The sequence below is a fragment of the Mirounga angustirostris genome, unplaced genomic scaffold, assembly GCF_029215605.1.
Source record: "Mirounga angustirostris isolate CCGP_5_RB_7025 unplaced genomic scaffold, mMirAng1.0.hap1 SCAF_1, whole genome shotgun sequence".
Lineage (NCBI taxonomy): Eukaryota > Metazoa > Chordata > Mammalia > Carnivora > Phocidae > Mirounga > Mirounga angustirostris.
Genome location: NW_026991709.1, coordinates 119,421,970 through 120,539,728, shown reverse-complemented (window position 1 = coordinate 120,539,728; position 1,117,759 = coordinate 119,421,970). Strand labels below are relative to the sequence as shown.

The 1,117,759-nt window shown below is 44.4% G+C and overlaps 4 protein-coding genes, 1 long non-coding RNA gene and 1 pseudogene across 6 annotated transcripts in view; 4 read left to right on the top strand and 2 right to left on the bottom strand.

Annotated features, from left to right (window-relative positions):
- The first annotated feature begins 202,007 nt into the window (after positions 1-202,007).
- Positions 202,008-810,047, top strand: CLSTN2 (calsyntenin 2). Its single transcript, XM_045903664.3, has 17 exons — positions 202,008-202,324; positions 434,397-434,519; positions 662,383-662,578; positions 663,205-663,413; positions 670,106-670,255; positions 692,834-693,019; positions 703,819-704,067; positions 708,528-708,649; positions 752,647-752,809; positions 766,771-766,937; positions 783,186-783,334; positions 785,167-785,384; positions 795,922-796,092; positions 796,519-796,664; positions 796,775-796,898; positions 797,599-797,783; positions 799,549-810,047. The coding sequence occupies exons 1-17, from the start codon at positions 202,210-202,212 to the stop codon at positions 799,744-799,746; spliced, it is 2,871 nt and encodes a 956-aa protein (XP_045759620.1). The 5' UTR covers positions 202,008-202,209; the 3' UTR covers positions 799,747-810,047.
- Positions 766,805-848,653, bottom strand: LOC129045387 (uncharacterized). Its single transcript, XR_010410310.1, has 4 exons — positions 848,493-848,653; positions 839,852-839,935; positions 812,029-812,220; positions 766,805-766,882 (listed from the first exon to the last, which is right to left on the bottom strand). It is a non-coding gene; the product is annotated as an uncharacterized LOC129045387 (long non-coding RNA).
- Positions 848,654-892,462: 43,809 nt separating this feature from the next.
- Positions 892,463-917,512, top strand: TRIM42 (tripartite motif containing 42). Its single transcript, XM_045863715.2, has 5 exons — positions 892,463-892,803; positions 896,509-897,206; positions 901,474-902,297; positions 905,199-905,423; positions 917,426-917,512. Exons 1-5 carry the CDS (start codon positions 892,463-892,465, stop codon positions 917,510-917,512), a joined length of 2,175 nt encoding a protein of 724 aa, XP_045719671.2.
- A 98,350-nt stretch (positions 917,513-1,015,862) lies between these two features.
- On the top strand, positions 1,015,863-1,015,985 carry LOC123834918 (U4 spliceosomal RNA; annotated as a pseudogene).
- A 56,207-nt stretch (positions 1,015,986-1,072,192) lies between these two features.
- LOC123842478 (centromere protein H) lies at positions 1,072,193-1,073,258 on the bottom strand. Its single transcript, XM_045871790.3, has one exon. It carries the CDS (start codon positions 1,073,243-1,073,245, stop codon positions 1,072,502-1,072,504), a length of 744 nt encoding a protein of 247 aa, XP_045727746.1. The 5' UTR covers positions 1,073,246-1,073,258; the 3' UTR covers positions 1,072,193-1,072,501.
- Positions 1,073,259-1,109,112: 35,854 nt separating this feature from the next.
- Positions 1,109,113-1,117,759, top strand: part of SLC25A36 (solute carrier family 25 member 36) — a 38,284-nt gene continuing 29,637 nt past the window's right edge. Inside the window, exon 1 of one of the 2 annotated variants that reach the window (XM_064587106.1) lies at positions 1,109,113-1,109,426. In XM_064587106.1, the coding sequence (XP_064443176.1) occupies positions 1,109,386-1,109,426 (41 nt within the window). In that variant the 5' untranslated portion in view covers positions 1,109,113-1,109,385. The remainder of the gene's footprint in view (positions 1,109,427-1,117,759) is intronic. The other variant, XM_045903663.3, reaches the window with a different exon arrangement.

Below are 1,117,759 nucleotides of genomic sequence, written 5' to 3'. Positions count from 1 at the left end.
CAGCCTGATGTTGCTGGTGCTTTGGGGAAGGCAGGAGAGGGGTCCTCGTCTGGAGAGGGTTAAAGCGGCTTAGGGAGAGGAGCAGGGTACGGTGGGACTGAGCTGAGATCTCTCAAGGGGATTGATAACTGGGCCAAGAGGAGGGTTTGGAATAAGAAGCCAGGGGCAACCCCTAGAAAAATGACATCCCCTTTTCTCAGAGGTTCCTTGAAATCTCAGGGAGGAGGATTTGGATACCTGTTTTTCTAAGATTGAGGTTTGAGTTATACATAGATATTTTATTTTATTTTTTTAAGATTTTATTTATTTATTTGACAGAGATAGAGAAAGAAAGAGAGCACACAGCAGGGGGAGTGGGAGAGGGAGAAGCAGGCTCCCTGCCCAGCAGGGAACCTGATGCAGGGCTTGATCCCAGGACCCTGTGATCATGACCTGAGCCGAAGGCAGATGCTTAACCCACTGAGCCACGCAGGTGCCCATATACATAGATTTTTTTTTTTTTAAGATTTTATTTATTTATTTATTTGAGACAGAGAGAGAGACAGAGAGCATGAGAGGGAGGAGGGTCAGAGGGAGAAGCAGACTCCCCGCCGAGCAGGGAGCCCGATGCGGGACTCGATCCCGGGACTCCAGGATCATGACCTGAGCCGAAGGCAGTCGCTTAACCAACTGAGCCACCCAGACGCCCTACATAGATATTTTAAAAATTCTGTTAATTGGTATGTATTAAATACCAAATATAGTCAAATACCACGATGGCTTTATATTGATAAATACATATCTAACCTAGTCGAAATACTGTCCACATACTGTATATCCCACTTTTTCTCATAAGCATTATATTTCAGACATTCTCCCACATCATTAAAAACTCTCCGTAATCATCAGTTTCTGGCATTTACTTTTCAACAGCCATTGTGTGGCTCTCCCTCTGCTGACCCTCCCTGGACCTCCTCCAGGCGCCTCCCGCCCACCAGCTTTGTTTTACGGATTCTTCTCAGCGGAGCTAGAGGAGGGGCCTCTGACACGGTCCCTGTTGGGCTCAATTATGGAAAACATGGCCTGAGTCACGAGATGAGTGATTGCTGTGTCCCTCCCGCCTGTTACAGGAGCCATCACGAAGATGCTTCCAGAGTGCAGGCCCAATTTTGTTATTTGCCATTGTGGTTAATGAAAAGATGAAATTGGAGCCTATGAGCATAACATGTAGGCAGCACCATAATTAGCCCTTTGGAAGGTGAAAGATCCACTTTAAATAAAAGAAAATAGTTTTACTCCCACAATGAAATGGCTGCAATTTTCCAGCTAATGCAGAACCTGCAGTATTTCTGTAATTATATCCCCTAGGTCTTCTATTCACTGTAATCTCTCCCTTTCTTTTTCTCTCTTTTTCCTCTCACTTTCTTTTTTACTCCTAAGTAAATTCCATTTGGTAGAAAGAAGGCTAAATATTATTTGCAAACAGGAGGAAAAAGCTCTTACCCACATGATGAATGCATTTTATTTTGGAAGGGAAGAAATAAAAGGCCAAATAATTAAGTCCTGATCCTGGCAGAGTCGTGCTTTCCTCAAATTCAGCCAAACCTACACAGGTGACCCCTGGCCTTGTTTCTTCATGAAAGGACAGACGCCCTGAGGAGGAAAGGTAGTTTCCTGGCAGGGGTGGGTGACTGAGAGCCACAGCAAACCACAGGGAGGAGGAGGCCGCCGAGAGAGTGGGGCCAGACAGCCCGGGCTCTGCCCCAGACCACACCTCCAGACCATCACCTTGCCTCTCCGTGCCTCACTTTTCTTACCGGTGAAATGGCTAAAGCACCCTGCCTTGCAGCCCGTCGCCAGCATAGGAAAGTGCCCAGCACAGTGCCCGAATCCTGGTCAGGGCTCAACAACACTCATTACTCCTTTTACCCTGTGGCCATTGACTGAACGAACCTTTAACACAGACCCAGAGCACCTGAGCCGAGGATGACTCCCTAGCTACAGAAGACTTACGGCTCCAGGAGTCTAGAAGATGGCCAGAGTGAAAAGCTTTTGATTTTCTCAAAGCAGCACATTGAGGAGCTTTGCAGCAAACAATCTTGCAAGACAGGTGCTGTTTCTCTGTTTTACACTGCAGGAGACAGAGATTCAGCAACTCGCCCGAGGCCACGCATCTTGTAAGTGGCAGAGCCAAGACTTACACCCTGTTCTAGCTGATGCTGGAGCCTCCGCTCATTTCTCTGCTCCTTTGCTCCCTGGTTCCACTGTGTACTAATTTTTCATCTGCAAGGTGGCCATGTTGCTTGTTGAAGTGGTCAAGTGCATGGCCTTTTGTTATCAGACAGGCCTGAACTCAAGCTCCAGACCTCCCATCTCCCAGCTGTGTGACTTTGGGCAAGGAACCTAACATCCCTGGGCTCCATCTGAGACATGAGGACCTGGATGGAACCTATCTCATAGATGCTGTGGACATAAAAGCAGAGCAAGCGTGCGCTATGGCTGGCATCTTGTAAGCATCTAGTAAAATAATAGCTTTAATGACAGATCTCCTCCTATGCTGTCGGGAAGTTTCCTTGAGGTCACAAACACAAGACTTTCTGACTTGGGAAGCCTAGATCCACATCGGCCCAAATGTCGTTCCACCAACCATGGCCCTCCTGGTAATCATGGCCCTTGTGACTAGGTATGAGAAAACCATCCCCACACCTCTTGAGGCTCTGGGCTCTGAATCATCCCCAGACCTGAGGGGGCAGTTACCACATGAAAATGTTTGCATGAGGCTCAGCAGCGAGTGCAGAAGCTTAAGTAGCAATCCCCTTCCTGATTAGTTTCACTGCTGAGCCTAGTCAAACCGAGTCCGTTCCCTCAACACAGGCAGCACGGAGACCTGGCAGGGGCAGCGGGGGTGGGGCTGGGGGGAGCGCCTGATCTGTGATTAAAAATTCACTGCAGATCATCAGCCAACAAATTGTGCCCTTCTGGAAGACTAAAAATTGACTGCAGTGTCAATTTACTGCCCCAGCCTGGGAATCTGTGCCCTGGTCTGGGGATAGAGAGATCAGTGTCATTACCAGCCCCGAGAGTCAGGTGGTAGTGGAGGTCAGACCAGGCAGGGCTGGAAAGGTGGTAGGCAGATCTATGGGGGCCAGGGTTCCTTCCTTCCCACAAATATTTTTTTTTAAGTCTTTATTTAAATTCCATTAGTTAAAAATAGAGTGTAATACTAGTTTCAGGTATACAACACAGCGGCCCAACACCTCCATTCAATACCCGGTGTTCATCACAACAAGGGTACTCCTTCATCTCTACCACCTATTTCAGCTATGCCCCCACTCACCTCCCCGCTGGTAACCATCAGTTCCACAAATAATTCTCGAGTCCCAGCTGAGCCACGTTGTGGTCTAGGCTCTGAACTAGAGAATGAATCTGAGCCGGTCTGGACCCAAGGGGTACAGAGAAGTTAAAGGACAATGACGCTCATTAGTCAGCCGTGATAAAAGTAAGCACAGGTGCCATGGGAGCCCAGAGGGGACCTCAGCCTTGGTGGTGGTGGTGGCGGCGGCAGAGGAGATGTCCAGGAGAACCTTCCAGAACAAATGACATCTGAGCTGAGCTGTGAGGAGTGTTGGATAAACAGAGGTGGAATTTAGAAGAGCCTAGGCAATGGCCCACTGACACTTGGGGCATCCAAATAATTTGGCATGAGTGGAAGGAGAAGTGGCACACAGGGAGGGCAAGAATGGAAAAGGTGAAGTCAAAGAAGCTGGCTAGGGCTGGCCATGAAGCATCCTAGAAGCCAGCCCGCAGTGAGAGGAATGAGTCAGGCCCGTGGCCTGATGGCCTTAAATCCTGATTCTGCTGTTTTGCAGCTGTGGAGCTGTGGGCCAGTTTCTCATGCTCAAGGCTCAGTTTCTCATCTACATAAGTGGGAATTCTAACATCTACCTCATGGGGTAAATCTTTTTTTTTTTTTTTTTTTTTTTAGACACTTTCTTTTTCCCAAGCTTGAGGATTGGGGAGAATGTGGGACAGGAAAACAAGCAGGCCAGTGTCTGGCCAGGGACGCTTTCCTCTCTGGGAGAATCATCTATTGCCAAGCCCTTCGAAACTCACAGTGTAGCTGGAACCACAGAACCCGTAGTCCGCCAGTCTAGCGTCTCCGTTGGGGTGTGAGGTTGGGGGGGCCCCTCTGTGTTTGTACAGCTTGGAGGCAATCACAGTCCTCAGCCAACCTGCTGTGTGGGCCACTTGGTTGGGGCCCTTGCCTTAGGAAGAACGGATGTTTCCAGGCTGAATGAATGTTTACGGGTTTTATTTATATCCTCTTACCGGAACAAAAGTTCTCCAAAGGGGCGAACAGGGTGCCCTGAAGCACTCAGCAGGCCCTGGCATGGAGCGCCGTAGGCGCTGGTTGCCTCCCAGCAATGCCTGCCCCACTGAGTACTGGGGAAAGCCCTAGACCACAGGTCCGGGAGCTTATCCTGGGAAGCAGATCTTCCCATTGCCCTCCAGTGTGCTACTCCCATCTGCCCCCAGGGAAGATGGCAGGCTTGGCCAAACATGCAGGGGTTTGCTCCATCTTCTCTGAAGGGCTCCCTTCCTCACTCAGGGTAGCACGGTGCCATCTTGTCATAGTGCCGAGGCCTGGGGCAGACAGGTGGTGGGATAGGGGCCTCCTACAGCCACCGGAGGGGGGCCACCTCATGTAGCTATGGCTTCTGATGTGCTGACGGCCATCTTTGCTCTCATGCTTCCAACCGCTTCAGCTCCTCTTCAGGAAGCCCATCCCAAACTCTCCTGGCCTCCTTCTCACTTTTCATAGTACTGTTAACAGCAGCACCTGCGATGGGACTTTGTCTCCTCTAGAAGCAATATCTCCAAACTGAAGCTATATCAGCACATGCTCCCTGTCCCAGACCTGGGCCCTCCATCGCCCCTCCATAGCCACCTCCGGAGGTGACTGCTCATCTGCATGGTGGCAGGATGCCTTGAGGAGGTGCTTACGGGCTCACGCAGCGGGCAATCCCTCGCCTCCAAGCCCGCTCTGCACCACTGGGCAGTACTCGCCTTTCCATTCAGTTTGGATTGTGGGAGGGAACGATCATGCTCTGTATTTATATGTATTTTTTTTTAAATTTTTTTTTTTTAAGATTTTATTTATTTATTTGAGAGTGAGAGAGAACAGAGTGAGAGCACAAGCAGGCGGGAGGGACAGAAGGAGAGGGAGAAGCAGACTCTCCGCTGAGCCGGAAGCTTGATGTGGGGCTTGATCCCAGGCAGACGCTGAAGGCAGACGCTTAATGCCTGAGCCACCCAGGCGCCCCTCTGTATTTATATTTTATTATTCCCTTAAGGTCGATCACAATGCTGAGCACCTACTAGGGACTGAATGAGGGAATTCATGGCAAGAAAAGATCAAAAGTCTTAAGTCATTAAGGATACAATCATACATTGCATTCCTACTCCCTGGTTAGATGCACAGAATGTGGCACTGGCTGCCTGTGTTCTGAGCCCAGATCCACCACTGGCTGTGTGACCTTCAGCAAGTTGTTAACCTCTCTGTGCCTCAGTTTCCACACCTGTAATTTTGAGATAGTTACATGATTTTGGATTGAGTATGTTAATAGGTACAAACACAACAGAGACTGCATTTTGGTAAGTGCTACATAAGTTTTTGTTGCTATTATAGCTAAAAATATTGGTTGTTCATTCTCCAGCTTGACTATTCTGGAAAAGAATAATAAAAGGAAAACACTAGCTGGATCCTGTTCATTCAAGAGGCTTTGAGGTCCAGGCAAGTGGTTTTGAGGGTTTTTTAACAACTTCGCTGATTAAAGAAAAAGAGAATTGATCCGCGGGCCAAACTTTTTCCATCTTGACCAATGTGCAGATTTGATTGTGATCGTGGCTAAAATTGCAAGCTCTGGGGGCCCCAGGAAGCACTGGTGATCCCTAGTCCCCGACCCTGGGCCCACACTAATTTGCCTGCCCGCATTCAAGTCAGCAAAATGGAACAAGTCAAAGCAATCAGGACGGTAGAGAAAATCAGAAACATTTTTCCTCCCCTGTGCCTAACAGAAGAGTAGGGTCCCTTAATAGAATAAATAAATTTAGTCGTCCATTACTTTAGGACAACCACTAAAATGAAAAAGTTGACCTTACATCCCCAAGCAAGGGAAACTCCATTGACAAATTCAAGTTACAACAGGAAGGCAGTCTTGACATCTGATGCTGTGGCTGGAAATGTTAAGTAAATGGACAAGTTTATGAAACAATATGCCAGCTATCAAATCACATCCTCAGTTTCTACAAAAGACTGAAAGAGATATTTCCCACGTATCTGCGTTTTCCTCATTCTCAAATACTATTTCATGGCTGGGCAGAGGGAATTGGACCTTTTTCTGCTGGAGGGCACTTCTATTCCAGCCAGTCGTCTGTTTCTGCTACAAAAATAGCCAAGATCATTGCGATGGGTTAAGAACAGTTTTGGAATAAGTTCTTCCCCACCCCCTTTTAAATTCATGGCATTCATGCCATGCCAAACCTGCTCAGCAGATGAGCCCAGACATAGAGACGGTCCTTCCCAGGAGAGCACCCTGCAGGACTGTGTACCCAGTTAATCACAAAATTATGCACCATTTGTGCTGTTTGAAGTGCTGCTCAAATTCATAAATCCAAACCAATAAAGGCAAGGTGGAAATTCTTTAGGAGGGAGTAGGGATTTTCCTTCCAGTACAGAGAAGTTAAGACATACGCATTCGCTTATACCTGTTTCTCCAGCCAACACATCTCAGCCCAATTTCCAACTGGGTAGCTCCGCAGCCTTAATGAGCTGTAAGGGTGTTCATTTTTGTTAATTTTGCAGCCGACAATTTCTTCACTGGTTTAAGCGGCCTGCAGACTGTGATTTGTTAGTTCTCATTAGAAGGGAAAAGGTATAGTCCAGCACTCCGCGCTGTCATAAATCACATTTTCAGGTGGCTTTAGCATGCTAGAACATTTCTGAGCACGGGGCCTGACATGAATAATCCCAAGGATGTGGCTCTGTGCTGGGCAGCAGCTCTTGAAGCCTGTCTACATTCCCATCTGTGATTCACTGAACATTCGTGCTGAGGCACAGACAAAGGTGAATTAGTTCCAGGCAAAAATGCATCGATGCTCTATTGAATAGTCAATTATTAAACACATAATGGAATCCGTGGTTAGCAAGGCGTGCTGAAGATGTGCCATGTTTGCACAATTTCTAGCAGAAAAGGAAGGCTGGCTGGTAGCTTTTGAAAAATGAAACAATTCAGTGGTATTTAAGGCCAACTTGGAAACACACCACTTTCCTTAGAGGTGAGTGTGAGCTTTCTGTTCATTATTCACACTTAATTCCATTTCTCTTCTTAATTAGATCTCATGGAAGTCAACTCTTAAAACTCACCAGTCAACAATCCTGGAGGGGACGAATAAGGTAGGTTGTCCAAAGTGGTACACCATCCAACGATCTTCACATTCTGGGTTTGTTTGGGGCTTTTACTCAGCTTATGTGTAAATATGGATGTGTGTGTTCTGAAATTCATAGGGTTTCAAGCAAAATAGTGCATCATGCAGTGCGCCTTTGTGCAGCTTGCCTCTCCCTGGGCTCAAATGCTCAAACGGATGCAAAGCACCATCTAGGAGGCATTCTCTCCAATCTCAGCTGGCTTCCACACTGCCTCAGGCTACCCTGGAATGTGAGAGGACATTCAGTATTTGGGATTCAGAAGGTTGTCCTTTAGCCTGAACTGGATTATGAAGGACAAGTTCTGGTATAGGCGTTTCCTTTAACGCTGTCAGGAGTCAGCGGATGCAAGTAGCTCTAGGTTTGCTATGACCTATGTGTCTTTGAACAAAACACTTGCCCTCTCTGGTTTTACCCATCTGTTAAATGGGTGGGATGATTTCAAAAAAATCTTTGGTTGCTCATATACACATTAAGAATCGGATGCCAAGGTTTGGATGCATGTATGGTCTATTGAATAGTCTTACTTGGGGTAGAAATGAGATGATTTCATTTTTCTCTAATATTGTCCTCAACTGTGATATGTTGACTCTTTTCGTCCTTAGCAACATCTTGGGCAGATTCTACCACTTTTCTGTCACTTTGAGTTATTAGAAATTGAATTTCAATCTGAAACTCCATTTACATCTCCTCTCTTCCGCTATGTAGACTTCAAGCACGTGTTAGGGTCTGAATGTTTGTGTCCCCCCGGAAGTCATGTGTTGAAATCCTAACCCCCAAAGGTGATGGTATTAGTAGGTGGGGTCTTTGGGAGTTTGCTGAAGTTATGAGGGTGGAACCCTCATGAATGGAATTAGTCCCTTATAAGATGCCCCAAGGATCTCCCTCGCCCCTTCAGTCACATGAGGATACAATGGGCCATCTGTAACCCAGAAGAGGACCCTCACCGGACCATGCTGGCACCATGATCTCAGACTGCCAGCCTCCAGAACCGAGAGAAATAAATGTCTGTTGTATCTAAGTCACCTGGTCTCATTGCAGCCCGATGGACTAAGATACCATGACTGTGGGGACTTGTAGAAGGGAAGGGGGTATGGTTTGCTCTCCTGCCTGGCACGTGAGAGTTGGGGGTATGGAGTTTGCCTTTCAGACACCTGCTGGCCTCCACCCCTTGGGTCCAGGGCTGGAGGCAAGGAGGAGAAAAGGAGAGAGAGAAAGTCTTCCCTCACCCCTGATAATTGGTCGGTGGAGGGAGGGAGGTGCTTCTGGCCTCACTGAGGTTTGGGGCAGGACTGATTCTGGATGGATATCTGCAGGCTAATATGGTGGTCCCCACATCAATGGTATACACAGGCTTTGGGGGCAGCATTCAGCTGAAGACTTCTCCAGAAAGGGAAAAAACATTACATTACATTATTTTCCTTTATTTCATCCATAGTCCATGTTCATCCCTTTCTGAGTGGGACAAGGATCACAGTCTCACTTGGGCCATTGGTCACCAGGACGACCCCTGGCTTCTTCAGGCTACCACACTGTGGTAACAAATAAATCCCCAAATCTCAGTGGCTTAGAGCAACAAGAGTTTATTTCTCACTTAGGTCAAGTCTGATATGGGTCAGCAAGGACTAGCCTCCACCTGGTGACTTGGGGTCCCAGACTCCCTCCATCTGGGATGCTGCCACCCTAACACATGTCTTCCAAGATCTTCATGGCAGAGAAAGAGAGGAATGGAGCAGGTCTCTTTCTGAGTCAACCTTGGATGCTCTGGGCTTTAACTTCTTTAATGAATGCTGCATTTCTTCTTTACAGGTACTCTAGACATTTGTCATGTGCAAGGGATATTTCTATCTCCACAATAGATTATTGTAATGTACTTGCCCAATAATGTTACAGTGAGTTAGGACCAGACTTGTCTGAGCCACACTAGATCTGATAATGACACTGTGCATTTATATAGCTCTTTTATTTTTCCAGGAGCTTTCAGATTTATCATGTCAGTTCACTCCTTCAACATCTTTCTGAGGACTGAAGGCCTGCTTCTTCCCTGCACTGTCCAGCTGGAGAAGCCAGGTTCAGCAAGGTTCTGGGCCTTGCTTGTGCCCCACAGGTGTGGCTGACCCATCCAATGGTCCAGTGACACCATGAAGTTGGGGTGACAACAGGTAGATGGGACCCTCATGTCCCTTGGACCTTCCTTGGACCTTCCTCTCTGTCCTTTCACCCACCTCCTGTTCAGGCTGCTCTTCACCACCTGTCTGGAACCTGACTTTCCATGTTCACTGTAACCACCCTGGGTCTTTCAGGGACCTGAGTGTCCAACTTAATAATGTAGTAATAATCTAGTCAAGTCCCACTGATTACTTGATGATTGCATCCTAAGCAGGGCATACAAAATTTGAGGTGGAGTGAATGTATCCTTCCTTGAAATTTCCAGAAGAGAAGTTTTTTAGGCTCTTGAAAATGTGTTAGAACTGTAAAATGTAAGAAACTTGGCATTTTAAATTGTGAAATACAAATCACAGCTCTGTTTCGTATGAGACAATATAAATTGCCATTTTTGAAACAAAAGAAATAAAAACAGAGCCTTTGAGTTAAATAGGGTAGTTTGCACACATGCATTTATCCCTACTGCCTCCTGAGATATTGAGAAAAAAGCAGAAAAAGGAATAAAAATGGTGTAAATTTGCCAAGACAAAGAGATTAGGAGTAAAGAAGACAGTGGACAGGTGAGATCAAGGAATTTGGGAAGATGGGAGGCTGGTGGTGAGGTAGCTGAGTGCATGTGTCCATAGCCAGGATGCTTGTCAGAGTTCAGGGAGGGAAGGCCCAGTTATCTCTCAACACAAGAGGAAGACTCAAGATAGGTAGACAGAATACAAGTCCATGTAAGGAGCAGGCAGACCCCCAGACCTCCTTTTCTTTGGTTGGCTATGGGAGATGGCTCAGAAGAAACTACCAGGGAGGCCCTGAATTCAGGACATCTGACAGAGCAGAGGGGGCACTGGGGATGGCACTGAACACAGAGGATTCAAGACACAGTCTGTAATTGGTTGGGGAGAGTCCAGCCTCCTTCCTTTGCTCAGCTCCCATAAGCATGCTGACTGCCAAGCTTATAGCACCCATACAGAAATCAGTAAAAGTATTGCAGAATGGAGAACAACAAAAGTAGCAATAGGACAGAAAATAAAGAAAGAAAAGGAAAGGAAAGGAGAAGAAAATTATAGACTCACTCAATCTACAAGGTCTAAAGCTAACAGATAGGAGTTCCAGAAAGGAAAAACAGAGAAGATTGGTGGGGGGAAATTATCAAAGACATAATAAAAGTACATTTCCCAGACTGAAGGACTTGCATTTCAGAGAGAAAGGGCTTGTCACATACCCAGCACAGTGGATGAAAAATGACCTGTGCCAAGGCCAGAGTCCTAGAGATGAAGCAAAGATCCTAAAATCTTTTGGGGTGGGGGGAGGGAGGGAGACAGAATGCATCACACAAAAATAAGTATGACTCAAAATGGTATCAGAACTCTTAGCAGCAACCCAGGATGCTGGCAGATAAGGAGCAATCCTCCAAAATCCTTAGGACAAATGTTTTCCAGTCTAGAATTCTCTGTGTGGCCAAACTGTCAAGGATGGAACAATGACCTCTCATGCACCCATTTTTTAGAACGGAGTGCTCTACAAAAATGACGGAGTAACAAAACAAACCAAAACAAGAACCATGGGATCCAGGAGACAGAGGAGCCAACACAGAGAGGTGAAGGGGATTTGCAAGCTAGTGACAAAGGATGTCCCCGGTGACAGATGCGCAGCAACTCTAGAGAGAAGCTTTGCAGACCGGTGCAGGAGGATGGGGGGATCCAGGAAAGATACTACCAGGAAAAAAAGTAGAGATTACCTCATATACTTAACTGAGAATTGTTTTACAACTGAGTCAGTGTGTAGCATGAATTAGTGATTGATGCCCAGAAAACAAGCAAACAAAAGGGTAAGGCAATTTCCACTTCACAAAAAATGAAGAAGTGTACAAGAAAATACATGTAATTATAATATGCTATTTGTCTCAGTCATGAACAATATTTATGTGGTTCTAGAAATATACACACTATAGTAATTCATCCACAAATCATGACGTGATTCACTCAGGAGGATGGGGAGGAAAGGTGGTGGGATGGCAGGGGGCGAGGGAGGGGGTGAGGGAGGGGTGAGAGAGAGCGGGAGAGGGCTCAGTTCTCACCCTTCATAGTAGGAGTTGGTGGATGTTCCCTAAAACAGATCAGGGACTGGCCTTATGAGTGGCTTAGCAAGAGGAAGACGAATACCAGAGAAAACATGCAGAAGAGTTGGAATTATTCTTCCTCTGAGGAGCAGGACTGGGGTATGAAGTATGAAGGATAGTGAGGGAGTCAGAGAGGGGCAGATCCAGGTTTTACAGTACCTGAAACTCACACAATTTGGGGGCCCCCTAAGAAAAATAATTGCAAATAGAAAATTAGGAGTGAAGATTTAGGAGGGGTGTGTCAAAATGAGGGTCTCTGAAGATGAAGCATCAATCATGGCTTCAAGATGCAGCCGCCTCTTCAGAGGTCAGGAGATACTATTAATCACTGTAAACTTTAGGTCATTATTTGTTGCTTGATATCATGTATGTGTGTTATTTTATATACATTTTTATAAAAAGGGAAACAATGAACACATTGCTAAAAACCCAACTGATGATGTCACTTGAGTGAAACCATTTTTACTTGGCTTTACATAGTGCTGTTGGGACTGAACTGATCTATGCCCATTCATGCTTGCTCAGCTCTTTGCATTGCTTGGTGCACGAAGTCCTTCCTCTTCCATTTCAGAAGTTTTAAAGTGAAATTAAAAAAAAATGTATTTATGTATTTGAGAAAGAGGAAGACAGAGTGAGCGTGCAAGCGGAAGGAGGGTCAGAGGGAGAGGGAGACAGAAAATCCTCAAGCAGACTCCCCACTGAGCACAGAGCCCAATGCTGGGCTCAATTTCAGGACCCTGATATCATGACCTGAGCAGAAATCAAGAGTTGAATGCTTAACTGACTGAGCCACCCAGGCGCCCCAACATGAATTTTCTTACAAAGCATTGTGCTTGCTTGTTTAGCCAAGAGCCCTAGCCCTACTATGTTGAAACAAAATTTGTCCCCCTTCTGTCACCTGCCTTGTACCCAAGGTTCAGGTGTGCAAGGCTCCTTGACACGAGGACAACTCTCCTTAGCCCTAACAGCTGTCACCTCTGTCGGGCTAATTCCCCTGAGGAACAGAAATCCTTGTTCGAGGTGAAAGCTCAATTCGTACCTCAGATGCTCTGTTTCAGTTGGCAGGGTCAGATCAGAAGTCAGGGGAGCAGGCAGGAAGGAGGCATCAGATGGCTGAAAATATGGGTGGGACAGAGACTCCCCCTGACCACTCTTGCTAGCTCCTTTCCAATAACTTGCCCAAAGTCATCCAAAAAGAAGGCCGTCATGCTATAAAAATTGTTCAGTTGTATTTGATATTTCAAAATGTTTTAGCCACATTCAACAGCCATGCATTGAACATCAGCTGTATACAGTGCACCCTGCAAGGCTCTGTGCTGGAGGGACCCCAAAATAAGAACTCAGGGGCCCCCACATGAACAATACCTGGCCTACCCCTTAGAGAGTCTGTGACCCAAGACCCAGGCTTGCCCAGTGCAGCTCAGCTTTGAGGTTGCCCTCCACCTTCCAATATCCATAGGACCCTTGCTGTGGGTCAGACTCTGTTCTCAGAGCAGGGGGGTCACATGCAGAGAGAAAAGATGCAGTTTCTGACCTCTGGGCGGTCACTGTCTTGTCCTTGCTAAGTTGTCCCTGCTTCTGAGAAAGCTACAGTCCAAAGGTGAACATAAAGCACCCCTGGTTAAATCTGGAGCTGGGTGAAACGGAATTCAGAGAAGTTGAATGAAGTGCCTGTAACAGAGGAATTTCTTGTAGACAAGGGTTTTGTCCTTTCTCTTTGACCAAGATTTATGAAATTTACAAATGAAGAAAAAATATCAAGTACCGAGGTATTACGAGCATTACTGATCAAATAAACTTGAACGTGTAAGTCGCTGTAGTTTCCCCTGCTCCTGGGGTAGGTATTGACTGTGTCCTGAGCCAGGGATGCCTGAATGAATGACTTCTGTTAAATCATTCAGAGCCAGCCTGGGGTCCTTCTTCCAGGAAGCCTTCCAGGACTTCCAGGTTGAGCCAAGCTCTCCCACTGTGCCCCCAAACCTCTTAGGAGACCCTCTATAAAAGCACGGATCACCTCTTTCCCCACCAGACTGTGATTAACGAAGGTCAGGGGATGGTTGGAATACTGGGGTGTCCAGTCCAGAACTTGGCACATGGTAGATGCTCAGAGGATGCTTCTTATACCGAACAGGGCACAGTCTAGTCCCCTGCTCTTGCATACATAACTGACCTCCTTCAAACTGGCTGGTGACTCCCTGAGGGTGAGGGACTAGGCAGGTGGGTGGAGGATGGAGTGGGGTATAGAATCTCCTCCCAGGTGTGAGTCATTTCCAATTTTGCTGCCTCTAGACCAAGTTGGGCCTCTGTCCCACAGGCAGGTGCTGCTTCTCCTTGCTCTAAGATTGGTTTCCCACTTTGCTTGAAGGGCTGTAAGAAAGATGGCCAGCACTGACCCCCCTCACATGTCTGGCGAGAAATGGGCATTCAGAAACTCTGGTTTGCAGGATTGAAGCCTACACTTGTCTTCCTAACAGTTCATGTCTGTCCCTTTGGCTGTCTGATGATCTGTTGTTTTCCAACCAAACTTTGGAATAATGTGAAAAATGTGATAAAATTTGGGGCATGGGAGTCAAACACGTTTTAAAATGTATATTTCTAGATTTGATGGATTAAACTATTTACTAATCCTAACAGAACTGAAAGTCAAGTCTATTTAATAGACAAAGGGTTAAAATTGAAGTAGGTGAATAACCTAATTTAAAAAATGAGGCAAAAAGGGCAAAAAGAATCTGAATAGACAGTTTCCCAAAGAAAATACACAAATGGCCAATAAACACACGAAAAGAGATGTTCAACGTAATTAGTCTTTAGGAAAATGCAAATCAAAACCACATTGAGATATCACTTCCCATCCACTAGGAGAGCTGTAATCACAAACGCAGATAAATGTTGGCAAGGATGTGGAGAAGCTGGAACTCTCCTATATCACTGCTAAAAATATAAACTTCTATGGCCCCTTTGGAAACAGTCTGGCAGTTCCTCAAAATGTTAAACAGAGTTACCGTATGACCGGCAATTCCACTCCTAAGTATATACCCAAGGCAAATGAAAACACGTCGCTACGATGACTTGCATCCAAAGGTTCACAGCAGCATTATTCATAACAGCCCCAAAGTGGAAACAACCCAAGTGTTCATCAGCTGATGAATGGGTACAGAACATGTGGTATATCCATATGATGGCATGTTATTTGGCCATATCTGGGAAAGAAGTACTGAGAGATGCTATCACATGGAACATCATGCTAAGTGAAAGAAGACAGTCACCAAAGATCACATGCCGTATGATTTCATTTGCATGACACATCCGAAGTAGACAAATTTATAGAGACAGAAAGTAGATTAGTGGTTGCCTAGGGCTGGGAAAGGGGAGATAATGAGTGACTGCTCGTGGGTCTAGAGTGTCTTTCTGGAGTGATTGTGATGATGGTTGCACAGCTCCATGAATATGCTAAAAACCACTGAACTGTACACTTTAAGTGGGTGAATGGTATGGCATGTAAATTGTATCTCAATAAAACTGTCATAAAAAAATACGAACATGGCATCTCTCTGCAGTCTGCCCTGATTCCACAGCTTCCCTGCCACTGAATTCACACAGGGGCTTCTCCCCAGCACAGGCTCGTCTGCTGCCCAGACTCATGTCAGGTGCTAGGCTAGTCTCTCCCACCTTACTGTGAGTTCTTTGAGGGTAAATTTGGTGTCTTCTGCTTTGATTCTCACGTCGAAGTAAACATCGTGCTGAGCACCAGGAAGTTCACTTGTTGATTGATGGGTAAATATTGATAAATTGATGAATGTCTCTTAAAATGCAAAGAGGGAAAAGAGACAATCCCCCACATCTGTCATTATCAACAGGTGGTGCCTGTGTGGGGGGGGTGGGGTGGGGGGTGGGTGCCGTGGGGGGACACACATGCTGGAGCAAAGAACAGAATGTTTGGGTGTTGAGTGGGAGCTGTTCCCACTTCTGCAGACCTTCTAAAGCGGATGGGCCGGTGGGTGGGGAAGATGAAGGCAGTAAGGAATGGAGGGGCCTGAGTTTCCATTTGAGCTCAGCTGATAACCTGGCCTGCAGCTTAGATTCTGGGACTCAGCTGCCTACCTTTGGAAGAAAGGGCTGGAGGTTAAATCCCAAAGATGCCTTACAGCCTGCATACTATGTGACCAAATCTAGGGGAAATATCCTGACTGGGGTCTGGAATATTAGCTCTGCCATGGGCTTGCAAAGATTCAAATCCCTCTCTCTCTCGGGGCTATCATTTTCCGATATGTACTAATTTGGGTTGGGCTCTGGGGGCTCTCTGTCTTCTCCCAGAAAGGTGCTTCCAGATGGGAGCACACCCAGACAGAGACCTTGGGCCCTAGTCCGCTGGTGGCCACATTGACTTGAATCAAAGATGTTCCTTTCCGTTCCCTGATCCCAACTTGGCTTTTCACTTTCCCTCTGGCCAAAAGAAAACAAGATAGAGCGGTGTGATTAGAGCAAACCAAGAAGGAGGGGGAGGAGGAAGAAGAGGAAGATGAGGAGAAGGGGAGGAGAAAGGAGAGGAAGACTCAGTGGGCGGGGGCTGCAGAGGGGTGGAGCAGAGGGTCTGGAATTGGCAGCAACATTTGGCAAGGGGTAGCGGGAGGGTCAGGGGCAAGAGTAGGCATAAAATTGTGGGCATCAGTCGCCATCCTTGGAGCCCCTTTGGGTGGACGCCACGGCAGCATCCGCCCTGGGATGCCGGCTGGCAGGACATCCGTGTCTTTCTCCCCAGAATGACGCATCTTCGCACCTGCCTGGCGCGGTCTTTGTTGCACTGATGGCACCTGACTCCGCTGGGGTGTCTCTCCTAGTGATTCCACGGTGAGAGCAATCGCTACCAATTGGCAGTATGAGGTACCGCAATTCCTTACCATATTCTCATGAGGCAATTATCATGACCCCTACTTCCCAGATGGCGAACCAGAGTGTACCAAGATTAAGGCACCTGTGAAAGCCCCACAGAATCCAGGGGCAGCTGCCTTCACAGACCCAGCTCCTTCCACCCCTGACGCTGCGCCTCAGTGGCCGGGCTGGGCTCTTCCCTCTCTGCACAGGCCCTCCTCCCCGCCAAGCCCACTGCCTGTGGACAAGGTTCTTGGCCGATATTCGCCGACATTTTAAGGTTTGACCTGGACTTGATCCTGAAGAGACAAGGCTCCAAAAAAGAAGAGCCCTTGGGTGTGTTCCCGAGGGGTCTCATTCACGGGTCCCAGCAGAGCGGTGGGCAGTGCGGGAGGATCGGCCTCTCATCTGGCTGATCCCACCTCCAGCTCTGGGGAGTAAGTGTCAGCTGTAGGATGGAGACATGTAGGGCTTGCGTGTCAAACCGATACCATATTCCCAAAGGGTCCTCTCGAGCCAGTGTCCCTGCTGCCCCTGGGCGCAGCCCCCGACAGTCACTGGCCATTCAGCTGGAGCTGGGTCAGATTTCACACATGCTGACTCTCTGTGGCTACATTCTCCGCTACCCATAATGGAGTCTGTCAAAGTGCTTGTTACAACTATTTTTAACAAGTCCCATTTAGCATTGAAGTGATGCCAGAAATGCAGCTTATAAAGAAAGACGACAAATGATCACTTCCTCTTCCAATTCTGTCCGAGGCCTGAAGCTGGAAGACTTAACTGCAGAGTCTATTCTTAGATGTTCAAGACAAAAGTTTCTTTATTATTTTTTTAAAAATGCCCATCAACATGACGTGTCATTAGCACTCTTCGGGAGTCAACGGATAGTATGTGAGCCAATGAGGTAGATTATGATCAACAGAAGAATTGTCATTATGGAGATAAAAGCGGAGTGTTATGCGGATATATATGTATGGAGAGAGATGAAAGCCGAGCTCTAGCTGAACGCCACCTACCAGCAGCGTTTCTGGGGCAGCGATGGTGTGCTGGAGAAGACCCACTGCTGGTGTGTCATGAAGACCCTCGATCACAGTGGCAGACGCTTCTGTAGTACTAACACTGTGCCAAATACTATTCTAAGTAGTACTCGACACATTTATGTCATTTGATCCTTATAATCACACCGGTAGGTGGGAGACCAGTATCATTTTACAGATAAGGAAACGGAGGCTCAGAGAGGTTAAGTAACTTGCACAAGTCACACAGGTAGCATGCGATAGAGCTGGGATTCAAGACTCAGGCAGCCCGCCTTCAAAGTGTGCTCTTAACCTTTCACAGACTGTCTCTCAGATGCTCAGATGCATTGTGGAGGGTCATGCTGGCAGGGTCAGGGAGGTTCTTTGGAGGTGGTGGATGGAACCAGGTTTGGCACCGGAAAGGGGTATCCTGGGCCTCCTCTGACTGTTCCCCCATTTGTGCCCCACTGTGCGGTGTGCTCTCTCTTACTATTTTGCTGAACACACTGAGTTCCCAGTCCTTGTGGCTGGTCTCCCCCTTGCCATTTCTCCCCCTCACTAGCTCCGTGAGAGCAGAAGCTCCGCCTTGGTCTTCTCTGTGCCCCTCGCCCCCAGCCCACAGTCTGGCCCAGGGATGCTCAGTGAACTTAGGTTGAATGGAGTTGTTGATGAGAGGCAGAGAGGAGTGGAGAGGGCAGCTCAGGGTGGGTATATGAACACAATTATGGAAGTGGGAATGAACAGGGGGTCTGCAGAGGGTCTGGAGGGAGCAGAGGGTCCACGGGGAGTCTAGGTCAGAGAGGAAGATTGTGGAGGGAGGACCTTGAATGCAAGGGAGGAATAAAATCCAGCAAAGGTAGAGCCAGTCTTGGGCAAGTGGACTTCAGGCAGGAACAGTCTGGGAAATGTAAACTGATCTTGAGGCCATGGGGAAACACTGGAGGTGTCTAGCCATGGACTATCTAATTCAGACAAGAGCCCTGTGGAGATTTCTGATACCTGTGAGTGGGAGGCTCAGAGTAGAAATCAGAGAAATCAGCAAAATCAGAACAAGCCCTAAGTCAATTAAAAGCAAAAATGGACGGAAACTTGCCCAACTAGGAACAGGTGATGCCTCCAAGGGGTTTTGGGAAGCACTTGCCACAGTGGCCCCCAACCAGCCTTCTGCCCTCCCTGCTGATGCCTTGGGGAGGAGGCTAGGTGTTCTGGTCAAAGTCACCAGTTGACCATATCCTGTTGGAGCCCATCAGCCCCTCACGCTGTTCCTCATCACAGTCATCCTTCCCATCACACCGGCTGAGCCAACAACCCTTCATAGTTTCCCCAGGGCTGCAGCTTCAGACAAATTTTCCTCTCGTGCAAGGGACCCAGCTCTTTTATCCCACTCCATCATGCTGGAGTGGGAAAAAAGAATTGTTCACCCTCAGCAAAATCGATGCAAATGCCAACTCTGATTTGAAAACAGCCCCGTCATTGGGAAGCTGAGTTTCTCTCTTATAAGCTCCTCTTGAGTTCCCAAGGGAAGTCGAGTAATCATTTATAAGAATAATAAAATCATTTTCCTGACCTGACAGTGTCTGCTCTCCAGCATGCTCAGCTGTGAAGCAGGCGCTGATCCCCAGGACTCTGTTTTGCTAACAGACCCTTTCCTTTAAGCACTGGGGTCTTGCGGCACTGGATGCCCACTGCACACCCCAGCTAGTAGCTTCCAGGCAGAAGGGAGGGCCCCTTGTAGACTGTACACACACTATTCCCTCCTCTTCCATCTTTGCTAGGGTGTTCTCACCTAATCCAGACTGGCCCTGCCTCTCCTCTCCTGGGAGTGCCTCTGCCCACCCCCCACCCCCACTAGTAAGAGTAACAGTAACTATTAGTTACAAAGCACTTGCTTTGTTCTAAGAGCTTTCTGGACAGTGACACATTTTAACACTCACAACAACTTTGTGGGAATACTATTTTTATCTGTGTTTAGGGATAAAGACAATAAGACACAGATCATGAGCACAGTGAGTCCAGCTCCAGGACAAAAACCAGGTAGGCGTCTGAGCCTTCCTGCTTTCTCCTGTCCAGCTCTCTGCAGCATCACCAGCATCTTGTCTGATACAAAAGAGGTAGTGGGGAGGCCATTGTGGTTTCTAGGGAGAAGGTGGTTGTAACAACGTCCAGGGTTGAAAGACTATCCTGCTGGTGGAATGAAATGATCCGTGCAACTGCTGATTAAAGACCCCATATGTGTCCTCATTGTCACATCCCTTTAGGACTTTAAAGTACACGACAGTACTATCGAACACAGAATTGATATAGAAACAGTTGTGGCTCATGTTCACCGAGCCCCTGCTACTTACCGGGTGCTGTGCATGGACACCATCTAACTGTTTGTTCAAATGATCTTTTGATGTAGGTACGGCTAGCATTTCCATTTTACACTGAAGAGGCTGAGGCCGAGTCCTGTGAAGTCACTTGCTCAAGGTCAAATCCATTAAGTGGCAGAGCCAGGGTTAGAAACTGGACAGTTTACTCTAGGGCCATCCCTAGCAAGTTGGTTCTTGTGCTCCTGTGCTTTCCCTCCAGGGGGCTTCCCTTTCTCCTCCTCAGTTAGGACCTCAGCTCCTGAGGTGGAGCTCCTTATGCCCTTGGGTTCAATCCTCACCATCGCCACCTATCCACACAAGGCCCCCCTCCAGGTCTGTTTGTTTGTTTACTTCTTAGCTGTTTATTTCCTCTCCCATCTGATCTCCAACCCCCCACCCCCCAAGCCCCTAAAAGTTCTTACTGTAATGAGCTTTATGTAAAAATTTAAATATGCATGTCTCCTTGTCAAATGTCTGGAGTTGTCTTGTGCATACTTGGCTTTTAATTTAATTAAAGGGTACTGTGGTGTAAAGCCCATTCTGGTTCTGACTCTGCCCATTCAAATGCATGCTTTTAAGATCTATCCATATTGATTTATGTGCATCTAGTCCACAGCCTCTCACTGTTGCTTGGTATTTTATTCTCCAGCACATTTTGCTTAATTTATCCCTCCAGTGATGGACCCCCAAGTTTAAGTTCCTGCTACTAGAAATAATAATGCTGTTGACAAACATCCTTATACTGGTTCTCTTATTAGATCTGTGGAAAATCTCTGGGTTGTATAAATGGGAGTGGAATTGCCAGATCATAGGACATAAATACCCGTAATTTTACTAAATTCTGTTAAATTGCTTTCCAAAACAGCTGTTCCAACTTAGAACTCCCAACAAGCAGTGCACAAGTATTCCCAACTCCTCATGTCCTCACCTGAACTATGAATTACCCACTTTTCCAGTTTCTGCTACTGCGAGGCCTGCAAAGCACTGTGTCATTCATAATTTAGTTTGCATATCTGTGATTACTAGGGAATAGGAGCATCACCTCATTATTCATTTTCTGTGAATTGCCTATTCATATTCTTGCTCCTCTAAAAATATCGGGTTTCCTGTCTTTTTTCTTGATAACTTGGAGTTCCTGGTAGAGTCTAGCGTAGATAGTAACCCATTATTCATATTAGATGTTGTAATACCTTCTTCCAGTCTGTCATTGATCTGTCAGCTCTGGCAGTGGTGCTCTTGTTAAACCCCACGACTACCAAGTTGTGATAGCTACCTATTTTTGTCCTTTTAGCCCTTATGGTTTGTGCTTTTGGGTATTTGATTATAGATATTCAACAACATTTTCTTCTATGAGGTTTATAATTTTACTTTCCCGGCTTACGTGTTTATTCTGTCCGGAATCTTTTGACATAAAGCGGCCATGTAGTATTCTCTGCCTCCTTAAGACCAGCCAGTTTCCTAACACCACTGACTAAACAATCTTTCCTTTCTCTCATTGTCTGTGGTTCCACCTAGATTGTCTATAAAGTTCCCATACATACATGGGAGCTGCCCCTTGGCACAGAGTGCCCCTTCTGATGTAGACCGGTGTTTCTTTGTCCTGTCCAGGCAGTTCAGGAGGGATCTGCACACTGGCAGGTGCCATGCTCAGCAAAGACTGCTCTCAGATGGGGTTGCTGAGCTCTAGACCATTGTAATACACACAACAGGATGTTAGTAAGGACCTGGGGTGGCCTCAGCCTCTAGCTCAAACCTGGCTGCAAGGGAGCAGACTATATTGTATATATGAGTATGTTCAGAGCCACACTTGGGTCACAATGGCCTGAGTTTGAAGCCCAGCTGCACCACCTATGAGCTGGGTGAACTTGGGCAAATCACTTCATTTCTCTGGATCTTAGTTAAATCACCTACAAATGAGGGGCTAAGAAGCGCTCACAGGGCTATCAAGAAGATCAAATGAAGTACTTTGCACATTCCTTGGCACATGGCAAGTGCTTAATAAATGATAGACACCTGGGTGCCAAAAGAAAAAGCTTCATAGAAAAGGTGATACTTGAAAGATGAATAGATGTTTGGGAGGCTGCTGTGTAGGCAGGGCTTCCGGGCAGGAGGGAGCAGTAGAACAAAGGCCCTGAGGCATGAAATAGCCTGACATTTCAGGAAACTGTAAGTGGTTTGCTTTGGCTGGAGCAGAGTGGAGGGGAGAGGACTGACACGCGTTGTCTGTGGCATACACATAGACAGTTAATTATGGAAGGTCTTAGGTGGTTGTCTAATTGCTTTGCATGTGAGTCTGTCATCTGGTGAAGATAGCTCTTGCCACGGGTTGGAGGCTCCTGTCTGGTGCTCTGCTTAGCAGCAGGATCAGTCTGGACATCCTTGACAAGGACTGCCTCTTCAGATCCTGGGCTTAGCCATCAGCAAAGTGAGTCATGGCTGGGAGGCTTTGGAAGTCTTGGTCTGGGGTCATCCCCTGAATGCTTGACTGTGAGGGACTCCAGCCCCCCCCTGGCCAGAGCCCCCTGCTGCTTCTCTGCAGGCTGGAGGTGGGTTGCAGTTTGGGGTACCCTTTCACCCCATACCTCTTCAGCCACTGCCTGCCATTTAGTCCCAAAGCCAATGCCACTCATTTTTGTGTTCTATAACAGCATCACATTTCCATGACCAATTTCTGTGTCAGGACTTGGAAAGTGTGCATGTCCTCAAATAGGAGGTTTACTGTAAAAATTAGACTTTCCACCATTGTGGGGGAGCTGGAAGTGAAAGTCTGTGTTATGAGCTAAATTATGTTCCCCAAATTTATACATTGAAATCCTAACCCCTAGTACCTCAGAATATGACTGTATCTGGAAATAGTCTTTAAAGAGGTGATTCAAGTTAAATAAGGTCACTAGAGTGGGCTCTAACCCAATATGACCAGTGTCCTTATAAGAAGAGGAGATTAGGTAAGAGACACACAGAAGGAAGAGTGTATGAAGACAAAGAGGGGAGCCAAGGAAAGAGACTTCAGAAGACAGCAGCCCCGCCAACACATTGATCTGAGACTTCCAGTCTCTAGAACTGTGAGAAAATAAATTTCTCAGTCACAGAGCCTGTGGTACTTTGTTACAGTAGCTTAAGTAAACTAATACAGTCTGGAAGGGGAAGTTGGAGGATCATAAAGAGTCACCATCTATCCTCTGGAAGCCCTGATGTGGATAGGAAAGTCAGAGCGTGCAGGGAAAACCTGAGACTCCAGTCAGGTCCCACTGCTGACGTGGAAATGTGAAGGGGACACTCACGGAGAGGTCTATGGACAGCTCTTTCATCTGTAGCTGCCACCTCTGTGGTTACCAAGAATCTAGTGGTGAGCCTGGGGTCACTCTTGGTGATTAGGGCTAGAATGGGGAAGAAGAGCTAGGCACAGAGTTCGTGAGGAACAAGTTGGAACCCATCAGGCACCTCTGTGTCATCTGTCACCTTCTCTGACCTCAGAAACCTTTAAGAGAGAAATGGTTACTGTTTCACTTCTACTTCCCAAATCTCGTGCAAGTTCCACTTTTAGCCAACTTGAACTTGGAACCATAGAGAGGAGATTCTGGGAAACATAGCTTCCAACTTGACCTAATCAACAAAAGAATAGTACATTTGATTGCACTATACAGATGCTCTAGAAAACAAAGAAAAGGAATCTGAGATCTAACAGGCTGTGTTAAGTACCACAAACTATAACCTTCATCATAGGAACATTAAAGGCTCCTAGAAGTCTTGCTGAAAAGAAACCCATTTAATTTTGATCAAGCATTCTCTGGCCACTCAACCTTCTTTCTCCTGAGCATAGCAACTATCGACGACAGCCTGTGTGCACTGGATGAATGGATGTTGGGCAGTTAACCACCCTCCTGCTCAATCCCTTTCTAGGCCGTGCCCACCTCCCAGATAGCAGTTTCTTCCTCAGATGGCCCTTCTGCCCAAGGGTCCTCCTTGGCCTCCTCTTGCCAGTTCCTGTCCTGCTGCTGGGGCCACACAACATTCACCCGTATCGAGTCCAGCAGGCCCCCAGCCATGGTCGGCATGGTGAATGAGACGGGGCTGAGCAATACTAACCTTGAGTCCAGAAGGAGGTCAGGTGGATCATATGTGTGGACGGTCGCTGAAAGAACTTGACCGGTGGGTTTCTGGCTGCCCAGTATTCAACACAGTCTGTCCCTAAAAATGGTATTTGTGACAGATTCACTTTTTGAACTGATTAGAGCAGATTTCTTGCTAGTCCCATAACAGCATCCTGCTCACTCCCTTGCAGGGCAAGATGCTTCCTTAAGTGGGAGAGGGTGGCAATGGTTTGCAGTGGAGTCAGGAACGGACTCCCATGTGGCCTAGGGAAGTCCCTGGGAATGCGGCCCACATGTGGCTCTTACCATGTGGACCCAAGTGCAGACAACATGAAGACCAGCTGTTTTAGAAAAATGATAGGGATTATCATTTGAATAACACTTTAAACAATCAAACAGATGTTTCCAAATATATTGCCTTGGGGTTCAGGTGATTGTGATGTTTACACTTTGTCCTCCCAGGTCCCGTGGATCTGAACATACCCATTCTCCAATGCCAGAGGTGTCGCAAACGCCGCCGCCAGCCAGCCAGAGAGGAGAGCAGAGGTCAGCTTCCCGCTGCATGTGGATGCCCCTCCTTTCTTTGTCTATTCAAACATTCACTGAGGACTTTAAAACTAAGTTTTACCGAAACCCAATCACATTTAGGGATTGGAGAAATGAAAACAAAAAGACAGACATATTTCTGACAAGACTGCAGCAACTGGTTAGCTTGACAGGGCTTTAAATAGCTGTTATTGGGGTCGAGCTAAAGAGTCTAAAAAGAGCACATTCCTGCTCTCCCTCCGTACCCCACTCCCAGGGGTCAGTGGGTGGAAGGTGCTAGAATTACACCTCCAGTGTTTTTAAGGACAAGGAGGGAATTCAGAAGCTCTAGGGTAGAACAAAAGCAGAGGCCTATGTTCAGTTGGGCATAGTTCACAAATCTAGCTTTCTCCAGATAACAACAGTCCTGAGAATTCCTGAGGGACAAGATTCCCTGGAGGGGGCCCAGAGATGGAAATAGATGCATTTATTTTAAGTGACTTGTAACTCTGGATGGGAAGGCCTCCTCTTCTCCACCCTCCAAGTCTGTGTAAATTAGGGCTCGGAAGACAGTAGTGTTTGCGGTGATTTTCCACACTCTTTGGGAAAACTACTCCGTGGGTGAAATTCCCAGTCTTTCCCTGAGGAACCAGTCATCAGAAAGAGCCCGTGTGTGTGTGTGTGTGCGGGGGGGGGGGGGGGGGGGTGAGCGGGTGTGTTGGGCACAGGCAGGGGTGTTGGGCACGGGGCGGGAGGGAGAGATGCCAAGCGGTCAGCAGGGCTCACAGCCTTCCCTCGGCCTCCTGGGGCTCCTGCCCAGACGCTGATCAGGACATCTGTGATGGCCACCCCAGGGGCTCCAGGGAAGAGATGGAAAAGGAGGACATTGTGGAAGCTAGCTTACTAGCACCAAATACCCTCCCTGAGGCCCGTTCAGGCTGGAGCATAGACACCTGCCAAGCGGCCCCATTTTCCAAAGAACCAGCAGAGGGAGCTTCGAGTAGAAGCCAACCGCCTCCAAGGGCCTCAGATGGGAGCATTAGCAATTCTAATTTCCATCTGTTTCTCTCCGGCTTCCACACCTCACAAGTAACAAAGGACTCCTCCTGGCAGTTGTAGGTGGATTTGCGTTCCGCAGCTGAGGGGAGGTGCGGTCCCGCTGGGCGGCGCGCTTCCCACGGAGCGCGGCTTAACCGCGCAGGTGTTGCCCCCTCTCCACGTGCGTGCGTGTCCTGCGCCCAAGCCCCCGCGGAGCAAGCCGCGTGCTGCCGCCACCAGACCCCGAGGGACAGGGTGGCCTCTCAAGAAGGCAATTCCAGGTAGACACGTTTTTCAGAACCAATGTGAACAGAGCCAGGTGGGAAAGGCTCCGCCCTTCTTGGGAGGGATGACAGTTTCGTTCACTGGAAGGACTTTCTGCTCAGTCAGGATGGGTCGGCCGCATGGGGAGAAGCTTGGGAAAACTTTATGAGAGAAGTTTCATTTTATTTTACTATTACTTTTTTCTTTTTATTTGAGATATAATATAAATATAAAATGCATGGAATGCACAAATCTTAAATGCACAGCTTGATGGTTTTTTACCTTTGTGGACGTCCATGTAACAGCATCCAGAGCAAGATATTAAACATTTCTAGCATCCAAGAAGGTTCCTTTGTACCATTTCCCATTAGTACCTACCCTTCAAAGATAATGACTATTTTGAGTTTGTCACCATTGCTAAATTCTCCCAGCTGTTGCATGCATGCAGTATGTTTACTTTTGTGTCTGGATTTACTTTAACCCAGTATGATATCTGTGTGATTTGTCCATGTTGTGTTCGCCACCAGTAATTCATTCTTTCCTAATGCCGGGTAGCATTCCATTGCATGAATATACCACAATCTGTTGATCTGTTCTTCCAATGATGGACACTCTGGTTGTTATCAGTTTTGACTATTATAAATCAAGCTGCTATGAACATACATTCTGGTACAAGTCTTTGTGTGGACATATGCAATCATTTCTGTTGGGTATATGTTGAGAAACGGAATTGCTGGTTATAGGGTAGGGTTTATGCTTAGCTTTAGTCAATATTGCCGAACAGTTTTGTAAAGTGTTGAACCAATTTATACTCCTGCCAGCAGTGAGGGGAATTATACTGGAAAGCTTTTAAACCAAGATTGTCATGGCCACGCCTCTAATCTGACTCTCCAGTGTTTTTCTGGCTCTCCTGCAGGCTCCACTTAGGCCAACACCCTGCCCTAGTCATGACTAGGATCATGGATCGGGAGCTAACTAACTGGGACTTAGGAGTACAGTGAGCTCAAGGCTGGAGTTGGTCCTTGTCAGTGTTAGGGATCAGTGTGTGGCCAAGAAGAGAACAAATCCATCTTCTGATCCAGGCACCAAACCAGCCTTTTTGTGACACTTGGTGCTCTTCATTCGCTGTGATGTTGGTGACTGGGATGCTGGTGGCTGTGGGTACCACTTACTCAGGCCCTAGCATGGGCCACTGTCTCTTCCAGTCCTCATGATAATCTGGTGTGGGGGATAGCATTATCCATGCTTAAAAACTGAGGAAACCAAAGTTCAGCAAGGATAGACAGCCTACCCCAGGTACTCAATAGGTGGAGCAGCTGGGGTTCATACCCTCATATAAAACTCCTGCTTTTCTTTCCTTTTGTCAAGTTACTGATTCTTTGAAAATATGCATTGGGCACAGATTTAAAAGGATACAAATAGGAAACAGAAAGAGTAAGCCATCCTTCTACCTCCTTCTTCTCTCCCAGAGCCAACCGCCATTACCAGCTCCTTGGGTGTCCTTCCAGAGATTGTGTATTTATAAACATAGACAGGTATATTATTCATCCCCCACACACTGTCCTGCAGCTTGCTTTTTTAATTAAACAAAATATGTTGGGGAGCTTTTCATTTAGGTATACACAGTGGTGCCTTTTCCACAGCTGTACTATAAATTAATCATTCCTCTTTTGATGGACCGTTAGGTTATTTCCAATAATTTGCTATTATAAACAATGTTGCCTCAAATATCCCTGTATCTGTGCCACTTTGCACACGTGCAAATGTATCTGTATGATAAATGTCTGGAAGTGAGATTTCTAGGTCAAGAATGTGCACATCTGAAGTTCTAAATATTTCCAGCCTGCCCTCCATTAAGCAAAACCAGCACAACAACCCCAGATAATCTAGGAGACATCGGATCTCAGAGAATTGAAATACTCACCATCATCCCAATCTGCAGGCTTGGTACATGGTGTTTGTTGAATGTATGAAGGAAAGAACCACTCCCCTTGGCCAGGCATTGGGAGGGGTTGCTGGGGCAGCTACCAGCCCTCCAGCACCATGGCTATTCCTTCACTTCTCTCTGATGGTTTTGCCCTTGTGGGGTTGTCTCCCAGATCAGGTAGGAAAAAGACAACTAGAAAAGATAACTTTAATCAGGCTCTCTGAAGAATGCAGAAGTTCCTGGTGCTTTTTCTACTCTTCACTCAACCTTCTTAAATTCTCCCAAATCAGGAACAGGATTAGTCTCAAAGCTAGGGTTAAGAGGGAACCCTGAGAGAGAAGCTGCCTGTGGATAAGAATGAACTGAGCCACTCTTGGTGGGATCTCAGGCACTGTGTCAGATCAATGGCAGAGATGCACAGGGTGTGGGGCTTCTTAGTGCCCCTCAGACCTCATCTAGAGATGGCTGTCCATACACGGGCTCAACAGGTCTTAGCCTCCATCCTGAGCATCTCCCTAAATAGCAGGCTGCAGGGGGAGGAAATACTTCCTTTTCCAGGACAAAAGGCGCCTGTCAACCAGCCTTCATTTACATTTTGTCGACTTATTAAAGTGAGATCCAAATGTTTCATTGCTCTCAATTACACTTATTAATGGAAGCTAAAAGCTTCTGAGGGTGAAGCTTATTGGAACATATGGTCAACCTTCCATTCTGAGAGCCTGGGGCTGAGGAGCACAGGGAGGCTAGAGGCTGGGATTTTAATAACCATTGGGTTTTTTCTGATCCTCCTTTCCCAAAATAATTAAATAAAAAGAGCTCACCTTCTTAATTTATGAGGAAGGATTGGACGATTTAAATCAGAAGAAAATCAAGAATAAGCGAGGAGATCTACTCAAATAATATTTAATAATATCTGTGGACATAGAATTCAGAGTTATTTCTCAGACTTTGCCTAATTTCTCAATGGTTTTAATACTTGGCTAGAGAAAGATTGTGAATATTGGGCTCCATAAAAAACTCCATTAGGGTCTCATTCACAGATGAACAAACTGAGTCTCAGAAAGTGAACATGTCCAGAGGAAGAGCTCGAACTGTAAGAAATAAAGAGAGCACTCTCTCTTTACTGATGGGTTGGGGTCATCAGGGAAGCTTTTTGGGAGGAGGTGGGTTTGGGTTGTGATTTGAAGGATGCATAGAATTTGGTCACATGAAGAACAGGGAGAAGGTACCGAGGTGGGGGACATTGATTGAGCAAACATGCAGAAACAAGGCCAGGTAAGATGTGCTGTGTAGACAGTGAACATGACAGTTTGGTTTGATTTTTTTTTTTAAATTTTTTTAAAAGATTTTATTTATTTATTCATGAGAGACAGAGAGAGAGACAGAGGCAGAGGGAGAAGCAGGCTCCCCGTGGAGCAGGGAGCCCGATGCGGGACTCGATCCCAGGACCCTGGGATCATGACCTGAGCCGAAGGCAGATGCTTAACCGACTGAGCCACCCAGGCGTCCCGACAGTTTGGTTTTAAAGAAAGGTTCACGTAGGGTGGTGGGAAATGAAGTTATAAGTGGAGGTTAGGACTTTGGAGGAGATGGCTCTATGTTTGCGTTTTATTTTGAGTGATCTTTTGGGGGCTAGCACCTAGGGGGTAGTCAAACAGATGATCTGGTCATTCAGCAAAGTCATTCATCTTGGATCTGACTCAGCAAATATTCACATAGTACGTGCCAGGCACTGAGGCTGGCGCTGAAGACACAAACAGGAAAGTGCCAGTCGCTGGCCATGAGGAGCTCACAGTGGCACGAGGGAGTTTTGGTCCAAGGCGGGAGCCAAGGAAGAGTAATTAGAAGGAAGTCACAGGTGTGAGATGTGGGCGTTCGTCAGGATCTTTGTGGTGGTGATGGTAAGGAACACAGATGAGGAAGGCTTTTGAACAAGGGGCTAGAGGCCAGGGGGATGATGGGATTTTGATGATGAGGTGGGGGCTAATGTTTACTGAATGCTCCCTAATAACCCTGAGAGCAGGGTTTCTCAACCTGAGCACTGCTGACAGGGCTGGATATTTCCTCGTTGTGGAAACTGTTCTGTGCCCTGCTGGATGTTTAACAGCGTCCCTGGCCTCTACCTACTAAAAGCCAATAGCACTTCCCACAATTTGTGACAATCAAAAGTGTCTCCAGACACTGTCAAATATCCCCCATGGGCAAAAAATCACTCCCAGTTGAGAACCTTTGCTCTTTGAGGTAGGTATGTTATAATCCCCACTTTGCAAGTGAGGAAATTGAGTCTCAGGGAAGTTAAATGACTTCCCCAGGATCCCTTAGCTAGGAAGTATAGCAAACAGGTTTTGAATCCTAGCAGTCTGGCTGTGAAGCTTGTCTCTTTACCATGGTGAGGCTGGATGAGTGGGGGAAGTAGAACTGATTCCAGCTAGGATGCGAGGAGAAGTGGCTGCTGAGCTTGCTGCCTCCCAGAAGCCATTCCCTGTTAGTGCACTTGGATGGGGCTGGATAGCAGGGCAGGCACAGCCCAGCACGTAAGGAAGTGGCAACTGGTCAACCAGAATTCTCCCAAGCCAGTAACCCTGAACATTAAGGAGTCAAAGAAAGAAACATTTATCATTCCATAAAGCTAGGCTCCCAGGCTCCAGGGTATCTGTTACTGATATGTTGCAATATTTCAGAAGTGATTACCCAGCCTGCTTTGGATTAAAATGCATTTTGTGGTTAAAAAGTTGATAGGAAAAAAAAATCTAAATCTGGAGATGATGTTTGCTTCTCCCCAAATCTAATTCGGGCCTCGCACTGGCACTATAAAATCTATTGATCTGTCAGCTCATCTCACATTGAAATAATGTAAAGTAAATTTATAAACTCAAACATCTGGTAAATCAATTAAAAACACATTGCTTCTCGGAGTACCTTCCCTGCCTCTTCCAGCCCATTCCATGCTGTTTCTTAGCATTCATTTATTTATTTGACAAATGTGATGTTGTGAATTTAATAGCATTAAGTTTGGAGCTAGAGGTATGTAGACAAGATACAGTTTCTGCCCTCAAGGGGATCACAGTCTATTGATCAGTGTGGGGCAAGCATGTGCATGAGAGCAGGGGCATAAGACATTGCAGGTGGTGGACACAGCAGGTGCCCAAGCTGGAGGCAGGACAGAGCTACAGTTTTAGAGGAATTGCTTATCAGTTAGGATGGCTGCAAGGCAGAGGGTAGGTAAGAACACAGCATGCATTCCAGGCAAGCTGCACCCCACCTGGTCCTCATTCCTTTCCTTTCTGGCTTTTGTTTCTGTGTTGTGGGCCCCCAGTCTACCTTCCAATACTTTGCCGCCTTTCAAATATCAAGTCCCCCGTCCACAGAGCCTTCCTTAGTACTGTTCTCCGCCCCCTCTCAGATTCCTCACGGCTCCCAGGGTCCACACCCTCCTTTTGGTAATAATCTAATTTTTATCAATAGATTGAGGTGCTTTGGGGGCAGGAGTTCTGTCTGACAATTCTCTGGTTTCCCCACAGACATTTAGGAACGGCTGTACTCAGCAGACTTTCTATTATTTATGTCTTCTGGAATTTCAAAACATCAACTTGAAGAGCTGGTGTTGCTCATTCCAGGTGAATTTGACTGAACTCTCACCTGTGGGCATTCTGGCTTGTAGGGTATCACCGGATAGATATCACATGCTCCTGGGTTTCTTCCCATTTCTTCCGTTGGTCCTTCTTGGTCTTCCATGACACCTTTCCTGCTTCCATATGGCCAGGTATCCCCAGGGTTGTAGCCTTGGATCTGTGGTCTGTTCACTGTCTGTTTGCTGCCTGGCCAAGTTCCTATCCCACGGCTTTAACTACCACTCACTTGCTGAAAACTCTCAGTCCAGCTGAGAGCTATCTGCATCCCAGACCTGTCTCCACCAGGACTGCTCCTGCACCCAAGACTTCCAAACTTACCAAATGCAAAATAAAATTTGTCATCCTCACCACCCCAAATCCCCATGCCTGCTCCTCCTTCTGTCTTCTACAGCCTGCTCAACGGCACCAGGGTCAATTCAAGACGCCAATCCAGGGATCTAGGTAACATAGAAATCCTTTTCCTTTCCCAGTCTTACCAGACACAGACCCAGCAGGGTCTCCCATCAAATTACTTCTGGAAACTGCCCCTTCCTTTCCATCTCTCTTCACTATTAGTTTAGAATTCATTCTCTCCTCCTGAGATACTTGCCCTTGATGGCTCGTCCTGTCTCAATGGGAGTCCCACTGTCTTTCTGAAAACCAAGACTGATCTTTTCCATTCTTCTATTTAAATTCTTCAGGCAAACTTTAGGGATGATATTTAAAGCCTTCAGTTGAAAGCTCCTAACCTCACTCCTGCCATTCTTTACATTGAATTACTAGATGGTGGAGACCAGGGAATGCAGGGGCTCCATAGCGTTTGTTGAATGAATAAACGTATTTTGATTCTCTTGGATGTGATGTGAGTGTGTATTTAGCTTGGGGGCGGATAACATAATCGCCCACCCAGCATCAACTCAGGGCCTGTTGTCCAGATTAACAGGGTCTGACCTGAGACCTCGCTGCATGTTCTGACATGTCACTATCTGTCCCAGAGAAAGCGAATTTCCTGTCCTGCCATTAGGTCATTGTCCAATGTCCTGCCTTATCACTCAGGATATGTCAGGGATGAGTGTTCTTCAAAGGAGAGCTGGCCTCCTTTTTATTAACCGGCTTGGCTGATTCCATAAAAAGAGGACTTAGAGCTTTACTCTATAGTATTTGGGAGAGAATCAGAAACCTAAGAGATTTTTATTTGGTAGGAATAAATCTATCTAACCTGGCAATGCTTATCTTATGTGTTAATGCTTTTGTGATACAAAAGTGCTTTCTCATGCAGTATCTCGTTTTTATTGTTGATCTTTGCGAGGTTAGAATGGCAGGTATTACTATCTGGGGGGCAGAACTGGGATTTGGACTTGGATTCAGTGGACTGCCAGTCCAGTGCTCATTAGACTAGGGCCACGGTGTTCTCTTTGGGAAAAACAGCCCACCTTTGTGACACTACAGTTTCCAAAGTGGTCTTGTGTATACATATCTTTCTAGTTTATTTTATTTAGGGAAAATCTTTCACTTTCTGCCTTTATCCTCTTGATGTAGTCCTCATTTTCGGCGCTGGTAAGATAATTGAATAAGATAAGGGCTGGAGTTTTCTTTCTGTTGAAGCATTTGTACTGCATTCTTAAAAGTTAATTAAAGAAATAGATCTCATGTGCTTTTTTACCACAATAAAAAAAATTTCTTATCTGAGTACTTTAAGGCATCCTTGCCGTATGTGGGCACCAAAAAGCCATCACCACCCAGAGAACCAAGACAGGGGACCCTGCTGGCTGTAGAAGACAGCCCTGCATTCCAAATGAGGAGAGCAAGCTCTCCTGAAGAGAAGAACTGCAGGGCCGGCTGCACTGGTGGTGGGCTATCTGGCCCCGTGGGGCCTGGGTCCACAGGGCTGGGAAGCATGGGTGTCACCGTGCGATGCTAAGGGAAGCACTGCTCGGTACACAGGGCCGAGGAGGACACCAGAGGGGCTGCTCAGCACATCCGGGTTCCCTTTCTCTGTCTTCCAGCTCTGCTGAGCAAACTCGCACTCTTCAAAACTCAGCTCTACTGTCATCTCCTCTGGGAAGTCATCTCTCCTCCCTCAACTCAGAGTGAGTTCTTCCTGGCTGGGTGATCCCATAGCACTTTTTGATTCTGTCTTTCAGGGAGAGGCAGTGTGGCGTCAGGTCCAAACCTTGGACTCTGCAACCGCGCTGCTGGGTTCAAATCCGGATTCTACCCCTCGCTAGCCATGTGACCTTGGGTGAGTTATTTCACCTCTTTAGTTTATGAAATGGAGATGATGATGATGATGATGGTACCACCTATCACACAGAGCCACTGCAATGAACAACACATTTGAGTGCCCTGTGACCACCATCATTATGATTGGCATAGTTTGGCCACAATTAGAACTACTTAGGTGAGTCCACCTCACTGAGCATATAATCGATTTAAGTAGGTATTTGTTGAATTCCAGACTTTACATAATAGGTGCTCAATAGGCCTTTGTTGAGTCGTTTATTGAATTGAAGTTAATCAAGACTAATACAGGAAAAACAGTATTGAATTGGCCAACCCGTCAATGAAAATTTTCTTAAGTGCTGACCAAGGGACTGGCCCACATGAAGATTTGTAGGCCTTAGTATATAGTATAAAACGCAGTACTCTCCGTCATATCTTATCGGTGTTTACTCTAATGACAATAAATTCCTTACAGGACCAAACTCAGTCTAGCACAGAGCAGGATACTTCACAGACATTTAAACAAATCTGTAGTGAATTAAATTTTCTTTGAGTTTATTTATTTTTTTAAAGATTTTATTTATTTGAGAGAGAGAGAGCGAGTAAGAGAGAGAGCATGAGCAGGGGGAGGGGCAGAGGGAGAGAGAGAAGCAGAGTCCCCATCCAGGACCCTGAGATCATGACCGGAGCTGAAGGTCGACGCTTACCCAACTGAGCCTCCCAGGTCCTCCAAATTTTTTTTGAGTTTAAACTAAAAGGATTAGTTTATTAAAAACAATGGAATCACCCAAACGCTTTCAGGAAACAGTTCCCAAGGCAAATGGTGATAGTCCCATCATGTTATGTGACATTCACTGAGCAGCATAGAAATTATTGGTATCTTAAAAACTGGTGTCTCCTTTGATTTTTTTTTTTTAAGATTGATTTATTTATTTGAGAGAGAGACAGAGACAGAGAACAGAGAGCGAGCAGGAGGAGAGGCAGAGGGAGAGGGGGACAAGCAGACTCCCTGCTGAGTGGGGAGCTCAACGCAGGACTCGATCCCAGGACCCTGAGATCACAACTTCAGCAGGCATCAGGAGTCAGACCCATAACCGACTGAGCCACCCAGGCGTCCTCCCTTTGATTTTAAAAAACTTTTTATTTTGAAATAATTATAGATTCACAGAAAGTTGTGAAGATAATATAAAGACGTCTCATGTCCCCTTCACTCAGTTTCCCCCAATGTTTACAATTTTTATGTCACCGTGGTACAATATAGAAACCAATCAAATTACATTGGTACTATGTGTGTGTGTGTAGTTCTCCTTCTGAACTGTGACGTTGTTTGAACCAAGAAAGCAGGGGGAAAAGATTCAGTGGAGACAGCCCAAAGACCCCTGAGTAGGCATTGACCTGAGTAGGCATTGACCCCACAGCCCCTGGAGTGGGGGTGTCTCAGCCCTCCGCATCCTCTAGAGGCCCTATAGGAGATGTAAGGAGCTTACAGGTCATCCAGGCTCCCCACCACCAGCTAGGCAGAAGTGCGGGTGTGGAGAAGGGACATTTCAGACCTGGAGATTTGTGTGCTGGTTTTTCTAAACCCTGTCTCAGTTTGCTTTTCCCTCAGCTCAGAGACTAACCGTGTCCCAGGACATAATTCTTCAATAGACCCCCAGTCCTCGGCTGGGCTTGGTGCCTTCTGCTAGGCTCACAAACACCGAGTTCCGAGGGCCCGATCCACATTTATGAGAAGGAGCCACGGAAGAGCCAAGTGTGGCTGAGACACCCACAACTCGCCCTGTTTACGAAGCCACAGATAACCCGCTTCCCGAGGTGTCGGCGATGGTATTTTATAGGGGTTTAGAACACCTCATAAAGGACTTTTATTTAGCATGCTTAATTTTAAATAGATCCTTAAATTGTAGGGCATCTAAATGCCAGTGTTCTTTAAATATTTATATACCCTCTCTGAGGAGAAAAACGACAGAAATGGCCCAAACCAGGGGAAAGCCCAGGCTGCCATCCCCAGCTGCTTCAAGGGGAAAGGTTTGGGAATGATGGGAGGGAGCTTTCTCTCTTTTTAGTGAGGCTTGGAGAGAGACGTGGCATTTAAGAGCTCTCTGGCATCCGGGTGCTGAGATTGTGGAAGAGAAACCGCATCCTGCAAATAACATGCCCCCCTCCCCAAATATGTCATAAATCATCACCTAAGCAGAGCACCGTGCCAGGCACATAGTATATGTTTGACCAATGTTAACTCCCATCACAATGGTATTATTATTATTATTTTATTAAAAACACGTATTGAGCACTTACTATGTGCTGGGCACTCTTGCAAGACTTTACAAGTCTTAAATCATTTGATCATGAGGGGCGCCTGGGTGGCTCAGTCGGTTAAGCGACTGCCTTCGGCTCAGGTCATGATCCTGGAGTCCCTGCATCGAGTCCCGCATCGCGCTCCCTGCTCAGCAGGGGGTCTGCTTCTCCCTCTGCCCCTCCCCCCTCTCATGTGCTCTCTCTCTCTCATTCTCTCTCTCTCAAGTAAATAAATAAAATCTTTAAAAAAAAATCATTTGATCATGAGAATAACCCTATGAAATGGGATCTTTATAATTTTTTAAAAGATTTTATTTATTTATTTGAGAGAGAGAGAAAGGGAGAGTAAGAGGGTGGGGACAGGGGCAGAGGGGGAAGGAGAGGGACAAGCAGACTCTGTGCTGAGCACAGAGCCTGACGTGGCGCTCGATCCCACGACCCTGAGATCAGGATCTGAGCTGCAACCAAGAGTTAGATGCTTAACCGACTGCTCCATCCAGGTGCCCCAGGATCTTTATCATCTTACGAACAGAGGTGAAGGTACAGAGGGGTTAACGGAGTGGCTCAAGGCCACACAACGAGGCGAGTGGCAGAGTTGGGCCTCAAACCCAAGCACTCTGACTCCAGAGACTCCGCTCTAAACCACTGGTCTGTGCCGTCTCTGCTGTTAGGTTTGCTGCCTCTGGGATCACTGAGTATCAGTGGTCCGTAAGCACTGCTGGGTCTAGACTTGAACATGCACCAGTATTACCTGGAGGGCTTGTTGTAATACAGATTGCTGCCCCCACCCTAGAGTTTCTGATCTAGTGGGTCTGGGGTGACCTCAGAATGTCATTTCTGATAAGTTCCCAGGTGATGCCAATGGTGCTTGTCTGGGGACCTTACCTCGAGCACTCTGGGGATAGAGCAAAGGCCAGGCTCGTCCTCTCTTGTATCTAGCACAAGGTGGGCTCTAACAGTCCTTCTCCTCCCGTTGCCTGTTCATGGCTTCCCAGATTTCACCTCCTCCTGGTGTTTGCTCTGATAACCTGTTTCTCCCATTCTTCTTTTCTTGACCCTGAAGAGAGCCTATGGTTGGTGACCCTCCATCCAGCCTCACGGGTGTAGTCACACAGGGCCCTCTGTTTAGAAGGTCCCACACTAGGGGTTTAATGCTCTGTGACTGCTGTTTTGAAATTCATAATAATCTATCTCTGAACTTGTGTTTTGTAAGTGAAGTCCGAGGGGACAATGGACTTTGGCCCATTTTCTCATCCATACATTCATGTATTCATTCATTGAATGAATTTTCCTGAACAGGGATGAGACTTAAGAATAGGGGATAGGGGGATGATAAGAAAATCCCCTCCTCCAGAAGCTTATACTACAATGGGGAGGGGTAGGGACACAGGCAACTAGGCTATGGGACAGTGAGCCGGAAGCACAGAGTTTTGTGGGGAGGGGCATTTGACCGTATGCGAGTTATCTTCAGAGAAATGGGGAAGCACTTGCTTGGACCAGGTGCACTCAGTCAGGCTTTCCTGGCCCCTGGGGGTTACTCCATAGTTTCTCTTGCTTTTGCCAGTGAGCAGATGAAGGATGGGAAGGAACACCGTCAGGAAGTTGTTTTCCTGTGCCATGTTAGAAGAGTACTCAGCAAAGTTAAGGAGGAGGGCCCCAGTAGAAGAAAGTCCAGGGAGGTTGGCTTCCAGGGGAAGGAGCTGGATGAGGCCCAGACAGAGAAGGCTTCTCTCACGTGAAGGCAAAGAGCATTCAGGTAGGCACCGATGAGAGAGGCAGTACTCTGCCCGGGGCTCTGTGTTCTCTGAAAGTCACTCCCTAAGGATTAACATTTAAATATGGTGTTTGCAGCCGGGAGGGGGGCCCCTGACAGCCACCTGTGGCTCAGTCACATGGCCACACCTGACTGCAGGAGAGAGGGATACATGGTGTCGCATGTGCTCAGAGCAACTGCCAGCCAGCCTCTGCCAGGGGCCCCACATATCACATGAGATCAGCACCACGGTAGTGCAGGAGAGCGGTCCATGGGAAACTTGGGAGGCTTTTGAGTAGAAAGCCGGGAAAGTCAACAAGCACATCTGGTGTCGTGATGGCCAGAGAGGGATGTGCGGCTCTGGGAAGGATGTTTTAGTTTCTGCCACCCTTTGCCTGCACTAAGGCTTCGGCTGTCTTTGTCACCCACTAATTACCTCATTTAGAAATGCTGTAGTGGCCACCTACAGGTGTGCCCGTGCTCCTCAGGAGTGCGGGGATGCTGCCGAGCTGTGCACATCCAGTGCTCTGTTCTGAGTCTGCTTGGGCGGCTGTGGGGAGGGAGAGGGGAGGCTTCTGGCAGAGTCAACAGGGGTCAGGAGAGAGCTTGGAAAAGAGGGGAAGCAGGAACGGAGTCCTGAGTGATTAGAGCCCAGGCTTGAAATACTTGAGTTTTAAGAGCATAGAGTTTGTGGTCAAAGAGATCTCAGGCCCAAATCCTAGCTCTGCCACTTAGCCGTGTGACCCTGGACAGGTTACTCAACTTCTCTAAGCCTCAAGTTCCTCCTCTGTAGAATGGGTCCAATAAACCATACTTTGTAGTAGTATAATAATAGTTCTCCTTACATGGTAGCTTATGCTAGGACTTAGATGTGGGCAGAGCAGGAAAGGCACCACCGCTGTGTGAAAAGCCAGAATGTGGGTGAGCAAGGCCATGGCCAGCACTTCAAGATGGCTATCATATTAGCAGTGTCATATTAGTTTCAGGTGTACAGTATAATGATTCAACAATTCTATACATGACTTAGTGCTCATCACGGTAAGTGTACTCTTAATCCTCATCACCTATTTCACCCATCTCACCGCCCCCCCCCAGTTCCCTTCTGGGAACCATCAGTTTGTTCTCTGTAGTTAGGAGTCTGTTTTTCCATTTGTCTCTTTTTGTCTTTGTTCATTTGTCTTGTTTCTTAAATTCCACATATGAGTGAAATCATACAGTATTTGTCTTTCTCTGACTTACTTCACTTAGCATAATACACTCTAGGTCCATCCATATTGTCATAAGTGGCAAGATTTCATTCTTTTCATGACTGAGTAATATTCCATTATATATATACACCACATCTTCTTTATCCATTCATCTATCAATGGCCAGTTGGGTTGCTTCCATATCTAGGCCATTGCAAATAATGCTGCAAAATACATAAGGGTGAATATATCTTTTTGGATTAGTGTTTTTGTTTTCTTTGGGTGAATACCCAGTAGTGGAATGACTGGATCAGATGGTATTTCTATTTTTAGTTTTTGGAGGAATCTTCTTACCATTTTCCACAGTGGCTGCACCAATTTACATTCCCACCAACAGTGCATGAGGGTTCTCTTCTCTCCACATCCTTGCCAACATTTGTTATTTCTTGTATTTTTTGATTTTAGCCATTCTGACAGAGGACCTGAATAGATATTTTTCCAAAGAAGACCTATAGATGGCCAACAGACACATGAAAAGATGCTCAACATCACTCATCATCAGGGAAATGCAAATCAGAACCACAGTGAGCTATTATCTGACACCTGTCAGAATGGGTCTTGGAAGGTTTTGAAGCAAAGGTGCGGCAGAGTCCCATGAAGCACTGCTGCTTGCACGGCCTGAAAGGCCCCGAAAGACACTTCCTTTGGGGGCCTGGGTTCTGGCAACTGGAGTTGTAGAGAGAGGTTGAAAGGAAGGGAAGTGCTGCACCTTGTCCTCCCTGCCACTGTTGACCTGTCATGCCCATTCTCTGGGTAGATGAGGCGGTTGCTCAGCACTTCCCTGGAAGGGCAGATGGTGTCATAGCATTGGTATCTACATGAGGAAAAGCCTCTACTGGAGCCGTGTAGAAGGGAGCCAAGAGCTGGCACAGAGAGAGAAATCAAGCCCAGTTCACTAGTTACACCAACTTCAAAACAAACAGAAGATATGGGCTGTGCAAACGGCGTGGGGAAATATCAACATGCATAAACAGGAAGGCATAGGAGGCATATGTTGGCCGCTCGCCACCCACATAGCTTCCGCAGAAGCTGGCTGTTCATCCAGAGCCGTCTGATAATGACTGGCAGGGAAGCATACATACAGATTGGAGATGAGCAGACACATCGACTCCGCAGTGACCGCTGTCACTGTGGCCTGTCTCTGCTGTCTGTACCACCTTGGACAGCGGTGCACATGGCGGGCAGTCTCTTGCTCAGGCAGGTAGGATGACCCATCCTGGGGGAATCCTTGGGCTCTTCTTTTGGCAATCTTAGGGTCACGCCAGTGCAGACCCTGCCATCGGAAGCGCTGGGTTTAGGAGTTAGTTCTGCCCCTCACTGGAAGGGTAACCTCAGGCAGTTCAGTGGACCTTTCTGACCTGATTTCCCTTAACTGTAAACGGAAATAACAATGCCCACCCTACAAGTGAGCCACTCATTCTTTCAGCAAATACTTCCTAAGCACTTACTCTAGCTGAGACCATGTTCTGGAACCGAGAGATGGGGGATAAATAAGAAAGGCCCACAAGGAACTCCCAGTCTAGCAGGAAAGGCAGCCCCCCAGATAGATGTTCATGCATAGGGCTTTCTGGCAGCCAGCAGTGGGCATCTAACCCAGCTTGAGAGGCTATGAAAGAAGCTTCCTAGAGGGCCTCCACTTCTGTGTGAAGCAGGGCACAAAAGCTGAGAGCAGGGTGTGTGAGGAGTGGTAGGAACTTAAGGAAGATGGGAAGGGTGTGAAATAGTCGATGAGGAGAATATGGGAAACAGTCAACCAGGGATGGCCAAAATGGTGGCCGAGAGGCTCACTGGGACAATTGAAGGAAGAAGCTGTGTGAATGGAAGCAAGTGATAAACAGCTAAGAGCAATGGTGCTGTCAGTTGTGTTGGAACTTACTAGTATTTTTCCATATGGAACCTCCACTTGGCATACTCATTGGCTAAAGTGGCCTCCCTGCTCTGTGTCCCCTGAAGCCTCCATGTGTATTCCTGCCCTGTCCATTTGCTCACACACCCTGCCCCCTCTCTCCATTCAGATAAAGCCAACCTATCCTCCAAGGCTCTTCTCTGGGCTGACTTCCTCCAGGAAGCCGTCCGGGAGCCACGGTTGCTCTCTTTGCTATGTGAGTGTACCTTCCCTTCTGTCTGAGGCTGCAACAGCCCTGGCTGTCAAGGCCTCTCACTTGGCTGACTTCATACTCCCTTGGGTCTCTCTCAGGCAGCGTCCTGACTCCAGAGTTGCACTCAGAGACCTAGCTGAGAAGAACTGACGGGAGGGTCTGCCCTCAGAGAGCCAAGTGATATGGTGGGAGACAGATCATCTCAAGGGTTGTCATGTCTGTGTAATAAAGATTCTTCAGGTCCCACAGGAGCAGGGACCACTTCTTGTCCATCTCTGCATCCCAGATCCCAGCACACTCAAGGAACTCTGCTTCCTCCTTCCCTCTTTTCCTTTTGATTCCCTAAGACTTTGCTGAGCACAGACACTGTGTGAGGACCAGACATTACAGAGTTGAAAAACATCATCCCCCAAACGGTATAGTCTTAGCTTCTCTACTTCCTGGCATATCATAGTCACTTCCTAAATACTTGTCAACCTGAATTGAGGTTTCTGCTGAGAAGAAACTTCTGGCTCTCTGAGGTTGAGTCCCTGACGCCTCTTCATTTCCACCATCACTTGGTTCACAGAAACCACTGAGCTTCTACTCCATGCTCTGCGGTCTTCTGCCCTCGGGGATGAGTGACCAGTGGGGAGATGGAGCAAGGGCCCCAGAACCTGATAGAGTCAAGCTCTGGGGTATTTTCCCAAAGTACAGAGGCTTCTGGAATGCCTGAATGCTCTGTCAGGACTACATTTCTTACTCTTCATGCTCTAATCTGCAGGGTATGGGACTAGTGACAGTCTGGGGAACTGAGGGTGGATGGGTTTGCTGAATGACTTCATGCTATTTGAGGAAGAAGAAAGCAGGAAGGTTTACAACAGGGGGTCTGATAGGGAGCAGCAGAGACCTAACCCCCCACAGCAGCATGCAGGAGTGAGGACCTGTTTTCCTATGAGAAGGATATACCCAAACACCCCAAGGACAAAGGGAGCCAGGTGGGAGGGGTGTCTCGGTCACTGGCAGCATGCTGGGATTATTTTGCTATCCTTCCAGGCAGGTGCCCATATGTTGCAGAGAGGAAGTTACACTTGGAAAAGTGAGGGGACCAGTGAGTGGTGGAGCTGGGGTGCAGCCTGGGTCTGCCTCAGTCTCTTTCCTGGGCTCTTCAAGACCAGCAGCAAGTCAGAAAGGATTTAAAGCATTATTAGAATCCACATTATTAGAATCCATTAAAGAATCAGATTCTGTTCATTATACTTTTGCCACCTAAGTGTTCAGCACTGAGCATAATGGGGGGCAGATGGAGTGGGGACCAGGTCAGAAGGAGAGGAAGGCCCAGGCAAGCCATCCGGGCCACCTGCCACAGACCCAGCCACATGAGGGAGGGCCTGTGGGCCATGCTGAGGCAGGCAGACTATCCTGAGGGCAGCGGGCCTGTTGAAGGGGTCTCAGGAAGGGCAGGCGGCGAATATGACAGTTTTAGGAGGACCTGTAGATGGGAGCAGTGGCAGGGCTGGAGGCTGTGAGATCTGTCAGGACGCTGTTCTGGGGAGGGTCTTTGCTGGGTGCTGTGGGCAAACAGGAAAGTCTTGGTGTTGCCCTCACAGAGCTGGGGGAGCAGACCTGTGCAATATCCCTGACAGATGTTCTAATACCGCAGCTGAGATAGGCCCGGGGAGGGGGAGTAAGAAACCTCAGAGGAGAGTGGGTGGGGAGGCTTCCTGAAGGAGCGGGCATTCACACTGCGCACTGAAGGATGGAGGAGGCCCTGACAGGTCCGTACAGGTAAGACGAAGCAGGCCAGGATAATGCAGGAAAGGGCAAGGCCTAGAGCATAAGATCTGGCTAAAATTGGCAAGGTTTTCTCTGGCCAGAGGAGAGCAGAAGGACATGAACTGGAGCGGGGTCTGGGGCCTGCTGAGGAGTCTGGGCACCACTATGTGACAACTGAGAGCCTCAGAAGGGCTCTGACTCCTCGGGGGGTGTTGTGGGAGGGCGGCTGACAGAGGGCAGCAGGGTAGGGCCCTGGGTCTGACAAACGGAATGTGGTAACAGCCTCAACATCAGTAGCAGCTGTGAGCGCGAGTGGGGTGCAGGACACAGGGGAGAGGCTTGCTAGCCCACGTCGGGGGCTGCCTTCCAGGGGCTGGGCCCACGGAGGTTATGCAGTTATGGCTGGAGATGCCAGCCGAAGCAGAGAGAGCAGACGATACACACCCTGGCTTCTCTCGTCCCCCTGCCTTCCTCACTGGCTGAGCCAGGAGCTTGGGAAATGCAGCCCTGATGGGTCAGAGGAGTAGGGGAAGAGCCAGCGTGGACCCCCACCCCCCCAGTCCAAGGCTGGCCACATGACAGACCCTCCACGGATATCCTGGTTCTTGGGCTCTGGTCCTCCTGTGCCATCCCGGAGTCCATGGAGTCCTGGCCTCAGCAGCCTGGTGGTAGCAGAGCACATGCGGGCGGGGTGGGTGACCCCTCCTGGGATATAACGATCAATGAGGCCTGCCCGTGGGCTCCTTCCACCTTCCACCACCTCTGGGCTCCTCATTGCCCACACCTCTCACTCCCTTTCTGCCCAGTCGGCATTTCCCTGCCTCTTCACAGTAATCACCATTGACGGCTATCGACTGGTGGTGACCGGCTGAAATCTGAAGGTGCATGAGTGGGCAATTTCCTCATGTTCTTGCTGTGCTGCCCCAGATGCAACAAAGTGAGGTGCTTATCTCTCATCCACCTCTTGTCCAAGCCTAGAGCTCCCTCGCTTCCCATTTCTTTTCCTAAAGAGGGCTTCTTTGATGTTCAGGTAAAGACACCACCTCCTCCGGAAAGGCTTCCCTGACTGCTCTAGCCTGCAGTGGCATCTTCTCCTCGCTGAAGTCTGGCAGCATGTGTGATCAGCAACAACCCTTTAATGCCAGGACTAGGCTCTCTTAAGGCAGAGGTTCCCAAACTTAGTGTGCATCACATTCCCAGGAGGGCTTGTTGAACCACAGACTCCTGGGTCCCACCCTGGTGTCTCTGATTCAGTAGGTCCCAGATGGGGCTGGAGAATTTGCATTTCTGACAAGTGTCCCCCACGCTGCTGACGCTGTTGGTCTAAAGTGATAATCACTGCCCAGTGGGCTCTTGCCATTTCCTTAGTGACCCAGGAGGAGCCTGTGGGGACAGGGGACCCTAAATATCACGAGGGCACTGACCTACTGCTCTTCAGCTGCTTAATAAGTCATCGGTCATAGAGTAACTAAGAAAGATTTCCTTTTTCCCTGAGTGTGGCAGGGGCAGGGAAGAGAGAGAGTTTGAGGTTATTGGGCCGAATTTTATGATGCTGTAAAATCTTGAAACTTACCACATATAATGTCTCTTTCTTCTTCTGTTAAATGAGTTAATACGTGAAGTGTTTAGAATAACGTCTGCAACACGTGAAGCGCTACAGAAAAGCTTGTTATTATCATTATTGGGGTGTGTGTGTGTGTGTGTGTGTGTGTGTGTGTGTAGGGGAATGTCACTGGAATTCTGCTTGAGGTACAATCTCTGTACCAGAACACAGTGGTGACAGCAGGGGCTGCCTCAGCTTTGGACTAATTACGATTTTCTCTGTTCCTGGGGTGAAATATGGCCAAATGTCACAGCACCTACCTTCTGAGGGGTGGATTATGGATGAGTTTTATTTTCTTCTTTATACTTCTCTGCACTTCCCTAATTTTCTACTGCAAACATGTATTATCACCATTATAAGCAGAAAAATGTAATTTACAAAACGTGGAGTATCTCCAATACAACAGTACACAAGACTCAAGTTCTATCACTTCACCACCAGCATGAATACTATACAGTTTTATCTGGGGCCAGGGGGCTACTAATCATTCATTCTTTCTTTCATTTATTTATTCATTCACTTGAAATATCGATTGGGTATTCAGCATGTGTTACTCCCGTTCTAGGATTCGAAGATACAAAGGCAGTAGAACAAGCAGTTAAGAGTATGGCTTTGCATCAGGAAGACCTGGTGTCTAACCCTAGTTCTGCCACCTGCTGGCTGGGTAACTGGACAATTTACTTGCCTTCTGTATCTCAGTGTCCTCTTCTGTAAATGGGGACCATAATGCTAGCTTCCTTACAGGTATCTGTGAGGATGAACTGTGGGAAAACCCATGCATGTAGCCAGCAGTTGCTGAATGCAGGCTGCTATAACCGGGGTCCTTGCTCTGAGAGCTGGTTTCTGTCATGGTGTTGTAGTCACATCGAGGATCCAAGGACACCCACATGGATGGCTTTCTCCACTCCCAAAATGCTTAGTTTGGTGGGGATTATTACCCTTATCTTTGAGGTGGGGGACTTTATTTATTTATTTATTTATTAAAGATTTTATTTATTTATTTTTTAGAGAGCGAGTGAGAGAGAAACAGCATGAGAGGGAGGAGGGTCAGAGGGAGAAGCAGACTCCCCGCAGAGCAGAGAGCCCGATGCGGGACTCGATCCCAGGACTCCAGGATCATGACCTGAGCCGAAGGCAGATGCTTAACCATCTGAGCCACCCAGGCGCCCTTGAGGTGGGGGACTTTAAAGTATAGAGGACGAAGGGGGTGACTCAGAGTGCCACACAAGCCCCTAAATTCCTGGCCTGATGGGACCCGAGCATCACATCACTGGGCATGTAGCGTGACACACTATGGCAAACTTTCTCAGCTGATGGCTTTGTTTTTTGCTTTGCATCAAGGAGCTAAGTGAGTTTGGCTACCTTTCATGCAAATCTCTAGCTCCAACATCCACTAAACTAAGGGAGACATTCCTTTCCAAGGAGTGAAAGCCAGAAGAGTGATTCTAACTTAGTCCACATCGGGGGGCATCCCACACCTGCCACTGCAGACATGAGGCCTCATGGTACCGGATTGTGTTGAGCGGCAACAAGACCCCTTAGGAGCTGAAAGCTGCCACCTGCAACTAAGTATTCTTATCTCACGAACACAATGAGGCTTAAAACACTAATGAAAACATCTTTCAACATTAATAATAAGATTAGAAGAAATTGGGCAGCAATGGCATGCTGATGAAAAAGTGGGTGCCTTGGGAATGTGAGAACCAATGGATTGCACGCAGAAGGCTGCCTAGCTTCATGCAGGTGTATGCCATTTTAGAGAGAGAGGGTGGTGTCACTTCTCCAAGGGAGAGACCTCGTGTGTCCATCAAAGGCCATCAGGGCCCTTCCCGAAGAGGAGCCAGCATAGGTAGGTGGAAAACCAACTTCTATGCAAGGGAGGTGAGAGGTACAGTCTGTGGTCCCAGCTCCAGCACCAACCAGCTCTGTGGCCTGGGATGTCACTTATGCCTGAGACTCAGCATTCTTATCTGTAAAGTAAGAATAATAATGGCATCATCACAGATATGTTGGGAATCTGAAATTACAGAGTATGTACAGAAGTTGCTTGAGACCAAGGGGGAGCCATATAAATGGCAGTTTTATAATAAACAAAAATTTGGTGAAGCTTCATTTTTGGTGGTATCAGGGGCTAAAGTCTCCCAGAAATGAAGATTTTCAGTTAGGTGGCACTTATGTGGGTTTTGTGATTTATTCTTTTATTGAGAAGGCTCTTTTCACAATCTCTTCCACGCCTCTGCCTTCTTAGACACTGCCTACTGCTTGTTGCTCTTTGTTTGTTTGCTTCTCTTCATTATGAGGCTGTCAGCTGTGTTTTTTTTCTTTTATTTTTCATTATGGAAAATTTCAAACATATACCAAGTAGAAAACATAACATAATGAACTCTCATTTGTCCCTCATCCAGCTTCAATAATTACCAATTCATAGCTAGTTTTTTTTCCCCTCTATACTCTCTACCCACTTCCTTCCCCTCCACTCCAGGCAATTTTAGAGTGAATTCCAGCTATTGTATCATTTCATCACTAAATGTTTCAGGTTATACCCCTGTACGATAAGGACTAAAAAAATCATAGCCACAATACCATTATCACATTACAAAACTTAGCAATAAGTCCTTAATTTCATCAAATAACCAACACGTGCTCTAATTTCCCTGGATGATTCATACATTTTTAAATAGTTTGAATAATGATATAAATAATGTCCATCCATTGTGATGGGTGGGTAGAACTCTTAAGTCTCTTTTGGTCTACAGGTTCTCCTGTATTTTGGTCCCTTACAGTTGATTTATTGGAGACGCTGGTCTGGATCATTTGTCCTGGAAAGTTTATCAAGCTTTGGATTTTGTGGATTGTATTCTTGTGCATAGTTTAACAAGTTCCTCTGTTGCCTGGATTTCCTGTAAAGTGGTAGTTAGATCTAGAGGCTTGACTATAGTCAGGTTCAGTTTGTATGACCCCCTTCAGAGGTGGTGCTGTGTACTTCCATCAGGAGTCAGGGTGCCCGGCTGTCCAGCAGATAGTGATGCTTGTTGTCTATATTTGTTAATTTGTGGGCGGTGGCAAAACATTGCTACACCAATTCTATCATTCCATCTTTGTTTATTAGCTGGAAATGTCTATAAATAGATCCTTCTCTTCATCAACTCTACAGTTACCCTGAGGGTTAGTTCATTTAGGAAAAGCAAGATAAATGCTTGATTGTTTCCTCTTCTCTTCACCAATTTTTAAGATAATTAGTTGGTTCCTTTGTGCATTCCAATGATGACTAAATCATTTATTTTTGATTTTTATGAACTCATGGATTGAAACCTATTTGAAGTCTATTAATCTATTCCAATTTTTGTCATTATTGAAACTCAAATTTTCTCCCCTCTGCCCAGTGCAAACCTCTTTAAGTTTGCTCCTGAGTCCTTCTGATGTGATCCTAGAAGACTTTGAGAGTTTCCTTGTTTAAGTATGACAAGATGTCCTAGACCCACCCTATGTAATTCCTGCCAGAGCTTTTTTTAAAAAATTAAATTAAAATTTTTTTCTTTTTTTTATTATTAACATATAATGTATTATTTGTTTCAGGGGTACAGGTCTGTGATTCATCTGTCTTACACCATTCACAGTGCTCACCATTGCACATACCCTCCCCAATGTCCATCACCCAGCCACTCCATCCCTCACATCCCCCACCACTCCAGCAACCCTCAGTTTGTTTCCTGAGATTAAAAGTCTCTTATGATTTGTCTCCCTCTCTGGTTTCTTCTCATTTCATTTTTTCCTCTTTTTCCCTATGATCCTCTGCCTTGTTTCTCAAATTCCACATATCAGTGAGATCATATGATAATTGCCTTTCTCTGATTGACTTATTTCACTTAGCACAATACCCTCTAGTTCCATCCATGTCGTTGCAATTGGTAAGATTTCATTTTTTGATGGCTGCATAATATTCCATTGTGTTTGTATGTGTGTGTATGTGTGTGTGTATATGTGTGTGTATATATATACACACACACACACACACACATATATACCACATCTTCTTTATCCATTAATCTGTCGATGGACATCTTGGCTCTTTCCATAGTTTGGCTACTGTGGACATTGCTGCTATAAACACTGGGGTGCACGTATCCCTTTGGATCCCTACATTTGTACCTTTGGGGTAAATACCCAGTCGTGCAATTGCTGGGTCGTATGGTAGCTCTATTTTCAACTTTTTGAGGAAACTCCATACAGTTTTCCAGAGTGGCTGCCCCAGCTTGCATTCCCACCAACAGTGTAGGAGGTTCCCCTTTCTCCACATCCTCTCCAACATCTGTCATTTCCCGACTTGTTAATTTTAGCCATTGTGACTGGTGTGAGGTGGTATCTCATTGAGGTTTTGATTGGATTTCTCTGATGCTGAGTGATGTTGAGCACTTTTTCACGTGTCTGTCTGTCAGAGCTTTTAATCAAACATTTCTACAAGAATGCTTGGCTTCTTTTAGTGGGAAATGGGCATGAGGAGTGCTTCATGTTGCTGGTTTAGTCCTTGTTTTTAGGGCTTTGTAGTGGACAATAAGAAAAAAAAATGTGTGTGTGTGTGTGTGTGTGTGTAAGATGAAGTATACTGCAAGTTAATATTACTGCTACCAATTCAGATTTAGGACCCTTGGAGCTCTATAGTCAGGAATGGGTCTGGTCTTTCTGGTAGGTATTAGAACTGCTGAGCCTCCAGTACATTTGTTGCACAATCAAAATTAGTTGAATCAACTTGCTTCAAAGTGTTTTAGACCATTTTGCAATGATCAGAATAGTCACTGTGACAATAATTTGCCTTAAATACATCCATGGCATTTGTTCTCTTGGGCGGGCAATGACATTGGTATCTGAAAAATCATTATTTTGCTATTAGAATATCTTTTGGAAGACTTGTCTTTTCTGGGGAACATGCAGGCTTAAGGATAAAAAAACATCATATAGCAGGATTCATCTTAATGAAAGTTTGTTTTGTAAACCAGGAAGGGGCTCATTGATTTTCTTCCTTAAGATTATTTGATTGATTGATCGATTCATCCATTCATGTATTCACAATTTATGGAACAGTTTTTGTGTGTGTGTATCTACTACATCCAAATGCCATGTTAGAAATTGGAACTGAGGGAGTTTGCCTTCCTCCTGTGAGCCCATGGGCCTCTTTCCTCATTTTCCTGGAATATTCCTATACGACCTGTCCATTCTTGATCCCAGATGTTGATTTCTCCTTCCTAAAGAGCACGTTGAAACCCAGGCAGGGGGTAAGGACTGGCTCGTGTCTGCAAACACTTATTCAGATGTAAGGAGAACACCCTTACATCTGGATGCTTTCAGACATGTGCCTTCAGTCATGTACCTTCAGTTCATCCTGCTGAAAGCACCTGTTTATTTCTCATAGTTAAATCTTGAATGAACTCAGGTCAAAAAGATCAGGTCTTCATAAAAGACTTAGGTATTTTTTTTTTAAATGAAAGCTTTTATTGGTTAAGCATTAATAATGTAGTTGTTTGTGGCATGTAAATAATTGGCCCTTTTCTAAATATAAACCCTTCTCCGTTTTCTCACAGCTGACAGGGTCTTCGATTCTGGGCCACAGTTGGCCTTGTCATCTGCAGAACCAACTCTTTTTTTTAACAAAATATAAATGGGTTAGGCATAGTACTGAGCTAGGGAAACTGAAGGACTCCATAAAAAGCTGCCTTCTTGCTAGGACCTGCACCCCCACTTGACACATGCCTCATAATGCAAATAGTGTGTGTCCTCCCTTGAAGGGACAAGAGGTTCATGATTTCTTTAGAATAGAGAACATCTAAGGAAGCACCAGGTGAGAATGACCGGACAGAGCCATCATCTGTGTATTCCAGACCACTGGCATTAGACCTCTTGATTCCCTGGCTTTAAGGAATAACCCCTGGGCCCTTGTCTTTGTTCTAACCGGTTCCTGGATGCTGAGAGGACACCTACACCAGACTGTCATCCTCAGTAAAAACCTCCAGACCCTGAAGAAAGATGGAACTCTTTCTCCTTTCCTTTCTGAGTCTCCCAGACACTCTGCACCTGCACTTGGTCTATCCCTTCAACAACTCTGCTTTCACCTCCTGCTGGCTCACATTTGATTTCCATCCTGTGCAGAGCCAGATACCCTCTTGGCTGGTCTTGTGGGATCCCCTCTGGGCTACCAGCATCAGTAGGGCCATTATAATGCTGTAGTCTTTGCTTAAAACAATTGGCTTTTAAAGGCGGTTACAAATTACTCTCCATACACTTACAGCCTGCATTATTGAACCGCCTCTTGGAGTTACTATGAGCATGTGGCCAAGGAGGGAACATGAAGACCAGCAGGAGGCAATGCCCAGCGGGAGGGGGAAAGGCAGGACCTCACAGGCATGCCCTCACACACACATTCACATGGATACTCACACATGCACACAGATGCACTCACATAACACATGCTCATGTGCGTGCACACACATTCACATACTTCACACACATTCACACACTTGTACACACGCATACATGCACACACATGCATGCTCCTATGTACAGTCTGCTCATACATGTATACACAGACATGCACACTCACACATCTACCCACTCACACACTCATGCACACTCATACACAATCATAAAACACACACTTATATACACGCATACACACTCCCACCCAGGTTCAGGTAAACACATACTCTTAGGCCATTTTTCATCATTATGGAAGTTCAAAGTGGTCATTTAATATGGAAGCTGCTCCATTTTCCCAGGGCTATCCTCTCCACTGTGTTCAGAAATGAGACATCTGGATGGAAAGTCACCTATTGCCACTAACTCTGTCCTGAGCATCTGACTGGGCAGCAAGCTCTCTATGGTAAACCCAAGGGCCTGGTTTTTACAGCAGACTCTAGCCCCAGAACCAATGTCTGAATCAACGGGGCATAGTCTCTGCTCCCCAGCTGGGGAGAATGAGGTAGAAGAAAGAGGGGCTGGGATTTGCCCCAGGTCATCCAGTGAGGTTACAGGTGGCTGAGCACAGCCTAGAAGCTGGCTCCTCCAAAAGCTTGGCCAGTCCAGCTGTGAGCTGATGTGACTTGCTTGACACTCCCAGGAAAAGATGCTTGTTTTTGGTTTCTAAACATTCTCTGCCATTAATGAATCCTTTAATCAAACTCATTTGTTGTATTTTTCATTATCTAAAATGACCCCTGGAATAAGGCCCCCCTACACTGTTCAGGGAAAGGAGCTGTATATTTTGCATCTCATTTATCAAACTTTTATGAAGTAGCAATTATGTGCATGCTTCACGAGCCAGGCACACTCTGAAATTGCTAGGAATGTAATTTTTCTGAGCATTATTTCATCGCTGCCTCTCCAAGTGACAGAAAACAAAGCTGATCATACAAGGGAGACTCTGCCTTCAGAGAGGAAATTAAAGAACCGCTTGGCTAACACACATCTTCTCCCTGGAAGACCAGATTTACACTGAGGTTTTGGCTAGATGGAAGGGATCTAGAAGTCAGTCCTCACAGCCTGGGAGGGACCCCTTCCCTGTGTCAAGTCACACCACACAGAGCCGTCCTGCGCCAGCCATCCCTCACTTGGCATCTTTTTTCAGCCTCCCTCTCCTGGGCTATGAAGGAGCCAGAGATAGGAAGTTTTATTAAGAATCATTGTGCATTTCTTTGAGTACCGCGGGGGGGCCCTGTGTCAGGCCCCTGCCGACTACTGGGCACTGTTAACCCATTTCCCTTCCTTTCTTCCCAGCGGCAACTGTCAGTGTGTGGTCCCCCTACCAGCAGCCTCAGCATTCCCTGGGAACTCTTCGAAGTGCAAATGCCCAGGCCTCAGCCCAGACACCCTGGATGAAACTCGGCTGGGGGGGGGGGAGGGGCGCCCACAGTGATCTGTGTTTAACAAGCCCTCCAGGTGCTTCTGATGTTTGCTCAGGTTTGAACACCACTGCTCCAGAAAAGAGGGGGGAAGAGACATATATGTCAGCCTAACAAGCATTTTCAGAGCTGGCCTCAGTGATGGAGAAAAAAAGTGCTGTGAGCAGCTACGGCCTACCCAGGCAGGGGGCAAAGAACTGACCGGCTGAACCATGCTGCAGCAGCAGCTGGGGGCAGTGACAGGGTGGGGCAATAGAGGGTCCCTTGGCCTCTTGCTATAAGGCCCCCCCCCCCCCCCCCCCCCCCGACAGCCCTGCCTGACCCAGCGGCTCTCGAACTTTGTCACATGTAGGCATCACCTGAGGACCTTTGAAACTACTGATGCCTGACTCCCATCTCCAGACGTTCTGACTTAATTGATATGCGGTGTGTCCTGAGCAATGGGAGTTTTAAAACTCCCCAAGTGATTCTAATGTGCAGCAAAGCTTGGGAGCCGGTCGTTTAACCTGTTAGGCACCCCCGGAGCCCTGACGGTGGAATTTCCGGCCGTGGGGAAAGGGGATGGGGAGGGCATTTAGCGGTCTTTCTGCTGCCTCTCTGATTACAACGTTTAGGAGGTCCTTTGTTCTGCCTCCGTAAAAAGCTGGTGCTGGTGGTCAGTGTTACCTAAAACAAATGCACAACGTATATAAAGAGGAGGTTCCAGACAAACCATGACTCTTCCGAGGCAGAAAGCATGCTCACCTCGTTCCTTTGGCTGTGGGAGTGCGAAGCCCAGGCTGGCCAGGGCCCGTGGCACCCCTCTGATGACACGATTGCTACAGTGTCCTCAGGTGTCCCCAGTTACTTCTTGTTCCTTGCCAGCCATCCCGGGTGGCGGGTGGTATCTTGAGAAGAACGAAGGCTTTGGGGCCCCGCTGGAGTAGGCGCCCTCCCTGTTGCTCCGCTTCCTCAAGCTCAGGACCGCTCACTGCGGGGATGATAAAGTCCTCCCGCGTGTCTGTTGTGGGGATGCGGATGACGTCTGACTACATCAGTGGGACACCTCCACACCTGTGTGCCGCCCTCTGGCTCTCAGACGGGGCCTCCCTGAGAAGTGAATCCTCACCAGACCTGACCGCACACTGGAAACACCTAAGGAGTTACAATGCTCACGCCTGATCCCTGTCCCGCAGGTTCTGATCTAATTGGCCTGGTGTGGTGTGGCCTGTCCTGGATTTTTTAAATCTCCCTAGGTATTTTCACTGTGTGTCAATGTGAGGCATCGCTGGTTTGCCAGAGTAAAGAATGACCTCCCCTGGTGTGCTCCATGATGTCTGATTAAGGACCTGCGGTGGAGGACCCAGTCCAGAGGAGCATGCAAGGGCAAGTTTTGGGCTCTGAAGTAAGCCAGAAGGACAGGTGTTTGGGGGGGGCCCACTGCACCCCCACCCTAACCCTAGAGGCAGTGGCTTCCTCTGTCTTCCCAGAAGGCCAGCCTCGGCTGAGGCCTGTGAGGCTGGTCCGATGCTTGAACCCCTGCCCACGCTCACGGTCCCCAGCTGCCGCGGATTGATCTTTCTGGCAGCCTGAGCGGCGGCCGGCGCACCTACTGCTCCAGGGGGCGGGAGGTGCGCATACCTCTGCGTCCACTGGCGTCCCGGGGCCTTGCTGAATCTCCTCCTCCTAGCTGCCCATCCTCGCCGCACCCTGGGGAGAGAGGCACTGCTCCCTTTGTTTCTCCTTTGCGAACTTAGCCGCGATGCTTCGTTTCTGGTTTTAGAAAAACAGAGTTAGTTTAGGCCAAAGGATCCAAAGCCACAGAGTGACATGCGGAGGACAGTGCTCTAAATGTCCCCCAGTAGGAAGACCGACTTGGATTAGGCCAGCACCGTGGGATGCCACAGGTACCTTGTGCGGGTGGGTGGGTGGGGTGGTCTAAGGCAGCTTAAAATGAGAACAAACCATTGTTAAGAAGCTTGGGGAAAATTTCCAGTCCTGGGAGTTAGATATGCCGCAGGTGTCAAGTTTTCATGTGACCCCGGCACAGAGAGAGCATTTTACCAAGTTATTCTGAGCTAAATTTGCCGGTTCTCTCTCACTCACTATGTTCCCAGCATCACCACAGATCGGCCCAAACCACCCTTCTGTTATGACAGGGATGTAGAGGAGGGAACGTCATGGGGGGCTGGATACATTACCTTGCTTTAGACTGAAGATTTCAGGCTCAAAAGTGGGACAACAGCCTTTGACATTCCAAAGAGGTCATGTCTAAAGGCCTTGGTGCCCACAAGCCAAACATCCACAGATGAGCCAGAAGGTGAGTACCAGATGTCTCGTTCATCCCCGTGTGCCCAGAACGCAGGCTAGGGCCCGGCCCACAGTAGATACTCAGTGAACATTTGTGAGGAACGGTGGAGGGTGCGCTAGCCACATATGAACAATAGCGCAATGGCAAGGCCATTTGGCCAAACAACTGTAGTTGGTGTCTACCTGTGCCAGGCACCGGGCTAAAGCAGTGAACAAAAACAGATCATATCCATGCCTTCAGGCAGCTTACAGCCTGGAGGGGAAGGCGGGCGGTAGGCAGATCATTACACAAGTGCAGTTTTTCAGGGTGGGAATCTAGTCTGATTTGGGGGGGTATTAGGGAAGGCCCCCCGAAGACATGACCTTTGAAATGAAATATGAAGTGAGGATTAACCGGGTTGAGAGTGGGGTCAGAGCTCTCCTTGTGGAAGGAGCAGCTTCTGTGAGGGCCCTGAGGTGGGAAGAAGCAGGGCTCTGGTCAGTTCCTTATGGGGGAGCACAGACAGTGGAGGAGCAGGGAGAGATGCATTTGGAAGGTGGGGGCTATACCTTGAACAGTCTTGAAGGCCAGAGACTAGGAGTTTGGTTTTTACCACAGAAACCACTGTCAGCCAGTTCTGTCGCCGAAGGAGTTCTGTGCAGGGCTAGACTGCTTGCTCTCACTGTAATCTCTCACTCACCCTGTGCAGGAGGCCTGAGAGTTGATTTGTAAAAGGGCCCCTGCTCTCAGATGATTCTCCTGTATTCTCAAGTTTTGGGACCCATGACTTAATGTGACTTGCTAATTGAGCGGAGTTAATTCTACTTAGGCGCCACCAAGGGACTATCAAAGAATCATGGGACACCCATCTCCTGGTAGGTGGGGGCACATAACCTCTGGGACAGAGCCCAGGGCAGTTCTGGAGAGAATGGGGCCCCCGGAGCCATCAGCAGCCCACACTCACTGCGGCTGGGGGATGGGCTCAGCCTCCTACCTCCTGGAGCTAATTCAACTCCGGTGACCGAGCCAGATATGGTTGTTTTACCTTTCATACTCCATATCCCTCTCTTCTCAGAAAAAAGAGGACCTCCCTCTGTGGAACCACACTCACCACTCAGGGTGGTACTGGGACAGAGCTTTCACCCCACAGGGAGGTTCCTTCTTGGTTTCTGAGAACTGCTCTGGGACTGCTCAGGATCTGGGTTTCTGCTAAGGAAGAATTCCAGCTGACACAGGAAAGAGATTCTCCCAGAGGAATCTGGGGATCCAAGCACATGATACATACTTGGGAGGCCCCAGTGCATCCACCCAAGGCCCAGGAAAGACCAGGCTTGGGAGGCTGGGCTTTGGGCTCTAGTTTTAGTCCTTTGTTAAGCCCTTGGGTGGGAACTAGGTGGCTAGATGTGCTGTGACCATTTCCTCTCTTGTTGATGGACAATGATGGCAGTTTTCATTTTGGGTGCCATTTTGGGGACCATTTTGGGTTGATGGGCTGTACTCTCTTTGGAACAGTGCATTTCTGGGCTTAGTTAAAAAGAGAATCATGGTTGATTAGAGGTGCTGCCATGGCTGAGGGAGAGGCTCATGTCTAATAATTATTTCCTTGGTTGGGTGGTTTTGAAGATCTCTTCCAGCTCAGACCTATGGAGAACCTCCATGAAACTTTCCCTGACTTGGCCAAAACACATTCTCCTTCCCTTTTATATTTTAGCTCATGAAGTTTGTTTGCTTGTGTTTCTTATTCAGGCCCATTGGCAGGTACAAAATACTGCCTAATGATAGTTTTGACTTTATTTGGATATATAATTGGACTTCACCATGATTGTGTAATTTTCTTATTTAACCATTTGACTCTTTAAGTAGATTATAGCTCCTGGAGGGCAAGTTCTCTGGTTGCCCTACATTCCCTAGCTGGCTTTCTACACAGATGGTCTTTAATACAGGCCTTGTTGAAAAGGATGTGGAAAGGCCTCTTTGATTTCATTTAGTTTTATCTGACGGTGGTTAATTGTGAAGCACTTGGCACCCAATTGGTTCTGGCCTGCAAATTTAATTTATAATTTTGATAATTATGATGGATGCTGTTGGTGCCCTGCTGAGATCCCCTTCACCAGGCAAGTATACCCCAAGTGTTGTGTGTATTGGCTGCTCATGGTTCATAGCCACTGTTTTCCAGAGAACTGCCTTCAGCTGAAAGGGAACCACCCTGTTCAGGAGGTTACACCAGGGACTGTCTATTAAAGATTGACTCTGATTTAGAGGATGGGTATACAAAATGCTGTGCCCCTTGACTCTAGGAGGAACTGACTTTCTGTTTCAATCTGTGCTTCAGAGGTCCCCATGAGATCAGACTGAGACTACAATGTGCTCAGCTCTTCCCCTGCTCTGCATGCTTCCCTCACTCCCCTTTCCTGAGTGCATACCCCCAATACAGGCCCTCTCTCCAGCTCTGTTTCTAGGGAGCATGCTCCAAGACAACAGTGATGTTTGCATTTTATTCTCATTTGACTCTTAATTTCATCCATCAGAGAAGAAAAAAAAAAAAAAAAAGCTCTATTCAGCCTCCTATGTTGCTAGTTCTGGGCTAGGATCTGTGGAAGATTTAATGAGAAAGAAGGCCTGTCAACCCACATATGAACCTTTCTAGCAAAATCTCATTTTAGACATCTTATCCCAGGGTCTCCCTTAATTCTGGAGATGACCCAGGAAGTTCAGTATTTCTACATCTTCCAGCCTGACCCTTCCAGGCAGCCTCTTCCATGTAGAACTAGCCCCTAAGTTCTTTGTCAACCTTAGGTTACCATAGTTATTTCCCCAAACACGGTCACTGTGTGTATTTTCTGAGTTACAAATTAGGACTCATGGTAAAAATAGAGCAGAACATGTCCCCAGTTTAAAGCTGCAGCACCAGAAAGATTATGGGGGTGTAGAATCCCTCCACCCAGGAGACTATGCAGGTGGCTGCTGGCCTGTCCAAGCTTTACAGCCCTAGAGGGCCCTCACTGCCTAAGGCCTACTGATGGGGTGGGTACTGCAATGTGCGGGCTGCGCGGGTCAGGGAAGCCAGGGACGTGGAACAGGGTAAGTATCCGGAGAGCCTGTGTCTCTGGAGGGGGCTTGCAGAGCTTGGCCACCGACTTCTTATCATGCTGTGATATGAGGTCTCTACATGGAAACTTCAGAATCTGGGAAAACCTCACATCCTATTAATTAGACCACCTGTACCAGCCTCTCCAAGGCCTGGGATGGCTTAGAAGGTACAGGCAGGAATGGACAGAGCTGTGGAGAGCCCCTAACTCAACTCAGGACCATGGCCCTAGAAGTAGCCTAAGAAGAGGGAGAGGACTAGTGAAGGAGAGAAGATTGGCAGCTTGGGGCATGTGGAAGACCAATGGGCTCACAGAGATCTGGGCCCAAATCCCAGCTCTGACCCCTACCAGCTATGTAAACTTTGACAACTCACATAAACCTTCAGTTTTCTATCATAAGATGGGGTCATATCTACCCTGCAGATAAGAATCTGTGTTTTTGTATGAAAGATGCCTGATGTATGGTAAGTTCTCAATAGACATCCAGGCCTCCATTTCTGGGTCAAACTTTCTAAGCTGGTTTTGTCTGCAGCCATGCCCCTCCTAGTCTGGCCCCTTACACTGCAAACAAAATGCTTGATTTCTGAATGGCAAGACTACGAGGATTCCTCCATCATGGGCTGGAGGTTGAGGCCCCAACTTACAGAGAAAGGTGCTTGTTTTGATGTCTCTGAAGCCTGTTCAGCCCACGCGGCACAACATTGTGGGGTTTGCGTTGCTGACAGTCCTGAGATTCCCTGCGCATTTCCCCCGAGTCGGCCCAGGAGAAGAACACCATGGCGGGATGTGGACAGAATTCAGCTCCACTCTCCTGCCCCGAGGTCTGCAGCAGCTGCTCTCCAATTAAGTATCTGGTTTGGATAAGGCCACTGACCCTCAGTTTACCCAAGTGGATCCACATCCTCAGGAATGCTGTGGATTTCACATGGGTCTCACATGGCTTCCCTTGAGGCTTTGGGGTTTAGAGACTTTCTATGATCACAGGCCAGCAGCACTAGGTATTGGGGGTGGCCATGTCCTCAGAGTCCCAAAGCTGGAAGGGCACACAGCATTTGCCCATAAGTTGCACTATGGCAGTCTGTAGGTGATGCTTCCTAATCTGAGAGTGGGTTACCCTCTGGAAGATTGTCATGACTTTGCTCTCTCCAACATAGTTCACACTCAGTTCCTAGAGGTTCTTCTCCCTGGTCTGAGGTGCCCCACATCAAGGGTCAGAAAACTTAGCCCATGGGCCAAATGTGGCCCACCACCTGTTTTTGTAAATAAAGTTTTATTAGAACACAGCCATGCCCATTTGTTTACATCTTGTCTATGACTGCTTTCATGCTATGACAGCAGAGCAGAGTAGTTGCAACAGGTACCATATGGCTGTGAAACCTAAAATATTTACAGTCTAGCTCTTTACAGAAAAAGTTTGCCTACCTCTTCCCTATGCCATCTAGGCAGACTGAGTACAAGGCCATGCACTGGGATAAAGGGAGGAAGAGATTGGATCAGAGCTTCCTTTCTGACAAGAGGCCCCCTCTCCTGGGAAGTATTTTTTTTTTAAATTTTATTTATTTGAGAATGCGTGTGTGTGAGAGAGAGGGCATGCACAAGAGAGAACAAGAGAGCATAAGCAGGGGGAGTGGGAGAGGGAGAGGGAGAAGCAGACTCCCCACTGAGCAAGGAGCCCGATGTGGGACTTGATCTCAGGACCCTGGGAAGGTAGCTGAAGGCTACCTGAAGGCTGACCTGAGCTGAAGGCAGATGCTTAACAGACTAAGCCACCCAGGTGCCCCTCTCCTGGGAAGTATTATAAACATCTGGCAAAGGGACATCTTAGGCTGCATAATGCAGGTTGTCCAAGGCATGTCCTGTAAGATGCCCCCAGATAGAGGGTTTAGAAATCAGGAATTTTTTTAAAGCCAATTTTATTATTATTTATTATTTGAGAGAGAGAGGGAGGGAGAGAACGAGCAGGAGGGGCAGAGGGAGAGGGAGAGAGAATCTCAAGCAGACTCCATGCTGAGTGTGGAGCCCGACCCAGGGCTCAATCTCAGGACCCTGAGGTCATGACCTGAGCTGAAACTGAGTTGGACACTCAACCAACTCTACCATCCAGGTGCCCCAGAAATGAAGGATGTTTGAGAAGCACATTCCTTAACCTCCTCTTGAAGAGTCACAACATATATCAGCATACTAAAGGCTCTGAGAAGTCCTGTGGGTAACCAACCCATTTACTTTGTTTAACAATGTTTTTCTAATGGAAATCAATCACAGAATTTTTTTTTTTTTTTTACAAGTGTACCCCAACCATAGCCCTCAAAATTTAGAAACAGATTTGAAAAATAATGGTCTAAGAGAAAAAGTCAATTTCATAGATTTTAGAAATTACTTGTTAACCTCCTGTACTCTCACCTGGTTCTAGAAGAGGGCAGAAAGACCACTGGTACAGCCTCTTCCTACACAAAACCACCTTTGTGGGTATTGAAGAGTCTGGGGTGCCAAGAGTTCTTTCCTTCTCTTGGAGACTTCTGGAAGTTAGGGAGGGACCTCAACACCAGCATTGTGGATGGTGAGGTGGGATGGCAGAGAGAGGTCTCTGCATCTGACGTCCTTCCTGCTCCTCTTCTCCTCATGGAGAAGCATGGGTATCTTGAAGGCAGGCAGCCCCACTGGGGAAAGTGCTAGAGGGTGGCTTAAGCTGAGCATGTGCCCAGCCCTTCTTGCCAGTCTCCCCCATCTCATACGTTGGCAGGAGTGACTGGGGACTGGAGGAAGGATACACACCTCTAAGTGGTGCTTCTGGCTGGGGTTTGGGGCTGGACATGCCTATTTTGGGCCAAAGATACAAAGAGTGCCTGAACAAAAGGACCATCTGGGGGGAGGGGGGAGGAAGATTGGTAAGCTGTCACAACACTCTTTCCTGGCTGCCAAACACTGATGTGTGATGCTGTCCCAGAGGTCTTTTAAGATCGTGAGTCAGCAAAGGAGAAGCCAGACAGAGCCGCAAGACAGACAGTCAAGGTGGGAAAGTGACAGAACATATCGCAACCTTTAAACAAGGGCCAGAGAAGGAATTCTGGTTCAGTTCACCCCTGTAGGTTCAGGCCTTGTCTCTCAGAAGATTAGATATAAGGTACAGGTTATGCAATGGAAAACAAGCAAATCTGCAAAGCAGAATTAAACCCACTGAGAAAATGAGCAGAACACCTAGTCATTAAAAAAAACAAGTCATTAAAAAAAATCTGAATGAGGGCGCCTGGGTGGCTCAGTCGGTTAAGTGACTGCCTTCGGCTCAGGTCATGATCCTGGAGTCCCAGGATCGAGTCCCGCATCGGGCTCCCTGCTCGGCGGGGAGTCTGCTTCTCCCTCTGACCCTCCTCCCTCTCATGCTCTCTGTCTCTCATTCTCTCTCTCTCAAATAAATAAATAAATAAAATCTTAAAAAAAAAAAAAGAAAATCAGATGCAGTTTTGAAAAACTAGGTATTGAGGGGCGCCTGGGTGGCTCAGTCGTTAAGCGTCTGTGCCTTCCGCTCAGGTCATGATCCTGGAGTCCCTGGATCGAGTCCCGCATCGGGCTCCCTGCTCGGCAGGGAGTCTGCTTCTCCCTCTGACCCTCCCCCCTCTCATGTGCTCTCTCTCATTCTCTCTCTCTCAAATAAATAAATAAAATCTTTAAAAAAAAATCCGAATGAAGCAGCAATGAATATCCATTTTATCTGGATCAGAGTAACAAGACTTTTAGAGAGGAGATGAATGATGGCAAGGCTGCAGAAGGTTGGCCCCGTCCCATGCCGCTGAAGGGGATAAACTTCGCGGCTACATTTCTGTGTGCTGCGAGAGCCTTCAGAATGTTGCTACCTTTTGACCAGATGGTTTCATTTCTAGAAATCTGTCTAAGGGAATGATCAGAAGTGGAGAAGAGAAAGCTTTATGAACAAAGATGTTCACACAATACAATTTATAGTGTCAGAATATCGGAAGCCTTCTAAATGTTCAAGAACAGGGCAAGGGTTAAGCAGATGGACACTTGCATGCGATAGAATATTTTACAGACTATAAAAATGATGGCTATAAAGATTTTTTTTTTTGAAGATTTTATTTATTTGACAGAGACACCGTGAGAGAGGGAACACAAGCAGGGGGAGTGGGAGAGGGGGAAGCAGGCTCCCTGCTGAGCAGGGAGCCTGATGCGGGGCTCGATCCCAGGACCCTGGGATCATGACCTGAGCCAAACAGACACTTAACGACTGAGCCACCCAGGTGCCCCTACAAAGATGTTTTGAATGACATGAATTGTTTCGATATAGTACTAAATGAAAAGAGCAAAACTGCAGGGAAGTCTCTTAACCATCTACGTAGGTATAACATGGTGGCTAAAAATAAGAAGAATATGTATTTATGAATGGCAGGACTGTGAGTAATTTTCAGTTTTTAAATCTATTTTCCAGGTTTTCTACAATGGATTATAGATTATGTGTCTAACCAGACTATCAGAGCAAATCCTTTAGCAGTGCTGAGATGGGGGAGAATGCTGGCCCGGAGTCATCGGAAGACCCCCCCGGAAAGAGCGCCGAGTTGAGAAGGGTGCTGTGTAAAATGACCAGTGTTCCTGCATGAGGTAGGCCAGGCCGTTCTTGCTGTCCCACTGGACAGCCGGGGAGCCCGAGAGCCACGGGTCATGCTTGCTCAAGGTCACTCGCCGGCATTAGTAGTCAGGATGCGAGCCCATGTCCCCATTCCAGGCACGTGGCTATTTCATTAGGCCCAGCTGCCTGGTGACAGGCGGAGCCCATGGGCAGCTGCTGGCCTCTCTCGGCCCCCAGCCTCTGATTGTTTATCTGGAGTGGCTCGGTAGGAGCCCGCCTGGGACGCGTGCCCCTGGCCGTGCTGCGTTGCTCATGCGCAGCTCCCCGTATGTCTGGGCCCTGGCTGCTCGGCCTCGCGGGGGGCCCTGGGCGGAGCTGGCCACATTGGGGAATGCACCGAGATGAAACCGCCCCGAACGGGGGAGCACAGAACAGGTAATGTATGTTCCCGACAGCAGTGTGTCATGCTGGGGGTGACTCTGTCGGCCCTGGGGTGCTTTCCGAAAGCAGCTATTTGTTTGAGCAACACTTGATCAGAACATGCATTCTGGATCTTTTTTTTTTTTGCAAGGTTTTCTGGGGAAAGCTGTAGTAGAGGTGGTTGCCAGGAAGCTGAGTGTGTTGTAAAACAGCCCCCGGAAGAAGAGTGGGCGACTTGGTGTGAAAAATAGGAACTCTGGTGGCAGACAGACTTGGGTCTGAGCTCTGCCACAGCCATCTCCCAACTGAGGTGCCTTGAGAGTCACTGAATCTTTCTGAGCCTCCATTTTCCTCCTTTGTCAAATGGGCATGATGATAGCAACCGCACAGAGAATTAATATGATAAGGATGCTCCATAAATGTACTGCTGTGACTAATGACAATGATGACTTTATTTGAAAAAAACAAACCAAAACCTCAGTACTTACTTTTAAATATAACCAGGTAATATTTGATTTAATTCTAAGCATGTAACTGAACAGTGCGATGTGGAACACGGAGGCACAGTTTGGATCAGTTGGAGCTGTCTGTCCGGAGACTGTAGGAAGGACGAGCACATTGCGGTGGCTTTGAGGAGGACAGCATTGCTAAGTGGGGGGCAGTGTAAACCCCAAGGCAGACCACTGCAGGCCCCAAAGTTCTGCTGACATTGAAAGAATTCTAAAGAACTATATAAAGAACTATAAAGAACTCAAACTCTGAGTTTGGCTTGGGTTGGGTCTTTGCTGCGGGATGGAGGCAGATACCCCTCACTCTGCCCATGGGCCACCTTCCCATCATGTGTCTGTGCTCATGTCATGCCCACCCTGAAGTGGCTTCTTGACCTCTCTGAGTCCCATTATCCTTCCAGATCTGTTCTTCCCGCTCCTACCCCTGCTTCTCCACCCAGGAGTCACCAAGTGGGTCAACATGGCTTCCTCCTCTCTCTGCCACTCTCACAGTACCTCTGTGTGAGGGGCTGGGCAGAGTAGTGGGACAATCAGTGGTACCAAACAGAACCAGACCATCTGCCACATATCCGTTCTGTGGCCAAGGGCAGGGTATACAACTGCTCTGAACATCAGTTTTATTTTATTTTTTTCTGAATTTATTTTTAATATTTATTTATTATATATATATACATAATATGTATATATATCTAGAGAGAGAGAGGGAGGGAGGGAGAGAGAGAACAAGCAGGAGGCAGGGGCAGAGGGAGAGGGAGAAGCAGACTCTCCACTGAGCAGGGAGCCTGATGCGGGACCCTGGGACCATGACCTGAGCCGAAGGCAGACGCTTCACCGACTGAGCCACCCAGGCACCCTGAGCATCAGTTTTATTATACGAAAATGTGAATCATAATTACAGTTATCAACTGCTAAGCACTTATGTGCTAGGCACAGTGCAAAGTGCTGTGCAGACATTATTTCCCCAAGTCTCTGTGCATATCAAGTAGGCAGTGGTGTGCTGGTAGACATTTAACAACTGACTCTCTAGAAAGAGTAAGCCTTGATGTGTGGTTTGCCAATGTCTGTGGTGTAAACATTTTCATCATGGTTAATTTCAACCTGCCAACTTGACATCACTGGTTGCAGAGCTGGGGAGAATGGTGCACGATCGACCCCCACAAACCACGAGAGCTGGTATCCGGCATACCTCGGGAGGGAGGTGCCGTCATCCCTGTTTGGTGGGTGAGGAGACTGAGCCTCAGAGGCTTACGTGAACTGCCTGAGCTCCCCCAGGTGGTGACTGTAACCCAGACTGTCTACCTCCACGGTCTGTGTTCCTTCTGCTTCACTCCACTATGGCACTGTTACAGGGATCACCTATAATGTGACATGTTGCCTGGCACACAGTAGGTGCTTAAAACCGATGGCTGCCGAAATCATTGATAACGTCATGAGCTGGTTTTCCAGGCCTCCTCAGCGGCTGGGTGTGAGCACTCTGGAAGAACTGGGGTGGAGGGCTCCCCGGCTATTCCTTCAGCTCTACTTCCCGCCTGCCGGCAGGTTCTGCCACAACCTGTTTCCCCGGTGAGAACACTGAAAAATACCTTCGCAGTGAAATAATGATCCCCTTAGCTGCCATAGGGCAGTTTGCCATTTTACATTTTTAGCCCAAAGTTTCATAAACACATTCAAGATGACCCATTCCCCAAAGAAAAGAAACTTGGTCAACAGTCCTGCTGGTCACTGTGGGGTTGGAGAGGAAGAGAGATGGTGGTCATCCGCCAGTGACAGAAGCTTCTCAGGAATCTGTGTGATCACCCTTGGTCATTTAAAGAAAATCTGTCCCTAACCAAAGTGTATGTGTGCACACACACACACACACACAGCCAGACTTCCAGATACCAGAGGGTCAGGAGTGCTGATCTCACTATCAAGAAGGGTTATTAATAGAGACTGAGGATTCCTTTGAGTATCACCAAGGGAAATATGGAGGAAACCATACGTTTCCTCATAGGGAGGTGTAGATGGCGGGGGCAGGGGGCACAGCTTCCTTCAGGGTCTGGAGGTAGGATTTTCCCCACAGGAGCAACTTCCTTCCAGAGATCAGTCTCTGGGCACATGGCTCTGAGTCGGGGCACCTAAGCAATGGCAAGAACAATGAAAATCAACATACCAGGTACCTGGCGAATCATCCATTTTAATCCTCTTTACAGCACAGCGACACAGGGGCTACATAACATCCTTCTTTCACGGCTGAGCAGCCTGAGGTTTAGGGAGGTAAACAATCTGCTCCAGGTCAGACACTCAGTTAAGGACTTTACAAGTACAATGTCTCATTTGATTCACCCAGCCCATCATGTAGTTAGTGCTATTGGTTTTCCATTTGATAAAAATGGGGGCTCAGAGAGGTTACGTAAACCATTGAGTCACAGAGCTAATAGTGATGGAGTGAATAGGTATCCAGGTGCCTTTGATTCTGGAGTCTGTGTGCATATTAACTAGCTGGTTGTCTCCCCTGGAAAACCTGAGATTGCTGACCTCCCCCAGGTCCTGGCCTCCAGCCTGCCTTCAGGTCTAGGGCTGCAGCCCAGCATTCAGCCTGTGCATGGCCTCTGGGGGAGAAATGTGTCCTTACTTCTGAATGTTAAACCCTCAAAGGCCTTCTCATGGCCTACAGGTGCTGCACAGGTCCCATCTTTCTCTGTCCCATACCATGCCAAGTGGACAAGACCCATCCCTTCCTCGTTGGGAGTATCATGCCTGCTGGCTAGAGGAAGGCAGTGTATTTCCTCCACCTCTGACCCCTTCACTTAGTCAACCTTGTTTTGTGCTAAGCCTACAACAATCAATTCTCTGCCACCCCATCCCTGACCTTAGCCCGTGCCCAGGACTTTGGGTAATTGGGAAAATGGGTGGTGCTTTCCCAGGGAGAAGGGCCCTTCTCTTCTCATCTCACTGCCCCGGGTCAGGCTCCATTACTTCTCACCCAGGACTGGCTGTGTCATTTGCAAGACCCAGGGCAAAATGAAGATGCAGGACCTCTTGTTCAACAATCACTAAGAATTTCCAGATAGTGACACCCAGGCGTGGTCCTTTCTAAGCATGGGGCCCATGTGATTGTGGCCAGCCCAGCCCTGGACTATGGCAGCTGCCGGCTGACTGGCCTCCCTGCCTCCCCTCTCTTGCCCCATCTTCAAACCATTCTCCACACTGCAGCCACAGTGACTGTCCCTGATTGTACCTGTGTGGGGGTAGTGCACTGATTCACACCTCTAAGGAGTGAAAGCCTAGGTGAACATGGCAGATGCTCCAGAACTCTTCCCTCTAGACCCTATCTCTTAGCCTCAGCACTATTGACATGTTGGGTCAGATAATTCTTTGTTGTGGGAGGTTGTTCTATGTAAGATTGTAAGATACTTAGCAACATCTAAGTATCTAGATATTTGGCTTCTACTTTCTAAAGGACAGTAGCAGCCCACATCATCTCCCTTGCACATCATGAGACAATTATAACTGTCTCCAGACACAGCCGAATGTCTGGTGTGGAATGGGGGTGCACATCATCGCCAGGGAGCATGCTGCTGTAGACCCAGAGAAACCGAGTGGGGCGGAGCCCCTGGGAGGCAAGGGTGGCATGTGAGGAGGGGGCCATGCACCACTTTGCCCTAGAGGTCACCCTTCACGCAGGGTTTGGCTCTAGGGGGTCTTTGTTGGGGGTGTGGTTGTCTTTCCTGACATCTCCCTCTACCTCTTCCCTGATACCACATCCAGGTAAAACATCAGGTTTGGATCCCTAAAACTTTTTTTTTAAAACTCTCAACTTTCAGCTTATATCATTCTTTGGGTATTTTAAAGGATTTTAGAGATTGCTCAGACGAGGCCAATCACCTGTGTTATAGGTGAGGAAACCAAGTCCGGGGGGGAAGGGGCACAGTGATTTTTTCCAAATGGTGGACATCCGATGCTTTTGCTGGCTTTCCCATCCCCCTTGTATAAGTTAGCATTGCTGTGATTTTCTCTGAGGAACCACTTTCTCTGAGGAACCAAATTCTCATGCCGGGTGGTGGACTTGAGTGGACCCTCTCTTCCTGCTTTGGGGGTTATCACATGACTGCAAGCTGGCCAATCAGAGTTAGTCCTGGAATTTGTGCTGAGTTTCTTGGGAGTGAGGCCCCACTTACCTTCCAGAGTTGCTGAGCGGGTAGGAGGGAAGCCTGGAGTTCTTGAGGTGGGGGGGCACTGGTTCAGGGAGAGCGAGTGAAAGTGGGCACCTGGAGGAAGGCAGAGCTGAGAGACGTCCTGCAGGCCTCGGTTGACTCCTGAGTCCGGTCGGATCTGCAAGCAGATGTACCACGACACTTTGCAGTTTTTTGAGCCCATACACTCCTTTTTGTACTTCAGCCAGCGGAGTTGGGTTCCTGACACTTGTATCCAAATGGATTGTGACATACCTGGGGTGGTTAGCTCAGGGCTTATTTACAGCAAGATGCTGCTCGTAAAGGCTTGTGAAAAAGCTTTGATGGGGTTGATTTTGTTGGTGATGGCCCCAGGAATCAGCCCCTGCCCCTGGCAAGGGTCACAGTGAGACAGCGCTCTGGTGGCACGTACTTACCACGCTGCTGTGAGGTTTCTTTACTCCTTGTTAATGCATTCGTAGGGAACATCTACCCAGAGACACAGCAAGGAGCAGGCCTCATAAATCTTTTAGACTGACATGAAAGAAAGGCTTTGATTTTTCCAAATCGAGGGTAGCTTCTCTGTTTTAAAAATATTTATCTTTTAAGCATCTTCAGGCCTAGAGTTCATCAAGTGAATCTTCCTTTTAGCCATTAAAGCGGGCTGTTGAAAGCAGCCGGAATGGAGACCTATTTCTCTTTCATTTTGCTACCCATGACTCCAGCTTTTACAATTGGTCCCTTTGTGGCAAGCCTAGACTGTTCTGGCCAGCGCTCCAGATTTTGCATGATCTTGTCTGGTCCTGGGGCAGCTCCCATCCAGTGGCGGAGACAAAGAGTAAATAGGAAATTGAACTACTGGGGGCTGAATGTGCCATAGAGGGAAGCATGGTGGCTGTGTGAGCACAGTGGCAGGGTGCCCAGTCCAGCGTAGGCATCAAGAAAGCCTTCCTGGCCGAGGTGACAGTTTACTTGAACCATGGAGGATGACCGGGATTAGGTAGCTGGAAAAGAGGAAGGCGCATTCCAGGCAAAAGAACTGAATGTGTGGGTCTGGTGGGGGTGGCTAAGGAGAGCTGTGTTTATTCAGCCCCTTACTGAAAATGCCCTGTGTCCAGCACTTTTAGAGCCCAAGGACATCTGTGTCTTTGAAATGAAGCAAGCAGGCGTCATAGACTCAGCTCCTGGTCCAGAAATAGTAGGGCACAGTCTTAAATCTGATGGGGGCGGGTGTGCAGGCAAAACGGACAGGTGACAGCTGGAGGTACAAGCAGGTGATTCATTTGTTACCACTGCCAGCCCGCGTTCGTCACTGTTTACTGTAAGCTAGGATCCCCTAGCTGGGCCAGGAAGGGGGTGGGGGGACACAGAGACACTGCCTTCGAGGAATTCACAAGCCAGCTGAGTGAACAGATAATACCAACACCGTGTGAGGACTTGGAGGTGCTGACAACATGTCGTGACTTCTCTGTGGTAGAGATAGCACAAGGCGCTTGGGAGTCCCAGAGAGGGCAGCCCAATCTGCCTGGAGAAGTCTGAGAGGGCTTCCTGGATGAGGTAGCATCAAGTAGAGGCCTGAAAGACAAAGAGGGGTTAACCAGTCAAAGAAGAGTGCCCGGGGAGAAACTTACCAGGTGGAGGGGGTGTGGAGGGTAAAATCCTGGAGGGGAGAGAAAAATTGTCCCTTCAGGAAATTGAAAATGGCTCCATATAGCAGGAGGGCAGGTTTCTGGGGGGAGGCGTGGCACATAGGCTGGGATGGATGGTGAAGGACAGTGTGGGGCAGAGGTGGGGAGAAGGATTGAGAAATGTTACACAGGGAGAATCCGTAGGACTAGATGTGGGAGCGAAAGCTAAGCCAGAGTCTAGTGCTTGGTAATAAGGAGGGAATGTAGGAGGAACAGGTTTAGGGAAGAGTGGGCAAATTCCATTTTACCATGTTGGGCTGAGATGTTGTGGGATATCCCACACTGACCGCTGGAACTGTGGGTGGGAGGGCTGGGGGTGGAGAGACAGGTATGTGAGTCATTGACAGGCAGTGGAAATTGAAGCCAGGTGTCAGCTATGTTCATGGGGTAGAGGATGGGGGAAGGAGAGGTAGAGGATGAGAGCACCACTGGACTGGAAGCAGATCTGGGCAATAACAAGAGGTAAACTCTGGCCAAAGAGGAGCAACCAGAGAGGAGAGAGGGGAAGGAACCAGGAGCAGGCACAGAGGGCCAAGGAGGGAGTCGTCTCTAGTGTCCACAACCACAGAGAAAGGGGGTGTGAGGCCTGGGCTAGATAGCATACCTCTGCTCAACGGACAGGCTAGCACTTGGGGTCTTAAGAGTCTGTGTCAGGTCTAGAGAGTACCTGGGTCATAGCATGGGGCTAGGTCCCATGGTGGGAGCTAGTTTCTAGAATATTCACAAAAATAGGTGGCTAGCTTATTTGGAGGTGAGTCACTGAATGACCTAGTGGGAGGATAGGGAGTGGTTTTTGGGGGGGGGCAGTCCGTTGCTTTTTCCTTTCTATTCTTCTTCTATTCTACATCGTGGCCTCCTGGCTCTCTCTCTACATTCATTCATTCATTCATTTATTCATTCATTCATCAGTTTCCTTCATTCATTCATTGGCTAATGCTTAGAGAGGGCTTAGAACAGTACTCGGTACATAGTAAGAGCTCAATAAGTGGTAGCTTTAAAAAAAAAAGTCTGGTCATTTTGATTTGTTGATTGTGGCAGACCACAATGAGGTGATCCCCAGTGAGTCATTCCCTTGTATAACCCCTGCTCTTGGGTGCAGGTGGAACTTTTGCCTTGCTTCCAACCAGTGTAATATGGAAAAGTGATGGGATATCTTTTCCTTGATTAGGTTACATTATATAGCAAACTTGATGGGATTAACTCCTGTGGTTGCATCATGTTATATGAGACTCCTTAGCCCAATGAGAGAGAGAGAGAGAGATAGCAAGAAGGAGAGTGAGAAGGGTGGGGGGAGAGATAGTGAGTCTCCTGCTGGTCGTGAAATGGGAGCTGCTCTCACGTGCGTATCTAACATGGCAGGGACATGCGAGCAGCTCATCCTAGGATCTGAGGTCCTCAGTCTGACAATGGCAGGCACTGAATTCTGCACAACCATGCGAGCTTGGTAGAGGACCCCAGCTCCTGGCAGGAACACAGCCTGATGGATGCCTTGATTGCAGTCTTGTGAGACTCTGAGCAGAGCATCCTTTGCAAGCCGTGCCCAGACTCCCGACCACAGAAACTGGGAGGTAATAAATGTGTGTTCTTTTAAAGTTGCTCCGGTAGTAATTTGTTGAGGGAGCAACAGAAAACGAATACATTGATATTCACTCGGTTAACAAACGATTATGAAGCGAGCACCAAGTGGCACGGTATTAGTTGCATGGGGCATGCGTGGAGTAGACACGTAAGACATAGTGCCATCTTCAGGGGCTCTCAGTGAGCTCCTGAAGCACTGGGCTCCCAAAGCAAGAGTTTGCCTGTCAGCAGGCGATGAGGGCATGAGGGAAGGCTTCTAGGCAAAGGCAACAGCTTGTGGCAAGGCCCATAGGCCTGAAGGGGCTGGAACATTCTGGCTGGTGAACACTTTAATGGGGGAAAACTTGCGACCTGGAGCAGAGCTAAGTGGGCAACATGTCTCCTATGGCCTTGACAGTCACACCGGAGAAGCTGCAGAGGAATTCTGGGTGGGGGAATGACTGTGGGGAGCGGTTGGTGGGGCGAGGGCAGGCACTCTCGTCTTTGCCGTCCGTGCAAGCCCAGCACGGCGCTGGTGTGCTTTTCCTGGGACGTCAGCTGTCATGTCCACAGCCTCCTTAGAGCCCACTGGGCAGGATGTGGCTGCGGTCAGCTCGAGGCTGGAGTACTACCTGTCAGGGTTCTTGGAGAGCACCCCATGGATGGTCCCTCTTCCCAGAGCTATGGCTACAGCCAAGGTATTCTGGGGTTTCAGACCTTTCTCAGTTGCTGGCGAAAATGCGTCTGCTCTGTGCCACATATAGGAGGGAAGAGATGGTGCAAAGAAATCTAGAGGAGGTGGTGCTGGCTCCTCACTCCAGCAGCAGAGACACCATGAGACCTCTCCCTGTTTCTCTCATCAGCGAGATACGGGTTTCCCTGTAGGCATCGAGTCTAACTTCTGAACTAAGCCTTTCTTCTCCACCCAGAGCCTCTCTGCGAAGAAGAATCACCGGCACTGAGTCTGGACTGCACGACACTGATTTCTCTTGCAAGGAAGCACTTTACTTCTTGCCAGGACAGGGATGTAGCTGAGGCAGTGTCTTATGGGCATTTAGTGCAAGGAGGTGAGTGTGGGCTCCGCACCCGGGTCGGCGGCCTTTCTCCCACCTCCCCTCGCAGGCAGTGTGCCTGGCCGTGTCTGCTGGATCAGGGCACCCTCGGGATGCGAGCAGGAGCCCCTTGTCTTGCCAGCCCCGAGACCGAGACCGAGACCGAGACCGAGACCGACGGGCACTTGTTACTTTTGTTCGGCGGTCCCTGTACTGTGAGACTGGCGTCGCCTCCCCGTCTCAGCACAAGCCTTGGGAATCACACACTCGGTGGCAGCTGTGTTGCTGTAGATGTGACAGTAAATATCCAGAAAATTGAGTGCTTTCTGGTCCTCAATTTAAGAAGTCATTTGCTGGATGGTGCTAACTAAGAACAGTCATTAAACTTGAGAAAACACCCTTCTGCCTCACTCCTTAATTAAGTGGAAGAGAGAAACAAAACCCGGGCTTCGGGAAGCCCCAGGCTCTGAGTGGAAGTGCCCGCAAGGAAGGAGGAGAGGCGACTTGGTCTGGTTGCCACTTCTCTTACACCTGTGGCTGGGCTCGGGCGCGATGGGCATGCATCTTCAGAGATCTGAATCCTGCATCGTCTCCTGGCCGGAAGCAAGGCGCAGGAAAGGCCCGGGTGGCAGTCAGGAAAGGCCCGAAGAGCTAACTGCCATGCACCGAACTGTGTCCCCTCCCAATTCATGTTGCAGTCCTAACCCATGATGTGACTGTATTTGGAGATGGGGCCTTTAACGAGGTAATTAAGGTTAACTGAAGTCATGAGGGTGAGGCCCTAATTTCATAGGACCCGTGTCCTTTTAAGGAGAGGAAGAGAAACCAGGATGTGTGTTGGACACAGAGAAGTGTGCCATCTACCAGCCAAGGCGAGAGGCCTCAGGAGAAACCAAGCCTGCTGACACCTTGACCTTGGACTTGCCAGCTTCCGGAACTGTGAGAAAATAAATTTCAGCGGTTTAAGCACCCCGTCTGTGATATTTTGTTATGGCAGCTGGAGCTGACTGACACAGAGACCATCCCCTGAGATCGAAGCCGGCAGGAGGGCAAAGTTTAGAGGGTCAGGTAGGCCTCGGAGGCCAAGGCCAGTGAGGCCCCCTCACTCTATCGCTTTCCCAACAGGATGGTGATAAAGACAAAGGTCCCAGGGGTGGGGATTTTGCCAGGATGGGCATAAGCTTTGGGGCTTTGGTTTGTGTGAGGTGCTCTCCTTCTCTCAGGCTTTCCCTCATTTGCAGTATGTCCTCTTTTTGGAACTGCCTTCACTGGGCACTCTTCTCTGGTTTGGCTCATGGGGTCAGGGAAGCCCAGAGTCCCCTCCACTCAGGAGGACATGCCTCTCCTGGCTTCCTTGTGAAAAGCCCAGGATGAACCCACTCAGGTGTCAGTTATGCGGGGAGCCCTGGGTACCTCCCGTCCCCCTTGGAGGGGCTCCTGTGATTCTTCCTGATGCCCAGCCCATCCTGTCCCTGAAACACATGATAGCTTTGATATTTGGATATATTCTGTTTGCAGAAAGTGTACTATTCCCATAGTTTGATAAGATCAGCATTCTGTTTTAAGTTGTATTGTGTGAAAAATTGTTGGGCAATAATCTGTGGACCAATGAACACGACACATCAGGTGTGAAGTCTTTATCAGTGAGTTTTGTGCTTCTTGAAAATATGCTTTTGGTAATAAAATGTAACTTTTCAAAGAGTCAAAACAATAGGTATGTATTTGTTGATAAAGTGTTCCATTTAGTCTGCATCTTACTTTAAATAGCTCAGCCAAACTATCTGAGAGAGTGAGTAAACATGATGAAACTATGTGGCAAAAATATTTTGATTATAGACGAGGGAATATCAGTCTTGCTAACACTGTTTGCCTTATTTTCTTTAGGACTAAAATTTTCTGAGTAAAACGAGAGAAAAGAGAACAGGTAAAAACCTTCAGAAGTAGTACAGAGTAAATGTGGGTGATGTTAATTGTCGATAAACATCCAAACCAGGTATACATATATTTTGAAAGTGACATATTTTTTATTAGGCATTTCAGGTATTTTTGTGGAACCATCTGGCATCTTGAGTCGTGTTCTCAGCATTCACAGCTTTACTTCTGAACACTTTGCCCTGACCTATTTCTCCCACCTGCTGTGTTCTGCTTCCCCATACCCTTGGCTGTGACCTGGCAGCTCATTCTCCTTTTTCTGTCCCTTCCTTCCCTGGCTCTGAAGGTGGGTCCTTGGGAGAGCAGACCTAGCTGTCTGGAGCTGACCACACTGTCTCTGGTGGCCTTGGATAAGCACCCCACTCCTGGTGGTAGGAACCTCCTATTATTCAGTGGCCTCCTGATGCGCAGACAGAAATTCAACCGGAAGTTATATAAATAAAATCAAGTTTCCCTGTGCTTATCGGTTATGGTTTGGTTTTCCCCATGTTTAGGGAGTTTGTTTGGGATGGACTGCCTTAAAGTACAGGCCATGTGTCCTCTGTAAAAGTCTGGGGGGCCCCAGGGCACACCTCAGAGCAGTACGCAGACTGCTTCATAGCAGCCAAAAGGAAGTACAGAGCGAGGCCCCGGAATGGCCAGCCAAGGACACACAGCGTGTCTATTGATGCACTGTCGGTCCAGAAAGCAAACATAGGTTCTCAACATGCACCCTGAAATCAAACATCCCATGTGCAGGTCTTCCCAGGTACACAGTGACTTGTGAGTTAGCCACCTCACCCACCGGCGACTTCATGTAGCATGCTCCTGGGTGCATAACAGCAGGGGTCTCATTACTTACAGATCACGGACAGTCACAAGCCACACAGGGCCAAAGCTAGTGAGAAATGAGACGGTGACCCTGGACATGGTATAGCACCTCTTCTCAAATGGTACAGTTTCCAGACCCAGATGAGGTTGTCCTGTTCCCAGGAATCCTTCCCTGCCTTCTTGGCTGATGGTCCTCAGGGCTCCTTGCCCTGTCACTCCCTGTGTCCCTTCCCTGTGCTGTGTCTTGTCCAGAGTGATCATTCTGTGGTGTTCTAGCAGTTTACTGAGCTGTGCTGGCGGTCCCCCATGAGTTGGCATGTCCGTGCCAGGACCTTCCCTTTGCACAACTTCAGGGGATTCTGTTCACGCAGAATACAATGTGGGGAGAAGAAAAGAATGAGAAAAGCCATGTGCAATGTGGCTTATGCAATGAGGTAGCCCAGGCCCTTGAGGTAGAACATCTCACTTCCTGAATGCTATGCACAATATTGAAATCTACTCCAGTGGTGGTGCTCTTGTGTGGCTGGCTGAAACACTTTAGTATCTATCCATCAGCAAAATCTAAATGAAACTAGACAAGCACAATCTTCAAATGGACTCCAGGGTGAGGATGGTGCCCATTCAGAGGCCTCGAAGCCTGGGCCTGCAGTACTCTGTTCTTCTCCTGGGCCCTGGCTGGCTGTGGCTGCCTGGGACCCTGCTGACCAGGTCAGCTGCCCTCCCAAAACAGGCAGACTTGGATTGGGACAACCTGTAGGAGAGCCACCTAGTGTGCTAAAGACTGTCCATCCACACAAACGGGGACTCATTTCCTCCGCCAGAGGTTCTATGACTGGAAAACAGTCTTTGGGGAGAGGGTGTAGATGACTGGAAAACAGTCTTTGGGGAGAGGGTGTAGATCCCCGGGACTGGGATTGTTCTCTCAACAGCCACCGTTTTGGAGGAAACCATGAGCCCCTGCTTAGAACATAAGATCTGGGAGAGGATTCTTTCCCCCCAGAATCCTAAAAATTATAGATGAATCTGATCCACCAGCACTGGTCTTAAAATCTACGTCTGCCCTCAGGAGAGACTTGTGGGTCTGGGAAGAGGCCCCTGCTCCTGTCCCCCACTTGCTCCCAGAAAAGCTAACTGGGACATTCCCTTTATTAGGAGCTATATTCATTTCCTGTGACTGCTGTAATAAATTGTCACCAACTGGGTGGCGTAAAACCAGAATTTATCCTCTCACAGTGCTGGGGGCCAAAAGTCTGAAATCACGCCGCAGGGCCTTGCTTCCTTGGAAGGCCTGAGATGAGAATCCTTCCTTGCCTCTCCTGGCTTTTGGTGGCCCAGACGTTCCTTGTCTTGTGGCCACATCCTCCAATCTCCACCTCCTCTTCTGTGTCTCTCTTATAAGAATGCATGTGATTGAATTTAGGGTCCACCAGATGATCCAGGATAATCCCCTCTCTCAAGAGCCTTAGCTTAATTCCATCTTTTGCCGAATAAGGTAATATTAACGGGTTTCAGGGATTACAACGCAGGCATATCTTTTTGGGGTCCACCATTCAACCCACTACAGGGTGTTATCTATGGGAAGGGTGTGTATTTTATCAAGCTCTCCATGAGTGAGCACAAGTCCTGGCATATAGGGAGTAGTTGTTGGACACTCATAGAAATGATGACTGCAATGCGCACGTGGCGTGGCCACGGATCTGAGGAGGCATCGGCGGCTGGAAGGAGGATGGCGTGAGTTTCGCTCCTCTCCCTGTCTTTGACAGAGCAGCCTCCTTTCCCAGTGACCGGTTATGAGATGAAACATGGCCGAGTCTCTCAGAAGCATGTCTGAGCAGGGAAGCCGTCTTCCATCCCAGAAGTCATAAATATTTGGGGGGCAAAATCAGTTTCTGCGGCAGCTATGGAGGGACTTTAAGTGAGTTCGATTCTTATTCTGGCCCAATCAAGACGTGTTGAGATGCGATGGTCCTGCTTGTCTTCCCAGCAGGGTGATGGCTGGACTTGGATGCAAGCCAACCACCTGTGACCACCTCAGGGGGACTGAAGCCTCCCAGGACACGGGGCTTGATCTCTGGCCATGGGGCTCCTGGGATGGCGATAGCAACTGCTGGCCCTCTAGCCTCTGGCAGCAATGGCTGTCGGGGAGGAATGAGATAGACATAACCAGGAAAGCTGGGGCGGTGGTGGGCTTCCCTTTGGTACTCCGGGAGTGGCTGGCACCTGAGGAAAAATGAGTAGAATCAGAAGTGAGATAAGCATGGCCTGAAAACCGAGGCCACTTGGGAGAAGTTGACGGGCATGACAATTCCTGCATGGCACAGAAGATAGAGTGTGAGCCCCTTCCCTTGGCTACACTGGGTGTCTTTGCTGCACACAGCAGCTGACATGGTTGGGAACGTTAATTCAGGCTCTCTCCCTCTTGGCCGTATGGAGCTGCTACTTGGAATCTATAGTCATCTCCCCAGATTTGCTGTGTGACTGCCTGAGCCCTGAGCAGGAAGCGGGATGAAAGCCCCTCTGCCTTAGTTTCCCCTTGGCCTCTGCATAATTCTGCCCCTCCTGGAGGGGTAGGGCTCAGAACAGGCCTCTCTCTATCTGCTTCTACTTGTTTCCCTTTCTCTTATTCACTAAAGGTGGGATTCCTACTGCTGGTTCCTATTTAAAGTGATTTTCCTGGGGCGCCTGGGTGGCTCAGTCAGTTAAGCTCCCCCCTTTAGCTCAGGTCACGATCCCAGGATCCTGGGATCGAGACTCGCATCAGGCTCCCTGATCAGCGGGAAGCCTGTTCTCCCTCTGCCACTCCCCCTGCTTGTTCTCTCTCTCTGTCAAATAAATAAATAAAATAAAATAAAAAATAAAGTGATTTTCCCACATGCCATTTCTGCTCCCTCCTTTTCTGCCACCATAACGGCTGGCTGGATGCTGACGAGCACCGTTCATGCAGAAGAGGGTAAAAAGCACATCACTTTAACATTTTTAAACATTAACCCTGTTTTTTCTTATTTTATCTACAAGAATGTGTGATTGCATGCTTTGCATAGAATTGTGTCAATGATACGTTCTTTCCCTGAGGAACTCACGGAAGGAAGGAAGGAAGGAAGGAAGGAAGGGAGGGAGGGAGGGAGGGAGGGAGGGAGGAAGGAGGAAAGAAGGTAAGAAAGAATTTTAACTTAAAAAAGTTAAAAAAAACAAACATGTAAGGAAAACCGACAGTAAGAGCTAACCATTCCAATCAGGAAGGAGAGCAGAGCTCTGGAGAACTCTTCTCGGTTCTCTGGGGCACAGAATCTCCAGCATGGAATGGAGCTTAGGGTTAAGAATTAAAAAAGATGGTGGTTTCAGTGTCTGTTTGCAATGTAGAGGTACAATAATCAAAACAGTTTATTGGGGTTTCCTTGACATTCCATTGTCAAGGGGACTCATTTGCCTCCTTTATTAGAAGCATATTGCCAATGTATGTGTAGTAATGCACCCGTCTTTCCTTGCAAAGATTCCAGTTCAGCCTGCATCTTCCTGTGGCTTAAAGCTTGAAATTTCACTTAAGCTAATAAATGCCTGACCTTCCCAAGGGAAGCATAAACAGAATCTTTTTTGGTGGGGGAGGGGAGTGTAAACAAAGTCTTGACTTCCAAGTATAATGAGCATTCATGCCGGAGACATGTCAACCTTGACTATTAGATCCTTATGGCACACCACATTAGCTGGTTTGCAGTTAATTCAGCCAGTTACAGATTCTTCACAGGCAAGGGTTTAACTTTGAATCTGATACTATATCCATCTCATGCAGTTTCAAGATGGTTCAGTGATTTCACTACCTTTAAAGTTGCACACAATTTGATTGATAACTCACAGCTCAAATGTTTCCAAAAGGAAAAAAAAAAAGCCATTTCACAAATCAATTTCCCCAACTGTTCAATTTTTTTTTTTGTCATGAGTTCTCAATTTAACCACTGGAACTAGATCATTAAAAAAAAAAAATCTATTCTCAAACCATAACATCTGAGAGACTAAGCATACTCCTGAAACATAAATGTCAAAATGGTCTTTTAATGCTTCTAATTATTGCCATTTATTTTAATGAGTTTTTCTGATCAAGAGCAATGTATGTACATTGTGGAAAAAAGTTAGCCATAAAAAGCATAACAGTGAAAATCCGTTTGAATTCACTGATAACATATCCACAATTAAGCATTTTGGCAGGCATCCGTCAGGCTTTTTTTGCCCTGTTAGGTTGAACCGCATGAAATTGCCAGTATTCAATCATTGTTGGTTTACAGAGTGGCAGTTCCATATGGTGGTACCCAATACAGATATATGCATACAAAGTTCTACATTTATTTCAAAACATGATTATTTTTGCCTAATATGTCTAAAACAATTCTCTATGTTTAAAAACAAATTTTATAGTAAAAGTTTTTCCTGCATTTTATTAAACGAGTCTCTATTTATTTTTAAAGATTTTATTTATTTATTTGACACAGAGAGAGACAGCGAGAGAGGGAACACAAGCAGGGGGAGTGAGAGAGGGAGAAGCAGGCTTCCCACAGGGCAGGGAGCCCGATGCGGGGCTCGATCCCAAAACCCTGGGATCATGACCTAAGCCGAAGGCAGACGTTTAACGGCTGAGCCACCCAGGCGCCCCTCTAATTTATTTAATTAGCTTCCTGTTAGTGAATATTTGTTACTCCCTCCCCCACCCCCCCACTTGTAAAATGTGCTATTTTAAATAAGACTACAATAAACAGTCTTGTTCCTGCCTAATTGCTTTCTAAGAACAACGTTTTAGAATTCTGGGTCAACAGGCTTGAATGTTTTAAATAATATCGACGGTGCAGACCAGAAAGAGGTGGGTGTGGGGTCTTGGAAAGAGCATTAGATAGGGCTTTCCACATGACTGGGTTTGAAACCTGCCTCATTTGATAGGCTAACCTGATTTTATCCTTTGGTAAATGGTGTTATATTGATTTTTAAAGAGTTGATATAAAGGCTAAATAAGATGTCTTATATCAAGTGTCTTATATCCCAATCTCCAGAAGAAGCTCTCAAGAGGTCGCTCCATTCATACTAAGGCTAATTGCCATAGACCCCGGCAATGTTTTGTCCAGAGGAATGTAACCTTTAATGATGGGACATCCGACATGATGGAGGCCAGTAGGAGGCCTAATACCTTTTCCACTTCCTTCTCATTTTTAACTTCTCTTCCTCTCCTCCCAATTCCCAAATCCAGTGTTTTCCCTCTCTGCTTGAATTCTTGGGAGGCTAAGCCTTTTTACGAAATGCCCCAGCTCCCTCATGAGAAGAAGGAGGCAAGAAACAGTTCAATGTAGGATGCACAGCACAGGGATGCATAGAACAAAATCCCAACTCACCTGCCCTGAAGCTTTGCAATCTCAGGCTGGAGAATTGACTGTTTTGTGCTCAGTGTTCCTCTTCGTGAAGCAGGAATAACAATAATGTCCCTAGATGACCAGGAGAAGTTAGCACAGGTAACTCACTTAGAACAGTACCTGGCACGTGGGATCCAATAAATGTCAATCATTTCCACTCCTCCCTCATCAGAAAGCAAGCTCTGGAAGAGCAGAGATTTTGACTGTCCTGCTCACGGCCAATTCCCCGGTGCCTACAACAGTGCCTGGCATGCCGCAGGCCCTCGGCCAGTATTTGTGGGATAAATGAGCGGTTCTCTGAACTCCTTCATTGCCAGAGCATGGCCGTGGATGCTGTTGGTGCCACATTGTTGTTGTTGTTTTTCACTTGTGACAGAGCCATTCTAGAGTGTGCTCCTAACTTCTTTTTCTGTGGAAGAAAATGTAGTTTCTCAGGCATCCATATTTAATGTGACTTTAGCTGTAGGAGCACGTTCTTTTAGTGCATATGGAGTCCCTCCTGTGTCTGCATGGTCTGACAGGCACTTGCTCTATGCAACAAGTATTTATGGATCTGATCCCGGTGCAATGGGCTAGGCATTTCACCCATCGCATCACATAGGAGGGCCATCTCCAGTTAACAGGTGCCTGGCTTTGAGCAGAATAGACACACACATACACATACTGCCCACATCCCTTGCCTCAGCTAGGGCCCCAGCATTTCTTCCCCTAAGCCACTCCCTTGTCACTCTCTATTTCCTCACTGTGCTTAATTTTTTTCATCTCATTGTTATTACCTGATGTTTATTTGTGTACTGACTGTTTTTTCTTTCCACTGGTATGTAAACTCCATGAGAACAAGGACTTTTGTTCATTGCTAATCTCCAGGGTCTAGGTACTCAATAGATCCTTGAGTAAATGAATGAATGAATAAGAGTAATAAAAAAGTGACCATTTATTCACTATTTTCAGTGTGCCAGGCACAGTGTTAGATGCTTTGGCATATTTTCATTTTCTCATTTCATCGTCATTGTGGAGCTTTTATCAAACAAACCTGAAAAAATATAGGTAATAATAATCCTATCTTGTACCTGGGGATGTGTTTCATAAGCCGTGGGGATCCACCAAAGCATTTTGCACAAAGCAGTGATAAGCTCATTTCAGAAAAAAGCAACCCAGGGTTCTGGGCAGGAGCACTGTGGCCAAGCCATCACCATTCTCTGGACACAAAGGGTGAGATCCCAAACTAGAACTGAGAAGACAGGATAGGCACAGGAGACATTCTAAAGTGAGATGAATATGATTTAGAAATACAGGTTTTAGAAGACATGTTTCTATGAGGTAAAAAGAGGTCTGATTGAAGCAGAAACAGGAACCCAGGAGAAAATCTTACTTGAGCTTGATTAGAGGTAGGTTGAGTTTACAGGGTCTAAGGGACATCCAGGTAGACAGGGGGAGAACATAGAGGAACATAGGCTCTGAAATTTGAGGAAGTGGGGGAGGCTGCAGATAAGGTTTGGGGGTTATCTGGGTATCTTGGTCAGACCTAAGTGCTCAGGGGTAATTAGGAATGGGGAACAGGAGAGGTAAGTGGGAGAGATCAGTTCAACTAGACAGCGGTGGTTCTGTCATCATGATCTGGAATGTGGGCTTCAAGTCTGGGCCATTGAGGGTTAGAAACAACACCTCTCTGGGTGCTGTGTGTTTATGTGTTGGGGAAGATGACAGCAATGGCCAAGGGGACCCAGGCCATGGGCGTATGGAGAGGGAGCCACCAGAGGGAGTAATAAGAAGCGCTTTCCTTTCAGATCCATCCTCTAGATGTATGAACACCTACATTGAATAACCTTCCTCTGAGCATTGTGTGGGCTACACTGCGTGGGCATGTGGCCTTGGTGTTGCTGGATCTTTTGGATTTATAGGGGTATCTGGAAATCTGGATATTAAAGTAAAAAAAATTATTGAAAAAAATTATTGGCACTACAGGCAAGAGAAAACATGTCTGTAGACCTAACTCGGCCCTTGGGCCACCAGTTTGTAACCTCCACAAAGACTCCTTGGGGTACATTTTGTGGCAAGTAGCTCAATAACTTTCTGCAAGATTAGATATTCCCCCAGACTAGTTTCGCTGACTCAGAGGAGTTTTGGGGTCGTTCTTGCTGGGATCCCCAGGGGTTGCCTATGCTGGCTGCCTCTGATTTCAGAGACCATATTCAATTTTATTCATTCAACCAATATTTATTGAGCTGAGCTCAGCATTGGAGATACAATGGTAAATAGGACAAACATGACAAACACGCTTTTAGGAATACAGAGTGTACCAGAAGGCGTGTACAACAGACACCTGATCCCATTAATAAATATAATTAAGTGACACATGCTAGAAATGAAAAGCAAAAGGCTCGAGAGAAGAGTATTATAATGAGGGTCAGATTTAATCTGGGGAGAATGGTCAGAGAAAGTACCAGGAGAGCCAGGTGATGAGCAAGAACCTTCTGGGCTGGGGATCAGCGTGTCCAGGGCTGCATGGGGATGAACAATTTGATGAAGAGCTAGTGATGTCTAGGAGGCTGGGAAGCCTGGGAAGAGAGCAGGAGAGAAAATGACTGAGTCGGTCCCCCTGTGCCTTGTGGAGTGAGGTGGAATTTCAGCAGGGAGAGACCTGATCCATGTGTCTCAACAGGCACTGTGATGCTGTGGCAGAAACAAGAGTGAATGAAGGGGAGACAGTGACAGTGGCCCACATGAGAGAAGATAGAGGACAGGACTAAGGTGGGGGCATGGAGAAGGAGAGAAGTAGTCAGAATATATATTTGGAGGTACAGCAAGTTGGATGCAATGATTACTATATTTTCATTAAATATTACTGCTTGGGATAAGCCAAGAATTGCTTACTGCTGCTGGCAGCAAAATCCCTGGTTAGACTGGATCTGAGTGGAGGATGATAATTTGCTCTTCATTTCTCAAGTGCTGTGTGGATCACTACTTTTTCCTGAGAGGAGCCCTTTAGCCCCTGTGCACCCACAAACCTCACCACATGTGGGCTCAGTGTCTACAGACTAACATTTACCTTCTGAATTTGGTTTTAACTAAGTGGTTTCCAAACATTTTACCCCTGCTACCCATGAGCTGAGTCTTGGGTGTGGGACACACACCAGAGATTTTTCCGCTCATGCCTCCCAGGAGAGTAGTCATAGTCATTAGTTCATTAAATGCCTGGCACTGTTCTACATGCTCAACATATGGTTGACTGATTTAATCAGGCTGTTATCCCCATTTTGCTGATGAGAAGACTGAGGTACAGAGAGGTTAATAACTTGCTCTAGGTTGTACGTGTAGTAGATGTCAGCACTGGTTACTGAACCCAGGCAGCCTGGGCCAAAAATCCACAAACTTAGGCCCTATTCTACATGTGTGAGCAACACAGTGGTCTTCAGATGGTGGGGTGTTGTGAGTACACTTCATTCTGTGTTGTTGTGAAAGACTCATGAAGTGACTTTGCCTTCATCATCCCTGTCAGACCACCCAGTAATGCTGCCAGAGGGCATTTGTCCTGCACATGCCCACATTGGTGTCTGCATGGTTAGTCCTTCTCCAGCCCATGGTGCTCTGCCTTACCCCCTGCGGAAAGAGGCAAGGTGGTATTGAGGCTCCTGCAGGGGGTGCTGCTGATTAGACCAGGGATCAGCCCTTGATCCAGGAGGGATCTGTTTATAGGGTGTCAAGAGCCCAAAAGTGGCCAGCAATGAAGGGCTGGCCCATCAAGGGGGATGATCTGAGCTAGCTCATCAGCAAGTTCTCTGTAGGACTTTGCCTAGAGGATACAAATGCAATTGGCCCATAGCTAACAAGAGGTCATTAGGGAAGACATGCAGAATCTAGTGAGGACGATGGGCAAGATGGCACACCACTTCCAGGCCTGAGTTTCCCTTCCCATACATTCCCTGTGAACAGCAATGCATTTTTCTGATAAGGAGGTTTCTCAGAAGGCTATAAATGCCTGAGGAGGCATTTTCCTGATAAGGAGGCTCTAGGGCAACTGGGCTGCCCACACCACTGACAGAGAATGGCCAGCTGTTCTCAATTTGCATTTCCAGGAAGCTGGTGCAAGTGAAACCCCAGACTTCCTGGCAGAAGAAATCTGGTTCCCTAATTACAGACTCCTGTGACAGAAAGGCTTGTGTTTTGTTATTCCACTAGAGTGGGGGGGTTGGTTGGGGTGGATGGCCCAACTCCTCAAGCTCCCCCAATGTATCATTCCAGCGGCAGCATGTGTTTGACAGAGGCTGTATCTTTGTCATTGCTTTGCATCCTCTTTCAGATTCTTATGAGATGCAACCTTCTGCAAGTCGGTGTAGAATAGCGTTTTCTAACGTGTTCTATGGAACTCTAATCTTATGACATTCCCCCTTTCCATTCTTTCCTTTTTTTTCCCAAGTAGGCTCTGTACGCAGCGTGGAGCCCAATGTGGGGCTCGAACTCATGAGCCGGAGATCAAGACCTGAGCTGAGATCAAGAGTACGATGCTTAACCAACTGAGCCACCCAGGCACCCTTCCCCTTTCCATTCTTAACCTCCCCCTCCCCCTAAGTGTTCCAAGTGTAAATGACTTTGGGAGGTGCTGCCTGCTTCTTTGCTTAGAGACTCACAGAGCACATTAGTGTGTTACATAGCTCTCAGAATTCTGTAACAAGGAAACTTCTTCAACATTGCCTTTCCTAAGTTTTCCCAAATGAAATTGACCCCCCTAAAACTTTTTTTTTTCATATGATAGCTACTAATAACCCACAGAACCAGGATTCTGTGGAATAGACTTCAGAAAATTTTACTCTAAGATATCTCAGGCATAATTATTCAGCATGCAACAGACCACTGGCTGCTAATTCTGTCTCAGGCCTTGTGTGTGCCAGGCACTGGGGCCACTAAAACTTCAGGCTCAGGCTCTGTTCCTAGGGACCTCAGCTGGGTGAGGGAGACAAGAAGGAAGAACACAGAGAGGGGTTCCCCAGGCCGTCCTGAGGCAATGAAGTCTCCCTGGAAGAGGGCACACTTGAGATGAGTGTCCAGGAACAAGGAGTATTGCACCGGACAGAGGCCCAAGGCCTGCAGTAGCCATATCAACACAGAGTCAATAATTAATACAGATTGTTCCAGAATGGACTGAGCACAATTCTTGATGTAGTAAATGCTTAACCATCACTTTCTAGTTAATGGGGAAAAACTATAGATTTTGGTTTTCAGCAAAAGCACCTTTAATGATTAAGCTATAGACATTTTTCAGGCTCATTTCTTTTGTAATTGAGAAATCGGCAATTTGGAAGAGCCATCTTGGACCCCTACACAAAACTTACTGACCTCTTTCTAACTTCACTGGAGCATGTGGAGCTGATGTTGTCAAGGGCCAGTTTAGATAAGACTGGGCTGAGGACCTGACACAAACATGTCAGTCTACCTTTGCTGAAAGTGAGTAGATGGAGGGAGAGGTTTGTGCTTTCTGGACAATCATTAATAAGCCACTTAGAAACCATATCAATTCACTCTGTAGAGAACCATTTTTTTCCAAGGGCAGCAGAATGTAGTATTTCTGATACCTACTCTGCACCTAGCACTGTACTAGATATTTTCATACAAGTTATCTAATTTAATTCTCTTAATGATCCTATGGGGGTAGGAAGATGTTATGTTCATTTTAGTTATGAAAAAAATTGTGGCTTAGAAAGTTAAAGTGATTGGCCAAGGGTGTGGCTAGGACTCAGATTGAGGAATGTTTGAGAGAAGATCCAGGTGCCCATCACATTGTATTATAGTGTCTTTTTGTAAGGTGGGTAAGTGAGGTAGACAAAGAGAAGCCTGTGACCCACACTTTCCTTGAGATGTAGACCAGGTGCACCTGGCCAACCATCCTGTATCCTGGGAAGCCAGAGCCTAGACTCCAGTTTCTCACCCCCTCCCGACTATCTACTTATGACAAAGGATAATTTGTCCTTTTCCCTCCTATACTTCTTGCACTCTGTGGGTAAACTTTCCCTTGATCTGTGAGGTGATTCCTTCTGCAAGTATACTTCACCATCAAAAAACCATCAACACCAACTGTGGTTGATTGGCTGCTTTATTGGCATTTAGTGGAGAATGCAGAAAATATTAGGGTACTTTCTTCAGCTCTTTTTTCATTTGCCATGTCTTGGATGTGAGTGGTATACCTTTATATTTAGCATGCTATTAAGGCTAATTATCCATCTGAATCAAAGGAGATCGTTCAAACTAAATGGGACATGATTAAGTGCAGCAGAGTCTGATTTTCTAGTAAGATGGGGCTCCAAAGAAACCTAAATGTAGAACTGGGATTTCCATCGACTGGGGAGATGAAGGCACAGCCCTCACATGGATGGAGGGTTGGAGGGCATGAAGTTGGAGTCTTCTGCTGCATCTCTCCTTGAGGTGAACGGCCCAGAGTCAAGTGCTGTCCTTGGTGCTGAAAAGTTTTTTTCCACAATGATGAGGGAGGGCTCAGAAAACCACGTCATGGGCTAGCACCTTGGAAAAGTTTTTTTGTTTTTGTTTTTGTTTTTTTTTCTCTTATAAAGTCACAGGCTCCCTCTGGAAAAAGAAATTAACTCAGTTCTTCCTGATCTGACTGCATTATTCCAACACTCATCAGCACAGTTGAATATCTGAAACCAGGAGGCCCTTGTTGAGTCTGGGGCTCCATGGTACATCTCCCCATCATAAACTGCCTTCATACTTCCAATATGGAGCCACAAGCTCCAGGAAGCATAACCCAGGTTAGAAGGCACAGACTCTTGGATATGAATACTGGTTTAATGTTTTCTGATTTGTGTTTAGATGCAGAATATTTTATTGAAAATCTTAAGTAGATAACTGAGATGGGCAATAGATTATAATTCCCTGCTTTTTTGAAGTAGGGGAGAAGTCTGAAACTGCAGCCACATAGTCCTACCCCTAGGAATCTCCTTAAGAGTCTATGTGGATTCCCAATGGATTGATGGTACAAGCCTGAAAACCAGTAATTTTAGTCCAATCTTTTCCTGGCTCTTAACTGCTTGTTTAATTTTTTTTCCCATTTGAAACTAAGTGCAGAGCACCTCCTTCAGGAAGCTTTCCCTCATTTGTACTCTGAGCTAGGGGTTGTGCTCCTTTAGCCCTGTACTCCCTATTATCACTACACTGACCACTCTGTTGGGTAATTGTATGTCTCTTCTACTGGACACAGAGGTTCTTGAGGGCCAGGATCATGTGCTTGGGAACATGGTAGGTATACAAGGAATACTAATAGGTTGATGTTTAATGAGCCTCCCACTCAAGGCAAAGCAGGAACTCATCTATAGCATTTTCAAGAAATAATTTCACGGACTCTGCTTCCACATCTCCAGGGATAGGGAAATCACTCCAAACTGAGGTATCCTTTTCCATATTAAGATTCTTGTGATAGTAAAATCTTCCTTTTAATTTTGAGCCAAAACTTGTCTCCCCATAGCTGCTACTTTCTAGGGCTGTATAGAATGAGCTGGTGTCATTCCTATTTCACAATAGGACCTTCAAGTACTTGAGGAGAGAAATTACATTCCTCATTTCTGGGCTAACCTCCATCTATTCCTCATGGGACATTATTTTGAGTCCTTTTGCCTGTTTGTTGTTTGCTTCTGCACACAAAAAGTTTGTGTATATCTTCCTAAAATCTGGAGTTGGATTTTGAAAGTTGTATGTGAATAAGCCTCTCACACTTATTGCTCTTAGCTTGTTAAATTATTCTTTAGTGTCATCCCATTGTTCCAGTTTAGCATCTCTCCTAGGTTTGCTCCTCTGTACTTTTAGGGTCCTTCTCTGTCTCATATTGGAAAACTTTTAAACTCAAAGGTAAGGAGATGTCCCACAGCCCTTTACTTCTTTTAGCAGAGTGACTGTTGGTGTAAAGCCAGTATTTCTTTTATATAGGTCACCTTGACTTTGAAATAAAAAAGCAGTATCTATGGGGGCAGGGAGATTGTCTGTTTTGTTCACTGCTGTTTCCCCAGTATATGGGAGAATGCTGGGCATATCCTAGGTGCTCAGTAAATATTTGTTGAATAATTGAAACATGAAACATGAATGCTGGCATTTCCTGGACCCAAACACAATGGAGATGATGCCAGAACCCATGTCTGAAGAATCAATTGACTATCACCCTTACAATTCATACTTCAGTATGCAAAGTAAGATTCTCTCCCACCTCTTGCTTATGTCTGCAAGGTGGGAAGGTACCTGGGACAGGATTGATTTATTTCCAGTAAATGGTGCCTAACAACACAGGAAAGCCAAATGGAGCCTAATGATAGGAAACAGAATGAGTAGAAATGTTGATAAAAATACCAAGGATAGTTTATATTTTGGGGGTCCTTACTATGTGCTTAGCACTTCACATGTATTTTCTCACTTGAATTCTCACAGTATCGCTATTATTTTAGAAAGACAACATAATTCACAAGTCCACTGTCTATCCATGGCATAGATCCCCTCAAGGCCTGCCAAGCTATGAGTTTCCTGACTCTGGCCTTGGCTGAGTTATTCTGTGTCTATGTACAGAACTGACCTTAGGGAAGATCCATCTGCCTGAGACAAAGAAGATGAGAACAGGGGCAACTGGGGAAAACGAGATCTACTGAGAAGCTGTTCTTATTCCTGGAATTGGGAATGATATGGTAACATGGCAACATGAGAATAAAGAAAAAAATGTTTGTGTGTGTGTGTACATACATATATTTAATAATAAATACAAGCATGTTTTCTTAAAGCTAGTTTTAGATAAATTGGAATCTGATGCTTTGAAAGCCAGGATTGTCTTCTTCTTTTTTTAAAAAGCATGATTGAGGTATAATTTAATACAGTTAAATCCACCCTTTTTAAGTGTACAGCTCAGTGAATTTCAACAAATGTATGCAGTCATAAACACCACTATAATCAATATATAGAACAAATCCATCTTCCCACAAAGGTCCTGTGTGTGTCTCTTTACATCCAATCTCCTCCTACTACTTCCATTTCTGGAAACTGCTGATCTTACATTTGTCCCTATAATTTTGTCTTTTTCAGAATGCCATATAAATTGAATCATACAGTATGGAGCCTTTTGTGCTTGACTTCTTTAAGTTAGCATAATGCATTTCAGATTCATCCATGTTGCTGCATGTACCAGTAGTTTGTTTCTTTTTTCCTGCCTCTTCTATTTTCTGGAAGAGATTATGTAATTGATATTATTTCTTCCTAAAATGTTTGGTAGAATTCTCCAGTGAAGCCATCTGAGCCAGAAAGGTATATTTTGAAGAACAGGAACTTGTTGGCTATTTTGGATACTTGGACATTGGGTGCAGGGATCACTTTCCCCTTTCTTCCCTCTCCAGAGAGGGATTGACATTCCATATATCCCAGGAAGACCCTCTAGCTGCTGCTGGGTAGGTTGCAGATCAGAATGTACAGGGTGGGGGCGGAGAGGGAGGGAAGAAACTGGTGGCAGGAATGAAATGTCAAAGTAATGGCAGTCAGGGCTTTCAGAGCAGAGCCCAGGAGATAGCAAAACAACATGCTTCACACCTCCTCACAGCCTGTTTATTCAGGAGAAAATCACATCATCAAGGTCACATTGTAGTTTGTTTGCTATTTCTATACTCCCTAGAAAGAGAGAAAAAGCAAGCTTCAGAAAGAAGCTCTTTCTCAGGAGATTTCCAGCCTTGTGTCCAGACCAGAGTGGTTTGGATGAGCTTTAGATAAATATCTGATTGCTTTTATGGGCTTGGTGAGGCAAACTTCTAGATGCTTTGAAGTATTCCTGATGCTACTAAAAATTATTAGTATTTAACACTCTGGGGTCTTCCCAATGGGGACAGTATCGATTTGATCATCCCTGGGCTCATGTCTTAAGGTCAAATCTCTGTGGCTGCTCTCAGACAAGTTTGCTGAGACTTCGGCCCCAAAAGTCCTTCTCCAGCTAAAGCTTGACAGGACATGGATTGTGAAGGGATGCCCTACTTGAGTGCTCACAACAACACACACTGTTGGTATAAGATGTGGCCATTTCTGATGTTCTGATTACAGTGCACTGCTACAGAAGGCATGGACTTTTAAAACATCAACAAGGAGGGTGCTAGACATAGACAAAGGCAGCCCACTAAGGAAAGGGGTACAGAGGGGATTTGGGTGCCAGGACCAAATAGCCTTAGGAAGTTCTCCATGGAGCTCGGCCTCACCTTGTGTCTTATCCTCATCCCTCACTTCAGCTCCCCACATTCCTCCTCCTGCCATTAGCACCCCATCCACTCCACCTTTCCAGCTCTTCAGTAGTTTTCTGGGTTTTTTTTGGGGGGGGCAGCATCACTTCCAATAAGCTGCTTCCCTAACATTTATTGAGCAACCCCCATTTGTTTGATCCATGCTCAGTTAGGAGTCCCATCTTTGTGCTCCCATAGCGTCATCAAGTGATAGATAAGGGGTGACCCACGCTTCCTGGCCAGCACTTGTCTGGCTGATAGGTAAGCTATTAATAATTAAAAACCAATAAAAACTTCACACCTGTTAGGATGGCTGTTATAAAACAAAACAAAACAAAGCAGAATAAAATACGCATTGATGGAGATTGGATAAATTAGGACCCTTCTGCATTGCTGATGGGGGATAGAGAAGGGTGTGTCTGCTGTGAAACATGGTATGACAGTTCCTCAGAAAATTAAACATAGAATTACCATACAATCCAGCATTTCCCTTCTGGGTATTGACTTGAACGCAGGGACTTGAAGAGATATTGTGCACCCATATTCATAGCAGCATTTTCACAATAGCCAAAAGGTGGAAGCTACCCATCATCAACTGATGAATGCAAAAATGTAGCATATAATGAAATATTATTCAGCTTTTTAAAGGAAAGAAATTCTGACACAGGCCACAACACAGATGAGCCTTTTTAAAGACGTTATGCTAAGTGGAAGAAGTCAGTCGCAAAATGACAAATATTGGATGATTCCACTTATATGAGGCACTTAGAGCAGCCAAATTCATAGAGACAGGAAGTAGAATGGTTGCCAGGCGCTGGGGGGCAAGGCTAATGGGGAGTTCGTGTTTAGTGGGAAGAGTTTCAGCTGGGGAAGATGAAAACATTCTGGAGACAGATGGTGGTGAAGGCTGTACAACATGAATGTACTTAATGCCACTTCAAAATGGTCAACATGGTCAGTTTCATGTTGTGTATAGTTTACCACACACACACACACACACACAAATAAATGCAATACATTCAATCGTCTTTCCTCCTCAACAAAAGACAGAGTAAAGGCAGAGTCACCAAGCTGCTTCTAGACGCTTATTGGGAGAATACATGAGATAAGCTCTATATCAGTTCTTTAACTATCAAGTGCTGTCCAAATATAAGGAAATAATATAATTTCCTGGAGGGCAGGGGGTATGTATTAGGATGTTTTGTGTTGCAGTTAATAGAAAATTCAACATAAGCTGATTTGGAAAATAGTGGGGATTTCCTGGGTTACTTAAGTAAAAATGTCCAGTGGTAAATGTAATTCATCAGGGCCCTGACTTGTATTTCTATATATTTTTCTATCCTGCCATTCACTGGGTGTTGCCTTCACCATCTTCCAGGTTACCCTCATGTAGCAAAATGACAGTTTTCTGAGAAACATTGTCTCCTATGTACGTGCTGAGGGAAGCAGAGAAAAGAGACAGAGAAACAGTACTCTTGGACTCTTGCTAGATTTCCATTCCTGGTAATAGACTTTCTGGTCTCCAGCTGCATTCTTATCCTTAAGTGCTGAGAGCCAACTCACACCCTTAAAGTAAGTTCTTTTTTTTTTTTTTTTTTTGAGATTTTATTTTTTTTAAGTAACCTCTATACCCAACGTGCGGCTCAAACTTACAACCCCGAGATCAAGAGTCACATGCACTACTGACTGAGCCAGCCGGGTGTCCCATAAATTCTCTTTTTCTGTTTAATCCAGACTCAGCCAGTTTCTGTAACTTGGAACCAAATAGTCCTAACAAACATGGTGGAACTCCTTCTTTATTTTATACCTTGCTTTCCTTCCCCCCACTTTTTTTTTTGTTCCCCCAGTCCTTTCTGTTTAGGCTTCTGAGTGAGTTATCTCTGCTAAAGGAACTAGGCTGTGGAGCCATACTAAGCTGAGAATTCCTCACCAACCCTGCCCCAGCATTAAACTGGCTCATTGTCCTACAACCAAACTTGTGTGTGTTGACTTATCTCCTCAGAGCCTTCCAGGCCTCTTTTGTAAAAGTGCCCCTGCTAAGCACAGCCAACTGTCCCTCTGATACCTTTAAGGGGAGCGTATTTTAGGATCAGGGTGTGGCCCTTACTAACCATGGCTCCCTAAATTTATGGTAAATCCAGGTATTGAGTCAGCCACTTCTTGCCTCCTCCTAGGGCCCAGCATGGAGTCAATGCTTACAGATGGATCTAGAGGGAGATTGATTGATGACGAAGAAACAGCGTTACATTTCTGATTTCTCACCAGCAACTGCCTTCCTTTACAAAATAGATCCCTTGGCATGATAAGAAGTTATATTAGTTTAAAGTAATTGCTTACGCTATTCAAATTGCTCTGCTTAATTGCTTCTAAAAGTGAATAGAACTCAAGAAGGGAAGAACTGTAAAGGCTGAGTCTGTTGTCCAGCTGGATCCTCTTACAAGCAGCTATGAGTGGCTTCTAGTTTAAAGGAAGCTGGATGATTAACTAGAGCTGCATCTAGTTTCCATTAGGTCCCAAGGGTAATGGAAAAAGGAAAGTATCTGTTCTGAACAAAACAACGTTAGGTTGCTTAGTCTCTTGTTAAATCAAACTGTAGACCTCGTTGGGGACTGCCCTCCCTCAGAAAACAAAACAAAACAAGATTCTGTTTATGTTTTGCCCATGCTGCTGTCATTCAGTTATTTCTTTGTATTTTCCCAGAGCTGGAATCTAGGGGGAATCTGGTCCTCATGAATGTGCTCACTCTATCATCTATCTATCTATCTATCATCTATCTATCTATCATCTATCATCTATCTATCATCTATCATCTATCTATCTATCTATCTATCTATCTATTTATCATCTATCCATCCATCTATCTATCATCTGTCATCTATCTTTTTCATGTTTATTAAATTGAAGTGAATTAAGCACTTCCATTAAGCAGGTAAAGTATGGAGCTCTTTAGAAGGGGATAGGCATGCAATTAGGGAAAGAGCCTGATGAAGTTTTGTGTGCTGAGCCCAAGGACTCTTGATCTCAAGATGTGATAAAGTGGAGGGAGGTGTCTAGGAATATATGAAAAAATAATAATTGGCTTCTTTGAATTGGAAAGAGAGAGCTGAGGCAGACAGAAGACCTCCCAGAAGTCAGCCTTCATGAGTTTTCAATGCAGTTATCTTGGAAGGATATTAAGAAAATAGGTGGTGGTGATAGAGGGAGAGGGGGCAGGGAAAGTTATGGGGGAAATAATGTTTTTGTGAAGCATTAGGATAGAGAAGAGCAATTTGGAGGCTTTTCTGTACAGTCTGAAAAACAGCTTGTATTTTCTGTGCAAAATGATCAAAGACAAGATTCAGGAGGGAAAAGCCTCAACCAGCCTAATCTTCAGCAAGGACTCTGGCTGATAATAAAACTTAACCATGGTTGGAAATGGCTGAGGTGTCAGCCTGAGTCTTCTTCATCAAAGGTACCACACAGATGTTCATTAGAAGCAGATAGATAACCATCTGATGGACATGGTCACACGCTTTCCTACTTAGAGAGGAAGTGGACAGGAGGGTCGCTGGCCAGACCAGTGTCCACTTCAGCTGATGAGGTGGCCAGAGAGTGCCTGTAGCCATACACAGAGGTTCCAGGAAGCTGTAACTTAGGCTGGGCCTAACAACATGAGGGCTTGGATGGGCATGCCCCCACAAAGCCTCCTAGAGCATGAAAGACAGTGTTATGGGGCCCAGGGTTTTGTGGGTTGAGCAGGTAAGGTATGGAGCTTAGATCTCTCCTCTATCTGAATCAGCTAGCCACCCCCGAATAAGAACTATTTCCTGAAAAAACAGGATTTCAGCTTTGAGTGTAAGCCTTGGTTTCTGTCATCTGTCATATCAAGGTCGTCAAGTGCCTACCTCATGAAGTTGATGTGAAGAATAAATGCAACAACCTAAGGCCTTAGCACATGCTTGGCACATATAATACTGTTGGTATTGATGTTAGTATAAGTATTTAATATATTCCCCAGGACACTCCCTATCACTCAGGAGAATAGCACACGTTCTAGATCTTTCAAATAGAGACATTTAACAAAGGGAATTGGTCATGCACATCGTGGAAGAGCTGAGAAACCAAACCATGGGACAGTGAGGAACCCCAGAGTTTAGCGGCAACAGGAAGCTGCTATCAGTTCCAGTGCTGTGGTCTGTTTCTGGAATATTTTATTCCCCCCCAATTTTATCTATTTATCTAATCCTACATGAATATCATGCTGTTTTAATTACTTAGCTTTAGAGTATGTTATAACATATGGCAGAAAATGTTCCCTCTCCCTTCTTTTCCTTCCTCTTTTTCTTAACATTTTTCTTGGTTCTTCTTGCATATTTTCTTTTCTGGGATAAACTTGGAATCTGCTCATCAAATTCCAAAAAGAAATTTATTGGACTTTCGATTGGACTATATTGAAAAGCTAATTAATTTAAAGAGAATTTTTATCTTTGCAATAGTGAATCTTTTTATGTAACAACATGGGCTATCTCTCCATTTATTCAATTCTTTCTTATGTCCCTCGGTGAGACATTTATGGCTTTATTCAAGCAAGTCTTGCACATTTCTTGTTAGATTTATTCCTACATTTATTATAGTTTTTGTTGGGGACATGAATAAGGTATTTCCTCCCATGACATTTTGTAATTGGCTATTGCTGATGTGGAGAAAGATCCTGTTTATTGTATGCTTTTGTACCAATCACCTCCTCAAACTCACTTGGTTTTAATGGCTCTTTAGTGCAGTGCACTATCCTGGGTTTTCTAGGTAAGGAATCAGATAGTCTCCCCACCACATTTAAGCTGTTCTTCCTTCTATGCCTTAATTCCCCACATGTGCTCTATAATTTATCTCATTGCCTTTATATCCTGTCTTGAATTATAGTAATGTCTGTGTATTTTTATTGCCTATAGTAGATTGTCTGAGAGTAGAAATTGTCTTATTTATCGTTACACCATCTCTCCCCATTCCCCCAAGATCTTAGCATATTACTTGGCTTAAAGTGTATAGTATATGATCAATAAATATTTCTATAACAGTTAGGCAAGCCTTGTAGTGTAGTTAATTATGCATATTAAATTCAGATTAGATTGTGTGTTAAATTAACAGTTTGTTTTAACCAACCATATCCTAACCTGACTTCCTTGTGCCCTGAAGATTTTTCCCCAGTTCAGGCACTAAATTGCAATCACATTGCCCTGGGGTGGGAGGGCCTCAGAGTACAACAGAGAACAAAGATGTCAAATTCTTGGCTTTGGAATGAAAAATTCAAGACCAGACAAAAAGGCAAGCTTTGTGGTTCAATGGAATTTCATTTCCCTTCGTACTCAGCCCAACACACACACACACACACACACACACAAACACACACACATCCTAAGACTAGAAAAAGATTGTGAAAAGAGGGAAGGCAGGGAACAGCGAAGCCTCACGAAGTCAGCAGAAAGAGCCTGCTGCCTGGAACTCCATCTGAGCAGGGCCATCAAGGACCCCAGGGAAGATGTCAGTCTTGCTGTGCACGAGCAGAGGACACTGCCCCCGCTAAGGAGCTGTGTTCGTTGTCCTTTAAGAGGCAGCCCAAGAAGATCACCCCTTGGTGTTAGTCAGCCGGTCACTGCTGAGGAGCTAACAGGAATGATGCCCTCCTGGGCCCTGAGGCTTGGCTACATCTCCAGCCTATCCTTCCCATGCCAACACTCTGCTCTCCATGGGCTAGGACACTCCTAAGCTCCCGGGGACCACAGGGGGCCTTGACTCCTAGAGCAGGGGCAGTGACCTAGAAACAAAGCCCTCCTCATCTGCATCCACCCAGCCCTTTGCAGGGGAGCCTAGAAGAAACCTGCTCCCTGTCTCCCACTTGGTGGAGACATGGGGAAACAATCCCCTGTTTACAATTCATCTTTTGAGGGCAGAGATTGGCTAAGTTGATGGTGACACCTCCTCTGTACCTGCCCTCCACCCCCAAGGCCTGGCAAAGGGCCTGGTGCAGGAAGGATATTCAGTAGCCATCTGCTAGGTGAAGGTGTGCACCTCAGCCCAGGGCTGCTCCAGGATGCAGGTGGAGGGGTAGCTTAGAGCAGTGGGAGCAGAGAAGGCCCCTTCCTCCCATCTCAGACCCTATAAGGGGAATCCCTCCTATAAGGTACCAGTCGGGTGATAAAGCAGCTGGCTGTCCGTGGCCAGGGCCTTCCTGGGAGCCTGCTGTGCTAATGGTTCCAGAACCTCAGTCTACCTAGCTCTTCAGCCCCGTGGAGGACTTAGCTACAGGGCACTGGGCCTGGGGGGAGGGGATGGGGTGCAGCTCTGTGTTGTCTGGGGAATTGAAATGGGTGCCATCAGGATGCTGACCCACAGCCCTAAATAAACAATTTAGAAAACCAGAGAATGTCTAAACTGGGAGGGTATCAGAGGTGCGAAATGCATCTTCATTCTTGTACTGCTGGGGCACCATGAGGGGTAGGCCTGTGGTCCCGCAGACAGAGTCACCTCCACACCCGCCCCCCGCCCCGCCACACACACACATTAAGTCCTTAACTCTGCTGGGATCACAAAGCAGCCTTAACTGCCTGTCTCCTCCCAATCCATTGTAGTTTTGTGTTTCTATCCACGGTACTGCTCCTTGCCAATTTCAGAGACACACCAGAGCAGGCTCATCTTGCCTTCTCTCCTGGAACCCGTAGCATGCGGGCTGGTGGGCAGTCCACAGATGTTTGTTGAGTGAATGTATGAATGCCACTAAATTCATATATTGAATATAGGAACTGCTGAGTCAAAATAGGGGGCTGAAAGGTAAAACAGAGCCACTCTCCCTCTCCCCACCTGTCCCCTGACAACTGCACGCCCCAAAGTAATCCAGGTAGCCTCTCAAAGCTTCTTCTGAGAAATGGGAGGAATCATGGGTGCTGTAGAGGCCCCGTGGATCATGCAGCGCAGAGCTCCGGGAGCTCTTTCCACGGTGCCGGTGCTCTCTTCCTTCTGCAAATGCGTGTGGCTCCAGTGTTAGTGTCCTGGGGCTAGCCTACCAAGCGCTGCAGACTGGGCTGCAGAAACAGCAGACGCTGGTTCTCTCACGGTTCAGGAGGCCCGACGTCTGAAGGCTAGCTGTCAGGAGGGCTGCTCCCTCTGGAGGTTCTGAGGCATAAGCCTTCCTGGCCTCTCTTGGTCTCTGGTGGTCACCGGCAAACCTGAGCCTTCCTTGGCTTATGGATGCATCCGTGCAATCTCTGCCTGTCTGCACATCAGCTTCTTTCCTGCTTCTCTGTGGTCATTTCCTCTCTCTTACAAAGACACTCTCATTGGATTCAGAGCCACCCTAATCCAGTGTGCTCTCCTCTTGATCCTTACTTTGATTATACCTGCAAAGACCCTATTTTCAAATAAGGTCACATTCTGAGGTTCCAGGTAGACATAGATTTTAGGGGACGCCATTCAATCCACTGGGAATCTGTAATTCCTTTGCCCAGATTAGGTTCTCTGTTCCAGTGCATCCAGGCACTTACCTTCTAGTCACAACCGGGTTTGTGAGTGACAGTCCCCAAATCTTGCAAAGGAGCAGGAGGGGACAGAGATAGATGACTGTTTCTGAGGATCTGCATGTGCCCTGTGCCCTCAAGGCCCTGTAGAGCCCGATTTTATGTAATTCTCCTACCAGCCTCTAGGAGATATTGCTCTCATCTTCCTAAAGAGAAAAACACAGGCTTGGAGGAATGAAAGGGCATTTGAGATTCTAAAAGACACACCAGGGTTCGAGCCCAGGTCTGTCTGACCTGAAGCCCATGTCTTTCTATTCCACCCATTATACATGAGTGACCACTGGACGCTCAGGATACAGCAAAGAAAAAGGCTCCGTAACACGGACCTCACATTCTGTGGAGGAGACAAGCAGTGAATATGCAGGGCAATATTAGGAAGCTGTAAGTGCTCTGACGACTGCAAACCAGGGTCATGTGACAGGGGCCGAGGACAAGAAGCTTTCAGCAAAGACTTTTCTGGGGAGAGACACCTAAACTGAGACTCAGTGTCAAGAAGCAGCTAGCCAGGGGCACAGCCCAGGCAGGGAAAATGGGAAGTGGAAATAAACTTAGGAAGTTAGGAAAAGAGAAAAAAAATCCAGAGGGATTGGGATCAGGGGGGAGGGTGAATCAGAGGAGGCAGAGGTCAGATTAAGGGAGGCCTTGTAAGTAGGATAAAGATCTTGCATTTTCTTTGAGGCTGTTGCTTTGGGATCTTGCATTTTCTTTGAGGCCTTGAGAAGGACTGCCTGAGGGTTGGGGTGTAATGTGCTCTCATGGGTGTTTTTAAGAATCTTTCACACTCTTCTGTAGAGAACTGATTGTAGCAGGCCAAGTAGGGAGCCAGAGAATGGCTAGGAGGCTATAGCAAGAGCCCAGGTGAGAGAAAGCGGGGCCCGGGGGCAGGATGGAGGCTGTGCAGATGCCCAGAAGAGGATGGAGAGAGGGAGTCTGGGGGCAGAGCCGGGTTGGGTGACGGGTTAGATATACACTGTGATTTGAAGGAGGAAGCGTGGGTGGCTCCTCTGTTTTGACTTGAGCAACCGGGTAGAAGGAGGTGCCCTTTTACCAAGAAGAGGCGTCTGATGAAGGCGAGAATTTCACTGTGGGGGGGGCCACAGTGGGGATGGGGAGCTATCCCACAGGCACCCCCCTCCCTAGTCCTTCGTGCCCCTGGCAACACTGCAAGACACCAGCTGCTGTCCACTTTCTAGTATACATCGGACCCTCACGCAGTTTTCCTTTCTGTCAGCTACCTGGGACTGGAGTGGGGAACCCAAGGTGGTACTGGATGGATGGTGAAGGGAGGGGAAATCTGGGCCCGGCCTCGCTCTGGAAAGCAGCTTGGGAGGGCAGGGACACTTCTGAGGGAAGTTGAAGGCGGGCACTGGGGCCTTTGGGAACAGGAAAGCCGCAGGATGGAAGAGACGGGCCCAGAACCTCTCGGAAACCGAGATGGAGAAGAGCAAACGGCACCAACTTGCCGGTGGCAGGAGTGGCAGCCTGAGCAGCGGGGTCCAAACCTGGGAGGAGTGGGAGCAGACCGCAGGTGGGGCCCAGAGGCAAGAACGAACACCGGGACCAGTAGCCAGGCAAGGTGCCCTCTCAGTGTGGTGCTGGCCCGTGGCTTGGGGGAGGCGCGGTGCTTCAGTGAGCCACTGGAAACCACGCGTCCTGGGGACAGGATCTGATTAGCGGAGGAACACCAAGATGGCCACGCTGGGAACCAGCTTGCATGAGACTCTTCCTCCTTCCCACCTTCCGCAGTTCCTGAGGGATTTCAAGTTTTAACTGGTCCTGAAAATGGTAAGCTAGAAGATGAAACTCTAGCTTCGGTGTATCGGGTGTCAGCCAGCCGCGGGGAAGGTATTATCCCCCACACATCAAGCTCCTACACACCTCTCAGCTCACACCCTGCGTGCGAGCTGCCAGCCTCCCTCTCCACTTGTGAACAGGCCTGCTCATCTCTTTACCCGTCAGGATAGTCTATTAGTCCAAACATTTCCCTTCCCAAACACACATGTTCTGTATCAGGGGGCTGTGTAGACATTAAGTTTAAATGTAAATATTTAAAAATTGTTATTTATTTGTACTTATTCCCAAAAGGGATGTAAGGCAGCTGATGCATGAATTAGGGCCATTAAGACAAAGATTTTCAAAAGAGCTCGCTGAAAGTACATACAAAAAGGAAAGAGGAAATTGCAGCAGGAAATCAGAATAAGCAGTAGTGATCTCTAAATTTAGCTGAAAGCTCCCGGCATCCCTAGGAAAAAGGGAAGCACGCTTGTTTGTCGAGCTCCCTGCACCCGAACAAGGTGAGCTGCGCGGAAGTAAACGTCTGGGGCAAGCAGTGTGCCATCTAGGAGGGGCAAGTGCCTTCGCGACGCACGGTGCTCTAAGATCCAGGTGTGACATTGGACGAGGCATTACCTTCTTTGAGCATGAGGTTTCTTATCTGTCAAATAAAGGCAATTATTGTAAAGCAGGGTGCCTGCTAGGCGCTCTTCCTGTCCCTGGCTCACAGTTCTAGGAGGAAACGTGTCATGGGGACCTTATATAAGAGCCAGTGGGTAACGCAAGAGACACTGCCATCTGGTCACATCCGCCTCCACTCTGGCCCGATGGCCCAGTCAGCTGATGGAAGAACACTCCTCCCAGAGGAAAAGAAAAACACCCCTGGGCCTGCGAAGTGGGGGCAGAGAAGGGCTCTCTGCCCGGGGTTGCTGTCTCAGGGCCCCAGGGCTGGGAAGTGGGCTAACTCTGTCTGCATGCAGCGTGTCTGGGAGTGAGAAGCTGCCGAAGGGGCCTCCGCTCCTTAGAAAGCCCAGACACGACTGCACACCTCTGAGGCCTGCCAAGCATCTCTGTCCCATGTTCTGCAGAATCCTGCTCCCTCTGGTACCTCCGCTGTGAGACCAGCATCCTCAGGGGACCCCTCTCCCATCCCCTGTTTCATAACAGGCCCTCAGGACAGAAACCCAATTGCAAAATTGTTTCTGCCCACTCTCCTCTCATTAGACTGGCCCTCCCTTCTGCCCCTGTCGAGGGCCTGCGCTCTGCTAGGGACACCAAGAAAAGGAACAGAGAAACAAGTCCTCCATGAGGGAACAGCAGTAACAAAAATAATGACGGCAGCCAACATTTACTGAAGGTTCACGGTGTGCGAAACACTTTATAAGGACTGGCTCGCTTAGTCCTCAGGACAAGTCAAGCCATTTCCACTATACATGAAGGGAAATTGAGGCTCAGAAAAGTCCAACAAATTGCCCAGGGTCACTCAGCTGGTGCATGGTGGGGAAGAGAGTCAATTCATGAGCCTAAAGTCTTAACCACTTCTCTTAACCTTGTATTACTGGCTACTCCAGGCTTTTCCTACTGGGGACATTTCATTGCAAAAGAGCTCCTCATTTTAGTCAGAAGAGATGCAGCAATGGTGAGATTAGCTATTAGGGGAAGAGGTATTTTGAGTTAATTGACTACCTTCCTAAGTCCCACATCATGGGTATTCAGCCCCTCTGTATTTGGTTCCTCATCTATAAAAACAGGAACAGTAATACATAGAGATTTCAGGGGTTGTTGTGAGGTTTAAATGAGTTACCATGAGTAAAATGCTTAGAACAGTGCTGGGACAGGGTAGGTACTGTGTGAATACGACCATTTTCATAGTCGCTCTGGTCAGGGCAGGGACTTCCTGTATTCTGCCACATCTGAGGATGGCCCTCCTAGGGGGAACAGGCAGGTTCCCAGGGGAAGGACAATGGCAGCTCCCATCCACACTCCCCTGCCCGGCCTCCTCTAGGCAAACAAACCTTCGTGGCCGGAGGGAGGGGCCCAGGAGCTCTGGCCAAGCAGGGTGAGATGGCTCCTCCCCGCCAGGCCACTTCCGGTGTTCCTCAGCGTCTGGGGACCCAGGCCCTTTGGGGTGCCCATACTGGGCCAAGCTGGATGTTATTTCCTATAGCAAGAGGGGAGAAGGATTCTCTGGCATTCCTTGCATCTGAAGGGAAAGGTCAGGTCATTCACAGAGCTGACTGTTAGGTGTCGCCTCTTTTGTGCCTGAGTCCTGTCTCCTCTCATCATTGCATTCTTGGTTGGATGTTTTGGTACCTGTGGACAGGGCATGGGATGAGGAAATGTGAGGAAGGGAGAATCTGCCCTTGGGGTAGTAGCATGGCCTCCCAACCCCCTCATAGCTCTGGGGCTATGGCTCCCTGCAGCTCAAGCTGGGCTCCCACCCAAGTCTGGCCCCTCTGGGATAGTCTCTTGGCAAACCCCTACATTCATGCACATCTACAACCCCATCGCCTGCTTCTGGGGGTAGCCGTTGGGCATCCGACTCCCGCTGTGCACACAGCCCCGGGCATCACAGCGCACGGAGGACACTCAGGAGGTTGGGGCTGCTGTGGCCATCAACACCCCTCCTCCTGGAGAGGTGGAGCTGTCCTCACAGATTTGCACCATCCCAGGAAACTAAGAAAATGTGGGGGCATTCGGTGGGTACAGATTCAAACCTGTCATAATTTCCAGATAGTCCTCATTAACCTAATTAGTAAGATCCGGTGGGTTCCCCCCACCCCCTCCCCGGCTCAGAGTGCCAGCCCTTTACCTGTATTATCCTTCAATTCAGGAAATGCTTTCTGAGTACCCACCACACGCCGAGCTCTGCTAGGGCCTGGGGTACGGAGGGCAATCAGAGAGGCGCAGACCCTGCCTTTTGAGCCCCTGAGGAGTGAGGTCCAGAGGGGAGACACAAGTACCACCAGTGGAGACAGACGTGAGAGGCGGGGAGGGCAGTGCCACGTGCAAGGCTCGGCACGGTGACCCGTGCGTGAGCTTCAGGCTGGTGCCGACTGAGAGTCAAGTCCAAGCTCTGCCTTTGTAGCTGTGCGGTCTCGGTGACCGAGGTGACCTCTCTAAGCCCCAGGCCTCACTTGTAGATGAGCGCTAATGTCACGTGCGCCGAAACACCGTCATGAGAAGGACGGGAGCCAAGGTAGGCGTATCAGCTGACTCACACATCGCACCGTACATTGTCAGGGCGCACGCATTCAGCTGCTGCTGCGGCGGCTGTTATTATTAATTATTATTACTGCTATTGAAGTCAGCTCGGAGTAAGGAGGACCCTTTCCGTTGGCAGATGGTCAGGGAAGATTGCACAGAAGAGGTGAGATCGTTGCAGAGATTTGAAGGGTGAAAAGATGTCCACCAGGCCATCATCGGGGAGAAGGGCATGGCGGGCACTGAGATGAACATGGGCCCGCAGCACGCGGGGAGGCTCGGTGTGATGCTGTGTGCGCCCACTCTCGCCTGGCTGACCGGCCTGGCTTGTGGAACGGGACTGGGGAAACAGCTTCCTGCCCCGCCTCTGATAGGCAATGCCGACACCCACCCAGTCCCATGCCGCCTCCAGCGCAGGTGGGCCGATGGGCCACTCTCCTGGTGACTTTCCTGTTCCATCGGCTGCTCTAACAGGCCAGCCTGGATGCCCCCCTTGCAGCCAGCGTGGGGACAGCTAATTGGCAGTGAGGCATCGCAGAGGGCCCGGCATCCTGGCCCCTGCTGTCCCTGACGCCGTGGCAGATGGCCTGCCTTCTCCAGCCGCTCAGAGACGCCCCCTCGCAATTACCACTCCACAGCTGCCATGCGCGAAGGTTAGCTTGGTGCTTCAGATGTGTGCCTGGAAGATTATGTAACCCGCTGGCAGGAGAAAGCCGCCACACTTGGTGAGTTTAGCAAGATTAAATGTGTCAACAGTCGGCTTTGACTATGAAATAATGCAAATATCTTCTTAGTTTCATTTGAATAAAAAAAGTCAAGATCGGTTCATGGTCTGTCTAAAATGCTATAGTTTGAGAATGTGTTTAACTCATTCATTTATTCCACAAATGAACATTAAGTGCTCATTTTGTTCCAGACAAATGTGATACATCGAGAATCAGACATAATTAAAGATTCCTGCCTTCTAGGAGTTTACACTCTAGTAGGGTGAGACAGACAATAAATAATAAACACAATGATTACATGCATTACCTACTATGAAAGAAGCTGGAAAATGTCATGGAAGAAATTAAGAAATAAAGCAGAGGAAAAGACATCAGGGGCTCAGGGAAGGGGGACAAAATTGCACAATAAGTAGGGCAGTCAGACATGTTTCCAGTGAGAAAGTAGATTTGATATAGATTGTGTTTAGGTACATTTTCACTGTCCTGGTTGACTGGTGTTTGGTACGTAGGTCTGGGTGGTCTTGAGACATCTTCCCCAGTTGTCATGGGCAATCTCCCTGGGGAGGGCTGGAGAAGCACATCCTCCCCACAGAAGGTGACCAGCTGTCCTGGGTTGTCTGGGATGGAGGGGTTCCCAGGACATGGGAGCTTCAGAGCTAAAACCTAGGAAGTCCCAGGGAATGGGGGCAAATGGTCACGCCATCCCCATACCAGTACCTCAGTAGACTCTTACTTCCACCCCAGCCCCAGTGAACCATCAGCCTCGCCACACAGAGTATACTGGCTGTCCAAGTTTCCAGCCTTGTCTTACTCATCTTTAAGATTCCCTAGGGCCTAGTTACAAATGTTTCTTATATTAAGCCTACTATTCATTTGATAGATAAACTAGAACTAAGAGAGGTTCAGGATTTCATAAAGATTAAACAGCAGAAGAGTTTTCTCCCCCCATGATTTTCAGCCCACCTTGGGCCCAGAGGAAGAGGAAATAAGCACCCATTTTCAGTGTGCTTTGAAAGTCTCCAGGGAAATTTTACTTGCAGATGTTGTGGAATTGAAAACATTTGCCTCAAATGAGGTTTGAATGTTCCCCAAAGATTCCCATTGTTGAGGCTCCTCTGGAGTCCCAGACGTTCAGGGGCAGATTGACTTCAGAGCTCCCCCAAGAGAGTGATTGCCATGTTCAGCTGAGTGCTCCTGGCGCTGAGCAGAGGGCCTGGCCTCTGGTAGGATGTTAGCCCATACCTTATACTTTACTTTAGAATGTTATCATTCTTTCCATCACCCAGGCACTTCAAACTCATCTTGTTTTGGAACCCAACTCAGCAATCCCCATCTTCCCCACCCCTAAGCAAGCTCCTTCTCCCAAGCTCCCAATTCAGTGAATGGTCACCATCCTCTGATGAGCCACACCACAGAAGCCTGGCTGGTCTTCTCCCACTCATGCCCACGGCCCATGCATCACTCAGCCTTACCTTTCTATTGCCTCCCAGGCCAGCCCTGCCCTCATCCCCATGGCCACTGCCTGAGTCCCAGCCACCATCGTCTGGCCCTTGGGTGCAGCAAAGCCTTCTTACTGGCATCCCTATGTCCTCTAAGAACCTTCTTCAACACCAACAGACTCACTTGATTCTGTCTCACTTTCTTCCTTTAAAGGCCTCCAATGGTTTTCCAGTATTGATTGGATCAAGTCCAAGCTCCTTAGCATGGCATACTGCGCCCTTCAGAATCTGGTCTTGTTACCTGTCTGGCCTCAATCCAGCCCCATTTCCTCCTGCTCAATGCTCTGGTTGGACTCAGTAACCTGAAATTCCTTAGGAGATTTTGCCACACCGTTTTTACTCATGCCACTCACTCATTTTCTATCTTATTTCAAGACTCAGCTGACGTCACCCCACAGGAGACTTGTCCTGACCTTTCTAGTTAGAACTGTGTGCTGTGCTACCAACTGTCTGCTGATAGTCAATGTCCTCCCTGGCTTTCTAGGCTTGTCCTTGTATCACAGAGGCTGGAAGTCTCAAAACTACATTACCCAGATTCCCTTGCCAGCAGAATTCCAGTTTAAATTCTCCAAAGGACAGGCTTGTGCATGAGATGTGGACGTCAAGAGAAAAGGAGAAGGGCGCCTGGGTGGCTCAGTTGGTTAAGCGACTGCCTTCGGCTCGGGTCATGATCCTGGAGTCCCGGGATCGAGTCCCGCATCGGGCTCCTTGCTCAGCGAGGAGTCTGCTTCTCCCTCTGACCCTCCCCACCTCATGCTTTCTCTCTCTCTCAAATAAATAAATAAAATCTTAAAAAAAAAAAAAAGAGAAAAGGAGAAGTCATCATTTACTTCCAGGAATGGCAGCAAGTCTCATGGGCAGATGGCAGATTTTGGTAGCTCTTTCACTGCCTTGTTTTCCTGAGAGGAGGCATTGGTTTTCCCCTGTCATTATGTCCCCAGATCTCCCATCAGTTTGACAAGTATTGAATCTCTTGCAATAAATCCCTGCCTCTTGAAATATGGAGAATGGTTTCTATTTCCCTGATACTTGTGTTCCCTACTTTCTCAAGTGAAATTGGTCTTCACATATCCCGCACCTAGTCCAGTGTCTGGCGCTTAAGTATTAAATATTATTGTCACTAAGTTAAATTGAGTCATAAGAAGAAAGGAGAACACCATGGGTCATTTTACTCCCCAAGGCCACTCCATGAGGCATGCCTTTTTGCTCATCTCATTACGTCTCTTTCTTTCCACACTCTCTCTCTGCATTTGCAATGCCAGACTGTGTATTGAATGAGATGCAATGAAAAGTGGAGTAAGACCATCATGGGTTTGAATCCCCCATTTATTACTCATCATCTGTGTGATCTTGAATGAGTTCTTACCTTCTCTGAGCCTCAATTTTCCAATCTGCATAGTGAGAATAATTATGCTTTCTAGAGTACTTGTGAGAATAGATACTCAGTAAACATGAATTCCTCTTCTCTTCTAAGGTAGAAGAGACATGGACTTTTGGAGATGAAAGTGGCCTTAAAGATTATTTGTAACCTCATCCCCTTGTTTGACAGAAGAGGAAACCAAGGCCCAGAAAGGGAAAGTGGTAGAGAATTACAAGGTCATGAGGTGGGGGAGCCAGGACTGAGATGAACTCTTCTGACTCCACATGCAATCCACTTTTCTACTTTAGGTATAGATAACAATGAGGATGAAGACAAAAATTAAGTTTTATGATTGCCAGAAGGACAGGGACAGACCTTTCCTCAGTCGAGGTCCCCGAATAAAGAAAATATAGAGCAACATGCCCTTTTTCCTCAGATGTCCTGTGACATGCATGATTAAGCACTTACTGTGTGGCTACTGAGATTTGGAGGTTGTTTGTTACTACAACATAACCTAGCCTACTCTGAGCAATTGCAGGTTGTGAGCTGCGTGGGAATTCTTGGCATTTGGCAGATGTCGGATACAGCAACTTAGACCAAAGCCACCGCTGGTATTACAAACTGAAGTCAGTATGAGATGCCCGGGACTCTAACTTACCAGAAACATCCATGCTCCCTATGGGAAGTGAGAACTAGAGAGTGAGGTAGGACTTTGTATTTTCTGATTGTCAGGGCCAGGCCTTAATGGAAGGTGCAGGCTCTCCTGTCTCAGATGGTGGTATTTGGAGTGTCCCATGAAGCTGCATCCAGGACCAAGAAAGACACTTGTGAGTCAGCCTCACATCCGTGGGTTTGGTTCACAGGCTCCTGGAGCCATCTCCTCTCTGATGCTCTCAAGCTGGCTTTTGACTGTTCTTTGCATGAGGTCTGAACATCCTGGTGGATTCAGACACCTGAAATGTGGGGTTTTCCTTAGAGAAGTAGAGGATTTTAATCCATGAGTGGACAAAGAGGATGAGGATTCTGACTATACAAGGCATATGCCATTTTCCTGGATTGAGGTGCCAAAAAATTAATAAGTGGAATTATTATAGTAAACCCTATGCCTAAGAAAGGAATTAAAAGCTTTAGCTAGAAAGAGTTTGTCCTAAAAATAATTGGGGAATCCCTGCTTGAAGACCAGGGTGGGTTAAAGAAAGTTTGCATAAATTTGAGCAGGGAAAATGAGAACAGGACTGGGAGAATGAGTCTTGCATATGAAGGCAAACTTCAAGGCAGGATACTTACCATGAGTGGGAAAAGGAGCCTGGCATGGGGGTTAGGGTTGGAAGCCAAGCTGGGGAGGGGGGCAGGTGGGAGAGTCATGGCTGAGCCACGTCCAGGTTAGAGGTTGGATTGGTCTCCTCCTGAGTGTGAGGCCCAGGAGGGCAGGGACTTGGTCCTGTTTGCCAGTGTATCCCTGCATCCAGGACAGTTCCTAGCACATAGTAGGTCCTCCACAGATATTCGCTGGGTGAATGACTATTGAGAAGGTACATCCTGGTCTTCTGCTTCTCAAAGGTGAAGTGACAAAAATAGGCAGGCTCTGTCTGCATAATGAATACTTTTGCCTCTAACTTGGCCTTCTCTCTTGCCGTGTGAGAAGAAGGCTAGGACCAGGAGAAGGCTAGGACCACAAATGTCTGGGCCTGAAAAACAAAGAAATAGGAAAATAAAAGAAAGCACAAGACCCAGCAAACAATGCTAGGCCTATACATGGTAGAGAAGGAAAGAGGTGAACTGAAGAGGCAGGTGAACATTTTAAAACTTAGCCTGAAAGGAGTGAGGGAATGCCAGAGAAGATGGAACACCAGAGGGCTATCCCACAACCACAGGAGAGGGGGCGGTGGGAAGGGAGCCTGGAAGGCGAGGAGAGGCGAGATCTGGGAAGGAGCCTGCGGCACGAAGAGCTGGTCTTCTCCAGCAGCAGCTTGGGCTTCTGGTGTTCCGGCAGCTGAGTCATAAACCAAGGAGAAGCAAAATGCCCTCAGAGACAGGACTCACGAGGCCTGTACAGGAGGCAGAAGCGGCAGCGAATGCGGGGCAGGGAGGGAATACCCAGGACGCAGTGACAGTGGCAGAGAAGAGGGGGAGTGTGAGAAAGCAGAACCATGCGCGCTGGGCTTGGGCAGAGAGGGTCCTCCTCGCAGGAGGGAAGGGGCAGGTCTGGCCGCAGGGGTGCCTGGAACAGAAGGCTCTAAGGGGGCAGTGGGAATGAAGAGGTTTTAGAAATACTGTATGGGTTGGATGTGGCTGAGATGGAATCTCAGGTAAGCCCTGGAGGCAGGGTCCGCCCTGTGGCAAATGCTGGTCTCACTGGCAATTCTAGAGAGTCTGAGACCCAGACTATTTTCTTTCTATGTGTCACATTTGTTTTCTCCATCTCCTTTCCCCCAGATGTCATCAAGCATCTGCTACATCCCATGGCTGGCAGCAGAAACACGGGTTCTGAGAACAGCACGTTACTGGCTAAATTTGGTGGGTGCGGGGCTGGGCTGTGATATTCTTGTGTGCCCTATTGACTTTAAAAGTTTTTGAAAAGCGGGACACATGAGCGATTTGGGATTGGATAAATCTGACCTCCTCTTGGCTCTGGGAGCCACACCCATTCCGGGTAGACAAGGCGGGGAGCAGCTGCTCCCGGGGGGAGACACTCAGGCTCTGTCTGGGGGAGCTCTGTGAGAAGATTCAAATTGGGGATTTGGGGGTGGGGAGGCTTTCATTTCTTTGGATTTTAATTTGCAAAGGAAACGTAACGGCAGTCTTGAATTTTGATTTCTCTTCCAGAATTTAATAATGGAGAGGGCTCCAGAGAGCTCAAGTTCAGGGTATTTTTAAGTTGCTGGTATGGTGCTCCTTGGGGTATTTTTACCTATCATGTGGTGTTTGTGGTATGGCTTCCTCTCCTGAGCTATATTGGACAGTGTGGCTTGAAATTTGAGAAGGGAAATATAATCGGGGTGAATTTTTGCCGAGGGTACAATGGGGACTTGGAATGATTTTACTTAATACCCTGTTCTGACCATTTCAGAGGCTTCTGGGGTAACAGCTGAGCTGCCCATCCCAAGGCCCCTGGGTAGTGATGAGCAGCATGGCCGGAAGTTGTGAGGACACAGCTCTTCTGCCCTGTTCCTGGGCTGACCACAGGCTTGGCTGTTTGGCCTCTTTGGACCAGTGGGCAGACTCTGGCTCGCGTTAGGGCAGAACACTAATCCCGCCTACCTCCTGTTTCCACAGGGAAGAGGCTTCCTCCCTGCCGTCTGCTAACTCAGTTGTCTCAAGGACAGTAGAGTTGCTAATATTCAGAAGGCCATGTGTTGACCAGGAATAGGCGTGTTAAAGGTACTGGTCACAGACAACAAGCTAACCCATAAGGTGCCTCTGTGCCTTTGAAAATGATGCCCCATCTGGGCAGGCAAGGTCTGACAGGAACAGGTGGGTGAGTAGATGACATGTTCGTGCAAGGACAAATGTGCCCCCTTGGTGAATGGAGCTGGGGCTAGACTGCCCTCCCACTTGCCCCCTCGAGGAGTGCATTTGTGCAATGCACAATCTGTACAGCCATACGCAGCTGCCCTGAGTACCCTTTCCTGTTCTTGCATCGGCCAACTCCCAGTCCCCAGGGGCATTCCCATTTGAGAGTCTCCACTCGGTAGGGACCACTGCTTCTGGAGGCCCAGCTCAGACCGCTATTCTCTGTTCAGCTTCTCAGAGCATGTGGTCTTCAAGTCACACGGGGGTAGTGAAGAAAAGCATCCTCTTTGGCCCAGCTTGTCCAGGGGCTCTTGGGTCTTACCCATGAATAAAACATCTGCAGGTCCCTTCCTGGATACATCTCTTGTGATGTTCTCTGTCTGCCAAAGCCCCAGTGGGCAGGAGAAGCCAGAGGAAGAACAGATCATCCTTCACTTTAATCCCCAGCAATAATAACTAACAATATTTGTCCCTTGTGTAATTTCAACAGTGGGGTCTTGTGGTGTTCAAAAGCCTTTTTTTAAAAAGGTAGTTTCATACTGTGGCCTCTGTCAGGAATGAATGATGTATAAACCCACACTTGGATCCATTAGAGGAATCACTTTTGCCTCTCCCAGAGCCCTATCACTGCCTGGGCTGTGAAATCCTATTTGTATAATAGGGAACACAGTGAGCCTCATTAAGACAGAACTCTACAAGAGAGATGTGGAAGTGGAAGAAGACAGGGGTAATTAAAGTAGAATTTTAACCAGAAAGTTACTCCAACAGTCAGGCCAAGCCTGCTCACGTATGACATGATCTAGAGAGTTCTTTAATTAAGGACTTTGTGAGGTGGACAGAAAAATGAACGTGACTGAGCCCTGCCCACACACAGAGAAGAAATAAATACTCTTGTCATGGTTCTATACATAAACTTTAAGATTCGTGGTGAGGTCCCAACCACCATTTCCAAGTCCTGCGGGAATTGAGGAGAACCTGGGCACCAGCTGGAACTCCTCCTCCCCTGGCCTCTCCTGTTCACGACCGTGGGGCCCTCCAGAGCTGCCTGTTCTGCTCCAGGCAGCCAGTGGCCAGTCCGTGGTCTGTGTTGATGCAAGTCTTCCACGTTCATTATAAGCCCAGCCTCTGACGAGGCTCCGCAGTCCTCCCTGGAGCTCTGCCTGATCAGCTGTCGGTCTAATTTGGGAATGGCCGCTGAGGCTGCGGCTTCTGCCTCCCTCTAACCTGAGTGCCGGGAGGCTAGGGTTGCTAAGGACTGGGAGGCTTCTGGGATAGCTCCTCCGGGAGAGTTCCAGGCAGGCAGGGGAGTGTTGGTCACCCTACCGATTGCCCTTCATTCTAGCATCTGGGTTCTCTGCACCCCGATGAGAATTCCTTGCTTGCTCGAATCCCACGCCTTTTCCCCTCCTCACCTTCCCCAAGCGGCCAGCAGCCGAGGCCTGACCCTGCTGCATAACACGCTTGCCTTGGAATAGTGACTGTGAGCTTGGGTGATCATAGGTAATGAAACTGAACTTTTCCCTGTGTGTTCAGAGTCTATGGAGACAGAGAGCCTCCCCGACACAGGTGTTCCTATAGTCTGCAGGGTCCTGCCTGAAAGGCTGATTCAGGTGTGCCTAGGGTCTTACATTAGCATCCAGCCGCATCAGGGGCCCAATTAGAAGTCAGTGGTTTTGCTGTGTTTCTCTGGGTTAAAATAGCATCTCTCCTGCTTCTTTGCAAAACTGGCATTTCTCTCTGTTTCATATTTATTCCAGGCCAAACATTCTGAGATTGGTCTGGAGTTGTATTACTTTCCTCAGTTTCTCTTGTTTCTATGGTGCTCACATGGCCAACTACCAAATCCCTAGGCTGTTTGGTTATCTTTTGTGGGGGAGGGGGAGGGGGGTTAGGAGAGTCTGATCTGTTGCCACGGTGCCTAAGGCATGTAGAACCTTCCAGCGGTAAGCAACCATGTAACTTGATGAGGTGGCGAAATGCAATTTATAGGATCTGCCAGGAGTCACGTGGCAAATCCGTGCACATGGGTTTGGCGGGGTGGGTATTGTGCTGATACCATCAACTCCGGGGCAGAGGTAATCTGTTTGCAATTCCAAGCTCATTATTTCTTTATTTGCATTCAGTATCGAAAAGCCATTCATGAGAAACACATTTTTAGAGCATCATTACTATAAAATTTGTTAAACTGAGTGTAAACATTTTATCAGCAATATGTTCTGGCGGGTTTTTTCTCCCCCCTCCCCCTTTTTTCTTTTTTGCTTTTTAACTGAAACATTATTTCACAGCTGCCTGGTTCCCATGCTGGGTCACAAGTTAATAACATCTGTACCTTGGAATGAACTTGGGCTGTTGCAGGCTGTCTTGTGAATTAGGCCACAGTGAGTTTTTCATTCCTACAGCTGCGGCAGGAAGCAGTGCATCATCGTTATGAAGCTTTCTTTTTTGCTTTATCTTGTACCGTCAAGAGTAATCAGAGGATCAGGAGGGCCTGTGCTCTTTGGAAGGAGATTTCAGGCACGCAAACATTTGGTTTACTGGTCTCCGGGGGGGCCCTGGTGCTCCCCACGCGAGGAGTTTGCTTGGCATAAACGTTACGCAGACAGCAGAGACGCTCTTGAAAAGAGAGCCCTTTCAAACAGATGTTTGGCAACATCATCCTAGAGTTGAAATGGCTTTGACCCTTGCCCCGTTCTGATATACCTTTTTTTTTTAAGGTTAGGTGTAAAGTTTAGAATTCAAAGTTGTGTTTGTCTCTTCCCGGGCATGTTGTCTGCTAGTGGGGTGCAGAGCACCACCACAGGAACGGGGGCAAAGTGTGCTCTGAGCCATCACGTTATTGCCATGGAAGGGGGAGATAATCACCAGCTTTGTGGAGCCATCAGATTCACCTGAGTGTGAATCCTGGCAGCATCTGGCTGTGTGACCTTAGGCAAGTTACTCGGCCTATCAGCTTCATTTTCCCCCTCTTCCAAGGTGGAGGTAATAATGCTCAGCTTAGAGGCTCACTGCCTCTTAGACGGAAAGGATGGCCATGTACAAACTTCAGCAGTGGTTACTTGCTAGGATTGTTCCTGGATCGGCTGTTTTCTAAAGCCGCCGTCTCTGAGGACACTGTGGGTGTGCTGTAGGGATCAGTGTGTGCGGGGGCTGTAAGAGCAGGAGCACCGGGACCATGGAAGATTCGCTACCTGACGAGAGCAGCCTCAGCTGTTGCAGTCTGTGCACCAACCACAAAAGAGTATTAGCTGCTCCTTCTGTTTGTACGATCATTCCAAGTGAACTTTCTACACACACATCCCTCACTCCAGTCCTGTGGATAGGACAGATCTGACTACCCACATAGGCTTTAAGGGAAAGGATCACTTCAGGGAGGAGCGCACACTTTTATAGATCATTTGGAAAGAAAGCATTTGCGGGCAGATAACAGCTTTACCCTTTGCCTGCAGTTTGAAGAAGGGCCCTTGGGGATTCTGTTCCTTATACTCACGACCTTCATGGGGTTTGGAAACAAACACTGGAGTTTATGCTGGTCTTGAGTTGGTGTGAAGTGGTGTGGGGCTCCAGAGGCTCTGGGATTGGCTGCATTTACCAGCCCTCCATGGAGACTGGCCTCTCCCTAGGGACCCATGTGGGTGGGCAAACAACTACAGTTGGGTTCGGGGCACACTGCATCTTTTAAAAACATGCTGAGCTCCTGTTCTCAGGACGCTGCTTGCAATGCCATCTCCCAGCCACCAACATACCGATAATGCATCAGTTGTTGTGCAAAGTGCCAGGGGAATGTGATCCCTGCCAACAAAGACTTTGTAATTTGGTGGGGGGAGGTATGTATGTAAATATTTAATTACCATGCAGCATGATAATGTTCTATAAAGGGCATGTTATGTTAGGAGAGGGATCTAAAAAGGTCCCTAGAGAACCTGTTGGAAGACAAGGTTTCTGAAAACTGGTGGGAATATGCTAAGTGAAAGAGAGTAAAGGCGTTTTGAAGGGGAAACGGCATATGCAAATTTCAGCAGGATGTGAAAACATGGTACGTTTGAATACTATAGTTGAAGGACAAGTGCTCCCTGGGGTTTGGAGTGGTGAAGTAGCAAGTAGCAAGGTATATAACTGTAGAGGAAAGTAAAGGTCAGGTAATGCATAGCCTAGAGCCATGCAAAAGTAGCTTGTTTATTCTGAAGACCATAGGGGAGTTACTGAATGATGTTTTGAGGAGGAATAAGATGATCGGATTTATAATAGAGAAAGTTCATTCCATGGTATGGAGTGTGGTTGCAGGTGGGAGGTGATGTTGGCCTTAATTAGGGAAATGACAGTGAGTAATGGATAGTGAAGCATACATGTATTAATAAGCTGAGGAAGATAAAGTAATCAAAAATCAGATCTAGGTTTCTAGACTAAGCTACTGAGAGGTTAATACTACAGGAGTCCCATTTTGCTTGTGTTTTGTTTGTTTCGATTATAATTCTCTGGTAAAATGATCTATGTTTTTATATTGAACATAATTATTTTAATGTGCCTATCTGATAACTCCAATATCTGGATCACCTGTGGGCCTATATATTGACCCTCTTTTTTTCTTGGGTCTCATAATTTGGTCTTATTTCCTGGTATGCCTGGTAAATTTTTTGTCGAATTCTGGACATTGTATTTAAACAGTTTTTGAGACTTCAGATGAGTACTTTCTCCAGAGAGAAATAAGTCTTTTCTTCCTCTTGTTTTGTTTTGAAACTGTAATGGGAAAAAAAAAATATATATGTCTATGTCCAAGCTCAAGAAAATGTGTGTTTGATGTATCATTGGGTCAAGGGTTGGGTCTGCATTTGATAGAGCCAGCAAACAGGATGAATATAAGCAAAGATACACATGGTCACAGAGTGAAAAACGGGTGCCTGGCATGGTTGAGTTTCAGTTTCTTTGTCACTCAGCAGCATCTTAGGGATCCCACAGGATGGTTGCAGAGTTCCCTCCAACACATCTACTTCCTGTGGTCTGTGGTGCTTCTTCCTCAAATTTCTCATTACGCTCATACCTATGGATCGACTATTTGGGCGTCTCCAGAAGTGCCTCCCAGTCCACGTTGGGTATCATACGTACCATAATGTTGGGGTTGAACCCCACAGGGTTGATGCAGAGACCTGGAGGTATGGCGGGGCAGGGGGAACCCATAGGGTTTCACCTCCCACACATGGGAGTTTAGCAGGTTGTGGCAACTTGCTCTCTCCAGGCTGGAACTGGAAAGGGAATAAGTCTTCTTCTTGTAAGCAGATGGGATATGCAAAATCACCTTGATTCAGTAGAGGCTCTTCTGTTTCTGGTTTCCCCTGACTTCTAAGAAATAGCTTTTCTGGGGTCTCAAGTGAACCTCTGGGTGTTTACCAGGGCCTTACTCATGGCAAGCACCAAACTCCAATTGGCTTTCTAGCATTGTGAGGCTAAGCATGCCATCCTTAGATTTTTACTGTCTTGGCAGCTTCTTCCACTTGGTTCTTGGTGTCTTATCCAACATATAGCTTGGAAATCATAAAATGACTCGAGTGAATGTCAGCTTCACCTCTCTGTGGTTCCTTTTACTTTAGGATATTGGACCTCGAGTCTTGGTTTCTTTGTAGCTTGAACTCTATTTTTTGCCTATCAAGCCCAGTGAAAGTGCGTTAAGCTCTAGACCACTGCTTTTTTTTTTTCTGCCTCTGTGTTCCATGCCAGGAATTGATCATTGACTCAAGCAGAAAAGACTATGTTGAATGCAGTGCTTACCACAAAGCATTTCCTCTTTTCAGATATATATATATATTTTTAGATTATAATTCTCTGGTAAAATGATCTATATTTTTATATATTTTCTTTTTTTCAGAGATACTTTGGTTATTCCCTGATATTCTTGGATTATGAGCCATCTCTTACAGTTTTTCTTAGCCATGGAGTTAGTCTGATACAAACTACCCCATCTTATCTGGGAGTATAAGTCTGGATTTAAATATATTTCTTAACTGTGTATAATCATAAGCTAAATCAAGATTCTATGTTAATAGGCTTATATAAACAAAAACCAAAACAAATAAATTTAAATCAATTTAACAAGTTTGGTTAACAAATTTAATCAATTTAAAAATCATTAAAATTATTATTACTTTAATATGACAAATGATGGATTATGATGTGTGACTACCTCCTAATATGTCAGGTTTTTAACTGTGCTTTGTGATAATTCAATTCTCCGATCTCTTTGCTCTAGTCCAACAATGAGATAACTTAAACTCCAATTTATACCATGTGCTATGACATTATTTGGCCTTCCCTTTGCATAAACATTACATTTATGTAATGTATGTTCCTTTCTTTCTGGCTCTGAGCACTTCCAATAGTGTTTTTTGGCACCAACAATTATAGAATTGAACACAAACATAGCCTCTGAAATGACATGGTAGTCCTTGCATTTGGGTGGTCATCTTGATATTTCAAGATGTACTTATGTTAATGTTCTTAGATGATCACTGAAATAGACACAAATTTTAAAAATTATCTTTATTGAGACTTTGAAGACTCTATGAATATGACAGTGGACTCCAGTTAATGAAACAGCTCAAGCATGGGCCTCAAATCTCTTAGCCCGTTCTCAGACTTTCAGACCCATAGGTGAGAAAGGCATCAGGCCCAAGAACTCCTCCCTGAGATCCCAGGATCCCTTGCAAGCCATCTACACTCAAGGAAACCTTATCCATCCCCACTCCTTGGCCAGCACCAGTTGCTCTTCCTCATTAATAAGGAGCAGGTGGCTGAGGTAGTGAGTTTCTCTTCCTGAGAACCTGGGAGACAGGAATCCCCAGTGAGACAGGTGCAGCCTCTGTCTCAAGCTAGTATTTGCCTTCTTTTAGTACGTGTCTGCTTGTGTTAAGCACAAATAGGTGTGTATCGTGTGTGTGTGAGAGAGGGAGAAAAACAGAGTGTGATGGGCTGAAGTTCTTCAAAATTCATATGTTGAAGTCCCAATCCTCAGTACCTCAGGCTATTACTGTATTTGGAGTCATATAAAGTCACAGGGCCTTTATATGTTCATAGCAGCAATGTCCACAATAGCCAAACTGTGGAAAGAGCCGAGATGCCCTTCAACAGATGAATGGATAAAGAAGATGTGGTCCATATATACAATGGAATATTACTCAGCCATCAGAAAGGATGAATACCCAACTTTTACATCAACATGGATGGGACTGGAGGAGATTATGCTAAGTGAACTAAGTCAAGCAGAGAAAGTCAATTATCATATGGTTTCACTTATTTGTGGAACATAAGGAAGAGCATGGAGGACATTAGGAGAAGGAAGGGGAAAATGAAGGGGGGGAAATCGGAGGGAGAGATGAACCATGAGAGACTATGAACTCTGAGAAACAAACTGAGGGTTTTAGAAGGGAGGGGGATGGGGGGATGGGTTAGCCTGGTGATGGGTATTAAGGAGGGCATGTACTGCATGGAGCACTGGGTGTTATATGAAAGCAATGAATCGTGGATCACCACATCAAAAACTAATGATGTATTGTGTGGTGACTAATATAATAAAATAAAATTTAGGGCACCTGGGTGGCTCAGTCATTAAGCGTCTGCCTTCGGCTCAGGTCATGATCCCAGGGTCCTGGGATCGAGTCCCACATCGGGCTCCCTGCTCAGCAGGAAGCCTGCTTCTCGCTCTCCCACTCCCCCTGCTTGTGTTCCTGCTCTCGCTATCTCTCTCTCTGTCAAATAAATAAATAAAATCTTTAAAAAAAAATTTAAAAAAAGTCACAGGGCCTTTAAACAAGTAATTAAATTAAAATGAGGTCATTAGGGTGGGCTGTAACCCAATATGACTAGTTTAAGAGTTTATAAGAGTTTATGACCTTGTAAGAAGAGATTACGACATAGACACACATGGAAGGAAGACTATGTAAAGACACAAAGAGGGGACAGTCATCTACAAGGCAAGGGGAGAAGCCTCAGAAGAAATAACCCCACTGACACCTTGACCTTAGACTGCTAGCCTCCAGAGCTGTGAGAAAATAAATTTCTGTTGTTTAAGCCACCCAGTCAGTGGTATTTTGTGATCGCAGCCCTAACAATGAAGAGAAAGATGAGAAAGGGGCAAGGGAGAGGGAAATAAAATGAAAGAGGAGAGAGACATGGTCATGGTGGCCAATGGGCATGGTGGGCAGAGCTCAAGGCTGAGGGTACATCCTAGGCTGGCTACTCCCCATTCAGTAAGGGTCTGTGCTGTCAGAGAAGACAAGACACTGCCTAGAGAGTAAGGATTTTATTCTGGGATCTGTTACACAAGAGCAGCAAGAAGCAGCAGGCAACTTTGCTGTACCTTGGCCCATGGTCCCCCTTCTGGGCCTGGCTGACCATGGGATTGAATAGACAGGAGGGAGAAGCCACAAACCCATAACCAAGAGCAGGAAGGAGCAGGGAGAGACCAAGAAGCTAGAGGAAACAGATTTGACCTAGATCTAGGTGACATTTTTAAAATCTTTTTATTTTTCTATTTCACCCATCCTCCTACCCACTTCCCCTCAGGCAACCAACAGTTACTTCTCCATATTTAAGAGTCTGTTTGTTTTGTTTTTTAGATTCCACATATAAGTGAACTCATGCTATTTGTCTTTCTCTGTCTTAACATAATACCCTCTTGGTCTAACCATGTTGTTGCAAATGCAAGACCTCATCCTTTTTTGTGGCTGAGTAATCTTCCACTTCCATGTCATATTGGTTTATCCATTCATCTCTCAGTGGACACTTGGGTTGCTTCCATAATTTGGCCATTATGAATAATGCAGCATGGGTACCTGGGTGGCTTAGTCAGTTAAGCATTGGACCCTTGATTTTGGCTCAGGTCATGATCTCAGCCTCCTGAGATTGAGTCCCACTTCAGGATCAGTGCTCAGCACTCAGTCTGCTTGAGGTTCTGCCTCTCTGCTCTCCCCACCCCCACTCATGCTCTTTCTCTCTCTCTCAAAAAAAAAAATCATAACATACATGCACATATAAGCAAATTTCCCATGAGGTGGCCATCATTGGAGGGTAGTGGAAAAATATTGGACTTAGAGTCAAAGAGACTTGAATTTAAATTCCAGCTCTGCAACTGACTTGTGTAAACCTTGGGTGAGGTGCTTAACCTCTGAACTGGTGTTTTTGATTTTGTAAAATGGAGATGCTGACATCTGTTTCACATGTTATTAGAGAATTAAATGAGGAAAATATGTGGAAAGGGGCTTAGCCTAGTGTCTAGAACATAGTAGGAACTTAGCAGATGTTACTTTTCTCCTTTGAGCGGGAACAAAGCCTTTCTTTCCACTATCAAAGTGCAGAGTCCTTACTGTTTAGCAGCCACCATGTACCACAGTGGAATATTGATTATTTTGAATCGAAGCTATTTGGGAACCAGTGAATGCAAGGATACTCAGACCCTCCTCTCTCCCCCTGAGAGCTGGAAACCAGTCTCCCATATGAAAAATAACCTCCCTGTACTGAAAAAGGAAAAGACATCCTTATCACCAGAGAGGAACTTTAAAGCCAAGAAAGCTATAGAAACAAACCTTGTTATTGTCTTACTGATCTGCTACCTTAGCCTAAATTCCTCTTAGAATTCCTTACTAAAGTTCCCAAACATCTGTTTTTCTTATCATGTAAATTCCTCACAAAATTATTATCTGTCTACAAAGTATACAAACTGCCTGCCTTAGTCATTTCTTTGGGTGTCAGTTTCATTACTGAGCCTCTGTGCACTATCATAAAACTTTATCTTCTCGTCCTGTTAACCTGTCCCATGTAAATTTAATTCTAAGTCCAGCTGGAAGACCTTGAAGGGTAGAGGAAGAATTCTCCCTCTCCCGCACTACTTTAAAGTGTAAATAAAAGGCGTGCAAATGTGTGGCGCGTCAGGGTGGAATACCAGAGTGAGTGGAAGCGGGGGCGGGTGGGCGCGGGAAGCAGGTGAGGACTGAGGAGGAAAGAGGAGTGTGCGGAGAGCAAGGAGATGGACTTCATCATCAGAACAGCCTGGAAGGGGTATGAAAGGAGACCCTTTTATACTCCTGCAGAAATGCCACAGGGTGGGTATTCTTTGAAGTGAGTGGAGAGAGCTGAGGTGAGCCAGGTGTCAGCACCCGGCAGAGGAAGGGGAAAGGGCTGGTTGAGGAGCTGAGTTGCGCTCCAGCTGGAAAGGGTCCGGCAGGGAGAGGGGCATCATCTGGAAGAACAGGTGGCACTCTTCGCATGGTTTCTGAGACCTGACCACCAAGCGAAACGCTCCAGCCAAGGGAGACAGAGGCTCTCTAAGAAAGCCTGGGAGAGAGACTGGGCAAAGTCTCTGTCTTAATTACTGTTTCTCAGCAGAGAACAGTAACTGTAAAAATTAACCTAAGGGAAAACCCTATGCGGGCAAAACCACCCAAGGCTTGACCGTCATAATGTTTTCAGTGTAAAAAGCAAATAGTATGGTATGAGAGACTGGTGTACATTTATTATCTTCTTCCAATGCCTTCTTTTACGTTAGAGAGGCCAAAAGAGATAAAGCCACCCGAACGAGGCCACAGGTTGTTGATTCTCAGGTGGGAAAAACCCCAGGTTGTCAACGTGAGGATCTCGACTATGCGCCTCCAAGGGTGGGGGTGGGCTTCTGGTGAATGCGTGTCAGTGGGGCGTTCCCGTTCGGCTGTCGGAAGGGGAAGGAGACCTGGCATTGTGATCAGCTGGAACCACTTCTAGTATGTGCTCGTGGGGGTGGTAAGTGAAAGATAAAACGGGAGAATGCTTTTAATTTTATTATTTGTGTGTCTGCCCCCATATCTCGCCTAGGGCCAGGAGCTTGCTCAGCGGACTGTGCGTGCTTGCTGAAGAAACAATGAGGATGGGGTGGGCAGTGGCGGGGGGCCGCGGGGCAGAAAAGGAGCTGTCACGAAAATAGTGCTGACTATGGGCCACGTTTTCCCTCCGAGTTTTCCACATACTAACTCATTTAATTCTCCGTTATCCTTCTGAGGTAGGGTGATGATTATCATACCCATTTAAAAAATGAGAAAACAAGTTCAGGAAAGGTGAGGAATCTGTCTAAACTCTAGGATTGCCAGTAAAATATAGCATGTCCAGTTAAGTTGGAATTTCACATAAACATGAGCAATTTTTTTAGTAAGTTATGTCCTAAATATTGCATGAGAATATTTATACTAAAAAGTGTTTATCTAAAGTTCCAATTTAACTGGCTGTACTGTATTTTTATTTGCTGAATCTGGCAACCATACTGAAGTGCCACCATCAGTAAGTGGCAGAGCAAGGATGAAAATCAAGTCTTTACTCTTAGCAATCACACTATGAATTTTAAATGCGCCAAGTGTTTTTTGGGAAACAGCTTTGACGGCTTAATTTTTTCCCTGTTTCGAGGTCTGTTCAGGTTTTCTAATTTTTGAGTCGGTTTTGGTAATTTCTGTTTTCTTGGAAAATCCTGCATTACATTTAGATTTTCAAAGTAGTTGTCATAGTGTGTTGTCTTAATTTTGAAATCTTCTAGTGTTTGTAATTTTATCTCTTGTTATTCTCGAGGCATTTACTATTTTTTCTCTTGTCAAAGGCATAGCCTTTCCATTGTTTACACTTTTTCTCAAGAACAAACTTCATTATTTATGACCATGATTTTCTTTTGTTCTATATTTCAATAATTTCTGGTTTTTTAAAGTTACTTCTATCTCATTTAGTATTACTCTATACTCCTTCCATTTTCTTGGATTAGAGGTTTAGTTCATTATTTGAAATCTTTCTTGTTTTCTAACACTTAACCTGATGGTTACACATTTTCTACTAGATATCACTATTTGGCTGATTCCCATAAGGTTTTAATATGTAATCATGTTACTTTTTTTAATTAGAATTCTAGTTTTGATTTTTTTAAATTCACAGATGACTTAGAACTAAGAGGTTTCAAAATTTTCAAGTGGATTTTTTATGTGTTTACTTTTTATAGACTAAATTTTTCTTGACATTTTCTAATTTCACTGTATGATTTCTATTTGTTTGAAAAAATAGCTGATATTTTCCTTGTGCCCTAATCAAAGTTTTAAGGGTGCTGGAAAAGAATGTACATTTTCTATTTGAGTATGAAATTTTGTGTGTATATGTGTATTAAGTCAAGTTTGTTAATTATTATTCCAGCCCTCTATAATTTTATTTCATATTTATCTACTAGATCCTATAAATTCTGAGAGAAGTATATTAAGATTTCTTAATATGATTGTGAATTTGCCTATTTGCATTTCTAGAAGTTATTGCTTTATATATTTTAAAGTTATATTATAGGTTCATTAAAGATTTTTGGCTTTTCAAATATTGTGGATTTTACCTTTTATCATTACAAAATATATTGTTTTACAATATTTTTAGCTTCAAAATCCACTTTATATGATATAAACAAATACTGCCTTCCCAGTTTTCTATTTGTTTGCACTTATCATCCCTCTTTTTAGCCTTTCTCCATTGTTCTTAGATATATACATAAATATAAATTGGAGTTTGCTTTTCACCCAATCTTGGGGTCTTTGCTGTTTCTTAAAAACAGCTTTATTGAAGTATAATTGAATACAATAAATGGTACATATTTAAAGTGTGCAATTATACACCCATGAAATAATCACAACAATGATTGTTTTTAATGACTGCCTAAGGATTTTTTATCATTTTTAGTAGGGATAATTAAATACAATGGCTATAATTGAAATAAAGGACATATTTGGCCTTTTAAAATCTTATTTTGTGCTTTTAGTACTCTTATGTATTCTTTGTTCCTGTTTTCTTCCTTAACCAATTTTTACTGCATTGATAGACTTTTATTTTTAGTTATTGTTTTGGCCTCTGATGATTTGGAAGCTTTTCTAGATGTTTCTATTTCAGTGGGTAGGTATCTTTTGAAGAGTATATTCAAGTCTGTATTTCTCTATCAATATATTACACGTCCCAATTTCCCAAGAGGAGACTTTTTAGTATGGTTTTTATCCAGTTCAGTTCCAGCCACATACCCCACACAAAAATGAAGCTGTTAAGTTACTTCTCCATTCCTTCTGTCCCTCTCCCACCAACTCCTGGGTTTTGTTGGAATTCTTTGGAGTTCTGATTCCTCTTTTATTTTTTATTTTTGTAACTTTTAATTCCTTATATTGTAGCTGGCAGTCCCCTTCCACTCATCTATTCTGATTTAGCCATAACTGTCACTTGCTCAGTCCTCCCAATTGCTGTCCCCATGCTGTTGTCCTGTCCCTTGCTTGTTGATGCTTCTTGCACTGGACTCACTGTTCCTTCCCCACTCCAGTCATCATTCTGAGGGCTTCATCACCCATGCTGGTGACCCAGCCCACATTCTCTGAGTCCACACCCTCTTCTCCTCTGGTGGAGTTTTCTCGATGTCCCTTCAGTCTCTCACTCAGGCACCCATGCCCAGACTGTGTCGCCAACAATAAATGGCCTCCATCAGCTGTTGTGATGTCATCCCTCCCTTGCCCTAGTTCTCCTGCTCCGCTGCTCTCCAGTCTGACCTCACCACTCTTTCTTCTCCACAACCGTCTCATGCCCTCCTCTCCCTGCTCATCCAGCTTGGATTCCATGATCCAGCCCTATAGCTTCCTTGCAAATCCTTTTAACTCTCTTGCCTTCTCACACTCCCTCCTTGTGGGGAATTGAATATTGACTCCTTCCCCAAGGTTTGCTTGGAGTCTATAAATGTGAACTTATTTAGGAAAACAGATCTCTGCAGATATAATTAGGTTGAGGAACTCAAGATGAGATTGTCCTGGATGAGGATGGGCCCTAAATCCAATGACAAGTGCTTAGAAGAGAGGACAAGGGGAAACAGACACAGAAACCCAGAGAGAAGATAGAGGCAGAGATGAATGCTATTTCTATAAGCCAAGGATTGCCAACAGCCACCAGCAACTAGAAGAGAGGCATAGAGCGAATTTCTCCAGAGCCTCCAAGAAGGATCCAATCTGCTGGCTTGTTGATTTCAGACTTCTGGCCGCTGGAACTGTGAGAGTAAAGCTCTGTTGTTTTAAGCCACCAATTTGTTACAGCAGCCCTAGGAAACTAATACATACCTGCTTACGTACTTGACTGGAAAAGCCCTGAACTATTTAAAACCAACTACCTGCTTATTCTCCACTTATACCCCAGCAACCACACATTACTGGGAAAAACCCCACTAAGATTCTGGGAGCCTGCCCTAGCCAGACTTTTCTCCTACTTCAATGGCATGACTTCTGTCAGCATCGCTGGCTCCTCCTCACCAACCAGCAATGCCACGAGTCCTGGAGCTCTGCCTTGTCTTCTCTACCAATGCTCTCCCCTAAGAGATCCCAATCACAGGCTTCAGGAACATGTATATGCTCACACTTATTGTTCTTTCCTCAACCTTAACTTATTGTTTGAAACTCTGGATTCATATACCTAATATCTTCCTTGAATGCCTAATAGACATCTCAGATTTAACAGTAATGAATGAAATTGTCCACATTTCAGTAAAGTACCTCAAATTCATGAGTCATCCTTTCTTCTACTTTCTCACATATCCCATATCCAAAACATCAGCTCTACCTCCAAAATTTCTCCAAATGCAATCACTTCATAGCCTCTCATTTTCTAAAGCTCCACTCTGAGCCACAATGATCTTTTCTAAGACTCATTAGGAACCCTGCCCCTAGATTCCAGAATATAAATCTGATTGTGTCTCTTCTCCAGCCCTTCCCATTACACTGGGAGAGAAACTCAAACTCTGTACTATGGTCCCACAAGACTTTGCCTATCTTTGGCTGTCAGGGTGGGCTAATTGCTGTTAACAGATTTATTTACCCAATGCTCAACAACGGCTCAAACAGTGTAGTTTTTTTGTTTCTTGCTAACATACCAGCTTGGTGACCAGGTTTGTGAAGTTCTTCAACACCAACCATTCAGAGATACAGGTTGCCATCATCTTCAACATGTGGCTCTCTCAAAGTCACCCTTGGGGCCATTTCCATTCTAACTAGCTGGAAGGGGAAATGAGGAGGGAGGAATACATATAGGTGGTTTTTAGGGGGCAGAACTGAGTATCACTTCTGTTCACATTGTTCTGGATGGAATTCATGGCCTCACCCCATTTCCAGGTAGGCTGGGAAGGTGGTCTAGCCACATGCCAGGGAATAAGAGGAAAAACCTGGTTTCAGTGAGTTGGTGACCATCTCTGCCTCAGTGCCTCCTCTTGCCCAAGTTCCCCATGCCCAGCCATAGTGGTTTTCTTTCTGCATGAGGGGACACTCCATGCTTCTTTCCTTCTCAGAGACTGTATCTTCTGCTCAGAGTATTCTTCTCTAAGTAGGCAAGGTTGCCTCCTCCTTACAGTCGGTTCTCAAATCAAACATTGTCCCCAACTCTGCCTGATACTATATGTGCTTTTGCAATGCAAAAACGTGTATCTTTTTCAACTCAGAGTTTTTTTTTTTTTTCCATGCAGAACGTGCCCTCTTTAATACCCATCACCAGGCTAACCCATCCTCTCACCACCCCCACCTCTCTAGAGCCCTCAGTTTGTTTTTCAGAGTCCATCATCTCTCATGGTTTATCTCCCCCTCCGATTCCCCCTTCACTCTTCCCCTCCTGCTATCTTCTTCTTCTTTTATTTTTTAACATATAATGTATTATTTGTTTCAGAGGTACAGATCTGTGATTCAACAGTCTTGCACAATTCACAGCGCTCACCATAGCACATACCCTCCCCAATGTCCATCACCCAGCCACCCCATGCCTCCCACCCCCCACCACTCCAGCAACCCTGTTTGTTTCCTGAGATTAAGAATTCCTCATATCAGTGAGGTCATATGATACATGTCTTTCTCTGATTGACTTATTTTGCTCAGCATAATACCCTCCAGTTCCATCCATGTCATTGCAAATGGCAAGATTTCATTCCTTTTGATGGCTGCATAATACTCCATTGTGTGTGTGTGTGTGTGTGTGTGTATACACACAAATCTTTATCCATTCATCTGTCGATGGACATCTTGGCTCTTTCCACAGTTTGGCTATTGTGGACATTGCTGCTATAAACATCAGGGTGCACATACCCCTTCGGATCCCTACATTTGTATCTTTGGGGTAAATACCCATAGTGTGATTGCTGGGTCATAGGGTAGCTCTATTTTCAACTTTTTGAGGCACCTCCATACTGTTTTCCAGAGTGGCTGCACCAGCTTGCATTCCCACCAACAGTGTAGGAGGGTTCCCCTTTCTCCACATCCCTGCCAACATCTGTCATTTCCTGACTTGTTAATTTTAGCCATTCTGACTGGCGTGAGGTGGTATCTCATTGAGGTTTTGATTTGGATTTCCCTGATGCCGAGCGATGCTGAGCACTTTTTCATGTGGCTGTTGGCTGTTTGGATGTCTTCTTTGGAAAAATGTCTGTTCATGTCTTCTGCCCATTTCTTGATTGGATCATTTGTTCGTTGGGTGTTGAGTTTAAGAAGTTCTTTATAGATTTTGGATACTAGCCCTTTATCTGATATGTCATTTGCAAATATCTTCTCCCATTCTGTCGGTAGTCTTTTGGTTTTGTTGACTGTTTCTTTTGCTGTGCAAAAGCTTTTTATCTTGATGAGGTCCCAATAGTTCATTTTTGCCCTTGCTTCCCTTGCCTTTGGCGATGTTTCTAGGAAGAAGTTGCTGCGGCTGAGGTCGAAGAGGTTGCTGCCTGTGTTCTCCTTTAGGATTTTGATGGACTCCTGTCTCACATTGAGGTCTTTCAACCATTTGGAGTCTATTTTTGTGTGTGGTGTAAGAAAATGGTGCAGTTTCATTCTTCTGCATGTGGCTGTCCAATTTTCCCAGCACCATTTGTTGAAGAGACTGTCTTTTTTCCATTGGACATTCTTTCCTGCTTTGTCAAAGATTAGTTGACCGTAGAGTGGAGGGTCCATTTCTGGGCTCTCTCTTCTGTTCCATTGATCTATGTGTCTGTTTTTGTGCCAGTACCATACTGTCTTGATGATGACAGCTTTGTAATAGAGCTTGAAGTCCGGAATTGTGATGCCGCCAGCTTTGCTTTTCTTTTTCAACATTCCTCTGGCTATTTGGGGTCTTTTCTGGTTCCATACAAATTTTAGGATTATTTGTTCCATTTCTTTGAAAAAAGTGGATGGTATTTTGATAGGGATTGCATTAAATGTGTAGATTGCTCTAGGTATCATAGACATCTTCACAATATTTGTTCTTCCAATCCAAGAGCATGGAACGTTTGTCCATTTCTTTGTGTCTTCCTCAATTTCTTTCATGAGTATTTTATAGTTTTCTGAGGACAGATCCTTTGCCTCTTTCGTTAGATTTATTCCTAGGTATCTTATGGTTTTGGGTGCAGTTGTAAATGGGATCGACTCCTTAATTTCTCTTTCTTCTATCTTGTTGTTGGTGTATAGGAATGCCACTGATTTCTGTGCTTTGATTTTATATCCTGCCACTTTACTGAATTCCTGCATGAGTTCTAGCAGTTTTGAGGTGGAGTCTTTGGGGTTTTCCACATAAAGTATCATATCATCTGTAAAGAGTGAGAGTTTGACTTCTTCTTTGCCAATTTGGATGCCTTTGATTTCTTTTTGTTGTCTGATTGCTGTGGCTAGGACTTCTAGTACTATGTTGAATAGCAGTGGTGATAGTGGACATCCCTGCCGTGTTCCTGACCTTAGGGGGAAAGCTCTCAGTTTTTCTCCATTGAGAATGATATTCACTCTGGGTTTTTCATAGATGGCTTTTATGATATTGAGGTATGTACCCTCTATCCCTATACTCTGAAGAGTTTTGATCAAGAAAGAATGCTGTACTTTGTCAAATGCTTTTTCTGCCTCTATTGAGAGGATCCTATGGTTCTTGTTCTTTCTTTTATTAATGTATTATATCATATTGATTGATTTGCAGATGTTGAACCAACCTTGCAGCCCAGGAATAAATCCCACTTGGTCAAGGTGAATAATCCTTTTACTGTACTGTTGTATCCTATTGGCTAGTATTTTGGTGGGATTTTTGCATCCATGTTCATCAAGGATATTGGTCTGTAATTCTCCTTTTTGATGGGGTCTTTGTCTGGTTTGGGGATTAAGGTAATGGTGGCCTCATAGAACGAGTTGGGAGGTTTTCCTTCCATTTCTATTTTTTGGAACAGTTTCAGAAGACTAGGTATTAATTCTTCTTGAAATGTTTGGTAGAATTCCCCTGGGAAGCCATCTGGCCCTGGGCTCTTGTTTGCTGGGAGATTTTTGATGACTGCTTCAATTTCCTTAGTGGTTATAGGTCTGTTCAAGTTTTCTATTTCTTCCTGGTTCAGTTTTGGTAGTTGATACATCTCTAGGAATGCATCCATTTCTTCCAGATTATCTAATTTGCTGGCATAGAGTTACTCATAATATGTTCTTATAACTGTTTGTATTTCTTTGGTGTTGGTTGTGATCTCTCCTCTTTCATTCATGATTTTATTTATTTGGGTCGCTTCTCTTTTCTTTTTGTAAGTCTGGCCAGGGGTTTATCAATCTTATTAATTCTTTCAAAGAACCAGCTCCTAGTTTCATTGATCTGTTCTACTGTTGTTTTGGTTTCTATTTCATTGATTTCTGCTCTGATCTTTATTATTTTTCTTCTCCTGCTGGGTTTAGGCTTTATTTGTTGTTCTTTCTTCAGGTCCTTTAGGTGTAGGGTTAGGTTGTGTATTTGAGACCTTTCTTGTTTCTTGAGAAAGGCTTGTGTTGCTATATACTTTCCTCTTAGGACTGCCTTTGCTGCATCCCAAAGATTTTGAACAGTGTGTTTTCATTTTCATTTGTTTCCATGAATTTTTTTAATTCTTCTTTAATTTCCTGGTTGACCCATTCATTCTTTAGTAGGATGCTCTTTAGCCTCCATGTATTTGAGTTCTTTCCGACTTTCCTCTTGTGATTGAGTTCTAGTTTCAAAGCATTGTGGTCCAAAAATATGCCGGGAATGATCCCAGTCTTTTGGTACCAGTTAAGACCTGATTTGTGAGCTAGGATGTGATCTATTCTGGAGAATGTTCCATGGGCACTAGAGAAGAATGTGTATTCTGTTGCTTTGGGATGGAATGTTCTGAATATATCTGTGAAGTCCATTTGGTCCAGTGTGTCATTTAAAGTCTTCATTTCCTTGTCGATCTTTTGCTTAGATGATATGTCCATTTCAGTGAGGGGGGTGTTAAAGTCCCCCACTATTATTGTATTGTTGTTGATGTGTTTCTTTGCTTTTGTTATTAATTGGCTTATATAATTGGCTGCGCCCATGTTAGGGGCATAGATTTTACAATTGTTAGGTCTTCTTGATGGATGGACCCTTTAAGTGTGATATAGTGTCCTTCCTCATCTCTTATTACAGTCTTTGGTTTAAAATCTAATTTGTCTGATATAAGGTTTGCCACCCCAGCTTTCTTTTGGTGTCCATTAGCATGGTAAGTGGTTTTCCACCCCTTCACTTTCAATCTGGGGGTGTCTTTGGGTCTAAAATGAGTCTCTTGCAGCCAGCATATCAGTGGGTGTTGTTTTTTTATCCAATCTGATAGCCTGTGTCTTTTGATTGGGGTATTTAGCCCATTTACATTCAGGGTAACTATTGAAAGATAGGAATTTAGTGCCATTGTATTGGCTGTAAGGTGACTGTTACTGTATATTGTCTGTGTTCCTTTCTGGTCTATGTTACTTTTAGGCTCTCTCTTTGCTTAGAGGACCCCTTTCAATATTTCTTGTAGGGCTGGTTTTGTGTTTCCGAATTCTTTTAGTTTTTGTTTGTCCTGGAAGCTTTTTATCTCTCCTTCTATTTTCAATGACAGTCTAGCTAGATATAGTATTCTTGGCTGCATATTTTTCTCATTTAGTGCTCTGAATATACTATGCCAGTCCTTTCTGGCCTTCCAGGTCTCTGTGGATAGGTCTTTTGCCAATCTAATGTTTGTACCCTTGTAGGTTACAGATCTCTTGTCCTGAGCTGCTTTCAGGATTTTCTCTTTGTCTCTGAGACTTGTAAGTTTTACTATTAGATGTTGGGGTGTTGACCTATTTTTATTGATTTTGAGAGGGGTTCTCTGTGCCTCCTGGATTTTGATGCCTGTTTCCTTCCCCAAATTAGGGAAGTTCTCTGCTATAATTTGCTGCAATATACCTTCTCCCCCTCTCTGTCTTTCTTCTGGGATCCCTATTATTCTAATATTGTTTCATCTTATGGTGTCACTTATCTCTCGAATTCTGCCCTCCTGATCCAGGAGTTGTTTATCTCTCTTTTTCTCAGCTTCTTTATTTTCCATCATTTGGTCTTCTACATTACTAATTCTCTCTTCTGCCTCATTTATCCTAGCAGTTAGAGTCCCCATTTTTGATTGCACCTCATTAATAGCCTTTTTTATTTCGACTTGGTTAGATTTTAGTTGTTTTATTTCTCTAGAAAGGGTTTCTCTAATAACTTCCATGCTTTTTTCAAGCCCAGGTAGTATCTTACAATCATCATTCTGAACTCTAGTTCTGACTCCTTACTAATGTCCGTATTGATTAGGTCCCTGGCAGTCGATACTGCCTCTTGTTCTTTTTGTTGAGGTGATTTTTTCTGTCTTGTCATTTTGTCAAGAGGAGAATAGATGAATGAGAGAACAAAATGCTAACACGGTAACAACGTCCCTAGAAAATATACACTAAACAAATCAGAAAATACCTGAAACCAGGTGAAAAGAAAGGGAAAGAGAGAAAAAAAAAGAAAAAGAAAAAGAAAAAGATATAAACAAACAAAAACAAAACAAAAACAGAATATGATCAAATATGATCAGGATGGTGCATAGATCAGTGCCACACACTAGATTTGGGGCGTATTTTGGTCTGTTAGAAGAAAGTGCCTCCCAAAATTTCAAAGAAAGAAAAACTTATATATGTACAAAAATAAGGGTTAATATGATGAAGGGATGGAATATGACTGTAAAGATGAAAACTATAAAAGATTTTATAAAAGGAACTGATAAGAAGTTGGTTGAAAAAAGAAAGAAGAGGATTTAAAAAAAAAGGGGGGAGAGAATGTGATCAGGCAGGAGACTAGAACAAAGCCATACACTAGAGATTTAGGGTATATTTTGGTCTGTTAGAAGAAACTGTATCTCAAAATTTTAAAGAGAGAACAACTTATATATATATATACCAAAAATAAGGGTAACTACTATGAAGGGATAGAATATGAGTCTAAAAATGAAAAACAAAAAAGATTTTTTTTAAAAAGGGATAAGATGTTGGTTGAAAAAGGGAAAAAGAAAAATTCAAAAAAAAAAAAAAGACAGTTAAAAAAAATTAACTTTGAAAGACTACAGAATCATGGTAAAAAAGCCATGGATTCTATGTGCAATATTCCCCTAGCGCTGGAGTTCTGCCGTTCTCATTGATCGGTAAACTTGGCCTTGGCTGGTGGTTCTTGCTGATCTTCTGGGGGAGGGACCTGTTGCTGTGGTTTCCAAATGTCTCTGCTGGAGGCAGAATTGCCCCGCCCTTGCCCCCTCCGGGCTAAGTCATCTGCTCGGGTTTGCTCTCCGGGGCTTTTGTTCCCTGCGAGCTTTCTGTACAGCTTTGGAGGCGGAGAGTGAAAATGGCGGCCTCCCAATCTCCGCCCCAGAGGAGCCGAGAACTTGGGGCCCCGCTCGTCAGTGAGCCCCCAGAGAAAAGCCACCACTCCCGTCTCCCCAGTCTCCGGCCGCATTCTGTGCTCACCCGGCCTGTGACTGCGCGTTTCTATCTCTGGCACCCGACCCCGGGTGGAGTCTCCAAACCCAGCAGATCCCCGCAGTGCGCTCCCGCGCGGCTCCTCCCGGGGGAGGAAGGTGAGTCTCCCCGGATCTGCCGCTTGTTGGGTCCCTGCTGGAGGAGCAGGGGCCCGACTGTGCCGCGGATCGCGGTTTATGGCGACCCCGAGCTGAGAGCCCGCGCCTGGGCTTCGCCTCTGCAGCCGGCTTCCCTGCTCCGTTACCTGGGAGCTCTGCCACACTCAGGCACCCCCGGTCTTTCTGTGACCCCGAGGGTCCTGAGACCACATTGTCCCGGGGGGTTCCACCCCCCGCTTAACCACCAGAGTGACGTCCCTTGGCGGAGCAGACTTTTAAAAGTTCCGATTTTCTGCTCCGCGGCTCTATCACTTGCTAGAAGCGGCCGACGGAGGCCCCCTCCCCCACCATCTATCCTCCCGAATATCGCCTCGGATTCACTTCTCCGCACGTCCTACCTTCCAGAAAGTGGTCGCTTTTCTGATGAGAGAGTTGTTGCTCTTCTTTTCTTCGATCTCCTGTTGAGTTCATAGGTGTTCAGAATGGTTTGATCCCTACCCAGCTGAATTCCTGGGACCAGACGAAATCCAGGACTCCTACTCCTCCGCCATCTTGCTCCGCCCCCCCTCAACTCAGAGTTTTTTCCATTTTTATATTTTCACTTCTCCTAGGTCTGTTCAGTACCACCCCCTGCAATTCTGCATTTTGCATCTTAGGTCTCCTGGGTCTATTCTCCACGTCTTTTGTTCTCTTCACCTTTTTTTCTTTGTATTTTTTACTCTTCCATAGTAAGATAGTTCTTTGACTTGATGTCTTAGATTATGAGTTCCGTTTTCAGTAGAATTCTATTTTTTAGTTCTGCAACTGCATTTTTCAATTTAGATTTTTAAACAATTTACTCAAGCTTTTTAAAATTCTCTAATTGCATAGCTTTATGCAGTTCTGTGAATTTTATTTAATTTTTCTTCTGTTTCTTTTAGTAAAGCTTCCTTCATAGGAAGAGGTCTGGCTCTTTGCTTGGTCTTGCTGTATGCTCCATTTCTTGACTTGAACTCAACCATTCCATGCCCAGCCTGTGGGTCTGGCTTCCTCTAGCACATGCTCACATCAGGCTGAGGGTCTCAGACAGCAGACGTTTGGAGGACTGGAGGGCAAGAAGCAGGAGGAAATGAAGGGCTATGTTTTTCTCTCCATGCTGCTAACAGCAAGTGGGTGGCAGCACAGCTGTCTCTGTGCCTTGGGGAGCTCACAGCTCATTGTCTTGGGCCTGCTTTTGCTGCTGGGTGGTCAGATGTCTGCACTTCAGATGTTGCCAGAAAGGACTCCTCCTGCCTTGTCACTGGGGCCCACATCCTCCAGGTGACAGAAGCACATCCCACTGCTCACTGCTGTCCAATCCCCTTGGAACCTGACACCTCAGACATGTGTCACAGCTCTTTAAGATTCAGCATCAGGACTACTCCTGTCTTCATCATCAGTTTTGCTTTCTTGTTGAGCTACTGCTATGGAGAATTTGGTGATAGAGGGCAAATATGGGATAGAAATGTGGGGTTAGGCTGCCATCTTCTCAGATTTCCCTCTTGGCCCTTGTCCAATGTGTACCTTAAATCGTCCTCCTTTCCCTTGGCTGATGAACTCAGGTGTGGGCCAAGAACTGGTTAAGAACAAGGACTCTAAGGAACCATCACTTTGTTCCCCAGGGAGGTGGAGGAGATAAAGAGGTTAGGGCCAGAAATGGAAGGGGGAAAGATGGGCAACATCTATTGTCTTCCCTTTAGAGGCACTATGGTCAGATGGGTGTGAGATCTCCTGTTCATTTGACCTTATCCCAGTAGCAACCAGAAGCAAACTGGGGCAGGAACAGACCAGTTGCTTGGGCTTCTGGTACAGAACTCAAACCAGTGGGATAGGAGGGCTCCCAGATGATTCCCACTCTCTAGTCCACTCCCTTGCCCCGGTGGGGGAGTAGTTGGGAAGCAGCATTTTTCTGAAGTGAATTTTCCTGGAGTGGTCACTCTATTCTGCTTGGAGGACTTTAGCAGGTACATGTGGGAAGTAAGTTGGCCAGAGATTTGGGATGCAAATCTTGGCCATCTCTCTTCTTAAGAAAAGTAACAAGCATAGCTTTCTGATTGCTGAATAGGATTGAGAAATGTAATATATTTGGAAAGCAGGTTAGAGTTCATCTGGGAGGAATAAATCGATTCTTCTTTAGTGTTTATACGTCTTTAAGGCTTTGACAGTCTATATAGTTTATCAGAGAAGAAGGGTAATGCTTCTTTCTAAACCACACTGGTAAAAATCAAAAGTCAAGGGACCACATTTGTAATTGAAGCTGAAGCAAACATAGATGATTCCCAAGACCTACCATCTCGGGTCCTGCTGCTATCCCTGTTCTAACTAAATCAGCTGTTTAGCTGTCTCCTGTGTGCCTGGATATGTGCTACATGCTGAGGATACTGAGAAGTATAAGACAAGATTCCTGTCCTCCAGAATTTCCCATATTGGAAACACGATATGGATTGGGGCAAAGCAAGAAAATACAAAGCAAACAAAGTAAGTGGGATAATAAAGGCAAGTGTGGGATCTTAGAGGAGAGGAGACCCAACGTCGCCTGGGGCAGGGGTCAGGAAGGTTTCCATAGACATACTCGGAGCCACATGGGGAAGCCAACTGTTTACCTTTGGACTGCAGAAGCCTGTGATATTAAGCACAGGTAAGAAAATAATCCAGCTCAAGAGAATCTGAACCACCTCCCCACAATTTTACTCTCAGCCCCAGCACAGAGGCACCAGGTAGGTCTGGTCAGTATTTAAATCCTAGAAACCTGTGGCTGGGGCCATACACCTACACAGGTGACCAGGAGTAGTGAGCCAGAAGACAAAGGATAGAGCATAAAAAGCCGAGTGCATCTAGCAGCTTAGAGGGCAGGAGCAGGCCAGAAATGGCAGACAGAGACTTGATTTCAGCTCCAAGGATTTGAAGAGGAGCAGGTTGGAGCGGAGGCAGGAGTGTCTGCAATGACAACTGTCATGAAGCTGATAAGCCACACTTGCAATGCATGTAGTAAGGTTGCCGGGAAATGACTGGGACCACAAACAAAGAGAGGCTTGAGGTGAATGGTAGTTCCATCCAAGACTCCAAAGGATGGAGTGAGAGTCTCATGTAACAAACACTTTCCAAGTGTCATTTTTTAAAAATTCCTTAAACTTATAAAAACTTCCTGAAAGACCCTATATATTCTTGAGTTTTCAATAACAATTCCCAAATTTGAGAAAATGTTCTCACCTTTTGGAGTTCTTTTGCTAGTGTTCTGGAGTCACTATCAACAGGTAAGAATCAATAAGCATAGGTTTTCTCTTCTTCTTCCTCCTCCTCCTCCTAATGACTTTATTGAAATATAATTTGCATACAATAAACTACATATATTTAAGGTGTAAAATTTGATGAGTCTCACCATGTGTACACACTCATGAAAACAGCACCACAATCAACCTCAGAAGTTTTATCATACTGTTTTATAATCCCGCCATCCTGCCCCCCATCTCCAAGCAACCACCGGTCTACTGTCTCTCTTTACATGTTAGTTTACATTTATTAGAGTTTTATGTAAGTGCAGTCATATAGTATGAGCTCTTTTTTTGGTCTGACTTTTTTCACTCAGCAAAACTATTTTGAGATTCTTCCATGTTGCGTGTGTCAATAGTAATTCTATTTTAATGCTCAATAGTATTCCATTGTATGGATATACCACAATTTGTTGTCTATTCACCAGAGAATGGGCATTTGGCTCATTTCTAGTTTGGGGCTATTACAAATAAAGCTAGAATGAATATTCAAGTACAAGTCTTTGTATGAACACATATTTTCTTCTCTCTTGGGTAAATACCTAGGTAATGCTTCTTTCTAAACCACACTGGTAAAAATCGAAAGTCAAGGGACCACATTTGTAATTGAAGCTGAAGAAAATTCAATTTTACTTACTATCAGCAGTGTTCCTTGCCAACTAGTTCCTTGCCAACTCTTTGCATAGTGAATATTTTGAATTTTAGCCCTTTTAATGGGTGCAATAGTATTTCATTGTGTTTTTAATGTGCATCTCTTCAATATAAAAAAAAGATGTTGAGTTCCTCTTCATGTATTTTTAGCCATTTATAGATCTTCTTTGGTAAAGTGCCTGCTAAAGTCTTTTGTCCATTGTTAAAATTGTTTTTTTTTTCTTATTGAATTTTGAGAATTCTTTGTTACAGATTTTTTTAAATTTTTTTTTGTAGTTTTTAATTTTATTATGTTATGTTAGTCACCATACAATACATCATTAGTTTTTGATGTAGTGATCCACGATCCATTGTTTTTGTATAACACCCAGTGCTCCATGCAGTACATGCCCTCCTTAATACCCATCACCGGACTAACCAATCCCCCCTCCTCCCTCCCCTCTAAAACCCTGTTTGTTTCTCAGAGTCCATAGTCTCTCATGGTTCATCTCTCCCGCCGATTCCCCCCCCCCTTCATTTTTCCCTTCCTTCTCCTAATGTCCTCCATGCTATTCCTTATGTTCCACAAATAAGTGAAACCATATGATAATTGACTTTCTCTGCTTGACTTAGTTCACTTAGCATAATCTCCTCCAGTCCCATCCATGTTGATGTAAAAGTTGGGTATTCATCCTTTCTGATGGCTGAGTAATATTCCATTGTATATATGGACCACATCTTCTTTATCCATTCATCTGTTGAAGGGCATCTCGGCTCTTTCCACAGTTTGGCTATTGTGGACATTGCTGCTATGAACATTGGGGTGCATATGGCCCTTCTTTTCACTACATCTGTGTCTTTGGGGTAAATACCCAGGAGTGCAATTGCTGGGTCATAGGGTAGCTCTATTTTCAAATTTTTGAGGAACCTTCACACTGTTTTTCAAAGTGGCTGTACCAACTTGCATTCCCACCAACAGTGTAAGAGGGTTCCCCTTTCTCCACAACCTCTCCAACATTTGTTGTTTCTTTCCCTGTCCATTTTTGCCATTCTAACTGGTGTGAGGTGGTATCTCAGTGTGGTTTTGATTTGGATTTCCCTGATGGCTAATGATGATGAACATTTTTTCATATGTCTGTTAGCCATTTGTATGTCTTCTTCAGAGAAGTGTCTGTTCATGTCTTCTGCCCACTTTTTGACTTGATTATTTGTTTTTTGGGTGTTGAGTTTGAGAAGTTCTTTATAGATCTTGGATACCAGCCCTTTATCTGTAGTGTCATTTGCAAATATCTTCTCCCATTCTGTGGGTTGCCTCTTTGTTTTGTTGACTGTTTCCTTTGCTGTGCAGAAGCTTTTTATCTTGATGAAGTCCCAAAAGTTCATTTTTGCTTTTGTTTCACTAGCTTTTGGAGATGTATCTTGAAAGAAGTTGCTGTGGCTGATGTCAAAGAGGTTACTGCCTATGTTCTCCTCTAGGATCTTGATGGATTCCTGTCTCACATTGAGGTCTTTCATCCACTTTGAGTTTATCTTTGTGAATGGTGTTAGAGAACGGTCGAGTTTCATTCTTCTGCATGTGGCTGTCCAATTTTCCCAGCACCATTAATGGAAGAGACTGTCTTTTTTCCATTGCATGTTTTTTCCTGCTTTGTCAAAGATTATTTGACCATAGAGTTGAGGGTCCATATCTGGGCTCTCTATTCTGTTCCATTGATCTATGTGTCTGTTTTTGAGCACTGCTTTGTAATATAGCTTGAAATCGGGCAACGTGATGCCCCCAGCTTTGTTTTTCTTTTTCAACATTTCCTTGGCGATTCGGGGTCTTTTCTGATTCCATACAAATTTTAGGATTGTTTGTTCCAGCACTTTGAAAAATGTCATTGGAATTTTGATTGGGATGGCATTGAAGGTATAGATTGCTCTGGGTAGCATAGACATTTTAACAATGTTTATTCTTCCAATCCATGAGCATGGAATATTTTTCCATCTTTTTGTGTCTCCTTCAATTTCTTTCATAAGTGTTTTGTAGTTCCTAGAGTATAGATCCTTTACCTCTTTGGTTAGGTTTATTCCGAGGTATCTTATGGTTTTTGGTGCTATTGTAAATGGAAGCATTTCTCTAATTTCTCTTTCTACAGGTGCGTTGTTAGTGTATAAGAAAGCAACTGATTTCTGTGCATTGATTTTGTATCCTGCCACATTACTGAATTGCTGGATGAGTTCTAGTAATTGGGGGGTGGAGTCTTTTGGGTTTTCCACATCAAGTATCATGTCGTCTGCGAAAAGAGAGAGTTTGACTTCTTTGCCAATTTGAATACCTTTTATTTCTTTTTGTTGTCTGATTGCTGTTGCTAGGACTTCTAGTACTATGTTGAACAACAGTGGTGAGAGTGAGCACCCTTGACGTGCTCCTGATCTTAAGGGAAAGGCTCTCAGCTTTTCCCCAGTGAGGATGATATTTGCTGTGGGTTTTTCATAGATGGATTTTATGAGCTTGAGGAATGTTCCCTCTATCCCTATACTCTGGAGAGTTTTAATCAGGAAAGGATGTTGTATTTTGTCAAATGCTTTTTCTGCATCAATTGAGAGGACCATATGGTTCTTCTCCCTCCTCTTATTAATGTGTTCTATCACATTGATTGATTTGCGAATGTTGAACCACCCTTGCATCCCGGGGATAAATCCCACTTGGTCGTGGTGGATGATCCTTTTAATGTATTGTTGGATCCTATTAGCTAGGATTTTGTTGAGGATTTTGGAATCCATATTCATCAGGGATATCAGTCTGAAATTCTCCTTTTTTGATGGGGTCTTTGCCTGGTTTGGGGATTAAGGTAATGCTGGCCTCATAGAATGAGTTTGGAAGTTTTCCATCTGTTTCTATTTTTTGAAACAGCTTCAGTAGAATAGGTATTATTTCTTCTTTGAATGTTTGGTAGAATTCCCCAGGGAATCCATCAGGCCCTGGACTCTTGTTTTTTGGGAGGTTTTTGATCACTGCTTCAATCTCGTTACTGGTTATTGGCCTATTCAGGTTGTCAATTTCTTCCTGTTTCAGTCTTGGCAGCTTATAGGTTTCCAGGAAGGCCTCCATTTCATCCAGATTGCTCAGTTTATTGGCATATAGTTGTTGACAATAATTTCTAATAATTGTTTCTATTTCCTTGGTGTTAGTCGTGATCTCTCCCCTTTCATTCATAATTTTATTAATTTGGGTCCTTTCTCTCTTCTTTTGGATAAGTCTGGCCAGTGGTTTATTGATCCTATTAATTCTTTCAAAGAACCAACTTCTAGTTTCGTTGATCTGATCTACTGTGTTTCTGGTTTCTAATTCATTGATCTCTGCTCTAATTTTAATTATTTCTCTTCTAATGCATGGCTTAGGCATCGTTTGTTGCTTTTTCTCTAGTTCTTTAAGGTGTAGAGTTAGTTGGTGAATTCAGGATTTTTCTATTTTTTTGACTGAGGCTTGGATGGCTATGTATTTCCCCCTTAGGACTGCCTTTGCAGTATCCCAAAGGTTTTGGACCGATGTATTTTTGTTCTCATTGATTTCCATGAATTGTTTAAGTTCTTCTTTGCTTTCTTGGTTGACCCAAACATTCTTGAGCAGAGTGGTCTTTAGCTTCCAAGTGTTTGAATTTCTGCCAAATTTTTTCTTGTGATTGAGTTCCAGTTTTAGAGCATTGTGGTCTGAGAATATACAGGGAATAATCTCAATCTTTTGGTATCGGTTGAGACCTGATTTGTGACCCAGTATATGGTCTATTCTGGAGAAAGTTCCATGTGCGCTCGAGAAGAATGAGTATTCTGTTGTTTTAGGGTAGAATGTTCTGTAAATATCTATGAGGTCCATCTGGTCCAATGTATCATTCAAAGCTCTTGTTTCCTTGTTGATTTTCTGCTTAGATGATCTGTCCATTGCTGAGAGTGGAGTATTGAGGTCTCCTACAATTAACATATTGTTATCAATATAACTATTTTGGTTAACAGTTGGCTTATGTAGATGGCTGCTCCCATGTTGGGGGCATAGATATTTACAATTGTTAGATCTTCTTGTTGGATAGACCCTTTAAGAATGATATAGTGTCCTTCTGTGTCTCTTATTACAGAGTTTAGTTTAAAATCTAATTTGTCTGATATAAGAATTGCTACCTCGGCTTTCTTTTGAGGTCCGCTGGCATGGAAGATAGATCTCCATCCCTTCACTTTCAGTCTGGATGTATCTTTAGGTTCAAAATGAGTCTCTTGTAGACAGCATATGGATGGGTCCTGTCTTTTTATCCAATCTGCAGCCCTCTGCCGTTTTATGGGAGTGTTTAAGCCATTCACGTTGAGAGTAATTATTGAAAGATATGAATTAATTGTCATCATGTTGCCTGTGAAGACGTTGTTTTTATAGATTACCCCTGTAAATTTCTGTTGTATATCACTCTTGGGGGTCTTTGTCCTTTTATAGAACCCCCCTTAATATTTCTTGCAGGGCTGTCTTAGTGGTCACATATTCTTTTTTTTTTTTTTTTAAAGATTTTATTTATTCATTTATTTGAGAGAGAGAGAGAGAGAGAGAGCGAGCACGAGAGGGGGGAGGGTCAGAGGGAGAAGCAGACTCCCTGCCGAGCAGGGAGCCCGATGCGGGACTCGATCCCAGGACTCCAGGATCACGACCTGAGCCAAAGGCAGTCGCTTAACCGACTGAGCCACCCAGGCGCCCCAGTGGTCACATATTCTTTTACCTTCTGCTGGTTGTGGAAGCTCTGCATCTCTCCATCCATTCTAAATGAAAGCCTTGCTGGATAAAGTATTCTTGGCTGCATGTTCTTCTCATTTAGTACCCTGAATATGTCTTGCCAGGCCTTTCTGGCTTGCCAGGTCTCTGTGGATAGGTCTGACGTTATTCTGATGTTCTTCCCTCTTTACGTAAGGAATCTCTTCCCCCTAACTGCCCTTAAGATGGTTTCCTTGGTTCTAAGATTTGCAAGTTTTACTATTACATGCTGGAGTGTTGGTCTGTTTTCCTTGATCTTAGGAGGGGTCCTCTCTGCCTCTAGGACTCGAATGTTTGTTTCATTCCCCAGATTAGGGAAGTTCTCAGCTATGATTTGCTCAAATACATCTTCTAGCCCTCTCTCTCTCTCTCCACTCCCTCCAGGATTCCAATGATTCTGACATTGGAACGCCTCATGGTGTCACTTATTTCTCTGATTCTATTTTCATGGATTCTGAGTTGTTTTTCCCTGGCCTCCTCTTTTCCCTATTTATCTATTATACTGTCTTCCAGATCGCTTAGTCTCTCTTCTGTCTCAGTTACCCTAGCTGTTAGATTATCTAGATTGGATTGGATCTCATTGATAGCATTTTTAAGTTCTGCCAATTCACCTTTTATTTCTGCCCTTAGAGACTCTATGTTGCCATTAATTGATTTCTCCATTCTAGCCATTGTCTTCACAATTGCTAGTCTGAATTCCATCTCCGACATCTTGGTTATATCTGCATCCATTTGTAAATCTGCAGCATAAGTCATAATCTCTGAGTCTTTTCTGTTTGGGGGGCTCCTCCTCCTAGTCATTCTGTTGATGGGTGTTTGAGGGAATGTATAGAGTCCAAATTATTGACCAGAACCCAAGCAAGATGCACCTGTTTTCTTGGGACCTTAGGGTTGCTGGCCTCTTGTTTTCCCAGCCTGTCTTCTGCAGGAGGGGCCTGCCGCGCTGTTACTCAGGCAACCCTGTTTGGGCAGAGTTGCCCTGTGCCCCTGTGGAGGGGGATGGGCTCAGCGGGAATCAGTCTTTGGGGCTTTTGTTCTCTGGTGCCTTTCCCTGGTGGCTTTCCGCGTCTCTTCCGCCAGTCAGAGCAGAAGAGACCTCAGTCTGTTCTTCAGTGAGCTCTCCAGGCCACACTGTCTCCGTCTCTGTCCGTGCTGCTATAAACTGCAGCGTCCTGGGTTGTGCGCCCCTCCGCAGCGCTCCCAGTCCTGCCTCCGGTCGGGGCACATCTCTGCCCTTTGTGCTTCTAAAACCGCCAGGCGCTCCCAGTTCCTGCGGCGCACGACTCGGCCACTTGGGCTTTCCACCCCCGGGGGTTGCAGTTCACCGGCGCGACCCCGGCGCACTGGGTTTCCGTCTTGGAGGCTGCAGTTCACGTGTGCGCAACCGTCGCTCTGGTTTCTGTCAGGGGGGCTGCGGTTCGCGTGTGCATGACCCCGCCGGTCTGGTTTTCCACCCCGGGGGCTGCCTTAAAGTCCTTTCCCGAAGCTACCGGTCTGCGAGTCTGTGCCCCGTCCGCAGCTCCCGAGGCTGTCACTCACCGGCGGTGTAGGATCCCCGTCCAGGCACCCTCCCACTGCCATTTATCCTCCGATATCAGCCCACAGAATCACGGCTCTCCGCTTCGTACCTCAAAACCAACTGCCTGCGATATTGTGTTTGTAGAGATCCAGATCTTCTTACATCTCAGGCTGGTTTCGTGGGTGCTCAGAGTGGTCTGGTGGATATCCAGCTCAATTCCGGGGACCAGTTGAAATAGGGTCCCCTACACCTCCGCCATCTTTCCCCCAATTTTTTTTTTTAAATCAAATACATGGTTTGCAAATATTTTCTCCCAGTCTTTGGCTTGTCTTTTCACTTTCTTATCTGTGTCAGCAGAAGATTTTAATCTTGATGAACCCCAATTTGTTAACTTTTTTCTTGAATGATCTGTGGTTTTGATGTCATATCTAAGAAATATTTGCTTAACCCAAGGCACAAGTGGTATTTTAAGGAGTTTTGGTGTGCAAGCCTATCCCAAATTAGAACTCAAATACATTATTCAGGAAAAATCCCAAGTCTCTGCGTTACTCTTACTTTCTCTGAAACAGCTGCATTCTCTTGAGACTTGCTTCATAGTCTGTATCAGCCTTTGGAGCTCTCACCCAGAATTATTGCCTCCCAGAGGCTCTGTTCGATTCCATGTTATCAAGGGAAAATATTCTCTCATGAGGACTAGAATAGATGCCTTCCTGGGCACTGATCCTTGCCTTGCTCTGCTACCCACTCATTCTCATGCCTATGACCCCAATCAGTAAGGAAATACATCTTAGAGAAGGGGGTGTGTTAAGGTCCGATGTGCTGTGCCTAGGATTTCCTGGCATGTGCCCCAGGCCCTGCTTAGGCCTCTGCAAAATGGACAATGTCCACAGAAAGGGAAACAGGAACCACCATTACTGAATACATACTCTGAGTCAGCTTATGGAGTCCTTGCTGTGACCTGTGAAGAGAAACATTACTGACCCTACTTCAGAGCAAGGATGTAGGCTCAGAGATGTGACATGACCTGTCCAACTTACCCAGAAAGTAAGTGGCAGATTTGGGCTAGAACTTGTGTTACTCTACCAGAAAGCTCCTTGGGGCACATGAAGTTGCTTCAAGGAGTGGTAACCAGTTTGCACTTGATACATTCAAAGGGAGGGATACCCTCAGGGCAGGCCTCTGTTTCCTATGGCTGTGGCTATGGTCTCTGATTGGGGCCACAGGGCCCATGGAAAGATCACTCGCTGCCATCATCCTTCAGAGTAGCCCAGTACACTGGGAAGAGGCTGGGCTTTGGAGTCAGAGAACTAAGTTTAACCCCAGTCTCCCAATTCATTGGCTGTGTGATCTTGAGTTAGCTTGTTAATGTCTCTGAGCCTCAGTCTTCTTGTCAGTTAGAAATAAGGAAATTTGATATATAAATTCCTGCTGCTTGGAGCAATGGCTGATGCAAAGCTGCCTTGCCCTGAAAGAGAGGTGCATGGATGCAGACATGAGAAGGCCCAGGCCAAGGTGACCTCTGCTGTCTGACTGTTTGGAAATACCCAAAACATCACTATTGGAGAGGGACTGTGAGCAACTAGTATGTGTTTTGGTTCTGGATAGAAGTTGAGTTCAGAGACAGAGGTTACAAAAGTAAACCTTCCTACTCAAGGTGAGCCTGCAAAAAAAAAAAAAAAATCCAAGACCCAAGAGAAAATCTAGTGCTAAAAAAGATTGACAATTGAGAGCTGAATCCACAACAGATGAAATAAAAATGCTGGTGTGAAAATTACTTTTAAAAAAGTATATTTAGGATCCTCAAAGGATAAAGAAATGGCATCTATTAACAAAATAGAAATTGATGAAATTAAATAGGCAAAATGAAACAGGACTGGTGGATATGAAAGAAAATCATTTGAAATCTTGTTGATATAAACAAATGGAACATGAAAATAAAAATTTTAATGGAACCCATTTCAGATTGAAAGCTGAAGAAACTGGAAGGTAGTAGACCTGAATTCATTTGAAATGCAGCATAAAAGGAATAAAATAAAAAATCAGTTGAGACATGAAGAGACTTTGAAGTATGTTAGATTAAAAAAAAAGAATAAAGGAAATAGTGGCATAATTAATTATGCATCTTCAAAAATAGAAGAGGAAAGCATAAGTATAGATCTTCCTGAACTTGGATTAGGCAATAATTTCTTACATGGCACCAAGAGCATAAGCAACAAAAGAAAAAATAAATTGAAAATCATCAAACTTAAAAAACTTTGTGCTGCAAAGATACACCAAGAGTGTGAAAAGACAACAGACAGAAGGGGAAAATTTTTGCCAATTCTATATCAGATAAGGGACTGTATCTAGAACATATAAAGAATTTCTATAACTCAATAATCAAAAGATAAATAACCTAATTTAAAATGGGCAAAGGCTCTGAATAGACATGTGTCCAAAGAAGATCTACAAATGACCAAAAGCACATAAAAAAGATGCTCAATAACATTAGCCATCAGGGAGATGCAAATCAAAACCACAATGAGATACCACTTCATACCCACTGGACTGGCTAGAATAAAAAAGCCAGACAGCAAATGTGAGAACGTGGAGAAATTGATGCTCTTACATACTGTTAGTGGGAATACAAAATGGTGCAGCCACTTTGGAAAATAGTCTAGCAGTACCTCAACAGTTTAAATATATAAATTCTGTTCCTAAGAATTTAGGAATTCTGTTCCAAGAAAAAAGCATATGTTCCCACAATAACTTGTACCTGGAGGTTATAAAAACATTATCCATAATGGACCCAAAGTGGAAACAATCCAAATGTTCATTAACTGATCACTGGTAAATAAAATGTGGTATATCCACACAATGGAATATTATTTAGCAATAAAAAGGAATGAAGCATTGATACATGTTATAGCATCAGTGAAACTTGGAAGTATTATGCTTAGTGAAAGAAAGCCAGTCACAAAGACTACATAATGTGTGATTCCATTTATAAGAAATGTTAAGGTCAAAAAAATCCATGGAGATAGACAGGAGATTAGGGTTGCCTCAGGCTGGGAGAGAGGTGTCCAGGGAACCCTGATGAATGACTGCTACTAGATATGGGTTTCTGTTTGTGGTGATGAAATGTTCTAAAATTGATTGGGGTGATGGTTGCACAACTCTGTGAATATATTATACATCATGGAATTATACACTTTGTGTGAATTACATGAATTCTATCTCAATAAATCTTTTTTATTAAAATAATATAAAGGTGGTGTGCCTGAGTGTCTTAGTCAGTTAAGCATCTAACTTCCTCTCAGGTCATGATCTTGGGGTCCTGGGATCGTGCCCCATTTCAGGCTCCCTGCTCAGTGGGGAGTCTCTTTCTCCCACTGCTTCTCCCCCTGTTTGTGTGCTATCTCTCTCTTTCAAATAAATAAATAAAATCTTAAAAAAAAAAAAGAATTTAAAGGTAAATGGAAATAGAGTAAAATAAAATAGTCCATAGCTTTCAAATCATCTAAGGGGTAAAAGTAAAGAATAAAGAAAACTTTATGAATTTAACTGAAGTCAAGAAAGGAAATTAAAAGAAACAAAGAAGCAAGCAAAAAAATGTACCTAATAATAAATAAGTCTAAATATATCAGCATTCAAAAGTTTAAAATCACCTACCAAAAGTAGAGATCACTGATTAATTACAAATAATAAAAATCAAGCTTTTTGTTGTTCATTAAAGATGTTCCTTTTTTAAATTATGTTATGTTAATCACCATACATTACATCATTAGTTTTTGATGTAGTGTTCCATGATTCATTGCATATAACACCCAGTGCTCCATTCAATACGTGCCCTCTTTAATACCCATGACCAGGCTAACCCATCCCCCCAGCCCTCTCCCCTCTAGAACCCTCAGTTTGTTTCTCAGAGTCCATAGTCTCCCATGGTTCATCTCCCTGTCCGATTTTCTACCCTTCATTTTTCCCTTCCTACTATTTTCTTTTTTTAACATATAATGTATTATTTGTTTCAGAGGTACAGGTCTGTGATTCATCAGTCTTACACAATTCATAGCGCTTACCATAGCACATACCCTCCCCAATGTCCATCACCCAGCCACCCCCATCCCTCCAACCCCCCACCTCTCCAGCAACCCTCAGTTTGTTTCCTGAGATTAAGAATTCCTCATTTCAGTGAGGTCATATGATACATGTCTTTCTCTGATTGACTTATTTTGCTCAGCATAATACCCTCCAGTTTCATCCATGTCATTGCAAATGGCAAGATTTCATTCCTTTTGATGGCTGCATAATATTCCAGTGTGTGTGTGTGTGTGTGTGTGTGTGTGTGTGTGTACCACATCTTCTTTATCCATTCATCTGTCGATGGACATCTTGGCTCTTTCCACAGTTTGGCTATTGTGGACATTGCTGCTATAAACATCAGGGTGCACGTACCCCTTCGGATCCCTACATTTGTATCTTTGGGGTAATACCCAGTAGTGCGATTGCTGGATCATAGGGTAGCTCTATTTTCAACTTTTTGAGGAACCTCCATACTGTTTTCCAGAGTGGCTGTGCCAGCTTGCATTCCCACCAACACTGTAGGAGAGTTCCCCTTTCTCCGCATCCCCGCCAACATCTGTCATTTCCTGACTTGTTAATTTTAGCCATTCTGACTGGTGTGAGGTGGTATCTCACTGTGGTTTTGATTTGGATTTCCCTGATGCTGAGCGATGCTGAGCACTTTTTCATGTGGCTGTTGGCTGTTTGGATGTCTTCTTTGGAAAAATGTCTGTTCATGTCTTCTGCCCATTTCTTGATTGGATCATTTGTTCGTTGGGTGTTGAGTTTAAGAAGTTCTTTATAGATTTTGGATACTAGCCCTTTATCTGATATGTCATTTGCAAATATCTTCTCCCATTCTGTCGGTAGTCTTTTGGTTTTGTTGACTGTTTCTTTTGCTGTGCAAAAGCTTTTTATCTTGATGAGGTCCCAATAGTTCATTTTTGCCCTTGCTTCCCTTGCCTTTGGCGATGTTTCTAGGAAGAAGTTGCTGCGGCTGAGGTCGAAGAGGTTGCTGCCTGTGTTCTCCTTTAGGATTTTGATGGACTCCTGTCTCACACTGAGGTCTTTCAACCATTTGGAGTCTATTTTTGTGTGTGGTGTAAGGAAATGGTGCAGTTTCATTCTTCTGCATGTGGCTGTCCAATTTTCCCAACACCATTTGTTGAAGAGACTGTCTTTTTTCCATTGGACATTCTTTCCTGCTTTGTCAAAGATTAGTTGACCGTAGAGTTGAGCGTCCATTTCTGGGCTCCCTATTCTGTTCCATTGATCTATGTGTCTGTTTTTGTGCCAGTACCATACTGTCTTGATGATGACAGCTTTGTAATAGAGCTTGAAGTCCGGAATTGTGATGCCGCCAGCTTTGCTTTTCTTTTTCAACATTCCTCTGGCTATTTGGGGTCTTTTCTGGTTCCATACAAATTTTAGGATTATTTGTTCCATTTCTTTGAAAAAAGTGGATGGTATTTTGATAGGGATTGCATTAAATGTGTAGATTGCTCTAGGTATCATAGACATCTTCACAATATTTGTTCTTCCAATCCAAGAGCATGGAACGTTTGTCCATTTCTTTGTGTCTTCCTCAATTTCTTTCATGAGTATTTTATAGTTTTCTGAGGACAGATCCTTTGCCTCTTTCGTTAGATTTATTCCTAGGTATCTTATGGTTTTGGGTGCAATTGTAAATGGGATCGACTCCTTAATTTCTCTTTCTTCTATCTTGTTGTTGGTGTATAGGAATGCCACTGATTTCTCTGCATTGATTTTATATCCTGCCACTTTACTGAATTCCTGCATGAGTTCTAGCAGTTTTGGGGTGGAGTCTTTGGGGTTTTCCACATAAAATATCATATTATCTGTAAAGAGTGAGAGTTTGACTTCTTCTTTGCCAATTTGGATGCCTTTTATTTCTTTTTGTTGTCTGATTGCTGTGGCCAGGACTTCTAGTACTATGTTGAATAGCAGTGGTGATAGTGGACATCCCTGCCGTGTTCCTGACCTTAGGGGGAAAGCTCTCAGTTTTTCCCCATTGAGAATGATATTCACTCTGGGTTTTTCATAGATGGCTTTTATGATATTGAGGTATGTACCCTCTATCCCTATACTCTGAAGAGTTTTGATCAAGAAAGAATGCTGTACTTTGTCAAATGCTTTTTCTGCCTCTATTGAGAGGATCCTATGGTTCTTGTTCTTTCTTTTATTAATGTATTATATCATATTGATTGATTTGCAGATGTTGAACCAACCTTGCAGCCCAGGAATAAATCCCACTTGGTCAAAGTGAATAATCCTTTTAATGTACTGTTGTATCCTATTGGCTAGTATTTTGGTGGGAATTTTTGCATCCATGTTCATCAAGTATATTGGTCTGTAATTCTCCTTTTTGAGGGGGTCTTTGTCTGGTTTGGGGATCAAGGTAATGGTGGCCTCATAGAACGAGTTGGGAGGTTTTCCTTCCATTTCTATTTTTTGGAACAGTTTCAGAAGACTAGGTATTAATTCTTCTTTGAATGTTTGGTAGAATTCCCCTGGGAAGCCATCTGGCCCTGGGCTCTTGTTTGCTGGGAGATTTTTGATGACTGCTTCAATTTCCTTAGTGGTTATAGGTCTGTTCAAGTTTTCTATTTCTTCCTGGTTCAGTTTTGGAAGTTGATACATCTCTAGGAATGCATCCATTTCTTCCAGATTATCTAATTTGCTGGCATAGAGTTACTCATAATATGTTCTTATAACTGTTTGTATTTCTTTGGTGTTTGTTGTGATCTCTCCTCTTTCATTCGTGATTTTATTTATTTGGGTCGCTTCTCTTTTCTTTTTGTAAGTCTGGCCAGGGGTTTATCAATCTTATTAATTCTTTCAAAGAACCAGCTCCTAGTTTCATTGATCTGTTCTACTGTTGTTTTGGTTTCTATATCATTGATTTGTGCTCTGATCTTTATTATTTTTCTTCTCCTGCTGGGTTTAGGCTTTATTTGCTGTTCTTTCTTCAGGTCCTTTAGGTGTAGGGTTAGGTTGTGTATTTGAGACCTTTCTTGTTTCTTGAGAAAGGCTTGGATTGCTATATACTTTCCTCTTAGGACTGCCTTTGCTGCATCCCAAAAATTTTGGACAGTTGTGTTTTCATTTTCATTTGTTTCCATGAATTTTTTAAATTCTTCCTTAATTTCCTGGTTGACCCATTCATTCTTTAGTAGGATTGTCTTTAGCCTCCATGTATTTGAGTTCTTTCTGACTTTCCTCTTGTGACTGAGTTCTAGTTTCAAAGCATTGTGGTCCAAAAATATGCTGGGAATAATCCCAGTCTTTTGGTACCAGTTAAGACCTGATTTGTGACCTAGGATGTGATCTATTCTGGAGAATGTTCCATGGGCACTAGAGAAGAATGTGTATTCTGTTGCTTTGGGATGGAATGTTCTGAATATATCTGTGAAGTCCATTTGGTCCAGTGTGTCATTTAAAGTCTTTATTTCCTTGTTGATCTTTTGCTTAGATGATCTGTCCATTTCAGTGAGGGGGGTGTTAAAGTCCCCCACTATTATTGTATTGTTGTCGATGTGTTTCTTTGCTTTTGTTATTAATTGGCTTATATAAGTGGCTGCTCTCGTGTTAGGGGCATAGATATTTACAATTGTTAGATCTTCTTGATGGATAGACCCTTTAAGTGTGATATAGTGTCCTTCCTCATCTCTTATTACAGTCTTTGGTTTAAAATCTAATTTGTCTGATATAAGGTTTGCCACCCCAGCTTTCTTTGGTGTCCATTAGCATGGTAAATGGTTTTCACCCCCTCACTTCCAATCTGGGGGTGTCTTTGGGCCTAAAATGAGTCTCTTGCAGACAGCATATTGATGGGTCTTGTTTTTTTAATCCAATCTGATACCCTTTGTCTTTTGATTCGGGCATTTAGCCCATTTACATTCAGGGTAACTATTGAAAGATATGAATTTAGTGCCATTGTATTGCCTGTAAGGTGACTGTTACTGTATATTGTCTGTGTTCCTTTCTGGCCTATGTTACTTTTAGGCTCTCTCTTTGCTTAGAGGACCCCTTTCAATATTTCTTGTAGGGCTGGTTTTGTGTTTGCAAATTCCTTTAGTTTTTGTTTGTCCTGGAAGCTTTTTATCTCTCCTTCTATTTTCAATGACAGTCTAGCTGGATATAGTATTCTTGGCTGCATATTGTTCTCATTTAGTGCTCTGAATATATCATGCCAGTCCTTTCTGGCCTTCCAGGTCTCTGTGGATAGGTCTTTTGCCAATCTAATGTTTGTACCCTTGTAGGTTACAGATATCTTGTCCTGAGCTGCTTTCAGGATTTTCTCTTTGTCTCTGAGACTCATAAGTTTTACTATTAGATGTCAGGGTGTTGACCTATTTTTATTTATTTTGAGGGGAATTCTCTGTGCTTCTTGGATTTTGATGCCTGTTTCCTTCCCCAAATTAGGGAAGTTCTTTGTTATTATTTGCTCCAATATACCTTTTGCCCCTCTCTCTCTTTATTCTTCTTCTGGGATCCCAATTATTCTAATTTGTTTCATCTTATTGTATCACTTATCTCTTGAGGGTCCTGAGACCACATTGTCCTGCGAGGGTTCCACCCCCCCTGCTTAGCCACTGGAGCGACGTCCGTCAGCGGAGTGACTTCTAAAAGTTCTGATTTTGTGCTCTGCCGCTGCTCTATCACTTGCCAGAAGCGGCTTATGGAGGCCCCCTCCCCCACCGTCTATCTTCCCGAATATTGCCTCAGATTCACTTCTCTGCACGTCCTACCTTCCAGAAAGTGGTCACTTTTCTGTTCAGAGAGTTGTTGCTGTTCTTTTCTTCAATCTCCTGTTGAGTTTGTAGGTGTTCAGAATGGTTTGATCCCTATCTAGCTGAATTCCTGGGACCAGAAGAAATTTAGGTCTCCTACTCCTCCGCCATCTTGCTCCTCCTCCCATTAAAGAGATTCTTAATACAAAGTCAGAATATTTGTAAATAAAGAGATTGGGCAAGATATACCTACAAGTACAAATCAAAAGAAAGAAATTAATGTGGAGTTTTCAATGTAAGAGAAAACTCAATAACAGAAGAAATATTATTAGGAATAAAAAGTCCTACATATTGATTACATATTCCAGTAATAAAATGTAACAATCATGAACATATAAGCCATGATATATCCATACCATGGAATACATAATAGCAATGAAAATGTATGAACTAGATCTTAAATGTATGAACATTGATAATCTAAAAAGTGCATTACTGAATGAAAAAGCAAGATATATCTCAAAATATAAAGAATGGCACTTTTATGTCAGTTCTAGAACATAGAACAATGTATACTGTATGTAAATAAATATGTGGTCCATGATTTTATAATTTTATGACGTTTTGGATAAATGCTTGAATCCAATCCCTGCTCCTTTAATACAGGAATTTCAGGGATTAAAGAAAGTGGTCCTCCCCTGAACAACCAAATCTCAGTTTCTACAATTTTCACCATAACTTAATTAAATCTATATTCAGATTCAAATTGCAGAATGCCTACAACATCCCTGGTCTGCTGTTCTGTGCTAGGCATAGGGAAGTTGAATGAGATCCAGTACCTGCCGTGAGGGACCTCCTAACTGTCAGGGCTGAAGGAAAGGTGAACAATATGATATGACAGAGAGAATGATGGGAGAAATCCAAGGAAGCACATCTATTTTCTCTGTGGGCTCAGGTAAGGCTTTCTGGAGGAGATGCCTCCTGCACAGTCTTTAAGGATGAGTATAGCTCTCCAGGTGAAGGTGGTGGGTGAGGTTGGCATGAAAAGCATGCCCAGAGCAGCATGGGGTATGTGTACCTACATGGTTTGGTCCTACTGGTTTGGGTACAAAGTGCAAGGTGCAGGTAGCAGGGGCTGGTGGGGGTCTAGCCAGAGAGGTGGGTAGGGACGGATCATCAAAGACCATGTAGGCATGCCAAAGAACTTGGCCTGAACCTGGGGGTAAAAGGAGACCAGTGCAGGGTTTTTAAGCAGGACAGGGGCACTGCCAGACTTGGGGTTTGGAGACCTCACTCAGAGGTATTGGACCAGAGACAGGAGATGACTTTGAGTGATGGGGAAGATCTGAAATAGAACCTGAGGTTGGAGAAATAGGTAAACTTGATAAGGTTTAGTGACATTGGCATGAGAACAGGAGAAATCTGGAAATACAACCAGGTTGGGACTTGGGTGATTGCTAGGGGGTCATTAGTAGTGTTTAGAGGTGGGTAGATGGGATAAGACAATCCTGAGTACATTTTCTGATGCTTACAGTCCTGAAGGTTCTGAGGAGTTCAGTCAAATCCTCTCATTTTCATGACTGCTGGTCATGAATTTATGGAGGTCAATGACAAATAGCAGGGGGGAGAAGTGATTTGTAAATTATTTCAGCTTGTGCCTTTTTGATATTTCCTTGTAATAATTATCTTCAGTTTGTATTATCTATGACAAGGAACACTGACACAAGGATTGCAGTCTGAAATTAAGCATCACTGAATTGTATTGAAATCAGAGGATTGCTAACGTGTATTCTTCCTGACATTTTAGCAGTATCAAATCTGATTTTGTCACATTTACAAGGTACTGTGAGCCGGGATCCAGAGGCGGTGTGTTATCATCGCCTAACATAGTGTTCCTTAATTATCAGCACTCTCACGCTTCCTGCATAGCAGATTGGAATCGCTAGAAATAGCACAAACTTGAAAATTAGAGTTTTTCTCTTAAATTATCAGGATGCTATATTTATAGTTTTCATGGGATGGGTGTCTTAACAAAGGTAAACTAATTTCACACTCAAAGGTGAAATTCTTTCTCTCCTCTCTTACAGTGTGATTCCCCCCTTCTCTAGGGTCTATTTTTTCAGTTTCTCAAAATTTCCATACCATGAATAATTCTCTCCATTGTCCCCTCCCCAATGGGATGTTTCTGCACTTGGCTTGCCCTTGTGATAACTCACTATGTGGGCAAGGAGCCCATGATAGAATGGAAGATTTTGCTTTTCTTTATACAGTTATTCACTAGCCTGTGACATTAGCAACACTTGATCACATGAACTGCAACAATTTTTAAACTTCAACAGAAGTGGAAATGCCTTGTCTAGGTCACTGAGCTCAAAATTACATATAAACTATTGCCTATCAGCTGGCTGTTGAGTGGGAGAGGAAAATAAGGAAGAAAATTAAACAAGGTATAATGGATGGATGGAATTCTAGGTGGTCCCTGATCCAGAAGTGAAGTATATGGGATCAATATTTGGAGGTTCTCTCCCCATCTGGGTCTTCAGCCTTCCTCTGTACACATGTTATCCTGCATCACAGGCACATGGTATCTTCAGGGGAGCCCCATGCAGGCCCATCTCCCTAACGTGGATCCCTGCTCCAGAATCCCTTCCCCACCATATCAAACCTGCCTCCTTACATTTTGATTGATACCACTCATCTTAAGAAGAAAGCAACCTTGGGCTCCTGGGTAGTTCAGTTCGTTAAACATCTTATTTTTGATTTTGGCTCAGATCATGATCTTGGGCTTGTGTGATTGAGCCCCACATGGAGCCCCACGTCAGGCTCTGCACTGGGCATGGAGCCTGTTTAAGATTCTCTCTCTCCCTCTCCTTCTGTCCCCCGCCCACCACACATGTGCTCTTTCTCTCTCTCTCTCATAAGAAGAAGAAGGAGGAGGAGGAGAAGAAGGGGAAAGAGGAAAGAGGGGAAGAAGAGGAGGAAGAAGGAGGAGGAGGAGAAAGAGAAGAAGGGGAGGAGGAGGGGGGGAGAGGAAGAAGAAAGCAACCTTTTAGAACTAATCTATTACAAATGTCTGGCATCTAGCACCCTAGTGATTCTCAAGTTATGGGCATTTTTCAGAAATATGAAGAGGTGAAGTGAGGAATTTCAAGTCCTGGGAAAAGTAAGGTATTCTGGGGGCTTGGAGGCCTTCTTAATGCTACAGAAGCTTTCAGCTAAGCTGTCTGTGCACAAGGCCAGCCTGGGGAGAATGCATAGCCTGCACAGTCAGCATCACTCACGTTGCACTCACATGTTATACTTTTGCTGTAAGCTTCACTGTGAATGATAGGCTCTTTCTGGCAAAGACATTGTAAACTTGAGGGAAGGGATTATAGTTAATACATCTTTGTTTTTGCAACGTTGTAGCTCTGCACAGTGCCTGACTCTTGTGGGTGTTTGATAAGTAGATGCTGATAATAGAAAGAGCAAGAAAGAGAGAAAGACAGAGACAGAATGACAGAAACAGAACAGGAAGTCTTCAACATGGGAAGGTAAAGGAATGTTAAAATAGAACATTGCTGAGAAGGAAGCACAAGAGACTAAAAGGAAACATAAGAAAAAGTAAAGTATAAAACACAAGAGAAAATTAGAATTCTAGGTTCTTAGGATTATGGCTGGAAGAGACCTTGGGCAGGGGAGTGGTGCTGAAATCTTCTCCCTTCCAAAGCAGGTTTCTGCTTTGGGCTCTTGGGAGTCTTTGTCTAGTATCATTAAGAACTCAGCAAGGCTGCATGCTCAGACAGGGTATCTCTGAAGCTGGTGGACATTATAGGTGTTGGTTACTGGCCCGTGGTGTAAGGGTTTCTACATGGGGAATCACAGCTCTGAAGAGAGACTGTGGTGAGCATTGACTGTTTTTGCCACCTAGCATCATGACCTAGCATTATGAATTGGGGTACAATTCACTTCTGGAGGACCAGCCATCTCTGCATTCAGACTTGTGTGTCCCATGGCCACTGTGAGTGATATAGGGGTGGGGATATGACCCAATCCCAATTCCAGACAATAAAACCTAGCACTTCTGGGGCTGTTGAGAAAGAAGCCTGGCTCCAACCCATCATAAACATAAGAAGTGATGTCTAACAATTTCCGGCATGGAGGAGCAAAGAGATCAGTAAATTCTCTTCTCAAAATACAATTAAGAAATGGAAAAAAATGGTCAAAACAACAATTTCAGAGGTCTGGAAATTGACCAGAGGCAAACAACATATTGCAAAATGCTTATTCATGCAAAACTCCCTGAGCTTCAGGTAAGAACAGTGGGACTCTATGACACTGTTGCCTGTTGGCACTGTTCTTGTTCCTCATTTCCCTCATTTTAAACTTGGTTGCGCAAGTGGTTCAACCAGGGTGGGGTACAGCATATGTAAAGGCTTTGTATTCAAAATATATAAAGAAGTTTTACAACTCAATAATAAGATAACAACAATTTAAAAGCAGGTAAAATATCTGAGTAGATATCTCACCAAAGGAGATATATGAATGGCTCATAGGCACATGAAAAGGTGCTCGATATCATTAATTATTTGGGAAATGCAATTTCAAACCACAATGGGATATCATTACACTCAGTAGGATGGCTCTAATCAAAATGACAAAGTCAGGTGCTGGCAATGATATGGAGAAAGAGAAACCCTGTACATTGCTGGTGGAAAATAGATTGGTACAACCACTTTGGAAAAGTTTGGCACCTAAAAAAAAAGTTAAGCATAAGCACCATATGACTTTGCAATTCCACTCCTAGATATCTACCCAAGAGAAATAAAAATCCATGTCCACACAAAGACTTGTACACAAATTTTCATAGTAGCATGATTTATAACAGCCTAAAGTAAAATCAGTCTAAATGTACATCAACTGAGAAATGGATAAACAAAATGTAGTGTATCCATACAATGCAATAGTATTTAGCAATAAAAAGGATCAAACTACTGATAGACACTGCAACAAGGATGAACACTGAGAACCATCTAAGTGAAAGAAGCCAGACACAAAAGACTGTATGTTACATGATTCCATTTATATAAAATGTCCTAAGAAGGAAAACCTAAAGCACAAAGCAGATCAGTGGTTGCCTGGAGTTGGGGTAGTAGCCGGAATTGATTACAAACAAGCATGAGGAAACTTTTTGGAGTGAGGAAAAAGTTTTAGAATTGGATTATGGTGAGGTGATGGTTGCACAACAATATAAATTCACTAAAAATCATCCAACTGTACAGTTCCAATGGATGAATTTTATAGTTGAACATTATACCTCAATAAATCTGTAAAAAAAAATGCTGTCTAGCTTCACTAGTGGGCAGCAACATACAAATTAAAGGATCTAAGAAATAACATCTGTCACCTATCAGATGGCAAAAATATTAAAGAATTAAATTATATATCACTGGTAAACATGCATGGAAAAAGTCAGAATAATGTTTTAGCTTTTTTAAAAAGAAATAGGGAAATGTAATCCCACACGTAGAACTTAATACCATAGGAATAAAGAAAGATACAGCATTTAAGTATATATTTTATATATATTTAAGTATATATTTTAAAGTGTTTTAAAGGGTTTTGTTGCAGCATGATATTTAGCAGCAAAATTAAAAAACAAAACCTAGAAATAAAATGATGGCCTATCAGTGTGGAATGAATAAACCACAATGAATCCATTCTGTGGCTGTAGAGTTCAGTTACAGTCGATTGGAGGAGAAAGTGAGTTGATACGGAGGATCGGGTAGGTGCGCAGTCCTTGGCAGGGCTGGAGGAGTGGGGTCTACGTTGAGTCTGCAGGAGTGACTCTCAGGACACCAGCATAGAACTGGCCCACCATGGTTGTTGCTCTCTTTGCACAAACAAAGCAACAATGGTGGATTGCATTATTCTCAGCTATTTGCTCCCCTTCTTTGCAAGAGGATTATGCTTCACCCTGTTAACATTAAGCTTGGCCACGTGACTTGCTTTGACCAATGAAACACCAGTGGGAGGGATGTGTGCCAGTTCCAAATAAAAGCTTTAATTGCCTTTGCATGGTTCCACCATCTCTCTTTTTACTCTGTCACAATGGCACGTCCTAGATGGGTTCTCCTAGGTCAGCCTGGATCCTAGAATAAAGATGACACAGGGGTAGAGTTAAATCAAACCTACAGCCAGTGCACAACATCAGGGAGAAATCACCCTTCGTTGTTAGCTACTAAGAATTTTTTATTTATTTATTTTTTAAGCAGCATAATCTAGTAAAAGCTGACTAATATAGCTAGACATTCAGGAAGCTCCATCTCCAATTGTTAGAATCAAGATACACTGCAGCAGTCGTCTAACAGCAAAATAACTGCCCTGACTCTTGCAATCTGTGAAGCTAGGCACCGGTCCCTGCGATGTCTAGGACAGATCCCATGTCTCACCCTCCATGACTGTGTTAAGAGAAGAAGCCAAAGCAAAATTCTTCCAGACTTCTGACTTCCAAATCTCTCTCAGGTGCCTGTTTGGTAGAAACTCAGACAAATGAGGAATTGCATGTCTAGGAGGGGCAGGAGATACAGTCTTTAGCATGCAGTAAGACATACTAAGAGGATTAGGACACAGTTGAGTGCACGCACCTGCAATTTCTGATGCTCGTATCATGAACTATCATTCAGGTTTTAAAAGGGTGAGTTAACCCTGATCACTTAGGTTGTGGTCTCCAAATGGCATTTCATACTAACTGGAGGCTATCAAACACTAATGGGGCTTGTCAAGAGAATACAGGAGCTAGTCATAGGGGCTCCCATTGGCTAAAGTTGGGAAAACCTGAGTAATTTTAAAAATTGCAAAAGATAAAAATGCATCAAATATATGAAAATGAGTTTTAATGATACTAAAACAATGTTAATGAAGTGATAGATTTAGGCAGTTAACTTCCCATATCACAGGGTGAAAGGCTTTTGGGAAACTTTACAAAGGATGGGTAGGCTGACAACAGGCAAACCACCAATCCATTTCGTTACCACTCACAGCAAAACAGCTACATGTAATGCAACAGGAAGCTGAACGAATTGAGTCTAAATGTCATCAGATCTCTAGATCTAACTTCCATTTTACAGGAAATATACAGGATAGGAGAACATGTTAATTGCTACTTTGAGGATATGGTTACCTTAATTCAGAATGTGGCAAGTTCTACTGAGCAAATGACCAGGTTTTTTTCACCAAAAAATTTGGCCTGTGTTTTTTTTGGGGGGGGGGGGTTCCTTTTTTTAAATTTTAAGTTCAATTAATTAACAATATAGTGTATTATTAGTTCCAGAGGTAGAGTTCAGTGATTCATCAGTTGCATACAACACCCAGTGCTCATTCCATCACGTGCCCTCCTTCATGCCCACCACCCAGTTACCCCATCCTCCCCCCACTTCCCCTCCAGTAAGACTCAGTTTCTTTCCTATGCTTAAGAAGTCTCTTATGGTTTGTCTTCCTCTCTGGTTTCATCTTGTTTTATTCTTCCCAGGTTTTTTTTTTTTTTTTTTTTTTTTTTTTTTTTTTTTACTAACCAGTATTGTTCTTTGATTTAAAAGGAGAGAAGAGGAAACTTATGAATTAAGTGACATGAGAGAAGTATCAATAAAATGTCACTTGACGAGTTTCTTTAGAACCTGATTAAATAAACCAAGGACAAAAAGAGACTTTTTTTTAGACACTAAGGAAAATTTGAACACAGAATATTAGATGATATTAACCAATTACTCATTTTGTAAGATGTAATAGGTATTGTGGTTATTTTTTTTTTTAAAGATTTTATTTATTCATTTGGGACACAAAGATAGAGAGAGAGAGCATGAGCAGGGGGAGAGGCAGAGGGAGAGGGAGAAGCAGGCTCCCTGCTGAGCCAGGAGCCCCGGGCTTGATACCAGGACCCTGGGATCATGACCTAAGCTGAAGGCAGACGCTTAACCATCTGAGCTACCTAGGCACCCCGGTATTGTGGTTATTTTAAAAATCCTCATCTGTTAAAAATATATGGTAAATGAATTATTTATAGGTAAAATGCAATGATATCTGAAATTTGCTGTAAAATACTGCACTAGAAAGCAAGGAAAGGGGGAAAAAAGAAGGGAGGAGAGGGAGAGGAAGGTAGAGAGGGAGAAAAGGAAGGAAGGAAGGAAAGAAAAGAGGAAGGGGAGGTACGTTCATTTTTTAAATTGGGTATATTCATTTTTCACTGTTGCTGTAACAAATTAACACAAACTTAGTAGCCCAAAAAACCCCTCGCATCTATGACCTTATAGTTCTGCAGGTTAGCCATCTGACCTGCTTCTCAAGGGGCTAACGTCAGGGTGTCAGCAGGGCTGTGTTCCCTTCTGGAGGCTCTAGAGAAGAATCCATTTTCTTGTCGTTTCCAGCTTCTAGAAACCCTGATTCATGGCCCTCTTTATTTTCAAAGCCATCAAGGTTGCATTTCTCTGGTCATTCTTCCACAGTTACATGTCCTCTAACTACAGTCAAGCAAGAGTCTCCAATTTTAAGGACTCACATGATTAGGTTGGGCCCACCTAGATAATCCAGGATAATCTACTCATCTCAGTGCATTTAACATAATCATATCTGCAAAGTCCCTTTTGCTTTGTAAGGTAACATATTCTTAGAGGATAGAATGTGAACATCTGTGGGGGGCTATTATGATGCCTAGCACAGGAAGGATTAATGAAACAAGATTGGCAAAATGTAAATATTGGTAACTGTTGAAGCTAGATGATGGATATGTGAGTTCATTATACTTTTCTCACTTCTTTTGTGTATGTATGAAAATTTCTGTAATAAAAACCTACAGAGAATAAATTAGGTATATTACAGCTGACTACAGAGTATTTACATGATGAATTATAAAGTGGGAAAAGCAAACTTCAGAGGAGTATAACATAATCCTAGTTTTATAAAATAATGACTAAAATTCTATATATTTGTCCTTCTTCTCTCTCTCATTTACCCAGCTATGATTAAATGAACCTGGAAAAAGCTAAGACAGGATGTTTAGATAAGTTGTTAATATATTGGTTATATAAGATGTGTGCATTAGAGTAGGGGAGAGGTAAGCAAAATTCAAAGAGTTCAAAAAAAGCAGTCATTGGATTTAAAGAGCAAATACGTAAGGCCACTTATGAAAATTTTATGTGTGAAAATGTATGGGTATATGTATATTATCTATATGTCTGCATCTAGAGATACATGAGTCGGTGGTCACCTAAATCTAGTTATCTCAGGGTAGAAGGTATTTTGGGTGATTTTCATTTCTCTTACACTTTTATGTATTGTTTGAAAATATTTTACACTACACACATATTCTGAAAAATCATGGGAGATACAGTAAAGAGATTTTAATTGTGGAAAATAAAAGAAATGTGAATGAGTGTTCTTAAAAATCCTAGTGTCAGGGGCTTACCCTCCATCCCGTTCCTTTCATCTCTCCCACCTCCTCAACAGAAGTGGCCCTGACATTCTAAACAGTATCAACAATGAAGATGATCCCATGTGGTTTAGCAGGAGGAAAAAGTATGACACCCCCAAGCATTGGACTTTGTTAGAAAATATACACAATGAAAGACAGGTATTAAATTTTTTTAAGCAACCACTAAAATAATAGAAACAGATATTACAACCATCAAACAAGGATAAAACAGGGAGGGGGTGAAGAGGGGTAAAATGTAATCAAACCAGGGGGAAAAACCAAGTTCAGAAGAGAGAAAAAATTGACAGGAAAAACATGCTAAAAAATAAAAAAACATATTACTCATCTAGGTGTAAATTTTTTCAACTAACCCATTAAATACAGCTACTATCATGTTGACTAAAAATCAAAACAAAGTTTTAAGATCCATTTGTTTGCTGCTCGTTAGGAGTGACAAATAAAATTAATATAGAAAAGTTAAAAATAAAGGATGGAAAGGGTGTATCAGGCAGATGCTAGCCCAAAGAGAGCTGCTCTTTGAGACAAAATGGATTTTAAGGTGAAAAGCATTAAGACGCTGCATGATTAATGGTGTCATTCATCAAGATATAATTATGACCTTACACTCCTAATAACATGGCCTAAAAATAGGTAGGATTATAAGGAGAAATGGACAATCCCCAGTCTTAGGAGGAGGTGTTAATATGGAGTTGTTACACACTGATGGATAGAGCAGACAAGAATTAGTCAGGGGCTCTTGGGCTCATGCGTCCTGTGCAGAGAGGCACGCTGCTATAGACTGAAGGTTTGTGTCCCCCTCAAATTCATATATTGAAACCTAATCCCCAGTGTGAGGATATTTGGAGGTGGGGCCTTTGGGAGGTAATTAGGTCATGAGGGTGAAGTCCTCCTGATGGGATTAGTGCCTTTAGAAGAGACTCCAGAGAGCTCCCTCATCCTTCCCACCAAGTGAGGACACAGAATTTGTTGGACTTCTCAGTCTTGGGAACTGTGAGAAATAAATGTGTGGTGTTTGAGCTGCCCTGTCCATGGTATTTTTGTTGCAGCAGCCTGAGTGGACTAAGACATACAGAAGTGGGAGTGGGGAGGGAAGAGAGAGGTTTGGGGGTCATGAAGCCCATTTCTGGTTGCCCCCAGGGATACCTCAGTGAAGATCATATGAACCTCACATTTTATCTTTGCCATGTGCTCATTCCAGTTGCATTTCTGGAAGAATCTGTCACCTCGCAGTCTAGGAAGGTCAGCCAAGTCTTTAAGGCCAAGTCCAAGCCAATCCTGATACTGGAATACAAATTGAAAAACATTATTTGCCAACCAGATACATTCTTTCAAGTATATATAAGTTTGGATCAGGGACAGATGAAGGAATGTTTCACTCTGAAAGTGAAGGATTGAAAAAAACAGTATTAACATGAATGATGTTTACAATGTGTTGTTAACATTCCTTGTGAGTGAAACTCAAATGCTAGAGTGATTACTCACTCTACAAACAGGTTTCTCGCTTTGCAAATGGTTTGCCACAGGGCACCTTTGAGTAATGAGCTCCTTAGTGCATTCTGCACAGGGCTCCTGTTCCCAAGGTGCAGCCAGCAGCAGCTCTGGGGCCCAGAATCCTCCAGAGAAAAGCACTCTTAATTGTGTGCCCTTCGATTTTTGCAGAAAGGAACAGTTTCCTGCAGCTAGGTATAGAACCACAGCCTTGGGGTAGGCGTTGTCCTAGGCTTCATACTCTAGGTGGCGCTAGGGAGCCAGGGGCCACTGGTGCTCCACAGTTCCCATCCCTGAATTAGTCGGTTACAGGGTTGTAAGGCCATGCAGTAATGAAACTGGAGAGGGTTATGGTTATGATGCCAGCTTTGGTGAGAAGTACCAGGCCAAGGGGACAGAGGGTTTAGAGTCCACTGTGGGCAAAACACTCCTAAAAAAGATGTTAGACCGTCACAAAAATGGAAAATCAGGCACATTTTAATGAAGTTCAAATTAAGTGGATAATACAGGCTCACTGTGGAAAAATATGAAGATATGGACAAGCAAAAGAAATAAATATCTCTTAATTCTCCACCCAGAGATCGGTAATTGCAATTAACATTTTGGTATTTTCATTTGAACTTTTTAAAAATGAGTATGTATCTATATAAATATGTGTGGTTTCTTTAGAAAAGTAGACCCACACAAATGTGATACTCACCTAACCGCAAATATTTCTTGCCATATATGTATAATGACATATATATATGAGGGAAATATTATACTTTGTTTCATCCATCTCCTGATGTTGCACATTAAATGTGTCTCCATTTTTACCTATTGCATTAAGTGTACTCGTACACCCATCTTTGAACACTTCTCTGTTTGCTTAGGATAAATCCCCAGAAGTATAACATTCAGGTAAAAGGGACTGCACATTTGCCAAATCACCACGTGAGGAGATTTCTCAGTTGGTTCTCTCTCCACCAAATATGAGAACATCCAACATCATTTCACCAACCCTGTACCTCAACATTTATCTTTCCAGTTACCTGTATTTGTTTAAGTTTGCATTTATTCCGTAGCTGGTGAGACTGTGATTTCTGAGCATAGGCTTGTTTGTTTTCACATGCTGCCTTGCACCTCTGCCATCAACATGAGCACATATCCACACATATGACAGACACATGGAGGAGAGGCAAATCACTCCAGTTGTGTAGCAGAGGCCAGCCTGGGTTAGCAAACAGCCAGGCGGTTGCCAGAAATATGAGGAAACCCAGACAAGATAAACACATACCTGGTCCCAGACATGTGAGCAATGAACACCTATGTCTATGAATACTGAGGGTTTTTTTATTGTTTCTTGTGCAGCATCGTAAAAACTGTTATTGAAGATGGCTACTGCAGGTGAATTGGGATGTGTGTATGTGAGGGGTGCAGTTCCCAGAAGAAGGATGGCTGGGCTGGTAGCACAGGTAGCAAAAGCAATAGATGCCCATTATGCTGATACATTAAGGACTTACATCTCATCTTTAGCTATTGACATTTTAGATGCAGAACCTGAAGAGGGCAATGCTTAACTCAAAGGGATGAATCCATGGGGATGGCATTCAGATGGTGCCAGAGGGAGAGTAGCTCAGTCTCCTTTTGCAGGCTAAAATGGGTTTTGTGGCCAGGTCAGAGTTATTCCAGTGCTCCTAAGAACATCATTTGGTGGGGGGTGAAAATGAATAGTGGATATGATTTTAGCAGAAGGGCAATAAATCGAGAAAAGTTTTTTCTCTCCTCCCACCAAGGAGTCTCTCCTCTTAATGGTCTCTCGATGGTGTGTCTTAGGAGAGACCTACAGGAAGTGGCATTTTTAGGGAAGCTGATTGCCAAGTTCAGCCCTAAGAGCTAGATTCTGAGAGCTAGCTGGGATTAACAAGAGACATAATTACAATCCAGGGGGAAATCTCTTATTTGAGTTGTGTATGTGATGTTACATTTCCATGGCACTTTACCCCCTTATTTATTTCTCAATTACATGGTACGTTTCTTGGAGGAAATGGGATAAAATTGTAGCAAGGGACATTTATGCCTATAACAAGGATTGATTTCATATTGTGATGATCATCAGACTTGGAAAGGGGATTTTGTGGGGCAGTTGTGAAATTTCTGCCCCATGAGGCTCGTAAGAACAGAGTCAAGCTTTGGCTGATCTGGGGGTGGAGGAACTGGTTGGTCAATTTGGTTGTCATCTCTTCTGGAAACAGAAATAGAAAGATCAGAGAAACTAATACCCTAACATCTCCATGCCTGCTGTTTCCTCCTCCTGCCCCAACTTTGTTCAGCCCCATCAGGTTCTGGGATTTCTTCTCTCTGCCCCACACACTGCTTCCTAGCAAAGGGCCACTTTTGATCTCTGATGTTGCTTCCATTTGTACCATATTCCCTTCCCCAAGTTCTGTTTGAGAGCCATGGGTGGGGCCACTGTGGAAGGAACATGGGTTCTGGGCTTAGACATCCAAACAGTCACTCATATACATTGCATGAAGGCTCACTCTTGGTCAGGGATTATACAGAGCCCATGATTCAGAGCAGTATCCACCCTCATTCTAATGTGGAAGACAAAAATAAACCAACAAATGAAAATATAGGTAATATGCTATCAGGTAGGGATAAGTGGTAGAAACAAAGCAGAGTAAAGCATTAAAAATGATGAGTAGAAGGTGGTGCATTACAGCTAAGATGGGCAAGGAAGGCTTTTCTTGGCAGGTCACAGGAGCAGAGACCTGAGTGAAGTGATAAATAGGCCAAGTGGAAATGTGGGGAAGCTAGTGCCAGGTCCTGCGGTTGGAGTATCCTGGGAGTGTTTAAGAAATAGCAAGGAGGTCAAAGTGGCAGATGGAGAGTGATCAGCTGTGAGACTGGAAAGCTGGGAGGGGGGCCAGGCCATCCGGGGACATGTAGAGATTTTGGATTTATTCTGAATGATGTGGGATGGACAGCTTTGAAGGGTTTTGAGCTGGGAAGTGACATGATCCGACTCACATTTCTGCAGAGCTGCTTTGGCTGCTGTGGGTAGTTAGAGGGGCATGCAGGGGGTGGGGGGATGGGGAGGCCAGTGAGGAGGCAGTGGCCACCGTCCAGATGAGCGACCATGTGTGCTTGGGCCAAGGCAGTAGCTGGTGAATGATGACTCACTTTGATTCTGAGTCTGAATTCTGGCACGGCTTCTTACAAATTGTGACCTTGGACAAGTTGTTTAGCTTCTCTGAACTTCAATTTCTTCTAAGAAAATCAAGGATGAGGACACTTCCTTTTTGCAATCACTCAGTTCACTGCAGGCCCTTCAGTAACCTAGTAATTCTCCCTTCTAGACATTGTCCTTCTCCCCCCTGAGAAGGAATTCCTACAACAAGTGTTAAGCCTCAAGCCTCAGGTGCAGAGGGTTGAGTTAGTGCTCTTCATCGGTGTGTAGTTCCCCCCGCCCCATTGTTTTATTTACTTCTCCATTCACTGCTCCCAGCCTCCTTCCCCCATGACCAATCATTCTAATGTTCAATGTGCATCCTTTTGCAAAGGCCTAGTGGTGCTCTGTGTGTGTTTTAAATGAACTTAAATAGTATTGTGTCATACATTTCATTATCTTTCTTGTTTTACTAAACTCTGTGTTTTCCAGATCCATCCTTGCTGCCATGCACCTAATTTGACTCATTGCTACCAACTGCTGACTAGTACCTATGCTGTGATGTGTATCCACTACAATTTACTTAGCCACTCTTCCAACCCCCTGCAACCTGAAACAACTCAACAGCCTCACACTTGTGTCTCTTGGACTGTGGGAGAATTTCCCAGGATATAGACCCAAGGAGCAGGGTGGCTGGGTCATTAGGTTTTTACATATCTAGTTTGACTGAGTACTCACCAAACCTTTCCAGAATGGTAGACCACTCCCACCAGCCACACATGGAAATTTGCATACCCCACATCCCCTCCAGCACTTGGCATTATCCAGTTTTCCAATTTCACCAGTCTGATAAGTATAAAGAGATGGCACTTTGTTAATTAGAATTTCCCTGATTACTAATGAGTTTGAGCATCTCTTCACATGCTTATTAGCCTTTTGAGTTTCTCTTTCTATAAATTGCTAAATCATATCCTTTGAACATTTTTAATTTGGGGTTGCTGTCTATATTCCTTTCAATTCACAGGAGTTTCTTGTATATTCTAAATAATGTATTCCTTGTTGATATTAAATGCCACAAATATGTTTTTTTCATTCTTTCATCTATTAACTCTAAAGTCTCTTTCATTCAATTGGAAAATACTTAAATTTGGTATGTTCAGATCCATCTAACTTTTGCCATGTGGTTTGTGCACTTGAGGTATTGTTTAGGAATTGCTTTCCTCCTATGTCACAACAATATTCTATGTTTTATTTTAATTATTTTAGATGTTTATCTTACACATTTAGATCTTTTAGCCATTTGGAGTAAAGTGACATTAGGTAGAAATCCAGCTTTATTTTTCTCGTGTTCCAGTTTTTCAACGCTGTTACTAAACAATACTTTTTTTTTTTTAATTTATGGTGTTATTTTACCAAATGAAAGGTATGATAATGGGTCTCCCTTGGCTCTCTATTCTGTTCTATTGGTCTATTATCTGTTTGTAGAACACTACCAGACTGTTTTTATTACCAGGGCTTCATAATATATTTTATTATCTGCTACAGCAAGTTTCTTTTCATTACTCTTCTTTTCAAAGGTTGTCCTAATTAACTATAGATTTTTATTCTCCCATAGAAATTATTGAGGTATAAATTGTATATATCAAAAGTTATATATAATTTTCAAAATTTATTTAACTGAATACTTAAGATATTTCCATGTTTGTTAGGTGTAAAATTATATCTCAAAAATGTATATGGAAGAATAAATATCCAGAATTAAGCTAAAACAACCTTAAGATACAGAATATTGTAGCACCCCCGAAACTTTTCTTGTGCCCTCTGCCAATCCCACCCCCTACCATGGTTGTTTCAGAACTTCACAGAAGTGGAGGTAGTCCATATTCTTTTAAATATTGATTCTTTACAAAATAGATATACTGCAGATGTGGTATGAAAAAGAGTTACAGAATCTAGGGTAAGTCATTCTATACCCCAGGAAAGGCATGGTCTTTCTCTTAGGCTGCTTGTGGGTGGGGAGGGCTAAATCAGTCTAACCTTTGGTAGAACTGAGTTGGGGGCTTCCCTGCACCTGTAATTTGATTCAGTTACCACTGGCTTCGGATATCGTGAGGGTGGAATCAAGACCTCCCCTTTAGGAGGAATGGGGATCTGGGGACCCGGGACCCTGAATATCTCTATTCTTTTCAGCCCAACTGCCAACTTTCTGTGCCGTGGGAGCTCTCCACTGTGTGGAATTCACTTGGTCTCCATCCTCAGCCTGTCTTTGTGTCTCGGGAGACCTCTCTCTGTCCTCTTGCCCTGCTCCAGTTTTCAGAGGGCCGCTGCGATGAACCTGGTGAGGCTCAGGTGCTTCCACAGGGTTTAGCCCTTCTGCCCTGTCCCCAGCAGACGGCAGCCACTGCCTGGGAGGCTCAGAGTTCCTCAGACAGAATTCCTTCATGTCTCTCACTTCCAGGACAAGTAGGAAGTTTATAAAGTTCCTTTAAACTCCATTTGGAAAATTGATTGTGATTGTTTTGAATTTAGACTAATGTGGGGAGAATTGATATTCCTGTAATATTAAGTGGTCCCATTCATGACCTTGGAATTTATTCATTTATTCAAGTCATAGATACATGTATTTGTATTTATTAAAATTTTTTAAAGATTTGTTTATTTATTTGGGAGAGAGAGAGGGAAAGAGAGCATGAGCAGGAGGGGGGAGGAACAGAGGGAGAGGGAGAGAGAGAATCCCAAGCAGACTCCCTGCTGAACACAGAGCCAGACATGGGTCTCAATCTCATGACCCTGAGATCATGACCCGAGCCGAAACCAAAAGTCAGACACTTAACTGACTGAGCCACCCAGGCACCCCTGTATTTGTCAGAATTTTAAATTTTACTCACTGTAGGGTTTTTCTTATTCCTATATATTTTATGGGTTTTGTTGCTATTGTGAATTATAGCTTTTAAAAAATATTTGGTAATTGGTTATTACCAATTATATTGGCTAATTGGTATAAAAAAGGTGATACTGATTTTCTGAGGTTGCCCTTAAATCCAGCAATTTTGCCAAGCTCTCTTATTCTGTTTGATTCTGCTGGTGTTTCTAGTTAGATGTTTATGATATTTCCTAATAGTGAGCATTTTATCTGTTTTTCAAAGTCTTTTACTTCCTTGTCCTTTCCACTGGCTATGACCTTAGTGCTCTGTTGACCAGTAGCATACAATCATTTTTATGGTGCTTGACACTTCCTGGCCCTGCTTCGTGCCTTCCTGGCCACAGCTGAATTGAACTAGAAATTAACACCTGACCCAAGCTGGGCCAATCAGATTCCTCTCCCCCAGGAATTTGGAATTGGAATTCTTTTTTTTTTTTTAAAGATTTTATTTATTTATTTGACAGAGAGAGAGAGATAGCGAGAGCAGGAACACAAGCAGGGGGAGTGGGAGAGCGAGAAGCAGGCTCTGCGTGGAGCAGGGAGCCCGATGTGGGGCTCGATCCCAGGACCCTGGGATCATGACCTGAGCCGAAGGCAGACGCGTAACGACTGAGCCACCCAGGCGCCCTGGAATTGGAATTCTGAGTTGGTGGTCAGGTCTGTCTCTGTTAGGCAGGTGAAGTGGAAGGTGTAAAAGTGGGATTGGAACAGCCACGTTTCATCATGTGTACACAGAAGCAGGGAGAGGAGGAAACAAGCACGTCAAAGGAAGCAGTGTAGGAGACAGTGCAGGCAGACAGACGGACAGAGGCAGATGAAAGCACACAGATACTTCTAACAAATGAGGAGAGAAAAGCAGAGAAATAATCGTGAAGATGCGAGACACAGGGAAAGGCACAGGCCCACACACATAGCCACACATTCAGAATAAGAAAGACAGAAGCACAGACACAAATACAGATAGACATGGAGAAAAATGCAGAGACAGATATAACAGACACAGAGAAGGAGAGACAGACAGTGCTCACTGGGCTTACCTGTGCCCTCAGGTTTGGTGAGATTCCTCAGAATCCTCCTAACAAATCCCACGTGACTTAAGCTCACCTGAGGGGCTTCTCCCTGACATTAAATGCATAATTCAGCCCACAGCTCCCCTCCACACTCTAGTTTTGCACAAATCTGACTGTACCTTGGAAGTTCAAAGACAGGACAAACCTAACCCTTCTAGATTGGAACTCTTGCTTGTTCCTTCTGGAACACGACACCGTACCCCTTCCTGTGTTCCTAGAAATGTAGGAGCTACCTTTGAGTCTTCCCTTTCACTCAGCCCCTACAGCCAACCAGCACTTTTTCCAGTTAGCTGTGTCTCTGAGCCATCCACATTTGTCCATCTCCTGGAGGTGGGATCTAGCCACTGTCCTCTCTCACCTGGATTACTGTAGCAGCCTCCAAACTGGGCTTCCTGCTTTCACTTTTGCCTTCCCCCATCCATTCTTCACACAGCTGCCGGAAGGTTCTTCTTAACATTTATTTATTTATTTTTAAAGATTTCATTTATTTATTAGAGAGAGCACCAGAGAGAGCAGAGAGCACAGCACGGAGGTGCAGAGAGTGGGGGAGAGCAGAGGGGCAGAGGGAGAGGGAGAAGCAGACTCCCTGCTGAGCAGGGAGCCTGATGCAGGGCTTGATCCCAGGACCCCGAGATCATGACCTGAGCCGAAGGCAGACACTTAACTGATAGAGCCACCCAGGTCCTCTTCCTCTTAACATTTATATTGTCTGATAATATACCCCTGCTTACCACCCTTTAACAGCTTCCCATTTCACTTTGCACAAAACCCAGCTCCTACCATGGCTTAAAAGGCCAACATGACCTGCTTCTGCCCCTCTCTATTCTCACCTCAGGTGGCCCTCCCTCGGTCACTGGGCTCCACCTCAACACATAAACGCACATTGAGCTCAGGGCCTTTGCACATGCTGGGCTCTGCCTGAATGGTACTTTCTATGGCCAGTCTCTTATCACTTAGTTCTCACCTTAAGTGTCACCTCCTCAGGGAGAATGGAGAGACAACTTATTAGTTCAAGACCATCTAAAGTAGACCCTTCCCGTTTCTTCTATAGCTGGTACCTCAGTGGCTTCCTTTGCAGCCCTTATGTGCCTTTGCCTTTACTGGTATGTGTCCATCTTGGACATTAAGGAGGTTCTTATTTATTGAAGACTCCAGAATGTCTCTATAGGAATGGGTTAATGGGCTTCTGTCTGGTGCACAAGGGCCACTTGAAGCTGTAGTTTTCCATCCTTTTACAAAGGATTGAGGAAACACCAATTGTCCATATCAACAATTGTCGGGGAAGGGGCCACTGGAAGATTAAGGAAAACCTCAGCAATTAGCCAGTGTCTGCATATGCTAAGTACTCAGGAAGAGTTCATTGGAATTATTTCATTGATGGAATGTCACATTTGTGGTCTGGATCCCTGCTTGCCCTTCAATGCTCCGAGCTCACGGCTCTGTGTATTGTATTTCCCTTCCTACTGTGGTCCTCTGTCCATTGCTTTGAGAAGTTCTGGAGGAAGAGGGAGCTGGTTGAATTGGTATGAATTGAAAAGGGCCTTATGAAGAGATGTGAGATAAAGATGAGGAGAGGTCATTGTAAATAGTAAAACAAATCTGGGCAAGATAGAGAGAAGAGGACTGGTGTGAGATCTACTGTGCCTGCAGTAGGAGGTAGGAGAAAGAATGGAAAGGACTCAAGGTCATATTTTGGGGAGGGCACATGATGTAATGAGCACTGGGTATTACATACGATTGATGAACCACTGACCTCTTCCTCTGAAATGAATAATATATGTTAATTAATTGAATTTAAATAAAAATAAATGAATAAAAATAAGAGCCTCAAGAGTTCAAGTACTGGAGACTGTGGGAACACAGAGACGACCCCTTACACCTAAAGGTATCAGGGAGGACTTCCTGGAAGAAGCCAACTGAATTAAATTTGAAAGTGATGGGCAAGTTTGTTTCTGGCAACCCATCTTAAGCTGCCTTTGTGGTCTTCTGACCCCACCTACTCTCCCCTACCAGGCCTGAAGAGGTGACTGAAGTTTGGATGCTTCTCCTGAAGACCATTTACATAGACCAAAAATGCCCCAGTGACATTTACACACATTCTTAACCCTTCTACACTTTATTTGCTAAAGAACAGCGTTATGTCCTCCTTTATTTCTGGTGCTAATTTAGACTTTGAGAAATTGAATTTGAGGAAGGTGAGGGACTGCCAGATGCAGGGTGACAGTTGGTCAGGATCAGCATTTGCTGCTTTCTATATTCAACATCTTAATGTGGCTGGCAAAAATCCGTGCTGCCCAGCCTGCGCCTGGTGCACTAGTCTCTTTGGGTCATAGAAAAACTCTATAATATTCATTTTTCGGAAATCAAAGTTTTCCCTTCAGGTAACACATCAAGATTTACAGTACCTTGGACAAAATTAGACATTAGATTAGGAATTCAATGCATGACAATCTATCTTCCTTCCAGAGAGATATTGTTGCACAAATCAGAAAATCATAGCTTGGCTGTATAATCAACAACATTTCATTCCAGAAAGCATATTAGAGCTGGAGTGATAAGGCCTATTGAAGCTGCGGATGACATTTCCTGAGGTTTCTGAACAGCTATGCTTTTCTAGTGGCTCTTCCAATACATTTGCGGATTTTCAAGTCATCTCCATTTCCTTGTAACCAGAGCTGAGATAGCCAAGGTCGTAGGTTCATTTCAACAAGGGACAGTTTCCTTCACTGTCTACAGCTCTATTTTCCATCTCTAAACATGCACCAGTGAATCTATTCCATGTTAAAAAACACAAAAAAACAAAAATAATCCCATTAACCCCACATCTCATTCTTGCTCCCATCTTATTTTTCAAATCCTTTACAGCCAAGCACCAGCAATAATACATGTGCTATTCACCATAATTACCATTTATTGCATACCAACTATTTGTCAAACACATAGTTTTACCTGATTTCACTTAATCACAACAACCCCATAAGATCATGATTAATACCCCAATGTCTAGGTGAAAAAATGGGGTTTCAGAGAGGTGGAGAGGGTTGTCCAAGGTGCAGCAGCCAGGAAATTGTGCTGCAGGGAGGAGATTTTCCACCTCTTCCTGCTCCCGCTCATGCTTCATCCCACAGCAGCCCAGCTTCTTCCTCCATGGAGCCACTGCAGTAGCTCTTCCTGTGGCCATCAGTGACATGGCTAAATCCCATGGAAAGCATCCCTGCCTTACCTTGGCTGACCTCTCTGCAGCATTTGCCATGGGCATCTTCCCTCAGCCTCCAACCTGTGACACAGCAGTCCTAAGGGATGATCAGGACTCATCACATCAGGCCCTCTGTCACTGTGGACCTCAGTCACTGGGTCTCTTTCCTCATCCACACACTCTGTCAGCTCTGTGTGGCCCAGGATTCCCTTTGGCCATCCCCCTCTACACTTCCCTTGTGCCCCTGGAATGCAGAGCCCTCTTCTCTGAAGGATCCCTCCACCTGACTGCTCTCACTGACACCTGATTTCCCCCTAAGGACATGGCTTCCTCAGCAGCCTTCTCAAGTGGAGGCTTTTTTCCTTCAGAGCCAAGACTTAAGCTTGATGTCCTCTTTGTTCTTATTCTATTTCTTGATGATCATTTCTCCCTTCTTCCTTGACAGTCTTCCATCCTCTTTGATTTGCATCTCCTCAGATGAGATGCCATGTAGCCTCTTTTGTTGCAATTATATGCTGTCCTCTTACTCTGTCTTCTTCAGGTATCAATCTTCAAAGATTTTTATTCCTGGCTCACTGTATTCTGTCCTCCACTATTGCCATCATTTTTGGTGGTTTGGGCATTCCTGGAATAAGGCCCCCAACTTTTTGACCTCTCAGTTGCTGAACTGCCCACCGCTGGTGATATTTTTGTCCATTCCACCTCAGTACCCCCTCCCAGGGGCACACCAATGACCTTTTCATTAGCAATGACTAAACCCTCAAAGTCTTCACTTGGAGCATAGCAAACTGGCCACTGCCAGCTTCTGATCTGCATCCCGTGCTGTCTTCACTCAATTCACTCTCGCAATTCTTGGACTCCCTGGGGCTCTAACATTGAGCCCTGCCACATTTTCACTACCCATCAGCCCTACTTCCCTTATTTTCAAATGTGTATTTCATTACTATTTGCTCTTGAACACACCCTTGCTTTTCTTTTGTTTCATTGCACTTTCCTGGAAAAACCCAATTCCCGTGGTTAAAGCCAGCTTTCCGTCCATTCTACGTGTGCAACTAAGCAGGTAAACATGGCTGGAGGAACACATCAGGTCTCACTTTAAATTTACCATCGCAGATCCCGAGTGGGTTCCCGGATCTAAATAATGTTCCACACCTTCCCTCTTTTCTCAAGCCTCCAGCATCTCCTTACTGTCAGCTTGTAATTGTGCAATTCCTTCCCTGAGAAAAGAGAAGAAAATCATGCAATTCTCTCTCCCACCAGAATGCCCATCAATCTTTCACCTCCAAATGCTCTGCCTTTCCCTCTGTGACAATGGGTGCACTCCTCCCATTCCTATCTGAAGCCAACTGTCCCACCTGCAGTCTGGGTTTTCTCCCAGGGTGCCCTGCTCTCTCCTTTTTATAATATGAAAATGCAGTTTTACTCACCAGCTCCTAGAGGGAAAAACCTCATGATCAAAACTCCTGGAAAAACGCATTTTTAGTCCTTTGACCTTCTTGGAAATTTTTCCAGTTTCTTGATATTTTAGGTGTCCAGTTAATTGGATGCAGCACACATAGACTTATGAGTGTGCCTGAGAATTCACTCTTTTGATATTTGTGATGAGGCTGTGAGATTATATGGTCTCTGAGATTCTTTTCTAGTCCTAAAATGCCAGTGAGGGCTCTCTGGTGAGTTGGGCTATCTGGGGCCAGGGTGTCACGCACCAGGATGGAAGGGCTGAAGATGCTGGGGGATTCTGAGAACCCCCTACCTGGTCTAAAATAGCTGAGCAAAAATGGACTTACTTTCTACTTTTCCATCCAGTTGTTTAGAAACCATGTAGACATTGTCTAAAAAGAAAGTTATTAAACTATTTACTTTGGGGAATGACATAACTGTATCATATTCATTTTCTACCTCAGCTTCGTAGAATAATGGAGAAGGCAAGCTACAACAATTAAATGGTGCCACTCCCCAAAGGCCGCTTGCTCCAGTTTATAATCATGTTCCTTCCGCACGATAGCAAACGATCCTTCCTACAGTGGCTTCCCCCTTGATGCGTTAATGAGTCCTCATGCTTAGAAACCGATGCTACTGCAGGCCTCGCTGACTCTTTGGAGGAGGCAAGGGTTGAGCAGTTGTCTGGCATCTAGATGAAGCTCATGATGGGGAAGCAAACTTAGTCATGGGTTTTCAGAGAAATTAACTTGTCTATTCTGGGTGCTTACTCCATGCTGGGTCTCTGTGTAATGAGTCTGCAAAAATAAAAGGGAGGGAAGATGAAAGGCTTTGGGGATAGAGGAAAAGAGGCACAGCACGTGCAGCAGTCTGATATGAGAAAGGATAGCACCAGAGATTGCATGAATATGCGTTTCTCTGAGGAGAGGCAGTGGGTGTGGAAAGGGAGGAGGGTGGAGAAGTGGAAGTAGGGACCACACATGAAGGCCTTGCAGGAGGTAGGGAATTCTCCAGTGTTAAGAGCCCTGTCATTTCTGAATTTCTAGGACAAACTAGTACTTGGCAATATTTGGGGCCAAGATATTGCCTAATAGAATGGATGGGCTGCAGATCCTGAAGGGTTCTGAGACCATCTCTACTTGTTCTAAAATATCCAGGTAGCTGATTACACTTGTTTTTTTTTTTTTTTCTGTTTAGTCATTTGAAAATCATGTCAATACTGTATGAGCAGAAAGTTATCAAACCACCATGCTGAAGAGATTTGCTTGAATCTCGAAGGCAGTGGGGAGCCATTGAAGATTAAGCCAGGAAGAAACATGGTGCTTTATGGAGTCCTTTAGAAAGAGCAGAGAGAAGGAGGAAGCATTTGAGGGCAGAGGCAGGAGGTGAGAGCACCAGGGAAGAAGTTGTTTTCATGGCGCCAGGATCATCTGCCAGAGAAGATGAGTCATGATGAAGAGTCAGGATGCCTTGTTGCTGCAAACAGCCACAGCTGGGACCCTTGCAGCCTGGCAGAGGGCAAGGCACACTGCAGGAGTCCTGACAGGAGCAGGCTTACTTGCTGCTCGGGTGCTGTCTGTCCAGCCACCCGCTTCAGCCCCATCACCATGGTCACCTGCCCTTCTTCCTACTGCCCCACCTCTGGCCCTTTGAGCCAGCCCAACCCAACTTGCCTCAGACCCAAGTTCCTTACCCTCCTGTCCCAACCTGCCCTTCTCCTGCTTACTCTACTTTGGATGCTGGCGCCACCAGCTTCCCAAGTTAGAAGCTTCCCCAGTTAGAAGCCTGGCCTGGATTTCTCCCTCCACAGTTTACATCCAACAAAACCTCTGAGTTTGGCCAATTTTACTTCCTAAATCTTTCTAGACTCTACAGCCCTCAGTCTAGCCCCCCATTATCCCTGGCCTGGATTACTGCCAAGGATTCCTAGTTCTTTGGTCTTCCTAGGCTCTCTCTCTGTTGGGAGCTAGTCAATAATGCCAGAGGGACCCTTCTGGAATGCAGATCCCTCTCCTGACTCCCTACTCTCCCCACCCCCAATCCTAGGAGAGCATCCAAGCCATTCAGTGTCTCCTATAAAGCTCCAGTCCCTGCCCAGCTCTTCCACCCTCTGCTCTGTGTGGAATGTTCCTGCAACACTGGGCGAATTATCTTTTCTCTCCAAACACTGCCTTGCTTGCTTACGGCCTTCCTACTTTTGCTCATGCCGGGTCCCCTCTCTGAGATGTTCTTCTGATCCCCCATATTCCTCTACACCAAGTTAGTTGCTATGCTCCTTCTAAGGCAAATTAGGAATCCAACCCTCCAAGGAGCCTCACCCATCCCCAGGCTGGGCGAGGGGCACCTCATGTCCGAACAGCCTCTTGGCTCCCTTTCTCAGAGCACTTGCCACCTGTGCTATGACCGCTGTCTCCTCACTCATCTCCTTCTACGTTCCCGCAGGATGGTGACTCTGCTGGGTTTAGTTCCGTGAGGCCCGGTACACAGGCCAGACACCATCTTAGGAGGCACTTAACTTATATGCGTTGGAGAAATGAATGAAATGACAGGCAACATGTACCGAATGCTTCCCGTCTGCCTGCCTTTGTGCTGGAATGATCTCATCGGCCCCCACGTCACCCCTGTCAGGGAGGTATTATTACTATCATCCCCTTTATGGGTGAAGAAATGGAGCTTTCGAAGTTTAAGTGTCAGAGCCAGAATCTAATCCCAAGCATATCTACTGTGGAGCTTGCGTTCTTTGTCACAAATGAAGTCCCCCACTACCACAATGAGGAGGGCTGGGACACCAAGGCCATTATCACTGTGGAGCAAGTGCCCTCTGGAAATAAAACACAGGTGAGAGTACAGGCTCAGGGGCTTCCCTGCATTGCCTTCAATACCGCATAACCGATGGCATTTGTGGGTCTCCGTCTCTTACTCCTGGGCTACCAGCCTGACTCCTCCGCAGCTCACATCCAGCCATGACTCACCTCGCCTGCACCCTCTGCCTCCGGATGGCGGTTTTGAATTGGCCTCTCCTTCCATGTTGCCCCCCCTTGAAGGGCCTCTGATGTAACTTGCCATGGGCAGACTCTGGGTGAATACCCTGGAAACAGACTCTACAGGCTGATGTGTCCCAAATTCCAACCCAGCTGAGGCCAGGGAGCATCTCCCTGCAGCCTCGTTCATCTTTCTCTCTGGCTGGAGCCCTCAGTCTGTCCCTTCTCCGTTTCTTATCCTGTGCATTGCTTAGTCTAGCTTGGGCTTTGGGCACAGCCAGGAGCTTGATAAACACTTGCTGAATTCAATTGAAAACCATCCTGGAAGCAGAGACCCGTGATTTGCTGCCCAGCCTGCTGAGGAATGTTCCAGTCATTCCCAGAATGGGTTTTTGTGTAAGAAGTCCACTGGCTCAGCCTCCCAGCAGCCAGGTAGGAGAAACTCCTCGTGAGACCCAGAAGATTAACCTACAAGAAAAATCATCATAATACCTTTATTGTTCCTACTGAAGCCATTTTCACTATTGGTACTCTATTAAGAGGCAACATTGAGTCATGTTTATTTCTACATCAGTGAATCGAATCTCAGTTTTTTATAAGGCTTGCATATCCTGGAAAAAAATTGTGTGTGTGTGTATGTGTGCATGGTGAATATTTTAAGGCTAATGGGATTAACTTTTGGGGGAGCTCAAAATTCTTTGGGAGTTTGTGTATATAAGTCTAAGGCTCTGCAATATCAAGATGGGATTCTTTCTTTGACATCCGATCAATGGTCATCTTACTACTTTCTGTAACAGACATTTATACTGCAGAATCTTTAAATTTCTTTTGAAAAGCAACAACCTTCCAACAAGAGGAAAGATTTACATGTCATCTTTAGCTTCATTTGGAGTGACCTGCTTTTGCTATAACCTCTCTGTTAGGAAGAGGAAGAGGCCAGCTGCCTATACTCCCGATTTGTATATTTCCATTTGTTTCTAAGCTGCCAAATGGCATGGAGAATGCACTGGTCACAGGCCGGGCAGGGCTCCACAGTTGGGAGGGCGGAGATCCTAGAGCTTGGCAAAGAGTACTCTGCCAGACCAAGCCAGGAGGCGTCAGTGGCCTGCAAAGCACATCACAGTCTGAGGACAGAGGCACAGAGTGGATTCCAAACTGCCTACCACCAAGGGCTTGGGTGGAAATGGCCAAATCAGACACTTCCTCCAGCATGGCCAACATCTAACCAGTTTAATTTGGAAATCTCTGTCCAAGCCACAGGAGCACAGCTTGTCCATAACTCCCTTATCTTTTTTTGTTACCATTTTTTTCAGGATATGTGCCCTATTCTATGAGAGCTATCAGACCATGTTCCATGGGTCAGAACCATCACATTCATCTTTTTTCAGAAGTCCATTTTCATTTTCCTCAATGGCAGCCCCAGTTTTATTTTTAGTAGACATGAACATTCTGTGGCTCTTTCAAGTGCATTTCTCACCCATGGAGGCGTGTTTTCCTCTCTAGTCTTTGGGTAGGTGTGAGATTTGGAGTTTTCTCATCAGCTGTAGAGGTGATGTGGAAGGAAGGGTCTTGGCATGGGTTAAATCAAGGGGCCTCATGGACTTTCTCAACACTCACTCCATTCTACTCCCCTCTCTTCACCTCAACACGGCCAGGAGAACCTTCCGCCTTCCCCCGACTGATCTGATCTTGCCTGTGCCAACGTCCCAGGCAGAAATAAACCCAGTGTTTAAGCAGAACTGCAATGACATGTCTCAAAACAGTGTGCCACTTTGGATATTTCCAGATGCATAAGAGCAGTCATTTTCCTAAAACCCCACTTTGTAATTGGATGAGTTGGAGAGGCAGTGCTTGCAGGAATAATTTGGAGCTGGAATCTCAGTGCCTTGCTGTTACTTCTTGGGTTGGAAACCTGAAAGGAGATCTAGGATCTGCAGACAGGGAGTCACATCTGATATGCCTTTGTTTCTGCTGTGATGGCAGCAATATACCTTCAAATAGCATGTGGCTGCTCTCCTTGGTATTTTAAGAAGCTGTCTGTCTTGGGCTCTAGTTAATCATTATTTCCCCACAATGTAATTAAAACTGGCAGGTAAAGATGATCTCCTTTTTCATAGCCTTGATTACACATCGAGCCTGATTCCAGGACATCAGCCCTGGGAGTCTGGAATCTTGGAGCCTGGAAGGGAAGTTGCTCTTCTGAGTCACCTTCTGCTGCAAAAGACCCTGGCCCTGGGTTTCATAACTGAGTTGTCTGTCTGTTGTTGCCTCTAAAACCTCTTTTGGGGGCTCAGCTTGCTCTCTGTTCTTCTGGAAGTCCTGTCTACGCCTGAGGTCCCTCCCCTTCCATGAACTAGTAACAGCAACCAGCGCACAGCTGTGAAAACAGAGCAGCAGGGTCTGCTGGACTTGGGCATCTCTCCCTCAGAAATTCACAAGGCAGAGACTAAATCGGGAACATGCCCATACTTGCTCCCTGACCCGAGAGTGACAAATTAGGCCTCAGAGGAAGGTTGGCTTCTTAGACCATTCTCACCCTGTGTCTCCACCAGGCACCCCATGTCCTGTGGAGTCACTGACAGTTGTCTCAGAAACCCTTTGAGGTATATTTGGAAAAGAGATTTTACAAGCCCCCATCTGTCCTGTTTTGTGATCGCCCACTGTGCAACTTACTCCAACATTGTCCTCCTGCTTCCTGGGGAAATGTGGTCTCCTCGTGAGAAACAGAATCCCTCTGCCACCCTGCGCTGGCCCGAAGTCAGCTGCCCAGGCAAAGTGGGGACCTGCTGATTCCCTGAATGAAACCGAAGGGACCTGTCATGTGGGCAGTGGGCAGAGATGCTGGGAGGGAGCGGCGGGAGGGAGCTGGGCTCGGCAGCCCTGATTCCTGTCTTCCCTTGCACAGCCTTTCCTGGGAGACTCCTGGCAAGTCAAGGCTGCCTTACCACAGGGCCTCGGGCAGTGCCACTCCCCTTCTGAATCCTGGTGACTTGCAGCTCTTGGCTTATTTCCCTGTGGGCAGCAGTTGGGAACGGGCAGGAATATTTAACCCAGACTCCACTGTAAGGGCCTGGATAACGCTAGGGAAATAAACACGTGATAGCTGGCAGCACAGTCCATCCGGTGCACTCTGGGAGGCCCCCTGGACCACCTCCCTTAGCCACTGGCCATCTCCAGGCTCCTCCAGCCTCCTTCCAAGATACAACATCTTGTCCGATGACCATCTGCTTCCATGAGTGATGCCCTTCACTCCCTTTCTCAGGTTTCCTGGCCCCCACCCTCATTATCAAAATCTAACACGAGTTTCCCAGGCTCTTCTGTGTACGCTGAGGAGCAGTGGTGGGAGTGGGGATGGGGGGATGAGATCAGCATGTTTCCTTCCAGAAGTAACCAGCAACCAGTAGAGGTAAGTAGAAGTGGTAAGATTCAGGTTATCTTCTTTTTTTTTTTCTTTTCTTTTTTATTATTATGTTATGTTAATCACCATACATTACATCATTAGTTTTTGATGTAGTGTTCCATGATTCATTGTTTGCATCAGGTTATCTTCAAATCTCTTCTCCCTTCCCTCCTCGCTGGCCAGACTTTCTCACTCCAACCTCCTTGGGTGCGTGTTGGCTAGAAAACTGAGGATCCTATTAAAAGCAATTCATTTTCACAGGAGATGTAACATACTTAATCATCAGCAATGCTCTAATGCCCTACCCTCTTCTATCATCATCTCTTCCTGCCTCCCCGTCATCCGTCATGATGTGAGATCCTTGTGGGGAAGTTCTGGGGGTCTTTTCTTTTTTTAGCGTCTATTGCCTAAAATACAAGGGATACTCTTGCCTACAAGAGCTCTCTGCAAACATTGCATGAGGAGTCCTGACCAGCAAGGGATGTTTTGTGATGGTCTTGCTGGAAACTGTAGCCTGAGATGGAGACAAGTTTAGGCCACAGTGTTTAACAATTAAATTTTAATAACTTACATTGTAGACCCCGTAGCAACTAATTAATAAAAATTTATTGAGTGCCAACTGTGTGGTCTGTGCTAGAAGCTTTGGATAAAGATAATAATACTTGGTTCCTGCCTTCCAGAGGCTTACAGCTCCACAGGGAAGCCCCTCCTGGTTTTTGTCATCATCATTTCTGTGCTTTACTTTATAGTTTTACCATATACGAATCCATCCTTAAGAAACATAATTTCTTTTTGCCTAGGTTTGAGATTTTATATGAAAGGAATAATACCCTACCTAGCCAGTCTTTTGTGTCTGGCTTCTCTGGCTCAACATTATGTTTTGGGGATGTATCCATGGTTTTGTTTTTGAGTGTGTAGCGATAGTGTGTTCATTTTCGTTGCTTTATTGTATTCCATGGAGTGAAGATATCACAATTTATTTGTCCCTTCTTTTGTGGATTGACATTTGGGCTGTTTGCAGGTGGGAGCCATCACAAACAGTGTGGCAATAAGCAGTCTTGTCCATGTGTGCACTTTCTCCAAGGTAAGTATCTACAGTAGCACTTTGGGGTCCCTGGATGTGTATCTTCAATTTGACTATGTAACAGTTTGTCAAAGAATTGTAGCACCTTCCGCCCCCATCAATAGGATAAGATAGTTCCCATCGCTCCAGGTTGTCATTAATGTTTGATAAGAGCAGACTTTTAGTTTTGGATAATCTGGTGGCTGTAATTCTCATTATAAATTAGGAAGAGTCTACATACATTCGGGATACTAGACCTTAGGTGAGTTACATGTATCATAAATATCTTCTCCCAGTTGTGGCTCCTATTTTCACCCTTTTTATGATACTAGATGAATACATATTTTTAATTTAATGTAATCACATTTATTAATTTTTTATTTTATGGTTAATATTTCATATATATATTATGGTTAGTATTTCATATATATATATATATATATATACACCCATGTGTGTGTGTGTGTGTGTGTGTGTATGTTAAACTCCTCTACCACTAGGTCATGAAGATAGTCCCCTATATTATCTTCTAAACACTTTATAGTTTTGCCTTTCTTGTAGGTTTTTTAATGCACTCAGAATTGGTGTAAGGTAGGGATAGGATTTCATTGGTTTTTCCTTATGCATATCTAATTGTCCCAGCACAATTCATCAAAAAGATATTGTGTCCTCATTGGTAGCCAATATCTCTTTATCCATATATGTGTGGGTATGTTTCCTTACACTCTATTCTAGTTCACTGGGCTGTTTGTCTCTGAGAAAATAGCACTTTATCTTAATTACTATAGCATTATAATAATTCTTGATATAAGGTAAGACAAAATCTACCACCTTGTTCTGCAAGAGTGTCTTGGTTTTTATTGGCACTTTATACTTATGAATGTATTTTAGATCAGGTTATAAAGTCCCACCAAATAAACAGATAAATAGCCCTTTTTGGATTCTTACTGGGTTTGCATTGAATTGATAGAACATTTTTTAGAGAGAAATGACATCATTAATATAAAAATACTTTCAGACTCATAACTTGGTATCTCTAATCATTTATTTCAGTCTATTTAATGTCTCTTGATGTTTTATAATGTTCTCTATAGAGGTCTCTTATTATAATTATTCCTAGTTATTTTTTAATGGTTGGTTTTTTAAATATTTTTAATTATCCTGGCTGATATACAGAAAGGCAAAGTATTTTCGCATAATATTTTGTATTCAAAATCTTGCTAAAGGCTCTTATTGACTCTAATGAATTTTCTATAGATTTTTTTACTTCCACATTCAGTCATATAATCTGCAAACAATAATTGTTTGTTTCCTTTCCCCCCAATCTTTATACCTTCTTCTTCTTTCTTTATTTTTTAAAATTATGCTTACTAAGTCCTCCAGTGCAAAACTGAACAAAAGAAGTGAGAATAGCATCTTTGCCTTATTATCCATTTATTAACAGAGGGAAAGCTTTCAGCTTTACAATTACATATGACATTTAACACACAAGATTAATACATGTATTAATATATCATGTATAGTATATATTACATAGATAGATATGTATACAGATTACATGTATTCATTTGATAAGGATGTGGAAGTTTCCGCCATAGTTTTTATACTCACAGTTTTCTGAGACTTTTTAAAAAACCATGAATATATATTGAATTTTAAAAACACCTTTCTGCATCTTTTAAATTAGCATCCCACTTATTTCTTTAAATATGTTAATGTGGTGAATTACATTACTCTCTTTTCTTACATTACTCTCTTTTCTAAAATTAAATGAACCTTGCATTTCTGAAATTAAGCACCAATTTTTAATATTCTGTTAGGTCAGCTTGATTATTTTTTTTTTTTTTCGGGAGGAGGGGAATATTTGCATCTGAGTTCACAGTGGGTTTGTCCTGTAATTTTCTTTGTTCTATGCTGTCTTTGTCAGATTTGGTTATCAAGATTATGTACACTCACAAAATGACTTTAGAGTCATTCTTGCTTTTTTATAATTTAGAAAATTTTATGTAAGATTGGAATTATCACTTCCTTAAAAGTTTATTAAAACATTAGCCTAGTGTTTTTTATGAGAGATGATTTAAATTACTGGATCACTTCCTATATTGTTTGAGTTAATATTCTTTTTTTTAAGATTTTATTTATTTATTTGAGAGAGACAGAGAGAGCACAAGCAGGGAGAAATGGCAGGCAGAGGGAGAAGCAGACTCCCTGCTAAGCAGGGAGCAGGATGTGGGACTTGATCCCAGGACTCTGGGATCATGACCTGATCCCAGACACTTAACGGATTGAGCCACCCAGGTGCCCCTGAGTTAATATTCTTAATAGTGTTTTTATTATATTTCTATTGTATATAATGTTTATATTGTTAATTTGTATTTAAATTATTTTGAAAATTTTCAAACTATCTGGAAGTTTCAAGACTATCTCAATGAACATTCATATACCTTCCACCTAGATCCACTAATTGTTAACATTTTGCCACATTTGTATTCTCCTTCCTTGAACTCTCTTTCCCTCCCCTCTTCCTCTGTCCCAATCACACACACAGACACATGCAAAACTATAGATACACATACATTTTTTTTCTGGGTCACTTAAGAGTTAGCTGTAGGATACAGTATGACACCTGTAAATATTTCACTAGGTAGTGTTTTTCTACTACCACTCACAGGTAGTTTGACATTGATATTATTCTGTTATCTAATATTCAATAACATTCATATTTCCCTTAATGTTCCAGTAGTATCATTTATAGGTTTAAAATTTTTTTAATTGACCTAGGCTCCAAGAAAATAATCACATGTTGCACTTTCCATTTCTCTTTAGTTTCCTTCTCACTAGAATGATTCCCAAGCTTTTTAAAAGTATCTTTCAGAACGTTGACATTTTGAAGATAATTTTCAGCTTTTTAGGAATTTATTTCATCAGTTTTAAAATTTATCAGCATAAATTATTTAGAATATCCTCTTATCTTTTTAATGTCTGTAGCACATTAATTTTGTCCTCCTTCTCATTCTTAATATTGTTTATGTTTAATATTGCTTATGCTTTCTCTCTTTTTTTCTGCATTAATTGTTTCAGAGTTTTGCCTATTTCAATCATATTCTTTAAAGCACCAATTCTGGCTTTATTGTTCCTCTTTTCATCGTTTGCTTTCCATTTAATTGTTTTCTCTTTTTATCTTTATTGTTCCTTTTGTTTTGCTTGATTTGGAAGTTATTTTAATGTCCTTGGTTTAGCTCATTAAATGTGAATAATTTCATTTTCTAAGATAACCACTAAGGATATAACTTCCCTCTAAGTGCTGCTTTGGCTGTGCCCGGAATGTCCCCTATTCAATACTTTTGCTTGCTTTTGTAATTCTGGTATGTTTTCTTCTTTGATTTAGGAGTGTTTTCGTTGTGTCTTCAAGCTTCCAAACATAAAAAGTTTAAAGCTATTTGTCTTATTTTCTTAAAAAAATTTTTTAAAGATTATTTATTTATTTATTTGACAGAAAGATAGAAGCACAAGTAGGCAGAGAGGCAGGCAAGAGAGGGAGAGGCAGGCTCCCCGCTGAGCAAGGAACCCGATGCGGGGCTCCATCCCAGGACCCCGGGATCATGACCTTAGCCGAAGGCAGATTCTTTTTTTTTTTTTTTTTTTTTTATTTATTTATTTGAGAGAGAGAATGAGAGAGAGAGAGAGAGAGCACACGAGAGGGGGGAAGGTCAGAGGGAGAAGCAGACTCCCCACTGAGCAGGGAGCCCGATGCGGAACTCGATCCCGGGACTCCAGGATCATGACCTGAGCTGAAGGCAGTCGCTCAACCAACTGAGCCACCCAGGCGCCCCCAAAGGCAGATTCTTAACTGACTGAACCACCCAGATGCCCCAAAGCTATTTGTCTTATTATATTTTTGTTTTTGTTTTATAACTTGTGTTGTAGACAGAGAAAACAGTGCATAGGTCAGTCTTTTCATTGAACTGAGACGGGCAGTACTGACTACTACAAATGGTTTCTGTGTGTTTGGAAAGAATACATATTCTCCATTGGTTGGGTGTGATGTGCTATAATGTCCTCTTTATTCACCTTAATAATTTTGCTCTATATTTTCTACACCTTTACTCAGTTTTTACCTCCTTAATGTCTAAAAGAAGTTACTGAAAGAAATCTGATAAAGTTCCCTCCTACGAATGGTACACATTTCTATTTTTCCCTTAGTTCTTTCAACATTTTACCTTATGTATTTTGAGGCTCTGTTATTAAGAAACTAGAAGTTTAGAACTGTTTTATCTTCTTTGTGAACTGAATATTTGATGTTGATGTAGTGAACCTTTTTACCTTAAATCCTGCTTTGGCGGATGTTAATAGAAATACTGTTCTTTTGGCTAGTGTTTGCTTCATCTATCTTTACACATCCTTTGAATTTCATCTTACTGAGTCCTTATGTTTCAGGCAATATGTTTCATTACATCTCTTGAAATCAACATATAGTGGGATTTATTTTCTAATCAGGCAATCCTTGTCTTTTAACTGAAGAGTTATTAACTGAAGAGTTTACATTTTTAAAAAGTTGTATTTATGTCTGAGTGCTAATTATGTACTTTCTATTCGTCCCACTGTTTCTGTTTCTGTTCCCCCTTACTCTTGTCTTCTTTGGATTGATTGAGTTGCTTTTGCTAGTATTGTTTTTCTTCTAATTTTATCTTTTTCAGTATATGTGCTCGGCAGTCACATCTTCTGTGTTTACTCTTTCAGTGCTTACGCTGCTATTTCAGCATGCACACTTAACAAATTATGACAACTTCTAATGACCCTTCTACCTGCCTTTTGTCCCACACGGCTGGCCTGCAACCCCCAACCCCACTTGCCTGGAGAAGTGCACGCCTCCCATAGACAGGGGCCTTTCTGGTTGGTTGCAACTTCTCTAGCACCTCCCAAATTCCAAGGCTTGCTGCCCATCTGATTGCGGCCTCTAGTGGTGCCCCAGAGGGCCGATTCCAGCAGGTCCTCCCAGCCCTGCACCTCAGTGAATTCTCTGCTGTCCAGTGAGCCAAGCTTTGCCTTTTGCAGTGATGTTTGGATCTCAGTTCTGAGGGAAGTGTGGAGGACTCTAACCCACCCAAGACCTAGTGGTTGTTTCTTATATCTGTCATTCTTGTATTATTTATAAACCTCTTTCACTCTCACTAGCTAATTACACATTACTCCAGTCGCTATTAATAATTCTTTATATTAAATTTTCTGTGTTCAAATCACTGTGATGTTTCTAATTTCCTGACAGGACTCTGACTAATATATTCTCTACAATATATATGCTCTTATGGTCCAATATTTAAATTCCATCCTCTTTCCTTCATAATTGGCATTGTTCTTGTTATTTTACACTGTGAACATTTGTTACGTTTACACAGGTATTTATCGATAGCCTTGCTCCCCATTTGGATGAGTTTCCTATTGCTGCCATTAACAATTTGCTACAAACTTAGTAGCTTAAACAACACAGATTTATGCTGCCATCTCTCCAACCTCCTCTTCTTCCTCCTTATTCCACATTTAAGGACGACTGTGATTACACTGGGTCCACTCCAATAATCTGGGACATTTTCTTTATTTTAAGGTTAGCTGAATGGCAACCTGAATTCCACCTGCAAACATAATTCTCCTTTGCCATGTTAGGTAATATATTCACAGATCCCAAGGATCAGGATGTGGACTTCTTTAGGGGCATTGTTCTGACGACCATACCACACCATTTCTTCTTGCAACTCTGAGTTTCCATCTGGGATTATTTCCCTATTCCTTTATAATTTCTGTTAATTAGAGTAATTTTGGTGATAAGATTTTCTTTTTCTTTTTTGGGGAGGGTTTGAAAATGGCTTTATGTCATTTTCTTTCTTGAAAGACATTTTTGCTGGGCATAGAACTATAGCTTGACATTTCTTTTCTTTCAGCATTTTGTGCTCTGGCTCCCACTGTTGCTATAGAAAAGTCATCATCAAACTGCTCCTTGTCGGCTTGCTTTTGAGATCTCTTTTTCTACAGTGTTCTCAGGTTTCACTTTGATGTATCTTGATGTGGATTTCTAAAAATATTTACCCATCTTTTAATTTATTAGGATTTCTGTACCAGAGACTTGGCAACTCTCAGCAATTCTGGAATATTTTCAGAAGTTATCTATGTTTACAATATCTCTTCCTTTTTTTCTCTTTTGTCTTCTGGAATTCCAATTATATTTGATTCTCCCTCTATCTTCCCTATACTTTGACTTTTCTTTTATATATATGTGTATATACACATATATATATTTAAAGATTTTATTTATTTATTTGACAGAGAGAGACACAGCGCGCGAGAGAGCAGAAGCAGGGGGAGTGGGAAAGGGAGAAGCAGGCTCCCCTCCAGAGCAGGGAGTCCTATGCAGGGCTCAATCCCAGGACCCTGTGACCATGACCTGAGCCAAAGGCAGACGCTTAACAACTGAGCCACCCAGGTGCCCCTCTTTTATATTTTTTAAATATCATCATCTCTCTGGCCTGTATTTTGAGTAATTATCGGGATCCATTTTGCAGTTTGCAATTTCTCTCTGCAGCTACATATATTTGTGGATTCATTTGCCCATTAATTTGTCCACTTTTGTCTTTCATATCTAAAGATGTATTCTATCCCTTCTATCCTGTTGGTATTTCCAAACTTCTCTTTTATTTCTTTAGGTCTATTAGACATACTTATTTAGATTTTTGTGTCTCTAAATGCCAGTGTCTGACGTCTGTGTGTATCTGTTTCTGCTATGTGTTGTTTGTTTCTGCTGGGTTGAAATCATGTATGTGCATGTAGTTGAGGTTGTGCTATTTGTTCTACTCCCAACTTTACCTGTCGTGATTCTTGGAGGCTTATGTTAAGTTTTGCACCTCAGTGTGTACATTTGTTTCTGCCACCTACAGGTGCTACCACCTTAGGACTTTAATTTCAACTTCCTGCTTGATTTTTTTTTTTTTTGAATGCGCAGATAACATATTTCATCTATGCAGGGTTAAATTTAGACAACAAGTGTCCTTGCTATCCTTTTCCATGTGGTCAGTTTTATTCCCCATTCTCTCTTGTAGTAAAGGTGTGACCTCCTAGACTGGAACATAGACTTTAGGTTCTGAGCGTCATATGCTAGACAGACATTAAAGGTGAGACTCAGGTCTACAGGGCTGGCAAAATCACTTAGGGCAAAGCCAGCTCTGTTGCTCACATATTTTCCAGGAGTTCTGGTTTCAATTCATTTTAGATTTTGTAGAATCCTTATTTTTGCAGCAGCCCAGCAATGTATTTAAAACTCTTCTGTTTTGCCCATTACTTTATTTTTTTAAAAAGATTTTATTTATTTGACAAAGAAAGAGAAAGCCAGAGAGGGAACACAAGCAGGGGGAGCAGGAGAGGGAGAAGCAGGCCTCCCACAGAGCAGGGATCCCGACACAGGGCTCGATCCCAGGACCCTGGGATCATGACCTGAGCCGAAGGCATACACTTAATGACTGAGCCACCCAGGCATCCCTACCCATTACTTTAATATCTAATTTATTATGCTGTTAAAAATGGAATCTTTAAATTTTTTTTAAAGATTTTATTTATTTACTTGACAGAGAGAGAGACAGAGCACAAGCAGGAGGGAGCGGTAGGCAGAGGGAGAAGCAGGCTCCCCGCTGAGCAAGAAGCCCGATGCGGGGCTCCATCCCAGGACCCTGGGATCATGACCTGAGCCAAAGTCAGATGCTTCACCAACTGAGCCACCCAGGCGCCCCTGGAAACTTTCAATTTTTATTTTGTTTATCTTCATGTATTTTGGTTTTCCCATTTGCTACAAGTTTTACTTAATTTAATTGCTATGTAATATCCTATTGCATGAATATATCATAATTGATGAACTCATCTTCTGTTGAAGATATTTATATTTTTCTATTTTCATAATTATGAAAGATGCTGCAGTGAACATTTATATACATGTTTTCATGTGTGTATATACATACATAAACATATATATATTTAAAATGTATTTTAAATATATAACCAACAGATATGGCTATGGGTGGAATTGTGTCCCTGCCCAAGAAGTCCTCCTAACTCCCAGTTCTTAGAATGTGAGCTTATTTGGAAATAGAGTGCTTGCAGGTACAATTAGGTCAGTTATGATGAGGGCATCCCGGAGTAGAGTAGGCTCCTAATCCAATAGGAGATGAAGATGGCCATGTGAAGATGCAGAGACACAGGGAGAAGTCCATGCAAAGTCAGTGGTGACATTAGAGTTTGCTGCCACAAGGCAAAGAACATTCCAGGCTACCAGAAACCCGGAGGGGCAAGGGAGGATCTTCCCCTAGAAGCTTCAGAGAGAGAGCATGGTCCTACTGACATCTCAATTTCTGACTTCTAGCCTCCAGAATTCTGAGAGAATAAATTCTGTTGTTTGAAGCCTTCCAGTTGGTGGCATTTTCTTACAGCAGCCCTAGGAAACTACATTAGATTGTGGAAAATACATGTATATTCAGTTTATTCAGTTTTCCATAGCTTCTACCTAATGCTTTCTAAAGTAGTTGTACCAATTATATTCCCACCTTCAGTATGAATCTTCCCATTGCTCTTCATTCTCACCAGTGTATGGTATTGTTAGACTTTTAAAACATTTTTAATTTTGATATGTGTGAAACAATACCTCTTCTGGTCTGTTCAGGTTGCTATAATAAAATACCACAAATGGGGCGGCTTACAAACAACAAGAGTTTATTTCTCACAGTTCTGGAGGCTGGCAGTCTGAGATCAGGGCGATAGCACCTTCCAGTGAGGGTCTTCTGGGCTGCTGTCTCCTCCTATTTTCATATGCCAAAAGGGGTTCCGGAGCTCCCTGAGGAGTGGGTTCTCTTATAAGGGCACTAATCCCAGGATTCATGACCCAGTCACCCCCCCAAAGGCCCCACCTCCAAATACCATCACCTTAGGGATTAGGTTTCAACATATGACTACCGGAGAGATACAAACATTCAGACCTGGGAAGTATCTTTTTATTGTTTTAAATTTCTATTTCCCTGCTGACTTATGATATTGAGCATTTTGTGTGTGTGTGTGTGTGTGTTTTATTCTTATGTTAATCCCCATACATTACATCATTAGTTTTAGATGAAGTGTTCCATGATTCATTGTTTGTGCATAACACCCAGGGCTCCATGCAGAATGTGCCCTCCTCAATACCTACCACCAGGCTAACCCATCCTCCCACCCCCCTCCCCTCTAGAACCCTGTTTGTTTTTCAGAGTCCATCGTCTCTCATGGTTCATCTACCCCTCCGATTTCCCCTGCTTCATTCTTCCCCTCCCGCTACCTTCTTCTTCTTCTTTTTTTTTTCTTAACATATATTGCATTATTTGTTTCAGAGGTACAGATTTGAGATTCAACAGTCTTGCACAATTCACAGCACTTACCAGAGCACATACCCTCCCCAGTGTCTATCACCCAGTCACCCCATCCCTCCCACCCCACCCCCCACTCCAACAACACTCAGTTTGTTTCCTGCAATTAAGAATTCCTCATATCAGTGAGATCATATGATACATGTCTTTCTCTGTTTGACTTATTTCCCTCAACATAATACCCTCCAGTTCCATCCACGTCGTTGCAAATGGCAAGATCTCATTCCTTTTGATGGCTGCATAATATTCCATTGTATATATATACCACCTCTTCTTTATCCATTCATCTGTCGATGGACATCTTGGCTCTTTCCACAGTTTGGCTATTGTGGACATTGCTGCCTAAACCCCTTTGGATCCCTACTTTTGTATCTTTGGGGTAAATACCCAGTAGTGCAATTGCTGGATCATATGGTAGCTCTATTTTCAACTTTTTGAGGAACCTCCATACAGTTTTCCAGAGTGGCTGTGCCAGCTTGCATTCCCACCAACAGTGTAGGAGGGTTCCCCTTTCTCCTCATCCCCGCCAACATCTGTTGTTTCCTGACTTGTTAATTTTAGCCATTCTGACTGGTGTGAGGTGGTATCTCATTGAGGTTTTGATTTGGATTTCCCTGATGCTGAGCGATATTGAGCACTTTTTCATGTGTCTGTTGGCCATTTGGACGTCTTCTTTGGAAAAATGTCTGTTCATGTCTTCTGCCCATTTCTTGATTGGATTCTTTGTTCTTTGGGTGTTTTTTGTGTGTGTTTATTTGCCTTTCAGATTTAGTTTTCTACGAATTGCCAGTTTATAAATTTCCCCTAGTTTCTTAATTGCATAGTTTATTCTTACTGATTTGTAGGAATTTTTCATATATTCTGGTACCAGTCCTTTGTTAGTTATAGGGTTGCAAATATCAATTTTCCTGTATGGTTTCACATTTCACTTTATTTATGGTGTCTTCTAATGAACAAAAGTTCTTAATTTTAATGTACTGAATATATCAATACTTTCTTCATGATTTGTGCTTTTTGTTTTGCATTTAAGAGATTTTTTTTTCCTTACTTGCAAACCATAACAAATATTCCAAAATTTCTTCTAAAATTTGTGATTTTGCATTTTTCAGATGAAGACTTTGTTCCATCTGGAGTTCTTTTATTACCATTGACAGAGTGTCCGTCCTTTCCTTCACTGACTTCTAAGCACATGTTAAGTTTTTACACGTGTATTCATCTATTTCCTGGCTCTCTACTCTGTCCCATTTCTTTGTTTGTCTGTTGCTTCTGCAACATCACGCAGTCCCAGGTACTATCACTGTACATCGTGTAACTTTTTGTGTTGCATGCTCCACTCAAAAGTCTTCAGACTTGTTTCTTTTCCAAGATGTGTATTAAATACGATTTTTTCTAAATACGTTAGCTTCATTCTGTGTTATTCTGTGGTATTTTCACTATCGTTCAGTTCTAAATTTTTTTAAAATTTAAAATTTTATTTTCTCTTTGAGCTACTAGCCATTTAGAAGTTTTCCCCTCAATTTCCAAATATGTGAGCATTTTAGAACATTTCTTGTTATTGTGTTTTAGCATAATGGTGATAAAAAAATGTCTACATGGTGTAGACACCTTACTATTTGTTGACACTTGCTTTGTAAATATACAATTTGTGTTTGAAAATAAAAATATCTACTTTAATTGTTCATTGCTGGGTTTAAATTGGCCCATTAGAGAAGAATTGCCCATCGTTGTATTTTTCAGATGTTCTCTATTCTTACTAAATTTTACAGGCTTGACCTACAAATTACAAAATGAAGCATCTTTTATTGTGATTGTGAATTCATGAATCTTGTAATTCTGTAAATTTTTGCTTTATATATTTTGAGGTTATGTTATTAAGTATGAAGAAGATTAGAACTATTATTTCTTCCTGGCGAATTTAACATTTTATATTTATTCAATGACCCTCATTGTTTTTAGTAAAACTTCTTTATACACACATATGAATATGAATACACACACTGTGACTTTCAACTTTTCTCTGTACTTATATTTTAGGTGTTCCACTTGTAAACAACTTATGACAGCATTTAAAAAATATCTAATTTTGAATCTCCATTATTAATAGGTAAGTTTATTCCTTTCATATTTAGTAATGATATATTTGTGTTTATTATATCAATTTATTTTGTTCTAATAAATATGCCTTTCCTATGCATATTCTTTATTCCTTTACCATCATTTATCGACTTGAGTTTTCTTCCATTCCCTCCTTTTTTCTAATAATTTGAAAGTTATTTGTTCTATATCTAATCTTTAACTGCTTACCGTTAAAATTTAAACAAGAACACTTGGTGAGCAGTCTAAATGTCATCCATATCTCCATTCTATTTCAGAACAATACATGGAGCCTGGAATATTTTAATTCTGATCTCTCCATTCTAGTCTATGTTATTTTTGCCCAGTGTTTTCTTGCGATTTTTGTTTGTATGCCACGCAAATTACTCATCATTTTAGCTAATGTTCTCATTTTCTGATTTAAATCTTGTTTAGATCTATCCACATGTTCTTTATTGTTCTCTATTCCTCCTTTTATCTTAGAGTTTTCTTCCACGAGGGCCTGCTAGAAAACTAGCACTGGGTGTCTGAAAGTGTCCTTATTTCATATTTGCTCCTGAATAACAGTTCAGATATTTAAAGCATTTATTAATTATGGACATGTATTAAGCACTTTGGAGATACAGGCATCGGATCAGTTTCTAGGAAGAGTTTAAAAGAAGCCCTAATCTCCGTTTGTAAAGAACAGAATTTCATATCCATGTATATGAATTGTGTTCTATAAATCCTCAGAATCCTTAATCATTGTTTGTGTAGTTGCTCTCTGAGAACCCTTTGTCCCTCTCTCCTTTTCTTCTAAGTCGTTGTAGTATTAAATCAACCTTTAGACTAATTTTAGGGAAATGTATTTAGTTTGGATTTTAATAGTCTGATTTAAGAGTACTCATCTTCAAACTCTAAATCCAAAAAATAGCTTAATTTTTTTTTACAGTGAAGTCAGTTTCCGGTATTCAGTCGCTCATGGACTAAAGCAGGAACGGAGCCCCACTTTGCCATTTCAACAAGGTTCTGGTTTTTCATGTCCTTCAATTCTTCCGCTGGCGAATACCTACCATTTATCATGGGCCATCCACACAACACTGTTTTTTGACATTTCCAGGTGTTGTAGAACATTGGGTGAAGGTGATATAATATATCCTGTCCCCTTTGGACACATGATTCACTACACATAACCATGCTAACTTGGAAAAAATTTCTTAAATATTGAGAAACCGAAAAACATAAAACTTTAAAATTACTTCGGTGGGATGATTTCCTTGGTCAGTCGAGGTGGTCAGCTGTCAGCCTCAGACCGGAAGCCTCTGAAGGGGGAGCAGGCATGGGTAGACTCTTTCTCTGGGTTGGGAAAGCAACGAAATGCTGTCCTGTCACTTCTCTATCACAGGGACCTCTCCACTGGGATGTTTTGTGTGGAAGGCATTTCCTGACTCCTAGTTCAGTCTGCTCTAGGTATTGTAAGCAACTGGCATTTGATTACTTATTAACCCCCCATTATGTAAGTGGACATGGTGTAGAGAAAGAGCTCTGGACCAGGACTCAAGACAGCTAGAACCCAGCCCAGGCTGTGTGACCTCAGGCCAGGGGAGTGACCTCTCTTCACTTCCATTTCTTCATGTATAAAGTGAAAACAGTGTCTGCACTACCAACCCCTCAGGATACTCTCTTATTTTTTACCACCACCCCGCCATTAAGAATAGTTTGGATTTTCTAGAAAAATGCTCAAGCTACATGAAAATATCAGTTCTATATTTTCTATAAGAAGAGTGTACATTTCAGTGGTTTTGCAATACATTGGTGAAATAGTCAGAAAAGAGTGATGCAGAAAAAATCACTCTGTTCAGGGAAGGTAAACCACTTATTCATTCAATAACAATCCAGTACCCATGTGCCAGGCACATGGGGCTCTCCTCTCCTAAAATCTATATTCTATTGGGAAGAGACAGGAAAAAAAATGAACAAGTAAATTCATAAGAAAATATCTGGAGAGGTGACATTTAAGATGAGACCTGAATGTCATGTGATGTTCAGAGGGAAGTACCATCTCAGGAAAAGGTACAGCCTCATGGCAGAGAAGAGCTTGTCATGTTCAAAAGAGCAAAGTCCAATGGACAGGGAGAGAGTGGTCTGAGAAGCAAGCAGGAACAGATCAAATTGGGCTTGGTGAGTTAGCCTAAAATGGCTTTTTTAAAATTTCAAATATGATGGAGAGCCTCTAGAGGACTTTAGAATAAATGTGTGCTGGGGAGTTAGGAGAGACAGATACTGGAGGTAGGACTGAGTGGGCTACATGGGGAAGGGGAGGGAGGCTGGGGGTAGTTGTGTTCCTTTCCTAGGGCTGCCACAACATAGTGCCACAGACTGAATGGCTTAAACAACCTATTTTCTCACAATTCTGGAAGCTAGAGTCTGCGATCAAGATGTTGGCAAGGTTGGCTTCTTCTGAGGCCTGTCCTCTTGGCTTGTAGATGGCTGTCTTCTCCCTGGGTCCTCACTCTGTTACGTGGGTGGACAAATCTCTTTTTCTTTCTTTCTTTCAAGATTTTATTTATTTATTTGACACAGAGAGAGAGAGAGAGAGCACAAATAGGCAGAGTGGCAGGCAGAGGGAGAGGGAGAAGCAGGTTCCCCGCCGAGCAGGGAGCCTGATGCAGGGCTTGATCCCAGGACCCTGGGATCATGACCTGAGTTGAAGGCACACACTTAACAGAGGCTTAACTGACTGAGCCACCCAGGTGCTCCCAAATTTTCTTTTCTGATAAGGACACCAGTCATATTGGACTAGGGCCCATCCTAGGGACCTCATTTTACATTAACTGCCTCTTTAAAGACCCTCTCTATAGATGCAGTCACATTCTGAGGTGCTGGGAGTTAGGACTTCGACATAGGAATTTGGAGGGGTGGGGTTTAATTCAACCCACGGCAGTAGAGGATGTAGTGTGGGCAAATGTGTGGGAGGCAGGATTGGCATTGAGCTTTCTGACAGACAGTGAAGACAGCAGTCAGAAGCATAGTAATGGAAGTTGGGTTATCAATGGAGATGAAAGCCAGGCTGGTAAGAATCTTGACCTCCTGCTATAGGTCTTACGGAGCTTTGGAGGATCCCTGAGTAGTGGGGCAGAGCTGAGTGTCGACAGCTAAGCAGCTGGTTGTGTGAACACCAGGTAGGAGAGGGTGGGCACAGTGGAAAACTCAAGGCAGGGGACTCAAGTCAGGCCCTTAGAAACAGAAAAAGGAAAGAAAGTAGGAAGGAACATCCTGGGGAAGACCCATCAGGGATGATTGAGGCAGCAGGGTGACAGGATTCTATCCTGGGAAAGTATGAAAGCTTACTGAAAGGCAAAGGCTGCTGGGTAAAACTTGCACTGGTTTACAGTCAGGGTGACTCAGGACAGACCACCTGGTCTCTATCCAAACCCAGCACCTAGAGCCATGATGGCAGCTGGACAGATTGGCTCATTTGGCTGGACAAAATATAACTTCAGAGGCAGACTGACCTCAGTTTGAATCCCAACCCCTTCATTTGCAGCAGTATGTGGTGGTTAATTTTATGTGTCAACTTGACTGGACCACGAGGTATTCTGGGTGTTCCTGTAAGGGTGTTTCTGGATGAGATTAACATTTGAATCAGTAGACTGAATAAGGCAGATGGCCTTCCTAATGTGGGTGGCCCTCTTCCAATCAATTTAAGGCCTGAATAAAACAAAAAGCCTGACCCTCCCAGAGTAAGAGAGGGTTCCTCTTGCCTGACTGCCTTTCAACTGGGACACTTGTTTTTTCCTGCTTTTGGACTTGAACTAAAATATCGGCTCTTCCTGGGTCTCAAGGCTGTCAGCTTTTGGACTGAAACTACACCATTGTTTCTCTTGGTCCCCAGGCTCTTAGACTAGGACTAGAACTACACCATTGACTCTTCTGGGTATCTGGGACCTAGATCTTGGGACTTAACGGCCTCCATAATTGCATGAGCCAATTCCTTATAATAAGTCAATCTCTTTCTCTCCACATTTATCATCTATCTATCTATCTATCTATCTAATCATTTTTCTATCAGATATAGATATATAGATACTTGTATCTTTCTCTCTATCCCATTGGTTCCATTTCTCTGGTGAGCCCTGACTAATACACAGTATAACTTAATTTCTTTCAACCTTAGTTTCCCTGAGTGTCTGATGGGAGGAATAAATCACCTTCCCGAGCTGTGGGATGACTAAATGAGGGGATGTATATAATGTCTGGCTCATAGTAGGTGCTCAATAAATGGTAGGTTCCTTCCTGTCCCCTTTAGTGGAACAAAGCCCAGAAATGGCAGAACAGGTAGATGTAGATACTCATAGCACATCTGAACTGCTCTGGCACTGCGTGTGGGCTGATGCTTTCCTTGGCACTGTTGGCCAAGGTGCTGGTGGGGCTTGAGCTGGTGTGGTTCCATGTGTGTCCACAGATGTCCACATTTTGCCTGCATGGAAAACACCAAATACTGTACTAAGGATCAGGAAAAAGGCCACCAACAATCCATGTGGCCCTGGGTGAGTTTCTACTCTCACTATGGATGGCTTTGTTTACTGTATCTTTACCATCTGGCAGGGAAAACATTCAGCTCTTTACAATTCATTTAACCATGATTGTGTAAGACTGTTGAATCACAGACCTGTACCTCTGAAACTAATACATTATATGTTAAAAAAAAAAAAAAAGAAGATCATAGGAAGGGAAAAATGAAGGGGGGGGGAATTGGAGGGGGAGACGAACTATGAGAGACTATGGACTCTGAAAAACAAACTGAGGGTTCTAGAGGGGAGGGGGGTGGGAGGATGGGTTAGCCTGGTGATGGGTATTAAAGAGGGCATGTACTGAATGGAGCACTGGGTGTTACACGCAAACAATGAATCATGGAACACTACATCAAAAACTAATGATGTAATGTATGGTGATAAACATAATAAAATGAAAATAATAATAATAAAAAAAATAACCTCGGTTACATTAGTCCCAGGTTGTAGCTGAGGAAACTGAGGTCCAAACAGAGTAAGTAGCTTTCTTGAGTCATACATGGTTAGCAAATGGTAGAGCTGGGTTTGGAATCTGGCTTTGTATGATTCTGGAAGTCACTCTCTTCGCACTAAGCTCTACTGGTTCCTCTTCTTGGCCTCCACAAGTCTCCACATTTGAGCTACAAAATGGGACTAATCACACATGACTTACCTCAGCATACTTTCCAGTCCCCTGTCTGTGTTGTAAGGAACAAATGAAAATAAGTATGTTCCAGTTACTCCTGATGCATTATAAACCACCCCAAAACTTAGTGGCATAAACAACCGTTTTATTGCACTCATGGATTTTGTGGGTCAGGGATTTGGGCAGGGCATAGTGGAAATGGCTTTACTCTATTCCATGATGTCTGAGGCTTCAGCTGAGAAGATCCAAATAGCTGGAGGGGAGTCAGCAGCTAAGCAATGAAATTATCTGAAGGTTCCAGGATGACTCAAATGTTGGACTCAGCCGGGGCTGTCAGCACACCTGCATGTGGCCTTCTTATGTGGCCTGAGATCCACACAATACGGCAGCCCCAGGGTAGTTGGACTTTGTCCCTGGTGGCTCCAGGCTCTAAAAGTAAGCATCCTAGTGAGAAAGGCAGATGCTGCATTGCCTTTATGGTCTAGTCTGGGAAGTCACATAGCATCACTTCTGCTGAATTCTGTGGGAAGAAGCAGTCACAAGTCTGCTCAGATTCAAGGGCAGGGGAAATAGATTCTGTCCCTCAATGGGAGAAGTGTCATTGGATTTTATGGCTGTTTTTTTTTTTTTTTTTTTTTTTAAACCACCACAGGGTATACAAGTCCAAGGGAAGTATAGGAGAGTATACTGGAATAATTCCTTGCTATAATCAATGGCATATTTGTTTTTAGTCAGGGCGCTCTGCCTTGCCAAGCATAAAACACTCATGTCTAAATAGTGTTGAACATGAACTGGATTTGGTCACGAACAGGCCTGTCTTGCTTTTTCCTGAAGAGAAATGCCTAAACTTTAAAAAGCTCCTTTGGCAGCAGCAGTGTCTGCACTAACAATAAAACATCTGAGAGATGTTGGAAATTCTGTAACCTGTCCAATTGCTTGCGGGTCATGAAGACCTGGCTTTGCCTGCCAGGATGGGGGAGGGAAACAGTAAAGGGCTCCAGTTCTTTAAGGATCAGATTTTCAACCTTTCTTTTAAAGTTAAGTACTTTTAATTGAACGAAATTAAAAACAGAAAGCCTCTGTTTAATTTTCTTTTCAGAAACAGGTTTCCATAAGCTGCTATGATTTATTTATTTTCTTCATTTACCAAGTTTAAATTATTCAGGGGCTGTGTTTTGGTGCTTAATTAGGCAAAGCATTAATGACCCTGGTGAAAATGAGAGGGTTTGGCTGTGCTTATGTCAGGCCTGTTCCTGTTAGATTCTATTCTATTCTATTAAAAACTATTGACCCAAATAAATTGTCTGAGATTCATCACTGCACCACCAGGTGGGACCCTGGGCTTGGGGCGTAAAGTGACCAAGGACTTACATCATCCTGCTCACCATTTTTTGAGCCTGGTTCTTTAAAGGAACATGCACCAATTGCAAGTCAGAAATAAAGGGTAGTGCCTCAACAAATTCAGAGACTTGTATTCATATTGCATTTATTACTCAGAGGTGATGGTGGATAAAGATGGAAAAAAAAATCAAATTGCAAAAGTACCTTTTCTCATATGAAACTATTTTTCACTGCTTACTTTTTCTACATGCCTTTCTCAAAACAATGATGTGTGGGAGAAAGATGGAATTTGGAATTAGGCAGACACGAATTCATATTCAACATAATCATGTGAATGTAGATAATTTACTCAAACTTTCTAAGCCAGTAATCTGGTTATAATAAAATAGGGGAAAAGAATACCTGCTGTTGTAAGGATTAAATGAAGTATGGAATGTCAAACCCCCACTGCAAAGCCTGGCGCCATGTGACACATTAACTGTTGGGTGGCTTTACCCACTCTGCATCTGCAGTGGCCCAGCAGTGCTCCACACAGATGATGTGGACTTGAACTTCTTGTGGCCTGAGTATTTCCAAGGCTGAACTTAACTCACTTTCATCCCCTCAGCCAGGTTGGTGCCTTTCTCCCAAGCGAAACAGAGTTATGAGTGGCATTTCAGAGACTTGGGAAATAGGGAGAAGAGGGGACATTTTATATTTATTGGACATTGACTATGTGCCAGGCAACATACTGAATATTTCACATACATTTTCTCATTTGCTTCTTGTAATGACCTTATGAAGTAGGTGTAACACTTCTTAATCAACCTCCCACCCCCTGCCCCAAACATAGCAGCTTAATACAACAACCATTTATTATGTTTTATGAGTCAACTGGGCAGCTCTGATGTGGGCCAGGCATGGCTGATCTTGCTGGGCTTGCTCATGTAACTGTGGTCAGCTGGTGGGTAAATTGTTGCTGACCAGCTTGGGCTGGTCTTGGCTGGTTGGACAGCTCAGCTCTGCTCCATATGGTCTCTCACCCTCCTGGGGCTTACCCTGGGCTTGTTCTTATGATGGTGGCAGGGGTCCAAGAAAGGAAAAGGAAACATGCATGTGACTCTCCTACTTGCCAAAGCAAGTCATATGGCCAAGCTCTAAGTTGGGGTAGGACAGCATATCCAAAGGGAATGGATTTAGGGAGACATGAACAAATGGGGGCCACTAGTGAACTTCATCTCCCTCAAAAGGCACTGTTATTAGCCCCGTTTGTAGAGGAGATGGAGGCTGGTAATACTGTGCCTCTTGGTCACTGGTCTGCTCCCTGTATCTCTCTGTTGTGTTCTTTCTTGGTCATCTACTACATGGGGTGGGGATGTTTTCCAATCAGCTGTATTTCCTCTTCTTTCTCATTATTTAGTCTGCATTTGAAATCTCATGTAAAATTTTTGGGACTAACCAATGGGTCCTAATGAAACACTGTAGAATGATATCAAGGGACAGTGCAGGTAAGTCATTAAAGTAAGTCTAATGGTTAGAGAAAATGAAGGAGAGGCAAATATGTAACTTGATGGAATGTAAATGGAAGAAAATGAGACAAATTTATATTTCTTCAGTATTTGCTGATTTCCTTGATTTTGCCTGGGTCAGCTTTCCCTTCTCCTTGCCATCCTTTCTAGATCTGGATACTGAGTCTGAAAAAGGCAAGATTCTGGCATTGGCCTAGGGCATTTATTAGCTCTTTGATCTTGGGCAAGGAAGTTACCTAACTTGCCTGGAGCCTCTATTTCCTCATGTGTGAAATGAGAATAATAGCACTGATGTTGGTTGTGTAGGTTAAAGGAGACCTGCAGGTGAAGAGCCCTGCCTGGTCTGAGCCTGTCTGTGGCCACTGTGATTCACTGCTGCCCCTCCCCCCTTTGCCAAGCACCTCTTGGTGCCTGGAAACGCGGAAGAGTTGGCCTTCCCAACTGCTGTGGCTCTGGGTGAGCTGCCAGGGTGGTGCAGAAGGGCTGAGCAGCATGAGGGCTGTTAATGGATTTTATGGCTTTGTTGAGCACCCCAAACAACAGTTATTAATTATAGGCTGCTGTTTCGACACTGTTGCAATATATACATTTTGTTAATTGATTTGTATAGGCTCAGATCTAGCAACATAAAGAATGTGCAGGACCATAACACTTACAACCGCCCTCTCTCGCTTCTCAGATGGGAAACAAAGGCTTTGAGGAGAGGACAGACAACTCTTTTTGGCCATTGGACCTTTAATGTCTAGTCCAGTGCCCAGTGGCAGGGTAATACAACCTGTCTAGGTCCTCAGTAAATGTGTTGAATCAATGAATAAATAAAATAGAGAAATATAGAAACAAAAGTTATTTATTCCTTATGAACCCTGAATTGCGTGTGATATTGGCACTGCAGATATGCAAATATGGTCAAGGACTTATTCTGAGCCATTAGTTAATGTTGAGTACTTTTATGAACCTTGCGTGGCTTTGGGGCGGTGGGGGGTCGACAAGAGGTGCGTGGCCCCTACTCTCAGGGAAGTGACAATTACTCAATGGCATGAAATGTTACAAAGCATGACGTCAGGTGGCCTGGGCTTAGATATGTGGAGTGACAACAGAAAGGTGGTAACTTCTTGCCTAGGTACCATACTGCAGGGAAGTTTATGTCCCCACTGCTGGCCCAGAACCCCAAATTTGCTTTTCGGATCTGGTCCATCAGCCTCTGAGAGCAGCGGCTGCAGCTGCACCTGCCTCTCCAAGATGGTGCGGAGTCTGGCCATTGCCCTCCAGGTCCACGGAGATTTACCCTGCCTGGCAAGTCCAGAGCAGCGCTCGCGTTCTCCAGCTCTCGCGTGTGCCTGGCGCCCTCCCCAGACCAGGCGGCACAGAGCGTCCGTCCAGACGCCCGGCCAAGGGCAGGACCCGCAGCACGCCCGCCCGGCCCTCCGCACCGATGTCAGCTCCAAGGGCGTGGCAGGGCAGGGTCCCCTGTGCCGCAGCAGACGACGCGCAGGCCCCAGGTGACCACTTTCTGAGGGGCCCCGCCGTCTCCTGAGGCAGTTATTTGGGGAGCCGGAGCCGGAGCCGGGGCGCGGGCGGGAGGGCTCGCCGCAGCGGCCCGCCGCGGTCCTACCGGAGCCGAGTCCTGCCTGGAGCACGAGCGCCCGGGAGCGTGAGGACGCTGGAGGAAAGTTGGGGGTCGGGGCCGCGGAGCCGGGAGCGCGGAAGCAGGGCCGGTGTCCGCGTCTCATGAATATGCAGGAGCCACCTCCCTCCCCCCGTGACGTCACGGGCCGTCCCGGGGTGAGCGCCGGAGCCGCTCCGGGTCCGCGCCAGTGAGCGCGGCTGCTGGCGGCGAGCGAGCGAGCGAGCGGCGCGGCGGCGGGCAGCGGAGGCCGAGCGCGGCGGCATCCGAAGCGCACCCAGCAGGCAAAGCGAGGCAGCCGCGGCCCGGCGGGCACCCGCAGGCGAGAGCCGGCGCGGGCAGCAGGCGGCGGCGGCAGCTGGTTGGCGGCGGCGAGGATGCTGACCGGGAGGCTGTGCTGGGTGCCGCTCCTGCTGGCGCTGGGCATGGGGAGCGGCAGCGGCGGCGGCGGCGGCGGGGGCAGCCGGCGGCGCCGCCTCCTCGCGGCTAAAGGTGGGTGCTGGGGAAGTTTCCTCCTCTCCAAAGAGGGAGGCAGGGCGGGCTTACGGGTGCAAGCGCGGGGACCCGGGCTCACGCTAGAAATGCACGCCCTCCCTTGCCGCAGCTCCCGGCCTCTGTGCGCTCGGGATCCCCGAAGTGAGCGCCCTGCGCCCCGGACCTGAAAGGCTCCACCTGCAGACGCCGGCCCTACCCTGGGCGGGGTCCAGGGACGCAGGAGAAGGGGAGGTCTGCGGAAGTCTGGACAACTTTGGGGGCTGTGTGTGGCGGGGTGGGAGCGTAGTGAGGGCGTCGCGGGCCCCAGCCCGGGGACCGCTTGAGCTGGGCTCGGGCGCCGGGTAGAAGAGACAGTTGTCTGCTCCTGCCCTGAGGGAGGGAATCGGCGGCGGTGCCTTCAAAGGACGGAGCAGAGCGCTTCTCCGGCTCGGAGGTGGATGGAAACTTGTAGGCTCCAGGGAAGCTCCCCCGCCCCCGCCCCGGCTCGCCTCAGGCTCCCCCAGGGCGGCTGTGGCTCCCCTGGGAACGCGCGCCCTCCCGGTGGGCCGCGGAGTCCGGAGAAGTGTGGGATGTGACGCCCCCCAGCTCCCCGCCGCCTCTCCGACTCCGCTGGGGCCCACCTGGCGCCCTTCCCCCGCCCACCCGGTGCGGTGGGAGATGCTGACTTCCCCGCTGCTCCCTCCCAGAAGGCTGCAAGGTCCTGGTGAACGCCCGGCGCTGTAAGGAGACAGTAGGCTGGCGGGCAGCGTACTTTGACAGCTGTCTGGGTGCGAGGGGAGGGCGCTGGGGTAGGGGCGACCGGAGGGCGGATCTGAAAGAGAAGGTCACGTGCAGGACGGTGCGGGGAGGGGCGAGGGAGGAGCAGAGAGGGAGCCGGGTGAGGGTGGGCGCTGGGGAGGCAGTAGCAGATCTCGGCTGGAGCGCCCAGCTTAGTGATAACTTGTTGATTCTTTGCGCTGTTGACGAGCAGGGTATGCGCTTGGTTTAGGAGCTGTGGCCAAATCTGCCACGTAACGAGGAGGGGGGAACGTGATCGCTGGAATCTTGTCTGACCATCATCAGGGGCCGGAGGGGTTTGCACCTGTAGATAAACAGGTTCCCTATTAGAGGCAACCTGATTTTGCAAGCTGGCTTTGAATTATAGCTTACCAGTGGCTCAGGGAAGGAATGTATACCAGGTTTAATTACTCTTGGAGGGTGAGGAGAGTAGATAGTTTGCCTCCTTTGGATCTCAGGGATTCTTCTCCCACAACTTGTGAATGATAAATTTGAGCAAAGAATAGGAGAGTTTCTGCTTATTCTCTAACCTTACATTGTTGTTGACATGATTTTGAAACTATTTCATAAGCAGACATCCTGTTTCTTTTCAACAATTCAGCCCCCCCCCCCTTCTTGAGAAGCAGTTTCTTTTTTGAGAAGACAAGGAAAAACTCATTATGAAAATATTTTAAAGTGTGGTAAAGGAGTCGCTGATACGAGGGATCATTCTGAGAGACTGTTGTTTTGGTAAAAACAAGAATTAAAAACAATGAACTTCCAAACCTTTTGCCGTCCTTCCCCTGTAGAGACACTTTGTTTAAATAGGCAAATGACATGTTTTTGAAGATTTTTAATCACTTTGTAGCAAAATAAATGGTATATCTATAAGCAGATGTCTGCAAACAGGGGAGCTCACAGCAAGTGAGGAAAAGAGAAAAGCTTGTTTGGGTAGAGGACCTGGTGTGCTTATGCATTGCAGGGTTCTCAGGTCAGAATAGAAAGCTTTGCAGAGATAAGAGAGAAAGATGAAAAAGAAAAAAATCCAGGATCCCAGTGATTCATATGTATATGTACAATTATGTGCATTTTAGTCAACACTTTTCATCTTCCTCACTTAGTATATACTCATTTTGTGGTGAAAACAAGCCATTTGTCTTTCCAATGTAAAAAAGTTGATTGGCCCTAGAGGGGTGAGAGTTGTCTAGCGAATCCCCCTTCTTCCTTTTTTCCCCTTCCAACCACTGGGGGGCTGCAAAGAGCGCTGTTAGCTGCATTAAAAAAAAAAAAAGAAATGTGTAATAGTTGATCAAAACAGAGACATTTATAATGACAGTTTAGTCGGTATTTACAGAACTGACTTTCCTTATTACGATGCAGTTGCATTTTACATTCCCAAATCTCACATCATCTCTGAAGAACATGAGCAATAGTAAGGGTATGCTTCTTCCTGCCACTGCCTTTGCCGTTTCTAAGGTTCGTATCATGATTACTCCTGTCACTGAAAAAGAGAAAAGTCAGGGCGACATGTGAAGAAGATTGAACAAAAAATAGCTTTCTTCCTGCATACAATTCTGCACTCACGTGTAGAAGAAAATTGGGAATGTGGCTTCAGGCTGCCCGTCAGAGTTGAACACGCCCCCTGGACAACTGCGTGGAAAACATACCTCCGCAACTTTGGGCTCCTGTACGACGACGTTGTGGCTGTGGGGCATGGCTCGTCTTGCCTTTGTATTCCTTGCTTCTTGCTGCAGGGAATTGAGCCTCTAATTCCATACAACTGTTTGGGGTTTTCACAGAATCAATGAACTCTTAGTGCAAACATATTCCCAATTTCTGAAATAATCCAGTGGCCAGGCAGTTATTATAACAACTTCCCTTTACTTTTCTCTATCTTGGCTATTTAAAAAAGATGAACACTTCTTGGATTCCTTGAAAAGACCAGATTCCCTTCATCCTGAATCACCTCTGGTTACCAGGCCAGGATGTGCTCATGGATCCTGTGGACCATGTCTTCAGGCTAGAAGGTCACCTTCCTCAGCCTAATCCCTTCTGTTACTCATCCCCTGGTCAGGCTTGCACAGGGCCTCCCCTAGGAACCTTTCCCCATGGGTCTCCCAGGCTGGGCACCCCCAGAACACTGTGGCTCCCCCTTTGGTGTGCCTGTGCCCCTTGTCTTGCCCCGGCACTGCTCTGTGAGCCTTGAGGGCTGGAATCTCACCTTGACTTTCCCTGCCTCCCTAGGGCCAAGTGGCTGCCTGGTATTCAGGTGTAAGCTGAGCAGTCAGTGGTGATGGGCTTAGTGATTCTACCTGTTTGCAGTCACAGTGCTCTTGTTTCTTGACGTAGATGTTTGAGATGTTTTCTCCTCTCCTCTATAAAATAAAATTTGGACTTAGAGAAACCCGGGTTCTAATCCTGGTCCTACTGCTTCCTGGCTAGATTATCTTGGGTAAATTAGCTAAGCTTTTTGAGCCTCAGTTTCCTTATCTATAAAATAGGGATACAAAAAATCTACCTTGCAAAGCGGTTGTCAGGAGAGGGTTTAGAAATCATTTAGCCCTCTTCATGGCATGCAAATGGCACTAAATACATAGTGACGGTAATTATTGGTTTCATAAACACTGGGCTCTAGGGTTTGAGATTTGGTGAAATCCCCTTTTCTGACCTCTTGGCAATTCAGTAGCTTTGTTCATATCTTCTCGCAGCCCAAGCTCTGTTCTCTCTTTGTCTCTTTCTTTGTATGTGCATGTGTGGAGAAACACCATGTATAAATGGAAGTCCACATTCACACACATTTGGCTTGAACTGTGAAAACATTTACTACTTTCACTAGTCTACGGACGCCTTTGAGACCAGGACCCCCTTCCCATTCATTCAGAATCCCTGGCACTTAGTGCAGGGCCAGCCCAGAGTAAGGACTCAGCAATGTGTGCTGTATAAGTAAATAAACATGTCTCCGTGGGCCAGCTCTGGGAGGTGCGGGGCTTCTGGTCTCTGGAGGAAGAGCATCTGTGGTTGATTTGGGCTGTTAGGAGAGGTCCCTGCCAGTTAGCACTTTCGTCTCAGCCCTGCTGTTCCGGGAAGCAGAGAAGCATTTTTGTTTTGCTTAAGACAACCTCTCTGATGATGCCTGTTTACATGGAAGGGGGTAACCCAAGGTTTGATAACGAAATGGCAGCTCGAAACAGATGATTTTTATTATTTGTTGTCTGGCCCACCACTAACTGGACCCTGTGGAAATGTTTCCATTGGTGTGGTAAGTTTGAGATGGTCCAGGAGAGGACTGAATTGGGAGAAGGCTGCTGAGCTCAAGACGTGTACTGAGTAGGACAGATGATTGCCATCTTAACCAGGTGGGGCTGCTGTAACGAAAATACCGGGGCCTGAATGGCTTACAAGCAATCGCAATTTATTTCGAACATCTGGAGGCTGGTAGTCTGCGATCAAGGTGCCGGGGGTTGGGTTCTGGTAAGAGCCTCTTCCAAATTGCAGACTCCTGACTTCTCATTGTACCCACACAGGGTAGAGAACAGAGAGAAGAAGCAGGCTTTCTCCTGACTTTTATTTATAAGAGTACTAATCCCATTGATGAGAGCTCCACCACCATGACCCCCTCTTTCCCCAGTCACCTCCCAAAGACCCCGCCTCCTCATGCCATTACTTTGGGGTTAGGGTTTCAAGGTATGAATCTTGCAGGGACACAAACATTCATCTATAACAGTCATGCTATGGACTTTGGGGGAGCATCAGGCAGAAGGCAGGGGTGGGCACAGTTCAGAGAAGGATGCCTTCGGTGGGAGGCCAACTCAAACATGTACTGGGCCCTGTTCTTTAGCCTTATCAGCCAGTAGCTACTTCTCAGTCTTCTGTTATTCTCTGTGAAGGGAACAAAAAGATAAAGCAAGTTCCAGATATCAAAGAGCTCACACTCTGTCTAGGGCAAACATCACACATGACATGAACTACTGGAGAACTTCATAGCTGACGGGAAAAGGGTAGATTGTGCACTACAGACCTCAGAAAAATCTTGGAGGAAAGGAAGAAATTGGCAAGGATGGGAGAAGTCAGGAAAGATTTACAGAGAAAATGAAAGGGGTCTTGATGGGTGAGTAGGCACTCGGTAAGCAGATAGGAGGGGGGCAGGACAGTGAATGCAGGATGGTAAGAATGCACATGATTGGCATACAGGCAGGAGTGAAGAGGGAGCTCAGCCATGGCCAAATACATTTCTTTTTTTCCCCCTTTTTTTAAGGGGGGAGGGGCAAAGGGAGAGGGAGAGAGAGAGAGAGAGAGAGAATCCCAAGCAGGATCCACACCCAGCACAGAGCCTGACACGGGGCTTGATCTCAGGACCCCGAGATCATGACCTGAGCCGAAATCAAGAGTCAGATGCTTAACCAACTGAGCCACCCAAGTGCCCCATTTTTTTTTGTTTTTGTTTTTTTTAGAGAGAGGGAGAATACATTTCTGTATACAGATTACAGAGCTAATAAAATAGTGAATGTTTATTGAATGCACACTATGTGCCAGGCACTTCTTTCAGCATTTCCCATGTGTCAGTTGATTTGGTCTTAACCCCAACTCTATGGTGAAGGTAGAATTGCTGTCCCATCTTTACAGAGGAGAAAACTGAGGCCCAGAGAAGTGAAGTAACTTGCCCAAGGTCTCACTGCTTAGAGATTATAGAACTGAGATTTGAACCCAGAACAGTGTGGTAGACATGGATTTCACATCACCTGGGCTTACCTACCAGAGGGATGTGATGTCTGCTCTGGGAAGGGTCTGAGTAAGGTCAGAGAGGCTCTTACTCTGTCTGAGCCTCACTGTCTGAGAACATTTGGGTTTCACTACAAAATTGCTGAAAGAGTCCGTTTCTCTGCAAGCCTCATTCTCTGATTCACTTCGGCATGAGGAGTAAACATGGCTTCTGTCTTCTGGTCCAGGCCGCTTGAAGACTTCCTCACTTCCTGTCATGCTTGGCCTCACACAGAGAAGACAGCTGTCTGCATTTCGTGGTCTGAGATGTGCTTGCAGGGGTCTCCTGCACCAGAAAGGGCTCCCTAGCTGGTCTTTCATTTGGGTTAAGGATGGCTCCCTTCTGAATCCTTTGTTAAGCAGGCAGGGTGAATAAAGGCTACCATGAACACTTCCAAATATATTAGATATACTCGAAGGCTGGCCGCTGGGGACAATGAAGAGGGGATGCTGAAAAGTGAGTGTGGCAAGGGTGGGAGGAGATGGTATAGACGGAGTAGCAGGTACCTGACTACTCATAAGGCTGCCTTTTCTTATGTCATGGCATGATTATATATGTCAATTGCTCTTTTCACAAATACCCATTTTATAGATTGGTAAAGGAACCCCATAGGGCCTGCAGCAACAGAGACAGAAATCAGACCAAGGGGTCTTACTGCTTGTAGGTGGTTGTAATCCAGCACCAGAGAGCCAGGTGATGTCTTGGACGATGTCACCCAAAGCCCACTTCTGCCTCTTCTTAGTGGTTTTCTAATCCTTGGAACAATCACTTACCCTTATAGATCCTCAGGACCTTGCCTGTCCCCAGCTCAGTGCCCTCTGCTTATATCAGTTCTCCTAGGGTCATCTCTAGCCCTGACCAATTTTTCTAGCTCATCTTGAGGCTTGCTTAATGTCTGCCTCCTCTAGGGTGCTCTGGGGTACCACCAGCCCCATGTATGCCCAACCTCTTCTCTCCCTCCAGAAACCTGCTGTTATTCTGTCTGTGGCTGCCTTTTGGGTGAAGGGTCCTCCTGTGCACTCACCTAAGTCAGAGTCCCAGGACTCCTCCAGCATGCGTCTCTCTCCCCAATCACACCCTGTCCTTTATCATATCCAGTTGATTCTACCCATTACTATCTAGAACCTTCCCCAGTCTCTCCATGCCCCTGCTACTGCCTTATTCAGCAGGGCTTACAACGAAAGTGCTAAATTTTAATTTTGACCTCCTCCTCACTCCTCCCTCACACTGCTGCCAGGATGGGTAGCACCAACTCCAGTCCCACCAGGCCTCCAAGAAATTCCATCCCAGTCATCATGAATCCATCCTTCACCATCCATGCTAGGGGCTGGCAGGGCCCCAGGGTTTTGAGAATAGCTTCACACTCTTGGAATGGCTTCAAGTTTCTGTCTGTCACAGGCTACCCCTTGTGATGCCCACTGTCCGAACAGCATGGCCCCTCTATGTCCCCGGCTCTCTACTTACACAGGCAACAGAGTCTTTGCTACCACTGGGACTCTAGTACTGGAAGTCCAATTCCTATATTACATTTTATAGTCACTGCCCTGGGGTGGGAAGGGGTGCTGTGGGGAAAAGAGAGGGAGTAGGACACCAGTTCTTGTCCTAGAGGAAACCAGCCCTTCTCCCACCTTCTGCCTCGCCCATCCCTACCATAATCCCTTCTAGCAGCTCAGATAGTCCTAGAACACCGGCTAGGACAGGAAATGTCCGCAGAGGACTTCTGCCTGCACTCTTACAACCCAAGCCTCCTGTGAAGTGGGGATGCATGGCGGCATTCTGAGAACAGGGAGCCTCACCCCTGATGGTAGTTTCTCTCAAGATAGTTCCAAACTCTGCAGCCATCCATAAGAGTTGATGGTTTTCCCTTCACTTCTCATCAGGCCGCCTCTCTTCTCAAAGAACTTTCCAGCAATTTCCAGACAGCAAATATGATCATTTACCAAGAGCTGACTATGTTCGAGGCACTGCTCTGAGTGCTTTATAGGTATTAATACTCATAGCCTTCCAGCCACTCAACCAGATGTGTGCTCTTATCATCCCCATTTTAAAGGTGAGAAAACGAAGGCTGGGAAGGTTAAGCTACTTACCCAGTTCACCCAGCTAGTAAAACAGTAGAGCTGGGATTTGAATCCACCAAGTCTAGTTTCAGAGTCTGTCCTCTCCTCCACCATGTCAGTGATTCTCAACCCTGAGTGCACAGCAGAACCAGCTGGGACAGTTGTAAAATAGCAGTGATGCCTGGCACCCACCCCCGGAGACTCTGCAGCAATTGCTCTAGGCTAGGACCTGGGACTTCCTTTAAAGCTCTCATGTCTTGCCTTGTCTTTCTTTTCTTAAATTTTGTTTGTTTGTTTGTTTATTTAAGAGCGAGAATGAGAGCAGGGGGGATCGGCAGGCAGAGGGAGAGAAGCAGACTCTTCACTGAGCAGGGACCCCATGCAGGGCTCAGATCCCAGGACCCCGGGATCATGACCTGAGTGGACGGCAGACTCTTAACCGACTGAGCCACCCAGGTGCCCCAAAGCTCTTGAAGTTCTCGGGTATTTCTGATGCCCAGCCAAATCTGAGAAGCACTCCCACTGGCTACTAACAGTTCGCCAAGGAACACTTTGTTTCTTTACATGGTTGTAAGGCTGCTTCTGGGTGGGGGCCTTGTTCCTCTATATTTTACCACTTCTAATTTCCCCCCTCCAAGTGCCTGTTGCCTTCCTGCTCCCCAGGCAGATTGTGAACCCCTCTAGGGGGAAGAACCCCGGACTGGATGCCCTCACACATTTTTAGAAGCAACAAGAGTGGCGTTTATAGCCGTTTTCAGTGTGAATTCCAGTGGCATCTGCTGGACTGGATGCCCTCACACATTTTGGTGTGGCTAATGTTCTCCTGACTCATCTGTAGAGTGAAGTGTTTTCAACTTTTACAAAGTGAATGCTGTTAATTGGGAGGGAGGGAAGGAGGAAGGAAAGAAGGAAGGAAGGATAGAGGAAAGGAGGGAAGGAAGGAAGGATGGATAGAGGGAGGGAAGGAAGGAGGGAAGGAAGGAGTGAAGGAGAGAAGGAAGGAGGGAAGAAGGAAGGAAGGAGCGAAGGAAGGAAGGAGGGAGGGGTGTAGGCAGGAGGAAAGGAAGGAAGGAAAAAAGGAAGGAAGGAAAGAAGGAAAGAAGGAAGGGTGGGTCTTAAAATCCCATGAACTGCAAACAGTACTTCCTTTCATTCCCCAGCGTTTCTGTGCATTTCGAGTGATGGCTTGTCTTTTACTCCCTCCCAGACAGGGTCTGGAGGGAAGAAGCTGGGGCAGTTTACAGCAAAGAGATGTGTGCCAAGAAATCCTGGCAGAGCAAAATGAGCTGAAATTCTAGGACTGTGTGGGCTTAAACTGCCCTTGCGTGTGGCCTAGAGGACTGGAGTAAGTGATTTTCTAACTCCAGAGGCAGGGAGAAGAATCTCCCACACTCCAAACCTGTTCTACCCTCTATTTCCTGTCTAACCATTAGTGATTCGTTCCTTTGGATTAACATTGCCCATGGTAGGTTTGGAACCATGAGCTACAGCTACAGAAGAGAGACCCCACATGAAAGGTTAAACCCCATTTCCATTTCCCTGTTACTCCTGTTTCTTCTCCCATTTTGTGACTTCTATCACTTTGCATGTCCACAATGTCTGTTGTAGTATATAGTTAAACAAATCTGCAGTCTTCAAGCCAGTCTGACAACAGTCAGTATGGACTTGTGACCTGGACCCACTGATCAGTGTGGAGCTGGGGGGCAAACTGTTCATCTTTCTGGGGTTGGCTTTGTGCCACCTCCCTCCTCTACCCATGGATGTTCTGAGGATCCACCTGGAAGTGGCTCTAAATGCCTTTTGAAAGGATAAAGGGCCTACAAAAAGAAGGTGATCAGATTTAAGAAATTTGTTGGAGACTTTGGGACTCAACTCCCCCAAACAAAATCCTGTATCCTTTTCTTTTTCTTAGGCCTTACCTATTTTGTTTTGTTTTGTTTTGTTTTAAAGATTTTATTTATTTATTTGAGAGAGAGAATGAGAGAGAGAGAGCACATGAGAGGGGGGAGGGTCAGAGGCAGAAGCAGGCTCCCTGCTGAGCAGGGAGCCCGATGCGGGACTCGATCCCGGGACTCCAGGATCATGACCTGAGCCGAAGGCAGTCGCTTAACCAACTGAGCCACCCAGGCGCCCAGGCCTTACCTATTTATCTATTTAGTTAAGTATATTTTCAGGAGAAGTTTGAATTTAGTGTTAAGTCTCTTCCCGGCTCTTTGATGTACAGCTTGCACGTGTCACACAGCTGGTGGTCACCATGGTTACCCACGAATGCAGCAGTTGCAGGTCCATAAATTTTCAGGGAAGAACCAGTCAAAACTGTTAGTATTATGTCAAGTTGATGTGTCATTTTCCAATTTGCATGGATAACTGCATTGCAGCAAATTAATTAAAGCAGATAAATGTTAATCTAATGCATGTCTCCTTTTAATTAATGAAATATAGCCATTATAGGGGTGTGTGATTTATTGTTTTAATTTATAAAATGCTGAATTCTCCTATAAAGTTATAGTAATAGGAGAAGCTGACCCATATATAGCATTAGGAAAAATAATCACATTTCTATAAATTAATCACTCTCTAAAAGGATATAGTTCATTAACACCATGAACTGAAAGTGTTAGATGTAAATTAGATTAACCTTTTTAGTGACACTTCCATTTATATTGCGTATTCTCTTCAAACTCAAAGCACTTTACATATATTAATTCAATTAACCCTCCCCAGACCCTTGTTAAGTAAGTACATATATCAAAGTTGGAAGGGAGGAGAAACGAAACCCTTCAAAGACATTGAAGTCCTGGTCTTCGGATGCATTATTTATGATTTCCTCTGCAGCAGTACGGTTTATCCTGGACTTAGGTAGCTTGAGAACATGCATAGGTATTCAGGCTCACTCTCTCGGCTGCCAGGAAACACTTAGCATGTCCCTCTATCCCTGAAGCCAGAGATGCTTCTGCCTGAAGCTCAGGCCAAACGCTCTAAGGACACTTCTGCCTTATTGCATAAAATGTACCCCAGTGGCCCTGGGTTTGGCGGCGAACAGGGCATTGCCAAGTGAGTGTGGGTGACAAGACCTTAGTACCTGCTCAGGCATCCAGAGGGTCACCTTCCCTTGGGCTGGCTGCTGCCCCGCCTTTAACCCCCTCCTCTTGATCATCTAGAAACTGAGGATGGGCCAGTGAACAAGATTTTAGGATGTGAATGGGAGAAGAAACACATCTTGGTTATTTACAAAGTTAGATAGAAATGTACTGGTTAAGAGGGGAGATGGAGCTGGGCTGGAGGTGGGTGACCTGCTAGGTGTGAGACAGGTTAGGTGGCTGCTCATCAGCACCTCTGGGGCTGATGATGCTGGGGGCCATTGCCAGAGTGTATCTTCTTCTGGGATAAGTAATGTGAATTAACTTTCCCATCAGTGAAATAGCTTAGTCATAAGCTCCGTCTTTAATCTATAGCATTGAACAGTGCACATTTGGGAGAACATCCTCTGTCACTGCACTGATGAGAATTTTGTTGTGACTATTGGCTGCTGCAGGTCTAACACTCTCCCCACCACACTCTTCTGTGTCACTCTGTGGATCCTGTGCATTCCCGTCAGCATTCTCTTAAACCCTAGATCGTAGAAGTCCTATGTATGTAAATCATGCTTTCTTTTCCAAACAGGTCATTAAAGGCACTTTGATATGATATCAGATACATGGGTCTGTAGAGTCAAGGATGAAGTTTTAAGTAGGAAAAGCTTTGTCATCAGTTAAAACGGGACGGCCCCACGGGATGAGGCCCATGGAGTTCTCCCACCATGGCTAGGGAAGCAGGCGAGCAGGAAGAGGGGTAGATTTCTGGATGTGCTGAGATTTCTAGGCTGTGCATGTAGTCCACAAAAAATGAGCAAATGGGAATCTCTCCAAAGTCAGAACATTTACTTCTGGATCTATGGATATACTGGTTTGTACCGAGCATTAAAGCTTTGGCACTGTGCACAGGGAAACCCCACCGACCTTCCCCATCCAGACCCAGACCCCCAGAACTTCTGAGGCTGGCATTGGGAAGAAAAGCTCCTTGGTGGGGGGTGGGGCAGATGGGAGCTGTGAAGCAGGGATGGGGCAGGTGGCTAACAGCTCTGGTTCTGACCCTGGCATCTCCCTTCTAGGGGCAGAGGTTTTTTTCTGTGATTAATGCTGCCACTCCCTGCATAGGCTGGGGTAGGGACCCAGAGTGGAGAGAGATACCCTCTTCCTGGAACTCTGGCTTAAGTGGGAACATTTCCTTTTATTCCCACATCAAAGCTAGAGCTTGGACCCAACAGGGTTTTACTAAAGTCTGAGGATCCATAACAGGGAAATACACTGAAAGGATTATAAATCTAGACCACTGGTTTTCATCCGTGTCAGAATCTGTGGCCCCTTTTTACAAAAAATATTTTGTGATGCCCCCATTATTATCCTGAAATGGAATTTACTGATATTATTAAATTATGTATACAACCCAAGAGATGCCTGGACACCTGCAACACTCTCACTCACTCACAAATTCCCAGGTCTGGGCCCCTGGGTGGCTCAGTTGGTTAAGCGTCTGCCTTCCGCTCAGGTCATGATCCTGGGGTCCTGAGATTGAGCCCTGCATCGGGCTCCCTGCTCAGCGGCGAGTCTGCTTCTCCCTCTCCCTCTGCCCCTCCTCCCTGCTCGTTCTCTCTCTCTCTCAAATAAATCAATAAAATGTTAAAAAAACAAAACAAATTCCCAGTTCTAGGAGATACCAAAGATGGATCCCATATGTGCTTGCAGGCTGAAATTGCCTTATGGGGTAGATAATTTCTGGAACTATAGCCTGGGTGCCTTTCGGGGGAAAAAAGGAAAATGCCACCTGGACAACTGAAAGAAGTTGTCACATTTCACAGGAAGATCTTCTCAGGAATAAGAATTTCCAGTGAAGCATGTTGGAAGACCTCATAAAGCCCATAAACCATGTGCTGGAACATTATTTAGACCAAAGAGAGGACTGCTACTTTGCCTAGTTAAGTATAGAGATATCCCCTGGTCTTTCCCCTTTCCTGCTTCTCTACTCCATAAACACCAAGAGCAAGTTGGAGGGGAGGGGGCGGACTACACTTGGCCCCTCCATCAGAGACTTGGGAATGCCTTGCCTTTGTAGGGGGGCAGGGAGAATAGATCTTTGGATCAGATAGGAGATTGATGTTAAAAATGACCTGGATTGAGCCTTAGTAATTGAAAGGGAATGAAAAGTTATGGAATTGGGCTGGAGTATCTTTGAGCCAGTTTCCACCCCGTGGTAAAGAGGACGTTGACATAGCATAGTAGGGGCCAAAAATCACATCATTTTTTGTTTATAACCCAATGGATTAAACTCCAACAAACAGGATAGAGTACTTACTATGGTCAGTACTAATTTTTCAGAGTTAAAACACTGGTCTCTTAGATGGAAAATTCTTCCTTAGTGTTCTAATTGATTATGTAGAATGAGGGTTTTTATTGTGTTTTGTTTTTAATCCCTAGGTGTCTTGTTCTTCTCCCTTTCTTCACATAAGCTTGAGGTGTTACAAAGAGAGAGGCTGCATTGCCAAAGAGAGCGTCAGTAACTTTGAGATGAAAATGCATTTTAATATTTTGATTTAATAGGAAATGGTATATCCCCTTAATAAGTAGTTCAGTGACATTTGGTAGTTGTGTAATATTTGACTTGGAGTGGAGTTTATAAAAATTTCAGCCCAACAATAACTTCAGGGCACTAAGGGATGTATGTATTTCTGAAATGAGAAGACCTGGTTGACATTCTGATTCTAAAATCAACATCATCTCTTATGCATCACCATATTTTCAATTATAATGGACTATAAGCTGTGAATTTAAAAGCAGCTTCCCTGCGAGCTCCCGCACAGACCCAGCTTATGTGGAATAAAGAGAAGAGCCTGGGTGGGAGGGAGAATTCTCACGCCCACTCTTCCAACTTAACTTACTAAAATGCTTCCTTCTCTGAGACGGCTTTGGTAGCCCCCCACTCCGCCACCCATCCTGGCCCCCTGACACACACACACTGGTTCCTTGGGGATTTTTTTGAAAGTGGAATCTCCTCTAACTTCATGGGGAATTTACATACCGATTTCCCTGAAATGATTGAACTTGGGAAAGGTAAAATCATGGCAGGAAAAGCCTGAGGTTGTGTGAAATATACCTCTGACAGCCAGACAAAAGTATTTCTCACAGAAAGCTTGGGGAGTAAAACAGGTGTCTAGGGCATGGTGTTCTGTTATCTCTCTGGCATTTCAAGATAGATTCAGATCTTCCCTACCTGGTAGTTTCCCATTTCAGCCTCCTCTCATTCTCCAAGGAAAAAAAAATGCCCTACAGGGATTATATCCAGGTCCAGGTATGGTGGTCTTTGGCAGCAGTTAGGGTCAGGGGTTACACTTAGGCAGTCCTAGGGTACAGTGGTTTTGTGGAGTACTGGTTTTGTTTTGTTTTGTTTTGTTTTGCCAGGAGGCTCAGAAGCAGACCTCCCTATGCCAGAAGGTGGTCACAAAACCAGGTCTGTGATGGCCCCCCAGTCTACCCATAGCCAGCCTAGGATGAGGAAGGGCCAGCTCTTTTCCCCATCCATCCCATTCAGCAGGGCTAGAGGAATAGAAGAGCTACTGAGTTAGGTGGAACCTGCTACCAGTGGCTTGGAATCAGGGGCTTCCTCCCCAGAGGGGCTGTGTACTCCCGGCTGGAGCTTATGGTAGGTCTTGACCCCCTCTTCAGCATGCATTGTTATTGGACTCAATGCCATGCAAGTTGGATGGAGACTAGACAGTAGTCATGGGGCGGGGAGGGGATTTAGGTGGTCATGGATGGTGACTGTAACTGACACCAGCAGTGCCCTGCCCACATTCCCTCTGCTCCTGCCATTTTCATGCATTCAGGCCCTACTTCCAGCACCAGGGGCCCTTTGCCTGTGGCTCTCTCTGGCCACGAGAACTGTCTCTGCCTGTGTGTGTGCCAGGTCAGAAGACCAGGGAATTAACAACCCCAGGAATTAACAACCTCAACCAATGACTGACAGGAGTTGGTGGGTCAGTACCCCAGCACCTTTGTCTCTCTGGTGAGAGAACATCTGCAGCCTGGCACACAGTCCCCCCGAGGTCCCCTGAGGCCTGGGCTCCACGCACCCCCAGTGGCGACTTGCTCCCACCCTTTGTTCCTGAGTCTTTCCTGACATCATCTCCCAGATACACCACCTGCCCCCCAATCCTTGCCTCAGGCAGGGCCTGCTTCTGAGGGGCCTCAAACTGATAGAGGGAGTGAACAAGAGAAGGTATTTTATAGGGAGTGTGTGCTGTGCTCTCTCCGGGCTCTTCCTCCATACCATCCCCTGGGGTAAGTCTTATACTTCAGGATCTGGGCGCTGGGGTTCCTTGGCACATCCGGTCAGGCTTGCTTGGCAGCTCTGCGGTCTCAGAGGGATATTTGGAACTCTGCTTCGCCCCAGCTGGCGTCTCCCTTCACTGCACATGGAGTGCTCGTGTGCGGCACTTAGGCATTCCTTCACACGCACTGGGGTAGAAGGCCTCCCTGCAGCAGATGCCCTGGCAGGGCCCTGCAGCCAGGGCTGGCAGCTGGTATGCTGCGCCCAGGACTCTCAAGGCTCCTGGAGGGCGGGGTGGCCCCAGCTTCTTCCCCAAGATCAGGACTCAGGTACCTCCTGAGGTACCTTAAGTTGAATCAGACTGAGTGCCCGCAGCCCACAATCATTCACGCGTCTGGGGGAACATCTGGCCTGATTGCAGCCAGATTTCTCGAGTGTCTATTTTCGGCATTCTCCCAGAACACCTATAAGTGAATTTGCAAAGCAGTTTTACCTCTGTCTGAGGCACTTCCTTCGCCGATGTAGAATAGCCCGCGGAACGAAAGATCTCTCCCCTGCACCCACCCCCGCTTGCCCACTGGTCTGAATTACTGTGGTCATTCTGTTATTTCAGTTAAGGCGCTAAAGAATCTGACTGCTACAGATTCTACCTTTCTCTGAGAGACTTACTGCACTGGGCCACTGTCAGCGGAATAGTCTGATGTGAATTAGTTCTTCAGCTTAGCCTCAGTCACATGGCCCAGCTCACGTGGATGGGATTTAGTATTTTTTATGTTTTTGACAACCAGATGACTTTATTTCAGAGGTGAGTGTTATCAGCATATAAAATATATGTAAATAGGCCATTTCAGGTGCTGAATACAACCTCTAATTTATTTAAAAAGTTCTCTTAATTCTGGGTGGCTGACTGATGTGCGGTGTATAAATAGTATATGGATCCTGACTTGGTGTATTGGTCCTGATTATACCACTTAGAAGCTATGTGATCTGGGCGCCTGGGTGGCTCAGTTGGTTAAGCGACTGCCTTCGGCTCAGGTCATGATCCTGGAGTCCCTGGATCGAGTCCCGCATCGGGCTCCCTGCTCGGCAGGGAGTCTGCTTTGCCCTCTGACCCTATCCCCTCTCATGTGTTCTCATCTCATTCTCTCTCTCTCAAATAAATAAATAAATAAATAAATAATCTTTTAAAAAAAAAGCTATGTGATCTTGGAAAGGTTGCTTCACTTCTCTGGAGTGTCAGATTTCTCCTCTCTAAGATGGGTATGTTAAGTCCTATTTCAAGACGCTGTTATAAAGATAAAGTGAGCGCAAGGACATAAAACACCTGGCATACAAGAGTCTGGTGTTCTGGTTATCTAACGCTACCCAGCAAACTACCCCACAGCTTACTGATGGAAAGCAACCATCTTATTATGCTCATAGATCCCATGGCTCGGGAATTTAGATAAAGGGGAGGGAGGGAAGGAGGATAGCTTGCTTCTGTTCCATGGTGTCTGTGGCCTTAAATGACTAGGAATTGGTTAGGATCACCTGGAGGTTTCTTTATTCACACAGCAGGTGTCTGAGCTGGGCCTACTCAAGGCCTGAGCTCAGTTGGGGCTACTGATCAGAGCCTGCACGTGGCCTCCTCCCTGCACGAGGAGGGGCAGTCCTACCTCTCATGGTAGCTCAGGGGTCCAGTGCACAAAGTGGAAGCTGCAAGGCTCTTGTGGGTCCAGCCGGTCCCTCTCCTGAGTCATCTAAAAACAGGCCCTTCTCACCTCAGGTGTGACTCTTACTAGATGATTCTAACTTGGTTCTGTTTGTCTCTGACCTTGGCCTTAGCCAGACTGGTCATGACTCTCCCATGGCCCACAAGAGAAAGGATGGAGGATGTTTATTTCCTATGCAGCAGGCCAGGGCACACCCTACGTGGGGGGCAGCATGCATGGTGAGAACTCTGAAGGACAGACAGGTCCCTATAGGAGGTTGGACAGGCGGCCAAAGGGAAGTGTGGGGGTAACGGTCTAAGACTTTGAGGATGGTTATCCCTGTCCTAGAGACTTTACACACGTCAGCTCACATCATCCTCTCAGGAGCTATGTGAGGTGAGTCCCGTAACTTCCCCATTTTATAGGAAGAAGCTGAGTCTCTGGGTAAGCTTTAGTAAGTCCATAAGTACTGGCATTGGGACTTAAAGCCAGATCTGTCTGACTTCAGAGCCTATGCCCTTAATATCACTGTGGTGTGCAGTCTCCCCTTGGTGATACGTCTTTATATTTTATCCTCTATTTATTGTGCATTAATCATTTTCCCTGACCCCATTCTATACTCATTGAGGGCAACAGTGTGTCTTTTCCTCTTATATTCCCCTCCTGTGCACATGGGAGACCCTCAGAAAATAACACCGGGGCTTGGCAAAGAGGCCACCATCCCCTTTCAGGGCCCCAGCGAAATGATTGTCTTGTTAGCCATACCAGCTGGGCTCCGGTGGGTTGAGAGCAGGGAAGGCATTGTTGCTTATATCCTAGTCTCCAAAGGAAATTTCGTTCTAGTTTATTGTTGAAGTATGGGTTTTGAAATTGAAATACAGAAGGTCTACTAAAGGGATGTTCCATTTGGAATGGGCTCTCTCGCTCTTTTTTTTTTTTTTTTCCTGTTTTCAGGTTAAAAGCAATAACCATGAAGCAAACAGAAAGAAAATCCTCCAAAGAATATTGTGAATGGCTCTGACAGGTTAAAGCTGCTGGATAAATGTGGAATTTACATGACAAAATCCTGAGCACAATGCTGATTGTCATTCACAGTAATAGCATTCCCCAAAAAGCTAAAAATCTTAATTAAAAAGAAAGACCACATAATTTATATTTGCTGGTTAAGTGTCCTTTTGCCTGAGGAACTACTCAGACTATACTGTTGCTCTCCCCGAATTTAACTTCACCAAGGCTGGGGCTGCTTCGTGTCCTGAGCCCTTATTCCTACCTCCTCTTCCTGGGTTTGGCAGGCTGCCTGGAGCATAGGAGGCTTCGGGAATGATCCAAAAGATGATCCTCTGCCCTCAAGAAGATGTAAGTTTTAGTGGGGAAACTAACTAGCTGACAGATTAAAATATTAAATGGTGATTCTGGACAGGAGGGCAACACGAGCCTTGAGTGAGGCTGGAGAATGGGGGCTGGTGGAGTTGAGGGAAGGGGATACCTGCCCTGAGCAGGAGCAGGGGGAGGGCGGCCTGCCAGCCACACCTGACACTTAAGAGCTGTTTCACCCTCTAGGCAGCACCACTTCCTTTCCCTGTGGGACTGCCTCTCCTCCCTACCCGCAACCTCATCCCAGATCTCTACTGGTGGAGAGAGACCAAGTCTCCTCATCTGGGACTTTTTCTATGAAGTTTCACCTTTCTCCTCCCACAATTGTGCCATGATTTTAGCCTGTACATACCTCAAATAGAGTTCATGCAATCCTTTTTATTTTAAATTTGAAAAGCTGAGTTTACCTACCAGATAGTGAGGTCTGTAGAGAAGCAGAGCTTATGCCTGAATTCATCCCTGTTTCCCAGCCTTATAACTAACTGTTGATTGAGTAAGTAAACAAAGGAATGAATGGATGTTGATTCAGTCAGATGCCTTGTAGACTCTGGAGAAGGGATATGATGTCAGCGAAAGTCCCAAGGTCAGGAGAGAGCATGTGCCATGTTGGATACATGCTGAGACCAGCCTGTTTGCCATGGGCTTCCATCTGAGGCATGGGAAGAACAGGCCTCCCTTTCTAATGTTGGGCCCTGCAGCCCTGAGCTAAGGGGGCTGGGCCAGCACAGGAAATGTTCTCAGGCATTCATGGTCTCAGAAATACCATGGGAGCCCATGTGTCAGGCTCATCTGATTCTTTTTTCCTGCTGAGTTATTGCCTGTGAGAAGTCACTATCTACCCATCAGCGGGGGACCCCATGTTTGATGTTGATCCACACTGTGGATGCAGCCAAGGCCATACAGAGACAGGGCTCAGCCAGGGCACCAAGGCTGCTTGCCCTCCTTCCCAAAGGGAGCCTGGGGCCAACTCTCACTCAGAAGGCTGGCCAGAGAAAATACTGTTCCAGCCTGATTGAATACATTGTTGTCCTAGGACGGAGTATGGCCACCAGCACCCTCACCCCATAGTCATGTCTCCTAGGATCTTGGGGGTGCAGTACTGCCAATGAAGACCAAGAATATAGCTGGCCCACTCTTGGAAGGGCTTAATGGTCACATGGTGTAGGTGCCCCGCCTCTAGCACGTGTCCAAGAGGTGTGGGAGTAAATGATGTGTGCTCATTTCTTCTGAGCTTTATCTTTCTGCTGTTCATATTTCTCCTTCCTCTGCCTCCATAATTACTTTTCTCCTTTGGCACCAGCCTGCATTTCTATACAAAAGACTGAAATCCATCACAGCATGTGATGGGGCCCAGGGAATAAAATAATAAATTTGATTTTTGCCCAGGGAGGCATGATGAACCTGGAAGACACAGCTGGCCATGCTGTACTTGGTGGGCTGAGGGAACAAGCACTGGGGAACGGAGATGCATTAGGAACCTACACAGAAACACTCCTGGCAGCCTGTGCTCCTTCCAAGGGGTTGGTGTATGTCTCTGTAGAGTCAAGACTGGACAACAGTCTCATGCAAAGGAAGCCCAACGTGTCTAGGAAAAGAGGTACTCTGTGAAGTATTGTGCATCATGTCTCCATAGGTATACCATATTCGTTAATTCTAGGATCATCTTTTTTTCAAATGTTAACATCTCTAAAATCAGGACGAGTCTTACAATCAATGTCCTAAATGTCATGAAATGTGATAAATGGTAGTGTCATTCATTGGCCTGTTTGCTGTCTGATCTCTTCCTGCTCTTCTGTTGCTCCACTCTGTGTGGCAGGGAACTACATTCTCCAGCTGCCTTGCCAATTGCCTCTGGCTAGGTACAACCAATGGGAGGCACTGGTGGAATACTGGGGAGGGTGGAAAAGGGAGAAGCCAAAGTATTTCTCCCTCTCTTTCTCTGCCTGGGGTGTTCTCTTTGCTGCCACACATCTGTCCTTGCTAATTCCCCTCCTGCAGGGAAGACATGGCAGGGTTTCAGGTTCTGCTATGTGGCCCCACCTCTTGGGCTCTGGTGATCCTTCACCTTTCATTTGTCCCTCCATCCCTGGATGGTACTGGCTTCCTGTCTTGCCGCTTGCTGTTTAGCTTCCCTATACTATATCACTTGGATAAGTGACTCTTTGCATTAAACTTCCTCTCCTTGAAGTACCTAGAGTAGTTACTGTTTTCCTTGTTAGATCTTGATTAACACAGAGATACATCATTATAAGATCAAACACTGAGGAGCCATTACTTCTCTTCCCCAGATCCTCATAATCTGGTCAAGTTAAGGTTACCAACAGTCCCTTTGATGCCAATCTCAGAAGACTCTTTGAGGTCTGTAGCACTTGACAGTGTAGCTATCCCCTTTTGTTGAATCTCCCTTTTCCCTGTTTCCTGGGGCATCCACCTCTTCTTTCTCTTTGCTTCTTGAATTTCCTCAGTCTTCTTTTTCCAGACGCCTCTTCGGTAACACCCTTGAATGTTGGGTTCTGCAGATTCCCAGGATTCCTCTGCCCTTCTTTTCACTCCACCTGCTCACACCCACAGCTTTAAATACAAGCTTTCTGCAGGATGGGGCTATATCCCAAGCTTTAGACACAAAATTCTGCTATCCTTGGGTTGTCTTATAGATCTACCAAATTCAAAATGTCCTTGGCTGAACTCCCCTTCTCCATCCCCAACCCTATACCAGCTCATTCTGCTGTATTCACTGTCTCAAGAAATGGAGCCTCATCCATCCTGAGATCCAGACTAGAAACATCAGAAGGTCATCTGGGACTTTTCTCTCTACCTCCCAAATCCAGCTGGTTTCCAAACTGTATACCCAATGGTGTGTATAAATATTTAACAATCAGCTCTCTGCAGTGGGGGAAAAGCCCTCGGATTCATGGCACTTGCCTTTTTTTTTTTTTTTTTTTTTTTTTAGTGTAGATATTCCCATCATGGCTGTGATTTCAAGCTACCAGTGTGCTATCACTGAACATGGGCTTGGGAACGGATGTGTGCAGTCAGTTCTTGTGAGCTGGTATGCGCCTGCTCGACTTACCCCTGCACTATTGCCATTCTTTTATTCCATCTTCTCTGGCTCCGTCTTATCTAGACCCCTGTTGAGATGCCTCCTTGCTGCCTTTTCAGTCTCTCTCATTCCTAGGCATCCTTCCCAGGACCTGAGCACATCAGCCTCTAACTGAGAAGCTTTGGGAGTTTCCCATTGCTTAGGAGAATACCAGAGACAGAGTCTTCTTGGCCTTGATTCTGGAGGATGTGGCCTCACACTGGGCTTGAGTCACTAAGGGGCTGACTCTCTTGATGTTTTTCTTCTGTGCCCTTCATCACTTTAACTGTTTTAAGTATGCAACCATATATTTGCTTGGTGGGCTGTGCATTGATGACCATGAAAGAAGCCAGAGGATGATTCAACTTTGCACCTGGGGGCTGGGAATGGGGCTAGAACTCTTTGAGATAAGGGGACAGGTCTCCTCAACGTGTCAGTCATTCTGGGCTGCTGCAAAGACTCTCATGAAACAAATTATAGTTTAGAGGGCCACATCTTTGGGAAATTATTAAATAGGTCATGAAAAACTGAAGATTCTCTTGGATATGTGTTATGTTAGAGAAAACAGATTCAAATGCAAGCTGTTCCTCTGCCTAATTGCTAACCCTTTCTTCTAGAAATAACAATTTACCAAATGCCTCCTTGGGTTGGGCCTGGAGATACAGAGATGAGGAGGACATAGCTGAAGCTCACAGGCTAGTGAGTGACTGTGGAGTCCCAGTACTTCTGTCTGTTGTTCATATAGGAAAGTCAGGGAAAGACTTCTGAAATTAGCCTCAGCCAGTTAGTGCTTTTACCTCATCTTCCTCTTTATGCATGGACCCAAAGTGCTATCAACCCTACCACCCACTTCCTAGTGCTCTTGTTTTATTGGGGTTTTGATTGAAATAGATGACTCTGAAAAGCTGTGTATAAGAACTTAATATAGCATTATTATTAATTTGTGTCACCATTGTATTGTGTGTGTGTATGTGTGCACGCATGCACACACATCCTCACCTCTTTCCTAGATATTATGGCAAGGTGGGGTGGGGTGACAGGGGAAGTGTAAATGAAGGGGAAGATCCCACCTCTGCCTCTCAAGGGGCTCACACTCAAAATATGGATTCAAATGGAGTTTCAACAAATTGTAGAATAAAATTAGGTGACAACATATGGTGCATACCAGTTGGTTCTCTAGGTGGTCTAAAAGTAGAGAAAGAAACATGGATTCGAATTATAGAGTGGCAACTTGCAGTGAAGACATTTCTACATTTTCACAGATGCAAGGATTAGAGAAATGCAATCTGGTTCTTGTCCTTACTGCAGGGTTTGCTTTTTCAAGGAACAAGAAAGACTAGAGGGTTTCCTTGAATATTGTTTATTTTATTTATTTTATAATTAAAAAAATACATTCTCATTGTAGAAACTTAAGGAAATACATAAAAAGTAACAAGTTTAAAAATTTGCATTAAAAGATTAAAAATTACCCATATTCCCCATCACTCAGAGATAATCCTAAAAATATTTCAGAGATTTTTCTATGCATATTTTTACATAATTTAGTTCATACCATATATACAATTTATGTCTTGCTTTTTTCACTTAACATTATCACATAAGTATTTTTCCAGGTTATTAAAAACTCCTTATATGCATTGCCTTTAATGGCTACATAATATTTCAGTGTGTGAGCATACCCTAATTTATTTGAGCAGTCATTTTGTCAGTTATATTAGTGGTTTCCATTTTTTTATTATAAATAATCTTGCAGTGAAAATTTTGTGTCTTTTTATGTCTTGGGATACAGTTCTAGAAAAAGTTTCAAAGGATAAGGACATCTAAGGTTCCTGGAATGTTTTGCCAAACTGCTTTCTAAGAGGGATCCATTGGTTTATATTCCTATTTATATCCCTCTATTTCTCTATCCTTTACTATTATTTTTAACAGGTATAATTAATATACAATAAACTGCACATATTTAAGTACAATTTGGTAAATTTTGATACGCATATATACCCATGAACCCATCATCACCACCAAGATAATCAATACTCATCATTATCCCAAGATCATGGGAGTTACCACCTTGCAACATTTCCTCATGCCCCTTTATACTCCCTCCCCACAACCACTGTTCTGCTTTCTGTCACTGTAGGTTAGTTGGTATTTTCTAGAATATATGTAAATAGAATTATACAATATGTACTCTTCTTTTTGTCTGGCTTCTTTACTCAGCATAATTATTTTGAGATTCATCTGTTGTAGCATATATTAATCATTCCTTCCTTTTTATTACTGAATAGTATTCCATTGTGTAGATGAACCACAATTAGTTTATCCATTCAGCTGATGGACATCTGGGTTGTTTCCAAATAAAGCTGCTGTGAACATTCATTTACAAGTCTTTAGTGAACATATGCTTTAATTTCTCTTGGGCAAATACCTAGGAATGGAATGGATGAATCATATGGTACTTGCATGTTTAACTAACTAGCATCTTTTGTTAGTAATAATTATCTCCTAGGATAAAACAAGTGCATTATCATGATAATAATAGTAATTATTATTTAAGTGATTTTAACTGGCTCATTGGACATTGCACTGGTTCCCTGATCAAAGATGAGGTGGGGGAGGAGTAGGAATGAGGAGGGGGACAGAGACCTCCTTCCTGCCCCACTTTTAGGTATTCAGCAGAGAGTGAGCAAGGGGGATGGTCTGTGCATACTTTCTACAACCCCTGCTCCCCACACTGGGTCTATAGCCCAAGCTCTGCTCTTGATACCTCTAGACTCTTCTGCATTTTCCTCAGAACAGACTCAGGTCCTTCTGGTCTCTGATTGGAGTATCCTGCTTGGGTTCAACTTCCTTTCTCTTTACAGTACGTTGTGATGACGTGACCTAATCCTCCTCTGCCAGTCACGTCACCCCCTTCATCTTGTCTACACCCTGTAGCCTTCCTAGTTTGAAGAGTAGGGGTGGAGGGGGAAGGTAAGGAACTCCATGAAGGAAGCCTTAAGCTTCCTGCTTGCGGTCCTTGGCATGAAGAGACCTTTAATAAAGAAATGTTGAACAAATGAATGCAAAAATTTATATAATAAGGCAACAACTAAGCATCATCAGCAGTTAGAGGAGGGAGTGATCAAACCTGCCTGCCTTGGGCAGTTGGAGAAGGCCTCCTGAAGTGTATGGCACTCTGTAAGAAAACAGTACAAGATTTGTGTGGCTCAGAGGACAGCAACAGAAGGAGGGAACTGCATTTCTTGTTCCAGAAACACTCTATACACCGTAACATTGCACAGTCCCAGTAAACATGTGGGCTGGATTATCATCTCCACTTTTCTAATGAGGTAATGAGACAGAGAGTTTGGGAAGTCTGCCCAAGCTCTCAGTGAATAGGGAGTGAGCTGACAGAGTACACACCATCTTTGAAGGACCAGGATAGGCCTTGACATGACGAGAAAAAGGGTGAGATCATGTTTGTCCTCTGAGTGGTGTGAGGTACCTGCTCTCTATCCATTGATCCTGGAAACATGAGCCCCTGTGCTCTGCAGAAGAATGTGCTGTGGCTGAAAGGGCCCGAACCTCCTTTTCTGCTCTTCTTCCTGGGAGCACATTCTGTGGCAAGATGTGGGCTGGGACCATTCCCTCTGCCCACTGAAGCTGCCCGAGGATGTCCAGCTCACACATAGCCTACACTGGGGCCCTGGACCCCGGCATCTTGGGGGTGATTTAGGAGTCAGGAAGACAGGTGGAGAATGGTATTGTCCCTGTGCCAGTCTTCATTTTTTTCTGTGTCTTACCGGAGTCACTCACCATGTTGATCTTAGAGACAAGTTTCTGATATATCTGATAAGGTCTTTGTTTGAATTCTATGAATTGTTTTGTGTTTGTTTCTTTGTATGGGAATTGCAGTCCTATCCAGAAGGCCTTTGCTTCCTGGCTTCATGTTCTGTCCTGTGAGTAGGACAATGGTTGTGGTCTGTGTGTCTCTCAGTACAGCTTGACAAGGAACTCTTCCTAGGCAGTGTTGTACACAGTATTGGGCTGGGTGGTGGAGCAGGGCCTTGCCCTTGAGAAGCCCGTCTGGGTGGTCCAGTGCCGAGCATAGTACCCAGCATAGCTGGCAGGTGCTTGGCAGATACAGGAGTGAAGAGCCTTGCAGGCTGGTGTGCACACCACCACCTGCACAGGCCTGGGAGCTGTTGCTCACACTCTCTACACTAACACACCTAAGGGCAAAGATTCCCTAGCTTTCTCAGCTCACCGCACCCTTTGGCTCTTGGTAAATTTTTTGCAGTACCCCTAGGCCAAAAAAAAAAAAAAACCTCACAGTTGTGCTTATTAAATAGATTAATTCTTGGGGCACCTGGGTAGCTCAGTTGGTTAAGTGTCTGCCTTCGGCTCAGGTCATGATCTCGGGGTCCTGGGATCGAGCCACACGTCGGGCTCTCTGCTCAGTGGGGAGTCTGCTTCTCCCTCTCCCTTCATGCTCTCTCTCTCTCCCCCAAATAAATAAATGAAATCTTTAAAAATAAATAAATAAATAGATTGATTCTCAACATTTAATAAGTATTTCTGCCCTAACAACTTGGTATGTATAGGGAACTGAACAGATCATGGAATCACATTGGACACTGCCATACTCATGTCTTGTTCCACATTGATTCTCGCATTGTACTTGCCTTTTATCATAGCAACCCTGCAATCCAAGGGTCTTGAAGATATAGCATGATGGAAAGAATGCAGAGATCTAATGTTGAAACTGAACTACCTGGAACTAGTTGTCTGTATGGTGTCTGACAGATGTCATCATTATTTCCCTTGAAACTCTCAAGATCCAGTGGCATCTCTGGGAGTTTGCTGGGGCTCCCCATGCTGCCTCAACTCGCAGCTTGGGAACAATGGCCCTTGTGTCACTGTCCTCCTTCTGATCACCTCAGTGTTTGTCTGGTGCTGACAGTGTCCTCTGTTTCAGGGATAGAGCCCTGTAGAAAGTGCTCACAAGGGTCTCCTAGTCTAGGGGGAGAACAATCACAATATAATCCAGCCTTGGCCATGCTGGAGGTCAGGGCAGGTGTTATATGAATGACATGTGATTCACTGCATCTAAGAGAGTGCGTGGTGGGATAAGGCAGATGCAGGGTATGCTGCCAGCACGTGTTCTAATCCAGCCTGAGAACCAGAGAATGCTTTGGGTGGAGGTGACACTGGAGCTTGTCCTCAAATTTATGACCTGGAGGAGGAGGGGAGACTGAGTTCAGGGATGAAGGTGCCGCCATGCCTCAGCACCCAGTATGGGGCCAACCCACCCAGGAGGAGCCAGGGGAGGCTTGCGGTTGGGTGGAACCTGCATTTCGGGGCCTGGGCTGCCTTCTGAAGAGGGAGGGAGTCAGGCTCGTGCACTGAAGGGCTGAGTCCGGCATCTTTTCCCCCAGAACCTGCCGGCAGTGCAGCCCCAAATCTTTCCTGTGATGACTTTTCTTTTTCTTCATTTTTCTTTCAACAAAAGTGAAATATATTTTCCCAGTGCTATAAACTGCGTTTTTCAGGAGGTTTATTTGCATCTCCCAGCCTCGTATCCTGGGCCCATTGCAGGTGCTTCTTTCTCAGATTGGGGCACGACCTGCCTTGTCCTACAGAACAGTGAGTTGACATATACCATCTAGTGTTCCTCCCAGGCACCCCTATTCATTTGATGGCAGGCTTGAGATGACACCACCACAGTTGATATTTTATACTTTGTGAGTTGTCTTCAGTGATTTAATCCCATGTGTTTATGATTTTAGTGCCACCCTCTCTTGGTCTCCAGAAAGTTGACACGGTGGCTTTTGGTGAAGAAAATGCTTTTCTGCAATTCTGTTCAAAGGCTGTTTAAAGAATGAATGAACGTCTCTATCATTTGCCCAAGCCTGGTTGTGGGCACTGGTTCTGCAGGCGGGGATTGGCATTGACTGATCCTTTGACAACAGAGCTGTCTGAACCGACCTCTCGACTTTTGTATATCAGATACTATTTCTCACAAATTTTGCAGTGGCCTGGAAGGGAGGCAGAGGGGTAGGAAGGGAGCATTTGGACTTATGAGCAAGCCATGTGCTGCTCTGGGCAGAGGCCAGGCTGATCTGTCTCTACTCTTTTTTTTTTTTTAATTTTATTTTATTATGTAATGTTAGTCACCATACAATACATCACTAGTTTTTGATGTAGTGATCCACGATTCATTGTTTGCATATAACACCCAGTGCTCCATGCAGTACGTGCCCTCCTTAATACCCATCACCAGGCTAACCCATCCCCCCATCCCCCTCCCCTCTAGAACCCTCAGTTTGTTTTTCAGAGTCCATAGTGTCTCATGGTTCATCTCTCCCTCCGAATTCCCCCCCTTCATTTTTCCCTTCCTTCTCCTAATGTCCTCCATGCTCTTCCTTATGTTCCACAAATAAGTGAAACCATATGATAATTGACTTTCTCTGCTTGACTTATTTCACTTGGCATAATCTCCTCCAGTCCCATCCATGTTGACGTAAAAGTTGGGTATTCATCCTTTCTGATGGCTGAGTAATCCATTGTATATATGGACCACATCTTCTTTATCCATTCATCTGTTGAAGGGCATCTCGGCTCTTTCCACAGTTTGGCTATTGTGGATATTGATGCTATGAACACTGGGATGTATATGGCCCTTCTTTTCACTACATCTGTGTCTTTGGGGTAAATACCCAGTAGTGAAATTGCTGGGTCATAGGGTAGCTCTATTTTTAATTTTTTGAGGCACCTCCACACTGTTTTCCAAAGTGGCTGTAGCAACTTGCATTCCCACCAACAGTGTAAGAGGGTTCCCCTTTCTCCACAACCTCTCCAACATTTGTTGTTTCTTGCCTTGTCAATTTTTGCCATTCTAACTGGTGTAAGGTAGTTATCTCAATGTGGTTTTGATTTGAATTTCCCTGATGGCTACTGATGTTGAACATTTTTTCATGTGTCTGTTAGCCATTTGTATGTCTTCTTTGGAGAAGTGTCTATTCATGTCTTCTGCCCATTTTTTGACTTGATTATTTGTTTTTTGGGTGTTGAGTTTGAGAAGTTCTTTATAGATCTTGGATACCAGCCCTTTATTTGCAAATATCTTCTCCCATTCTGTGGGTTGCCTCTTTGTTTTGTTGACTGTTTCCTTTGCTGTGCAGAAGCTTTTTATCTTGATGAAGTCCCAAAAGTTCATTTTTGCTTTTGTTTCACTAGCCTTTGGAGACGTATCTTGAAAGAAGTTGCTGTGGCCGATGTCAAAGAGGTTGCTGCCTATGTTCTCCTCTAGGATTTTGATGGATTCCTGTCTCACATTGAGGTTTTTCATCCATTTTGAGTTTATCTTTGTGTATGGTCTTAAAGAATGGTCGAGTTTCATTCTTCTGCATGTGGCTGTCCAATTTTCCCAGCACCATTTGTGGAAAAGACTGTCTTTTTTCCATTGCATATTTTTTCCTGGTTTGTTGAAGATTATTTGACCATAGAGTTGAGGGTCCATATCTGGGCTCTCTATTCTGTTTCATTGGTCTATATGTCTGTTTTTGTGCCAGTACCGTGCTGTCTTGGTGATCACTGCTTTGTAATATAGCTTCAAATCAGGCAACATGATGCCCCCAGCTTTGTTTTTCTTTTTCAACATTTCCTTGGCGATTCGGGGTCTTTTCTGATTCCATACAAATTCTAGGATTGTTTGTTCCAGCACTTTGAAAAATGTCATTGGAATTTTGATTGGGACGGCATTGAAGGTATAGATTGCTCTGGGTAGCATGGACATTTTAACAATATTTATTCTTCCGATCCATGAGCACGGAATGTTTTTTGATCTTGTTGTGTCTTCTTCAGTTTCTTTCATAAGTGTTCTGTAGTTCCTAGAGTATAGATCCTTTACCTCTTTGGTTATGTTTATTCTGAAGTATCTTATGATCTGTCTCTACTCTTAAGCTCTCCCTGGTGTGGAGTGGGAAAGACATCCTCCATGCCTGAAGCTTGGGCTTCTGGGTGGTGGTGTTGGAGCCTCTGCTCTGAGGGAGAAGGTAGGCAGGTAAATGGCAGATGCTCCACCCACATGTGAGGTAGAGTGACCAGCTCTGTTAAATGTCAAGAGACAGAGAGGCAAACCCATCCTTTCTCAGGGTGCCAACTTCAGGTCTGGCCCAGCCCTGTTGAGAATCAGGTAAGGCACCATAGCCTAGCTTTCTTCCATTTTAGGACCCATCCCTCCCTCTTGTAGGAGCCCAGAGCCCTCACATATTCTCTTGTGTTCTCCAGCATCCCCCTGCATCCATCTGCATCCTCATGAAGCTTCAATATGCCCCAGCTATATTCTGAGGCTTCTCATTCACACACTACCTGTAAATCCCATGCCCTTCCTCTCCTGCTTCTCTTTCAAGATCAACTGCCCTGACAACCTATTGGACAGTGGTTTGATGATTGACCTATTGAAGTAGCACTGTCTGTTTACCCCTGGAGTGTGCTGGCACTTCATCAGTACTGGCCCATGGAGGACAGGAAGGTGCTGGAAGAACTGGGGCCAGGGTCAAGAGAATGGATCGGCTAGTTGAAGGGGTACCCTGGGCTCCGACTTGCTGACAAATGACAAAGAAGACCTGGGCTCTACAGGGCCAGTGTTACTATCCACGTAAGTCTTAGCTGTGGGTGGGGAATGACATTGAATACCAGTCTCAAAACCCCACCTGGGGAGAGGCAGCACCCCTCTACCCAGTCCATAGCTTCTGCTACCTCCCACAGTCTACAACCCATCATCCACTCTGCAGCCAGAGACATCAACCTCAAACCCAGATCTCACTGTGCCACTCTTTTGTTTAAATCTCTTCAGTCACTCCAGTTGTATTAAGGATAGAATCAAAGCTCCTTAACTTGTGTCTATGATCCTTTATGATCTAGCCCCCATTGACACTCGACCCTGTGGTTGTTAGTCATTCCCACACATATACCATGATAGCTGTTATCCCTGCTTTTGCTAATGCTATTTCCTCTGCCTGGGATGACCATTCATTTCCTCTCTTCCTCCCACTCAAATTGCCTGCTAATTCCTATTCATCTTTTCAGACTCATCAGGCCAGGCCTCTCCCTCTCCAGGAAGCCCTCCTAGGGTGCTGCTAGATGGGGTTGGAACTTCTTCTCTGAGCTTGCAGAGCACTGTGCTATCCCTGGGAGCACGCACCACACTGCAATCTCATGGTTTATATATTAATTTGTCTCCCTCACTAGAGCACAAGATAGTTGATGTCAACCATTGCAACCTCATAGGTACATATGTGTGCATTGATGGACTGAATGAATGAAGGGAAGGTGCTTAGAAGTAGGCCTGTGGTTGAATCATTTTTTGGGTCTGTTTGTGTGAAGTGGCAGGCCCTAAGCCAGAGGCTGGGGGATTGAGGAAAAGAGTCACTACTATTAAGAGTGAGGCAGTGGTCAGCACCTCATCCTGCAGCCAGGATCTTAGGCTGTCACTACTGGGAAACCAAAGTGTAAATCAGGAGAGGAAAATGTGTAGGGGCATAAATGGGTGTCAACGTATTGAGGGTGGAGGAAGCCTGTAGCTCATGAAGGCTCCGCCTGAAAAATTGCCACCATCACTGGTGAAAGATCTTGTTGGGGTCGGCCCCCACACCAGTGCTCCTGAACACTTGCCCTTGATCCTGGAAGAAGTCAGGGACTGACTTGGAAGCCACAGGGATGATGGATGAATGGGGTGGATTTCAGGAGTAGTGGAATAAGGGCTACTTTTGAGGGATCTTGTGAGTAGAAGGCCTCCTGCCATTTCTCTGCCTTCTCCTACCATTGGTCCAACAGCAACCTGCAGGATGGCCTTGTCTTTTAAGTAGTGCTCATTAGGATGTGATTAATTCAGTTGTCTATGGGCATCAAGGTCAGATAAGGTGCCAGCAGTAGGCACTGTCATCTTCCATCTGTACCTCAATAACACCAGGCTTCTGAGGAAGGACCACCAGATAATGGTCATGGCAGTCATCCATGTTTGCCCTTCAGAAACAAGCCAAGGGAATTTGGCATGTGGGACTCAAGGTGGCTGCAGGAAAAAAATCCTATACATTCCCTGGGAGTCTAAACTGTGCTTTCTCTCTTTCTCTTTTTTTTAATTTTAATTTTTATTATGTTCAGTTAGCCACTGTATAGTACATTATTAGTTTTTGATGTAGTGTTCAGTGATTCATTAGTTGCGTATAACACCCAGTGCTCATCACAACACATGCCCTCCTTAATACCCATCACCCGGCTACCCCATCCCCCCACCCCCCTCCTCTCTGAAACCCTCAGTTTGTTTCCTGGGGTCCATAGTCTCTCACTGTTCATCTCCCTCTCTCATTCCTCCCCCTTCAGATTTCCCTCCCTTCCCCTATGGTCCTCTGTGCTATTATTTATGTTCCACATCTTGAGGATGTTAAAAATAGAGTTACCCTATGACCCAGCAATTGCACTACTAGGTATTCACCCCAAAGATACAGATGTAATGAGAAGAAGGGGCACATGCACCCCAATATTTATAGCAGCAATGTCCACAGTAGCCAAACTGTGGAAAGAGCCGAGATGCCCTTCAACAGATGAATGGATAAGGAAGATGTGGTACATATATACAATGGGATATTATTCAGCCATCAGAAAGGATGAATACCCACCATTTGCATCAACATGGATGGAACTGGAGGGGATTATACTAAGTGAAATAAGTCAATCAGAGAAAGACAATTATCATATAGTTTCACTCATATGTGGAACATAAGCAATAGTTTCCCAACAAACCAGAATTATTGCCTGTTACTGCATGCATGTTATCATGAGTAAATCTCCATATGAATGGAGATGTGTAAAAACATGGGGCTGTGTCATCATTTTAAATAGCCATTTGCCGTAACTTCAAAACATTCAAAACAATTGGAATACTTTATTCTTAGGAAACTGGGAGTTCTCATTTTTCATGAAAAAAATAAATTAGCATGTTGGTGGGAATGCAAGCTGTTTTCCAGAGTAGCTGTACCAGCTTGCATTCCTACCAACAGTGTAAGAGAGTTCCTCTTTCTCCACATCCTTGCTTTTTCTGCATGATTTTGTTTTCAAGACTATGGGTACCTCTGTCTTCCCTCTTGCTTTAAGAAGGGCTGTTTTGTTATCAAAAGTGGTTGCTAATTTATTTTTTTCATGTTGTGAAGATAAAATAAGGATGTGTGTATGTATATAAAATACACATGTATACATACACATTAACACACACATATATCTGTGTAGCAGCAGACAAATATTTGGCATAATAAAAATACCTAATAATTGGTTATTTGGGTTTAGAATAGGTTGACAACCCCAAATGGGCCTCTCTAGTTGAATGGCAGGTATGCCTTCTTGAATATGTGAAGCTTTTAGAGAATTTAGCACATGGGAGCCACAGGGACCGGGCCCCTTGGAACTATGGAATGCTAGTTAATGGGATTCTATGGATAATTCAGAATTAGTCTTCAAACCTGTTCTCCTATGTAGTCCCTTTTGTGTGTTTTAAGTTTCAAGAACTAGACTAGATTGAAGACTCTTGTCATAAACATTATGACTCTCATGACCACCATCTTCCAAGAACTCCAGTAACTAATTTCTTTTCTCTTAAGAGGAAGACATAAGGTAACTTTTTTTACAACTTTTTGTGCTGGTTAGTTTGGATCTTGGAGTATTCCAGAAACACTCACTATGTAGAATATATTGCTGCATAAAATAAGGGGAAGATGTAAAAAGAAATTAAATATATTTTAAGAAACTCAAATGAAAAATTATTGACATTTTAATTCAAATTCATGTTGGTAAGTCTGTTCTCCAGCAGCAGCAAAAGACATAAACTCTTTTAATTTGTTCATAACTTTGAGCTATAAAAGATATCGTTATTAACATTTTTTTCTCATATGGTAGCATAGCCTTCAAGTTTAAGAGCTTGGAAAAGTAAAGAGACCATGCAGAGTATTAATAACATCATGAAATTGTGTAGGGCTTTGTATATAATGCTTTTTACCCCTCTGGACATGTTCACATGTATTCTCTCATTTGAGGTCCCCAGCCTGCCTATGAGATGGGCAGGGAGGGTTTTGTTATTCCCATTCATCAGAGCTGAATATTAAGGCATGGAGAGTTAAGTGACATGCTCAAGGTCACTTAATTAGTAAAGGACAGGGCTGCTGACAAAAGCAAGGCCAGTTTCTGCCAAGTCTAGTCCATTCTGCTGTCTGATGGCTCTTACTCCTTCCAATCTTACTGCCCTACCCTGGGTCAATTATTAATTCTTGGGAAGGTTCCATTCTCCTCCTAGGTGAGCTCCCATCCTAATCCATCTCATCTCAATTATTTTCTTGTTCTTAGTAGTCCTTGAGTGCCTCCCCTGAGCACAGCACATGACTCTAACTAGAACATATCCAAAATCGCATCATTGCCATTTGGAGAGTCTTTAGGAGCTTCCCGTTGCCGACCACGTAAATCATCACTTCCTCCCCTCACCCACCCGTCTTTCTACCCTGTCTCCACCGACTCTCTGGGCGTCCTCAAAGCCCCACCTAACTGAGTGACTTTCTTCACTTGGGTCCTGCCTGCTCTCCTGCCTCGCTGCTTTGCTTATTGCCGTAAACTCCGCCTGAAACAGCTCCCACCACTATGCCATAGATCTGTGCCTCTGGGCCCCTTTCAGATGAGACTTTCCCAAAGAAACTAACATCCTTTTGCCCCAAATTCAAGGATCTCTGCTCCCTTGAACGCTATTGCCCTTTGGACCCACATCATGGCATTGATTGGCTCTGCCCTGTGACACTATAGACTGGCCTTGCTCCTCTTATTAGAGTCTGTGGATGCCTTGAAGGCAGGGAGCCAGACCCATACAGGGTCAAGCCACTCTATTCCCGTACTACCTGCCGTGGGAACTCCAGCCAGTCATTACGCCATGGCTGAAATCGCCTCTGGGACTTACAAATATGATACGTGCATCCCCCTCTCAGAGATCTTGCTGTAATTTGGGCTGGGGTATGATCTGGGCATTAGAATTTTTAAAAGCTGCTTGGTTGATTCTGATGAGCAACACAGTTTGAGAGTCACTGATTTAACCTGCTTGAGTAAGTAGGCTGGAACGTACTCTCAGATAAAACACTGTCTACCAGAATTCCTGGCACTATATGAGATGCATAAAATATCTGGTGGGCTGTGCTCTCCATATGCTGCCCATAGGTGGGGGCTATCATAAGTATGATTCAATGTTGTAGCCTCCACAATTCCTAACACAAGGTCCTGAACAGAGTAGGTACTCAAAGCCTAGTTCTCAAATATGAAACATAGGTAAAGTATGTGCTTTTGTGACAGAAGTGTGACCTATCAATAACTCTGGTAAGCATTTTGATGACAGTGGCTACTGCAAGTGGTCTATAAAGCCCTTTGTGTTGTTCATCCTGACCACGGCTGCAGGGGGCCTTGGTGGCCCTCCGCCCCCCATGGGTGTATGCAGCATGTCCACCTGAGGCCGCCTCATGCAGCCCCACCCTGGGGGGAGCTGACTAGGTGCTGACACTGTTGTTTTCAAGGGGAACTGTGGCCTCTTTCTTTGCCAAGTCATGATAGGCCTGTGGCTGCGAGAGGACACACATTTTAGAAATAGCTCTGGAACATAATGATGGGATTCGGCTTCTGGAAAAGCTAAAGGAATGATGATGAGACCCATTGTCTGCCTGCCCTTTGCCCGTGTCAGATGTTCCACACAACGTTATGGGGGGCTGATGGTCTTTGTAAAAACTTGGGTAGGCAATGCTGCCTTTAATGATGAATTTTTGCCTTGAGGAAATCAATCAAAGGGAAGATTATGGCTTAGAATTATCAGGCTCTCTTCTTGGTATTCATTTGTTTTTCTCAGGACCAAATAGCTATTAGTAGTCCTTCCTGATGTCAGAGAAAAGAAATGACCATTGAAGATTTGGGATCTTTGTGCTGTTAAATGAAATGCTTATGGAAAAAATAGTACCTCTGATTATGAAGGGTATTGAAGAGCTTCGGTGCTCTGCAGGGCTGGAGAGAAATGGGAGGAGAGGCCTCATAAAAGAGTAGTCAATTATTTTAAAGATGAGTTGGCATCTTTTAATTCCTCCCCAGATAATGAAATATCTATTTGAACCTGAGGCTGTTGTATCATTTCTGGTATATCCAACAAAATTTATTCAACAATCATTTGTTGAGTACTTCCCTGTGCCAGGCCCTGGGCTAGGGGCTGGAGATACACAGAGCAATGAGCCACAGTCACCGTCCATGGAGAGGTCTGTGTCTGCTGGAGAGAGGTGGAGAGTGGAGAGCAGTATAGACTTCTTGGAGGAGGTGTGGCTAGGTCAGGCTTGAAGGAAGTGGAGGGGTTACCCAGGAGGGAAGAGCTGTGAATCAGGGTAAGGGGTCTAAGTCCCCATGAGCTGGGCTTACCCAGGGATGCAGCCCTGCCTTCCTCAGCCAGTGCCCTGGATTCTCAGCCTACACGTGGTTGCGGAGTGCAGACCAGGCTCACACCATGGGTGGTTAAAGGGTTGGGCACAACGAAGCTTTCTTGGTTGGCAGGCAGTGGAGTCAGGAGCACAGGAGACACAGACACTAGCCCTGGCTCTGCCTCATGCCTGTATATGACATCAGCCGGTGAGGCCCGGTGCCGTCATGCCTGTATATGACATCAGCCGGTGAGGCCCGGTGCCACCATCTGCCCAATGTAGCCACTGGTAGTCTCTGAATGCCCGACCACAGGCGCTAAGGGAGTCAGGGAGGCTGCATCTGCAGAGGCTTCCTGGAGGAAGGGGCTTGATGGGGCCCTGGGACATGTAGGTTTCCTAGTTTGGGGGGTCCTTTGTTCTTTCAGGCCTCCTATGAGCATTTCAGTCCTCTGCCCTTCCCCCAGGCTGCAGGCAGGGGCTGCTTGTCAAAGGAAGTAATGGTGTCATTATGAGCATCTCTCAGAGGATTTGAGTTCTTGGTAAGTTCTATGTCTGGAGGAGAGCAAAAACATGGGCTGTGGATCCCCAGGGCAGGTTGCGCATTAAGCACTGTCCCTGCTGACAGCACCACCCAGCTCCTTCTCAGGCTCTTGCTTTCTCCTCAAAAAAATGAGGGTGATGCTGGTTACTCACAGGCTTGTGAGGATTCCATGACACCCTCTCTGAAAGCCCTCAGCAGAAGCCACAGTCCGTGGCCGGCACTGAGTAAACCGTGGTCACTTCTCAGTGAGGGGTGTGGGTGACGAAGGAGGGGGGGGAGGGTACAGTGAGGGGTGTGGGTGACAAAGGAGGGGGAGGGTACAGGGAGGGGTGTGGGCGACGAAGGGGGGGAGGGTACAGGGAGGGGTGTGGGTGACAAAGGAGGGGGGGAGGGTACAGGGAGGGGTGTGGGCGACGAAGGAGGGGGGGAGGGTACAGGGAGGGGTGTGGGCGACGAAGGGGGGGAGGGTACAGGGAGGGGTGTGGGTGACGAAGGAGGGGGGGAGGGTACAAGGAGGGGTGTGGGTGACAAAGGGGGAGAGAGGGTACGGTGAGGGGTGTGGGCGACGAAGGAGGGGGGGTACGGTGAGGGGTGTGGGCGACGAAGGAGGGGGGAGGGTACGGTGAGGGGTGTGGGCAACGAAGGAGGGGGGGAGGGTACGGTGAGGGGTGTGGGCGACGAAGGAGGGGGGTAGGGTACGGTGAGGGGTGTGGGCGACGAAGGAGGGGGGGAGGGTACTGGTGGCACGTGGCACTGCCTGGGTCCAGGATGAAGAGTGTGAGGATCAGAGAGCCAGGCTTTCTCCTGCCGGGGCCCACACTTAGCCACCAGCAGTGCTTGTCAAATGAATGACTGGATGGCTCGATGAATGAATGAATGAAAAAAACCCCAAACTGCCACTCTGGTATTTTTGGCTAGGAATTTTGTCTGAGCATCTGTCTTTATTGTTAGGAATTAATTGCTCCTTTAGCCTACCTTGAAAGTAAGAAGGATTCCTGCGGAGTTTTGCATAACCAGTGAGATATCAGGAGTCAGGTTCTCAGTGAGGCTGCTGAGGGAGGGAACCTGCTCTTGTTTGGTGCTCACTGTGAGCTGGGCACTGAGCGCTTTCCTGATGTCCACCTGGGGCAAGGCCTTGACGCCAGGGACCCGTAATCCAGAGGGCTGCAGCCCTGAAGTGGGCTCTGGCAGGAGCCATCCCCACACCTCTGCTAAGTTTCCTTCATCACTGAGGGGACACATCTCTGTGACTGGCCTGGACTGAAGCACGTGGCTGAGCATTGAGTTCCAGCCACAGCCGTATCAGCAGTTGGCCCAGATTAGTGACCTGGACTTAGAAACTCAGCTGAGGACTGGAGGACTCATGTCTCAGATGATGGCTTCCAGAGGTGGAGGGCGGGGCGGGGGGTTTGTCTGACCTAAAGGCATGACATTGGGAAAAATGGGGTGGGAGGGGGAAGGACTTATCCTCAGGAACCAAGGGACTGTCAGCTGGTCTGGAACACCTGAGATTGGGCTGTGGGGCAGAGGGAAGCTGGGAACTTGGGGTCTGAATGTGCCTGGCATTTGTAAAAACAGCATTTTCAGGAAGCTGACATGGCCCATTTGGGCAGGTTTCTGGGAAGGGACTGGGGGGGACTGTGGTTATGTCATGAGGAAGAATTTAGCATGGAATTTGTGAAGTCTGATGCTGAGATTGGGGTGGACCGCTGAATTATTCATGACAACCCTGTCTTTGTTCTTCTTTTCCCAAGTGGCCAGTTTTGTAGATCTTTCCAAACCCAGGGTACTGTAAGCCTGACAGAAAGAAATTTGATGTAAACATTTGGAGAAACCTTGCTATGACAGGGTAAAGCTGCAGGTGTGGGGCCTCAGGGTGACACCATCTGTCCTGTGAAAACCAGTTTAGGAATGGGAGCCATGGGGCAAGGACTAAAATCCCTGGTCCTCTGGACTCAACCAAGACAGCTTCAGCTATGAGACTGTCCCCCTGCAGTTCTGCCCATGTCTAGATCAGGCCTCAGCTACGTTGTCAGCTGCCCTGCTCTGAGGAAAGTGATACCCCAGGCCAAATTACCCTGCTCCTCCCGCTTCCCCAGAGATCACTGTGGGATCTCCCCCAGAGTCTTGCAAAGGGAAGATGGGGTGTCCATGGAAGAACAGCAACATCCATTAGGGAGCTGCACTGGCTGAATTTACACTCGTGCTAAATGTGTTCCAGCATATGTTGCACTGAGTAAATTGAAATTGGGCAGAAAGGTTTTTAACCAATTTATCAGTCCAAGTTAAACCCCTGTTAAGAGGTAGAAATGAGCTCGTATGGGGTTAATAGCCATAGGAAAACAACATACAATAATACTCTTCTCTTTCCAGATTATGTATAAAATCAATTGCTGGTTCCCTGCTAACGAGCCCAATGTCTTGTGCTGTAGTGTATTCCAGGAAACCAGGCCTGAGTGGTGTTGGCGTGTTGGCAGCCCTCTGGCCTGTACAGAGGTCTTGGATATTTAGAGAGATGAGCTGAGGAGGGCGTGGGCTGGTTGCATGGGTTCAGCTGGGTGGTAATTGTACCGCCTAAGAGTGGGGCTCTGAGGAGAAGTTGGGGCGCTCCTTTGCCTTGAGCATTGGCAGGGCATGGCTCCTGCTTGGTCTCATTTAATCCCTGGGACACTGTCTCTCTGCAGAGCTGGAAGCTGGAACTCTGAGGGAGGAAGTGTCTCCTGAAATGCCTCTCAGTTGGTCAGAGAGAGCTCAGAGTGGTATCCTCACCTCTGGTTCTAGCTGTGAGAGCCATAGCTTCTTGGCTTCCTAACTGAGGATGGGGTGGGGGGCAGGCACAGCTTCAAGAGCTAGTGTAGGAGCTGTAGGAGCAGGCAGAAGGCTGAAGAGTCTTTCCTAGGCAGCACCTCGGGCAAAGGGGGACTCAGAGAGAGCCTAGTGAGGTCCCTTGGGTGCTGGGATGGGGCTGCAGGAAGGCTGCTGGGCTTATTATGCTGGATTGTGCCCTCCTTCAGGGCAGACCCTGTCTGTCATGGGCCCACTGGCTCCCAACAGCATGGACTGAGTGCTTGTTAAGTGTTAATGAATGAATGAATGATACTGTTATCCCTAGCATTAATTGTAAATATGAAATAGGACCATGGATAGAGGCCAACTTAATCAGGACTGAGGGACTGATGGAGGCCTGATAAAATAAGCTTCAGAAGATCTTGGTTCTAAGAAAGGACTCTTAGACACGTGTGCTGAGGAGGGAAAGCCACAGGCTTCTGGAAACACAGTTCCACAAAGACGGGAACTGGGTCCTGGTCAGCATCCACGCCAGGTTGGGACACAGTGGGGCTCAGTGTGTGTGTGTGTGTGTGTGTGTGTGTGTGTGTGTGTGTTCAGTGAACGGATGAATGAGTGGGCCATTTCCCCATCATCTGTCTACACGGAATGCATCCTGAGATGATGGCTCAGAATGGCCCCAACATCATGTGTGCAGACTCTTCTCCTTGGGCTCTAGGAGTCCGGCGGAATCAGGGGCACAGTCCTTTCAACAGCAGCTACATCACGGGAGCTGCCATATTGAGCACTTACAGCATGTCAGCGCTTGTCGATGGCTTCCGTGACGATTGGGAGGCGGATACTAGGAGGCAGAGACTGAGGCTTGGGGGTAGCACTGAGCTGACTTTTCCGTGGTGGGAGTTCCAGTGAAAAGGCTGAAGAACACAGCTAACTAAATTGCTATGACCCCTGTGTGTAAGTCATTGATGCTTCAGAAACTACCCACGACTGTCACCAAATGCTTCTACAGAAGAGTCATAGCCAGCTGACCAGCCTGGAAATGTTGAGAAGAGCCTGTTCTGCTACCCGGGGTCAGGAATCTCTCGTGTGACTGCGCCCTTGGCTCCTGGACCCTGATCCCCTTGTCTGGGACCACCCAGGGATTAAGGCTCAGCCAAGATGGGCAGAGCCATCTACTTTTACCACAAGTCTGAATATTAAGGCAGAAATTACTAGCATCTGCCACTTAAGGGAGCAGCTGCTGTGCTTAAGGCCCTGTGCCAGGTGCTGCACATGTGGAATCTCACAGAATCCTTAAAACAAGGCAGGAAGTACGTACTGCTCTTCTCTGTGTGCAGATGAAGGAAACTGAGGCTCAGGGGGCTTAAACAACTTGTCCAAGGCCTCCCAGCCAATAATGATAAAGCCAGGTTTCAAATTTCAAATGGAGTCTGCCTGAGCCCCAAGTCCTGCCTTTTCCACCCACCCCCACCCCAGTGTGCCAAGTGCAGTGATGTGATGGATTTACCCAGCGGGCAGATGGCTGGGTCAGAAGATAGAACAACGGTCCTGGGTCCTGGCTCAGCATGTACCTGTCTTGGACAAGTCATCTTACCTCTCCAAGCTGCTTCTTCCACATCTGTAATAGAAGGGTGCTAAATATGGTAAGGGTTGATGCCTCTGGGGGTGTTCATGTACTGCTGTGTATGTACTGATGTGAGTATATGTACGTGTGTGTGTGTGCATGCACACACATGTATGCACTGGCAAGTTCCAGACCCCCAATCCTCCTCGGCAATCATACTTTCTAGAAAGAAAATATGCAGTTGGCTCCTTTGGAGAGACCTCCAATAATGAAGTGCCTGCCCCCTCCATCTGCCTCCTCTTCCTGTTCCAGCCGGTTGCCACCTGGGGCCCAGCCCTGGGATGGACCAGCAGCCACTTGCAAATAAGAATCAGTGGGCGGGAAAAGAGATAACCTCAAACCTTTCTGGGCCTGCCCGGCAGGCAGCAATAACATTTGATTTGTAGGTGAGGATGAGAGTCAGTATTATTCTGCTATTTTCCCAAATCTTCCTGGCTCCGTATCTGATCTCTCATGCCCACCACATCTGTTCACCAAAGGCTTGGGCAATGCCTCAGAGCCCCGTGGGCAAGCCAACTGAAGGCGTGCACAGGGCAAGAGACAGATTGACCAGAAAGGGCCACTGAGAATACCAGCTCATGGTGGGGAGACCTCCACGAGCGGGGATGGTCTTGCCAAGCACCCAGGGGCCCCGCCTCCCCAAGACCTCCTGAGGCTCACTAGCCTGCCTCTCTCTTCTCTTGTTCCTTCCACAGTCACAGACTGGTCTTGAGTAAAATGACAGCACTGACCATGAACAGTATCAACTAGTGTGGATTTTAATACCTTTTTCCCCTCACTTGAGCATCTGAGGAGCCTGATAGATTAAGTATTCTGGTGTCAGGATTGCCGGGTTCCTGTTGGCATCATTCTGATTTGCACACTTCGTAAAATTTGAGGGACCCTCTTTCCTTGTCCTGACATTTTACCAGGTCTGTTTGGTCTGCAGGGTAAGTGCAATGCCTCAGACCAAGCAGTCTGGGCCCTGCAGAAAAGCCACTGCATGACGTGGAGCAGACCTGTCGTTGCTTCTGTGGACTGGCCGGGGCAGAGGTCAGTCACATTATTTTTTATTCTTCACCTGCTGAGAAAAATACAGCTTTGGAATTGAGGTTATTTACCCATGCTTTCTGCTCAGCATGTTCTTAATATTTCTCTTGCTGGCCTATTTCTGTGACACGTGGTGACATGGGAGGGCATTTAGGTATTTCTCATTTTGGCAGTGAGAGGGGGCTGGTTCTGAGGAAGGTTCCCCCCTCAAACAGTGGTGTCAGCTTCTGGGGAACGCTTTGTTGAGTTCAAACACCAGAGAAAAGGCTTGTGCAAGCTTGAGGGAGGACCAAAAGGGACATTTTGTCTTAGCAGAACTAGGAAGCAGAGAATAGCCAAAGATCCTTTGAGCTCATCTGTTCAATGGTTTGAAACACTTGAGTTCAACAAAAGCAAGGACCCGCTGTTGTCAGGCGCTACCCTAGGCCTTTTTTAACCTTACTGGTTCTATAACTCTCTTTTCATGGGATAGTTATAAATTTGTTTTTGAAATATTGCTCTGGGGATAATAGCTCCTTTCTGCCTAAAAACTCTCTGATATGTGAGTGCCCGGGGTAGAGAGAGTTGGAGAGAATGACTGTATAAACATAAGGTTTACAGGTTTAGATTCTGTTTAGTTACTTATATTGTTTCTGCACAGAAAGTACACCGAGGACAAGAAAGACAGAAATCAAGATAGTTTTTAAATTTTGAAAACACAAAACATGGTAGAGAAAAAAGGAAAGTGACTAAGGCATTTGTGTGACTTAGCTGGGAGTGACATTTCTGTAATCATAGCCAGGTCAACACTGCATATTGGGCTAACCAGAGTGTAAATAGCTAACTATTGGGAGGACTGGGGGTGAGGGGTGAGGGGTGTGTGTGTGTGTGTTTATGCATGGGTGTATGCATGCATGCCTGTGTGAAGGTGTGTATATGTGCATGTACGTGTATGTGTGTGTTATGTGTGCATAGGTGTGTGTGTGTGTATGTGTGCTTAGATGTATGGAGGGGAGAGAGAACAAGAGCTAAATCCTTATCTTCCAAAGTGGAAAGTCAATAATAGATGATGCTAGAGGTGAAAAATGAGGCAGCAGCATAAACCTGTTTATGTAGAGATACAGAGGTAAATAATGAAAGAACCATCTAATACAGTTAAAAGCAGTTGCCTCTAGGAAGTGGGAAATGGGGTACAGGGAGGATTCAGGATAACTGCTATTTTTTGTAACAAGCCCTGTAGAACTATCTGACTCTTCTAACTAGGTATATGTAGAACTTTGATAAAAAGTAACCACAAATTTTAAAGGAAGGATAATATTAAAAAGTGGCTGTATAAAACTGAGTGCATCCCCCTGCTCCTGCCCCAGGATGTCTATGCCCACTTTGGAGGCCCCGCCAAAGCTGTGAGTGCTTGACCGCTGACTCTGAGGCCCGAACGGCAGTGGCCTCTGATCTGTAACAGTGGACCAGGGCTGCAGGCCATTCTGCGCTGACTGCCAGTTTCCTGCGTCCTCTGTGGGCTTCATTTAGCAATGACTCCTGCCCAGCATAGCAGAGCCCCTGAGATCTGTCACCTGTTCACTGAGGGTGTCCAGGGTGGATGTGGAACAGTTCTCTTGTCATTTGCCATTTACATTTCCTTGCTCATGAAACTCAAAGTAACTTTAGTCCATTTCTTTCTCATCATGCAAGTAGCTGAAAACCACGTTCCTGTAGGGAGCTCCAGAGGGTGCTTCTTGCTTGCTTCTGTGAGGAACACTTTAATTTTTGAAAATTAAAATTCATTTTTGCTCTGCTTTCTACTGCTCACTGTCATTGCTATCATCATCGTCAACATCGGCCAGTATTTATTTCCCAGACTGAGCTCTTGGCTTCTTCCTCTCCAGCTCATCCTTCCTCTCCCCCAGTGACCCTCATTTCAGTTAGGGGCAATCCCATTCCCTGACTTGTTTAAGCCACCTTATAGTCATCTTTGATGCTTGTCTGTTTTTCTCACTCCATTTCTCATCCATCAGGAAATCCTGTGAGTTCCGCTTTGAAAATGCATCCATTGGTGGGAATGCAAGCTGGTGTAGCCACTCTGGAGAACAGTACCGTAGTTCCTCAAAAAGCTAAAAATAGAACTACCCAATGATCCAGCAATTGCACTGCTGGGTATTTACCCAAAGGATACAAAAATACACATTCGAAGGAGTACATCCACCCTGATATTCATGGCAGCTTTATCTATCTATTATCTATTCCAAACTATGGAAAGAGCCCAAATGTCCATTGATGGATGGATAAAGAAGATGTGGTATGTGTGTGTGTGTGTGTCTATGTGTGTGTGTGTGTGTGTATAAAATACTGTGGATATAAACAATGGAATACTACTCAGCCATCAAAAAGAATGAAATCTTGCCATCTGCAATGACATGGATGGAGCTAGAGTGTATTATGCTAAGGGAAGTAAGTCAGTCAGAGAAAGACAGATGCCATGATTTCCCTCATGTGGAATTTAAGAAACAAAACAAATGAACATTTGGGAGGGGGAAAAAGAGAGAGAGATGGAAGCAAATCATGAGAGACTCTTAACTATGGAGAACAAATGGAGAGTGATGTAATGGAGGGAGGTGGATGGGGGATAGGCTAGATGGGGGATGCGTATTTAGGAGGGCACTGGTTATGATAAGCACTGGGTGTTATATATAAGTGATGAATCACTGGATTCTGCTCCTGAAACCAATATTGAACTGTCTGTCAACTAAGTCGAATTTAAATTTAAAAAAAGATGAAGATGCATCCATAGTCCATTTCTCTCCCCAGACAGTCCCCATCCTACCCAGCCACTGTCATCTCTCACCTGGATGACTGTAGTAGTCTCCTGATGGTTTCCCTGCTCCCACCTGGGCTCTACAGTCTGGAAAAGCAAATCTTAAACTCTAATGCCTTCCAGGGGATCCTGGAGTAGAATGTAGTCTTCACAACGATTGGCCTGGTTCTACATGATCTGCCCACCTGTCCGGCCTCATTTCCCATCGTTGCGGCCCCAGCTTCTCTGCTGCAGCCACACTGCCCTTCTTGCACTTCCTTGACCACTGCTCCTGCCTCAGGGCCTTTGTACTTGCTGTTCCCTGCTAGACTCTTCTCCCAGATAGCCACATGTCTTGCTCCTTCATTTCTTATAGGTCACTACTTAAATATAAGGTCATCAGAAAAACCTTTTATGACTATCCTAGGTAAATTGGTTACCTCTCTTCCCCTTCTGCTTTATATTTCTTCATAGCATCTGACATTTCTACACTATATTACACATGTGTTTATTTATCTTCCCCTTTAGACTATAATCTCCACAAGAACATTTGTCGTTTTGATCCCCTGATATATCAACAGCCCCAGAACAGTGCCATCACATTGTAGGCACTTGGTAGATATTGTTGAATGTCCCAGTGAATTAATTCTGCTTCTACGCACTTCTGGCCCCTACAGAGACATTGGACATGTGCCTGCATCCGATTTGTCACACCCATGGAGAGTTCTGTGACCACAGGGAGTAGCCCATATTGACTTCCAGCAGGAATTGTGGAGGTAGCATACCACCTGCTTTCTTAGTTCCCTCTTATAACTCTTGCCTGGAAGGCTGGAATGAATGGTGTGTGGCATGGGGGGTGGGGCAGAGAATGAAGCCGAGAATTCCCTACAGTTAGGAAACTTTCATGCGTATGTTTGGGCAGATCAACGTGACCTCTGTCTATGGGTCACCTGCACACATTTGAGTTTACTAATGTATCTCAGTGGTATCATCTCTTTCTCTCAGCCTTTTGGAAAATGTCATTCTTTCAACTGACTTTTTGAGAAGATTTGGCAGTGTGCATGGGGAGTGATACAGCCTCCACTCCCAGATTGCCCTCTGTGAAAATGTAGTGATATTTAACAAATATTTTTGAGCATCTGCTGTGTTCTTAGCTCTGTACTAGGCAATAGAGTACAGATGGAACATTAGCCCCGGAGTTTAGGACTCTTCTCAGGGGCAAGAGTGACCCACGGCAAAGAGCGTACATCTTTGTGGGCATTGGTGCCCTTTGAAAGGATAGGCCTCCTGTGTCACTTTTGTCTTTGCCCATGCTTCAAGATAGCTATGCCAAGCTTCCATTACTTGGCCTTTCTTCTTCGACAAATGGAATAGCAGGCATTAATTAAATGTCAATGACTATTCCTGCCAGCTCAATTTTCTGGCTCTATCTAATTAGAATTAAATGGTGAGAGAGGTTAGGCAGACTAAATCAAAGGAACAGAAAGAGTTCAGGCTTCCAAACTGTGTCCTTGCATTGCTAAATCAATTTCAATTAGTTGCATAAAGCTGTCTGGCTGCCGTGTGAAGCAAGATGGTTGCCTTTTCCAAAAGCATCTTTGTTCTTCCCACTACCTTGACTTGGGGCCACCTCATGGCTCTGAGAGCGCCTGCCTCTCTTGGGCTCATGATGTATGATACACAAATGGAAAGGCGAAGTTCCAGGAAGAGACTCACAAGTGGAAGACGCAATTCTTTTTCCAAGGTTGCCCTGCCCTGGCTCCTCCCTCTCTTGCTGGTCAGTATCTACCGTCAGTATTCAAACATGGCTGGTAGGAGAGTCATAATTTGTGCATTCCCTTCCTTCTATTGGCAGAGCAAGGAAGAGTAAGCCTAAGAGATGAGGAACTTGCTAATTTAACCAATAATAATTTATTTGCTTTTTAGGAGAAGCCAAGTGCACTGTGGACAGCCTACACAACCAAATTAAGTGTTCATCAGCAAATTAAAATATACTACTAATTTCTTGTCTGTGTGTTTGTTTCCAGTTGAATTTTTGTTTTCTCAGGTATTATGGTATTATTAATTTATTTTTAGATTACAGGTGAAAAAATGAACTTACCATATGCTTCAAATATACTTTAAAGAAGTCTTTTGGTATTAATTTTTAATATGTTTATACTTGTGAATGATAGTATATCATATTAAAATGTTTACTTTTTTTTTTAGTTATAAAATTCTCATGGGTTCCTAAGCGAATGTAACACCCTTGGTATTAACATGCTTCTGTGGGGGCTTAATTTCTGCTGATAATTGTTGATGGTTAGAAATGTTGGGTCTTTGACAATGCTTGGAGAGGCTTTTTTATTTGGCATATGCAATTTATAAACTTCCAGAGATCTATGAAAGCTTGCACCAGGGTAAAGGCTTGCCAACTCCGCCCCACCACTAGGTGGCAGGATTCAGAACCTAACCTGTTGGTGAACAGAGGTCCAGTCATAGTTTCACTGTGTTGCTACTAAAAATCCTCCTGGGAAGATTCATGGCTAAAGTCTAAAACCAGCTTTTGTTGCATTCTGAGAAGAAGAAATGTGTATACACAGGCACAAGAGCAATCATTAAGGACTTGATAAAAGTTAATAGGAACTAGATATAACTAAATAATATTAAGGTAAGTTGACTAATGTTGATATTGGGCAGATTCCAGATAATGGTTCAAAGAAGAATATGTATCTTGATGTCTGTGCACCAGGATTCCATAAGGAACAAAACTCCAAAGCAGTTTTTGATAGTTTAGAAACAAAACCAACAAATAAAAACCTCAGAGATTAGTTCTTTCCTATGTAACCTCTGTCTCTAATTGAATATTTTTTTCCCCTCAAGTTACTGGCGGGATTTGGGCTTGGTGTTGGCATGTTCTGTCTGCATGCTTTGGTCAGTGAAACTTGATTATGTGTGTGTTACTCACCTTTCATAAGCAGCCACTCATGTGGAAATCTGTTTACAGAAAGGGTGGACTAGGAACAAAAAGACAGGAAGGATGGTTTTTATCTTATTTAATATAATCTAACTGCATTAAAATCTTAATTAGAAAAGAAATTTTAAGCTGTGGGTCTCATCTGGAGAAATATGCCTGAAAGCACTCCTAAGAAAGAAACTAGCTGTTTTCTTAATTCACTATCATAACTTGGTCTACATATTCCCTCCAAGGCTTTGAAGTAATCCCCTACTTTAACCTTACAGCCATGAGAATCCACATGCCACTATATTATGAACTTCAGTGATAGGAGGCATTATTGCATATTACTAAGACTGTTATCCACTGGATTTCTAAAAGCATAGAATTTTAGGTGTAGAGCCTATTTTTATTAAATCTTTAAATTCCTGGGTGATTTAAATTTCTTGGAGAATCAAGAGGTCACATTTTCCCCCACTGCATTATAGTATTAAACTGTATAATTACTTAATATGTAATATTTAATGTATTTTAAAAGTCAACCTCCAGGTTATTTAGGAGATACTATGTATTTTGTTTTGTTTTGTGTAAAGTGCTTTGCACTTTAAATGGGAGCTTACCCAATCAGTGGCATGTTATTAATTTTGCATATTTGTAGTAACATGAAATTAAAATCCAGCAGTCTGATGCTTCTAAAATAATGAATACATAAGGCAGTATTATTTCTTAATCATTTGTAATTTGATTCAATCTCCCCAAATGTTCTCCTTTCATTACATTTCTCTTTTTCTCTCTTGGTTGTCTCTTAGAACCAAAAGTAAAATTTAGTGGAGTCAGTCCATAAATTGATCCATGTCTTTAATGAGCTGAGCAATGGGTTATTTATCACAATAGCATGGCCGAGATACTTCTCATGGGTGTTGAGTTGGGGAGAGGGGGAACTTGTGAGGAAACATCTTTGAGGATGCAGTGGGGACCAGTGGTTACAGACACCCATTGCGTGGGAACTGAGGAGACTGATAAATTCTACTCTTAGCCAAGAACCCAGGTTCTTACTCCAGGAACTGTTCTCCAGGATGACCCATGGCCATGGAGGACACAGGTGGCCAGTGTCCCTCATGAATAAGAGTGGTGTCATCAGAGATGTTGCTCCAAGAGAGTAAAGCATCATCCACTAGCAAGAGATGCATCTGGGCGCTTGCTTGGCTCCCATTCTCCCTCTATCCCATTCCTGGTGTCTGTCCTCACCATGGACAGTGTTCTCCGTTCATTGCCTGCTCCAGTGAGCCCTTTTCCACGCATCCATTCCTGGACCTCTCAACAGCATTTAACATAGATGGCCACCTCTTCCTTGACACCACCTTCTCTTTGCCCCTGGGGCACCAGACTCTCTATTCCTCCTCCCTCCCAAATCACTCCATCCTAATCACCTTTCCTCTTTCCACCTCCTCTTTCACGTGGTTTCCTTGGGCTCTGTTTAAGGTTCTCAGCTCTCCTTGTACCACTCCCTCTGTGATCCCATCCAGCCCTGGGATGAGTTTCAGGATGAGATGTCTTAAATACCATCACTGCATGAAAGTTTCCAAAAGCTGCACCTCTAACCCCAGGCTCATATCTCCAAGTCTCTGATATTTCCACTTGGGTCCCAGCTGCATATCTCAAAGTTCAAAACACAACTCTGTTCTCCTGCTCTCTATCCTCAATCTGTGGCAAGTCTTTTCCTTCATATTTGCAGCACATACTTACTTCAGCCAAAAAACTTCTCTTTGCCTATGTTATGTACAAACCAGCAACAATGTCCTCAGCTTTGTCTCCAAAGTGTGTCCCAGGTCTACCCACGTCCCTCCATCTCCCACTGCCACAATCAAGTATGGGTCACTGTTTGTCACTGTTGCCTGCATCACCTGCTACCTGCTCTCCTGCTTCTGCTTCCTTTACCTTCTCAACAATTCATTCTCTATAGGCAACTCTCCACTGAACAGAATTTTTCTACGACATATAAGATCATATCACATCCCTGCTTGAAGCCCTCCAGTGGCTGTTCTCTGTTCTCTGCCTGAAATCCAAACTCAGCTGTGATGTGCGAGGCTCACAAGAGCAGAGTGGACTGGACTAAGCCTAGCACTGAGACCACTGAGGAGCTGACCATCTCTATCTAAGTAAGGAATAAGAAGAGAATGCTGCAAATGAAATGTAACAGAAATAGAGCTCTTTGAACTTTGTTCCTTGTAAAACCTCATAGGTATTCCTCCCAGCTTTACATCAGTCAACATTTGATAAACAGGCCTTTTGGGTTGTTCTCTAGATAGAGATGTCCATGGCTGTGTACATCCTGAGACTCTAACATTGTTTCCAAAGGGGTGTGTGTGTGTGTGTGTGTGTGTGTATGTATGTTTATGGGTTTGTGTTCTTATGTGCATTTTTTTTTTTTTCTGGAGAATCTATTGCTTTCATTAGCTTCTCAAAGAGGTCTGTAGCTGCCACTAAAAATAGCTTATTTAAATGCAGTACTTTATATACCATATCTTCTTTATCTAGTCATCAATCGATGTCTTGGCTGTTGTAAATAATGCTGCAATAAACATAGGGGTGCATGTATCTCTTTGAATTAGTGTTTTTGTGTTCTTTGGGTAAATACCCAGTATTTTTAACTATTTGAGGGACCTCCATACTGTGTTCCCCACAGTGGCTGCACCGGTTTTGCATTCCCACCAACAGTGCACAAGGGTTCCTTTTTCTCCACATCCTTGCCAACACCTGTTGTTTCTTGTGTTGTTGATTTTAGCCATTCTGACAGGTATACATATACAATGGGATATGATTCAGCCATAAAAAAATGAAATCTTGCTACTTAGCATATATATTTCTAAGTGAAATAAATCAGTCAGAGAAAGACAAATGCCATATGATTTCACTCATGTGTGGAATTTAAGAAACAAAATGAGAAAGAAAAAAGAGAGAAACAAATCAAGAAACAGACTCTTAATTATAGAGAACAAAGTGATGGTTAAAAGAAGAGAGGTGGGCAGGGAGATGGGTGAAATAAGTGATGGGCGTTGAGGAGGGCATGTATTGTGTTGAGCACCAGGCGTTGTATGCAAGTGTTGAATCGCTATATTGTACACCTGAAACTAATGTTACACTGTGTGTTAACTGGAATGAAAATAAACCCTTAAAAAATAAAATAAATACAGTGCTTTCGGGATAAAGCAGAGGAAAGAAGGTAACAGAGCTTGGTTGCCCTGAGATTCCTTTGAGGTCTGTGTGGAAGGCCTGGCTGCGACGAGGTCCTGTTGGTGTTATCCAGACTGCAGCACTGTGCAGTGGGACTGCCTGAGGTGACAGGAGTGTTCGGTGTCCGTGCCACCGGGGATGGTAGCTACTAACAACGTGTATACTTGAAATGTAGTCAGTGCGGCTGAGGAACTGAATTTTTAAACTTTAGCTAATTTTAATTAATTTCCGTGGAAATGGCTACACATAGCCGGGGTCCACTGCACTGGACAGTGCAGACTCCAGCCTCACTGTCTGCGTGTAGTAGGGATTAATTATTCCAGATGCCGTGAAGCTCATCAGAGCTTTCCAGGCTCCGCCACATCTCTCCTCTCGTGTCATCCTAACCCTGGGAGGGAGATTGAGCTTGTTTTCCTCTACAGTATTACTGAGGAAACGGGCATTTGTGCATGATTTGTCTGGGCTTCTAGGAGTAGAACTGAATTTTTAGAGACTAAATTCTAGAATGTATTGAAAATTTTAAAGTAAGTTATTACATGTGCATAAAGGTTTTGTTGGGAATCATTACTGTAATTAATAATGATAACAGCTACCTTTTATTGCATGTCTTCATTGCATGCTTCTGTGGTCCTTGGTATTGTGCTCTGTTACCCATTACTTCTCTTCCCATCCTTTGAGGGAGTATGACCCAGTCCCAGAGAGGCTCAGGAACTTGCTCTCTGTAAGTGACACTGCTGGGCATCCACCCTTCAGTTATCTGCTCTCCTGAAGGCAGCCCCTAGCCCTAGCTCCCTTCCATTTGATGTAGGGTCCAGCATACTGTGGGGATGGAGTCTGCTCAGTCCACCCCTGCAGCCCCCCTCTGAGGAGCACATTCAGCTTTCTGTCATGTCTCATAGTAGAGACTTTCTCTGGCTTCCCCTGCCCCTCAGCCCAGACTGTTCAGAGCCTAACTGGAATTTTCTCTGTTGCTCTGGGTGGGTCTCCACTGGTCCTACTTTTCTTTATGGATTGTGTATTCCTGTATTGCTCATCATGCTTATCTCTGCTGTTAGTGGCTGGTCAGTGTTGACGGGCTCTTGCCTGGCTGTAAGGAGAAGCATGGCTCTCAGGATCCGCACAGCTCTGGCACCAGAACATGGAGCTCCAGAGAGCTGCATTTGTCAGCAGCACCCACTGCACACTCTAGGGTTGGTTGTGGCCTGGTGTGACTGGGCCATATTTGAAAGGTGGCAGAAGTACCTGAGAAACAGGTTTCACATGAGGGCTGGGTATTCATAAGGAAAGAAGCATCAGTGACTGTTCTTATACACCCTCCTTGACTTAACGATGTATCGTACCTCTCTGTTATCTAGCTTGATGCTGTTTAGAAGATTTCTCCTTGGCATAGCTGTACTAGGAAGAGAAGGCACCCTTGTTGATTTTAGTCCCTCCATCTCTTGGAAAGTCAAGTATTTTTAATAATCTAATTAAAGCACACTGAAAGTATAACTGCCTTTTCCTTATACCATTATACCATTTGAAAAGATGCTAAGCAATGATCATGCCCAGTCCTGAGCCATTACAAACCGCTGGTGGCAGGGTGCTTTGGTAGGATGTATAAACTGGCCTTAAAATGTTGATACCCCTGCATTCAGTAATTAAAGTCATAGAAATTTACCCTAGGGAAGGATATGAGAGAGGGGCAAAAACATTTACATAGCAATTGTGGCATTGTCTATAATAGGAAACACGGGTATCAAATGGAACCACTAAAAACAGGCAACACAGTAGCTGGCTGAGTTCATCTATCCCAGATTTCAGCCTGACTTTCAGTATACTCCCACCTTTCCCACCATTCAGGACCTTGGCCAAAGGTTGTCTGTCATTATGTCGTTTTTTTAGAGCTTATATTTTGCAGGTAAGAGAGATAGTAAATAGAAAAGGAAAAGCACGTTCTTAAAGCTGTTTTTCTGCAGACCAACAAACAGCACAGGGATGCTGTTGCTGGCAGTGGAATTTATCCCCCTCAGGTCATAGAGGGTTTCCAGGTCTCCTACCTCCAGCACCCTTGATCCTCCTGGTGATCCTGTTGAGGTGCCAAGAATATGAAAAATCAAATTGTGCAACTTGAGGGCAGCAGGTGAGTCACCAAACTCCTGGTGAGTTCAGCCTGTGAACTGCAGGCAAAGAAGCTGCTTTTGATTTTGTTCTTGGAAAACTGTACCGCCTGTGGAACAGCTGCAGTGTTACTCTGAACTCCAGAACGGTGAGGAGGAGGGAAGAAGTTCTCCCTAGGGGTGAGGATAGTCCGTTGGAATTCTCAGAACCAGAAAATGGGCCGGATTCCTGTGTAGTATTGGAAGGCCAGTGCTAGATACCACCCAGCCTTTCTAGTTGCATTAACATTGTACAACGGGCATTTTTTCTGAAGACATCTTACTGGGAATGCTACTTGGGGGACCTAGGGACATTTGCTGAGCTGGGATGGAGCTGATGCAGCTCCTGCCCTCACCACCCTGTTTTCCTTTTCGGGGAAGCACTGACTTACAGCCACTGCAGGGGTGGCGAACATTTCCTTCACCTTGTTGAGCCCAATCAGACTTACCCTTTAAATTTCATGGATTAAACACAAATTACAAAGAAACCAGAAAAAAGTAAAGATGAGCAAATCATGACATCCTCACAAAGATAGGCAACCTTCAGCTTGGTGGAATTTTAAAGTATTGAGAGCAAAGCCCTAGCATAATGAAGAGAACATCCAAATATGGCGACTCCTTGGTCCCTACTCCACAGTGTCTGTGGAGTGTCAGTCAAACTGTTAATTTCCACTTACCAAATGTTTATTAAGCATCTCCTGTGTGCTGGTTGCTTTGCTAGGTAGTGAGATACAAGACTGAATAAGATGTAGTTCTGGCCCTCAAGGAATTCATGGTCTTCCTGGGGAGGCTAAGAAGTAAATAGACATCTGGGAGCTGTGGGAGCACTGGGGAGGGCACCTAATTTGGCCTGTGTGGTTAGGCAGGCTTTCTGAAAAGGCAAGGAGATACTCTTTTAGGGACAAGGGATGGGGAGGATATCCAAGCAAAGAAAGTTGCAAGAAGCCATCAGAGAGCATGGTGGGGCTTGAGTATTGGGGGGATAAGTATTGTCCCTGTGCAAATAAAAGTCCATTGCTGCTTGGTGGGGATGGGTTTGCCTGGATTTGAAAATTTTTATATAAATAAATTCTATCAGGAGTCTAGGGCTTGCAACACAGATGGATTTGCTTGGTAATTACTTAGTCATCCCTGGTAAGCTTAAGGACAGAATGTGATAGACACATGCCATCTTGTGTATCTAATATGGAGAGGAGAGGAGTCCAGTCACACTCCCTCCTCAGCAGGTACAGGGAAAGCTCTCTACTTCTCATCTGCTTTACAATTTGAGGAGCACTGGACTTCTTGTGTTATTTAGTCCACTTTCAAAGTAGCCTTTGGGGGGAGTGCCAATAGCCAGCCCAGGTCACTTGGGTGAAAATGGGAAGGTTGGGTCCAGGACTTTTATGAGGTTTCAGATCTGATTTGTAACCCCTATCAGCACCTTGCTCCTGTGGCCATCTTGGCCTCAGACCTGGTGTGGGTCTAGCAGCTCCTTCCTAGCCACTGGGACCCCACCTTCCCATGGCAGGGACTGGATGTCCCTTTCCTGTAGCTCATCAGAGACTCATGCTTCCTTTTCCACTCACTTTTCTCCCATGCTCTGGGGCTGCACTTTTCCTCTCCCTCTGTCTTACAGAGGGTTTTCACTCCTATATGGGTTTTTGCTCTCCACCTGCAGAGAGAAGCTGCCCTCTACATGTGACTTGTGCTCCTTACCTCCACATGGCCTGTCACAGGGCTCCCCCATGGTCCATCCCTCTGAGCCTGTCTTTGCTGTGTCTGCCCTCATTTCCCTGTGCCTAAAGTAGGGGCTGCCTTCTCCTGGGGCTTGGGCTCTCAGAAACTGCATAGGTGAGCAAGTCTGGAATCTACCTAGGCCTGCCATTTTTTTTTTTTTTACCTCTGCAAAGGAGATGTGAGAATGATTTGGGATAATATATTCAGCAGTTCTGCACTGACCCTTACTGAATCTGGGGTGTCGACAAATGGCAGGCTCCTTCTCTCTACCTTGTGATCAGCAAACCTCCTACAAAATACTACCATAAGGCTTCTCCCACCCACCCTGCAGGTCCATGGTACTCCCCAATTTCCTCCCCTCTGGAAGATCCTTGCCAGCAACAGTGTAGTCCATGTGCAGTTGAATGAGCAGATTTGAAAAGTGTGATATAAAAGTTTTAAGACTGTCCCTTTATGCACAATTTTGGAAATAATTTGATCCTCCCATTTTTTTCCTTACAAATTGCATTATTTCAAAGCCAGATGGCTGAACTATAAACTGCACTCACCCTTGAACTGGTAAACAGAAATACCCCATTCTTTGTTCCCATCTTGGGAATCCTTTTGTGGCTTGCATGCATTGGCAGGCTGTGAGTCATTTTGGTAACTGTTGTGCTGTTATTTTAACATTCGATGTTATTATCATTGGAGTCCTCTTTTTATACCCTATAGGGGTAGAAATGTCACTCAAGTGCTCATTAAGAAGCATTATTAGTCCTGAAAATTATACCTGAATGTCAGTAAGTTTGGTCCAGAAGGTAGACCTGATAAAGTACCATGAAGGAGGCCAGACCAGTGCCGTGATATGCTATACTGTAATGCAGGTATGAGTGCTCCATGGAATATTAGGGCCAAGTCTGAGAAAATAAAAAGCAGTTTTAAAATAAAATATGGGAAAGTATTTGTAGATTTATGGGCTCCTGGGGTTCATCCCCTTTACTTTGTACTTATCCCTAGGTCTGGAAATGTACCTGTTTTAAATTGTCTGATACCTTCAGAAATACATCCTTTGCTTAAAATGCAATTGTCCTGCATGATTAAAGAGGGCATCATCTATAATGTAAAAGTTGTTTCTTACTTTTCACTGCCAAGTTCGTAGTCTATCAACAAAACTAAATGCTTAATAAAGAGGAGAAACCTCACTATAGGGAGGTCCAAGGTGGCAGCCCCACCAGTTTGTTAAATAGGTAGATGCTCTGGAAGGTGCCAGACAGGACGCCGTTGGAATTTTCGCTGTGGTTTAGCTCACAAGTTTCTCCCAAATGTACCATGACTACCATTGTTGGTATGCAAGATAACTTTAAATCAGTAGAGATAAACCATTTTTATGTTAATAGCTATGTTTTTATTTTAATATTGTCTTAAAGCATAGCTAGCATATCAAACTCATGATATAAAGTTTTCTTTTTAAAATAAAATTATTTAAATGAACAAAATGGGCCTATTTAAAGAAACACTGTAAGTAAATAATGGTACAGGTAGCACATGGCTATAGCAGAAATTGTGAGAGTATTATTCAAGTGATGAAATGTTGGGAAATGTTGGTTTTAGCTTATTTAGGTAAATATGGGTGTCAGGTTGATGGAAATCCTGGCAAGCACGTATTGTTCTTTTGGGGCAATATATCGCATAATTGGATGTAGTGCTGTTTTATATGTGGCTAATTTCAGAAGCTAAAACAACCATATCTATTAAATGCTCTTTTATTTGATTAATAAAGATGCTGGATTGTTTTAGGATTGAATAAATATAAAATGCTAATTGGGTATAAAATCCTTATTTATGTGATCATGCACATTGCCATAAAACTATAAGACAGTTATTACTGTTTAATATTGCTTTAATTAGAAGTGCTCTTCTAAAAGTTGGAAGACAATAAGCCTCTCCCCATAACAGCTCCCGAGGAACCAAAGTGATGTCACAATGAGATCAGAAGTCAAAGTGGAACAGGGAGATTTTCTTTTTTCCAAGAAGGCATAGGTTGATGTTAAGTTGTACTTTTGAAAGCCAGTGTTTAAATAGGCTGCCTCAGAGTTGTCGAATTTAATTTGATATTTATTTAATGTCTACTATGTATTGTGCTCTATTAGGTCCTTAGGGAGGTGGTGATGTTTATATGAGCCAGGACCATTTTAGGAGCAAGTAGTAGAAAACCTGACTCCAACTGGCTCAAATAAACTAACCAAGAATTTATAGGTTCACACAATGAAAAGTCTAGGTGTGGACTTCAGGCATGGATGAATCCAGGTGCTCAATCAGTATTATCCATCTCTCAGCTCTGCTTTCTTCTTTACTCTCTGAGGTTCTCTCCATGTAATAGCCCCTAACAACTGGAGGCCAGCATCCACTGGTTTCAGGTCTAACAGAAAGCTTTACAGTAACTTTGACATAGTTCTCAGAACTGAGACTCGTTGGCCAGGGTGCTTGCTTGTTCTGTTCCCTGGGGTGAGGATGGGATCACCTATGTGGACTGAGGGTAGAGGTAAGGTCCTTCCGGTACTGGCAACCAGAAGAATGGGAACGGACAATAAATGTTCTGTCTTCAAGGGGCTCATTGGCAATTGAGGAGAACATGCACTTGAGCAAGTCTTTGAACAAAAGGGCAAGTGTGGAGATAGCATTTTTAGGAAGAGGGTCAGAATGTACAAAGCCATGGAGGTACGAGTGGGGATGAAGCATTTGGAAAACTAAATATCAGGAATTTCTGGTGCAGTGACTCTCAAGGATGGAAAAGGGTGTGATGTAATCATATCAGAATCTCCGGGAGGGCGCCTGGGTGGCTCAGTTGGTTAAGTGACTGCCTTCGGCTCAGGTCATGATCCCGGAGTCCTGGGATCGAGTCCCGTATCGGGCTCCCTGCTCAGCAGGGAGCCTGCTTCTCCCTCTGACCCTCCTCCCTCTCATGTGCTCTCTGTCTCTCTCATTCTCTCTGTCTCAAATAAATAAATAAAATCTTTAAAAAAAAATGTTTAAAAAAAAAAAAAAAGAATCTCCTGGAAATTAAAAGAAGGTATCTTGCTATTTGACAGCTCCCTACTCTTACCCTCTAAGAAGGGGTGGGAGCGGGAGTGGTGGGCACAGAGCCTCGACTGGAGGCTCAGAATCAGCCTGTACAAAGCTCAGAGGAGAGGGCTCCCCAGAATCGTAGCTCTCCTACAGCAGTGCCAGTCTCTTGTACTCTTGTTTCCTTAGGCAAAATAGAGAGCCCTAGCCAACAAGCGCTTATTGAGCACCTATTATGTTCCTGGCTTACTAATCAAATCAGAGCTTTGCTGCCCCTTATCTGCGGCACCACCAAGTATGGAGCACCTCGTGGGTGCCCAAGAGCCTATGAGGTACCATGGGAGAATCAATCAAGAGAAACTGGGGCAAGGAGATGCATGGGAGCTGCCAGGAGCTCTGGAGAGGAGGAGGGGGCTCTTGTGAGACAGAAAACTGGGGAGTATGAGGGCTGGAGAGTTGAAGGCTGCTCTCCTCCATACTGCCTTGTCTCTTCTTCTCTGTTTCCCTCCTCTGTTCCTCTGCTTCCCTGCAGGAGCCCAGGCTACACTTGAGAGATGAAGTTCAGAGGCACACTAGCATCCATCAGGGCTTAAGACCACATGTGGTCTAGAAAAGACCTGTGTTCCTCCTCTCCCTCTTCCCCAGTTGCTGTCTCAGCCTGCTCACATACCCTTTGAGGTGCTCTCTCTTGTATCCTGTGGTGGTGGACAGGGAGTTAATAATTTCATGTTCTCTTCTTGCTGTTCTGCCTCTTGTCCCAACCCCACTTTCAGTTCCCCTGTAAAGGAGGAGGGATGCTGGGTCAGTGCCTGAGATCTTCATTGGGCCGTGCAGTTCGTTCTTGGTGTGTGTGTGTGTGGAGGGCACTGGTGAGAGGCTGGGGCACAGGCCTTCTTTATCTCTCATGCTCCAGGCAGCTGTGGTCTAGTCCCTCCTTCTTTGCCAAGCGTACCACTTGTGGGTAATTTAGGCCGAACCCTCCTTCTGGGCCTGAAGGTCTCTCTTTCTCTTTCTGCCTGCGGAGGTTCTGGAACACATTGGTCCCAGGATTCAGATCCATGTGGCCTGTATCTGACATCCCAATTCAGCCAGCATCCCAGCCTGTGTACTGAGGGACACTCAGGGCTCTTTGTTTCCCATTACCACTGCTTCTTCCCCCTGGACCCTGCAAGGAAAAGGAGGGGGTGAGCAATGCCAGCCTGGCTAGCCCTGGGTCTGTGGACAGTTAGCAAATGGCCACCAAAACCTCACCTTAACCCCCACACGCCCTCTCCAGAAGAGCCTTTTGCCCAAAGGCTATGTTTCCACCTCTTCCACACCCCCAAAAGAAACTCATAAACTGTTTCTGCATATTCTTCTTGAGTGTTAATTCATTAACACTGATTAGTTTTTTAATACAAATACCCGAAAGAGTGGACCAAAGTGTAGGCTTTGTGGATCAAGCATGTTTTGGTTTAAATCCTGACTTTGCCACAAATCATTATGTGATTTGGGGCCAACGTAAGTTTGAGTTTGCTCATCTGTCAAATAGGGATAAAAGTGCTGACCTGGTGGGGTTAGGAGGAATCAACGAAAGTATATGGCAAGCAAATGGTAAAAGCAGGCTGCTGCATCGGTGAGTCCCATGACTGGTATGATGAATCTGTAGAAGTAGGGCCAGTCCCTGTGAGCTGCTTGCTGCCCCTGATGCTTGTTGTTGCACAACCCACAGGATTCCCATGGTGGGATCTTCACAGGGATCCAGGGGAGGTCTCCCAGTGGAGGGCTGACTTAGCCTCAGCTCAGTCCCCAAGGATAATGGCTTATCTGCTCTTTGTACCTAATGGTGTTGGTGGGGAAGAGAGCACAGCTTACTCACAGAGGTCCTCAGGCAGACCTTGCACTTTTCTGTCATGCCTGAACCAGTCCAGGTCTTGGGTTTGGGCATTGTGTCTCCCTGGACAGAAGTGAGTTTGTCTCTAAGAACTTTCAGCTTGTCTACCCCCAGTCCCATCTTTGGGTTGGCTTAGAAACTGCCAGTGACCTTTCCTTGTGTTTCTATAATGTTTCATTCCTTTCTTTATGCTTTGATGTCCATATCACTTAGCCCTTATACAACCTTGGTAGGTATTGTACTATTTGGCAGGTGAGGAAACTGATGTCCTAACATTAGATTTCCTGATTTCTCATCTCATGCTTACTCCATTGCTCTGAGCCCCATCTGGCATTCTGTCTTTATTACTCCTACATGGAAACGATTGTTCATGACCTCTTACTCCTTTTATTATTCTGCCCTGGTTGAGATCCTGGGCTGCAAGCAACCGTTCCAGAATGTGCAGTGTCCTTGAGAGGACTACCTCTCTTTGCCCTCTGCCTTCCCCTCGCTCACCACTCCCTCTGGCCTCTGCTCCTATTCAGTGCTTGTATGATATGAACACCAGCGCATCCTTTCTGTGCATATTTTCTGAGCCTCTTGGATTGTAGAAATTGATTGGGCAATCAACAGCAGTTAGTGAGGATATACTCTGTCTCACACACTGCTGGGCAGTGAAGATGATGTAAGAATTGAGAGATGTTTCCCTTGCCACTATGGTTTATAAGGAAGGGATGGTTCCCTTTTTATTATTTCTACCCCCCCCCACCTTCTCTTCCTTAGAATGTTGATGCTCTTCTTAAATGACTCAGTTCTCAAGCTCAAAAGACTTTGGCTTTGAACCAAAAGAAAACCATGCATTACTGATGTCTTGGCCTTCATCTGTCTGACATTTGCTGGCTGCCTGTTGTGAGCTGTGGCTCTGACTTTGGGGAGTCTTGGGGGCATTTGGAGAGCTGGAGACTGGTGATATCAGCCATGCCCCTGGGTCTTCTTTGGCATCCATCTTTCCAGGCTGAGGTCCTGCTTGTGGTGAGCATCCAGGGATACCTTAGAGGAATCACATTTCCTTCCTGAGCTCTGAACATCCAATTTTCCCTCAGGGACCCAAAATGACCCAGTCACCCATGAACAGAGATATTTCTTTGGGAAATTGGTTTCCATTTCCAGCCTCCACACCTCACAGAATAGCATATTTCCCACATGTCAAGTTAAATATGCTGTTGTCTATCCTCCTTTTCTCTTCCACTCAGGAACCAAGCAGGCAGGGGCTTGTACTCAGGGCTTTGTCAACCAGGGAGTCACGTGGCAGTTTTATGGACTCTGTATCCTACTCCAGCAGCTGACTTTTCTCCTCTCTTGCCTGTGGTCCCTTGAATTCTCCTTCTCTGCCTTGCCTGCAGTTCTGGACATCTTAATTGGTCCTCTCTGTACAGAATTCACCCACTTCTGGACATGCTTCCTGTCAAGTGACTATGCGGAGAGCTGTGTGGAGAAGTTGGAAGTCTTAGTGGGTCCAGTGTTGATGTCTGTCATGGTCATGAGTAAGAAATGTTGTAGAGTTAAGATGGCTGCATCTTAACTACTGATGTTCAGGGGTAAAGAGGTCATGGAGAATCTTTGGCTCATGTTACTAGTCTACAGCAGTGTAGACTTTTTATAGATGATGGTGTTTTGGCAGTCACCAATATTCAATTGCACCTGTATTCCGGGTTTTAAAAAATTGGACCTCAGGTATACCAAATTGGATTAATCATAGTTCTTTTTATGACCCATATTAGCATTGGTCATCTTTTATTTATTGACATAATAAATACTTGTGAACACAACACAAATCAAAAATTGTATATGATCAATCACTTAGTTCTACCCATGTGCTCCTCCCTCTTTCCACCATCTGCCTCCCTTACCCCACAGAGGTGATCATGATTCTGAATGATTCTGAAGGTAGGTTGTGATTATTATTCCCTTGTTTATTTTTTTAAAAAGTTGTTTTTTTATAACACATAATACCTAAACCCTAATTGTCCAGTTTCACTTGTATTGAGCTTAATAAAAAAGCATCTTACTGGATATCTTCTAAGATAAAAGGACTTCTTTTTTCCGTCAACTTTGTGATGTTACTGTGTGTATCTGTATAATATTCCAGTGCGTGAATTTGTCCATTAGGCTATCGATGGGCTTTTGGGTTGGTGACTGCCCAAATTTACAAGATGATGTCAAATTGCTTTTCAAAATACTTGTATCATTTTACACTGTTATTGGCAATGTATAAAATATCCACATTAAACCACATTCTTTTGGACATTGAATATTAACAGACTTAGTATTTTTCCAATTGAATGAAGGTACAGTGAAATCTCATGATCTTGATTTTCCTGTTTCCTCATTGCTATTAAGGCGTAGTATTTCTTCATGTTATTGGCTATAAGTGTTTTCACTTCTATGAAAATGTCTGGTGGTGTCTGTTGCTTATTTTTCTACTGGGCTTTTTGTATTTTTCTTATTTTTTGTGGGTACTTTTTATAGATTCTTGATATTGGTCATTTATTTCACACATATCTTCTCTGGGTTGTAGCTTTACCTTTCTCTTTCCTTGAGTCATCCTTTGATGAATAAAAGTTTTTAATTTTAATGAAATCAAATGTATACATTTTTTCTTTTGTTGCTAGAAATTCCTAAATCTTGTTTAAGAAATCTTTTCCTATGCCAGGGTCAGAAAGATAGACACACACGGAGTTGATTTTTGTGAATGATGAGTTAGAGATCCAATTTCAATTTTTACACATGGAGAACCACATTTTCCAGCTCCATGGATTGAATTATCTCCACTTTCCCCTGTGGTGATCATGCTGTGCCTTTCATATATTAAAGTTCCAGATATGTGAGGATCTCTTCCTGGACTCTTTATTCTGGTTTGTTGGTCATTTTTTCCTAGTCATATTCCAACACCTTTCTGTTTTAATTATTATACCTTTATATTTAGTCTTTGTATCTGGTAAGGTAAGTTACTTTATTCTTCTTCAGAAGTAATATGGCTGTGCTTTGTTTCTCTTCAATATACATTTATAACCAGCTTGTCAAGCTGATTAAAAAAGCTTGTTATTTTGAATGGAGTTGCATCAAATTTATAGGTCAATATGGAGAACACTGACATTTTTCTAAATATTAAAACTTCCTTTTCATGAATGTGGTATATCCCTCCATGAGGAAGAGGCTTGAAATTTATAGTTTTATTAAGACCCTGGAATTAAAAAGCACATATTTAGAACACAGTGCCACCTTCTTCCTTCTTACCAGTTGGAAGTTTGTACAGTCTTATAGTAGGAAAAAAAACCAACAACATTAATAGACATCTGTGCTGGTCATAAATTTTCTTTCCTGGATCCAGGGGATTATGAGAATTCAGATGAAGTCATGTCCATAGAGGGTCTAGTGCAATGATTGGTCCAGGGGGATACATCAGTAATCAGAATCAGCACATGATGTAGGGAAACAAGTCTTACTGAGCTTAGGAATCAGACAGACCTGGCTTTATTATATCCTTGCATCTGCCACCCAAGAGGCCTGGGGTAGGGACTGCACATCTCCTAACCTCAGTTTCCTCTATTTAAGTTGGGGATAATAGTATCTACAACACAGAGCTTCTGAGAAGGTTCTGTCAAGTGTGCAGTTCAGTGTTTGGTGCTTGGTATAAGGTGGGAGCTCAGTGAAGAGTGGTTACCTTCCCTGAACTGAGGCCAGGCCAGGACACTGACCAACTCCCTTCAGCTTCAGGGCCTGCACAGGCCCTTCTCATCAGAGTCCTGCCACCTGCCCTGGTCTGGCCCAGAGTTGTCTCAGAAGCTGACAACCCTACTTCCTCAGCTGACTTTTTGACTTATATTCTAGTCATACACAGAGGTTACACAAGATCTAAATAGGTTTCTGGAAAGCTTGAGGCCAAATTTAAAATGAGATTACCTCTGACAGGAAGAGCAGGAGCTCCAGACTCAGCTTTCCTCTTCTGCCTGGACCTTGTGATTTTTTTTTTTTTTTTAATATTCTGAATCCTCCAGTGACCCAATTATGTTTACCTGTCCCCATGGCCTGGCCTGCTTGGGTTCCTAACACTACTGTGCCAGCCCTTTGGAAAGGAGCTGTCTCCAGACATTAGCCACTTGGGGCAGTCTCTATGGTGACGACCCGGGGTGCACTGAAGTGTTCTGATCCAGATTTCAGGGAACCATGAGAATGGGGAATAAATCCTGCATCCCGTACCTACCTGCCTCGGGCCCCATGGCAGGTGTTCCTCCACCTGTGCAGCTCTCTAAGGTGGAATCAGAGCCTTGATTGGGGCCCCTGTGGTTAGCTGCTTGGTCAGAGAAGGATAGCTGCTCTGGGAGCCTCAAATCGATCTTAGATATGCCTGACAAGAATGGGACCCTAACACTAAGTTACATCCAAGTAATCTCTGATGTCCTAGCTTACAACCCTAAACCAAATCAGAGACACATACATTTGTTATTTACTTAGATTAAATACATGAAAAAGCACAACAAGAAAACTAGATGCTCCTAAGTTTCGCTCTCTGTGTGAATTATATATATATGGAACATTTTAAATTCCACATCGTCCTGTTTTTCTGAGATCTCTGTTGTCACACAAAAGCAAGCCAGAGACAGCATGTTTAATGAGTGTTGACAATGTGTTGATTACTGTGGTGGCCATTTTATATAATTATGTCTTTTAAGCTTCACGGCAGCACTGTGGGTAGTGATGGTTAACAACATAACCACGTTGTAGAGGAGAAACTGAGCTCCAGACATCACTGTTTGGATTCAATTAGGCCAAGTATAGGAGTTCCTAACCTATAGTGGCACTCAACAGATAATACCCATTTCTGGTTGATGAAGAACCTTGTTAGTTGGGTGGCCTTGAGGAAGATATTTAATTAGAATTTATCTTAGAAGGTGGTTGTGGTAGATGAGTTAATATACATGTGAAATGTTAAGACCTGGAACATAGTATGCTCTCATTAAGTATTAGCTATGCATGAAAAAATACATAGTAGGTCATAATCAATAATTAATATGATTGTGAATAATATTACTGAATATTGGAATTATTGCCTTGTTTTATCCATGTGTTGATCCATAAAATAGGGGTTGTCCAAATGAAGAGGGTTAGATAGGAGAAATAACAGTGTCAAGGCCCAGATGAGCATTGTTCCTACCTTAGTCTGTAGATTGTCCCATCTCAGTAGTCATCCCCGGATAATGGCAGTGTGAAGCATCTCTAAGAACTGAGCTATTTTTGTGTGATCTCTGGGTACTGGCAGAGGATGGTGCTTGCTCTGATAGACCAGCCCAGGATTTACATCTTGTGCTTCCCTGGCCTACACTATCTCTCTTTTCTCCAGTTTCCTATCCTGTGCCATCTCTCATCTTACTTGGGAGATAAGAAAAGCCACTCCATGAGTCTGCATCCTATTTTTCCATTTCCCACATTAACCAAGGGCTTATGAGCCTAGAAGTCTAGTACTAGGGGTTTTATTCCAGGATTCTGCAGTTGTTGGCATGTGTCTTGATCCTGGGGTAGAGATCATTGGGAGAAGCACATACACAGATAATTTTTCAAAATATCTTGCCTCATTTAAAAAAAAAAAAAAGCCTCCAGTGTTGGCTTATTTGTTCCCATTGTACATGCAGAAACTGAAGCTCAGAGGAGGTAGGCCACCTACCAGGCATGCCATTTACTCAACCAGTAAGTGATCCAGTAAGTAACCCCAGAGGAAGGTAAGATTCAACCCAGGTCTGTCTGAAGTCAAAACACAGTACAATTTTAATTACATGTATGTTAGACCATTTGGCTGTTTCCCACATAATCTCTTGTGCTATTCTCTCTTTCTCCCCCATTCTTTTTTCTCTTTGTACACTAATGTGGTTGTTTTACAAATCTTGTTGTCTAGTTTGTCCAGTTTGCTGTCCTGATGAATTCTTACTTTAATACATTGCATATTTCAATTCTAAAATGCCCTTTTAAACTCCTTCTTACATGTTCCAGTTTCTGTTGCAATTCTCCATCTTATCATCCATTTTCCTCATTTTGTCTTCTGTTTTCAACATGTTAATCACAGTTATTTTAAAGTCCTTGTCTGCTAACTCAAATATCTGGATAATCTGTGGGTCTGTTTCTATGATCTTTCTTCCCTTGATTATTGGTCAAATTTTTTTTACTTCTTCATGCATATGTCTAGTAATTTTTTATTGTATTCTGGTTATTAATTATAGAGGCTTTGATATTTTCTATCAGAGGGAGCTCCCCGCCCCTTTTTATTTCTGTTAGGTACATTGGGTGAGAAAATGATGACCTCACCCCAATGAAACCTACACATTCACATATTACATACCAACCAGTGCTCAGTGCTTCTTTGAGGTTTCCATAGTCAGGCAGTCTTTCTCCTTGCAAGGATGAAGCTGCAGTTTCTCTTATACCAATTAATTAAACAAGTACCTTCATTAACATGCAGTCCTCTTGTTTAGTCACAGAATTAAAGCAAAAGAGAGAGAGAGAGTCAATCAGTTGGAAGGTGGCTTTCTTAACTTAAGCGGATGACTAATCTGACCTTGGTTTCCATTTATGACAGGTGCCATCTGGAGAGCCCTTCAGGGGAGGTGCAGACATTCATGAGATGGGATGTGGGAAAACTTGGTAAATCCACCTCTGGCCATCTGGATCCCAACAGGGAAACTCCATAGAGCAATCACCACTAAGAGCCACTCACAGGGGCAGTAGGAAGGATGAAGCATTGGAAATATTTAGGAGGTCTTTCTTTAAAGACCTTCTCTGATGCTGGGGCTCTCTCAGAGACCTAGTTTTCTGTCTTCATGGCCTTCCAGTAATTCACTAGCATAATGAAGCTCTTCATCTGGGAGTGAATCCTTGGGGAAGATGTCTGAATTGGAAAAACAAACTTATAGTCAGGAAGATTTCATTTCTAACCTCTTCAAACAATACAAGTAAAACTGAATGTGAAGGGCTCCTTGTACTAATTTGGTTGTAGTCTTTGGCCAGTTCATAAAAGATTGATTGGATTTATTTGTTGGGGGCTCCCTGGGTTTTTTGAGTGCTGAGCAAGTTATAGAAATCTAAAACAAACTCCTCTCCATCCTAAAGCAGGTACTGTTGTTCAGTTCTCCACAATATGGCCATATAATATATCCATTGGTCCACTGGAATCAAAGTTTATGATTCATAAATAAGTACCATTATATCTGGTAGCCTTCATCTCCTATGGCCATTTGGAGAAGGCTAGAAAAGAGAGAATGGTGGCCAGTGGCTAGCCCTGGAATATCACTACAACTGGGAAAGGTAGAGCTTAAGCTTTTCTGGGAATCCAAGGACAAAGGAGCTAAGCACTACAGACATTGCCTTGGGGGTGGGAGGATTTCTTGGTAGGGTATTTCTGAGAACAGTGTCCCATTATTTCTTGGCCATCAGAGTGACCTCCAGTGCCTTCATGTCAGGCATGGTCTTGGTCTTAAACCACATGCATGGGTTGATTTGCATCCCCCTCCTCACTCCAGATTTTCCCAGCCTGTATTGTGACTGTTGCTTACCTGTTCACAGTACATCCTGTCTGTGCTCACCCTATGATGACCTTGGGCTTCCTCTTTGTCACTGGTGTTAATCTAGCCTCTGGCTACATTTCCCCTGGCTACGTAAAATAGTCCTACCGGGCTCCTAGATTTTTTCTCACCCTCTGCCCACCAGGATGCGCACACAGAGCCCCACCTGCATTTCTTTGTGTCTCCTTTTGGTCCTTGTAAGCCTTCTGACTGATAGCCTAATATGTGCTCACACCTGAGCTGAGTGAAGTGAGAGTAAGTGAAACAAAATTCCTGCTGTTGAGCAGCTATATTCCACCTGAGGAGACAAAATTTTCTCAATGCTTAATACGGAACTGTATTGGATTATGTGCTAAATGGTGTGGTGCTAATTAGTGCTAGAGAAAATCCTATGAGAGAAAAGTTAATGTAGTTTTAAGTGGGAGGAAAAGTAGATCTTGACCTGGGGTGTGTGTCCTGACCTACTTCTGGACTTTGGCCAGTGTCATCACCAACTGGCAAAGTGTCTGGCAAGCAACAATGACAAAAGAAATGAAAATGGAGTTGTAGAGGTGCCAATCCACACATACCAGAATGGTGATAACTCATAGTCTCTAATGTTGACAGCTTAGCCTGAACAATAGTGCATATTTGATCTGGTCTAGAGTTAACAATATCTAAGTTCATTCATGCTACTGCTAATATTAGCAAAATTATGGTTCTGGAGCCAGAGTTGATATATTGATATTCACTATAGCATACACATTCTTGAAAAAACAGCTCCTACTTAAATCCACATTGAGGTTTCATGGTTTCTTAGTGGGGTTTCCATGGATCCCTGGGTGTTAATGAGGATGTGGTATTCATAGGCACATAAAGAATGCTGACCAATGGCTTTACATCAAATTAGGCATTTTTCATGTGAGATATTTTGTTTTATTCCTTCTGAAAAATTTAAATTGCAAGAAAAATACTTTTGGCCACAGATTTCATAATAATCTTCCTCCCACAAATCTAAAATAATCTTATGAAAAATTCAAAGCCTGGTTTTTAAAATCCCTACCCGGCTTTCTTCAGTACATGAATCCTTTAGCAAGGGAAGCCTTTCCTTAGTCCTTACACAAATGTCCACAGAAGTGGTTGGTCTGCACGCCCCCCTCCAAATCTCTCTGAACCTCTGTGGGCAGCATGAGATCTACTCGTAATCTCCCTGGCTGGCTGTGGAGTGTTTCCTCATGCTTCCCTATGCCACCTCTCCCTTACATCAGAGGCACAGTCGGTCGGTGTTTTCTAATGAAGTGTGGTCCACTCCACTGCCTCCTGAATTTGTGTCTCTACCACCTCTTATCGGCTGTGGGACACTTCCTATGCTGTTTTCTTTCTGTGCCTCAGTTTCCCCAATTATCAAATAGGTACATTCTCAACTCTACTGATGAGACTGTTGTGAGACTTCTATATAACTTTTTTAAGTGCAGTGTCTGGTGGATTATTTATACTCAACTAGTAGCAGTCTCAAGGGACTAGAGTGAAGTGAATGAGACATAAAACAAAACCCCTCAGAAATAAAGATAAGTAATATTTTAATGCAGTATTTTAGAAAATCAACATTAATGTAAACACTCATGATGACAAATGTCAACATTTTAAATAAATATAAGATCAGTGTTCCTAGTTTTCCCTTTTGGCTCCAGTATGGCTTGGCACGGCAGTGGTGGTGATGTGTAAGTGCATGTCCAGGCTTGTTCCTTACCTTTTGCTCCTATTTGGCCCACCAGGAAGTCCCACTGGCTCTGTCACCCACTAGGGATCTGAAAATTAGATGGAACAGGATGGGGGACGGTCCATCTTGCTGGGGTGGTTTCACCAAGCTATGGGCTTGAGGAAGACATAGTGTTCAGAAAGCCATGGGCCTGTGTCCTAGAATATGCAGGCTTGAGTAGAGGCTGAATAATGAAGAGTGTAAGCCTAGGCTGGGGTCTGATTAGGTGGGTGTAGAAACAGGACCCAGGGTATCAGGAGAGGTGGGCGTGCTGGCAGCTGGTGTGGTTAGGACAGCATGAGTGGTGACATGGGAGCTGCTGGCCAGGGCTGTGTTCTAATGGGGCAATCTTTCCCCTTCCCCCACCCCACCCCACCCCATTCCATTTCATCCCAGTTGCTTTTTTTTGTTTGTTTGTTTTATGATCTCACTGATTTGAGGAATTCTTAATCCCAATTGCTTTTTGAGTTTATGGTGATTCAGTTCAAGGAGTGCAGTTGAGTTTCCTCACACATGAACTTAATTCCTTTGTTCATTTGTGCTACCAGCAATTCGAAAAGCAGAGAAAGAGAACAGTTGAAATAGTGCTGGGAATTCCATCCACCACTCCACTCTGAGTGGGTAAACCCCACACTGAGCATGTGTGGGGGCAGTGGGAGGCTTGGCCTGGCTGAAGTTCCTATGTGCCACTGCAGTGTGAAATCTTGTGATGCCCAGTGTGTCCTTATGTTTGTGTACTTGTGTGTGCCTGTGTGAGACTGTGCACCTGCTAACTCTGTGTGAGCTGGATAACCGGTCGTTTCCTCTGGCTTTCAACAGAAGAACCAGTAACCTTGTCTAGTAGTGGAGAGAAGATGCTGGCTGATTCCATGTACCTTCTGGACAATTTAAGGGATTTCTTAGAGGTAACTTTGACTATCTATGATTTTCACAGCATGTGCTGACTTAGAACCTACCCTTTGGATGAGATACAATTTTGTTACTTTATACATTCATCAACTCACTCATTTAACTGCCAATAGGTACTGAGTAAGGACTCTTGGTCTGATACTGTGCCAGCCACAAGGATGCCAAGCCTAGTAGGATATGGTCCCAGCTTCAGGAGCTCACGTTCCAGTAGAGAATGACTACATTTAAACAGCTGGTTCCAGCATAGGGGGAGTGGTGTTGAGGGCATGTGTGTGTGCGGAGGGGGTGGATGACCTCTCTTCTTTCTCAGGTTCTTGAGTTTATCCCATAAATGTTCCGTGCTTCTTCTTCAAGGTAGCAGCTGTGAGCTGTCCAGCTGTCCCCAGAAGCTATAGTTTAGATCTCTGCAGTGTCTGGTGTGATCATGCCCTTGGCATCCTTTTCCCTTTGGCCAGTCCTCTAAGGCTCAGCTCCCCTCCCCGCTTCTGCAGTATGCCTCTCCTGATTTCTGCAGCCTCCCGTGAACTCCTTCCATGCCATGCTGATTGAGGAAGGGCAGCCTGGTGGGTGGGGGAACCCCAAGAAAGTGGGAGCTGCACTGCTTGTGTGGGGCCTGGGAGGCCATGTAAGATATAGGCAGATGTTCTTGTAGTTTATGGGGGTCTCCAGGGCCCAGAGCCCACCATTTGGCCAGCTCTCTGTAGCACCTGTGGTCTGCCTTCTTCAGATCTGCCAGGATCTGAGGCAATGCTTTGCCTCCATCAGGGCTTCCAGAGTTTCAAAGTTAACAGAATTGTCCTAATGATATGAACAATCAGAGATTACAATTTGGCTGCAAAAGGACATCAGAGAGTCGGTAGTGTTATTTGCCCGGCACTTGCTTTTAGTGATGGTGACAATGTAGCTGTCTGCCATGCTGCCCAGCCACTGGCTTGGTTGTTGAAGGCCACGTTCTCTATTAGGCTGAAACATCTGGGAGAAATGTGGACGATGCAGTCAGTCACCCCAGAAATTGATCCAAATGGCATTTATCTTGCAGATTTTCCCAAATATTTAGATGTTTGGCATACATAGACTTTTTTTTTATGTGAATTTTTTGGCTTCATACAAGCATAAGCCTTGTTGACTTCATTTTTGCATCAATGTATTTTTCTCTAATATTTAACTAATGTGCTGTGTTACAGATAGCTGAATAAATATGAGATATGGAATGGACTTGTGCTAAACAGTTTTTGGCTGTGATGTTGAAGAAAGGTTTGTCTTTCTCCAATATTTATGGGAGAATATTTTCTTATCCATTATACTTATCTAGCCATGCTATTTCAGTTCTTTCTTAAGGTCCTATTTCCTAATTATAAGTCTTAAGATTTAAAACTGACTTTGGTGAGTCATTGTTTGCTTTGGAAAGATTTCTTATTTATTCCTTTTTATTGTGCAAATAATTCATGTGCATTTTACAAAAAATTAGATAGTTCAGATAAGCAGATATAGAAAACAATTTAAAATCACCAATAATCCCATCACTGAGAAATAATGACCTCAAACATTTTGTTTGGTGTTTATCTGTTCAGATATATTTACTTGCCATTCATTCAGCAAATATTTATTGAATTCCTATTTTGTACTCAATACATGGAATTATCCTATATATATTCTTTGAGACCTGCTTATTTCTCCTAGACGTGTACATCTTTCCAAGTCAATAAATGTGTGTTTACATTGTCTTTTTAAATGTTTTTTAGTTGCAAGGGCATATTGACATATTTTGTTCTTGTTAAATTTCAATTATAGGTTTCTGTTATTATAAACATTGTTGCCACAAAGGTCCTTATAAATATTTCTTTGCATGCTTGTCTGATTAGTTTGGAAAGTTTTTCATATACATTTACATCCAAATTAAAAAAGAAGGTTAGAATCCAGTTCAGTTATATCCCCATTCCCCAAATGCAGCAATATTCATGAGTCACTGGTAATGAAATCACTGTGTCAGCAGTGGGTTTTCACCTATGCCGTTGCCCAGACTTGCTTCATGAGGTTTGCTTTTGATTGTCCTTCAGTTTCAGTTAAACCTGAGAAAGTCTTTCCTGACTCTCCATCAGACTAGATTGGAGTATTATTGCTGCCCTCCCCACCCCACCCAGCCTCCGCTAGAGTCTGTACCTGTCCTGTCTCGTTAAGATCACCGCAGACAGGCATCTTGATTATTATGCTCACCACTGTCTTTCCAACCAGTTAGCATGGTGCTTGGCTCACAACTATTTGTCGAATGAGGAAAAGTAACTGTCTATTGTTGTCTTATGCTTTTCTTTGATTTTCACTATCTTTTGGGAGATTTCTTTTTTTTTTTTTTATGTTAGTCACCATACAGTACATCTTTAGTTTTTGATGTAGTGTTCAATGATTCATTATTTGCATATAACACCCAGTGCTCATTACAGCACATGCCCTCCTTAATACCCATCACCTGGCTACCCCATCTTCCCACCTCCTCCCCTCTGAAACCCTCAGATTGTTTCCTGAGGTCCATAGTCCCCCACCCCCCTGCTTCATTTTTCTCTTCCTTCCCCTAATGTCCTCCGTGCTATTCCTTATGTTCCACATATGAGTGAAACCATATGGTAATTGTCTTTCTCTGCCTGACTTATTTCACTTAGCATAATCCCCTCCAGTTCCATCCATGTTGATGCAAATGGTGGGTATTCATCCTTTCTGATGGCTGAGTAATATTCCATTGTATATTTGGACCACATCTTCTTTATCCATTCATCTGTTGAAGGGCATCTCGGCTCCTTCCACAGTTTGGCTATTGTGGACATTGCTGCTATGAACATTGTCCCTTCTTTTCACTACATCTGTATCTTTGGGATAAATACCTAGTAGGCAATATAGATTTCTGTGCCCAGGTAGGAGGCCTTGGTTTTACCCTTTGGTTGGTGTAGAGACTCTGTTGTTACTAAGATGAGAAAATACTGACTCACAAACATGAAAATTCTAGAAGTGGTACTGGCTTCAGGCATGGCTGGATCTGTGTGTGCAATGATATTCCCAAAAATTCATATTTGCATTTTGGAGGTTGGCTTTCCTGAAAGCTGAACTCATTCTTTGGCAGGCGTTCCTTTGGGGAGGGTGATGACCCCTTAGTTGTTCCAGGGTTGCATCTTGGTCTTTCCTGAGAATTCCATCAGACATCCCAGGGAGGATTCTGAGTGGCCTGACCGGAGTCACAGGTCCTCCCCTGAACTTTCTATTGTACCCAAGGAAAGGGAGTCCTCTGGGCCCCTGGGTCTCATAGGAAACCAGAAGGAAAGAGAGGAAACAAAGTTGATTGTTACTGTCATCCACGGCACTCTAAAATTGTGAGATCTTTAGTGTGCCTCTTGGAGCCTTGCTTTGTTGTTGATGCTGTTGATGTAGAAAATTAGAAAAGTCATGCTGGCTTTATTGTGGGGTCCCAGTGAAGTGATGGCTATGAAAGCGCTATGGCAATTATAACACAATTTGAAAAAAGGTCTTTTCAAATTCTAGATTTGGATATACTTTTGACTTTATTCCCCAGATGTAACTGAGGGGCCTGTATGTTCCAGAGGTTACAGAGGGTGTCAGCTAGGGGGCTGGGGTCTGAGCTCTGTGGGTGAAGTCAAGTCCCCTCCACCACCTGCCAAGCAGCATCTCCTTTCAGTTAAAGCTTGAGCAGACCCTGTTGGACAGACCCAGGGACCCCACCCCAGCAGCTCTGGGCTTGAACCATGGTGCTCCTAACCCGGCAGCTTGTTTCTAGGAACCTATAATCCTCTGGTTGAAGGAATGGCTGTGGGTCTGTTAGCACTCCTCCGCTGGTGTTTTGGTGGGTACCTGGCTTTAGGAAGGGGTCTTACCATAGCTGAGGAGCTAGCAGCAGAGTTCAGGGGGAGAGGCTATCCCTTGCTTCAGGACATGCCTGTTAGCAACCTTGACTTGCAGACCACCAGCTCCTGCAACCCATTTCTCTTTACCTCAAACCACTGATCTGCTCACTCTTTGCACTGCTGAATCTCTCTGAACCTTGGAATCCATTCTCTATAAAACTATCCCAAATGAGTACTTTAAAATGAGATAGTACATGGATGCCACCTGGCCCAGGGCTTAGTATATACTGTTAAGTTTACCCAGTGCTCATTATCTCCCTGGCTGGTCCTTTTGATGACTCCCCACAGAGCTGTTTGGTTCTGGATGATGTGCCAGAATAGAACGCTGGTCCTTCCTCAACCTCTGGGCCGCTGGGACCCCTTCCCCTGGCTGCTGCCACCCTCATGGCAGAGTTTCAGGGTCACGCAGGAGGAATGAGCGTCCAGGGAGTAGGATCTAAGTGCTGAGCTCAGGGTTGGGCGAACAGGGAGTGTGTATGGCTGTAGGGTGGTGGTGGTTGTGAGGGAGAGGACCCCAGCTCTGGGGTGCAGAACGGCCCTAGTCAGGAGCGTGAGGCCAGGGAGGTCTCTGGGAAACCTGAGGGCCATTGTGGAAACTCCGGGGAGAACGCTTTGCGAGGTGTGCCAGAAACACTGCAAGAAGGCAAAGAGAACAGACAGGAGACTTGAGGCTGTGCACTGACAGGTGCACAGGGTGAAGCCTAGCCTGGGTGCTCCCGCAGTGAGTGTGTGGCTGGCTCCTGCTCTCTCTCCCGTGTGCCCTGAAGAGCCCTGCAGAGTAGATGCTCAAGAGGCAAGCACCTGCTAAAGCAAGGATGAGAGGAGGGAGGCAGGAAGAGAGAGAACAGGGAACAATTGAATAAGAAGGTCTGTGAGCAATGGGAGGGAGTGGAGAGAGGAGAAATAAGAGTGAACTCAGTGTGTCAGTGAGGATGTTTCCACCGCAAGCACGGAAAATACGATACACACACCTGTTTGCCTCTCAGGACAAGCTGGCCACAGGCAGGCAGGCTGCCCAGAGCTTGAGTGCAACTCAGCAATGCCCCCCCCCGGTGCTGGGCATTTTCTTCCTCCCTTACTCTTACCCCTCAGCACCTCCCCATCCACTCAGTGTTGGGGGAGGTAGGGGGAGGGGCAGCTGAGAGCAGGAGGGGTGACCAGCTGCATGGGGCAGGGCGGTGGGGTGGGGGGCACCTTTTCAGGAAGGCAGAGCTTTCTCAGACACCCCAGCGGACTTCTGTTCCTAGCTCACTGGACAGAACCATTTCACCTGACCATACTGCTGGCTGCAGAAAAGAAGAGTCATTAGCTTTTGTAGCCTGTGCAGGGAGGGGGGTCAGAAGGGTTGGAGGAGGCTGTGGGGTGAGCGACAGCAAGTTCTGTTGACCCCATGGGGTTAAGCCTGGGTGACTGAGGGGCTGCAGCTGAATTCACCCAGGAGGGAGATGAGGAGGCCGGAGGGACTTTAGAGGGAAATGGACGATCCTGAAATTCCCGGGTGCACCTAAGTAGCAAGAGCAACAAAGCTGGCTCTGGAGATGCAGCCTGGCCGTGGGCTGGGGGTCCATGCGGAGGCGGCCATGGCACCCGCGGGGTGGGTATGGCCACAGAGGAAAGAGTGCTGCCCTCGTGCAGGCGGCAGGAGGGAGAGGGGCCCAGGGCTGCCAGAGCAGCGCAGCATGGTAGAGGCCGAGGGAGGAGAGCCTGTCCAGTGACTGGATGGGGCTAGCAGCCCAGGAGTGCACTACTGGGAAGAGTGGGGGGCCAGTAGGAAAACCACGTGAGTTTGGGCAAAAGGTTTCAGAGAACACCTAGTTGGGAACTAAGCCATGGCATTCAGGTGGGGGACAGCAGTAGAAGGGGTGCAGCTCTGGGAAGGCCTGGGGCTGAGGGCAGGGTCTGCAGGCTGTGCGGTCCAGGGCGCAGCCCCCGGGGGGCTGCTGAGGTGGTGGGGCGAGGCAGCCGGCTCTGGCTTTGAAGGAGAGCCTAGTTACCTCTCCCAGTGCTTTGTTGTGGCTCACAAGGATCTGGAGGGTGTCGCTGGGAGTGTGGGAATAGAGAGAAGTGCATGGGAATGTGTGGGTGATATGGAAACAAGACGGTTTGGGTGCCAAATATTGAAATATCTTTTTTTCTGAGGCTTTTGCAACCCAAATATATAAACTGCATATATGAACCCACCAGGGTACATTACAGACAATCTGAAGCTTAGATCTAAAGTTTTAATTTAAGGAAATTTAATTGCAAAACACTAAAAATAATCAGAAACATAAATAGCAGAGCAAGCCTGTCATAATTGCCAAACTCAAAACCGTAACTGAAAAGAGTATAAGATGCTGTAGAAAATGTACCAGTTGAAAAAATAAGCAGACTCTTCCAGATGTCACCAGCCTGTGCTAGAGGTAGGGGGCGGGGTCCGCACGTACCTTCAATGCCTACATCACCATAGTCCGCCTCTTTCCAGCTGCCTGGCCGGAGTTCAGTGCCATGCCATGTCTTCTTCCCCAAGTATTTCTGCAGCAACCTTGGGGAAGGCTGACATTTATACTGGCCAGTGCTGGTCACCTTTTGCTCCCTCTGCCGCCCTCGCGGACCAAGCCAGGGCTCTACCTTTTTGCTGAATAGAGAACTGCATCCTTCTCTCTGCTCTCGTGTACCTTGGTACCATTTCCCCATTCCACAGCTAAGAGAGCCTCAGGTGCTCTCCTGAAGCACCAGTCATTGTGAGGGGCTGGGGCTGGGACCAGGACAGTTTGCTTGGGGTGAGGTCATGGTTCGACTTGGTAAACTGACCCAGGAAGGCCATCCTTGAAGAGGGACCTGCTCAGGTGAGGACCTGGTGGCTCTTTGGCGATCTAGGAGTAGGGAGGTAGTGTTGGCGGCCTATGATGGCAGGGAGGGAGGCAGTTTTAAATCGGAGCTTGGGATGGTCTCAGTGAGAAGGTGATGTTGAACAGAGATGGGAAGGAGGCGAGGGAGTGAGCCGTGTGGCTGTGAGGAGGAGAAGAGTGCCCAGCTAACGGAACAGCCAGTGTAAAAGTCCTCAGTAGGGCACGTGCCTGGCGTATCTGTGTGTGAGGGCTGGAGGAGAGTGAAGGATGGGGGAGGAGAGGAGGTGAGGTCAGAGGTGTCCTGGTGGTTGGAGATGGGCTCATGCACGGCCTTGCTGCCATTGTAAGGACTTTGGATTTTATGGAGTGAGAGGAGGGTCCTTGCAGGAGTTTGAGCAGAGGACCTGACTTAGTAAATTAGGACTTCGGCTGCTCTGTGTCAAGAACTGTGAAGGGTCTGCTTCCAGGCTAACAGGTTCTCCTGCCCCGGTTGTACAGATGCTGGCCAACGTGAGACTCCTGGTCAGAGATAAGGGGCTTTCTTACTCAAGGTCGACTGTGCAGCTTGAGCTTCCTGTTCACATCCACCCCCCTGCTCACCAGGCCCCAGATGGGTGATTTGGAGCAGTCCAGGTGGACGCCCTGCGCACAGAGGGCCTGTCACAGCGGAGGAACCTCTGATCTTATGAGGGCTATTAGAACACCTGCCCCAAATTGTCCTAGAATAAGACAATATCTTTTCTATCCTGTTCAGGAAGCAGTCTGCTTTCTGTCCAAGAAGGAGACACTGTATCTTCCAGGGATGTTTGTATATAAACGTCCTTGAAACCATCGTCTAGGGCAAACTTGTCACAAGACATGCAGAAATGCTATAAAGAGTCCCCTCTCGCCCCGCGCCAACTTCAGGAGGACAGTAGACTGGGGCGAGGCAGGAAAGCAGGGGGTCCCATCAGGAGATTGTTGCAGTGACGTGAGAAATGTGAAGAAGCTCAGACCAGGGTCGTAGCAGCAGAGGTGTTAGAAAATAAAAGCCAAATTCTGGGTGTGAATTGCAGGTGACATCAACAGGATTTCCTGAGAGATGGCATGGGAGTGTAAGAAAGGAAAGGGGCAAGGCCTCCAAGGTTTCGGTTGAGCAATGGAAGCATGCAATTGCTGTCAGCTGAGCTGGGGAACACGGTGGGAGGAACACGTTTGGTTGGAAAGAGCAGAAGTTCTGGGCATGATGGCTCAGAAAGCCCAGGCTGGGGAAGCTGTGGCCAGGGCCCATGGATCAGACCTGTGTGCCCAAAGCCGTGGCTCTCATGATTGCAGAAACACTTGTTTTGGGGAGGAGGGAAGGTGCCAGGCAGAAGATGCTCTCAGCCGCGGCTCCACCTTTCCAGCCACGTGTCCTCTGCTGCCATTGGGTTGACTCTCCCTTTCAGTTCCCTATCTGACACCTGCAGGGCTGTGCCTGGAGGTGTAGAGCAGGGCACCATGCCAGCCTAGAAGGGCACAGTGTCTGGTGAAGGTGTGCTGAGGATGTGGGGGGCCTGGGGACTTGGGCCGTTATCCAGGTGCAGTAGTGGGGAGGGATCCCTAGACAGGTAAGGGCATGTGTGGTTTGGAGGGAGGTTGGTTCTTTTAAGAGCTTCAGGGTCTAGAGACTCCTCTCTGCAAGTGGGTTCTCATCTGGCAATCAGGTGCACATGCATGGAAACATGCCCTCTACCCCCCCCCACCCCCAGCTCCCAGACATATGCATAGAATTGTGCATACAGTGGAGGCCCATACTGGCTTGAGGCACTAAGAGGGGGCAACAGTGGGGAGTGGTGCCCCATTAGTCCCTGGACTTTAGCAGGAAGTGACTCCTTCCCAGGATGAGGCAGAGGAGGTGGCATTCCAGAGGCAACAAAATGGGGAGGAGACCAGGAATGTGATTTTCTTCTGTCTTTGAGCCTCCCGCATTGGGCAAAGCCTGGCTCTAGGTCTGACCTGGGCCTTCTCTTGTACCTGCAAGTGATACGGACAAGCGCTCTGCTGTGGGCGTCCATGCCAGGGCCTGGAGCTGCTTTATTGCCTCATCCTGGAATATTTATGAGCACGGGGTCTGTACCAGAGATTGTTCTCCTAAATGACTCTGACTGCGGAGGGAGATGCTCATTTTGGTGCCTCTGCCGACCGACCAGAGTATAGTCTGGTTTTGTTTTTGTGTTTCTTCTTTTTTTTAAATTTTTAAATTATTTTTTAAAGATTTTATTTATTTATTTGACAGAGAGAGAGATAGCGAGAGCAGGAACACAAGCAGGGGGAGTGGGAGAGGGAGAAGCAGGCTTCCTGCCGATCAGGGAGCCCGATGCGGGACTCGATCCTACGACCCTGGGATCATGACTTGAGCCGAAGGCAGATGCTTAACGACTGAGCCACCCAGGCGCCCCTTTGTGTTTCTTCTTTAAGAAAGGATGAGATGGAGCGGTTTGGATTTTTGAGGCTGAGTAATGGATCTACAATTATGAAGTATAACTTCAGGACACCCCTTTTCTCCACATTTTTAAAGAAAAAAAGTTGTTTTTTCGTTCCTTATATCTGGTTGTATCTGTTGGATGATTGGCTGCAGTTGCTGCAGATGTGCGTCTAGAAAACGCTTTGATTCTGGCACTTCCATGCATGTGCACCTGATTGCCAGATGAGAACCCACTTGCAGCTGTGCCGTGATGCTTCTCTAAATCAGCCCTCAGGTCTGAGTGGGACACTTTTTGCCGTAACTCGGGAAACAGCAGTATTTATGGCTGTCTTTGCTCCAAGACTCTCCCCTGTGAGGGGTTGGCTGTAATAAGAAACTTGTACAGAAGCTGGGGAGTATTTGATCTGGGTGATTTAAAGGACTGCCTTTCCCTAGGGCTGCTCTATGGGACGGTGTGAAGCCCTGGATCTTTGGGAGGAGCTGTGGGCCCAGAGAATTAGTGTGCTTTGCTGACTCTCTGGGGAAGAATGCGGGGGGGTGGGTGGAAGCAAGAAGGTAGTCTTTGGGTTGGCTCAGGTGAAGGCTGAGCTCCCCACTCACTGCCTGCGTGGCCTTGAGCAGGCCACTCCTGTCGGTGTCTGGTGCTCTTCCTCTGAAGAATACGCCCCAGTGTGTGTGTGTGTGTGTGTGAACAGTGCCACTTCCAAGTTGGGGAGGGGTCTTAAGGGTCAGTCCCTTCATCATTCTCATTCGTCTGTCCCACATGACTCTAGGTAAGGAGACCACCTAGGAGGGAAGTGCTGCTGGCTCTGGAGACAGAGCATCAGGATAGGTCTCCCTGGCCCCACCCAGCCCCTTGCCTCTGCATTGCTGCCCTTGAAGGGACTCCTGCCCCGACCGTGCATGCAGGGCCTGGCACTGGATAGGTGTGGGCTCTGCTGACATCATATGGGACCCTCAGCGTTTATGTTCTTTCATGTTACTCATATTTTAAACGCTTGCTGAATTGGCGTGCAGCGTGCCTCACCTTCCCAGTTAAAGGATTATTACGTGTCTGAAAGCTTGAGTCTGTCTGGGCCTCTCTCTCCTCACCGCTACGTGAGAGGCTCTGAGCAGATGATCCTGGGGGTCTCTCCAGCTCTGAAGGTCTGGGTTCCTCTGCACAGAAACACTCAGGGGCCCTTGTCCTGGTCATGCAAGAGGGGGATAAGCTTTGCTCACTTCCCAGAGCCTCAACCCTCTCATTATAGAAAAGAGATGGTGTGATGGTTAGTTATATGTCAACTTGTTGGGGCCACAGGACTCAAATATTTGGTCAGACATTATTCTGAATGTTTCTGTGAGGATGTTTTTGGATAAGATTAACATTTAAATCCGTGGACTTTGAGTAAAGCAGATGGCTTTCCATAATGTGGGTGGGCCTTATCTAATCAGCTAAAGGCCCCGCTAGAACAAAGACTGAGCTCCCTTGAGCAAGAAAGAATTCTCCCAGCAGATGGCTTTGGTACTGGAACTGTAGCATCAGCACTTCTCTGGTCTTCAGCCTCCAGATTTTGGGCTTGCCAAACTCCATGATTGCATGAGTCAATTCCTTAAAATCTCCACCCCCCCACCCCGCTGTTGGTTCCTCTGGTTCTGTTTCAGAGCAACCCAATTTTTTCATTTCTCTGGGGAGCCCTGACTAATACATAGTTGGGTCTTCTTACGAAATATTTGTTAGCCTCTCTCCCAGGTAAAGCAGTTTGAGCCTTATCCTGATTTGGGTGGGAGTCACTGATGAGTTTAAAGTGGAAGAAGGACACGATTGGCTCTATATTTTAGAAAGATGCTGGGGAGGGTCAGACAGTGGGTGGGGAGCCTGGCGGTAGGGGAACCAGTGTATTTATCCAGGTGGGAAATGATGAATTTGATGGCAGAAATGGGATGGAAAGGGGTCTGGAGTGGGCAGATATTTAGGCAGAGGAACCTAATAGGAATCAGGACCCCTTGCATGAGGGATGAAGGAGAGAGTCAGGGTGAGTCTCCTTCCTGGCCCGGGTACCCTGGGGATGCTGAGTGCCTTGCTTGGTATGCCCAGGCCTTCACCCAGGAGCCCAAGACAAAGAGCAGGTTGATAATGCCAAGAGGGAACATTCAGTACCTGTCACCAGGACTCGGCAAAGGTGGTCAACACCGTCTGGTACCAGCCAAGAAAAACAAACAAAAAAAAGCCTCTGAGAAGATCCTACACAAAGGAAGAGGCGCATTGCTTGTGCTAAAGGGAGCTGGGGGAGGGTTGTCCGTGTGTGTGTGTGCACATACTCGTGCATACTCAGGTAGAGCCGTCATGCATGTACGCACGTGCCCGTAGGAATAATTGAATCTCTATAAACCCACCATCCGGTATCTCATTTCAGCTTGACAGACCCGCACCCTCCACCCCCATGACAGCTTTATTGGGCATTGACAGAGGAGGAGAGGGAGGGCCACCTGCCTGCAGAAAGGCTCAGTGTGCCCCGAGGGAGAGAGGCAGCGGTTCTGGCCCCAAGTGTTCCCACTGGGTGCACTGTGGGCCCCATCTCAAGATGGCATGCCCAAGGCCAGACAGGCTCTGGGCTCTCTGGTGTGACTGGCAACAGCCTCCCTCCTCGCCCTGGCTGACTGGCCTCCAAGGCAGGACTCTGACACCAGGGTTATAAATGCATCTGTCTGGGTGCATTATCTAAATTGTTATGTATCACCCTGGGTAATGGCAAAAGTAAAAACTGCTGTTAGCTCAGTGAATAAATCCTTGGTGTTGATCAATCATTGCATGGCATAGACTCTTTTAATAGGCACAATTTACACGGAGGCTTGGCAGACTGCTCTGGCTTCTAATTGCAGATGGAAAACGGATGCCGATCTCTGCTGTGCCGTAAAAATGTAAACTATAAATGACTTAAATGCTCATGTGCTCCCTTCCCCACCCAGCACTCATTTTCACCTCGTGTTCAGATACAAATTGGAGAAAAAACTACTCTCCGGCGAGATAATAACTTTTATGATGTGGGGCTCCATGCTTCTCCCACCTGAGGCCCCACATGCTGCCTGGAGCCATGGTCTCCCCAGGTCTCAGTCCTTGCGGGGGAAGCATCGTAGTTAGCTCTGCAGACAATCCCCAGGCTCTTAAGTGCCATGATGTTATTACAAACTCTTAAGTACTCTGAGTTACTGCCCCTGTAGGCTGAAGGGATGGGAGGCTTTCAGAAGAGCTTAGTTCCAGCATGGAGCCCTGGGAAAAAGTGGATCCTAAGGGGCAGCCGTGTGCCACTGATGATGGGCTGAAAACGGGAACACAGGTGCCTCAGTGTTACGGGTTACCTGCAGGCTTGCCGGGAGCCAGGCTCTCTTTACGTGTAGCTCTCCGACACTAGCAAGCCCCGTTCTGTTAGAAAATTGCCGTGCCTAGGGCTAGAGCCTTGGTGTGTGCCTGATACTCTAATATGGCCTGGGTGGGCTGAGTGTGCGAAGGTGTCCCTGGATGTTGGGGCTGGTTTTTAATTCCTGCTCTAGGAGCACTCAGGAAGTATGTGTGACCACTTTGGGATGAATTGGGGTACTAGGAAGTCTCCTCTCTTCAGGGCCCCCAAAGTTTTACTCGCCCACCCGCCACTATATTTGATATCCCGCCCAAGGCACTTCTTTGGGATTTACATCTAGAAGACCCTCATTAATGTCCAGGTAAGAGAGCTCCCTGTGAGCCCTTCTCCTTTATCAATGCATTAGTTCAGACTAAAGTGTGGAGCGCTGAAGGTTAAACATGAGGCTGTGCCATCCAGCACGTTCACTTCCGGGGCGAGAGGCACAGAGACCAGAGAGGGGGTGCTCCTCACCCAGCCGTGCAGCGGGAAGAGCTGGGAGCTGGGCACAGACCCCTCTGTAAAAGAAGATAAATGCTGGTGTGCTTGCAGAATATTAGATGACTTTATTATGAACATGATGCCTGGCTGGCCCCATGGGAACTAGGTCTTGGACCTTTATAGCCCGGCTCAGAAGTGGACCTTCTGACAAGACACATGAGGAGAGGCCCCTTCTCCCCATTTGGGCCTCTCCGAGGCCTGGTGCCCTCCAGACCCCACCGGGACACCTGCAGCTTAGGGAAGTGCTGAGTAGGGGAGGCAAGCAATGCAGGATCGGGAGGGGAAGACCTCAGCCTTCCACAGTGACCTCTGCCAGTCGGTGGGAGACGTGAGTCTGGGAGGGCCCTACCTGACCTGTCGGTCACTCCATCCTGGCTGCTGGATACCAGTGCTCACCCAAGATAAATGGGTCAGGGAGCAGACATGGAGTTTCGCAGATCTCAGCCCCAGGGAAGGGAAGCCAGGCCGTGGGTGGCAAGAGGAGAGACTGTCCTGCAGGGCGGAGCTACCTTCCAGGAGGCCTTACGGAGGGTTGCTGGTGCTGCTGTCCAGGTGAATGACGCTGGTGGCATGAGTCAGGGAGGGGGCCTAGGAAATCAGCCCCCATGAGGAACTCCAGGCTGTGCCAGGTGTCACTGGAAGAAGTGCACAATCTCAGAAGGGGTCTCCCCCGAAGAACCAATAGTTTGTGAGAAGAATTCCTGGTGTGGTTGTGAAAATATCGTCTCTTTTATTAATAAGAAAAATTTATTGGATGCCTACCATGTGCCAGCTCCGCTAGGCATTGGGGATACACCAGTGACTATGATAGAGCCCCCCTGGCCCCTTTGGGGTAACCGAATGGTGGGGGAGACAAGGAGTAAACAAACCCCACAAAAGCGATTTGATTAGCCCCATGGCACACACCATGACGGAGAAGGCCAGGGTCTCATTATTTGTGAGTCTTCTATTTCTTCCACAGTTATGGCCACAGCGGGAGTGAGAAGGTGGTGAGGACACTGGGGAGACCCCCGACACTTGTGAATGAGGGTCCAGAGCAAGGCTCAAAAGAGGCTGCTGCCCTCCCACCTGAGAACTGGGCAGGCTCCTGTCCTCACCTCCTTGGATTGGGACCCCTTTCTGAAATGCAAACGCATTGAAGAGAGCAGGTGGAAATTCTTCAGACTGAGGGAACCTGGCATTGTTTTCCTTGAATCTTAAAGAATAATTGCCATTTGACCCTGGACCGGCCCTTGCTTTTCCGAGACTGTGCCCCATTTGTAACAGGATTGTGGACGGGGTGACCCTCTGAGGGTGGAGCTGACCTGTGTCCGTGACACTCTGGGCCTTTGCCTCCCCTTTGTGGGGAGCACCTAATGCCCCCATTCCCTCAGCAGGTTCCCGGTCTGGCCCCTAGCACCTCTGCACAAGGAGTCTACAGGGGACAACTGCCCTGTGCCTGGTGTCCTGGCCCTGTCTCCACGGGGCAGGGACAGAGCCTGCTGGTATAGCTTTCAGGGCCATGAGCTGATTCTGTGGCCCCAGGAGGTGCTGGAGCTGGGTGCCAGGGCACCTTTGCGGCAGCCAGGGGCCCCAGGGGAGCTCTGAGCAGACTCCGTGTTTATCAGGTGGCTTTGCCTGGACACTATGTGTCTCTTCCACCTCCTCCACCCCACTGCTCTCAGGTACTGCGCTTCTTGCCAGGAGTCTGGTCCCAAGGAAAAGGAACTTGGGCTGGAAGCTCTTGGCCTCCACCTGGCACAAAACCTGGAGTTCTGGGCCCTGCCTGCTCCAAGCCTCAGGGCAGCTCTCCTGCAGGACATGAAACCCTCAGCCTCTTGAGCCAGGTTGCCTGGGTTTGAAGTCCAGCTCTGCTCACGGTATAGTACAGCCGATCTGGGTCTCAGTTTACTCACCTACAAGATAGGGATAATGATGCCTCGTTTGTAGAAGGGAAGGAATCAGTGAGGGAGTGTATGGGATGCCCTTACCGCACTTCCTGATGCCACATTTGCACCCGTCAAATGCCGGCAGCTTGGTGGTTATTGACTAATAAGACCTTGTAAAGTCTGAGCACGGAGGTAGGAATGCTGCACAATGTGGACATCGCATGGTAAGGGAGCCTTCCTGCCTGCACTGCCTGCCTTGTGATCTGTCCCTCCCACTGTGGGCGGCCTGGGAACGGTGCTGTCCTCCCCCAGGGAGACCTGGACGGAGCCTCAGGCAGGACCCACTTCCACTGGGTGTCCTCTGTCCTGGGAGGCGAGGGTTTCTTTTCCTGGAGATCACTGATGGTGTCAGATGCATTTTAAGCCCGCTGGGCAGCCGTAGCCTGGCTCCAGTGGAGGGCTGGTCACCGACAGATGCTCCGTGGCTGGACCTGAGTCTGGGTAGCACACAGCTGGCTATGACAGCGTCTCATCAGTGCAGGGCTCTCCCTTTTGAGTCTCACGGTGTCCTGCAGGTGAAGGAGCCCCACATTGTGGACATAGAGTGGTAAAGACCAAATCTTAGCTCTGTAGCCTCAAGACAGAAACTTGGGTTTTCTGAGCCTCAGTTTTGTCATCTATAAAATGGGAATGATGACCCTCATCTTGCAGGATTGTTTTAAGACATAAGACACTGCAAGTAATGGAGCACTGGGTGTTATACGTGAACAATGAATCCTGGAACACTACATCAAAAACTAATGATGTAATGTATGATGATTAACATAACATAATAATAATTAAAAAAAAGACACTGCAGGTGAAGCACCTGGCAGGTGTTTGCTTCTCAATAAATAGTAGCTGCTGCTATTTTTGTTAAATAAATATACCCAGGGCCAGGGATTTGCCCGTTCAGAGTAAACCTTAGTGATCATGTACAAAATCGTTTGAACTAGGGCGCCTGGGTGGCTCAGTTGGTTGGGCGACTGCCTTCGGCTCAGGTCGTGATCCTGGAGTCCCGGGATCGAGTCCCGCGTCGGGCTCCCTGCTCAGCGGGGAGTCTGCTTCTCCCTCTGACCCTCCCCCGCTCATGTGCTCTCTCTCTCTCTCTCTCTCATTCTCGCTCTCTCAAATGAATAAATAAAAAAATAAAATCTTAAAAAAAAATCGTTTGAACTAGACTAAGAATTGTGGAACTGGAAGGAGACACTTGGCAGAGGAGAAATGAAGGCCCAGGGAGGGCTGTTACTTTGTCCAGGGTCTCCCTGGCCAGGAGCCCTGCCAGGATCTGTTCTCAGATCCTTTCCCTTCAGCTCCTCTGTGTGTGTTTGTAAGCAGGAGCTTTAAAAGTGACCACAGTGTTGTTTTTCCAGCAGTTTTGTTTCCATTTACTGTCTTCGGTTCATTAGAAATTTTTTTCAGCCAAATTCGTTCATGGGTATACTGACCCCAACCAAAGATGTGTGCGTCTAGTGGTGGGCCTTCAGACACACCCACAGAAATGAAGGGCCCACAGAAAGGTGCTTTACTTCCTTCCAGGGGTTCACTCTGTAGGAGTGGAGGTGGGGAGGCTCTGTGAGAGGCTCCTGACCTGCTGCTTGCCCAGCTTGTTCAGCAAGTTACTCATCCTGTCTGAGCCTCAGGGTGAGATGAAAACAAACAAACAGCTTGACCATTTAGGGTTTCCGTTATTGTTAATATTCCAGATGGCTATTTCTAATCTCCCTCTGCCTCCCGATGGATGTTCTTGTTGGGGGGTTGATACATGACAAGGAGGGCATTAATTTGTCCTTCGTGAGCAAAATAAGGGAGGAGAAGAGAAAGATAAGGGAGCTAGCGGCCGATGAGATGTCCAAGGAAGTTTTCAAAGCTATTTTCAGTGTGATGTATGATGTAGCCCTCTCTGAAATCTTTAGTAATATCTGTCTTGTTGGGTGGACTCCACGAGGTGGTTCGCTCTATCAGAATAGGGCTGGGCACAGAAGCGGCTCCTGGGACCAGGAGCGGAAGTGATGTTTGGCTGGGCTGGGCACTTGCTCCTGGGAATGGAGGAAGTACCAGGCATGGAGTTAGGGAGATGAGATCCGGGACTGTGGCTGCCACTCACTGCCAGTGACGAAGGCGATGCTCCCCTCCCTGCAGGTGCCCAGTCTTGCTGGTCCTAGCGATGGAAGTGACTGCAGACCCACCTCCTCTTCAGCATCTCTGTTCCCCCAGCATCCCCCGGTGGGGTGGGAGGAGATTAAGTTCCTAACCCCACTGGCAGAGTATTGATGAGTTCTCTTGGATGAATTCAAGCCTCAGCCCTTCAGTATTCTTGACATGAGGATATATCGCTATGGAAAATATTGGAGTTGGGAACTATTAAAGTGTTTTCTGAAGCCAGGCTGTGGACTGCAGATTTATAGGGAAGGGTTTTGTTAGGGGGGAAAGTGCCGAGAGCATAAAAGCCGACCATACCCAATATCTTTCCCAGACAGAAATGATATTTCAGTAGGTAAAATAAATAGTATATGGAAGGGCTTGCAAATACATCACTGTGCCCTTTATGTACTGTGTGGGGTGTGTGTGTGCTGAATGTGTCCCAAGGCTCAGAAAGCAGAAGAAACTAAATGGACAAAAAAATTTGCCTTTCCATAAAGGGCCATCTTTTCTCTGCTTCCTCTCTCTGTCACAGAATGCTGTGGAATTTGAGGAATGGAACTGCCACTTGTTTCTTGTTGGATTGGTCACAGGGACAGGAGGGTGGTGGCTGGAGTCTACACCTCAGAAGTTCTGGCTCCCCAGGGCCCTCAGCACCCCCCCCCCCCTGCAAGATGACACTCCAGGGCTGGGTGGGCTGACTATGAGACCTTCTCCACCCCTGAGGCCCTCCCTTCTCCATTAGCTCACTGTTCCTAGTCAGGAGGTCTGCGATCCAAGAGCTGGCTCCTTGTTTTACAGATGGGCACAAGGGGCCCATGGACAGCAGGTGAGGAACCCCCTCCCCAATCTCAGAGGCTTCCCCACTTGACACTGCCCGTGCCCCGGGCACCACCTTCTCTGGGTTGAGAGCCCAGATTCCTGAGCCAGAGGCATGAGAGTGACCATAGGAGCTCCATGCCACAGCCACGGTGGTGGGGTGCTAGCTTTCCCGCACTGAATGGAGCCCCAGGGATTACTGCTGATGGAGTCACAGATGAGACTCGGGGCTGGTGCTGAGGCTTGCCCTTCAGCTCTGTCTGTCAGTAGAACTTTGAAAACGAGTAGTTGGTTCTTGTGATGTCAGCCTAGGGACTGCATCACAGCCAAACTGACCAGCAGGCCAAGTGGAGGGATAGGACAATCAGCTTTGCCTTAGACTCAGTAGTGGGTCAGCCAGTGTCCCTCTCAATTCATGTTCACCTGGACTTTGGCAGGTGGCCTTATTTGGAAATAGGGTCTTTGCAAATGTCACTGGTTAAGGTGAGGTCACACTGGATTAAAGTGGGACCTAAATCCAGCTACTGGTATCTTTATAAGAAGAGGAGAGAGCACATAAGGATACAGGGAAGAAGACCAGCTAGAGGCAGAGGCAGCCCCAAACCAAGGCATGCCAGGCACCCCCAGAGGTGTGAGGACGCAAAGAAGGATCCTTCCCTAATGCCTTCAGAGGGAACGTGGTGCTGATGCCTGGAATTTGGACTTGTGATCTCCCACGCAGTGAGGGAAGACATTTCTGTTGTATTAAGCCTCCCACTATGCGGTGGTAAGCCACGTCACTTGTGGTTCTGCTGGAATATAAACAGGTAGAGAGGGGCTGGTTCTGGGTCTCCCTCTTTGAGGAGGGCAGATGGAGTGTGGGGGTTTAGCCAAGAGGGTAGAGTTTGAGAAAATGAGAATGTTCTAAACTGGGTTTTCTGTCTTGGAAGCTGTGTTAGGCTTCTTCATGGAAACAGAACCAATAGGAATATATAAATGAAAGGATTTGTTTTGAGGAATTGGCTCATGTAATTATGGAGGATGAATGAGAAGTCCTATGGTCTGCTGTCTGCAAGCTGGAGCCCCAGGAGAGCTGGTGGTGTGACTGAGTCTGAGTTTGAAGGCCTGAGAACCAGGAGCTCCGAGAGCAGGAGAAGATCCTTGTCCCAGCTCAAGCATTCAGGCCAGAAATGAGGAATTCCTCCTTCCTTTGTCTTTTTGGTCTTTCCAGGCCCTTAACAGACTGGACGATGCTCACTTGCATTGGTGAGGGAAACTGCTTTAGTCAGTTCACCAGTTCAGGGCTGATTTCATCCGGAAACTTCCTCACAGATACATTTTGAAGTGATGTTTTGCCAGCTATCTGGACACCCTGTGGCCCAGTCAAGTTGACACATAAGATTGACCATCACAGAAGCTATGGTTAAGAAGGGTATAACTCCTGCAAAGTGAATGGTGGAACTTCTGTGGTACACTGACGAGTGTGAGATAGGTCGCTCAGAACCCCCAGGCCTTCCTTCTGGAATTGTGTGATATGTGCCATGGATCACTTCCACATTCATGCTGTGTTTTGTTTTAAAATTGTTTCCATTTACTCTTTTCACAGCCCCCGTCCCAAACTCTCATAGGATCCATAGCATTCTCATTCTGAGACTCCAGTAATTCTCTCAGGCTTTCTAGAAGTTTCTTTTGGTCTGTTTGGTGGGAAAGGGGGAATGGTCTGGAATAAAGGGAGGAAGGAAACATTGATTTTTTTGAAGAGAAATGAATTCTCTCCTTTGTTGGTTTTTTTTTTCTTACATTTTTACATTTTAAGGATGGCAAAAATGTGAGTTTCTTCACTAAAAGTCTGGTATACATATGGTATGTATTCACAGTTAGATTTAGGTCTGTAAAGGATGCTGGGGCAACAGAAGAACCGATTAGGATATCTGGCTCACGTGTGTAAGGCCTATGCTCCACATGTTGGTTTTTAACTTTATTGTTTGAAATTTGAAGTCATTCTCATAGAAACACTGACAAGCCTTCAGAACACTCTTCTTAGAACTACTTAACTCAATGAATTAAGAACTTGATAGGGAATCTAGGCTTGGGGAATGTCTGTATGTAAGAAATACACAATACAAAACACAGAGATGAGAAAAGCTATATTGCAGGTATCTAAATAGTATAAATTGTAAAATTAAATTTTCTCCAAAGCGCTGGAATTTGGAGTATTTTCATTTGTTGGTTGGGATTATTATTCTCCAATCCTTCTAGGATTCTTTCTTATTTCTGTTCCCCAGCTGATCCCTCTGTATCATCTGACTAGTGTAACATGGAGATCTTCAAAGACCCAAGTTAGAAAGAGCATGAATTTCAGGGGTGCCTGGGTGGCGCAGTGAGTTAAGTGTCCAACTCTTGGTTTTGGCTCAGGTCATGATCTCAGGGTTGTGAGATCAAGCCCTGCGTCAGGCTTCGCACTGAATGTGGAGCCTGCTTAAGATTCTTTCTCTCTCTCCCTCTCCCTCGGCCCCCCTGCACGGCTCACATGTGCTCTCTCTCTAAAAAACAAAAGAGAAAAGAAACAGCATGAATTTCAAAGTTGCCGGAATACAGCAGATGCCCCATTGAGTTCCCAAAGGCTGAGTGCAGAGAAGCCAAAGCTATTTCCGAGAGGTCACAGCTTCAGCGGGTTCTCTTCGCATTTCATCTTGGCTCCATATTTTATGTTTTCTGTTCAGGGATAAAACACACTTCCAACACTACATCTGGCAGCACCAACAATTGTCAGGACTTGTGTACTGGCAAAAGCAACAGAGCTGGGGGCAGAGGCAGGACCACAGAGGAGAAGTCACCATTTCCTGTCTGGAGGGCTTGCTGAGTATCAGGCACCATCCCAGCTGCTTTACCCTGTGTCACAGACTCCACTCATGAGACAGGTCATGTTATACCCATTACAGAGATGGAAGTGAAAAGTCAGGTTAACTTCCGCAATGTTGCACCTCTGGTGTCCTCAGAACCCCTGCTCTTCCTTCCTTCCCTGATAGTGACTCTCTCAAACTGGATGTATGCTACGCTGCATCATCAGGAACCTGGAGGGGGACAGAAGGTGGGAGTTGCAGTTCACCCTTACAGCCTCTACTTCCTTCTCATGAGCCCAGGAGGCGGACTCTCACCATATAGGTGGAAGACTCAGAGCACATTGGGCCAAAGGGACTGTGGAGAACCTGTCACCCGCATGATCCCATCGAAGAAACAACCTTAGCGTGGGCAGGCCACAGGGCTAATCAGCTACCTGACATGCAGGGTTTTTCCACACCCCTCTTCAGTCCTTTAACAAGAAAAATGATTCCATCATCCTACTGGAGATAATTTAACTGAAATCAGAACTCCTTAATACACTTTTGGAATTGTTAATTAAAAAATACATGCCCAACAACATTTTTACTAAGTACCCCAAATGGGAGATACATTGTATCTTCTGCCTTGAATTCCCTTTGGTGGGACACATTAAAGCCGGAGAAACAGTGTAACTATAGGCTCTGCAACATCAATTAGGCTGAGGGAAAGAGGAGCCCCAGGCAAATGGGTGAGTTTTCTTCCCCTTTTCATGTCGGGTCTTGTGTTGGGGGAACATCAGCTTTGACACTGCCTCTTCTTGCTTTTATTTCTCTTGGAAAATCTCAACAGTGCCATGTCAAAAGGCTAGGACACCCTGCTGAACGATCTCAGTGGACATGCTAATGTTTTTTAAGGGCCTCAAATAAATCTAGTTAAAAGGCTGGCATTCCTAGGAAGTGAATGTGAGTCATGTTTGCTTCTGTTTGGTTATGCTATAAATCAAACTAGATTTTACATGTGGCACGTAAAGAGAAGACATTCTTGGACCGTGAAGATATGAAGTGCCTTGTTCGGTCATGCCTGGTTCTTTGTTAATGAGGAGCAACATACAGTTCTCAAGAGTGTGTGTGTGTGTGTTTGCATGTGCACGCTTGCGCGTGTGCATGCCACGTGTGGGGATAGCCACCATATCCCTGAGGTGGCTGTGGTGTTGGCTGCCTATGTCATGGTGGCCACTTGGAAGGGTCCTTGGGAGGCATCTCTCACTACCTGAACTTTTGCTGTCCAGATTTGTATTAATAATTTAGATAAACATTTTGAGGTAGGGCAGGTATCCTTTGCCATCCAAACTCTTAATGCTTTGCTCCTCAACTTTTAGGAACTAAACAGATTCAGATAATTAAGTGTCCTTCTATGTCTGGGAGAAGCATCCAAATTCTTTCCATCCAATTGTATAGGTTTGAATATCAAGGGATATTTGTAGTCTCTTTTTCTGGGCATTTCTGGACAACAAGGACAATATACATGAGTGGAATTTGGTGTAATGGAGAGGAGACAGAAGCTCTTTGTAAGAGATGGGTCTCCACTGCTACAGCTCCATGGGATGGTGCCTCCAAAGCTGGCCCTGGGAAGAAAGCAGGTGGCTGGCAGCTTGTACGATTTGAGATGTGCCAGGGAAAATTCCTATGTCTTCGAGTAACTCTGTGCTAAGCCTGAACTAATCTGTCCAAAGTCACATGGTTAGTAAGAGGCAAAGCTAGGATTCAAACCAGGCGGCCTGACTCTAGGATCTGTGCCCTCAGCCACTGCACAGTTGACTGGTGACCTTGGGCAAGTCCCTCCTCTTTCTGGACCTCAGAGCCCCTCTGTAAAATGGGGGTGGGGGATAGACTCCAGGATTTCCTTACCTCTCACAGTCCTGGTACTCTGTGGCACTAGGAACAGTTGACATGCTGTTCTCTACCCAGAGCGATCCCAAGTTGGGGTAAGAGCAACACTTTGACCTCCTTCTTCTCCGGTACCCCAGACAAAAGGAAGACAAAAGGATGATGCTGCCCCTTGACATATTGCATAGGACTTGTCATGAAAATTATGTCTGTGCAAAATGAAAAAGCTTGCTGGGGAGAACAGGCCCATAAATTTACTCACAGGGAAAAATTAATTTGTTAAAAATATATTTCACATGTAGCCTTTTTATGAGTCTGCCAAAAATTTATTATTCTTCTGCTTTATCTTTGCTCCTATCAAGCCTGGTTTCTAGGGCCAGTAAATACCATTGCTGGGTTTTCCAAAGCTGGTACAGGGTTGCAGAGGTGTGTGCACACCTTCCTGCCTCCCCCAGCGGGGCACTGGGCATGATGCAGGGTCTGCAGTGGCCCAGGCACCGGGGAATCTGGCTTCCAGTCCTGCACCCGCCATTTGCCATCTGTGTGACCTTGGGCAAGTCACTTGGTCTCACTGCCCCTCAAGTTCCCCATTTATGAAATGGCATTTGAGGATAACACGATACTCCTCTGGGAGTATCCACCTGCTTTCTTCCCAGGGCTGTAGGGATGGGAGAGGCAGCCTGGCCCTTGGATTAGAGTAAGGACATTGGAGTCAGATGGGTCCAGTTATCAGCCAATAAGCCAGCATGAGTCCCTTCACCTCTCTGAGCCTTGGTTTCCTTATTTGTAAAATGGGAATAATGACCCCTACTTTAGAGAGTTGTTTCAATATTAAAAAGAAATAGGAGGCCCGGCACATAGTAGATAGTATATAAAAATTGAAATATGCTCTGGGACATGTCTTAAAAGAATGCTGGTTCTGCACAGACCTCCTGCGTAGACCAAAGGGACAGAGCGTGGTGGCAGGGTCAACATAACTACAGGCAGGAATCAGTTGCTGTGCCCCCAGAGACAATAGCTTCACAATGATAGTCAGAACATATTTATTGAACACCTACCTTATGCCGGGGGCTGGGCCTTAGAGAAGAGCCTTCCTCTTCTGCTGTACTTTCCCTAGAATGCCAGACATGACATTTTTTTTTTCTCCCATTCTAATGGTGCATTTATCTAAGCGTCCCCTGCAGAGGCCATTAGCATATTTTTAAAGTGCATGCAGAACACCTAATAATTTAGTTGGAGAGCAGAGAAATAAATACAAATACCACTCATTCTGCGGGCCTCCTTCATTCAGTACAGATGATACTAAGGAAACGGGCAGCCATCAGTTTCATAAACAAATTAGTGGACGGAAAGGATGAGAAGCAGAATATTCTTTAGGGTTCCTGGGCTCTCAGGTGATCCAGGAAATATCTGAAATGGTGTTGTATGTCTGTGCAAAATTACCTTTTTTTGTGTGCAAGTGTGAATAACTGAGTAAGATGGTGGGTTTTACTGGGGAGAAAGTCCATAGCACTCTTCATATTCATAAAGGGCTGAAGCTCAAAGATTACAGCCCATTAATCTACTGAGTTATTATTATTTTTAGATAGGAGGAGATTGAAATAAATCGCTGTATCATAATATATGGAAGAAAACACCTTTCATTAGCCTTTAACAGCTTGAAAGGGTGCAAACTTTCAAACCTTCACTGATGAACGTTTTCAATTAATAGTGAGTAAATTTGCATTTTGTGAATGTGATAAAATGTGTATGACTCTGTATTAGAAACGGTTCCCAGCTCTGACAGAATGTACAACGCCAGAGCATGGGGGTTAATGCTGGCAATCCCGAGTCAACTCTCTGTTTGTTTTAGACATAGCTCTGCAGTGCATAGAAATTAATAAGTAATTTTCTTAGTGACAGCCTGAGGCAGCTGAATGAATCCTTAAATCCAAGTGTATGCAGTGTGGAAAGGAGAAAATGATTTTTATAGAGAGTGTCTATAGCAGTGGGGGGGGGGGATGGTGCTATAGGGAAGCATCTAATGGAAATTCTCATATTTTAGTCATTAACCTAGAACAGGGATGTCATCATTCTGTCAGAGAAAGAGGGAATAAAAATCCCAGAGGCCACAGGAGTCTCAAATGCCAAATCAGAATCAAAGTTTGAAATGGGGCTTGTCCGTGCCACAGAGGTACTCTGTGCTGTTCCTGGAAGTGATCGTCATCCTGCCATAAGGCACTGCACGTGAGTAACATGCCTAAAAATGCTGGGCCTGGCCCCAGAGGGCTTGCAGGCTTTGGGGAGACTGCCCTGCTGTGCCCTCATTCATCAGAGCATCTTCTTCAGCTGGAAATCCAGCCTCTGGAGTTCCAAGAGAGTGAGGAACATGGAGGAAGAGCATTGGTGGTGGTGGGGGTGGGGTGGAGATTGATATCCATTGATAGCAATCAACTTTTCCCCTCCAACCTCTTCATTCAATCATTCATTCATTGTAGAGGTAGAGACTCTAAGTCAGATAAGACCTAGATCCAAGTGCACTTTTCTCATCCATGAAGTGGGAACTGTAATGCCTACCCTTCAGGGTAGCTCTTAGGCATATTACTGATGCAAAGCCCAGGGTATAAAATGTGTGCACAATAGAAGTTAGAACGGAAGGACTTAGCCCGTTCTAGGCGAGATGCAATCTATCCACAGGCACAGCTCCTTCCTGCCTGGGCTTTGCCATTCCATTCTTGACCCTCTTCTGCCCCTAGTGGTCTTCATAGGAATTCTCAGGAGCCTACCCTTAACCTGGTTGAGGGATGATTGACACACCAAGGACATTGTTTCTGCCTAATCATACATATTGAAACTTTACTGAAATAAACATTTTCCTTGTGGAGTTTTAAATTCTGGTGAGAGTCCCAGCCACATGCCTGTGTCAGCTAACAAACTTTCCCTGAATCTCTGCATCCTTAGGAGTTCTGATCAGTCCCAAGACTGTAAGAGGGCTTGGAGATCCTAGTGGTACCTTGTCAAGGGAATGACTATGTATGTAGTGGTGGCTCATGCGTTGCAATGTCTTTCTCCATGGTGCTGTAAGCTTTTTGTAAAGTGTATAGGGCAATAGGAAATGAGCGATGCAATTGTCTCCTAGATGATCTTCCCCACCCCGGCCCTGCTGTCCATTCCCACCACTGGCCAGGTGAGCATGGAAAGGCAACAGAGCAGTGTGGCAAGAGGGTGGACTTTGGAGTCAGCTCTACATCTTTTTTTGGTTTTTTTTAAGATTTTATTTATTTGAGAGAAAGAGAGAGTGAGAGAGAGCACGAGAGCAGGGTGAGGGGCAGAGGGAGAAGCAGACTCTCCACTGAATACGGAGCCTGAAGAGGGGCTCAATCCCAGGACTCCAGGATCATGACCTGAGCCGAAGGCAGATGCTTAATGGACTGAGCTACCCAGGCACCCCTCAGCTCTACACCTTACTAGCCGTGGGAACTGGTGTCTTATTTGATCTCCTTCTGCCCTCATCACTCCACCTTGGTTAATAATAGTGCCTGCCTCTTAGGGCTGTCATGCAGATTAAGTGAGGGAATCCTGGTAAACCCAGGACAGCACCTGATTCACAGAAGTGCTAGGTGATGTTGACACTTACTCCTATTTTGTCAGTCATCTGCCTATAACACTTCATTGACTAAGACTAAAGTTTTTAAAAATTGTTTTTATTAAGAGTTTATTTTAATTCCAGTGCAGTTAACATATGGTGTTATATTAGTTTCAGGTGTACAGTATAGTGATTCATCAATTCTATACATGACTCAGTGCTTGTCATAAGTATACTCTTAATCCCCGTCACTTACTTCCCCCATCTTCCCACCCGTCTCCCCTCTGATAACCATCAGTTTATTCTCTATAGTTAAGGGTCTGGTTTTTGGCTTGTCTCATTTTTTTTCCTTCCTTTGTTTTGTTTATCAAATTCCACATACGATATTTACCTTTCTCTGGCTGACTTATTTCATTAAGCATTATACTGTCTAGCTCCATCCATGTTGTTGCAATTAGCAAGATCTCAGTCTTTTTCATGGCTGAATTATATATATATATGCCACTTTTTTTTTATCCATCCATCTATGGTGGACACTTGAGCTGCTTCTGTAATTTGGCTATTGTATTCCGTAATTTTGGCTATTTGCTGCAATAAACATAGGGGTGCATGTATCCCTTTGACTTGGTGGTTTTATATTTTTTGGAAGACTGTGAGTTTTAACATGGCCTTTGAGTCCCAGCCTTAATTATTCTCTGCCTGCCTCTCCAGCCTCATCCTAAGCTCCTCACCTGGGGTCCAGTCCCATTTGTTTCCTTTTTGTCCCTGGAAAATACTCCCCAAGGACAGCTCTTTTCTGCCTGGTGCATTTGCTTCCCAACTCACCTCCTTGCGGCATGGGTGATATGTGCTACTTTTAGGACTTTCACATCTCAGGTGGAAGAGGTCTTTTCTGAGCATCAGCACGGGGCCAGGCCCGCTGTCATAGCTTTACAAAATATCCTGTTCTTTTGCTTCATGGCTTTTTCACTGCTTGTAATTATACACTTGCGTCTTCATGTGATTAAAACCCGTCTCTCCCAGTAAACTGTGAGCTCTTCGAGGGCAGGGACAGTGTTTATTGCTTGTCATTTTTTCCCAGCACCTGGCCTAACTAGATGCTGGCTCATATATGGTAGATGAGTGGTTGAACACTTACCTTCTGAAGCACCAGCAATCATGTACATTGTATTTATGTTTTGTTTCACTTTTTACAACTGTTTCCATTCTATTATCTAAAACATTTACAACCCAGCCCCAGATCCATAGAGTGATTTATGCTGCTTTTAATGAGGACCAGCTCTGAGACAGCTTGCTCAAGCCTAGAGGAACCCCATGACCTCACCAAGTGTTTGACCTGGAGAATCCGATGGCACTGTACATCTATACTTTTTCTTGTTGATACTTTTATTTGAAGTAAGTGAGAAATAGTGATATCCTGGGGCACTATCTCATAATATAGATATGTAGGTAAAAAGCCCCAAATCTGGGCACAACTCAAGACATTTGGACATTTCTGGATTTGCACTTTAAGATTCTACTTTCCTTCCCAATGGTGCATGAAGTGAACATAGTGTCAGCATCCATATCACAACATCACGTCGAATGCTCTTTTCACCCCCATTATCCTTACCACATCAGTGAGGACACCAGGTCTATTTTTATAGGAGGCTGTGCAGCAGATAAAATTCAAGACATTCTGTCATTCATCAGAATGTTTCCAGCGTTTAGGGTGTTGCCATTAATTTTAACCTGCATTTTAAATTATATTGATTTAGGGATGGGGCATATTTAGTCTAATTCTTGAATGCTGTGTACACTGTTAGTTATAACAAGCAAAATTTTTTTTTACTAAAACATGATTAAAGAAGTGCAAAATACAGAATGAAAATATTACATAATCCCTACACCTTGAGATAATTACAGCTTGCATTTTGGAGTGTATGTAATTTTAGTCTTTTTTTCTTGTGTTATATGTACAACTATATTTATATACCAATTTGGAATCATACAGTAAATGTAATTTTGTAGCATTTTTTCTGAGAATGAATAATCAAGAACACAACTTAATATTCTTAATTATTATTTTCAAACTATAGAAAAACTTTTGAACCCAGAAAATTTCGAACATCTGTAGCAAGAAGCACAACACTTATAAACTTTTATGTACGTGTCACCCAGGTTCAGCCCTATTGGTTCATCTGCCACTTTCTTGCCTGCCACAGACGTATTTTGAAACAACTCTCCACCATCATATCATTTCCTCCATAAACTTGTGAGCCTGGATCTCTAGAAGATAAGGGCATAGTTTATTAAATACACATCCACCTGTCATTATCTCTCCTAAAAATTAGTAGTAATTCCTTATTATCATAAACATTTAGTCACTGTTTGTAAGCCCCATTGGCTTATAAAAGATTTTTTTTTTACAGATTTATTTATTTGAGAGAGTGAGAATGAAAGAGAGAGAGTACATGAGAGGGGGGAGGGTCAGAGGGAGAAATAGGCTCCTCGCCGAGCAGGGAGCCTGATGTGGGACTCAATCCCAGGACTCCGGGATCATGACCTGAGCTGAAGGCAGTCACTTAACCAACTGAGCCACCCAGGCACCCTAAAAGATTTTTATAGTTTGTTCAAATCAGGTTCCAAATAAAGTCCATAAATTGCAATCGGCTAATATGTCTCTTAAGCATCTTTTAATTTAAAAGTATCCCTTTGACACATAAACACACACACACACACACACATGCACACACAGAGACACACTTTTTCTTTCTTGCAATTGATGTTAATTTGTTCTGCAGTGTTTCTCACAATCTGAAATTGCATCCTGGTGGTGTTCTTATAACAGATTCCTCTCTGCTTGGTATTTCCTGTAAATCGACAGCTAGCTCTGGCACTTTGCCAGGTTCTGCTCTGAAGTTTTGGCAAGATGACTTCATGTGTCGTATAGCATATTTCCATGATAGTATGTAATGTCTGATTGTCTTTACTTTTTTGATGCTGGTAGTCAGTAGTGCTTATTGCCTAATAAATTATTGGTGCCTGTGGAATAGTGATATTCTAATTTTATCATTCTTTCTGCACTTATTAGCTGCAATACTTCTATTAAGATAAACTCCCCTTCATTAACTATTTAGTTAGCAGTTTTCAAAATAAGGAGTTGTTCCTTAATCTACCTTACTCAAAGGAAACTAATGCATGTTTTGTGTTCTTCAAATGCATAGATTTAAATATATTTGATGTGCTTCAATCCATTTTAATTAATATTATTAATGCTCAAATTGTCCCATCTTTGGTCAGTGGAAGGTTCTTCAGGATGGCACCTGTGTTCTCTGAGACACAATTTCATAGTCTTTGATGACATCCTTGCTTTCTGTCATGGCAAGATATTCTAGGCTAACCTTGTTCATCTTCTGTCCCAGCCCTAGAATTAGCCATTTTCCTAAGGAATCTCTATTTCTTTTATCGGAAAATGTTTTTTTTTTTTTTTTTTTTTTTTTTTTTTTTTTTTAGATATAGGGCTGCTCATTGCTACTGGGTTCTTCACTGTTTCTAGTCTTTTCATTAGACAAAGACCGGGAAAATGTATTTGGTTAAACTATATGAAGTTGTCATGTTATTGGTTAAAGTGATCCAATATTGACAATTTCACATGGTTTAATCTATTTTTAAGAGTAAACACATTGAGCTCAAACTGATATATCCCAATGAGATTGCTCTTACCTAATTTTGTCAATCCTGATAGTCTGAGCCACTTAAACTTAGTTACCTGGTGGGGCTATTTCCTACTCATTGCTCTTCTTCTCTCAAGGGTATTCATTCATTCATTCGTTCATTCACTCATTCCTTGGTTGTATAATGGATGCAAGTCCATCACTTGTCCACACCATAATTTATTTAACCCATTTACTTTTCTTGGATATTTTGATTCTAGTTTTCCTTACTGTGAATGTGGCTATGGTGAACATACTTTTTTTAAAATTTATTTTTATTCTTTTAATTATTTGAGAGAGAGAGAGAGCGTGCATGAGTGGGGGTGGAGGGTAGAGGGAGAGGGAAAGAGAATCTCAAGCAGGCTCCCCACCCAGCATGGAGCCTGACACAGGACTCAATCTCATGACCCTGAGATCCCAACGTGAGTTGAAATAAAGAGCCAGACTCTTAACCGACTGAGCTACCCAAGTGCCCCTGTAGTGAACGTACTTGAATATGAATCTTTGTTGTGAATTTCTGATTATTTTCTTAAGATAAATTTCTAAACTATGGAATTTCTGGGTCACGGGGTAGAGAGACCTCTTAAGGATTTTGGTACATTTTGCCAAATTACTTTTCTCTCCTGCTTCCATGACTGTTCATGCTTAGATTTTTGATCTAATTCTCTAGTTCTTGTCACATGGATGTTTCTAGTTTGTACTTCCATCTTTTGCATATTGATACCTGTGTTATTAATACTACTACTAATAAGGAACATGCTGAACTATTTGTAAATAAATTAGAGTTTTTATTTTAAAACCATGCATGACATTTTCATAGCTAATTCAGATTTAGGGCCTACCTTAAAAACTCTGTTGAGTTCCTTCTTCACAACAATGCCCTGATGTCTCTCCATTGCCAGCAGGTAGTTTGTGTGGCTGAGACAACTTAAGGGCTGGATTCTAAGCTCGGGGAGAAAGTTCTGTTTCATGTGTGTAGATGTATGTTTTGTGTGTGTGTACACATATGTAAAGTAAATGCATATGTATTATAAAGTATTTAAACACAAATAAACAGATGAATTAATATCAACTTGATTAAAAGACCAGGAACAACAACTCACTAAGTATCAAAAATGTTGAACTATGCCTACATTATTTTGAGTTAGATAAACTGGAACTTTCCTTCCCTTATTTTAAGCTGTTTGAAGAAATCAAAGCTACAATATTAAATATCATTTTGTACAATAAAATTCATTGTTCATCTCCTGTAAGCCAGACATGGTACTAGATGAGCTTCCATGGCTGACAACATGGCTTGCAATGTTGCTGATGCTACAGGTTTTGAACTCACCTGGTCTGAGCCTCCCCTGTCTTGCACATCAACCATTGCTTATAGCAGGGCCTTCCTTCCCACATCCGCTTTAGTGTCTTCCCTAAGCAGTGCCCTCTGCACACAGCGGAGGCAGCCTTCCCCCTGGACAGACTGCACTACTCAATCCTTGTGCTCTCTAGCTCCTCTTTGCCATTGCTCACAGACACACATCACAGAAGTCTTCATCAACACTTTTGGGGTGCTAATGTGCAAACAAAGGAACAGTCTGAACCTTTTGAAGGAGCCAGACCACTCCTTTGCATAGATTAAATGTGGTTAAATTATTTAACAGAGCTCTTACAACGTGTGCTATATACCGGAGCAGATTTCCACCCCAGTATCATTCTTGTGTTGTTTCTTGCTTGGAAGGTGGAGGAATAAGACCAGTGACTAATGTCCCCACATGTGCACCTGTTAGTATTCCTCACCAAGCAACCTGATCCTGTCACATTCAGATTCTGCCAGTGGTCTGATGTTTTATTCAGCGCTGGTGGCTTGTCCCACTGGTGAAAAGGAAGTTCGAATAGTCAAGCAATTTGAAGAGATTAAAGAAAATGGAACACTTCTTTAGAAATGTGCTTTTACTTCTATTTAGTTTGAACCCAGTGGCAAGAGAAAAAGAATAAAGTCTTGCCTTGGAGGCTATTGATAATGCAGTGCGAGTGACAGTCCCAATGAAGGGGAGAGAGTATTTTTTACGATTACAAGGTGGAGTGTGCTGGATCTGGCTGTTAGGCAGGCCCAGCTGTGAATCAGTCATGTCTGGTTTGATGGGTGGATGAGGGAAGAAAATGGGGCTTTGACATCCAACTCTTGTTGCTGGTGGCAGTGATAAATGGAGGAAATAAGCACCCTCCAAATCAGGCAGTCTGAGTTGAGAAGAGGCCCCATAATAAACCTTGGAGATACCTTCCACTGGAGTTTCTGTGAGTTCTCCATGCAGTATATTACCCCTGCCATTAATCACGTTAAATCCGGGGAGCTGGGGAGACATAACTGCTCATTTTTATCATCTTGAGATGTACAAGCTGTGATCGTGACTTTAATTAACTGACTTGAAACAAGTTTATTTAGAGTCGCTTCCCAACTGTCTATGAGGTTCGCTTGGCCACGTACAGCCAGCTTATGGTTGAGATGGCCATCTTCTCCACATAGTCGTTTGGTTCAGTCAGCAAGAGAGGCTTCGAGGCAGGTTCTGATCTCTCCACGTCCAGAAAGTCAGGAGCCAACAAGGAACTCAATTCCACCTTAGAAAGGTCTTTGCTGAAGAGAGTCCCAGAAGAAATACAGTCCTCCTTTTATGGAGAGGAGTGGGTGGTGGGGAGGAGAGCTGGGAAACTGGGCCTTGACAGAGGTGCTATCACTCGGGGGCCTGTAGCTCTTCATGCCCCTGTCTGTCTCTCTAAATCCCTTCAACACTTACATTCGGCACGACCTTCTTGTCTGTCTGTCTCTCCACTGTGTCTGCAGCATCCCTGGCCAGAGCTTATGCACACTGCGTGAGAGAAATCTCTGCTAGGGTGCAGTGAGGGGGCTAAGCTGACCTCAGTGATGATCCCTTTCTCCTGCTCCATCCATCCCCCCAGCCCAGAGTCTTCCTTCCCTCCCTCCCTTCCTCCCTCCCTCCCTCCCTCCCTCCCTCCCTCCCTCCCTCCCTCCCTCCCTTTCTTCCTTCCTGCCTGCCTGCCTTCCTTCCTTCCTTCCTTCCTTCCTTCCTTCCTTCCTTCCTTCCTTCCTTCCTTCCTCCTTCCTCGGCTTTATTGAAATAGAATTCACATGCCATACAATTCACCTATTTTGAAGAGTGTGATTCAGTGATTTTTAATATATTCACAGAATTGTGCCACAATTTGTACAATCAATTTTAGAACATTTTAGAATTTTTAGAACATTTAGAATATCGCTAAAACCCATACACATTAGCAGTCAATTCACAGTTAAGTTCATTTGATTCATTATGCATTTGAAACCAAAAAGAAACCCTGTACCCATTAGTAGTCACCCCCTGTTTCCCCAGCCCCCACCTCCCTCTGAGCCTCTGGCAGTCACTAATCTACTTTCCATCTCTGTGGATTTGCTTATTCTGGTCATTTCATAAAAATGGAATCCTACCTACTGTGGCCTTTTGTGACTGTTTCTTTCACTTAGCAGAATGTTGTGAAGGCTCACCTGTGCAGGAACATATATCAGTGCTCCGTTCCTTCGTTGCCATGTAACATGCTGTATGGAAATGTCATATTTTATTTATCCCTCAATGCCTTGATGGATGCTAGCCCTGATTCTTAATGATGGCTGTTACCTCCTCCAGGAGGCCTTTCCTGGCTTACTTTCTCTGTTTGCCACTCAAATATCACACTGTGTGGGCAGGGACATACCTTTCATTTCTCCATTCTTGCAACTTGGCTACTGGCTGAGCATGGGGTTGCCCCCCCGCCCCCCCGGCCGCCTTAGCTGGCCCTTCTTGGTGAGTTTTTCCCATTTACATACCGTCTATGTTATTGCTTATGGTGAAAGACTTATAAAGTAAAGGTTCAGGTAAGAATATTTAGTAAACACCCATGTTGCTTCTAATCCAGATCGCTAAGGTAGTGTTGGGTTTCCTTCAAGTAGCTTCCTTGCTCTTTAAAAAAAAAAGAAATTTAATAATTTTAATAATTTATATTCCTTTTGAAGATCAATCTTAGTCATGTGCCTTTCTCTCCCTTTCCTCTTGACCATCCATAGGAAACGCTATCCTTCTAGTCCATTTTGTCTATCGATATGAATGCATATGTGTAGTCATGAAAAGCATTATTGGTAGTATTTGGGGTATATTTTAAGTTTCCCATAAATGATACCACAAAATATATATATGGCTCTGCAATATTCTTTTCATTCAGCTATATGTCTTGACTATCTATCCATGTTGATACATAGACCTAGTTCATGCCTTCTAGCTGCCACATAAATTCCACCTGCGCTATTTACATAATATTTTCTTTAAACTAACTTCTTATGTAAATTAATTTAAGAAGGAAACTTTGTCAGCCCTATAAATGAGAAATAATTATTACTTGCCTTAAATAATGATGCAAGGAAATAAAGAAATGCATGGTTATTAAAATTAGAGTACAAAGCATAAAAAATTGACCAGAAAGATATTGTTCCCATGGTGACTGAGAGGAGAAAGGAGGAGGAGGGAATATGGCGCAGGAATGTGATCTAAAGGGACATAAACGTATCTGAGATATTGTCTTTACTTATTTAAATGGAAGGCTGATATTTCTTGCCTTAAATATTGATATAAGGAAATCTAAAAACTACCTAACTGTTAAAATTCAGACAGTACTCTGCAGTGTAACTCCTACTGTCTATTTGTGCAGCACGGTTGCATATGGAACATACTCTGGGAAATACGGCTGAGTTCATAGTTAAATGTCTGAATGAATGCAAGATTGAATGCTCCGCAGTAGAATTTCAGGCATCCTGCCAGCATCCTGGTGGTGAGCCAGGGCCAGATTGAAGGCTTTCCTCAAGTCCTGCCTGCACACAGGATGGCCTCAGAGTTGGCTAGTGTCCTGCCAGCAGTAACCCAGTGTAGCGCTTAACCAGGGGCCAGCAGTGCTTACGTGTTTACTATATGAATTTACTTCTCACAACTGCCCTGCTGGATAGTGCTCTTGTTATCATCCCCATTTGACATGTCAGGAAACTGAGCAAAGACAGGTGACGCAGATTGTCTAGGGCCACACCACTCGTGAGTAGAAGAGCTGACTGTGAGCGTGGGCTTGGTGACTTCAGGCTCTAGGATTTTGCCCTCTGCCCCATCGAGTCTCTCTCCATCACCCGGTGGGGCTGTGCAGAGCCCCTCCACTGGCCATCCACCATGAGCAGGTGTTCCTGGGTTAAAGGCCCCAGAGCAGACTGCATGTCCACTCCTGCTGAGGCCGTAGCCCTCCCACTGCCTCAGTGGGCCACCTCCGGCCTCACCACACCTAGTGGGAAAGGCCAGACTCAGATCCTGCCCATGACGGCAGCTCACCCACACTGTCTCCGGGTCTCCAGGCTGTTTCACCATGTCTGTCCCCTCCTGGTTTGACCAGTGGTGCTTAGCCAGCCAGCACTACTCAGCCCCCTATTCCCCCCCACCATGTGCTGGTCCTCGTATGCTGGCCCCATCTCTTGGGGTGCACCTGCAGCCAGGAGCTGGAGTTCCAGCCAGAGCGGCAATCAAAGGGATCTGGCAGCATGGGGATCAGGGAGTTCCTTCTGTTGTATGCACAGAAAGCATCTCCAGGGAGGACAGTGGCCAGCGGGCCTACAGAGGGCCAGTTCTGCAAAGGAATAAAGAAGAATAAAATGCCTTCAGCTCTCACCGCCTCCGGGTTGCCTTTGACTGACTTCTTTGTCTTCTTGAAGGCCGTTGTCAAGGAATTTAACAGTGAAATCAAGAAAACCATCTTTTAAGGCAAGTTTTCTCATCCCAGGTGCATGAAATCAATGTATGATAAACAGTTTTAGCCTCCGTTCTTAAACCACCAATTATAATCTCCAGATTAGAAATATTATTTCCAGAATGAGGGACCAGAAACAGCCGTTTATTAAGTGCTTGTTAGGGGCTACAGATTGTACTTTGCTCTCTTATTTCATCTCCTCAGCCTCTCTGAGGGGGCTGTTAGCGCTCTTCCGGGGAGGCCACTGAGTGGGGGGGGGGCAGGCGAGGAGTCCAGGGTATGGAGTTAGGGGGTTCAGGTGCCAGGTTGACTGCATCGCTTTCAGAGAAGCCCATAGGCTCCCAGTGGCTGGACAGGAACTTAGAGTCACGGGAGGGAGAGGTGGGCTGTGCCCCAGCACAAAGCCTCGAGACAGTGGTGACCCCAGTGACCACTTGAAAGGTGACCGCCCGCTCCAGCTGCCTCGCTTGGCATTCTCCAGGCTTAGTGACCCCCACTTGTGTGGTATCGTGTACCTCATCTTGTACTAAATCTGTCAGGGTCAGCTGGTGGGAGGGAGCATGCAGAATCAAGCTGGCAGCACTATGATTTCTTGGTGAAAGGTGGTATAGTTCCGCGGGAAGGAACACAGGCAGAAGAAGTGAGCAGACGCGGGGGATACAATTGGGCCTTGATGAAGGGTCTGCAGTATTCCCCTTGTGCTCCTCCAGACTCTTCGCCCCCTGGTCTGTGGTTGGCTCTGTGCCCCGGAGGGCTGTCTGCATAGACTCCTTGCTCTCTTGCTTCTGGCTGAGTCTGACCAAAGGGGAGTTCCTGGGTTAGGCACCTGGGGAAGGTGATTCTTAACTTTCTCAGTCCTTGAAGTCCCCATCAGTGAAATGGGTACAATAGCCATCCATGCCAGTTTGGAGGACTAAATGAGGTGCTCTGGAGGAACTGTTAGTGCGGTGCCTGGCACCCAGTAAATGCTCAACCTGTCCTTGCTGTTTTCTCAGCCTTACACTAGATGACCTTGGACGGGGCTGTGCAGCTCTTTGAGTCTGTTTCTCACCTGTGAACGGATGCTAGCATCTCACCAGGCCTGCTGCGTGGGTTGAGCAGGATTCAGAGGCCCACTCGGAAGGATTAACTAAAGAGAGTTTAAGGAGGAAACTATTGACTAGGCTGAACCATATAAAATTGTTAGTCATCTGGCCATTTTTGACCTACAAACAGTAGTTTCATGTGGTTCAAAAGTATGGGCAGTGTAGGGACACCAAGTAAAGGGATAGTGAAGAAACTAGGCTAGCAATGTGAAAGTCTCTAGCACCCCCAGGCTAAGGGGAAGGTGTGAGAGCAGTTACCAGGGGCAGTCACTGGGGCTGTGGGAGAGGAGCTGCACTGCAGGAGCTGTGACCCTCTGTAGAAGAGTGGGAGGACCACCCGGGGACCAACACAGAGAGAGCCGGGGAAGGATCACCCCAGCCCGTCACTACTCTGCCCCTCACTTTCTTGCTGGTGCCTCCCTTTCGTCAAACCCAACCAGACAAGAGAGCAAGGGAGCTTGGATGAAGCAGCCCCTAGATGTCAGCCTCCTGCATGAGAGAGAGAGAGAGAGAGAGAGAGAGAGAATGGGGGGGAATGGGTCTGCAGGGGCAAGAAGGGAATCACCAGCTCCTGTATTCCTGGGGTCCGGCACTGGGTCTGGTGCTGGTGGTTGCTTCCTTGTCATCCTTATTATTGTTGGGGGTGGAAGGCCAAGTCAGGATGGATAGGGGTGCAAAGGTAGAGTAACATCAAAGACAGAAACAGCATAATAAAGGAGGCTTGGGAGGCTGTCCTGAATGCCACACAGCCTCCAGAGTTCCCAGGCTGGGGCCTGACACGGGCCACCACTCCTTGGCCCCCCGCCTTCCCTCTGGCTCTCCTTCAGCTCCAAGGAAACAGGAAACTCAGCTTCCAATGCCCATTCAAAGCCCACGTCAGGCTGGTGGTGTGAACAGCTTCAAGGTCTTTGGTAGAACTGGAGTTTCAGTGGTAAATTGCTCCAGGGAGAGGCGTAAGGAGAAGCCATCAATCTTGTGGCATGTGCAATTTGCACACGTTTGCGAACCTTCAGGACTTTTTCGGAGGAATGAAAAACAATCTGAGCTGGATGAAGTATCACAAACTTTTACGAGGCCCCGTTAAAATCCAGGTTGGAAACCCTTCCTGCCTTCGGTCGGTTCTTGATCCATGCTTGGCACAGCCACTGTGTGTCTTCCTGACCAGCTCTCCTGTCACTCACCACAGCCACCTGCCTGCTTGCTGGGCCCTACCCGGTAGGCAGGGGGAGAGGCAGGAGCACTAGGGCTGTCTGCTGCCTGCAAAGGGCCACGAGGACGGCTTGTTCATACCCATGCTTCTCCATCTGTGATTTTAGTCCAGGCTCTCCACTCCCTGCCAGGACTGTGTGATCATCTCCAGAGTACCGTGCTTCTCCTCCTGGCTGTACCTGGAAAGCTTCAGAAAAGTACTGGGGCCTGCGTCTCACCTCATTTACATCTGAGATGGGGATGCCATTGATCTGGAGTATGGTCTGGGTTCTAGGCTTGTTGTAGAACCTCCCCAGGTGACTCTAGTGTGCACCCATGCTGATGGGCCATTTGTTCAGAGTCCCCCTAGACGGCTTGAAAACACAGATGACTGAGCGCCACCCCCGGATTTGCTGATAGTTCTGCAGTGGGGCTTGAGAATTTGCGTTTCTCTTGAGTTCCTGGGCAGTGCTCACGCTGCTTGTTTGGGGACCACACTCAAGAATCATTGGCTTAAGATGTCCATCGACAGATGAATGGATAAAGAAGATGTGGTATATATATACAATGGAATATTATGCAGCCATCAAAAGGAATGAGATCTTGCCATTTGCAACGACGTGGATGGAACTGGAGGGTATTATGTTGAGCGAAATAGGTCAAAAAGAGAAAGACATGTATCATATGACCTCACTGATATGAGGAATTCTTAATCGCAGGAAACAAACTGAGTGTTGTTGGAGTGGGGGGTGGGGTGGGAGGGATGGGGTGACTGGGTGATAGACACTGGGGAGGGTATGTGCTCTGGTAAGCGCTGTGAATTGTGCAAGACTGTTGAATCTCAGATCTCTACCTCTGAAACAAATAATGCAATATATGTTAAGAAAAAAAAAGAAGAAGGTAGCAGGAGGGGAAGAATGAAGCAGGGGAAATCGGAGGGGTAGACGAACCATGAGAGACGATGGACTCTGAAAAACAAACTGAGGGTTCTAGAGGGGAGGGGGCTGGGAGGATGGGTTGGCCTGGTGGTGGGTATTGAGGAGGGCACGTTCTGCATGGAGCACTGGGTGTTATGCACAAACAATGAATCATGGAACACTACATCTAAAACTAATGATGTAATGTATGAGGATTAACATAAGAATAAAAAAAATAAAATAAAATAAAGAATCATTGGCTTAGTGGAAACTGAGGCTCAGAGAGTTGAAATGACTTGCTTGAGGTCAAATGCCCCTCAGTGGATGGAGAATTAAGTCTTTATCGTTCTCCAGGCCTGGCTCGGTGAGCCTGTTTAGAGGGCCGATATTTTCTTCAAATGTTTCTGGTATCAAATTATCACAGGGTCCAGATCGGTGCTCTCTATTCTGCTTGAATAGAGAATTCAAGTTCTCTATTCCTTGCTGTGGCTCATCTACCGATAAATGTTCTTTGCCATTGTCATACCTTTGCCCATTTTACAAAAATCTACTTCAAGAAACCTACAACATCCTAAGCTTGATTTTTCTTTCTTTTTTTTTTTTTTCTGTGTATTCCTCTAGCTTCACGGTCCTTAACCTAAAGTCGGCCTTCCTTCATATGCATCTGCAACTTATCAGCTTTCCACTCCATTATCGGTTTATTCTTATAGACCTGTGTTTGTCAGATAATAAGAATTCCTGAGAGGATGGGGGAAGGGAAGTACTTGTTTAAAATACTTCTTTCTAGCCAGATGTATCTCCCACTGTCACGAAGTGGGTTTAGAAACACACTGTAAGGCACTCACTGGCCTCTCTGAGCTTCCCTTTAGAAGTGTAGTCCTTCCCGTCTCCCTCATGGAAAATCCTTGGCATAGGCTCTGGAGCCCAACAAACCTGGATTCCAAGCCCCGCTTCTCAGTTCATAAGCTGTGTGGCCTTGGGCATGTTACCTAACCTCTCCAAGCCCACTTTCCTTCTCTGACAGCTCCACTTCTATACAATGAGGACTTGGGGAAGACTAAATAGCACACCTTGGGTGTGGGCACAGCACATAGTTTCTCCCTCCCCTGCGCAGGGCAGAAGCCGGCTGTGTGGTAGGGGCAGACACAGCTGCCATCAAGAAAGCACAGCCAACCGTGGACCTGCCTTCTCATAGGTGGGACTAGAAATCAGGACTTCCATTGCATCCCGTTGGACCCCTGTCACTCCTGGGTGCAGGGAGGACACGGGGCCTGAGCATAAGCAGCTCCCCACCCAAGAGGCCAGCCCTCACAGTCTGTAGCCCCGCTATGCCCCTGCTGTCCTCTGGACTCTGGGCAGGAGGTAATTTCACGCCACTGGCTCTCTGCACCCTGGTGATGGATGTGTGTAAATGACCTTGGCCCCTCCAGCCACCATCGACACACATGATGATGTAATTGAATTTGTATACACCGTAAGTTTTATTAGAGGAAAGCAATCTAGTTCCAATTCTGATTCTCTGGAGTTACTGGATTGTATCTGAGGATAAACTCTCTGGTCAGCTGGGCAGGGACAGAGATCAGGGCCACGGCAACTCTCTCACTAGATTTCATTGGGCATGATAAACAAATGTGTGCAGCAAGTCCCAAGAGTGCCAGATGCCTCCAGCATGGTGGTGAGACTTAAGGGGAGGGATGTGTGCAGAGACCAGTGCTGGGGCGGCTCAAAACAGGAGCTCAGCCGAGAGGAGTCGCTTTGTCTTTCATGTTTCACTCTCTGCCTTCTGTCTCCCCCACTGACCACCTCCCTCCTTTGTCTTCCATGCCTTCCTCCACGGTCTGCTTCCAGTTCTGCCCCTCTGAGCTGTGAGGCTTTGGAAAACAACTAGCTCACCTGCATGAGCTTTAGTTTCTTCATCTGTGAAATGGAATCAGTAATACCTATTTCAGAGGTTGTAGGGAGGGAGTGAGGTGATTACTGTAAAGTGCTGGGCACATAGTAGGGACCCAGTGCCTGCAAGGAACATTTCCTTTGCTTAACCCCCCTCTCCCCCAGCCTCAGGTGATTGGATGCCTTGTCTGTAAGATGCGTATCTACTAATTGCCTGTGAGAGAGGCTCAGGCCCAGTGCTCCTGGGTTACCGTGGTCAGTCCTAGGGCAGCTGCAGTCGGCTAGGAAATTCCAGCACTCACAGATGCTTCTCTCATGGGACAAGGTCGTGAGTGATCACGGACAAGGGACTGGTGGTGACCAACCATACCACAGAGCTCATGGGAAGGAGGGGTCCTTGGAGACCCATATAGTCAGGGGAGGCTCCCTGAAGGAGGTGAAGGTGAGCCTGCCCTCCAGGTTGGGCCAGATGTGGGGAGGATGCGCACAGCACAGAGGCCAGACACTATCGAGTGCCTTCCCTATGCCAAAAACCTTATGAGGTCATTTTATATAGTCCTTACCTTCACCCAAGAAATAGGCAGGCTTTCCCTCCTTGACAGTTGCTGAAACATCGGTGGTAATGAGAGGGTAGGTGATCTCACCCCAACAGGCTGGGTAAGGAATATAAGATGTGTAAATCCAAGGGCACGTGGCCAGTAAGTAGTGGGAGTGACTTTCTGACCTGGGTCTGTCCGAGCCCACGGACTCTGCTGGTGTCACCTCTCATGCCACTTATACACCCGCCTGCCCCCTGTGTCCGCCAGAGGTCCTTAGCTGGTAGCCAGGCGAGGAGACAAAAGCCCCACCTATTGCTGAATAGAGTGTAGGTGGATCTGTCTGTAGGGGAGAGTCTGACTTGTGTGCATGTGTTTGTATGTGTGTGTTTTCTTCACGGACAAATTTATTAGCAGAGGTCGATTCACTGAGAGCTCCCCTGTGCAATTAAGTGTTTGTTGGCTATGGTTAACTGCCTCTGAAGGATGGCCCTGATTGGGGCGGGAAGGAGGAAGGCATAAAGCCAATGTGGTAAGAGGTATTGCTCCTATCCCACCCCAGGGGCAAAGGCCGCTCTTCCTCATGTGGGTAGTAGGGACTTGTTCACCCCAAATTTCATTTCCGCCCAAGTTCTTAGAAACACAGCTATTTCCGGAACACACCGGGGCAATGCCTATAGTTTTATGCACTGTTGTTTCTGAACTTGACAGAAAAAGTGGCTTTGATTTTGTTGAAGGTTTTCTGTTTTATTAATGTCGGGTTTTCCCTCCAGAAAGGAAGGCAGCTCAGTGATGTGTAAAGCCTCCATTTTCATCTTTTTTCCCTCAGAATTTCATTTCACTTCATTACCTGCTGCTTCCTATCTAAGGCTTTCCAGAGATGGATGGCAGTGTCCAGAAACCATTTTCTTATTCCTCTTATCTTGCTTGCTTCAACCCTGTCTTGGAGGGGCCTGCCTCTCCCTTGAGGAGGCCCTGGAGTTTCACCTGATTTTGAGCCACCATCACAAAGCAAACAAGTTCTATTTATCTTTCCAGAAGGCAGCATTTAAGGAGGTCTTTGGAGGTAGCATAGGGCATGTGTTCTGGAGAAAAACCTTGGTGGAGGAAGAAGAGCGTAAGTGTCAGGATCACATCGCTGTGTTTAAATCCCAGTTTTGCCACTGACCAGCAGTGAGACCCCAGACTGGTTAACCAGCCTCCTTGAGCCATGATTTCTGCACATACAGCAAGGAAATAACAATGCTTTGCTTCAGGGTTGTGGTGGAGGTTAAAAGAGGGATAAAACTGAAGCATTCAGCACAATGCCTAGCATATTGTAGTTGCTCAGTAAATGATTCCTTTTTTCTTCTGTCTCCCTGAACAAGAAAACAAAACGTGCTCTGTTTAGTGCTAATCTTAGAACAGTGGTGATGAGTAGGAGGAAACATCTCATCTTCCGTGCCCAGTTAACTATTCTCCCAGTCCGCTCAGTGTCTAGAGTTGTCCTTGGCACAATTAGGCGTAAAAGAAAAAGGAAGCTGGGCCCCAGCTCAAAGGAGCTGAGTAGGGATATAAATGATGAGGTGAGTGAAGTGGCTGGGGTGCCCCTCATGCTGGCCCCAGCAAGAGCAGATGTGCGCAGTGGGGTCTGGGAAGAGGCTGAACTTGAGCGTGCCAATGGCTTTGGGTTGAATTTGGCTAGGGAGAGAGAGAGTCTAGAATGGAGGGGGCAGTTTGGGAGGCCAGGCCACATTTGGGAAGTTATGTCCAGGAGGAGAAGCATGCAGAGTGGACACTGGAGTGAGCTATGTGGATTCTCAAGTTAGGAAGTGGTATGGGAACATTTGGTGGTATAGACAGTGCCTGGTACACACATGGGCTCAATAAGTAATTGCTGACTGCTAGCTGGATGATGACTGGTTGGATGACCAAGACTCAGTTCAAGCATCACCTCCTCCAAGAAGCCTTCCTTAACTCTCCTGCCAACCTGTCTGCTGTGCCTTCAGGGCACTGTCTGTGTCAGAGGCTCTGCCCCACTGCGTTAGCCTTGTCTGTCTCTGATCTGTCATCCCCACCGGACTCCAGTCTTTCTGAGGACAGACTATGCTCTGTATCCTGAGCCTGGCTCATGGAGCTCATAGGTTAGGTCAGGGCCCACAGACATGGATTAAAAGAACAGGGAGCAGCTCCTGGATGGGAACTGAGCAAGAGAGGAGGGAGGATGTTTGCAAAACTCAGAGGCCCTTCAGGGCTACAAATCAGACTGTTTATTGCAGTGTAATTATGGGCACCTGCAGCTATGGACCAAACCCAAATAAGTCAAGAATAGATCATATTTGAGGACATTCAGGGTATTTAGTTACAAACTGTTTGGAAAAAAATGTGAACTATTTTGTAGCACTGAACAGTGCTGGATTCCTAAAACTGCCTTGGAAATGGTTTAGTGAATGCTGTCACTTTATGGGCATTGAAAGCCTGACACCAATGCCCAAGATCACTTGGCTTAAGCTCAGAGGGCATGGTGGGGAAGGGCCCAGGCTTCTGACTCCTGAATTCTCCTTGCTAGGACCCCTGTCTCATGGCAGAGCCTCTTCCTGGAATAAGAGATGTCTCATGCCTTCCCTTCTCTGCAGCTTCAGTAGCAATTTCTTGAGGACACACTGGCCTGTTATTCTCCATACCAGGCACTGCATGTGGATTATCTCATGTAATCCTCATAGTCCATGAGGCAAGTATCATTATCCCCATTTCACAGATGGAGAAATCGAGCAATGCCTTCTACCATCCCAGGCCACTTAGCAGTGACCAGTGGAGCTGAGATTTGAACCTAGTGCTCCTGATGCCTGAGTTTATGCTTTTCTAGCAGTGTCATGTTGAAAAGAATGACTCAGAACAGCACACATGCAGCAGTCACTGATGGGAACATTTATAATAGCAAATGTGTTGTGGCTGAGCAGACCACGCTAGAAAGAAATGGGTGCTTTTCATGGCTGTCTCTCTGCTCTCCTTGGCTTTTCCTGCCAGTAGCAATGTCTTTTCTTCCCAGATCCCTTTGGTCACTGATGTCACCAAACTGAATTTCTTAGTGTGGAAATGTTACATTCAGGAATTGATTTTCCTGCATAATATTTCTTGAAAAGTTAATCGTCTCATTAGTCATGTTTGCATTCTGTTTTTAATTGCATCTTCGAGAGCAAATGTATTCATTTTTCTCCTATGTTATAGTTCTCACTTTAACAACCTCTTAACAAAGCAGAGAGAAGATCAGAGCACATGAAGAGTACCTGGTTTTCTTAAAATATGCCACCTCCCAAAAATGTAGGGCCCAATTATCACTGTAGCTATAAGCTAATTATCAGATGTAAAATGTGGATCACAACTAATTATCAGGATCTGACCTTATTTCTAAGTCATAGATTCCCATAAACTAGGTTACCATTACTAACAAAATTGAGATTGAAGTAGGAATTCCAACACTGCAGTAATGGGTGGGTATGAAATGTTTATATTTCTAACAAATGGCAAAGGCAAGAGATAATTTTTCTAGGCTTATGTCTGGTGAAATTTTCCATAAGTCCAGCTTCTGCAAGGCCTTATTAGTGGGGCCCAGATGATGAAAGTCCTTTTCATTAGCATCCAGAATCTTCTTTGTTTTTTGTTTTTGTTTTTTTCAAAAACTGAACACTGTATGCCTACTGTTCACAGAGCTCTACGCTAGATGAAGTGAAAGATCGTGAGAAAGCTAAGCCCTTGAGGGGCCCAGTGGGATAGGTAGAAATGAAATGTAGTCCCAAATTCCTGGCAGGGGAGCACCGAAGTCCCATGTGGGGAGCTCTGGATGAAAGCATCAAGGAAAGCTCTCATCTGGCCTAGTAATGTTGGGACTCAGCTTTGGTGGATCACTAGGATTTATTAGATGGGAATGAATGTGCAGGAGGCATTATGGATAGAGAACATGGCATGAACAGATGCTGAGAGGGGGATGGAAAGACACATGGTGCGTTTAAGGAATTAAAAAACGGAATAAGATCTGTGTGTCTATAGCAGAGGTCTTCATGGTGATGTAAGTTGGGACAGTGTGCTAACTTTGGGGAGAGCTTGCACATGCTGCTTTCCTGGGGAAGGATAACTTTTGTTGGCTTCTCAAAAAAGCCAGTGATTCCACAAACATTTTAGACCCACTGGCCTGGAGGACAGCTTTTGTGAACTGAACACTGGTGAACCGAGGGAGAAACGTGGAAATACATGCCAGGACAGACTACAGGGGGCCTTACAAGCCAAGGTTATATAACTAGATATTATTTGGGACTCAGCTAGGGCGGACTGCCGGGCAGAGTAGAGATATGAGAGGCTAGATAGGAGCTGGGCAGGGGCTGGAAGAGGGAGGGGGGCGCAGAGGGAGGCTGCTGTGCTTCCAGAAGGACAGGATGAGGACCTGGGCCAAGGGAGGGGGAGAGAGTAGAAAGTAGAGCTGGAGAAGGTTGGCGAAACTATGGAGGGAAAGGTGAAAGGGTTTGAGAGAAACCGGACAAAGACATGTGGCAGCAGAGTGTGTGAGCTCTGTCACCAGATGGCCAGTTCAAATCCAGCTTCACGGCCTCCCGCCTGATCACCCTGGGTAACTCTTGCCTTCTAGTGCCTCGGTTTCCTTGACTGTAATACCAGCTCCTCCCTCAGAGTTTTGTCGGGAAGGGGCAAGTGAGCAAAGTTCCGAGTACCTGCACTAGCCCATGATTAGTGCCCAAGGAGTGTCAGGTCTTATTTCCAGGAGACTGGCAGCTCCACGAGGGCGGGGCTGTGGTGTTGCATGCACAGCCAGCTCCCCAGGGCCTGGGGCTGTGCTTGGAATACAGCAGGAGCTCAATAAGGGTGTGTTCACTGCTGAATTGGATGACTCAGCGTGGTGTGGCAGGGAACTGGGACCCAGGCATGCTCTTGGTGGAGGGAAGTGTGCTCATGAGCAGGGGACCCAGTAAGAGCTACTTGGGGACCCAGGGAGGTCCCAGGGGACCACAAAGCCCTGCCCAGGCTGCCTCCTCAGGCCTCCGTGTTGTGCCCTTATGCCCTCAACATCATGTCTAGTCCTCATGGTGGCCTCCTCTGAGAATGGCAGGATGGGTATGATTATCCCATTTTCAGGTGAGGGACTGAAGTTGGGGCAGTGAAGAAACTGACCTGTTGATGAAGTTCACTTGCAAGTGGCTGAGGTGGGCCTGGTCTTTGGGCCTGTGTCTTCCCCTTCCCATGCTGCTTCCATGGGTCCTTGATCTGTGATCTCCCAAATTGCCGTGGAAGCAATTAGTTTAATAAGAAAGCAGAATGTCCAAAGACAGTATTTTAAACAGAAGTTAGGGACTCTAAGTAACGTATAAATTCACATAGGAAGAATGTTTGCTTGGTAATGAGGTTAAGAAGAACATCGTCACAGACAGCTTTCAGGAGGACCTGACATCATACCCTAGCCATGTCCCTGATCAGCTCTGCAGTCTTTGACAAACTGCTTAGTCTCTGGGTTTCAGTTTCCTCATCTGTAAGATGAGGATGATGAGCCCTCTTCGTGGGCTGTCAGGAGAATTAAGTAGCATGTTTATAAATAGCTCAGCAAGAGTCCTAGCATAAAAAAAGTTCAATAAAGGGTTGTTATCATTTATTTTTGCATTATTATGCCTTATTTGTGCTGATAGCCTGGTCCCAAGGGGATATTGTTGTGATGGTGGAAAGGCTAGTCCTCCACATACAGGAGAGTAAACTTGGCATGAGATCAGGTGTGACAATCCTGGGGGGGTGGAGGGGGTTGTGCAAGGATGGTGGAGCATGGATCAGAGGAGGAAGGTCTCCCAAGATTATTAGCAAGGCTGCCCCACTGCCATCTTGCAAAATTGACAAGGAACTGCCTCAGTACAGTCCCCAAATTCCTCTTATGAATGAACATGCCCTGCAAGGGCAAGGGCTGCCTCAGCTTTTCCAGACCTGTGGGAGCCCTGGGCGTGCAGGGGGGTCTCATCTCTACCCCTTCCTGGCTGACTGAGCCACTGGAGCCTCGCAATGGCAAGGCCAGAGGGGGTGACTAGTGTAATGAGTCCTAATGCATGCCTAGCCCAGCAGAGATGCTGCATGTCTGGCTGCTTGAGTAAGACTGTTGGTGTCTGGGCACATCCCCAAGGGCCTTCCTTATGTGGGATTTGGAGTAACAAAGCCTGTGGTTGAGCCGGGTACCTGGTGTAGATCAGTGGTGGGCAACACAGGGAAACATTTGGGCTTCAAAGACAAAAATACTGAGCTCTGGGTTTGAGGTTCATGGGTGTGCCACTTGACATTTTCTGAGTATCTCTTAGGGCCAGGTCTGCACCAAGCCAAAGGAATGTGGAAAAGGATGAATCATGATCCCTGCCCTCAGTGAATTTCTGGCCTGGAGAGCATGGCAGAGAAGTGGACAGACTGTGACCGGACACTGGATCAGTGCTCTGGCAGAGGGAAACCCTGAGCAGAGGAGAAGAGGAGACACCCCTCCCTCGGCTTGGGGACCAAGAAGCAAGATACCTCGGTGGTTCTCCTCAAAGACTAACCTCGATTCACATGGAAATAGTAACGTCGATCATTTCCTCAACTTGAACTTTCCTGGATCAAATTCTGTCTTGCCACCAATGTGGTAGATAAACCTTCAAAGGAGAGGAATTAAAGGCAGGCAGCTAAATGCATGTGAATGGACATGTGAATGGACATGTGAATGGACATATGAATGGACAGTTTCCTTTATCTGGAGCAGTACTCAGCTGCTAACACAGGTCCACAAATCCGTTCAGCCCCCATGCTCTATAATGACGTGAAAGAAGAGAAAGGCTCAATCAAAGAGCCCAGCACTGCAGAGACTCAATTTGTCCATCTTTTATCTGATGGTCCTGACTTTCCAGATGGAGGATCTTCCAATTGCCCTGAGGGTTCCACAGCTGTGGATTGTGCAAAGGAACCTGGCTTACACTCCTGCCACCAGCCCAGCTTCTCTCCAGGTCTGGAGCAGGTGTTCTCCTAGAGCTGGAGGCCAAAATCCCTTGCACCACTCTCCTGGGCTGGAACCCCCTCCAAGAATACTCTTTCTACTTTTCCTTTCCTATCAGAACATTTGCCAGGCTATAAGACAAGAAGACCAGAAGTCCTCCTCCCCAGAAATCCCATCCATACTGTTACAGCCTACTGGGACATGAACACAGAATGCACCAGGGAGTTGGGCCAGGGTGGGCCATGCTCTTTCTTGCCACAGTGCCTTTGCATGTGCTGTTCTCTCAGCCTAGAACTCCTTTGGCTTCTACACTTCTTCAAGACTTGCCAAAGTGCCTTAGAAGCCTGTGTTTGCCCCCCCATAACATTGATCACACAGTAGTATTAAAATGGTTGTTGATACAGCAGCCTCCCTTATAGACTGAGAGTTCCTGCCTGCTAACAGTCCCCAAGCTATAGGAATTGCTACCTGATTATTATTATTGTTGTTGTTATTGTTATTATTAAATAGTGGTGGTGATAAAGAAGTGTAGAGAAAGAATTCCAAGTGAGGGCTCAGCATGAGTGAAATGAGTCAGGCATTCAGGGAAGGCCAGGAGAATGGTGGGTGTGTGCTGGGAGTCCCAGGCACCCAGTTTGCAAAATGCTGGGTGGCAATGATGTCAGTCTTCCCTAAACAAGTGAATGTCCCTCTCCTGAGAAGCGCCTTATCTCTGTTTCCAAGTTATTGATCTCAGCAAGTGTCAGGTAGCAGGGAAAAGGACCGAATTAGAGGCTTCCTGTCCTATAGGCAAATAAGAACCCTTGTGAGGGACTATATTATCTCCCTGAACTGCTCAGATACAATTATAAAGAACACAAGTACGTGATGTGGGTTTTAACTATACAGACAAATCAAGCCCCACCACCCTCTCATGTGGCCACTGAAAGATCATTTAATCTATGACTTGGTTCCATGTGAGCAGACTTCAGGAAAACAAATAATAAATATTTGTAATTGCTGCTCAGAAGGCCTCCCTGGCTGAGCAGGTAGGGCTGCAGACTGCAGGCTGGCTTTCCATTTTCCTTGCCCCCCCCGACCTCCCCGCCGACTGAGCCACACTCCTGTTCCCAGAGCTGTCCCAAGTCTGAGCTGTGGCATATAACTGACCTGTGCACTCACTGCCTGCAGCCTCCTGTTCCCCACTGTCTGTAAGATCATCACATGCTGGTAGGGTTGGAAGATTTAGGCTCTGGTCCTGACTCTTCTGTGTGATCTTGTGTGGCTCACTTCTCCTCTCTGGGCCTACTTCCTTATCCTTGACCATGGTTCTTCAACATGTTTTTGTACCTTGGAGCTCTGTAGCAGTCTGGTAAAGCTTTTGAACTCCTTCTCAGAAGAATGTTTTTTTAATCAGTAAAATAAAATACATTCGACTATAAAGGAAACTAATTATATAGAAATAGTTATCAAACTATTTATATACATGTACTTATTTATTAACACGTTGACAATCTAGTTGTGGGTAGAAGTAGTGATGCATATAAATTCTGAAATAGAGGTACACATAATTGATATTTTGAGATGTCAGTGATAACTGTGATGTGCCACCCAAACACCTGTGATTTCGATTAGTCACAAAGTCCCAAGTCCTAGGCCCACAGCTTACTGTGGTCTGTGGCCTACGTGCATAATGAAGGAAATTCTGAATTGCTGTGAGATTAGTGAGGATAAAGATACAAGTGTTTCCTAGCCAAATTTTAGGAACCCCCTGCATTCTATCCATGAATCCCCATAGTGAACCCCTGGACTAGATGGGCTCTTCCAGCTCTGGCACTTTACTGTGTCTGACTCTGCAAGAGTCAGAGGCCACCATCCTCCAGCTTGAGCCCCAAGCAAAAGGGTGAAAGGAGTAAGGGAACTTTCCCAACCCCATGTGTATTGAGCACCTGCCATGTGCTGGGCAACCGCCCTAAATTTTTCAAATGCACTATAGTCCCCAGGTCTGGGTAAAGTCACTTCTCATCTTAGGAAAGGAGTTTGGAAATAAGTCATGTAAAGATTTTATTTTTAAGTAATCTCTACACCCAACATGGGGCTCGAACTCACAACCCCGAGATCAAGAGTCACATTCCACCGACTGAGGCAGCCAGATGCCCTGAAAATGAGTCATGTAAAAGGTAAATATACAGAGACACCTGGGTGGCTCAGTCCATTAAGCATCTGCCTTTGGCTCAGGCATGATCTCAGGGTCCTGGGATTGAGTCCTACATTGGGGTCCTTGCTCAGCAGGGAGCCTGCTTCTCCCTCTGCCTTCTGCTCCCCATGCTTGTGCACTCTCTCTCTTTTTCTGACAAATAAATAAGTAAAATCTTAAATAAAAGGTAAATATATAAATAGAGATTCAAAACCCTGGCAGAACTCTACAGGTCCATCTTTAACAGTTCCCCCAGAAGTCTGCTCTGAAATAGGCATTTCTCAATCATCACCAAGTCCTTCTGCAATATCTTGTCACTCTTGTAGGAAGTACCGCCCTTCTATATCAATCCTGACCTGGAGTAAGTTCCTTTATCTCTTGAGCCTTGGTTTCTTTATCTGTGAAGGCGGCTGATAACTACTTCATAGGATTAAACAACACAATTATGGAGTAGTACATCTGAAGTGGTGTAGACACTGGTCCCATCTGGACAATGTAGCTGTGCCCTCTGGGTGCGACTCTTCCAGCTGGACAGCTTGTGTTACAAAGACCCTCCAGGGCCTTATCTCCTGATGCTCTGGACCTGGTCTGAAAGATGGAGCACTAACCATTTGCCACCTTACACCCTGTGCAGGGAAGGAGCTGTGAGCAAGGAGCAGAGCGCTCTGGTTGCTGCCCTTCAGCATGACGTGGCGGGGGACCTATGTGCCATGTGATAGGCCTTGCCCCTAGCTGCTGAAACTCCTCACTTCCCTCCCTAGCCCCAGAAAGGCCACTGACAGTTGTACATTCCATTTGCTGAATAAGCATCTTGGGGGGCTGTCTACTTATGCAAAAGGTTTTGAATCTCATTTTTCCTTTTCTGATTTCATTGGTAATAACCTCTGAAGCTTTAGGCTGGTTGCTTAACTTTGCCATGCTTCAGGTTCTTCCTCTCTGAAAAGTGGAGTAAGAATGTCTTCCCTGCCTGTGGAGAATCATGTTGTAGCACTTACAATGAAAATCAAAGCAAAATAAAACCTAATCACATGGAAAGAAAAAATGAAGCTTTTTTAAATAGCTTTTGGATACAAATGAAAATCAAAACAACAATTACAAGCTATTAATAGAACAACACTATACACCAAAACTTATGGAATGTGACCAAAGCTGTACTTAGAAGCAAATCCATAGCCTTAAATGCTTCATGATCAATGAGAAAGAATGAAAATAAATAAAACATTCAACTTAAGCAGTTAAAGAGAAATCTGTGGAAATTAGGAAGCAATAAACCATAAACATGGTAGAAATTAATGTATGAGAAAATAGAAAAACGTTAGAATTTATAAGTGAATCTAAAAGCTGATTCTTTGAAGAAACCGATAAAATGGACATGCTCTTCTTAGATATAATCAAGAAAATAAGAGAGAAAGCACAAATACGCAAGATTAAAGATGAGAAAGTATCACCATGGATATGGAATAGATTAAATCAAATTACAAGAGAATAATACAACTCTAAGCTAAGCTATCTAAGCTAAGCTCTTGGAAAGTCTCTGAGATGTACCACATTCAGGAAAAATGTATATTGGATTTGACTGAAAAAGTTAACTTGGTTAACAGTATATTCATTAACATTAAACATTATTCATTAAACATTATTTTAAATTACTTCCATGGCTGTTAGCCAAGTTAACTTTTTCAGTCAAATCCAATATACATTTTTCTGAATATATATATGTGTGTGTGTGCGTGTGTGTATGTGTGTGTATATGTATACACATACACATATATATACACAAATACATATATATAAAGTTTCAGAGGAGCCTCCAAACAGACCTAGGCAGGGTTTTACTGGAGCAGCTGAGTGGATGAGGCAAGACACTGAGCAGCCAAAGTGGAAGGCATGGGGGGATCAGAATGAAACCATGTGGCCAGGGTCGAGGGTAGGTGTGTGGGAGGTGAGGGCAGGTGAGGGGGGCCTGGGACAGATTGCACCTGGAGATCAATCCCCAGTGTACTTTTGAGACTCAGGTCTGGCCACCTGGGTCCTGCCTTTCTCTATCTTCATGGTCCTCCAGGCAGATAGCCCCTCACCACCTACTCACCCCCAAGTTTCATGACTGTCGGGGAAAGGGTTTTGGAAATCTGGAGCACTTGTACAAATGCAAATTTAACAGTCATTTATGGGAAAGGAATGCCCTTGTCATGGTCAAGAAATGGATTCCTACAAAGCTATTGTGTTGATAACTTCAAGACTTCAGGTGCCTCCTATATGCTTGAATGTGTTCCCTGGAGAGGGGATGTCACAAGGGCTGGGGCAGAGGGAGATGCAAATCTGCCTTTCTTTTTGGGTCATCATCTAGCCTTCACTGGCCTCTCAGGCTCTCCATAGAATCTCTCTGGAACCAGGAGACCAGAGGCGTTGGGATTTAAAGGGCCCAATCCCCCGGGATCATTAAATGCACCACCATTCATCTAAATGATGCTGTTGGCAAATGTGGCCTTGGGAGTGTGGGGCACCAGACCCAATGAGAGACAGAAAGCTGTATGGGAATATTTGATCTTAATTGGCTACTTTTACTATCCTATGGAAGGATTAATCTTGTATGCTCTCTTCAGCTGTGCTGTAGAGAAGGGAACAAATAGTTACCAAGGTCTCATGATTTGCCATCCATTTTATATTCACTATCCCATATAATGCTCACCATCACCAACTGATATGGAGTCATTATTATGCCCATTCAACAGAATGGGTAACCGAAGAAATTAAAGAACTTATAATGGTCTCTTGGCTAGAAAGTGGCAGGGATGTGATTTATACCTTGAATTTAAGGTCCTTGATTTTTCCACTCCACCATCCTGCAATTTTCCAGGTAGGCACAAGTCCAGAAAGAATATTTTCTGAAATGTTCCATCCTGTCCTCTGTGGCACCCGTCTGGGAGCCCAGAAGCAGCCTGTCTGTTTTGGGGAACAGATGTGAGCTGGAGAAGCAGTCTCTCACTTTCTACTTCTAGAGGGAGGCTACACAGTCCCTCTCCTGGTGTTTTTCCAAGACTCTCTCTCCAATCTTCCTCTGATGCCTGAAATTCTGTTTGCAGGCATCAAACTTGTTCCATAATGAGAGAAAAGGCCAAGGGAAGAAACGGCCCTGTGAAGGAAGACAAATGGCTGTATATTAACGCTAAAGTGGGGCTGATTTCTAGGCAATGCTCTCCTGGAAGAAATTTTAGACAGGAAGATGATTCGGGCTGAAGGGACCAAACCTCTTATGTAGGAATGTTTTTATCAGAAGGGAATAGGTGCAAACAGGAGAGGCTGGTGATTGACAAGACAGACTCTTCCCATTTTTAACTCTGCCACCTTGGGAGAAAAAACCCTGTACTTAGGCTCCTGGAATTTAGTTAAGCCAGAGGTGTAATATGTTGTCAGTTTCCACTCATCTGTGATCACTATGACCTCCAGATCACCTTCCACTGTGCCACCTTCATTGCCCTTCACCCACAAACACTCACAGATACTTAGCAGTCAGAAAATGATGGAGAGGAGGTAGGCTGTGCATCGCTGTTCTTTCTCCTTCCGTGCTGATCACCCTGGACCAGTTGGCAGCAGCCCTCCTATCACTCACATTTCTGTGGCAAGGAGTTTGGTAATTTATCATCCGTGTATTTTAATCAGAGCGATAGATGCCTGGAGTGCATTTCATCAATCTTGAGGGAGGAGAAGTTTGACCCCCAGTGCTTCCTGCACCCCCCAGTCTGTGTGACTCCATGATGGATTACACAAGGTAATGTGGGGTAATGGGAAGGTGCCTCACCAGCTCACAGAGCGATGTGGTAGTGTTACATAGCCTCACCGGCCCTTAGCCTCCTCGTCTCTACACCAGGGACACTGCCTCCTTGGAGGGCCATCCATGCACTGGCACATGGTTGGGGCAGAACGGTTTTGGGTTCCTTTCCTCTTTCAGTTCTTGTTTTGAGAACAGTTACTGCTGTTTTTCTCTGCAGCCATCACGTTCTTGTCCAGCTATCCCGCTCTGTTGTTGGGGCAATGCACAGCCTTCATCCGCTTCAAGCTGGTCTCTGCGGTCCTATGTCCACACTGCTGCTTCAGCCTCAAGAGGGAACCACCATACTGAGAACCTACTTTGTACCAAGTGTGTTACATAAATGATCTTATGTAAACCTCCAGGTAGTCCAGGAAAGTAGGCATTGTGCCCATTTTAGAGGGAAAGGATGGAGGCTCGGAAAGGTGAAATGATTTCCCAGTGATCACACGTAGTCAAGAGGGATGAAAATTCGAGTGTAAATTTGAGTATGCCTGACGATTAGATGCCTGGATTGCAGGGGCTGTCACTCCCTCCGATCCCAAGGGCTCCCCTTTGGTGGCCGTTTGAGGAAGGGCACTTTCCTGGGAGAAACGGGGCTGCTTCTGTTGTTGGTGTCTGTGCCTCACTGGCTTCAGGTAATGGAAATCCTGGAATACTTGAAATAACCAGTCTCCTCACTTCATCCTGCTGCCTCCCTAAAAACAATAAAAAATAGCGACACACATTCGGATGCCTCTTTCGTGTTGACATGAAGGCTCTTCCCTTTTGGCAGAAGAGGTGTCTCTACAGTCTTGACACTATGTGCATGAGGCTTGTTTGATTCTATTCCAAGCTCTGGGCTGGCACTGCGGACATGGTTCTATTGCTCTAGGACTCCCACGCTCGTGGCAGTGGCAGACCCATATTCAGATGCTCCTCAGGAGGTGATTTCAAGGGAGGCAAAGGTCAGGTTCAGAGGAGGGCCACCCCTGCAGTTATGCAGAAGGCAGGGTTTGTTCTGGTCATATGTTTCTGTGGGCACCCATTGCCGCCAGGTAAAGTGTAGCAATGAAGTTGGGTGGAAAGGGCCTGGGGCAGGGCCACCTGCTTTTGAATACCATCCCTACCTCTTACAAGCTCCAGGAATCTGGACAATTCACTTAACTGCTCTTGGCCTCAGAATCTTTATTCGTAAGTAGACTCAAGGAACGCTTTCAGAGTGAAGGCCTAGATAAACTGACACTGGGGGTTCTTAGCACATTGCCTGGCACATGATAGACTACCCCAAGGCTCTATATGGACTGTTTACCTCTAGTTTATGCCTTTACCTTCTTCCCATCCAGAGAGACTTGAAGGTTCCCTGAGTACTTGGATTTTATATGCACTTGATAGTAATATGCATTGTTTCTCTTTCCACTGAAGAACTATACATGTTTGTTGAATCGAAGTCTACCTTGTGACAGTCTGCTTCCTGAGAAGCATTAGCTGGGGCATGACCTTTTTGAATCATCTTGATGGGATGACTAATTTCTGATCGACGACCAGTTGCTATTGGGATGTCCGGTTCCTGATGGAATGGCCAGTGTCTGAAGATATGGCCAATTCTTAATGTGATATCTAGTTGATAGGAGGTCATTTCCTGGTGGGAGGCCTAATTTCTGCTTCAAGAAAGGGCAACTATCATTTATTAAATGTCTATTATGGACCTTCCCTGGAATAGGGAATGTACGAATTATATGGGATTTAAAGCATTCTCTGAAACCAGCACATAGATGGCAAAGAGTGAACAGCCTGTCTTCTAATGTCATATTGCCTGGTTTAAATTTCATTGTTGCTACTTCAAGCATGTGACTTAAACACTGTATGTCTCTGTGATGATAATAGAATCTCCATCATAGGGTTTGGGGGAGGAATTGTCTCTTGCCACATAGTTCAATAACATTTAGCTGCCTTTATTTTTGTCCATATCTTGTAGACAGGGAGACCGGAGCTTGGGAAGTTACAATGAGGGAGTCTTCCTCTTCCAAGAGGAAAACTCAAATTTAAATCTCGCCTGAGATCAAGTTCTGAATCTCAGAATTGTCCTATATTCATTTTCAGTTCAAGCCAGCTTTTGCAATGTGAGGAAATAAGCCTCCCACTCAAGGGGAGTGATGCCCATGGGGCCGTCCTGGGTACAGCATGACACTGAGACCAGGCTAATGGCAGGGCCACAGTGGACCTCTCCTAAGTATAAGTATAGACCTCTCCTAAGTCTAAGCATAGACTGGTAAGACCCCCACAGAAAGCAGACCCCACTGGTGGGGAAGGGTAGAGTTCAGGGTCTCCATAGGTTTCATGTGCAGAAACTGAGCTTGACTGATGCCAGTTGGCTGTATGAGAAATGAGTTATGACCATCCATTGCTATAAGAGTGACCCTCAGCTCTTATGCATTATCTCTTTTGCTCCCTTTAGCCATGCTAAGGAGGTATAAGAAATATACCAGAAGAAAGCTGAGGTCAGAGAAGTTCACATCTTGCTTTATAGCACATGTCAGCAAAGGCAAGATTTGAACTTGGGTTTGTTGGACCCTTTCTCCTGTGCTCTCCTTGCACCCATACTGCCTTTCTCCATGAAGGTAGGACTACAGGACCATCAGAGGGCCAGGAGAGGGTTCTGGCAGGAGATGAAAGAGCTGTTCGCAGTAGACGGTCTATGATCCCAGTAAGCAGTTAGGTAGATCAAAGCTCCATAGGGAAGAGGAGAAATTGAGCATGGTATAGAGAGTCTATGATAAGAGGATACCTCAGCCTGAAAGTGCAGGAAAGCTGGATGAGGGCAAGATTGATGACCACAGGCCTTCTGGGATGCTTGGGCTCTCAGCCCACATGGACAACAGCGGGAAGGTACTCCATAAACCTGGCTATCACTGCTATTCTCAAATAACCGGGTCAGGTCAGTGGCTCTCACTCTCTCTGGCCCCGCAGTCAGTATGTTCCTGGTCACCTATATTTGGATCCTGCTTCAATGCCAAAACCCTGGCCTTCACCCACCTTAAGTCAGGGGATTGCATATTTGTGGTAGGGGATTGAGTGAGTAGTGATCTTGAGACTCTGCAGAAAGCTATAGACTCTTCCTAGGAAAATATACTTCCTCATAAATGTTACATACAGTTTCAGAGGGTATCTAGGTCCCATGGGATTTCTCTATCAATCCCAGGAAAGTCTATAGATTTGCTTATAAGTTTTGCATTAAACTAGTAGGTTGTACTGGTGGTTGAACAGGAGTAAATGGGAACAAACAGTTTCATGTGCAGTAATAAATAAACATAAAAATAGATAAAATACCTCATACAAAATAAGAAATGCGCAGTAGTTATGTGGAAAACTTCAGAATCTTATGGAGAAGCAACAATGTAGCTGTGAATATATTCTTGGATGCTAAGAGTCAACATTTAAAAATGTAAATTCTCCCACTATTAATCATTAGATTCTAAGCAATCTTTTTTTTTTTTTAAGATTTTATTTGTTTATTTGTAAGAGAGAGAGAGAGCACACGAGCACACGAGCACAAGCAGGGGGAGTGGCAGAGGGAGAGAGATAGGGAGAAACAGACTCTCCACTGAGCAGGGAGCCTGTCCTGGGACTCGATCCCAGGCCCCTGGGATCATGACCCAAGCTGAAGGCAGACGCTTACTCGACTGAGCCACCTGGATGCCCTAGATTCCAAGTAATCCTAACTGATAAGACTTAGTTGTTTAGGTAGGGGAACTTTCAAAAATGATACTAGGGTTCATTCAGAACAGATGCTGGCAAACTATGACTCATCCAAATCCAGCCTACTGCTGTTTTTGTAAATAAAATTTTATTGGGATACAGTCATACTCATTTGTTTACACATGACCTGTGACTGTTTTCCAGCTACAAAGGCAGAGTTGAGTAGTTACTATAGAGACTGTGCTACCCACAAAAAGCCTAAAATAATTACTGTCTCTTTAAGAAAAAGATTGCAGGCTTCTGACCCAGAAAATTAAACACATGGAAATATCTATGAAAACACAAGAAAAGGTTGATATGGGCAGACTAGCCTTACCAAATTTCAAAAGGTTTCATAAATACATACTATTTAAATTAGATTGGTATTGGCATAAAAAGAGAAAATTGTTCGGTACAGCAGAGGGTGCAGAAATAAGTCCAAATATTGGGAGAATTTACCTCTAGTTTATGATAGGATGACATTTCAGATCGGCAGGAGAAGATGAACTATTCAATAATCTGTGTTGATATCTAGAAAGAAGAAAAAAATCTCAATTCTATCTTCATGTCTTACATGAAGGAAATTCTAGATGAATACAATATTAAATGATGATCAATGGAATCCTGAAAAGGCTACAAGGAAACAAAAACTACAAAGGAAAGAAGGATCATGTGTTTTACTTAAAAACTGTTTTTAAAGCCTACCCAGTAAATTTACTATAGTGAAGCCAGAAGGCACGTGAGAAACAAGACAAAGTAACCTTGTCCTGGAAGACAGAGCTTGAATGCAAAAGGAGCCAACAAATCAATGAGAAAATAATAAAACAACCTAATAGAAAATCAGCAAAGAGCATCAACAGGCAGTTCAGACATACACAATAAAGAAATGAAAAATAGCAAATAAACATATGGAAAAATGCTCATTCTTCTGTTGATTAAAGAAGTGTAAATTAAAACAACTCTGATATATCTTAATTTACCTGTCAGATTAGCAGATTGGCAAAGAGATGAAAAGTGTCAAGGGTGTGTGGAAACACATTTGCATACATAGTTTGGAAGGAGTAATTGCAGTCTCGTCAGAGGGCAATTTGACTGCATGTATGAACACTGTAAATGCACCTACACTTTGGCCTGGCATTGCCATGCTTAGAAGATTATCTTACGGGTATGCTCAAACACACAAAAATACTTGGAAGAGGAGATTAATTGCACATTGTTTGTATTAGTAAAATAACAGGAAATGACCTAAAAACCCATCATTAGGGTTTCATTGTGTCAGTGTTTCGCAAACCTGAGTAATGTACTGATCCAGTTAAGGGAAAAAGAAATTCTCAGAAACCCTTTCTGTTGAATTTAATTATTTTTATTATGATGTTTCTCCAAAATATGGAACTATTGAACTAAGTACCAACCTCATAGGTTGATAGTTCTTATAATTCTATAAATCAAAATCCAATGTATAAATTACATGCAAGTACAAAATCAATAAAATTCAAGTTAACAATATTAAGTTTATAAGATGTGCGGTATATTCTGCTGAAACTGAAGTGTGGATGTTAACAGTGGAGTTGTATAGACATGGATTCAATTTTATATACAAAATCTGCACTTTCAGTTCAGTACCTAATGAAAGGAAGCTCTGCTTACGTAAATGGGCTTTAAAAACTATATTAATACATTTAAACTTTGCCTGTTTGTCCAGGCTATTTGGATCCATGATTAATAAAACCCTTCAAATGCTGTCATTGATAATCTCACAAAGCTATCCAGTTTCTTTGAAGATAAAGTTAGCATCGTGGCTTATTGAAATGTGAACTAAATAGTGTTTAATCTAATTATCATGGGACCTGAGGGCAGAAACATTCTTTCTGGGGTATTTACTTCCATGCTTGTTGCTAGTGAGTTGAGTGAGGCACACTATCCGGACACAGGCTCAGGCTGCTGTGGAGGGTATTGCTCGAGCTCTGTTTTTGCCTATCCTACCTGGAGGACTCAATGTCCCCCCTCACTTGTCTCCTTTCAGATTACTCTGAAGTCTTTGTTTCCGTGGTACGTGATGTGGTGGGTCTTCACTTGCAGTGGCCCTGCTGGTAAACACAGATGACTGTGCAGCAACTTGGGATGGTTCTTGCTAAAAGGTAGTCATCCGCACGATCCAAAACACGGCTTTTATTCGCTTCCTCGGGAGATATCAGCAGAATGAAAATGCAGAATCCGCGAAGTCTGAGTGGGCTACCAGGCTCGCTGTAAGGTGGTGAAATTTGAGAGAGAAGGCAGGGTGGGGGGTGGGAGGAGAAGGTACTCCCAACTCCAAAGTCACAGTCACAGGATAGGTTTCCTGGGTAGGCTTGTAGTGTGTGTGCGGACAATGTGCCTGAGCTTGGGAACAGGACCATGTGGGTTCAGGTCTGGGCTTGGCCACCGACTCACCAGCTGACTGGTCTGGGGCTTGCAGGCTGGTGAATGCCAGAGCTGGCTCTGTGGGCAGTTTGGGCCTCAGCTCAGTGCCACTCCCCTCCTTCTGCCAGGCCTAATGGACCCCTGCTCCTCATTCATGATGCCACCAGGCCCCCTGCCAGTCAGCGTCGCCTGGGCAGTGGTCAGAGGCAGTAGAGGGATGGGGGAGAGGTGCACCAGGGCTCTCCTTAAAGATCGGGATGACGCAGCTCTGGGCTGTTAAGTAGATGTTGGCAGAGAGCATTTAAGCATTTAAAATCCTTACATCAGATGTTTTCATGCACTTCTCTGCTGAGAAGCGCAAAGGGTGCTTTAACTGTGGTTATTTACAGCCCAAAGAAAGTGGCTGGCAGTTCGAGGGAAGCCAAGGGTTTTATTTCTCACTCCTGTTTTCCATTTCTGTGATTTATGGTCCTTAGGCCTGGAGGAACTCGCCTGAAAAGCTCTGAACTCAGTCCACTCCTGCCCTACCCCCTGTGGAAAGCAGGCCCTGTCTCTGGAGGCTCGGGAAGGCATAGGGGGTGTGTCCTTGCCAGAGGAAGCCCAGATGCTGGTCCTGCTGCCCAGGGGTGGCTGGTGAGTCAGGCTGTCCTCCTCTGTTTCTGGCCCTGGGAACACCAGCCCCAAAGCTCTCGGCATGAAAACTGACGTCAAAGCTACCATCTGCCATTTGACCTCTGATTTTCCTTAGGTAAAAATATTTATTTTCCAAAAATTGCCACTTCTGCTCAGGGCTATTATTATCCATTTTTGTCTTGATTCTTTGGCACTTGAGTATCTGAGGGGTATTTTCTCACCTTGCCTACCCCCTGCCCATGGTGGTATCAGACAGAAGGCCCAGTCTGGGGTAGACATCGGCCTGGGTATTGACCAAAGGTGCCTGTCCCTACTGGGCAGTTCCTCAACAGCCTGGGTGGGAATGGTTGTGTTCTTGGCACATAGGAGGCATTTCATAAATGGCTGCTGAGGGAATGGAGGAGTGAGGGATCCCCGGTTTTCTGGGCCTAGCTGCAAAAATGCAGTTCTGCTTCCCTGCCCAAATTGGTACCTTAAACTATGTTCATAGAGGTGTAATAATAATAATATTCATAGTAATACTCAAGGTAACTGGGCATACACTTTGTACCAATCTCTTCTAACGCACACGACCACCTTGTAAAGGAGGTACTCATATGACTTCCATCTTACAGATGAGGAAATTGAGGCACAGAGGGGTTAAGCAATTTGCACCCAGTCACAAAGCTAGTTAGTTGCAGAGATAGGATGCAAGTTCCATTTGACACCCTACCCTGCACTTACGGCCACTATAAGATGCAATCTTCTTTCAGGTCATCTGAGTCCCTGTGGATAGTAAGAGCTCTCATGGAAGGAGCCCACAGGGTCTTCCTTCTAACCCCACTAGAGTAGCTTCCCTAGCTTCCCTAGTCCAGGAATTCTTTCTGCTCTGCATCTCCTGCCTGGAACACTCACCTGCCCAAATCTCTTTCTGATACTTTTCATGGACGCATGTCTCCCCCCTCATTTTCATCTTCCTGGAGCAGAGGATGAGGCTTCAACTCTGGGAACCCCAATCATGTCCTGCCCGCCACACAAGAAGTTTATCATTTTTTTAAAAAGATTTTATTATTTATTTATTTTAGAGAGAGAGAGAGCATGAATGGGAGAAGAGAAGAGGGGGAGGGAAAGGGAGAGAATCTCCAGCAGACTCCCTGCTGAGCGTGGAACTTTATGCAGGCTCGATCTCACGACCCTGAGATCGGGACCTGAGCCAAAACCAAAAGTCAGATGCTTAACTGACTGAGCCACCCAGGTGCCCTGAGAAGTTTACCATTTTTATTAGCCTTTTCAAAGAACCTACTATTGGCTTTCTTGACCTTCCCTAAATTATGCTTATTATTTCATTAGTGGCTCCTTTAATCTTTATCTTTGGGTTTATTTTACTCTTCTTTTTCCAGTTCAGAGAGATGGATGTTTTAGCTCATTAATGTTTGTTCTTTCCTTACACGAGGCTCTATGTTTTCCTCTAAATTCTGCTTTAGCTGCATCCTGCAGGTTTTGATGTATCTGTTTTTTATATCCTCGAATTCAGAATATTTTCTGCTTGTATGATGACTTCTTTTTTGACCAGGGATTATTCAGAAGTGTGTTTCTTGACTTCTAAACACATGGGGGGATTTCTGTGGTTTATCCTTTGGTGGTTGATTTCTCCTTAAGTACTGATACTCTGACATCAGAGACAGGCCCCCGTTGACCACTGTTGACCCTGTGGCAGGAACAGACCCATCACCGCTGCTCCCTCTGTACTCTCTGCTTAGGCAGTGTCTGTTTCTCCATTGCACAGATGAAGGAATTGAAGTTAAAGACTTTGCCCAATGTCACACAGCTTGTGTGCTAGGGTTGTGGGCATAGAGAGAGGATGGGGGTCCAGTCCAACCCAGCTCCCCCGGTGCGGAAGCTCGGCTCTGCTCCCTCCCGCTCTCCATTTCACGGTCACTAGGGGATGTGAACAAGGGAGCTGTGGTGTCAGCGGAGGAACGGGGGGTCCATACCACCACCACTCACCCAGCACCAATTCCTGCTGCCCTGCAGTCACCCCTTCACTTCCTGCCTTGTACCCATTTTCACTAATGAAACTACCCTCTCCAGACTGCCTGGGTGTGTTTGGAAAACACACTCAGGCTCTGGTCACTGGCTTTCTTCGCTTCAGCCACCCACCGCAAGGAGCAATGTCCTACAGTCAGGGTGGCAAAAACGACTTATAAAAATGCAAAAATAGCTTGAAGGAATGGCCTGCCTCAGGATGTGAGTGACATGTCATTTGAGCAGCCAATGGATGTGAGCGCTAGCCTCCCACACTCCGCTCGCTTGACGGGCAGACCTGTTGGCAAGTGTCTCCTTTATGATCCCCATCATAAAACAAGCCCATCTGGGTGGTTCATCCTTAGCAAATATTAAGGAGAAAAATGAGGACTCTGGTCATTATTTGGCACACAGGTTTTCATTATTGTGTTGTCCCCCAGCATGTTTTTCTCTGCCCACTTGGAGGTAATCTCTTTGCTGTCAAATTACTCAAGTCAGCCGGAGAGAGAATTTGCTCCAGCACATGTCCTTTCCAGAGATCATCAATAAATAATAAATAAACTAGAGAGTTTCTAGAACTTTCTGTTTTATAATGAGGTCATTTGAGCTTGAAGTAGTGAGAGGATAAGCCCTTTAAGGAGAAATGGAGAGAGGATATTGGTCCAGAGATTCTGAGTGTTAGGGACCTAACCTGCCAGGTGTCAGTTCTTTAAGAGGCTTTACCTTGGTGGAGTTTGCTGAATCCACAACTGGCTGAGGGCTGGGGCAGGCTTGGGGCAGGTTATCCCAGCTGCAGGACTGTCGCCAGGGAAGATGGCCCCGATTGCCATGGAACCTTCACTCCCTTGATGGGAGCTAGGCAGCCAGTTTAGTTTGTGGTGTTTGTTCAGAGTGTATATGGAGTGGGAAGGACTGTTCATTTTTTAATTAAAATAATAAGAAAAAATATTTTTCTTATACAAAATCATGTTCATCCTGGATAACCCTCCTACAATTTCAGCATTTGTGGATAATCACTTTAACTTTCTTTTTTTTTTAAAGATTTTATTTATTTATTTGACAGAGACACAGCGAGAGAGGGAACACAAGCAGAGGGAGAGGGAGAGGGAGAAGCAGGCTTCCTGCAGAGCAGGGAGCCCGACGCGGGGCTCGATCCCAGGAACCAGGACCTGAGCCGAAGGCAGACGCTGAACGACTGAGCCACCCAGGCGCCCCCACTTTAACTTTCTTAAGTACATTTTTTAAGACTTTTCTCTAGGAAAAATATATTTGTACAAAATGGATCTTACCAAGTACATTTTCTTTTGAATCTTACATTTTCAAGTCACTATGTAGTGGAGACATATTTCTTTATTAGTACATATTCTGGTATAGTATGTTAATGACTGCATTGTATTTCACTGTATGAATGTACCATAATTTATTTAACCAATACTGAATTGTTGGGCTTTTTCTCTCTCTTTTTCCTTTCTGCTGTAAACAGTGCTGCGATAAACAACCTTAGAGCTAATTTGATATGTACATCCCTACTCTTTATAACCTTAAGATAAATCCCTACCTAGAATAATTGTTAGGTCAAATGGCAGGCCTTCTTTTCAATGCTTTTGATCTGCAATGCCTAAGAGCATTCCAGTAGATCTGAACCTGTCATGCTCTCACTCACATAGTCTAAATGGGAAGGGTCTCTATGTTCTCTATTCCTAATATATGACATAACAGACAAAGTGGATGAATCTTCCCAGGGCTTGTGGTTATGCACGTCCAGAGCACAGCTTCCCCATTGCACCTAATACTCTAAACTGAACTCATTCACTTACTCTTCTGTCTCTCCAGCTGTACTAGAAGCTATATGAGACGAAGAATTCTTTTTTTTTTTTTTTAAGACTTTATTTATTTATTTGACAGAGAGAGAGAGGGGGAACACAAGCAGGGGGAGTGGGAGAGGGAGAAGCAGGCTTCCCGTGGAGCAGGGAGCCCGATGCGGGGCTCGATCCCAGGACCCTGGGATCACGACTTGAGTTGAAGCAGACGCTTAACGACTGTGCCATCCAGGTGCCCCTGAGACGAAGAATTCTTATTTATCTTTATAACTCCAATGCCTGGTGCATAGTAGGAGCTCATTCATTCATGCAATAAATATTTATTGATGGCTAACTATATGCTGGGCACTCTTCTAGGCACTAGGGATACCTCTGTGAGCATCCCTGCTCTCATGGAGCTTGCGTGGAAGTGCACTTGTGTGATCAATGACTGCCCTCCCCCCCCCCCCCAAGCAGTGGCTTCTCCACCCTTCAAGGCCCAGCTTCTTTCTGAAAACGTCCCTGATCCCCCTGGGCCACACTGTGCTGCCTGTGAACTCAACAGCAGTGAATGCCTGCATGATTTATTTGGCACTTAGCCTATGCAGTGTGAATTGTTTTCTGTATTTTTATAGCTCTCTCTGGCCCCCCCAGCTTGACCGAGGACACCTTGAAGGGGGAGAACACCATGAAAATGGAAACCACGGTTTTTGCAACCGTGAGTTCACAGTTCCAAATGCTGCCTTACACAGAGCTGGCTTACAGGATGATGCTCTGCACATCCAGTGAGACCCAGCTAGGCACCATGCTTTGGAGCTCCAGGTTACCTGTCTTCTCTACTCTGCCTCCCCAGCATTTGATGCTCAAGTTGCATTTCCCACCTTGAACTCACAAGGACAACTACCTCCAAGATGAGTGGAAAAGGCCAAATTCAATGAAAAGGAAAGCACAGAAAACTTATTAGAAGCAAACTTAAGCAAAAGATGTATCTAATCAACTACACATAATGATCATGAAACTGAAGTTCTCTTAGACAGCCATGGGGAGAGCAGGAGAAGGGCTTGCCCTGCCTAGCTGGTGAGGCTTTCCTGTAAAACCCCATCGTGCTGTAGTGGGAGGGGTTTGTTGGCCTCCCCTTCATTTAGAGGAGAGGGAAAAAGCCCACTCAGTTCTCATGGTTTGAAAATACTCAACCCCAAAATACTCTTCTGTCCACTGCCACAAAGCCCTTTCTTCTTGTCCTTTCACCCCATATCAAATGCCTACCTAGCTGTAGCTGCCAGCATTTGGAGTGGCTGACTTGCTCCTCTGCTGGGATGTAACTGTTGGATGATTTACATGTGGACTCTCCTAGAATCCAATCCAGATTTGATTGTGATTATTAAAGTTTGCAGCTCCATCTCAGGGAAAGTGGTTGGAACTGGAGGGAAATGAACTAACTCTGAGAAGTTGCTAGAATTGGTGGAGAAATTCCCCTGCAATGGAGCAACTGAGAACTTGAATGTTGGGTAACAGGGCGAAGAGGAAGGAGGGACAATGGAAGGAGGAACGTAGGGATTACTGTGTTCACTAGTGGCATTTGGGGACTCCTTCCAGCCCACTTTATGTCCGTCTTCTGGACTCACAAGACACCCTCCTCCATCCTCCTGCAGATCAGTATCAGGAGGGGCTTGCAGCAGGGGCTTGCACCCCCTGGTGATCAGCTCTAACCTTTAACTTTGCTCCTGTGTTTGGTTTATCTCCTCAACAAGGTGGTAAGCACAGAGACTCTGAACTAGTTTTTGCTGGTTGGTTGATTAAAGAATTGGTCATTAGAATCTGGAGTTACCCAACGCACAGTGTCCGTCTCTTGGTTTAGGGGAGATGGTTGGGGCAGAACTGACCCATAGTTTTGCCAACATGGAACCGAAGTGTGATACAATATACGGCTGGTAGCACTAGAAAATTAAAGGTGACTTTTCAATCAGGATTGCAAGCTGACTGCAGCCTATCTGAGGAGCTCCATGTAATGTGTATATTGTCTCCAATAGGGGGACTTGATGACTGATAGGTGAGAAACTGCACCACAGCCTGGAATTATTATGCTCACTCACAAAAGAGGGCGAGTGACAGCACCGTGATCTATTAATGCTGTCTGTGGGGTTAATGGGAAGCTCTCCTGCTGCTAGTGGTCTATAAAGCCAGCGAAGAAGAGGGAAATGGTGTGGGGGAAAAAATCAATAGTATTAGTGGAGTCATGGTAATAAATGCAATCGTTTATTTCTGGGATGGTTTTTATGGAACTGGTTATGAACTTGATACTTCTTTTTAGTTTATAGGTTGGAGAGAATGGAAATTTGGGGGAAAATCTCTAACTTTCTGTTAGAGTCAATTAAAGCTTGTTTTCATAGCCTTTAAACAGGTAAACTGAGAAACGAATGTATATGCAGACGGAGGAAGTCAGGGAATACTGGAGATAGAGTATGATCTTTAATGTCAGAAAGACCTGTTTTTTGAATCCTGGTTCTGCTTGTTATTAGCTGCATTACCATTGGCTACTTTCCTCATCTGTATAACAGGATAAGTATATCTCCCTAGCCAGGTTGATTATAAGGCTGAAATAGCATCATGCATATTTGTAAAGGCATCCAACACAGCACCTACTAGGCAACAGCTACTCATCAAATCATGGCTATGGTTTGCTGATGCCATCACCATCCTGGTATTTCATACTTCATTACAGTCACCAGTTCAATGGCCTCTGGACCATAGGCCCAGAAAGACTTGAATGGTGTATGTGACTTTCTGAATCTATTGATTCACAATAATTACAAAAGTTTAAGGAGTGAGCTCAGACCTCTAAGAGATCTAGAAAGTCCCTTCAAAACATAACAGTAAGCCCTGGAAATACCTAAGCAGAGGTAGAATGTTCATATAACATGGGCAGTGTAGAAAAGCTTATTGGGATGGATGGAAAGAGAAATAAGAGTTTACATATAGATTGTTTTTTTAAAAATAAAGTTTGAGGGGCACCTGGGTGGCTCAGTCAGTTAAGTGTCCAACTCTTGATTTCGGCTCAGGTCATCATCTCAGGGTCCTGAAATCAAGCCCTGGGTTAGGCTCTGGGCTCAGGGGGGAATCAGCTGGAGATTCTCTCTCCCTCTACACCTCCCCCGCGTGCACTCATTCTCTCATATGCACTCTCTCTTTCCCCCCCTCTAAAAAAAATAATAAATCTTTAAAAAATGAAGTTTGAATAGTTATTTTTTAAAAGCTGGTAAAAATTCTAAGGAAAAATATATGGGTTTTCATGTTTAGCTTTTTAAATGATCCAGTGCATATAAGTTTGAGTATTCTTGATTATTTGAGTTGGTTTTATTATTATTATTATTATTATTTAAGAGAGAAAGAGCAGAGTGAGAGAGAGAGAGTGCACAAGTGGGAATGAGAGGCAGAGGAAGAGAGACAAGCAGACTCCCTACTGACCTGAGCCAAGGCAGCTGCTTAACTGACTGAGCCACCCAGATGCCCAGTATTCTTGATTCTTTGGCAGGGAGGAATTAACATATACTTACTATGGCAGACATGTTTATATACATTCTTTTCACAATTCAGTGATATGAGGCATGTTATCCACATCTTACAGATGGGGAGATTAAGAACAAAATATTTAATGTAGACTCAAGTTGCAGAGCTGTATGAGGCTGGGGTTCACATTCCAGTCTCTTGGTCTTCTTGCTGCCTTATGGAAGAGAGGATATTGGTACCTGGGAAATCTTCCTTAAGACTTCTTCCCTTCCCAGGCCCAATGAGAACCCTTCCTTTGGCTCTGACAGCAGTTGGGTCTTCTGCCATCACCCCACTTAACTCACTGTATGTTGCTTGTCTGTTCACTAGTCTTTATCTCCAGAATGAACTCCCCAATTGCAAAAACTATGTGCTCATCATCTCTGGACCTCCAGGACCTTCCTGGGGCAGCTGGTACATATTGGGTGCCTGGGCAACATTGAATGAATGTTGGAAGACAGCAACCAGGTGTCCAGCTCTCAACCCTTTTCCTTGAGCCACAGTGGGTCTTAACTTTATTTATGCAGTGTCCTGTCTGGGCTCATGTTCATCCCAACTCAACCTTCCTTTCCTCATCCATGGGTCTTTTTTCATTGAGACTAATGCTCTTCCAGCCTATGTCTCCTTTGACTTCCTAGGATCCTCAGCTTCTCTGACCTAACCCCAGCTTCCTTCTGGATGTTTCCACTCTGTCTATGGTGCTGCCTCCTTCACAGGCTTCTACAACCCCATGGGCTTTTTGGCTGTGGCTGCTCATTCCCCACCCATGAAGTCTCCAGGAAGCCACCACTCCAGATGCCCTAAAATCAGTGCTGTCCTACAGAGGCTAGGTGATATCCATGGCCTGCCACAAGAATAAGATGGGTGCAGTTATGCCACAGGATAAGGGCAATGATGTGATGGGGGAGATTTCAACCCACTTCACCACTTCTCAGCTATAGGACACCTAACTCTCTGAGCCTCTTTTTCTTCATCTGTGCAATAAGGTCAAAGATCCCTATCAGGTAGTAAGTTTACAAAGCAGAACTTTGATTCCGACACTGTGAGAATGCTGGAAGTTCTATGTGTGCAAATGAGTCTCCAGGTTGGATAAGGGCTAGCTGACCTCCCACATCCTCAACTCTACAGCACGCACAGTGATCTAAGGGTAGCACAAACACACAATTTCTTTATGGAAAATGGGCCTCCAAAAGAAAGGAAGAAGCTTCTGTTGATGACAGAATGGAACAAAAGGTGAAGATGTAGGAGAAAGTGATGGCTCTCTGCAAGAAAAGAGACATTCAGTGGAGGACATTTTGTACTAAAGTGGCATTTGTCAGTTTGGGTTTTTTCTCCATTAGGGCAAATCCCTCATGGCTGTCAAGACACTACTAAAAATGAACAATGGAAAAAGATAGAAAATATAAAAGTGTTGAAAGTATTGGGAAGTTTCATTTGTTTCTTTGTTTGGAAAGATTCTGTTCTTAACGCGAAGGTTGATGTTTCTTGTTACGCACATTTGTCGTATTCTGCGTGAAAAGTTAAACACTTGAAACAGATAAAGATTACCTGCCAATGCTTTCCCCATGAATCAGATTGAAAATGCAAGCTGTGACATGAGGCAGAGGCATTTATTTTATTTATTAGGGAATCAGGAAAGGAAATTGCTGGGTTCCTGCAGCCCCAGGCACTGGTAGGTCACATCAGTGAATTCCTCACCCCTTTCCCCTGCCTCCACCTGCACTCATGGCCTTCCCTTCCCTTCCCTCTTCCCAGCTGTGCCCCAATATCATGCCACCCTACTTCCTTTAGAAGTACTTCTGAAATCTTTAGAAAGGGAGACTACAAGAATCTGTTTGGGGGAAGGGATTGAATTTTGTTCATTTTGATCTGCTGGATGTAGCCATCTTTCTGCTCTGGAGATCAGAGAGAGTTAGGGGTTAAATTATTAAGCTCTGTTGCTTGATAGCTGTTTGGCTTTCAGCAACTTGCTAAATCCCTCTGGATTTAGCTTACTTATTTATTTTTATTTTTTTATATGGAATGCAGATATAACTACCTGTTGTCTGATTCATTTAACTAACCCCCTCCATTGCTCACCGCCCTCCACCTGCCTGGAGTTAGTGTCTGGGCAGGGCATTTCTCACCAACTATTTGGAGACCACAAGCCTATTAGGAGTGCTGCAATGACTAGAACAGCTTAACTGGAGCAGCAGGTGGAGGCCAAGTACTGCTCCAGACTCCCAGCAGGTGGGCACTCACTGAGCACTGTTTTGTGCCTCAGGGTAGGAGAGTAAGCAGGAATGTAATCCTGTCTGCTCTTCCCTGCCTAAGAGGCATCTGTGTGCAGCACACAGCCATGGCTAATAACAAGAATGAGAATATTGGTATCCATGTGTCCTGAGCTCAGCAATCTTTTTTGAGAATTTTTTTTCCCTTCTATCTTTTAAAAAAAATTTTATGTAGTAAACTTTGATTCTCTGCCTCCATTCGGTAAGCATCAAAGGTGGAGTCTTGGTACTTATATTTTTGATGTGAAACATAAATCAGAGATCAGTGGGAGACATTCTTCATTGCCTTTAGAAGGCTCTTACTAAAGAGAAGTAATACGTTCTCTTGATCTGGGATGTAGACTTTTCATGATGCTGTGTATATCCCCAGAGGACTAGGAGGTCAAATCCCAATGAGTCAGCATAACTGGTGTGCTCTCTGCCTTTTCTTGTGGCAAAGTGAGTACATGTGCATCTTATATCTTCCCTCCTGAGAGGCGCCAACATGTGCTTGCAGCATCACTCTCCTGTCCTGGTGACTAAAAGACAGAGAGGTATATATATATGGGGCCAAGAGTGAGGATATGATCATATTAAATAAATAAGCAGCACAATGTCCTTTCCTACCACCTAAGGAAGTGGCTAGAGTACTGGACAGAGAATGGAAGGATGGGATTCCTATTCAGTGAAGCCCTTAACAAGCTATGTGAGTTCTGGCAAGTTCTTTAATCTCTGTGGGCTGTCACTAATGTGAAGAGTAGGGGTGTATATGGATAAATATGCATTCATATGTATTCCAGCTGCCTGACAAAATCTAATTTCCTACAGTAGCTGAGAGGCTGCCAGCATCTGTCTGAAAGCAAGGCCACAGACAACTGCAGTTGAACGTGCTGCTGTTTTATGGTTATTTCATCCAATTCGCGGGTTCAAGGAGACCATATTTGAGGGTTGTCTGATATACTACACAGTACAAGGCACACTGATGTAGGATACAGCCTATTGCTAAACTTGAGCAAATCCTGAAACAAAAATTCTAGGGAATTTAGGGAAGCCTGAAGGGAGTCCTTCCATCAGATACTGGAATCTCCTCTCCAATATCTGCAACAAGCATTTTCCACCCCTCCTTACCCACCTTCAGTGACAGGGAATGTGGGACCCTCCTAAGGAAGGCCAGTCACTTTTTGAACTAGGACTTACGCAACCTGTGCGTGTGTGTGTGTGTGTATAAGTGTATGTACTTGCATGTAGTTGTGTATATGTGAGTGTGGTAATTCATGAAATTTGTTTCCAGTGTGTGTGATTGAATCTCCTACCATCTACCTCTCCAACATTTCCAAAGAGAAATAGGATTCTTCTAGGATTGTCAGATATTTTGAATTCTTGCAGCCTCCTTCAACTGGTACAGTTAATTGAGGGTTGATGTTGTTTGCAATTGTTATGCATTATTCATCCAGGGTCTCTGTGGACACCTCATTTCCTGACTTAGGAAAGAAATCAACAAACAGATGGGTGTCATTGCTGTTGCATTGTTGCACTGAAAGAAAAATGGTGGGTTGGAGCATTTTGTTCCTGTGTTTGCACAAGGAGCCTTTTCTTGCCAGCAACTTAAAAGGCTCGGTATCTCCCAGGGAGTTTTTTTGACCAGCACTAGATCTATTTACTTTCCTCATTATGTATATGTAGGTAGGGCTCTTGTATAAGACAATATCCAATACCTAAGGACATTGTTCAGAGTCTTATCTTCCTGGGACCATCTTCATTCAGAAGTGGGGAGGGGCCAGTTGGGCTATGGACACCTTTTGTGAGAATCCAAGTCCTCTGAGTGCAACTTACTCTGTCCAGAGGGTTGACACATTAATGGTCTGTGGCTAGGTGCTAGGATCTGTATGGTGAGCTTCCGGTGTTACTTTGATATAATTGACTCTCAGCATCCCAGCCAGGGTTCTGCTTTCTCTTGTGCTCCTCCCTCCATTGCAGCCCTCAGGATCTCACACAAGCCTGGGTAGGTACAGGCTCAATAAAACTATGTTTAGAGACTAAAAACTTGACCCCTGAAGACTCCCTAGGATTTATAGCCTCAGCAGAGGTTTTGAACTAGGTTCTTCTGTGTGACTCAGTTGTGTACTTGCCAGATCTTGTGCTTTAGGCCTTTGTGCAAGTCCTTGACCAATCACGTTATGTAGAACCAGCTAAAGTATGGATCATTTGTGGTAATTCCTGGAGATCTCCTCAGATAAGCATTGACCCATTAGTGAGATGTATGACATTTTTGTATGTGTCAACCAATCACACATCTATCTTGGGGCTTTTCCCTACATAGTTTATAAGAATATCATAATAGAATTTGCTTATTATCTTATGGCCATTTGAATATGTCATGCCAATGGCAGGAATGGCAAAGGAATTTCCTCTGGTGTGATAATGCCCACAACTTAGGTCCAGTTCCCTGAAGTACTATCTTGAGAAGAATGTTTAGGCTGTATCTCTGTTCAGTGGCAGTGAATGCTGGAATTGATTAGCAACGTCTGCTGCTGTGGGAATGCAATAGCAGAGTGGAGGTGTGTATGCTCGGTCTAGTGTAATTCATGGAACAGAGACTCTAGGGCTGCGTTTCTTCAGTTTACATCCTTGCTCTGATACTTCCTATAGTTGGTGTGACCTTAGGCAAATTACTTAAGACCTCTGTGCCTTAGTATCTTCATCTGTAAATTGAAGATATTGATAGTACCAACCTCATAGGGCTTCCCCATGGATTGAACCACTTAATATGTGTAAAGAGCTTAGAATGATTCATGGCACATAGTAAGTACATAAGTACTTGCTATGATTGTAATTATTAATGCATACGTTTGACTTTCAATATAATGAAGGAGTTAAGATTAACCTGGCGTGTTTGTCATTAATAAGTCCATTTTGTGTCCTCAGGATTACCACTTTCTTTTCTAAGGGCTTATAAACTGTCTTTTTAAGATGTTTCCTATGATTTTCCTGGGCATCATTGTGTATCTTACGACATGTATTTTTAAATCTGTGCTTTCTCATTTCTTGAAAATTAAGATTTTTGCCATTGCCTAATCTTTAGGCACTGCTCTCATTTGCTGTTAGTACATAGGTGTCTTTGGCAGATCCCAGTGACATATCAGTTGCCATTGTGCATCACACACAGTTCTAAGAACCTCTTATTCATTGTCTCATTTACTCCTCACAACAGCCTTTTCAGGTTGGCACTGTAGTCATCCTCATTTTATCAATAAGAACCCTTAAATAAACATTTAAATATCTCTAAGATGTGGAGAACTTAAGTGTCTTATTTGAGATTATTCAGCTGGCAGATGGTAGAGTCTGAATTCAAACCTAGTTGCTCACAAGAAAGATAGTTTGAAGACCTTTTGTCCTGTGGAGGAGATCTTAAAAATGGGGGGAAGAGGATCATGGCTGATATCTGAGGCAGGATTTTGGAGCTGGAGTAGAGTTCTGAATCAGGAACCAGTGTCATTTAAGACCAAGCACACAGGAGTTGTGATGTGCCTATTTTGCCTTTGTTGAGTTTAAGTGAAGAAGGTAGAAAGAAGATCCTGAAATTAGATTAAATTTGCCCAATAAGTCAAGGAAAAGGTCATTGAAATTAGGATAGAGTCCAGGAGTATGGTTAAGGATTAGGCTCATGAGCCAATTAAAGTTTAAAAATATGAGTTGCAGCCATGCTGCTTATTGAATTTATATTTTTAAGGTCCTAGGAAAATTTTTAATAGCCACTGCCTATTTTGCTGTCATCCTGCATTGGAGGACTCCATTTTTCTCTGTGGACATGTCCACGCTTCTACCTATCCAAGTCTTCATCCATTCAGTCACCCATGAGCTAGGTTGTCATATTGTGGATAGAAAAGTGAATAAGATAGACCCCCGTTTTTTTGGAATGTACTTTCAAAGTTAAGCAGAGGAAACAAAAATTAAACAAACCTACATAGTTAAGTTGAGGCTTATATAGAGATCATCATTAGGTTCTGTGGAGTCCCCGAAAGGGACACCTAACTCATCTAGAGATGAGAGAGGAATGTTACTGAAAGCTTCTCACAAGAGGTAAGTTTTGAGTTAAGTGGCTAAGGTAAGTCATTTGTAGCATGGGAAGGAGTTCAAGAAGGCAACATGTGTCAAGTAGGGAGATATGGTAATGTTTGGAACATTTTGCAAACTTTGAAACATTGGCATGATTAAAGTATAAACTGTAAGGGTTAGACTCAGGCCATATCCCTATGGTCTCACTGTTCAGGTTAAAGAGTCCAGATTTTAAGGAGATTGGAACCATTGATCTCTGTGGGCTGGATGGAAGCCTAAAGGCAGGAGAGTTTGGTATCTCACCAGCCCTTCATTATGTTGTGACATTTCTGACACATCTGATTCTTTTGTGGCCCATTATATTTTCCTCCTAAGAAAACCAGATGCAAACACAATCACTTGGTTAAAATAAGATTTAGAACATTTTTATCACAGAAGAGATGGTGCTATCATAAAAGTCTGTCCCACAGGCAACATTTTCTATTAAGAGTGGAAGATTTAACAGATGTCCATTATCTGAGAATGGGATTTGTTCTGATAATGGCCAATGAGTTCCAGACACAGTTTATAATCCAGAGTCTCCTTTATTCTTGCACAGAACACATATATCAAGGTTGACTTTTATGTGACACCTGGACATGCCATAACTTGTTGGGGGAGACATTTTTCTGAAAGTCTTATATTTTTAATCTAGAATACAGCTGAGCCACAATCTTTCACCCCCACCTCATTTCACGTTTATGTCCACCAAGTCTACACTGACATTCAAGGTCATTTGAGCTGACCTTCATAGAATTATAACTGCAGGAAAACAAAGGAAGCCAGCTCTCCATGGCAGCTGTTACATGGCCCCCTCCTATCACTTCCCCTAACCCCAGATGCTTCCACCCCAATGGTTCTGAGGTGCCTGGGAGACTTTCAACACCAGGGTGGCTTGACCTGTCACAATGGATGTGGTAATGTCATGCATCATCCCTGGGTCTCTCCCTGGACTCTCTGGGAGAGGCCTTCACAGCTTGCAGTAGAATATCTGAGGCAAAACTTACAAATCAGATTTCATTGGTGCTTGCTCCATTTTCCTATTTGTTCAGTCTCTTTAGGTTTTCCTGGAGACCTGTCAGCTTAGAGGCTACTCATGTACAACACAGCCCGAACTCATAAGTCGTTGTGCCCTGCTCTCTACTCACCCTCTCACCTCATGTTCTCCTTTCCCATACCTCTTGGGATTCTTACTCAGGGCTTGTTTTCCTATGTGTGGCCTTGTGTCACCTTTCAGAAATCAAACTTGGTCCTTCTCTTCTTTTTGGGTTGACCCCTGGCCTCCCTTCTTGGCCAAGGTTGAAATTGAAATTTGACCTTGGATTATGTGGTCTTTGAGTGCCCTGGTTTAAACACTTGGGTGGCTCCCCTCAGTGCAGACCCTTCAGTCTATACCCCAACCCTCACTTTTTCAGGAGGGCACTGGTCCCAGGACAGTCCTTCAGATGTGCCCAGTGGAGAAATGATTGTGTTAGTTCAATAGGCTGTCAACACCCAGAACACTGAAAGAGAATTAAAGCCTTGCATTTTCAAGTCTACTCCATTTGGTGGCCTTCCTTTTTAGCTTCTTAAAATGATAAATCTGCTCCATCCAGGATCGATGGGGGGAAAAATAAAGGCATTATCAATGGATGGACAAATGCAGGTCAAGGGCTTTTTGGTGTCTGGCATAGTGTCAGGTGATATGGGGGAATAATGAGATGAAGTTATGACACCTTTGCTCTGGGAACTTAAATCTTATTAGGAACACAGCACTAACACATGGAACATAATTAGGGAACAGCCACAAAAGTCTTCCTGGAGGAGGTGAAGCCGAACATGATCCTTGAAGGATAGGGCAGGCTTAGTCTCAAGAGAGAGGTAAAGTTTCTGAAGGAGGAAATTAAGGCTCAGAGGTAGGCTGGACATAATATGAAAGACAGGAAAGGAGGAGGGAGGTGTAGAGGATGCTGGTTAGGGAGGTGAAACAGAGCTTTGTGGGAGAAAGTGGGAGACCCCCAAATGCCAGGTTGGAAAATGTGAGCCTGACCCAGACAACAGTGGGGAGCATTGAAGTCATGCAGGTCAAGTGACCTGGTGGAAGAATCTTGAGCAGCACTGGGCTTCTCCTGATGTGGAATGAGCAGAGCAGTGCTCTGTCACCAGCTGTGTTGCCTTGGGCAAATTTTTGATCCAGAGTCATTCCCTGTTTCTTGATTTTAAGGGTGGGCTGATGACAATGACCTCCTAAGGGTGTTGTGGCGATTGCTGTGAACACCAAGCACGGCATGTTCCCCAAAAGATAGTCAGTGCTCAATAAATGCTTGGTCCCGACAGCGTGGGGTAGACTGTGTACAGAGCAGCTCAGGGGAGGACAAGACAGACCCAGGGCACTGCAATGCCAGGTTGAAGACCACGCCTTGGTGACGAGAACTGAACGGAAGCTCTTTAGCTTTAAGAAAAATAGTGCAGAATCTGGAGACAAAAAGAAATCTACTTCCCAGCTGTACCGCTCAGATTGTTGGCTTCCAAGGAGCTCTGCTCGTGAACAGGTTTTCACACGTTTCACCCACTGGTTAGTGTCAGCCCCAGCTCTGTTTGGGAGAAGGAATTTCTAGTAAACCTCTGAGCCTGGGTGACATGTATCAGTCAGAGAACCAGAGAACATTTCATTACCAAAATCTGTTTCCAGTTTGAAGACATTTTGAAAATGTTTATGGTGACTTGCTGCACTTCTGTATGAAATCATTTTCCTAAATCACTCAGTGAATGAACACATTTCTTTCTTTTTTTTATTGTTGAAATGTAAGGAGCCTGGGCCATCCATGACTCCAGGCCTTGTGTGGTTCCCCTGAGCCAAGGGCAAAGCCTCAGAAACAAACACAAAAGGAAATATATCCCATTAAGGTTTCTGTTGATGATGTGCTTAAAAGTTATATTGTGTTTTAAAGTTTTGTTATGAATGGGAACAATAGCCCCCTGTGTTCACCTTTATTGCCTCATCACACAATAATGCAATTTCCATTTGCTTTGTCTGATTTCTTCAGTTCTTTTTGGTATACGGTCCCAAGACAATGCTCAGCCTATAGTAGGTGCTCAGTAAATGTTTATTGAATAAACAAGGATACAGTTATTCAAGCCTGGCTGTGCCTGAAAATCACCCAGGGGACTTTTTTAAAAATTAATTTTTTAAAAAAGATTTATTCATTTATTTGAGAGAGAGAGGGGAGGGGTGGAGGGGGAGGCGCAAGAGGGGAGGGGCAGAGGGAGAGAATCTTCAAGCAGACTCCCCTGATTGAAGTGAGGAGTGCGGAGCCAGACATGGGGTTTGATCCCACAGCACATGAGATCATGACCTAAGCCCAAACCAAGAGTAAGACCTTCAACCAAACGAGCCACCCAGGCACCCCACCCAGGGGACTTTTAAAGAGAGCATGTCCTGGGGCACCTGGGTGGCTCAGTTGGTTAAGAGACTGCCTTCGGCTCAGGTCATGATCCTGGAGTCCCGGGATCGAGTCCCGCATCGGGCTCCCTGCTCGGCAGGGAGCCTGCTTCTCCCTCTGACCCTTCCCCCTCTCATGTGCTCTCTGTCTCTCTCATTCTCTCTGTCTCAAATAAATAAATAAAATCTTTAAAAAAAAAAAAAAAAGAAAGAAAAAGAAAAGAGAGCATGTCCTGGGCTTCCTTCCTGCACCCTGGATCAGCTATTCCCTCAAAGTCTGTCCGTGGAAGTTGCTGTGAGAATGATTCAGAATATCCATCATGGATGACACTTTGAGTCTCCTGGGAGTGCCATGTGTGCCCCTCAAACCTCCTGGCTCTATTTGGAAATGTCCAGGCCTGGGATATGGTCCCGCTGTTCAATTCACTGAGCAATCTTTCCATAATTGTCTCCTGGGAGCGTGCTTTTGGACAAGCCAGCCAGTCCTGCTGGGAGAAAGTGCACCTCGATAAGAGGACAAGGATGACAGTGATGCCGTGCTCTGGGTCCTCGGCGTGGACTAGCCATCAGGTCCTGGCAAGAAGCTGGTGTTCACTTAGCATTGCTTCGTGTTTACAAACGTGGTTCCTTTCCTCCTGGCAGGAGTTTAGAGGGAAGTGTTATTGTTTTATTATGGGAAATGGACAGGACGAGGGTCGTGCCCAAGGTTGGAGAGTTGGGAGGCAGGACAGGCGCCCCACTGAGGATATCTGACTCTAGGGCTCTGCTCCCAGGTACTGCAGTATGCTCCAGGCTGGCGGGGTTGGGAGACTGAGATAAAGCCACTTTGCAGAGAACAGTGGGCTGGGAGTCAAGGCGACCTATGTCTGATTCCTTCCTCTGTGGCTTCAGGCAAGTTAATTACAACATGAGGGGGCTGCACTAACAATGGAAATTCTGCTTGCTTGAGCTCACTCAGTTTTTACCACCCTTGAGCATAGGAGAAGGGACTGAGCAGCAGAGAAGATAATCCTGAGAGAGCCCCACCCCTTCCCTCCACAGTGGGTCTCCTACCATCCTTGGGGAGAGGTGAGGTAGGTGCTACCTGGGGTGGATGCTCCTCCTGGCAATGGGTCCTCCTCTTTAAGCAAGCTGGCTAGGGGGCCAAGGAGCAGGGATGAGGGGTGGGTGGGCCCCGCTCTGCTCTTCTGGGGGCCACCAGATCCATCCCTCCTTCCCCACGTTGTGTGGGCATCATGTGGGCTCCTGGGAGGATTTAAGCCCTTCACGACCCTGGGTGTTCAGATGGGAGCTACAGAGCTGTAAAAAAACTGAAAGGAAAGAGAGAGAGTCACAGTTTTGAGGCCGATTTTGCTACCTGTCTAGCCCAGCACAGCCCAGGTGAGGGGGGCAGGGGCATTGCCCCCCTGTGGTTGTTCTGTGAACCATTATTTCACAGATATTAATACTTAAGGCTAAGTAAAAACCAGATTTTACTTAAAGTCAAGTAAGTGATAGTCAAAGTAATAAATAATGGCACCAGGTCACCCAGCTAGGAGGTGGCCCAACTACATGCCACACCCACCTTGGCCTGAAGGTGTGCTCCTTGCCTTCCCACTCCCCTCTTCTCAGTTTCTTCTTTTCATTTGTGCTCCACTGCCCTCCCCATCCTTTCCCTCCTCTCTTCTCATCCTTAAACAATGGAGTCCAGTTGCCCTCACATCCCCTCTGGGTTGTGCACATTTCACATTCTGGGGTGTTGAGTTTCAGCGTCCCCCAAGGCCAATGAGCGAGGGTTGGCAACGTGAGGGGTGGGCTCTGCCCCAGCATCTGCAGGGGGCAAAGCCTGGCATAGACCTGATCATCTGAAAGATGAGGTGGGAAGAAACCATGGTGATTTTCACTCTAACCCTCCCCTCGAGAAGTATTTCTGAATGAGCAGCGTGCAAAGTGATTTTGAGTGGCACAGGGTGAACATGGGTGATTTATTTCATTGTGTATTAGAATACATACAATTAGCATGTCAAACCTATTATTTCTCATGTAAGTGACAATATCTGAAGACAAGGGTAACTCAGTAAAGTGGGTTTATTTGAAGTAAATAATAATAAGTAAATAAAGTACAGATAGTATCCACATATGGCAAGAACCAGAGGAGGGAATGTTGGAGTGACCCAAATGTTGGAAACACTGCCCCGAGGGATCTGCAGTAAAGGATCTCATGCCCAGAGGATGCAGTTCCTTCTGAAGCCAGACTGTTTTTCCATGGGAGAAATTCAAACTCTTTTTATTAGCAGAGCTTCTGAATCCAGTGGGGAGCATGGCAGAGGACCTTTTCTAGGGTCACAGGGTCAGGATCCAGTGGGGAGGGGGGCGGAGGACCTTGTCTAGGGTCACAGACTCAGGATCCAGTGGGGAAGGGGGACAGAGGACCTTGACTAGGGTCACAGTCTCAGGATCCAGTGGGGAGGGGGGCAGAGGACTTTGACTAGGGTCACAGACCCAGGATCCAGTGGGGCAAGGGGCGGAGGAACTTGTCTAGGGTCACAGACTCAGGATCCAGTAGGGAGGGGGGCGGAGGACTTTGATTAGAGTCACAGACTCCGGATCCAGTGGGGAAGGGGGTCAGAGGACCTTGTCTAGGGTCACAGACTCAGGAAGAGGCAGAGCCAAGCGTCAAACCTGCCTCTGTCTGACTTCAGAACCCTGCCCTTTCTCTTACTTTCCTAGAGGAACTGTAAAGTCTCTTCAAATCTATGAAATCTATGACTTGAATTACGGGTATTTTAATTTCTCTCCATGCCCTTTGAAAAATAAAACTGACCTTATACTTTCCCGGGGCTGGCTGGTGCCTTAACTCTCACCAGCATTTTAATTAGCATCAATTCCATGTATTCAAGGAAATGAGTTTTTATTTCAAATGGTACAGGAGCCTCTGTAGGGAAGAAAGGAAAAACATATTAGCAAATGAAATGTTCAACGCTCAAAACTCTTTCTAATTTACAAATGCAACACCATAAGTACCTAAATTAAGCCGTTGGAGTGCTGTGCAATATTAATGCTATATCCTTCAGTCTGTGGCAGGAATGGCAGACACACGCTGGAGAAAAGCAGAAAACAGCCCCCCTCCCATGTCTGTGCCCCCAAGTTATACTGTCAGGAAGCTCCTTTTGAGTATGGAAATTGGCAGTATTGTGAAGTCTGGTGAACACATGGTCTTCTCCTTATGGCAGGTTTCATTTGCCGCAAACTAACTTTGCGTAAGTGATCTTCTCTAACACGTCAGTGATTCTGCTGAGGCTGGGACCTGTGGGATTATTAGTGCCTTTCTGAGGTCTTGAAGTAACTGCAATTAAGACCAAGACCAATTATAGAAATTTAAGCAGATTTCATTGACTGCATGATGTCCCCATATTATGGGAGGCAGGAGATATCCTCAACCCCACCAGAGACTTTCACGAAGATCTTATGGGCTAAATTTCTTTATCCCTTTCTGATTGGTCCTGTCCCCCTCCCAACACCACACACACCATAGCTGCTCATCTATTAAGGATATCTGGGGTAAGGAGCAAAAATGATGGAGAGAATATTAATGGAATAGCTTAACTTGCAGCATCACCCTTTGTTCTGAAAGTTCTGCATGAATTATCACCACGTGGGGAGGATGATCTCTGAAACTGTCTTGTCAAGTGGTCATGTCCCTTCTTTGGGTACCCCAGGTTGCTTGACCCTATCCCTTGATGCCCTCAAGCCAAACATCAAAAGTGAAAAATCACTTAGGTCTTTCATGTCTTGCTAACAGGGGGAATGTGTGTAGATTTTTTTTTTTAAAGATTTTATTTATTTATTTGACAGAGAGAGACACAGCGAGAGAGGGAACACAAGCAGGGCGAGGGGAGAGGGAGAAGCAGGCTTCCCACCGAGCAGGGAGCCCGACGTGGGGCTCAATCCCAGGACACTGGGATCATGACCTGAGCCGAAGGCAGACGCTTAACGACTGAGCCACCCAGGCGCCCCATGTGTGGATGTTTAATACAGGAAGCCCAGTACCACTAGAAGACTGGTGGAACCAGTGGGCTATTTACAGCTATCCCATGCCAGAAATGTCAGCTAATGGAGAGCAAGTCACATGCATCTTCTGCCTCACACAAAAATTAGCAGTAGGCTTTGGCATGGTTATTAATATTATTCCACTTCAACTGCAACCACTCCCACTTCTCATAAAGTGTGCAGAGATTTTGTCTGATGTCCTGATTGTGGTTGTTGATCATGCTGCACTAAAAATTTTGCCCAAAATGGGAAAGGAAGAGTGAGTGGCTGAAAGAGAACACCTGGGGGCTTGGGCAATGTCAGTGACCGGTGACAAACGTCTGTGTCTCTTTAGTGCCCTGTGTTTTCCAAGGCCAGTGACAGCCACTCCAAACCCTGTAATTAGCTATAGGACTTGGCAGTAATTGAGCTGCAAGCTGGCACCCACGCTGTTGGTGAGTGGGTTGCTGTTTATTTGTCTACGCAGTGCTCTTGTGGCTAATGGTTGTGCAGTTGTGTGGAGCTGCTCTCCTAGGAGATAAAGCACAACGGGTAGATGAGGAAATTTAAGGACACTGGATGACAATTTAGTCAACTTCTTGGAAAAACAAACGCATCTTTCCCAGAGAACAGATTCTAAAGGAAAGTAACTTGATTTTACCAGATGATTTCAAAGTCCAGTTTCAGAGTTCTCAGACTGCATCATCTTTACTCCTGCCTTCCTGCCCCTGAAATCTCATTTTCCCTCCAGTGTCCAGGGGTTTCATGATGTCCCCAGTTCCCCAAACAGTTCAGGGCATAACTAATTCTTCTTCCAACTCCTACCTTTTCGCCTCTCAAGCCAGTGCTGTCTAATGGAAATCATGTTCTGCTTAGAAGCTTCCCTGCTTTCCCAGTGGAAGGTTTCAGATAGTCCAGTTGACATTAACGGCTCATAGTACATTACATGTCACAAGAGCATTTGTGGTGCACCAGAGAATGTCATAGCCGGAAGGATTGAAGCTCTGATGGCAGGCTGTGGCACTCGTGATAGGGTGCTGGGAGAGAATCTTGGGCAGGAGTACTTTGTCTGTTGAATGGCTCCTTCTTGTGATAGTTGAGTGTGAGGAAGTCTTCCAAGTCTTGACTCAAGACCATATCAGCTAGGGTCTTTAGCTGGCCATGTGCTTTAGTGCAGGTGGAGATCCATCAGAGCCTCCTTTGACAATGCTCAGAGGTGCATATGGCCTATGTGGGAAGCTGGGCAGTGGACCCAGGCTCTTGATTCACAGTCAGTCTTGTTTCCTCTCCCAGGGGATCTGTGGTCTCTTCGCCTGGACTAGCTGGCTGTATTATGGGGAAAACCAGAAAAGAAGGGGCAGTTCTCATTCTCATGGACATGGTGTTCTGTTTGGAGAGACATGGAGTGACAGTGGCAGTAGGCAGGGGTAAATACAGTCATCATCTGGGGGCAAGAGACTGGAACTCGAGCCCTTGCTCTGCCATTAACCCTGAGTAGGCTAGTCCCTGGTTAAACTTGGGTAGTCCAACTTCATTCTCTGAGCCTCGGCTTCTTGATCTGTAAGATGGGAGGTTGTACCAGCTGAGCTCTCTGACTCCTTCCAGCCCCAATATTGGGTATAATATTATAGGATTATCACCTCAAATGAGTAGACACTTTGAGGACCTATAATGTGCCAAGAACTTGAAATGTATTTTTCTGATATAATAACAACTATGTTATTACCTGCACTTTATACATGAAGATACTGAGCCTCAGAGGGTTTGGGTTGCCCTATGCAGGATTACAAAGTAGAAACACTGGGGATGTGGCTCGGGCTTGCCTGTCTCCAGACCCAGCAGTCCTTTCCTTTCACCACTCCACCTTCAAACTGGAGAGCTATACCAACCATCTGGTTTGCACTTTCTGTTCTTCTCCTTAGGGATTTCTTTGCCTAGCCTTATGTGGGGGCTCCATTTCTCTTTTGATAACCATCATCATCATAATAATCAAAGCGGCTAATATTCTTCAGTCCTTACTCTGTGCCCTTGAGCAGCTTACAATCAAGTTGAGGAGATAAGGCATGCTAATGTGAAACATTTAGGTAAAACCACACAAATTATCCAAATAGATACATAGTTGCACATGTGCTTTCAAATTCTACAAAAGAAATAGAAGGGGTGGGCCGAGAGCCCACATGTACCCCCTCCTCCCAACTATCTTCAGCTTTAGTGCAATTATAGGGCTGAAAAGCACTGGTATTAAAGTCCACAGATGGGACCCATTGAATAATGTGTTGTAGTTGTACATTTTCATTGTCACAGGTGTTGGAAGTTTTCAGGAAGTGATTTAAAATCAGGAGATAAAGAATGTAATTATTTTCCCAAAATGCAAATGGGCAGCTTTGATTACATTGGATGTGAGTCCTCCTATTTTTGTTCTCCATCTAAATAAAATACAATGAAACTTTATTTCCTGCTATTCCTCTCAGAGAAATGAATTTCCTAAATGCTTAGCACAATGCAATGATATAAGACATTGGGCAGAATATTCCAAAACAGCTTTGGGAAGATAATATAAGTGGAATAAATTTGCCTATTCAGCTTAAAGGCCAATAATGGTGAGAGTGCAGATGAAGAAGGAGACACCAATGAGAGACTATTCTGTGCAAGTGCGAGAGCCAAGCCGAGGTTTCTAGAACCCCACGAAGCAAGCTATATTGTCTTGCAGCTTGTTGGATGCCTCCTTCCGCAAACTACCATTGTTTTTACAACTGCACTGGGCCTTCCACAATCCAAGTTGATATTTCCTACCAACTTCCTCAAAGATGGTACAATCTGCGAAGTTAGAATAAGCCTTTTCCACACCATTAAATTTTAACATTTCACATTTCCAAGTATTTGGCTACTAACACAGCATTACTTTTAATGAGAAATCTCAAAGCTGATTTCTCACCAGCTGTCATTGTTAAATTGCTTGACGTTAAATCCTTCAGCAAGACTGAGGGAGAGGGAGAAACAGCTATAAAGTGACATTAATGACTTAATCAAAATATGTTTGTTTGGAAATGTATAGACACTGCATATTTACTATTTTGAAGGCAGTAAAAATTTTTTTTTCCTGGAGATTTTATTCATTCCCCTGGCTTTGGAGGCAATTACTGAATACTCAAAAATATGCAATCCTCCCTGAATGTAGTTCACTGTTTCACAATAGACAAGAACTTCCCCTGTTGTCCTCCCATCTGGCTTCCAAACATCTTATTCCTTGGCTCTGTATTACTGAGCTATAGACTCTGTGTTCTTAAAAGTATTATTATTATTATTATTATTATTATTATTATTATTATTATTATTATTATTTTATGCAAAAGCATTAGGAGTTTGAGTGCCAGCCCAGGAGCAGGGGAAGAGTAAAATGCACTGGACTGCCATGGCAAACAAACAAAAAAAAGAGCACACACTTCCCAAGTGAGGGGCGTGCCAAGTGCCACAGTCCAGAGAAGGACACAAGAATCTGCTGATCCACACACGACCTAGACAATCTTATCCAATAGCAACTTTTTCTCTTGGGTCAGATTTAATGAACAAAAGGGTGAAAGGGTGGCCACCAGCTTTTAAGGAGCTCTCCAGGAAGTCTCTCTGTATTAGTTTTACTGGGGCTGCTGTAACAAATTACTGTGAACTTGGTAGCTTAAAACAATAGAATTTATTCTCCTACAGCTTAGAGGCTAGAAGCCTGAAATCAAAGTGTCAGTAGGGCTGAGGTCCCTCTGAAGGCTCTAAGGAGCAATCCTATTTTGCCTCTTTTAGTTTATGGTGCCTCCAAGTGTTCCTTGTCTTGTGGCTGTGTCACTCTAATCTCTGCCTACGTCTTCATCTGGCCTTCTCCTCTTCTCTGTGTATGTGCCCTTGGTGTGTCTTCAATAAGGACACTTGTCATTGGATTTAGGGCCCACCTGGATAATCCAGGCTGTCTCATCTCTAGATCATTAATTCAGTTACATCTTCAAAGAGACTTTTTCCAAATGAGGTCACATTCAAAGGGTCCTGGATGGGGATATATCTTTGAGGATCACTCTATCCAACCCACTGCACCCACCAAACTGCTGCTTCCACCTCATTGACAAGAGCTGAGTCCCGCAGCCATCCCTCTCGGCAAGGGAGAAGGAGAGATGCAAGTTTTTAGCGGGATGCATTTCTCCCATGAAATTTTTCTCAATGTAATGCAGGTTCACTTAGAGCTGGTGGAGAAGATTAAATCCATCTACCAACCCTAAAGAAAATGGCATTTGCAGATTAAGGGGTAAGATGAACACAGGAGCCAAAGGTGGATTTAGGAGACTGGGTCAGTTGCTGTTGGCCAAGCTCTGGGTCACCTTGTAAGGAGACTGTAAGGTCTCTTGCAGAGACCTGTCTAAAGGCTGGCAGTGTTGGATTTTTTTCTTTTCTTCCTTTCCTTTCCTCCTGGGAGGTGATACAAAGTGTTTTCCTTCCTGTCTCCCATAGAAACACATGCTTGCATATACATGCTGAATACCTCTTTCTAGAATCCCATCCACATCACAAGCCTCTGTAAATCACATTTTTTTTCCTAACTGTGCAACTTTCATGAACTCGTTTTTGGAAAATCCTAGCTCTCTTTTTTTGTCCAGAGGTCTCCTCTCATCCTTTGCTGTGAACTCATTTCCCTTCTTGACTTGGCATGGGGCCTTTTTCTGTTATTTCTCTCCACCCTTCACGTGATGTGGAGGTGGTTCCTCCCTTAGCTATCTGTGGACTGTACCAAGGTATTAAAATTACCATCTGTGACCCTAAGGCAATGCACCGCATTCTGCACTTATTAACTTCAGGCAGTGATCAAGGTCGACACCTCATTCTTAAGCAAAAGAAAATGATTTAAAATGTTGCTTTCGGTATTCACTTTTAAACTCTAAAGCTAGAAGGGAAAAACTGGAAATTATAAGATTCTCTTAAATTCTCTTTAAGACATGACCTTGTGATAGGAAAATACAAATTTGCAGTTACTGAAGGTTTTCCCTTCCTTCTCTTTCTTAAATATACTTCGGTTTACCCAGCCTCCCACACAGCCCAGTATGCCACTAAGGTTCCAGACTGAGTGTGGGGGGACACACACATTCTTCTCTGTGGGCAGCTAATAATTTCATGCATATGCATAGCGGAGGTGGGTTGTGAGGCTCACATTCTGTCTAACAAGATGTGAGAGGCATTGTTGGCCATCAGGTGTCCATAGAGTGGTGAGTTGTCTCACAACTACCATAAACCCCAAAGTGACGCTTTCTGATGGCATGTGTGATTATGATTTCCCTTCTGCTCTTATCTTATCTCCCTGATGCTCCTAGAGAGAATGCCAAGACAGTCTTTACTGTAGCTTTGGTGATGCCCCTTGTGGTCAGGATGTATCACTGCAGGTCCTTTTGGATGGCAAAGGGAAAGGCAAGGTTATATAGGAACCTGTTAGGAAGAGAGCAGCAGATGTGCAGGGGTGTAACCTGGGTTTTACTCCTGATGCTTGGGACTATCAGTCACATGTCCTTTAACTACTATGTAGGTTTTTCATTTGTAAAATGGGGTGACTGGGGAGCCTGGGTGGCTTAGTTGGTTAAGCATCCAACTCTTGGTTTTGGGTCAGGTCATGATCTCAGGGTCATGAGATTGAGCTCTGCATTGGGCTCTGTGCTCAGCAGAGTCTGCTTGAGATTCTGTCTCTCTCTGCCCCTCTCCCTTTCTCTCTCTCAAATAAATAAATATGATGGCTAATATCTACTTCAGTATTAAGATTTTTATAAGGATTGGGGTGCCTGGGTGGCTCAGTTGGTTAAGCAGCTGCCTTCGGCTCAGGTCATGATCCTGGGGTCCTGGGATCGAGCCCCTTGTCAGGCTCCCTGCTCAGCAGTGAGTCTGCTTCTCTCTGTCCCTTCCCCTGCTCGTGCTCACTCTCTGTCTCTCTGAAATAACTAAATAAAATTAAAAAAAAAATTTGATAAGGATCAAATGAGGCTGTGTTCCTGGTATATAGTAAGTACTCATTAGTTCGGTGTGAATTTCTGTCTCCTGCCCTCCCCAGTGGATGCATTGCTTCATGCTGGCTACAGACTAAGCTTGGTTGACATTTTATCAGTCAGTCACCAAACAGTAGTAGTAATACTAGCATTAATATGGGTCATCACTGCATCTGCTAAGCTACTGCAGTGTATTGCCAGTGTATGTGTGCTCTCTCCTAGCGGATAGTTTAGGGATTCAGGCTAGTTCTATCTAACAGTTGTGCCATCTGGAAGATGTGGCCAAGGAAGGGGACAGAATGATAGAAAAAGTGCACCTGCTTTTAACTGCATTGGCCCATACGTGACACTACTCTGTTCTACTAATAGTCCACTGGTCAGAACTAGTTAGTGCAGCTCTAACCCCATTGTGAGGGAGGATGGGACATGTAGGAGAGTACATGAATACTTGGTAAACCTGGATGGTCTCTGCCATACTCTGGGTCTACAATGTCCTTAATATCCAGAGTCCCCAGCTTCCTGTTATTTTCCCTGAGGTCTTCTTAGTTCAAATTCTTAATGAGAGAAACTACTTTTCCAATTCCTCATTTCAAGCCAGAACACACATGTCATGCAGAGGTTGCTGGCTAGTCAGTGGGCTTCCTATAGACAGCTGCCCACCCTTGGGACAATCATTCGTGACTAGGGGGGTCACAGTCATCTGGTCTGCTGCCTCCTTGGTAGGGACTGTTTTAGGAACATGTTCTCTAAGAAGGAGATAGAGATGGAGCCTGCATTACTAAACAGAGGTTATACCAAGGAGCCTAGCCTGATCTTCTAGGGATCATCTAGGACCAATGGTCCATGATTTGGGGACAAGAAGCCTTTTATGTTCAGGCATCATTTCAGGCAACCCAAGCCTTCCATAGTTGTTGCTCTTTTTGTAGGTCCTCACTTTAAGCCAGACCAGTCTCTGTAATGACTAAGCAGCCTTCTTTTTTCAGGCCCTTGGAAAGGCAGGGCAGTGGGCAGATAGAGACACATATGGGGGTGTGTGATTTTGCCTCTGAGTCTAAGTAGAAACTTTAAAAATCTTACTGTGGGTTGCCTAGCAAGTTTGCTTGTAAGCAAGAGGTAATTTCCTCGTATAGACAACAAGAATTCAATTGGAAGCCATTGACTTCCCATGCCCCACATAACTCCTTTGTTATTTCATGTTCTTAATGATACTGCTACTAAAAGTTGGGGAACAGTAACCTAACCTCAGCCACCCAAATGGTGGTGGAAGTGCCTCGGAGAGAGAACTCTGTGGTATTCGGAACGGCATGTGCAATAAACCAAGAATTAATGTGCAGAATAGTTACAAAATGAGCAGTAGTTGAAAGAGCATTGGAGTCAAGTTGGGGTCCAATACTTAGGTCCAAAACTTACTGTGTGATAAATTGATCTTTCTGGCCCTCAGTTTCCTCACCTGTCAAATAGGGACATTAATACCTCTTTTTGTTGGGAACATTTCAAATAAAACATGACAATCATGTAGTTCATTCTCTAGAAGAGAATAGCTACTCAATTAAAGTTGGCAGCTAGCATTATTATTTCCTAGTCCTTTGAAGGCAGACCTCTCTGGGCCTGACCATGCTCACAGTGCCCAGGCATCTGTTTAGGTTAGTCTGTGGGGTTCCAGCAGCTGGATGGGACACCTGGAGATACCTCCTTTGAAAAAGATCCTAGTCTGTGCCTTTGGCCAAACCAGGGATTGCTATCTTCTGCATGGCCTTCGTACTGTCTTCTGCACCCTCTACTGCAGAACTGAATGAAGGATGCACAACTGTCCCTACTATGAGTGGAGAAGAGGCAGCCACACCCTCCACAGGGAGCTTTCAGAGGAGATAGGAAGCCTCCATCTACAATTTTTTCTCAACCTCCATACCAGCCATAGCGCTTCCAATTCCATTGTCATAGGCCACAGCCGGTGGCATCGTTTAGAGATTATGCATTTATCTTTCCATCAGCAGCATGGGTAGGTTTTTTCAGGGTCCTTTTGAAGGAAGAGTGTTCTGTGATCTCAGAATTTGAGTCACAATATATCAAATTAAGTCTAAGCCAGATAGTATGCTCAGCCATATCTAGGTTGTCAGAAATAAAATACAAAGTGATTTTCCAAGGGAGATGTATTATTTTCCATGGCCTTGCTGGAGTCCTAGAGGATCATATCCAATGTGACAGGCATTTATAGAGCACCTACTGTGTATTCAGTCCCAGTTGGGCTCTCCAGGAGTTTTTGGACTAGTTGGGGAGAGAGGATAAACCCATGAAGAAAGGACTCAAAAATACCAAGGTCATGCAACGGTAGAGAACAATACCTGGCAGTAACTAAATAAACTGCGGGATTCTGATTTCCAGAGAACTGGGATGTGATTGATGGAGAAGGTAGAGGGAGCTGCGAAAGTTGACTAGAACTTTATCTTCTCCTTGTTCTTATCAGGGAACAAGGAGATGCTTGTTCACATTAAAGGCTGGTAAATTTAGCCGAATGGAAGGAATTGTACTGCTTTAATCAGAATATTACCAACTTGTACAGTTCACTATCATGTGGTCAGTAAGGATACCTTTCCCCCATGCTGACTCCTACAGTGATAAGGGTCAAACGGCACCTTTCAAAGGATGATCTGGATTCTTTCAAAGACAGTCCCTCCCACCTGCCCTCTTCTTCATGGAGCAGTAGGCTAGGGGCACTAGAGAAAGGGATGTGTACCCCCCACACTTGAAGATCATTGTTCTTCTCCTAGTGAGAACTGCCAGTAGAAGAAATTTCTTTCTGTTCCTAGCCTAAATATCAGAGAACACCTAGGATTCTTTCTTTGTTGCCAACTAAGCAATGCCCAGCTGAGAGGAAGTGTGATAGAGTTCTTTGGGCTGACTTACATTTGACAATGATGCAAAATGTAATACTTCTAGCTCATTCCAACTACTCATTGATTTACCCGAGAAAGAGTAGCCGTTCATATTGAGAAAAAGCCTGAATCCAGGTAGGATAAAAAGAGAAACTGTTGCTGCAACAGAAGACAAAACGGGAAACCTGAATTTCTGGTGGTAACAAGGAAGGAATCTTATTCCAGGACAAGGACTTGAGGTGGCTTAGAAAGAAGTGTTCTGTTCAAGTCTCGAGGTATTTCCAGGTTTCGGTTAGGCAGTGACTAATAGCAGTTAAGATAAGTACCAAGTTTATCCAGAGGTTTATTTCTTTAAATTCCTCCTTTTAAGATGTATTATCTTTACATACTCTGTTTTTAAAATTGAATTGTAGCTGACACACAATGTTCTATTAATTTCAGGTGTACAACATAGTGATTCAACAACTGTATACTTTATGCTATGCTCACTACAAGTGAAGCTACCATCTGCCATCATACATTATTACAGTATCCTTGACTATATTCCCTATGCTCTACCTTTTATTCCCATGACTTATTTATTCTGTAACTGGAAGTCTGTATCTGCTATTCCCCTTCACCTATTTTGCCCATCCCACACCACTCTCCCCTCTGACAACCAGCTGTTTGTTCTCTGTATTTATGGGTCTGTTTTTGCTTTTTGTTTATTAGTTTATTTACTTTTTTTTTGTTTTTTAGATTCCACATATAAGTGAAATTATATGGTATTTGTCTTTCTCTCTCTGACTTATTTCACTTAGCATAATACTCTCTAGGTCCATCCATGTTGTGGCAAATGGCAAGATCTCATTCTTTTTTATGGCTGAGTAGTATTCCTCTGTGTGTGTGTGTGTGTGTGTGTGTGTATCATATCTTCTTTATCCATCACTATGAATGGACACTTAGGTTGCTTCCATATTTTGGCTGTTGTAAATACTGCTGCAATAAACATAGGGGTACATATATCTTTGTGAATTGGTGTTTTTGTTTTCTTTCGGTAAATATCCAGTAATGGAATTACTGGATCACATGGTAGTTCTATTTTTAATTTTTTGAGGAACCTCCATATTTCCATAGTGCTGCAGCAATTGACATTTCCACCATCAGTGTACAAGAGTTCCTTTTTCTCCACATCCTCACGAACACTTGTTATTTCTTGTCTTTTTGATTCTAGCTATTCTGACAGGTATAAGCTAATATCTCACTGTGGTTTTGCATTGCCTTGATGATTAGTGATGTTGAGCATCTTTTCATGTGTCTGTTGGTCATCTGTGTGTCTTGTTTGGAAAACAGATCTTCTCCCCATTTTTAATCAGATTATTTGTGTTTTGGGTGTTGAGTTCTATAAATTCTTTTTTTTTTAAATTTTTTTATTGTTATGTTAATCCCCATACATTACATCATTAGTTTTAGATGTAGTGTTCCATGATTCATTGTTTGTGCATAATACCCACTGCTCCATGCAGAATGTGCCCTCTTTAATGCCCATCACCAGGCTAACCCATCCTCCCGGCCTCCCCTCTAGAACCCTCAGTTTGTTTTTCAGAGTCCATCGTCTCTCATGGTTCATCTCCCCCTCCGATTTCTCCCCCTTCATTCTTCCCCTCCTGCTATCTTCTTCTTTTATTTTTTTCTTAACATATATTGCATTATTTGTTTCAGAGGTACAGATCTGAGATTCAACAGTCTTGTACAATTCACAGCACTTACCAGAGCACATACCCTCCCCAGTGTCTATGACCCAGTCACCCCATCCCTCTTACCCCCCACCACTCCAGCAACCCTCAGTTTGTTTCCTGAGATTAAGAATTCCTCATATCAGTGAGGTCATATGATACATGTCTTTCTCTGTTTGACTTATTTCGCTCAGCATAATACCCTCCTGTTCCATCCACGTCATTGCAAATGGCAAGATCTCATTCCTTTTGATGGCTGAATAATATTCCATTGCATATATATATATATATATATACCACATCTTCTTTATCCATTCATCTGTCAATGGACATCTTGGCTCTTTCCACAGTTTGGCTATTGTGGACATTGCTGCTATAAACATCGGGGTGCACATACCCTTTCGGATCCCTACTTTTGTATCTTTGGGGTAAATACCCAGTAGTGCAATTGCTGGATTGTATGGTAGCTCTATCTTCAACTTTTTGAGGAACCTCCATACTGTTTTCCAGAGTGGCTGCACCAGCTTGCATTCCCACCAACAGTGTAGGAGGGTTCCCCTTTCTCCGCATCCCCGCCAACATCTGTCATTTCCTGACTTGTTAATTTTAGCCATTCTGACTGGTGTGAGGTGGTATCTCATTGAGGTTTTGATTTGGATTTCCCTGATGCTGAGCGATGTTGAGCACTTTTTCATGTGTCTGTTGGCCATTTGGATGTCTTCTTTGGAAAAAATGTCTGTTCATATCTTCTGCCCATTTCTTGATTGGATTCTTTGTTCTTTGGGTGTTGAGTTTGATAAGTTCTTTATAGATTTTGGATACTAGCCCTTTATCTGATATGTCATTTGCAAATATCTTCTCCCATTCTGTCGCTTGTCTTTTGGTTTTGTTGACTGTTTCTTTTGCTTTGCAAAAGGTTTTTATCTTGATGAAGTCCCAATAGTTCATTTTTGCCCTTGCTTCCCTTGCCTTTGGCGATGTTTCTAGGAAGAAGTTGCTGCGGCTGAGGTCGAAGAGGTTGATGCCTGTGTTCTCCTTTAGGATATTGATGGACTCCTGTCTCACATTGAGGTCGCTCAACCATTTGGAGTCTATTTTTGTGTGTGGTGTAAGGAAATGGTCCAGTTTCATTCTTCTGCATGTGGCTGTCCAATTTTCCCAACACCATTTGTTGAAGAGACTGTCTTTTTTCCATTGGACAATCTTTCCTGCTTTGTCAAAGATTAGTTGACCATACAGTTGAGGGTCCATTTCTGGGCTCTCTATTCTGTTCCATTTATCTGTGTGTCTGTTTTTGTGCCAGTACCATACTGTCTTGATGATGACAGTTTTGTAATAGAGCTGGAAGTCTGGAATTGTGATGCCGCCAGCTTTGCTTTTCTTTTCAACATTCCTCTGGCTATTCGGGGTCTTTTCTGGTTCCATACAAATTTTAGGATTGTTTGTTCCATTTCTTTGAAAAAAGTGGATGGTATTTTGATGGGGATTGCATTGAATGTGTAGATTGCTCTAGGTAGCATTGACATCTTCACAATATTTGTTCTTCCAATCCATGAGCATGGAACGTTTTTCCATTTCTTTGTGTCTTCCTCAGTTTCTTTCATGAGTATTTTATAGTTTTCTGAGTACAGATCCTTTGCCTCTTTGGTTAGATTTATTCCTAGGTATCTTATGGTTTTGGGTGCAATTGTAAATGGGATCAACTCTTAATTTCTCTTTCTTCTGTCTTGTTGTTGGTGTGTAGGAATGCCACTGACTTCTGTGCATTGATTTTATATCCTGCCACTTTACTGAATTCCTGTATGAGTTCTAGCAGTTTTGCGGTGGAGTCTTTGGGGTTTTCCACATAAAGTATCATATCATCTGTAAAGAGTGAGAGTTTGACTTCTTCTTTGCCGATTTGGGTGCCTTTTATTTCTTTTTGTTGTCTGATTGCTGTGGCTAGGACTTCTAATACTATGTTGAATAGCAGTTGTGATAGCGGACATCCCTGCCGTGTTCCTGACCTTAGGGGGAAAGCTCTCAGTTTTTCCCCATTGAGAATGATATTCGCTGTAGGTTTTTCATAGATGGCTTTTATGATATTGAGGTATGTACCCTCTATGCCTATACTCTGAAGAGTTTTGATCAAGAAAGGCTGCTGTACTTTGTGAAATGCTTTTTCTGCATCTATTGAGAGGATCATATGATTCTTGTTCTTTCTTTTGTTAATGTATTGTATCACGTTGATTGATTTGCGGTTGTTGAACCAACCTTGCAGTCCAGGGATAAATCCCACTTGGTTGTGGTGAATAATCATTTTAATGTACTGTTGGATCATATTGGCTAGTATTTTGGTGAGAATTTTTGCATCCACATTCATCAGGGATATTGGTCTGTAATTCTCCTTTTTGATGGGGTCTTTGTCTGGTTTTGGGATCAAGGTAATGGTGGCCTCATAAAATGAGTTTGGAAGTTTTCCTTCCATTTCTATTTTTTGGAACAGTTTCAGAAGAATAGGTATTAATTCTTCTTTAAATGTTTGGTAGAATTCCCCTGGGAAGCCATCTGGCCCTGGGCTTTTGTTTCTTGGGAGATTTTTGATGACTGCTTCAATTTCCTTAGTGATTATAGGTCTGTTCAGGTTTTCTATTTCTTCCTGGTTCAGTTTTGGTAGTTGATACATCTCTAGGAATGCATCCATTTCTTCCAGGTTATCTAATTTGCTGGCATAGAGTTGCTCATAATATGTTCTTATAATTGTTTGTATTTCTTTGGTGTTGGTTGTGATCTCTCCTCTTTCATTCATGATTTTGTTGATTTGGGTCATTTGTCTTTTCTTTTTGATAAGTGTGGCCAGGGGTTTATCAATCTTGTTAATTCTTTCAAAGAACCAGCTCCTAGTTTCATTGATCTGTTTTGCTGTTCTTTTAGTTTCTATTTCATTGATTTCTGCTCTGATCTTTATTATTTCTCTTCTCCTGCTGGGTTTAGGCTTTATTTGCTGTTCTCTCTCCAGCTCCTTTAGGTGTAGGGTTAGGTTGTGTATTTGAGACCTTTCTTGTTTCTTGAGAAAGTCTTGGATTGCTATATACTTTCCTCTTAGGACTGCCTTTGCTGCATCCCAAAGATTTTGAATAGTTGTGTTTTCATTTTCATTTGCTTCCATGAATTTTTTTTAATTCTTCTTTAATTTCCTGGTTGACCCATTCATTCTTTAGTAGGATGCTGTTTAGCCTCCATGTATTTGAGTTCTTTCTGACTTTCCTCTTGTGATTGAGTTCTAGTTTCAAAGCATTGTGGTCTGAAAATAGGCAGGGAATGATCCCAACCTTTTGGTACCGGTTGAGACCTGATTTATGACCTAGGATGTGATCGATTCTGGAGAATGTTCCATGGGCACTAGAGAAGAATGTGTATTCCGTTGCTTTGGGATGGAATGTTCTGAATAGGTTTGTGAAGTCCATTTGGTCCAGTGTGTCATTTAAAGTCTTTATTTCCTTGTTGATCTTTTGCTTAGATGATCTGTCCATTTCAGTGAGGGGGGGTGTTAAAGTCCCCCACTATTATTGTATTGTTGTCAATGTGTTTCTTTGCTTTTGTTATTAATTGCCTTATATAATTGGCTGCTCCCATGTTAGGGGCATAGATATTTACAATTGTTAGATCTTTTTGTTGGGCAGACCCTTTAAGTAGGATATAGTGTCCTTCCTCATCTCTTATTACAGTCTTTGGTTTAAAATCTAATTTGTCTGATATAAGGATTGCCACCCCAGCTTTCTTTTGGTGTCCATTAGCATGGTAAATGGTTTTCCACCCCCTCACTTTCAATCTGGGGGTGTCTTTGGGTCTAAAATGAGTCTCTTGCAGACAGCATATTGATGGGTCTTGTTTTTTAATCCAATCTGATAGCCTGTGTCTTTTGATTGGGGCATTTAGCCCATTTACATTCAGGGTAACTATTGAAAGATAGGAATTTAGTGCCATTGTATTGCCTGTAAGGTGACTGTTACTCTATATTGTCTGTGTTCCTTTCTGGTCTATGTTGCTTTTAGGCTCTCTCTTTGCTTAGAGGACCCCTTTCAAGATTTCTTGTAGGGCTGGTTTCATGTTTGCAAATTCCTTTAGTTTTTGTTTGTCCTGGAAGCTTTTTATCTCTCCTTCTATTTTCAGTGAGAGCCTAGCTGGGTATAGTATTCTTGGTTGCATATTTTTCTCATTTAGTGCTCCGAATATATCCTGCCAGTCCTTTCTGGCCTGCCAGGTCTCTGTGGATAGGTCTGTTGCCAATCTAATGTTTCTACCATTGTAGGTTACATATCTCTTCTCCCGAGCTGCTTTCAGGATTTTCTCTTTGTCTCTGAGACTCGTAAGTTTTACTATTAGATGTCGGGGTGTTGACCTATTTTTATTGATTTTGAGAGGTGTTCTCTGTGCTTCCTGGATTTTGATGCCTGTTTCCTTCCCCAAATTAGGGAAGTTCTCTGCTATAATTTGCTCCATTATACCTTCTGGCCCTCTCTCTCTTTCTTCTTCTTCTGGGATCCCAATTATTCTAATGTTGTTTCGTCTTATGGTATCGCTTATCTCTTGAATTCTGCCCTCGTGATCCAGTAGTTGTTTATCTCTTTTTTTCTCAGCTTCTTTATTTTCCATCATTTGGTGTTCTATATCACTGATTCTCTCTTCTGCCTCATTTATCCTAGCAGTTAGTGCCCCCATATTTGATTGCACCTCATTAATAGCCTTTTTTATTTCGACTTGGTTAGATTTTAGTTCTTTTACTTCTCCAGAAAGGGTTTCTCCAATAACTTCCATGCTTTATTCAAGCCCAGCTAGTATCTTTAAAGTGACGATTCTGAACTCTAGATCTGACATCGTACTAATGTCCGTATTGAGTAGGTCCCTGGCAGTCGGTGCTACTTCTTGTTCTTTTTGTTGAGGTGATTTTTTCCATCTTGTCATTTTGTCCAGAGGAGAATAGATGAATGAGAGAACAAAGTGTTAACAGGGTAACAACGTCCCCAGAAAATATACTCTAAACAAATCAGAAAATACCTGAAGCAGTGGGAAAAGAAAGGGAAAGAGAGAAAAAGAAAAAGAAAAAAAAAAAGAAAAAGAAAAAGATAAAGATAAAAACAAACAAAAACAGAACAAAACAGAACAAAACAAAAACAGAATGTGATCAAATATGATCAGGCAGGTATATAGATCAGTGCCACACACTAGATTTTGGGCGTATTTTGCTCTGTTAGAAGAAAGTGCCTCCCAAAATTTTAAAGAAAGAAAAACTTATATATGTACAAAAATAAGGGTTGATATGATGAAGGGATGGAATATGACTGTAAAGATGGAAATTATAAAAAATTTTATAAAAGGAATTAATAAGAAGCTGTTTGAAAAAAGAAAGAAGAGGATTTTAAAAAAAAAAAGAAAAAAAAGGGAGAGAATGTGATCAGACAGGGGAGTAGAAAAAAACCATACACTAGAGATTTAGGGTATATTTTGATCTGTTAGAAGAAACTATCTCAAAATTTTAAAGAGAGAACAACTTATATATATATGCCAAAAATACAGGTAAGTACTATGAAGGGATAGAATATGACTCTAAAAATGAAAAATAAAAATGTTTTTTTAAAAAGAGAATGATAAGATGTTGGTTGAAAAAGGGAAAAAGAAAAATTTAAAAAAAAAGACAGTTAAAAAATTAACTTTGAAAGACTACAGAATCTTGGTAAAAAAGCCATGGATTCTATGTGCAATATTCCCCTAGTGCTGGAGTTCTGCGGTTCTCATTGATGGGTAAACTTGGTCTTGGCTGGCTGTTCTCGCTGATCTGGGGGCGGAGCCTGTTGCTGTGGTTCCCAAATGTCTTTGCCGGAGGCAGAATTGCCCCGCCCTTGCGCGGTCGGGGCTAAGTAATCTGCTCGGGTTTGCTCTCTGGAGCTTTTGTTCCCTGAAAGCTTTCCCTACAGCTTTGGAGGCGGAGAGTGAAAATGGCGGCCTCCCAATCTCTGCCCCGGAGGAGCCGAGAACTCGGGGCCCGCTCCTCAGTGAGCCTCCAGAGAAAAGCAGTCAATCACTCCCATCTCCCCGGTCTCCGGCCGCACTCCGTGCTCACCCGGCCTGTGACTGCGCGTTTCTATCTCTGGCACCCGACCCCGGGTGGAGTCTCCAAACCCAGCAGATCCCTGCGGTGCACTCCCGCGCGGCTCCTCCCGGGGGAGGAAGGTGAGTCTCCCCGGATCTGCCGCTTGTTGGGTCCCTGCTGGAGGAGCAGGGGCCCGGCTGTGCCGCGGATCACGGTTTAGGGCCACCCCGAGCTGAGAGCCCGCGCCTGGGCTCTGTCTCTGCAGCCGGCTTCCCCGCTCCGATACCTGGGAGCTCTGCTGCACTCAGGCACCCCCGGTCTTTCTGTGACCCCGAGGGTCCTGAGACCACACTGTCCCGGAGGGTTCCACCCCCCGCTTAGCCACCAGAGTGATGTCCCTCAGTGGAGCAGACTTTTAAAAGTTCTGATTTTGTGCTCCACGGCTCTATCACTTGCCAGAAGTGGCCGACGGAGGCCCCTCCCCCGCCGTCTATCCTCCCGAATATCGCCTCGGATTCACTTCTCTGCACGTCCTACCTTCCAGAAAGTGGTCGCTTTTCTGTTCAGAGAGTTGTTGCTATTCTTTTCTTCGATCTCCTGTTGAGTTTGTAGGTGTTCAGAATGGTTTGATCCGTATCCAGCTGAATTCCTGAGACCAGACAAAATCCAAGTCTCCTACTCCTCTGCCATCTTGCTCCGCCCCTATAAATTCTTTATATATTTTTATATTAACCCCTATCAAATGTATCATTTGCAAATATCTTCTCCTGTTCAGTAGGTTGCCTTTTCATTTTGTTGATGGTTTCCTTTTTGTGCAAGAGCTTTTTATTTTGGTGTAGTCCCAGTAGTTTATTTTTGCTTTTGTTTCCCTTGCCTAAGGAGACATATCTAGAAGAATGTTGCTGAGGCTGATGTCAAAGAAATTACTGCCTGTGTTTTCTTCTAGGAGTTTTATGGTTTCATGTCTCACATTTAGGTCTTTAATCTATTTTGAGTTTATTTGAATACTCTGCTCTCTTTGACTTGAACTGTTTTTTTTTTTTTTTAAGATTTTATTTATTTATTTGAGAGGGAGAGAATGAGAGACAGAGAGCACGAGAGGGAAGAGGGCAGAGGGAGAAGCAGACCCCTTGCCGAGCAGGGAGCCCGATGTGGGACTCGATCCTGGGACTCCAGGATCATGACCTGAGCCGAAGGCTGTCGCTTAACCAACTGAGCTGCCCAGGCACCCTGACTTGAACTGTTTTATGAAAGTTATTGACAAAGTGCATTCATGTGCCTGTTAATAACTATGCCATGACAGACCTGGTGGAACCGCAGGCTTTTATCAAGGCTAATGCCCTGAGTACAAACATAGTTCCTGGAATGAAGACATCATATTCTAAGACAGCCCCAAATGCTCAAGCCAAACATTTAAAGGGCTAGCACCCAACACACATTTTGGTAATTTTACTAATAACTGGTAACTGCATAATAAGCTCTGTTCCTTCCCTTCTAGCTGTGTGGTCCCCCATGGAAGGATAGAATGCATGCATTTCTCCTAAGCTACTCAGCTTTCGTATCTTCTTCCCTTTTCAGCACAGTGTAAAGTTTGTTGGCCAACTCGTGGCATCTACATCAGGCTGATTTCTTAGTCGTCCTTGGACAAACTTTACTGAGTATCTAATCTGTGTTAGGCTCCTTCTACAATGCAAGTGTATCACCCAGGAATGTGAAGCAGTATGGGATGCACTTTCCTTGGACCCTCAGGCACCCTGGGCTTCAGCTTGCTGAAGACTGAGCTATAGCAGGCCTCATAGACCCCTGGCAGTGCACCTTTTGTGTCCTGGGACAAGCGCGTGCTTTCCCCTTGTTCCCTGGTATCTGTACCACTCTCAGAGAGGGCTGCTGTGGGTCAGTTTGCTGCCTTGTAGCACATAGGGCTCCCTTTGAGCAGAGGTCATGTTCAGTGACATAAGAATTGGCAATTCTTGGGTCTAATCTCCTTCAGTGCAAAATCACCCCCTGCTCATCTGTGGGGACCACAGTGGAGAGCCTGATTTTACCTGTAGAGGACCTACAGAGCATGGCTACTTCTTTGGGAAAGACCAGCGGGGGTCTCCTCTTCCTTTTCAGATAGCCATGTATATGGCAGGCATTTGAGGTTACCTCATGGTATCAGATCTGATCTTTAAAGTTCCTACTTGTTCTACTTCCTTTATATACATTCCCACCCTGAGAAACACACCTTCCAGACAGATTCTCTGAGTAATAAGTGACCAGGCCCATTTCTGCCCTGGAGAGAGGTTCCCCCAGATGACTAGCATTGTCTTTAACATGTGCTTTCTCCTGAGAGCCAATCCTAGGAATTTTCCCCAGAGCCTGCTAGAATTCTCCAAGAAAGAGGCAGATTTGATCAAGAAGGGCTTTCTTCCCATTGGCAAAGTAAGCCCAGAATTATGTCCGAGTCCTTAGCCTGGACCCTGCAGACCAGAAGCCCACTGCCTGTCATCACAGAGGATAGCCTTCCTGACACATGGGCCAGAGCGGGAGTCCTACCCTCAGTTCTCCTAGCGTCCCATGTTCCTCCCTGTCCCCCTGCAGGAGCACTACTCAAAGCATCAGTTTCTGCCTGGAATTCTAGACACTGTTTCCTTCCAGAAAACAAGGGCCCTCATTAGGATGGCCTACAAAGAGATGGGAGGGTCAGTTAAGTCTTCCAAACCACCCTACCACAGTGGACAGCATGCAAGGCCCTTGTTCTTTACACATATATTTTTTAAATTTTATTATGTTATGTTAGTCACCATACTTTTACACATATTTATACATAAGAAAGGAAGCTTCCAAAATGAATCTTCATAAAATGCAAGATAGGAAAATTTCATGGTAGATTTTTTAAAAACTCTGTTATGAAAAATGGAATTAGAAATTATGAAAGCATGTTAATTTTGTCTTATGTTTAACAAAAATGGTATTATAATTGCACCTATGTGCTACTCATCCTAAATCGAGTTTTGAATATTTCCCCCCGACACTATAGTTAAGCAGCAGGGGGGGACATTTGAGTGGGAACTCACTTTCTAAATGATCTTCAATTAATGACAACTTTTCCTTTTTTACACAACCTCACAGTTGGGGGCATTGATAAAGATTCTCTTTAAGAGGATTACCCATCCATATGAATTCTTTTGCTGAGGCTGAGATAGCTGGAAAAAGGCTGACAAGAACAGACTAGATATCCCCCTACATCAGAATTTCTGCAATGACCACAGAGAATTTCCACATTGATATGGTTCTTGGTGATGGCAGCCACTGGGGAGCTCCCATGTCCTGTCCTGCCCTGGCTCCCCAAGGGTAGCCTGTCTTTAGGGCTCTTTATATTTCCCCCCACTTCTCAGGTTCTTTTTTTTCCCCCAAATGTTTTCACCTATTTATCTATTTATTTAAATTCAATTAATTAACATATAGTGTATTAGTTTCAGAGGAAGCATTCAGTGATTCATCAGTTGCATATAACAACTTCTCAGATTCTTCCTCACCACTATCCCCTAACAAAAGGAGGTGTCTCTTTCCCTGGATCCACCTCTTGCCAGCTCTCACCAAGTTGTCCTCATTCTTACAGGAGCACTCCTAATGTCCCTGTTGCTCATTTCCATACAAAACAGCTTCAGGGAGGAGTCTTGCAGGGGGTAGGTTTTCAGGGGAGAGGTTCCCTGCCTTTCCACCCTCACCCCCACCCCACCCCCACCCCCCAGTGTGAGTGCAGGCTCACCTGGTCCTTTACTCATGGGACTGTTGGATCAGACATCTGCCTATTCATCTCTCAAGGGTGACAGTATGATTCTGAGAAAATCTGTATGTAATCCTTGTGGCACAAGGAAACTTCCCTGCTTGGATCGCTGGTCGGTGGCTCCCCCTTCAGATGGTGTCTTTGAAGTCCACAGGCATTTGCAAGGTTTGGTTCCTTACCCCTCAGCCTTGGATATGAACCCAAGGAAGGGTACAGGAGCCAGGGTACCCTCTAAGGCTGCTCCCTTTGTTACCCCAAGGGGAAATGGATTCATCATTCTATTTGGGATTAATGAAATGATTTTAGTCTCCTCGATCTAATTTTCTCAAGACTACAGAGACATTGGTAGCTGAGAAAATGGAGACTAAAAAAGTTAAGGCAACACAGCCAGACAGTGGCAATACAGGACCTCCAGCTGAGCCGAGTACATTGTTCTTAACCACATCACTGTGCCGGAGCAGTGAAGAGTTAATAAGGGACCCCGTCACGAAAGAGCGGCCTGTGGTATTTCAGACAGTCCGTGTCCCTCTCCAGTTAGCAGAAAATACAGAAATGAACTTTTCAGACAGGATTGTCTTCTGAAATTTTAATATCAACTCTCCTAGTAATTATGCAAATGCAGGTAGAACCACCATATCAACAAGTCTGGGAGCTGACACTAGCCATTTCAAACATTCAGTCATAACTTGCATGGGGAAATTGGAGCAGTTTGGCACAAAATTTGCTTGCTCTTTAAAGTATTAAACCTCAGTACTTGATATTGTATGATGTGCAACTACTTAGAAATCCTATAGTTGCCCAAGCTATAGAGAAAGTTCTTCAGGGATTTCTGGATCCCGTGGAAGATGGGCAGCCTGCCAGTGGGGCTGAGTCCACCCCTCTCTGCCTCCCTGCAGCCTCTCTTTTCCAGGCGCTTCTCTCTCCTGTCAACCCAATGCTGTCCCTGTAGCTAGGAGTCCCATCTCTTCTTGCAAGGAGCATTCATCTGAATCACTCATTATTGTTCCCTCTTTGGACATACTCCCTTTAGAAGTTGATCCCAGAGAGGGAAGCTCTTCCCCAGAGGGAAAGGAAGAGACCAGCATTTGTTGCAACCCTGCTAGGTGCCAGGCACTGGGAGAGCTCTGTTTCTACCCTCTTGTCCTAGGGACAGCTCTATGAGCTGGGTGTCATGACCCCATATTAAAGGGGGGAAATTGTGCCTCAGAGAGGTTAACTAACTTGCTTAAGCCAGGCAGCTATGAAGTGGTAAAGCTTAGATTTGAATAGAAGAGACAGGGCTCTGTGGTTTGTGCTAAGGGAGTTAGTTCTGGGCATGTGGATCTTTCACGAGTCTCAGCATGTTGCGCAGAGAAATGCGTCCTTTCTCTTCCTTGCTCAAACAGAGCAGGAGAGGGCCACTTGCACAGTTGCACTTACCCTAGTCTGAGGCTTCTGGCCTCAGGACAGCTGTCCCTGCTTTCCCAGAAGTCCACGTGGTGCTGGGGAGGATCCCATTCCCTGGCAGGGCGCTGGCACTTATGGTGTCTCTTACTGCTCCCTGGGAAAATCTGGGACTTGTGCTTGGGGGAAGCCTTAGCTCAACCTGTGCCCTCAGGAGCCTTGATTGCCTCTAACTGGAGAGGTGCTTATGCCTGACTGGGGGTGGATAATTGGCTCAGGCTTAGGTAGAAGTGGGTGGAGAGTGTCTTCCTGTTGGCTCTGGAGGCCAATGATGGATATGGTGGAGGCATGATCCTTTTGTGAAAAGACCACTCCTTGGTCTTTTCAAGACTATTGAGTTTAGGAAGTCCCCATGGTGTCTGTGTTCTATTAAAGCCCAGGGCTCTGCACAGCTTGTCAGAAGAGCTTGGAGAATTCTGTGGGCATTAGGGAGCCCCCAGTGTTGGTGGAGAGGGTTCCAGCAGAAGAATTTCAAGGTGGCAAGGAGACAGGACCAAATGGTCCACCTAGAGCAAAAGTGATTGTGAGGGCTTAGATTTTGTGTGGCCTAGTTTGTGGGCCACGTTCCATTCCTGGCTTTGCAGTCAACACCCAAGTGACCTAGGGAAGTTGTGCTCCTCTCTGGGGCTTGTTTTCCTCAGCAATAATTAAAAGAAACTTGTTGGGGCACCTGGGTGGCTCAGTCGGTTAAGCGTCTGCCTTCAGCTCAAGTCATGATCTCAGGGTCCTGGAACTGAGCCCTGCATCGGGCTGCCTGCGGAGCAGGGAGTCTGCTTCTCCTCTCTCTCTCTCTCAAATAAATAAATAAAATCTTAAAAAAAAAAAAAAAGGAACTTGTTAAAGTCTCTCCAGATTTCCTCCAGTTCAACCATTTGATCATGGACATCCCTCTAACCCTGTTGTCATGTTAACCCTCAGCAGCCTTCCCAGAACCATGGTTCTCAATGCGTGTACCAACTTTATACCAGGTTTTGCTAAAATATTTGTTTTAAAGGGCTGGCAATTTCAAGCCACTATCACCACTCATCTTAAAGTCTGCAAATACTGGAATAATTCCACCTTAGTATTCAAGGTTTTACCTTGAATCTCTTAATCCTTTTATTGTGAGGAGCATGCTACTTAGATGGTTCCATGCTTTCTTGAATTCCAAATGGACCTTAAGATGATCAACATCTTCCTTAAGGAACTTCCCTCTCCCAAACTGTTAATGCAGGGAATTTAAAAGATAGGGGAATGGGCCACATTGCAAGAGAAACTTCAGAGTGTATTTGCATGGTAATATTTTGGCAGTAAGCAAAGAGGGAAATGCAAACATGAAATACCATGGGCATCATGTTATTGAGTTAAGAAATTTATTTCTATACTTCCATGGAGAGGATGGAACTTTAATTCTAAGGTCAGGACTTTTCACTTTTCTGTTCCTTCAAATTTTATTTGTTCCTTATTATTAAAAAAAAAGTTTTATTTGTTCTTTATTATTAGAGTAAATAAGGATGCTAATTATAGATGTTCTAAAATAATTCCCTTGGAGGATTCTTCCAGGTTCACTGACCTCAGTCACTTGGGGAGTAAGGGCTCAGCTTTCTGACTCACAGACCTGAGTTCACTCTGCTGCCCCTCAACCTCTGGGATGACTCTGAGCTGCCCACTTGGGAGCCCTGCCTTTGGAGGGCTGGGTGATGGCTTCTCCTCCCTCTCCCCTTATGGCCCCCAGACCAGGATGAGACTTGTAGGATCCAAGGAAAGAAAAGCAGGCTAGTTGGACAGAGCCATTGTCTAGTTTCTGATTGTGCTCCAGAAGGATCCGGGCTCCTCTACCCCTTCTCCTATTGTTCTCAAGGTAGGAGGCTGCATATTCAAGGCTTAGGGTGTATCACTCCATGCTTCCCACCTCATGTGCTTGCATTCTTTGGTCACTATTCTGAGAAGCAACAGTGATTCTGTTGCATAGTCTGAAGTAGTCCTGTGCTCAGGGATGACGTTTCTCCTTATGCTTTATATGTTCCCCTTGTCCCCACAGACAAGGCCCCTGTCCTGTTGTGTGTATCTGTTCTTCTTGCCTTGCCCTGTCCATCTGAGTTTCATTGTTTATCTCCTCTGGCTGGATCCCCCAGTCCGTGGTCAAGAGCTCATAGATGTGGGTTCAGAAAGACCCCATCTTTGTTAGCCAAGTCAGAGGGGTGATCTCTCCAGGAGAAATGTGAGTCACCAGGGCAGGCCCCCTGAGATTTCTTGCTTTGAGAAAAACTCTGAAGTCTGTGGTAGAGGAGCAGGGTCCCTGCTTAGGTCCGATCCAGGATGTCTCCCCTTAGCAAAGTGCTCTCATCTCCACATAGGAGACTCCCTCTTCCCTCCAAGAGGGCCTCCTTCTTATCTGGGGCCCAGCTCTCTTTCTTCCCACCCCCACCTCCTGATTCATTGGCACATCAATTTACAATCCCTTCCTTAGCATCTATATTCTGCACGTTCCCGGGACCTCCAAGGGGAGAAAAATGGCCCAACCCATCAAGCAGTCGAAGTATAGTGGAAAGACGAGGTGCGTGTGTTGGGCCAGCTAGACAGCATCATCATCACCATTTATGGAGAACCCACTCTGCACAGTAGCCACTGTGCTAAGGGCTTTGCATGCACCATCCCGCCTAATCCTTAGAACATCCTTGAAAGGTAAGCTCACTCTACAGATAGGAAATCAAGGGGGAGAGAGTACGAGGGACTTGCCCAAGGCCACACAGCTCCTAGGCTGCAAAACTGGGCTTTAACCCAAAGTCTGACCCCAAGGCCTATGTTCTGAACCCCCACTCCACCCCTCTCCTGACACAAAAGTGTATGCAAAGCATGGAGGTGGAGATGCCAGGTGTCCCTGGCATAGCTCAGCTCCAAACCCCAGAGAGAGACATGAAAGGGAGTCTTTATTTTATGGAATCCAAGGTCTTCCTTCCAAACAGAATCTGCTTTCATTTCCTGCTTTAGAGGAAGAGAAAGAGCCATCTTGATGGAATTTTCCCTTCTGTTCTGTGAGGGGTGGCAAAGAAAAGAGAAAGCCCTCCTTAACGACTTGTCTTCTGAGCGGTTTCAGGAACACCCTTATTTTCGAAGCTTAGTTTGCTTTTGAAATCCCAGAAGTGAGGGTGGAGGGAAGAACAACAAATATTAGAAGTGTGTTTTTAACTACACTCCAAATAATTGCTTTCCCCCTAAATTTCCCTGCACCACATACACATTTTTAAAACCTTCAGTAAGGAGGGAGCTTATCATTCACAGGAGCTCATCATCCTGGGGAAATCTCAGAGAGTGAGTGGTGGGGATGCAGGCAGCCACATACTGTATATTATGCGCGATGCCATACGGTCCCTCATAAACTCAGCATATGGGAAAGTTATTTATCTCTCTGTCAATTATGGATGAGCCCGAGGCTGTAGTCACTCTCACCTCTGGCTTCTCATGGATGCGTTCAGTCCAGGGGAGGTGTTGGGTTTTAACCACAGGCAGACGAACTTACCACGTGTCTAACCCAGCAAGCGCTGGAGAGTCAGAGAGCACAGTCTGCCCTTTAGAGCTCTAGGCGCATTTTGCGTATGGATGCTATGGAAAGGCATATTTGAACATTTCTCTCTGCTTTGTAAACATGCCTTTGGAGACAGAGCAAGAGAAGAGCACACCATAAAAATCCCTTTGTGGCTGCTTTCCATTTAACCAAACTGAAGTATGAGTGCTTATTACCGAAAATGGCTCATCCTCTGTTTGTGGTAATTTTCTGGAGAGGCCCTGAGATGCTAAATGCATCCTTCTGATGGCTGCCTGCGTATTCTGCTGGAGCCAGCTCTGCCAGCTGGTGGGAACTGATTGATAAATATTCTGGAATTTCTAGAGCCAATTTTTAAGCCATTGGTGGCTTGAAATTGGCCAGGGTTGGGGTTTTTGCACCATGGAAATCGGCAAGAACTGCAGATCAAGATTTTTGCCTATTTTTCTGGAGGGCCTATTGGCTAGCACACCACTGTGCCCAGTGGACATCAAATGCAGAGCATCCAGCAGCACATCAGGCTACTTTCCTCAAAGGTCTGGGTGACCCTCTGAACCCTGGCACAGACCCCAGCTCTCTTCCTCAGTGCTGCTGGCCCTTAGGTGCCTACAACAGCTGCAGGATGGAGCTGCTTCCAGATCTTTACCTCCAGGGCTTCCCGCACTGCCCTCACCTGAGTTCCCATCTCTGCGTGCCCTCCCAGTGCCTGAGAGATGCTTTTCCCTCTCCTTTGCTCCCTTGGCCCAGCCATATTCCTCTCTGCCCCTTTTCTGGCCCTGTTTCTGCACCTTTCACACTGGTGGGAGATGGAGCTGGGGGGAGGGGTGGGTTTCGAGTTTTAGTCACATGATTCCATTAGCCTCAGATTAAAAGTTTTCAAAGGTTCCTGGGAAGCATCTTCTTTACCTTCATAATATGCCTCCAAGTTAGGTTGGGTATGATCATTCCTACAAGTAAACACAGTAAGACGGAGCAGTTTGGATGGGGAGATTATGCAGAATTATGAAACTAATGGATGGTAGAGCAAAAAGCATAGATTGAGCAAAAAGCTTAATTTTAAACAACAAAGTGAATGAAATGAAGGCACATGTGTGCGCCCCACATAAATCAGTGGCACGAAATATGGGGAGTTCTTTACAACCACGGGGAAGGTACCAGCTGCATGGCGTAACTGAGGTAGGTCAGGCCGGTGAATCTGGGATGCTCTGGGGATCTGTGGTAACTTACAGCTGCCTCTGAGCAGACATGGAGAGTTAGGTCCTTCTAAATCTCCTTGCTGGCCTTAGGGGAAGGTCCAGAATCCTTGCTTCTGCCTCTGAGGCCTCCAAACACCTCCTCTCCTGCAGAGTTCATGTTACTTTCATGTGCCTAGGATTCTGTCCCAGTGGCACTGCCTCAGTGGGCCATGACCCTCATCACATAGCTTCCTGTCTTTTCTCTGTCTTCCGGTCATGCCCATCTCTAGCCTGTAAGCTCTTGGCGACCAGGTTTGCTTGAGACTAGCCTCTGAAGCTGCATCCTCCAGCTCAAGCTTCTCAATACATTCGTGTTGGGAGAATGCACGGATGGTCTTAGACACAGGGATAAAAACGCCCCCAATCAGATCCATCTGATTTCCCCGGCAGAACTTGTGCATTCAAGTGGGTGCTTTCCTTCAAAGGGCCACCGCACCTGTTCCAGGCGTGTGGGCCACTGGATTCTAAGGCTCTTGGAGGCAGGATGTAATACTTCTGTCATTTCTGTTCCTGGTGCCTGGCACACAGGAGGTGTGTCACTCACATATTTGTGGGATGCACCAAAATAACGAATAACAAATGAATCGGTATTGTTTTCACCCTCCGGGCTACACAACCGCCATTACCCCTCATTAACATGGTTGACATCCTCCAATGTCTGATGCCAGCTTTTCTAGGCGTCACCACTGCTCACCCTCTCGGTGATAGCAGCTGTGGTCTCCCCTCCCTCCTGCCTGATGTGAGTTCCAACTTGACTTTTCCAGACCCACTCCCGGTCCTAGGTACTATCTGTTTTCCTTCTTTATAACAAGGCCTTTGGTTCGGCCAACGCTTCATCATTTCCAGTATGCTCTCTGATGGATTAGATCAGTTGTTCTCTGAAGGGCAGAGGCACCAGCCCATTTTACCATTGAGGAAACTGAGGCTCTAAAAAGTTGCAAGGCTTATTCCAAATCACAGGCTTGAGCAAGTGAGAGGTGGATCTGGAAACTGCACCTCCTTCCTCGGTTCCTAAACCCATTTATGTTCTCTCTGCAATTCTGTCTTTGCCTTCCCAATTATAGGACACCGTAGTGGGGTGCATGACATTTCCTTAAAACATACATAGCTTTTTTTCTGTCTGTGTTTACACTGTTCAAAGGTATAAAATCATAAAACTCTGGGCAGTGTCATTCTTGCTTGCGGATGGGGTCACATATTTCCTGGACCCTCACCCCTTCTGCTTGCCAGGGCTGGAAAGAGACCTCATTCTTCATGCCCACTGGCACAGGGGCTGAGCAGGGAGATGTGGACAAAAGGTCGTTTGCAAAGGGCAGGCAGCAAAAAAATCCCTACTTCTGATTAGATTTTTCTTCCCAAACCAGCTTGTCCCCTTCTGATCTCTGCACCTCACTGGGCAGGGCAGCCTGGGCCAGAAGCTTTTGTGTTTGAGATTCTTCTCAAGTGAAAGCACCAGAGCCGTATCCTCACTGGTCACCGAGGTATCATGTCCCAAGAAATGGGTTGAAACATTCAGGATGTCTTTCCCAGGGAACAGTCCCCGTTCTGTTGTTCTCATTGAACAGCCACTTGTCAGAGGCTCTCATTCTTTAGGAAATCAAGAGTAGCTTCAGATGTTTGATCAGAAACCCTCTGGGCAGCAGAGCTTTGCCCAAGTGACTGCAGAGCAGGCTCAGTTGTTCGGCTGAGAAACTCTGGGAGCAGCGCACTTCCAGAATTGTTTCCGTGGGAAATGTAAACCTGGTGTCTCTGCATGAGGCAGAAGCCTGCGTTCTGCTCTCTGGGCCGGAGTGGCTTCTGGTGCAGTGGCCTGGGTGTCAGGTGCATTGGGCTTCCGGCCGGGGACTTGTGCTTTCTGGCCCCTCTCGGACTAACTGTTCCGCAGAAGAAGGAGCAGCCGCTGCGGGGAAACCTAGCATTTCCCAGCCACAGTCACACGCCCGCCGCTCCGCTTCCCCATTGGCATAGCCCCTGCTCTATTTTTGACTTAACATTTTTCTCCAGTTAAATTTATTGTAAGAGGAAACTTTATATGTCGACCATGAGTGGAAAACTAATATCACTTGCTGTAAATCTGTGAAAGTAAATGCGGTGAAATCAGAGCAATTATTAAATTCCAGGCAGACATTATTGCCTGCAGGAGGAGGCTGTGAGTATGAGGCGGCTCAAAGCCAGAGAGAGGGGGGCCAGGTTGAGAGACATACTGGGCTTCTCCCTATAGGAATCTCAGGGGTTTGATCATGAATCGAAAGAAGCTGGCTTTTCCCCTGTGAGGAGGGAGTTTGTGCCCAGGTAGCTCCTGGCTGTGGCTGAACTGTTCTAGGTACTCCCACACCACCCACTTAATACCCACTGGCAAAGTGCACTGAGTATTTTTATCAGGTTGTCCAGCTCCGGTGTCCACAATCTACCATCTTGCCCCCTTTGAAACCCGGGTGCTGTTTGCATTTGGGCAATCTTGTAGCATTGCTTCTGTATTCCTGATGCCTTTTCTTGCTCCAGCTCCAGCTCCACATGGGCAGGGGAGCAGTTAGTTAGGGTGGCTCTGAGTACACCGTGCTGTTCTGTGCCTGCATCCTTCTCAGCCCTCGGAGCCCTACTCGGGGCTCCCCAGTCCCAGTCCCTTGGTGAGTGTTCCTCTGCTCGCTGCATGATGAAGATGACCCCTGTTCGGTCTGCCTCTTCTGTCCTGCATTGTGCATTACACATGGTGGCCTCTGCAGACTATGATCCCTTCAAAGGCGGGGATGTGCCTTACGCAGCCCAGTGCCCCCCAGTGCACCAGGGCGCCGTCCAGCACAGGGCCAAGGGCACAGGCTCTAAAATCAGAACCTGGGGTTGTGCATGCTTACTGCACGTCCGGACCTCCGGAAGCCTGCTTTCCCCCCCTGTGAGGCCGAGCTGTACGGCCACCTGGGTAATGGCAAGGATGTCACGCAGCAGAGCAGGCAGATCCCTTGGCCCAGAGGCGGCCCGTGCCTGCCCCCCAGGACTGCTAGTTCCCCTGGAAGGGAGCTGAGGAAAGAGGTGGGTCTCTGGTCAGGGTAGGGAGGGGCAGGAGAGATCAGGTTTCTGTAAAAAACACTTATCACTGCTTCTTTCAGTGGAAATCTTATAACCCACTGTGTGGGTCCAGTGCTTTTAGCTTCTCAAAGAACTTCAATGGCCATAAATTTATAGAATTAGCAGAGCAACTCCAGGACACGAAGGAAAGGTGTAGTGGTGCCCATTTATAAATAGGAAAATCGGGGACGTGAAGTGAGTTGCCTAAAGTCATGGAGAGCTCAGAGCACTCAGGCCTAGGACTCAGGTCTCCTAACTGGGTTCCATATACCTTGCATTTGGTCCCTTTGCCTCTAGGGAACCTCATTATTGGGATGCCTTGCTGCTAATTGCCTCCCTCTTAGGCCAGATCATGGATCAAATTGTGTCCCTTCAAATTCGTATGTTGAAGTTCTAAACCTCAGCACCGGAGAATTTGACGGTATTTAGAAACAGGGTCTTTAAATTGTAAATAAGGTAAAACGAGCTCATATGGGTGAGCCCTAATCCAGTATGACTTGCGTCCTTATCAGAAGAGGAGATTAGGACAAAGACAGAAGGACAACCAAGTGAGGACACAGCAAAAAGGTGGCCATCTGCAAGCCAAGAAGACAAGCCTCAGGAGAAACCAGATCTGCCAACACCTTGATCCTGCACTTACTTCTAGCCTCCAGCACTGTGAAAAAATAAATTTCTGTTATTTAAGCCACCTAGTCTGTGGCATTTTGTTATGGCAACCCGAGCTGACTAATATATTAAAAGACGAAAGAAAAAAAGAAAAAGGCTATGTGGACCAGGAGCATGAGGGGAACACTTCCCAATCCCAGAGCAGAGCAATGATTCATCATTTGGCCTCATCACTGCTGGGACTCCCTGACGTATGTCAAAGCTGAATGCACTGGAGGACCTGGGTGATGCTGAGGCTGGGGAGGGAAACCTCGAGTTTTCTCTCATCACCAACAGTGGTTATGGATGTGATTCTGTGTGGTGCAGCCTGGGCCCTCTCTTGGAAGTTGGGGTCAGTTGGTGAGCCTCAGAATGAGTTCTGCCGGGAAGTTTGCACTGGGAGCACATGGTTCCATGTCAGATGCACTTGGGTTTGAAGTAAGACACTGGGCGAGTTACTTACCCACCCCAAGGCTCAGTTTTCTCATCGTTAGAATATGGACAGTGTGTTCTCTCCAAAGGCAGGAATGTATGTGTCATGTCTGGACTAGACAAGAGGCTCTGTAAGTGGTGGTTGCAGTGGTTACCACCACTTCATTGGTGAACAGTTCCTCTGGTGTTGTCCTCGCACTCCCAGGACACAGGGAGAGCAGGAGTGGTGGGGCTGAAGGTGGAGAAGCAGCCCCAGAGGTCAAAACCTAGCAGAGCAGACAGGTGGGAGCCAAGGAGGGCACAAGGGACAGGGAGAGAGAGGACCTAGCTCCACATCATTATGGGGCCTGGAAGGGATGAAGTGTTCGCTCAGGAAGTGGGAGGTGAGGGTGCCACACTCACGTTTCTTCCCTTGCCCACTGCCTGCTTCTCTGAACTGCTTTCTCCTGGTTTAGGAGCAGAAAGGACACAATAGGACTCCATGGCCCTGACTCGGCAGAATCCCGGAGTCACGTCAACCCAGGGTCAATCAGAAATTGGTAATGAGCACTTTTGTGTGTGCTCAGCCTAGCACTAGACACTGAGGAGTGGGAGGAACGAGAGGCCTTAGTCCCTCCTGTGACCCCGGTGTGGCTGGTGAGATGTCCAGACAAGACACAATTAAGCAAAGTGATGGGCATAAGCCAGCCTGCACATGGTAAATGTTTAGTTCGTGTAAGCTGTGAGTTAGAAGACAGTTAATTGTGGGCATGCGTGGGCAGCAGGGCATCCTATGTCTCAGAGGGAGTGCGACTTTCAGGTCCTCGGCTGCCACATGGGTGGTTGGTGGACGCTCCTTGAGCCTCCATTTCCTCTCACATGAAATGGGTACCCTTCAGGGCTTCCTCCCTGGGCTTTGAAGCATTCGCAGTGGAGAGCTATTCACCTTCGGGGTTGGAGGACCTCTGTGTGGAGGACCGTCCCGTGCACTGCAGGTCCCTGGGTATCCCTGTGCCCTGGCCACTGACCTGGCAGCCAAGTATACATATGTTGCCAATGTCCCTGAAGTGTTGCAGAATTACCCAGCAGTTGAAAATCGAGATAAAGCACTGTATCAGTCTGGGCCCCCCTGGTAAACAGATAACACACTCAACTGAGGTAGTTTGAGGTGAGTTTAATAAAAGGATGATTTTCAAATGTGTGGGCAGAGCTAGGGGAGCCACAAGAAATAGTACAGTTCCCAAGGGCTAGTAACAGCAAGGAATTCCCCCGCGGCTGGAAGTGACACGGGGTGGTGGAGGGGTTGCCAGGCAGAGGGCTCTGGAAGGAAAGCGACATTCAGTGGATGGATACAGCCAACCCAGAGTGCCCCGCAGGGAGAGAGCCAGGGCAGTAAGACTCCAGCTTCCCTTGGATTTCCTGATGGCCGAACCCAGCCAGAAGTCAGAGGCAAGGGAGCCTGCGGATACAGGCCGGACAGGCTGGCCTCCTGCGGCCCAGAGTGGGAGGAGAAGGGCAGAGAGGCCAGGTGACAGTCAGCGCACTCATCACAGTGTCTGACACACAGTGTGGACTCAACAAATATGAAGTCCTCCCCTCTGGGCAGAAAACCTTGCAGGGTTTCCAAGCAAAGGGAGGCCACAAGAGCAGGTGTGGCCGGGGTGGGCCTCAAGTCACAGAGCAAAGTCATGAGGTGCTGGGACCACCCCTCCAAATCCCAAATCCTCAGTGCCCTTCTCAGCTCTGCCCGAGTGCAAATAGAAGGCTTATAAGGGGGGACGTGCTATAGTTGCGGAGAGGGCGCATGGCTCACCTTGGACGCTGCTCGGTGAGTAACAGCACAGGCTGGTCACAGGGGCTGTCTCCCGCGGGGAGTGCCCAGCTCTGCAGATCGCCCTGGAAGAGCAGGGCCTGGGCACTCGGCCAGACTCACGACGGTGGGCAAGCTTGGGAAAGCTGCGGCTTGCTCTGACCTTCCTGAGGAAACCAGTTCTCACCATGTCTGAACTGGTAGGAAAATACTGAAGCCTGCTGTTTGGAGTTGACACCAGTAATAGCTTGAGGAAGCTTGGGAAAGCTACTGTAGTGGGGCGGAGGGGGTGGGGGTGGGGGGGCGGGTTGTAATTATGTTTCTGTTCCAGTCGGGAGCACAGTGATGCCAAGCATGACGCATCCCCCACCCCCCCCACCCCCAATGCCCCGTGGTTCTCTGTCCCGCGGTTCTGCCACTGGACATTTCTCATGCTGCTCTCAGAAGATCCCAGAGGTTTGACCACAGTTCCAACTTCCATGGGTGCCCACCAGCTTCCAGTGCATGCTTTGCAGCCAGAGGATGCCTCTCCCTGCTGCATGAGCTTGTCAATGCATCTTTAACAATATGAATCTATTAGCTGTGCAGGGTTGGCATTTATGAGGAGGCAAGCCTGGATGGCACCTCTTAACTTCAAAGCCAGCAAAATGCAGTGGATGGATGTGAGAAGAGCATTCGGTATACAACAGAAGCTAAATGGCAAGGAGTGGCAGTAACTGCTAATGGAATCACGTTAGCTGAATCATGGACTCCTGATTCACAATATAACTATTTTATTAGATAATAAAGAATGTCTTTACTCCCAAGAAATGGATTCTTTGAAAATTCCCATGAAGAAACCTCTTGAGCACTCTGCTGTGTACCACATTAGCTCCCCTAATGGGCTGGAAACATGGATGTAATGGTGCAGGGAGAGGGTGTGCCACTCAGGGTCATGTGGAAACAGCGTCTGAGGCAGTGGGCATGCGCACTCCCCAGAGGGCACCTGAGGGACGGGCATGCCTGCCAGTCCCCTTGGTCTCCTAGAGCAGGCGTCTGCAAACTTTTTCTGTAAAGAGTCAGATAGTTCAGGCTTTGCAGGCCATATAGTCTGTCACATATTCTTGTTGATTCTTTTTCCTGCAGCTGGAGCTCTTCCTCATCCTCCTCCGCTTCCTCCTCTTCCTCTTCTTTTTCCTTTTCTTCTTTTGTAACCCTTTAAAAAATACAAAATCCATTCTTAGCTTCCGGGCTGTACAAAACCAGGCCACTGGCTGGGTGTGGCCCTTGGGCGGTTTGCCCCCGCTTTTGTCGTGGGCGATGGAGAGCTGGTCATTTCATGAGCCTCTCAGAGGGGGGACACAGCACTGAAGGGGCCCCACTTGGAAGTGAGTCACTCAGGCAGCACGTCTCCACTGAGCACCTGATGCACGCCAGGCACTGTTCTAGGACATGTGGGCTGGTCAGTGATTAAAGTAAACAGGGGTGGCTGTCCTTGTGAATCTTACATTCTAGTGGGAAGGGACAAGCAGTTAAAAAACATAGTAAAAAAACCCCAAAACCTAGTAAATAACAAGTAGGAGGGTGATAAATGCTAAGAAGGACGTAAATAGAACAGCAGGAACTGCTGGAGAAGGGTGGATGGGGAAAGGAGGAGTCTGGTCTACCTTGTTTCAAAGCCTAGCTTGACTAATTTTGGCCATGTGACCTTGGATGATTTGATTAACCTCTCCGGGTCTCAGTTGTCTTTACTATAAAATGAGGATAATCTTCAAGGGCAGTTTTGGAAGTAGATGAATGTGTGAAGTAAAGGGCCACAAGAGGAGACTTTAACAAATAGTAGCAGGGACCACCCGCAGCATGCTATATGTAGTTTTGGCAGTCAGAGTGGTAGAGGTATTAGTAGTACCTACAGCACCCAAGTTAAGCTCCCAGATCACCCCCCATTTGTGTCAAGGCTGCTACACTATCACATATGGTTGGAGGGCTCAGGAAGTCATCAAATTCAATGTCCCCATTTCACCAGCAAAGAAACTGAACCCCTAGAGAGCTGGGCTTGCTTACGGTTGCACAGTGAGCCTTAGAGCTCCTCCTGCTCCTGGCACTGGCCCATCAGACCACTTCACTCCTATGCTAATAACTTCTCTTCCACTTTGCCCCCCACCAAGTAGGGCCCCCAAGAGGCATAGCCCTCACCCAAGTACTAGTCCTGGCCCTGACATGTGCCCACAATAGAACCTTGGCCAAGTTACTTGGTTTCTCTGTGCTTCAGTTTCTTTACCTATAAAATGGGGATAATAATCTAATCTCATGTGATTAGGGTGAGGTTGAAATATGTTAATATTTGTAACACAGTGAAAGCAATTCTTAGAGCATGGTAAGTTAAACAAAATAAGTGCTATAGAGAAAATAAATAAATGAGGAAGAGAGTCAGCACGAGTGGGTTTTTGTTTCAGCTAAGGTGGTCAGGGAAGGCCTGTCTAAGGACATAGCATTGGGGCTAAAATCTGAATGCTGAATGCTGAGATACCAACTCTGAAAAGATAGGGGACTAGCATCCCAGGCAGGGCAATACACCTTGCAAAGATCCCGGATGGAAACTCATTTGGTGTATTAAAAAACAGAAGCCTAAGTGACTGCTAAGCATTTGGGGATGGGTGGGCAATGAGCTGGAGAAGAAAGCCAGGGCTGTCAGGGAGGGCATCCTAATAGCTGATTTTTACTTAATGTCACCATACAAAGGCACAGGATTGTTAGCAGACTGCTGTGGAGGGGCAGAGCTCTAGTGGGTAGTGGTGAAGGCAGAGAAAGCAGATGTTCTCCACTGAGGTAGCCCAGGCAAGGGATGGTAGTGACTTGCACGAGGGTGAAAGCAGTAGGAGGTGGAGGTGGTGAGACATGGATGAATTTGTGGAAAATTTTGAAGGTCGAGCCACAGGCTAACGAATGAGATGCGCAGGCAGTGTGAAGAGAGGAGTTAAGGATGACTCTCCAGTGTTTGGTCTGATCAGCCAAGTGCATAGTGGTGCCAGTAACCAGGATGAGGCTGACTGGGCAAGGAGCAGGTTTGGGGAGGCATCGGGGGTCTAGTTCTGAGTGCTGAGGTGCCCCTGAGACACCAAGCAGAGATGTGGGAAGAGGTGGCAGTTTAATATTCAAGTCTGGGGATGAAATGGTGGCATCATCAGCATATAGGAGGCATTTGAAGTTCAGTGCAGGATGAGAACATGCAGGAAGTGAGTGCATATAGAGAAAAGGGCCAAAGACAGAACCTTTGGCCAACGCAGAGTCTAGGAGAGGGTAATCAGCCAAGGAGATAGGGGCCATGGACTAGGAGGAAGCCCAAGGGAATGTGGAGACATAGAAGCGTAGAGAGACAGTGTTTTAAGAAAGCCAGTGTGATCCTATCAGAGGTGAGGCCTGAGAACTGACTCTTGGGTTGAGCAGGGCTAAGGTGATTGATGACCATGGTGGGAACACTCTCAATGGAGCAGTGGAGAGAGAGCCCAGTTGGAGTGGGTTGAGGAAGGATAGGGAGGGAGGACATGAGAACCATGGGTGTTGTCAACTCTTTTGAGAAAGGTTGCAGTGAACAGGAACATGGAAATGGGGCAGTGGCTAAAGGGGAAGTAGAATTGTAGGGTAAGGAGTGTTAAGTGTAGGTAGAGTCAGTGTTGAGTGTTACATGTGAGAACAGAGTTGATGGTTCAGGAGACAGAGAGAAATTGCAGGAGCAAAGGCCTTAAGTGGGCAAGAGGGATGTATCTAGGGCCCAAGGACGGGGTCAGCCTTAGGTGTAGGGGGTGTTCTACTGTAATTGAAGGGAAGGCAGAGTATGTAAGAACAGATGCCAATAAGTCAGAGAATTTAGGGATGGGGATATGAGGTCGTTCTTGGTTTCATCTCTTTTCTTTATGAAATAAGAGGTGAAATTACCAGCTGAGAGTGAGGAGGAGGAGGGAGTGTTGGAACTTTAAGTAGAGAGAAGGTGTGAAATTCTCAGATGTGGAGTGAGACGGTGAATTTGCTGGAGGAATATCAGCGCACTGCCTGCAGTGCTGAGCACCCACTGGAGAGCTGGGTCATACGTATGGACTGAGCCCGGTCGGCACCATCTACCTGGTGTTCTCCAGACACATTCACATGGGTGCAGGACCTAAGAAGGGGGTCACTTGTGTTAAACTGGGGTTGGAGTAAAGTCTGAAGAGAAGGAAGGAGGGAGAGACATGGCTGGTAAGCAGATTTGCAAGAAAGGGTGGTCTGGAGAATGCACTCTAAGCAGAATGAGGATGGAAATGGAGACACAGAGACATGGTTGACAGCAACAGAGTGGCAGGGCCAGTGGAGTGGAGAATTGTTAGTGCATTTACACTAGAGTGATGAGCAGAAGGGTGGGAGGTGATCGTCAGGAATAGGTGATTGAAACAGAAATTTCATCATTGGTTCAGTGATTGGTGATGATATATGGCCTCAAGGGTAGGTGCCCAACATAAGAGGAGAGAAAATATTGGGTTTAGGAAGTCAAGGAACTGAGAGGCCATAGTTATGGAGGGGCCATTCCCATGGATGTTGGGGTCCTCCCACATGGAGACAGGGAGGCGGTGTGAAGGCATCAGTGAATGGCAAGAACCGGGAAGTTGGCAGATGACAACAGACCTGTCCTTCAGAAGACCTGAAGTTTTTCAATGAAGAAGGTAGGGACAGGGTTTGAAGGGGCAATGGGGGTCCATCAGGGCAGCTGCTCACCTCCAGACTCTGGGCTGTGAAAAAATTGCCTCTACTACTAGAAAGGTCTATACTAAGTGCCCAGAGGGTACTTAGGTGGAGGAACTATCCAGCACTGAGCCCTGACTATGGGATCCAAGTGAGTTTGGTTTTGATATTCTCTAAGTGGTACAGGGCCAGGAGATAGGTTTGAAGATCAGGGAGGGACACTGGGTAGCATAAGGGGAAGCACAGGTTAGTGCTCTCCATCTACTTGCTTTTCCTCCAAACCTCTTGCCCATTTTTCTTTTCTAATTACCTGGGCCTTTAAGACTTATGGGTCATCCTTTCGAACTTCATTCATTCATGTATTCTTGCATGCATTCATTTAAACGCCCACTAAGAGCCTGGGCTGTGCTGGAGACACAGAGATGGTCATACCTAGACCCTGCCCAACACTGTGGGCCCCTGATACTGTGTGCAGATGTATAAGTGGGCTGGTATCCATCAGGAGGTACAAGTACCATGTTCCCATCAAAGGTTAAAACAATGAAATTAGCAAATTACTGAATTTAAAAAAATTTAGAGGTTAATTCAAGGTTATCATTATAATGTGACTCCCTCACTTTCATACCAGGATGCATTCTTGAGTGGGGGAGAAAGGGGTCATGTTAAGGCCAGCGCGGTGGGCTATGTGGGAGTACCCCACAGCATTATCTTAACCCTGGAAGACAGTAATAACCTGGGGACAACCTGCTAGGGTTTAGATCCCAGATCCACTTCTTATTTGACCTGGAGTAAATTGCTTAACCTCTACATCCTCATCATAAAATGGGAATAATAACACTCTTAATGATAGAATTGTCATGAGGATTAATTGAGGTATAATGCTTATAAAATTCTTAGTCCAGTACACAGGAAGGTCTCAGTACATTCTAGGTTTAATTATTATTCCTAGCATGCTACAGTCTATATTCTGGGCTAAGTGTATTGCAGTGCAGCATGTTGAAAACCCCTGGTCTGATGGCATGGGCAGTGCACAACCAGGTGGCTATAATGCACACAGCTGAGTGGAGGCACAGTGCTTAGAGCCAAGTGCTATGGAAGTAGGGATGAGCGGATTGCCAGAAATCATGGCTCTCAGACCCTTCCTGAGTCCAATTTCCTAGTCTTGGATGGAAAGAGCCAGATTAACCTCAAGGGCTTGAGGAGACAAGAGCACAGTAAGAACAGGACTGGCATCGTGGGGTGGTTGTGAGTACTGAATGAGTTAATGTTTGTAAAGCAAGTAGGCTAATGCTGGGCACAGAGTATATATGAGTTGCTGTTGTTTTTCTCTTCTGTCCTTTATAGGCTTCTAGAATCTTTGTGTTTCATCCCAGATCCTGGCGATACCACATGGACTTGTAAATCCAAGTGACATCCCCATTTAAATCATCATCCTCATAGTGAAGGGTTTAGAATTGACTGTGTCTTGGAATTAGGAAACAAATGCTCACATCACAATAGGATTCTCTGCTTTAATAAATAATGGATTCATTGCAGGGGTTCCTAACCTGTGGTTTATGGACCAATCGCCTGAAAATTTATGCAAGTATTTGTGAACACATGCACTTACATATTTTTCTAGGGTGAAGGTCTACGGGTTTCATCAGATTTCCTGGGAGATCTTTGTCCCCCAGATAGATTAGGAAGCACTGAGTTCTCCCAATTAACATAGAATTCCATTTGCAAAAAAAGATCAATTTAAATACATTTGCCATAAGTCCAGCTCTTGGGTGAGTGAAGAGATACTCAGTCGGGCAGGTCCTACCCGCTGTGGGCCTGACTCTGCTCTGTGGTCGATACCGTAGAATGAAACAATACATGAAATATGGTTTCTGCTCTCAGAGATGGTATCAGACAAGCATCCTGGAAGGAAACAGATGGCACCTTCAAATTAGGTAGTTGGAAGCAAGGTTAATAAAGAGGTTATTTACAGAAGCGTGGGCAGGGCGTTGTGAGCGATGAGAGAGAGTGTGGCACCGTAGTCTAGATGTAGTGGGTAGGCATGGCGACCACCCTCAGGCCTGAAGGGGAGGGACTCATTAGGGAGCCTGAAGACAAAGCTTGGTAGGGAAGGTCTCCTGACAGGAGCCATGACCTTCCTTTTAGTGGAGGGACAGAGCCATGTTGCAGTGACCTCAGGAGGGAAGCCTGGGGCAGTAAATACCCCAACCTCTACCCCTCCTTCCTTCAGTCCCCACCGCTGAGCCCCAACACAAGAGGGCAGGCCAGGGAGCCAATTGAGGGGTCCATATGACCTCAGGGCACAGAGCTGGGCAGAAAAGGGAAGGTTCACCGAGAGGAGCACATGAAGATGTCTAGCTCCATGACCTGAGGAAGGGGATTGAGCTGAGGGGACCATGTGAGAGTAACACATGAGGTCATCAGAAGTGCAGACGTGATGCATAATTAAATTCTCAGCAGGAAGAGTAGATAGTGAGGAGGTTTGAGAGCATGAAGTCATCACATTTTAGGGTATGTGAACTCCAGTATATCTGAAAACTTATAGTCCTGGAAACTGAGTGGCCATCTCAGTTTCTCCTGGCAGTGGCAAAGAGCTGACCCCAATTTGGGAGTTGAGTCAGTGTTAAATTGATTCCTACCACTTAAAAAAAAAAAAACAAAACCGTTTTTGAACTAATTAGAGGCTCATAAGTAGTTGTAAAAAGAGCACAGAGAGATTCTATCTACTCCTCCTCCAGCCTCCACCATGGTGACATCTTATTTGAGTATAGTACCTTATCAAAACCAGATTCCTACCACCTTATAGAATGTAACTTGTGCCATTGTCATTGCGTGAGGGTCACATTTGGTGAGGGTGTTTATTCAGAGGCACCCACTTTGTAGACCAAAGGCCTATAAACACCTCTCCTTGCCACTCCCTTGGCAGCCCAGTGGCACTTCTGGGAGACTTGGTGATGCCAGCATATAGTAGTTTTCAACCCCTTAGAAAGCTGTGTGCCCTTGGTTAAATGTCTCAACCTCTCTGATCCCTGGTGTCCTCATTTGGAAAATAATACCTACCTCATGAGGTTGTCGTAAGAATAAAGACAGGGCGCCTGGGTGGCTCAGTTGGTTGAGCGACTGCCTTCGGCTCAGGTCATGATCCTGGAGTCCCTGGATCGAGTCCCGCATCGGGCTCCCTGCTCGGCAGGGAGTCTGCTTCTCCCTCTGACCCTCTTCCCTCTCATGCTCTCTGTATCTCATTCTCTCTGTCTCAAATAAATAAATAAAATCTTAAAAAAAAAAAAAAAGAATAAAGACAGACAAAGCACGCGGAACATCTGACACATTCTAAGGTACTGCTTATACATAGCCACCATTGTCTGCGTATCTGCAGAAGTACTACTAGCAAGGATTCTGGGGTCAGTGGACCTGAGTTCAAACCCAGGGTTTGTTTCATTTCGTTTTGTTTTTTACTAATTAGCTGTGCTGTCTTGGCATTCTTAGTGTATCTTTCTTGGTCTTAGTTTTCCCATTCTTGAAATGAAGATTATACCCACCCCATGGGGAAGTGGTGAAGAGTCAAGGAGACGGAGCGTGTATGATATCTGGTACACAGTAAGTGTTCAGTAATTAATGGTCTCGTTATTGGATGGTAGGTGGGAACTGTAGCTTCCTTCTCTATCTTCAGCATCTGGCAGGCATTGGCTTGGTCAGTTGTTGACAAGTGAGAGAATGTATGAGTGACTGCATCTTGAGTGGGTTGGTGTTCTTGAACCCCTAATCAGCCACCCCATCTGCTGGGCCTGGTGTGTTGAAACTTGGTGCCATTCTGAAGGCTCCCTCTTGGAGCCCCATTCATCAGCCCTGACTTCTGCATGCCGGCAGAGCGAGGGATGCATCGCCCGGCCCCTTATCGTGCGTAGGAAGCCCGCTCTCCTGTAAATGTAACCAGGACCCCATTCATCAAGGGGACACCGAGTCCTCCTGCTAAACTGAACTGCCTAATGTACAGGGAACACGAGTTCCCTCCACAGCATACTGAGCAGCCTAAGCGAGGTGCCCAGTGGTACGGATGCCAGTTTGGCTGCCGACATTCAGGAGATAAAAGTCCCATGCGTCAGGATGTGATCGTCTCTGACACAGGTTTCCAGACGAGGGCGAGGATGAGAGCGTGGAGGAGAGCAAGAGCTTTGCCATTAGGGAGATGCAGCCAGCTCCCGGGCACCCCTTACAGTATGCACTTGGAAATGCCATGAAACCTCTGTGAGCCTCAGGTTCCAGCTCTGCCTCATGGGAGTGCCAATAACAGCCTCTCAGCCTGGCGGCGAAAACCCTGTTTGGTGGGCCCTCTGCAGTCACAGTCTAATAGAGCTGCTACATGGTGCGCCAGGTAGTGAGCACGCCACTGGGTTTTTTTTTTTAAGTGAGACATTGAGGGAAGTTTTGCTGATGCTCAGAGTAGGTATTAAATGTATATTCAACGAAGCACTCACTGAAGCTTTGCCAGGACTCAGAGGTCATGCCCTCAAGGAAGGTTGCCTGGGGTATAATGAAGGAACATGCATCATTTTCCTCATTCATTCTTTCAATAAACATTGACAGCTACAAACTATATGCCACCTGGGGGCGGTGGGAAGACATGAATAAAATAGCCCCTGCTCTTGGGGGCTCACGTTCTTCAAATGGCAAAGAAAACGTGAAACAAGAGTGTGTCAGCGAGATGAGTGCTATGATAAAAAGAAGCACAGGGACTGGGTGGGGTGGGGGATGGGCCCATCCTGCTGGGTCCTCGATCCCAAGAAGCAGAAGCGGGTGATGCTTTTCTATGTGTCAATACAGATTTTATCTCTGTTTTCAAGAAGTTTTGACCTTCACAGTTTTGTAGCCTCATTCAAAGCAATATTTGTATCATGGATTAAACTGGGTTCAGCGCTGACAGTCATTTTACACCACAGTTCCCCATTCCAGAGCTCTTCATTTTGCTTCTCTTTGATTTGATGGACTGAGTTCATTCACGTGGATGTACTTGGATACCATCACCACTGGGAAGAGCACATCAGGGACGTGTTTTCTTAGCCCTTGTATGCTTTCCCCTGCCTCCAAAAATGGACACCACGGCTGCTGGTCTGGTGTTGGGTCACAACCCCTGTGTCTTTCACAACTTGATAGATCTGTGACCAGCAGATAGTGTCCCAAAGGAGAAGTCTGAGGGCAATCTGACTCTATTTTCTTTGGTAGCAAACCCATTTTGTGATTTTTGTTTGGGTACTTATTAGACCATATTTTGTCCTTTCAAATCCAAATTATTGCAGGTCACTAAGAGTGAGTTTCCTCAAGGTTTTTTGTTTTTAATGCAGTGATCCTCTTAGGTCATTTTTTTTTTTTTTTATACTCAGAAAATTCCTTCTCTTATATCTATTTGTTGCATCTACAGGGTATACTTGGGACTGGTATTTTCTTCTGGAATACAAGTTATGTGTATGTTTGATGATTGCAGTCATCTGCATTTATCATTTTCTCTATCACGACATTAACGTTTTTGTCCTTTTGTTCTGTATCCTAAGAGAGGTTGTCAGGTTTGTGGTTCACATCCGGAACATCCCAAGCCCCTTGGAGGCAACAGGCAGGCCTGGCTCCCTTGGACAGTTTCTAGCCTGACATTGGTCCCAGCGTTGTCTCTGATGCTGCTTCTGCCTATAGATGGTGGAGGTGTGAGATGAGGTGAGATGCACAGGTCATGTGGCCTGTTGGTGGTGGGGAGCCAGTCAAGGCTTTTGTGCAGGGGAGGGCTCAGGCAGTTCTGTGTTTGGGGAAGCTCACTCTGGCATTTGTGTCGAGGAGGGTAGACTGGACAGAAAGAGACAAGGGTAGGAACACAAATACAGAGAGGGGCCTAAAATTGCCCTTTGGTTGACCAGTGTCTTGTCTGAACTGGATGGCAATGGGGAATTAATGTAGACCCAGGCAGCAATGTTAAAAACTTTGAAGACTAAATAGATCATTGCAGCTATACTTGGGTGTGATTTAAAAGCAGGTGATACAATACCCCCAAAGTAATAAGCTTCTCTCAGAGATGAATTAGGATTCAGTCTGACAATTACATTAAGGTTTCTGATAGATAGCTCACATGGAGAGCTGCAATTATGATACATATCGCTATTCTACATGGCGGGCTCACATAACTCATCATGTTGGCTGAAGTTTAATAGCAGGAAAGAATGTAAAAGACTCCTCACTTTGAGGGGAAATGCTTTCCTCTGATTTCTATGATTTTTACCGACAGCACTTAAATAATTGATTCTTTTTCTATGTTTGAAGGTGAATAATAAATAGATCCATATGCACCTTCTTATTTTTTCAAGCTAATACAGGTAACCTCACTTAGAATGCATAAATCTTCTAAAAATACTTTGTAAACCAACTTTATCTCCCCATACAGGAGAAAAAGAGAAAATAATTCTCCTGTGCTACGAAATGTAGAGGAAGGGAAGTGTGGGGTGGCAGAAAATGCCTGGACCGTGGGCTTTGGGGGACCCAATTTCTGGTCCCTGTTCTATCACTTTCTGGGTATGGAAAGTTATTTAGTGTGTCTGAAACTCAGTTTCCTGGCTGAAGTTGAGCACAATAGGATGTCATGAGGATGAAACCAGATGACATGTGAAAGTGTAGCGCAAAGTAGGTGCTCCAGAGAAGTGAGTTCTTTTTAAACATTTTTATATGTCTTAAAGTTGAAAAACATCATTAATAGCAAAGGCCATCTAAAACAATTCTTACAAGAGCAACGCAATTAATATCCACATTTAGAGGACTGTCGCTCCCTTGGAATTGCGTCTGTGTCGTTGTAGGAGATGGCAAAGCTGACCCCTTAGTCCACCCCAGGGATATCCCGTACAGAAGATATGGAAACGTGTTCTTTGGAAAGTGATATATTTTTGCCCTTATTTTAAAGGATTTCTAAATGTCAAGATGGGGTGCGTTCTTAAAATGTTTGCTTAGTGGGGCAGGATCTACCTGCTGGCTTTGAAATCACACAGAGGCCTGATTCTTCAATGGAATCAGAGACGAAGTCCTAATCCATGCCTAGGCTACTCCATCTATAGCCCAGGTATCTCCAGAGAGGCCTGGGGGCAGCTGACATTTGGTAAATCGATAAACAAGGACTGGGGTGGAAGCATGCATGCCTGAGAAAGGCCCAGGTCACTCCCACACCATCTGAAGGCTGACGCCTGGAGAGTGGCCATGGTGGGGCAGCCAGGAGCCTGCCTTCATCAGCAGGTTTGAGAGCATGCACACGTAATGTTGCTGGGAGGCCAGCCGCATCACACAGTACTAAAAAATCATGGGATACGGGAATACAGGTGCCCCATGCAGGGCATTCAATGCAGTGAACAAAACCTGGGACATTTCTTTGAAAATGAGAGAATAGTGTCTGTCCTTACAAGAATATTCAAAACCCACTGTGGAGGCAATAGGACACATCTGACTATAATTTGGACCTTGAGAAGTCAGAGCTTTGATGGGATATCCAGCCCCCTCCTCTAATTCATGGCCCTTAGGTAATTGGTTGCAGGTAGAGTGGAATGAACAACTGACTCGAAATCAAAGCTCTCACCCGGCTTGGAGCCCCGTCTTCAAGGGGCTTACGTATGGGACCTTTAGGATATAACTTCATTGCCTCTGAGTCACAGTTTCCTGCATTAATCAAATAGTGGTAAGCACTGAAGACGCCTTTATTTTTCCTTCTTGCTTATATGCTTCTACTCTGAGCTGGGTATTTCCCTTGGACACAGAAGTCTTTCCACTGGAGTTGCAGAGCACTGTGCAGCCTGAGTCTATCTCCTGCTCAGATGGCTTTCTGCTCTCTGGATGACATCAGACAGGGCAGCTCTTCTCCACGCAACAGGACGTTTGTAGCCCCCATCCCAGCCAACTGGCTTCTTGGGAAGAGCAACCATGCACAGGGCTCATGAGGCCACCCAAATGGTCTGGGCATTCTCCTTAAAATAAAAGCTGGCCTGTGCTAAAACTGAGAAAGCTTGGGTTGTTAATCAGGCCCCTTTGGGCAGAGGGAATTCTCACTTGGGCCTAAGCTTAGGAGAAGATAGTTTGACACTTGCTAAGCATTGTCTTTACAGCTTTCTCCCAGTGCAGCACAGCGGCCAGAAGGCAACAGATTGTGCAGGGCAGATCATCCGTGCAGCGCTGGGCTGGGGCGGGGTGGAGGGAGCAGCTGTCACTTAGTGCCCAAGATGCATGTGCTGTCATTCCACCAATCCATCAGGGAACATCATATTCATCAAGCGCTCCAAAATACATGCGGCAAACCCCTAGGTGGTGGCTTGTGAAGGATTTCGCAGGCTGGGTTGTAAAAGGAAGGTTGAGAGTGCATATAAGAATATTTTAGGATGGAGAACATGTGGAATTTCTTGCCCCAGGATGTGTTCACTTTGCAAAGAAAAATGGGTTCAAGAAAGGTTTAGATAGCATTTCCAAGTGGGTATTCCATATGAGAGCAACAGTCCAAGGTGATGCCTTTTAAAAGGATCAGATATATTGGGAATATACTAGATATCACAGTCATCTTTTGGAGTTACACAGTGCCTATTTACACATAAAAGACGCTGAGATCTGTAGTTAAGATACCTGTTTAATTTTGTTTCTGAAACTTGTTGATTCTGGAAACTTTTTTTTTAAAGATTTTATTTATTTGAGAGAGAGTACAAGTAGGGGGAGAGGCAGAGGGACAAGCAGACTCCCCACTGAGCAGGGAGCCCCACACGGGGCTCGATCCCAGGACCCTGGGATCATGACCTGAGCCGAAGGCAGACACTTAACCGACTGAGCCACCCAGGCGCCCCCTCTGGAAACATTTTGATGTTCTGTAATTGCATCCCATCCTTCTTCTGTGGCACACACTCAGAAACTCTGCAGAATTTCCATCACACTTTTCCTCCATGTGGTCCTTGTGGCCAGCCTCAAAGATAGGATCTGGAGCTCAATGGAGAATGAGGTTGACCCAATGCGTGCTTTCTGAAGTGTTTTTATTCTCATGTTCTCTAAGTATAGACTAATTTGGCTAGGAGAAATTCATGAGCACCTGAGCTTCTAGGGATACTGAAGAAAAGCATCTGAAGGGGAAGAATGGGAGCAGATATTACGGGGCCATACAGACAGCCTATGGCATTGCCTTATCATACACGGAGAGCAGAATCGGCAGAGCACACGTGATCATGCATGGAGCAATAACATTTGGCTTTTGGAAAATGGAGATGTTAATCTGGTGGGACATTTTATGACACTGAGGTTGGAGTATATATCTCAACCTTTTTTTTTTTTTTTTTTTTTTTTTGATAGCTGGGGCCAGTAAAAGAATGGGCTATGTTGTATGTGTCTCTCCCTGTCTGGGACTCCTTCATTTTAGGAATGAATAATAAACCCAAATCTCTAAAATCTTATAACCCGAAACTAAGTTATAGTCTGCTGTTCACCTTGACAGCACTGGTGAATGCAGACATACGCTTAGGAGATTTAGGTTTCAATCTTGGAGCATTAATATGAGTAAGTCATTATTTATCTTGGACTTAAGAAGATTTGAAGGTTTTAGATCCAGGAAGGCAGAGTGAGGGTCACTGTCATTCTTAATGAGCAGTTTCTTTAGAGTTTATGAAATAGAGAGAGGCTGACTATGCCTGTCAGCCACAGCTTCCTTGAAATGATTTGGATGTATAACTGTGCTCTAGTAATTAAAAATATATATCACTTGGAGTCGTCAAGCCCCAATAGGATCTTCGTTTCCTCTTGAAAACAAGCACATCCCCTCAATTCTTGCTGCATGTATAGTTGGTACTAACGTGGTTGCAGTAAGAGGGACAGGCTTTGTAATTAGGCAGACTTAACTCCACAACTTAGTAGCTGTGCCTTAGAGAAATTACTCAAACTTTCTGAAATTCAGGGTCACCTGTGTAAAATGGGAACAATGGTATTTATCTTGTGGGGATTGTTGTATGGATTAAGGAAGGTGACAGCACATTGCCCTGTCAGTGAGAGATGTGACACTCAATATACAGTAGTTAATTTTGTTGCTACTGTTATTGTTTGGCCTGTGGCCGTCCCCCCGGGCTTTGACCCAGATGGAAACTTGACCACATGTGTAGCAAAGAACACAGGTTCTGGGGTCAAAGGGACTTGAGCTAGAACCGTGACACTGATTATTATCAGCTGTGTGATTTTGGGAAAATCACTTTGCTTCTCTGAGTTTTAGCTTCTCCATCTGTAAAATGGGGTGACTGTTAACTGCCCTGTATATTTGATGGGAGAACTGGATGGGAAAACTTAAGGAGTCACCTGAGCACAGTCCTGCCAGGGAGCATGTGGTAAAGGAATGACTCCTATTCTTACTCTAGACTTTGAGGATGGGGAGTTGTGGATGGATTAGGACCAGAGTAGCTGTGTTTAACTTTGGGTAGGGATTGTGGAGATTGGTGGTAGAAAGTATGGCAGGCCACCAAAGAGATAGCTGAAATCCATTTATAAATGAAATGGCTATAAAAATGTAGGACTATTTGATATTCTGTGGTTACTTTTATCATAATCTTGGCCTGCCGCCTCCAAATTATATTGGAGGTTGAAGGCATTTATTCCTCAAATATTCATTGAGAACCAGCCATGTGCCAGGATTTGGGCTAGGTACCGGGATACACTGATTTATTCTGAAGAGGGAATCATTGATGAGGGTTAGCTCTGTAATCAGGGGCAAGGAGAAATCCATTTTCCTCCTGTCCCAGCCCCAGTAGGGGCTCAGGAGCCCAGTGATATGAAATTACTTGGACAAGGAGCTGAAGACCTTTGCAGGTATCAGCCTAGGTGAAATTCCAAACCTAGTATGTTTGTTCTTTGCCCTGTTTCATTGCATATACTATTTCTCTGCTTGCTTGGAAAGTTTCCACCACCCCCAGCCCCCCAGCCTGTACCTCCTATACGTCCTCCTAGGCAAAGCTCAAGGGTACCTCTTCCATGAAGACTTCTCAGACCACAGTCTAGGTTAATTGTCCCTCCTCTGGAACCTCATTACCTTCCTGTGCTTCCTTTCCTCTAGTTTAGCACCCACCACTCAGTGCCCTCTGGTTGGGAACATCTTCCTCCTAGACCATAAGCTCTTGATGCAGAGACTCTATCTAACCCAGGGACTGTAATGTGTTAGGGACAGTAGTAGTGTGATTGGAATGTGTGTGGCTTAGCTTACTTGCAAATCACGAAGAGATGTAATAAGGGTAGCCGTTGTTATGACTGTGCTAGCATTTACATAGAGCTCTGCAGTTTATAGAGCACTCCTTCAGTCTTTCCTCACTGAATTCTCACCCAGCCTCCTGAGGCTGACAACATCAGTAGAGCAGGCTCTGCTTCCCTGTCCCCTGTCCTGCAGATGGGGAATCAATAAAGGACTGAATCTTTGGGGTAAATACCCGGTAGTGCAATTGCTGGGTCATAAGGTAGCTCTATTTTTAACTTTTTGAGGCGCCTCCACACTGTTTTCCAAAGTGGCTGTACCAACTTGCATTCCCACCAACAGTGTAAGAGGGTTCCCCTTTCTCCACAACCTCTACAACGTTTGTTGTTTCTTGTCTTGTTAATTTTTGCCATTCAAACTGGTGTAAGGTGGTATCTCAGTGTGGTTTTGATTTGTATTTCCCTCATGGTAAATGATGATGAACATTTTTTTCATGTGTATTAGCCATTCGTATGTCTTCTTTGGAGAAGTGTCTGTTCATGTCTTCTGCCCATTTTTTGACTTGATTAGTTGTTTTTTGGGTGTTGAGTTTGAGAAGTTCTTTATAGGTCTTGGATACCAGCCCTTTATATGTAGTGTCATTTGCAAATATCTTCTCCCATTCCATGGGGTGCCAAAAATAAATAAATAAATAAATAAATAAATAAATAAATAAAGGACTGAGTGTGTGGGCTGTGCTGTGTCAGAGTTGACATTCAAATCCAGGTCTGTGTGATTCCAAATCCTTTTGCTTTCTCTATTTACTATAATTTGTTTGTTAATTTTCTTACTTAATAGAAGCCCTAAGGAAAAGGAACATGCACACACATACACATGTGTACACACAAAGACCAGGGGCCAGTGCAGCCAGCGAGGGGCTCTTCAGTAAGGTGTCCACCTGCCAGGAGCCCTCCTTCCCCTAAATTACATACCTCTACCTAATTTCCTGAGACCTGACATTTCTCCATGGAGACCAAAATCTGAGATAATACAATAGGGCTTAGGATACAAATATTGCATATGCCCAAAATGGCAGTAGCCAATTTCTCCTGAGACCCATGTGCTTGAAGGAGGACAGAGTAACTTGTAACAAGGGACAGGGACAAGTAGAAAAGGCAACAAGCTTTGCTGTCCACACAGTGCTGCCTGCCATGAGGCCTTTGTTGTGTTAGACCACATGTCTGGCCCTGTCCAGGGAGCCACCAGTCTAGTGCTCAGGGATGGAAATCCTTCTTGGGTGAGAGTCACCTGAGGTAGGTGCACCTTCCAGGTGCCCTGAGGCAGCATGGCTGGGGATGTGCTACCTGAATGAAGCCAGGTGGACATAGGAACCTCAGTTTGAACCTCAAACATCAAGGACAGATTCACCAAACGAAGCATTAGAAGACATGTCAACAGCTGTCCTGGAGCTTGGCTGGCCCTGGAAACACACGGACACTTGCTCTGAATGGCTTTCTCTCTGAGCCATTCATAACCCTGGGTTATCCTCTACTCTTACCAAGGTCGGTATGGACATCTGAGGTCCTTCTCTGCTCCTGGTTCAGCCAGGCCTTGTAGAAAAAGTAGAGGAGGGGCCCCTGGGTGGTTCAGTCGGTTAAGCAACTGCTTTTGGCTCAGGTCATGATCCCAGGGTCCTGGGATTAAGCCCCACATTGGGCTCCCTGCTCAGTGGTGAGCCTGCTCTCCCTCTCCCTCTGCCCCTCCTCCCTGCTTGTGCGCGCTCTCTCTCTTAAATGAATAAATACAATCTTTAAAAAAAAAGAAAAAGAAAAAGTAGAGGAATGCGAAAAATTAGAAGTAATAGATGTACCTCTTTCTGGCTCTGAATTACTTTGCTGTGATGGCTCCTAATCAAAGTCCATTTTAAGAGGCCATGTTGGCATTTTCTCATATCCTCTCTTCCAGAAAGGCAGATGGTATAGTGGAAAGGGAGCTATATTTAGAATTATAGAGCTATATTTAGAAGATGTAGGTCCAATTCCATCTCCATCATTTACTATTAGTATACTATTGGGCAAGTCAATGATATTTCTGCACTTGGGTTTTCTCTTTATAGAATGTGAATAATCATATTTATCTGGCAGGGTGGTTGCTAAGGATTAAGGATGATATCACGGGCCTGCCACGTAGTAGGTGCTCAGTATTTGGCAAAAAGGCAGAGGAGCATGTCACAATACAGCAAGTTCTTGTGTTGTAGAAAACCATGGCCAGGGGGCACGTCTCAGCTCGGTTCTGACCACCCTACAACTCTGGCAAGCTACTGAACACATCTCAGAATCTCCCAGGGGCAGTTTGGATTTTTTTTCCCCCACAAAGGTGGAAGAATAACATTTGCCCTTCCTTTCTCCAAAGGTTTTTGTAAAGTCTAAGTGACTTTCAATAATGGGCCGGCTTTCTGCCTCTGCACTGAGAATGGCTGAGTCTCTGACTTGATGGGGGGGACCAAGAGGATGAGGGATAGAGATGAAGAAGACATGGACATGCCTCTGCTTCCTGCCTGCCTGTGGGCCACCCACCTGCACACTGGAATCACCTGGGGAGTGTTAGCAAGTCTTGTGCTGGGGTCTCACCCCCTCCCAGAGGTGCTGATGTGATTGGTCTGGAGTGCAGTGTGGATATCTGGATTTTTCAAAACTCCCCAGGTGTAATGTGTGGCCAGGGCTGAAAACCACTGCTCTCAGGGGAACGCAGATCTGAAGAAATATAAGTGGCAGCCCATATTTAACTGGCTCTGACTCTATCAGCACATATTGCTTTTAAGGCGAGTTCATTACTCTCCGTACTAGCAACCACTCACATTCTCACTGGATTAGATTGAACTGGACATAATCTTGGCTCATGTTTAAGTCAGTGGAACCACACTCTCCTCCTTCACCCAGTGATTTGTCCCTCATGATCATGGTTCTAGCATGACTGGTCTGGCCACTGGCCACTTCCTTACCTCAGTTCTAGATCTGAAAGCCAGTAGAGAGGAAAGTCATTCCTTCATCTCTGGCTGGGAACAGGCTGACATTTCCTGAGTGCTTACAAAGGTTCTTAAATGTTTCAGTGTATCAAAATCACCCAGAGGGCTTGTTAAAACAGGTTGCTAGCTAGGCATGATCCCAGGGCTTTTGATTCAGCGGGTTTGAGGTCAGGTCAAGAATTTGCATTTCTAACAAGTTCCCAGCTGATGTGGATGCTGATGCTCCTGGTCCAGGGACCACACATTGAGAACCCCTAGTTCTTTTATTATTTCCCTCTGATCTCCCCAAATTACGTGAGTAGGCATGACAACCTTCATCTCCAAGGGCTAAGTAACTTGTTAAGGGGAACACCTTTTAAGTGGCAGAGTCAGGACTGCCTCCCAAATCTGCCCCTCTCCGCGTACCACTGTGCCTCCTGACAGGCCAGTATTGGGTTCCTGCAAGAATCTCAGCCATGTTCCAGGCACCATAGAAATGACAAGAGATCCCTCCCTAACTCACTTAAAACCTTTTTGTGGCCTCCACCAAGGAAGGAAACTCAGAGAGCCACCCCAGGTATGCACCAAAACAATACCAATAGGAGACTGCCAGTGACTCAGGGCCCAAGGGTTCCTTTCTGCCTAGAACTTCTCATGGAGTTGGCCAGGGATGGAGAGGGCTGTGGGCTGCAGAGGTCAGGAAAGTCTCTTGGAAGAGGAGGAGGTAAAGTGGGCCTTGAAGGACATGGCATTCATTCTAGGTTCTGCCCCTTCTTCAATTGTGATCACTGGGCTAGAGTGCATGCTCCGTCCTAGAAGTGGAGCCAGGCAGCCCCCAGCCTATAGTCCTGTTCAGACCAGCCAGTGAACCTTATAGAGCGCACCTGTGCACACTGGGGATGGGGCCTGTCTTTGCCTCATCCTCACCACTGCCTAAGGCAGAGGAATCAGTGTCTATGCTCTATCCAGTTCCACTGCCACAACGGACCTTTCCTTGATTCCATTGCTTCAGAGCTGACCCCAAGAAGGGGTCTTGTCCTGAGTGGTTTCCAACCTTGTCTCCCCCGATCAATGGAAAAACCCAAAACCAGAAAGGTAAAATGAGACAGGGGCCCCAGGTTCTAAAGCCCACTGAAGAGCTCTGAGATTTGGGACATCTCATTTTATTCTCAGACTCGCTTACCTCATTTGTTTGATTAATATAATCATTTGTGATTTGTATAAGGAGGTAAATAGGCTAGGAGGTACACATTCTTTAGGAAATCTTGGCATCCAGATGTACGTTTGCAAAATCTCATCTTGGCTCATGTTACTTCCTTTATGTGGAGATGAAAGGCAGAGCTCATGGTTTCTTTTCTTTTCTTTTTTTTTTTAATTAAAGATTTTATTTATATGACAGAGAGAGACACAGCGAAAGAGAGAACATAAGCAGGGGGGAGTGGGAGAGGGAGAAGCAGGTTTCCCGCTGAGCAGGGAGCCCAATGTGGGGCTCGATCCCAGGACCCCGGGATCATGACCTGAGCTGAAGGCAGACGCTTAACGACAGAGCCACCCAGGTGCCCCAGAACTCATGGTTTCATTGTGAATATCATCAGGATGAATGGTTGCTGGGGACAAGGGATGCCCAAGAGAGGGGGTGCCTGAGGGCATGGAGGCTGCTCACAGAAGACCCCCAACCTGAGGTGAGGCATGGAGGACCATGGGTGAGAAAGCCGCACCCCAGGGGTGGGAGGGAGCAGAACATGATTGGCAAATGCAGAGGAGTTGTGCAGAACTGGGCCCACCTAGCCAAACTCACACCAGCTGCCAGAGACTCCATCTCTATAAGTTATAGGAAGTGTCATAAATAACCAAGTTATATCCACCTGGATTTCTGTGATCGTTTTTCTCATTTTCAAATGCACTTATGTGTGTTGAGAAACAGTCTGTCTTTATCTCTGGGCATTTCTGCTCAAGTGATGGCTGGTCTAATAATGTTGCATCTTGAGGCAGGAGGTGGCATCTTGATCCTGGCTGGGCCCATTGCAATCTCAGGTAATAAGCACCGATTGCTTTGGGTCTCAGTTCCCCCAGCCATAAAATGGGAATAATACCTGTCCCATCCACCTCTTGGGAGATCAGAGGTGATCGTGATCCATTTGAAAGGGCATAGGGATGTTGCAGGCAACTTTAAACTCTACAAGGGCGAGGAGTAGCAGACCAACCAGTACTTGAAAGCACCTTAACTTTGTGCTAATATTGTGACCCCTGAGCTCTCAGATCCCCATTTTCTCATCTGTGTGTTGGGGATAACAATACCCTCACAACACTGGGCCCTCACTGGGCTGCTGCGAATTCAGATAATGTGTGTAAAGCCTCTAACACAGTGCGTGGCATATAGAAGGCAAAGCTTAAACAGTGGCAGCTGTTAGAATGCTTAGAATCATCAGACTGGTTACAATCATCACATATGTGAGTATAGATATTTCTGGCAGGTAGACCCAATTCTTTTGTGGAATTCCCTTCCCCTCTTTTTCACTATAGTAGTTCTCAGTACCTCAATTAAAACCTAGAAGCCACCTTGCTAAGCCTTCCTGGGGCCTAGATGAAGAGCATTGCCTAAGAGCCCCTGTCTTAGTCTCCCTGCGTTTTACCCCATTCTGGCTTTGGGAAGGACAGTCCTGTGTGCTGAGTGTGCCCGTTCCCCCATTCCCTGTAATGCAGGGTGAGCTGCAGGTGGGAAGCCTGCCTAATCATTTGTGTAGGAACTTAGGATGCTCTGATAGCAAACTTCCAATTGCTTCTTTGCCTGAAATCTTCGGAGGAAGTGTGCAGAGCGACATGTTATGAGTCCAGCTTTGCTAACCAGTGAAGGCGTGTGGAGGGTGCTGTGCTAATTAGCATGCTGTCTCCCTCACTGAGTGCCTTTGTGCTGTCAGCTTCTGCTTGGTAGATACTAAACACTGTTAGGGCAAATGATATGATGACTGACAACTTAATAGATGTCTTCTTGAGCTGAACGTGCTCCCCTGTGCTCCAGCCAGATAAAATTAACAGAAGCCTTTAAGACCATCCTTTTTCAGGCTGAGGCTTGCACGAGTGATGTGCTTGCAAGGGCCTCCCTACTCACGTGAAAGGCATGGAACTCGGTCTGATTAAAGATTAGGGGATTGGATGTTTGTCGACAGGCTGCCGGCTGACATACTGGAGAATGGATATTTTCACAGTTATTTCTGATGACAGCTAAAAATTATAAAGGGTAGTAACAAATACGATTCTTGTTAATGTGAACAGGCCTCCAAATGAGGGCTGACATTAAAAGCAATCCCCTTAGGAGATTGCATACTTATTCTGATTACATGGAAAGTACTTACATGGCTTTTTCCCCCTTCTTTTTAAAAAAAGATTGTTTTCAGAGCCCATAAAACCAAAAATACCGAAGTAGTGCAGCTTGGGTTGGCCAGATTAGGCTCAAAGTGCAATTTTTTCTGGAAGTTAGGTGATGTTGGACGCCTCCCTCTCACTTTTTTTTCTTTATTAAGATATAATTGATATATAAACACACACACATTTAATGTACATATCTGATGAGTTTGGACATATACATACACCCATGATACCATTACCACAACCAAGGCACTAAGCATGTTCATCACCTCCAAAATTTTTTTGTGTTCTTTTGTGGCTTCTTCTTCTTTTTTTTTTTTTTGTAAGAACACTTAACATATGATCTATCCTCAATGTATTTTAAGGTGTTATACGCAAATAATGAATCATGGAACACTACATCAAAAACTAATGATGTACTGTATGGTGACTAACATAACATAATAAAAAAAATAAAGTGCACTATATTGTTAACTATAGATACTGTGTCGTACAGCAGGTCTCTAGAATTTAATCATCTTGCATAACAGAAACTTTATACCCGTTGAAAAACAATTCCCATTTCTCCCACCCCACAACCCCTGGAAACCACCATTCTATTCTTTTTTTGTGAGTTTAACTCATTTAGACATCTCATATAATTGGGATCATGCAGTATTTGTCCTTCCCTAACTGGCTTATTTCACACAGTGTAATGTCCTCTAAGTTCATCCATGGTGTCATAATGGCAGGATTGCCTTTTTGAAAGCTTGAATTATAATGGATAAAGAAGATGTGAGATATATATATATCTCCATTATAATTCATATATATATATATATGTATATATACATATATATATATATGCCTTGGGCTCCTCTTTACATCCCCAGCCCCATGCTATGCTGTGCCTGAAATTCAGTCACACTAAACCATCTTTATTCACCCAACAGGCTACATATCTCCTGCCTCCGAGCCTTTGCACAGAGCTTTTCTTTTGCCTGAAACAAACAACTTCCCTTTCTTTTGGGGCTCGTTAACTCCTTGTCATCTCTGAAGAAACATTTCAACTTCTGTCTTCTGTGAACAAGACCCATACCTCCAGCTATCCCCCAGGAAAACCATTTGCTGCCCCTGTATGCCTGAAACTCCTCGTCTACTCTTTGGTGGCTTTATCATCTTGGAGGAGTTGAGTTATGGGATTTTTCCCCACACTGATTTTAGATGAGAGGACATATTTTTACTAAACCCTCTGTAACTCTACTTCTAGCAGAGCATCTGGCACATGGTGTCACCTCAGTAAATGTTTATTCAGTGACTTTAGACATCTATAAATAGGAAGCATGAGTAGGTGGACAGAGTTTGGGCTATGACATGAGAGAACCGTGATTTCAGATTCCTTCTCTGGCCCACAGGAGTCAGGGAGCTGTGGGGAGACTGCAGCGTCTCTGTGCCTAATGTCTTCTGATGCACATATGAGAGAAAATGATTCCTAAGGACATAGGGTTTCTAAAAGAAATAAGGGCATCAATCATTTGCTCTGCACAGCACATATGGGCCGTGTAAAGCATTTGCTGGAAGGATCATAGCTTCTTAAGGCAGTTCTCAGAGAGAAGCTCTCCAAATGGTTCCAGCAAGGCTGAATCATTGAAATAAGTACATAGGCTCCCCCAGGGACTACTTAGAAGAAATCTCTCTCAACTGTCTCAAAGGACACTGGTGTGTGGTGGGAAATGCAGCTTTGCTTCCCACTACTGAGGCTCATGTTCAAACAGCACCTTGCCCAGGGCTGCTCCAGCCCCAGCCTCCAGCCCAAGGGCCCTGGTAGCAAACTGTAATGCATTTCCAGCTTTGTCTGCATGTTCTGATCAAACCTCTGCAGTTTAACAAGCTCCAGACAAGATTCCAGTGCCTCTTCCAAGCACAGGAAGGTTTTTTGGGTTCAAAGAATATCATTCCTGGAGCTGGTAACATGATCTTTCTGACACAACCCACCCATGTGGGGCAGATGGTGTTATAAAACCATTCTGCCGATGAAAATCATTGCCTGTGAATGAGATGGCCCAGCCTCCACGATGGCCTGCCGTTTCAAAAATGCTTTTCCATAAGAAGCCTCTTTTGTTTCTGGGAGGGACCTGGACATGTGGTTTGGCTCCATTGTGGAGACTTGGGAAGACCTGCCCCCAGGACCCCCCAAGCCCACCTGTCACTGCCTGGTGAGGTATAATTCCGTACCCTCCCTGCTGTTGAAAAATACATACAAAGAGGCACAGAATCCATTACAGAAATGAAAATAAACAAAACTGGCGACAAGTGGAATTTAATAAGTTCAGCTAAGCATATAATAACTTACAATAACTGGGATGCCCTGAAGTTGCTGAACACGTGATAAGGGAGGAGGAGTTTAACTGTAGTTAAAATGCAGTGTGCAATGCAGGTTGTTTTTATTAGGAAAAGGGTATTGTAGAAATAGCCAAAGCTCAGCAAAATGTTGTTAAGGTGTCTGAAAAGCAGGAGGGCGGGGTAATTCAGACGAGGCTGGAGAGTGAGCAGCTCCTGGGGAAGGGAAATGAAGGGGTTCCATGGAGGAGGCAGTGCCACGCAGACCAGCAGGGAACACTTCTCCTCCCCTAAGGCTCCTTGAGGTTTTGCTAAATAAAGCAGGTAGGTAATTCAGAGGAAGTTCAACTGTGGGAAAAGAAAACTAGAAAGAAATTGTGTTGCATCTACAAAATAGCAAAAGTAATCTAGTAAACATATTACTAGCAACACTGAAGAAAATATCTTAATCTGAAAGAGTAACAGCACTGGGAATAAGAGATTTCATGTGCCAGAATGGAACAGTGAAGGCGACCTTGCTGGGCAGTTGGAATATTTAAGTCAGTTTAGAACCTGAGACTAATGACAATGACATCATCCTCTCCTTCCTCCTGCACCACCTCCTTTCAGCCCTCCAGCAATAGCACAACCTGGGAATGCAGCCCTCCTTGCAGAACACTTCCTCAGTCACCTGTGCATTTATTCATCAACACTATTTAGTATTTGCCGGGTACCAGGCTCTATTGCAGGTGCTCAGTATACAGAGACAAAGTACACACCTGACACTATGAAAGGAACTTGTCGACTCTCAATCTATTGAGTGAATTAATGAGTGAATGGATGGATGGATGAATAGGTGAGCTGATTTGGACATGACCCTTCCTTAGCAGAGGCCACAGTCTAATAGATGGAAATAAGAAGTACAACAAGACTATTTCCATGTACTCAGATAGGAGTCTGTATGGGACCCAGTGGTCCCCTGGGGAGTGAGCTACTCACCCTTGGAAGTCAAGGAGAGCATCCCAGAGGAGGATGGAGGCATCGTGAGGCCAAGCCTTCAAAGATGACTTTCCTGTCTTATGGGCATCTTGGTCCTTGCCTGTAGCCCCACACATAGGCCCACCCTTTAGGGAGTCCTGGGTCCCAGGAATGGTTCAGCTTCTCTGGTGGTCCCTTCGCCCAACTGCTTGCACACTTTGCCCTTTGCCCCCTGATTCAGTCTGTTTCTGGCCACCGCAGGGTAACTGTCCCACCTGAGCCAGCCTGTGGCCAAGGACCCAGCCCTGGCGCCAGCTCCAAAGTCTAGCCGTGTGATCGACCCACACTCCCCACAGATGTGACAGGGTCCCTGTAACATGGTAAGGAGGTAGCTTGGTCACTTTAAAATCATCCTGTGTCAGGGAGGCAAGTGAAGGTCATTCCAGAAACATTTGGAACTCATAAAGAGGATCATGGTAAGAGCAAACAGATGCATGGGAAAGGACAGGGTTAAAGCAGGGGTGCAGGGTCTACCACACTGCTTGTGCAGCTGCTCCTTACCACCCACTGTGGCCCCTGGGCTACGTTTGAGGAACCCTGGAGCTGCCTAGAACTTTGTGAGGACCACAGAAAGTCCTCCGCTTCCAGATGGAGGCTGGGTAAGGAAGGTAAAGACAGCAATTCTTGTCACAGGGCACCAAAGAGAGCTCAGAGAGCTCACTTAGCTGGTGAGGTGGGGGTGGACTTCTTTTTTCCTAAAGCCTTTAATTGCTAATGACTTTGAGTGGGATTTGTTCAAGTGAGTCTTTGTGCTCAACCTTTTTTTTGTTCAAAGTCATTACTCACTGTGTTTCGTTTGGGTATTTGAGACAGCCCAGCCTGGCATATTTCCCATCATGGCACTTTATAAATGTTCATGCTGATTAGAACTTTTATTTTTCATAATGACCCACGAATGTAATGATAATGCAAGTAATAGTCCATATCTAATGGCTTCTTGTCCAAGGGCTGAGGGAATTTGTTTAATGTAGTTCGTGCCAAACTTCTAAAAGAAAACTATTTAAGCTTTTGCATTCACTTATGTATTTTCATGAATCTCTAGGTAATAAAAGGGAATGGCTCATCTGGAAAGTTGGGAGACAAAGAAGAAGTTCGGGTCACTTGTGATGACATTTTTTATTGTCTCCATACCATTTCCTCATCACAGACCTGCTAAGAAACTTCAAGTTCTAGGCCAATGACAGGATGAGGAGACTCTGAGTGTGGAGCGGAAGTTTGCAATACCTGAGTCTGTTCCACATGTGGTGGAACTACACCACTTGGTGGCCCATAAGCAAGTCATGGGTACAACTTCTTGCTGGTGGACAAGGGCTCATTGGGGGGATGGAGCAGCTGGAGTGTTACCCTCCAAGCCAGAGAGACGCAATCCTTTGTTGAGCAATCCTAAAAGACTGGAATCCTTCTCCCAGAGTCTGACTGAAATCAATAGAGAAGCTCACAAAGCTACCCCACACACCATGAGCATTTTCTTCTCATCCTGAGCCCTCCAACTCCTTAGTATTGTCCACTTCTGGCCATCCCTCGTCTCCATCTGTGTTCTCTTGTGCATATTCCTCAAAACCTGCTCTCAGTAAAATCCTGAGGGTGAATAACTATAGTTCATGGGTCCACTGTCCCAGAGGTGCTGGCACAATAATCAGGAGCTTTAACGGTGCAGTGAAACACTTTGGGTGCAGGAAAATGGATTTCAAACTGAGAAAGAATGGGCTGAGGAAACTTTTATGTCACTGAAATCATCTTGAGAATAGGGATTCCACTTCACCATGAGCAGGGTTGTTGGACAAAATACCAGGCACACAGTTAATATGAACACCAGATAAACAGCAAATGACTTTTTAGTAGGAGCATGTCCCAAATATTGTATGGACATACTTATACTAAAACAATCATTTATTGTCTATTTGAAAATCAAATTTAACTGGGTATCCTATATTTTTATTGGTTAAATTAGACAACCTCATTCATGAGTCCTAGCCTTGGTACCACCTCCTAGGGTCCTGAATAGAACCTAGGGTGAGGCAGTGTCCCTGTAACAAAGTGGGTACAGGTGGGTACACATGGTGGCACACTTCATTCACACCCAGACTGACCTGAGCATACTGCTTCTACCTTCTGATCTGGTTATTTCAATGAATCATGGTCTTTTGTGTGCTCAGTCTATGGTAGGTGAGGGGACACAGGTAAGACCTTCCCCACTTGCTTGGAAGGAATGAACACTGCATAAGCTGTGAAACCATAACTGAGTTCAAATCTAGCATGTGCAACTTTGGTCACATGATATTCTCCATTCCTGTTTCTCATCTGTAAAATGGAGACAATATCTACATCTTGGGTCGTCAAAAGTTTTCAAAGTGAAACTTGGAATGCAGCTGTGTAGTGAACCCTGCAATGTGCCACCTAGACCCCCTTTCAGTAAAGTACCAGTTGCCCCAGCTGCTGGGAGAAGTCTTGGAAGAAACAGCTTTCAGCTGTCAGCCCCTTCGGCATTGCTGCAGCTGCAGGGAGGGGTATTGCCCAAAGTTAATCCCTTTCCTAGGGTGGCCCCCATCCAGGGACTGATGAATTCAAGAGTATAAAGACACATCCATCTCAGACCAGCCCAGGACAACCTGGAAAGGGCCATTCAAACTCTAGAGCATCACTGGGGTTTGTTGAGCCTGCATCACAGCTTCCCTTCTCCCACTGCCCTTCCTGCTTCCTCTTCTCCTCTATAGCTGTTGATAGCAAGGGTACTCCTAAAGAAACATCATATCCAGTAAACGTGGTCTTAGGGTCTGCTTCCCAGGAAATCCAACTTGCAACAGCATGGTGCAGTTCCCAGCACATAGTATAGGGTTTAACCTGCAGAAAACTTTGTAACAACAACAAAAGAATGGCAACAGTATGGTCAAACATACAGTACCCATCTAGCTTTACATGGCATCTCCCGCACCTTCTTAGAAAGGTCCTCCTTCCTTGTGGTGATGTCACTGACATTACATTGTGATGAATGCAAGAACTGTGCCTGCCCCTGTGCCTCACTTGGTGGTTGACCCGGGCTGGAAACATAGCAGGTGCTCAGTAAGTGCTTGGGCAACATTTAGCTACTTGGCCTCAGAAGATCAGATGAAGCAGGAAACTTTTGGAAAAGTCATTTACAAATCTACATAGCTTCAGGAGAGTTTGCCTATAAGCAGTGTGCAGAAGTGATCTGTGAGTGGTTGCAGCTGAAAGTGAGGGGCTTGGCGATACCCTTGGCCCATAAAATGAGGTCATGTAGGAAGAGTGGCAAATCCCCCAGAGCTCCTAGCAAATGGTGGGAGAGAAGCTTATGGCAGGGCTGGAGAGAGAGCAGGGCATGCCCAGGAAACTTAAGGTGTCAGGGGAGATTAGGCAATGAGTGGGAGTCAGAGCAAGTGGAGATTACAAAGTGAAAAGCCTGTGTGCCAGGCTGAGTGTGATCTTTATATCCAGGGTGATGGGAGCTCTGGGAAGGAGGGAAGCAGGCGTGGTCTGATCTGTGTTTTAGAGGCCACTCTGCCTGCAGCAGCGAGGATGCTTTGGAGGGTACAATACGAGAGACGGTTGGAGGCAGTTGCCACAAACACTAAGAACAGTGACGGGGGGCTGGGCCTGCCAGTGGGGATGGAAGAGACATTTCCATGAGGGGCACTATGTAGACATGGTAAAACATGACTTAATGTTGAGATAATGATGAGAGAGAGGGGAGGAGGTTAGGGGAATATCTAGGTTTTTGATCTTCCTTCAGCTCTTTGCCTATCTAGCTCATCATGCAAGAACCAGCGAGGTCCAGCCCCACCTCCTAAACACCTGCAGAAGTGGATTCCTTATTGACCCCCCCTTCTGAAGTTTCTGCAAAATTACACCTGAGCTACCTAATCACATAGAATTCCGAATCCTCTTCTCAATTTCAGTTATTGGGAGCTTCTCCAAGCATGAAGCCATCCCTTGCCTCCCCATCACACACATTAGTTCTATAGTTCTTTCTCTGGTGGACCACACTCAGGCTTATCTTAGAGTCTCTTACATTGCGGTTCTCTCTTCTGGAGCATTCTTCCATCCCTCTCAGCTTTCAGGTCTCAGCTCACCTATCTGTCACTTTTGAACGGTGGTCCCTTCAGCAACCTCAAATAGGTCACTTCCCTCTGACATATATCCTTATAGGATCTTCTACTTTTTTTAGCACTTACCCCAATTTAATTACTAGTTTAACGGGGCTCCTGGGTGGCTCAGTCAATTAAGCGTCTGCATTTGGCTCAGGTCATGATCTCAAGGTCCTGGGATCAAGCTCTGCTTGGTCTGAGATGGATGGGCTCCCTGCTCAGTGGGGAGTCTGTTTCTCCCTCTCCTTCTGCTCCTTTGCCACCACCCCCGCTCATGCTCACTCTCTCTCTCCCTCTCTCTCAGATAAATAAAATCTTAAAAAAATAATTACTAGTCTAACTGCATAGTGTTGTACCTCTAATACCTAGCAAAGCCCCTCCCCCCATGCCGTAGTTACTATATAAATAAATAAATATTTGTTAAATGAATTTGTTACTTACGGACAACATTGTGTACATGGGCAGTGGGGATTCACATTCCATTAGTCTGTTTTTATTTGTGGGTGTAAGCCATTTTGCAAGTTATTTTTGGTTAGTTGAAAATCAACCCTCCAGGAGTAAGCAGTCCCCATATCCTAAAGGTCTACTTTAGAGCTAGTTCCTTTTTCTTGTACTTAAGGAAATCCCATTTTCTCCTACTCCATGCTCAGGGGAGTTAGAGATAATCTACATATCCAAGACATAAATGCTTCATGAATCCAAGAGATACTTCCAAAGAACCTGTTATGCACAAGCCCCAAGGACAAGCCCTGAAGCCAAGGTTTGTCCCCATATGCACTAACTTCAGCTCAAAGGATCCCAAAGGAGACCTAATTTACCTGTGATTGAGCCACACTGGCTGTGGAGCTTGGGTGCCTACCTGGTTTATGTGGTGCCTCAAAGAGCTTGCTTTAGGAGGATTTTAGAATTGCATGCCCGGGCACGGTGTGGGGCTTGTTAAACTGTAGAGGAGGAGATGACATTCCAGCTTCCACTGTTGAGAGAAAGGGTCCTGGCACCTTGTTCCCTGCATGGTTCCTCTCAGCTTCATTTCTGGGCCCTGTTGCTCAGACTGTGTAGGCAGAAGCTCTTTTATGAAGACAGAGGGGTAGAGGAGCAGGTGCACTCATTGGCACAGGGAATACAAGAGGCTGCCAGGCAGTTAAAAAAACAAATTACCCTACACAAAACCATGGGAATGCTCTGCCTTTGACTGTCACTCCTCAGGGCTAGAGTCACCTACCTATGGTAGGAATTTGGCAAGAGCTCTGGCTTGGAGCTTCGGCATTCTGCCCAACAGTGGTGAAGAGCAGGACTTCCCTCTATAGTACTGGGATAGGCTCTGCTAACTGGTCTCCACCAGCTCAGACCATGTGTGCTATGAAAAGAGCTATGAGGGCTGGGTGCACCTGTGTGTGTTTGGGGGGATGCAATTAAAAAGGAAATCAAGGCACAGATAAATCCATTCTCAAAATCATTACCTCACCCCTGAATTCCTTCTTGGAGAGCCTCATTCTTTGGAGGTTAAAAGACCTTTAAAGTTCTCAGATTCTCTCTACACAAAAATAAGAGCCTTTAAATGAAGAGGGTCTGAGCATGATTCATCACTGGTACCTTGGGAACAATACAGAGGGTGGAACATAGGACAGTGATGGCAGCATGGGAGATGAGAGAAACATCATGCTGGGAAAGGGGCTTCCCAGAGGGAGATGAGCTGTGCTAGGAAAGGGCAGAATAAGAAGGAGGCTGGTGTCAGAAAGACACTTTTCTGATCCCACTGACAGTTATGATGGGTGATAGTTCATTCAGTGACTTCGCATGTATTTATTGGTGCTTCCCATGGGCCAGACACTGTTTAAGCTCTGGAGAAAGAGTGATGGACAAAACAGATAAGGTCCCTGCTTTCAGGGTTTCTATTCCAGAGGGGTCAAATAGACAATGAAAAAGTCAAGACTTACAAAAGGTCATTTCAGGTGTGATAATTGTCATGGAAAAAATCAAGGTGTGATAGGATGTGTTGGGCAGTGAGAAGATACTTCAGATGAGATTTTCTGGAAGGGGTTCCCTGAAGTCTGAGCTGAGAGCTGAATGATGAGGAGGGGTGAGTCATGCCATAGCAGGAAAAGCATTCAGGCAGAGGAAAGAGCTAGTGCAGGTACCCCAAGCTAGGACTGAGCTTGGTAAATCTGAGGAATAAAAAGGAAACCACTGTGGCCAGGGTGGGGTGGGTGAGGAGAAGTGGTGGAGGGATAAGTCGGGAATGATCTTATACCCCATGGGAATAAGTTTGAATTTTATCCTAAGTATGGTGGGCAACCATAAGGGGCTCTAAGAAGAAATGGCCATGGCCTGTTTTTTTTTTTCTTTTTTTTAAAGATTTTATTTATTTATTTGAGAGAGAGAGAATGAGAGAGAGCACATGAGCGGGGGGAGGGTCAGAGGGAGAAGCAGACTCCCCGCTGAGCAGGGAGCCTGATGCGGGACTCGATCCCGGGACTCCAGGATCATGACGTGAGCCGAAGGCAGTCACTTAACCGACTGAGCCACCCAGGCGCCCTAGGATTTTATAATGATTTTTATTTTTATTTATTTATTTATTTATTTTTAAAGATTTTATTTATTTATTTGAGAGAGAGAGAATGAGAGACAGAGAGCATGAGAGGGGGGAGGGTCAGAGGGAGAAGCAGACTCCCTGCCGAGCAAGGAGCCCGATGCGGGACTCGATCCCAGGACTCCAGGATCACGACCTGAGCCGAAGGCAGTTGCTCAACCAACTGAGCCACCCAGGCGCCCCGGCCATGGCCTGTTTTATGATCAGATTTTCTTTTTGAAACCACCACTCTGGAAGCTCTGTAGAAAAGGGATTATAGGGGAGAAGAGTGAAAATGGAGGCAAATTAGAGGGTCCTTGCAGAGTTTCAAGCAAGAGATGGTATTGGCTGGGGATGGGAGGTTGGCAGGTGGGAGAAGAGAAGTTCCACATTTTTTTTTAAGGGTTTTTAAAAAAGATTTTATTTATATGACAGAGCACACGAGCAGGGGGAGTGGCAGGCAGAGGAAGGGGGAGGGGGAGAAGCAGGTTCCCCACTGAGCCAGGGAGCCCAGTGTGGGACTCGATCCCAGGACCCCAGGATCGTAACCTGAGCCAAAGGCAGAGGAAGGCAGACACTTAACCAACTGAGCCACCAGGTGCCCCTGAAGTTCCACATTCTATCATGTTGATGTAGAAATGGCAGAACCTGCTGATGGTTTATGTGTGGATATGTTGGTTTAGAGAAAAGCAGGAATCAAGGGCCCTCCTGGGGTTTTTGCTTGAACAGAAATAATGGTGCCCATTTTCCAAGATATGGTGCCCTGAGGTGAGGAGCAGGCCTAGGAGGAAATCAGAAGTTGCCTCCTGTTCCAAGTGGCAGGTTCAGGTTTCCTGAACATTTGAATAGGAATGATAAATTATACCTGGTTAGGGATTCATCTTTGAGAAAAGAGCATGCAAATTACATTCAAAAGCTTAATGTCCTTGCTTTCTCCCAAAGCCAGGGGCTGGGTCTAGAGCAACCTGAGTCTGCCTAGGAATTGTTTGCTTGGTACACTGGAAAACCCTAGAGGATAATAGGCAAATTGCCACTATGCAAGTATACCTTCAATCCAATTCATTATGCATTTGCTAAGTGCCCACTATCAATGATGCCCACAGTCATGGAATCACCCTGAAGTCAAGGGATTCCAAAATTTCAAGACAGAGGCATGAAGGTTCATTGCATTATGATTATGATCTGTCTCAAAAAGCATTTCTAAGATTGTTAGGCCCAAGCTATAAGAGTAAGAAGCTGATTTTATGTCCTTATTCATGCTTCCTCTCTCCCTTTTCTTAAAACAAATTTATTACCAGCCCTCCTGAGGACAATCTTATTTATCTTCGTCTTGCCCTACATTCTCAGCATAGATACCTAGGCTGGATATATAATGTTCTTTGCATTCCATTGACCCCCCCACGCCTCACCCATTGTCCACCACTTGTCCTAGGAGAGGGATGGCAAATGGGTTTCATTTAAGTGCTACTTCTATTTTTTTTAATTTTATTATGTTATGTTAGTCACCATACAATACTTCATTAGTTTTTGATGTAGTGTTACATGATTCATTGTTTGCATATAACACCCAGTCCTCCATGCAATACATGCCCTCCTTAATACCCATCACTGGGCTAACCCCTCCCCACCCCCCCTCCCCTCTAGAACCCTCAGTTTGTTTCTTGGAGTCCATAGTCTCTCACGGTTCATCTCCCCTTCTGATTCCCCACCCCCTTCATTTTTCCCTTCCTTCTCCTAATGTCCTCCATGCTATTCCTTATGCTCCACAAATAAGAGAAACCATATAATAATTGTCTTTCTCTGTTTGACTTATTTCACTCAGCATAATCCCCTCTAGTTCCATCCATGTCAATGCAAATGGTGGGTATTCGTTCTTTCTGATGGCTGAGTAATATTCCATTGTGTATATGGACCACATCTTCTTTATCCATTCGTCTGTTGAAGAGCATCTCGGCTCCTTCCACAGTTTGGATATTGTGGACATTGCCTCTATGAACATTGGGGTGCATGTGGCCCTTCTTTTCACTACATCTGTGTCTTTGGGGTAAATACCCAGGAGTGCGATTGCTGGCTCATAAGGTAGCTCTATTTTTAATTTTTTGAGGCACCTCCACACTGTTTTCCAAAGTGGCTATACCAACTTGCAGTCCCACCAACAATGTAAGAGGGTTGCCCCTTCTCCACAACCTCTCCAACATTTGTTGTTTCTTGCCTTGTCAATTTTTGCCATTCAAACTGGTGTAAGGTGGTATCTCAATGTGGTTTTGATTTGAATTGCCCTGATGGCTAATGATGATGAACATTTTTTCATGTGTCTGTTAGCCATTTATATGTCTTCTTTGGAGAAGTGTCTGTTCATGTCTTCTGCCCATTTTTTGACTTGATTATTTGTTTTTTGGGTGTTGAGTTTGAGAAGTTCTTTATAGATCTTGGATACCAGCCCTTTATCTGTAGTGTCATTTACAAATATCTTCTCCCATTCTGTGGGTTGTCTCTTTGTTTTGTTGACTGTTTCCTTTGCTGTGCAGAAGCTTTTTATCTTGATGAAGTCCCAAAAGTTCATTTTTGCTTTTGTTTCCCTTGCCTTTGGAGACATGTCTTGAAAAAGTTGCTGTGGCCAATGTCAAAGAGGTTACTGTCTATGTTCTCCTCTAGGATTTTGATGGATTCCTGTCTCACATTGAGGTCTTTCATCCATTTAGAGTTTATCTTTGTGTATGGTATAACAGACACATAGATCAATGGAACAGAATAGAGAGCCCAGATATGGACCCTCAATTCTATGGTCAGTTAATTTTCAACAAAGCAGGAAAAAAGATCCAATGGAAAAAAGACAGTCTCTTCAATAAATGGTGCTGGGAAAATTGGACAGCTATATACAGAAGAACGAAACTCGACCATTCTCTTACACCATACATGAAGTGCTACTTCTTATTGATTGATAGAGTTTGCTAGAAACACTGTGTTCGGAAGGAATCTGAGGTCATGCCCAGACTCAGTGGGATTGACTACCCATGCCTGTCCTGGATATGGCAAGGTTCTGTCCACTTGTTCCAAGATGTTTTAATTACATTTTACCTATGTCAACCAACCCCAGATATTTCCAGGAATATACTTCTTCTCAATTTCATTGTTCATGCCTAGAATAGAGTTTTGTACATAATAGGCTCTCAATAAGTATGTATTGAATGGATAAATAGAGGAATGAATAAATGAATAAATAAATGAGAAAAAAAATTTTTTTTAAAAGTTAACCCTGAGGGGGCTGAGAGCATGACCAGGCACCCTGTGTGCCTGGCAGTCATGAGAAAGTGTCTCCTAGACCTCCAACTATAGGGTGGATAATGAGCTGGTAGGTGTTGAGACATCTTGGCTTTGAGGCCATGCCTCCCATGGGCTGCTTCCAGCCAATGACTGAGTGTGGGGATGCTGGGGGATCCTAAGGCAGACCCACTCCTGGGAGACACAGGAGACACAGGATTTCTAAGACTGCTGGCTTTGGGTAGAGGATGACCCCAGGGATTCAGCTTTATACAGTTCCATTTAGACTCCATGATGGGATAAGAGTCTTTCAAACAATCTCTTCTTTCCTACATCGGGCTCACACTTGCATCAAGGTCTAAAATCATTTCCAGCCTCTTCTGGCCCTTTCCCTCTTTTCCTTCACATAAGCATTTTCCCTTGTAAAATCCTTTAATCCCATCTTGGGTTTTCTATTGTTTTTTGTTTTGTTTTGTTTTGTTTGTTTTGGTTTGGGTTTGGTTTTTTTGTTTTGTTTTTGTTTTTGAGGACCTAGACCAACACATCCTGCTAACATCAAAAGGGACCAGGACTCTATTAACCTTACCAGATGCCAGCTGTGCAGCAGGTTCATGCCCTTTGTGAAGTAGAGTGAGTTCCTGGAAAAATTCTGATGGGAAGAAGCATCACTGTTGAGAAATTCAATCTCATTAAAAAAAAAAAATATGAGAAAATGATGTTGAGAATTAACATGTAACTGTTTTTGTAAATATTTCAATTTTCACTAATATATAGCACACCAAATAATACACTATCAATGACATGATACCCATCTTAAATTCACTATAATGAGCTCTGAATAATTAATTCCATTTATCATTCTGTGTTCAAGAGAATCTTTTAGACTTTCCCAACCCTAAATGAGTTAACTGCCAGTACGTTTGTGTGCTTTGTTGCAGATAATGTGCATGTCTTGTTTCCCATCCAAATGTCCTGTGATGATCTGATTTCATGAGATAGGAGTTACTTTTCCTCCTGTGACCTACTCAATTCTATGGGATTCCATGTAATTCTTCTTATTATATGCTATACTGCCCAGGCCATTGTTTACCTTCTGCTGATTTCCTTAATGGACCCTGTCTATCCATTCTTTTTGTTTTTCTTTTCTTTTTTCCTTCCTTGTTCAGTTATCCCCAGAAGTAGTGTTGGTGTATTTTGGAAACCAACATTCTCTTGACGGATCAAAAGTTATTCAGAAGTAAATATGTCCAAACCAGAAATCCTGGTTAAGAGAATTTATATTTGGGGAAGAAACATTGTACATGGATCTTCACACAGATCATTGACAGAAGTAGTAAGAGCATATTCATTCATTGATCTTTTAACACCATTTGCCATGCCCCGCACTTAGTACTGGTGAGATCAGGGATTTCATGTATCTCTTTTGGAAGGATGCCTTAAGCACTGAGAGACTCTTCTAGCTGGCAAATACCTGTTCTATTTACAGCTAGGAGAAATTGACACCTTTAACAGTGGAGTTACCCTTTAAAATCACTAAGATCATGATTTCTCTTTTGAGACACACTGGTTGCCTCCCAAACACTCTGAAAATTCAGAGTACAGATTTATTTCAGAAGTTCATCACAATGCTTTTAACCTCTGATGCCTTTTGCAGGAATGATTTATGAAGTTTGTTCTTTTTTATGGCGGTTTCTCCAACCAGGTTGCAAGAGATATAAAGACTGTGATTTCAGACAATTATTCTCTTGACAGCATGTGCTCAAGTTCATACAGCAAGGGAAGATGCTCCACTTCCTTTTTCCAAAAGAATCAGAAGCTCTATTACCCACCTGGTATAGCAACAATCGGTGTGCAAGCTATTCAGTCAACCAGTTGCTTTTCTTTCACATCCAGGACCAGAGAAAGGACTGATCTTGTCACCACATTGATCAACTTTCCTCCAACTGAGTTGAATCTGAGAACTGATTATTTGAGTCTTGCCTTAACAATTTTAGGTATCTTTTCTTTCCCTCCCTCTCCTCTGTCTCCTCGTTCTCTCTCTCCTCTGTCTTCTCCACTCACATCTGTTCTCTTTCTTCCTACATAAGGAGTAAATACTGTGTTGTAAATCCTTTGCCAGGTCATAGAGCAAACTTGTTTGGTCTAAAGAACACCTTAACACTCATATTACAGAACCCCCCCCAAATTTATGTTTTTGTGGGTTATACCTATTGCTGTGTATTGCATTACTAATTAAAGCTGATAAAATTTAAAATATACATTTATTAATTCAGTTAAAATAATAATAAACCTGTCATGTTAACAAAAATATTTTATTAAAAACTATATTATTCAAAGGAAAAAAACAGTGAAGAGGGTGCCATTTTTTTACATTTTTGCAAATGTCTGGCTTTAATAGAAGACAGCTGAATTCTCTTATCTGCTTCTGCATTAAATCTGTTGTGGTCTCGTGTTGTATAGCCTCTAGAAAACTCCTCCAGAGAGAATGAAAACAAAGGAAGCAAATAACATCTCAGTACTTTTATGAACATGGTTTTGACATTGTGAACCCTCAAGGGTCTCAGGGACCTCCAAGAATTCCTGGGCCATACTTCGAGAACTGCTGTGTGTGCTAGGGTTAGAGATATAGACATGGAAGAGCCAGTATCTTTCCCCACCATCTGCTAGAGGAAAGAAACAAAGGATATTTATAGCCCAGTATGGACCTTGGTGTGCTCAGGATAGGGAGGTGGTTTTGGGAGCACAAGGAGAGAGGCCTAATTCAGTCCGGGTGTGTTTTCAGGGGTGGAGGGAAAGGGGAGGCTCAGAAAATTCTTCCCTGCATTTGTGGTGCCTTAGCTGATGATACTGGAGACAATTAATTGCAAAGGGAACCACCTTGTCTGAAACCCCTGATGCTCGGGGCTGATCATGAGGGCGACCTAGGGTATTTGGCTTACAGCTTTATTAGGATTATGTATTTAGTGGTGGTGGAGGAGAGGCTTTTTTGTGCCTATCCCCTACCCCTGATATTCCTCAACTTCCCAGAAAGGAGCCAGATAGTCCACATAAATAAGAAGTGAAATTGGCCTGCCAATGCTTTCTTTCTGAAGCAGTGAGAAGCAGATGAACATTTTGCAGTGAATATACTATAAACCAGATAATTGCCATTCGTTGTTCTGAACATCTTGGGATCTAAGGCATGAAATGGAATTTGCAGTAAAAATGTATCACACATTTCCTATCCTCTGGAACAAAGTTGATATCATAAGCCACAAAAGTTTTATTTATTAGTTTGCCAGTAGAGAAACAAAAATATGGTGTTTCTATCTGGGGTTAAAAGGAATTTGCACTGTCATGTCAAATCCTTTCACTCATTTTTGAATATAACCTTTTAAAATATTCTTCAATGAGGGCGCCTGGGTGGCTCAGTCGTTAAGCGGCTGCCTTCGGCCCAGGTCATGGTCCCAGGGTCCTGGGATCGAGCCCCACCTCGGGCTCCCTGCTCAGCGGGAAGCCTGCTTCTCCCTCTCGCATTCCCCCTGCTTGTGTTTCCTCTCTCTCTCGCTGTGTCTCTGTCAAATAAATAAGTAAAATCTTAAAAAAAAAAATATTCTTCAGTGAGCAAGATGGCTAGTTTTATGTGTCCATTTAGCTAGGTTATAGTACCTAGTTATTCAGTGAAACACAAATTTGGGTGTTGCTATGAAGGTATTTTGGAGATGTGGCTAATATCTACAATCAATTGGTTTTAAGTAAAGGAGATTACCCTCAATAATGTGGGTGAGCCTCAAACAATCAGTTGAGAGGCTTTAAGAACAAAAGCTGAGTTTTCCCAGAAAAGAAGAAATTCTGCTCAAGACTGCAACAATAACCCCTGCCTAAGCTTGTAGCCTGCAGGTCTGCCCCCATAGATTTCAGATTTGCCAGCCCCCATAATTATGTGAGCCAATCCTTTTCTTTATGTGTGTGTGTGTGTGTGTATACACACACACATGCATACACAAATGTATGTATGTATATGTATATATGTGTATATGTATATATATGTATGTGTATATGTACATCTCTGTCTCTTTCTATCTCCTATTGGTTCTGTTTCTCTGGAGAACCCTGACTGTTTTCCCATAGATTTCAGTCTTGGCTGTTTTGTCTCTTTGCACTCCCTTAGAGCACTTGATCCAAGAGTGGACCCACAGGAGATGGAAACAAGCATGTGCTGTTGCATTGATCGCTGGTCAGAGGGAAGAATAGTTGGGGTGGGGCTTTCAGTTCCTCCATGAGGGACCATGACCTTGACTGATTTAAGCACCCCAAACCTCCATAGCCTCATCCATGAAATGGATCCCGTGCTGTCCTCTCATGGATGGTTGTAAGGATTTAATGAGATCACAGCTGTAGAGCCTGGCACATAGAGGTCCCTTAAGAGTAGCAGTTCCTGATTAGTTACGCTGAACAACAGTGATTACAGAAAGAGTTTTAGACAATTGCACTTAGTAGTGTAAACTCCAAAGTAAGTTAAGGGCTGGTTTTAGGGGTTAAAGATGTTTAAAAGGCAGTGAAGTATAAGATATTGAAGGAATAACAATGTTGGGGAATTATAGATGTAACAATCATTTTGTTCAGTAAGTAAGACATTTTTGTGTGGAAAAATGAGTTGGCTCCAGCAACTGAATGTGAACATTAAACCATCAAAATCCCTGCCCGACTTCTTCCTATTCAAATGATCCTCTTGAATGGCTCCCAATCTTCTTTACAGACTTAATCTAATTTTCCCATCCCCTGGGAGTTCTGTTAGGTTGTCAGCCCACCAACAGGTTTATTGGGTAGCTTGAGCATTGTCTGCCTGGGGTACACTGGGTCCCATGTGGGTCCTGACCCTAGCCTGTTGAGCTTCAAAATCAAAGGTGTTTTACTGTGGACATACAACATGCTAGTCACCGAGTCAGCTCTGACCCAAGGTCTCATTTTATCTTCCTCCCACTAACCCTGCAGAATTAGTATTACCTCCATTTTATAAAAGGAGGGAGCAGAGATCTGGGAAGATTGAAAGACTTGCCTAAGATACCCTGTAGGTTACATGGTATCAGAACTATGACAAGAAGCCCAGTACCCCTTGCACCCAATCTCAGGCTTTGTCTTGCACAAGCTTTGAGCAGTTGGCTTTGTCCAGATGGCTTATGTGGAGACAACTGAAACTCACTTTTGTAAGATTATACAATCCCTCAGTGCACATTTCTCCCTAGCCTTGCTCCTGGCCCACATGCCAGTACCTAATAGGATAATGGCATGTGGCTCATCCCCAGGCTGGGGTAAGGACTTTGAGAGAACCCACACTCCAAACAATTATTTATGGGTGGAAAATGACAGATGGAAGGGAAGAAAAAAATAGGAATGGTGAATAAATGGCTGGGTAAATGGATAGGAGGAAAGGAGGTAGGAAGGGAAGGAAAGCAACACGCTATCCTCACTGAGAGCACCTATCAAGCAGGTAAGGATTAACAACTCAGTCATCTTTTCCTCAAATGCTTGTTCAACCCAATTAAAATGGTGAAATGTAACCCTCATCTTCTGTGAATATTTGCATGTATGAGTCACACACATGGGATTTGTGTTTAAAACTCTCTAATTGGTACCTCTAGCAAGAAAGATACATTGCCTCTAATTAAGTGATGGCAAATGTCACCTTATGATTTGGGAGGCATGCCCTCTTTCTATTTGGGTGCTGTAGGAAAACCTGCTCACTGGAATCAAAGTGCCACTAATTGCTTCAGGCATTGGAGGTGCCAGCAAGGCAGCGGTGTGCTCACCTCACTTACCAATGTTCTGGGCACTGTGTTAGGTCCTGTGGATATCATCATGACCAGGATGTGGTCTCTTCCTGCAGAGGGCTCATACTTGTATGGGAAAGAGGGACAGGGAAACAGCTAATGGCAATGCAGTGGACCTGTAGCATGAGAGCAGGTGGTACAGGGTCATATAAAGTACAGAGAAGGACAACTGGAGGAGGTGGGGCTGGATCTGAATCTGGAAGGATATACAAGCAGGAGTCAGGAAGAAGGAGAGGAGAGGAGTAGATGGCACAATGAGGGCAAAGGTGTGGGTAATCGGGGAACTGGTGCCTTTGGGGGGCTTCATCTGATCTTGCAGTTGAAGGCAGGATTACTGCTGATGGATCCTAAGCAGGAAAGTGCAAGATCAATGATCAGAATTGCCTGTAGTCAGGCTGACCTCTCACCTGGACAGGGATCCTATCCTACCCTCACTCTAGAGCAGGGAATAAATATACTTTTTTAAAATGCTATTACAATTATTGTAGTTAGGAATCATTTTATTGCAAGCACAGATACTCTGTTCAAACTAGTACAAATAGAAAAAAAAAAAAAAACCAAACTGGTGCCTGGGCAGAATGAATGAAAAACTTCACTTGGCAACTTCAGACACCCAACAGGCTGATGGGTCCATGAAGACTGAGCAAGACCTCGACTGGAAAACAAGTGTGGGTGGCCAGCCTCTGTATCTCCTGCAGCTGCTTGGGGTGCTTCTCTTGTCTCTGCTTATTGGCTCCCAAATCCTGTCTCCTGGCAGATTAGCTTTCTCTGATTTTAATGGCTTCTCAGCTCCCCCTAAACTTTGAGTAACCATTACACATATGCCACCCCAACTGCTTATGGCCTTTTATCTCAAGTATTCATCACCAGGGGTGCCTGGGTGGCTCAGTTATTTAAGTGTCTGACTCTTAGTTTCAGCTCAGGTCATGATCTCAGTGTCATGAGATCAACCCCCACATTGGGCTCTGCACTCAGTACAGAGTCTGCTTGGGATTCTCTCCCTTTCCCTCTCTCTCCCCTTCTGCTCCTCCCCCCTGCTCAAGCTCTCGCTCTCTCTAAAATAAATGAATGAATAAATAAATAAATAAAATCTTAAAAAGAAAAGTATCTATCACCAAATAAATTATAGGTTCTGAGCCCATCTCCTCAATGAAAATTGAAAGATCCAACCAACTTGCCCAGCCTACTCCACGCATTGATTTCCCCTGGGTTTAGATATCCACCCAGGTCTAAGCACCCCTGCCAGGGCATCAGGTCAGAAGAGGGAAGTTGGGTATCACAGGCAAAAGACCAGCCTGACCTATTTACTGGGGTGTAAGTTAACCTCTCTAGAGCATTTTGTAATCAGTACAGTATGTTGTTTTTGTTTTTTACTAACAGTTCACTTTTACCTAGAAGGAAGTATTGGAGTTCTGAGGGTCAACTTTAGGATGAGAGTAGGAAGATTGAAAAGGTAAATCATTAGCTGCGTGGCCCTGCTGCTTGGTTTGAGTGTTAATGCACTTTTTCAGAGGTGGAGGCAAAGAGAGAAGGCAAGGAGTGCTCCTGAGAATGCATCTGCACTCTAGTTAAAGACGCATTGGGTGACAAGACCTAATTTCTCTGTAAATGGAGCAGAAATATCACACTGGTGTTTCCTCTGTATGAGTGCAAAGATACAGGCATTTCTCCAGATGCTGAAACAGCATGAGAAAGACACAAGACAGAGGTAAGAAGCAGTCCTAAGGGGGCATGATATGACAGAGTTCAGCCTCAAGAAGAGTTGTGTAACAAAGAGAGACATTATCTCGTGAAGAACTGATAAAAAGTCCGTTCTTCTGAAGTTACAACCAAATGGAACAAAGCATGAGCTGACTGTACTCCGTCTATTGGAACAAAAAGGCAGAACAGTTGTCGTGGGAGGGAAGAGATTGCCTAACAACAGCCAAGGCACAAGCATCAATACCTTGCTTCTTTCTGGAAAGGAGTTGGTTCTGTGGTGTCCCATAAAGCCAGCGTTTGGAGGTGGCTCCAGGATGAATCTATGAATGCCATTAATCCCTGGGTGATGTAGATACTATCCATCAGTCCAGTCTCTTGGCTGGACTTGCCCCTCAAACTTCATTCTCAGCCAAACCCAGCTATTCACATTTCCCCTGTGGTTTACCAGGTGCTTTTACCATTGGTCTTTTCCCATGCATGTTCCTCTGCCTGGGACCCCCACATCCTTTATCCCTGCTTAATTCCTACTACTCCTGACTTCGAATCTACCGTCTTCAGGAACTAATTCTGGATTACCATGCCTGGATTAGTGCTTCTCCTTTCTTTTTCTGTAGCACTCTGCTTTTTCTTTGCTTATCTATCTCTTGCCATACTAGTTATCATGGACCCCTCTCCAGTCTGAGGGTCCCTTGAGGATAAGAACTTTGTTCTTACCACATTATAAATTATATGTAAAATTTATACATAATAAAATTCTGCCTTTTGAAATGTGCACATTGCTAAGTTTTGCCAAAGGCACACAGAAATGTAACCATCACCACAATCAAGATACAGAACATTTCCATCATCCGAAAGTTTTCTTATGTCCCTTTACAAGCAAACCCTACCCCATCCCCCAGATCCTGGCAACCACTGATCCATAATCTGTCCTTATACTTTGGCATTTTCTAGAATGTCATATGAATGGCATCAAATAGCATGTAGTCTTTTGTATCTGACTTCTTTCACTTCATTTCACCAGAGAAATGCTTTGGATATTCAACCATTTTGTTGTATGGATCAGTAGTTGATTTCTTTTTACTGCTGAGTAGATGTCCATTATATAGATACACTGCAATTTGTTTATCCATTCACTAGTTGATGGCCATTTTATTTTCCAGTTTGGTACTATTCTGAATAAAGATTCTATGAACATTTACATACAAGTCTTTTTGGGTAATTTATGTTTTCATTTGTCTTGGGCAGATCCCAGGAATGGAACTGCTGAGTCATTTTATAAGAAATTGCTAACTATTTTCCAAAGTGACTGTATTATTTTACATTCATACCAGCAGTGTATGAAAGTTTCAATTGCTTTACATCTTCATTAGAACTTGGTATTGTCAGTCTTATTTTAACCATTCTAGTGGTGGTGTGGTGACATCCAATTGTGGCTTTAACTTACATATCCTTGATAGCTACTAACGTTGAACATCATTTCATGTTCTTATTTCCTCTGATGACAGGTCTGTTCAAATTTTTGCTGCCCCCCCCTTTTTTTTCAGATTATTTTTCTCATTATTGTGTTGCAGGAGTTCTTTATATGTTTCTGGATATAAGTCCTTTGTGAGATATGTCTCACAAATATTATCTCCCAGTCTGTGGCTTTTAAAAAAATGTTTTCTGAATAGTGTTTTTCAAAGAATAGAAATTCATAATTTTAGAAATTTTGATGTATCAGTTTTATCTTTTATTCAGTGCTCTTTTTGTCCCTTCTGATAAACCTTTGCCTAACCCAAGGACACCGAGCTTTTCTTTTATGCTTTCTTTTAAAGGTTTCACAATTTTTAAGTCCTACATTTAGGACCATGATCTATTTAGAGATAATTTTTGTGTATAATGTGCAATATAATTGGAATTCTTCTTTTAAAATATGGATATCCAGTTTTTCTCAGCATAAGTGAAAGACTATCCTTCCCCTCCATTGGATTTTCTTGGAAAGTTTGTCAGAAATTAATTGACCATGTGTTTGTGTGTCTTTTTCTGCACTCTTTATTTTTCTGTTGATCTGTATCTGTCTTATGTTAATACCTTACTACTTTATTAGTAGCTTTATAATAAGTAGTAGTAGGTTTATAATAAGTTTAAAATCAAGTGGTGTGAGTCTTCTAACTTTGCCCTTTTTGTTTCAGAATTGTTTTGGCTACATCAGATTTTTTCATTTTCATATGAATTTTGGAATTAGCTTATCCATTTATAAAATCCTACTATTATTTTAATTTGGTTTGCATTGATCAATTAGGGAAAAATTTACATTTAACTATCTTGGCTCTACCAAATCATAAACACTGTCTATCTCTCCATTAAGACTGCTCTAGGTCCTCTTTAAATTCTTTCAGCAATCTTATTAGAGTCTTTGGTGTACAGATGCTACATGTATTTTGTGAAAGTTATTCCTAGGTATTTCATGGTTGTTGATATTATCATATTAGCCTTTTTTATTTAAATTTCCAATAGTTTACTGCTAGTCCATAAAAATATGATTGATTTTTGTATATTGACTTTATGTACTGTGGTCTTCATAAACTCACTTATTAGTTCAAGTAGCATTTTAGTAGATCCCATAGAATTTGCTTCACTGGGGATCATGTTCTCTGCAAATAAAGGCAATTTTATTTTTAATTTACAATCTTTTTTTTTTCTTGCTTTACGGAATGGGTTAGAACCTCCAGTACAATATGAATAGTACAGTACAAGGTAAGAGTGGATATCTTTGTGTATTCTTCCTGCTCTTAGGGGAGTGCATTTACTCTCTAACCATTAAGCATGATATTAGCTATAGGTTTCTACAAAAGTTCTTTATCAGATTGAGGAATTTCCCTTCTAGTCCTTCATTTGCTGATTGTTTTGATTATGAATGGATGCTGAATTTTGTCAAATGTTTCTTTCAGGAGCTCCCCTACCCGTTTTACCCTCAATCCTTAAGCTGTTTTTGCATACTTAAGGTGCCCCATAAATACTTGTTGAATGAATGGAGCTGGGCTAAATACCTCTGAGGGTGCAAGGCCACACTTCAGACACTCAGAAGCATGAAATGGGCTTAGGGGAACATAAGAATATTTGAATGCCTGTTCATGTTAGAGGTACTAGATTTGCCTAAATGATCGCATGCAATTTTTACAACATTCCTATGAAGTTAAGTATCTCCATTTTACAAACGAGGAATGAGTAATAGATGGAATGATTAAAAAGCTGGAATATGGTTGGGATGTGGGGAAGAGGTCCTGTGTTTCATAACTCAGTAGAAAGAAAAAAAACAATCATTATGTTCAGAATACAAAGAATATACAAAGGAGGATGGCTTCAAATATTTCAGTTATTTGATGGTGTGTCTGGATATAAGAATGTCCCCTGTGGAATGACAGTGGAACCATTAAGAAGGAAAAGCAATCCTTGCATAATACTTAGCTCAGCCATGAACAAAGGTCTCGTAGTCAAAATAATGTAAACTTAAGTTATTGGTTTGCAACCCTGATGATTTGATCTATAGACAAAACAAAGAAGATTTAATTTTGCTTACACATCGAAATGCAAATGTTTGTCAACTTTGACAAAGAAAAAGTCAAGAAAGATCTGAAATAAGTTAGAAGATGGGAGAAAAGTTAGGAATTTGTAAGGAATGTTAACACTCTTATTTTACAAAAAGGGAACATTTAAACCCCTCTGAGCTTCAGTTCCTCACCTGCAAAATGAGATACAAAATCTTATCTAATGGGGTTATAGTGAGGATTAATGAATGTATGTAAAATGCCTAATATGGGATAGGTACTCAACTAAAAGGAGAAAAGGGTGGCAGACCTATGATAGAAGGACGTAAACCCATCCCCACTCATGAGGGAGAACCTCAACTCTAAGGTCTGTGTCACCTCTCCTGCTGACACTGTCACTGCCAGACAGCAGGGTGGTGAGTCAGTAATGAAAGGTCAAGGGCCGTGTGGCCAGCCCAGGGCATCTGAATGACATGACAACTCTGCCAGTGGTATCATTTTCCCCATGTTGCAGTTGAGGGAGTTGACACATAGAACCAGCCCTGAAGTGGCTAAGCCAGGCCTGAAACCCAGCAACTGTGACTAGATTTGGTTGCCTGCCATCGAGTCAAGCGCTATGGCGAATCTGAAGCACTGGATGAGCTCGTGGCATATCCTCTATACACATTTCTAATGAATAGGCCCCTAGGTTTAATTAAAGGGGAAAAAAGATTAATTGTTTCTCCCAACAGCTGCAAATTATTTACATTGCATTTGTGTTGATGGCTAATAAAAGAGCAAAGGCATGTGGGGACAGCCCAGGGTGGCTGTAATTCTTCCAGGGTCCATAATGAAGCACCAGTTTGAATGCCAGAATGTGAGCCTGGAGGAGCCTGCTGTCCCATTCAGACTTGCAGTGGGCAGAACCGCTCTCTGCCCTGGGCATGATCCAATCCAATCCACAGAAATGGATCTCAGGAACCAAGACCTGAGCAGAACAAGGCGTATAGTCCCGCTGCTCTAAACTGACTCTTGATTAGCTCATGACTGCTGTGGAGTGGCTGAGAAGGAGCAAAATGGTGGCTAGCTTGAGGTACCACCAGTCCTAGAGCAACTTTTAACTGACCTTTTGAAGCATGATCGTGGGGGAAGGGGACGGTGCTGCCCTAACTGTCTTTGTGCTCACATGAATTGTTGAACTTCTCTCTGAATCTCACTTCTCTGATTACTGAGGTGTAAAATGGGACGAACTAATACTCTATGTCTCTCATGCGGCTGTTGGATGAGAGCCTATGACTGGACAAATGTGCAATATTAATAATATTATTATGGATTAGCTATTCAAGTGATGATCTTGAAAGTCAATCCTTGTTTTGTTTTTCCATTGTGTTCTAGTCAACAAGCACAAACCATGGATCGAGACTTCATATCACGGAGTCATAACTGAGAACAATGACACAGTCATTTTGGACCCACCACTTGTAGCCCTGGATAAAGATGCACCAGTTCCTTTTGCAGGTGAGATGATGGCGTACTACGGTTGGGCTTGGCTCCCTTTGGAGCTGTGCTGGGAAGCCTCCACAGAGCGCAGGCTCGGGCTGTATATCGCTGTTGTCATCCCCTGTGCATCTCATAGATCAGCCTGTGATTTCAAAGCTGTGTGTGTCTTCTGACCGCTGGTGTGGTTCTGATATCTGGTGTGGTTCTGATTTCTGATTTATGTTTTTTTTTCCCTTGGTATTGCCTCCAGTGCAAGACCTTTATTTCTTTTTCTGAGAGATGGTATATTGCTGAAACGGCCTCTGGAGTTGGAAAAGCTGGGCTAGTAAGGTCCATAGGGAAATAATTTTCCCTCTAGAAAGATGACCTGTAGACAGATTAAGTATGTGACCCACTGTCCCAACTACACATATATCATGGACAGGTGAAGACTTATAATTTGGTAGATTGGCAAGAGAAAAGGGGGGGAGGGGAAGGACCAGGAAATATTTGCTAAGGATAGGACAGGGCTGTGCCCTTGAGCTTCACAGTGGGTGTGGCCTTTGGTGGAGGAATCAGAACACAGTGCCATTTTGCCCTCTGCAGCTTGTGGCTAGAGAGTCTTCTCATTATTATCAAGATTATGACTACTTCCCTCTCAAACTTCCTGCAAGGGCCAGGTCTCAGGAAGGGTGTGTGAAGAATATGGCTGTCTCATGTTTCCAAAGATTTTGGCAAAGAGAATGGGATGGCTGATGGTAGGGGGAGGAGGGAATGGACAAAGAATTTCTGAAGATGCCTGCATCATGAGTAATATTGTTAACATTTTATAACTGTCAGGAGAAAGACAGGAAATTTAATGAAGGTTTTCAAGATTTCTAAAAGATTGCTTTATGATAGATGGGTGCCAGGCTGAGGTTTTCACCATGATGAAGTCTATTTTTTCTGACAGTTTGTCTGCTACATTATGAGCTACTTGGGCAGAAAAAATTGTCTCTTTCACACATCTAAGAGATAAGCTCTATGAAGGTCCTTTTTTCATTATAGAACATTGTAAAGTAAGGAATGAGGGGGTGGGTTAAATGGGGAAATTCAGCGTTATGTGAAGATAAACCCATAAGCATTCTTGCAGAGCATGGGGAAGATATCTTGACTCTCAGAAGAAGGCTTTATCTTTATTCTATGTAGAATGATAACCACCAAGGGCACCTAACTGTGACTTCCATGGTGTTTAGAATTAGGATATTTCCATACATCTTCCAGCCATCCTCAGAGGTCCCAGCTCAACCAAATTCCACTTGGAAGTATGAATTCCCTGCTGTCTTTTCCACAAAAGATGAGTTGTCTTCCCCAGACCTTCTTTGCCAACCTGGGAATATTCCAGTGCATCCCCTTCTTGGACATAACTAGATGATACTAGGGTTAATCAGCAATTCTTAACCCCTAGAAATGAGATTTTAAAACAAACACTAGCAAAACTGTTTGGGTCATGGAAATGTTTGGTTTGGAATGCACTGTGTGCTTAACAAAATAGAGACAGTATTTAAAAAGTGGGAGATTTAGGACAAAAACACAGGATTCTGGTTTATCTTGATGAACCAGATTGGAAATACAGGGCTAAATCATGGCTTCCCTCTTGAGACTGAGCATGGGCTCCTGGCTTCCCTGAGCCCCTTCTCTACAGCCTGTGTGCAGAGGTCTTCCCACCAAGCAGGTCTTCTTGTTCACCTTTCTTTTCAAGTGTGTGACTCCTCTTTAAAACATAACAGAAAAAAACCAATGACATATTAAACAGGAAGTAAATGTGTGCCATTAAGTCACTTTAGTATAGTGAAGCTAACACTTTAAAGATGAAGGATGTATCTGATTCTTCATTATGTCTACCCTCAGCATAGCCCTGTTCTCCTCCAATAGTGAACTAGGAAACTGAAGTTGTTGAATAAGCTGTCCTACAGTAAAGTTATAAGCGCCTTAATGTACAGACCGAAATTGGGAGGGGCAGTTTAAGCAAATCTGATATTTAGAAGTTTGGACTTACAAAAGGTTACTTATTTTCCTTGGTTGTGGGGCTGCAGAACAATTAATAATTTCACCTGAAGGTTCAACAAAGGGTTTCTAAATCAGAAATCCATCAAATGCCTTTAAACTTGAATTTGTATTCTGACTATTTGATGTGCCCACTGGTTTTCAGACACATCTGGAAATGAAGATTTGCTTCTAAGCCAAGGCCTGAGTAGTTACTTCCATCTGAAGAAAATTTCTATGCTCCTCTTGATATTTGCAGCTGCATAAAAAAAATCTAGCTTAATGCATCAAAATATAATCTTCCAAGCTCTTGAGAGTAAAAAATAAAGGTGCTTTTTGGAATGGTCAAAGCTATTTTTCTCAGTGTTATTTATGATCAGCTCTAAGACAGGACACAGGCACTAGCCATCCATCCATGCTGCAGACGTTTATTTTAAAACATTTATCTTAAAAAGAAAATACTGAAGATTTATTTCAGATCCCTATCATTCTCATAAAATTGAAAAATTCATATCTGCCAGCTCCATCAGTTCTGGAAGTCAACTGCAGCTTTTAGTCCCCCCCTTATCAACTGTTCTTGTATTGTGTGTCAGTTTTTCTACCCCTTTCCCACTGGTCTTTATTTCCAATTTAGTCTGTGAGGTGAGCTGTAAGCTTGCTGGGAGATGGTTCCATCCATATCATTTTTTCTCTGTCTCATTTCTTTTGTGAATTCCCCCCCTTTAAAAAAAATTTTAAGAAAAGTTTCCTATGTAAAATAGCACTCATTTAAATAAAAGTCATGATCACACTTTGCAGTATAAATGCAAAATTCAGGGATATAGAATAGCTTTTACTGTATATTTCTTGATTGTGACAATAAGTGTGTATTGTAGAAAATGTGAAAAATATAGTGAAACACAAAAAAGTATGAAAAATATGTTTTCTTACCCCCCAGAGAGAGCCTCTGTTAACACTTTAGAGTATTTCCTTCTAGTCATTTTTCTACTCTTTTTTTTTTTTTCAAAAATTGTGATCACACCTCATATTCAATTCTAACAATTTATTTTTCCCACTAAACTAATGAAAATATGTCATTTATTAAATATTATTCTGCAGCTGATTAAATGACTACATATCATCTTTCTCAGTGAATATTCTGTAGCTTACCATTCTCTTTTTTTCTAGCTTTATTGAGATACACTTGACATATAACATTGTGTAAGTTTAAGGTGTACCATGTATTGATTTGATAAACTTCTATATTGCAAAATGATTACCACCATAGTCTTAGCTAACACCTCTATCATCTCAAATAATCGCTATTTCTTTTTTGTGGTAAGAACTTTTAAGATCTACTCTCTTAGCAATTTTCATGTATATAATACAATGTTATTAATATAATCACCACACCATAATTAGCCAAAACTTATTCATATTATCACTGAAAGTTTCTACCCTTTGAAAACACCTCCCAATTTCCCCCACCCCTAGTCCCTGGTAACCACCAGTCTACTCCCTGTTTCTGTGAGTTGGGCTTTATAAAGCCAATTTCACATAGAAGTGAATCCACATGTAAGTGATATTATATATGTGATATAAGTGATTCCACATATAGATGCCATATATAAGTGAGATCATGCAGTATTTGTTTTCCTGTGTCTGGTTAATTTCACTGACCATAATGCCCTCAAGGTCCACCATGTTGTCACAAATGGCAAGATTTTCTTTCTCATGGCTGAATAACATTCCATTGTATATATATACCACATCTTCTTTATCCATTTTTCCATTGACAGAAACTTAGGTTGTTTCCACATCTTGGCAATTGTGAATTATGCTGCAATGAACATAGGGATGCAGATATCTCTTCAAAATCCTGAATTTATTTCCTTTGGATATATATCCAGAAGTAGGATTGCTGGATCATATGGTATCTCTATTTGTAATATTTTTGAGGAATCTCTATACTGTTTTCCATAGTGGCTGTACCAGTTTGCATTCCCACCATCAGTACACAAGCGTTCCCTTTCTCTGCATCTTTGCCAACACCTATTTCTTCTTGATGATAGCCATTCTGACAGATGTGAGGTGATAGGCAATTTGTCTGTTACAATTCTTTTTTAATATAATGTGTCTACATTTCTGATTCTATCATTTGGATGGGTTTCCAGAATTGAAATTAATTGATCAAACATTTTAAGATTCCAGAAACAGGGCACATGGGTGGCTCAGTTAATTAGGTTAAATGTCTGACTCTTCATCTCAGTTCAGGTCTTAATCTCAGGGTTGTGAATTCAAGCCCTGCTTTGGGCTCCACGCTGGATGTGGAGACTACTTAAAAAAGTAAATTAATTAAAAAAAGAAAGTTCTAAAAACATGTTAAATTGCTTAGTTGTATGAGTTTGCAGTCCCATTCGCACCGCACTAGTCTCATTCCTTAACCCCTGAATGGCTTGTTCTACTGGTGTGATTTAGTGACCATGTGGTAGAATCACCAATAACAGTAGCCTCGTCATCTTCATCTGTAAAATAATACAAGCTTTCCAGTGTTGTTATTTTGATTAAATTTAAAGAGTAACTATGACACATGTTATAATGATTCAAGATAGAGTAGAAGCTTAATAAATTCAAGTTTTGTTTTGTTTTGTTTTTCCATATCCTTTTCTCTGCCCGTTTAGTAGAGGAGATAACCAACTCAGAGAGAGGCCAAGCAGCTTGCTCAGTATCCCAGGGCAGGCCAGCCATGGGGCTGGGACTGCAACCCAGGGATTTTTACCACTTGCTCTGAGTTCTTTTTCCCAGTGATGTAGCCTTTTGATCCCTGCCTCACCTGATTACTAGAGGTGTCAACTCTCAGTCAGTGAATCCTCCCTCAGACCTCAGTCAAGTCCATTAGACCTAACTTAGTTCTCAACCTAGTGTCTGAGCCCCATGGACATGACCTTCTTAGAGAATCAGATCCAGGAAAATCCTTAAGTAATAATGAAAATCTTGTCCTTTGCATGGCAAAAAATGATAATGAAAGCAAGCTGGCACACTGTGAACTTATTAATTTCTACATGAGCCCCACTGAGGCCTGTTAGGAAACTGTGGAGACTTTTAAATTTGAAGGGAATTAGATTGCCTTTCAGAGATAATAGAACTGTTCATTTGTCTACATTGGGCCAGTCTGGACTTGTCTTTTGTGAGGACAGGGCAGCAGGGAATGATCAGGTATAATTGGCTGGCTTCTCAGGCTGGGTGACTCTCTGAAGGAAAATTGCCTGGGATGTGATTTGGCCTGGGTTGATTAGCTGGTTGCAACAGAAGTTTCTCCCCTCTCTGTGGTTAACTCCACTCGCCCTCCTTGTTCTGCTCAGAGTCTGCCCACCTTATCTTTGGACCTGCCCAGGGACATTGTTTGTGCTTCAGGCACCCTAGGTCCCTGATGGCAGGGATCCTCCCCAAGGGTTTGTGCAGCCCCTGTGTCTTATGGTAGGAAGAGAATGAGGGTGTGAACAGCCACAGGCTTGACCGGCCACACATTGCTTTATATTCAGGCTCTGCCATTTGCTAGCTTTAAGGTCTCAGATAAGTTACTGAACTCCTCTGAAGGACAGTTTGCTAATATTTAAAATGGGGGTAAACATAGTACCTACCTCTAGGTTAATATATGGGTTAAATAAGATACTAATGCTCAGTGCCTAGAGCACTCCTGGCCACCAGTGGATGTCCAGTATGTCGCAGTGTGGATAATTTTAGCAATGGTAAAAATGAGAGTAATCACAGTAAGTGTAATTCTTAGTATCATCAATAAGCCACAGTGTTTTATTCATTTTAGGCTGATTACAGTTCTGTGATTATAACCTGTGATAATGATGTTAAAGAAAGGAGAAAAGTGAGTTTGGTATTTGTTCTAAAGGCTTAATGCCATCACCCATCAAGCTATGTTGTCCAGACTGATCATGTGCCAGTGTGAAGACAAGAAGTTAAATAATGTAGGCAAGTTGTTTGTGAATTGTGCCGAACTCTATAAATATTAGTTGGCAATACATTTCCTTAAATTGCATCTATAACCTGTCCCTAGGGAGTAATTAGTTGCAAGATACACTTTTAGATTACTGCAAACCACATGCCCTTTTATTATAAACACACACACACACGTGCCAGGCATGGCACACAGAATTGTATCCAAGCCTCACACCAACTCTGTGGAACAAAAAGGTCAGCTATCATGATTCTGTTTTGCAAATGAGGACATCGAGACTTATAAAAATTAAGTAACTATTCAAGGTTACCTAGCTGAGGATGGCTCAGCCCTGTCACTCAATTCCAGATGCTCAGACTCCAAGTCCTCTGCCAGTTGTCCAGTGTGGGGTACATACCTCATTGGCAGTAGAAGATCTACATGGTACCTGGACATAAGGTTAAAGAATGCTGAATCCCATGCTAGGTCATTCCCTTTTAAGTTCTTCTTCAGCCTCTCTGATTATGTCAAGGAGAAAGGCAGCTTGGGAGGCTCAACACCTCTCAAACATTTGCTAATGTCTCTTTTTGGCAAGGAACAAGCTCTATCTCAAAGCATTCCATATACAACACTGATGAGGTAGAATTTTAGTACCATTCTGTTGTATTTTATTTAAGTTACTTTTTCTTTTTTTGAGACAAGTATTTTTGGCTTTTCAGGTTTTTTTTAAATAAATTCATTTGGGTTTTTTTAAAACCCCAATTTTTGTTTTGAGATTTTTTATTTATTTATTTATTTATTTATTTATTTATTTATTTATTTGAGAAAGCAAGAGCTCATGCACCTGTGTGTGAAGTGGGTGGGACATGGGCAGAGTGAGAGGAAGAGGGACAAGCGGACTCTGTGCCTAGCGTGGAGCCTGATACAGGGCTCCATCTCATGACTCTGAGATCATGACCTGAGCCAAAACCAAGAGTCAACGCTTAACCCACTGAGCCACCCAGATGCCCCTAAAACCCCAATTTAAAGAAAAGTGTAAATAAATAAGTAGGTAGTTCATGGCAGTGGCAAAAACCATGAAGAGGTCTATGATTGAGTACCAAGTAGAACACCATAATCCCCTCTGGACCTCATTACCCACCCAGCCACTGCAGGACTACCCACTGTCTTCAGTCTCTCCTGCCCCATGGCTCTCTGAGCTCTGACCCTGGCAACAGGGGAGGCATCTATGTTGGCCTCACAGTAGATGGGACTTTGTATTCCAGCTGGTTTGTGTGGGGGTCCATCTTGTGGGCCAGAGGAAAGGTGCCCCCTGGTGTCCCACCCTGGTCTCTGAGCATTCTTGGCCTCACCTAGAAATCAGTTTGTGGCAATCCTTGCAGAGAACTGGGGATTCTCTGAAATCCACAATCTGGATTACAGCCTTGGACCTCACAGAAATAGAATCAAGAATAAACAGGACCAGAAAGACCTGGACCAGTGTCTATTCATTAGAGTACATCTGAAAATTATGAAAAGGAATAAGGAATAAAACAAAATTAACCCACATTCCAAGACCTGCTAGACCATTTTCTATCCGTATATAGATACATAGTTCTTATTAATTTGGATCATCGTATACATGGTTCGGAGTTTTTGTGTTTTCATTTTTTATAGACCTTTTCCAAGCTGACCAAAATATATTTTAAAATATTACTTAAAAGTAGGATACATAATTATATATCATATAGCCCTATCATAGTTTATTTAACCATTCCATCATTTTTATATATTTAGATCATTTCAGTATTTTTCTACTTAAAAAATATAACATTGCCATGGGCAACTTTGTTTGAAATACTTCTCTTAAACAGGAGTCAGGGTTTCATGTTTATGGTTTAGTTCATAGATAGTAAAAAAAAGATGTGTTCTATTTTCAGTGACAGATTGAGATTGTGTTGTCAGATTTTTTGCTGATAGGAACTGCGATTGCCCAATTTTTGAGCAGATGGTGGGGTTCAGAATAGATGGAAAAGTAAGAACTGGACTGACTCCCACACCCGTCCGCAGCCTGTGGCAGAGCCCTCAGTGCCTGTCCCCGCAGGCTTCAGGCCTCCATCCCTGTGATGAATTCTCTCCCTCACTATAGTGACTGTCATCTAAGGCTTTCCAGTTGTAGGCAAGGTGTGATTTGAGAACTCAGCAGGGTAATAACAGAAGTTGCTTTAGAGCTGGGGAAAATGCAGAGTGAGGGCATAGCAACCAGTAAATAAACCAGAAGACCTGGTTGAGTTGATGCTTGTGTCCTCTGTGGAGGGTGGCCATGACAGCATCCATTTGTAGTCCCCAGGAGCAGCAAGGTCCTTTTGAACCACCTGTGGTCCTGGTCCCGGTGGTGGTGGAGGGATCTGCCAGGCAAACTAGGAGAAAGAAAGAGCTGGTATATCCATCACTCTGAAATTAAAATATTGAATTAGCTCTGTTCTTGGCGCTCTATCTTCCACCAGTTTGGCAACTGCCAACCTTGACAGTGATTCATTGGGGTTGGGGGCATATTTAGATCCCTTTCTTGGTTATCCCTCCATGGGCACTGCATTCACTCCAGTGTTTCCTTTTCACACTTTTTACTACCTCCTATCTGCTGATGGCCAAGAAGCTCAGGAGGCAGATCTCAGCACTGGACAGGGCCTTCCATATAATCCTTGGGCTCGTGGAGCCTGGAGCACAAAGCACTGGCCTTGCTGAGAAGAGAAGTGAACATCTGTCCTACCTCAGAGGTAGTCGGTGGCCCCTTTCTATGGTTTAGCTGCTCTGCTGGAGGAAGAATGAGGAGCTTCCCAGCTTCGCTGCTGCCCATCAGTTTGGGGTCTTTGCCCTGAATTTTCTTTCATCTTGTTAATTATCCTCTTTCTTTGCCCACCCCTGACTTGCTCTCAGTGTCCCTAAAGCTGTCTGCATATTGCCTGCCACCAGGCCTTTTGTTGTTATGGTTTTCATTTCTCTCATTTTGAAGGCCATGTGTATTTTTGCTGTATGGCAACTCAGTCTAGGTAAGTTTAGGATGGCCCATCTCATCTGAAGAATTCCACTGTCCACCTCTTCTCCATTATGTTCCATGTTTAATCCTGGTGTCCCAGGCCTTTCTATGGAAGCCTAGTTGCACAGGGTTCTTTGGCAGCAGCTGGGTCCCCTGTGAGTATGGTCACATGAGCTCCTCTTGTGCTCTGTGTCAGAGGCAGGCACTGAGGGGGACATCCCCTCAGGATGCCTGGAGGAGGGCCTAGGAGCCAGAGTACAGAGGAGGGAGGGCAGGAACAAGAGCTGGCCAGTTAAGAAGGAACAAGAGGATCCCAGATAAATGCTCATAGCAGGGACTGGGCTCCATAGTCTAACTAGAAGTAAGAGGCTATTCACCAGTACGCCTGACCTTCTCATTGAGAGGACTCTGGCAAAGTCCTGCTCCTGTTCAAACTAATATCTAAGGGAGACCCAGTGTTTACCTGTGGGTCATTTTCTGTCAGTTAGGCTGAAAAGTGAGGGACATTCAGGGAGTCAAACCATGTTGGTTTTCCCAGGACTGAGGGTTTCCTGGAACATAGGATTTTCAGTGCTATAACCAAAAAGATCTTGGTTAACTGGAGTGAATTGGTCACCCCACAGGAAGGATGTGGAGTTCTAGGATAGAAAGCTTGAGTACTGGCACTAGATTGCTTGAGAAAAGCCCGTAAAGGTAGGAATTTCAATTCTTCTGGAATTCTGAGTTAATGGCAGTATTATACTAAAACAAGATGAAAGGTGAACAATGAAATCAATAATAATAGCAGGACTGGTGACAGCCCATATGGTAACTGTGAAAATTAGAAACAGGTGCCCTTTCTTACATATGGACAGTCTCCCACATTAGAGAACACAACGTGACAAGTGGAGAAAGAGGTGGATTTCAGCTCCTACTTGTCCCCTCGGTCTTACATCCTTGTACAAAAAAACAACTTGCACATAACAGCACTGAAAATTAACATTTATCAAGCACTTACCATATACCAGGCACTGTACTAGGTATTTGCACACACTATATCATTTAATTTTTACAACAATCCTCTGAAATAAGTATTATCATTGTTCCTATTTTACAGGAGAGACTGAGGCTAAACCAGATTATGTAATTTTCTCAGAACACAGTAGTAATGGTGAAATTGTAATTCTAACCAGATGTCTCAGTTAGGTATTGCTGTGTAACAACCTCTCCAAAACTTAGGAGCATCAAAAAGCAGCCATTAATTCTTTCTTAAGAGTCTACCCGTTTGTTAGCTCTGCTAATGTGAGCCAGGCTCGGCTGGCCCCAGCTGGGCTTGTCCAGGTATCTGTGGGCAGTTGGTGAGTAGGCTATAGGCTGGCTGGTCTAGAGTGGCCTTGGCTGGGATGACACTGTTCTCTCCCACGTGTGCTGGCCCAAGCATGTTGGCAGGCAAGGCTGAGTATCTCCCTGTGGTGATCACAGAAAAGCATAAAGAGCACAGATATGTGCAAGCACTTTGGCAAGCTACTTGGAACAAGTTTGTCTACTGGCCAAACAAATCACATGGCCAAGCCCAGAGTCAGTGTAGGAGTAGACTACAAAGGGCAAAGAGGGGTGACAAGTTGGGGTCATCAGTCTGGTCATTCTATCACAGCCTGCCCTTACGCCACAACTCTTCACACCTCTTCCTCATGTAAAATATGCTCACTTTATTTTAGAATCCCCAAAAGTTGCATCCAATCATGGCATCTGGCTTGCAGCCTAAGACAGGTCTGGATGCAGGTCTCTTGATCCAGAGCCCAATGAATTATCTTCTGCCACATACCCTCCAGGGAAGAGAAAACCTCAACAAGCTCCCTTTCAAAGAGGAGAGGAATGGGAGGCACACAGCAGTCACTGGGCTGGCCTGTCGCGATCCTGATATCCCACTAGAGAAATGGTGCCATGTCCCTCCATTTTGACAGTCTTTCTTAGGAGTGGCTCCCAGGCCACTGTTCTCTACTACTCCCTGTTAACCACTCTTCTCTTTCACCATCATTTGGTTCTGCTCCATCCCAAGCTAGTGGACTCAGCAGGAGTGGGCACAAGGTCCTGGCCTCAGTCCTTGGGGACACTCCTACTTTCATTAGTGTCTCTGACTCTGTCCAGCCTTAGCGAAAGACAATGGGTCAAACCTAACTCCAAAGCCGGGGTTCCTTATACAATAAATCAGAAAATACAAAAAAGTGAAACAAAAAACACACCTTTATTTCTATCGGAGAAACAATTCAGAGGATATAGACATCAAAACTCCAAGCCTGAACACATCCTGAGGTATTGGGTACTCCAAATCTATGGCCTGATGTACAAATGTGATGCAAACATGTTTATGGTCCTTTCCCACTCACTGCTCCTGATGGCCAAATTCTAGGCCACATGATCCAGACCCCTCCCTAACTGTGATTGGACCTGAAGCGGGCACCTGGCTCAAGGCAGCCAATGAATAAACTCCTTACAGCCTATGACTTGCTACCTGGATAGGAGAGGCCACACAGGCCAATGGTCTCCTGTTTGGGTGCTAAGGGAACATGGGGGAGTGTGGGGGTTCTGAATGAAGTTTCTGTAACACATGCAAATCACAGTTAAGAGCCCTTGATCCGCAGACTGAGGCGATGCAGCTGGTCCCAGGGAGAAGCAGATGTGCCTGGAGGGACAGGTCTAAGTGGTTCCTCTTGAAACTGGCCTCCATTCCCAAGTGGTCCTGGTGTGCAGGTGATTTTGGATTTCCATGAAATTAGTCTCATTGTTGTACTTTATTTCCACTCTCCGTTGAGATGACTATGTCTCTATCCCTGGAAATCAAAGAGGCCAAATGAAAACCACCTGTTAATATGGTTTTCCATATTGAGGGCAGGGGCATTGTTCGAGCTACAGGAGAAAAAAGAGCCCAAGAATGTTCAGGTAAGGGGGCAGCGTAGTTAAGAATGAGCAGGGAATTTGAAAGCATTGAAGAAATCCTCTTAAAAAGCCATACCGGTGATCATCACAGTGAAATCAATGATGACTGAAAACCAGCTCCAACTGTCAGTAATTGGACCGTTTAATAGCCAAGCTTGGACAAGTTAATACCGATTCAAATCCCTTGTCCAAAAGTCATTTCCACAGCTTACAACAATGACCATATTGAATAGGCCTGGAATCGGAGCCCATCACAAATATTAATTATGAACATGAATATGTAAGGTCAATGGTTTTACTTTAATAGGAATTTGGGGCCTATGAATGTAAGTCCTAAATGTCTTAGACTTGTTCGAGATTCTAAAGCAAAGAAGAGGAGTATAGCAGGCATTTATAGTTCATTCTGCTTGGCATTGTGTCCAGTGTGAGATCACTGAATACCTTGGCGTGAATTCAGAGCTCGATTTTATTATCTTGTAGCTGCCTGTAATCACAGATGAGGCATCAAAGGCCAGCTGTCCCCCATGAACCTTGACAGTCTGTATAAACTAATTACTTTTTTATGAGCCATCCTTTCAGAGGTTTGGAGAGAGAGCCTATTAAGCCAAGTTCAATATGATCTACAAACTAAAAATTATTATTATTTATCTAAGTTCCAACTGAGTGCTATGGTAAATGACATCCTCTGTAATGATTGGCTTAGGTGGCCATGGACTTCATTAAAATACAATACTTTGTGTTGTTTTTTGTTTTTTAGTTTTTTTTTTTTTTTCGTTTTAGGGTTTTTTTTTTTCTTTTTAGTGGAAAGGTGAATCCCAGTGTGGCAGGAGTTCTTTCTGCACATTAATGATACTAATAGCAAAACTTGAAGGGCACGGAAGAAAAAACACAAGTTTGGAAAGTGAGGGTACATTAGCAAAAGTCCCTCTCCTGGCTCCACAAGGCTGTGGATTGCAAGGGTAAAGACTATGTATGCTCTTTGTCCCTGAGTCCACTGCACAAAGAGCACCCCTTGGTCCTTTCCCTTTTGGTATGCCTCTCTCTCGGAGTCCCTAAAGAGATGGGATAACAGATAAAACACTCACTGCAGCCTGCCCTTAGACCACTCCACTTGGTGCTGTTCCCAGTTGTCTGTCACGTTAAGTGACGCCGTCTGTGCCACCATGCCTCACATGTGGTGGGCCAGCCGGACCATGTGGGGTGTATTCTATCCCAGCCTCTGCCACTGGGCGCTCCATCACTACCTGCCTCCAGATGTGTACTGCTGTGATGCTCTCTTTCGTGTCCACTATGATGATGACGGGCCCCGGGTGGCACATGGCACTCCCCTTCATCACCTCCTTCCCTTCCCAGGAGGAAATGGCTTTTTTCCTCTTCTGGCCAACTCTTGCTCAGCAGTTCCCACAGAAACGTTGCTTGGACTCCCAGTACTACAGTTCTTTGTTTTACCATAAACTCCTCCCTTTCCATAGACAGATGGGGATTCCCAGGCTGTAGATATAAGGGATGGGTTCACATACCAGCCCTGGAGCTGTGCTGTGATAAGTAATATTCCACTCAAGTGCTCCCCACTGACCTGCCCTTGACTGTCTGAGTTCCTTCTTTTGTAGTTTTGTAGTATTACTTTCCTCTGACAAGTGAACATTCCTGTCAGTTACGTGATTTCCGTGGACGCTCTCCACTCATCCCTCCTCTCATCCCCACACACCGGCCATCAGACATCACTCCATGTGTCTGAACCTGATTTACAGAGAAGGTCCTGAGCTACATGCAAGCCAGTGTGAACAGCCAGATAGCAGGGGAATAGCAAGAAGGACCATGTAATTCCACATGCCCCATATCAGGATCATGTCCATCACACCAGGACTCCTGCAGTGACAGCATGTAAAATAGACCCTTGTCTCCTAAGGGGCATCCTCGTGGTTCCCATGATCAGTTCTTTCCTTGGCCATGGGACTTGCCACACTGGGCTTCAATTGTCTATCCATGCCCCTGCCCTCTCACTGGTCTTGAGTCTGAATCCATTGTGTGTCCCTAGCACCTAGCACTGTAGGTGTTCAATTAAAGTTGGTGCAATGAATGATTGATACTACATTTCGTGCTTAAGCTAACCTATCACCTTCTCTTATTGCTTTTGATGTATTTGCTCCTGGATTCAGCTGCATTCTGTGCACTTTTAATCTATTTAATTGTCTGTTCCTCATACCAGAGTGAGCTTGTTTATCCTTGTATCGTGGCATACAACCTAGCTTAGAGGCTCCTAGTAAATATTTGCTAATTTGAGTTGAAAGGACTGAGTGGGTTCCCAACCTACAGCTAACAGCATGGGGATAGACGTGGGGAACATAGGTGTTAAGGGAAGTCTCATCTGATGCCCACATTGCACACTGCAGGGGCTAAGACTGACTCCTGGTGGCCCTCTGATGTGATTGGGAGCAAATCCACCCCACCTAGTGTGTTTCCCAGATCACTACTCCCACACTCAATGTAGCCAGTGCAGGAAGAGGCCTGGTTTAGGGAGATCTGGACACTAGAGGGGACAGTGGTGATCCAAAGAGATTCCTTGTAGTAGTGGAAAGTTACCTTCCCTAAGGGAAAAGGCAGCTGCTACTCAGTGCTGGCTAATTTCTTTTAAGAAGGTTGATTTTTAAAAATAAAATTATTTTCAAATCATGGTGATTTGCATACAGTTGTAAGAAATAACATGGAGGGACCCTGTGTACTCTTTACCCAGTCTCCCCCAGTGATAACACCATGGGAAGCCATAGAACAACATCACAACCATGATATTGACATTGATTGTCAAAATACAGAACATTTCCATCACCACAAGGATCCTTTATGTTACCCTTTTATAGCCACACCCACTTTCCTCCCATCCACACCCTCCTTACCTTCCTGGCACCACTAGTCTCTGTTCCCCTTTGAATAATTTTGTCATTTCCAGTACGTTATATAAATGGAATCATCATTTACCCAAAGGATACAAACAGTGATCCAAAGGGGTACCTGTTCCCCAATGTTTATAGCAGCAATGTCCACAATAGCCAAAATATGGAAAGAGCCCAGATGTCCATTGACAGATGAATGGATAAAGAAAATGTGATACACACACACACACACACACACACAATGGAATATTACTCAGCCATCAAAAAAAGAAATCTTACCATTTGCAATGACATGGATGGAACTAGAGGGTATTAGGCTAAACAAAATAAGTCAATCAGAAAAAGACAATTATATGATTTCACTCATGTGGAATTTAAGAAACAACACGGAGGCTCATAGGGGAATGGGGGGGGGAATAAAACAAAATCAGAGAGAGAAACAAACCATAAGAGACTCATAACCCTAGGAAACACACTGAGGATTGCTGGAGGGGAGGTGGGTAGGGGGATGGGGTAACTGGCTGATGGGCATTTAGGAGGCACTTGATGTAATGAGCACTGGGATACAACTGAAAAATTACTAAACTCTACCTCTGAAACAATAAATAAATAAATAAATAAATAAATAAATAAATAAATAAATAAATAAATAAATAAAACTAAATAAATAAATAAATGGAATCATCCAGTGAGCAGCCTTCTAGAATTGGAACTTTTTTCACTCAGCATCATTTTCTGGAAATGCATACAGGTTGTTGCCTGTATCAGTAGTCTATCCTTTTTATTGCCAAGCAGTGTTCCATGGAATAAATGTACCACAGTTTAACTCTTCATCCACTGAAGGACATCTGGGTTATTTCCAGTTTTTAGTTACTATGAACAAAACTACTGTAATATTTGAATACAAGTTTTTGTGTGAAAATAAGTATTCACTCCTCTGGCATGTCAAGGAGTAAAATTGTAAGGTGGTATGGTATTTGCATGTTTCATTTTTTACAAGACTGCTAAGCTGTTTTCCAGAGTGGCTATTGCCATTTTACTTACTAGCCATCAGCAATGGGATGAGTGATGGAATTTCTCTGCATCCTCACCAGCATTTGATGTTATTCCTATTTCTTATTATAGTTACTCAAATAAATATGTAGTGTTATTTCATTGTAGTTCTAATTCTCATTTTTCTAATAGCTAATGGTGTTAGCTATCTTTTCATGTGTTTATTTGCCATGTATATGTCATATTCCACGAAGTGTCTCTTTTTGTCTTTTGCCCATTTTCCAATTGGATTGTTTGTGTTTTTCTGTTGAGTTTTGGGAGCTCTTTACATGTTCTTTTTTTTTTTTTAATTTTATTTATTTATTTATTTTTAAAATTGTATTATGTTATGTTAATCACCATACATTACATCATTAGTTTTAGATGTAGTGTTCCATGATTCATTGTTTGTGCATAACACCCAGTGCTCCATGCAGAACGTGCCCTCTTTAATACCCATCACCAGGCTAACCCATCCCCTCCAACCCCCTCCCCTCTAGAACCCTTAGTTCGTTTCTCAGAGTCCATAGTCTCTCATGGTTCATCTCCCCCTTCAAAAAATGAAGGGGGGGAAATCTCTACATATTCTTAACACTCACTAGTTCTTTGTCAGATATCTGGTTTGTAAATATTTTCTCCATCACATAGCTTGCTTTTTATCCTCTTAACATGGTCTTTCTCAAGGCAAAAGTTTAAAATTTTGATGAATTCCAATTTATCTTTCTATGGATTGGGTTTTTGGTGTCCAGTTTGAGAACTTTTTGCATTGCCTGAGATTTTAAAGATTCTTTCTAATGTGTTTTTCTAAAAGTTCTATAGTTTTACATTTTATATTTAAGTGCATAACCCATATTGAGTTAATTTTTATATGCAATTACATTAGGTTGAGATTTCTTTTTTTCCTTTTTCTATCTCCTCCTCCTCCTTCTTTTTGCCAATGGATATTCAATTACATATTATTTGTTGAAAAGTGTTAAATTGCTCTTGCACCTTTGTCAAGAAAACTCAGTTGGACATAGTTGTGTGTGTCTATTCCTGGGTTCACTTTACTGTTCCATTAATCTATATGTCTACTGCTGCCTCAGAACTACACAGTCTGGATTACTACAAGTATATAAATCTTAATTTTGGATAAATGAATGACTCCCAATTTATTTATCTTTTCCAAAACTGTTTAGACCATTTTGTTCCCTTAACTTTCCCTATAAATTTTAGAATAATCTTGTCTACATCTACAAAAAATCCTGCTGAGATTTCAATAGGAATTGAATTAAACTTGTTTATCAATTTGGGGAGAATTGACATTTTTACCGTGTTGAGTCTTCCAATCCATGAACATTCTATCTCTCTCTATTTGTTTCAATTTTCTTCATCAATGTTGTGTCATGCTTAGCATAAAAATCCTGCCCATGTTTTGTTAGATTTAGACCCAAATATTTCATTTTTCGGTGACTATAAATGGTATTGTATTTTTAATTTTGTGTTCATTGTAACTATAGAGAAATACAATTGCTCTTTTTTATGGTTATGTTTTTATGTTTCACATCCTCCAAACTTGCTGGACTCCTACATAGACGATCATGTCATCTGCAATTTGAAACAGTTTTATTTCATTTATTGTCTTACTGCACTGATTAGAAATGAGAGGTTTTCTTGCCTTGTTCTGGATCTTAAGGAAAAAGATTCAGCCTTTCACCAGTAACTATAATGTAACCTATAGGGTTTTTGTAGATGCTCTTGAGCAAGTTGAGGTAATTTTCTGTTTCAAGGTTTCTGAGAGTTGTTTTTGTTTTTTTTTTTTAATCAAGAATGGGTATTGATTTTCTCAAATTCTTTTTTTCCAGTATCAATAATTTTTCTTCTTTGGTTTGTTTATATGGTGATGGATTGATTGATTTTCATATATTGAACCAACCTTGCATCCTTAAAACAAACCCTGTTTAGTCATAGTATATAATTCTACTTATAGGTTGCTGCATTTTATTTGCCAAGAATTTATTCAGGATTTTTTTGTCCATATTCATGGGGGATATTAGTCTGTCGTTTTCTTTCTTTGTATTGTCATTATCTGGTTTTGTATCATGGTGATACTAACTTCATAAAATTAATTGGGAAATGTTCCCTCCTTTTCTGATTTCTCAAAGAGATCATGTAGTATTGCTGTTAATTTTTTTTAAAACATTTGGTAGAATCCTCCAGTGAAAACTTTTTGGGGGGCACTTTTGAAATTATAAGTGAAATTTCCTTAGTAGCTATAAGACAATTCAAAGTATCTATTTCATATTTGGTAAGTAGGGGTAGGTTGTGTTTCTCAAGGAATTGGCCCATTTCACACAAGTTGACAGATGGATGTATAGAGTTGTTTTTAGTATTCTCTTATCATCCCTTCAACATCTACAAGAGTCTATAATGATATATGCCAGTTCAAACACAATATTGGTAATTTATGTCTTCTCTCTTTTTTCTTTTGGCAGACTTGCTAAAGGTTCGTCAAATTTATTGATCTTTTTGAAGAACCAACTCATTTCATTGATTTTTTTCACTATTGTTTTTCTACTTATTTCTTTGCTTTTTGTTCCTATTTTTATTATTTCTTTCATTCTGCTTGTTTGGGCTTGTTATTCTTTATCTAGGCTTTTGAGGTGGGACTTTGATAATTGATTTGAAATATTTTCTCTTTTCTAATGCATGCATTTAATGCTATAAATTTCTCTCTCAGCACCTCCTTTGCTATGCCTACAAATTTTGATGAGTTGTATTTTTATTTAGTGAAGTGTATTAGTTTTATTTTCATTGAGAATTCCTCTTGGAGTCATAGTTATTTAGAAATGTGTTGCTAAATTTCCAAATGTTTGGAGACTTTCCAGTTATCTTTCTGCTGTTGATTTCTATTTTGGTTCCTTTGTGGTCAGAGAACATACTTTGTATGATTTTAGTTCTTTTAAATTTTTTGAGGCTTGTTTTATAGCCCAGGATCTATCTCAGTCATTATATGTTCTGTGGGCACTTGAAAAGAATGTATATTTTGCTATTGTTGGGTGAAGTGTTCTAAAAATGTCAATTAGATCCTGTTGATTGATAGTGTTGTTAATTTTTTCCATATCCTAACTGCTTTTCTGTACAGTTCTATCAATTGTTGAGGGAGGGCTGTTGAAGTGGTCAACTATAATTATGAACTTGTCTATTTTTCCTTTCAGCTCTCTTAGTTTTTGTTTCACATATTTTGTAGCTCTGTTGTCAAGTACATACACATTTAGGATTGTATGTCTTCTTGGTGGGTTGACCTTTTAATTATTATATATCATCACTCTCTGTCTCCAGTGATGATTTTTTTTTTGCTTTTAAGTTTACATTATCTGATATTAATATGGCCACTCTGCTTTCCTTTGATTAATTTTTACATGATATATTTTTTCCATTCTTTTACTTTCAATCTGCCTCTATCATTATATTTGAAGTAAGTTTCTTATAGATGGTATTTTGGATTTTAAAATTTGCTTTTCCAATCTGCCTTTCAAATAGTGTATTTAGATCATTTATATTTAATGTAATTATTGATATGTTAAGGTTTAGATCTGCCATTTTATTTATTGTTTTTTTGTATGTTCTCTCTGTTTCTTTCTTTCTTTTTTTTTAATCTCTGTTGTTGTTCTTTTCCTTTTCTTTTTCTCTTTTTAACCAACTGAGCCACCCAGGTGCAGTGCTTGTTTAAATTTTTTTTTAATTTAATTTTATTATGTTATGTTAGTCACCATACATCATTAGTTTTTGATGTAGTGTTCCATGATTCATTGTTTTCATATAACACCCAGTGCTCCATGCAGTACGTGCCCTCCTTAATACCCATCACTGGGCTAACCCATCCCCTCCCCTCCCCCCTAAAACCCTGTTTGTTTCTCAGAGTCCATAGCCTCTCATGGTTCATCTCTTCCTCTGATTTCCCCCCCCTTCATTTTTCCCTTTCTTCTCCTAGTGTCCTCCATGCTATTCCTTATGTTCCACAAATAAGTGAAACCATATGATAATTGACATTCTCTGCTTGACTTATTTCACTTAGCATAATCTCCTCCAGTCCCATCCATGTTGATATAAAATTTGGGTATTCATCCTTTCTGAAGGCTGAGTAATATTCCATTGTATATATGGACCACATCTTCTTTATCCATTCAACTGTTGAAGGGCATCTTGGCTCTTTCCACAGTTTGGCTATTGCGGACATTGCTGCTATGAACATTAGGGTGCATATGGCCCTTCTTTTCACTACATCTGTATCTTTGGGGTAAATATCCAGTAGTGCAATTGCTGGGTCATAAGGTAACTCTATTTTTAATATTTTGAGACACCTCCACACTGTTTTCCAAAGTGGCTGTACCAACTTGCATTCCCACCAACAGTGTAAGAGGGTTCCCCTTTCTCCACAACTTCTCCAACATTTGTTGTTTCTTGCCTTGTCAATTTTTGCCATTCAAACTGGTGTAAGGTGGTATCTCAAAGTGGTTTTGATTTGAATTTCCCTGATGGTTAACGATGATGAACATTTTTTCACGTGTCTGTTAGCCATTTGTATGTCTTCCTTGGAGAAGTGTCTGTTCATGTCTTCTGCCCATTTTTTGACTTAATCATTTGTTTTTTGGGTGTTGAGTTTGAGAAGTTCTTTATAGATCTTGGATACAGCCCTTTATCTGTAGTGTCATTTACAAATATCTTCTCCCATTCTGTGGGCTGCCTCTTTGTTTTGTTGACTGTTTCCTTTGCTGTGCAGAAGCTTTTTATCTTGATGAAGTCCCAAAAGTTCATTTTTGCTTTTGTTTCACTAGCTTTTGGAGATGTGTCTTGAAAGAAGTTGCTGTGGCCGATGTCAAAGAGGTTACTGCCTATGTTTTCCTCTAGGATTTTGATGGATTCCTGTCTCACATTGAGGTCTTTCATCCATTTGGAGTTTATCTTTGTGTATGGTCTTAAAGAATGGTTGAGTTTCATTCTTCTGCATGTGGCTGTCCAATTTTCCCAGCACCATTTGTTGAAGAGACTGTCTTTTTTCCATTGCATATTTTTTCCTGCTTTGTTGAAGATTATTTGACCATAGAGCTGAGGGTCCATATCTGGGCTCTCTATTCTGTTCCACTGGTCTATATATGTCTGTTTTTGTGCCAGTACAATGCTGTCTTAGTGATCACTGCTTTGTAATATAGCTTGAAATTGGGCAACGTGATGCCCCCAGCTTTGTTTTTCTTTTTCAACATTTCCTTGGTGATTCGGGGTCTTTTCTGATTCCATACAAATTTTAGGATTGTTTGTTCCAGCACTTTGAAAAATGTCATTGGAATTTTGATCAGGATGGCATTGAAGGTATAGATTGCTCTGGGTAGCATAGACATTTTAACAATGTTTATTCTTCCGTTCCATGAGCATGGAATATTTTTCCATCTTGTTGTGTCTTCTTCAATTTCTTTCATGAGTGTTCTGTAGTTCCTAGAGTATAGATCCTTTACCTCTGTGGTCAGGTTTATTCCGAGGTATCTTATGATTTTTAGTGCTATTGTAAATGGAATCGTCTCTCTAATTTCTCTTTCTGAAGTTTTCCTTTTAAACTATCTGTTGTTTTTTTTCCCTGCCTTCAGTCAGAATTCATTTTGATTTATCTATAGTATTTTCAAGTATATCTTTTTGTATAGCTTTTTTAGTGGTTGTTCTAGCTAGTATACATAACTTATCACACTCTACTGCTATCATTATTTTGTCGGTTCAAATGATATATAGAAACCTTACTTCTTTTTCTGTCCCTTTACCCTCCCTGTGTATAAATGTATTAAATATTTCTTTTACATACATTTAGAGCCATATCAGACTGTGTTATAATTTTTGCTTCAACTGTCAAATGTAATTTAGAAAACTCAAGAGAAGAAAGGACTATTGTATTTACCCATATTTTTGCTTATCACATTCTTTCTTTTTTCCCTGGTATTCCAAGATTCCCTCTTTTACAGTTTCTTTTTTATTTCAAAAACTTCCTTTAACCATTCTTTCAGAATAGGTCTTCTGGTGACAAATTCTCTTAGTTATCCTTCGTCTGAGAATGTCTTGCCTTCCCCTTCACTCCTGAAGCATATATTTTCTGGATATAGGATTCTGGGTTGACAGTTCTTTTCTTAAAAATTGTTGTGCCCTTCCTTCTGATTTCCTTGGTTTCTGGGTAGAAATCTACTGTCACTCTAACTGCTTTTCCCTTATACGTGAGGTGTTATTCTGGCTGCTTTCAATGTTTGTTTGTTTGTTTGTTTTTTCCCTATGTCTTTTATTTTCTGAAGTTTAATTATATCACCTTGGCATGGACTTCTTTAACTTTATCCTGTTTGATATTCACTAGACTATTCACTTATTTACTCACAATAGGTTGTGTCTCTTGTCAAAAAGGGAAGTTTTCAGCCATTATTTCTTTGAGTATTTTTTTCAGCACTGCTCTTTTTTTCCTTCTCCTTCCAGGACTCCAATGACATGAATGTTAGATCTTTTGATCCTTTGTTATAGTCCCACAGGTCCCTGAAGCTCTCTCTCTCTCTCTCTCTCTCTCTCTTTTTTTTTAAGTCTGTTTTCTCTCTCTTGCTCAGATTAGGTATTTCTATTTCTCTCTTTTCTAGTGTACTGATTCTTTCCTCCATTTTACTAATGAGCCCATCCACTGAGCTTTTTATTTAATTTATTGTGTTTTTCCATTCTGAAATTTCCATTTGGTTCTTCATATCTTCTCTTTCTTCGTTGAGATTTTCTACTTCCTTGCTGGCTTTATAGTTTATTTTGATTTAAGCATGTTCATAATTGACCATTCAAGCATTTTTATCATGACTGCTTTGTCAGATAAAATCTGTCATAAAATCTGTGTCAGATAATTCTCATATGTCTGGTATTCTAGCAGTGTCATCTATTGATTGTCTGTTTTTCATTCCATTCAAGATCTTCCTGGTTTTTGGTATAATGAGTGATTTTCTATTAAAACCTGCAAAATTTTATATTATTCTCTGAGACTCTGGATCTTATTTAAACCTTATGTTTTAATGGGCTTTTCTGCCACCACCCCAGCAGGGAATGGGGCAGTATCACCCACTTACTGCCAACCAGAGGTAGAAGTCATGTCCAGGTTCTGTACATGGCTTTTACTGACACCTGAGTGGGGAGCCTCCTCACTAGCTTCTCACATGGTCTCCAGTGAAAATGCAGTGGAGATGGCTTCATTACAACTAGACAATGATGAAAGTCCTGACTCTCACCTAAGCCTCTTTTGACACCACCCTAATAGGGAGGGGAGAGTGTTCCTCATTACTGTCAGGGAAGAGTGGACATTCAGGCTCCCTACATGGTCTCCACTGACACTGTAGGAGAATCCTTGTTATGGGCCACTGTTATGATCTCTGCTTGATCGTCCCTGATACTGCTTCAGCCAGGATGCTGGGATATACCTCACCATAGCCTCATGTGGGTGGAGGTCTAGGATCCCAACTCAGCCTTTCTTGGCATGGGTAGAAGTGAGGCCACAGTTTTTTATGTAGTGCTTGTCTGACTAGAGTGGCCATTATCTGGAAGTTATTTGTCTTGCTGGACTGCTCCTTTCCTGGTCCTTTGGCTAGAGAAAGCAACCTTTTGTTTGGGGTTTTGTTGTTTTTTGCTCTTCCTGTTGGCATTTCTGAGTTGTAGGATTCTTTGGCTCCAAGTTTGGGATATTTGAAGCAAAAGAAAACCTAAGGTTTCTGAGCTCCCAAACCAGTCTGCCTTCTCTCCAACTTAGAGAATCTTCCTATGTTTGTTTTGTGAATCTTGTCCAGGGTTTTTACTTGTACTTAGTGGGAAGAATAGATAAAAATCTAATATTTTTTTGTCTATAAACATAAGCCCAGTCTACCCAGTCTTGTTTTTTTCCAAAAGAAGTCAGAAATCCAGAGCTTTTTTGTGTGTGAAATTCCCCAATTTTTTTAAAGTTAACAATTCAGTTTTATCTACAAAGCACTGTGTGGACAGGCAGTCTCCAGATTAAACAACACTGCTGGCTAAATTTGTCCTCAGGCCACATGCTCATGACCTCTGGTTTAAGCTACACAGGCAAGGAGGGATGAAGGGTTGTGGGTTTGGTATACTTGGAGGTTTGCACATTGCCAAAGAAGCGTGGTTGCCCTATCCCACATTTACTTATTCATTCATAAGAAATTATCACATGTCTACTGTGTGTGAACTACAGTGGTGAATGAGACAGCAAGGGCTTCTCACTATGGAGCTTACATGAACAAACAAAACACACTATAGTAGGTGTTGTGATGGAGAAGTTTTCAGAAATAGATGTGACTTTATGGGCAGCTCCTGAGGTGGGATGTCTTTCTCATGGTTAATCCTAGTGGATTTCTTCAGGAATCCAAAGTCATCTTTCTTGTTATTTAAGAAGATTGCCTGGGGGAAGCCACATTGGCTCCAATGACAGCTAGAAGTGAGAACAGGTGCCTCTTATCTACATCCTGTCCTGGAAGCTGGCTATAGTCAGAAGTAGCAGAACTCTCCCAAACCTCATAGTCGGGGAAAGGCAGGGAAGAAAATCCAGAGTCACACTAAGAAAGTCAAGCAAACAGGAGGGCTGACATCTGGATGTAGGGTTGGAGCATGATTTATCATTGTGTGAACAGGTCCCGGAGATGGAGGTGAAGGCTAGAGGTGTCACTCAGCATGTTCTCACCTGGTCAAACCAGGGGCTGACATGGAATGGGTACCACTTGCCATCTCCAGGGGAGAGAGGGGACAAGGATGGACCCAAGAAATTACCAGTACAAATTCCTTTGACCCTTTTGGTCATCAGGGTATGAGATAATCAGTCCTGATTCTGAAGATGCATATGTGTTGTTAGGTACTCTGGAATCCCAACCAGCATAAACACCCATAGTGGGGTAGAACCAGAGAGGTAGCCCAAACAGCAAAAGCTGTCCCACTCTCATGTATTGTACAGTCTTAGGCTTCTGCATACAAACATTTTGTGGTGAAGCCAAAGTTTGAAAAGCCCAGAATTGAACTTTTTGTTTAGATTCATATCTGAACACTATCTATGATCGCAACAGCAGCATGATTACTTTGTTATGAAAAAAATTAGTTCTCTCCTGTTACACTCAGGCCTTTTCCATCTCAAAACCTTGAAATCTTCAGAGGTCTTTGGCAATTCCACATTTTTTATGAGTTTCAGCAATAAAATAAGTTGATTTACTCAGCTAGGAAAAGGATGATAAATACTAATTGAATTTTATTTTGCAGAATCCTGCAGCTGAAGATAAGGAAGCTTAAAGACATGACAAAAACAAACAAATAGCACATAGTTTGTTTTCCTGTACGGCAAATACAACCCTGCCTGACTTACAAGCATTCCCCCTTTCCTCCAAATATGAGAAGGTCACAGTCTCAGCTCACTGCTGCCAAGGTAGCTGTCCCCACTAAGAAATGATTGTTCAGTGGCATTTACAGCAAATTGCAGAAAGGAGAAAGAGCTTGCTGGAAATAGACTCGTGTCAGACTATCACATCTCATAAAAATAATAAAAATAATAGCCATGCCAGTCTGTTCTGTGCCTGGCATTTCACGTAACTTCATTTACATTCACCAATCACATGAGCTTGTAAAGGTGGCACTATTTTTACCTTAAAGATAAGGAGACTTAGGCTTAGAAAGGTAAGTGACTTACTGAGATCACATAGCTCAGTAAATGTTGGAGCCAGAGTTCACATGGATGGCATCATTCGCTCAGATCCCTGGTTCTTAACTGGGGGCGATTTTGCCCCTAGATAACACCAAACAATGTTCAGAAACATTTTGTTGTTGTTGTTTTCTTAATGGGTTGGGGGGTTGCTATGGCATCTAGTGGGCAGAGATCAGGGATTCTGCTAAATATCCAACAGTGTACATGACAGCCTCTGACATGAAAGAATGATCTGACCCCAAATGTCAGTAGTGTTGAGATTGAGAAGCCCTGGTCTGGAAGACAGGAGGCCTCAGATTTAGTTCCTATTCTGCATCAAGCTCAGAATGTAACTTGGAAAACTTACTTCCTCTCTTGGAGCCTCAGTTTTCTTGTGTGTAAATCAAGGGGATAGACTGTGAGATTGGATTATCTCTAAGGTATTTGCAGCTTCAATACCCTGTGGATCCTGAGAAGCTTTAGAATTTCATCTCTGGCTCTTGAAGTGGTCTTGAACGGACCTGTGAATCATACTGAGGCTTCAAGCAAAAGTAAGAGTTTTTGGAAGGCATAAAGAAAACTCTGTTGTGAGGACACATGTGGACACTTAATGCATTCAGCAATAGAAAAAAATGTCTTCACATCATATTGTATTTGGGTCTTAGTTGTTAAATTTTGACTTCTTACCACAATTAAGTTGCCCATTCTGAACCAGCCAATTATTGTGTCTCTGTGGGTTGGCTGAGCTAGGTGTGGTGTATTGGTGCCTCTGGGGGAGGCAGGTCAGCTAACAGTGGGGTATTTGTGCTACCAACAACTGTTTATATTATGGATGCACAGACTCTGACAACCACAAGACCAGCTGAGCCTTAGCATGGGCAGACCACCTAAGCCTTACCATAGCCCCATTCTTCTGGATAGGCCCCACTGGCCAGTGGAGGTCAGTGGGGAAAAATTTATTCCAAAGCCAAAAATTACTTCTTTGCTAACACACACACACACACACACACACACACACACACCTACATCTACATAGATTAACCCACACATCTGGCAATAGATTAAATATTTCAACCACTTTGTATTTGTTTAATGAAGATTTAACTTCATCCAGTTTTTATAATTGTTGGAGGACTGACCTTCAGTATATTGAGGATTCATTGCTAGTGCTTTTGTGAAAGGTCAGTGGGAAAAAAGCAGGTTAAGAATTTGTTTGAATTTTAGTCAGGAGATACTTGAGAATTGGTAAGTTAAATTGCTAAATTAAATTCTCAAGTTTCTATGAGTCATGGGGTAGAATGTAGATGTGGGCATGGTTCAGTTCCTGCCCCGAAGGACCTGGCAGTCTCTTGGTGGGAAGGCACAGGAAAGCTGGGTTGGAGGCAAATGACACTGCTGTAGCCTTAGATGCCATAAGGCTGGGTCAGGGTCATGAGGCTGGTGAGTTTTTGCAGGCTGATTTGTTTCTGTGTCATCAGGGCTGAGCAGAGTGTCAGGCACACAGAGGCCTCAGTGAACGCTGCTGAACATGACAGACTGACACAGTTCTCTCTCGTAGCTTTACTCATGTTGCATTGAAGGTGTCACTATACCCTGCTCTGCCTTGACTGGGAATTCCGTGACGGCAGAAGCCCCGACTTGTTCACCTCAGTATCCCCTGCGCCTGGCCCAGAGCATTCCCGAGGAATGGATGAATTCATGTACAACTGAGTGGTACTCCCAAGGGCTCTGCGTTCCAAGGACTGCATACTCCCTGAGGGCTGGGGATAGTTGGGTGAGGCTTCACGGATGTCAGGGAACCTGAAAGATGAGGCAGAGAAAAGCAGAGGGAGACTTCCAGATTATGTATTGAGGAGGCAGGTTACAAGTGCCTTTTCCTAGTGAGAATTGGCAGCTACTTGGTGTCTGAAGGCTTGTATGAGCCTTCCCTTGTTGTGTAACAAAGTACCACAGATTCAGTGGCTTAAAACAACACTCATTTATAATCGCACAGTGTGGCTGGGTCTTCTTCTCAGGGTCTTACCAGCTGAAAACAAGTCATTGGTGGGGCTGTATTCCCGTCTGGAGCTGGGTCCTCTTCCACACTCCCTGGTTGTTGGCAGAATTCAGCTTCTGTGGCTGAAGGACTAAAGTCCCTCCTTCCTTGCTGGCTGCCAGCTAGGAGATGTTCTCAGGTCCTAAAAGCTCTTATACAGATATAGCACATAGTATATGGCAGGCACTTCACATAGATTTTTTCACTTAGCCCTCTAAACCAGGGGTCAGCAAACTTTTTCTTAAAGCATCCAGTAGTAAATACTTCAGGCTTTGCAGATCAAGAGGGAATGTCAAGGCTATTAGGTAGGTACTTAATATAATCATATAAAATGTAATCATTTAAAGATGTAATAAGCATTCTTAGCCTATGGGTTGTAAAAAAAACTGCTGGCTGAATTAGCCTGTGTGGGTGGTAGCATGCCCTCTTCCTGCTCTGAGCAATCTAATTAGACTAAAATATTATAATATTTAGAGATGGATAAATGGAGACGCAGAGCCTTTAGGTTACTTGCTGGACTCTCTCAGCACCCAGCTACGGCTGATTCTGGTTCCCAGGTCTGGTTCTGCAAGGCCTGACCAGAATCCACATGTACAGGGATCATCGTCCGCTCGTCTTTCTTCTAGATGCTAACTCCCTTTTTCTCAAGTCCCCACAAGGGTGACAGGGCCAGAAGGTGGAAAATTAGCCTACCACGTGCCAGTTGTGAGGTCTCAGGCAGTCATTCTGTCTGTAGCCTGTTTCTTTTCTCTGAAGTAGGTGGGATACTGCCTTAACCTTGCCCTGGGTCCTTGGCCACTGGCCAACAGCAGCTGGGGAAGGTGGTTAGGGCCCTCCTTAGGAGGAAATGAGAGAGTCTTTGTGGATGTCCAGGCTTATCCATCAGATAACCCTTCATCTCATCACCCGTACCCTTGCCTGAACATCAGAGTCCCCTGGGAAGATTTCTAAAAAATGTAAAAATCAAATTCATGGGCTTTGTCCCTAAAAATTCAATCCAGTAGGTCTGGAGTGGACCTGGGAATTGGAGTTGTTTTGAAACTTTCTAGGCAATTCTGATGCAGAGCCAGATTTGAAGCCATTAAATAGATGAGTGCTTCTAATCAGCTGGGGTACTTACCAAACTTAGAGCCTCCCAGGCCCCTGCCCGGGTGGTTATTGTCACTAGGGATGATGGAGACACACTAGACATGTTTTCTCCCAGTCTCCTTCTACCCCGGAGTCCCCACACATGCTTGTAGCTGGTCTTCTCAGAGATTGGGCCAGCAAGCCTAGGTGAGTTCTGGATAGCGAGATGACTAACAAGCACCACGGGTGAATCTGATGTTCTCCAAAGTCTGCCACGCACTGGGGATGAACAAACCAAGTGAGCGCACCTGGCCATCAGGTGGACTCAGTAGAGCTCGCTTCTAGCAATCACTTAATTAGAACTTAATGACATTTAATCCAAATCAGACACCGAATGTTAGAAATTGCGAAGTTCTTTTAAGTTTAGTGACACTGAACCCAAACACTGTGACAAATATAGTTCAGATTCTGGCTGGAGGGCATTATTTATGCAAGGATTGGAGCAGCTGGCGGTAGTTTGCAGGTGCCTCCTAGGAGACCTTTAGTGCAGACACGAAGGCAGTTCAGCTCAGAGGAGTCTGTGTTCTACATAGAACCTCACAACTCTTTCCTTGGGAGCTTCACTCGAGGCAGGAGCTGTATATACTAGTCGCATCCTAGGCAGGAACTCTACATACTGGGCAGGAACTACATATACTAGTTGCAAGTTAGTCTTTTATTAAAGTCATCCTAAAAGACAAGATTTTTTTCTCTTTCTAAATGGCTTTGTTTTTTGTATGGTGCAGTGGTTCGTACACATTTTCACCCTTCTTAAGACCTGGCTCTGGTGACTCCTCCTGTGCTAAGCTTTTCCAGCCCCTCCCCACCCAGGTGACACATCACTCAGTACTTACCTCTGCAGGACCTTGATCAAGACCTGGGAACTCCTTGTTCATCCAGCAATCTTCTCCCAATGTGACCATGCTGAAGGAAGGAAAGTGACCTCCTTGCCTCCAGGTCCCCATCCTCACACAGATCAAAAATGTCTGCTAAATGAGAGCTAGGTAAATGAGTGGAAAGCCCTATACGGTTGCTTGAGGTGAATATAACAAAGGCCCTGCCCTCAAAATATTTACTTAGAGGGAGAAGTTGACAAGGGGCATGCTGGAAACCACTGTGGCGTTCAGATACTGGGGACGGTGGTCTCAGTTCAGGGGGGGGAACATCAGAGGAGGCTTCAGTGTGGCAGATGATTGTCGAAGTGGCGATTGGAAGATGAGTGGGCCCTAGTTGCTCCATTTAGAAGGAGAAAGGAAACCAGGAGCAGAGACAGAAGAGATGAAAAATGTGGGCATGTCGAGGTTGTAGCTGTCGGCCCCTTTGCCTGGCACACAGGCCTTGTGTATAGAGGAAGTGGGAGCCACAGTGAGGAAAGAGCAAAGGGACAAAAACATGTGGCATGTTCACTGTCAGCCTGGGGGTTTGCACTTGTTAGGGACCCAGGAATGTTTTGAGTGACAGGACTGATAGGGAGACATAGGGAATCAAAGTGGCATACTTGGCCACTGGGAGAGTAACTGTGAATGCTCTAACTTTTGGTAGTGCAAGATACTAATTATTTCTTCAAAGAGTATTTATTGAGCACCCAGTACATGTTAATCTCTGTTCTAGAAACTTAGGATACAAATAAGTGAACCTAAAAGAGTTCTGGGTCCTCATAAAACTTATATCCTAGCAGAGGTGAGAGTGAGACACAGACAGTAAATAATAGACATAGAAAATCAGCAAATTATATGGTAGGTTAGATAAAGAATGAAAAGGGAGAAAATCCTGAAAGGTAGAGGAGGGAGTGGGTTGGGTAGTGAAGATGATATTGAAGGGAGGGTGGGGATGTGCGGTGTGTCATCTGAATGAATGGGTTGGAGGGTGTTTCAGGCAGAGAGAATGGTCAGTACAAAGGCCGGGAGCTGGGGGCTTTCCAGATTGTTTAAGGGAAGCCTGGGGTCAGAGAGGTAATGAGGGTGGGGCAGATCAAGCGAACTATGGTGAGAGCTTTGACTTTTCCTTTGAGTGCAGTGGGAGCCATTGCAGGGATTTGGGCAGAGGAGTGACATGAATTGGCTTACATTCTGATAGGAGCTCTCTTGGAATGGCATTGAGAGTAGATTGTAGGAGAAAGGCCAGGGCAGTACCAGGAAGGCCAGGTAGAAGGTGACTGCAATCATACAGCTAGGAGTGCTGGTGGCCTATATCATGAGGTGAGAAGTAGTGGGATTTTGAGGGTGGAGCTAATAGGATTTACTAATTTTTGAGGTGCGAGAGACACATAGGGGTCTAAGATGGCTGCAAGGTTTTGGGTCCAAACACTGACCAAGTGGGTGCAGTGGGTTTGGGAAGGAATAGGGGGCATTTACTTTAGAATGTTCCATTTGCTATGTCTTCTAGCATCCAAGTGGAGATGTGAATAAGCAATTGGATACCCACATTTAGAGTTTGGGAGAAAGGTCTGACTGGAGAAATACATTGAGAATTGTTGGTTTACAGCTAGTCTTTTAAGACATGGGATATTAAGATGTTCAGGAGAAGAGATAGAGGACAAGCAAAGGAGACTGAGAAGAACTGGTCAGCAAGTTAAGAGAAAACAAAGAGAGTAAAGTATCTGGAACTAAAGGGAAGGAGGTGGGATATGGAAGAGACCAGTGAGATACTCCCCAAGCCAGTTCCTCTTTTTCCCAGGCACATAACTAGACTACATTTCTTTTCTTTTTTTTAAGATTTTATTTATTTATTTGAGAGAGAGAGAATGAGAGACAGAGAGCATGAGAGGGGGGAGGGTCAGAGGGAGAAGCAGACTCCCCGCTGAGCAGGGAGCCCGATGCGGGACTCGATCCCGGGACTCCAGGATCATGACCTGAGCCGAAGGCAGTCGCTTAACCAACTGAGCCACCCAGGCGCCCTAGACTACATTTATTTTTTTTATTTTTTATTTTTTTAAAGATTTTATTTATTTATTTGACAGAGACAGAGACAGCGAGAGCAGGAACACAAGCAGGGGGAGTGGGAGAGGGAGAAGCAGGCTTCCTGCTGAGCCGGGAGCCCGATGTGGGACTCGATCCCAGGACCCTGGGATCATGACCTGAGCCGAAGGCAGTCGCTTAACCAACTGAGCCACCCAGGCGCCCTAGACTACATTTCTTACCTTTCCTTGAAATTAGATGCATCTACATGACTGAGTTCTGGACAGTGAAATGTGGCTGGAAGTAATGTGTGCTACCTCCAGTAAAATCTCCTGCTCTTTTGGCCTCAGATCATGGTGGAGCCTTCAGATGGGAGAATCTGGTCCCCTAATGACTGTGTGGAGCAGTAACCACCCCGCCACACACACACACACACACACACACACACACATACACACACACACTTGGGAGTGCATCACGGGTGAGATAAATCTTTATTATTTTCAGCCACTGAGAGTTGAGGGTTGGTTGTTACAGCAGTTAGTGAATTCTGACAAACATAGGGAATGATCGAGGGCTTTGGATGAGTCAGGGAAGATGAGGACTGAGGAAGGATCATTGCCAGTGACAACCTGGAGGTCACTGGTGGCCTGGAAAAGGGAGTTTTCAGGGAAGAATGAATGAAAGTGTGATTGGAGTTGGTGCAATAGAAAGTGGGAAGAAAGAAGTTGGTGACAGTGAATCCAGACCCACTCTCCACGACTGTAAAAGGAAACAAATGGGGTACTAGCTAATGGAGAAAGAGGGGTCAGGAAAGGGTGTTTTATTTTAAGATGGGAGAAATAAGCAAACCTTGTGCCATTTGTTGGTGGAAAATGTCAGCTCTTTTCCTGAGCCCACGGTGCAATTTGGCACCTAGCCCATGCCTCTGCCGCTCACCTGGGACAGTTATTTGTTTCCGCCTGAATAGCAAATGATATCGTTTTGAAAGGCCTCCTGGTGCCTGATTGATTTGTTAGGGAACCTGGCAGCTTTAATGGACTTTTCTGACAAGACAATGGCTTCTCCTGGCAGTGCTTGTCTTGGAGAGGTTCCAGGGATGGTAATGAACAGCATTATGCTGGAAAACAGAGGAGGAAGAGGAGGAGGAAGAAGAGGTAGATGTTGCAGTTTACTTGACATGGAACCTGAAGCATGGGAAGGAAGTCAGCTTTAAGGTCCTGTTTAACCCACTGAGCCACCCAGGCATCCCTATTTAAGGTCCTGTTTAATTGGCAGATACCAGGGGAGGGAACAAAGGTATGAAAGAAATGTGTCTTGTTAGGGTCTTGGTTAGTAGGAAACAACTAGGATCACCCCATGAGCATATTTCCTTTTGTAATTAATCTCCATGGATCTCCCTTTTCCTTCTGTTCCCCATTTTCCAAAGAAAAGGTGTCCTTTGGGATGCAGTGTGGCATATGAGAAAAACTCGACTTAAATTCCTGCTTCATCACTTTCTGCCTATGTGACCTTGAGTAAGTCACTTAACATTTCAAATCTTCCATTTCGCCTTCTGGAATATGGAAATCTTCATATCTGAAATAGTTGATGGCATGTGGCAGGGGTCCGCAAGTGGTGGCTCTTGTTATTTGGGACCATGGAGAAGACAGGATGGCCTAGAGAAGCTATCATGATAACATGGGTTATCATGTGGTTCTCTTCTCCAACCTTGTGTAACTTCCCCTCCCTGTGCCTTCTCATCCATAAAGTGGAAGTAATCACAATGCCTACCTCACAGATTTGAGGGGCGTATTAATGAATGAATGCGTGTAAGACACTTAGTGTCTGGCACATGATAACTTCTTGATGAATGAGCTGTTAGAATTATTTGCACACACACACACACGTGTGTGTGTGTGTGTGTGTGTGTGGTTTTGTGTTAATTTGGGAAAAGGCACATCTCCTGGCTGGTTGGTTGTACTTAACATGGAACCTGGGCAGAACTTGGGGATGGGGTGAGGGATCTGGAACTAAGGATAGCAGTGTGATGCTCAGCCTGTCTCTCATTCCAGCTATGCCCAAATGGCTCCCTGTGGGAGCCAGATGTGCTGAGGGGAACCTCCATTTGAGGGGTAACATGAGCCACCTTGAGGTCCTTGCAGTTGCCAAGGGTCTTATCCCCCTCTTACTGTCCCTCAGGCAGCCAGACTGCAGTGGTGCTTATAATTGCCCAGGCCTGCCTACCCCCCATTCTGGCTCTCTGAGGCCATTGGGAAGGAACTGGCAATCCCTAATGACAGGACATTGGTGGGCCCCCTGTCATTACTGACCTGCTAATGATTCTTAGGGGCTCTAAATATGGTGGGGCATGGAGGAGTCAGGAGGTGTATGAGAAGAGGGCAGACATTTTCCATAAGATGTGGCCTTTGTCTTACCTGTGACAAGGTAAACATTATTAGGCATATCTTAAAGGTAAGGAAGTTGAAAGTCAGAGAGTTTGTGTAACTTGCCCAAGATCATACAACATCCAAAGGGATTTGTCAGCATCTGAACCCAGGTCCTTCTGACACTCAAATACTATGTTTTTTTTTTTTTAATTTCTTTTATCATTATGCCCATGTGTGGTTCAACTCAATTCGAATGTATGGAGCTCACAATGAGTCCTCAATGCTGGAAGGGGGCCATATATGCACAGAGGCAGAAGACATTATGCCCACCTGTGAGGAGTGCTCAGTGTAGACATGAAGGCAGAACATGCTCGTGGAGAACTTGAGCATGTGATAAATGTTCAGTGATCAGGCTGGCCAGACAATGAAGCAGGGGTTCAGAGAAAGGCAAGTCTAAGTACTCTCTAGGTCATGAAAGGTGGGACTCCCAGAGACATTAAACTGAGGATGGTGAGCAGAGAGTGTTCAGAAGGGGGCTGAGGACGCAGGATTAGATGTAGTTGTTGCTTGGACCTGACCCTACACAGCCACATTTTCTGCATATTCGCAAGGCAGTTCTTGGTTAGTCAATGAGCTCATCAATCAAAACACCATCTTCTGCCACTCCACGAGGGCTGAGCACCTACTCTATGTAAGCACTGTGTCTGAGACTTGAGCCCACAGGACAATACAGCAACAGCTCTTACTCCCTGATCAATGCAAATACCCGTGTCTCACAAAGCTCCAGACCCACACTCCTACTGGTCAGCCCCGGGGCTGGGTGGGACTCGTATGGACAGCACCCTGCTGTAGGCATGCGCTGTGCCCCTAGGGGCTGGGAGCTTCATCTTCTGTCTCTGAAGAAAATGCACCCAAATGCACAGGAGTAAGGGGTTTTATTACAGATATAACCTTGAAGCTACTCCTATTAAACAAAATGAAAAGGAAATCATTCACAAACTTCAGAACATTCACTTTTATTAGTAACAAATTACTGCTTGGTGGAAATACTGCTGCTGAGATCTATAGCTATAAACAACTCTAAATTAGTCTGTTCATGGGGCCGGGAGGGCACCTTTAAGATCTGGTAGTGGAGTCCGGGAGTTGAGAGAGGCCGGCAAAGAACCCACAGAGACACCTTCTCCTTCTCTGGGGGTGGAGAAGTGGGCTTAGCAGGAGGCAGAAGCCTAGAGGGAGGACACACTCCTCCCTGGGGGAGGCCCTGCAGAGCCCCTCAGGGCCACCTCCCCAGCTTGGGGGCAGAGGCCAAGGCAGGGGGCAAGGATGAACAGCACTGGCAAAAGGCCCCTAAAGGAACTGATTGAGGAATTGCGGCCCCAGCCAACCAGAAATGAGCGCAAAGTGCTCCAGGCGGGTCTGGCTTCCTTAATACCCGTCTGCTCTTATCAAGTGTGAGGACACCTGACACATAACAGCCAAACATGACTCTTATCTTCCAGACCTGAATTAGCTCCCCAAACCAACTCTTCAGGGCTTCTTTTAAATAATGAAGTATCTGATAAATGTGCTGCCAGGTGGATTCAAGAGCAGCTGAGGAGAGCGGCTGAGACCAGGTTTAAAATCTCGCATTGAAGCCCTGTAGGGAGACATTTGTAACTGCCCTGCTAGAATCTCTGTTTAGGGAGGGTGTGTTGGGTGGTTCCGTTTGGACGCTGGTGGGGCACATCCAGGGTAGAGAACGCTCAGAGACCGATAGAAATGTGGTGGGCCTGAAATGGCAGATCTGAGGTCTGTAACAGCTGCCTGAGCCAGGAATTGCTAGTCCCAGGAGGAAGCAGAGCCTACCCTGCGCGAGCAGTGTTATCAGGCAGCTGGTATTTGTCCCCTCCTTCTATATTCTACTTCTCTGTGCATCCCCAGGATCACTGAGTAACCAGAGCCCAAGGGGGTGAGGGGCGGACCCTGGGATATTCTCAGACCTTTCTTCAGACCTTCCTCAACCTCATGTTTCTCCATCACAACTGACCGATCATGTGTCCCATTTCCAATTTCTAAGGTGCCTGTGTTTTAACTAATAACCTAACAAACAGCAGAGGGAAGAGCTGTGAGAGCAGGTCCTCCTTCCCAGGAATGTTTGTGCTTTACAATGAGTTAGTCCAAGAGAAGGAGTGTTTCAGAATCAACATGAGTCTCAGTGAGAAACTTCCCCTCTCTAAATCCCAATTCTCCACTTTGTAAGAGGAAGGAGTTGTTGTAGGTGACCCATCCTAGCCATTCTATTCATGTCTTAATGGCATGATTTCAGACATCAGAGAAATCTTTCTGTGACCCTTAACTCGGACTACACCTAAGCTACCCATTTTGTCTTCCAGGGTCTTTAAGCGGGGATAATGATGCCTTCCTAAGGAAGTTATTTCAAAAATTAAATAAGATGACACTTGGGAACGTGCTCCACAAATTCAGAAGGTCAAAACCACTGTGAGGACTGACATTGATGGTGTTCTTTTAAATAACCAAGCACAGAGTAGATAGAGCATTCTGTGCCTAGTGAAAATCCTCCTATATACACCTTGATGCAATTATTGGATTGTCACACAGGGTAAATTCCTAGGAGATGAATTGGTGGGTCAAATGTATACTCTGTTAGCATTCTTGGTACCCAGAGCAGAACTGGCTTCCAGAAAGGAACTGATTTACCAGCAGTTAAAAAAAAGAACTGCTCTCCTCTCTGTTTTGCCAATTGAATAAGCAAAATTGTGGCCACATTTTATTGTGCATCTTGTTGATTACTGGGGAGTGTGAACATTTCCAAAATCATTATGGGGTATATGTGTTTTTTGTCTTGTGAATTTTGTATTCATATATGCTTATAATTGAGATTATTGCTTCCCTATTAAAATGCAAAATGTCTATCTCTAGCTTCCTCTTTTTAATAGTAACCCATTCACAGATCTTTGTTTTGCAGGAAATATTACTCTTTTGTGCTTTTAAATTTCGATTAGATTGTTTTGGATATAAATTTTAAACAGTATTAGTCAAACCCATTGATGTTTTCTTTTATGATATTTTTCTCATTACTTTTTGCTCTAAGCAAAAGGAAAAAGGTTCCTCATCCAAAAATCTGAACAATACTAATACTTTTTTCCCAAGGTTATATAAACTCATTTTTAAACTAACTCTCTAAACTTTTTGAAATTTGTCTTGATGTAGGATTGGAGATGAAGCTCCAAATTTCTTATGAGTAAAAATATTCACAAAAATATTTCTCTTGAAAATAATTTTATTAATCCTAGTTTAGTAAATTTAGTTGGTTTTATCTAGGAAAGTTTATTTTTACTGATTTTCTTTTTATGAAATACAATGAGATCTTTTAATCTTAAATTATGATTGATTTTTTTGTCTGTTTTATTTTAGTCAAGGGAAATTTATAATATCTTTGTTTATTGATTCTGTTCCCCACAATTACAGACAATGCTTATAATCTCTGTCCTCCATGTATTATGTGTTCTGACATTGTTGTTTGTTTCGTTGGCATTTTCCTGCCTTCTTAGACATTTTATTTTATTTTTTTTAAAGATTTTATTTATTTATTTGACAGAGGGAGAAAGAAAGAGAGAACGCACACAAGCAGGGGGAGCTGCAGAGGCAGAGGGAGAAGCAGGGTCCCCACTGGGCAGGGAGCCAGACACAGGGCTGGATCCTAGGACCCTGGGATCATGACCTGAGCTGAAGGTAGATGCTTAACTGACTGGGACTTCCAGGCACCCCAGATATTTTATTTTTTGCATCAGTTTTACAGTTTTTACTTTGCTTTTGTGTGCTACCAATGCAGATTTTCATTCTGATGCCATATTTTTGGGTTCTGTTGCAATCCTTTTTATTTCACTCATCTTTTTTAGTTAATTCTGTTGGGGTTTCATATTATTTGTTATCTTTTAACCCAGTTTTATGTAAAAAGACACTGTGACTTTGAGCAAGCTATGTACTTTCTCTGTACTTCTCAGGGGGTAATTGGAGAATAAAATGAGTCAATGCTTATAAAGTGCTACTAGCTATGTTTGACACAGAGAAAGGGCACAATTAATCTTACTTATAATTATTAACACCCACCACACTTTCTGGTTATTTTACATTCTGAAAAGATACAGTGGATAGAAAATGATAGTTCCCAGTTTGAGTGCCCCCAAATTTCTTCATATCTTTGTCACCACCACAGCATCTTCCTATGAGAACCATATATTTAGGGAAAATATGTCATTACCATTCTATCTACTCTACTCATATCTTGCTCTCAGAGTTTTGAAACTTAGGGACTCAATTACCTATAGAATAAAATCCGCTATGTGTACTGTGGTGGTTGTCAGGAGTGGGGATGCAGAGTTGTGGGTGTTGCTTGGGGGACAGTATTCTGGCTGATCAAACCAGGATTCATTTAGTAGAAAAGACAGGGCTCAGTATTTGGATAAGTATTGACTTTGCATTTCTGGATCAGGGGGCCCATGGGGGAATGAATGGACTATAACCCCTCATGCTTTTAGGTCAGCAGGTTCACTTCCTTTCAGCCACATAGCTTCAGTGCCCATTAATGGATTTTTTCATTTCTGTTTCACTGGTAGGAGATAGAATTTTCCTTTCAATTCTGTCAATAGGTTAACTGCCAGGGCCAGATTTTGGTGCCTTTGTGAGTGGTGGTTCTTGCAGTGGCTTTGTATGTACTTCCATGGGGTACTGAGGGAGACTGAGTCCACTGCTGTTATTCAGGGACGCTTCTACCATGTATATCCCTGTTGAAGTTGCAATGATAGCTGCATTGCTGTCTGAACCTGCAGCTCCCCAGTCTGGGAGCCAGAGCACCCTGGGATTTAGTGGATGAGAAAGTAGCAGGAACCCTGCACAACACTCTCCTGTGGACTAGCACCTGGAGAGGACAAGTGGCATAAAGAGCCAGCATGATGAAAAGGAGTGAACTTTTAGTTCAGGTGGTAGTGAAAGAGGGCATTCCAGTGGTTCAACTTTGAAAAGATGCTAACTTTTTATGTGTAAGTTGGAGCCTTAATTAATCTAATTCTCACCACAAGCATAGATTTCAAGGACTTTCTAAGCACCTTCAGGGCTGCAAATCAGAGACCATTCAGGTGATCATTCATTCACTCCCCTATTCACATTTTTTGAGCTCCTGCCATGTTCTAAGTGCTGGGGATACAGTGGTGAATAAGACAGAACCTTCCCTGTCTCTTCTGAGAAAGTCTACTCTTCATTGCACACCTACCATATCACACTCATTTATTAGGAGTCTTACATGCCTCACTGCACATGTAATGACTCTGGGAAGTTGCCACCATTGTCCTTATTTCAAAATGAGGAATTGGACACAAAGAGCTTTGTGTCAGTGGAAGGCCAGGACTTGACCCACTGTTTGCCTGACACTAAAGCCCTTGGCTTATGCTTCTTAAATCCACCAATACCTACATGCCATGAATGATAAGAATATGTTTGTGAGGATATGACTCTGCAACCAGAGATGCAGTGTTCAACTTGATAGAAGCAGCAGTAGCTGGAGCATGCAGTACATCTGGATGCTAAGAAACATCTGGAAGCATTACACTTTTTTGGCAGGTGTTTTGGTAACAATGAACCAGTCAACCCACATGATACGCACCCAGCAGGAAAGAGGCATTCCCACCTGGAGTACAGACTCTTGAAGTCTGAGAGCAATTTTCAGTTTTGCTCTTGTAATCCTATGGGAAATCATGCACTAGCCTGAGCTGAATTCACAGAGGCTCAAGGAAACCTCAAGCTTTTTTGGTTGGATAACTCATCACAGTGAAGCCACACTATGTCCTAACCATTCTTTGCACCATTCCTGAGGAAGGATGCCACTTGTCTGGTGGGTTTGAAGGAGGAAGACTGTTATAGAATTCAGGGACAGGGAGGGGGTTGTAACAATACTTAGACAGCCATGAAGCTGAGGATAACTCAACATACCCTCAGTTTCCTAGGTTCTAATCTCCAAATTCATAGCATTCCCCCTCCCCTTCCCAAGTATTCCATGAACAGTAACCGGACATTCTACTCACTACATTATTGTGAGCATGATTTTTTTTATTTTTATTTTTTATTGTTATGTTAATCACCATACATTACATCATTAGTTTCTGATGTAGTGTTCCATGATTCATTGTTTGTGCATAACACCCAGTGCTCCATGCAGAACGTGCCCACTTTAATACCCATCACCGGGCTAACCCATCTTCCCACCCCCCTCCCCTCTAGAACCCTCAGTTTGTTTTTCAGAGTCCATCATCTCTCATGGTTCATCTCCCCCTCCGATTTCCCCCCTTTCATTCTTCCCCTCCTGCTATCTTCTTCTTCTTTTTCTTTTTTTTTCCTTAACATATATTGCATTATTTGTTTCAGCGGTACAGATCTGTGATTCAACAGTCTTGCACAGTTCACAGTGGTGAGCATGATTTTTAAGAGAGGTTCTGAACACTTAGGGGTGGAGGCAGTGTCTCATTCCCTGGACAGCCAGGCCAGGCTCCTGTGGAGGGTCAGCCTGGTGGAACAGAAGGAGCTCTGGACTGGCTGTTGGGAGGGCTGGGATCTTGTCCCAGCTCTGCCCCTCGCTAGCAGTGTGACTTTGGTAACCATTCCCTCCCTGGCCTCAGTTTCCTCCTCCATAAATTGAGCAATTTAGTTCAGTTTAGATTATTTTAAGGAGGGCACCTGGGTGGCTCAGTCGTTAGACGTCTGCCTTCGGCTCAGGTCATGATCCCAGGGTCCTGGGATCGAGTCCCACATCAGGCTCTCTGCTCTGCAGGAAGCCTGCTTCTCCCTCTCCCACTCGCCCTACTTGTGTTCCTGCTCTCACTATGTCTCTCTCTGTCAAATAAATAAATAAAATCTTAAAAAAAAAAAAAGATTATTTTAAGGAAACTTCCAGCTCTCTTATTTAAGATTCATTTGGGAATGATTGGTTTGCAGGGATGAGCAATCTGTTCTCAATTATCCATGACCAATAAACAGAAGGAGAGGCCCCAAACCACATAATATATACTGGGTAATTCATATATATCCAATTAATCCTCACAATAAAAAACTTTAGGTAGTTGTAATAGTTACAGTGATATAATGGAGTTGAATTATAATGCCCATTTAATTTACTTGAATGAAACCAAATGTGGGTATTGGGAGAGAAATCTTCACTTAATCTCATCTCTACATCCCTGCCCCCCACCCTATTTACCATCTCTCCCTCAACCTTTCAAACTAGACCTTAACCTCTAGTGAATAAAAAAAGTATAAGAAAAGAAAAAGAATAATAATAAATGGAAGCTTTAGGGCTTCCAAGTGCCTGGTAGTCACAATTTAAAGAGGATTTAAAGTTTTGTGGTTTTATTTTTCAAGTGCAATTTTGCTTTATTTTCAATTCTCAGGACACCTGCTGGCTTTTGACCCTAAACCTGTGTAGATTTCCCCTGCATCCTCCATATTAGATATGAAATGAAAAGACAGGTGCAGATCTGGTGAGGAACCATGATTCAAATGCAGTGGCACCAAATGAACAAGCCCCTTCTCAGTCTCCCACTTCCCACATGGCTGTGCTGACCAACTACACAGACATTTGGCTCCTCTGGAACGCTACGGGTGGTTGCTGTGGGTATTCCCCTGAATGAGCAGTTATTTACACTTGGCTTTCTCATGCATTATGTTAATCATTTTTAGCAGAGATTTCCCTTCTGGATTTGGTTTGGCTCAGTCCAGTGTTAAAATGAGTTTCAGGCCTGGGGGAGCTGGTGACTAATGACAGAAAGGCAGCCATCAGTGTCCTGTGCGAGAATGGAAAATCAGTGTGGGGTGAACATTTTTCATTTGCCACAGGTAGTCCACAAAGCAATTAATCTGCATATAGATAATTACAGGTTGATTCAGTTGTACCTCTCTGAAATCAAAACTGTGGTTTATATAAGTAAAAAGCTTATATGCTACCTCCTGAGGACCACCCAGAGCCAGCCTGCCTAGGAAACTCCTTTAGCTAGCCTGGAAGTCTACTCTGCTTGATGTTCTTCAGTGGTTCCCCGCTGCTTTTAGGCTAAAGTCTCATCTCTTTAACATGACCTATAGGGCCTCTATTATCTATATTCTGCTTATATCTTTAGCTTTGTTTCCTACCATTCCTCCTACCTCCCAACAGCTATAACAAGCTTATTTCATTTTCTCAACTAGACCATGCTTCTCTTCACTCTAGACCTTGCCGTGTATTGTCCATTGTGCCTGGAATACTCATCCCCTATGCTAAGACCCACCAGCCCTCAGCCCTCAGCCCCGGAGAAGCCCACACTGATGCCACTTGTAGCCTCCCTTATACTCGGTTGCAATTGCTGGTTTCTCTGCCAGAAGCTCTTCTGGGGAAGAGATCTGTCTGCCTTCCATCAAGCCTCATATCCTTACCATGTCAGTGCATATTGGGGACGCTCAATGGCTATTGATGAATGAATGACCCAATCATCAATTAAGATTAAACTTTCAATTCTCTGCCTGGGAGAAATAGCTTCATAGCCATTTGTGTTTTTCATTTTCATTTTTAATACCATAAGTAATACATGATATATTCTCCTTGTTAAAAAAGATAGAAGAAGGAAAGAAAAGAAACATTGCAAATGAGGCTGAACTCCTCTTAACTACCATTTCCAGGCCCAGGATCCTCCCCTATATTCAGTGTTATTTTTCCTAGCATGTATGTGTGTGCATGTAAGATGTGCACATGCACATTTGCACATTTGTATTTCTATACCCACATGTCCTACAAAGAAAATGTATAGTATTATATGGCAGTATCTATTTGCAGCTTGCTTTTTTCAAATTTACATGTTACAAATTTGGTCCTGTGTTAGCATCCTTAGCTTTAATTCATTCTTTTTAGAGGCTGTCAAGATTTCAGAACATGGATAGAATAGTGTATGTAGTTACTCCCCTACTGTCCATCAATATTTAAGTACAAAGTGATCCTGGACTCTTTGAGAGAGTGGGGGACTTCAGGGATCATTTGATCTTCTCTAGAGACTGGAGTCCCTCCAGCAGCATCCCTGTACAGATGTCTCCCATTCTTGCTTGGATACTTAAAGGAAGAGAATGCTCTGTACCAGAGATGGCAACCCTAATTAGAACATTTATTCCCACATCAAACTAAAATCTTCACCCTTTTAATCTCCACCATTCATTGTTGGTTCTTTCATCTGGAACCTCAACCACTAAGTGCACTTCCTCCTCCTCTCTACTTGCCCTCCAGATGTGTGATGGGAACTGTCTCACACAAATCATTCATCTTAATCCTTCACCGAGTCCTTTAGATTTGACTTCTAGACCCTGTAAACATCAGGCAGCCTTCTGAATGCACCCAGTTTGGAAAATCCTCTCTTAAAGTGTCACTCTTAGGAGGAAATACAGCACGCTTGCTCTCTGGGATTATCCCTGGGCTCTTTGGGATTATCATCTCCCTCAAATTAACCATTATGCATCCATTAACACCACCCATTATCTACATAACTTCAGGCCCCAAGGAAAAAAGGAGCAGGATGAGTAGATTTGGATCAGACTGGGATGACAGTGGGTGCAAACTCTTCTGGAATGCAGGCCTGGTGAGGGGTAGGGGGACATCAAGAGGATTCTGAGTTCCCCTGGAAAATGACAATGAGCAAAGAGAACAGAGCTCATAATCCATCTCCTCTACCATTTTTCTTGGCATGAGCTATGGAGGAAGCCAGTCCTCGGGAACCTGGGGACATAGCCCTGCCCGCTGATTCTTGTCTGAGTAAAATAAAGTAAGGAGCACCTGGCCCCCAGGCCTAGGCAGGCAGGCCCAGAGCTACTCTAGCATGATGAGCAGGAGGATTGTGCTGGAGAATAGCTGTTGGTGCCTGGTGTCCTTTCTTCTCTGTTCAGTCCTGCAGGATGCCTGGTCTACCTACATTCACCTATTCTAAGGTCTGACCTTGTGATGTGAAAGTAGGTCCCCCTGGTGGGTTAGTAGGAGGGACGAGTCTCACTTTCCTTCACAGGTGATTTGTGTGTTCAAGGAGATCAGGGCCCAAATCCAGCCCTGCCCTCTATCAGTCAGCACATTCTGGTTGTAAACAACAGAAACAGACCCTGGTGGCTTAAGGAGAAGAAGATTCACTAGAAGGAAATAGAGCAGGGAACTCACAGACCCCATAGGAGGTTGAAGACCCAGGTTTAATTTCCATCCTGAGCCAATCCATTCAAGATTTAGTGATCTGGAAAGGTCAGCTCTCTTGACAGCTTGGTTTATGGTTCTAATCTAAACTCAAAAACAATGAGTATAAGGCATCCGCAATGTAACAGAACATTCTAACTCTGTCTTAGATAAGATTATCCCAGCTTCGGTTTCCTTATCCTTTTTTTTTTTTTTTTTAAGCATGATGTGTCCATCCACTTTGAAAGGTTTTTGTAAAAGTGCCTAGCATGGAGTAGGTGATCAACATTCTTCAACCTCAGCATGTCCTAGGGACTAAAATGAGAGCTTGTTCCTCTGCAGATAGACCTGGCACTACATTTACCAGCTCATCTGACCTCTTTCTAACACATCCTCACTGCTTGAGGTCCTTCAGAAGAGAATCTCCTAATTATTTAAATAGTATCTTCAAAGATCACTTCCAGAGATGGAGGGAGAATTCCCACCCCAAGTGACTGCTCATGTGGCAGACAACTTTGAGAACAATGAGAGGACAGCATAGGGGAAGAAATTCAATAACAGCATAATTTAATGAAAGCAATCTTTCTTTGTCTGAAGCCTTATCTGTTTTCTTACACTTCGGAAAAGCACAGACACCATATATTTTTGAAGTCCTTATACAACATAATAAAATTAGACTATTTATTATATGTGTGTTAATCAGAATGTATCAAATTTTTATCAAGCAACCAAAATAGCTAACACTTCTGGATTTTGCATTATGATGTAGATCTGGGGTGGAGGGATGAATATTTTAGTAACTGCACTTAGTCCTTGCAGTGACAGAGATCTGGATCCCCTGGTAGAAATAGGAGGTGGGAAGAGTCCCTTTTCTGCCTTGTTCTTATGTGTTGATGGTGGGTTTGACCAGAAAAAGCTCTTACTCTGCCTTCCTTTGTCCTCCTTTCCTCCTCCTCTGCCTTGTCTTTGTTCCTTAGTCTTCTCTTTGCCCCTCTTGCACCACCCCCTTTCTCCTTCTTTTCCTTATTCCCCCCTACTTATGCCCTTGTATGACAATCGCAAACTATACCCAGGTCACAGGACCCACCACTACAGGCTCATTCTTTGGAATAAAACAGTTTCCTTGTTAAAATATAAGGAGCACCTAGAACAGGAGGCAGACAACTTGTTCTTAGCCAGGTGCTCTTTAATTGTAACTGTTTATCTATCTATTCTTATCTCCATGGTAGTTATCTTCATGCAAGAAATATCAGGAAAAAAGAGACACTGGATGTGGAGTTGGGAAGGGATGGGAATCCCTGCTTGCCTTTTAACTACCTGTCACCTTGGGAAACTTAGACTCATCATTCATTGAAACACCCAGCACAATGCCAAGCACATAGTAAACACTGAGTAACTTAAGAGAGTCGGTAGAGCCTAGTAATAACCATGTGTAAGTAACTTAACTTCTCTGTGCCCCAATTTCCTTATCTGAAAAATCAGAATAATAGTGCTACTTTTCAAACTGCATCATTATAAGGATTAAATAATTCATAGAAAATGTTTAAAACAGTGCCTGGCATAAAGTATGTACTCATTGTGTGTTATCTAATATAAAGTAGGTTTGGATTTGGTCAAGAAACACTCTAGGTATTTCCAGCAGAAAGGGATTTTGTCGAGGAGATTCGAGGACACAGGTCTTTAGAGAAGCTGAGGGGATGAAAAAGACAGCCACCGTTAGTGTTTAGGAAGTCAGGAGTTGTAGCACCTGTGGGGGTGACTTGTAGGAGGATGTCCAAATGCTACTGGTGTCACTCCATTCTGCCTGCCTTCTGCTGGAGAGCCTCTGGCTGCCCACTACTGCTTAGGAGAGTGGGGGCTCTGCTCCTCCTCTGCTGTTACTCTTACAAAGATAGAAAAATCTGTCAACCGCTGGTTAGAATTCCAGGAAATCTAGTTCCCAGGGCTCTAGGACTGTGATACAGGGGAAAGCACAGAGGAGAGAAAATGGCACCAAGTTGCCCAAAACAATCAGGCAGAGTAGGGAGAATACCCAGGGCTGATGTGAAGATGATGTGAGATTTAGAGTGTAAAAGCATTTTGTAAACTTCGAAGTTCCATGCAGATGTAAGATTTTGATGGTGATGGAATTGAAACCGGGAGCCATATGCCCAGACAATGAATCCAAGAGCATATAAGAAAATCTGGGAAACCAAGTGACAGGGCAGTGAAACAATGTTCCATAGATAATTTGACACATTTAAGAATTTACCATGTGCCAGGTTCTATTTCTATGTGCTAAGTTACTTAATCTTTACAAAAACCCATGCAAGAGGTACTATCATTATACACATTCTACAGATGAGAAATTATGGTCCAGAGAAGTTAAATAACTTGCCCAAGGTCACACTGCTCATAAATGGTCAAGCCAGGATTTGAATCCCAACAGTTTGATTCCAGGGCACGATTTCTTAACTGCGTGTTATAGCGAAAGGAAGAATGCACAGGCTGAGGTTGGCTGACTTCATATTAATAGGGCCCTGGCTCTGACTGTAGCTAAGGGTCTGTTATATCATCCGGTGTGGCTTTTACATCCTCAGAGCAGAGGTTACTTTTAAGAGCACAGGTCCTTCTTGCTTCTAGGAGCAATTTTGTGCCAAGTCTGGGGATGTGTTCTCCTATAAAGAAGAATTTGACAAAGTGATTAAGCATCTTTGCCCCAGGATGGCTGTCCATGGAACAGAGTCATAACCTGCCCCAAGAACTGCCCCAAGATCCTCATTCAGCCCACAATGGCACCTCCTCTGTGGTTTTCTGAGATCCAGGAGAAACTGATCATCATTCAGTGATCACCATAAAAATTATTTTAATTAAAAAAAACCTTGAAGTTAATTACTTTGTACATGACAAAAATAGGAAATAAGAAAATGCAAAAAAATCCTTGCTCTTCAATATAATTGTTATTTTCTACACTTTTTTAAGATGCGGGAGAAATAGAAATGGTTGGTGTCTTGAGAGAGAGTTGTGGTCTGAGGATTTGTAGCACGTGACCCATTTCTTCTAATAGTCTTCCTTCACCTTTGGTTTTCTCTGTCAGCTGCTTCTAGAGCAGAAAAGGCCATATTTACCTTAGGAAGCCAGAGCATTGTTGTTGGACTAGAAAATGAAACTATATAAGAAATGTCAAATGCAGAGAAAGCTTGGAAATTATGGTTTTAAATATTAAAAGTTCTCTGCAGCTGAAAGGAAGGAAGAAGCCAAACCATGCTTTGCTTCAGCTCAGGAGCACATTAGCCCTGGAATGAACCAGACCCTCCCTGAAACCTTCATCAGTGACTCAGCATACATGAACTAATCCATTTTCTAACTGCCCCAGTAGAAGGATGACCAGGAATAGGAAAGTGAGCACAATCCAAAAATTCGTCAAGGGGCTGGAACTCAGGAAGTAAAAGCAAAACTAGAATGTTGATAAGAAAATGTAACAGTTATCATTTTTAAAAACACAATGTTTTATATTATTAAACTCCTGTTAGCAAAATTTCCCTAGTTCTTGTCAGAAAAATGGCTACCCCTATTAACCAAGAGATTAAGACTCTCTGGAGTCCCTGCATTTGCTGTTGTTTGCGTGTATTGATCTCCATGCCATTTAAGCAAAGATGCAACCTTGCACAACCCCTTACTGGCAAAGCTGTGAGGGATCTGGGGTCATGCTCTTGCAGTAACCCTGGTGCTCATAAATCTTTGCTCACTGATTTTATTCTTACTTCCTGGTTTGGAAAGACCCATCCCAGGGCCAAGCAGGAAGTGAAATCGAGTGTGTAAGATGGAGGGATGCTGGAATTGTGCTGAGCTGCAGAGGGCTGCTCTCCCTGAAAGCAGGACCCAGCCCATTGTTGCCTTGTTTGCTTGTTGGCCCATATTGCTAGATATTCTGATTTTTTTGAGAAGAACCTGAACTGATACAAAAAACCTCCTGAATTTACATCAACAACTAGTTATTTTTAAAACACTGAGTAGGACAACCTAGCATGTCTTTGGACCAAATTCAGACCAGAGGAAACTTCTCCCCAGAGACCTCTCAAGGCAGGCAGTTGCTTTATAAAATAACTAAATCCCTATGAAACGTGGAGCAAAGGTAATGTTTGGGGTGGGATCTATTGACGGAAATGATGACCTGAGTTTGCTTCTAATAATGGATTATGTGGAGTCTCTGGGGGGACAAGGATATAGAAACAGACTTCACAAACATGGTCATGTGGGGCAGGATTGAATGGTGCAACTGTTCAAAGCATCACACAGTGAACAACATGAGCAGAGGTAGTAGAGTGGAAATAGAGGGGACCCAACCTGGATGGAGCGGGCAACCCCATTTGGCAGTGGTTGGTTCACATACAAGATAGTTCTAGAAGGCACGTGAACCTGTGTGTTGTTGTTGTTTAAATAATTGGGAATTTATTTTAATACCACCAGTGTGTCAACTCCAACCATGCTCTGCCCCATGTGTGTCATAGGGATGATGGACATGCTGGTGCCTGGGTGCATTCATATCTGAAGATTAGGGTATACATCCTTTCCTAAAAAATGGGAATGGGAATAGGAATAGAAGGGGCTCACATGCAGGGCTAAGGACTTCAGAGTTTCTTATCTCATCAGAGACATTTTCTGGCCTGTCTTCCTGGAGAACATGCAGGGGACCTCTGGGCTCACACATTAGTTGTGCATGAGTGAGTTTTAATTAAAGCCCAGGGCTTTAAAAAGTCCATATTTCCTGCAGGTAACCTTTCAAATCACAGTTCTTTAATTCAGAGAATTCAAAGCTCCTTAAGAAAACAAGGTGGCATTTTATCTAGGAGTAATCTTGCTTCCAGAATCCTTTTTCTTGATTTTTTAAAAAATGTTTTATGGATGTGCTCCCTCCTTGTTCAGAGCAAACCCTATCTTGGTGTCCTAGAGGCTGGTAAATACAGGGGCAAGGACACCTGTGGTACCAGGATGGAAGGGCAGTACCCAGCCCTTCAAGACTATCCAGCAGATTCAGCTCTGGCATCAGGAGCAACTGGATCTCCTACACATCCATTTGGTAAAGTTAGTCTTCTAGAAGGCACCTCTTGGTAGCCTGGCTTCCTTCAAGTTTCCTAGTTGACCATGGCACCTCCCTGGGATATGCTTTGTCAGGTAGTGGGATACAGGAATGTCTCCAAAGGATGATGTTGTCCCTGTCATATCTACTGTTTACCTGGGGCTTTCTCTTTGCTCCACACTTTGGCCATATTTGGTCACTCCACTCCCAGAGGCGGAGGGTACTATTTTTGTCCTCATTCTATAGATGGAGGAATAGAGGACAAGAGGGTTTACATTATGTTCTCAGCATCTGTAACTGGCTTCAAACCCAGGCAGTTGGGCTCTGGACGCTGTACTCTGACCTGCTGTGCTGTCCTGCCTCTCATGGTTCCCTGCAGCCAGGAAAACAACATCCAGATGAGAACAATCAATGCATCAGTTCAACTTTAAGGCATAGACTGGGCTGTGTCACCTGCTGCTGGACTCCTCAAAGGCCCGCAGGCTAGTCTGCCCACAGCACACCCGGCAGAGGTCACCCCCCGCCCCAGGTGCCATCTCATTATGCTCCTAATACTCTACACATCAGTGTTATGATGTATTTGGTCCCTAGCCTGTAACACTGGCAGAGGCAGGGCGGGCAAGTACCCTGGGAGAACAGAATTGTGGATATTATTAGGTCTATGTGGAATTTGGCTTCTTGTCTTCCCACCTCAGTTCCATGTTTAGTTTATAGAGTTTCCATTTTTAGCCTTAAATTGGCCTAAATGTCTTTAGCTTTGGAACCAGGCCTCCTTGCCTGGGCAGCATAGCAAGCATCCCATTCATGTCCATTACTATTAACTCCCTAACTCATGGAGAAGATTCTGGGTGCATTCTGAGGCAAATTTGCCAAGAGCCATTTCCATTCAATTCAGTAGGAATGTGTTCAGTGCCCAATACTGAAGATGCATGAGCAGAATTGGCACCTGCTTCCATAATGGTTTCTAATTGAAAATCCAAAAGCAAAGCCCAAGAACTCAGAGAAAAGAAAGAACATAAGACCAAATACCATTTATGCTGATTGGTGATCGAAACAGGGCAATTTCCAACCAGAGAAGGAAGGAGGGTAACATTTACAAATGCCTCTGTGCATTTCCAGGACTGTGAGCTCAGAACTTGCACTTACACTTGGCCTTAGATCCTCGCAACCAGCTGATGAGCTCAATACTATTATCTGGGGCCAGAAAGGACAGAAAGAAAACTGAGGCACTGGCTCTGTGGGATCTTGGGTTTGTGACTATGAGGAGGTAAGGTTGAGAACAGGTGGAGTGCAGGGGACAGGTGAGGAGTTAGCCAGGCTCTGGACACATGTGACCTTACTGGGTCTGACTTCAAAGTGAACAACCAATCAAAGCAGAAATCATGGGCCAAGCCTTGTTCTTCTTTCTACCTCTAGAGTGGCTGGACCTTTACCACTTGCTGAAAAAAAAAATGTTTTATATTATTCAAAGAATGAATTAATAATATTATTTGAGGGCTCTTATGAAACAGAAACATGATGGATATGCAGAAGGATAATAAATTTAAACTCATGACTGCTATCCTCAAGTCTTTCCCCATGACTTTAATTTTCAATTATCACTCCACATGCTCCTCAGAGTATGTCTGCAGCTAGAACTGAATGTCTCATCAGAATATGGGGCAAATGCTTAAGACAGAGAATTCTGGGAGGCAGGAGGACAGGCTAGATTTGGAGCTCCAGAGGGTCTCATTCCAATTCCATCAGACCCCAGAACTTCCAGTGATATCTACACCCTTCAGGTGTTTGGGGATGAACTGCACAGAAGGTTGGTTGTGCCTTTGTAGGTACCTAGCCAGGTATCTAGGATCTAGAAGGCTCACAGGGTGACCATGAGTGGGACCCTGATATGCAGCCCCCAAAACTAGAATTTATCTGTGCCCCAGAGTTGATCCAACACCAAGAGACTGTCTCACACATTACCTAAATACATAGAGGCTGGTGTGAAAACCAGAAGACCAGCGAGACATAAAGGCAAAAATATAACTAGATCATTGCATATCCAAGACCAGGGTTAGGAGAAAAAATTAGACAACTCACAATTTTAATATTTCTATTCATTTTAAAATTCTGTTATGTCCATCTTCACTCCAAGAGCAGACCATCCACAGGCCCTGGACAGGACATGGAGGGGCACACCCTCTCCCCTGGTTGTTTCCCAAGTGCGCAGGTCTATGTCTTCAAGCTGGCTCTTTCTTTTCATGAGAAAAGCCTTAAGCCAGATTAGTGCTTCTAGCTTGGGAAGCACTTTATTAGTAAAGTACCTCTTATACCTCTAGGCTCTCAACAGTACATATTGCCTTCAGTACTATGGGGCCCAGAGTGTAGGGGTACCTTTCTGTATCTCATTGCCAAAGCTTGGATTTTTGATAGATCAAGCCCATAGCCTAGGCCACCACATTCAGTGCTTTAACTCCCTACTTCTCATTTTCCTGATGTATAACATGGAAAAATAGCATAAAGTTGAGAAGTGTAGAGTAAATGGCATGGCATATGACAATGTCTGGCACAGTGCTGGGCTCCAAATTGAGCCATTCAAAATGGGGCCATTCTTTTTTTTTAAGATTTTATTTATTTATTTGCCAGAGAGAGAGAGAGCACAAGCAAGGTGAGCAGCAGGCAGATGCAGAGGGAGAAGCAGGCTCCCTACTGAGCAAGGAGCCCAATGCAGGACTCAATCCCAGGACCTTGGGATCATGACCTGAGCCAAAGGCAGATGCTTAACCAACTGAGCCACCCAGGTGTCCCTCTTGTGGTCATTTTAATCACAAGGACAGTCTTCAGTGTCTCCCATGGGCTTCCCCTTGTTCTACTTCCTTCTCAGAAGTTAGAACTCAGAGAATGTCTGGAAAGACAGGATTGTGCTCAGAAGGGGATGACAAATCCCTGGGTGGGCACCAAGCACAAATATTCACAGAGGGCCCCAGGACAGAAGCTCACCTTCCTGCCTCTATTTACCACAAATGTGGGCCCAAGGACCCCAGGCCTCCCTAGGCAAGAGAACTACTAAGTAAGTGGTCCAGAACATGGCAAGGGTGATACAGCCAGTCTCCTACTGCAAAAATTACCACATCTTGGTGGCATCTTCATGTAGTTTGGGGGAGCAGATGTTGACAGGTAAACTGCTGCTTCCATTCTGGCTAACTTTAGAGCTGGCACCTAGCTTAATGCTCTTATGGACTGAGGATAAATGCTCTTTCATGGAGCATGAAGAATCTCCCAGAGATTATATCTCAGACTTTAAGAGCTAGAACTCTAGGGTTTGGGTTAGAGAGTCAGACATCAGTGGCCCTGGATGGGAAGGAAGGAGGAATCCAGTCTGCCAATCGGGTTAAATATAGAGCACAGTGCTTGGCCCACATTCCAAATACTCCATCACCATTAGCTATGTATCATTTTTTTTTAAATATTTTATTTATTTATTTAATTGACATAGAGAGAGAGACAGCAAGAGAGGGAACACAAGCAGGGGGAGTGGAAGAGGGAGAAGCAGGCTTCCCGCTGAGCAGGGAGCCCGATGCGGGACTTGATCCCATGACCCTGGGATCATGACCGGAGCCGGAGGCAGTTGCTTAACCAACTGAGCCACCCAGATGCCCCAGCTATGTATCACTTTTTATTTATTTATTTTATTATGTTCAGTTAGCCACTGTATAGTACGTCATTAGTTTTTGATGTAGTGTTCAATGATTCATTAGTTGCATATAACACCCAGTGCTCATGACAACACAATTGCCCCATCCCCCCACCCCCTCCCCTCTGAAACCCTCAGTTTGTTTCCCGGAGTCCATAGTCTCTCGTAGTTCATCTCCCTCTCTGATTTCTCCCCCTTCAGTTTTCTCTCCCTTCCCCTATGGTCCTCCACACTATTCCTTATGTTCCACATATGAGTGAAACCATATGATAATTGTCTTTCTCTGCTTGACTTATTTCACTTAGCATAATCCCCTCCAGTTCCATCTATGTGGATGCAAATGGTGGGTATTCATCCTTTCTGATGGCTGAGTAATAATCCATTGTGTACATGGACCACATCTTCTTTATCCATTTGTCTGTTGAAGGACAGTTTGGCTATTGGTGGACATTGCTGCTAATGAACATTGGGGTGCATGTGTCCCTTTTTTTCACTACATCTGTATCATTGGGGTAAATACCTAGTAGTACAATTACTGGGTCACAGGGTAGCTCTATTTTTAACATCTTGAGGAAATTCCATACTGTTTTCCAGAGTGGCTGTACCAGCTTGCATTCCCAACAGTTGTGACTCTGTGGACTCCTGGCCATGCAGGGTCTGATATGGGGCCTGGCACAGAGTAGGACCAAGTAAATGTTTACTTTGAGTGAGTGAGTGGACATATTTGAATCCCACCCAGCCCTCACTCAGTTGCCCATAAGTCTGTGAACTTCAGAGCCTCAAGAGAGAAAGTGCTTTTTGACCTATTTTTTACTGTTTCCCATATTGGCCCATGACTACATAAGGCTGCCCACATCACTTAAAGGAAGACCTCTGTCCAGGAGACCAGCTATAAATCAGGATCCATCACTAGTCCAGGCTGGGAGCAGGGCCTGGCACTGTGAACACAGTATCAGAAACCAGCAAGCAGACCTGGCCAGGCCCTGGCACTAGGCACTGGGCACCAGGCACCTGGAATAGCTGGAGGCCCTGACCACTGCAGACCACCCACCATTCCCAGGTTTAGCCCAGAGGCTCCCTGGCAGTTCATGGACAAGGTCTAAGCAGGAAGCTTCTTCTGCTGAAACAGACCTCCACAGTGAGTCAGGAGCAAGGCCAAGGGATCTGAGTAGGGATGTCCTCTGTTCTAGTGTAGACACAGCAACCCACTGCAAGGGTACCAGTCAGGTCAAAAATCCCTTATCCAGAATTTTAAAAAGCTCGGAAACCTTGAAGTCTTTTCGTGAGTTTGATGTCAAAACTCACTGGGTGAAAACATTTGACTGAAATGATAGAAAGATATTTATGATATTTATTTATCTTACTACAAATATTTCTATGTTTAGCTACATAAATATTAGCATGTTTGATTGTGAGGCATTGCCCTCAATCCTGCGTGGAATGGTACATAATATAAATTGTGTGTGTCATGTTACCTTCCAAAATGTCAAAAAACCCTGAGTTCTGCAAGTCAGTTGGCCTTAAAGATTTTGGATAAGGAAATATACACCTGGAATAACCAGACTGGCAGGTGGCACTCCTATCAGGCCTTACACCTAAATGCCTTACATCTATTCTTTTATTTTTTTTTAATTTTTATTTATTTCATTTATTTTTTATTATTATGTTCAGTTAGCCAACACTGTTCTCTTTTAATCCTTACCATAATTTTAAGAGGTAGATGCTATCATTTTTGTCCCTATTATAGAGATGGGAAAGCTAAGGCCCAAAGAAATAAAATAACTTGCTCCAAGTAGACACACTTAGTAAGTGGCAGAGTTAAGAATCAAACCCAGGCAATCTGGCTTGAATATCTGCCTTCTTAACCACTGTCGTATGCTCAATTGGAGTCATGTTGACCAAGAAATGTCCTACTCACCCAGAGGCCTTGTCTGCCAGGGCCAGAGCTGATGTCTTACCTGGAGCTAGCAACAAGTTTTCATCTTTTGTCAAACACAAGATGCATGGAGAAACAGGATGAAGCAGTAGTTAGCAATTAGAGTGTGTTTACAGCACAATCCCTTGAAATCATAACAATAATTTAATTCATTTATACTGCTTAGGCATCTAAACAATCCCCTATCCATTTAAAAAAAAAAAAAAAAGGAAAAGGAAAAGTAGTGACTGCTTTTCCATAAGACAGGGCCATGCCTGACTAAGTCATGATTGAGGGGCTCTGTGCAAAGCAGCCTGCTCCCAGTACCTAGGCCAGCCCCTTACAGGGCCTGAAGCCTGTGCTGGAACTTGGGCAAAGCTGAAGGAGACCCTTGAGGAGTAGGATGAACTTTCTGAGAGATGCACTTCCTGTTTCCAAAGAGGGATCTTCAGAACGCCTTTTTGCACCTGGCTTTCTACTGTATCAACATCTACTTTCCTAGGCGGGTTTATTTCCTATCTGCCACAGTGCTGGGTAGAAGTGTCTCAGAGACATGCTATGAACATCGAGAGGCTGAGATGCTCTCTCCTGGATCTCTGTCTGCTGCGATAAAATAAATGCTCCCTAATTTCCTGTTTGGAAACCTTAGTGACTACTTGATCCCTTACCAGGACTTCATCCCTGCCCCAACCCCTGTTCCTGTGGCTGTTTTATTCTGTATGCTTCAGTATTCAGTGTTGACTCTTTCAAGGAGACCCACACATAATTAAATGAAGACCAAATCAAGTATTTCAGGTAAATCTGGTTATTGGTGACCTATAGTTCCCACAAGCATGTGTGCCATCCTCTGCAGCCGGGAAGATTTTAGAAATATCTGTTATCCCTGAGCATACTGGAAGACCACCTCTGAGGATGAGTTCACTTGGAGGAATGGGGTGTTTTGGTGGGGCCACTTGGGGCTAGTTCCCTTCTGGTGGGTGATTCCTGGGTGGGTTTTGGATTCATCTATTTATCTCTTCCTTCCTAGAAGCAGTGTAGAGAAACAGTTACTCATGTGGGTTGGGGAGTCATACAGTCTGGATTCAAGCTCCAGCCTGCCCCTTCCTATCTGGGTGACCTTGGGCAAATTATGGAACCATCATAACCCTCAGTTTTCTCATCCATAGAAGGGAATAACAATGAGAGCTAGTTCTCTGGATTGTTTTGAGTGTTGAGTGGGATAATACTGGAAAAAAGTTTAGCACATCTCCTGGAACTCAATAAATAATAGCTATTATTTTTAGTCACTTAACCAGCATTCACTGAGCACTTGCTGTGAGCCAAGCACTCTCCTAGGCAGTAGAGATACAGTAGGGAATGCAATGGGAAGCTCTTTAGCATGGAGCTTATCTTCCTGCATTCAATTTGGTCATGTGCACACAGGCCTCATAGACAGGAACTGAACAGGTCAGCCTTCCCTGAAGTGTGACCCAGAATGCTTTTGTCTAGGTGAAGCTTCACAAGAAAATGAGGTCCCTGGTCAGATGAGCTAAAAAAATTATGATTATAATCAGTAATTATGACTGTATAATCTTATAATAATCTGTAGGTGCCCCATGCACAGTCTCGTACCCAAAGGTCTGGGCCTTCCTACAATAAAGATGCCTACTTATCTTTGATTAAACCAGCATTCCCCAAACTTATATGACCACCAAATCTTTGCTAATTCCTGTTAGACTGAGTGCCATGGGTCTATGTTCTGAGGAGCACACGGAGGCAACGCTGAACTAGAGAGGACTGAGCAAACAAGTACATACTATAGCAAGAAGTACAGGGTCTGTACTTCCACTGAGCAGCCAAGCAAAGGCTTTCCTGCTCTCAGGGGCATAATGCTCTTTCCACTAGCCAGTGCTGCCCAGCCATTGCAGTCTGTCCCAGGTGGGTTTGCCTGTGTGTGGATTCAGTATCAACTCCTAGAGGAGCATCAGCCCAGCCATCCCCCACTGCAAAGCTCTCTCCTACTGGCCCTGCCCAGGACTCCTCTCCTTGTGGGCCCCCACATTCCTTCCCTCCTGGGAGTCACTTCTGCTCACAGGCGTGAGCACTTAAATGCTAAAATTCCCTCCTCTATGGAGAAGTCCATAAATCTCTAACTGGTGTTTGCCCTCTTTGGAATAAACTCCTAATTGATTTCTAAAGATTGCTGTTTGCAAATTAAATTACACTTCCCTTATCCATTATATAAAGAAGCATAAACCAGTCACCTCTCCTGGGCACACACCCCCTCCTTGGGCTCCTAGGGTGTGATTACATTACTTCAATTTCAGGGTTTCCATTCCACTCAAGCTACATGAATTGTTTCTCTTGCTTGTTTAATTGCCCATGTCTTATTACAGAGACAATTTATTGTTTTAGTGCAGCATAAAGTTCAAATATTTTATGCAAGATGAATATGGCCACTGACATTTTTATTCCCTTCTCAAATTCACACATACAAAATTCACATTGGAAACTTTTAAAAATGTTTGTGGCCAATACTGCAAAATGTCAAAACCTCCATAAGTTAGTTGTTTTTTTAAAAAGAAAAGACTCCAAAGAGTATATTCCCTTCTCTAACATTGCTGGAGATTTTTTTTGGGGGGGGGGGGTGATGCTGACACAAGCTCATGGACTTCCCCTGGGTATGAAAATGCCTTTGAAAACACATTGGGAATGAACTACTGATACACACAACAACCTGAATCACCAGAGAATGATGCTGAGTGAAAAAAGCCAATCCCAATCATTCCATTCATATAACAATTTTGAAATATAAAATTATTGAAATGGAGAATAGCTTAATGGTTGCCAGGGGTTAAGGAGGGGGTAGGGAAGGGGGGATAGTAGGTGTGGGTATAAAAGGGTGATGGTTGTTCAAGAGTGTGTTATTTAATTTCCACATATTTGTGAATTTTGCATTCTTCTGCTATTGATTTCTAGTTTATTTTATTGGTTTCAGAAAAGATACTTGATGTGATTTTGGTTTTCTTAAATTTAAGACTTTTCTGTGATCTAACACATGATCTAACCTGGAGAATGTTCTGTGTGCACTTGAAGAATATGTATTCTGGGGCGCCTGGGTGGCTCAGTTGGTTAAGCGACTGCCTTCGGCTCAGGTCATGATCCTGGAGTCCCGGGATCAAGTCCCGCATCGGGCTCCCTGCTCGGCAGGGAGTCTGCTTCTCCCTCTGACCCTCTTCCCTCTCATGCTCTCTGTCTCTCATTCTCTCTGTCTCAAATAAATAAATAAAATCTTTAAAAAAAAAAAAAAAGAATATGTATTCTGCTGCTGTTGGGTGGTATGTCAGTTAGGTCTGTTTGGTCTATAGTATTGTTCAAGTCCACTATTTCTTTTCTTTTTTTTTTCTTTTTTAGATTTTTATTTATTTATTTGAGAGAGAGAGAGAGAGCATGAGAAGGGGGAGGGTCAGAGGGAGAAACAGACTCCCTGCTGAGCAGGGAGCCCAATGCGGGACTCAATCCCGGGACTCCAGGATCATGACCTGAGCCGAAGGCAGTGGCTTAACCAACTAAGCCACCCAGGCGCCCTCAAGTCCACTATTTCTTTATTGATCCTTCTGTCTGGATGTTCTATCCATTATTGAAAGTGGAGTATTGAAGTCTTCTATTATTGTATTACTGTTTCTTCCTTCAATTCTGTGAATGTTTGCATCATCTATTTGGATACTCTGCTATTAGGTTTGTATATATTTATCATTGTTATACCTTCCTGATGAATTTCCCCTTTTACTGTTATATAATGTTTTCTTTATATCTTGTGACAGTTTTTACTTAAAGTCTGTTTTACCTGACATAAATATGACCATCCCTGCTCTCTTCTGGTTGACACTTACATGGAATATATTTTTCCATCCTTTCATTTTTGCCTGTATTAGTTCTAACATCTAAAATGAGACTCCTGTAGACAGTATATAGTTGGATCTTGGTTTTCATTTTCTTTCTCCTTCCTTCCTTCCTTCCTTCCTTCCTTCCTTCCTTCCTTCCTTCCTTCCTTCCTTCTTTCTTCCTTCCTTCCTTCCTTCCTTTCTTTCTTTCTTTCTTTCTTTCTTTCTTTCTTTCTTTCTTTCTTTCTTTCTTTCTTTCTTTCTTCCTTCCTTTCCTTTCCTTTCCTTTCCTTTCTTTTCTTTTCTTTCTTTTATCTATTCAGCCATTCCATGTCTTTTGGTTAGAGAGTTTAAACCATTTACATTTAAAGTAATTACTGATAGGAAAGGACTTACTGTTGACATTTCCTTCATCATTTTCTGTCTGTCTTATTTTATTTTATTTCTTGGTAGGCATATACTTTGATTCCTTTCTTTTTTTCTTTTGTATATCTTCCATAGGTATTTTCTTTGTAGTTACCATGGGGCATACATAAAACATCTTATAGTTATAACAGCTGGTTTTGCATTCACTTGGGGTATAGTATCCTTGTAACTGGTTTCTGGTTTTCTCACAAAGGGAATTGGTTTTTGTGTTGTTGGATCAGTATCTTCATGAGAGAAGGAGGGTCTGAGGATTTCCATTCCACAATCTTGCTCCCTAGCATCCTGAATTATCTTTCTTTGACAAAGCAAAAAACATTTTCATGCTCCTCAAGTAGTTATTCAGAACAGCTAAATTTTATTCATACACGTAAGAAAGTAAGTATCCAAGTCAGTGAAAGAGGAAGTGGGGAAGCTGCCATGCTTACTCTGGTAGCCTTAAAATATTTACCCACTCTCACTTTCACAAATTCCCTCAGGGCTCCTTGAGATTCAGCTTTCCAGCCTTCTCCCTGTAAGATCTTCTCTTACAAAGGCAAATCAAACTCCTGCTCTATGAAATGTAAAGTTCCAATAATAAAGGATTCCTTTCTACCCTGTGGAGACATAGACAGAGACTTCAGCTGGCTAGTTCTCTCACAGTGCTCTCTCTCTCATGATTGAGATGATCTCTCTGAACAGGATGTGAGGTGGGAGCTCAATCTATTTTTTGTTTGTTTTTGAGATACAATCATTATAGAATATATTGAAAAATATATATATATATAATATATCACACTATATTGAAATTATTGCTTTCTTAGAACGATTAGTTCTCTAATAGTCTGTGAGCAGTTTGAAGGATGTGTCTGATTCACCTCCTTGCCTGCAGGATAAGGCTTGGTAAAGTAAATGCTTAGCCAGTGTTTCTTGCGTGACTAGAATGGATGGATGGATGGATGGAAGAAACAGTGATGGAATATCAGGCCTCAGTGAGCAGGGTCAGGAGGTAGTTTTGGCATTGATTTTTGATGTATGCAACAGTATCCTGACAGCAGTAATATGAGACAAATATATTTGTTGGGAAGGTTTCACATGGCTGTATAGTGTGGTCAAACAGGCAGCTAGCCTAAGTGCAAAAGAATATGTCAAAACCTTGGGTATTTTAGACCTACCTATAATGTCCTCAATGAGTAGAGCTAGTCCAGTCCCTGAAGCATATCTCAAACAGTAAATACAGTCATTTCAGAAACCACCTTTTAATGTCATGTAAACACTACATATGACACCAAGCTGATATCTATAGAGGGAATCCTTCCCAAACCACCCTCAGAATATTGTAGTCTCCCTAGAATCTCAGATAATACTGTGAGGACAAAGAACCTTATAGGGTCTCAGGAAACTTCACTGGCAAGTCAACCTGGCAATTCCTGAAGGCAATGAGATAACTCACACTCAGCTTTTAAACAGGAGAATAATCTCTCATTTATTTTATAAGTCAACTATTTCTCCGCGATGAAACATCTAATGTAGATCCCTCCCAATTCAGACCTTTCTTATCTCTATAACAATCAAACCCCATGGTGAGCATTGGGAAGGGACATATTATCAAGAGATAAAGGGGACCAACAGGGTCTTATCTTTTTTTAGGAAGCTCCCACTATGTCATGATGTCACCCAAGAGTCCTTCCTACCTGAAGAAGACATACTGGTTCCCTTTCCTGGCTTCAGAGTTATCAATATCCTCCCCATCATCCAGTGCCAGATGAACTCTACAATTTCATAAACCCCAACCCTCTAAGTTTTAAATGTTTCAGTCTATTCCCATCACAAGAAGGAGATTGAAAAAAAAGCTTTATGATTTTTAAATAATGCAGACTGTCTCAGGAGCAGCAAATTAACCATCACAAAAATACCTTCCACAGGAAAGCACAAGGGGAGACAAATTCAGGTCAAGGCAAGTCTGAAATATGCAGGACTATGCCCTTAAACTAGTTTGCCCATTATAGCTCATCTCTGGTCTAGAACAGTACTCCACACCAAGGTGTTCAATAAGAGCCTGTGTTTCTCTTAACTGGTCCCCATATCAAGTTGCCTGCACATTCTGTCACCAAATTCTTGTCTCTTTTTTGTGTGTCTTTTCTAGATAAGATCGAGGAGGTACTGAACTGTAAGATCCATTTGGTTAGGAGCCATAATGTTTCAGTGCATTTTTGAATTGCAACACAGAACATAATGCCTGCTACATGATAGTTACTTTATTAGCCTCTGCTGAGGGAAAGGTTTCAGAGTTTTCAAATTCAAGTTGTACAGTGCAGTGGTTAGGAGCACAGACTTCCTATGTTTAAAATTCAGCTCTGTCATTTTCTAATCATGTAATCTTGGACAAGTTTTTTAAAAAATGAGGATAATAATGGCACTAGATTATTGGTACTGGATATCACTGAATCATTGTGAGAGTTAAATAAGTAAATATATTTAAAATGTTTATAATAGTGTGTAGAATGCAGTGCACACTAAATAAATGTTATTCATTTTATTATTGAAACCTCTGATGTAGCTTGTGGGTTAGAAATGCATAGGCTTAAAAAACAAACATTTCACAAATGTAAAAAACACCTTATAAGTGTATAATTCATTCAGTCCTGCCTCCAAAATCTATTGGCACTGCAAACCTAGTTAAGTTGCTTTTCCCCACTGATTCCCAGTTCTCTTATTGGTAAAATAAGAATAATCAGATCTAGCCATACAGTGGTTGGAAACATCACAGGAGACCATCCATGTGCCATCCCTGACAATGAATATTATGTCACTCTCTCCTGATCCTCCTTCCCTCTTCATAGGTGCCCTTTCCCTTCCTCCTCATGGCTTCCCTATTCTGTCCATCTCGCCCCAGGAATCCCTACTAGGCCTTCTGCTCTTCTTACTCTATGTACTCTTTCTGTGTGATCTCATCTCTGCCATGGCTTTGATCACAGTTCCTACAGACCAATGTTCCAAACCCCTACATCTTGCCCTGATCTCTACCCTACGTTCCACTCCCAATATCTTCACTAGTCTGGTTTACAGACACTAAAAGTCAACAAGTCCAAAGCTGAATTCATCACCTTTCTTCCAAACCTGACCCTCCTCTATATTGAATATTGCAATGAATGGCACCAGTGCCTACCCAGTTAGTCAGCCCAAAACTTGTCTATCCTTTTGAACTCTCACTACTGTCATTTCAGCACTCACCAAGCTTTGTCAGTTCTACCTTATAATTCTTTCTAATACTACCCCCTTCACTCTGACCCCTATTACTAGCTTAGTTCAGGACATCAGCTCTATCCTGGGTGACTTCCAGAGTGTCCCGACACTGGTCTCTCCTCTATATTGCTACCCTCTTGGTCCATTCATTACCCCTAGTGAAGCCTCAGTAAAATGTTTCTAGATTTTTAAAAGAGAAATCCAGACATTATTTCTCCCTGGATTAAAAGGCTTCAGTGTACCCCCATTGCCCTAAGAATTGGGCCCCCCTCCTTCAGAGGCTGAAAAGGTTTTTGACAATCTGGCTCCAGATTCTCCCTTACCCCACTTACCTGCATTTCCTTCTCAGACACAAATCTCTGGTTCTGCGGTCACATCGCTTTAAGCTCCCATGCTCCTTCCTACCTATAGCCGTCACACATTTTTCACTTTACCCCTCCTTCACCTGGTTGATTTTGCATCCTCCAAGCCTTCAAGTATCAACAGAGGCTTACTTTCTCCTTCTAATTCTCTTCTTCTGGTTATATAAGGTGCCTTCCTCCAAGCTCATGCAGTGCTCCTTGGCTTTCTCCTTTCTAGCACACACCACATTGGCTTGGGCTGCTTATTTACACCTTCCTCCCCCATTGGGTTATGAACTTTTTGAAAACAGGGGCATTGCATAATTTATCCTGTATTTATTTATACTACCTGGCATATAGTAGTCATTCAGTAAGGATGAACAAACAAAAGAGAATTGATGGATGTTAGTTAACATTCCTTTCTATTCTACAGAGCCCATCTAATAAGAGTTTGACATGAAGGAGAAAAAGTTTTCCCTGCCATAAATAGTCTATTACTCTTCTTCAGTCTTTTAGTACTTCTTATGTTTATTCCAGGCATTTGGAATCCAAACCATTTTCATTCATTGGAATGTCCTGCCTCCAAGTGACTACTAGAATGTCCATTCAGAGTGAAGCATATTTTCTTACATTGCTTTCCCTTCCACAGCCCCTCTTTGAGAGGGAATATCTGGTGCTCTAGAATTGGGATGGTAAACCATAGCCTGGGGGCCAAATTCAGCTCACCACCTGTTTTTATAAATAAAATTTTATTGGAACACAGCCACACTTGTTCATTTATGTGTTGTTTATGGCTGCTTTCATGCTGTAGTGCAGAGTTGAGTAATCATGACAGAGACCATATGGCCTACAAAGCCTAAAATATTGACTCCCTGGTCCTTTATATAAAAGGTTTGCCAACACCTGCTCTAGAGCTTTGCTCAAGAGGATCTGGGTCCATTCAGCTCTGTGCTGAGATTCAAATATGCAAGGCATAATCCAAGAAAGGGTCACAGTCTTAAATCCAATTTCCATGGCTGAAAGGCATTTCTAATACCTTCCTTTTGATAATGCTTTATGTTTTTCTAAGTACTTTCATATTCGTTAAGGAAAAGATCTTCTAATACAAATACTACTGCTCTCAGGTGAGTCCCACACTGCTGCTCTGCCAATCACACTTTCAGTTGTGAGGCGGTAGAGCGAAGACTCTGGAATCTCACTGTCTAAATCTGGCTCTCTACTTACCAATGGTGTGTACTTGAGCAAGTAAGGTACTTGACCCTCTGGGTCTCTCAGTTTCCTCCTCTGTAAAATGTGCTCAATGAAAGTGACATCCATTTACCAAAGTTATGGTGGAGAATAGATGGGATATGGAAAGCTCTTATCGCAATGTTTGGTTTATTCAAAATGCTTAATAAATGCCAGCTGTTATAGTCTTAGTACCATGATAAGAAATTCCAAGAAGAGCTCCTGGATTTATGTGTTCCTCCCCTCAAATTCCTAGCTACCTAGGAATAGCCAGATGCCTAAAACTTCTTTTCTCCATACTACTCCTCTACATGAAATCTTCTATCTATCTCAGTGCCCACATGAGAAGATCATAACAACATTCCATTCGTTGCATCCACTCTGATGTCATTCAGTCTTCTTAGTCTTGCTCTTTTGCTCTATTAATGCTGTTCCCCTAAGCTTGCATTCTCTCAACCCTCCTCTCTACCTGTCTCAAAGCCCTGCAGGCTCACCACTTCCTGTAGGAAGCCACCTATGACTATGGCCATCACCCAGAGTGCTCTCCTTCTTCCTGAGTTCATACAACATCAGGAGAGACAACTGACCTGTATGTGAAACTTGTCTCCTCAGCTTTTATTTAGCTGTATAACTCACCCAGCCTCTCTAAGCCTCAATTCCTCAACTGCAAAGTAGGAATAATAATATTTATCGCTCCATGTTGTTGCAAGGATTAACCATAATATAATAAATGTGTCTTACACGTTGTAGACTTAAAATATATTTATTTTTTCCTCCACGCTTTTAACCCATCACATGGCTCTTTGCACATAGCTGGGCACATGGACTGATTAATGTGCATTCCTGCTCCCAGTTATCGGCATCTTAGGGCCAGATGAAGGACCCTGACAGTTGCATACCAGGATTTTGTACCCTCTTCTTTCTCTGAAGTCTTTGCAGGTCCACCATGTAACCTCCAAGAAGGGTAGTGGTAGAGGAGAACTTAAGTGCTGCTGGGTGCAAAAGTGGTCTGTTTGGGGAGAAATTTATTTTTATTATTTAAAAATTTTTTTATGTTTCAAGGTTTTCTTTAAATTCTTTGAGGCTTATTGAGCTTTGTGTGGGTTTATGGTTTTCATCAAATTTGTTAAATTTGCAGTAATTGTTTCTTCAAACATTTTTCGTCTATTTTCTGGGATTCCAATCATAAGAATGTTAGGCTATTTGATATTGTCCCATAGCTCACTGATGCAATGATCCCATGCTCATTTTATTTTCCAATTTATTTTCCTCTTTATTTCATTTTGGATAGTTTCTCTTGCTATATCTTCAAGTTCACTGCTCTCCAGTATTTAATCTGCTGTTATCACCCATCCAGCGTATTTAAATCTGATGTATTGTTTTTGTTCATTTCTGGAATTTCTGTGATAAATAGATATAAAATCATCTATATCCATCTATATTATCTGTTTATCTACTTATCTATTCATCTATCTTATTTTCCATCTTTCCTTATCTGCCCATGCTTTATTTTATTTTTTGAACATATGAAATATATTTATAATAGTTGTCTTAAATCCCTTGTCTACTAATCCTATTATCTGTGTCACTTCTGAGTCTGTTTCTATCAACTGGTTGCTCTCCTCATATATTTTCCTGTTTCTTTACATGCCTGGTAAATTTTTATTGGTTTATGGACATTGTGAATTTTATGTTGAGTTGCAGGATTTTTTATTATACCTTTAAATATTCGAGGACTTCATTTTGTAACCCATTTAAGTTACTTGGAATCAGTTCAAGATTTTCAAGACTTGTTTTTAAATATTGTTAGATAGGACCAGATCAGATTAGTCTAGGGATAATTTGTCCACACAACTAAGGCAATAGTCCATGCCTTATATATGGAGGTTTTCCTCCTTGGATGGTGGGAATACAAACTATTCCTAGCACTGTGTGAACTCCAGAGTTTATACTTTCTGCTTCTTTCAATAGTCCTTTCCCCAGCCTTGGTGCTTTTCTCATGAGTGCTCTAATTAGTACTCAGTCAAAGACTTGAGGGAAATTCTCTGTTATCTCCAGATTATGTTCTCCTTCCCTCTCTTTTTGTCTCTCTATATCTCTCTGTCTTTCCTAGTCTCCCTCTCTCTGCATCTCCTTCCTTTCTGATACTCCTGCCCACAGATTCTAGCTGCCTTGATCTTCTCAAACTTCTGAATCTGACTTCTTAACTCAGGGAAACTGCTGAGCTCTCTCTGGATACTCTTTCCCTAAGACAAAGCCTGGAAAATCTTGCCAAGCAGTAAGCTGGGGCATGAGGTTCACCTCATTTGTTTCTCTTTTCATAGAGATCACTATGCTGTGCTGCCTTTTATACTGTATCTGAAATCCATTGTTTTATACATTTTTCCAGTGTTCTTGGGTTTTCTTTTTTTTTTAACTATTTTTATCTTTGTTTTACAGATGGTGAAACTAAGGCACAAAGAGATTAACTAATCTGCCCAAGTTTGTGTAGTTAACAATTGGAGTAGCCAGGGATTTGAAGTTATGTTCCTAAACTCTAGGCTCTACTGTCTCAAAAGCATTTATGTAAAACAAGTCAAAATCTTTATGAATGATTATTTGGTATTTCCCAATTACAGAAGAAAGAAAGCAACATGTGTTTGCATAAATCCATCCAGCATTCAAAGGGACAGACCCATTCCACTTATCTATGTGCTCAGAGCTAAACATGGATGCTTTTCCAAGTCTCAACGTCAATGCTATATTTGCATCCTGTCTCAGATTTAAGAACAGACATTTCTCCTGACCCTTTGGGACCATAGGATAGATTGCCAGTGCCGCCAGCTGTGGCAGATACTTGTATTGAAGAGAAATACAATCTGACTTTTCACTGCTATCTGGAAAATTCCTGTTTTCAGAGCACAAACCATTTACCCAAACAGTGTAAAGAGATTATGGTTCACTCTCTACGCTGAATTATGCATGGTTTTCAGCTAGGTAAAATTCTCTGTGTTCTATTTTAAGAATATTTCCTGCACAGAGTGGAAAAAAATCTATACTATCCAGAAGAAACTACTTTTGATATATTTTACTTCTACGAGGAAAAAGGAATAATAAATCTGAACCTCACCGATTTTCTTTGCATCTTGTTTTGTAATTGGTAATCAGAGATTTCTATTCATTTTCAGAAGTGGAACTTTCCCTTCATGTTCCAAGACATTAAAAGGGAAAAATAGAAGCAAATTTGGTCCAAATTTTAAAACATCTATTGTGGTGTACTCTTTATGACATCTTTTTAGAATTAGGCTTACTAATCCTGCTTAATACACGAGAAGTGTTTGCTATTAAGCACTGTGCCTTCTCAGAACACCATGTCAAAACCATTTTAATTTGAGTTAGGGGTGATTTTAAAATGTCAGCTTTAAAAGAACTATTTCAAGAATGCCTCAGAGCCTTGGGTTCACTACAAAGAAATTTGTGATTCATTGAAATAATAGAATGATTAAGGCAAGAAGGGATTTGAATTCCAGAGTTTTAGTTCAGCATTCATGGTGTAAAGTACAATGGATGGAGATCTAAAAGGGAAGTTAGATCACCCAACTGAATTAAAGACATTCATTTGGGGGAAAAATCAGACACATGGAAAAAATATTTCTGTAATTTCTCAAATGTACTGTATAGCTCATCATCTGTCCCAGCAATCTTTTGCTGCATTTGAGTAGCAGGAAGTCCTTAGTAACCACAGTTTTTGCTGCCAGTCTCCCCAAATGTTGGGTGTGAGGATGGGACAAGTTGGTTGGTGACATGAGAAGCAAAAATGAGGTAACTCCACAATTTTGGTTCAGTTCAGACCTGCAACTCAATTTTTCTTTATGGTTGCAGAATAGACATACATACACATATGAATTAACACACAATATGTCCATGAGCTCTAGGTATTGATGATAAGATGCCATCAATTGTAAGATGTACCATCTGTACATTTCCCTCTAGCCTTAGCATTTCTCTAAGCCCTAGCCCCAGCCCCAGCCCCAGCCATAGAGCTCGACTTTAGCTGCAGCTGAATATTCTGTTCTTTTTACAGTGGTACTTACTGAGCAAGTTATCATGATCAAAGAAAACAAGCATGGGGCACTGCATGAGATTTGGAAACAAAGGGACAAGATTTGAGCCCCACAGAACTGTAATATTTATAAGCTATGAGCCTTTAGTCAAGTTACAAACCCTCATTGAGCCTCATTTCTTCATCTGAAAGTAATGATGCAGTAATACCAAATCTGACAGGTTTATTGAGAGGGTAGATGAGATAACATTTACACAGATATAAAATTATAACACACATGAATCTCACTTATACTGCCAGTGTGCTGACACATATACTGCAGGTCAGTAGGTAAGGCCTTGCTGATGGTGGATGATCCTTGGTCTTGCTCCTAGCAAAGCACCAGAATAGAGAACTAGGGAGGGTGTGAGCCAGCTTTGAAAGATTGAAGCAAAGTAGACTGGCCTAGGGATAAAGGGATATTCTAAAAATTGGGTAAAAGAGGAGGCTAAAGTTTTATGGGGCCCTTCCTCTATATGTGCCTTCTCCATCAGAGAATCTTCCTTTTCCCAGATGACATGCTGACCATCATTTAGGAGGCTCAGAAAGGGAGAAGTGGTATGGGCTTAGGAGGTAAGGAATTGTAACTGTTGACAATGTGACAGAACATGAAAAATGATTATGCATGAAATCAGCTGTAGATATTATGACTTATAAGTTATCATTCTATGTGTTGTTTTTCACTATTTTTAGCAAGATAATTTGAAAAAAAGAAGACTATTAAGAGTGCCATTTCATGGTGTGACTATACCCATTTTGTCAAATTGTGCCTGCCCATCCCTGTCACCTGTGGTCAGGTTGATAAATAGGTTTCTTACCTCCTGTTATCTCATCAGTTGTCAGTAACTGCTGGAAGTGCTCTGTTGGAAAACAATCTCAGGCCATACTTATGTTCAGCAAGTAAGTGTTCTGTGAGGACTTAAATATTATTATCTTCCATGGATAAGGGAGGGGAGAATGGACTCAGTGTTCCATGAATCCACAGACCCTGCCTTGTGGTTCAGGCCACTCATCCAGGTATCTTTGTTTGAATAAACATTTAAAAGCTGGCTGAGGAGGGAGTTGGTCCTTCACTTAGTTCCAATCTCAATTAATGTCCTATAACTCTTCCCAGGCATCTTGCTCCAATCCTAGTGTCCCAGACTCTTCTGGCACAAATGATTAGATTATGAATTCACTCAATCATCCATTCATTCATTTAAAAAATTTTGATTGGGTGCTTATTATATATCAGGAATTGTACTTGAGTCTGGGGAATGTATCAATAAACAAGACAGATGGAGCCCCTGGAGTCCTGCTGTCAGGAAGGAAGATATGCCTTCAATAAGCACACAAACTATTTAATACATTTGCTTTACATGCTGCAGAGGAGAGGACCTATACAGTTTATTATGAATATGTAAAAATGGGGGAGATTGGTCTATTCCAGGAATCAGCGAAAGTTTCACCGTGAAAGACACATAGAACCACATCTTGGTTTTAAAATAACATCTTCACTATTTTCCGGGGAAACCTGTCTATGAGACATACGAGCAGAAATATGAAGAAAGTATATTTGAAATATAATATTGAAAAGTGTGGCCATGTGTCTTCCATGGGCCAACATCTGAGAATATTTTTTACTTAAATTTACATTTTGAAAGCCTGTGTGCTTTATCCTGAATGTCCATTCTGGGTGCTCTGCCTTCCTAGAGACCAGGGAAGTTAACTTCTCCCTATACAAGACAGATGCAGGCCTCCACCACAGTGCCTTCCCACTTGGCTGGGAACTACAGGGCTTTTATGGACCTGGGGGGTTTTGACACTCAGCCGTCACCTTCCCACGGGGAAGCTTACAAGCAGCGAGAGCTCACGGGACTCTGAACTTTATGAGAGGACATGACTCCCATTCCCCAGGCTGCCATGTCTGGCATTCACAGAGGCGATGGGGCCTGACGGAGTCCTCACTGCTCAACAGCCTGTGGAGGAAAAGTGCACATTCCCCAAGTGATTCTCTTGGGGATGAACACTGCAGCATCACAGGCCCCTCCCCAGATGAGTACTTGTTTTCATCAACACTACTTCTTTCTCTTCTACCTCACTCATTGTTAAGCTCTGATTCTTCTAGAACCCTTGCCAAGCCGCTATAGCCCACTGTTGTATTTTCCATGTTTGACAACTATATCAGTCCTATTTTCCCAACCACACTCTAGGGGCAAAGGGCTTCTCAGGTCTCATAGCTCAGCCCACCCCCATCATGTTGGAGTGCAGCATAAGGTCAGTGGGAGATATATGCATTAAAGCCCATTGGTAATGGACAGGGGCAGCAGTGTGCTCTTGCTCTTCCCTTTCCAAGTTAGGATATTAGTGTCACTATCCAAGGGCTAATTTGAGGCTCAATATTTTAATCCAGACCTTTAGAAAGAAAGCCATTGCTGGGTAAATTATCAGCTAATGGTGTGCTTCCCACAAGTGGGTCATGAAATGGTGTTGATGTTTTGAGACATCATGGGTACTGTTGTTGTCATCTGTCTGTGATTTAGCAAATGGGGGAGGTCTGGGTGAGCACAGGATGGAGAATAGGGACGACATGTAGCATGCGTATGTATATGTGCATGACTATACAGGAGTGCATAGTGTATGGGTGCCTATTTATTCCCCATGTGCTGTGAGTATATAGTGAAATACCCCATTTGGGCTGTATACAGCTGAGGCACACAGGCAGAGATCACAAGTATATACATGCAGGGTCTTCATGAGTTCTGTGGTCTCAGCCTTCCCAGGGAGTGCTGAGAACTTGAACTGTAAACTCTGGGAGAGGGTAAAGGGCTTAGACTTGCTTCTTCAAGTGTGGTCCATGGGCCAGCAGCTTCAGAATCACCTGGGAGCTTGCTCCATATGCAGAATCTCAGGTCTTCAGATCTACTGAGTCAGTCTATATCCTAACAAAACCTCCAGGTGATTCATAAGCACACGGATGTTTGAGAAGCACATGCTTAGAGTCTATTATCTGCATTGCACAGGTAAGAAACAAGCCTGGCATGAGTCTCCAAAGTCAGTCTGTGTCCAAGCTGGAACCACAACCAGGCCTGGTAATGCTCAGAGTACACCTGGGCCCTCCTTGGTACAGCCCAGGCCTGTGCCCATGTTTCTCCTGCCCAGTGTGCAGCTCCTCTCCTATAAGGAGCACTATCTGTCTGTCAGAAATACCAGGAGGAGAGTGGAGAGGAAGACAGTCTGCATTCAGTGCCAGGGAGAAGTGCCAGCATCTGAACTCAGTCATGGCTAAGAGGCACAGAGTCCTCAGGCCAGAGTTATGTAGTAATAGGGGTAGCCCTCCACATCGCACAGCTGACCAACATGACAGAGAAAGGAATGGGTGCAGAGTGGGGCTTCCTGACATGGGGTGAGTGTTGTGGTGTGGTAGTTATCAAGAAAACAATGACTTTAGCATGAAGTCAAATTCACATCACAGCCATTCAGGACTTTATGTCATATGAGACCCTGCCCCATACCTCAGGAAATGACGTCTCTTCTTTCTTACCTTCACTCCGCATATATCTAGGAGTCTACACTCTTTGTGGGAGGGGTCTCTGTCTTAGGCATCGCATGCACACATACACACACACAGACGCAATCACACACACTGTATACATGTATACATACACACTCATATGCTCACGGCACCAAGGCACAGGCTTTACACTTGGTCCATTATCTGGTTCATCCTGTAGCCCCAGCCCCTGGGATCAGGCCTGGCATGCAACAGCTGCTTAATAAAAGTTTATTGGAGCAAACCCAACTGCAGTAAGAAGACACAGGAGGGCCTTTCTCTAAGACCAAGACCTCACTTATCTAAAGGAGAGGTCAGCCCTATTGAACTTCTTCCTAAACAGATTTTCTTTTTTACTTGTGCTTATATTTTATAGTTTAGTTTATTTATTATATATATAGTTTATTATATTTATTTTTTATTTTTTATTTATTATTTTATTTTTTTATTTTATTATTTTATTATATTTTATTATTATTTATTATATTTATTATTATTATTTATTTATTATATTTATTTATATATATAAACTATATTATTTATATAGTTTATTTATTATATATATACTAATATATAATACTATATATTAGTATAGGTTTATAGTTCGAGTTTGATGTTTATTGCAATTTGTTCCTTGTAACACTTGCTCCCACAGAATGTTAATTTTATCTTATATTAAAAGAAGTTCTCATTGCGCAATAAATTTCGAAATATTAGAATTTAAAAATGCCATGGTGTGTGTTGTTGCAGGACTTCTCAGCCCTGAGCTGCACAGGCATGCAGGATGGCTCCCCAGAAAGCAGGACTGGGCAGGGTTCCCCAAGCTTGCCTCACCACAGAGCCTCTTCCTCACAGTCTTAGTTTCTCAGGAGACACTTTGGGAAATACTGATCTAGCTGTTTTGGTATGCATGCCATTTGTCTCCTAACTTGACAACGATGTGTTACATGGCTGTCAATGTGTTTTGTGCTTGGCTTTTAGTCTTCAAGGCAGAGGGCATAGTAGGTATTCAAGGATTGCCTGTTGAATGATTAACTAGATAAAAGTAAGCTTGTGAGGAAGTCAAACAGACATAAATTCCAGGGTGAAACATATTCATTCAATTTAGTTCTAATCCAATGCAGTGAAATGTGCAGTTAACTGCTTCTGTGCCTTGCACAGTGGTAGGCATGGTGAATACAGAAATGAAAGAAACTCAGCAGCATCTCCAGGAAGCTCAAAGCCTTGAAGGAGATATGGGCATTTAAATGAAGAAATTGCCCAGCTGTGGATAAGTGGAACAAACTGGTGGATGTATGAGGCTTGGAGGTTGCAAAGGAAAAGGAATGTTTAATCCTTTATCTACATGATGACTAATGTAGGTTTTGGAAAGGTAACTGAGTGTTTACCAGGTTGACAAGGATAGGGGAGAACAATCCAAGGAGAGAGTGTCCAGGATGGTCAGGGGTTTCCAAACCTTGGTGGAAATACATTGCCATGTCCCACAAACTAGTAATTTCTAAAAAGGAAAATGTAAAGACTGACAGAATTTGGAGTTGCAAATGTCTTTGTCACAGTGCATACTTTTTAAAATTATTATTATGTTATGTTAGTCACCATACAATACTTCATTAGTTTTTGATGTAGTGTTCCACGATTCATTGTTTTCATATAACACCCAGTGCTCCATTCAATACGTGCCCTCTTTAATACCCATCACTGGGCTAACCCTTCCCCCCACCCCCCTCCCCTCTAGAACCCTCAGTTTGTTTCTTGGAGTCCATAGTCTCTCACAGTTCATCTCCCCCTCCAATTCCGCCCCCTTCATTTTTCCCTTCCTTCTCCTAATGTCCTCCATGCTATTCCTTATGTTCCACAAATAAGTGAAACCATATGATAATTGACTTTCTCTGCTTGACTTAGTTCACATAGCATAATCTCCTCCAGTTCCATCCATGTTGATGTAAAAGTTGGGTATTCATCCTTTCTGATGGCTGAGTAATATTCCATTGTATATATGGACCACATCTTCTTTATCCATTCATCTGTTGAAGGGCATCTTGGCTCTTTCCACAGTTTGGCTATTGTGGACATTGCTGTTATGAACATTGGGGGTGCACATGGCCCTTCTTCTCACTACATCTGTGTCTTTGGGGTAAATACCCAGTAGTGCAATTGCTGGGTGATAGGGTAGCTCTATTTTTAATATTTTGAGGCACCTCCACACTGTTTTCCAAAGTGGCTGTACCAACCTGCATTCCCACCAACAGTGTAAGAGGGTTCACCTTTCTCCACACCCTCTCCAACATTTGTTGTTTCTTGCCTTGTCAATTTCTGCCATTCAAACTGGTGTAAGGTGGTATCTCAAAGTGGTTTTGATTTGAATTTCCCTGATGGCTAATGATGATGAACATTTTTTCACGTGTCTGTTAGCCATTTGTATGTCTTCCTTGGACAAGTGTCTGTTCATGTCTCCTGCCCATTTTTTGACTTGATCATTTGTTTTTTGGGTGTTGAGTTTGAGAAGTTCTTTATAGATCTTGGATACCAGCCCTTTATCTGTAGTGTCATTTACAAATATCTTCTCCCATTCTGTGGGCTGCCTCTTTGTTGTGTTGACTGTTTCCTTTGCTGTGCAGAAGCTTTTTATCTTGATGAAGTCCCAAAAGTTCATTTTTGCTTTTGTTTCCCTTGCCTTTGGAGATGTATCTTGAAAGAAGTTGCTGTGGCTGATGTCGAAGAGGTTACTGCCTATGTTCTCCTCTAGGATTTTGATGGATTCCTGTCTCACATTGAGGTCTTTCATCCATTTGGAGTTTATCTTTGTGTATGGTGTAAGAGAATGGTCGAGTTTCATTCTTCTGCATGTGGCTGTCCAATTTTCCCCACACCATTTGTTGAAGAGACTGTCTTTTTTCCATTGCATATTTTTTTCCTGCTTTGTTGAAGATTATTTGACCATAGAGTTGAGGGTCCTTATCTGGGCTCTCTATTCTGTTCCATTGGTCTATATGTCTGTTTTGGGGCTAGTACAATGCTGTCTTGGTGATCACTGCTTTGTAATATAGCTTGAAATCGGACAACATGATGCCCCCAGCTTTGTTTTTCTTTTTCAACATTTCCTTGGTAATTTGAGGTCTTTTCTGATTCCATACAGATTTTAGGATTGTTTGTTCCAGCACTTTGAAAAAGGTCATTGGAATTTTGATTGGGATGGCGTTGAAGTTATCGATTGCTCTGGGCAGCATAGACATTTTAATGATGTTTATTCTTCTGATCCATGAGCATGGAATGTTTTTCTCCATATTTTTGTGTCTTCTTCAGTTTCTTTCATGAGTGTTCTGTAGTTCCTAGAATATAGATCCTTTACCTCTTTGGTTAGTTTATTCTGAGGTATCTTATGATTTTTAGTGCTATTGTAAATGGAATCGTTTCTCTAATTTTTCCTTCTACAGTTGCATACTTCATTACTTCTCTAGAGGCCATGAAGCTCTGTGGGGACAATATTTTGCTCTGATCCAGGAAGGTGCCACACTTCCTGACTTCAGGGATCCGTGGTGGCTTTGGATAGTGGCCTCACCCTGTGAACTCACACGTAATTGCTGGTCTAGGAACTGAGGGAGGCTGCCCCAGAGTGTGGGTGGTGGCATCTACTGAGGGCATATATTCCATTGACTCTCTCACGTTCTTAAAGTCTTCTTATTATGCAGTGCGGATATTGTACTTTTTTTTTAAGTACTTTTATTGCAAGCTTTTTTTTTAAGCTTGCAATCAAATCAATAAACTGTGAATCTCAGTGACTGTAAATAAGACAACTTGTAAAAATGCATTTATGTTGATACTTCCAACTTAAAATTTATTTTGCTTTTACTTTAGTTTATTTATGAGCTGGGAATGACACTGATGGAGAATCTGTTTCCATACTAATAACACTAAAATAGATTTAGATGCATATCAGATGGAAGCTGAGTATCATTTTTAATTATGATTAAGGTGATGTTTTATTATTTTCCCCAGGAGAGTCATGAATTTTGACTCTGCATGAAATGTTAATTGAATGCACCTCCTGCCCCCTCAATCAGAGGATATTCCTGGTCAATAATTGTGGTTCTGAATGGGCAGTTACTACTGGGGGAGCTTTCAGGAATCATTTTGGATGCCTTCCCCTTCCCTGCCTGTCTGAGCGAGGAGAAGGATCAGACGCAGGTAAATTTGAAACCCAGCTATACCACGGGGTAGCTGTGCACACTTTGATGAGTTATCTCACCTTTCTAAGCCTGAGTTCCCTCAGTTGTACAGTGGGCATGATACCCCCCCTCATAGGATGATGATTTCATGAATCATGTTGTAAAATGCACAGTGAAATGCCTGGGGTGCAGGCACTGGGGTACATGCACTGTAGTAAGTGCACTTACGTTGTTTTTGTTGTTGTTATTTTATTGAAGTCTCAGTAAAAATGAGAAATCTTAAACTAATAAACCAGTCCGAGGAAGGGCTAGGCAGTAAAGAACAGGAGCACATCTGGGCAGGTAGGAAGACGAGTCTGGAGGAATTCCAGAAGAGGCGTTGGACTCCTTTTGTCCCGGGGCATCCTCACTTGCTTCTGGGAGGCAGCATAACATAGTAGAAAAGGCATGAGCTGCAAATTTAGATATACTTGGGGCCTAAATCTAGGGTTATTAAAATGGGAATAATAATGCTATTTTAGTTATTGTGAGGATTATGAATAATGGATGAAAGCATCATCCAAATTCCTGGTGCCAAATACCTGGGGACCATGGCTATGAACTGATACCAGAAAACATAAAATGGACAACACATCTACCATGATGGCATGTGAAGAAATCCTCTTTGAATTGAAGATGAATTCCATTGAGGTTTTGGTTAATTTTCAGAAAAGTGATCTAAGGATCATGAAAGGGCATTGACTTAGACCTTGGGGTCTTGACTTGACTATCAGTGATATCTGTTCCACAAGGATCCAGTTCTTAACCCTGTGTTTTCTTCATGACCATGTCAAGAACCAAGCCATTCAGCTAGTGTAACCTAATTCTTGGTAGAGCGATCAAGTTGTTAGGTTTTCTTGGGACTTTTTAATTTTAGCACTAAGAGTCCTGTGTCCTAGGAAACTCTTGCAGGAAGAACTAGATGGTTCGTGCTTATTACCCTACTTGTTACCCTAGAGAAGAATGATGGCCTTTGGAAAGTCCTGGCATCCTTATAGTGCCCAGAACTTCATTTGTGTTAAGACACTTTTTTCCTAAGCCTAAAAAAAGATCAACTTCAAACTGGCATATTAGATTTCTTTCATTTAAAAACCAAGCACAAGAACACAGAACACCTGGGTCTCTAAAGTAAAACAAAATGATGTGCTTTATATACTTTGCTGCAATTCTCCCCTCCTAATGGTTGTTGATGTGCTTGTTCATTTGAATGTGTATCATTTGAGTGGGAAATGCAGGCATTTTCATGTGAGGAGTGGTGCAGGGCACATGGACAGTGAGACACCTCTACCCATCAAACCGTCCCCAGACAAAACATTTGTCTCCTTATGTAGTAAGACATGAAGCCATAAAGCAGCTCGGGCACCCTGCAGGCTCCCCCACACCCCTGTCCAGTTAGTACCCCATAGGAACCACTGTTCTGCCTTCCAGAGCTTTTCAAACATACTGACTCCCAAGTCACACCCTCTGAGACTCTGATTTAATTGATCCCAGATTGGGCCAGGCATCAGGATTCCTTAAAAGCTCCCTGAGGTGATTCTAACATGCTGCCAGAACTGAGATCACTTTTGTAATCAAACAGGATATATGAACAGTAGGTGGTTCCAGACGCCAGCACATTTCAGACCTGCTACTTCCCAGGCATCTGAGGGCACAAATTAATGGGCATGTGAGAAGGGAACTTCAAAGACCTGTCTGTGGGTATCTGAGGGGAGTTGAGAAGCGATGATGTCATTCCCTGAGTAGAACAAAGCATTAGATTTGACATCCCACAGAACAATGGGGTATAGGTTAAGCCGAATGGGGCCATTTTGAAGTGGAACATAAGCCATACCACTTAGCAGCTTTGTTGGGGGGTGTGCCACCCATCAGAACAAGGCTCCTTGTCCGGAGCTCTGCAGGCAGTGACGGCAGGGTCTGCAGAGTAGTAGCAGCCCCAAACACAGAGGAGGAAGTGGTATGGTCATTCTGGGCAGCAGTGGAAGAGGCTAAGGATCTTTCTCAAATGCTGTGGACAGCAGGCCTCAGCTAAGTCATAAGGCATTAAGTGGACTTGCTCTTGAGTACGTGTGCAACTCACCCAGAGAACGTCTAGTAGTACATCCCTGGGAAGACCTCCATTGGCGGTCAGAAGAGGGCCAGCTGAAATGCTGTGGATATGAAGGTGGAGCTGAGAGAGTAGGGACATTCAAGTGTTAGCTCATTGCAGATCCCCAGGGCTTACGGTCTGGCAACAACAATTTTACCAGTTCACACTGGTGCTGGATCAGCATATGAACAAAAGGTCCTTACAGAAGTCCTCCAAGGGAGACTTCTGTAATATGTTTGAGGATTAGTTTATTATAAAACTTTTATCTACACACAAGAGCTAGAAGAAACTGCATTCTACAGATTTGGAGATCAGGTTTCAACCTCAGTTCTCCCACTAAATAACTAAGCAACCCTGGACAAGATACTTTCCCTCCTTGGGCTTCCATTTGCCTGATTTTGAAATGAGAGAAATGGATTAGGTGATCTCTAGGAGACCTCTTAGCACTGACACTTTAGGAATTTGTGGATTTTTTTTTTTTAGCTCAATTTCTGTATTAGGGTTCTCCAGAGAAAGAGAACCAGCAGGCATATATCTACATCTATACATCTAAGATAGATGATAGATAGATAGATAGATAGATAGATAGATAGATAGATAGATAGAAGATAGATAGATAGATAGATAGATAGATAGATAGATAGATAGATAGAAAATAGAAGATAGATGATAGATAGATAGATAGATAGATAGATAGATAGATAGATAGATAGATATTTATTATAAGGAATTGGTTCATGCAATTGTGGAGGCTGAGAAGTCTCACAATCTATAGTTTGCAAGCAGAGAAGAGTCAGAGAAGATGAGGTGGACTGTCTCAGCACAATCAGTGATGCAGGAAAAAGGGGATGAGTTCCTCCTTTCTCTGCCTTCTGGTCTATTCAGGTCCTAAAGGCTTGGATGATGCCCACCCACATTGGAGAGGGTGATCTGCTGTACTGAGTCCACCAATTCAAATGGCAATCCCATCTGGAAACACCCTCACAGACACACCCAGAAATAATGTTTAATCTGGGCACTCTGTAGCCAGTCAAGATGACACATAAATTTACCACAGTATCTATGTAAAGTGAGAGAGGGTTTTCAGGAAGGGTTTGCCCATGGATCTTTGATTCCTTGCTCCCAGTCACATTCCTCTACTCCCTCCCTGCTTCTCCTAAGCACATCCCTGCAACTCCTGGAGCCTCAGAGGGCCTGAGATGCCAGCCGGCTTGGCTCAAGTCAAGCCCTGCTACCTCTGTTAAGATGTCATTCCAACAAACAGGGCTCCAAGAGAAAGTGTCCTGCCCCTGAAGTTATTTCCCTGTTCAAACAACTCCAGCTGCAAATCTGAACCTAGAAGAAGATAAATTGACACAGACAGATGTTCTAGCCAGAGCAATTTCCCTGAAGCTCACACAAGAACGTTTAGTCAACATGGCCAGCCCATAGAATCTGAGAAGTCTGACAAGGCTGGGGGTTGAGTGAACACTCTGCAGAGGGCTAATCTGGCACCACATTGCTTTGAGGGCTGGAACTCTTAGGAAGAAATGATCACAGGGAGCCAAAGGTGTGGATTCTGGTCTAACTGACTGACATGAACTGAGCTAGGCTTCCATACTGGGCACCTACAATGTTCCATGTACACTATGGGCAATTTGCACATTTTATCTAATTTAATTGTCTTCCAGACCCTAGGGCAGTGTGATCTCTATTTTATAGATGAGAAAATTAAGGCTTAGAGATTCATCAGGGGAGAGTTAATTTGTGCCCCAGGCAGCCTGGCATGAAAGCCTATTTTCTTTCCTCCATTACGTGCTAAATTCTAGCTATCCTTATTTCACCCACCATTCTTGGAAACCCACTATAACTCATGGGTCCCAGCCAAGGGAACTTGGGAGTGCAGGAGGTGAGAGATGTCACTGAGGGGTTTGGAAAGGTGGAAGGTTAGGATAGTCACCAAAGAGCCTGCCCAGCAGGGCAATGGGCTGCCGCAGCCAACACAGCCAACACAGCCATCGTGGCTGTGGGCTGCAGCTGTCAGGGAGAGCCCAGGAGGACAGCAGTGTGGTCGTATATGCTAGCCAGGAATCAGGTCAATTTCAGAAATAGCAAGCCCCCCCCCCCACCCCACCTCCACCCCTTCAAGAGGTACTTGCTTAAATTTTTTAAAACTTTTATCTGTATTCATTTTATGCTGAATTTTTTCCTGGGCCATAAGTTTGTGTTCTTCAGTTTCTTCTGGGATATCTTTTTCTTCTGTGCAGTCGCCTCTTGTGGTTGAGCAACAATCTATTCTTCTTCCATAGGAACCATCTCAGCGTGGCAGGTGGAGCTCATGTATGGGTTATTCCAACTGTGAGCTCTGTAAGCCCAGAGGCACATCTGGGGGGCTATGTTCACCTGGATGTGCTTTATGATCAGAGATTCTACATCTAAATTCTTCAATTCAGCATTAATCTGTGCATTTTTGAACATGTGCAGCTTAAAAACTCAGCACTCTTTTTGGGCCACCAGTCCTGTGCCAGCCCCACTGTTGGGCCTGGGCCTACCTACCAGGTATACCATGTAAGGACAGAATGGCACATACTGTCTCTGTAAAATGAGGTCTTTCCGATACTCAGTTGCTTTCCACTTAGGCACACCTGATGGCCTGGGCAGTTTCTTGGGTGTTCTTAAAGCGGCCATGAAGATTTGAACCTCTTGATTTGCATGATTTTGTGGGATTTTCTGGGTCAAGTGAATAGAGATCCATTTTCAGAGATCACCTCAGGCCACTTATGGAAAGACCTTTCCTAATTTTTTATTAGAAGCTTGGGAGCAATCTGTGCTATGGAGGAATTTATTACAACAAGTCAGACAGACAACGTCCTAGGAAGACAGACATCGTTCGGCAGCCAGACATTCAGTGCCAGCAGCAAGCATGTGTGAGGGATCGTGCATGCACTCAGCACGGGTTCACTGGTACCCACCCTGTGCCCGGTGCTGTACGAGGATGTGGGAACCCTCCATGAACCAGGTCTGGCCCTGCCTTCCCAGAGCCACACACTCCTCCAGGGCCTCCCAAAGAATTCACCTCCTCCCAAAGAATCTGCCAAAATCTGATGGTAGAATGGAGGTGGATCCTTCGAAAATAAGCTGGGGAATATTTCCATGTCAGTCAGTTACAGCTGAGAGTCACAGCTCTTCGGCTGGCCTCTTTGGGGGCTCGGAGCTAATGCTTCATGGAGTCTTCGTAGGGAAAAAGTGAGAAAATCTATTTCAATTACTTTTTAGAAGTCAAATTTACATAATCATTTAATGTAATGCTGTTCGTTATGGGCTTCCCTGGAGTGGCATTAGAACCACTGTCCCTGCAAGTGCCGCAGCCCCTGGAGTTGCAGCCAGACATATCTGTACACAGGGAGAGCCAAACTGTACTCAGCTGCAACTGGATGGGCCCCTGACCAGGGATAATTAGGCCAAATGGGTGAGAAACCCACCTGGGGAGAAAAGAAAGGAAAGCATTCTCTTTAATTAATCACTCCTTTTCCAAACTTAAGAGTAAAACACTAAAATTAAAATTCATTTTAGTAATATAGTCTTCATTAATGTGAAATGTGGTTTTAGGCAGACCTTAATTCAAAGCCTGGTTTTTCCTTAGAAAAGAATATTGCTTCTTGTGTGACCTTTATTAAATCCAAAACTGACAATATGGAATTATAAAGGATTTCTTACGCAGATGAATTTTGAGAAGAGCCTTTTCCCCATTGATTGGTTCTCCAAGTGGCAGAGCGGCCATGCTCTGACACACGTTTGTGCCAAGCATATGTTGGCTGTGACTCCTGCAGGTGCATGTGTGTGGGGAAGCATGAGTGTGTGGACCCTTCTAGGAGTGCAGAACCACATCTTCTCTGGCTGGCTTTCTCTGAGCCCAGCCTGGTAGGCATTCAGGCACTATCTGGAAGGAAGGAAGGAAGGGAGGGAGGAAGGAAGGAAGGGAGGGAGGGAGGGAGGGAGGGAGGGAGGGAGGGAGGGAGGGAGGGAGAAGGGAGAGGAAGAAGGAAGGAAGGGAGGGAGGGAGGGAGGGAGAGAGAACATTACCAAAAGGTGATTCCATTGTTCTTGATACCAAAATTTGGCATCTCCTCTGGGGCAAGGCTGTTGAGTTTGCTATTTGTAAAAATTTTTGGAAAGAATAATCGTTAAGTGTCTTCTTCCATTAAAATTTGCTCTGGCTTGCATGATTTATTCGGCATCTGTTTCTATACTTTGGTAGTTTGCCTAATTATTAAATGAATGTTTTGTGACTAAAAGTCTAAAGAGCTCATTTACTTTCTTTGACATTTTGGCAGGAAAAGCTAAAAATGTTTCATAAAGTTTGGAGACAACATCTTTACTCTTGGCTAGTGGTTGACACCTGGTTCCTTGACCTGGGGTGGCAAGGGAAAGGAAATCACCAAGGGCAGCCCCTGGGTCCCCTCCCTCTCTCCCTTCCCTCCCTCCTCAAAGAGGTAGTGAATACCTTCTTTGAGCCAAGCCCCATGCCCTGTGCTATCAGCCGTACATGTGTATGTGGTAGAGGGACATGCAGCTCCCGCCCTCATGGAAACAAAGAAGGAAGCAGACAACACAAAGCAATGGACCTAGTACTCCAAGGCCATGGAATCTGGGCAGCCTGGAAGGAGTAAGAGTTTCTCTGGTGGAGAAGGGGTAGGCTGGAAGGAGGTTTCAGAGAGCAGAGCTCAATGCTCGAAGCCTGGAGGCAGACAGCCATGATGCACTGGGATGCAGCGTGCTGGCTCTGCACCGGCTTGGGATAAGAAGACAACAGAGGGGGAACATGAGGCTGCAGTGGAGACACGGCACCTAGGTTACAAGGAGCTACAGAGGCCATATTAAGAAGTTGGTTTTCTAAGCACAGTGGAGAGGCATTGAAGAATTTTAAGCAAGGCAGTGACACAATGAGACATGGGTTTTATTTATACAGAAAACTTAGGAAACAGAACTGAGGAAAACAGTGATGGATGAGAGTAGACGTGAGACAAGGAAGTTGATTAGGGGGCAGGTGAAGTGGAGAGTTGGGGAAAAAAGGGAGCAGATGCTAGAATGGGGTCCAAGGTTTGAAATTATACCATGTGTAAAGATTTTTTTTTTGGTGGGGGGCAAATAATTTTTAATTTTTTTAAAAACCAATACATCGAAGAATCATGCAATGCTGCCACCATTGGATGCAATCCTGGACCACAAGTCTACACACTCCTTTGCGACTGGTCCTGTGGTAACAGAACCTTTCATTTAGCCTTTATTGTTTACTATGACCCCCGCATTATCTTCAGAATACAGAAACACGCCATCTTTTCTCCGGTATGGCTTTCATTGTCAAATTACCACTGCTGGATGTACTTTCTTTCTGAGCTCTGGTTTGCCTTTCTTCACTGTGGCCATCACCATGTCACCCACAGCAGTCCACTCTTGTTGGAGATCCCAACCTAGCCCTCAGGGACACTCACTACTCAAAGCATGGCCCATAGGCCAGGTGCACTGGCCTCCATCTGAGGTTTGTTGGAAATGCAGAAACCGCTCCAGCCCCATGGAATCAGAATCTGCATTTTAACAAACTCTTTGGGTCATTCGGGTGTATAAGAAAGTTTGAGAACATGTCTGTGATAGATTAGGGGAAGGAGGAACACAAGTCTATAAGGTGCAAGTGAGTTAGGACAGTGTGGTGCACATGTGCATTTGTTGAGTTGATTGTGTTGCTTAAAGAAGCAGCAGCTGTAGCTCAGAGACTTGAAGGTATATATAAGCAGCTGAGAAGGCCTGTGAGCTTTTCTTCAGCCTTGACCTAGCCCATTTTAAGAAAGCCAGTGACAGCTGGATCTGCTGGCCAGTGTCTGCGTGGAAGCCAGAGAGACCACACCAACATGCTAAGTTAACACCAATCCCTGGGTCTCCCCCACCCCCAGCGTAAACTATGTCACTCTCAGCCAAATGTGCTTTTCTGCCTAAGACTCTTTGTTTGTATATGTGTGAGTTTGATCACCAGTATCTATCTGACCACCTGTACAGTCCAGGCACATTAGACAAAGGACAGTGGGACCCTTACCCAAGGTCAAAGCAGAGGGATAGAAAACAGAAGACAGGTGGAGGTCACAAAGTTACCATTGCAAAGACAGAGTCAGTAAGTCTTGGTCATGAGCAAGATTGTGGGAGTAAGATGGGCACTAGTTAAGCTCAGCATTCAAACTCTACCATTGTCACTGCCAGGTTCTTCGGTGGCTGGGAGGATGGATCGTGGGAGCTACCTCCTCAGGGTACCTGTAGGAGCTGTCTCCATAGCCAGGAAATCTGTTGTCAGCCTCTCTGAGCTCAGGGGTGCTGTGCATGTGGCACCCGAGCAATTGATCTCCCTAGTTAGTGCTGGCAGCAGCTACATTTGCTTATGATGTTATGTAATCAAGTTTGTATAATTGCTCTTTTATAACTCACTTTAAAAATTCAAAGCAGCACAGTTCAGGCAGGGAGAGTGTGAGCAGGGTCCCCGTGACAGGTCGTCATTCTAGCCGTTTCCTCACAGGGAAGGGTATGTGTGCTGAGAGAACACACAGCCAGAAATGTGTCGTGGAAGAGCTGTTTCCAAATCTGCCAAAATCAGGGATGGCTCCCTTCTCTGGGACAGACCTTAGTTGGATTCTTTTCATTACAAGGAGAGAGAAAGTTCAGGATCTCAGGAGGCAGAGATCCACTCAGAGTTTCAGTCTTGTTTTGTTTTGTTTTTTTCTCCCAGGTAGTGCACCAAACAGACATGACCGTTGCCTTTTCATCCTTCTGACAAGTGTGGGATTCTTTGATTGAGTGGCACTCCTGGAATTGGAGCTCCCATGCTTGGTGATGGGGATGGACTGTCAGCTATCTGCTCAAAGCCACAGGCAGCCCTTTGTTAGGGGCAGTTGGGTAACTTTCCACAATGGTCAGGGAGCCGTGTTCTGACTCCTTTGGAACTTTCCTTGGGGCAGAAATTGTGAGTCCCTTACTTAATTTGAGCATTTACTTAATTTCTCCCCATTCTTTTCTAGAAATCATAAAATAGGTAAGGAGGGACTCATTATAAGATATTTTCAGACTTGCCATGTTCTCCCTTCTTGTTGCAAATACATGACAAATCTGAGAGGTGAGACAGATCCTTACAAACCTTATTTAAGAAATGGAAGTAGTCAAATTATTAATCTTGGCTTTCTGCAAGACGGAAAAATCATCATATATAGGGGCGAGGAGGTCTTGGACTCCTTGGAGGGGACTTCTGTGAGAGTTTCCCATAACTAATTTATAAGAGAAGTTCTTAATCTGGGACTCATTATGGCTTTACGGACTCCATGAGCTATCCAAAATAATTTTGTGTATAATTTTTATATACATGCATTTGAACACTTTTACAGGAAGCAGAATTATATCATTCATAAAATTAGAAAGGCTGTGGTTTTTTGACAGAGAGAGAGAGCAAGAGAGGGAACACAAGCTGGGGGAGTAGGAGAGGGAGACGCTGGCTTCCCGCTGAGCAGGGAGCCCGATGCAGGGCTCAATCCCAGGACCCCAGGATCATGACCTGAGCCGAAGGCAGACGCTCAATGACTGAGCCACCCAGGCACCCCACAAAGGCTGTGTTTTTAAATAGCTTAAGAACTTGGAGAATTTTTAATGGTTTTAGGTTTATTGAAGAGCCTTTAGATATATCCCATGTGGTCCTCCTGTTATCCTTGTGAATGGAGCAGAACAGAGATCATTATCTCCAGTTTATAGTGAGAAAACTGAGGTGTAGACGTGTTCCATGCTCATTGATCACAAGCCTATTGATTCTCAGAAACTGGACACATAACTAGGGTCCTGACTCCTGATCTTTCCATTTTAGCACAAGCTTTAGGAACAGAAATTACTGACTCCATCTACATAATCCAGAACATTTGGACCTTTGGAATCACTTAAAATCCTTACACCCTGAATCTGGAGAATTGATTTCTAAGTGTGCAAGTCAGATTCCTGCCCACCCAAATATTCCCTTTCCCACATTTTGCAGATATGAGGGTCATGGATAATGTGAGATGGTAAAGCTATTTCTAGGTCAAAGTTAGTCCTAGGTGTGACAGCTGAAGACAAGAGAGACCTTTCCTCAAAAATATCCACAAGAGCCCCCTCACCCATTCTTTACCCCAGTCCTTTCAAACTGATAGCTTTATAATGATTAAACATTTGCTTCATAAATAGCCCTCAGTACACACTACAAATGAAATAGTCTCTGAGGATTTCTTAGGAGATTAAGATGATTTAATAAGGGAAAGTATTTAGATGAGGAGGAGAAAACCATGATCCAGTGGACCAGATATAATCCACAGGAAAACAGTCTATGCCTGCGCAGTGAGGAAGGTCTCATATTACTTGGAGAAATGATGGGAAAAACTTACAATAGATCATATGTGTCATCATAATATCTTCTAGTACTTAAAATTCATTATTGCTCAGTTGTTTATAAAGAAGAAAGTGAAAATCACTGGTCGTCTCACTAGCACAGAGTGACAAACATTGTCAGCATTCCAGCCTGCTTCTTTTCAGTGTTCTGTGTGGAGGAGTGTGCACATATGTGTGTATCTGCTATGGGATCACATTCTGGGTACAACATTATTTTTCTATAAACCATTAAATATTCCCATGTCACTGAAAATGTCTTGAAAATGTGTTTTTAAATGGCTGCAAAATACTGTGCTGACGTATAGATATGTCATACTTTAATTAACAATCTTCCTGCTGCTGGGCCTGAAGGTTGTTTCAAAACGTTTGCAGATAAACACAGAAATATTTTTATTTATTTACTTTTTTATTATGTTAGTCACCATACACTACATCATTAGTTTCTGATGTAGCGTTCCATGATTCATTGTTTGCGTATAACACCCAGTGCTCCATGCGATACGTGCCCTCCTTAATACCCATCACCAGGCTAACCCGTCCACCACCCCCCTCCCCTCTAGAACCCTCAGTTTGTTTCCTGGAGTCCATAGTCTCTCATGGTTCTTCTCCCCCTCTGATTTCCCCCCCCCCTCATTTTTCTCTTCCTTCTCCTAATGTCCTCCATGCTATTCCTTATGTTCCACAAATAAGTGAAACCATATGATAATTGTCTTAGCATAATCTCCTCTAGTTCCATCCACGTTGATGTAAAAGTTGGGTATTCATCCTTTCTGATGGCTGAGTAATATTCTATTGTATATATGGACCACATCTTTATCCATTCATCTGTTGAAAGGCATCTTGGCTCTTTCCACAGTTTGGCTATTGTGGACATTGCTGCTATGAATGTTGTGGTGCATGTGGCCCTTTTCACTACATCTGTATCTTTGGGGTAAATACCCAGTAGTGCAATTGCTGGGTCATAAGGTAGCTCTATTTTTAATTTTTTGAGGTACCTCCACACTGTTTTCCAAAGTGGCTGTACCAACCTGCATTCCCACCAACAGTGTAAGAGGGTTCCCCTTTCTCCACACCCTCTCCAACATTTGTTGTTTCTTGTCTTGTCAATTTTTGCGATTCTAGCTGATGTAAGGTGGTATCTCAAAGTGGTTTTGATTTGAATTTCCCTGATGGCTAATGATGATGAACACTTTTTCATGTGTCTGTTAGCCATTTGTATGTCTTCTTTGGACAAGTGTCTGTTCATGTCTTCTCCCCATTTTTTGACTTGATTATTTGTTTTTTGGGTGTTGAGTTTGAGAAGTTCTTTATAGATCTTGGTTACCAGCCCTTTATCTGTAATGTCATTTGCAAATAACTTCTCCCATTCCGTGGGTTGTCTCTTTGTTTTGTTGACTGTTTCCTTTGCTGTGCAGAAGCTTTTTATCTTGATGAAGTCCCAAAAGTTCATTTTCACTTTTGTTTCCCTTGCCTCTGGAGACATGTCTTGAAAGAAGTTGCTGTGGCCAATGTCAAAAAGGTTACTGCCTATGTTCTCCTCTAGGATTTTGATGGATTCCTGTATCACATTGAGGTCTTTCATCCATTTAGAGTTTATCTTTGTGTATGGTGTAAGAGAATGGTCGAGTTTCATTCTTCTGTATATAGCTGTCCAATTTTCCCAGCACCATTTATTGAAGAGACTGTCTTATTTCCATTGGATATTTTCTCCTGCTTTGTCAAAGATTAGTTGACTATGGAACACAACAAGGATGCCCACTCTCGCCATTACTGTTCAACATAGTACTGAAAGTCCTCGCAACAGCAATCAGACAACAAAAAGATATAAAACATATTCAAATTGGCAAATAAGAAGTCAAACTCTCTCACTTCACAGATGACATGATACTTTATGTGGAAAACCCAAAAGACTTCACCCCCAAACTACTAGAACTCATACAGCAATTCAGTAATGTGGCAGGATACAAAATCAATGGACAGAAATCAGTTGCTTTCCTATACACTAACAATGTAACTGCAGAAAGAGAAATTAGGGAATTGATTCCATTTACAATAGCACCAAAAACCTTAAGATACCTTGGAATAAACCTAACCAAAGTGGTAAAGGATCTATACTCTAAAAACTACAGAACACTTAATGAATGAAATTGAAGAAGACACAAAAAGATGGAAAAACATTCCATGCTCATAGATCAGAAGAATAAACATTGTTAAAATGTCTATGCTGCCTAGAGCAATCTATACCTTCAATGCCGTCCCGATCAAAATTCCAATGACATTTTTCAAAGTGCTGGAACAAACAATCCTAAAATTTGTGTGAAACCAGAAAAGACCTCAAATCGCCAAGGAAATGTTGAAAAAAGAAAAAAAAAAGCTGGGGGCATCATGTTGCCTGATTTGAAGCTATATTACAAAGCTGTGATCACCAAGAAATATTTTTAAAAGTATTACAATGACCTCTTTGGTGCCAAAATATCCGACTCCATTTCAGATTCTCTGCTTAAGATGAGGTTCCAGTAGAGAATTGCTGAGTTGAAGGATATAAACATTTTTAAGACCCCTCACATACATTCTTTTCAGATTTGTCACTTTGCTTTCTGACAGTGTTCAGGTGCTCTCCCTTTCACAAATTCTGCCAATGTTGAATATCATTATATATTTTTCCTACTTTGGTAGAAAAATGATCTTTGTTGTAATTTGTTATTCTTTAATTATTGATTGAGCACTTTCCTCGATGCTAATGGCATTTTTAATTTCCTCATTTACACAGTCTCTGTTTGTGGCTTTTCAGCCTCCTTTATTGTGCTAGCTCCCTTTTGTAAAATTATTTAAACAGACCTTGAAATTAAGAAAAGAAGTCCCTGTGTGGAAACTCCTATCTACTAATTTGCTAATTCCACATGGGCAGTGACTTCCTCATAGACATATGTAGCTGAAATTACTTTAATGCTTTGTGCTTAGGTTAAGTATTTATCCATAGATTTTTCATTTGACAGCTAATCCATGACCCAGCTTTGGGAAGGCATTATTTCCTTCATGTGGCCATAGATAATGGATGAGGTCATCTCCAATTCATCTGTCTTTTCCTTTTTTCTTCTTCTGGCTCTCTTTAGTCAAATTCTTGGAAAAGCTATAAATGCACCACAATGAGAATGAAAGTCATATTTCTGATGCAAGGTTTGTCATTCCCCATTTGCTGCTGTGATATGTATTTTTTACAAACCTGAAGTGAGGATGCATTTTCTACTTGAAGTTAAATTTCATTACTTCCTCCTTATTCATCTTAACCTACCCCGCCTTTACTGTCTTTTGTGGCAACTTCCATCTTAGTATCTTTGAACTGTTTTCTATGGGGCACAGGACCTCTTTGAATTTTAACAATATGTTGGAAATTTCCATTATTCTGACACTTGCTGTATGATTACTAGAAGCTGTCTGATGACAAGGAGTACTTAAGAAGGGTCTTCTGTGTAATTATCTTTATTTTCAAAACGTATTCACAATATCAGCTTTCTCACTGATGAAAATCATGATATGCATATAACATCATGGCTATTTATATAGAGGAGGCACAAAATAATACATAGATGTGTCCTTGGAGTAGTAAATGGATAACCTTGCAAATTTGGTGTGACTGTACTATACTATTGACTCACATTTGGGTCAGTCCCTTGGGTAATCATATCTTAGCTTCCATGTATCTTTTATGGCTTATCTTAACCATCAGAATGTCTTCAGAGCTTGCTCTGCTAGTTATGGGTGATGCTGAGGGTTATTTCAAGGTCAGTCATACAGCAAAGCTAATTAGTATAATGCTATAAAAACTATAGATTTTAGAGTCACCCTATTCTGCCTGCTGAGCTATGTGACCTCAGTAAGTTTCATAACTGAGACTCAGTTTCTTGATTTAGAAAATGGAGATTATAATAAAAACCTTGCAGTTTCACTGTGTTTATATATACCCTGTTTACTTGCATGTTTATTGCAGTTGGAAATGATCTAGTGGAGTACGAAAAAAAGTGTATACTCATGATGTACTATATGTTGGCTAATTGAATTTAAATAAATTTTAAAAAATGTATAATGTGGAAACAAGAGGGGCTGATTGCTGGAGTGAAGGCAAGTGGTGATTAGACTCAGCACATGAGTGGTGAGACCAGACTTTGAGAGGAATAAAGATACATCTTTCTGTTCCTTATTAGAACAATATAACATTCATATTAACTACTCATTGATAATTCCAAGAGGGGAAAAACATCCCTGAAAGGAAGTTTAAGGTGAACTCTGAGTCTGAGAATATTTGAAGCTACAATTCCACAGGCATTCATTACAAATGCCATACTAAGTATGTTCCTTTCTTATTTCAAGATCATATATAGTCAACTCTCATTATTCACCAATTCTGTATTTGCAAATTTACCTACTTACTAGAAATTTTTTGCAATTCCAATATCATTACTCATGATGCCTTCATGGTCATTGTAAGTACGTGCAATGTAGCAAAAATTTGAGCTGCCCAATGTCCACGTTTTCAGCTAAGGTTGAACAAGGCAATATTCTGCCTCCTTGTTTTAGCTTTCATACCGTAAAAAAAGTCCTTTTCATAGTCTATTTAGTGCCTGTTTTCTTTTTTTCATTTTTGTGCTTTTTCGTGATTTTGATGTTTGAAATTGCTTGCAAGCATAGTGTTAAATGCTGTCTAGTGTACCTAAGCACAAGAGGCTGTGGTGTGCCTTATGGAGGAAACATTTGTGTTCGATCAGCTTCATTCAGGCATGAGATATACTGCTATTGGCCCTGAGTTCAGTGTTAATGAATCAACAGAATGTATTAAAGAAGGCGTCTTTAAACAGAAACACACATAAAACCAGGTTATATATTCATCAGTTGATGAAAATGTTATGACCAGAAGCTTTTAGGAACCTAACCCTGTATTTCCCTTAGGGGCAATGATTCAGAATTCATTAATCCAGTGTTTGTAGCAACTTTATAGAGCATAACTACTGCAAATAACAAGAACTGACTAGTGTTGATGATGATTCCCCTTTGAGGATGATTTCCTTGCATTGTCTTCTGTTGACCTATAGCAAGAGATAATCTGTAGCCTGTTGGGCAAGTGACCTGGGAGCATGGGAGAGAAGAAAGGACTATTCGCTGGTGGTTCTCATTGAACCATGGCTCTTCATTGAGAAGTGGGCCAGTGGGGGAGAATCTAAGAGTACGGACATGCTTCCACACACATTTGCTGAGCGCTTTCTCCGTCAGGCTAGATGTTGAGATTACAGAGGTGATTTGGACAGGACCCTGCCCCTCAGGAACTCATGGTCTTTGATCCCTCCCTCCCCACTCCCACACTTAGAAAGTGTTGGCTGTGTGCTGGCCGTTGTTGTAGTGCATTACACATGATAGTCCATTTAATCTCCGCGGTGACTCCATGAGGAGGTACTACTACTATCATGGTCACTGAAGCTGGAGAAGTTGCCTAAATTTACTCAGAAAACAGCAGAGCCATGAACTGGGTCCTAACAGTGGAGCTACAGACACTCGGGCCCTCATCTCTGAGTCTGCATTGCCCTTCCTGGTTGGGGAACAGGTGTAGAAACAAAGGCAGTCCCAAGTTATAGATGCTGTCTGCGGGCAGTGCTCACAGGGGCTGTGGGAGGCCAGTCTCACCAAGGAGGCTCAGACACTAGTAGGGAAGGGAAGGTGTGAACTAACAACTTGTCAACAGAGCAGAGAGAGCTCAGAGACTGGCGGCCACAACACAGACTCCATGGGGTCGGAGTTCTGACCACAGCTCTACATGGGCCTTCCAAGGCCCTGTGAGGCTTGCTTTCAAGAAAACAAGCTTCTGTAAAAAAAAGGGCAATCATTCCAGTGAGCTTGTCCCTATTGAGTGTGATTAAGTGCAGTTTGAATGCACTTTCCATCAGCATTGACTTTTAAAAGTGATTCTCCTACTGCAGATATGAAATAAAAGCCAGTTTTATCTGGAAGAAAAATAAAATCATCAGTGCTTTGAGTTTTCTTAGGTAAGGGCAAGATTTTCCCCATTCTTCCCACTCCCACACCCACACCCACACAGAGCTCCTGAAAAGGGAACTTTGTAAGTCAGCAAGAATGTTACACATCAAAGGGATATTCAGGGTGAGAGACCCAGGGAAACTAGGCAGATGGAGGCATCTGTGCCAGTCTGAGTCTCCCTCTTGTGATCTGTAGCAATACATTCAGTAAGCATTCCCACACTGGGCAAATTAGGCTCTGGGTTCTTGGGCCCCTCCCTAGGTGAGCACAGCTGGTACAAACATCAACACCCCATTGCCTCGGCTCAGCTGTGATCCATGGGTGCTCCTAACAGTCTTCCAGTACAGCTCCTGAGACTCTTCAGTAGCCTAACACCGGAAACCAGGGCACTGGATTGTTGAGGGTGACTTCATCCATTCTCAGTGTTGACCGCCTCTTCCCCTCCCCACTGTCCTTTGTTTTCCCTCACCACCAGAGGGAATGCAGAGAAGATGTGATTCCCTAAGCAGAATCCCCTAAATTCTTAATCCTATAGGTGAATGAAACCAGTCAAAGTGTAAATAGAAAGGTGGGGGGGAGAAGGAGGGAAGGACAGGGAGAGCAGGAGAAGGAAGGGAGGAAGGAAGGAAGGAAGGAAGGAAGGAAGGGAGGAAGGGAAGGAAGGAGGGAGGAAGGAGGAAAGGAGGAAGTGCGGAGGGGAAGAAGGGAGGAGGGGAGGAAGGAAGACATTGGAAATCCTACAACAGTAGATCCAAAACAACCATAGCAAACTTGAAAAAATATTGAGCTCATATTATAAGAAAGTAGTTTTGGTGCTCTTATAAAACCAAGAGAGCATCTTCCAACTTTCCTTTAAGTGTAAGAAATACCTGGCTGCACCCACATGTGGGCATACCTAAAGAACAATTCTAGTCCTCAGCTACTAAAGAGCAATCAGGAGATGTATCTGTTGCTATCCTGTTTACATATTGGTTGCTAAAACTTACCATTTGTTTTAAGTAGTTGTTCTGCCTCAAATAGAGGCTGAATAAATGAAAATGTGTCTGGATTTCCACTGCTGTGTTTTGGTTTCCTCCATCTAGTCTGTGCCAGGTATTAAAGCTTGGACGGTTTAGTGTTGTTGGGCTAATGGTCACTGCACAGGATGTTGATGAGTCTAACAAGTGACCATCTTTCACTGTAAGTTTAAATAGACCCAGTTTATAAGCCCACTGGTTGTTCTACTTGGCCATGGATGTTAACCGTGACTTGTTCTTAACTGTATGGAAAGAGCATTGTGGCATTTCATGTGCCAACTATGATTGTTAGTTATTGTCTAGAACATTGTGTTGGAAAGAATTCCAAGGCTGAAATTTCTCAGTAGGGAACAGTACCATGATCAATTAGCAGTGTCTACCGTGAGTACAGGTAGAAAGAATTGGACAAGTGAGACCTGTCTTTCATTCCTGGATCAGAGCTACAACATTTGGAAACCAGCTATACCTGGAAATCCTAGGTGGATGGAGAATGAACCATGTTCCTCCCAAGCCATCAAGTTGAGTGTGTAGCTGAGGGAGACTCTTTATCTTCCTGTCTGTTACAACACTTGGTTCCTCTTGTCAACCCACCAAGGCTTTTCTGAGCACCTGTTACTCTCCAGAAGTCTTAGATCTTTCCTTAAGAAGGAGGAAGAGGAGAATGCAGCCTAATGAGCAAATGTAGATAAATGAGATTTTGGAGCAAAGCCAGCTCTGTATTGCTCTTCTAAGTTTTTTCTGATGTAGAGATCCTCTGCTCTAACCTAACCACCTCAGTCCACAGGCTCCAATCCCTGGGTCCGCTGCTTATTTCTGGGTTGCAGAGCAAGATGAAAGCCTACGTGTATTGAGGGAGCAATGAAGGTCAGGGGGAGAAGCTGAACCTCGCTGAAGCAGAAAGAGTCAAACAATAGCAGTTACCAAAGGAAGTGAAGGTGGGTGGATGCCTATACCAGATGGGGACTGTACGTACATCCTCAAGGGGCAGGCTGCTTAGAACCACCCTGTTCCCTCCTTCAGACAAGTCAGGTGGTTTGCCATGCCCTGGACTAGCAGACTGGCAAATCTTTGGAAGTATAAGGGAAAACTTCAGTGATTTCTAGTTTGGTTGGCCTGAGGAAGGGCTTTGCCATCTTTTTCATACCTCAACTCTTCACTTGCACTAAGTTTTGGAGGCGTGGGAATTCTGGTATGGCTTAGAAGCCCTAGCATAGGGATAGAACAGTGGATAAAGGCCTCAAGAGAACACCCCAAAGACTGCATTCTTAGAAGGTGTAGCAATTTCTGGACTCTGATTCTGTGAAATGAAATTATACCCACTTTGACATTCATTAGCTCCTATTACATAAGCATATCATTTGTGCTTAAGAGACAGACCACATAAAAGTGGGGAATGAATTGGAGGCAGAGGAAAGGGGAGGCAAATAGCATTTAATGCCAAGCTTTGAGCTTGGTGGTGAGAAGCCTCCTCAGCCTGCCTCTGTGGCTGCCCTCACGTAGCTTACTGTCTAGTAAGAGTAATCTAGTCAGTGTGCAATGACCTGAGACCCAGCAGGGAGGGCCCAAGGACTCTGAGTCTTCAGAGGAGGGAAGGATCATCCAGCAGAAGTCTGGGCCAGGAATGAGTAGTGAAAGGAGCAGTGGACATGCCACTCATGCATTCATTCACTCAGCCCTTTGACCGACCTTTTATTCCATGTTTATCAACCCCATGTTAGGCACTGGGGACACACTGATATGCACACCATAAACTTTCTCATGGGAAGAACTGAGCTGTACTCATCAGCAGTGTTATTGATGCTGAGAAAGATTTGATGTGCAAGGAGGTGAGCATGCAGGACTGGCTGCTGCAGCCTCCATGTGGCACTTTGGGGTGCATTAGAGAATGATACCTCTCCTGGGCAGACACCACCCACAGGCATGAGGCTTGTGTGCACATTAGGAAAAGAGTCTCAGTCTTCTGGCTGTCTCAGTACCCAGCCATGGTGTTGACTTACCCAGTGAGCCATGGGGGTGCCCAGGCACTCTTTTGTAAGGAGCAGCCTGCACATTTGTACACCGCATCCCAGTGGCAGTGGGCTAGAGGCATACACAGCCCAGGTCTTGACTCTGATGTGTAACCTTCAATGACCCACTTGACCTCTCAAAGTCTCATTTTCTGTGTGTGCAGGATAGAAACCATAATATGCACCTACCTTGATTGTTGTGAGCAACAGTCAAATGAGATAATGTATGTAGTGGTGCTCTGGGCCCTGGGAGGCTCTACACAGATGAAATATTATTACTCAATAGATATTGTCTATTGATTAAATGATCAGAGAAATATTTAATAAATCCGCTAATGGATAAACTCTATATCCCACTACCCCTTCTATTTTTGCTTCTCTGTCTTTTTCTTTCTCCCTTTCTCTCCCCCTTCCCCACTCTCTGTCCCTCTCTCACACTCACACCTACCTTCCACCATCAGCCCTGCCAATTCATAGGCTTACTCCTTCTTTGCTGAAAGACCCTCATCTTTGTTTTCAGGATTTTAGTCAAGAGGCAGGTTTTCCATGAGGTTAGAACTGGACACAACTCAGACCTGGATGGTGTCCTTTAGGCCATACCTTGCGTAGTTTCTTGCACAAAGGATTTTTCTTAAAAAGGACATAAAAAATAAACAGTCAAGAAGTGTTTGTCCCCAATAGCTCTATTGGAAAGCATTACTGGGCCAAATGAACTGAGCTGAGCATTTGCATTAATTAAATTGACCATAAACCCGGCATAATGTTTCATTTCACCTTTCTCCTGGCATGATGGTGCCTGAGTGTTTTGGAACTGAGATACATACGCGCTGGCAGAGATGGCTGAAAGATCAGCAACAATCAATGTTTGTAATCAAAGAAGATTAAACTCGGTATTAATTAACAGAAATCTAATGATCAACACTGATATGGGACAGAGTGCCCAAGCCTGCGGTGCATGCACAGAAATGGAGGTAATTAAACACTGGACCCTTCTGGAAGGAAAAAAACCTTTTGTTATTGTTGAGTGAAAATCTGTGTGTATAGCCCAGTTCTTTAACCAATGGGGGATCAAAGCGAGTGTTGTAGGAAATCGGGACAGTGTGAAATGCAGCTCTTGACCTGCATTTTCAGGGTGCTTCTGGCCCCATAGGAATTTAGAGTAGTATTAAGAGAGGGGGCTTACTCCTGTGTTCAAAGCCTAGGCCCGTCACTAGCTGTGTGATCCTGGGAAAGTTACCTAAACTCTCTGAGTCTCCATTTCCTCTTTAGGTGATAGTAATAATCGTACGTATCTCAGAGGGCTTTTGTGAGGATTTGGTGATGTCTGAAGTGGTGAAGATAGAAAAGCAGGATGGTTTCTTGAGCAAATGCTCCTTACTGGGCCCCATCTTTACAGACAGGAATACATGTAAGCCTCAGAGCCAACATATGAGGTACACAATAATAAGCCCATCTTCAAAGATGAACATGGCAAGGAAATTAGAAAAGAGGAAATACTGGAACCGCATAAATGTCCTAGTAAGGATTTCATGGCTCTCGTTTATCAAGAGGACTAACTATATGGCCTCTACTACATGCTACTCATTCATTGCCTCCTCCATTCACCTATGATCTTCAAAACCTCCTACACACATGAGGAGAGGGAAACTCAAAGTGGTCAAGGGTATGAGTCCATGCTGGAGCTGGACTCACTCCCAGATGCACCTGGCTCCAGAGCCTAGACTCTGTCCCACTCTGCCTGGTGGTGTCCGGAGGAGGGAGGAGGCTAAATGGAAGATGGCAGTCATCTACTTTCTCTGTCAACCACATTTGTGACAAAATGAGACAAACTCCTTTTTTGGGAGATGCCTGCCATCTGGTTGTGAGGACAGAGTTCATAAGCAGAGAATGGAAGAACATATGTGACCCACTGTCAACTCAGTGTAATCCCGGTGTCCCCCACCGGAGCAATTCATGTGTTGGGCCGGTAAAGAACATGATCCTCTACTTCGAGGCCAGATTGTCTGTGCACAGGACAGTGATGCAGGGATCCGCCTTGTCTCCCTTGTGGGTCGGTGGATCTATGATTGGAAACCCTGGTCTAGGAGATCACAAGTACCACAGAAACACTCAGCATTTCCAAATGACTTCATTAAAGCCCACAGAAGCCCACAGAATGGTTGAAAAGCACATCCATTATAATCTAGCTGCTGATAGCTGAAAGCTGTGGTCCAGAGTGGTCCTAAGGGAGGGCTTGGCTTGCAGCTCACTCCTCTCCAACAGACCCAGTAAGATATCTGCATTTGACCTCTCATCCTAGCATGGAGACAATTTAGCACCATTGGATAGTCTTGCAACAAAGTAATAATTTAAGAGGAATTACTCCCTAACATCCTCATCGCCAGATAATTCGTTACCAGCATCTCTGGGTGATTTCCTTCCCAGGGAGCATCATAATCACTTTGTACTGGCTCACCAAACAGCTGATGGCTTGGTGCATCATTGCCCCCAATCGAATGGATTTACAGCGCCATTGCATTCTGAGATCATTTATCCCCGAATCTCTCAGAGGTCACCTCTACTCATCAGGGCCCCAGATACACGAGAAGGCAGAAGCCCCAATGCCAGCCAGTGTCCAAGCAGGAAAGGGCAAGTGGCAGGTTATTCAGAGTGCTTTTGTCCACTTGCCTCCCCTCCAGGCTAACTGTTTCATTTCATGGGAAGCTCTCTGTATTTAGTAGCATAGGAAGCTGCTTACCAGGCTTGATTAGTGCCAAAGGAAGGAAAGCTTTTGAAATCCAAACTAAGTGTGCTTGTGTCATGCAGATACACAAATGTGTGTGGGTTCCTAGCTGAAGCAAAATGTGTTTACTTTAGCTTCTAGAATAAAAAGTACAAACAGAAAACAACTCTGCATTCTCCAACCTCCTTCTTAATATTTCTTGCTGGTCATGATAATAGCGCTGTGTTTAAAGCTGCTGCCGGGGCTGTTTTTCAAAGTGAAGCCCTTAACTCTCTGCCCTTCTAGAATGGAGGAAGTGGGCAAAAGGGAAGTTGGATAAAGGACCACCTTCCCTGTTTTTGTTTTGCTCACACATAAATTCATAAAAACCTATGGAGGGATGTGGGAAAAGAGAACTTAAGACTTTTTTGAACAAGTCAAATCTAGGTTCACATCCCAAATTTTCCAAGACTCGCTGAGTGTCTTGGGCAAAGTTACTTAATGTTGCTGGCCTCAGTTTCTTCCCCTCTGATATGAGACACAGAACATCAATTTAATCATTATGCATAGGACATGAAAAATAAGGTCAGCAACTAATTCCTCATGAGGGAAATAGGAAAAGAAGTGAGATCTCATATAGGAAGGGGTATGCCCAGTGTCCAGAACAAAATAACCAATCAGTGAGATTATAATAACTAGAAAAACTGATTATTAAAATCTAATATGCTGTATTTTACATCTCATCATATTGATTACTACATGGGAAAATCATGAAGTGTTTAAGGAAGGTTGGCAATGTCCTTTTCAGTGTTGGTTCAGTTTTGAAAACCTCAAAGGAAATAGCTCTTATACACATGGACCCAGTTCTTTGGGGTTTCAGACCCCCACCCCCGTGTCCTCCTTGGCTCTCTCATTCCCTTGTCATTTGTGATGTAGTCAGATTAAGACCGAGGATGTGGGAGAAAATTATCTCACAATTTAAGGGCAAAATTCCTAAAGAATGACATTTCCTTTGCAATCAGACTCACCATCTTTGAATTCTTGTTGGTTGGAAAATATACTTACTTCCCTCTTTTTCTTAAAAGTACTGATCACCCAAGGGGCTCCTGGGTGGCTCAGTGGGTTAGCTGTCCAACTCTTGATTTCAGCTCAGGTCATGATTTCAGGGTTGCAAGATCAAACCCCGCGTGGGGCTCTCTGCTCAACACAGAGTCTGCTTAAGATTCTCTCCCTCCCTCTCCCCCCACCTTGCATACACATGGACACTCTCTCTAAAAACAAAAAAACAAAGCAATACTGATCACCCAAGATGCTGTAAAATACTTCACTTGTAATTCAGTTACTCCTCATCAGTGTTATGGATGAGGAAACTAAAGCCTCATAGGTATATGTGGCCTTAGCATGACTCCAAGATTCATAATTTGTTTCTATTATCACATATGAGTCAGGATAATAATATTAAAGTGCAGAGGAAAACTCTACACAAAGTCTTGTGAGAAAATCAGTGAGCTGTGAGCTGCCCTGTCAGAGCCCTGGGGCCTCATATCGTGTTAGTTCCTAATGGATGCTTGCTTTTGGTTTCCTCTTCACCCCCAGCCAGGGCCTCCTCAGAAAGCCCACCATACCAGTCCCCTGAGGTAACTTGCCCTCTCTCTTGACTCATGGTGTGGGTGTGAGAGCACTGGAGAAGCCTTCCGACAGATTACTCCTGGCTACTTAACTGTAGGAAGGTGCTTTGCAGTTGGTCAGTTCACATTACCAGGAAGGGCATCCTCACCCTCTCTCTCCCTGTCAGCACATGGAACTCTCTGAGGGTCTAGATTAATTCCAAAAGGACATAGGACTGGAGCAGCTCACAAAACCTCAGAGGATGTTCGATGGTTGAAATTACTTGGGGAAGCAGCAGAGCCATGAGCCACAGTGAGTTCATATGATGTGGGACAGAAGCCTTGGAAGGATCGAGATTGGTGTGAGCTGTGACCATTCAAGGAGAGTTTCCTGGGTGATGTGGGCTCACACTTGGTCAGGTAGGATTTGGAGAGGCCAAGGAGGATGGAATCGGGGGGCAAAAGAGCAACAGAGGCCAGCACTTAGGGCCTAGAGACCAGAGACAAGGGAGGCCTGGCTGCCTGGGCTCTGATGTGGCTTGGGTAGAGAACCTGGATACAAACTGGAGACCTGCCTTCCATATTCCTCCCAGAGAACCAAGAATACACCTTTCCTTTCCCACCCAAAGTAGCTCCATGGGTGTGGGAACAGTAGGAAATGCCCCACGTGTAAGCAGAGAGAGTCAGGGGTCCCCAGAAAAAGGAAAGATGACACAGCTTTTGGACACAAGAGAGGTCATTTTATGCCCCCAGCTATCTTCTGTGATCTCTGCCCTACCAGATCTACTACTTGCCCAAGCACACTTCTTGCAGAACTTCCTGGGAAGTGTCAGAATTACTGGGAGGTGTCAGATTACAAAGAAATGCAAAAACCTTAGTAGTTAAGGATTTTAAGGGGTCAAAGGGAATACAAAAGCTAACACTCTCTACCAGGCCTGGAAATAGCCATACCCTATCAGAGACAATAAATCAGTGGTTAAAAAAAATAATAATAAATAAATAAAAATTCCCATGCTGTTTCAAAAATAAGTAAGGCCCTGCATTCCTTTCCCGAGATCCCATCCAGTGGATCCCAGCTCCGGCAGCCTGCCCACACCCCCTCCTTGCCGGCAGTTACCTCTGCTTCATTAGAATGTTAACACCTCCACCAAAGGAGGAAGGCAAACCTCATTTACATAATAGACTCTGTATGTAAGGGCACGCTTCCTTAAGGCACATGCAGGACCTTCCCTCTGCCTCTACTGTGTGATGACAAAGCTCCCCTTTCTGAATATTCATCCCAACCCTAAATAAAAGCAACCCACTCACCCTTGCCTGGGGAGATGTGGCTCTGGAAGTTATTGCCTGTGATCTCTTTAGTTGCTGCAAATGAAATGTCCTTTGTGTGACAGCCCTACCTTGTATAGCCTCTGCCTGTAACTCACAAGGAGCGAACTCACGTTAGTTCAGCTACACAAGGCTACGTATGAGCTCTCACTAGAGAGGGAGCCCCAGACAGCACCGTAACCATTCACAGGATGAAGTGGGATGCTCCTTCCCTCAGCTTGTCCACTGGGAAGTCCCCATGAGTCTCCTGGCTTCCAGGAGGCAGTCTTTCCTGTGTGGTTCTATTACCATGCCGCCCCCACCCACCCACCCTTAGCCCACACTCCCAGCCGCCGTGAGGAAGGGTCTGGAGTGGAGGCAAGAGCAAGGGCAGGGGGAGGGGACCACCATGCAGCCAGGTGCTCTCTCAGTCTGGGTCTTCTCTGACACACGGACTCCAGTGTGGGAGTGAGCCCCGGCAAGCTCAAGTATGAGAGGGAAGAACATGAGACAGGGAAGGGAGCAAAACCAACAAACAGTCCAGTAATGGGGGCGCCTGGGTGGCTCAGTCATTAAGCGTCTGCCTTCGGCTCAGGTCATGACCCCAGGGTCCTGGGATCGGGCCCCCACATCGGGCTTCCCGCTCGGCGGGAGGCCTGCTTCTCCCTCTCCCACTCCCCCTGCTTGTGTTCCCTCTCTCGCTGTCTCTCTCTGTCAAATAAATAAATAAAATCTTGAAAAAAAAAAAAAAAACAGTCCAGTAATGCACGGGTTACTGCTGTGGGCATCTGGGTGCGATCCCACTGGGGACCTTCCGAGATGTAATTAGGCTCGCCAGCCATCGCAGTCTGTGCAGACTGACCCAGCGTTAGCCCTGAAAGTCCTGCATGCCGGGAGTCCCCTCGGCCCCTTGCAGATGAGGTTGGTCACGGGTATCGTGTAGAATGTGCACCAAAGGATGGGCATGTCGGAGTATTTGACGACACATGTCCCTCACTGGTTGAGTGTTGCCTCTCAGCATGGGCACTTCGGGGCTGCCCCTCATAAGCAGCTGAGCAAGTGACTATAGCACAAGGAAAGCCTTTGGGCAGGGCAGCCAGGAGATGCAGGCCCTTGAGGTGAGAAGTTGTCAGCATACACAGAACAGTGTGTGGAACTGCAGGTGAACTTGACATGGGCCAGGAGGGATTTGGGCAGTAGCAGCTGGGATCTCAGGTCTCTGTTTCATTGTTCCTGGAATTCTGCTAGGCAGGGATGATGAGGTAAGTTGCAGGTCTGAGGAGTTAAGTTGCTTCCCCCAAGGTCACTGGCTTTGTTTCCTCCACAAGATACATCCAGCCTCAAAGCCCGGGCTCCTTGCCTTTCACACGAGGCCTCCAGTTACTTATTTTTCCTCCAGCCATCTCCAATGGCATCGAGGCCAAGACAGATTCCTTATGAATAGTTCTGCAGATACTGCTGCAAAGAGAGACTATTGAAAAGCATCCTAGAATTTAGTTTATAATAGCTCACCTTGAAAAATAACAAGGTTAAGGGGAAAGAATGTTCTATTCAATTCTCTTGTAATTAAGAGAACTTTTCTGCTTTGCATGCTGCATAATTGAATTATACCACCGATTAATTTTTTAAATAATTATTTGTGGATTTGTTTCCCCTACTGGTGTACTTTTTTTTTTTTTTTTTAATAATACACTTTGCCACTTAATAAAGCAGATAGATGCTGGGGGAGAGACGGTGGAGGAGATATTCTTTGTGCTCAGTGGTTCCATCATTACTATTGATTGCACAGTCTTATTATTCACCTCAAAGACACTGCAATTAATAGAAATAGAAATGAAGGAATATCCATGTTCCGTGAGGCTTCATTGAAGGAGGAAATAAACAATACATGTAGACAAGTAATAATTCTTTGTTGGCCATGACAGTGGTGTTCCCAAAGGAAGGATTACCCCGCATCTTAAGCAAGCAGCTGAGGCTCTCCCTGCCGGGGCTAGGTGCCATCCCCTGTGTAGGCCAGCTAGCAGGTCCGAGGCCCGCCCTGCTGCACACCCAGCCCCGCTGACCTGACTGCGGTCTGCTGAATAAGGTGGCATGATCAGGGTGGTCTGAGACGGCCCTTGCCCGACCTCCTCCGTCTACTTGGTATTCAAGACTGAGGACTCTAAATTGGATTACGTTAAGTCATTCTCTAGATCCCTGGATAGTTGGGGCCTGAATCATGAGGTGAGCCAGTGGGAGCAGACCCTGGTGCTCACAAGTGTTATCCTCATGTGGCGTGGTCCCCACAGCCCAGTCTTGCCCCTGCCTCTTCCCTGCCCTCCTTCCCAGCACTGCTTGCTGTCATGCCCTGGTGCCCCAGACTACTCAGTTTCCCCCACCACCCCGGCCCCCTTCTCTCAGGCCACCTCCTTGTCTGCAAAGCCCTGCCTCTCTTCCTTCTCAGGCCAATGGCTGCTGACGCTTTAGGACTTGGCCAGCTATCCCCTGCCCTCAGGCGGCCTCCTATCCTGGTTTGGAGTATGTGGTCGTCTCCTGGACAGACCTCAAAGAATTCTGCAGGAATGAGCACTGTGCTTCTTTGTGTCTGTCCCAGGCCCAGCACAGAGTGTGTTTACAGAGTCGTGCCGGGAAATGTCTGCTACTCAAGTGAACTTATCTTTGCACATTTACAATGACCTCTTTGCCCATGCCCCCAAAGGTTTTGTTTTGTTTTGTTTTAATAAATGGGGTATAATTTAAATATAGTAAAGTTTAATAATCTTACAGGTATAAAAGGATTATTGTTTACATATATATAGAAGCATGTAGTTAGGGTACAGATAAAGGTATGGAACAACATTGTCAGCACCCCAGAAAGCCCCCTCTTTGCTCCTTCCAGCCCTCCTGCCTCGCACCCCAGGGCAACCAGTCTTCTGATTGTAACCAGTCTATCACCATTGATCAACCTTGTCTGTTGAAAGTTTTTACATAAATAGAATCATACAGCAGGGACATTTGTGTCTCACTTCTTTACCTCAGCATGATGTCTTTGGGGTTTATCCCAGTGGCATTTTATGTGCCCTGAGCTCTTCCCCTGGGGGGCTTCCCTATTCAGATGCCTACTGGGGAGCCCTGACTGGGGAAAGACAGGGACGAGCCCAGGCTGCAGACAGAGCTTCCACCAGCGGCTGTAGGCTCAACATCAGAGCTTGGGCACTCGGATGGTGGTCAGGTCGCTTCTGCGTGACCATGCTTGAGTCTAGAAGCTGAAGCCCATTGAGAAGAAGCAGCCAGTGTCCTCCCAGGAGATGAGCAAGGAATACATGGAGAAGGAAGACACTGTCAGTGATGGCTAGGGGCAGATGGCTGTCTCTCAGGAAACCCCTGATTTGCTCTGCCAAGTCACCGCCTCTGAGGTGACGTGCCTTCTTGCTCACTGCAGCAATGCAGCTGTCTCTGCTCAGGCCCTCATTAGGTGAGTTCAGGCAATCCGGTGATGTCTGCTTAACTGCAGTGGACATGTGCCTCTAAAAAAGGCTTGTGGCCTTCCTTGTTTGTCCCTATGATCCCAGTACCAGCAGATGCCTGGTGCGTAGAATGTGCTTGGTAAAATAGCTGTCCAATGAACAAATGAGGGGGAAAAATGAGCAAATAGTCCCATCTTCTGCTCCTTCAAATACCTTTAAGATGATGATCAGGCCTCCTTCCTCACTCTGCCCTGAGGAAGCTCCCCTCGGCGCTCTCTTGGTTTGCCCTGAGGTGAGCAGGACTTTGCAAGAGCACAGTAGGCCCTCACCAGACATTTAACCCAGCCCCCAGCTTGTTGCACTCTCTCATCAGGCCCCACAGAGTCTGTTCCTGCCTGGAGCCAGGCCCTACTTTGTTCCCCTCTGTGCGTACAGCCCGCACAGGGCCTGGGCCAGAGAAGGGAGCTTGGTGAATTGTGCAGGCAACAAACTGGAATATTCATGTCCTCTCTTAAGTAAAGGAAAGTTTTAGCAAGAGAGAAGAAATGTCCAAAGTAGGTTACATCCTGAGATTCCTGACTCTTACATAATAATATGTGTGTAAACAGAAGTACATATTACCATTTCAGTGTCCACATCCCCTCCCCTCCTCTGCCCCACCAGTGGCTGCTGGCTCTCTCCTGTTAGATCCTGTGCCCTCTTTGTGCCGAATCATGGCAATGGGTAAGCAGGGAAACTGAGGGGAAGAATGTCATGCTGGATTTATTTGCATTGAAAAAGGCATAACATTTCTGGTGGGAGAGAGTAGACTGGAGGTAGGTGGAAGGTATAAGGAAAGAGGATGGCATGAGGCAAGGAGGGCTGGTTTGAGGAGAATTTTTGAGCTAGCAGAGTGAAGACAGTAACCGAGAAGCAGCTGCCGTGCCTGTGAGAGGCTGGGAAAGAGAAAGAGGGTGTGCAGGAAGTTTTGCTGTGCATAATGGATGAACTCTCCTCAGAGTCTGAGACAGCTCAGTAGACACTTGTGCTTCTGCTCCGTTGTTTTGGATATTAAACTGGAGCGTCTTCCAGAGTGCCATGCCACACCTGGAGCCAGGGGCAGACCAGCTTCCTGCCCACTTTGCATGCAGTGACCCCGGGACTTGTAGGGGAGGCTGGGCCCTGGGGCAGAAGGGCCAGACCTGCTGCAAGGAAACTTGAGAATTGGTACGAATGACCCAACATGTCTGGGGACAGCCCCAGCCTTTGTGCAGGGAGGACTTTGGTACACTCACCTTGATCTGGGATGTTAGTAAATAACTCACATTCATCCAAAAGCCAATTCTGAAGGATTGGCAGGGCCTTCCTAGGACTGAGAAGGATTTTGAGTCAGGTTCAGTAAAAAGAGTGACATGATTGACATAACTGACCATCAATGTCTGTCCCACACGCCATGGAGAGCACAGTGGCTGTGGTTTAGAGTTTCCCTTGAAAGGAAAGCTCCTTTCAAGGCTCAAGGTCGAAGTCTGAGTGTGAGACAATACACGTCCATGTGTACGGCAGATAGCCTCACGAGGGATGGGTGGCATCATTAAATATTTAAAATCTCATTCAAAGAGTACTTCCTAGAGGGTAGGAACTCTGTAAAATGCTTTTGAGTGAGTTCTTAAATAAATGCATATGGGTGCCTTGATTACTGGAATATAATATGAACAAATTATTTTTATTTTAACAAGCATTTATTGCCAACAATGTCGAAGGCAAAGGAGCAGCTACCAGGAAGGAGAGTGTTCCTGCCCTCAGTGAGCTCATGGACGTTGAGAAACTTTCAGAAATGAAACAAAACAAAACAACACAAAGAAAATAAAACAAAACAGAAAAACAAAACTTCCAACAAGCTCCTCCTAATCACATCAGCCTCACGGCCACTGGTGCCTGAGAAAGTGTATATTGGTAACGTCTCGCTTCAGGTAGAGCAGGGTACAGAGTTGTGTAATCCCCGTTATTTTGCCCACATCTCTTAATCTTAGAAACATGGGGGGTTGGGACACTTCCAGCCACCTCATTAATTTACTCTGAGAAATGCTCCCAGGCCCCATTCCCAGGCCACTTGCTGAAATTTTCTGGAACCAAGGTCTTCGATTTAAAAAGCTTGGTAGTCTGATTCTTCAACCCACAGCTGATTAGAAGTGGCGAATTTTGAGATGGGGAGTGGAGGTGGTGAATCCTAGAGGGAGCCCTCTGATCAAGATTAGAAAAGACACTATCAAAGAGACAGTGAGAGATGAGCCTGAAACACAAGAAGGCGGAAAGCGGACACAAAACCAATGAAAGCCCAGCCTTAGGGGTACTGCCCACTCCTCTCAACCACTGACCCTCCAGGCATAAGCTGCTGCATCAGTTTAGCTAACTGGTCCAAAGAGAACAGGCATGGGGACAGGGATGCTCCCTGGAGGGGACAGGCAATTGGCCATGCCCATCCCAGAGAAATAAAGCTCAGCAGCAGGATTCTTTCAGACACTGAGCCCACCAGCCAGACACGACAAGTCCTGCTTGCCAAAGGATGGTGAGGATGCACAGTTGAACGAGGTCCTCCACACATATTCCCTCAAACATCACTAACAGCAGCCGCACCCTCAGGCACTACAGGTGTAGGCAGGTGGCACAGAGGTTACAGTGGGCCTGGAGAGGCTGGGCCGGGCCGGAGAGCATGCGGTGCCCATGGAACAGTAACATATGGGAATGAAGGCCAGGTGAGGCTGGACTTCTTGATTCTCCGAGAAGGTAGAATTTGGGGCCTCCCATGAAATCTCCCAAGTATAAAATAGTAACAACAAATTCAATTTTTTAGAACACTTTATAGACCAAAGAAACTTTGTTACTTTTTTTTGTTTGTTTGGCCCAAAGATTCCTTCCTGTCTCCTCTTCCCTTCCCCCCATGTGCGATCTCTATGTGCTTGGAGGGGTATTATTATCCTGTGTACACAAAGGAAGGTACCTTACAGAGTGGTGCGGTCATTTGCCAAAGTTCCCGGAGCTAGTGGCTGAGTTTTGCAACTAGGTCTGAGTTCAAAAGAGACTCACATTTCTCTAGTCTTACAGTGTGTGTATTACTTCAGAATTTTGAGTGTGCCAACTTTTACCATTGGCAACCCATCCTGGGAAAGCTGAACAAGGGAATGTTCCATTGCAAAAGAGTCTCTGAGCTTCTGTTTCCAGAGGGAAAGTGGTGATCACCTCTCAAAATGACTTTCTCTCCTAAAACTGAGCTGTCATCATGATATACAGGGATGTACAGCAGAGCTGGGGATGAAGTGCAATTTAGGGATTGTCACGGTCTTCAGACTTCATATTTTCCTACTGCAACCAGAGGTTTACCCCTTTATTCTTTAGGTAGGAAGGTAAGTAGGTAGGAGGGTGGGTGGCTGGGTGGATGGATGGATGAATAGATAGGTAGATAGATAGATGGATGGACAGGTAGATTTCATAATACAGAAGGTTCTGAAGACTAATACAGCAAAACATTGTTTTCCTACTACCCAGCTTAAGAAATAAAACATCACCATCTCCAGTGAGCCTGTGGTGTCTGTGGGGATGATTGCATTGCTCTCATTTTTTGGAGGAGGAATAAGGACTTCAAGAGGGGTTAGGAGATGGGCACGAGTCCCCCAGATGGGGGCAGAGTCAGACTTGCACCCTGGGCCTCCTCCGCCTGGCTCTGGGACACATCCCCCTCCCGAGCACCGCACTGTTTTCTCTTGGTCCTGGGCCACTCATTTAGAGGCAAAAACAGATGAGTCCGAACAGAAAAGTGATTCCTCCTCAGACTGAAAATAACAAGCCTCAGTTGAAATTTGTTTTTCCAATTTATTTATGCATTCTTTTTTTCCTTTTAACTTCTCTCATTAATTGATAATGTTCCCTCCCAATCAGTGTCTTTGATTGTTTCTCCCCTTAAAGCTTAGGGCTGAGAGTGGGTGGGTGGCATTTAAGTTATGACTTACTTAGAAAATTGATATTGGCATTTTCTGCATAACTTGCCTTTCTTCAGCGAGTTACTTTGCTCCAATTCTCTGTTAGAAGCTCCAACCCTAAAGGAGATACAGGCTAATTAAGAATTGGAAGCTGATAAATTTCACGTTGGGCAGCTAGTATGTGCTTTTGGCAGGAATTGATGCAGTTATTGATCAATAAAATTGTCATCCAAAAGAACATCTCATTTTTTTTTAAGAGAAAGCAGTGAAGTATTTATTATTGAAATCAAGCCTTTACTTCAAAGATGCAGTAATGACATATGAAAACCAGGTAGGTTTTTGTCCAAATGAAGAATTATATATATTTTTACATATATAAATGCTATTACATTTTTTAATGAAAGAACAAATTAAGCTTCATATTTATTGCTGAGCTAAAAAGCACCATACTAGGCCCACCATAATTACTTAATAGATGCTTGTCAAATTGAGCCGAATTGAAAAGTTGTCAAGATACCATCATCCTTAATCAGTCTTTAAGGTAAAACAGCCAATTGTAGGTCTGTTCCACATATATAATATTGATGAAGTCCTAAAGAAAATGTAAGAGTAATTTTTTTTTTCAAAGAAAATAGCATTATTCACAAACCGCAGGGAATTGTGAGAATCAAGTTCTCCAATCAAGGCTGTGTGCTGCATTGTGGATTTCCTAGCTCAAGAGCCACTCTGTCCGGATGGGCCCTGCCACGGGGGCCTATTATCTGTAGAAAGAAAAGCTCAAGCTGCACAAATCTTTTCTCAAAGTTGATCCAAATCTCTGTCCAAAACTGCTCATTCTGAAGGCTTTCCTTTCCCATCATCTGCGGGTTACATTGCTCAACATCACGACTCCCTCTGTCAACAGCCTGTTTGCTGGGCTGGCGGCAGAGCTTCTGCATGCCGTGGCCTGCTCAGCGTAACACCAGGGGCAGGGGGATAGTCGGAACTGGGACCAGTGACAGGGCTAGAGTCAGGATGGGCTCTGTCCTGGGGGCTCCCCATGCTGTCCTGCCACCCCCCCTCCCACCCCTGCCCCAGGAAAGCCGAGCCTGAGACAAAGGCTTGCATGAGTCCAGGGCCCGAGATTGGGGCACTGGGCAGGGTACAAATTTGGATGGAGGGAAGAAAAGCCGATGCAAAGCAACGTGCTACAGTTAGTCACCACCGTGAAGGGCCCTGGAGCATAAAAACTGTCTCGTAGAGCTTTCTGTGATGCGGAGAATGTGCTCTGTGTTTTCCAGTATTGCATTCGCTAGCTACATGTGGGCGACTGAAATGTGACTCATGAGATGGAGGACTGAATTTTTTATTTATTTCATTTTAAGTAATTTTTATTAAGGATTATGCACAGACTGTGTTTTCAAGTTGCAGGCCGAAGGGGTGGAAAAAGTATCATTTACCCGCTAGCTCTGTCTCCTGTCCTCAGGGGGCATTACTCCCCACATTCCCCTTAGCCTTTGTGGGTGCAGGCAGTTTCTACAGGCACCACTCCCACCTCCCACGCCACTGCTGCATCAGATTAGCTACAGGTACAAAGCAGGAGCTCTTGCAGGAACTGGCGAGATACTGGTGTGTGAGGCCGTTTGCAACAGACGTGGTTCTCAGAGCTGAGCGGGCACCAGGAGCTCCTGGACAGCTTGTTAAAACACAGATCACTGACGGCCACCCCTAGGGCTTGTGACGTGCCCTATGCACGCCATGCACCGGATGATCATGACGCCCCTACTGCTGGTCAGATGATCACATTTCCAGAGTCCTTGGGCTAACATAAAATGTAGGCCAGAGGATGTGAGTTGGAGCTCAGGTGACCAACCATCCCAGTTTGCCCAGGACTGCGGAGAGGAGGTGCCCTGAAACATGAGACTTTCAAGTGTCAAAACCAGAAGAGTCCTGGAATAACGGGGCCAAGTCAATCCGATCACCCTTGCTGGAGGTGTCTTAGCGCATTGCCACCTGTGCCTCAGTGACTTCACCTGCCACATGGGAAGTTTAGACACAGTCCTTCTCGCCTCCCAGGGTGTTTGTGGAGAATCAGGGTGGTGGTATAGCGCCTGAGAAATTTTAGTGTCGGGCTTTAAGGTGAGCTGCTTCTCCAATAGCAAAGCGTCCTATTGGCCTCTTCGAGCAAGAGATCCCCAACCTTTGAATAGCATCCAGAACTGCAGCCCCGGTGAAGACACCTCTCTGTCCAGGTCCTGATTCTAACAGAGATGATGCTGGCAGTCTGCAGACTGAAGAGTAGGGCAAGCTGCCACAGGGCCTTGGATTCATACCTGGATGTGGGTTTCGTTATTAGCTGTGATGCTTTCAAGGAGAGCTGGGAAGACTCTTTGGACCATTTCTCCTTCACAAATCAATTAAATATTTATTGATTTTTTTTTTGAAAAATGTTCATGTCTTCTGCCCATTTTTTGACTGGATTTTTTGTTTTTAGGTGTTGAGTTTGGTAAGTGCTTTATAGATTTTTGGATACTAGCCCTTTATCTGATATATCATTTGCAAATATCTTCTCCCATTCCCCAGGTTGCCTTTTAGTTTTGTAAGTTGTTTCCTTTGCTGTGCAAAAGCTTTTTATCTTGATGAAGTCCCAATAGTTCATTTTTGCTTTTGTTTCCCTTGCCCTTGGAGACATGTCTAGCAAGAAGTTGCTGCGGCCGAGGTTAAAGAGGTTGCTGCCCGTGTTCTCTTCTAGGATATTGATGGTTTCCTGTCTCACATTTAGGTCTTTCATCCATTTTGAGTTTATTTTTGTGTGTGCTGTAAGAAAGTGGTCCAGTTTCATTCTTCTGCATGTGGCTGTCCAATTTTCCCAACATCATTTGTTAAAGAGACTGTCTTTTTTCCATTGGATATTCTTTCCTGCTTTGTTGAAGATTAGTTGACCATATAGTTGTAGGTCTATTTCTGGGTTTTCTATTCTGTTCCACTGATCTATCAGGATGGCTAAAATTAACAACACAAGAAACTACAAACGTTGGAGAGGTTGTGGAGAAAGGGGAACCCTTTTACACTGTTGGTGGGAATGCAAACTGATGCAGCCACTCTGAAGAACAGTATGGAGGTTCCTCAAAATGTTAAAAATAGAACTACCCTAGGATCCAGCAATTGTACTACTAGGAATTTACCCAAAGGATACAAAAATGTAGGTTCAGAAGGACACATGCACCCTGATGTTTATAATAGCATTATCAACAAAAGCCAAACTGGAGAGAGCCCAAATGTCCATTGACTGATGAATGGATAGAGAAGAGGTGGTACATATATATATACAATGGAATATTACTCAGACATCAAAAAGGATGAAATTTTGCCATTTGCAATGACGTGGATGAAGTTACAGTATATTATGCTAACTGATATAAGTTAGAGAAAGACAAATACCATATGATCTCACTCATATGTGGAATTTTTTTTTTTTTTTAGTATTTTATTTATTTGACAGAGAGAGACACAGCGAGAGAGGGAACACAAGCAGGGGGAGTGGGAGAGGGAGGAACAGGCTTCCCACGGAGCAGGGAGCCCGATGTGGGGCTCAATCCCAGGACCCTGGGATCATGACCTGAGCCGAAGGCAGACGCTTAACGACTGAGCCACCTAGGCGCCCCTCATATGTGGAATTTAAGAAAGAAAACAGATGAACATATGGGAAGGGGGAAAAGAAAAAAGAGAGAGGTAAACAAGCCATGAGAGACCCTTAACAATAGAGAACAAACTGAGGATTGATGGAGGGAGGTGGGTGGGGGGATAGGCTAAGTGGGGGATGGGGATTAAGGAGGGCACTTGTGATGATGAGCATTGGGTGTGAGACATATATTCTAGGAAAGGGGCTGAAGGGCAGCTGGAGAAGCAGCAGGGGCTGAAGAAGGTAAGGCAGGTACTGGGCTATCTGGATGGGTTGGCTTTTTAGAGGTAAGGAGGTAAGAGACTATGCCTGGCCATGGGCCAGCAACAGCCAAGGCTCAGACGCTGAAGAGATCCTAGGAAATGTTGGTGACAGGGAGGCCCAGCCTGGCTCGAATGAGGAATCAGGTTGGTCAACAGACAGGAAAGAGATTGGCTCAGTCCAAGGTGCAGATGAATGAAGGGCCCATAGCCCAGGTGAGGAATAGACATCATGCATCAGAGAAGAACATAACAGTAAGCAGAGGTTTCTGAGAATGAAAGATGACAAGATCTTGCTGGCTTCCTGGTCTCCAGGATGTTGTATGATATGTTAGGGCATGCTTTAACTGCTTAAAAAGTACAGTTAATAAAATATTACTCAGGGGCGCCTGGGTGGCTCAGTTGGTTAAGCGACTGCCTTCGGCTCAGGTCATGATCCTGGAGTCCCGGGATCGAGTCCCGCATCGGGCTCCCTGCTCGGCAGGGAGTCTGCTTCTCCCTCTGACCCTCCTCCCTCTCATGCTCTCTGTCTCTCATTCTCTCTGTCTCAAATAAATAAATAAAATCTTAAAAAAAAAAAAATAAAATAAAATATTACTCAGCAACACAAAGCAGGAAATTATTATATAACCAACACCATGGATGAATCTCAAAATCATTATGCTAAGTGAAAGAATTTAGGCCAAACAGATGAACAAAAGGACACCCTGTGTGATTCCATTTATATACAATTCTAAAAAATGAGAACTAATCTCTGAAGACAGAATGCAGATCAGTGGTTGCCTGGAGAAGGAAGCAGAGGGAGAAGTGGATTGTAAATGGGCTTTGAGGAAATATTTGGGGGTGGTGAAAATGCTTGTGTAATCGTTTCACGGTATATACATATGTCAACACTGGTCAAAATGGACACTTGCAATGTGTGCAGTTTCTTATAAAGAGAAACTATAACATTTGCGGAAGTTGAAAAAGCAGTTTACTTTCTTAAGGAAAAGGCAATACTTTATATATCAGTTCATGTAATTCTCTCAAGCAGCCAAGAATGTAGATATTAAATCCCCATTTTACAAACTCTTAACTGAAGCTCAGAGATGTCCAGTGACTTACCCAGGGTCACACAGCTTGTGAGTGATGGGTGGATCCAGAATTCAAACACAGGTCTGTCCAGTGTCCAAATCAGTGTGCCATTTACTGTATCTGTACCTGTCAAACTTGAATCTCCTTCTGAGAGCATGTCCCAGTGCTGTGGAGGAGAGAGGAACGAACTGATGAGCCACATAGAGCCACTATGAAGAGCCACTTCTAAAACCTCAGGATTCCCTCTCATCTTCCAGAATGGGTTTGGATCAGCAGAGGTCTACCTTATGATCATCAGGGTGGTTTTGGCTCAAATTTGTAACCCAACCAAGTGATCTCTAATCACGTCCTCTTATAGATAAAACGTAACCTGAATTTGAAAAGCAATCAACAGAATAGGAAACAAGAGGGTCAGAGGTGGATGTGGACAACTCATGTTTCAGATATATACCTATTGTAATGTTTGAATGTTTAATCATTAACACACGTCAGATAAACAAAAATAGAAGTACAAGTTTGAGGAAAGTAAGAAAAGAGGGTGGGAAGAAAGACGGAAGGAAGGAAGGAAGGAAGGAAGGAAGGAAGGAAGGAAGGGAGAGAGAAAGGAAGGAAAAGATGAAGGGAAGCAGGGATCTCTGCTTTGGGGTATATGCCAAGTGTACAGCCAAATCATTCCCCCAGCTCCTCCCCTCTCCAGCCAAGACCCTCAGCAGTAAGCGTGAGGATCTCACCAACCCCCTGGGGATACCCAGCTCTTTTGAGAAAGATTCTATTACAATCACTGAACACCATTTCCTGGAATTTTTGGAAACAGTCCTCAGTGCTAGCTGAAAAGAAATCACAATGGATTGGGACACTTTGATTCCCTGAATTTTTTGGTGGAATTCAGCTTCCCAAGTGCCAGACATAATTTCTGAGGTTTGTATATTGGATTTAGGAATGCTGATCGATTGTTTTGATTTTCCTTCTTCTCACCATGTTCCAGTTAAGCATCTCCTACTTCCCACCAACACCACTGATACTAATTATCGTTTGCAGTGCTACCATTGATGCTGTGGAAGGCCCCATTAACACCTTCCAAGGGATTTGTATAAAAACATCTGTGAACCAGGCTTGGACACTAATGAATTAATCTATAAATTGGGAAAATCCAGCTGCTTCTGAGCTGGTACTCTCCACAGCCCCCTGAATGAGCTAGATTCTTTCTATCTACCCTTTATACCTACCTCTACTGATCTCAGCAGCCTCCCCAGACACCTCTGCTCCCCCACCCTGGTGCCCTGTTTCTCCTCACCAGAGTCCTGATGCTGCTATTGTATTATTGCCCTGATAACCCTGTGCTGAAATCCTCTGGGACCTTTACTGGTTTCTCCGTGAGAAGAGGGACCTGTGGTTATTCTCCTTTTTGTCCATAGGACCAAACATAAAGTAGCCCCAGTAGCCAACGTGAGTTATTATGTGTGCCAAACATCATTCCAAGAGCTTTAACTTGTATGCAATCCTTTATTCTCCAGAACTGTATGAGATGAGCTGTGCTATCATGCCCATTATATAGTTGGGGAAACTAGGTAAAAAGCAGTTTAGTTACTTGTCCAAGGTCACACAGCTAAGAAACAGAAGTGCTAAGATTTAAACCCAGACAGCTTGGTTCAGAGTCCAATTTCAAAGTTTGTTGACATCCAGTAAGTTGTATTTTTAGAAATTGAGGTCTTTCTTCAGGTACCTAGTTAATCTCTGCAACTGGCCAAAAACTGAAGCTGAAGGAATAGCCCATACCAGGGACCATAGCCTAATTCCATAGCAGTCTTCCATCTGTGGCACAATGCCAACCAGACCTCTACCCCTTCATGGCTCCTCATTGACTCCAGAATCAAGACCAAACACTTGAGCAAATCTTTACTCCCTTCCTTCTTTAACAAACAATGACTGGCACATCATAGGTGACATAATTAGCATTTGTTGAATGAATGAATGCACTAGAAGATACACCTATATGAGGACAAGGTTTAGCAATTGTTACCTTTCTAAAATCACATGCCTACCAACTTGATCATGAACTAAAAATATAACCCTGTCAATAGTCTCATATATAAGTTTCTTACATATCAGACAAGATTTAAAAGCCCAAAACGTAGGATTTTATCAGGATCCTCATATATGCTAATGATGACAAATTTTCATATTGAGTCAGGCAAAATTGTGTTTTCAGGTTAGAAACAGGGCTTACAAGGAAGGCATGTAAAATAGTCTCAGAAGCCTCTTTGACCAGTCTGCTAGATGCTGAACAGGCATTTTTCAGGCTTTTAAAACCATACTTTATGTAAAAGGTGGAGAAATAAAGATCAAAAGTCCCATTAGTGCTCTAATTTTGCTAGCAGACATCAGAAAAGATTTTCATTATCTTTTTGCATATTTAAGATAATGATAGACTCTGGAATTGTCTTGGAACTCCCATTTTATGAATTTTTTTGAGCTTGGTTTGCAATGTTTGTGTTCATCTTGCATTCATTTACTGAGTCCCTCTCATGAATTAAGGACTGCGATCAGCCCCAGGTTGGGGTTTGGAGGGGCTGGTAATACAGGGAGCTTCAGAAGTGACTAAGAGGACAGAGTCCTCCCTTCAGGGAGCTTCCCGTTACTGGGAGCTCTAATAGGGCAGGCTGCAGAGTGCTGCAGAACATCCCTCAGGAAGGAATGCTTTAATTAGGACTACAGAAGACCAATTCAGGCCTGTTGGAGGGGCGGCCCTTGAGGTGGGCTTGAGGGAGAGGGGGAGAGATTGCAGATTGCTGCAAATGAAGAGAAGGATAAGGTGGGGAAGGAAAGAGCATCCCCATGTCTTGTTCTGAGGAGCTCACAGACCATGGGGTGGACAGAACCCAAACATGCCTGGTCATAGTGTAACCAACAGGTGATGCAGGAAGGGCTCTTCCCTGGTTGAGATCCTCATAGGGTCCTGGCTCACCCTCCAATCTGGAGTATGACATGGATAACGAATGTGTAGGCACAGATATTCTGATTCACACTTCATCCTCTGTCCTCAGACACTTCCCCTCCTCAAGCTGATGACCCCTCCCTTTCAGAGACACCTCTCCCTTGGATTCTGTGATTCCATTGCTCACTGGGCATTCCTTGTAGGTCCCTTTGCTGCCTCCTTCCTCTTCTTCCACCAGATAGCCAGATATTGGGGGTCTTTTATTTGCTGTTTTTACCCTTTCCATCCTCTCCAGGCTGGACCTCTCATGAACTCCAGGCTGCCATATTGCGCTGTCTACTGGGTATCTCTGCTCCACTGTCTCACATGCACCTTGAATCCAGTGTCCAAAGCAGAGCTCCGGCTCCTCCTCCCACCTCAAATGGCTGCCCCTCAGTCCTCTCCATCTAAAACCAAGCCACAATCATCCTTGACTCGTCCCCTCCCATCCGCACCACAAGACCCATCTTACCAGTGCAGCTGCAACTGTAAAACATACCCTAGATCAGTGCACCCTTCCCGCCTCCACAGCCACATTGTCTCCCACCTGGAGGACCTTACAAGCTTCCAGACTGGTCTCCCTGCTCCAGGTCTTGCCCCTCTTCAGTGCATTCTCCATTCAAAGCCGGAGGGTCTTTTTAAAGCAAATTCCAGATCCTATTTCTCCCTTGTTTAATTCAACTCAAAGAATTCCCAATGTCCCGAAGATAAAAAACAACTCCTCATCCCCTGGCCTACCAAGCCCCGTGGCCGGCCTGAGGCCTGCCTCCTACACTCTACTCTCACTGCTCTTCCCCTTGCTCCAGGACACGCACACCGTGTGGCTTCTCTCTGTTTCTCCAACAGGCTGGGCCTTTGCACGTGCTGCTCCCTCTCTGGGATGCCATTGCCCCGTTCTTCCCGTGGCTGGTATGAACAGGACACTATGAGCATCTTAGCCCAAATAGGTCCTCCTCAATTAGGCCTTCTCTGACTCACCCAGTTAGCTGTGTCCTTGATACTTGTTTCTTTTCTAACTGCCCCCCTAAAATCTAGCCCCACCCTCCCACCCACCTCCCCCCCCCCCACACAACGCCATTATCTGCCTTGAGCACAGCTGTGTCCTGAGCTGGCCAAGCACAAACCCCTTGCAGGTCCTTGTTGAAGAATGAACCAATTGATACCCCTATACCCACAAGCTGCAACTGTCATCTGTCTCCACCCCAGCATTGCTGGGTGCCTGTTAGACCAGCCGCTGCAAAAAGAAGACAGTCATGCAGGACGCAGAGTCAGAAGACTTGGATGTAAACCCACATGCCAATCTTTCCTAGCCAAGTGACATTAAACAAGCAACTCACTTCCCTCATTTGCCAAATGAGGGTGGGAATAACAGTACGCCCCTCACAGCATTGCTGGGGTTGCTGCACAAGGTCATGTCTGTGAGTGTGCGTATAGATTACAGAGTACTTTGTCATGTCATACACTTCACGTAGCAGTCGTGCTTGTGCGTAGCTAGTCTAATGCTCATTTTTAGCCAATGGGAAAGCAGGGACTCCATGAGGCTGGGGATCAATTTTCTTCCCCACCTATGACCTGTGAGTGTGTCAACCCCTGCCCTCAGGGAGCATTCATTTTCTTTCTCCTTCCCTCCCTTCATTCTAAAATGTTGTAGCTTTGGGTGCCTGGGTGGCTCAGTCAGTTAAGTGTCTGCCTTTGACTCAGGTCATGGTCCCAGGGTCCTGGGATCGAGTCCCGCATCGAGCTCCCTGCTCTGCGGGGAGCCTGCTTCTCCCTCTCTCACTCCCCCTGCTTGTGTTGCCTCTCTCGCTGTGTCTCTCTCTGTCAAATAAATAAATAAAATCTTTAAAAAAAAATGTTGTAGCTTTATTTAGTTCCATATGTATTGTTTTGCCAATTTTCTAGGAAAAAATGATACCCTGTTTGTCTTTATATTCATTCTATTCTAAGCACGGATTATCATATGATCATACTTTCATATGTTGATTGACTATATTTCTTCTGTAAATTGCCTGTTTGTTTCCATTGGGGGGATGGTAACTGAACTTTTCCTTATGACTCTGAAGTCAGTTTGGGTATTAGGGATTTTAGGTTTTCATCATCGCATAAGTTAAAGTATTTCCCCCAGGTTTTGATTTTTTCTTTCAACCTCGTTTATCATAGTTTTTCCTTTACAGAAAGGCTTATTAAAAATTATAAAAGGATTTATCCACCTTTTTGTTCAACATTAATGTACTTGCATTATTTACATATAAATCCTTAGTCTATCTGAAACATATTTTGGTTTAAAAAGCGATATAAAGCTCTAGCTATATTTTTTTCCCTGAAGAGTGATACAACTGCCCCAACTTTTCTCTGTTAAATAGTCATCCCAGCCCTCCTCCTACTCTGATTTCCATTGCAGCCCTAACACCTGGATTTATTTATGAATTCTCCATGATAATGTCCTGATTCATTTGTCTTTTCTTGTGCCTTCAACTCACAGCTTCCTACCTTCATCTGTCTCAGGATCTAGAAGGATCTTCTGTTCTGAAGACCCTGGAAGTCCTCACATATTTGTTCTAGATGATCTTTAGGATTTTTAGAATCACTGTGTCAGTTCCCTAAAAACCATCTGGTTGGAAAGTTGATAGAGATAGGGTGTGCAGATTTAAGATGCTGATCCATACTGGCAAGTCAAGCTCTGAGAAGTTTGAACTAATTGACATTCTCCGCATCGCCTAACATCTCTGTCCACGTCGGGCCCTTCACCCCTTGCCTCCATTGCTGTAGTGGACCGTGACATCCCATTGCCCTTTCACTTTGCATTTCATTGATTACTAGTAAGGGCGAGCATCTTTTCAGATGTTTACAGCTCACTTGTTATATTTTTTATGGACTCACACCCTTTTATACTTAATTGGGATGCTCTTTCCTTCCCAATCCTTTCTCATATACAACACAAACATTTTTAAAATTTGTTTGACATTTAAGTTTATTTTCCCTATAGAAATTTTTGAATTTTTATGTCGTGCCTGACACATAATAGGAGCTTAATAAATATTAGTTGAATGTTGAATTAATAAAATGAAATCTACCAGTATTTTCCTTATGGTGTCTGGTGAGGATGATCTCTCCTGTGAGGGCTGTGCTTTATTATTTCTAATCATATCAAACGCTCTCCTGTCACATCTATTTTTCTATTAGTTCCTCATAACCACCCTGTTAGGTAGAAAGAAAGGGTGTAATGTAATTAATTCTCAAATTGAGAACCTGAGGTTCAGGAGAGAAAAGGGAGCAAACTGGGACAGAGCCAGCAGGAGTGGCCAGGCCAGCCCTGCAAGCAGCCTCTGCCCTCCTGCCGGATGGACAGATGTATGGACAGACAAAGGCTGAACGTCAGGAGTCAACTCCTGGATATGCCCAATTTCCTTCAGGTGAGATGCACACCTTGCAGCTACTCCTCTGCGAGAAGCTCTCTAGGCATTACTTGAAGTAATTAACTTCTTACTAATATTTTGATGAATTGGGAAACATCTGGACTCAATCTGATTTGTTTGTTTGCCAAGTATTTGGGCCAGTTTGGCATTTAGTCAGGCAGCCTCAGTCCTTGAAGTGATCTCTGCGTTGCCTGTGAGAATTGATCCTGCACAGAAATCACACAGCCTCTGTGAGGGCTGGAGGGCTTAGGACCTCATGCCCACTGTTTTTAAACACATGCCAAGGGTGCCTGGGTGGCTCAGTTGGTTAAGCGACTGCCTTCGGCTCAGGTCATGATCCTGGAGTCCTGGGATCGAGTTCCGCTTCGGGCTCCCTGCTCAGCAGGGGGTCTGCTTCTCCTTCTGACCCTCTTCCCTCTCGTGCTCGCTGTCTCTCATTCTCTTTCTCTCAAATAAATAAATAAAATCTTTAAAAAAAAAAAAAAACACATGCCAAGGGCTCTGGGAAACACAGCCACCTCTGGCATCCGCTCATAATGAATATTAATAGTTATTCTTCATATGAATGCCTTTGTTACTATATCTTCCTTTTCAGAAGATTTCTCCAAACAACCTTTACAGGATTCTCACAATAAACTTGCAAAGTAATTACTACATAGTGTGGGCTCAGCAAACATTTTTCAGTAAAGGGCCAATAGTATATATTTTACTTTGGCTTTGCTGGCCAATGGGCAGAATCAAACAACCGTTTTCTTGGAAGGTTAGAGTGTTTTTCACATCTTATATTTAAATATATGAAAACCATTCTTAGCTTGTCGGCCCTACAAAAATGGGCATAGAGCCAGGTTTGGCCTGGGGGCCATAGTGTGGCTAATCCCCAGCATATACTATTCTATCTGGTGAATAGATAATGAAAGTAGGGCTCAAAGAAGCTCTGTGACTCTCCATGAGCCCTCTCTTTCTGAACATGTGGGCTAATATGTAGGGCTTTGGAGTTCCATAATGATGGCTCAACCTAATAGTCATCCATTGATTCATTCATTACCAACAATTTACCAAGCATCTATTATGTGCTAGGCATCATGCTAAGAGGTGGGATGGTGTAAAGAATAGTCATTTAATGGTCTAGGTTTCCTTTAAACAGGCCTGTGCACAGTTTCTGACCTTGCCACATACATGCTACATGACCTTGAGCAAGTCACTTAACGTCTCTGAGCCTTAGTTTTCTCATCTGTAAAATGGGCACAATACAGTTCATCTGTAAAATATATGGAATAGCCCATTGGACTTCTGTAAATATATAAGGAAATAATCTATTGAAAGTCTTTAAAACAGTGCCTGGAATATAGCGTCCATTAAATGGAAGCTAATAACAACAGTAATGATAACAGTAACTATAATTTACACTGGCCTACAAACCTTCAAGAAGCGCACGGTCTAGAGAAAGAGACAAGCATAGAAACACATAGCTGTAGTACTGTGATATGAAATGCTGAGGACACAGAGGGGCTGCAAAGAGGTCAGTGGGGAGCAGCTGCTTATGGTGCGTCTGGCGAGGTGAGGCGGGTTTGCGCCAGGAACAGACCACAGAAAGAGCAGGAAGCACTGAGCAGTTAAGCTCTGGCTGGGGGCCCACCTACTTCACACTGGGGAGGCCACGGTCAATGGCCAGTTTCCACAGATGGGAAAGACAAAGCCCAGGGATCACACAAGGAGACTCATTCAGTAGTTCATTCATTCGTCCATAAAACCTTTACTGGATGGGCAAAGGACGATGTACTTTTTCAAAGAGTTCATTGTCCACTGCAGGTGGGAGTGGGAGTGATGAGCACACAAGGAACTAGGATAAAAGCAAAAGGGGAATAAAGAAAATGCAGACAAGCTGCAGTTGGAGTGAAGAGGCAGGAGGGCAGAAACCCACCTGGGCAGCATGGGGACAGCAGGGGCATTGGAGCTGAGCTAAAAGAATGAGAGAGGGATTTAAGGAGACAAGGAGGGTGCTTCAGGCCTGAGGAAAAAAGGCTGGATGGAGGATCCAAGGTCTGGACATGGGTCAAACAGAAATATTTGCAGCCCCTTTACAATAAAGAGACTCTGAGTGGTGCCTCACCAGGTGGTGGGCATACAGTGAGTGCCTAATATAAGGCTGGCCCTCAACCTCATCCCCTTCTCCTTGGCTTCAGCCCCTCACTACCTCCTGGACTCTCCGTAAGTTGAGGTGCCCCCTTTTTCCCCTCCACTCAGCCTGATGCTACCGGTTCCTAACAGCCCAGTGCTGAGTGCTCCCTCCTGCAGGAAGCCCTCCCAAATTACTCCAGGACACAGTTTTCAGTAATTGTAGTATGTGGCCCAACTGAGTGGGAATAGGCTCAGTCCTGGCGGTTGCCTTATGGGACGGGGCTGTGCCCCCAGACAGACACTTGCTCCCCAGATCCTGACTTAACATGATTACATGGGCCCCTCTGCTTCCCATCCCTCTTCCTAACCAAACCTATATGAGTCCTTAATCCAAAAAATTGTTTGAAAATTGTTTGAAAAATTGTTAGTTTAGAATGAAACATTATACAGTAAATTCTATTCAGTTTACTAAAGCACTATTTCAGTTGTAACGTGCATACGCTATGTGTACGTATCTTCACACAGACTCACAGAGAGAATTCATTCCTGAGGTCCTTGCTCATCAGGGAAGCGATGAAACCCTTAGCCAGGAATAAGGAAGTGTATGTCAGTCCACATCCTGGCTAGATCCTCTTCTTTATCTTCTCTGTGTCTTTGTGTCAGCCACCGATCTTCATCTGTGCCCCAAGCTGTCCCACATCGACTTTGCTGTGTCATAAAGAGTCCTGCTTGTCCAGGGTGGGAAAGTGATTTGCAGAGAAGTCTGGCTCTATGGGCCAGGGCTGCACTCTGTCACACTAGCGGGTTTCCCCCTGATTCGGTTTGCACGCACGTGTGTGGTTCCAGGACCTGGTGGGAGTTACATTACACAAACTTGCCTGCAGGAGCTGTCAGTGAAAGTTTTCTTTCTCCTCTCTGGTGGTAACACCGTTTCTATGTGTGGCTGAGAGAATGCCGCATGGGACGATGGTTTTGTGTACAGCCTTGCCTTTAGAGGGAAGAGCAACTTCCAAATTGTGAACAACCTAGAAGGATCTCCTCTTGTTGCTCAGATGACTACAGGTTGACTTCCTCACTTGGAGCTTTTGCCCAGAAAGCAGCCTCCCCTCCACCTCTGCACCCTCCCACTGGCTCTGTAGGATTTGCTGTGTAATTATCCCCCGGGGTAGAGTCCCCAAATCTATAGTTTAGCGAATACCTCAAGGTAGTTTTATGCATCATGTCTCAGAAATCCACACGCAGGGCCAGACCAGAATTAGGCCCTCTGTGAATAATTGTAATTGGGAGTTTATAAGCCTCGATGGGTCTGAGTTACTGATTCACATCCTTCAGACCCCCAAACCCCTACAAGACCCTCCTCTCTCACCTGCCTCCCTTCCTTCTTGCCTTTCTTCCTTCCTTCAGTGCATGCAAAACCTTACAGCTTACGGTACCCACAGTAAATTCTTCCTGAGTACCAAGCCCTCTCTTTGGCATCCAGAATGCAGGACTGAAAACTTCCCAGCTCTGCGGCAGACACTCGATGTTGGGAAGTACAGACAAGGAAAGCTAGGAATGCAATACTGGGTAATCGGTGCGATCATGGAGGCACCCAGGGTTTGCTAGGGGCTGGGGCTCTGAAGCAGATTTCTAGAGGTGTGTTGGAGATACATCTGAAGGATGAGTAGGGGCCAGGAAGGCTGTGAGGAGCTGAGGACCATCCTCGGACAGAGTACTTACGCCCTTTGCTCTTGGGACCTCTTAAATTCCTAAAAATTATTGAGGACCACAAAGACTTATTTGTGTAGGTTATATCTATTGATACTTATTAAAATTAAAACTGACATGTTTTAGAAACACATTAATTCAATAATAATCAACCCCTATTACATGTCAACATAACATTCTTCTGAAAAATAACTATATTGTCCAAAACCAAGTGAATCCAACAAGAGGAGTGGCATTGCTTTACATTACAGCAAATCTCTTTGATAGCTAACTTAAGAGAAGATAGCTGATTTTCACTGCTACTTTTTCACTTGATCTGTTGCTATATTATAACTGGTGTAGCTCGTGTAGTTTGGAAAACTCGCTGTACATTCATGAACTAATAAAAGTGAAAAAGACAAAAACATCTTCAGGAAATTATGAAAATAGTTTTGAGCTCATGGGCTGTCCTCCGAAAGGGTCACTAGGAACTCCATGGGTCTCTGGACTGCACTTTGAGAATCTCTGTTTTGGGAACAGGAAGCTCAAGGATTTATAATCGGCTAATCTGCTAGGCTTTGGGCTTCTGCTGTGTAGGCAGGGGGCCAAGTGCCTTTCCTGGAAGCTCTGAGTCCATCAGGCAACCTCCCCACTCCCACCCCTCACCCAACAGGGCAAATGGGAAATGTAGAACAGTAAACCCAGCACAGAGGTGGAATTTCCTCAAACTCTTAACAGTAATTGTTTTAGAAAAGAGTCCTTGCAATTCAGGTGCTCAGATTTCTACAAAAGCTTCAGGCCTGTTCTTAAAGCACATGTATTTTTAAGAAGGCAGGTAGAAAACTATTCTGTGTGTGGACTGGCCTTTGTTTTCCACCAATGACATGGTTTGTATGCCATTATAGAACAGCATTAACATTCTTTTATTAAAGAGTCACTAGGCCCCACATCCTAAATATTTGGATCATTTGAGGCTTGGATGAGTCTTGCCAGTTTTTGTTGGGTTTTTTTTTCTCCCCAGAAAAAAAAAAAAAACAATCCCCGAACCAGAGCCATGACTCTGTTATTGCAAGGCTAGGTGAGCTGTCAGAAGGCCCGTGACATTGGAGACCACTTGTTAGCTGTGCTGACATACAGGGGCCATATTTATGAGCTACATAATTGAATAAAGATGGGTTTATAGATGAAAAAAAAAAAGAATGTGAGAGGAAATGGTGAATAACTGTGTTCATTCGGCTCCCTTGGGATTGGGCCTGTTTTCTGCTTCTTTGCTATTAATGAAAAGAAATCCAATTTGTTCTACATGGTGAGATTTGTAATTTAGATGCTTATTAATTCTGGGTTCGTGTAGGAGCTCTTTGAAAAATATGGTCTTCAAAGCATTTACTTTTCAAAGGCCAGCAAACCTTGGCTGAAAACAAGCCAAACACCCAAACACGTGTGGCTAAAATATTTCCTGTGTTTCGCAGAAGCTTATTGCATCCTTACCATGTGAAAAACCTTAATCTAGATGTTGGGGTGGTTGGGGTTATAGAAAAAGTGCCCTCACTGTGGCCCACCGCCCAGATGGAGGAGTGAGGCAGGTGCACAGAGCAGATAGGGGCCATGTAGGTAGGCCGGGCAGTGAGGTGGGCATGGGAATGGCAGCTTCTAGCCAGAATGGTGTGGATCCCGTGTGGAGCCAGGTGGGTTCAGGGTTCCAAACCAGGACCCAGGCATCCTGGTGTGGGCCAAGGATGTGCTAGCCTTCCAGAGACTGTCAGTCTCAGAGACGGTGTAGGACTGTGATTCCTCAGCCACTGCCGAGTCCCCAGCCTCTGTCCAGTTCTGCAAGGCACACAGCATGGGAGGCAAGAGCGGGGTCAAGGTCTCCGCCCTTGAAGCATATGTAGTCTCATCAAGGGGGCAGATGAATTGAGGGGTGACAATGACGGAAAAGCTGAGGCATTCTTGGATGAAAGCAGGTAGTTTAGCTTCTGAATGTTCACAAGAGGGAACAAGAGTATGAACATCCATGAGTTCAATCATTTAGTTCATTTAGCAGATATTTCTTAAGTGCTTACTTGGCACTAAGCATACCATGTAGGCTTGGGGAACCGGAGAAGACCAAGATGCGGTCCCTCTCAATCAGGAACTTGTATCTTCTCCTTCTCCCCTGTACCTGGCAAGATGTTGAGTACACAGGTGGTGCTCAATTAGTATTTCACTGACTCGAATCCAAAAGAAAGTTCAGGCTCTAGTCTCAGCTTTGCCACTGCCTACCCTTGTAGTCTTTGACAAGTCATTCAACTTCTCTGGGCAGTTTTTTACTTATAAAAGTGTAAATAATTGAAATAACCCTTCCAGAACTTTTTCCAAGTGTAATTATAATAACATATATGTTATTATGTTATAATTACACTTCCAAGCATAGAGCTCCCTACAGTTTACAAAACCCTTTAACTTCCAAAATTTAAAATGAATCCAGCTAAAACTCAATTGGGACAAAGGAGGTGGGTTTCTAGGGATGTCTTCAGAAAGTGTAAGAACAAATTTGAGCCTGAAGGGACAGTTTGGTGGCCAGCCTGACCCTCAGCCATTGTGACCTGGCTCCAGAACCCAGAGGCCCTAAAGGAGGCAGCATGAGTCCTGCATGCTAGGAGGGGTCAGCCTGCTCTGGTCAGAGAAGACCAGCCCCAACCAAGAACCCTGCTCTCACCTTCCATGGGGTCGCCATTCCCAGGGCAGGGCTTATGGCCTTGACACCTTAAGAATCCAGAAGCTTGGGACACCTGGGGGGCTCAGTCTTTAAGCGTCTGCCTTCGGCTCAGGTCATGATCCCAGGGTCCTGGGATCGAGCCCCGCATCGGGCTCCCTGCTCAGTGGGAAGCTTGTTCTCCCTCTCCCACTCCCCCTGCTTGTGTTCACTCTCTGGCTTTCTCCCTCTCTGTCAAATAAATAAATACAATCTTAAAAAAAAAAAAAAAAAAAGAATCCAGAAACTTGGGGAAAATGAAGTATGCTGTAAGATCATGCCACTTTTTCCTTTCTGATGTTAAGCAAGTCACTTCTTTCTCTGAGTCTCCTATTGTTTGTCTTTGAAATAGTGATCAGAAACCATACTCATTAGGGGGATTGTATGGTTTAAATGGACAATGTGTGTAAAACATAGGAGAGGATGTGTGATCTAGATGGTTACCTAGGAAACTGACAGTAAGGAGATTAAATGCCTCCAGACTGTAATTGCATGGAACTTCATGTCTTTGAATTTTCTCTAACTGTGGCCAGCCTAAAAGTCCTTCTTGTGTCTTTCCTCATCCCTGATAATCTTCCAAAGTGCTGGGTTCAGTTCTGAATGGAATCCTTTGCTGACGGCAGGACTCTGACCTGAACCCCTGCTTGAAGCTTGGCAGCGGCCTCTGGTTCTCCAGGGCTGGGCTGGGGAGGATATGGGGAAGATATCTCCCCTCATTGAACTAGTGCAGGGGGTGGGGCTGTGCAGTGGAAAGAAAGTCAAATTTGGGTTCAGGCTGATCTGAGTCCCAGCCCCATCCCCCACCCCACCACTGAGTAGGCATGTCATCTTGGGCAAGATGCTCAACCTCTCTTTCTCCTCAGGTAAGAAAAGCTAATGGTTGTTCTTTCTTTACCTACTGTTATAAACCCAAAGAAAAGTAATCTATATCAAGTGCCTCGTGCCCTGCATGTCAAGCTATGCATTGTGGTTTCTTCTCTCTGGAGGAATCACGTGAGCTGTCTCACACACACACACACACACACACACACACACACACACACACACACTCTCTGTGTGACACCCCCTCCCTCCCCACCTTCAGTACTAATCACTGGGAAGGGAAGCCTCTGTTCTATGCTGAGGATCCTGTAAATGGATTCAAGCTGTCACCATATAGAGGGGGATGCATTTGTATATTAATAGCCTGATATGCTGATTTCCAACAGGAGTTGAATTAGAAATTGCATCTCTTAATACTTCCAGAAACCTGAAACAGATTCCTTTAAACTCCATTATCTCTAGATAATGCCTCCTAAAATCCTTTATTTGTTTTGTTTTTAAGTTAGGAGGGCTGGGGGAGGCATTTCAGGTCCCTTGCCTTCAAAGGGAAAACAGACTCATCCTTCTGTTCCCTAGAGATCACCCCTAGCAAGGCCAGACACCACAGGAGGAAAGAAGTGGTGCATGGTCAGGCAGCAACGAGAAGGTGACCTGGCCCTCTAGAAGTACCCCAAGAGAAGCCCAAGGAGGCCATGGTGAATTAGCCTCTCCAGCCCAGAGAGCCCTGTCCTCATCAGCCAACACGGTCAATATGCTCGCAGGGCCCAAGAATAACTTGGGAGGCCTTAAACAGAGCACCATGCAGCTATGGAAACCCAGATTCTTGAAACTATTTTAGCAGAACAAAATACTTCCAGTATGTGTTAAGTTAAAAAAAAAAATTAAGCCATGGGATTGTATATACAGTCTTGCGGTGAACTCATTTTTGTTCTTTTGTTTTGTTTTTGTTTTGTTTTGTTTTGTTTTGTTTTGTTTTTAAGTGCACAGAACAAAGCCTGGCAGGGTAGACAGCAAAAACTGATGGATGACTTTTTAGTTTTTTCTTTATACCTCTGTCTTTCCAAGGATTTTTGCAGTGAACATACGTTACTTTTACAATCAGGGAGGGAATGCTATTTCAAAGTGTCCATCTCTCTACTTTGACTATCAGTCATCCTCATCCTCAGTCATCCGCTCATGCAGAGCCCCTCTCCCCCACAGAAAGTTCTCCTTTCTGCATAAATCCAGATCCTATTCCTCTTCCAAGGCCCAGTGTCCTCCAGACTGCCCTTGCCAAATATACTCCCAGCATGCGTTTTGTGTACCACCTGAGCTCCCGCAGGGTTCCCGCCGCGTTCATGTTGGACACACAGTGCCTAGGATAGTTCTGTGCACACAGCACTCAACAGCACTCTCTGGATCCACGAAGCAGGTGCCGTGGAGAATCCCAGCCCCAGCCTTATTGCTTCTCTTTGCTACCATCACTCACCATGACCTCTCCCAGCAGAAGATATAATTCCTCCCCACAGCGTCGAACTTCTAAGAGGCCGAGAGCACATTCAGGGTAAAGAGCCATCGGCTTTACAGCTAACCGATCCTGGCTCTACCACCGACTGATCCTGGCTCCACCACTTAGCGGTCTTGAGCAGTTGCTGAAAATCTGAGTCTCAGTTTCCGCCTCTGTCCAGTGGAAGCAAAACTCAGGGTCTGATCCACAGGACTTGAGAATGAGTGAAAACGCGTGTAACGAGAACAGCATCTGCCTCACTCACCTTTGCCCCCCGGCTTGGCTTCCTCTTTGTGCAGCTCTTGCTATACTGAGAGCTGGGCTTCCCCGGCTCAGTCCACATGTTCCAGACCCCCGGTGCTGTTCCTGCTCTGCGCCTCTGGACTCAGCACCCACAGAATGTGGCTTTTCCAGGAGATTTACATCTCAGTTGTTGAAATGGCTTTCTACTTACCCAGGGCAGTTTGTTTCATCCCCACTAGATTTCTGGTGTTCTGGGATCCATTTTTGTTTATATTTTGTAATTTATTTTTTCAGTTTTGCTGTTTCTACATGAACAGCCCTGGGTAACTCAGAATCCCTCACGCTGTGAGACATGTCCCCTGGCCTTTCTCACCAGCCGGTTGCAACCTACCCCACAGGATCCAGAGCTGCTCTTTCTCCCACCCTCCTTGCTCTTCCTCCGGGGGGCTCCTGGCCTGATCCCTCTGGCGGGGTGTAGACTGGGCCACTGACAACTCCGTGTCTGCGCTCACTTCCCCATGCTGCACAAACAGGAAAGGTGAGGCTGACCATCTCTAAAGAGTTCCCTCAGGTTTGGGCATAAGGTGTAAGGTATACAAGGAGTGCTCAGCCATGCTTAGTCACATGCCTGGGACTATGCCTAACCCAGGGCATGAAGTCAGTGTCCATTAAATGTTTGTTGGCTGACTGTTTGGTTTTTTTATTGATCCATTGTCTTGCCCTTTTACTCTCCCCAACATTTTCCCTCTATCTTGTTGAAATCAACTTCCCTAAAATAGCCAGAACCCAGTTAGTGAATTTTACATTTTCCTCCATGCTGTTCATGGGAGCAGAAGGGTGTCAGCCATTTCCCCTTTGGGGGACTTCTGGTATATTAAAGAACAGAGCAGTGCCAAACCAATCAGCAGCACCATGGTGCACTTAAATGTTGACACTGAATAGACTCATAAAGGGCTTCCTTTGAAGTCTGCCAGGGTATTTCCTTAGGAGGGTCTGCACGTATAACCCCTGCACGCCCAATAGCAAGTCTCAATATGAGGCTCTTCTTAAAGGTGAAGGATGGTCCAGAACCACCCCCTCCCAATCCCCATGATAGACACTACCTGCATTTGCTGACCTTGGAGCCTGTCAACTCCATCTTGAGCCTTTTGGGAAAGTATACCCAGGGGGTGGCCATTCACCATGACATTGGCTCTTGGCATCGATGGAAGGCCACAGATCCCTTAATCCTAGAATGCTGACAGTACCAATATCAACCCAGCAGTCAGATAAAATGGAACTGGAGAATGAACACAGGCTTCAAGGCCAGAGGGCCTTGGGTGCTCAGGCCTGCTCCACTCCTGTCAGGTGTTGAGACTCAGGCAAGTCACTTAACCATAATGTAGATGCAAGGATCACCCATTCAGAGGGTATCATTCAACACTGAGGGAGGAAACGGGGGTGAAGGACCTGCACAGTGCCAACACGTAGTAGGCTCTCCATAAATGATCCCAATTGTTATAAATCCTTTGCAGTCCCTCCTGGAATTCACACTACATTCCGATCAAGAAATGTGTTTATGGAGGACTCTGCATCTCCCTTGGGAGAGTCTACTTAGTTAATTCTAGCAAGCACATTTTTGAAGTGAATGAATGTAATTCTAAAGCATTGTGTGAGGTGTTAAAATCAGATTAGTTGGCCTTCCCCAAGAGAACTGGTGAATTTTTCAAAACCACCCTGCTCATTTCTCAGCCAGCTGGAGTGCTGCGTGTTCGATGTTGACAGAAACCCCTCATCGTACGGTGCCAAATTATTAAACAATGTTTAACATTTCAGAAGCACATTCTCACTTCAGTTTTATGCTAAGCCATCTAGTATTCTCAGAAAACTGACATTTGCTGGCATGTTAGACCCCTTCCCTCCCTACACCAGCCCCCTGCTTTCCTGAAGGCCTCCCTAATTTAGATCGAAGGGCAAATTCTCCACTAAAACTCATTTCCTGCCTGGACTGGCCTGACGCCTATGCAGAATAGGTGATTTGCATCTTGAATCAACGTTTTACTGGCTGTGTGATCTTTGAGCAGTGGTTGCATTGGTTATTCATTCTGGTTTGTTTAACACATATTTATTGAGCACATGCTATGTGCTTGGTTCTATTTTAAGTGCCAGGAATATAGTGGTGAATAAGGCCAGCCTGGTCCCTGCCCTCATAGAGAGTCAGACACTAAGCACATGATTAAGCAACTAATTATTTGAATTACAATCTTGACAAGTGAGACAAAGCAGAATTACAGCATACGGAGAGCATGTAACAGGGGGTCCGAGGGAAGGCTTCTCCAAGGAAGCCCCATGTAGGCTAAAACTGAAGACTGAGTAGGAGGTGGGAGCAGGGGGAATGGAACATTCCTGTGAAGGGCCTGAGGTGGCAAGATGCTCAGGACATATTGGTAACAGGCAGATGTGGGGTCTACCAGCTGCTCCCATGGAAGGGTGGTCCCAGGTAAAGCTGGCGAGAGGTAGCAACAGGATATGCAAGCCAGGCAGGCCCTGATCAGGACTGTGGTCTGCACTGAGGGAATCGGCTCTGGGGCTGCCTGAGACAAGAGAAGGTGAAAAAGACCTTGGACCCTGGGCGTCTGAAGAGGGCAAGAAGGCGGGTGCCCCACTGAGCTTGGGGGGATAGAGCAGGGTGAAGGGAAACTCTGGGAATTAGTATTACTGTAGATGTCTGGTCTTATCCCCAGCTGGGCATAGCCAGTGGCAAGGGAGGTAGGCCGGAGGACACAGGACCTGGGGATCTCAGCAGACCTGCTGAGCCTCTTGGTGATTAGGGCATTCAGGCGAGGGTTTCAGGTCACAGCTGCGACAGCCAGCCAGCCACAAGAGTCACCCCATGTGCCCTACCAGGAGTTCTTCCCCAGTGACTCAATGTCTCCTTTGCCTCTCTGCTCCTTCCCCACACTGCAGGCCCTCCATGTCCTAAATGTCTGCATCCGGTTTTGGCATCTGGCCTTCCCATTTTCTCAGGCCTGGGTTCTGCCCCCTTCCCTGGGCTCCACGTGCTCATACAAACACACATCCCTGGTTCTTCCAGGACAGAGGTCTGGGAGTTTGAGCAGGATTGATGCTTCTGACTCTGGTTGCCTGTGGCATGGTCATCCTACTTGGGCCTTCTGCCCTGACCTCTTTCTATCCCCTCCTAGGAAGGTCTGGTCTTAGGGTTCTAGCCTTCCACGTTCTCTCTCCCTCTCCGCCTCCCCCATCTGCTCCATCTCCATTTCCCTTTTTTAACTTGGCTTCCTCCCCTACTGCTACTGCTCAGGTCTGAGCATCTGTCCCCTGAGCTACTAAACCAGTCTCCCATCTTTTCTCCTTGTCTCCTGCATGACCCATGCCATCTAGACTCAGTGCTGCAACCAGAGATATATTTATGAACCATATATCTGGATGTCCACTCTAAAGCCTTTGGGGGAATACTCAGGCTGGCCCATGAGTCCTCCTTGGTCTGGCTGCCCCCCATTTCCCCAGCCCCTTTCCCACCTCTCCCTGGCAGGATATCTCAGCCTGGTTTCATATGCTGGTTCAGTTTCCCAGGCTCTCGTGGGCCTTCATGCTTTTATAGCTACCATTCCTTTTCCTGGAAAGACCCCACCCACCCCTTATAGACAATCCTTCAGCTCTCACTCCCAGACTGTCACCTCTGTGAGACCCTCCTTGGTGTCCACAAACAATGGGGATGCCATTTCTGGGCTGCTGGCTTCCCTCTGCTCTCTTCCATCCTAATGTTAACTCACTAATTATAGTGGTCTGTTCACAGGTCTCCCTCCTGCATAGACTTAAGTTAGGCTCTCCTATCCTATCCTGTCCTGTCCTATTCTGTTCCAGTGCATGGCACCCCAATCCCCCTCCCCTCCGTCCTTTCAAGGTGGAATGGTTATGAGATAATACAAGAAAAGTGCTTAGAATAGTGCTTGTCACAGAGTAAGCACTAAATAAGTGTTAGCTATTATTATCATGCCTTAGCACTATCTTATTTATTATTCTTAATCTTTAATTCATTTATTTTTTCATTAGTTTCAATGAATTTTAATCGAGCACCCAGTACAAACCAGCTTCTATGTTGGGTGCTGTGGATTCAAGAATAAACAAAAACAGATACAGACTCTGCCCTCCTGAAGCGTCCCAGGCTGAGGGAGTAGCCTGTGCCAAGGCCCTGTGGACAGGGAGCAGGACAGGTCAGAGAGCCGGGAGGAAGACCAGGGCCATCAGAGCAGAGAGAGGAAGGAAGAGGTGAACAAGATGTGGCTGGGAGTCCATAGAGTCTTCATTTTAAAAATAGTGGGAAGCCATTGAATTGGGGTTAATATGCTCAGATTTGCATAGCCCAGAACTGGGAACATTGAAAATACCTAATAAATGCTGTTTGAATAAACAGATGGTAGATGGGTGTGTGAATTAATAACAGCTAGGATTTATGAATATGTACTATGTTCTAGGCACTATAATAAGGGTTCTGTATGTAATAACTCATGGAATCCCCATGAGGAACCTATGAAGTAAGTGCTGCTTTAATCATCTGCACCCAGCTGATGAGGACAGACAGACACAGAGTTAAGGAACTTGCCCGAATCACACAGCTAGTGAGTGTGGGCCTGGATTTCTACCCAGGCCCTGGGCACCAGATCCTGGGCTCCAGGAGGATAGAAAGCTGGAGGAACAAGTTTGTACTAACAAACCACCCAGGGAATGAAAAGCCTTATCTGCAGCCACATCTCTAATTATGAAGATTATTCCAGTCACTTCTCTACACATGTGTTGTCAATGTTCTTCAATTCTCCTTAGAGTCACTAATTAGAAGTAATCCAATTAAGCTCAGTTTTGCTTTCTGTGGTTCATTCGGACTCACGGCGCTTTCCCTTTCTCCCCTGCAGTCTGTGACTGTCTTCCCCAGAAGCTTGGAAGCAATGCAGACATTTATTTTTAATGAGAAGACCAAGTGTTTCATTAGGACATGAGTCTGAGATCTCCTCCCAGTAGCTGTTTGCTCTGTGCTAGTTTTTCTAAGAAGTAATTGGTTTCAGATTGCTAGGTGGGCATTACTTTACAAATCAGGATCCCAGTTACACAAAAATAAACGATTTCCTCCCTTTCGATGTGCACACCTTTTGCGCAGTGCTGTTCCTTCCTCGGCGGCACCGGCTTGGGGAGCTGTCATGTGGCCACTCTGCTCAGCTTGGGGCCCCTTGACCTGCTCTGTCATCCTTGCATGTGAGGAGTCTTTCTTTCTCTTTATTTTTCTTTCAAGTAGTTTGTCCCCGGGGGAAGTACGCAAACTGTTTTGACAGGATGGTTATCACCCTTAGTCTACAACTCTTTCTGTAGAGTTTAAACTACGAGCTTATTTGAAGTAATCGTTCTGTATTAGGAGAGAACAAGAAAAAAATTTTTTTTAAAGATTTTATTTATTTATTTGACAGAGAGAGACACAGCAAGAGATGGAACACAAGCAGGGGGAGTGGGAGAGGGAGAAGCAGGCTCCCCGCTCAGCCGGGAGCCCGATGTGGGACTCCATCCCAGGATCCTGGGATCATGACCTGAGCCAAAGGCAGACGCTTAACGACTGAGCCACCCAGGCGCCCGAGAACAAGAAAATTTTAAGCCCTCTTTTAAAATAATAAGAAATACGGAAGAGGAACACCTTCCGGATCTTTCCTTCTGTCATGTTTTTAGCATTGTCAAGAGCCAGGATTAGCCCATGGGTTGCAATCAACAGTGAAGTGAACTCTGTAAGACCACAATGAAATTATAATTAATTGAGGTCAAGGGAAAAATTGGGGGTTTCAGAAAAACAGTTTGGTTTGCCTTGGTTTTCGAGTCTGACAATGGGTACATGGGAGAAACAGAGAAGAGAATTTGCATTTGTTTTGAAAATTGAGAGCAAAACCTTTTAAGGGTTGACATTTTCAGCAATTGGATTATTTGTTAGCTTGTCTCTGCAGGTCTGCACCCAAATCCTGGGCAATTTCTATTTTGTGGTATTGGTATTATTTGTTAATTTCTTTTCGAACATAAAGAAAACATTTTTTAAAAGCTATGCAAAGACTTTGGGGGAGAAAAATTCAGGCAGCTATATTCAGTGACTCAAAGAATGTGCTCACCATGGTGCTGGGTGCTGGGATTGTAAAGGTGGGTGAATCAGGCGCCGTCACCATCATCCAGAAACTTATACTCTAGCAGAGGGGACGGGAAAACAAGTGCAACAAACCATTTCACAGCTCTTCTTTGAATCTCTCTGTAGGTCAGATGTTGTGCATTTCATGGTGCTTAATCTTCACAAGAACCCTGCAAATCAGGGACTAATTAGTTCCTTTTACAAATAAGGAAACCAAGGCTCCGAGAGGTTGCCAGGGATTCACAGCAAGGTGGTGGGGATGCAGAGCTTGCTAACTCCAAAGTCTGTGGCCCCTTCCACTCCCCAGGGCAACCGCCGTGCCCAACTGGAGGCCAAGAGGGAAGGAATCCTTTCTGTCTGGGGAGGGGTCCCACAAAGGCTGCGGAGAAGAGCTGGCAGGTCAGTGGAGCGCACTGTCATTTTGAATTATGTGACAAATTACCGCTGAGAGAGGCTGAGAGCAGAGGTGAGCTAAGAGTGGCTAGAGGAGGCGGCAGCTGTGGTCAGTGCTTTGGAAGAAGCACAAATGGGTTATAAAGTTGTAGCAGAGAGGCATAATGATTCCAGGAGTGAGACGCTGCAGAGACTGACAGGGAGGCTTTTACAGCGTTTAAGTGCATCTTTACCAGCTACTCAGAAGCTATTTCTATACTCACAGAGTGAAGTGTGTCATGGGTCAAAAGTCTAGACGTCATAATGGCTTTTGTGACACAAAGCACAGTGCACTGATCTCCAAATCACAGCAAGTGCCCCAGCAACTCTGCCTGCTATTGGTCCTTAGGCCTTTGGGAAGTCGACACCTACCCATCTGGGAATATTGAGGACAGCTCAAAGTGAAAAGAACACGAACAGGCCCTCCTTTCTGGTGTTGCCCATTTGCCCTTTGACCCATCCCAATTCCAGTCCTTGGGTGGCCACAGGGCCAAGGACACCTAGTTCAAGGAAAGGGTGTGCTTTGGACCACTGGGATTTTTGACAGCAACAAACACTGCCCCTTGTAGGGCACATACCGGCAGGTGACAGGCTTGTACATTTCCCACTGTGACCTCATGGAATCTCCACTACCATCCTATGAGGTGGTTTGTCTTATCTCCATCTTTTTTTAAAAAGATTTATTTATTTTAGAAGGAGGCAGGGTAGAGGGAGAGAGAAAATCTCAAGCAGACTCCCTGCTGCAAGGAGTCCCACGAGGGGCTCCATCTCACAACCCTGAGAGATCATGACCTGAACTGAAACCAAGAGTTGGTCGGTCGCTGAGCCACCCAGGCACCCCTAGTCTCCGTCTTTCATTTAAGAAATGAAATAGCCATCCTGAAAGCCAAGCTCCTAGGAAAGAGTTGGGTAAAGACGAAATCTCATGAGTTTAATTCAAAGCCAGGTTCTGGTTCACAATACAGGAAAACCCCTGGTGTCCTGCCATGAAGCTTCCCTTAGCTGTGGCCCTGGAGTTGCCCCTGGGATCACTGTCCACACACTGAGACCCGTGGGTGGGAGAACGCATCAGTTTGTCCCTGTGAGCCCATGAATTGCATGTGTTCTGTTTTAAGCCTCCCACCCATCCTTCCCTCCTTAATCTGGAGAAGAGATGTTTATTGTTGAGACCTAATCCCCTGGAGACCTGGTGGGACTACTCATATGGGACAGGTGGATGCTCTTCTCCGTACCTCCATTTATCCCAAGCGGCCCATGTTTCCATGTTCCAGTGTTTTCGTGTTTGTTTTTTAATAAACCAATCTTAAAAAATGAAACAAACAACAGAAATAGGAGTTTTTGCAGAAGGATCTAGATCCCTAACCCTTGAGTAAACCCAGGCATCTAGGAACTAGTAAATATGAAGATGTCTGTCTCCCTAAGGGAAACACACCTTTGCTCCTCAGGACAGAGTCTCTGCTCTCACTCATGGCCACCTTCTAGCACAAAGCAAGAACTGAAAAATACCCTCGATGGAACCATGATTGAACTAAGTTTCTGTTTATCTCAGTTCTATGAGAGAGTTAGATCGCTTTTCAGCCTATGCCAAGGAAATATTAGATTGGCCCAAAACTTGTAGGCGCTTCCTGGTGAGGGCAGCGTGCACAGGACAGGAAGAAAACACTGCTGACAAGAGGAGGGTGAAGGCCCACGGAGGACCACCTTCCTTGACATTCCGGGATCCTGCCTCAGACCCTGAAACCACCACACACACCAACCAGGTCTGGAAGCTTTGTAAGCCCCCTGGCCCTGAACTAAGTAAAATGATGGAAACCCTTGAAGTAGGGCCTTGCAAAAGTCCAGTTCTGAACAACACCTGTGATTTCCCAGCTGGTCATGAATCCCGTCATTGGGAAAGATGCATGCCAAGAGGCTTTGCTCAGAAGAAATCATGTCAGGCCTAATTAATGACTCCAGAGCAATCAACCAGGCTTCTCTGATTTAAAGCCCCACAGACCAATCCACGCTAATTGGATTTGATTGTATTTGCTATTTTAATTAGTAGGCAAATTATGAAAATGTTTATTTGTTGCTGTGGATGGTGTTATCCTCTCATACTGTGGCTGTTTGCCTCTTCCCCACGTGCTGCATGTGAGCCCCTTCACTGTCCCCTTGCTCGGCTCCTTCAGCTGAGAAACGCTTTCAGTTAGAAAGGGCAATTAAAAGTTGCAAGTGTCCAGGGGAGGCTCCATGGAATTGTTGTTTCCTGAATAGGAGGGCCCCCATAGCAATTTGCCTTCCAGGGGGACCAGCTAACACTGTTGTCTGAGCAAAAATCCCAAATCCGAGCTGATGTCTTTTAGCAAGGTCATGGCCCACCTGTTCTAATCAGTTTCTGGAGCCTGTGCTATGGGCTTAGCATGGTACAGGGTCTGGGGTAGAGGGTGGGGAGGATAGAAAGTGGAGAGTGTTTGGTCACTGCCTCTGAGATGATTTCTGTCTCACTGAGGCAGTGGGCTCAGGAGAAGGGGAGCTCAGTGGAGGGCTTGCCGAGGGGCGTGCATTCTCCCCAGCTCCGGGGGAACTGTAAGTCTTTAAACTCACTCCCTCATGTGGTGGGCATTTGCTGGGTGCCAGCCATGGGTCAGGCTCTGTGTAAGGCACCAGGGGTATGGGGAGAAGTGAATTCCAGCCTTGGCCTTCACAGCCACGTTTGGGGACAGACAGATTGGCATATGACCACAGTGCAGTGTGAGCAGTGGTGTGAGGGAGAGAAGCCCCTTCTAGAGAGCAGCACAAGGAATAGGATCTCATCTGGCCCAATTCCTGACCCCAAATCACAAGTCCTGGAGGAAAACCAAGGGTGAGCCTCAGACTTGTCTCATAGAATTAGTTGTATCAAGTCTGAATTCAGGGGCATAGGTCAAGTGCCTGGCATGGTGCTGGCATAAGTAGTATTTCCTAAATGGTACCTGTGCTCTGGCAATTCACACCTTTTCCATGAACCCCCTTCTTCAATTCACACCGTCTTCTTTTCTCAACATCTCCTGGCGTCTGTGTCACCCATTTTGCCTCTCGATTGTATACCATTTTAATCATCAGTTAATTCTGTGGGCATATCAGCTCCCTAAGTCCAGGGATGGTGTCTCAGGTCTCCCAGAGCAATGTGGTACCCAAGCAGGTGTTCAGTGAATGCCTGCTGGGGAGTGATTGACAGAGGGGCTTGTACATTTCCCAGGGGTGGTAGTGATGTGTGATCAGAAGCTGTAATTGCCTTGGAGGCAAATGATATTCTAATCTGTCACCACGTTTGTGAAGTTAATATTTCATTTCACATAGTTAGTGGAGTCATTGCTAAATTGTTATACCACTCAACTTTTGAAGAGACACCTCATATTAATCTCATCAAACTACGCCAAGTTTTAAACTCACTGCGAATGCAAATAAAGCCTGCCATAGAATAATGCAGGGTAGACTGTCAGCATGCTGATGGGAAAATTGTCTCACTTTAGAGACAATTCAAGGAAATCAAGAAAATAAGTTCTTAGTGCTAGGCGGAGTCATAATAAAGTGAATTATTAGAGGCATTTCCATCTAAGAGTTTCCATGATTTCCCCGATTAGTGAGTCCTCTGGGAACAAGACTTCTTTATAATGAAGCAGAGACTTTTAAAAAAACAAGCAAAGAAAGAAAACAATCTTCATGAATTATACCAAGGAAGTGTTGAGTGGACCAGATGGCTCAGTTATAAACAGGGTTGTTGCTCTTTGCATCATCCTTTGAAAGTGCAGGTGGTAAAGTTTGGAGAGTCTTCTGGGAGGGCACATCTAATAAGTGGCCTCGGATAGTTGGAAGCCTTAGTTTACAGAGGCAACCAAAACTAAGGAGTGAGGCTTAAGCAGCCAGACACCTCCCACCCAGACCTGTCTCCTCGCCGGAGTGTTCTCACTCAGCCTCAGTCCGCGCGGGCCCCAGCTCTCATGTCAGATTGCCAGTGACCAGTTGTGTCAGAGCTCACCACCTCTCCAGACTTTCTATTCCTCACAGGCAGAATAGAAAATCTATCTGCCTGGACTTTCTCTCATGGGCCCCGAGGCTCAGATGAGACTGTGTATGTGAAACTTGGAGACCTAATAACTTACTCTCCCAATACCATGTGGGCTCGTTACTGTTATCTGACTCCATGTTCAAGTGTAAGGGAAATGGGAAATACTGAAATTCACATTAAAGATGCAGCTGTGTCCTCCCTCACATCTCACGCCAGGTTTGTCGATTCCTTAGGGAGCCCCACAGTTTTGTGCCTCTTTTGTAACCAAGGCTCCTAAAAACTGCATGCCCTAGGTTATATTAAGATCCATGCCAAACACAGCTCTGGGGGGCTCTCGCCAGCTGTCTCCCCTCCTGTAGGGGCATAGCATCTGGGGGCCAGCCGGGAGGATGTGAATGGCAGGGAAGATCCCAGGGAATTTAGTCAATAAAAGTAATAACAACAACAATAGTAATACGTAATCCAAAATGTGTTGATTGCTTGCTCCATACAAGTCAAGACCGCCTTGTGCTGATGGCAGGCTGTGCACCACACCTAGCACCCTCTAGAGCTGTGCAGTTTGTTGCTTTGACCCTGCACCAACACACATTAGCCCCATGGGGCAGGAACGGTTATGGCTCCCATGTCAGATGAGGATGGTGAGGCACAGGGAAATGAATTGACCTATCCAAAGTCACTCATCTTGTGAGTGATGGGGCCTTGTGGACCAGCTATGCGTCCTTCAGGCAGTCTCCTGGGAACGATGCTACCCAGGCAAATCCAGGCACCTTGGGCAGAGACAGATGTGTGAGCTGGTGACCAGCCAAGGCTGTGCAACAGGGAGAAGGGGCAAGAAGGAGGCTTGGATGGCTAAGTGGGTGTGATGGATTCCAAGGGTTGTGGGGAGAGCAGAAGATGGGGTCAGGGTTAGCAGAGAGAGAGCAGGTGCATCAGGAATCAGGTCTTCCGACAAAGGTGGTATCAGGATGCTGGGTTTCTGCTGAAGCGGGCTCATGGTAACTAAGGGAGCAGAGCAGTTACTGGGGAGCCCCTCTGAGATTTCCATCCCTAGGAGATTATCAAGGCCCCTCAGATCTTAGGGTCTGACCTAATATATTAGTGATTAATTGCAAAAATTTTGCTACTGCTGAAAGCTTTTTTATTTTCTTCATGCTGTTGAATAAACAGACCTTAGCACGAATGTCTCCACATGCTGGAGATCCAGGGAATTAGTGTAAAGCAGGAAAGGGTCCAGGCACCCGAGGGCCCTCCTCAGAGCCACCACTCTCTGCTGGGGGACCTTAGGTGTGTCATTTAATAACACCCATCTAGGGCCTGCTCTGTACCTAGCTGAGGAGAAAACTGGAGAAAGAGTAAAGCAGAAGATTTGAGTTCCAAAGTTGTTTTTAAAAATAATCCATCCTGCAAAACAACCTACGCTCTGAATTCTTGGGGGACAGTATTGATTTCATGTATTTTTATTCCCTTCTATAAAGGCGACTTGTCAAATTTCCACATATTATTGTTATAAGAACCTACCTGTAGCAGTCAAATTTGGAATCAAATTATCCTTGAATTTTCACTGTTTACTAACTATATAACCTTAGGCAAATTAATTAGTCCTGTAAACTTCAGCTTCTTCATCAGTAAAATGGGAATGGTAATTGTCCTAGATCAGTTAGGACTTTTCCAAGTACAGGAGGGATTCCACTTTACCCTGAATTAGAAATTAAGGAAATGTCTTGTTTCACACTGCAAGGAAGGCCAGAGGCAGGGTGCACAGATCCGGCAGCTCACTGGTGGCTGCAGGGACCCGGGTCTCCCTTTCCCTCTGTTCCATTGTCCTCAGTGTGGGTGCCGTGCTGGGGGCAGTTCCCTGAGATCAAGGTGGCCACCAGTGGCCCTCGGGTCTGCATGCAGCTCTGTTGTCAGCCAGCAGGAGAGTGAGAGAGAGAAAGAATCAGTTTCTCCAAGCATGGCCTATGTGGCCTTATGCTCAGTCTGTCTGGGCCATAGTCACGGGTCACTTTCAGTCAAGTGACGGTGGCCAGAGAAACAGTGGGCACTTGCTTGGTTCTTAAGTAATCAGGCAGCTCCTGGGGGGCTGGGGATGGGCTGGCTGTAGAACAAATCAGGATCCAGTTAGGAAGGGTGTCAAGGATGTGGATGCTGGGAAGGCAGCCAACAACCGTGTCCACCACAAAGTGCCGTGATAGAGGTTTGTCACAAAGAATAAAGAAATGACATGTGGAAAGTTCTGAGCATGTGTCTCAGATGATTGTAGATCACTTTAGTAATAAGCAAAGGTGCAAAGCCTTCTAGGAATTTTTGTCTGTCCCTGTTTCAAATAATGGTCACTGTGCTCTTTTGAAACCTGCCCTAGGCACTGCAATTCCGATGCTTCCCTTCAGAGAAAAAAGTCCACTTTTGCTGCAAACACTTCACTGCTCCTTTATGGCTTTTCCATTTTATTGCAAGTGCATTCCCAACAGTCTCTGAGCACTGTGTTCCAGTGTTCCAGTAAACAAACATCCTTGTTCTGCCATGAAATGTATCCGTGTCTGAGCATGATGTATGTCCAGGTCTGACCACAGGCAACCACACGTCACATCCTCCCTCAGCCCAGCTATTCCACCAGCCCTTGGGGTTAGGTTCTCTCAGGAGCCCTGCACAGTACAAGCCAGCCAGGAGATCCTAAGAATAGGCAGAAGCACAGGGTTGCCAGGACAACCTCCCACCTGGAGAATATCCCAGATCACGTACTGGGGGGCTTTACTAGAATTCACTCCCATTTGTAGTTTCCAGGTAGGGAATGCGGAAACCAGGTAAGAGGAAAGACAGGGAAAGGAGTCCCAGCAGTGGAGCCCAAACGGAAAGTAATAGCTTATCACCGTCTCTAAAAGGAGAGAAAGAGGATGTGATAGGGTTGGTAAAGAAAGATGGCGGAGCAGTAGAAGACATGGTCCTAACATGATGATTTTCAGATGCAGATGTCCAGGCTCCGGGCCACACTGTTGGCTCTGAGTGGATATCTCGGGCCTGACCACACAAAGTAGGCTAGCAGTGGCCCTGAGGACCAGGTGGCCCTGAGCAGGCCCCACTTCCAGACAAATCATGCCTAGGCTTCCTTTCTATTGTGGGGATGCCATGGGGTGGGGGGCGAGTATCTAGGCAGTGGTGCTCAGTTTATAGGTATTTTTTTGGATTGTACAAGATTCATTATTTGTTAGAGCCCTGACTCATGTCAAGTAGGAGAAAAGTCCATTTTGGGGATGCAGTTGAGCCTTAAGCAGCTCCAGAAATGCATGAATAAATGGCAGGAGTGAGAGAAGGTAAGGGCGCTCCCTAAGACTCTGGGTTGCTTACGTTTGTTTGCCTGTTCGTTGGACAGGAGGTGAGCAGAGGCAACAGAGAAGATATTGGACATCATTTTCACCGGGTGCCAGCATCAGCACTGTACCACATGGCCCCCATGCTAGGCATGCTGGGAGGACCGTAGAACCCCCCCTTAGCTTTTGGGGGACACAAAACTGAAATCAATGGGCTTAGTTATGAAGGATAACGAGCAAGATGACCGACAGTGAGTGACTGTGGTAAACGATTGTGGGAAAGGGTGTTTTCCCTTGGCCGTCTGGGTATACCTTATGCAGAGTGCAGTTTGCTCCTGCACTGGGGACCCCAGGGCCTTGAGGACCAGGTTAAGATGGATCTGGGCCTTAAGCCCAGAGAAAGTCCAGACTCATGCTCATGCCTCTTCAGCCAGCTTGCCTCTTCTCTGATAACACCTCCAACACCTCCTGCCCAGGGAAAGCAATCTCCTACTCCACTACCTGCTAGGTGGGGTCAGCCCAGTCAGGTGGTGAGTGTGTACCCCTCAGGCCTAACCCTGTCTCCTCCTCCTTCTCTTGGACTTTCTCAGCTCCCGGCAGTGGCCTGTGTCATCCAATGTGTGCACTGCGTCCTTCTCCACTTGCTCCCTAAACCCCCAGGTCTGGATCCCTGCTGAGGCCCACCACCCTCCCTCTGCAGGGCCAGAGAGACACTGCTGGGGACCCTCGAAGCTAATAACTTAGCAGTCCTTTAGGCTGATAGTCCTTAAAGTGTTGCTGCTCATTGATTTAGAAGCGAGGCTGAAGGCAGGGGCGAGGAGCAGGTGGGGAGGGTACATACCCCATTGAGAAACCAGAGTCCTCAGGGACCCAGAGGCCCCCCCAAGAAGGCATTGATGGTTCCCAGGTCCACATCACCCCCAGAGATGATCAGATTGTTCTCCTTGAAAAGGGTTCTGGGGAATACCTGTTTTCCCATTTCTGCTATTTTTGTGTCCAGTATAGACTGGCATTTGGGGGCTGGGGGGCAATAACTGCTCCCAGCTTCTGGGGGAATCCAGGTTCTCATGGAAGGAGGGCCGTGTGGCCACAGCCTTGTCCAGTGCCAGAGCCGGCACTTGGAGCAGACTGGCTTGACTAGTGTCTCATTCTAGGGCAGACACCTGGGTCCTCACTGTTACCCTTTACCCCCCTCTGTGGCTCCATTTGTCCAGACTGCAGCCCACAAGAGAAGGGCAGCCCTGGGGCGGGGACTGTTCTCTGGGGCAGAGCCTTAGTCATAGCTAAGTTCCCAGAACAAGGAGATCTTGTCAGTGAAGATGTCAGCGAAGAGGATGTCAGTGCTTAGTAGAGGTTGGAGTTTCCCCTAGACCGCCGTATACATTGTTGGTCTCCACTGGGCCAAGATAACCTGGCTACAAGTTCCCCACCTGAACACTGAGATGTGAACTAACACTGAGTCATTTTCCGGGGCCCTGCTTAGTAGTCGTTGAAGAAATAATGTACTGAGTACCTATCCCCCTGGCAAATTCCATGCTCAGAGCTGGGGATACGGACCCAAGTATGATAGTTTCTGCTGACAGGACATCGGAGTCAAGTGGAGGACATGGACAAGAAAACAGCCCAGTGGGATGCAGAATGACAGATGCCAAGTGAGGATTATCTCCAGGGATTGTAGGAATATGGGGGAGGAACCCCAACCTGAGCAACCTTAGGGTAGAGGGTAGCCAGTGACATTTTCTAGAACAGATGGCAAGGAGCTGAGTCTTTTAGAATGAACCTCCTTGTTACCAATTCTTGTTGAAGCATAAAAATAAATTAACAAAAAAGATTTGCCCAAATGCAGGTAGTAAAAGACACAGAGTGTGTGAGAGAGAAGACCCCGTTATCTCAGACTCACATGTCCATCAGAACACTAATGCTCCTGGAATCTCTGAGTCCCACTTGGAAAGCCTCCAAGGGACTTCTGGGTTACTACGTTCTGATTGAATCAGTGAATCAAAAAATAAACTCCCTATTTGCAAATCAGCATCCCTGTCATGCAAACTCCTGTTTCCCTAAGCAGAGGTCTCTCACTCCCAGAAAATCATGTACCTTCTCTGAATTAAAATCTAAGGAAGAAATAAAAAGCATACCTCATGCTGGGTTTATTTTCTCTAATGATCTGATCCATGCCCCTGTTTTGGGTGGGAAGTTATTACAGCCATAAATATTTGTAATTCTTTCTCTGATGTATGATATTTGTTAACAGCACCACAGGGTAGATGCTGCACTAGAGAAAATAAAAACATTGAATGGTGGGGACTAAGGGGAGAAAACTGGGAAGGGGGAGGGGATTCTCTCCTGGAGCAGACATCCTCAGCAGTGGGATCCGGTGGAGGGAAGTCTGGACCACTGCTCAAGGAACCTGGCTTCCCGTTCAGTCTCTGACCACCAGTTAGCATTGTGCCTCAGGACAGAGCACTTCAACTTCTCAGACCTGTCTTCTCTTCTACAGGGTATCTGGGGAAGGATAAAATAAATAAATAGATATAAAAAGGTTTTATAAAGCACATGTACATCTAAACAAAGGGTGCAGAAATGAAGGAAACTACCTGCTTCCTCTTCACCCCCATGGACAGTATGCTAGACACTCTTCACTTCTCTAATCGACCTGTCAATGAGGCTCCAGACTCACACACATGTATGGATTGGGGGCAAATTGTGTAGCTTCTCTGATATTCAGTCTCTTCATTTGTTCAATGAAGGGAATTGTTGTTCAATTAAAGATAAAATCTGTAACGGCTTCGTAAATGGTTGCCATTTTTATATGTGTTGGTTTTACTTTATCAGTTAGGATTAGTAATTAATAAAAAGTCCAACTCAACTAGAAGAAACAAGGAGGAAAATGGGTTTCTCATGTAGTAAGAAGCCTGATGGCAGGATGGCACCAGGATGAGCTGGATGGCAGCTCAATGACTTCACCAAGGACCCAGGTGCTAGCATTGGTCTCTGTCCTAAGACTGGTCCCTTGCTTTTCGCACAAGGTCCAGCCTCACATCCCCCACCTAACAATGTTCACAGGCCATGCCCAGGAGCTGGTGCCTTCCTGATATCAACAGAATAGGAAACCCACCAGTAAGGAAAATAGGTAGGTCCTAGAGGGGCAGCCAGACAGAAGCATCTGCCATATCTCTTCAAATAAGGCTCAAGGAGGAAAACAGGATCTTATAATGTCAGATGTCTCGCATACCACCTTGAAAAGTATGTGCACCCATTAGACCTCACGAAAGAGTTGCTACTAACCAAAAACAGTTCATGAAGCACTCAGTTATTAAAAAATTATCATGTTTAGCAATATTTATCTTTTATGTAGAAAGTTGCCTATGGTATAATTTCTAAAAGCAAGGGAGAAAAAGAAACAATTATCTAACAGTAGAAGCATGGTCAAGTAATCAATAACGTACTCCTCTAATTATGCAGTATTAAAAATGAGTTTCAGATGACATATAAAAATCTTACTATAAAATGTGGAGTGAGTAAAATAAAAATACATATACATTAGAAAGCCAACATATGTACAAAACAAAATTATGTGTAGGGAAAAAATGTACTAGAAGAAATCAGACCAAAATATTGACAGTGATTTTTCTAGGGTTGGGCGAGCCCAATTGATTGGTTCTTTTTTTCTTTTCCTACAGTGTTCCAAAATTTCTATGATTCCCATGTTTAGACTTTTAACAGGGAGAAAAACAATTAAAAAATATAATGGTGGCTAGCCTGACCACAGAGAATGCCCTCTTGGCATGGATCCGCATGTAAATTTCTATTTCTGTTCTATCCAAATCAATGTGAAAAAGCAACTCAGACCGTGTGGGTAAAGCATCTGCATCTCATGCATTTTTAACAGGTTTATTGAAACAAATGTGAGATGAGGGAGAGGACCTCTGGCCCTGAGAACAGGTTATATAAACTAGAAGTGATACTGTGGTGGCGGTGACCACAGAAATATGTTAGGGGACCCTTCTGGGACTGCAAATGTATCAAGAAAATGCTAAAAACTGGGGAAACCACAGTTAACTTCTGTGACAAATTGAAGAGGATTGGCATGCATCCTTATGAAGAGATTTATTTTGATTACAAAGGGATTAAAGAGCCGAAGCTGCCTCTAAGACAAGAAGTCTGATGAGGTAGATCAGAAAGTGTGAGATGGGGTTACTAAGGGCCAGTTTGATGTGTAAGTGTATGATGCAGTTTGCTTAACCATGGGTGGGTTGCCGGTAAGAACTCCCATTTCCCCGAGTGCCTTGCCCATAACTTGATACTGGAGCAAAGGGTTTTTTTGTTTTGTTTTGGTTTGGTTTGGTTTTTTGTTTTTTTAAGATTTTATTTATTTTTTTTTGAGAGAGAAAGAAAGACAGTGAGCAGGAGCCAGAGGGGAGAGGGGAAGGGAGAGAGGGAGACGCAGGCTCCCCGCTGAGCAGGGAGCCCCACTCAAATCTGGATCCCAGGATGCTGGGATCATGACCTGAGCCAAAGGCAGACACTTAACAACTGAGCCACCCAGTCACCCCTGGATCAAAGTTTTAGGAAACCAAATGTGTCCTTTTTGTCCTCGCAGTCCTACCCCACAACAAAGTGTTAGCCGCAAGCAAAAAGTACCATTTTAAATCATTGTAATGATTACTGGGTGTGTCCGATTTCCACCCCCCACACATCATACCCAAACTCTCCCCTGCTGCTAGGCACTGTACCTGCAATTCCATCACTATGGCTTTACTCCTTTAAGTTTTGAATAGTCCCTAGTTTCTTAAGGGTCCCCAAACAATACTTTCTCCCTGGGGGATAAAGCTTTATATGGCTGTCAGAGTGTCTTGTGGCTTAGTAACTGACCACCGTTAGGGAAGGCTTCTGGGCGTGAAGTCAGGGAGGCAAGAGGTGGGCCCCAAAAGGCAAGATCTTCACAGCACTGCATGTGTTGTGCCTGAAGCTGCCAGAGACCATGTTCCTGTTGGTTGTTGCAGTCATCCAAGGCTGCGAACCACCTGATTCTAACATGGGGCTAAGGAGCAGGGAGCCTAGAATGTGTTGAGCATTTCCCATCCATGGTATCATTTCATTGCCTCAGCTCTTCCTCATTTTCAGAAGAAAGTCAGCTCTGATTAATTCAGGAAGCGGGAAGTTTGCATGTTAATACACAGCCGATGGGAGATTCGAAGCCATGGCTTACTCCTCCAAGCCAGATTCCTCTTGAGGACTCAAGAGCCTGAGAGACAAAAGCTACCACCCTTCCTGCCCAGATGACCCCTTCTGGCAGGCAGCACTTGCCATGGTGCTGCCCGGTGTACTAAACACTGTGACATTGTACCAATTATGAGGGACCAAAAGAAGGAAAGCTGAGGGCCTCATTAGAATCTCCCTCTGCACCTTCGGACAAAACTCTTTCATTGACCTGTGCAATTTGGTGTGACATTTTCACAAAGTGCTTTCTACAACCGTATTTGCTTTAGACATCAATTTTAAGAGTGAAAGGTCGACTTTCTGGATGTGAAATATTTTATACATGACCTTTTATCCGTCATTGCCAAGAGTAATGCAAAGTGTTTGCCCTGAAGAGTAACTAAAAATGCAATCAAATAAGATTATCTATTGCATAGAAAAAAATAACACCTCATTAAAGTGATTGGGTGTGCAGCTCTTGGCAAACAGGTCAGTATCATTAAAGCAATGCCAGGAAGCAGACAGAAGACAAAGAGGATGAGTCTATCTTATCTCAACCCTGAATGAACCAGGGTTCATTCTTATGGGGAAAACCAAGTCATTAGAATTGAAGCCAGGCTTACTAGTAGCCATTCAAAGTCTGGTGCTCTACCAGGCACTGTGGTAACCAATGTTCCCACTGCTCTTTACAACATAGCTGTCATCCTGTTCTGCAGAGGGACAATGACGGAGAATAACCCCAAACCCTCAAAACCTGCCCCTATTGTCTCAGCAACAGGTCCAGTTTTTGAAGTGTCTTCACACGCAAGAGGGACCCAAAGCCTCCTTGTACCCACATAAAGATCCATGTGCTGCTGGTCTCAAGTTTGGAGTACAGGTCTCCTGAGTCCTACTGGCCAGACCTCCCTCATACCTGTCCTCAAACTTTAGGAAATGGAGTGGGGGAAAAACTCTGGACATGCTGCCTGCTGGACTCAAGAGAATATAGGCTTTCAGATCAGACTTCTCTCTGTTCACAAACTGACTCGTCACTGACAAATAGTTATGCCATCTTGGGCAAGTCACTTCACCTTCATGAACCTCAGCTTCCTCATCAATGAAGTGGGCATATCTGTAAAAGTTATCTCCTAGTGATTTTGTGGAAATTAATTGAAATTAGTACCATGCACTCAATAAATGTCAGCTTACTGGCCAATCCATAGAATACTGTGGCATCTGAAGAATTTAGTGTAGCATGTTAATTTCATACTCTAGTTTTCAGACATATTTAGTCACAGACCCATTTGCTTAATGAAATTATATGTAGAAACACAACTTGTAAACTAGTTGAAAGCTAACCTTTGGGGCTGGGATACCTGGAGTCCCAGCCCTGCAGGCCAATTGTACTCCAATCCCTGGACTCTGAGGGGGTCCTAGAAGCCCTTGGGAATCACAGGAGGATGGTTTATCCGTTGTTCTGGGTACTCATTCTACCTGCACAAGCCTTGCTTCTGTTGTAACTTCTTCAGAAAGAAACTAGGTGTCTTTTCTAGCCCAAGCTGGAAAGTTTCAGGACCTGGATCCTATTCCCAACCTAACCAGTGCAGACAGACATTTCCTGGCACCCTGGAAAGTAAATAAATGGTATGTGTGCTTTGATCTTCCCCACAGTTGCCAGGATGGGACTGTACACCAGGTAATCAGTGCATGGACCATCCCCTTTAGCCAAGCCCTGCTCATTCTGCAAAACTCAAGGCAGACACACCCTCTGCAGAGAAGGTTCACTGAGCTTCCCAGTTCATGCAGAGCACTTCCTTCTTATTGGATTATAAATGTCTGGGATTTGAGGGGATCATAGGCTAGCCACCTTCCCCTGGTTCTCACTGCTCTGTTTGTCCCAACTTTGCCTGAGCCAGAAACTCTCCAGAGCTCAGCACGTACACAATGGATAGAAGAGAACTGAGGTATTTCCTCATGGTGCACTTCTTAAGACTGTTTGTAGGTGGGGAGGCTCCCTTGAACCATGGGATATGGAGAATCCTGATGAGAAGCAGTAGTAGAGTGGTTAAGACCATGGCCTCTGGAGTCAAACAGTCTAACTTCAAACTGTAGCTCTGTCACTGGGTGATTTGGGGCAAGTTGTATAACGGCTCCCTGCTTCAGTTTCCTCATGTGTAAAATTTAAATTATAGTAGTTCTTTCCTCACAGGGTTGTTGTGAGCGTTCAATAAGCTAATACATGTAAAGGCCTTAGAACAGTGCCTGGTGTGTAGTGTTGCATCGATTTCTCATTGACACTTTGCCCCGTGTTTTGTAATGAGGTGAGTTAATACGGATTGTCAAAAGAGCACTGGGCTGAGATTCAGGATCTAAATTCTAGTCTTGGTTCCTCCATCAATTTAGTGTGTGATTTAACCAAGTTACTTTTGCTCTTTGGGCCTCGGTTTCCCCCATTTGTTTATCAGTGGGTTGGAATAGATTATCTACGAGATCTCCTATCTTCTGTATCTTTTTTTTTTATTTTTTTTAACTGTGGTAAAATATAGCTAACATAATAGCTACCATCTTAACCATTTTCCAGTGTACAGCTCAGTGGTATTAAGTATGTTCACACTGTTGTGCAACCATCATCACACCATCCATCTCCAGAACTTTTCTATCACTCCAAACTAAAACTGTACCCACTAAACAGTAACTCCTCCCCTCCCCCAGCCCCTGGCAACCACTATTTTACTTTCTGTCTCTATGAATTTGACTACTCTAGGCACCCCATATAGGTGGAATAATACAATTTTGTTTTTCTGTGACTGGTTTATTTCACTTAACATAATGTCCCAAGGTTTATTCATGTTGTAGCATGTGTCAGAATTTCCTTCCTTTTTAAGGCTGAATACTATTCTGCTGGATGTATATACGGCATTTTTTTAAAATCCATTCACATATTGATAAACACTTGGGTTACTTATACCTTTTGGCTATTGTGAATAATGCAGCAGTGAACATGAATACACAAGTATCTCTCTGAGTCTCTGCTTCCAGTTCTTTTTGTTATATACCCAGAAGTGGAATTGCTGGGTCATATGGTTTATTCTATTTTAAATTTTTTGAGGGGCCATCATACTGTTTTCATTAGCAGCTGCACCATTTTACATTCCCACCAGCAGTGCATAAGGGTTCCAATTTCTCCACATCCTTACAGCACTTACGATTTTCTCAGTTGGGGGCAGGTGTTGATTGTGGCCATCTAATGGGTGTGAGGTGTCTTCTCTATCCTTTGACTTTATGACTTAGTGCTTGATATGGCAGGGATGGCTGGTCCTGGGGTCTGCTGCCCAGCCCCCTGCTAGGTACCTCCTTCCTGTGTCTGTTTCCTGCACTAAGCACTTGGTATTCACAGAACAATCTCCAATCCTTTCCTGAAAGGATTGTGATTTGACTTATAAATACATGTGACACACCTTGAATTAAAAAAGAAATTCTGCCCAACCTCATAAAAAATCAGCCCCTTCTCTTTGATTTTATAGACATAAGCACTTCAGGTCATATTTATGGGGTTAAGATCCAAGATCTGATCGATGGCCTCACCTCCGCTTCCTGTATTCACAACATGGCCTCAGCAAAGTAGGCATGAGAATCTATGGCTGGGTGCCACTGAAATATAAATGTTCCTTCATTTCTAATGGATGCTGAAGAATGCAGCTTATATTATTACACCTGCCATAAAATATTAAATGTAAGTAATTCAATGTTACCCAAGAGCCAGAGCCAAGCTAGTGCCTTTTTCTTCCCCTCTTCAGGAAGGAATGGCCCGGAGTACCCAGCCTGGTCCCCACATACTGTGGGTGCAACGCCTGCACCTTTATTATTCATGGCTGGAGGCTGCCTTTCTTAGGGTCCCGTGATGTGAACTCCTCCAGGGAATGAATGGCAGAGAGTCAAATCTCCACCCAACATTTTTGGCCTCTCCAGGGAGAAAGAGAGCCAGAGGGGCCGCTCATCTTCCTGAACCCCTTCAAGTAAAGACAGGATTCCCAGCGTGAGATTTGATCTAAGGATAGGCTGTGGCAGGTACATTCTGTGTCCCACATCCTGCCCCTCAGCCCATCTGCTTTCACTGCAGTCACAGCAGACCATTTAAGGCATACGGTCAGAATCCCACATCCACTGGAGTCCACTCACCTCATACTCACATGCTGCCCGGAAGTGTGAGAAAGGTCATGTTCCCAGTGACACCTCCCAACTAATGGGAAACAGAGGATGGTGGTGGTCAACAATTATCCCAGCCACTCATCCTTTGCAGATACAAAGGATGTGCATTTTGATGTGCATTCTACATGTTTCCTCAAAGGGTCCCCAGATGGCCCCCAGATGGATCAAGCCTCAGTTTGTCCACAGCAATAACTAGCCCGATTCTGCACCTTTCCATAGTTTCCCATCTTGTTTTCCATGCCCCCTTCCTCTGACTTCCTGAGACACCTCCCACATAATTTACCTGGACCAAGTCCTTATATTCATCTCTGCTTTCCGGGGGACTCATGTCAAGACACAGGCTCACAAGATGAGGAGGATTTCTGGAAGGGGAAGTGAACTTTGAGGCTTGGGGACTGACAGAAAGGCCCAGTACCTCTAAAAGTCAGGTTCTATGAAAAGAATTTGGCTTCAACTGTGCTTCTTGTTCCCTAAACATCTTACCTGGACAATCACGGTCAGGCTACAGCATATACAGTTATTCAGGGTGGGCCCTGCACAAAGGCACCTAATGCACGAATTTGAAATTTGGCACATGTTCTGCTGACCAGGCCACACCCTCAAGTTCTGGGCTGCATCCACCAAAATAAGAGGCTTCTGTTTCTTAACACAACTTTACTGACCATTCTCCAGGTCATGCGGCTTCAGGCAGGCATCTGCACGGAAGAGGTACATTTTTCCAGTTCCCACAAGGGCATCTTACAGCTGTGGTCCTCTGACCCCCCAGTGGGGGTCTGTCCTATGTTTGGTTACTTTCATCCACAAACCTAACACTGTGGCCAGGCAGTCTCTCTCTCATGCCCCGTATGACATTTTCACTCCTGCATGTGCCCTTGGCTGCTGCTGACTCCCCACTTCCCTCTTCTTCCAGAGGTACACCTGTGTTCTCCAGCATCTGTTCTTCAGGTCTCCACTCATTCTAGTAAGTGTCCAAGCTCACTTGTGCCACTGTAGTGCTTCCTAGGATTTGTCCATTTGTTCATTCATTCATACATTTGTTCTTCAAGAATGTGTTCAGTGTTTCCTAATAATGTACTTGGCTCTGGGTCTGTAGGCACGAATCAATCCAACCCCTGTCCTGGGGAGGGACAAAAAAGCAGATAGACAGAGACAGTGATGAGTGCAATGACAGAGGAAAGCTCTGGAGGCAGAGGCAGCAGCGGGTAACCTGAGCTGTCTTAATGCTAGGTAAAGGTGGAACATGGGAGACATGGAGGGTATCCCAAGATAGAACAGTGAGTTCAAGGACAAGGAGACAAGAAATGCCCATAGAGAACACTAGACTATTCTGTGATGTGGAAGCGGAAAAGGGAGAGATGAGGTGGACTGGATGGGTCATGGGTAAGCAAGGCCCTGCCCTACAGGATAAGCCCATCATGGTGCTTATACTCAACCCCGTAAAAATCAGAGACAGTTGTTCAGCAAGGGCTTTGCTCTTGCTTATATTCTGCAAATGGTAGAAATTCAATTGATTTTTCCCCCAAATCTACCTGTGTTTCTGAATGGACCCCCACATAGAGTGGGGGTCCATTGGGCTGGGATGAATATTTCGCTGTAAAGAATGGATGAGAAATGTCATGGGTGTGGACTTGATCATTTGTGAGAGTCCTCTCAGCTTTAACATTATATGATTCTATAATTCCGGGGCTCCCAACTATCTAGAAAATAAAGCCCAAATGCCTTGGCATGGCACGCAAGCTCTCCCCAGAGTCCCTGTCCCCATGGTCTGACTATAATTTTACCCTCATCATCCCTGGGTCCTCTTCTCCACTCTCCAGTCCCTTGCCTTCCCATCCCAGTGGAATTCTCTGTGACTACCCTGGACCCTTGCCACACTATGTGTCTCATCCCCACTCTCCAGTTTCATCACAGCAACTAGCAGGATTGGGCAGAGAGGAGACACGCAATACTGCTTTTGCTGAGTTAACTCGCAATTCCATTATGAGTGGGTATTACTAAGGGAAACGCAAAGAAAGCCTGAACTTAGAATCAGGGGTATGGTTGGTGAGTTCACCAAACCAGGCCATCTAGACAGTTGTTAGGGCAGAAACACGGACTCCAGAAGTACTTACAGCTCTACATGCAGCCTACTGTTGAGACTGTTATGAGCAGACCAGATAAAAAATGACACATGGGTCTTATGTCTGGATATGTCACCTTGACCAGGGAGGGGCAGCCTGGTGCTGTGTGAAGTACCACTGAAGAAGGCAGAGGTAGAAGCCTCTGTTCAGTTTTATCTTAGTTTACCATGTGACCTCAGTCCAACCAACGTGGGCCTCAGTTTCCTCGTCTGCAAAATGAAGGTGCTCTTATCCCTGGAGGGGTGTCCTACACTGATTGAGACATTGCATGTAAAAGTGCATTGGGGAAAACATGCAAATGTTGTCCCGAAGGGAGGAAGCATTATCATGAAGTCATTGCTTATCATCCATTACAGAAAGGCTTTCTAGAATGAACTAAACCAGTCATCCACCCCAGCCATGGAGAAATGACTCATTCTCATGGATGTGACCTGAATAAATAGAGGAAATGTGGCAGCTCTAAAACATTAAAATGAAAAAACAGCCTGGTGGCCTCGTTCATCACTGCCCAGCTGAAAGTTTCTGCTCTGTGTTACGTGTGCATTTACTATTCCATGCTCATGCAGTGCGCACACAACATTGGCTAAAGACCGGCTCTGTGCCAAGCCCTGCCCTAGGCTGTGGAGACACAAAGGGAAAGATAGGGTCCCTGCCTTCGACCACCTCAGAGCCACATAGGGAGGCCCACAAAAGAAAACGGTTGCAGGATGTTCTGATCAGCGACAAAATGAAGGGATATTCCCTGTGAGGCTAAGAAAAGGATCACTAAATCATCTAGAGAAATCCAGAAAGGTTCTCAGAGGAGGTAGCTTTTAAGAGTCTTGCAAGATGAGTAAGGCATTTGCAGATGGGGAAGGGGGAGCCAGAGGGGAAGTGGGGAGAACCCTCAAGTCTGGGTTGAATGTCAATTGGCATAAGGTACAGGAATGGACCTGCAAGCAAGCTTAAAGCCCAGCCAGCAGTCTGGGAAGCAAAGCCTGGAAATTGACCTTTTTTTTTGCCCCAGAGCCTCAGGAACGTGTTGTCCTTGTCACTCCCAGTTGCTACTTCTAGGGTAGGTAGGCACATGGCCTGAGTCTCCAGGGGAGCTGCTTATGTCCAGGACGCTCTAAATGCCAACAGAGCAGTGGTGAGAGGGTCTTCTTAAAGGAGTGACTGACTCTTTACCCCAACCAGACACTTGTTTGGCTGAAGGTTGTCTTGGGGGGAGACTCAAAGGCTGAGGATTATTTACCCTCTAGTGGGGAAAATGTTGTTGTATCCTCCTCTGTGGATATTAAGTTGCATCCTGGTCTTGATTAAAACCCCAATGTGGGACAGACAGCCTGCTACTGGCCACCCGGGCCCTTTGGACCTGGTGACCCATTTAGTGGCTATGGCAGGAAATGGAGCAAGGCACAAGGCGTACTCATCTTTTAGGGATCATATACTATTAGGATGGTAGTAGTTAAAGAAGTAACACTTCAGTACAACCTTCTAACTCTTACAAAAGATCAATTACGGCAGACAGCAGGTGGGGAAGAAGTTGTCAAGGGAGCTTGAGCTGTGTGCCCTTGCTCAGATGTGAAGGGCAAAAAAAGCCCCATTGAGACTTGAAGTGGCTTTTCTCTGACATGAGTCAAAGGGCTCAGTGCATCCCTGGTTCTGAAGCCCGCCCTTCCTGCTCAGGCCCGGGGCCACAGTGCTCGAAGGAAGCAGCCTGCATCTGGGCACCCCTGATTGAGACAGCCAGAATCTGGAAGACAGAGACAGGGTAATTCAGATCGGAAAACTTAGAGACGGCATTTCTGACTGATTACCATTATTTTATATTACATTATTATAATAAAGGCAGAAGGGAGAATACAATTACTGACAGAGGTCTTGCAGATGGCTGCTGATTCCTACAATGCTGGTATTAATCCAATCATGCACCTATAATTTGGGGGCCATGTGCTTCAGCAAGTCAGCTCCTCCAAGAGGAGGGGAAAAATGAACTTGCAAGACACTTGAATATGACTCTGTGTGCATGCACATATGTGCATGTGTTGTGTGTGTGTGTGTGTGTGTGTGTGTGTGTGTGTGTGTGGTGAGCGAGGGGCGGGGACGCCTGGAATGGCTTCTCTCCTCTGACCTTCACTGCTATCAGAACTCCACCCCCACTTGGAACAGAGGCTGCAGGCCACACCAGAGTCTCAGTCAACTAGATACTAGACACCAGAAAACCGCTTTTTACTCTAATATAGTATAAGTATAAGCAACTGTGAAGCTAGGTCAAATGAGTCAACTACTGTTTTTTTGATTTTGCTAATCTGTCCTCAATCAGCAGTTATTTACAGACTGAACAGTATTGAATTCAGTTATTGACGAATGAGCTAATAATGACCAATAATAGCCATTGAGTGCTGACTGTGTGTTGGGCACTGCAAAGGCCCTTTGAACATTTTATCTCAAGTCTCCCATTTTACAGAGGTAGAAACTGAGGCTTAGTGTCATATCCAAGCACACAAAGCAGGTACATGGTGGAGACAGGATTTGAACTCAGGAACAACCCATTGTCCAGCATTTCTGGAGTCTAATGTGTGAGAGAAGAAGATGAGATGGAACTGCAGTTGGAGGTGAATCATGAAGGGTCTGGAGTACCATTCTCGGGGGCTTGGCCTTCCTTCTTTCTGGTTTTCCAGGCTCTGCCTGTGGACGGGCTTCTCCTCAGCATCCCCTAAAGTGTGGACAGGTCCCGTAGAATGGCACAGCTCCCCCCCTTGCTCAGCACCCAGATTCTGGGGTTGGGTGTGGCACAAAGCCCTCCCACCTAATGGGGTGGGGATGGGCACTGACCCTCTGCCACGCTCACAGCCTGTCAGAGCCAGTGTAGACGTGCCAAGACTTTCCTGAAAGCCAACCACTTTCAACGTATTAAATGCTGAAGTCCAGGGGTAGGGGGCCTTTTGCGTTTTCTTTCATGCAAACACTGTTGCTGCCCTGTGTGCATCGTGCTGCAGAAAACCAACTGTCAAAGGCTTCGGTAGTCAGCATTCACCAGGCAGCAGGCTAACGGGGCTGCTGAGAACACTCCAGTCACCATGAACCAGATAGCACGGCTGCACGGGTGAGGAAGGGGCTAGGGGTCCTTACAACACTCGCCCTCCCCCGCCCTCCGGAAGATCAACAGCTGACGGAGGAACTGAGAACCACCTCTTCCCAATCAGTAGCAACGTTACTGTCTCCAGAAGGGCTTTCGCCCCCGCTGGTGCCCGGCAGGCCAGATTCAGGATCCGTCAGGAATTAGAGGCTTACTTCGTGGGAGCTGCCATTCAAGCTCTTTCTGTCCTTCTAGAGGCCAGTTACTGCCCGTTCCAGGTCGACAGATGTATTAATTTCCTAGGGTTGCTGTAACAAACACATTTAAAACACTTGTTTTAATTGAGTTAACAGCAGTTTATTGTCGCATGGTTCTGGAGGCTCGAAGTCTGAAATCAAAGCATGGGCAAGATTGATTCCTTCTCAGGGCTCTGTGGGAGAATCTGCTCTAACCCTCTCCCTTAGCTTCTGGTGGGTATCCCTTGGCTTGTAGATGGTGTTCTTCCTGTGTCTTTACATCATCTTCTCTTTGTGCATGTCTGTCCCTGTTTCCAAATTTCCCCTTTTATCAAGGACACAGTCACGTTGCATTAGGGCCCATCCTAATGACCTCATTTTGACTTGATCATCACATTCCAGGCACCAGGGGTTAGCACTTCAACATCTTCAGGGGGAAAACAATTCAACCCATAATGGCCACAGTGCTGCCTTTATTTCTGGAATCTGCATGGAAGAGGTGGATATGTCAGCTGTCACAGCGAGCGAAGGTACACCTGGAATGGGGGGCTGCCCTTGCCTGAGATGGAGAATATAATCACCTCCAATCTGAGTTCTTGAGTCCTGGAACGAGCCCATGAAGAACGCATCTCTACTAGGGTGGAATGGAGCCTGAGCCTCTACCAGCTGACATGGAGTTTGCATTATCCATTTCAGTAGCACTTGGATACTAACTGAGCTCTTACTCTTGGCCTAGAACTAGTTTAAAGGGTTTACATGTGTTAACTGACTTAACCCCCATAACTTCCATATGAGGTGGATACTAGCATAATTGCTATTTTCCAAACAGCAGGTCACTTTCCCAGACTCACTGCAGTGACAGAGTCTGGATGAAAACTCAGGTGCTTTGACATCAGAGCCCAAGTTTTTAATCCTAAATTCTCAATAATGCAGATTTCTAGGCTTTTCCCCTAGAGCTTCTGATTCAGCAAATCTGAGATGGAGCCCAGGAATCAGAATTTTAAAAGGACGATCAGTGATTCTGATGCAGTCTGTGGTCCACACGTTGATTAAATGCCCTCCTGTTTCCATGGAAATAACTGTCAAATAGTCTTTAATACACAGGCCTCAGGGTTAGCAAGAGTGAGCACCTTGGTTTTCCTCCCACTTCTCTGCCTCTCTGTCTCAGGAACTTAGTGATGGGTCTCCATAGGCAACCACTCCACTCTCTTCCCCACACTTCAGCTGGAGGAGGACTCTATTTGCCATGGAAACCTGGGGCCACCGGTCTGCCTGTGACCCATAACTCTTAGACTAAAACCTGAATCCCTAACACAGCCACAGGCCCTCCGGTAGCTAACCCTGATCATGCCTGGCCTTCCATCCCAGCTCTGTAAATGGAGCAAGTATTTGAATCCCTCTGAGCTTCATCCGCGAAGCAGCGATAATGACAGCCCATCCACAAGGGGGGCAGCAAGGATGAAACGTGGCCAAGCACTTAACGTATCCAGTTCCACTCTTGGCTCCTAGGGGGCGCTCAGTAAGTGGTGGCTTTCCTATGAAGTGCGCCCTCAGAATTGTCAGGTTCTGTGTGACACTGGGCTCATCAGAGATCTCTTATTTGGGGGACCCAGAGAAGGATGGTAGTAACTGCACGAAGGCTAGCACCCTTTACTGCACCAGGCCTGGCCCTGGTTTCTGAGGGGGCTTTTCCTGCCTGAGACCTGGGGGAACATACATCCTATAGAACAGACGGGACCAATGTGGACTGTTCTTCCTCCAGGCCTAAAGGTTCTCAGTGCACAGATGCCACATCTTCCCTATCCTCAGCCCAGCCGGCTGCTCTCTGAATTTGCTGTGCATAACACTTGGCTGCTTTTTCCAAACAGACACTGGGGCGGGCTTTATGGGCTCTTAGCTAATGAGGTGGGGGGCCGAGATGAGGGTTCTGGCCGCCTGACACAGACCCACGTCTGCTGCTCTATTAGGAGAGAATGGGACTGTATCACACCGTGCCGTGAATCCCCTCAGCGGAGCTGCCCTGTGTCAGCGGGTGTGACCAGCTCCACACCATCTGCTTCTTGGATAGTGCTTTCAGCCTCAGGTCTGAGGTGGCCAGTCCAGGCTTGAATGTGGCCGGTGAAACTTTGGTACCCTGTCTGTACCATAGGGAAGTGGCTATTCTCTCTCTCTCTCTCTCCCGCCGTCCCTCCCCTTCCTCCAAGGACAAGTTATAAAGAAGACCAGAAGAGACTCTGGAATTACAGTGATATTTATAAAGACTAATTATAGGGATTTAGTTTGCTTATCAGTTACCCTTAGAATCTTAAAACTGGAAGGGGCCATCCATCTCAGTGATTTCTAAATCCGGCTGCACATCAGCATCCCCTGGGGAACTTGAGAAACATGCCAATCCCCAGGCCATAAACTGGTCCTACTAGATCTCTGGGGCTAGGGCCCAGGCAGCTCTGTGTCCAACGTGGCCTTGTGCTTCCTCAAAGCCACGAGGGCCTTGAAAGAACGGTTTAGAGGTTTTCATCCTTAGCTGAGATATATGTGCCATGTGGTCCCCTGAGGCACCCACAGAAGCACTGTACCCCTCAGGGATTCAAACGATGCGAAAAACAAGTACGGGGGGTCCACGTCACATGCCTAACAGATGTCATTCTAAGCAGCTGACTACAGGTCGTACAGCCATCGGGCCTTAGTGTCTTCATCTTGGCTTGGGCAGCAGCGCTGCCTTATGCAGGAGAAAGAGCCCAAGTTTTGGAGCTGGACTTGGTTCAGACGCTCGTTCCACCGCTTACTGTGTGAATTACTGTAAGACCTTGGGCAAGGTACAGATGTCCCTCAGGCCCCCCGTTTCCTTTCCTGAAACTGAGGACAAATCGGTCGACTTCACAGGACTTCTGTGAGAATAAAAGAGCTGGAGGTGGCGGGGTGAGCAGGTGTGCAACAGGACAGGAGTGTGCATTCTTCTCCCACGCCCTCCCTATAGCTTGAGTGTATCCCTTTATAATCTTGCTAAAACTGGTCCTTGCCTAGCAGATGTCTTTCTAAAACATGTGTTTCATCTTGGCGCAGGGTAACTTGTGAAGTAGACTTGACTTTAAGAAGTTCTAATGCACTTCCTACATGTCTTTCACCTTCCCTCGTATATGGAACACCGTAGTTATATACGCTGACTAGACTTGCAAATGAGGGCCAGAGAGCGAATAACAAGGGTTAAAAAATATAGAATAACCCTACTTTTTTGTTTAGAAAAATTGAAATAAGACTGTGTACATATAGAATAATTGTGTATGCAAAGAGAAGGCTATAAACCATATTATTAACAATAGTTTTGTCTGGAGGATGCAATTATAGATGATTTGTATTTCCTTTTTGTTTTTTAATAAACTTTATTTCTTTAGTTTTAGATTTACAGAAAAATTTCAAATGATAGTACCAAAAATCCCCATAAACCCCAATCTCAGTTTACCCTATTATTAACTTTTTACATTAATATGGTATGTTACAATTAATGAACCAACACTGAAATATTATTATTAATTCAAGTCCACACTGTATTCACATTTTCTTACTGTTTACTTAATGTCAGTTTTTCATACCGCATTACATAATCATCACGTCTCCTGAGGCTCCTCTTGGCTGAGACAGTCCCTTGTTTTTGATGACCTTGACCGTTTTGAAATATACGGACCAAATATTTGAAGAATGTCCCTAGATTGGGATTTGTCTCCTGTTTTTCTCATGATTAGACTGGGCCTATGAGTCTGGGGAAGGAAGACCATGGAAGTAAAGGGCTGTTTTCACCACATGAGGCACATCCTATCCACCTGACTTACCACAGCTGATGTTGACTTGAACGTCGGCTGAGGTGGTGTTTGTCAGGTTCTCCTCTGTAAATATACAGTCACTCTCCACCCCCTTTCCCACACTATACTCTTCGATTTCATTTTCATTGTTCCATATTACCCAAACTTTTTTTTTCTTTCAAGGAGCATAATTACTTTGATAATCATTTTGGGGGGAAAAAAATCGACAAGGTCTCCCAAGACTTTCATCCTTTCTGTGTATTTTCTTTTGGCTTGATTTTCACACTATTGCACACGTCTCCTCCAGAAGCCTCTGTTGGGAATTTGTCGGGTCACTGCCTCAGTTCCCGCCAAGTGTGCCTGTGCCCTGAGCTCGGGCTGCTCGCCTCTCGGACGGTGTATCGTGCAGAGTAACTTCAATGGTACCCTGCGCGAGCAGCCCTGTAAATCAGCCAGGGAGCCTGTGCCCTTGCTGTAAACGTGAAGGGGACTTTCAGCCTCACTTTCTCCTTGCTGCTGAAGGTAAACAGGGCGTCAGTCTTGCTGAAGGCGAAGTTTCTTATCCAGCCACCAGAAAACACCCCCGCCATTTGAAGGACAACCTGCTCCACAACTCCTTTCATTCAGAACACCCAGCACCCATCACAGGGCCGGGCACGTCGTGTTGAATTACCAGAAGGATAAATGAGTACGCTGTGGCCACTTCCCTCTTTGATCTCACCCATGGCTTTTTGTCAGAGAAGCTGGTGAGAGTGACATGTGGAAATTGGACAGTTTTTCCTACAGGAACAGCTTCTTCCTGGCCACCTGCAGCAGACACATTGTCCTAAAGTTTACTATCCTTAGTGAATTGTTGGTTTGTTTTTGTCTTTGTTTTTTTCCAAAAGAAATGGTTCTCTAGAGTCTGAGAGCAGGTGGCTAATTGCTGTGCTTTAAGGGGAGCCTGGTGAGGAAGGTAAGCTTCTGAGGGGACATTATGGGGATGGGTGCCCCGGGGCGGAGTGCCTGTGGACACCACTTCATCTATTTAACACCTGAAAGGAAAGAGTCTTCCATCATACCTTGTCAGAGCCTTGCTGTCCTGGCCCAGCTAGGATTCCCTGTGAAATGGAACATTCTTAGCAAATTGTGCAGCTCTGAGTGGGTGCTGACTTCTAGAGCAGAGATTCTCAACCTCAGCACTTTTGACATTGTAGACAGAATAATTGTTTTGTGGTGAGGGGCTGTCCTGTGCATTGGAGAATGTTTAGCAACATCCCTGCTCCCTACCCACTAAATGACCGTAGCACCGCTCCTCCAAGTTGTGACAATCAAAAATGTCTTCAGACATTGCTAAATGTCCCCTAAGGGGAAAATCACCCTCAGTGGAAAACCACTATCCTAAAGGGATGGCTATCTCTCTAGGTCCTGTACAATGGAATACATTTGCTTACTTCCTGCCTATGGAGGGCTGATGACTTGCTAACCATTAACTGTAGACGTTACCAGGGGAAACCGGGGAGGCAGTCCCCATCACGGTTCCTGTTCCAGTTATCTATTGCTGTGTAACCAAGCACCCTATACTTCGTGCAATAAAGCAGCAACCATTTCTGGATTCTGTGGAGTTTAGAAGGGGCACAGTGGGGTTGGCTTGCCCCTGCTCCTGATGTCTGGAGCCCTCAGTGGGAAGACTCAAAGGCTGAGAGTGACTTCATACTGGGGACCCGGAATCATCTAAAGCTGCCTTCATTCCCATGTCTGGCAGCTGATACTTGCTGTCATCTGGAACTAAGCCGGAGCTGTGGCCAGGACGCCTACTTGTGGCCTCTCCATGTGGTCTGGGCTTCCACGCAACATGGTGGCCTCGGGGCATTCAGATGCCTGCATGGTGTCTCAGGGCTCCAAAGATGACTATCACAGGAGAACCAGGTGGAAACTATTGCCTTCTGTGACCAAGCCTTGGAACTCCCATGGTCTGGCTTCTGCTGTGGTCAGAAGCACTCCCAGCTGGGAGGAGGGTCTAAGTCATCTTGTAGGAAGAGCACATGGACAGAATATGTTGTGGGCATCTGCCCCAGTTCTTTTCCTGACCTTCCCTTTCTGCAGAGGATATTTTTCCCATCCCATCCCATGGACCCTGGCTCCTGACTCTCTTCTCTCAGGCTCTCTGCTCTACTCTCATTCACCACAGAGGCTCCCCCAGAATCAAAGAGACTAAAGAGAAACCACCCTCCAGCTCTGCTGGAGGAGGAGGATTCTGGGGTTTTGTCTGTTTTATTCACTCTGACCAGCCCTAGTGGCTCTGAGAACCATTTGATTCTCAATTCTAGAGGTCTTAAGAACAGCTGACTCCGTTTCATCTTGAGAAAGCTCATTTTAAGGCAAAACCACAGCACTGGTTACTATGAGCTTAGCTCAGTAAAGAATAGTGGTGCTGATACATTTGAAGTAAGATTGCACACAAATCTTTGCTTTTCAGAGACTGTCTCAGAGTGAGCTTGTGTTTTCCAGAGTCTACCAATGTGTAGTGCACAGACTGGGTTCTTAGTAAGTGTTTACTGAATAAATGTTTCTGATCTCAGTGACTGGGCATTTTATTATGCTCAATATTATCTGTATCAGAGCTTGTGAGGTTTTTCTGGAGCCTGGAATTTCAAGGCAAACTGTAATTAGAATATGAAGTTTTACTCCTCTTCAGCCCTTACGCAAGTTCTGGTGACCCTGAGTGAGCTCGTATCATTGTTGTGGTAACAGAAAGACATTTTTGGCTGTGGCCACGACTGAAGTTTTGCCTATGTTGGTTGCAAGCCAGGGCCGCAAGTAGTCCAGTGCCTGTCAGCCTGTCGTTGCTGATGTATGTGCAGCCTCTCGTTTGCTCCTGGCTGAGGATGGGTTGGACTGGTCATTCAGCTGTCTTTACTGAGTAAGTGCTAAGTGTCAGGCATGAGTGACCATCCAAAAGAAGACAGTCCCTTGCCCTCAAGTCTCAGGGCCACCTTTTGTTCCCTTTGTCTTTCTGCTGTGTTTATTGCCAGTCAGTTATGACTGGCATGTTGTCCTTTCTTCAGCCTCTTCTCTTCCCATTCTTTGCCTTGCCTAGTGTATCCATCTGCTATATTTCTGTAATGCGTAACAAGCCACCCCAATTCTCATGGGCATACAGTAATAAACGTTCGCTTACTACTCACTTGTGCACCATCATCTGGATTTGGCTGATTTAGGCTGAGCTCAGTTGAAATAGGGTTCAGGTCTCTTCTCCACGTTCCTCATGGCTGGCCCTGAAGCTATCCAACACATGTTATCCTGACAAAAGGTGGGGAGCACAAGACAGCAACCTGACGTGCAGGCACATTTTAAGCCTCTGCTTACATCCTGTTCACTGACATACCAATGGCCAAAACAAGTCATATTCTCAATCCAAAGTCATGTTGCATGCCAGGAGACCCCTCCCAGGAGGCAGGGGAGAGTGCTTGAGTATCTTCTGAGCAGTTATCTAATTTATCATGCCCAGAAACACTTCTTTTTTTTTTTAAAGATTTTATTTATTTATTCGTGAGAAACAGAGCGAGAGAGACAGGCAGAGGGAGAAGCAGGCTCCCAAGGAGCAGGGAGCCTGATGTGGGACTTGATCCCAGGACCCTGAGATCATGACCTGAGCCGAAGGCAGACGTTTAACCATCTGAGCCACCCAAGCGCCCCATGCCCAGAAACACTTCTATAAGTCTCATGCTCTTTTTGGCCTCTGGGCCTTTAGTATGCCCTCCCTCTACCTGAAATACTCTCTCCTCAGGGGTCAAATCAGCCCATTCCCTGACTCATTCCTACTCAACTTCTGAGATTCCATTCAGTGCCCGCCCCGTCCTGGGACACCTGCCCTGATAACACACAGGTTCCTGGACTCCCCTCTGGGTTGCCGTAACATTCTGCACATGCAGACCCCATTAGCCTGCACCGTGAATATATCTGTTTGTCTTTATCACCCCCACCATTTCATGAGTGTTGAACCACATCTTATTCAACATTATTTCCCCAACATGTAGCGCAGGCTCAAAGGTTTTGAAGAGCAAATATGTGCTATATTTGTGGCACTTGCCTCTCTACATTGACAGCTCTGGGGGGAAGCACAGAAAGAACTGGGGTTTTGACATTTCCAAGGAAGAGGGCCATTTGGAATGAACCGTATGAGCCGTATGGGCACAACTGACTATGTCCAATAAATGCCATCTGCTTTTGAGGCATGTGGAGACTGGGAAATCAGTGTAGACCATGTGGCTTAGGCTCTGTTCTGGTCGGCACCATATCCTCATTTGCCCTCTCTGAATTTTGTTCCTCCTATCTTGACTTAGATGAAGAGTAAGTCTGACTAGCTGTCAGTTTGCTCCCAGGTAGTAGTCTTGGAGGATTTGAGGCAGGGAGACATTGGGTAGATGCAGGCTTAGTTATGCAGGATTTGTTATTGATTTGTCATTGATGTTCCTGTGTTGATTTCCTGGTAAAGTGGGTGGGGCCGAGAGCATGGAGCAGAAGGCCGTGCATGTGGTTAAAGGCAGTGACATGTGCGACTGCCACTCATCTCTGTTAGGATTTTTCCAGAGGCAATAGGGAGGGTGGATGGGTACAGACTCACAGGCTGCTCTCAGCCCACTATAGACTTCAGTTTCTTCAGAATGGAGCTGGAAATGGGAATTTATATATTTGCCGGGTGGTACTTTAAAGTCACAGCTGCTCCTCGTTTAAAGAAATCCAAAGCCTTTCAGTGTGAATGATCATTTTGAAGGTAACTCAATTATCTGTGTTTGCCGGTTCAATATGGTACTCTTAGATATAATGGCCTATCATCTCAGCTTACTGGAACCATGCACAGCTTCCCAGTCTGGGTCTTCATCCAAAGGAGTGAGTGGAGACATTCAGAAACCTCTTCCAAATCAATACACAGAATATGAGAGAAGGCAGGGGATGGCAGGGCCCCAAACCCTGCTATCTCTCCTTGTGCCATTTCTAATTCCCCTAGGCATGCAAATATTCACATGAGTCTCACCATCTCAAAGGTGTTTATTCCACGCCAGTTGAATTGGCTGTAAAATTCATCAAACAAGATATCACACTGTTTATTCAAATTTAGAATTTCATATTGGCCAAGTCCATGCAGCCTTCCTGCATATAATAACCTAAGCAAGTTCTTTCGGGTATTCTCATTTAGAGGAGTACTGCAGGGAGCTGTAAGAACTTATGGGATGGGTGAGTCTGTGTCTGGCACCCCCATCTTGTTTTCAGTGGCCCACTCTGCTTGCCACTTGCCACTCCCTTCTGACCCACTCTGCGTATCCACATCTCTGCGCTGTGCTTTGCCTGCCCATGTTCCCAGTTCTGCCCATTCAAATCTCCTAGGCAGCATCCCCTGCCAGTACACGTGCTTTGCACAGAGGAGTTATGCAATATGTTTGTAGGATCGAGTTATGAGAATGAGAGTCATCCATTTTGGAACAAGAATCAAATACGTAGAAACTCTGAACTGAGCCATTTTCAGTCCCTACTTACCTAAAATGGGGACTGAAAATTTTCTTTGCATCTCTACCTACAGTCTGCTTCCCTCTTTTCCCAGTGACCCTCAGCCAATGACTCCACCCTTCAGTATCTCTTGGTGCTCACCTACAAGAACAAGGGAATGATAACCATGAATGCAGTTGTGAGGATTATAGGTGATGGATAGATAGCGAAATACATGTGGCCCTTGGTAGATTTTCCAGAATCTAAAATAATGGTTAATATTGGGTCCCTGCATCTACCAATCCACTTAACCTGTCCGATAGTAAACACTGGAAGACTATCTTATCTCACCTTTATGTTTTTTACAATGTTTCTCTCCTGGGAGGGATTTCACAACTCTAAAAGTTTTATTTGATTTTCTTCAAAAGGGCCCAGATTCTGTTTCCTCCTGAGAATCATACACACATTTTGAACAGAGTTGTTTTGTTGGTGGTTTTCTCTCAAAACACCATTACTGAAACAATGAGTAAAATGTATTATTTGGTATCTCCGAGTAGAATATATATAACGTTTCCCTGTTGAACAGGAAAGATTAAGTCATTCCAGTGACATGGAATCTAAGAGTAGAAGATTCCAAAGAGGTTTTGCAGGACTGCTAAAGCTTGAGTCCACTATGGTTTTAATGGCTCTTTACAAGATGGTGCTCCGAAGTTTACCATATTGGTGAGCTCTAGTCATTTCCTTGGAGTCCTAAACAAGAGAGGGAGAGAAGTCAGTCACCTGGAATGGACTTATTAACTCATCATAATTCCTCTGTTTTTTGGTTAAGCACACATCAGATCTATCACTAAAACGCAGCAACAGTATTTCTTTCTTGCTGAACCTGACTGGAGCACTGTGTAGATAAGGCCTCAGTGAGTCATTTTTCTTCCCTAAGCAACAGAGAGTAAGCAGTCATAGCAAATACACTTTTATGATATCCAGGTAATACTTCCTTCTACCTGCCTCTTAGGAATTGTTATATGTGTTGACTATGTGTACTTGCTTTCACATGAGTTTTTATCGAATGCTCATAGATCTGTTGCGTATGTGCTAGAGTATCCTACCCTGGATTGCTTCTTCAGGGAAAAAGCATAGAAATAGAACCTTTGAAGCATTTATATGTAGGACTCTTCATTGCTTTTGACCATGAAAGAAAAATAAGAGCCAAGTTCAATTAATTAATTCCGGCAACTTGGAGAGCTGAGTTGAGAAGGACTCTGATACTTAATATTGGCTCAGTATGGAGAATACCATGATGAATTAACACTGACTGTCACTTGGGTAGAAAGGAAGTGATGACACAGGTACTGGGTATTGGCTCTATCTTCTAGACTTGCAAAGTTAACCAACTGTGGTCAAGTTACAGAGCTTTGGCCCTTGGAAAAGTTCCTCTTGAGATGGTGGAGTTACCAAAATGAGGTGTAGCTCTAGTTCTTTGGCTTCAGACTCTCAGATAGAAACTAAATCGTTCAGCCTAGGGCACCTGGGTGGCTCAGTTGGTTAAGCGACTGCCTTCGGTTTAGGTCATGATCTTGGAGTCCTGGGATCGAGTCCCGCATCGGGCTCCTTGCTCAGCAGGGAGTCTGCTTCTCCCTCTCCCACTCCCCCCTCTTGTGCTCTCTCTCTCTCACTCTCTCTCTCAAATAAATAAATAAAATCTTAAAAAAAAAATCGTTCAGCCTAATCCCCAGGCATGGATAGATAGAACTCTACAGTTTCATTTCTGAAGCACTAGAGACTAAAACCAGGGTTTAAAAATTTTAAAACATCCGTTTCAAGTTAAAAGGGTGTTTCCTTTCTCTGATCACCTTTATGTTCATGCTTCAATTGAGGGTCAATCAGCAAACACTATCTTCAGTTGCCTTGCATTCTCCTTTCTGCCCTGGGGTGCATATCAGCCTGGGCACTTCTCCCCACCAGGCACCAGCTCCAGGCTGCCCTCTAGAAGGGATCTGGTATCAGTCATTTACATCTCAGCATGGGTTTCACTGTTCTTCTTTTTCTCAGAGATTCATAGTTTGGAAATTTCTCTGAAGAAGGACAGACAATCCCCTGCCCCCAATGACAGATATGGTGGCCATCGTAGCAGATAGGGGAACTAATTTCATATAGGAAAGCCTTTACATTATGCTCTAAGTCATACCTTCTAGGTAATGACCTAATATGGGAGGCCAGCTCTGCTGCTGTTTGACCTGTACTGGAGGGAATTCCTTCCCTGAAGGTTTCTCTGTGTCAATCACACACACACACACACACACACACACACACACACACACGTACAGGTAAACCCCCTGAGGTCCAGAACTCCAGTCACTCTCTCCCCCTGCTCTCCCAACCCCCTCCTCTGTGTCCCCTCTTTTCTCTCCCTATTATGGCACATTTAGGGTTCCATTGACTTTGCCAAGACTGGCTGTCAGTCATTATTATGGCTGACTGTGTTTCCCTCATGCTATACCACGAATGTACACTCTAGTTTGTCACTGGGTCAGAATCCAATTACTTTTAGAATGCACTGAAGGAATTTAGTGTAGGAAAAAAAAGCCCATGTTTCCCTTTGTAAAATGAAAATCCTTTCCCAGTAGGAGTAACCCATTTATTTATTCAAGAAACATTTGTTGGTTGCTTTTTATATAATGCTGTAGATTCATCAAGAAGATAGTAGATGGCATCGCAATGGGAGCCCAATCTAGGGCGGCAGTAATGAGTGAGGGGTGAGGGCTGCGAATGGTCAGATCTGAAATCTGTGAACTGAAATGTCTTTGAAATGGTCACCCAGGCATTTAAGAGTCCAGGTGTTTGAATCGAATTGCAGGGCAATAGGATCTAGAATTGAAGCAACAAGTCCTCATTTACTCTTTGCTTGCTGTTTTTCCACCTCGGTTCTGCGCACAGGTTTCCCTCTATAAAAAGACTCTGCAAACACATGTGGTTAGGGTGGAGCGAGCATCCACCCACGCACTTCCCCATCAGTCTGTGCCCATGGCTGGCTTGTGAACAGAACACAAGCATTTTGCATCAGGTCATCTCTCTCCAAAGCCTTCTCCGACCCTCCCTGCCTCTCGCCTTGTTGACATCGCACATAAGATCGAGGGCGTCATTTGGATGACAGTTTCTGAAACTTTGCCTGAAGTCCAAGAAGGAGAGCCAAGAGTCAGGCCAAGGCTGTGGACTAATAGACCTCTTTCTACACACACGTGCTGCAAGAGCAGCCGTCCTTCTGCCCCTTGGCTGGGTGGCAGCTGAGGGTGGGGCTGGCCAGGAAAAGAGATAACTTCGGAAAGCTGAAAGGAGCACATCCCCCAAAACCCAATCTTTCTTTAATGATGCCAAAAACACTACCTGCCAGAAATCCACACTAATCTCAGAAGGTAACAACAGCTACAGGAGTTCCACTCATTCAAACAAACTTGCAAATGCAGGTATTCTGGGGAAGCTAAAAAGCCAGTTATAGATGTCTGCCTTCAGCACAAAGCTTAGCCGTGGTTGGTGGGTTCTGAACGTCCTGTGGTGAGGGACTAGATCTAATGGAGAAGATGGGAGGTGGGGTAAGGAGAGGGTGTGACCTGTGAAAACTCCTCCACATGTCTTGTTTCCCAAAGGAAAACAGTGAAGGACACATCAAATCATGAGTGTATCAATGACACGGTTTCATCTCAAAATGGGAACCGTGGTTGCCATATGTGATTAGGTTTCATTTACCCACTTACTCCTTGCCTGCTAGAAACTTCTTGGGTTCTTTCTTCCCAAATGTCCTAACAATATGCTTCTGAATTTATGCTACCCTTTTGCAGGAGGAATGCCCCTAATGAGGTACTTATTTTGGGATCTTCCTTCATCCAGGTAGTCCGTGATTTTCTGCCTTTAACTCCAGGTCCCTGAAGTCTGGCGCTCCGGGGAATTCTAGAGAGTAAGAGATGAGACACCTGAGACAGAAAGTCATTGAGTAGTGTTGTCAAAAGCCTGATCAGGTGGTAAGCAAACCCTGGGACCCCTCAACACCAATCCCAACCCCAGCCTCTCCCATCCACACCTGAGTACGTTCTTCGGGCCCTGCAGAAGGTTTAGAGTTTGTTTGCTCAATATCCCTTCTTCCACTCCCACATGGAGAGAATCAGTGCTGGGGAAATTGTGCTCAGGATGCTGCAGGTGCACAGAGGGGCGGGGAACCAGGACGGGATGAGGGGAGACTTCCCAGAAATGGGGACAAGCCAGATGAGTGCTGAAGTGTGATTAGAAGTGGATGGAAGAGCTTGTCAAAATAAGTTGCTCAAAATGGAGAAAGCGAGAGAGAGAGAGAGAGAGAAAGAATGTTTCAGAGTTTCATTTAACTTTTTAATGAGGGAACCAGCAAGATGACAAAATCAGTACCAAAGAAATTTGAAAACTAGGATTTTATTTAGTCTTTAAAAAATAAAAAGGAATGCCAAGAAGAGATAGGTAAGTGAGATGCAAAGCTAGGTAATTTCTGCAGGAAAATAAAACTATCACTTTTGAGGGGAGCCTGGGTGGCTCAGATGGTTAAGCGTCTGCCTTTGGCTCAGGTTATGATCTCCAGGTCCTGGGATTGAGCCCCCTGTCAGGCTCCCCTCTCAGCAGAGAGTCTGCTTCTCCCTCTCCCTCTGCCTCTCTCACCTGCTCATGCTCACTCTCTGTCTCTCTCTGTCTCAAATGAATAAAAAAAAAAAAAAATTTTTTTTTAAAACTATCGCTTTTGAGACTTTCTATCAGCTCCCCCCCCCTTATCAGTTTTCTATAAGTTAACCTCTAACCTTTACAGAAGACAAAATATCTGGGCCCTAAGCAATACTAAACAGTAAAGAAAACTCAGTCAAGCCTCTCCCCGCCCCAGCAGGTGTCAGCAAACTATATAAAGACCCAGGGAGTGAATATTTTAGGCTTTGTGGGCCATAAGGTCTCTATTGTAACTACTCAGTTCTGCCCCTGCGGCACAAAAGCTGCCTTCCACAATATTTAAAGGAATGGGTGTGGCTGTGTTTTAACAAAACTTTATTTATAAAAACAGGTGGTTGGCTGGCTTTGGCCTGCAGTCTGTAGCTGACCTCAGCTCCAGGAGAAACTTAAAGGGCCACATAATCATCTTCTTGACTTATTTCCAAGTTTTAGTGCTTTTTTTTCCTAATAAGTTTACATTAAGGAAAACAGCATGTGCAAAGGCACTGGGGCCTGAGTTCATACATTGTATTTGGGGAGCTGTAAGTGAGTAAGGATTCCTGGAGCACTGAAAAGGGAGTATTAGCTATACAAAGAAGAATAAAACTGGATAATTCGGGAGGAAACCAACTACCTTTTTACCTGTAGCAAGAAGTGTACCTGGTTAATACACCTGGGCAAGAAAATGAGACCACCCAGTTCTGATTCCAATGAGTGACCTGAGAGGGTTGAGGTCATCTTACTAAAGCTCGGCTTTCCTGCTTCAAAAATAAAAATAATATTGGACTTAGACAGGGTTGCTGTGACAGTAAAAAGAGTGCATTTCCCATTACTCAATATGTGATAGCTTTTAATTATAAATTATTATTGATATTCTTCGTTAATCAAAGCCAAAGGGAAGTCCTAGGACTACCGTTGAGTCCACAATTTGTCACAAAGGGTAGGTGCTGGGATCATGAAGGTGTAATGGAGAGTCCGGTTGCTCACTTCCTTTTCATTTCAGGTCCTCGGTCTTTGAGACTTTGTCCTAAAACCAACTCCATCTTTCCCTCTGATACACAGCTGGGCTCAGAAGCCCAGGGTTTTCTGGAATTCCTATTAAGAATCTCCTCACCCTCCACCCCAGTAACAATTTATAAACAACAAGGGCTCTGGGGACAATTGCCTTGTAAACAAGGACACAGCGAGTGTACTTAGAACAAAACTGCTGGATTAGCAGCCACATTTGCATTCCCACAATGGATGTGCTAATTAACAGTGATTCCTACCTATTCATTAAAGCCTTAAGAGATTCTCCAAAAAACATAGCTGCGCTTTCTCTTCCGGCCCTGTCCGCAGTGACCTGCGCTTACTCAAAGCCGCTCTTTAAAATTATACCTATTATTTTGGGGCACCTGGGTGGCTCAGTCGTTAAGCATCTGCCTTCGGCTCAGGTCATGATCCCAGGGTCCTGGGATCGAGCCCCGCATCAGGTTCCCTGCTCGGCGGGAGGCCTGCTTCTCTCTCTCCCACTCCCCCTGCTTGTGTTGTCTCTCTCTCTGTCAAATAAATAAATAAAATCTTTAAAAAAAAAAAATTAAAATAAAAAAATAAAATTATACCTATTATTTTTTTTCTTTTTCAAGTTTTTATTTAAATTCCAGTTCATTAACATACGGTGTAATATTAGTTTCAGTGTAGAATTTAGTGATTCATCACTTACCAACAACACCCAGTGCTCATCCCAGCAGGTGCCCTCCTTGATACCCACCACCCATTCAACCAATCCCTCCCCCTACCTCCCTCCATCAACCCTCAATTTGTTCTCTATAGTTAAGAATCTGTTTTCTGGTTTGCCTCTCTTCTTTTCCCCCTATGTTCATCTTTTGCTTCTTAAGTTCCACATACGAGTGAAATCCTATGGTATGTGTCTTGATACATCTGACTTACTTCGCTTTAGCATAATACACTCTAGGTCCCTCCATGTTATTGCAAATGGCAAGATTTCATTCCTTTTATGGCTGAATACTATTCCATTGTCTATATGCCACATCTTTATCCATTCATAAGTAAATGGACATTTGGTCTCTTTCCATATTTGGCTATTGTTGATAATGCTGCTATAAACATCGGGGTGCGTGTAGCCCTTTGAATCTGTATTTTTGTATCCTTTGGATAAATACCCAGTAGTGCAATCGCTGGGTCATACATAGGATGATTCTATTTTTAACTTTTCTGAGGAACCTCCATACTGCTTGTTGAAAGGTTTTGGGTTTTTTTGTTTGTTTGGGTTTTTTGGTTTTGTTTTGTTTTGTTGTTTTGCTAATTGGGACCAGTTATCTCCTTCAGAACAGAGGAATTCGTCTCTTTCCCCCCAAACTCCTGGCTTCCTCAGCCAGGCTCCATCTTTTCAGGGGGCTACCTCTGCCTCACTCAGGTTGCTAGTAATATCTGCCCCCTGTTAGCAGCCCTAAGGCTTACTCAGATGGCCTCAATAAAATATTAATAAATAATGATGATGAAGCATTTACTGTGGGCCACTTGTGTATTTCTTGTTCACTTCTCAGTAGTAATACTCTAAGGCTAATGATACTAATGCCATGTGGTGCTATCCAGCTTTGCCTGGGTTCAACCAAACAGGCTGCCTAGTGATCGTGGGTGGAGGGACAGCCCCAATGATGAGGCTGCATCAGACTGCAGAGACCCTGAACCCCACAAATGGACCAAAGGTGGGTTGCGAGGCTGAGCTTAGTGAAAAACAGTCAGCCTGGGAAAACAGTCCTATTCATCCATCACACATGAACCGCTCAGGAATGGGTTGGCTTGCTTTGCAATGGCTCCTTGCATCTTGCATATGGAGGGTAATTAGGCACATAGCCTTGGTAACTAGGAGCGGGGAGAGGTGGAGGAGGTGAGGCTGTGAATAGTTAGGAAGGACCCCCGTGTAAGTGGCCAGTGGAGTTTCTCACATCTGACAGCGCCCTGCCTCCAGGTGATGATATCGCTCATAGTTGCATCAATCAGGGTGGAACTTGGGGCCACCCAAGGCTGCTGAATTTCCATCTTGTAACTGAACTAACAGGAGTTCACTCCCTGGTGAGTCACAGATAAAGACCACCCCAGGTGGAGTTGTCACACAAAGGAAACTTTATCTGTAGTGAATAAGATCATGGGGAATAACTTCCAAAGCTGTGACTCTCCACCAGGGGGGTGAGTGCTTTTAATAACCTTAAACCTTATTTAAGGTTAGGATGAATATTCAGAAAGAGGACTTTTGTCTTCATATGTAGCGGCAAGCATAAGTTTGCACATGTGTACTCAGGAATCATGCCTAAACATGCATCATATGTTATAGAAGTGAGTTTTGTGCTCCTCCTTGGGTGGAGGTTTTAACATTATGATGAGGTAGAGGTAACCGCCGGACACTCTATGGCCCATCTGCAAGGGTGTGAGTCGGTGGTCAGGCTCCAGCTGGTCTAGACTGGTAGGAGCTCTTCCTGTGACTTGCCTCTGAAAGGTAAAAGTTATCATTCCTATGAAGAAGGGGGCTCCATGGGGGTCTTACTGATGACAGTCTGCGAACGGACTTCCTTGCCTTCTGTTGTGTATCTAGCTTTGTAAGATTAGGTATCTTTTGTGGTTAAAGATACTTTAGGCCCTTTAATAGTAAAGAAACTTTTCCTCCTTCAATCGTTAGTTGATGATTGCCTCCACCCCATTGGCATCCCCGCTACAGCCAAGGAAACTTTATTTCTGTCCCCACGTTACCCACAACGACAACTGTCCTAGCACTTCAGTCACACTGTGCCTGCTCCGCAATCCTCTTGACTCCCCAAAGCCCTGCAGATGACCCCTGAGACTCTGCAAGAATCCACTTCCACCAAGATACAGTCCCAGCCTGGGCTGTGTTGCGGGGCCTCCCTTGTTTGCCTGTGGACCCATGGAAGCGGGGAGCCCCGAGGGGCCGGATGAGTTAGGCCTGGCTCACGGTGTGTGGGAATCAAGCACATGATGGCACATCTGTAGCTCCTTTCTGTGAGAAGACACCAAGAGAGACTTTGCTTTCTCGCTCCCGCACTCTCCCATCTTCCTCATTCGCCAGGCCAGGACTGTCCTCGTGGGACCTAGCATGGGCCAACAGGCGGAAGCCTCACGCCTGACACTCACTGTGTTGTCACAAGACACAGGCACTAATGGGTGAGTGCTCGGTGTTTTACAGAGAGAAAGTGGCATTGCTATTAAATTGTGCCTGGGTTTAAGAATGACCTTTCTTAGGTTGGCCTTCCTTACTTAAGAATGGCATTTTTTATTTAATGTTTTAAACAAACATGAATCTTCGTTCTCTCCAGAAGAGTTAGACGCAGGAAGTTTGCCCTTTCACATGCTCTTTTGGTCATTTGAGCCTTGCTTTCTTTATCTGTAAAATGGGAATATTAATATCAATCTCACGGGATTGTTTTGAGGCAAAAGTGAGAAAATGCCCTTAGCATTTAGCATGGCATCTGGCAGAAGGAGGGTACTCAGTAGGAAAAGGGCTGTCACCGGTCCTGCTCATCAGACACAGTGCCGGGGCAGCAAGGATATGCTGCAAGATTTCAGGAGTGAAGGGCCACGTGGTTTAAAGCAGTCTAGGAAGTGTCTTGGAGAAGGAAGGTGGTGTGCTACACCTCGTGGGTCAGGCAGACTGAAAGGTAGTCTGGCCTGCACCATGCGTGGGGCAGGTGACAAAAGACAGGCTGGGGCCAGACCTGCCCCCTATCCCCGACACACAGCACCTCCCACTCCCAGGAGGACTGGAAATGGAGCGTTGTGTCCAGGACATCACAGGGGAGAGGTTTTATTCTGATCAAGTGCGGCTCTTGTTTCCTTGGTAAGTGAACATCTGTTTGTTGCCTTCGGAAAATGTAAATTAACATAGGCTTTTGTCCTTGAATAAGAGTGAATGAAAAGTTAACCGTAATATTTTCTTAGCATCTAGCAAAACTCCCATTAGTGATGACACAGCTCAGACTTCACCATCTCCCTACCCCCATCATCCAGCACTGACCACCCTGAATTCTGACCATCTGTTTCTCCCACGGATTGGGAGCTCCTCCAGGGAAGAGACGGACATGGAGCCTTGGACCCACAGCTCAGTAACTACGGGACTTTAAAAGAAAGATGAACATCAGAGGGGGCCGGAAGCAGAAAATGCTCTGGGGGTCCGCAGAGCGAGAGATCACCCCCAATGGACAGCTCAGGCCACGATTCACAAAGCAGGCCACGACTGAGCTTTGCCCTGAAGTATCCATGAGCCAGAGCACCCAGGACTGATAAAACGCTCTGTGAGCTTAGACAAGATGGAGGGCTTTTCTCTACAAGGACCTGCTAGGTGACACCTAGGAAAATAATTTTCCTCAACTAAAAGGAAAACTTGAAAACAGATTACACTAACATTTATATTATCATTTCAGACAAGGGAAAGGATAAAGAGACCTGAGAATGATCATGAACTGGGTAGCAGTTACTCATAACCAGCCTCATTTCCTGTGCTGTCTGTCCTCATAGTACACCAGCATGTGGTTGGCATCCCCATTTTACAGGTGAGGAAACTAAGGAACATGGCCCCAGGCCATGTGAGTAAAAAGCAAAGCAGACCCGAGCTTGCACCTCAGCTCAACCACATAATACCTGCCAGGTCTCAGGCAAGTCACCTCCTTGGACCTCAATCTAGAAAATGGAGAGGAAAGAAGATATTTTATGTGGGGTGCCTGGGTGGCTCAGTCGTTAAGCGTCTGCCTTCGGCTCAGGTCATGATCCCAGGGTCCTGAGATCGAGCCCCGCATCGGGCTCCCTGCTCCGCGGGAAGCCTTCTTCTCCCTCTCCCATTCCCCCTGCTTGTATTCCCTCTCTCGCTGTGTCTCTCTCTGTCAAATAAATAAAATCTTAAAAAAAAAATTTAAAAAAAAAGAAGATATTTTATGTTGCAGCACCTAGCAGAGGATCAGGAACACAGTAGGTATCTAACAGATCTTAGTTTTTGTTAAATTTGTCTGAAATATTACCAATTAAATTCACTGGGTCTGATGAATCTTCCAAAGTGGCAGCAGTGATGATGCAACAAGGAATATTATATCAGGTGGTTGAAGACTGCCCGGTCAGAAGGGCCTGGAAAGATTAACTGACCCCATGTTTCCCAGTACTGTCCCTGGACCAGCAACATCAAAGCCTCCTCCATGGGCATGCGCTCCAGACCCTCTTTCCCACCAACACACACCCACACAGTCAAACCAGCTCTTTCATATCCAGACGCACAGGTTTGAGGACAGACCAACAGAGACCTGCTGGGAGAGGTTGCCACAACCTGGAGTATTCTCCTCTCCTCCTGCCCTAGCAGAGAACCTCCCCAAAAGTCCAGCTGTGGATGGAAAGATGACGACAAACGCTCCTGGGAGCATGTTGGGCGGGTGCCTTGGTGACCAATGGCTCCCGCCTCCCAGGGGAGCCAGATGAGGTGCCAGGCAGGGCAGCCTGTTGCTCACAAGTAGACAGGTCTTGGCTGAGGATGAATCTGGGAGAGAGGGTCTTACAGCGCTCCTGCACACTCAGATGGATACTCTCATTTCCTAACAGGCCCCGGCAAGAAACTGGAAGGGCCTAGAAGAGAGCAGGATTTGATCTAAGCACAGAGTCCCAGGAACTCCTGAGACCCAGTCTTGGGGGTTGCCCAGAAGACCCCATGCCCCACAGCTCTACCTCCCTTAAATATGAGAATTACAGGTATTACTCAGGCCTACCACCTGCTGCCCCACCCCAGAGGCTGTCTGTGATAGGAGATGACATAGCATGCCCTAAAGACAGAATGCAAGTTCACGGGCACCTTGTGGGACAGGGAGAGGCCTCATCAGGAGGTTGCTAATAGCTGTGCAACCCCACCCATCCCTGCCAAGCATCATGGAGCACCTACTGTGTATTCCTCCGCTGCTCAGACATCTCCTCCGGGAAGCCTTCCTGGCCTTCAGCTGGGCTGGGTGAGTGCCATGGGTATGTGCCCCCTCCCCCAGACATTTTTATTATTGCTGTCACTTTAGTACTTGGTTCATTGACCCAAGATTGTCTTTTTATCTTAGGAAGGCAAGCACAGACACACCGAGCCTGGACAGGGAAGAGGCTATAGGAGACTCTGCTTGTAGGGATCAGAGTTGAGCGGAGACTCTATGGTCTACCTCATTTTTTACTTTCTCCAGATGCCTTTAGAATGACATTCAGGGATGGGGATATTTGGGATCCAGACCGTCTCATGCAGAGAGCAGAGGGCTGTGGTTTGGGAGCACCTAGACACTCTTATTTGCAGCCTGGCCAAGGGTCACCAGGGTGCTCCAGAGGCTCAGACTTCTCTGCCTGAACTGTAAATTCAGTGCCAGACTGACCAGCCTCAGTGACTTAATACGGAGGAAAATATGATACATTTCTGGGTTGCAGGGCAGAAATGCAGGCTCTTTTATGGATTCTGACAGCCCATTAGCCAATAGCAAGGGGTTAAGTGTAAAGTGCCCCAGTAAGAACCTCTCTCCCTGTTACAGCATGAGCAGGCTTCCACTGAGGGAGGCTTCTCCCCGGCTTCCTTTATCAGAGCTGAGAGCTGAAAGCCAGCAGAGCACCTGCTGGGCAGGCTGGGGCTCCCTGTGCTCTGTGTGTCAAAAGGTGGCCCATTGATGGGTCTCCCTGCTCGGAATTCTATAAAATCTGGCCCCTCTTTCTCTCAGAGTGCTGGGCAGATGTGGCCATCCGCCTTCTATCTCCTCTTCAAAAAACTTTTCAAAAGCTTCTCAGCTTTAGGGGGCAGTTAGAGCTCCTGGAGTCAGCTCTGGGCTGGGGTCTACAGCTTGCCTGGGTTTGGGTTCCAGTTAGTGGCTAAATAGCTGGTAACCTTGGGAGAGACTGAACTGTCTATCTATAAAATATCTAAAATACCTATCTTGCTGCCACATTAGTATTTAAAGATCATTCCCATAATGAATAGGAAAGCACTTAGGAAAACAAGGCCATATCAAAGGCAAGGCGGAGGAATGCCTTTCAGCCACGGAAATGTGATTCCAGACTGTGACCCTTTCTTCGGTCATGCCTCGCATATTTGAATTTGCACAGAGCTGGAAGGGGCCCAAGAGATTATTCTAGATTCATATTATTCGAGTTCTCAATGCTGGCAGCTCATCATGGTCACCTGGGAGCTTTTCCAGAAATACCCATCTCCTACCACCACCCACCACCTCCATCACTCTAACCCTGCAACTCCCATATTTTGATCCTGTTAGTCTGGGGATGGGACAAAAGCAGGGGTGTTTTGCAGTGACACAGATGATGCATCTGGGGAGGGAGAGGCTGGTTTGGTGCAGCTCTTTGCTTTGTAGGTGCTGATGCTGTGAGGTCAGGGAGCAGCGGTGGGGGGGGGCTTCCGGCACAGACACACACCCAGGCAGTCACCAGGAGGCGGAATAATCCGAGAGCAGAGGCCACAGCCAGGCTGCCCTCCCTGGCAGGGCTAGCAACCAAGTCTCCTGCTGACATCTGGGCATCTATGCCAAGAGCAAAGATCCTGTTGTTCAAAGGTGTCAACTCTGAGTCTGCAATTACCCATGCCCCACCCACAACACCTACCACACACGCTGCCCCAGGAATTAATGCAGAAACAGGAGGTGGCAGTTTATTTGCTGGTATTTGTGGGGAAATACAGCCTTTTGCTCCGGCTGTCCTTCTGGACTCTGAGCTCTCCAGGGCAGGGGCTGAGTCTCCTCATCTTTGCATCCCCCGATAGAGGAAAAATCAAATCACAAAAACAATGTTTGGTGGATGAGGGAGTGAACGAACAAAAGTATGTGAGGTGCCCAAGTACGAGGCTTAAATTTAAACCATGAACGTCATATAAGGAAACCATTTCCACACTCAACTAGCTCTTCTGTCCTAAATCTTGACTGTCAGCATAAAAACCATTTTGATAGTTAGCCAGGGCTGCACTGATGCTAAACATTATGTGTACTCACATTAAGAAAGGAAAAGGAAAAAAAAAAATGGGCCTTTTGATTCTCTGCCTAAGTCACAATAAACCATCTATGGTGTTAATTGTTTATAATAACTTAATGACATAATAACCCCCACGTAGTTTGCCTGGAATAGTGAAAACGCAGCAGGATCTCAAATCGTTTGAACTAAATTTAAAAGGAAGGCCGGTTCCACCTCCTGTCGGTTGGGTGAGGTTGGTCATATGGCTTAACCTCTGACATTCAGCAGCCTCATCTTTAAAGGGGGACGATAATACCTATCTTGCTGAGTAATGGTGGTGGAGACATAAGACTCACTTCTAATTACATTCCATTGGCCAGAACTAGTAACCTGGCTGCACCCTCACTGCAAGGGAGGCTTAGAAATGTCTACCTCTCTATGGGCAGTAAGCTCGGTACACATTAGTTTGCCTGCATATGGCTCCTCCCACCTCCATCCTGGGTACAGGTTTATAATTTAGTTAGAAAGAACAGGGGACCAGAAAATCACCACTCTGTGGTGGCTTGAGAGCCACAGGTTTGAGGCCTGATCTCCTCCTATAATCCGTCCTTCTTTTTTTCCTTCACTTACTCATTCACCAGCAGATATTTTTCAGGTTCCTCGGGTGCTGTGGAGAGAGTTGAGGACAGCCTTTGCCTGGATGGCACTAACATTCAGGACAGGAGGCGGGACGTGGGCATGGAGTAAGAAACAGACTGTAACTAAGAGAGAAAGTGGCTGAACAAATAGAACAAATTCAGATAGTGATAAAATACAACTGACTAACGTGATAATAAGTACTTGGAGGGGGAAGGAGAGGCATTTGAGATGACAGTGACCAAGAAAGCTCTCTCAGAGGGGTTGTCGTTTTAATAGAAACGCAAATGTCTGAAATGGTCACCCACACAAAATCTCCTTCACCAAGAAATGGGGATATGGTATCAAAATCAGAAGAGAACGGTGTGACTTCTGGAATGGTAGAATGAGCAGCTTGGCAAATACTGTCCCCAAGAAGGGACAATAAAACTGAGAAAAAAAAAATCATAACAAACAACCATTTCAGGACTCTGAAAATTGACCAAAGGCAAACAACAAACTGGGGAAATACTACAAACAATTTTGTGCCAATAAGTCAGACAACTTCAACAAAATGGAAAAATCCCCAAAAGACACAAGGAACTAAAACTGACCCAAAAGGAATAGAAAATCAAATAGACTTATAACAAGTCAATAAATTGAACCTCTAATCAAAAACCATCTCACAAAGAAAGCCCGGGCCCAAATGACTTCACTGATGAATTCTGTAACATATTTAAAGAAGAAATAATGCCAATGCTTCACAAATTCTTCAGGAAAAAGAGGAAGATGAGGGACCAGTATCGTCCTGATACCAAAGTCAGACAGTGACGTCATAAGAAAACTACAGACCGGGGCACCTGTGTGGCTCAGTTAGTGCAGCGTCTGCCTTTAGCTCAGGTCATGATCTCAGGGTCCTGGTATCGAGCCCCGCATTGGGCCCCTTGCTCAGTGGGGCGTCTGCTTCTCCCTCTGCCTGCCGCTCCCCCTGCTTGTGCTCTCTCTCTGTCTCTCTCTCTCTCAAATAAATAAATAAATAAAATCTTTTAAAAAGAGAGAGAGAGAACTACAGACCATTATCTCTCCTGAACATAGACACAAACATTCTCAAAATGTTGAAAAATCAAATTCAACAATATATAAAAAAGATGATAACTATGACCAAGTCAGATTTCTCCTAGGAATAAAAGGCTGGTTTAACATCCAAAAGTCGATCACTGTAATATATCGTCTTATTAAATGAACAGAATTAGCAAGGACAAAAAACACAGGATCATCTCAACAGATACAAAAAAAAAAAAAAAGGCATGTAAAAGAAATTTAATACCCACTTGAACTAAAAATAGAGGAACTTCCTCAGCCTAACAAAGGGCATTTACAAAAAACCTATAGCTAATATCATGCTTAATGATGAGAGACTGAAAACTTTCCCCCATAAAATGAGAACAAGGTAAGGATACCCACTCCAATACTTCTATTCATCATTGAACTAATGTTTCTAAGCCCGTGAAATAGGATCCCCAAAAATGGATATTAAAGACATTCAGATTGGAAAGGAAGAAGTAAAAATTGTCTTTATTTACGGACAACATGAAACTGTAGAAAATCCTACAGAATCAACAAAATTCTACTAGGACTAATGAACAAGTTCAGCAAGTTTGCAGATACAAGATCAATGTAAAGAAGTCAGTTGTATTTTTATATACTAGCCATGAACAATCCAAAAATGAAATTAAGAAAACAACTCCATTCAAAACAGCATCACAAATAATAAAATGCCCAGAAAGAAATTTAACAAAAGAAAGGCAACACTTGTATACTGAAAACTGTAAAAACATTGCTGAGAAAAAAAATTAAAAATACCTAAATAAGTGGAAAGACACTCCAAGTTCATGGATTGGAAGATTTAATATTATTACAATGGCTACTCTTCACAAATGGATCTACATATTCAATGCAAGCCCTATCAAAATCTCAGCAAGCTTTTTTGCAGAAATCGACAAGATGATCCTGGAAGTACAAAGGACCCAGAATAGCCAAAACAAGGCTGAAAAGGAAGAACAAAGTTGGAAGATTAGACTTCATAATTTCAAAACTTACTATGTCTATAGTAATCAAAACAGTGGGGAACTGTTGGAAGGATAGGAGTATAGATCAATGGAACAAAATTGAGTGTCTAGAAATAAGCCCTTATGTTTGTGATCAAATGATTTTCAATACAGGTGCCACATTAATTCAATGGGGAAAAGGATAGTGCTTTCAACAAATGGTGCTAGGATAATTGGATATCCACATGCAAAAATGATGAATATAGACCCTTACTTCCAACATACACAAAATCTAACTCAAAAGGTATCATTCATTAATTCAAATGTCAGAGGTAAAACTATAAATCTTTAGATGGAAACAGGAGAAAATCTTTATCCTAGGATTTGGCAAGGAATCTGACACTGACACCAAAATCATGACCTATAAAAAAAATTGATAAATTGATCTTAGTCAAAATTGAAAACTATTATGCTTCAAAAGACACCATTAAGAATATGAAAAGACAAGCCACAGACTTGGAGAAAATATTTGTGAATCATATATCTGATAAAGGACTCACTGGAACACAGACTATGTAAAGAACTCTTACAACTCAATAAGAGAAAGGACAACCTAATTTTTAAAATGGGCAAAAGATGTGAATAGACATTTCACCAAAGAAGATGTAAGAATGAAAAGTGAAAAGGTATTCAACAACATTAGTCACTAGGGAAATGCAAATCAAAACCACAGTAAGCTACCACTTCAGGAGTCTAAGAATGGATATAATAATAATTAATAATAATAATAATAATAAACCAGGCAATAATAACAAATGTTGACAAGAATGTGGAGAAACAGTTACCGTTATATAGTGCAGGGCAGGAGTGAGGAAAGCATAATCATACAATCACTTTAGAAAATAGTTTCTCAGTTTCTTAAAAAGTTAAACATAAACTTACTGTATGACCCAAAAACTCCACTCCTGCATATTCACCTAAGATATGAAAAAAATATATGTCTACATACATAATGTCTACAGAATATTAATAATAGCATTATTCATAAAGCTTAAAAGTGGAAATGATCCAAAATGTCTATCAACTGATGAATAGATAAAATATGGTATACCCATACAATAGAATATTATTCATCAATAAGAAGGAATGCATTACTTTTACACAGTATGACATGGATGAATCTCAAAAACATTATGCTAAGTAAAAGAAGCTAGTCACAACAGACTATTATATTATTCCATATTATAACAGAGTATTATACAATTGCATTTATATGAAATGCCCAGAAAAGTCAAATTTATGGAGAAAGAAAATAGATCTGTCTCAGGTGTTGCCTGGGGTAAAGGATGTAAGCCCCCAACATGACTGAAAATGGGCACAAAGGGGATCTTTTTGGGGTGATGGAAATGTTCTAAAACTGGATTGTGGGGATAGTTGCACACTTCTATAAAATTATCAAAGATCATTAAGTGTAGACTTCTGATGGGTAAATTTTTAGACCTGCAAATTATACCTCAGCAAAGTTGCTTAAAAAAAAGGAAGAGATCAAAACTTCTGATTCTCAAACCATGAATAATAGATAGTGGTCTTGGGTTCAGTGACCACTGATGGTGGAGATGCCAGACAGTCGGAGGGGGCTAACACGTATTTAGGATCCTGTTCATGTATCTTTTCTCCCTGCCTTGAAGCAGGGCTTCTCTGGGCAGAGGTGGGATGGTGGGGAAAAAACAGGAAGGGCAAACAAAATCCTTTGGGACTCTATGCTGAGCACAGTGTGCAACCATGAAGATTTTAAATTTAGGGGGTAACAAGATCCAAGTTGGATTTTACAAAGATTCCCCCTGATTGCTCAGTGAAGGATGAACTGGGGATGGAGAGTCTAGAGGGCAGGAGGCCAAGTGGGTCACTCGTGCAATGGCCCAAGTTGGAGTGGTAAGATGAGTGGGAGGCTGGATCCTGACTGGGAGTTTCTGGGTGGCCCTGACCTTCCCCAGTTTCGTGTCCCTGACTGACTTAGTTTCCCCTGGTTTCCTCATCAGCAAACCAAGAGGGGTAAACCACAGGACCCCAGAGCCATCCACAGTGCCTGGCACACAGTCGGCCAAGTCTGTGTGTGTTTATGAATCAGTGTCCCTCTAGGGTCCTTCTGTGTGGCACCTTTTTCTAAGTCCCGAATCTAGACCTCCATGTGCACGTTCTCAGAGTTGCCCATCTAGACAACTTCCTTCCCATAAGTACACTTCAAGGAGTGGACTTAGTTGTTTTTGGTGTGATATAGGCAGTCATAGGCATCAGGCTTTTTCACCCAGAGTTCCAAGAGGGGGGCCCTGGAGGAGATCTCTGGAGTTCTGAGTGACATTGGCCCCTCTCCAGAGTGGGGGCCTGGGGTTTGATGGGTTCTGTCCTAAGGTATCAGAGGGCCCTATCTCCATCCCCTGCTGAGGAAGGGAGTTTGAGGGGAACCAACAGTTACTACAGAAACTGCCCAAGGTCCCCAGAACCTTACCTTCCCCTTCATGTGCCATTTGGTCTCCTAGTCTGACCTGGTAGTAACCGACTTAAAACTAGTATATGTGAGGCTGGTGCCTGTTTGGAAGTCAGCTAAGATGCAGCGGTGAGGAATGAGGGGCGCGTATGTCTGGGGTGCCGGAAACAGGAGATGGGGGTGGGGTAGGGTGTGAGCGGCTTATAATAGCAGTTGGGAAGAAGGGACAAGAGGGTTCATTCATTCATTCATTCATTCATTCAGCAAAGATGGATTGGGTGCCACAGTTGTCCAGGCCCTGTCTGGACACTGGGCGCACATTAGGGTCACAGTGCTGAGTAAGGGAGCTTATAGTCCATTGGGGAAGCCCAAGGAGCTGAGCGCCCCGAGGAGGAGCACTTCACCCAAACATGAGGATGACTCGGGAATGCCCAGGAAGGACAGCACTAACCAAAAGCCACATACATAAAGAACAATGGTGCCAGAGAGAGAGAGAGTGTACTTCAAAACCCTGGAGAATTTAAATAAACATTTGGAAGAAAAACAAAGTATCTGGTAATGAAGAGAATGCATCTTAAGGCCCTTGTAAAGGATACAAAATTAGTTCTATTAACTATTAATTTAAAAAAAGGGTTTAAAAAAAAAAATCAGAGCCCTGGAGCTCCTTCCCGCCTGCCTTCCTCCCACCATCCTCTCATCTGTCTGCTCAGTGCTCCCTGAGTGCCTGCGCCACACCGAGCCCTGCTCCAGGCCCGGGGCTCTGGACATCAATGGAGACAGGCAGCGGCACATTCGACACAAGAACTTCCTCTCTTCTTAAATTTGTTTTTAACTCATTCACAAAGCTGCCAGAAGCACCTGGGAAATGTCTAGAGAGACAGTGAGGTGCAACCCGATGCCCTAGAGGGAGGGTCTCCCCAGGAGCTTGTGTTCTGCCCCCTGGAGGACCACACCCCAGGCCACCTCCTCACCCTGATTTTCAGAAGGAGGCTGCACTTTTGGAACCTGAACGTCTACTTATCTCGGGGGGGTGGGGGGAGGTGCAAGCTGACCCCTGAGGGGAAAACACAGTGCCCTTGCTGGGACAGCCTGGATGCTGGTCTACTACAGGTCACAGAGGCACGGACACCACGCACCTGTGGGATGGAGGGGACCCAGCGTCTCCACCACCCCCTTCCACCCCACCCGCCCAGGAGCCACTGGTTAGGATTCATGCTGGAGAAGCCTGGCCAGGTAAACAGAAAGACCGTCTGTGTGAGGAGAATGTGATCCTTCGGGTGTGAGTAGCAGCCCCCATGTGGAGCAATCAACCTAATGACTTCATCCCTCATGAAACCAATTGTGAGCTGCAGGAGGACCGGAGACAGGATTTGTTCTGCCTTAAGAGAGAGGTTAAGAAAGCTGCCATCAAGGGGCGCCTGGGTGGCTCAGTCGTTAAGCGTCTGCCTTCGGCTCAGGTCATGATTCCAGGTCTGGGATCGAGCCCCGCATTGGGCTCCCTGCTCGGCGGGGAGACTGCTTCTCCCTCTCCCACTCCCCCTGCTTGTGTTCCCTCTCTCGCTGTGTCTCTCTCTGTCAAATAAATAAATAAAAATCTTTAAAAAAAAAAAGAAAGAAAGCTGCCATCAAATATTGAGAACGAAAAATATGCAAGTCAAAACCGAGGCACTTAAATGCGTGGGCCCAGGGCTGAGCCACCGACCCAGTGCTGATTTCAGACAGACTGCAGAGGACCGTGGGCGGTCAGGCCCGCATGCATTGTCTTTAGCTCACCCTTGCTTTCCCTCTCTCCTCTGCCCCTGTGCGTCCTGCCTGTCGGGGGCCTGAACCCTCACGTCATTCCCTCTCGAATCCTCTCCACCCTCTGCATCTGCTCAGACACCGTCTCCTCCCAGCACCTGCAGAATCACTCGGCTGGCAATGATCACTTTCTCCTCAAAACTCTGACTGGCTTCTTCCTACTCGAGATTTGTCCTTGCACTTAGGACCTTTCTGGTGTCTTTGGCTTTTTCCCTTCTAGCCTCTGGAAGCAGCTGGCGACTGAGAAGGGTGAAAGATGCAAAGACCCGAGTTGGGAATGACCAGGGTGCTCTCACTGGCCAACCCAGGGGAGAACCAGCGGGGCGGGGGGGGGGGGGGGGCGGGGGGGTGGTACGGCATGCGGCTTGCAGCATTGGCAGGAGGGAAGGAAAAGGCAAACCCCCAAGGACTGGCGTGGCCACCTGCAGCCACGCAGGAAGGTTTTGAGGCTGCTCTGCATGCCGAAGGAGGGCTTGCTGTGGCGGGCTCGGCAGTGGGCCTGGTAGTAAGAATGTGAGTGTTGAGCCCACAACCTGGACTCCAGCCCTCTCACCTCAGGCCAGGTGACCCAGCAGGGACACTGAGAGGGACACACAAAAAAGAAGAGAAGGTCAGTTTCGGAGAAATGCATCCAGAACTTTAGAATTCTAAAACTTAGAAACTTCCATCATCCGCGTTAGTTCTACCTCAATGTTTTGTGTTCTGTTGAATTGGGGAGGTTGAGGGCTCCATAGCATTCTTAATGCGTGAAGGTCCTAGAGTACTTATCCCAGTCCTGGCTTTAGCACCTGAATTTGTGGCACTGGCTATGGTTGGAAACCTCTCTGAACCTCCACTTCTTCATTCGTAAACTGGAATGGTAGTAACTGCCTGCTAGGATGCTTAATGAATGAGGTAAGGTTGTCAGTTCTGGGTGTAGGGCCCGGGGGATAGCAGGGGCTCACAGATGTCATTACTTCTGTCTGGGCACCAGAGGAGGGGTCTGTGGTTCATGTTGCATCGCTGGGGTGAAGGAGGGAACTCCAGACCCTGAAATCTAAGCCACAGAGGGCCTTGGAAGCTTCTAGGCGATTATTTTTGGAAAAACAATCAGGGAAAGCCAAGTTTAGGTAGAAAATTGTAAATATATGGAATTTATTACCCAGCGGAGACAGGCTACCAGTGAAATTTAAAAAGATGCATTGATGGGCATGCTGCTCCACACCCCCCCCTCCCCGAGACCCTAAACTGAGCCAGTCACAGAGCTCAGGGACAACTGTGTAAGCTGGAGGACAGGGGTGGTCAGGAAGGCCTCCCAGACAAGGGGGCCTGGCTACATTTGAAGAGATGAGTAGTGTTTTGGGTTTGAGTGACTATTTGCCTTCTAGAGCCCTTCTTTCCTCCCTTGCTCTGTGCCTTGCCCTCTACCTTCCAGCTGGTTCAACCAGTGAGGCCAGGCAGGAGCTCATGGGAAGGAAAGTGGGAGACACCACGTTATTCATTGCCCCGGGCACCCTCCCTGCTTGGCCATTGCAGGCTGGATATGCCTTTGACCAAGGGCCAAAGGTCTTGTCAGGTGGCTCCATCCTCAGCCTCCGGCTTCATACCTCTGAAACTGCTTCCTCCATCACCAAAGCCTAGGGGTGGTGTCTGTGTCCCTGCTCCCCCCACCCCTGTGGTTTCTCTACACCAGAACCTCACCCTTGTGAGTAGTCCCTTTACCCACCTCTCCAGTTTCCTCCTGGGACCATGACTGTTTACAGGGAAACATCAGACACAGAAAGAGGTAAACCCACCATGAGTGAAGAGACCAGAACTGGACCTGTGACCTGCCGGGCCCTCTGCCTTGGAGGCTGGGGGTGGTTGTACTGGGGGAGGAAGCAGGGACCCCCATGACAGAGAGGTTTTTGTGCTAAGCTAAAAAGCTTGTTTATTTGGAGGTAAATGCTAACCCCAAAAGGATTTTATGTGTCAGAGTAGTGTGCTCAGCTTGGCTTTAGAGAAAGAAAGAACTTCTTGGCCATCTTATGGTGAATGGGCTGGAGTGGAGCCAGGTTGGAGCCGGGACCCGCATTAGGAGGCCACTTCGGTGCTCTAGGTGAGAGATTACGAGAACAGGCTAAGGCACATCAGCAAGAGAATGGGGGGGGGGGGGCGGATTCTAGGGATTAAGTACATGTAAAGCACAAGGGATGAAGAAAGGGAAACTTCCCACATTTCTGCATCAAAAGATTTGGTGGATGACAGTTCCATTTAGCGAGATATTAAAAATATAGAAAGAAAAAAAGGTTCCGACAGAAGGGGAATGGGTCCTTTTTTTTTTTTAAGATTTTATTTATTTATTTGAGAGAGAGAGAATGAGAGACAGAGAGCACGAGAGGGAAGAGGGCAAAGGGAGAAGCAGACCCCCTGCTGAGCAGGGAACCCGATGCGGGACTCGATCCCAGGACTCCAGGATCCTGACCTGAGCCAAAGGCAGTCGCTTAACCAACTGAGCCATCCAGGCGCCGGGGAGTGAGTCCTTTAAAATGCTTTTAAAAAGGATCCAGGTTTCATGTGCGTAGTATAGTTCCTGAAGGAAATGCTGAAAGAAGGCCACATGGAAAAGGAACTGCCTCCTCTCCGTGGCACGCCATGCCACTTGGCTGACTCACTCCCGTTCATCCTCACAGACCGCTCACCTGTTACATCCCCTGTGCAGGTCCCCGACCTGTGGCCCTCATCCCCTCCCCGGGTTCTGTCTCCTAGAGCCCATACTAGGAGCATGGCGATTGTCTGTGAGGCACGGGAGAAGGAGAACACTGTGAGGTCAGGTTCTAGAACTCAGTAGTGTTCTAGAATCTGACCTGGTGCTGAACTTCCCTGACCCTCTGTAAAGGAGACCTTCTATGGGTTTTACTGAGAATTAACGAGACTATTGTATAGACACAGCCTGTGGTATATGATAGGCACTCGCTAAATGCTCGTGTGCAGGAGCTTCCAGAAGGGGGCCGACTAGACCCGGAGGGCTTCCTGGAGAAGAAGGGCTCCGTGGCACTAAAGCTGGCCTCAGAGGTAGATGGTTTGGGGGGATATTCAGAGGAGGAGGCAGGACGTCTGTGACTCTGTGAGGACAGGCTTCAAATGTAGGAATAACCCCATAGAAGGACAGAAGCCATCTGGCTGGAGGTGACAGTGTTTGGGGAAAGGAAGGATAGGACCCAGAGCCATCCAGATCCTGATGGAGGACACAGTCTTTGGCCTGAATCCAGGCCCACTCCTCAATGGGTCGGAGCCAGATACCCCCATCTTTCTTAAGTTGCAGTTAATTCACAACCAGTCCTTGTCTCAACCTGTGTTTTAAGGCCCCCAGGAGTATCCATGGGAATCCTCAAAGAGCCATGCAAGCACCCAGTGCAGACCAGGTCTGTAAGTTCTGCCCCCACCGTCTCTGCCTTGTTTATGGTGAGAAAACAGAGAAGTTGCCCCCTCTCTCTAGAGTGAGAACAACTGCATGTTGTTCGTTTGCTATGGAAATTTATTTGTTATAGCATCATCATTCATTGATTTTCTTACAGTGTTCTGTGTGTGAGCTTGAAATGAAAACATTCTGGAAAAGCAGTCAGAACGAAGGGCTGGTGGTGTGGTCCTGCTCCATAACCATAGTTAGCTTCCCTCCTTACAGCGCATAATGGAGGCATTTTCACTGACTCTCCTCCCCTAGGAGCGTGTGGACCTTGAAGGTGAGGCCCACCCACCTCAAGTAGAGGGTCAGTAGCAGTCTTTAAGTAAAAGAATGAATTTCTGGCCAGACTGTGCCTGCTCTGTTACCCAGCAACACCTAAGACCAGCCATTTAGGTGAGGAAGAAGAATTGGCAAATTCATCAGCTGGGTTCTAGGCACTTCCAAGGTTATGGCTTGCTATTTAACTGTCTTGTGTAAAATTCAGCAGCAGCCCTTAGAAGTCAATACTGAGTCGGTGAGAGAGTTTTTCACATCACAGGTCTCTCTGAACTTCGTGCTTGGGTTTCCCAGGAGGCAGCAGAGGCAGGCCAGCGATACGGCTTACCCGCCTCTAACATGACTAATGAAACCAGGGGGGCCAGCAACTCACAGTGATGATCCATCCCTGGAGGTCTGTATGTGCATAGAGCCCTGCGTGGCCGAAGCGCTTGCTAGCCTTTTGGCCTGGAAACCAAATCTGATCAGTTGGCATGTCTGACTTGCATTGTCCAATGTGTGTGTGTTTGTTTTTAGTATTTCAAAATTTGGCTTTCAACATTTAAAAATCAAGAGATTTCACTTAAAAATCTGCAGAAAAAAAATCTGAAGATGCCAACATAATTTGCTGCTTGACCACCATGAGTAGGAGGTAAATAATAGCCCGCCCAGTCTGGCCCCAGCATCAGCCGTCCTCTGGCCCCAGCCCCCAGCACCATGTGTCCTTAACGCAGCCAGCTTCATGCACTCCCAGCACCTCACCCTGTACCCCCTGCAGAGGACACATGCCGAGCTGTGGATGGTGGGGGAAAAAGGCTATAGAGGGACACACAGGCCTCACCATGCAAAGCAGATCGTGGTCCCCCTGGAAGTTGCTTCTGGGGGCCATTTGATATTACAGATGGGTGGCTACAAAATGTGAAATGGCCTTTGTATTCTGGGAATTCGTAAGGATTGCTTTCATAGGGCTGTGGGGTCATGTCCGCTGTCTGAGAGTCCCCTGCTTCACCGAGGTTTGGCCTCCCTATTTCGTCTAGAAACACCCCTCTGTCAGTCATGGGCACTCAGCAAGAGGGGTTCCAGGGGCCAGGATGTGTGAGCAGATTGTCTAACGGGCCTGCGGCTGTCCCGGGGCAGGCTTCTCAGCTCAGGCTCTGTGTTAGACAACACGGGGTGCACTCTCCCGAGTCAGATTCACTTGTGTCAGGTAAGGCCTGGTGCCAGCATAGGTAAGAACTCCGTGGTGATTCTCATGGATGATCAAGGTGGAGGATCCTTGTCCCAAGGAAGGCTGTTTGCTGAGGGTCAGTGATCCCGGGACTGAAGTGGTGCAGTCCTGGGTGGAAAGCTTGGGAGTTCTGCCTTGGCAGACCGAAGACCCAAGATGGCTTTGTGCTCACCCTGTATCCTTCACCTGCACAGTGCCAGGCACGTGGTGTATATATGCACTGTGTACACACTTACGCAAGGAAAGAGGAGAGAAAGGGAGGGAGGAAAGGAACTGTCCTGGAAAGCTCATGACCCGGCTGGGTGCTGACTTTGTAGTTCTAGAATATGATTGTTATGTCAGGGTTGAAGGAGGAAGGAGGAGAGTGCAAGATAACTGGGCTGGCTGGAGAGAACTTTATTTACTCAGCATGCCTTCACCCTGGGCCGTCTGGAGTCAAGCTGAGTGGGAAGTGAACACAGCTGAGAAAAGAGCACCTTTCAGAGCTTACAGAAGAGCAAATCACATTTCAAGGAGCTCAACCATCTTTTTCAATACCCAGCTCCCAACAGGGACCACGTTAGACCCACGAGCACTTATTTCTTCCCTCAGAATCCCCAGGACCACCCCTCACCCCCAACCAACCCACAGCCCACACCCATCTCCAGTGCCTTGGCCGGGAAAGCATAATGACTCTAGATATCAAACACCCATCCGAAAGTCTGTGATTCCCACAGGTTTGTGTCTCATAAAATTTTAAACACCTGCTAAGTGAAAACAACACCTTTTGCTGTCTTTCTGGCAAACACCTTCTGCAGAGATTTTCTCACTTCTCAGTGGCAACATATTTCACTGGCAATTCCCCCAGCATCAAAGCTACTAAAAGATAAGCCTAGCCAGGTAAGGCGCGCCTTCCAGGAGTCCTGGCAGGTCGCTCTGGAGACGGGGATCTGAGCGGGCTTTGGGAAGTGGAGGGGTTCGGGACCCAAGGCAGCACATATGTTGATCTTTGGAGATAAGGTATGGTGGGGCTTGGAAAACGTGGCCCTGGAAGGTTGTTGCAAACAATCTACAGACAATTGAGGAGAAAACGTGCTCAGCTGGAACAGAGGGTAGGAGACAAGGAGCTGTCATGCATTAGGAGCACTTTTGTACATAAGTGAGTTTCACCAATCTTTGATGCAGATGAGACCTCCTCACCAGTAACTAATAACATACTATGAACATACATATTCATAATGTTCAGGCTGTCCGTACACTGGCATGATGCAAGCTGCAAACTATCCAAAGCTCTGCAATTCCCAGAGAGTTTCATCTGAACTTAATGGGTCATCTCATGCTCCTCCCTGTTATGGGTTAAATCGTGTCCCCGCCCCTCAAGTTCATTCACTGAAGTCCTAACCCCCCCAATACCTCAGAATGTAACCTGATTTGGAAATATGGTCTTTGTAGATAGAATTAGTTAGGATGAAGTCATACTGGAGTAGGATGGGTCCCTAGTCCAATATGACTGGTGTCCTTATAAAAAGGGGAAATTTGGGCACAGACATACACAGAATACCATGTGAAGGTGAAGGCAGAGATGGGGTGATGCCATCAAACCTCCAGAAGCTTGGAGAAAAGCATGGGTAGATTCTCCCTCACATCGCTCAGAAAAAACCAACTCTGCCAACACCTTGATCTCAGACTTCTAGCTTCCAAAACTGTGAGACAATAAATTTCTGTGGTTTAAGCCACCCAGTTTATGGTACAGGCTGAGCAAACTGATACACTCTCCAATGCTGGCTTTCATTAGGACCACCAGGTGGCTGCCCATGGAACCTTCCTGCAAATCAGCCCCCAACATCCTGCCCTCCAGTTGGCCACCACGTCTGGTCATGTTGAGGTTGGTCTAAGCTCAGACTAGAGCCTCAGTGTCCATCATCCCATGTAATCTGTCCTAAAGAAAGCTTGAGAAGAAAATTATATTCCTACTTTGCTGAATAACTGCAACTCAGGGAGGGTATAGGACCAGCCTAGGGCCACACATTCATTAATTTCAGGGTTTCTTGGGGTGCCTGGATGGCTCAGTCGGTTAAGCGTCTGCCTTCAGCTTAGGTCATGATCCCAGGATCCTGGGATCAGGTCCCACATGGGGCTCTCTGCTCAGTGGGGAGTCTGCTTCTTCCTCTGCCTCTCCCCCCATTCATGCTCACTCTTTCTTTCTCTCTCTCTCAAATAAATAAAATCTTTAAAAAGAATTTCAGGGTTTCTCCATCAAACCTGTTATAGGACAATAGCCAAACAGCATGTGTTCAGCAAATCTGTGGTGAGGAAGCTTCACATTAAGCATTGGCACCACCAGTAGGTGGATGTGCTCTCTGCACCTAACTCTAACTCTAACCCAAGGGACATACCCTCAATGCCCATCTCTCCCTCCCTGGGCGGATGTAGGGGTGCTGTAATACATCGATGCTTCATGATAGGCTACTTAGGTGGCTGAAGAGAGCAAGCCAGTAACTCCTGCATGGCAACAGGGTTTGTAATTGGAGCATCTGGGTGGAAGAGGAGTTAACTGTAAGGACATAGGATGAATCTGGAGAAGGATGTGCAACTGTAAGGACATAGGTTTAATCTGGAGAAGGATGTGCAACAGGGCATGTCCCAGGCCTGGGAAATCCCAGAGGGGGGAGAGAGTAACAGGAACTCAGTTCAATCCTAGTCCATGCCACAGTACCCCTCCTAGTTTCCAGGATGACATCCACACTCCTTGGTCCATAAGAACATCCCTGGTCTGGCCTCATCTCCATTTGCTTCTCTAAAGCCATCCTCTTCTTTAGCCATGCTGGGCTGCTTGCTCTTCTCCCAAGCATAGCATGCTATGTTTCATCTCCCAGCCTTGCTCATGTCATTTGTTCTGCTCTAGCACCTTTCCCCGCTTCCCCTGTTAGGTATCACCTCCTTCTGGAAGCCATCTCTGAATGCATTCTTCTTGGACCAGGTGAGATATGCTTCATCTGCTCCCAAAGCTCTTGGTCCATCCTTCTTCATAGTATATTGGCCAGGAGAGTATTTATCTTTTTAGTTCTCTGCCTCTCCCACTGGACTTGAGATCTTCTCCAGGGCAGGGTCTACAACTCTCTAGCCAGCACAGTCAGCACTGACTATTTCTGAATGACTGAATGAGGAGATAAAGGGATACCTGTGTGGGTGGGTAACCAGGGAGTAGTCTTAGTGTGAAATATCTCCCCCTTTTTATGAGACAGAACTTGGATAACTATGTCAGCATGAACATAGGGCACTTGGTGGGAAAGAAGAGCAGAGGAAGGCGGGGAACGATAGGGAAGCCCTTGACAACACATTTTGCTGACTTAATGACTTCAGGCCCTTGGTGTTTATGATGCAATAAAATCCCTTTGCATCTATGAGATTCTATTGGAGAGGCAAGCGAGGGAGGTGAGTCTGAATACAACCCTTAGAATGTAGGCGGTTCCATCAACATGGAAGTGAGATGGCCATTTGACCATTATCCCTAAAGGCACACTATAAGCTCCAATTGCATGAGATGCTCTACAAAAAGGTAGTTGAAGAATGCATCCTCTTGGGACCATTGGTTCTCTTGGAAATTCACAGTATAAATTAGTATATTAAAGGCTCCCAGAGGTCGTGCAGTTAAGAAACCTATTGTTAAGTCAGCATTTTCCAAACATGGGTAGCCATAAAGGGAACTGTGTATATAATATCCATTAAGAAATGGCAGAGCATACTCTAGCAAAAACATTTTAGCCAGGGATAAAAACATGCCCAGTGTTAACAACTACATTTTCAAATGGAAGATGATCAGCTTTCTGCTTCACTGTGCTCCCACAAAGGGTCCACTCTGAGTGCTGCTTTCTTATGTGCTGTCATGTGGAACAAGAGCATCAGAGAACAAGAGCCAGAAGAAATCTCTCCCTCCTCACTCAGTTCAGGCCGTGGGGCTGTGCAGCTAGGGTGTGGAGACTGTCTTTAGGAGAAAGAGCTCTCTAAGTGCACAGGGCACTGGTAATCAGTACTATTGGCTCAGGAGAGAAAGAACTCTATTTTAGGGCAAAGGAACAATCACTCTGACCTACATACACCATCACATGTGAGGCTCTAACAGTGGGAAAGTCAGGAAAGCATAATCGTCTCTTTGAATAGTGAGGTGGAGTCTGGCTTCTGAATCAGCAGGAGGGAAAGGGGTCAGAGCAAAGAGGCTGGAGGCTTCCTCCAGCACTGGAACATGAAAATGGGCCACACATCTCTGCCAGAACTTTCTGGAGCCCTACCTCGTGGACTGGACATTTCATGTGCCCTCAGCTCTTTTCCCTTCCTGATTGCTCAGGCTCCAGACCCTTCTCTATTTTCTCTGCAAGCTTCCTGCTGCAGGCCCTCATCATCAGGCATGGATGGCTTCCATTGTATGCTGGTGGTCTTGTGGTCCAGCTGCTTTCCCCTCTGCTGCTCTGCAGAGAGGTCCTCCTGCAGGACTGCATCCTTCATCCTCCAGGCCCCACCTTCAGTGGCTTCCCACCAACTTCAGGATATGACACAAACTCCTTCCCCCGGCTTTCACATCACAGCCCTTTATGATGGGGCTCTTGTTTACTGTTTAATTCTGTGACCTTAAATTACAGAAACCAAGTTGATCAACCTGTTTGTTCTGCGCTTTGCTCAAGACTCTCCCTCCCTTCCCCCTGCCCTGACTATGCAAATACTGCCATTCTTTACGACCCAACTGAAATTTCACATCCTGCCTGGTGTGTCTTTACAGAGTGATCTCTGCTAGGACCTACTACTAAATACCCTTGTAACATTAGCCTTCCTCTCACATTTTGTTAGCTAACTTTTATAGGTGTCTTTTTTGTCCTAAGGAAACTCTCTACTATATGTCTGTTTGCTATTTCATTCATTTCTATTCTTTGGATTTGCTGTTTCTTTGAAAATACTAATAAAACTGATAAAGCTCTGTTAAGGATGACCAAGTGAAGAAGAAATAAGACATAACCTATAGCAGGAATGACAAGGCATCAGATGGTCAGTGATAATAGAGTGGTATTATAAATGACTATGGAATACATTTGAAAATCTAACTAGCCTAAACAAATTTCTAAAAATTCAGCTTTTCAAACTGATACAAGAAGAAATGGAAAGCCTAAATGATCCTATAACTTGTAAATAAAGACAACCAGTACTTTTTCGTAGTCGGATGCCTGTCCCCTTGACACACTGGGAGCCCCTTGATACCATCACAGTGTATCTCAATATTGCCTGAGTGATGCTGGCCATCTGACCCTTTCTAGTACCCTGGCGAGGGTTGGGAGAAGGAGGCCAGCTGCTCACAGACCACTCTCTTGACCCATACCAGCCCAACCCAAAGCCTCTGTGCATTTTGCAGAATTTCAGACAGACAAGGCCTTTAGCCTTCCACCTGCCTTTCCCCATCTAGCAGGCAGGGCAGGGTCCTAGGTCTTGACACCTAGGACTCCCTAATGGACTGTATGTACAGGCAACTGCTCTTTGCTGTTCACAGAGGGTAGTGGAGGGGCTGAGGGAGAGGGGCTGATTGGGCTGAGGTCTCATTCTAGTGCATTAAATAAGCTGGCATGGGGCAGGGGCCCTCACTGAAGGAGAGAGGGGGGAAAAGGCAAAAGGAAAGGATGCATGTCCTCCTCTCCAACTCCTGGGAGTCTCTCTCCCAAGAACATTGGCTTGGGGGACCCCTTACCAGCGGAAGACAGTCATGGGAGGCCTGTGCCCTCCTGGTTTTTGCCTGGAAACTCTAGCCTTTGGCATATGCTCCAGGGCCAGATGAGCTCTATCTTCTTATCCATTTTGTTTTATTGCCTGATTATCCCAGTTTTATGGTTTGTAGATTATATTCTTTCAGTATTCACTTTGCTCTTTGTTTCTTGTATCTTAATTGTTCTCAGCTGACGATGTTTTAATGGCGTTCTTTTATCTCACTTTTACTTTTATCCATGGCTCATATTTTATCTAGTTCCCTCACCATATTCAACTTTTATTTTGAGCTTTATTTTTATGCTGTTCATTTTTATTTCAGCCTTGTTATTTGCCTTTTCTGCTGTTTTTAATGATTTTTTCCTTGATTCATCTTTTTGTTGGTAGCATACTGTTACTTTATTGGCTTTTATGCTCTTTCATTACAAAATGACAAGTTTGAGGCAGAGTCATGAAGGAGCTGGTTGTGAGGGTTGTCCAGGGTCTTTGAAAGGACAGCTCGAGTGGCCAGAAGCAGCAAGCCACTCATGCTAACTCCATCCAGTGAAGGCTTATTGGAAGGATACAGGCAAATATCAAAGAAATGAAGAGGAATAAGGATATTCAAGTCTCATTAGAAATGGAAAATTATCACCAACAACTGCTTTCTCCATCTGTCTCCCAATCTGGGGTCCCTAGTTTCTTCCTCTCTGCTCCTCTGCTTCATGTGCCCTCTCCAAACAGCACAGGTCTGCTTTCCCAGGGTCCAGCCTAGCCACCAAGCTCAAGTCTTCATGTCTTACGGTCCAGAACCTACTACCATGTAACAGACTAGTCTCGGTTAACCTCTGCCAAATACCAGGAAGAGAGGGTCTGATTTTGCAGTTCTGTTTGGGGTAGTTTTCCACTTCCACCCCTTTCTCCACCTCCATCAGCTTTAGCCATCAGGATGGCAGCAGGTGGTGCCGAAGGCTGTACCTTCTAGGCTGTGGCAGGTAGGTTCCTCACCTAAGGGCAGTGATGAATATGGATGGGAGGGAGACTAGATGCTTTTCTCCTTCCAAATAATCCTGTAACATCACAACCTCCTCCCAAAGATTCCCCTCCCTTCTGCATCATCCCTCCATCTCTTCTTTCCTCAACTAAGTATTCAACCAGATACTTTAAAAGTACTTAGCTGATTTATCTAATAGACAACTGGCCAAAATTCCAAATCCGCATCCCAAGAGATAAACCCTACATGGATTTTGCTTTTAAATGCTGGAACAAAGTTGTTTTTTCATATCACATTCTCTACAGCCCCTGTGATGAGGTGTGCTATAAATCCAGTGTCTTGTCTGACTATACAACCTCAGAACACTTGGCAAGATGTGCCAAGAGAGCAGAGTCTTGGTTTAATTGAAATAAGCCACCATGTTATTTGTAGCATTCTCATGAGATTCCTTGGAAAGAGGCATAATGAAAGGTCCATGAGCTGGGTTTGGGATCATTTTATCATCATTTCTTGATGAAGTCTTAAAGCCAACAGGAACCACATTCCTGCCAGTTGGACTTGAGGGAAAGAACTTCTCTTTTTTTTTTTTTTAAGATTTTATTTATTTATTTGACAGAGAGAGAGATAGCGAGAGCAGGAACACAAGCAGGGGAGTGGGAGAGGGAGAAACAGGCTTCCCGCTGAGCAGGGAGCCCAATGTGGGACTTGATCCCAGGACCCTGGGATCATGACGCGAGCCGAAGACAGACGCTTAACGACTGAGCCACCCAGGCACCCCGGAAAGAACTTCTCTTGCTATGAATGCTCCCTTATTCCTTTCTCCTGGTAGCAGACCTATATAGGAATTACTCTGGATGGCATGTAGAAGATGCTTAGTAAATATGTGATGAATGAACTGCAAAGCCATCTGACCCTAATGGAGAAGGGGAACTAATATCTGCTTAGATCTATTATGTTCTGGGCACTTTACACACTTAGGCTATACAAGGCCAGTGCCTACAACCTTCTGAATTAATGGACTCAGTCCCAAGTCTAAGAGCTCTCCACCAGAACTAGGAAAGTTGGGACTGAAAATGCACTAACCTTATTCTGTTTATTTATCGTTGGGCTATATGATCTGTCTGCTAGAGACCTGAGACCTAGACTTTCTCAGTGGCACTAGAACCCTATAGCCTATTTGAACCTGGCTGTAAGAAGTAACACAGAGGCCCTGAGGCTTCCTTAGAGATGGGTACACAGCAGGAGCATGAATGTAGCAATGACACAGAATGTGTCTGAAGCCTGAGGATCATTTACTGGCTGTGTGGCTTTGGTGAGTCACATAATTTCTCTGAACTCCAGTTTGTTTTTTCTAAAATTTGGTAAAATAACTAGCTTTCAGGCATGTAGACAAGATTTAGTGTGCTAATATACATGAAATGTCACAACTAGTGTTTGATGTAGAGTGGGTGCTCATTTATAGATGGCTTTACCCTCCCTGCCCTCCTGCCACAATCAGTGTGACTTAAATCATAGCCTGAACCCACCTGCTACCTGCTGAAATGCACCTGAGGCCCGCAGTGTTCAACGGTCATTGTTGACTGTCAGCGTTAGCTTAGCAGCTGGGCTTCCCCTGCGAGCATACTCTGCCCCACTCCACTCTATTCCCACCCTGCTGTCTGGAAGGTAAGGTGCTAATTGAAAATCCCCAAAGGGCCCCCACATTCTGGGGGAAGGAAGAAGAAATGATGAGTCACTTTTCCCCTGTTAGTTACTGCTGGGTGTCTGCCAGCAGGAGCCGAGACCATCTCATCCAGAGTTAGGAACCTGCTGTTTCTTGCTCATAGTCTTGGCAACCAGCCTGGCCCCAAAACAAGCAGAGAGTCTCAGGACCATACAGAGAGGGATGTACTCCCTGAGTGTCAAAGGGGACCGATCCCAGGGAGGTCACAGTCACTGTGAAGGTTGCCAGGAGTGGGAAGGAGGAGACAGTGACTCTTCAGAGTAGTTCATTGGCTGAGACGTGCTGGGGGTCATTGGACAGCCTTTCAGCCAGAGTCCACCCCATAACTGGGAAGGCCGTCTCCATGTCTTGGGAGGTTGGCATTCGGGTAGTGGAGTATTAGTGATGAAATGTGTTCTCCTGCTAGGGAGGGGGAAGTGGGAGGCTGCATTTTAAGTAAAAGAGCAAAACATAGCAAGAACTGTAAAACATTTATGCCCTGGGACTTAGTATTTTCACTTCCAGGAATTCATCATCATCTGCTAATGATATTTAAAAATATATATATGAAACTGTATATCCCAGTGCTATTTATGGTTGTAAGAAATTAGAAACAACCTCCATGTCAACTACTTGGATCAGGTCATATATGTTAGCCATATTCATAGGATGGGACAGTATGTAGCCATTAAAAGTAGTGCTTGCAAGGAGTCTTTATTAAGCTAGGAAAATGCTCTTATAATATGAAACAAAGATATAGGACACAGAATTGTACATAAAGCATGATCTCTGCTATTAAAAAAAAAAAAAAGTTCACTGAAAGAGGATCAGAAATAAATATGCCTAAAAGTTACTTTTGATTGCTTCCCAGAGGGAAGATTACCATTATATATATATATATATATATATATATATATATATATATATATATATATATATATATTTCTAAATTTTACCTACTGAGCATAAAGATAAAAACTGAAAATGAAACAAAAATAAAACCAAGGCACACCAGTGTGGATGAACTAAGCCCAAAGAAATAGACTCTGGTGTGGAATTTCAGGCACTACCAGGGCTGCATTTGTTGGAATTAGAGCCATCGTGGGCCTGTTGAATCACCCCTCCCAGAGAGTAGCCCACGTGACTGACCGCTGAGCCCACTCTGACAAGGCTGGGCTTTGGGAACAGCCCAGTTTATGAGGGGCAGTTGGGAGTGTGTGCCCGTCAGAAAGCCAGGCAGGCCGGGCCAAATCAGGCCCTGCAGGGGAGGCCTGGTGGAGAGAGAGCAGGCCGCTACCATGGCCTGGCCCTGTTTCCTGAGAGGACCAAACAGTGTATCCACATGTGTTCCAAGACTTGACCAGCCAGGTGTAAATTGGAATGCTTCTCAGATTGGCTCCCTCAAGGGACAGCACATAACAATGAAATAATAATAGATTTATTTATAGCCCTTTTACTGAAGTACTTGAGAATTTCTTTTTTTTTAATTCTGGGATTTCTCCAATTTGTGGAAACACTGACAAAGATTAGTTTTATTTCCTCTTGAGAAAATCTGGTCTGGCCCCTAGAGGGTCTTTCCCGCTGACCCCAAGCCCACCAAAAACACCCCTGGTTTGGGCCTCACTGGCTGGGCCTCCGACTCTGATGCATAATTCCTCATTTATTTGACAAGCACCCCTGGAGCTTCACTGTATGCTGGAACCCCATCCGCTCACACGAGTGGGCAGAAGGAGACACAGATATGAGACCTTCCATGGCTGGACTGTCTGTTCCTTCTGAGATCTCCTCTCCCTCTTCAGCCCCCATGGCTCCCACAGAGGACCAAGGTAGACTTGTGGACTTGAATAGCAGCAGTGGAAAAATGTGGACATGGGCTTTGTGGCTTACAAAGAGTGCACCTGCCTTGGGTTTGGCTTCCGTATTAGGGTCCTAGGGCTACCATAATAAAGTGCCACAAACTGGGTGGCTGGAAATAACAGAAATTTAGTGTCTCACTGTCCTAGAGGCTAGGAGTCTGAAACCATGATGTCAGCAGGGCCATGCTCTCTGTGAACCTCCAGGGGAGGATTCTTCTTTGTCTTTTCCAGCTTCTGGCATTTGCTGGCCATCCTTGGCATTCCTTGGCTTGTGGATGCCTCTCCCCAGTCACGTGGCCATCTTCTGCTACATGTCTTCACATCTTCCCTCTGTGCGTGTCTGTCTGTGTGTCCAGATTTCCCCCTTTTTATAAGGACACCATCGTATTGGCTTAGAGCCCACCCTAATGACCTCATTTTAACTTGCTTACTTTTGTAAAGACCCTATTTCCAAATAAGCTTGCATTCTGAAGTTAGAACTTCAAGGTATCTTTTGGGGAATGCACAGTTCAATCCACAATGATTTCTAAGGCTGACTCAGCCACCCACAAAGTGTGTAGCCTTGGAAATCCCACAACCTCTCCAAACCTCAGCCACCTCTTACTCTGTAAAATGGGAGTTAAAAAGAACACCTAACTCCAAGGTCATTGCAAGGTCTAAAGGAAGTAATATGTGTGAAGCAGGTAACATGACGCCTGGCTGATTGTAGGTGTGACTTCTCATCGTTGTTAGCAAGCTACCACTTGCTGGCCGCACAGTCTCTCCATTCAGGGTAGAGTCCAGCCTAAGCCAGCAGGGCTGATACTGCGGCTCTAGCTCCACACCGTAGAGGGTCCAAGGGTGGCATGCCAAAAGGTTCCCCCTAGGCTGAGTAGCCAGGTGTCGCAGCAAGGAAGAGCACAGGACCAGACGTAGGGCTGGTGATGTATCAAAGTTCACAGAATTGAACAATTGGAGCTTGCCTTTTTAAAAAACAACCTCACAGAGGCCACATTTGCCCTGAGGCCTGCTAGATATAAGAAAGCAAGAGGTCCTCAAAGAATAAATTTGGGGCCACCTGGGTGGCTGAGTCGTTAAGTATCTGCCTTCGGCTCAGGTCAGGATCCCAGGGTCCTGGGATCAAGCCCTGCATTGGGCTCCCTGCTCCACAGGAAGCCTGCTTCTCCCTCTCCATTCTCCCTGCTTGTGTTCCCTCTCTCGCTGTCTCTCTGTGTCAAAGAAATAAAAAATAAAATAAAAATAAATTAAAAAAAGAATAAATTTGAGGTCAGACCAGAAAGCCTTGAATTGAAAAACATGACGTGTCCATTCCTACTTCTCTAAGGCTTCTCATGCCACTGACACCACCCTCACTACATTCAGACTCTCTTTCTGTTCCATAAGAGGAAGCTTGTACCCTTCTACCTCAGGGCCTTTGCACTGCTATTTCTTCTACCAAAATACACTGTGCAGCTACCCTCTACCCTCCTTGTCCATTCCCCAATTTATCTAATTTCTTCTCATTCTTTACTCATCCATTATCCCCTCCCCCAGTTATTTTCCCTGTTCATTCCCTTCCTAACATTTAACCCAATTTGTAACCACATCTTCAGTCTTGTACTTACTCATTTGATATTTGCCTTTTTCTATCAGGCCAGGTCCCCAACTACAGAGTCTCTGTCAGTTTTATTCCCCCATGGACTACCTCCTACCCAGCTCAGGTCCTGCAAACAGAGGGGTTTGTCAGGACTGTTTTGTGGATATCTAATGAATGGAAAAAGACACTATTTCCCCAGACAAGGTGTGGCCTCATAAGACTGAGGGGGGCTGCTCATCTGGGAGAAATGAGTGATTCATAGCTTCTACTTTCAACTGAGTAGTATTTAATCAATGTGATTTGTCAAAGAAGTAAGTTCATTTTCATGGAAATTGACAAGCATGGCACAGCCAACACCACCTTTGTTTGTGTCTGCGGGCTGCACTCCACCTCATTCCTTTGGGGCTCAGGTTAATGGGATAAGCCTATGAAAACTGCTGCTACAAACCAGAGGTATCAAACAAAGAGGAAACACTAGAGACTATATCCTTGGCATAAAATTCCAGGTCTTCACACCTACTTTGCACATGCTCTGTAAGAGCAATGAAATGATTCTGTCCCCCCAGGAGCGGAAATGAAGCCAGCCCAAGCAAAAGGCTATGGGTGTTATCTAGCAAATAGATTCTTCAGCTCAGGGATGTCACAACCAAATCTCCAGGCACCCCTGAGCTCAGTGCCCTGTAGTTCACGGCAAATTCATGGTAAGCTAGAGAAGCTGGGCTTCTGACCCTAGCAAGGAATCACAGCCTGGAGAAAGGAGAGTAGCCACAATGTGGTCTTTAAAATAAATCACAACAATCAAAGCAAATGAGAGATGCTGAGCGTGAAAACAAGCAACATTTTAGAGTTGTTTCACAAGAGCAATGATCAGAGCATATCTCTGCAACAGCCTAAGCAGTCTGAAAGGTGCTGGTGCAAATAGATTTTGTTGTCCATGTTGGATAATCAGTAATGTGCTGTTTCTGCATTGTTCCAGAGACAACAGCAGGTAAATTAACACCAAGACACTATGGCTGGTTCCAGACACAAGGAATACCTCAAAGGAGTATGGAAGGTTGTCTTGTCTTCCTGATGAACTCTTAATCATCCTTCCAGCCCAACTTAGGTGTCTCCTCCTCCAGGAAGCCTTCCCTCACCCCTACAGTTGGTTAATTGCCCCCTCCTCTCTTCTCTCTGTTGTACTTGCTGTACTCCATTTTAATGAAATGGACACATGTCTATTTCCTCACTGCCAAGGTAACACTGCCAAACCAGAAACCGTGCATAAGCAGTGCCTTCTCTTTGTGGCTGATTGTGCTGTTTTCCAAATTATAGTAATAAAGTCTTCTTTATAAATCATTTTAAGTAGAAACAAATCTAGTTAAATTTATGTTAACAAATCCTATGTTAACAAATTTACATTAAATCTAGTTAACAAATCTACTTTAAAATTATGGACTAAAAAATATTACATGTGTTCCCCGACTCTAGCAACAATCTTGAAGGTGATCCTTGAAAAACTGAGGTTAAAAAATATTAGAGTAAGAGCTCTGAATCTTTCTTCTCTGGTCTAAAGCCTCAGGGTGCCCTGTGCACCCAGCTCCTCCTCCTAAGGAGATATCAGCTTGCAGGACAGCGATGGAGTCCCATTCCTTTTGCCTCCTCAGCAGTGTCTAGAATATAATAGGTGCTCATTCATGATTCTTAATATCCCATGCCTGAAGTGTGATTGCTGGGAGAATAGCAAGTAACAAAAGATATAAGTAGTTGAATTCCGAGCTTACCATGGAAGTTCTAATCCAAATACCATTCGTGAAGCAGGAGTAAGATAAAAAACTGAAACATGCGATGCAGACTTCCCAGTCACTAGAGACAGGCAGTTGTGAGGAACTGCAGAAATCACCCCTTCTGGCAATTGTATTTTTCCAGGGTATGCAGAATTTTGGCTCTCACTGGGGATGGCATAATTATGTGACTTTTGCTGCTGGGAGCCAGGGAATTAAATTCTCCTAGTTCTCCTACAAATACCCCCTACTTGGAGAGGGAGGAATTCCATCTCTCCTTCCAGCTCTAGGTGGCTTAACAGCAAACTGCAGTCACATATGTTTTGCATGGAAAGTAAGCAGCGGCGTAAGGGTACTTACTGTATAGTGAGATGGATCAGGAAGCTGTGATTTATCTTGCACTGGCCCAAGGGGGAAATGAAGCATCCTATCAGCATTGCTGGTCTGCGTGACTCACAATAGGCAAATGAGAATAAGAGCCGAGCACCCATAATACAAATATCCGTGTGCAGCGAAGGAAAATGTCAAAGCGGAATTTGGCTCTGCTGGAAATGGGTTACATTTAGAACGCATTAGCTCCTGATACTCAGGGCCTGGGTAATCTACAGCTCTTTCAACTTATTTACTGTAAACTTGGAAGCAGCCATCCTTTCACATTTGCCTTGGCTTTCCATTCCAGGAAGAAAAAAAATAAAAGGTACATGAAAAGAAAATGAGAGTATTGCAAGTCAGTTTGCTGAACGAGTGGCTTGCTGAAGTGTGTGTCCGTGAACTGGGACTGTCTCGACCACCGTGGGTCTCAGCTGGGGAGCATGCTCAGCTCTCCCATTGTGTTTCTGCTCCAGCCAATTCCTTGGAAAATAATGGTTTTATTTTGCTCCAGAATTAGAAAATAAGGCAGCTGAAGCTGGGAGTTACGAGTCTTAATTATCCTCCCTGGCCTTTTCTTCAGGAACCTAAAATTGATTTTCAAATTTCTCTTCTGAATCTGATTTAACATTTTAATCTGCATGCCTTCTGTGGGAGCTTTGCCAGCACTTTTGATGACAAGAAGATGAAAGAGTAGCCGGCCACAGGGGAGGTGCTTGTTATCAGCTAAGCAGTGCTGGTGTTGATGAGAGGTGCCCAGGGGTCGTCTGGTCCATGTGGGAGAAGGCCCTTCAACTCCTCCTCACCTTGATCAGAACGAAAGCTGGAATCATGCCTGACAGGCAGTGGCCTCTGAACTTTTGTTTTAAACTATGAAGCTGTCCCCTGAGATGCTGACTTATTAGCTCCAGGAATTGATAGAACAGTAAAAGAGTCCATATACTTCTGTAATATTGATTGGGCTGCCATTTCTCTTTCTTCTGTGGCTCAAAATATGGATTTTCCTGACACTAGCCTTAATTTGAATTAAGCATTTAAAATATGCCTCTGCCCCTTTGGGGTTCCCCACCTGAGCATTTGGGAACTTCAGTACAACATATGGATTATGGGCAAAACTTGTCCGAGAGGGGAAATATGAGGTCCTGTGTACCAGTGGTTGTTCATCGATTTCAGAGGCTCTGCTGTACAAGGAGCAGCTGGGTGTAGAGTATGATGAGTACCAGAGCTGGGAAAACATGGGCCAGATCCCCGTGTGACCTGGAACAACTCATTCAGTTGCCCTGTGCCTTTGCTGACTCATCTGCCCAATGGGGTGAATGCGCCCTAACAGCGGGACCGTTGGTGAAGTGAGAGATGGTACGCGCCGTGTGCTCAGCATCCACAGCAGACGGGGGAAAGACCGAGCAGTGCAGACAGCCCGGAAGAAGTAAGCTACGGGATAAGTGCAGGGATAGTGTCAGACATGAGAGGAGCCCCGGCACCTGGAACAGCAGCCTACCTGAGGGGCTCAGAGTTCAGAGCCCCAGAAGCAAGATGGGGTCTGGGACAGGGGCTAAACAGACCTTGACCTGAGGCCAGTTGAAGGGGGGTGGGGTGGGGCATGAGAGCTGGCATAGAGAAACCTGGAGGCAGAGTCTTAGTGATGGCCTTGTTGGGATCTTTCTGACACCGGACGGCGACTTTCTCGGAGCCTCTTTCTCTCTTGCAAGGTCACAATCAGAGGATGAAGGTGCTGCCACTGAGTTAGTAAATTACCAACACTGTGCACTTTCTCCATGCCGGCAGGTTGATTGAAACTTGATTTTAGGAGCACCTGGGTGGCAGAGTTGGTTAAGACTCCCGACTCGGTTTCAGCTCAGGTCCTGATCTCAGGGTCGTGAAATTGAACCCTGCCCCCTTGTCCTCAGGCTCCATGATTAGTGCGGAGTCTGCTAAAGTTTCTCTCTCCCTCTCTCTTTGCCCCCCACCCCACCCCCCCGCCCCGTGCAGGCATGCTCACACTCTCTCTCTGATAAATCTTAAAAAAAAATGCTTATTGATTTTAAACTTCACAGTAGCCCAGTATAGTAGAATCTGTTATTAGTCACATTTTATGGATGCAGAGATTGAATTTTGGAGAAGTGAATACATTTTGGCCAATGACCACAGAGTTAGGAATGTCGGAGCTCATACTGGAAGACAAGTCATTCTGATTCCAAGACTCTGGTATTGACCATCATACCACGCTGCCTTTGAATTGATGGAGACTTTGTTTCTCTGACACCCAGCAATCATTCCCTGAACCCCTCTATTAAGCCAGGCCTTAAGCAAGGCAGTAAAGTCAGGGAGATGAGTAAGTACAGATTCTTGCCTCCAGGATCTCGAAAGGCAAAGAAGATGCGTGAGCACAAGTGACAAAGCAGGAGGGGACGTGGAGGGAAGCATGAGGCACGGGGGAGCTGTGACCTCAGCTTGAGAAGCCAGAGCAGGCTCCTCAAAAGAGGTAAGGCTTACACTGGGTTTTGAAGCTTGTATAGGAGTTCGCCTGATAGATATAAAGGAGTGTTCTTTGTTAGTTGACCAAGAGCAGCAAGGATGGCTCTTTTTTTTTTTTTTTTTTTTTGGCAACAAGGGTTGCGAGCCTCTCTGTTCCCACAGGTTCCTGTTTGCAGATAAACTGCAAAGAGCCTGCTTCTTAGGGTGCTTTAGTTCCTCCTTAATTTCCAGATTAGAAACCTTGAATATTAATTGCCAGTTGGCTCCTTGATAGGCTGACCTTCAACCAGCTGTTTTAGAGCAGGCCTTCTGTCTACCTGAAGCCGCTTTACCAAGCAGGGATGGAATCACCAGATAAATATGATACGTGTTCTCGGAATGTTAGTTCTACTCAAAGATGCAAGGGCAAACAGCATTAATTTCATATTGTACTTAGATATTTGATAGAGCGAACTGCAGAATTAGCATGATTCCTAAGAAAGAAAACAGGAGCTTTTTTGGAGACGTCACCGTTGACTTGGGCCACTGTTTGGCACTGCAGTTCCTTCCCTACCCTCAGGAGATGATGAAACTCCTGAATGGGCCTCGTGTAAGGTTGCCTGCTTCCAGCCAAGAGAGCACTTGGGGTCGATCCTTCCCCCCACTGAAAAGCTGAACCCCCGTGCTCTCCCTGTAGAAGGGACCAGGGTCCGTTCCCTGGTGCAGCATCCAGTAAAGTCTGCTCTCTCCTAAAGACGGGTACCACGATGGCACCTCACGCTTCACCAGCAGTGCCTGAGATCTTAGAGCACTTGAATGTCTTGCTTGAAATAAAGTAATGGGAGACACAACCATAAGAAACCCACTCTAGGCCGCGTTAAGTCATAAAACCGTAATGCCGTGAAAGCACAGCACCCAGAAATCACTGGTGATGTGAAGGGAGCAAAATAAAGATTGCCTGGGTTTTTAATTAACTGCCTCTAAATAATGGAAATGAGCAAATTAGACTCGCTTTTAGTAGCAAAATACCATTATAATTTGAATATTCCTATTGACGGACTGCATGGCGTCTTTGATGGAGGTCCATAAATCAGACAGGGCTCTTTCACATCTCTGGGAAACCACATACCGCTTAGCTTACACCTGCTCCTGCTCTGTCACCCCCCGACCAGCGTCAGCTGGTGTTGCCTTTCAGACCCGTGAGAAGGGCAAATGTGAAGAAGCCAGACCCCAGAGCCTTCCACCCTGCCTCTAGACCCCTTAAATAATTATGGCCATGCTGGGGCATCTGGGTCACTCCGTTGGTTAAGTGTCTGCCTTTGGCTCAGGTCATGATCCCAGGGTCCTGGGATTGAGCCCGGTGTCGGGCTCCCTGCTCCGCGGGGAGTCTGCTTCTCCCTCTGCCTCTGCCCCTGCTCATGCTCTCTCTCTCTCTAATGAATAAATAAAATCTTAAAAAAAATAATTATTGCCATGCTACTGAAAAGACAGCTGTGATTGAGGGGTGGGCTCTAAAGTCAGGGAGATCTGAATTTAAATCAGCTTATGATTACTTTAGGACACTGGGCAATCCTTCCCTCCCTGTGTTCCAGCATCCTCATCTCTGTCATGGGAAGAGATTTGGTCCTTGCACGAAGGGTTTCTCTAAAGCCACTTTACCAAGGGGCTTTAGTACCTGGCACATAATAAGCATTCAAGAACTATTAAGTGGTGAGAACAGGCCTCCTGCCTTGTCCCTGACCTTGGGAAGGAAGGATTTAATTTTTCACCATGAGTATGATGTTAGCTGTTGGTTGATCATAGATGCCCCTTACCAGTTTGAACAACCTCCCTTCTAATTCTAGTTTCCTGGGAGATTTTATTGTGTATGGGTCTTGAATTTTGGTGAATTTTTTTTTTTATATCTATTGAAGTGAGTGTATGGTTTTTCTCCTTTATCCTGTTAATATAGTAATGACATTGACTGAATCTTGCATTTCTGGGATTAATTCTACTTAGTCATAATCCTTTTTATAGAGTTGGATTAAATTTGCTAATATATTATTGAGGATTTTTGTGTCTATGTTCATGACAGATAGAGTTGTGTAATTTTCTTCACTTATTCTGTCTGTGCCAGGTTTTAGTATCAGGGTAATACCAGCCTCTGAAAAGGAGAAAGCGTTCCCTCCTCCTCTATTTCCTAAAAACAAATGATATATGATTAGTGTTGTTTCTTCTTTGGATGCATGATAGAAACTGATGAAACCACCTGGGCCTGGAGTTGTTTTGTTGAAAGATCTTCTGGAAAAAAATTCCAGTGATTTAATACATGATTTAAATATGGTAATAATCAACAGGGTTTTTTTTTTTTTCTTAATCTACTCACTTTGGATTTTCTGTACTCTTCTTTTAGTACCTTCATGATTTTAGATCTTTCTTCTTTTATAATATATGCATTTGAAGCTATAAATGTCTCTCTAAGCACCGATTTCACTGCATTTCACAGATTTTAATATATTTCTATTCTCTTCAGTTCAAATTATTCCTTCAATTTCTTCTTCATTCGTGTATTGTTTCAATGTGTATTGTTTAATTTCCAAATATCTGGGCTTTCTTTAGATCACTTATTGTTAAACGCTATCGATTTCCAATTTAATTCCATTGCAGTCAGAGAACATACTCTAGGATTTCAGTTTTTAAATTGATCGGGTCGTTTTATGGCCCATACGTGGTCTTTGTGACCATGACATGTGAGGTTGAAATGAATGTGTATTCTGCAGGTGCATGTACTGTTCTATAAATATCAGTTAGGACAAAGTGGTTAATAGAATTGTTTAGGTTACCTATGACTTTATTCTTTTTTGTGTCATTATTCTATCAATTACTAAAATTCTCCTACTGTGATTGTGGAATGGTCTATTTTTCCTTTAATTTTGTCCATTTTTGCTTCATGTGTTTTGAGGCCCTATAAGTAGGTACATGTGCTTTTATAATAGTTATCTCTTCCATTTGTAATTATGTAATGCCCTTCTTTGGCAATATTATTTGTTTGCCATCAATTTCATCTAATATTAATGTATCTATTTCAGCCTTGCTGTGCCCACCATTTGTGTCAGACATTTTTCCTACCGTTTCTTTTGGCCTACGCATGCTTCTATATTTAGAGTGCATCTCTTATAGACAGCACACATATAGTTGTCTCTTGCATTTTTATTCATTCTGATAATCTCTGCCTCTTTATTGGGATGTTTAATGTAATTATCCATATGGTTGGATTCAGATGTACCATTTTATTGTTTATTTTCTGTTTAATCTGCAATACTTGTTTCTCCTTTGCTCCTTTCCTACCTTCTCTGGGGTTGTTTGAATATTCTTTAGAATTTCACTTTGGTTTATCATTGACTTTTAGCTATACCTCTTTTCCTTTATTTTTAGTGGTTACTTGCTTTCTGTATATATCTATAAATTTTCAAAGTCTTCCTAGAATTAGTATTTTGCTACTTTGTACAGACTGCAGAAACACTGCAACTATATACATTCACCACCCCTCTCCTACCATCTTTTATGCTACAGTGGTCACATGCGTCCTATCTATACATATTATAAGCCCACATACACTGTTAGAATTTTACTTTAAACAATCATATATATATATATATATATATTTTTTTTTTAAGAAACAGGAGGAGAAAAGTAGTCTCTTAGACTTACCTAGATACAATTCCTGATGATCTCCCTTTATCCCTGCAGACTCATGTTTTCCATAATATCATTTCTCTTTTGCCAGGGAAAAAGAAAATTCCTTCAGCATTTCTTATATGACAGTTTGGTGGAGATGAACTAAAATGTCTTCATTTCACCTTCTTTCTTGAAGGCGATTTTTGCTTGTTATAGAATTATGGGCTGATAGATTTTTTTTTCCTTTTCGTCCCTTCAAGATGTTGTTCCCCTGTCTTATAGCTTCCATGGTTTGTGACCAGTTAGCAGTCATTCAAATTATTGTTTCCTGTATATAATGCCACTTTCTTGTGGCTGCTTTCTCTTCCTCTTCAGCTTTAATGTACACAGCTGTAGTTTCATCCATATTTATTCCTCTTGGGATTTATTGGCTTTTTGAGTGCATAAATATATGTCTTTCACCAAATTTGGAAAGTTTTCAGCCATTATTTATCTGAATATTATTTTTGCCTCATTCTCCCTCTCCTCTCTTTTTGGGACTCCAAAGGCCTATTATGTAAGACTTTTTGATAGCAAATTATAGGTCTCTGAGGTTATATTTTTCTTCAATATTTTTTCTCTTTCTACGTCAGATTTCGCACAAGTCGTCAAAGCTCTGTTTATCTCCATGCAGTCTTTGTTTTCTCTCTTCTTCAAATTGGATACTTTTTTTTTTTAAAGATTTTATTTATTTATTTGACAGAGTAAGACACAGAGAGAGAGGGAACACAAGCGGGGAGTGGGAGAGGGAGAAGCAGGCTCTGGGCAGAGCAGGGAGCCCGATGTGGGACTCGATCCCAGGACCCTGGGATCATGACCCGAGCCGAAGGCAGTCGCTTAACCAACTGAGCCACCCAGGCGCCCAAAATTGGATACTTTATATTGATTTTGCACACATTCACTCGTCTATTCTATCATCTCCATCCTGCCCTGAAGTCCATCCAGTGAATATTTTATTTCAAATATTATCTTTTAATTATAGCATTTGTACTTGATTCTTTTTTCTATGTTGTATTTGTCTGATGAGATTTACATTTTTCATTCATTATAAGCATATTTTCTTTTATAGCCTTGAGCCTACTTACAAAAATGAATAATATACTTGTTTGAAAATACAAATACCTGAGTTATCTTAGGGTTGGGCCCTGTTGTCTTTGCCCTTGGGAAAGGGTCACATTTTCCTGACCCCTCATATGTCACTGAAGGTTAGATTATATCTGGGATATTTTGCATGTTATGCTGAGATGACACTGGATTGTCATATTCCTTCAAGAACTGCTGATGTTTTGTTTGAACAGGCAATTAACTTAGTTTAACTCAAACTATAAACCCTTCTTTGCCTGCTGTGGGCAGCAGTTCAGATCTCAGCGCAGATGGCTTTCAGTCTGTCCTCCACATGCACAATTCTGGGGCCAGCCAGACACTTGGGTATTTCAACATAGAGTTTGGGCTTCCCCTTTCCTGGCTCACTCCTCTCCAGGAGCCCTCCCTCATCCTCTAGCAGCCCTGTCCATCTGGCCAGAAAGACAATAGGCTTGCTATCAGAGTGTCAGCCCCCTTGTTCCACCAGGGCTGCCAACTGCCCTCAGGGCAAAGAATCAGAACAGAAAACTCGTGAATACACTTAGTAATACTGAACTGTACACTCAGAAAGGGTTAAGACGGTACATTTTATGTTATGTGAATTTTATCACAATTTTAAAAAATTATTAAAAATCCGAGAACTCACCCATTTTTAGTAGCTTTTTCTACTCCCCTTCCAAAACCTGTTTACTTTTAGTCACTCTCCAGGCTTTAGGTATTTGGGAGGGGGAGCTATTTTTCCAGGGTTGTTGGTACTGTGAGAGAGTCAGGGTGTTAGGAGCCAACCCATCCACATCAGAAGCAGAATTCCTTAGGTCCCTTACTTGTGCCTTTTACAACCCCAAGTTTGCTGTCCTCCCAGTTTCAGGGAAACAAACACAGTGCATTACATTTTCTGTGAGTTTGAATTATTCTAATTAGAAAAAAATGTAACAAGAATATTGACATCATATGACCCGACATGCAATATATAATTATTATTTTATAAAATTATTATTTTACTATTAATATAGTACTGATGTAATTTTACTAAATTCATTTTATAAAAATAAAATTTTCTTCATAAAGAATGATACATGAATTATAAACTCAAGTCAGAGCCTTCTACCTTAGCTAATAAATATTAAAAGCCATTTATCAGTACATACATTTGAATTTCTGTAAGTGACCAATGTGCTATTATTTAAATATGCAATATCATTAGAATTCCAAAGTATTTTCTGTTTTATAATAAAAACTATCCAAAGCATTAAGAGGCCATGCTAATTCAAGGCCTGACAATCAGCACTCTGGGAACTTGACTAAATTTGGCTTAAACATCTGAAGAAGGCCGAATGAGCTGTTGTTTTAAGAGGAAACATTACTGTAAATATTAGGAATAATGCTGAGAAATAAAAATCAGCATTAAAGCAGAACAATTCTACAATTACTGTAGGATGCATCCTCTGTACATTACATTTATTTCTATGGGAAAATTAGCTTTAATGATGTATCCTATTAATTATGTAGAGCAAGACTGTCCAACAGAAATATAATTCCAGCCACATACATAATTATTTATTTTCTAGTAGCCGCATTAAACAAGTAAAAAGTAAAAAGAAACAGGTGAAATTGATTTCAATAATCTGTTATATGCCCAAAATATCCAATATTATAATTTTGATATGCTATCAAATAGAAAACTATTAGTGAGAAATTTTTCATAAAAAAGGTTTTTAAATCTGATGTGTATTTTACCTTTATAAGACATCTCAGTTTGGACTCTGAATTTTCATTGGAAATATTTGGTCTGTATGTAGATTTCATAATTTATGGTTGAAAAAACTGATTCACATACCCAAACATACTTAAAAGTTTTTGAGTAACTGAATTGAGCAACTGTTCTTTAATGAACAATTCAAATGATAAAAATTAAATAAAATTTAAAATCCAGCTTTTCAGTCACACTAGCTACATATCCAGTATTCAAGGGCCATACTGGGGCTAGTGGCTTCCACCCTGAAAAGTGTGGAGTAGCGCATTCAAGAAGGTGTCCTTCGAAGGGAAACTTGCATTCTGTGCCTATCCAAGTTCCTAAAGACGCTGTAGATGAGAAAAATTCAGAATGAATTACAGAAAAAAATAAATTTTAAAAAATTGGGTGGAAGCAAAGAAAGCCTTCAGGTTTGATTGGGTTAGAGCTTCTGACTGGTTCAGTGTTGAGGCTGTATGTGAGACCCCTGTTTTGACACTGAGAAAAAGGAGACAGGAAGAGATTCCAAAGATTTTACCTGTCAGTATGCTCTATACCCATTCTATTTTAATATTAGTCTTCAGGTCTTCCTCTGGTTAATTGAGGAGTTTATAATATTCAATCTTTGTATCTTGAAAACTCATTAGCACTCATTAATTATTTGGTCCTCACAATCCCAGATTTCAAGATATGTTACAAAGCTATAGTAATTAAAACAGTATGGTACTGGCACAAAAATAGACACATAGATCAATGGAACAGAACAGAGAGCCCAGAAATAAATCCATGCTTATATGGTCAATTAATCTTCAACAAAGGAGGCAAGAATATACAATGGGGAAAAAAACCGTGTCTTTGATAAATGGTTCTGGGAAAACTGGACAGCTACATGCAAAAGAATGAAAAGAATGAAACTGGACACACACAAAAATAAACTCAACATGGTTTAAAGATCTAAATATGAGACCCGAAATCATAAAACTCCTAGAAGAAAACATAGTAATTTCTTTGAGATCGGCCATAGAAACATTTTTCTAGATATGTCTCCTTAGGCAAGGGAAACAAAAGCAAAAATAAACTACAGGGAGTACATCAAAATAAAAAGCTTTTGCACAGTTAAGAAAACTATCAACAAAACTAAAAGGCAACCTACTGAGTGGGAGAAGGTATTTGCAAATGACATATCCGATAAAGGGTTAGTATCCAAAATATATAAAGAATTTATACAACTCAATACCAAAACAAACCAACAAATAATCTGATTTAAAAATGGGCAGGAGACCTGAATAGACATTTCTCCAAAGAAGACATGCACATGGCCAACAGACACATGAAAAATTGCTCAACATCGTTCATCATCGGGGAAATGCAAATCAAAACCACAATGAGGTATCACCTCACACCTGCCAGAATGGCTAAAATCAAAAACACAAAAAACAGCAAGTGTTAGCAAGGATGTGGAGAAAAAAGAACCCTCTTGTGCTGTTAGTGGAAGTGCAAATTGGTACAGCCATGATGGAAAACAGTATGGAGATTCTTCAAAAAATTAAAAATAGAATTACCCTATGATCCAGTAATTATACTACTGGGTATTTACCTAAAGAAAACAAAAATACTAATTCCAGAAAAAAATATCTATCTGCTCCCCTATGTTATGGCAGCATTGTTTACAATAGCCAAGTTATGGAAGCAACCCAAGTGTCAATCAATAGATAAATGGATAAAGAAAATGATATATAGGGGTGCCTAGATGGCTCGGTCAGTTAAGTGTCTGCCTTCGGCTCAGAGTCCTGAGATGGAGCCCCACATGGGGCTCCCTGCTCAGCAGGGAGTCTGCTTCTCCCTCTCCCTCTCCCTCTACCCCTCCCCCTGCTCATACTCTCTCTCTCTTTTTCTCTCAAATAAATAAATAAAATCTTTAAAAAATTTTAAAAAAGAAAATGTGATGTATATATATATATATAATGGAATATTATTCAGCCATAAAAAAGAATGAGATCTTGCCATTTGGAACATGGGTGGATCTGGAGGGTAAAATGCTAAGTGAAATCAGTCAGAAAAAGACAAATACCATATGATTTGATACACATGTGGAATTTAAGAAACAAAGGAAAAAAAGACAAAAAACAGACTCTGGGTGGGGGATGGGTGAGATAGATAAAGGGGATCAAGTATACACTTATTATGATGAGCACTGAGTAATGTGTGGAAATGTTGACTCACTATATTGTACACCTGAAACTAATATAACACTGTATGTTAACTATACTTCAATTAAAAAAAAGAAAAAGAAAATTTGGTTCTATGGATAGCTCCTATTTCTGAAATCATGAGCCCTGACTCTGATTTTAAGAGTCGTAGGCTTCTGGACACCTCAGCATCTCCTAAGATTCCCTCCCTGCAGGAGGTAGATGCTTACAAAAACTTTGTTGATGGAGATAATTGGAGAGTGGAAGAGGGCCATTATATATGCATAGGACTTTTTCATTCTCCAGGCACTTCAACATCCATTGTTTCCCCTAAAGGCCAAGTAGGAGTTAGCTGAGGTAGATTCCAGGTAACGACTGTGGAGTGGGTCTGACTGAACTGAACCCAACAGCTGTGGGCAAACACAATCCCTTCATTTTTAAATAAGACTCTCCACTGTCTTTGACAATCCCCCATTCCTGCTTGGCAGTGAGGAATGTGTCTCTTCCCATCTGGTAATTGCATCCATGTCAGTAATTTTTGAGACACTGGAGTTTTAAAACATTCTTGGCAAACATTAAAAATCCAGCCATGATGAACTCAGTCACTATCCTATTCAGTGTGGTTTCCTTGCTCCCTCCCTTCTCCCTTCTGACCTCAACTGTGGATACCTGGGGATCAACCAGCGAGGTCAGCAGGAGGGCAGGGAGTCGCTCCCACCAGCGAGGGCACAAGGGTGGGAATAGGAAAGAGCTGTCTCATCTACCAGGCACGGACCTATGCTACCCTTCTGCTAGGAACAGAAGCCCGGAAATGCTATTATAAAGAGGAAGGCCTGATGGCATCTCTAGGCAGGGTCTTGTCCCAGCAGAGATGTTCAGCCTGAAATTCAGTCCTCCTGGCAGCGACAGCACTCCTCTGTGGTAGCTACATGACAGCAAACAACTGCATCTGGAAGGATTTAGGGGTGAGATTGACTGACCGTCATGTTTTGTGTTCTCACCACGCCCAGAGTAGACACCTGTTACAGCCTTTGAGTACTTCATTGCACTTAACGCTTTGTACGTCTGCCTCCTTTTCCTGTCTTCAAACACAGAGCTAGTCTCTGGTTCATCCAGATCTTCAGCTGCTGGCCAGGCAGGTCAGCACATAAAGAGATGCAGGTTGTTTTCACCGTAGACCCAAGTAAGTGCCGGGTCCTTTGTAAATGCTCAATTAATGTGAGCTGCAGTGAATTTTATAAATTATTATTCACTCCATTTCTGTTTATTATGCACGTCTAGGGAAGGTTTGCTGAGTGAATGATGAATATAGCACATGTTTGTACCTGGAGTCCTTCAACTCCAGACTGTTGGGCACCAGGCAGAGCAAATGACTGCCTGACATCTCTTCAAGTTCTACTTGACCTAACTGTGATTAGCTGACCCAGGGGGACTTCTCCAAGTCTCTCAGCTTATATATTACTTGTATCATTTTTTCACTCAACAAACATTGCCAAAGAAGGAAAAATGCATTGTCTTCTTTGGTCTTCATAAATTTTCCAAAAGGAGGGGGATTTTGATTTCAGAACATAGGAAAATGACTTTTTAAAATTTATTTTTATTTATTTATTATTTTTTTATTTGAAAGAGAGAGAGCAAGCAAGGGGAGTGGCAGAGGGAGAGGGAGAAGCAGGCTCCCCACTGAGCAGGGACCCCGGGATAACGACCTGAGACGAAGGCAGACACTTAACCGACTGAGCCACCCAGGCGCCCTGGAAAATGACTTTTTAAATAAAAGAATATGTTTTATATTGCTCAATACTAAGTAGACAGAAAGCTATAAATGGTGACACCTCCCCTCCCCCTGACTTCGGTGTCTAATAGGAATAAAGTAAGTCGTCAATATGCATTTAGCTACTTGCAGGCTTGAAAGCAGGATTTATTATTATCGCAATAATAAAAAGCAGATAGACCTTCACACTTCCCAGAGTGCTTACGCATTTTGTGTGTCAGCGCAGCCTCATGGCACTTGTTCAGGATTTGGTGTGGTCATATCCTCAGTTGTAATGAAGAGGAATTTAGGAACCAGCCAAGGTCACACAGCTGAGAAGAAGAGAGCCGGGACCCCAACCAAGGTCATCTGCCTGCCACCAGACACATGAGGGAGCAGCAAAAGCAATGATCCATCAAACCTTTCCCTTCTGCTTTCTACTTTGGGACATTCTAAGTTTTTATCAGGAGCAAGAGGGCTTAAAATCAACTCTTTCTTTTAAGGTATAGATTTATTTCTCAGTTCAGCCCTAACTTGATATTCCGGACATGATTGCCTCTTGATGTGATTAGCATTTATTCTTTCCCATTTTATTATACTTAAAGTGACTGCAGATGGCTCCAGGTAGCGGGGTAGAGCACACTTTACTCATCGTAACCCCCCCACCCCCCCGCCAAGCCCTCTGGCAGCGCTGTCCATGGTCATGGTCTGCCAGTGTGCATGCTGGAACACATGGCAGGCAGTGGACAGCAGGTGGGATCATCCTCCCACTGCAGGCACCTTGCCAATCTGGAGGAGAAGCCTTTACAAGATCTATCATTTTCCTCAGGTCTGGGGCCACGGACCTAGCCTGGTGCTAGCTCCACCAGAAGACTAGCTGCATGCTTCAGGTAGAGTGTTTCTCAAGGGGGCTCTATCACCATTTTGGGTGAGATGGTTCTTGCTGGACTAAGACTGGCCTGTTCAGAGCAGGATGCTTAGCACTCTTGACTCTTGCCCAATAACGGCCGCTAGCGACCTCCAGCTGCTGCAAAGCAAAATCAAGGAGGCAAACGGTGCCCACCCACCCCAAAAACCCGACCTGTGAAGCAGTACTGGCCTGGATGAGATTTTGCAGACATGGGATATAGTCGCTGACTATATGTTCAGGAAAGCAAGTGTATGTAAGCCGTGGCTGGTGGGTACAAGGTGGGTCCTGGAGCAGACAGGTTTTGAATGATTCCAAATATTTTTGCTGATGAAATCGTCTCCACATTCAGCCTCTTCACTTCTCAAAAGTGAACAGGGAGTTTGCCAGAGGTGTGTGACTTTTCTTCAATATCATGACAGGGTTAAGAACTAACATTTATGTAGGACTTACCTTCATAGCAGGCACTATTAAGTGTTCTACATGTGTTAACTCATTTAATCCTCCCAACAACCAAAATTGCAATGAGGTGGCTATGACTGGTATCATCCCATTTTACAGATGAGGAAACAGGCACAGAGAGGTAAGTGACTTGCCCAAAGGTCACACAGGTAATTAACCAGAGAGGTAGGATTCGAGTCCAGCCTCTCTGGCTCCAGAGCCAGATTGTAACCATCCATGTCTGGATGAAGATCTGGAAATGAGATTTCTTTCCCCCCAACATTCAGCTACATAGGTGAGCTCACTACAAAGGCTTCAGCTGTGAGATAAAAAACATGTTGTGTTGCTCTGAGGTTGGGAGTTCTCTGAGAGATGATGGGCTGTGTTTTAAGCATCAGGAATAGGATATGGAATCATGATCTGGGTGGAAAGTGTGCTTGGTAAGTTACAAGAACAGACTTCTCAAGCTTTTTGATCTCATGACCCCTACACTCATAAACATTATTAAGGACCCGCATGAGCTTTTGTCTATGTGGGTTATTTCTATCGATGTTTATTATAGAAGAAAGTAATACTGAGAAACTTTGAAATCCTTATTTTAATTCACTTAAAAACAACAATAATAAATTCATTACATGTTAACATAAATACCATACTTTGACAAAAATACATATATTTTCCAGAGCGCCTGGGTGACTCAGTCAGTTAAGCATCTGCCTTCAGCTCAGGTCATGATCCCAGGGTCCTGGAATGGAGCCCCGCATCAGGCTCCCTGCTCAGCAGGGAGTCTGCTTCTCCCTCTCCCTCTGCCTACCACTCCTGCTGCTTGTGCTCTCTCTCCTTCTCTCTCTGTCAAATAAATAAATAAAATCTTATATATATATATTTTTTTTTCCAAAACAAAATAAATTAGTGAGAAGAGTAGCATTGTTTCCAGTTTTGCAATCTCTTCAATGTCTAGCTTGCTAGGAAATAGCTAGAGCCTCATCTGCTTCTTCCTCAGTCTGTTGAGATACGTTGTTTAGAGGAAGTATGTGAAGAAAAAAATATGGCCTCATCTAGGTATGTAGTTGGAAAAGGGAGGAGTATTTTAAAAATCTTTTCAGATAACTATAGATATTCTTCTCTGATAACAATACCTGAACTCCATAAGCAATCGTTTCTTAAAGGTTAGTTATAATAAGGAATCTGAAATCACGTTAATGAACTTATCATATACTGTTATATTAGAATCCACTGGTCTGTCTCGCACTTTGAATGGATCTTTTATCCATCCGTGACTGTGTAATACTATACATTGGTCATTTGGAAGATACTGATTCACTGGCAAGCAGGTCTTTCAAAACTTGACGTATTTCATTATACGGTATCCCACAGTCACATTCATTAATATCACTAACCATCTCATCACAAAAGTATTAAATTGTGAAAACTTAATGTAGCAGACACGAGTTTTCCAAAATTGAAAGCTCTAATCTTATCATTGGCAACAAATACTACGGGTTCTTTTCCTGGAAGTGACAGGCTTACTTTACAAAATAATCTGCTGCACACTGCAGTTTGAATAAACGTGGTTTGTCCGTCAATCATTCTTTCAAGTAAAAAAGGCATTCTATGAAAAAAGGTCCTAGTCCAGCTCCCACGCAACTCACACAAAAGCTTTTCTTAGAGACACACTAGCATACTTTGCTATGCAAGGTGCTGTACGAATGCTTTCCATTTTGTTACGCAGAATATTAAAAAGATGTATACTCGAGGTTAGAGATTTAATTAAATTCATACTATTTACTGCATTATTCAAGTCATTCTCAAGTGAAATTGACTTTTTTTTGGACTCCAACTCTATGTGGTAAAGAATGCAGCTAGGTGCCACTAGGGCATCAGCATTTTTTTTTTTAAGATTTATTTATTTATTTGAGAGAGAGAGAGACAGAGAGAGTGAGAGAGAGCACAAGTGGGGAGGGGGGGGAGAAACAGGCTCCCGCCGAGCAGGGAGCCTGACCCAGGGCTCGATCCCAGGACCCTGGGATCATGACTTGAGCCGAAGGCAGATGCTTAACCGACTGAGCCACCCAGGTACCCAGGCACTAGCACTTTTATTCACCATTGCTTTTCTACCATCAGTGCAAATATCACCACAGTGAAAAAGTCAAGAAATGTCTTAATGTTAATAGTATGGTCATTTTGACTCTGTGGAGCCCACAGCAGGAGTCTTGGGGATCCCAGCAGTCCACAGATCACACTTGGAGAACCACTGTCCTACATTGTCACACTCACCCAGTGATAAGCAACAAGAATGAACAAAGAGTGTGCTGGATTCAGAATCAGAGGACCTAAATCAGTCCTTGATCCACTCCTTACTATCAAAGTGACTTCGGATGAACCACTTAATCTGAGACTCAGTGTCCTCATCTGAAAAATGGAATCAACACAACCTATTGTTCAAGGGTATTCAAAGTTAGGCACCAAGTACATTCTAAAAATCTATTTCATTCACCCATCAGTTTCATTCATTTCCCCCAGAATCTTATGGGAGGACCTAAGAGACAGCTATGTCAGTGTTTGGGGGCTGTTGGGAGGTGCATTCCTGTGGAAGAGAAGGTAATCGTGAGATAAGGGTGCCGAGGTGGGGAGCCATCATGCCCCACCCCGATACCGCACGAGTCCCTCTTCTGGTCTGGCCTCTCAAGGGGGCAGCTGGGGGAGGCCGAGTCCAGCCTCCTGAGACCACGGCCAGTGCGGCTCACAGCCAGAGGCCCGGCAGCCTGGTGCTAGCGCCCTCCCTTCCCCGCAGAGCCCACTGCTGGCCCGGCATGCCCGCCCGTCTATGTGCTGCTCTCCTACCCAAGAACGCGTAGCAGAGAGCCAGATTTTAGAAGTGATATTTTTATATGGAAACCACCACTTACCACGATCCTTACAAACTTCTACTTTAAGCACATCACCCCCCACACACACACCCCCCCACAGACACTGCAATCATTTATCAGTAATAACAAATTCTAGTGGCAGACCTCACAAAAGGTGGAGACAGCCCAGTGAGTCACATACTGACGCTGGGAACTGCAGTTTGAAATACTCTTCCCCCTCAGCACGCCATCCTGGGACCTTTCTTCCGCAGATCCTCTCTCAACTTGTGGTATTCTTAATTTGCTCTTTGATGTCATTCTAGGTAAAGACAAATTAAAATGTTAAATTATGAGCATGAATTTTACCATTCATCTTTGTACTATGCAATGCCAGTTTTAAATGCAAATATAAGAGCAGTTAACTGCTGTGCAGAGTCTCCCAAAATTACAGAATTTACATTTCATAGCTCATGTATGCATATGTATTTCATTCTTCACCAGAACAGTGTAAATGCCACCCGAACACAAATGGAACTCAACTGTGTTTATTTTGCTTCTTGATAGGCACACATTTTATCCACACTCTCTGCCCTAGGCTTACTGGTAAGAAGGACAGCCCCAGACACAAGGAACCGGAGGCTGTCCTTGCTGTCCTCTTCTTCTCTGCCATTTCCAGTATAATCGATTGACTACTACAGGGAAGTAACGTGAGTGAAAAAAGATAACACAGGTTCTTTGGTTGGTCATGTGTCTTAAAACACCCCTGCCTTCCTTCTGCATTCAAAACAATTTTGGTTCAAACAGAGAGGGAACCTCTCAGGGTGGTCAGCTCCCTGCTTCCTCAGTCATAGACATCACACGCTTCACTTCTCACTCTCAGTCCACTGACCCTCCCACACATCGTGAGCACTCTGGAATTCTGTGCTCACTGGGCATCCTGAGCACTATATGTAAATGGAACAGCAAGAACAATGAATCTATCTCCTCTGCTCATGGACATGCTGCATTGTCCCATCAGAATTCATGTGCGAAACACAAGTTCAAACATAAAATTATTAAGAATTTCAAGATGGGGGGGTGCCTGGATGGCTCAAGTCAGTTAAGCGTCTTTCAGCTCAGGACCCTGGGATCAAGTCCTGCATCAGGCTCCCTGCTCAGCGGGAAGCCTGCTTCTCCCTCCCTCTGATTCTGCCCCCTGCTTTGTGCTCGCTCCCTCTCATGTTCTCTGTCTGTCTCTCAAATAAATAAACAAAATCTTTAAAAAAAGAAAAAAAGAATTTCAAGATGGTAACAACAGAGATTTAAACCCAGCTCAGGATCCTCTTAAGCACAGAGCACTATGTGGCTCTTGGGTCACATGCCCATGAAGCTGGCCTTGCCCATGGTCTGTGCTCCTGCCACATGGGCCCTGCAGATCCCTTGGACGAAGGGCCCTAGGGATCTGCTCCTCTCCCTGAAGCTCACTTGCCTCCCTCCTGGCCTGGGCATGTTCCTCCTCCTCCTCCTGTGATCTATTAGCTCAGCTGTCACATCCTTAGGTAGGCCTCCCTGCCCGGCTGACAGGTCAGAACTTCCTCGGCCCCGTGGAGCTCTCCTTCAATCACGCATCATGGTCACCCTTCTTCATTTAGGGCTGTGAGGATCAGATCGCTCACTGTCCTCCCACTGAACTGCCAGCAGCATATAGGCCGGGACTAGGTCTGGTTTTGCTCCTCAGTGTGGCACCAGGACTGGGCACGTGGTCCCTAATAAATATCCATGCAGTGAACAAATGAATGAAAAAATGGATGACTGTTTTTGCAACTGGAGCACAAGTGTCAGATAAAGAGGTGGGATAAATGAGCATGGCCTGAATTCTAGTGTTTGTTCCCAAGAGGCTAAATCCTGTCTCAGTCCGAGCTGGTGAGACTCCGTGAGCATCCTATGGCCCTTGTTTACTTGCTGTCTCTTCTAGGAAATGAGTGCTTGACGATAGGCTGTCCTTGCTTCTTAAGGGATCCAAGTCCTTTCCTTTGTGTCTCCGGGCCCAGCACGGTGCCTGGCGCTTACTTGGCTCTCAGAAAGTTCTAGTCTTATTGAACTGAACTGAGCTGGACTTAGATGAAACGTGTGGCCCTGAGGCTTCCTGTGTCTCTCCCTCCCCCGTGTCTCCTTTTCCTCCGTCCTCTCCTTCCCTCTTGTTAAGGATTTCTGAGTCTTGAGAACCACTTTAGCGGTGATCAAATATTTCTAACAGAAAATTACCCTCATTTATTTTCGGTTTAACTCGACTCTTCAAAGAAAAATGGCATGATTGGTCCTCTAATTATGTGGTGGTTGGGCACTCCAGAGACTGCCCCAGAACCAGGTTGGGCACATTGGTTGATAATATTGCCATATTGGCATTGATCTTGGGAATGTAATCACAAGGCAGGTACTTCAGAAGTTCATCCATTCAACCCCAGCCAACTCAGAGCAGAAATTAAACAGGAGAACCAGACCAAACCTGCTGTTCCGCCCTGAGGGGCTGCAGAGCTAACCTTGTCCGAGAGCCGGACAGCGACACCACTGACGCTGAGCAACAGTGGCCAAATGGGACCCGTCCTTCTTGTTAGGCCTGGTCTGCAACCTGCCTGTCTTGTCCATTATTCTGCCCCTATGTCTGAGAAATGGCCAGAAGGGGCTGTAGTGAAAATGGAGTGCCCATAATGAAATTGAGGATCGATGAAATAATAAAAAATAAAAGCCTCGAGGTAAGACGGGTATTTATTGACCATCTCAGAAAACATTGTTAGTAAGAGATCAGGGCATGCTTCCTGTATGTAAAATGGGGGATTTCTCTCCAGAGTGAGACTTGAATGGGAATATAGAATGCTACTGGAAGCGATCCCAGTGCAGCCCCCTTGAAGTTATGGGGCTGCTTACAGAGGGTGCCATTGCCATGGAGTAGAAGGGGCACGGCTCAGGAGTCAGCCATACCTGGGGCTTCCACCGACTTCAGCTCTGTGACCTGGAGCAGGTGATAACCTCTCTGATTCAGATTCCCTTTCCCTTCCTCCTCCTCCTCTTCCTCCTCTTCCTCCTCCTCCTCTTCTTTCTTCTTTTTAATTTTACAAATTGGGATAACACCCCTGCCTCCAGGTTTGCAATGAAGATTGAATAAGGTCACCTGGGTGGAGATACGGAGCTCGGTGCCTGGTGCGGAGCAGGGGTACAATCATGTTACCCCTTCTCCCCACGGTGTCAGGAGACTCTTCCTCTTTGAAACAGCTGGCCACACCTGGACTAGAGGCAAGAAGACACCTGGTTGCCCTCAGAGTGAGGACCCCCTTAAATTGTGCACACTAGGCCCCTCACCCTGGTCCCAGCAGTGTGGGGGGGACAATGTCAGACCAGGGTTGGGGCATCGCAGGGTAGACGCCCTCCCCCTACACCATCTCCTGGGCCATTTTATAGGTGACACAATTGAGACCCAGGGTCAATCTAATTTGACCACAGCAGCAAGTACGTGGTAAACCCAGGATGTGACTCCGGGCCTCTGGCCTCCAAGTCTGTGTTTTACCCCCCAGGAGCCTAGAGCTGAGCTCTTTGCTGCCTGTGGCACGTGATGCTCCACACACACCCCACCCCCCACACCATCAATGGGTGATATGGTCACCCCAACAAGACAGGAAGAGAACGTGTCTCAAGTTTTCAGTCATTCCCAAGGCACTTACTACAGAGCTTACTTGCAGTCAGGGTTCAAGAAATAAATATCCATCAATTGAGAAAAGTTGTTTGCACAGCCTTATAATTTTAATGCAGAGAAATAGTTATAATACACATTAACCCAGCTGAGCGGGAGAAATACATTAATTTCACAACATGTTCAGCTCTTTAAGAAGTTAGCTTTTCAGGCTCCACGGGGATCTGGAACTCGCATAGACTCACCCCCACTGTTATGAGAGAAAATTGCAACTGAGTGGTGCCCCTCTCCCCACAGGGAAGAGGTGGGTGGAGAGACAGGGGTGGTGGAGGTAGGGGGAGCTGGCTGCAGCAGCGTGGGGGCGTTTAAGCCAGGACAGGATAGAGCAGTGCTGCTCACATTTAGTGAGCAAACAAATCACCTCACCAGGGGCCTGGTTAAAAAAAAAAATGCAGATTCTGATTCAGGAGGGCTGGTGGGTCCCGGGGGTCTGTATTCTTAATAAGTTCCCCACAATGCTCTTGCTGCTGGTTCAGAGGGCAAAACACTGTGAAAGCTTTGGCCTTTTCCTCTTTCCTCTGCATTCATTTATCTTGAGGCTGTGGGCAAAAATCCTTCTCACACTGGGCAGAGGGCAAGTGGGAAAGCTGCTAGGAAAAGCAGCAAACTAGGACAATCAGCCAGCCCCCCACCCCGCCCCAGCACCATGACTCCCCTTTCTCCCTGCCGGATACACTGGATGGGTGACATTTCTATGTGTGAAACACTTCAATTTTACCATCCTTGAAATGAGCATATTGGGCTGGGTCTCCGGAGGCCTCTTCTTCTAGTTTGACAATTCTTTGTGTGGAGGAAATGGCCTGGAGGTTTTGGGTTTGCAAATCTGTCCAAGAGAAATTCTGTCTTCAGTCTGGCAATTCTCAGGATCCCCATTCACTGTCTTGCATCCTTCTGCAGGGGAAATTTGTGCCTTCAGAATCCACGGCCAGGAGCTGCCCTTCGAGGCCGTGGTGCTCAACAAGACGTCAGGAGAGGGCCGGCTGCGTGCCAAGAGCCCCATCGACTGCGAGCTGCAGAAAGAGTACACATTTATCATCCAGGCCTATGACTGTGGCGCGGGGCCCCGGGAGACGGCCTGGAAGAAGTCACACAAGTGAGTGGCCCGGCAGGGCTCCCTGCACCCCTCCCACCCCCGCCCACACTGCTCCTCAGGTGTGTATACCCCATGGTCACACCACGGTGCTCCAGGCTGCTCAGCCGCTTCCCTGCGCTCAGGTGTCACTTCCTCCGAGAAGCCTTCCCTGAGTCGGCCCATCCCTGCAGACCTGGCTGGGACCTTGCTCTGGGTTTCTGCCATGCCACACGCTTGTCTCTGTCCCAGAACTTTTTAGTTTGGGTTGGAACTCTCTCCCTTATGGAGTTTGGCTCTGAGCCTCACACGGAGTCAGAGTGGTTAAATTCTTACTGAAAGGAAGAGAGAATGAACAGAGGAGGAGTGAATAAGGGAAAGGGGAGGTGATCTCCAGGGGATCGGTGCCCAAAGCTGGGTAGCAGAGAAGGCCAGAGAAGCGGCGGTTTCATCTCAGGACCAGGGAAGGGACAGGAGACGGGCTCTCCAGTGGGAGGGTGGATGGAGCGCTCAGACAACAACCATCCCGAATAGCTGTGGTTTCTGTGCAATCTCAGCGCTGGGACCGGAGTCAGTGCCCATGGGAGGTGTGGGAGGACAGTGTCATCCTCCCTTTACCACTGCCTCTTCCTTCCTGTGTGTGGTCCCAGGGCCGTGGTCCACATCCAGGTGAAGGACGTCAATGAGTTTGCTCCCACCTTCAAAGAGCCAGCCTACAGGGCGGTCGTGACAGAGGGGAAGATCTACGACAGCATCCTGCAGGTGGAGGCCGTCGACGAGGACTGCTCCCCCCAGTACAGCCAGATTTGCAATTATGAAATCGTCACAACTGACGTGCCCTTTGCCATTGACAGAAATGGTGAGTGTCCTGAGAGGCCCTCAGTGTGGGGCGGGGAAACACCTCCACCACCCCCTCAGAAGGCCAGGTGGGGGCTCTGAATGTCCGTGGCAGGTGATGACTCCCTCGCCATCCGTGACCCGGGCTCTGTAACCCAGAACTCAGTCCCACGCTAGAGGGGATGGCCTCGTATTGTTAGCAGCACAGGCAGGTCTGAAATTCCCCCAAATACCTCAGAAACCTACTCAGTGCACACTATGTGTAGAACTCGTAATGCCACACATCTGGATACTGAAGACAGGTTTTCTGGTAGAATTTTCCAATTGCCGTGCCATCAACTCGGCCATATCTGATTCCCTTTCCTCTATCACCAATTGTGACATCGCCCCTAAGCCCAGTCATCTGCTTCCTGCTCTCAGACCAAAACAACAACAACAAAAAAAATGCTAAAAGAGAAAGTAGAGATTTTTGGAAACACCTTCTGAGCTTAGATTCATTTAGGAATCTTAATGGGCTTGCCAGTGTCCTTTGGGAATTTCTACCATAGTGAGAATGAGGAATGAATGAAGCCTCCCACCATACCCCAATCCAAAACTGAACTTACTGAACTGAAAACAGTCCTATAAAGCCACTTGTGTATTTCCCCATCACCATTAATAAAAAAAACTTATAGTGTAAACAGCTCAGCCAGAGGCCCAATCAACTCAGCCCACTTTAAATGCAATTTTCAATAACTCCATGTTAATCAAATGATAATGACTTGCCAAGTATATTATTGAATAGCGTGAGTGAAACAAAGCATCCCCGCTTTGTTTCAAATAGGATCATATAATACTGGCACAAAGATGCAAAAGTTGCAAAACCTGAAGTTCATCTACTCTGTAAATATGGCCTGAGTCCTGGCATGGTGCTGGGAACTGGGAATGGAGGCAGAGTGGAACTCAAAACAGACATGGGCCTGCCCACATGTAGCTTACTATACAGTGGGAAGAAAGTCAAAATAACAAATAGAAAGTCAGGTGGCATCGAGGGTGAGGGTGATGCATAAAGCCTGCCATGAGCCAGGGTGAGGCAGAGGATTTGCTTGGGGCTTCCGGGTAGCCAACGTCTAGAGAGAAGTAGACCATCAGTCACCTGCTTGCACGTCATTAGCGCTTCCAGTGCTCCTTGATGTCAAGACCCGGGAGAAACTTATCCTGTGACCCGGTCTTCTGCATCCTGAGAACTGCAGCAGGTTCTCAGGATGGAAGGGGATGAAAGCCAAGGAGATACCCTCATCCCTGGCCTCCTGTGGTTTATGATCTGCCTTGGACGACGAAAGCAACATTCATAAAACAGACAAAATAGTAATAAGACAGTTTCCTTGTAAAATGATAAAACGTGGAAACCGACAGTTGCAAACCTGGACATAGCTAGATGCTCACTGCGTGGAACACAGGATCAGGGCATGAGTGCACAGGAGGGTACAGGAGAAAATACTGGACTTTAAAGATTGGTTCAGGATGAAGAGGTAGGTAATTTCACTCAGTAGAACCTATCAAAACTGCTTCCTGATAGCTTTTCCTAAAGGCCCTGTGATGTGTCCAGCTTGTCCCCACCACACAGACACATGTCTCACACACATCACATACACACACACGCACACGCACACACACGCGCACATACCACTCCATAAAACACAAAACAACGGGTTTGTCTTTTCTGTTCCCCTGTGACCAACTGTGTGGTCCCCATGCACAAAAGCTGTGGAATTTGGGGAGTGATGAGTCCTTGGTGAAGAGCAAGACGAGACAAGTGCTGGTCTCTGTGATGAGTGGTCAAGCTCCTCTTGACCGCCTGCCTTACTTCCGGAGAGTCACAGCCCAATGAGAGATGAGATGCAAATCCTTTCATCTGAGGGTAAACTGCCCCAGTCATGAAGATAATTACTCACCTTGATGAGCCATTTCGCTAACATATGCCAATTTATTTCCCTAGCTGTCTCATTAAAAGTGAGTAATGGTCCTTTGCCAAGCCTCTGCCTCCAACACTGGTTTACAACATAAGATGAAGAGGAGAGTGGGCACTCCCAGGGAGTGTGGGCCCCCCGACAGCGAGGTTTACAAAAGCAGTTCTCCAAGTAATGAAGGCAGGACCTGGGGGCAGACACAGAAACGGCTGCTCCCATTCTAATGAGCTTCCCAGTTGGCCCTGATCCATCACTTCTCCCAGCGACCTTCCGGGCTCCTTGAAGAAGTTCTTTGCCTGCATATCAGAGAAAGTAGTGCTGAGTTCGGGGTTCCCTCAATGAAGCCCCATGACTGCAGGGAGATGGCTCCTGGCCCCTCCAACCTGCCAGGCTCTTTGTTTGGGGGAGAAAGACACGAAGCAGGGCAGGAGAGAGGATAGAAGACATTACGTGGATTCCGCCCAAATTGTCTTAACCCAAAACTGAACCTCTTCCTGTCAGAGGTCATCAGCCCTCCCTCTGCTTGAATTCCTCCCCTGTGAAATCATGGCAGGAACCGCCCCTGCCTCCTTGAGGGGTTGTGAGGTCTCAGGGAAGCGGTGCCCAGGGATGATGTTCACAGGGTACCAGGCAGAGAGGGAACACTCCATTCATGGTGCCACGATCATCAGATATTTACCTGAGTGATTGGGAACATGAAGGTTATTCACTCCCCATGGATTTCCAGGCTGAAATTAGGAGCAGGTAACTGAGTTGGTGACATCCACTCCTTCTCAGGAAGTTCTGGATTCACTTCAGGTGGCTTTCCGGCCCCCATCTCCTGGTACTTGGCTGGTCTCTATGAGATCAATAGGGCCTAGATCCTCACTCTCGTTGAATGCATGAAAAAGAACTGAGTCCTAAAGTATAAAGAGCTTGCCTAACAGCACCTGTCACCCTGGTGGCAGAGTTGGGTCTAGAGCCCAGATCCCCTGAGCGTTGGCGCCTATGCCTTCCACCAGTGATATTGTCCCCGAACTCCTCATGATGTTTGACGGGAATGCATGGCTGTGGTTTTTAATCTCAGAACTACAAAGTTGCATCTGAATCCTGCATCCATTATTTGTGTGTGTGTGTGTGTGTGTGTGTGTGTGTGAGAGAGAGAGAGAGAGAGAGAGAGAGAGGGAGGGAGAGATCTTTGACAAGTTACTTAACCCTTGCCTCAGATCCTCGTTGGTAAAATGGGGATGAAATACCATGTGAAGTATCGTGCCTGTGCAAGAGGTCGGACGCTCTGCCAGCAAGGCTCTCGCTGGCACACGAGGCGCACAAACCGAGCCCTCGGCCCCATCGGGGATGACCAGAGGGAGCAACTGTGTGGTCCCCAGGCAGCCTCTCTTGGCCAGCAGGCTGCCCTGGTGAGTCATGGGACTCTGCCGCCTCTGGGCAAAGTGCGCCCTAGAGTCTGCTTATTTTAAAGTAAATGAAAACATTTCCTTTCCATCCGAATAGAAAAGTAACGCATGCCCTTTGTAGGAAATTTGAAAAGCATAGAAAAGTGGGAAGAAGGAAATAAATCACCTGTAATCCCACCAAAGATAACCATTATTGACAGTCCACCGCTACTTTTTCTGTGAAGTTTTTTTAACAAAGTAAGGCCACACTTTCCTTGTTTTTCTTTATCCTCCCTTTTTCACTTAACGTTCAATTATACGGACTTTTTTCCGCCCTTAAGAATACTTCAGAATTACCACTTATAGTGCTAAAATCATCCCATCCGATGCAGAGACTCCTTTACTTAGCTCTTCCCGTACTAGCAGACATCCAGTTTATCATTTTTCACTGTAAGAAATAATACTTAGATGAACATATTTGCACCTGTATCTGCAATTTTTATCATTTTCCCAGAATCAGTTTCTTAGATGTGGAATTGCGTGCCCCAAAGGCATGAGCAATTGCAAAGTGACTAACCTATATAACTTTCCAAAGGGGTTACTCCAATTTAAATCCCATTGGAGAGAGGGTGCAGGTCAGTCAGCATGCTGGTCTCATTGTACTTCTACCCTGCCTCAGTTTTTTGGTTTTTTTTTAAAGATTTTATTTATTTATTTGAGAGAGAGAGCGCATGAGAGGGGGGAGGGTCAGAGGGAGAAGCAGACTCCCCGCCGAGCAGGGAGCCCGATGCAGGACTCGATCCCGGGACTCCAGGATCATGACCTGAGCCGAAGGCAGTCGCTTAACCAGCTGAGCCACCCAGGCGCCCTACCCTGCCTCAGTTTTAAAATACCCTCACTAATGGGGCACCTGGGTGGCTCAGTCAGCTAAGTGTCTGCCTTTGGCTCAGGTCATGATCCCAGAGTCTTGGGATCGAGCCCCATGTCAAGCTCCCTGCTTCCCCCTGTCCCTCTTCTGCTCCCCCTGCTAGTGCTCTCTCTCTCTGTCAGATAAATAAATAAAACCTTTAAAAAAAATAAAATAATAAAATAAAATAAAATACCCTCACTAATATGCAAGGTAGGTACTGATTGTTCTTTGAGAGCTAGCTTCCACAGGTTCATCTGGACCAGAGAAATAGGCCCAGGAGTCCCTACTCACCTGGGTTAACCGTGGCCTCAGGTCTCCTAAGAAGACACTAGTAGGAGAAATCATTCAAAAGTGGGGAAAATAATGCAGTTGTAACAGAAGCAAAATGGGTGGCTTTTTGAGCTTCCAAACATTTTTAAATGTGTGCTTGTCCGAATAGGACACAGTCACAACATTAGACAGGTGTATTTGACCCAAGGCTTCAAATTCCAGGCTGCAAAACCCACTGTCACATGCATGAAGCTGGTGGTGGCGGAGAAAGCACATTCGTTTCTGGGACAGTTTCACTAGGACTTGCTAGGGTGCTCCACTGCTACACACAGGGCTAGGGATTTCGGCTGCGTGTTTATTTTCCTACCACGGTCAGTGGTGCTTTGTCTGCTTAATGTCACACAGCTGGTAAGCCCTGAGGCTTCCTCTTACGAAAGGCGGATCTTTTGAAAGCCATTTAACTTTAAAGAAAGGGAAAGGGAAAGCTTTTTGTTCAAAATTCAATTTGATGTTGCCGAAGCCTACTTCACGGGGTTCTATTGCGGCGCTTCAACCTGCAAGAATTCCTCCCCTGTGAGGACTATAACCACACACTAGTTTGCTAACAGAACCCACAGCAAATGTCCCCAACCCAGCACTGAGCTGCTCCAGCCCTGGCGGGGGCCTGAGCTCAGACCCGAGCGCATGGGGGAGAAGGGGGGGAAGCAAGAGCGATTCTGAACACCAGGCACAAGGCCAAAGGTACATCAAACCCATTTTCATTCAGAGACTTTTGACTGGCTTTGTTAAAAAAATTTTCACTTAAAATTGGTGGCTGCGATTACGTTTTTAGAAACAGTCTGGAGCAGACAGTGAATAAGTGCTCCTAATAAATGCTCCTAAGTCTCGGGCAGCTTTGTAGGAGATCTCCTCCCCGCCTTCGAAGGCCTGGCTCCCACGAGAGGAGCCCTGCCTGTGGCCTTGGCACTGAGGACCGCTTCGTCACTAGTGTTGGGTGACCGGGGCATCAACTCCCCCGATCTTTAGAACATGACGTGACTTCGGTAATTCCCCAGGCTGTCTTGCCTTCGTCCCTGTTGCCTCAGTTCACACAAGCCGTAGACACCCGTCGAAATGGAAGAAAGCTCATCATGGAGTTTTCCCTTAGTTTTAATGAACTGTAAAAATATACCTGAATCAGCCATTCCGTGTTTGCTTATTAGCATGTTGGTTTGTTTTTTTGAAGTTTCCATTTTCTTAATTTCACTTCTGCTGAAGGATAATGATAACACTGGAGTTGTAAACTGCTGTCAGCTCCACTATCAGAAGAAAAGTAAGAATGAAATTATTCCCCACAAAGGAAGATTTCACTCTCTTGGAATCAAAAACCGAGAAGTCATGAAATGCACACGGGGCCTTTATTCATGTGAACCAAAGAACGAAAACTGTATTTCAGCAAAAGTAGTCCAATCTGAATTTTGCTCATTAATGATCAAATATTTATTTCCAAATTATAGCATCAACTTACAGGAACAAAAGCTCACCAATGGCCCAGAAAAATGGTTTGGTCTCTCTGGGAGAAGAAAAACGTCTTTGCCACCAGGGCAAGGAATCTGTTATTCTGTGTAGCTTTCAGAAGAGAGGTCACACGTTTCCTTATTGATTTTACTTCCTATTTGGTAGCAAAATAATGTGAGAAGAGGCAGTGAACATCCCTGGCGACAAGCCCAGATGTTGAAAAATATGTGTCGGGACATTTCTGAGTCCCATCTTTTTCCCAGAGATTTCATGGCAGATGAGCCTTGGCACCCTACATCATCGGGGACACGACCACATGGGCACACTTTAGGAGGGAGTTTTCTGACAACCCATGACTAACAAACACACCAGTTGGGTTCCAGCTGTGTGCCTGGAATTCCCTAGTATTCCTGTCCCACAGCCCGGTGGCTCCAGCCAGTGGTTCCCGGGAATTTGTCGCCAAGGCACAAGCAGGCCACACGAGGAAGCCATGCCCCCTATTCGCCCTTGTTTGTACGAGGAGGTAAGGAGAGGGGTCATTCCATTCCAGCGAAGGTTAGAGGAGTAGAGAAGGGATTTTAAAGAGCTGCACTAAACTCTACCTCTAAAACGAATAATACGGTGTATGTTAACTAAATTGAATCTAAATAAAAAATAAAAACTGCAGTGTGGATGATTTGATCTGAAACAATTTTGAATATCCCTGTGTCCTCAGGCAACATTAGAAATACCGAGAAGCTGAGCTATGACAAGCAACGCCAGTATGAGATCCTGGTGACCGCCTATGACTGTGGACAGAAGCCCGCCGCTCAGGACACGCTGGTGCAGGTGGATGTGAAGCCAGTTTGCAAGCCTGGCTGGCAAGGTGGGCCATCTCTTGTCAGTCCTGTTGAGTGAAGGCAGCTTGGCTTGGTGTATAGACGGGGCTGACCTGTCCTAAAGATCATCACAACCTATAGCTAGAGGAATTTTTTAAGTGTGGTCATGCTGCTGCAGAAATAGAGTAGCTTGTTGATTCTTACAACTCCAGGGTGACATATCATCCTCATTTTACAGCTGAGAGTGTCCCAGGCAACTCGTCTACTGTCACGTGCCCCGTTTGTCCAGTGCGCCCTTTCTAAAATCTCATGACACTTTGGAATCAATAGTAATTATTGCACAGTGCTTAGGAGAAAGCACCAGCAAGCCTATTCACTTTATCTAAGGGAAGGAGTCTAGCTGGAATGCCTCAAGTTTGCATCATCACTCCTGGAGCAGGTTGTCCTGTTCTTTGGGCTGGCTCAGAAGGCGTACGGGCAGAATCCAGCCTTTGGATGAAGGAGTTTCTCAAATGTTGGTTCTGGGAATGGAGAAGCATCAGCCTGAGGTAGAGGTGGATTTTTGCCGTGGTGTAGATATTTTGGTGTGCAAAGACCGAGCAGGGGTTCAGGTTCCCCCGAGGTGACACAGGTGTAGTGCTGACCTAAAGGAAATGAGGAGCACGAGGCCAGTTGCATAGAGGGATCTCGCAGAGAACTGGATGGTTTATGGAATACCAGTAGCTCTCGCGGTGACGCCAGTATTTCAGTGGCCGGGCCAGGAGGCTGGCGGTATCCCTGCCCCCATTTCGGTGGCTCAGCCATTGCAGTTTCGGCTTCCTGGGTCACTGCAGCTCGCCGGCTGCCACCCACTCGAAACTTAGGGCATTTCACCGAGTCTCCATTTTGTGGCTTTGTCTACTGTCTTCCCTTCTTGTGTCTTGAAGCTTCAGGCCCCTGTTATAGTCTACCTGTTTCTCTTTCTCTCTGTATATTTCATTCTTAAATTGCCCTAGAGAGAGTGTCATTAGCCATGTTAAGCATCTGTATTTCTTTTGGACAGACTGAGGCCAGGATACCACATAGGTCACGGTCAGACTTGGAATGGCTGCCTGTGAGTCAAGCATTCATTCTCAGGGCGCACAGCAAAGACACCTGAGGACCCACCTGGGGTCACTCCCCTCAGAAGGCAGCTCTCCAAGGGCTCCTCCCCCCACACAACTTTATCGCCCATAATCTTTCAACTAGAAAAATGGGAGGTGGTAATTAAACCCACCTCTGGAGAGAGCCAGAGACGTTTGCCTTTGAACAAAGTAGGAAGATGAAACGCCCAGTAGAGGAGTCACAGGTAAGACAGATGAGACATAAAGAACAAAAGATAGAACCATCTTTGTGTCGCCTATTCGGGATTAAGCAAGAGACAGAGAAAAAGGAGCAAGCCAGAGTGGGAAACTATGTATCACCAACCTCGGGGAGCCTGGGCTCTGGTTGGTATAATTCACTTAACCCCAAGGAACCTGAGGGCAGGACTCCGTCTCTCTTGTTCCACGCTAAATTTCCTCTGACTTAGCACATATCTGACCCGTGATAGGTGCTCAAGAAATAGCCATTGAATGAATGAATGCATGAATGAAAAGCTATTAGAGTAAAGAAGTACTCAGCTTATTTTATTTTAACTTATAAGGACTGAGCCAGTGAAAGTCTAGCTTTTGAAAAGAAAGCTTGGAAAGAATATAAAAGCCTTCTAAGCAGGGCACCTGCTCATAATGGGATTTTCAGTGGGGAAAGTAAAACACAAAGCTATATCTGGAGAAAGATCCCAATGTTTTGTGTCTTTGATAAATGAGACACCTACAGATTGGGAATACATTTTTGTACCTATATTTAAATGCAATTTCCTAACAGAGTTTGTACTCACTTCAGTGTTAAATGTATGCAAAGAAAATCATGTTAATAACGTTGAGTCCTGTGTGTGCAGCTTGTGTGGGGCGCCTAGCCCTCTGGGGCACAGTGCTATTTGTCACCCAACTGTGAGCTCCCGGGGGCAAAGGTCGTGCCCGTTTGCTGTGTCCCCAGTGCCCAGCACAGGGCCGGGCGCCATGCAGGTGGTTGGCAGGTGCTGGATGGATGAATGAAGGGTGAAAAATGCACCTTTCTGTGGAAGGAAGAAAAAGGGAAACAGCAACTCCCTGTATCCGTTCACTGTGTCAGACCAAACCGTTTAAGCATGTGTAACATCAGAATCAACTACTTTATGGGGGTTTCCCTGCCTAGTGAGCCAGCCTTTGGTGGCTGACGCTGACACGGGATTCTGCATCATGCCCCTCCTCCCTCCAGCTTAGTACCTCTAGAAGCCGCTAGGTCTCTCTCCCCAGCCTTCATCCCAGCAGACCCTCAGATCATAGGCAGGTCGTCCAGGCTCTCTGCTATGCGTAGTAGGGCTCACACTGCCTTCCAGCAAGTCCCGTCCCAGCACCCAGACCTGGAGAACAGTCCTCTCCTTCCAGCTGACGGGTCCATTTCATTCCTGCCCTTGGGCAGCTCTCATCTCCAGCTCACCCATCTCCACCCAAGGGAGGCCCTGTCCTCCGCTCTACCCCAGGTCAGGGCTGCAGCCTCATTGCTGAAGTGTGCCTTTCTCCAGGGAAGATCAAACCCCCTCTGGTCCCTAGTGTGTGTCTCTCGTCCAATCCTCTCTCCCAGCTTCACAGAGCAAACTGGAGTGGGCCATGTTTCGCTGGTTTTCTTTTCTAACCACAGATGAAACATGCCGCCCCTCACCCTGAGAGGTTGTCTGGTCCCTAGGGGACAGGGCAGGTTCTTCTTGAAGCTGGTGCAGGGTGAAGCCTGCACTGTATAGAAGAGAGTAAGGAAGCCAGTCTGGCTTGCAGAGGTGGTTGGAACTGTGGAGAGGTGGGAAGCAAGTTTGGAGAGGTCTGAGTTAGGGGAGGACCGGCAGTCAAGATTTTGAATGCCAGGGTCAGGAGCTACAATGATCCCCAGCCCCTCAGAGCCAGCCGTGAGTAAGGGGTCGGCGGTATGTGCCAGGGGTAACTGCCCAGGAGAACAGAGGCTCCTCCCAGAGCTGATTTCCCACAAACAACAAGAGTCACCAAGCAAACACAGTTTGGCAGTTCAAATTCTTGTACCTGTTCTTAGGCATTTCCCTCCAGGCAGGAGGGGATTGCAGCACAGTGCAAGCAATCTATCATGCTCAGGAGCCTCCTGTCTCCCGAGAACCCGCCAAGTCGGCACCATCTTCCCTTGCTGTTGTCAGCTGCTCCCAGGAGCTGTCCTCGAGGAGGGAGGGACCCTGCGCACAGCTCGAGCCTCCCCTGCCTTCCCAGGCTGCTGAGGGACTGCTTCCAGATTCCTGAGGTGCCCCAGGGCGTGGCCCTGTTTTCCAGGAAGGTGGGGTTGCAGCTTTCCCAGCATGCTTCTGGCCTTACCCAGCTGTGCACAAGGACATCACGGACCCTTGGCTCCACGGCCACCTGCCATTCAGACCTCAGCCAAGGCATTGTCTCCTTTGGCTACGGTTTTCCATTCTCTGTCTTTTTTCTGTGGCTGGGTCTTGTCTTCCCAGAAACGATATGAGTTTTGTTCTCTCTGCTGTATTCTGAGATTGTAAGTCTGAATAGGTGGTCGGGGTCAGCACACTCCACATGGGGAGGTGGGGCTTTGCCCAAGGGAATGTCACTCCCATTCCCAGCTGCCCAGAGAAAATGGTGGTCCGAGCACCTTCTAGACCTGTGTGAGCGGAAGGGAGAATGAAATCTCTGTGTGTTGTCCTGAGCCTTGAGAACTCATGGTATCCCTATAGCAGCTCTTACTCATGATGAAAGAAGATTCTAGAGGAAGCAGGGAAAATGTGTACCTGCTGTGGGAGACATGCTAAGGCCTGGCTTGTGCCCTGCCTCTCATGCTAGACATTTGCAGTCTTTGTAGTGTCTGTTTCCCTGTTGCCAAGCAGTTTTATGTGTGCGAGCCTGAACCCCGAGCGGGTACTGAGGACTTCGGGAAGAATCCACTTCTGTTCATGGGATCAGAGCACCACAGAGGATGTAGTGCCCTCAGAGGCCATCGGGATGGCAACGGATCCAGTGAGAGCTGATCCTGTGGACCCTTCCTTCTCGGGGCCACAGACTGCGCCTTAGAGGATCATTTGTAATTTGGTTGCTGATGTGGGTTTTTTGTGTTTGTTCAGTTATGTTAAGTTGGGAAACTCTTTATGCCTTCTTTCATTGTCCTTTATAATCCCGTAGCCCATCTCTTTCTACGTGGCAAGCTGAAAAGCTTGTCTTCAGAACACTTACTCAGTGTATTTTCCCTTTTATTGATGGAGGTCCAATTCTGAATCTGTTATCTGCTCCCGCCTGTCGGGACCCAAAGTTCAGTATTTCATGTCCCTTTACGGAAACAGTTTCTCTCTGGAGAGAACCACTGCCCACTGCCCTGGTGGCCCATCCCCATTTCTCTCCCAGACATGTTGCTGACCAGACATACAGCCCTTCTGGATCCAGAGTTCCCGTGTCGGATCGGGTTTGCAGACTCCTGCCCCCACTGGACCCCATCTCTGCTTGCCCCCCTTATCACTGAGCACAAGCCCACGGCGGTCAGCGGCCCCTCCCCCAGCACCTGTCCACCAGGCACTGCCAGTTCCTAGACTTCCTCTCACGGGCCCACTTCCCGCTCCCTTTACCTTCACAGTAAGGTGCCCCATGTCAGACAGAAAGAAACAGAGATGGCGCCACGTAATGAGCCACTTTTTCTCCGCTCCCTGGGCTTGAATAGTTCTCCAGGTGCGTCAGACCGTCTCAGTGTTTCCGGCCATCAGGCCTTCGTCGGGAGGGAAGGGTGGTATCTGATAGAGCAGAATGTGCCCAGCAGTGCCTGGGCACCGGGGTAAAATGCAGATTCTGACTGCAGCAGTCTGGGGCGCCTCCGCATGTTGCTGGGCCATGGCCTTCACATTGAACAAGAAGGTCACTCGGAAAATATTTACTGAACACGTAGAGTGTCTAGGACTTCTGTGTGGAAAGGACAGCAGCATGAAAGCTGCTGGTGGAGATTAATTCTCCCTTAGCTATTTGCATTGTGAGATAACAGGAGTTGACACACACCCGCCACAGGGCAGGACACGTTGCCGAGTGAAGTCCCTCACCCTTTCCTGAGGCCTGCTGTATGCTCAAGGCCGGGGGTACAGAGACAACATGACCTAGCAGGGCTCGTAGTACAGGAGATAAGGACAATGCTCAGGACAAAAGCTCTGGTGGAGGAGGTTTGGGGGACACAGAGGAAAGATGCTTAACCTTGGTGGGGCCGTGGGGAGATGTGCCTGGGCCAAATCTTGAAGGACAATAGTTTGAGCACAGAGAAGAGTATTCCAGACTAGGGGACAGATGTCAGGAAGGTGGGAAGGAGTGTGGTGTGGCTGGGACATGCAGGAGAAGGCTGGATGGGCTGATGGGGACCAGGTCATGGAGAAGGGCCTCCTGTGTTACCCCAAGGGCACTGGGGAGCACAGAAGCTTTCATGACCCGGTGTGGTGAGGGGGGTCTTGGGGAAGAAGGACTCCTTGGCCCACCACACAGATGGTGGCAAAGATACAGAGACTGCGGCAGGGAGACCAGCTGAAAAGGATGATTAATCCTGAGTGCACTTTTAGATGGAGCACTTCTGGAAAAGTATCTAAAGTCATGTATTTCTTTTTTTTTTTTAAAGATTTTATTTATTTATTCATGAGAGACATAGAGAGAGAGAGGCAGAGGGAGAAGCAGGCTCCCAAGGAGCAGGGAGCCCGATGCGGGACTCAATCCCAGGACCCTGTGATCATGACCTGAGCCAAAGGCAGACGCTTAACCATCTGAGCCAGCCAGGCGCCCTAAAGTCATGTATTTATTCAAAAGCCAATTCAAAGTACTAGACAGCAAAGGAAGTCAGATTTTCAGGCAAATCCCATGAGACCCCACAGGCAAGGGGACGAGGCTGGCGGCTAAGCATGTCTGAGGTAGAAAAGACCGCTGCTGAGCTTCGTCAAGTAGATGCCCCCGTCCCCTCTGCAGCCATCCACTTGTTCACCACCCTGACAAGGGGAAAAAAATTCCAGGCCCCAGGGGTCAGCTGGCTTCACCCTGCCCTTTCCAAAATCAGATCCATTATTGAGCAAGTACACTGAAGAGCTGGCTTAGGCTTAACTACATGAAAGCCATTGAGGGGCGACCGGTGGCTCTGTCAGTTAAGCATCTGCCTTTGGCTCAGGTCCTGGATGGAGCCCCGCGTCCAGCTCTCTGCTTAGCAGGGAGTCTACTTCTCCCTCTCCCTCTGCCTGCTGTTCCCTCTGCTTGTACGCTCACTCTCTCTCTCTCTGTCAAATAAATAAATAAAATCTAAAAAAAACAAAAACAAAAACAAAAGAAAGGCATTGATTTCAAATCATAGGGTGATAAGCCCAGAAGGTACCCAGATTGGCTTAGAGACGGGCAAGGCTCCGAAGGTCAAGCTGTGTTCATCTGAGGATGCATGATGGCGTTACCCTTAATGCAGGTCGAGGCACAAGGGCATTGTCAGGATGACAGCAGAACGGATGGCTCCTTCCCCTCAGTTCTGTCCCTCACTGTACTGCCAGCGTGTTCCAGATTCCACCACTACTGTACCAACTGTTTTGTTCTAAAGGATAATTCTCCCCTTAAAATGTACATGCCTCTTGTAGGAATCAGTATGAACCCAGTGGTCAGCAAGGTAGAGCCCACAAGCCAAATCTAATTGACCACTTGTTTTTGTACTACTGTGAGCTAAAAAATGATTTGTGCCTCTTAAATGGTTGGAAAAAATCAAAAGACAAATAATACTTTAGGCCACATGAAAATCACATGAAATGTAAATTTTAGTGCCCATAAATAAAGTTTTATTGGCATACTGCCACACTCCTCCATTTACATATTATCTCATGGCTACTCTTACACTGTAACAACAGAGCTGAGCAGCTTCGGCAGAGACCAGATGGCCCCCAAATCCTACATATTTACTCTCTGGCTCTCTCCAGAGAAAGCTTGCTGACACCTGTGTGAAGCTATTATCATCCATTGACACCTTAGTGAGAAGTAATTTACTGGAGTACCTTGGACAGCCTAGAAAGAATGAAACACCAAATACACAAATTTAGACAGAGGCAAAGGAATATGAGAGTCCAAAATAAGGTTCTCTGCACGGAGGACAGGAATAACCCTGTGAAATAAACAAGTCTAGCCCATTTTACAGATGAGGAAAACTTAGGGTAAGAGAGCTTGAGTGACTTGTTCAGTATCTCATAGCTGATAAATGGCAGAGATCAAATTCGAGTTTATATCAGCCTACCCCAGAGGACACTGAGATGGCAGGAGGAAGAAGGATAGAATAAGCAGTTTGGGAATTTCCAAAGGGGCACGTAACCAGCTCTAAAAGGGCATCTCGGGAGACCATTCAGAAGAGAAGCAACCAGGGGCGCCTGGGGGGCTCATTCAGTTAAGCATCTGCCTTCGGCTCAGGTCATGAGCCCCCGGGTCCTGGGATGGAGCCCTCCATCGGGCTCCCTGCTCAGCAGGGAGTTTGCTTCTCCCTCTCCTTCTGCCTGCCACTCACCCTGCTTGTGTTCTCTCTCTTCTTTCTCTCTGTCAAAAAAATAAATAAGATCTTAAAAAAAAAAAAAAGAAGAAGAAGAAGAAGCAACCTAAGGGCCCTCAGGCACCATAGTTCACCTCTCAGTCACCTGATCTACAAAATGGTGATGAGACTTACCTTGAAAGGGTAGCTACAGTTCAATGAGGAAAGCGCATGTGGCACCTAAGGGGTGCTCCCACACTCATTGTCTCCTCTCCCTGCCCTGCCCTGAAGCACCCTTTCTAGATTGAGATTGGTCTGGTGCACCGTTGCCTTGAAATGACAGCTCATGGGAAAATAAACCCACACTTGTGGACAGTCCATCCATCTCTCAGATACTTTTTGCCCGAACCTGAAGTTGCTTCTGGTGATCACATGGGCCAGAGAAACATAGCATGAGCCTGAGATGTACATAAAGCTTCAAACCCAAAGATGACAGACTCAAGTGTGGCAACTCACACCAGAGCAGGAGGGCTACCTTCTCCTGTAAGAGACTTGAACGTGAAAATTATCCAACATCCACCCTCCCATTCATCAGTAGCTGGCTTTATTTGAAATTCATCCCCAGGGGCTCTGCTCCTTCATCCTCCAGGTGTTCTCCACCTTCAGGCTCCTCCTGTCCTCTTGACTTCTCCCTTTGCCATATTCTCTCCTCTCCCTGTGTCCCCCTTCTCCACAATCATCCCCTCCCCCTCCATTCCTTTGATATTCATCCTCTGATCCCTCCCCATCACTGGGGAAGGTGCTGGGGCCTCAGGGGTGAAGGAGTAAAGTATAAACCAGTGAAGACAGAGTGGGTGGGAGTGAGAAGGGCTCAGGTCAACCCTTAGCCCCATCGTGATTGGCCACAGCCTTTGCTGAAGACACTTCGCTGGCTGGGCCTAGGTTTCCTCAACTGTTGATTGAGAAGCATAACCCTTGGCTTAATCATTTTGTAGGATTGTAAGGAAGCCAAAAGAGGTCCTATGTTTGGAAGTGCTTTACAAAATTTAGATTACCATGCAAACAATGTTATGATTAAAATTGGTAAAGTAGGTACCATCATATAAATGAATACACACGTGCGTGCATGCACGTGCATGCGTGTCCGCACACGCACACACACACACACACACTGAAATTCATAGAATTGGGTAAGACTATGTGGCTTGAGCTTCGTGCTCTTGATTTTAGAGCTTTAGATTGGACCAAAGGAGACAGTGGGGTGCGGTGTGTGGGAAAAGCACAGTCTGGGGGGCTGGGCACACAGGCCTCAGTCCCTCCTGGGCTCTAAGCTGTGCTCCATCCTTGGGAAAGTCACTCCTGCCTAGTTCAGCTTCTTCACTTAGAAATGGAATAATGCCTTCTGAGGAGCAGATGCAAGGCTGCCTGTGGAATGCCGTGCTCATAACCACCTACACAGGGGGCCCAATGAACAGCAGCTCTTCTTAGTTCCCTTTATTCTGATTTTTTTTTAAGTCACAATAGAGCACTTTCTCCCCAGATAATTGGAAAAGCTGTCACTGAAGCCAAATTCCACTAACTCCAGCAATGTGACCCCAGGGCAGCTGCTCCTGGGTCTGCTCAGATCTGCCAGGCGAGCATCCGAGCTCCTGGCAGAGGGCCTCCAGGGGCACGCCGCCATGAATAACGGCCTGTTTTGACATCACTGACACAGCCAATCATTAAGGTGCAACAAATGGTTTCTGTACAGGATGCTGATTTACCTACTCGGTGGCGTCTTAATGTGCTTAAAGACCGGCTAGAAAATAGCATGCCTGCTCGAGCCTGTTTCCACCTGGCTCCCCTGGGCCTCCGTGTGAGCATGAGTGGAAATGGGCCTCGGAGGTTTCTGGGGCCGATCATCTCAGCCCTAAGGGAGAGAGGGGTGCAGGAGGACTGCGCTCATCCCAAACAGAGCTCAGTCAGAGTAACGGTCACCCGTATGTAAGCATTTACTCTTTGCCAAACCCTGTCTAATGGTGATGCATGTACTTGCTCCTTTACTCCTCACCATCCCCTGAAAGCTGCTATTTTCCCATTTGGCAGATGAGAACACTGAAGTTAAGATGCTCGCCACACAGCTAGTTACGTCCAGGACCTGCATCCCGCCCAGTCCTCTCTGTCTGCAGACGCAGAGCTCCTGCCCCTTCACCTATAATGTGTCTCAAAGCAAAGGAGAACACTGGCCACCTTTTGAGATCATTGCAAGCTATATCGAGAAAAATTATATAGTTAGAATCCTTCCTTGATATTGTAAGGAAAATGTGTGATTGGACATCAGGGCAGCCTTGAGAGAGGACTGTGACTTGTAGAGTTGGGGGAGGGGTGGTGGCCAGGAGGTAGCACTCTTGCCACACAAGCCCACCTCAGGGACCTGCCTGCATTCAGAATAGCAAGGCCATCTCTTGGCCTTCTTAGATGACCCCTTAAAGACCCCAAAGGGTATGGGGCTTGCCCAAGGACACACAGATGCTGAGAGGGGGAGCCATGCATGGTATTGGGTTTTCTGACTCAGAACCCATGCTCTGTCCCTTCTCTCCGTAGACCCGGGTCTGCCCCAGAGCCACACACAATCAGCCTCTTCCACTGATAGTTCTTTTGAATATTTGCAGCCTACGAGAATTTCTCCCTGCAGGGAGTCCACAGAGGGCCAGGCTTCAGAGGGGTGGCTCTGAAGACAGAAAGAGCAGAGTTCAAATGCACGTTATCTACCCCGTCCTGGCTCAGGGACATTAGGCAAGCCATTTAACGTCTGTGAACCTTCAGATATGGCAGCTGCAAAGTGGGGTTCTTGTACCTATCTCAGAGGGTCATCACAAGGTAGAATCGCTCTGGGCACGCAGGAATGGCTCGACGGTACCAGTAAGGGGGGATGCAGGGAGAGAAGGACTAGAAGCTACTGAAGTGGGTTTTGGAGTCAGGCCAGACTTTGGGTGCCATTTTCTGACTGTGTGACCTTGGGGAGGTCTTCGACATCTTGGCCTCAGTTACGTCATCAGTAAAATGGCCCCGCTCTGACTGTCTTCCTCAGGTGGATGCCATGCTGACTGCTAACACATGTGAGAAGCCCAGCATCCAGCACAGAGCCCATTAAGTGGTGGTTTTCTTCCTGCTGTCTGCATCACTGAGTGGGAGGACAGCCCTAGCCAGCCTAGACACCAATATCATGTGCATGCCATCCAGACACTGGCGTGCTAGTGATAAATGTGAGCCACGGCAGGCTGCCGCACCTCTCCTTGCCACACTTGTCCCCACCTCTGAAGTGGGCAGAATCGTGTCCCCTTCTCCCCACACCCACTTCACATGGGGCTTGGTAGATAGAGCGACAATGTGCATATCATATCCCTTCAAATGCCATTACAGGGGCTTGGAGCTTTGACCCTCTCTAACCATGCAGAGGGCCAGCCGTGGTCCTGGCACACCAGAGAGGCTGTCCAAGTTTCCATTTAACTCAGGGAACTTTGCTCAGGCCCAACTCTGTGCGAGGTGGGTGCTGAGTCTCTGGGGACCATAAGCTGGAGTAGTGGGGTGGGGGCAAGCAGGTGAACAGATCATGAATAGATCATTCCAATACAGGGAAGTCGGAGCAGTGGCCAGGGGACCCAGGGGCTATGAAAGCAGAGAGCAGGGGCGCCCAAGGCTTCAGGAAGGCTTCCCAGGGGAGGTGTCATGAGGCTCAGATCTGAGGGGTCAATACAATTTTCCAGGTGTGCTGGGGTGTGGGGAAGGAGGCAGTATGGGAAGGAGCAGGGGGGAGTATCCCCAGGAGAGCTTGGTGCTTAAAAGCTGCACCTTGCAGGGACCTGTTTACATCCCCTGTTCTGCTCAGCATCTCTTGCGTTATGGCTGACAGGGGATAAGAATTTTGGTTGCACAAAAGGATTTGGAGAGAATTGAGCAGAGATAGATGAACTATTGTTTATTTTCTTGTTTGTTTTCATGACAAAAGTGAGATTTCCAGTGCAGATAGTGGATGAAGTAGATAGAACTTTCCAGAGAGATTCTATAAGGCTGTGAGAATAACAACCAGAATTCACCTGGTCTCCCCGCTGAGGCTCCTTTCTTCTCACCTCTCTCGGGGTTCCAGCCAGCCTCGGCCCCTGTGGCCTAGGTACCTTCAAGCATGTGTAGTTGGTGCCCTGAGCTGGGAGGCTGGTGTCTGCTGGTCAGGTGAAGCAGGGCAAGGCCTTACCATGGGAGATGCAGGCATGGGCAAGTGAGTGTGAGCAGAATGGGAAGTTCAGAGAGGCCTGGGGGGTCTGTAGGTGCCCGATCGGACCATGGGCCAGTATGAGGAACCTGTGTGGGACCTCTAGAGACTAGTACGCTCTGAGGAAGACTCATTTCTGATAACCTGGTGGGTGGAGGTCAATATTTAGAGTAAAATGTGACCTTATTTTCAGTGACGGTTTAGGACAAGTAGGTTGTCTGGTTAGCCGTGTCTCAGCAACCAGGCATTTGCTGGAGGCCAGAAGCCCCTCTGCATCTCCCAATGCCAGTGTCTATCTCCAGCCCGAGACCCTGCCTCTCTGGATGAGAGCAGCCAACTGCACACAGAAGTTCTGTGTTCTGCTCCAGAGTGTGAGTTAACAAGCAGGAATGGGGCCACCACAACTTCCTGTGAGCATTTTTAAATTATGAAGTGTTTTATGCTCATCCAATGATGACTTTTGAAAAGTATACTAATCAATAAGAATTGCCCATGATCCAATTAATGCCGCGTCATCAATGTGATGGTATACATTTCTCCCTCCATAGTCATTTCAACTTTGTGTTCTTTTCCCACGTACCTTGACGCCTTAAGTATTGTCATACATCATAGAACCTCCCCACCCCCTCTGCAGCTGCATCTATTCCCTCACAGAAGGTCAGATGAGCTTGTCTGTGTCCTTGCAGTTAGATGGAGCCCTGTGATTGATTTTAGCTTGGCTCCATTTTTCTTTTTCTGTGCACCTCTGAATATCTTTGTGCAAAAGTCTTTGCATTTTGAGTCACTTTCAGGAGTCTATCCCCTGGTCCAAGGTATATGGGCATTTCTTGGCCTGAGATGCATTCTGCCAAGCGCTGGTCTGATCATTGGTAATGGCTTATGCGGCCCACCGGCAGAGGGAGCGACACCCCCCCCACCTTCACCCACATGCTCTCTCAGGCTTCCTGTGTGTTTGACCGACTCTGCGGACTTGTACCATATTTTCTGAAGAGATGATAATTTGGTTCCAATTTTAGAATGCCGTTCAGTGAAATGAAAAGTACTGCAGGACTGGAATATCACCTAGAGTCATGGTCCTTTTATTTAAAAAATAAAAAAGTTTTGCAACCACGGACAACTGATCTCTAGATTAAAGAGATCTATACTACTGGAGAATAAAAAGTATACATAGGACACCTTTTCAAAAAGACGGAAAGTGTGCGCATGAAAAAACCATACTCTTTCCTTTGCAAATGCTTTTTAAAGCCATAAAGGTAAAGATTCTTGAAGAATGGCTATTCCATCTTGCACCAATAGTACATTTGTCCCAAGATAAGAAAATTGCCCAGAAAAAATGTCCATGTTTATTAGACATAGGAGAGAAGAGTTTCTATCAATCTGAGAGAAAGTACCCTGGTTGGTGGAGTTAATGATTTCCCCCCTGGGAGAATTATCTTTCAGAAAAGCTGCTCTTCAGTTGCCTGTTTTCTGCACCTTTCCAGCATCAATTCTGCGTGCTGTGTTTCGTTTGGGAGCTGAGAAGCATGGGAGTGGAGGATCTTTGGAGAGGAAGGGGTTGGGGAGAAAGTAGCAGCCAAGCTTTGGGTGGGAGTCCCAGTTTCAGAGCACGACTGGTTCATCTCAATAGCAGCATGAACAGCTCCCCCAAGAGCCCCAGGGAGCTTGGGAACACACGGGCTTTGAAGAGGTGATGCGTGACACCAGCAAGCTCAGAGGCTTGTTGAGGAACTGAGGCACTCATACTGGCATCACAGAGCCGCACCGAAGAGAAGGGGTCCCCTCACAGCACGTGGATGGCCAGGGGATAGCTGCATGGGGGACACGGCATCCAGGGGCTCGAGCCAGGCATGGGAGCAAAGCAGAACCCGAAGGCTGTGTGTAGACCCGAGGGCCCTGGAGAAGCAGCACGCAGAGCGAAGCCAAACCTGCCCGGCAGCAGGTGGCAACAAGATCCTCAGTCCAGAGAGGCTGGAGCGAGCAGGAGGATCCAAAGGAATGAGCAAGGAGCAAGTCTGACAAGAGCAGGAGGGCCAAGGGAATTCCCTGAGCCCTGGAAGCTGGGCAGGTGCCTTTCATGGAGCATCCTTGTTGTTCATTTCCCAAATATTCAGTGAGAACCTACAGTGTTCCAGAAACTGCACCAGGCACTGGAGATTTTAAAACTAATAAAACAGACACAGACCCTGCTCTCGTGGAACCTCTGATGAGGGTAGGGGGATAGAGAGTCACAGACAAAAAACAATTAAGAAATAAATGAATAGTTTATTCTATTGGTCAAAGCCAGTCACATGGCTAAGCCCCAAATCAATGGGACCTGGGTATGTACCCCTTCCACTGGGAGGAGGGCATGGTCAGGAGCAATAATCTAATACACACAATGGGAAGTGGTTCTCTCTCCAACCTGAGCCCTGGGCCCTCCATCTGTGGTTCTTCTGGGACTACAATCTGGGCTTTGCCCTGCAGAAGGTAAAGAAAGAAAACACAGCTTGTTCTGAATTCACTTGGTATGAAGTCCTACCCTGCTGGGTCAGGTTCCAGGCAGCACAGAGGTCTCCCTCTGGGCATCCTGTAGAGGGGGCAGAAATCCTGTCTTAGCCCCCGTCTGGCTGCTGGGACCCAGGAATGCAGTGGGAGAAGGGATAGAAGTTCATTGCTCAATATTGTTTGGGCTAGTGGCTTCCAAGTCTGTCTGGGCATCCTGATCACTTGGGGGGTTAGTTAAAATGACAGATTCCAGGCCCTCACCCTCAAAACCATCCACTGGGAATCTCCTAAGGTGGGGCCCAGGAATTAGTGTTTATAGATGTTTTTCCAGTGATTCTCCTGAGGCCAGCCCTAACCCTGCACCTGTCTATAGACAATAATTTTTGGGGGACACAGTGTGAGCCCCCCGATAGATGATGTACATTGCAAAGCCCGCTAATTGGGGAGGAGAGAACGTGGTCTAGGCTGGCGTGATCATGGAGGACTCCCTGGAAGAGGAGCTGGACATATTACAATTGGGCAATGGTGACCAGTGTAGATTAGAAGGACAAAGAGAGGTGAGATAGGAAGTAGTCATAGTGATCGGACCAGGTGAGAAGTGATGATAGCCTTAAACTAGAGTGGAGAGACACCAGTCTTGGGAGCCCTCTAAAATTCAGAAGCAGGAGACCTTACTGGCCCTTTGCGTGTGGAGGGTAAAATGTTGCAATGCTCTGAAGTACTGCCTTCTAGGTTTGAAGCCTTTGGAAGTAAGGTTTAGGCCATGATGATGACAGGGTATTCTCTAGGGCCATGCTTCTTAAATCCTCGGTGGTGCAGGACCAGGGTCTTTCCCCAATCAGTCATGTACCATAATTTTGTAAAAATATAATAGAAACAAATTTCTGGGAAAATGAAATAAATAGCAAAGATGTTCAAAATATAAACCAAAATGTTTATTTTTATTAGAGTCAACAAATATAAACTCACTCTGTCACATGGCTATACAAGTTTTTAAATGCTTATTGTCCATTTCCCTACTGACCTCATCTCAGACCCGGAACAGGCAATTCAGGGACCAAACTGGTCTGTAGGCGACAGCGAATAGCATTGTTCTAGCAACATGGCCTTGCCCTTACCCTGCACACAATCTGAAATGGTTTGGATCATCTTTCCAACGTAGTCTCAGCACGCCGTCCTTCCATGGTCCTTGCCTGATGGCGCTGGCTCTCCTGGCTGACCGTGACCAGGGGATGAAGAGGGGATGATCGCAGCCTCTGGCTGTAGCCGGCAGCTGGGGGGCAGGAAGCTGTCTGCCGTTTGCCAGGTGCTCCCAGAACAAGGCTTGCAAGTGTCTGCCGGTGCGCATGACTCCGAGATCACCCCAGGGGAAGGCGCGAGGGTGTTCCCAGGCCAAGGAGTCCCAGTGTGGATTTGAGACAAAATGAAAGCCCCTCTGCCATCACGGAACCAGAGAGAACTTCATGGGCAGAACCAAAGTTGAGGACAGATTTCTAGTTGTTCCATTTGGCATTTATTAAGATGTCTTGGGGCTGAGGGAGCTACTAAAAGGGTTGAAGGTACGTGAGGTTTTCCAGAATTGGAACCACATGTAAGGGCAATTTCATCACCATATACGCTCGCCCGCAGACACTCAAATTCAGGCTGGGGTGTGTGCACGCGCACGCACACACGCACACACACAGCAGCCGCGTCTTGAATCGTTCCCATTTTAATGCCTGGCAGGCTGTCATTTGGCGGCTGGCTGGGGGCTAGGTGGGCCGTCCCACGGGGACAGCAACAAAGGTTCCCTGGGTCCAGATGACCACCTTCCTCGCCTCTGACAGCCAGAATGGGACTGGGGCGGGTGCTGGTTTCCATACACTCGCTCACTCGTTACTGAGCGCCTCGTATGGGTCAGGCACTGCACAGTGATGTACAAGTTTGCTCCGGGGCACAAATAGGCCATAATCGAATAAGTAAGCAATTCTCCAGAGGGGAGGACAGGAGGGGGTGGGTGGAAGCAGGGTGCTGGTCATCAAGGTGTGGCCCAGGAGGCCCCCTTTACAAAGGCACGTTTCAGTTGAGGCCTGGAGGCAGACGAGCACCAGCCACAGGAAGGGCAGGAACGGAGCACGTCCCTGAGGCCTTGAGGATTAACGGTGATATGGGCATGGGGGTGTTTTTCCCCTCCCTTGCTCTGCTTTGTAGGTAGTTAAGATATCTCTTTTTAGAAAGAATTAAAAAGGTAATAAAATGCTCTGACTTTATGAGACTAAAATATAGTGAATGGAAAGGGGTCAGCAATAAAGGAAGAGAGAGGATTCCTTGTATTTGTAATTGAGTTCAGAGAGTTTGTGGCTTTGTTTCTTTTTAAATTGTGCCTGTGTGTAACTGTTTTTAACTGGAGAAGAGAAAGCCACATAAGTTAATCCCTGTTAAATTGTGTATGGGCCTATCACATGTGGGGCACAGGGCTAAGTGCTTTGCATTTATTATCTGATAGAGACCCTCTCAACGGCCCTGAAATAGGTTCCAGTATCACCAGCGTCTGCATGCGTGTCACCTGTGTTTGCCTGCTCAGGCAGAGAAGGAGATGACTGGCCCATGGTATGTGGCAACAAGTGGGAGAGCTGGGATTCACACGTGGGTCTGAGCCCACGCCGGGGTTCCTTCTTTTAGGGTGGTTAATAACTATCCCCATTCAGCAGATGCAGAAACTGAGGCTCTAAAAGGTTTATTCAGAGCTACGCAGCCAAGAAGTGGCAGAGCCGGCCTTCAAACCTGAGTCTGTCCAGCTGCAGAGTTAACACTCTTGCATTTAATTAAATTGAATCGAACTGAATTGAAGTGGATTCCCCATTGTGTGACCCTGTCAGAGGGGGCCTTCTGCATGGATTGATGATCAGGAGTGTTCTAACATTCTGAAAATGAACACCAGACCTAATCCAGCTGCCAAATGACCTTTTCAAAGCAGAATCTGGATACTTCATGCCCTCGCTAAACACTCATTGATGACTCCTCACTAGCTGCAAGGTGAAACCCAAACCTCTTACCCGGCATCTGTCATCTGACCTCTGTTTACCTCTCCAGCCCCTCTCTGCCTCCTAACCCACCCCCTGTTCAGATGCACTGGGATGGCCGTGGAGATAAAGGTGCTCACTGCTGACCAAAAGGACCTCCCTACCTTCTCCCAGTAGGAAAGGAAATCCCTTGGTGCCCAAATCAAAGTCATCCACCTCTTGGAGAAAGTCTTAAAAGATGCCAGATGGTTGACGCCCGCAGAGACTGGCTAGAATGTCAGCTGCCTGCACGATCCTGTGCAGGGGGAGCCCCTTCCTCCCCTCCCACTCTCCAGCATCCTCACATCCAGCCACTCACCTTGTATGAATCCAGACATTTCCTAGAACACCTGATGCCTCTTCAGCCAAGACCAGGAAGAGCTGGAGGCCCGTGACCACGCACAGTGAAGGAATGAAGGGTGTTTTGACACACCTGTGTCTTTCCTTTTCATGCTTCGGTGTCACTTCTGCGTACAGAAGTGGAACAATTCTGAATGTCTTGGATTACAAGAATCCCCAAAGCCTGTGCTTTCCAGAAGTCTCAGATTCGCTTTTTTCCACCTCCAGGCATCTAATAGGAGAGTTCCAAGTAGCTAATATTCTACTGGTAAAAAAACAAATTTAGCGGGAGTTATAATAAAATCATCACATTTCTAAATCCTTAACCCATGGAGAAGGAGTTTAATTCCTAAAGGCATTCACTGTTCACTTTTCCAGGAATACTTACGAGGTAATCGTTTATCAAAACAAAAGGTAGCTGCTTCCTTTCTCTTCACTTAAGAAAATAAGTGAACCACACTTCATACACTGCAAAGATTTTGTTTCCAAGCAGGACAGCTCGGAGAAGTCTGGGAAGCTTGTGAACCAGGGAGCGGGACATTCCTATTGTGAGGCTTCAACAGGAAGTTTGCCGTGTTGGGCTCTTAACCTTAAATGCTCATGACAAGCCCATGAGGAGGTATCGCTAACTCAGATCTACAGGTGAGGCAGTGGAGGCTCAGAGATGACTCACTCAGCTTTGCAGAGGTCACATGACCCACATTTAGAGGAGCTGAGATTCAAGTGCAGTCCTGTGCAGTCTCCAGGGTTAAAGCAACCCCTGTGCCCCCACCAGCTGCCCTTAAGGTCAAGCAGTGATGAAACTGACAACACTCCTTGATCCTTTGCCAACATCAGAGATTATGACTTTTCTATATTTATGTATTTATATATATATATCAGTATAAGTTGAACATTCAGAAATGAATCTGTAAAAATTACACTTGTTCTCCATCCTGGCAAATCCTCAGAATCATGGCAGAGCTATGGTAAAAGAGCTGCCTGGCCTTGGGCAAGTCACACCAACTGTCAACCGTGGCTTTGTCATCTGCACGATTAAGATAATAATCACTGGGCTGCTGGGAGGATCAAACAAAAGAATAGATGTATAAATGCTTAGCACCTTGTAGGTGCTTCATAGTTGTATATCCTTTGTTTCCTGCAATAAGTGCTATTGAATAAATGATAAGTTAACTGTAATGCATCTATTGAACATAACCCTTGTGTTTGGTGCTAAAATGAGTCTGCATTTAATCCCCTCCCCCAAATCCTGGGGGGTAGACAACACTTATTGTTTACATAAGAGGAAACTGAGGCTCAGAGAGGGTAAATGATTTGCCCAAAGTTATGCAGGAAGTAGTAGGGGTGGGATTTGAATTCAGGCACACTGAATTTAGAGGTCAAACTTTTACCCATCTTGCTATCCTTCCTCCAGGAAATGAGGATGAATAGACATTTCACGTGACAAAAGCTGAATGTGATGACTTGCCTTTGGCTCTCTTGATCCCCATCTCAGACTCCTTCTGGGGAAATGAAAGCTGTTTGTGTGAACTCCCTACTCTGTCAAGGACACTATACTCAGAAAGCTTCATCGATTTCTTTTACTATATGGGTACAATTTTGCCTGCTCCTTGTGAACCCTCAAAAGCAAGCCTGGTGAGGTCACCAAAGCAACTGCAGATGTGATGTTCCCTAGGCTCTTTTGTACCTGATTTCTTCCCGAAGAGGCCCTTTGCCCCCCAGCCAGAGGGTGGTGAGAGGAGTGAAAACTCTACCAGGCCTGTGCCTCCACTGGCCTTCCCTTCATTATTTATTTTCTTCTTTATTTGCACTCCTTCCAAAAAGGATTTCAGGTGGAATGTTATCAAAGATAACCAGCAAAATATCTAGGTACCCACAGCCCCACAGAATAAAGGGAATCAATCCCACTGATGTCTTGGGCTTCTCCAGTGAAGAGGCTTCCAGAAGGAGGTGATATGCGAGGACCTTACACCAGCAGAAATAGCAGAACGTCAAGGACTGGTGCCACGGGGCTCACCCCATGGCCCCCTACACAAAACCACTTTCTCCGTGTTCCTCTCTGCATCTTTAAGAGCAGGGTGAGAAGGGTGAGAAGGGGAAGGGGAAGAGGCCTCCTCCTGGATGCCATTTCTTATTATCGAGAAGTAGATTCCTCCATCCTCAATTCTGGACTGCCTGCCTTGCTGAAAACAAAAAGAACCCACATGTTATGGGCTGCTGTCAGGATGGGTGGTTCTGCAGGACTGAGGGTAGGATTAGGCAGGGGCAGTACCTGAGAAGTGCAGATAGGCCACAAGTGCTGTCTGGGGCTCAGGGAAGCCTGCCATGGCAGCAGTCAGGTCAGGGGTCTGAGGCTCCCCAGATCCACCAGGCAAATATTCCCTGCGCTCTGACCTCAGCGCAGAGGGATCAAAAATAAGCATCACAATCCCTGCCTTTGAGGAGCTCCCAGTTGCTAGGGGAGGCAAGCATACAAATTAATCCCACAGGATCATTCACACTTTCTACCAGTATCGAGTGAGCATCTAACTCCATGCCAGCCACTGGGCACAGGGTGTGATGGGGATTCAGAGTAACCATGAAGCTTAGAGTCTAGTGCTGTGTCTAATGCTGAGGATGCCATGGAGCACAGACGAGCATATCTACCAAGACGAGAAATTCGGAAAGGTTGCGTGCAGTTAACAAGACAGAAGGGGATAAGAAGGGAGCTCTGTATAGAGGAAACATCATGATCAAATGCACAGAGGCATGAAACAGTGGACCTAAGACACAAGGCTGGCTGTGTGTGGACTGCTTCTTACAGCTCTGTGACCTTCAGATGCACCTGACAAAAAGCCCTCCTGTTCTCCAGCGGTTCATTTTAATTGAACTTGGGGCCTCTGGAACATGATTTAGAGCAGCTCCATGATCTCATCCTCCAGAAGGTGATGGGCTAGTCCAGACACAGCTCCTCGGGGCTGTGAGGAAAAGCATGCAATTAGGTCCATTCTCTTTCACACGAAGTCCCTCCCATCCAAATATCATCCAGTGGTAAGTTCCTGGTGACCAACCTCACTGGGTGCAGTCTCTGCTCATGGCCTGCCCTGAGAAAACCCCAAAGGGGTGGCTGGCTGACGTGGGGGTTCAGACCTAAACCCAGATTCCATGGTTATCTGGAACATGGCAGGGTTGCTATGCAGGGAACACTGTCTCCTAGGACTGAACATCTCCTTCCTCTCTTAGAACAACACTGATTGAAGTCCTACCGCATGCCATGCACACACGGAGGCCCTCAGTTCTCACCCCAACATTGTAAGGTCCCTCTTTTATTGATGAGGTGCCTGAGGCTTGGAGACCTTCATTAACCTGCCCAAGAACTTCCTGACCAGACAGAGTCAAGCCAAGATTGCTGGGCATCTGCTTCAAACCCGCTTCACTGAGGCTTCCCACTCACATTTATACTTGACATGCAGACCTCAGCTCAGACAGGAACTCGCTCCATCTAAACAGCCCCTCTCTGTCACCACTTTTCCTTTTCGAGGCTCACCCTCTCAGATAGGACAGCACAGGCTGCCCCCCAAGCCACCCCCACCCCCGTGCCAGCTCTGCAAGGCAGGAACCTTTCCCGCCTCCTTCACTGCTGTATCCTCGATGCTCCGAACAGAGCCTTGCACATGGAAACCCTGAGCACATGGCTGCTCAGTGGACAAAGGCATCTGGCCCCTGCACTGGAATTGCTCAAGATGGCAGCCAGTGGCCCACTGGGCGCTTGCAAAGAACACGGACCCACAAAAGCCAGACTTTCTCCGTTTCTCATAGGCGAGAGCAAGCAATTTCATAGATTTTTATTTCTGCTTCAGCAAAAGGATAACCTCCTAGCAAGGTTCTATGTGACAAACATTTGGGATTCATCAACTGCTAGTATCCATACGTCACATTCCTTGATTCTACCCAGCAGTCTGACTGAGGGCTGCACAGACCTCTCAGATGTGCGTCCTCACAGAGCATGGGGCGCTCGCTGCTGTCAGCAAGCTCTGTGACCGGTCACGATGAGCGTTGCCATGACTCTCCCCTGCTTTTCAACTGCTGCTGTGGTTATTCCAGTCAATCCATGTGTACACGCCCTCTTGGCGTTTATTTTCATTGACTGCTCTATTTTGTGTGGTGCCATTTTGATTGTGGTTTTGTTCCTCTTCAACGCTTTATCATCTCCAAATTATTTTTCCACTAAAAAAAAGAAGTGATGAACCCATCGGCCCTACTTAAATGGGTCACAGTCCTGAATGCTTGAGAAACAATCCCGCGCCCCACCTCATGACCCCAAGTAACCCTGAACTGCCATGTTCTCTTGTTTTGCGACAGAATGTACGCGTTCCTAAAAATCACTCCACTGGGCAAAATGGGGGAAATGGGGCGAGCGGCATAACACTCAAAAGTGTCATCAGTGATACATAAGAAAGAGAGAAAGGAAAATAATTAGCACGGTTTTACACAGGTTAAATGGTTAAGAAATAGAGAAGTCCTACAGTGAATCTGGCACCTCACCTTGAAGAGACCGGGTGTTTGCCCATAGCAGAGGACGGGGGAGGGCTGCAGCTGGGGCAGTACTGTGATGGGGGGCTGGCAGGCTGGCAGGGGTGTTTTCTGAATGGAAGGCACTCTGTCACTGCGGGGGCAGGTGGATGTGGCTCATAACATACAGCGGACTGCGTGGCGGCTAGATTTTGAGGTGTGTACACATGCGTGTTTTGTATCTTCCTACCTGGATCAGCTCCGTTGGATGCTGTTTTCTCTCTTCCCCTAGTGTTTCTCAGGAAGGAAATCTTGCATAAGCAAATTGTGAAATTCCCCTTATCCTCAAAACGTTCCCCAATATATCAATTATGTTGGAACAGATGCACATTTTCAGAACAAGTGTTATGGCAGAACTGGCCAATCCCTGATTGACTTTCATCTTTTCCTTGTTGATGCAGACTGGACCAAGAGGATTGAGTATCAGCCTGGCTCAGGGAGTGTGCCGCTTTTCCCCAGCATCCACCTGGAGACGTGCGACGGGGCCGTGTCCTCCATCCAAATCACCACGGAGCTGCAAACCAATTACATCGGGAAGGGCTGCGACCGGGAGACCTACTCTGAGAGATCCCTTCAGAAATTATGCGGTAGGTTTCTCCCTGTTGGGATTGTTTTTTAATTAATTGCTTTTAAATGATTCATACAAAGCGTATCTTATATTAGGAAAGAATGAGTCCCTCCCAACCTCATCGGCATCTGTAACTCCTGGGTGAATATTGAGTTTACTTATTATGGTTAAAGAGTCAGAGCTAGGAAACAAGGCCCAGAGAGGTGCTACACAAGGAAACAGCTTCACGAAGCACCAACTGGGTGCACCTGCCATACTCTTCACATGCATCACTTTGTTTAACTCTCTCATCTTCATTGTCAGGAGGCTATTACTCATCCCATTTTAAAGATGGAAAATTTGAGGCCCAGAGAGGAAAAAATGGCTGGTTCTAGACCCTATTAGAAGGTGGCAGAGTTGAAGGCACTTCTACCTGAATGCAGGCAGTTGAGCTCAGCAGCTGTGAAGGCAGGCCAGGCCGGGGCAGCTAGAATGTCAGTCTCTCGAGTCAGCCTGCAGAGTGCTCCACATACTGGGAATGGTCCCCTGTGCATGGCAAGCCAGACCGTTGAGGTGTCGATGGGCCTTGGGGTGAGGTGGACCACATACGTTTCATTGCTTTCTCATTCTCTCCAAGAGTATTCAGGAGCTCACATCTAGGTCCCCAGCTATGCTGTGGGGAGCTTCGAAAAGAGCTTACTCTTTGACTAGACCTGTATTTGGGGGTAACTCCATCTCCACAAAAGGAAAAGGAGCCTCTTGAACACAGTGCAGTTCCTGAGCACCATCCACTCCTGGTGGGCCCTCCACGACTATGGCTGGGGCAGTTTTCCGCCCTCACCATTGCTGTGCACATGCATATGCACACACACACACACACACACACACACCCCTTCACCCACACTGCTCTTGCCCAAAGAATCAGGTGAAAATTTTAGAAGTAAATGTGCGCGTGTCCCATTTGTCATGTCACCAGGCTGTCAGAAAGGCCTGTGGGGACACAGGCTTCTCCAAAGATATGCAGTAGGTTGGGGAGAACACCACAACTTCAGGACTCCAGACAGCCCCCGCAAAAATGGATGCCAGGGGCCTCCAGCACTCTCCTTCATTCGTGTGCAAGAAGCCATCTCCGACGACATCTTACTGTGAATGAACATGCCATTTCGCTCCCCGTGTACCTGGATTATAAGTCAACTCGACCCCGCACCACCGTGGGTTACAGTCATTTCCTAAACTCCTCCGGGTGAGAAGGAGATGATGGAATCAGGTTGTTAAAGATCAGATGGGCCCAAGGGCACACACTTGTGATTTGATTTTGAATGTTGCTGGGGAGAGATGAGGAGATAGGGAGAGGGAGAAGGATTTCTTCTGAGGGAAGAAACTTTAGAGCAAAATTGCATCTGGTTGTTAACACCGCTCATTCCTTCTGGGCTGCAGGCGTCACCTTGCAGGAAGGCAGGTAATTCAGTGAGGAAAGCAGCTTTCCCCCAAGAGGTGAGCTTACCTCTTGGTTCCAGGAGACACCCTTTACAGGGAGGGGGGTCTCTGTGTCTTTCTGGTGACATTCCTGGTAGGAGTGCCCACCGCACTGTGGGGACCCTATCCGAGTAAGCTGACAGGCAGGGCCCCTCCTGCCTCCTTGTCAGGAGTCTGAATCTTGAATTCCATGGAGGGAGAGAGCTCAGGAAAAAAGGGTGGAAGCAAATGAATGGAACCCAGATGCGCATCCGGTGCTGGAGTGGGCTTCAGAAGGAGGCGGCCCATCAGGTCCGTGCTCCCTCTGCAAGGGAGATGCAGGCTGGATGGCTTCCAGAACAGAGTCTGGGTTATAATTCCTGATCCTGTGGGGCGGCTTAGGTTCAGGACAAGCTTCCATGTTTTTTCAGCGGATGGTAGACAAGTTGCTCGCAGGCTTTCCCAACTAGGGAATGGCCATAACACTTTCAGCATCGGCAACCGGGCATTTTTCATCTTCCAAATCTTTATTGACTTTGGATGGAAACAGGGAGACCAATTAGGATGTTATTGCCATGGTCTAAGCAAGACATAATGAGTTCTGAACCAGGGGAGTGGCAGTAGAAATGCATTTAAGACAGCTTTAGGAGGCAAAATCAGCAAGCTAATCAATGATGGATTAGCTGTCAGGAGTGAGAAGGAAGGAATCTAAGATGACTCTAGTGTAAGCATCTAACTGGACAAGAATGCCACTGACCAGAAGTAGGAATCCAGGCACGTGCAGATTTAGGGACTACGAGGACTGGTGTCTGGGGAACATCCAGGTGTGGGTGTCCAACGCCTGCCTGACTCGGGACACTTCCGAGGACCTGCCTCCACCCTGCCAATCCATTGTTGTAGCCAGTTTCCTCCTGATGTTCTGCCTCTTCTTGGCCAGGACACCTCCTTTGTCCCTGTGCCTGGCTGGTTCTCATCCCTAAATCTTTGCTCATGGTTTCTTCCCACCAGAATCTCTCCCTGCTTTGCTGTTCCAAACCTTTCCCTTCAGCAGTATTCTCCTGGCCTTTGTACACCAGGGAGGCTATCCTGGGGGTGCTTCCTGGATGCCATTGAGTTCTGGTATCTCTTCTGTGATACCGTAGCTATGCGGTGACCCAGGCAGGGGTGTCTCTGTGGAGGGGCATTTTGCGTGTCTCGTCACTGCCCACCTGCTTCCTCTTCTTGCAACGCCGGCTCCATTAGGAGCAGACAAGAGCTAGTTCAAAGCCCATTGTCAGGAAGGACCTGACAGGTGCAGCAGCTTTTGGAAACAGCCTCTCTGGGCCCACACTGAGATGCCTGCATTCTGCCTTGAAACAAAAATAATGCAGGACCCTGAACCCATGCCCCCTGAGCTCGTAGAACATAGCCTCAGATGGTCTGCCACTAGCCTCACTCTACCTAAAGCCAGGTTTCTTGGAGAAGTTCGGCAAACTGCTTATCACTTCCTCTGAATTCAGAGATTCAAGATGAAGGGCTCTGTCCTCTCAGTCCCAGCCTTTCCAGAAGTGAAGTGTCACAGAATTGCCTTGAGTATGAAATGCCCCATGAAGCCCTGAGGAAGACCTCTTGGCCAAATTAAATTTGACATTACTGAGAGCCCCAGGAAGGGCATACTTCGATGCCCCTAAGTCACTACATATTACAGTAAATAGAAAAGCAGTCCGTGACGCACATGCCTTTCTGAGCGTGGAGGCCAGGGGCTGTCCCTCCTCGGGATCACAGGGCTCCTGGCAGCTGGCTCGCTGCTCCATATATGCCGCCCGGGGCAGCTCTTTTGTGTGTGGAGTCAGGAACTACAAGGGCAGGTCCTGTTGAAGAAAAGGCCACAGAACGAGAGCATACTATTATACCAAGTGGTTGATCTGTCAGAGCATTCCAGATCACCAGACATTAAGTTGTGCTCAGGATATATGCACTTGTGAGCCCTGGAGATTTTCATAGATGATTTGTTCATTCTTCATTCATTCATTCATGTATTTTCTGTGGAAGACATGTTTTTAAAAAAAGTTAAGAACTTGGTTTTCTACTAACCATGAAGCTTGACAGAGCTCATCCTCATTCCGAATCACAGTCAGAGGTGTTTGTACCCCTAGAATCGCTCAAGTCCTGGAAGCTATCAGCAGCTTCTCCAAGATGCCTCTGCAAGGCTGGAGCTTCCAGGCTTGAGTGTTGGTCCCCTAGACTCTTGGAGAGCAGAAAGGGGCCTATTGCTTTAAGGAAAATTGGCACATATCTATCAGGACTCAGATTAAATCCTTAATCATACATAAGCATGGGGCCGCACACACTGACTCATGGAGGACGGTAGGTAGGGAGCTTCTCAGTGGATATGCTGATTCCCTGGTGTCCTCTGAGTAGCTGCCTTATGGCGTGACTTCCCATGTTGGGTAGAAGCCTTGCCCATGCTGGTCAGCAACTGGGTACCCATGGCCCTGCTCCAGGAGCCTGGCTGACCACCCCTACACCAGAGCCCAGCTGCTCTACATGGAGACCCAAGTTCCCCATTGCAAGACCTTGCAGGAACCCTTGTCTAGGATTCCAAAGGTAGGTCAACAGTGTGTGAGCTCCTGAAAGGATGTTAGAAGGTCCTCCCTGTCCATGATGAAGGCATGCCAAAGAAGAAATGGGAATCATAGCCTCTGATATCAGTCACTTACGTGGATTATCAGGATAGCAGGTGACGCTGCAGTCACAAATGACCCTAACATCTCACTGGCTCAAAGTAACAAAGGTTTATTGATCATTCCTACTGCATGTCCTTCTTGGATTGGCTATGGCTCTCTTCCATGTGGTTTCCCACTGGAATCTAGGCCAACAAAGAGCCTTTATTTTTTTTTAAATTTTATTTTATTATGTTAGTCACCATACATTACATCATTAGTTTTTGATGTAGTGTTCCATGATTCATTGTTTGCGTATAATACCCAGTTCTCCATGCAATACGTACCCTCCTTAATACCCATCACTGGGCTAACCCATCCCCCCACCCCCTCCCCTCTAGAACCCTCAGTTTGTTTCTCAGAGTCCATAGTCTCTCATGGTTCGTCCTCCCCTCCTATTTCCCCCCCTTCATTTTTCCCTTCCTACTATCTTCTTTTTTTTTTTTTAACATATAATGTATTATTTGTTTCAGGGCTACAGGTCTGTGATTCATCAGCCTTACACAATACACAGCGCTCACCATAACACATACCTTCCTCAATGTCCATCACCCAGCCACCCCATCCCTCCCATCCCCCACCACTCCAGCAACCCTCAATTCATTTCCTGAGATTAAGAGTCTCTTATGGTTTGTCTCCCTCTCTGGTTTCATCTTGTTTCATTTTTTCCTCCCTTCCCCTATGCTCCTCTATCTTTTCTCTTAAATTCTTCATATCAGTGAGATCATATGATACTTGTCTTTCTCTGATTGACTTATTTTGCTTAGCATAATACCCTCTAGTTCCATCCACATCATTGCAAATGGCAAGATTTCATTTTTTGTTTTTTGATGGCAGCATAATATTCCATTATGTATTTTTATATGTGTGTGTGTGTATATATATACATATATATATACATACCACATCTTCTTTATCCATTCATCTGTCAATGGACATCTTGGCTCTTTCCATAGTTTGGCTATGATGGACATTTCTGCTATAAACATCGGGGTGCACGTACCCGTTCGGATCCCTACATTTGTATCTTTGGGGTAAATACCCAGTAGTGCAATTGCTGGGTCATAGGGTAGCTCTATTTTCAACTTTTTGAGGAACCTCCATACTGTTTTCTGGAGTGACTGCACCAGCTTGCATTCCCACCAACAGTGTAGGAGGGTTCCCCTTTCTCTGCATCCCTGCCAACATCTGTCTTTTCCTGACTTGTTAATTTTAGCCATTCTGACTGGTGTGAGGTGGTATCTCATTGAGGTTTTGATTTGGATTTCCCTGATGTTGAGTGATGTTGAGCACTTTTTCATGTGTCTGTTGGCCATTTGGATGTCTTCTTTGCAGAAATGTCTGTTCATGTCTTCTGTCCATTTCTTGACTGGATTATTTGTTCTTTGGGTGTTGAGTTTGATAAGTTCTTTATAGATTTTGGATACTAGCCCTTTATCTGATATGTCATTTGCAAATATTTTCTCCCATTCTGTCAGCTGTCTTTTGGTTTTGTTGACTGTTTCCTTTGCTGTGCAGAAGCTTTTTATCTTGATGAAGTCCCAATAGTTCATTTTTACCCTTGCTTCCCTTGCCTTTGGCGATGTTTCTAGGAAGAAGTTGCTGTAGCTGAGGTCGAAGAGGTTGCTTCCTGTGTTCTCTTCTAGGATTTTGATGGACTCCTGTCTCACATTTAGGTCTTTCAACCATTTGGAGTCTATTTTTGTGTGTGGCGTAAGGAAATGGTCCAGTTTCATTCTTCTGCATGTGGCTCTCCAATTTTCCCCACACCATTTGTTGAGGAGACTGTGTTTTTTCCATTGGACATTCTTTCCTGCTTCGTCAAAGATTAGTTGAACATAGAGTTGAGGGTCCATTTCTGGGCTCTCTATTCTGTTCCATTGATCTATGTGTCTGTTTTTGTGCCAGTACCATACTGTGTTGATGATGACAGCTTTGTCATAGAGCTTGAAGTCCGGAATTGTGAGGCCGCCAGCTTTGCTTTTCTCTTTCAACATTCCTCTGGCTATTCTGGGTCTTTCTGGTTTCATACAAATTTTAGGATTATTTGTTCCATTTCTTCGAAAAAAGTTGATGGTATTTGATAGGGATTGCATTAAGTGGGTAGATTGCTCTAGGTAGCATAGACATTTTCACAATACTTGTTCTTCCAATCCATGAGCATGGAACGCTTTTCCATTTCTTTGTGTCTTCCTCAATTTCTTTCATGAGTATTTTATAGTTTTCTGAGTACAGATCCTTTGCCTCTTTGGTTAGATTTATTCCTAGGTATCTTATAGTTTGGGTTGCAATTGTAAATGGGATCAACTCCTTAATTTCTCTTTCTTCTGTCTTGTTGTTGGTGTATAGGAATGCCACTGATTTCTGTGCATTGATTTTATATCCTGCCACTTTACTGAATTCCTGTATGAGTTCTAGCAGTTTTGGGATGGAGTCTTTTGGGTTTTCCACATAAAGTATCATATCATCTGCAAACAGTGAGAGTTTGACTTCTTCTTTGCCAATTCGGATGCCTAACAAATAGCCTTTATGTAGAGCACTGTGTATCTCATGCACATGGAAAAGACACGTGGAGAACCGCAAACTGGCTCTTAAAGCTTCTGCCCGGGGCGGGGGGCGCCTGGGTGACTCAGTCGGTTAAAGCTTCTGCCCTAAAATAACATGTCACTTGCACTCATATTATATTGGTCAGAGCAAGTCACATGGCTAAGTGACATCAGTGGGTCAGAGAAGCATGTGAGAACAGAATGCTTTCCACCAACATGCAGCCCTAGTACAGCGTTTGTCAAGAGGGCCTCCCTGTCCTTCCCTGACACTCTCTGCCACTGACCTGGTCCACCCACCAAAGGTAAAGATTTTCTACCGGGTCCCTAAAGGTAGGACCAACTTCTGTTTGGTTCATTGCTGCCTTCTCCCCACAGTGCCTGACATAACCTAGACGTTACATAAATATTTATGGAGATAACAAGGAGTTGACATTGCTATTGTGAGAATACTCCACAGAATGAGGCCTGTGTCTTTGGTTACAATGGTTCCTCTCCCCTGAGACCCTCCCACTCATTCTTGCCCTGTTGTAGACCATGAGGAGGCATGACCGGAGGCTCCATGTCAATCACTATTGCCACAGGCTCACCTCAAAGTGCTAAGGACACTCTGCCCTGACCAACGTCATCCAGAGCTGAATGCAAACCCTGCAATTAAGAAGTTCAGTGCCCTCAGGCTCCATTGATGCGTTCACACTACAGTGTGTCCTGAAATCTGCCTCATACACCCCATCTTTATCTACTTGCTGACTCAGAGAGGCTTCCCACACTAGGGCTCGGGGACCTTGAATCACACCTCAACTCTGGTTCCAAGCTCCCCCCACTCAAGCTACAACTGCTGTGCACCAGACCAGTGTGGCCTCTAAGCAGCCTGAAGGGTCCCAGAGACCTTCGCAGAGATTCCCAAGGAGCTTCTTAAATCCACCCTGTGTGCAGATGATGCTATGCCATCTTTGCAAGTGATGGGCCCTGTTTACCCACAGCTTTCCATGAGATCCCTTGAGGAGAGGAGAGAGAGGAACTTTGGGAGAAAGTAAATCTCTTTCAGTTTGTTTAAGTGCACGGAGAAATGAAATACAAGCTGCTAAGTTGGGGAAGTCTGCACCATCTGGTTCCTTACAGCTTGATGCTTTCTGGTAGGCAACATCTGTGGGTTAGGTGGGGTGGCCTGCCACTCCTCTCACCACGGAATCAAGGAAGTCTGCATCAGTGGCCTTACCAGGGCACATGCTGTCTTCAACGTGCCTCTCTGCAGACAGCCACCTGTGTGGGGAGGTGGGATCCCAGGGGACTGTGCTGTGTGCTTGGAAGACACCATACTGTGCGGTAGAATGAACATTAGCTGGGAATCTGAGAGCTGGGCCTGCCTCTCGTTAGCTCAGGGGCTGTGTGACCTTGGTCAAGTCATTTCCCTTCTCTGGGCTTTGTTTTCCAATTGTAAAAAGGGGAGGAGGTTACAAGATTTCCCTCGAGCTTCACTGAGGTGGTGCCATGGGAGGCATTAGGCTTTGGAGCTGGAAAGCCCTGCAGATGGGCCCGCTCACTAGCTGGTTGTGATCCTGGGCTCACTGAGCCTAGGTTCTTACCCGCAGACTGGAATCACAATAGTATTTACCACATAGAGGAGTAACGGAGAAAAAGCACTGTAGTACTTAATTCAGGTCTGGTGCTCAGTGCCCCAAAACTGGTTGCTAGGAAAATAATAATAATGGTATTGGTGGCAAAGCTGGCTCCCACCTTTGCTCCGGCTCTGCTAGACTGCATTGGCTTCCTTGGCCTGAGCAGGCAGTCAGGAGCCCTGAGCACTCAGCCTGCACCTGTCTGGCCACCTGAAATTTCAGGAACTGACACTCTGTCTGAGTGTGCCAGTTACCGGGCTGTCTACGAACTGGGCAAATCCTGGCATCAGAGCCAACTTACCTATGGGTCAAAGAAGCAGTTGCCATGTTGCATTATTCTAGGGGTTCTAAGACAATGAATTTGCTCCAAAATACCACCTATCTTCCACTCCTAAACCACCCCCAAATCTCTACCTGCTACCGTCTAGATACATTTATTTCTTTCAGACACCTTTGGAGGGTGATTGCCCTTAAGGCTTTGTTAGTCATTAAAATATTAATGTGAGTCAACTTACGAGATAAATAAAATGGATACCAGACAAGGCTGCAGGGGCATGGGATGAGAACAAGTAAATACTGAGGAGAGGGGTGGGGCCCGGACATGAGGCTGCCTGGGCAGGCACACCTGAGCATTGGGTAGATGGCTAGAAGGACCTCATGGAGGCGCCGGGTGGGAGAAAGCACAGTTATAAATGTTGATGGAGTGCCTGCTCTGTGTCGGGCCTGGCCCCAATTCCCAAACCCTAGGAAATACACAGGTAGATGATGCAGTCAGCACCATCCCCCATCCCCCTTGATAAGCATCAGCTGCAGGGCGATCATGAATTGGCAGATCGGAATCTCCCACCCTCTCAGACGCCACAGTTCCTGGAGGCCTCTCCCAGGGCGAGCCTCTCACAGCTAAACACAGCAACAGGTTCTAAGGATACCTGTTTCTCACATAGCATAAATTTCTATTGCAAACCGATGGGTGCTGAACACTAGACTTAATGATCTGCTCCAAGATTAGAGGGAAAACTGGCTGGTTAAGAGTTTTCAGAGAGGTATATTCATTTCCAATGTGGCACTTCCCGAAGGACTCTCAAGGGCCATTTTAACTGTGGATGTTTGTGGAAGCTGACTTTGGAACCCAAACCTTAGGTGAGATGAGACTCTGATATACAGAACTGAGAAGTCCAGTGATCTCTGACAAAGATCAGGTAACGCACACAACTACTGTCCATTAAACCCATCAGCCTCCGTGACTGCCTGGCCAGTGTGGTCCTGGGAAAGCACTGACTCCCGCACCAGGCACACCCTAGACTCCCTGACTCTTATTCCCTGACAATATCAGCAAGCCCTGGCCCTTATCCTTCCCTGAAGAGCCAAGTCCTGCTCCCCTGCTGGCAGCAGAGATCTTCAGCGGGAAGTCAGTGGATACCCACGCGTCCCCCCAGCTGAGGCATCCAGTCTTCTCTGCGAGGCTGGCCTCTCCTGCCCACCTGAGCTCCACCCTCCACAAAGCTGCTGGTGTGACCTTCCTAAGATACAAATCTACCTGTGACACTTCCCCTGCTTCAGCTTTAGTGCTCGTGCCTTAGCCTGGAATCATAGTGGTAGTAAAAATAATAATCATTATAAGGATAAAGTCACAGGTAGCATGGAGTGAGTATTCGCCATGTGGCCGGCATGCTGCTCAGGCTCTTATGCAGGCTCTCATTCAGGCCTCACGACCCACTGGGAAGGGAGATACCATGGCAGGAGCTGGCAAGGCAGAAAGGCTAAGGGACGTGCTCACAGTCACAAGGCTAGCAAGTTGTGTTGCAAGGCATCAAATTGAAGTTTGAGGACTTCTGAACCCATGTTCTCTCGACCTCTGTACCATTTGGCCTAAACATAATGCTTGTAAAAAAAAAAAAAAAAAGTGTGGTGAGTACAAAGTGGCTCACACTCCTTCCCATGGCATCAGGACCTAGAACTTTCTCCAATCACAGCCCTGATCACACGGCGTCACAGCTGTCTGTGCTTCTCGGCTCTGAGCTACCCCAGGTCAGGGACTGTGCTGATTCACGTTTACACCACCAGTGCCTAGCCTAGCAGGGGTCTTGACACGTGGTCAGCGCTCAATAAATGGCTCATAGATTAATGGACGGATGAATGCATGAATGAATTCCCTGATCCACATCAAACTCTGGCCTTCTCCAGGAAACTTCCCTCCTTAAAAAAGCGCCCCCCCATTCTTGTTTCCCGAAATTCCTCCAGCACCTTTTCCTTGTATAGTAGTTCATTGCACCTTATCTTGTCACATGCAACATTTTTGTCTGTAAGTTACTGATGCCTTCACCTCTGCAGACCATAAGGAACTCAGGGAGGGATGGCATTTGGCGCTTCTTTTCCTGAGTCACCTTGCTGAAGGTTGGCTCAGATCTCGAAGCAACTACATGAGTAGTTCATCCTGACCCAGGAGCAGAGAATAGAAGGTGAGGACACCCACTCCGTGAGGAATAACCCTTTGTTCTTTCTGGCCCCCGTGCCCCGCAGGAGCCTCCTCTGGTATCATCGACCTCTTGCCATCCCCCAGCGCTGCCACCAACTGGACAGCAGGGCTCCTGGTGGATAGCAGCGAGATGATCTTCAAGTTTGATGGCAGACAAGGGGCCAAGATCCCCGATGGGATTGTGCCCAAGAACCTGACAGACCAGTTCACCATCACCATGTGGATGAAACACGGCCCCAGCCCTGGCGTGAGAGCCGAGAAGGAAACCATCCTCTGCAACTCAGATAAGACTGGTGAGTCTGCCCATTATATCCCGGCTGGTTAGGCAGGGACACAGCCACCCACAATGTGGGGGGAAAGCCAGAGCATGATGGCGTCCTGGGAAACTATTCTCGTCTCTGGTTTTCTGGCTGCTGATTTCCTGGACTGGAGGTAGAGCGGGACCAGGAAAGGGGGGAAAGTAGACGCACAGACACAACAAATGCAAAAGCTGGGACTAGTACTTTTCAAACCGGGTTCTTCAGAACCCCAGCCTCCCCAGGAGTAACTTAGGGCTGCTGCATATGAGGTGGGAGTTGGGGGGCAGGGAGACTTCATTCTTCTTCAAAGCAGCAACACCTTTGCTCTATTATATGTAAGTAAGACTTCCAAAAGTTTATTTTCAATGAAAGCGTCATGGTCATTTTCCCAAGTCACTGCCACACGTAATCACGGTAGCTAACTTTTGCTAGGCATTTCCCCCATGCTAAGCCTGAGCAAGGCAGTTCACTGCTTGGTGGTTAAAAGCACGCTACCACTTACTGGTGATGTGACATTGGGCAAGTTGTTTTACCTGTTTCTCTGTGCCTCACTTTCCCCCTCTATAAGATGGACATTCTAGCATTATCAACCTCACAGGGTTTTTAATAGGATTGCAGGACTTACTGTACGTGCGGTGCTTTAGAACAGTGCCTGAACCATAAGAAGTGCAATCTGTGTTAGATATTAGTGTTCTAGACAGTTTCTCAGATCTCTACAAACAATTTAGGAAAGCGTTATTGTGTTTCCCATTTTAAGGATAAGGAAATATTCCTGAGAGGTTAATAACTGTCCCAAGTTATATAGCCAGTAAGGATCAGAACCGAAATGTAAGCTCAGATCCAGCTAACTCCAATCCCGTGCACTGGTCACCACATCCCACATGCACACACGCACACATGCGCACACACACATACACACAAATATTTGGATATCCTATGCAAATTTTACAACTCTATCTTAAAGTAGAATTCCACAGTTTCCTATTTCAAGCACTGCCTCTGTTAAAATACCCAAAATAAATAATAGCCCCAGCAGATGCCGCAATGAGAAGGCAGGATAGAGTGATGGACCACTCAGCCTCTGCCGCTGGACACCAAGGTTTGTTTCCCAGCCTTGCCACTCCAAGCTGTGGCCTTTGAGGAGTTGCTAATCTCTCTGAGCTTCAGTTCCCTCGTATGTAAAGTGGGGGAAATAGACATGAAATAATGTATGAAATCACTCAGCATCAGATATAAATCAGTGCTCAATTTATTTACTTGATGGTGTTACTATCAATAAAACTTCTGGTTTTATTCCACATTATGCTACTCCCAGGACCCCACATTTGCTGTTTTAATCACACCTTACAGTACGTGTTAGCATGTTTCTAGATGTAGAAACTGAGACAGAGTTGCCTGGCTTTCATTAGTCATAAAGTAAGTCTGTGTCGGATCGGTTATGCCAAGGATGCGTTTTTCTGGGACCTTCATGCAGGAAGGACCTCGTAGACGTGCATGAGATCACACCGAGGTTTGGGACCGGGTTCAGAGCTCAGCGCACGATCCCCGGAATCACCCTGCAGCTTGGTCCTTGGGGTGCCTGGCAGGGCGCTCCCCTCATGATCTAGAAGCCAGCATCAATGAGACAAGAGCTTAGGACCGTATATACCAAGGCAAAGCAGCGCGGGCTGGGGTTCGCCACTGCACACACAGAGTCCTTTCTGAAATGTATCAAATACCCTGGCAGGCAGGTCACACAGATTTCAATGTTCTTGCTTACAGAGGAGGAAGTTGAACCATGAAAGGTTGAAAGACTGGCCCAAGGGAACGCAGCCGATTACCCAGAGCAACAGGATGGGATCTGGTCCTGGGCACCAGTGGTGCTCAACCTTGCTATAGAGCAGAAAAACCTGGCACTTTCATAAAAATACAAAGATGCCAAGGCCCCACCCCAGCACAGGAAGTCAGAGTTTCTAGGGGATTCTTTTGTGCAGCCGTGGCTGAACATGCTGCCTTAAATGATGATGCCTTGTTGTCATCAGAACAGTCTACCCCACGGGCATGTCGGCACCTGGAGTCAGCACGACCTGGCACTCCTCCGCCTTGGCCTTGGCTCAGAGAAACACTTTACAGGCAGCTCAGCACTGGCACGAAGAAGATAAGGAAGCTTCCTCTAACTACTTTGACTTAAAAGAAAAAAATCTATAAGTACCTGCTTGCCCTAAATTTTAAAAATATCAGGAATAAACTTTATTTATAAAATAAAGCTTTATTAGGCTTTTATATATTCTCAAGACATGTTTATATCAGAAAACCTGAAAAACCGAAAAATATAAAGGAGACTACACAAATTCCCTAAAACCCTAATACCTAAAGATATCTCCTGATTACATTTGGCATATTTCATTACCAAATAAAATCTTATTTTTATTTCTATGTATATGTGGAATGTTCTTTTTGTTAAATATTTAGCTGCCACAAAGAACACCAAGGGTCATGAAAAGAAATGAAGTGGATTTCTGAGTGTACCATGTCTCTAGCCCACTAAAGAAACCAGTGACCCCAGTGTGGACGGTGACTCCAGGAATCCAGACAAACAGAGGGAGAGGGAGGGAGAAATTTCCTAGGCTGGAAGATGCTCCAGACCTCCATTCATTCTTCTCATTCCACTTCCTCACCTATAACCGCTCCTGACTCCAAATAAAAATAAAGGGGGAAAAGTCCTTTCTATGTTTCTCTGACAGTAGACAATAGATAATGGAAATCAGTTGAGCAATTGTGAGGGGAATAAGAAATATTGAGTAAAATCCCCATAATCAGGCCAGAATAAGAAATATTGAGTAAAATCCCCATTTTATCAGTCCAAAGGCCGTGTGGCCACCCAGACATTAGCCTAGGCCAACCCTGCCACACTGGCAACTGCTTTGTACAAACTTCCTCGTTGTATCAGTTAAGATGCTTTCAGTTATAAGAAATAGGAAATACACATCAAACTGGTATCAGATGATCAAAGAAATCAAAATAATAAAGGAAATGTAGAGTTCTTGTAACTGAAAATGTCCAGAGCTATGACAGCTTCAGGCAAAGTGTGATCAAGGGCTTGGCCCTTTTCTCTGCAATTTCTCAGATCTGCCTCCATCTATGTATTGATTTCATGTTAGCAAACAGGGCTGCAGCTGCCCCATGCCTCCCAGTTATATACTACAACTTCTAGAAAGAAAGTGTGTCTCTCCTATTTGCTTTCTGATAAAAGAGAGTTCTTTTTTGGAACCACTCAGAAAAGCTCCCGCATCACTAGCTTGAACCAAATCACTTTCTTGACAGAAGCGCTGTGGCTGGGAAAAGGGCCTGCGTGGCCTGACTTGGGCCTGGGTTCTGAACCAATCACCGTGGCAGGGAAACCAACCTAGCCCAGGCCTAGAAGTGGGATTGGTATTGATTCCTCACACTCAAATCTCAAGGTTTATACAGGATGTACAAGAATCAATCTCATTATCCTATTGCCATGATTCATTAGGACAATCTAGCATCCCTGTCATGACATAAGGCTAAAAAATTCTCCCAGAATCATCCGAAGATAAAACTCCACCCAAAGTCTGTCTGACTCTAGGGCCCATGTTCTTTCTACGACGACAGGTCACCCACTCATCCATCTGTCATTTATGGAGCATGCGCCTCGTAGTAGATTTCAGTGTATGCTACTATGTAGTATATGATGTTGAGTTCTCTGAGTATCGGTCAAACAGCTCCTCCCCTCCCAACGGCTACTATCTTGTGGCTGCCGGACATCATGACTGGGACCCATGATGTGAGATTTCCTAAGCAGAAAAGGAAGTCTTTATATCAGAGGAGGAAAACATCCCATCCTTTGTGTATGGGGAGAGAGGTATTTATTCATTGCTTTGGACAGACACGGAACTATGACTAAGGCTGAAAAATCAATGTGTCCCCTCCTCCTAGCAACTACATATGAAGCCGCTTCCCCTAACTGCACACAATAAGGTAGAGGAGACATGTTCTGTGGTCACCATTGTCAAGCCTGAAGAAATGAAACATGAGCCCAGCACTCTAGGAGAAACCAGTTGTGTTAAAGAAGCCCAGGGTAGCTGATGTGATTGTCGGAGAGCCCCTGTAGCCTTCTCAGAAGTATTTGTACAAAAACAAACAAAACTCGTTAACCTACATAAGCTTTATCCTAGGCCTAATGCAGTATCTGAGTATACGTTCGGTGGGTATTTCAAGCCCAAATGGCTTCTCTGCAGAAGTTTTGCTTTCTTGAATCTTTGTCTTCCGTTTCAGTGAGCTCCACCATGTGTGTTCTAGAACATTCATTAGATCTGATTGTAAAAGGGGAAACTGGAATGCCCATTCCTTCCCCCTTCGAGGGTGTGCTCAGTGATGTAGCGGGAAGACCCCTCTGGCAGCGACGGATGCAGGCATTCCATAAGCACTCAGCTCGTCTCTGTGCTTTGCAGAAATGAACCGGCATCACTACGCCCTGTACGTGCACAACTGCCGCCTCGTCTTTCTCTTGCGCAAGGACTTCGACCAGGCCGACACCTTCCGCCCCGCGGAGTTCCACTGGAAGCTGGACCAGGTATGGCATTCAGCTCACCCCTCACCCCTCACCCCAGCACCCCCCTTTGCAGGGGTGGTAGATGTGCTTCAGTGACGGTAGCAGTGAGGAGGCACCTCAAAGTTGTGCTCGCCTGCTGAGTTTGGGAAAATCAGCTCAGGGAGACACATAGCATCTTAAAGTCCAGAGAAAAACTGCTGCCGTAAGCCCAGCTGGAGGGGGAGGGCCACACTTGCCCGCTGGGACCCCCCCCCAGCAGCTGCTGGACCTGCCCACCTGTATCTTGTCCATTTGCTCCCCGTTGGGCTCCTGGGATGCTGGTCCTCTTGGTCCCCAGGCCCAGTTTGTGATCTCTGTTAGCACATGTTTATATCGTAAGTGCCGTACCTCCTCTGTGATGTTCTCTTATCTCCTTCGGGTGACGGTGCAGCCTTGCTTTTGGTGACACAGGTTGAGAACAAGGGACCCGAGGACCTTGAAGTAAACAGTGACATGGCACACTGTGAGCCGCGTGTGTTCTTTTCTGAAGTGCAAAACCTGTGACTCACTCCAGAGCCTCCTGCCTGTGATCACAAGGGCCACTGTGTCATCCTTGTCAATAACAAATGAAGGGTCTGGTTGGAGGGAAAAGCTTTGAAGGGTCTGTCTCCAAAGGCCGTGCAGGGCTGAGATCGTGGAGGGGGCGGTCACTCCTTTGGGGGGCTGTGCCACTGAGGAAGGTTCTGGGCAGCAAGCCTAGCACTGGCCTTCACTTAGACTTGAACTGGGGGGCAGAGGGGAGGGCACACGTGAATTTTTAAGAATGGTTTTAAACTATCAAGGGGGAGAATGCCGGCAGATAGGGAAGGGGACTGTGGAACGGGTCAGCTTAATGAAGCAGGTGAGATGATGCTCATTCCATGGTCTTACTGTCTGGCACCCCACCCATATCCTGAGTGCTTCTGGGGACCTCAGGCTTCCTTTCTTCCCCTAAAGCCCACTGTGTGTGCTGCCTGCATCACCTTGTCTAGGGCTGAATGTTCCAGAATCCTTCCCCTTCTCTCTCTTTCTTACGGGCATCTACCCAGGCCCCGGGTATGGCTAGTTTCAGAGAGTGCTACTGGGAAGCATTCCAGAAGGAAAACTCATTTACATTGAGATGAGAATGATAGCTGCCCCCTTTCATCCACACAGAAGCACAGACATATGCTCTTTAAAAGATAGATTGATTAACCTCAGGGAACCTCTCAGTGCTGGAACTTAAGGCAATGTGACAAGGTCAAGGATGCCAAGCTGATGGAAAGATGCTTGAGGAAGCCCAGTGGCAACTGCCTGATCTAGTCCCAATAAATCCCATCCTGTTGGAGTCTGGGGTTTTGCAAATATGGCATCTGGATTTAGTGTATGTTTCTCTGAGTTAGGAATTCTGGGTATTGCAGAAATTATGAAATCTTGACATTGCTTATTTGATTTCCCAGCAACCTCTCAGCTACCTTCTAAAGTGCCATATGGCTTACATGGGATATATTTAAATACATAATACGAATTGAGATGAATTAAAATAAATTCTATATTGTGGGGGGTTTAATAAGAACATTGCTATACTGGCCAGGATGATTACAGATGCCCTGCAGCATTTTCTAAGATGGGATTGAGAAGTCCTGATACAGGCAAATGAAGTCACAGGGTTGGGAATTAAAAATAGGTGAGGAAGGAATTCTGGTTCTACAGATAAAGATAGAATGACTCGAGGAATACTGAAGTCTGGGCCCAAAGTGGTGCATTTAAGGAAGGGCTGAGGTTCATGGAACACCTTCCCGGTTCTTCGGATCTCATTTATCGGTGTCTGCTCTGTATCAGGCACACTGCCCCTGAGCTCTCTCTCACCTCTGCTCCCTGGGCCTGCCCAGTGGATGAAATGAGGCAGGAACCATGGTCTTGTGACCTGCCCAAGGGCACACAGTGAACCATGGCTGGACCTGCCCTATTTCATTACGCTGTGCTGCTTCTTCAGTAAGCTTGCTAATTTAAAATGTTTTCACTTCTAAATTTTAAATATTTTTAATTTAGAGATCAGAACTGTCATTTAGATGCAAGTGTTTATAGTCTTGATGAAACTCCATGAAACTGTCAAATCTTCACTTTGCTTAAACCTTGTCTTCTTCCTTGTCTCGGTCAGCTGGGGCTGCCATAACAAAGTATCACAGCTGGGGGCGGGGGGAGGGGGGAGCTTAGACAACAGACATGGATTTCCCACAGTTCTGGTCTGGGAAGTCCAAGATCAAGGTGCCAGCTGATTCAGCTCCCCAGTGAGGGCCCTCTTTCGGTCCTGTAGACAGTCTTCTTCTCACATGGCAGACAGAGAGAGAGAGAGAGAGAGCGAGCTTGGATACTGGAATACCTGTTCCTCTTCTTATAAGGCCCTATGGGATTAGGGTCCCACCCTTATGACCTCCTTTAACCTTGACCACCTCCTAAAGGCCCTTCTCTAAGTACAGTCACACTGGGGGGTAGTGCTTCAATGTATGAATTTGGGGAGGGGGACACAATTCAGTCCATAGCATTCTTTACTAAAAAAAATTAACATTAAAAAAACTTAAAGGCTACTTATTGGTGATCAGAAACCCTAGCCCCTTGGAGAGGAGGCACAGTGGATGGGGTATACAAAACCTCAGCCACACTCATATTAGCAATCCAGTGGTACATATAGACCCAGCCACAGACCTCTCTCTCCCTTATTCAGCTGTGTAGACAGAACCTTCCAGAAGTTTCTTGGATGTAAATCACTTGGTGTTCAGAATATACATACTTGATAACATCTCCTCCCCCAGGAAGCCACCTTGGGTCAGCCCCCCTGAGTGGCTTACCTCTCCCCGGTGCTCCCCAGACTCCATACAGAACTCCATCATGATGCTTACTTTACCCTAGTAACCCATTTATCCTGCCTTTCTGCTCACTTTGCACTGAGCTCCTGGGAGGCAGTATTGTGTCTTACTCTCTCCAGCTCCTCAGTGCATATTATAGCCCTGAGCACACAGTTGGTGCCCAGTAAATGTTTGCATAACAGCAAATGGATGTCAAGATCAAAAGAAAGGAGAGATGACATGAGGGAGGGAGAGAGGAAAGAGAAGAGAAAAATCCAGAGACCTTGTAAAACCTCCTGGTGATTAATTGATCTTTTGATTCATTTTATGCAGCATTTTAAAATTCTAAAATTTTACCATTTGGCTCTCAAAGGCCATTTGGCTTTTATCTTGATATCTAATTCCAAAGATTTTACTGTATTTGCCCAGTAGTGACTCTGTAATTATTGCAGAACTTTCTGGCCTGGGCCAGAAAGGACTCAAGCCAGTCTACTGACCCACCTTGGAGCTCCCAGAAGCATAATAAATGTTCTAATGCCTAATGGGGCTTCATCTAGTTCTTTAGTCAGCAGTTTAGGCTGAACACAAACTATGTGCCAGGCTCTGTGCTCGGTACCGGGATCAGCTGCTGAAACAGAAGCTCCTGCTCTCTATAGGTATCCACGATCATGGGGCAACCAACACAGAAACAGTTTACATCGATATGTGCTGGGGCAGAAGGCAGGGGGCCAGGTGTGGGGAGTCTGTGGGAGCCCATTCTAGAGACACCTGACATGGACCTGGGAATAAGGGCCTGGAAAAGCCCCTAAGAGGGGACATTGTCTGAACAGAGCGCTGAGGGCTCAGTGATGTGGAGCCAGGCAGCCAAGATGGCAGAGGTGAGTAGGACGGCCGGCTTCAGGAGAAGTGTGGTAGACCATAGAGATGGGGCAGAAGGGGATTGCTTTGGCAGGTATTAGGACCCACGTTTAGAGGAGCAGGGTCAATTAAACCCCAAGAGGCTTTTCACATCATGTTATTGAGTTGGTACTTTATCCCCAAAAGAATGGACTATCATCGAAGAATTTTGTTATTCAAGGAGAATTTAAGGACGGGTAAATGTGAATAATGCGAGTATGACATTCATAAAATTTATCAAATTTAAGTAAATATAGCTCAGGCCAGTGGCAGGGGCTGCATTAGAACCAGGGTCCCCCCTTTCCTTTCTCCACGGCCAGGCCAGGAGCTCAAGCACTCGGCAGAGGCTTCTCATGAGCATTGAATCCAGGGCATGATAAGCACGGAGCTCTTGAGGAGCGTGCGGAAATGGGGGCGGGGGAGGCAGTTCTCACAGAAGAGCTGTGTGCCTCCAGCAGGGCAGCCCCTTTGCCCCACACCTCAGAAAGCTGCTGCCAGGGTGGACAGACTGCCAGGTAAGTCTATTATCGGGCCGCTCCAGTAAATGTCCCTGACAATCCAGTGCACCTCACTAAAGGGATCCTAATGATGAGGAGAATGTCATTTTAATGGGATTTTTACTTATGATCTGCTAATGCAAATCCCTCGAGCCTGCAGCTAGTCATGTGCAAACGCAGACAGGAGCAGAGAAGAATGCCCAGCTGCCAGCTCACACAGGAAAGGTTTATTAATTTGCAGCCCCTCCCGGCTCTACCATTATTTGGATGTGGTTGACTCATTGTCACAAATTCTAATGATTTCCCGTTGGACTTCTTGGTGCTTGGAGGGGAACCTGCTGATGTTTCACAGCATGTTCCACTTACTGGAAGACACAGCTTGAGGGGCACCTGGGTGGCTCAGTTGTTAAGCGTCTGCCTTCAGCTCAGGTCATGATCCCAGGGTCCTGGGATCGAGCCCCACATCGGGCTCCCTGCTCGGCGGGAAGCCTGCTTCTCCCTTTCCCACTCCCCCTGCTTGTGTTCCCTCTCTCGCTGTGTCTCTCTCTGTCAAATAAATAAAATCTTTAAAAAAAAAAAAAAAAAGACACAGCTTGAGTGACAGCCTCAATCGACCAGCAAGAGGACAGGTGCCCCCAGTTCATGCAAGGAAAAAAAAAAAAGTGCATCTCTGAAAAATTGCAATTGAGCACAAGATGCAGGAGTGAGATTCATTCTGCTGGCCATTGCTGTCTCTGTGCCAGAACTCCTTAACAGTCACCAGAGAGGACATGGCCCTGCCCAGTTTGTGAACCCTCGAGAGCATTCTCCTGCAGGAGCCTGAACTCTAGTCATGAGGGGTGGGGAGAAAGAGGAAGATGCCTGGCTGGGTGAAGGTGGGTCCTTCCTGAAGACTCAGCCACCACACGGCTCCAGGCCATCTAAGAATCCAGGCCTGGGGCTGCCTTTCCAACTGTCCAGAAGTTCGAATCAGACTTTGATGTAAAACCTCCCCATGTTTAGTATTTTCTCATTTAAAACCATTCATCATCAGACTCAACAAATGTTCTGCAGTCTACCTTTATACTCTGGTCACCAGTTTGAGACTACCGAGAAAAAACAACAAAACGCTATGACTTTCACACAGGAAAACCACACCATAACCTGTCTATTTGAGAGGTTTGGATCTTCTTAGATGAGGCCCACATGTTCTTTGTAAGCCCCCTCCTGTTCTTCTAGCACCAGCCCCCCACCCTCCAAGGAGAAGAGTGCTGGGCTTCCAGTGGCGGGGGCAGGGGAGCATGGCCCCCCACACCTGGGGGAAGGGGCAGGAGCAAGCGAGGCAGGAGCCCCGGCCCCAGGCCCCTGGTGGTGGTCATCTCCCTTCCCCCTACACAAAGAGACAGTAAGGCACAGGCCCAGGTCTCCCCAGAAACAATGCCAGGGCTGGGATTTGAGCCAAAGGCTCCCATTTTTCTTGGGCCGGAGCCTCTGCTGGTCAGATCCTTTCTACTTGCATGGAATTCTGGAACTCCTGCAAGAAGCTACAAATGAATAAATCCTTCATTCCTAGTGAGGATGAATGTCAGAACGAAGCAGTGAGTTTGCCCGCATCTGCTCTTCCAGTCACACTGGGAGTCAAATGGCTTAGTTCAATCATTATTATAGCCAAGTGCCAAGGAGTTAATTGGAGAATGGTTAGTCCAGTCCAGACCAGTCCTCTTAATGAGCAGAGTAATCGGGCTTTGTCAGCACTCTAATTCGGCCACTAAAGACTAATTCTTGGATGCATTAGCCATGTTTTTCTCTAATGCAGTGGCTGCCCACTCACCGTCCCACCCACACACCCGCCTTCGGTGACACCTGTGTTCCTTCTGGAACATGTGTCCTAAACAGAGGGGGAAGAATGTCCAGAACCTCTTTTTCTTCTCTCTCTCTCTTTTAGGCAGAATCCCAGATGACTTTTTCTAAGATGCCAACTTGCAAGGTTGTTCTGAATGAAAAATGGATGTGGGAAGGGTCACAAATACTCTCCCTTGTCTTTCTCTCTGTAATATATAAGGACCCCAGACAAGCCCCTTCTCTTAGAGTCCCTCTCCCTGCCTCTTCCCATCTTCTGGACTCTTGAGGACAGCTGGCTTCCATGGCATCATGGTTATGGCAGAGAAGGGTCCTCACATCTGCACTGGACACTCTCGGTCCTCTCGGGTCAGGACTGTGCAGTGACTGGATTGTCTGCTCCCTGGAAAGGTGACTTCTGACACAGTTAGTGCATTTGTTCTGTTTTCTTTAGAGAGGGTGCAACATGCTGGCAGTTGCCACTGCAGTCCATTGCCTGAGCCTCATTCCCTCCCCTGGAAGCCCCCTTGGTGGCCTGGGTCCCTGTTTCACTGCTGACCCAGAGCACCCCGTGCCATGACACCTCAGCTGGGCTCCCCAGCTCCCCTGTCGGCCACTTGTGATGGACAGAATAATGGCTCCCAAAGATGTGCACCCCCTAATCCTTGAAACCTGTGAATATGTTATCCCCCATGACAAAAGGGTGACTAAATTAAAGATCCTAAAATAGGGGCATTGTCCGGATGGGTCTGATGCAGTCACAAGTGTTCTTACAGGAGGGAGACGGGAGGGTTAGAGTCAGAGAAGATGTGACAAAGGAAGCAGAGATCAGAAGGATGTGGGGCCTTGAGCCATGGGGTGTAGCAGACTCTCTGGGCTTAAAAAAAAGAGAGAGAGAGCATGAGAGAGAAACAGATTCTGCTCTAGAGCCTCCGGAAGGAATGCAGCCCTGCCAATACCTTGATTTTAGCCCACTGAAACTCGTTTCAGGCTTCTGAGACTTCTGACCTCCCAAACTGTAAGACAATAAATTTGTGCTGTTTTCAGTTACCACGTCTGTGGTGATTTGTTCTAACAGCAAAGGGAAACTAGTACATCACTCATGAGCCTTGGGGAGGCCTAGAGCTGCCCCAGGCTCGTAGATGCAGCTACTTCCCAACGCCCCACAGCTTATTGAGGTGACCCTGGGCCGGGCTTTCCTGAGCCCTGTGTGTGGTGCCTCTGTCCCCTAGTGTGGCCCTGGGAGGGAGGGAGGGAGGAAGAGGCCCTGTCCTAATGGTCCCACCAAACTCGCTTCCCACAAGCCTCTTGTGGAGGATCCCCAAGGGGCAGATTTAGCCTTTCCTTCTGCTCCACACCATATTCTTCTTCTAGCTTAAGGTGCTGGCCCCCTCACCAGCCATAATAAGTGGAAAAGGTACCTTCTCTGCTTTCAGGGAAAAAGCACTGAGTCCTCTATGCTTGTTTCTGGAAATGCTAAAGCAAACTAGAAAATCCACTCTCTCTTGACAGAGGCTCCCTGGAAGCTGAGAGGTGACAAAGCTGATACACAATGAGATTCTTTGGATGGCACCTGTCCTGCCCCTGAGGCACAGTCGCTGGCTTCCCAGGAAGTCCCCCTCAAGCTCATCCCGCCCCCACGGTGCCTTTTAGTGTTCTGCCCGAGGCCGTGCTCCGAGGCAAGAAGAGCTTGTGGGAACCTCTTTTTGGCTCCAGGGAGCACAGTCCAAAACCAGCCCTGGGAGCCCCCCTTGCCCCAGGGCACAGGTGCTGCAGGTGAAGGTGGGGAGCACTTGCAGACAGCTGCCTGCACTCTCGTCAGGGGTCCCAGGGGATGCAGGCCCCCCACTGCCACAGCCACCACCTCAACAACGCCCCCTGTGTCCTGGCTTGCCCCCTTCCCCGACTCACCCTCCCCACTTCTTCTTTCTTCCTCCCTGGAACCACCTCCCAGATGAACTCGCTGCCCTACTCACCCCTGCAGCACAGGTAAAGTCTCTGATCTATAGACGGAAGTTAGCACACAGAGCCTGCTGTGAGCTCTGGGAAGAAAGGGATGTCTGCAGAGCTCCAGAGGCAGAAGCAGGACCAAACGGAGGAAGTTACCAAGAAACCAGAATGAAGTGCGCAAAAGGGAGGGGGAGCAGTTTAGCGAAGTACGGATTAGTGTTGCCAAACGTTAGTGAATGGACTGTCTACCTAACCAATAGTGAGATCTGATGACAAGCACATCATGCCATTTGTGTCTTATAGTGGACATAGGGCCCACAAACTCGCTGAGGGTTTTCATAGGCATTTATCAATATGTCCAGAGCCATGTGCTTGAAGGGCTGATTTCTCAGGGCTTTCTTGGATTTCCATTATTACCCAAAGGATTTTCTTTACTTTTTCTTCTGAAGATCCTATGCTAAGGGAGAAGGCTAACTCTTGTTGAATCCAGAGCTATAGGAATGTCATTCTCTTCTCTGCCATAATCTCACTGGCTTCCCCCACTCCCTCATCTGGGCTGGAGGCAGAAGGCTATATAACTGTTAAATTTAAACTAATCGGGATGCCTGGGTGGCTCAGTCGGTTAAAGCATCTGCCTTCAGCTCAGGTCATGATCCCTGGGTCCTGGGATCGAGTCCCACCTCGGGAATCCTTGCTCAGCAGGGAGCCTGCTTCTCCCTCTGCCTGCCACTCCCCCTGATTGTGTGCTCTCTCTCTCTCTCTCTCCCTGACAAATAGATAAATAAAATCTTTAAAAAAGAAATAAATAAACTGATCAGATATGCTATGTATTCTATACATTCCTCCCTTTGCTGGCAGACCTGGCTCTTCTCTGGCCTCTCTTCCCCCATGAGCAGCTGCTCAGCAATTCCTTTTGCTCCCATGAAATGATTATTTGTGTTCTGGCCTGTACATCTGCCCAGAGGCAATGGATGCATTTTTTTCGGTAGACATCCCATAATGCGTATTTAAAGTCAATGTCTCTCATTCTACTGTTAAAAAGAAGGAAATAATGTCAACACAATTAAAAATGCCTAGTAAATCAAATCAGGTTTTCAATAATAAATTAAGGTGCTTGAGCCTTGGGGTGGTCCCATTTGGAAGTAGCATTAACTCGGTCACTAGCCTGGCTGCGCTGGGCTCCTATCTTTCCAGACCACTTCAGGGACAGGTGCCAGTGAGAGGGGAGGGAGATTCCTCCTTGGCATCCAACCCAAATATCTGCATTCATTATAGGAGAGACATTTTTCTCTGTCATTTCCACACTATGGAAAGACAAGAAATTGACAAAGCTGAATGCTAATATAAAATAGCAAATTATGATGCTAACCCCTCATTTAAGAGAAATGAGGTAAAAGCACTGGTCACTGCGAGGTCCCTATGTAGTGAGAAGGAGAATTGGAACCAGCATTACTTCACTGCCTACTTGTGCCAGCCACTTTCTTTTTTTTTTTTTAAAGATTTTATTTATTTATTCATGAGAGACAGAGAGAGAGAGAGGCAGAGGGAGAAGCAGGCTCCCAAGGAGCAGGGAGCCCGATGCGGGACTCGATTCCAGGACCCTGAGATCATGACCTGAGCCTAAGGCAGACGCTTAACCATCTGAACCACCCAGGTGCCCACTTTCTTTTAATTCTAACAAAAATCTTGCAGTTCAGGCATAACACCCAGGATACAGATGAAGATTGGGAGACATAGCAGGTGCTTTCCACATCTCTTACCTAATACATGGAAAAACCTTAAATCTGATCTTAAAATGCACATACTCCAAGAGGGTAAAAGGCACCATTATTGACTTGGAAGAGTTTGCAACTTGAGTGAATACCCAAGATGACAAGAATGAACCAATATCCATGCTGATACCTAAGTGTTGAGAACAGGGCATGGGTGTCCATCCAGGAGCACATTCCAAGCTCAGCTTAGGAGGAATCACGATTTAGCCTCTTTTAAAGTAAAGATCAGCTTGCTCCTGAGGCACAGTGAGGAGAGCGCTGTTCATCCCATAAAATAAAGAGAAGCCAGTGGAGCTGACTTCTCAGGGAAGACCCTCCTCCGAGGAAGTCTTGCACAGCAATAACCCTGGAGGCCCAGTAGTGAGATTAATCTGCCCTACCTTCCCTGCTCTCTCCCAATCCCCTACAAGTCATCTATTTCCATCTTTAATGTCTAAACATGCAAATATTGCTGCACTTACTGCTCATTAGTTAGCTAAAGGAAGTGCCCTTTAATTATGCCTTTAAATAATGAACCTCCTCCATCACCTTGACAATCAGCGCATATTTAGAAGGAAGCAAGGCCTCATTACGAAACAGCTACTACATCCCTGGCTTATTTAGAAGATGGTAGCTTTCTTGAGGCAAGAGAAATGGAAGTCTAAAGACAAATAAGCCTTGTGTTTGCATTAACACCTTGTAGCTTTAGGTGCATATTACATGTGAGGGAAAGATTGGAGAGGCCAATCCCTAAACTCCTTGATTTCCACGCATTAAATCTAAACTGCATGGGGCGCCTGGGTGGCTCAGTTGGATAAGCGACTGCTTTCGGCTCAGGTCATGATCCTGGAGTCCAGGGATCGAGTCCCGCATCGGGCTCCCTGCTCGGCAGGGAGCCTGCTTCTGCCTCTGACCCTCCCCCCTCTCATGTGCTCTCTCTCTCTCATTCTCTCTGTCTCAAATAAATAAATAAAATCTTTAAAAAAAAAAAATCTAAACTGCATCGTTACTTTTGAAGTTATTTCTTATCTCAGTTTTATAGATACTGAAACCAGAAGCCCTGAAAGATGAAATAATTTGCTTAAGGTATTGGACCAAGTCTACCATTCTCCAAAACTCCATGTTCTTTTCCATTATGTGTTTATCTTGTTGAGAATTATCTACATAGCTTGGCAGAACTGGGTATCTTCCAGGTCTCCACTAGATTTCTCCATCTTTCCATCTTAGCAGAAACTCGGAGGAATGTTTCCTTTCATACGATTCTCAGGCACAGGCGGATGGGACCACACGATGCATGCACCTATCTGCATGTCTCTGAAGAATAAAACAGAGTGTGTTATGGACAGGCAAGTCATTTCTACTGTGGACAATTACCTATTTATCGTTCCAGACCATACTCAAGACTCACATCTTTGATAAAGACTTTCCTATAACTTCCTCTCCCATAGAGAACTGACCTTACTTCCATGGAGGCCCCAGAATTTTCCCACAGCATTTTTCATACTTTATTACACTTATTTGTTTGTTGGTTCATTTCTTCCACTACACTAGGATATCATTCTTATTCACTTCTTTAATCTTTAACACAGTGTCTGACGAAAATATGTGTTCAAAACATGCTTACTAAATTAAAAAAATAATGAGTTTTTATCTCATTAGTCCTCATTATAGGAGAGAAAAATGTCTCTCCTATAATGAATGCAGATATTTGGGTTGGATGCCAAGGAGGAATCTTGAGACAGTCCATTGGCCTATAAGCATCAGTTTGGTGATGTATCATCTGAATAACATTGAAAAAAGCTTCCAGAAAAAAAAAAAACACAACAGTATGTCCTTTAACAGGTGAATTAATAAATAACCTATTGTATATCCATACATGGAATTGTATTCAGGAATAAAAAGGAACAAACCTTTGATTCATGCAAGGGTGAATTTCAAAAATATCGTGTTACATCAAAGAAACTAGGCAACAAAGACTATATATTGCATGACTTCATTTACATAAAATGCCAATAAAAAGGCAATTTTGTAGACAGCCCATCAAGTAATCTTCCAGGGCTTGGGGTGAGAGCAGGAATCAGCTGCAAATGGGCACAGATATCTTTGAGTGATGGCAATGTTCTAAAACTAGATTTTGATGATCACTGCACAACTCTATAAATTTATTAAAAATCATTGAATAGTACACTTAAATGAATGAATCTTAAGTGTAAATAGTACACTTAAATGAGGTATGATATGTAAATCATACCTCAATAAAAATATTAAAAATAAAAATTGAGAAATGGCCCATTCTGAGGACACAAGGTGATATTGGCACTGTCTGGACTCTGAAGAGCTTCATACCAGAAAGGAGGGAAGTGCAGGAAGAGATCCCAAAATTGGAATATAAACTTCCTTCAAATCCCTTAAATCCTTGGATGGCCCCAGAACTGTGTACACACAGGGGAGACTTCAGGAACCCAGTGAAAAGCAGCAACAGGAAAGATTGAAAAATTGAGTAGAGAATTTAGCTCCTGCCTACTCCGAAGGAGACAGATTTTAAAATTCCTCCAAGTTTGAAGGGCCAGGTGAACACCTAGAGTTTTCCAATAAAATACCAGAAGAGACATAAATAAAGATTATATGCCAAGATTAAGGGACTGGCCCAGAATTAAGGGTAAACCTAAACAAATATACTCGTATATAATATAAGATAAAACTTTACAAGTACAAGGTGATCATTCAGTAATTTAACAAAAATCAATAATCTCAGAGAAATATAAGAGAATCCAGAGTTTCTACAATGTACAATGCACAGTTCTCGGTATAAAATAGAATTATTAGACATGCGAGGAAACCTAAAAATGTGACCAAAGGTCCAGGGTAAAATCATTCAAGAGAAACAGACCCTGAGATGATGCAGATATAGTAATTAGCAGAAAATAATCTTAAAGCAACTATTTTAAATGTGTTTAAGAACTTTAAAGATTGTCATAATGAGTGAGCAGCTAGAGAATCTCAGCAAAGAAATAGAAACTACACAGAAATGTAAAATCTAGAGTGGAAAATACAAAATCTAAAGATGGGCTTTGCAGATTGGCGATAGAAGAAGAAAAGAGTCAAAGAACTGGAAGGGAAATCAAAAGAAATTATCCAATATGAAGAAAAAAGAAGAGAGAAAGATTTCTTTAAATCTAGAGCCAGAGAGAGAGGAGAGAGAGGGAAGAGAAGAGAGGAGGGAAGAGAAAAGCCTGAAAAGAACCAAAAGACAAAAGTGAATGAATGGGGCACAAAAGAATTAATTGAAGAAATGATGGCTAAAGATTTTTCCAAATTTCATATAAAATGTCATCCTAAAGGTTGACTAAGATAAACAAGCTCCAAACTGAAGAAATACAAAGGAAACCACACCTAATCACAGCATTCTCAACGTGTTAAAAAACAAAATGAGAAAATCTTGAAAGCATCCACAGAAAAGGAGAAAAAAAGAAAAGAAACACACTACATATGGGAGAAAAACAATATGAATGCAGTTGATATTTTATGGGAAATGATGGGAGACCATAAGACAATAGGATGACAAAGGCAGTCTGTAAGAGAGAAAGGAAGTGGTATCAGATGGGGAAATAGACCTCTAAGAAGGAAAGAAGAGCATTAGAAATGGTAAATACGTGGGTAAATATAAAAGACTATCTTTCCTTCCTTCTTAATTTCTTTAAATGGCCATGACTTTTATTTCAACAATTATAGCAGTGTATTGAGGGCATATAACATATGTAGATGTGAAACACATAACCAAAATAAAACAAAAGGTAAGAGTGGAGTTCTACTGCCCCATGGTTTTCACAGTTTCTGTGGAGTGTTAACAGTGTTAAGTATACTGATAAGTTGAAGATGCATATGAAGGAAGGCCTACTTTAGGTTAAGGACCATGAAGCTAGAGGAATACACAGAAGAAAAAAAAAAATTCAAGCTTAGGATGTTGTAGGTTTCTTGAAGTAGATTTTTGTAAAATGGGCAAGGTATGACAATGGCAAAGAACATTTATTGGTAGATGAGCCACAGCAAGGAATAGAGAACTTGAATCTGGAATTTCTAGACAGTGCTCAAGGTGAGTGCTCGAGAGTTGGCATGAATTATGAAGGAGGACCCAATCTGAGCTCCCAACCCTGAATTGAAATTGGACACGATATTTAAAAATGTAGGGTTTCTTGTTGCCATGAAACAGGGTTCTAGAGGGCCTAGAGAGAAAATTCTGAGGTTTAGATTTCAGAAACTAAGCAAGAGAACCAACAGGTATTAAGTTTGAGAGATGTAGAGAGTGACCTAGGGGTGCAGGAACAGAAAGCAAGGTGGAATTTGCTGCTCTTGGGGCTGCAAGCAATGGCATCAACTTTGTCTCTGTGTGTGACAGATCTCTTTTTTTTTTTCCTATATTTTGATGCTTTGACATCTTGGGGTCTTATGGACCCAGGGAGGGACTTTCCCTTGCAGTGTTAGCTCATTCCTAGAGATAATAAATTACTTGTCAGCCAGCATGCCTTTGATATGCAAACCAACGAATCCTGAGTCCATATTTCCATCTACTTCCTTTTATTGGACTCCAGACCAGGACACTATCTCCCTGCCCTAAATCATCCCAGGGCCAGGTACTGGACATCTAGCCCACTGAAATTATTCAAACTATCCAATCCTAAACCTGTTCTGCTTGCTTACAGCTTTGCCCATTCCTTCCCACAAAACCACAATAAAGCATCCTGCCCACAGTTCTCACTCCCTCTGCCTCCTGACCAACCCCGGTGACTCCCCATGTAGTCCTGCATGGCGTGGTGCCTCTAGTTTCTAGGGATCTGTGAGTATAAGCACTTCTTCCTTCATGACAGTCACTTTTGTTTTTGTGTGTCTTGCCATACCTGATTAAAACAAATCTTACAGACATTTTAAAACAGTGTGTACCTAAGGTCCTAGGGGGTCACAGGCCTGTGTGTATTATCTGTATAATCAGCCTCCCTAGGATGGAGTACATCTCCTTCTTTCCCATTTTAAACAGAAATATCCCTCTTTGTTGAAATTATTTATGCTTGTCATGGAAGTGAATAGAGTGAAGAGGTCTGCTACAGTAGTGATTTTAGCCATAAATTAGAGCTTAAGAGGGAAATTATAAATAGTATTCATGAATTGGGATATCCACAAAGATCTCAGAAATGATCCCTCATTTGCACCGAATGTCCCATATTTATTTGGCATTTCCTTAACTCATCTCTCACCTCTAGGCCTTTTGGCCATTTTACCTTCAAGAGCCAAACCAGCTTCTAAGAATAGCCCAATGGAAGCTTTCCAGTCAACTTCCTTATAATCTTCTAGGCTAATTAGACGTGCAAAACATAGTTTGGCCTTCTGCCCTCTTTATCGGTGGGAATGAGTTGTCATTCTTTCCAACGCTGTCTTGACTCCAGTGTCTGAGACGAAGACAGAGGACAGTGTAGGGCCACCTCTGCATTGATCCCATGGATCCACACACCTTCTACTCTTTGACAAATAGGTGGTAACTTCCCATGTGCTCATGGGAAGGAGAGCTCTGTGCTCTCCCAGTAGCAAAATCTAGCACCTGCTTCTTGACATTAAATGAAATGTTAGATACCACAGAGTTCTTGTCCTGTTTTGGTTGCCCTGGGAACTGAGAGCTTGGGGTCGGTCTTATAGTGTGGTCTGCTCCTGCTAAAAGGGCCATGTGTCTTTCCATTGGACACAACTCTGTCGGAAGGTTCATTACAGTCACAAATACAAGGGGACACAAAGCTGCAGCTATGTGGGCTCAAAGCAAAAAGATAGTCTTATACCTATTCTCTAGACTCAAAAAGTGGACCCCTCATCGGGGTATGAATGTGAATTGAGACTTGAGTTACTTGAAGAATTATGATACCATCCATTTATTTTTGCATCTGTAAACATATGAATAAAATGAGCCTCATAAGCCAAGAGCAAAAATATACCTTCAGGTTTATTCCAGAATACTAAAAATATCCCTCTGCCATATCTAGCAAAAACATGTCACATTGGGAACAAAAAAAAAAAAAGGTAGAAAAAAAAGTCTATTGTGGAACAGAGTGCAGAGCCTGGCTGTAGACATTCTGCCCCACGAAGTCAGGCGTTCAGTCACTCAGTCATTCATCAACAAATGTCGATCAAGATTAAATTTTAAAGTGAACAAACTTATATTTCAAGAGCAAATATTCATCAAGGAGCCGTGAAAGACACGCAGGCTTTGGAGTCTCTCAGACCTGAGTTTGCAGCTCAGCTCGGCCTCTTACTACCTGTGTGACCTCGAATGCTTCACTTTACCTCTCTGAGCCTCAGCTTCCTTATCTGTGAAATGAGGATAATTGTAAACAGCTTGGGGGTGGTTGTAAGGATTAGCTGGTATAGTAACTGTCAAGCAAATTTAGTGAGGGAGTGGCAGCAGAACATCTGACCCATGGAAATGTGGTTTCGAGGGACCCCACTATCATAATGCTTATGCACTATCACACATATCCATAGATAGATGATAGATAGATAGATAGATAGATGATAGATAGATAGATAGATAGATAGATAGATAGATAGATAGATAGATGATAGATAGATAGACTGCAGGTAGAATAAGCATTCTACAATTCCTTCCTTCCTTCCTTCCTTCCTTCCTTCCTTCCTCCCTCCCTCCCTCCCTCCCTTCCCCCTCCCTCCCTCCCTCCCTCCCTCCCTCCTTCCTTCCTTCCTTCCTTCCTTCCTTCCTTCCTTCCTTCCTTCCTTCCTTCCTTCCTCAATTTTCTGCCACTCCATACCAGGCACTGATCTGGTGGGAGCTGGGCATATAGTGGTGAACAGAACTATGATAGGCTTCTGCTCTGATTTTCCACATTGTGGTCTTAAAATTATCATTTGTACTAAAAGAAACCAGGGTTTCCTGAAGCAGTGTAGGGTGGAAAATGAATACGCCAAGCCTGGATCCAGTTGCCTCTTCGCGGGAAATACTAGAGCAGAGTTCAACGTTGTAAGCTCCATGTGAGTGTGCAATTAACAAAACCCAGAGAGGGAAACTCTGTAGGTCAAAGATCCTGGGCTTTTTGACAATTAAATTGTAAGGCAGAGAAAGCCATTGAGGAGGAATCTGTAGATTAAAAAAAGACTTTACAATGGAACAAACCAGTTTTTTAGTGGAAAAAAAAACCTATAATGTGTAGCGGCACAGATCTGAGTGATCCAGCTGTAGAGAGGGGAGGCCTGTAAAGGTCAGGAGAGTGGGCCCTCCCCGGAGCAGGAGGGCGGCTGAGACGGGCGGGGCACAGGCTGGGCTCTGGGTAAGTTCTTTCTCTGCGTGGGTGTGGCTGTGAGGATGCTCACTCTGTAATAGTTGGTTACCCTCTACACTTGTTTTGTGTGGCTCTTTGCATCTTGATTTACGTTACAATAAGAAGGACCGTGTAAAAGGAAGCAGCAGGTGTCCAGGGCCACTGTGTGCCTGAGACTTTGCTGGGGTGATGAGTGGGGCTCAGTCCTGACCCTGAAGGAGCTTAGTGCTTCATGAGAGACAGAGGTCATTGGTATGGTGATCAGGGTGGGGAAGGAGGGGAATACTGCAGACTGGCAGAGAAGAAGGGTGGCCTCACCAGCCCCGGGGGGCCGCAGAAGGCTTGGCGAGGACAAGGTGCTGGGGAAGGACACCTGCTGCCCCCCCAGCCCTGCCAAGGACTCGGGGCAGCACTGGCCCCGGCGGGCTGGTTGGGACAGCAAGCAGGGAACCTGCTCAAGGCCTGGCCCCTTGCTGTGCACTTTCCACAGCATCCATACCCCCACCCCGTGTCTTGGGTAACTCCTGCCGGCACCCGCTGCCCCGTTCCTCAGTGGAAGGCAACTGCGGCTTCGAGCGGTGGTAAAAACAGCTCGCCCTCAGCCAGCTAGCCAGTAAACAGAGCAGCTGAGAATTCAACCAAATCTGCATTCTTTTTCCAGGGAAGTCAAGGTATCCTTGACAGATATAGGTGGTTAGTCTGTGTGGGAGCAGATAGCCCAGGCCGGGAGTTAGTTAAAGGGGTTGGCAACAGGAAAGCAGACATTGTAAATTTATAAATCACAGAAGTTTTTAATTCATTCTTAACAAAGCCAAACAGCCAAGTTGCTTTTGTTTGAATGAGGATGCCGAGTAGGGCAGGGGCGCACGACGTCTGGGCTGGCGGCATGTGTAAATTGGCACAGCTTGCCGGGGAGCATCCTGAGGACGCAGTCCCTTTCCCAGGCAACAAATGAGGCTTCCTGTTCACATACCCAGGGGAGAAGAAGGAAAGCTGTACGTGTGGTATACTTGGAGAAAATACAACGCTTCATGAGGGCAGAGGAAAATGTGTAGAAGCGAGAGCATGGGTTTTGATCAGAAAACCTCAAGTTCACATCTCACCATGACTACCCTCCAGCAGTGGGAACTTGGGGATGTGACTCAAGCCCTCCAAGCCCGCTCCATCCTCATCCGTAAAGTGGGCTAATGAGCATTAGATACGTGCATAACGCACCTAATTCATGCTAGGTGATAATAAATTACATTGTTTAATCTTTGTCCTCATTTTTACCTTTTTTGCCCACGTTAGAGATCAGTTTTGGCTTAATCAGTTTGAATCTGTCCTGGAGGATTCTAGAACTCAAGACTTTCTGGAAATAAGAGGCCGACCCCTCTGGTGTACTTGGCTGTGAGTGGTAACCTGGCTTAGTGGTTAAAGGCATAGGATTTGGAACCTGGCTTCCCGGGTTGGAATCCCAGATCCGCCACTACTGGCTGTGTGGCCTTGGGAAAGTTAACTAAGCTCGCTGTGCCTCAGTTTCCCCAGCTGTAATGTGGGGGGAGAATAACACCTGATTGGGCTGGGAGGATTAAACGTGGTAACACAGCACATTGTACCTCGTGTAGCTCTGCCTTCGGGGTGTCTGCATTAAGGAGCCCGTGAGAAGCCTTTCCCGAGCACCTGGCTGAGTGGCCCCAGGGGTCCGACTGGAGCCTTCCCTGGCCATCAGACTGCTCTGGGGCTTCTCCATTTGAGAGCCTTTGAGAGCCTTGCTCCCATCACCGAGGTTCTTTCTTGGCTTAAGCCCTGACTCAGCACAGTCTAAAGACACTGAAGGTTTAACTCTTTCTTCAAGACTTGGTTTCCTTCTGCTGCTCAGCCCAGCACACCGGCGGGAGCAGGGCCCCCCAGCAGCCTTGCTCTGCGGACCACCTGGGCTCCACACCAGCCACTCGGTCTCTGTGCACACCCCACCTCCACGGAGATGGAGGGAGGATCGGTTCGCACTGGAGCCAGGGCTGAACACGAATGCCCCCTGGGTGTCTGTGCGTTAGACACTCATCCCTAGAAGCAGCAGCTAATGGGCAACACTAAGGAAGCACTTGCCACGCAGACTCGGGGTTTCCCCCTGATTTCTGTTCCAGAACTCTGAGGCTGGGCCACAGAGAAGGCTCTCATCCCCTCTGCCGTGTGCCCAGGACCAGGGCATAATGTGGCATGCCCCCCTAGGACTGTGTTCCTGCAGGCTCCTGGCTTTTGAGAGCAGGATCCCGGGACTTCCCACCTTTAGGTCACAGGCGGCCTGTTCGCCGAGCAGTGTCGTGGACTGAACATTGGCACCACCATTGGCTCAGTCCCCACGGGGCAGACCCCACACCTTGCAGAGGTCCCTCAGCCCAGGCTGCCTGGCTGTGGTGTCCAGTGTGGGCTCCCGGGTGGCCGAGTAAAGAAGCTGGGGGGCCTTCCTCATTACACTCTGTTTCTGCGGGTCATCTAACAGCAGCTTATCTAGGGAGAGAGGGGCAGGACATTTAAAGTCTGTTCATTTAATAAGATTTTAGCAGTCTTAACCCCCTGCAAGGCATTTGTCCCTAACACACTTAAGACTTTTTATCTGCAGAGTAAAGCACAATTGGCCACTTAAAATCTTGAAAAACACACTTTATATCACAGAGAGAGTCAAGTGTTAATTTGCCTTTCCACGTCTCTGTGTGTCTCGCGGGTCTGGCACCCCTCCTGCCTCTTGTCCACTCGGTCCCCTCGCCCGGGTGATCCTTCTAAAGACATCACGAAGGCCACGGCACCGCCTTCTGGCGCAGATGCGTTGTCCAGATGCCCAGCTCCCCCTCGCACTGGGCCGGCCGGTGCAGCTCACACAGCGCCGGTGTCCCGGAGAGCTAGCACCAGCTACCATATAATGAGCACTTCATTGCTCCCACCAGAATGAGAAAGAGAAGCAAAGAAAGCGAAGAAAAAGACAATCGGCAGATGCGGCAGGAATGGAGGGCGGCTGGACGCTTGCGTACTGCTGGTGGGAACGCAGACCGTACGACTGCCCAGGAAGCCGCTGGACACAGACGCGGTCCTGCCTGTTGTCTACCCGGCAGACACACCTTCATGTGTGCATGGAAAGACGTGCACAGTATTTGGGAACTGAGTGGGTCTCAGAAAATGCTGGTTGAATGAGTTAAAACCTGTTGTGGAGCACTCTGTGCAGAGGCACATAAGACCTCATCCCTGTCCTTGAGGAGCCCCAGAGCAGGTTCTCTTGATGGAACACACTTTTCCTGAGTGGGTACCGTGTCTTGGGTTTGTGCTTGGTGCCAGGAATATGGGGCTACATCAGAGATGGCCCTTACCCTGTCAGGAAAAACCAGTCACTTAGCTCAGCAACCGGGGGACCTTGCTCAAGGAAATTTGGTTGGATGAATATCAATATGGACAACCCTGGCTCACATTCTGTAACTATCTGTGTATGTGATTATGTGATCTCCCTCCATGAGAGCGGGAAGCTGTCTGTCTGTCTGTCTGCCTTCCTGCTGTGTCCTGCTCAGCAGCAGACAGCAGCACCTGGCTCCACATCGGAGGCTCAGCGAGTAGATGCTGGATGCAAGAATGGATGGATGAAGTTGAACAGAGGTGGGAAGAGTTCAGGGGTCTCTAGGTAAATTCATTACCCCCATTTCACAGACAAGAGTCCTGAGGATGAGAACACGGAAGGGGCTTATCCTAAGCCACACAGCACCTGAATGGGTCTTTCCAAAACCCTGTGGCCTTTCCAGACAGCTCACTGCCTCCTGGAGAGACCCAGGGGCTTGTGTCCACATCCGTGACCCATTACAGCTGTGAATCATACCACCCATCATGCCAGCCAGAGGAGGGAGACATGTCCCTATGCTCACCCTCCACCAGGGTTCCCTGACTATTGGCAGCTCCCAGTGGAAGCTTGGGCCTCCCACCATGTAAGGAATGTTCCACAAAGAGTTTGACAGACCAAACTCGCCTCTGCCAAGCACACTTACCAGCAGTTTGAATTATAACAATCAACCATGGATTTTTGTTTTAACTTAAGACAAAGATTAATATTTCAAGAGAACATGGTTCTAATTTACAGCCAAGACCTTTGGTTTAATCAGCAAAGGAAAAAAAAGAAGTCTGTGAACATCGTTGGCTCACTCATGTTTTCCCATTGCACTCCTACCTGGGTTTACCTCTTTGGCCTTTAATTATTCCATTCTCTCACATGGCTTTATCTCTGACACTTCAGGATGAAAATGTGATTTGCCATTCAGAGGTATCAGCAAAAATCACACTCCAGTCAGCAAATTGAGAGTCTGATAAAGGAACAGAGGGTTGGGCTGAGGCTCTGAAAGCATGTCTTTAAAGTGTTTTTAATTAAATCTGTGTTATTATTTAGGATGGTGGAGAACCATTTACATGCATTACAGGGTTTGTTTGGAAGCTCAGCTGTGCTGTTCCTGTAACTCTAGCATTAGTCATGGAACCTGAGCGCAATGTGACAAGTTGGCTTCTTCATTCAGACGTTGTGTGAGCAGCAGCCACCAGGTATACCTGCTTGGTACTAGGCACTAAGCTAGGTTCGGTAGGGGTCACACAGAAACACTCGGCAAAGCTCTTTCCCTGTCGTATCAGGGGCCGGATGATATTACCACGCTGTAATAAAACAGACGGTGGGAGAAGAGGGTCAAAGGAATGAATAATACTGAGCCTCAATGCTGGCATCTGCTCTAGGGTCTTTGCCTGCATTCATTCTTCTGATCATACAGCCGTCTGCGAAGAACAATCATTACCCCATTTCACAGACAGGAGTCCTGAGGCTCAGAGCACTGAAGGGGTTTGTCCGAAGCCACACAGCTCCTGGATGGGTCTCTCCCAAACCCTGTGCCCTCTCCATGACAGTACATGGCCTCCTGGAGAGGCCCAAGGGCTTGTGCCCACATCCATGAGGGCTGGCCTCACCCCAGCGGTGAATCACAATACCCATCATGGTGGTCAGAGAAGGAGCCATGTTTATAGGCTCACTCTCCACCAGGGGTTCTCTGCCTGTTGTCAGCAAACCTTCCCAGACCCCTCGACTACAGGACCCGCTATAAAAACTGTTGCTTGGTGTGCTCTTCCTTCAGAACATCTGTCACAACCTAAAATATATAGTTATTTGTTTGATTATTCATTTACTATTTCTCTCCCCTGCAACCTGGGAGCTTTACTTATGAGGGCAGAAACCTCACTGCTGTGGTTACCCGGACTTTCCAGCAATAGCACGGTCACTAGCAGAGGGTATTTATAGAACGAAATAAGATAAGAAGTGAGGGAGGGAATGGGGAAGGAAGGAAGAAGGGAGGGAGGGAAAGAAGGGGGGAGAGAAAAGAGAAATTAGAACCTCTTTTTTTTAGGAACCCCTGTGATTACTACAGACCTTCCCAGTGTTCTTTTCCCTGCACTTCATGTCTATATTCCGTACTAGCATTTGTAGCCGGTAAAAGCAGACAAGCAAAAAAGCCTAGAGTTGAGTTATTCTCCACACTGACTGAAAGATCAAAAGATCAGCAGATCTCAGGCTCCGGGACCCCCAAACCAGGGAAGCCTGTGTTACTTTGAGGGGTCTTGGAATACTTTGCCCTGCCAAGGGCTTTGCCCACGCAGCCTGTAGGTGCTTCTTGGGTTTTAAACTCTATGATCATTAATAAAATCATATATTCATATAAATATAAATAGTAGCTAAAGTCATCATATTATTCTCTCAGACCATGCATACTAAAACAACTATTGTAAAGCCTGAAATGTCTGAAATCAAACAGAGACCCTCAGTGGTGAAAAAAAACCATGGGAGCTACACTTCCAAATACTCGACACTTAGCTATGAAGTCGGGCAGACCACCTGAGAACCACGTTGTACGTGGGCTTCCTTCCAGAGCCCATCTCAGAACAGGGTAATGAATAGTAATTTCTACTGGATGCTCACTGTGTGCTGAGTGTCATATTGAGCACTTTTCATGCATTATTTTTGTTATCCTTATCATGACCCATTTGACAGATGAAGGAACAGAGGCTTAGGGAGTTTAATTTGCTGAGGTCACACGGGCAGTCGGTGGCAGAACTGGGAGTCACACGCAAAGCCATGCCACTTCAAAGCCCTTGACGTTAACCATGCCCTATACCAGCTCACTGGCTCCGGGCTGTCTCTGGAGGACACCTGGATGGTACCCTTTCAGGCCATGTTGAAGGGTGTTAGAGGAGCCCGCCCCCAAAACTCACCACTAGAGTAATAAAGGGTGAGGTTGAGGAGAGTGGTCTCTACATCACCCATCACACAATGCCTCCTTTTGAGAACCTGCTACAGAGATTTCTGTCTGGACTCTGTATAAGAAAAAGCTCTGCTTCTCTGTAACAAAAGGGCTCTTTTCGTTTTGTGAGCATGGTAAGACAATATGACTCATCAAGTTTCTCCTTCCCATTGGCTATAGCCAACACAGGGCCAGGCCCCACTCCTCCCACAGAGAGACGGTGTCCAGATCCGAGGTGGCCCAGAGCGGTGGCTGACAGACCCTCCTACCCACGTTTTCCCTTCCATGACTTCTATTTCATGACTTTAAAAAAAAAAAATTGTCTACTGATTTTATCCTCACAAGCCATGCTCGATATGTTTTGGATGGGCCAGGGTGTATATAAAATTCAACAATTATTTGCTGTGTGCTAATCCAGTCTCTCAAGAAGAGTCATATCCTCAAGGCACCTCCTGTCTTTTATTCCCTGAAGAGCTCCTAAGAGTAGCTAAAGTGGGTGCTTGAGGATGAATCGACGGCAACCACTAGCTGTTGTCACCATCTTGCTTTACACCACAAGGTGGCCTTGAACTCACATCTCATACCACATAGAAGGCTTCTGTTTGCTGAAGGGTTTCCTCTAAGCCTGGGTAACATCTCTCATTAGAAACCCCAAGAATCTACAAGGACAGCATGTCCTTGGAATCCCCAACACTGAGCATTGTGTCTGGCATTGTGGGAAGTTGATCGATGTTTTTCCACTGAATCAAACAACTAACGATTATTATAGTATAATAATATAATATTATATTAATAACTTATTTACTGAGGATTTACTATATGCCCAACACTTCACTTGTCTGATCTTCACATAACTCAGCTCTTACCAGCTATGGCTCAGTCATATAATGTGATGAGGAAACCAGATTTTTCTAGGATAATGGCTTTTACCAGGAAAAAAAATTCAAATAGCTCTCTGACTCTGAAAATGTCAACCAATATTGAACTCTTAGAGAGTCTGCCACCTCCAGATGCTCCTCTTTCTTGCTCTCAAGCTTTACCTCTTCACTGCATGACTCACAACGGCCCATCTACCAACTGCGACAAAAACGATCTGCATTTCTGGAAGCAGGCAGCAAGGTGGCCTTTAATTACCTAATGTCTCAGAGGTCCCTAAAGTGTAATTAGTTTGATTGGACCTTGTAATTAAATGGTCAGCCAACCACGTGGGAGGACACCTTCGGCTGGGCATTCTTTTCTTTCTTTTTCTGGGCTCAGGGCCTAAGAACTGCAAACCAGGAAACAAAGCCCCACCCCCACCCCTCCCCGCCGGGTGCTGTGCTGGTCCTCCGCCCGGGGCTGGTGGGGCAGCATTCAGAGGTAGAGTGGCTGGTCTTTGTGCGGGGTAGTTCTGCTCACTGGTAGAATCGCCCTCGGTGTAGCAGGTGGTATAATCCCTCCATCTCCGAATATTTGTCACTGCGTGTCTGTGATGGTGTGCCCAGGTGCCTGGCATCCCACCCCTTGCCATGCATGGGGTGCAGATACCTAAGACCTCTGGGAAAACACAACGGTTCTCACTGGGGGGAGAGCAAGGTGTGGAAATCAGGGCATTCATGGGGAGTCAGGGAGGCTCAGGTGAAAGGCCCCCAAGGAGGGATTCAGGAACTCAGAGTCAGCTTGTGACCCCCAGGGATTCTGCACACAAAAATGATTCCTCATTCGGGGCGCCTGGGTGGCTCAGTTGGTTAAGCGACTGCCTTCAGCTCAGGTCATGATCCTGGAGTCCCGGGATCGAGTCCCGCATCGGGCTCCCTGCTCGGCAGGGAGTCTGCTTCTCCCTCTGACACTCCTCCCTCTCATGCTCTCTGTCTCTCATTCTCTCTGTCTCAAATAAATAAATAAAATTTAAAAAAAAAATTTTTTTTTTAAATGATTCCTCATTCAACAGACATTTCTCCTCACTGAATATCAGAGGCTGCTGCCCAAGCCAGCCTTGCTGGTAATTGTCTAAAGACCCAGAAAATATCTGGGAAATGAGAAAATAAACCAAGCAACCTATATATACACATGTGACCACAGAAGAAAAGCATATTTGAAAATGAGGAATCCGTTCAGAATATGTGTGAGGGAGAGAGAAACTTTCTAACAGATGTGGGCAGTCCCACCATGGAACCAAAGTAAACCCTCCAAGCAGGATGCTCAGTCATAAATCTGGAATGTGGATTGTGTTAAGAGTACGAGACACCAGGGTAAATGTTCCTGAATCAGAGTGTGGCATCTTACATTTTTGGCCCGCATTTGATTAGTGTTGTTGATGCAGGCCAGCCCGAGGGTCCTTGGCTTTGCACAGGACAGAGATCAAACGTGAGCCAGCAGGAAGTGAGAAGAGACTTTACTGAAGGTATAGAGAGAATGCTGGTGCAGACAGGGTGTCTGGAAGACTCAGAAAGGAAAAAAGAGAGTCTCGTCTTTGCTCAGGGTCTGGGGTTTTCATTGAGGATAGTGGTCTGATGTACGTGTCCTCTCAGGCATCTAGGAACCAGTCAACACAAGGACCAGCATCCCGGTGTCCTCTGTAAGTCACTTGTTCCTTGGAGCCTGGGGTCTTGGCATCGAGATGTCTAGCATCAGTGGTCTGAAATGCACATATGATGTCTTTTTCTGGTCAGTCTTGCCTGGCCCTTCCTTAGATGTTATCTGTTGTTCTGGAAGACTCCAAAGAAGTCATGAACTCCTGTCCCTTACAAGGAGGACACACACTATTTGCATTGTGAGGCATGTGTAAAGTGGGGGTGCAGGTCTTAGCAAGAATAAAAGCAGGAAAAGGAGCAAAAAGCAGATTTTCATGGAGTCCTTCAATTTCCCTGTCTCATCGTGTCGCTACAGCTGGCTTGGTTTTCACGTTTGTTTAGTTTTTTGGAGGAAATGCCGAGGAAGCAAGGCCACCTAGAATTCAGGAGACCTGGGCTCTGGCCCCAGTCCCCTACTCTAGAAGCTGCCTCTAATGAAGTCATGCTACTTCGGCAGGCCTTACTTTTCTCACTGTAGAATGCATACAACACTCGCCCACTTGTCCTCCCAGGGACTCTGTGGAGTACTTTGAACATAATAAAGTATTATTTCATTAGTGGGAAATGCTATTGCCATTAATGATGGTTATTAAGTATCTATTATTAATACAAATTAATCCTAAATCTGATGAGGAATGAGGTGGGTATAAATCAATAAGTAAGATCTAAATGGATGGATTTCAAGGCAGCGATAGTGATTGAGTACTGGTCTTACTCCTCTCACCTCTAGGTGGGTGCTGGGGGGACAGGGAGGACCCCCTGACCCTGCTTGACTGGAGGGAGCCTGGTTGTGGAGAGAGCCTGCCCTTCACTTACCTCGTCTGGTGCACAAGGCATCCCCTCCCCAAATCAACCCATCCTCTCCCTGACCTTGCTTTTGTTCTCTCTCTCATCCCCTTTCACTAGCTAGCTTGCCCGAATTCCCACTTCTTCCTCCTCAGGCTGAGACTGAAGATGCAATCCAGACAGGGACAGGGACATCTACGAGAGCAGTCCCCATAGCTCTCTTGCCATTGCAGGCCATGGGCTCCTGAGGCCGCCACACAAGGACAAAAGCCTGGTGTCAGTCCTCCAGCAAACCAGTGGGAGCAGCCCTCCCTGTTGGGTCTGAGGGCTAGGTGCAGGGAGGAAGGACACCCTGGCAGCTAAATGCTTAGGGATTAAATGGAATGCTTCCAGAGGCCTCTGGAAATATCCCAAGGTCTTCCAGCCTATTGTCACTTGACCTGCAGGAAGCCTTCCCAGATGCACTATTCAAGCTCTCATCCAATACATGATTGTTTTTTCTTTCTTGAGTGATCATACCACATAATGATTTAGAGCTTCTCAAACTTTAATGCACATGCGGATCACCTAGAGATCTCATTAGACTGCAGATTCCAATTCAGAAGGTCAGAGTGGGGTCTGAGACTCTAGCGTCTAACCAGCTCGTACCGTCTGGGGCTGACTGATGACTCACACTGATTAGCGAGGCTTTTCAGCAAGGCTCTAGACACAAACTCACTGTGTGACCTTACTTAACCTCTCTGAGCCTCTGTCTGTCCATAATATGGAGAAAAGAATAGTATTACCTCCAAGAGTCTTTGGGAGAATACATAAGACAATGCATGCAAAGTTCCCAGCCCAGGGAGTGGCACAAAGTGGAGGCGAGAGCACGGTACACACAGTAGTGGTGATCACAGGATGCTAAACTGGGAGCTTTCTCCTAAGTGGGCCTTCCCCTGGGGAGGCATTTCAAAGAATTCGAAGAGCACAACTTTCAGGCTTAGAAAGCACCTCGGGCCCAAGGCAACCTCCCGTGTCTAATGGAAAGACTTGTAGCAAATGAAAAACACACCTTGGACAGGCTGAGCAGGGGCAGGTGCAGAGGCCTGTGTTCGCATGAGGGGCGGACAGAAGCCAGAGGCTGAGCTCCCCGTGTGGCAGCACAGGGTTCCTCGCAGAGGATGTCGGCGGGCCTTTCGGGAAAGGAGCCTTAGTAAGCAGCCGTTAGCTCATGGGGAACTCTGGCTTTGGGGAGATTCGTTAGGTATCCAATTTGCTGTGCGAGGCCAGCCCAGCCCTTCTCAGTATCTAAGTAGATGAGACTTTTGCTTATTTGTTCATCTAAAAGTGGTCATGGATGATGGATAATGAGAAACAGTCTTCGAAATACCGAGGGGACTGAGAGGTCAACACACTCTGCGCCTGATTTGGGGGGGCAGGCGGCGTGGGAGCGGCTGACTAAGGTGGAAGAAGCAGCAGAAGCAGGGGAGAGGGCAGAGCGGAGGCAGGGTGCAAGAATGGCATTTAGGACAAAAAGACAATGGTGAGGAGATCCTGTGTTTGGAGAAGCAAGGAGTGTGGGCTGAGATGCATGCATCTGTTTCTCTTGTTCCTGCATGTGTTACGGTGCACTTAGTAGCTTCAGACAACACAGTTATTATCTTCCAGTTTGTGGGAATCGGAAGTCTGAAATGGGCCTCGTGGAGCTAAAGTCAAGGTGTAGGAGGGCTGTGTTCCTTCGGAAGGCTCTGGGGAGAATGGGTTCCCTTGTCCTCTCCCCTGGAGAGGTTGCCCACCGTCCTGGGCTCCATCTTGAAAGTCAGTACTCACACCACCCAGCCTCTGCCTCCACAGCGTCCCCCTTCTCTGACACCCCCTGCCTCCCGCCTTCACTTGTAAACACCCTTGTGATGACACGGGGCCCATCTGGATAATCCAGGAAAACTCCCCGACCCAAAATCCTTCCCTTCATCACTTGTGCAAAGTCCCTTTGCCACTCGAGATAACACACTCACGGGTTTTGGGAACTAGGATGTAGAAATCTTTGGGGGTGATTCTGCCAACATGTTGGGAATGACTTCAGGGTAGCTCTCTCCCAGGATTTTGTGGGAAACTCAACTTATTAAGGAAGTTCCTAATAAAGACAAAAAAAGTTTATCCAAGAGGTCGGGAGAGAAGAGAAAAGAATTATTCGAGGCTGAGCTCTACTAGTGGTTTGTAGGGAGAGCTTCCCCTCACAGGGGCCTGGGGACCCATGGTATGCATGGCATATGGTAGGTCTCCTTCATCCAGGCCCCCAGACAAGTCTTAGGAGAGGCAGGGCAGCTGTAAGGGCCTAGAGAGCATGCTGTCCTTGGCCTTAACACATAAATCCAGATACTCCCTTAGAACCTCAGTGCAAGGAAGACCCTCTGTGTGCTTCTCCTTTCCTCTCTCCCTATGCCATGCTCACAATTGTTCTGCTACCAGAGCTGCAGGGTTTTTCCCACAAAGAGCAATGCTCTGAGAGACCAGCTGGGTCTGACAGTCCAGTTCAACACTGGCACTGAGCTGGAGTTCATGCAGACCCCACAGCTTAGGACCCCAGACCCATGAGGCAGCCCTACATCAGAGCCAATAAGCAAGAAGTAGGTCCCCAGGTTACCCACAACTTCTGTCCAACTTGGCTACAGATCAGAGGTTCCGAAGACCCCGCCCTCCTTAGATTCCATCATTTGCTAGCATAGCTTGCAGAACTCAGGCAAACACTAGCTTACATTTATCAGTTTATTATATAATAAAGGATATGAGAAAGGATGCAGATGAACAGCCAGATGAAGAAATGCATAAGGTAAGGTCCGGATGGACCCCAAGTGGAGGAACTTGTTCTGTCCCTGTGGAGTTGGGGTGCACCATCCTCCTATACTGGGATGCGTTTACCAATCCAGAAGCTCCCTGAAGCCAGTACTGTTGGGATTTTTATGCAGATTTTATCACATAGACGTGATGGGTTATTAACTCTATTTCCAGCCCTTCTCCCTTGTCCAGAGGATGGGGGGTGGGGCTGAAAGTTCCAAGCTTCCAGTCATGGCTTGGCTTTTCTGATGACTGACCCCCAACTAGGAGCTCACCCAGAGTCACTTCATTAGGACAAAAGATGCTCCCATCACCCAGGAAATTCCAAAGGATTTAGGAGCTTGCAGTCAGATGCTCCTATCACTCGGGAAATTGCAAAGGTCTTAGGAATGCTGTGTCAGGAACTGGTGCCAAGACTAAATGTTAGAACGAAAGATTCTCTTACCACCCCAATTTACAAGGGTTGTAGGTCAGGAATCGAGGGTAAAGACATATATATAGATACAGATTTCTTATTATCTCACACTTAGGCATTAGAATAAATGCTCTGGAAGTGGTCTCAAGTCTGAGCATCAGCCTGCTTCTGCCAGATCACAAGAGAAGGAGCTTTTAGGGGCCTGGCCCAGCAGAGCCAAGGCTCCAGGTTTCCTGAGTGGGTCCTCTGCTTCTTCCACGTGGAGCAGGGTGCCTGGTGCGTGGCAGGCTCCATGCATATTGCTTGAATGGATGAATGAATGCATATGGTTTACAGACCCTTTAATGGGAGGCTTTTATTATTATTGTTTAACAAGGGATTCTCCTTTTAAAAGTAGCACTTCCCAAACACATATAACATCTCAGTTTACTATTATTATCATGTGGGATTCAAAGAATTTTCTTTCCTCATCCCCAAAAAATGGTATCAACTCTAGGCAGCCCCTTTGCAGCTTCTGATGTGGTGAGTGATGGGATGGAATGCTGCATCCATCCTTTCAACATTTTTATGTCCCTAAACCCGCACTGTGAGAACATGGTGGGACCAGGCGAAGGCTGAGATGGATTAAATTGTGTCCCTCCAAAGAAGACATTAAAGCCCTAACTTCTAATAACTCGGGAATGTGACCTTATTTGCAAATCAGGTTGTTGTAAATTAAATGAGTTAAGATGAGGTCACACTGGAGGAGTAGAGTGGGCCCCTAATCCAGTGTGACTGGTGTCCAGATACAAAGATGGCCACATGAAGACAAACACACAGGGAGAGGGCCACATGAAGGCGGGATTGAAGCGCTGCATCCACAAGCCAAGGAATGCCTGGGGCTACCAGAAGCTAGGAGAGAGACCTGGAACAAATTTTGCCTCAGAACCCTCAGAAGGACCAACCTGCCAACCCCGTGATTTCAGACTTCCGGCCTGCAGAACTATGAGACCCACACGTTCCCATTTTCTTAAGTTACCCAGTGGGTTGTAATTTATCACGGCAACCCTAGCAAAGTAATACAAAGGCCAACACAGAGTCATGGATGTAGGCCTTCCCAGCCTCCTTTGAAGACTTTGTAAAACCTGGTCCCTGCACAGGGTAGCTCAGATGGAAGCCAGGATGAATGAGCCACACTTGTCTCAGTTGATGGAGGGCCATTTATGTTTTCAGACATCCACAATCAGACTGAAGCTTGGAACCTGCACACGCTCGGCACCTAATCAGCACTCAGAAGTCCACACTGAGTGATTAATCTGCACAAGGAGCTGGTCAGACCACCCCACCTTCCCTCCAAAGCAAGGGAAGGTTGGTGCTGGCTGGGTTTTTGTGTTTCTTTGAATGGCTTTTTTGGGGGGATTTGGGGGAGAGATATTGCTGGATTTTAAACTGTTCCCAAATCTTTGTATGAGACCAAAACCCACGTGTGAAAATCCCACTTGGCAATTATCCATACAGACTGGTCTTAAGATCCTGGATGCCATAATGAATGTAAAACTGTAACTCTTCCCTAAAGAGTTCTCCAAGCTCCCCCAGACTCCACATGCCCGATGTCTTGGCTGTGGAATTCCAAGCAGAGGCACCCTGCTCCCACGCCTTCCCTGGAGGCCTCTCCCAGCAAGGGGAGCAGGGAATCCACACGTGGCTGGAATGGCTCCCTTCTGGGGCCATGATGCAGAACCATGGCCTTTCATTACACTCGGGCGCTCCGAATTCCACCCAAGTAGGATCAGCACGAGAAGCCCGAGTGGTGGGGGGTCAGTGCTGGAGGTGGAGCAGCTCCGTGTGAGTCGCACACGCCTCTCGGCTGCCCCCGGGGACAGCTAACTCCGGGCAGGCAGGCAGGCACAAGGCCACGGCTGGTTTCTGGAGCTGGTACCTGAGGGAGGTCTGAGAAGCCGGACCTGCTCGCCGGCTGCCGCGTGCTCTGTCTTCCGAGATGGAAACGCTTAACCAGTACCATTCAGGAGCAACGCAATTTTCCAAAGGGGCAGAATTTATTATTTGAATTATTCAGGGGAGGTTTATTCAGCAGCACTGAGATCTGAGATATGTCAACTAAATTATAATTATGTTTCTCTAAAGATATCCACTGAGAGAGTCCTCTTTTTTTTTTTTTATTTAAACTTGCAAGGAAGAGTCAGACTGTGTATTTATGAACAGCCAGCCTCAATATTCTGCGTGGCAGAATGAAAAATTAATTTTCTGCAAATACATTACCGAATAGTTAACTGCAGCTCAGTAACCGATTTGTTTAATATACTGGGGTCCTCCTCAAAGAGCTTATGATGTATTCTCCTCTTCGCCAAGAGATAACTTTCAAAAGCACTGAGGACTAGAAACAGGAGTTCTGGGCTCCAGCCCCGTCACTAGCAAGCTGTGCGCCTCAAGCAAGCCCCCGCTACTCTCTGAGCCCGGCAGGCTGGCCCAAGGCTCCAGGGGACACCCCCCCCCACCTACCCTTCTGCAGCTGCCCATAAGTGTCAGCCTCCCTGAGGGGGAAAACGGTGATGTGTGACTGCTCACTGCTGTTTATCTGTCTAATAAGGAATAAGAAAAGAAATTAAGCACAGAAAGAAACATTTTGTACCAACGTATTCCCTCCTTTCATTCCTCCCGCCAATCATGGCTTCTCCTGCCAACGTCCTAGGAAATTGAGAGAGCCCTACTGGGAGAAGTCACGCTCCTTCTGCCCATTTCTCCTTCCCCTTACCTACCGGTGGAAGGCCAAGGGCTCCTAGGATGAGACTTGTCCTCCTTGACCCAACATGAATCTTTACCACCCCACCTCTCTTGCTTTACACGGCCCTCCTAATGGGGCCTTCTGGGGCTCCAGGTCCTGTGAGTGCTCCTCTCACCCTCACTTCGGAAAGGTCATTTGGCACTTGGTACCCAGGATTTGATCTCCATCATGGCTGAAGGGCTGTGTGCCCAGGGACAGAGGAAGAGGCCAACAGAGAGCAGATGGGAGCTTTGCTGAGCATGACTGCCGTTCTTCCTTGCACCCATGCTTTTATGTGTGCAGTCTGCATTCATCGAGAACCTGGAGTACAGACAGGGCCCTGCCTTCATGGATCGCAGAGTCAAGGGCTCGCCTGACCAGCAGGATAGTCACTAGCCATGTGTGTCTGTTGAGCAATCGAAATCTGGCCAGTTTGAACCAAGGTGTGCTGTCATGCACATACATACACAATGCATTGCAAAGACTTAACAAGAAAAAACAGATAAAATATATAAACATAAATATAAATAAAATACCTTAATTTTTAAGATTGATTACATGTTGAATGATACATGGATATATTCGATTAGAGTATATTATTAAAGTTAATTTCACCTGTTTCTTTTTAGTTTTTTAGCACGCTACTAACAAATGTGAAATTACCGATGTGCCTTGAGTGTTGTGTGGGACTTGGGACAACCCCATGAGTTAGTTACCATGTTATTTGAATCTTATAGATGAAGGAACAGAGGCACAGAGAGGGAATATGACTCGCCTGAGATCACACAGCCAGGAAGTGGTCAAATCAGACTATGAACTCTGGAGACCTGGCTCCAGAGCCCCCGCATAGTAGGCCCCTCTCTAGGGTCAGGCTGAGCAGTGAGCACTTTGTCTGTGGAAAGTGGGCACCACCCACACAGGTTTAGAGCAGTGCAGAGCCCAGTCTGAGGAGACAGGAAAACCAGTCTTGGGGGAGGGAGTTTGGGGTTGACACAAAGGGGTGCTGGAAGCTGCAGGGCCGAAGGTAGGGCAGAGACTGACCCTTCCATGACACCTGCTCTGCCAAGTCCTCTGCCCAGCCGGATCACAAGCTCTCCCTTCCCCTGCTGTGCTCCAGCCTCAGGGCCATTGTCTGTGCTGTTCCTTCCTCCTTGAACATTCTTACCCACATTGGCCCATTCTCCTTTCCTTCACCCTCACTTCCTCATCTCCACAACCAGGTCAGATCTCCCAACTATGAGCTCATATGGCATCTGGCGTCTCCCCTGCATGGTATTTCTTTCAGATCGAACATTACATTATTCTTGTGAGTGTTCTATTTTTCATCTATTCCCTTAAGGAAGGAGCTGCTTCTGGTTTTGCCCACTTTCTATACTCAACACCTAGAATAATCCCTGATCTATAATTGCTACCAATAAATATCCATTGAATAAACAATCAAAACTTCCTGCAACACAGGTGTTTTAACCATTTGCAGATGAAGAAATTGATCATCAAGTTTAAGTTTAAGAAAGTTTAAGAAAATTGCCCCAGGTCCCAGTCCAGGTAAGAGGGTACAGCTGAAATTTCCTCTAAGCTGACTCACTTCAAAGCCATCTTGGTGGGAATGCACAGAGATGCTGATACCCCCAGGATGGGTCCTGAAGCCAGAGGCCAGTGAGGAGGCCTTCACAACCCCTAGTCAGGGTCTTCTCTAGACCCACCTGTATCTGATGACCTTCACCCTCCTTCCTTTGCCTCATCTTCTGTCCAGAACCCTCCATGTGTGCTGGACCTGCTCAACCCTTTCTCTTGGACTGCCATGATGGGGAACTTGTCAGAATTATAAGTATTTGACCCAGATATGGCCTTATCCCCAGAACCAGGCTCTAGCTTCCTGAGCTGGGCCCCCATGTCCCCCTTTTCTAGAGCATCCATGTCCAGTGTCGCTGGCGTTTACTGTAATCGTGCATTCGTTCAGTCGATCAGTTGGTCTATAAGAGCTGATTGTTGAGTGACCATCATGCCCCTCATACTGTACCTCGAGAAGCTCACAGTCTTCTGTAGGAGAGGGCAACACCCACCTCAGCCCCAAACTAAAGCATCTCGCTTTCGAGACCATTCCTTTCTCGGGGCAAGCGATCTGCTTGGTCTTTGCACAATTGATTGTGATCAGGGAAAGAACACCTGAGGAGAAATAGTCCCTTTCCTAATTGTCAAATTTAAGACTGAGTGCTTCCTGGCCTGCCTCCACAGCTCCAATCTGCACCCTGGGGCCCTGACAGACGTCAGCTGTACCGTAAATACATGAGGAAAATATCCCCAATTGAATTCTATGGCACATCCTCGAGGCAAAAACTGAGGAGGAGGAAGAAAGCTTGGCAGGCTTAAGAGAGGCCTTTTGCTTTTGGGGCAAGGGAATCCTCATGCTCCAGAGGAAGAGCTGCACGGAACATGTGAACAGAAGCAGGCAAGCCTCCTCAGGGGGCGGGAGGGATGGAGGGCGGGGGAGGGGAGAGACTAATGCAGTGGAAAGTGGGACTGGCAGAAATATTCCTGCTTTGTTCACTGTCACATCCCAGTGCCAGGAAAGTGTCTGGGGCATAGTGGGCACTCGGTAATATGTGTTCAACAAACAATGAATTTCACAGCATGTGTCTCCTGAGATTTTTTTGTTTCAGACAATATTCTTAGGTACCTAACAGGAAAAAAAGGAGGTCAACAGATTTAGTAAACTGACTATTCTGTTGCCCACATTAGCATATTCTCTGAGGCAAAGGTTCTCAAACTTGACCTATCTATCTGAACAGTTGGAGGGCCTGTTGGAAACAGACCGCTGGGCCCCACCTGCAGTTTCCTGTTCAATGCGGCTGGGGTGGGGCCTAAGAATCTGCATTTCTAATAAGTTCCTAGGTGTCTGAGCTCAAGCTGCTATAACAAAATACCATAGATTGGGTGGTTTAAACAACAGACATGTATTTCTCACAGTTTGGAGGTTGAGAGGTCCAAGATCAAGGTGCCAGCAGATTCGGTTCTTGGTGAAAACCCACTTCCTGGCTTGTAGATGGTCGCCTTCTCCCTGTGTCCTCACATGGTAGAGAAAAAAGAGGGGCTCTGGTCTACCTCTTCTTATAAGGACACTAATCCTGGGGCACCTGGGTGGCTCAGTCAGTTAAGCATCTGACTCTTGATTTCGGCTCAGGTCATGATCTCGGGGTCGTGAGATCCAGCCCCACATCAGACTCTGTGCTCAGTATGGAGTCTGCTTGAGATTCTCTCTCTCCCTCTCCCTCTGCCCCTCCCCCCCAATAAATCTTTTAAAAAATAAAATAAATAAGGACACTAATCCCACAAGGAGGCCCCCACCCTCATGGCCTCATCTAAACCTAATTACTTCCCAAAAACCTCACCCCCAAATGGCATCCCACTGGGCATTAGAGCTTCAACATAGGAATTTGGAGAGGCTACAAACATTCAGTCCATAACCCTAGGAGGTGCTGATGCTGCTGGTCCAGGGACCACACTTTGAGAACCAGTGCTCTGTGGAGTCTTGCTAAAAGAAACCTGTTTAACTGGATGAAATGAAGTTTTTCCAATTATGACCCTGACACCATTGTTCATGATACCATCCTGAAGGACTGTTTTGCAAAACACCCCATTGGGAAAGAAGCCCGAAAGGGTCACACTTTCCTGAGTGAGGGCTCGTGAGGGGCCCCATCTGCCCTGGCTGGTCCCATTCCTCTTCCTCACTCCTGGGAGAGACCGAGCACTCAGAATGCACAATCTCCACTTCATTGAGGGCACATTTGCTGCCCCAACGTCTGGCTCCCACATTAACCTGCCAACCCTACTACCTCCATGGGGCTTTGCAGAATTTGCAGATCAGACCCAGGCTGGGGAGAGAAGCTTTGGCTTGCATGAGAGACTAACTGAAGTGCAATTTTACTACATGAAATTGAGGCCATCAGTAAGAGCTGGAAGTTAAGGGATCTTCCCAGGGTGTCCTCCAGGGGTGGGGAAGAATGCCATCTGATTGGCATTGTTTAAAGCCTGCGGTGGGGAAGCATAAGCAGCTGGTCCAAGAAGGTGATTACATAGACGAAAATCATAGCATGGTGCCAGGGTACCAGCCATATCCTCAGTGCGTAGTGGGTGTGTTTTCTCTCCCTGTGGACGAGTCTCAATCCTGGGCGCACACAAGTCATGATTTACATGGTGCAAGCACAAACTGGAAGGACAGTTTTTCAGGATCGTTTTGGGGATTTGCCCAAATGTTGCTCAAGCAAATTGCAACTGGGTGGTCTCTCTGACACAAGCTACCTTTCATGTTTCCTGTTCCCCTGTGCTCTGCTGCCCTGAGTCAGCAATTGCTTCCTGACAGAAGGCCCAGTGGCTGCTTTCTGCGCTGTCCTCATCACCTTCTGCAGAAAACATACCACACTTCTCCCAGCCAGCTCAGAAGCGCAGGCACCCTCCTGCGAAGATCTTAGAGAGATTTGCAAATAAGAGTGGTATCTTTGCTTTGGCATGAGGTTGGTCTTGGCACTAACCAAAACCACAGCTTTCCAAACATTCCAAAACCTGAGGCCAGAGGGTCTTGCAAGTTCCCAGGGCGAACCGGATTTGCCTGGTTTCCACCCTCCTGGTTCAATCGCTGTCCATTTCAGGAAAGGAAGTTCAGTTTTGACCTACCCTTCAAATATGTCCTGGGGGCCAGGGGGCTGTGGAGCTCTTTGTGTCCATCCACTGTTATCTGATTTCACACACGAGAAGGCTGCGGAAGTAAATAATGGCTTTCTAGAACATAAGGCACTACAATAAGGTAGTGCATGCCTTGCGTGGCACTTGAGGTCCTCAGGAGCCCCGCCCCACTGCTGTCTCCCTGCCCCCCACCGGCTCCCTCCCCACACACATCTGTCAGGCTCTCTGCTGGAATGTGTCCTGTGATCATCCATAGAATCCATACCTCTTCATTGCTTTATCAAATTCTCATTTTTCTCTAATCTCATCTATCACCCATTTCTCTGATTCCATTGTCAGTATTCTTGATTTATTTTTAGTTCAATAATTGTGTCTTTTATTTCTGGAATTTTTCTTTGATTCTCTTTCAAACCTGCCTTCCCCTATTTCCTTTCTAAAAGCTCCATTTTCTGTGGTTACCGAAAAAGCAGACATTTGTTTTGTCTGCTTTTTCTCTCGCACACAAAGGATTGCCTCCTCTTTGTTTTGTAAATTTTAACTCTGAGCTCAAGGCCCACAGAAATTGTCCTGCCCAAGCCCTAGGCAGGTGATGGACACATCTCTGTCAATAGATTTTGAGGATGTCTTTTCGGGAGGGCCTAAAGACTTGGCAGATGCATTGTTAAGTTCATTTCTGAGTTCTGGATTTCTACACTGGCCGGGCTGTGTACATCTGGAGCTGATGCACGTGCACAGAGCAGGCTTGGGGGTCTAACGTCTCTGAGGTGACTTGTTCCAGAGCCCTTGACTCCCATTGTCCCAGGTCACAGGCTTCAGACTGTCCCTCTGCAACTGCAGGCTTTATGCAGCCCTGTCAGCCTCGAGTTTCTCCGTGTGGCCGACCTGAGTCTTCATTCCTCTCTCCCAGTGGCTCTGAAACCACGGCTGAAAGGGTGGGCCCTAGCCCCTCAGCAGCCATTCAATTTCTTTTTTTTGTTGTTTATTTGCTTTTTATACCTAAGGACTTCTCTTTCTAACTCTCTTATTTCTGTTTTATTTTGTTATCATTGTTGCTTTATTTTATGCAGCATCTCATTCCATATCTGCTCAGGCTGAAAATATGTGCTCAGCAGGGTATAGGCTTTATTTTAGCTCAATTCACACAATAACCCCATGATGTAGGTACTCTCATCAACCTCAGGATTCAAAGTCAGGATTTAAAAGGCTCAGTTATTTTCCCAAAGTCCAGAACATGATTGCCCAGAAGTTCCTAAAGCAGGTGTGACAGCTGGCCCATCCCTCACGGGCTCAGCCTGCACACCGCCTCCTGGGAGCCCTCCTTGCTGCCTCTCTGTGGCTGCCCCCAGCGCAGCCACTCACTAGCAGGCTGCAGGCGTGGCCCCACCCACGCTCACGCCAGAGCTTTCTTGCCATCCCCCTGCTGCAGATGGGCCTCTCCCCTTGCTCCATCTTGCACTAGCCCATAGGAACACACCTCCTCAATCTCCCCCCTCGAGTACATGTTGTAAATTCTGAGTGGGAGTAAGGGTCAGGGGATGAGGATGGATGAGAGAGACATGTCCGGACTTGGCAGCGCACTGGCCAGAGGGAGGGAAAGAGGGAGATAGGCTAAAGCCACGTCCAGGGTTCTGGCCTGGACGACAGCTGGAATGAGGAGCATTTGCTGAGTCAGGGACACAGGACGGGGCCGGGGGGAGCTGGAGCGTGGGAGGTGTTGGGCTCCACGTGGGACACGGTGAGTCTGAGTGCCCATAGCATGTCAGGTGGGCCGTGCGGGGACAATCTGACATGCAAGTCCATCACTCAGGAGAAAAGTGTCTGCTCCAGACCCTGATTTGGCAGTGAGTATGCGAAGCTGAGCCACTGGTTGTGCATGAAACAGACACACAAAAGGCTGAGTGTGGAAGCCAAGAGGGGTGACATCGAACTCCTGACATACACTCCTTGAGATCAGAAACCATGTCATTTCTCTTGCTTTATCTTTTATTTATTTATTTTTTTTTTTAAAGATTTTATTTATTTATTTGAGAGAGAGAATGAGAGACAGAGACCACGAGAGGGAAGAGGGCAGAGGGAGAAGCAGACCCCCTGCTGAGCAGGGAGCCCGATGCGGGACTCGATCCCGGGACTCCAGGATCATGACCTGAGCCGAAGGCAGTCGCTTAACCAACTGAGCCACCCAGGTGCCCTCTCTTGCTTTATCTTTTAAAGGTGCCAGAGACAGGACTGGCCCTCCTCCTGTGGAGGGTTGCGGCAAAGATCCCATAGCATAAGGGATAGGAAGGGCTGCTTTAATATGGAGAAGCACAGTCCAGGATTGATTGTTGTTAGGACTACCATCCTCCTCCTCCTGCCCCAAACCCCCATACCTCCTACAGGCGGCAGGATGAAAGCAGCCCTGGTCCTGCTGCCTCATCTCCCAGCCTCGCCTTTCCCAACCCGGCCTGGCCCCTCCGCACTCGGTCTGCGCTTCTTCCCACCTCCCAGGGCAGATATCCTCTGAAGGGCCGCATTGCAAGTCTGGAGCTGGTTTTTCCAGGAAATCCAGTATTTTGAACGCAGCCATTCAACGTGAGATACATTCCCCTTCCACCTGTTATGTGCCAGCAGCTGACACTTTAAAGGATATTTGGACCAACCAACCCGTCAGCAGCCTGATTTCCGCCTCCCCTCTCATGGGAGGCTTCCATGGCCCCTGACCCACCCTGGAGTACCAGCCTCCTGCCAGCTCAGGCCCCGCTTGGCATTGTCCCTGCTCAACACGCGTCCCTGGGTCTCCGGTCTCTGGGTCACTTGCCGGCTCAACAGCAGCTGCAGCTGCCCACCCTGGGCACACAACTGCATGTGTCCAGGGAGAAAAGTGTCCCTGGCCCAGCAGAGGCCCTGGGCGTCGCCTCAGCGGATGGCACTGGACAGGCTTGGTGCCAACTGTGTCCACCAGTGATTCATGAACAGGCAGGAATTCAAGTTCTTCTCTCTCCCCCCGACCCTGGGAAAGGTCACTTTGCCTAATTTTCTTCTTTCATGGTTGAGCCATTGCACGGACACATTTATTTCTGTTGCCTCCTGGCTTGATCATTTTTCAGTTACAGTTTGTCCCTCCAATTCTAGCAGAGGGCTAATGTGGGTCTCGTCCCGATCATAGATCCGCATGAGTGAAACCCTAACTAGGCATTTCCTTTAGCTGCCAGCGTAGATTACTTGGTGCGAGAAGTCTGCAGGCATAAGCCTAGTCTGAGCTAAAAGCCTGTTTAGATGCCCAATCAGGAGGTACCTGAGGAAGCTCCCCAGCATTCCTGCCTGTGAATCTAGCTGAGGCTGCTCCCCACTCCCAGAAGACCCTCCCTTTCGACCTTGGAGAATATAAATTTTGCGGTCTTTTATGAGCCATATTAAAATGAGATAAAATGTATCCCCTTTCAAATTGCCAGGATTCTATATTTTATTAATACTCAATGTGGTAAGGGTACAACTCATGAGCACTCTTATAGTCTGCGGGCAAGAGAATAAATAGACATAAACTTTTGCAGAAAAAAAAAATTGACAGTGTGTATCAGGAGCCTTCAAAATACCTTCAACCTGGGCACCTGGGTGGTTCAGGTGGTTAAGCCTCTGCCTTCGGCTCAGGTCATGATCCCAGGGTCCTGGGATCGAGTCCCACAACCAGCTCCTTGCTCAGCAGGGAGTCTGCTTCTCCCTCTCCTTCTGCCATTCCCTCTGCTTGTGCTCTCTGGCTCTCTCTGTCAAGTAAATAAAATCTTTAAAAAAAATATCTTCAACCTTTGGCCCAGTAGTTCTACTTCCATGAATCTTTCCCAAAGATATAATCAGAAATGCACACAAATACTTATGCATAAAGAAATACAGCACTATTGGGCGCCTGGGTGGCTCAGTTGGTTGAGCGACTGCCTTCGGCTCAGGTCATGATCCTGGACTCCCTGGATCGAGTCCCACGTCGGGCTCCCTGCTCAGCAGGGAGTCTGCCTCTCTCTCTGACCCTCCCCCCTCTCATGCTCTCTATCTCATTCTCTCTCTCAAATAAATAAACAAAATCTTTAAAAAAAAAAAAAAAAGAAATACAGCACTATGTTACAGTATCTTTTATATTGCTGTTACATAATTAATACCTGATAATAAGGGAATATTTAAATATAGTGTAGTATATCCATATTATACAGCCATCAAAACTGAAGTTGGTAAAGGCATTTTAATGCTGACATTAAGTGAATCTAGCAAACTTTCAAATTGTAGACCCAGTGTGATCCAAACTGACCTTCCCCCACTGTTTCACAGGATGCTTATAGGAATGCTATAAATAGAAAAGTTCCATTTTCCAACAAGGTTGGAAAGTTATAGGCATATACTTTGATGCTACTGGAAGCCTTGTATAGGCAAATAAAATGGGAAATAAAAAAAAATTAGGCTCAGTGTACAGGGTCACTGTTTTTATGCAGGGCATCCTAGGGACTGCTGCTCATGAAGCACATTTCAGAAAACCCTGGAGGCAACACCTAGGAAAAGATTGCCATGTTGAAAGGGGTCATGGCTACTGTTAGTCATGGAATTATTTTCTTTCTTCCTTGGAATTTTTTGAATTGCCCTACAAAAATGTCACAAGTGTCATGAAAGGAAGCGAGCCAGAGGATCATTCTCCACCCAGCGTCAGCAGGTGTAGAGTGCTATAGTCAGCCAGCACACGGATTCAAAATGGCAGTCAAGCCTGAGAGGACAGCGGCGCAGAGGGTGGGATGGAGGCCAGGAGAGGGGAGCCGCCCAGCGCTGCCTGGTTGACTCTCATGCTCTGCCTACATTGCAAAGGGCATGGGGTGCAGTCAGGGTCACAGCTCTGCCACGTGCTCCTACCCCACCCGGGGACTGGCCAGGGATTTCTCCATGCCTCAGAGATCATCCCCAGGATGGGAGCCATCTTCCCACGTTCTGGAATATGCTGCCTGCCTATTCTTGATTGCAGACTTCAAGTCCAAGGTGCATTGGATGGGCCTGCTTGGATTTGATGCCTCCTCCTTAGTTCCCCACTCTTCTACTACCCCTAGACTCTGTCTCCAGGTCTTCCTCTGTGCCACTCCCACACCACTGGGTCAGCCCAAGAGCCTGCCCCAGCCCAGCATCTGGTCTCAGGCATGTAGCCAGAGGGATGTAAACTTGGTTAGGACCTCAGAAGCAGGTACTGAGCTGTACATGCAGTGGGGTGTAACAGGATTTTGGAAATACTTGCTTGGACACCTCCTGATTACCGTCCAAGGGCCCCTAAAATATTCATCAGGCTTTATCAGGCTAATGGGCTTCAAAAGGAGCAATTTTCTGAGGCATGAGACAGGACAATATAAAAAGAACATTAAGGAAAAAAGTCCTATTCCAAAATGAAAAGGAAAAGATCATTTAGCATCCCTGTTGGTGTTATCTATTCATGAGAAACAGCACATTTAACCCAGAATGGGATGTAGGAAGGGCTCTGAAGCCCTCACCTTAGGGTCATCTTCAGGCAGAACTCATCTATCTTCACTGACACAGATGGCGGGGGCAATGGAGATGAGGATGCAGTGAGAGACACTTCAGAGGTGGGCTCCACAGGGTGCAGAGGGATTTGAGGGAGTGGGGGTATGGAGAAGGTCAAACATGAGTCCCAAGGCACTGGCTTAAGGGATGAGAGAAGGGGCACCATTCTCCAGCTTGGCCACCTTCCTGTCTCCCTTCCTAAGGCCCACTTGGTATCTATTTTGTCTTGGTTTCTATTTTGGACTGTGCTGTTGGAATTCAGCTCCTTGAGGTCAGGGATTATGACTCCATTCTAGCCCCCAGTGCCTCTACCCATCCATTAAAGTTGGGTTTTGGTTATAAGCCGTAAGACCAGGAATCTTGGGCACAAAAGTTGTGAGAGGCCATAAGTGTAAGAGTGCTCTGTACCTGTCCAGGCCAGGAGGACCATTTATGGTCCTTCTCTGCCTCCCCATGTCCTCCAAAGTAGGATACAGGTGAGTCCCCCCGGGAAGACTGTCTTTCTCAGACTGTATTTTGCTCAAGTTGAAGGGGCCATGAGGTTACTCCTTGGTTGCTCCTGAGACAAAGGAACCAGGGTCTCTTTCTCTTCTGTATTCCATCCTCCTTCCTCGTCCCCTGTTCTTTGCCTTCTCTCTTGCTCTTTTCTAGCCCCTAATTCTCTCCCATTTTCATCTTTCTCTTTCTCTTCCTCCTTCCCTTCTCTATTCCCAACTTCATTTCTACTTTCAATCTAGTATCTTTCTTTTTCGCCTATCCCCAAGCTTAGGAAAATAATTTCAATTTAACTTTTTTCTCTACTAAAGAACTAAGAAAAATTTTATACAAAGCAGATTTAAGCTGTCACCCACCCTGTCCACCAAGACCTGGCCAGGCTCAACAGCGGTGAATTACATGACCAAGATACTTGTCTGATGATTGGATTCTCTGGTGTTCCTCTACCCCATGGTTTGCTCCATCAAGTTCGATGTGAGCTTTTCTAACCTCACTTATAGCAACCATTATATTCATTGAGTTCTTTGCAATAAGAACGTTTGACCCAAAAACATCTTCTCTCGCTTTCATAATTAGAATAAAAGCCTGTTTGAGGTTTCATTGCATATTCAATTTTAAGTGTTGCTTCTCTCTTTTCATTAGATATGTGACAAAGAATGGCATTACTACGTCATCAATGTGGAGTTTCCTGTAGTTATCTTATACATGGATGGAGCAACATATGAACCCTATCTGGTGACCAACGACTGGCCCATTCATCCATCTCACATAGCCATGCAACTTACGGTCGGTGCTTGTTGGCAAGGTAACTCTGCGTCAAGCCCTTCTCCCTGGCCCATCCGTGTACAGTCCATGAAAGGTACTGAGAGAAAAAAGGGAAAAGCAAATGATGTGAGAATGAGCCTAGAAAATTTATTACCCCTTACTAATAAAACAGGACCTATAAAATAAGGATTAATCCGGACACTAAACTTGTGTAATAATAAGCACTTGACTTGAGACCAGATTTTGATTTTAGATCAACATGAGCAATTTCATGGTTGCCTCTGAGTTGTTAGTGCCTTTTACCATTCTGGAACCTTCTCTGATTTCAAACTGGGGCTGTCTACACAGAAAAGGCTGAATGTAGAATCCCATATCAAAATTGCCATTTGACTCTGTTGAGTGCTAATCTGGAGCCAAGGATCTCCTTTTATCCCCACACAAGTTGTCCAAGCCCCCAACCCCCTGCTCGGGGAGCTTACAAATATGTAGGGCTTTGGGGGGTGTGTTGTCTATCGGCATGAGGCCATGAGAGGCCACTGTCAAGCTCAGCTCAGCTCTGAGCCCCTTCCCCACTCACTAAGGACAGAGGCTCCTTTCCACAGAGTTGCCTTTCCACTAGAAGGTCTCTGCCCCCTCCTCAGTTCCTCTGCTGCTGTTTCTCCTCCAATCACCAAACTGGAAGGCTAATCTCCTCTTTGGAAGCAGGAAAACCAGCTCTTTGAACATACATTTCACCTTTCTGTCTTTCACTCAGATCTGTTGGAATCTTTGTTCTTGCTCCCTTAAAAGCTGGGGTGCTTTGAAATACCAATGAAAGAACAGAGGGGAAGAAAAATGCTCCCCATATAAGCAGATTAGTACCCTGAGATGACCCAACCTCATGGTGACGGATTCTTTGAAAGTTACTGAGATGTGTGACTCTGACCATTCACCATGGGAAGCTGAGGGGAGAGGTGGGCTGTGGAATAAGAACATGCCTTCAGAAAACCAGCTGACCAAAGAGTGAGCTAGGGGACATATAGACCCCACTGGGTTGAGACAAAGAGTGGGTGCTGGACCACACCACGCAAGATAAGACGGAAAGATGCACACGTAGCACAGCCTGGGAGCACTAGGGATACAAAACCCAGGAAGGAATAAAGCACAAATGAGGCAAGGGAAGAGAATATATTTTTGACCTGGGTCACTGACGACATCTGACATATGTCACATGATCCTGAAAAGTTCATTGAACATTTCAATAGAACTTGGTAAGAGCTTCATCAGTATTGCTGAATTCCCCAGGAATTCAGAAAAGGGAGACTGTCATCTGGCGAGAGTCCATGAAGCTAATTAGTGTGGCAAGCCACTGATTCAGAGATTGCACAGGAATCATTAGTCACTGAACACCGCGCTGGCCCTCTCCTATGGCTCAGTGCCTCAGCCAGACACCACAGGCAGCCTGCGGATATTTTGGAACATAGCCTGGATGCCGCGCGTAAGTTAAGGGGGCCCTGTGCTGTCCTCACTATGAACCTCACCATGACGCTTCCCTTAGAGGCCCTCAGAGACCACATCGGGATCCCTGTCCCCCCAACCTGTAGTGGAAACATGCCCCCACCTCTACAAGGCCAGTTATAACCGCTGCTGCCCAGTTGCCTGTCCTCTGGGTGGGGAAATAGTCCCACCAAAATAAAAAGTGCTTTTATAAAGAATTAAGATGACCTCTCAGAATCAGTTACCATAGGCTAAGTTGTGCTGCAGTGACAATCAAGCCCCAATTCTCAGGTACTTAAGATAATTCTCAGTTTATATTCACTGCACATCAGTGGGGCTCTCCTCTGCTCTTTCCTCAGTCTGGCACCCAAGCAGACAGAGCAGCCACGTTGCTTTGTACTACGAAAGAGGAAAAAGAAAGCGTGATGAATGGTGCATGAGCCCTTACAGCTTTCACCTACGAGTGACACCAATCATTTTTACTCACATTTTATTGGCCAAACCAATTCATATGTCCGCCCCTAACTCCAAGAAGGCAGGGAAGTAAAAATCTCCAATGTGTCTGGAAGAAAACCTGAAAGTATTTTATGAACAGCACTGATGAGCACCATGGTCTGTCCACTTAGTCAACAGATACTTGACTGTCCATCCCACATAAAAAACACAACCACCCTTCCCTAAAGGAGGCAACCCGGAATGCCACCTGTTACTGGCTCCAAGCTCAATGTCCAGATTCTCTGAGTGATTCCTGATGATCTCTCCATCAGGCTGAGAGGCGTAGGTGGCTCTCTTCCTCAGGACCAGATGTGACTCCACTTGATCTGGAGACCTATACATGAACAGGGAGAAATACCTGCTGCCGCCACAACCATCACCCCCTACACACACACACACACACACACACACACACAGTGCAACAGTGGAACAGTGGGAAAAGGCAGAATAACCAGAAAACATTTCCACTAAGAGGAAGAATTGGAGAAACACAGCAATCTTTGGTCACTAGCAATTCTGAAATCCCTCTGGGCAGATGCTTTAAGGGCCCCTACCCTAAGGTGGGGAGTGTTCTTTGTCACCCCTGACTCCATTTTCTGGGGTGTTTCCTTCTCAGTATTCTCCTAGGCCACATCTAAAGACGGTGGCATCACTCCATAAGTAACAGCACTAATACTATATCTGATAATAATTTATTTAAAAGCTATTTCACGGGCGCCTGGGTGGCTCAGTTGGTTAAGCGACTGCCTTCAGCTCAGGTCATGATCCTGGAGTCCCGGGATCGAGTCCCACATCGGGCTCCCTGCTCGGCGGGGAGTCTGCTTCTCCCTCTGACCCTCCTCCCTCTCATGCTCTCTGTCTCTCATTCTCTCTCTCGCAAATAAATAAAATCTTAAAAAAAAAAAAAAAAAGCTATTTCACAAAAATGCTTTTAAAACATTAAACCAAAGCATAGGTTTATTTTATTTTTTTATAATTTTTTTAAGATTTTTAAAATGTATTTATTTGATAGAGAACGGGAGAGAGAGTGAGAGAGAGCACAAGCCAGGGGGGCGCAGCAGAGAGAGAGGGAGAAGCAGACTCCCCACTGAGCAGGGAGCCTGATGCGGGGCTTGATCCCAGGACCCTGAGATCATGACTTGAGCTGAAGGCAGACGTTTAACCCATCCAGGAGCCCCATCATAGGTTTATTTTAAAAGAATGTGGGAGAAAGTGCCTGCGAGGGTGTTCACCACCGAGTATTTCTGCCCCCTTCCCAGAGAGATGCTGGAAGGTGTGATCAAATGACTTGCTTTGGCCAATTAAATGTGAGTGGGAGTGCCTGATTCATTTCCTGGGTGCAATTTTAAGAGCCCATGTTGCAAGGAGGCCCTTTACATATCTGGGTATTTACAGTCAGTCCTGTGAGAAAGAGCTAGGAGTCCCAACGTGTAGATAAAGAACCTGAGGCTTTCAAAGGTGAAGTAGCTGACCGTAGGTCACCCAGCCAAACCTGCCTCACCCCAGGTCTTCAAAGCCTGTCTTCTCCTCACTGTGACTTGTTCCCCCATTGCTGGTTGATCATTCCGTTGATGTCATTATGTGTTTGGGAAAATGCAGGAGCTGATGCATAAACCTTCTGACACATCTGTCAACTCTGGAATTAACCCACAGCAACCCTGCATTCCACTTGCAATCCCTTGCTATATGCTTCCTTAAGTGACCCAAGGAAAAAGAGTTTAGGCTTTAGAGTCAGAAAATTTTGAATGTGAGTCAAACCCCCATCCTGCCACTGCCTAGCTGTATGGACCCGGCAGAATCTGCAACTTCCCAGAGCAACTACATTCTCATCTATAAAACCAGGCTAATTGCAAGGAAGAGATGATAGGTATGTGGAGCATGCTTGGCACGTTTCACTTGAATAAATGTATCCATGGGAAACCATCTGCTGGTCCCCTCCTCCATCCCTTCTCTGCTCCTTGCACCTAAGCCCCACACGGCAAGCATGGTATGCTCTGTGACTCCAGCCTCCCCGTGGCTCCTTGCGTGCATGGACATTTCTCCCCTTCCCCAGGATGAACCCTCCCACACAGACCCTGCTCTCCCGGGTCCATCTGCAGATCAGAAGGAAGGTCAGTGAGGCGGGAGGATAGCCAGTCAGAAGATGAGTGTCGGAACACGGTGTAGGCAGGACCCTGATCACACAGTCTTTCAGGCCATGGAGATTTGGGTATCTTCCCTGAGGAGAAAGATAATATACCGGTAAATTTTCAGCAAAGGAGACAATCCTTAAGAAGCTTGAAACTTGGGCTTTCTAGGATAGGTGAGAGTTCAGCAGGAAGATAAGGAAGGCAACAGCAGGGAAACTTCACAGAGGCCCGTGCACCGTGCCCTGTCACTGGGAGGTACAGGGCCTGGGAGGAGTGCAGAAGAGGCTGGGGGGTTGTGACCATAAGACGCCAGACTGCCTTGTGAGGGAGCTTGGACTCGCATCAAGACTTACATCCTCCCTGGAGCCAGGCTTTGTCTTGAGAGAACACGTCAGAAACCCTTTCTGTGATATTGAGAGCCCACGATGCAGCCCTTATGTGGCATATTCCTAACTTCCTTCAGGCCGCTTACAGGCATATTGTAAGCCCGCTGGGTGGGCCTCTAATTGCCTCTGGGCCTGCGATTGCGGGGAGCTTTTGAGGTGCTTCTGAGGTTGGCAAGGAAACAAGTTCCCATCTGTGAAATTTCCAGTTGGGGTTTCACAACGCGGATAGGAAATAATTTGAGAGCAGTTGCTCGGTGGATGCTCCCGGGAACGGGCTCGGGCGCTGTTGCTGGGCAGAGCTCCGCAGCCCCAGTTAGCCGGCTCGGTCCTGTTAGTGAACTCGAAAGCCAAAGTAATCAGTGGAACTTCATTTTCATTGGTGTTTTTTCCAGTAATTAAGAAAAAAAAGAGACTTCATTTACACTTAAGAAATGTTGCCAGTACAGCCTCCAGCTTGTATCTTCATTGTAGAGAAAGGCTTTGGCGGAGAGGATGGACCTCGCATCACAGAAGAGTCCTCTGCCCCTCCGCGGCCGTCGCACACCGCCCTGCCTTCACCTCTGCGCTCCAGGTCACGGTGGTCTCAGGATGCAAGCCCACCCCCTCAGGGCTGAGCTCCGTGTGCTGCCTACAGGCAAATTCCAGGTTCCTCGTCTCTCCCTGGGTCTTGTCATGAGAGAAGATGATTTAAAAGATGAATTAATTTGCCCTTTTCCTTAGATTTCCTCTTCATCCATTTCTTAACAACAAAAATTCAAGTTCTACTGATCCATTATAAAAGTTGTACACTCCACCCGCTTCACCCCTGGACCTCCAAACTGGGCGCACCCACTCAGGGACTGGAGCCCCGCTGTCCTTGCGAGCAAGTCAGGAAGGCTGCTGACTGTGTCAGACCAGGGCCCTAGGGAGCCCCAGGGTTTCAGGGAGATGCCCCAGCAGGTGGAAGTCTGGGCCACCTCTCCCCCAACACCACAACCAAAGCATCTCTATGTGTGGCATCTGTAAGGGTTCTTTCAACGACGTGGCTAACCAGGTTTCAGAAATACAACTCTCGGCATGCCGTCAAAAAGCCACCACCTTGCTCCCTCCCTGATCCTCATCTCCTCTTGGTGGATCTCATTGCAGGCCTCCTTACCCGTCCCCAGCAACCACCTCATCCCTACTTCTGCCGGGGACTCTCCTCCAGTGCTTCGGACCTTGGCCTTCCTAAAGCACCCAGCTTTGCCTGCTCCTGACTATGACACTATCCTGGTCTCAGATGAGGAGACCTTTCGACCGTAGCTCCTGGTCTTGCTGGGTCCTACCCCCTACTTAACAAATAAAGCCCCAGGAGGTAGAGAAAGGGATGGCTCTAACAATTAGAACTTCTTGTTAAGGGGCAGATAGAGAACTCCCACTGTGGCTTTTGGGAGGAGCCAAGGCAAAGAACAGGAATGGTCAAAAGTGGGATAAAAAGGCAGAAGTAACCCTGAGAGTTGCAATAATCAATAGCATGTCATCTTCCGACAGAGGGGAGTTAGAGCCACATGTGGTCCCGAGATCTGGTGCACATTTCCAGGTCATCTTGTCGCCAGACACTAAAATTAGTGCAGGGACTGGGAGTACATGCCTTCACTTAATAAGCTTGGTCTAATTTAGTACAAGTCATCTTAATAAAGTCTGTGTTGAAATTATTCTACATCCCTAGGGTCTCTGCTGCTGGAAGAAAGAGGCATGTGCTAACATAGTCTGCCTTAGATTCAGGTGGGCATTTCCCAGGGAGGGCTTCGGGAAGCTCCAGTTCCATAGGATGCCCCTTCCACAAGGAGGCCATCGTGCTCAAGGCTGGGAAACTGCATCAATTATCCCCATACCACCACGTGGGAGAGTCACAATGTTCGTTAGCTTATTAAAAGCTCTCAAAAGCCCACCAATCAAGCAGTCTATTTGATAATACTTAACCCTTGTTTCTCAATCTTGTTTTACTATGGAACTCACTCTTTGTGAGACAGTGTTCTCGGAACACTCTTTGGGAAATACCTTGTTGGAGTTACTGATGCAGGTCTCCATCCCCTGCTAGGCTAGGAGTTTACAGAAGACAAGGACTGTCTGTGCTCCCAGATTCCGCTCCCCTCACCTTTCCCCCTACTCCAGTAGGTCAACAGAGAAGGTCAATAGCTAATGTTTATTGAATTACCTCCCATTTTTGAAGCTGTTTTGACAAAGGTGTATGGTTTGTGGTCTGACACACGGGGATGACTAACAAGGTGTCTCTTAATATTAACGTATCAAAAAAAACAAGAAAAGATTGTTCTAGGCCCTGGAGTTAATTTGGCGTGAGGGCATATTAGTTTAAAGAAGACATGGATAAAGTCTGCTTTAAAAATCATGTCTGGAAACATGGTATAACTGAGTTGTAATTCTAACTTTATGTCTTATTCTGAAGATGATATTAATTAGAAAATCTGACAAGGATCTTGGAGCAAAAACAGTATTGTTTTAGCTTCTCTAAGAGATACACCAGAGGGGAGGGGGAAAAAGCCACTTAAGGGAAAGATAGAGAAAACTCACATCATGTAATCTCATGTTTGAGTCCCTTGGTTCATGCTGCCCCTACGACTAGCTGCCGTTTTTGAGTTCCTACACTGTGTGGAGCTAAAAGCATGCCTTCCCCTTTCACAACCCTATTGCCTGGATAAGAATGGGATCCCCACTTTGCAGATGAGAAAACAGAGAGGAGAGAAGTGCTTTGCTAAGGGCCACACAGAGCCTGGATTTGCAGCACCAGAACCCTCACCCTTGCTTGCACTGCTACACCACCTCTATTTCTAGAAACAATGTATGGCCAGACGACGTTGCATATCCAAGTACGGAAGACCAGAGGATTCTGGAATCTGGAGTCAAATCACTTGAGGAAACTCCCAGGGCATTTTTCGCACAGATTGGACAAAGTCAAGCTGAGGCCTAAAGGTGACTACAGGCCCATCACAGTTCAGTGTAGGGAGGGTTGAGCTTGGAGCTGGAAGAAGAGAGTTCCAGACCCTCCTTGCTGCTCTGGGTCTTTGAAAAGTGTCTTGCCTCTGTAATCCTCAGTTCTTCATCTGGAGAATGAAGGGGATCTCCTGGATAATATATGAGGGTCCTTCCAATTCCATGAATTCAGGTCCCCAGCCCCACAGAGATGATTTTTGGGGTCATCTATAGTCATACGGTTTGCGGCTTAGAACATGCCATATGTGAAACGTCTGCTGGAAAGGCTGGAGAGATGGATACATAGACACGAAAAGGGTTGAGAAAGCCTGCTGAGAACGGTCATGGTCAGCTGCAACTGCACATCCTCACAAGTCACCTGCCGCCTACAGCTGCAGCCCCCGGAGCTGTGTGGACAGTTCTGAAGCTACAGCTTCTGGGGTCTATTACACACTTCACTTAGTCCTTGCATTCTGTGGGTGTCTCCATCACCGAAATGAGGAAATGAGGGAAAGCAAGATTTCAGACGGTCTCACCATTTCCATTGCTCAAAATTGATACCCAGCCATCCATGAAATTGTGTTCATTGAGGGGTGTCCCCATCAACAAGCCAGGCATAGAGCAGCATTCGACTCAAGCAAGAGGAAACGCGGCACCCGCTCGGCTCCGTGTGTTGCTCAGACTAAACAGCTGGGGGAAGGACAGCGGGAAGCAAAAGAGCAGAAACATCCTGCATGCGCTTCGCCGAGGGAGGAGCAGCACCTTCACACCACGCGCATCTTCTACTTACACGTAGAGGGAAGTGGTCCAAAAGCTCTTGAGGTGGGTAGGCCCCACCTCTCAGTTGAAGGAAAGCTGAGGGGGAATTCAGTCCCAATGCAGATTCGGGCTCAGAATAATTGCTGCTGAAGCCCTTCCGTGTCCACAGAAGCCAGTGTCATCGGACATTCTCCCCCAGCGTTGTGTCAGTCTCAGCCTGTCCCCATCTTCCTGCAGCAGCCCAATTACTACAAGGTGTAGTATAATTACTACAATTACTACTACTAACGAGGTGTCTCTTAATGTTAACGTATCAAAAAAATCAAGAAAAGATTGTTCTAGGCCCTGGAGTTAATTTGACGTGAGGGCATATTAGTTTAAAGAAGACATGGATAAAGTCTGCTTTAAAAATCATGTCTGGAAACACGGTATAACTGACTTGTACTTCTAACTTTATGTCTTATTCCAAGGATTAGCATGTTCCTGCCCTAGCAAAGGGGCACTTCTGTTGACCTGCAGAAAGAAGGGTGTGAACATGAGTACGCATGGCAGATTCCAAGGAATCCTCTTTGAACCCTCCGGGCCACATCTATCGTGCGGCATGCAGGTCAAAGCCTTGCAAACAAGCCAGACCTGAGTCTGAATCTGGGCTTCACTAATTCCTGGCTGCGTAGCCGTGGGCAAGTTATCAAACTCTGAAAACATCATCAGGAAAAGGAGTTAGAAGTTTAGCACGTAGGAATCTGAATTCACGAAGAAAAATTATTTTTTCCACAGCCATCTTGGTTTCATTTCGAACCCCTCTTCCATCTGAGCGGGGGAGAGTTAACCTTGGCAAATTGGAAATTGTTCCATTTCCTTGGTGCCAGCTGATTTCAGGAGTGTTTATGTGGGGCTAGGGTGCCGGGGGGCCTCCAGGCATCATCCCGTGCAGGTGTCCACGGAAATGGTGCTCACCTCTTCGGTCCTGTCACTAATGGTCTTTCAGGGCTGGCAGCTCTCTCAGTATTTCCTTGTCTTACTTAGGGGCACAAAAATATCTCCCGTGCTTGTCATGCTCTCCGTGTAAGACCATCTGCAGTCCATCTGCCTATCTGTCCAGATGTGACAGGCCAACATCCCCTCCAGCATCGTGCTCCCCAGCCAAGGCTCAGCCCAGGTGGCCGGCTCCAGGTGCCTTGCTGTACACCCCTGTGCCTTACCCCCTCCAATACCTCCCTGCCAGGCCCCTTCCTAGTCAAGGGTGACATTTTCTCGTCTGCGGGAAGCCAGATTTTCTTCTACTTTTCCCCAAATGTGGATCCGTACCCAGATCGTCCCACCCTCCTAGGGTTTAGACTTCTGGAAACAAAACTGGGGAAGAAACTCAGCTTTAAGCCCCATCTGCTCTTCTCCTTGTCACAAGCCTCCCTGTGGCAATGAGCACAAGCCAGATATGTGTCTACAGAGAGGGTAAAATCAAAAGAATAGAGGCTAAGGTCTCAAACATACTATCCTGCCACTTAAGTATTAAATAAAATAGCACATGAAAGAACTTGCCATGTTTTAAGGGCCTCCTAGATAATGGCTATTATTTTTTCCCCTCCGATCTGTTGGACACCTCATCTGTAGCATTTGTTTGGAAATCAATCATGCCCTGCCTTAGATCATATATTGCACTGGCAATTTACTTTTATATTTTTATTTTCCCAGGGTCTATACTTTATTCTCCCAACTAAATATAAGTTCCTAGAGAGCATGGTCTACATCTTATAATTAGCTGAATCTAACAGAAGGCTAGGCTTTCAGCAAACACTTTAAAAATGTGTGCAGATCTAGCCTCAGGAACCCAAAATCACATTCGCTAACATGTAGAGAAAGTTCTTTGTGTAGGAAATCAGATTATGTTTTTTTCTTAAAATAATTCATGAGCATGTTTATGTCTAAATGTTAACAGAGGAGCCATGTGGGTTATGAAGACACCCCGGATATTAAAAAGAAAGAGATTTTCAACGTATCTATTATTTTTTAAATCCTGCATCACAGCCACCCCTGAGTGCAAATATATTTCACATTCTATGCTGGCCTCCTATTGCAAAGTGCTAATTGAATCAATTTCCCGGAGCTGCATCACTAATAAATAGAGTACATCACAGATCTGGGTTTCTTGAATCAAAAATACAGAACACGAATGCTTTGCTGAGAGAAAATGGTGTGTAGGGAATTGTCTTAGCATCCAAGAGAGTCACCAAGTTTGGCCTTTAAACATGGTGCTGCAGAGTGAGCCCTTGAGGGGGCTCTCTGTCAGCCTCACCCTGGCTGGGGCCGGCCAGTACTCCAGAATGCCCCAGCTGGCCCCGTGCATGGCTGCGAGGGGCCCACACTTCACCACTTCCTACTTGCGTGACCTTGGGCCGCTTACTTCTTGCTCAGTCTGGGTTTGCTCAACTCTAACTACAGAATAAGTACCTCCCTCCCAAGAGTTTGGTGAAGGCTCAGTAAGATGATGTATGTGGAGGACTTGCACCATGTGGGAGACGTAGTGCATACCCAGTATATGATAGTTGCTGCGTCTGCTGCTCTGAGGGGACACAGGGTGGACAAGGCAGGGAAGGTGGCCATCCGGATGCCCTGGAGAGTGGCAGCTCCGCCATGCGTACTCACGTTCACACCCTTCTTTCTGCAGGGCAACAGAAGTGCCCCTTTGCTAGGGCAGGAACATGCTAATGGCACTGAGGGGTACTTTACCTATGGGGGCTTTGAGGACCCAGAATAGAAGGCCCGAGATGGGTTCCCCCCTCACTCTCAAGTCATTGCCATGTCAGGGCATTCCTCAAAGGCAGATCTGTTTGGAGTTCCCTGTGGACTGAGGACTTCAGTAGAACCTTCTCCTTTCATTTCCAAAGTGAAGATGTTTTTGGTGGCAGGGAACAACGGTGTGAGTCAAAATGGCTTACACCATAAAGGTGGATGATTGGCTCCCATGGTTGAGGATGTGCTGTGGTAGAGCATGAGGAGGGAAATCCACTCGGGCCTCTGCTATTACTCTCCCGGCTCTGCCTTCCTTCATGCATCACCTTGGTCAGCCCTGGTCTGCCTACAAGATGGCTGCAGCCGCTCTAAGCCTTCCTCCTTCACATCATCATCTCCAGGGAAGAGAACAAGAGGAGATTCCAGAAACTTTCTGGAGAGAAAATGGAGGCCCTTTTCCCAAAGGCTGCTGGTTAATTTCTCCTCTCATCTCATTGGCCTAAATTTGGTCTCATGATCACTGCTGGGCCAAGCTCTGTGGCTTAGTGGATGCAGGTACTGATCGGCATCATCTGAAGTCGACACCTGACTCAGTCACTGGAGCGAGGGGAACAGGAAAACCTGATTAGCTGTGACTAAATAGAATCCATCCCTGGAATTCAAGTCAACTCCCCCCAACCTCTGGGCTGCCACTGCAGGAGGGCAGAGGTGAGATGGGTGTTGGAGAGACTCCACAATGTCCACTACTCTGCTGGCATTGATTCAACATCTCTTTCAGTTCAGGAAACAGTTATGAAAGGTCTGCTGTGTGCCAGGCAGGGTGCAGCATGCTGGGACCACACGGGGGCCCTGTGCTATTGAAGGGAATAAATGAGCCAACTTATGCAAAGTGCCCTGTGCAGCCCTCTGCCCTTAGTACCTGCTCCGTATCATCTTCATTAGAATGAAAAATGCATGAGTGCTCCCTGCTACCCAGGAGAGACTTAAACAAATATATCCTAGCAGTGTGGGAAGGGTAGCCAGAGTAAGCCTGCGGGTGGCATTAAGGAGAGAGATCACACAGGAGTGTGCAGAAGACCCAACCTAAGAAGCTTATAGCCAGTGATTCCTAACCTTGACTTCACATTTAACGCACCTGAGGAGCTTCTGAAACTCCCCACACCAATTAAGTCACAATCTCTCGGGGTGGGACCCAGCACCAGAATCAGCTTGACTTTTTAAAGATTCCCCAGGTGATTAAAATGTGCAGCCAAGATTGAGAACCACAGTAATAGGCTGTTGAGGACATATAAGCCACACATGTAAACCGTTAGCAACGCTGGGTTCTGAGGGTATGTTCAAATGAAGTCAGTACTCCAGGGCTCAGGGCAAGGAGAGGACAGGGTGGGCAGAGGGCTCCTGAAAGGTTTCTGTGTGCAAGCAGGGGACAGAGGGCTGAAGGGGCCTTGAAGGACCATGGGATTTGCCTAATCTAAGCAGTTTGGAGGTGGTATCTTAGTGTGAAGAGGAACAGTTGTGAGCAAAGGCATGCATGGTAACATAGAGGGTGTATCGGTGTGGACTCAATCACAGGAGAAAAACCACACTGTGATTTCAACAGATCAATGTAGAGAATTAACTACAATAGCGAACTGGAACAACAAAGAATTAGCTACTGAGAAGTAGAGAGAACTCTCAAGAATATAGGAATGCGGGTGTTAGGAGCATCTACTACCCCCGGGCTGAGGTAGAGTGACCTGGGGAGAGCCCTCCACCCCCTCCAGCTGAGGTCCAGGCTCTGCTGGCACAGAGTGTCTTGTGGAAGGAAGGAAGGAAGAGAGAAGTCACTGCGGTGTCACTCTAGTAGAAATAGTCAGAAATGTGCCCTCTGGGGTGGTGTCTCACTGGAACGTGCTTCGCTAGGGATGCATTGCAGGATCTAGGTCTGGGGGAGGCCGCAGGGGCCCTTGGAGAGAGGACAGGGGAACCAGGAGCCAAAACCCGGGACTGTCCCCCCACAAGCAAGCAGAGGCTCAGGGTTTACAAAACCTTCCCAGGGAATTAGCGAAGCTGGAGTTCGACCCACAGTTACCTTTCTCATATGTCCCGCTACCTCTCTGAAGAGACAGAAGTGCAAGATCAAGGCTAGTCTGTCGGTGTAGGCTGCCCAGAGACAGAAGGGGCCTGTGCTCAGTGAAGGCTGTGGGGAAGGCCTCCTGGAAGAGGTGAGGACTCAAATGAACCTAAGGGGCGCTTTTACTTTAGAGACCTTGAGAAAAGCAGGGAGAAAGTGGAAGGAGGGACCTTGACATGAGCAGCGTTGAACGGTTTCCTGTGCCGCAGAGCAGACCTGAGCTCAGACAGGACTTGGCTCAGCCCATAGAGAGAACAGTGGAAAACAAGAAGTAGGCAATGAAAACAAAGAGGTAGAACAGAATCAAAGAAGTCCTCATCTGCCAAAGAACTTGAGTTTAAGCGGGTACGAGATCAGCTCATTGCAAGAGAGCCAGAGCCCGAGGATGTAGGGCTCCAGGATTCCTCGACTGCCGGCCAAACTCTCTGTGGAATATAGGGCAGCAAACGCCAGCTTTGGGGTCAGACAGACCAGGAGTAGAGGGCCAGCTCCAGCGTTCAGCTGTGTGTCCTGGGGCAAGTCCCTCAACCTGTCTGAGCCTCCGGGTTCTTCGCGTATGAGTGGGAAACAAGGGTCCCTTCTTTGCAGGCTTGCTCAGATGAAGTCCCCAGCAGACAGCCGGCCATACAGCAGGCCTCCTGTCGGTGGCAGCTTCCTTCTCCCGCCCAGTTTTACTCTTTGGGGGGGGTCCTTTCTGTCTTCTAACGCAGTGCACGCCTCTGAAGGCAGCTGTTTCCAATCCCGGATTTCTAAATCAGGTGCCGCTGGGGAGCGCCAAGGTCTTGGCGGCAGGTAATATCCTCGTGTTGCGAGGCTGGCCGCTGAGCTTACCGCTCTGCAGGAAAAGCTCAGGTTGAGGGGATACAGTCACTGTGTCCTTGGTCCCCCGGCCAGATCGTGCCATGAAGTGGTGTTTCGGACCCAGTCTCCACAGGGTAAATGACCGTGCTGCTTTCACTTTCAGGAGGAGAAGTCACCAAACCACGCTTTGCTCAATTCTTCCACGGCAGCCTGGCCAGTCTCACTATCCGTCCTGGCAAAATGGAGAGTCAGAAGGTGATCTCCTGCCTGCAGGCCTGCAAGGAAGGACTGGATATTAATTCCCTGGAAAGCCTCGGCCAAGGAATAAAGGTAAGGACGGAGCTAGCCTCGCCGCCAACAAGACATGGACTCAGGGGGCAGAGGCTACCCAGCGCCTGCGCACTGGGGAAATGGAATCCTCCCCTGCCGAGTTGCCCAGAGATGGTGTGGCGGCAAAGGTGGGGAGGTTCGTGACCGTGACTTCCCTGGGGGACTTCCGCTGTGTCCTGAAATTCCTAGATGGAGCCCCTGTGTATCATCGGTTCACTACCCAAGAGCAGGCACGGGTTCAATATCTACCAGAAGGGAATGGTTCTATTTCAGCAGTTCCTGGATTGGTTGGTTGCTTTGTTGTCTATTTGCATGCAATAATATATTTCAAAAATATTTGAAAGTAGAATGAAAAGGTTGGCCATGTTAAATATAAATTAGGAAGGAAGGTCAGCCCAGGTGGGCTGGAATTAGAAAGCAGATACGGAGGTCGCTGGGTCTCAGGCTGTGAAGCTGAAGCACAGATTGGGCTTCGAGCAATCTCTGGCAAAGGGAAGGTGAGCAGATTCATGCAAAATAAAAACATTCACGGGATCCAAAAGAACCAAAGCTGCGTTCTGAGAAAAGCACCTCTTGAGGGGCAGGACTCGCATAGCTAATGTCCACTGTGAGCGTCCTGCCCACCTCCCCCACCCCATGGCAGGGATAGTTCTGGCCTCACCTGGACCTTAGGAGCTCCTGCCAGCAGGCAACCTCTGGGAACCCGAGCAAAGAGCTGGGTAAACATCGTTGTAGCCCCTGCTCAATCCCAACGGACCCCAGTGAGAGCAGGCAGGTCACCCTCTGCCTCCTGAAGCACAGGACAGACAGCCCCACGAGCCAACCCCCTCCCCCCAGCTGTGGGGGTTTCCTTTATGGGCCATTTCCCAAGGATGGTGTGACCAGAGCAGAGGTTGCCTCTACCCCCCTGTCTTCTACCGGCCTCCTACCCTGGGCCTGCCCACCTCTCCTGGACAGGGAGTCCCCCGTCCCACAGACAGCACCTTTATTTTCAATGCCAGTGGGGCTGGTGAGGCTCTGACATGGGGAGCCATGGAGGGGCTGGTGACCTGAGCACGTCATGCTTTTCTTTAAGCTGCGGTCACTTCAGACATGCCATGGACATCCACGTACTGGTTCTGGGCTGGGTTGGGGGGACACAAAGCTGAACGTCCCCAGCCTCTTATCTTCAGGGAAGTCAGTGGCCCACGCTGACCCTTGTAATCCCGTGTGGTAAGCAGCAATGAGGATGAGCACCTCTCCCAAGTGCCGGACGGGGCTCTCAAGGCTTTGTGGGTGTTAACTCATTCAAGCCCAGAACAACCCTCTGACAAAGTTACCACGAATATTCCTATTTTACACGTGAAGAATTGAGGACTTTAAGAGAAAGGAAACTTGTCTAAGATCCCAGAATTGGTAATGAGCGGAGCCAGAATTTGAACCCCAGGTGGTCCTGCTCCAGAGCTCCAGGACCTGAGGAGCAGCAGTGAAGGAAGGCTTCTTGGAGGAGGTGAGGTCTGGGCAGAATGTTTCAGGATGGGGAAGAATCAACCAGGAGGAAGGCAGGGGAGGGGAGCTGGGTAGTCACTCTAGGCAGATCTGAGAGCATGAGTGATAGCAGAGGCCTGGGGAGCCCGCCATGTGCACTGGAACTCCAAGAAGGCCGATGTTACAGTGCCCAAATTGCAGGAGGAAAGGCAGAAAGTGTGGTCAGAGAGCTAAGCACAGGCTGCGTCATGGGGCCCTGTAAACTATGTTCAGGTGTTGACATGCTTCCTCCTGTCGGCAACAGGGAGCCACTGAAGGAGCATGATCTGGGCAGGAGCATGGTTTAGGATGCTCCACTTGGAGACAGGGTCGGAGAGGGAAGGTGGGAGAAGTGCACAGACAAGGCAAGGCAAGAATGGCTTTCCAGAACATTAAATATGCACAGGTGCACTCAATAGTTAATCCCCTGTCATTGAAGGAAAGCGGTCTACTTCATGGCACATTTCAGATCGGCACCCTCACACGCAGAGCCTGGGGTTTGATCCTTGACCGGCTGTTTGAGTTGTTTCCTTAGGATTTTGTCAGCCCAGTGAGGCCGAAATCTGTCCTCCACCCCTCCCCTCTCTGATTCGGGGTTTGCTCCCTGCCCCTGAGGGGATCTGCTCTGCTCTGGAGCACCCCATGAGACCACAGTTTCAGGATTCAAGCACTACAGGACAAATAAAGCGAAGATACTGGACCGAAAAGCCACACGTTCTTAGAAAGATAAAGTAAGAGGCATACCACCTCTACAGAGCAGTCAGAGCCTATGAAAAGAGGGGGTTGTGAACTCAGTGGCACACATAGCCATGGGGGGTGCCGAGGCTCTTCGACTTTTCCAGATGCCACCTGTTGATAACCACTCACCGCAGAGGATCCTTTTCCATCCTTAGGGCCCAGCTGGCAAGAACTAGAGCACTGCAGGGGAAATTAATGATAAGACACACAATTCATGGTGTCCCCCCTGGGGGCTATTCTAAGTTCATTATCCCTACTCCTCACAACAGATTAAATGGTATGGCCCCATTTCAGAAATAAGGAGACTGGTGCTCAGGGACTTGCCCAAAATAAGTCCGCGCTCCTTCCTCCACACCAGCAACTCAGATTTGAAGGCATTCTTGAAAATGATTCAGACTTCCTTGCTTGTTGCCCCTCCTCCATTTATCTCTCATTTCATTTCTGAATAATGACTATTTGACTCTTTCCTGGTTTCTGGCCTCCTCCCTCCTCCATGGTTAGTCAAAGGAAAGTGAGGGCCTCCTGTGATTAACAATACTTCCCGTCTGCTCACAGGCCCCAGTGCAGGTTCCTCTTTTCACTTGTTTTCCCCTGGATCATGCCTATTCCTGAATATGTCCCGCATGTCTGGAGTCAGTGAACGGTTGGGGTGGTTACGGTCTCGTACCCATACAAGACACTGGAATAGCCACCTCCCTGAAGACTCCCCTGTGCTGATTTTCGTAGCATCATGCCTGCCAATTTGTCACGCCCAGTGTGGGGGAGTGGGAAAGAGCAAGACCTTTGGGACAAGGCACCCCTCGGTTCAAACCATAATAGTACAAATACTTGCTGGGTGACCTTGGGCAAAGTAATTTAATCCTTTAAGCCCCAATTCCCTCATGTATTAAAGTATATTTTGTTGTGATGTGGGAATTGGATTTTATGTATATTTTATATAAAAGCTATATAGAGCTATAGAAAAGATATGTATGTATATAAATGAGCTGACGGATACAGATATAGATACATAGATACAGATCTCCCTTAGTAAACCCAGTAAGTAGGTTCTCAGCAAATCACAGTTCCCTTCTCCAGCTGGGCTGGCCTTGCCCTTGGCGTTGCCACTGTGCCAGCTTCTTTTGGAAGCTAAGCCTGGGTGACCGTTACGGCAGAGGAGCCTCGAGTGTGGCAGGTCTTCATCTGGCCCAACCCAGAGGGGCTGGCTGGTGGCCCAGTGAACGGCACGGTGCCTGGAGTGCCACAGCCAGCTTCCCCTTGAGGAATAGGCCTGGGCTTTGGACAAGGATCTCAGTGATGTCCCAGCCTGCCAGGTGCCTGGTGACACCGGCTGACCCTCTGGGAGAACTGACTGCTCCCAAAGGCCATCTGTCTCGCAGCTTCTTGGCTCAAAGAAAGGAATCCCCATGGCCACAGCACAGCTTTCCAAAAGAGAATGAGTGTGTCACCCTTTGCTGGGCCCCCAGGAAGCGGCCCCCTGTCCCTGTGATAATGCTAATGCCATTCTGTGTTCTATACAGAGACCTACCCTCAGTCATGCCACAGGGCTGGGAACACTGCAATTAAAAAAAAAACCAACCTACTTTGGTGGAAGGTCTTATTGATCCTGCAAGGACTATATGCATGGCTCGGCCAGGACCCACCTTCATGCCCTGTGGCAGTCCTCAGGGTGCTCAGGCGGCCAGACTAGGGTTTTAACTGGAGCTCCAACATGGAGCCTATCCATCCTCTTGTCTGCTGGCTGCAGTGGGAACACGCCCTCTGCTGATTGCCACGGGGTGCTGCCAGCCCCTCTGGGTTGGGCCAGATGAAGACCTGGAAGAACTGTTTGAAATTTTTTTAAGTTTATTTAAGTAATCTCTACACCCGGGGCGCCTGGCTGGCTCAGTCGGTTAAGCGTCTGCCTTCGGCTCAGGTCATGATCCCAGGGCCCTGGGATCGAGCCCTGCGTCGGGCTCCCTGCTCGGCGGGAAGCCTGCTTCTCCCTCTGCCTGTCACTCTGCCTCATGCTCGCTCTGTCAAATAAATAAATCCTTAAAAAAAAAAAAAAGTCCTCTCTATACCCAACATGGGACTCAAACTCACAACCCCCAGATCAAGAGTCACATGCTCTTCCTACTGAGCCAGCCAGGCGCCCCACAATTCTCCTGTTCAGCCCTTATGCGAAGTTTGGATCAGCCTCCTCCACAGGGCTTATCATTTTGTCTCCTGTTTCTCATGTGCTAGACCCTGTGGGGACCCTGTGGAAAAGTCAGTAGACCCTGGCCTCAAGGTGCTCACAGTTGCCTGGGGGAGGCAGGCAGCCAGCCAGCCACAGCACCATGACTCTGCTATAGCAGGGATGCTACAGGGTGGGGTTGGGGGGACGTAGGGAGGCAGAAGAACATGTGGGAACGTAAGTGGTATTTTAGAAGAATGAACTTGAATCTGCTCAAATCTGAAACGGATGATTTGTGCAACACTCAAAACAGGGCAGCTCTATGGCTGAGCACACTCCGCTAGTGAGTCCTCCACAGCAAGGGAGAAGCCAACTCAGAGGATGACTGGGGCATCACCTGCACATGTAACCGGGGACTCCCAAACCCAACACAGGCACTGGTGCTTGTGACCAGACCTCCCAGACCAGAGATACCCTGCTCAGGGCATGGAGGGCAGAAGGGACTGGATCACAGGGGAAGAGCAGCAGTGAAGGCAGCAGTACCTGTTGGGTAAAGACTCTGTGCAGAAATAACTACAGTGTTCAGAATTCTAAGAAAAGCTGTCTCAGACTGAACACTTTAAGCACTAGATTCATTATACACATTATCTCATTTAAGCCCCTGGACAGGTAGATACTGCTATCCCCATTATTTTATTTTCTTTTAAATATTTTTTTTATTATGTTAATCACCATACATTACATCATTAGTTTTTGATGTAGTGTTCCATGATTCATTGTTTGTGTATAATACCCAATGCTCCATTCAATACGTGCCCTCTTTAATACCCATCACCAGGCTAATCCATCCCCCAACCCCCTCCCCTCTAGAACCCTCAGTTTGTTTCTCAGAGTCCATAGTCTCTCATGGTTTGTCTCCCCCTCCGATTTCCCCCACTTCATTCTTCCCCTCCTGCTATCTTCTTTTTTTTTTTTTAACATATAATGTATTATTTGCTTCAGAGGTACAGATGTGTGATTCAACAGCCTTGCACACTTCACAGTGCTCACCATAGCACATACCCTCCCCAATGTCTATCACCCAGCCACCCCATCCCTCCCACCCCCCACCACTCCAGCAACACTCAGTTTGTTTCCTGAGATTAAGAATTTCTCGTATCAGTGAGGTCATATGATACTTGTCTTTCTCTGATTGACTTATTTCGCTCAGTATAATACCCTCCGGTTCCAACCACGTCGTGGGAAATGGCAATATTTCATTCTTTTTCATGGCTGCATAATATTCCATTGTATGTATGTGTATATATATACACCACATCTTCTTTATCCATTCATCTCTTGATGGACATCTTGGCTCTTTCCACAGTTTGGCTATTGTGGACATTGCTGCTATAAACATCAGGGTGCACATACCCCTTCGGATCCCTACATTTATATCTTTGGGGTAAATACCCAGTAGTGCAATTGCTGGATCATATGGTAGCTCTATTTTCAACTTTTTGAGGCACCTCCATACTGTTTTCCAGAGTGGCTGCACCAGCTTTCATTCCCACCAACAGTGTAGGAGGGTTCCCCTTTCTCCCCATCCCCGCCAACATCTGTCATTTCCTGACTTGTTAATGTTAGCCATTCTGACTGGTGTGAGGTGGTATCTCATTGTGGTTTTGATTTGTATTTCCCTGATGCCGAGTGATGAACATTTTTTCATGTATCTGTTGGCCATTTGGATGTCTTCTTTGGAGAAATATCTGTTCATGTCTTCTGCCCATTTCTTGACTGGATTATTTGTTCTTTGGGTGTTGAGTTTGATAAGTTCTTTATAGATTTTGGATACTAGCCCTTTATCTGATATGTCATTTGCAAATATCTTCTCCCATTCTGTCAGTTGTCTTTTGGTTTTGTCGATTGTTTCCTCTGATGTGCAAAAAGTTTTTTTATCTTGATGAAGTCCCAAGAGTTCATTTTTGCCCTTGCTTCCCTTGCCTTTGGAGACATATCTAGCAAGAAGTTGCTGCCTGTGTTCTCCTCTAGGATTTTGATGGATTTATATCTCACATTAGGTCTTTCATCCATTTTGAGTCTATTTTTGTGTGTGGTGTAAGGAAATGGTCCAGTATCATTCTTCTGCATGTGGCTGTCCAATTTTCCCAACACCATTTGTTGAAGAGACTGTCTTTTTTCCATTGGACATTCTTTCCTGCATTGTCAAAGATGAGTTGACCATAGAGTTGAGGGTCCATTTCTGGGCTCTCTATTCTGTTCCATTGATCTATGTGTCTGTTTTTGTGCCAGTACCATACTGTCTTGATGATGACAGCTTTGTAGTAGAGCTTGAAGTTTGGGATTGTGATGCTGCCAGCTTTGCTTTTCTTTTTCAACATTCCTCTGGCTATTCGGGGTCTTTTCTGGTTCCATACAAATTTTAGGATTATTTGTTCCATTTCTTTGAAAAAAGTGGATGGTATTTTGATGGGGTTTGCATTGAATGTGTAGATTGCTCTAGGTAGCATTGACATGTTCACAATATTTGTTCTTCCAATCCATGAGCATGGAACGTTTTTCCATTTCTTTGTGTCTTCCTCAATTTCTTTCATGAGTATTTTATAGTTTTCTGAGTACACATCCTTTGCCTCTTTGGTTAGATTTATTCCTAGGTATCTTATAGTTTTGGGTGCAATTGTAAATGGGATTGACTCCTTAATTTCTCTTTCTTCTGTCTTGTTGGTGTATAGGAATGCCACTGATTTCTGTGCATTGATTTTATATCCTGCCACTTGACTGAATTCCTGTATGAGTTCTAGCAGTTTTGGGGTGGAGTCTTTTGGGTTTTCCACATAAAGTATCATATCATCTGCAAAGAGTGAGAGTTTGACTTCTTCTTTGCCAATTTGGATGCCTTTTATTTCTTTTTGCTGTCTGCTTGCTGTGGCTAGGGCTTCTAATACTATTTTGAAAAGCAGTGGTGATATTGGACATCCCTGCCATGTTCCTGACCTTAGGGGGAAAGCTCTCAGTTTTTCCCCATTGAGAATGATATTCACTTTGGGTTTTTCATAGATGGCTTTTATGATATTGAGGTATGTACCCTCTATCCCTATACTCTGAAGAGTTTTGATCAAGAAAGGATGCTGTACTTTGTCAAATGCTTTTTCTGCATCTATTGGGAGGATCATATCGTTCTTGTTCTTTTATTAATGTATCACATTGATTGATTTGCGGATGTTGAACCAATCTTGCAGCCCAGGGATAAATCCCACTTGGTCATGGTGAATAATCATTTTAATGTACTGTTGGATCCTATTGGCTAGTATTTTGGTGAGAATTTTTGCATCCATGTTCATCAAGGATATTGGTCTGTAATTCTCCTTTTTGATGGGGTCTTTGTCTGGTTTGGGGATCAAGGTAATGGTGGCCTCATAAAACGAGTTTGGAAGTTTTCCTTCCATTTCTATTTTTTGGAACAGTTTCAGAAGAATAGGTATTAATTCTTCTTGAAATGTTTGGTAGAATTCCCCTGGGAAGCCATCTGGCCCTGGGCTTCTGTTTGTTGGGAGATTTTTGATGACTGCTTCAATTTCCTTAGTGGTTATAGTTTCTATTTCTTCCTGGTTCAGTTTTGGTAGTTGATACGTCTCTAGGAATGCATCCATTTCTTCCAGGTTATCTAACTTGCTGGCATAGAGTTGCTCATAATATGTTTGTGTAATTGCTTGTATTTCTTTGGTGTTGGTTGTGATCTCTCTTGTATCCATGATTTTGTTGATTTGGGTCATTTCTCTTTTCTTTTTGATAAGTCTGGCCAGGGGGTTATCAATCTTGTTCATTCTTTCAAAGAATCAGCTCCTTGTTTTGTTGATCTATTCTACTATTCTATTGGTTTCTATTTCATTGATTTCTGCTCTGGTCTTTATTATTTCTCTTCTCCTGCTGGGTTTAGACTTTATTTGCTGTTCTCTCTCCAGCTCCTTTAGGTGTAGGGTTAGGTTGTGTATTTGAGACCTTTCTTGTTTCTTGAGAAAGTCTTGGATTGCTATATACTTTCCTCTTAGGACTGCCTTTGCTGCATCCCAAAGATTTTGAATAGTTGTGTTTTCATTTTCATTGGTTTCCATGAATTTTTTTAATTCTTCTTTAATTTCCTGGTTGACCCATTCGTTCTTTAGTAGGATGCTCTTTAGCCTCCATGTATTTGAGTTCTTTCCGACTTTGCTCTGGTGATTGAGTTCTAGTTTCAAAGCATTGTGGTCTGAAAATAGGCAGGGAATGATCCCAATCTTTTGGTACTGGTTGAGACCTGATTTGTGACCTAGGATGTGATCGATTCTGGAGAATGTTCCATGGGCACTAGAGAAGAATGTGTATTCTGTTGCTTTGGGATGGAATGTTCTGAATATAACTGTGAAGTCCATTTGGTCCAGTGTGTCATTTAAAGCCTTTATTTCCTTGTCGATCTTTTGCTTAGATGATCTGTCCATTTCAGTGAGGGGGGTGTTAAAGTCCCCTACTATTATTGTATTGTTATCTATGTGTTTCTTTGCTTTTGTTATTAATTGGCTTATATAGTTGGCTGCTCCCATGTTAGAGGCATAGATATTTACAACTGTTAGATCTTCTTGTTGGATAGACCCTTTAAGTAGGATATAGTGTCCTTCCTCATCTCTTATTACAGTCTTTGGTTTAAAATCTAATTTGTCTGATGTAAGGATTGCCACCCCAGCTTTCTTTTGGTGTCTATTAGCATGGTAAATGGTTTTCCACCCCCTTACTTTCAATCTGGGGGTGTCTTTGGGTCTAAAATGAGTCTCTTGCAGACAGCATATCGATGGGTCTTGTTTTTTAATCCAATCTGATAGCCTGTGTCTTTTGACTGGGGCATTTAGCCCATTTACATTCAGGATAACTATTGAAAGATAGGAATTTAGTGCCATTGTATTGCCTGTAAGGTGACTGTTACTGTATATTTCTGTGTTCCTTTCTGGCCTATGTTGCTTTTAGCCTCTCTCTTTGCTTAGAGGACCCCTTTCAAGATTTCTTGTAGGATTGGTTTCGTGTTTGCAAATTCCTTTAGTTTTTGTTTGTCCTGGAAGCTTTTTATCTCTCCTTCTATTTTCAGTGACAGCCTAGCTGGATATAGTATTCTTGGCTGCATATTTTTCTCATTTAGTGCTCTGAATATATCATGCCAGTCCTTTCTGGCCTGCCAGGTCTCTGTGGATAGGTCTGTTGCCACTCCATCTACCAGTGTAGGTTACAGATCTCTTGTCCCAAGCTGCTTTCAGGATTTTCTCTTTGTCTCTGAGACTCGTAAGTTTTACTATTGGATGTTGGGGTGTTGACCTATTTTTATTGATTTTGAGAGGGCTTCTCTGTGCCTCCTGGATTTTGATGCCTGTTTCTTTCCCCAAATTAGGGAAGTTCTCTGCTATAATTTGCTCCAATATACCTTCTGCCCCTCTCTCTCTTCTTCTTCTGGGATCCCAATTATTCTAATATTGTTTCGTCTTATGGTATCACTTATTTCTCGAATTCTGCCCTCGTGATCCGGTAGTTGTTTATCTTTTTCTCAGCTTCTTTATTTTCCATCATTTGGTGTTCTATATCGCTAATTCTCTCTTCTGCCTCATTTATCCTAGCAGTTAGAGCCCCCATTTTTTATTGCACCTCATTAATAGCTTTTATGATTTCAACTTGGTTAGATTTTAGTTGTTTTATTTCTCCAGAAAGGGTTTCTCTAAAAACTTCCATTTTCAAGCCCAGCTAGTATCTTTAAAATCATCATTCTGAGGGCACCTGGGTGGCTCAGTTGTTAAGCATCTGCCTTCAGCTCAGGTCATGATCCCAGGGTCCTGGGATCGAGCCCCGCATCGGGCTCCCTGCTCAGAGGGAAGCCTGCTTCTCTCTCTCTCCCACTCCCCCTGCTTGTGTTCCCTCTCTTGTTGTGTCTCTCTCTGCCAAATAAATAAATAAAATCTTTAAAAAAAAAAATCATTCTGAACTCTCCAACATCATACTAATGTCCGTATTGAGTAGGTCCCTGGCAGTCGGTACTGCCTCTTGTTCTTTTAGTTGAGGTGATTTTTTTCTTCTTGTCATTTTGCCCAGAGGAGAACAGATGAATGAGAGAACAAAATGCTAACAGGGTAACAACATCCCCTGAAAATATACTCTAAACAAATCAGAAAAGACCTGAAACCAGGGGAAAAGAAAGGGAAAGAAAGAAAAAAGAAAAAGATAAAAACAAACAAAAACAGAACAAAACAAAAAAACAATATGATCAGGCTGGTGCGTAGATCAGTGCCACACACTAGATTTTGGGTGTATTTTGGTCTGTTAGAACAAAGTGCCTCCCAAAATTTTAAAGAAAGAAAAACTTATATATGTACAAAAATAAGGGTTGATATGATGAAGGGATGGAATATGACTGTAAAGATGAAAATTATAAAAGATTTTATAAAAGGAATTGATAAGTTGTTTGAAAAAAGAAAGAAGAGGATTTTTTAAAAAAGGGAGAGAGGGCGCCTGGGTGTCTCAGTTGGTTAAGCGACTGCCTTCGGCTCAGGTCATGATCCCAGGGTCCTGGGATCGAGTCCCACATCGGGCTCCTGGCTCAGTGGGGAGCCTGCTTCTCCCTCTGACCCTCTCCTCTCTCATGCTGTTTCTCTCTCGCTCACTCTCCAATAAATAAATAAATAAAATCCTTAAAAAAAAAAAAATTTTTTTTTTTAAATAAATAAATAAATAAAGGGAGAGAATGTGATCAGGCAGGAGACTAAAACAAAGCCATACACTAGCGATTTAGGGTATATTTTGATCTGTTAGAAGAAACTATCTCAAAATTTTAGAGAGACCAACTTATATATATATGTCAAAAATAAGGGTAACTACTATGAAGGGATAGAATATGACTCTAAAAATGAAAACTAAAAATGTGTTTTTAAAAAGGGATTGATAAGATGTTGGTTGAAAAAGGGAAAAAGAAAACTTTTTTTTAAAAAAAGGGGTGACTGGATGGCTCAGTTAGTTAAGTGACTGCCTTCAGCTCAGGTCATGATCCTGGAGTCCCGGGATCAAGTCCCACATCGGGCTCCCTGCTCAGCAGGGAGTCTGCTTCTCCCTCTAACCCTCCCCCTGCTCATGCTCTCTCTCTCTCATTCTCTCTCAAAAAAAAAAAAAATCTTTAAAAAAAAAATTAACTTTGAAAATAGAATCATGTTAAAAAAGCCATGAATTCTATGTGCAGTATTCCCCTAGCGCTGGAGTTCTGCCATTCTCACTGATCGGTAAACTTGGTCTTGGCTGGCTATTCTCGCTGATATTCTGGGGGAGGGGCCTGTTGCCGTGGTTCCCAAATGTCTTTGCCAGAGGCGGAATTGCCCCGCCCTTGCCCAGTCCGGGCTAAGTAATCTGCTCAGGTTTGCTCTTGGGAGCTTTTGTTCCCTGCAAGCTTTCTGCAGAGCTTTGGAGGCCGAGAGTGAAAATGGCGGCCTCCCAATCTCCGCCCCGGAGGAGCCGAAAACTCGGGGCCCCACTCGTCAGTGAGCCCCCAGAGAAAAGCAGTCAGTCACTCCCATCTCCCCGGTCTCCGGCCACACTCCGTGCTCACCTGGCCTGTGACCGAGTGTTTCTATCTCTGGCACCCAACCCCATGTGGAGTCTCCAAACCCAGCAGATCCCTGAGGTGCACTCCCGCGCCTCTCCTCCCGGGGGAGGAAGGGGAGTCTCCCCAGATCTGCCGCTTGTTGGGTCCCTGCTGGAGGAGCAGTGGCCTGACTGTGCCACGGATCACAGTTTATGGCAACCCCGAGCTGAGAGCCCACTCCTCGGCTCCGTCTCTGCAGCTGGCTTCCCTGCTCCAATCCCTGGGAGCTCTGCTGCACTCAGGCACCCCCGGTCTTCCTGTGACCCCGAGGATCCTGAGACCACACTGTCCCGTGAGGGTTCCACCCCCCACTTAGCCACTAGAGGGACGTCCCTCAGCAGAGCCGACTATCGGAACTATAAGTTCCAATTTTGTGCACCGCGGCTCTATCACTTGCTGGTAGCGGCTGACTGAGGCTCCCTCCCCCTGCGGTTTATCTTCCCGAATATCGCCTCGGATTCACTTCTCCACATGTCCTACCTTCCAGAAAGTGGTCGCTTTTCTGTTCAGAGAGTTGCTGCTATTCTTTTCTTCGATCTCCTGTTGAGTTCGTAGGTGTTCAGAATGGTTTGATCCCTATCCAGCTGAATTCCTGAGACCAGACGAAATCCAGGTCTCCTACTCCTCCGCCATCTTGCTCCGCCCCCACCCTATCCCCAGTATTTTAAATGAGGAAATGAAGTCCAGAAAGGCAAAGTAAATCATCCAAAGTTGTATTCTGTAGTCTGTACTGGAACTGGGGTACTGCAATCCACACAGCCCATGATCTTTCAAAGATGCCACATAGCCTTGGGTGAGAATCCTGCCTGGAAAGGGCTCAATTTTTCCACGTGGGCTAAAATACTGCATTAACAAATGACTCCAAAATCCCTATGCTTTAATGCTTAAAAGTTTGTCATTCTCCCACATCAAGCCCAGGAGGTGAAGTGGGGTTTCTGCCGAGAACACCCCAGCCACCAAAGTGGAGGAAGAAGAAGCCTGGAGTTGCCTGCAGGGCTCTTCACGGCCTCTGCCCAGGAGCCCCGCCTCACTTCCTCTCACACCTCATTGGCCAGATGCAGTCACGTGGCCCGCCCACACATGGCAGATGGCTGAGGCCAAGTGTAGCCTCCAGGATGCTGACCATGCAAAGGAGAGCTGGGCTTAGTGAGTGCTGATAACTCCCACAGAGCCTTAGCTGAAAAGACAGTGAATGAAAAAGTCTTTTGGGGGAGTAACCCGGAGATGATACTGAGTAAAATGTGGGCCAAGGGGGAACATTTACTCGTTCATCTAATGGGATTGCAGGGTACTAGGGCTAGGTTCTGGGATTCAGTGATAAGAGTTGGAGCCCCTGTCCTCTGTGAGCTCATGGTCACTGTATGTAATCATTGTACTACCATTTCATGCACTATAGGAGCCCAGTGGGGACCTAAATGAGGGAAGCTGGGGTGGTCTCAAGGAGGAGGTAACAGTAAAACAAATGATAGTTGAAGAAGGCAAGGATTAAGCTCTTGGTTGGCTAGGGATCACATTACAGGGACCTTATGTGGGTCAGTATCATCACCACTACTCATGGGACACCCACCTCCTTTTAAGAGTCCAGGAACAGGGCGCCTGGGTGGTTCAGTTGGTTAAGTGACTGCCTTCAGCTCAGGTCATGATCCTGGAGTCCCTGGATCAAGTCCCGCATCGGGCTCCCTGCTCGGCAGGGAGTCTGCTTCTCCCTCTGACCCTCCCCCCTCTCATGTACTCGCTCTCTCTCATTCTCTCTCTCTCAAATAAATAAAATCTTTAAAAAAAAAAAAAAAAGTCCAGGCACAGAACAGGGAACTCTTTAAAAGACAACCGAGTCAGATCAGGGAAAAGTTAATATAGATGGATTTTTTCCTTAAACTCATAATAACATACTCAGTCTCCTTCATGGCAAGAGAAATGTAAATTGAAACTACACTAAGGTAGCATTTATCACCTATCGGACTGGCAAAAATCCCAAATGACAGCATATTCTGTTGAGGTTTTGAGAAAAAAGGCATTCCCATACACTGGGAGAGGGAGTGTATATTGATAACATTCCTAGCAATGGGGAATTGGGCAACATTTGTCAAAATTTAAAGTGCATATACTCTTGGACCTAACCATTTCACATGGAGGGATTTATCCAAGAGATATATATTTGCACACATATGAAATGTGCACAAGATTATTCATTGTCACATTATTAGTAAAAGATTGGAAATGATCCAAATGTCCATAAGAAACTGGTTAAATTATAATTTTATACTCAGTAGAATATTATACAGTGTTAAAAAAGAGGAATCTTATGATGTACTAACACAGAACAGTCTCCAGGATATGAGCTAAGTAAAAAAATTAAAGTACAATAAAGTATGTAAAAAGCTGCCATTGGTGGAAGAAAGAAAAAAGGAAATTTATATTCATAAGAACGCTGAAGTATAACTTTCAGGATAGGCTAGGTAATGCTGCAGTAACAGGTGACTAAAACATTTCAGTGGTTTATACAACTTTTTTTTTTTTTGTCCACACCCAGTGTCCATTATATATTAGCTTTGGCTCTGATCCATATACCACCCCCACTGTGAGACCCAGGCTGATGGACCAGGCCCTAAGGGAACCTGGCAGGTTTCATGGCAGAGGGAAAGGGACATGGCAAACCAGGAACTGGCTGTGAAATCTTCCACATGTGTGTGAACCAGATAATACTTCTGCCCACATTTCATTGGCCAAGCAAGTCACAGGAGCACTACTGAGTACAACAGGGCAAAAAAATGTGCATCTTGCAGAGAAGCGTTCCCTACGTCACATAGTCAAGTCTATGGACAATGGGACAGGCATGTATAAGCCTCCCACTGGGAGGGGAAGCAACTAATAATGAACAGTAATGCAACCTGGCACTAAGAAATTAATATAACAGTGACTACTTGTGGGATGGGATATTGGAAACTGGGTAGATAGGAATAAGATGGACACTTTCACTTAGTACATATGTATATTTGAATTATGTGAATATATTATCCAAAGAAAAATGTTGCCAAGTAGCTACATAAAAATATATCCAGATCAGGGGTACCTGGCTTGCTCAGTTGGAAGAGCATGCAACAACTCTTGACTCAGTTGGGGTTGTGAGTTCAAGTCCCACGTTGAGTATAGAGATTACTTAAAAATAGATAAAAATATATCCAGATCTCCTTTTCCTGTGACATGAACTTTGGACACATCATCCAAATGCACTGATAAACTCCTGACATCTTACTGATAATAATTCCTACTCAGAGGCATGTGAAGATCAGCAAACGGGTCCATCCCATGGCAGTTCTCCATGCTCGATGCCAGGAAGAGTAACTGCGGGGGCTTTGCAGGGAGAAGCAGGAGTCTGTATCTGGTTTATCTGGTTTGACGACTCAAGTGACTGGGTGGAGAGCATCGTAGCCCCCAGACCTTCACCAAGTGTGGGATACGGGGGACTGTGAGCCGAATAAACAGATAATAGGCCTGGGACAGTTGGCACGAGTGAACACAGCAAGTGAGCAAAACTCCTGGAAAAGCAGAGTTGAGCCCCGGGGAAGCAAGACCAGGAATGAGATCTAAGAGAGAAGGAGAGCCATTAACTGAAAAATAAGCTTTAAGGTTGGAAGCCTGGATCAGGAAGGGGAGCACAGGGTGAACTGAGGAGCAGTTTAAGGTCAAAGACCAGACCACTGAAAGGAGCCAAAGCCCCCGTTTCTAGGCAGCCAGCTGACAGGGCAGGCTGTCCAAGGGCTGAAAGGCTGCTCAGGACCCCACAGCGGCATGGGGCAGGGGCCACGCCACCACAGGCTAGACCACAAGAGCCCTGTGATGGGGATTCAGAATCCCACCCTGTGGCTCAAGAGTTTCAAACCCCCGGGAATCTTACAGGGCAGCCTGGAAGCCCCCCAGGGGTAGCAGGAATTGTTTGAGGGGTTAAAACAGTCATCCAGGGCTCTGGGTGTTATACGCAACTAAAGAATCATTGAACACTGTATCAAAAACTAATGATGTACTATATGGTGGCTAACTGAACATAGTCCAAAAAATAGTGTAAAAAAATAAAACTGTCATCCGTGTGCATGGCTGCTACACTTGCAGACACTCTGGAGACACTGGGCCTTTGTGGCCTGTACGTGGAGATGGTGGCCTCCGTTACTGATCACTGTCCCCCATGCCACCACCCCGTTTCCTCCTCCAGTACCACTTCAACCCCTCGCAGTCCGTCCTGGTGATGGAAGGTGACGACATTGGGAACATCAATCGTGCCCTCCAGAAGGTGTCCTACATCAACTCCAGGCAGTTCCCGACGGCGGGTGTGCGGCACCTGAGAGTCTCTTCCAAGGTCCAGTGAGTAGACAGACGCTGGTCAGCCAGGGGCTCAGCTGAGGTGGTGGGGATGGTCCCTGGGGAATGTTCCCTGGCAAAACAGAATTCACCTTTTGTCTGCTATTTGCAGTTTCTCTGCTAGCCCTATGAGGATGCCCCAATGGATCTCTGTTCTCTCCTTGTTTTCTTCAGAAAGAAAATGTTCTGTTCCTTTGCCAGCACAAATCCAGCTTTCTCTATTTAATTCAGAATCCAATGTAGTACTGCATCCCGTAAATTCTCAGAAAGCTTGGTTTTTAGTGGTCTGACTTAAGGTTGCAGAAGCTGGTACATAGTAGGTACTTGACAAATGTTTATTAAATTGGATTAAATCAGCCAGCCCAGCTTTGTAGAGCAACTAAATACCACAAGTATGCAAGAGAGAGAGGGTATGGTTCTTGTCCCCAGGGGATCAGAGTTCAGTAAAGGAGATGAGACTCTTTATTAGTGAAGCCTGTGGATAATTCCCTTCTTGGTCCATCCAATCGTTTCTCAGCCACAGCAACTGCCTGGTAGGGCAGCAAGGATGGGACCCCAGAAAAACTCCTGGCAGGCAGAAGGGGAATCACCTAGTCCCTGGAGCCGGGAGAAGAAGCCAGAGGACAGGAACAAGGCTGGGAAAGATGGGTCTGCTGACTGCCACGTAACTGGGGCAGGGACAGGTGCCAGGCTAAATCCCACAGGCAGCAATCATATTCAATAGTTCTAGTGACAGAGGAGGCACTCCCCCACCTTCACACTAAGGGCCACCCTTGGAGGCCTGCGATAGGGAGCAAGCACCTCCAGCTCAGCTCCGCACTGCAGTCAAAGAGAGGGACCAGGCTTCCATAAACTGACGAGCAGCATGGTGCCCTCTGGGACTGGTGCAGCGAAGGCCAGACAAAACCAGGGGCAGGAACACACCACTGCTCCCACAACTTGCCCACCCCAAAGAAGAGGGAGTGCCTCAGCATGGTGTCCACCCAGACTGCGCTTCCCTCAGGAACTTTCCCAAGGGCTACAAGTTGATGGCCGCCACCAGCTGGAGTCTACCCAGCGTTCCCAGAGCGGCCATGTGGGCCCCGGGGCTCTTGTAGCCTAGGTCTTTGGCCCAGATGAGCAGCGGAGAGTGGCAGTGACTCGAATGCCTGATGCAATCTGATGAGGGTGTCAGGTCTGCCAACATTTACTGAGCTCCACCCACGATGCAGCCTCTGGCGTTGGCTTCTTTTCTATATGTCAGCACATTTAATCCTTGCTATTATGAGGTAATTAATTATTGTCATCCCCACTGTATAGATGGAGAAACTGAGGTTCCCAAGAGTCACACCTTGCCCGGGGTCACCCAGCCCCACAGTGGCAGAACCAGGCCACGGACCTTGTCTAACTTCTCAGGCCTTGCTCATGCGGTCACAGCATTCTGCCTTCCAGGTGTTTCTGTGGCAGTGTATCAGGAGAAAGGAGATGATCCGTGGCACATCTACAACAGGAGCACTGTGGGAGCTCCTCGTAGAGAGACAACATACATGAGTGCAAGAGAGTTCAGCCCTGGGGTCTCAGCAAGATGCCTGTACCCAACCAGTTAGACGGCAATTTGCTTACCAAATTCTAGTGCACATACCAAGCAGTGGCTAATTAATGTTACCACTGATTACTTAGTTTTGACTATCATGTGGCTTTCAATCTGAATGTCTGCTGATACCCTCTGAGACCCCGAGGCAGTCCAGAGACCTCGGCAAAGACAAGAGGTGGTTGTGTGTCTCCTCGTCCCCGGCTACGTGGTAGATGCATTCATGGCTCGCTCTTCAGTGCGGTGACCGCAACTGTTTTCCCAGGTGCTTCGGAGAAGATGTGTGCATCAGTGTCCCCGACGTGGATGCCTATGTGATGGTGCTGCAGGCCATCGAGCCCCAGATCAGCCTCCGGGGTACGGACCGCCTCTGGAGACCCACCACCCAGTTTGAAAGTGCCCGAGGGGTGACCCTCTTCCCAGACCTCAAGATCGTGAGCAGCTTCGCCAAAGCCGAGGCCCCGGGTGACCTGAGGACAACAGGTACAGATGCACACTGGGTCGTGGGGCAGGAGCCTTCCATTCTCAGAGCCACGCCAAGTCCCACTTCAGGCCAATACCATCATTCACCATGGCAGGGAATTTCTGATAGCAAAGCAAAGCAAACAAACCTGCAAACAACACAAATAACAGGGAAATGAACTATTTGGCAAATAATTGGTCCACCCATGTACGTGATAGGATGTTGGAGGGAGGACATTTATGCCAAATGGTAAATGAAAGAAAGCAAGATGCAAATTACAGAGTACCTACAACACACACCAGAAAATGCCAAGAAGAAAACACACCTGATGTTAACAGTGCTGTTCTCTGAGACACCTAAGAGCCAATTTGTCTCTGCTCCCCTTCACTTGGCTGCAAATGCAAAATGTTCAATAGTGAGCCTGTATTATTTTGATGATCAGAAGAAAAGCTAAAGAAGCACAAAGAAAACATTTAGCTGCACCTTAATAGACACACAGTGAAAGTCAGGTCTGATCCAGCAGCATTAGTCTCAGCTCTCAGGGAACTTTCCAGCATGTCCATTATTGAGAGGGCTACCGATGGAGGCAGAGTAATTGGAATGATCTGCCAGGGAAAAACACTCCGTTGCAGGGAAAGCTATGGTGCACTCAGCTGGCGGGGATGGGGATGGTGACAGGAAGGAAGGATAAGGAAAGAAGGGAAACCCAGGGTCCAGATCTACAGGGGAAGTACCTGTTTAACCGTCCTCTGCGGCCTCCTCCAGGAGAGGACTTCTAGCTCTCCCTCTCTGCCTCCAAAGCAGCTGCTAATGATGTGCTGGAGCCCATGGGCCTGAGTCCCTAAAGGGCTGCTCCTCTAACAGTCCTAATTACTCACTGCCTTAAGCCACCCTGGTCCCTAGGGAATGGGGTACCTCCAGTGCAGCCCTTCTTAGCTCATGACAATAGATGGCGTCTTCCAAGTGTCCCTGCCGGGACAGGGCCCTTGCCTGGTGACACTCCCAGGTGCATTAGGGCCTGTGAGCTTTCCCTTCCCCTCATTTGGAGCCACGATCAGATGGGAAAAGGAAGGGCCTCTGACCACAGTGGCTGCAGGCTGTAACTGGGAGCATGTGGACGTGCTAGGCCTGCCCCTGGCTGACAGGCAATGCCAGGGAAAAGCAGTTACCTGGGGCTCTAACTCACCTTCTATTTATGAGCGGTGCGGGCAGAGCACAGAGCCACGTGCCCGAGAGCTCTTATGGGTACTTTTTACATCTTCCTCTTATTGTTGTTAGGATAATCGTTACTATGGATGCCTTAAGTAAGGAGGCTCATGGTATTTGCCAGCAGGCCTCAGTGACCCGCCCCAGCATCATCTTCTGCCCCTACTGACCTACTCCTCTTTGTGCTGTTTCGGTACCAAAGACAGGCAAGTCCCCCATGTACACCCCTGTCTCTCACACCTCTGTGTTCTCACCTTTGCTCGTGCCCTACCCTCTGCCTGGTAGGTCCCTGACACTCCCCATCCGCGTTACTGCTGGCAAACATCTCCCCACCAGCACTCTGCCCCCTCGACTGGGCTAGCTCTCCTGCTCTGTACGCCCCCCATGACTGATGCTTCCCTGACCTCCCCGCCCCCCCCCGCCACATCTGCTAGCCCTCAGAGGCAGTTATCAGTTAATTAAGCCAGACCAGGGGCTCCATGAGCGCTCAACCATGGCTGATTCGCCTCTAAATGCCTGAGCCCAGCACAGTCCCTTCAGCACAGTGGGAATCAAGAGAAGTACAGATGGAAGATAGAACCTGTAATGTAGCCACAGAAGAACAATGAGAAAATGCTCAACATTTATACCATGACTCCTACCTAGTGTGAGCAATCAGCCGGCCACATGGGGAGGTAGGAGTAAGATGACCTAAACTGACCTGATAAGAAGCTGGCAAAAAACTCCAGAAACCATGCAAAGGCCATTTGGAATACAGATACACATATGCTATTGCTAATGATAGGCCTTCAATGTATATTAATGTGATTTTAGATTTTGCCAGTGAAACATGAAGCCATTGAGAATGACAAGCATCTAAAAATCAAGCATACGAAATTATTTAGAATAATATATATCTGGTGAGAGCAAAAAATATTTTTGGTATCACTAAAAAAACAGAAAATAATTATTTAAAATAATTCTCTCCTCTTTTGTAAATCCTTTTTAATTTCTATTTTCATAAATGTTTTATAGTATACAAAATATATTAGTCCACTTTATAAATAAATAACTATACATATTTAAATGATCTCGGTTCAGAAATTTTTCCCAAAAGGGCTACAAAATCAAAAGCATTTGAAGACTACTAGCCCCAAGGTTATGAATTTATAAACTGTGGAATCAGAAAGTCATGGCTTCTGTCCCAGCTTTTCCCCTAATATCTGTGTAAGCCTGGGCAATCTGCCCTACCCCCCGGACTTCAACTTCACTGCTGGTGAAATGGGGATAATAATAGTACCCTATTTAATATCTACCTGTTAGGATTGTTTGCACAGAGCCTGGCCCATAGCAAGCACTCCATAAATACCACTTTTATTATTTTCTTAAATCCAGTATAGTTAACATACAGTGTTATATTAGTTTCAGGTATACAATATAGTGATTCAACAATTCTGTACATCATCCAGTGCTCATCACAAGAGCACTCCTTAATCTCCTTCACCTATTTCACCCATCCCCCACCCACTTCCCCTCCGATAACCATCAGTTTGTTCTCTAGAGTTAAGGGTCTGTTTTTTTGTCTCTTTGTTCATTTGTTTCTTAAATTCCACATATAAGTGAAATCATATAGTATTTGTCTTTCTCTTACTGCATTTCAAGATCCATCCATGTTGTTGCAAATGACAAGATTTCATTCTTTTTTATGGCTGAATAATACTACACACACACACACACACACACACACACACTTCTTCTTTATCCATTCATCTGTCATTGGACACTTGGGCTGCTTCCATAATTTGGCTATTGTAAATAATGCTGCAATAAAAGTAGGGGTGCATAGGTCTTTTCAAATTAGTGTTTATGCATTCTTTGGGTAAATACCCAGTAGTGGAATTACTGGATCATATGGTAATTCTATTTTTCATTTTTTGAGGAACCTCCCTACTGTTCTCCACAGTGGCTGCACCAGTTTGCATTCCCACCAACAGTGCATGAGGATTCCTTTTTCTCCACATCCTCGTCACTTCTTGTTTCTTGTGTTTTTTATTTTAGCCATTCTGACAGGTGTAAGGTGATGTCTCATTGTGGTTTTGATTTACATTTTCCTGATGATGAGTGACGTTGAGCATCTTTTCATGTGTCTGTCAGCCATCCGTGTATCTTCTTTGAAAAATGTTTGTGTCAGAAGACACGATACACAATACTTTTATCAGATTATTTCTTTTGGGGGTGTTTAGTTGTATAAGTTCTTTATATATTTTAGATACTATCTTTTATCAGATATGTCATATGCAAATATCTTCTCCCTTTCAGTAGGTTATTTGTAGTTTTGATTATTGCTTCCTTAGCTGTGCAAAAGCTTTTTATTTTGATGTAGTCCCAGTGGTTTATTTTTGCTTTTCTTTCCCTTGCCTCAGGAGACATGTCTAGAAAAATGTTGCTATGGCCAATGTCAGGGAAATTATTGCATGCACTCTCTTCTAGGATTTTTATGGTTTCTGGTCTCTCAGGCCTTTAATCCACATTGAGTTTATTTTTGTATATGGTGTAAGAAAGTGGTCCAGTTTCATTCTTTTACATGTAGCCGACCAGTTTTCCCAACATTTGTTGAAGAGACTCTTGTCTCCTTTGTTATAGATTAATTGACTTATAAGCATGGGTTTATTTCTGGGCTCTCTACTCTGTTCTATTGATCTATGTGTCTTTTTCTGTGCCAGTACCATACTGTTTTGATTACCACAGCTCTGTAGAATATCTTCAAATCTGGGATTGTGATGCCTCCAGTTTTGTTTTCCTTTTTCAAGATTGCTTTGACTATTTGGGGTCTTCTTTGATTCCATACAAATATTAGGATTGTTGTTATAGTTCTGTGAAAAATGCTGTCAGTGTTTTGATAGGGATGCATTAAATCTGTAGATTGCTTTGGATAGTATGGACATTTTAACAATATTTGTTATTCCAATCGATGAGCATGGAATGTCTTCCCTTTTGTGTCATCTTCAGTTTCTTTCATCAATGTTTTATAGTTTACAAGAGTACAGGTCTTTTACCTCCTTGGTTAGGTTTATTCATAGGTATTTTATTATTTTTGATGCAATTGTAAATAGGATTATTTTCTTTTTAAAGATTTTATTTAGAGAGTGCAAATGAGAGAGCACACATGGGTGGTGGGGGGGAGGGGCAGGGGGGAGAGGGGTAAGCAGATGCCCAACTGAGTGGGGAGCCTGATGCAGGGCTCAATCCCAGGACCCTGGGATCATGACCTGAGCTGAAGGTAGACATTTAACCAACTGAGCCACCCAGGTGCCCCAAATGAGATTGTTTTCTTAATTTCTTTTTTCTGCTGTTTTATTAGTGTATAGAAATGCAATAGATTTCTGTATACTGATTTTGTATCCTGCAACCATACTGAATTCATTATCAGTTCTGATAGTTTTTTGGTGGAGTCTGTAGGGTTTTCTAGGCATAGTATCATGTCAGCTGCAAATAGTCAAAGTTTTACTTCTTCCTTACCAACTTGGATGCCTTTTATTTCTTTTTGTTGTATGATTGCTCTGGCTAAGACTTCCAGTACTATGTTTAATAAAGTGGTAAGAGTGGATATTCTTGTCTTGTTTCCAATCCTAGTGAAAAGCTCTCAGTTTTTCACCAATCAGTATGATATACCTGTGGGTTTTTCCTATATGGTCTTTATTAAGTTGAGGTATCTTCCCTCTAACCCTACTTTCTTGAGGGTTTTTTATCATGAATGGATGTTGTACTTTGTCAAATGCTTTTTCTGCATCTATTGAAATGATCATATGGTTTTCATCCTTTTCTCTTGATGTGATGTACCACATTGATTGATTTGTGAATACTGAACCATCCTTGCATCCCAGGAATAAATTCAACTTGATCATGGTGACGGATTTCTTTAATGTATTGTTGGATTCGGTTTGTTAATATTTTGTTGAGGATTTTTGCATCTATGCTCATCAGGGATATTGGCCTTAGTTTCCTTTTTTTTTTTTTTTTTTAAGATTTTATTTATTTGACAGAGACACAGTAAGAGAGGGGAACACAAGCAGGGGGAGTGGGAGAAGGAGAAGCAGGCTTCCCGCTGAGCAGGGAGCCCAATGCAGGACTCGATCCCAGGACCCTGGGCTCATGACCTGAGCTGAAGGCAGACGCTTAACGACTGAGCCAGCCAGGCACCCCAGCCTTAGTTTTCTTTTTTGATAGTGTCTTTGGTTTTGGTATCAGGGTGATGCTGACCTCATAGAATGAATTTGGATGCTTTCCTTCAATTTTTTTTTGAATAGTTTAAGAATCTTCTTTAAATGTTTGAAAGAATTCACCTGTGAAGCCATGTGGTTCTGGACATTTGTTTGGAGGTTTTTGATTACTGATTCAATTTCATTGCTGGTAATTGGCATGTTCAAATTTTCTATTTCTCCCTGCTTCTGTTTTGGGAGGTTATATGTTTCTAAGAATTTATCTATTTCTTCTAGAGGTTATCTAATTTGTTGGTATATGATTTGTTACACACATTCTCTTATAAACCTTTGTATTTCTGTGGTATTGGCTATTATATCTCCTCTTTCATTTCTGATTTTATTTTAGCTCTTTTGGGGGTGGGGAATGAATGTAACTAAAGGTTTATCAATTTTGATCTTTTCAAAAAACCAACTCCTGGTTCACTGATCTATTGTTTTTTCTAGTTATCTATATCATTTATTTCTGCTCTAGTCATTATTACTTCCTTCTGCTAGCTCTGGGTTTTGTTGTTCTTTTTCTAGTTCCATTAGGTGAAAGTTGATTATTTGAGATTTTTCTTTCTTCCTGAGGTAGGCCTGTATTGCTATAAATTTCCCTTTTAGAACAGCTTTTGCTGCATCCCAAAGATTTTGGATTGTTGTGTTTTCATTTGTCTCCATGTATTTTTTTATTTCCTCTTTATTTCTTTGTTGACCCATTGATTGTTTAGTAGCACATTACTTAATGTGGTCTTTCCAGATTTTTTTCTTGTGGTTGATTACTAGTTTCATAGCATAGTGGTCAGAAAAGATGCATGGTATGACTTCGATCTTTTTGAATTTGTTGAGGCTTGTTTTGTGGCCTAATATGTGATCTATTCTGGAGAATGCGCCATGTGCACTTGAAAAATGTATATGCTGCTGTTTTAGGATGGAATGTTCTGAATGTATCTGTTAAATCCATCTGGCCCAATGTGTCATTCAAAGTCACTGTTTCCTTGATGATTTTCTGTTTGGATAATGTATCCATCAATGTAAGTGAGGTGCTGTAGTCCCCTACTGCTATTGTATACTACTATCAACTACTTCCTTTATGTTTGTTACTAGCTGCTCTGTGTATTTGGGTGCTCCCATGTTGGGTGCATATTTACAATTGTTATTATCTTCTTGTTGGATTATTTCCTTTATGATTATGAGAATGTCCTTTGTCTCTTGTTACAGTCTTTGTTTTAAAGTCTATTTTGTCAGAACTATTGCTATTCTGGCTTGCTTTTCACTTCCATTTGCATGATACATGCTTTTTCATCCCTTCACTCAATCTGCATGTGTTTTTAGGTCTAAAATGAGTCTCTTGTAGGCATTATAGAGATAGGTTTTGGTTTTTTATCCATTTCATCACCCTGTGTCTTTTTATTGGAGCATTTAGTCCTTTAACATTTAAAGTAATTATTGATGGGTATGTACTTTTTGCCATTTTGTTACTTGCTTTATGGTTGTTTTTGTAGTTCTCCTTTGTTCCTTTCTTCTCTTGCTCTCTTCTCACATGGTTTGTTGGCTTTCTATAGTGATCTACTTGGATTCCTTTCTCTTTATGTTTTGCATATCTATTCTGGTTCTTGATTTGTGGTTATCATTAGGTTTGTGAATAACATCTTCTGCATGTAGCAGTCTATATTAAGTTGTTGGTCACTTAAATTTGAACACGTTCTTTACTCCTCCCTCCCACCCCCACATTTTAGGTACATGGTGTCATACTTTATATCCTTTTATTTTGTGAGTCCCTTGACTGATTTTTATAGATATACTTTATTTTTACTGCTTTTGTGCTTACCTTTTTTACTCTTTATGATCTTTTCTTTCCACTCAGCAAATTGCCTTTAACATTTCTTGTAGAGCTGATTTAGTTGTCATAAATTCCTTTAACTTTTGTTTTTCTGGGAAACTCTTTACCTCTCCTCCTACTCTGAATGATAGCCTTGCTGGTTAGAGTACTCTTGGCTGCAGATTTTTTCCTTTCAGCACTCTGAATATATCATGCCACTCCCTTTTGGCCTGCAACCTTTTTACTAAAAAATTAGCTGATAGCCTTATGGGTTTTCCTCATACGTAACTGCTTTCTTTTCTCTTGTTGTTTTTAAGATTCTCTCTTTGTGGTGCCTGGATGGCTCAGTCAGTTAAGTGCCTGATTCTTGGTTTTGGCTCAGGTACTGATCTCAGGATAGTGAGATCAAGCCCATGTCAGGCTCTACATTGAGCATGGAACCTGCTTAAAATTCTCTCTCCCTCTGCCCTTCTCCTGGTGCTCACTTGCTCTCTCTAAAAAATAGTAATAGGGGCACCTGGGTGGCTCAGTTGGTTAAGTGTCTGCCTTCAGCTCAGGTCATGATCCCAGGGTCCTGGGATCAAGCCCCACATTGGGCTCCTTGGTCAGCGGGAAGCCTACTTCTCCCTCTCCCTCTGCCTGCTACTTTCCCTGCTTATTTATGTGCTCGCTCACTCACTCTCTCTCTCAAATAAATAAAATCTTAATAAAATTCTCTATGACTATTCTTTGCCATTTTATTATTATGTGTCTTGGTGTGGACCTCCTTGGGTTTTGTTGGGGTCCCTCTGCTTCCTGGATCTGGATTTGTTTCCTCCCCCAGATTTAGGGAATTTTCAGTTGTAATTTCTTCAAGTAAATTTTCTGCCCCCTTTTTCTCCACTTTCTGGCTCTCTATAATGCAAATGTTATTATGTTTGATGGTGACACTGAGTTCCCTAAGTCTCTCTCCGTTTTTTTTTTTTCTCCCCCTCTGTTCAGGTTGATTGCTTTCCATTACTCTGCCCTCCAGGTCGCTGATCTGCTTCCTCTAGTCCATGTATTCCCTCTAGTGTATTTTTAATTTCATTTATTGAGCTCTTTATTTCTAATTGGTTGGTTGTTTTTTGTCTGTTGAAGGTCTCGCTGAGGTCCTCCACTCTTTTCACCAGTCCATGGAGTGGCTTTATGACCATTATTTTAAATTCTTTATCAGGGATATTATTCTTCATTTTTGTTTAGGTCTCTTGCTTGTGATTTTGTTCTGTTCTTTCATTTGGGACATATTCCTCTCCCCTCATTTTGTCTAACCCTCTGTGTGTTTCTGTGTGTTGGGAAAGTCAGCAAGGTCTCTTGCTCTTGAAAGTAGTGGCCTAATGAAGATGTCCTGTAGTGCCCTGCAGTGTCCCCATTCACCAGGATCAGTACTTCAGGAGTATCTCCCATGTGCGTGTTTTTTATGACCTACTGCTGTGGATGAGCTGCTTTTGCCTTCAGTCCAGTGGTCTGCAATGGCTTTCTTGGCCTATTGTGAGCAGGATTTGGTCTCTGTGGTGGTAGCCAGTCTGGGCCTGCCTTGAGCTGAGTCAGATCAGGCATTTGACAGAAATGCATTAACATCGAACTGCAGGGTACTTTCCCTGTGTTGTTCCTTAAGATTTTATTGGTGGGTGGAACCTGTAGTCAGACCAGATGTCTGCCCCCAGCCTACTGCTGGGGCCAGTTTGGTATGCATGGTTATCTTCCCCTCTCCCCAGGGCAGGAATCACTTTGGATTGGTGCTGGTCCCTTTCAGGGCAGCTTACACAGTGCCAGGTTTGTGGCACCACTTTGGCTGGGCTCTGGCCAAGGTCATATTGGAGGGGGCTGATCAGCAGGAGAACCTGGTGCAGGTGTGCTGTAGGAGGGAACACGGAGTGCAGGCCGGGCTGGAGGGGGCATGTCTGCAGGAGAACCTGGGGATCATTTCACTGTTAGCAAGTTAGATAGCACATGTTGGCACTGTGCTGGTTCCCTCGGGTGTCTATGTGTCTCGGCTGAGGAGCAGGGGAGGGAAATGGTGCCACATGCCCCTTTGTTCCTGGAACTTTCAGCACATGCTCGCCCATATACCCCAGGCATTTTTCAAACTGCTGCTTCTATGTTGTATCTCCACAGGCTGTTTGTTGTGCTGTCTCTATAAGGGCAAGGACTGAGTTTCCTCTCACCTCCTGCCTCTCCCAGAGCCAAGCCCACGGATTTTTAATGTTCCAGGTGTTAAGCACTTCTGCTTGTAACAAATCATGAAATTATGCCCGGCTGGTTTTCAAAGCCAATTATAGGTATTCATCTTCCCTGTGCCTGGGGTGTTTGGTCGCCTGTGTGTTTCCCCTTTCTATGTCTGTGGCATTCCTCCTTCCTGCAGACCCATTTAGCTCCGGACTATGTCTCTGCCCTTCCTACCCTCTTTCATGTGGCCTCTTCCCTACATTTAGTTGTGGAGTTGGTTCTGCCAGTCTTCAGGTTGTTTTCCGATTTACACCGATGTGGTATTATCTAGGTATATCAGTGGGATGAGGTAAACTAGGGTCCTCCTACTCTGCCATCTTCCCCAGAAGTCCCAATACTTTTAAGTTAGGACTGCCAACGTGTGCAGCATTCGAATACTCAGACGTCCCTCTGGAAAATTGGGGGTCACAAAATCAGGCCAGGATTGCTAGACTGACCAAAAGATTGCCAACTAACCAGTTTACTTAATCATTTTATTATATTATCTCCATAATATAATTGTTTATAATAATAAATATAATAATATGCTCCATATGAGCCCCTGGGTTAGACACTGAGGAGTTGGTCATAATAAACAAAAAAAAAAGTGCTACTTCCCTGGAAAAACTCAGGGTCTGCCGGGGTGACAGATATACACACCATGATCACATGGGGAAAACTAGGACAGCATGGTAGAAGGGCACTTATATCTGGCCCCAAATGAGAACTATCGCTTATTGAGCACCTACTAGGTGCCAGACACTGTCTTTATTCCTCTCAAGACCCTCGCCCTCTTTACAGATGAGGAAATTGAGAGGTAGATAGTTCTCTAACACTGTGTCTTAGTAGCTGGTATTCAAATTCACATCTTTTGACTATTCATGCTCTTCACACAAATCCATGCCACCCAACCTCAGGGCATGCCTGGGCATTCGTCTGAGCCATGGAGGTGGTGGTTGGGATGGCACAGCCTCTTCTCCTGACTCAGCCTGACCCTGGCATGCAGTCACAGAGGAGGAAGAAGACATGCAAACCTGCTGAGTTGTCCTCATGCCTCTGTTTTCCATGTCTGTCTTCCCTCAGCCCCCAAATCAGCAGTCTTAGAAGAAATGCTTCACAACTTAGATTTCTGTGACATTTTGGTGATTGGAGGGGACCTGGACCCAAGACAGGAATGCTTGGAGCTCAACCACAGTGAGCTCCATCAGCGACACCTGGATGCCACCAATTCCACAGCAGGCTACTCTATCTATGGTAAGACCACACTCAGCCCCTTAACTGCGCTCTCATCACTCTCAGGCTGGAGTCATGAGTGTGATGGTGCTCTGTCACCTGTGGGGTCAGGTAGGGACCTTTGACCTCAGAGCATGGACTTCTAGCCCCTCTGTCAGTGAGCTACTTCAGCATCTTGAGGACCTCTTCTGCAGAAAGTAGGTGGATGCTTTCTCTTATAATATTTGACCTCAGCAAATATAGCATTTGACAGGCTGAGGCCATTCTGTTCAGAGTCCAATGTATCTGGAACTCCTTTGGGTCAGTTCAATTGGCTCCTTAGAATTCTTGTATCCATGCATTGTCTTCCCCTAAACATCTCAAGCTCTTACCCTGGACAAATTCAGGAGAACCACAAGTCCCAGAAGCCACATCCTGTATCCCCCATCTTCTACCTTCTTATGACAGGTGTGGGCTCCATGAGTCGCTATGAGCAGGTGCTGCATCACATCCGCTACCGCAACTGGCATCCAGGTTCCCTCGAGACCCGGAGGTTCAGAATCAAGTGCTCAGAACTCAATGGACGTTATACCAGCAATGAGTTCAACCTGGAGGTGAGTGGGTCCTTCCATCATTAGGGAATTTCAGAGTTATCCACTCGTTCCTCATTCATTTGGGTCCACCTGCCACCCTGGTCAGCAGCACCTCTCCCTGCTCTTCCTAGGTCAGCGTCCTCCATGAGGCCAGAGTCTCAGACAAGGAGCATGTCAACCACCTTATTGTGCAGCCTCCCTTCCTGCAGTCTGTCCACCACCCTGAGTCCCAGGGTAGCATCCAGCACAGTTCAGGTAGGTGGCCTGGGAGGAAGGACCTTAGGCTATCAGGCGGTCACTGTGATTCAAGACCATCCACTAACAGGTATGGTATGGCAGCCACAGGTGCCCAGAACTGGAGGGACCCAGGAATGGGAAAGCTGTGGGCCCTGCCTCTGAGGTACTCGCAGCCTCAGTCAGGGGCTAGGTAGGGAAAGAAGTTACGATATAACAGAGGTTAGTACAGAGTGCTAGGGCAAAATCTTCCAAGTCCTTTGAGGCCTAACTCAGAGCCACATCCTGTGCGAAGCTTTCGCTGAGCCCCTTCAAATGTGCCCTCTCGCTCTCACACACGCACACGTGCACACCATATTGCAGTCTCCCACCCTTACTTCAATTCTAGTCTTGCCATTTGTATTACTGTCTGGTGGATGCCGTGTCTGTCCCTCTGAAATTCTAGTGCCTGGCTCTCAGTGGAAGCTGCCCCAGAATTAGAGGGGAAAGCAAAAGATAGAAGAGAACATCCATTCACCATTTGATTTATTCCTCACAAGTACCCATTATAGAGATGAAGAAAATGAAGCCCAGACAGGGTGAGATGCTGGCCCAGAGTTCTACAGCTGAGAAGTGGTAGGGCAGATTGTAACCTACACATGGATGTTTCATTCACACTCCATCCCAAGACTGAGCTAGTCCTTCTGTTCACCACGTCATGTGGATTCCTTCCTTGTTCCAGTGGTCCCAAGCATCGCCACAGTGGTCATCATCATCTCCGTGTGCATGCTGGTATTTGTCGTGGCCATGGGCATGTACCGGATCCGGATAGCCCACCAGCACTTCACCCAGGAGACAGAGGCTGCCAAGGAGGCTGAGATGGATTGGGACGACTCTGCGCTCACTATCACAGTCAACCCCATGGAGGTGATCCTCATGCAGGAGCTGGGATCTTGGGGCAGTATGCTTCCCCTCCCCCAGCTCCATCTTCCCTGTGCTGGAAGCCCAGCCCCACTGACCCTTGCCTTCTCTGAGCACCTTCAGCCCACTCAACCTGCATGGACCATACTTTCCCACCAGCTGCATTCACTGATTAAAAATGTGAATTGCTCTCACCCTACAAACAGAACCAGACATTTCTTAAGGCAAGCAGCCATGTGGTGTCTATCCCTTGCCTCCCCCATAGTATTTAATGCAGAGCTAACAAAGACTCAGTATTGAATTTTTTGATTAAGTGAGCTCTGCAGGCATGGAGCAAAGCCATCTAATTTACACCGTTAAAGGTTCAGAACAGGTTAAAACAAAAGCACAACAGCAATACCTGCCATTCACTGAGCCCCCATCATGTCAGACACTGCACGGGGTGCTCTTTGTACACCACCCCATTTAATCTTCCCAACCCCCTGTGAAATAGAGGTTCTCATCCTCAAAGTGCTCAAACTTCTCCAATATTCAAGTCAAGGTTGCTGGATCCTAAAGTCATCTCATTTCAGTTAGCCAGCAACCTCCAGCATCCACCCATGAGGGTCTAAGGCCCCAGCTCTAGACATACGAGTATCAAAGTTCTACAAGTGCCCTTTGGGCTGCCCATGGTTTCCTCGGTGGTGGTAGAGGCAGGAGTAGAAAAGCAGAGGAAAATCAGGAGTCACTGAGGAATGAACATGGTCCCCCTGATATCCTAACCAGCGTGCCAAGGTAGCTCAGCTTCTCCTAGCATAGGGTGTAGGTATGGTGCTAAGCACTCCACTGTGGGGACACCAGCATTTCCACCCTCAGAGAGCTAGCAGTCTGAGTCCTGGGCACAAGTGTTCTTACCGAGGGCTAACGTGCTGATGCCAATGGTCAGTGAAGCAGGACTAGGGAGAGCCATCGAGGCTGGAGTGTTCAAGAATGATTTCCTAGAGGAGGTTAGCCTAAGGGAGGCCTTGAAGAATGGGTTAAGATGGAAGGGAGGGGTGGCAGGCAAGGTAGAAAAGAAGCCGCTCCAGGGAGGGGATGCAACCATGCAAGGGCATACATCTTTTATGGCTGTTTCATCAACTCAAGACATAAATCCAGAACTAAGATTTTGCTAGAGTCACCAAAAAGCTGGCGGGGGATGGGGCAGGAATGGAACTGGAAAAGAGTGGGGTTGAGTTTGAAGACACAAGCCTCAGCCACTGAGGGGAGGCATAGAAAATGAGGACCATGAACTTTCCCTCCCGAAGGAGTATTTCTGAGAAGCAGCATACCTGAGTCTTGGCTTAGGAGGCCTTCTGCTCCCAGAGACTATGATGTCACCTGGGACCGGGCTGTATGCTTCTCCGTGAGAGAATAGCATTCGAGCTAACACTGAAGACGGGGAAAGCTCCATATAGACAGGCTCCAGAAATGCCAGAAAGTAAACCCTGGCCTGAAAGGTTTCCAAAGAAGAAAGGGACTGGCTCCGATGTCTTAGGTTTAAAACCCACAATGTACCTTGAGTCCAGGTCTGGGAATCCACTATTTCTTCTTGGTCCTTAGCCCTCGGATTTGCCTTTCATCAGAGGACCTCCTGTCCAGGAGCCTGTCCCCAGGGCCATGGGTTTAGTGGGAAGGGAAAGGCGTTCAAGGGGCCCAAAATGTTCCCTTAGTGGAGGAAGAAACATGTAAGTTCCAGAATGGTTTTTGCTCAGCCCCTGATGAGTATGTCCCTTCTCTCCCCGACATCCAGAAACATGAAGAACCAGGGTGTGGAGAAGAGGAAACTGATGAGGAGGAAGAAGTAGAGGAAGACGTGAGCTCCAGCAGCAGTGAGTCAGAGGACAGCGAAGAGGAAGAGGAGGAGGAAGGGATGGGCAAGGGCAGACACGGGCAGAGCGGAGCCAGGCACACCCAGCTGGAGTGGGACGACTCGGCCCTGCCCTACTAGCAGCCCGCTGCCTGCGCTCACTCACGTGTCCCTTTTGTAAGCCCCACCCGATGTACACCCGAGTCTATCACATGTCGCCTCTGATTCCTATGACAGGTCTGGGCAGGCCTCCTCCAGCCTCCTGGAAGCCACCCTTTATGCCTTGGGCACTCCCTGTGTCCCAGCCCTGGGGAGGGTCCAAGACTCCCAGGGTCGTCATTAGTGGGGACTTCCAGGGGGACTTTGTCCTATAGCCCCCCCACGTCTGCCTTGGGCTCACCCAGCATCCTGTCAGCCAGTCTGCAGAGTTCTGCCTGTGCAGGGGAGAAAGTCAGCCTTTATGTCACTCACCTTCCCCGGACTCCCTGTGCCCAGGGCCCTTGGGTTCCAGCTCACTGGGCGTGTACCTGCCCCCGTCTCCTCTTCCACACAGACCAGCAGATTCTCCTTCCCTGACTCTTCAGGTGGCTTCACATGGGCAAGGTGGTCAGACTTCACACACAAGAGATCTCCATTCTTAAAGGAAAGTCCTTGTTGAGGCAGAATTAATGTATAGGGAAAGGTTCACACACACGCATGCACACGCACTCATACACTCTCCCCAGTTTGGAGAGCCTTTCCCTTTGTCCTTTCTGACGCCACACAAGCTTAGATGAAAAGTCCAAAACCAAGAGGTCCTTGGCCACAGCAGAGTCTGGTCCCCAGCCAAAGCTGTCAGCCTGCCTTGGCTGCCACCACACAGCACAGGAACCAGGAAGCACTCCACAGAGGCACCGCCCCAGGCAACAGCGTGACAAGCCTGCAGCCAGGGACCAGAAGGAAGGGCGGATAGGATGAGCAGCTGGGCACCACGGCGGGCACAGATCTGGGGGATGGGGGTGGTGGGGTCTCCCCAGCCAGAGGCTGACAAGGCTTTCAGCATCTAGTCTTAGGGTACCTCATCACCGGTTTCACACTGTTTTACCTCTTGAGAAAATGCATCCCTCTCAGATGTGTTAGGACTATCATGAACTGTGCCGAATCTAAAATGAAAGTTTGAAGATTCGAATGCTAGGAATTAGGAGCATATCTGTGATAGGAACAGCTGCTGCTTTATTCTCATAAAAGGAGCAACGCTTTGGGTGGAGGGCAAATATATCTGAAAACCTAATTTCTTCTTGTTTTAATAAGAAAATCTTTTCCAACTCCATCCTAACATGCACACCTCATAAGAACTGTTGCTATGGTAACTTGTCTGTGCTCTTTTGTGACCAAGAGAATAGCAGGCAAAAACAGGGCCATTCTAGGACTTCCACAAGGCTCTGAGACCATCTTTGTTTTGAATGTCTCTGGCTTTGTCCTCTGTCTGTACAATCTGTCCCCGCCCTCCCCCAGCCCGTACTGGCACAGGCACAGAGCTGGCCCCTAGTCACAGTGGCATTCAGGTTCAAAAGAAAGTTGAGAATCTATTCATTCTACTCACCATGTCACCAAAACAGAGCTTAAGGGGGTCCACCATCAATGTCCTCTAGTTTGACCTCCATCCATGAGCAGTCCCTGCAACCTTCTGATTCAAGCAAACTACCTGATGCAGCTTTTCCCACCACTGATAGTGGTTTTTGCATATGTTTCCCTCCTTTGAGCCTCACCATAGTTCGGTCAGAGAGTTGGGACATCTATTGTCAGGCATATTTTGAGTAAACTGAGGTTCAGAGCTTCAGCACCTTGCTCAGAGTCATTTAGAGCTAGAGACAAGACCAGACTCCCCACCTTCTACTCTTGGTCCAGTGCCCACCCACCCCACTTCTACTTATATTCATATTTATACAGCTCACGGGCATTTCTGAGGACCTACTATGTGCTAAGCACTCAACCAGCAGCCCTACAAAATGCTAAAGCTGAGGAAGAGGAGTGCTTCCCCTCCGAGGATATAATCGTTGCAGAGGGGGACCCAACAGGCATAGAAATTATATGAAACAGACCCAGAGCTGGGAGAGAAGTCACAGGAGGAAGAGGCACACAATCAAACTGAATCAGTGCCCTAATTTTTCCCTTAGGGAAAAATGCAGGCAGAAGTTCGGGATTTTATATTCATTGAATGGAAACAGTCACTTCTGTGAATTCTCCCAACCAAAATGCCCTTTTCGTATCAGGCTGTGTCTGCACATCTACAAGGAGAAAATCTCTAACACTGCTTAGTCCCACCACTCCCTTGGTTAAATAAAAAAAGATTCTCCAGTTGGGCACTTAGGAGCTAACAATTCTCCCAAAATTATGGCAGTAAAACCAAATTTATGGTTCAAAACCCATTTTTTTTTGTTATTCGTAAGAAATTTATTTTTTAATGTTTCAAGTTTTTAAATTCTAGTAAATTAACATATAGTGTAATATTAGTTTCAGGAGAATTCAGTGATTCATCACTTACATATGACACCCAGTGTTCATCACAACCAGTTCTTTTTCAACTGAATTTCCATTTAAAATTATAGGTCTGGTTTTCATGAGAGCACCTTGCAAGAGTCCTTTTGGTTTGGTTGGGGTGGGAAGGGGTTCCTCATGCCCTCTGGCTATCTCCAATGGCTGCATCACTTATTCATGGTTGAGTGGCCTATTTGGAGCATAATTTGGGGAGGGTATTGGGGGATCAGATAAAAGTGGCACTTGGCTAAGGACACAGGGTTGAATCATTTGTGACTAGATTGATGTAGAGAAATAATGGAAACAAGTCAGGACCCTCTCCATCAACTCCTGTTGTGCGAAGTCAGACTGCATGTCAGCTCCACAAACGAAGCATAATAATACTGCTGGGTCAATGGGCATTTATCATGTTCCCAACACCCTACTCAACAAGAAGGAGTGGTTATATAAAAGTAGAAGCTTCAGGGACTATTCAGGTGAGTGGCGAGTAATGTAAGTTACCCTCCACCAGATATTCTAATGTGTGAAAAAGGTCATTAATCAGCCCAGCATTTTCCAGGTTCCATATGCTGGTATCTGGGAACCAGAACTCCCAGATGGCCCAGACACCGTGTGGCCTCTCATCCAGACATCAGAAGCAGCAGATGCAGGCTCATACCCCAGAGGAACAGCTGACCAGGTTGGCCAAAGGCCAGACCATTGCTTATCTTGCCAAGAAGATGACCAGATTCTGCTCTCTGGAGCTGGAAAATAGATAGGCTGAAACCTCTCAAGTGATTCGGGTGACAGGGAGGAAGAGGAAGACAAGGTTGAAATGGAAAAGGCCAGTATAGAATGAGCTGCCCAATGGAGTAAAGCAATCAACTAGTTGGTCACCTGTCTTAAAGAATACCAAAAGTATATTCTAGTAGGTTAATCAAATGCTTTAAATCTGACCAAGGCCCAAACTTATGTAGATAACAAAAATGTAATTTGAGCGGGATCTTATTTCATTACCACTTTCTTGAATGTTCTCAATCATCCTATCAAGCAGGGTTTAGACCACACATCTCTGCAGGTAGCAAGAGCTGTACCTTGTGGACGCAGACCCTCTAGGGAGAGGGCTCCTGGTGGGAAGCAATGTCCTCCAGGCCTGTACATACAGCAGATGTCAGCAAATTTTATCTATAAAGAGCCAGACAGTAAATATTTGGGGCTTTGCAGGCCATATGGTCTCTATTGCAAGTATTCAAATCTGCCACTGTAGCATGAAACAAACCACAGACAATACATAAATGAATGGATACGGCTAATGTTCCAAAAAAAATTATTTATGAATACTAAAAAAGCAAATTGAATTCATATATTTTCATATGTCATGAAATTTTATTACTTTTTGATTTTTACTTTTTGACCATTTAAAAAATTAAAAAACTCTTCTGAGCCCATGGGCCATACAAAATCCAGCAGCCTGCCAGATTTGGCCTATAGGTCATAGTATAAACACCTCTACCATACGTTCAAGGAAAGCAGCCTTCCCATTTACCAAGGGAAAGTAGATTGCTATCTTAGACCCTTCCTTCAACTACCCAGGGGTCTTTGCCTCCAAAATGAACAACAACTCCATAGTCCTTAGTTAGGCTCTTTTAAATGTCCATGTCCCAGCAAGAAAATGACAACAAAAAACACCTGGTTCTGGTCAAATTGACTTGGACACAGGCAAGCAGTCATGCAGAATGCCAAGCCCTGGCTATAGGAACTGTAACCACTGAGCGCCAACCGGCTTGAGCTCAGGGGCAACTCCCAGACCCAGAGCCTTCCCAGCACAACTCAGCCCATAATGATTTCTAAGCGGGGGTGTTCATTATCTGACTGATTTCCATTTCAGCCCCGTTCATGCCATTGCTCTAAAAATGATCCTGAAGACTTCTGACTGTTTAAATCAATAGCAACATAATCAGTAGAAAGCCCTACCCAGCACATTTCAAAATTAGCAGTCTTTATGGCTCTATGATTCAATATTAGCAAGAGGAAAAGAGGACTTTTTCTTAACCATCCTCTCATTGAAATTAACCAAATCAGTTTTACAAAAAAAGTGAGGGAGTGAGTTTAATTCTTTGAAAGAATTTACAAGTGAAAAGTAGATGATTTTCAGGTAAGATCATTCTCAGGCCTTTGGGGGATCCTCCAAGCCCCTGCAAAATACTCTGGAGGGCTACGGATGGTACAGGATCCTCTATCTGCATCAGACTTTTATCAAGGCTGACAAGCCAAAGCCCTTGGCACAATTTTTATATAATCACTTTCTGCTGCCCAGCTGTAGGCAAAGGAAATGAACAGTGAAAGTCTTGAAGTCTACTCCAGTACCTTCATTTCCCTGCCTTTATTTTATTTTATATATTTATTCTGTACCTACTTGATAGATCTTGTTCTAGTTTTCTTTATGATGCCAACTACAAAGGAGAGTTGGCTTTACAAGGGCTATAGATTAGAAGTCAAACTTGACTCTACCCCAAGACAACACAAAGAGACACAAGAAGTACCTCCACCAGCACCCCAGAAAGCAATCAAACATTCCCTGGATGCCATTAGTGAACAGATGGGATTCTGTGTTTGTAGCTACGTTCAATGTAATTCAGCAAATCCTTGCTGAGTGCCCATGGTGTGCCAGGCCCTGTGCCAGAAACGGGGGAAAGGTGGATGACTGAGGTGTGGCCCTGCCCAGGCGGGTCTCCCGGGCTCATGAGCTGTTGGCATGCTTCCTTTACGGTGTTGGAGGCTGTCTGAGAGCAGTTGGGACAGGTGTAGGCAGAAGTTTAGAGTTGAGGGAGGTGGGTAACTTGCTTTGGCAATTCTCCACCCTAAGTCAGATGGCAGGTGTGATTCTGGGAGCCCTCAAACACATTGCCAAGGTCAAAAGAGGAGAGCCCTGGGGAAGCAGGCAATGCTTCCCTAGATGTTTCTAATTCTGCCCCAGCCCAACCCAGGTCACTTATGGATGAAAGCCAGTCACCCTGCCTACAAGGTGAGTATCACATGGCTGAAGACTGAGATTCAGTGAAACTAGGCCAAAGGAAGTTCTTCAGTATGAAGAGCAGGCAGGCAGACCTGGAAAGTAAGCCAGGTACAGGGGCCTCCATGTGCCAAGTTCCAAAGACATGAAAAGTCTGATGTGAGGGTGCACCCCTGAGGCCTAAAGTCAGAGCTGAGGAGAGAAGAAGGGCTCTGACTTTGTAGGACCTGCTAAGGGGCCACAGGACACTAGAGAGCAGAGGTTCTTAAGGTGCATCCCTGGGCCAGAGCATCACCTGGGGATGAGTGAGAAATGCAAATTCTTGGGATCCACCCAAGAGCTACTGAATCAGAAACCAGGGTGGGGCCCGGCAGTGTGTGTTTTAAGGCTCTCTAATCCTGATGCACTCTAAGGTTTGGAAACCACTGATGTAGAGAATGAGAGTGACTTTCACTGGCCCTGGGAGGAGAGGATTAATAGGATAAGAAAGTCCATTACTAGTGTAGAAGAGAGGGGGTCAAAGCAGAGCTCCCCATGAACCGTCCAGGGCCCTCCAGACTCTCTCTAGTCCATACTCCCTGAAGCAGTGATTTCAAGGAACTTTGGGCCTAGTCCCAACTTCATTCCTCCCCTGGGGCAGGAGCCACCTCCTGCTGGTCTGGCCCCTTTCATCCTAGAGACAAACACAGTCCAGGGGAGGCTGTAGTGAGGCTACCCATCCCTAGGGAGGCTGCCTTCCAGATTCCCATTGATGAGCAGCCTCCTGAAGGGCCATATTTTAGGGGAAATGATTAAACTGTAGCAGTGTCCCTACATCAGCAGGAGAACTGGTCCCCACACAGCATGTATGCTGTGGAGCCATCAGGGCCTACAGACAGTGGAGTGGGGCCATCTAAGGGCTGGAAGGGAACACAGACACATGGCCTTGGAGAGCTCATGCCTGCTGTTCAGTTCCTAAGAATCCAGTTCCCTCTTGATTAGAGGCATATTCCTGGTCCTATCTGCCCCGGCCTTGCTGAGTTCTCCCCCAAATGCCCTAAAGGATACCTCCATTTCTCCAGCCCAGTTTATGAAAAGGTCTTCTGATTAAATGCCCAACCAATCCCCTGAGAACACAGTGACTATATCAAGAACCACCATCTCCAACACATTAGATTATGCTAAGAAGAACCAACAGAGTTTACCAGTTGTTTGTGAGAAGCATGGGAGAGAGCAGACCCAAGAAGGGGAAGGAAAGTTTCTTCATGTTTGTGTCACTTCAGTCCAGAATAACTTTCTTTATAGCCTGGCCTCTCTTTGTGAATTCTCTGATGTGACATCTCTTTCCCAAGACCTTAAGACAATTTTGTTTCCCTGAAGTTAAGTCACTTATTGCAAAGCCCCCCATGGGACAAAAGGACAAGGAATGGCATGATAGGACATAGGTGGAGAGCCTCAGACAGTTCTGGGAGCAGGATGGGCTCTGTTCCCATTGGCAAGCTTAGATCTGTGTCCAGTCAGAAGTCTCGGCAGCTCCAATATAGCCAGGACACGAGGCAGAGAGAGGGAGTAGGAGGGGCATTTACTGGGAAGACTGGGCACAGAGGAGACACCCAAGGTGTGTCACTGTGCAGGCCACACCAGCCATTCACATTTGTCAGAAACAGGAGAACTGTGTCCCAACATCAACTAGTCCCTCCCATTCTGAGCAGTGGAGAGGAACTGCTACCTCTGGACCATGGAGGTGATACATCTCCAGAGTCCGGGACCCATTCCATGAGAACTGGCCGTTGAATGAAATGGAACCACAGTGCTCAAGCACCCACTGGGGACCCTGACCAGGCCCCAGAAAACATGGCTGTGTGAGGCTGATGGCCCCTCAGCTCCTGCTGCCTCTGCTGTCACAGGCTCCCTCGTCAAGGCAAGAGTCACTCACCTACCCCAGCGCCGTGGGTGACTAGTACAGCACCTGGCCCACAGCACGGGCTTGGTAAGTGGTGAATTAAACAGAATACCAGAGATCACCTGACCTCAGCAAATGGACAGGATGCGAAAAATTAAGATGCTTCAAAAAAAAAAAGACTCCACCATCATTTCTCTTAATATATAGGTCGGAATCCTTCATAAAATCAGAGCAAGGAGGAGTGGAAGTACATAGAGGGGCAGAAGAACAGGAATGGGGTTGTTGGATAGTGGCCCCTTCCTATCTATAACAGTAAAAGTTGCCCCTAAGCACGGAGCAGTTGGAGGGGCCTTGATAAGCCCACTTGCTCCATCCTCTAGGTCCTGGGCAACGTCCTGAGAGGGGGTCCTCTGCAGCCCCTTTTACCAGATTCGCTGCAGAGGTCTGTCAAGGTGAAGCTCAACCCCCAACAGACATAAGAAAAGAGAACAACAGACGTGAGAAGAGCCAAAACGCAGATGGTGTATATTAATCCCAGGTGAAAGAAATGTGCTGGCTTTAACATTTGTTCGCTTTTATCTTGAAATGAAAATGCATCTCTGCTGCCCAGACCCTTTTCTGAGCATTTCAGAACAGAAATGGGACACACACACTCACTCATGGTAAGGGTTCTTTCCCCAGCAGAAAAAGCTATCGGAGAAAGGAGCCCACAGGTTGTGTCTATGTGCAGGAGCAGATAACCAACCACAGGTCCCAGCTAGAGTCCAGCCCTGTGAAAAAGGGAAGGGAAAGGCCAGGAAACAGCTGTCCTTAGGAAGGGTTCGTTAGGGCCTCTGTGACAAAGGGCTCCACTTGGGCCTGTGGGTCACAGAGAGGAATATGATGTGCACACCCCTGCAGACAAAAGTCCGTCCATCCTGGGCAATGTGGAACACACCCCCAGCTCCTCCCTCCGCTGCAAAGGAGCCGCCAATGTGTAGGATTCGGAAGAGGCCACGTACATCTTCACTTGTACACTTCAAATGGTGGAAATAAGGCAAATGCTTTTCGGAGATTAGGAAGTTAGACCTGATACCCAGGGCTGATCACTCAAAAGGCAAAGAGAGAGAGATTGAGGGGAAAGCAGACTCAGAGTTAGAGAGGGAACAGGCAAGGCTGGAGAAGAGTGACAGAACACGAACGTGCTCACCCAGGAAGCCAGAGCATTGCTCTCAACTGAAAGCTCTATCCAAGTTTCAGCAAACTATGGGGAAGCCTGGCCCTGTGACCCAGGGGCAGTCAAATCCATGCCTCCAAACTCAGCCCTGTTTGAAGGTGATTTCATTCTTAACTAGTCATGATGGATCAATCCACCTGATTGCTTCCAGCCTGACCTTGGTGGCTTCCAAAAAAGTTGTTGGTGCCCTGAGCTGGACAGCTTGGAAGGAAATTGAAGAAAACCAGCTGGCGAATAAGAAAAGAAACTGCATGTAGAAGATGGTTGTTTTTAAAGAAATCTGTAGGTATTAAGAGTCAGGTGTGTTATGTTGTTGGCATGGGCATTATAAATGTCAAGGAGGTAAGATTCAGAATGACTTGGTGGGGTACTCGTTTGGAAAATTAGTTTATGTGTTAAAGATAAGTTATGAGAAACAAATAGGCTAAGGACAGCGATTTATGTGTGCCATATACATCTATATAGACATCTATATATATATAGACATAAAATACAGAAATGAGTCAGATATAAAGATGTCAATGATCCCAACACATTTTCAATTCCTTAGAAGTGCAGGTTTGGATGTTACACTTTTTCTTATTGTCCTCACTTACTTTTAGCTCTCAAAGCACTGGGAACAGTGCCTGGCACATAGTAGGAGTTTGGTAAGCACTGGGAAATGGAAGGTCCAGCTTGTCACTACATGGTAAACACTCAGTACTCGCTATACATCAAATTAAATGAGCCATAGGGAAGCAGGTCAGCCACATCCCCCTCCTAGATCATCACAACCCAGCTAAGGAGAGGCCTTCCTGAACTGACCGATTCAGAGCAATGTCCAGCCAGCTGCAGGCACTGGGGCTGGCTCTTGCCAGGATGCTGTACATAGTGGGTATCACTTAGGATGCTACACATAGTGGGTTTGTATCACTTAGACAGGATTCTCTGCAAATAGTGGGTCTGTATCACTTAGACCTTATCTGCATAACACCTAACAAGCTATTTCTACAGGGAATAGGGCTGGGGGCTCTCCTCCTATTGCATCTGACATTTCCTAAACACTTGGTGCAATGCTGTGGAGTTCTGCCAACTTCGGGCACAATTTGAGAACTAAATGTAATGATTCTGGGCTCAGCCAGTCTAAGAGGTTTAGTGATTTCTTCTCTCAGCCCTTCCCATCATCCATATCTGGAGATGCCACCTCAAGGGGTAGGCCAGTGTGTGCCTGACGCATGTCAGACTTCTGAGTTCTTCCAGCTGCCTCAAACAAATAAATCCTTTTAGTCTAGAAAATGTGTTTATTTGCTAAATATACTATTGTGTATGATGTCAAACAATGCAAACTTTGGACTATCTTGTTAGGAGGACTGTATGCATTTATATAATTTAATTTCAGGAGAGCATGTTGTCATCTTGCTCAGTGAATGAGGATGCACAATCAAAGATGATCAGAAAAAATGCCCCCTCCCCTCCCCACACCTCTCAGCCCCACCCCTCATGGAGCCCCTGCCTATTTTGAGCTGTCCTGTCCACTCCAGGCTGATGCAGAGTGAAGGGCGCTGAGAATCGCCATGTATATAAAGCTATAGGAAGAAAATAAGAACCACCACAGGAATCTGTTGGGCTTCTTCCCATAACTGTGATTTTACCCATGTTTCAGTCACAAACTTTAAATTTCTAACAATTAAGATTCTTGCAGTTTCCAAGTAATTTGTTAAATGCCTATTCGACACAGACAGATATTTATTTTCAGCCTTGACTTGTAAATGCCTACAAACTGATTCATGCTGGTGGTCGTTACGACACTTCCTGTGAATTGGTGAATAAATATGATTTTAGAATTTCACAGTAAAGATGACCTCTGAGAGTTTTTATCCTTCAGACTATTTGATGAGGTGAGGCGCTGAGAACTGCTTAGCTGGGTCAACATTCTCTGGAGCTCCGTCCTAAATCCTTGTGTGTGGAAGACAGGGGTGTGGGACCCGAGAAATGGTGACATGGCGAGCTGGGCCCCCATGAGGCCTTCATCGGGGCACCCTGTTATATACCCAGAACACAACTCGGCAGCCTTGTTACTGGAGACCAGTACTAAGACAAGTCTCATGTACTTCCTGAGGGCCTACAAAGTGCTGGAGCCTTACATGTCTGGTCTTAATTCTTGAAGCAGGCAGTTGTCAGTAGTAACGTGAAGGTGAGATTCAGAGGATCTATGGGCATTGCCAGAGGGCAGGTGGGACCGAGCACAGCTCTGGCTCTCTCCTAGCCCGTTCTTTCCTGCCCCTCCATGCTGACCTTTCCTCACACCCAGGTGCCACCCTGCAGCCCACCGAGGATGGGCTCCCCTCCCCACCCAGAGCTGGTCGAGATCCAGAGCACTTCCCTAGGTCCTGTGAGTTACAGTTACAACTGTCTTTCCCTCCTGTTTCATACTGACCAGACCCAGGGGTGAAGGCTTCCCTTTGGTCAGAGAGAAGGGGGAAAAGCTCAAAAACACTTTTAAGTGCTGGGGTCATAAGAGGCGCCACGTTGCACATGACACGGCAACCAGCGTGTACCACAAAAGGCACTGTCGTCTGCTCAACCCCCTCTGACTACCCTCTGCCAGCCATGTGCCATCTACCTGCCCCACCCGTCTCTGTCCTCCCCTGCTCTCCTCCCTCCTCACACTTCTCAGAAGTAAGAGACAGCCTCCTTTCTTTTTCTCTTTGAAGAGCAGCTTTGTCACCTTTTCCTCATTCCCTGGTGTCCTGCCAAAATCCATGCCTGTCCTTCTGCCCCAAGCAGTTCACCATATACATATTCTCCCAAATACAGATCACTCACATCCTAAGAGGAGTTCTTCCGCCGGATGTTAGGACAGCATGTTTATCACGTCGAACCTTATCTTTGTATTACATCTCAGAGAGCCAGCAAGGAGCCTAGGTCTGTTTGTCCTTCCATCTTCACTTTGGTCACACACACACACACACACACACACACACACACACACACACACACCCCACCCCACCCCACCGCATCCCTTCCCCTCACACCCCATCCTTGGGCTTCCCTGGAGCCCAGTGTAGCAGCTCACTACCACAGCCCCGACCTCCTCCCTCCCTTTTGCCCCAAGCAATCTGGCCCCTGTTCTTGGGTCTGATAGATTCTCCATCTTCTGTCTGTGCTACTCCCTCTCGTCTCTTTCAAAAGCATCTCCTCATCCCTCAGCACCACAGTGTCTGCTGCTGGCTTCCATCCTCAGACGCTGTGCCTGCCAGGAGACCACACTGCTGAAGCTCCTTGGGAGGTGGCCTCCCAGGCTGACAGGCCACAGAGACTTCTAGGAACCTACCCTTTGTACACAAGGCCCTGGAGCTCTAGGGGCTCCGCATCCTCGCAGGTAAATGAACTCCATTCTCTAAACTTAAAGAGTCCTGGTTTATCAGGCCTGAGTACAGGGCTTCATACTGGGTTAACCTGATAGAGGGTCCAATGCAAAAACTTATACACACCAACAAAAACCAGCTTCTAAACTACCAAACTATGGATAAAAGTCTCAGGCAGAGGCTTCATCTCAATCATACCTGTATTCAAACTCTAGTGCAGAGCCCAGGATGGAAAGGGCTCAGAGAGAATTAAGTAAACCGAACTGAATTAAACCTCAAGTCCAAGGTCCTCAATGACCTGGCTCAACCTGTTTTCATCCTCGTATTTCCCAGTTGCCCAACATGAGTCCCATGTCTTGGTGTTCCCAAACACACGGTGAGTGTTCCCACCTCCATGCTGTTGTTCCTGTGGCTCCCACTCCCTGGAATGCCATCCCTCCTCCCGTATCTCAGACCATGGAAATCTTACCCCTCACAGGAGTTCCCACTCCCAAGCTCTGGTGTTATCTGTCAGTGATGCCATCCTTGATTTTCCCAGTGGAGTATGATCCTACCATCCTCTGCACCCCCAGAGCGGGTCCTGATGTACTGGGAAGTGCCCCACGTGGACGGTGAGGGGAACAGGTCATGAGATGTGGTGTTCTAGGCCAAATTCAAATGCCTGCAGAGGTAAGGCAGGTAGTATAAGCATGACTACCTAGATGGGGCCTCCAGTGAAGAGAAAAATGCATGCCACCTCCAGAGCGGAAACCGCCTCTCTTCTCCAGCCAATTGTGTCAATGCAAGAATGACTGCCAATTTTGCCAGATTTTCTGATTTTTTTTTTCAAGAGAGTTCTTAACAAGCCCTAATACATTATATATAAATATGTAATCAATATGGCATATAGTAATATAGCGTATATTTTGTAATTATAATTATATACTGTATAATTATGTATTATGCATAACTAAATTTCAAAGTTATAATTATTACATACTATTAAAAATTATATATACACACACACATACATACTGTTAATACACTGATAGCAATACTGGTACTACATATATATATATATATATATATATATTTTTTTTTTTAAGATTTATTTATTTTACAGAGAGAGAGAACATGTGAGCATGAGTGGGAGGGGCAGGGGGAGAGGGAGAGAGAGAATCTCAAGCAGACTCCACACTGAGCACAGAGCCCAACACAGGGTTCGATATCACAACGCTGAGATCATGACCGGAGCCGAAACCAAGACTCAGACGCTCAACTGACTGCACCACCCAGGTGCCCTGTACCACATATATTTCTCAAACCAGTTTGACTATGGAACCCTTTACTTCATAAGGTATCTTCAGCTGAGATAAGGGCCTGAAGCTGAGGCCCAGAGTTCTTCCATTTGTTAGTGCCTCACTGGGAAACCATCCTGAACCAACAATTAATTTCATCCTAGATACGACTTCTCTGCAGAGACTTCCATATGTGCCTATGGAGGTCACACCAGGATGCTCTGTGCACACAAGCCTCACAGCCTTGGCTCCCAGGACCCATGAGCACTACCCTCTGACCACACTCAGAGCCCTCAGCCAGTTCTCTTTTCCCTACACAACAGGGAGGTAGCCCCAGAAGCTCTCTATGAATTGACCTTGACTTCCCTTCCTCAAGGCCACAATGTCAAACCATTACGCCCATTCCACCCTTCACTTCATCAGTCTTTACCCTTCTAATCACCAGAAACATTTACAGTCATTTAATAACTGCAAAATCATGTCATGCGTGCCTACTGTTTTCTTGGGACTTATATAAACACCACACATATGTACACACACACATACACGTAGCTGCAAATACCCCTATGCACACGTATACATATCTATGGCCTTCTATTTTCATGATACCTTCGTAAAACCACTTACTAGTCATGGCACCACTGCTGTGGCAATCTCCCTGAGCTTTCCTTTCCTTGTTTATAAAATGGTAATAATGGTACCTCTCTTAAAAGACGCTTGCAATAATTAAGTCAGGTCATTTCTGTGAAGTATCTGCTACAATGTCCAGCCCTTTAGGCATTCACTAAATAATTACTATCGCAGCTATGACCACTACTTTTCCAGCATCCCCTAGCAATAGATAATGGGGTCACCCCCTCATTCGTTCAGTCCTTCCTCAGGCACTTACTCCTTAATTCATTCAATGGTTCTGAGATCTAGCCTGGACAACATTCCCCATGGGTGACCTCTTCTTTATCTTCTCAGTGTAGGCATTTGCAGAAAAGGGGGGAAGGGAAAGAGTGGAGAGAGGTACAAAGACTGACTAAGCAATTGGACCAGGCACTTCCACGGTATATTCTAATGCAATCCTTCCAGCAATCCCATGTGGCAAGCATCCTCATCCCCATTTTATAAATGAAGGAACTGAGTTCGGAGAGATTAGGTCTCGTCAAGGTCACCCTGCAGGTGAGTGGCAGAGCCCAGATTCCTTCATAGATGTGGTATTCGGAATACCGTGCTAGTGCTGCTGAACCAAGTGTCTGCCCACACTGCTAGGGAATAACCAGCCTTAAGAGTGAAATGTTGCCTCTGAAAAGGCAGAGTACGCAGGTGCCAGAGCCCAGTGATGAAGGCAGTTTTCCTTTTTAGCACCTTGGGCTACCACCAGTCCCAAAGCACACACCAGATAGGAACTGAGAAGTCCTGGTTAGACAGCTACAGTTCCAAAAATAAAATTGGGTGTTAAAAAAATATAAGCCAGAGAGAGTCTAAAAACCAGCAGGAGAGCAAACTATTTAGAAATACACACTCAGAGACATGGACAAATGGGTCTCCTCTCCCAGAGCAGTAATACAAGAAAGCCATCCCCATGGTCTCTGTTGACTTCTATGTCCTGGAATCTATGACAATCCTGGAGACATGGAGAAACTTGGAGTCCTCATTTATTTGTCTATTCATCGTCCAAAGACGTTCCAAAACTCCTTATTCAGTGCTTCCTGTGCGCCAAATGCTGTGCTAGGCACTGAGGACACCAGCAGCACCAGCTTCCCACCCTCACTGAATGTAGTCTAGTGGAGGACACAAGTAATTATTAAATAACTTCACAAATAAGTCTGCAATTGCACTTATTAGGAGCTCTGCAAAGGAAGCCTCTCTGGAGCTATGAGTATCTATCATAGGGTGAATTGCCATTATCAGGAAGGCCAAAGTTCCCTAAAGTGATGATTAAGATGAGAGAAGAGAGAGAAAGGGGAAGTGTATCAGTAAAGCTTCTTAGCTGCAGATGAGAAAGTCACCTTTAGATAGTCAAAAGCAGCAGGTATTTAGGAACAGGATCATTGGGAAGACTAGAGAATCTAAGCTTCCAGAAACATCTCCCAGCAGTGCCTTCTCTAGCAGAAATGAACCATCACATGGGTATGGATATGGGCTACAGATCTGGAAGGATCCCTACCTTGCTTTCCTCTCTCTGTTTCTTCCCCTACAACTTTCACTCCGAAACTCTTCCTATGATTCAAACTCCTGAAACATAGTGTCTCAGCCAGGATCCCACTTGATGGAGAATCAGTGAGTATGTACAAATGCGCTCAGATTTTGTCAATCAAATTTGTGCTACTCCCCCTGTTCAAAATCCACCAAGAGAGTTCCATGACCTCAAAGTAAAGTGATGCCTATGTCATGGCTCATGATACTGGTACTGAGTTGGCCACAACCTAAATATAACAGTTCTCCCTGTGTAGAATTCTGCATTCCAGAGCTCATCAACATGGTCATCACACTTCACTAAGCATGGAGTAAGGCTGCAGGAAGTGAGAAATGATGCCAAAGAGAAGGCTACTTTCTGAAAAATGCAGCTACTTATCTGCAATGCTGATGACGGACAGCCAAAAGTCTTCTCAGACATGTTTAAAAAAGTGAAAAACAACATTGTGTACTTTCCTTCTGTTAATAAATGATAAAGTAACTTTTCACTTTATAAAAATATGTCAAGTCTGTCACTTGGTAGGAGAGCACTTTGATTAAAAAGGCCCTCTGGTGCAATCTATCTCTTAACAATAGCCAGAAGGTTATCATAAAAGCCTAGTTCTAATAGGTTTTGACTAAAACACAACTTGAAGCATGCTTCTTTCTGACATAAGGTGCCTCTGACTTTGGCTGTGTTTGACAGAGGGGCAGTGGGACAGCCTACTCACTGCCAGGAAACTCTGACAAGGCTTTTCAGAGATGGGCAACCTATGTGTATGGCCAGCATGCCTGCACGAGTTTTCTTGCTACATTTTTCAACTTGTTCATTTAAGAAAAGACAAAATATGATGTCTAGGCTCAAGGATAAAGGTGGTATCAGTGAGGTGCATTGGGAGAATATCCACTTCCAGCTGAGAAAATTACTTTAAAGTAACAGTTTCAGAACTGTGTGCTGGGAGCTTAGGAAGATGGCAGATTAGGAGGACCCCAAGCTCACCCCGGCCCACATTTAGATATCACTCACATCCATGTAAATAAACCAGAGAGTGACCCGAAGACTGGCAGAACAAACTCCACGACTAAATGTAGAGAAGAGCTGCATCTGAGAGGTTACAAAGGGCAAATGCAATCAAGAGCTGCCCATAGGAGGGAGGGAGCTGTGGGCACAGGGAGAGCCCACACGAAGAAGACAAATCCCCATAACATCTTGCTTTGAAAACCAAAGGGGCTGAATTCCCTGACTTTGTATAACAGCGGAACTTGGAGCCTATACCTTAAAAGTCGGCTGACTCAGCACTCGGCAGGATAGCTGGTCCCGACCCTTAACGAGACAATAGCCCAAGGAGAGGCAACACAGAAGCAAGTATTTGCATGACACCTGGGGCAAATGGAAGGAAGATCTGTTTTTTCCAATTTTAGAGCATGTTGTGGGAACAAAGGAGCTGGGAGGCACCATTTTCCTCCCCGACCCCCAGCACAAACACAGGGCCACCTTTGGGAGGCAGCACTGCACAACAGACACGTGCTATCTAACCTGCTAGCAATGTGCCCTACCCATGTATTCTCCTGAGGACTCACCCACTCCAAGCCTTCTGGCCTCGGCAGTGAGCTCACTGAAAATTTTGCTAACACTGAGCATGCACCCTGCCCAGGCACTGCACACAGGCACCGCTGCAAGCCACGCCTCCTACCGTTGCCACTGCCCACTGCACCCCCAGCTACTGCCACCCCCGCCTCTTGCTGTGCCCCTGGCAGCCACTGTGCTTCAAGGACCCAGCCCTGGACTAGCATCTCAGTGCAAATTCTGTTACCACCATCCCACTCCCAAGCTCTCCTGTAGTCACGCCCCTTCAGAGCCAGCCTGCATGGGTCTCATTAACAGCAGAGAGAGCAAGCACAGCCCCCAACAGGCAGACAGTCAATGCAGACATCTAGACTTAGAAGAAAAGTGACTCAGACACAACAGCAGGATACAAGCAACACTCACAGGAGACTCCCCTGAAGCACCAGGTTCTGGTGAACAGGGGACATCACACTGGAGGGCATAGGACCTCTTCTTTGTAAAGCCAGTACTTTCAAAAGCAGATGACATAACTGACTTTTCCAATACACAGAAACAGACTCAGAGAGGCAGACAAAATGAGGAGACAGAGGAATATGTCCCAAATGAAAGAACAAGACAAAATTACAGCAGGAGATCTAAGCAAAACAGAAATAAGTAATAGGCCTTACAGAGAATTTAAAATAATGATCATAAAGACACTCACTGGACTTCAGAAAAGGGTGGAGGACATCAGTGAGACCCTTGACAAAGAGAAAAAATAACATATCAAAGATGAAGCACTCCATAAATGAAAGTAGAAATACAATAGATGGAATAGTAGGCTGCAGGAAGCAGAGGAATGCAACAGTGACCTGGAGGACAGAATAATGAAAAGTATTCAAGCTGAACGGGTAAGAGACAAACAAATACCGCAAAGTCAGAATAGACTTAAGAGAACTCAGTGACACCAACAACAACATAATAACATTCACATTATAAGGATCACTGAAGGAGAATAGAGAGAAAATGAGGCAGAAAATGTATTTCAAGAAATAATAGCTGAAACTTCCCAAATCTGGGGAGGGAAAGAAGAGATCCAGATTCAGGAAACAGGGAGATCCCCCAAAAAATTCAATCCAAGGAGGTATACACCAAGACACATAATAATTACAATGGCCAAAACAGTGATAAAGAGAATTTTAAAGGTTTCAAGAAAAGACAGTTACATAAAAAGGAAACCCCATAAGGTGATCAGCTGATTTTTCAGCAGAAACTTTGCAGGCCAAGAGGTAGTGGTGCCATATATTCAAAGCGCTGACAGGGAAAAATCTGCAGCCAAGAATACTCTATCCAGCAAGGCTATCATTCAGAATAGAAGGAGAGATAAAGAGTTTCACAGACAAACAAAAGTTAAAATAATTCAAGACAACTAAACCGGCCCTACAAGAAACATTAAGGGGGACTCTGTGAGTGGAAAATAGAAAACATAAGAAAAAACAGGAAGTAAAAAGGCAAAAAAAATTAAGTATACCCATAAAACTCAGTTAAGAGAAGCACAGAATAAAAGGATGCAAAATGGGGCACCTGAGTGGCTCAGTTTATAGTTAAGTGTCTGCCTTTGGCTCAGGTCATGATCCTAGGGTCCTGGGATCAAGCCCAGCAGCGTGTTGTGTTGTCCGGCTCCCTGCTCAGTGGGGAGTCTGCTTCTCCCTCTACCTCTGCCCTCCCCCTGCCCGTGCTTTCTCTCTCACTCTCCATCTCTCAAATAAATAAAATCTTTTTTATAAAGGGTATAAAATATGATCCCAAATATTTGAAACATGGAGGGGAAAGAAGGATTAGTTTAGAATTAAGTGACCATCAGCTTAATATACGTGTCTATATGCAGGTGTTATATACAAACCTAATGGTAACCACAAATAAAAAAAGAGTAATAGCTATGCAAAAAATAAAGAGAAAGGAATCCAAGTATATCCCTAAGTAAGCCCAGCAAACCATGAAAGAAAGAGAAGAAAGGATCAGAGAAAAACTGCAAAAACAACCACCAAACAAGTAACAAAATGGCTATAAATACATACCTATTAATAATTAATTTGAATATAAGTGGACTAAATGACCCAATTGAAAGACATGGGGAGACAGAGCGGATAAAAAAATAAGACCCATCTATGTGCTGCCTACAAGAGACCTAAAGACACCTGCAGATTGAAAGTGAGGGGATAGAGAAATATTTATCACATAAATGGATGTCAAAATTAGCAACACTCATATCGAACAAAATAGACTTAAAGACAAAGATGGACACTATATAATAATAATGGGGACAATCAAACGAGAAGATATAACAATTACATGCACCCAACATGGGAGCACCCATATATATACAATGGTTCTTAAGAAACATAAAGGAACTAATTGAGTGTAATACAGTAATAATAGGGGACTTTAACACTTACTTACATTGATGGACAAATCATCCAAACAAAAAAAATCAACAAGGAAACAGTGGCTTTGAATGACACACTGGAACACATGGATCTAACAGATATATTCAGAACATTCCATCCTAAAACATTAAAATACACATTCTTTTCAAGTGTGCATGGAACATTCTCCAGAATAGATCACATATTAGGCCATAAAACAAGCCTCAACAAATTCAAAAAGATCGAAGTAATATCATGCATCTTTTCTGACCACAACTTTATGAGCAAGAAATCAACCACAAGAAAAAATCTGGAAATGCCACAAATACATGGAGGTTAAATACCATGCTACTAAACAATCAATGGGTCAACCAAGAAATCAAAAAGGAGGGGCACCTGGGTGGTTCAGTCCGTTAAGCGTCTGCCTTCAGCTCAGGTCATAATCCCAGGGTCCTGGGATCAAGCCCTGTGTTGGGCTCCCTGCTGCTCAGCAGAGAGCCTGCTTCTCCCTCTGCCTGCTGCTCCTACTTGTGCTCTCTGTCAAATAAATAAATAAAATCTTTAAAAAAAAAAAAAGAAAGAAAGAAAGAAATCAAAAAAGGAATAAAAATTACATGGAAACAAATGAAAAATGAAAACACAATGGTCCAAAACCTTTGGGATGCAGCAAAAAGTGGTTCTAAGAGGGAAGTTTACAGCAATACAGGCCTACTTCAAGAAGCAAGAAAAATTTCTAACAACCTTAAACCTAAAGGAGCTAGAAAAAGAATAACAAACAAAACCCAAAACTAGCAGAAGGATGTAAATAATGATTAGAGCAGAAATAAATGATAAACAAACAAAAAAACAATAGAACAGATCAATGAAACCAGGAGCTGGTTTTTTTAAAAGATCAACAAAATTGATAAACCTCTAGCCAGATTCATTGAAAGCAAACAAGAGAAAGAAAAACAAAATCACAAATGAGAGAGGAGAGGTAAAAACCAACACCATAGAACTACAATTACAATATTATGAAAATTATATGCCAACAAATTAGACAACTTAGAAGAAATGAATAAATTCCTAGAAACATAGAACATCCCAAAACTGAAGCAGGAATAGAAAATTTCAACATGCCAATTACAAACAATGAAACTGAATCAGTAATCAAAAACCTCCCAACAAACAAATGTCCAGGACCAGATGCCTTCACAGGTGAATTCTATCAAACACTTAAAGAATAGTTAATACCTATTCTTCTCAAGCTATTCCAAAAAATAGAATAGGAAGGAAAAATTCCAAATTCATTCTTTGAGAACACCATAACCCTGATACCAAAACCAGGGAAAGATATCACAAAAAGGGAACTACAGGCCAATATCTCTGAAGAATATATATGCAAAAATCCTCAACAAAATACTAGCAAACCGAATCCAACAATGCATTAAAGAAATCATTTACTACAATTAAGTGGCATTTCAGGATGCAAGGTCATTCAGTATTCGCAAATCAATCAATGGGATACATCACATAAACAAGAAGGATAAAAACCATACAATCATTTCAATAGATGCAGAAAAAGCACTTGACAAAGTACAACATCCATTCATGATAAAAACCCTCAACAAAGTACATTCATAGGGAACATATCTCAACATAATACAGAAAACCCACAGGTAATGTCATACTCAATGAGGAAAACTGAGAGCTTTTCCTTAAGATCAGGAACAAGACAAGAATATCCACTCTCACCACTTCTAGCCACAGCTAGACAACAACAAAAAAAAGGCATCTAAATTGGTAAAGAAGAAGTAAAACTCTATTTGCAGATGACATGATATATCTAGAAAACCCTACAGAGTCCACAAAGAAACTACCAGAAGTGATAAATGAATTCACCAAAGTGACAGGATGCAAAATGAATGTATAGAAATCCATTTCATTTCTATATACTAGTAACAAAGCAGCAGAAAAAGAAATTAACAATCCCACTTATAATTGCACCAAAACTAATGAGATACCTATGAATAACCTAACCATAGAGGTGAAAGACCTGTACTCTGAAAAATATAAAACACTGATGACAAAAATGAAGATGACACAAACAAAGGAAAAGACATTCCATGCTCATGGACAGGAAATACAAATATTATTAAAATGTCTATACTACCCAAAGCAATCTACACATTTATTGCAATCTCCATCACAATACCAATAGCATTTTTCATAGAACTAGAACAAACAATCCTAAAATTTATATGGAACCACAACAGACCCCAAACAGCCAAAGCAATTTTGAAAAAGAAAAGCACAGCTGGAGGTATCATAGTCCCAGGCTTCAAGTTATACTACAAAGCTGTAGTATTCAAAACAGTATGGTAGTCACAAAAACAGACACATCGATCAACAGAGCAGAACAGAAAGCCCAGAAATAAACCCACAATTACATGGTCAATTAATCTTCGACAAAGGAGGCAAGAATATCCAATGGAAAAAGACAGTCTCTTCAACAAATGGTCTTGGGAAAACTAGACAGCTACATGCAGAAGAATGAAACTGGACTACTTTCTTAAACCATACACAAAAATAAACAACATGGATTAAAAGCCTAAATGTGAGACCAGAAACCATAAAAATCCTAGAAAAGAGTATAGGCAGATATGTCTCGGACACTGGCCATAGCAACATTTTTCTAGATAGGCCTCCTGAGGCGAGGGAAACAAAAGCAAAAATAAACTATTGGGACTGTATCAAAATAAAAAGCTTCTGCACAGGGAAGGAAACAATCAGTAAAGCTAAAGGGCAACATACTGAATGGGAGAAGATATTTGTAAATGACATAGCTGAAAACGGTTAGTATCCAAAATATACAAAGAACTTAGACAATTCAACACCCTAAAAAACAAATAATCCAATTTAAAAATGGGCAGAAGACATGAACAGACATTTCTCCAAAGAAGTCATACAAATGGCCAACAGACACATGAAAAAACCCTCAACATCACTAGGCATCGGGGAAATGCAAATCAAAACCACAATGAGACATCACCTTACACCTGTCAGAATGGCTAAAATTAACACAAGAAACAAGTGTTGGCAAGGATGTTGCACTATTTGTGGGAAGGCAAACTGATGTGGCCACTGTGGAAAACAGTAGAGAGGTTCCTCAAAAAATTAAAAATAAAACTACCCTATGATCCAGTAATCACACTACTGGGTATTTACCCCCGTCCCAAAAATACTAATTCAAAGGGATATATCTACCCCTATGTTTATAGCAGCATTATTTACAATAGCAAAAATATGGAAGCAGCCCAAGTGTCCATCAACAGATAAATGAATAAAGATGTTGTGTATATACACACACATATAGAGAGAGAATATATATTCTGCCATGTGTATACACACACACACACACACACAATGGAATATTACTCAGCCATAAAAAAAGAATGACATCTTGCTATTTGCAACAACATGGATGGAGCTGGAGAGGATAACGCTAAGTGAAATAAGTTAGAGAAAGACAAATGCCATATGATTTCACTCTTCTGTGGCATTAAGAAAACAAATGAACAAAGAGAAAAAGAGAGATAGAGAAAGAGACAAACCAAGAAACAGACTCAATTATAGAAAACAAACTGATTGCTACCGGAGGTGGGGGGATGAGTGAAATAGGTGACAGGGATTAAGGAGTGTACTTGTGATGAGCACCAGGTGATGTGTGGAACTGATGAGTCACTATATTGTACACCTGAAACTAATATAACATTGTAGGTTAACTATACTGGAATTAAAATTTGTTTAAAAAGGACTGTGCACTGACTGGGGTGAAATCCCTGAATTTTCCTGGGGATAGGTACACATGCTCACCTTGCACTATCAATCCATCTTGAAGGCCACTTGGGTTTCTGCAATAGGACCCCAGGAGGATTTGATCTGTACACAGGAAAAATTTTAACCCAAGACAGATAGGTTTGAATATATTCTTCCCCTGACATAAACTTCCCCTAGGGAACGCTAAAGCTGACTAGCCTGAGGGTGTTCCTCTCCCACAATGGAGGCGCAGTGTGAAGAAACAGCCTGAGAATGTGTTCACTGAGGATGATGACATAGTTCATGTGCACATTTTATGGTATCAAGGCTGTACATTTCCTGAGATAAAAAATATTTCCCTCAAAGTCTTCTGTTTTAAACAAAATCATGCACCTTAAAACATCCCCCAAATCATAAAACTCAGGGCTTCCAGACTCCTGTTTTGACTACTACCCTAGAGAGAGAAGGAAAGAGGGGAAACAAGGGAGGAGGTAAAGGAAAGAAAACCAGCCCTTCTACCTTCTTTGGTTCTTTTACAGATTCAACTGACTATAAGATGGTAGCTCTCACCCAGAAATGGTAGAAAATATTGTAAATTTTTGCCAATTTAGATGTAAAAAGATTAATTGTAGCTACAAAGAAAGCATTGAGAGATGGAAAGACAAAAACAAAATCAGCTACTCCCAAGAAACCCTCAGTTAAAAAGTAACTAGATGGAGGGGCACCTGGGTGGTGCAGTCAGTTAAGCATCCACCCTCTTGGTCTCAGATCAGGGTCATGAGATCAAGCCCTGTGTTGGGCTCCGTGCTCAGCAGGGAGTCTGCTTGAGATTCTGTCTCTCCCCCCTCCCCGCCTGCATGCATGCACTCTTTCTAAAATAAATAAATGTGTGCTCTAAAATGAATCTTTTTTTAAAAAAGTTAACTAGATGGACTGTTATATTTTATATTGTTATATAAAAGTGGTAAGTTCTTCAAAAATACTTCATTATAAACAGCAGTTTCTGTGTGTGCATGTGTGTCTGTGTGTGTGTGTGAGTGAGAGAGAGAGAGAAAGAGAGAGAGAGAAAGGAAAGGTTAGTTAACACTTGAAATATTCTGAACAGGAATCCCTGCTCCAGAGTGGGTTGCTTAAACTCTTTAGATTTCATTATTAAAATCTATATGGGAAGTTTGTTTACCAGCCAAAAAGAGATCAGAAATATCTTTTTGGAACCCAATAGAAAAATGGACAAAGAATATGAACAGACAATTCATAGAAGAGGAAACCCAAGAGACTAAAAGGCATATAAAGATACTCTCAAACCCATTAACAATGATAAAAATGCAAATTTAAACAAAATCAGACTCATAGACCCATCAGATTGGCAAAAATTAGAGAGCTGGATCACACCAACAGTTGGTGGAGCCCAGAAACAGCATGCACCACTGGTGGGAACACAGGCAGGGACAGTGCTCTGGAGAGCAAGCCAGCGCCATTGCCCACGCCCCAGGAATTCCCTGCCCGTGACCCTCAGAGAGGCTCTCTCAGATCCACATGGGAAATGGGGGTGTTGGGTGCAACATCCTTTGTGGCACCAGGGAGCTGAGGCTGAAGACACGAATGAGGAAGCGAGGCAGGATGTGAAGCAGGGTGGGAAATGGCACACTGGACTCAGGTGTCAAGCGGCAGATGGCATGTGTGCTCCCCAGACTCTGTCTCCCTCCTCTCTCAGCACAGAGGCACTCATTCCTCCAGCTCCTGGAGGTGCTGACCACTGATGCTCTTATCTGAGTCCCTCATGGAAAACTGTTCTGAGCCAAAGCAGTCCCTCACCCCAGTCCACCACCTCAGCACTTCCAAGGCAGCCCACATCCAATAACAGGTTGATGGCTCGAGGCCAGGCCCTTTGCCTTAAGTCAATACAACTCTGCGGGACTAGCCCAGCTCCAGAGCTCCCCACAAGACTGCCGAGATCTGCACCACAGATTAGGTCCTCCCTCTGCCCAGTCCCTCCTCTCTCTCTCCTCCCCTCCCTCCAAGGGGTTGACCCTGGAACACAGAACATTCCCAGTAAACTTTCTTCATGCTAATCTCTATCTCAGAGTCTGTGCCCTGGGAAACCCAACCTAAGACACATAGCAACATAAGGCGATCATGTAAAAATAGTGAAAAGGAAGGAAAATATTGGGTAATAGAATGAGATCTCTAACCCATCAGAATAAATAGAACAGATGCACACAAAACTATACATGCTTTCAAGAATACACACAGATAACACACATTTACCCATTAGAAGGCTTGCCTGTGTGAGGAAGGAACAGGAGTGGGAGTGGGGCCTTGAACAGAGACCAATGAAGACAGCAGGACATGAGCTGTCAAGTTCACTAAGTCAATCTTTTTGTGCCTGCAGTTCACATTAATACTAAGAATATTCAATGGAAAAAACAGTCTCTTCAGTAAATGGTGCTGGGAAAATTGGACAGCCACATGCAGAAGAATGAAACTGGACCATTCTCTTACACCATACACAAAGATAAATTCAAAATGGATGAAAGACCTCAATGTGAGACGGGAATCCATCAAAATCCTAGAGGAGAACATAGGCAGTAACCTCTTCGACATCGGTCACAGCAACTTCTTTCAAGACACATCTCCAAAGGCAAGGGAAACAAAAGCAAAAATGAACTTTTGGGACTTCATCAACATAAAAAGCTTCTGCACAGCAAAGAAAACAGTCAACAAAACTAAAAGGCCACCCACGGAATGGGAGAAGATATTTGCAAATCATATTACAGATAAAGCGCTGGTATCCAAGATCTATAAAGAACTTCTCAAACTCAACACCCAAAAAGCAAATAATCAAGTCAAAAACTGGGCAGAAGACATGAACAGATACTTCTCCAAAGAAGACATACAAATGGCCAAGAGACACATGAAAAAATCTTCAACATCATTAGCCACCAGGGTAATACAAATCAAAACCACAATGAGATACCACCTTACACCAGTTCGAATGGCAAAAATTAACAAAACAGAAGCAACAAATGTTGGCAAGGATGGGGGAAAAAGGGAACCCTCCGACACTGTTGGTGGGAATGAAAGCTGGTGCAGCCACTCTGGAAAACAGTATGGAGGTTCCTCAAAATGTTAAAAATAGAGCTACCCTATGACTCAGCAATTGCACTACTAGATATTTACCCCAAAGATACAGATGTAGTGAAAAGAAGGGGCACCTGCACCCCAATGTTCATAGCAGTAATGTCCGCAATAGCCAAACTGTGGAAGGAGCCGAGATGCCCTTCAACAGATGAATGGATAAAGATGTGGTCCATATATACAATGGAATATTACTCAGCCATCAGAAAGGATGAATACCCACCATTTGCATCGACGTGGATGGAACTGGAGGGGATTATGCTAAGTGAAATAAGTCAAGCAGAGAAAGGTAATTATCATATGGTTTCACTCATATATAGAACATAAGGAATAGCATGGAGCACCATAGGGGAAGGGAGGGAAAACTGAAGGGAGAAATCAGAGAGGAAGACTATGGACTTCAGGAAACAAACTGAGGGTTTCAGAAGGGAGGGGGTGGGGGTTGCCAAGTGATGGGTATTAAGGAGGGGACTGTGTGTTATATGCAACTAATGAATCATTGAACACTACATCAAAAACTAATGATGTTCAGTGGCTTACTGAACATAATAAAAAAAATACTACTACTACTAACAGTAAACTAATGTGACTTGATGAAATGAGGGGAGGTTCAGGATATGTGGCTGCCTACAGAGACGGTTTGGGTCTCCATGGCCCCTGTGTTAACAACAGGTAAGCAAGCAAGTACAGCAGCCTCCTTCCTTCAGAACAGCACTGAAGTCTAGAGCCTCACTGGCTCTATGAGCCCCCAGTTTCCAGAGCACTCCATCCAGTCACTCAAATCTATGGCTGGCTGGTTCTGCCATCAGAGTATCTTGAGTACCTCTGGGTCTGCCCTGGGGTGAACCTGCCCTTCAAGGCACTCACAGCAGTTGCTTAGAGAGGGGGGACTTCCTTAAGCATAGTTCATGTGACCGTTATCTCACTTCTTATGCATTCACTAGAATGGAGTTTAGAAATTGTTTTTGTTGTGATATTTCTACAGCAAAATGGTGGAGGAGTGAAATATAGTCCCACAAAACTATAACTGCCAGACCAGTGTTTGCCAGAAGATCCTCGTAATTACTGAACAGCCTAATCAGCTGTGAGGCAAAGACCCACTACCTGTTTCCCAAACCCCTTCCTCTTCCTGGCAAGCAGTTGTCAGCAGCCCCTCCTCTCCACAGGGCCACAGTCAGTGTGGTCTTGTGATGAAGTGCTGGCCAGTGGCATGCACACAGAAGTGATGCCAGCCCCTCCAAGCATGGCCCTTATAAACCTGCTGTGAGCAGTCCTCTGGGCTCTTCCCCTTCTGCCATCAGACCACCAGACGCAGGTCATGCATCCTTGGAAGCCGAAGTGGACAGTGGCAGGACCAGGAGATGGGGCACTGAAGAGACAGCCGCCTGCTGCCCCAGAACACTTGTTTTGGATTTTAGCCGAGCAAATTCAAAGGAATTAAAACATAGAACAAAGCCAGCAAAGTTAACATTTCATTATCTATTAATCATTCCATACACGTGGGTTTGTGTTAAGGCTTCCAGCATTTCCTTAATTAGGTCTGTTTACATATTCCTTCTCACCCCACGAATTAACCAAAAGAGTCCTCATTTTATTTTAAAAATAACCAAATGTCCTTTTACTTAAAAAGAAAAAAAGGATAAATACCCAGGTGTCAAATAGAGAAAGCTGTAAGAACGGAGCTGACAAGGGCTCTAAGATAGCTCTCTTTACGGGAGGGAAATCATAACAGTGGCCAATTATAAATAAAATGAAAAAGGTTACTCATGCACTGGTCAAATAAATATGTACATGTGAAGCTTTAAATTATAGAAGTAATTTTGTTTTAATTCAGGTAAGTTCAACAGCCCCTGCTAACTGCCTGTTCTGTCTCCATTCCCACATTCTCACTTACTAACAGAGCAATTCAAAGTATCCAGTCTCCCAGCCCTGGCCACTAAGCATGACCACTTCACTCAATTCTGGCCAATAAGATGGAGAGAGAAGACCCTGAGGAAGATATTCTTGCCTGGATTATAAACAAGGTAGCCTTTGCCTTTTCTCTTCTTCCTGACTGCTGCCGGAATGTTGCTGAGAGGCTCCAAAGCACAGAAGTCACCTTGTAGCCATAGAATACCCAGGGCAAGGCAGAGGCCGGCACGCAGAGGGTGACAGAATGGAGCCATGGGAAGAAGCCTGGGCTCCTGGTGGCTTTGCTGAGCCATGGAAACAGCCTAGATCCCTACTGCCGCCCTTTCCCACCCCAACTTTTTGTTATCTATTCAGCCAACTTGGTTGTGTTTCTCTTACTTGCAGACAAATGGATTCCCAATACCGTATATTAGTCTTTCTGCTCATTTTCAAATACAAGGACTTCTTTTTTTAAAAAGCTGTGAACTTCGTGCTCTATAATTTACACAAATGTTCTATATAGTTTTTTGTAACTTACAGTTTTAAGATGATATTCAGAGATTAAAATTCTCAGAGAGTGAGAGATTGTCAATAGGAGCTTCTAAACATGCAATATAAAATATAGGTAATTGAAAGTCTAAAACCCCATTTGTAAAAATATATTTTAAAAACTTCTTTTAAAAACTTCTTTTAGAAGAGATTGCTGGGGAGATGTCAGAGTAGCATGACCCTAAGCTCACCTTGTCATGGATACAACTAGATACAACCAGGTAACACTCATATCAGTGTAAGTAACCCAGAAAACCACCCAAAGACTGGCTGAACAAACTCCACACACTAAATGTAGAGAAGTTACACTGAAGAGTGTAGGAAGGGTGGGGATGTGGTAGGGAGCTAAACAGACCTGGGGGACTGTCCCCAGAAAGGAGGAACCCATGGGCATCAAGAGGGGAGAGAAACAAGACTATCACACTGGGAAACCCACATAGGGAAGAGAAAACCCCATAACATTTGGCTATGAAAACCAGAGTGGCCAAATTTAATGAGCTCTTACAACCAGCTGGAATTTTAAAAGTCCACAAGCTTAGTTCTGGGAGAGTCAGGAGGGCAAGAGGAAATGAAATCCCCACCCTTATTTTTTTAATTTTATTTATTGAGAGAGAGAGAGAGAGAGAGAGAGGAGAATGGGGGGAGGGGCAAATGGAGAGGGAGAAGCAGACTCCCTGCTGAGTAGGGAGCCCAACAGCAGAGCTCAATCCCAGGACCCCAGGATCCATTTCCATGGTGCTATTTGTTGTTCTCTCTTTAAGGGTGGGGGACTCCAACTGGGTGCCTGGGTGGCTCAGTCAGAGCCCCCACCCTTAAAGAGACAACACAACAAATAGCACCATGGAAATGGAGCTTCTAGAAGCAGCCAGTTGAAAAACACCTGGGGTGTACAGAAGGGAAAGTTGTTTACTAATCTCAGAGCATGTCCTGGACGGACACAAGTCACTAGCAAACTCCTCTGGGAACAAAGGAGCTAGTGGGTACAATTATCCTCCCCTGCCCCACAGTATAAACACAGCTACCTGCAAGAATCACCACAGCACTAACACTCACTACCTAACTTCCCACCGCACCCCACCCCCACTTCGGAGGATCAACCCCCTCCAACCCGGCCTGCCTCAGCCCTGGTGCTTCACGTTCCCTCTCTCAGAAGACCAGTGCAAACCTTTCTAACACGATACCTCCCAGAACCATGCCCTCCAATACACTCTTAACTGGAACCCATCCAAAGTGGTTCCACAAGGCTGGCAGTATGCAAGCAGCCCCAGTAGGGGCCAGCACTACTCCAAAGTGACTCCTGCCCTGGGGAGAGAGAAAGATAACCACACACACCAGTCTGACTACAGCCCCAGCAGTAGACTGGGGGCAGAAAGCTGCTCTGACTACAGGCCCTGCCCACCAACCAAACCTTCTCAGGGGACAACACAAGAAAAGTCCCCTGCAGTTTGGTGCTACTGCATCTCTGGCAAATGCCTGGTCTGACTTAAGTCCAAGGAGGCCCCAGACTGGCCTACTAAACCACAGGGACCAAGATTACCCACAACAGACAAAGAGAGCCACTGCAGATAACAGGACTGAAGGAAAAAAATGGCAGAGCCACAGTAACAGGGCACATGCAACAAATATAGGCGACACCCCTGAAGCGCTAGGTCTGGTAAACAAGGGACACTGCACTGCAGGGCACCACAGGGCACTACCCTGTAGAACCTCCTGTTCATAAGACCACTACTTTCAAGAGCAGGAGACAGATGACTTTGCTAACACAGAGAAACAGACACAGAGATTTAGACAAAATGAGGAGACAGAGGATTATGTCCCAAATGAAAGAACAGGACAAAAACCACAGCAAGAGACCTAAGTGAAACAAAGATAAGTAATGTGCCTGATAAAGAAATTAAAGTAATGATCATAAAGATACTCATGGGACATGAGAAGAGAGTGGGGGACATCAGTGAGACCCTTAACAAAGAGATAAAAAAAGAACCAATCAGAGATGAAGCACACAATAAATGAAACTAAAAAATACACTGGATGGAAAAAATAGTAGACTAGAGGAAGCAGAAGAACAAATCAGCAACCTCTATGACCAATTAAGAGAAAGTAATCAAGCTAAGCAGATGAGAGAAAAAAAATATGCAAAATGAAAACAGACTCCGGGAACTCTGTGACTACATCAAGCATAATAACATTTACATCATAGGGATCCTAAAAGAGGAGAGAGAGAAAAGGGAATAGAAAATGCACCTGGAAATCATAACTGAAATTTTCCCAAACCTGGGAAAGGAAACAGAAATCCAGATCCAGGAAGCAGAGAGACCCCAACAAAAATCAACCCAAGTAGGTACACTCTAAAACAAAGTAATTAAAATGGCAAAAAGTAGTAATAAAGAGAGAATTTTTTAAATTACCAAGAGAAAAGAAAACAGTTACATACAAGGGAAAACCCCTAAGGCTATCAGCTGATTTTTCACCAGAAACTTTGCAGGCCAGAAGAGAGTGGCATGATGTATTCAAAGAGCTGAAAGGAAAAAATCTGTAGCCAAGAGTACTCTATCCATCAAAGCTATCATTAGGAATAGAAGGAGAGATAAAGCGTTTCCCAAACAAACAAAAGTTAAAGGAATTTGTGACAACTAAACCAGCCCTACAAGAAATATTAAAGGGGATTCACTGAGTGGAATGGAAAGCCCATAATTAGAAGTAAGAAATGCAGGAAGCACAAAAGCAGAAAAAATATGTATATCTATAAAAAAATTAGTCAAGGGACTCACAAAATAAAAGGATATAAAGTAGGCCACCATGTACCTAAAAAGGTGGGAGGAAGAGGAGTAAAGAATGGGCTCAAACTTAAGTGACCAACAATATAGACTGCTATAGGCAGAAGATGGTATTTACAAACCTAATGATAACCACAAATCAAGAACCAGAATTGATATGCAAAACATAAAGAGAAAGGAATCCAAGTAGATCACTACAGAAAGCCAACAAACCATGTGAGAAGAGAGCAAGAGAAGAAAGGAAAAAAGAAGAACTACAAAAACAACCATAAAGCAAGTAACAAAATGGCAATAAGTACACACCCATCAATAATTATTTTAAATGTTAATGGACTAAATGCTCCAGTGAAAAGACACAGGGTGACAGAATGGATTAAAAAAAAAAAAAAAAAAAAAACCCAAGACCCCATCTATATCTGCCTACAAAAGACCTAAAACACAGATTGCAAGTGAAGGATGAAAAAGCACTAATCATGCAAATGGAAGTGAGAAACAAGCCGGGTAGCAATACTTACATGTGACAAAATAGGCTTTAAAACAAAGACTGTAAATAATAATAATAATAATAATAATAATAATAATGTAAAACAAAGTGCAACATGAGACAAAAGGCATTCAAGAATCATAAAGGGAATAATCCAACAAGATATAACAATTGTAAATATTTATGCACCCAACATGGGAGCACCCAAATACACAAAGCAGCTAGCAACAAACATAAAGGAAGTACTTGATAGTAGTACAATAGCAGTAGGGGACTACAGCACCTCACTTACATTGATGGATACATTATCCAAACAGAAAATCATCAAGGAAACAGTGACTTTGAATGACACATTGGGCCAGATGGATTTAACAGATACATTCAGAACATTCCATCCTAAAACAGCAGCATATACATTCTTTCAAGTGCATATGGCACATTCTCCAGAATAGATCACCTATTACGCCACAAAACAAGCCTCAACAAATTCAAAAAGATCGAAGTCATACCATGCATCTTTTCTGACCACAATGCTATGAAACTAGTAATCAACCACAAGAAAAAAATCTGGAAAGACCACAAATACATGGAGGTTAAGTAATGTGCTACTAAACAATCAATGGGTCAACCAAGAAATCAAAGAGGAAATCAAAAAAATACATGGAGACAAATAAAAACACAACAGTCCAAAATCTGTGGGATGCAACAAAAGCTGTTCTAAGAGGGAAGTTTATAGCAACACAGGCATACCTCCAGAAGCAAGAAAAAGCTCAAACAAACAACCTAACCTTACACCTAACAGAGCTAGAAAAAGAACAAACAAAACTCAAAACCAGAATGAAAGAAAGAATAAAGATTAAAGCAGAAATAAATGAAATAGAAACTAAAAAACCAGAACAGATCAATGAAACCAGGAGCTGGTTTTTTTAAAAGATCATCAATACTGAAAATTTTTAGCCAGATTCATCAAAAAGAAAAAGGAAAGAAAGAGAGAGGACTCAAATAAAACCAAAAATGAAAGAGGAGAAATAACAAAAACACAAAGGACTGTAAGAAATATTATGAAAAATTATATGCCAACAAATTGGACAACCTAGAAGAAATGGCTAAATTCCTAGAAATACATAACCTCCCAAAACTAAATCAGGAAGAAATAGAAATTTTGAACATGCTAATTAACAGCAATGAAACTGAATCAGTAATCAAAAAATTATCAACAAACAAAAGTCCAGGACCACACAGCTTCACAGGTAAATTCTACCAAACATTTAAAAAGAGAATTAAAATACTTAGTCTTCTCAAACTAGTCCAAAAATAGAAGGGGAAGGAAAAATTCCAAATTCATTCTATAAGGACATTACCCTGAAACTAAAACCAGATCGAAATGCCACAAAAAAGAGACTATAGGCCAATATCCCTGAGCATAGATACAAAAATCCTCTACAATATATTAGCAAACCAAACCCACCAATACATTAAAAAAATTATTCCCCACAATCAGGTGGTATTTATTCCTAGGATACAAGGGTAGTTCAATATTCACAAATCAATCAACATGAGATGATACATCACATCAACAAGAGAAAGGATAAAAACTATACAATCATTTGTGTAAGACTGTTGAATCACAGACCTGTACCTCTGAAACAAATAACACATTATATGTTAAAAAAAAAAAAGAAGAGGGTAGGAAGGGTAAAATGAAGGGGGGGAATCAGAGGGGGAGATGAACCATGAGAGACGATGGACTCTGAGAAACAAACTGAGGGTTCTAGAGGGGAGGGGGGTGGGGGGATGGGTTAGCCTGGTGATGGGTATTAAAGAGGGCACGTTCTGCGTGGAGCACTGGGCGTTATATGCAAACAATGAATCATGGAACACTACATCAAGAACTAATGATGTAATGTATGGTGATTAACATAATAAAATTTTAAAAAGTGTAATTTGTCTAAAAATAAAAAAAAACCTATATGATCATTTCAATAGATGCAGAAAAAGCTTCTGACAAAGTACAACATCCATTCATGATGAAAACCCTCAAGAAAGTAGGTTTAGAGGGGACTTATCTCCACATAATAAAGCCCATAGCTAACATCATACTCAATGCGGAAAAACTGAAGAGTTCTTCCCCCAAGATCAGGAACAAGACAAGGAGGTCCACTCTCACCACTTTTATTCAACATAGCACTGAAACTCCTACCCACACCAATCATGTGCGAAAAAGGAATAAAAGGCATCTAAATTGGTAAGAAGTAAAACTTTCACTATTTGCAGATGACCTGATACTATATCTAGAAAACCCTAGAGAGTCCACCAAAAAACAAAACAAAACAAAAACCCTATTAGGACCAATAAATGAATTCACTAAAGTCACAGGATACAAAATGAACATACAGAAGTCCATTGTATTTCTATACACTAATAACGAAGCAGAAGAAATTAAGAAAACAATCCCAATTACAATTGTACCAAAAATAATGATACCTAGGAATAAACTTAACCAAGGAGAGGAAAGACCTGTACTCTGAAAACTATAAAACTTTGATGAAAGAAATGAAAATGACACAAAGGAAAAGACGTTCCACGCTCATGGAATGGAAGAACAAATATTGTTAAAATGAACATACCACCCAAAGCAATCTGCACATTTAATGCAATCCTCATCAAAATACCAATAGCATTTTTCACAGAACTAGAACAAACAATCCTAAAATTTATATGGAACCCACTAAAGACCCCAAATAGTCATATCAATAGAAAAACAAAGCTAGAGGTATCACAATTCCAGATTTTGAGATATACTACAGAGCTGTAGTAATCAAAACAGTATGATGCTGGCACAGAAAAAGATACATAGATCAATGGAACAGAATAGAGAGCCCAGAAATAAACCCACAATTACATGGTCAATTAATTATCAACAAAGGAGGCAAGAATATGCAATGGGAAAAAGACAGCCTCTTCAACAAATGGTCTTCAAGAAAACTGGACAACTACATGCAAAACACTGGACTGCTTTCTTACACCATACACAAAAGGAAACTCAACATGGATTAAAGACCTAAATATGAGACGTGAACCTATAAACATCACAGAAGATAGCACAGGCTGTAATGTCTCTGACACTGGTCCTAACATCTTTCTAGATAGGTCTCCTGAGGCAAGGGAAGCAAAAGCAAAAATGAACTATTGAGACTATATCAAAATAAAAAGATTGTGCACAACAAAGGAAACAGCCAACAAAACTAAAAGACAACATACTGAATGGGAGAAGATATTTGCAAATGACATATTAGATAAAAGGTTAATACCCAAAATATATAAAGAAGTCATATAACTCAACACGCAAAAACCAAATAATCCAATTTAAAAATAGGCAGAAGACATGAACAGACATTTCCCCAGAGAAAACATACAGATGGCAAACAGACACATGAAAAGATGCCCAACATCATTCATCATCAGGGAAATGCAAATCAAAACCATAATGAGATATCACCTCACACCTGTCAGAATGGCTCAAATCAAAAACGCAGGAAACAAGTGTTGGAGAGGATGTGGCGAAAAATGAACACTTGTGCACTGCTGGTAGAAATGCAAACTGGTGCAGCCACTGTGGAAAACAGTATGGAGGTTCCTCAAAAAATTAAAAGTAGAATTACCATATGACCCAGTAATTGCACTACTGGCTATTTACCCAAAGAGAACAAAAACACTAATTCAAAAGGATATATGCAACCCTATGTTTATTGCAGCATTATTTACAATAGCCAAATTAGGGAAGCAGCCCAGTGTCCACTGATAGAAGAATGGATAAAGAAGATGTGGTAAGTGTATATATATGGAATATTATTCAGTCATAACAAAGAATGAAATCTTGCCATTTTCAACAACATAAATGGAACTAGAGGGTATAATGCTAAGCAAAGTCAAGTCAGAGAAAGACAAATACCATATGATTTCACTCATATGTGGAATTTAAGAAACAAACGAAGAAAAAAAAAAAGACAAATCAAGAAATAAACTCTTAACTATAGAGAACAAATTGATGGTTACCAGAGGGGAGGTGGGTGGAGGGCTAAAGTAGATGAAGGGGATTAAAGAGTACACTTAACATGATGAACACTAAATAATGTATAGAATTGTTGAATTACAACATTGTACACTTAAAACTAATATAACACTATGTTAACCATACTGGAATTAAAATAAAATAATAAAATAAAATGTTAAAAAAAACTTTTAAAAAGTTTTCTTAAAAATAAATATATTCTGACCAGGAAAAAAAAACAAACTCCATGCAACTCTTTGTAAAGAGCCACAAGTTCCTGACACACGGCTCCTATACCCTTGTAGTTTCTAAAGTGGTAAGAACACTGAGAGCATGTTTTGTTCTAATATTTGGTCTCAGACCCTATTCCTGACACAGGGCTCAGAATTTCCTGGGTGATAGGAGAATCTTCTCTTCTACTGAGGTTACTTGGTGGGCTCCTGGAACTGGTCACCAGAAAGACCAAGCCATGATTAGAAGCTTAGAACTTTTAGTCCCACTCCCCATCCTCTAGGAAGGGGAGAGGGGCTGAAGGTTGAGTTAATGGTCAATCAAGCCTATGTGGTCCTCCATAAAAATCCCTATAATACTGGGTTCAGAGAGCATCTGGATTGGTGAACACACCTGCAGGCCAGGAGGATGGCACACTCCAGTCACACAGGGGTAGGAGCTCCTGTGCTCAGTATATGTGCTGCCGAAGCGAGCACGGAGCTCCTGTGCTCAGAACCCTTCCAGACCTCATCCTATGTATCTCTTCATCTGGCTTTTCATTTGTATACTTTATTGCATTCTTTGTAATAAACCCGTAAACGTAACAGTTTCCCAGAGTCTGTGAGCCATTCCAGCAAATGATCAAGCCCAAGGAGGGGGCTGAGGGGACCTTGATTTATAACCAGGGGGCTGAGGGGACCTTGATTTATAACCAATCAGTCAGAAGCCCAGGTGAGAAGCTGGGACTTGTGACTGGCATCTGAAGTTGGGCAGTCTTGTGGGACTGAGACCTTAGCATGTGGGATCTGACTGACTCCAAGTGGATGGTGTCTGAATTGAAGTGAATTACAGGACACCCAGCTGGTGTCACAGACAATTGCTTGCTGTGTGGAAAACCCACACATGTGGGTATCAGAAGTCTCATGTGTGTGTAAAGAAGAAATAAAGGAGTGCTTCTCTTTACATGCAGCTAAAAATCCTTTTTTTAAGTAGACTCCATGCCCAGCATGGAGCCCAACAAGGGGCTTGCTCTCACAACCCTGAGATCAAGACCTGAGTTGAGATAAGAGTCAGATGCTTAACCAACTAAGCTACCCAGCTGCCCCTAAAAATCCTTAAAAAAAAAAAAATGAAGAAAACGTGTCACTTTCAATCTTGGCCTATGAAATGGTGGATTCTAAGCCAAGAAAGGGAAATGAAACTATCCCCTGACTTTTCTTTTAAACAACAAAAAAATCTTACATATGAGCTTTATTTTCTGCAAAGGATTAGGAATTCCAGAGATAGGTACTTTGTATTGAATGCTTTTCCTTCCAAATAAAAATGATTGTATAATAAAACTGGGAAATTTAACATTTGACAGTCTAGTAATTTCCTTATAAATTGGAATGAGAAAAAAATCTGTTGAATTAAGTTTTTGTTGAAACTCAATTTCTTATGTGACTATGTGTTTTATCTTCTTAGTATTTGTTGCACTTACTACAGAAAGCAAAGATAGAAACATATCATGACATACTTAAATTATGCTAAGATTGGGTTTTACAGCAAAAGCAATATAGCTAAAACTTTTTATGACTGTAATTTTCTGAATTTCCTACACTTATTTTCATATAAAAATGACAATAAAAAATACTCTAGTTACTCTTGAATTAATATCAGAAAATATATAAGTGGAATGCCAATGTGGTACTACAATTAATATTAAAAATACTATGTCAAAATCTAAATTACTAGGGTTTTAAAAAATAAATTGCTTCCAATGAAACCAGACATTGTAAAATTATATAGATGCATTTCCATTTGTATTTATTTAGATGATTTCCAGTAAAAGCATTTTACAGATACTTGTTCATATTAATTGTGAGATATTTTTTGACCTAAACTGTTTGGGGGTAATTTGGATTTATACAATATTGGGTGTTGCAGAGACATACACCGCCTATCATATATGGATGTACTCCTCTACATCCCCACCCCTAGACAGTTAGATGGGGCTGTGTGACTTGTCCTGGCCGAAGGGCTAGACATCAAAGTCGTCCATATCCCTTCCGGAACAAAGCATTGTCGAGCTATAGGGCACGACACAGCAGCTCTCTTTTTTTCTGTTCAGGGGACTGAGGAAGCCGAGTGTTCCAGATGGTGGCGCTTCAAGATGATCCACCTTCTGTCAGCCTGGAACCCCTGAATAGCCTTATGGAGCAGAACTCCAAGTGACCCATGGTAGAGAGGAATTATGATTGGGAAATAAACTTCTGCTGTGTTAAATTACATAGCATTATTCTGGCTAATTAACTGAGATAACGAGTATCTATATTCATCTACATAGAATGCAAAACACAAAACTATTATCATAGGAGTTAAATAATGTCATTAGTAAATTCAAATGTATATGCAAAAGCTGGGTTCACACTTTAGGCCACAGAGATAGTGCCAGGATAATTTTAGGCAAAAACCTCCATATCTGGTATTTGTCCATATTCTCTACTAATTTCATGGAATGTCTGCCTCAGATACTGAGAATGTTATGGTTTTATATCCCCTCCAATCCCACCGAGAAAAAATAACAAGAGAATGGTAGTTTTCCCCTCCCATCACCAGATGATGCCAACATGGAAAATCACCTGAAACTGTAAAAAGGAAAACATGCTTGCCTTTATTTGCGCTTCCCCAACCATCCAGTATTCCTTGAAAGCTCTGCCTAATTCTATCTTTTTCTAGGTCATGCTCAAATTCAGGAAAATTCCCTGGAGTCTGATCTTTCTCCTACACTTTACCATTTCTTCCCACTGTTCTATACTTTTTTTTTGTCTTCAGTATTAGTGTTTCAGGGTTTGGTGCTATGCCCTTGATTCTTTCACATCACGCTGTCTCCTTCGAGTAGCTCATGCCTGCTTTTGGCTTCACTGACCTGCAAAAGTCACCACTTAGAGCAGATTCCTCACCAGCAGTGTGGGTGTATCTGAGGCCCCTTCATGGGGCATCGTCACTGTAAGAACCTCAAGCAGCCCCTCATCTTCCTCCAACCAATATGCTTCTCTTCCTCTGTCCCCTCATTTGACATCCCCATCAACCCAGATACCTGGGTTGTTATTCTTGGAAATCCCCACTTATCCGAAGTTTTCATTTTTCCCCTCATACCTTATTTTTTTCTAATACACAGACCTACTCTTCTCACACATAGCCACTCTCCCCCACGCTGCACCAGCACAGTCTCTTCTGACTCCTTTCCAATTCAACCCAGCTTCAAGTGAGCCTTCTAAATACAAATCACACCTGCATCTTCCAGTGCCTCCCAGGGCCCATCCTCCCCTTACCATGGTCTCTAGGTCCTTTGCCATCCCACCTCTGCTATTCTATTAAGCCACTTTTCTCTCCTCTCCTGGTACTCTGAATTCCAGCCATACCAAAGGATTTGTGCATCCCTGGACTCTGCATACACCCACACCTCTGGGCCCTTGCTCTCACTGTGCCCTCTACCTGAAATGCCTCTCTCATCTGTTCATCTGGCTAAGCAGTGGCCATCATTCAGCTTGGACACCACCTCCTCAAGGATGCCTTCCCTGCCCTCCCAGCTGACCTGGGTCCCTCCTCTCTGCTTCTCCACTGACCTTGCTTCCCTCTGACACGGACCCATCATATCACCCTGCATGGCCTGTTTCCTAGCCTATCTCCCCTGCTCCCTCCCTCCTAGATGAGCTCCTGTGGGCCCACAGAGGTGGATTCCCCCACAAAGCTGAGGCCCCTTTCCTCAATGCTCCTCACTTGCCCAGTCCCCTCCCAAGGCCCTGACAGCGGCCCCAGCAATGTGTTCTCATGGTCACGATTTGTCAAAAATAAGACATTTAAACATAATGCCGTCTTTCTCCAGCTGACTTCCCCCCTGTGTCATTTCCCTTCCTGGAGTTGGCATTGGAAGAGCTGTGGGATCGTTTAGTGGGTATTCCACAAAGGGCTGTGCAGTCATTCTCAGGAAATACTCTTACCACCCACTGGCCGACTCCTCCAGCAGCTTGTACAAAGGTGCAAGTCCAGAGATTGTATGATGGCATAAACATGTTCCACAGCACCTGGGGGTGGGAGAGAAATCAAGTTCAAAATGCATGGAGTCAGAGCTCCATCGTACAACCACAGGAAGATTAGTTACCAGCAAAGGCTTCAGTGCCTATCCACACTATCTTAGATAGTGCCATCCTAGACTTTTTATCTCTTCGGGGCGCCTGGGTGGCTCAGTTGGTTAAGCGACTGCCTTCGGCTCAGGTCATGATCCTGGAGTCCTGGGATCGAGTCCCACATCGGGCTCCCTGCTCAGCAGGGGGGTCTGCTTCTCCCTCTGACCCTCTTCCCTCTCGTGCTCTCTCATTCTCTCTCTCAAATAAATAAATATAATCTTAAAAAAAAAAAAAAGATCTCTCTTCTCAGGAATACATTTAATAACGTTGTACACACAACTATACATTTGGCACACATTTTAAAATTCTTTTTTTTATGGAAATGCAACAAAATAAATTTTATCTTAATTCTTGCACTGTAAGGCAGAAACCTACAGCAATACTACAAACAGAAAACATGTCTATGTAGGAAATAGCACGTTTTAAACATCTCCATGTATCACGGAGTATCTAACAATTTCTCCTCCAAAAAATCTGCAAGTTTCAGATAAAACTGCATACAAATTACCACTGATGAATGTGAACTAACTTGAATTTAAAGAAAATCTTTAAAGAAAAAAAAAAAATTACCACTGATGCAAGAGAAGGACCTGAAGAAACTTGCCTGGAAAAACCCCAACACAGTCAAAATATATTGTCTAAAAGTAAGTTGATTTCGCAATTATGCAGTTAAATACAAAGTACTAGTATTTAAAAACGTGTTTGGATTTGTGTGTTCCTTAATTACAGATCAATTTTGTGTATTTTTTTCCAGAATTAATGAACATTCCAAAACTCAAATACAACAGAAAGGAAGTATCCTAATGGAAGCCAAAAATACCAACTAAAAGACAGACTAGGAGAGATGTCAATATGTCCAAACCTCTCATATCACTTTAGACTAAAATGTTGAGGTCCAGATGAAGAGAAGGAAGGAATCATGGTATCCAAAAAGTGTAGATCATGAAATAACAGAAGAGATAGAAGATGATGAGGACCAGAATACTACCAAACAAGAAACAAACAAGCAGAAGGAAATACGATCCATACCCTGAAAATAGAAGTTTTTTCCAAATTTACAACAATCCTCACATTTCCACGACATACTATAAGGATTCGTGAGGATGAAAGAGGTATTCCTAAACTACCAATAATATACAGTAATGTCTGATAAACTATGCAAGAAGAGAGACTGAATCACTTTTCTGTCCTCACAGTAAATGACATTACAAAATTGTCCCTACATGAATTGACAATTAAAGAATATGCTACCGAGCGCCTGGGTGGCTCAGTTGGTTGAGCGACTGCCTTCGGCTCAGGTCATGATCCTGGAGTCCAGGGCTCAAGTCCCGCATCGGGCTCCCTGCTCGGCAGGGAGTCTGCTTCTCCCTCTGACCCTCCCCCTCTCATGTGCGCGCTCTCTCTCTCTCTCTCTCTCTCTCTCATTGTCTCTCTCAAATAAATTCTTTAAAAAAAAAAAAGAATATGCTACCAAAATAGGTTAGTAAAAATTATTACAGAGTGGCATCTAGCTGTTAATTCAAGGACAATATTATTTGTCTAGTTTTGTCAGCTTTTTTTTTTTTTTTAAGATTTTATTTATTTATTTGACAGAGAGAGACACAGCGAGAGAGGGAACACAAGCAGGGGGAGTGGGAGAGGGAGAAGCAGGCTCCCCGCAGAGCAGGGAGCCCGATGCGGACTCGATCCCAGGACCCTGGGATCATGACCTGAGCCGAAGGCAGTCGCCCAACCAACTGAGCCACCCAGGCGCCCGTTTTGTCAGCTTTTAAAAATCTGAAATTTGGGGCCCCTGGGTGGCTCAGTTGGTTAAGCAACTGCCTTCGGCTCAGGTCATGATCCTGGAGTCCCAGGATCAAGTCCCGCATCAGGCTCCCTGCTTGGCAGGGAGTCTGCTTCTCCCTCTGACCCTCCCCCCTCTCATGTGCTCTCTCTCTCTCACTCTCTCAAATAAATGAATAAATAAAATCTTTAAAAAAAAAAAAATCTGAAATTTGATGTCATTTCTTTCTTCCTCTAAATAAAGATCTACTTTTTACCTACTTTTTTTTAAAAGATTTATCTATTTTAAAGAGAGCGAGCAAGCACAAGTAGGAGGGGCAGAGGGAGAGGCAGAGAGAATACCAAGCAGACTCCCCGCTGAGCACAGAGCCCAACACAGGGCTCGGTCTCATGAGCCGAGGCCAGGAGTCGGATGCTTAACCGACTGCACCACCTAGGCACTCTAACTTTTTACCTACTTTTGTGATTATCAGCCTGTATTATTTTCCGGAAAGGGCACACAAAAGCTGGGTCCACTCCCGGGTGCATGGGGACTCTGTTCCCATGTTTCTCTCCACTGCCTTACCCTGTGCCTTGCTCAGGAAACAAGCAGCTTGTGAGTCAGCTGTGCTATTACTGCCCTGCCCCTGAGTCTCCCTAGGTCACTCCACAGTGTAGTGCTCTGCCAGTGTCCAGGCCCTCTTCGCCCCAAGGATCGCCAGTGATCCCTGCAGCTGGGGGGAGTGCCAGGCCAGAGGGCATACACAGCCGCACACCACAGAAGAGCAAATGTCCTGGGAACTCTGGTTTTGATGTCCACAGCCCAGCAAAGAGCCCCACCTCCGTCACTGAATCACTAGCGTTAAGCCAGCAACACAGAAATGAAGAACGACCTGATCGAAGCACTGACACCCTGGATGGTCTACGGACTCATCCGCTTGTTCGTGAAGCAGAGCTCCTCACTGTTGGCTACAGCAGTAAGAATTCTCTCCCTCTCTCCCACCACTGCTTCCTTGGAAAGGGATGCTCAGTGAGGATGCACAGGCCTCCATCTGGCCAGGTCTTCACTGCTGCTCTTCCTGCGGGCTGCCTGAGTCCCAGACAAAAGCTGTTATTAATCCTCCTGCTTCGGGGCTTTAGTAGATTGTGAAAAGCATTTTCTCCTGGGCGTGCTTAAAAGGACCCAGGGTGTTGCTGTAATGACTTGCCTCAAACAGTATCCTCCAAAGAGGAGCTGCCAACTTGGTCATTTCTTAGAAGGTCCACATTCTGCTGAGGTCTCCCACTTACCCGAGTGCTGAGCAGAAGCTGTGCACAGAGCCAGGCCTCCACCACGTGGACCGGCCCCACAGGCCAGCACAGAAAAGGACTTTCGCACCGAGTACACAACTGACAGAAGGAGCTACAGCCTATGCATCGACATCTTCTTTCCCGCTCTACTAGAAATAACCAGAGGGCACAAGCACATCCTAAGTGCCTTTTTTTTTTTTTTTTAAGATTTTATATTTATTTGAGACAAAGAGAGAGCACAAGCAGAAGGAGCGGCAGGCAGAGGGAGAAGCAGGCTCCTCGCTGAGCAAGGAGCCCAGCGCGGTACTCAATCCCAGTACCCTGCGACCACGACCCGAGCCAAAGGCAGACACTCAACCAACCGAGCCACCCAGGTGTCCCCTAACTGCCTTATTTTTATAGTTCATCTTCCCAACAGCCTATGAGGTATACTTTTATTAACCCCATTTTGCAGATGTGGAAATTGAAGTCCAGACGGACTAAGTGATCTGCCCAAGGACAAGCAGCTGGGGATGGTATCAAACCAGACAATTAGACCCTGTGTTTAACTGTTTTCTTAACTGTAAAATAACCGTGCTCACAGCAACCCCATAACCACACACCTAGTTGGTGCCAGACCCTGGGCGAAGCAATGGCAAGTCACAGATGAGAAAGACATTTTCTTCTCCCAATACCTGTAAGGGACCCGTGGGATGGTGGGTGGGGGCGCAGAGAGACATTTGAGGAGGGCATTTATAACACAGCGAAAATGCAAACACAATGTGTGCTAATGGAAGGAAACCTGGACAAGTAAGGAAAGGTTTGCTAATTCAGGTCTAAAAGAGAGCTATTTTGTTTCCCACAGTAATTTTCTACAGAAGTCCTTCCACATTACATCTACGATAGATGTAGATCTAGATCTGCACTGAGGTGCAGAACCAGTATCTAGACCTGGTCAGTTCATATGAAAACATCTAGGGGGGCGCCTGGGTGGCTCAGTCATTAAGCAGATCTAGATCTGCACTGCGGTGCAGAACCAGTATCAAATCCTCATTTCTATGTGTCTTATGATTCTTGATAGCAACTCCCATTTCTTAGAGTATACCCATTCAAATACCACCATTTCCCAGGCTAAAAAACATGCTGAAGCTCAGAGAGCCAGGTCACAAAGCACAAGCCGAATGCACATCTGCTGTTACACTACCAAGGGACCGCCACAAGACCTGGGACCGGACAGACTCCAGGCTCAGCTGGAGATTTTGAGCCGCGCTCCTCCTCCACAGCTGCTTTACCTCACCAGGCCCAAGATTCATTGCCACCGGCGTTCAGGGCCTGAGCTCAGCTCTCTGGGGACCACACTGGCGGAGCACGGTGACTCAGGGCCTCCACTCTAAATTCCTATTAAGCACTCTAGATTTAATAGCTGCTATTAATATAAATTATGCTTCATTAAGCGTGAAGCTAAGGAGAACTCAGCTCAGAGGCTCCAGTTCAATACAAGACTGAAGGACAAACAGAACAGCTATTTTTAATCCCAGCAATGTCAGTGGAGAGAAAGCAGCCTGACATTGCATGTGCCCGTCGCTACTGCTGCAAATCGAGTTTTTCACATCTTCACATAAATAGCTCTTGTTTTCAGCTCAAGATGTATAACAGAGGTGAACCTTCCTAATTCTTGAGGGATGGTGATACCCATAACATTTTTCCCTTCAGGAAACATTTTTCTAGGAAGCCTGAGGAGGAGCCGGAAGGGAGGAGTAGGCCCTCGAGCAGACCCTGCCCCACATCTCCGAGCAGGCTCCACTTGTCACAGGCTGGGGCATTCGCAAGGCCTGTCCTGCTGCCCTTGCCGTCACCTCGCTGGCTGTGCAGGCTGTGGTGTCTCCAGAGGCAACTTAAGAGCAGGTAAAAATCACACCTGTGGTATCCTTCTAGATCAGGGGTCAACAATATTTTCTGTGAAAGGCCGGAGACAAACTATTTTAGATTTCATGGGCCCTGTGATCTCTGTTCCACGCATTCGACCCTGCTGTTGTAGCACAAAAGCAGCCCCAGACCACTCATAATGGAAGGCCCATGACTGGACTCCAAGAAAACTTTATTTACAAAAAATGGGGGGTGGGCTGTATTTGGCTCCCAGGCTGTAGAGTCTCCTACCTCTGTCTGATTCAAATTTGCTGTTCCGTCCTAGATGTTTTCTTCTTTAAAGGTTGTTTTTTTTTTTTTTTTTTATAGAGACACAGCGAGAGCAGGAACACAAGCAGGGGGAGTGGGAGAGGGAGAAGCAGGCTTCCCACTGAGCAGGGAGCCCGATGCGGGGCTCGATCCCAGGACCCTGGGATCATGACCTGAGCCGAAGGCAGACGCTTAACGACTGAGCCACCCAGGCGCCCCCCCTAGATGTTTTCATAATGGGTATAAGCTTAGTCTTTTATAAACATAGTTATATCACCTATATCTCTTTACCTCCTGCAAAGTTACATACAACTGGCATTCATTAAAAAAAAAAAAAATCTCTACATGATGCCAGCGCAAGATTACAGCATTACCATGTGTGGATTGGCTGAATTTACTTATCATCTCCACTATGCTCAACGAAGTCTGTGATACACATTCACGGAGGTGCAGTTTGCAATTTGCTTTTGCTGAGAAGTCAGTTCATATGCGTTTATATTTTGTATAGCACATGATCTTTTTTATTTGTTCTAAGAATCTGTAATGGGTTCTGTTAATGAAATTCTCCAGCTCATTCACTCTGGCAGGTGTATTAGTCACGGGTCTCCAGAGAAACAGAGCCAATATATGTAATAAGGTATTGGCCCACGCAATTACAGAGGCTGAGAAGTTCCATGATCTGCCGCCTGCAAGCTAGAGAAGCCAGGAAGGCCAGTAGTGTGGTTCAAAGGCCTGTGAGCCAGAGAGCTGATAGTGTAGATTCCAGTTGAATCTGAAGGCAAAGGGCAGAAGATTGACGTTCAGCTCAGCACTCAGGCAGAGAAAGAATCCTCCCTCCCTCTGCATTTTTGTTGGATTCAGGCCCTCAATGGATTAGAGGATACCCACCTGCACTGAGGAGGGCCATCAGCTGTACTCAGTCTACTAATTCAAATGCTAATCTCTTCGGTAAGTACCCTCACAGACCCCCCCCCCCCCCCAGCCCACCACCGAAATAATGTTTAACCAGCTATCTGGGCATCCCATGGACCAGTTAGTTGACACATAAACTTAACTGTTATAGTAGGTTAGACACTTGTTCAGGTAATATTTATTCCCACCTCCTTTCGAGAAGTTCGTTGCCCTTGAGTTTGATGTGATTTACCTTGGCCAATGGGAAGTCAGAGTACATTAAAAGAGAAGAGGCTTAAAACTACAGAGTTGGGCCTGCCTTTCGCTCCAAGTACATGCTAGTAAGGTGGTAGAGCTGCTTCCAAGAGTATGTGAGGAACAGGCTTGCACAGTCTTCAATAAAAGGGATTTAAAAAAAAAAAAAAAAAAAGAATGCTTGAATAAGATTTTCAGGGAAAAAAGTAACAAAACAAAAAAATATATTTAAAAATAATTGCTATGCCATATGTGAAACTAGTTACTATCCTACAGAGCAATAAAACCATAATTTGTTTTTTTTTCTATCAAGCAGAACTCAAGTCAGCATGTAACTTTACAATGTCTGAGCTCTAATAAATGGTAAAACACAAGGTCAAACACAGTAGCATCTCATAAACAAATTATCCTTGGGTGAGCCTTTTTTTTTTTTTTTTTTTTTTAAGACTTACTTGAGAGGGCGCCTGGGTGGCTCAGTTGGTTAAGCGACTGCCTTCGGCTCAGGTCATGATCCTGGAGTCCCAGGATCGAGTCCCGCATCGGGCTCCCTGCTCAGCAGGGGGTCTGCTTCTCCCTCTGACCCTCCTCCCTCTCATGCTCTCTGTCTCTCATTCTCTCTCTCTCAAATAAATAAATAAATAAAATCTTTAAAAAAAAAAAAAAAAAAAGACTTACTTGAGAAAGAGCACAAGCAGGGAGGGCAGAGAGAGAATCCCAAGCAGGCACCCCACTGAGCACGGAGCCCAAGATCATGACCTGAGCTGAAATCAAGAGTCAGATGCTTAACCGACTGAGCCACCCAGGTGCCCCTTGGTTGAGCCTGGTAGCCATTTAAAATTCCTGTATTTTTGCCTTATTTTCAAGCTTCAAGTAAATTTTCCTTACCGTTGTTTGAGAGATACACCATAATCCTAGAGAATAACCTTGGGTTATGAAGGAAAAACCATATCCTGAACAAGCACGCTCCGGAACTCCTTACGTGGAGCAGACCTGGCAATGCTCCCACTGATTCATTCACCCCATGTAGATATACTACACATTCTGTGCACCCTATTGCCTCGGCTGTTCCACCTGGAGCAGGGAATGAATGGGCAGAAACCCTAAGGAGGAGGAAGACCCAACTCATTCTCCCATAGGCACAGCTTTTGAGGATTGCCTTGAACTCACAACTGTGGCAGCCTGCAGCTCCACTGTGTTCCGTGACCTTGGGGCCACCGAGGAGGAGCTGGTACAAAGGTGTTAGGATGAGTGGTCAAGGGGTTTTACTGGCTTTCCTATGTTTGGCAGATGTCACCAAAGTGAATAACGTAATACCCCAAAACCCTCACAAAGATGCAAATAATCACAAATATTTTACTGTTGCTAATATCACAGTATCTTCTTTAGTTCTGTCCTTTCCTAGTGACAGAACATCTTTTGGAGGGAATTACTGGGGCTCGGGTAAACTATGAACCTCACTCAGGCTGTCAGACCCAGGTAAAGTTAAGTGCACTTAGATTTATCTTGGTAAGTGAATAGGCAGCACTCGGATCTCACACACCCAGAACAGACAGAAGGGATGCCAGACGGACTGCAGGAAGGTTCCCTGAATCTCTCAGGGCTCTCCCAGAAGTCTTAAGTTTCTTCTCAATAGGCTGAAGACCAAACTTTTGCTTCAAAGGGCCAGACAGCCAATACTTTGGGGCTTTGCGGGCCGTACCATCTCTGGTGCAAATACCCGACTTAGGAGTGAAAATAGCGATAGAAAATGTAAGCCGACAAATGCCTGCGACTGAGGGCCGGTAATTCACAACAGGTGGCAGGCTAAGTTGGGGCCATGTTTCGCCACTGCTCTAGACTATAGCAGACGCCCTAAAGCAACGCGACGACGACCCCTCCCGCGCGGTTGCACAGCCCTGATAGGCTCACTTCCTACACCTCCGTACCTAGGTCCTTAAAGCGAGGTAAACTGTCGGTCCGCTTTTCCCACCCTCTGTGGGAGCTCAATCATTTACGTGCAATCAGCACAGCAGCTGGGGGCTGCACACAACGCTAGCTCCTTAAAAGTGGCCAAGGCAAACGAGAAGACTCAGCCCGAGCGGCTGTGAGCTACAGCCCAACTCACCAAGGGCGACTAGATCAGGCTTTGGCTCCCAGGGCCCAGCACAGCGTCGGGCGCGCAGGTGGGGTGCAGGTCTTCGGGCCTGGGACGACACGGACGGGGACGTGAAGGTGGACGCGCTCAGAGGCCGAGACGAGGCCTGAGCGGCAGCCCGAAGCTCACGGCCCGAGCAGGCGCCTGCGCACTGTGAGGACCGGGTAGTGACACCCCCGCGGCAGCCGCAGTCTCCGCCAAAGCCCCTCCCCCTTAAACGGCAGCACGCCGGAAGCAGGAAGCAATTGGCAGTGGGGCGCGTCACGCGGCCCTATCCCGAGCTACCGTCCAGTACCTTCGGGAGAACTTCCTTGGTAAACTGCCTAGAGCTCTCTGGTTTTGGCAGGGAAAAAGTGGAAAGAAAAAAGTTCTGAAAGCAAGGTCTTTGAAATGCTGAATTCCAATTCCCTTGGAAAAACTGTTAGTACGTAAGTTGTACAGAACTTTCTTTTCCTTTGAAAGAGACAAGGGGAAATGAGTTCTGAAAACAAAGCCTTTGAAAGAATCTTAGAAACCGCTCCACCTTTGCTCCAAAACTCTTCTAGCAGGCTTAGAAAAGCCAGCGACTGACAAATAGGTGCCGGTTAAACGGAGCGTGTTATTTACTTGGTGCTGTAAGGTATCTAACATAGGCCCTCCGGAGGGAGAGATACAGACAAGGCCCTGGGTCCCTCCACCTTCCTGACTCCATGCCTTGTGGGGTGTACATCAAGTTCCCGCTGGGCAGGCAAAAGGGTTCCGTGGTTCGAGGTATTCATATCCTACCCCAATTGTTTCCAAGTAGGAAATCACACTCCAGTTGAATTAACCAAGATTAAATACTGATCCTCACAATTGCCATAGTGAAGCTAATTCGAGGTCTAAGTAACAGAAATTCATGGCTTTAGAGGTTGATTTTGGAATTCAAGTCATATGGAAAATATATTTGAGCTACAGTCTCCGCCCTCAAGCGTTAATAAGCTCAAGGGGCGGGTGTGTCCTTCTAAGCTGAGTATGTATCTTATTGAGGGTGTTTGTGTCTTGCTGATTTGAGCTTCACCTGTTTTAAGCCTCACACATCCATAAAGATTATAAAAGGTGACTCTCTCTTTATCCCTCTGGTCCACCTCCTTCAAACCAAGTTATTTGTGTAGTTTGATCATTTACCCAACATAGGAGTCACATTCCATAATCAAAATAGAAAGAAGAGTGGAACTTGGATCCAGATAGCATTGTAAGTACATAGTTTGAAGCCCCCTTCCTTTCCTCCCATCTTGAGCACATAGTAATGACAGATGAAATATAAAAAGAAATGTAAAAAAAAAAAAAAAAAAAATTATAGCCAAGTTCAAAATGGAGATGACAGTCTATGGATGTGAATTGGAAGGGAAACCCAAAAGGGTGAGTGGAAGCTGGAACTGCTGTCTTGCTAAGCTCTCCATTAGTCTGGGATGCCTGAGAGTTTTGTTCTTGCATAGTAGGTAGATAGTATATGTGTTAAACACCAGGTAAAAGACCCATATCAGGCTCACCCCTCAGGGCTTCTGGGAAAGGTTTTCTTCCCAAAAAAGCATTTGTGGGGAAAAAGCTGCTGCCTTCTGCTTATATCTCCCATCTCACCTGGGATGTTATTATATAATGACAGGATGCCTGAAGCCAAGACAGCCTCTTGCCACTGTTGAGGAAAAGGAAAGATACTGACCTGGAATCCTGATGTTGTTGGACACTCATTGACCCTTGGACCACCCAGCCTCTGTACTCCTAAAGTAAATAGTACATGTCATATGGTCTAACGAGTGTTGGTTGGATTTCCTCTTACAAGAAGTCAAATGCATCCTAAGTGAAATAGTGTATGTGTGTGTAGGTAGGGAGGGGGGCCAAGACCTCCCTCTTAAGATAAGCCTGCAAACAAAAATTCCAATGCACATGAGGAAATCAAATTTGATAAAAGACCTAAAACAAACTAATAAAAAACTCCATGAATTCACCCCAAACAAAAGTAAAATTGTAGTCTAAAAATAACTTTAAATAAATATATCTAAGGTCCTCAGTGAGAAGAAGTATCACCAATAAAGGGACAGAAAGTATGAGACAAAATCAGGCAGAAGTTAAAACAACAAAAAACTCTTGAAAAACTAATTAGAAACCTTGAAAACTAAATATATAGTCATTGAAGTAAACTCAATAGGCAAAGTGTACAAGAAACTGGACACAGTGTAAGAATGGACTCAGAGGAAGTGAGCTGTAGGATAGCCATAACAGAGATAATTGTCAGAAAAATCCACTAAGAGACATGGAGAATAGCAAAGAAGTAATATTTGAGAGAGAAAAGTAGAACATTTCCAGGATTTAAGAGAGACATTAAGGGACGCCTGGGTGGCTCAGTCAGTTAAGCGGCTGCCTTCAGCTCAGGTCATGCATGATCCCAGGGTCCTGGGATCAAGTCCCGCATGGGGCTCCTTGCTCAGCAGGGAGCCTGCTGCTCCCCCTGCTTGTACTCTCGCTCACTCTCTCTCGCCTATGCTCTCTCTCTCTAGCAAATAAATAAAATCTTTAAAAATAAAAAAAAAGAGACATTAATTCTCACATTAAAAGTTTGCTCTGAGCACAAAGCAGCATTGACACAGATCAACAAAAGTTGACATGTCACAATGAAAAGGATAAAGAGAAAAATCTTTAAAATACCCAGACAAAAAAAAAATTACTAACTAAATAAGATGTGGTGATTAGACTGCCCTGGGGTATGGCTGGAAAGTCCTCCCTCTTCCTGGGCTGTCCTCACTGCTCAGATTCCAGTACACTATCTTTGCTAACACTCTCTCAAATCTTGATCCTGTCATTAATTTCTTATCCCTTCCCCCATCTCATTCCCCACATTTCTTCAATATTCAAAGGCTACTCCCCTCCCATCTCAGCTTTTTTATTCATATCTCCTCTTGCTCAACACCACATCAGCCGTTCTCTCACCAAACATCACCTTTTTTTCATTTATATCTCTATTATTTTTCCAAATAGGATTTGTGGTGCTTTGAAATCTATATGCAATAGACAAAAAAGAGTAATTGATTAGCAACCATCAGAACAAGACACTGAAGCCACAATTCCTAAAAACATACTTTGCACAGTACTTCACACTTACTAAGGTCACACAGTTCAATGGGAGCTTTCAAGTGTCCAAAGCAAAAAGAGAAATACATTCAGTGCAATATTTTTAGTTTCCATAAAAAAATACAATGTATGAGTTGGTAAGGAGAAGTATTTCCATACAGAAGTCAGGGATACAGGACCATGTTACAAGCTCTCTCTTGCTCCTACCCTCAACAACATTTCTGTGACACCAAGGTGGATGCCTAGGTGTTAAGTCACAGAAACTCAGTTCCTTAGTGGCCTATTGAAGCCTCTGAAGGACCCAGGCTGGAGCACAGAGCATGATCTGGCTATCATGGCTTCTCTCATCAAGCAAGCTGCAGCTGACCAAAGTAGGCAATTCCTCTGAATGTGCATCTTTGGCAAATAGGTATTTATCACACATGTAGTTCTTCACATTCAATAAATCTGTGTAGCTGTTTTTTTTTTTTTTTTATTCTTTTATTATCCCCATACATTGCATCATTAGTTTTAGATGTAGTGTTCCATGATTCATTGTTTGGGCATAACACCCAGTTCTCATTGAAGAATGTGCCCTCCTCAATACCCATCACCAGGCTAACCCATCCTCCCAGCCCCCTCCCCTCTAGAACCCTCAGTTTGTTGTTCAGAGTCCATCATCTCTCATGGTTCGTCTACCCCTCCGATTTCCCCCCCCTTCATTCTTCCCCTCCCGCTACCTTCTTCCTCTTCTTCTTTTTTTTTTTTTCTTAACATATATTGCATTATTTGTTTCAGAGGTACAGATCTGAGATTCAACAGTCTTGCACAATTCACAGCGCTTACCAGAGCACATACCCTCCCCAGTGTCTATCACCCAGTCACCCCATCCCTCCCACCCCACCCCCCACTCCAGCAACCCTCAGTTTGTTTCCTGCGATTAAGAATTCCTCATATCGGGCGCCTGGGTGGCTCAGTCGTTAAGCGTCTGCCTTCGGCTCAGGTCATGATCCCAGGGTCCTGGGATCGAGCCCCACATCGGGCTCTCTGCTCGGCGGGGAGCCTGCTTCTCCCTCTCCCACTCCCCCTGCTTGTGTTCCCTCTCTCGCTGTGTTTCTCTCTGTCAAATAAATAAATAAAATCTTTAAAAAAAAAAAAAAAAGAATTCCTCATATCAGTGAGGTAATATGATACATGTCTTTCTCTGTTTGACTTATTTCGCCCAACATAATACCCTCCAGTTCCATCTACGTCGTTGCAAATGGCAAGATCTCATTCCTTTTGATGGCTGCATAATATTCCATTGTATATATACACCACATCTTCTTTATCCATTCATCTGTCGATGGACATCTTGGCTCTTTCCACAGTTTGGCTATTGTGGACATTGCTGCTATAAAAATCGGGGTGCACGTACGCTTTCAGATCCCTACTTTTGTATCTTTGGGGTAAATACCCAGTAGTGCAATTGCTGGATCATATGGTAGCTCTATTTTCAACTTTTTGAGGCACCTCCATACTGTTTTCCAGAGTGGCTGCACCAGCTTGCATTCCCACCAAGAGCGGAGGAGGGTTCCCCTTTCTCCGCATCCCTGCCAACATCTGTCATTTCCTGACTTGTTAATTTTAGCCATTCTGACTGGTGTGAGGTGGTATCTCATTGAGGTTTTGATTTGGATTTCCCTGATGCCGAGCGATATTGAGCACTTTTTCATGTGTCTGTTGGCCATTTGGAAGTCTTCTTTGGGAAAATGTCTGTTCATGTCTTCTGCCCATTTCTTGATTGGATTCCTTGTTCTTTGGGTGTTGAGTTTGATGAGTTCTTTATAGATTTTGGATACCAGTCCTTTATCTGATATGTCATTTGCAAATATCTTCTCCCATTCTGTCGGTTGTCTTTTGGTTTTGTTGACGGTTTCCTTTGCTTTGCAAAAGCTTTTTATCTTGAAGTCCCAATAGTTCATTTTTGCCCTTGCTTCCCTTGCCTTTGGCGATGTTTCTAGGAAGAAGTTGTTGCGGCTGAGGTCGAAGAGGTTGCTGCCTGTGTTCTCCCTTAGGATGTTGATGGACTCCTATCTCACATTGAGGTCTTTCAACCATTTGGAGTCTATTTTTGTGTGTGGTGTAAGGAAATGGTCCAGTTTCATTCTTCTGCATGTGGCTATCCAATTTTCCCAACACCATTTGTTGAAGAGACTGTCTTTGTTCCATTGGACATTCTTTCCTGCTTTGTCAAAGATGAGTTGACCATAGAGTTGAGGGTCCATTTCTGGGCTCTCTATTCTGTTCCACTGATCTATGTGTCTGTTTTTGTGCCAGTACCACACTGTCTTGATGATGACAGCTTTGTAATAGGGCTGAAAGTCTGGAATTGTGATGCCGCCAGCTTTGCTTCTCTTTTTCAACATTCCTCGGGCTATGCGGGATCTTTTCTGGTTCCATACAAATTTTAGGATTATTTGTTCCATTTCTTTGAAAAAAGTGGATGGTATTTTGATGGGGATTGCATTGAATGTGTAGATTGCTCTAGGTAGCATTGACATCTTCACAATATTTGTTCTTCCAATCCATGAGCATGGAACGTTTTTCCATTTCTTTGTGTCTTCCTCAATTTCTTTCATGAGTATTTTATAGTTATCTGAGTACAGATCCTTTGCCTCTTTGGTTAGATTTATTCCTAGGTATCTTATGGTTTTGGGTGCAATTGTAAATGGGATTGACTCCTTGATTTCTCTTTCTTCTGTCTTGTTGTTGGTGTATAGGAATGCCACTGATTTCTGTGCATTGATTTTATATCCTGCCACTTTACTGAATTCCTGTATGAGTTCTAGCAGTTTTGGGGTGGAGTCTTTTGGGTTTTCCACATAAAGTATCATATCATCTGCAAAGAGTGAGAGTTTGACTTCTTTGCTGAATCGGATGCCTTTTATTTCTTTTTGTTGTCTGATTGCTGTGGCTAGGACTTCCAATAGTATGTTGAATAGCAGTGGTGATAGTGGACATCCCTGCTGCGTTCCTGACCTTAGGGGGAAAGCTCTCAGTTTTTCCCCATTGAGAATGATATTTGCTGTAGGTTTTTCATAGATGGCTTTTATGATATTGAGGTATGTACCTTCTATGCGTATACTCTGAAGAGTTTTGATCAAGAAAGGATGCTGTACTTTGTCAAATGCTTTTTCTGCATCTATTGAGAGGATCATATGATTCTCATTCTTTCTTTTGTTAATGTATTGTATCACGTTGATTGATTTGCAGATGTTGAACCAACCTTGCAGTCGAGGGATAAATCCCACTTGGGCGTGGTGAATAATCCTTTTAATGCACTGTTGGATCCTATTGGCTAGTATTTTGGTGAGAATTTTTGCATCCATGTTCATCAGGGATATTGGTCTGTAATTCTCCTTTTTGATGGAGTCTTTGTCTGGTTTTGGGATCAAGGTAATGCTGGCCTCATAAAATGAGTTTGGAACTTTTCCTTCCATTTCTATTTTTTGGAACAGTTTCAGAAGAATAGGTATTAATTCTTCTTGAAATGTTTGGTAGAATTCCCCTGGGAAGCCATCTGGCCCTGGGCTTTTGTTTTTTGGGAGATTTTTTTTTTTTTTTGCTTTAAGAAACTTTTTTTTTTATTCTTATGTTAATCCCCATACATTACATCATTAATTTTAGATGAAGTGTTCCATGATTCATTGTTTGTGCATAACACCCAGTGCTCCATGCAGAATGTGCCCTCCTCAATACCCACCACCAGGCTAACCCATCCTCCCACCCCCCTCCCCTCTAGAACCCTGTTTGTTTTTCAAAGTCCATCGTCTCTCATGGTTCGTCTACCCCTCCGATTTCCCCCGCTTCATTCTTCCCCTCCCGCTACCTTCTTCTTCTTCTTTTTTTTTTTTTTCTTAACATATATTGCATTATTTCTTTCAGAAAAAGAAAAGCAAAGCCAGCGGCATCACAATTCCGGACTTCCAGCTCTATTACAAAGCTGTCATGATCAAGACAGCATGGTACTGGCACAAAAACAGACACATAGATCAATGGAACAGAATAGGGAGCCCAGAAATGGACCCTCAACTCTATGGTCAACTCATCTTTGACAAAGCAGGAAAGAATGTCCAATGGAACAAAGACAGTCTCTTCAACAAATGGTGTTGGGAAAATTGGATAGCCACATGCAGAAGAATGAAACTGGACCATTTCCTTACACCACACACAAAAATAGACTCCAAATGGTTGAAAGACCTAAATGTGAGACAGGAGTCCATCAAAATCCTAAAGGAGAACACAGGCAGCAACCTCTTCGACCTCAGCCACAGCAACTTCTTCCTAGAAACATCGCCAAAGGCAAGGGAAGCAAGGGCAAAAATGAACTATTGGGACTTCATCAAGATAAAAAGCTTTTGCAAAGCAAACAGTCAACAAAACCAAAAGACAACCGACAGAATGGGAGAAGATATTTGCAAATGACATATGAGATAAAGGGCTAGTATCCAAAATCTATAAAGAACTCATCAAACTCAACACCCAAAGAACAAAGAATCCAATCAAGAAATGGGCAGAAGACATGAACAGACATTTTCCCAAAGAAGACTTCCAAATGGCCAACAGACACATGAAAAAGTGCTCAATATCGCTCGGCATCAGGGAAATCCAAATCAAAACCTCAATGAGATACCACCTCACACCAGTCAGAATGGCTAAAATTAACAAGTCAGGAAACGACAGAAGTTGGCGGGGATGCAAAGAAAGGGGAACCCTCCTACACTGTTGGTGGAAATGCAAGCTGGTGCAGCCACTCTGGAAAACTGTATGGAGGTTCCTCAAAAAGTTGAAAATAGAGCGCTGTGAATTGTGTTTTTTGGGAAATTTTTGATGACTGCTTCAGTTTCCTTAGTGGTTATAGGTCTGTTCAGGTTTTCTATTTCTTCCTGATTCAGTTTTGGTAGTTGATACATCTCTAGGAATGCATCCATTTCTTCCAGGTTATCTAATTTGCTGGCATAGAGTTGCTCATAATATGTTCTTATAATTGTTTGTATTTCTTTGGTGTTGGTTGTGATCTCTCCTCTTTCATTCATGATTTTGTTGATTTGGGTCATTTCTCTTTTCTTTTTGATAAGTCTGGCCAGGGGGTTATCAATCTTGTTCATTCTTTCAAAGAACCAGCTCCTAGTTTCGTTGATCTGTTCTACTGTTCTTTTGGTTTCTATTTCATTGATTTCTGCTCTGATTTTTATTATTTCTCTTCTCCTGCTGGGTTTAGGTTTTATTTGCTGTTCTTTCTCCAGCTCCTTTAGGTGTAGGGTTAGGTTGTGTACTTGAGACCTTTCTTGTTTCTTGAGAAAGGCTTATATTGCTATATACTTTCCTCTTAGGACTGCCTTTGCTGCATCCCAAAGATTTTGAACTGTTGTGTTTTCATTTTCATTGGTTTCCATGAATTTTTTAAATTCTTCTTTAATTTCCTGGTTGACCCATTCGTTCTTTAGTAGGATGCTCTTTAGCCTCCATGTATTTGAGTTCTTTCCGACTTTGCTCTGGTGATTGAGTTCTAGTTTCAAAGCATTGTGGTCTGAAAATAGGCAGGGAATGATCCCAATCTTTTGGTACCGGTTGAGACCTGATTTATGACCTAGGATGTGATCGATTCTGGAGAATGTTCCATGGGCACTAGAGAAGAATATGTATTCCGTTGCTTTGGGATGGAATGTTCTGAATAGGTCTGTGAAGTCCATTTGGTCCAGTGTGTCATTTAAAGCGTTTATTTCCTTGTTGATCTTTTGCTTAGACGATCTGTCCATTTCAGTGAGGGGGGGTGTTAAAGTCCCCACTATTATTGTATTGTTGTCAAAGTGTTTCTTTGCTTTTGTTATTAATTGCCTTATATAATTGGCTGCTCCCATGTTAGGGGCATAGATATTTATAATTGTTAGATCTTCTTGTTGGATAGACCCTTTAAGTAGGATATAATGTCCTTCCTCATCTCTTATTACAGTCTTTGGTTTAAAATCTAATTTGTCTGATATAAGGATTGCTACCCCAGCTTTCTTTTGGTGTCCATTAGCATGGTAAATGGTTTTCCACCCCCTTACTTTCAATCTGGGGGTGTCTTTGGGTCTAAAATGAGTCTCTTGCAGACAGCATATCGATGGGTCTTGTTTTTTAATCCAATCTGATAGCTTGTGTCTTTTGATTGGGGCATTTAGCCCATTTACATTCAGGGTAACTATTGAAAGATAGGAATTTAGTGCCATTGTATTGCCTGTAAGGTGACTGTTACTGTATATTGTCTGTGTTCCTTTCTGGTCTATGTTGCTTTTAGGCTCTCTCTTTGCTTAGAGGACCCCTTTCAAGATTTCTTGTAGGGCTGGTTTCGTGTTTGCAAATTCCTTTAGTTTTTGCTTGTCCTGGAAGCTTTTTATCTCTGCTTCTATTTTCAATGACAGCCTAGCTAGATATAGTATTCTTGGCTGCATATTTTTCTCATTTAGTGCTCTGAATATATCCTGCCAGTCCTTTCTGGCCTGCCAGGTCTCTGGGGATAGGCCTGTTGCCACTCTAATGTTTCTACCATTGTAGGTTACATATCTCTTCTCCCGAGCTGCTTTCAGGATTTTCTCTTTGTCTCTGAGACTCATAAGTTTTACTATTAGATGTCGGGGTGTTGACCTATTTTTATTGATTTTGAGAGGGGTTCTCTGTGCCTCCTGGATTTTGATGCCTGTTTCCTTCCCCAAATTAGGGAAGTTCTCTGCTATAATTTGCTCCATTATACCTTCTGCCCCTCTTTCTTCTTCTTCTGGGATCCCAATTATTCTAATGTTGTTTCGTCTTATGGTATCGCTTATCTCTCAAATTCTGCCCTCTTGATCCAGTAGTTGTTGATCTCTCTTTTTCTCAGCTTCTTTATTTTCCATCATTTGGTGTTCTATATCACTGATTCTCTCTTCTGCCTCATTTATCCTAGCAGTTAGAGCCCCCATTTTTGATTGCACCTCATTAATAGCCTTTTTGATTTCGACTTGGTTAGATTTTAGTTCTTCTACTTCTCCAGAAAGGGTTTCTCTAATAACTTCCATGCTTTTCTCAAGCCCAGCTAGTATCTTTAAAGTGATGATTCTGAACTCTAGATCTGACATCGTACTAATGTCCATTTTGAGTAGGTCCCTGGCAGTCGATACTACCTCTTGTTCTTTTTGTTGAGGTGATTTTTTCCATCTTGTCATTTTGTGCAGAGGAGAATAGATTAATGAGAGAACAAAATGCTAGCAGAGTAACAACATCCCCAGAAAATATACTCTAAACAAATCAGAAAAGACCTGAAGCAGTGGGAAAAGAAAGGGAAAGAGAGAAAAAAGAAAAAGAAAAAGATAAAGATAAAGATAAAAACAAACAAAAACAGAACAAAACAAAACAACAACAACAAAAAACCAGAATGTGATCAAATATGATCAGGCTGGTATATAGATCAGTGCCACACACTAGATTTCGGGTGTATTTTGGTCTGTTAGAAGAAAGTGCCTCCCAAAATTTTAAAGAAAAACTTATATATATACAAAAATAAGAGTTGATATGATGAAGGGATGGAATATGATTGTAAAGATGGAAATTATAAAAAATTTTATAAAAGGAATTGAGAAGAAGTTGTTTGAAAAAAGAAAGAAGAGGATTTAAAAAAAAGAAGAAAAAAAAAAGGGAGCGAATGTGATCAGGCAGGGGAGTAGAAAAAAAACCATATAGAGATTTAGGGTATATTTTGATCTGTTAGAAGAAACTATCTCAGGGACGCCTGGGTGGCTCAGTCAGTTAAGCATCTGCCTTCAGCTCAGGTCATGATCCCAGGGTCCTGGGATCGACTCCCGCATCGGGCTCCCTGCTCCGCGGGGAGCCTGCTTCTCCCTCTGCCTCTGCCTCTCTCTCTCTCTCTATCTCTCATGAATAAATAAATAAAATCTTTAAAAAAAAAAAAAGAAACTATCTCAAATTTTTAAAGAGAGAACAACTTAAATATATATATCATAAATAAAGGTAACTACTATGAAGGGATAGAATATGACTCTAAAAATGAAAAATAAAAATGTTTTTTAAAAAAGGGATTGATAAGATGTTGGTTGAAAAAGGGAAAAAGAAAAATTAAAAAAAAAAAGAAAAAAAGACAGTTAAAAAAAAATTAACTTTGAAAGACTAAAGAATCATGGTAAAAAAGCCATGAATTCTATGTGCAGTATTCCCCTAGCGCTGGAGTTCTGCCGTTCTCATTGATCGGTAAACTTGGTCTTGGCTGGCTGTTCTCGCTGATCTTCTGGGGGAGGGGCCTGTTGCCATGGTTCCCTTGCCCGGTTCGGGCTAAGTAATCTGCTCAGGTTTGCTCTCGGGAGCTTTTGTTCCCTGCGAGCTTTCCATATAGCTTTGGAGGCGGAGAGTGAAAATGGCGGCCTCCCAATCTCCGCCCCAGAGGAGCCGAGAACTTGGGGCCCTGCTTCTCAGTGAGCCCCCAGAGAAAAGCAGTCAATCACTCCCATATCCCCGGTCTCCAGCTGCACTCCATGCTCACCCGGCCTGTGACCGCGCATTTCTATCTCCGGCACTCGACCCCGTGTGGAGTCTCCAAACCCAGCAGATCCCTGCGGTGTGTTCCCACGCCTCTCCTCCTGGGGGAAGAAGGTGAGTCTCCCCAGATCTGCCACTTGTTGGGTCCCTGCTGGAGGAGCAGTGGCCCGACTGTGCCGCGGATCACAGTTTATGGCAACCCCGAGCTGAGAGCCCGTGTCTGGGCTCCGCCTCTGCAGCCGGCTTCCCTGCTCCGATACCTGGGAGCTCTGCCGCACTCAGGCACCCCCGGTCTTTCTGTGACCCCGAGGGTCCTGAGACCACATTGTCCCACGAAGTTTCCACCCCCAGCTTAGCCACCAGAGTGACGTCCCTCGGCGGAGCAGACTTTTAAAAGTCCGATTCTGTGCTCCGCGGTTCTATCACTTGCCAGGAGCGGCCAACGGAGGCCCCTCCCCCGCCGTCTATCCTCCTGAATATCGCCTCGGATTCACTTCTCTGCACGTCGTACCTTCCAGAAAGTGGTCGCTTTTCTGATGAGAGATTTGTTGCTCTTCTTTTCTTCGATCTCCTGTTGAGTTTGTAGGTGTTCAGAATGGTTTGATCCCTATGCAGCTGAATTCCTGAGAGGAGACGAAATCCAGGTCTCCTACTCCTCCGCCATCTTGCTCTGCCCCCCACCCCGTGTAGCTGTTTTAAAGCCTTTTTAAGTTTTCATTATTCTTTTCTCTTTTTCTTATATTTAAGCATCTTAAATATGCTTTGGTCAGTTCCTCTAAGAGCATATCAATTGGATTGGTAACAGTCTTTGACATACTAAAGAAGACAAAAGAAAAAGTTGCCTCAAAGAATGCAGAAATTATGTAAAGGACAAAACTGTCCAATTTTGTGATGTTAGGCACAAATATTTAAGCATATACATCATTAGATGAGTCATATATGGAGGAAACTTAACTGAATATTTCCCAAGTGTGACAACAATCCTAAAAATGTGCATGACATTTCCAAAAATAAATTATTAAATCAAAAGACATTTCTAAAATTATCAATAATATAAAAGGAAATTTGAATCAACCATGCTAGAGGAAAGACGAATTGGCATTTAATTCTGTCTCTAAACATTGATATTACAAAATTATTAACATGTGAAAAGTCAATCAAAGAGTATATAGCCCAAAAAGGTCACAAGAAAAACTCATCCAGGAAACTCTCCTATTCATGAGACGAGGATGATGAGGGCAAGAGTAGTTGCTTCATGCCCCCAACACCTAAAAAGCTGGCCAGGGCTAGAAGTTGGCATTCCAGCCTCCAGCACACACCTCTGTTTCTGATCTTGCAGAACCTCCTACATATGTCACATGGGAACACAGCTCAGATTCTGAGCACTAGTGGCTGAGTTCAAACCTGGCCCTGTGACTTGCTCTTCCATACCACTGTTGATGCATACTTCGGTTGCTTCCGTGTCTTGGCTATTATAAATAATGCTGTGATAAACTTGGGGTGCATGTATCTTTTCAAATTCGTGGTTTTCTTTTTTTTTTTAATTTTATTATGTTATGTTAGTCACTATACAATACACCATTAGTTTCTGATGTGGTGATCCACGATCCATTGTTTTTGTATAACACCCAGTGCTCCATGCAGTACGTGCCCTCCTCAATACCCATCACCGGGCTAACCAATACTCCCTCCCCCCTCCCCTCTAAAACCCTGTTTGTTTCTCAGAGTCCATAGTCTCTCATGGTTTGTCTCTCCCTCCGATTTCCACCCCCTTCATTTTTCCCTTCCCTCTTCTAATGTCCTCCATGCTATTCCTTATGTTACACAAATAAGTGAAACCATATGATAATTGACTTTCTCTGCTTGTTCTACTTTTGTGAAAAATGCTGTTGGTATTTTGATGGTGGTTGCATTGAATCTGTAGATTGCTTTGGATAATATAGACATTGTGACCATATTAATTTTTCCAATCCCTGAGGATGGAACATCTTTCCATTTGTTTGTGTTGTCTTCAATTTCTTTCATCGATGTTTTATAATTTTAAAAGTACAGGTCTTTCACCTCTTTGGTTAAGTTTATTTCTAGGTATTTTATTACTTTGGGTGCAATTATAAATGATGGGTGTTTTTAATTTCTCTTTCTGCAATTTTATCATTAGTATATAGAAATGCTATTGATTTCTGGGTATTAATTTTGTATCCTGCCATCTCTGTTGAATTTATTTATTACTTCTAGTAGTTTTGGGGAGAATCTTTAGGATTTTCTATGTATAGTATCATGTCATCTGTGAATAGTGACAGTTTAACTTCTTCCTTACCGATATGGAGTCTTTTTATTTATTTTTCTTGTCTGATTGCTGTGGCTAGGACTTCAAGTAGTATGTTGAATAAGAGTGGCAAGAGTAGACATCTTTGTCTTGTTCTTGACCTTAGAGGGAAAGCTCTCAGTTTTCCACCATCGAATACGATGTTAGCTGTGTGTTTTTCATATGTGGTCTTTATTAAGTTTAGGTATGTTCTCTCTAACCCCATTTTGTTGAGAGTTTTTATCATGAATGGATGTTGAATTTTATCAAATGCTTTTTCTACATCTATTGAGATGATCATATGATTTTTATCCTTCGTTTCATTGTTATGGTGTATGATGTTGATTGATTTGTGAATATTGAACCAACCTTGCATCCCAGGAATAAATCCCACCTGATCATGATGAATGATTTTTTAATGTATTGCCACATGTGGTTTGCTAATATTTTGTTGCGGATTTTTGCATCTATGTTCATCAGGGATATTGGCCTGTAGTTTTCTTTTTTTGTAGTGTCTTTATCTGGTTTTGTATCAGGGTAATGCTGACCTCATAGAATGAATTTGGAAGCTTTCCTTTCTCTTCTAATTTTTGGAATAGTTTAAGGAGAAACTCTTAACTTTAAGTATCTGGTAGAATTCACTCATGAATCCATCTGGTCCTGGACTTTAATTTTCTGGTAGTTTTTTGATTACCTATTCCATTTCATACTTATAATCACTTTATTTCTTCCTGGCTCAGTTTTGGAAGATTGTATGCTTCTAGAAATTTGTCCACTTCTTCTAGGTTGTCCAGTTTGCATTTGGCATATAATTTTCCTAGTATTCTGTTATAATCCTTTGTATTTCTGTGGTATCAGTTGTTACTTCTTCTCTCTCATTTCTGATTTTACTCATTTGGGTTCTTTCTCTTTTTTTCTTGATGAGTCTGGCTAAGGGTTTGTCAATTTTGTTTATCTTTTCAAAGAACTAGTTCTTGGTTTCATCACTTTTCTTTTTTTAGTCATTTATTTCTCCTCTGGTCTTTATTATTTCCTTTCTTCTACTCACCTTGGGCTTTGTTTGTTCTTTTCTTTCTAGTTCCTTTAGGTGCAAGGTTAAATTGTTTATTTAAGTTGTTCTTGTTTCTTGAGGTAGGACTGTATTGCTATATATTTGCCTCTTAGAACTGCTTTCACTGTGTCAAGAAATTTTTGGACCATTGTGTTTCATTTTCATTTGTCTCCATATATTTTTCTTTCATTTCTTCTTTGATTGCTCCATTGACTCATTGGTTGTTTATTATCATGGTGTTTAGTCTCCATGCAATGTGTTTTTTCCAGTTTTTTTCTTGTGATTTATTTCTAGTTTCATACCATTGTGGTCAGAAAAGGGGCATGGTATGATTTCAGTCTTCTTAAATTTTTTAAAGCATGTTTTATGGCCTAATATGTGATCTGTTCTGGAGAATGTTCCATGTGCACTTGAAAAGAATGTGTATTCTGTTGGTTTGGGGTGGAATGTTGTGTATATATCTGTTGTGTCCATCTGGTACAATGTGTCATTCAAAGACATTGTTTCTTTATTCTTTATTCTTTATTTCTTTCCTTATTATCTTTATTTCTTTATTTTTCTTTATTATCCAAACATCTTGTCTGTCAGATGATCTATCCATTGATGTAAGTGGTATGTTATAGTCCCCTACTATTATTGTATTGCCCTCAATTTCTCTATTCATGTCTGTTAATATTTGCTTTATGTATTTAGGTACTCCAGTGCTGGGTGCAGAGATATTTATAATATTATATCCTCTTGTTGGATTGATCCCTTTATCATTATCATTGTATAATGCCCTTCTTTGTCTTTTGTTACAGTCTTTGTTTTAAAGTCTATTTTGTCTGCTATATGTATTGCTACAATGGACATTTGTTTGTTTGTTTCCATTTGCATGGTGAATGTTTTTCCATCCCTTTGCTTTCAATCTGTATGCATCTTTAGGTCCAAAGTAAGTCTCTTGTAGATAGCGTATAACTGGGTCTTATTCTTTTATCTATTCTCCCACTCTGTGTCTTTCGATTGGAGCATTTAGGCCATTTACATTTAAAGTAATTATTGATAGGTATGTACTTATTGCCATTTTTAAAATTTGTCATCTAGTTGTTTTGTAGCTCTTCTTTCTTCCTTTCTTCTTCTCTTGCTTGCTTTCTTTGTGATCAATGAGTATCTATAGTGTTTTGCTTGGCTTTCTTTCCCTTTATTTTTTGTGTAACTATCATAGGTTTTGAGTTTGTGGTTACCATGAGGTTCATATATAATATCCCAAGTAAATAACCATCCATATTAACTTGATGGCCATTTAAGTTCAAACACATTCTAAAAAAAAAAAAAAAAAAAAAAAAATTCTTTTACTTTTTCCTCTTCTCTTCCCTTTTTACTCACTTCTCCACATTTCACATGTATATTGTCATATTTTACATCTTTTTATTCATATTTTTCTTGTGTTGAATTATGGTCATTTCTTTTCTACTTAAAGAAGTCCCTTTAACATTTCTCTAGTTTAGTGGTGATAAACTCTTTTATCTTTTTGTTTGTCTGGGAAACTCTTTATCGCTCCTTTTAATTTGAATGATAACCTTGCCAGGTAGAGTATTCTTAGTTGTAGGTTGTTCCTTTCAGCACTTTGAATATATCATGCCACTCCCTTTTGGCTTACAAAATTTTTGCTGAAAAATCAGCTCATAGTCTTATAGGTTTTCCCTTGCAGGTAAACTTTTTGTTTCTTTCTTGCTTCTTTTAGGATTCTCTCTTTATCTTTAACCTTTGACATTTTATTTGTATGTGCCATGGTGTGGACTTCCTCAAGTTCATTTTGTTTGGAACTCTCTGAGCTTCTTGTGCTTGGATGTCAATTTCCCTCCTTAGATTAGGGAATTTTTCAGTTATTATTTCTTTAAATAAGTTTTCTAAATCTTTCTCACTCTTCTTCTGGGACCCCTATAATGCAAAGTTTTATTTGCTTAACATTGTCCAAGAAATCTCTTAATCTATCCTAATTTTTTTACATTCTCTTCTATTTCTACTGTTCAGCTTGTGTGCTTTCCATTACCCCATCTTCCAGATGGCTGACACATTCTGCATCCTCCAATCTATTGTTGATTCCCTCTACTGTGTGTGTTTTTTTAAATTTCAGTTACTGTATTCTTCAACTGTGATTGGTTCTTTTTAATATTTTCTATCTCTTTATTGAAGGTCTTACTGAATTCTTCCATTCTTTTCTCCAGCCCAGTGAGTATCTTTACAATCATTACTTTAAATTCTTTATCAGGCATATTGCTTATCTCTGTTTCATTTAATTCTTTTACTGAGGTTTTTCTTGTTCTTTTGGAGTATTCCTCTGTCTCCCCAGTTTGCTTGACTTTCTGTGTTTGTTTCTATGGATTAGGCAAAATGACTACTCCTAAAGTTGAAGGAATGATCTTAGATATGGTGACCCCTATGCAGACTATGTATGCTTGGTGACTTTTGCCGTCTGACTGGAGCTATGACTATATATGCTACTCTTTAAACCATGACTTTTTACAGAGAGAATAAAGAAATAATAATAATAATAGAAAAAATAAAATAACAGAAAAGAAAAAAGAGAACAAGAAAGAAAAAAATAAAACCAAAATGAGAAAATAAAAACAGGGGCAGCTGGGTGGCTCAGTTGGTTAAGCATCTGCCTTAGACTCAGGTCATGATCTCCAGGTCCTGGGATTGAGCCCCCTCCCCCCTGCTCATGCTCTCTCTCTCTCTCTCTCACACTCTTAAATAAATAAAATCTTTTAAAAAAATAGAAGAGGGACACCTGGGTGGCTCAGTCGGTTAAGCGTCTGCCTTCAGCTCAGGTCATGATCCCGGGGTCCTGGGATCGAGTCCCGCATCGAGCTCCCTGCTCCGCGGGGAGTCTGCTTCTCCCTCTGCCTCTGCCTCTCTCTCTCTATCTCTCATGAATAAATAAATAAAATCTTTAAAAAATAAAAAATAAAAATAAATAAAAATAAAAAAATAGAAGAAAAAAACAAGACAAATTTTAAAAAGTAAAACAAAAAAAATAGTAAAGACTGAAAAACAAAAACATAAAACCACAACTTGTTGTTTGTGCCTAGCACCACAGGGCAGCTAGTGTGAACTTCTGTACCCTGGACTCACTGAGGTCACAAGCTCACCATGAGCGGGACCCTGCCAAGGTGTAGGGGAAGAGAACATTCCCACATTTCCTTGGCCCTTTTAAACCACAGCTTTTTTTTCTGTGCCTCAGTGTGACCAAGGCTGGTGTGGGCCTGCAAGCCCTCTGTCATGATCTAACCCACCAGTTATGGCATTGGGACCCTCCAGTTACGGCCTCTGACCCTGCCCCTTATGGCAGCCAGACCCTGTTCTGGTCTGGGCCCTTGAGGTGGAGGGGGAGAGACCATTCCCACAGTTCCCCAGGACCTCTAAACTGCAATTTTTCCTCTGTATCCCAGCACATCTAGGGCTGGTTGGACTTGTGGACCTTGGACTCACTGAAGTTGCAAGTACATGGAGATGATTAGACCTGCTTGCCACAGTGTCTAGACCCTGTTCCAGTCCAGGCTTCCAAGGTGGGGTGGGAATATAAACTCTGTCATTCTCAGTCCCTCTGACCCACACAGCTTTCCCATATCTCCTCCACCACTTGGCAGAGTTCTAGTGTTGTCTCTGTTATATGCAAGTTGCTCTTTTAAACCACAGGTTTTTGTTTGTTTGTTTGTTTGTTTGTTTGTTTTTCTGTGCCCAAGTGCACAGAATCTGTTCCTGATCCTTCAGTGCTATCCCTCCCCACTGCCATTTGCAGCATTGAGGGTGGAGGTTCTCCTTGTTACCATGTGTCCATTTCTCTTGCTGTTCTCTTGCCATTCTCTCTGTCTTTGGTCATTAAGTTCAGTCAGCCCTCAGTTCTTCTTTAGGAGGAATTGTTCTACTAATAGGTATAATTTGGTGTGTTCCATGGAGGAGGTGAGTTGAGTCTTCCTATGACACCATCTTGAACTGGAACTCCCCCCTTGAAGCCTAAATTAATAAATGAGGGATTCTTTGCTTATAATATGCATGCAAATCAAGGCATTCTGTCCATTTACCAAATACTACCCATAGACTTGTAGCCAGGTAAAATCTCACTCACTGACTCAAAAGTTTTAGCCTTCAATATCATCAGCTTCTTAGCTTTTAACCCAGAGGTCTGTACTGATTGATAAAGTTGTTCCAAGCAGGGCGCCTGGGTGGCTCAGTTGGTTAAGCGACTGCCTTTGGCTCAGGTCATGATCCTGGAGTCCCTGGATCGAGTCCCGCATCGAGCTCCCTGGTCGGCAGGGAGTCTGCTTCTCCCTCTGACCCTCCCCCCTCTCATGTGCTCTCTCTCAAATAAATAAATAAAATCTTAAAAAAAAAAAAAAGTTGTTCCAAGCAGTAGCAAATAACTTAACTTCAGCCTTTCCCTTGAAAACTATTGTAATAGGGCTGCAGAGTCTGGGAGACAGGCTGTTTCCCCCATTTCTCTGGTCCCTGGGTGTTTTGCTGGGTTGTGTACTAAGACAACGCATATGGAACATAGTCCCCAAATGTAAGACAGTTAATCACGGCTCAATCAGTGCTCCAGACCCCAAAGGAAGTTACTTCTCCGTTATAGGCCTTCAGACTTGAACTGTAATCTATACCATTGGCTCTCTGAGTCACAGGCCTTCAAACTACACCACTGGCCTTCCAGGGTTCTCCAGTTTGCAGATGGATCACAGGACTTCTCAGCCTCCCAATCACATAAGCCAATACCTTATAATAAATATCTTTATTTAAATATCTTTATTCATTTACTTATTCTCATTATATATAATATATATGTGTATATATATATTCTTATTTTTAATATACATATATATATCTTCTATTAACTCTGCTTCTCTGGAGAACCCTGACTACACCTAATACACCTACCACAGTGGATAAACTGGGGAATTTCACTAGGAAAACTCATTGAAGTCCACTGACTGTCAGATTCTTAAAATAAGTAAAAATGATCATATACTATATAAAAAACTAGAGCATGTAAAATGACTTATCAGCAAAAGTTCTGATTACAAACTGTACCCCTATGAATATGTATCACAGACTAGGTTGAGCATAGTGGAAATAATAAGTAAATTACCAACTGTTATAGTTAATTTTATGTGTCATCTTGGCTGGGCTACAGTACCCAAATATTTTGTCAAACATTACTCTGGATGTTTCTGTGACAGTGTTTTTGAATGAGGTGAACATTTAAATCAGTAGACTTTGATAAAGCACAATATCCTCTGTGATGTGGGTGGGCCTCATCCAATCAGTTGAAGGCCTCCCCCATGAAAGAAGGAATTCTGCAGCAGATAGCCTTTAGACTCGAACTGCAACACTGGTTCTTTCCTGAGTCTCTGTTACCTCATGAGCCAATTCCTTAAATAAATCTCTCTCTTTCTTCAAACATACACACACACATACACACACATATCCTATTGGTTCTGTTTCTCTGGAAAACCCTGACTAATACACCAGCAAAGATGGTTTGAAGTAGCATATGATCCAAAAATCCAATAAAATATGCCACATCTTTGAATATAGCCTATGGCAAAATTCCTTTTATAGTTCTTAATCTTACATTAAAAGAAAATTATATAGACCAGATGTTGCAAACTTTTGGGCCTTATCTAACCTACAGTGTGCTTAGTTAGGCTCCCGATGCAAAATTTTTGTTAATTTTAGAAGTATTTAACAATTAAAAATCAGGATATTTCACTGTTGAGTTCACTTTTGAATTCAGATTTCAGCTTCTCTTGGAAAGCCAGGGGAGCTGGTCGTATGGAGCTGGCACTCATGCTTGGCAAAACTTGGCTGGAGCTGAGGAGCTGCTAATTTAGACAGGGTACATCCCCCGCCACTGTCTTCACAGTCCCACCCTCCTGACACTCTCTGTCTCCCTCTTTTACATCACCTACCTGGCTCCTGCAGGCAGTTGGATGTGTGATCCTTGATAACAACAAGAGGATAATGAAGAGGAAAAAGAAGTCAAGGGGTCCTGCCTTTCTATCTGTCTTCCAACAGAGTCAATGCTCACTGGCTGGGTGACTTCTGACAAGTCTATAACTTTTAGGAGCCTTGCTTTTCTCCTGGGTAAAATAAGGCTAATGGTACAGATCCTGCATGATGTTTATGAGGATTAAATTGTATAATGTTTGCACAACACCTGGTAGCTATTATTATGATTAGTTTATTCAGACGCAAGCCATATTCCATTCAGGAAAGATGGAGCTAAGCCAGCCAGGGCATAGAGATCAGATTCATGCTGTGAATGCTGCTTCCTTATGCAGCTTAAGCAATGTGGAGTTTGAAAATGTAGGGTTAGATATTCCGTTAATCCCTCGCAATGATCTTGGGAGGTTGCTATTGCTGTTACCCACGTTTAATAGGTGAAAGTGCTGAGGTTCAAGAGTCCTGGCCCCTGTTCTCTCCTGAACACATCTTTGTATCACAGCCTTCACCAAATGCATTATGACAATTACCTATGCCTATGTCTGCTTTTCCTCCTGGGCAGTGAGAACCTCAAAATGAGGAACAAATGGGAGTTCTGCCATAGCCCTGGTGAATCACAGAGGGCCAGGCTCGGGAAAATGCTCAGCCAACCCTGGCTGAATCAGACTGTCAACAGAGGTGGGACCTACATCAGAGAATCAGCACAAGTCCCAGAGGCAGGTGCTGCTCTGGTCTGACTCTTCGACCATTGTTCTCTCCCCTCAACAAAAACAGTGATATCTTCCCTTTCACTTCCTTCATCTGCTCTGGGGCCCACTACTTCCTCACCAGAAGGGCATTGGGAGTTTCACCTGTGCAGTCAAATGTGGATCCCAGGGTGGTGATGGGGGCTCCAACAGAAAGAAATGTGACATCACATTCTTGTGATGTGCTAGAGGATGCTGAAATGTACTAGAGGAAGGTACCTCTGGCACCTTCCAGAACTGCCAGTACCTGGGCAGCCCCGGCTGCTCCCTTATCCTCACCATACCCCACCACCTCCCTAACCCAGGCTCTCCAGCACTCTGGGACCCGATCCCCTGTACAACAACATGAAAACATTGTATCCAACACAACAGATGCTACAACAATTTTAAAAATCAGATTTATTGGGTGCCTGGGTGGCTCAGTTGGTTAAGCGACTGCCTTCGGCTCAGGTCATGATCCTGGAGTCCCTGGATCGAGTCCCGCATCGGGCTCCCTGCTGGGCGGGGAGTCCGCTTCTCCCTCTCCCACTCCCCGTTTGTGTTCCCTCTCTCGCTGTGTCTTTCTCTGTCAAATAAATAAATAAAATCTTTAAAAAAAAAAAAATCAGATTTATTTTAGTCTGACTTACAAAGTCACCCATTTTAAGTGCACAGTGTGATGAGTTTTGACACAAGTTTACGATCTTATAACTACTACCACAGTTAAGACATACAGTTGATCCTTGAACAATGTGGGGGCTAGGAGGGCCAACTCCTACACAGTTGAAAATCCCCATATGACTTTGACTCCCCTAAAACTGAACAACCTATGGTTGACCACAAGCCTTATCAATAACATAAGCAGTTGATAATACATATTTTGTATGTTATACATATTATATGCTGTATTCTTCCAAAGCATAAGCTACAGAAAAGGTTATTAAGAAAATCATATGAAAGAGAACATACATTTACAGTACTATACTGTATTTACTGAAAAAAAATCCATGTGTAAGTGGACCATGTAGTTCAAAAATTCCTGGCTTCAGGTTACTGATCTGTATCCTGTTGCTACACTTCGGCTCTTTCTAAAATGTCATAAGATGTAAGTTTAGAGTACATAGTCTTTGGAGCCTGCCTTCTTTTGCTTACCATAGTGCTTTTAAAATTCAGTTATGTTCTTGCATCTACCATTAGGTTATTCCTCTTTATTGCTGAGTAGTATTCCATGGTATGAATATACCACAATTTATTTATCCATTCACCTGTTAATAGACATTTTTGTTGTTTCTAATTTTTGTCTACTTTGAATAAAGGGGCTATGAACTTTATGTAAAAATATTTTATGCAGGATATGTTTTGATTTCTCTAGGATAAATAGCTAGAACTGCAGTGGCTGGGTCATACAGTAGATGTATTTTTAACTTTATAAGAAAATACCAAACTATTTTCCAAAGTTGCAATGTTGTTTTGCTCTCCCACTAGCAATTTACAAGGGCTCCAGTTGTTCCATGTTGTCTCTGACACTTCGCATTGCCAGTCTTTTTTAATCTAGTCATGCTACTCTGTGTTGTGGTATCTCAAGCATATTTTAATCTGAATGTCCTTTATGACAACTGATATTAATCATCTTTTCATGTTTATTTGCCATACCTATATCTTCTTTGGTAAAGAGTCTTATCAAATCTTTGTCCTTTTTTTTAAAATTGGGTTATTTGGATTCCCAGTACTAAGTTTTAAGAGTTCTTTATTTTTTTATTAAAGTTTTTTTTTATTTATTTACTTGGGGTGGGGAGGAACAGGGGCAGATGGCAGGGAGAGAATCCCAAGCAGACTCCACACCAAGCATGGAACCCAACATGGGGCTTGATCTTATGACCCTGAGATCATGACCTGAGCCAAAATCAAGAGTCCGACACTTAACCAACTGAGCCACCCAGGTGCCCTAAGAACTCTAAATATTCTGGATACAAGTCCTTTATCCAATATATGGTTGGCAAATATTTTCTCCCAGTCTGAGGCTTGCATTTCCATTTTCTTAACAGGGTCTTCCAAAGGGCAGAAATGTTTGGTTTCCATGAAGTCCAATTTATCAGTTTTTTTCTTTTATAGTTTCTGCTTTTTTGTGTTTATCTAAGAAATCTTTACCTAAGCCAGCCACAAACATTTTCTATGTTTACTTCTAGAAATTTTATGGTTTTAGCTTTTATATGATAGTATGATCCATTTTAGGTTAATATTTGTATATTATATGAGGTCAGGATGAAGGTTCATTTTTCTTTCCAAATTAGTATCCAATTGCTTCCACTCTACTTGTTGAAAAGACTAGCTTTTCTCCAGTGAATTTTCACAGCACCTTGTTGGAAATCAATTGGACCTGTATGTATGTGTCCATTTCTGAACTTTTCCTTCTATTTCATTGAGTTATATATCTATCTTTATTCCAAATCCACACTACCTTGATTGCTGTAGTTTTATACAGTGAGTTTGGAAATTAGGAACTGTGAGTTCTCCCCTGTTATTCTTCTCTGGAAAAATGGCTATGGTTATTCTAATTTCTTGAATTTCTATAAAAACTGTAGAATCAGCTTGTAAAAGAAACTGTGAGGAGCCTGCTATGATTTTGATTGGAATTGTTTTGGATCCACAGATCAGTTTCAGGAGAATTGATATCTTAAGCAATACTGAGACTTCAAATTCATAAACATAGTATATTACTCCATTTCTTAAGTCTTTTTTAAGCATACATGAGCCTATATATACACATAAGATATATACATAGCATGCATGATCAAATACATTGTTGGTATTATTTTGAACAAACTGTTACCTATGAGATCAATTAAGAATAAGAAAAATAGAAGTTTTTATTTTACCTTCATGTATTACTTCTTTGGTATTCTTCCTTACTTTATATAGATCCAAGTTACTGATCTGTACTGTTTTTCTTCTCTCTAAAGAATTTCTTTTAACATTTTTTACAAGGTAGGTATACTGACAATGCATTCTCTCAATTTTTGTCTGAGAAAATCTTAATTTCTCCTTCACCTTTGAAGGATAATTTCACAGGGTACAGAATTCTAGGTTAACTTTTTTTCTCAATACTTTAAATATTTCACTACACTCTTCTCGCTTTCAAGGTTTCTGAGAAGTCAGATATAATCCTTTATCTTTGTTCCCTTTTAAGTAAGATTTTTTCCCCTCTGGCTTTTTTCAGAATTTTTTATTATCTTTGATTTTCTGTAGTTTGAAAATAATATGCTTATGTGTAGTTTTTTGGCATTTATCCTGCTTGGTGTTTTCTAAGCTTTCTGGATCTGTGGTTTGATATCTGACAGTAATGTGGGGAAATTTTCAGTCACTACCGCTTGAAATATTTTTTCTGTTTTTTTCTATTCCCTTCTTTCCTGATATTTACCATTACCTGCATTTTATAACTTTTGTAGTTGTCCCATAGTCCTTGGATATCCTAGTCTGTTTTGTTTTTTTTTTCCAGTCTTTGTTCTCTTTGCTTTTCTGTTTTGAAGGACTCCACTGAAATAACCTCTAGCTAGAGATTCCTTCCTCAGCTGTATCCAGTCTACTAATAAGCTCATCGATGCCTTTTAAATTTCTCTTACAGTGTTTTTCATCTCTAGCATTTCTTTTTGGTTCTTTCTTAGGACTTATATCTCTCTGCTTACATATACCATCTGTTCTTGCATTGTGTCTATTTTATCCATTCGATTCCCTTAACATAATAAATCATAGCTGTTTTAAATTCTTGGTCTGATAATTCCAACATCTCTGACATGTTTGGTTCTGATGCTTGCTCTGTCTCTCAAATTTTGTTTTTTGCCTTTTGGTATGCCTTGTTATTTTTTCTTGACAGCTGGATATGATGTACTGGGTAGAAGAAACTGTTGTAAATAGACCTTTAGCAATGTGGTGGTGAGTTGTGATGGGAGGGGAAGCTTTCTACAGTCCTATGATTAGGTCTTAGTCTTTTAATGAGCCTGTGCCTCTGGACTGTGAACCTCACATGAAGTTTCTCAAGGTTTTTTTCTTCCCCATCTTAGGTGGGACAGGACTGCCAGAGCCGGCTAGAACTGGTCATTTCCCTTTCCCCCAGTCAGTTGGATAAATACCCCAGCAAGTTGAGCTCTGGTTAACTAGTTTCCCCTGAGGGCAGATCTTGTTAAGGACAGAGTGCCATGACATATTTCAGAATGATTCCTTTTTCCTTCTGCCTGCCAAAATCACAAGGGGATTTTTCCTAGATATATACTGCGGGGAACTAGAGGTAAATCTCACAGAACTATGGGATCCTCCCCTATAACTGGATCCTCCTGGAGTTTTTAACTCTCAGACTGGTCCACACTTAGCCACCAGCAATTTGTCAATTATAGTTCAGGGTTTCCTACCTCCACACTGGTTCCTGTTCTGGTTTCTAGTTGTGACTCCCTGCATTCACATGTCTGTCTCTCCAATCTTGGGGGTAGTAGTTTGCCCTGTGTCCTCCCCTCTCTTCTGGATCTAAGAAGAGTTGTTGATTTTTTGGTCATTCAGCTTTTTATGTATTGTTAGGACAGAGTGGAAATTTCCAAGCTCCTTACTATGGAACCATAAACTGGAAGTCCCTTAAGTCTTTAAAATTTTTTCTCAGCAAATATTTTTCTGTATACTAAAAATATATTCAGTATGTGCAGATTTTGTATGTATTTTTAAATGTTTCCCCTATTTCATATTTTCCCTAAATGATTTTATATTTCTGATGTTATTTTAAATGGCATTATTAATTTCAAGTCTGATGCTTTTGTTGCTAGTATATGGAAATACAATTTATTTTTGTACGCTGACCTTATGTCCTATAAACCCATAAAATTACTTAGTTGTTCTAATAGCTTTTTTATGGATTTATTAAGATTTTCTATGGAGACAATTATGTCATCTGTGAATAAAGACAGTTTATTTCTTTCCAGTTTATTTCTTTCTCAGTCTGTGTGCCTCTTACTTCTTTTTCCTGCCTTATTGTACTGGCTATGACTTCCAGTAAATGATAAATAGATGTGGTAAAAGTGGTCATGCTTTCCCTTGTTTCCCAACCTAAATGGAAATTATTCAATCTTCCACCATTAAATATGGAGGTTGTTTTTCATAAAGGCTCTATCAGGTTGAGGAAATTCCATTTATTCCTAGCTTTCTGAGAGTTTTCATCATGTTGTTGTATTTTGTCAGATGTTTTTTTGTATCTACCGAGATGAATAAATTTCTTTATGTGTTAGTCTGTTGCAATGGTGAATTATATTGGTACATTTTCAAATAATAAACCAACATGCTGCTTTATTTCAAACTGAAAATGGCCCATATGTCAATAAGACAATGGTTTAAAAATTGTGATTTACACATATATCTTTCAACTTTATTCTCTCTATCATATCAGCAATAAGAAGGCATAAACCTAAAAAATATAAACAAGAGATATGGTCAAATTACAGGAAGGGAACCCCAAGTTATTGATGTGTATATGAAGAAATTTTTGACCTCAGAGAATTACCTCAGAGGTAATCAGAGAATTGCACACTGAAATAAGAAAACACCATGTTTTATCCAGTGATTTCAATAGTCACAGGCTTCTGGTTACTTCCCTTTTGGGGATACAAGATTTGATGTCATGATAAAACACCCAATTATCAACAACAATTAAATAATTACTGTCTACTAGCTGGCTAAGAGAAGAGTAACAGGTGTTGCTGTGTTGAAGGGGCACATACCAGATATGATTGACAAGAAGCAGCCCCATATCTTAGTACCCACCTGGAAGAAACTTTTACACAAGTCCAAGGACAAGGAGAAACATTCAAGAATGTTTATCACTATGTTGTTTGTGATAGCTGGCAGTGAGACCCTGCATCTACTGGAATAGAAGTTTTTCATGGGAGTTCATGGATTGAATGGTTTCTACTTACCTGTATCCTTTCCTCCATTGCCCTGCTTTCTGGTCTATGCAGCATGGCTTTCTCTCCCCAACACTATCAGATCACTGTCCTGGAACAGATTAGCTGTTCTATGTTCACTCTAAAATATGTGCAATAATAATAATTAATATTTCATGATTAATAAGTTTGCTTGCCTTCTTGGAAATTTGATGAGCTTTTGGGGAATCATTTGGTTAGCCTGACTCTATTAATAAAAGATGCCCAAAGAAATTTATGCTGGTCTCTTTTTCACACTGTAAAGTTTTGCTCTGCAAGAAGAGGCATTCCAACATCTTTGAAGCTATGGGTGTTTCCCTTAGAATTACAATGATGAAGGTGGCATCTCTCCCACTGAAACATTAACAAAGGGTTTTCTCAGCATTTATGCCTTTACCCTCTCCTACCTCCTTCCTCAGGTCAACTGCTCAGATTCAGATGGAAAGTAAGCTAATGGGAAACAATAATGTCTTTTCCAAAGGTTTCTCCTCCTTTTTCTATCAATGGGCTGACTTGGCATTTTGTTGGCAGCCTTCAGAGCACTTCACACTTCCCTGGAAAGTGTTGAAAGCAATTTTTAAGTTCTCGGCACATATAATAAATAAGCTTTCAAAACAAGCTCTTTTAAAATTGCCAACAGTATATAGACTGGGTGAGATACTGTTTTCTTCTCTGCTGATTTCCCATGGGCGATATTACCAAATAATTATAAAGACCATAGGGATTGAGGTAGCAGTTCAGTGACTATAAATCACTGATATTCCATGACAGGCTTGTCATTGCAGAAAAAAATATGTTCCAGAAATGACAATACACTGGCATCATATTACTTCTCTCAGTCTGGTTTTAGGTCTAGAAGTTCAAAAATGTTGGTCAGATCAGGTGCAGTGAATATCTACAGCTTTTGCCCCCCACCATCCACTTGCCATTCTGCACTTAACCCCTGCCTCCCTCTGGAGAACTATCCCCTCCCACACGGACACCAAGTCGTCTGAGTGGGTTCAGCCCACACCCAGCTCCAGGGCTGAACACATAATTTGAGTCTAAGCCAATCACCAGACTGCATTTCCATGGCCATGGCCATTGGCTTAAGAATGGTCACATGACCCAACCAGAGCCAATAAAAATGCAGTAAGCCACCACCGGTGCCTCTGGGAAAGAGACAGGTATTTTCATTTCTGCATTTAACTGTAAGAAGAAAGAGTTTGAGATTTGTTGCCACCATAATGTTACCACATGAAACCTGAGACTACAGTTAAGAGAGAAAGAGGCAGAGCTGAGATGTGGAAAGAAACTGAGTCCTTAAATTCAGCTGTGTCTGAAACTATAACTGGATGGTTCTGTTAAATGAGCCAAAAATTCTTTTTTTTTTCCCCCTGCTTAAGCAAGTTTTGATACAACATTCTTTTACTTCCAAACCAAACCAAGGGCATCTGGGTGGCTCAGTTGGTTGAGCATCTGACTTTTAATTTCAGCCCAGGTCATGATCTCAGGGTCCTGCTCAGCACAGAGTCTGCTTGGGATTCTCTCTCTCCCTCTCTCGCTCTCTACCCCTCCCTATTCTTGTGCACTTTCCCTCTCTCATAAATAAATAAATCTTTAAAAAAAAAAAAATAAAAACCCTGAGTGCCCCACCATATACCCTGCTTTTGGGTTTGAGAAATACTTTCAGTGTAGGTAAAAGTATAAACCAAGTGATGGGATAAAAAGCCTGTATTTCTATATTTCCTAAAGCAGTTAGCACATCCTGGCCACACTTACCTTTCCAAGATGGTGTGTGTGTGTGTGTGTGTGTGTAACTGAATGAATGAGTGGACACAGAATAATTCTGTCAGGAATAATTCATGTCAAGTGTTAGGGAATCCCTGAGTTTCAAAGCACAATCATTGGAATTTGGAAGCTCCAGGGTAAATATGCAACTGCCTATCAATGCTGAATGAGCAGAACTCACTAAAAACTGAGCCATAGAACAAAATGCCTGTGAGCAAGAAGACTCTCCCTGACCGTCTCTGGGCAAGGCCACCTGTCTCCTGTAACAGGAAAGGCCCCTCCCATCCCCACCTATACATTGCAGATGCACCCCTGAAGTAGTGAACAATCAGATTCAGGGCCTCAGAGTGCCTTCCACATCAAAGGGATGTGAGAGTGAGGGCTGAAATGGGCAGCATGAATTTATGGAAGAAACTCATACAGAGCCTGAGGTCCATGGCAGGAAGAAGCTGGCTTCCTCCTGATATGGGCAAGTTAAGCATTCTCAGAAACTCAAAACTCTTTTCAGACAGGGAGGGCACAGGACTCCAAAAAGAGGAGTCTCACAAGACCTAGAATTTAAGGAAGAACCTAGACATGAGCAGGAATGGACTTAGAAAACTGTAAACTGAGCAGTTTTTTTTCTCACCACTGAAGCCCATGTCCCCTATCTGCACCTCCCTCCCAGAGGTTCACGGCAACTTTGTGGCTTCAGTCACTTAAGAGATGAGTCAGATACTCCTTTATACAAAGAAGTTGGAAATTAGTGTGAGCAAGGGATAGAAAGAAAGAAAGAGAGAGAGGAAGAAAGAAAAAGAAAGAAAGAAAAGAAAGAAAGAAGGAAGGAGGGAAGGAAAAAGAAAGAGAGAGAGAGAAAGAAAGAAAGAACAAGAAAGAAAGAAAGAAAGAGAGAAAGAAAGAAAGAAAGAAAGAAAGAAAGAAAGAAAGAAAGAAAGAAAGAGAAAGAAAGGAAGGAAGGAAGGAAAGCAGGAAGGAAGGGAGGAAGGGAGGGAGGGAGGGAGGGAGCGAGGGAGGGAGGGAGGAAGAAAGAAAGAAAGAAAGAAAGAAAGAAAGAAAGAAAGAAAGAAAGAAAGAAAAGAAAAGAAAGAAAGAAAGAAAGAAAAGAAAGAAAGAAAGAAAAGAAAGAAAAAAAGAAAGAAAGAAAGAAAGAAAGAAAGAAAGAAAAGAAAGAAAGAAAGAAAGAAAGAAAGAAAGAAAGAAAGAAAGAAAGAAAGAAAAGAAAGAAAGAAAGAGAAAAAAGGGGGGTTGCAGAGGGTATAGCCAGTCTTCGGTTCTGCTCAAGTGGTGAAAATTCTCAGGCATTGACAAGGCACCTACACATCCACAAACTTCCTTCTCTACACAAAGAATGGAATTCCACTGCTGGAGTTGTATTCTTTTAGCTTTTTATTTTAATCTCATTAAGATAAAGATGTCTTTGGAGAGAAAGTGGCTCAGACATTAAACTGTTGTCTGTCTTTTACTCCTCTGTGTGACAACTTTGTTATTAAAGAAGAAAGTGTGATAACTAGGAACATAAATACATGAGGAAGACAAGGAAATGGGACATGAATGACGGGAAATGGTATTTGGGCAAGTGGTACACAGGGGTGCGCAGAGCACAGACTTTGGAGTCAGAAAGACCTGGATTCAAGTCTTGATTCTGTTACCTACTAACTTTTACCTTGGGCTAATTACTTCACTTCTTTGAAATTCTACTACCTTCTTTGTGAAATAGATATAGAAATACCATCTCCATGCCTTTGATCATTGCATCCTCTCTGTCTCAAATGCCCACATACTCCTTGCCATTTGATTGCTAATTCCTATTCAGACTATATGTGATCCATGTCACCTCCTCAGGAAGACTGGACTACAGCATCCACTTACGTAGAACAGAGGCAGTATTGGTTGTAACTCTTGCTATTCTGCACTGTGACTTCTCCCTTTGACTGTCTCCACTACAGTGAGAGGGCTTTGAGACCCCGAATCTGTCTCTTACTCCCCAGTGCTTGGGAAATTTGAAAACATTAGCAAGAAGGATCTTCTTGGGATGTGTAGGTGCCTTGTCAATGCAAAAAGAGATGGAGACACTGGGCTTAGGTAAGCCAGGGAGAAGCAGGGCCTCCTGTGGGAGGCTGTTCCTCTACCACATGGAGAAACAAGTAGGCAGAGCTGAGAGAAGGATGGGCAGCCATAGCACTTCTCCTTTCCCCAAACCAGCTTCTTAACCTGGAACAGAAGACTGAATGGAAACAAGACAGGATTTGTGACCACTATTATTAGACAAAGTTGAATTCAAGGTCAAAAGCACTGTGTGGGGGTAGAAGTGGTCACTTCACAATGATGAAGCATGCAATCCACAATGGAGATAATACTGTCATGAACCATTAATAATCAAATAACAAAGCATCAATATCAGTAAAGTAAAACCATAGGAAATACAAAGAGAAATTGACAAAAAAAAGGAATAAAAGTATTTAAGACACCTCTTTAGATTGCTGACAGATCAAGTATATGAAAATAAGAAAGGATATAAAGTATGTGAACAATATAATTAAAATTATGCCTTTCTAGGTTGCTATGTTGCATTTACAAATATTATCTTTCAGACATAAATTCCAAGAAGCTGTTATAATGCAGAGAACTACATTCTAAGATTGCAATACAATAAAACAGTAAATAAGTAGCAAACATAGAAACATAGAAAAGCCAATTGAAGGGGCGGAGCAAGATGGCAGAGGAGTAGGAGACCTGGATTTCGTCTCCTCTCAGGAATTCAGCTGGGTAGGGATCAAACCATTCTGAACACCTACAAACTCAACAGGAGATCGAAGAAAAGAAGAGCAACAACTCTCTCATCAGAAAAGCGACCACTTTCTGGAAGGTAGGACGTGTGGAGAAGTGAATCCGAGGCGATATTCGGGAGGATAGACGGCGGGGGAGGGGCCTCCGTCGGCCGCTTCTGGCAAGTGATAGAGCCGCGGAGCACAAAATCGGAACTTTTAAAAGTCTGCTCCGCTGAGGGACGTCACTCTGGTGGCTAAGCGGGGGGTGGAACCCTCCAGGGCAGTGTGGTCTCAGGACCCTCGGGGTCACAGGAAAACCGGGGGTGCCTGAGTGGGGCAGAGCTCCCAGGTATCAGAGCGGGGAAGCCGGCTGCAGAGGCGGAGCCGAGGCGCGGGCTCTCAGCTCGGGGTCACCATAAACCGTGATCCGCGGCACAGTCGGGCCACTGCTCCTCCAGCAGGGACCCAACAAGTGGCAGATCCGGGGAGACTCCCCTTCCTCCCCCGGGAGGAGCCGCGCGGGAGCGCACTGCGGGGATCTGCTGGGTTTGGAGACTCCACCCGGGGTCGGGTGCCAGAGATAGAAACGCGCAGTCACAGGCCGGGTGAGCATGGAGTGCGGCTGGAGAGCGGGGAGACGGGAGTGACTGACTGCTTTTCTCTGGGGGCGCACTGAGGAGCGGGGCCCTGAGTTCTTGGCTCCTCCGGGGCAGAGATTGGGAGGCCGCCATTTTCACTCTCCGCCTCCAAAGCTGTACGGAAAGCTCGCAGGGAACAAAAGCCCCGGAGAGCAAACCCGAGCAGATGACTTAGCCGGGAGGGGGCAAGGGCGGGGCAATTCCGCCTCCGGCAGAGACATTTGGAAACCACGGCAACAGGCCCCTCCCCAGAAGATCAGCGAGAACAGCCAGCCAAGACCGAGTCTACCGATCAATGAGAACGGCAGAACTCCAGAGCTAGGGGAATACAGTGCATAGAATTCATGGCTTTTTTACCATGATTCTTTAGTCTTTCAAAGTTAATTTTTTTTTAACTGTCTTTTTTTTTTTTTGAATTTTTCTTTTTCCCTTTTTCAACCAACATCTTATCAATCCCTTTTTTAAAAAAACATTTTTATTTTTCATTTTTAGAGTCATATTCTATCCCTTCATAGTAGTTACCCATATTTTTGGCATATATATATATAAGTTGTTCTCTCTTTAAAATTTTGAGATAGTTTCTTCTAACAGATCAAAATATACCCTAAATCTCTAGTGTATAGTTTTTTTCTACTCCCCTGCCTGATCACATTCTCTCACTTTTTTTTTTAAATCCTCTTCTTTCTTTTTTCAAACAACTTCTTCTCAATTCCTTTTATAAATTTTTTTATAATTTCCATCTTTACAATCATATTCCATCCCTTCATCATATCAACCCTTATTTTTGTACATATATAAGTTCTTCTTTCTTTAAAATTTTGGGAGGCACTTTCTTCTAACAGACCAAAATACACCCAAAATCTAGTGTGTGGCACTGATCTATATACCAGCCTGATCATATTTGATCATATTCTGTTTTTTTGTTTTGTTTTGTTTTGTTCTGTTTTTGTTTTTATCTTTATCTTTATCTTTTTTTTTTTTCTTTTTCCTTTTTTCTCTCTTTCCCTTTCTTTTCCCCAGGCTTCAGGTCTTTTCTGATTTGTTTAGAGTATATTTTCTGGGGACATTGTTACCCTGTTAGCATTTTGTTCTCTCATTAATCTATTCTCCTCTGGACAAAATGACAAGACGGAAAAAATCACCTCAACAAAAAGAACAAGAGGTAGTACCGACTGCCAGGGACCTACTCAATACGGACATTAGTATGATGTTGGATCTAAAGTTCAGAATCATCACTTTAAAGATACTAGCTGGGCTTGAAAAAAACACGGAAGTTATTAGAGAAACCCTTTCTGGAGAAGTAAAAGAACTAAAATCTAACCAAGTCGAAATCAAAAAGGCTATTAATGAGGTGCAATCAAAAATGGGGGCGCTAACTGCTAGGATAAATGGGGCAGAAGAGAGAATCAGTGATATAGAACACCAAATGATGGAAAATAAAGAAGCTGAGAAAAAGAGAGATCAACAACTACTGGATCATGAGGGCAGAATTTGAGAGATAAGCAATACCATAAGACAAAACAACATTAGAATAATTGGGATCCCAGAAGAAGAAGAAAGAGAGAGAGCGGGGCAGAAGGTATAATGTAGCAAATTATAGCAGAGAACTTCCCTAATGGGGGGAAGGAAACAGGCATCAAAATCCAGGAAGCACAGAGAACCCCTCTCAAAATCAATAAAAATAGGTCAACACCCCGACATCTAATAGTAAAACTTACGAGTCTCAGAGATAAAGAGAAAATCCTGAAAGCAGCTCAGGGGAGAAGAGATATGTAACCTACAATGGTAGAAACATTAGAGTGGCAACAGACCTATCCACAGAGACCTGGCAGGTCAAAAAGGACTGGCAGGATATATTCAGAGCACTAAATGAGAAAAATATGCAGCCAAGAATACTATATCCAGCTAGGCTGTCATTGAAAATAGAAGCAGAGATAAAAAGCTTCCAGGACAAACAAAAACTAAAGGAATTTGCAAACACGAAACCAGCCCTACAAGAAATCTTGAAAGGGGTCCTCTAAACAAAGAGAGAGCCTAAAAGCAACATAGACCAGAAAGGAACACAGACAATATACAGTAACAGTCACCTTACAGGCAATACAATGGCACTAAATTCCTATCTTTCAATAGTTACCCTGAATGTAAATGGGCTAAATGCCCCAATCAAAAGACACAGGCTATCAGATTGGATTAAAAAACAAGACCCATCGATATGCTGTCTGCAAGAGACTCATTTTAGACCCAAAGACACCCCCAGATTGAAAGTAAGGGGGTGGAAAACCATTTACCATGCTAATGGACACCAAAAGAAAGCTGGGGTGGCAATCCTATATCAGACAAATTAGATTTTAAACCAAAGACTGTAATAAGAGATGAGGAAGGACACTATATCCTACTTAAAGGGTCTATCCAACAAGAAGATCTAACAATTATAAATATCTATGCCTCTAACATGGGAGCAGCCAATTATATAAGGCAATTAATAACAAAAGCAAAGACACATTGACAACAATACAATAATAGTGGGGGACTTTAACACCCCCCTCACTGAAATGGACAGATCGTCTAAGCAAAAGATCAACAAGGAAATAAAAGCTTTAAATGACACACTGGACCAAATGGACTTCACAGACCTATTCAGAACATTCCATCCCAAAGCAACGGAATACACATTCTTCTCTAGTGCCCATGAAACATTCTCCAGAATCAATCACATCCTAGGTCATAAATAAGGTCTCAACCGGTACCAAAAGATTGGGATCATTCCCTGCCTATTTTCAGACCACAATGCTTTGAAACTAGAACTCAATCACAAGAGCAAAGTCGGAAAGAACTCAAATACATGGAGTCTAAAGAGCATCCTACTAAAGAACGAATGGGTCAACCAGGAAATTAAAGAAGAATTTAAAAAATTCATGGAAACAAATGAAAATGAAAACACAACAGTTCAAAATCTTTGGGATGCAGCAAAGGCAGTCCTAAGAGGAAAGTATATAGCAATACAAGCCTTTCTCAAGAAACAAGAAAGGTCTCAAGTACACAACCTAACCCTACACCTAAAGGAGCTGGAGAAAGAACAGCAAATAAAGCCTAAACCCAGCAGGAGAAGAGAAATAATAAAGATCAGAGCAGAAATCAATGAAATAGAAACTAAAAGAACAGTAGAACAGATCAACGAAACAAGGAGCTGGTTCTTTGAAAGAATGAACAAGATTGATAACCCCCTGGCCAGACTTATCAAAAAGAAAAGAGAAATGACCCAAATCAACAAAATCATGAATGAAAGAGGAGAGATCACTACCAACACCAAAGAAATACAAACAATTATAAGAACATATTAAGAGCAACTCTATGCTAGCAAATTAAATAATCTGGAAGAAATGGATGCATTCCTAGAGATGTATCAACTACCAAAACTGAACCAGGAAGAAATAGAAAACCTGAACAGACCTATAACCACTAAGGAAATTGAAGCAGTCATCAAAATCTCCCAAGAAACAAAAGCCCAGGGCCAGATGGCTTCCCAGGGGAATTCTACCAAACATTTAAAGAAGAATTAATACCTATTCTTCTGAAACTGTTCCAAAAAATAGAAATGGAAGGAAAACTTCCAAACTCGTTTTATGAGGCCACCATTACCTTGATCCCCAAACCAGAAAAAGACCCCATCAAAAAGGAGAATTACAGACCAATATCCTTGATGAACATGGATGCAAAAATTCTCACCAAAATACTAGCCAATAGGATCCAACAGTGCATTAAAAGGATTATTCACCACGACCAAGTGGGATTTATCCCTGGGCTGCAAGGTTGGTTCAACATCCACAAATCAATCAACGTGATACAATACATTAACAAAAGAAAGAATGAGAATCATATGATCCTCTCAATAGATGCAGAAAAAGCATTTGACAAAGTACAGCATCCTTCCTTGATCAAAACTCTTCAGAGTATAGGCATAGAGGGTACATACCTCAATATCATAAAAGCCATCTATGAAAAACCTACAACAAATATCATTCTCAATGGGGAAAAACTGAGAGCTTTCCCCCTAAGGTCAGGAACGTGGCAGGGATGTTCACTATCTCCACTGCTATTCAACATAATATTAGAAGTCCTAGCCACAGCAATCAGACAACAAAAAGAAATCAAAGGCATCCAAATTGGCAAAGAAGAAGTCAAACTCTCACTCTTTGCAGATGATATGATACTTTATGTGGAAAACCCAAAAGACTCTGCCCCAAAACTGCTAGAAGTCATGCAGGAATTCAGTAAAGTGGCAGGATATAAAATCAATGCACAGAAATCAGTGGCATTCCTATACACCAACAACAAGACAGAAGAAAGAAATAAGGAGTCGATCCCATTTACAATTGCACCCAAAACCATAAGATACCTAGGAATAAATCTAACCAAAGAGGCAAAGAATCTGTACTCAGAAAACTATAAAATACTCATGAAAGAAATTGAGGAAGACACAAAGAAATGGAAAAACGTTCCATGCTCATGGATTGGAAGAACAAATATTGTGAACATGTCAATGCTACCTAGAGCAATCTACACATTCAATGCAATCCCCATCAAAATACCATCCACTTTTTTCAAAGAAATGGAACAAATAATCCTAAAATTTGTATGGAACCAGAAAAGACCCCGCATAGCCAGAGGAATGTTGAAAAAGCAAAGCAAAGCTGGCGGCACCACAATTCCAGACTTCAAGGTCTATTACAAAGCTGTTATCATCAAGACAGTATGGTACTGGCGCAAAAACAGACACATAGATCAATGGAACAGAATAGAGAGCCCAGAAATGGACCCTCAACTCTATAGCCAACTAATCTCTGACAAAGCAGGAAAGAATGTCCAATGGAAAAAAGACAGTCTCTTCAACAAATGGTGTTGGGAAAATTGGACATCCACATGCAGAAGAATGAAACTGGACCATTTCCTTACACCACACACAAAAATAGACTCCAAATGGTTGAAAGACCTAAATGTGAGACAGGAGTCCATCAAAATCCTAAAGGAGAACACAGGCAGCAACCTCTTTGACCTCAGCCACAGCAACTTCTTCCTAGAAACATCACCAAAGGCAAGGGAAGCAAGGGCAAAAATGAACTATTGGGACTTCATCAAGATAAAAAGCTTTTGCACAGCAAAAGAAACAGTCAACAAAACCAAAAGACAACCAACAGAATGGGAGAAGATATTTGCAAATCAATAAAGGGCTAGTATCCAAAATCTATAAAGAACTTATCAAACTCAACACCCAAAGAACAAAGAATCCAATCAAGAAATGGGCAGAAGACATGAGCAGACATTTTTCCAAAGAAGACATCCAAATGGCCAACAGACACCTGAAAAAGTGTCAGCACTTTTCTGATCACTCAGCATCAGAGAAATCCAAATCAAAACCTCAATGAGATACCACTTCACACCAGTCAGAATGGCTAAAATTAACAAGTCAGGAAACAACAAATGTTGGCGGGGATGCAGAGATAGGAAAACCCTCCTACGCTATTGGTGGGAATGCAAGCTGGTGCAACCACTCTGGAAAACAATATGGAGGTTCCTCAAAAAGGTGAAAATAGAGCTACCATATGATCCTGCAATTGCACTACTGGGTATTTACCCCAAAGACACAAATGTAGGGATCCGAAGGGGTATGTGCACTCCGATTTTTATAGCAGCAATGTCCACAATAGCCAAACCATGGAAAGAGCCAAGATGTCCATCGACAGATGAATGGATAAAGAAGAAGTGGTATATATATACAATGGAATATTATGCAGCTATCAAAAGGAATGAGATCTTGCCATTTGCAACAACGTGGATGGAACTGGAGGGTGTTATGCTGAGCGAAATAAGTCAATCAGAGAAAGACATGTATCATATGACCTCACTGATATGAGGAATTCTTAATCTCAGGAAACAAACTGAGGGTTGCTGGAGTGGGGGGGAGTGGGAGGGATGGGGTGGCTGGGTGATAGATTTTGGGGAGGGTATGTGCTATGGTGAGTGCTGTGAATTGTGCAAGACTGTTGAATCTCAGATCTGTACCTCTGAAACAAATAATGCAATATATGTTAAGGAAAAAAAAAGAAGATAGTAGGAGGGGAAGAATGAAGGGGGGGAATCGGAGGGGGTGACGAACCATGAGGGACGATGGACTCTGAAAAACAAACTGAGGGTTCTAGAGGGGAGGGGGCTGGGAGGATGGGTTAGCCTGGTGATGGGTATTAAAGAGGACACGTTCTGCATGGAGCACTGGGTGTTATGCACAAACAATGAATCATGGAACACTACATCAAAAACTAATGATGTAATGTATGGTGATTAACATAACAATTAAAAAGTAAGAAAAAATTAAATTAAAAAAAGAGAAAATTCCCTTTATCAATTCATTATCCTAAGACACAATCCATATAACAAAGTCTGGAGAAATTATTCCTTCCCTTTACTTGCCAGGTTTCAAAATAATAGTTTCCTAGTATCATCTCAATGAAGATTGTTGGGATTTTTGTTTTGTTTCAATTATCTTTATAAACTTGTAGGTTTTCAATGGGTTGAATAAAGGGTTAACAAACTCATTCTCTTTCTCTATGGAAAAAAATGACCTTGAGTGAACTTTCTAGCTCTGTTCCCCTGGAAACCTAATAAAGGTGGAATGCCATCTATGTTACCAGGCAACATTGCTTATGGTAGAAATGACTTCTAATTAGTAAACTACACCTGGCCTGGGAGGACTGTGAATTAACTATAAATACCCACTGAGAATCCATAGTTTGAGCTCCTCTGAATGCAGTGCATTCTTGTAACTGGGCATGTCCCTAGGACTCCTGGAAGCTATTCCCATGGGAGGAAATAAAACATATTGGCTCATATGGGGAATGGAGCTTATAAACCAGAATAGCTCCTATACTCATTCACTTGGGCCAGGTTCCCTGAGAAACAGACTATGAAATGGAGATTTATGCACAGGAGGTTTATGGAGAGGGCTCTTGTGGGGTGAGGGAGATAGGACTGTGCAGAGGAAAAAGCTAAACTATAGTACAGTTGCAACTGTAAACCTCGTCCAATCCAATCAGATTTCCTCAGTAGCTGGGATGGCCCTTTAAAGTCCCAGTTTAGGCAGGGCTTCTCCCTGAATAGGGGCATAATCTTGGACCAGACAGCTTCTCTCCACTGAAAGCAATCCCCAGAGAAAGATTCAGGTATGAACTGTGAGCAGTCAGCACTCATACAACTGGGAGAACGATTATTTCGGTCTTAACAAGGATCCCCAGGCTGTGCACCACAGCATCACTACACCCACTCATTTGGTCTCCTTTCTTCACACCTAAGCCATCACACCTGATTCTGTCCCACTGCCATGTTGTCCTTCCTGTCCTATGTCCCCTAGCAAAGCTAAATAAACTGTTGTCTACATTTTGTGAAATGTAGCTCTAAACACACATTTGTCTTGTACATGTCCTGCCCCAGACCTGGAATCATCCGTTTCTCCAAAGAGCCTTAGTTCCTTTTAGTGATATTCAGGACCACAATCTGGGAGACAAAGGCACTCATTACTACTGGTTAACTCATGGTTTCTGGGACTTTTCAGTGACTGGAGTTAAGAAATACTTTTTTTTTTTTTTTCCTCAGATAAAATACATCATGAGTTTCATATTCAGGACTACAAAATTTTCTTGACTCCAGCAGTTGTCCATCTGCATGCCCCTTCCCCCTTGCCCAAAACTGTGATTCTCACTGACATCAACATAATTCTTCATTTGCTTTACTGTACAAATAAGTCTTACATGCCTAAGCCTTCCAGAATAACAATACCAACACTACCATTAATAATATGATTACTGAAAGAGTTTAAGATTTCTCTTTGTTTTGTTTTGTTTCTCCTTAGAGATTAACACCCCCACCCCCAGGATGTATCATCAAATTATTGTGCTTTAAACTAACTTAAAATAATTTCTCTTCCTATGTGCCACCAACTTAATTCACTTGCTTCATTTTGCTTTAATTTTTAGGACTGGACTTTTTAATTTAATTTTGTTTTATAATTATGTAAAATATTTAAGTAGTTTCTTTTTTTTTTTTTTAAGTAGGTTTCACACCCAGCATGGAGCCCAATGCAGGGTTTGAACTCACAACCCTGAGATCAAGAAGTGAGCCAAGATTGAGTTGGATGCCTAACCGACTGAGCCACCCAGATATCCCATAAAATATTTAAGTAGTTTCAAAGTCAGTTCTGTAAATTAGGATATGTAGGCCCCTCAACCCTGTTTCTACACTCCCTCATAAATCTAAGCTTATGGTTTATTTTTCCATATCATAAGAAAAGATAAACCAATGACTTAAGACCTTTCCTGAAATGAATAGCAGCATATTACATGCACATTTCTACACCTGGCTTTTTGCGCTCAATAATATATTATGGAAATCATTTTGAAACCGTAGACAAAGGTCTTTTTCATTCTTTTATATAACTGTATTAGAAAGTGGATGCACCTGTGTGGATGTGCTTCAGTTTATCTGATCATTTCCCTATTGATGGGAATTTGGATTGTATCTAGAAAGTTTTGTGCTATCAAAATAGTGCTGTAATAAATAAATTACACCATGAATGAAACTCTTCTTTTTTTTTTTTTTGCCAGTATATCTTTAGAAGAGATTCTTATAATTGGAATTGTTGAGTAAACAGATGTAATTTTGAGATCCCATTTCATACCCACTATGATGGCTATAATAATAATAATTTTAAAATAACAATAAGTTTTGGTGAGGATGTACATAAATTGTTAACTCTCATATGTTGCTAATGGGAATGGAAAAATGTAAAATGGTGCATCTGTTTTGGAAACAGTTTGTCAGTTCCTCAAAATGTTAAAGAGTTACCATATGACCCAGCAATTCCACTTCCAGGTATATACTCAAGAGAACTGAAAACATGCTCATACAAAAACTTGCACACAAATGTTCACGGCAATATTATTCATAATAACCAAAAAGTCAAAAAAACAAATGTCCTTCAATGGATTAAACCAAATGTGGTATATAATATATATAATATATATTATTATATAATATATATTATAATATAATATATAATATATGTAATATAATAAAAAAATAATAAATAAATTTAAACATGTCTAAAATTTGAAAAAAAAAACATGGATGCCCCTTGAAAAACATTATGCTAAGAAGCCAGATACAAAAAGCTATATATTATATGATTCCGTTTATATGGAATATCCAGAATGGACAAATCCATTGATACAAAAGTATCTGTCTCTGATTGCCAGGGGCTGTGGAAAGGGGGCATAGAGAGTGATGGGTATGGGTATGAGGTGTCTTTTTGGGGTGATGAAAATGTTCTGGAATTAGACAGCGGTGATAGTTGCACAATCTTCTGAATATACTAAAAACCATTGAATTGTTCCCTTTAAAATGGTGATTTTAATGGTAAGTAAATCATATCTCAATAAAAATTTTAAAATTAAAAAAAAAAAAACTAAGGGCACCTGGGTGGCTCAGATGGTTAAGCATCTGCCTTTAGCTCAGGTCATGATCCCGGGTCCTGGGATCGAGTCCTGCATTGGGCTCCTTGCTCAGCAGGGAGCCTGCTTCTCTCTCTCTCTCTCTCTGGCAAATAAATGAATAAAATCTTTAAAAAAAAAAACTAAAATAAGAAGGATCCTTGACCAATGATGAAAATGTACTATCAATCCAGGAGTGAAACTCAGACCTCTGTGCCTGGAGGATAGAGAGAAATATTGATAAAATTGAGTTTGGGAAAATGTGGGGGGAAAGCGTCTCCCATACATTGTTGGTGTCAGTATAAATTGGCATATTCATTTAGGTAAGCAATTTAGTAGTAATCTATCAAAAAAAATAATAAAACATACCCTATGATCCAGAATTTTCATTTGTAGGAATCTAAAATCAACGTGTGGCTGGCACAGTTAGCACTCAGTGAATGTTATTTCCTAATATAAAGGTGATAATCACAGGGAGAGATAATAAATTATGCAATAAACTCCTAAAGCCAAATTCAGCTCTCACTTCTGCTTCTTTTTGGAAAAATAATAAGACAGTGTTTATACCATAGGGTAGTATGGCCATGAAATTTCTGCTCTTTTAATCTTTGCAAGCTGCATAAGTGGAAAGCAAAATTCTCCCCTAAAATATAAGGTCATTTCTAGAAATACCGAGTATATACTTAAAAGCAGAGTTAAAGATTTTCATGTAGAGTTCCAGCCTCTTGAGAAGAGATCATGGGGTGCGTGGAGTGGGGAGGGAGTAGGAAAACCAAGATTGAGCCTCAGCCAAACCCCATGAAGCTACAAAAAAGCCAAGACATATTCAGAGTGACATATGCATGAAGCCTCATGAAAATCAGCGGTGGCTATGCAGCAATGGACAAACTCAGTGACTACTGAAAGATGTGCCTTAGTGAACTCCTACCTTTCTTCCCTTTAATTCTTTGTCCAAATGGCGATTCCCCTTAAATGTAGCATTGCCATGATTTGTAAACACTTTGTGCTTTGTTCATCACAAAAAGAGTTCAATCAATGCAGAAAAGGCCCAAGGAGAGAACATCATGTCAGTCCACTTCCAATTAATCATACCCAGTCCTTTCAGCCCATGAAGACATACCCTGAAGTCAAATAGCTCAAGTTGCAGGGAAAACATCATCAAAGAGAAATAGCTTCTGGAATCTGCCCCATAACCCAGAAGGTGACAAGTGACAGCTAAACCTCCAGGATGCTCTTTGCATTAACCCCCCTCTGAAGCCGATCCTATGGAAGCATGGAGTGTCCATCAGCCCCCCACTGCTTGCCACTCCTCCCCATATCTCACCCACCCAGCATGGTGAGACATGGTGGGGAGACAGGGATTGTGACATAAGCAAATGGCCTCAGGCTGATATATGTAAATGCCAGCTCAGGAGCTTCCTAGTAGGGACACCACCTGTGAAGCCCTCATAACAGCCAACCTCTTGCAACCTCCAAGCTGAGGGCCTCATTGGCCGGGGGGGGAGGAGGGACCCCCTCCCTAGGAAACCACAAGATTCTTGTAGAGAAGGGATCCAGAGCTCTGGACAGCCGGTGGCAATCATGTAGGCGCCATGGAGACTGCTATGTGTGTTTGCTCTCCGTGTTGTACATGGCAGAGATGTTGTCCTCGGTTATGCTCCTGTCTGTGCTGCAAGTTCCTCTTCACCTCCGAGCGGAACTGCACCTGCTTCCCCTGCCCTTACAAGGACGAGCGCAACTGCCAGTGCTGCCACTGCACCTGCTCCGAGAACCCCAACTGCCACTGGTGCTGCTGCTCCTGGGCCAATGACCCCGACTGCAAGTGCTGCTGCACGACCAGCAGCAACCTCCAGTGTTACTACTACGAGAGCCGCTGCTGCCGCAATGCCTCCATCACGTTCCACAAGGGCCGCCTCCGGAGCATCCGCACCTCGTAAGTGCCCGCTGCCCCCACCCCGAGGCCATTTCTCCACCTGAGAAGAGGAGGCCAAAGGTTCCGTAGCAATTAAGCGTGTCCCACACAGCCAGTAACCGCGGCTAGCCCTGAGTTCGAAATCCACTCCCCGCCAGCCCCGTGAATGAGCACGGCGCTCTCTCACTTGCACCCAGTAGGGGGCGCTAAGACTTAGCGCGTAAGGGGTTTGTCTTCCAACTGGCCTCTCTCCTGGTTTCTGAATGCCAGGCACTGCCTGTGTGACCCCAGGCAACCCTCACCTCATGCCCACCACGCCAGTGAGGAAGCTGAGCCTTTGCAAGGTCCAGCGGCCCAGGATCACCTAGCTAGTAAGATGCAGCCAGATTTTGAACCCAGACTCTGTGTCTTAACTTAAAAGTGCTGTACTGCAAAATGGAGAGTATAACGCCTGCCATGATTCAGCGGGTATGGGGATTAATGTATGTGCTTTGTAATCTTGTTATGTGATATAAAAATATAAATTGCCCCTTTTCTTCCTCCTCTGAACTTTTGATACCTTAACATGTATTGGAAAAGTTAACAACTTCCACAGGCCATTTTTGACCCCTGTGTCCTATATAAGTACCCCAGAGGGCCCTCAACTCCTGCAGCCTTCTCTTTCTATCTGGAAGTCATGCAACTTAGGGTCTCAGTTACTTGCATGGGGCATTAACCTGTGTCGAGTCCTGCATGTTCTCTTCCTGTTCTGACAGAGACAGTCCTTTTATGTCACATTTGAGGGGCGTCTCAAGCAGCAAAGGCAGACTTCTTAGATGAGAAAAGATCAAAGATCAGAACTACAAGATGGCAGCATTGGAGAGGCAGAAAATGAGAGGCAGGTTTAAAGCTTTTCAAGGCTGGAAAAACAATTCCGTGAGCAAAGATTCAGTGAATTCAGGAGAAGAATAGGATCCACTTTGCAGTTCAGCACTTAGTAGGTTACTCTCCATTCATGGACCTCTCGTGGTGTTTGCATGAATAGAGAACCCAGGGGTCTTGGATAAAAGCCCAGTTCTCAGGTGCAGAAAGTAACATCCACATTCTTCTCTCCTGACTCAACTGCCCCATTTTCTGCATATCCACAATGGAGAGTCACTGACCACATTTCAACAGAGGAGAGATGACTTTGGTGCTTTGGGAAGATGCCTTAGGTCAGTAGCTCCCAAACTTTGCTTTACATTAGAATCACCTGGGGATCTTTACAAAGGTCCTCATCCCCAGACATTCTGATTTCATTGGTCTGGGTATCACCTGGGCATCAGAATTGTAAAAGCCCCCCAGGTGATTCTAAAGTACAGATGGCCTGGAAGGAACCGAAGGGAAGTTGGGAGACCTGCCATGTGACACAGTGAGAACTCAGGTACTGGGAGAATAGCCCTAAATTGGAAGGAGGGGGCTGTGCAGAATAGGAGAGGCCTGATATCTTAGCAAGAAGGCAAGGCTGCTGGGTTTGGTGGCTATTTGGGTATGGAACCATGGCCACTGAATGCCCAGGTCCAAGCCTGAGGCTTTCCGAGGATGGTCAGAGATGCTACTGCGAGGTCAGGAGGTGGGCTGTGGGTACACTGAGGTTTATCTTCCAACTGGCCTATCTCCTGGTTTCTGAATCACTGCCTCCCTGCTCTCTCTCTCTTCCGCCAGCATCACCCTCCCTCCCTCCTTCTTCCTGATTTCTCACGCTGTCTCCCTTTATATTACACCATGATCCTCAGAATCCCACCTTCTTGAACTAGAAAGGTTCATCCAGCTACCACATGTACAACTGACTGTACGTCCAGTGATTCCTTGCAGGGCCCAGGCACAAGACTGAGAAAGCAGAGAGGGAATGGAGCCAAGAACATTGTGGTCAGCAGGCCTAGGACCCAGCTTCCAAATCCCTAAGGGATGAGCTTCCCAGGAGCCTGAGTCCCCACAGAGGCACCCTCTGTCACCACAGGGCCACTCCCTTCATACTTCCAGTATTCTTGGGCAGCACCTTTGACTACCTGGGCTCTAAGATATAGGTCCCTGGCTGAGATGGGGAAGTAGATAGGGGCATATAGGGACTACAAGAAGCCAGAAGCAGAAAAGAATACATCCACAATGCCAAGATCAACACCCAAATATCACTAATGTGGACAGAAGAGTTGTGACTATTCCTGTCTCTTATTGTGTATCTGCTTCCATTTTTATCCCCACAGCTAACTTATTTATTTTCAGAAACTGCTTTTGCCCTCTTAGATTATAGCCTCTTAGAACATGCACTTGAATTTTATAAGTATGCTTCTATTTCATCCATGGTTCTTAGAATTAAATATATGAAATCAGCCTCAGCTATTAGACAAAGAATCAACACATACAGAGGCGCACACACACACATACACACTCACACACGAACAGTAGAAGCACACACTTCTGGACTTGACCATTGTTGTCCTCTACTGTGGACATTAGCTGGCTAGTACCAGAGGGGAGTAATTGCAGTGGCCACATTTACTGAGTCCTTACTACGTGCCAGCAGTTAAGCACTTCATCATGGATTACCTCATGTAGACTTTGTAAAATTCTCATGAAAGACATAGGATTGTGAGCTTTGAGCTTTGGATTACAGATGAGGAAACTGAGAATGGGAGAGGTTAAGAAACTCATTTCGAAGGTGCAGCTCTAAAGGGTGTACTCCACCATGAGCAATCCGCCCCTAGAGCCTAAGACCCTTAACTCTTACCTATTGGTCTGCTGGTTGGAGCACTCGGGTTCTAGACTTGGCTCAGGGACTGAACTCCTAGTGTCCTCGGAAGGACACGTTACCCATCCATTTTACATACAAAAATAATGATGACGTCAATGCCTGCCAAGCAAAACTCACCAAGAACACACCTGTAGGTGGACAAGACTGGATTTACCGAATCATTGCAACAAGTGAGAACATACACCATGGTTAAGAGTGAAGTGTCTCGGTGAGAAGGCCTCAGCAAGTTATTATGGGATTTAACCTCATTTTAGGTGAGGAAGTGGGGGTAGCTCTCCTAGTGGATAACCAGATAAAAATCTTGTCTACAAGATGGGAAGCACACTGGGTGCCCAACGTTGCAACTGGTGAAAAAACAGTACACTCCCACTAAACAGGAGAAGCCAGGTTTGGTCATTTTTGTGGTCTGGATGATATTCTTGTTTGGCCTGCATTCAAACAGGATGAAGTGGTCTTATTTCTGCTTTGCTCCATCACAGTCTCAGAAGGGCTTTGTGGGGTGTTGGTATTCTGTGACATTATTGATGGGCAACGTCACCCAGCCAACATCACCCCAACACCAAGGCCCAGCTGATGGTGCCAGGCCAGTCTCTTCTGCTTTCTCTTGCTCAAAAACTCACAACATGCAGTGTCCACTGCTTCCTGTGTTCCAGGGCCTGCTCTCAAGCTTTGTAGGTATGAAATGTAATTTTAATCCCCTCAAGAAACTCTATAATGTGACTACTAATTTTATAGCGAGGAAAAAGGCAGAGAGAGGTTAACTGACCTGAGGTCGCCCAGCTGAAAGAATAGCGGAGGCAGGTTTAGAACCCAGGTGCCCCCGCACGGAGCCCATGCTCCCCACCATCACACTGGCCTGCCTGGCGGTGAACCCCTAGTTCTTTCAGAAGCCGGAAACGGGGTGAGCTCTGAAGCCTGCCTCCTGAAGCCCTCCCCATGTCCGCTTCTCCTTCCAGCTCCAAGACCGCACTGCGCATCGGAAGCAGCGACACCCAGGTGGATGAGGTGAAGGCGACGCCCGCGAACAGCAACCTGGTGGACCATCTCTCGTGCCCCATGTGCAGCCGGCTGCGCCTGCACTCGTTCATGCTGCCCTGCAACCACAGCCTGTGCGAGAAGTGCCTGCGACAGCTGCAAAAGCACGCCGAGGTCACCGAGAACTTCTTCATCCTCATCTGCCCCGTGTGCAACCGCTCGCACTGCATGCCCTACAGCCACAAGATGCAGCTGCCCGAGAACTACCTGCGCGGGCGCCTCACCAAGCGCTACATGCAGCAGCACGGCTACCTCAAGTGGCGCTTCGACCGCTCCTCCGGGCCCATCGTCTGCCAGGTCTGCCGCAACCGGCGCATCGCCTACAAGCGCTGCATCACCTGCCGTCTCAACCTGTGTAACGACTGCCTCAAGACCTTCCACTCGGACGTGGCCATGCAGGACCACGTCTTCGTGGACACCAGCACCGAGGACCAGGATGAGAAGATCTGCATCCACCACCCGTCCAGCCGCATCATTGAGTACTGCCGCCATGACAACCAGCTGCTCTGCACCTTCTGCAAGACGGCTTTCCACAACGGCCACGAGACCGTCAGCCTCATCGACGCCTGCTCTGAAAGGGCCGCCGCGCTCTTCAGCGCCATCGCCAAGTTCAAAGCAGGTCCTGGTCCCCTTCCCCCTCCTGCACAGTAACTTCTAGTTCAGGAACTGTTAGGCAAATGGCTCTGGGCAGTCTGTTTGGTGAGAGCCTCCCCCAGCTGGTGGGGCAATCCAAGCACTGAGAAACACTTTGCTAGGCTGCAAGGCATTGACCTGGTGTGCACGCCTGGCAACCACCACCAGCCTCTTAACCTCCCTGTGCCTTGGTTTTTTCATCTGTAAAATGGGCATAGTAATAGTAACTCCTTTGTGAGGACTAAATGGGTTACTCTAAGTGTAGCATGCAAAGAAGTATCTGGCACGTAATCAACCCAGAAAGATTCTATAATCTTGGTTACAATCTTCATGACCTTGGACCTCATTTCCTCCTTTGAAAAGTGGTAAATTTGATCTTCTAGTATCTGTGAACCTTTCTAAAGTTGTCACTAAAGTTGGATGTCTTTGGTATTTTCCCAATTTGCAGAAGGAAAGAATTAAGTCAATGTTGAAATCATTTCTACTTTAAATTTTCCTCAACAGTGTTTTCCCAAAACTTGTAAACAGCAAAGTAAATGAACTGGTAGCAAACACATAATAACAGAAATACTCAGAAATAGCCAATAACATTCTGGTCAACAGCTGGTTTTCCTTCTGCATGCCTGCTCAGGGTTACTTATATTGGCTTACCTATAAAATAGGTAGTTTGTATAAGGGTAACTGACCCTAGTTTCCATGCTGGAATGCGGTACAACAATATTTTGCAGAGCTCAGCAAAGACACCCATAATTTCTGGGTGTGGATCTACCTGATTAGACATGAGGATCTCAGGCATCCTTTTAGGGCTCTTTGCCCCTGGGAATAGCTTCCTTGAATAGAAGCATACTATGCCCAGGCCTAATTTTCTCAATCATCCTACAGTACAGGCATTAAAATTCCTTCCATGAATAAGACAACAGAGATTCTAAGAAGTCATTGGCACAAGGCAGCTAGTAAATGGGCAGACCTGGACTATCTGACTCCAACACCCATGTTAAATCCATAACATTCATTTGACAACCTACTCTATGCTAAACAGTGACCAGAATCTAAAGATTGAAAGATTGAAAAGCAACAGAAACCACCACCATCACCACCTGTGGTCTACTTCCTTAAGGACTGGATGACAGTCAAGTGACCAAAGTGCACCAGATCACCCCAGCCTTTCCCTTTGTTGGATATTTCAGTGTCCATGTGTAAACATGCCTAAACATATGAGTGGGAGGCAGTTTTTCTCTGAGCTGCACACAAAGGTCCTGTTGGACATACAGATGGGTCAGAGATGGGCTTTACTAACTCTGTCACCTAGGACCTCTCACTAGCTTGCATATTTCAGAAATACCTTCACTTCTCAATTGCTTCTACTAGGAAACATTGTTTATCAATTGATATTTATTCAGTTTTAGAACCACCACCAAGGAAATCGCTATATTAAAGAAACTCTATAGGAGCCATATTGCCAAAGAAATGGTAGCCCCTTTGGTTCTAGAGGGTTTTCTTAAGGTAGACTCACTGCCTGGGCTCAGCTGGATTCTCTGGGGCCTCAGCATAGGGAAGGGACTGCTGCCTACAGTCTGCTGTGGCCCCCAGGTAACCACAGGAAGCCTGGGTTTTTAACAGAGGAGAAATCTAAGATAGTTTTCTCAGAGTCCAGGGCACCTAGAAGTCAGACAATGAAATTCAATTCAATGTAAGGGGACACCAGTACAAATTCCAGACAGCCCAGAAATTGGAAGGGGACAGGGGTCACCTTCAAGGCATATCCATTTATACGTAGGTAAAGAATTTAGCCCTATCCATCCTTGCTAAGGGAACCACCACCACCCCCAAACTTTTTTAACTAGGTTTCAAACTTGCTCTTAAGGATTCAATTCACTTTTGAGGAAGGTGCCATAAATCTGCATTTTAAACAGATCTTCAGGTAATTCAAAAGCAGATGGTCTGACAATACACTGAGAAACTCTGGGCCCTGGAGGGAAGATCAAGTTTGGGTCAATTGATTGAATCTGTGGTGTTGATTCCAGCTACACATTGGAACCACATGCAGAGCTTTGCTAACTAGGACCAGCAACAATGGCACCACCCAGGAGCCTGGGCATGCAGAATCAGGCCCTAGCCATACCAATTTCATGGGAATCTGCATTTTTAACAAGATCCCCAGAAGATCCCTTGGATTAGATTCTAAACGCAGCTACAAACTGCCTCATCTGGATTACTGAGTCCTAACTCAGGCCAATTCAGAATCTCAGCAAGTGAGGCCAAGAGAGGAGTTTTCTTTAAAGTTACCCAGAAGATTCTGATGCTCACAGAGGGCTGAGAACCACAGTTGGAGCAATTAAGAACATAGGCTTTGGAGTTAGACAAATAGAATTAGAGACAGGCCTTGGTTTCTCCTATTTACTTGCTGTCATTGGACAATAACTTAACCTCTCTGAGCCTGAGCTTCCTCATCTATAAATGGGAACAATATCTTCCTCATAGGAAGATAAGTGTTATATATGATAATACAGAAATGTGATCCATAATATGTGTATCATCTAGATCTGGTCCATAATAAATGTTTAATAAACGAGAGCTATTTTTAAGTGTACTGCCTGAAAAAGATGTTGATTTAACTTTGCTCTAAGACTAGCTCTTGCAAAGTTGCCATATTTATAAGACAGGGGGAGGGATGCTTCTGGCTTCCTCTTTCTCTTCTCCTGGTGCTGCCTCTTTCCCCCTCATCTAAGGAATTTTTATCCTATCTCTCAGGACTTTACATAAATGTAATCCTTAATAAAGCAAGGAATTCCTTATGCAAGTGTCTTTGGCAATCAGTGAGTAACTATTGAATAGTCAAAGAAATTAATGAATAAAGTGGAATTTCAACTGCCATAAGCCACAGTGGGGTTTGAGTCAGGGGAGAGTGGGGAGCACTTCTCAGCACCTCTGCAATCACCCTGATTGTTTCCTATTCAGCCCCCATTGGCATTGTTTCTGTGCCAGTATGAGGGAGGAGGTGGGCAGGGAAACAGCGGCTTCACAAAATAGGCCAGAGAGTGGCATTTACCCCAAAGATGTTAGAAAATAGAACAGATTGGCTTTCACTCAATAAATACCTCTCAAGCCCTTCTACACACCCTAGTCATAGTGATAACCAAGACAGCCACAGTCCCTGTTCTCATGGTCCAACAGGACTCTTGGGTTTCTCTTACTCAAATGCACATCATTGTTACAATAGCCACCACCCACAGAGGTCCAGCTTACTGTGTACCCAGGACTATGTTAAGAACCAAGTACAAAAAATTCTGGGCCACCCCTACTCATGAGTGAAATTTGGTGAGAGTTATAGCCCATCAATTCACTGCAAAGTTGACCATTCAGGGGAGGATCTTATCTTTAGACTAGGCCACAGAAGGTTGACATGTCTTCACATAGTTGTCACTGCCTGATGCCTAAATCACTGTAAAGCCAACAAAGCTGCTCATTTCACAGAGATGTGCCACATACTTTCTTTCATAGTATTCTCTATATTGTAGTATCACTGGATTTATGAGTGCCTTGATTGTCGGTGCCCTTTCATATTCATATATGCATCCCTAGTACCTTGGAAGGCATATGACTTGTAACAGGTGTTCAGTAAATGTTTGTTGAATGACTGAGTGAACTTATAATCCAAAAACCACTTAAGAGGATACAGGACAAATTGAGTTCTCCTTGAAGTGCAACAGCAGACTCTTTCTTGGAACGAAATGGGAGAAAGGCAAGAGAGGGAGCCCAGCTGATTTCCTGTTGTCTAGGATTAGGTTTTTGGTGAATGAGGCAAGGCAGCATTTAGAAGTCATCAGAAATTTAGTTCTTAGAAAATTCAGTTCTTTCACACAGGGAAAACCAGTCACTTTGTGACATCACCTCTTCTTAAGTCCAACGTGCTGACAAGTGAAGTCTGGTAAAAACTCATATCAAGGGTGGTCTTGAACTTTCAATTTCAACCCAGGGCCACAGAGACTACCACAGATATAACTATGCCAGGAAAGAAAGGCTGTTATTCCTGAGGGAAGTATTAGACAAGGAGGCCGAGAGGGAATTCCTGAGGGAGGCCAGATGCACCTCATAAACCTGTTCTAGCCTATTTCAGTTCAACTACAAGTGCCTTCCCTCCTTCTCCGCCCACTTCCATGGGGTCCAAAAGAATTTGCTCCAGTCTTCTACTGGCTTTAACATCTGGGGAGATGAAAATTTTAACCAAAGTAACTAACCTGGTTGTTTTGCAGTCCGCTATGAGATTGATAATGACCTAATGGAGTTCAACATTTTAAAAAACAGCTTTAAAGCTGACAAGGAGGTGAAGCGAAAAGAGATCCGAAATGGATTTCTCAAGCTGCGCAGCATTCTACAGGAGAAGGAGAAGTCCATCATGGAGCAAATAGAGAATCTGGAGGTGTCCAGGCAGAAGGAGATTGAAAAATACGTGTATGTCACAACCATGAAAGTGAATGAAATGGATGGCCTGATTGCCTACTCCAAGGAAGCCCTGAAAGAGACAGGCCAGGTGGCATTTCTGCAGTCCGCCAAGATTCTGGTGGACCAGATTGAAGACGGCATCCAGAGCACCTATAGGCCTGACCCACAGCTCCGGCTACACTCCTTGCACTGCATGCCCTTGGACTTTGCTGAGCTCTCCAGTGCTATCCACGAGCTCTTCCCCACAGGACCCAAGAAGGTATGCTCCTCAGGGGACTCCCTGCCCTCCCCCTATCCCATGCACTCAGAACTGATGATTGCCAGGAAGGTCACTTTCAGCACTCACAGCTTCGGCAACCAGCAGATATACCAGCGAAGCTCCTCCTTGTTGTCCTTCAACACCACCGGTGGTGAGAAGGCCAAAATGGGTCTGGAAGCCTATGGGCGAGCCCAGTCCGCCACACCTGCCAAACCCACAGATGGCCTCTATACTTACTGGAGTGCAGGGGCAGACAACCAGTCTCTGCAGAACAGCAGCAGCTTCCACAATTGGTACTCATTCAATGATGGTACTGTGAAGACCCCAGGCCCAATTGTTATCTACCAGACTCTGGTGTATCCTAGAGCTGCCAAGGTAAGAAAGGCTCTGGGCCCATGGCAAAGACAAGGGGGTGTGAGGTACGGAATGGAGGTGGGTAGTCAGGAAAGGTTGCATGTACCTCTTTGAGCTCTAGGGTCCAGTCGCTCAAATCTGTTCCTCTGGATTCTTCATGGTCAGCCCATTCAAAAGGGATAAGTTCCTAAAATCTTAAGTACCCTAAGATTGGCTTAAACCAAACAACATATTTAACTTATAGTCAAAAATATATCTGAAAGCCCCAACCCCATTTCAAGAGCAACCCAAATTTGGGAAACAAAGTAATTGGAAGAGACTGCTTGGAGGGTGTAATATTTCCCAGGGGAAAGCCTGTAACAATAGAGAGAACACAGAAAATCAAATTGTAAATACAGGCTCCATTATCTATTAGCTGTGATTCCTCTAAATTGCTACCTTTCCTAAAGAAATTATCCATACTCTCCATGATTTGGAAAGAATGGAAGGAAAATCCCCAATGGAATCCCAATTCTTATCTCCTGAGATTCAAATTTGGGGGGTGTGGTTCTCTCACAGACCTCTACCACTGCCATCATCTGACTTCAGGGGACATGACTCCTCCTTGACCTTCTTGGCCTAACATGACCTTTCCCTCAACATTCCTTTCAAATCCAGCTGAACATAAATTGAACTGTTTATAGAATGTGTTATTAAGGTTCAGGGAGAGAAACAGATTAACTTGCGATTAGATACTCTATTAGAGCAAATCTTGCCTCTCTTAGGATTCCCTACGGGGACATCTCCCAGGCCAGCCCATGGCCTGCTTTCGTGTGGCAGAACTCATCTTTTGCCCCCATAATCTGACAACACTCCCAAAGACTTTTAGCATCCTTAAAGTTGAAACCATTGATTCTCAAACATTAATGTGCACCTGGAAGTCTTGTTAAAATGCACTTTTATATCAAGGGTCTAAAAAACAAGAAAATGAAAACCAGACTCTGACCAAGCTTTACTTTGCTGTTCTCCTGAGACGTCATAATCTATGTTTTAGAGTCTATCATTGCCAGCAAGAATGACCTTACATTGCAAAGTAGAATATACCTTCCCATGGGCTCTCAGACACAGCAAAGTATCTCTGCTCTTCACAGAAGAGATGTCCACAACTAAACAGCTGAACCTTCATTTCCAAATGATCCTAGATCAGCAAAGCCTGCAGTGTACGTGACATTAGCTCAGTGATGGCCTTAGGTCTCTCCATGCAACTTAGACTGCTTAGGAGATTGGCAGTTTCTTGCTCTGGAAGGGAAGAACTAGTGATATCTTCTCCATACTTGGGCTTGGAAAACAGTCACCCCACACCACCGGTTAGTGGTCCCTGGATGAGCCCAAGAAAGGGGCCTACACAGGAAAACCTAGTTAAGACATTGCCTGTCAAGAGAGGGACACCTAAACCTACTGCCAAATATGGTATTTGATTTGAAGATATTATTGATCCCCATTAGGATCATGGAATGGAATTCACATGGGAAACATAGTGCTCAGTAATGCCCAAGATGAAATCTGTGTTGACTTTTCTCACAAATGATGGTTGACAGTCCTCTTTAGGCTTTTGGCATAAAAAACATTCTCAAAGTTAGTATTATAACTTGTCATTATGTATCTGAAAAATCCTAAGGAGTTTTTTCTAAAAACTCAATTTTATTTCTAGAAATCTTTCCCAGAGAAATGATTAAAAACTCAAATGAAGATTCATGCCCCAAAAGTCTTCACTGCATCATTATATATTAGAGTGTAAAATTAGAAACAACCTAAACGTTCAACTATAGAAGGATTAAATCACTTATGGGACAGTTATTAAAATTGTGCTTTACTAAGTTTTTCATAATATAGGGAAATATGTAAAATATAACAAGTGAAAGAAAGTAGGAATCAAAGCAATATAACCCAAATTATATATATCTCCGTGTTTGTGTATGTTCCAAAATTGGAAAGAAATTAATTATTAACTGAATTTTGGAATCATAAGTGGTATTTATTTTCATCCCTTATATTTTTTCTGTATTTTCCAAGTCTTTTACAATGAGTATGTTAGTTTTGATAATCAGAAAAAAATAAGTTAATTTTCACTGATGAATTATATATTTATAAAAGGTTTTAAAAGTATAAATATAAAAAATAACTACAAATTATATAAAGTCACAAAAATTTATGCACTTATGAGTAATTATAAATTAATTTTATAAACATAATGACATTTGAATTTATTAAAACTTAAAGAACACAATATAATCAGTATAAAATATATGCAAAGCACAATCTGCTAAATGACACTTGTTAATATATCTCTTTCCAAAAGTTGATATTTTATGTTTTGAGTGTGAACATATATTCTCCATGACTTGGGTAAGTCTTTTCACCTCTCTGGTACTCTACTTCTTTGTGTGTAAAATAGAGGGTTGGAATAGATACACTTTTCATCTTCTAGTAGTCTGTGGTTCTATTAGAATTTGCTTAATGTAACCTTCCTGAGCCTCAGCTGTAAAATGGGATAATAAAATCTCCCTTCCAGGGAGTTGTGAAGACTAGGTGAGTTAGGCAATGTCAGACACAGAATCTGATGCATAGAAGGTGTTCAATAAATGGCAGCTACCTTACTTAGTTGTGTCAGTAGACCAGTGGTCACCGCCAATGTTGGCTGGTGGTAATAGAACCCAGAGAAGCATTCTTCTGTTCTTGAAATGCATCACAAGCATCATGTCAGGCCTTATCAGGTAGCCTTTCAAGACTGTTGCACATAGTCTACGTCAAAGTCCTCAGCAGCTGGAGGAGATGGGGTCAGCTTAAACTCACCCCACTGATAGTTAATGACACAAATCTTTATGGGAAAGAAAGCTGAATGGTGTATATTGATATCACACCCACATGTTCATTGCTTCATAGGTTTACTGGACATGCCCAACAGAAGACGTGGATTCTTTTGAGATGGAATTTTATGAACTCATTACTACCCCTCCTAACAATGTGCGGACAGAGCTTTGTGGGCAAATTCGGGATATAATGCAGCAGAGTTTGGAGCTGCACAACCTGACCCCCAACACTGAGTATCTGTTTAAAGTTAGAGCCATCAATGACAATGGTCCTGGGCAATGGAGTGACATCTGCAAGGTACTGTGCACATTTTTCTCAGACAGACTTTCTTTATAAGCTCTGATGCAGCTCTGTTAGGACGATCACGAGATCACAGAACCTACTGTGTGGCTGCCCCCTCTAATCCCAGAAAACTTGTTAACTCAGGTCAGAGAGAAGGCTGCTGGCCTTAACCAACTTGGCAAATGAGGCCTGAAAATTGTTAGTTCAGTTTGATTCAAAAAACATTTGGGCCAGGCATTCTTTTAGGATGTAGAGATTTAGAGGAAAATAAGACATAATCCTTGCCTTCAAGGAGCTCAGGGTCTATTAAACAGATAATTGTGGCGTGAGAAGGACAAAAAAAAAGAACTCATTATTAGCCCTGGTGGTGACTCAAAGCAAGTGTATAGTGCCAGATTTAACAAACATAAACACAGGACACATACAGAAAACAATTTTTAGTATAAGTATGTCCCATGCAATATTCTAGACATAGTTATACTAAAAATTTTTATTTGCTGTTTATCTGAAAGCCAAGGAATAGCCACTGAGCATGTCAGAATGGACTCCCAAAAAGAAGGGACAGGATTATTCCTATCTTCTTGGTGATGCAAGGCTGACTCTTCTTTATATCCCCAGGGGATATACATTCATGAATATAATTTTATTGATACTCAAATGAGAAAAGGAAGAAAAATATCAAGACTTCCCATAGCTATCTTACTGTATAACCATGATGATGTTTTTTGGGATAAGAGTAGATTTATGGCTTAATCAGGGATTCTTTAGAGTAAAGATAGTAAGCCCATTCATTTCAGCTTTTGAAAAGGGAGATTTATGGTACAGAGAGAGAGGAGTCTCATGAGACCACTTCCAGCCAGGATATACATCTGATCCCCAAGGGAACTAGAAAACTATCAGTTCCTCTCCCTTCCTCTCTCTGTCTCTCTGTCTCTGTCTCAGTCCTCCCTCTGCCCGCGCTTCTATGTCTGCTTCTGTCTGAATCTATTCTACTTTCACCTAGTTTGTAGTATCTCCTCTGCTAAATTCAGCTTGCTTGTGGTTTTGGATTGTCTTGGCCCAATGTCTGTGTGACCAACACAATCTGACTAGCAACACTCCCTTTGTCTCAGGTCCAGTGTTTGCAGAAGAGAATCTTCCCTGATTGGTTGCTACCCCTAGTGATGAAGGGAAGCAGGAGGCAGGGTGGGGGCAGGATTGTGCTGTTGGCCAGTGTACCAGTAGCAAGTCTGCTGTAGGTGGACGGTCTCTAGTCCATCTGGACTCCTTCTGGAGTCAGTACCCACACGCACCCCTTCCCACTCCCACAGAGGTCAGCCACTTCCCTGGGAAGGAAGTGGGATGAGAAAGTCAGCCTTGCTGCTCCTCTTTCTCTACCCTGCCCATTCCCCTGTCAGGCAGGTGGCTCAGAGCCCAATTCTTGTTGGTACCCTTCTCTCCCAAGCATGGAACACCCACAGCTGCTACCATATTTTGCAGCATGTCCTTTTGACTATGGATTCTTCCTTCCTCTAGTTCTATCTATCTTCCTTCTAATTTTTTAGAAATTCCTCAAAAATGTCTCGAACATGAAGGGCACTCAATGCTCTTACTAATTTTTTTTAAATGTATCTCCTGTCATTTTTCCATGCTAGGGTCAAGGACAGAGGTGGAGAGACTGAAACATGTTGGCCCTTCTTAGGTAGATGTTTTGTCCTTCATCTTGAGCTCCAAACTCCCTGAAAACAAACTTCATGTCTAATTCATCTCTCTTTCTCCCACAATGCTTACCACAGCACTGTGCATATCTCGGGTTATTGAATGAATACATGACTGAAAATATGACCAAACAAATGAGTATATGAATGAATGTCTAAATTAAAGAGTGAAGAAATAAATTGATGAATAAAATTAATAATTACAAAGTACCATAAGATGTCTGAAAACTGAGTGTTTTATGCAATCAGTCAAGAAATAACATTCCCCCTGAAATTGTATTTATGCAATTAATTTGTACTTCCTATATGGGAAGGAAACCCATTCCAGTTTCTTTGCTTTTTAACACAATTTCTAAATGAGCAGAGCACTAATTAATGAGGTTTTCTGGAAGCTTCATTTTTATCTGACTCGCAGAGCTGCAATATAGATTTTTCCTTCAGAAGTAATTCTTCCTCCCTCTTTGTGATTATATTAGCATTCAAGGGGAAACACTGGCTTCCTTAACTTTTGTCATGATTTGCATAAGTAAAGGCTTCAATAGCAAATGAAAATAAGATGGTGTGTTTGAATGACATTTATAAAGCTTCATAAAAGTTATGACTTCAGTTCTTTCCTATAAAATCGAAATACTTTTCCTTTGGCATCAGTTCTATGCAGGTATTCCTGAAAGGTTTCATTTAAAATGCTATAATGAGGTAGCCAAATCATTTCTTATCCAAAATACAATATTTCCATCATATGTACTTTTGAAAAGGAAGTGAAATAACACCTTTCATATTTGATTTTCATAGTCTGTGACTTGCTGATTTTTAAGGGATTTTATTCGAAGTATAATATGTGAATCATGAAAATTAACTTGAATGCTTTTTTTTTTTAAAGATTTTATTTATTTATTTGAAAGAGAGAGAATGAGAGAGAGCACATGAGAGGGGGGAGGGTCAGAGGGAGAAGCTGACTCCCCGCCGAGCAGGGAGCCCGACACGGGACTTGATCCCGGGACTCCAGGATCATGACCTGAGTCGAAGGCAGTCGCTTAACCAACTGAGCCACCCAGGCGCCCAACTTGAATGCTTTTTAAAGGTCCCATTTATTGAAGGCCAACTCGATGTCAGACACTGTCTATTCGTTATCACTGATCTACCAACCACTGGAGGAGGGGAGTTATTGCCTCTATTTTACAGATAAGGAAACTGAGTCTCAGGAAGGGAAAGTGTCGGCCCTCATGTAACTTGAAGGAGGAGTTGAGTGGGAACCTAGGTGTCATCCAAACTGGAGCTCTTTGTCCCCTACACCACAGTCAGATTCAGCTAAGTCTGGGCTGTTGGGCCCCACCCTGGTGACCTGGCATCTCATGCTGGGAGAATGTTGTCCAAGCCAACAGCAGTGAGAGTGGGATTTTTTTTTTTTTTTTTTTTTGAGAGGCAAGATTGAGCATTGCTTGGGCTGGTGTACCTAGCCCCAACTCCACTAGGCTGTAAGCCCCAGGAGGGCAGGTGTCCTGCTGGTCTTCTTCACTCCTCTCAGCCCACAGCCCTCCACCAACAGCCTCTAACATCCAAGAGCCTGATAGTTTTGAAGGAATGAAGAAATGTGTTTTTAGACAAGTCATATATCCTTTAGCCTGTTTCTTCTCCTGCTCTTCCGCTAGTCCCCAGGGTCCCTCCTGACCACCATCCCCATTTCATTTCTGACAATAGCCTCTTTACTTTGTCCCCTCGGACTTTAAACCTCTGCTAACTGCCAGGAAGTCTTCCCATGACAAATGGAACTTTCCATCTATGCACTGGTTTCCTATTACTGCAGTAACAAATTAGCAGTTTAAACAATACACATTTTCTTATAACCTTATAATTCTGGAGGTCAGAACTCCAAAATGGGTGTCACTGAGTAAAATCAAGGTGTGAGCAGGGCTGTGTTCCTTCTGGAGACTCTGGAAGAAGTTTATTCTCTTGCCTTTTCCAACTGCTAGCAGCTGCCCGCCTTCCTGGGCTCATGGCCCCTTCCTGCATTTTCCAAGCCAGAAACATTAGGCTGAGTCCCTCATACACACACACCACACACACACACACACACACACCTCATACCTTCTCACACTCCCTGGCTCTCTTCCGCCCCTTTCTTCCACTTTGGAGGACTCTTGTGATTACATTGGACCCACCTGATGATTCAACATAATCTTTGTCTTAAAGCCAGCTGACTAGGAACCTTAATTCCCTTTTGCTGTGTAACATAACATGTTCACAGGTTCCCAGCGTCATGACGTGGACATCTTTGGGGGCCATTACTCTGCCTACCACAGTCTGTAAACCAGATGTCCCCTGTTACATCACATTTGGAAGTAAAAATTCAGGCCCAACAATAGTCACAAACTGCTACTGTTCTGGGTCTTTCCTGATAGCTCTTTAGGAAATGTGCCCACCCTTGCCCCCATTCACCCTCTCAAATTCCTTCTCAGTCTGTACTGGGGGTCACCCCTGGTGTGTCTCCCATGTGCTCAGGAGACAGCCCTGTCAGCTACTCCGAGTCTCTGCAGTGCTGCTCCCTTCCTGCCCAGGCTGGAACTCCAGGCACAGAGTCAGGCTGCCCGACCTTCTGGGCATCTTACCTTCTGGTTTTACCTTGGTCCCTACTTCAGACCTCCTGTCTAGGCTGAGATCCACATCTTCAGGAGGTGGGGTTGCAGGGCAATCAGAGTGACCAACACTATCCCACACTCAGAGTAACTGCCCCAAACCTACCTCACACTACCCACATACTCACAGCGACTTCCTGCCCTGAAATGAAATAAAAATGGGTTTGTACTCTCTCTATCTCCTTAGGATTTATTCTTCGCCAAAGAGCTCCTTGATCCTTCATGCCAACAGAATCCCATTAGTCTTTCCCTACTTGTTCTGCAGATAGACTTGAGCCCTGGAGTGAGGATAATTTAGGTCAAGCCAGACCTTTTATTTTTAACCTCGTACACAGAGGGTTGAGTTAATCAATACACTTCAGTTCATGGTCCATTTTCAACATTGGTTTAAGCAAGGACCTTTTCTTGTCTCCATATGTATTCCTTTTAGTGACCATTCCTTCCCAGACATCCGTTCTAACACATTTTATGTGTATCTCATTACTTTTATGAGTTCTTCACATGGTATGTACTATTTTGAATGTGTTGGTAATTTGCACAAACAGTATTGTGCCACATATCCTACTTTGTTTCTCACCGTTTCCCTCTGAATACTGTGTTTTTATGCTCTAGCCATGTCGTTATGCACATTTAGGCCCTTACTCCTGATGCCGCCTCATTTGGGCACCACATGTTACCTGTCCACTCAGCCAGGATGGACACCCAGGTGACCTCCAATAGTGCCTCAGTGAACAATATTCATTCCTGACATTTTGTGGGCAGGATGGGGGCGTGAGAATTTTTCTGGAACATTGTATTTGTTTTCTAGGGCTGCCATACCAAAATGCTACAGATTGGGTGGCTTAAACAACAGAAATTTATTTTCTCACAGTTCTGGAAGCCAGAAATCCCAAATCACATTTTTGACAGGTCTGGTTTCTTCGGAGGCCTCTCTCCTTGTCTTGCAGACACCTGACTTTTTCCTGTGTCCTCACGTGGACTTTTCTCTGTGCGAGGGCACCTCTGGCAGGTCTCTGTGTGTCCAAATTTCCTCCTTTTATAAGGACACCAGTCAGATTGGATTAGGGCCTTCCCCAATAACCCCATTTTAACTTAATCACCTCTTTAAAGGTCCTCTCTCCAAATACAGTTGGCCCTTGCACAACACAGGTTCAAACTGTGTGGGTCCACTTATACACTGATTTTTTACAGTGCAGGACTGTCTTTTCTCTTCTATGATGTTCTTATTAACATTTTCTTTGCTCTGTCTTTATTGTAAGAATATAGTATATAATAAATATATGATATGTGTTAACTGACAATTTATGTTATCAGTAAGACTTCTGGTCGGCAGTAGGCTACTAGTAGTTAAGTTTGGGGGCATTAGAAAGTTATACATGGATTTTCAACTGTGCAGGGGGTCAGCACCCCTAACCCCTGCATTGTTCAAGGGTCAGCTGTATAGGCACATGCTGAAGTACTGGGGATAGGACTTCAAGGTATAAATTTTGGGAGGACACAATTCAGCCCTTACCAGATATATACCAGGAGTGAAATTGCTGGGTCATAGAGTACATGCACACTTGATTTCAATGCATGCATGTATGGGTCCATAAAGAATGAACAAGGGCCCCTATATCCTAGCCCACCTGTATGTGGCACAATCCAGCTTTCTACTATTTTGCTAATCCAAAAGGTACAAAGTGCTGTCTCCTTATTGTTTGAAATTTCATTTCATATGCTTCTTAGTTTTCAAGATTTCCTCTTCTGTAAATAGCCTGCGAAATATCCTTTGCCCATTTTTCTATTGCATTTTTCATTTTCTAGGTGAATTTCAGTGTGTGCCGATATATTCCAGATAATGGTTTAGACATTGTTAATATCTTCTCTGTTCTGACATTTGTCTATTAACTTTGTTCATAGTGTATTTCATGAAACAGCAGAAAACTTCCATTTTGATATGATCAAAGTCATCAATTATTTTTCCCTTCTGGTTTGACCTTTTGAAGTTTTGTTTAAGAAAGTTCTTCCAGGGCGCCTGGGTGGCTCAGTTGGTTAAGCAACTGCCTTCGGCTCAGGTCATGATCCTGGAGTCCTGGGATCGAGTCCTGCATCCGGCTCCCTGCTCGGCAGGGAGCCTGCTTCTCCCTCTGACCCTCCCCCCTCTCATGTGCTCTCTGTCTCTCTCATTCTCTCTGTCTCAAATAAATAAATAAAATCTTAAAAAAAAAAAAAAAGAAAGAAAGAAAACAGATTAAAAAAAAAAGAAAGTTCTTCCATAGGCTTAGGTCACAAAGATAATCTTCCACATAATTCTTTTATTAACTTTAGTATTACCAGCAAATTTAGAAGTTTCATCCATCCAGAGCCCAACTTTGTGTGTAGTGCTAGATAGGGATGCACTTTTTTTGACCATCTAGTGAACCAGTTTTTGCAATGGCATCCACCAAGCAATGTCTTCTCCATTCGTATACAGTAAAGGTACCACTGCCATCTTATATTAAAGTGCCATGTATTTCGGGCTCTGAGCTCTCTACAGCCTCCTGTAGGGAAATTTGTCTTTCTATATCAATACCACACTGGTTTTATTGTTTAATCTCAGCTTTGTGCTCTGTCTTGATGAACTGCTAGGGTAAGTCTGCCCGTTACCCTTCTTTCTTTTTTAAGGTTTATTTAATCATAGGAATTTGTTCCTTCATATAAATTTTGGGGTAAGTAAATTGAATTCCTAAAAAAAAAAAAAAAAGGAAGAAAGAAAAAGAAAGAAAGAAAGAAGAAAGAAAAAATCCAGAAAAGAATTTGATTACGAAGGTATTGAGTCTCTAAATTAATTTGGAGGCATTTGATATTTTTGTAATAGGTCTGACATTTATTCAAATCGTCTTCATTGTGCTTTACTTGGGCTTTTAAATTCTTCTCATAGAGGTACTACACGTTCCTGGTTAAACTAAATAGTTTGCAGACTTTGTAGATATTATGAATATTATCTTATATTTGATTGTATTTTCTAACGTATTGCTGGTTTAGAATAAAAACTATTGGTGTTTGGAGGTTAATCTTGATTCCAGCAATCTTTTTTTAAGATTTTATTTATTTATTTGAGATAGAGAGAGAGAGAGAGCATGAGCAGGGTCAGGGACAGAGAGAGAAGAGAAGCAGACTCCCTGCTAACAGGGAGCCCAACGCAGGACTCGATCCCAAGACCCTGGGATCATGACCCGAGCCGAAGGCAGACACATAACTGACTAAACCACCCAGGTGCCCCAGATTCCAGCAATCTTGATAAACTCTCTTATTATTCTGAGAGTTTATCTGCTGATTTTTCTTGTTTTTCCAGGCTATGACCCTATCATTTATGAATAGTGAATAGTTTTAGCTTTTTCTTACAATCCTTGAACTCTATGTCTTTTCTTTCCCTATACCTTTGGCTAGGGGCATGAGTCCTACAGAAAATAGAAGCTGAAATACTTGATATCTTTGTCTTATTCCTGATCTTAATGCTTTTCCATTGAGCTATGATGATTTTGTATTTAGTTTTTGTGACGTATAATTCTCATTAAGGAAATTTCCTTCTACTTCTAAATTTCTGAGAGCTGTACAATCTTAGGCATTTTTTGTATTATTTGAGACAATCATATGATTCTTCTCCTTTAGGCCTTCATGAAATGAATTACATTGATTCTCTGATGTTAAGCTTGACTTGCATTAATGTAACAAACCCTATGTGACCATGATGTGATTATTTAACATACTTGGTTTTAGTTAGCTCATATTTTATTTTGCATTATTGTATCTACGGTCATAAGTGAACTGGCCCTATAATGTTTTGCTTATATTGTTTTTATCTAGCTTTGAAATCAATAGTTTATTAGCTTAATAAAATTAGGTAGGAAGCTTTTGCTCTTTTCCTGTTTTCTAGAACAACTCTTTCCTAAAAGTTGGTTAGAATTCATTTGGAAAACCATCTGAGCATTTTGGGCAGGGAAGAAGATGTCAGCTATCATTTCAATTTCTTTAGTATCTCAAGTTCTGTTCTCTATTTCTTTTGTCCTGTTTCATCTCATCCCCTTGTTCATAAACATGTCCCAATACTCATTGCCCCACTCACACATCACACATAGTCTATCTCTGGAGACCCTGACTACTTTACAGCAAAATTCAAATCCCCTATGTTTTATGAGTCAATTCCTAACCCCATCACAACACTGTTATCCCTTCATTATCGCCCTTGATAATTCGATGTATATATCTTATACTATATCTACTATCTTTACCAAGGCTGTCTCTCTGTGTTACCTCCATTTTTATCCAGCAATGGGTAATCTAGTATCATGTATATAATATGGTCATTACCTTGCACGAAGCCCTGTTTTCTTTAAAATTAAAAAAATTTGGTAAAAATAAAGGGCACAATCAGACAACAAAAAGAAATAAAAGGCATCCAAATCAGCAAAGAAGTCAAACTCTCACTCTTTGCAGATGATATGATACTTTATGTGGAAAACCCAAAAGACTCTGCCCCAAAACTGCTAGAATTCATACAGGAATTCAGTAAAGTGGCAGGATATAAAATCAATGCACAGAAGTCAGTGGCATTCCTATACACCAACAACAAGACAGAAGAAAGAGAAATTAAGGAGTCGATCCCATTTACAATTGTACCCAAAACCATAAGATACCTAGGAATAGATCTAATCAAAGAGGCAAAGAATCTGTACTCAGAAAACTATAAAATACTCATGAAAGAAATTGAGGAAGACACAAAGAAATGGAAAAGCATTCCATGCTCATGGATTGGAAGAACAAATATTGTGAAGATGTCAATGCTACCTAGAGCAATCTACACATTCAATGCAATCCCCATCAAAATACCATCCACTTTTTTCAAAGAAATGGAACAAATAATCCTAAAATTTGTATGGAACCAGAAAAGACCCCGCATAGCCAGAGGAATGTTGAAAAAGAAAAGCAAAGCTGGCGGCATCACAATTCCGGACTTCCAGCTCTATTATAAACCTGGCATCATCAAGACAGTATGGTACTGGCACAAAAACAGACACATAGATCAGTGGAACAGAATAGACAGCCCAGAAATGGACCCTCAACTCTATGGTCAACTAATCTTTGACAAAGCAGGAAAGAATGTCCAATGGAAAAAAGACAGTCTCTTCAACAAATGGTGCTGGGAAATTTGGACAGCCACATGCAGAAGAATGAAACTGGACCATTTCCTTACACCACACACAAAAATAGACTCCAAATGGTTGAAAGACCTAAATGTGAGACAGGAGTCCATCAAAATCCTTGAGAAGAACACAGGCAGCAACCTCTTCAACCTCAGCCACAGCAACTTCTTCCTAGAAACATCACCAAAGGCAAGGGAAGCAAGGGCAAAAATGAACTATTGGGACTTCATCAAGATAAAAAGCTTTTGCACAGCAAAAGAAACAGTCAACAAAACCAAAAGACACCCGACAGAATGAGAGAAGATATTTGCAAATGACATATCAGATAAAGGGCTAGTATCCAAAATCTATAAAGAACTTATCAAACTCAACACCCAAAGAACAAATAATCCAATCAAGAAATGGGCAGAAGACATGAACAGACATTTTTCCAAAGAAGACATCCAAACGGCCAACAGACACATGAAAAAGTGCTCAACATCGCTCGGCATCAGGGAAATCCAAATCAAAACCTCAATGAGATACCACCTCACACCAGTCAGAATGGCTAAAATTAACAAGTCAGGAAATGACAGATGTTGGTGGGGATGCGGAGAAAGGGGAACCCTCCACATTGTTAGTGGGAATGCAAGCTGGGGCAGCCACTCTGGAAAACAGTATGGAGGTTCCTCAAAAAGTTGAAAATAGAGCTACCATATGACCCAGCAATTGCACTACTGGGTATTTACCCCAAAGATACAAATGTAGTGATCCAAAGGGGTACATGCACCCCGATGTTTATAGCAGCAATGTCCACAATAGCCAAACCATGGAAAGAGCCAAGATGTCCATCAACAGATGAATGGATAAAGAAGATGTGGTATATATATACAATGGAATATTATGCAGCCATCAAAAAAAAAACAAAAAACAAAAAACGAAATCTTGCCATTTGCAAAGACATGGATAGAACTAGAGGGTATTATGCTAAGCGAAATAAGTCAATCAGAGAAAGATATGTATCATATGACCTCACTGATATGAGGAATTCTTAATCTCAGGAAACAAACTGAGGGTTGCTGGAGCGGTGGGGGGTGGGAGGGATGGGGTGGCTGGGTGATGGACATGGGGGAGGGTATATGCTATAGTGAGCACTGTGAATTGTGTTAAGACTGATGAATCACAGACCTGTACCTCTGAAACAAATAATACATTATATGTTAAAAAAAGAAGAAGAAGAAGATAGTAGGAAGGGAAAAATGAAGCGGGGGAAATCAGAGGGGGAGATGAACCATGAGAGACTAGGGACTCTGAGAAACAAACTGAGGGTTCTAGAAGGGAGGGGGAGTGGGGGTATGGGTTAGCCTGGTGATGAGTATTAAAGAGGGCACATATTGAATGGAGCACTGGGTGTTATACGCAAACAATGAATCATGGAACCCCACATCAAAAACTAATGATGTAATTAACATAACATAATAAAATTAAATTAAAAAAATAAAAAATAATTAAAAGAATCTATCACAAAATGTAACTTAAAACACACATGCAAAAAAAAATAAAGGGCATAATTTAATAAGTGTCTATTTCTTTTTTTGCCTTTTCCCTTTGAATACAAATATAAAAAGTTAAAAGCTTTGTATATAGGGACATTGTACAAACATCACTCTTCACCACCCAAACCGCAACCCCACCCATCTGCCTCATGAGTCCTGATCTGTCTAGACAGAGCCCACTATTCCAGTGGGCTATCCCTCATCCCTGGATCTCAGCCTCACTCCCTAAACGCCTCTTCAGTAAATGTGTACTGGAAAGGAACAGGAATGCTTCCAGACCAGAAGCATGGAGAAACCCAGCACCTTTGAGGTAAAGCAGGGAGATCCACGTGTAAGCTGAGTTGGTTAGATTTGTAGGAGACTTGCTCACTGCAGTTTTCCCTTTCCAGGTAGCTCTGACAGCTCAGTGCGATCAAAGATAGTGTGAAGCATCAGAGAGAGGCAATTGGCAGATTTACAAATTGTGGTTCTATTTACCTTTCATCCACTTCTCTAAGAACCTTCTCTTTACCTTAACCAATGTTGGAATTACAGAGATGAAAGACTATCACTTCCCCTACAACCCAGTCAAGGTGCTCAGTCTGTTAAGAGCCAAACACATTAATGGAATTTACAAATGATAACAGCTATGATAGAAGCAATTTCCAGGTGCTGGGGGATACCCTGGAGGGCTGCTCTATGGTGAAGCCCACCTGAGGTCACAACTCTCAGTTAAATTCGGTTCCTTAGAGGAAGTGGAAACTGGTCTATGAAATCCCAGTCTCACCACATTTTAGGAGTACGACTTTAGAAAAGCAAGAAGTTACCTGGTCCTTCTGAGCTTCAGTCCTCATTCATATAAGGGGGTCAGCAGCACCTGCTTTGTGTGGCCATCATGAGGAGTTAATGAGATGATGTGTGAGGGTCTGGTGTATGGCAGTGGCCATGCTACTGGAAGCTACTGTTTCCCCTGTGGCTGGTGCCATGGCTCTCTGCTTCTGATTGCAGGTGGTAACGCCAGATGAGCGTGGGAAGACCCGAGCTAAGTGGGGCCTGCTGAAGAACATCCAGACTGCCCTCCAGAAGCGCTTCTGAGCTCCCGCAGAGCAGGCAGCAACTTCAGCGATGCACCACAGATAGACATATACACACACACATATATGTATTTTTCTCACCACATTCTTCAGTGAGGTTGCAGACGATGTTCCCAGGATCTCTGAGTCTTCTAAGAGCTAATAAAAGGAAATGCCTGATGTCATGGCTTACTGTTTGCTCATTATTTTGGAACTAAGATGTAAACAGCAAGTCTCTACACCTCCATTAGCTCAGGCCTAACCTTAGGTTCAGAATTCTGTAGTGTTTTGTACATGGCAGCCACCAGACCTCTGGGTAGTAAAAAGGTCACTCTCTTTGCAGTCAGGCCCTCTAGGTGTGCATTCTGACCCTAGTCTAACTAGCTTTCGGTGTTTGGGTAAGTCACTGTTTGATGGGGAGCTCCTTACCTCACCATGTAGTCTATTTTAACAGTAAGCAACCAATGTTGTTAGAATGCTCTTTCTAACTTTGGAGCCTGAACTTGCCTTCCCATAACTTTACCCCATGGTCTGAGGTCTGCCTCTGAGCCATAAAGAATGAGAGCACTCCCTCCTCTCCACACTCCTGCTGGTCCCCAGAGCAAAGGAGGAACTGTGGAATGCCTAGTTGGAGGCTCCTCAATGGTCCTTTGAAGCAAGGCAAGAAAGAATGGCAGAGTCACATGGCAGCTCCAGCCTCATCACAAAACTTGGCCTGGCCCTTCAGACAATAGGAAGTCTTCAGCGTTTCTGGCCTAACAAGGCCCCATCTACCTGGAATGACCTTCTCCTGAACCCTACCCCATTTCTGCCAGGAAAACACCACCAGTGCTTAAGACCCAGTTCAACCGCTTCTGGGAAGCCGTTGCTGATTCTCTAGGTCAGGATGACATCTCCCTCCTCCCCTGGGTCCTCACTAAAACTTTCCTCCCCCACTCCCAGCCCCCAAAGAGACATCTAGTCCAGCCCTTGAAACTCAGGTGCTCGCATTTGTCCCCAGTCTGTAGGGCAGAGACGGAATCTCATTCATTCTGTCCTCAGTACCTGGCTTGGTGAGGCTCACACTGCACATCAGTACCAGGGAGGGAGGGAGTTCTGCTGGAAGGCAAGCACAGGGAATGACCCTCCTCTGAACCTCCCTACGTGTCAATCTGCATGACAAGTGTCCACACAGGGAAGTGGGAGTGGGCATGGAAAGAGACAGGCAGTCACTGGTCTCCATCTTCTCTAATCCCATCCTTTTCATGAGTTACCCTGCTGGCAGGTATGGCTACCCCACCTAGCTTCACCCATAGGGCCACCGCTTTACAACCCTTTATTTTGCCCTGAGCCTCAGCGTCAAAGCCAGAAAACACATTTTCCTGTGAGAGGTCCCCATTGAGGATCTTCTAATAATGTGAGATGAAGTTGAGCAGATTCCTGCTCCACTCCCCAACAGTATTACAAGAAGAAATTCCCTGGGGAGCTTCGTTATGATCCTATTACTGTAAATGATGGCTTGAATCCACCATCAGATTTGGCATTACCATATAATCATTTCTGTAAAAGGCTTCAGAATCATCATTAGCACAGGGAGCAAATTAAATAACATGCCAGCAGAGATTTTACTACTGATACACTAAAATGAAATTAAACTAACAAAAATAGAGTGGTATGAATATTGCATTGCAATGATCACACCTACACACAGCACAAGTAAGTATGGCCAGATTCAGATAAGCCGTAGCACCCTGATCTTGCCCCTCTGGAGAACACATAGCCTTGCCTTCAGTGACCACAACAGTTGGCTGCATTCTCTGAGGCCCACCTAACCAGTAGGATTCTATCAAATGCAAGATACGATTTCTTAATGGCATAGAACCCCAGGCACATCATGCTGAGTACCCCCTCCCAGGACCCATCCCAAGGTATAAAGAAGGAGGCAAGATCTGGTTTTAACAGCAGCTCTTCACTAACTTGCTGGGTGACCCTGAGGAAGTCCCTCTCCCACTCTGGGTGTCAGTTTCTTCATCTATCCAATGATGTGGTTTGATATGCGATTTTACAGATGATCTTTAATAAAATGAGAATAATGCTCCTCTTCTTGACTCTTAGGATTGTTGTCAGTTTCAAATGAGCAATGTAGGTGACAGCATGGTACAAAGTGGAAAATGCTGTTAAAGAGGATGAGGTTTTATAAGATGCAAATATGTATGTGCACAGTAGTACATATACATAAATGTATGTATGCCAAATAGAAGCAAGAAATTCACAAATATATGCCACTGTGTTGAGCTATAATCTCTCTGTATGTCTACGTATTTCAACACCCCTATCAGTCTTTCTTCAGAGAAGAGTCTATGGCTACAGGAACGGATAATGAGTGGCCATGTCTACTCTAAAACAGCTTGTAGCATGCTGGTACAGTTTCTAGCTAAATAAATAATGGCTTATGTATGCCTCTCCTTTTTTTTTCCTTTTTTTTCTTTTCTTCTTTTGATGTCCACTCTAGATTTATTCATTCATTTAGCACATCTGTACTGAGGCCTGGGTGCAAGGTGTGGGAACACAGTGGTGAATTCAACAGACATGGGCCCTGCCCCATGTATTTTACAGTCTAATGAAGGAGGCAGATAAAGTAAAGATATAGAGATGTAGGTGACCGGAAATGATGACAAGTGTCAGGAAGGAAAGGAGTATGGAGCTAGGAGGCATCAACTCTAAAGAGGGTGCAATGGACTGAATGTTTGTGCCCCTCCCACCAAATTCGTATGTTGAAATGTTCATCCCAAGGTGATCAGATTTGGAGGTGGGGCCTCAGGAAGTGATTAGGTCATGAGGGTGGAGCCCTCGTGAAGAGTATTAGTGCCCTTATAAGAAAAAGCCAGAGAGCTAGCTCTCTCTCTTTCTATCACATGAGGATACAAGAAGCCAGCAGTCTGAAGCCCACAAGAGGGCCCTCCCTGGATCCTGACCATGCTGGCACCCTGATCTTGGACTTCCAGCATCTAGAACTACAAGAAATAAATTTTTGTTATTTATAAGTCACCCAGTCTATAACACTTTGTTATAGCCACCCTCACAGATTAAGACAAAGTGTGTCAGTGAAGGGCTTCCCAGGAGGTGAATTTAAAGCTGTTTCCTTATGAATGGGGAAGAGCCAGCCATGTGACAAGCAGAGGAGAAAAGCATTCCAGATAGAAGGGCAGTAGATGCCAAGGTCCTGAAGCAGGAAAGGGCTTGGCATGTTTAAGAAACAGGAACACAGCTGGGGGAGGCTGGTGTGCAGGAAAGAAGGAGGAGGAGAGAAGGACAGGAAAGTGGCCTTGTCAGGATGTGTGGGTCATCACAGAGGGCATGTGCCTCAGGAGGCTGTTGAAAGATGTTAAGCTAGGCAATGTGACAACCCTACTTATCCTTCAGTTGTATTACTTTTGGTTCTGGGTGGGAAATGAGTTGTGGGGGGCCAAGGGAAAAGACAAGAGGACTGTTAGCACAAGCGTGGATACCTGGGCTGGGAGACAGATTCAAGGTGGAATCATTGCCCTTTCTAATCAATGGCGGGTGTGAGTGAGCAGGAGAGAGGAATCAAGGACGGTACCCAAGATTCTGGATTAAGCACTGAGAGGATGACAGATCCAGGCAGGGGAGATTGGACAAACTTTGGAAAATATCAGAATTCTGCATTAAATGAGTGAAGATCTTGAAGGACAAGTGAACGGAGTTAAATAGTAGCAGTTGGGTGTGTGTCAGTTGGGTTTGCTGGAAAACAGAAATCGTACCACTCCTTTTAACAGAGAGAATTGAACATGGGAACTGGTAAACAGACTGGAGGACTGATGACAGGAAAGGGATACTGGGAAGACACAGGCCAAAGAAAAGGTTACCATGAGAACAGTGTGCAAAAGAGCAAGAAGACAGGGATGAATGGGGAACTAGACATAATAGGTGCACAGAAAGCACTCACTGGTTTGAGTTGTTAAACTCTGAGTTTGCCATATATGTATTTCCCCCTTTTTGTGTTGAGAGATAAAAGAAAGGGTATGTGGGGAAATGTTGATATCATTTAAATTGTTAATATTATTTCAACAGTTGCCCTACTCCAAAGTAAATAAGAAGGTATATGCAGAAAACAGAGCGATAACATGAATATCAACATGGTAGGAGCGCTCCTACATGCAAGTGTCCCTATTTTTGCCTACTGTCATGTCTTCCTAGTACAAGCCATCACCAGCACTCAGCCCCACAGACTCAGCTATGGCACACACACACACAGACTCACACACAAGCATATATGCACATATACATCAACATACACAGGCACACACATATACGTATGCTTTATACACACAAAAACACACATACATTTGCACGGACACACATGTTCATGCACACACACTAGTATACACACATACACTTGTAGGGACACATGTGTGCATGTGCATGCACACACACACACACACATTTGACATTCATTGCCTCTGCAACACATCTTCCATTCTGAGGTCAGGGAAAACTTCCTGAACTAATAGGGACTTGCCTTGAGGGCTGAAGGACTAGAAGATCAAATAGGCATAGTTTTGAGAGAACACTTTAATATCTCTGACGGTAGGTAGGACATTGGGGGGCAGGGAGGGAAGGGAAGGGGAGACAAGATGGAAGAGGGTGAGGTGAGGCAGTTCCCTGCCACCCTAGTCTCCAAATGATCTGAGGACATTTTGGTTTGAAATCAAAGGGTTTCTTTGCCAGCAAATGACCAGAAGAATCGGGTTTTGTAGAAGTTCTCAGAAAAGCTAATACATTCCAAGGCAAATAATTGACTGAAACTAGGAAAAAATGCAATTTGGGGAGAAGCCCAAGGGACACTTGTTACTGCAAAGCTGAAGTGGGCCCAGAAGCTTGAATTTTTTATACCACGTTGCAGAAGTTAGCCAAATAGGGTCCAAAACAGAGTTCTTCAGATGCTGTGAATATAGCATGACTTAATCTCCATTCCTTTAATTCCATCAGGAGCTACAATTTCTAAATTTTCCTTCAGGAAAAAAATCATTTAGCTCAGAAATAATGCTTTCTGTATAAAACTGTAGCAGTTTCAGGATTTATTTATTTGATTTTGTTTCCTTCCAAGAAAATCAGAATTAAGGGAGTATTTCATCTTGATAAAGCCAGATGTGGGAAGTTTCCCTCTGATCACTAAAGCAGACAATAAATTCACTCAAGAAAAACTGACCAAGTGCTGCACCCACCTGGCCCTGGGCATAGGGAGCAAATAGAGCCAGCTCTGCCCTCCATGGGTTTCCACACACGAAATGGTAGAAGAAAATGAAGTCCTGCCCCGATGGGGCTTTGGTGTCCAGGCTAGATTTCACAGGATTAGAGCCCTTCATGACATCCCTGGGGTCATGAAAATTGAAGGTAATTGAAGAAGCAGAGAACGAAAAGTAGGCATAGTAGGTAGGGGAACAGCAATAAAGATGCAGAAGCCAGGCTAGTATGTCAGATGCCTGAATGTGAAACAATGAGAAATACATATTGGTCTCTGCTTCTGGTTCCTGACACAGGGCTCCTAAACCCTTATAGTTTCCTAAGTGAAAAGAGCACCTTTTGTTCTAATATTTGGCCTTTGACCCTGGTTCCTGACACAGAGCTCCTAAATCTCTTGGAATTTGCTGGCTGATAGAAGTATCTTTGGTTCTAATGAGGTAATTCAGTGGGCTTCTGGATGGGGGTCGGTCACCAGAAAGACGAAGCTATGAGTAGAAGTTTAGAATTTTCAGTCCCACCCTTCGTTCTCCAGAGAGAGGAGAAGGGCTGGAATGGAGTTAATAATTGATCATGCCTATGTGATGAAGCCTCCATAAAAATCCCAACAGTATTGGGGTTCAAGGAGCTTTTGGGCTGGTGGAGACGTCCACATGCTGGGAGCATGGCACACCCCAGCTCCATGGAAACAGAAGCTCCTGTGCTTGGGACCCTCCCAGAACTTGCCCTAGATACCTCTTCACCTGGCTCTTCTTCCATACCTTTTATCATATCCTTTATTATATAATAAAGAGATCCACATGTGTTTTCCTGAGTCCTGTGAGCTATCCTAGCAAATGACTGAACCCAAGGAGGCACTGTAGGAACCCTGATTTGTAGCCAGTAGGTCAGACGTACAGGTGGCCTAGAATATGTGAGTGATGTCTGAAATGGGGCAGTCTTGAGGGACAGAGCCCTTACATTGTGGGATCTGACGCTGACTCTAGGTAGATCATGTCAGAATTGAAGTGAGTGATAGCACACCAGCCAGCGTCCCAGAGAATTGCTTGGTATGGGATATGCCCCCACATATGTGGTGTCAGAAGTGTCGGAAGTGAAGTGAAGTGTGGCAGCAGTGTGAGAGTAAAGGAGAAATAATACACAGGCGTGTGTTTTTCCTCTTCAAGAGTGATAAGCCTGGAGGGGGATTTGAGGCAAATTATAGGAGTTGATGAAAAACAGATTTTGAGTTTATCCTATGGCTAATGAGAAGCATATATAGGTTGTTGGGCTGGAAATGAATAATAATAGTAATTATAGTAGCAATAGCTAACATTTATGACAATATTACAGGCACTATACAAAGCATGTTACATGTACTGGCTATGTAATTCTCACAAAAGCCCTTTGAGATAGGCACTGTTACGATCTCCACTTTACTGGTAAGGGAAATGAGGCCCAGAGGGGTTAAGTAACTTGCCTGGGGACACACAGCTTGTAAGTGGCACAGAGAGATTGAGGTGGAATGCAGCCCTTGACTTGGAGGCTGTGATGGGTGACAGTTCTGTGCTGCCTTCACCCTGGGCCCTATCTCATGGAGTGCCTATCTAAGGATGAAGCTGAAAGGCAAGAGAAGCGGAGGTGAGAGGTAAAGAGGGGTTTGGTGATGTTCCTGGGTCTGGATCAGGATCCATTCCTGTTTTCCCAAATCCTTCCTTGTGACGTAAGCTAATTGCGAGTAGAGGTTCTGCCATTTACAATATGCCCTCCCTTTACCCTTTATTAGTATTGGATTGGGGCTTATCTGTGCCTTCCTCACAGTACCTTCTTAAGTCCTTGCTAAATGTTGGAGACACAGAGTTAAAGGAGACACTGCCCCACCCTCAGGATCCAAACCATGTGGAAAGGGTCCCAGCATGCAGGGCAGGGTGGGAGGAAGAGGGCCCAGGATGCTTCAGGGAGTCAAGGAAGGCTCCCAGTGGAAGAAGCACACAGTGGCATGGAGGGTGCCATGGAGTTTGCCAGGTGGCACGGGGAACAGAGACGTTGGATTAGGGACCCAAGTCCTCGCCTAGGCCCAGGGACACCAACCAAGATCCTCTGACAAGGTCCACACAGACCATTCCCTTGCCTTGTTGCCTCACATCACTAGAGGCTTTTGGTGCCCATCTCCCCACAAAGAATAGTAACAGAAAGGCCACTTATATCCAAGTACCAGACATTCAATGTCCCTAACTAAAGTGTTTGTTTCCCAGTTTAAAAAAAAGCTGCAGGTCTTATGTGGGTAAAAGTGAATGGCTATGGTTTAGAGAACTAAGCCAGCTTCTCTTGGCACCAGCCCAATGTCTCTGTGGGTTTAAAGGTGAGAATCTACCTGTGAGATTGGAGGGACCTCACCTCAGGCTTCACCTGTGAAGACTGGATTTTCTCAATGGATCAACTCTAATCATGAAAACAAAGTCTTCCCCCTGCCCCCAGCTCTCCAGGAACAACCAGAAAGGGAAAGTGAAGCCCCTGATTCATTTGCAGGTTTTCCAGGAGGACACCTCATTTGTCACCTTCCCAGGGTGAAGCCCCAAGAGAGCACCAGCATGGAGGCAACCAGACCTGGGCCCAAATCCTGTTTTTGCCACTCTGTTTCTATAGGACTCTGTCCAGGTATTTACACTCTCTGGGCCCCAGGACTTCACTATGTAAAAGGGGATATTAACTCCCACTGGGAAGGATGGTCGTGAAGACTACAGGGGTGGAAAATGAGAATATATCCCCCCAGTCTCAAGCACAGTGCCTGGCCTGTGGCAGATGCTCAGCAATTGAGATTTGTTGCTACAATTGCAATGATAATCCACACTATTGCCATTGTTCCGTTCAGCTGTGTCTTGATGCAGGCTGCCTCTTTTAAGGCAGAGCTGTTCTGAACTTTTTCCAAATTACTGGGCTCTTTTTGAGAATCTGCAGAAATGACACACTCTGGCGAAAAGTACAAAATACATGAGATTTTGCACAGGATTTCATGAAGTCAAGAAGCCCCAAATCCAGCAACATGCCCCATCCTGCAGGAGCCCATAGGCCACAAGTTCCGAGGCCCTGAATCTGGAGCACTTGCCTATCTCTGAGCTGATTTATTTTGCATTGAGATAAGAGTGAGAGAGTCTCGGGGCACCTGGGTGGCTCAATCAGTTAAGCATCTGCCTTCGGCTCAGGTCATGATCTCAGGGTCCTGGGATCAAGTCCTTCATCAGACTCCTAGCTCAGTGGGGAGCCTGCTTCCCCCTCTGCCTGCCACTCCCCCTGCTTGTGCTCTCTCTCTCTCTCTGACAAATAAATAAAATCTTAAAAAAAAAAAAAGCGAGAGGGTCTCCATACTTTCCCAGAGCAGTGTTGGGAGACCTGTCACCATGCTGCCACGATGGGCCGCAGAGCAACTAAGGAACTTCAGGAATGGGGGTGTACACCAAGCACTGTTTGCAGCCTGAGAAAATAACAGCACCTATCCCACGCACGAGCTAGCATTTTCCAAACATAGGAAGCTGCCGCAGCAATGAACAAATACAAAATACAGAGAGTTACTCCAAGCACAAGCACCAACCTGTGGAGGTACCAGAAATATTTTGACGTTTAGGGAGACCCTCAAACTTGACAAGGTCAGAAATCCCTGCTGTGGTCCAGCTGCCCTTCCCTGGCCCCCAGTCCATGTCGGCATCCATGACAGAGGGTTGCCTAGGCAATGCCTGAGCAGTTGGCCTCCTGTGGCAACTAATATAATTAAAGTAGAAACCTTTCCGAGCACAATTTAAACAGAAGAGAATCATGCCACAACCAAGGGCCCCTTTATTTAGCTCCTGCAAATAAATCCCATTTCCAGGGTCCCTGGGTCATGGTTTCTGCTCAGAGCCACTTGCCAGTTCTCCACACCAAGCCTCTTACACACAAGGAGAAGGTTTAGGTTGGATTTGTTTGTCTTTGTTTTTTGTTTTTTGTTTTTTCTTTTATCTTGCTCTCTTAAAGTCACGGAAACTGAAGTTAGATAAAAAGATTCATTTTGCCAGATTTTCAAATTTGGGGAGCCTATGTTTCAGTTTGCTCCCAACTGCTACTCAATCAAAATAGCAGGTTTAAGCTATCTTCAACTACAATGATTTAGCCAATAAAAACATGAGGAAATTTAACAACAATAACACGCACAGATGCCTTACAGCAAGAGAGCTGAATGAATGAAACTCTTTCAAAGCCCTCTCCATCACATCTGTTTTCCTCCTCTGAGCCCAAGCCTGTGCTTCTTCCCTCCTCCCCCACCTGCCTCCACTGCCCCCCATCCCATTCCTCTTACTTAATCTTCCAAAGGCTTTGGTCTTGAAATAAAAGTAAACAAATCTACCACTCCCTTTCCTTCATTTCTTCCTTTGAAATGACTTCACCTGCATAACCTGCAATTCAGGAAGCTTCCACCAGGGGATGATACTCCATTATCACAGACTCAGCAATGATATTTGTGTAAGTCAGAGTCAAAACACCAACATTTGTTCCATAAGCCTCTAGGTAGTGGGATTATGAGTAAATCTGTTTCTGCACCTCTATGCTTTTCCCCTACTATTGAAAGAGAATTTACTTCTTTGATCATCAGAAGTCAGTTTATTTAAAATATTTTAAAGTTATTAAAATATAATAGTATTATTCAAATACAAGAAGCAAAATGAATGCTGGAGTATCACCTTTTATTATATATATATATATGTGTGTATATATATATATATATATATAATGAATTCCAGGACTCTGGATGCAACCACAATCTATAGCTTGCCCACCCTATGAAGAGGCTATTTATTATTTGAATGGTCATTCTTGTCACCCATCCCTCACCCCATGTTAATTTGTTTCTGAAAAAAGACACAAATGCTGCTGTTGCTAAGAATATGAATTCCAGGAACTCCAGTGACTGGTCTCTCCTTTGGCCTTAAGACATCTTTTCAGTCTGTCACTGTTGGGCAGTATGTGTACAACAAAATTTAGAGAAAGGAAAGGGGACAATGGAGATGTTTTTCTTCCCTTTATCTTCTTAACTCTTCTCAGATCTAGCATGGGGATTTTTCATTTTCACATCAGAATTGCCAGTCTACAAAAACTCTAAAGAGTTAAAGTAATAATGCTTCCTGCAGTAGTTTTTATAAAGAAATGTTGTATGAACATACTGTGTTGGGTTTTAATTTCTCCATGCAAAAATAAAGACTTTTTTGGAGTATATTGCTAATCCAGCAATCTTGCTTTTAGTAATATATTCTATGGAAATAAAACAAATATACAAAGATGTATGTCAGGGATGCTTGTTGCAAAGAGTTCAAAATAACAAAAAATAAATAAATAAGTAAAAACAACCAAAATGTCTACCATTTAAGAGCTTGGTTTTTTAAATATACCTTTATACTTTGAAATACCATAAGGTCATTAAAAGGAATGAAAGTAGCATTTATGTGCTTGCATGGAAAGATATCCACTGGTAGGTACAAGGAGGAAAAATAAAAGGAGCTAGTATGAGAGGAATTATAGCATAATCCTGTAGAAACAAGTTAACTGGACTTTTCTATTGGTTGACATAAGCTCCAAAGCCAAGAACAAAAGGTGATACATATACACCCATTCTAAAGAGAATTCCTAGACACATCCATGCAGAACTTGCTAAAAGGCAGTAAAACCAGTCCAGTAACAACTACTCCATCCTGGTTATTTATGAGAAGATGAGTCATTCAGAGTCCATTGAACATGAAGTAGGATTCAAGAATTGGACTTCTCTCTCACTCTGTAGTGGAAGGGGAGGGTGCTCCCAAGAAGAGAACTGTTTGGAGAGACAGGGGATGCTTGTGAGAAGAAGCGCTACTAGTCTGCTCTCCAGCTAGAAACTGAGTTGTAAAAACTAAATCCCATCTCAGTGATCATGGTAAACTAGATCTCTATTGAGCAAATATTCCCTCCAATCAACCATCAACATGGGAGTGTTCTCTCCCACCCCATCAATGTTGGGCTTGGTCACGTGACTTGCTTTGGTCCCATGGTGAGCAAAGCATATCTACCTCCTCTTACCCTTGGACTTTGCCCTCAGTCGTGGGACTTGCTCTGGCCAATGAGATACTAGTTGATATGGTGTACACAGAGGTTTGAAGGGTACATACATGGTTTGGTTTGTTCCCTTGCACTTCTGTCATCTTCTGGCTATAGCTACCCAAGGCAGCTGCTTCTCCTTTAGCTTTGGCCCAGAAGGAACATACATGGAACAAACCTGAGCCCAAGATCAGCAAGGAGCCAAGGTCAACAAGAACCACCACTTAAAGCTGAGCTTCCCAGACAAGGCCAACTTGTCAATCAGTTGAACTGCAGCCCAATGAGTGTAAGAGTAAGTGCTTATTGTTCCACATCGCTGAGTTTGGAGGTGGTCTGTTTGTTATATAGTATTATTGCACCAAGAGCTAACCAATATAATGGTGAGTTCTTCACATACTTTGATAATTTACTCTGGGAGTTTGCGACATAGTCACCCTAGAGACTCCTGCCTGGAAACTTATCAGGACAGAATCTGGCAGAAGTTGCCCATAATGTCCAGACAAGAAGAACCAGGACAGAGTTGGACAAGAACGAGGATGTATGAGATCCCCATGTGTCAAATGGATGCAGAGGTTAGTAGGTTTGAGCCATCTCAATGGAATTTTACTCAAAAGTAGTGTCTGCCGGGGGCGCTGGGTGGCTCAGTCGGTTAAGCATCTGCCTTCAGCTCAGGTCATGATCTCAGAGTCCTGGGATTGAGCCCCATGTCGGGCTCCCTGCTCAGCAAGGAGTCTGCTTCTCCCTCTCCCTCTGCCCCTCCCACCTGCTCATGCGCATGCTCTCGCTCCCTCTGAAATAAATTAATTAATTAAAAGTCTTAAAAAAAATAGTGTCTGCTAGGTGCGAAACCCACTGAGAAGAGGCTGTGGATGTACTTTTGGGAGCAAAAGTAGAAGGCACAGGAGCCAGCATCAGGGGTGTGGAAGGAGAAAGCAAGGAAGAGAGGAAAAGTCATCATGCTCCCTTTTCCACTGTAGATCCCAAGACTGGGTCATTGTAAACTGGATGGAGAAGTGAGATGAGACATCAGAGCTTTTATTTAAATTTGGTTAGATATTTTAATACCTGAAAACAGAATTTTTGCAACTGAGAATGACCAGAAAGCTATGGAATCTTTTGGAGGTTACATTATGGAGAAAGAAAGAAATCTGACAGGATGTATAGGAAGATAATTTTTGGAACTTTAACCATTCAATAAAATGGTTACACCCATTATATAAATTATATAATATATATAATAAGCATGCCAACAGACATGTTTATATTTTTATTTCTATCTTGGGAAAACAAATGGCCAGGGGTGGGTCTGAGCCAGGGCTGTCTGTTGAACAAGGGGCTCCTGCAATGGAAGCAGACTGCAAGCTTCTCCTTTTCTTAGTTCTCTTGGCTCTAACAATATGGCTCATTCCTCAGCAAATTTCCCTTCAAATGTTCAGCCTGTGGCAATGAGATATTTTTATAGCTTTTTATTTAACATCCCCCTGAGAATTATCGTTTGCTTTTACACAGTATTATCAAGAAACAAAGGCAACAAAAACCCATTTTAATTGTTCATGCTATTTGGCTCTTCTTCTTGCAGATAATGGAGCAATCAGAACCCTGTAGGCAAAGGACTAAATTCTGGAGTCAGAAGATGGGGATTCTTGTCTGGTCAGTGGCCTGAGCTCCCCATGGGACCTCTAGCAAGGCTCTCAATCTTTCTGGGCTTCATTTTCCTCTCATGTAGACCCCCTGCAAGATATGCCCCAAATCCTGTGTGCCAGGGTGTCTTTTGTTGTGGAAAAATCTGGAACAACATTAATTAGAACATCTGTGCTCTAGTCCTTACTATTTCACCAAGGAGTACTATGATCTAAGCAAAGGATTTAGTGTCATTGAGCATCAGTTTCCTTACCTTTAAAATAAGAAAATAAGTCATGCCCTCCTTCCCTCCCAGGTTTTACTGTTGTTTTTATGTTTTGGTTATCTAGTGCTGTATAACATACTACCACAAAAGATAGTGGCTAAAAACAACCATCTGTTTTGCTCATGATTATGTGGGTCAAGGATCTGGGGAAGAACACAGCTGGATGGTTTATCTTAGCCCTACAGGGCATCAGCTGGGGCCTCTGGGGCTGGAGAATTCTGTTCCAGAATGTTGCTTCACTCACATATCTGGCACAATGATACTTCTTGCTCTCCTCTCTCTCTCTTTCTCTCTCTCTCCCTCTCCCTCTTCCTCTCTCTCTATTCCCCTTCCTCCCTCCCTCCACATTTCACCCCAGAGCCTGAACACAGCAATCAGGAAGCAGAAACTTCCAATTAATTAAGAGGTACTCCCAGAACTAGCATAGCACAACTTCCACTGGATTTATTCTATTGGTCCAAGTAGTCACAGTCCCACCAGGATGGAGAAATCAACTTCATTTCTTAACTGAGGAACAGCAACATCACATTGCAGAAGAGCAAATGGGATGGTAGATACTGGAAAATAGAATCTGTCACATATTGCTTTTGTTGTTATTCTGGACAAAAATTATGATAGATGTAGAAGTCTTTGAAAAAATAAAATCTCTGTGCATCTATCAAGTGCCATTATGATCTCCACGTCAATTTTCCACTTACAATCTACTTTGGTTAGTGTTACTTTGAGGTAAGCAATAGATCCACCCCAAATCCAGCTATAGCAGCCACCAAAGCATTATCTGTCCCCAGGTAGATGCCAGTTAGAGACCCAGGTAATTCCTTCAACAGTGGGACATGGTGTTATTTTGGTTGAACAGAGACTTGCTATATCAGTCATGACATGCCAGATTGTGATCTAATAACTAACAACCCCAAAATCAATGACTTAAGACAGTAGTAGTAACTTACTTAAGCAGTAACTCTCACTGCATACCTATCACAAGTCCTCTGGGGCTCTGGTGCTCTGAGACATGGCTGACAGAGCATGCCCTATCTGAGGCTTGCTGGGCACCTCAGCAAAGAGATGGAGCATGGCTTTCACCCAGAAGTGAGACACGACACCTCCACTCATACTTCATTGGCCAAGGCAAGTCATGTGGCCACACCTGACCTCAAAGGAGCAGGTGTGTGAAACCTTGCCATGCCTCAGAAGGAGAAGAACCAGAATTACTGGAGAATTGCCTTCCTAAGGACCACATCTGGATTGGAATTTTTCAGGATTCTGTTCAAGGACATTTTCAGAGTCCCTTCTCAATGCACAAGAGCCTATATGAAGATGCAGAGAGAAAATGCATGTTGTTATCCTATATTCTCCTGCTCTAATATGCTGTATTTTTTTTCTTTTTTTTTTTTTTTTTTTGGCCAAGTTTTTCTTTGCTGCTTCTTGTAAGACATTTTCCAGGGAAATGACAATAGTTGAAATCCTGGCCTTGCCTGGAGATTCAAGGAGAAGAAAACGTTCCCCGGGGTATTCACAATCATGTCCATCTGCTAGCTCCGTAGAACACATGGAGATGCCACATGGGACCCACATTAGTGAGTTTCCACCCAGAGGTTCATGTTCTTGGCTTAGACTGTGGTGTATTAATAAGAGTCAGCACAGCAGAGTGGAAAGAGCAGTGTAGTAGGTATCACATTGCCTGGGTTCAGAACTACCACTTTCCAGGGTGCCTGGGTGACTCAGTTGGTTAAGCGACTGCATTCGGCTCAGGTCATGATCCTGGAGTCCCGGGATCAAGTCCTGCATCGGGCTCCCTGCTCAGCGGGGGGTCTGCTTCTCCCTCTGACCCTCTTCCCTCTCGTGCTCTCTGTCTTTCATTCTCTCTCTCAAATAAATAAATAAAATCTTAAAAAAAAAAAAAAAGAACTACCACTTTCCAGTGTATGCCTGTGAACAACTTTTTCAACTGCTTTGAGCCTCAGTTTCCTCAGCTGTAAAATGACAATAATAATAGTACTTTGGAGGCTGTCATGAGAATCAGATGAGATAATATGTGTAAACCACTTAGAACAGTGCCTGGGACTTTTTAAAGTGTTCTTATTGCTCTTGTTGGTGTTGTCATTTGGCCTAGTTCTGCAAGCCTCTGCCTGGTGATGAATCCTCTGCAGGGACTGATGGTCACACTCATAGGTGCAGACTGCTCACAAAGGAGCGGGTGGCCAGTAAGTGCTATGAGAATGAAATGAAAAACGGTGTGAAAAGCAGAGATCCTTGCATTTAATTATGCTAGGATGAGAGTTTTGTGCATGAAACAGGTGATAGTTATCCTTCTTACCCCAAAACCTCTCCCCTACCAACCTGCCAAGATGCCTGATATTTTATTATTAGAAATTAATTCCTTTGGTTTAACCATTGCCTGGTCTAAGTGCCTCACAAACATTCACTGAGTGCATGAGGCTCAGAAGGAAAGGGCTTAATAGGAATAGCCAAGGCATTTCTAACACAGACTTGGTGAAAAGGGCTAGAAAGTTCTCCTGTGCCGTAATCTCCCAGTCACCCAACAAGAGTAACTAAAATTACACCATGTGTGATGACATTTTAAATTCTTATTAAATGATTTTTTCAACTGTATCCCTGAAATAGTTTCTGAACCAGCATGCTTGTTTCCAATCAACCTCCTCTAATTATAGCCTTTAGATTACTGCTAGGGTAATCTCTACAAATAGATGTGATCATGTCATATTGGGTTTTGGCGAGGCATGGGAGGTTTCCGTCATCACATCCTTGGCCTCCTCTTTAGCCTTGTCTTCTACTGCTGCCTCCAGCTCCTTCATGCCAACCAACATTCTAACCCACACACAGAGACTGGCTAGCCTGGAAGCATCACATTCTTGCTTTACCAATTACCTTTAGAAAAGTTGTCCCTTTTGCTTCCATCAAATTTAATGGAAATTGTGGTCCAGAGGAAATTTTCCACCCTCAGCATTATCATGTGATTCTCGTGGAATCTATGATCACAAGACTCATTCCTTCTGGACATAGGAATGGGCATGTGACTCAGGCTCAGCCAATCAGAGAATTGCTTTCCCCTGGAAATAAGATTGGTCCAGGTATGACCAAGTGATCCAAATAAGGCAAATCAGAGCCTTCCCTTTTGATGTTTTTAAATGAAGAGAAGTGGGTCTTATCTCTTTGGTCAAGGAGATAGAAAAATGTACACCAAGGGCTGCCAAAAGCCATCCTTTCTCCCTGTCTCCAAAGTGGAGAGCTTGTTAGCTAGAGAAACTAAAATAGAAAAGTTAGCAGAAGAGACAGAGAGAGAGAGAGAGAGAGAGAGAGGAAAGAGAATGACCAACCTCATTTCTGTCTCTGGATCTAGTGTGGTGAATTTAAAATATGTTAACAAATTATCTGACCCTCCTGCCTTCAGCAGATGGAGCCTAACTCCCCTCTCCTTGTGTATGAGCCAGATTTAATGACTCCTTTCTGATGAATCAACTGAATGAGATCCAAATTACAGAACATGACTTCGAGCATACGTCTTAAAGGATTATGGCTTCTATCTTGCTCCCTCTTGGATCACTTTCTCTGGGAGGAGCCAGCTGGGAGGAATATCAGAAGACATTCAAGCAGCCCTGTAGAAGGCCCTGTAGAAAGGCCCACATGGTGCGAAATCAAGGTGTCCTGCCAACAGCCAGAGAGGAACTGAAGGCCTTTGCCCATAGCCACGAGAGTGAGCCATCTTGTAAGTGGATCTTGCAGCTCTAGTCAAGCCTTCAGATGCCCCAGCCAATGTCTTTTATTTCCCCTCAGCCAATGTCTTGTCTGCAGCCTCATGAGAGACTCTGAGCCAGAACCACACAGCTAAGCTGTTCCCAAAATCCTAACCCTCAGAAACTGTGAGACAATAGATGTTTGTTATTTTAAGTCACTAAGTGTTATGGTAATTTGTTTCTCAATATTAGGCAACCAATATATGAAGCATCTCCAGGTCTACCTTGCACATCCCAGCCCATATTTTTTCTGTAGTTGGGCTTCTATCTTTTACATCTCAAATCTCCCTATTTAGAGTATCATCTTTCTCTGCTCTCCACACTTCTTCCCTGGCTAAGTCCCTCTTATGTTTAGATCCTTACTGAATTATCACCTCCCCTTAGAAATCTTACCTGCCCTCGTTCCCATGCTCCACCCCTCCAAGCTGGGGAGAATCCCTTCAGAGAAGGGGATCTCCTTCAGAGAAAGGAAGGGTCCCTTCTCTTAGTCCCCAATGCTTCCTTCCACTCAACACAGCCATTGCCATTTTTGTGGGTATCCCCAAGTAGATTCTTTCCACATCAAGACCCTCGGTCAATGTAGTAGACATAGTCAGTGCCCCACTCAGATACCCTTTACTGCCAAGTATGGTGCACAACTCATGCCAGACCTCCCAGGACTTTCCAGGCTTTTGCATTGAGAATCCTACATCTGGGAAACTCCTCAGTCCTGGGCAGATCCAGATGGTCAGTCACCCTTAAGTGTCATTTACACCAACTTCAAGAGCTGGTACCAAAAGCTTACTAATGTGACCATCTCCAGAGAATGGCCTTTGGCAGACAGCAGCTGCCCTGCCCAGAAGCACAAGGATATTACACTACCATACGTGGGGGGACAATAACTGATACAGGAGTATGAAAACATAGCTCCCTTGTCTCAAGGTAGAGCGACTCTGTGGAGCTGTTTATGCTCCAGAGCCCCCTATATAGTTTAGGCCAAGGCAAGACTACACCTGACACCACATCCTTGCTTTTCTCTTTCCCCTTACTATCCTGCTTCTTCCACTTCTTTGTGTGATTCTCCTGAGAGCCCTTCCTCAATAAATCACATATGCCCAATTCCTGCATCAGGCTCTGCTTCAAGGAACCCAAATTAAGATAGTAAATGGTTGCTGAATGAATGAATAAAGAGAATCTTAGTCACTTAAGATCTCTGAGCGTCACTTTCCTGACCTGAAAACAGAAATAATAATACTCAACCTACAGACTTATCATGAGAAGTAAGGGAAGGTCTCTTTGCAAAGTGCCTGGAGCTGTGCCTGCCCACATGAAGGGTTTTTCCATAACAACTCTTCAGCAACCTTCCCCACATGAAAGCATACTGCATGGGTGCCCCCCCCCCAACTCTGCCCTTGGGTAAGCTCTCCTTTCCCTCTGCCCACAGTGAACAACAGCTTTCTTGAGTCTGACCCAACCCATAGGAGAATGAGGTTGTTCCTGAATTTAAGGGAGGTGCTGTCTCTGAAGAAAGCTAGGCAGGTAGATAGGGAGTGACTGGCAGGCCATCTGATAGCAGGCTTAGGTTGAAAGCTGTTTGGGCTGAAGCACATCTTATTAGTTCCTTGACGATAAAGTGGGCATGCCAAGAGCCACTAACAGGGAAGTGCAAGTTCCCTCTTGGGGAGAGGAGGTACCCAGACTTTTCCCATCTTGAACTTCTCCAAGTTTATTTCCTCTGTTGGTAAAGAGAACTGGATGTACACGGGATCCAGGTGACAGGGGCAGGCTGCATGTAGAGTAGCAGATGGAGTCCCAGCACAGTCAGGCAGCAGTGCCTGGCCCCCACCCAGCTGCCCCACAGGCACCTTCCCCTGCTAGACATGGGCCCATGGTTTGCCTCCCTGGGAAATTCTGGGTTCCAAGGAAAACAATGACCTGTGCTCTGGTTGGAGGTTTAACAGAGGAAGACCCTTGACCTTGCTCTGGACCATAGGCCTCTGAAGAGATGGACAACAGGCTCTGGTTGTGGCCTGTTGTGGCCCTTCAGGGGAAACTGCCACTCTTCCACCACCTAAAAGTGTGTGGCAGGTCTCTGGTGCTAAAGGGCACTTGTGAGATGGGGGAAGACGTAACCCCAGAAAAATGCTTAGGTCTCAGATTAAAGAGACCTCAGTTCAGAATTAAGCATAAATGGACACAAACCTGGCCCTGCTTTCATTGTCTCTGTGACCTTGGGTAAAATCAGATCTCTGTATCTCCATATCTCTGAGCCTTCACTTACTCATCTGTAAGGTGAGTGCAATCAACTGTTTCAAAGCCTGTGGTGTTTGTTCATCTTCAAGCACTGGGCTCACCACAGGCACTCATGATGCAGAAGCTATGCCCTCCTTGAGCCTAATAGCTGAGCCAGGGCACTCAGGCTACATTCTCAATCCACATGGTCTGGATTGAGAATCCTCAAGCTGTCCTCCCTGCCCATCCCCTTCCCTCACCCACATGGGCAAGGCTTCAGGCTATGTGGGACCCTAACCACAGTAAAACCTGAGATAAGACAGACCTCACATTTTAAAAGGGGAATCCAGATAGCTTAATATGTAACCCAAAGAAACAAATCAGTCATGATGGAATTTACACATAATAGTAAATGTTGGATCTTGACGGTTATCCTTATTTATTACTGCTTAACAAATAAATGCAAAACGTAGTGCTTAAAACAAAACTCTATATAACAAAACTCTCTACTCATAAAATATAGTAATATAATGTATACACTATATACATATAATTATTATCTGGGTTCTCAACCCAGAGTATGAATTGCTCTCAACTGAATTGCTTTCCCTTGGGGTTTCTCACACAGTGGCTGGTACTGGAGCCATCTGAAGGCTTGACTGGGCTGGATGTGCAAGATGGCTCACTCACACGGCTGGCAGTTGATGCTGGCTTTGCCCAGGAGCTCAGCTGGAGCTGTCATCTGGAGTGACTACATATACCCTCTCCATATAATGATGATAGCTGGATTCTGAGAGCCTGCAACCCAACAGCAAGCCCTTCAGGAGGCCCAGAGGAAAGTGCAAGGCTCCAGCTTCTGGGAACCTAGCCTTGGAAATCACACGGTGTCACTTCCCCTGCACTCTGCTGGTCAAGAGCTAGTCACAGCCAGCCCAGATGCTAGGTGTGAATGTCAGGAGGACTTGCTCATGGGCAGCGATCTTTGGAGACCAATTACCACAGAAATAAATGTTAATTAAGGATGAGAAGAGGAATATCAGCATTTATCAGGAGGCTGCTCTGTGCTGGGCCTTTTAAAAATATCACTTTATATAGTCCTCACAACAACCCAGAAAGGTGTTCTTGCTCCCCATTTTAAAGAAAAGGCAACTGAGGTTCAGAGAGATTATGTGTTTACCTGGGGTCACAAAACCACAGAGTGGCCAGGCCAGAGTTTGAACCCAAGTCTGTGGGCTTCCAAGCCTGTGGCTCTTCTCAGATCAGCCTGGACTACAGGGATTCCCCTGGCAACCATTTCTGGCCTATCTGTCTCAAGAAACTGAAGACTTCACAAGCTGATAATTCCCATCTCCTTTCCACTTGAACAAGTTGCCCTTTCACTGAAAAGGAAAAGGACTTCTGGCTCCATCTGGGAAAGCCCCCGGCTCCCTGCTCTGCCCATGGAGACAGTGAGGCCCATCCATCACAGAGGTCTGGCTCGCCTGCCCCGTTATTGCTGCATTAGCTCAGACCCCTGGGTCAGCCAGGAGCAGAGGAAGCCTTGCTCCTGGGTCTTCCCCAACTTTCCTCCTCCCCCTGCCACTCTGAGCCCCCATTTCTTCGTGGATCTCCCAGCCTGCTATGCCTACTGGCTTCACTAAGATTCCCTGACTTTTATAGACATAAGCCAGAGCTGGGTCATTAAGCCTAAATCTTTTGAAACCCCAGAGATTCACAGTCCAATCTTTTGTCTGCAGTGGGTAAGGGGGGAAGTACACATGATCTGGCATTACAGATTCAAAGCCTTTAACTGGAACATGAGACCCCCTGGGAGGATGTGGTTAACTCCAAGGGACCCCAGAAGCTGAAGACCATAACTCTGCCAAGTACTCCTATATAACCAGCTGTGAGTAAGCCCTCTTGGGGACCCAAAAGAAGAGGCAAGAGCCCTCCCTCTAAGATCTTTAAGAGTTCAGCAGAGTCCTGACTTACAAATACCTGTTGATAAATGCATGAAACAATGAATGAGTGAATGAACGTTGTATAACACAACAGCAGATTTTATTTTTTATTTTTTTTAGAGAGAGAGAGAACAACTGGGAGAGGGGCAAAGAGAGAGGGAGAGAGAGAATCTTAAGCAGGCTCCATGCCCAGCACAGAGCCTGACGTGGGGCTTACAAGACGGAGATCAAGGCCTGAGCTGAAATCAAGAGTGAGATGCTTAACCAACTGAGCCACCCAGGCACCCCAGCACAACAGCCAGTTTTAAAGGAATATATGAAACACCCCTGGAAGGCATTAGGGTAGGAAAAAAACTAATTCTATTCATTTCAGTAGAGCAGCTATTTTATACCTCCACCATTAGAACAATCTTACCTGGGGTGCCTGGGTGGCTCAGTTGGTTAAGTGTCTGCCTTCTGCTCAGGTCATGATCTCAGGGTCCTGGGATCGAGCCCCACATCGGGCTCCCTGCTTTGCAGGGAGTCTGCTTCTTCCTCTGCCTGCCACACCCCCTGCTTGTGTGCTCTCTCTCTCTGTCAAATAAATAAAATATTTTTTTAAAAACTTAAAAAAAAAGAATGATTGTACCCACTTAACTGTCTGGAGTGGAGAAAAGATGGTGGTGGCCAGAAGCTGAGCACGCAGGTTCTGCGCAGAGCTTGTATGTGAGCCATAGGCAGAGAGGGACCCACTGCCTTTGGACACAGGATGTGACAGAGAGGCATGCCTGCAGGCCCTCTAAGGCGTGGTGACCCTGACCCTACTAATATGGCCCCACTGACCCAGGGGCCAATTAATCACACTAGCAGAGGAAATCAAAGCAGGATGGAGAGTAGGTTTGAAATGATCCCCCTTGGTTCCTCCCTGATAGGCAAAGGCTGACATGTGAGAAGAGGGCCAGAAATTTTCCTATCCCCTGTGCACAGAAGTGATAGCCAAACCAAGAAGTACCGCAATGCCAAGGACAATTCACAAAGGCAGCTCTCCTTGGGTAGAGACTATGGAGCATGTGTCTGAGCTAATGGTCTACCTAGGGGTTTAAAGTCACCAGTATCCTCAAGCAGTGTTCTTCTCCTTGGGTTTGTGTCTGTGTCCCTGGAGCCCATTGGGGAAGGCCCCATGGAGAAGAAAGAATGCATACCCTCCCATGGGCTCATTTGCAATTCTATTTCCAGGAATCACTCTGTTTTCCCCAAATTAGGGCACCAATGCCCTTGCCTCTTGCCCTGGATGATAGGACCTTGGTGAAGTAAAATTGCCCTTTCCAGTGTCTTTGTCTCAAAAGCACAGAGCACCTCCCTAACTATAAGAGCACATGTACTCACATTATCCCTATTTTATGCTAAAATTAAGCTGTTCTAGCTCACTTTCCTCATCTTCTGATGAGAGATTGAACTAAATAAAGGCTCCTCCCAGGTTTAAAGCCATGATTTTTATGTCAGAGTGATAGAGTGAAGTTAAAATGGATTCACCCATAGAGAATTACCTATAATTTTTTTCATTAGTGTTATTCTCTGCTGCTTCAATCTCAGGAATCATGATTCACCTGGACTGGTCTCAGTCCCTGTTCTTTCACTGTGTCACCCTGAGCAAGTTACTTAGCAGCTCTGAGGCTCCCCTCCTCAAATGAAAATGGGGTTGAAGTTAGCTGACTCAAGATGCCATTACAAAGATCAGATGAGATAATGTCTACAAAGCACCTAGCTCACAATGTACTCAGAAGATGCTCATCAAATGTTAATTCTCCTCTAGTCCTTCCAACATTCCCTGCTAGGAAAGAAATTCCCACAGAAATATTCTTGACCTTGCCCACACCAGCCCCTTTACTCTAGGAGTAAGGTTTCTTCTGTCCCATCCATGACTGGTTGTTCTCATCTCTTCCCAACTCTGCATTCAGCGACCTCATATGGGTAATCTGAAATTGGCCATAGTGGGAAGATTTATGTTACAGTAATCAGCAATGCCAAAAAGCAAAGCCCCATCCTCTGGAGCCAGTTTACCAGCACACTCTGGCTGGCAGGCTACACTTCTCCACCATCTACCCATGCAGGCCCATCCTGGGTGCAGAGAGGCAGGAGGCTGGCCATTGTGAAGAACAATGGGCCTAAAGCACAGATTCCTTCTGTACTAAACGGTTTTTTCAACAGGTGACATGGGGCCACCCAGAGGCCCACTGATAGCCAGCTGCCATTGATTTTTCCAACAAGAGGAAAAACCAGCAAAAAGAACATGTGCTCAGAGGCCAGTCAATCTTTTATCGGATCAGATGAACCCAAGTGAAAAAGAACTGCCAAAAAGCTTTTGACCAGGACAACATAATAGGGACTGTTTCTGAAATAAAACCACTTTGGTGTTCAAATGTACAAAGTTGACAGCTTTTTCTCTCTCCATGAACTGGAAAGAAAATTTTCTAAAGAAAATTTAAAAACAGATAACTCATATAAGGAAATGGCAAAAAGAATTCAAGGCCACAGATTGTTCACAGTAATAACACATACATATATATGGCCTTTACCAGGCCTTGTTTTATGCACTTCACAAATATTAACTCATTAAATCCTCACAGTAACTCTGTGAGATATACTTTAGCATTAGCCCAATTTTATAGATGAATAAACTGAGGCAAAGAGAGAAACTCTGTGAAGTCAAGATCTACAGCCTTTGACAAGGTAGCCCCTGACAGGCTTTGCTGAGCCTTATGTTGAGGCTGGGGGATTTGGAGTGAGAGGGGCAGCCCTGGCCTCCTTAAATCATTCCCTGTCTGTAGCAATCTTCTCTGCCTGGACCACTATCCCTCTCTTCAGTCTGGCAAACTCCTGTTCATCTTTGCTTTACATTCTCACAGGCTGTGGCAGAAGAAGGTGTGCTTTTCTTCTTTTGGCCTTCTTTCCTTCCCACTTACCCCCTTCCTAGAGAACAGACCACGATAGCCCATTAAATCTATGCTAGGAAATGCCACTGACACCAGGAAGAAAAAGGCTTGCTTGTCTTGTGGGGTTCCCTGGAAGACCCTGAAAGCTCTAAGCTTCCTGTGGGTCACACAACTCAAGGTTCTCCAGCAGGACCCCCAGGAAGGGTGTAATGCTATAGAAGATGGCAACAAGGAAGTAAAGTCTGAGGCAGGAGGGGGCTCCTGAACACCCACTGTGATAAACCTGACAGACTAAATCAGTGACTCCGTAAAGACAGTGGGGAGAGAATTTGCATCAATGCCCCAGAATCCCAGAGCGTTGGCTTCATCCGCTAAGACCAAGACTCACAGATGTCGTCGTGTATCTGGGAGGTTACAAACAAATCCATCCAAGCTGGATGTAAAGTGAAATGTAAAAATAGTGTATTCAAGATTATTTATGTAAAAGGAAAAAAAAATATGGGAGGATCAAGGAATATTAAAGAATATGAAACTTTAATAAGTCATTCAAACATTGATTTTTACATGAATAGGGAAAGAAATTAATCTAAAAGTATAAGAAAATGGAAAAATCAATATTCAATGATCATGCCTAAAAGCTATATTTTAAATACTGAGCTATAAATCAAGAAAAATAGGAATGAATAACCTCGTTTAGCCTTTTACTTGATGACTATGCTATTTTCATGAAATTAGTAGTATCACTTAAGAATCAAATTTTGGAACAATTATATATCAAAACCGTATTGGGACTCCTCGTATAAAAAATATGTGTCTCTGTTACTTCTTTTCACTTTTTTTTACATTAACAAACACAATAGTCTTTCATTTGAAAAAAATTAAGTCCCTTTTTAATCTTGCCCTGGGTCCCAGGGGAATTATTGGATTTCCACACTCATTTCTCCATTCACACACACATTATTTTCCACATCATTGGAATCATACCCTACATATTATTCTGTGACTTAATGTCTTAGAAAATCTCTCTATCAATACATACAGATTGACAGAAGTTTTATTCGCCATTACATTGCATTCCGCAATGCACTCATTCGCTTCTGAAGAACCATTAAATGGCTTCCAATTCGCTGCTAACATAAACTATCGCAATGAACCCTGGACATGTTTGCACTCATTTAAGTATTGCCAGAGGATACTTTCCTAAAAATGGAATTACTAGGTCAAAAGTTGCGATACCATAGATATTGCCAAATTTCTTTGCAATAATGAGGTAGCAACGAATCTCACACTAACAGTGAGTGTGAATTATTGAATCTGTAACATAATTTGAGAAGAATTTCCATTTTTAAGATATTGTCTCCTCTCCGCTGTGAATTGTGCAAGACTGTTGAATCACAGATCTATACCTCTGAGACAAATAATGCAATATATGTTAAGAAAAAAAAAAAGAAGATAGCAGGAGGGGAAGAATGAAGGCGGGGAAATTGGAGGGGGAGATGAACCATGAGAGACGATGGACTCTGAAAAACAAACTGAGGGTTCTAGAGGGGAGGGGGGTGGGAGGATGGGTTAGCCTGGTGATGGGTATTGAGGAGGGCACATTCTGCATGGAGCACTGGGTGTTATGCACAAACAGTGAATCATGGAACACTACATCAAAAACTAATGATGTAATGTATGGTGATTAACATAACAATAAAAAAAGATATTGTCTCCTCTCATCTAGAAACACAGTATGTATGTCAGTTATTTCAAACCTCTGCCACATAATCTCTTGTTGGATTTACTCCTCAGCATTCAGACTCCTGAACTTTCTATCAGTTCAAATGGTTTCTCAACCGACTTGATTAAATTTGATGTTAAAAATACCCACTTTGGGTGCCTGGGTGGCCCAGTTGGTTAAGCATCTGCCTTTGGTTCAGGAAATGATCCCAGGGTCCTGGGATCGAGTCCCACATCAGGCTCCCTGCTCAGTGGAGAACCTGCTTCTCTCTCTCCCACTCTCGCTGCTTGTGTTCCCTCTCTAGCTGTCTCTCTCTGTCAAATAAATAGATAAAATCTTTAAAAAAAAAATAAAAATACCCACTTTGATTTCATCTTTTCTTGTGTTGTTGTATCAACTATTTATCTTTATGTGGCCTTCTCCAGGAAGCCTTCACTCAGCCCTCACTCTGCTTCTAACAGAGATAGCACTTAGCACCGTGCACAGGAACCATCCGTGTACTCATATCCCCCCACTTGAAAGTGAGCTTCTTATCACCACCATTTTTAAGCATGTATAATGTGCCAGGGATTGTGCTAAGCAGTTTACCGTCACCATGTCACTTACTTCTGATATCATACCTCTGGAGAGGTCCTCATTATCCCCATCTCACAAAGGAGGAAACTGGGCTTAGAGAAGCAGTATAGCGCTACCAGGTCCCCCTGGCTAAGCAGCTGAGGAGTAACATGTTAACCCCCTTGGGATTGTCACAAGCCAGCAACTCCCCTCTGCTATGACACCTTCTTACGGCAGGAATTCATGTTACGTTCATCTCCTCATCCTTCCTTCTAGCATAGTGTATGACACATCATAGGTCCTTGCTCAGTGTCACTCCTTTGATGGTCAGTTATATCAGAAAGATTCTAAACAGTTCCCTAAACTTGGACAAAACCCATCAAGTCTCTACTTGTGGTCTCCAATGTATGAAAGATGCTTTTCATGGGGCGCCTGGGTGGCTCAGTTGGTTAAGCGACTGCCTTCGGCTCAGGTCATGACCCTGGAGTCCCGGGATCGAGTCCCGCATCGGGCTCCCTGCTCGGCAGGGAGTCTGCTTCTCCCTCTGACCCTCCTCCCTCTCATGCTCTCTGTCTCTCATTCTCTCTGTCTCAAATAAATAAATAAAATCTTAAAAAAAAAAAAAAGAAAGAAAGATGCTTTTCATGACAACACAGGACTGAGGTTTCAATACCAACAAAAAAAGAACATTCTAGTAGGAGGAAGTATCAGATACCTCCTGTGCTTTCTTTCACATCCTCTTTGCCTTTTTACTTACTTTGACTCCACCAGCAGAAACCAGCAACCAGCTCCAAGCACCTGCCTCCCTAGCTTTATGTGTATCCCTCTCTGCTGCCTCCGGACTTCTCACTCTTGCCTGTGAGCCACTCATGGCAACATGGTCGGCTACTCTGAAGCATGCACCACGTGAGAAGGGCGAAGGCTGTTGACGCTGCCTGATAACAACTCCCTCTCCCACAACTCGGCTGGACCACTCTGAAGCACATCCTGGACAACTCCACAGAGGGTTCCAGCAGGCTTAAGCCCTCTGTCCATAGTAGTCGCCAGCTTGACAATATGCCCTTGGATTGGCTTTTTCAACTTCTGTTTTATTTCTCTCAGTCCCCCCACTCCTGTTCCCTGGAATCACTTACCAAAATAAACGACCTGCACGAAAACCCTGGTCTTGGGCTCTGCTTTCTGAGGCTTCCTAGTCCAAGCTAACAGAAGACATGGCTCATATACCAGCTCACACAGGTGTGGCAGACACATGTTCACCCACACTGCACACTCCAACTTGGACCTTTCAGGGTTTGACTTTTTTTATCTGCCTAAAGGAATCCAACCGTCATCAAGGAAAATGAAGTATTTGTCCTTTCAGCCTTAGCCAGGCCCTGATTTTAGACATCATTATTCCTTATTCTTAATAGATTACATCACTAAAAATCCATCTACTCAACCAATGTCAGCAAAGCCCATGCCACACTCATCGAAGAACAATCCTTTAAAAATCCTTTAAAAATGTCTCTATCTGTGCCTAATCTTCAGCTCTGTCTCCTCCCACCTGTGGGAGGGAGGAAAGCTAAAGGCCAAAGGACCAGTCATGGGTTTGGTATTAGCAGAAGAGGAGAGGAGCTTTAGATCATACCACAGTACATCTTACTAATGGTAAGGAGCTCTCAGCTGGCAGGGTCAGAGCTCTAGTTAGGCTCTCAATTTTTTATGACCCTAGCAATTCACATAATTTCTCTGAGCCTCTGTTTCTCCACCTGTAAAATGAGGGGTTTTCCCAAAAGCAACTATAACTCAAATTTCTTACTAATTCACAATCATTTTCCCAGTTACACTGATAGCTGGTATATCTGCAGGGAGAAGAATAAGGGATTTCAGATTACTGGACTAGGTACTGAGCTAGCCATGACTCTGTTGTAGCCCCTATTTCACTTAACGTTCACAGCAGCCTGCATTCTTAACCCCTTATATAGAATGGCCCCTGGAATTCAAGAGTTCAAGTGACATTCTCAAAGTTGATCTGATGAAAAATGGCAGCACCAGCCTTGGACTGGTGTCTCTGAGCCTAAACCCATTTGCTTCCCTATGCCCCACTCCACCGCCAACTAAGTCCCACCATGGAAACAACACCGTGCACAGTTAGCATTCAAAGATTCCTGCAGCTCTCATCTCACCTCCTAAATTGAAAGCCTGTTAAAGGCCAGGATCCCACAGATGAAAATTCTCAACCTTAGCCCAAGTATTAGTTTCCTATAGCTGCTGTAAAAAATTACCACAAACTGGGTGGCTTAAAACAACACATATTTATTCTCTTACAGTCCTGGAAGTCAGAAGTTCAAAATGACTTCACTAGCCAAAACCAAGGTGTTGGCAGGGCCACATTCCCTCCAGAAACTCTAAGGAGAACCCCAAGCCCTTTTCTTGCCTTTTCCAGCCTCTACAGCTGCATTCCTTGCATTCCTTGGCTCATGACCCCTTCCTCTATCTTTTTTTTTTTTTTAGATTTTAATTTATTTGACAGAGAGAGAGACACAGCGAGAGAGGGAACACAAACAGGGGGAGTGGGAGAGGGAGAAGCAGGCTTCCCGCTAAGCAGGGAGCCCGACGCGGGGCTCGATCCCAGGACCCTGGGATCCTGACCTGAGCCGAAGGCAGATGCTTAACGCCTGAGCCACCCAGGTGCCCCCCCCCTTCCTCTATCTTTAAAGCCAGTATCTTCTCTGACTCTGCTTCCCTGTGCTTCCTCCCTTCTGTCTGTAGGCAAGTCTCCCTCTTCCTTCCTCTCCTAAGTAAACTCGTGATTATGTTTAAGAGCCACCTGGACAATCCTGGATGATCTCCCCATTTCAAGATCCTCAATCAGATCTGCAAAGATTCTTTTTCCAGATATAAAGCAACATTCACAGTTTCTAGGAATTAGGGCCTGGATCTCTTCGGGGGCCATTATTCAGCCCTCCACAGCCCAGTTCAGAGAAAATCTGAACGTGTAGCCAAACAAAGCCAACCAAGTTTGGAACCACTCTAGAAAAGTGACCCAGGAAACTACTAAACCATCAAGGCTACTCAGTCACATGCACACACTGTAGACCTGCATAAAGGAGACCATCATGCACACACTGTAGACCTGCATAAAGGAGACCATCATGCACACACTGTAGACCTGCATAAAGGAGACCATCATGCACACACTGTAGACCTGCATAAAGGAGACCATCATGCACACACTTTAGACCTGCATAAAGGAGACCATCATGCACACACTTTAGACCTGCATAAAGGAGACCATCTCACAACACTCTCCTGACATTAGCAAGTGCAAAGACATCCCTGATGCCTCAGTCCGCCTTGTCTCACCTGTCTACTCTCCCCAGGTGCTCAGAGTTCTCACATTTCAATCCTCGTATTCCTCTCTACCATAGCAATGGACTCTCAGGAGAAAGAGCTACCGGGAATTTACTCTATCAAAGGTTTGAAGCCTTAACCTAGTTTTTGATAGTAAGATGAAAGACCTTATCCTCTGCAGAAGGAATTTCCAGCATCAGAGGCAAACTGAAGGCTTCCTACTGCTCATATAGGCAGCCAGTGAGGCCCTTTTAGCTTTTTTTCTCACAAAGGAAATGCTCAGTGTCAACCAGAGACTTCTTTCCCCAGAAAATGTATTTCCATTGCAGGCATCTTTAGCCGAGTGAAGATTCTGCTGAAGACTTGTCTTCCCTCCTCCATCTCTTGTTGCTGGCCAACACCTGCTATGCTTGCTTAACAAACCATGGCATCTGGGACTCCAGCTGTAGGAGTGGCAGCTTTGGGGAGCCAAGGAAAAGAGGACAGGTATAAAACAAGGTCCTGAAAACTTTTGGTCCAAAATCTGGACTCTTCTTGCCTTAGAGGGGCCCCATCAGTGGCCTTCTGTCTGCCTATTGGCCTCATCCCCAGCCATGAAGGCAGAAGGGAAGAACCAAAGCTCATCCTAAACCCCTGCCACTTCCAGGCACCCATCCTCCTTCCAAATGGCTCTTAACTCATTCCTTGCCATGTCTGATAGATCGTGGAGGATGTTGAGAGACTGAAAAACACTTTAAACTCGAAGAAAATAAGAACTAATAACAACATTTGGGGAACCAAAACAGGCCAGAGAGGGAAATATTTCCTATTCAAATAGGCAATGATACCCCTTCTTTGCATGTGTTCTACTGGGCAAATACATTGTCCTTCAGGCCTTGTCTCTTTTTACCGAAGGACAATCAAGGAATTCACTTCAATCAAGGTTCCCAAGATGCATTGTTTCTGGCCATCCACCAGATCACTTCTCTAGCCCTTGAGCCCTTCCAGAGTCAGACCTGTGTAGCTATGCATGGCCTCGGCATATGAGCTCCTATGAGTCCCATAGAGACTGTGGGACCTGGTCCCTATGAGTAGGGGTCCAGGAAACTGGTTTGGGTTTTCCAAATCCAGTCAACCCTATAGAGCTTGGCCAGCACTAACTTAGAAACTTGAGCAGGTTACTTAATCTTCCTGAGCCTTACTTTTTCCCATGTGAAATCTGGGACTAATGCCTCTTAGAGGTTTTGGGAAACTACTGAAATACATATGTAAGATGCATACCACAGTGACTACTATATATCACGCACCCAATAAATGTACCTATTCTTATGATCTAAAATCATAATCTATAGCTATCTGAGAACAAGAGTAATGACCCACAGAACTCTCTCTTTTTATGTTTTGCTATTAAACATCTCTCAGCCCTTTGAATATGGAGCAATGCTTTACTTCGCTCTTCAACATTCACAAATATCTACCAAGTGCTTACTGTGTGCAGAAAACACAATAAGCGCAAGATACTGAGTTTGCCCTCAAGGGAATTACCACCTCTGTGAAGAGTCAAGAAACAACAGGTGCAGAGAAAGGTGGATCAAGTCACATTCCTCAGTGCTAATTGAGTCAAAAGAGCTTCCAGAATTCACAGGTCTTAGTCCTAGGGGCACGAGGTACACAAAAGTCCTCTGGGACTTGATTAAAGAAAGGGTAGGATATGAACATGTGGAGAAGAGTAGAGGCATCCTACCTCAAGACCTTGGTGCGAAAGGGAAGGAGTCTTGGGAATTTACGTTGGGACCCTTTATTTGTCCCTAGTTTCCTATCACCCACCAAAATGGCACAGGAGCTGGCCTGCTCACTGAGCTCTGCAGTTTTGTAAATCGGCACTGCAGTGAGCTGTGTGAGAAGCTCAACCTGCAAGCTGACTTCCCAATTTGTGCAGAAGCTACTCTTACAAACATGCTGGGCCCTTCTTAGCCAGCTGAGGGAAGGAATCGTCTTGGAATTTGCTTTCTGTAACAGATTTTCTCAATTCAAATTAGCTATAGTGGCGTTGTTAATCCCCTTGTTATGGGATTAGAATGTATTACTGCATTGAGATTAGAGCCTGACAGATACATTGGAGGAGTTTGGATTCAACCCAAAGTTCCAAGCATGAGGGCTCCCCAACAGGCTCTGTGGTCTTTGGCTGGAACAATGGTGCCACCTAGTGGCCACAATGGTCTCCCTTTGGAAGGGTTTCTATTTGGGCATGTTTCAACTCCTGAGGCCTTGTGTGTGCTGGGGGCAGAAAGGCAAGAATAACTAAAGTAGGCTAAATCCTCCCTCAAGGGGCTTGCAGGCTGGGGCTCAGTAATCCAGATCCCATGGACTCCATCAACTGTGGCCCCAGGGACTGCCTGGTGGGCAGCATGAGCGGGACTGTCTGAACTCCAGAGCTGCCCTTGAGGTGGGTGTCTACAGAGTGGGACATCAGCAATTATAAAATGGCCCCTTGGACCCCACCTGCTCTCTAATGCCTTGAGTCCCGTTCACAGTTGACAAAACCTGTTACTGTGCCTACTCATTCTTTCAGCATCTATTTATCATTTGCCTGCATGAGCCAGACACTATGCTTAGTGCTAAGACATACAAATGTTTAAGGACCAGACCCTACCTCCCATACATGGCCAAAGAGATAAAGACAGGCCCTCCCACTGTTCCCTGAAAGAACCTTGTAGCCCTCTCCCAGACTAGCAAAGCCCTGCATCACCTTCCATCCCACGTCCCCAACACAACATTCCCTCTGCCCCCCTCCCTGCTGTTCCTTTATACCTGGGCCCAGCACTGCCACCATGCCCTTACTTGGCTCTCCACATGGAGGAACTATCTTCCCTCTCTCCTCAAGGATGGTTGTTCTGAAGGCTCTGGGGAGGGCCAAGCTACCATTGTCAGAGAAAAATTACTTCCAACAGCAGATACTAATATGAGTGACTCCAAACAGGCTGCAGCTCCAGGTGGACCTGTGGAGAACAAAGGCAGCAGCCCCAGGGACAGAGAGGGAAGGGGTTGTCTCGCAGATTAAGGCTCTAGTTCCACCCAGGGACTATGCGAGGGGCTGAGGATAATGACACGGTTTGCATCCAGCAGCTACTAATGAAAAAATGGGAGGACTCCCATGAAAAAATGGGAGGACTGTGTGTTTTACCCTGAAACTCGAGAGAGGATAGAAAAGGGAGTGAGGGGTGAGGGGACTCTGTAGGGTGAAGAGTGAGTGCAAATGTCTCTGGATGTGATGACCATAGACAGTGTAAGTGTGGGAGTGGCTAATGTTAAATCCTAGACTATCTGGGTAACCAGATGGAAACCCATCTTCTACTCACCTCCAACTCCTCCATAGGAAGGCAACTACATACTCATTAATGAAAACACTGTGCCAATAGGTTTGATTTAGAATCCGGGCATTACCTAAGAAATGTGTTTCCACATCTGAGTCAATGCTGTGTCATATGGAGAAAGCACCCCCAGGCCCAAGAACCTGAGTGACAAGGGGACAAGGGGCACATAAGCCCCCTGGAAATTCACAACATCCAGAGGAGGGCTATGAGCTTCCACAAGGCACAGAAGATTCTAAGCCAGTCCAAGGTCCTCGCAGCCGAGAATCCCAGCAGATATCTGATCCACCTATGCATTTGTACCTCCTTTCTCAGAGGTAGAAATTCCGGGCCCATTTTCTTGTCTATCCTTTCTGTTTTATCCTTGCTGACAACTTCATCTTGAGATGTGCTCCTATGTGGAGGGGCTAGTGTGGTATTATGAAATCGATAAAGGCTTTAGAACTAGAAATATGGGGATGCCAGTCCCAGTTCCCCTTTGTCCTGTCTACATGGCCTTAGCAAATTGCTCAACCTGTGTAAGCCTCAATTCCACTTCTGTAAGTTGGGGTTGCTAGACAGCTGAGAGATAATGTATAGAAACACTGTTTTTGATGAACAGCAGTTTCATCATTGTGGCTGGAAGCTTCCGGTTTATGCTGAATAATACCTAGTGAGGATCTGGTCCAAGGAGAGGAAAGGGAACTGGGTTTGGAGGAAGGGGTGATATCCCCAAGACTAAATCAAGAGCACAAGTTCTAAGAATGAGGTGGCAAGCATCTGCGTCTTAGGTCTGGTCACAGATCCACATGGAATCAGAAATACATGATCTCTGTCCTTCACAATCCCCTTTTCAAAAGTAGATATTTACGGGCTTCATTGTCAGAGTTCCAATGTGGCAGGACCCACTGAGTTTGTTATCCATGTATGGGGTGAATCTGGACTCTTGCTAGCAATGTAATGCCTTTCTAGAAATTGAGCCTTCAGTCACCCCATCCATAGGGTTGTAGCAGAAGTTTGATGTGATCATGCAACCTGATTCCTGGTTACCGTGAACTGGTCTAGGGAAGGCCATTGCATCTGGGGAAGAGGTCAGACTCTTTCTGGGTGTCTGATGGTGTTGACCATGTCCCACCATGAGAACTGGGAAGCAAGAAGCCTGGGCCACAGCAAGACAAGAGAACAAAGAGCAACATGAATAAATGCACAGAATAAAGATCCCGAGCTTGGAATAAAACCCTAGGCCAGCTCTAGTCCCACTCCCTTGCTTTATCTCTGACACTGAACTCAGCAACACACCCCAAGAGCCTTCCAAGTCCTTTTTCACTTGAAGTACATGGAGTGAGTTTCCAGAGCTGACATCCAGAAGAGGCCCAACTCACATGCAAAGCAAGGTTTCATTTGAGAGGAGGGACAATGATGTTGAATGTGTGTCCCCCCAGACGATGAACAAACTGCCTCCTCCTAGCTCAGCAGTTTCGGAAACCCACCCTGGGTATTGTACACCTGAAGAGCTGGTGCTTCCCCTGGATGATAATTTCACTCAGGCACAGCAGTAACATTTTACTATTTAATGCGCTGCTTGTAGAGATTTCCCTCCACAATGAGAATGTTTCCTATTACAGGAACAAAATGAAAAAGGAGTCATTCATTCCACATGAAAAACAGGGACTTTAAAAAATGGAAACACTGTCAATCATGCTGAATCACAAGCTGTGATTAAAGCCCCTAGACTTTTTCCCATTAGCACGAGCACGTTTGAATTTTAGCCTAACACTGAGCCTGTATTTTAGAACATCTGATGTATTCCACTTTGAACATAATGCCAAACATGTCTTAAATGTAAAATACTTATCACCCAAATTCAAGCAAATTTGGGTCTTTTATTGAAGAAACAGTAACAGCACCTCATTTACAAACTTAACTTAAAACTAGGTCTTCCTAATCAGTGAAATGAAGATAAAGCTGGAGTTTATTACCATTGCTCTGCTTGTGTGTGAATTATCGTTTGTAAAAGAGAAGCCAGACACTTCTGAAAAAGGCAAGTTTCTCTTCCCAGCCCACTACTGCTGTGGCCAGCAGTAGATTCGTTTTGCTGTATCAATTCAAACAATGACTAAGACCGCTGGACTGGGGGCTGGGAATATAAATGAGAAACGGTCCCTGCCCTCAGGAATTCACCAGCTCATGAAAGATGACCCTTAAGGAGAGAGACAATTAACTTTAACCACGATGCTGTGGGCACATAGAGGAGAGGCGTGGGGATGGGAGGGGCTGCCCTGGAAAGGCTCCAGGGATGAGCAACGTTAGTCCTCAGAAGAGTGGGGAAGGTCAGGGCGCCTGGGTGGCTCATTCAGTTAAGCATCTGCCTTTGGCTCAGGTCATGATCCCAGAGTCCTGGGATCAAACCCCGCATCAGGCTCCCTACTCAGCTGGGGAGTCTGCTTCTCCCTCTCCCTCTGCCCCTCTCTCTCTGCCCCTACCCCCTGCTTGTGCACACGCTCTCTCTCTCTCTCTCTCTCTCTCTCTGTCTCTCAAATAAATAAATAAAATCTTAAAAAAAATTTAAAAAGTAATCTAATGCACAACTTTACATAACTTAAAAAAAAAAGAGAGAGAGAGAAGAGAGGGAAGGTCTTCCAGGCCCAAGAGCAGCATGAATAAGGGTTTTGAGGAGCCTGGCACACTGGGCATGTCTAGTGGGCAGCTCTCCACCTACCCATGCTCACCCAGGGGCATGCAGTGACCTGTGCCCAACATTTGTGAGGCCCAGGGACTAAGGGGCATTTCTGCCCTGAGAGGCAGGGCTCTCCTGAATGGTAGGCAAGGCTGAAGACACAAGAAGCAGACAAGAGCCCCATGTTTCCTTAGTGATCTGATGTTCTTCCAGAGATGGTTCTGGCCCAACTGGTGGGACAACTAAAGAGGAAGTCGGAGGATATTAGCCCAATGCTCAGATGAATGAAGGGAGTGGCCAGGAAAGGCCCCAGCTCCAAACCTATCAGCTTAGACCCTTCTGTGGCAGGTACCACTGCCAACTTCATCTAGAACTAGAGATAGAACAATGTCGACTAGAGATCGAACAATCACCACTTCCTACAAGATCAGGGCACCTCCCTTGAATCCATTCCTTCTTTTGTACCCCTCCCCCAGCACTCATCAGTAATTCATCTTGCCTCTACCTCCAAAATGTACCGACCTTTGCCCAGGCCTGTCCCCTTCTCTACCAGCACCACAGTCTAGGCCACCATCAGCTCTCATTTGGACAACTGCAACAGATGGACATTATATTCCATGATAAATCAGATCAGAATGTTCCCCCACTCAAGACCCCCCGAAGATTTTTCTTCCTACTTGGAATAAATCTAAGCTCTTTTCTGTGGCCTACAGGCCCTACCTGTTTGGGGCCCCGGCCCAGCTCTCCAGTCTCACTATAGACAACCCTGACGTGCTCACCAGGCTCAGCCCCATCACTCTCCTTTCTGCACCTATGTTTGCCTTAGCTCTTTCCTCTGCCTAGAACATACTTCTCACCTAACATTACCGCCGCAAGAAGCCACCAAATGCCTCATTGATTGTCTTCACACAACTTATCTCTATTTCCTTACTGTCTGTTCTCCCACCCTGATACACCAAAGGCCCCATAAGAGGAGGGACTTGTAAATCTGCATTCTTTGTGACCTTTGTGACTGTATTCCTAGAACAAGATCCATCCCACAAAGGATGCTCAATGCGCATTTGCTGAATGAACAATCCCATGCATCTGCCAATACACCTCAAAGTTTGGGGCCTTGTGGAAGCCATGTTTCCAGGAATGTGCCAGGTGAGGACAGTGCTGCCCTTGTGGGGCCTGATCTGATGCCAGGGAGGGGTTCATATGCTCCAAGGATTCCCAAGCAATGAAATCAAAGGCCGTCTTTCCTGTCTTAGCAGAACCTTTATGATAGAGCACTCAGATCTCTGCACCATGCTGATCACTCTGTGACTGTGCTGTATTAATCAGGTCTCTCCAGAGAGACATAATCAACAGGATATCTCTCTCTCTCTCTCTCTCTCTCTCTCTCAATGTCACCTATTGTTGTTGCCAATTCTTTTAGGCAACTCAAAGGAGAACAACCGAACTCTTCCCCTAGGGTTTACCCCACCAATCCACCCAACTCCCACCACTCATCCTTTCACTCAAATATTCATTCAGCATGTATTTATTGAGCATCTGCTATGTATGAGGCCCTGTATAGGGCAAAACAACATAATCCCTGACCTCATATAGCTTATAGTTCAGTGGGAATATCAACTCTAAACAGATAAATATGCAAAAATTTTCACTACAACTGTGGTACATGCTAGGGAGAGAGAAATGTAGCATGTTTATTTCATCTGTCTTCTAGATATTTACCGAGCACTAAGACAGGCAAAACCTTATCTTAAGTGCTTACTGGAACACGTAACAAGACAAAAGCTGGGAGGCAGGAGATGGTCCCCCAAGGAAATATCACTCAAGCTGAAGAACAGATAGGAGTTCACCTGACAAGAAGATGGGGAAAGCATGCCAGTCTGAGGAACACCATGCCAAGGTCCTGGGACAGGATATGGCTATAAGAATGGGAAAGGAGGGCGCCTGGGTGGCTCAGTTGGTTGAGCGACTGCCTTCAGCTCAGGTCATGATCCTGGAGTCCCTGGATCGAGTCCCACATCGGGCTCCCTGCTCGGCGAGGAGCCTGCTTCTCCCTCTAACCCTCCCCCCTCTCATGTACTCTCTCTCTCTCATTCTCGCTCTCTCAAATAAATAAATAAATCTTTAAAAAAAAAAAAAAGAATGGGAAAGGAGTCTGATGGGCCTGGAGCATGGCATGAGGTTGGGGGGCTGGAACACAGTGAGGTGAGAGCCCCAAGGCTCTCCAGGCTCTATGGGCTCCACTGAGAGCTGTCCCTTGATCCTAAGAGCAGGGAGAAGCTTCTGGGAGGCTTTAAGTTGAGAGGTCGTGTTCTCATCATTAACACTGTACAATGTTCCATTCTCCTCTTTATCAAATTCCTAGAACAGGTCAAATTTCAGTATACCATCTCTCAAAGACACTGTCAGGTAAATTCATATTTGAGGTACAATGCACTGCACACCTCCACGCTTTCAACATGTTGTTCCCCCTGCTTTGTATTTTGCTCTTTTCTTCCTCATAAGACCCTTTTCACCCTTCAAAATTCAGTCTGGCTATTGCCTCATCTATAAAGCTATCTGACTTCCCCAGGCCTCGAGAAAAACTTACACTCACCTCCAGATAACAACCGATTCAGAGTATAGGCCTCAACCAAGGACGGTTCCCAACTGTTTGTTATCCATAAACAGAAAGTGAGAGTAAGCATTTAGAAACTTTCAGAGCAATCACAGAACAATTTTATGGCTGTTAAATCTAATAATAAAAAAAAAATAGGGCTTGGATTTTGTGTGTCTTTTCTTTCTTTTTTTCTAATGATTCATTTTTATTGTATTTTATAAAAGTATTGATCTACAAAGGATTGAAATTTACTAAAAAGGGGGGAGGGGACCTTCACCACAGACAGTTTGAGAAACACTTTCCAGAGTGCCTGCTGCTGAAGGCCATCCTCTGCACCCTCCTCCCTCTTTTCCACCTACCCGACCAAGGCAAATGTCACTACTTCATTTCACCCACACAACAATCTTACAGGGGAAGCAAGTCGTAGCTTGCCTTCCCTTCTCTTATTGGAAATGAGCTAACTGAAGCTAAGAGAGAGGAAGCAATGTGCTGGTATGAGGTTCCCATTGCTGCTGTAACAAAGTACCACAAACTCAGTGGCTTAAAACTATACAAATGTATTATCCTGTGGTTCTGGGAGTCAGAGAGTCTAAATGGGTTTCACTGGGCTAAAATCAAGATGTCAGCAGGGCCACACACCCTCAAAGGTTCTAGGAGGGAAATCCATTTCCTTACCCTTTCCAGCAACTACAGGCTTCTTGCATACCTTGGCTCACAAATTCTTTGTCCATCTTCAAAGCCAGCAGTATAACATTTTCCAATATTCTCATTCTCTCTCTCTCTCTCTCCTTGCCTCACCTCTGCTTCCATCATCCCATCTCCTTCTCTTCTCTCCTTATAAGGACCCTTGTGATTACATTGCACCCACCTGGATAATCCAAGATCATCTCCCCATCTCGCAGTTCTTCACATAATCACATCAGCTAAGTCCCTGCTGCTATGTGAGATAACATATTCAAAGGTTCCTAGAATTAGGGTACGCATTCGTCAAGGGCCATTATTCTGTCTACCACAAAGGTCAAATTACACTACTACTGGGACAAATATTTCTGGGATTCAAACCCAAGTCTTGGTCTCAGAATGTATGTTTCCCCTTTTATTTTGTTTTCCCCATTAGTCCCCTCCACCTTCTAATATATGTCCAGATGTTGGTAGAAATACTTTGTTTGAAAGCATTTGGAAATTGAGAGCAAGCCATGACCTGCAGGTGGAGAGAGGATCCACACAACTGCATCTCCCTCAGCTGTGGAGGCAGCTGAGTCCCTGCAGACAGTCCTGGATAACACCAGGGGCTGCCCAATTTAAACTCTCACCCAGACAGAGCGTCAGGGCCCAGGAAGATCCATGATAAGTCACCTGGAGAGCACATCCCTACATCTCAGAAAAGATAGGATTTTCTCCAGCAAGGACGATGTTCCTTGGCAGTGTTGAATTTTTGTTCCCAGGCAGATAGATAAATAGATATGTGATTCTTATTAGCAAGAAGAATAACCTGTAGAGTTTCTCCAGGAAGACATTAAGACAATCCAGCGGCAGCAATCCACTACCAGCCCCAATCAATTCTTTGTAGTAAACTTTTATAAATCAAACACAGAAGACTCAGAATCCCTCAAGAGATTGTTCTATGATATGTTGGCTGATGCAAATACTGGCACAATCCACTGTGTGGGGTTGTTAAATCACAGTGTTTTCCTCGCCCCATCAGTTCCAGCTTCTCCCACCTCCAGCCCTAAGACCATCAGCCTCTCCTAGATGCCGTGACTGCCTCCCAGGGCAGCACACTCGGGGAGGAGAGCTGAGATGGCCTGCCACCCCTCCTTGCTAGGTTCCTGGGCCAAGGGCTGAGGGGCTATCATCCCTCCCTGCCCTGACAAGTGGGATTGGGGTGCTGGGGCCTGAGCAGGAGTGGGTGTTTAGCACTTCTTGTCCCTGTCCATGCATGTGGTGCAAGGAGCTGAGAGGCTGCCAAAGGACCGCTAGGCCAAAGCCAGGACCTCACCCCAACAAGCCAGGCAAGGCACAGGACCAAGATACAAAGGCAGATGGGGCCGAGTCAGCGCCTATGGATGGAAGAGAGAGAAGCTGTTCATCCCTGACCACCTTTCAGAATCTGAAAGCCCTGGGCTGGGGCTCTGCCTGTCATGGCTGTGCTCTCCTCTGTCTCAGTGCATCCTGCTGTTTATATTATTATATATTTACTTGTCTGCAGGACTGCTATTTATGATGTTCAGACTGTGCACTGTACAAGGGCAGCAATCTAAGGATTGCCATTGAAATCTAGACATACATTGAGTGTGTAGACTACAGACTTCCTACCCATATGTGTGCTGGGACAGTGGCCATGAGTCTCCTCCCACTTAAACCCACCATGGGCACAGCCAGCTTTATACACACTCCCCTGGCTCACCCACATTTGTGCAGCTGTGCCCTATTCCTGATAGCACTTCAGGCCTCTCTTTACATCACTTCTCTTGCCTATCCATTGCTCTGGGAGATGCAGTTCTACTCCCAGCACCCCTATTTCAGACACTGATCCTGACTCAGTCGCCTACTGAGGGGTAGGGGACAGGCAGGGATCTTGACATTTGGGTGGTAGGTGGGTGTGTGTGAGCCTGCAGCCCCAGGTGCCAGAAAGCTCCCCCAGGTAGAGACACAGTTGCCAGACACGGCCGTTCAGGTGGAACAGTGTATAAACTTATTAATTTTATTTTTTTACTTAAGAAAAAAAAGCACCTTTCCCTTCATAAAGAAGAAGAGGCTTTTTAAATTCTTCAGAAAGGTACCTTATGCTGTAGCAGTGACCCTGCTTGTCTCCCCTCTCCCTAAGTTGACTGTGAGTTCACTGAGTTTGGATTAGGTACTACTTAGTGCCCCCAGCCACCAGCAGGTGACTGGCTCTTGGACTGGTTTATGGACAGAGGAAGGGCAGAAAGGAAAGATAGAAAGAGGGAAGAAAGTAGGCAGGGACAGAGGAAAAAAGAAGAGGGAAGAGGAAGAAATAACTATTTGGATGGATGGATGGATGGATAGATGAATTTCCTAAACCCGTTAGACACAGAGATTCAGCATCCTCTCTCCAGCTCCTTCTGTTTTGACCATTTCTGTGCACTTCTCTCCTGCCTCTCCCACACCCTCTGGGTTATCCCTGAGTCCATTCACATCTTTTAGACTAAACCACTGCTGGGGCCCATGCACTGCCCTTCCACAGAATGTGGCCTGGACCTCTACCCCTCTTTTCCGTCTCCTACTCTGCCAAGGGAGACAAGTCCTGTGAGCCAGACCCTCTTTCCACAACACTCACTCCCAGGAAGTCAGTGAGTCTTCCTCTCCCATCTCCGTGGGCAGCAGGGTAGCCCAGGAGGATCTTGCTGCCACTACCTCCCTCTTGGAAGATAGGTTTTTCTTTTCTACTCAGCCCAGTCTACCCAAACCCTACTTACAGACTCAGCTTGTTTTTTTTCACTAGAGAGATTTTTTTCCCTGAACATTCTTAGTGCCTAGTTCTGTGAAGTTTCTTATGTAGCCTATTCCTGAGAACACAGCATTCTCAAGGCTCCAACATGAATTCCCTCAAGGGGCTCCCAGTGGGCACTTGATGGGCTGAAGCTGAGGAAGGTATTTTTTTGAGCCCCTAATCTGTGTCAGACATTGTCCTGTGCCCTAGGAACTGCAGTAGATAAGAGAGATCCCAATTCTCATGGAACTTGCAGTCCAGCTAGAAGAGATAGATAATGAATAAATAAATGTTGGCATGTGCTGCATCATATGGGATAGACAATGGTCATGGTGGGGGCTAGGGAGGCTCTTGAACCTGGATGGTCTCTCTGCAGAGATGACTTTAGACTTGGGATCTGAGTGATGAAGAGGAGCCACCAAGTGCAGATGCAAGGGACAGGAGAGGAGCGAATGGACTTGGACACTTGGGGAAACAGATGGAGGCCAGTGTGGCCTGGGTACCATAAGTGAAAATGAGAGGGTCGGAGATGACAGGGGGGACAGGTTGAACACGATTACATTACTTACATTAATGACTATTCTATATTGAGTGCTTGCTGTGTGGCCAACACTGTAAGTCCTTCACCTAGGTATGTCATTTAGTTGTCTCAACAACCTCCAAGATGATAATTATTAGCCTGGTTAACAGATACTAAGAATAATGATGTGCATTGAGTACCTATTACGGACCATACACTGGGTTGAATGCTTTACGTGCCTCATCTCATCGATTCTTTGTGACAACTTTATGATGTTCAAGTGTTCTTACTTCTCCCATGGTACAGGTGAGAAAACATAAAGTCCTGGAACATTTGAGCAACTTGTTAGAGGTCCCACCACTGCGTTAGATCAGAGTCACTACAGGCTTATGACTGTCTACACCACATGGGTCACCACCCTCCTGTCTGCTTGCATTTCAAGATAGCCTTGATGTTTGACTTTAGGAAAATCAGAGGCATGATTCCCACCAGAGGAAAATACTGGGGCATGTAAGGATTTGTCCAACAGGGTTCCTTCTAGGGCCCTGGGAAGGACACTGTAGAAAGGCCTTGAGAAGCTGATGGTGCAGAAAGCCCAGTGTTCTCTCTAGCCAGCTATGGCTTTAGGCCTTCCCAAAAGTGGGCTTGGAGATTCATTCCAATCCACTGCTGCCTTTCAGACCTCTGCCACACTGGAGGAATAGTCTGCCTCTGAAGCAAACCTCCAGAGCAACACCATTTTCATTCTTCTCTGTCACAACCCAGACCAAACCCAATTGACTTTAAAGTGATTTGCCTCCCAGAATTCTCCCAGTCCTCCTTGACAGTGTTCAGTCCAATAGATCATTTGAAATGTTTTTATAACATAAAAATCCAATCCTTTATAGCAGGCAATCAGCAGTCTTAAAATAATTACCCATAACTAAAGAGAAACCAAAGTAAGATCAAATGAAGTCTGATTAATGGGTGGTGAAGACCAATGTTCTTTAAATAATTCCTTAAAATAAATTTCAATGGGATAATCTCTCCATGAAGGTATTTCTTTAGGGGCTTAAGATAAATAGACTTTTTTTTTTCCCCCAAAGCACCTCACAACTAACTTACATAGCATTTTTGGGAGGTTCTGGTTATTTTTCCTAAGTAGAGAATTTTCTGTGTGCTACTATTTTTCCCTCAAGGTTATCACAGAAAGAGAATAAAATTTCATTTTCCTCCTGCAATTATGTAGCTGTATTATTTTTGTAATAAGCTTACAAAGAACAAGCTCCCAAAACACAATTCTCAATCTGAAGTTCACCAAGTTGAAATTGAGAGATAAATCCTCTTTGCTTCTTACTGGACATTTTTTTTAAGGTCAGTGTTGATGACAATTCAGGAATTCAATTTCTCCTCAGGTGCCAAGTTTCTAAGGCACACCTGGTAGAAATTTGGTGCAGGACCAACCTGGTGTGAGACTGAAATGGATTGCTGGGAAGACTCAGCACACCCCAGCCCTGGCCCCCACTGGCCTCATGCCTTGAGTTCTGAAATCATATATAAGATAGGGGTTGGGGACCTTAGAGATGGAGAAACTGAGAAGGAGCCAGCTAATGAGGAAATGAGGGGCTGATGGTGATCAAAGGATCCTTCCAAGGGGTGGAAAAGAATGAATGGTGTTGATCAGGTAGAGGGAAAAATATGCAAATGCCAGGAGAGGAAATTGAGACCCAGCTGGAACAAATGGCCCTACACCACTTTTCCCCATTCCCCGTGGGACCAGAAGGAAAGAGAAAAATCTGGTGGGGGTGCAGTCAATTTCAGAAGGTGGAGTAAGAACCCCTTTCTGAGCATCTACTTCCTCAGCTCAGTGGGAGGCCAAGTCAATCCCCAATGGTGAAGGGAGAGGTATTGACATAGAGGTTTGAAGACAGAGGAGAAAGTATGAATGAGCCTCTGAGAGGAAGAGAGGTGAGTGCTGCCAGGGAAACATGATCTTCCCATTCGGATTTGAGCATCTAACTCAGGTAGTGGACCAGAAGTTTCTGGTGGCCCAATCAGCAAAACTATGTAACTGTATTGACAGCGCCTGGCAGCCTAGCAATGGTGTAGAGAAGGTAGAGAGCCAGACTGACCCAGTGTGGAGGATGCTTGTTGCGTGGGTGACACTAAAGGGCAAGTTAAGTAAAGGGAGGGAAGATGCTGGCAAGAGAGACATTGAAGTGATTGTCAGCGTAGATTGGAATGGAGGTGACTAAATGAAGGGTGAAAATAGAAAGAACTTAGAAGTTTCAAGTAGGTAGAAATCCCAGCAGGAATGGAAAGCAGATGCCATGGGAGGCACCCAGGGAGGGAGGGAGAGAGAGAGAGAGAAGGGATGATCTGAGAGTAACCACATTTCAGGACATCAGATTGGAGGAAATCCAAGGGAAAACATGGGCATGGGCATGAGAACAGACAGCCAAAATGGAAAGGAGAGGAAGCCTTCTTGAATTATGGAGACCAAGACTCTGAGGAGGCAGAGCAAGGAATAGGCTACCCATGAGCAGACTGAAGAACCTAAGAATGACAGCAGGATGGCAAAGGGAGAAAACTCTGCCTGGTGCACTGGTAGAATCTTGGGATAATCCAATCCACTTTGAGGGGCAGAGACCCACTCTCTTCCCACCCCCAATCAAAACAAACATTTTTGTAACAGAACTTTCTCCCTTTGATCAACAAACTATATCATAAATTACCTGAAGTCTATAAGCCTTAAACTAAAAGCAGGAGCACACAGTTAGATAACAAGGTAGGAAACTCAAATTTAAAAAGAAGTGCTGTGTTTGACATGTTACCTCCCAAATATGTCTTAAACCTCCCAGCTTCTCTCAGTCTGCACATCCTCTGGTCCCTGGTCCAAGCTACCACCACCTCCAGCTCTTCCAGTGGCCTCTCACTGACCCTCCTACTCCATCACCCCCACCCAAAAAAAGCCTTCTCTGCACTTCAGTGCACTCAGTCTTAAAATGCACGTCTGGTGCATTCTACATGCCAATGAAACAGGGTAAGCATGCCAAAAATCAGTTTAAAAAATGCAGGTCTAGTCATCTCCTACTACATTGGTGGTTCCCAAATACCAGCCCCCACCCCAACCCTGCTGGTATCTTATGGAGAACTCACATAAATGCATAAGAATGTGAAATTTCTTGGTTGACAAGGTATGGGAACTTCAGAGACCTCCGCCCAGTTAGCCTCCCCTTCACTTGGCCATCCACATCCCCGTGAGCCTTTATGCTTATTTTTATGTTCACTTGCATGAAACAAAAGACCACATAAGAAGAATGGTTATAACACTTGACACAAAATAGTAGAGGAGGTGCTGTCCTATGAAGGGCGCAGTATGGGTAGTATTTCAGGGGTTTGGGATATAGGCACTGCATTTGAGGTCTGGCTCCTTCACTTACTGTGTGATCCTCCTAAATTACCTAATCTTTTAGTTCCCATTTTCCATGATAGTTAAATGAAAATAATAATAGCACTTAATAATGGTTAATAACTTACACCTACCAACTCTTGCTAGAACATTCCCAGGCCTCCCTCCCAGCAGTGTCAAAAAGATATTGGCAGCTCTGCTAGCTCTGCAGAATGGAATGTGCATGCCATGAGGGACCTGGTCTGGCAGTCCTCCTCTAGCACCTAGTGGTAGTTCAGGGAGTTAACCCTATACTTCTGGACTCTTCAGAGGCCCCAGAAACCCAGAACCACCATGAAAGCAAAAGATGGAGGAAGCCTTGGAAAAACCTTTACCTGATCCTTTGGAGAGGTTTTTCTTTGACCCTCGCCCCCAAAGCCCAGAGCTGTCAAACCTTGATCACCTCACCCCTGACCCATCCTAGCAGCTAACAGATCCACTGTTGTTCAATGGCAGGGATTTACTCTCCTCTCAGCATCCTTTATCTTTCCTGCAATTTCATGGCTGGTTATTCCTTTCTGTCTTAGCTTGGGCTTCTATAACAAAATGTCATAGACTGGGTGCCTTTAACAACGGACCTTTCTTTCACACAGTTCTGAAGACTGGTAAGTCTGAGACGGAGATGCTGGCAGATTGGGCCCCTGGTGAGAGCCTTCTTCCTGGCTTGCAGATGGCCACATGCTTGCTGGCTCTGCACATAGTAGAGACAGCAAGAGCTCTGTCTCTCTTCCTCTTCTTTGAAGGACACTAATCCCATCATGAGGGCCTTACTCTCATGCCCTCATCTAAACCCAGTTATTTCCCAAAGCCCCCATCTGCAAATATCATGACATTGAGGTTAAAGCTTCAACATATGAGTTTGGGGGGAACACAAACATTCAGTCCACAATACCTTCCCTTATCTTCCTTTTCTCCCTGACTCCTCCATGGGGGGCTAATAACCTCCACAAAAGAACTCAATTACTAATCCCTGAATTCTCGTGAAACCTAGCAATAATACACAGAAACAAAAAGTGCATCTCATGGAGTGTAAATGTACAGTGGGAAGAGCACGAGCTAAAGCTACAAGACTGGGTTGGAGCCCAGCTCAGCCAGTAGTTTGCTCTGTGTCTTTGGGTAAGTCTTTTGTTGGGTCGCATTGTCTCACCTGTGACAGGACAGTGAGAATACTTACTTTCTACAACTTCTATGAGGATTTATAAACAAGTTCACATAAAATGCTCAGAATCGTGCCTGGTATATAATAAGTGCTAGATATATGTTTCCATCATGTTGAGGCTATGAGTGAGCTATGCAAATGTTGGTGAATCAACACAAAAAAGCAAGGAGCAAGTGGACAAAGTTAGCCCAATCCCTAACTCCCAGAAGGGACACTATCTGGAGAACTGGGTTCAGGAGGCTAAGTTTGCTACCTGTCTTAGTTTGGGTTGTCCCAGAAGGACATCTAAAGCAAGAATTGGAGGATAAATTGTCTATAGGGAGGTGGACGGAATAGGGGTAGGAGAGAGGGCAAGTAGTATGAGAAACAAGGGCAACAGGTAAAGGCACATTATTAAGCCAACTACCACAATGAAGGGTTAACGCTTAACCCCATGGGGAAACTGAAAAATAACACAAAAATATGGCTCCAGATTATCTGGCTAAGGCTCCAGGGGACTGGAAGACTCTTGCCTGAACATCCACCAGCCAGTGGTTAAGGGCTGACCCTAGGAGGAAGTTAATTCATAGGCACTTCCAGCCAGCTATGCACAGGAACAAGGGGATTCCAGGGAAAGCGCAGGTGGAAAGTGCAGCAACACCTGTCAAACTCAAATGGGCTTCCTCAGCAGGATCATAATTCTGGTGCACCTGTCATAAGGTGCAAATGTTGTTCTTAACTACCAGCTTCCACCCTGCCCTTCTACTTCCCTTGAGACCCGTGTGATTGAATTCAGTCAGTTTTCCCACACAGTGCTCACCCTGCCCCAGCTGTCTGTAGTGCTGAGAATACTCGGTGTGAAAGCTCTAGGGGTTTCCATCAGTAAAGGTGAACATGTGTGCAAAGAGGTCCTTAGCACGGATGCACTGATGCTGCGCCTTGAGTGTTCAATGTCATATTCTTCACAGGGCCACTGGCAGTGGGGGGTCAGAGAACAGTGCCCAGCAGTAAGAGAAAGGGAGTCACACTTGCTGAGCACCTACTACATGCCAGCACTGAGCTAGGTCTCCATACCACACTGAATCTGCAGTCAGCCTAACAAGCAGCAGTGAAGGGATAGCATTTCCCTCACCCTTGCCAGCCCTGGAGCCAGCCAAAGTGAAGGGTGAAAATGGATTCATCTTGGTGCTGTTTTGACTTGAGTTTTTCTGCTTACAAATGAGGTTGAACAGCGTTTCGTGTTTATTATTCCCCAGCCTTTTAGCCTGTACATCATTGCCTTCCTCAGCATGCATATACCACTCCTCGCCTGTTTTTAACATTGTTCTCCTGGGAAAGCCGACTTCTGAGCCAAGATGCCATTTTGAGGAGCCAGCTGTGTTCCAAGCCTGCTTGTGCTCACAAAAGAATCAAATTCAAAGGGCAGAAAAAGAGGTCAAGACAGCAGTTTCTGCAGTGCCTCGGGGATTGATCCCCTGCAACCCCTAGCTCTGAACTTGAAGAAGACTGAAGCCAAAGGTTGAGCTGGCTGTGCTGATTATTCCCCACTTACAACCACCCTCCCTGAACTCTCTGCCCTGCCCTCTGCCCAGAGGCTGGCCTAAGGGACCACACAGCTGTTCCTTCACTCTCCGGCTTCCAGGTGGGTCTGGCCAGTGAAAAGCACTGTCATGAGAGAGAAGGCAGGAGGACAGAGCTGAAGGAATTTTTCCATCCCACCCTAGATTGGTTCCTTAGGGCTGCCATAACAAACTACCACAGATTGGAATGGCTTAAATCAATAAAAATGTATCCTGTCACAGTTCTGGAGGATGGAAGCCCAAATCAAGGTGTCAGTGGGTTGGTTCCCACTGGAGGCCCTGCAGGAGAACCTGTTCCATGCTTCTCTCCTACTGCTGGCAGTCCCTGTCATCCTTGGTGTCCCTTGGCTTGTAGACACATCCAATCTCTGTCTCCATCTTCATGTGGCATTATCCTCTCTGGGTCTGAGTCTGTGTTTCCTCCTTTTTTTAAAATATTTTATTTATTTGAGAGAGAGAGCACAAGCAGGGAGAGTGGCAGAGGGAGAGGGAGAAGCAGACTCCCCGCTGAGCAGGGAACCCGATGCGGGGTACAATTCCAGGATCCAGAGATCATGACCTGAGCTGAAGGCAGATGCTTAAGTGACTGAGCCACCCAGGTACCCCTGTGTCTCTTATATGGACACTAGTCATACTGGGTTAGGGCTTACCCTAATGGTCTCATCTTAACTTGATTACATATTTAGAGGCCCTATTTCCAAATAAGGTCATATTTACAGGTGCTTGGGGTTAGGACTGCAACATATCTTTTGGGGGGGGCACAATTCAACCCATAACATACCCCCCACCTGTTCACTGTTCTGGCTCTGGCTGGTTCCTCTTAGCCACCACATCTGTCCAGCACAAGTACACTATTCCCTCCCCTACCCCTTCAGGGCACAGTGCTGTTATCCAGGAGCCTTGTTGTCTTTTGTCCTCACCCTGCCACACCTCTGTCCATAGGCCCTTCACTAAACCTTAGAGCTGCGCTCTAAGGGCACACAGCCAAATTGTGAAGTTGAAAAAATCCAAAGAGGGTATCACAGGAACCATCTGGGGAGGGTGACCTGTGCCACTGGTGTGTGACAGGTACCGAAACAAGTGTGACATCTAGGTCTAAAGAAGTGTATGAGATGATCATGGATTGGAAGAACAAATTTATGAAGATGTCAATGCTACCTAGAGCAATCTACACATTTAATGCAATCCTTATCAAAATACCATCAACTTTTTTCAAAGAAATGGAACAAATAATCCTAAAATTTGTATGGAACAAGAAAAGACCCCGCATAGCCAGAGGAATGTTGAAAAAGAAAAGCAAAGCTGGCGGCATCACAATTCCAGACTTCAAGCTCTATTACAAAGCTGTCATCATCAAGACCATATGGTACTGGCACAAAAACAGACACATAGATCAATGGAACAGAATAGAGAGCCCAGAAATGGACCCTCAACTCTATGGCCAACTAATCTTCAACAAAGCAGGAAAGAATGTCCAATGGAAAAAAGACAGTCTCTTCAACAAATGGTGTTGGGAAAATTGGATAGCCACATGCAGAAGAATGAAACTGGACCATTTCCTTACACCACACACAAAGATAGACTCCAAATGGTTGAAAGACCTAAACGTGAGACAGGAGTCCATCAAAATCCTAGAAGAGAACACAGGCAGCAACCTCTTTGACCTCAGCCACAGCAACTTCTTCCTAGAAACATCGCCAAAGGCAAGGGAAGCAAGGGCAAAAATGAACTATTGGGACTTCATCAAGATAAAAAGCTTTTGCACAGCAAAGGAAACAGTCAACAAAACCAAAAGACACCCGACAGAATGAGAGAAGATATTTGCAAATGACATAACAGATAAAGGGCTAGTATCCAAAATCTATAAAGAACTTATCAAACTCAACACCCAAAGAACAGATAATCCAATCAAGAAATGGGCAGAAGACATGAACAGACATTTTTCCAAAGAAGACATCCAAACGGCCAACAGACACATGAAAAAGTGCTCAACATCTCTTGGCATCAGGGAAATCCAAATCAAAACCTCAATGAGATACCACCTCACACCAGTCAGAATGGCTAAAATTAACAAATCAGGAAATGACAGATGTTGGTGGGGATGAGGAGAAAGGGGAACCCTCCTACACTGTTGGTGGGAATGCAAGCTGGTGCAGCCACTCTGGAAAACAGTATGGAGGTTCCTCAAAAAGCTGAAAATAGAGCTACCATATGATCCAGCAATTGCACTACTGGGTATTTACCCCAAAGATACAAATGTAGGGATCCGAAGGGATACATGCACTCTGATGTTTATAGCAGCAATGTCCACAATAGCCAAACTCTGGAAAGAGCCAAGATGTCCATCAACAGATGAATGGATAAAGATGTGATATATGTATGTGTGTGTGTGTGTGTATATATATATATATATATACACACACACACACACACAATGGAATATTATGCAGCCATCAAAAGGAATGAAATCTTGCCATTCGCAATGACGTGTATGGAACTGGAGGGTATTATGCTGAGCGAAATAGGTCAATCAGAGAAAGACATGTATCATATGACCTCACTGATATGAGGAATTCTTAATCTCAGGAAACAAACTGAGGGTTGCTGGAGTGGTGGGGGGTAGGAGGGATGGGGAGGCTGGGTGATAGACAATGGGGAGGGTATGTGCTATGGTGAGCGCTGCGAATTATGTAAGACTGCTGAATCACAGACCTGTACCTCTGAAACAAAGAATACATTATGTTAAAAAAAAAAATGAAGAAGAAGAAGATAGCAGGAAGGGAAGAATAAAGGGGGGAAATCGGAGGGGGAGACAAACCATGAGAGACTATGGACTCTGAGAAACAAACTGAGGGTTCTAGAGGGGAGAGGGGTGGGGGGATGGGTTAGCCTGGTGATGGGTATTAAAGAGGGCATGTACTGCATGGAGCACTGGGTGTTATACGCAAACAATGAATCATGGAACACCACATCAAAAACTAATGATGTAATGTATGGGGATTAACATGACATAATAATAAAAATAATAATAAATGTTAAAAAAATAAAATAAAATAAAGAAGTGTATGAGAGACTTGGCTTGAAGCAGCCAGGAGGCAGATTGCCCTCCACCAACCGGGGAGCAGAAATGTGTGTTGTATTTTACCTGCTGGGCTTCATTATGGAAGCTGAATGGGTCATTTGAAAAGACCAAAACTGCTTTCTATCTCAGGACAAGGCAACCTCTGTAGGCAAAAACCTTCAGGTAAGTTTTCCTATCCCTTATCTTCCATCCAACTCAGGAGGGGCAAGAGGCAGTCTGGGGAAGCGGGTGAGAGTGGTTAGAAGAGTAATTCAGGGAAAAAGAGAGGCTGACTATAGAGGTTGGCTGTACCCCTACTCCACACCCCCCAACAAGGTTCCCATCCTTGTTGGCTCAACAAGCAGGCTCAAAGCTAAAGAAGTCTAACCTGGAAGAAAGTTCTGAATTTTGGTTACTGCTCTGGAACAAACACTGTAATTATTAAGATGAGATGGTTCTCATGAGAGATGATGGACTCTGAAAAACAAACTGAGGGTTCTAGAGGGGAGAGGGGTGGGAGGATGGGTTAGCCTGGTGATGGGTATTGAGGAGGGCACATTCTGTATGGAGCACTGGGTGTTATGCACAAACAATGAATCATGGAACACTACATCTAAAACTAATGATGTAATGTATGGGGATTAACATAAGAATAAAAAAATTTAAAAAAAAAAGATGAGATGGTTCTTGTGATTGTATGTCAGCAAAGGCTGTTTGTCCCTAAGAGTGACCAGAAAAGCTATGAAACTTCATAGCAATTTCATCAAAGGCACAGGGAACTATGGTCCACAGAGCAGGTCTGATGGGAGAGTGGCAGAAAAGATTAAGTACATGTAAATACTTGTCTCCTGCCAGGACCGTATTGGGTTCCACCCATTCTGTGTGCTTGATAGAAGGAGCTAGAGCTAGGGATATGAATATATGCATACATCAGGTAAAAACAGAAAGAAAAGAAGTGTAAATACAACAGAAAGATGAATCAGAGACAGCATACATAAATATGGAGTTCACAGGGTCAAACACTGGTAAAAAAAATTGGACTGCAAATATGTCTCTGAGTTTCCTGGCAGCCAAAGCAAGACAATCAATTATAAAATTGAATCTGTCCACAAAAAATAAAGCATAGTAGTTTTCCAGATGAAACAATGCCTTTCTTATACTCAAGCCTTCAATTTTTCATGTAGCTCTTCAAACAAGGTCCACTGATTTAGTGGACAATATCCTCACCAACAAGCTACAATAAATACCCTGGAGGATTTCACCCATCCGTTTCTTACATCATCCATCAAAGGAAGCCAAGAGCAAGGCAGAAAAAGCATGTTAGTAGGAAGTTAGCACAACTGGATGCAAGTAGGTAGCTCCCCATGATCTGACTTACTAGGTTTTTACTGTTTGGGTTGGAGCAGCCATTAGAACAGTGTACTCCTGACGAATTTCATGGCGGGAGAGGGGAACAAAAGGAACAGATGAAAGGGTCCCATGCAAGCAGCGGGGTCACCATTTTTCATCCTCCACCTTCCCTCATGCCCAGGAAGGGAAATGCATCCATCACTTATAGTGAACACTGTAACCCGTTCAGGCAATTGAAGCAAAATCTCAGGCTTTCGAGAGTACCCAGAAGGCACTGTATATAAGAAGTCTATTTTCTTTTTGAGGCAAATTTTTAGTTTTTTTTCTAGTTTTTGATTCACAAAACACAATTAGGAGCTCACTCATGTTAATTCTGGCTACAACCAAACACTGAAGCTGAATGGTGTCAGCAAATGGAATCATATCCCACCAAGATTAAATATGTGTGGTCTGAAAGACTATGTTTCGAAAGTATAGAGTAATTCTAACAAGGAATTGATTTGGATGTAGAAGTATACTATTATTCAAATAACTTTCAAACATAATGGAGCTTAAAGAAAAATGCCATTTTCTACCTCAGCAGAGCATGTAATGGTTTGTTGCTGCACGTAAAGTTTAATTTGTACAAAAGCTCAATATGTCTTCCATCTCTGAGCCCCACGCTGGGTAATATGGACCTCCCCTCTCCTCTCTGTCTGCCTATGAAGTTTTAGGAATGAATGATAGGGTAGGAGAAAGTATGTCACCGGGCGGGCTGCTCCCAGTTCACTTCAACTAAAGGAAAGGTGAAAGGTGGTCTTTGGGAGGAAATCTCCCAACCCATGGGCATTGCTGCAGTCAGGAACCATATGAGAGTCAGCCAGACAGAGAGGGGGCAGCAGGGTACAAGTCAGCAGGAGGGCACATGAGAGCATCCAGGCTGAGAGATGACAGGGCCCTGAGGGCACAAGGATTCTAGGATTCCGAGAGGCTCCATGGGGGTGGAGGGGCCTGGAGCACCCCAGGGCCAGGAAGTGGGGCTGCAGGGATGGGCAGTGGTCAGATCTCAAAGGGCTCTCTTTTTGTGCCCTGCAAAACAGTAAGGCTTTCTTTCTCCTGAAGGTGACCAGAGACAGACACAGGGTAGGGTTTTGAGCAGAAGAGTGACACTGTCAGAAAGCCTAACCAAGCATGTCCCCAGACAGAGCCCAACATCTAAAATACCAGCTGTGTCCCACACTCCAGCACGTCATCCTTGTCCACTTGGTCACTTGTTTACATTTATCTCAGGTGTGTAATTTCTCCCCAGGGGAGTGTCAGCTCCCAGAAGCAGGGGCCAGTTGTTTATCTGCATTCCCAGAGGTCCTGGCCCCACAACTCACGCTCCTTTGCTGTTGAATCTCTCTTCTTACACACATAGCCTTGGATTATCCTCCAGCCTCACTCCAGGATTAGGGTGGTCTATTCCCTTCTCTAGCTCCACTAGTAAGCTGCAACTTTCTCAGGAAGCAAATGCCATTGTTGTAATTAGGAAAAGGCATCCCTCCCTCCAGGGCTCCTTCCTTGGATGCATGCAGCCCGGACATGCACTTGGGTAACAGGACACCCGGGCAGGTGCTCTTGGAGCAACAGATTTCATGACCATACCCGGCAGCCTGTTTCTCTAGGCCAGTCCAGCGTGCCTTAGTTTCCTGCCCTCAATGACTAGTACAGCGTCACACCAAGCCACAGACACACACAAATACTTGATTCAAAATCCTTCAAGCCAATATACATGGGATGATCTTGGGGAAAAAAAAATCTTCTGCTTTGTTAGTGGTTTGGATGTGTGTGTTTATATGTACATTTAGTCAAGAAGGATACTGAGCTGTTATTAGAGGTTATCCTAGGGAAGTGAGACTGGAAGGAAGGGAGTTTTGTTTTGTTGTTTTTTATAAGAAGCGTATGTAACTTTTATAATGCAATTTTTAAGTTAAAAAAAATCCCTCAAAGCTTAAATCAGGCCCCAACTCCTGCAGGAAACCTCTTTGGACTGTCAGATCTGTTGCCCTGTCCCATCACTGAACACCAAGTCCATTACCATGTGTGCTTTGATGCTGCTTATTCATCTGCACCTGAAGAGAAGGGTGAATGAGATTTTCCTGCTTAGCTCAGAATCACAGCCCTATAGCTGAAGGTCTTTGGTGTTAAGTGCCTTTAATTATGAAAAAAGCACCAAGGTGTTTGTTAAGAAACAACCTAGTGGCCCCATAATCCAGACCCCACCACTCCATCAAGGAGGGAGTTACTGGGGGAGATGGCTGTGAAGAGGGAGGAGGCATTCCAGTCCAATACAGGCCAGGTGAAAAGGGCTTGTGGGGCACCACTCAGAAAGGAAGGGATACTGCCAAAAGGGAGCCAGATGCCTGCCACAAGGCTGCTTGGCTCAGAATATGCGGAGAACATTCTTGGGAAGCCTGGCTATGAGTTGCCTGAAACTTGGGAAAGAGGGGCAACCTTCTCCTGGGTGTCACCTAGAGAACTCTACCAAAGGCAGACTAACCAGAACAGCCCATGGCAGCCCCACGAAATGAGAGCCACCGAGATTGGAGCTCCCAGGGGCCCAGCCACTGCCATGGAAGGAAATGAGCTGGTACTGCCTGGGGTAGGGGGGTGAACAGCCAGGGCAAGGGGCCTCAGCAGGAAGAGACCGTGTGAGGGGCAGGAATATCACAAGAGGTCAGGGACCTGGGCAGTGAAGAACCCCTTCTGAAAGCCCATACATTTACCTGAAAGAGAGCTAGCACATCCCTGTCTGTCTATAGCCAAAAGGGAACAAAGCAGAGTCCATTAAGCAAGTAAGCTTTGGCCCTTTTCTTTAATTCTCCTTCTTCCTGCCCACTCAAGAAAAGCTGAGGTATGAGTCATAGGCCACAGCTGAGCTGGGGGTGGGAGAAATTTTGGATGGGAGAGAGGCTGAGAAGAACTTGCATCCACCTGAATGTGAGTCTTGATTGTCAAAATGACACTTCCTATAGTTAAAAGAAACACAGAATTATGGGCTCTGAAGAGCTATCGTCAAGAGGTGGGAAAGAGAAATACAACAGAGCATGTTTGAAGGCTGTGGTTGGAAAAAAATAAATTTTTGTTTTGTGTCCCAGAGAGTTCAGACTGAGACTCCAGTTAAGATGAGTATCCCCAACAAGATATTTTGTCTTGGTGGAAGAGGATTATGTAGCCTAGTCTCTGGCATCACCTTGTCCAGCATGTGGAGCCCATGAAATGCCTAAGAAATCTGTGTTGATCAGGGGGTGGCGATAGGATTCAGCAGAACTCACAACCCAGAAAGCCTCCTCCAGCCCAATTTGGATACATTGACCTCAGGTGAACAACAGGTAACTTTTTTTTTTTTTAAGATTTCATTCATTTATTTGACAGAGAGACAGCCAGAGAGGAAACACAAGCAGGGGGGAGTGGGAGAGGGAGAAGCAGGCTTCCCGTGGAGCAGGGAGCCCGATGCAGGGCTTAATCCCAGGACCCTGGGACCATGACCGGAGCCGAAGGCAGGCGCTTAATGACTGAGCCACCCGGGAGCCCCAATAGGTAACGTTTTTAATTAGAAGACCCTGCAGAGCCTTTACCCTGGGGCTGTGCATCTCAACTCTCCTGGAGCAGAATGAAATATGTGATTTTTTCAAACTTACCTACCCCTCAAACATTCCTTTTGTTAAAATCTTTAATAAGTTCTCAGAAAACAGCTGAGGAAGTTTAGAAAATACTGCCCTAAGCATCACTTACCCAGCATCAGCCAGAGACAGCATTTCCTGGTCCCTAGCTGTGGGACCCTCCTTCTCCTGTTCATTCATTTATTGCAGAAACACTAGCGTGTGTACTCTGCAGCAATGTGCTGGGGCTGGAGATACAGCAGAGGACAAGACAGACACTGCTGCTTTCCTTCTGGAGCATATGCCCTTAGTGAAAGAGAACGATGGTGCCCAGGAACAATGAAGACTTAAGCATTGAGGACAGCTGGGTGCCATGGAACCCATAACAGGATGGCTTGAGCCCATCGGGGGTGTCAGAGAAGGTGTCCCTGAGGAAGGGACATTCAAACGGAGAACTGGAGAAAGAATATAAAGTAGTGGAGAAGAGAGAGAACCAGAGGGAATTCCAGCTTGAAAAAGCAGCACGCACAAGAGGCAGGAAAAAGCTTGGCTACATTCCAAACCCATGTTTCAATGCCCAAACCCAGTGGCACCAAACACTCCAGAAGAAAAAAAAAATGCACAAAAGGAAAACTGCACTCTAGAAGTTTCTTTTTTTTTTTTTTTAAGATTTTATTTATTTATTTGAGAGAGAGAGAATGAGAGACAGAGAGCATGAGAGGGAGGAGGGTCAGAGGGAGAAGCAGACTCCCTGCCGAGCAGGGAGCCCGATGCGGGACTCGATCCAGGGACTCCAGGATCATGACCTGAGCTGAAGGCAGTCGCTTAACCAACTGAGCCACCCAGGCGCCCCTAGAAGTTTCTTGAAAGTTGAAATCTACGTCAACAATCTCTTTGTTTTGCAGGAACTACTAACATTTTTCCACATTCCTCGTCCATGCAAAGTCTGTCAATTTCAAATGACTTCCCAGCACCCTCCCTGCTAGTTGGGGCGCCTAATATCTCCTCAGGTGAGGAGGCATTGATGGATGTGCCACAGTTTTCCTTTATTGCATGTCCCAATCTATCATCATGTGTTTTATAAATTAGTATTCTTAAATTCCCATTGTACGCCTGTGTCTTTTGATTTATATAATACAGATCTGATTTATGGATCATTGCAGTAATTTATAGCTCAGATGACTGATTTGTCGACCCAGCACCAAAATGTGTAAGTCACCTACCACTTTTCTCAGTGATAATAGATGGGTCCTAAATGATCTGGGTGATTTATATTGGCAGGGGACTAATCCAGGGCATGAAAGTATGGAAAGCCCCAGCTTTCGATCACTCTGAGGATCCCTCTTCTCCTCACAGGCCCTAAGAGGAGGGTGGTCAAATGCCCTCAAACCCACACACTCCCCGGAATTTACCCTAAAGGAAATAGTCTAGAAGAAAGAAATGGCTATGAACACGCCTCTTGTAGTGCAATTCAGAATGGCAAAATGTTGGAAATAATAGAGATGTCCTGTAATAAAAAATAATTTGGCAAAGTGTGAGTCTTCAACTAAATGTATATAATGTTAGGCAACAAATAAAAATGTTTTCCAAGGGTGCCTGGGGTGGCTCAGTCGGTTAAGCTCAGGTCTTTCGGCTCAGGTCATGATCTCAGGGTCCCTGCTCAGCAGGGCGTCTGCTTCTCCCTCTCCCTCTTCCTCTGCCCTTCCCGCCCTCTCATGTATGTGTGCTCTCTCACTCTCTCTCAAATAAATAAAAGTCTTCTTTAAAAATGCCTTCCAGAACTCAGTGGTTCTCAACCAGGGTTAATTTTGCCTTCCAGAGAATATTTGGCAATATCTGGAGTCAGTTTTGATTGTCACAACTGCGGGTTTGAGGCCTGCTGGAATCCAGTTAGTAGAGATCAGGAGTGTTGCTAAGTATCCTACAGTGTGAAGGACAGCTCCCCACAACAAATAATAATCCGGTGCAAAATGTCAATAATGCCAAGGTTGAGAAACCTTGCCTTAATTACATGCGACATAAACAAGGTGTTCTACTGATATGAGAGGACAATCAGAACACAAAATTATATCCATGCTATAAATTCAGCTATAAAAATTATATATTCAGATGCACCAGGACCACAGAAGGACAAGATAAAGAGAAAGCAGATGTATCGTTAGGATGGTGAAACTGTGGGCGATTCCTCAAAACTTACTTTATTTTTGCAAATCAATTTTTTAAAGAATTAAAAATGGAAAAAGTACTTTATGGCAAATGAATGATATTCGAGAGGAAGGAGATAGATGAGAGCTGAAAGGAAGAGAGATAAAAAATACAGAACCCAAACACAAAACAGCTGATTTAGGCAAATAGTTTACCAGCCTGACTAAATTCAGAGTCCTTTGTAGAGATGTCTGAACCAAAATGCAGCCCCTCACTATGAAATGACCCTTTTAATCTGTGGTAATGCTCCTTATGTGATATTAATAGAGCCACATCAGTTTTCTTATGCTTAGTGTTTGCAGGGCATATATTTTTCTTCCTTCTACTTCCACCTGCTTGTGTCTTTGTATTTCAAGGGTGTATTTTTTAAACAGCTTAAGCTTTGGTCTTGCTTTCCTTTGCAGTCTGAGAATCTCTGTCTTTTGAACAGAATGTTTAATCCATTTGCATCTAATGTGATTCTTATTTTCTACTTATCGACTGTGTTCTCTCTTCCTTTGTTCTTCCTTTCATTTGAGTTATCAAGCATTTTTTTATTATGTTATGTTAGTCACCATACAGTACTTCATTAATTTTTTATTATTATTATGTTATATTAATCACCATACATCACATCATTAGTTTTTGATGTAGTGTTCCATGATTCATTATTTGCATATAATACCCAGCGCTCATTGCAATATGTGCCCTCCTTAATACCCATCAAGCATTTTTTAGTTCTACATTCTGTGTCTTTCATGGACTATCTAGCTATAACTCATTTTGTTTATGTTTTGTGGTTGCTCTCATAATTAAAATATGCATCTTTATCATAGTCTGCCTGTAATTAATATTATACACTTCCTTTATAAGGAAAAATTTGCAAAGTGTAATTCTCTTTATACTCCCCTCTACCCTTATACTATCATTGTACATTTCACATCTACATGTATTTTAAATGCCATAGTACAGTGTTACCATTTTTGCTTTAAACAGTTAATTTACTTTAAAGAATATAGAAAATAAAGAAAAACAGTATTTGCTATTTACCATTGCCAGTGGTCTTCTTTCCTTCTTACAAATTTCCATCCGATGTAATTTCTCGTCTACCTAAAAAACTTCCTTGGTATTTCTTAGAGTGTACATCTGCTGGCAACAAATTCTCTGAGCTTTTATTTGAAAATATTTTATTTTACCTTCATTTTTTTACCAACTTTTCATTATAAAAACTTTCAAACATACAGGAAAGTTGAAAAAATTTTGTGCCATATATTCACTACCTAGATTCTACAGCTGACATTCAATTATAATTGTTTTATTACATATCTATCATCTCTCTATCCATCATTTACCTTATTTTTTATGCAAGTAAGTTGCAGAAATCAGTACACTTCACGCTGAATACTTTAACATGTGTTTCATAACTACAATTAATATTAATTTACATTTTTTCTTTTGAGGTAAAATTTACATAAAATGAAACACAGAAATCTGAGGTGCGCCACTTGATGATATCTGACATATGCATACACACATTCAACCCAAGCCTCTTTCAAGATACAGAACATTACTATCACCCAAGGAAAGTCCTTTATGCCCCTTCCCTGCCAGGGCAGGGGTAAATTCTTGCTTCCCCTTCCACCAAAGCAACACTGTTGATTTTTTTACACCGTACATTCAGTTTAATACTTACTACTCCACATAGATGGAATTATACAATATGCACTCATTTTTGAAGATTATTCTAGTGAATTTAAGTATTCATCTATATTGTTGCATTTGTCAATGGTTCATTCGCTTTACTTTCAAATAGTGATTGACCATTTTTATATGATTTTTGTTTGTATACCCTGTTTATTGTTCCTCTATTCCTCCTTTCCTGTTTTGAGATTAATTGAATAACTTCTAGAATTCTTTTACCTATGTCTCTTTGCATTATATTTTTTAGTGGTTGCTGTAGGGATTACAATATATATCCTTAATTTTTTACATTCTACTTAGAGTTAACATTGTGCCATTTCATGTAAAATGTACAAATTTTAGGGGCACTTGAGTGGTTCAGTCAGTTAAGCAGCCAACTCTGGATTTTGGCTCAGGTCATGATCTCAGGGTTCTAGGATAAAGCCCCACGTCAGGCTCCATGCTCAGCAGGGAGTCTGCCTAAAGATTCTCTCTCTCCCTCTCCCTATGTCCCTCCCCTCGATCTCTCTCTCAAATAAATAAATCTTTTTTTTAAATGTACAAACTTCATAACAATACATGTCCCTTTATTTACTGTAGTAGGAAGATTTTTTTTTTTAAAGATTTTATTTATTTGACAGAGAGAGACCGCGAGAGCAGGAACACAAGCAGGGGGAGTGGGAGAGGGAGAAGCAGGCCTCCCGCCGAGCAGGGAGCCCGATGTGGGACTCGATCCCGGGACCCCAGGATCATGACCTGAGCCGAAGGCAGACGCTTAACGACTGAGACACCCAGGCGCCCTGTAGTAGGAAGATTTTAAAGATGCCCCCCCCCCAAGATTCCCATCCCTCAGTTGTTGAATCAAAAACTAATACAGGTACTGCTGTGAGATTTTGCAGATGTCACTGAAGTCCCAAGTCAGTTCACTTTAAGATATAGAGAGTAGCCATGGGGGCTTGACCCACTCAGGTGAGACTTAAAAGCAGAGTGTGTTCTCTGGGAGCAGAAGAGAAAGAAATAAATTTGAAGTAAGAGGGGGACTTACCATTGCTAGTTTTAATATGGAGAGGGCCATGTACCAAGGAATGTGGACAGCCTTAAGGAACTGAGCCAACAGGGGAACCTGGGTGGCTCAGCGAGTTAAGCATCTGCCTTCAGCTCCAGTCATATTCTCAGGGTCCTGGGATCAAGCCCCACATTGGGCTCTCTGCTCACCGGGGAATCTGCGTCTCCCTCCCACTCTCCCTCTGTGCCTCTCTCTCTCTCCTCTCCCAAATAAGTAAATAAAACTTAAAAAAGAAAAGAAAAGAAAAGAAAACTGACAGCCAGCAAAGAAACTGGAACCTCAGCCTACAACTGCAAGAAACTGAATTTCACCAACAAAGTGAATGAGCTTGGAAGTGGATTCTTCTCTAGAGCCCCCAAATATAAGCCCAGCCGAAACAACACCAGGATTACAGCCTTGTAAGACCCCAAACAGAGAATCCAGCTGAGCTATGCTGGATTTCTGACCTACAAATATGTGAGCTAAAAACTTTAGTTGCGGGGCGCCTGGGTGGCTCAGTTGGTTAAGCGACTGCCTTCGGCTCAGGTCATGATCCTGGAGTCCCTGGATCGAGTCCCGCATCGGGCTCCCTGCTCGGCAGGGAGTCTGCTTCTCCCTCTGACCCTCCCCCCTCTCATGTGCTCTCTCTCTCAAATAAATAAATAAAATCTTAAAAAAAAAACTTTAGTTGCTTGGGGCGCCTGGGTGGCTCAGTCGTTACACGTCTGCCTTCGGCTCAGGTCATGATCCCAGGGTCCTGGGATCGAGCCCTGCATTGGGCTCCCTGCTCCGCTGGAAGCCTGCTTCTCCCTCTCCCACTCCCCCTGCTTGTGTTCCCTCTTTCGCTGTGTTTCTCTCTGTCAAATAAATAAAATCTTAAAAAAAAAAAAAAAAAAAAAAAAACTTTAGTTGCTTTAAGTCACTGCATTTGTAGTAATTTGTTACACTGGAAAACTAATACACCCATTCTCCATCATTTATCTGATAGTTTTCATACATATTACATTGACATATATTATAAACCCCACAAGACAATGTTATAATTTTTACTTTAAACTGTGATAACTGGGTGCCAATGTGCCTAAGTCAGTTAAGTGTCTGCCTTTGACTCAGGTCATGATCCCGGGGTCCTGGGATCGAGTCCCGCATCAGGTTCCCTGCTCAGCAGGGAGCCTGCTTCTCCCTCTCCCTCTGCCTATCTCTCTCTCTCTGTCAAATAAAGTCTTTTTTAAAAATTTAAAAAATTAAAAAATAAACTGTGATAACTATTTTTTAATTGAGAGAAAAATAGTATCTTTTATTTACCATTCTGATACTCTTCATTCCTTTCTAAATATCTCAGTTTCCATTTAGTATCCTTTCCCTGCAGTCTAAAGAACCTCCTTTAGTATTTTGTGTAGTTCAGGCCTGCTATCAACTAATCCTCTTAAGGGTGTGTGTGTGTGTGTTTATAATCTGAAAGTGCCTATATTTTGCCTTCATTCTTTTTTTTTATTATGTTATGTTAATCACCATACATTACATCATTAGTTTTTGATGTGGTGTTCCATGATTCATTGTTTGCATATAACACCCAGTACTCCATGCAGTACGTGCCCTCCTTAATACCCATCACCAGGCTAACCCATCCCCGCACCCCCCTCCCCTCTAGAACCCTCAGTTTGTTTCTCAGAATCCATAGTCTCTCATGGCTCGTCTCCCCCTCCGATTTCCCCTCCTTCATTCTTCCCTTCCTACTATCTTCTTCTTCTTCTTCTTTTTTTTTTTTTTAACATATAATGTATTATTTGTTTCAGAGGTACGGGTCTGTGATTCAACAGTCTTACACAATTCACAGCACTCACCATAGCCTTCATTCTTGAAGGATATTTTTTGATAGACTTAGAATTCTATGTTGACAGATTTTTTTTCTTTAAATATTTGTTCTACTATCTTCTGGCCTCCATTGTTTTCTGAGGGTAAGTCAGTGGATCATTGTTACCCCATATATACTGAATCTTCTTTCTCTAGACACTTTCAAGGTTTTTTATTTTTGGTTTTTAGCAGTTCGGCAATGATGTGTCTGGGCATGATTTTCCTTGTATTTATCTTGCCTAGAGTTTGCTGAGCTTCCTGGATTTACAACTTCTTTTTATCAACTTTAACAAATTTTCAGTCACCATTCTAACTTCCTGCCCCATTCTGTCTCCTTTCTTTCTGGAACTACAGTTAGGTATATTTTAGACCATTTGCTGCTACCCCACAGGTCACTGTGTTTCTGTTTAAAATTTTTCCACCTTTATTCTCTGCTTCTCTTAAGATGATTTTTATTAATATGTCTTTACATTCATTGGTCCTTTCTTCAGTTATGTGCTAATCAACTGTTCCATCTAGTTAAGTGTTTTTCAGGTATATGTTCTTTATTTTATCATTTTCACTTGGTTCTTTTTTACAGTTTTTACATCTTCTCTGAAATCCTCCCATCTCTTTACTCACCATATCTATCTTTTCCTGTAACTTCTTTAACATATTCATTATAGTTATTTTGAAGTTTCCGTCTGCTAATTCTGACATCTGAGTCATTTGTTGATCTGTTTCTATTGACTGACTTTTCTATTGTCTATGGTTCCCATTCTCCTGCTTCTTCATATGTTCTATAATTTTTTATTATATACCAGATATTGTTTCTAAAATAACAATAGGAGCCAAAGTATATTAAATATGTGCTTTTGCGCTGTGAATTGTGTAAGACTGTTGAATCACAGACCCGTACCTCTGAAACAAATAATACATTATATGTTAAAAAAAGAAGAAGAAGAAGAAGAAGATAGCAGGAAGGGAAGAATGAAGGGGGGAAAATTAGAGGGGGAGACGAGCCATGAGAGACTATGGACTCTGAGAAACAAACTGAGGGTTCTAGAGGGGACGGGGGTGCGGGGATGGGTTAGCCTGGTGATGGGTATTAAGGAGGGCACGTACTGCATGGAGTACTGGGTGTTATATGCAAACAATGAATCATGGAACACTACATCAAAAACTAATGATGTAATGTATGGTGATTAACATAACATAATAAAAAAACCATTAAAAAACCATTAAAATAATAATAAATAAATAAATAAATAAATAAATAAATAAATAAATATGTGCTTTTGTTAGGCAGCTAGAAGGTCCGATGTAAAGGTCTGATCAGTTTGAGCTCATTAGTAGTTGAGCTAGTTTAAGGTGACATTGCAGGTTTACTCCCTCTAACAGGGCTTTGGAACTGAAACACTAGCAGTCTATGAAAATAACTCTCTGCTTTTGATCTCAGCCTCTGTCTTCTAGAACAGCTAAGGTCCATTTATCTCATCAGAAAGTGTGCTATTTGTTCAGGGTGAATATTTGATTACAGCTTTAATCAGGCTTAGTTCACATCTGTCTTCAAATACTTTGAAGATAACTTCAGGTCTCTCCCTAAAGCACCACAAGGCTACTAGACTCAGGGCTGTGAAATCACAAGACTGTGAGAGAGCACAGCATGATACCATGGGACCTTAGAATCTCAGGGCCAGGAAACTTCAAGACCACAAGACTGAGAGGACATGACCTCAAGATGACAAGATTGGAAATTGCAAGACTGCAAAATCACCCAAGACCTCTCTGCTTTCCAGCCCTGTCCCCAGCCTCTGTTTACGCCACAGAATTTCTATGTGAAAGAATTACTAGGCAAATTGTCTTCACATTTAAGACTTTCCAGATTCAAATCCAAATGTCAACCATAGATTTGTCAAAATTTTGGCTGTTTGTCCTCATCCTAGCAAAGACTCTATTTATCTAGCAGTCTTGCTCGTTTGCCCACAACTCCCCTAACTTCAGCAACTGACCCCAGGTGTGAAAGTTTCCTCTGTCCTTTGCTCACCTAAAAGGACTGATGTCTCTGGGCCTTTGTTCTTTTAAATTTCTTTGCAAGCACAGATCTTTGATGGCTTTAAAGATATGAATCATTCTTTGGTTTATCCAGTGATTTCTTTAACAGTGATAGTGAAGGTCTTTTTCACCTTCATCACTCCAATCAGAAAGAAAAATCTCTATCCTGTTCATTTTTGCTATAAAATGTTATGTACATCCTTCCTTATCTTTTTTTCCCACTGCCATTTCCATGAAAATTTGTCTTAGGGGAGTGTCCTGAGATATCATCATTCATGTTTAGGTAGAGAGGGTATAACCCCTGGAACAACAAGGCTGGAGTCATGATGGGGAAGTTCGTGCCCCAAGAAGTTTAGTCATCTCCAGTGATGCCAATACCTCAGCCCAGCAGTGACCTCTCAGGTGTCTGTTATACTGGAATTTTACTTCTCTTAAGATTATTCTGAGGAGAAGTTAGGATGGTGAAGGAGTAGGGGGACCCTGAACTTGCCTCGTCCCTTAGACACAGCTGAATAAATATCTAATCATTTTGAGCAAACATGAAATCAGTCTGAGGACTGAGAGAACAAAACTGCACAACAGGAGTTAGAAAAGCAGCCACATCATGGGAGGTAGGAGCTACGGAGAGTTGACTTGGAAGAGAAAAGAACTGCGGGGGCTGTGAAGGGAAGGGAGACTTGATCGCAGAGATAGAAGTGAAAGAGAAAGAGAGAGAGAGAAAGAGTGAAAGAGCACACAGAGGATTGCACAGGAAGAACTCTTCCCCAAAACCACTGACTGGGAGAAGAAGAGGAGCTGACCACCACAAGTTTTTATGAGTGGCAGAATATAGAGTCTGAAGCTTTGGAGGTCCATGCCATCACCAAGGTCATGCCTGGCTTCTGTGGTGAAAGAGGGCAGAGACCTAAGAGCAGACAGTGTGGTCTGAGGATCCACTGGGTTGCACAGGGTGAAACAGTTCCCCTACTTGGAGTGTATTTGGGAATGACAACACCGCCTCTCCAGGGACAAAAGAACTGGTGGCACCAATAAGATGCCCTGTTCCCAAGCATAGGAACAAAGACACCAGCTGAGGGCAACAAACCTTGGTGCCGGGTTTTGGCTGCACTTTACAATAAAAACCAAAACACTGCATGGCTGGGAGACCAATTTCCAGGACAAACTGGCACCAGCCACAACACAGCAAGACCCTGCCCCAGAGGATCAGTGCAGGTCCTGGCCATGCAGATCTCTAAAATTTGGAGTTTTGAAACCCAGCCACATGCCTGAGATAAAACACAGGAGTACTGTGCCACCCGGCAGGTGGACAGCTTGGACCAGACAAGGTGAAGGCAGGGATCTGGCAGAAGCTGGGGATACAAGACAGGTGATCGTATGCTCTTCTGTGAGGGCTTCCTAAAGAGTGACGGGCACAAACTTCCTGCTCCAAGGATGAGAGAGCTGGGCTATGCCATTCCTCACGCATCAGCACTGACTCGACCTCAATGAGTAAAACAGCACCACCCAGTGGAGGCTGGAGCCACTTATATCAAGCCCCACACCCCTGTGCCCTGCAGGTGCATCTCCACTAGGGCAATTTGGCCTGATAATCAGCTCAACAGGCCCCACCCCCAGAAGACCAGCACAAACCCCTTGCCTGCACCAAGTCTACTGATCATAGAGCACTGCAAAGCTTCAGCTCTAAGAGAAATAGGATCTAGCTTTCTTTTCTTTTTTTTTTCTTCTTTTTGGATCTAGCTTCTTTTAACAAGTGGACCAAAACACATCTAGGATCTAGCTTCCTTTTTTTTTCTCTCTGTCCTTAATATAGCTATTACTCTCAGGACCAGGAATACAACAGGCTTTCTTAATAATTATACCAAAAACAAACAAACAAAAAAACCAGTGACCCAGACAAAAGGACAAGACAGAGGAATTCACCACAAAAGAAAGAACAGGAAGAAATCATGGCCAGGGATTAATCAATACAGATACAAGTAAGATGTCTGAAACAGAATTTAATACAATAATCATAAGGATACTAGCTGGGTTTGAGAAACGCATGGAAGACATGAGAATTCCTTACTACAGAGATTAAAAAAACTAAAAACTAATCAGGCCAAAATAAAAAATGCTGTAACTGAGATGCAAAACTGAATGGATGCAATGACAATGAGGATGGACAAAGCAGAGGTATGAATCAGTGATATATAAGATAAAATTATGGAAAATAATCAAGATGAAGAAAAAGAGGGAAAGAAAGGTATTAGATCACGAATGTAGATTTAGGGACCTCAGAGACTCCTTAAAGTGTATTAACCTTCATATCATAGGAGTCCCAGAAGAAAAAGAGAAAGAAAGAGGAGCAGAAGATTTATTTGAGCAAATTACAGCTGAAAACTTCTGCAATCTGGAAGGAAACAGACATTGAAATCCAAGAAGCACAGAGAACTCCCATCAAATTCAATAAAAACCAGCCATCACCAAGACATATAGTAGTCAAATTCACAAAATACACAGACAAGGAAAGAATCCTGAAAGTAGCAAGGGGCGGGGGCGGGGGGGAGGGAGTCCTTAACCTACAAAGGAAGACAGATCAGGTTCACAGCAGATCTGTCCACAGAAACTTGGTAGGCCAGAAGACAGTAGCATGATATATTCAACATGCTGAGTGAGAAAAATATGCAGCCAAAAATACTTTATCCAGCAAGGCTGTCATTCAGAATAAAAGGAGAGATAAAGAGTTTCCCAGACAAACAAAAACTAAAGGAATTTGTGACCACTAAACCAGCCCTGCAAGAAATATTAAAGGGGACCATTTGAGTGGAGGGGAAAGACCAAAAGCAACAAAGACTAGAAAGGAACAGAAAACATCACCAGAAACACCAACTTTATAGGTAACACAATGGCACTAAATTCATATCTATCAATAATCACTCTGAATGTAAATGGACTAAATGCTCCAATCAAAAGACATAGGGTATCAGAATGGATTTAAAAAAACAAGACCCATCTGTATGCTGCCTACAAGAGACCCATTTTGGACCTAAAGACATCTGCAGATTGAAAGTGAGGGGATGAAGAACCATCTATCATGCTAATGGTTGCCAAAATAAAGCCAGAGTAGCCATACTTATATCAGATAAATGAGATTTTAAACCAAAGACTGTAACAAGAGATGAAGAAGGGCATTATATCATAATGAAGGGGTTTATCCATCAAGACCCTCCTACCCTCTTGGTGGGAATGCAAGCTGGGGCAGCCACTCTGGAAAACAGTATGGAGGTTCCTCAAAAAGTTGAAAATAGAGCTACCATATGACCCAGCAATTGCTCTACTGGGTATTTACCCCAAAGATACAAATGTAGGGATCCGAAGGGGTATGTGCGCCCCAATGTTTATAGCAGCAATGTCCACAATAGCCAAACTATGGAAAGAGCCAAGATGTCCATTGACAGATGAATGGATAAAGAAGATGTGGTATATATATACAATGGAATATTATGCAGCCATCAAAAGGAAAGAAATCTTGCCATTTGCAACGACATGGATGGAACTGGAGGGTATCATGCTGAGCGAAATAAGTCAATCAGAGAAAGACATGTATCATATGATCTCACTGATATGAGCAATTCTTAATCTCAGGAAACAAACTGAGTGTTGCTGGAGTGGTGAGGGGTGGGAGGGATGGGGTGGCTGGGTGATAGACATTGGGGAGGGTATGTGCTATGGTGAGCACTGTGAATTTTGTAGGACTGTTGAATCACATACCTGTACCTCTGAAACAAATAATACATTGTATGTTAAAAAAAAGAAGATAGTAGGAAGGGAAAAATGAAGGAGGGGAATCGGAGGGGGAGACGAACCATGACAGACTATGGACTCTGAGAAACAAACTGAGGGTTCTAGAGGGGAGGGGGTGGGGGGATGGATTAGCCTGGTGATGGGTATTAAAGAGGGCACATATTGAATGGAGCACTGGATGTTATACACAAACAATGAATCATGGAACACTACATCAAAAACTAATGTTGTAATGTATGGTGATTAACATAACATAATAAAATAAAATTTAAAAAAAAGAAGATCTAATAACTGTAAATATTTATGCCCCCAACTTGGGACCACCCAAATATACACATCAATTAATTGGTATATTGTTGATATTGATTAATAATTGATATATTAATTGAAATATTGATATGTATCAATTAATAACAAATGTAAGGAAACTCATTGATAATAATACAATAATAGTAGGGGACTTTAACACCCCATTACAGCAATAGAAAGATCATCTAAGCCTAAAATCAACAAGGAAACAATGGCTTTGAATGACACAATGGACCAGAATGACTTAACAGACATATTCAGAACATTCCATCCTAAAGCAGCAGAATACACATTATTTTCAAGTGCATATGGAACATTCTCCAGAATAGATCACATACCGGGTCACAAATCAGCCCTTAACAAGTACAAAAAGATTGAGATAATACCATGCAATTTTCAGACCACAACACTATGAAACTTGAAGTCAACCACAAGAAAAAATTTGGAAAGACCACAAATACATGGAGAATAAAGAACATCCTACTAAATAATGAATGGGTTAACCAGGAAATTAAAGAAGAAATTTTTAAAAAATACATGGAAGCAAATGAAAATGTAAACACAACAGTCCAAAACCTTTGGGATGCAGCAAAGGCAGTTCTAAGAGAGAAGTATACTGTAATACAGGCCTACCTCAAGAAGCAAGAAAAGTCTCAAATATACAACCTAACCTTACACCTAAAGGAACTAGAAAAGGAACAGTGAATAAAGCCTAAAGTCAGCAGAAGAAGGTAATAATAAGATTAGAAGCAAACCAAACAAAACCAAAAACAGTAGAACTGATCATTGAAACTAAGAGCTGGTTCTTTGAAATAATTAATAGAATTGATAAACCCCTAGCCAGACTTATCAAAAAGAAAAGAGAAAGGACCCAAATAAAATCATGAATGAAAAAGGGGAGATCACAACCACCACCACAGAAATATAAACAATTATAAGAGAATATTATGAAACATTATATGCCAACAACCTGGGCAATCTGGAAGAAACAGACAAATTCCTAGAAACATACAAACTACCAGAACTGAAACAGGAAGAAATAGAAAACTTGAACAGACCCATAACCAGCAAAGAAAGTAAATCAGTAATCAAAAATCTCCCAACAAACAAGAGTCCTGGGCCAGATGGCTTCCCAGGGGAATTCTATCAGACATTTAAAGAAGAGTTAATACCTATTCTTCTCAAACTGTTCCAAAAATAGAAATGGAAGGAAAACTTCCAAACTCATTCTAGGAGGCTAGCATTACATTGATTCCAAAATCAGACAAAGACCCCACTCATAGGAGAATTATAGGCCAATATCCCTGATGAACATGGATGCAAAAATTCTCAACAAGATACTAACAAATCGAATCCAACAGTATATTAAAAGAGTAATTCACCACAGTTAAGTGGGATTTATTCCTGGGCTGCAGGGGTGATTCGATATACGCAAATCAATCAGTGTGATACACCACATTAATAAAAGAAAGGATAAGGGATGCCTGGGTGGCTCAGAAGGTTAAGCATCTGCCTTCAGCTCAGGTCATAATCCCAGGGTCCTGGGATTTGAGTCCCACATCGGGCTCCCTGCTTCTCCCTCTCCTTCTCCTGCTGCCCCTTGTGCTCTCTCACTCTCTCTGTCAAATAAATAAATAAAATCTTTTTTAAAAAGTAAAATAAATAAATAAAAGGATAAGAACCATATGATCCTCTCAATAGATGCAGAAAAAGCATTTGATAAAATACAGCATCCATTCTTGATAAAAAAAAAAAAAACCCTCAACAAAGTAGGGATAGATAGAATATACTTCAACATTAAAAAGCCATATACAAAAGACCCACAGTTAATATCATCCTCACTGGGGGAAAAACTGAAAGGTTTTCCTTTTCTGTCAGGAACAAGACAGGGATGTCTACTCTCACCATTACTATTTAAGATAGTAGAAGTCTTAGCTTCAGCAATCAGACAACAAAAAGAAATAAAAGTCATCCAGGTTGGCAAGGAAGAAATCAAACTTTCACTATTTGCAGACAACATGACACTCTATGTAGAAAAACTGAAGGGCTCCACCAAAAAATTGCTAGAACTAATACATGAATTCAGCAAAGTTGCAAGATATAAAATCAATGTACAGAAATCTGTTGCATTTTCTATACACCAATAATGAAGTAGTAAAAAAGAAATCAAGGAATTGATCCTATTTACAAGTGCACCAAAAACAATAGCTATCTAGGAATAAACCTAACCAAAGAGGTAAAAGATCTGTACTCTTGGGGGGTGGGAGGATGGGTTAGCCTGGTGGTGGGTATTGAGGAGGGCACATTCTGCATGGAGCACTGGGTGTTATGCACAAACAATGAATCATGGAACACTTCATCTAGAACTAATGATGTAATGTATGGGGATAAAAAAATAAATTAAATAAATAAATAAATAAATAAAAGATCTGTACTCTGAAAACTATAGAACACTTTTGAAAGAAATTGAAGAGGACACAAAGAAATGGGGGAAATCCATGCTCATGGATTGGAAGAGCAAATATCGTTAAAATGTCTCTACTACCCAAAGCAATCTACACACTTAATGCAATCCCTATCAAAATACCACCAGCATTTTTCACAGAGCTAGAACAAACAATCCTAAAATTTATATGGAACCACAAAAGATCCCTAATTGCCAAAGCAATCCTAAAAAAGAAAAAACAAAGCTGGAGGCATCACAATTCCAGACTTCAAGCTAAATTACAAAGCTGTAATCATCAAGACAGTATGGTACTGGCACAAAAACAGACACACAGATCAATGGAACAGAATAGAAAACCCAGAAATGGACCCACCACTATATGGTCAACTACTCTTCAACATAGCAGGAAAGAATATCCAATGGAAACAAGACAGTCTCATCAACAAATGGTGTTGGGAAAACTGGATAGCAACATGCAAAAGAGAGAAACTGGACTACTTTCTTACACCATACACAAGTTCAAAATGGATGAAACACCTAAATGTGAGACAGGAAATCATCAAAATCCTAGAGAAGAACACAGGCAGCAACCTCTTTGACCTCGGCCATAGCAACTTCTTACTAGACACGTTACCAGAGGCAAGGGAAACAAAAGCAAAAATGAACTACTGGGACTTCATCAAGATAAAAAGCTTCTGCACAGTGAGAGAAACAACAAAACTAAAAGGCAGCCCACAGAATGGGAGAAGATATTTGCAAATGACATATCTGACAAAAGGTTAGTATATGGGGCGCCTGGGTGGCTCAGTCAGTTAGGCGTCTGCCTTCGGCTCAGGTCATGATCCCAGGGTCCTGGGATCGAGCACTGTGTCAGGCTCCCTGCTCGGCAGAGAGCCTGCTTCTCCCTCTCCCTCTGCCTGCCGCTCTGCCTATTTGTGCTCTCTATCTCTCTGTCAAATAAATGAATAAAATCTTTAAAAAAAAAAAAAAGCTTAGTATTCAAAACCTATAAAGAACTTATCAAACTTAGCACCCAAAAACCAAATAATCCAGTTAAGAAATGCGCAGAAACATGAATAGACATTTTTCCAAAAAAGACATTGAGATGACTAACAGACACGTGAAAAGATACTCAACATCACTCATCATCAGGGAAATACAAATCAAAACCATGATAAGATACCACCTCACACCTATCAGAATGGCTAAAATTAACAACACAGGAAACAACAGGTGTTGGTGAGGATGTGGAGAAAGGGGAACCCTCTTGCACTGTTGGTGGGAATACAAACTGCTGCAGCCACTCTGGAAAACAGTATGGAGTTTCCTCAAAAAGTTAAAAATAGAAATACCCCACAATCCAACAATTGCACTACTAGGTATTTACCCAAATGATACAAAAATACAGATTCAAAGGGGTACATGCACCCCAATATTCATAGCAGCATTATCAACAATAGCCAAACTATAGAAAGAGCCTAAGTGTCCATCAACTGATGAATAGATAAAGAAGATGTGGTGTTTGTGTATGTGCGTGTGTGTGTGTATATATATATATATGTATACACACATATATGTATGTATTCATATATATATGAATATTACTCAGCCATCAAAAAGAATAAAATCTTGCCATTTGCAGCAACATGAATGGAGCTAGAGTGTATTATGCTAAGTGAAGTAAGTCAGACAGAGAAAGACAAATACCATATGATTTCACTCATATGTGGAATTTAGGAAACAAAACAGATGAACATATGAGAAGGGGAAAAAAAGAGAGGGGGAAGCAAACCATAAAAGACTCTTAAAGACAGAGAAAAAACTGAGGGTTGATGGGGGAATGGGAGGGCTAAATGGGTGATGGGTATTAAGGAGGGCACTTGTTATGATGAGCCCCGGGTGTAATATGTAAGTGATGAATCACTAAATTCTACTCCTGAAACCAGTATTACACTATATGTTAATTCGTTAGAATTAAAATAATAGTTTGGAAGGGGAAAAAAAGATCATTTCTATTACTGGCTTGAAATAATAGGCTCCTTGAATTTCTTCCATTCTATGAAGACTTCTCCCCATTCTAAGTTTATCGCTTTCAGTCTTTGAGGAAAACCCTCTAAGCTATTAGGATTCAGTTTCAGACTCCTAATTCATTATAGGAAACTCATTACATTCACGTGCAATGCATGTATCCCAACCTCACTCCATTCTCTTGCAATGGTGTGGTCCCAAGCCTGCCTTGGGCCACTGCAGCAGAAACTGCTTGGATATTAAGCCTAGCTCTTCCACCTACTGGTCGTGTGATCTTGGCTAGCTTCTTAGCCTGTCTGTGTATCAGTTTTCTCATCTGCAAAATGAGGATAAACAAAATTATGCCTACACCTTAGCATCATTCTGAGGATTAAACAGGTTGCTATTTGTAGAATATGTTATGTGTTAGGGGCTGTGCTTATTATTCCTCACCCATTTTCTCATTTAAACTTACAACAATTCTTTGAGGTATGTGCTATTATAATCCTTGTTTAGCTGTGGAGAAGAATGCAATTTAGATAGACAAAGTAACTTGCCCAGTGTCCCAGAGCAAATAAGTAAGAGTCTAGATTCAAACCCAAGTCTGACCAGAGCCTAAGCTCTTAACTACTCTGCAAATGTTCCCTAGATTGCCAGAGTGTAAGAATCCCCTGAGGCCCAAAGTAAAAATATAGATCTCCATACCTCACCCCAGACCCAGTGAATCCTCTCTCTGGTGGGACCTAGGAATCTGTATTTTTGCAAGGACCCCAGATGACTCTTATTAGAAAGTCTGGAAAGCACAGCATAAGCTCTACCCATATGTATCTATACAACTCCCACTAAGGACAGCCCTCTCTGTTTAAATAATGGGTGCTGCATGACAGTTCGTGGAAAACCAGACGGGCACATGTATAATTAATTCTGCAAAATGTTTTCATTCCATTTATAAAGATAAGCGTGGGCATTCTGGGAGCACAGAGGAGGGACAGTCAGCTCACGGGGAGGAATTCTCAAAAGAATCAGTGCTTGAGCTGAATCTCAAAAGAAATACAGAAGTTATTCTGTAAAGGCAGTAAAGGCATTCCAGGTCAAACTCACAGCATAGGCAAAGGTACAGAGCCATAGCAATATGCCTTTGTGCTCAGGGGACCCTATGTTCAGGGAACATATGTAGTTAGGTAGCCAGAAATCTGGCAGAGACATAGATGAGGCCCAGGCCTGCAGGGCCACTGACCTTGGTTTCACATGGCCCACGCCTATCTCTTGCTGTTTCACACACTGCAAATACCAGAACTCTCGTGGAAAGAAGGCCTACATTTTTACATCTTTTCTTCCTCTCTCACGGTCGGCTTCATGGGAAGTTGGTGGACGATGCTTCAGTACCCCGCCTCCCCATCCCAAGTCAGGCCCTTCTTTCACCCCCTTTCTTGTCTAAGAAAACCACAATTACAGGAAACTCTCAATCAAATCTCACCATAGGACCCTATGCTATCACCAATGCCATGGTGTTTCCTTCTAACTCGAAATCGATGGGATTAACAGGCTGTGGCTACTTTTTACTACTCTTAAGCAAAACTCATCCAAGACCTGTGTACTCATTCCCGGGAGATAAGGCAAATGCAACACCGAAAAGGAGCATGTAATGTTGACACAGTCTAGTGTCAACATCCCCCTTTGTCTAGTGTTAAAGGAAGTGGCAGTTTTTGTCAATTGAATATCAATAGTTGCACAAAATTTCTGCCCCAAAAAAGCAATAAGGAGAGTGCCAGCCCCTCCCAGCTTTAAGATGATTGTCCAGGAGTGCTGGCAGAGACTCACAGCAGAGAGCAGATACCCACTCTGCTGCCCACCTGCAGACCAAGAGCAGTACCAGCAAACCTTTACACAGCACTTACTCCATAACAGGCGCTGTTCTAAGTATTCCACATCGTAGCTCACTCATCCCTTCAACAATCCTATGAGGTAGGTGTACGTGTAAGTACTTCTATTTTACAGGTAAAGAAATGGACACACAGAGATTAAGTGACTGGCTCAATGCCACACACTAGCAAGTGGCAGAGCTGGGATTTGAGCCCAGAGTCTCTACTCTGAGGCCCTGAACCCATCAGGTAAGTGATCACCTGGCAGTCTGAATGACAGCCAGTTATGACTTGACTTGGCTATAGGTCCGTTAGCTTTCTAAATGGTCAGAATATGTGATGTGGCTGAGAGAAGGGAGGTCTGAAGCCCCTACTGAAAGGTGAGTGACTGGCACACACCAGAGCAGAGCTTTTGTTCTTTAACAAGGGAAAGCAGGAGGCTAAAGGGATGAAAGGAATAAAGGGGTTTGCGGTATGATCCAGAGAGTCTGAAAAGATTTGGAGTTGAGTGTGGGAGGGAACGAAGGTCTGAACAGGCCTACTGAAGTCACCCCCACATGGGTAGGCTGGCATCTGCGCCCACCATGGCTGCATTCACCCCAGCTGCCTATATGGGATTCTGTGGTGCTCAATTTAACTGAATTCCATTCAAGTTTACTGTGCACCCACTATGTATTAGAGACTTTATTATGTTTTATGAATAAGGCCTGGGACATAGTACTCCTAAAGCTCAGGACCCAGTGGGAGAAAACAGACATAGCAATCAATGGCACTTGTTTATAGTAACAAAATATTGGAAATGAAATAAATGTCCATGAATAGGGGATCAATAAAATACGGTGCCTCCATGGAGTCCTAGCTGCTGCAGAAAAGGATAAAGATGCTTTCGATGTCGTGGTATGGGAAGGGATCCATGATCTATTAAATGAAAAAGCAAGGTACAGAAGACAATATGTTACCTTTCACATAAAAATGGAGAGAAATGAGAGTGTATGTTAATGTTTGCTTATCTAAGCCCAAAGACCCTCCGGAAGGACACCCAGAAATCTAGTAACAGTGGTTGTTCCTATGGTTGAAGTTGGAACATGGGGAGACTGGGCAGGGCTCATGGTAGAAAGGAGAGTTTCACTTGTTTATTTTTATTTTATAACTGAATTTTAGAACTATTCAAAAAACTGAATTAAAAAATAGATGTCATTACAGCCAAGTCTTAGCACTGCCTCCCCACATGAAGACTGCCCCTGTTCTTTCTTCCTTTTCCATCACCCCCCAGTGCTGGGTCCCTGAAAGATGATCATAAACAGCAGTGAGGAGAAACAGTAAACAGGAGCTTGCCCTTCTCCCTGTATGAGAGGTCGGATTCCCATCACTCTGACACCCTGGAGCAACGGTCAGTCTGAAATAGTGGTGTGCTGGCTCCCTCAAAACCATCCCCGCAGCTCCTTCCTCATTAACCTCCTGGCCCTGTCAGCAGCGTAAGAGGATGATTTCAAGGCAAACCCTCAGAGCCTGCTGGACTCTCAAAGGCAAAAGAGGACGCTGAAGGCCATGCTCAGCTAAATACTTTTGCTTCTTGCCTCTTTCCTCTTTAATTACAGCATAATTTGCATTTATATGATTTCATTCTGCCATTTTGTGGGCAGCGTTGATGATGATCAACACTCCATAACTTCCTATCATAGTTGGAGAGTCAGGAGGGCAGCTGCCATCTCCGATAAAATCCTTTCCAATTAAACAGTTCATTGGACATGTCATGGTTTGGGGTTCTCGTTATCCTCTGATGTGCACGTCTCATGGATATTTCTTTACACCCATCACCATAATAAGGTCTTAGTGCAGAAGACGCTCAGAATATTATGCTCCTCCACTGAGTGACTGTAATGACATTGACTTGAAAATGGGCCTCCTTAAACCTGCACAAGAAACAGAACTACCTTAACTGGATCGTTCTGAGCTTTACTTTGCCAGGTCTTGTAGCTGAGTGGTATCAGACGCTACACATGAGGAAACACGCCAAAGATATTGACGAAACGATGCCAGATCACTAACAGGATACACCTACAGAAGGCAAATGTGTCTGAAGTTTTCTCCAATTAACACACTAACTGGAGGTCCCTGCTTTGAATGGTGGTTCACCTGGCTGATGTGATTCACCTATCTGGCATGGCTTACCTGGCCGGCTCACCTGGTTGAAAATACAAAATCAACTGTTTATCTACAACAAAAATGCCAGGATCAAAATTCACCAAAATTTAGTAATTATAGTTATCTCTGGGTGGTCTAATTACTGGTGCATTGTTATTTTCCTCTTAATTCTTTTTTGTGCTTCCCAAATTGTTGGGTTTGTTTTTTTGTTTTTTTTTGTTTTGTTTTTTTGACCATTCAGCACATTTTATCTTTATAATAAAATATTTTAAATAATATTTATCACTATAAAAGGGAGAAATGAACAAATTAAAAATGTTGTTTATTTACAACTGACTGTACAGCCATAACCATGACAAAGGGAAAGGGAAATAAACACCAAGAGATACCTTGAAGAGTGTCTGATTTGATCTTGTACCTTTAGGGCCACCTAACAAGCCTATCTTCATCATTCCTCCCCTCCACCCCATCCAACAACTATAAACTTCACGTGCACCAATGCTGATCAGCAACCACCCATGACCATTTCACTGTTCCAGAACCACTTCTGTTTCTTTCACATCCAGCCTGACTCTTGATTGTCAGTTCACACCCCCTTTTACATTCCTTCCCCTATACCATAGTCTTGGTGTTGATTTTGGCTTTGACTCAGACACTGGTCTCTGGTTCTTTCTACCTGAGACCACTGCAAGAAGCCCCTCCTAGTACTGCCCCCATGGTTGACACTCTGCCTTTTATAGGTGAGATTTTGCCAAATGGCTTGAGTCATGCTGTCTGGGGACCATAATTAGTAAACTGCTTAGTCAGAAAAAAAGGCATAAATGCAGCTTTTCTTAACTTCTTCCTCCAAACACTCATTATGACTCTTCTTTAAACTTGAGGCCTCAGTGAGGATTACCACAAGAAAGTGTTGCCTCAGGAGAAATTCCAGGGAGAGACTGAAAAGTTTGTGAGGGTTAGACATGTCAATTGCTTTAGGGTCCACCAACCCTGGGGCTACCCCTCTCCCTGGACTAAATGATACTTCAATTATTTTTAATTCGGATAATATTAAAGTTTTCAAAACTCTAGGCAACAGAGACTGGCCAAAGGGTATCACATGCCTTTCGATTCTGTCAAATGCAAAATCCAAACAATATCTTGCTATAACCTGCATCCTGCCCAACCATTTCCTTAAATAGCAGAATATTCCCTGATCTAAAAGTTCTTGACCCCAGATCTGACGTTTCTCTCTTAGTGACAGAAGCCAGTAACAAAGGGGTTACCTACAATCTACAGTTGAAGCCCCATAAGCCCAAGCAAATTGTTCCAGGAAAAGGTGGACTTGAATGACATGACCTTTTGTATTACTTTTTCTGGGCAAAAATTGTGGGTTCAAGACAAACTCCAGTTGCAACTTTCTTTTGCTTTACTTGGGAGTCAAAGGAACACATTTCTCTTTAATTTATTTATTACTTTCTGTAGAGCAATAAAAACCAAATACAAATTCCTTTTGATATAAACTTTGATATAAACATTTATATCAAATGGTTAAATAGGTAGGATTTCTAACAAAAGAGCTTTAGACAAGAGAACGAGAATGACGTCTTCTTCCCCCAGTGTGGACATGCAGCAAACTTTCCGAGCTAGGGTACAATAGCTTTGGTCTACGGTATCTAAGGACAAGAGTTTAAAATTATTAATACTAGGAGCACCTGAGTGGCTCAGTCGGTTGAGCATCCAACTGTTGATTTCAGCTCAGGCCATGATCTCAGGGTCATGGGATCGAGCCCTGCATAGGTCTCCACACTCAGGGGACGGAGTCGGCTTGAGATTCTCTCTCTCTCCCTCTGCCCCCACACTCTCTCTCTAAAATAAATAAATTTTTAAAATAAAATAAAATTATGAATACTATATGTTCTTATAAGGAAAAATCATAGATAGCCATACCAGGAGTTTTAGGCCCCATTCTGGGGGTCAACTAAAGAGCTCACATAATACTAGCAATAGCCTTTGGCTACTACTAGCACAAACCGCCATTTACACCTCAGGAGCTGTCGTGAAAAATCTCATCTTTCTAAAGCATTTGGTAGCAAATGACATACATGGTATGTTCCAAAAACAAATATAAATTTGCTTATAAATGATCAAGGAAATCAATCTAGTCCTTTTTGTGGAAATCAGGCCCCCCTATTTCTGTGTGGCACACTCTACTCAGGGTCCCACTCATGGGTATGTTCTGTTCACCAGCAGAAACACAAATCAAGGCACTCAACTCTCAGGCCCTAGCAACGTCTCTAAAATCACAGTTGTCCGAAAATTCCAGTGCCAACCAAAATGAATTAGGTCTACCTCAACACTCTTTCCCACTGGTTACAGCTAAAAATTCAGACAAAATACAAAAAGCAACCACTTGCAGACTCTGAAAAGTTGACAAAACTAAGTAGATTAGGGAAGGGAGCCAACATTTAAAGAGTGATCCACATCAGGGGATGAGTTCCCTAACTTTTCTTCTGACTTTGACCAAGGGGTGGTCCCAGAGCAGAACTGTGCAGCAGACAGGGATCCTAAAACAGAAAGAGAAAACCAGAGCAGAGGACCCAGGAAAGGGTCCCTGGGAGCTAAAATAGTATGGAGATCGCTTCTCGGCCTTTTGGCTAAGATCAAGTGTAAAATAGTATGGAGAAAATCTTAAGAGAAGAGAGTGTTGGAGAAGAGGATTGCTTTATTCTGTTGCAAGTCCCAGGGTCACCTCTAAGCTATACATGCACAAAGATCAAACCAAAGCACATAGCAAAGACTGAAATCTAAACTTCAGTATCACCCACTGCCCATGTTCCAGAGAGGCACATGCCTGGAATAGATCCAAAGCAGCTTAACAAGAGCTTTGAAAACCAGATTAACATTGGAACCACTGCCCCCAGATGACAAGAGAGAACTTGCCGTTTGCACCCAGTCAGACTGATTGCCTGCTAAAACAATGAAATCAATATTCTCCAGAGAATTTAAAAGGACTCAAAGATTCACAATGTAGTGTTTCAAATGTCCAAAATACAATTAAAAAGTATTCAACATACTAAGAATTGGGACAATGTGACCACTTCTCAAGAGAAAAATCCAATCAACAGATGCCAGGTCTGATATGATCCAGATGTTGGAATCATCAGAAAAATACTTTAAAAGAACCATTATAAACATGCTCCATGACATAAAGGTAAACACTCTTGAAATGAAATGGAAAGGTAGACATTCTTAGCAGAAAAATAAAAACTATTTTTAAAATGGTGTTATACTTAACTAATGAATCATTGAACACTACATCAAAAACTAATTATGTACTATACAGTGGCTAACTGAACATAAAAAAATGCTAATAAGAAAAAAATATATATTTACACATTTTAATGTATTTTTGCCTGTGCATTATACTGCAATAAAATGGTTAAAGCATGAAAAAATGGAAATTTTAGAACTAAAAAAGATAGGGGCGCCTGGGTGGCTCAGTTGGTTAGGCGACTGCCTTCGACTCAGGTCATGATCCTGGAGTCCTGGGATCAAGTCCCGCATCGGGCTCCCTGCTCGGCGGGGAGTCTGCTTCTCCCTCTGACCCTCCTCCCTCTCATGCTCTCTGTCTCTCATTCTCTCTCTCTCAAATAAATAAATAAAATCTTTAAAAAAAAAAAAAAGAACTAAAAAAGATAATATGAATATGTGAAATTTAAAAGTCCCTGAATGAGCTCAGAAGCAGAGTGAAGATGACAGAAAAAAGAATCAACAAACGTAAAAATAGATCAATTGAGATTACCTGATCCAAACAACCAAAAAATAAAATACCTTAAAAAATGAATATGGTCTCAGGAACCTATGAGACAGTAGCAGAAGGTCTAACATTTATAACATCAGAGTGCCAGAATTAGAAGAGAAAGAGATTAGTGCAGAAAAAAAAATTTGAAGAATTAATGACCAAAAACTTACTAAATTTTGTGAAATATATGGAAACAAATCTCTCCCTATGAATGGGCACAGGATGGAAAGATATTTATGGTCCATGTGAATGCTCACCAAAGAACATCCATTAGAGAGGAAACTCTTCATCACATAGACAAGATTAAATGTTCTGTGGATATGAATCACCCCAATGTTAGCTCAATAGACGTACAAACTGGGCATGTTGGCAGAGATGGCGCTCTAAATAGGCTCAACAACATAGACTCCCCCTCACCAAGGCTGACTTAGTTACTGCTATTACCAAAGGTCTAACTCAGCCCAACCCTGAGGCCCTGGTATGGCACAGTTCCCTAAGGGGACTAGCCAGCCACCCGGTGGCAAGTTGATTACATTGCATCCATTTCATCATTGAGTGGGAGCAGTATGTCCTCACTAGACTAGGTATATATTTGGATATAAATTAGTCTTCTCTAACTGTGATACTTCTGCCAATTTGGCAGTTTCTTAAAAAAGGAAATATACTTTTACCATATGATTCAGCAATTGCACTCCTTGGTATTTACCCAGAGGAACTGAAAACACGTCCACACAAAACCTGCACATAGATGTTTATAGCAGCTATATTCATATTTGCCAAAACTTGAAAGCAACCAAGATGTCCTTAGCAGATGAAGGGATAAATAAACTGGTATATCCAGACAATGGAATATTATTTGGTGCTACAAGAAATGAGCTATCAAGCCATGAAAAGACATGGAGGAAGCATAAATACATCTCACTAAGTAGAAAAGGCCTATCTTAAAAGATCATATACTATATGGTTATAACTCTATGACATTCTGGAAAAGGAAAATCTGTGGAGATGATAAAAAGATTAGTGGTTGCCAAGAGTTCGGAGGGAGGAAAAGATGAATAGGAGGAGGGCATAGGATTTTTAGGGTAGCAAAACTACTCTGTATCATACTGTGTCATGGCGGATACATGTCTTTACATATTCGTCCAAACTCAGAGAATATACAATACAACTGAGAATGAACCCCAATGTAAAATATAGACTTTGGGTGATAAGGATGTATCAGTGCATATCCACAGTAGCTGCAGAGGCAGGCCTAGGGAGAACAGGAGAAGTGAGCCCGAGATAGAAAAGGACAGAGTGAAAATTCTTCCCTCCCATTAACCAGTGGCATCACCACATGTGCCCTCACTCACCTCAACTTAAAATACTTCCTTCTTCACCCCCTTACCCAGGTAGATATGGGATCCTGGTGCATCTTCCATCCTGATATCTCTGGCACCTCTGTCTTCCTTGCTTTTTCATTACCACTTCTCCTGGTCAAGACCGTATCAACTTATGCCTGAGCCCTGTAGAACCTGCTATGCCATGTCCCCAGCACTAGGTCCTCACACTTCTGTGCACAATGACTGTCTTGAGTTAGGTTTCCTAGAGCCTAATACAGGGATTCTTGTTCAAGTGGTTTATTGGAAGCATACTCTCAAAGAAGGGAGATGAGGAATGCAGGATGACGCAAAGGAAGGAACTAAGCTAGGATATGGTCTAAGCTTGATCCTGATCCCTAATTTCAAGGGCACCAACATGAAAAAGAGATTTGTGCAGGGCACCAACGGCATCCACTACAATGACCCTCCCAACAACCCTACTTGACTTCATCATGTCTTTGATTAAAACTGTCAGATGACGCCAACTGCACTGGGCTGGGATGAGGACATATGGCCCTAACTCTCCATCTTCATGTAAGACCACCATGGTCTCAGCCAAATCAGATCAACCTCCTAATATCTGTCTCTGTCTCCTCTCTCTGTGTATCTCTTACTGACAGAGGTAAAGTAGGCTAGTGAGTGGAAGCAATCATCCAGATAATTCCATTTCCTAAGCCATTCATTTTAGAGTGATCCAAACCACCTTGTGTGGGGTTGATCAAACAAAGCTGATGAGAGCATCCCCTCCTCTACCACTTTGACTCTGAAGATGCTGTCACTGAGGCCCTGTTTTCTTGCTTCTAGCCTGATGGACTTGGAGAAGGTGGCCTGACACATGAATGGACCCATCAGGCTGCCAGGCATGACATCCCAGCCCGATATTCTTTTATCCCACATGTCTAATTGGGCTTCATCATGATCACAGCCTTCTCAGGAGGATGGGAGCTAATGCAGTCTGATGGAAATCAGAAGGTACTGTCAGCTTCCATCTCTGGGGCCTCAGGACCATGTCAACATGCCAATCCTAGACCAAGGCCACAGCCTTGCACAGGGGCATCGTGCTGAAAGCAGACAGTTTTGGCCATGCAGAGCCATCATTTAGACATGTCAGCATGCCATGCAGAAAAGTGCAGGTACCCTGCATCAGGAGGGACACACCTGTCTGCTGGGCTGCCCATTCAGCCCAGTATCTCTGGCATCAAATGCCTACATAGCACTGCCCAAATTTTAACAATCACAGCTTCCCTTTTATAAAGTGTATTTCTAGAATCCTTGTGCCATATCATGCAGTGGGTGCTATTCCCTTTTCACAGGGTGGAAACCTGAGACTTGGGGAGATGAAGCCACCTACTAGCTCCCCTAGGAATGGAGATTCACATTCAATCCTATTTTTTTCTTCTCACCATTCTACACTTGAGAAAAGAAAACACAATGGAAGAGGAAACGGAAAGGCTCAGACGAGAAGAGCTAGGTCCATGTGATTCTTCTTAGCCCAGGCAAGAAGGAGGCAATGTAACGGGGTTTTAATGGCCCCATCTCTGCCTTTCCACATTGTTCTTCATGAAGTGGGGATGAGAGAGGGTGTCTTTGTACAACTTTGGGGTCCAGGGAAGGAAGGCTGGGGGATGCCTGCCACAGGAAGGGGAAAAAAGCACAAAGTGTGGGATGTGCCTCAGTGTTTTCACGGGGCCGAAGCTGGAGGAGAGCACAACAGGCAAACAGGGTAGCAGAAGGCATTCGAAGCAGTGCCAGACAGGAAGGAGCATGGAGGGAAAAGCACAAGTCTTTGATGGGGGCTGGCAGGACTTCCAGAAGGGGAGATACTGCCCACTGTTCCTTTCCCATCACCAAGCACAGCACCTGGCATATACAAGAGAATAAATGAGTAAATGAAGGGAGAATTCTGTGGATACAGATAAAGATGTAGTTGCTGGAAGATATCCTGCTGATAGCCAACCCCATTTATCACAGCACTTACCAGAGAAGATTCTTCTCCAGACAAGACGGAACTGGGGTTGTCACTCCCCTAAAGCAGCAGGCCTGTTCTGCAAGTCAGGGCTCAGGCCAGCTGCTTGCTCTGGAGTCCTGTCGGTTGCCTCCTACCACCCTTAATGAGATGTGATTGCTGAAGGGAAGCAGCTAATTGCATGATGTTTTATTAATCCTTTCTCCATGAAATATTAATTGTGAGCCTTCACAAATACAAAGATCTGTCTGCTTTTTAATGGCTCGGGTTTGCAGTCTCTCCAGATGACTCTCTGAGAGTTTCCTGTTGGGGGACGATGGTGACAAACATGATGCCAGATCATGTAAAAGGATCACAGCTGACAGCCCAAAACAGGATGTCAAAAACACTTCCCTCCGTGAGCTGCTCTGCCCAGCAGCCAGGCCTCTGCCCATGGTTCATGAAAAATACTTGGTGCCCTGCAATGAATGTCCAAATACCTAGCCCACCGTGGGCCAAAAAGAAGTAGGACACCTGCAAGAGGAAGCTATGAGCACCAGCATAGTAAAGATTATGTTGTGACACTTAGCTCTTCCTTCCTCTCTTCTCACTGAGATTTGTTCAACCTGGGAGGGAAAGCATCAAAGAGAAACATGAACGTTAAGCCAGATGTGTGAATTCTGAAGGTGGTGGTTCCCAGAAGCAGGACAAAAGAGACTAGATTCCAGGGAGGGACTGGGACAGCTGCAAGCAGCTTTATGAGGAGCTTCAGCCCACTTCCCACCTATTCCTGGAAGGCTACAGAGGGATACTTGCTAGCCTGGGCCAGGACCCAAGCATGTATCTCCCCAAAGGGGTTTCTGCATGAGTGGAAGAAGTAGGAATGGCCACTCTCCTAAACTATCCCTGAAGCCAAGACCGAGCCCCAGACACAGAGGCTAGTTCCACAGAAATAGGACAGACGGTTCCAGGGCCATGTGAGAGGATGCCCAGCTTGGCAAAAGGATCCCTGGGATATACCTTCAGGAGCCAAGGGGAGGAAGCCTACCTCTCTGACAGGCTCCCAAGAGATGGAGGGGCCCTAAAGTGCACTCAGCACTGTCACCAAGACAACTAGTAAAGCCCTTAGCAATGGCTAAAGCCAGCTTGAAGCAGAGTAGTGTCTGTGACACTAACCATGGCAGACATGGAGGAAGCTAAGGAGGGAGACTTCAGCTCTCCAAATCTCTCCCCGTCCCCAAACCCCCGATGAAATGCACTTGGGGGATGGGGGGTCAGCGTAGGACCAAAGCACATACCCCCTCCTCAATCTAAAAAGGCAGGGCCATAGCTCTAACCTGCACCAGAGAAAGAGAAGAATCTGTCCAAAAAGATTGAGATCAAAGTTTTTAAAATAATAAATAGGAATAAGCTTTGACTTCTAGAATGAATAGAACCTGCAAGTGCTAGAATAGGACAAAGACCATGTTTACAGATTCAAAAAGGGACAAGGGGCACTCCAAGAAGTAGATTTCCTTGATAGGCCAAGTGTGGTCCACAGACCAGCAACCCTGGCTTGTTAGAAAGGCAGAATTCCTGCCCCTGGCCCAAACCAGCTGAACCAGAATCTGCATTTTAACATGGTGATTCATAAACACAGGAAAGTTGGAGAATCACAGGTACAGTTGGATAAAATAAAACAATGGATGTTTGTATCTCAGTAAATTGAGATTCCTCAATGAATTGATTACATTAGACAAGATCTGTTTCTGTTGCTTGGGATCAAAAACCTTAAGCTGAAAAAGAAATCGTCACTTGTTACTATGAATAACGTGCCTCCCAGGATCAGGCCTTCTCAAGGTAATAAGGGGAAGAAGTTGGTCTTAGAGAATATTGAAGCTGTCTTTGAGCCTTTCTTTTTTTTTTTTAATTTAATTTTATTATATTATGTTAGTCACCATACATCATTAGTTTTTTTGGGTTTTTTTTATTCTTATGTTAATCCCCATACATTACATCATTAGTTTTAGATGAAGTGTTCCATGATTCATTGTTTGTGCATAACACCCAGGGCTCCATGCAGTACGTGCCCTCCTTAATACCCATCACCGGGCTAAGCCATCCCCCCAACCCCTCCCCTCTAAAACCCTCAGTTTGTTTCTCAGAGTCCATAGTCTCTCATGGTTCATCTCTCCCTCCGATTTCTCCCCTTTCATTTTTCCCTTCCTTCTAATGTCCTCCATGCTATTCCTTATGTTCCACAAATAAGTGAAACCATATGATAATTGACTTTCTCTGCCTGACTTATTTCACTTAGCATAATCTCCTCCAGTCCCATCCCTGTTGATGTAAAAGTTGGGTATTCATCCTTTCTGATGGCTGAGTAATATTCCATTGTATATATGGACCACATCTTCTTTATCCATTCATCTGTTGAAGGGCATCTCGGCTCTTTCCACAGTTCGGTTATTGCGGACATTGCTGCTATGAACATTGGGGTTCATATGGCCCTTCTTTTCACTATATCTGAGCCTTTCTAATGTCCAGTGCTTTCATCCTATGGCTCCCCAGGTCAGAGCACATTCCAGACCCCACCCACCCAGGGTCACCACAGGGCCACAAGGATGTAATTGCACAACTCTGGAGTGCCATGGTCTGAATCAACATGGCAGCCCTCTTCACCCTCCTGGAAGCCTGATCTCCCTAACACTGACCTTTGTAAAAACCAAAGAGTAAAATCTATATCAGAATTAGACCACAAAATTGCATTTCTCAGCTCAGATTTCTCTCCCATACGGAGCTGCCAACACCCCAAACTCCCTTTGCAGCATCCCCCCAGGGTATCTCACGCCTGTGCATGAAGTCTCCTCAGTCACCCTTTGGAGTCCACCATGTTGCTTTTCTCTACTCTGGTTCCGTGCGGTGCTCCCTGTAGACACAGAGCACAGCAGTGTGCTCAGTGGAGCTGCACCGGAGGGCTTTAATGTTTTTTAATTGATGCATAATTAATATGCCATGTTATGTTAGTTTTGACTGAAGGTACCTCTCCCTGTAACCTGGGCACAGGCCTGCAGGGGAGAGGCCAGAGGACAATCCTAATTGTAGATCCCAGGGTGTTCCCCAATCACTCCCATTCATTTCAAAGGATGCATTGTTTTCTTAAAATACATATTTGGGGGCAGGTGCACCATTGTTATTCAGCAACCAACCACATTGCCTGACACAGGATAGATGCTCAACCAATGCTTATTGAATGAATAAATAGAAAACTGAATTTGTTAAATAAATAACTTCCCACTTTCAGCAAATCTCAACCACTCTTAGCCTTGGTTTCTATATCTGTATAATGGAGATTAGAGTATCTAACCGAGACAGTTGTCAGGAAGCTAACCCCTGTCTATAAAAATGCCTAGCACAGGACTTTGAACCAAGTAGACTTTCAAAAATATTTGTTTCCTTATTACTTATGTTAATGTTGGTGAAGTGGTATCAGTTGCAAATCTTACGTAGTGTTCATTAAATGCCAAGTAAGACCTAAAGAAGCACTTTTCTCTTACTTTGTCTGATAAGCACTTTTCTTGGTCTGCTTGATGCGACAGAATGTCACTTCCTCTCTGATGCCTTCTCCAGCCATAGCACCTTTCTTTGGTACCATTGGCCCTGCCTTCTCTGTGTTACCTTGGCACTTTATGAGGACCTCTACTAAAGCACTTAACCCCATTCTCTATACCCAGTCCTTTATGATCATGACCTTCTGAGGGCAGAGCCTTGTCCTTCACACCTTTGCAGGTGCCACACTTGAATGAATGGTTGAATAAATGAATGAATAAACAAATGGTCTCAGTTCTCTTCTCTGCTCTCCACTAGCTTTTTATGTTGAAAAACATACATATTCATTTTGAACATGTGCTCTGAAATCTGACAATCCTGAACTTGAACCCAAGTTGGGCAAATTTCTTAACTGCTCCATACCTCCACTTCTTCATTTGTAATGTTAGGGTTAATAACACCCAACTCTCAAAAAGGTTCCAGGCATTCGGTTATATTGTATATGTTAAGTGGTTAAAACAGTGTTGATCATTTATTAAATGCTCCATCAATTGAAACTATTATTCATACCTGGTGTACTAATGTGCATTTAGATGTGAATGGTAAATGAATGCTCAATTTGCTTTCATCCCTAGAGCATTTATTAAAGTTCACCTCAAGTATCCTAAATTAAATATATTTGCCCAATCTTTACAAATAAATCAGGAATAGTGAAAATATAGGTAGTTAGATTATTTTGGAACTCAGAAACCTTGGGGAAACATGATCCATGAATGTCATTAACATTTCTTTAGGCTGGGGGGTGCCTGGGTGGCTCAGATGGTTAAGCGTCTGCCTTCAGCTCAGGTCATGACCTCAGGGTCCTAGGATCAAGTCCCTGCTTCTCCCTCTGCCTGCCGCTCCCCCTGCTTGTACTCTCCCTCTCTCTCTCTCTCTGGCAAAAAATAAATAAAATCCTTAAAAAAAAAAAAAAACATTTCTTTAGGCTGGCAATAGCATTAATATACCCACCAACAAACATTTTCAAAGCCTCTATCACACCATTTAGGGGGAGCTGAGAGGAGGTGAACGATGTATACAAAGAGGCAGGCAGTGTGATGTTCAACTTCAAGGTGGCTGGGAATATAAAATCAGTGCCAATAGAGTCAATTCACATTTCAAGAACACACAGCCACCGCCTCCTCTGGGTTCCCATAGCAAGAGTACATACGTCAATTATAGTGCATGTTTAAAAATAATTTTTAAATCATATTAACCAACATTTATCTAGCACTTAGCATATACCGAGCACTGTTCTGAGCAATTCTTTTATCTCTTTAACCTTCTCATCAACCCTCAGAGGTAGGTATTATTATTATATTTCATTTTATAGGTAGAAAAACAGTGGGACAGAGAGGTCAAGTCACTTCCCAAGATCTCAGCTAATAAATGGCACAGCCGGGATACATGCTCTCAGCCCTGGGTCTTCCTGCCTCCACCTAGCAGCTACCACTTCTGATCAACACTAATAGTGGTGATGATGAAGATGAAAATGACAGATGACAAATTCTTCATAGGCAGACAAGTCTTACGGATGAATTTTAGATATCTTCAGCATGAAATGATAACTATGCCTCCATTCTATACATCATTAAAATTATGGTACTCAGTGAAAATCATAAAATGTTCATGTATGCTGAAAATTAAAATAGCTTTTCTCTAGAAATGATAATTGCAAAATTCTGGAGGAGTTCATTCTAGCTGAACCTTTTGCAACGTTTTTCTACCACACTGCTTGTCTGTTTTGGTGCTTCCCAGCTCTGACGGTAGGGTCCAGGCCCATCACTGCTATTTCCCCAGAGCCCAGTTGAGGGCCTCGCATGTTCCTTCTCTAGAAGAGTTGACTGAATGAATGTTTAACTATGTTTCAGGCTCTAACTGGGTTGCTAGGTAAAATGCAGGGTGCCTCGTTAAACTTGAATTTCAGATAAACAACTAATCATTGTTTAATGTAAGTATGTCCCATATAATATTTAACTGACATGCTGTATTTTTGTTAGCTCAATCTGTAACTCTACCCTCTAGATATAAGAGGAATTCAGGCAAGGGAGAGTGAGCATGGCTTGGAGCCGAGGAAGCGGCTGTCATGGAAGAAACAGAAGTTGAGCTGTTGCTGGAAGGAAGCATAAAGTACACTGTTAATGGTAACCCCTGGAGTTGTGCAACCCAGTGACCCTGAGAGATGGAAGGCATTTCTGGTTAAAGGCTGAGAGACTGAAATGAGCATGGCAGGATGGTGGACAGTGAGGAGAACAGCTGCTCGGAACACATACACTCCAACATTTCCAAACAACTTCCATTCCCCCATTGCCCATATTCCTCCATACTCCCCCCACCATCAAGCCTTTGACTGTGCAGTCACTCTGCCTGGAATTCCGTCCCCTTCTCTCTGCCTGGCCACCTCCTTGTGCACTAAAAATTCTGTTGTGTCAGCTGACTCATCTCTGCCCCAAATCCTTGTGTCCCTTTTAACAAACCACTCAATGCTTGCATGATTTTCCTGTAATCTTCCAGCATGCCTCCACCAATAGTTAAAGGAAAAAGAGGGAGAATTATGTGATGACTATATGTGGCCATCACTTGGGTCCAGCCTGCCCATGTGAAGTCCCCTGAGCCTGATATAACCCTGCTCTCCAGACATGAAGCTGACAGCAATGGGCTTCAATACCATCTTGAAACTCCTTCTTCAAAAATGTGCCATGCAAGGGTTTAATAAGCCCGAGATCTAATTTACTCAGTTAAACACTGTCCAGAACCACTCTGACTGGGCCATTTTTAAATTCATGACTGCTCCACCAAAGTCTTTAGTGCTGCCTGACAATCATGTCTCACAACCTGGTCCATGCTCTCCCACTCTCCTAGACAGCTACCTCTCCTCTCTTCTCTCCCCACACTGGCATCTCCCCATCCTCAATTGTATGTGAGAACCCAGCTTCTCGCTGCACTGAGAGAATGAAAGTGGTCAGAAGAGACTTGCTGAGTAACCTCCCGCAGCCCCTGCCACCTGCCCTGCTGTTGCAGAAGTGAGCTGCCCCCACTCCTGGCCACTTGTTCACAGGATCCCATGTCCTCTCCCCTGCTCAGCATGGCTCTGGCAGCTGTCACTCTCCTGTGCTATCGTCATCGTTTTCCCTCTCTACTGGATCATTCCCATGAGCATACACACATGCTGCTTTTCTTCCACTTGGAAATATCCTTCCTTGACCCCACTTCCCCCGCCAGCTGTAGCCTCATTTCTCTGTCATGTGCACTGCCCCTCCCTGCCCCAACCACATCTCCCTCTTCCACCCAGCAAGTTACCATCATCTCCCGCCTGGACAATTGCAATAGTCTCCTAATTGATCTCCCTTCTGCTCTTGCCCCTCTACTATCAGATCTCCACATTGCAGCCAGATGGATCTGCTTAAATGTAAATCTTGCATGGGACGAGACTCTACTTCATGCAGCCCACAAGTACCCTCACAACCTCACCCATCACTGCTCTCTTTCCAGAGCTCTAGCCACCTGGCCTTTCTACAGTCCCCGCAAACAGCCCTCACACACATCTTCCATGGAAGCCATTGCTCTAGTTGCTCCCTCTGCCTAGAATGCTGTCCCCACTCTCAGCCACCCAGATAGCCACAGGACACACTCCTTCAATTCATAGTTTTTGTTCAAATGTCACCTTAACAGAGAAGCCCAAACTACCCTATTTAAAATAGTCCACATTCACACACATACAAAAACATACATTCTATCGTCTTACTCTTCTCCTTTTTCCCTAATACCCAATATATTATATATTTTTATTTATTTATTCATCATCTGCTCATTCTGACTAGAATGTAAGCTCTATGAGATCAGGTCCTTTGCCCATTTGGTTTACAGTTGTTTGATTTACAGAGCCTGGAACACTGTTTAAACCATAGAACTACTCAAGAAATATTTACTGATTGAATAAATAAATTGACATCCTCTGTGTGATGGTAGTGGCAGCCAACAACAACCTAAAACCTTACGTGCCTGACAGCTCCCCGGATCAGATGGGATAGCCCTCAACAGCCTTAGAGAGGGTTTAGAACATCTCCACTCTTACTTTCAGGTCTCGGCTTATATGTCATTTCTTTTCTGACATTTCTTTTCATTTCTCCTCTCAATAAGATGAAGTACCTGGGCTATCTGCTCCCATAGCATCCTATATTTCTCATTTCAAGATACTTGTCACATCATATTGTACTTTTGTCTTCCTTATAAGATTATATTTTCTGAAGATGCACATGGAATTCTCCAATAAAAACCTGTTGAATGAATGGATGAATGAAGTTGAGTGGATAGTGTGTGACCACAAAGTTGTAGCTAAGAGAACTGAGCTTAGAATCAAGGAAGCAGAAGAATTGAAAGGAGCAGGGATGGATTGATAAGCTTGAAGTCTTTCATAATAAGAAATGAGAAAGGGAAGGAGGGAGAGAGGAGCGAAAGAGGGAGGGAAAGAGACAGGAAAGAGGGAGGGAGGAAAGAAATCTGTTTAGTGTCCCTGCCAGGAGTCAGCAAACTAACTTTGGCCTAGCAGTGTCTGCACATACAAACTAGCTGGCATCATCAGGTCAAATGACCTTCTCCAAGTAGCCTACAGCATCTATATATCTAACTTATCAAATTCACTTTTCCACGTGCCATTCTGATGAGATGTTCCTATGAGAATTCACTTTCTCTCAGCAAGGTACCCCAAAAAGGAATGGGATTGACTGATGACAGAGGGAATGTGGAAGGGTGTGGAGGCGCATAGAAAGACTCTTGCACATTCTGTAGTTCTGCAGGCCACCTGCAAGTCCCCTCTTATACTCATTCACTGCCAATCTAACCTCATTTCTCTCCTGTGATCAATACCCTCAAACTGGGGAAAATGCAGCCTGTCTCATCTCACTAAAGCCTTCCCACCAACAAGATCTGGCATAGGCCTACCCTCTATGGAGACCTTCCAGACTAATCCAGCCATACACATCTCTCCTTTCTCTGACCTTGTCAGCATTTATTTTGAAATATGTTCTATGAATAATTTCTTAGTATATCCTATTGGTATGAATATAATTAGTGTTAGATAAACAACAGCAATTAGTATCAACATCACATAATTAAAATTAATATGGCTTTTCTCCCCAACTAAACAGTAGGCTCATCAATGATCATATCATATATTTTCCTTCTTTTGAACCCTCAGAGAACTTACTCCAGGGCTGAACAAAACTAAGTACCCAGAAAATACTTCTTTAAGCCTGTCTTGTTTAAAGTTATTGTAAAATAAAACCAAGGAGTCACAGCAATGGTTTCCCTGTTGTAAGTAAAAGGATGCTATCTCAAAGATGTCTTTAAGATGCTGTCTGTTGCCCTGGCCCTATCTGAGGAGTGCATGGTTTATTCCAGGAGAGAAGCCATAATGGATGGAAGGTACGTTTCTGCTGAGTTAAGGGTTATCATGTTCCCTGCATCCAGGCGCCAGATTGATGGGATATGCCTCTATGATTTATAATACACTAATCTCACTGGAGAGTGAAGCACAATTAATCTTAGAATCTTGCAGCTTGCACTTAACAACTTTAGAACCTTTCCTGTGTACTTGGACTGCATAGCAAACGTCTGCGCCTCCCCCACATGCTAGGACAACTGGGCATTGAGAACACAAAAACACCCTTCTCTGTAAGGCAATGGAATGCTATGGCAAATGTTTTCCTTAGACTTCCCATGATTTTTCCAAACAAAAGAGTTTATATGATGGTGGCCTTTTAAATTAGAGTTACAATGTTCAACTATAATAATATCATTAAGCATATATAAAATCAAAACTACTGGGGCGCCTGGGTGGCTCAGTCGTTAAGCGTCTGCCTTCGGCTCAGGTCATGATCCCAGGGTCCTGGGATCGAGCCCCGCATCGGGCTCCCTGCTCCACGGGAAGCCTGCTTCTCCCTCTCCCACTCCCCCTGCTTGTGTTCCCTCTCTCGCTGTGTCTCTCTCTGTCAAATAAATAAATTTTTTTAAAAATCTTTAAAAATAAATAAATAAATAAATAAATAATCAAAACTACAAAAACACCTGATGTGTCAGCAATGTAACTATTCAACTTCCTTTTCCTTTTGTTTTATGTCCCTTCCAAATGTCAGTAAACTGACTTTGGTCCTACCAGTATCCACACACACAACCCAGCTGGCAAAATCTTGTCAACTGATCTTCTCTGTGTAGCCTATAGCACCTGCCTATCCAGCTGTATTGTATTATTCACTTTTCCATCTGCCATTTTGATGAGCTTTTCCCACAAGAATTCTCTTCGTCTAGGAGTGGGGCTGCTAAGATCCAAGAAACAAGGGATTCCCAAGCAACTAAAGCAGGTATTACAAAGGTCTGTGCACTAAGTATCACTTTACTCATGGGAGAGTCCCTCGTGTCATACCCAAAGTATATTTACCTTTATTTTATATACCTTGTATAGTTCTAGCAACATATATATGTATAATATATATGTTATAATATATACTTATTTATATTTATAATATTTATATATTATGTTTATATAAATATATATACTTTCTACAATTACAGCCACTTTTGTTGTCTAAATTCTGAGCCTTCATCAAATTCAAAGAAGGGTATGATAGGCAGACACAGTAACAGCTATAAGAAAAGGCACCTAAAGAAACCTACTCACTGGGCGCATGGGTGGCTCAGTTGGTTAAGCGCCTGCCTTCACCTCAGGTCGTGATCCCGGAGTCCCGGGATCGAGTCCCACATCGGGCTCCCTGCCCGGCAGGGAGCCTGCTTCTCCCTCTGACCCTATCCCCTCTCATGCTGTTTCTCTCTCTCTCTCTCTCTCTCTCTCTCTCTCTCTCTCTCTCTCAAATAAATAAATAAATAAAATCTTTAAAAAAAAAAAAAAAGAAATCTACTCACCAAAAAAAAGGGGGAAAAAAACTATACATGACAAAAAAAAACAAAAAACCCAAACATACATTTTGGAGCCTCTTTTTATGGAAATGAACACCTCCTTCAGTGAAATAGCCATGTTTTAGTACAATATAGTCATAATTACCCTTAGTATCCAATTATCCACGCAGAGTAGTTCTTGTAAGTTCCAAGAAAGCAAAAAATATGTTAGTGCTTAGAAAGACTTCCTTCCAAAATGGTTCAAATGGAAAAGTTTAGTGTCTGAAGTTTTTTTTGTTTTGTTTTGTTTTAAAGATTTTATTTATTTGAAGAGAGAGACACAGTGAGAGAGGGAACACAAGCAGGGGGAGTGGCAGAGGGAGAAGCAGGCCTCCTGCCGACGGGAGCCGGATGTGGGGCTCGATGTGGGGCTCGATCCCAGGACCCTGGGATCATGACCTGAGCCGAAGGCAGACGCTTAACGACTGAGCCACCCAGGCGCCCCTAGAGTCTGAAGTTTTAACTCAGATTTAGCAAAGGATGTATTCCTTAACATTCTGGATAGCAAAGGTTATGCAGGTTGTTCAAATCTATAATTTCATATATTACTAAGTTGGGGGAGTTGAAGCAAAGGTCTTCCAAAGACTTTCGAATATCAGTTCTTCAGCATTTCATGACAAGAAGAGTCCATGATGATAGATTATTGTAGGGACTTCTGTGGTAACATGGCTGCATGTATCAGCTTATTTGTCCATCCTCTCCATAAAATCATGTGAAAGGAGCAAAGAGAATGGAAAAAAATATCCACAAACTCCATTTTCAGTGAAACTAGAAGGCAAATATAATCTGCAGACTCCAAAATATGCTTTAAGGGTTGACAAAAGTAACTGAAATCAGACAGAAACCACATGGGAAGAAAGAGAAAAGAAAAAAACTGAGTTGTGAGAAAACTTAATGATGGCAAATCTCAAAAGTGCCAGCAGAGAGATAAAATTCCTGAAGGCAAGAACTCACCATAAACTGTATAAGCTACAGAACCCTATTTGCAGCAAAGTGCAGGAACCGAGGAAAGCAGAAACCACAGACAGAGTCCCCTTGGAATTTAGAATCTTAGAATCTTGTGGATGTACCTCCACACAAAGAATAACAGTCAAATCGTATTTCCAGAAATCAGTCTTTCTTTGAGAACAGCAAAGAAAGAGAATGTTTTGAGTTGTAATGCATTGCATCAGAAACCTTGTGTAATAAACGGACTGAAAAACTCAACACATTTAATGATAAGTGATTTTTTAAAAATAAATTGGCATAGCATCTATACCAAGTTACTGTAAGGTAAAAATTTAAAAAGAGTAGCAAAATGTGCCAAAAGATGAACTACATTCATCAAAAAAAAAAAAATTGCCATGAAACAAAAGAAAAAGTACATAAATATTTCACCGTGATTTTTAAAAAATCAATAAACCAACCATCCCTCTAAAAGAATACCACAAAATAGAAATGCCAGCATTCAGGGAACTTGTAACAAGAAAATAAGAGGAAAGGAACTGTGAGCTTGCAGAATCCTAGAAAGTAACCGACAAAAAGTAAAAAAAAAAAAAAAAAGCCACTGGAGAAATGAAGATAAAATTGGAATGTATATAAAACAGACTATACATTGTAGAAAAGATGTTGAAGGATATAAAGGACAGATGCAAAAAAGCAAGCAGGGTTAAATGAAACACAGATAGAATTAAAGGGGATTAGAGAGAAAATTAGAGATACAGCCACAACAGGCAAAAGGAATCCAACATACACATAATTATTTAGAGTCCATAAGGAAGAAAATAGGAACTGTGAAACTGAATATATTAAACAAAATTTGGGATGCATGGGTGGCTCAGTCAGTTAAGTGTGTGCCTTCAGCTCAGGTCATGATCCCGGGGTCCTGGGATCGAGCCCCGCATCGGGCTCCCTGCTCGGTGGGAAGCCTGCTTCTCCCTCTCCCGCTCCCCCCTGCTTGTGTTCCCTCTCTTGCTGTCTCTCTCTGTCAAAAAATAAATAAAATCTTTAAAAAAAAAACAAAACTATGAGACATATCCTGTAAGGTTGGAGAGAATGAAATAGAAAGAGAAAGAGGGGAGAGGAAGGCCAAAAGCACACAGGGAATAAGTTGGGAAGGGAGAATTAAGGAAGGGAAAGAATCTTTTGGGCATCCAGGCAAAGAGTTAAGACATTAAATAGGAGGAAATTCAGAAATGCCTCAGATTTCTCCAAAGCAACGTTCAAAAGATGATATAGTTAACATCTACAAGACAGCCAAAGAAAGACTTGTGAACCGAGGATTCTATATCCAGCAAAGAATGTCCTTGCAAAAGCAAACAAAGCTACTAACAATTTTGAAGTTTTAAACTTACATAATATTGTCCCATGAACTCTTCTTGAGGAATCTTCAAGAGATCAAATATCACCCAACCAAGAGATAACAGAGGAGACAAACTATAGCAAAAAGACAGGTGATGTGCATTATATACCACAACCACAAAATCAAGATTAAAGAAATCTGGGGATTGAGGTGACAGAATGCAAATGTTGTATGTCCTAAATACATAATGATACAACTAATAAAAAAATGGAAAAGGGGAGGGGTATAAAAGATGAAAAGTAGAGTAGTTTTGCAGATCATTGCATTTGTAAGAGTGGAAGCCAAAAAAAATATGATTCAAAGCTGACACACGAAGCAAGGAGTACCTGTAAACATTTTTAACAGGACGATGGTAAACACTAAGATCATGAAAATTGAGTGATGTAACAGAAGAGAGAAGGTAGGAAAATTAAGCATATTAACTTTGTCATTATTGATACAAAGGAACCAATCAGTACTGTCTCGAGAAATAAAGCATTAACAAATATAGTTATAAAGGGAGCTATGAGAACAAAAATACAAATCCTCCTGAAACTGCAATTATTTTAAGAGGGAAAGAGAACTCATTATGTAAAAACTTGCTAATAAACAGTTAAATAAAAACAGAACATAAAATCATATACCACACTAAGATCAAATCGCTGTCATATTAAACATGTAAAAAATGGAGCTTTGCGCAGTGGCAGTATTGTAGCCAATGAGGTTTATCCGAGGCGCAATTATTGCTAATTGAAAACTTAAACATGTAAAAAATGGGATTAACTTATTTATTTAAAATATATTTCGGATATGATCACAAAGCAAAGCTAAACCCTAAGTTATATAAAACAATAAACAAAGTGGTTCAGAAAAATTTTAAAGAAAAGGATGGGCAAAGGTATAACAGGAAAATGCAAACAATAAATAAGCAGAGGACATAACCTAAATATCACACAAGATTAAGTTCAGAGGATAAGGCATTAAACAATACAAAGAAAGATACTGTTTACAAGGCTAATGGGTACAACCTGCAATGAATATATTAACACTTATGAATACTTATGCAACAAGGAACATAGAAGCAACAAAAAATAGTAATTATAGCACTTACAAGGAGAAATAGCTTTAAAAAAACAGATTGGTGGTAGGAAGATTCTAATTCCTCTCAATCTATAACAGGTCCAGTAAATAAGAATATTAAATCAGTAGGTAGATGACCTAAATAATATAAATATGCAGCAGACCTGAATAATATATATTGGGCACTATACCCTGAAATGCTCTTAGAATACACATGAAAACCAGTCATAATTTAAGTCACAAAAAAAACTGAGCTAGATTCAAACACATAGAAATGAACAGACAATACTCCCCAATCACAGTATGATACAACTATAAAGCAAGAATATTAGAAAACAATAAATTTAAAAAAAATTTTTTTAATTCTTAATTGCTAGTTCAAAGAAGGGATGAAACAATTTTCAGAATTTCTAGAAAACAAAATATGTAAAATCTTTACACATCGGGACCCATGGGATAAAATTAATTTAATCAATTAATTTGGAGCAATTCAAATATTTAAATTATTCTACAAATAGAATATAAAAATCAAAATAAATGAATTAAGCATCTCACTTAAATAATTTTAAAATAAGAAAAACAAAATAAGGATGCGCTGGTGGCTCAGTCAGTTAAGCATCTGCCTTCGGCTCAAGTCATGATCCCAGGGTCCTGGGATGGAGCCCCCGTCAGGCTCCCTGCTCTCGGGGACCCTGCTTCTCCTTCTCCTCCTCACTTGTGCTCGCTCTCACTCTCTCTCTCAAATAAGTAAATAAAATCTTAAAAAAAAAAAAACAAAGTAAATGTAAAGAAAGCAAAAAAATGAGGTGATTAAAGATAAAAAGCTGAAATTGACTTTGAAAAGAAGAAAACAGACCAAAAGAAGAATTCGAAAGTCAGTTCCTGTGACCCCACCTCACATCACATACAAAAACTAATGTGAAATATATCAAAGACCTAAATGTAAGAACTAAGACTATTATAGTCTTAGAAGAAAACAAAGGCATACATCTTTGTGACCCGGATTGAACAGAGGTTTCTTAGAGAAGAATAAAAGCAAGGCAACAAAGAAAAGATAGCTTAAGTTGGACATCATCAAAATTTAAAACCTTTGTGCTTCAAAGAATGCTACCAATAAAGTGAAAAGATAACCCACAGAGGGGGAGGAAAAGTTTGCAAACCATGTATCTGATAAGGGACTCATATCTATACACACATATGTGCATATATACCATAAAATTCAACAACAAAAAGACCAAAAAAATTTTTAAATAAGCAAAGAATATCAAAAGATATTTCCCGAAATGAGATATACTAGCAGCCAACAAACACAAGCAAATATGCTCAACATCATTAGCCATGAGGGAAATTCAAATCTAAACCATAAGATACTACTTGATACCCCCTAAGATAGCTAAAATCAAAAAGATAAATAATAAGTGTTGATAAGGATGTGGAGAAAACAGAACCGTCACACTGAGAGACAGTAAAATGGTTCAATTGCTTTGGAAAACAGTCTGGCTATTCCCCAAAAGGTTAAACATAGAGTTACCATATGACCCAGCAACTCTACTCCTAGGTAAACACATGTTAAGACATATGTTCATACAAAAATGTTTGTAACAGCTTTAGATGTAATAGTCAAAAAGTGGAAACAACAAATGTCCATCAAGTGATGAATGGATAAATAAAATGTGGTGTATCCATGCACTGAAATCATACTGGGCAATTCAAAGAACTTAAATACCAAATACTGATATATACAGATACATGGATGAACCTTGACAACATTATGTTAAGTGAAAAAAGCCAGTTACAAAAGACCACTTATTGTATGGCTCCATTTATATGAAATGTCCAAATAGGTAAATCCATAGAGACAGAAAGTAGATTAGTGGTTGCTGGGGGATGAGGAGGTTGGGGGGAAATGGGAAGTTACAGCTAATGGGTATGGGGTTTCTTTTTGAGGAAGATGTTCTAAAATTGAGTGTGGTAATGGTTGTACAAATCTGTGAATATCTAAAAACCATTGAATTGTACACTTTGAGTGAATTATAGGGGATGTAAATTATATCTCAAAAAAGCTATTACTAAAAATAACAATAATATGGAGCTTGAAAGTGGGGATATGGTAGAATTATTCAACTAAATGGGACCACTCCAGATGTTTTGTGAATTGTTTCAAGTCATCAAAATGTTCTGAAAATAGTGGAATTGGTAACATTAGCTTGCAGATAAGCAAGACAGAGGTTTAGCAAAGGAGTATGGTAAGTGGGGGCGCCGGGAGGAGGGAAAAACCTACTTTTAGCCTGATGCTGAATATGTGATTTTTTTTTTTTAAATCTTACATTCTCAATTACATGACTCAAACTAATACTAAAATAATTTTGGTACCTTGTCACAGCAGGTGGCCCATCACATGAGCTTAGATTTAACATGGGCTAGAGATAATCCTCAAAGGGGAGAGGAACTATAATTTTCACTGAACAGCAAAGTTAAAATCCTATGAGGATAAAAATGGTGGTGTTTATTGACCACTCAGGAGGACTGGGTGAGCCCACACCATAGATTCTTTTCAACAAATGACCTCCTTCCATGGAAAAGTTTTGTAAATGAGAAAGAGGAAAGAGAGGACAAGTGTGGAGAAAACCATCTGGCCAAAGAAGTGGGTGAAGATGCATTACCTCTCCCTGCAAGGTAGCAGCATAATGGTGACTTTCCTGTCTCTGACCTCCTCTCTGTGGCCCACCCAACCCCAACCCCTCTTCAATACTCCCTTCTACCTGCTACTTCTGGATGTTCATCTACTGGCCAGAATATCGATGCCTAGAAAAAACTAAAATGCCTCCTCCCTACAACATTTGTATTTTCCCAGGTGTCTTGGAGAGCCAGAGAAATGAATTCCCAGCCTATGTTTCACACCTCTTGGCCAGCAGGCAGGAGAGGATTTCTGAGCCTATGTCTCTTGCCCCTCAGATCTCACTCAGAGGCACCTGCCTCCTTCCTTGTCCCCTGGCTAAGCTCAGGAAGGTAATTAGGTTTAAATGAGGTCATGAAGGTGTAGTACCCACAATGGGATTAATATCTTTATAAGAAGGAGAAGAGGGTGACCTGGGTGGCTCTGTCAGTTAGGCGTCCAACACTTGATCTCAGCTCAGGTCTTGATCTCAGGGTCATGAGTTCAAGCCCCGTGTTGGGCTCCACTCTGGCTGTGGAGCCTACTTAAAATTAATTAATTAACTAATTAATTAATTAAAAGGAGAAGAGAGACTTGAACTTGCTCTCTCCACCATGCAGGGACTCAGCAAGCCAGAAATAGGGCTTTCACCAGGAACAAAATCTATTGGCACCTTGATCTTGGATTTACCAGACTCCTGAGAAATAAGTGTTGTTTAAGCCACCCAATCAATGGTACTTGGTTATAGCAGCCCAAACTGAGAGTCTGTATTAGTTAATTCATGCAAGCTTTGGATCATTTGGGAATTTTTTGTTTCACGCTCAAGAGACATCTTACCTGAACTCAGTGAAGTGGTAAGAAAAGTACAGAGATGGGCGCCTGGGTGGCTCAGTCGTTAAGTGCCTGCCTTCGGCTCAGGTCATGATCCCAGGGTCCTGGGATCGAGCCCCGCGTCGGGCTCCCTGCTCCGCGGGAAGCCTGCTTCTCCCTCTCCCACTCCCCCTGCTTGTGTTCCCTCTCCCGCTGTCTCTCTGTCAAATAAATAAATAAAATCTTAAAAAAAAAAAAAATACAGAGCTTGTATTCAGAAAGTGTGCCCCAGGCCACTCATCCTGATAAGATGGAGAGCGGTCTGGAACTCAGTGCTCCTGATGTGCCTCGAAGAGCCTTTTCCCATGCCACTATCCTGCTCATCTGGATGACAAGTGTCAAATGAAATATAGGAACAGGACTCACTACAGCAGGTTACAGGATATCCCTCCATGATACCCAAAATAGCCAAGGTATCCCTTCATGAGCCAAATGCCTATGTAGAGAGCCAATGATCACCCTTTTCTAGGAACTCTCCATTATATAAATCACATCCTTCCCTGAGCCTCAGTTTCCTCATCTGGGTACAAGATCAGGGAATCTCCGAGATCTCTGTCTGCTCTAAATTTTCCCAATTTAAAGACTGACTACAGAAGAGTAATCAACATTATTGCCTTTTTACTGACCCTTATAGATAAGCCCAAGTGTTTGGACTGAGTGGTTGCCTGGGTGAGAAATTGAAAGAGAGCCTCCTAAACAAAGAGAACAGAGAAATGACGCTGAGTTATCACCGCCCAGTGCCACTCCATTTTTGTCTCGAATGCAAAAAATAAAAATAAAAAAAGTAAATGTCACTGAGTTAGCACTGGCCAGTGCAATTCCATTTTTGTTTCAAATGCAAAAAGATAAAAAAAAATTTAAAGTTACAGTCAGTTAACTATGAAGCTATTGGCCCCTGACTGTCCATTTATCCATTCCTGGGTGGCATGCCACAGAAGAGCTTATGCCAGCAATCGGAGCAGGGTCAGGCCAACTGATTAATTCTGAATAGGTGGTTCTTTGAATACACATATCTGTCAAAACTGAGAAGCTGTCTTGTGATCAGAGAAAGAGGAAAAGGCCTTGAAAGACTCTCAGAATCAGGAATTCCTCCATGGATTCCCGAGGAAATTAGCCACCAATACTGAGCCATGTCACAGCTCCCTTCTTGCCCCCACCCCCACCTTGGATATCAAAATGCAATTAAGGGTGCTCCAAGCACTGGAAACTCAGAATCTCCAAATTTCCTGAGCTTATGGGGGCAGATGGAGCCACATGAATAATAATGCCTCAAACTTCACTGGCTCCTGCCACGCCCAGCCTTCTCATGAAGGAACTCCAACCCCCTGCAAAGTTACCCTTGACCAGGTCTGGTTCTTCCAGGGGCTGTATCATGTGTGGTCCTCAACAGCAGAGGCAGTTGACTACTGGCACACAGCACCCCTGCCCCACCCACATCCACCAGGCACCTACCTGCCCGCCATAGTCGTTGGGCATCTGCCAGCTAATTCAACACAAGCAGGAGTGCCAGGCATTGCACATCCTTTGGTATGAATGAAAGAGACCATAATGCACAGGGATTGCTCCATGCTTCCAGAAACCAAGAGCCCAGCTCATCATGCCTGGCTCCTTTTTCCCCTCAAATAAATTTGTTCAAGAATCTCTAAAGGCATCATGCAAATGGGCTTTGGGCAGCCCTGTTCAATTCATGTTCTAGGCATGCATAATTTCTCACTTAGATTCTGGCTTTAAAACTCCCCAGCTGACCCCCTGCTCAGAATTCTCTGAATTCTGATATGGTTCCCCATATCTTGAGGTTAAATTGCAACACCCTGATGTGTCACACAGAGCCCCACTATATGCATGGAAGTATCCTCAGTACTAGAGGTTCACAGAAAGTGAAAAGTGTTCTCTGGTAGGCAGTGCAGTATGCTGGTGAGTACCCAGCTCCACCTCCTAACAGCTGGTTGGCTCCCCAAGTCTTTTGTTTATTAGGAGGTTCTCTTAAGCTACATGGCCCTGCTTCCTGTTGACTCCTGCAGGCCCTGGGGCCACTCTTGATCAACTCAGTTGCTCACCCACCAGCTTCTAAAACAAGGAGAACACTACATCAAAAACTAATGATGTGCTATATGCTGGCTAACTGAAAATGACTAAATAAATACATACATATATACATACAAATAAAACAAGGAGCAACCTCCAAAGCCCCAGAAATCTGCTACCAGAGACCTCCAACTTGGGTTGAGACCAAGGTTCACTTTATCTGTTCATCATGGTGGCCAATCACATCATGGTGGCCACTCATGATGGAAGGCTAAGCAAGTAGTATCCCCAATGGATGGATCCCAACTAGATATTCTTCTTGAGCTCACCTAGCATGTGATTCTATGTATATAATGCACAGTCAGCCCTCCTCCAGCATCAGGTCTGTCCAGTCAGGGTTTTAGGAATTTATTGCCTCTTTTCCGTATCTTACACACTAGAAAATGGCAGGAGGGAGGCAACAGGACAGCAGCATGCAGGCATCATGGATGGGATACTACACAGGACTCTCCTGAGGCTTGTGGAACTTCAGACGTGTGTTCCTGGTGCTGACTGTCACATCCATTTATCTAGTCACTCATACCTCTCTGAACCTCACTTTCTTCACCAGTAAAATAATGTAAAAATATAAACCACATCTGCCTATTGTGAGGATAACATAAGATAATATTAAGTCGACTAGGAGTCAGATTATGGGAAGTCTCATATTCTGTACCTGTACTGACAACAGAAATATGAAAATCAAGCCACATGTTAATTTTAGATTGTGTAATAGCCACATTAAAAATGTTTAAGTAAGGGGTGCCTGGGTGGCTCAGTCGTTAAGCATCTGCCTTCGGCTCGGGTCGTGATCCCAGGGTCCTGGGATCGAGCCCCGCATCGGGCTCCCTGCTCGGCGGGAAGCCTGCTTCTCCCACTCCCCCTGCTTGTGTTCCCTCTCTCACTGTGTCTCTCTCTGTCAAATAAATAAAATCTTTAAAAAAAAATGTTTAAGTAAAAGTTATTAATTTTAATAATGCTTTAACCCTATGTATCCAAAATATTATTTCAACATGTAATTAATTAAAAACCTAATGAGGCATTTTATATTCTCTTTTTTTCCTTTTGTACTAGGTCTTTGAAATTCTGTATGTATTGTACACTTACCACACATCTCAATTCAGAGTGAACACATTTCAGGTGCTCAATAGCTACATGCAGCCAGCGGGTACCATATTGGACAGCACAGCCCTAGACTAAAGTTGGACTTCATTCTAGGGACAACAGAGAGTTGTGATGAATTTTTGCCAGAAAAGCGAAATACACCAAAAAAAAAAAAAAAAAAAAGCAGTTTAGGGAGCTTTAATATAGCCTTGGGCTAGGGGCACAGCTGTTCTGCCTCAATGGTCCAAGCGATAGACCGAGAGACAGCAGCTCTATTTTCTGTCTCCCTGGCGCCTACACAAGACCTGACAGAGAATCCTTGGTAATTAGATTGAATGAAACAATCAATCAACAATCGCCAGGACAGGGCTGCTGCCTGGATCTATAGAGCAAGTTGAAGAGAAAAGTCAAGATGAGTCTGAAGGTCACAGCCTGGGATCAAGACAGAAGGACGGGGTGCTGCAGGAAATAAAGAGTCTGGACAAGGAACTGGGGAGGTGGCAGAAGGACACTCACCTTATACCTGGTAGTCTTCAACGTGATAGAAGGCTGCTGAGACTAAGGGACTAGATAGGGAGAATGAGGAGCTGGAGCTTGGAAATTGTAAGTTACTCAGGCAGTAATCAGCAGGTGAGTGGGAGGCACCGGGCACCAAGCCCCTGGGAGGGGAGTGGAAATAGTGAAGGTTTGAACGCATATAACAACAATGGGAAAAACTCAAGTTCATGTGGACATTCAAGGTCTCAGATGCTTGGAACGGCAGGGAGGGGGCGGCTGGAGGTAGGAAAGACCATTTGGAGAAGTGGTGAGAGGCAGGCTTGGACAGACAGCCCGGTATTTCCTGAGGCGGACAGGGCATCCTCCACCAGCAGAGCCCTGGCCAAATCATTTGCATTTCATTATCCAGGGATGTTGGGGGAAGGGGAGCACCTGGGGTGAGACTGCTCAGCAAAAGCAGCTGCTTTCACTTTCAACAGTTTTAGATCAAAGCCTGTGGCATACAAGCTCTCTGTGTGACACTGGTAATGAAGAAGAAAGTCTCCCAGCAGCTCAAAGAAAAAAAAAATATATTGAAAATAAAAGGCTTTGATGCTTATCCAGAAGAAACTTGCTTCTTGTTATTCGCTGTTTTCATGAGTGTGTATGTCAAGGACGGGAAATGTCAGGGGTAATGAGCTAGCGGTACATGTCATTCCAGGGTTTGAGCATGCTCAGGGAGCTGCCCACGACAGGGACACCATCAGGACTCCCTCACTCCCTGCCTCTTGTCTCTGCATCTCTGGCTTTGTTCTCTCAGGACAGCTGTCTCAGCAGCTCCAAGCTAACATCCTTACAGCCTCACAACTAATGAGGCAAGAAAGTCTTTTCCTACCAGCCTCAGTTAGTCGAACCTTGGAGACAAACTCAGGTTGACCAGACTTGGGTCACAGGCCCATTCGTAGGCCATGGAGAACTACTGCTGGCTCAACCAGGTCAACATGCTTCATCTACTCCCCCTGGGTATGTTTCCAGACTAAATAAGAGGAACAGGTTTGAACGCATATAACGTTCAAGGCCAACCTTCTGGCTTGGACGTCATCCATTATTATGGATTCAACAAGTATATATTGCATTAGGTACTTTGTAATAAACAAAGCAGAAGTGGCCTCTATCCTTGTGGGCACACAATCTAATAAAAGAGGCAGAAGATAAACTGGTAAACAGATAAATAACTACAAATTGTAACAAGTGCCATGAAGGAAACCAACAGGGTGAAGTAACAAAGAAAATTAGGCAGCTGTTCAGATAGGAGGTTTAGAGAAGGTTCTCAGAGGAGGAACCACTTAGCCATGACCAAGACTGAAAGGACCTAGCCAGGAGGAGTAAGGAAGAGATGGTCCCAGACTTGGGGAGGGAGCTGTGCATGCAGTGGCCCTGAAACTGAGAAGATTCTGTCCTGTGTGGGAGACCAAGAGAAGCTGGTGTGGACTAGGGTATAGTGGGCACGGTGAGAGATCCTCACCCAGAGAGAAGGCCTGCCACACCCTGGTAAGGAGTTCAGATTTTAAAATGAGGCCCTGCAAGGGCACTGAAGGATCTTTAAACCTCAGTATACTATGAAATTATTTGTATTTTTAATAGAGTTCAAACAGAGAAATTGGGTAAGGGGCTCATTGCAGTGATCTGGAAAGTTGATGGGGCTGAAAGCAAGAAGTGGCTGTGGAAATGGACAAACTGGACAAGTGAGAAGTACATTTAGGAAGAGGAAAGAGATGGGCTTATAGGAGTGGGTGCTTGGTTTGGGGGAGAAGGATGAATCACAGGGCATCCCTGGGACCAAGCTGGGCGCTGCTTGCGACAGGGTAGCTCATTGACTGAGAGGGCAAATTGGAGTTAAACAATTTGAATATGGTAGAGATGGAAAGCTCACTTTGGGTAACTAGTTCTGAGTTACTGCGAGAAATCATAGTGATAAGCAGGCATTTGGATATTTAAGTCTGGGGTTCATCAGAAATTTGGACTGGTGATAGAAATTTAGAAGATCTCAAAATATGGATGATATTTAAAACTGAGGGCATCATTAGGAAGTGTCTATGGAGGTAAATGAGAAGACCTAAGACTGACTCATAGGAAACTCAAAACGTAGAAGAGGAGAGCCAACAGAGAAGATGGAGAAAGAAGATCAGACAAATAGGGAGGATACAGGAGAGAATGGTTCCATAGACACCAAAGCGGAGTGTGTTTCTAGGAAGTAGTTGTGTCACAGCTGCTGAGAGGTCAATTACGATGAGAACAGAAGAGGCCCATAAAGATGAAGGTCTTGGACAACTGTGCCCAGAGCAGGTCTGATGGAAGATAAGTGTGTCATCCAGACAGGGCTGGGTTGGAGAGGGAGTGGGAGCATAGACAATGGAGACAGGGTATGTATATAATATACCCTCTCAAGTCTTAGAAGTAGAGAAGTGGAATGGTAGCTAGAAAGAGATTGGGAGCCAACAAATGTTTTTAAGGAATAAGATACAAGGAAGCACTTCTTGTATCTGCTTTAGAAAGGCCGTAGGGGCGCCTGGGTGGCTCAATCGGTTGAGCGTCCAGCTCAGTTTCGTCTCAGGTCCTGATCTCAGGAGACGGACTCTGTGTGCAGTCTGCTGGAGATTCTCTCTCTCCCTCTCCCTCTGCCACTCCCCCTGCTCATGCTATAAATAAATTAATTAAATAAATAAAATCTTTTAAAAAAAAGATTTTATTTATTTATATGACAGAGAGAGAGATAGCGAGAGCAGGAACACAAGCAGGGGGAGTGGGAGAGCGAGAAGCAGGCTTCCTGCCGAGCAGGGAGCCCGATGTGGGACTCAATCTCAGGACCCTGGGATCATGACCTGAGCCGAAGGCAGACGCTTAATGACTGAGCCACCCAGGCGCCCAATAAAATCTTTTTTTAAAAAAGGAAAGAAATCGGCTGTCTGTAGTAAGTTCTCATTAGAACACAGTGTTCTCAGGCTTTAATAAGTATATTTGACAGGACTAGATGCTCCCCCAAAGTCCCTTCCATATCTGTCATTCTAAAATTCTGCAAGTGTTCCTTTTTCAAAGGTCAGAAATAAAATATCCAGGACTGGTGTCTTAGTCCATTCAGGCTGCTATAACAAACTACCATACACTGGGGGGCTTAAACAATAAACATTCATTTCTCACAGTTGTGGAGGCTGAAAGTCCAAGATCAAGGTGCCAACAGATTCAGTGTTGAGTGTGGGCTGTCTTCCTGGTTCATAGACAGTTCCTCAAATGGTTGAAGGGGTCAGAGAGATCCCTGGGGTCTCTTTTACAAGGGCACTAATCCCATTCATGAGGGCTCCACCTTCATGACCTAGTCACCTCCCAAAGTCCCTTCCTCCTGAACTATCACATTGGGAAGCAGGTTTCAGTAGAAATTCTGAAGGGCACACATTCAGTCTATACCAGCTGGAATCCAAGCAACAACTCTTCCTTATCTTCTCAATTCACTTAGTTATTAATTTACTAATTTATTTCTCTACAAAGTGGGCACCACAAGGGCAAGTGTTTTTGCTGTTGTTCACAGATAGGCACATAGCAGGTGCTCAATAAATATTTGATGAATGAATAAAGAAGTGGATGGATTCAGTAAGTAGTCACAGAGTGCCTACACATGTAGAATTCATCCAATATTCACTCAACAAACATTAAGTATCTGACATGTGCTAGGCTGTACACTAAGCACACCTCAGTCAGCTCCTCCTTAAAGTGGGAAGAATAAGACTCTGTTCTGCCTTCTTCACAAGACCATTAGAAGAATCATATGAGAAATACGGGCTTAAAAACCAAACAACTCCATGTTATTATTAAACATGGCTTTGCCCTAAAGGAGCTTGTAGTGAAATTGAGGAAATGTGAAAGAAACACAGGAAGTGGATGGAATCACTGTTTAGTGGGCACCAATGTGTGCATCAGGCACTGGAGTGCTTTGCATGCTTCCTCTCACCTAACTGCTACACCCATACCCTGAAGTTGGCATCATTGCCCCCATGATGTAGACGTGGAGAGAGAGATCTAAGAGGTTATGTAAATTGCAGAAACTACTCAGTAAGAGACAAAAATGGATGAAAATCTAGGTCTGTCTACTTCCAAAACCCTTACCTTTTCAAAAATATTTTCTTTCATACAAAAGTAAATCTTAGAAAGCATTTAAAATCATGTCCCCAGGGACGCCTGGGTGGCTCAGTCATTTAAGCATCTACCTTCAGCTCAGGTCATGATCCCAGGGTCCTGGGATCGAGCCCCATGTTGGACTCCCTGCTCAGCAGGGAGTGTGTTTCTCCCTCACCCTCTGCCTCTGCCCACGATTCGTGCTCTCTCTTTCTCTCTCTCTCTCTCAAATAAATAAATAAAATCTTAAAAAAATAAAAAATAAATAAAATAAAATCATGTCCCCAAATATTGGGAGTAAGAGGGGTGAGAGAGGCAGGAACTACTGTTTACTACGTGTTTATTAAACACTAAACTCTGTATATGTTACATCATTTATTTCTTATTTGTGATATAGAGTCTACCCCCATTTTGCATACTAACACAAATGTCAGCTGAGTCCCCAGGCCACTGGTACTTAACTAAATTTGGCTCAAGCAGTTCCCCTCATTCTATGGAAACCCATTGCTATTTTCAAAGGAGTTCACATTCTTGTGAACTAGAATGTGCAAATTCTAGTTCCAAGCACATTCACCTCACCATACCCACATCCTATAACTTATCTCTCCCTTCTACTAGGCACCAATCAGGGTGTAAGATGCAGACAATTATTTCACCCAAATCACTCATATGGGCGTTAAAAAGCATAGGGCAGGCTTTACAGTGTGTTTGAGGACACAGAGTAGTTTTACATCCCAAGAAAAAAACAGTTTAAGATTGACTATCAGACCTCCCTGTTCTGCCAAACATATCCTTGTTTGGGTGCCTCTGGGGGTTTCTCACTCTCCAGCTTTTTCTGGAGACTCCCTCTTTCCCCCAAAACACTCCTTACATGTGAATTCCCCTAGTGAACACTTATGGAATTGCCTCCTAGCACCTCTTAATCTAAATCCCCACCCCCTTATCTGCCCATTTTGATCCTGAGGGACTACAGAGTTTTTACATGACTCTAGGTGATTGGTCAAAGTGTGGCCATCCAATCCATGTTCAGCCAGTGAGACCTTTTCCTGGAATTTTTAGAATTGGGACCAGAGAGGAAATCAAGTCAGGCCCTCTCTGGTCACTGAGGCTGTAACATGTGACCCTCTGGAGGTGCCATGTTTTAGCAGGTGAAGAAAGACACTTTGCAGAAAGAAAGGAATCATACTTGCAAAAAGGAGCCAAGAGGACAAATAAGAAGATATGAAGAGAAAGAGAGTGTGTGTGATGGCAAATGTCTGAGACTCTGGCTTTGGAGTTCCTGCAGGCCAGCCACATTCCTGTTCTTCGAGTCCATCTCCCTGGCTCTTGACTTCTAGCAGCAGGATCTGTGGGAGGATTTGAAATGCTGGCCTTCTTCTCTCCTCCACCAGCCTCCACCATATGTAAATGAGAGCAGTAGAGAGACTTATCTCCCTCCCCCATATGAATTGTGCCAGTCAGTTTAGAAGACAGAATCTACGTACTCTGAGTAAAGAACTCTGCAAGCAAAGACCACCTCTGTCCACTTCTGAGGCAAGCTAGGGCATGCTGACACTTCCCACCAGGCATCCCTACCCAGGGAGAGGCAAGTGTCAGGTTCTCACCACCACCACCTCGCCCCCAGTAACTGCTGTGGTAGCCTCATCTGTCATCCCATGACACACAAAAGGGAACAGAATCTCAAGGAATTTAGAGAATCTGCCAAAGTCACATCGGGTAATAAGCAGAAGCAGAAGTTGCAACCAGGCCTGTGTGTGTTCTGCTAGTATCATGTTGGGACAGAAATGTAGGCCCAGGAGAGCACAACTGCGGTATGGGGATGGAAGAAACCCATCTCTCAGGGGTCTACAGAGCTCTGCCTTTTCTATGACTGTTATTCCTTTTTCTCCCCCCTCCTTTTCTCTCCTCTGACCATCCCTTTCCTCCTCCTCCTCCTTCCTTCTCCTGTAAGCCTTCTGGGGCTCCAGGACTCCAATTGGCAGGAAGGGGCAGAGGTGTCCCCACTGCCGACCATTCCCCCAAGGCCTGTCAGGAGACCTTGACCACTGGCTCATCCTGGAGAACAAGACAACTTTTGTACAGTGGTTACTGTGCTCCACTAAAGCCAGGTCACCACAGAGAAAATTCTGAGTAAGAAACAAACTAGACTGGAAACAAGGCAGCGCTTTGCTCACCACAGTCCTTGGATGGCCTTCCCTGGCCTTCTCTGGATCCTCTCTCTTCTCATTCTTTGAAGACTGAACACCAATAAGTTATACCACAGTCTACTATCTCTTAAGCCAAATGGTTGTTCTTAGTCCTGACACCATAATCCCAGCTTCCATCCTGGTTTCCACAGTGGCAATTTTTGTGACCTTTGGAATGTCACTTGAGAAAAAAACAAAAACTCCAAAAGTGTGTGTATTGATGTGTTCTTGCACAAAAGACAAAGACCAGAATAAAATACATGGAAATGTTCTGTGGGAGGCAGAGAGGGATTTCAAGTAATTTCTCCCTATACTTTTCTATTTTTTCCACTGAGTGTATGATGAACCTGTATTACTTTATAATTAGAAAATTCCTCACTGAATATCTCTGGGCTTTAGTGTCCAAGGGTATCAAGTGTGGATCGGGCCTGCCTTGCTTCTGTCATAGTGCTATTTTTGGAATGATGAGATAATGCCTAAAACTGCATGATCCACATAACCAGCTGAGGTTACAAACATGAGCATGTTTCTTTTGTTTTTCCAATTAATCACTTGAGCAGTTGCAAGCCCTTGTTATGAAGCAATACAGTGTCTGCCCTCTTAGGCCTTAAGAACGTGTTCTACTGTAAGCATCAGGAAACCCAGTTAATTTTGTGCCTTACACAAAAGGGATGTATTTCCCTCCCATTACAAGAAATCCAGTTAGGCAGCCCAGGGTTGAGCCACTGCTTGAAGATGTCCTCAAGGATCCTGGCTCAGCATCCTTAGTTTGTCATTCATTCTTGTGGTCACAGGAAGGCTGCTATGCCTCTGGGTGGGAAGAAGGGGCAAGAGTAAAGGGCAAAGAGATTTTGTCTTTTCACCTGGAATGGGAACTCTGCCTACATCCTATTGGCTAGAACTAGATTGATCATACAACCATAGCTGCAAGGGAAGCTGGGAAGTTGAGTAAGTTCATCACCCTCTTTGTAGAGAAAAGCAAGGGAGGAAGAAGTTGTAAATGTTTTTTTGGTTAACCAAGCCCCTGAGTCTATCACACCGCTGGAGTATATTCATCCTGCTGAGTCCAGTTCTACTTCTGAAAATCAGGTGGATTGAGAACTAGAAAGTCTCACCTGTCCACAATGAAGCCCCAGTTTTCATCTGTCACTGAGTATGTTTCTGCCTTGCAGGGTTCCTAGAAACAACTCATCCAACACAATTGGTTGACCCTCTGTCCACAGCAGAGGTGATGCTGTTATTGTTCCACTTCCCTGTACAGACCATGCAGGCTCTCATGCCTGGTTCCCTTGTTGCAGTCATGCAGGTTACACAACATGCACAGCCAATATTTCTCAATTTTAACTCTATCGGAAGGGAGGCTGGGTCATAAAGGGCTTCCCGCCTCAGCCATACATTGTGTCAGAAATGGCCCCTCCATGATCCCTTAGGCCTCAGTTTGAGCCTAAGTCACCAGTCCAGACTCCCCAGAGGATGTCTGTTTTTTTACTTGAAGACCTCAGACTAGATCATTCCAATCCCTCAGAGAAGGTCAAGTACAGCTGAACCTCTGAGTGGAGAGAATCAGAATCTCAATGCCTTCTCCCACAGGAAACTCCTTGACCCTTATGCAAATCTGCAAAGCTTTTCTCCCCAAATCAGCTTTGAATGCAAGAATCATTGATAGGGTTCATCTCCATCAGGCCACATCAGGCCCTATTCTATTCTTTCACCGGATCACCGGGAGATTTACACTTATCTAACCAAAAGAGCCCACACCAGGGCTTTTCCTAAACACAATTATGCCCCAAAGTTATTTGTTGTAAACACCTAGACAGAGAAATGCCTATGCTAAAAATACTTTGTACTCTGTTGGATGCACCTGCTTCATACATGCAAAAGTGATTAAAGACAGAAGGAGACCCAAGGCTTCTAGGTCTGCAATATGGTGGACTCTTGTGAGCCATCCTCAAAGAAACAGCAGACATTCTAGAGAATATATCACAAATATTCTTTTGCCTTCTCAGCTGAATTCACAGAAAAGAAAGGGAAATCTCCAAGGCCCAGAAATACAAAAGAACGTAAAACCAGAGAGGCAAACATGTTAGCTATCTTATGGCTGCTTGGGGGGTGGGGTGTTAGTTTTTGTTTACTTTTTTATTGAGGCATAATTAGCAAATAGTAAAATGTGCAATTCTTAAGTGTAGAGATTAATGAATTTTTACATATGTGTACAAGCATGTAACCTTCACCCAGATCAGAATATAGAATATATCCACAGAAGGGGCACCTGGGTGGCTCAGTCAGTTAAACATTTGACTCTTGGTTTCAGTTCAGGTCATGATCTTAGGGTCGTGGGATCAAGCCCTGCATCAGGCTCTACACTCAGCACGGAGTCTGCTTGTCCCTCTCCTTCTGCCCCTCCCCCAATTCTTGCTCTCTTTCTCTCTCTCTAAAATTTTAAAAAAGAATATATCCACAGAAGTCTTCCTCAAGCCCCCCTTTAGTCAATACCTCCCCTCAAGTGTAAGCAGTATTCTGACTCATTACCAAAGAGTAGTTTTGCCTGTTTTAGAATTCTATAGGAACAGAATCATACATTGACTATTCTTTTTTGTCTGGCTTCTTTTATTATATAGTATGTCTATGACATCCATCCATGTTATTGCATGTACAAGCAGTTTGTTTTCATTACTGTGTAGCATTCCATTGTAAAAATAATCCACTATTTACTTATCAGTTCCATGGTTAATAGGCATTTGGGTTGTTTCCACTTAAAGACTATTATGAATAAAGCTGCTATGAACACTTGTGTATGTCTTCCAGGGGACATATGTAGGGCTTCAGTTTTAGTGCCATCTCAGGACACTGTGGAATGAGACTATTAGCATAAGAAAGTAAGGAGATGATACTTAGAAGCCCACATGAAGCTAGGACCATCAAAGGACTATACTCTTGGTGATAGTGTAGACTAGAAAAAAAATCTACCCCTAAGTACAGGGAGAAAAGAGGATACCTATCTGCCTCTGAGATCTGGGTAGGAAAAAAATCTTCCCTGGGAATTTATAATCACAGGCCCATACCTCACATAGCTTTGGAGTTAAAATTTCCACGATCAGTATAGTCCAGAAAAATACAAGCTGATAAATTAGCATGGAAATTTGTTATGAGCTGGCAATATCCCTAGGGCCCCTGATAGAAGTGAATGAAAAACTATTATAGAGGGACACAATTTCATCCCACACTGTGGATGATTCTAATAGATAAATGTCCACTGAAGATAAACTCAAAATTACAAGTCAAATGAGGAACCAACCCACCTTGAGTGAGATTCAGCAAACAAACACATTTTTTTAAAGATTTTATTTATTTATTGGAGAGAGAGAGTGAGTGAGAGAGAGCATGAGCAGGGGGAGGGGCAGAGGGAGAGGGGGAAGCAGACGCCCCACTGAGCAGGGAGCCCGATGTGGGGCTCTATCCCAGAACCCTGGGATCATGAACTGAGCCGAAAGCAGACGCTTAACTGACTGAGCCACCCAGGTGCCCCAACAAACACAACATAAAGGAAAAAAATAATGCTTACATTCACAAGAGCTTCAGATAATAAGGCAACATAAAAAAGATTATAAATGTGTTTCTTCTTTTTTTTTAAATTTTTTTATTTATTTATTTGAGAAAGAGAATGAGATAGAGAGAGAGAGAGCATGAGAGGGGGGAGGGTCAGAGGGAGAAGCAGACTACCCACCAAGCAGGGAGCCTGACGCGGGACTCGATCCCGGGACTCCAGGACCATGACCTGAGCCGAAGGCAGTCGCTTAACCAACTGAGCCACCCAAGCGCCCCTGTGTTTCTTCTTTTAAGATTTTATTTTTTATTTGAGAGAGAGAGAGAGAGCACAAGCGAGGGTGGGGCAGAGGGAGAGGGAGAAGCTGACTCCCTAATGACTGGGGAGCCCGATGTCGGGCTCTATCTCAGGACCCCAAGATCACAACCTGAGCCAAAGGAAGACGCTTAACCAACTGAGCCACCCAGGCACCCCAAGTTTATAAATGTGTTTAAAATAATCATCCAAAATTTAAAAATTGGGATCATAAGAGAAGAACAGGCATTTTTTTTTTAAATAAATAAAAAGCAGGCAAGTTTTTTAAATAAACAAATGGAATTCTTGGACATTAAAAATTCAGCCATTTATACTAAAAACCATTGAACTGTACACTTAAATGGGTAAATTGTGTAGTATATGACCTTCATCTCAATACAGCTTTTTAAAAAATTCAACCATCAAACTAAGGTTTTAAAAATTTGAGACAGGAGTATTTTTTTGAAAGAAAAACTCTGAGAGGACAGAGGGAAAGATGACGGAGGAGTAGGGGATCCTACTTCAACTGGTCCCCAGAATTGAGCTGGATATCCACCAGACCACGCTGAGCACCCACAAAACCAGCCTGAGATGTAAGAAGATCTGGATCTCTACAAACAGAATATCGCAGGCAGTTGGTTTTGAGGTACGAAGCGGAGAGCCGTGATCCTGCGGGCAGATATCGGAGGATAAACGGGGGCAGGAGGGTGCCTGGATATGGGGATCCTACACCACCAGTGAGTGACAGCCTCCTGCGCTGCGGACGGGGCACAGACTCGCAGACCAGTAGCGGCAGGGAAAGGACTTTAGGGCAGCCCCCGGGGTGGAAACCCGGAGCGGCGGGGTCGCATGGACAAACTGCAGCCCCCAGGGCAGAAACCAGAGCTGCAGGGTTGCGCATGCACGAACTGGGAGCGGCTGGCGGTTTTAGAAGCACAAAGGGCAGAGACGTGCCCCGACCTGGAGGCAGGACTGGGAGCACTGCAGAGGAGCGCACAACCCAGGATGCTGCAGTTTATAGCAGCACGGACAGAAACTGAGACAGTGTGGCCTGGAGAACTCACTTAAGAACAGACTGAGGTCTCTCTGCTCTGAGGCAGAGGGTTGGAAATGGTCTCTTCTGCTCTGACTCGCGGAAGAGACGTGGAAAGCCGCCAAAGAACAAAAGCCCCCAAAACTGATTCCTGCCGAACCCATCCCCCACCACAGGGGCGCAGGGCAACTCCGCCTGAACAGGGTTACCTGAGTAACAGCGCGGCAGGCCCCTCCCGCAGAAGACAGACCGGGAAAACAAGAGGCCAGCAACCGTAAGGTCCCAAGAAAACAGGTGCATCTTGCTTGGGTTCTGGTCAATAATTTCGACTCTATACATTCCCTCAAACACCCATCAACAGAATGACTAGGAGGAGGAGCCCCCAAAACAGAAAAGACTCAGAGATTATGATTTATGCTGCAGATTTACAAATGGATGCAGATATAACCAAGATGTCGGGGATGGAATTCAGCCTAGCAATTGTGAAGACAATGGCTAGAATGGAGAAATCAATTAATGGCAACTTAGAGTCTCTAAGGGCAGAAATAAAAGGTGAATTGGCAGAACTTAAAAATGCTATCAATGAGATCCAATCCAATCTAGATAATCTAACAGCTAGGGTAACTGAGGCAGAAGAGAGAATAAGTGACCTGGAAGACAGTATAATAGATAAAAAGGGAAAAGAGGAGGCCAGGGAAAAACAACTCAGAATCCATGAAAATAGAACCAGAGAAATAAGTGACACCATGAAGCGTTCCAATGTCAGAATAATTGGAATCCCGGAGGGAGTGGAGAGAGAGAAAGGACTAGAAGATGTATTTGAGCAAATTGTAGCTGAGAACTTCCCTAATCTGGGGAATGAAACAAACATTCGAGTCCTAGAGGCAGAGAGGACCCCTCCTAAGATCAAGGAAACAGGCCAACATCCCGGCATGTAATAGTAAAACTTGCAAATCTTAGAACCAAGGAACCATCTTAAGGGCAGTTAGGGGGAAGAGATTCCTTACGTACAGAGGGAAGAACATCAGAATAACGTCAGACCTATCCACAGAGACCTGGCAAGCCAGAAAGGCCTGGCAAGACATATTCAGGGTACTAAATGAGAAGAACATGCAGCCAAGAATACTTTATCCGGCAAGGCTTTCATTTAGAATGGATGGAGAGATGCAGAGCTTCCATGACCAGCAGAAACTGAAAGAATATGTGACCACTAAGCCGGCCCTGTAAGAAATATTAAGGGGGGTTCTATAAAAGGACAAAGACCCCAAGAGTGATATACAACAGAAATTTACAGGGACAATCTATAAAAACAACGTCTTCACAGGCAACATGATGACAATTAATTCATATCTTTCAATAATCACTCTCAACGTGAATGGCCTAAACGCTCCCATAAAACGGCACAGGGTTGCAAATTGGATGAAAAGACAGGACCCATCCATATGCTGTCTACAAGAGACTCTATTTTGAACCTAAAGATACATCCAGACTGAAAGTGAAGGGATGGAGATCCATCTTCCATGCCAGCAGACCTCAAAAGAAAGCCGGGGTAGCAATTCTTATATCAGACAAATTAGATTTTAAACTAAAGTCTGTAATAAGAGACACAGAAGGACACTATATCATTCTTAAAGGGTCTATCCAACAAGAGGATCTAACAATTGTAAATATCTACGCTCCCAACATGGGAGCAGCCATCTACATAAGCCAACTGTTAACCAAAATAGTCATATTGATAACAATACATTAATTGTAGGAGACCTCAATACTCCACTCTCAGCAATGGACAGATCATCTAAGCAGAAAATCAACAAGGAAACAAGAGCTTTGAATGTTACATTGGACCAGATGGACCTCATAGATATTTACAGAACATTCCACCCTAAAACAACAGAATACTCATTCTTCTCAAGCGCAAATGAAACTTTCTCCAGAATAGACCATATACTGGGTCACAAATCAGGTCTCAACCGATACCAGATAATTGAGATTATTCCCTGCATATTCTCAGACCACAATGCTCTAAAACTGGAACTCAATCACAAGAAAAAATTTGGCAGAAATTCAAACACTTGGAAGCTAAAGACCACTCTGCTCAAGAATGTTTGGGTCAACCAAGAAATCAAAGAACTTAAACAATTCATGAAAATCAATGAGAATGAAAACACATCGGTCCAAAACCTATGGGATACTGCAAAGGCGGTCCTAAGGGGGAAATACATAGCCATCCAAGTCTCACTCAAAAAAATAGAGAAAATCCCGAATTCACCAACTAACTCTACACCTTAAAGAACTAGAGAAAAAACAACAAACGATGCCTAAGCCACACACTAGAAGAGAAATAATTAAAATTAGAGCAGAAATCAATGAATTAGAAACCAGAAACACAGTAGATCAGATCAACAAAACTAGACGTTGGTTCTTTGAAAGAATTAATAAGATTGATAAACCACTGGCCAGACTTATCCAAAAGAAAAGAGAAAGGACCCAAATTAATAAAATTATGAATGAAAGGGGAGAGATCACGACTAACACCAAGGAAATAGAAACAATTATTAGAAATTATTGTCAACAACTATATGCCAATAAACTGAGCAATCTGGAGGAAATGGAGGCCTTCCTGGAAACCTATAAGCTGCCAAGACTGAAACAGGAAGAAATTGACAACCTGAATAGGCCAATAACCAGTAACGAGATTGAAGCAGTGATCAAAAACCTCCCCAAAAACAAGAGTCCAGGGCCTGATGGATTCCCTGGGGAATTCTACCAAACATTCAAAGAAGAAATAATACCTATTCTACTGAAGCTGTTTCAAAAAATAGAAACAGAAGGAAAACTTCCAAACTCATTCTATGAGGCCAGCATTACCTTAATCCCCGAACCAGGCAAAGACCCCATCAAAAGGGAGAATTTCAGACCGATATCCCTGATGAATATGGATTCCAAAATCCTCAACAAAATCCTAGCTAATAGGATCCAACAATACATTAAAAGGATCATCCACCACGACCAAGTGGGATTTATCCCTGGATGCAAGGGTGGTTCAACATTCGCAAATCAATCAATGTGATAGAACACATTAATAAGAGGAGGGAGAAGAACCATATGGTCCTCTCAATTGATGCAGAAAAAGCATTTGACAAAATACAACATCCTTTCCCGATTAAAACTTTCCAGAGTATAGGGATAGAGGGAACATTCCTCAAGTTCATAAAATCCATCTATGAAAAACCCATAGCAAATATCATCCTCAATGGGGAAAAGCTGAGAGCCTTTCCCTTAAGATCAGGAACACGTCAAGAATGCCCTCTCACCACTATTGTTCAACATAGTACTAGAAGTCTGACAACAGCAATCAGACAACAAAAAGAAATAAAAGTTATTCAAATTGGCAAAGAAGAAGTCAAACTCTCTCTTTTCACAGACGACATGATACTTTATGTGGAAAACCCAAAAGACTCCACCCCCAAATTACTCATCCAGCAATTCAGTAATGTGGCAGGATACAAAATCAATGCACAGAAATCAGTTGCTTTCTTATACACTAACAACGCAACTGTAGAAAGAGAAATTAGAGAAACAATTTCATTTACAAATGCACCAAAAACCATAAGATACCTCGGAATAAACCTAACCAAAGAGGTAAAGGATCTATACTCTAGGAACTATAAAACACTCATGAAAGAAATTGAAGAAGACACAAAAAGATGGAAAAATATTCCATGCTCATGGATCGGAAGAATAAACATTGTTAAAATGTCTATGCTACCCAGAGCAATCTATACCTTCAATGCCATCCCAATCAAAATTCCAATGACATTTTTCAAAGTGCTGGAATAAACAATCCTAAAATTTGTATGGAATCAGAAAAGACCCCGAATCGCCAAGGAGATGTTGAAAAAGAAAAACAAAGCTGGGGGCATCATGTTGCCCGATTTCAAGCTATATTACAAAGCAGTGCTCACCAAGACAGCATGGTACTGGCACAAAAACAGACATACAGACCAATGGAACAGAATAGAGAACCCAGATATGGACCCTCAACTCTATGGTCAAATAATCTTTGACAAAGCAGGAAAAAACATGCAATGGAAAAAAGACGGTCTCTTCAATAAATGGTGCTGGGAAAATTGGACAGCCACATGCAGAAGAATAAAACTCGACCATTCTCTAACACCATTCACAAAGATAAACTCAAAGTGGATGAAAGACCTCAATGTGAGACAGGAATCCATCAAAATCCTAGAGGAGAACATAGGCAGTAACCTCTTTGACAACGGCCACAGCAACTTCTTTCAAGAGTCATCTCCAAAAGCTAGTGAAACAAAAGCAAAAATGAACTTTTGGGACTTCATCAAGATAAAAAGCTTCTGCACAGCAAAGGAAACAGTCAACAAAACAAAGAGGCAACCCACAGAATGGGAGAAGATATTTGCAAATGACACTACAGATAAAGGGCTGGTATCCAAAATCTATAAAGAACTTCTCAAACTCAACACCCAAAAAACAAATAATCAAGTCAAAAAGTGGGCAGAAGATATGAAAAGACACTTCTCTGAAGAAGACATACAAATGGCTAACAGACACATGAAAAAATGTTCATCATCATTAGCCATCAGGGAAATCCAAATCAAAACCACACTGAGATACCACCTTACACCAGTTAGAATGACAAAAATGGACAGGGAAAGAAACAACAAATGTTGGAGAGGTTGTGGAGAAAGGGGAACCTTCTTACACTGTTGGTGGGAATGCAAGTTGATACAGCCACTTTGGAAAACAGTGTGGAGGTTCCTCAAAAAATTAAAAATAGAGCTACCCTATGACCCAGCAATTGCACTACTGGGTATTTACCCCAAAGACACAGATGTAGTGAAAAGAAGGGCCATATGTACCCCAATGTTCATAGCAGCAATGTCCACAATAGCCAAACTGTGGAAAGAGCCGAGATGCCCTTCAACAGATGAATGGATAAAGAAGATGTGGTCCATATATACAATGGAATATTACTCAGCCATCAGAAAAGATGAATACCCAACTTTTACATCAACATGGATGGGACTGGAGGAGACTATGCTAAGTGAAAGAGGTCAAGCAGAGAAAGTCAATTATCATATGGTTTCACTTATTTGTGGAACATAAGGAATAGCATGGAGGACACTAGGAGAAGGAAGGGAAAAATGGGGGGTGGGAACTGGAGGGAGAGATGAACCATGAGAGACTATGGACTCTGAGAAACAAACAGGGTTTTGGGAGGGGAGCAGGGAGGGGGGATTGGTTAGCCCGGTGATGGGTATTAAGGAAGGCACGTACTGCATGGAGCACTGGGTGTTATACAAAAACAATGGATTATAGATCACCACATCAAAAACCAATGATGTATTGTATGGTGACTAACATAACATAATAAAATTTTAAAAATAAAAAATAAAAAAAATAAATAAATAAAAACTTGAGACAGGTTTAGCAAAATAATACTAGACAAAGCTGAATGGAGAAGCAGTGAACTGAAATATGAACTTGAGGAAATTCCACAGACTCAGGACAAAGAGATAAAGAGAGATTAAAAAAAAGAAAAAGAAAGAAAGAGCATTTAAGAGAGCTGAGGATAGAATGACATTGTCCACCTATATCTAGTAGGATTTCTAGAAGGAAAAGATATGAATGAGGGAGGTAATATTTGAAGAAATGATAAGATATAATAGCTGAGAATTTTCCAGAATTGATGAAGACATGGATTCTCAGATTTAAGAACCATAGGGAGTATGAAGAAAAGAAAATCTAAACAAATGTAAACCTATACACATAGTGAAACTACAGAATACCCAAGACATAGAGAAAATCTTATAAAAGCAATGATAGCTAAGAAAACAAATTTCCAACAAAATAATAGCAATTAAACTGGTATAGACTTCTCAAAAACAGATTTCCTACAAAATAATGATAATTAAGCTGGTACAACATCAACAATACCATCATCAAAGGTCAGAAGATTATGGGAAAATAGCTTCAAAATGCTTATCAACACCGTGCTCAGCTAAACTGGTATTTCACGGTGAGATTATTTCAAACAAATAAGGACCGAGCTTACTACTTCAGACCCAACTTGGAAAAAAAAATGGGCGAAACTACTAAAAATGAAGGAAATTAAACACAGGAAGAAGATACAATAAATAATTATATTTTTCCCACACATTTATGTTTTATATTTAAGAACGTGTGTACATGTGTAGAGAAAGAGAGAGCGCAAGAAATATATGATGATTATTAATATCATCCATTTGGGGAACCTGTCCCCTTCCAGGCTAGACACTGGAATTAAACATATCATGGTAAAGTGGTATGGCTTCAGAGACTATAAGCAGATATGTGTGTGGGGTGTGGGGAAAAGTCAAATCATTTTACACTGCCAAGAAACAGAAGTAAGTCGACATAAGGACAGAGCCAGGCACTGCCTAAGTAAAAGCTCATAGGATGCAGTATCAGGGAAAGGACAGGCCCTGGGCAACATAATTAATAACCAGAGCATAATTCGTAACTCCTTCTGCTCTCGTAGAATAAAGATGACAAAGAAGCCTGCTCTACCAAGCAAGATAGGCAGGTGGACATCTGGATATATCACAAAGGGGTGTGGATGCAGGAGACACTGTTCGTGCTGTCACTGAGGCATCAGAGACTGACTCCAGCCCTTACATAAAAAGCACCCAGAATTTTTGATAGCCTGACCTGATGCCCTCTCCCAGATTCTAGGGCGGTAAAGCCACATGCCAGTGGTTGAGAGCTTGCTATGGCCTGCTGGGATGAAACAGGACAAGGTAGATCCAATAAATGAGAACTTATCTCTCCCTCTGATACAAAATCTCTAACTAAGAGGAAACTATGGAAACCATTTCTTTGGACCCAGAAGCACTTTTTTTTTTTTAATATTTTATTTATTTATTTGACACAGAGAGAGAGCAACAGAGGGGACACAAGCAGGGGGAGTGGGAGAGGGAAAAGCAGGCTTCCCGCTGAGCAGGGAGCCCGATGTGGGACTCGACCCCGGGATCATGACCTGAGCCGAAGGCAGACGCTTAACAACTGAGCCACCCAGGCGCCCCCCCAGAAGCACTTTTAAAATAAAGATGTAAAATGATAAGAAAACTAAATATTCAAGTTTCTGAACTAAGGAAAGAGGTTTTAGTTAGCTGGATGATTAACAGAGGTGAAAGTCCTAAGGAAGATGAGACATAACCATACTTGGCTCTGTATTTAGGTGTCAGATTCCCTTTTGTATATTATTTTCTTGTTACAGAGCTCATTTTTACTCATCTAAACAATATCCCATTATTTGTATAGATGTCTAAGGGTGAAAGTTGTTTAAGAAAATTGTAGAAGGTCATAAAACTTGGTAAGAGTAGGTGATACTCATAGTTCATTAATGGTATTTATGACTTATCATAAATTGAGATGTTAACTCAAAAATGAACATTTTAAAATTGTTTTCCTGCCTCATACGATCCCAGAAAGTCTTCCTTTTTGTAATGGGCAATTATAATTTGATTTCCTTCCTGAAGAAGTTTATAATAAATTTAAACAAGATTAAAAGTGTTTCCACTATTTTCTAGATCTAACTACAATGCAGAGCTTTTTAAAATATTAACTTCTTGTTACTGGTATAGCACCTGAATCAGGCTGGATTTGAATTCTGTAATACAGCTCTAGACCAGGCATCTTCAAGCATGAGACCTCTTCTTGCATCTCTACTCTGTCTTGTGTCCGTGTGATCGGGTGGAGGTCATGGATAGAGAGCAGCCTTGGTGAGATGGTGGGAGAGGTAAACAGTTCACCAGGGCGAGAAGCTTCTGAGGGTCGCCGCCACACCTCTCCACACAGCCTCTCTCCCCCCTTACCGACCGGCTTCCTCTATACCAGGAAATAGTTTTTCATTCTCCAATTGGTGAAGGTAATGATTTAAATTCATATACTAAATTATTCATTAAGAGCAAATTGTGATGGAGTCAGGGGAGAAAGAATTGAGTGCTTAATTTGTACAGACTCCAAATAAGGCACATTGCTGCTGAATGTCTGCATCCTCCCAAAATTCAAATGTGACAGTATCGGGCTCCCAAAATAATATCCCAAGTGCCCTTATAAAAGAGACCTCAGAGATCTCTCTTGTCTCTTCCGCCATGTGAGGACACAGCAAGAAATAGTCACCAAGAACAAGATGGAGAGCCATCACTAGACAATGAATCTACTGACACCTGGATCATGGACTTCCAGCCTCCAGAACTATGAGAAATATATTTCTGTTGTTTATAAGCCACCCAATCTATTGTAATTTGTTCTAACAGTCTGACAGACTAAGACACACAAGCATTCAGTCCCCACAGCCTGTGAGGTAGACAATATTAATATTCCCATTGGACAGATGAGAGCCCCAAAGCCTAGAAATGTTCAACAACTCTCTGTAGGTCTCACAGCCAGGGATTTGAAGCTAGGCAGTGTGAATCCAGTTGCAGGCTCTTAGTTGGCATGCTAGGACCCTGAGAAATGGCCTAGGAAACAGCAGATGCAAACTGACCCCAACCAGGCTGGGTGTGCAAGTGTTGAGAAGGGGTAAGATGAGCACGTTGGGCTGCTCTGGAGGGCTTTCTCAATCGCCTGTGCCTCTACTCTGCATCTGCTTCTGCAATTTTGACCTCCACCTCAGAAATGCTTTTTGTACATTTTCACTTGAATGTCATTGGAATTTACAACCATGGAAGTCACTGATTATTTGCCTCGCCTGAGTTTCCTGAGAAGGGGCTGTTCCTCCCCGCACCCAGGTGCACTAGAGAAGCTCCTCCCTGCCCCCAGAGAACAGAAAGTAATGAGGGAAGGTGGGATTCTTTCTTTTTCTTGGTATCACTGTTTAGGTCCAAAGCCCAGGGAGTAAGGCAATAAACTCCCCTACATTCACAGTTCAGAAAGTCCCCAGTGTTGGGAACAGCACTCCTCACAGGGCCTTCTGAGGGGTTTCTGTCCCAATACTCACCTCCCCCTGCTACTCCCACCCACTGCAGTCAGTGGGACAAAAGAAATGAATGAGAGGTGTGGGTTCCTCAGCCTTTGGAGGCACACAGCCACAGGGAAGGACTATTCCCACCCCAGCCCTGAGTCCCTCTCCCCCACTAAGACCCCATTAAGAGTGGAGATCCCAAGCTGGAGACCTTTACTGGAAGGGTCTGTGAGGGGTGCTGCCCAGGCAGGGTCTCAGGGTTGGTGGAAGGAGACATCAGGTGGAACCAGGTCTCCAACATCAGAGAGATTTGTGTGGTGAGGAAGCCTCAAAGGGCCCCCAAAGAACTCAGTGAAATATCCCAAAGACAAGCTGCATTTGGGAGTTCTCCACACAGAGGGCACTAACAGCCAGCTGCGTTGACTCGAGAAGCAGCACTGACCAACAGCGTCTTCCCATCAAATAAGGAGATAGGTGCCTTCCCATTCCCCAACAGAGAAGTCAGAACTTAGGACAGAAAAGAAGACAGGGTGACAGATGATACAGCCACTCCCCCATCTCCCCTCAAAAAAAAAAAAAAAAAAACCATTTAGACAGGCACCTGGGTGGTTCAGTCTTTGGGCATCTGCCTTATCTGCCTTCAGCTCAGGTCATGATCCCAGTGTCCTGAGATCAAGCCCCAAATTTGTTCCTCTGCTCAGCAGGGAGCCTGCTTCTCCCTCTCCCTCTGCTGTTCCCCCTGCTTGTGCTCTCTTGCTCTCTCTGTCAAATACATAAATAAGTAAATCTTAAAAAAAAAAAAAAAAAATTTTGAGACAGTTCTGGGAGAGAAAGTCTTTTTTTTTTTTTTTAAGGTTTGATTTTATTTGTCAGAGAGAGAGAGCAAGAGAGCACACAAGCAGGGGGAGCGGCAGGCAGAGGGAGAAGCTGGCTTCCCACAGAACAGGGAGCCTGATGCAGGACTCCATCCCAGGACCCTGCGACCATGACCTGAGTCAAAGGCAGATGCTTAACCGACTGAGCCACCCAAGTGGCCCGAGAAAGTCTTGAATCAGATATGAGATTGCATCTTTTAAGTGAATAGGATTCGGTCTTTAATACTGGAATGAAACACTTCTAATAACTGGAAATAGCTGAAAATTTGTATAATCTGGTCCAGATGTTGATGGGGGACAGCTATTGCCAACTGGAAGAAAGGAGAGATCAACATAGCACAGCTGGAGGGCAGTTATTAGAAAAAGTTATCTTTATACTCCAGTAGTTGAGATGCTTCAAAAACTGGTGACACCCACCTCATACCCATTAGAATAAAAACTTCAGATAATCACAAGTGTTAGTAAGGATGCGGAGAAATCAGAACCCTCATTTGGTGCTGGCAGGAATATAAAGTGGTATAGCTACTTTGGAAAACAGTGCAGCAATTTGTCAAAAAGTTAAACATAGAGCTATCATTTGACCAGAAATTCCACTTCTAGGGATATCATATCCAAGAGAATGAAGACATGTCCATACAAAAACTTGAATGCAAATGTTCATAGCAGCATTATTCATAATAGCTAAAAAGTCAAAACAACCCAGATGTCCATTAACTGATGATTGTGATATATCCGAATGAGGGAATATTATTCAGCCATAAAAAGGAATGAACTACTGATGCTACAAAATGGGTAAACATTGAAAACATTATGCTAAGTAAAAGAAGCCATTCACAAAAGACCACATACAATTCCATTTTCAGTAGTCCCCCCATTACCCAAGGGTTACGTTCCAGGATCCCCAGCAAATGCCTATGCCTGAAACCGCAGATAGTCCCAAACCATATACACACACACACACACACACACATACATATGTACACACTATGTCTTTTCCAATACATACATACCTGTGATAAAGTTTAATTTACAAATTGGGCACAGTAAGAGGTTAATAACAATAACTAAAAATAAAATATAACAACTATGACAGAACACTGTAATAAAAGTAACACGAATGTGGTCTCTCAAAATATCGTATTATACGTACTCACCCTTCGTGAGGATGTGGGACGATAAGAAGCCTATGTGAGGAGATGACGTGAGGCGAGTGGCGCAGGCAGCAGGACGTAGCGTTAGGCTACTCTTGACCTGCTGCAGATTCGTCAGAAGGAGGGTCATCTGCTTTGGGACCGCAGACAACTGAAACTGTGGAAAGTGAAACCACAGATAAAGGGGTCTGCTGTATATGAAATGTCCAGAATAGGTCGATCTGTACAGATAGAAAGTAGAATAGTAATCCCTAGGGCTGGAAGGGTTGGAGGATAACAGCTACAGGATGCAGGGCTCCTTGGGGGAGGGGGGGGGAATGTTTTAAAATTAATTGTGATGGTTGAATAATTCTGTGAATATATTAAAAGCCACTGACTTGTATACTTTAAATGGGTGAATTATATGGTATGTGAATCATATCTCAATAAAGTTGTTATCAAAAACAAACAAGGGGATCTCCTGGGTGGCTCAGTCAGTCAGTTAAGCATCTGCCTTCAGCTCAGGTCATGATCACAGGGTCCTGGGATTGAGTCCCTCATCTGGCTCCTTGCTCAGTGGGGAGTCTGCTTGTCCCTCTCCCTCTGCTCCTCTTCCTCTCTCTCTCTCTCATAAATAAATAAAAAATAAATTAAAAACTTTCTAAAAACCTTTAAAAAACAAACAAACAAACAATGGTAGCTTAGTGGAAGACAACAACCAGACAAAAACAGAGAATTGGGTTTGGTGGATGGAGGGATCTGGCCTGGAGCACTGAGAGGGCACGGAGTTCACTCCAGTGGGCCTGGCCTGGGCACTGGAGCTGGCCCCAGGTGGTCCCCTGCAGAGTATGCCGACCACTGTGGAAAGCACAGCCCCAAGGTCTACCCTCAGGGCTGGAAGACTGGACTCAGGGACCAAGAGGCAGGAGAATGTGAGAGAAGACAGCTGATCTTTCGACAGCTGGGTGTCCTTGCACATTAGAGCCTCCCTCTGAGCCTCAGCTCTATTATCTGTGTCTTGCTTCTCAGTGTGCAAGGGGCAGCAGGAACAGGCATGATCAGCCTGCAGAATCTCAGGCCATGCCCCAGAACTACTGAACCAGAATCTGCATCTTATTATACCGTGGAAATAACAATACCTCCTTCCAGAGGATTGTGGGGGGGTCCTCATTAACAGTAATTACTGCCATTGACCTCACACCTTTTATGTGCTAGATACTGGGATCATACGGAGAGGTGCCTAATTCAGTGCCTGCACATAGTAGGTGTTCAATGTGCCATAGCTGTTATTTGAAAGAGCCTGACTCGGGAAGAGGGGAGAGCCTGAATGCCAAAATCCATGGGCCTCACCTTGCTAATCTGTAAACTGGGCTTTCCTCACATGGTAGTTTGGAAGATTAAGAGAGGGGAAGTGTCCAGTGGCTGCCCCTGCATCTAACAGCACGTAGGACCCCAGGAGTTGTTTGGTCACTTCCTTCCTCTCTATAACCAGATCTCACAGGACCACACTGTGGAAGAGACCCAACCATGTTGAATCCTCATGTATCCACTGAGCAAATTCTTCCTGAACACCTACATTGTGCTCGCCACTGTGCAGGAAGTGCGGACATTGCAGCTGTGGTCCCTGAGTCCTGAAGCCTGATCCAGCCTTGCAGAGGAATGAACAGGCCTGTTTACCCACCTGCTTTGAGAACTGTAAAAACAAAGCCCATTGTCTCTCAGCAGACGTCTGAAACAATTAGTCTCAACTCCCAACCCTAATGTGCTTCCACACTGTGAAAAAGCACTTTTTCAAGGGGGGCAGGAAACATAAATTAGTATAATAATGCAATTAAAATGCATTTTCCTTCCCTTTATTTAAATTACTCCTGCTTACATCTTGAGAAAATGCACCCTTCCTTGTAGGTATTTAAGGAGATTCAAAGAGGCTGTCACCATGTAGCCAGAAATGCCCCCCACAGAAAACACAAATACCATCTACCCTGCAGTCCAAGAAGAGCCACCCTCCCTGTCTATAAGCACTGTGGGGCTCCACAAAGGCCCTTGCATGGAATTGCCCCTGACAGGTCACTGGCTCTCTGTAAACACTCATCTGTTCATTCACTCATCAACAATTTTTTCTGCACCTCTTCCATGCCCGGCAGTAGAAATAATTGGAGAAGGATGAGACATAGTTCCTACCCTCAGGGGATTGTAGGTGAAAGGCAGCCAATCAAAAAAGAGTAGGACCTAGGGCCACTGGTGCAGTGACAGCCAGATGCATGAAGAGGGGACCCCACCCAGCCTGGACATGGGGGAAGGGGAGCAGAGTGGGTCCCAAGGATGAGAAGGAATTAACCAGTGGGGGAGGGGAGAAAGGGTCCTTCAGGCAGAGTGACCAGCGGGGACAAAGGCATGGAATGTGGAAGAGCATTATGGGTAGAGCAAGGAGCATTAGGTCATCTGAGAAGATTAGGAGGCAGGGAGTAGAGAAGTTGCAAGAGAAGCAGGGACTCAAACACTCAGCAGTCCAGGAGGGTCTGGGCAAGGCTAAAGGTGAGGACTTTGTCCTGACAGGCTTAGGAAACCAGGCTGAGCCCCAGGTAGAAGGGGTGGAGAATCCAATAGCCCGGAAATCACAAGAGGAAGCCAGACACCCAACCTGCCAAGGACACAGCAGCAAATACCACTCCCCCTTCAGACTGCGCGAACTAGTATCCTGAGTTATTGGTTTCGTGTCGCTACCTGCTGGCAAGAATTCTTCAATGCAGCTGATTCAACAAAATGTTCAAAGAGAGAAAATCTTTAAAAAAAAAAAAAGTAGTAACAGTTACAGGGAACTTTCTTGAATTTACAAAAGACCAAATTAAAATAACACATTATAGGAAGAATGTTATTCGTCTCCTTGAAAAAACAGAGAGGAGTGCATCCTCGGAGAGTCAGGGGTTCGGATCTCAGCTCTGCCATTTATTACGTGAAAAAATCACTTCACTTCTTTGGGCTTTGTTTTTAACATCCATAAAGTGGAGATAATATCTAACTCACAGTTGCTGAGGGGAATAAAAGATACCAGTTGTGTAGAGAGAAATGCGATGGGAGTTGGAGTTAGGGTGGTAGAAAACCAGCATATGACCTATAGCCACCTCCCCCACTGCTTATGCTAGAAAGATTTGCTTCCTCTTTAAGACCCAGGACAGGAGGGAATGCACAGAGCCCCACAACCGCACCCCAAGCAGGACCACTCCCTGCTCTCTTTTTCTTCCCTACAAAGAGTTAGCTACCCCTTCTCTGCCCCATGACCTCCACCTTCAGTCTGGATGCCTCAAGGGCAAAGGTTTCTCCATGGTCCCCCTTCTCAGAGTTCCAGTAAAATGTACTGAGATCTGACTAGTCGAGAACCACAAGGAAACAGGGAGCAGCAGAAAGGACAGACAGAGGAATGATCAGGCTGAAGAAATCCTCCATCTCTTACCCTCTGAGACAGTAATAACAGACTCTCTGCACTTCACTGAACCCCAATTTCCTCCTCGGGGAAGAGGGGACAACATATGGCAATGGGACAACTCCTGTAAAGTGGCTGACACAGTGCTAGCCCACTGAAGACCTTCAGAGATGGAAGTTATTATTAGGATCATGGAATTGTGGTAGATAATCTTATTGTAGAAGGGCTTCAAACATCAGATTGAGGGAAGGCAGGGAGATACTAACCATTTTGTTCTTTTCCCACCTGAACTTGACTCCAAGATTTTAAGTCATCTTGCAGATTTGGGAATGGAACACAAGATAGGTCAAGTTTTATACTGACAGGGAAAAATGCCTAATGTTTAGGACCTTGCCAGGGAGACTCATGTAGAAATCTATAGCACTGTGGCCTCTGGAGAAAGAGAACACTGGAGTTTTGGGGGGGGGGGGGGGGACAGAAAGGCATTGTGCAGTAAGAGATGATTCTATCAATCAACACCACTTCACCCAGACACCCAAACCAGAACTTTAATAGCAGTCCGACTACCACCTACTGTGCCATCCTATGTCTCCCTGTGCTAAGCCTTTCTGTGTAATCAAGTCATCCCAACTTAACGTTCTCAACCACCTTGTGAGGCAAATACTATTCCTCCCATTTCACAAATGAGAAAGTGGGCTTGGAGACATGGCTAGTCAGTACAGCTGTTGAGCTATGGGGCCAGGTTTCAACCCTGCCCAGCTCCAGAGCCTTTGTGCCATTTGCCTTCTTCACTCTGTCACTAGGTTCTGCCCATGCTTTCTTCAAAATGTCCCAAAGGCTTGCCCTCCCTCTCCATTTTCTGAATTTCAGGAGCTTGTCATATCACAGTTGTATTCAGCCTCCTAATTTATGGTCTTGCCCCATACTCTATTACATTCCTTTCTACCACCACAGACTCTAGACCACCTCTATCCAACAGAACTTTCTGCAATGATGAAAATGTTCTAGAGGAGCACTGTCTAATGTGTCAGCCACTAGCCACATGTGGTTACTGAGCATTTAAAATGTGATGACACTGATTGAGTCTTGTGATTTTTGTTTTTATTATTTTAACTGATTTAGTGTAAATAGGCACATGGGGCCAGTGGCTACCATACTGGACAGTGCAAAGCTAGGCAGTCCAGATGCACTCCAGGTAGAGTGGGACTTCATAGAAAATGTGAACTAGGTGACCGTTTAAGCCTGGTAATCTGTCAGAACCCAAAATGATGGTTTATGCTTTTTCTCATCCTGGAAGGTATAGAAAGCTACGAGGTACCTTGGCCTAGACAACAATTTTTTGATAAGAATATCTGCCTTTAGGGCGCCTGGGTGGCTCAGTTGGTTAAGCGACTGCCTTCGGCTCAGGTCATGATCCTGGAGTCCCGGGATCGAGTCCCGCATCGGGCTCCCTGCTCGGCAGGGAGCCTGCTTCTCCCTCTGACCCTCCCCACTCTCATGTGCTCTCTCTCTCTCGTTCTGTCTCAAATAAATAAATAAATAAATAATCTTTAAAAAAAAAAAAGAATATCTGCCTTTGGTTGAGCACCTCCCATACCCTAGCCTCTGTATTAGGCACTTGACATGTGTTATCTAAACCTCACAACACCCCTGCAATTCATTCAATCATATAGCCAACAAGCATTTGTTGAACACCTACTATATGTCAGACACCATGCCAGGCACTGAGAATATTGGAATTAACAAGACAGACCCCTCTGAGTTTACATTCTATCAACAAGAGGGCTGGGGGCGGGTGGGGGGGGGTGGGGAGGGAGAAGGCTGAGGCTCAGTAAAGTTAAGTGTCACAGCACTGAAATTGAAACCCAGGCTACCTGAATTCACTGTTTCTTGGCTCCTCCTTTCTCCTAGGCTAAAACTCAAATCAAGGCTCAGTGCTTCTCCTATGAGGAAGGGGTCGTCCAAAAAGACAACAAACTATGAATTTTTGCAAGAGTAAATATAAAGACATCCACTCAGGGCTACAGAAATAAAATAAAGTAGGCAATAGTTTTTATGGAAAAAAATACATATACCCAGAAAGGGGTTGACTGTCTATAAACCTGACATGAAGAACAATGTAATGCAGATAGATGCCATGTAGAAGCATGTGCAGAGTCCAACTTCTAACAAAAAATATTCCCACTCGGGCGCCTGGGTGGCTCCATTGGTTAAGCGACTGCCTTCAGCTCAGGTCATGATCCTGGAGACCCGGGATCGAGTCCCGCATCGGGCTCCCTGCTCGGCAGGGAGTCTGCTTCTCCCTCTCCCGCTCCCCTCTCTTGTGCTCTGTCTCTAAAATAAATAAATAAAATCTTAAAAAAAAAAAAAAAAGAATTTCTCCCAGGTTTATGCTTTAAAAATCCTTGTTCTTGGGGCGGCTGGGTGGCTCAGTTGGTTAAGCGACTGCCTTCCGCTCAGGTCATGATCCTGGAGTCCCGGGATCGAGTCCCGCATCGGGCTCCCTGCTCGGCAGGGGGTCTGCTTCTCCCTCTGACCCTCCTCCCTCTCATGCTCTCTGTCTCTCACTCTCTCTCTCTCAAATAAATAAAATCTTAAAAAAAAAAAAATATTCCCACTCTTCTCTGGGTCAGGCCACATGTAGAGCCTGGAGCCATGTCTCAAGACAGGCGTTAACAAACCTGAATAAACCAGTGGCCCATGAGAAACAGTTGAATGTTCATGGAACAAAGAAGAAGAGCAGCTCCTGGATGGCTCCAAACAAGCATCAATTATATAAAAGAATAATAATGTCTAATTTGTGGGGTTAACATAATAATAAAAATAGATTTAAAATACCAAACAAAAATAGATGTAAACTGAATGGAGATTGATGTTAAAGTGAACTAAGATTTAGGAGGAGAGATGAGTAACTTTGGCTTTGTTATGTTAAATGACGACATCAATAAGGAACCGTGCTTCACTTCTTACATAACTAAAACCAACCAAGAGCTGGTGAGCAGAAGATACTGCTCAATCCCGGAGCACAACTATGAAAGAGGAAGCCAGATCCCATAGAAGCCTGCACAACAAGTACAGTAGCATTGCTCCTAATTCTTCCCCTAAAAGGACCTTCATCATTTACCAGAGTTGCTGTATGCTGGGGTAGAGGGAACACCCAGACCTTTTGAGTGCTGTCATATACAAGTTATGAGGTGACACTGATACCAGGGTGCTCAGAGTGCCAAGCAGAATGATAGAGATCAGTGCCACTCTCAAAGACTTAAAGAATACGTATCACCCCTTTTCATTCATTATGTAATCCCTGCAAAACCACAGGGATCATAGGGGGTGATGGTAGACTACTATAAACTTAACTCCAGGTGCCCCATTTGCAAGTATCTTTATTAGAACAGATAAAAACAGCCTCTGGTACTTGGAATACATCCATCGTTCTGGCCCCATTGGGAAGGAGGATCAAATGACTCTCCATTCACCTGATGGACAGCTGTACACATTCACAATCTTGCTCTTGGGCTCTGTTAACTCTCCCACTCTGTCACAATGTAAAATCTGAAAGAATCTTGATCATCCTGACATTCTGAGGTTGGTACACTATATTGATGATATCACATTAACTAGACATGGTGACTAGGAAGTGACAAGCACTCTGGACATCCCAGAAAGACATATTCATACCATAGAGTAGGAAATAAACCCTAACAAAGGTTCAGACCCCTGCCTCATTGGTGAAGTTTTTAGGAGTCCATGGTCTGGAATATGCCAAAACATCCTCTCCAAAGTAAAGGACAAGCTACTGAACTTTGTGCCACCGACCACTAAGAAAAAAACACAATGCTTGATTCAGACTTTGGATATAGCATATACTACACTTGAGAATACTGCCTGAACCCATCTCAGGTGACAGAGAAGGCTTGCCAGAGCAAGAGGGATCTCTGCAGGAATTCAGGCTGCAGGTACAAAAACCCTACTTATGAGGTGACACTGATACCAGGGTGCTCAAAGTGCCAAGTAGAATGATAGAGATCAGTGCCACTCTCAAAGACTTAAAGAATACGTATCACCCCTTTTCATTCATTATGTAATCCCTGCAAAACCACAGGGATCATAGGGGGTGATGGTAGACTACTATAAACTTAACTCCAGGCTTATGGTCTGGCAGATCCAGTGATGCTAGAGGCATCTGCGGCAGTTAAGGACACTCTATGGCGTGAGTCTTTGGCGAGGCCTTAGAGAAGGGTTGAGCCCAGACTCCTACAGTTCTGGAGAAAAGCCATGCTGTCTACAGCAAAGAACTAGCTGATACTCAAAAAACAGCTTCTGGCACAATACTGGACCCTGAGAGAAACTGAGTGACCATAGAACATCATAAACTAGCACGGTTATGAGACCCACCAAATCATACGCTGAGACAGGCAAAAATGCAATCTGTTACAAAATGAAAATAATACATTTGGAATCAGGCTCAAACAGGTATGGAGGAAACAAGCAAATTGGGTGAACAGGTGGTCCACACCTGTTGTAGGGTATACGACAGGGTGTAGGCACCTGATGTACTCTGCCTCTCTCGCACTTCTGCCTCACCATCAGCCCACATCTATGGCATTTTGGGGATCTCTCTAGAACCAGTTGACAGAGAAAAGAAATAAAATAAAAGGCTTGATAATGGTTAGGTCCACACAATATGTTGGTGTAAGCCAAACATGGACTGCTGCCATGCAGAAGGGCCCTGAAAAAGAATGGTGAGGGAAATCCTCCCAGTGGGCAGAGTTTAAAGTACAATTGGCCATGGCCTTTGTGGGGGGAAGAAGTGACTGGAGGTAGGATATACACAGAATTCTAAGTAATGGCAAATGGCTTGGCTGCTTGGTCAAGGGTCTGGAAGAAACAAGATTGGAAGATTGGGAAGAAGGATGTCTGAGGAAAAGGCATGTGGATGGAGCTATGGGAATGAGCACACAGTCTGTGGATCTTTGAGTCCCACACCATTGCCCCCTAGAAAGCATGTGTGGCAGAAGTAGCAGTGATTAGGCCGGTAGACAGGATGACTCATCCAGTGAAGGCCAGTGAGCCTCTGTCCTCAGCCACCTCAATCCTTACAAGGGAGCCCATGAATGAAAGGATTAGTCATGGTAGTCTGATGTCATAAGCTCCCTTTCACCAAGGCTAATCTAGCTATCAGCACTGACCATCAGCTGTACAGACCAATGCTGAGCCCTTGATATGGTACAATCCCTCAAGGACATAAGCAGCTATTTGATGGCAAGTCCATCATCTTGGATCTCTTCTACCTGCAGAGAGAAACAATTCATCCTTACTAGAAATAATATATATTCTAATTATGGGTTTGCCTTCTCTGCTCATAGTGCATATTTGGCCAGCCCAACTATCTGCAAGCCACAGATTGTCTGCTTCTGGGGGAACCAAACCTGAAGCATCAACAAATCAAAAAGTTGGTTCTTTGAAAGGTCTAATAAAATACACAGTATTCTGGCAAGATTGGAGGAAGAACAAATAAACAATATTGCAAATAAAAAAGAAGAAATACTATGGATGCTGTTCAGATATAAAAAGGACTAAGATAAACAACTGGAGAAATTCTTCCTTACAAGAGAATGCCAAGTAAATAAATATAGAAGGAATGAAGGTGTTCGGAAATCACTATATTGCAACCATCATAGTAAGGACTGGTGCCGGCAAGAATCAATAATGAATGCTAAAACACGTGTGAAAGTTTGATGAGGAATAGGGTATTTCCACTGCTTCAAAGTACCTCCTGCAAATTAGTTATTTAATACAGAGAGGGTAATAGCAACTTTACAGTGGAGAAAACTGTTGGACATCACCTTACCAAGTGATCAAAGTTAACATCACAAATCAACATTAGTTGACTTGTGATATTGAAACCGGTAACCAAGGCATAAACAGGGCAGATAAGCACAGCTGCAACTCTGTTTCCCAAATCTGCTTATTCTGGGAATGCCATCTGCCACCTTGTTTCTATAAGAGTGATATTCATGCTTGGTACCCAATAACCAAGTGTTAATTTAGTTGTTTTTCAGGAACTCAAGATTTACCTCCTCTTAGAGCACAGCAAAATGAAATGGACCCGGCCCCAATTAGCAACTTCCTTTGTCTGATCTTGAGTCAGGCAGCTCCTCTTCCCTTTACCCAGCCCTTTTCCAGCTTGCCTTTAAAAATCCCTTACTCTCCCCCTTCGGGAGGCAGCCTTTCGAATAAATTCTTTCCTTGCTGCTCACTTGATGTCTTAGTGAGATTGGTACATCAAGCATGTGAACTTGGGTTTAATTACAATGTTATACACAAAGAAGCAAACAACATTATGTAGTACTCCTACAACAACATGCATAACTCAGATTTTACTGGGAGGAGACATAGACATTCAGCATGAGACATCTACAAAACAACCACCGTGTACTCTCCAAAATGGAAATGTCCTGAAAGACCCAGGAATTTCTGAGGTTATTCTAGGTTAAAAGAAATCTAAGAAGGATGACAACTAAATGCAACCTTAAATTACATCATGGACCAGAAAAATAATGCTATTGTAGGGGAGGAAAATTAATTTTCCCTTTACCCTTCTAGATTCTTGGCTGAAATCCTCTGTAATAAGACAGGTTAACAGGAGAAAAACAAGAAGTTTAATAACATGTATACATGGGAGACACCCAAGAAAACTGAGTAACTCCCTGAAGAAATGGCCCAAACCAACACCTTATTAAATACTATCTCCTGCTAAAGGCAAAAGATGTTGGGTGGTAGGTGGGGGGGAGCCAGTTACGGGAAGTTACCAGGAAAAGTACAGTAGATGGGGGTAAGGTGGTTCTGCAAACTTAGTCTTTGCCTTCTCCACTGGTTAAGAGCTTCTAGAGATTTTCAGTCATCCTTCCCTTACAAATACAGATTTCCCTTATAAATGTAAATGTCTCTTACAAAAGGATAACATCTCAGTTTTCAGAGCTTTTCCTTGTCTACTTAACAGAAACACAATCCATCTAAAATAATTCTTATACCAGGGTGCCTGGGTGGCTCAGCTGGTTAAGTGTCTGACTTGGGCTCAGGTCATGATCTCAGGATCCTGGGATGGAGCCCAGAGCCCCTAGATGAAACATCCCCGCCTCCCTGCCCTGTTGTTGAGCCCATTGTGGAGCATGGAGCCCAGTGCTCAGCAGGGAGTCTGCTTCTCCCTCACCCTTTCCCTCCCCAGCGTGTGTGCACACTCTCATATAAATAAATAGAATCTTTAAAATAAATAAAAATAAAATAATTTTATACCAAAGAGGTCAATTTTGGGGAGATAAATTCTGCTCCCCTTCACTATAGAAGACATTATTGGGACAACTAGCAAAAGTAGAAAGTGAACTATATATTAGATAATGCCAAATTGTTTAACACTTCAATAAATATTAAATTTCCTGAGTTCATTAAATTTCCTGTAATTATGTAAAACAGTGCCCTTCTTCTTAGGAATTATAAGTACTAAAATGCTAAGGTTTGAAGGGGCATGATATGTATAACTTACTCTGAAATTATTCAAGGGAAAAAAAGAAAAAAAATATATATAGGAAGAGAAAGAGAAATGATAAAGTAAATGTGGCAAAATATTAACAGTAGGTAAATATAAGTAAAGGATATAATTCTTTAGTATTATTCTTAAGTTTTTCTGTAAGTTTAAAATTATTTCAAAAAATAAAAATTTAAGTAAACTTTAAAAATAAAGGAATAAGAACATATGTGAGCAACATTATATGGGTAAATTTTAAAATATAAGCGAAATTAATAAATTCCCAGAAAAATCTAATGGAAGAAAAAAACTCTCTAAAGGCCTGAGATATAAGGGAAGCCAGTTTAGATTTCTTTCTAAGTCACCATGACTATACATAAACTTTATGTAACTCAAAAGCCTGATTTATGGCCCGCCATGCATACATTGCACACCTGCTTCACTAATGAGTAGCCTAAAGGAAAACCATCTTGTCCTTAAGATATCGATTAATGCTCCTACTCCCTACATTCCTTGATGTTGAAACTTGTGATTATGTTAATCTATAATCTTTTGAGGTTTTACAAGGTGTAAAAAAGTATATAACCCTGTAAAAACTGTTCATTCTTTGGGGCACCTAGGTGGCTCAGATGGTTAAACGTCTGCCTTCAGCTCAGGTCACGATCTCAGGGTACTGGGATTGAACCCTACATCAGGCTCCCTGCTCGCGCGGAGCCTGCTTCTCCCTCTCCTTCTACTGCTCCTCCTGCTTGTGCTCTTACTCTGTCAAATAAATAAATAAAATCTTTAAAAAAAAGAAAAAAAATGTTCATTCTCCAGAGTTCTTTCTTCCCTGTGAAGAGTGTGTTTCTAAGGCAGCTGTCCTAAAGTGGGCTCCAATAAAACTCGCTTTCTTACTTTTAGAGATTCTAAAAGGTCTGTTTATTTTCAGACCAGATGATGGAGTTACAGGTGAGTTCTAACAGAAGAGATATTTCAAACTCCCCATTTCTATTCTGTGAGTCACTCTAGCAAATTATCAAACCTATGCAGGTCACGAAAACCTCCAAATCCTAACCAGTTATTCAGAAGTGGGGGTGGCCTTGGAAACTCCCAAGGTCATGGCTGGTGTCCAAAGTGAGGCCATTCTGTGGAGCACTGTACTCTTTTTTTTTTTTCCTTTCTCCTAACTGCTAAGTTTTTTTATTATTATTATTATGTTACGTTAATCACCGTACATTACATCATTAGTTTTTGATGTAGTGTTCCATGATTCATTGCGTATAACACCCAGTGCTCCATGCAGAATGTGCCCTCTTTAATACCCATCACCAGGCTAACCCATCCTCCCACCCCCCCTCCCCTCCAGAACCTTCAGTTTGTTTTTCAGAGTCCATCATGTCTCGTGGTTCGTCTCCCCCTCTGATTTCCTGCCCTTCATTCTTCCCCTCCTGCTTCTTTTTTTTTTTTAACATATAATGTATTATTTGTTTCAGAGGTACAGATCTGTGATTCAACAATCTTACACAATTCACAGCGCTCACCATAGCACATACCCTCCCCAATGTCTATCACCCAGCCACCCCATCCCTCCCACCCCACCCCCACTCCAGCAACCTTCAGTTTGTTTCCTGAGATTAAGAATTCCTCATATCAGTGAGGTCATATGATACATGTCTTTCTCTGATGGACTTATTTCGCTCAGCATAACACCCTCCAGTTCCATCCACGTCATTTCAAATGGCAAGATTTCATTCCTTTTGATGGCTGCATAATATTCCATTGTATATATATACACCACATCTTTTTTATCCATTCATCTGTCATTGGACATCTAGGCTCTTTCCAGAGTTTGGCTATTGTGGACATTGCTGCTATAAACATCGGGGTGCACGTACCCCTTCAGATCCCTACATTTGCATCTTTGTGGTAAATATCCAGTAGTGCAATTGCTGGATCGTATGGTAGCTCTATTTTCAACTTTTTGAGGAACCTCCATACTGTTTTCCAGAGTGGCTGCACCAGCTTGCATTCCCACCAACAGTGTAGGAGGTTCCCCTTTCTCCGCATCCCTACCAACATCTGTCATTTCCTGACTTGTTAATTTTAGCCATTCTGACTGGTGTGAGGTGATATCTCATTGAGGTTTTGATTTGGATTTCCCTGATGCCGAGCAATGTTGAGCACTTTTTGATGTGTCTGTTGGCCATTTGGATGTCTTCTTTGGAAGAATGTCTGTTCATGTCTTCTGCCCATTTCTTGATTGGATCATTTGTTCTTTGGGTGTTGAGTTTAAAAAGTTCTTTATAGATTTTGGATACTAGCCCTTTATCTGATATGTCATTTGCAAATATCTTCTCCCATTCTGTTGGGTGTCTTTTGGTTTTGTTGACTGTTTCCTTTGCTGTGCAAAAGCTTTTTATCTTGATGAAGTCCCAATAGTTCATTTTTGCCCTTGCTTCCCTTGCCTTTGGTGATGTTTCTAGGAAGAAGTTGTTGCGGCGGAGGTCGAAGAGTTTGCTTCCTGTGTTCTCTTCTAGGATTTTGATGGACTCCTGTCTCACATTTAGGTCTTTCAACCATTTGGAGTCTATTTTTGTGTGTGGTGTAAGGAAATGGTCCAGTTTCATTCTTATGCATGTGGCTGTCCAATTTTCCCAACACCATTTGTTGAAGAGACTGTCTTTTTTCCATTGGACATTCTTTCCTGCTTTGTTGAAGATTAGTTGACCATAAAGTTAAGGGTCCATTTTGGGCTCTCTATTCTGTTCCATTGATCTATGTGTCTGTTTTTGTGCCAGTACCATACTGTCTTGATGATAACAGCTTTGTAATAGACCTTGAAGTCTGGAATTGTGATGCCGCCAGCTTTGCTTTTCTTTTTCAACATTCCTCTGGCTATTCGGGGTCTTTTCTGGTTCCATACAAATTTTAGGATTATTTGTTCCATTTCTTTGAAAAAAGTGGATGGTATTTTGATGGGGATTGCATTGAATGTGTAGATTGCTCTAGGTAGCATTGACATCTTCACAATATTTGCTCTTCCAGTCCATGAGCATGGAACGTTTTTCCATTTCTTTGTGTCTTCCTCAATTTCTTTCATGAATATTTCATAGTTTTCTGAGTATAGATTCTTTGCCTCTTTGGTTAGATTTATTCGTAGGTATCTGATGGTTTTGGGTGCAATTGTAAATGGGATCAACTCCTTAATTTCTCTTTCTTCTGTCTTGTTGTTGTATAGGAATGCCACTGATTTCTGTGCATTGATTTTATATCCTGCCACTTTACTGAATTCCTGCATGAGTTCTAGCAGTTTTGGGGTGGAGTCTTTTGGGGTTTCCACATGAAGTATCATATCGTCTGCAAACAGTGAGAGTTTGACTTCTTCTTTGCCGATTCAGATGCCTTTTATTTCTTTTTGTTGTCTGATTGCTGTGGCTAGGACTTCTAATACTATGTTGAATAGCTGTGGTGATAGTGGACATCCCTGCCGTGTTCCTGACCTTAGGGGGAAAGCTCTCAGCTTTTCCCCATTGAGAATGATATTCGCTGTGGGTTTTTCATAGATGGCTTTTATGATATTGAGGTATGTACCCTCGATCCCTATACTCTGAAGAGTTTTGATTAAGAAAGGATACTGTACTTTGTCAAATGCTTTTTCTGCATCTATTGAGAAGATCATATGGTTCTTGTTCTTTCTTTTATTAATGTATTGTATCACATTGATTGATTTGCAGATGTTGAACCAATCTTGCAGTGCAGGGATAAATCCCACTTGGTCGTGGTGAATAATCCTTTTAATGTACTGTTGGATCCTATTGGCTAGTATTTTGGTGAGAATTTTTGCATCCATGTTCATCAAGGATATTGGTCTGTAATTCTCCTTTTTGATGGGGTCTTTGTCTGGTTTGGGGATCAAGGTAATGGTGGCCTCATAAAACGAGTTTGGAAGTTCTCCTTCCATTTCTATTTCTTGGAACAGTTTCAGAAGAATAGGTATTAATTCTTCTTTAAATGTTTGGTAGAATTCCCCTGGGAAGCCATCTGGCCCTGGGCCTCTGTTTGTTGGGAGATTTTTGATGACTGCTTCAATTTCCTTAGTGGTTATAGGTCTGCTCAGGTTTTCTATTTCTTCCTGGTTCAGTTTTGGTAGTTGATACATCTCTAGGAATGCACCATTTCTTCCAGATTATCTAATTTGCTGGCATATAGTTGCTCATAATATGTTCGTATAACTGTTTGTATTTCTTTGGTGTTGGTTGTGATCTCTCCTCTTTCATTCATGATTTTGTTGATTTGGGTCATTTCTCTTTTTTTTTTTTGATAAATCTGGCCAGGGGTTTATCAATCTTGTTAATTCTTTCAAAGAACCAACTCCTTGTTTTGTTGATCTGTTCTACTGTTCTTTTGGTTTCTATTTCGTTGATTTCTGCTCTGATCTTTATTATTTCTCTTCTCCTGCTGGGTTTAGGCTTTATTTGCTGTTCTCTCTCCAGCTCCTTTAGGTGTAGGGTTAGGTTGTATATTTGAGACCTTTCTTGTTTCATGAAAAAGGCTTGTATTGCTATATACTTTCCTCTTAGGACTGCCTTTGCTGCATCCCAAAGATTTTGAACAGTTGTGTTTCCATTTTCATTGGTTTCCATGAATTTTTTTAATTCTTCTTTAATTTCCTGGTTGACCCATTCATTCTTTAGTAGGATGCTCTTTAACCTCCTTGTATTTGAGTTCTTTCTGACTTTCCTCTTGTGATTGAGTTCTAGTTTCAAATCATTGTGGTCTGAAAATAGGCAGGGAATGATCCCAATCTTTTGGTACTGGTTGAGACCTGATTTATGACCTAGGATGTGATCGATTCTGGAGAATGTTCCATGGGCACTAGAGAAGAATGTGTATTCCGTTGCTTTGGGATGGAATGTTCTGAATAGGTCTGTGAAGTCCATTTGGTCCAGTGTGTCATTTAAAGCCTTTATTTCCTTGTTGATCTTTTGCTTAGATGATCTGTCCATTTCAGTGAGGGGGATGTTAAAGTCCCCACTATTATTGTATTGTTGTCAAAGTGTTTCTTTGCTTTTGTTATTAATTGCCTTATATAATTGGCTGCTCCCATGTTAGGGGCATAGATATTTACAATTGTTAGATCTTCTTGTTGGATAGACCCTTTAAGTAGGATATAGTGTCCTTCCTCATCTCTTATTACAGTCTTTGGTTTAAAATCTAATTTGTCTGATATAAGGATTGCCACCCCAGCTTTCTTTTGGTGTCCATTAGCATGGTAAATGGTTTTCCACCCCTTCACTTTCAATCTGGGGGTGTCTTTGGGTCTAAAATGAGTCTCTTGCAGACAGCATATCAATGGGTCTTGTTTTTTTATCCAAACTGATACCCTGTATCTTTTGATTGGGGCATTTAACCCATTTACATTCAGGGTAACTATTGAAAGACAGGAATTTAGTGCCATTGTATTGCCTGTAAGGTGACTGTTACTGTATATTGTCTGTGTTCCTTTCTGGTTTATGTTGCTTTAGGCTCTCTCTTTGCTTAGAGGAACCCTTTCAAGATTTCTTGTAGGGCTGGTTTCATGTTTGCAAATTCCTTTAGTTTTTGTTTGTCCTGGAAGCTTTTTATCTCTGCTTCTATTTTCAATGACAGCCTAGCTGGATATAGTATTCTTGGCTGCATATTTTTCTCATTTAGTGCTCTGAATAGATCATGCCAGTCCTTTCTGGCCTGCCAGGTCTCTGTGGATAGGTCTGTTGCCAATCTAATGTTTCTGCCATTGTAGGTTACATATCTCTTCTCCAGAGCTGCTTTCAGGATTTTCTCTTTGTCTCTGAGACTCGTAAGTTTTACTATTAGATGTTGGGGTGTTGACCTGTTTTTATTGATTTTGAGAGGGGTTCTCTGTACCTCCTGGATTTTGATGTCTGTTTCCTTCCCCAAATTAGGGAAGTTCTCTGCTATAATTTGCTCCAATATACCTTCTGCCCTCTCTCTCTTTCTTCTTCTGGGATCCCAATTATTCTAATGTTGTTTCGTCTTATGGTATCGCTTATCTCTCGAATTCTGCCCTCGTGATCCAGTAGTTGTTTATCTCTCTTTTTCTCAGCTTCTTTATTTTCCATCATTTGGTCTTCTGTACCACTGATTCTCTCTTCTGCCTCATTTATCTTAGCAGTTAGTGCCCCCATTTTTGATTGCACCTCATTAATAGTCTTTTTGATTTTGACTTGGTTAGATTTTAGTTCTTTTATTTCTCCAGAAAGGGTTTCTCTAATAACTTCCATGCTTTTTTCAAGCCCAGCTAGTATCTTTAAAATCATCATTCTGAACTCTAGTTCCAACATCTTACTAATGTCCATATTGATTAGGTCCCTGGAAGTCGGTACTGCCTCTTGTTCTTTTGGTTGAAGTGACTTTTTCTGTCTTGTCATTTTGTCCAGAGGAAGATAGATGAATGAGAGAACAAAATGCTAACAGGGTAAAAACATCCCCAGAAAATATACACTAAACAAATCAGAAAAGACTTGAAACCAGGGGAGAAGAAAGGGAAAGAAAGAAAAAAGAAAAAGATAAATGAAAACAAAACAAAACAGAAAAAAACAGAATATGATCAAATATGATCAGGCTGGTGCATAGATCAAGGCCACACACTAGATTTTGGACATATTTTGGTCTGCTAGAAGAAAGTGACTCCCAAAATTTTAAAGAAAGAAAAACTTATATATGTACAAAAATAAGGGTTAATACGATGAAGGGATGGAATATAACTGTAAAGATGAAAATTATAAAAGGTTTTATAAAAGGAATTGATAAGAAGTTGGTTGAAAAAAGAAAGAAGAGGATTTTAAAAAAAGGGGGGGAGAGAATGTGATCAGGCAGGAGACTAGAACAAAGCCATACACTAGAGATTTAGGGTATAATTTGATCTGTTAGAAGAAACTGTATCCCAAAATTTTAAAGAGAGAACAACTTATATATATATACCAAAAATAAGGGTAGTTACTATGAAGGGATAGAACAGGACTCTAAAAATGAAAAATAAAATGTATTTTTTAAAAAGGGATTGATAAGATGTTGGTTGAAAAAGGGAAAAAGAAAAATTTTAAAAAAAAGTTTAAAAAAATTAACTTTGAAAGACTACAGAATCATGGTAAAAAAAAGCCATGAATTCTATGCACTGTATTCCCCTAGCTCTGGAGTTCTGCCATTCTCATTGATCGGTAGACTCGGTCTTGGCTGGCTGTTCTCGCTGATCTTCTGGGGAGGGGCCTGTTGCCGTGGTTTCCAAATGCCTCTGCCGGAGGCGGAATTGCCCCGCCCTTGCCCCCTCCCGGCTAAGGAATCTGCTCGGGTTTGCTCTCCGGGGCTTTTGTTCCCTGCGAGCTTTCCGTACAGCTTTGGAGGCGGAGAGTGAAAATGGCGGCCTCCCAATCTCCGCCCCGGAGGAGCCGAGAACTCGGGGCCCGCTCCTCAGTGAGCCCCCAGAGAAAAGCCACCCCTCCTGGCTCCCCGGTCTCTGGCCGCACTCCGTGCTCACCCGGCCTGTGACCGCGCGTTTCTATCTCTGGCACCCGACCCCGGGTGGAGTCTCCAAACCCAGCAGATCCCTGCGGTGCACTCCCGCGCCGCTCCTCCCGGGGGAAGAAGGTGAGTCTCCCTGGTTCTGCTGCTTGTTGGGTCCCTGCTGGAGGAGCAGGGGCCCGACTGTGCCGTGGATCACGGTTTATGGCCACCCTGAGCTGAGAGCCTGCGCCTGGGCTCCGCCTCTGCAGCCGGCTTCCCTGCTCCGATACCTGGGAGCTCTGCCACACTCAGGCACCCCCGGTCTTTCTGTGACCCCGAGGGTCCTGAGACCACACTGTCCCGGAGGGTTCCACCCCCCGCTTAGCCACCAGAGTGACGTCCCTCAGCGGAGCAGACTTTTAAAAGTTCCGATTTTCTGCTCCGCGGCTCTATCACTTGCCAGAAGCGGCCGACGGAGGCCCCTCCCCCGCCGTCTATCCTCCCGAATATCGCCTCGGATTCACTTCTCCACACGTCCTACCTTCCAGAAAGTGGTCGCTTTTCTGATGAGAGAGTTGTTGCTCTTCTTTTCTTCGATCTCCTGTTGAGTTTGTAGGTGTTCAGAATGGTTTGATCCCTACCCAGCTGAATTCCTGGGACCAGACGAAATCCAGGTCTCCTACTCCTCCGCCATCTTGCTCCGCCCCTGGAGCACTGTACTCTTAACCGATGAAGTTTGGCCTAACTCCAGTACTTAGTGTCAGAAATCATTACAGCAATGAGCAGATAAACCAAAACTAATAATAAATGGGCATATAAAAAGGGATGAAGAGAACAGATGGGCTGAAATGAGCTAGCAGCTGGACTTCTCTAATGTACCTTGTTTTGTGGTATTAAAAAAGACGACAACAGACCAGAAATTGGAGTCACTTATGCTAAGCCCCATATCAACAGAGACTTATCTTAATTCTAATTTTGGCTCTCCCAGAAATGGAATCTTAAACCAATCATTCAGGAACTGCCTCATCACCACTAACTAGGTCATCTGTCTGATAGACCTGAGTCAACCGCTAGAAGAAAGTAATCTTGCAATAACCAATCCACTTTTTTGGTCTCCTTTAACATCCTTCCTTGTTGCTGTTCCTTTCTGCCTATAAAAGTCTTTCATTTTGTACAGCTTCTCAGAGCTCCTTTCTATCTGCTGGATTGGATGCTACTCAATTTATGAACCATTGACTAAAGTCAATAAGATCTTTAAAATTTACTGAGTCGAATTTTGTTTTTTAATATTGGTTTGACTTTGGAATCATGTAAATATTTCACATAATTAAAACACAAAATTGAATAGAAAAATAAAAAAGCAATTCCCCAAAATTAAAAACTAAAACAAAGCAACCTAACTCTATATGAAGTTGGTTGCATAACCACACAGAATTATTCCAAGTGATTTTAAACATAGTACATTGTACATCCTCAAGTAGGACAGACTATAAGATCAAAAAAAAAAAAAAAAAATCAAAAGTAACCAAAACTGCATTCAGGTGTCCTGTTGTTCATTCTAATTTCAGTATTACTATTTTAAAAAGATGTAGAATCAATAAACACACCTCTAACCCCAAGACTATGGTCTCTAAGTATTACAATCCTTTAAAAAGAATCAAAATTTTTGGACAAAGAACTTGTCCCATATCTGTGGAAGGAAAAAAACAGCCAGGTACATCTTGTCAAACAGAAATCAAGGAACTTGGGGCACCTGGGTGGTTCAGTCAGTTAAGCATTTGCCTTCTTCTCAGGTCATGATCCCAGGGTCCTGGGATCCAGTCCTGCATCAGGCTCCTTGCTCAGTGGGGAGCCTGCTTCTTTCTCTGCCTTCCGTTCCCCCTGCTTGTACTCTCTCTCTCTAACAAATAATTAATAAAAATCTTTAAAAAAAAGAAAATAAAATACTAGAACTTCTTAAAAAAAAAGAAATCAAGGAACTTAAAGACTATTGGGGGCACATCAATGGCACATTGGAGCCAATTTGAAGGATTTCCCACTGGGCAAAGATGGGATAATTTGAGCATCAAAAAAAATTAATGATTTCAGTAGGTTGAGTCACACCAAATATGTAAAAATATACTTTAAAAAACACAACAAATATATAAAAATTCACAGATTTATAATGATAATTTTATGCCATCATTAATGTCTTTGACGATTACTAGAATGCCAACTCATTCTGAAATTGATACATAAAAGAAAAGAATGAAGCATTTATCCTTTCTTTCCTATTTAGACTGTTTCTCAGGGTAACCAAATAATGGATGAAAGTTCTTTATAAAAGAATCACAGCTAATAAAGTAGGAAGAGTTAATGACTTAGAGAATCACTATTTTGCAATCTCTAATGAAATCACTGATACAGATAACGGTCAACAATGACTGCCAAAAGCACTGGGCAAAAGGTAGATGGGAAACTTTGTAACAGATGGATTAGGCTGGCACCATCGGAACCAGATGATCAGTATGAAGATCACTAAAAGTGAGATAATCAGATACTATTTATCTCCTGATGTGATATAATAGAAAGTACACAGCGCCACCTATAGAGGAATTTTGCCAAATAAATATTTCGAATTTTTAACCATTTTTAAAAAGGAAAAAGCCTAAATCTAACGAAGTCTCTGGTTCTAATTATTATTTTTCAGAAATACAAGGGATGGAAAAACATATAAAATAACAGTTCAGAAATTAAATCATAAATACAGAAGACAAGAAATTATATAGTACAAATGATTGTTTTAATCAAATAAATAGCATTTTTAAAAAGAAGAGAAAACTTTGATACTAAAAGAGATTTAAGAAACATATTAACTAGACTATGGACTCTGAAAAACAAACTGAGGGTTCTAGAGGGGAGGGGGGTGGGAGGATGGGTTAGCCTGGTGATGGGTATTAAAGAGGGCACGTTCTGCATGGAGCACTGGGTGTTATACACAAACAATGAATCATGGAACACTACATCAAAAACTAATGATGTAATGTATGGTGATTAACATAACAATAAAAAATTTAAAAATAAAAAAAGAAACATATTAACTATGGGACTAGTGTTTAAAAGAGTGAAGAATATTCCTTCCTCTGAGACAAAAGGAAAAAAAAGAAAAGAAACATTAACCAAATGAAATTATGCACTTTTTTGCACCCTAGTTAAATGAACCAACAGTAAAATTACAATAGTTTGGGAAATCAGGAAAAATTGAAGTCAGCCTGAATATTAGGTGATGTTAAGGAATTATTATTGGTGGGGGGGGGGTTGTAATGGGTGTTCTTTTTTTTTAATTTTTTATTGTTATGTTAATCACCATACATTACATCATTGGTTTTAGATGTAGTGTTCCATGATTCATTGTTTGTGCATAACACCCAGCGCTCCATGCAGAACGTGCCCTCTTTAATACCCATCACCAGGCTTACCCATCCTCACACCCTCCTCCCCTCCAGAACCCTCAGTTTGTTTTTCAGAGTCCATAGTCTCTCATGTCATGGATGTTCTTAAAAGTCCTGACCTGTTAGAGGTACACACTACTGTACTTACAGATTAAATGACATGACGCCTGGGAATTACTTTCCAAACACTCAAACAAAAAAAAAGTAGGGAGAAGAGACAGTGTAAGAATGGCGGGAAATCGATCATTGTTGAAGTTAGATGATAAGTCATGATAATTCATGATAACATCCTCTCTGTTTCTGTGTAAGTTTGAAAATCCCTCTAATAAGTTAAAGATAAACCTATGATCACCTTAATAGTTGCAGAAAAAGTTCATTTGATCACATTCAATACCAATTCATAATTGTGATTCTTAGCAAATTAGAAATAAGAGAGAACTTATTTAACCTACTGAAGTGTGCCTATCAAAACCTATAGCAAACATCATAGTTAATAATGAAACAGAAGCATTTTTTAAAATCAGGAATAAAATAAGGATGCCCTACTATTACCACTTCTTGGCAACATTGAATCAGAGAACTTAATCTGTACAAAAACTCAAGAAAAATGAAATATATAAGGATTAGAAAGAAAAAAAATAGGACTTAATTTTTTCAAATGAAATGACTGCATAGAAAAACCCCAAGTGACAATAAATGAATTATTAGAATAAATCTCAGAATAACTAAGAGTTTAGCAAGGGAATGATAAAATCAACGGTCAGAGTGGCATCTACCTTCAGTGCAGAGAGAAGATTCAGCTGGAATAAGACACAGGCAGCTTTCAAAAGTATTGGTACTATTTTATTTCTTAAGATAGATGGCGGAGAAAAGGCCGTTTATTTCATTATTCTATATACCTTATAATATGCATATGTGTGACTCTATATGAAATAATACATAATGAAAAATTGAAAGCAAATAAAAAATAATGGATTCCCTATTTCTAGAACTTGTAAAGCATAAAATATAAGGCCATAACTTTTGGGGGGGTTGTAGAGATAATTCTTGCTTTGGGAAAATCACAGTAACTTGCTCTTGAATATCATTTGCCATCTTCAAAATTTCTCTTAACAATCATTATATCGCTGGATTGTTGCCATGTGACAGTGTGAACTCAGGGTTGCCCAACATTCAGATATTTACCAAAAAGCTGGAAATAAAAATTTTTTTAATGTATGCAACTGCTTTGAAACACTATGAAGGCCAAATGAAAGGCATCTGTCTGTACGCTGCTAGACTATGACCTCTGTTCTAGACTCCAAGTCTGAGAGGTAGCCTTTGACCCTGAAAGAGTAGGCTCGTTCCCTTTTAGAAGAGGCCTGAATCTTCCAGTCCACCCCACACCTCCCAGTTCTTCTCCCATCCGGCCTTCATTCTGCGTTCCCTGCCTAGGCCAGCAGGTGGCTGAGTTTGTGAACCCGTCTTCCAGAAACTATGGCATTGAGAAGAATCCACCTGTATTTCTCCCAATTTACCACCAGAGGGTAGGCATGCAAAATAAGAGGAGAAAACCATAGTTTTTGCTCCTTTCAGGGAAAGGAGTCCAGAGATGAACCATGCAAATTATGTCTATCTGAATTTTAACCATGAAAATGTTATACATTTATCTGTATTGAGATGTATTCTGTACACATAAGGTGCACGGGTGGGAATGTTCACGTCTTGCTGGAGCTGATCAAAAATCAGTTGCAACAGTTTGAAGTGGGACGTCTCTGGAGATGAAGCTCTGAGACTCAGCCTGGTTCTGCTCAGACCTGTGGCTCAGGACAAGCATGCACTTGGCGTGTTTCAGAAATCTTTACAAATGAGTGAATGATTCCGTATGCTCCTTCACAGTCACACCTGCTTGCTGAACACATCTCTAGAAGGGAATCTCTCTGCGTCTGCTGTCCTCAGGATAGGAAACGAGGAGAGATTCTATATGGGGTGAGGAAGGGATAAGGAGGCTCTGTTCCAGACAGCAGGCAGTTACAGTGTGAGGTGTGCTGGTAAATGTTTAACAACCAGTTCTCAAAACAAACAAAAAAGCTCTGATTTGCAACATTTGCCATTTCCACAGTATAAATACTCCTCTTTGGCTGACTTCAAGGTACCCCTGTGGCATCACAGAACACAGAGTTGGGAAAAATACACAACAGGGCTCTCACCAGCCAGAACAAGCCAGCTTTATCACTACTGACTCGCATGCACCCTGTACTCCCATTTCAAAGTTAAATCTTCACTGTAGAAACAGGCCTACTCTTAACATTTGCAGAGTTTAGGGTGAGTGTACAAACGGAGGTCCACATATTTTATATCTCAATATTTAAGTTATAAATCAAACGAACACATGGCTAATTAAAATATGTCTTATCCTGCTGCCGTAACAAATATACCTTCATAACTACCTGGAAAGTCGGGTTTAAATTTAGAATTCTATGCCTCATATGGCCAGAGAGAAGAAGCTGTCCCTGGCCCTGTATCCCGGGCCCAGCCCCTTTCCTTCTCACTCACCCCCAGCGCACACAAACCCTACCCCGGGCTTCCAAGCCCTGTTGCACCTTGCAAGCAGCTGTCCCTTGGCCATCCCTTGGGTCCAGGTGTGTTAGCACGTTGGCAATGTGGTCTGTGCACTGGAGAACTGGCCCAGGGAAGAGGCCACACCAGCATAAAAGTAGTCTTGAGGTCACTTGGGCAGGGAATTATGGGGTCCCAAGACCTGAAGCATGGAAAGTAGGCAGGTCCTCATTATCCTGTGGATTCTTCAATTCCTGGGAAGGGCAAAGCCAGACTAGGACCCAAGCAGGCCCTTTAAAGTACAGGACTCAGGACAAGGAGCCTTCTCTCCCAGGCCTGAGAGCAATTACAGCACAGAGGTCCCTCTTGCTGTGCAGGTCTTATGATTTTTGTGTTTAACATTCCTACCTTGATAGGACTCCTGAAATTTCAGTCACTCAGGCAGAGAAATGAGCACTTCTATTGATTGGGACTGAGCTGTAAGGTGAAGGAATGAAAAGATGGTTCTGCCCCAATATTCCCCAAAGGGAAATTCATTACATTTGAGTCTTCACTTACGCTTTAGAGAAAGATCAGCAAATCCGGACTCAAGGGCCAAATCCTGCCAAGCTGTTTTTGTATGGCCCATGAGCTAAGAATGGATTTTATATTTTGCAAGTGTTGAAAAAAAAAATCAAAAGAAGAGGACTATTTCAAGACATGGGGAAACTACATGAAATTCTAATTTCAGTGTCCATAAATTAACATTTTATAGGAACACAGCCCTACCCATTTATTTGTATGTTGTCTAAGGCTATTTTCCCACTACAACAGCAGAATTGGATGGTTGTGTCAGAGACTCTGGCCACAGAGCCTAAATTATTCACTCTCTGATCCTTTACAGTGAAAGCTTGCCAACCCCAGCTTAAGAGTTAAGTTTCTTTCCTATGTTTCTCCAGAGGAGATTGGTGGTAGGTAGAGTAGGAAGGGCAGGGAGGGGACAAGGAAAAGGGGAGACCAGAAGTTGACCAGGGAACCTGCAGAGCTTTACCTCCTTTCCCTTAGAAAGTGAAGCAGTACATGGGCATCCAGGGCCTGCCGAGAGGGCACTTGAGGACAGGAGGGCGGAGAAGTGGGCATGGTGCCCTGTAGCACCCAGGCCAGGATTTGCCTTTGTATCTCCCATTAATCCCACTTATAGCCTCCACTTAATTGGAACATTAAATCTCAACGGTGAAAGTCACTACAGTTCCTTTGCTGTGTGATTATTTTTGTAGCTGAAGATGGCAGTGGGCACTCATCATTAAAACATCTAGAGCAGGGGTGCCTGGGTGGCTCAGTTGGTTAAGCATGTGCTTAACCTGCTTCTCCCTCTGCCTGCCGCTCCCCCTGCTTGTGCTCTCTCTCTCTCTCTGGCAAATAAATAAATAAAATCTTAAAAAAAAAAAAAAAAAGACATCTAGAGCAGTGCTGTCTACTAGAAATACAATGTAAGCCAGAATATAATTTTAAATTTTCTAGTAGCTTCATTTAAAAAAGTAAAAAGAACCAATGATATTAATAAAGTATCTTATTTGATCCAATATATACAAATTATCAACTCAATATGTAAGCAATGTAAAATTATCAGTGAAATATTCTGTACTCCTTTTTCATTCTAAGTCTTTTAAATCTGATGGATATTTCACACAGCACATCTCAACCTGAAAATCTCATGATCAATTTTTTTTTTGAGATAAAACTAAAATGAGATTTATTTCAATAAAAAACAACTGATAGTTGAAAACACATCAGGATGTGGATACCCTTTTCTAATTTTTCTAATATTTTAGTTGACTGACAAATGCACAGAAGTATTCCAAATAATGGGGGTGGAGGGATGGGTTAAATGGGTGAAGGGTATTGAGGACACTTGTGATTAGCACTGGGGTGTTATATGTAAGTGATGAATCACTAAATTCTACTCCTGAAACTAATATTACACTATATGTTAACTAACTGGAATTTAAATAAAAACTTGAAACAAGAAAGAAAGAAAGAAAGAAAGAAAGAAAGAAAGAAAGAAAGAAAGAAAGAAAGAAAGAAAGAAAAGAAAAGAAAAGAAAAGAAAAGAAAGAAAGGGAGAAAGGGAGGGAGGGAGGAAGGAGGAAAGAGAAATGAAAAAAGGAAAGAAAAAGAAAAAAAGAAGTATTCCAAATAAGAGTTGGGACGGCCAGAAATGTTGTAGAAAAAGTGTCCACATTCAGTGGAAAGCTAGATTAGATGTCTTTCGGGGCCCTTGCAAGGCTAAGACTTTCAGATTCTTTTAGAGAATGCCAGTCACTTTAATTAACATAGTTGAAAGAACAAATTCCATGTTATAGTGTTAAGCTACAAAAACTTTGCAATATTAGTTCCAAAAACACTAAATAAAAATTTTACTTTAAATTTGCTATTTAAATGACATATTAAAGACTGAAACAAAAAATAACAAAACAGAATTCTTATTACATCATGGTGAGATTCTTCTCAAGCTGTAGAACAGTTTCCTTAAAGGCAGAATCCTCTGCCCAATTGGCTTTACTTCCTAAAATGAGGTTCTGAAACACATGTTGAATAACTGTCGTAATTTGTATCTCCATCTGCAGGTTTTGTTGTATGGTCTTTATCTTGTCTGAATTTTCCATACTGGCCAAATCATCTTTCTGTTTGTTCTTTTCAGTCTGTATTTCTAAAAGCTTACTTTCTGAAGCTTGTTTTAATTGTAATCTCTTCTTTCTAACATCAAGTAGTTTTTCCTCCAAATCCCAAGATTCCTGTTGTGATTTCATTATTAATTTGTTTAGCTTTAATACGTGTTTCATGTTATCCATGAGCACACTAGTCTTGGGGTTAATCTTCTCCAGGTTTTTTTTAAGTGCAGTCGAAAGTTGCATCCTGTCTAATGCAAGCTTTTTTATTTCAAAAGCAATTTTCACATCTTCAATTTCATTTTCCAGGTCTTCAATTTTAGCTTCAATTTCCTTATCTTGCATGATTTGTTCTGGAGTTTTTTCTTCATTTGCATCAACTACTGATTTATATTCCAAGAGTTGTTGTTTTGTCTGTGCTCTCAGCCTGAGCAGCAGGGTCAAGCGGTCCTCGGGACGCGCCGTCTGGGCGCCGGTGACCTGTGGTGACCCGCCTTCCTCGCCTCCCGCTCCGGAGTCCGCGGGCTCGGTGACCGCTTGCTCTCTGGGTTGCTTCTCCATTCTCCAATTCCTCCGGTGCCTCATGATCAATTTTTATCAGAAATACTTGATCTCTATATTTTATGAAACTCACAGTTGAAAAAGTAAATCATATACTCAAATTCTTCTAAATATACTTAAACGTTTTCTAATAATTGAGCCAAGTTTCGGTTTTTAAATATAAATTGAAATTAAATGAAATTAAAATTCAGTTCTTCAGTTGTACTAACCACATTTTAGGTGCTCAGTAGTTACATACAACTAGGGACTACCATACCGAACAGAGTAGCTCCACTTAAATCCACAACACAGAACTGCCATGCATTGTTCCCTGGGATTGGTTTCTAGCAACAACTGGGCAACACTGCAATATTACACAGCACTTGTTCTCTCCTGTTAAGCTCTCTAAACAACAGGGAAACAAGATCTGTAATTTCTCCATGCTGGCTGCCTGCAAAGGTGACCCTCCTCAGGATCATCCACCTAGAGGAAATGGCTGATCTCCTGTGACCCCCAAAGAGCCACCAGGAAGAAGATAGGGTCTTTTTTGGCCAACACAGTTTCCAAAGGGCAAAGTTTCCAAAAAAGTCCCAAAGGTTGTAATATTTCCATACTGCCTATCAAATTCATAAATAAGTCTTTGTTGGCTTTGTCCTTAAAATAAATTTTAGTTGGAGGATTCACACTCCCCAATTTTAAAACCTACTACAAAGCTATAGTAATCAAGATAATGTAGTAACTGGCATAAGGAGATTATATATAATAATATATAATTATATATATACATTTATGTTATATAGTATATATAGCATACATATATACTACTATACTATAGTATACTACTATACTATAGTATACTACTATATAGTAGACTACTATATTATGTTATATAGTGTGTGTGTGTATGTGTACATATATATACATATAATCTTTTATTCACTTGCAAAAGCCTCCTAATTGGTTTTCCTGCCCTCATTCTTGCCCACTATAACCCATTCTTCACACAGCAGCCAACCCAATTTGTATATATGTGTGTGCATGCACATGTATGTGAGGGGGGTTTTTTAAATGTATTTATTTATGATGTGTCTAACTTATTTTATAATAATTCCATGCTCATTAAAAAGTTGCAAAAATAGTACAAAGATTCCCATGTACCCTTCACCAAGCTTCCCCATCTATGTAACCATAGAATAATCAACACCAACACCAAGAAATTTATACTATCCTATTAGCTAATCTACAGACCTTACTTAAATTACACTAGGTGTCCCATCACTGTCCTTTTTCTGCTTCAGAATCCAATCCAGGACCCATATTACATTTAGTTGTCTTGCCTCCTTAGTCTCCACCAATTATAGAGAGTTCCTCCGTCTTTCTGTGTCTTTTATAACCTTGACACCTTTCAAGAATACAGGCTAGTTATTTTGTAGAATGCCTCTCTATTTTGATTTATCTGATGTTCATTCATGATTAATTTCAAGTTATGCATTTTTGGCAAGAACACCACAGAAGTGGTGTTGTTGTGTGCTCTTCTTGGTCATCTTATCAGAAAGCACATGGTGTAGATTTTTCCATTACTAGTGATCACTTGGTTAAGGGGGTGTCTCCAGGTTTCTCCTCCATAAATTCACGAGTTTTCCCTTTGTACAAAGAATCCTGTGGGAGATACTATGAGACTATGCAAACAGTCCTCTTTCTTATCATGCTTTTGCCCACTAAATTTAGTATTGGTTGATGATTCTTGTGTGCACAGATTATTACTATGGAGTTTGTCAAATGATGATTTTCTACATCCATCATTTCTTCTATGTTAATTAATTAATCTCCTGTAAGGAAGAGCTGTTCGTTTTATTTATTTATTTATTTGTTTGTTTGTTTATTTATTTATTTATTTATTATACATGGGTATTTATTTTATTCTTTTTTTTTTAAGATTTTATTTATTTATTTGACAGAGAGAAAGATAGCGAGAGCAGGAACACAAGCAGGGGGAGTGGGAGAGGGAGAAGCAGGCTTCCCGCCGAGCAGGGAGCCCGATGCGGGGCTCGATCCCAGGACCCTGGGATCATGACCTGAGCCGAAGGCAGACACTTAACGACTGAGCCACCCAGGCGCCCCTATCTTTTTTTTTAAAAAAGATTTTTATTGGGCGCCTGGGTGGCTCAGTTGGTTAAGCGACTGCCTTCGGCCCAGGTCATGATCCTGGAGTCCCGGGATCGAGTCCCGCATCGGGCTCCCTGCTCGGCGGGGAGTCTGCTTCTCCCTCTGCCCCTCCTGCCTCTCATGCTTTCTGTCTCTCAATCTCTCTCTCTCAAATAAATAAATAAAATAATTTTAAAAAATTAAGAAAAAAGATTTTTATTTATTTATTTGACAGAGAGAGAGACAGCGAGAGCAGGAACACAAGCAGGGGGAGTGGGAGAGGGAGAAGCAGGCTTCCCGCCACGCAGGGAGCCTGATGTGGGGCTCGATCCCAGGACTCTGGGACCATGACCTGAGCCGAAGGCAGACGCTTAATGACTGAGCCACCCAGGCGCCCCTATTTATTTTATTCTATGAGATATAATTCATATTATCACTCTTTATTTTATTGTATCAATTGTCCTAGATTTGGTCATTGGGAGCTCTTTCAATTGGCTCCTTTGCCTTTTGAAACACTCCCCATCTCTTCCTAAATACTTCTCTGCCTTCTGGCACTGCAAAATATTCCAGGCTCATCCTGTACTTTCCCTGGCCCAGGCCAGCAGCCTCATCTTCTTAAAAGATCATTCGGGCCAGGTCACCTTCTGCTTTATACCTCTCAGTAACTACTCAGAGAAAAAAAATCCCTACTGTGGTTTCAAGGCCCCTTTTCACTTCTCAAGCCTTGATCCTTGCTGCTCTCTCCCATTGCTCACTTGTGCTCTGGGTACATGGTGTTTTGACAACTTCTACGACATGCCCAGCTGTTTCGACCGCAGGACCTTTGCACAGCTGGGTCTTGGTGCTCCTTCAGCTTCAGCATCCATCGCCTCCACAGAAAGGATTCCTTAACCTCTCTACCTAAAAGAGTTCCCAAGCGCTCATCCTCCAATTATCACTTCACTGCCCACTTCTCCTTAGCAAATGGGCATAATCTCTGCTGTGTTTGCTTTAAAACATACATACTGTCAACACTTTTTCTATTTTTGGCATTTAAAAATCAGGGTTAAATAAATACGAGTGCAGCAGTTGTAAACGTAGATCATTAAGGCAAGGTGAATTGAGCATCAAGTCCAACAGTGTTGCCAACAGTGACATGATTTCCAACACCTTCCACAACCTTGGCAAAGTTCCAAACAAAACAAACTACATTCTTCTTTGATTTACACAATAGTTGCACCCCTGGAAAATTCAGTGTTTATTAAAATCGAGCAGAAAATACTTTTGTGTTTACATATAAAACAGGATGAGGTTTTCAGCTCAGAGCATTATAAAGAAGTTTTTCACTGACTTGAAGGTCAGGCAGGGCACCTTAGAGTCATGTGCAGTTTTCCACTGAGCCAGACTATCCCGGGCTTTGTAAGATATTTAGCATCCCTAACCTTTCCAGCAGATCTCCAAACACTGTGCCAGGCAAGCGGATCCCTATTTGACTAAGATTTCTAAAACATTTAGATTTCTGAACCTACTTGTTTTAGATTTCTACAACACCTCCTGGGGTGGGGAAGAGCAGTGTTAAGAAGCCGTGATGCAGGACTGAGCCCCGTAGACAAGACAAGCAGAGAAACCACAGGGTGGGGCTTTTGTGTGTGATCACTCCATCTCACAATAGTTACCATGATATTAGAAGCTATAACTGCCAGGAAGACACGCCCAGGCAAGAAGGAAAGAGAGCACCTTGATCCCACCTAGGAGTCCCCCCTTCTTCCTCTGATATCCCCATAACACAGCTCCTCTCTTGGGCCATTGAGGGTTTCTATTCTATATGAGCATTGTCCAGGCACACAGCCATCCTCCCTATTAGCCTCAGTTGACTCAGTCAAACACAAAAGATACCTACCTCTAGGACGCTTGTGTGCATTAAATGGGTAAACGCCTGGCACGAGGTAGAGGCTCACTCCCGTGCATCCCTGCTCCGCTGTCCTGATCTGACCACGCTAGTGTTATCCGTGGACACTTTGCTTTCCAGCCTTTGCCCACAGTTGGTGTCTCTGGGCATTAGTCACATTCCCAGCTGGAGATGGGCAGTGCACTCAAACGATTTTACTGCAGAGATTTTACAAAGGCACTAACAGGCAGGCAGAAGGTAACTGACAAGAGCTACGGAGGTACTAGCTGTGCAGAGAAGCCCTTTCTACCTCCATACCTGAAGGACAGAGGAAGGGGACAGAGTTACTGGAGTCTAGTAAACACAGGGACTGCAGAAGAAGGTCTGCCCACCAGGAACTGTGGCCATACATCAGCAGCTCTCAAACTTTAGAGACAATCAAAATCACCTTGAAGGGCTTGTTAAAATACAGACTGCTGAGTTCGCCTGGAACCAAGGGGCCAAGAACTTGCATTTTTAACCAGCTCCCGGTCGTGCAGTTGTTGCTGATGTGATGCCCAGTCTTTGAGAATCACGGCCATGGAGGAACAAACCACAGTGGGGAGAGGAGGAGGCAGTATAAACACCTGACCTCTCCCCCGCTCCACCTCCCAGGCCTCTGCTAGTGTTTCCCACTGGCTGAACCTACCTGATGCTAGAGGACAAGGAGCAAGGGTGGTGGAGGCTGGGCAGGTCCTGCCGCTGAGACCCGGAGCCAGGAAGAGAATGAAGCCGAGAGGTAGAGAACAAGGATCATCGGAGGCTGCCCCAACCTTCCCCTTGCCCTGCGCTCCACCAGCCCAGTAAGCAGAGGACCCCGTTCTCATTCCAGGACTGTTTTCTGCCCTGTGGCTTCTTTGAGTATTATTCTTGAGTGCTAGAATAGATTAGATTTTGCTCAGAGGCTTAAAGAAAATTATGATCCTCTCGACTCAATTAAATAAATAAGCTATCATGTCTTGTTGCCCTGTAGTAATTTTACCCATTTCACGCATTGAGAGATTCACATCTGGAGTGAAGCTGTCTTTCTTCACCCCTCTCAATTCAGCCCTTTCCACAGCTGTTTCCAGGGGGCCTGTTTTCTGATTAAAACACAGCATTTTTTTCTTAGAATTTAAGGTTTTTTAAAAAAATTAAGGAAATGATAATAAAATAGTACTTCTTAGACTCCATCACAATTTTGCTTTTTATACCTCTTGCTCCCAACTTTGAGGAGTAAAACTTTTTTATCTTTTTTTTTTTTTAGCAGTGAGCCTGAATCTCTGAAGACTTGGCATGCACAGTTCAGAAGGAAGAAAATCAAATTAAATCCCATTTTCTGTTTATGAATGAAAACACTAACCATTGTTAGTAGTTCTTCAAAAACCCCAAGTCCCCAGAGTTATCCCTGAGACTGAGACAATTTTCACACAGCAACTCTCAGAACTCAGGCAACATTGATAAGGAGAACAACCGGGCGGGTAGATGATCCCAGCCAGAAGCCCACAAGGGCTGGAAGGTGTCAAAGTCTGACTTAAAGGAAGTCTGTCTTTGGTAGCCTCGGAGTCACCGAATGCCTTCACAGAATGCCCTCCTGCTGCCCTCCAGCCACCCACCAGGTTTCCTGCTCTGCTTTTCTCACTGAGTCACCTTGCTCTCCACCTACAAAGGTGAAAGGGCTTATCTTTCGTACCAACTCTCATCCAGTGGTGGTGGTGGCCTGTATTGTTGTGTTGAGATGAATTACGGTGTTTCTCTTCTAGTAAAACAAGGGAACACATGAAGGAAGAAGATAATTATGAATTATGGTAAGGAAACAAATCATACCAATGAGAGTAACTGGTGGGGGCAGCTTTAAATAGAGGGGCGGTCAGGGAGACTGCTCCATGGTATTTGAATTTAAGCTAAAGAACGGTGTTTTTTAAAAAAGATTTATTTATTTGAAAGAGAGAGAGTGCGCGCGCACATGCGTGTGAGTGAAGGGAAGGGCAGAGGGAGAGAATCTTCAAGCAGACTCCCCATTGAGCCCAGACCCCATGACCCATGAGATCATGACCTGAACCAAAACCAAGAGTCAGTTGCCCAACTGACTGAGTCACCCAGATGCCCCAAGAATGGTATTTCTTTAAAGATTTTATTCATTTATTAGAGACAGTGTGTGTGCACACGTGCAGGGATAGGGGCTGAGAGGAAGGGATGGGGGAGGGAGAGGTACAAACAGACTCTGCACCAAGCATGGAGCCAGCTGTGGGGCTTGATCCCACAACCCCTGGAGCATGACCTGAGCTGAAATCAAGAGTCAGATGCTCAACCAACTGAGCCACCCAGGAGCCCCAGTAAGATTTCTTTAAAAATGTATAAAAGTGGGCAAAGGACTCGAGTAGACATTTCTCCAAAGAAAATACACAAATAACCAGTAAGCACATAAAAGGTGTTTAATATCACTAATCATTAGGAAAATGCAAATCAAAATCATAATGAGAGGAGTGCCTGGGTGGCACAGTCGGTTAATTGCCTGACTCTTCGTTTCAGCTCAGGGTCATGAGATCTAATCCCACATTGGGTTCTGCACTCATTGTGGAGTCTGCTTGAGATTCTCTCTCCCTCTTCCTTTGCCCCTCCCACTCATGCTTGCTGCCTCTCAATCTCTCTCTCTCTCAAATAAATGAATAGATAAATCTTTAAAAAAAAAAAAAAACACAGGGGCGCCTGGGTGGCTCAGTTGGTTAAGCGACTGCCTTCGGCTCAGGTCATGATCCTGGAGTCCTGGGATTGAGTCCCGCATTGGGCTCCCTGCTTGGCGGGGAGTCTGCTTCTCCCTCTGACCCTCCTCCCTCTCATGCTCTCTGTCTCTCATTCTCTCTCTCTCAAATAAATAAATAATAATAAAAAAAAACACAATGAGATACCATTTTGCACCCATAAAGACGAATGGCTATTATAAACAAAACAACACATAACATAACAAGTGAGACAAGGATGTGGAAAAACTGGACCCCTGGGCATTGCTGGTGAGAACATATAATGGTACAGCTGCTGTGAAAAACAGCATGGCAGTTCCTCAAAAAATTAAACATAAAATTACCATATGCTCTAGCATTTATACTCAAGAGATTCAAATAAATGTCTGTATATGTTCATAGCAAGAGTATTCAGAATAGCCACGTGGCAGAAGCAACCTGTTATGGGCTGAATTGTGCCCTCCGACTGACCAATTTATATGTTGAATTCCTAACCCCCAATACCTCAGAATGTGACCATATTTGGAGATAGGATCTTTTTTTTTTAAGATTTTATTTATTTATTTATTTGACAGACAGAGACACAGCGAGAGAGGGAACACAAGCAGGGGGAGAGGGAGAGGGGGAAGCAGACTCCCAGCTGAGCAGGGAGCCCGATGCGGGGCTCGATCCCAGGACCCTGGGATCATGACCTGAGCCAAAGGCAGCTTAATGACTGAGCCACCCAGGTGCCCCGAGATAGGGCCTTTAAAGAGGTAATTAAGGTTAAATGAGGTCACTAGTGTCGCACCCTAATCTAATACAACTGCTGTCCTTATAAGAACGAGAAATTAGGACAAACACACACAGAAGACCAAGATACAGGCAGAAGAGAGCATCTACAAGCTATAAGGACCCTGTAAGCCTGAAAGAGCTGGAATTATCTTTCTACTTAAGAAGAAAAGTTTAATTTTTTAGTCACCATGTCAACTACTGGTTAGTGTTGGGCCTGGGATAAATTAAAAACCCTAAGACAGCTTCTTCTGTTTCTTTTAAAAATTTTATCTTCAGCGCTTTCTCATGTAAAATGCTGTTGATTCAGATCTCCTCACTTGAAGCTTATGCAATGGACTTTTTTTAAAACCCTAAGTTCAGGTTCGACTAGTTCAGTGCTCTTTTGTGTTACACTCGGGAGCTGCCCTCACGGCGCAGGTCCCAGCACTGCGGCCCTATAATTACGTGCTTCGGGAGCTTCTGTAAATAATTGCGTTGGATGGGGTCCAAGCAGCTTTTTACTGAGTGCTGGTGTATACAGAAAGGTGTTTCTGTGACCTGCCAGTGTGTCTGTTTGCTTAGTGGATCAGGGGTGACCAAACCCAGGAAAAACCTAGAAACCACAGCCTCTGTCCCCATCACTAGGGGAAAAGCAAAACACCTGTGTACAACCAAATGCTTTTGCAATTTCCTGTACCTATAGTTACTAATATGGTATTTATATAACTGGAATTCTTTCTGTTGCAGGTGACAAAAACCCAAATCAAACTAGGCACAAGAAGGAATTTTTTTTTTTTTTTTAAGATTTTGTTTATTTGAGAGAGAGAGAATGAGAGACAGAGAGCATGAGAGGGAGGAGGGTCAGAGGGAGAAGCAGACTCCCCGCCGAGCAGGGAGCCCGATGCAGGACTCGATCCCGGGACTCCAGGATCATGACCTGAGCCGAAGGCAGTCGCTTAACCGACTGAGCCACCCAGGCGCCCCACAAGAAGGAATTTGATGGTTTCTTAAAGGAACATTTTAGGGAAATCGTCAGGCATGACTGGATCTGGATGCAGGAACCTCTCCCCATTTCTAGAAGGTCTTGTCTTCTTTCTTCCTGAGATTGTCATGTTGTAATTCTGCTCAAGCCTTTCCAGCAAACTCAGGCCCAGCACTTGGTCAGAGCACACCTGGAGAGTGGTGCGCCATGTGGGAAGTCATTCTCCAAGCAAGGAGTGAACAGGTGCAAGGAGACACAGGTGGTGAGTACCAAGGATGGGGCGGTGGGAGTCGTCTGCCCCAGCAGAAGGAAGAATTTTATCCCTGGTACTGTTTAGAATCACCTGTACCTGAATCATTTTGCTAAACAGCTGTCTGACAATAGTCAGTTTTTGTTACTGTTTTGAAATTATCTACACATGTTACACAGAATTATCTGCTCCCCTTCATTGCTGCACCCTGCACCCCGGCTCCCTGTACCTCGGCTCCTGCCGCCCTGGCTTTGGCTCATGTAGGAGTCTGTCCCCTCACTCAGCATATTTCCCTAATGGGCTTATCCACTCCACGGCTCCACCAACCACCTCCTGGCTGGTGGCTTCCAAATCTCTCTCTCCCCTGGCAGCACCGTCGGCTGCCTCTAGGACCCTTCCACTTAAACATCCCACTGTGTCTGAAATGAATTCCCCTTGCTTCTCCCCCCATGCTTCTCATCTCACCAAGATCCATTTCTGTAACAGGCAGCTAACATAACTATCTGGAATGCATGGGTTGCATCCCTAGACTTTAAGGCAAGTCAGCAAAGGCCTCCCTCAAGCTGCCCCTACTTGGGGGCCTCTCAGAGACACGGCCCTGTGCTGGACATCCTCTGGGGCTGACCAAATGTGACCTGACATTGACATCAAGTTGTCTGTTCACAGATCTCCTTCATAAATGCCCAAGACACATGGTGCCTATGCTCTTCCCAGCCACTTTCCAGACAAGAAGGGGAACAAAGTGCGAGTCTCATTCCACACTTCTTCCCTTTTTTTTCCCAACATGGACTCCTGCTTTTGTGGTGCCCAGGCCCCGAGGAGGCATTCAAGAATGCCTGAAGAGGTTCCCTGGCTGGCCTCCCAGGTACAGCTAGCAGGCCCTGAGGCCCATGTGGGGTAGTGGAGGCATGGTTTAGGAGGTAGGGGAGCCCCACAGAGTTCAAGCATTTCTGAAACTTATCTCCAAACCGCATCCCTAGATACTGGAATTTCAGTAATTTCAGGGATTATTTGGATTTATTTCCACAACACCACAACCTTTATTCCCCAACTGCGACAAGGCTAGTCCGTGCATGATATTCATTAGAATGTTTACCAAATGCACAACAGTCTTTTTTACATTTACACACTCACCTATTCTTTCCAACCACCCTGTGAGGGCTGGAAGAGTTATTTCCCCACTTTAGAGAAGAGGAAATTAACATGACTTGGCTTTGATCCCACAGCTGGCAAGTGGGGGAGCCAGGACCCAAGCCCAGAACTAGGCTCCAAAATCTCATACCATGCTCATTGGAGGGAAGGATGTCACTACCCTGGGCAGGCCTCTTCCACTCACAAGAGGCCTCCCTCACTGGCCTGTCCCCACAATCAAAGTAGCACACCAAAAAATCATCCCTTTGAGCAGTAGCTGAGTTACACATTGGCTGGCTGGTGTGAATTTATTTATCAGATTGCCTCCTGAGATCACAGGACCAAAGCTGTGGGCATCTTGCCAGGAAGAAAAGGAAAATACTAGCAGGCTGCCAAATGCCATGTGGAAAAGGGGAGACTTGCAAAATGGGCCCTCATGGGGGACTGAGCACCTTAGGGCATGGGAATTCCTAGAGTAGAACCAGAACCAGCCAAAGGAGACTGTTTTGCCTTCCGGCTGTGTCTAGGTTCTCTCCCCGCACAAACAGGATCAGAGATCAGGGACAGACACAACCCCTCTAGCTGCGTTCACCCACCGGTAATCCTAAGGCTAAGTGTGCTCTGCAGAAGGACAAACACAAGGAAGGACAAAGGAGATAACGTATGAGGTTGTCACTTAGACTGGTGCTCTTCCCTAAAGCTGAATAAGGAAAGGGTTAAGGTATAGGCAGGGAGAAGTTGGGGACCCCTGGCTGGGCTCTGAAACTATTCCTGGCAGGCAGAAGTGGCTAAGCCAGAGTGAACAAGAGATAAGGAAACAGGGCACCTGGGTGGCTCAGTCAGTTAAGCGTCTGCCTTCAGCTCAGGTCATGATCCCGGGGTCCTGGGATCGAGCCCCGCATCGGGCTCCCTGCTCAGCGAGGAGCCTGCTTCTCCCTCTGCCTGCCCCTCCCTCTGCTTGTGCTCTCTCTCTCTCTCTCTCTCTCTGTGTGTCTCAAATAAAAATAAAATCTTAAAAAAAAAAAAAAAAAGGAAACAGACCACCCGGCCCTAAATGTTAGGGAGTTTTTTCTTTGGCGGCTGCTGCCAGACCTCAAAGAATTAACTCATTAAGGGTGTTATCAATAGTCCATGCTCAGGGCGCCTGGGTGGCTCAGTTGGTTAAGCGACTGCCTTCGGCTCAGGTCATGATCCTGGAGTCCCGGGATCGAGTCCTGCATCGGGCTCCCTGCTCGGCGGGGAGTCTGCTTCTCCCTCTGACCCTCCTCCCTCTCATGCTCTCTGTCTCTCATTCTCTCTGTCTCAAATAAATAAATAAAATCTTAAAAAAAAAAAATAGTCCATGCTCAAACCAAGACAGCACAAGAAACTCAAGGTCACAAGCTTCCCAGTTAGTAAAAGACCTGACTGCCACTAAAAACCCTCAGTGGCAACCCATTCGGGACTCCTCTCACTCTAGAGAGCTGCTTCTTTGCTTTCTGCTCTCACCTTCACTTAACCAACTTTCTCTTCACTTCACCCTTTTGTGCCCGTGAGATTCATTCTTTGACTCCGTGAGACAAGAACCCTGTAATCCTGTAACAAAGCCACTGACTTGTCTGACTCTGTCATGAGCTTGGAGCAACATCAGCTCTAACCATGGTTCGTTCAAACATTCCCCGAGCAGTCCATGCTGGATTCTAGGGAGCCAAGGACAAACAGCTGGTTATACCCTTCAAGCCATCACTGATTTTCCAGCCTCTTCTAAAAACCCCAAACTCCTTGGGCAACTTGACCCTAGAGTTTCTTAACCTAGGATTCATTGGCTCCTGGAAGAAATCAGTGGAACTCTTTCGCGTTTTTATTTATGACTATGAATTTTTCTGGGGAATAGTCCCTTCCTTGACTTCACCAGATACCCACAAAATAACCCACTGCTTAGGTCATTGCCAGAGCACTGCTGCAATGTTGTTCTGCAAAACTTCCAATAATACATGCGGTGCTGGAAATCCTTCCCGTCTGAAATAGCAGGTTCTATAAAGGGAATGGGTGCATTAATGAACCAACCCTGTAGTTCAACTTTCTCTATATAATAAGTTACTTTTAAAAAGGAGGACTAATTTTATTCACATTTGGTAACAGGAAGCTAGAGCTGTCAACACCGACATTTATACATGTCATAAAGGCTCTAAAATAGTACTTGAAGCTAGCCACTAGATTCCATAAAGCTGATGCTTTAATGGAACCATTCTTCCCTTATTATAAAACAGTCTCCACATTGACAAACATGTTGTCAGCTGTGGCAAAGAAACATGGGTTTGTGGTTTTTTTGTTTATTTTTATTTTTTTTTAAAGATTTTATTTATTTGACAGAAAGAAAGACAGCGAGAGAGGGAGAAGCAGGCTTCCCGCTGAGCAGGGAGCCCAATGCGGGGCTGGATCCCAGGACCCCAGGATCGTGACCTGAGCCGAAGGCAGGCGCTCAACAACTGAGCCACCCAGGGACCCCTGTTTTTGTTTTTTTTTTAATAGTAGCACTGTTGTCTTGCAGGAAGAACTATTTACATTATATTTTCAGATTAATATTAGACTGGTATTGTTTAAGCAGTATTTTAAAGGGTGAGAGCCTGTTTTCCTCTGCAGAAGTAAGATTAATTCATGCTGTTTTAAAGAAAGGAACCCAATCTGGTTTGATGGCTTCCCTGCTGGTTGCGAGCTGAACTGAGGGTTTTAGCAGTTCATTTGGAAACTCAACAAAATCATAGCAAGTGAAGTTACACAAAATTTCATATGCAAAGTTTCCTGATAGCATCTGTACTTAGCTACTTTGCTCCCTCCTCCTTCGCTTTTCTTCTCCTCCTGAAAGTTTTTGAGTTCATAGCAGGGGATTCACATTGCAGCCAGCCCCCCAAGGATACTTGGTATCTTGAACAACTGTCAATCAATTATGGAGTGACTGCTGGGATGGGCTTTACTAGAGGAAAAGACTAAAATCTAACTGTCAAGGCAAGACTGACACAAAGTAAGTAGAAAGGAAAGAAGATGATAGGTAATTAAGTAGTATATGATGAAGCTCTGACTCAGTGCAATTTGAGTTTAGGGAACAGAGATGGCAATGTTGGTTAGATTATTGTGATAGAAATAGAGGTAAAAATCAAGTTGGACCTTGAAAGAAGATGGTAGTGATAATACTAAAACCAGTACCATGAAGAGGGAAAAAAAATAAAGTAAATAAATAAAGTATCAATTTTTACAACGTATTTCCAGCAAATGCTTTCTTTGTATGAATTATCTTGTTTAATCTTCAGAGCAACCCATTCCACAGATGAGGAAACTGAGGCTCAGAGAGCTTAAAGACCTTGGCCAATGATGGAATCAGGTTTTCTGCAACCTAAGCCCATGTTGTTTCCACCACACCACATATACCACCTCCCCAAGATGTGGGCAACAACACTCTTCCTCTTCTCTTCATGAAAATTCTTTTAATATTTTGGAATTATTAAACTTGAGTGATAAGGCTCAAGAAGAACCATCCCCTGGCTGCACCTAGACTCTCAAAAGGTAAACATATGGCTTTTTTTTTAAGATTTTATTTATTTGAGAGAGAGAAAGATAGAGAATGAGAGAGAGAACGAGCAGGGTGGGGGGGCAGAGGGAGAGGGAGAAGCAGACTCCCTGCTGATCTGGGAGCCTGATGCAGGACTCAATCCCAGGACCCTGAGCGGAAGGCAGTCGCTTAACGGACTGAGCCACCCAGGTGCCTGATAAACGTGGTTTGTTAGCTGAGTCAGATAAGACCTGGTCATTCATCTGGCTCAGAGTGTGTCCCAAATCCCCTAAGGAGTGGGATGAGAAGGGACTTCTACAAACTAGAAACAAAAGATTTGAGAGGCCAAAAGGAAAACCCCTAGTCCCCAAGTAGGAAGAGGTAAGGAAATGTCTAGCTTTCTAAGAAAGGTGACCCAATGCTAAGACACTCCAGGTAAAGATGAGGGGCCCCAATGAAGCCAAATGGCTGCCTGAGAGACCAAGTCTGCGTAGTATTATACCTTGGATCACAGGTGACATAATCCAGTTTAACCACAGGATATGAGGTACCCAGCCTCCAAAACAGTCCCAATGATCCCACCTCCTGGACTCTTGTATAGTCTCTTCCCATAGTGCACCAAGGTTGGTCTGTGTCCCAATAGCATGTGAAGGAAGTGATGGGGTGTCACTTCTGAGATTAGATTACACAAGACTGGCTTCTATGGGTTCTCTTCTTCCTTCCCTCTTCCTCTTCCTCTTTCCCCCATCCTTCTCCTCCTCCTCCTTCTTTTCTCTCCCTCTCTCTCTCTCAATCCCTCTCTCTCCCTGAAGTCAGCTACCATGTTACAAGCATCCCTATGGAGAGGCCACATGGTGAGAAGCTTGACAACCACCCTATGAGTGAGGTAAGAAGCATATTCTGCAACCTGAGTCAAACCTTAAGACGACTCTGGCCTAGGAGACAGCTTCACTGCAACTTCATGACAGATCCTGAGTCAGAACCACCGGAAGCTAAGCTGCTTCCAATTCCTGACCTCAGAAACTGCATGAGATAATGAATATTTCCTGTGGCGAGCTGCTAAAGTCTATATTAGATCATGGACAGCTAAATATAAAGAATAGGACGGGCCACAGCAATCAGATAAACACGATGCTCCTGATCAATACAGCCCAACAGAGGAAAGGAGCTGTGTGATCCTCCTGCCTCCAGGTCCCAGAGTTCACCCCCCTGTTCCATGCTTCCACACAGGCTATTTCTTCTGCCCAGGGCATCTTCTCCTCCATGTCTCCCTGTCTGCCTTCCAAGGCTGGGTTCCAACATCACCTTCTGCAGGAATCTCCCTCGATCACAGCTTGCTGAGCTATTCTGCCTTCTAGGACCCCACTCTTCCTCCCCACTCCGGGCTTCCCTTTATCACACCATGCTTTGTTATGCCTATTTACTCATCTGTCCATTCCACTAAACTGTGAGCAACTTTAGGGCAGGGCTGATCCCAGCATCCAGCTAAGAACTTGGCAACTAATAGGTACCCAGGAAGGTGTAGAGGGGTGTCTGGGAGCTCAGATCTATAGAAAGCTCCTGGAGAAGAGAAACAGTCAACTGCAAAGCAAATGGTGACTGGCTTGCAGAGAAAGGAGAGAATCTTCGGAACACCCAAGAAAAGGACTTCTTCCCAGAGAAGCCAGGGGCCAGTGCAGGGATCAAGGCAGCTAGGCTTCCTGCCTCAGAGGGGAAACACCACTCAGAGTGTGCTGTGGAGGGTGACTTGGGGCCCAAGGTCTGAGGCCGGGAAGCCAGCTCAGATCAGGACACAGCAACCAACCAGACCCAGACATCATGCCAACCCCATTGACCTTGGCCTAGAAGCCAGACAGTCTTTATTTAGGATCCAGACAGAGCTGCCATGAGGGAAAGGAGCCAGGACTCAGGTGTGAGATCAGCAGGGTCAGCCAGTCTAATCTGGAACTAGCTTTGGTTAATCAGAAACTAGATTTCTAGAAGATGCTTAGATAGTAAGGCAGTGGGGTAGGAGAGCAGTGTTTTGCATTTATTTCCTTTTAAAATATTTAATTTGGGAAAACAAACTTATAAGAAAGGGATTTTTCCTACCTCAATATCATAAAAGCCATCTATGAAAAACCTACAGCAAATATTATTCTCAATGGGGAAAAACTGAGAGCTTTCCCCCTAAGGTCAGGAACGCGGCAGGGATGTCCACTATCACCACTGCTATTCAACATAGTATTGGAAGTCCTAGCCACAGCAATCAGACAACAAAAAGAAATCAAAGGCATCCAAATTGGAAAAGAAGAAGTCAAACTCTCACTCTTTGCAGATGATATGATACTTTATGTGGAAAACCCAAAAGACTCCACCCCAAAACTGCTAGAACTCATACAGGAATTCAGTCAAGTGGCAGGATATAAAATCAATGCACAGAAGTCAGTGGCATTCCTATACACCAACAACAAGACAGAAGAAAGAGAAATTAAGGAGTCGATCCCATTTACAATTGCACCCAAAACCATAAGATACCTAGGAATAAATCTAACCAAAGAGACAAAGGATCTGTACTCAGAAAACTATAAAATACTCATGAAAGAAATGGAGGAAGACACAAAGAAATGGAAAAACGTTCCATGCTCATGGATTGGAAGAACAAATATGGTGAAGATGTCAATGCTACCTAGAGCAATCTACACATTCAATGCAATCCCCATCAAAATACCATCCACTTTTTTCAAAGAAATGGAACAAATAATCCTAAAATTTGTATGGAACCAGAAAAGACCCCGCATAGCCAGAGGAATATTGAAAAAGAAAAGCAAAGCCGGTGGCATCACAATTCCGGACTTCAAGCTCTATTACAAAGCTGTCATCATCAAGACAGCATGGTACTGGCACAAAAACAGACACATAGATCAATGGAACAGAATAGAGAGCCCAGAAATGGACCCTCAACTCTATGGTCAACTCATCTTCGACAAAGCAGGAAAGAATGTCCAATGGAACAAAGACAGTCTCTTCAACAAATGGTGTTGGGAAAATTGGACAGCCACATGCAGAAGAATGAAACTGGACCACTTCCTTACACCACACACAAAAATAGACTCCAAATGGTTGAAAGACCTCAATGTGAGACAGGAGTCCATCAAAATCCTAAAGGAGAACACAGGCAGCAACCTCTTTGACCTCAGCCGAAGCAACTTCTTCCTAGAAACATCGCCAAAGGCAAGGGAAGCAAGGGCAAAAATGAACTATTGGGACTTCATCAAGATAAAAAGCTTTTGCAAAGCAAAGGAAACAGTTAACAAAACCAAAAGACAACCGACAGAATGGGAGAAGATATTTGCAAATGACATATCAGATAAAGGGCTAGTATCCAAAATCTATAAAGAACTCATCAAACTCAACACCCAAAGAACAAAGAATCCAATCAAGAAATGGGCAGAAGACATGAACAGACATTTTTCCAAAGAAGACATCCAAATGGCCAACAGACACATGAAAAAGTGCTCAATATCGCTCGGCATCAGGGAAATCCAAATCAAAACCTCCATGAGATACCACCTCACACCAGTCAGAATGGCTAAAATGAACAAGTCAGGAAACGACAGATGTTGGCGGGGATGCGGAGAAAGGGGAACCCTCCTACACTGTTGGTGGGAATGCAAACTGGTGCAGCCACTCTGGAAAACTGTATGGAGGTTCCTCAAAAAGTTGAAAATAGAGCTACCATATGATCCAGCAATTGCACTACTGGGTATTTACCCCAAAGATACAAAAGTAGGGATCCAAAGGGGTACATGCACCCCGATGTTTATAGCAGCAATGTCCACAATAGCCAAACTGTGGAAAGAGCCAAGATGTCCATCGACAGATGAATGGATAAAGAAGATGTGGTATATATACACAATGGAATATTATGCAGCCATCAAAAGGAATGAGATCTTGCCATTTGCAACGACGTGGATGGAACTGGAGGGTATTATGTTGAGTGAAATAAGTCAAACAGAGAAAGACATGTATCATATGATCTCACTGATATGAGGAATTCTTAATCGCAGGAAACAAACTGAGTGTTGTTGGAGTGGGGGTTGGGGTGGGAGGGATGGGGGGACTGGGTGATAGACACTGGGGAGGGTATGTGCTCTGGTAAGCGCTGTGAATTGTGCAAGACTGTTGAATCTCAGATCTGTACCTCTGAAACAAATAATGCAATATATGTTAAGGAAAAAAAAAAGAAGAAGAAGGTAGCGGGAGGGGAAGAATGAAGCGGGGGAAATAGGAGGGGTAGACGAACCATGAGAGACGATGGACTCTGAAAAACAAACAGGGTTCTGGAGGGGAGGGGGGTGGGAGGATGGGTTAGCCTGGTGGTGGGTATTGAGGAGGGCACATTCTGCATGGAGCACTGGGTGTTGTGCACAAACAATGAATCATGGAACACTTCATCTAAAACTAATGTTGTAATGTATGGGGATTAACATAAGAATAAAAAAAATGAAAAAAAAAAAAAAAAAAAGAAAGGGATTTTTCCTACGTCATGATCAAGACACAGGGATAGGGAAGGAGGCCATCCTGATATATGCACAAATGGGATATGCCTATTAATATAAATCGTTTCCTCCAGCAAGCCAAGCCCTCCATGATGAACCCAGCCCAAATCTAATCTCCAGCCACAGCCTCAGGATATATATGCCCTTATTTTAATCCCTCACCAGGCTCAGTTTTGAGACCACATAGGTTTATATTTGCACACTCTTTCGGTTAGAGTACGTTAAGAACAAGAGAAACCAGGTTATAAATATGTTCCCCAGTTTGTCACTTGTTTTCTTCCTTTGTACATGGTATTTCTTTGCCCTATAGAAAATTTGCATCTCTATAATCATATTTATCAGTCCTTTCTTTTATGCCATCCAGGTTTTGTGCCATGTTTAGAAGAGACCTCCTCATACCCAAATTACATCTTCTTTTGGAGTCTCCCATGACTTCTAAAATGTTTATGGTTTCATTTTTACAATCAATTTTATTGAGGTATAATTACATATAATAAAATGCACTGAGTTCAAGTATACAGAATATTGTGTGAGAATTGTACAGCATGTCCTTTGATTCTGGCTTCTTTCACTGAGTTTAGTGTCTGTGAGATTTATCCCTGTTATTGTATGTATCTTCTTTCTTTTTTATTGTTGAGTAGTATCTCATTGTATGGATAAACCACACTTCATTTATCCTTTCACCTGCTGGATATTTTCCAGTTTGGGGTTATGATGAATATAGCTGCTTGGCTTAGCTTTGTTTTCTTTTGTTTTGCTTATGAAGATTTAAATTTTTTAATAAACTTTAGTTTTTAGAGTAGTTTCAGGTTCACAGCAAAACTAAGTGGAATGTAGAGAAGTCTCATATACTCCTGACTCCACACATGCACAACCACCCATTGTCAACATCCTCCACTTGAGTGACACATTTGTTATCACTGATGAACCTACATTGGCACATCTTTGTCACCCAATGCCCATAGTTTACCTTGGGTTTAACTCATGGTTGTGCATTCTATGGATTTTGACAAATGTATAATGACTTGTATCCACCGTTATAGTTTCACTGCCCTAAAAATCCTCTGTGCTCTGCCTATTCATCCCTCCCTCGTTCAACTCCTGGCAATCACTGATCTTTTTACTGTCTCCACAGATTTGCCTTTTCCAGAATGTCATATAAATGGAATCACAAAGTATGTAGCCTTTCAGATTGGCTTCCTTCACTTGGTAATATGCATTTAAGATTCTTCCATGTCTTAGGCCATTTCTTTTTGGTGCTGAATAATTTTCCACTGCATGGATGTACCACAGCTTATTTATCCACCAACCCACTGAAGGGCAACTCGGTTGCTTCCAGGTTTTGGCAATTATGGATAAAGTTGCTGTAAATATCGGTTTGCAGGTTTTTGGGAGGACATATTTTCAATTCTTTTGGGTAAATACCAAGCATGACTGCTGAATCATGGGGTAAAAGTATGTTTAATTTTGTGAGAAAGTGCCAAAATGTATTCCAAATAACTGTACCATTCTGTATTCCCAACCAGACTGAATGAATGAGAGTTCCCGTTGATCCACATCCTCACTAGCATTTGGTGTTGTCAGGGTTTTGGATTTGAGCCATTCTGATAGGTGTTTAGAGGTATCTCGTTGTTTTAATTTGTATTTTTCTTTTTCTTTTTTTTTAAGATTTTATTTATTTATTTATTTATTTGAGAGAGTGAGTAAGTGAGAGAGAGAGAGGGAAGGAGCGGGAGGAGGGGTAGAGGGAGAGGGAGAAGCAGACTCCCCACTGAGCAGGGAGTCAGACATAGGGCTGGATCCTGGGACTGCAGGATCATGACCTGGGCCAGAGGTAGATGCTTAACTGATTGAGCCACCCAGGCGCCCCTTAATTTGTATTTTTCTGATGACATATGACATTGAACATCTTTTCATATGCTTACTTGCCATTTTTATATCTTCTTTGGTGAAGCGTCTGGTCAGATCTTTGCCCATGTTTTAATTACATTGCTCATTTCTTATTGTTGAGTTTTGAGAGTTCTTCGTATATTTTGTTTTTTTTGGTTTTTTTTAAGATTTTATTTATTTATTTGACAGAGAGATACACAGCGAGAGAGGGAACACAAGCAGAGGGAGTGGGAGAGGGAGAAGCAGGCTTCCCGCCGAGCAGGGAGCCCGATGTGGGACTCGATCCCAGGACCCCGGGATCATGACCTGAGCCGAAGGCAGACACTTAACGACTGAGCCACCCAGGTGCCCAAGAGTTCTTCGTATATTTTGGATAAGAGTTCTTTACAAGATGTATGTTTTGCAAATATTTTCTTCCAGGCTGTGGCTTGTCTTCTCATTCTCTTGATTTGGCTTATCTTTTTGTATTTAAATCTTTGTTCCATCTGGAATTAATTTTGATCTAAAGAATGACATTGGGAGTCTGAGTTTTGTTTGTTTTTTGCAGATAGGATAATCTAGTAATCCCAACATGAAGTTGTTTTGAAATGTTACTTTTATACTAAATTCTTATATGTATTTGGATCTAAAAAACAGAATGCTTTTAAAAGTCTGTATCCGGTGGTTACTGAAAACAAGAGGTGCCTATATACTTCCTAACACTTCTCCAAATATGATAAAGTAGATGCATGGGTTCATCATATCCTAAAATTTATTGTAAACAGTGGTTGTATAAGCTGCATTGGGCTGGAATTTTCCCAGAGATAAACTGGGGGCTTCCTGAGAACAGAGACCATTGGGCTGGGAGCTCCTTGAACTTGTCTACTCTCCCAAACTGGTCATTCCCTATGGGCAGCCATCCAGTTACCTCCTCTATTAGTGGGCCAGATAACGCAGTAAGATGTTTCTCCCTCCATCCGGAGAAAGAGCCTTTTTGATCCTAGTAGAAAGGAATGCCCTGGGGCAGAGGCTCTGAAAATCACCAGATACCTGCCCAGCACACCCAGGCACTCCTTGCTTCTTGTTGACTGTTTCTTAAAACTGCTCCTGGCTCTGGGGCTCCCTGAAGAGAAGATGGCAGTGTGTGCTGTGGCCAAGTAAGAATAAAGACCCTTCTGTTTGGTGTCCATGGCTGACATTCCTCCTGGCCAAGCCAAAAAACCAGATGGGGGTGGAGAGTGGCCCCCTGTAACCCACAGCCAGGCAGCTCAGGTCAGGTACACTTCCCCTGCTCAGTGGCCCCTGCAGGCAGAGGAGGTCTTCAGCCTGAGCTCTCTACTTGCCATTCTCCACCTCCCCCAGCACTGCCTCTGCCTTCCCACCATTGCCAGCCACCGCCTTCCCGTCCTCCTGGCTTTCTCTCTCCCTTTCTTTCCCTTTGAACATTTTGTTTTCCTTTCATCAAAATATGCTTGCAGCTTTCCTCGGGAGGGTTGAAGAATGGAGCTGAGCAGAGAATCCTCCGGGTAGTGTAGGATTCTCTCTGGGGAGACAGAGCAGAGGATCCTGAGCTAGAACTCAGCTGAAAACCAGAACTGGGGGGGTTCGGTACTTTCAAGATTGCCACAAGTCAAAGTTGCTCACTGCTCCCCAGACATTGTATTAGCAAGAGTTCATGATTAATACTTCATGGAAAACATGCAATTAATCCATTAATAAAACATGCAATTAATTGTTCCCTCCTAGCAACCCTATCTTATTAAAGGCCTACAGCCTCAGGTTTCCACTCTGGGGCTCACTCCCCTGGCAGATCTGGTGGGCGCAGGTGTTCAAGGGAGATGAAAGAGCCAGCACCTCTCCTCTGAGTCCAACAGGGAACAGTGGGTGGCCTTGGAAGGGCCCAGGGCAGGGAAAAGAGCAGGGTACTGAGGGGTATCAGGAGGGGGCTGGGGGAATGGAGAGTGCATTTCCGGCTCTGATGCTCACTGGTGGTTTCACTAAAGCCTGCATTTTCCTCATCTCTATGAGGATGGTGACAATTCCCTCTCACGGGATTATCTTGAGGATGAAATGAAATTGCATAGAAAGCAAGTATCTGCCACACGGTAGAGGCTCAATAAATGGAACTTATTATTCCAATCAAATTATCCAAGACTCATTAGAATGACCTTGCTTTATTCATGGGAAGTGCTGCTAAATTAGCACCTTCTATTCACTGTGATGATGACTCTTGGCTGAAAATTACATTTTTATAAAAGATATCATGTACCTTCTCCCTCCTTCCCCATTCGCTTACTCTTTTTTTTTTTTTTTTAAGATTTTATTTATTTATTTGACAGAGAGAGGCACAGTGAGAGCAGGAACACAAGCAGGGGGAGTGGGAGAGGGAGAAGCAGGCTTCCTGTGGAGCAGGGAGCCCGATGGAGGGCTCGATCCCAGGACCCTGGGACCATGACCTGAGCCGAAGGCAGACGCTTAATGACACTTAATGACTGAGCCACCCAGGTGCCCCCCATTCACTTACTCTTTCCCTCCCTCCAGCCTACTTATTACTCCTCTGACAGCACTCTGTCCAAGCCACCACCTCTAGCGCATTTCATATTTCCTTCTTTACCCTCCTTCCATCCAGTTTCCACATTACAAGAGTGGTCTTTTGAAATTGAAAATCGAGTCCTTGCACTACTATGCTAAAAACCCTACAGTGGGTTTCCATCTCCCTCAGGCTAAAATCCTTGCTGTGACCTACAAGGGCTTACCTGAGCTGGCCCCTGGCCACCCATCCAACTGCATGTCCAACCAGTCTTTCCTTGCTCACTCTGCTCCTGCCACACTGCCTTCCTTTTCCCTTAAACTCACTCAGGGCCTTTGCACCTGCTATTCCTGAAAATGCACTGCATGTCTGTTATGGGCTGAATTGTGTCCTCCCAAAATTCACATGTTGAAGTCCTAACTCTCCGTACCTCAGAATGTGATTGTATTTGAAGATTGGGTCTTTAAAGAGGAGATTAAAGTAAAATCCTGTCATATGGGTAGGCCCTAATCTAATATGACTGGTGTCCTTATAAGAGATTAGGACACAGGCACACACAGACTAAGGGACAACTATATGAGAAGGCAGCCATCTATAAACCAACGAGAGAGGCCTTAGAAGAAACCAAACCTGCCAACACCTTAATCTTGGACTTCTAGCTTCCAGAACTGTAAGAAAATAGAGTTCTGTTGTGTAAGCGACCCTGTCTGTATTATTTTTGTTATGGCAGCCATAGGAAACTAATACAATCCCCATCTCCACATGGTTGGTTCTTTCTTATCACCCGCAGCTTTCAACATAAATGTCGGGTCCCCAGAGAGTATGTCCACAACCACTCAATCTAAACTACATTCTCCTGGGGTGCCTGGGTGGCTCAGTCGGTTAAATGTCTCCTTTCAGCTCAGGTCATGATCCCAGAGACCTGGGATCGAGCCCCACATCAGGCTCCCTGCTCAGTGGGAAGTCTACTTCTCCCTCTCCCTCTGCTGCTTCCCCTGCTTGTGCTCATGCTCTCTCTCTCTCTCTCTCTCTGTGTCAAGGAGTGCACGGGCTTGAGGAGTGGACAGGGCGTCATCTGCGGAGGCGGGTACTACTGTGGGAGTATAGGCAGTGGGCAGTGCACAGTTCGGAGGGATCTGCGCCTGCAGGAAGGGCTGGGAGAGCGGGAGGGAGAGGTAGACAGGGACTTCACCGGGATGTGCCAGGCGAGGGAGCTGAGCTTTCCTCTCCCTCTCCCCACTCCTCTTCCAGTCTCTCTCTCTTTCTTCTTCCTCCTCTTCATCTTCTCCCTCTCTGTCTCATTCTTCCTCCTCCTCTTCATCTCCTTTTCTCTCTCTTTCTTTCTCTCTTATCCTCTCCCCACCCCCAATCTATCTCTCTCTACCTCCCCCTCTTGATAAGGAGGGAAAAAAAAAATAAACTCAACCTCATGGTTGTGTTGTGAGAACAGAATGATATGATACATGTGAAACATCCACCAATGTGTTGGGTCCCTAATTGATAAAAATTAGTTGAATATAAGTTAGTCGCATAACTGTAATAAACATTTCATTACTTGGACCAGAATGGATGGTATACTATTTCTAACCCACACCCACAATTTCACCAATTTATCAGTTCTTCAATGACCTACCTACTACCTACACACATCTAGCAGCTCACTACATTCTGTTTACACATCTGCTCTTTGCCCATATAAGAGGAGAATCATGAACAACTTAATTTATAGGAATCAAATGATATGAGCAGTGGATGCACTCAAGCTTAAAGCGATCCTATTAATCAGCTAAAATTATTTTAACAATTTAAAGTTAATTCCATTGTTGTTGGAGAGAATAATTTGCCTGACTTGAGTCCTCTTAAACTTTTTTTTTTTTTTTTTTTTTTTTATTTGTCAGAGAGAGAGAACGCACAAGCACTGGGGAGGGGCAGAGGGAGAGGGAGAAGCAGGCTCCCTGCTGAGCAGGGAGCCCGATGCCAACTTGATCCCAGGACCCCGGGATCATGACCTGAGCCAAAGGCAGACACTTAACCAACTGAGCCATCCAGGCGTCCCATAAACTTTTTCAGATATATTCTGTTGGCCCAGAATCTGGTCTATCTGATAAATGCTCAAAAGAATGTATGTTCTGCTGTTATTGAGAGAAGTGTTCCATACAAGTGTTCGATGCAATTAGGATGAGTTGACTGATAGTGCAGTTCAAAACTGTATATCCTTGCTGATTGTCTGTCTACTTGTTCTATCAATTATTTAAAGAGGGGTATTGAAATCTCTAATTGCGGATTTGCCTATTTCTCCTTTGCAGTTCTAACAGTTTTTTGCTATATATATTTTGTACCTTTATTTTAGGTAAATAAATATTTAGGATTGTTAGATCCTCTTGACGGATTGACTGTTAATTATCATGAAATGACTTCTTTACCCCTGATAATATTCTTTGGGCAGAAATCCACTTTGTCTAATAATATAGCCACCCCGCTTTCTTTTACAAGTGTTAGCAAGTATATCTTTTTTTTCTCATCTTTTTACTTTTAAGTTATTTGTGTCTTTATTACACTAGTGGGTGTTTGGGGGCTTATAATATACGTTTTTAACTTATCACACGTTACCTTCAAATGATGCTATTCTCCTTCACAAATATATAAAAAACCTATAATAGCATATTTGGGGGGCATATTTTCCTAATTCTTTGTATGCCTGGTAATCTTTGATTGATCCCAGACATTGTAGCTTTTGCCTTGTTGGATGCTGGATGTTTTTGAATTCCTATAGAGATTTTTGGCCTTTGTTCTGGGATGCATTGAAATGCCATATTAAATGCATTTAATAAACTAAAGTTTCATCCTTTCACACCTCCCTTTTAAGTGTATCATGCAGGACCAGAACAGTGTTTAATCTAGGGCTAATTCTTCCCCACTAGCGAGGCAAGACCCTTCCGAGTACTCTCCCCAGCGCCCCGTGATTTGTGAGGTGTCCCGCCGTGCTGATGGGGATAGGCACTATTCCTGGCCCTGTAAGAATGCCACCTGCTGTTCCCTCTCATTCTAGGAGGGGGATTGTTGCCTCCCCCTCGAGTGGTTTCCTCATGTGATTAGTACTCAGCTAAAAACTTCAGGAGGACCCTCTGGGGTTCTTGGTACTCTGTCCCCCACACTCTGGCTGCCTTGGTCTCCCTGAATTCTCAGCTGTGTGTCCACAACCCAGGGAGTCTGCCAGCTCTGCCCGGTTTCCATCTTCCTGTGGTGTAGGCAGGAACTCTCTCCCAGGCAATAAGCTGGGGCAATTACATGGTTGACTTTGTTTCTCAGCTCTCAGGAATTATTGTCTTTCATGACTTGATGCCGAGTGTCTTAAAACCACAGTCTTATAAACATTGCCTGGTTTTTAATGATATTTCTGATACTCGGTATTCCCTCTTGTTTGGCAGTAAGTCTTACAGAGCCAAAATTATGGAAAAGCTTTGAAAGCAACTTCAAGTAGTTTCCAGTCAATGACAAGAAGAAAAACAAATTGTTTAGCTGAGATCAAGAAACTGGATGGCGATGGTCTCACTGACATCCTGGAAGAAGACATGAAAGGATTGAGGACAGAGGGAAACATTCTAGTACAAAAAAGTTCTTGGTATCCTTATTTCTGGGAGATTTAGGGGCTTTTCCAAGGTAATTTTGACTATGGGGTGTGGGACTTTCCCTTCCAGCACTGATCTTTGACCCTAAACCCAAGTACAATGAGACTCCCCAGTCCTGTTCTCCATTTCCCTTCTGTTCTCTCAACTATTAGACAACCTAAAAGGATATGGCCTGGAGTTGGGGCTGGTGAAGGTGAAAAGCTGCTGAACCAGTTCTCCCCACCCCAGGCTCAAAGGCTTGTGAAATAAAGCTGTTATCACTTCTCCCCACCAAACATTTGTCGACTGCTGCTTCTCAGGGCATTGCTGCCAAACCAGAAGTTTATCCTTTTAACCTCTGGCCCCTGACCCTGGGTACTGACCTAGTGCTCACTTCTTGCCCGGTACTGTGGGGGAGAGGTAATATGAAGTATCTGTTTTGGCTCTGGGGACTGAAAGACCAAACAAGCACATGTGACACCACTGAAGAACTCTCGAAGGGTAAGTCCTAGATTTTCCTCTCCAGACTGAAAAGGCCCACTGAACCGAATAACGTAGGGACCTGATCACCACCATGGCACTTTGTCATGAAATTTCTCAAAACCGGGGAAGAAAAGGAAAGACTTTAGGAGTTCAAAGAGCAAAAAGAATGTTATATGTAAAAGACCGGAAGTAGAAATGGAGTCAAACATCTCAATATTAGCCCTGGAAGCTAGAAAGTAATGGGGCAATGGCTTCAAAAGTCAGAAGGGGGGGGGGGGGGCCTTGCTGGCTTGGTTAATAGAGCACATGACTTTTGATCTTGGGGTTGTGGGTTCGAGCCCCACATTGGGTATCAATATTACTTAAAAATAAAATCTTCAAAAAAAGAGGGAAATGATTCTCAACCCAGAATCCCATATTTAGCCAAATTATCAAATGTGAAGATAAAACAAAAGCATGTGTAGTGGGTGCCTGAAGCGGTTCAATCGATTAAGCATCTGCTTTTGGCTCAGGTCATGATCCCAGGTTCACAGGATCAAGTCCCACATCAGTCTCCCTGCTCAGCGGGGAGTCTGCTTCTCCCTACCCCTCTCCCCTGCTCATGATCTCTCACTCTCTCTCAAATAAATAAATAAAATCTTTAATTAAAAAAACATGCATAATAATAATAATAATAGGGGCGCCTGGGTGGCTCAGTTGGTGAAGCGACTGCCTTCGGCTCAGGTCATGATCCTGGAGTCCCGGGATTGAGTCCCGCATCGGGCTCCCTGCTCAGCAGGGAGTCTGCTTCTCCCTCTGACCCTCCCCTCTCTCATGCTCTATCTCATTCTCTCTCTCAAATAAATAAATAAATAAAATCTTTAAAAAAATAATAATAATAATACTTCCTAAACACCTTTCTTCGGCAGCTGCTGAAGGATGTACTTCAGCAAAATGAAGTAGCAGATAAAGAGAGAAAAAAACCAAAACCATGAGATCCAGGAAACAGGCAGGGGCTCTATAAATCCCAGGATGAAAATTGTGCAGCCAATACAGCAACTAGTTCCTACTGGGGCACGAAGACGGAAGATTCCAAGAGGGAGGTCTTCAGAGGGAGCAAAAAAAATGGAGTAATAAGACTGATATTTAAACATTTAGAAAATAAGATTTCTAGGCCATCAATAGAGGTGATGTAGTATGTGGAGAAAACTAAGGATAGGTATAGAAAATTAAACCAACTGGGGGGAAAGTACCATTGTTAACTCCAAGAAGAGTAAAAAGTTGTACAAGAAACATCTATACCATTTGGCTTTGCAGTGGACAAAACTGACATAGTCATCATAAGACAAATAATCTCTGAGTTAATTCAAAGACTGTGATAGGTCTGGGAAGCTGCAACAGGGAAAACACAAGGCGGGGGGGCGGGGAGGGCAGAAGTGGAGAAGAGCTAAATCTGCATCTTTTAGAGCAAGAGTGTTCGAAATTAATCAACCTAGAAAAACAACATGAGGGGCTCCTGGGTGACTCAATCGGTGAAGTGTCTGCCTTCGGCTCAGGTCATGATCCCAGGGTCCTGGGACCAAGTCAGTCCCACATCGGGGCTCCTTGCTCAGCGGGGAGCCTGCTTCTCCCTCTGCCTTCCACTCCCCCTGCTTGTGCTTTCTCTCTCTCTGACAAATACATAAATACAGATCTTTAAAAAAAGAAAAGAAAACAACAACAACATGAACTGCTATTACCTCTAGGAGCGAAAATGAAGAGACAAAATTAATGGGGTCGGAAGCCTGGTGTTTTTCATTATAACTTTTCTAAAACTATATATTTATAACAACCATGTGCATTGCTTGCATTATTTGTTTTATTGTGATAAAATATTCAGAACATAAAATTTACCATTTTAACCATTTTTCAGTGTCCAATTCAGTGGCATTAAGTACATTCATGTTATTGTGCAACCATCATCACCATCCATTTCCAGAACTTTTCCATTATCCCAAACTGAAACTTCATACCTACTAAACACTAACTCTCCAACCCCCCTTCCCCTAGCTTCTGGTAACCACTATTTTACTTTTTTCTCTATGAATCTGACTATTCTAGATCTCTCATATAAGTGGAACCATACAATAATTGTCCTTTTATGATTTTTTTTTTCATTTAGCATAATGTCTTCAAGGTTCATCCATGTTGTAGCATGTGTCAGAATTTCCCTCCTTTTAGGGGTGCCTGGCTGGCTCAGGCTGTGGACTCTTGATCTTGGGGTTGTGAGTTTGAGCCCCATGTTGGCTGTAGAGATTACTTAAAAGTAAAATCTTAAAGGGTGCTTGGATGTCTCAGTTGGTTGAGCATCTGCCTTCAGCTTGGGTCATGATCCCAAGGTCCTGGGATGGAGTCCCTCATCGGGCTCCCTGCTCAGTGGGAAATCGGCTTCTCCCTCTCCCTCTGCTCCTTCCCCTGCTTGTGCTCTCTCTTGCACTCTCTCTCTCAAATAAATAAATAAAATCTTTTTAAAAAATAAAAATAAATAAAATCTTAAAAAAATTTCCCTCCTTTTAAAGACTGAATAAATATTCCAATGTATGTATATATCATATTTTATTTTTTCCATTGTTAACAAGAAAGCCACAGGTCCAAAATGATGTCACTTAGACCCAGTTCCCAAACCAAGGCTAGATACACTATCTATTTGCCGTTTCAAACTCCCCCAGATATATAGTCTTAACCAGTCAGTCAGGAATTTTTCTTTTGTTTTCTTTTTTTAATTTTTTAAAAATGTTTTTGAGAAGGGCGGGGCAGCAGAGGGAGAAAGACAATCTTTTTTTTTTTTTCTAAAGATCTTATTTATTTATTTATTTGACACAGAGAGAGTGAGCACAAGTAGGTAGAGCGGCAGGCAGAGAGAGAGGGAGAAGCAGACGCCCCGCTGAGCAGGAAGCCCAATGCTGAGCAGGGAGCCCAATGCTGAGCAGGGAGCCCAATGCGGGGCAGGGAGCCCAATGCGGGGCTCGATCCTAGGACCCTGGGATCAGGACCTGAGTTGAAGGCAGACGTTTAACTGACTGAGCCACCCAGGCGCCCTGGGAGAGAGACAATCTTAAGCAGGCTGCAAGCCCAGCGGCCAAGCCCAGCGGAGCTGATCCCAGGATCCTGAGATTATGACCCTGAGTCAAAATCAAGAGTCAGACACTTAACCAACTGAGCCACCCAGGCCCTCAGTCAGGAATTTTTCAGTCAGAGCCAATGAATCTGCCACTTGGGCCTTCTCCATACCCCAAAGAAAGATGAGGCCATCAGCATAAGGCCCCTCACTTTTCCCCCTAAGGGAAAGCTACCTTGCCTGAAACAATCCTTTTCTTTTGCTAATAACTTTCTTGCCCCACCCTTCTTCTATAAAAACCTTCCATTTTGTACATTTCCTGTGCAGGCCCCCGTATTTCCTAGATGGGATGCTGCTGCCCAATTCCTGAATCATTTAATAAAGCCAATTAGGTCTTTAAAATGTACTCAACTAAATTTTTGTTCAACACCATTCATCTGATAATGGACCCTTGGGCTGCTTCCACCTTCTGGCTCTTATGAATAATGCTGCTAAGAACATTGGTATGAACTTATCTGTTTGTCTCTGCTTTCAGTTCTTTGGGGGTATATACCTAGAAGTGAAATTGCTGGAACATATGGTAATTACGTGTCTAAGTTTTTGAGGTACTGCCATAGGGATTTTCACAGCAGCTGCGCCATTTTACACTCCTACCAGCAAAAGCACAAGGGTTCCAATTTCTCCACATCTTGGCCAATACTTGGTACTTTCTGTTTGTGTTTGTTGTTTTTAGACTAGCCATCCTAATGGGTGTGAAGTAATATCTCATTGTGATTTTGATTTGCATTTCCCTAGTGATTAGTGATGTTGAGCATCTTTTCATGTGCTTATTGGCCATTTGTATATCTTCCTTGGAGAGATGTCTATTCAAGTCCTTTACCCATTTTTTTTATTTTTTATTTTTATTTATTTTATTTTTTTTAAAGATTTTTATTTATTTATTTAACAGAGATAGAGAGAGAGCACAAGTAGGCAGAGCGGCAGACAGAGGGAGAGGGAGAAGCAGGCTCTCTGCTGAGCAGGGAGCCCGATGCAGGGCTCGATCCCAGGACCCTGGGATCATGACCTGAGCTGAAGGCAGCCGCTTAACCAACTGAGCCACTCAGGCGCCCCACCCATTTTTTTTAAATTGAGTTGTTTGTTTGCCTTTATTACTTTGTAATAAAAACAAAGAATTAATAAAAGCAAGATCCCCACCCCCACTCCCACCCCCCAAAAAAGCAAGATCCAAATGCCAATAGGCAAGTCGGATTTCAAAGCAGAGGCCCTTGGTAAGGCCCTAAGATGGATTCTTAAATGGGAAGCGGGTACTACTTCTGTATTACCACAAATTGTTGAAGTCCCAGGCATTGCCCAGACAGAACTGAAAAAGTGTGTACCCTTCTCTCTCTCTCTCAACAAAATCTATACATTTCTTTGCAAGTTCTCTTCACCTTTCTAATACCCCTGTCCTGGAGGGTAGGAAAAATTGGATTTGGGTTTGTTTTTCCTAAGCCTCCTGGGACACAGTCCTGAACTGGACCCTAAGGGATGGTGTTTCCTACAAGCAAACTGTTGATGCATTCTGGGTAAAATCCATTTCTTTAACCTCCTTATCTATCTCCAACACTAGCTCTGCTTTTACCTGTGTATCTAAGAAGAACCTCTTATCCCTGAATGTGTTGCATAGGGTGGCTGATGGAAGGGGTGCTCCATGGGAGATCAAACCTGCATTAGGGAACAGCTGCTCTCCTGACTCTGCGTGGGGCTCAGAGGTAAGAGCACACTTGTCCTCTGATGACCACATTCTTCATAAGTTCCTCCCAAAGCTCCCCACCCTCTGCCCTCTTGTAGTAACTATTGCTAATATTCTCCATCAACCAAAAAACAGTAGAGATGGTATAGAACAGAGGATAAGCTTACAGACTCTGGAGTCAGACTACCTAGATTTTCATCACAGCTCAGCTACTTGCTAGTTGAGTCCCCTTGACAAATCCTCTAACCTCTCTGCATCTCCGTTTCCTCATCCGTAGAATGTACCTCATTAGGTTCTAGAGAGGGTTAATTTACATACATGTGACGTGCTTGCAACAATGCCTGGCACATGATGAGTGCTGTATAGATCAGCTCTGAGAGGACTCCCATCGTGGCACAGAGTACCCAGAAGGGCACTTGCTCTGCTCCTACAAATGATTTCTTCTGAGCAGTGGAATTTAGGAAGGGTGGTTGAGGAGAGGATTTTAATTTCTACTTCATTCCCCTCTGTATTGTTTGAATTTATTACTTTTTATTAGTAGGAAAATAAATAAATAAAATGGCATCTGGTTAAGAGAATGTAAAACAGTCTCTCCCAACGTCCCACTGAAATAGCTAAGAAGATACAGAGATTTAAAAACAACAACAACAACAACAACAATCCTGGGGTGTCTGACTGGCTCAGTTAGGAGAGCATGCGCCTCTTGGGGTTGTAAACTCAAGCCCCCCCTCGGGGGTTGAGTTTACTTAAAAAAAAAAAAATCTTATCCAAACATTTAAAACTCATGTTGCCAGGGCACCTGCCTGGCTCAGTTGGTGACTCTAGATCTTGGGGTCCTGAGTTTGAGCCCCAGGTGAGGTGTAGAGATTACTTAAATAAATAAAACTTTAAAAAATAATAAAAAAACTAATGTTGCCAATCCAAAGCTTGAAACTCATACAAATTTTCTATACCTCCAAGACTAATAAAATCGAAGTGTGTGGAAGGGGTAGCATCAGTGTTTCATCTATGGTCCACTCCCCCACAAATAGCTACTAAAAACTTTTCTTTAGCCCATTAGCAATTAAAATTCGAGGCCAGTACCAATCAGGAAAGACAGTAGCAGTCCCTCTACTTCACAGTGAGCTTATCTGTTTTGAGATGAGCATCCAGTTGTGGCCACCCCTTCCCCATCTGTTTCTCTTTCCAGATTCAATTTAAAAAAAAAAAACTACAACTCCCAGAAGACCCCTGGGCAAAAATAGGGGGCTGGGGGAGGTGAAGGTGTGCCTGACACTAAAGCGTGGTCTCCGCTCCACTCACCCTGCCTTAACATCCTTCTCCCGGAAAAGCACCTGGCAGTTCAAGAAGCCTCTTCTTTGTGCTGGTCTTGAAGGATGTGCTCTAGCCAACAGGAGTGAAGAAGTATGGTTATAAAAGAGCAGGCAGAGGGCAGTGCTGCGAAACTTCAGCAAGCCTGACAACCAAGCCAACCCTGGATCTCCACAAGAATGGTGACCTCGGCAACCACAGGCCAGTGGGCGGTCCCCATGACATACCAAGCAGACCGTGCAGGGGGTGGAGTCTCCTCCCACGATGGCATCTGAAAGAAGTTCAAAAGGAAAGGGTTACAAATGAACTGTTATTGCTCATAAAGGAAATAACTGTTACACATAAGAACCCTGGCTCCCTCCTTGCCAGTTTTAAAAGCTTCATTAAATGTAATTACTGTGACATTCGCTATATCAAAAACAGGGAGCTAGAGCTATTGTCTTAAAAGAAATACATCTAAAATGGTGCAGTCACTTTGGAAAACAGTCTGGCAAGTATTCAAAGGGTTAAACATAGAGTTATCCTAAGATCCAGCAATTCCACTCTCAAGTACCTTACCAAGAGAACTAAAAACGTATGTCCATGCTAAACTTTGTACGCAAATGTTCATGGTAGGGGCACCTGGGTGGCTCAGTCGTTAAGCGTCTGCCTTCAGCTCAGGTCATGATCCCAGGGTCCTGGGATCGAGCCCCGCATCGGGCTCCCCGCTCAGCGGGAAGCCTGCTTCTCCTTCTCCCACTCCCCCTGCTTGTGTTCCCTCTCTCGCTGTGTCTCTCTCTGTCAAATAAATAAATAAAATCTTAAAAAAAAAATGTTCGTGGCAGCATTATACATGATAGCCAAAAAAACAGAAGTAATCCAAAGAGCCATCAGTTGAGAAGAGATCAACAAAATGGGGTATATTCGTACAATGGAATATTATTGTCCAGTTGTAAAAGGGAATGAAACACTGATCCGTGCTACAACATGGATGAACCTTGGAAACATTATGCTTAGTAAAAGAAACCAGACACAAAAGGCCACATATTGTATGATTCTTTTTATATGAAAAGTCCAGATTAAGCAAATCTAGAAAGATAGAAAGTAGATTAGTGGTTGCCAGAAGACAGGGGGAGAGGAGAATGGAAGTGACTGCTAGTAAATGTAGGGTTTCTTTTTGGGTGCAGAAAATGCTCTAGCATTAGTCGTGATGGCTGTACAACTATGAGAATATACTAAAAACCACTAAATTATGCACTTTAGGTGGTTTATGGCATGTAAATGATACCCCCAAAAACCTGCTATAAAAAAGAAGTGGTCCCCAAATGCTAATGCAATGGTTTTGGGGTAGTATGGCTGGGTGACAATTTTTATTTTTTACTTTTCCGGGTTTTTTTTGTTTTTTTGTTTTCAAAATTTCCCTCCTCTAATGGGCAGCTATTATTACCTCACCAACCGAAGCTCTGGAATCAGACAGACTGCTGGATTCAAATCCAAGCTCCTTCTGAATGAACTGGTTAGTCTTGGGCAAGTTACTTAATTATTCTACACCTCAGGCTCTTCATGGAAAATTGGGGCAATAATAGTGCTTACCACAGGGTAGTTGCGAGAATTTAATAAGAGAATGATGTGAAGTGCTTAGATCAGAGCTTGGCATATTAGTAAGTGTTCAAGAAATATCAGCGGCCATTTTCTGTTTAGGTGTTTTTTTTTTTTTTAAAGTAATATCTACGTCCAACATGGAGCTTGAACTCACCACCCAGAAACCAAGAGTCGAATGCTCTACCTACTCAGCCAGCCAGGTCCCCGCTGCTATTTCTGTTAAGAATATAAGACAGTCGGGGCGCCTGGGTGGCTCAGTTGGTTAGGCAACTGCCTTCGGCTCAGATCATGATCCTGGAGTCCCAGGATCGAGTCCCACATCGGGTTCCCTGCTCGGCAGGGAGTCTGCTTCTCCCTCTGACCCTCCCCCCTCTCATGTGCTCTCTCTCTCATTCTCACTCTCTCAAATAAATAATCTTTAAAAAGAAAAGAAGAATATAAGACAGTAAAATAACACTACTAATTTTTATAGATAGTACTTACACAGCACTGCTGTCGATGCTTTACATATTTTAATGCATTTAGTCCTCACAACTACCTTAGGAAATGGGGCACTCTTATGCCCATTTTACAGATGAATATTAACTATGATATTTGCCAGTGGCATGCAGTCTGTACATTTTGTAGGAATTTAGGAGTAGGTGAAGAGCATAGAGAGCTGAGGCAATCAAGGAGGACTCCATGAAGAAAGTGGCCCTGGAAGGAAAGTAAGGTGGCCCTGGATAATCCCACATAGGTGGGAAAGGGTGGTGAGGGCCTTGCAGGTGGAATGGAAGTTACCCAACAAAGAGGTGGAAAATATTAAAATTTGCTCAGGGTGGGTACAGATTATGTGATGAATACAGATTATGTGTTATATTATTTTCTGTACCTTTGTGCACCTTAGAAATAATTACTAATTAATAAAACTAAAAATATTTTAGTCACTGTGTTCTGGAGAAATAGAACATTTTCCTTCCCTGAGTCTTTGACTTATGTAGTATATACATAAAACATTTGCTGGGTTAGAAGAATTAGTAAATGTTAGTTCTCTTTATTCTTTCTAAAATAAACCTTAGTTTTTAAATTCTATTTGCCTATTACTACGCCTGAGTTTCTTTTTTCCATATGGATCTATCTTACTCCTTGTCACAATTGCACATTGCCGAGTAGCAATGGTCCATGATTTATTTCTCCCTTCCCTACTGATCCCAATTTTCTATTACAAGCATTGTTTGTAAACATTGTACCCTTGTAAAAGCCTTTCCCATGCACTGCCTGGGGTAGATACTAGGAAGCGGAAATGCCATAAATCCAATTTTCAAAAAGTGAATCAAACGGGGGGTGAATGCAAAATCTCTGTACGTCCCTCTCAATTTTGTTGTAAACCCAGAACTGCCTTTTAAGAAAAAATAATCTTAAAAAAAGAAAGTCAGAGACCGGGCACGCTGGCGAACTGGGAGCCCAGGCAGTTTCTCATGCGGTCCGGGCTGGAGCGGGGGACTCCCATCAGCCTGCCGGGCCCGGGCCCCGGTGGCACCCGTGCAGCCTCCCCGCCCCGGATTAGGCGCAAGAGCACGGTGACCTACTACCCTCAGGACACGCGCTCCGCCCCGCCTCACGGCCCCTTCCATTGAAAAAATCAACAACAACAAAAAAAACCACCCTTGGCGATCACGTGAAAGCGGCGTGCCGGCCGCATGACGTCACGCAGCGCGGACCAATGGAAGCTTCTGTTTATGTCGGGGGTCACCGGAATATCCGAGCCCCCGCACGCAGCCTCGCCCCTCCGCCGACGGCGCCGCGCCGCTCTCCGGCTCTGGGAGCGAGCGTTCCGCTGGAGCGGGAGGCGGCGCGGCTGTAGCAGCGCGGGGAGGGCCGCGCCGGTTGCTTTCGGCAGCCGCTTCTCCGCTAGCCGGTCCCCCGCCGTCCCTGGGGCGCCGTGTGGCTCTAGCCCGGGACCGAAGCTGCCGGCCGCCGCGGGTGGCCGGATCCGCGTCCCGCCTCAGCGCCCGGAGGACATGCGGGAGAGAGAATGACCCAGAGGGACACGCTGGTGCATCTGTTTGCCGGGGGGTACGGTCCAGACAGGGCGTGCGGGCTGGGGCCGAGGGTGCTGGGCTGAAGGCCGTGGCCTGACAGGCGGGCGAGAGAGGGGTGAGGGGGCTTGAGCCGGGGGTTGCCGAGGAGGCTGAGGCCCGGCGGGGAGGGACGAGGGATGAAGCCGGGGCGGACGTAAGGCTTTGGGCCCGCGGAGCCGCGGCGAGGCTGGGGCGCTATCCGAGAGCCTGATGAGCGGCGGGCGGGGCCGAGGTGGGGGGACGAAGCGGCCCGGAGCCACGCGCCGCGGCCTAGCGCGTGTCGGGGATGCGGGCCGCGGAAAGGAGCGTGGCTGCAGGCCTCGCGGAGGTTTCTAGGCCTGGGGGACAGGACGGAGGTGCGGAGGCCGAGGACAAAATGGGCGCCGGGGCCACCTCCTCCCTCCCCCCTTTGCCGCGCGGGCTGAGAGGCGTCCTCACGTCGCTCACGCCCCACCTCGGACCTCGGGTAGCTGATTTCCCGGCCCGGGCTGCCCGGCTGGGCCCTGGCGGGGTGTGGGGGTGCTTCCCGCACCCGGGGGAGGCTTTGGTGTCCGCTCGCCGGCTGGAGCTGTAGGTTTCTCGCTCTTGGTTTTCTGCCCGAGCTTCTCCAGGTCGCAAGATGCGGTGCCAAGCAGTATTGCCTTTGGGGTCAGATTCTTTTCATGAAAACCAGCCCTCCTGTGCACCCGCTGCTTCTCGTCTGCTTAAAGGAGAAAGTCGGGGGTGGGAGAGGTCAAATCCTTTGGCGATAGTTACTGTGTATACAAGATTAGGACTAAGCCTAAAGCCTCCGTGATTGCCAACCTAAGTGCTACAGATACTTTGTTGAGCCAGTTGAGTCTCTTTTTTAGGTTTGTTCCTTCCAAATTATTGGGGAATCCTAGCATTTTTAAGTTTATTTATCTGTAGAATCATAGTCATCAAAAAATGGCTGCGGTGAGTTATGCTAAGGCTCTATATGGTCTATATGACCATATAAAGTCGCATCCCCTTAAAGCGTAGAGTTTTTCAGTCAGCCACTTTAAGACTTTATTGCCAATGATGGAAATACTTTCCTTGGGTTGGCACATTCACTCAACAAACTTTTGTTGTACACCAGTCGTGGGCCAGCCACTGTTCTGGAATAAAAAAATATTTTTCTTTTAATCCGTGAGACCAAGTTTAGACGAAGTTTACTTTCCATATTTCTGATACTTTTGCCAGTAATCCATATTTCTGATATGTTAAACCAATCTCGGCAAATTATATCATTTTTTAAAAAAAACCATTAGCCATGTAGATGTTCTTGTAAAGATGTCATGTTAGGCAAATTATCAGGCTTCCTCATGTAATCCCGTGAAAGTTAGGAGACTGCACATCTACTTCTGGCTGCTATTTTGAGTGAAAAATGGACAAAACCTTTAATTGCTTCATTTGTAAAATGAGGAAGGTGTACTGTATGATCTCTAAGGCCCTTCCCAGGTCCTAACATTTCTATTACTCTGCATTCAAAATTCATATATCAAGTTTTGTTAAAAGTAGGGCACGGTAGTTAGATTGCACTAAATTCCCAGTTTGGATTAAGATTATCTGTCACTTTTTTGTTATTAATACATGTAAAAGGACCTCCTGGTTAGCTTTTTCTTTAAAAGCAGAAATGGAGTTTTTGCAGCATCTAAACACCAATAGATTTAGGAGCCTCCCCTACCCCAAAGAACCTAGCATTTGCAGGTTATTTAGAGTATTAAATGAGGTACTGGGATGTAAGGCCTAACACGACATAGGTGATCAGCCTTATAAATTCCCGTCCTTTGTATCTCTTGATTTTATATTTACATGTGGTTGCATAACTTGTTGCAGTAAAACCTGGTTTATCTTTTTTTTTCTGGTTTATAATTTTTAGAGAAATTTTAGGACTAGGAAGGGTGGTAAAAATCTGGTTCAGCCCCTTAAAAATATGGAAAAATACTGAGGTGTATTGATTTACCCAAGGTCAAACAGCTTTCTATATGTGTAAAATGAGAGGTAAATAATCTCTACAGATCCTTCCAGCTCTATATTATATAAAGCCAATTTCATTATTTATTATTTATATATTATGTATTATTTATTATAAGCATTTGTGGAAATGCAAATAATCTCTACAGATCTTTCCAGCTCTATATTACATAAAGCCAATTTTGTAGAATATCCTGGAGGTCTGTATGGTAAACTTTGTGGAAATGCCCATTGTTGTGTCAGTTACATTTTTTTTTTTTTTTAAAGATGTGGGGCAGTTTATTATTTTCACAAATTGTTCCTAGAGATCTGAGACTAGAGTACTGAAAAGCTAAATTCAAAAAGAAAAATGGTCATTCTTGAAGTACAAAAATGTCATTAATGACTTTTTGTTTGTTTTGGTTTTTTTCCTATTTATTTGATGTAGTGTTCCATGATTCATTGTTTGCATATAACATCCAGCGCTCCATTCAACACGTGCCCTCTTTAATACCCATCACCAGGCTAACCCATCCACCCACCCCCTCCTTTCTAGAACCCTCAGTTTGTTTCTCAGAGTCCATAGTCTCTCGTGGTTCATCTCCCCCTCTGATTTCCCCCCCTTCATTTTTCCCTTCCTACTATCTTTTTTTTTTTTAAACATGTATTATTTGTTTCAGAGGTACAGGTCAGTTTACATTGTTCTTAATTGAAGATGTTGAATTCTTTTATATATGAAAGTGGCTTATTTAGGCAATCAATTCTGGTACATTCTTCATAGAAAACTAGATTTCATTATTTTTTATCCTAATAGAATTATGTTAATTAGTAGTTAGGAAAGTTATTTTTTACTTTAACAATAACAAGTAGTTACAGAAAAGGACATCTTTTTATTAGCTGTTGTAACTGGGCTGCTTCACACACAGGTACCATTTAGATTAAGTTATAAAAACTCAATATATTTTAATAGAACTAAACCTTTTGCAGTGGCATTTAGTCTTAGGCAAAAATTGCCTGAGAATGGGGCCTTTGGATTGTTTCCCTGATGATTATAATTGTATTCAAGTATGTTTATCAGGATCTCAGGGAGATTTCTAATAGCCTAGTAGCTATATTATTAAATCAGGAACATTTGCAACAGACCAGCACTGGACCTTGGGTGTGGTTGACATACACACATGCATAACTTACGCTTTCTTTAAGACACCCTTTGGTCCCATTATATTTTTTGCCAGAGTTAATATTCAGAGTTTGTAAGGCCATTGGTTAGATCAATTCAGTTATGGAGGCAACTCGTAACAACCTGCCAAAAGGATGTAGGTAAGATTTAATTTAAGCTGTATTTTTAATGACACTATATGTATATCAAATTCTTTAATAGAACTGTATATTATATAGTTCTTGTGTCAGTTTTCTACCAAGAGGCAGGTTGCTTTTTTCTTCTTTATTTGAGGGAGAGATTGTCTCAAATAGGAGGAGTAAACCTTAGAAACTGTCCTTTCTAGGTTTTTGATGTTATAGAATAATGAATTTGTATGCTCTTCAGCTATCAAACTTGACAATTCTTTCCTTGGAATTCTTTGCTAATCGAAGCACTTAAAGCAAATGAGCCAGCAACTTTGAATTTTAAGTTTTTCTTTTAACAATAAAGCTCCAACTTAGTACTTTATTGTAGCAAGTTACATTGGTGATAACTTAAAACTGATCTTAACTCATTGACCACATCAGTGGATCAGAGGGCCTCAGGAGCAGTTAGAAGGCAAAAAAGAAAGTGAAGGCTTGCTTAAGGTACTTGGAGTGGGGATATTGAGGGAAAATGTGAGAGGAAGTTTAGAATGTAGAAACCAGAGAGACTTGAGGATAATTGGATGTCAGAAAGCCTCTATATGCCTTTGTCACCCTTGTTAGCCTTTAGTACCTCATACTAAGGTAATCATAGGAGCTTCTTCACGTGGTCTTCTGTTAATTGTATATATTTAAGGTGTACAACATGATGATTTGATAATAAGTATACATAGTGAAATGATTATGACATAACATCTGATGTAATTACCATTTTTTGTATGTGAGAGCACCTGAAATCTACTCTTCGCAAATTTCCAGTGTTCAGTACAGTAGTATTAATTTTAGTCATTATGCTATACATTAGAACTTTAGACTTACTCATCCTATGTAACTGCAGATTTGTGCTGTTGACTAGTACCTTCCCATTTCCCACACCTTCTTGCCCCTGATGACTACCCTTTATGCTTCTATCTTATTTGACTTTAGATTTTATATGTAAGTGAGATCGTGCAGTTTTTTCCTTTCTGTGTCTGGCTTATTTCACTTAGCATAATGTCTTCCATGTTCATTTGTGTTATTGTAAATGGCAGATCTTCCGCATGGCCTTCTTGATCCTGGATTCTTCCTAGCCCCACTACATTCTACATTTCTATCTTGCTAGTTTTGGTTTTTTTTAAGATTTTTAAAATTTATTTAAGAGAGAGCAAGCAAAAGTTGGGGGGGGGGCAGAGGGAGAAGTAGAAGCAGACTCTCCCCTGAGCAGGGAGCCGTTCTACTGGATCCCAGGACCGCAGGATCATGACCTGAGCTGAAGGCAAACACAACTGACTGAGCCACGCAGGCGCCCTATCTTGCTAGTTTTTTAAAGCATTATATTGGCTGTTCAACTCAGTGTCCATGAGGAGTTTGCTTATTATAAATAGTAAAAAAATATTTAAATCAGTATTCATTGTTAAGAAACTTTCTTTGTGGGAGAGTAGAATAAAACAAATAATTTTAAATGTTACGGTTTTTATATAGAATGTTTAAGAAATAATTTCTAGTCTTTTCCATTGTTTTATGACTTGCTTAATAAAATAATTGTGCTGTCCAAAATCTTATAGATTAATAAATGAGACATATATATTTAATATATTTTAGTTGTACTCACATCCCTTTAATTGTGAAGCTGAGAATGCATTGTCCCTAGCCTCCAGCTATTAAGTAGCATGCTGCTTTAATCTTGCACTAAATTGACAGTGCATAGAAGATATCTCTACTCAGAAGCTACTTAAGATGTGTAATAACAATACAGAAGAGGGGTGCCTGGGTGGCTCAGTTGGTTAAGCGTCCGACTCTTGATTTGACACTCAGCTTATGATCTCAGGGTTGTGAGATAAAGCCGGTGTCAGGCTCAGTGCTGGACCTGGAGCCTATTTAGGATTCTCTCTCTCCCTCTCTCTGTCCTGTTCCCCCCGCCCCGCTCTCAAAAAAAAAAAAAAAATACAGAAGAACAAATTTTTCCTTTTATATCCTTGGTTAAATTGCATCTAATTTAGTATAAAACAGCATGCTTCAAATTGTATAGCAACCTATTAGTGGATTATGAAATCAGTTTGGTTGATTTGTGACCAACCTTTTAAAAATAGTAAGTATTCTGTGAAATGTTTGGGCATGTGGATATACTGTTTTGTTTTGTTTTTTTTAAGATTTTATTTATTTGACAGAGCACAAGCAGAGGGAGAGGGAGAAGCAGGCTCCCCACTGAGCAGGGAGTCTGATGCATGACTTGATCCCAGGACCCTAAGATCATGACCTTAGCCAAAGGCAGCCACTTAACCGACTGAGCCACCCAGGCGCCCCTATTTCTTGATGTAAAATATTTCTTGTGGAATTGAAGACAGAGATTTGAAAGGGAAAGAGCTGGACTTAAAATCAGCAGATTTGGGTTGTTCTTTAGTTGACTCAACTTGGAGCGACTAATTTTCCCTTGCAGGATTTTTGTTTCCTCATCTGTGGAATAAGGAAGTTGGGCCAAATACACGGTTTCCTACCTCCTTCTCTTTTTTTTTTTTTTTTAAAGACTTTATTTATTTGAGAGTGAGATCACGAGAGTGGGGAGGGTCAGAGGGAGAAGCAGACTTCCTGCTGAGCAGGGAGCCGGATGGGGGACTCCAGGAGGATCATGACCTGAGCCAAAGGCAGTCGCTTAACCAACTGAGCCACCCAGGCATCCCTGTTTCCTACCTCCTAAATCCTGAGTTACCAAATGCTACAGTGTTCACTCACTGATTCAGCATGAGTGCTTGCTGTGTCCCAGGCATTAACAGAGATGTTGGGGTTATAGTAAGTGGATATAAATTGCTGATTTCCTGATGCTTACATTGTAGCATCAGGGAACACAGAAGACAAAGTAAATAAAATACTTAGTATTTTAAGTGGCGTATGGGCTGTAGAGAAGAGTAGTTCAAGAAAGGTGGATAAAGAGTCAGTGTGAAGGATTCTGTATATGGTGATCAGAGAGGACATAACTGAGAGGTGACAACTGAGCAAAGATAAAGAGGTAAGGTAGTAACCCATTCTTCTATTCAAGGCAAGAATATTACAGATGCAACAGCAAGAATAGAGATCCTGAGACAGGAGCATGGTTCATGTATTAAATTCTAAGTAGAGTTACAGCAGAGGTCAGTGGCTTAGACCAGGATGGAAATGATGAGCAGTGGTTAAGATTCTGGGTTTATTTTGGAGTACTAAGTCAAAGACACTTGCATACCATACACATCATTTTTTCATGGGGTCCAGTGAGTGGGTCCCAAAAGCATCAGCCACATTCTCCAGTTAAAAACCACTGCTATTTAAAAAAAAAAAAAAAAAAAATTGATAAAATTTTGATTAAATTACTTTAAAAATAATGTATGCGTATGGTGTTTTTAAAAAGCTGCTTTAAGATTTTTATTAAACAGTATTTCCCAACTTCCCTCCCCCCACATCTCCTTCCTAGTCTCAGCTATGTGGAATTTTCTTCATACTTTCTCTTCTAGTACATGAGGATTTAGTTATACTATTTCCTCTTTCCCCTTTTTTTCTGTCCTCTCAATACGTAGTTACATCACAATTTTTTGGTTAAATGAATAGTAAATGCTTACCTTACTGTGACAATATAAATATCAGTGATAGGAGGGCTCAGTTTGTGAGCTTTTCTTTCTTGAATATCTTCGTTTCCTCCCCTTGGAGTTAATAATTGCTACACATTTAAAAATGTTTGTTTAGTTATGTGAGTTCTTGAATATTTAGTTTCATATCCTCAAGTATATTCATCTGTCAGCCTTTTTTTCCTGGAGATCTTCATCGGTCTGAACTTGTATTACCGTATCTTTTCTGGACTGGTTATTTTCTAAGCCTGACATTTTACTATCATCTTGGGATTCCTTTCTCCCTCTCCTAGGTTACTCATTCTGTTTCTAAATTCCCCCCATTTTATTGAGATATAATTGACCTATAACACTGTATTAGTTTTAGGTGTACAACATAATTACTTGGAATATTCCCTCCTCTTTTTTAGATTAATCCCTAAACTTGTAGAACACATTCTTTAGTAGCTATAAAAGGTGTAAGGTAGGAAATTTCTTAAGTATTTCTTTGTCTGCAGTGTATTTATTTTTTCTGCTTGACAGGTCTGGTATAGAATTCTAGAATCAGTGTATCTGCAGTTGTTGGAAATTCTGACGTTACTCTGACATTTCCTATGTATATAACCTTTTATCCTTTCTGTGGAACTTGATGGGATCTTTATTCCCAGTATTTTTTTTTTTTAAAGATTTTATTTATTTATTTGACAGAGACACAGCGAGAGAGGGAACACAAGCAGGGGGAGTGGGAGAAGGAGAAGCAGGCTTCCTGCTGAGCAGGGAGCCCAACATGGGGCTCGACCGCAGGACCTTGGGACCATGACCTGAGCCGAAGGCAGACGCCCAGTGACTAAGCCACCCAGGCACCCCTGTTCTCAGTAGTTTAAAAGATTGTAGTAGTTCACCTTGGTGTAGGTGTTGGTTTTGGGGGTTTTTTTGGGTATCTATTGATTCTACCTGTGAAACCTGACCTCAGAGATTCTTGAATTCTCATGTTCTTTAGAGAATTAAGCTTCTGCCTGGGAATATAGTTTTACCCAGTGTGTGGGTGTTGGGGTAGATCCACCTGGGTATCCCACCTTTGCTATAGCCTATCAGCCAGGCCTGTTTTCAGTTCTTTGCCTCACCTCCATCTTGAATACTTTGTGCACTAATCTTTAGGCCTCTGAGATTCTGCAGGGCTTTTCTTCAGTATTTCCTTCTACAATTCTTTTTGCCTCTTTACTAATAAGTCAGTTACCCCTTCCTATATGCTTCTTTGCTTGAAATCTTGGGTCTTGTTCATTTCTCCCCTGGTTCTCTCTGTCCTTGTGGCATATTTCTTTAAACAATGAGATTTTTGACATGAAGAGGAAATAATCTGAAGTTAATCCTGTTTTCATAAGGTGAGATTTTAAATGTTTGACTCCAGTAGTTTTGTTCTATCAATTCTAATGATTTCAGCATGCATAATAATTTTAAATGACTTTAAGGTAAAAAC

Bases quoted from the DNA above. Each gene is read 5' to 3' on its own strand.
- CLSTN2 (XM_045903664.3), top strand. From the start codon at position 202,210: ATGCTGACCGGGAGGCTGTGCTGGGTGCCGCTCCTGCTGGCGCTGGGC. The intron at 663,414-670,105 runs GTGAGTGTCCTG...CTGTGTCCTCAG, and splicing joins CTTTGCCATTGACAGAAATG to GCAACATTAGAAATACCGAG. The intron at 796,899-797,598 runs GTAGGTGGCCTG...TCCTTGTTCCAG, and splicing joins TAGCATCCAGCACAGTTCAG to TGGTCCCAAGCATCGCCACA.
- TRIM42 (XM_045863715.2), top strand. From the start codon at position 892,463: ATGGAGACTGCTATGTGTGTTTGCTCTCCGTGTTGTACATGGCAGAGA. The intron at 892,804-896,508 runs GTAAGTGCCCGC...TTCTCCTTCCAG, and splicing joins CTCCGGAGCATCCGCACCTC to CTCCAAGACCGCACTGCGCA. The intron at 902,298-905,198 runs GTAAGAAAGGCT...ATTGCTTCATAG, and splicing joins TGTATCCTAGAGCTGCCAAG to GTTTACTGGACATGCCCAAC.
- LOC123842478 (XM_045871790.3), bottom strand. From the start codon at position 1,073,245: ATGGAGAAGCAACCCAGAGAGCAAGCGGTCACCGAGCCCGCGGACTCC.